At 37.3% G+C, this 1,114,493-nt stretch overlaps 2 protein-coding genes, 4 long non-coding RNA genes and 2 pseudogenes across 20 annotated transcripts; 5 read left to right on the forward strand and 3 right to left on the reverse strand.

Moving 5' to 3' along the window:
- Nucleotides 1–77,495: 77,495 nt before the first annotated feature.
- On the reverse strand, nt 77,496–755,601 carry NBEA (neurobeachin). Of its 11 annotated transcripts, none has more exons than XM_078434413.2 (58): nt 754,772–755,597; nt 677,125–677,356; nt 673,374–673,474; nt 673,039–673,134; nt 667,157–667,278; nt 665,203–665,329; nt 656,075–656,194; nt 652,767–652,913; nt 624,278–624,475; nt 623,511–623,644; nt 600,314–600,422; nt 588,896–589,048; nt 587,566–587,734; nt 581,021–581,100; nt 580,235–580,297; nt 580,045–580,142; nt 576,007–576,099; nt 561,502–561,610; nt 552,187–552,268; nt 551,205–551,328; nt 550,180–550,372; nt 547,379–548,395; nt 545,407–545,624; nt 542,697–542,850; nt 534,161–534,341; nt 531,812–531,942; nt 527,867–527,974; nt 522,628–522,796; nt 521,065–521,160; nt 503,983–504,421; nt 492,695–492,831; nt 490,324–490,450; nt 469,888–470,015; nt 431,508–431,569; nt 411,748–411,812; nt 390,253–390,361; nt 386,600–386,766; nt 321,273–321,397; nt 301,350–301,493; nt 281,414–281,550; nt 202,196–202,313; nt 201,780–201,882; nt 194,393–194,508; nt 184,537–184,649; nt 163,496–163,636; nt 153,301–153,420; nt 140,752–140,904; nt 121,936–122,103; nt 103,751–103,813; nt 103,337–103,426; nt 100,488–100,680; nt 98,797–98,868; nt 96,456–96,611; nt 95,778–95,948; nt 84,421–84,522; nt 82,316–82,512; nt 81,384–81,535; nt 77,496–79,346 (listed from the first exon to the last, which is right to left on the reverse strand). In XM_078434413.2, the coding sequence occupies exons 1-58, from the start codon at nt 755,069–755,071 to the stop codon at nt 79,256–79,258; spliced, it is 8,883 nt and encodes a 2,960-aa protein (XP_078290539.1). In that variant the 5' UTR covers nt 755,072–755,597; the 3' UTR covers nt 77,496–79,255. The 11 variants fall into 11 exon arrangements, with proteins under 11 accessions (XP_078290539.1, XP_078290536.1, XP_078290528.1 ...); XM_078434410.2 differs by having other exon boundaries at nt 100,488–100,665; nt 492,677–492,831; XM_078434402.2 differs by having other exon boundaries at nt 492,677–492,831.
- On the forward strand, nt 88,587–103,392 carry LOC132682175 (uncharacterized). Its single transcript, XR_009611513.3, has 3 exons — nt 88,587–89,443; nt 97,404–97,573; nt 103,293–103,392. It is a non-coding gene; the product is annotated as an uncharacterized LOC132682175 (long non-coding RNA).
- On the forward strand, nt 277,243–278,867 carry MAB21L1 (mab-21 like 1). Its single transcript, XM_060637370.3, has one exon. It carries the CDS (start codon nt 277,744–277,746, stop codon nt 278,821–278,823), a length of 1,080 nt encoding a protein of 359 aa, XP_060493353.1. The 5' UTR covers nt 277,243–277,743; the 3' UTR covers nt 278,824–278,867.
- Nucleotides 644,482–647,382, reverse strand: LOC132682424 (Y-box-binding protein 1 pseudogene; annotated as a pseudogene).
- LOC132682176 (small ubiquitin-related modifier 1 pseudogene) lies at nt 722,887–723,863 on the forward strand (annotated as a pseudogene).
- Nucleotides 755,602–755,698: 97 nt separating the features above from the next.
- LOC132682177 (uncharacterized) lies at nt 755,699–848,043 on the forward strand. 2 transcript variants are annotated; one of them, XR_013550480.2, is made up of 4 exons: nt 755,699–755,746; nt 761,239–761,420; nt 844,781–844,955; nt 846,305–848,043. It is a non-coding gene; the product is annotated as an uncharacterized LOC132682177 (long non-coding RNA). The 2 variants fall into 2 exon arrangements; XR_013550479.2 differs by lacking the exon at nt 755,699–755,746 and adding an exon at nt 755,809–756,399.
- A 213,925-nt stretch (nt 848,044–1,061,968) lies between these two features.
- LOC132682178 (uncharacterized) lies at nt 1,061,969–1,082,381 on the reverse strand. Of its 4 annotated transcripts, XR_009611516.2 has the most exons (4): nt 1,082,093–1,082,143; nt 1,076,288–1,076,370; nt 1,065,719–1,065,965; nt 1,061,969–1,062,767 (listed from the first exon to the last, which is right to left on the reverse strand). It is a non-coding gene; the product is annotated as an uncharacterized LOC132682178 (long non-coding RNA). The 4 variants fall into 4 exon arrangements; XR_009611515.3 differs by lacking the exons at nt 1,076,288–1,076,370; nt 1,082,093–1,082,143 and adding an exon at nt 1,082,276–1,082,381; XR_009611517.2 differs by lacking the exon at nt 1,076,288–1,076,370 and having other exon boundaries at nt 1,082,093–1,082,170.
- Nucleotides 1,082,382–1,082,486: 105 nt separating this feature from the next.
- Nucleotides 1,082,487–1,094,055, forward strand: LOC132680304 (uncharacterized). The gene is made up of 3 exons (XR_009610624.3): nt 1,082,487–1,082,561; nt 1,087,270–1,087,371; nt 1,093,937–1,094,055. It is a non-coding gene; the product is annotated as an uncharacterized LOC132680304 (long non-coding RNA).
- The last annotated feature ends 20,438 nt before the right edge of the window (nt 1,094,056–1,114,493 follow it).

Here is a 1,114,493-nt window from a genome sequence, read left to right on the forward strand (position 1 = left end):
CCTTAGTGAAAATTGCAAAACTGTACAATGGAATAAAGTTCTTTCCCGTGTTAGTTTTTCAATGCTAGGAGCTTGAGAAGTCGGCCAGCAAAAGTGACTGCAGGTTCCCTGGTGTCCTGTGAAGGCGCCAGAATGATCTCCAAGCACTTGTAAAATTAACAGTCACCTTCCCTGCCATCTACAGGCTGCTAAGGTGGCTACTGTTTTCCCTTTTGCTCCTCTGCAGTGAAATCACTGGGTCCTTTCTGGGCTTTTTGTGCAACTGCTGTAAACCAATAGCTAAAGCGATTGCTTCCTAAGGACCATTATCTTGTTTTATGAGCCTGGAACCCCCTCAAAAAAACCTGCTATCAGAAAAATGGGCCCTGATGCAGAAACCTCAAACACCAGCCACTCTGGCGTTGAAGATGATAAAACTGCCACAGGAGGAAATTGGGAAAGAAAGGTCTCCCACGACTCCTCCGGAAGGATTGGTAGTTGGGAAGGTGGGGCTTCTGTACAGATAAGGAAGTTATGCAAATGGAGGTAAATGAGTAACAAGAAACGGGGAAAGAAGCATCCTGGGACAGTTCTTGTAACACCTCCTTCAACGGAAGAAAGGCTTTGCTGTATCTTAGAAGGTGGCTCATTCCCCCAGCTCCAGGAGGAGTACTGAGGGAAGATGAGGAACCCCGCCCAGCCAGCTGGACCAGCCAAATCCACGCTGGCCATCAGCACTGTGACAGATGTCCCTGCCAGCTTGCCTGCACGTCCAAATCATTCATTCAAATGTTTCTTGAGTAAGTGCCAACGACACGGCACTTGGTTGGGGCTTAGGAAAGAAAAGGGAATCTCTGTTGTCCATTTTGATTTTTACTACGATCAGAAGACTTTAAAGGTGAGAAAATATGCCTCTAGCTGGAAGGTTTGGCATTTATTCTGGGGCTCCTGTTCAGACAACATAGACACACCCACATCCAGTGAGACCTTGTGTTTATGGCAGCTTGGATTTTCTCACTTGAAGATGTATGTTTACCATCTGCCTGTTCTACGGTGCACACGCCCTGTGGTACTCTTGGCTTTGCTCCTGACCTCTGAAGTAGAAGACCTCCCAGAGTCCTCTCACCATCTGTAATTACCATGCAATTTTAAACCCTGTCGTAGACTGATACAAAACTGTGTCCATTTATTCAACAAGAATTGTCAAGTACCTACTGTGAGTGACACGTTTGTGGGGGCTAAGACGAGCAAGTCAGAATTCCTGTTCATAAGACTCTCAGATCTAGGAGAAACCTTCTACTTTGGATGTCCATGGATGGGGGAGACTGATTTATCACTCACAGATGGTGGAACACCAGTGTGTCAGGGGCACAGCATCCCTACCGGCCCGCGACTGGCCCTCTCAGCATGTGTAGACTGTGGCTGTCTGCAAGCCAACCATCAGTCTCATGCAAATAAATTTGTGGCCCGTTCTATTACAACAATTCATATGTCACCCTTAGAAAAACCCTAGAAGGAGGGGGAGAAAGGAAGGGAAGGAAAGATAAGAGAGGGAACGAGGGTGGGAGGGAAGGAGGAAATGAAGGCCGCTGAGAACACAGGTGCCTCAGTCTTATGACCCAGTGTACCATTTGGAGAATTTCAAGGGAAAGAAAAATATTAACGTCTCACAGTGTGCTTCTCAAAACCAGTCTCAGGAGATGCTCTGTGGGAATCATAGAACATACCTTGGTATAGATACAACATGGCTTTTGTCTCTTCCACATTCTTCAATCGAGTGAATGGTCCCCCATGATAGGGTGAATAAAAGTAAGATCTCATCAATGGCACCATCCCTGCGTTTCTTCAGGAAGCAGGAGGCGGGGTGTTTCCCCAAAATGTTCTTATTCCCGCCCTTTGCTGTCCATTCTCTCTTTGACTTTCAAGATCCCCTTGGAGGACCCATTTCCCACCACCTGGAAGAAGAACATTCCCTAAACCTCCACTACTAATGGAAATTTCAGCCTGAGGGACCTGCTCCCCCCTCTGCCATCCAAGCCAGATCATCTCCTCCCATCTCCAGCAAGTTTCTCTCAGGTGCCAGTCCCTCTGCGTGATCCTGGGTCACAGGTAACACACCCAACCGCCCTCTCTGCCATGCCCAAGTCCTGTGTAGGAAACAAGTAAATGGAGAGGAATCATCCAGAACGATCAGGGCTGTGGCAGAGAAAAGCATGAGACGCTCTGAGAGCGCTTTGCAGTTCACCTGTGATGGGGGGATTCAGAGGACACTACCTGGAAAAGGTGCCCTTGAGTGAGGGCCTGAAGAACAAGCAGGAGTCAGCCAAGAGGAGGAAGATCTTCCAAGCCATGAGAACATGCATAGAGAACGTGAAGGAGCTCAGAATCGGCAAGATGGAGTCCTAGAGTCTGTCCAGTGAGACCAGGGTACAGCCCAGGGATCTGGGTCTCACGGGCCTGCGGCTGTCAAGCCAGAGGACAGGCATGGGGACGGGCACATCTCATTGTGTGTGTGGCAGGTACACTTAAAAATGAAATAGCTCCAGACGCGGGTCCCCAGGAATTGGCTAAGGAAGAAGTGGAGCAGGGCAGACGGCTCTTGAGGGAGCATTAAAGACACTTTCACAAATAATATGGATCCTAATCACCCCTGCACAGCAGTAACAGAGGGCAACCTCCCTTTGCCAACAGAAGAGCAGGCCATGTGTTAATCCTTTCCTGTGAGGAGAACCTCCATCTCACAAAGCTTATCAGCCCACTGCTCACAGGGAAAAAAAAATCATTCTCTTGTATGTTGCTCATTTCTGGAAAAAAAAAAAAAAAGAAAGAAAGAAAGAAAGAAAAGAAAAGAGAAATTCACTGACCCTGAAAATAGCACTCTTGCTCCTTCTTCCTGGACAAATCCACATTGTCACCTTTCCCTACAGCAGGGTGATAATTAATATTCCACCCGAGAGAGGTTTCGTTATTCCATCAGAATTACCTATTAATTTCCTGGATTTTTCTAAGTAGTGAACTTGTCATTGCCGGCACATTGTTCAGAATGTGAAATACCCTTTCATTTTCAACAGGTGAATCAAGGCCCCAAACAACCCAGACATTTTTCAATTTCCTCTCTTGACATGGTCCCCATTGTAGATGCTCCACGTTTTAACAGCATTTTCCAAATCATCTGGCCTCCTGCCGAGTAAACCATTTTGCTTCATCAATAGCTTCTATTGCTTCTACTTCCCTTCCTGTAGAGGAAGGTAACAGTTCACACTGGTCTGTTAAGTTGGAAAACTGAAAATTTCCTGCTCAGGTTGGGAAGGGAGTCTCATTCACATACTTGCAGCCTCTGATTTGCTCAAGGTCCTGCCATGAAGCAGGTTTTGTGGGTTCTCCTGAATCACCCATACATGGGCGTGCTTTTCTGCAAAAATGTGGACAGGTTATGTCTGCCTTAATATTGCTGCTTCTCAGGGCCCTCTCGCAAGAGAGCCTTCCTTTCTCAACATAGTCGCGCTGAAATGTCTGATGAAAATACACCAAGGTGGAGAAAAGGAAGGAGGCAGATATCGCCTAGGCAACCCGAGTCTGTAGAATGCCCAGAGTTGCATTCAGAAAAGTGGGGAAAGCAAAGACCCATGGCCTGGGTGACCAAGCTGCCAGAAGGATGTTTGCTGCTGAGCCTTGGATCTCTTTACTATCAGCTGAGCGGAGCCTCTGGAACCCTCTCTTAACCAAAGCCCAGTGCACAGGGATGGTGCTGACAGGAGCAGAGGATGCCCTTGGGCCTCAGGGGTCACTCGTGTTAGTCCTGTTAGGATATCCTGTTAGGATAACACTCAGCATTATCCTACTCACTTCTGGCCCCAACCTGTCATCAGGGCTTGCTCTCATGGATAAGAGGAAGGCCAGAGTTTCATGGGGCCACGTCAGGCCTCCTACCACAGGCTTCTGCCCCCTCTCCATGCCCAGCTCCACTAGCCCATGTTGTAGCACAAACAGCCACATAAACCCTGATATTACCATGGCTTCCACCTGCTCAGTCCCGGGCTTCAACCTGCTCTCCTCCCCAGGGCCCCATCTGCTGCGGAAATCCATGTGGCTTCCCCACCATAAATGCAAAAGGTTTCACCTCGCCTTAATGTGGTCCTAAATCCAGACTGGCCTCTGGGCAACTCTAGCCCTGGCCTCTACCATGCCTCTTACAGTCTGGAGACTTGGGGATCATTTCCAAGAAGGTTAGCTTTCACAAGAGAGGCTGTGTGCCCCTATTAGAGAAACAGATACCGTTTCAAGGTAGTCAAAAGCACAGTTGGTGGGTAAGCTGTTTGCTGTTTCCTGCCCTGCGGGGCATGAATATGTCCTGAGAAATGTCCCAACTGTAGCGACTCATCACGATCCCTATGTGAGCCAGGGACCCTGTGACATAGAGGTGGAGCTTTTCCATTCTACAGTCTATTGCATCAATGTTTGGCTTTGGAGCTCAGACCCGCACCACCACTGCTTCTGCGCTGCTGTGTTAGCAAGTTCATTTCCCCAGTCCACCACCCCACAGGCATGGGTGCCATTGCTAGAGTGCCTGGTGCTGTTATTAACTAGTTATCCTGCAAGTATACGCATGGGTATGGGTGTGTGTGTGTGTGTGTGTAGTCTGTGTATATATGTGTGCGGTATATATGTACTATGTGTATGCATGTGGTATATGGGGGGGAGTATGTGTATGTGTGCATATGTGTGTGCTGTCTGTGTATGCTTGTATGCATGTATGTGTGTATGTGTTTGTTGTATGTGGTATGTGTGTATGTGTGTGTTGTATATATGGGTGCATATGTGTGTGGTATATATGTATATGCATGTGTGTATGTGTATGTGTTGCATGTGATATATATGTGTTCATGTGCATGTGTATACGTGTATGTTGTGTATATATGTGCACATGCGACAGTGTATGTGGTATGGTTGTATCTAAATGTGCATGTATGTGCGGCATGTATATATATGCATGTAGTATGTATGTGCATGTAGGGGGCCATGGTAATTTAAAAAACATGAATCTACATCATACAGCGCAGCAAGCTTCCTGCTGGAGGCAGCTGAACTATCTAAAACGTTTGCCATCTTATTATCCCCCATAAAGATTATCCTCACTCTCCCACAGTGTCAGTCGTAATATCTGCTGTAACATGGGACTTCGTTCCTGGCCAGAGCCGGCCTCCTAGAGCTCTATTTACTCTCCTACACTGTCTTCCGCTTCATCATTTGCCACAAGCAGGGGAGGCAGCTGCAGTAACTTTAGATTTGAGTAGTTAGCCTCAAAAGTCCTGCCGTAAGTCAGAAAGGCACAAGCTGGCACTTGGAAAATGAGCTGCTCCTTTCTTTAATACAAGTTACTATATTTTCGGTCCCGGGCAAGAGTTTCCTGTCTCCCTGCCTTCCCCCAGTGCCGATGCTCTTCACAGATATCTGATGTGAAAGGCTGCCTGGCGGCTATTGGCATCTTAAAACTGTTTACATGTGAAATCACCAGACCATTATCTTTCTTCCACGTGAGGCCCAGCTTTAACAATCTGCCAGTTGCCCTCGATATTGACTTTCTTTCTTCCTGTTGGTTTGGCTGACACTAGCATGCCTGCTGGGAGTGCTCGCAGTGTCTCCGGAGAGCAGAGGGAGCCCGCCCTGCCCCTTGTCTGGTGATGGGGTCGTAGAAGGGAAAGGGCCACATTTGTAAGTATAAAGAGGGATGCAGCAGATGAAAAACTTCTGGGGACAAGAGCTTGAAATTCCCCTTCTCCTGAGAAAACCTGTATGCCTGGATTTGGTTTCAGCACACCTAAAAGCCAAGTCTAAACTACGGCTTCCAAGAAAGAGAATTCTAAGTTCATAAATCATGGAGAATTTAGTCCAACATCGTCTTCCAGCCAGAAGTTACCTGGGCAGAGATCTCTTCACAGGCATCAAACAGCTTTCCATAAACGTTCTGTCAGGATTCTAAGCTAAGACAGTAGGTCATCAACAAGGACGCAAGCGAGAGAATCATGAGGGTTTTGACACCATCTGGGAACACATGTCTCTGCACAGGCTCGGGGGTCTAACGGTGTGATGTGTCTGCTTAGAACATCAAGTTCAGAGTCTGGCATGGCAGGAAAATGGCTGGTGAGGATATCACAGGGACCTTGTACGACTTATTCAATAATGAAGAGGCATTAAAGGGTTTTAGTTTGGGCATGACATGTTGCGATGCATGTTTTTAAAAGATGCCTCTGTCAACATTGCGGGGGATTGTATGAAAGGGAGCATGACTGGCAACTGGAAAACCAAGTTGGGGACTCATAATATTTTAGGAAGATATTGTGAAGTCCTAAAGTGGGCACTGGCAATACGAATGGAGAGGAGGAAAAGTGCTAAAGAAATATTTAGAAGGCCAAAGGAATCGGCATTTCACTCGGGTGACGCGGTGACTGTGGAATGACTAATATAGGAGAGAAGAGGACAAGGGGCGAGTTTGGTTTTGAGTATGTTAGGTTTAGGTGACTGTGGAGCATCTGAGAGAAGATAACCAAGAGACACAGGTCTGGGCTGGACACGGTGATCTGGAGGTGGAGCAGAATAGCGGTTGTTGAAACCTTAAAGGGTAGATGCCATCACACAAGGAGACTTATGAAAGTATGTAGGAAAGAGGGCTGAGGAAGGAACCCTGGAGACACCAAGCAGGAGAGATCCGGAAGGAAGCCAAGACATCAGATACCTGGGGGACTGTGGATCAGAAGTTAAGGGTTCAGGAGCCAAGGGAAGAGGCGAGGGAGGGAATGATGAGTGGTGTCAAATGTAGTCAAGCAGTTTCCTAAGATAAAAAGCGAAGGGTTGTGGAACTAAACATAGACCAACCACATGAAACAAGCTATTTATGCTGAGTTTGCTGTAGCAAAGGAATCATCCACCATTGCTTGCCTTTGGCAGAGACTCACAGGCAGCCAGAGTGGGAGGGGTTTAGAGTAGAAAAGAGAAGGCTGCAGGTGCCTGATTGGAGGCTGTTGCCTTGAAGCAGTAGGTGGGTTAACTGGAAGGGGAATATCCTAGGGGTGGCTGAGTTGGCTAAGAGTCCCACTTAGGGACATGGTCATCATCTTACAGTTTGTGAGTTCAAGCCCCGCATCGGGCTCTGTGCTGACAGTGCAGAGCCTGCTTGGGATTCTCTCTCTCCCTTTTTCTCTGCCCTCCCCCCTCTCTCTCAAAGAAGCTTAAAAACATATCCTATGGGATTGGTTAGGATGCATATTTAGTTTTCTCTGGTTGGTCCTGAGTTGGAGGTGGGGACAAAAATAGGGAGGCTGTCAGCTATTGGTCAAATTCTGACCATTTGGGGCTGTTATAAATTGTCGTTAGGCATGGCAATCTGGCTACCTGCAAGCTTGACATATAGCAGACTGGCTGTCTGGGCTGGTTATTATAGATATGGGGGTTGGTCTCCTGGGCTGGTTGCTGCAGGGTGTGAGTCAAAGTTCCATTTTTTTAAAGTTTATATATTTATTTTGAGACAAAGAGAGAGAGAAAGCCGGTGGGGGGTGGGTGGGGAGGGGTGGAACGCATGAGCAGGGGAAGGGCAGAAAGAGAGGGAGAGAGAATCCCAAGTAGGCTGGCTCCTGCTATAACAGAAGCCTGAAGTGAGGCTCAATCCCCTGAACCATGAGATCATGACCTGAGCTGAAACCAAGAGTCAGATGCTTAACTGACTGGGCCACCCAGTCGCCCCAGAGTTCCATTTTTATATCTGGGCCAGCATTGTCCATTTGTACATTCAGTCTCTCAGGGCACTAGTTTTGGCTTCTGGGAGGTTTACTGAAAGCAGTTTCAGATATGACAAGAGAATGGAGCCTACAGACAGATAGGAAATAAGCACATGTGGATGGAGAATGCGTCCCCTGCCCTTTCAAAGACATTAAAAAAATTTTTTTTCATGTTTATTTATTTTTGAGAGACAGAGACAGAGCATGAGTGGGGGAGGGTCAGAGAGAGAGGGAGACACAGAATCAAAGCAAACTCCAGGCTCTGAGCTCTCAGCACAGAGCCCGATGCGCTCCAACCCACAGACTGTGAGATCGTGACCTGAGCTAAAGTTGGACGCTTAACGAACCGAGCCACCCAGGTGCCCCCAAAGACATTTTGTTAAGAGCAGAAGTAAAGGGTGACAAGCTTCCAAGATGCATTTTGTTTTTAAAAGAATGAGTGCACCTTGTTAATAGCCCAAGAAGAAACTTGTGTAAAAGCAAGTAAAAATATAAGACCTGTTGCACTTCTCCCTCTGCATGTCTCATCTGGACCTCGAATGCATCAAGTTCAAAACTGATCCCCCTCAGTCTTTCTACAAACAAGTTCTATCTCCTATGTGCTCGGGGTTAGTTGGTGTGCTCCCTGCCCCAATGACGCAGCCCCTCAATGAGTCACTAAGTTCTATCAGTTTTACTTCTATACGTCATCACAGCCACCCTCGGCTCTTCAGTCCCTCTGGTACTGCCTTGGTTTAGGTTCCCATCATATCTCAACTGCACTGGTGTGACAGGTCTCATACTGGTCCTTTCAACCCCTGCCTATCCCAACTCAGAACTACTGACTCAGCTTTCTTTTTAAACTTCAAATAATTTTATTTTTCTGCTTATATTCTTTAAGTGAAGCCCACAGAATGAATCGCAAACTTCTTAGGCATTTATTCATTCATTCCATAAATAGTTATTAAGCCCCTAAGATGCACCAGGCATCATGCTGGGTACTGAGTATACAGTAAGGAGCCAAATGAATCCACTCTCTGGTTCTTGAAGTTTGTAGTCTAGCGGTGGATAGACATTAATTAAATATTTGCACAAATATTTCAACTCTGGGGAGCACATCATAGTTGACCCTTGAACAATGTTAAGGTTGGGGTGCCAACCCCCACACATGCAGAGATTTTCAAATAACTTTTGACTCCCCCCAAATTTAACTACTAATAGTCTATTGTTGACTGAACATAAAAAGTCGATTAACACATATTTTGTATATGTATTAATACCGTGTTTTTAAATCACCTAAGCTAGAAAAAAGAAAATGTTATTAAGAATATCATAAGGAAGGGGCATCTGGGCGGTTCAGTCGATTAAGCGACTGACACTTGATTTCAGCTCAGGTCATGATCTCACACTTGGTGGTATCGAGCCCTGTGTCAGGCTCTGTGCCCACGGTATGGAGCTTGCTTAGGATTCTGTCTCTCCCTCTCCCTCTGCCCCTCCCCTGCTCACATGCATGTTCTCTTTCTCAAAATAAATAAACATTAAAAAAATAATATCATAAGGAAGAGAAAATACATTCACAGTACTGTACAGTCTTTCCTGAAAAATATCTGTGTGTAAGTGGACCCATGCTGTCCAAACATGTGTTGTTTGAGGGTCAACTGTATTATAAAGGATAGATGCAGAATACTATGAGAGAAACTGATAGGGGAATTTGATGGAGATGGGGAGGTTAAAGAAGTCTTCCTGAGCTGAGATTAGAAGGATGAGTAGGCGTTAACCAGGTAAAAGGGAGAAAAGAGCATTTGTTGGAACAATGTCAACAAAGCTTCGGTGGTGGAAGGGAGCATGGCCAGCCCAAGAAGGTGAGATCTGGCCAGTGTGGAGGGAGCAAGGTATGAGATGCATAAGAGACGGGCAGTTACGTGGGTCTTCCAGGCAGAACAATGGTTTATCTTTAGCGCCAGAGTAAGTGAGGGGTTTTAAGCAGGAGGCAGGGGTAGAGATCTGATCTGATTTTCATTTCAAAAGGATCACTCTGGCGGGGGTATGGAGAGTGAAGGCGGCAGGCTGAGAAGATAGAAACAGAAGGCTATACAGAGATGAGAGTGGAGAGACTCAGTAATGGTAGTGGAGAGGTGGACACTGACATTTGGGAGCTATACTTAATGGGGCTTAAACAAGAGTAGTTTGAGCAAGAGTCCACAGGGATGATTCTAGGTTTCCCCCTTACAGATATGGATAATGTTCCCTCCTAGTCTCTGAGTTAGGGAACTCTGGTGGAGAGCTGATTGAAAGAGCAGAGGTGGATGCTAAATGTAGTTTCAGACATGTTCTTTTTGAGGTGAGTTTGACACACCAAAAGACCTCAAGCATGCAGTAGGTTATATTAGTCTGGAGCCTAGAGGACACAGAATGTGTAAGTGGTCTACCTATAGGAACTAACTGATGGATGGGAATGCTTGAGTATAGAGTAAGAGGAGAGGAGTTAGGAACCTTAAAGAACTTCAGCCTATAGTGATTGGGTAGAGGAGGACATGCACAAGAGACAAAGAAGCAGCTGGAGAAGAAGGAAGAACCCAGGAGAGGGCTGTATTGTGAAAGCCAAGGGTAGAGGGTACATCAGAGACAAAAGATAGATACAAATCAGCTGGATTTAGCAATATGGAAGTTATTAGTTACCTTGGCAGTACTTCTCAACCCTTTCTCCCAGCAGAGTACAAAGTGATATTTGTGTGATGCCCAGGGGTAACCAGACAAGGCTGCCCACGGCTGGATGCAACCAGCCCAGAAGCTCCAGCTTTCTGGGACCCACCTGACTGCCCTGAAGGGTAAATGATCGTTAGCTTGGCCCACCTCTAGCCTATTCTCAGCATGCCAGTGAGAGGGTGAGAAGCTGTGCCTTATAGGAAAGTACAGTTTCCAAAAACTGATGGATCCTAGAAGCCAGTTTTCAGAGGGAATCGGGAGTGTCCAGCAGGACAACTACCATTGTACCACTCCACCAACACCAAATTCATTATATTCTGGAGTTGTGCAACATGGTGGCCTGTGGAGGGATGAGTGTAGGGTAAGGAAATAAAACCAGAGAAATATAGCTAACTCTTTATTTTTGGCTGAGCTTTGGCTGAGAATAAAAAGCTAGCGATAAGACTGTGGCTGGAAGGAGATGAGTTAATTGTGTTATCTTTTTTTAAAACCCAAGGAAGAATTTTTGTATTAAACAGCTAAACAGACAGATGCATTGAGAGAAATGAATGACTATAAAAGCCCAGGCAGCCTCAACATCATTCCTCATTAGGGCAGAGCAAATAAAAATATCAATGAGATGCTGCTTCACACCAAGTGGGATGGCAAAAAAAAAAAAAAAAAAAAAAAAAAAAAAGCAGACACTAACGACTGTTGGAAAGGATACAGAGAAATTAAAACCCTCATACATTGCTTGTGGGAATTGAAAATGGTGCATCCACTTTGAAAAATAGTTTGGCAGTTCCTCAAAACATTAAAGGTAGAGTTACCACACGACTAGCAATTCCACTCCTAGGCATGTGCCCAAGAGAATCGAAAACATAACGTTCGCAAAAAAACCTGTACACAAATTTTCACACCAGCATTAATTGTAATAGCCCCAAAGTGGAAACAATTCAAATGTGATTAACTGATGAGCAGATAAATAAAATATGATCATACAATCAAGAGTATTCTGCCATAATGGGAGATGAAGAACTGATTTGCACCACAACACGGATGAATCTTGAAAACATCACACTATAAAAGAAGTTACTTACCAAAGGCTCCATATTGTATAATTCCATTTATATGAAATATCCAGAAGGAGCAAGTCCAGGGATTAGGGGTAGCTGGTAATAGGCAGTGACTGCTAGCAGGTATGGGGTTTCTTTTGGAAATGAAGAGTACCTTCTAAAATGATATAGTCGTAAAAGCTGCACAGCTCTATGAATATGTTAACAACTCCTGAATTGCACACTTTAAAAGGGTGACTTCTATGATATGTGAAGTGGGACAGATCTTCCCAGAGCAGCTGCCGATTTGAGTGAGGGAACTTCTGCACAACTGGTGAATGCTCCTCCAGGTTAGTGACACTGGGGCCCCACTGGTCAGCCCTAGGAGGGACCAGAGACAATGGACACTGAAATGCCACTGCCCTCAGCTAAAACCATTATATCCTAGTTAAGCTGTTATTTTTCAAAAGGAAGACTTTTTATGTCCCTGTTCTCTCTCTCCTGCCTCATCTGCTGCCTCTGGCCCCCCCCTTTCCCCCAACACCCCATCCCTCCACCCAGTCTAGTTCTAGTCATCCTATAAGATCCACTGGTGCATCTCCATTCGGTGAAGTCCTTGCCGACCACTCCCACCCCCACCTGCAGTAAGTAAACTGGGTCATTTCTGCTTTGTGCACCGCTGTACTATTCCATACTATTCACCAGTAAAACTCATTTCGCCGTAGGGCAAGCATGTGTTTGCATGCCTGTGTCACTTTATTGGAAGGTCAGTGTTCTCACCGTCTCTCCCCCGTGTTTTTCTCTGTAGCACTTAGCACTGCACCTAAAAAGAAGAGGGCTTAGCAAATATTCTGGGGCGAAAGGATGGCAGGATGCAGGGAGGAAGAATGCCTTAATAAGCAGTTGGATTGTCAGTGAAGGAGAGAGAGCTTTCAAATCAAATATTATAAAGTACTGTAGCCCTTAGGTGAAATAAGTCAGAGAAAGACAACTGCCTTATGATTTCACTTACATGTAGAATCTAAAAATACCCCAAACAAACTTGTGAACAAACAACCAAACAAAAAGCAGAAACAGACCCGTAAATACAGAAAACAAACTGATGGCTGCTGGGGGAGGTGGGGAGGTTGGACAAATCGGCGAAGGGGAGTGGCAGGTACAGGCTCCCAGTTATGGAATGAGTAAGTTACAAGGATGAAAGGTACAGGGTAAAAAAATATAGTCCCTGGTATCGTGACGGTGTTATATGGTGACAGATGGTGGCTATGCTTGTGGTGAGCAGAGAACAAGAGCATAGCCTTGTCATATCACTATGCCATACACCTGAAACTAACCTAACGTTGTGTGTCAACTGTACCTCAATTTAAAAAAAGCACTCTAGCCTTTCCATTAAAATACATAAAGAAATAACGTTTCTTGTGCCCACACACTGGCTAAGGTTCGTCAGTAATGAACATTCATCAATAGTGAACAAATAGCGTGTGGCATGTTAGCCCTGCTACCCTCTTCAACCTGGTTAGTATAAATCTGGACATTAATAAAGTTCTGTAGAAAGGATGTTCAACAAATAAATGCTAACTCTCAGTACAAAAAAAGTAAATACAGGCGGGTGTCTGGATTCTCGAACCAAGAGACATCATTTCGATGTGCTAATAGCTGCAAATAAGAACCAGAGTGATCAGTTAACATTAAGGAGAGGTGCTAACTAAATTTTAGCATATGTGGAACTGAAATAGCAGATCAGGAAGAGTTTTGGGTAACAACAATTTCAATAGACCCATAAAGCAGGAAGTTGTTCAGAGTTGGTATTTTCCTCTTGGCGGTGAAAATGCTTGTATCATTAACCCTAGAACTCCCAGATGCCACAAACATAAAAGCACTGAAACCCACACCATGGCAGTGAGGAGGTATATCTCCCTAAGGGTAGTGATTAGATGAGTTACAATTTTATTGTTGAAAGTTTTAAGTACATCCCAAATGGTTTCTTTCTTTCTTTCTTCTTACTTTTTTTACAAAAGAAATGCATGTTCATTGTTGAAAATTAGACATTATGGGTAAACCAAAAGAAGAGGTAAAAACATCAGTAATTCCACCACCAGGAGATAACTACCGTGAAGACATAAGCATATTGCTTCTGGTCTTTAACAAAAATAGGATTATCCCATATTTACACACATTTGAGGCAGTTAACTAACATTTATTGAGATTTCTAGATGGAAGAGATGCACACATCAGTAGAACAAGAGGCAAAACTCCCTCCCTTGTGAAGCTTATATTTTACTTGGAGGGAAATACACTATAAGCATAATAAGAAAATTATTTACTGTATTTCACTGAATTTCAGACACCACTGGTATCAGTTATTGTTGCCTAATAAAAGGCATCAAAGACATGGCATAAGTCACTGTTCTGCGGGCCACTTTCACCTGGGCTCGGCTGGGCGGTTCTTGTGATCTCTCCTGAGATTACTCCTCTGATCCACCAGCAGCTCCCTAGGAGCTGGGCACCTCTGCTTTCAGCGTTTCTGGCTGTCAACTGGGGCAATAGAGGCACCTGGGCCATTTGTCTGTCATCATCCAGCACGCTAGCTTGCGGCTGTCGTATGGCAGAAGCAGAATTCCAAAAGAGAGCAAACATACACAAGGCTTCTTGAGGACCAGGCTCAGAGCTGGCCTCTCATTCCGGCTGTAGTACCTTTTTTTTTTTTTTTAATTTTTCAAAAAAATTTTTTTAATGTTTATTTATTTTTGAGAGGGAGAGAGAGACAGAGCATGAGTGGGGGAGGGGCAGAGAGAGAGAGGAAGACACAGAATCCGACGCAGGCTCCAGGCTCTGAGCTGTCAGCACAGAGCCCAACGCGGGGCTCGAACTCACGAACCGTGAGAGCATGACCTGAGCTGAAGTCGGACACTTAACCGACTGAGCCACCCAGGCGCCCCCCAGCTGTAGTATCTTTCTCGAAGCAAGCCACCACAGCAGGCAGGTAAGGAAATAGAGGAGCCACAAAAGAGGGGTGGATACAAAGGAGGGAACAATCACAGCCATTTCTGCAAACAATCCATCACCCCTCAACTGTAACATGCACCATCATCCTATGTGCTACTCTAAAAGAGAAAAGTGGGGCGCTTCTCTGCCTCACGTGGTGGAGCCTGCGACCCTTGATCTCGAGGTCATGAGGTCTGAGATCTATGCTCCACACTGAGCATAGAGATTACTATAAAATTTTTTAAATAAAAAAATAAAAACAAAAGAGAAAACCTGCCAAGCTGTTGGAAGACGTCGTGATCGTCAGTTGTATCTCAGTATCAGAAATGTTTAACTGTAGAAATCATAGTACATCATAGATCAATGAAAGATGGCAAATAGAAAGTCCAGAGTCTACGGGAAAACGAGAGAACCAGGAAAGGTGATTGGGAGTGCTAGCAGTGGAGGGGCAAGGTGCAGTTTTAAGTAAGGCAGTCAAGGTCACTCAGAAGGTCTGAGCAAAGACGGAAGCAGCTGAGGGAGGGGTTATGCAGATATCTGTGCACAGTAAGAGTCTGCCTGGTATGTTCAAGATATGAGAAGTGTGTTGTGGTGGAGAGAGCAAAAGGGAAAGGAGAAAAGAGAAAGGAGAAAAGAATCTGAGAGGTAAGGAGGAGGAGTGAAGTGTGGATGACTCTGTAGGTCATTTTTCGTGTTTGACTCTGAGTGAGCCGGGGAGCTTCATGAGCAGGGGAGCTCCACGATGTATTTTAATGCCTTACCAGGGTCACTCTTGCTGCTGTGTTGAGAAGGCATAATGGCAAGAAGACCAAAGGAAAGACTCTTGTGCTGATCCTGCTGAGAGATGGTGGTTTGCACTAGGACGGTAGTAATGACTCTGGTGAGGCTCAGATTCTGGGTACACCTTGAAGGTATGGGTCAAAGGGTATCCAGAGAGGTTGGATGTGGGCTCTGACAACCAAAGATGACTCCAAAGTTTTGTCCTCAGCAATTGGAAGGACGGAGTTGCCCTTCGTTGTGGTCGTGGCTACAGGTAAAGGAGGTTTGGCAAATGGATGGACATCAGGACTTTGTATTTTTTAAATAGCTAAGATTAATTTTTGTCTATTAAATATCCAAGTACATTTTAACCTTCTTCTCTCAATTAAAATGTCATGCATATCATGCTTGTCATTCAGTATTCTTTTACAACACCTTTTAAAATAGTTGTATATTATTCCTTTTATGGATGGATCATGATTTTTTAAACTATCACCTACTGATAAACACTTAGGTGTTTCCGATATTTTGTGAATACAAGCAAGTGTTCGTGAATATCCTCACAGCAAAATCCTTGTGCAGATCCACCATTTTCCTAGTATAAATTTTTCAAACTGGAACTGCTGTTGTAGTGAGTTTACATATTTTTAATATGTTTGATACATTGTGGTAAACTTTTTCTCCAAAAAAGTACCAATTTATGTTCCCACCATAATAAATGACTTTTCTTATTGGTTTTAAGTGCATGTTTAAGTGCATTTTTTAAGTTTATTCATTTATTATGAAAGAGACAGAGACAGCTCAAGTGGGGGGATGGGAAAAGAGAGAGGGAGAGAGAGAATCCCAAGCAGGTTCTGCACTGTCAGCACGGAGCCCGATGTGGGGCTCGAACTCACAAAGCTGTGAGGTCATGACCTGAGCCGAAACCAAGAGTCAGACGCTTAACGAACTGAGCCACCCAGATGCCCCTGTGTGCATTTTTTAAATTCAGAGATTCAGCTCAGAGAACATATTTCATGAGATGAAAATAATTTTACTCTAAATCCAACAAACGTTTATCAAAAACCTACTATCTCCCAGAGGTATGTTCTATGACTTCACAGGCATAACCTTACTGAAGTCTCACAACTGTGGTAAAAAGCTATTAAGAAATGGGCCTAGAGGAGTGCCTGGGTGGCTCAGTCGGTTAAGCATCCGACTTCAGCTCAGGTCACGATCTCATGGTTTGTGGGTTTAAGCCCTGCGTCGGGCTCTGTGCTGACAGCTCAGAGCCTGGAGCCTGTTTCAGATTCTGTGTCTCCCTCTCTCTGACCCTCCCCTGCTCATGCTCTGTCTCTCTCTCTCTCTCTGTCAAAAATAAATAAAGGTTAAAAAAAATTAAAAAAAAAGAAATGAGCCCAGATTCAAAAGGCCAGCAAGTGACATCAGGTTATGAATCGTAGATCCAGTGGTTTATGTCCTGAAAGGGCAGCCACAAACCTAAATGCACGTGGATCCACTGAGAGTCACAGAACACCCTTAGGGCACGGTGGCTGTCAAGAGCAAAGATTAAAGAAACAAACACACGAAACTCCAACAAGAGCCCCTTCACTTGGGGGAGGGGGCGGGGGAGGGGAGACACATCAACATGCAAAACATCAGAGTGTGAATAATAAGGAGAAGATCAAGACAGGAGAAAAGGCTCGTTTTGTGAGCTCGGACAAGTAAATGTTGTTGAACCAGAAAGAAATGAGCAGTTCAGGGAGCTAAAAAGAAAGCCCAAACATTCCCTCAAAGAAAAGAAACAACAGCTTAAAGCCATCTTAGTTCCATTGCCTTCCCACAATTGTATAGAAGAGAAGAAACGAAACAAGTTGGCCAGAAAATACACGTGATGCCATGAAAGGAAATTATGTTACCCAGGCCATAAACACTAGGTCAAGGAGGCTGGGTGATTAAATTGCCAGGGCCTAATCCCCCAGGTGGGAGGCATCCAAGAGGAAGAAGGAGGTGGGTGATAGGTGTGAAAATAAAGCATTATGCTTTAAAGTAAAGGCATTTTCAGAAGGCCTTCAAAGGGCAAGTGGTAACAACAATATGATAAGAGCGACCTTACGTTGATATCGCCAGCCATTTCAGACCTAGGAAATGCTATAGGCTGGGCAAAAAGAGTGATGAAACTAGAGAAATGTGCTACTGCGTGGTAAACATTAAGGAGTAACTCTGAGAGAGGCAGATAGCGATAATCAAGACAGTTACAAATTTCCCTGTGCCACATAGGACACCCAGTGAACTGTGTGGTCAGGTGCAGGCCAGACCGGATAAGGACGGGCTCTGTCTGATGGTCCTCTGGGACCTAGGGTTCTAGGTCCTCTCTACTGTGCTTTCTCGATGTTTGCAGACTGGTGTGGATGCAGCCCACCCCTGCTTCCGTTCTTACTGGACATGAGGCCCGGCACTGATAACATGGCTACCTTCAGGCCTTGACCTTGTGATTTCCTTCTTCCTTTCTGGTAGTAATGCTCAGCCTTGAATCTCAGGTATTTAAGTCTTCTTAGCCCAGCAGAGGACTCAAGTGGCAATTAGGCATTGTTGCTTTTTTTAAATTGAAGTGACACTCACATAACACAAACTTAACCACTTTACAGTGTTCAATTCGGTGGCATTTAGTACATTCACAGTGTTATCCGACCACCACCCCTATCTAGTTCCAAAATGGCAAGTAGCTTTTGGGGTTAGTAGCTATAATAACGTTGGGCTTCATGAGCCCTAGCTATGTGCATTAGATAAGTTTGTATACTAACGTGTGTTGACTTAATACAGGTATATAATGCCTGCACTCAGAATGTGAGCCAGATACTTGCTCAGGTCTGTTAAAACACACTGGGTGTTTGTTCATTTGTTGCTATTATTTTCAGAGGCTTACCATTGAGGCAGACCTTATAAATGAGGTAGGGAAAGGTAGAACAAAACATTACTGTACTTCATTCTTTTTTTTAAAGCTTAAAATAAAAAAAGGAATGCTAATTATTTGAATGTTTTCTAGTGTATACTAAACCCCTGAAAGTAGGGACCATCTTATTTGTCTTTGTATTCTTAATACCCAGCACAGCAATGTACACGTTTTCAGGTCAATTCACGCCCACACACCTCTGTATACTGGACTTCCTCAGTATTTCAGGAAAACTCTGCTCTCATGTGGTTGGCTTTTTTTTTTTTTTTTTTTTTTTTTTTTGGTGTGGGGACTTTTTTTCCCCCCTTAAAAAAATGATGCCTCTTACAAAGATGACTAAGAAGAAATACTAGCAGAAAGTGGTTTTCGATCTGGAAAGGACCTGAGAGAATATTTTATGCCTCTAATTTACATGGGAGTCTAGAGGGAAATAAAATCATGCAGCCTGGAGAGCATAGTCCCTCTGCCCATGTTAGCAGAACTCACCTGGAAAATCAAAGTCCACATCTCTCTCCCCAGGGAGCAGAAGTAAGAGGAATTTAGGTTGCTGAGTGCAACCCCTGGGCCAGAAAGCCTCGTCCAGAACATTCCCACTTGCAAGTGTCTCAGTTGGTCGGGGATTATAATCAGCAACCCTGCAAGTGCTCTCACCCATAAGGAAGCTGAGGCTGAGTCAGATCAGGGATACAGGACTAGGCAACAGTCTCCAGCCGCTCAGCGCCCAGCCTCCTGCCTGTCGGCATTTCTCAGATTGGAGTCATCTGCTCAGGATGCTATAGCCATAGCACAGACTGGGTTGTTTAACAACAGAAACTTATTTCTCTCAAAATAAAAATAAGTAGATTTATTTTTTAGAGAATTTTATACTTGGACTTTCTAGAATGTCCAAGATCAAGTTGCTAGCAAGTTGATGTCTGGTGAGAGCTCTTCTGTGGGGTGGCCTTTCCTCAGTATGTGCTCATGGAGCGGGGATGGGGGAGAGGGCACTCGCTGCCCGTGTCTCTTCTCACAAGGACACGAATCCTATTTGATCAGGGCCCCATCCTATGACCTGATGTCATCTAATCACTCCCTTAGAGGCCCTTCTCCAAATGCAGCCATATTGGGGGTTAGGGTTCCAACATACGAATCAGGGGGTGGGGGACACAGAGCATGTAGCACTCATGTGGCTCAGAATAGATGCTCAGAATAGGAGCAAATAAGGGGCTCCTGGGTGGCTCAGTTAGTTAAGCTTCTGACTCCTGACTTCGGCTTAGGTCATGATCTCACAGTTTGTGGGTTCAACCACAATGTCAGGCTCTGTGCTGACAGCAGACCTGCTTCAGATTCTTGCTCTCTCTCTGCCCCTCCCCTGCTCGAACTCTCTCTGTCTCTGCCAAAATAAATAACTAAACTAACTAACTTACTTAATAAATAAAATAAAATAAAATTAAATTAAATTAAATTAAAAAACAAACAAGAATCCACATTTTAAACCACAAAATGAATATTTTCCAGTGTAGCCACAGTCATGTAGTTACAGTTTACTCAGGGAGTAGCACAACACATTGGGTTTTGTTTGCATTTGGGTTTTAGGTTGATTTTCTTTGCTTTCGCTTTAGTGTTGTTTTTTGTTTTGTTTTGTTTTGTTTTACCACAGCACACATGCGTTAGATGGGTCCATGGCCTTCTGTCCTGATATGGCAGAGGCACAGAATCCATAGACTTTCAAGGCCCCATCCACCAAGTTTGAAGACAAATGTCAAAGTGTAGACACCAAGCCTGGGCCTGGAAATGTCATAGTGAGACAGATCCTCCTCATCCTGCCGAGTGTGGCTGCTGATACGAGTAAGGAGACTTCTGTTCCTCCAGGTCAGTGACACCCGGGGCCCCACTCCTCTGGGAGTGCCCCAGGTCAGCACTCCTCTGGGTTGGGGGAGAGAAGGGACAATGGACAGTGATACACCACTGCACTCGGCCATTAGGCTGATAGCTGGCAGCAGGCTTCTGGCTCACCAAAAGACAATTCTGACCTGGCCTTAGCCCTGCCCCTCTAGCCCTTGCCATTGTGGTGGCCATGCCCAGTGCCATCGCGCGGGTTGTTCTGCTTATTCGGGAAGTCAAATTCTGGGAATAAATAACAGGAAATGATGAAGAGAGCTATGTTTATTCTCACATGTATGTGAAAAAAGACCCAGAGTAGCCCCATCTCCCAGGTGAATGCTTTTTGCCAGGTCATCCTCCCACAAGTAGAATTATCTGGACTCGCCTTCCCAGTTGTCCTGTGAGTCTCTGTCTATTACACACCACGCACACATTTGGAGGGAAGGATCAACAAATGCTCCCTCCAGTGGGGTAATCTTGAGCTCCTGCCTCAGAACACTGGATCCGTGCCGCAAGCATTTCCTCACAACCCTGTCCCAGGAGCTGTTTCCTCGTCTGGACTCAAACTCTGAATATTACTCCCAGATCTGAGGATGATTTTCAGACAGTGGAATGCCAAAGGCATGACTGAATTCAGTCTCTCCTTTCCCCATAATCTCCTCAATGTTAGAAACATAACAAGTCCTTTTCTTAGCCCGTTACAACAACGGTAACATCTTTACACAATGGTAAAAATGCTTCTTATACAGAATGAATCGACCTGACAAAATATGAAATGTGCACGATGAGGTGCAGCCACTGACCGGAAGACTAGAAATTTAGGAGATATTTTTACAAAGGACTTTTAAGTGGGCCAGTTAATAAGAATCCACATACCCAGAAGACATGAGATAAATCGAATACAAGTCATAGGAGTATGGATGTTCTAGTCATACAGTCCTGAGTTCAAGTCCAAGTGCTGCTACTTGCCAGCTGCAAGAACTTGGGCAAATTACTTTAATCCCCAATTCAGATCCCTCTTTGGTAAAAGTGAGGTAGTAATTCCACCTTGTAAGGCTCTTGAGAATTCAATAAGGTGATGTGATGCTTTCCTTAGCCTACTGCATAGAGCAATCAGCCAGGAGCTATTAAAAATATAGGGGTGCCTGGATGGCTCTTTCAGTTAAGCCACTGACTTCAGCTCAGGTCATGATCTCACGGTTGGTGAGTTCGAGCCCTATGTCAGGCTCCGCGCTTACAGCTCAGAGCCTGGAGCCCGTTTCAGATTCTGTGTCTCCCTCTCTCTGCCCCTCCCCCGCTCACACTCTGTGTCTCTCTTCTTCAAAAATAAATAAACATTAAAAAGTTTTTTTAATACTTTTAATTTAAATTAATTTTTTAATGTAAAAATGTTAATTTTAAATAAATTTAAAATTTTAAAAATTTTAAATAAATTTAAAAATAATTTTAAATAAATTTAAAAAAATGTTAAAGTTTTAAATAAATGCCTAGGTTCCTATAGTGAATTGAATAATTCCCCCCACCCCACCCCTCAGAATTTATGTCTCTGTGGAAACTCAGAATGTGACCTTATTCAGAAAAAATGGTCCTTGCAGGTATAATTAAGGCAAGGATCAAGATGAGATCATCCTGGATTAGGGTAGACCCCAAATCTAATAAGAATGTTCTTATAAGAGACAAAGAAGAAGACACAGAAAAACATAGGAAATAAGTCCATGTGAAGACAGAAGCAGAGATTGGAGTGATGTGTCTACAAGCCAGAAAATGTCCAGAATTGCCACCAGAAGCTGGGAGGAAGGCAGAGAAGGGATTATTCCTGTAAGCCTCCCAGGGGAGCCAACCCCACTGATACCTTAATCTTGGACTTCTAGCCTCCAGAACGCTGATAGAATACATCTCTGCTGTTGTAAGCCTCCAAGTTCCCACAGCCCTAGGAAACCTAGAGACCCTGATTTAATTGTAGTCCTGTTTTTAAATATTTTTTAAAGTTTATTTATTTATTTTGAAAGAGAGAGAGAGACAGAGCATGTGTGTGCACGTGAGCGGGAGAGGGACAGAGAGAGAGAGACTCCCAAGCAGGCTCCACACCATCAGCACAGTGCCCGAAGTGGGACTCGATCTCATGAACCTCGAGATGATGGCCTGAGACTAGATCGAGAGTCAGACACTTAACCGACTGAGCCACCCAGGTGCCCCTAATTGTAGTCTTTAACTATGTGCAGGGTGCTTGCCACGGGCCAACAATTGTTCTAGGTCTGTGATGACTACAATACCATAGCCACTAGCCCCATGTGCCTATTGAGCACTTGAAATGTGACTGGTGTGAACCGAGATATACTCTAAGTGTAAAATAGTGGATTTCAAAGACTCTGCACAAAAAGGGAAGTAAAGAGGTGGCTGGGTGGCTCCCCTCTTGATTTCGGCTCAGGTCATGATCTCACGGGTCGAGATTCGAGCCCCGTGTCAGGCTCTGTGCTGATGGCTTGGAGCCTGCTTGGGATTCCCCGTCTCCCTCTCTCTCTGCCCCTTCCCGTGCATGCTCTGTCTCTCTCTTTTTTTCTCTCTCAAAATAAATAAACATCAAAAAAAAAAGTAAAGTAAAATGTCTCATTAATAATTTTATATTGATTACATGTTGAAATAGTATTTTAGATACATTGAGTTAAATGATAAAAGTATGGATGTATTTGTCTATATAAATTAAAATTAATTTCACTTGTTTCTCCTCACTTTTTTAATGTAGCTACTGAAGGGGCGCCTGGGTGGTTTAGTCAGTAAAGCGTCTGACTCCTGATTTTGGCTCAGGTCATGATCTCACAGTTGTGAGATCGAGCCCCACTTTGGGCTCTGTGCTGAGAGCACGGAGCCTGCTTGGGATTTTCTCACTCCCTCTCTCTCTGCCCTTCCCTGCTCGCACTCACTCTCTCATATAAATCAATAAACTTTAAATAAATGAATATAGCTACTAGAATAAATTTTAAATCCCACATGTGACCCAAATTATATTTCTTTTGGACAGTGCCATTCTCGGCCCTGGGGATACACTGATGAACAAAGTCCCTACCCTCAGGGGCCTTACGTTCTAGCACTTTCCCCTGGGTCAGGAGAGTGGGGAGCGGTCAGGGACGACGTCCCTGTGGGGTATGTGGTGCACCTGACTGGGCCTATGGGACATTTTCTCAGCACCAGCTGCCTTGAGCTTCCAAACCCCACTTCAGGAAGCCTCAGGCGACACCCCCTCAGTAGGGGTCTTCACCTCGTTACAGGGTCCATTCCCCATTAACAGTCCTAGCACCAAACCCAAGCAAGATGGCAGTCACTAATCCAGATGTCCTTCCTGTCTCCTGCTGGCAGGATGGGTGCCTGGGAGCAGACTAAGGTATGGCATTGGCTTCATAACCTCTGCAGGGCCTGCTTTTATCTCAGCCAGTAAAAATTGAGGACAGAGTGATTGCCCACTTGATTTGCTTACTAGTTACACGAAAATTTTAAGGAAAGAGAAGGACAGGTATTTCTTGTGTTTTAGCACTGTTTTCGCAATTTCCCTCTAGAATTTATCGGAAAGAAGTACTACCTCAAATGTGAGGTTAGCTGGGATAAATCAGGGGAATAGGGTAAGGTAGTTATGTCATCTGCAAATATAGATCATTTTACTCCTTCCTTTCCATTCTGGGGTGTCTTTATTTCATTTACTTCCCTAGTTTTCCTGGCTAGAACCTCCAGTACTTGCTGAATACATACTTAGGCCAGGCACTGTGTTAGTGTTTTTACATGCTTCATTTCATTAAATTCTCCAAACAACCCTATGAAGTAAGTGGCAGGCACTATCAACCACATTTTAGGGACAGTTACCTTGGCCTTCAAAGGGTTAAATGACCTACTCAGGTTACCCAGCTAGTCAGTAACTCAACCTGGGATCTGAACCTACATCTGTTTGATTCCACAGCCCAGGGTCTTAAATTACACTCTCCAGGTTGCCAAACTTAAGCTTCCTCTCAGCCAGGAAGGGTTCCTCCGGCCTTTCAAGGGGAGACAGGGCCGGCAGCGCCCCTGATGCCTTTCCAGCTGGACGGGAGGCCCAAACTGTTAGATTGCCAAGATGGCACCTCAAGTTTGACCATACCGGGCCTCAGTATACCCGACATGCTCCACCCTTCACAGCATGAGTAGTGTTTATAAGAACAAGAAGGAAGAGGGAGGAGAAGGTGAACCCCAGAGACAAGGAGCTGAGGGCAGAGCTGGCTCCCTGTCAAATGAAGTAAAGATAGAAGGATGTGGACACACAAAGTGACTATTCTCTTTCCGAGTCATACTGACTCATTCCTAGTAGCAGAGGACTGGTGGGCAGTGCTTTGTCCCTAAGCGTTATGGAGAAAATAATACATGTTCATGTAGCTAAATTCCAAAAATCAATATTTCTATAGTAGGAAAGGTAACTCATATCCACTCTTATACATATGAGTCACTTAATCCTTTCGGTAGCCTTGTCGGTGAAGCAGCTTTAGCAACCCACGTTAAAGAAGAGGCAGCTGAGGGTCACGGACCTAGGTTTATTATTTGCAGAAGTCACACAGCAAGCAGTTAAGTGAGCTTGGCTAATGTTTCCACTTTCACCCTGAGCTGTAAGATTCGGGCTTCTGACTCCCCAGAGAAGGAGGACACGTGGGTCCTCTCAGTGGAGTTTGGCACAGTCATCTTCAAACTGAGGAATGCGACGCATCTCCCTGCAACCCCTGTAACCAAGTCTTTCCATCTGGTCCCTGCATGTGGATACTTTCAAGGAAATCAATCTCTGACTCCTCAACTTCCATGAATTCTCTCTGCTAAAAACTGATTGAGAACAAGCCCATGTTTTCCCCCTTTGCCATTTCACCTGCCACAATACTCCTTCTTCTATTTAAAAAAAAATTTTTTTTTAACGTTTCTTTATTTTTGAGACAGAAAGAGACAAGGCATGAATGGGGAAGGGTCAGAGAGAGGGAGACACAGAATCTGAAACAGGCTCCAGGCTCTGAGCTGTCAGCACAGAGCCCGACGCGGGGCTCGAACTCACAGACTGCGAGATCTTGACCTGAGCCGAAGTCAGCCACTTAACCGACTGAGCCACCCAGGCGCCCCACTCCTTCTTCTATTTTTATAAGAAACACAAAACCAAAAACAAACCACCACAACAGAAACGTCCTTGGTTGTGTATTGTCCCAGGTTTAGAAACCTGCAGGGCACCAAAGACAGGAACAAGTCAAACTGCCTTTCATCTCATTAAGACATATGTCCAGTAAAAAATTCTAGTTTTATGCTTATGCTTATTTTTTAAAATTTGTGAAATATTTATATGGCTGTAGTCAATTGTTTATTAAATAATTATAATAATATCTCAATCCAGAAAAAAATTTTAAGCCTATAAATTTAAAAACATACAAACACACACACACGCACATTTATCACAGAATCCCAATGAAGAGTAATGGTAAAAGGCAGGCACAAAGATATAATGCAATCTGATGGGTCTTAAAAGGAACTAGAAGGGAAATACAAGCGTTTGTACTTCTGTTTTTAAATACATGTTGGGAGGGTATTAAACTATCCAACGGGACACATTTAAAAGAGTTAATGGATTATATCTTGAATTGTCAACCGTTACAATATGCCAGAAGTTACATCCTTTACAATCACATAAGCTTATGATCAAAATGTCTATAGATCATTGCGTTAGCATAGTCTCATTCTCTGAAAACTGGTCGTCTATGAAAAATATCCGACTGACTGGTAACCATACACAGCCGACCCTAACCTATTCTGCACAGAGAGAGTGTGGAGAGAGAAGAGGGAGAGTGGCCTCATGTTTCCCGGACCACACCGAAAATTCCCCACCCCCCAGCAGAGAGAGCACCCAGGCTGTGGGTCCCCCCCCCCCCCCCCACTGCTGCGTTGTGCTCTTACCAGGTGGCTTTGGAGCCTAATCCCATCAAGGCTGGGAATGCAGTCATTGTGTCCTTACTTTCTTACATTGTCAGCTCTACCAGGGTCACTACAGAGCGCCCTGCAAATAACAATGCCTCACAGGTGTATGGCAATGGATTCCCTCCTGACTGTTTGCAAAGATCTTTGAAGGACCCACTACTCTATGAATGCGAAGCGTTCTCTTTATTATTCTACTCCATTAGGCGTGTTTTCTTTTGTTCTCTACAAGCACTGGGCTTTCACTTCTGGAATATTGAATTTCATTTGCTTCTTCTCTCCTTCCCCAGGCTACTGAAATTGGTTGCTATCTTCGTCCGCTCACCCCACCCCCTGTTCTTCTCCTGGTCATGGTGAATTTGGATCCGTAAAAGCCTTGTATCACCGTCAATTATTTTTTTTAATAAAAGATAATATTGGTCTTGGCACCAAGGCTTGTCAGAAAATGCTCCCTTTTGCTTTCCCTGAATGAACAACTTGCTCCTAATTATAGACTTCTCTGTTGCTTTCTCAGTCTGGGTTCAGTCTGGTGTGAACATCTTTCTGGTTCATGCTCTGGGCCTTACGTAGAATGACCGCATGCCTCGTCATTTCTTCTTATCTGATTCTGATGACACGTTAGAAATACTTGTTGGGGTGCCTGGGTGGCGCAGTCGGTTAAGCGTCCGACTTCAGCCAGGTCACGATCTCGCGGTCTGTGAGTTCGAGCCCCGCGTCAGGCTCTGGGCTGATGGCTCGGAGCCTGGAGCCTGTTTCCGATTCTGTGTCTCCCTCTCTCTCTGCCCCTCCCCCGTTCATGCTCTGTCTCTCTCTGTCCCAAAAAAAAAAAAAAAAAAAAAAAGAAATACTTGTTGTGGTAAACCTACTGAGCCCGGCTCTTTATTAGTCTACCATTAGCATGGGGCTCCTAGGTGGCCGGTCACCTTAGATTTTTGAGGAGGACCCAGGATTTCCCCTGAGACTGGGTCAGGCATGGGGGTCAACATTAGCCTCTCGTTTCGGTGGGGGAGAGACGCGTTCTAGGAAGCAGGGCAGCGTATTGGCAGGACACGGGCCTGGGCTTTGGACGCTGGCTACTTCACATGCCAATGGCATGCCCTTGGGGGCCAGACCTCCCTGAACCCCAACGTCCCTATTTGGAAAATGGGGAGCATAACTCCGACCTCATGAGACTTAACCAAGACAATGCTTGTAAAACACCCAATTTAGTGCCTGGTACCTAGAAAGTGCCTAACAAATGGAAGCTAGCTTTCGGACAGTGCATCCGACTGAAGAGTCATGCCTTAGAAGGGTTCCCGTTCCAGTTAGTGAAAACTATTCACTTAAGTCTTTCTTCAACCAGATGCCATGACCTCATATTTTACTAATGCCACTTTTTGTTATGTTTAAAATTCTCAACTGGAAGTCTTTTATATCCCTTTCTCTAACTTGCATAATGAGTTTCTGTGGACCTCAAAAATTAAAGTAGCATTTGCTTTCTTTTAACTGCTCTAAGCAAAATCATTTGTTTTATTTCTGCAGTGTGAGTCTCTCTTTCAAAGGCTAGATTTCGCCGATTCCCTCTGGGGTTTCCTTTCATCAGCGCATTCCCGGAGTCCCCAGCCTTTAGAAATCACAGGATGCACTAGCCATCCTGCGCGTATTCAATTTTCCGAAAGCGGCCGAAAGAGCTCAGCCTCAGAGCTTGGTGCTTCTCAGCTTTCAGCTTTGGTTTCTCTCAGCCTGAGGACCGTTTGGACGCGGGCCTAAGAACATAGTCACACAATGTCAGAGTATTAGTATTAAGTGGGCGATGTCCCTCTTCCTGCCTCGCGGCCTCGTTTAGAAAAACACGAGAAAATAAATCTAATCTCCTCACGGTTCCCTTGCGCTGCACCACAGCCGGCATGTTATATGATTTCAAATTACTTATTAGAAATATTCCTGTGGGTATCATGTTGAGGATTACTTTTCCAAGGTTATTATAGTGCCCGTATCGTTAGGAAAATGAGGTGTAATTCTACCTGCTGTCTCATTCCAAAGGCTTCTTCTACCTTTGGACGAAAACCAACTTCCAAGTCAAGGAGCCGGGACATTTATCTTCTGTTTCACCCTCGCTTTCCGTCACCTTTCGGATGACAGGCTGAGGGTGGGAAAAAGGCCTTTCTCAAACCATTTGCTTCTAATAATAGCGTGCAGGCTTATCTCTTGTTTCAAAAGAGCTGATGTGACACCCGGAGGGAGCTTAGCGTTAGAAAAGGCCAAAAGTTTTGCGCTTGTGCTCATTGGGGAGCACAAAACAAGGACAACGCTTGTGGGACGAATTCGAGGCCGTGCAGCGGGGATACTGGTGCCAGGGACTCTTTATGGGATGCCACCTGGAGAACCGAATTCCTGAGTGACCTTGGGCAAGTCACTTCACCTCTCTGAATCAAGATAGCCTTCCTGGGATCTATGGGTGTGTGACTGCCACATGCATGTATCAGTTACCTGCATCTTGGCTTCACCTGAGGCAGATCTTTCAACTCCATTGACAGCCACTCACCGTTTAATTATTTTCCGAGATGACAGCTCCCTCTTCCGCAGGAAACGCTAACGTTTTAATTCCTCACTTCACTGACGTGGAGGTCTCTTGTACTCTGTGCCGGCTCTGTCTGCAGCATTCATCGCTGCCGGGAAGGCCCTCGCAACATAAATTAGGCTGCCATTTTTGCTCCAGGGACATTTGAGAGGGCAGTGCAGCTTTTCCTGAAACCTTTCAGAGCCTGCAAGAGAGCCCCGCTTCCCGCCCGGGTTTTACTGAGGTATAAACAAGAGAAGAGATGGGAAAGGCCATCTCTTTCTAGCACCTTCCTTAGAAGGTTCCTCGCTTTGCTTTGCCGGAAGGGAATGTCCACAAAACTTAAAAGCGTTGGATTTGATGGGGAGCACAGACCCATTTCCAAACCCAACACCAGTGAGCTTTGAACAGACTTTTCTTCTCCCTGTGCAGAAAACCGAGGGTGGACTTCATTTGCAGTCACACGTTTTTGTCTTTTGAAATACACATTTTTGTCCTTTGAACTTGAAAGACGTACTGGCTCCCTTGGGTACGCAAACATGGCTGATTTTGACCTGTCCAAAACGAATAAATCACCTCCTGAAAAGCTTTTGGAGAACCCGGAGAGATCAACCACATTTGTTTCACTTTTGTGACTACGTCTCCTCAGCTAAAACAAAGTACGGACATTATGCAATTATTTAGGGGAAATTCGGGACCTTTGGGACAGTCAATCATATAATTCGGGCAAAAGTGGATTTGGGGCCCTGACATTTGCAGATAATTGTGCAACCCTCAGCTGTGTGAGCTGGTCCTGGGAGACCTCACACCTTCGATTTGCCCCTTTTCTCCCATTCTGCTTCACTTTGTGCCTCTTGATTAGCAATAAAATGAATAAATCACACAGACCCGGCTTGGCTCTTGTGAGATACGCTAAGAGAAACGAATACAAAAACTGCAAAATACCGAACTAAAGGTGTCCTCCCCGACATCATTTCTCATTTAAAGAGAGAGAGAGAGGGAGAGAGAGAGAGAGATTCGTTCAGCAAACATGAGCCTAGAAACTAAGGCTCAGCCCAGATGTTATTAAGTATAAATATTTATAAGACCCATAAAGATCCTGGCTAAGCTCAATTTTGCCTTAATGTGGCAAATGTTTCAAATTCGGCTCTTTCACTGTTTGAAGCCTTTAGAAGGCAGGATACAGTAGAAAACGCATTACTGCTGCTGAGAGCTGGGGAGTTTCTCTTTTATGTTTTATGACCAGTTTTTCATTGGGGGGTATTGCTTTTCTCAGGAATCACTTCTCGAAGCCTGTCTTTTCCAAGAAGCCAGAAGAAAGTATGTTTGCTGTAGCCGTGTATTTGAGGGGCACTGAGAAAGGCCCCCACATGGTGAAACGTGCATCCTCGATGTGAACGGGTGAAAGGAAGCCAGGTTGCCTTTGTTCTTTCCCCATTTCAGTTATCGTGAAACATCTAGCCAGATCCTAAAAGCCTCACTGTAGCTGTCCATTCAATGGGTATGTGACTGTTAGAAGAGGCAAAGTACTATCCGCTCATGTTTTTAAACCTTTAATTTGGTTAACTACTGTGTGCTTTTTTGAAGAGAAATTTTGAGCCACACTCTGAAAACAGCTGCTTTGGTAACTTTTAGAGGCACAGAAGCTGTGATTTTGTAATGAAACAGTTTAAGACTACATGATCGTTTGGGCTCCAGATTCTTGAACAGGGCTCAGTGTATGAAATCATTCTTATTTTTAACCCATTTGTTTTATGGTAAGAAAAAAATCATCTTCCCACATGTCTTGTCCACCTATGAACCATGCAATGCCTTGCCATCTAAAACCCCTTTGGTTAAACACGACTCATTAAGATAACACATAACCACCTGCTGCAAAAATGGGGTGATTCATTTGCGTATGGAGATGAAAGGAACCTTGAGCTCCCCCTCACTCCCCTAGAATAAGTCCTAATCTGTGAAATAATTCCTGCTTCATTGGGAAAGTCTCGATGCTCTTTCAGCCAACCGGCAGCAGCCTGGGTCCGGACCCCACCTCCCCCAGGTTGTGATAGGAGGCCATCCTGTTGCCGAGAGCTCAGGAATGGAGGTCTGTGCTCTTCTCCAGCACCTGGCTTCCGTGGTTTCTCAGCAAGTTCTCCAGGCACGTCCATGCCAGCCCCACCCGGTTCCCCAGTTCCATCATTACCGCTCAGCCCTTTTTGGCTACTGAACTTGACAATTAATGTTGGCCCTGGGTGCACTGATCTCCTCAGTGGAGGCTTTCGTCTGCTGGATGCATCTGGTAAATGCTCCATGGTGCTTACCTGGATTCCCTGATTAACGTAGATGTAAAGATTTTATCAAGGCTCCTGGCGGCTGGACTTCAAGATGTAATCACAAAATCAATCCACATAGACTAACTGGGCACAGACTCACTAAGAAGACATCCCACAGTGTCAGGCACTTAATTAAGGCACTGTGGCTCCTCTGCCCCCGATTGATTCTTTTCTTTGCCTAACGGGTGGTGCTGCTTCGCCAGGTGGCCATGCCATTCTCTGCTGGAGACCACCGGGCTTTCAGAGCCTTGAAGTTCTCAGGAAGACCACCAGGGGGCACCTGTGCATCATCCCATTCCCCAGGGAATGGACCAGCTAGGTCCCACAAGACCCCTCTTGCAACCCCGCAGCTCGCTGGGCCTGTAACATCTACTCTGCTGCATTTTGTGTGCTGAGCTCCATGATTCCTCTCTTAGCTTCAGACATCTAGTGAGGACAAGCACAGGCTCCTCTCTTCCCCTCTCTCTCCCATGACACTCTGCACCTTGGTGGGCAGTAGAGCAGAGGTATTGTCCAACCCCCTGGGCGTTCAGCCTGCTGCTCTGACCCAGGTCGGCTTGCTTGACATCGACGTTTCCTGTCGGAAATTCAGACACTTCAGAAATAGAGGTTATTAACAATGCAAGCACCTTGTGAAAAGTAAGTAGCACAGATCAGAGATGATCAGTTTATGGCCTCTTGATGACGCTGAGCTCCGTCTGTGCAGCCATTGCCTGGCCTCGGTTCGTCAGGCTCATCTGGCGTGATTTTAGCACATTATCATTTAATTCCGCAAACATTTGCCAGGCATTGTGCTAGGGATATACTTGTCATGCTCCAGTAATTTACAGACTAGGGAGGGAAAAAGTCAAGTCAACAGGCCATTATAAAACAGGGTGTTTTGGCAACAGCTGGGGGTAAAGGGCTTCCAAACTATCGGACTCAGTCCTGGAGAATGAGTCACCTAGTCGGTCCTCTGTGGCATCTGAGTAGCCCTGGGCCAGAACTGTCAATACCAGCTCTGGTGTCCAAGGGCTGTAGAGGAACAATTCGACTCCCCTCTAGCAACAAGAGAAAGGAAAGCTCCAGAGAAGCTCAGACTTTCATTTATTCATTCCTACTATGTGTCAGGCAGCAAAACAGGTCCAAAATAAGACAGGCTGAGCAGGATTCTTTTTAAAAAAAATTTTTTTAACGTTTATTTCTTTTTTTAAACAATTTTTTTAAATGTTTATTTATTTTTGAGATAGAGACAGAGCATGAACGGGGGAGGGTCAGAGAGAGAGGGAGACACAGAATCTGAAGCAGGCTCCAGGCTCTGAGCTGTCAGCACAGAGCCCGACACGGGGCTCGAACTCACAGACCGTGAGATCATGACCTGAGCCGAAGTCGAACGCTCAACTGACTGAGCCACCCAGGCACCCCAATGTTTATTTCTTATTGAAAGACAGAGAGAGAGAGCGTGAGCAGGGGAGGGGCAGAGAGAGAGGGAGACACAGAAGCAGAAGCAGGCTCCAGGCTCCGAGCTGTCAGCACAGAGCCCAATGCGGGGCCCAAACCCACAAACCGCGAGATCATGACCTGAGCTGAAGTCGGATGCTTAACTGACTGAGCCACCCAGGCGCCCCAGCATTCTTTATCACATAGGGAGGCTTCTCACCTGGTGGTGCCCACATCAGGCACCAAAATCTTGAGTCCAATAGTCATATAGACTCCACCCAGTCCTGGCTGTGAGAGACAAAGCTTCCTCTTCTTTCTCTCTGGGTACAGGCCACTGGCCATCCTGGGGGACTGTCTCTGCTGAGGCTGGCATCTTTGACATGGGTCCCTGCTACTGTAGCCAGAATGAGTCTCATCCACAAATTCAGTGGTGTAAGAACTATATGCTTTTAAATTTTTCAATTTTTCCATAACTTTATTCCTATTTCAAGTTCCTGTTGGTCAGAATTAGGTCTTCTAATTCCCCTGAGAATTAGGTTTTCTCTCCCCATTTTTCCCAGAGTGGTGTTGATATTCCGTGAACTTGATTATATGGAGTAAGGGTTGGGGTGGTGTGCGGATTTAGTCCCTGAGTCATCTGCTCTGTCTGAGTGAGGTGTCTGAGTGAGGTGTCTGCTGAGACTGTCCACATATCCCCTCACGTCAAGGCTCTTTTCACAGAGGAGAGACATAGAAATAAGTTCTTTCTGCGGTTCCCCTGGGTTCCAGCTCCACCTGCAATCTCTCTTCGGGGTCTTGACTTTTTTTTTAAGTTTAGTTACTTATTTTGAGAGCGAGAGAGTGAGAGAGCGAGCATGCACGAGTAGGGGAAGGACAGAGAGAGAGAAAGGGAGAGAGATTCCAAGCAGGCTCTGAGCTGTCAGCACAGAGCCTGACATGGCGCTCAATCTCAGGAACTACAAGAGTATGGCCCGCGCCAAGATCAAGTGTCCATTGCTCAACCGACTGAGCCACCCAGGAGCCCCTGGGGTCTTGACTTTTAAGACTCTGTTCCAGAAAACTGTCAGGGCATCTTCTCATGCAGCCATCCTGGGACTCCACTCCCATTCCTGGGGACTGTTTTTTTTTTTTTTTTTTTTTAAAGAAGCTGGAGGGGGAAATCCTTTTTCATTCTTGAGGGTTTTTTCCCTCAGGGAAATTTCCTGTACATTCAAGTATGCTTGGAGGCACGAAACAATACCTGTAATGTGTTCAGGCTTTGGAAAACCAAGGGAAGAGGCAGTTCTCTCTTCTCCTTTTTGTTTTTTTAAGTGTTTATTTTCCTTCAACTTTATTTCCGTTTTCTGTTTAAGAGTCTGTGGAAGAACAGACTGGATGGTTCCTACCTTCCAGTGGCCTGAGCAGCGGGAGTTGCAGACCAGTCTTCAGTGGCAGGCGGAACGTGCCAGGCGGCAGGAGGGAACCACCGGACAGGCGCAGAGGGCACCTGCACCGTCTGACTAGTCTGTGACCTTGGCTTGAGTAGCGGTAAACCAGGGAGCAGGAACAGTCCATTTGCCCTGAGAGTCCTCGTTGGTCCTGGCCTTTTCAGGAGCAGCCTGCTCTTCCTTCTCTATCTCTTCAGGATGTCTCTAGAAGTAGACCTCAGGCTCTACCACCCACTAGGTCTGTTGTTGCACGGGATGGCAATGTCCGCCTAGCACAGAGGAGGGTCTGTGTTACACAGGGCAATGGTAGGCAGGGCAACATGAGGCGCCTGTGTGAGAGGCTGGGATTGGTAGCTACCACAAATCTTGGCTCCTTCGAGGCTGGATTTGGCTAATAAGGGTTCCAGCAGTGAAGCAGCCAGGAATAGGAGCAGATCCCATGGTGGCGGCCAACTTCAGCGCAGCCTGGTGGCCAGTATTCCTGGCGGATGTGACACTGACATCAACAGTGGCTCAGGCTGCAAGCAGAAACTTCCCCCAGGTTCTTTGCATATTTGTGACATAGATGCCATCACCTTTCCTTTTGTAGATGTACTGCTCCATTTGCAGGTGAAGATCGGTGCCACCAAAGTGGGACATCCTCCCCTTTCAGTTGCAGGACATAAAGCTCTGGACATCGAGAAAGAGTCTCCTTAGGTCACCACAGGAACCCAAAACAACACTGCATGGACTCCTCTGTGGGTATTGCAAGAGGTGCCTGGTGCACCTTGTGGCCGTGCCATCTACCCAGCCTCCAGGCTGCACAGAATGAGGGAAAGCAAGGGAAGAAGAAGGATTACTAGGAGAGAGATTTTAAAAGTCTGTTCATATGTCCCCTAAAATATCAAAGATGTTATTCTACCACATCGAGACATTCTTGTTTTTTAATCCCTGCATTGACAAAGTTTCAGGTTCACTTTAAGAACAGTCTTTCACCTACTGGCTCTGTGTGGTTCCAATGTGCTCTGAAAAAAGGTTGCCTCCAGATTTATTGCTGCTTCCTCAAGCTTGTACCTGTCTCTCTATGGTAAGTCTCCCAGCACCGAGGCAACAAAGGGGTGTATATGATAGAGCGTGATGGAAAACCCTCAATGCCATAGAAATTTGTGCTAACCAGATCCCCCATGAACCCCAGCTCCCCCACACTTCTATGGGAAAATCAAGCACTACACATCTCTAGGCTATAGTCACTTAGCTAACATCACTGTGCAACTATCTCACACCTCCTATAAAGACAATTGACTAGGCTCTAGAAAAAACAAAGAGCAAAGGCACAGACAGGCCTGACAGGCCTTCAGTGAGCTTAGAGTACAGGAGAAAAGAACACAGAACATGTGTTTTGGTGTAAGAAAAGGAGTTAAGTTTTGAACATGCACTGTTTGAGTTGATAGGCAGAAATTTCTGGAGCTAAGGATGGAGCCAGTAAGATACAGATAATTCAGTACTGATACAGGACAAGACCATTGTTACTAAGAAGAGCTACTATACTGAATCATCTATGTACCAGGCCGTGTCATGTCCTAATATCTTTACATGTATTATCTCTTTTATGAGGTTGCTATTATTATTATTATTAATTATTATTATTATCCCAAGTCAAAAGTGATAAAACTCTACAAAGTTTAAAAAACTTGTCCAAAGCCTTGGAACCGATAGGTGGGGATGGTGGGGTCAAGGTCAGGCTGAAGGGCTCTGAATCCTGCTCCTAACCAGGGTGCCTCACGGCTTGACCAGATGACAGTTGTTTTCTTTATGTGTCTCCACCATTCCGTCGTCAGAAAGCGAGAGAGAAACAGCACCATCGTTTGTCTCTTAGATTATCTCCGTAGCACCATGCATATGGCTTCTACTGACTGAAGGACTTGTTAAGTTTCCATCTTTGTGATGTGGCTGTGAAATGCCACCTGAGACATTTAATTTAATTCCACTAACTTGTATTGAATAAGTAAAGAAGGCAGGTAAGAGGGTGGGATTCAAAGATAAGTAAGACATGATCCCTAGCCTCAGGAAAGTCCAGATTTGTGTGTGTGGAAGGAGAGAGAGGAATAGAAAAACAACTCAAACCAGCTCCTCACCGCAGTGCAGGCACTGGGAATCTTCTGGGCTCCAGGCCAGGTTGCAAAGACACTACAACCCATAAGCTGCCTCAGGCAGCCTCAGTACAAGATTGACTTCTCCACTGGGTGCAGCAGGAAGAGTGCCTGGGACCCATGATATTTTTAGGGATCCTGAAATTGTTTTCACTTTTAAGTCAGAAAAATAATGAATCTAATACTTGTAATGAACTCAGCCTGGATTACACTTGTCTTACACCAACACAGACATTTGGAATTTTAATTCTCTCTCTCTCTCTTTCTCTTTTTTTTTTTTTCTTACTTATTTACTTACTTGTTTGTTTATTTTCTTCCTTGCTTATTTACTTATATGGAGAGAGGAGCCCACAAAAGGAAAGGTGCTCAGGGCCCATTAAAGTCATACTGTAGTTCTGCTGTGATGGCCAAATTAGACATTGAATGCATACTGGATTTTATAAGGTACAAAAAACTGTCCTTGGTTCTGAAATAAATACTCTGAAATGTGGGGTGATGTTTTATCAGTGATCACAAAAGGGGGTCCAACATCTCAAAGTCTGAAGTTGAAAGGAAACATAACCATGAAACTTTGTCCTTATAAGACCAGGGGGAAAAAAGAAAGATCCAAATACCTACATCCCCTTCGTGGACCCCAAATAGCATCACTTTGTGACCCAAGCCCTAGAATTATTCAGAAATTGACTGCTAGGAAAGGGGCCCAATTTTTCTTCCTGCCCTAAATGAGTGTGTAAAGTGCCAAGAGTAAAAACCACACTCTGGAAATATGTATGTAATCCATGTGCGATGTTGGGGACGCAAAAATGGAAGTCATGCCATCCCACCTGCTTTAATTCTGCTGCTTCTCAGTGGGTACAGGAGGCCTGCTGGCTGCTGGCTGGGGAGTCAGACTCCTGCTGCCAGTCAGGGCCTCCCTGAGCTGACTGGGTGGCCACAGAGGAGGCCCCAAAGCTGGAGCCCAGAACACCGGGTGGTCTCAGAAGGAGGTGACTGTGGAGAGTGGGACCTAATCCCCTGCCAGGCCACTGGTACAAGAGGTGGTGGGAAAGACAGGGCGGTCAGTGGAACCCAGAGATCAGGGGCTAGCCCAGACGGTGCCGGCTCCCCAAGCCCCTCAAGGGATGGCCCTGGGTGTTAAGCCTCTTTCAAAGCACCGCAAGGACTTGTTGGCATCAGGGTGAGGGCAGTTTAGACGACATCTGTGAAGGGTAAGATTAGACAATGACTCATGCTTGCAAATGCTGACCGATTCTACTTCATACCTGAAGTACAAAGTGACATTTCTCGCCCTTTCCCCAAATAAATCTTCCCTGCACTGCATTCTCTGAGGACCTCACGGCCTGTCAAGGACTTGGCCCCGAGCTCATTGGAACCACAGTAGATTGCCAAGTTTTGCAGATGTTTTCACTGACTGCTTTATGTTTTGCAATATTCTAGAGCTGTTCCCAAGTGACGTTCATCCATTCACCAAGTTAATGCTTAATAAGAATGATCTACAAAGGGTGACAGCCCCAAAAGATGAGGAGAGGGAAAACCACCTCCAATGAGAGTGGATGTGCAAAATAAATAAATAAATAAATACCGCGCGGTTCCCGATAGCTCGAGGTGCAGAAAAGGGAACTTGAGCAGCATTTCCTAGGGAAAAAAAAAAAAGGACAACACTGTTTATTTACGGACGTGGGCGGGTTTCTTTTTCTCAGAAGTACTGGGAGACCCCAGCGGGGCTGGGAAATGCTCCTGCTGAACCGAATTGGAGTGGAAATGAACGTACATGTGAGCGATCCATAGATGCGCTGTGCCTGAACCACACAAGATGGGCTCTTATGGAAACACCTATCAATTCGATAGCCAAGGAGGGGTAATCTCCCAGGGCAAGAAAAGTTTGGTTAACTCTGAGGGAAGCACGATGGTCCCAAAGCTCTAAAAAGTGAGTAACAATTTCTACTTTTTAACCTGCTTTTATCTGTAACATCTCATACAATGTTTGAAAAAATCCGGGGCGCCTGGGTGGCGCAGTCGGTTAAGCGTCCGACTTCAGCCAGGTCACGATCTCGCGGTCTGTGAGTTCGAGCCCCGTGTCAGGCTCTGGGCTGATGGCTCGGAGCCTGGAGCCTGTTTCCGATTCTGTGTCTCCCTCTCTCTCTGCCCCTCCCCCGTTCATGCTCTGTCTCTCTCTGTCCCAAAAATAAAAAAAAAATAAAAATAAAAAAAACGCTGAAAAAAAAAAAAAAAGAAAAAATCCTGCAGGTGCCCGTGCTAACATCTCCACAAAAAGGAAGAGAGTTAAAAGGTTTTCTAGAGGTTAGCCAACAACTTAGTGGCAGATCGAGGATGAAAGGATGGGTTTCTATTCCTCCCCAGCATTTGTGTGATGTACAAAATGCTGAATATGCTTTATAGCCGTGATGCACCACATGCTTAACGCATAGTTTCTCTAATCCTCACCTCGATGCTATAGGAGTGGTATGATTATCTTCATTAAAAGATGGCAAAATTAATGCTCAGGGAGAGATTATGCAACAGACCTGAGGTTACAATCCATTCAACAAAACTATGAGGCCTCCTTTTGGTGCTAAGCCTGGGGTTTCTCAGATACCAAGCAAAGCAAAAGCACAATTTAGAAAAAGAAATTACCGAAAGGCCTCCATCAAAGTAAGTTGTATCTTAAAGGATTTTTTGTTTCAAGGCAAGATAATCATTTGGTGCACTGTGGGTTTGTGTGTGTGTGTGTGTGTGTGTGTGTGTGTGTGTGCATGCACGCTAACAGGCTGAATTGCATGTAGGAATGGGAGAAAGGCCGTAATTGCTTGGAAGGATTGCAGATGTACCCAGACTCATTTTATTAATTAAGCAGGCCTGGATGCTGATTCAGTTGCTATGCACCAGAGCTCCCGGGAAATGCATGCAGAGACGGAACCTTTAAGGAGATTTATATATAATGCAGGTGGGAATTTTGGAAGCCGAGAGGAGGAATGTGGTTGCACAGCCATGTTATACAGCACAGAAATCCAGTTTCTTAGTGTCGCTGGCCTGTGCTACCCCCAGCCCCACCCTAGCTGGAGGATATGAGGAGGGATGTGGACAATTATAAGTTAATATAATAGTAAGAAAGCGTTTAAATAAAACAACTCTGGACCTACCCTCTTTGTAGGAACCCCAGCCTGCCTCAGCTTCCCCCCTGCTCGTGATCAGGGCCGGGACCTCCTGCAGATTTGCTATCTATCTTACTGTGGGCATCAGTTTCCTGCTGCCCTGTTCTCCAGAGGCGGCTTCAGTCTCTGAGCCGCCAAGCTGCTGATGCTGCAGAGGCCTGACATCGCCCTCCAGCTGGAGGCTGCCCCGGCTGACCCTGGGCCGCCCTGTCCCTGTCCCGCTCTGGAGACTGGCCTCAGGGGCAATCTTGTCTTTAACACGTGGCCTCCTCTGTTTCAGGGGTCACAGAAGACTGCATCCAGGGCTCCACCGTGTCGTACGGAGATTTTAATGAAACAGCTCTTCTATTTATTTGTGTTGCTGCCTCCACTGCCTGGGGCCATGGCACCAGTCCCGGAGAAGGGAGGCTGAGGTTTGGGGGAGGGGTTCAGCGGGGACAGCACACTTTCTGTCCCGAGGCGTAGCTCCTGGCGCTGACCCGCCGTCCTGCGTCAATTCCTTCTCCTTCCCTCTGTTTTTCTCAGGCACATCGAGTACTGGGGTGACTACAGTTTTGCGTGTACCCTGGGACGCTGGCTAAAACTAAACAGACTCCCCCCCAACGTGGGAGATTCCGCCAGAAGGAGAACAAAGGTCAATGCGGTCATGTGGAATCTGATTAACACAAAGCTGCAGAAACACACTCCTGGATTAAATGCTTTCCCGAGCCACTCAAGCCTCTTGGACGCCAGGAGCTGCTCTTGCTGTGGTAGAATATGGGTCCGTTTGCTTCATTTGCCCAGTAGGATGGGTTCAGCACCCACATTTCAAGTCCGGGTTTCCCTACTGTTCTTTAAAAACTATGTATGTTTTAAGGATGACGCTATTGCTTGGATCTAAAAGGAAAGGGATTTAAAAAAAAACCTAGTTTCATTACATCGGGCTAAAGAAGAAAATGTTGCTTTTTTAAACATCGGGTTTACTGAGGTATAATTTACATGCCTCCTCTTAGTTGTGTGGTTGGGTCACAAATGCACACAGTTGGGTGTTAGCCACAATCAAATTTCCACTCCTTCCCCCCACCCCGAAGTTCCCTGTGTCCCCCGTCACACCCACGATCTATACCCCAGCCCCCCACAGGTGTCTTTCTGTTTTCTGTTCTTATACCTTTTCTAGAATGTCATTTAAATGGAATCGTACACTGTCTGTGGTGTTTTGCGTCTGGTCTGTTTCATCTGGCACAATGCTTCTGAGATCCATCCCCGTTGCTATACAACCCAGCACTTCATTCCTTTCTCCTGTTGAGCAGTATCCCTTCTATGGATGCATCGCAATTTGCATGTACCTTCACCAGTAAATGAATACTTGGGTTATTTCCAGTTTTTAGGTGCTATGAAGATTTCTTTACAAGTGTTTGTCAAAACGTATGTTTTCATTTTATTTGGGGGAGATACCTAAGAGTAGGATCGCTGGGCCATTTGGCAAGTATACATAGAGAATTTTTCGAAGACGAGGGGTAGGAGCGCCTGGGTGACTCAGTCAGTTGGATGTCCAACTCTTGACACGGGCTCAGGCGGTGATCTTGCGGTCGTGAGATTGAGCCCCTCATCGGGCTCTGCGCTGATAGCACAGAGCCTGCTTGGGATTCTCTCTCATCCTCTTTCTCTGCCGCTCCCATACTTGTGCACACACTCTCACAATAAATAAATAAACGTTAAAGGAAAAAAGAGCGTTGCTGGGTGGCTTACACAGGAAGTAACATGTAAAGGTGATGAATTTTTTTTTAATTTTTAAAAATGTTACTTATTTTCGAGAGAGAGACAGAAACAGAGGGTGGGTGGGGGAAGGGCAGAGACAGAGGGGGAGACACAGAATCCGAAGCAGCCTTCAGGCTCTGAGCTGTCAGCACAGAGCCTGACGTGGGGCTTGAACCCACGAACCATGGGATCATGACCTGAGCTGAAGTTGGATGCTTAACAAACTGAGCCACCCAGGCGCCCCCAAAAGGTGATGGATTTTAAGAAGAATTAGCTCATCCCTGGGCTCTACCCTGCCTTCCAAGGCCTGCTTTGTTTGTCTGGACACTAGGGATGGGGCAGGTATCTTTCATCATCAGGAGGCACAACTACTTATGAATGGCATCACCTTGGGCACGTACTTAAGCTCACTGTGCTTTTGTTCCCTGTGTTGCAAAATGAGCAATAGCACAGTGCCTACTTCGTAGTGACGGTGTGAGGATTTCTTAGAGGATACAAGTAGCGGGCTTAGAGCAAAGCGTGCCGCATAGCAAGTGCTCAATAAACACTACCTATTTAACGACTAGCGGGGGAATCAGAACTAGAATTTAAACTGAAAGCGACTCTAGCAGAGACCATTTGCCTTCCTCGAAAGCTCTGGTATTTTGAATCAAATATGCTCACCAGATGACATTCATTCATTCATTCAACACATACTGAGCGCCTGTTGAATGCCACGGCTGGGAAACGGGCCCAGTTTCCCTCACTCTTACGGAGCTTACAGTCTAGTAGGAGAGGCAGGCAGAATGAAAGGTATGTGTTGCCCATAATTACAAATTTAACGAGTGTAACAAAAGAAAAGGACAGAGAGTGTCACAACAGTGCGGGTCACATTACTAGCATTGCCAGCCCCACTGTGCATAAGGACACCCACTTCTAATTTCAGCTCAGTTATTGCCTATGCTTAAGAGGAAGGGAAGACCAGGAACCCCTGAGTGGCTCAGTTAAGCGTCTGATTTCGGCTTAGGTCATGATCTCATGGTTCGTGGGTTCGAGCCCCATGTCGGACTCTGTGCTGACAGCTCAGAGCCTGGAGCCTGCTTCAGCCTGCCTCCCTCTCTCTCTGCCTGTACCACACTCGTGCTCGCGCACTTTCTCTCTCTCTCTCAAAAATGAATAAACATTTAAAAATTAAAACAAAAAAAAAAAGGAAGGGAAGGCCAGCCCCTCCCGATCTCCTTCACTCATTTACCCCTTCATTCATTATTCATCAGCAAACATTTGCCTGATGCCCTTTAGAATGAGGTTGCTGTCCTAGGCTCCACAGACACACGCACACAGGAGTATGACATGCTTCTCTGGCTGGGAGGTTTACAGCAAAGTAGGGGATGAGACCAGGATGTATATACAGCGACAGCTCCTCTTTCTGCTGGTACTGCTCCATAAAAAGGATCATGAAACTTTGATGAGTCCATGAGAGAGGCAGCTAAGCACCATTTCCGCTGGCCCAGATTTAGCAACAGGATAATGCTGCAGGGACTAAAGGTGCAAACTTGCTGCTTTGGCTGAATGGGACCAACAGTCGTGGGGGGCCTTCTCCTTGGGGGCCTGAGGGAGAAGTTAAAGCCCCCTGAGGAGGAGGCAGTGGAGGAACACAAGACCCATGATCGGTCCCCTCCCTGAAGCCAGATGGTGCTCGCCAGAGACTTCCCGAGGAAACTGAGTGTGAACAAGCAGCCGTGCTGCTGTGGAGATATGTAACATGTCTTGGAAAATAACAACTGTTTCAGAAAATTGGAAAGGCATTAACACACTGAGAAGCCAATCCTGATGTGCAGGAACCAGGACCTACGTGGCAGTCACAGGGACTAACAGATTTGCCCTTCTCTTGGATCTCAGCCAGGCCCAGCCAACGGCAGTGACTGGCCATGCGGTAGAATTAATACAACTTGTGTTCCACTTTTGTCCTTATTTAGGTTTTCAGTTGCACCGTATTGAATGCCTTCTGAATGCTAGGCATAGTGCTTGATCCCATGGGTAGATATGGGCTGCATTGGCTTTTCAACACCCCCAATTCCTTTGGGTACCTGTTCCTTCCCCGTCCAAATCATGTGAGTTGGATGAATCATCACAGGTTCATATCCTCCTAGCCAAGAGATGATCATGACATTCAGGCTTGATCATTGTTTTTTTTTTTTTTTTTTTAATGTTTATTCATTTTAGAGAGACAAAGCATGAGCAGGGGAGGGGCAGATAGAAAGGCAGACACAGAATCTGAAGCAGCCTCCAGGCTCTGAGCTGTCAGCACAGAGTCCGACTCAGGGCTCAAACTCAGAAGCTGTGAGATCTTGACCTGAGCGGAAGTCCAATGCTTAATCTACTGAGCCACCCAGGTGCCCCAGGCTTGATCATTCTACCCCTCTCCCTGGTGGCCAAGATTGGTCTCAGAGTGGTCATGTGACCTGAGCTGGACCAGTTAGAGACTTTTTCCAACCCAGGAGTGATAGCTTTGTGGTGAACTACTGTACTGAACTGTATTTCCCAGCATTCTCTTTCCAGTATGTTTTCAGACAGGGTGGGCTATAAGAAACATTCTCTTGGGAGATGTGAAGGAAAGAAGGGAAGCTGCAGCCATTTTGTAGCATATACATACCCTCTCCCAGCTATTCACTCAAACACTAATTTGGGTGCTGCTGTAAATGGATTTTGCAGAGATCATTAAAGTCCTGAACAGTTGACTTTAGGTTAGGGACATAATTCTGGGTTGGCCTAACTTAATCAGTTGGGAGTCCTTCAAAGAAGGTTCAGGACTTCCCTGGACAACAGCTTGCACCCATGCCTGTGGGTCCAGCCTGCTTCTGAATTTCCCTTCTAAAGGCCTCTCTCTGGATTTCTTATGTGCTTAGCCAGCCAATTCCTCATGATAAATCTCTTGTGTGTGTGTGTGTATCTGTATGTGTCCTATTGATTCTGCTTCCCTGGTTGAACCCTGACTGGTACAACAAAAGACAGGGTTTTATGTTTGGGTTATTAGTACGGTCTGCTAGTCATCCCAGGCATCTATTTTCTTCTCCAATTATACTAGAATTGTTGGTATTTCATGGCCACCCTGAGGTTCAAAAGTCAGAAAGTAAGTATTGGCCCACCCAAGAGAAGTAAGAAGAAATAGCCACAGAAAGATTTGTACACTAATATTTATAGCAGCTTTTTTTCATTGTAGCTAAGAACTAGAAAAAAACCTAATTGTTCATCAAATAGTATGTGGACAAATGGACCATGGCCATCCATATATTGGGATCATTACTCAGCAATAAAAAGGAACAACTACCATTCACAAAACAACGTGGATGAATCTCAAAAGCATTCAAAAACTAAGCAAAAGAAACCAGTCACAAAAGGCCACGTATTTGCAAATCATATATCTGGTAGGAAAAATGCAGCCAGAATACATGACTTTTACAACACAAAAATAAAGACATGTGACTTAATGGAAAAATAGGCCCCCCAAAAATCTGAATAGAGATGTCTCCAAAGAAGAGACACAAATGCTAATAAGCACATGAAAAGATGATCAACATCAACAGTCATCAGGAAATGCAAATTAAAACCACAATGAGATACTATCTTATCCCTACTAGGATGGCTAACATTAAAAAAGACACACAATAACAAATGTCAGCAAGGATGCTGAGACACGGAGAATGGAACTTCTGCAAAATGAGTACCTTCCCCCAGGCAGAAAAAGGAAGTGGGTTTATCAACAGAGATAGGAAGTGGAGGTAGGAGAGATCCTTTATATTTCAGAAGAGGAATGACTCTAGAGAAGTCCACAGGCAGCTTCTTCAGCAGCTGCTAAGTGGTAAGGGCAGATCCAGACCAGTAAACAGGGGCATGAACCAACCACGTCATCAATGTCCCCTAAGATAGCGCCACTGGCCGCACCACACCACTGTGACTTGCAGATTTGGGTTGTGGGATGGGAAGAAGAGCCTGAAGAAGCAGTAGAAGTAAGGCAAGCTCTTTAGCAAGACCTGGATGTATTGCCGGGTACAAAACACCTTCCCAGAGCAAGTGCATTGCAGTGGGAAGAGGCTGAGAGCCCAGGAGGATGGGGTGGGCTGGATGAGGAGTAGGGCCTGTGGTCCTTTCCCCAAGCTGCAACCCTTTCTCTTCTTTCTCCAGTAAGAGTGAATAACAGACATCTTTGCTCAGGGTATTAGAACACTTCGTTTCTCAGGCTAAAGGCCCGTAGTGTGATAACAATGATTGTAACTGATTTATTGTGAGTGTTAGATAGAAGCATGAAATGGTTTCATTCTTTTCAATAACTGGCCCTTGATAAAGTCCCTGTCGAACCCCCCATTTCTCACTAGGGGCCAGGTTCCCTCGTCACACCATTTTGACCACATGCTATTGGTTTCCATCATTGCTTGGTTACTAAAATAAGTCAAAGATGGCATTTAAAATTCAACCTTTATAATTAAAATGTCTTTATTCTTGAACTGGGGCTCTCACTGCCTCGAGCACAGGAGGGAGTGTGATCTGGCTCCGAGATTTGTCCCTTCCAGTAAGAGCTGGCTTCCTCACTGCCATGGCAGGAAGCAGGCAGAGGCAGAGTCTCCCCTGGTGACTGTCATGGTGGGACGTGTCCCTGGCCTTGCATGGCTCAGCCTGGGTTGATCTGCTCTGCAGGCAGCCTCATCTGAGGCGGTCACCTCCATAGGGACAGTGTGGGGCTTCTTCTTGGAAAACTGTTCAGTTTCACCTCCACCCTTGAAAATTGGTCAGGTCCACTAGCAATACCTGTCCTCCGTCCATTCTCTAGATGTGGTGTCTTATTGACCTTGAAATGTCCCTGGCTCTCATGCCTTTAATAAACTTTGTATTTCTTCATAGACATGGAAACCACCGGCCTCCTCTTCCATAACCCGCGACAGCCATGAATGCTCATTTCATAACCCAGGTTCGGCTCCCTAGGAGGCAGTGTTGCCAGATAAAATATGCCGAATATGCTTACTGGAAAATTTTTCATTGTTCTTCTGAAATTCAAATTTACCTGGGCATCCTGTAGCTTTACTTGCTAAATCTGACAACTATTATAGAAGCAAGCTCTGAGCCGCCTCAGAGTTTGCAGACGTGTATGCAGAAGGTTTCTTGGGGAGTGCTCTGAGGGTTGATGCCTGTGGGAGAGTGGAGCCAGAGGAAGAAGTTGAACTGAGATGCAATCACAGCAAGGATCTCAACCCACCCTCCAGGGAGCTCTGGAGCCAGGAAGACCTTTCAGAATTGCCCCGCATTGAAGGGAAGGTGGCCGGGGCCTCATACTCCCAAAATGACCAGTCACTGGATGTGGGCTGACCCTGGAGGGTGTGACCTTGAGCGGGGCAGTGCCCTTCAGCAAGGTCAAATCTGGCATGAGAGGCTCAGCTGAGAGCTGTAAGCTGCCAGTAAGTCCAGCAGATAGAAGTTACACCTCTATCAAGTGAAAACCAGGTGCCGTTGGAACTCATCGTACCGAGGTTTCAAGTTGATCAGACAACAACTAGTAGCAGAAGAATTTGAATTGTCCTATGGGCGAAGGGCAAGAAGCCAAAGTAAAAACAAAAACAAAAACAAAGAAACCTGCACTGTAGCAGATGGGACTAAGTTTGTGAGGGAAACAATGATTTTGTTTGAACACAACACCCTCACCAGCCATATCGTGGGTATAAAATGTGCACAGTTTAGTTTAAAAGCTATTAGCCTAAAGTGCCTGTACAGTTTTATGACCCCTGCACATTTAACGCTGGGGCTCTGGGAGATTCCTTTCCCTTTAACAGAGGTGTGTGCAGAGCTCACATTTTGGAAGCGAGGCTCTCAAGCTCGGTGGGTGTGGCAGTTCCGTTTCTCTTGGGCACTGTCACCCAGCCCTGTCCTGCGCTCCGTCCCGCCCACGCAACGTCCCTCTCTCCAGCTCCTTCCCACGCCCCCCGAGCGCAGGGCTGACTTCTGCCACACCGGACACTACTTTGGCTGGCCTTAGCTAAGGTCTCTGCGGTGGGGCCTCCCCCTCTGGTGTCCTGGAATGCCCCACTCCGCCTCCTACACCCCTGCTGGCTCAGCAAATTCAGCCACTCACACCCACAGCCGCACCCAGGCCTTGTCATCACCGGGCTGCCCTTGCAGACACCCCACACTCCATCATCCCACTCGCTGGCCACACACCCTGTTTTTCCAGTTCTTTCCCTCCCTCCTTCCCCCAGGCTGTTCGCCCTGCAAGGCCGCCTGCCCTGGGTCCTTCCCTCCACCACAGCTCAGCACCTCAGGTGCTCTGCCCTCAGCTTCCTCACCCTTTTCCTCCATCCCACCCACCTGGGGTTTCGCCCCCGGGGGCTGCTGGAGCGATGCCCACAAGATGGCGCTGCAGAGTCAGACCCCACCCCTCACCTGAGGTTGGCTGTTCTCCCAAAGCCACTGGGTGGCCCTCTTCCTCCGGACAGCATCCCCTCGCTCTCGTCCCATTTCCTCGAGCCCCACTCCGCCACTCCCCCACCTTCTAGCAGGTGGCTTCACCTGCTGCCTCACGGAAGACGAGGAGGCCCTCAAAGGAGAACACCTCAGCTTTCTGCTGCGTCCTCAAGCTCACGCACATTTCTCATTCTCTCCTCTTCCCCCTGGTCTCAGAAGAAGACCCGGCCCTCCCTTTCAGAGAGTCCTCCTTCCATCTGGATTCCAAATCCCCTCTCCTCCCACGTTAGGCTCCTGCTAGCAATGGTTTGTTCTCTTACCAAATCACTTCCTTTCTGCTGGCTCTGCCTATTCTGATGTAAAAACATACTCAAGCTCCTACATGACTTGAAAAGAAATTACCATCTGACACTAAACTTCCAAGAAGTATCACCAGGTCTCTGTCCTGTTGGTATTTAGGTTAACTGACAATAAGCTACAGGTACAGTTTCCACTCCCATATGCTCCACCTACATTCCAAGTCTCTCCTGCCCCAACCACTTGGCTGCAATGCCTACGTGGTGACCCTCTTCAGTCTTACTGGACCTCACTCCAGTTCCTGGTTCTGTTGACTCTTCTCTCCTTCAAACTCTTCTCAGACTGCTCTTCCTCAGGTTCCTCCATGGGCGTCTGACACCTTGGTGTTGTCAAGGGTTCTCTTCTCTGTCTTCTTTTCTCCTCTCTCTGCTCATGCTCCTCTTCCTGCAGTTTAATCCCTTCTGAGCAGGCCCATGGCTCCCAAAGCATCATCATCCCCAGCCAGCCCTCTCCTGGGAGCTCCAGCCCAGATCCACAGCCACCTCCCAGACTCTTCCCCTGAATTTCCTGGGTGGAGGGGAGTTCCTCAACCCATCACAACTAACCCCACAGATCTTCTCTAGATAAGTCTGCAGGTTAAGTGTGTGTACCACCTTCTACCAATGGGCTTATAACCAGAAACCTCAGAAGTGCATTTGATTCTTCCCTCTTTGTCTTTCTCTATCCAGTCTGGACAGAAAATGAGTATACAGGACACCTGGCAACCACCTGAGGGCAAACAAGATTAAACTTTGAGTTTCTTAAACAATATTCTTACATTATGAGTTTCATCTGAACACTCACTAGCGGTGAGTGTTTGTTTGTTCCTTTATTCTTTCCTGCATTTGTTTATCCAGCCACAGACCAGAGCTGAGTGTCCTTCAGGACCAGACCTGTGCTCAGCATGGCCTGGAGTGGCGTGGGGGATGGGGAGTGACTGCTACTGGGTACAGGGTTTGTTTTCGGGGTAATGAAAAAATATTGTAAAATTAGATTGTAGTGATATTTGAACAAACCTATACACTTCCTAAAAAACATTGAATTGTATAATGTGTGAATTATACCTCAATTTTTTAATTGGCTTACCTGTCTTTTAATTTTTGAGTTGTAAGAGTTATTTATGTATTCTGAATACAAATTCCTTACCAGATATGTGATTTGATGATACTTTCTCCCATTTTGTAGGCTGTCTTTTTACTTTCTTGATGGTATCATTTACAGCATCAAATTTTTGAGTTTTGATTTAATTCCAAGGTATGTATGTATTGTCCCCTGTGCTTTTGATGCCATGTCTAAAAAGCTGTTGCCTAATCCAAGGTCATGAAAACTTGCTCCTAAGCTTTCTTTTAAGTATTTTATAGTTGTAGTTGTTTTTTCGTTAAAGTCTATGATTTTGTTTATCATGTGAGATAGGGATCCAACTTTACCCTTTTCCCCATTGAATTGTTTTGGCACCCTTGGTGAAAATCTGTTGACTCTACCTGTATGGATTTATTTCTCGACTATCAGTTATAATCCATTACCTTATATATCTGTCCTTATGCCAGCACTCGATTACTCTTCACCTTGATTACTTTTTGTTTAGGTCTTAAAGTTGAGAAGCATGAGTCCTACAATGTTTTTCTTTATTTTCAAGGTCATTTTGGCTATTCTGGGTAGCTTAACTTTTCATATGAATTTTAAGATCAGCTTGTCACTTTCTGAAAAGAAGCCAGAGGCCCTATAAGATCACACAGAAGAAAACCTACATGACCTTGGGTATGGTAATGACTTTCTAGATACAACACCAAAGGCATGAAATAAATAATTGGTAAACTGGACTTCATTAAAATTAAAAACTTCTGTGTAAGTGTTAAGAGAATGAGAAGATGAGAACAAACTCAGAAAATAGTTGTAAAAGACACGTCTGATGAAGGACTATCACCCAAAATATATAAAGAACTCTTAAAAGTCAACAATAAACAAAAATAACCCAATTAAAAAATAAGCCAAAAACCTTAACAGACACCTTACCAAAGAAGACACACAGATGGCAAGTAGGCATAGGAAAAAGATGTTCCACTTCCTTTCTATCTCATCAAGGAACAAATAGTGAAATATCAATGTACATCTATTAAGAGTGGCCATAATATGGAACACTGACAAAACCAAGTACTGACAAATATGTGGGGCAACAGGAACTCTCAGTCACAGCTGGTGTGTGCAAAATGGTACAGGCATTTTGGAAGACAGTTGGGCAGTTTCTTACAAACTAAACATACTCCTATCATACAATCCAGCAATTGTGCTCTTGGTATGTACCCAAAGGAGTTGAAAACTTCTGTCTATACAAAAACTTACACATGGATGTTTATAGCTGCTTATTTATTTATTTATTTATTTAATATAATTTATTGTCAAATTGGCTAACCTATAGTGTGTAAAGTATGCTCTTGGTTTTCGGGGTAGATTCCCATTGTTCATCGCTTACATACAGCACCCAGTATAGCAGCTTTTTAATAATTGCCAAAACCTAGAAGCAACCAGAAATATCCTTCAGTAGGCAAATGGATAAATAAACTGTGGTACATTTGGATAATGCAATATTTTTCAGTGCTAAAAAGAAATGACCTGTCAAGCCCTGAAAAGACTTGGAGGAAACTTAAACACATATTACTAAGTGAAGGAAGCCAACCTGAAAAGGTTACATGATTCCATCTATATGACATTTTGGAAAGGCAAAATAGTGGAGACAATGAAGAGATCGGTGGTCGTCAGGTGGTGGGGGTAGAGGTGGGAAGGCACAAATAGATAGAGAATGGAGGATTTTTAGGGCAAAGGAAACACTCATTATGATACTATAATAGTACATCCATATTATTATAAATTTGTCCAAATCATAGAATGTACAATATCAAGACTGCACTATGGACTTTGAGTGATTATGATGCATCATTGTAGGTTCATCAGTTGTGACCAATGGACCACTCTGGTGAGGGATGTTGATAATGGTGGAGGCTATGAGTGTGGGGGGAAGGAAATGTATGGGAAATCTATGTATCTTCCCCTCAATTTCACTATGAACCCAGAACTGCTCTAAAATTTTTTGTGGGGGAAAAAAAAAAAGAAGCCATGAGGAATTTGGTAGGTATTGCAATACAGGTGTAAATCAGTTTAGGGAGTATTATCATCTTAGTAATATCAAGCCTTCCAATCCATGAATGTCTTTCCATTTATTTAGATCTTTAATTTTTTTCAAAAATGTTTTGCAGTTTTCAGTATACATGTATTGTACTGTTTTGTTAAGTTTATACTTCAGGAATGTTACATTTTTGTCTAAGTATGCAATTGTAAATGAAGTTGTTTTCTTAATTTTATTTTCAAATTGTTCATTGCTAGTGTATCGAAATGTAACTGATTTTTGTACATTGAGTATTTTTATAATGAGTGTTGAATTTTGTCAAATGTTTTGTCTGTGTCTATTCAAATAATCATGTGGTTTCTGTCCTTTATTCTATTAAAATGATTTACTGCATAGGTTGATTTTTTAAAATATATTGAGTCAACCTTGCATTCTGAGAACAAATTCCACTTGGTCATGGTATATAATTCTACATCGTGTTGCTGGATTTGGTTTACTAGTGCTTTGTTAAAATTTTTACATCTGTATTGAAAAGGGATATTGGTCTGAGTTGGCTTTCTTTTTAACTTGTGATGTCTTTGGCTGATTTTGGTATCAAGGCAATTCTGAGGCATTCTTGCCAAAAACGCGTAACTTGAACTCAATCATGAGGAAACATCAGACATACACAGACTGGGAATGACACCACAAAACAACTGGCCAATGCTCTTCAAAAGTGTGAAGGCCATGCAAGATGAGGGAAACCAAGAAAGAGGCCACAACAAAGGCGACTCAGTTGACGTAGCAACTAAATGCAAGAGGTACTTCTAGATTAGAAACTGGAACACAAAAATGACACCAGTGGGACAATTACTAAAACTTGGTTTAGTTTTAGTAGGTTTAGTAAGTTATGTAGATTAGATAATAGTGTTGGATCAATGTTATTTTCCTGACACTGATAATTGTACTATTCCCTGTAAAATGTTAACATTTGGGGAATTATTTTACTAGTTTCCCAAGTTTTTCATGTTTGAAATTATTATGAAATTACCAAAAGGAATTTTTAAGTGTATGTGTATGAGGTACTGTTGGTTTAATGAGGGAAAGAATGTTTGAGAGCCAGGGAGACATGGAAACCAGGGCCTGCTGTCTAGTATTCTGGCACCTGTAAGTGGCTGAATGTTTCTGGAAGCAGAGTGTGGGCAAGGGAATGGGACGAATGGAAGTGAGGATATCCAGAAGGTTGTGGGGAGTCATGGGGGACTGGACAGAGACATAATCAGATGAGGTTTTGGGATGGATGATTTGGGATAGGTGATGTGGGAGACAAGAGGGAGACCAAGGGGAGGAAGTGATAGAAAAGGAAAGAAATAGAAAGATTCTTTGTGAATTTGCAGAGAGAAATTATTTTGCCTAAGGGTGTTATAGTCTCCGTGGTTTTATTATAGATTTTTAAAAAATCTAATATTGGAAAGAAAGACCATAGTGATGTCTGCATCTACAGAAACAACAATCTTCAACCCCCAATTCAATCTCAGAGAATTGAAGAATGTGCTTAGGCAGGAATTAAAATGAAACGTGGGCTTTAAATGTAGGGAGGGCAAAGCAGGCGAGTTTCTTCATCATGCTAAAGAGATCTCGCTAAAGGGTCTGAGGGTCCAATCTTTAGGAGCTACGGTTTTGTTTTGTTTTGTTTAGAACTAAAGTTTATAACACTGACCTCCAAGAAAGACTTCAGAAAATTTCTGTCGATGGAGAGCTGAGGCAAACGGAGTCTGGGTTGTGGTGACCTTGAGGAGAACAATTTTGACCAGAGAACTAAGGAGCTAACAGGGCATCACAGCCTATATCATGGGAAGTGCAGGACAGGGAGGAAGACAAGAAGCAGGGTGGCCATCCCCCTTCCAGCCAGTTCCTTGGAGTTCTAGAGACAGAAGCCATTTTATTTGGGTTTCTTGGTATACTCTTAAAAAGGAGGGGGAGAGTTGAATCAAGCTTACAGAATACATTCTGCCGTATTTAAAAATGTTTACATCCAAGAATTATTTTTTTCACCAGCATAATTACAACTGTATCTATTGGGTTATACAACTGTATCATATGACATTGACAAGTTGGCAGCAATAAGTTGTGGGGTTAAGTGGATGTTGACATGGGACTAGAAGTAGTCTAGGCAGGACACAGAGGGGTGCAGGCAAAAGACAGTGAGAGCTTCCAAGGCTTGGTTAGTGAAATACCTGGCTCTTGATTGGCTGCTGAGCAGTGGGTGAGAGTCAAAGGAGGAGGAGGTTCCAAAGGGAATGATCAAAGGTACCAAATACTTCTGCCAGGAGACATGGAGATTGAAAGATATCCAATGGATGTCTTAATGAGCCACTCTTGAAGACTGTATTAGTTTTCTGTGGCGGCTATAACTGCCACAAATTTGGTGCCTTGAAACAATACACATTTATTTTCTCATGGTTCTAGAGGCCAGAGGTCTAAAATCAGTCTCTTTGGGGTAAAGACAAGGTGTCAGCAGGGCTGGGTCCTCTGGAGGCTCTAGGGGGGGAAATCTGTCCCTTGCCTCTTCCAGTTTCTAGAGGCTGCTAGTGTTATTTGGCTGGTGGTGGAATTGGCCACTCTGGTATTGGCTTTCAACGTCACATTGCCTTTTCCTCTTCTCTGTCAAACTTCCTTTTGCCTCACTCATATAAGGATACTCATGATAATGTTTAGGGTCCATCCAGATAATCCAGAATCAGCTCCCATTCTCAAGATCCTTAACTTTTGCCATGTGAAGTCACATCCTCCAGTTACAAGGATTAGGATATGGTTGTCTTTCGGGGCCAGGACTCAGCTTCCCACACAGACCTTGGTAAGAACAGTTTCCTCACAGCTGGGGGTGTAGGAGCAAAATACAGAGGGCCGTGTTGCCTGGGACTTGGGCTGGGTGGCTCATTTGAGACTGTGAGAAAGAAACCAACACCTAGGAATGGACTAAAGAACAGGAGCCTGCAGGGGAGGGGAAGAATTAGAAGTCACAACAGGCAGAGGAGAATAGGAGAGAGTGTGATGGGAAGCTCAGAGAGGAGAGAGATTCTAGAAGGGAGAGGTTAACTTCAGCAGACATGGAGATGACAAGAGATGGACTGAAAGGCTCCCTCTACCTTTGGTGGTCAGAGGTTGCCAATAAGCTTCCAGGGCAGGGTCTGGGCAGGGAAATCAGCCTACAGAGTTCTGGTACAGGAGCAGAGCTGAGGATGTAGAGACAAGACATTGATTATTTAATGTCTGAGGATAAGGATGAAGGGCCCCAGACGATTAGGAGTGGAGGCAGCACCAAAGCATGTGAGAAAGTAGCCCAGCCTTCAGCCTTCTGAGCTAACAAAGACATCGATGGACAATTTATTGTTCTGAATTATTCTACCCTAACTGCTAAGATATTCTACTGTCTTACATGCCTAGTTTCTTTTTTTTCTTAAAGTTTATTTATTTTGAGAGAAAGAGAGAGAGGGAGGGAGGGAGAGAACCAGTAGGAGAGGGGAAGAGAGAGAGGGAGAGAGAGAATCCCAAGCAAGCTCCACACTCAGCGCTGAGCCTGATGGGGGCTCCATCTCACGAAGTGAGGTCATGACCTGAACCAAAATCAAGAGTTGGATGCTTAACTGACTGAGCCACCCAGGTGCCCCTCCATGCTTCGTTTCTTAAAGCTATGCATATCCAGAGCATAAAATGACCAAGAAAATTATGAGGATTTTCAGGTCTTTGTGTGGTTCCTCTGCTCAGCCCCAGATAATTAGGAAATGGCACATTTGCAAGGCTGGCCCCCAAAGAGGGGATGAGATGACTCCCTTTTCTCTGGGCAAAGAAGCTAGTAAGTCAAGGACAGAGCTATTTTGAGAATAAAAGCTCATAGCGTGCCCCTACATGGGCAAAACACCTTTCTTTCTCCTTCCGAATTTCCTCTTCTTCTTTTAATTGGCAAGGTCACGGCAGATGTTTGAAAGGTAACAGGAGGTTCAACTGCTATCATTAATCAGGAGAAATCACAATAATTTGATCTTGCTATCCTGGGTTCAGTTTTCATTGTGCCTTTAAAAGACTGAAACAACGGTCATGTTTTTGGTTTTACATTCCTTTCTCTTTCTTCCTCCCCAGGCTTCTCTCTCTTGTTCTTGGAAAGCTTTTCTGTGGCTTGTGGGGGTTTGTTTCCTACCTCCTTCTGCTTCTTTGTTCTCTGCTCACTTCATTCCAGCCTCTCTCACCCACACTCCCACCACCTTGCTGTCCTCTATTGTCCCCCATTTTGATGGGGAGACATTGCTCCCCGGTCTCTGAGACAGTCTTCTGAGCAAGAGCCCAAAACACCCCGGGGAGGCCTCCAGAGTCCCTGCCTGCATGGGGAGGGAAGCCCCAGGCCAGCCTCAGCTCATACCCAACATGGACAGGGAGACAATCCTCATCTGCCTGGAGGCTACAGAATCCCAGAAACACATTTGGGTCTGTCTCTGTGAAAGAAAATGATACTCCTCCAGGCAGGTGGTACTATTTTGGGGAACATTTTTATGTGCAATTTAGAGTGCACATTTCACACACAGCTCAGACAGAAATAATCAGGTTAATGTGTGTCTGCACCGTCATGTGGTCAGGCTTTAGGTGAGAGCAGATTTACACAGCAAAATCAAAAGGAAATAGCGGGAGCCGTCTTCTGCTACATTCCATGACAATAAATGGCCACGCGATGGAGGCTTGCCAACACAACTCTCTGCTCCTTTTATTCCTTCCCAGGAAGTTCTTGAGTTTGAAAGAAAATTAGTTTCCAAGGTGCTTGAGTGCATCTGATAAATACCGATTTTTTATTAACAGGGGGCACATGTAAACAAAGGCTATGTAAACAGAAAGACGCCTGGCAGCAAGGGAGAAGTATGCTCAGTGTCAGGGAGATTTTCTTGAAATGAAGTGTAAGGAAGTTTATAGGAATTCTTGGGCAGATGTTTTGGTTCAAGAAGACATCCTGTTTCTCTGATGTCTGCTACAGAAGATGGTCAAACCAAAGAGCTTAATTTCTGTGGCATTGGGCATTTGTCATCGTGTGTGTTTTTGTTAAAGGAAAAGGGGCTTGTTTTCTAAGGGGCTAGGACGCTAGAGGAACAACGTGGACGAACATACTAGGTTCACAGCACATTTTCCGGAAAGTTCAACCTTCAAGTGAAAGAATTGTATCGAGGGTTATTTTTTAAGTACAGACTCCATCGAAAGTGTCCGCATGTGAACATGTCAAGAAGTAGAAACTCCCCAAGTCAAGCCACGCTGCAGATCTGCCCACAGGATAATATTCAAAATATGTGTGTGTCACCCTTTGGCTCCCTGAGGTAATGAATCAGTGCAGATTTTGCAAAAGCAGCTGTATTAGTCTGTAAGTCACCTCGGCCACAGCCTTCAGAGTTGGAGAGAAGAAACTTGGGAGATTAAAGGGCAGCATTTTCCCTGTGAAATGGAATAATTGTGATATGGGATTTGCTTTTTCCCCCAAGTTTTGAAGAAAAACAATGTTCTTCCTGCTGTGATGAATTTATTCAGGGGATTTGAAAGGAAAGCCGAGTCCCGAGAGGAGGAGGAGCCTGAGTCAAGAGGGTGAAGGCCGGGTTTTCAGCACATGTGTTCTCATTTATCAAGGGGCGGTGCTCGGTGTGAAGGGGGAAAATACCCAGGGTGAAAAGATTCAAGGGGATCAAATTATTTTTCCATTTGTCTCAGAAGGAAAGAAGGAGAGGAAATAAAAGAGGGAAGGAAAATCATTTCATTATGTGGTAATCAAATGCAACGTGGGCTGGTAGGCGAGTGGCAACTCTATTTTTCAGAGAAGCTCACTCTAGGGTGTCCTGAGCCTCCCGGGGTGAGGCTGTGACTGCGGAATCTGAAAACAGCAGGAACACGAGAACAGAAGTTACAGCGATGTCTACACTTGCCATTTCTCACATGACCTCCTGGCTACGGTCCTTCCTCACCCCACCTGGATGAATGAATCAGTTCGAGGGGAAAGAGGGAAAGGAAAGCTGTTAAGTTGAACAGGTACCACAGGCGAGGCATTTCACGTGCATTTTCTCCCCCATAGTAAACCTGCCAAGTGGATACTACTGTCCCTATTTGAGAGGCAAGCGAGAAGTTTCAATATCTTGTGGGCCTTGTCCAAAGCGCCACCGTTGGAATGGAGTGGGACCTATCCACTATCAGAACAAAGCTCTTTTTAGCGATTCCACACAGCCTTCCTGGCAGGTGTCTCTGGCTGGTGAGTTTCAGGTTTGAAGGTCCGTGTAGCGTCCCAAGATTAAGGCCCCGGCGGTCTCCCTCCACAGCTTAAACCCTATTAAACAAGGGAAATCAATAGATTGGGTAAGGGTACTCAAAAGGCAGGAATACAAGAAGCACTGTAGGACTTGTTGGGGGAACAGGAACGGCGCCTTCCGGTAACTGTGGGGTAAGGGAGAACGGGGCCCAGGGCTAGGGGCTCTCTGATTCACCCTGTATTACACAGATAGGGAGGGCTGTCATTCGTCACCCACCGGTGCTGGGCTCCGTGAGGCCCTGCCACCTGGCTGGCTTGGCTGTGCTGTAACACAACACGCTTGCTGAGCGTCAGTTGCTTTGCCTGCTTAAGAACACGGCTGTGGTGTGAAAAGACTGGGTCCCGAAGCTAGTCAGCCTTCCTGATCCCACACCCTCCTCACGGGTGCAGTACCCTAACATAGGGAACTCAGTCCCACATCCTCCGAAGGCCTTTCTTGCAGATCCTCCCGCAGAGCCAGGGTCACTCATGAAATTCCTGCTAGCTGCCATAACGGTCCAGAATTCCTCAGGAGGCTTCACCTTGACTTTGCAGACTGGGGTGGGGGGAGAGACGTGCTCTGCCCTCAGGCTCCCCAGAACTGTGGGGAGAGGGTGATAGAGCTGTCTAGAAGCTGAGCCTGCTGCAGATTTTCGAAACACAAGTCTCCTACTTTTGAGCTTAAATGTGGACCTGTTGTTTGCTCCTGGTAATAACAAACAGGGTTGGGAAAGAGGAAGATAGATGGGGAAAGAGGAGGGGAGGGCAGGTGGCGGGTCAGTCGTGTCAAGTAATTGATCCCAACTGAGTTCCAAGGTGCGTAGAGACGGTTCTGTGGGGTTGCCATAGCGTGGACGTTTCTGTCAGGGAGAGTGACGGGGAGCAGGCCAGACACGAGGGGCCTCGACATGGGGAGCCAACATAGGACTGCAGGCCAGTTCCAGCCTCCACCAGGCGGCCAGCTCTGGTGATCAGAGGAACGGACGGGGTGGATTTTGCATAGGAATCAAGAGAGTCCTGAAATGTGATCACCAAGGGACTGGGGAAATGAGATCCTCAGTCTGAAGGCTTGGGGACTGTGGTCCTTTCTGAAGTGCAGGAGCCCAGGCTGAGGGCTCTTGTCACAAACGTGATAGCCCTGTCTCTCCTACCCAGCCAATGCAGAGGAGGGTGACTTCTGTTCACAGGCCCGCTATCCTCAATAGGTGTCCCTGGCCTACAGCAAATGGCTCCCAACCACAGGCCTGTTTGGTCTAGAATTTCTCCTCAAAGTGGCAGAAATAAATATTTGGAAAGAAAGATGAAGTGAGGGTATCAGCTTGTGACCTGACTAAGGTGCATGTCACAGCCAGTTACCCTAAGTGACACCTGGGGACTGTGCAATTGGGTGAGGGGTGATCCCTGCGGTGTTACAGAGACAGACAAACCAGCCCACCTCTGTTCAAAGACAGAATGTCTCCCAAGGACAGTGTGCTAATCGCCTGAAGATACAATGGGCCTCAGGGAAGTGGAGCTGCTCCAGGCCACAGGAAGATCAGAGTGCAGTAGAAAGCAGGCCAACATCCTGGGAATCAGGAGCCCAACATCTCAGCTTTATACATGGAAAACATGGTAGCTCAGGAAAGAGATAGACCTGAGTTCAAGTCCACAGCCTCAGTCACTGTTACTGTTTGGGTGACCTCCTGAATTTTAGCCAGTGGTTCCCCATCCGTGAAGATGGAAGTAATAACCCAGGCCTCTGGGGATTGATGTACCCATTAAATGAGTCAACATACGCTTAATAGCTTAAATAGCTGATCACCTTGCAATTATTAACATCATTATGCAGATAAGAATCAAGTAAAGAAGATTCATAAAGGCAACTGCTGTGCCCAGAGTCAGTCAGAGGAAGGTCTGGGATTTGAACCCTATGTCTACTGTGGTAGAGAGCTTCCAAGATGGCACCAATGATTCCTACCTCCTGGTGGTCACATCCTGTGTGATTTCCTTACACGTTATAACCACGGGTATAGCAGAAGTTACAGTATGCCATTTCCAAGATTAGGTTGTAAGAGTCTGTGGCTCAGAGTGGAATGGTGGTTGCCAGGAGCCACGGGTGGTGGAAATGGGAAGGTGCTCATCAAGAGGTACAAAGCCTCAGTTACACAAGGCGAATCAGTTCTGGAGATCTAATGAACAGCATGGTGACCGTAGTTAATACTATATTGTATATTTGAAATTTGCTAACAGACTACATCTTAGGTGTTAACTATGTAGATATTGTTAATTATCTTGATTGCAGTGATTATTTCACAATATTTACATATATCAAAATATCATGTTGTACACCTTAAATACAATTTCAATTTGTCAATCGTACCTCAATAAAGCTGAAAAAAAAAGAGTCTGTGGCTCTGTCTCAGTCACTCACTCTGGGGGGCAGCCAGCACCATGCCCTAAGGATGCTCAGGCAGTCCATGGAGGCCCACGTGGTGGTGAGGAACCGAGGAGATGTTCATGTCCAGCAAGAAACCGAAGCCTGCCAGCAGCCACTTAAGTGATCTTTGTATTTTATCTTAGCCAGTCTCGGCCAATAGCTTGCCTGAAACCCAGTGGAGCTCCCAATTCCTATCTCACAGAAACTGTGAGAGAATAAACTGTAAAGTTTGGAGTAATTAATAACATAGTAATAGATGAATACATCTGTCTTAACATTATACCATTCAATACTATTTTTCGATGAACATTAACCCAGTACCTAATATATACCAGGGTCCAAGTTAGGGGATCCAAAAAAGACAGAATTCCTAGAGGGCTTTCAGGCAGCTTGGGTAGGGTGAGAAAGGGTAAAGGAAGACTTTTTAAAAGGCAACTGAGAGAAATCCGGAGATCAGGAGTGGGGAATGGGTGTGGGCATGGAAGGCAATTCTGGAGAGAGGAAGCCGGCTGGGGGCTCAGGGACAGAGTGAGTCACAGCCGTTAGGTGTGAGCGTGGGGGTGAGGGTGGAAGACAGGAATCTGAGACATCTACTCTCGTAGACCAAATATGTCAAAATATCAAGCCCCATACCTGCCTGGAACTACAGATGCCAACTAGAACCACAGGAGGTAATTCTTGTCACGTTTCCGGGAGATGAGAAGACAAACACTGCACAGAGAGGCTGTAATAGTGTCCTGGGTCTCCAGTAACAAATTAAGACCAGGGGGCTTAAACGATGGGGATTTACTGTCTCGATGTTCTGGAAGCCACAAGTCTGAGATCAAACACGATTCATAGGGTTGGTTCCTTCAGAGGGCCATGAGGGAGAATCTATTTCACCCCTGTTGCTTAGCTTCCAGTGGTTTGCTGGCAATCATTGGTGTTCCTTGGCTTGTAGACACATCACTCTGATCTCTGCCTTCATCCTCACATGGTATTCTACCTGTGTTTGTTTGTGTCCAAATTTCTTCTTTTTATAAGAATACCAGTCATATTGGATTAGGGCCCATGCAAATGACCTCATCTTAACTTGATTACCTCTGTAAAGACTCTTTCCAAATAAGGTCGCTTGCTGAGGTACTGGGGGTTAGGACTCTAACCTATCCTTTTTGGGGGGCTGGGGAGCACAATTCAACCCATAACAGGGACACCGTAGATTACAAGAGTTGGTTGATGGAAATATTTTAGAATGACCCAGAAGTCCCTGAGTAATGACACAGTTTCCAGATGGTTTTTACAACTCACCCTGGGCAGTTAAGGAAGCAGAACAAAGCAGTTGCATTGCTGTTAGGTTGAGAAGCCAACCTATACTTTTCATGATGGGACAGGCAAGAAAACTACCCACCATCGGTGCTGTGGGAGTGGTTTTCTTCAGTAGTAAATTAGTTTGCTAAAGGAGCACTAACAAAATACCACAGACTGTGTGACTTAAACAACAGAAATCTATTTTCTCACCATTCTGGAGACTGGAAGTTCAAGATCAAGGTGCTGGCAGGGCTTCTCCTGAGGCCTCTCTCCTTGGCTTGTAAAAAGCTGTCTTCTCACTGTGTCCTCACATGGCCTTTCGTCCTCACGAACATACGACTGGTTCTGTTCTTCTTATAAGGACACCAGTCCTACTGGATTAGGGCTAACACTAACAGCCTCATTTTAACTCATTTACCTCTTAAAAGACCATATCTCCAGATATGGATACGTTTTCAGATGCTGGAAGTTGGGATTTCAACCTATGAATTTTGGACGTACCCAATTCAACCCACAAGTAGCTGTAGAGGAAGTCGCTGTTCTGGCTTAGAGGAACAGGCCGTTAATTTTAGGTTGGTCTTGAAGATGAGCAGATGAATAGCTCTTCCATGGGGAGGCTATGGGGTGATTCCTGGAGGAAGAGGTCTTAAACCCAGGCCATCCCAGAATGTCTCCTAATCCTTTAAGGTCCTGTCCCAGCGCCTCACCTTTTGGTGGGCGGATCCTTTCCCCTCTCACAGGTTGTACATCCATCCTCAGGTCTGTGGGGACACGGCTCTGGAAAGGCTGCTCTCCACGCCCTCCACCCCCACCCCCTTCAGGGTACAGTGGCTGCCGGCCCCTGGGGCCAAGCAGAGAGGACTTCTGTTTTGACTCTTCGTTTTCTCACATTTTCCCTTTAAATGTAGTCTGTCTTATATCTCTCTTTCTTATTTTTGTTTCTAACCCCCTCTGTTCCTCTTCAATGTAATTTTAAAGTGAAAACACATGGCTGCAAAACCAGGTCTCTCCATTTACTCAGCTGCACCTACTTATTCAATTTAAACTGGAAGGCTAGTTTACAAACTTTCAAAAATAAGTCCTGGGCCAATGTGGAGAACTGTATAAACATAGGTCTAATTTCATTTCTACTTGTTTCGTTTTTTTTTTTTTTCCCTCTCTTGCAAATGACCTTCCTAGTATAAAAGCCAGAACATATACATGCACACACACATATACACTTTTTCTTTCTGGAAGTTCCTCCTTGATTTCTAATTCTGTAACAAAATAAACAGGTCTTGAACAGAAAATGAGAGTTTTTAAGAGATGGTTTCCAGCAAACTGTCAGTTAACATTAGTGACATCATTCAACACAATATCAGTTTAAAGGGCTTCAGGATAGAGTGTTTGATTGTTCGAATAATGACTAACTGGGTAAGTGAATTCTGCTGTCTCTCCATGAAAGACACATATGCGCTAGTTTATCTAACTGTTAATCCTAATCCTTTTTCATTTTTGGAAGGAAAAGAAAGGCAACTTCGGAAAATAGGGCAAAGAAGAACATTTCTGGTAGTCCAGCTGTTCATATTTTGGTATAAGGGAGGCAAAATGAGAAAATTAACTAACCCTGAAATACTGTGGAAATAGATTCAAGTTGCTTTATCCTAAAACGATCAATCTTCTAGCCATTTAAGTTCCTTATTGGACCCCACCCACCCATAACATTTTGGTCATACCCTTCTGAAACATATAGAATGATCACAAAGAGTCATATTCAATTATATTATTTATCTCATATGTGTAGGGCTCAGGACCACACATTTTCACATTGTGTCTTATGTGACCCTCACAAAGACCCTGTTAAGAAACTTGCCTGAGATGACCTTAGCAGATAAGGGGTAGAAGATTCAAAACCATGTCTTGTGAAGGCAATGCTTCTGCTCTCAGCTGAGAGGGATATACAAGTCTGGGATTCTGTCATAGTCTCAAGTGTCACAAATGACCCTCCATAAAGCAATTGTTATGGACTGAATAGTGTCCTCCCAGAATGCATACATCGAATCCCTAACCCTCAGCACCTCAGGATGTGAGCTTATTTGGAGATAAAGCCTATAAGGAGGTAACTGAGGTTAATGAGGTCATAAGAGTGGGGCCCTAATCCAATAGAACTGGTGTCCTTATAGGAATAGGAAGAGACAACAGAGATGTCTGAGAACAAAGAGAAAAAAGGCCATATGAAGACACAGCAGGAAGATAGCCATCTATAAGCCAGGAAGAGAGACCTCACCAGAAAAGCATCCCTGAGGCACGTTGATATTAGAAGTCTAATTTTCTGTTGTTTAAACCTGTGGTATTTTGTTATGGTAGCCTGAGCAGACTGATACAAATTCATTGGCGAGTCTTGGTTGGAGGCTACTTGCCTCGTTTTATCCCATTTAGGGAACAAAACTCTTGTCCTTAATGGTGCCATAAGTTTCTCTCTGTGCAGAGACCTCTATGACAAAACCTGGAGAATTTCTTGAATTTAGGACTTTATGGAAGAAATCAAAGATTAGACCCACGCTTGGAAATGAAAACCATAACCACACAATGTGAAAAGTACTACCCATGAAACACCGCAAATTAGAAAATGAACTTCTATTTCTTGCCTGATATAGAAGTTGGTGAAGCTCTTCACCGGGTAAGACTTAAGGAGTTACTCTGATGAAATTTAAATCCTATCCCTCTTCATGCTCTGTTAGGGTCGCCTCACTCTTGTCCCAGCCCAGCTCATATCTCAATGGCAGATTTATACACCAGGATGTTCTTTCCTTACAGAAAAAATTGATTGATAGATGTGTTATTATTAGGGTTCATTTTCAGAATATCATGTTATCGACATTATTTCTTTTTTTTAAGTTTATTTATCCTGAGAGAGAGAGAGGGTCAGAAAGACAATCCCAAGTAGGCTCCCTACTGTTGGCACAGAGCCTGATGGGGGGCTTGATCTCATGAACCACAGGACCCGAGCTGAAATCAAGAGTCAGCCGCTCAACCAACTGAGCCACCCAGGCGCCCCTTATCAACATTATTCCTAAGGAAACGTCCTCCTTGTTATATTTTCTGCTAAACACTTGAAACTGAGTATTCATTATTTCCTTCTCAGTCAGCTGGGTGATTCCTGTCCTTGCCACTTGATATTCTGCTTTACTTTGCCAGCTCTTCAGCACAAGAGCAACTCCTGCTTGGGGTCCCCCGGAAAGCAGAACTCCTATCTGAGCCAAAGCCCCCCCTGTGTGATATAATTTCACATCCCTCCAGCTGCGGACATTCCAGGGTGTTTTTTTTTTTCAAAAGCCATTGTGTGCCCATTCTTCTATGGGCCACCCCCTGATGAAGTCCAGAAAGATAGCTATTCATTATTAATCCTGACTGCTTTCCAAACAGCTGTGGAAAACGTAGGCCAAGTCTACTGATGCTTAGTCATTGAGCATTTTTTGTTGCCTGGTCCTGTAAGACCTTCTCTTTTGTGTACACGATCTCACTCCTCTAGCTCTGGGTTTGGTAACAATCAGAAATGAAAACAAGCATGAGACAGTTGGAGGTAACACAACAAGTACGGCACTCAAGAAGCTTCTTGTGAGTTCATTACATTTAAGTTTCTTTGCCTGAGAAAAACTTACAATGTATAGTAGATGGCAAATGGAAGCCCGAACTTTGTTTTTTTTTTCTACTAATGAAGTGGAGTTGGGGATATGGTGGGATGTGGTATAGTTTCAGGAACAGAGGTTGTGAGCAAGGGAGATGATCCTCCCTGACAATTCTGCAGGCTCCCCGGTCCCAGGACAGCTGTCCATCTGGGACCAATCACCTTTCCTCATCGGATTGGCCATCTTAAACTGAACAAAGCCCTAAGAAAATAAATTTTGTATTTAAGCAGTTTATTGGCTTTCTTTTTATTTATTTTTTTTAAAGAGAGAAACAAAAACAAACTGTAATGCTGCGCACTGGAGAGGAGAGGGTTGCTCTGTAGCCCAAGGTGGGGGAGTAGGGATCTTCATACCTCCAGGCAGGGAACGGTTTCTGCAGATAAGGAAGAGAGAGGTGCCTGGTCTGGCTCCTTAAGGAACTGAGAGTCCCTTATCAGTCTCTCAGAAGACAACACAAGGACCTAGATTGCTTTATCACTGGTATGGGTTGAACTGTGCACAAAGACACAGCCCTAAAATTCGTATGTTGAAGTCCTAACCCCCCACTACTCAGAATGTGACTATTTGGAATTAGGGTCTTTAAAGTGATAATTACAGTTAAATGAGGCCATTCGGATGGGTCCTAATCTGGTGACGTGACAAGTGTCCTTATAAGAGAAGGAGATTAGGCCACAGACTTGCACAGGAGGATGACAGCCATCTACAACAGGCCTCAGAGGAAACCAATCCTATAGACCACCTTGACTGCAGACTCTAGCCTCCAGAACTGTGAGAAAATTAATTTCTGTTGTTTAAGCCTCCTAGTTATGTTATGGCTGCCCTGGCAAATCAATACAACCACCAATCATTGCCCTACCCACTTCAGAGGAGACCTCTGTCCAGGACTTGATTTCTATCTTTATGTTAACCCCACATATCAGATATTATTATTGTTGTTGTATTATTCAATCAGTGCCTGTTTACATTTATTCATGTATTTACCATGTTCTTGCATAGGATTCCTTCTTGCATCTCAGACCTTTCTCTCTGTGATCCTTTTTGTTCTGTTTGAAGAATTAAGTTCCTTTGTGAAGTTCTGTTATAATTATGCTCTCAGTATTTTACCTGAAAATGTCTTCATTTTATTCTAATTCTTGAATGATAGTTATGCCATGTAAACATATTCATTAGTTGTTTCCCTCCTACTATTTTGAAAATGTTGTTCCATTGTTTCTCTTGTCAAGAAGTCTACTTTCTCTCTGATTTTTATTGTCTTGAAGGATGATACGTCTTTTCTCTCTTGGGATCTTTGTTTTAGGTGATTCATTGTGTTTTCTGCTGCAGCAGATTCATGTTTTTAATCAATTTTGGAAAAGTCTCAACTGTTACCTCTTTGAATATTGCTTTCCTCCCATTCTTTGGAACTTTGACTGGACATGTAGAACTTTTCATTCTATCTTACATGTTTCCATATATTTTATCTCTTTGCTTTCTATCTTGCTATTCTAGTCGATTTCCTCAGATCTAAATTTCAATACACCAATTTTTCTTCTGCTAAGTCTAATTTGCTGTGTAACCTGTCCATTAAGCATTATAGTTTACTAATTGCATTTTTTATCCCCTTAAAGTTTGATTTAAGGAAACCAGCTTGGTCTTTTGGAGAGTGCATTTTTCATATTCATTTTCCTTTTCCCTTTTGGATTCCTGAAAGAATAACTAAAAGAACTTTATGATATAAAAATACACATTAAAAAACATAGAACAGGGATGCCTGGGTGACTCAGTCAGTTGAGCACCCAACTTCGACTCAGATCATGATCTCACAGTTTGTGAGTTCAAGACCCACATTGGGCTCTCTGTTGTCAGTGCAAAGCCTGCTTTGGATCCTCTGTCCTCCTCTCTCTCTGTACCTCCCTTGCTCATGCTCTCCCTGTCTCTCAAAAATAAAGTTAGTTAGAAAATAAAAAACATAGAACCTATTAAATTATTTAAACCATTTTGATTTTGACAATTCCAATATCTGTAGTATTTAGGAGTCTAATTCTGCTGGTGATTGATTCTTGTTTCTTGTGGTATGTTTCCTTTGTGTGTGTGTGTGTGTGTGTGTGCACGCGCATGTGCTTGTATTCCATGCAAATTTAACCATACGGAATTGCTGCAGACTGAGGGTCCATTTGTCCATGTCTCCAGGGACAATTTAGATTTATTTTTTTGTGCCCAAGGAAGTACGAAACTAAGACCTCTTTGAATGGAAGTGTTGGCTTGGGACTTTCAGCATCACACAGGTAGTGGGCTGGGCTATGATTATGACTTGTCCATGGACACTCTTTCCTCTTCGCTACACAGAGCCAAAGCAAGTCAGAAAAATTCCTTGGCTTTGTTTTTTTCAGGTCATTTTAAGAATAGCCTTTCAGGGCACCTGGGTGGCTCAGTTGGTTAAGCGTCTGACTCTTGACTTAGACTCAGGTCATGATCTCACAGTTCGGGAGACAGAGACCCTCAGGGGGCCCCATGCTAACAGTTTGTGGAGCCTGCTTTGGGATTCTCCCTCTCTCTTTCTTTCTGCCTTTCCCCCACACTCTCTCTCTCTCTCTCTTTCTCTCTCTCTCTCTCAAAATAGGCAAATAAACTTAAAAAAAGAAGAAGAAGAGGCTTTCACTTTAAGAATAGGAATTCTGGCTTTATGTGAGTGTAGTTTTGTTCTAGCTCTTTACTTTGACAGATCTAAGCTTTATCTTTTGGTTCCCACAGGGCCTTAAAAACTGGGGATTTGCAAATGACTTTAAGGTAGTAGTATTTGTAGAATTTGCCTCTCTGGATTCATGACTCAGCTTTGTTTTTGGCCTCCGGTGACCTCCCTTAGGTTTTTGTCAACTCCAGTATTTTTAGATGTTTTGTAGTGGAATGGTTGTTAAATAGCTAAGCTTCCATATTGCCAAAATAGAATCTAAATGGTTTGCTCTGATTTTTGCCACAATTTTTACATCTATTTGCTCCTTTGATTATGTACCTTTCTTTATAAAATAAAAGTGTAGTTTACCCAATTTTCTCAAAGGGTTACCCCAACATCTCTGTGCCAATCGCTCACATGCCTTTTCATTTACTTAAATAGTTTTCCCTCTAAACTTGTGCCAGTTTTCTCCTTAGAACTTCGGATCTGGATTTCTCATTATACTATATGAGGAACAACTGGATCTCATTTCCAAACATTGGCCACTTCCGTACTTCCTTTTACATTATGAAGAAATCTGGCAAGGATAATGCAACAAATCTTTGCATTTTTCTTGGCCTATCTATGGACCAAACATCAGCGCCATTATAAACGCTGGCTTCTACTTACAAAAGTCACTATAGACACTCATGATCTCCTGACTTTGAAGACAGATACTGGAAGTTCTTTGAAATGGAATTTGTTTGTTTTTTTGTTTTTATCCTCCTCATTTTTTAGTTTATAAATAAGTGGTCTGGTCTCACTTTTAGGTGAACTGACTGTAGGCTCCCTGTTCAGATTAAGTAGGAAGATGGCATTCTACGAATTAATGGTGAGTCATTTGTTGTGGAGGTCTGTCTCATAAACACAGACGCTCTCCAAGGAAATTTGGGCTCCTGGTACCAGGCGAACTGTTCAGTTTTTCAGCACTAGTTTGTTCTGCTTTAAGGGGCAGAGAGCTTGGGGTATGGTTGGAAGTTTCAGGGAGGGAGGTACATTTTCTTTTGTAACAAGAAGAGTAAAACATTCCAGATCTGTCCCACCAAGGAGCCAGAGCTCTGTGCTCGCCATCCCTTCCAGGACCAGTAGGAGGCTCCTGTTGGGAAGCCCGCAGTCCATGCTATTGATAAGGATGAAAACAGACTCTTACCGCCAGAAAGAGCTTGCGTCCATCTGTATTATAACATATTAGTGAAATTTAAGCATCAGGAAACCACTTCCCACCCCAACACAGGCAGACACGTTCTGTGACATTCATTTCTGATTCCCCAAGGCAAACCCACGCATCCAGAGTTGGGGGACATGAGAGAGACTCTGCTGCCTGAGTCCGATGTGTCACAGGATGCTCCCAAAGTTCTGAGGGGCTGACGTGGGCACTACGTAATAGCTACTTTCAGGATCGTCCAGGTTGGAGCCACCTCTTCTAGGCTGTGTGTGTGGCAGGTGCAGCCCCCAGGAATACTCTGGTTTTGCCTGTAGCGCTTGCCATGTGAAACCACCACACAGAAGGAAGAGAACTTCCCCAAGGGTGGGAGGTCACCGCTCTCCTCCCTTTCATCCTCTTGTCAGCTAAAATCCCCACCTGTCAGGCCTCAGCTTCCTGCCACCACATCTTCCAGGAAGCCTGCCCCAGCCCCAGCCCCAGCCCCAGCCCCAGCCCCAGCCCCAGCCCTCGCCAGGATCCCTGCTCTGTGTTCCCTGCACTCTGCTCACAGCTGTACTGAAGCAGTGATCACAGTATCTACCGGCTTCTAGGATTCTAGCTTACCTTGTGATATTCGAATAAGGTTACCAGAACTGTTCGTGTGATACTGACTTTTTGGAATTTTATTCTGAAGTCATATTCATTTATACCTTGCTGTGCAATTACATAGAAATAAAGACACGCAGTCTTTCCATTTCAAGTTAAACAAAGGTTCATGTGTGTAGAAAATGCTCTGATCACATCCCTCCTTGGTGTGAAACCCTTCCCAAAAGATCTCTCTTTAATTCCCATCTTTTCTTCTGATTATTTGTTCATCTCCTCTCAAAGCAGGTTTGGATTCCAATTTACCTCACGAGGCTGGAGAATCACTTAGAATGAGGGTAGGTGGAAAGGCACAGTGAAGCAAACACGTGGGGGATGCAGGGAGGGGATTAGGAGAGAGAGGGGAGGGGAAGGGAGAGAGGGGGAGGAGGGGAGAGGGAGAGGGATGGGTGAGGAGAGGTGGGAAGAGGAGGGAGGAGTTTTCAGGCTCACTCCCAGCTCTTCACCTGGAGCCAGGCATAGCCAGCCCTCTCCCAGAGGTGAGTTCCTTCCCTCCCCTGCCTCTCATCCCCCCACCGCTGTTTTCCTTTTCAGCTGAAGCCAGTCCCCTAGGACCTGATCTCTCCTGCCTAGGAAAATTGATTTTAGCCTGGACCTTCTTCCTTGATCATCCTACATGAAGAAAGTGGTTGCAAAGGACCTCAGGCTTGGGCCCTAGACCTCTCTTGGCAAGAACAGAGATGGAGGCTAATATGGAACATAGCTATTGAACTATAGGTGCAATAGTTCGAATATAGCTTATTTAAAAATAGAATAGCATTACCAGAGCTCTTTGGGGAGTCCATGATATACCGCCACAGAAGAAGAGAGCTGTGTTGTCATTTTCCTGTTTTGCCATCACCTCTCACAGCAGTTACACTTGATATTGACGTGATAAGTGGCTCCTTGGTCTCCCCACTGAACTGTTACCCCTGAGGGTTTTGCTTACGCTTGAAACCCAGGGCCTTGGACAAACCTTGGCAAATGGTAGAGTCTTAAAACTATCTGTCACACGAATAAATAAGTTAATGAACCAGGCAGACTTCAAGCCCAGCGAAGATACCAGCCAAGCTTCTGGACCTTCATGAAAGATCATGGTCCCCATTTCTTACATTCATGATTTTCAGAACATCCAGATTTTCCCCCAACCCCCCACCCCCCCGCCGACTTGGGGGAGCACCTCTTCAGGCCCTGGTCTGGGAGGTCCTCTGCCCACGAGGACCATACAGTGTGATGACAGAGATGAGATTTCTGGAAGGCTGCAAACCTGGGTCTTGCTAATTTAGTGCTTCCAAGGGTTACACTCATTGAGCTGCTTTCACACTATATCCTTGGGTTTTACCCAATACTATTAAGGAAAAAGTCAAATAAAAACTGTCTATGCTGAAAAAGCAGTGCTCCTTTGATTTCTCAGTGTCTCTCATTTAAAAACGAATTAATTTCAGGGGTGCCTGGGTGGTTCAGTCGGTTAAGCGTCTGACTTCGGCTCAAGTCATGATCTCGCTGTTTGTGAGTTCGAGCCCCATGTCCGGCTCTGTGCTGACAGCCCAGAGCCTGGAGCCTACTTTGAATTCTGTGTCCCCCTCTCTCTCAAAAATAAATAAACATTAAAAACATTAGAAAAAAGTAAGATGAATTAATTTCAGAGTTTACCGTGAGGAAACCTCTGTGCGTACCTATCTCTCTCTGGGCCTTAGGTCTGTTATGTGAAATTAGGAATGATGTTTCCTTACGTGGCTACTGTTGGGAAGGTAAGAAATAATGTTTTGAGATCACATAACAGTCTGAGGCACCCAGTAGGTACTCCATACGGCTGTTAATAACAACTCAGTGTATTTCTGATTATGCTTCTCCCTTTCCGTTTTTGGCTGGCCCTGCCAGAAAGCTCCAAACAAATCTGATGTCACAGCATCCACACCCCTCCTGGTTCGTAAAGCTGCTTTTCTTCGGGTTCTTATTGTCTATTTGTAAATCCCTGTGGCGTGGGCCTGCATTTTGGGCCTGTTACCATCCTCCACCCTAGGGCCTTGTTCTTTTAACTATTCCAGCTCTATGAGGAAGCCTCTGGTCTCCTCACACAACACAAAACAGCACGAAGCAAAAATAAACCAACGCACATAGAAAACCACACCATGACCAGGTCCTCGGTGAGAACTAACCCTCGCTGGGGCTCCGGAACCCGCCGGGCCACCCACTGGGCTGAGGGCGCTGCCTCACAAATTCCTGTCCTCCCCAAAATAGCTCCTTCACTGTAGGCAACCGGGGTTTCCCACTTTCGCTTTGTGCTTAGCCTCTGGGACGTCTTCCTTTTGTGCCAGCTCCACAACAAATTTAAAATAGAGCTTCTGTATTTGACCCGACTTTCTACTTGTTCCATTTGGGAAGGGTGCTCAGGGCATCTGGCTTGCCACACAGCTTGAGACGGAGGAGGCTTTCCAATCCTTGTATAAATCACTTTTCTGCTTCAATTAACTGGATGGAGCTGGTTTTCTTTGCTTGTAAGAAGCCTGGCTGATGGAGAAAAGACTCCTTTTCCAAGGCTTTTGAGGGCGCCCTCTCCTGTGGGTGATCCTGGGAGGGAAGTGAGAGCAGAAATTGCCCATGGAGCCAGGATGCAGGGTGCTCGGCCCTTCTGGCTCTAGAAGCCCATTCTCCACCTCTCAGGACTGGACTAGGGGGATGTGCAGACAGGAAGACCCTCACAGGAGCAGCAAGGGATTTTTGATGGAACCTATGTTCTCTGTGGGCCAGGTTGAGCCAGAGGCTTTCTGCTGCCTCCAATAGACATAAATTTGTAATTTGTATCTAAGTGCTGTTCAACCTCCTAGACACACAGAGAGAGTTAATTTGCTTTGATTTACTTTAGCTTAGTTTGCTTTGGTCTTATCCTGGGTAGTGGATGGCACCTCACACCCACTGTGCCTTGGAAATGCCTCTTCCTGGATTTCTGGGTCTGCTCTGTTCCTGAGGGCAAATGTCAGCTCTAAATCAGGTATTTTGGGATTTCAGGAAATGGCTTTTCGAAAATATTCTGAGCACTGACTTTACTTGATCAAGAAAGACATGAAAAGTAATTGTTTGCCATTTCCTTAATTTCATTAGAACGGAAGTGTTTAGCACACACAAAGGCATAGTCTCAGGATAAGAGTACCCAGTTGCTAGTTTTTATTTGTCCGATTTCACTGTAGTCCAATGGCATCTTCCTCCTGGGCCTTCGGATCGGGCTTGGGGAACGCTGGTTGATTTCATGAGGTGGTTCGAGGCCCATTACCTTTTTTGTCCTCTGAGGGGGCACTGACCATGTTTGCTTGCCCTCAAGCAAGGCAAGCATCCTGAGGGCCTCCCTCATCCTGAACTTGCCACCTCTCTACCCCCAGTGAGGATGCCCAGCTTCTCTCCAGCCTGATCCATCTCTGGCTATCTTGGGTGTTGGATGGAGGGCAGAGGAGCAGAGTGGGAACACTGCCAGTTTTTCTGCATGTGTGGTGACCTCTCTGGCCATTAGCTTCCTGCTAAGGCAAAGGAGAAGGGCTGAGGGGGTATCTTGGGACCATGGTCTGTCACCCACAGCCCTCCCCAGGCATGGAGAACTTGACCCTTCCTGAGGCTACTTTCTGTCTGAGAAGAGCTGCTCCGACCTGTCCAGCCCGGGGTCCCTGGGTCTGCAGGAGCCAAAGCCCCTCTGTCTTCAGAGCAGTTCCCTTGGGTATCTCTTTCCTCCAGAGGAGAGAAAAGTCTGTACAGAGGCGTCCAAGCTTCTAACCGCAGCTTTCCCTACCAGGGTTTTGGCTCTAGAAGCAAGCAAGGAAAACATGTCATTATCCAAGAGAATCATCCCTCAGAGAAGGCCCTGCTAAGAAGTTGGATCTCCCAGTGGCGTTGAGTGGCTTCTTGTTTTTGTGTACTGACTGGGAAGGGGCATTATAAAAACAAACCAACAACCAGAATTAAACCAAACAAAATCTTTCTTTTCTTACTAGGTGCTAAGCAGAGTTGAAATCCGCATTTATGTCTACACGTGGTGGCGGGAAGCTGTTGCCTCAGCCTCTTCTGTGGAGGGCTCAGATTCCATCAAAAAAGATCCACAGTGCCCCCACGCCCCACACTTTGAGTTTTGCCCTTGTCATAAGAGCACATGCCTGGGTGGCTGGGTGGCTTCCTCGTCTGGTAGTAATACCTCACAGTTCTGTAGCGCCTCATGATTTGCAAAGCATGCATCTTGTACAAGGGCTCTGTCTATTGTACACCTGAAAGGCCCGGCCTCAGACAGATTCAATCACCTGCCCAAGTTCACAGAGCTGGTAAGCAGAGGAACTTGGACTCAGACCAAGTCCTCAAATCCCAACTTTATTATTTTTTTTTTCCCGCATGACTCATACGTTCACTTATTCATTGGCTTATTCATTCATTCAATCAACATGTTCAACGGCTTAGCATGTAGGTTCACAGTGCAGTGGGAAAGACGGACACAAATGACAGTGATGATACAGTTTTGTGCTAAGTGCCTGGGACACCAAAAGGGAAAATCCCGACAGTTGAGCTGCCTTGTAGTGAGGGAAGATATGTGTCAACGAGCAGTGGGAATACAGGAAGATGGGTGCCAAAGGAGAGCTGCGCAGTCTTGTGCCCAGAGAGATGGGCACCAAAGGTGCCTTCCCCTGTGAGGATAGCGGGCTTCCTGGAGGAGAAGGCATTGGAACCAAGGCTGTCATTAGAAGAAAAGAGTGCTCATCGAGACAGGGCAGCCAAGACCATAAGTTCTACAGACCATAGGAGAAAGAGGCTACTGCTGGTGGTGGACCTTGGCTCTGCCTATGGGACAAGCTTAGGTCTCACAAATTCAGTGGTCACAAGAGTCCGTGTGAGACATGGCACATTTAACAATTTTAAAGTACTGTTTTCACTGAAGTATAGCATACACACAGAAAAGGACACAAATAACTACTGAACAGCTCAACGAATGTCACTGGGTAGTGTACCCAGCTCATGAGAGAGAACCCAAGGCCCTAAGGTACAACTCTGGCCCTCCGGGATCCCCTACGTGGCCCTTACCTGTTACAATCTCTGACTGAAAGTCAGAGAAAATCACCGTCCCGTTTTTTTTTTAACAGCACGTGTCAGTGAACAGCGGCACCTTATGTCAACTCGAGCATGTACTCTTGTGTCTGGATTGTTCTAGTCAGCGTCTATGTTTACTTATTTTTCCCCATGTCTACTTGATGGAGAAACGCAGGCATTTCATTTGGATCTTTACCTAAACATGAGATCGCCGGGTCCTACGTAAGCTGGGAATATGCTTAGTTTTACCAAAAGTATATTGTGCCACATTTTTTTCAGCAGAGGTAGGGAGTTGGGGGCAGGGAACTGTGTTAGTCAAGGACGCTTTCATTTTATCTCAAGCACCAAAAACAAAGCTTTGATCAATTAAGTCAGGCAGGTCATTGGTCATTGAGTAAATCAGGGGTCCAGAATTGGGTCACCTGTAAGAATGAGGTCAATTTAGGTCCTCATGGGCTTGTGGCTGACAGACAAGTGTACATGATCTTTTATTTCCCATGGCTTTATCCTCAGCTGTTGTAAACGGGCTTTGTCTATGTAATGGGGAACATGGTTGTTAGGAGTCTCTGGTTTCTTATTGACAGATTAGTGACACCAGAGGAGAATTGTTCTCCCCATCACTTCAGAATATCAACATTTCAAGGAAGGCTTTGGAAGACCTACCACTGCTCAGTCACTGAGGTCACCAGAATGGAGGTGATATAGTTGGACAGGCATGAGTCTAACAGGTCCCAAGGTTTGGGTTCCAGTAAATTACAGTACAAGAAAGGGAGGAAAACTACCCCTTTCCCCCAAATTCATAGAAGACAAATAGAGGATGCCAAGCAGATGAAATGGAGCATGTTCACTAGACTGTAGAAGGCAACGACTGTCTGAACTCTACTGAGAGCCAGGTTTTCCACTAGGTGCTTGACATACATTAAGAAAGCTGATTGTCAAAAACAACATGTAATGTAGATGTTACTATGCCCATTTGAACTCACAGTTAAAATGTGAGTTGATGAAGGAACTCACAGTTTACTTCCAGAGTGAGGAGCCCAGTTACTGGCTCATGCCTTCCGTGCTTGAATTGACCAGAATACCAGGAGAAGTTCTTAGCCCAAATCATCTGCCAGCTAGCTCCCCCTTTTTTCCCAACTGGATGAATATGATAAAAAGCAGTAATTCAAAAATGTATTTTCTTTCTTTTCTTTCTTTCTTTCTTTCTTTCTTTCTTTCTTTCTTTCTTTCTTCTTTCCTTTCTTTCTTGCTCTTTCTTTCTTTCTTTCTTTCTTTCCTTTGTAGCTATGGTAATTGCTATAACCAATGATCCCTTCAACTGTACTAGAAAAAGCCCATGACTGTGGTGGTAACTGGAGCATGGTGCTCTCTGGAAAGACCACAGAGCAGGGCAGGAGAGGACAGCCTGAGGCAGTGGAGAGAGGTAGGTTGGCAGGCTTTCGAGCATCACGGGCAACTGTGTCACTTGACCCAGGGATCTGGTATTTGTTATCCATACATTCAGCCAGTCTACATTTGTTGGCAATTTATCTGAATCCAATACTCTCCTAAGGATCTAAGATAAAAGGATGCCATTGACTAAGGAGCTCGCAGTCCTGGGGGTGGGGGGGGGGGGGTGGCGGAGGCAAGTAAGCTCGGACAATATTACTACTCAGCACTGGGACAGGGACATACCAGGTGTGAGCAAGCTAACTCAGCAGGTGGGGAGGGCCTCAGAGAGGAGGGAGCACTTGGGCTGGACCTGTAACAATAAGTACAAGTGTTATGATGCTGTAAGTTACTTCAAAATATGCACTAGAGACATCGGGATAGTATGTGCTTATTCGTACTGCATTCTGAGGGGCGGTCAGTTACTCTGATCAGAGCTTTACAGTCCAGATCAGAGATTTACATTCCAGACTCAATGTAAGTCAGGGCCCAGGGCTCCAGCTTCCTTATTCCAAAAGGAACCAGAAGCTTTTTTTTATTAAGTTAGGATAGTGAATGTTAAGAATGACTTTTCAGTGGGGGATATTATTGCCTTCTGAATTAGCATAAGGGATATTACAAAGGGTCTCTCATTGATGACAGTGGTGGTATTGAATACATGTGAATCCAGTTATGCACTGGCTGCAGTATTTTAGAGACCTTTCCTGCCTCTCCATAACCAGGGTGTAAGAATCCACTGAGGTCTTTATACTCATGCGGGTGCCTGAGGCTGATACCTAAATGGATTGGCAGATTCTGAAGCCATCACAAGGCTGATAGGATCCTGCTCCTATACAGAATGCCGGTGTCTGCTTTCAGTATACTTTCTATGTCAAATGGTTGTCAGATCATCTAGAAAGGCACTGGAATTCACCAAGCTCACAGAATAATTCTGATGGGTCTTCTACTTGCCTGCCTGCTAAAATGTGCTTGCTGAAAAGGTATCTCTACGCGTGGAAGATATTGGTCCTGAAAGTTGTTTTCCTGATAATATATTGTGCACGTGGGGTTTGGATACTACCTTCACATGCCAGAAAGATGGCACGGGACCAGATTGGTTTAGGTCAATCTGCAACAAGGAGTTCAAGCAGATAGTGCAGGCAGAGGGGTGCTCTCTGGGCAGGGAGGACACTAGGGACCAAGGCACAGGGAAGTTCTCAGGGGCTTGTAAATAGGTGGGTTCCCCTGAGGGAGGGATAATGAGAATGTTTCCCTCCTGAAGGACTCTCATGCTCTGCTGGGTTTGGATTTCAGCCCTCACATCGGTGTTGTTGAAAATGTGCCCCAGATGACCTGTGCCGGAATCACTTGGCAGGGATGGGGCCTAGAGTAAGCTCTCTTTTTTAAGAGCACAAGTTCCCCAGGCGAGTATTCGCCCATCAGAGTTTAAAGAAAACCACTGCAAGGTGCTCGGCCGCGGGATGACTGGGTGGTGGTGCACCAGACCCTCTAGGAGCAAGGCCAAGTGTGGCGGGAGGGTCTGGCTGGAGACCCGGATACAGGCCGGGAGGTTCTGGTGACAGTTCGGATAGATGGTTCTGGAAGTGGGGAGTTGGTTTAAAGAGCGCGGGTAGCCAGCCTGACTGAACGACTGATGGGCTGCCAGGAGGCTGGTTGAGCGAGCCGGCTGGGCTTACGGTGGCTGACAGATGTCTGGCTTGGGGACAGAGTGGAGAGTGACAGGAGCAAGTCTCTCTCGGGTGGCTGTTGGTTGTCTTTTTGGTCTCGAGCATGTAGACGGAGGCTTACGTGCAGTCCCGTCACGCCCTGGGCCTGTTGTCTGTGCCGAAACGGCGTGGAGTGACCGGGTCCCCGGAGCATTACCCCTGCCACCTGCCCGCTGCACCCCTCCTCCAGGTTGCTCGTCCCCTGCCTGTGGCATGCAGGCATGACATGATAAATTCTAGAACACACGGTTCAAACAAAAACAGCCTTATTCGATAACATTCATGTGATGAGCAGTTATATTCTTCACCATCACCTGCGTTTAGTTCCTTTTAAATAAAACACAGACTAACCCAAAAAGTGGATTATGTGGGAGAAAACAACAGGGCCGTTTCCCTCTGGTCACCGTTGCCCCAAATCCCTGCCAGATGGTCAAGCAGAGCAGCTCGTGTATCAGCAAATTACGGAACCTCATTAGGACCCTATTTCATGTTTTTAGATGCCACGGGCCTTTATATGAGGTGATGTTGATTTCTTAAACTTGTATGACAACATAATGAATGCGTGTTGGTGAAGTGTCCAATGAAATGTGAAACAATCGGTGAATTCTTTGCATATTTTATTTTTCTTTTTTTTGATTTCCAACTCACACACATCTGGCATATTTTACATCTTTGCAATAAAACATGGTTACAATAGCTTAAGGAATTTATATATCCAAAATATTTCACCATGATCTCAAGATGAAATGAACTTGTCTCCCAGATGTTCAGTATCCTCCCAATTCTAAGCTACAAACTCAAGATATTGCTTACAGCCTGGTGATGAATAACTTAATCATTACGCTGATTCCCCAGAATTTCAGAATCTCATAAATACAAACAACAATGAAGAAGGAATTCAGTGCTAAAACTTACTAATACAAGGTGGATGACAAATAAGTAATCACATCAATAAATAATGATATGTTTCTGGTGCAAAGTGCCAATACAAAGAACCCATTATCTTGTTTTATCTTTTTAAATAAATGACTGCAAGTGAGTGTAAATTCTGAGAAAATCACATTCCTGTAACATGCCTCATAGCCCTACCGACACAATATGTACATCTATGACGATACAGTCACCAAATATACAAAGAAGAAACATGAATAAAGTGTATATACCCCTGGGTGTATAACTTGATCAGTACAATGTATGGAAAATCATTTGACACCCATCATCTTATATCATAAAAGATGAAGTGCCTTAGGCTAAGAATGTGGCTTTAGGTGAGAATTTCACAAGAACCTAAAAGAATAGCCTCAGTTATTGTTATAATAAAGTCTGGCTTGTTATTAAAGAAACTAAGCTATTCGAGAACCAAAGAGAAAAAAAAATCCAAAAATAGTTAGCATCAGATTCTCCTCCCCTAATGTACACACACTAAGCCAGCAGGATGAGTCTGGAAGAGATGTCCAGGAGTTGGGAAGTCATTACTATGGAACTAATGGGCGTGACTTCTATTTATACAAGAAAAACCGAGACCTCATCCCTAAGCCCCCTTTCTGCTGTGTCTTCAAATTATGAAGGGTAGGGCTGAATTTTCTGTGTCTAAAGTAGCAAAAATGGCAAATAATGGCTTAGTATCCAAATGCTTTATGAGCAAATTTCACTTAGAAGGGATGAATTTAGATTAAAAAGTGCAAACCATATTTTGGTGAAAATGTCAAAAATTACTGTTTGAGCCCAAATTCAACCCTTTCGTACAAGCTGTGTCCTTGGACGGATCTTTCTGTTTCATAGTCTGAATGCACCTGTTCCATCGAGACATCAGGATTAAAGAACATGCAAGTTGTAACTCCACAATAAAATTAAGAAACGTTTTGTTCTTTATACAAGGTTTTACTTTTACAAAAGTATCCCTTTAAATAAGATGCATCTGATGTACAAAGTATCAAACGTGTTTTTTTTTTTTTTTTTTTCTCAGCTTGAAAAGAGGCTGGAAATGGGATGCAGGTTAGGTTCAAAGCTTAAACTTTGTAACAACTGGACACAAGGTTCCTCAGAATTGTCAAAAGTCTCTTGTGAAGCGTCCTACTACCTTTTCTCAATAAACAACAATATATGAAATAATTACCAAAACATCTCCTAATTCATATAATTTACATGATATAAGCTTGCTTGGTAGCAGCTGGTGTTCAGTCGTGAAAAAACACACAAAGTAAAATGGCTGCTGACTACAATGTACAGCTATTGCTGGGTGTGATGGAATGTACAAACGGAGGTCGATGTAGACGAGTTTTTTCCCACCAGAGATATTGCCTTTCCATGCAGCACTTGTGCTCTCAGCTTTAACTTGGCTTTTGGTTCTTCACTTGTCTTCAGTATCTGTTCTGATGCTCATAATGCCACCGGTTAAAATCTATATTAAAAGCTACGATGCTACCAGAAGCCATGCCAGTGATCAGAGTCCTGGAAAAGCAGAGATGGTGGTTAAGAGCGATATGAAATCACTGATGTGGTTGCTGCTTTACAGTAGATGGTATCATGGTCTCTAAGTTCACCAAGTCTTGGTTTTGTGTTCACTGAGAGAGGGTTACAACCTATTCTTGGTTCTCCTGAGAGAAGCTGAATCTCTCCTGCTCACACCTGAACTGCCAGACCTGAACTGCTTAGCTTTTGATCGGACAGTTCATCAGATAAACGCTCTGGGTGTGCATCTTCAATGTGTGTACATGGCTTACATGCACGTGTTGCTGTTCTCACTTTCCAGGGACATTATAAAAGGCAAACAGAATTGAAATTAGGGATGAAATTAAAATAGAAATAGAAACTTTGTTAGTATCTTTCTTCGCTCCTCTTTGGAGCCCCCTGGCACTACTGTGACCTTGCAGTGCTCCCATCTACCCCCTCTCCCGGTGCCCCCTGAATAAAGCCTTTCCTGCCCCCTCACCCTCAGGAAAAGTTGATCCCTTCCCTCTTCTGTTGGGTTGTCCCCGCTTCCCTCATATACAATTATGATTATCTGGTAGTGCTCAGTCGATGACGGTAGTAGCAGATGTTTGCTACACGAATACATGAGCGACTAAGGACGCCGGGGAGAACACTTAAACTACTTAACACAATTTCAAGTACCTTATTTCAAAAACTTTAGAAACACTCATGTATGTACACATAAGTACACAATAAAGCATTCCCATTTACTCATGAGTATGGACGACAGTATTTTGGAATACTCTAATGATCGCCTGCTTAATTTTGCTTTCTGCACATCAAATATCCCTCCCCCAAACTGAATCAAATTGCGTTGTTTTTCCTGATGACGTCAGTACCATTTTACTAGATTGTGTGATGCTTTGTTAAACTTGTTATATATGCTTTAATATTTATAACATTTTGAAAACAATATTTTATAAAGAATACACAGATGGTTGAAAGTTTTGGCTAGTAAGCTTTTCTTATTTCTGTTAAATATACAGCAAAAATAAGAGAGAAATTACATACCACATTAAGATTATCGAGTTTAAAAATTTTTAAATGTACGATATTCTAAATATTCTTTTCACTTTAAAATAAACCCCAAAGTGAATTTTAGGAAACAGTAAAATCCTGTTGCCAACTGAGGAACCATGGAAAATCAAATTAATTAATTCCCATACCAATTCTTTTTTTTTTTTTTAATGTTTATTTATTCTTGAGAGAGACAGAGACAGAGTGCGAGCGGGGGAGGGGCAGAGAGAGAGGGAGACACAGAACCCGAAGCAGGTTCCAGGCTCTGAGCTGTCAGCACAGAGCCCGATGCAGGGCTCCAACTCATGAGCTGTGAGATCATGACCTGAGCCGGAGTCAGATACTTAACTGATTGAGCCACCCAGGTGCCCCTGTTATTCTTTTTTAAATGTTTATTTATTTTGAGAGAGAGAGCACCCAAGTTCATGAACAGGGGAGGGCAGAGAGAGGGGGAGAGAGATTCCCGAGCAGACTCTGTGCTCAGTGTGAATTCATGAGCCGAAATGAAGAGTCGGATGCCTAACTGACAGGTGCCCTGTTTTGTATCTTTTTAAAACAGGCCAGCTCTGGTCTACACTGAGCATTCTGCTGGGAACTGCTAGCTACAAGTATGACTCGAGCTGAAACGCACCTCTGCTGAAACACACGTGTCTCTGCTTTCCAGAAGGGAAGCCTGTGGACCCTGAGACTAAGTGAGGATCTTCGAGCAGGGACGTTAGTGGGAACAGTCCTGTTTTGGGCAGTGTCTGGTGTGCCTGTTCTCCCTCTGACCCATTCCTTCCTTTCTTCCCCCTGCCTTATTCTCTTCCTCTGTTTTCATCTTACAGGAATCCTTTCCTAGAGCATTTACTACCCTCCTCAATTCACCCTTTTCTGTGCTAGCCTTTCTTCCATCTGGATGCTGGAGACTTATTCACAGCACATTTCACCCTTGGTAGAAGGTACAGGACTTTCAAGGACAGTTGTCAAGTGATTACATTTCCCCTTCATGTGGCTCACCTCTGGTCATGGGATAAGTCCATTGCTCTAATGCCAGCATCACATCCAGGGTAAATGTACAGCTGCTTGAAGTCACAGGCCTGCCAGACCTCCACCACACCATTGTCCCCTCCGGTCACCAGGTTCTGGCCATCGCTACTCAGGAGAATGGCCTTCAGAAAAGGCAGAAAAGCAGCCATTTCTCTCAGATTTTCCCAGATGGTCAATGGTCATTACTGAAAAGCACTCAATTCAGTTCCCTCATAATTATTTTCTACTTTTAGCCATTTGTCCAAGTTTTCTCAAGTGCAGTCTACAAAATTTCCAATGTGGAATTCATCAGAGTTCTTACATAAACAAAGGATCTTATTAAAACCAATTAAGGTTACAAAATAACAGACGTCCCAAAGAGAATATTATCAATCTAATCCGGGAAGAACTTGAGAATTAAGTAACATGATGTTCTGTTAAGTCTGAATATCAACAATGTCAAGACTTTCAGAACAAATGGCAGAGGCATCATTTCAAAACAGCTTTTAATAATGATAAACCAACAATTACAATTCACTTATGAGCGAAGGGCAATCTGGTACATGTACTTTTGGTCTAGGGTTCTGAAGATAAGATTCTTTGACAATAAACTCACTTTTAATGTCAGGGGGTGTAGCACTGCTTACAAAAGAGCTGAAGAAAAATCTCCTTAAGGGTCTGACCCTCATCAAACAAAAGCTGTCATCTCTAAAATCAAATTCACAGAGTTACCTACTTGGGACTAAATGAACTTTGGGTTTGTTCAAAGCATCAATCTACATGAATTTACCTGCTTTTAAAACCACCACACATTTCTTTATCTGGATACCAGAGAAACTGTATTATGGATCACTTAATGTGAGATAGTCGATCTTCAATCTGATGGCTTCAGTCCCTGTTTAGCACCGAACATGCAGACCTACCCGTGTTGAATCATTGATCTCCATCTGAGCCAAAAGTTTCCCATTAATGCTGAAATTGCTGAATCGTCCTCGTTCATAGTATATGATACAGTGGCCTTCACTAGAGACGGAAATCAAGCGCGGGAACAAGCAATTCTCTGGTCCTTCAAGGGCTCGCAACAAATCTCCAGTGATGGTGTGGACAAGGCAAGGACCCTCTGCAGAAGGAGGATATCAACGGCCAGAGTCACTCATAATGACTAGTCACCTATGGGTTCTTACAAACACACTGACCCTACCTGGGTACATACACTCAGATTTGTGGAAGGAGGCAGAAAAGAAAAGAGGTACGCTGGCGGGAGCCAGGCACTGATGTTATATTTAAACAGAACAAACACAGGGAGCTGTGTCTTCTGAGCTGACCTTCTCAACTTTTCATCTAGGGAAATACTTGGTCTTCTTCTACATGAGATAATATTCTTAAAAAAGGATACAGTCCATAGATAATGTGAGATTAAAACACTGTATGTCCCAAAGTTTTCTCTTAATGCGATTTTAGAAATGTTTCTTCAAAGTTTAGAATTATCCACACAACTGCTAATTTTCTTTAGTTTCATCAAAACTTTAACATTATACCACATAAATACATTCCTATCGTAATGAGTTTCACCTTTTCTACAATTCATACATTAAATGTAAAAGGCAAAGTTAAGATAATTAATCAAGTGATTCAGACTGTAAAACAAGTGATTCAGAGTGTAAAAACACTTTTTGTCTTTAAATGTGAATAGTGAAGTGAGAGAATAAAAATAGTAGGGGGCTGACTTATTTTGCTCCAATTTTTTTTTCCTTCCTCCTGGTAGAAATTGTGTTGATAAGATAAAAATTTCACTAGTCAAGTTCATAAAAATAACTGGTTAATATAGCTTGGTATTACCTGTCTCCCAATCAAAAAAAAAAAAAACTCATAAAGACAGCTAATGAATTATATTTTTCAACTGACTCCAGTAGGTGGGAATTTTATTAAACAAGTGGCATTGTAAAGCTATACCTAAATTTTTACTAAATAGATGTGCATGATAGAAAAGACAGAAAATTAGAAAGAAAAAGAAAACAGCAATCATCTCTAATATCACCCATCACCTATACAAAATTAATGTTTTCTTCTATACCTACCATGTGTCTGTATTTTCCTTTTCCTTTTTTTTTCCTTTCACTTTACAGGATAGGATAATATTACACTTATCGTTACTTATTTTTTAGTTAAAAAGACATTTATTGAAAATATCCTATGTGTCCATAGGGTTATTTACTCTTACATACAAAAGTGAAAAACACTGTCGCTACCTTCAGACATTACATCTATTCTCCACAAAGCAGCCAGGATAAGCTCCTGAAAACCAAATACGATCAACCTTGCTTAAAAATCTCCAGTGAGTTCCCACTACACTCAAAATAAGAGGAACATCGTAAGTTCTTGTGCCACTGGTCCCCGGCCTGCCAGCCTTCTCTCTAACTCCGCTGAGACAGCATCTACTCGGCCCCTCTGGTTTTCTTGAAGTTTTTCCTGAGCGTTAGGCTCCTTCCTGCCCCAGAGCCTCTCACAGTGAATTGGTGTCTGATCCAGAATTAGAATCCAGGTTTCCTAACTTTTCTTGAAACAACGCTTCTTTCACCAAAAGTCAAAAACTCCAAGTAATCATGTTTCCTTTCCCATCGACCTCAACACAGTCCCGGGCCTGATGAAGGAAGGGGCTTCTGGAGGGAGGGGGGTCCAGGGCCATGTCTGATAAGCAACCTGACTTCCCTCAGGGCCCCCACGGCATCATGAATATCTTCCCCCATCTTTTATAGGTTATTTTTAATGGCTGCATCATAGGGATGTGTTGCAGTTGAATTTACCAGGGTTCTGGCTAGAGTGCTGGTGACCACAAAATACTACATAAAATTTCATATATATTTGATATTAGTACTAGTAAGTAATAATAAAACAAAAAGGTTGCAATGAACCTAGGGAGTCTATACAGGGCAATGTCTATTTCCTAAAGGAAATAAATCATAAATCATGGTTAACTTGAGAAAATAGTAGTTTTTAAAGACTTAAAACAAAAGAAATGCCTTCTGACCTTTAGCACCACTGATAACAAGTCCAAGTTCTGCACAGACAGAAACACAGACAACTTCATGGTCATGGCCTGTGAGGACAGCTCTTGGGGCAGGATAGTCACCTGCAAGGAAACAGCAGCAGTGGGTTACTACAGACCAATGGCAGAAACGAAGGGCTACAACACTACGTCAAACATTTACAATAATAACCATGAACATCTATTATGGGCATTTACTAGCTGTGTAACCATGAGCTGGTTGCTTAACCTCTCTACTGTTTCCTCATCTGTAACCTACTACTTCTGTAAAACTACTACATGGGTTGTTCAGATGCCTAAATAAGTTAACAAATGTGATGGGCTTACAACATTATGACAGTGGTGACAGCTATTCTTTTCTTCCTATTGTTAGGAAACACACCAAGGCTGCCAAGGTATTTATATGCATTATCTCATTTGGTGATGGCAATATTCATAGGAGGTAGGTACACTTATTATACTTATTTTATGGCTAGAAACCTAAGGCTCTGCAAGGTTATTCAATCTGCACAAGTTCATACAGCTAGCAAGAGTTGAAGCTGTCTAATTTTGAAACCCATGCCTTTACCCATTTAAAAATTTTCCCTAAAATCTCCAACAAAACAGGATGACATGCTTTGATTCTGAGGTGAGAGGTAAGTAGTAAAGAAAAAAAAAAGAGATGATCATCTTAAGTTTCCACTTGACTTAATAAAGTCAAACCTAGCTAAAAGTCCAACTGCATTACGTGCCATAAGCATTTTCACTGCTAAGTGCTTTCACAAACATTAAATGGATGACTTTTAAGTGAAAGGCATTCTCTAAGGAGACTAGGAGCTGGGAGTATAAAGAGGAGGCATAAGGCATACCCTGAAACTCTTGACAACTCATCAAACAACCCTGGCCTTTCCCAGGCTTTCCAGTGGAGGCACTCGACAATGCCAAGCGTGGAGAAGAACAGATTGTGTTCGCAGAGTACAAAAGGGATCAAAAGATCTCCTTGGGAAGAGAATATCAGACTATCTGGTGAGTAACCTGCCCAAAGACTGTGTGAGAAGGGTCAGCAAAGTTGAGAGGGCATTATGCCCAACATTGTCGTATGGGGGCAAACCGATTGGAGAAGCCAGTTTGGGACAGAAATGAGGGGTCTCTACAGGCTTGGGTGCAGACATGTGAAGGAAAAGGAAACAACAGAAAGTCACAGAGGCACTGTGGAAGGTGAATGGGTAGGGCTCTGAGTGGTTCTGTTTGGTGGATGGGAAAAGAAAGCCAGTGCTGGTCGCCTTGGGCATATGTGAAGGCCTAAAAGATTCACCGAAGTGAAATTCTGCTGAAGGTGGGGCGATCAGAAAGCAGGATGCGAAATACTTAGTAACAATACAATTTGGACTTGAACCACTGAATCAGATTCAACAAATATTTATCAATGCCTTGTAACACCCCGGTATTTCCATTTTTCATTAACATCACACTTATTAATGCGTTACGTTGCCCATTTCTTTCTGTCTTAATTTTTAAACAGTTCTAGCTGACTCCTATTGTCTGACATTGGTTTATCTGGCTGTGTTGTTTAGTTTATTCTACAGTATCATCTTAGCAAAGAGTTTATTATATTATTATTATTTTTTTATACTCTTTATGTATATTTCATCTTACGCTATCAGTATTATTGACCATTACTTTTTCTCCTTGAAAAGGCATGTTGGAACTCGGTCGTGTAACTGCAACTCTTCCAGAATTCTTGGTATTTCTCAAACTAGGGTCCCTGTACCCTGAGGTTTGTGGATATTTTCTTGGGAGTATAAAGTTCTATGAAAAATTTTAAATTTCAGGTTTATAATTTGATGATACACACACACACACACACACACACACGTTTATTTATTTAACATTTATTTATTTATTCTGAGAGAGAGAGGGAGAGAGAGAATCCTGAGCAGGCTCTGCACTGTCAGTGTGGAGCCCAACACGAGGCTTGAACCCAGGGAATGTGAGATCATGACCTGAGCCAAAATCTAGAGTCAGATGCTTAACCGACTGAGTCACCCAGGCACACTGATACTCTAAAAATATTTTTTCATCAGTTATAAAGATGAAATCTCTTTTTTGCTGTCTAACATCTATGCTGTGGCAATTTAAAATTTACATATGTCTTAAAACTTAAGATGAACTGATTAAGTCAATGTTTCTCAGACTCGTTTGTGGGGTCCTAGAACACATTTCTCAAAGCCAGAGGTTATTTTCGTTTCATTTTGTTTTTGTTTTTTGGCGTTAATAACAATTTTGTTCTCTTTAAAAGGGATCAGTGTAACAGTCAAGTTTGATGAACACTTCTGTAGATTAATTAATTTTTTTTTCCAGGGTCACAAATTCTTTTCAAGTTGGTAGCTCCCACAAAGTGTCCTGATCTTCCTTTGTTTTTAGAAATAAATAATTCAAAGAAATCAATTACATATAAATATTTATAGCACATGCATGAAATTAAAAGAATGAAATACATTCATTTGTAGTCACCTCCTAGCTTAAGAAATATAGAACATTACTAGTAAGTTTGGTCCTCTCTTTTAGACTGTTTATTTTAAAAGTTGTATCTTAAAAGTTCTGTTTATTTTTCTCTTCTGTTCATTCTGCCTCACCCGGTTATTGAGTTTGTGATTTTTTATTTTATTTTTTACTAAAACATTTTTTAAACGTTTATTCACTTTTAAGAGGCAGAGAGAGACATAGCATGAGTGAGGGAGGGGCAGAGAGAGAGGGAGACACAGAATCTGAAGCAGGCTCCAGGCTCTGAGCACAGAGCCCGACGTGGGGCTCGAACCCACAAACCGTGAGATCATGACCTGGGCCGAAGTCGGATGCTCAACCCACTGAACCACCCAGGTGCCCCTGTGATCTTCTTTTAAATGGTGCTTGAGTTCCTTGCATACTGGCCTGTTTTTCTCTGTAAATCCTATTCTGGATGGCGTGCCCCGCGCCCCTGGCACCCAATTCTTGTCTCTTAGAGAGCCACCCTGTGCTTTGGGGTTGACACTGCTCTGAGGGTTGTCTCCTGGGCTGCCATGCCTGGCCCTCATTGTGGAGGGGGCAGGATGGGGGAAGTGAATGTTCAAGGCCTGGGAATCGTGCCTGCCTCCTGAAAGCCCCTTGTTTGGCACTGATGTGGCCCGTGGCACTGAGCAGCCACACTGGTTGTCCAATTCTATGCCCCACTGCGGCCAGAGGGAAGGCAACAATGGGTCTGGGAAGATTCTGGGAGGAAAGAGCGTAACTAAGACACCTTACCCTGCAAGACACACAACGCTCTTCCCTCTGGTTTGCCAAGACCTCCTCCTTCAGACCTACCCATCTTCTGTGTCTCCAGGAACTGCTCAGTTTCATGTGAGCTTTCTCAGATCCATCAGTTTCCATTTTGCTTTGGAGGCATCTCTTTGATGGAGTATGGGAGGAGGGGGATGGTAGCCCCAGAGAGCGTGTCATCTTATTCTAAGTTTATGTACATTGCTATAATGTGTTTCAATATTGGCAAAGCGTCGATTTATATTTGCCAGCAGTCCCAGATTTGTCTGAAACATATTTATAAAATTATGCTTCAAAGAGGCCCTGAGTTCCTTGGTAAAATGAGAAGTAACACTTTCTGTGTAATATCACCCTTAATTTTTCTTTTCTTTTTAAAGGTTTATTTATTTGGAGAGAGTGCACATGCATGTGTGCGAGTGGGGAAGAAGGGGCAGAGAGAGGGAGAGAGAGAGAGTCCTAAGCAGACTCCATACTTAGTGTGGAGTCTGAAGTGGAGTTCGACCCCATGACCCTGGGATCATGACCTGAGCTGAAATCAAGAACGAGAAGTTCGACCGACTGAGCCACCCAGGTGACCCTACCCTTAATTTTTCTAAGTGATTATTTTGTCTTGCGAGAGACTGGTCAAATGAAAACTCCTGAAATTATATGCTTAATAAAATTTGCATAAAGTAAAGAATTTTCTAAACTTTTCCCTTATATGCTACAGAAAAAAGTAAAAAGCAATCTACTTCTCTTGCAGGGAATTGAAAAACATGTATAAAACTATTCTTTATGTATATAATATATTTTCTATTAGGAAATAAGGTTTTCAAAAGTTTGCATCTGATTTAGAAAGTTAAAAAAAATTTTTTTTCGTGACAATCTCCCCAGATCATTTGAATAAAGTGTGGAACAGAACTATTAGGGGATATTGTTTAGGGCCTCTGAAAGCATTATTTCCCGATTTAAAACAGAGAAAAGAAAAGAAAATATTATGCAGGGGGTTTTGAATTGAGAAACCTGCATCAGGGGGAAAAAGCATATTTTCCTGCCAGGGACATTTCACTGCCAGGGACAGATGTCACACACCCCAACAATCATTCAAAATCTTGGGAATATTCTGTCACTGTCACATCACAATTGATGGATGTAGCTGGGGGTGAAAGGGCCCGTGCACAGGGAGGGGGAAGGCGCAGGTGAGCCCCCCCCATCCCAGGACCACAACACCATCGCCCTCATCCCCCAGCATTTCCTCAAACAGAAGAGCTCTTGTGTGACGGAATTGCTGTGGATCATAAAGAACAAACATGCCGACTTTGACATTGCTTATAGACAAGTATTTGGAAAGTCCAAATACAAAAGGCTTATTATAAACAGATTCCATCTCATTATTAAGCAAAAGCCATTTCAATATTTTCCAAAATGGATGATGAAAACAGTACAAAGTTATTAGATGCTGTTATTCACGTGGAACTGACGAGGAGAACTTTTTCAGTGAGATGGTCTCTGCTTTTAGAGAAATGATCAAAGTAAAGATACTCATGGTTCTTATTATTTTAAGCCTTATTTGTGGGGCGACTAGTATGCAGGGGGAAGCTTTGGTCCTTCTGAATCAAGAGCTAAACAAAAACAGCAGAGTTTCTACAATCTATGATCCTCAGCACGGTTCTACTGGAGTCAGAAGGCGAGCGTCTTGATGATGTATGACCTGATTTTATCTACAACCTTCGTTAGGTCATGGGAAAAGGTATTTTCGTTCATGTTTATGCCTACATGAAATAGACGTGAAACCCCAGAAGAGGCATTTTAATCACTACCTGATTTCAAGGTTTATTCAAAAAAATTGTTAGGCAATTGTCAGGATCGCTCAGAAGAACTGTGCCCATGAGGAGTCCCTTATGGAGAGTGTCCTCACAGCCACTTGCAGAGGTCTGGCCCAAGTACCAAAAATGGCTGGGCCCACATTTTCCACAGGCCAAAGGGTGACCCACATAAAAAACATCACCTGGGTTGGAAAACATCCCACGATATGGTTTCATTTTATTACATATTCACTGAAAAATAGAAGATAGATATGCGCCTGTTTATTCATTCATTCTAAGTACTTCTTGTCCTGCAGAGATGACACAGACCACTTCTGAGCCCTGCTGTGGCAGGGCAAATCTCTTCCCTTTAAGTCCTGACCCTGTATCCAGGTCAAGGCACATTAGTATCCTGCCATTACCTTCCCCAAATAGTCAACAGTATAATCCAAGGGAGTAGAGCTTTGCATAATGCCCAGAGACACCCCCACTGCCTCCTGGTGCAGATCTGAAGCTCTCTGACCAAGAGATCGTATTAGTTACTCGTGTGTGTGTGTGTGTGTGTGTGTGTGTGTGTGTGTGTTTTAATATATATTGCTTTTGACCCAAGCCAAAGAGCCTCACAGCCTCAGTTCCAGGGAAGGAAAGGAAAGGAAAGGAAAGGAGAGGAGAGGAGAGGAGAGGAGAGGAAGGGGAGGGGAGGGGAGGGGAGGGGAGGGGAGACAAGGCAAGGCAAGGCAAGGCAGAGACCAAGTGGCAAGTCAGTCCCCTTCTTAGTCACAAACCCCACAAAGTGTCCCAATGGTAGGCTAAGGGGATAGGAGGCTGAGAAAAGGAAGTTACACTATGGACATCAGTTTTGAAAGTCCTAGGAGTTAGAGATTGTTCACATATAACTCTTCCCTCTAATACATTTAATAAGCCCTAGATAAGGTCCCTTGCTCTGAGAAGTGCGGCAAAGATGCACAGATGTTAAAAATCTCTGGACCGTTCTTTGTGCACGCTTTCGCCTGGTACAATACCACTGGCTAGTGGTGGTCATGGAGCTGGGCACCAGGGTAGCCATATTCAAAGAAGGCTGGATGCAAACAAAGAGAGGGATACGATTTGGCAGATGTTTAGTGACAGGTTGTGGCTGGCAGGAGGGTCAGTGTCCAGAGCTGAAGCTCACACAATGGGAGCCCAGGGAAGGGATGTGTGCACAGCTGGAGTCTCCTTTTCAATGGGCTTCTCGTTTCAGTCTGCATAATGCTTATATATGAGCTAAAAGACTTGTTTTTAAAAAGTGAAATTGAAAAGGCATACTAACGTCTTATGTATATTACTCAATGAATATTTGTAGATGGGATTTGAAAAGATGAGCAGTAAATTCTCTTGCAAAGTTTCCTATTGCTGTGATTTTTAAAAATGTCATATGTATGTATCGGCAAACTCTCTACAGAGCACCTCATATGTGGTATAAACACTAAAGCCACACAATTTGAAAGCAAATTGGATTTAGAGCTGAGGTCCCAGTGTATTTTAAGTGTCTGTTGAAGAGACAACAATGTTGACTTGCCCCTCTTGTGACTATCTTGTTGGAAGCTACGGCACGTAATGAGAAATGTCAAGTCCCAAGATCAATGAAATTTTGGGCTCCAGGGATTCAACAGGAATAGCATTGATCCTTTTAAAGAACACCAGTCAGAGATGGGTTGTAATATATTGCAAAGAGGGGCTCGGGAGGATAAGCGGCCAAGTCCAAGATACCTACCTGACAAAAAATTCAATCAGCTTTTAGCACAAATTGCCTGCTCTGCTCTCCTTTCTTTCATGCAGTAGGCTGCTTCCAATTAAAGTGCGCAAATTAATTTTTATCACTTCCAAATTAGTTTCAGAATTTGTGCAAAAGAGTGTTTCAGATGAAAGCATCTGTCCCTCACATCTCTGCAATTCGTTATCTAGTCAGGGACCTATTCAAATCTCCAAGAAAATTTTCTATGTTCAAAGTCACAAGTTTGCAAGAATAACACTAGATATTAGTATTATAAAATATATAATAAAACAACCATAATTCAACTGTAACCTATGTTACGCAGCATCTGCCTATTTCTTTTATGGTCTGAAACTCTTTGTAATAATCTGTGTACAAATTTTCATGGTCTTTGTGGAAAATTCATTAAAACTATGAAAATAATTAGGAAAAGACTATTTCTGAGACGTCTGAATTAGTCACGATAATATATTTGACACAATGAAACCATAAAACTCTTTCTGCACCTACCTAAGAAATCCACAAACATTAGAAATATTTTCTCTGTGGTAGCAACAGAGCCACCCATTAAAAAAGAATACAGACAATGCGAAAGAGACATAAATATATTAGAGAGCCACTTGAATTAATCTTGAGAAAGTGAGTAAATGGATCCTATCATTTTCTGTGGTGCTGAATATACATCTGATTTGGCCTCTGACATACAAAGCAATTCAATGTCCTTACTACGACCAATCCCGGGATTCTAACAGCTACTGGGATATTATGTTTCACACTAGGACTTCCCCCTTCAAGTCTAGGTTAATATATATAACCCTCAAAAACGAAGGGCATTGTGTCACACACTTTAATATGAATTTAGACATAACGAGCTTTTTTGTCTTGAGTAGCAATGCATTATAAGATAGAAAACACATACGGCCTGGTTCTCTGACCTGTGAATTGGTGGCTAGAATAGATTAAACTGGGACAGAAACAAAAAATCCTTTCCTTTCGTGCTGTGAGTTTTCTGATGGCAAGGACTATGTTTATGTCAACACCCACGGCTGATCCCTGATGTGACCATCAGTTTTGTGTGTGCAGAGGCTGCCTTTACAAACAGTGGCTGGACCAATATATGTGGTGTCTCTAGTCATGCATATATGTGCTGCTAAGTTGGCTGTTTTAACAGATTAGGTAAAGTCATAAATCGGTCAAGTCAATCAAGTACAAAATATGACCAATTATTAATCTTTTTTTACTATTACAATTATTCATAGGGTAAGAAGCTGATACTAGTTTTTACATAATTATCAATTTGTCCCCCAGGTGGAAGACTAAACATTTCATAGTATAAGACCAAACATTATTATCTGATGGCAATTTATGATCCGTGTAAGAAATACTCTATGTGTTTAGTACGTTCAAGCAGAAAAAGCAGTTTGGAGATTAGTACAATATAGGTTTTTGTAAACCACAGGTCAGAGACTTTGACTACCCGGCATTCTCAGCTGCTAAGGCAGGACTAGCACCCAGGAGGCACTCCGTACATGCTTGTTGCTTGACGAACACTTCAGGCGATCATGCTGTTTATTCTAGAAGAGCAATTTTTCACCTTACATTAAGGATGATGGATGAAATAAAGCCTTATGATATATGTCCATATTAAATGTCCAAGCAAGTTTTGACAGGGTGGGTTTTAGGAAGTGGTTTATGTTCATAATGATGACAATAGTTTTGATCAAAAATAAATTCTTATAAATGGAGGCAATAATAAATAATATACTTTGATAATATCCTTAATTCCTTAAGGATAATCTTGTCTTTATTGAAAGCTTAAATAAAATGCTGCATTTTAACAAATACAATGTTCACAGTTTTGTTCTTAAGGATTAATATAAATATTTTCATTTAGAAAGCTCCCATTGTAAGGAACTTTAAACAGTCTAAATATTACTATATTTAATTTTTCTTGATAACTGAGGGACCAAAGCTACAGCAATTGTTAATTATCTTTTGGCTTAAAAGATCATCAGAAGATAACATAAAGTAAAGTAGCTAACACAGATAATTACTATAATTTAACATTAAAACTCTTTACCTCATAGCAGTGCAATATATAAAATATCTTATCTTGGCTACCAGATGGGAGCTTTTAAGAAATAAATCCTCTTTTTGGAAATATCATTTTCATCATTTCTGAGCTTCATTTTGAAGATTTATTGAAAGAAATTTAAAACACTACTCTGGGGGCACCTGGGTGGCTCATCTGGTTAAGGATCTGACTGTTGACTTCAGCTCAGGTCATGATCTCGCAGTTCGTGGATGGAGTCCCGTATCAGTCTCTGCACCGACAGCACGGAGCGTGCTTAGGATTCTTTCTCCATTTCCCTCCTCTCTCTGCTTCTACCCCACTTGCGCGTGCCTGAGCTCTCTCTCTCTCAAAGTAAACTTAAAATAAAAAGCACTATTTCGTTTCTTAAAAATATTTTTTAATTTAAAAACTTATAATTTTTATCAATACAGATGGAAGGTACCACACGGGCCTGCTACTTAATTCAACTTTTCTAATGAATGCTACACTACTATGAAAATAAAGGAGATGTATAAATATGAAAAAATGAATTCGGATAGAATACGTGTGATAACGTACAATGCTTGAGAATAAGAAAGCCACCAATGGTAGATCAAATGTCTTATACGCACATACACACACAGGCACACACACTAGAATTCGGCTAAAAATGAAGTTTCTGTTTTTTTAAGGGATATTATAGAAAAGAATAAATAAGGAGGTTAATTTTTTAGTATTTAGAGTATATTTGTTATAACGTAGACATGGTAGCTAATTATTTGAGCTGGTTGGAAAGCACGCAACGCTGAGTGTTTTTTCTCTCAAACCAGCATCACATCTCAGTTCACAACTTAAAGCAGAGGCTGATACGTAAGACGCACACACTCTCTCTTATTTGGTATCTATGCTAAGAAACATCATTCCATGGTACCCTTGAGTTTCTTCATCTACTGTTCTTCAGCTCCAGCTGTGGGCAGCACGAATAAAACCCCATGTAACATTTGGTCCTCTAGTTCATCTCCCACTATCTTCATTCATATGTATATATTTCTATATATTTCTCTATTTTCTTCTCTACTATGATAGGCCTTGGCTCCTAGCAATGAAAAGCCGTTTCCTATTTTTGCAATATTCCTGTCAAAATGTGTAAGAGTCGGGGGGTGGGTGGGACTGGCAAGGTGGACAGATTGTACAACTGGGCTTTCATCCTCAGCTAGGCTCCAGCCACGTGGCTGGAACACAGCATCTCGTGCACTTCTCATCTGCTCTTAGAATATTTCAGTGGCAGGTACACAGCATCCCCAGAAAATTCTTATCTCTGTCTTGTTGTACATATGACCCAAGCTCATGTTTCAGTTGGTTTCGGAGTATTCTTTAAGCTGTGACCAATGTATGAATTACAATTAGAATCGCCCTGGTTTAAGCACCAGACATCATCAACGCTTTCCAGAAACCATTCTCTGTTTTATAGGAAATATTTGCATTGAAACTATTGAAACCTTGGTAATTAAAAACAGTGACTATTTCTAGGCAATCTCTTATCTAGTTCTCCATTTAGGCAGATGTGGGTGGAATCTAAGTGATCAGCCGGACGAGGTGGGCCCAGCGTCCTCCTGAGTCGCCATCTTCCTTCAATATCTAGTTCTCCGTTTAACAATACTTATTGAAAAAAACATTATGTGTGTCACTTTGCCAGGAACCAGAGACTGAGAATGGAAAGAGAGAGACTCATAGTCCATTTCAGTGTTTCCTCAAAACAGCAGTTCCAAAGAATAATAACTATTCTGCCAGGAGCAGAGTGGGTTAAACAAATTTCAACATTTATTTGTGTAAGACTTTCAGAACTTACCTAGAGAATAAGAGTATATGCAGAGTTTTCTAAAATTATTTTACTCTGGAGTCCCCCCCCCCCCATTCTTTTCCTATAGGATATTTTAGGGAGCGCTGGTGAATAAAGAATACTCAGGAATCATCACAAAGAAATTGTCTCCTTCAGTTTTTGCCTTCCCAATGCCTAATCTGAAGGGAGTACTCAATCATTGTTAAATGAAGAAACAGAGATATTTACTCAACTGTGTGGTAGAAAGTAAGAAGTGTCCTCACTGAGGCACTCTGAGGAAATTCAGAGAAGGGAGAGAATATATTCAGTTGAGGGCAGTTATAAGAAGTTTAATGGACCAGGTGACACTGAAAGAGATTTCTGAAGGATAAAGACATTGGGAGATTGGGGATGGGCTGCCAAAGAGAGGGCCAATGTGAGGGGACCTGGGACTTTTCCCAGGTTGAAGGTTACAGTGGTTGCCCTTGTTTGTACTTTGAACATAGTGACATTCTAAGAAACATTTTTGCTACGTAAAGCTCTCCTTTTTTAAAAGTCTCACAACCCCAGGAAAAGCTGTTAGAAAAATAAAAAAGGCAAAGTATGTTTAAATAAATGTATTGTCTGAGGGGACGCTTCTAGACAAATACTCACTGCTGTTCGGGTTGTCCCCTATGATATGGTGTCGCCCACTCCAGTACCAGAGAAGTAGGGTAGCATCTCGAGACCCAGAAACAATGTAGCAGTCCCCGCCTATGTATGACTCCGACCTGGCCAAGCACGTGACCACGTCCCAGTGGCCAAACACAATCTGAGTTAATTTCCCTAAAACACAGAAAGGGTGGGTTTAATTCATTTGCTATTTTCCTTTAAATGGTAATAAGCTTAACTTTATTTTACTAGATTTGTGAAAAGGGAATCTGTAAACGTGAACATTTATAAGCTAATTCAAATTTAGCTACAGATGCTTTCTTGAATTTCTTCTGAAAAACAATACAAGAATGTTACTTGGGATTTTTAAGGAAATGACTTCTAAAACAACACAACTGTGATTTTTAGTCCCCAGGGTTTGGGTCAGACTAAGGGGAGGGAGGTTTAAGGTCTTTTACTGGATTTGATTTGGGAAAGGGACAATAGTCCTATTTGTCCTATGAAATCAGGACTCATGCTGAGGTTTGGAATGGATGGCATTATAACTAGTTACTTATAATGTGAACATTTAATTTGGATCTTGGCACTCGAGACGAAAATGCCTACATTATTAAGTATGATTTTATTTTACAGAACAATAGGCATTTGGAAGGGACTAAGGTCTTTTATAGTTAAGCTTACCTGTTTCTGTAGAGTAAACTCTGAAGCTCTTATCCCAGAATCCACAGATAAGAATATAGCGATTATCTGCTGTGACCACAAAACAGTGTGCATTGATTTGTATACTCTGGTCAACAAGGTCTGTGATCTGCCGTTTGTTCACACCAGAGTTATTGGCTAAACATAAATGGAAAAGAGAATTTAAAGAAGGACTCCACAAGAGTTTCATCAAACACTTACAGGAGGAATATTTTTATGCTTCATTTACCTAGAAATGGGTTTCTGAGGCTATAAGATTATTAAGATTTTTAACATTTCCCCATGAGGAACATAAGCTTTTTTTTTTTTTTTTTTTTTTAGCAGCAGTGGCTATTTATGAACCATATTACATATTTAAAAGTTGTCAGAAATTTAAGTTCTTTCTCCACCAATAAATAACAACAATATGAAGAATTCAGATAATGAATTTAAAATAAAGTAAAAAAATATTTGAAAGCATTTAATTGTATCCATGTTCACTATGCACAAGTTCATTAGTGTCCAACAAGTTCCACAATAAAGGAGGAATAAACATTATGTGAAGTATGGTATGTAAGGAAAAAAAAGGTCTTAATATTTGCCCCAATCTGTCATTTTCTGATGTCATTTACAACTCATGTGGAAAAGGAAAAGGGGGAAGGGTTTGAGCATGGGATGTTGTTATGTGGGCAGCCCCACAGGGAGCTTTAGGTCAGCAGCCTTAAAGACCTGGATTGTCAACAAACAGAAGGCCTTTCCAGAATGGGCTGGCAGGGGAGGAGAGGAATAAAAAACATGGGAGAAGGATTGGGGAGGAAAGAGACAGGCAGAGAATCAGGGGATAGCGCTGGGACTGAATCTGAATAAAGTCAGGAACTCGGAGACGCCGTCTGATTTCCCCAGTGCCTGTCTGCATGCCAGCCTGTCCCGTGCTCTGCTCTGTCCTTTCAGACGAAATCCCTGGGCTGAATTCTTAAACAGAAGATGCAGACGTAGGAGATCACCCGCACTCTCTAACGCCAATTAGACTGAAGCGCCACTCTTTGTGGATTCCCTCTAACGGTACAATAATAACGACTAGGGAGGTAAGCCCCCCCAAATGGAACAACAACAACAAAAAGGTAGGAAAGGAAAAGAAAATCAAAGGTTCTGAGTCACTTGAAAACTGCATAATTGGTCTTGATTAATGAGAATAGAGTTGCTAATTTTTCCATGATTACCTTCTAGCTGTATGTGACATTGTTGAAGTCTCTCGGACAAAGGAATAGTTGGACTAGACCCTAAAAATATTCCTAGTCCTAAACCTTATAATTTCCCATAGACATGTAAATGCTATTTTGTGTAGGGGTATAAGTAACTAACTGAACTGGCCACCTTTTAATTTATTTCTGGGTTCAGAGATGAAGGGTGAATTAATCTAAGAAAAGAATACCAAAACTTGTATATGGATTTATAATATTTCATACCGTTTTCAACTTTTTTCTAATTTAGTTCTCTATATGATCCCATGAGAAAGGCAGAACAAACATCATGATCAGCCATCTTGCAGATAGGAAACTGAGGCCTAGAAAAATTAAGGGGCTTGCTCAGGATCCCGTGCTAATAAATGTGTATGTGATTTTAAAATATTTCCATTATCTGTTGCAAAGAGTTACAGCTCACAGTTTGCAATTCATATGAAATCTTTAATTTAAAAAAGTTGGTCCTGTTGAATGGAGATTTTTAGAAAAGATGTCCTTCATATTAGTTTCCTTTGATAATTTTTTTATTTTTAAAAATTTTTAAATGTTTTATTTATTCTTGAGAGAGAGAGAGAGAGAGAGAGAGAGAGACAGAGCATGAGCGAGGGGCATGGCGAGAGAGGGACACAGAATCCGAGGCAGACTCCAGGCTCTGAGCTGTCAGCACAGAGCCTGACGCGGGGCTCGATCCCACAAACCGTGAGATCATGACCTGAGCCAAAGTCGCACGTTTAACCGACTGAGCCACCCAGGCGCCCCCTGCTTTAATAATTTTTTTTGAGGCCTTACCTATTTCAAATAATATAAAGTTGTCAAAGAATAGTTTAGGCAGAAAGAAAGGACAAATTGGAATGATTTGCCTTGTTTAGAACCAACTTAAACAATCTCCTAAAATATCAAGAAAATGCCACAAATAATTGTCGTAAATACCAAAAAGTTGTTAGATGGCATATAATTTACACAGCCCCTTGATGGTAATTTCATGTTATTTGCACATTAATTTTATGGCAGAAAAATTGCCATTCGACTGTCTTTTGTAGTAAGTGCACAGGAATCTGTGCACAGCCAGCATTCATGAAAATGTATTTTTGTGGTTAGCGTACCGATTAAGGGGTCCATTTCAATAGGAAGATGATGTGCTTGGTCCAAGGAGTATCCTGGAGCTCCTCTGAGGCCTAAAGTTTAAACAGAAGGAGAAAACTACCATAAAATTCTCAGAAAGGGGGAATTTCCTAAGATGCAGTGTTTCATGATGATTGTGGAAAAGTATGGCTTAGAAGTTATTTGGCAAATTGTTGTAAGAATGACTGTCATACTACACATCTTTGTAGATACTCTCAAAAGAAATCATCACAACGGGGACTCCTGGTTTCCACTGAGAAGTGGAAAGCTGAAAAGAGTGTTGTTCTCATTCTAACAACATGAAAAAACAGCACAAAATAGAAGATCATAACATTTCTTGAACCCGTCAGAGAGCTAAGATTTCTGGGCAACCAAGGAGCCTGAAATCTAAGAAAGGCTGTGCCTGCACCTAGTGGTGGGTGTGAGCGTGGCCGGGCTCACCTAGGCCAGGGCAGAGGGGGAGATGGGGCTCCCAGCTTCACTCAATATATGACAAGTCAGTTGAAGGTAAGTAGAAATGACACACACCTAAGACCTTAAGCTCAGGAAAAGCTACTTTTAGAGGATTAATATTTAGGGCTTGATTGAGTTCATTAGTCATAATTTTTTACATGTGATTATATAACATATATAATACTTTTGAACAATGCTAGCGAAAAAATGAATCCTTCATAGTTTTTTTCTCAGTGCAAAACATTTCTAAAGGCTAAGACTACCGTGGATAATAGTTATATTTTTTTCTTAAGATGTTTGTTGCATATTTCTGATCAAATGGAAGTAGTTATACTTCATGTTGAGAGTATCACCAATAAATATAAAAAAAGTGCATTTAGAGCCTCTTAGAAGATTAAGTTGTGATATAAATGATACCGTTTTTCAGAGCAATACAGAAGTCGGTAGAAGAGGAGACTTCAGGTTAATTCACCATGGACTCATCCATTTAGCCCTGGAGATAGGCTTCCAGGGAGACCTTAAGGGGTGAATTTGGCCAAATAAATCATTTGGTCACATCCATTTCTGTCCTGGTTAGGTAAGTATTAATATGTCTAATTTGACAACAGAATTATATCATTTCAAGATGTACTAGCCAGAACTTTCAGGAATGCGCTTAAAGAAAACATGCGGGAAATCACTGAACAATTTAGATGTTGTCTTTTCTCAAAGACTCTCAGTTCCACCCAAGGAGGAAAGTGGGGTCTGTCTTGTTCACTGCTGTTCTCCCAGTGCTCATGGCTATGTGACACACAGTGGCCAAATATTTGCTAAATAAATTAGGTGGAAGAAAAAGATTTCGAAACCAGCATCTAGGAAATCCAGATTCAAACTCACTTTCATTTAATATGGGATAAAAGTGTTTTTGTTTGTTTGTTTGTTTGCAGGGCTGAGGTACAGGAGGATGGGAGGACCTGAATTATTTGTAGAACTGCTTTAATTCATCAAATATTTATTGACTACTTAACCAGTAGCCAAGCATTCTGTGAGGCGAGGCCCTAACATATAGCAGTAGTGAGTAAGACACACGAGACTCACTTCGTCAGGTTTGGCAATTATTTGCTCTACTGCTTTTTTGTAGACGATCTGGAATATTAGGTAGCCCTCAGCACACTTACCTTAACTTAACTGCAGCTCGTAAGACACCTTCCGTAAGTCACCTGCTTAGACGCCTGCTTACCTACTGTGTTATGCCATCGATTCACTGCAAACAGTCGGCTGCAGGTCACGGTCACCACCGCAGGGATGGTCAGGTGGGGCAAGGTGTTGGCTGCCACGTGGGTCACCGGAGAGTTGGACGGGAACTTCAGCACCATGATCACATCCTGTTGCATCTGATCTTTAAACATGAGTGGACTCTGTGGAAGGAAACACTGTTGAATAGAAAGGGAAGAGGGCAGAAGGAGACAAAAGGGATGACATGGTTAGTGAGAGCTCTGGGGAGGTGGAGGTAAGCACAGACAAGGCCAGCACGAGCAGGGAGCAAAGCGAGGCGAACTTGCATCCTCTGGGGACGGCGCAGGGAGAAGGGCAAGGACTCGGTGTGGTCGCTGGCGGGGGACACCGAAGCATTAACGGCCAGTCTCAATTTAAGTATCGCCCGACCGCGGTGTGAGAAGTTCGCTTACAGATCTGTCGTGTGATGTAGAATAAATTGGTCGGCGTCGCGAAAACATCAGTTTGGTGGAAAAATTGGTTACTGACAACGTTTACATGAACGAGAAAGTGAACTGGTCGGTACTTGCATTTTTTACCTGGTTGATCTGGGCTCCTGGCTCCAACCTAAATCATTAAAAGGGAAGAGCCTTCCCTGTCAGAGGTCTGTACACGTCTCTGCTGGGGCAGTACTGACTGGGTACAGTCAACACCCCCTTTCCCCTTCTAGACTGGGTGCTTCCTTGAGGGCTGCCCCCTTTCTTCTCTTAATCTGCGTTTTCAAACGTCTAGCACGTGACTTGAGAGAAAGTAGACGTTATAACGTCCTACTGTTTCAGCACTATAAAACACTGCAACACATTACTGCACCAAAAACACAAAATAGGGACCTGGAAATAACCACGATTTAGCTTTCATAAATGTTTTGTAATTGTTTTCTACACATATGAATCGTCTGCTCCACGAACTTACGAGGCCTACGTTTCCTTTATGAACAGTTCCATGCCAATTTAGTCTCTAACAATGTTCCCCAGGAAAGCAATGAATCCTGACTGGGCATTTCTCCAGGATAAGTATTTTTATTATTATTATTAAACAGAGACAACTAACACGGGAATAAAGCTCTCCTGCCAAAGCATTTCATACAATAAAGTGTTAGAGATATTCTCTTGGACAGTTTATTAAAAATGCTTCGTTTCAAGGCTTGAGGCTCCAAGGCCGCATCCCCACGTCTACACTGGGACTGCGTGTTTGTATGGAACAGTGTGCTTGGTGACAACCTTTCTGCTTTCTCACACACACGAGGACCAATCTCAATCCGAAGAGTTCATTAGTGACTACTCAAGGGTGCTGAAACGGAGCCATTGGAGAGAGAAAAAACATGGTTTCACACAAACACACTTATTTACGTGTTTCACTAGGAGTTTGACTATCGATTCCTTGAAGGTCTAGAGTACGCGGTCACCTCTGTATTGCCAACGCTTAGCGTCATGCCTGACACACAGAAGGAACTCAATACAAACGTGTTAAGTAACTGATAAAATAAATTAAAGGTCTGAACAGCTTATAAATTTGTTTGCACATATTTATGAACCATATTTCAGAGCTCTTTACCCCAAAATTAGGATCCTTGCTGCCTTGATAATTACCTAGAGAAACAGATGAACTTTAATTCATTCTGCAAACACCTTTTTTTCCTTCAAGCATTTTTCACTTCAGCTTAAAAAATAATAGTAAAAAGCCACAGTTTAAAAAATAAGTTCCTTCTGAAGAAGTTTCTCAGGGGGCACCTGGGTGGCTCAGCTGGTTAAGCGTTCAACTTCAGCTCTGGTCATGATCTTGTGGTTTGTGAGTTTGAGACCTGCATTGGGCTCTGTGCTCACAGCTAAGAGCCTGGAGCCTGTTTTGGATTCTGTGTCTCCCTCTCTCCTTGTCCCTTCCCTTCTTGTACTTTGTCTCTCTGTCTCTCTCAAAAATAAAAAATAAACATTAAAAAAATTAAAAAAAGAAGTTTCTCAGAAAAAAAAATTACCATTTTCAAATTAAAGAGGGAAATGTAATACACTTTGCTAGTAAACTGAAAAAGGGCTGTCTTGCTATGAAAAGGGAGGGAGCCTTGAAAATTCAGATTAGAATGAAAAGAATGTTACCTTTTCCCTTGTAAAACTAGAATAAAAGTTTTAATATGAGTAGCTAATGACGATGATGACACCAGCTAACATTTACTGAGAATGTATTGTACACCAGGTGCTGGTCTAAGTGCTTTCCAGTGTGAAGTCATGACATTCTGAGGGCAAATGGTATTTTTACTTTCACGTAACGGATGCTGAAACATCAACAGGGAGGTTGAATACCTTGCCCAAGTCATTCCCCAGCCAGAGGCAGAACCGGCGTTTGACCCAAGTGGCCCTGGAGCCCTTGTTCTTAACTCCACTGTCTCTCTGCAGTGACTACAAATTACCTTTATGTGTCTTTCCTTTTCTTAAAATGAACTACCTCCCCCCTACTCCACCTTGTCCCAGAAGATTAAATTGGGCAATATCATATTGTGTTTATATTACATTTTCATCCTACTTTGTAAATCAAATCTAATTTTGGTGCCTGTATGCATATGAATGAGTTTATGCAGAGGCACATAGAGTCAGAGAAGAGGGCTGTTTTTGTGAATCCCAAATTAGGCTAGCGTTGCAGAACTTAAAGGTAAGAATTGCACTCCCTTCTGTTTCTCCATAGGGCATCAGCACATACTGAAGCCTGCAGAGTTGACCAATATTTTGAGAAGCCTTTAAAAATGCTGCTAAAATCACTGTTTTATTTGACCTGTACCCAGGTACAAAGAAAGCGGAAAACTTTCAGCAAGCTGCTACGTCTTACCAGGTGCATGGCAGAGCTCCGAGGTGGATGTGGCTCAATAAGCAACTGAGATGGCGTCTGTCCAAAGTTCTGTATCTGTGCCTCCATGGCCTGCAGGGGAAGGAGAGTGACTGTCACAATCAATATGCATCAACCAGAGAGGTCAACACACTCTCTGACAATGCAAGTGTATCCCGAGTCAGCCATGAAAGAAGTCCAGAAAATTCACCAGGCGCTCTTCTCTCGGGGTGCAGAATCATCCAAGTGTTAGTATTTTGTAGACAAGCTTTGCTTCTCCTTCCAAACATGCTTCCGTTACCCAAGTCACTATTCTTATTTAGAAGCTGGGGTTAAATGTGGAAATGTTAAACCTGTGAGTGCATGCATGCAGCGAAGACCAAAGAACACTTTTAACACTGAATACAGCATGTATACCTTAATAAAGTCCTTGGTAAGAAGGAACGTATGGGGATCTCTAATGAAATAAGCTTCTGGAATCTTGGGAAAAAAGAATGATACATAAAGTCCACCAATGATACAAAATAAAATTCAGAAAATCATATTTTCCAGTCAATACAGAGGGCAATCACTATGACTTCTGTATGGACAAATTTTCACTACGGAAAATATATCTTGGCATGCTATGCTATTTTAAGATGAACGCTGAAATATTATGTAGTGTCTTATAAGGTATGGATATATTTCTCTCAAAAATTTTTTGAAATTTTGGAGATAACTAACCCAAAGAGGAAATAATTCTTTGGGCATCTTGAGCTACACAATATTTTATTAAAGCCTATGCAGATAGAAATATTAATGAGATTTTATGGCTTCCAATAAATAAAAATAATTTTGGATCTCAAACTGTGTGGACTGTATAACATGCCTTTTTTCTTTTTGGTGTGTATTTCAAAGACATAATCTTATAGGACATTTATGTATTTCTTCTATATATAAATTCCACTGGCAAAAAAATTCAATATACTAAGCTAGACTAACAGAAATATTTTTCCAAAATACTGTTAGCATGTAATTTAAGTCAACAAGGAGAAGCACGATATTTACAATGATCATTACTCTGTTACCATGCTAATTTTTCCCCTAAAATTGTGTGCAATTTGGTTGCACATAAAAGTGAAATACGAAACTCATTGCTGAGTGCTTAGGAGTGCAGGTAAGGTTGTAGATAGCTCTCGACACAGCACTGCCACTAATCGCATCACTATCTACAAATCTCATTTATAAAGTACTTAAATTTAACAATCTGTCTGCCTAGACTGCATTTCAAGAAAATGTTTATCAATAAAAATGTGAATTTTCAAATTTATTAGTAATATTAAACATGAATGCATCATTATCTGCCATATTTTAGCAATTGCATAAACGGGGCTTTGGTTCTTTTATTTGCAGAGGCAATAGGATGAATTATTAAATCTCTTTAAGTGCTGTCCAATTTTAATGTATCCATTTGTTTGCACGGTGTCCACTCATACACAAAGTGTGACTATTTAAGTAAATCGCACTCACAAAGATACCATCACACTTTATCTCCCCAGTGCAAGATTTATGATTATAAAAGAGGGAAGAGACTATTTCTGGCTAGGTTCACATCATGAACAATAAACTCTTGAGAATTACTTGAAAGAAAAAAAAAAGCAGTAATTTTATTGTTAAAGCTGCCCTGGTTAGAAAATTTCCAATACCCTAGCTTTATGTATCAAGAACAGCCAAAGTTGCTCTAACAATAGATAACTATGGCTTGGGTTTTTACTCCTCCAGAAAGAGGACTGGGATGGGGGTGGGGAGACAGGGGTAAAATTAAACACAGTTTAGTCTCTTGGTCAGTGCCTATACTTAGTACATAGCCTTTAAATAGTCGCGGAAGGACTAAATCCACAAACATGCTTTGCTTGACTTTAATTTTGTTTCTGAAAGGGAAGTATTAAACAACAATAGAAAATCTTGTGAAACTCACTTACTTTCCAGAAATCTGTACAGTTCTCTTCAGGGGGCCCACCTCTGATCCCTTTTGGACTCAGTCAGAGTACATACACATATGTATTCTAAATGACTCTCAAATGGCATCAGGGTAAATATTAGGCTGTGATCAACCTAATATTGTGCTCTCACCCTCTCATTAAGACAGTGTATTTCCTAAATTTAACATTTATTTTATTAAAAAAATTTTGTTTAATGTTTATTTTATTTTCGAGAGCGAGAGAGACAGAGCACGAGCAGGGGAGGGGCAGAGAGAAAGGGTGACACAGAATCTGAAACAGGCTCCAGGCTCTGAGCGGTCAGCACACCCTGACATGGGGCTTGAACTCACGAACTTCGAGACCATGACCTGAGCCGAAGTTGGTCACCTAATGAACTGAGCCACTCAGGTGCCCCAACACTTATTTTATGTTTTAATGTTTATTTACTTTTGAGAGAGAGAGAGAGAGAGAGAGAGAGAGAGAGAGAGAGAATGTGAGCGGGGGAGGGGCAGAGAGAGAGGGAGACACAGAATCTGAAGCAGGCTCCAGGCTCTGAGCTGTCAGCACACAGCCTGACATGGGGCTTGAACCCACGAACCATGAGATCATGACCTGAGCTGAAGTCAGATGCTTAACCAACTAAACCACCCAGGTGCCCAACATTTATTTATTTATGTTTTTATACTAAATGCAATCCCCCACCCTTGTGATCCACATCACATGCCTTCATGACCTAAAAGTTCTTATTCCAGCATTTACCTTTTAGCTATCTTGTAATCCTGTCTACCCTCATAATTCCTTACTCTCTGATTTGAAAACATACAGGTCTTTCTGATCTTGAAAAAGCACACTGCCTCCTCTGAGTTCTATTTCTTGTCATTACCAACATGTTTGAATGGGAAGTGAGCACCTACTGATTTTCTTCACCTGTTCCCCCGTCATATGTTTTCTGTCCTTCCCCCACTTTTAGAAAGTCATCAATGTCTTCTTTCTGTCAAGAGGGAGTGTGCCCTCTTGGGAGGGTGCCCGGACATGTACACATACCATTCTGTAATCTGGGAAGCACAGCAACTGAGTGGTTGTTCTGAGAACTACTCCCTGATGTATGAGAAAATGCCTCCCCTCCATGTAAACCTTGGGCAGGGTTCTAAATCCTTTCCAGAATCCCTAAATCATAATGAATGCCCTCCATATTCTCATAGCACTGTTTTTTTCCTTTATCATGAAATTCAACGCACAATGCTTTACATAGTTCTCTTTGCTCAGACTGTTAACCTTTGCAGGTCAGGGCTGTGACTTGGTCCTAACAGAGTCCAAAAACATCTGCTGAATCTAGCAGTGGGGCAGCAGTGGGACATTTGTGCAGAACTGAAAGCTCGGAAAAGGAAAAGCATAGTAATAGAGGAAACATCAGAGTTCTTTCCCTTTACAATGCAATACCACTAAAACAATGAAGTTAACAAACGTTGTTAAATGGCTACTCTATGCTGAGGGATAAAAAATCAGAGACCAGCCTGCCCTCAAGAAGCTTTCAGCCCATGGGGACATAAGATGAGTAGTAATCAGGGCACACAGGAGGTGGAAGGAGCACGGTGGAGGCCAGCACCAAGTGCGAGGGAGCCCAGGAGTGATGACTACATCAGACCCAGGGTGGAGGAAGGGGCAGGGAGAGGAGGGCTGTTAGGAAAGGGGCTTTCAAAAAAGGACATGAGCTGAGGTCTGAGTGTTAGGTAGGAATTGGTGAGTCAACAGCAAAAAAGGAAAATCAGAAACTGCATTTGAAAAAATTCAGCACATTTTCATTTTTCTATGCATTGTTCTGCGTGGGTTGAAGAGACATAATGCTACCTAGTTTCATTTATTCATAAAACATACACTTCTTGAGCACCTACTATGTGCTGGGTATCATTTTAGACATTTGTGACACTCATCAAACAAAACAGAGATTCCTGCTCTTGTAGAGGTTACATTCTAGCCAGGATGACACAGGAGCTTACATTCAGCCAGATGTCATGTGCCTGTATCCCTTGGGCTAGAATCAGCCTACAGGCATGGTTTCCATCTGAGCCAACATTTACAAGTCAGGAAATTTCGTACAACAAATTGGATTTTTTGGCTTCTCTCAAAAAAACCAGAAGAGCTGGTTCATCAGCATTCTCGCACAGCCATACTTGTCTGGTGCTAAGCCACCGGGGCCCTTTTGTAATGCCCACCGCTCGCAGCACCCCAGCATGTATCATTACCTCCTGGCCTGCTTCACTAGATTAGTCCCTGTCTGACTTCTACAGACCTCGGCATTTGTTAATCCTTTTAAAATCTACTACCAAAACGTTAATTTGTATTAGAAGGAATCTATTGCTTTATACATCTACTGTAGTCCTGCCCTCATCCTTGGGATATGTGGTCCAAGACCCCAAAGAATGCCTGAAACTGTGGATAGTACTGAACCCTACATATGCTCTGTTTTATCCTATACCTACATACCTATGTTTAATTAATAAATTACGCACAGTGAGAGATTAACACCAATAACCCCTGATAAAATAGAACAGTGATAATATACTGTAATAAAAGTTACGTGAATGTGGTCTCTCTTTCGAAATACCTCATTGCACTGGACTCACTTTCTTCTTAAGATGACAATGAGAGATGGTACAATGCCTGTCTGATGAGATGAAGTGAGGTAATCAAGTAGGCACTGTGATCTAAGGTCACAGCTGCTGACCTTCTGACGCTAAGTCAGAATCACTGCTTTAAGACCATGGCTGACTGAGGGTAACTGAAGCAGTGGAAGGTGAAACAGTGGATAAGGGGAGACCGTTGCATTGCAATTTCCACTGAAGAAAGAATGAACTAATGTTGTATTTGTGAGCTCATGATTTTTACAATGTGTATGGCAAGAGTAAAACTTGGGAAATAGGCCTGCCAACCTAACTTAATCGAAGCTAAGATGTTCTCCATTATTAGAAGCATCGTTAATTTATATACCATTAAGAAGTAAAAAGATGTTGCCAATTAAACTGTGATACACTATTGATTGTAAGAGACACTGCAGTTTGGAGTGTTGAGATATGACAATGACACGCATCTCAGAATCAATAAGTTATCATAACTTTTTACATGTAATACAGTGAGATAAGTCTTATGTATTTCATATAAACTTATCACAAGCAACAGGCTTAGAACAATGAATTTTTCAAAACAAATGTGACTGACAAAATCTTTGGTATTTTACGAATATGGAAGACCATGTATTTATCTGAGGGCAACTCTTCGGTGGGATAACATGAAAATATTGATCTGCTTATACTTTCATGGGCCTCTGTACTTGCTGAATGTGGTATCTTAACTAAAGCTGCTTATGTGCATCCACTTTAATTAACTGTGTTGTGTGTTTTCTCTCTTACAACGCCACCCAAATCAAGACACAGGGCTTTGGCACCGAACTGGAAATTTCCACATCTTGATCTGGGTAGTATCTACATGGGAATATACATATGTGATGATACTGCCCTGTTCCCCCTCCACAGTAAATTTTTCCCACTCCTCATCCTTTGCCAGGCTAATCACTATTTTGATGATAATTAAATTACACCATCAAAATTATCATCGATTATTTTTTCTTTTGTTGAACTTCTTATAAATAGAATCATATGGCACCTATTTTTGTGTCTGCCTTTACAAAAAAGTTTATTTATTTTTGAGAGAGAGACAGAGAGAGAGAGAGAGAGAGAGACAGAGAGAGAGAGAATGGGGGAGGGGCAAAGAGAGGAGGACAGAATCCCAAGCAGGCTCCGTACTGTCCGCACAGAGCAGGATGAAGGGCATGATCCCAGGAACTGGGAAATCATGATATGAGCCAAAATCAAGAGCCTGATGCTGAACCAATTGAGCCATCCAGGCACCCTCCCCACTGCCTTTAAAAAAAAATTTTTTTTTTAATATTTATTTATTTGAGAGAGAGAGAGAGAGAGACAGAGCATTCCACTTCCAGGGGCGTGGCAGAGAGAGAGGGAGACACAGAATCCGAAGCAGGCTCCAGGCTCTGAGCTGTCAGCACCGAGTCCAACATGGGGCTCGAACCCATGAACCGTGAGATCATAATCTGAGCTGAAGTCAGATGCTTAACCAACTGAACCACGCAGGCACTCCATGTGTCTGACTCTTGACACGTATCTCACAGCACATGAGTTCAAGTCCCGCATTGGATTCTGCGATGACAGTGTGGAGCCTGCTTGGGACTCTCTCTCTTTCCCTGTCTCTCTGCCCCTCCCTTGCTGCCGTGAGAGCAAGTGAGCTCTCTCTCTCTCTCAAAATAAATAACCTTAACAAAAAATAAATCCTTAGAAGAGGAAGTGAAATGCTGTGGTTTATGTGTATTATATGTATGCCTGTTAATAGGAAAGATTTCACAGCCAAGGTAAAAGTAAATACGGTGACAGGTAAGTTATAGTTCAGATTGATATTCAAATGACTGATAAATTCAACATATTCTAAAAGAAAGAAATTGCTATTTAGGTGAATAAGCATCTTTCTCTCCCTCCTTGGGTTTACTAGTGTCTAGCATTCACCTCTTCTGGTACCCAGTAGATAAAAACTTTGATTAATCTTGTCTTTTCCACAATGCAGGTACATTTAATCCAATACGTTTTTCCCCTGTAGAATCTTTACAACTTCTAGTCTTTTTTGTAAATGTAATTTAATACTGTCTTTCTGATGAAGTGTCATAAGGTCTAAGTGCCATGAGAGAGTGTGAGGAAGCTAATAAGGGAGGCTGTCAAATGACCTGTTTCATTCATTTTGCTCGGTCTGTGCAATCTTTTAAACTTTTCCAGAAAAGTAAGCACTTTATGAAGTGCTACAGGTTGTGCTACCCACAATGCAAATATCAGACTATGTTCAAATTACCAGTCAATTATTGACAATTTTCAGAAAATTCAAGGAAAAAATAGCAGAAGTGCTTCCTTGGGAACACAGAAGAGGATTTTCCAAAAATTTCCTTAGGATTGTGTTCATCTCGCTTTATAGCTTGTACTTAGCATGATTTTAGTTGAATGCCTGAAAGTAGATATTCTTTTTTTTAACCAGAAAATACAACTTTGACATACAATTAAAAATATATATGTGATTTATATCATCTTTCTGTTCTATCTCCAATTCTACCAATTAGATACCAAATAGGGAAAAAAAAACCCCAGGATTTTGAGAAATCTGAAATGATAAAAGAAAAGATTACTTAATGGCAGACTGTATTTTAACTGATATGCTTTTGCTTCTGGTTTATTGTTATAATAAAACAAGATCATATAAAGCATTACTTTTTAATGCTAGAAAAACAGAAGCAAAATAAATCAAGAAAATAATATCTGCACTTTATTATTTCTTGCTTTACAAACATTAAACTATATAAAAAATTAAAATGCTATTTTATATTCAACTGCTTCTAGTTTTTCAGAGACTACACAAGAAAAGAACAAACATGTTTCTTTTTGTTTCAACAATAAACTGCATTAAGTCTATGCAAGCAAAATTATTAGAATATTTAAGCAAATATCTAGTAACTCAAGTAAAAAAGAACTACATTTGCTTTAACTATCAGACTATGTTAGACAATATTGAGGGAGTGGATTCTGATTTGTTCATTTACCTGCCTCAGTGCTTGGTTTTCTTCTTTGAGTATAAACGTAAAAACAATGAAGAGGAGAATCATCCTCTTGCTGATTCCTATCTCCTCCTTGGATTGATGAATTATGAGGATGATATTACATATCTGACTTAACAAATGAACGAGAACAGTGAACGTGAAAAGCAAGCACAATGTCTTTGGGATAGAAAATGTTCTTTCCAAAACAGTTTGTCTTCAAATTAGGTCCGTGCCATTGGTGGCAAAGCTCACTCAATTTTTATATTTAGAAATAAGTATAGGTCAACTCAGGTGGGAGAAGTACATGCATTTCAATGTGGCAGGTAGTGGCCGTTCTACCCTGGGTGCCTTAAAGAAACTTGCCTAGAGCAGTGACTAACTCAGGGGGAACACGAAAGTGAGCTGGACCGTCTTCCTTGCCCCCAGAGACGGGCCTCCAGAGACTGCATCCGGGGTACTCTCTTGCTCTCTACTTTCCACTCTTTTTGGCCAATGAGAAATCAGGACAGGAGATAGGGAGGTGTGGTAAAACTCACTGTGTGGGTCTCCCTTGCCAGGTCCCAGTTTGCCAGTGGTTGGGTCACATTCTTCTTCCAAAGGCCATAGCTCCTGTGGGGCCACCGCTTTCCCAGGGTTACCTCTCTTGGCACGTTGTGCTAACGGCTCCCTCCCTGTGTACACTCAGGCCCCAGGGTGGCCCCTAGATGTTACCCCTGCATGCTTCACTTCCCCCTTGTTCATCTGCTTTATCCTGCCCATAGTTTTGTAAATAGGACTACTATCGACCTCTCTCCATTATCCCTTTAAATTTCTTTTCAATTGTGGTAAAATATATATAACAGAAACCTTGCCATCTTAACAATTTTCAAAGTACACACCTCAGTAGTGTTGTGTACATTCGTATTGCTGTACAACCAGTCCCTACAACTCTTTGGATCTTTCAGAACTGAGACTCTGTACCCATTGACAACTCCCCATTTGCTCCTCCCCACCAGCCCCCAGAAACCACTCTTTCACTTTCTGTCTCTTTGATTTTGACTCTTCTAGGTACTTCATGTAAGTGGAATCATATAGTATTTGTCATGTGACTGGCGTATTTCACTTAGGATAACATCCTCAAGGTTCATCTTTGTTGAAGCCTGTGTAAGAAGTTCCTTCCTTTTTAAGGCTGAGTGATACTCCACTGTGTGTCCACACCACAGTTTTATGGGTTCGTGAATCTGCTGATGGACACTTGGGCTGCTTCTACCCTTTGACTACTGTGAATAATGCTGCTATGAACATGGGTGTGCAAATATTTCTTCAAAATCTTGCTCTTAAGTCTTTTGGGTGTATACCCAGAAATGAAATTGCTAGATCATACAGTAGCTCTATTTTTAAATTTTGAGGATCTTCCATACTGTTTTCCAGAGAGGCTGCACCATTTTACAATCCCACAATAGTGCATAAGGGTTTTTATTTATTTATTTATTTTAAAAAATGTAATGTTTATTTATTTTTGAGAGAGAGAGAGAGAGAGAGCATAAGAAGGGCAGAGAGAGAGGGAGACACAGAAGCAGAAGCAGGCTCCAGGCTCTGAGCTGTCAGCACAGAGCCGGACACGGGGTTGGAACTCATAAATGGTGAGATCGTGACTTGAGCCGAAGTCGGATGCTTAACCTACTGAGCCACCCAGGTGCCCCTCAATTTATTTTTTTTAAGCGTTTATTTATTTTGAGAGAGAAAGCGCATGAGTGGGGAGGGGCAGAGAGAGAGGGAGACAGAGAATCCTTCTGCAGTGTCAGCACACAGCCCGACATGGGCCTTGATCCCAGGAACCATGAGATCATGACCTGAGCTGAAGTCAAGAGTTGGACACTGAACTGACTGAGCCACCCAGGTGCCCCGGGGTTCCAATTTCTCCATGTCCGCTCCAACACTTGCTATTTTATGTTTCTTGCATTGTTTGATAGTAGCCAACCTAAGGTGTATGAGGTAGTATGTCACTGAGGTTTTGATCTGCATTTCCCTAATGATGAGTGATGGTAAGGGTCTTTCCAGGGTGAGTTCAAGCTCCGGGTCGGGCTCTGTGCTGGCAGCTCAGACCTCGGAGCCTGCTTTGGATTCTGTGTCTCCCTCTCTCTCTGCCCCTGCCCCGCTTGCATTCTGTCTCTCTTCTTTCTCAAAAATAAATGAACATTGAAAAGACAAAAAGGATTTTTCCATGTGCTTTTTGGCCATTTGTGTATCTTTTTTGGAGCCTTCATTATTCCTTGAGAGGGTGACGCACTGTGATTGATACAAATAGAATTGATATTCAGGTATATTATATAAGGGAAATCCTGGCTAGTGTTTGCTTCATTCCTGGGTGAGACTAACCAAAATATGATTACATCCAAGCAAGAGGCATTTTCATTGAGGATTTAAAATATTTTGGATAGGGGTGCCTGGGTGGCTCAGTCAGTTAAGCGCCCAGCTTTGGCTCAGGTCATGATCTCACTGTTCATGAGTTCGAGCCCAGCACCGGGCTCTGTGCTAACAGCCCAGAGCCTGGAGCCTGCTTCAGGTCTGTCTCTCTCTCTCTCTCTCTCTCTCTCTGCCCCTCCTCTGCTCGCATTCTATCTCTGTCTCTCAAAAATAAATAAACATAAAATATTTAAAAAATATTTTGGGGATAAATACTATCATAAGCTTTTGGGGGAACGCCATTGAGTCTCTTGGCAATCTATACTCATTAATCCTCAGGAAGAGAATGAAAACACTCTTTTCTGGACAAGTTACTGATTGATCTACCTAGAAGCAAGAGTTTTACCAGATGATGTCTTAAGGATTCTTCCAGGTTTTTGGTTCTGTGCTCACTTTTGGGTTGATCATTAAATAGTAATTAAGTAAAGGACTCAACGCAGAAATGCTCAGTGACATATGAGAGGAATCAGTACAATGTACTTGCCAAATTTTCCCTGGTTGAATAAATTTATATAAAGCAACTCTATGCTGGGCGATTCAGGAAGCAGAAGTTAGGGGAGGGGGAGGAGGAGGAACGAGACAGAAGTAGAAGTACAGGTGATGACCTTCCCCCACCAGACAAAATAAGTTCACTTGGAGCGTCTGATCATGGAAAGAAAATAATAATAAAAGTAATAAAAGCTGAAAAGATTTGCTTGGAAGTAGAATGACATCAAGACGAAGGTTCACCAGGTGGTGGTATAAACATTACAAAATGAAATCATACACTTTTATTAGGTTAAATTCAAATTAAAAATAGTATTGCGTGTATTTGGCAGAACAAAGTGCTCTTCTTTGATACTGACATAAATGGGAAACAGTAATTTAGATATACTATACTGAGATTTCAAATGGCTATAAGTAGGCTCATTATCAATATGTTTAAAACCTTTAAAAATGAGTTCTAAACATCTAACTGAAATGCTTAGGTATTTAGATTGAGTAATATCTACTTCCACAAATTGAAGCATGCAATATGTTTTGAATAACTGTTAATTTATGCTAAGGTACCAACTGTGTAATATAACTGAAATCTATGTTAATAGAAGATAAGGAAATCCCTTCCAGCTATTTCTAGTGCAAACAGCAGGCTGCAATTTTCACCCTTCTTCCTGGTGTAAAACATGACTTTAGATGCTTGTGAAAGCATTTGCTGTTAATTTCTGAAAATCAATAATTAGCACTTCTCAACACTACGCAATAAAAATAACACAAAGACGAGAAAAAGCACACCTCACATAAATGACACATATCCCACTTTGACTAGCTGCATTATTTATGCTTCTCTAGTGGACGATTGATGACCATAGACTAGCTAAGGACTGCAGTAATTACAAGGAGAAAAGATAAACCTAAATTAAAGATTTATTCACTAATCAAAATTAAATGTGTGTCATTAATTTTCTTGATACTAATTTCTACATAGAAACTTTATTCATTGAATCTTTGCAATGCAAGCCTTATTACTGTGGATGAGGACACATAAGCAGGCACATGTGAATGTATACTCTTACTAGTTTTAAGATCATAATATTCTTCTTGCTCCCCAAATGAATACGTAATGTGCATCTCCACTCCCATAATTTAAAATGTAGGGGTTTTCTTTCTATTTATTTTATTTTGTTTTATTTTATTTTATTTTATTTTATTTTATTTTATTTTATTTCTATTTTAATTTGGCTTTTGAATTTGCTAACATTTTTATAAGTCAGTAAAACCTCCAGTAATTATAGGGGGAAAATTAAGATGGTTTTAAGAAATCTTTATCAGCCATTTTGTTGATCATTTCTTGCAATCATGTCTCAGAATAAATTCCTAGGAGAAAAACCCTGATCATCCCCCATATGAAGACAATTAGGCATCGTGGCCCTTGTAAATGGACAACATCGGGCTACAACCCACTCAAGCGATCCACTAGGGGCGTGTTGCTATCCCTTGTCAGATAGAAGAAAGGAATCAGAAATGGGAGAAGGAAAAGACAAGGGATAACAAATTCACAGAAGAATAAGCAATGCCCACAAGGCCATCAGTGTTGTCACTACAAATACCTTCATTTACATTATCAGGGTGGAAAGTGGGTTAATTTTTTTTCCTTATAAATTTTATGAGTTCATTTTCTTTTTTTTTTTTTAATTTTTTTTAACATTTATTTATTTTTGAGACAGAGAGAGACAGAGCATGAACAGGGGAGGGGCAGAGAGAGAGGGAGACACAGAATGTGAAACAGGCTCCAGGCTCTGAGCTGTCAGCACAGAGCCCGACGCGGGGCTCAAATTCACGGACCGTGGGATCATGACCTGAGCCGAAGTCGGACGCTTAACCGACCGAGCCACCCAGGCGCCCCTATGAGTTCATTTTCTAGGAAAGCCAACACTGTAGCTGTTTTGGTTAAAGACATGTCTGTCTCGTTGGTTCTTGACAGCCTTATCATGTCAGTTTTCTGTAGTAGTAGGAATGTTTCAGCAAGAAGATAAAGTAAAAACTGAAGGGATCTATTCTACTTCCTTTGGGCATATTCTCATAGTAGGTCCAAAGGAATGCTTTGTTATCCCTACCAGATCAAAGAAAGAGATAAACGAAGAAAACATAATAGAAGACCAAGAAATATTAGTAACAAAAAATTAGACTAAAAATATCACACTTTTATGATGACTGGTAATATTAAAATTTAATATTTAATATTTCCAGCATAGATAGATAGATGTGTGTATATATGGATAAATAAATAAATAAATAAATAAATAAATAAATAAATAAATAAATATAGATTGACCTGTATGTTATAATAGTTGGCCAGCAAAACAGCCTTTTATGAGAGGCTTGTGTGTATACCTCTCACTGTCGAAGAGAAATCATTTAAGTTACTTTTCAGTTTGGCAGTGTCGACGGTACATACAATGATACAGAGAAGTGAATTACTAAACCAAAAGTTCTTCCAAGATACTTCATTTAATTACGCTTTTAGGTAACACTAACCAATGTTTGTGTAGTCCTTTATGGTTTACAAAGTATTTCCCTACATCTTTTCTCATATGATCCTCAAATCCAGACCTATGAGTTAGGTACCATTTCTGTTTTCATTTTATAGGTGGGAAAACCAAGGCATACAAAAGTGACTCACTTAATGTCACTCAAATTGTAATGATGGACTGTGATAAAATCTATTATCTGGTTTACACCTTTCTATCATTTTTTATTGCCTACTACGTACTATATAATCATACTCTGAGGCAGACAGGCTTGAGTAATTATATCCATGATTGTAAGGGTGATCAGTTTTAGAAACAATTTCAGAATGAAATGATCTTCACTCATGAGTACGGTAAAAAAAAGATCGAGGCATTTAATTTGTATTCTCTACTAACCAGCTATTGACTATGGCACGATCCTCTTGTGCCTTTGGAACTCTTAAATACAGATAAAACTTATGTTTTTCTGAGAAGTGGTTAGAATAAACAATGAACAAAATGGCTGAGAATGATTTCTTAAAGCCATCGCAAAATATCCTCTGTAATTCTAGGAACTTTCACTGAGTTGAGACTTTTAAGAAATTCGAAAGCATAAACAAAATAGAAAGAAAAACCTTAGAGGTTAAATTAGTGAAATGGGAATACACATTAGGGGTCCCTTATTTTGAAGAATCATTTTGAAAGTAAGAAGAGTATCACCCCTAAAACTAGTAAGTATTAGTAAATATTGTTATTTTAAAATTCCTACAAAGTAGTGGGTATAAAGCAACTCTGACCTGAGAATCAGGAGACCTCACCTGGTTCTAAATCTGGCTCTGATACTACATGGATGGATGTCCTTGGAAAAATTATTTAGTGAGAATGTTAGGCTAGATTAATGGTTTGAACTGGGAATGCATATGAAATGCCTGCAAAGATTTTTTTTTCTTCAAAATAAATTTGCTTGAACCTTCTCCCTGGATATCCTAAGATGCCCATGGGATGGGGAATGGGACAGTGGATAAGTAGTTAGATGGGGTTAGATGGATATGGCAGGTGTACTTGAAGTTTATTTATTTTTGAGAAGGGGGGAGCGAGCATGAGTGGGGGAGGGGCAGAGAGAGAGGGAGACAGAGCATCCCAAGCAGGCTCCATGCTGTCAGCACAGAGCCTGCCGTGGAAGCTTGAACTCAAGAACCATGAGATCATGACCTGAGCCGAAATCATGAACTAACTGAGCCACCCAGGTGCCCAGATATGGCAGGTATACTTAAAAATAGCTGAAGGGCTAGGGATATAGAAGAAATTAGAGTTAAAAATCTGAAACTGAGTGATAGGTACATGAGGGTTCATCATATCATTCTCTTTACTTTTGTAGGGGTTGAGGAGCTTTCCAGATCTTCTTACACCTTTAGTAGACAGTGCTTCTTAAACTTTAATGTCTCAGACAAATCACTGGGGGCCTCCTAAAATACATGTTCTGACTTAGTAGTTTGGGAAGGCCTGAGTCTGAAGTTCTCACAAGTGCCCAGGTGATGGTGATACTGTTGGTCTATGAACTACATTTGAGTAGAAAGGAGTTAGAACACCACCGGACCAGATATTATTAACTAGAATATTCTATTTCCTAAGCAGGTCATAGGATAAAGGCTCTCAGCCTTCATTTGGCAAGTAAAAATATGAAGCAAACCACATAATTTTTATTCACATGTAAAGGTAGTAAGAAAGAATATCATTATCATGCTTAAAATTACTGCTCAAATAGTCACTTGAGCTCATCTATGAAATAATGTGTCTAGAAGATTATGATGTAAGCCAAGACTTAAGACAATTTAAATAATATCTAATATCCAACAGATCTGGTGTTTACATATTAAGAAGAGCTTTGTACCAGAACTGTTCTGTCATGTTTCTGCCCAGAGGCTGTCATGATAAAGTTTATTATCAGTTACTGCTTTACAAGTATAAAATAAGTTAAGCTGTCATATTTTTCTCAGGCAAAGATCCTAAGCTGTCAAAGAATGTCAATTTTAAATCTGACATAGAGAAGAAAATTATCTGTTATTCTGACCTCTAATTTCTTGACATTTTAATGCCATAATTGCTGTGGTTAGTGCTGCTTCATGATTTCACCTGTCAAGGAAGAATGAATCAATAACCTTAAGCCATTTCTCAAATTTTAGCACTGACCTCAAAGCTCAAAGTTATAGGCAGACTGTGGGATATGGCAGATTGTGGGATATGTATGTGTGTATATATATATATATATATATGTGTGTGTGTGTGTGTGTGTATGTATGTATGTATATATATGTATATGACATATACAGATATTCATACAGTAAATATTTATTTTTTTAAATAAGTGTTTAAACATCAAAAAATTCATCTTCTTTAGGCTAGTTGCAGTTTAATATAACTATAGTCTTCCTTTGGTTTTATCTACGTGAAATGTAATGATCTTAGTATTTTAAAAATACAAAGACAAACATTATCAAGTAAAAGACATTCATTAAGGTCAATAAGAGGGTTAATATTTTGAACACGTCTTTTTTTCAAGAGTTTGTGTCCTACCGTTTAGGTAGGTATCAACTTTCTTAAGTCATGGTGCCATAGCCCAGACCTCTGGGATCTCAACATTGATGTTTTCATAAAAGATGCCTCCCAGAGGGCCCCTTCCCAGGGGAAATGTATATGTAAGGGGGTATAGATGGCTACCAAGTAACAAATATACTGCACTTCATTCCACTTATCTGCAGAGTTGTATCGTGCGACAGTAGATCTTAAGTGCTTTTTGGGCTGGCAAACATACGTCGTGTTTACAGAGACAGCAATTGAGGCGGAGGGAGCTAGATGACTTGGTTGACATTAGATAGCTCACAGATTTTAGGTGGGTTCCCATCTGTTGCAGGTTCTTAAATACTAGTGCAGAACTTTTGGGGGGAATATGTTAGTTCTGTAGGGTAGATGAGATAAGGATGGGGTGTAGGGAGAAGGACAGTTAGCTACTATCCCTTGATTTCATTCAATCTGCTACGGCTACAACATTATAAGCAGCCTCTAGTGATCTTAAGGAAATAAAGTATCTTCCCAAGCAGTCTTGAGTTGACACAGGTCCTCAGGGTCAGAGCAAATGTTACTCTCTGCTGGTGAGTGCTTGGGCCTTCGCTGGCTGGGGGAGGGAAGGTCGTTGTGTTCCAAGTGTGTGCTCCCTTACCAAGTATCCTGAAAACTGACATCAGTGTGTTTGGGTCAGGGAGGCAGGTGAGGAGCCAGGGTGGGAGAACAGCTCGATCACAGAATGAGTCTGGGAGTTTCTCTAGTGGAACCTGGGTGTTCAGCAATTAGGCGCTCAGACTGAGACTGCTAGAAGGAGAGAGTCCTGAATTCTGGTACCCTAGTGCTCCGCAGTCTGCCTCACTAGGAGAGGATCAGGAGCAGAAGCATACTGTTCAGACAGTCTATCTAATAAGCAAACATCATGGCTGAGCCATTCCCAACCAGCCAAAAATTTTTAAAAATTACACATTTTCATGTAATGTTTCATTAGGAAGTCTTATAACTTGATAATTAAGGCCTAGGCATAGTGTTTCCCCCCCCACTGTCCAAAGCAATGGTGTGATATCTCATAGAAACAAGTATTTTTATAGAATTCAAGTAATAAACACTATATCCATGTAAAGAAAGTCTCCATTCGAATTCCATTTTCTCTTTATTCCCATTTATCTCTTCATTTACTCTCATTTGAATATAAAAAAGTCTGCTATTATTCTGTCAGTGGTAATGCGGTCTTGTAGTTTCATTATGTACAATATGGTTAAAATATTATATTTTGCCCAAGAGGATTAACTTGCAACTTTCTTTACAAGGATAGAACTTTATAATAGATAAAAATGTGTAATAAAAATGTGCAATTTGCTCCTGTAATATTCATGAGCAAAATGGTTTATGATACTTAAAATTTTTGTTATGTTTATTTATTTTTGACAGAGAGAGAGAGAGAGAGAGAGAGACAGAGCATGAGCGGGGGAGGGGCAGAAAGCGAGGGAGACACAGAATCTGAAACAGGCTCCAGGCTCTGAGCTGTCAGCGCAGAGCCCGACGTGGGGCTCAAACTCACAGACCACGAGATCCTGACCTGAGCCGAAGTCGGACGCTCAATCGACTGAGCCACCCAGGCATCCCATAGTGAAAAGTAAGTTGGGGGTGGTCTTGGAATAAAACAATAAGGTATTCCAAGTATTTTCTTTTTTTTCTGATCCTATAGATATTGGGTCTAAAAGGGGAATACAATCTGTAAGGCGTTTACAGAACTGGACACATGTTAAACAAAGGCATATTGTGAAAAGAATAATTGAGAATACCTTCTACAAAATAATCTGATTACAGTTTGTACAAGGGATACTAAATCAGGAGAGTGTAATGGTTTGCAGAGAAAATCCCTTCTTTCACTGATGAATTTCATACTATCTGACTTCTCTCTCATTCATTCATTCTCTGTCTCTATTCCCTTCCTCCAGCTTCAGGCAATGATCCATTTCCTTGCACATACAACACGATGTAACACTGCACCTAATAACGTGCTTACAATGTGTTCTCTGAATATTCAGCCCTAAGGGTCCAATGAGCACTCATTGTGAGCCTCTTCCCTTTCCTTTTCTCTGCTTGAAGCCATACAAATGGAATCATTTTGCTTTTGTAGAGGTATATAAGAAGTAACTTTACGGATGCAAATTTTTCTTGTAGGGCTTTATTTCCCAAATCTACAAGTTTTCCACCTCTAAGACTAAAAGTAAAAAATACAACAAGCATTCCATGATTGCTTGTTTTGCACACAGCAGATGGCAGCTACCGGGCGGAATGGAGGCTGGGGCATGGCTTCCTTGGCAGTGATGCTCACCCAGCAGCTGTTGCTTCTTTACTCCTTCACCTATCTGAAGTCATTTGGTGCAGTGCAGAAGTGATTTAAATAATATTTTCCAGGAATATTTTCACTAAAAATACTTACGCACACACAATTCCCAACTGTTAGCTATAAACTTTCAGGGTAAGAACCTACATGGATAGAATACTATACCCTCATCTATTTCATTGATGCATTTTGGTGAATATTCTGGAATAAAATACTATATATGCCCTCATCTATTTTATCAATGCATTTTTTGAGCATTCTGTGTAGAAGTCTGCAAGTTTGCTTTTACTAAGAAAATACATACTGGCAGATTATTTTAATGTGAACTATTCATACTCAAATGTCCCACTAGGTTTTATTAATAACACACACTGGGCATTAAGCATTTTAATGCAGATGCTAAAATAAAACAAGCAAAATAGGGATATTGAAGTGCATTATATATGTCTACAATTCAAAAAAGAAGAACATGATGGTCTCATTACTTGGTTTTGACATATAATATTCATTTTCCTACATTTGTAAAAACTCTGGAATTTATGTTTTGTAAAAATTGATGTTGCAAAGAAATGTATACAGAAAGAGATGGAAAGCCAAATGTCTTTCTGAGAGATGAAAGAAATATTTGGAATAATATGGGACTTAACACCTACCTCCCTGAGCACAGGGTCAGTGATACTATCCAGATTCACAGAGCCTTCGTAGGTTAAGTAGTGAAAAACATTCAGAGCACGGACTGCTTCTGGTCCTCGCTGTTTGTAGCCAAAGATAAGGTCAATCCACTGATGGAGTTGGCAAGAAACAAATTCACTTTCCAGGGCCTGTAATGAGTCAAGAAAGAAATAAGAGACAGTACAAACTGAGCTAATCTCTCTTATTCTTAGTTTGAAATATTCTATATAAAGGAGTACAATATGTTCTTTGCTTTACCCTATTTTATCTATATGTATTACACATCCTATTCCTAGAAATGGTAACATACAACCTCCAGTAAAACACAGACCTGAGTGAAAATTTTCCCTTTCTAAAATGCTTAACTTTCGTGTGGCTCCAGCTATGTATATGATACAATTTTTAATATTAAGTAGATTTCTTAAAAAAGCCACATTCATGTTTAAAACAAAAATAATTTGAAGTACCTGTTCTAATTTTACAATAATTTCATTTCTAATTTTTAAGCATTAGTTTAAAACTGAACAATTTTATTAGAAGTGCATTGATACACACTTACTTTCCTGCCTGAAGTCCTCAAATTTGCCTCTCACCCTACGAAAAGGGGACATCCTCCTGCTGCTACAAATGAATCCTTGCTTTTATACAGGGTAGAAATCCTTGGGCGATTTTAGATGTTTGCTAGCTAGTAGGAAATGAATGCAAATTAATGACAACCAATGACCATACTAAGCTTCTGTAAAGGGTCAGAAAAAAAAGAAGGCCTTGTCATTCCCCAAGAAACCATCATAAACTTTCTGGAGGTATCGGGCCATGTAGACACGGAGTTCTGTTCACACGTGTGATATGAGCAGTGACAATCACTGTATGGCTCACTATGCCTCTCACCTACTGCAGTCACCTGTCATCAATTTCTTATTGATTTTAAGAGCACACTGATTTCAGCAACGTGAACAAAAGCTGTAGAACTAGCTTCTTAAATTTCAACTAAGTGCAGCCATATTACACAATTTTCTAAATTACAGCTGTAACTAAATATGTGAATGAAGTCATTCTCTGGCTTCACGACCCTGATTTCCAACGTGTTGACACCAATTTGGATTCACTTAATTAATAAATGATTTCTTAAATTAGCCTTCTGATAATTACACTTCATTTTTTTAATCTATAAAATATCTGAATGATACTTTTCAACTTTTCCTGTGATCACATTTTACTACTAATTTTATTCCCCTCAACTTCTTCTTGACTTATTTCTCTCAAAAGTTTTGATATTTTACTTAAACCAATTATTGTGCATGTTTCTCATTCAGAAATATAAACAATTAGACTTTATTAAAGGGTAATTTCTGTACTGAAATTGAACAGGATTTTTGTATTCTCTATCGTAGTGGTCTTGATATAATAGTTCAGACTAGGGCACAGGGAAGGACACTAAAATAGAAGAACGAGGTTGGTTAAAATTCTATATTGGTTATGTCATAAATGTTGGTTTGGTCAATGTACACAAATGATTTTGTAAGTGCAGTATAACTAGTTAGTTAAGAAAAAAGTCAGTCTAATTAGTGCCTGGTGCAATAAATGAAAAGGATGAAAAACAAAAAGTTATGGAGTAGCCATTGTCCAAATGTATTCACAGGAGTTCAAAATAATACTGAAATCAGATAGATTATTTAAAGGAAGATTCTACCAACATCATCACATAATCAGTTCATCAGCGACAATTTCAAATAAATCTTAACATATTTGGAAAGGATTGATGAAATTCACTATTATTCTGTAGAGTAAAGCAATTATTGAACAAAAATGCCTAATGCAGATACGAGAGGTGGAAGGAATGATTATTTTTCACTAATTTGAATTTTAAAAATCTATTTGTTCTCTTTTATCTCTATCCACTACTTTCATTTCTCTCCTCCACCAGAGGCAACATCTGTAATGTGTTTGAAGTCTCTCCTTTTGTTTGCATGTGTTTTTATAAAACATTACTCATTATTTGTGTATGTATCTTTGATTCATAAAAATGACATAGGGTTATAGATTTCATGTAGTTTCTTACTTTTTTCCAGTTAGCATTGATTTTTAAGATTATGTCACTGTATGTATAGGTAGTCCATTGCTTCTTTTTTTTTTAAAGATTTTTTAAAAGTTTATTTTGAGAGAGAGAGAGAGAGAGAGATAAAGGAGGGGAGGGGCAGAGAGAGTGGGAGAGAGAGAGAGAATCCCACGCAGGTTCTATACTGTCAGCCTGAAGTGGAGCTTGAACTCATGAACATTGAGATTGTGACCTGAACTAAAATCAAGAGTTGGGCACTTCACCAACTGAGCCACACAAGTGCCCTGGTAGTCTACTGATTCTAATGGCTGCATAGAACTCCCCCCAGCAATGAGCATTAGACTGCCTCTAAGTCCCCATGATACGATGCTGTGATAAATGTCCACTTTTGCATCTCCTTTTGGATCTTTGTAAGAATTTCTTTGGGACTCATAATCTGGAGTAGGACTGCTGTGTCACCACAGTGGATGTGTATAAACCCCATGACTCAGCAGCCATTAGTCTGCAGGTGCTCTTCAGAATGGCTGCCCAGCTCCACTTCCTCCAGTGGTGCATAAAGGGTTCTATATGTCCACATCCCCATTGGCTCTTGATATTATACAGGTTTCTAATTTAGCCAGTATAATAGATACGAAACAATCAATATCTCATTGTTTTAATTTGTATTCCTCTGATTACTAGGGAACTTGACATCTTTTTAATACGCTTGTTGGCCTTTTGGGTTTCCTCTTCCGTAAATTTCTTGTTCACACCCTTTGCTCATCTTTTTATGGAGGTTCCTATCTTTATGTTGTTACTTTGCAAAAGGTCTTGATATATTTAAGATAATAGTTCCTTGTTGGTTTTAAACACTGCAGATGAATTCCCTCAAATGTCATGTGTCTATGAACTTTATCCATATTGTTCTTTGTTGAACAGAAATTCCTAATTTTGAGATAATCAGATACTTTTTTCTCTTTATTTTTATGCTCTTGGGATTTTGATTTGAAGTTACAAAGATAACTTTGTATAATTTTGATGTATTATCTTTATATTTATGGATTTGCTTTTCACATATTGATCTTTAATCCACCTCGAGTCTACTTTCATTCATATGTGGTATTAAATAGGGATCCAGTACTATTTTTGTTTTTATAGTACGTCAGTTTTTCCAATACCATCCATTAAACAAACACACCTTTCCTCAGTGGTCTGTAGTGTCATCTTTAGTGTGTGTATATTTGAAACAAAGATGTAAAACCGCTAGTGTTTACATATATGATAATCTACCTAGAAAAAGCAATACAATCAGCAGCCAAGTGAGTACAACCAATAAAAGGGTTGCAAGGTCTTTCTTTCTTTCTTTCTTTCTTTCTTTCTTTCTTTCTTTCTCTGCTTTCTGTCCTCCCTTTTTCCTTCTTCCCTCTTCTTTTTATCCTTCCTTCCTTCTTTCCTTCCTTCCTTCCTTCCTCTTCTCTCCCTCCCTCTCTCTCTCTCTCTCTCTCTCTGGATATGTGTGAGTCTCCAGCTAGTCCCATTCTTTTTATTTCTATTGCTACCTTTATTTATTTTAATTATCTTTATTTCTCAGATATCTTTGTATTTGGTGGATTTCTTTTTCTTTCTCAGAGTCAATGCAGCTATTTCTGGACCTTTATTCTTCCCTGTAACTTTTAGAATAAGTGCACATGGATACATCAAAATAATTGTGATTGGGAGTCCAATAAATTCGTGCAGTAATTTGGAAAATTGATACTAGGTTTTCCCATCCAAGGTCCCAGAATGTCTCTTTACCTATACAGATTATTTTCTATGTATTTTATTAGAGTTAAAAATTAATATTTTCTCCATAAAGGATGTGGGAATTCTCAGTCTATAAGTTTTGATGCAATGATAACATTTCTAAAATTATATTTCATAGTTGGTTACTGATGATGTAAAGAAAATGCCATTGATTTCTATAAGTTGATTTTGCTTGTGGTAATTGGTTATACCTATAACTTTTTTTTTTTTGAGAAAGAGAGAGAAGATGCAAGTGAGCAAGGGGCACAGAGGGAGGGAGAGGGAGAGAAGTGGGGCTCACCTGATGCAGGGCTCGAGCTCACCAGATGTGGGGCTCGAACTCAAGAACCATGAGATCATGACCTAAGCCAAAGTCAGATGCTTAACTGACTGAGCAACCTAGGTGCCCCATATACCTAAAACTTCTTTATTTCTTCTTATAGAATTGTTCCCACCCTTGAGGACTACATTCAATAATAGTGGTGATATGGAGCATCTCTGTCTTTTTCCTAATCTTGAAGGATTAGTTTTGATCTGACACACATATATATACTCACACATTTTATATACATAATTGTTGGGTTGTTAGATAATACTTGACTTAGAATTTTTGTATTTATATCCATACATGAAATGGCCCTATTTATTTATTCTTTTTTCTCCCTTTAGCTACTTTTGGAGTCAAGATCACACTAGCCTCATGGATGGCCATGTTTTCTGCAACAACTTACTAAGAAATGACTTTATTATCTCTTGAAAATCTGGTAGAATTTACCCGTAAAATAATATGGCCTTGGATAATTTGGAGATGGGAAGATTTTACCATTTAAATTTTTTAAAGACTTTTAAGTCTTAGTTCTTTTGGTGCTAATTTTAATATTTTATATATTTTTCTCAATATTTGTTCCATCTCAATTAAAAAAATCATTATGTCATTATTTGCTTCTAACAACCTTTTTTTTTTAAATTTTTAAATGTTTATTCATTTTTGAGAGAGAGAGCAGAAGAGGGGCAGAGAGAGAGGGAGACACAGAATATGAAGCAGGCCCCAGGTTCTGAGCTGTTAGCACAGAGCCCGACGCGAGAGAGAGGGAGACACAGAATATGAAGCAGGCCCCAGGTTCTGAGCTGTTAGCACAGAGCCCGACGCGGGGCTCAAACCTATGAACTGTGAGATTATGACCTGAGCTGAAGTCGGATGCTTAACCGACTGAGCAACCCAGGTGCCCCTGTTTCTAACAATCTTTATATATTTTTTTTAATTTAAAAATTTTCTAACACTCTTTAATTCAATTAAAGTCTATAGTTATTTATCCTATCCTATTTTATATGCTGGAGAGGCAGCAGAGTGAATCAATGGAAAGTTAATTGTTTAAATAATTTTGTCTCAGGTTTTTTGGGGGGAGGGGCATTACAAGATTAAATAACAAAGAAACAATAAGGTAGCAGATTCAACAGATAGTGTTATACATTATACACTGTATACACCGTCTGTCTTAAACATCTGTCTTATATATTGTCTTATACCTTGTCTTGCTGGTCACTGTGCAAAGAGAAGAGAAAATCCAGTTAGAACATCTAAAAGCCAACTCTAAATCAAATACATACCTAAGAATCAAATTTTAGATAGCCCATAATGAAAGCATAAAGACCTATCTAAAGCTGAAGTCTGACACTGAGACTTAACTGTACTCTAAAGAGTATCGGTCTGTTATTAAATACGTGCTCTCTGCTTATTTGTTCTTTACAGAACTATGTTTTCTTGCACAAGCCCATTTTGGACTCTGAAACAAGATTTTGTTGCAAATACTTACAATGGAAAAATATACAGAAACACTTGATTACCAAGCTATTAGGGTTATAATGGTCTTAATAGCTTGCTTTACCCTCTACTTGCATATCTAAAAGCAGAAGCAATTGCTTTAAGCCTAGATAAACCAATTCCCAATCCATAATTCTGCCCTGGGGATCTGGGAGGAAGGAAATAAGGAGTGAGATTTACACCGTAGAGGGATATCTCTTAGATGGATAATAGTTACCTAATTCCCATTTCCATGTTGTCCCATGGGTATTAGATGCTAGAGGATTCTTTCTCCAGCAGGTTTAGGATAAAGTGTCTCTGAAACTTATGAAAAAGGAAACTAGGCTGCTGGAATGAACTCTCAGGAAAGAATATTTATTTCTCCTGAATTCTTTTATTTAAGAATATTGAATTCCATCTCCTCTTCTAGATAAGAGCAAGAATACTTCCAAGCCCCTTCTCTATTGCCTCAAAAATCTGCTTCTGATTTTGAAAAAATTCTTAAAGAGAGTTGCATATAGTTAAGCAATCAGGAATTATAGCGCTACATCTTCTGCAGGGAACTTAAATTATCCTATTACGTGATTGCTCACTGCATGTATAAATACAGAGAATTCTTTTCCCTTCCCACTCGCCCCACCCTGGTCTTAGCTCTCATTGCTCTCCACATGGGCGACTGCCAATAGTCCTCAACCTGTTTCTCTCTTCTAACCTGTCTTGCACCCTGCTGAGGACATAGACTTCTGAAACCATCATGTTCCTATGGTCATCCTCTATCTCAAATTTTCCATGGTTCCTCCCAGCAAAACATGGTAGGGTAAATTTTACCTGGCCGCTAAGGCCTCTCAAATCATGATCCCACCGTCCACCATGACTTCTTGGGACTTGCTGATAGGATTCCTGGCTCCAAGAAGCACAGACAATTCACACCCCCGGGGCACACAGCAGCTGGTACAACCTTTGAGCCTCTGTGGCTCCTTTCTCCTCGAGATGAAAGCATTTCAACCTCCTGCTTCTTTTTGAGGTCTTAGCCATCCTTCTTACTCAAGTGCAATGTTTGTTTCCTGAGTTCTCCAGCTCACACTCTATGAATTCTTCTATGAATTTCTATGACACTTGAAACCTGTACCCTCCTGTTTAATGCAGTAAGATTATGTATACACATTTACTTGTGAAAATCAATTTGCATATAAATTGGAAAGTGCTATACAAACAAATGGGGTCATTACCAATTAGCACTTGTTTCAAACTTGCAATACTGTATATATTAGAATATAAGCATTTCGAAGATAGGGATCATATCTAATGCTTCTTTTCCATTTTCCATAGCACCCCACCTAACATTAAAAGTATTTGATAAATATTATTGGATAATTAATTAAGCAATGAGAAAGAAGTGTTGGTAACAAGAAGGAAAAAATGTCAGGGGTGGGAAAGAAGCTCATTCATTCATTCATTCAGTAACTATTGACTGACCATCTGCTATGCGCTGACAATAGTCTAGATTTTAGGATTATAGCAGTAGATAAAAGAAAATACTGTTCTGCAGTGTTCACACTGTAGCGGGAGGAGATTGACACACCCCCCAATTATTAGTAAGACACACAGTACGTCAGAAGGTAGTAAGTGCTAAAGAAAAGAGAAAGGTTGGAAAGAAAGTTAAGGAGTATGCATGGATGAGGAGGGGATTGCTATTTTGGAGGAGGTGATCAGAGAAGGTTTCTTTGAGTTTGTGATAATTAAGGACTACAGTGAGGAAGTGAACTATAAAAACATCTGGGGGAAGAGGTTTTCAAACAGAGGTAACAGCCATTCATTCATTCATTCATTCATCCATCATCCATTCAATATCGAGCATCTATTATGTGCCAGGCAGTTATTCTAGGCCCCAGAGATACTATGGTAAACAAGACAAAAGCCCTGATCTCTAGGAGTATATCTCATTGAAATGCAAATAAACAATGGGAAAATAATCTCTCTCCAGCCCCAAATTACTGACCCTCTATCCTATGTTAGAAAGCCAAGCCTAGCCTTGGAGGATATACAGATGAACAAGCATTCCATGCCCTCAAAAATATCAAAATGTAGTGGGAGATAAACATGTCAACTTGGGCTTTTCCTGCTGCTCAAATTTCTGCTCAAACTCTAAGATGACAAAAGGCACTAAATGTTCTACCCCATCCCATTTCTGCTGCTCTATCCATCACCATTCTACATTTACAGGACCTGTCCCCCCTACCATTTACTTGTCTCTGTAAGCCTAGAGAAATCTTAGGGAAAATGGTCACAGCCAGAAGTTGCAGAAAGAGACTACTGGCTCCAACTTAAAAATACACCCAGAATTGGGGTGCCTGGGTGGCTTGGTCGGTTGATTTCAGCTCAGGTCATGATCCCAAGGTTGTGGGATTGGAGCCCAAGCTCAGTGTGGAGCCTGCTTAACATTCTTTGTCTCTATCCCTCTTCCCCTCTCCCCCACTCACGTTCTCTCTCTCTAAAATGAAAATTAAAAATTAAAAACAAAACCACTAAAAAAAACCCACCCAGAATTGATCAATTTCTTACTACCTTCACTGCTACCACCCTGGTCCAAGCCACCATCATCTCTCACAATACTTGCTAACAGATACGCCTGATTCTACCCTGTGCCTCAACAGTTCACTCCCAACACTGCAGCCAGAACAATCCTTTCAAAATGTAAGTAAGATCATGGCACTCTTCTGCTCCAAAGCACTGTGATGGCTTTCCATTTCACTCAGAGTGAAAACTCAAAGTGCTTACAGTGGCCTTCAAAGCCTTCTGTGATCTGACCTCAGTCCTGCTCAGTCTTGTACTAGGTGCCCCCTTCCTGCTCACTCCCCCCTGGCTCCTTGGTTTCCAAGGGAAGCACATCCCTGCTACAGGGCCTTTGCTCCAGATGGTCCTTCTGCCTGCAATGGTCTTTCCCCAAGACAGTCACTTGATCCACTCCCTCACCTCCTTCCAGTCTTAATGCAAATCTCACTGAGGGGATCCTGACCACCAATCTGTGTATTCCTGATCCCTTTACCTTCCAATGCCTCTTTTTTCCATACCATTGATTACTTTCTCACATACTACATATTTTACTTATTTATTTACTATTTTGTTGTCTGTCTGCCTCCGATCAATAGTAAGCTGTATGAGGGCAGGGATCTTTGTCTGTTTCACTGGTATACTCCAACCACATAAAACAGCATCTGGAACACTCATATCTGTTGAATGAATGGATGATAGCCTCTATCAGCGTTTGCTGTGACTGCACGTTTACTTGTCTGTGCTCCTAACTAGAGTGGGAGCTCCTGAAGGCCACTCGCTGTGTTGCTCATGATAGTGTTTCCAGAGCCTAGAGCAGTATGAACTGTGTAACAGGCCCTCAATGACTGGGATAAAGAAAGAATTTCTCTAATTTAGCTTTCTTTTGAGTAGGGTCCCTGTTCAATGCTTCTTTGTGTTTTCCATAATGCCTTACTCAGAGCTGGCTTTCCGTGAAGGTTTATGGAATAGGCAGATCCCCAGTTATAGATAGAAAGACACTGAAACTCCAAGAGATTAAGGGTGACTTATTTGTCCAAGGTGTCACAGCTAACAGGGGCCAGAGCGTGCACGCAAACACATGACATCTAGCTCAGTATTCTGAGTTGCTGCAAAACACCTCCAAAAATTCTCATTTACTACAAATTCTTCTTTGAACAGGGCGTTTTTTCTTAGCATAAAAATATACCCAAATGCAAACTGTTACCTATCAAAAAGAGACTTTTTTCTTTAAAACATGAAGATCTTATAAAGGAGGTAATACAGCAAAAGTGAAACGACATTCAGTTCTCTTTCTCTGCCTCAGTGCACGTCGCACTGCTGCTCAGACTGAGAACGTTCTACATGTGGTCCGGGAGCACCAGGGACCTGTGGGTTGAGGGCTGGATGAGATTATCAGTGCACATCCGTGAAAGGCCTTTTTCTAAAACAAATTTTAAAAAAGGGCAGATTATGATTGATGAACCCAGCATTAGGGTAATGTTATCAGAGATACTTTCTATTTCTGTCCTTTGTGGAGAGGTCAGATTATAATCATGTTAGAACTGAACACAGTGCTTTATTAATGTTTCATGAGTGAGTTGTAATCAGCCTAGCTGGGTGTGGGTAAATTAAACCAATTCTTGACATATGAACTCAATGCATTCAGAATTTATTGAAATATCTACTCAAAGTGTCTATATTGCTTTTCCAGCTTTTCCAATGAGGCCAAAATTTGAATTTCACAGTTTGGTAAAACACAATCCTTGTCACTATATTTACAAGGTATAAACAACTCTAATTAATTATATACGTTATCTCCCATAACTAGAACACCGATTAACTAAAAAAAAAATACATCCTTAAAACTTAAAGTACCATTTAACTTTTAAAAAATTAAAATTTAGATGCCTATCTAAAAATTTCTACACATAAAAACTTCTACAAATACATCAAATACCTTTCCAATTGCTGCTGTGAGAGAATAAAAACTGATTTATGGTCAATGACGTCATCCCTTTTTATAATATTACTTTTGCCTTCTTTGCCTTGAATTCCTGAATGACATCTTGAAAGAAGGAGGAGGATGTGCTCATGGGTACAGAATACTAATCCTCACGAAGAAATGAACGTTTTTTACCACCCTGAATGTCATTTCTTTGGGATATATGACATTTTCATTTTATACTGTAGGCTTAGGACAAAGAACTCCTTCAAATAACTGAAGATAATCCCAGCCCAAATTATAAATATACTGGAGCACATTTTCTCTAAACCTATTTCATAAGAACTAAATCCTACATGAGCTACCCAGCTGGTACAAAGTCAGAAACTTTTAACGTTACAAAACAATATAAAAGAATGAGGGCTGTGTTCATGGAATTTGTGGGAAATTTAAACCCTTCTATATTTTCTGTTATAACTCAGGCTTTGTATATTAGGGAAATATTCATCCAATAACTATTCCTTCAGTAAAAGAGAGAGAGAGAGAGAGAGAGAGAGAGAGGCACATGATTGATTAAATTTCCTACTGTTAACACAGATGCCTGACATTGTTTCTGAATGACATCAGTGCGATCATTTCCCAGCAGTACGATGGGGAAATGGACCAGAAGCTGGAGCAAAGTCAACTAAGAACAGGATACTGTGAAGAAAAACTGCAAGCTGAAGGAAAGCAGCGCAGGAGACAGTGAGGGAGGAGAGCAGACACACACTACTTTTCAAAAGACGTCCTTTGCTCGCTCTGATGTCTAGGACTGTTCTTCTAAGAGGCAGCTCTCTCCGGCTGCCCATTAGCTCTAATTCTGAAGCAACCAAGAGTGGCGGCTATGGATGCAGAGCCTAGGTGACGCCATGGTAGCTTTCCCTTCCTAGTCTTCAGGGTCCCTTCTAGGGAAACCCAGGGAAAGACAACAGGAAGAATAAACACTTCCCAAGCCACCTGTTCTGTGCTAGCAGGCACTTCCTACACACGGTTGATTGAACCTGACCCTGCATTCTGGTGCTGCACGGAACCAAGACAGGGGCAGTTGGATTTCCCCAAATATGCGGGATTTTAGGTAAAGCCTTTCACTCCATGGAGTAAAGATTTAGTTCAAAAGTCTTACCTGACTCATTAATGGCTACAAGATAACAGGGATTTGGCTTAGAATAAAGAAAAACCCCAGTGCCTTGCTTCTTTCACTTCTTCACAAAAACAAGTTGGAACTTGTTGTTCTAATAAAAATGTACTATATAATACATATAAACAATAATATGTTATATGTCAACTATACCTCAATGAAAAAAAGAACTGCAAAAATTACTATGCGTTTCTGAAAATGTTTTACGACATTTTCAGAAATGCACAAGTATTTATCCCTCATCTTTTAGTCAGTTATAAAACTTAATTGTTTTGAATACGTGAGTACATCTTTGAGGGACAGTTAATTCACCACATTATATGCAATCTTTATAGTTCCTAGTATGTTGTATGAACTTGGCTTGATGACATTCTTGTGGCTTGATAAATACACGTATTTATCAATGTAAATATCAACGTATTTACATTGATAGTAAATAGTGAGATTTATTTTAAAGAAGCACTATATTTTGTCTGGAAGTTTGTTCAGCAGCACTTGAGCTGATAGAAAGACAAGATATAAGAGGTATGTAAACAGAAGTCAGGTAATTCATTATAGCAACTGGTAAGTTTAGTATCAGGATTAAAATGTTTCTTGTAGTTTTATTTATAGGCAACAGAAGTACTCTGAACAATTATAAATATAAAATAATTTATTACTCAAAATTTATACTTATAAATTTTGCTCTTTCTTGAAGTAAGAGGGAAAATCTATTTTAGACTCTAACTTGTCTTTATAATGTTACAATCATTTCTCAAGCTGTATCTTTCTTTTTTAAAAAAAATTTTTTTTAACGTTTAGTTATTTTTGAGACAGAGAGAGACAGAGCATGAATGGGGGAGGGTCAGAAAGAGAGAGAGAGAGAGAGAGAGAGAGAGAGAGAATCTGAAATAGGCTCCAGGCTCTGAGCTGTCAGCACAGAGCCCAACGCAGGGCTCGAACTCACGAACCGCAAGATCATGACCTGAGCCGGTTGGCCGCTTAACCGACTGAGCCACCCAGGCGCCCCAAGCTGTATCTTTCTTTTTTTTAAGTTTTTAAAAAATGTATATTTATTCTTGAGAGAGAGAGATAGAGCATGTGTGTGTGTGAGCGGTGGAGGGGTAGAGAGAGAGACAGAGAGAAAGAGAGAGAAAGAGAGAGAAAGAGAGAGAGAGAGAGAGAGAGAGAGAGAGAGAGAGAGAGAGAATCCTAAGCAGGCTCTGAACTGCAGAGCCGGACTCAGAGCTCAAACTCACAAACCATGAGATCATGACCTGAGCCAAAATGAAGAGTTGGACGCTTAACCCACTGAGGCACCCAGGTGCCCCTCAGGCTGTATCTTTCAATGAAAAATCCTAATTCTCTTTAATGAATAATCCTAATTCTCTTAAGATCCAAATGATACGAAACCATTTGGTGAGAATCAGGTATTTCTCAGGAAAAGAGACTTTTTAAAAAATCTTATGTGGTGATCACATGAACAATTCAATTAAATAATTAAATTAAAACTCAATTTTAAGTCTCAGTCAAAATTAGGTGTTTGGCAGTCTTCCATGCATAGATATAATTAGTTTGCAAATAACAAATAAGCTCTATTCCAAAGTTCCTTTATAAGGTGGTGTTTGGAATAGATATTGCAGGGGAAACAGTATTAGTCTAATCTGCTTTGGTTGTCAAGTCGATCTATAAAGCCGTATTTAATTAAATATACAGCTGACATTTCAGAGACTATCAGTGGGTCCAGGAGACACGACATTCAGAGTTCCAATCTGCAATGCTAGGTATGGTAAGTATAAAAAGCACTTGGGTGAGTCATGTAGCCTTCCCGGGTCTTCGTCTCCTTATTGAAATACAGATCTGTTCCAGCTCTAAAATCCTGTGTGTGCCTCTAAAGTTTACATTTCCTCCATCTGCAGATCTAAAGAGTCTTCTTCCGCTCACAACTGCTGCACTCTAAGCAGAGGTCTCGCCCGCTGGAAAGGGAGCCTCACAGGGTAAGGGCTCGGGGAGAAAGAGGTAGAAATGAGATCTCAGAAAGTCAGATCTACATGGCTGTTGGGGCCAGAACATCCTGCTGGTTTTGGTTCAATGCTCACTCATTTCTTTCTTTTCTTCCACTGACCCCAAGCTACTGATTCTTGTTAGAAGACACGTTTCTTTCCCTTCTCCCTTTCCACAGCTCCTTAAATCATCATTTTATCCTGAGCACTGTGGATAGTAACACGGCCACTTTGATAAGTAGGTGATATCTGGGCAAGGTCATTTACCTCTCTGGGTTTCAAGATAATTCCTAAAAGACTTTTTGAGGATTAAAAGAATAATGTATTTGAAGCTCTAGCAAGTATCCGACAAAGAATAAACACTCCAAAATGGCACAGGGTATAAGGACTATCACTGCCATTATTGAATCTTGGTCAACCTTCCTATTGGGATGACTCAGGACCATCACTGGGCTACAGAGTAAGGTGACTAAGATTAGTGTATGTATATCCCGATTTGCAGCAGTTGTGAGCAGTGAGTCTTAGAATGAGGACAGTAGAGGAAAACATGTAAGCAGCTACACCAGAGAAGTCAGGAGAATGTCGTAGGCTACTAGCCACAGAGCTAGCTGTAGGCAGGGGTGTAAACTGGGCACCGTGTATAATAACATTCCACTTTACTAAAGGCAGAATTTTGTCATTTCATGTTTTGGTACATTTCTACACTGGAAGTGATCAAACAATGACCAATAAAAGCTGAGGCAGAAGATACAGTCACTCTACCAAAGCTACAAAGTATACATTTCCTCCAGGGCCTCAATTAGCATTTGACTGACTCATTGATCATGAGGCTTTGATACATTTGATTAACCGGTTTTGCAGACGGGAGATTTTAAACAACACACTTGAATTGGTATGGCTATAAAGGGAAGTGTGCTGATAGCTCACAATTTACAGAAGAAAATATAAAAAGAATATAGAAGTATATCCTTCATACAACAACAATGGGTACTCATAATAAAGAGAAGAAGTTTCTTCTTTTGCTTTATAAGAGGATAGGGAGCGAAGGAGTGATTAAGTTTAGAAAAAACAAGTCTGCAAAAAAGTTTTCACTATAAAAATCTAGAAACTTATTTTATCTGGAATGTTTATTCAGTTGGATTATATTACTACCCATCATATTAGATGAATGAAGCCTCGTGATTTTTTAAAATGTTTTTCTTTATTTTTGAAGGAACGAGAGAAACAGAGCATGAGTGGGGGAGGAGCAGAGAGAGAGGGAGACACAGAATTGGAAGCAGGCTCCAGGCTCTAAGCTGTCAGCACAGAGCCCGATGTGGGGCTTGAACTCACGAACTGTGAGACCATGACCTGAGCCGAAGTCGGACACTTAACTGACTGAGCCACCCAGGTGCCCCAGAAGCCTCATGATTTTTATGCAAAGTTAGTCAAGAGTGTATGGTCTTATCCAGTTTATAACAATACTAATTACCTGATGGTTTCGTATCCATAATAATTCTCTTTCCCTGTATTCAAGACATTCTGTGTATGATGCTACCTTGAGGATTTGCTTTTAGAAGCACAGATGCCTTCTCTCTTTTCAGTTAGGCATATCATTAATAAAATTATTAATTCTGTAGGCATTTCACTAATGAGGAGCACAAAGGTTGTATCTGTAATGAGTCACTACTTAATGTTTTATTAAAATACATGTAAGATGTTTCAGCATCTAAAAAGCATGTGAAAAGACAGTCAACATCGTTAGTCACTAGAAAAATGGAAATTAAACCATAATGAGATTTTATTTCCCATCCACTAGAATGGTTATAATAAAAAACAGGCGATAACAAGTGTTGGTGAAGATGTGGAAGGACTGAAACAGGCACCCGTTGTTAGTGGGAACCTAAGATGGCACAGACCCTTTGCAAAATAGGTAAGTTCTTGGAAGTCAGACATAAATTTCCATCACTCAACAATCCTACTCTAGGTATACATCCCAAAGCAATGAAAACATGTGTCCACATAGAGACTGATACAGGAGTGTTCAGAGCAGCATTGCTTACAACAGCCCCAAAGTGGAAACAGCCCAAATGTTCAACTGATGAATGCATCAACGAAACCTGGAGTGCCGTTATGAAAAAGAGCCAAGTACTGACACGGGCTGCAACATGGATTAATCTCAAAAACTATGCCGAGTGAAAGAAATCAAACACAAAAGAACACGTATTAATCAGTTCCATTTATATAAAATGTCCAGAAAAGGCAAACTTGTGGAGATAGAAAACAGATTAATGGTTGCCTAGGGCTGGAGGTGGGTATAGAGAGTGACTGAAAATAGGCACAGGATCTTTCTGGGATGATGGAGATGTTCTAAAATTAGATTGTGGGGATGGTCACACCACTCTGTAAATCTACTAAAAATCATTCAATTGTACACTGAAAGCAAATGCATTTTATGATAATGATTTAAAAAAAAACACTTATAAAGTATGTCTCCACATTTCACAGGTGAGAAATGGGAAGGCCATAGATGCTCATTTACCCAGGGCAATGAGGCTAGGAAACAGCAGAGCCCAGGTTCAAGAGCAGGAAATTATTAAACTCTAAGTCACACTCTTTCCAATATGGTATTCATTATTAGCACCCACATGAAAGGTTCTGTTTAATCAGTTGGGTGCGATCGTGTGAACAAGAGAAAAATCTGGTCCAACAATTTTTGGCTACTTTATTCGCCTGAATGGAGGATTCGTTCAATTTAACTAGTCTGGACATAACAGACCACATATTGAAATCATTGACATTATTACTCCTATGTGATTCAATCATTCACCCAGCAAATATTTACTGAGCAACTACTTTGCGTCAGGCACAGCTCTGGGCTCCACAAGTGTATTGTGGAATGCTGTGGCTGAGAGCTACTGATATGTAGCAGTTTCTAGGGTTGAATTTGTGGATCCCGTATCCTTACACTGACATTACTGGCAGCATTCAAGTATGTAAGGGTAGTATGGAAATGGATGGCCAATTCTAAAAATAAGTATAGATTTTAGAAATATAATGCATCATAGAAGTATAAATCCTTCACATTCAACATACAAACTGAAGAAATAATCTGTTATTCAAGGAGGTGCATGAAATAACCCCATGTATCTGGAAGTACCAATTTATAGGTTGAAAAGTGTCAGAAATCATATCTACAAATTACAAAATACATGATATTCCCTCAAAGGGGGAGACCAGATTGCAGATAATATATACAAAGAGTACTTTTAAACACAGGACTACCACATGAGCAACAGTTTTCTAAAATAAAATATATTAAAAGTAAAATATTTCTTTACATTTTTTTTAAGTTTCTTTAGGAGAGAGAGAACACAGGGAAGGGACAGAAAGAAAGGGAGAGACAGAGAGAACCCCAAGCAGGCTCTGCACCAGCAGCACTGAGCCCAACGTAGGGTTCGAAGTCACGAACCGTGAGATCATGACCCGAGCTGAAATCAAGAGTTGGACACTTAACCGACAGAGCCACCCAGGCAGCCCAAAAGTAAAATATTTCTTAAAAAAAATTTTTTTTAACGTTTTATTTTATTTTTGTGTGAGAGAGAGAGACAGAGTGCGAGTGGGGAAGGGGCAGAGAGACAGAGGAAGGCAGAATCTGAAGCAGGCTTCAGGCAGAGCCCCACATGGGGCTCAAACCCATGAACTGCGAGATCATGACCTAAGCTGAGGTTGGATACTTAACCGATTGAGCCACTCAGGTGCCCTGGTAAAATATTTCTTAAAGAAAGAAAATATATGCAGTGCCTGGGTGCCTTAGTCAGTTAAGTGTCTGACTTCGGCCTAGCTCATGATCTCACACAGTTCACGGGTTCGATCCCCACATCAGGCTCTGTGCTGACAGCTCAGAGCCTGGAACCTGCTTCAGATTCTGTGTCTCCCTCTCTCTCTGCCCCTCCCCTGCTCACACACCCTCTCTCTCTCAAAAATAAATAAACATTAAAAAAAGAAAAAAAGAAAAAAAGAAAATATAGCTCCAAATTGAGGGGATCATGTGACTGACAGTGAAGTCCACAAAAAAGAGAGAGAAAGAGAGACATACACATACAAAATCAGGGGGTAGAGGCAGGAACCACATATAATCTGATCCTGTTTATGTGAAATGTCCAGAATAAGTAAATGTGTAGAGACAGTAAGTAGGTTACTAGTGCATAGGGTTGGCTGGGGAAAATGGTGGAAGATACTGAAGGTTCTGGGTTTATTTATGGGGTGATAAAAATGTTCATAATTGATTGTGGTGATGTTTGCACAACTCTGTAAAAAAATTAAAATCCATTTATTTTTTTATGTTACGTGGGTGAACTGTACAGGAAGTGAATTCTATCTGCCTGACATACGTGAATTGTGTAAGTCTTACTAAAAGAATGGACTAAGGAATATGTGAACTCCATTGCAAATGTGGACTTTATTTGGATTCTGATTCATATAAATAAGGTGTAAAAGCAAAATAAAATACATTTATAAGACAGTTGGAAAAAATTGGGAGTGAGTGAAACAGGGTTAAAAAAATATTTTGGGGGGGTGCCACCTGGGTGGCTCAGTCAGTTAAGCATCTGACTCTGGTTTCTGCTCAGGTCATGATCTCATGGTTTGTGAGTTCAAGCCCCGCATTGGGCTCTGCACTGACAGCACAGAGCCTGCTTGGGATTCTCTCTCTCCCTCTCTTGCTGCCCCTCCCCCGCTCATGCTGCCCCTGTCTCCCCCCAAAAATAAATAACAAATAAACTTAAAAATATTAAAAAGTATATACATATTTTGGGTCACTGGCTTTTTTAGTAGAATTCTTCACTTTACCAAGAATAAGAGTACACTAGGGAGGTTGTTTGGTAAAGTAGTTCATTTCCATATATCATAGCCACATTGAGATTAAAATCTCCTTAAATAATGGATAAAAATATACCAAAAGCTATAAAGTTCCCATATGCAAACATTCTATTTATACATTTTTTTCCTATTTACACATTTTCTATCTGAACAACCAGGTATCTGTCCTATAGATTTAAAAAAGAAATGATATTTTCAATCTATGAATGTTCACTAGATGTTCTCTTAAAGACAAGTATATTATATTTTAAGGTATGTTTCATAACTTATAATTTCCTGCATGCAAATATATTCTCAATGTAAATTATTTGCTTTTTAATATTTTAGGAGTCAAAAAGGAGTACAGATTTAGCCGGTAGACAAAAATAAGAAATGGCCATTTATTTCAAGCATTTTAGAATATCTTATATTAGTCAACAGATGCTCATCTGATTATCTTCTCCTAAGGGAGCAAATATAACTGAATTACCATTCCTTTATTAGTCTTCATGAAAGGAAAATCCACTCCACAATAAAGAACGATGTCAAAAGACAATAGTAAAATGCTTGCCTTTTCTTCCTTAAAATTTTAACCTTGTGTTTACAGATGTTAAAATACAATTTGCTAAATAGTTAGAAACAAAATAAAACAACAGAGTATTTTCACTTCTTGAGCACTGCTCAAGCAAAAACAAAATCTCTCTTACCATCCTGTTGATCCGTACAAAGTCTTCAGGTTTTTTTGCCCAAGGGGGAAGACCAACGTCATTTACCACAACTTCATCTTCTCTGACTCCAAGATTGTATCCATTACTGTTGACAAACATCTCTGGTAGGTAATAGAACTCTGGAATTAGTTCCTGCCAGGAAGAAAAATGTGACATATTAAATCACTTTAAAAGTGAGTTGAATAAAACTATTATAACTTGTTAACTATAAACCGAATTAAATTCTTTCTGTAAATCCAATAGTTTATTATTTAATTCAATTCTGTATTTGATTTTCTTTAGCTGAGAGGAAGAGAAGGAAGAGAGGTGAAGAAAGGAGAAGAGCAATATTTTTCTTGAACATTTTGTTTGATAATTTATGTTTATAAGACTTTCAATCTTATCTTGCTACAATTAGTTAAAAGGGTTACAGAATCAACAATAGTTCCTAGTAGTATTATTAAACAAATATGTAAAGCTATATCTACAAGTCTATGACGCTCAACCTTTTCTGAATATTATTAATACTCAAATTAAAAAAAATTTGTTGCCAATAATGGTTAAAAATCATGTAATATCTTCTACTTTTCTTTTTGATCACACTGTCAATTATACTACATATTTTTTAATAAAATGATTCATAGTTTTATTTTATAATTTGGCACAATGAATTACTTTTGTACCTATCGCTAAGCACAATGAAGAGATGATATACAACATGACAATAAGTTTTAAATGTTTAACACATGGCACCTGAATGGTAACTTCTTAATAAACTGGATGCAAAGACGTCTTGTGTTATTTGTGTATAAAGATGGCGTGAACAACACGATTCAAGCAAACTCGTGTTTGCTGCACAATGTCTAATATGAGGTTTATGTTCCTTTAGAGTAAATCAGATATGGACATGAACTGTTTTTATGACCCTAGAAATGTTTTTTTGTTGCCAGTTTTTTAAGTAACTGGGAGAAAATGCAAACAAAACCAAAAAAACATAAACCACTGTAGTTTTTATGTACACCATCTGTATCATAAACAACAACAACAATCTTTTCAAATATCAAGATGAAGGTTAAATTAACCTTATATCGTGAAAAGCATAAGGACATTTATTTATGTAATATGATCTACACTGATAATGTAGTACCTGAAATTCAACTCTTCCTGTGGTCTTCTCTAGAGATTCATAGAAAAATTAAAAAAACAAAGAAACAAAAATCCCAAAACACCAGACGCTGATATCTTCAAATAAATCAAATTATTAACTTTCTAAGAACAGCATACACAAAAGCTTTCTCTTTATGGGTTCTCCTGCGGAAATCAACATTTGTCTATTATGGCCTAAGTAGGTGTTTATCTTAGTAATGCTCTGTGAGAATTTGATTATTATCCATTCTGATGATGATAAATGTGAGCTGTAAAAAACATAAAACATAATAAAGTTTGGGTACAGGGCACTGCGACAGGTACAAGGGAAGAAAAAAGTGAACAAGACATGGTTTTATTTCAGGTAATTTATAATCTGCTCTGTGGGGTAAATACACAAACAGATGGTTGTAATACACAATAATAACTGCTCGAGAGGAGTAGAAACCAAGTACAAGGAAGCACAGAGGAGAAGGCAGACAACGCAGGGCAAGTCAGGAGAGACTTCACTCGAGACCAGACAGTTGAATTTGGCTGTGGCTAAGATAAAGGCAGGGGGAGGGGGTAGGGGACCATCAGGAAGTATAATCAAGAAGGAGTAAGGACTGAGTGTGGGTGGAGAATAGGACATATTGGGGGGGGTAGGTGAAGATGGGGGAGGTGGGATGGTAAGAGTTATATGAAGCCAGATGATGAAGTTTTATGCCAAGCTAAGCTGTTTGGATCTTGTGTTATTGGGCAGATTTGTTTTGTAACAAGACATTGGTGGCAACATAAAGGATGGACTGCAGAGGACAGAGACTGGGCATCTGTGCATATGTGGGGAGAAGGGGAACCAGAAGCAGCAAGCAGAACAGGAGGGAAGGGGGAAGGGCAAGTGTGACTTGTGGTGACTGTGGGACTTCAGCAGGGAGGGTAACCTGTGACAGAGGTGAGGATGGGCCTGCAAAGAACAGAGGGAATTAGGTGGTTCACAGTGCAAGACAGTCATTCATTAACAACAAACTACACAACTTCAAGGCCACAAGAAAGTGTGGGGAAGGAGAATTATGGTGAAATTAACATAAATTAATGTACATTTTCAGTGAACTGTATGTAAAAGGGGAAACTGAGAAGGGGCTGAAAAAAAAAAACTAACAGGTAAACAAACATCCTATTTGCAAATCGTGATACAGTTTAGTTAGTGGGTAACATAAGAGCTAAACACTGATTCAGAAATATTCTATCAGCAATGACTGTAATCAGCTGATTTCTGGACTGGGTACACACTGATGGTGTATATTATATTGCTTTGAAGGAGCAATCTGGTAAAGGTGTGTGATTACTGATTAGAAGGTAGAAGCAAAGCATCATTACCATTCTCATTGATCTGTATGCAACCAGAAGTGCATAATCATTATGATCTGATGTTTCTAAAATGCAAAGGTTGAAACTCTGTCCTCTATGCTGGTATTAGGAGGCGGAGTCTTTGGAAGGTAATTAGAATTAGATGTGGAGCCCTCAGGAATGGGAGTAGTGTCCTGAAAGGGGTCTTGAGGGAGCCTGTCTCTTGGCCACGTGAAGACACAGCAAGACAATGGCTGTCTGGGAACCAGGAAGCAGGTGCTCACCAGACACTGAACCTGACCATGTGGGCACCTTAGCTTTGGACCTCCAGCCTCTACAACTGTGAGAAATACACTTCTGTTCTTTATAAGTTCCCTAGCTTATGGTAAAAATATAGCTGTCGGAGCTGACCAAAACAATTATTAACTTCTCATTTCAACGCATTAAGATAAAACTTAACGATATTCTTTTGATCTTACTCTCGCAGTTTGGCAAAACACGGACAATTAGTAAAGGATGTAGAAAAAGTTAAGAATATGGCTGTTTGGGCATTACCCATTCTCTATCTGACATGGAACAGCAATAGCGTTCCAAAAGGGGGAAAGGAATGTAAGATCACGCAGTCGCTCTCTCTGCAGGGTGATTTATATGTACTAGACTCACATAAGTCAGGGATTTCCCTTACTGCCTTTCATCAGTTATTTGTGTTCATGTCTTATCTCCAGAACTAGACTATATAAGCTTCTTTGAGGACAGAGAGATATAGCCACATGGATAAAGCAACATAAATTTATTTTTTATTTAAACAGCCCAAAGAGTCTTAATTTATCTTCACCTGTCTTGGTGCTTCGTAATGTTTTCCAAATATATTATTTCCATTTTTCCCCCCTGTGGTTTAGGGTCACATAAACTGTCTGGTTATTATTAACCTATTTACCACTATAATACTATTTTCCTGAATGTCATTAAACTAGATTCACAAAGGCAACAAAGCCCAAGGATTTTATATTAATAACAGTATGGGCAAAGCGGCTTTTCAAGCCTGATATTACAAGGTTTATATTTTGTTGATCCCTCGTAGCTCTTGGTGTTATACTTTATATGTAGCAGGTGCTCATTAAATATTAAGCTATTGATGAAGATATTAGGTAAAGTTATTTTAATATCACTAGAAATCTTCTGGGGAATATGCAGATGGTTGAAGGAATGCCTCAAGATTGGAAAGGAGCCAGTGAAGGACTTTATTAAATAAAAGAAGGATGAACCCCCAAAATAACATTTGTACCCTTTGAGGGGCAATGTTTGCAGCTTAGAAAACATGATCTTGCTTAGCTTAGTTATGTATAAGAGGTTTAGCAGCATAAAAGTGTTCACTTTAAAATACAGAAAAATTTCATTGTAAAGTTGCTGACAAAATTGTACCCCAAATACAGAAGTGGAAGAAACAAGACCTACTTCATTTTAATTTAAACTCTCTGGCATAAGAAGGGGCTTAAAAGCTGGCTGCCACCAAGGAGAAGCAGTGAAGCAGGGCCAAGAAAGTTCTGCCCTGATGGTTACACAGGAAGTCAGGAGGACGAGTTAAGTATTCCATCAGGAACATTTAGGGAAGGCAAGGCCAGTTATATGAAAAGGTAGCATTACTAGGGCCTTCCAGATGATCCTTCCAGACCATCCCTTCAAGAAGGCCGTGTCCTCCACTCCAGTCCCCATCTGAACCACCAGACTGTGATCACTAATTAGGGTGTTCACCGAGATGCTGGACTAAGCTGTTAGAAGCCTGATTTGAGGGTTTGAAGAGTGGAAGAAATGCTTTCAGATTTCTAATAGAGGGAACAGTCACAAACAGACACATTTTTAAGGCACATATAAAGAAATCCCTGGAGCTCAGCTTAATTGCGAGGCCCCTAAAAGCTTCAAAAGACCAGAGCTATATGTGACTGAGCCTGAAGTCCTGAGCTGGGGAGGTTTGGGGATTTTTGTTTGTTTGTTTGTTTTTTTCCCGAAGGGGAAGGTAGAGAGTGAACTCACGAAGTCTAGGGAGAAGTTGCTAAAGCAGCAGAGTGAGTGTAAATGTTTATGTCTCCATTTAATTTTTAATTTTTAAAATTAAAAGACTAAAAAAAACCTTGTTTCAAATAGCATTTTTAAATGTAATGTTAGCATATAAATGCAGGACAATAGTATATAATTTATATTCACGTGTATATAATTTAGAAGGTTTGATTATTAAAAAAGAAAACCCTAAAGAATAAGAAGGGTTTCATCTCTGAGACTCAGCTGTTATATCCAAGAAGATGGCCATGATTGTATCTTGGCTTCAAGACAAGAAATCAGCTGAAATGTTACCTCTGGTCGTTCAATCTTAAAACAGCAGGCAGAATTTATTTGTACCATACTATATCTTGGTACTGCTGTAAGTGCTTTACATATATTTTCTTAATCTTGGCAAAATTTCATGAGATAGGTATTCCCATTCTTCCCACTTTTTAGACATGAAAACTGAGGCAAAGAGAAGGTAAGTAATTTGCTACTGATTACAGTGGAAATAGGTGGTGAAGTCAGAAATCAAAATCAAACACTTTAAATCCAGGGTCTCTGCTCATATATTCTCTATTTTGCCTTCTGAAGCAGCAACCCAGTCACTCTGTAGGGACTTCATTCTGTTTTGATTTTCTGCATAGCGATGCTGATTTTCTTTATATATATATATATATATATATATATATATATATATATATATATATATATATGGCTCCTGTGTCCCACTATACTGGGACTCCCATGATGGTAGGAATCATTGTCCAGTTTTCTCTCTGGTTCACACCACTTAGTTGGTAGGAATGGTGCCTAGTACATAATAGATACTCAATACAAATGTGTGAGATAAGAAAATGAATCAATTATTGCTACATGTTTATCATCTCCTGAATTTCAGGCATGAAAGAGTGATAAAAACAGTATTGAAGGCCTGGTTTTCAGGCTGTGTTGGTTAATGCAGGGGTACTTAGGATGACCAGTTAGTTGAAGATAAGGGGGAAAAGGGGTGGGCAGGCAGTTTGGGGATTATCTTTTCTTCTAGCAAGGAAGTGTTACTTTATGTGCATGAGGATCAAGTAGATCTGAGTCTAAATCTGGACTTCCTGCTGGTTGGGTAAGTTTCTTAACCTTTTGGAAAAAAAAAATCAGTTTCTTCAATATGCAAAATTGTGATGATAATAGCAATTAACTCACAGGGTAGATGTGAGGATTAAATGGGGACAGTGTGTAAAACAATGCATTTAATAGCTTTATGCAAAATATATTATAGAGACTATTTATTCTATCAACTTTTTTTCCATGCAGATCAAAAATATTGCTGCTGAGTTTGCCCCAGTACCAAAGCACATACTGTAACCAGTAACAAAGCTGTCACTTTGGGTGTTTGTTTGAATGCATACCTATGTAGACAATTCAGATGACTAAAATGTTTTTATCAAACATACAATCTTGTATCTTACCTACTAGCCTAATCAGACATATTTTTATAAGTTATTTGCACTTCAGATTTTCGTTTTGTCTAAATGCACCATCAGATTGAACTGAACGGTATAAACCAAACTAGAACTTCTAATTTCTTAAAATTAGTTGCTTGTAGAACTTTTTCAAAGACCTCTCCATGTCCTCTGTGTCCTCTTTGGCATTTCCACTTTCCCATTCATCCCATAAAATGGTGGAGTCTACTTTTTCTCCCTTGGAATATGGGCAGGCACATTTCGACACACAGAATGTGAAAAAATGACACTGTAGGGCTTCTAGAGAACCCTAAGACCTCAGAGGCCCTGTAACTTCTGTTTTTATCCACTTAGAAGCTGACCATCACAGAAAGTAGTGTGGCCCCCTTGCTGGAGTGATCGTAGAAAGGGACAGACATGTGTGGACAGTCCGAGCTATTCCAGCAAGCTCAGATGGGCGACGGAATATGTGCGTGAAGCCACGATGGGTTCTGTGGCCCGGCCCTTTCCCTCCAGCTGTTGCCGTGGAGCACAGCGGTGAGCAATCCTTGCTGGGCCTTAACTCCAAATGCATAACTGTCAACAAATAAATACTTGCTGTGGTTTTAAAACGAAGTTTTGGGGTGCTTTGTTCCACAGTAATAGATAACGGAAACTGAAATTGATGCCTGGGAGTGGAGCGCGAAGTAATAAAAACTCAAACATGGCACTGGCATCAGGACCAGGAAGGAGACAGAGGCTGTGAAGGCCATGAGGACACTGGGTAGAGTCTGGAAGATCAATCAGCAAGCAGGAGAAAAGCAACCGGTGTTACGTGGTGGTGGAAAATTAACAAGACTGTTTCTTGCAATAATTTCAAAAATAAGAGAAAAAGTATCTAATGAACTTGTGCTCTGGTTTAGGAGATTTGCAGGCAGGATGCTGAAAGTGGCCACTGGCTTCTTTGACTGGTCTATGGATAAGGTATTCTGAGCTAAGGAAGAAACAGCTCAGTTTTAAAGCAATATTTAGGGGAGATATAAGGGCCTAGGACAATGTATTCTGCTGCCAAAAGATTCTCAAAATAAGAAACAGGTTCAGAACAAAGGTCCATTACAAAGTGCTGCAAATCAAATATGGCCAGAGGGGAAAGGGCGTGGCTGTATCCCACCTTATACCCGAGCTCAGCAAAATTCAAGGTGGTGGAGTGTAGACCAATTAATTCGGCTACACAGAGGGATTCTAAGAATCTTAAGGGCATTATTAAATAGCATCTTAACTCATGTGCAGAAGTAGAAAGGATCCTATCTCAAAATGAGTTTTGAGTGAAAGCTTTTTCCTAATAATGAACTATAATTTGATATATACCAAGTGCACAGAATTTTAAAGGAGGCTGAAGGTGACCTGGTCCCAACTTTCTATAATCATTTAGAGAAAGCCACTGAGCTGCAAACAAGGGCTATCTCTTATGGAAAAGAAAACTGATTCAGAGGGCGAAGCCAAGGCCCCAGAGGACCCATCCCCACAGTCTAGGAAACTGACCACACGTGCCTGGCTGCAATCCCTACGAACCAGCCACTGCTATGTAACTCCCACATCCCCTCCTTTGGAACAGAGTCTGTTGAGGTTCACCTGTTTCTGACTCACCATCATATGCTGAGTGTACATGGGACAGAAAAGCTGTATTTCTAGTTTCCAGGTATCCTAATTAGGAATTTCTCCACCTTAGCTGTATCTGGACCTAATATAGACCATGAGATACGAGATTTTGAGCCTGATGTAGCTAACAAGCTGAGTATATTTTGCAGTTAGGAGGAATGTGAACTGTGATCGGAGAGAGGACCTTAGTAGACTGTTTGCAGAGATGGTCACAAAAATCCTTCTAACCACCATGTCTTCTTGTAATGTGACTTCACTACTTATCTCACCAGGAAGCAAAGTTCATTTGGGCTCGTCCTGTGACTTGTTTTGACCAACAGAATGCTATAGGGGTAACACTAAGTGACTTTTTTTTATTTTTAAGTTTATTTATTTATTTTGAAAGAGAGAAAGAGAAAAAGAGAGAGAGAGAGAGAAAGAGAGAGAGAGACAGTGCAAGTGGGGGAGGGGCAGAGAGAGGGGAGTGTAGAGAGAATCCCAAGCAGGCTCCATGCTGTCAGCACAGAACCCAATATGAGGCTTGAACTCAGGAACCATGAGATCATGACCTGACCTGAAATCAAGAGTTGGACGCTTAACTGACTGAGTCACCCAGGTGCCCAACACTATTGGAGTTTTAAGCCTAGGCATGAAGTAGCCTTGCAGTTCCCATTTTTTTCAACCTTTTGGTAGCAACCCCCATGGAAAAAAGTGTGATTTTCTTAGAAAGACTATGTAAAGAAAGAGGACCAGCCGGGCCCTAGCTGTTCCAACCATTCTTGCTAAAGCAACAGATAAGTGAGTAAAGTCAGCTTGAATCCTCCAGACCCAGACAAGCCACCCCAGTTGACCCCAGGTGAACCAGAGACAAGCTGTACATGACGAACCCTATTCTGACTGCAGAACTCTGGGGAAATAAAGGGTTGTAAGTTTTTTTTTTTAAAGGCACCAAGGTTTGGGGTGTTTTGTTACACAGCAATAAATGATTAAAGTAAACCTTGATGGACCAATTATCCCAAACTAGTTAAAGCGGTTGGATGTGGTTATATGATCATATGCAGGAAAATCACGGCAGCCTGCTATCCAATGAATACACACTGCAAAGAACTGAATAGACCTCAGTGCTACTTCTGGCTTCCTCCTTCCCCACTGTGTGAACTTAGGCAGGCCACTTAATATCTCTGAACCTTCTCTACAAAACAAGAATTGTGATAGCTATTTCACAGGGATGTTTTGAAGACTGTGTCAAATAACTAACAAAGAAGCATGTTTAAAAACTATGGAGAACCATTCAAAAAGAATGAACTCTACTATTGTAACTTCTAAGTGTGCTCCTTCAGAGGTACTTTAGGCACTATCTTGCCTACTTCACGTAAAGGCTCTTCTGTTTACTCTCGTCCCCTTGATAGGTTTCTGTTAATCAGCTTCTCTTTAAGGAAAGAGTCCAAGTAGCTTAAGATTTCCTAAATGAAAAACAGTACAGAAAGACACCAAATATTACTCAAGAAATGGCAAGATGAATATTATAACAGGCATTATGTGTCTGTAAATGTGATTTCTGGTTTATTTTAACAGCTATACTAAAGCCCCGTGGTACAGTTAATAGTGTTATATGCATTCTGTCAATAATAAGAAAATATCCTCAAACACAATTTCTAATTTACAAGCTTATGACAAGTTCAAGCTGCTGAGAAATTGGACTTGAAAGTATGTCTTAGAGTGATAGAAGACCACTATTAACACTATCATAATTGTATACCTATTGCATCAAATCTGACATTTCAGTTTAATATATTTTGCTGAGAGAGCATACCATTATATGGCTTCCTAGAGAAATCAAATCCAACCCAGACGTTTTCACTTTTCTAATATAATTCACTGCAAGGTTTTAAAGCTGCCATCTCTTTTTTCCCTTTTTTTCAAAAGATTGATGCCCTGGCATCCGTTAATTCCACAAGAGCTCATAATGGGTCAATGAGTCAGTGGTGAGCACCTCCATTAACTGTATTAATTTACACTATGTCACCTTAATGACATTTTGTCACAGCTACCTTTTCTGACATCTACATAGCTATTCAAAAGTAATATAACAACTTTTGAAGGCATTAAGGAATCTTAGTGTAAGAACTCCAGTAAGTTGAATGTCATTGTTACCAAGACTACTATAGAAAAGGGAAATAAAATAAATAAATAAAAAACTAACTAGTCTGACTTAACTCAGGGGAACTGGCTCCTGAAAGGTCACTTCACCAACACTCCATCTCTGCCCAGCTTGTATTCATTATCACAGGAAGAGAATGATCTTAATAAAGAGGGACAGACTAAAGCCATCTACTCTATTCTAGTTCTTTCTTAAACGATTATCTAAGTAAATACAGCAGACATACTTTTCTTCACAAATGGAACTGCAGTTCCTTAAATTTATACCCAATGCTTTATTTAACAGCTTGGGGATAAGAAATCAAAAGCTTAGGTTTTTAACACCCAGTTAGAAAAGCTATTATTGCTCTTGGTAACATATTCTTCCCTGCTAAATGAAGTATTATTTTAGAGGGAAAAAAATACTGTGCGCTTTGATCAGTGTATCTAAACATGAATGTAGAAAACCTCAAGTTACTACCAGTATTACCAAAAAACTTCTCTAACTTATCCTTGATGAGGACCCTCAAACTCTGACAGCTATAAATGGAAAGACTGATACATTTGGACACACACACACACACACACACACACACACTTGAAATACAGCACAACAAAAAGACTGAGAAAACATACTTGTAATGCAACTTGGTGCAATTTCAAAGATCTTTTTCAAATCAATAAGAAAAAGACATATGACCCAACTGAAAAATGGGAAAAGACTGGAGTAAGTTTACAGGTCAATAAATATATGCAAAATCCTCAGTTTCACTCATAATTAATGACATGCAAGCCCAAACAAAGACAACTCCATTTTCACTCACCGGATTAGCAAAAATCACACCATTTATTAAAATAGTGATGAGGGGGGCTGTGGGGAAGGAGGCATCCTCACACACTGCTCTAGGGAGTGAATTACCATCTTTGTGAATAATGCTTTGGCAATATCTTTCAAAATTAAAAATGTGTATAGCCATTTAGCCATTAATAGAAATTATCCTTTACATATATACCCAAAGTTCATCCAGATGACTTTGCAAGGGTGTTTACTACAGCCTTGTGTTTAACAGTAACAATCAGAGAGAAAGACAAGCTATCTATAAACAGGAGATTGTCAAAATAAGTTATTGTGTATGTGCACAATGTGCAGCCTTTAAAAAGAAAGGATCTATATGGAAAGATATTCAGGGTACACTTATCATAAAATATGAAAGGGAATGGAAGGTGGGAAAATCCATGCAATGTCAACCTGGGGAAATGAGCTTGTTCTGAACTAATTAAGTCCAGGGTTGGGGGAATAGGTCCTGTTTGTATTCAGCACAGCTGCTTGAGGATAAAAAAAGAGAAAAACCTCCCCAGATAGTGATGGCCACTATCATTGGTGATGTGAGCCCCAGGAACCAAAGGAACACAATGGTAACAAAATGTATGCATTTCTTAAAAGTTCTACAACAGGAATATGCCGGGAGAAATCCTAGCAGTTTTAAGCGGGAAAAGCCTGGTATGCACACTGGTCATCAGAGACTGACCTGTAACTTGGTGAGATATTTTTGGTGATAAGAAGCATCAATAAAGTTCTCAGAATAGAAAATAAGTCTAAAACTATGTAAATTAGAGTGATTAACTGATCTGTGAGTAGGTTTGTAAGGGTAGATCTTTGAATTAGGCTGAAAAGCCAATTTTCTTTTTTGTGATGATGTCTAATAAGAGTGAGCAGGCATTTTCACGTGAAAAAATCTGATACAATGTGGATACAGCTCCGAATTATCTTTGATAGCAATAAACAAAATGTATGGATTAGCTACACACTTGTTAGATCCATTTTGTTTGTTTTCCACTTTTGAAAAGAACTGAGCAAAGTTGTACTCATCCAGTTTTCTTACAGCTCCACAAGGTTGTAATTGCCTTGTTAAAAATGTTTGCAATAGATAAGCAAAAATGTGAAAATTTTGACTTTAGTTCACTGCCTTTTGTTGGATTAAGACCTTAAGTGTAATAATACCATAATATTTTTTTAATCTAACAATATGAGTGGCAGTGATGGGGAAAAATCTGCCTTGAAGAAAGAGGGCTTAGGATAAGAAACACATATACCTATGCAATAACCTGATCATATCTCATTATCAGAGAAAAAAATGAGAGAACAAATGTATTTTATTGTTTTGAATATAACCTTTTTCTTTTCTTAAACAAAGCCTATGTAAATGAATAACAAATCTTTGTGTTTAACAATAGTTAAGTAGTACCAACTGTAAAATTACTCTGCTCCTTGGCTGTTCCTCAGTATCGTGTGTGTGTTGGTTTAATCTAATGTGTATTGTTGCATAGTATCCCCAGGCACAGTCAAGTAAAAGCTAAGGCTGTACAGAAAAGCCTACATTTTAAATGGGTCTTGTCATTAATGCTTTATTAATTGCCCCAGGCTACATGAACCCAAAGCTGGGCAAGCTATAACAATATGACACATTAAGGTCAAATCCAATTCCTGCTGTGTTTTATGGAATGGGCCAAATATTGAGTTAACAGCAGGAAAAGCAATTTATGGCCTTTTCTTTCCATCTCCAGATTATTCGATCTAAATTAGATAGGAATTTTTTGAAATAACGAAAATACCTTAACTGAATAACATAAATGAATTCTGAATCATTTTCTGTGATGCTCATGATTATTTCCTCTCGTTTCCTTTTAGGTTAGATGTGCCACATGATTTTAAAGTACGATGGAAGAAAACTGTAGTATAAAATGTCTTATATAGCCAATTAAATTAAAAAATCAAGATTTCAGCACTTTTGAAATTAAATTAGTATCAACAAATAAAAGAGCCTACCTTTACATCAGAAGTATCTCTCTGACTGGTTCTCCATGACCTTGCAACCGATGAGAAGGTTCGATCTGGATGGTCAAATTTTCCATCATTTGCATTGAGGAAGAAGGTTGTGAAAGGTTCCTGAGCAAAAAGAAGAATCAGGAATTTGACCCTTCTGAACACAACTGGCCTTGTTCCAGCCGAAATAAAATATGACTGTCTTTGAAACCCTCACGAGGTCGGAACAGTGCAGGGACCTGGAAAGATGCCTACATCCAGGAGTCAGGAGGTACCTGTCTGGGCCTGACTGGGCTGCTGAGGCACTTGTCACAAAATGTCGGTCCATTTTGCTTCTTGGGCTTCAGTCTTCTGACCCATAAGATGATGGAATACTAGTGCTCTATGATTTAATGATGAATGACTTTGCATTATTATTAGTTTATAACTCTGAATTTCTTTCTAATAACTAAGGAAGGCCATACATAATAAGAAAACCACTCTGGCACTGTTCACTGCACTGTGGAATTGGGTAGGGAATGGCCACCTTAGATTACCTATGAAAGTCCACTAAAGTACTTGTACAGTATTACGGTCTGACGATCTTTTTTAAAATGCAAAGTTCTGCTTAAAACCCTTCAATGGCTTAGGAGAAAGTCTAAAACTATTCAGTTTGTCTTAAAAGGTCCTGAATGATCTGGAAACTTATCTGTCCTCTTCCCTTCTTCACATTCTAAGGTTATGCCACATTGCTCTCACTTCCTGTCCCTTGTAGGTGATGTTTGCTCTGCCTGGTACCAATTTATTCCTTTCCCTCACCATCCTTACTTGACTAAGTTCTTTCTATCCTTTATGTCTCAGCCAAGATGTCATTTTCTCCTGACTTTCCTTGATTTGCCAAGCTCTCCAGTATGAAAATACAGGTTGTATGAATATAGGTTGTATGCAAATATACAACCTATATTTTCTAAATACATCACTGGAACACTTGGCACACTATTGTGTAAGTGATTTGTAACTTGTCTATCACCCCCTTCCCCACATGAACAGATTCCGTATCTGTCATGTTCACTGTTTTATCTCCAACACTTAGAACAATTCCTGGTACATAGAAGTTGCTCAATGTATAACCTGGCAAAGAAATGAATGAAATAAAGTTAAGTGCAAATAAGACTAGATAAACTCGAGTCCTTTTGGTATTGTGTCATTATTACCTCACAAAAACACAGTGTCTGCCACCCAGTACATGTTCCCATGGCAGAAAACCTAGGGATAACTATCACACAGTCCTAATCATTTAATTGTAATGTTTTTTTGTGTGTAGTTTTTGTGTTGGGAGAAAGACATTATTTCTGATGTCATTAAATTTGTTTCTGAAATTTATTTTTTTTATTTTATCTTAATGTTTATTTGTTTTTGAGAGACAGAGGGAGACAGAGCATGAGCATGGGAGGGGCAGAGAGAGAGGGAGACACAGAATCCGAAGCAGGCTCCAGGCTCTGAGCTGTCAGCACAGAGCCTGATGTGGGGCCTGAACCCACGAACCATGAGATCATGACCTGAGCCGAAGTTAGACGCTTAACAGACTGAGCCACCCAGGCACCCATTTCTGAATTTTAAAAGATTAAATCACATTCATTCTTACCAAGGTTTTCTTAGTTTTAACTACAGGTATAACACAGATAAATATACATTTCTTTTTCTGTGGTTTGATTCTTTCTTAAGTCTAGGAGGAATGACATATCACCCCTAGGTTTAATAATGCTAAGAAACCTCCACAACATTTTCCTAAACGGTTATTTTTCTTTAACATATAATCCCTCTTAATTCTTGTATGTCTACAAAGCATGACTTTGCCCCTTTGAACGTCTCTTGTTGCCGTTAGCTGTAAGGCAACAGCTACAAACACTCATTGTCCTCAGTCTCCTCCTGAAATTTAGTGTGGCTAGATGTCATCAGTGTTATAAGCTTGTAACATATCAGCAATATTTTATGTTCAGTATTGGATGATAGAAAAGTATGATCAAAGATATTGGAAGAAGAATGATATAACACTAAACAGAGGAAGGTATTACTGATTCACCTGTAAATCAGATAGGCAGGAAGTCCATATTGCTGTTTAAGATTTTAAGTGACATGAAAGGCAAATTGATGTCACTGAAATTAAGTTAGGAAGAAAAATTTTTTGAGATGGCCTTCACTAATTAATTTGCTTTGTAGATTTTTAACTCACTATTAAACATTAGGTAATTAATGTGGTGTAGCTTATCACTAAATTACATTAATTAAAGTAGGGATCAAAACAAGTCTAGAAGCGGCAACGGTAAACGGGATGAAAAATGACAGGTCTAATCTGAATCTTGGTGGAACACACCATTTCCTTCTTTTAGGCAAGTTATTTAACCTTACGTAGCGATGTTAAATAACTATGCTTCGGTTCCTTCATCTGTGTTAATTGGGAAGGACAACACCTTGGGGATAATTATGGGAATTAAGTACAATGAGATAATATTGGGAAAGCTTGGAGTGGCTCACCTGACACAGAGTTATAAAAATGACAACAGCTTTATGCACCGTGTCGAGTATTCGCTGCTGGGCCTCATACCAGACCGCCAGTTCACCAGACAACCTGACCAGACTCTTAGTGCCTTAGGTCTCATTCATCTCTGCATCCTTAGCACCAAGTATTGTGCTTGGCTCACGGTTTGTGTTTCATAAATGTTTCTTCAGGGGCACCTGGATGGTTCAAGCGTCAGGCTGTTGATCACGGCTCGGGTCATGATCTCTCGGTTCGTGGGATGGAGCCCCACTTTGGGCTCCTGCTGACAGTGTGGAGCCTGCTTGGGATTCTCGGTCTCCCTCTCTCTCTGCCCTTCCCCTGCTCCCTTTCTCTCTATCTCTCAAAATATAAATAGGGGCACCTGAGTGACTTAGTCGGTTGAGCGTCCAACTTTGGCTTAGGTCATGGTCTCACCGTTTGTGAGTTCGAGTCCCTCATCAGGCTCTCTGCTGTCAGTGCAGAGCCTGCTTGGGATCCTCTGTCCCCCTCTCTCTCTGCCCTTCCTCTGCTTGCTTGCTCTCTCTCAGAAATAAATATAAAACAAAAGATTATAAAAAAAGTAACTTCAGAATCCACTTCTTCATTATTCTAGGATGCCAACGTAAGGTGCTTTTATTTTTTTGTTTTTCTCTGTGGGTCATAGGCAGGGATTAATTTACAGGGATGGGACTCGTCTCTACAATTTTTAACCTATTACACTGAAGTGAGCGAAGACCCATTCATACGTGCAAAACCTTACTTTTTATCATCAGCCACTAAAAGCTGATCTCTATCCTGACATAAATGATAAAGTCCTTCCTGGTTTTCAAACCAAGAATAGCCCAGATGGGCATAGCAAAAAGAAACGTGAAATTAGAGAATTACTTTTGTTTCTGGTCATGAAGTCTATGAAGCTGGTGGCACCCAAAAGCAGAGAATACTGAATGCCACATTCCACCGTTTTAAGTAGCTTTTAAAAAGATGTGATTAACAACTGTTTTAGGGTCACATAGTACTTTACTGACAAATATTGTCATTATTCCTGAAGGCCTCCAGCTGCAACAGTGGTCGAGTACGAATAGAAATTGATAACCTATTTGTTTCTAAGTGAGTATTGATCTTTCAAGCTCTGATTACCGTGGAGATTACCTTTTCCCATGTGTCTCCTTATTATGTTCAAGGCACAGTGGAAGGCTTTTCTTTTTCCATTTAGGCTAACATAGAGGATTAAGTGGTATATGAAGCTTAAGAAACTTTTATATTTTTTCACCTAATATGCTGATTTGACCATTTTCTACATATACATTACCACAGTAGATGATTTATCATTATACTAGAAAAGCTTTCTGTTTGCAAGATGTACAAATGAATAAATACTAAGTAGAAATTTCAGAAATTACAATGCTGGCATTTCTTGGGCTTTACGAACTTCCTGTTAGGTCCTGCAATACGAATGGTTGATAGCACTCCTCCTTCTCCTAACTACATCTACCCTAAGATCACTTCCTATCTTCCAACAGTGCTTTAGTACTAGAAAACCAAACTAACTAGGCCTGCGCTGGGTAATACCTGTCCCACTGAATTTTACCATCACTTTTATCCCCTGCAAAGATACCACTAACAACCTTTCTTGCCTTTCAATGATTACAGATTGATCAATTCCCTACTGGGCAATCTAACTCTGTTCCCCTGTTTCTCTTCTCTTCACTCAACCCCTTTATTTTCTGTCTTCTATAATATTTGCTCCATAATCTCATAAGTCTTTTCTTAAGTCCCTCTCCCCTGTACCTGCCTTCTTTTCCTTCCTTTCATTTCATTTGAAGCAAATCCCATTCATGGGTAATGGGTAGGGTTTGGTACATAACTATACCAAAGAAGAGGTGTATATCTTGAAGTGACACGAAGCATAATAAAGATCAAAGGGAAGGGAAATAAGAGCTACTGAGCACCCTTCTGTCCTCAGCACTGTATTATCTCAGTTAATTCAGTCCTCATGATTATCCTTCAGGGTAGGTATAATGGTTCCCATTTTACATTTGAGAAATTCAGCATTACATTCTAGGAAATGGAGGAACCGTTATTTGTATTGTGCATTGTTTAACTCTACAAGTTTATTTTCTCACATTGTTTCCAAATGAATCTAGATGTATCTTTTAGAATCTTCAAAAAGACTCTTGTAACTAACCTACATACTTATTATAAATCAGGCGTTTGGTTAAAAATTCCAAATCTTTATGGAGCTTCCTCAAAAAGTTATTAATAGAACTATAATATGACCCAACTATTCTATTTCTGGGTATTTGTCTAAAGAATACAAAGAGACCAATTTGCAAAGATACATGTACTCGTATGTTCATCGTAGTATTATAATTTACAATAATGAAGACATGGAAACTACTTAAGTGTCCATTGACAGATGAGTGCATAAGGAAGTTGAGGTACATTTACACAGTAGACTACTACTCAGCTATAAAAATGAATGAAATCTTGCCCTTTGTAATAATATGGATAGACCTTGAGTGTATTACATGCTAAGCAAAGTAAATCAGATAAGGAAGGACAAAGATTTCACTCATATGGAACCTACAAGCAAAACAAATGAACACACGAAATAAAACAAAAACAAATTCTTAGATACAAAGAACAGACTAGTGGTTCCCAGTGGGGAAAGGGTTTGGGTGGTGGGTGAAATGGGTGAAGAGGGTCAACTGTGTGGTGGTGGATGGTAACTAGACTTGGGGTGATCACTATGTAGGGAATACAGATGTCAAATCATAAAGGTGTATACCTGAAACTTACATAACAATATATTCAGTAGCATTATCTTTTGGTTTTAATTACAATACCTGCAAAAGTGTTTCCACTATTTCTTCACTAGAAAGATACACTTTTAAAGATATAGTATGGTGTGAACAGGCTCTTGGGTAGGCTTTCCAAAAAAAACCGTAATTTATTTTTAAAAGTCCCAAATTCCAAACAACTAATTTATAAGTGAACTTTTTTTGCACAACCTCTTTAACTTCCTTAAAGATTATGATTAAATATTAGACAAATGAGATTTGAATATGTAGGTGGAATATAGTGAATTTGGAAGGTGAATAGGTTACTGAGGGATGTAAAGGTCAGAGAGTAAGATTTAATTACTTTTGTGTATATGTTATACACTATATGTTCAGGGTAAGATTTAAAGTAAAAACATTCCAAGTTAAGTGTGCCTTTTATGCTGGTTAGTATCTGGGGAAACTCCAAACTCCACCATAATAGTTAATTCGTCATTTGCCCAATGGCTGCTATCAAGGAATAAGCTTTACAGAGTCTGGTAATTCAGACAAGTGACTTCACTGTTAGTTTGTCTAACAGTGGGTTAGACTTTTTGGGTCCAAAAGACTTGAAAGGTAAAGGGCAAATACTTTCACCTGTGTTTTGTCTTTTTGAACAAAGTCTTAGCGACATGAATCTTAATGCATTTTCTACTTCTTAAACTCCATGGGATAGGAGTGAGGAAACCACAATTCTCTGGGCCATTAGGTTAAACGCTTACTAAGCTGTTAGACCAGGATACTTCTATTTATAACAGCGTGACATAAGACGTGTCAGCTAAATGAGTCCCCATAAAAGCAGTCCTATAGATCTGTTCCGTCCAGTACAGTAGGCACTTGCAACATGTGACTCCTGAGTACCTGAACTATGGCTAGTTCAAACTGAACGTGCCCTAAATATAAAAGACATTCTGGATTTCAAAGACTCAGTAGCCCCCAAAAGTAAAATATATCATTAAAAATTTTTATGTTGGTTAAGTGTTGAAATTATAACACGTTGAATATACTGGGTTCACAAATATGTTTGTTAAAATTAATGTCACCTATTTCTTTTTACTCTTACATGTGGCTACTAAAAATTTCAAATTACATAAGTGACTTGCATTCTATTTCCATGGTGCAGCACTATTCTAGGTAACACTAGAAGAGGATGTGTAGAATGAATGTGCATAGAATTTCTGCCAGACTCTTGTACAGATTCCAATTTGTACTCCATTTCACTGGAATAATACATCAATTCAAGGATGAATTATCATTTATGTCTTGAGGAAGTATTTAGCTTTATTAGAGATACAAGATTGTTAACTTAAACAAGCTGTTGATAGCAAGTATTTTTACAGATTCACACAAGTAAGTCTTCTAAATCTGGCTTCAGTCTAATTTGATCACACAGAAACCACCAAATACCAATTTATATATTTCAAAATAATATCACATATATAATCTCAATTAAATCTCAAACAACCCAGTTGAAATGTTCTTTCTGAAATGATTCCTGATTTTTTTTTTTATCACCAAAATACCTGAGAAAGGTGTCTTACTCTCCTTATAGCAGTGGCTCACTACAGCAATGACTGTCCCTGACGGGACCCAAGGTGATATGAAAAGACCTCCCAGGATGAATATCTCTGGTTTCACTGCTTTCTAAAAACTTCCTTTTCTAACAGTTTTGGAAGTCCCTTTGAGAATGAACTCTATGAAGCCAAATACACAGGAGGTATATCTCAAGGGTTGCTTAAGCCCCAGTATCCCTTTTCTTGCTCTGTAGAGTGAATTCTAAGCAGCAAATATAACTTTAACTTTACTGACACACTTTTTCTCTAGGTTTTTTTTTTTTAACCCCTTTGCTGATATTTTTATTATAACATTCGTAACATGCACTGCTAATCAGTAATTTCCCACTGGTGGTGGTAATGACTGAGAATTTGGTTTCATGGTCTCACCATTTGGTGATCGGAGAATTTATTAGCCTTTTTGTTTTCCGGTCTGCCTATTTGTGAGCCCAAATCAAATAAGAACATATTTTATGTCCCTTGTAAAGGACACCAGCTCCTTGAAATCTTGACTGGTAATTTTTTGTGTTTCTGTGTTTTGTTTTGACCTGTGGCTGACATTACAGGATAGAAGCTATAAGTCCTTAATATATTTGTGTGTCTGTAATTCAGAAAAGCCTTTAACTCTTGTGTGAGTGTGAAGTATTTCTCTACATCTGGAGTGTATTAAAAAATTATTACAACCCATAAACCAAGGTACTCTGTTCTGATTGGTTTATAGGGGTAAATGGGCACCTATTTAAATCTCATATTCCTCAAAAATTAACAGAAAATAAAGAAATAGAAATTGTTATTCTTTAAAAGTGCTAGAGTTAAAAAATATTTCTTAAGAACCCGTTAGCTCAGGAAATAAAAAAGAAACAGCTCAGAAACATCTTTATAAAAGAATCTGAGTTCACGTAATTAAGGTAAATCTTTAGAAAATTAGACAATACCTTTGGTCTAAAAAAAGTTTTATGTATTTTTCTTTAGTTTATAATTACAGAGTTTATTTTTAAAATAAGATTTGGGTTTATTTTCTCATAGGTTAGTTAAACTTAACTTTAAAAAAAATTTTTTTTTTAACATTTATTTATTTTTGAGACAGAGAGAGACAGAGCATGAACGGGGGAGGGTCAGAGAGAGGGAGACACAGAATCCGAAACAGGCTCCAGGCTCTGAGCTGTCAGCACAGAGCCCGACGCGGGGCTCGAACTCACCGACCGCGAGATCGTGACCTGAGCCGAAGTCGGCCGCCTAACCGACTGAGCCACCCAGGCACCCCTAAACTTAACTTTTTAAAACTACTCATACTGCTTTAAGATTATAAAAAATATAAAATTTGTGCTAAGTTAAACTGAGTCATAATTCTGTCAAATCTTTTTTTGTAATAAGAGTAATTACAGCATATTACCTATCAGTGATTTACAAGCTACTTAAAAGATACTCATACTATATTTGTGGTGAGTTCAATTTGTCCCCATAACAGAGAGAATGTTTGAGAAAGACCTCCAAACTAAAGCTGTCATTTAGGCAGAGAAAAAAAAAATCTTTGAAAATAGAAGATGTGGTTCCAGGTACACACATTTTCATGTGGGCTACTTTACTGATGTGCTTCTGAGGCAAATCTGTCTCATGAAAAAGAGTGGTCTGAGCTATATTTTGGTAAGGAGAGAAGACATTGTTGACTATATTGATTTACAGATTTGGGTTAGCATTCCATAATACTCCTTGGTTGCTTACAGTAAAAAAAGAAAAGGGGGGGGGCGCCTGGATGTCTCAGTCAGTTAAGCGTCTGACTGCGGCCCAGGTCATGATCTCACAGTCCATGAGTTCAAGCGTCGCGTCAGGCTCTGTGCTGACAGCTCAGAGCCTGGAGCCATTCTGTGTCTCCCTCTCTCTCTGCCCCTCCCCAGCTCATGCTTGCACTCTATCTTTGTCAAAAATAAATAAACTTAAAAAATTAAAAAAAAAAAACAGACCATCTGACTCCAGTAACTGCTCTTAACTAGACGGGGTTGAAGAAGGCAAGACGAAAGGCAAGAAGATTTGTTAAGGGCTTCTGCAGTAATCTAGATGAGAAATAATGGGAACTTAAACTAAGGAAATGCCAGGGTTAATAGAGAATGGAGACTGCGGAGATATTTAGCTGAGAACCTATCTGATGTGATATCTGATTGGATGTAGCAGGCTGCCAAAACAGAGAAAATATCTAGATCATGTTAACTCTGTGAGCGATCACATCATTTATTTAGGTTGGAAATACAGGAAGAACCACAACAGGTTTGTGAGGAGATGAGAAATTCACTTTTGGAAATGGTGTTTATGGTATTATGAGATGTTCAGGTAGAAATATCCAGTAGGCACTTGAAAATAAAGGTTGGGAGCCCAAGAGAAATGCTTGCAATGAAGACAGAAGCTGGAAGTCGTTAGCTTATAATTGAATGGCATAGCCTGGATAAAGTATACAGAAAAATCCTGGGGACCAGAAACACTGAGAAAAAAAATACCTGAGCATGAGACTGGGCAGGGCAGTTAGGATGGTAGGAGATAAAGCAGGAGTGGATATTCTCTAAGGAACCATGGAAGGGAAGACTTTCAAGAAGAAGAAAGTGAACAATGATGCCAAATGCTTCATTCAGATAGATCACGGTATGAGATGGGAACCATAACTTGTGACTTCTGCAAAAACAATTCAGTGAAGTGATGGGTGTGGAAGCTGAATAGCCAGGTTAAAGACTGAATGAGAAGTGATGAGCAGAGATGAGCCTAGCACAATGCAGTTTAGTGGCGGCTGTGTTTACATGTGACTATGCAGGGAGAGAACGTAACTGCAAGGTTGGTGGGGATGGCAAGGAAGCTTGCATGGATGTGCATACGCGTGCATGCGTGTTACGTATGTATGTGTATGTGTGCGTGTCTATGTGTGTATGTATTTGAAAGATCAGAGAGACCTTCGTGAGTTAGGAGAAATAAAAAAATAACAGAAAGAAGACTTTCAAACATTTAGAAATTGTTCTTGAGGTATACTGTCCAAGAAGCAAGACTGAGAGGGCCAGGAGAGAGTGCCAGCTTGCGACCTTCAGTGGACAAAGGAAACAGTGGATATTAAGGATGCACTCCGGGAGTCTGGTTCCTTTTATAACTGGTTTAGGCTTAAGAAGCTCACAATAATCTATCTTCCTAACCCGATTTTGTAAATGAGAAAACTTATTTTCAAAAAGGATTCAGGTCTTGCTAGAGTTTGAAATCTCTCGTTTCTACTTCACTGGTCTCTAACCTTTGTTTAAAACAAATAACAAGTATAGTAATTTAATGAAGATACTCACAATTCGAACAAGCCAGGATAAGGTAGATGTTGCTGTTGAGTAATGTGTATTATAATGGTAGGGGGGGCTTTGATCATCTTCCCATGTCTCATAACGTTCTGCATAAAACACAGCTCTCTTTGGGTTCAAAGCACCAATTGGCTATACAAAGAGAAAAGAAGACTTTCACTTAATACAGTCATATTAAACATTCTATATGATAACTATTTATCCTGAAAGTATTTACCATCCATTCATTTAACCATAGAGCATAAAGAAATTATTTTGTATTATGTTTCATCAAATTTGATTTTTATATTGATTACTTGCTAAAAATCTCTCAGGAGGATGACTTATATGTGCACAGTTTCTGGATTTACAAAAAGTTTCAGCAAACTGGATTACTAGGAACGATCCAGTTTAAACTATCAAGGCAAAACCAATACTTTTAATGTCATTTGCCTGCCTCCGTAACAATAATCATAATAAAAGTTTAGCTTGATCATAGGAAATCCAATGAGGAGAAAGTGAGGAAGTTGACTATGTGATAACCATATTAGAGAAAACCTTATCTTACTAGAGGGCCACCCAGATTGTGAAAGATAATAATGACCCATAAGGAAACCCTGTTGGAATGCTAGTTCCATTCCGTCACTATACAAATGAATCATGTATACTTTTTATTAAGTGAAAGTACAAACCTAAGGCTGATGAAAATAATCCAGACAATTCAGATTCCCTAGAAAGCATTTTGTAAGGTCACTAAGACCTTTCCTATCAGTACCACCACACTCCCAATTATGATGTTAATCCCTATAGTGAAGCTCAGTATCCTGAGCATTATACACACACACACACACACACACACACACACACACACACACATATACACACACACACACACACACACATATATATATTTTTTCAACAAAGCTTGTGTTAATTGGATCATTGTCTCCAACTTCTTGGCACACATAATCATCAAGAATTTCTAGCATATAGTCTTCATGATTTCAAGGAACAAATTGTTTTAGCTTCAGCTTTTGTCTGATTTTGGTTTATGGGACATGGAGTTCATTCTCATGATAGATAATAGCTAAATTATTTTGTTTTAGGATGCATACTATATATATATATATATATATATATATATATATATATATATATATATGTAGAGAGAGAGAGAGAGAGAGAGGAGAGAGAGAGAAGAAAAGATGAATACTAAGTATAATATAGAACTCCTTTATTCAAAATTTAATATTACTAGTTAACTATGAAGTTCCCCCCAGGGCTTAATTTTAACAAGATAAGTAGTAGAAAATTAGTGTTTCAATGGGACAAATGGTGTTACACAAGAGAGAAAGATTCATTTATGAATTGCTTGTAAGCTTTTTCTTTGGGTCCCAGGGGACTAATTCAAATAACACAATGATGTCAGCAGTTAAAAGTCTGTTAGAATTTCTATAATAAACTCTTACTTGCAATGGCTCTTATCTTTAACATTAAAATTATTTGTAAACTATGTTCATTTTTCTTTAACCTAATTATAACTTAAAGACTAAAAAACTTATTAAAATTTTTTTAAAACTTTGGTTTAACTTAATTATTCAAAAAATATTAAGAACTTTTGTTTTAATATGTTTCTAAATGTTCGAAGGCTTAAATTTTCTTTGCTAAATTTCACTGTTCATCTCTCAAATCTTTTTACATAGAAACAAAAAGGCTATGTCATTTCATTAAATGTCATATAAAATATTAATAATATTTAAAACAAATGTGTCATTAATGTTTTGGTAAAAGGGTAATGACTACAGTAGAATGAATGTGAGCTGTAATGGAATTGACATCCTTTTTCATTTAAGATGGCCAACATATTTTATACTTTCCTAGATGTACAGACGTCTGTTTTTCTAACTCAGTATTAAAAGTCTATTTTTTCAAAGCATTTGAAATGTTTAATACCTTGTTCTGTCTTGAATATGTTAATGGATCTTTCACACGCATAAAATGTCTGCATGATCTGTAAAGATTGCCATTATTTGAGATTGTTGGTTCTGTAAGACCTCACAAAACCTTCTTGAAAAAGGTAAAAGTCCTTCCTCTAATACTTTCCAGCCTTCTCCTCAACTACTGAAAAAGGGAGAAAATAAATATTTACACTTTTAAGTTTACTCAAGTTTCATCCAATGTCATTTTACTGGAATGTTTTAAAGAATAATATTTTGTAGGAAACAGTTGCACAGTATTAAAGTATGTATATGCCTCCCTTAGTAACTTCTTAAAATACGTTTCCAAGTTTGAATTTTTATCTAACACATTTAGGAATGAATTTTATAAAACAAAATGTATATGATCTAATTTGTTCTTGTTATTTATCTATAATTTTGTTCTAATAATCAATTAGCAATAAATCATGTAAAGGAAAAATGCTTCAAAATGTCTGAGAAATGAAAATTTCATCACAGATGACATATTTTCTTATGGGATCCAAACATATAGTGTGTGTGTGTATCTGTCTATCTATCTATCTATCTATCTATCTGTCTGTCTATCTATCATCTACCTGCCTATAATTACCTACTGACCCATGTATAAGTTGATATGGTGGTAAGTATGTTATTGTTTTAAAATTTGAGCAAATAATGCAATGTCAAAACCATTGAATTTAGCAAACGAATAAGGCAGGAATTCTGGTGAAAAAGTAAAACTTTACTCAATAAAATGTAAATTTTACATTTACAAGTAAATCTATTTTGTAATCTTTTCCCATTTTTACCATAATAACCATAGCAATTGTTGCCAATTTCCATTTCTCACAAACAGTAGGCTTTTAGAAACAGCCACCTCTATGCCTTTTAGGTGTTTCCATATGAACGGGTTTAACTGAAAGTTTACAACCTGCTATTAGATTTATTATGATTTTGTTCTGGTCAGTTTGTATGCCACAATTTGACCCTGTAACAGATAAAGTGTAGCAGATCGCAGTGCAAAAATGAAAAATAAAAATCCCACTTCTGCAGCACTTTATTCTTATGATCCAGTTCCTCAAACTGCTACAAAGTGTACATAGCTTGCAAAAAGAACTATTTTCCGTATAAAATTGGTGGAAAATTATACATGTAACATTACATAAAACACAATTGAATTTAAAATGTTCTTTTTTTTAAGTTTATTTACTTATTTTGGGAGAGAGAGAGAGAGAGAGAGAGAGAGAGAGAGAGAGAACGCGCACGCGCGCACGAGCACACAGGGGAGGGGCAGAGACAGAGGGAGAGAGAGAATCCCAAGCATGCTCCCACTGTCAGTGTGGAGCCAGGCGCGGGGGCTCGAACCCACCAACCATGGAGATCATGACCTGAGCCAAAATCAAGAGTCAGATGCTTAATTGATTAAGCCACCCAGGCACCCCAAAATACAACTGAATTTATCAAAGAAATGGTGTTGAGGATTTTCTCTACTCTATCACTCTATTTCCCCTGTTTGAATATTAAACAGAGACATTTGTCTCCGTCTTAAATACCACAAAAAGCTTTGTTTTCCTGAAAACAAAAAACAAAAAACAAACCTGTGACTTTATTATATGGAGCAAAGATCCTGACAGATGCTCATGGAGATTTACGTTATTAAAGGCTCTGAGAAATACTATTATAAAAAGGATTGGTTAATTTTGTTCACACCAATGTTTCTTTCTTTCTTTCTTTCTTTCTTTCTTTCTTTCTTTCTTTCTTTCTACTAAAACTTCATCCTTCTTCTTGTTTTCATAATAACTATTAACAGGCAATAGAAGTGGTGCTCCCTGAAAAGTTCTGGCTAGAATCCTTACGGTATGTATTTCTGAGTGCAAACTTTTGCTTTGATTACATTTTCCTATTTTCTTTTCTTTTCTTTTAGCTTTGACCTATCAATACTTTTCTATCTTTATAAAACCTTACAAGTTTTATGGGACAGGTATATAAATTAAAGAGGTAAAAATGAATAACAAAGATAATTTAAATAAAAAAACACTAACTGGGTAAATGGTACTCTATGAGGAATTAAAAGAACTTTAGAGAATGTGCAAGTCTGGGCATACAGCTGTATTGATATGAATAAATGCATCAAAAATAAATGTGGTGCAAATGTAAATGGGATTGATTCCTTGATTTCTTTTATGGTTGCTTCGTTGTTGGTGTATAGGAATAGATTTCCACACACTGATTTTATATCCTGCGACTCTGAATTCATGATGTTCTGGCAATTTTTTGGGTTTTCTACATAAAGTATCATGTCATCTGCAAATAGTTAAATTTGACTTCTTCTTTGCTGATTTGCATGCCTTTATTTCTTTTTGTTGTCTGAGGCTGAGGCTGAGGCTGAGGCTAAGACTTCTAGTACTAAATTAAGTAGTAATGGTGAGATGGGCATCCTTGTCTTGTTCCTGCCCACAAGGGAAAGGTTCTCAGTTTTTCCCCATTGAGGATGATACTAGCTGTGAGTCTTTTGTATATGGCCTTTATGATGTTGAGGTATGTTCCCTCTATCCCTACTTTGTTAAGGGTTTTTATCAAATATCACATGACATCACTCATGTGGAATTTAAGGAACAAAACAGATAAACATACGGGGGTGGGGAGAAAGAGAAGAGAGGAAAACAAACCACAAGACACTCTTAATGATAGAGAACAAACTTAGGGTTCATGCAGGGAGGTGGGAGGGAGATGGGCTGGATGGGTGATGGGTATTAAGAAGGTATGAGTAAAGGGGTCCCTTGGTGGCTTAGTCAGTTGAGCAATTGACTTCAGCTCAGGCCATGATCTCATGGTTCATGGTTTGAGCCCTGCATTGGGGCTTGCTGCTGATACCCTCTTTGGATTCTCTGTCACCTCCAACCTCTCTGCCCCTCCCCCTCTCATTCTTTCTCAAAAAAATAAACAACAAAAAAATATTTTGGGGTTCCTGGGTAGCTCAGTTGGTTGAGCGACCCACTTCGGCTCAGGTCATGATCTCGCAGTTTGTGAGTTTGAGCCCCGCGTCGGGCTCTGTGCTGACAGTTCGGAGCCTGGAGCCTGCTTTGGATTCTGTGTCTCTCCCTCTCTCTGCTCCTCCCCTGGTCATGCTCTGTGTGCGTCTCTCTCTCAATAGTAAGTAAACGTTAAAAAAATTAAAAAAAACAAAAGAAGGTATGAGCACTGGGTGTTGTACGTAAGTGACGAATCACTGAATTCTACTTCTGGAAGCAACATCGCACTATATATCAACTAGCTAAAACATAAATAAAAAAATCAAATCAAATAAAAAAAGAAACAAATCACCACAAAATAAAATATAAATGTAAATTAAATTTATTGAATGTAAAAAGATAAAATCAATGTAGATTGGCTTGAGGCATAGTCAATGCCATTAAAATAGATCACAAGTTTTAGGAATAAAAAAGGGTTTTAAGGAGGAATCAGAGGTCCAATTAAAGTAATATTAATAATACTGAAGTCTGGTATTTCAAAAAGAACTTGAAAATCCTCGCCATGTTCACAGCATTAGGATTCTACTTGTGTATGTAAAATATTTACGAGCTTGCGATTGCGAGTGCTCTCGGCTTGCAAATGCTAATGGTACTATATATTTATATAAGATATTTTCACATCCATTTTCTAGGTTGATTTTCATAAGTTTCTGAGGTGGGCAAGGCATTCATTATGGACCCAATTTCATGAGGAGGAAACAGGTACCAGAGCCTCTATTCTTTCCACAGCACTACACTGCCATTTCATTGCTAAATATGAAATTCTGATCTTGATGTCATTTTTTTTCTTCTATAACTGCCTACTTAATTCCTCAACCATCACAGATCCTCAGAAATGGAATACACCCTACAGGCCTACCAGTCCAACTCTCTCACATTATAAATGAGAACAATGAAGAAAAGTCAAATCAAGATCACATTGCTAGTCAGAGGCTATCCATTTCAGAGAACCAGCGGAAGCTTTGTGCTACACATAGCTGGAAGCGGGGTGGAGCCCATTGATCCGTTTGGCTCACTAAGTAAGTATCGCTTTTGTTATCTCAATACTCTCAACATATCTGAGCTTCTAACAATCGAACTTACTTTGTTATCTTTCACTATAGTAACCAAGGGCTTGGGAATCCTGAGAAGAAACTTCAAGAATTCTTGTCTTTTCATTTTGTTCAGTCATGAGCTGTCTATCATCATTCTTAAAATTCTCAGTTATGACTGACCGTATAGAAATCATACCTACAGATGCTTCTGTGCTCAAGGAAACTCCCTGCCTCTTTTCTTATCTGACTAGGGAATTTCAATGCATTCTTCCGGAAGCAGCTCAAATTTCATCTGTGAAGGCCTACAGGACACTATCTGGTAATAGGCAGGTTTATGACTTTTTTTTACCCAGTAGACTAGCCCTTCAAGGCAATCGTTTTTATTCATCTCTATGTTCTGAGAACCTAATACACTACTTGGTTCTTTTTAGGTACATAATAAATTCTGAGTGAGGGAAGACTGACTGATCTGATTATATAACATTTAAATTTCCACATGGAAACTTTAGAGAAAAATTTTAGGCAAAATCAAAAGACAAACAACAAAGTAAAAAATATTTATATCACATATGATAAAAGGCTAGTTTCCTTAAAAAGTGAGCCCTTACAAATCAATAAGAAACCGGTGAATAATCTAATTGAGTAAATGAGCAAATGAGATGAACAGGCAATTTATAGATGCAAATTTCCAATATATATAGGAAAAACAGCACCAGCTGATCCAGTATACTGGATATATACTCTCTTTCTGTTCACCATGCATTACTCTTTCTTCCTTTATGAACCACTCCTTCCCTACTCTCGGTATACCTGGTTCAGGTGGGCTGACTCCAGTACCAGATGCCCTGGGTGAGCGTGTGATCCAGACCTGTCAATCAGCATCTTCTATCCATATGGCTACTAAGACTGGTACAGAAATGAGCCGATGATTCAACTTACTCCAATGAAATTTTGCTGAAACTATCTGGGAAAGAAGGTTTCTCTTTTTCTAGTGGGGTTACAAAGGCATCACTGCAGTAACATAAGGAAGCCTGTCTCAAAATGAAGCCAAAGCGAAAAAATACCAGAGATGTAGTGTCCCATGACACTGGTGAGCCCTTGGATTCAGTTTTCCTGAACTGACCAATCCCCGACTTCTCAGTTATTTTTTTTAAAGTTTATTTATTTATTTTGAGAGAGCAGAGACAGTGCGAGTTGGGAGAGGGTGCAGAGAGAGAAGGAGAGAGAGAATCTGATGCAGGTCTTGAACTCAAAAACCATGTGATGGCCACCTGAGCCGAAACCAAAAGTTGGATGCCCAACCGGCTATGCCACCCAGGCGCCCTGCTGATTTCTCAGTTATATGGGCCAATAAAAGCTTTACATTTGAAGTTATAGCCAGTTTAAGTTGATTTTCTGTTCCTTACAGTTAAAAGTCAGAAGTACACTGGTAAGTTTTAAAATGTCAAATAAACTCTATTTTTATTCATTAGATTGTCAAAAATTAAGTTTCACAATATCAATGTTAGCCAGTGTATAGCAAAACATGATATGTCATAATAATGTTGGTAGGAATATAAATTGGTATAGATTTCTCATGGGGCAAACTGGTAATATTTTTAAAAATATGCACTTGCTTTTGATCCAATCATTCCACTTGGAGGAATTTATAACATGGACAGAATCAGATACAAGGATATTTGTATTTCTCACAGCATTGCTTGAAATGGCAAAAAAACAAAACAAAACAAAACTAGGTGTAGTCTAACTATCCAATAAGGGACTATTTATTTATTATTATTTTATTTACATATGTTACCTTTTTTTTAAATATGAAATTTATTGTCAAATTGGTTTCTATACAACACCCAGTGCTCATCCCAACAGGTGCCCTCCTCAATGCCCATCACCCACTTTCCCCTTCCTCCCACCCCCCCATCAACCCTCAGTTTATTCTCAGTTTTTAAGAATCTCTTATGGTTTGGATCCCTCCCTCTCTTTTTTTTTCCTTCCCCTCCCCATGGTCTTCTGTTAAGTTTCTCAGGATCCACATAAGAGTGAAAACATATGGTATCTGTCTTTCTCTGTATGACCTATTTCACTTAGCATAACCCTCTCCAGTTCCATCCACATTGATACAAAAGGCCATATTTCATTCTTTCTCATTGCCAAGTAGTATTCCATTGTGTACATAAACCACAATTTCTTTATCCATTCACCAGTTGATGGACATTTAGGCTCTTTCCGCAATTTGGCTATTGTTGAGAGTGTTGCTATAAACATTGGGGTACATGTGCCCCTATGCATCAGTACTCCTGTATCCCTTGGGTAAATTCCTAGCAGTGCTACTGCTGGGTCATAGGGTAGATCTATTTTTAACTTTTTGAGGAACCTCCACACTGTTTTTCAGAGTGGCTGCACCAGTTTGCATTCCCACCAACAGTGCAAGAGGATTCCCGTTTCTCCAGCATCTATAGTCTCCTGATTTGTTCATTTTAGCCACTCTGGTGCGAGGTGTTACCTCAGTGTGGTTTTGATTTGGACTATTTAAATAAATGGTGATGGGGTGCCTGGATGGTTCAGTTGGTTAAGTGGCTGACTTCAGCTCAGGTCATGATCTCACCAATTCGTGAGTTTGAGCCCTCGTCCGGTTCTTTGCTACTAGCCTGGAGCCTGCTTAAGATTCTGTCTCCCTTGCTCTCTGCCCCTCCCCCACTCATACTCTGTCTCTCTCAAAAATAATTAAATGTTACATAAATGATGATATACCCATACTGCTGCATATTATGCATCTAACTGAAAAGGTTGATTTGAAAAAACTCTAAGATAAATTCGTTCAGTGAATACTGAGTGCCTACTATGTGTCAGAAATTACTCTAGGCCCTACAATAAGATAAATGAGGTTGCTGTTTTCATGAAGCTTGTATTCGTGTGTGTGTGTACGTGTGTGTGTTTTTAGAGCAGAAACAGATGGATTCTAAATAAACAATCAGGTAAATGAGAAAATACCAGAGATAAGTGCTCTACTGACAATTAAAACAGAGTTAATAGGATAGGAGCACCCGGGTGATAAGCAAGGCATCTCTCAAGGAGAACCTCTAAGCAGAGATGTAAATACCCAGAAGGAGCTGGTCAAATGCAATTCAAGAATGAGAATTCACGACAGAGGAAGAGCTGGTACAAAGGCCTAAGGTGTCCTGACTGACATGTTCAGGGAACAGAAAGACTGTGCCTAAAGTATAGCGGACGAGAGGAAGAGTTTAGGAGATGAGGTGATAAAATAGGTAGAGGCATATCATATGGCTTTGTAGATGAGGGAAATGAAACATATTTTATGGTAAGTGAAGGGGAGAGTCAATGAATGCTTTTAAGCAGGACAAAAACAAGACCTGAAGTAGGCTTTATAAAGATAACTCCAATGGTTGTGTGGAGAATGGATTATAGGTAATAGTAAATTATTATTACGAGTACCAGGGTTGAAAAAGGCCATTTGCATCATAAGCAATTTCAGCATCACAGCATTATCAATAGTTTTCTTTCTTTTTTTTTAAAAGAGCTTATTTATTTATTCTGAGAGAGAGAGAGAGAGAGAGAGAGGCAGATCAAGAGAGAGAGAGAGAGAGGGACAGATAGAGAGAGAGAGAGAGAGAGAGAGAGAGAGAGAGAATCCCAAGCAGACTCCATGCTCGGCACAGAGCCTGATGTGGGTCTCAAACTCTCAACCATAAGATCATGCCCTAAGCCAATATCAAGTGTCTGATGCTCAACTGACTGGGACACCCAGGCACCCCCAATGGCTTCCTAAAAATCTTATAGTACATATGCAATTTATTTTTGCTTAAGTATTCAGAGAAAAAATTTTTGAAGAATATACATAAAATGACAAGTGAGAATAATGGAGATTTTAGTCTTCCCTAATCCCTTTGCACTGTTTGATTAACAATTTGATTTACAGGGGCACCTGTGTGGCTCAGTCAGTTAAGTGTCTAACTTCAGCTCAGGTCATGATCTCGTGGTTTGTGAGTTTGAGCCCCACATTGGACTCCATGCTGACAAAGCGGAGTCTGCTTGGGATTCTCTCTCTCTCTCTCTCTCTCTCTCTCTCTCTGCACCCCTCCCCCCACTCATGCTCGCTCACTCTCAAATAAATAAATAAACTATATTAAAAAAAAGAATTTGGTTTATCCCATGTATAGAATGTTAGGGGCTTTTTTTCAATTATATGACCCAGAAAACATTTAAACTTCTATCAATTTTAATCTAACTACAATAACTTTATATTTCAGCTAGCAAACAATAAAGAGCATAAATTTCCAAATATAAATTCCTGTTTTTAATTTTCACTGATATTTGAATCACCATATATCAAAACTTCACTAGTTAAAACGAAGTTAATGACAACATGAAGAAAATAAGACAAATCCAGAAGCTGAGATTTCTATAAAAACACTGGAACAGTCTCTTCGATGACACAATATCATGAAAAAAGTGGGGGGTGGTGCTGGTTAGGAGCTATTTTATTCTAAAAGACACTTGAAAGACATAAAAATCAAGTGCAACGTGAGGTCCTTGACTGAATCTTGGCTTGAAAAAAAACAAATTTTAAAGGTATATGGGAGATAAGTGGGAAAATCTGATTTAAAGCACAGTGTTAGATAATGCTAGGGAGTTTTAACTGTCAGTCTTGTATGGGGTGATGATGGTGTTCTGGTTATGAAGAAAAATGCTTTTTTCATACTAAAGTATTTATGGGTAAGGTATGATATATCTTTAATTTACTTTAAAATACTTCAGCAGAACAAAAACAAAGCTAAAAATGTAAGTAATTATAATATATAAGTACTAAGTGTATTAGTAATAACTAAGTGTATTAGTTATTTTTGGTACTTTTATTTATGTTTGAAAATTGCTATACCAACAAGTCAAAATAAAATAAAGCTTGCTTGCCACAACGAAGCAAAATCTTTCAAACTCACACTATGACCTTTCCATTGTGGTTATGCTCTGGGGTGTTCTTATAGCTAAGAAAGTTTTTAATACAAACATTTTCGGGGCACCTGGTTGGCTTCGTGGTGGAGTGAGTGACTCTTGATCTCAGGGTTATGAGTTTGAGCCCCATGTTGAGTGTAGTAATTACTTCAAAATAAAATCTTTAAAAAAGAAAAGAAAGGTTGTACTTCTAATGTGTGAAAATGTTCTCTTAAACAGATAAAGTCTCCCCTTCACAATTTTCTGCACAACATGGCCTCTCATCATCGGGTAAACTTCAGCTGTTCTCCACACAACTCCCACATCCATTCCTAATAAACAGAAGCCGAAGTACTGAAGCATTGGTAAGTATGTGTTAAGACGTATATTTTGCTGGCTATACTTGAGTGCAATTCTCTTTATATTTTTTTCATAGGATGAATAAACATGACTAATTACATTAGGAAGAGAGAGAGACTTTGAGCCAAAGTTGAATTTTGATTAGCAAAATTGATTAGCATATTCACAGGTCTGTCAGTTCCACACAGTCTTTGGAGGTGGAGAATGGCTCCCTCAATGCATTTCTTTGCCTCCTCTGCTCCTATCACATGGCTGTCCATAGTGTAGAGCTTTTAGGAAAGGTGGGGGCATCTAAAAGATTTATTACACACTAGAATTTTTTTATTATTAAAAAACTTTTTTAACGTTTTATTTTTGAGAGAGAGAGAGAGAAAGAGAGAGAGAGAGAGAGAGAGAGAGAGAGAGTGTGTGTGTGTGTGTGTGTGTGCAGGGGAGGGGCAGAGAGAAAGGGAGACATAGAATCCAAAGCAGCCTCCAGACTCCGAGCTGTCAGCACAGAGCCTGACATGGGGCTCAAACTCATACCACGAGATCATGACCTGAGTCGAAGTCAGACAATCAACTGAACCACCCAGGTGCCCTGTTTTTAGTTTTTTTTTTTGTTTGCTTGTTTTTTTCAGTATATTCTATTTACCTATTGTAGGGAAATAATAGGTAACAAATGAAAGGAAATGCAACTTATAAAACCGATGCAATCCATAATAACGTTGTGAGGATAAAATGAGAAAATCTATGTAAAGTGCTTAGCACAATGACTACACAAGAAGTGCATGTCAAATGTTGGCTGTTACTATCATTACCCCGGGATAATTCCTAAGAAATTATTTTAAATATCTTAGTGAAAAGTAACCAATTTTGACATAAAAAAACAATGGAGGCATAATTAAATATCCTAAATCTTCATGTGTCAGTTCTAAAGGCTTTCTAAGTATTAAGTACTAGGATAATGATGAGCCTACAAATTAGTTTCAGGACCATCTCTACTGAAAATTCTGTTTTAGCTGGAGAGAAACGTTAAAGGAGATGGAGTCTGGCCTAGTTTTGTCTTAATAATGCTGTGCTTCAGATGCGACCCCAAAGGGCATCAGCAGGCTCTTTTCCTCTCTACAGGTAGTATTTTAAGAACATACACTGCAAAAGTGCTCCTATGGTTCCCAGTTCCTTCTCTAACAGCTTAAAGTTTTCTTTTCTTTTCTTTCATTTTTTCTTCCTTCCTTCCTTCCTTCCTTTCTTTTTCTTTCTTTCACTATTTATCTATTTATTTGACAAGTAATTTTACATCCAACATGGGGCTCGACTTCATGACCTCGGATCAAGAGTTGCATGGGGCACCCAGGTGGCTCAGTCAGTTAAGCAACCAACTTTGGCTCAGGTCATGATCTCATGGTTTGTGGGTTTGAGCCCCACATCGGGCTCTGTGCTGACAGCTCAGAGCCTGGAGCCTGTTTTGGATTCTGTCTCCCTCTCTCTGCCCCTCCCCCACTCTGCTCTGTCTCTGTCTCTGTCTCTCTGTCTCAAAAATAAACACTTTTTAAAATAAATGAACACCTTTTAAAAATTAAAAAAAGAGAGAAAAAAATGTTGCAGACTGTACCAACTGAGCCAGCCAGGTGCCCCTGACAGCTTAAAGTTTTCAAAGCAGGACAGGCTCTAGCACTTTCTTCTTTTTCTCTCCCTCTCTCCCTCTCTCTCTCTCTCTCTTTCTCTCCGAAGGGGTAGGACAATTGGCTAAATGGGAAGGAACTAGAAAAGAGACTAGGGGACATTTAGCATAAGCTGGCAGAGGATGGGACCGGTTTGGGACTTCTGTGTACATGCTCAAAGTTCCCTGTCACCCTATTACATATCTCCAACAAATAGTGGAGATAAAAGTGAACAAAAAAACACCTCACTATTTCTGGTTATCACAGTGCCTATGAACCAACTTTTTTCTTTGTCTGAACTTAGTTGGTTCTTTCTTTCAGTTAGAAGGAAAAGAACATAATATGCCAGCGGGTAAACTAAAAATGAATATAGATTCTTAAGGGTATGAACCAGTTCTTATTGTCTTTTAAAAAAAAAAAATGTTTTATTTAGTTTTGAGAGAGAGAGAGCACAGGCAGGAGTGGGGGAGGGACAGAGAGAAGGGAACAGAAGACCTGAAATGGGCTCTGCGCTGACATCAGTGAGCCTGATGCTGGGCTCAAACTCACAAATCAAAACCATAAGATCATAACTTGAGCCAAAGTCAGACGCTCAACCATCCTATCGTCTTCTTATCTCCAGTACTTGGCACAACATAGGTGTGCAATAAATGCTTGTATACTGGAAGAGCAAGTACGTGAATAGAAATATAAATTTAAATAAACCCAATTTTGAAATTGGTGACTTTTTTGCATTTCCCCCCTTTGCAAGTTATACCCTCAGGTTGGATTATTCCATGAGTTTAAAACAGTCTCCAAATACTGCCAATCAATACTCCGTCTCAAAATAGTACCTCTCCTTCAACAATGCAGTATGAGCAAGTCTAACAAAAACAGTTTTCAAGTTGGGGTATACTAACGTTAAGGTGACATTCAACATGTATTTAGAAAAGTATTTCAAATTTGGCAGTAGGTTTTTGGCGGGTTTTGGTATAGAATTAAATTCACGCATTCACATTTTTATCTTCTGCCAAGTTTTATAGCATCAGAGTCAGCTATTAATACACTCAGTAGTTTTGCCCATTCTTCAGGTTTTGTTGTTAAAACCTAAGCATTAGTGAGATTATATATTAAAATAAACAGAACGAATTTCATTTTAGATATTGTTAAGATGAAAAAGAAAAGATAAAATAACGATAGAAACTTGTGCCACATTGCTGAATGGAGCACCCCCCACACCTAACAAGGTAAACTCTCTTCTATATGGTATATAGACGTTTGGCTGTACTATCATGGATGGACGGCTGAAGAGTATTCACACTTCAGTGCGTTCATTTGCATTATCACATTTCAAAGCCTCGAGGCATTATCACTTCCTTTTTTTAAGTGGCATAATAATTTGGGAAAATGGTTATGCTTATCATCATCTGTCAGTCAAACAATTCCTGTGTTAACAAAATATATTTTTTCCACTCAGTGAATGGGTGTGTGTGTGTGTGTGTGTATGTGTGTGTGTGTGTGTGTGTGATGTCTTAACGCTCATGTCAATATTAGCAGGACTTGGCTTTGTGATGAAACTATTTCATTTATCAGAGGGCATGACTGGGAAATAGGAAAATTCCATTTACACTTTAATGAGCAGAGGCTGTGCTTCATGTCAAAGCCATGTAACCACTGTAATTTAAGAGCAAGGTTCGTGTGAGTATATGTGAATAACTGAATCATTAGCATATATCATGTTTTAAGATAGATTTCGCCACAACGTTGCATCTCCATAAGGAAAATCTGTATACATGGAGGGAAAAATTGTCGACACCCACTACTGGTTGAGTACTGAAAAGATAAGTCAATGACACATTGTTTCATTTGCTGTCCATCATGCCAAACAATAAACATAACCTCTACCTTGTACAGGTAATACATAACACTACAACCTGTGAAGGCTAATCAAAACGAGGGGTCTAATAAATTTTACTGATAAAGAACTTTCACTGTTCCTGTGCTCTTTGTTCAATTAACTGGGTTAAAGAAAGAATATGAATATTATAAATGTCAGAAAATATTTCAGTCTAAATAAATGTGCATCTCAAGTTTCAATAAACATTTAACTTCAGTATCTGGATGTTTAAGGTTTTGATAATTTGACAATTTAAAGAGATGAAAAGCAATTACTTTCTGCATGAGAATATCACTTTGCATCTTTTTTTTTAATGTTTATTTATTTTTGAAATAGAGACAGGGTGCAAGCAGGGGAGAGGCAGAGAGAGAGAGGGAGACACAGAATCTGAAGCAGGCTCCGGGCTCCGAGCTGTCAGCACAGAGCCCGACGCGGGGCTCAAACCCACAAACTGCGAGATCATGACCTGAGCCAAAGTTGGACGCTTAACCGACTGAGCCACCCAGGGTGCCCCATGACTCTGTATCTTATTAAAAGGTATTGCTTTTTATTTTATTAGAACAAAATTAAATCAAACCATCTTTCTCTCTATTTTTTTCGATCGTACCGAAGACAGTGAGCCCTCAGCTGACAGTTATAGAAATGTGTTTTGTAGCTACCAGTCACTGAATCCTACCCGTGTGCTAGATATTACGCTATGTGCTTTTCCTACCTTAGTGCGTTTAATTCTTCCAACGACCCTATTATGTAAATAGTACTGTGTTCACTTTAAAGAAGAGGAAAAAGAAGTCCAGAGGGCTTAGGAATTTGTTGGAGGGGGGCTCTCTATGAAAATAAACCTATGCTTATGAGCGTAAAATGAGGGGCAAGGCATAGGAAGCCCCTGAAACATGAGGGGCCTTGAAGTTTAAGCTTCATTAGCTTTATGGCAAATTTATCTCTGATTCCACCTGATGTTCATCTACTAAAATTGTATGCATGTAATAAAAACCCATTGCCTATTGGCTTTTTTCCCCTCATAACAAGTGAATATTCCTCCAGGGTGAGGACTATACATTAAGGTCCTCTTAGCACCTTGCAAAAGCTCCTTTTATATAGTAGCGTGTGCAAACAAACCTGTAATTTATTTGCTACTCTCTAGATTATAGAAGAGAAGAAACTCAGATACAATGTACTCGACACTTTATAACAGAGAGCTGACCACAACTAAGTTCTCTTTCTTTAGGGAATGGAAATCCAAATTCCCTTTGGTCAACGTTCACCTCATCATTCCCTGACAGATGTCTTGTGTGATCCTGACTCTACCTTTGGCTCCAACCATGGGAAACGACTGGCTTATTTCATGTCCAGTGAACATATTCCCCTCCCTGTTAAGCAGCACCAGTGAGAAATAAGGAGACATTTTCTGGGATTTCTGGGAAAGAAAAGTTTCTTCTGTCTTCCATGAGTGCTACTCGGTGAGATGCTTTCTTTTCCTTTGGGTTGTATGATGTGAGGTCTAGAACAACTGACACAGCCATTTTAATACTTGAAGGGGAGTCCTTGGAGCTATTGGAGGCCACTCAGTGGAGACGAACTTTGAGGCCCAAGTGGGGAAGGCAGAGCCGAAGAAGGAAAGAACCAAAGAACCTTTATTATATGTATCACTGTTGAAGATCTCGCTGAAAACCAAACGTGCCTCTGAATTTTCAGTCAGAACACTGATTTATTGTTCAAGCCAATATGAACTGGGTTTTCTCAAGCTTTCATTCAGAAGTTCTAACAACATAGAATTTCATGAAGCCAGTGTAATGTGGGATTATAAAGAAAGAAAAAAAATTCAATTTTCTAGGGATTGTATATTTCATAGCTTATTTTTTTAACGTTTATTTATTTTTGAGAGAGAGACAGAGTGCGAGTGGGGAGGGGCAGAGAGAGAGGGAGACACAGAATCTGAAGCAGGCTCCAGGCTCCGAGCTGTCAGCAGAGCCCGACGCAGGGCTCAAACCCACAAACTGCAAGATTGGAGAAGTTGTGAGGGGTTTCTGGGTGGCTCAGTCAGTTAAGCGTCCGACTTCGGCTCAGGTCATGATCTCACGGGTACGAAGTCGGATGCTTAACTGACTGAGCCACCCAGGAACCCCTCACAGCTTCTTATGTTTTTTATACAATAAAGAACATGAAAATTATTTGGGGCTTCAAAGGTGCTTACTGACGGGGCGCCTGGGTGGCTCAGTTGGTTAAGCTGCTGACTTCAGCTCAGGTCATGATCTTGCACTCTCTGAGTTCAAGCCCCACATCGGGCTCTATGCTGACAGCTCAGAGCCTGGAGCCTGCTTCAGATTCTGTGTCTCCTCCTCTCTCTGCCCCTCTGTCTCTCATGCTGTCTCTCTCTCTCTCTCAAAAATAAATAAATATTAAAAAAAAAATTTTTAAAAAGGTGCTTACTGAAACCAATCGTAGAATTATCCACTGCTAGAAATTATTCCACGGGTCCCAATCTTTGTTTACGAACACTTCTTTTGCTTTTTAGAGACCTTTTAGAAGGTTCCTGGTTAATAACATCATTCAGATATTCCAATTCTTCCTTGAGCTTTTGAAGATTAACAAATTCTGTATTAAATATTTCATTTGTAGTATTGATTATACCAATAAGACTTTCATGTCCTTCTTAATGGTCATCTCATTACTATTATATTTCACTATAGTAGTTTGTCCTTCCAATTATAATATTATACTTCAAATGTCACTTTCCTATTAGGTATATAAAATATTTTCATACATTAAAATCTTGTTTATTAATGATTTTTATACAGGATAGTTTTGGGTTTCTAGTCCATTTGTACGAAGTTCCTATTAAGAAATTCAATGAAGCATGGGAACAATGCAAGAGTAATTTATTAACACATCAGGAGTCTTTAATTTGCTAACATTTTCCTATCATGTTTGTCTGACAGAATATAAAGAACAAATTAGTAAAGCATGGAACATAGCAGAAAAAAAAAAGCTATCTATCTTTTAAGAGCTCATGGGTTCAAATGTTCGCAACACGAAGGACTCCGTGCTTGCGAACGTATAGTTAGTATTCACCTCACCTTGTTTGTTTACCTCTTCTACTTATTTAACATTATATACAATCAGGTGAGCATGTGTGAGTTACAGAGGGAAATGCTCTGCCAAAAGGAACACTAAATGAATCAGCACTAAAAACCTGAAGAATGTTTACATATTCTAGTTACTTTAGAAACAGTGATCTCCTCATTTATCTCTTTTTTATAGGAGCAAATTAAAAATCTACAATGACTTGCAAATATTTTACCATATGCCATCTCTAATCCATATTAATCATAATGAAGGCTGCATTTTCTTTGGTTGCGATAGTGTTTCAAGAACATTTGAGTCCAATGTCTTCAAGTAGTTAAGCATGAACTCTCCAATTTGGTCCAGTCCCCACTCAACCTATTGTCAGAAATGCTGGCCTCAGATTTCTGGCAACTACCTGAGTTTTCATCTCAGCTCTGGACTGGACTCTTTCCAAAAAGCGCTGAGACTAATAAGTCTGTTTTATTAACTCCTGTACACTCTTTCATGCAGTACAGTGCTTGACATATAGCAGGGGTACGATAAACATTTGTTGACTGAAAAATGAATACATAAATGGAGGAAGTAAAGGGAACTTAACTGGAAGCTTCCTACTGCCATAATAGTCCAGTTAATTTCAAAGCAAAAGACCCTCTTGCCCTGTTTTTAAAATAATCTTAAAAAAAAATCTAAAGTAGCCAGAGTGGTAGTCAGCTTTTGAGGTTTTAATACTGCATATCATACTACTTGAGAATCTACTATAAATTTTATTGTATGTGTATTTTATAGTGACTAGCATATAACAGCCACTTGAGTGATGCTAAATAAAACATATGCAGACAAGATGGTGTAAAAGAAGCATTTTGACAGTTTTCATCCTCACACTGATGAGTTAGTTTGGTTTTGTTTCACACCCAAAGATTCCACCACAACCTTGGCAAGTCATGTCAAAAAATGCATATCTTCACACATTCTAATGCTAATATGAATGTAATAGCATCTCTATTTATCATCAATATCTGAAAGATAATTCAAAGTATATGACCTCTATCAATGATTTACTACATTATCTTTAGACATACGGTGTTAGCTAATGTTGAAATGCCAAGAACTCTCCTAAGTTCTTTACACTTACTAACTCATCAAATCCTCACAACACATCTATTATTATTGCCCCTATTTTACAGGTGAAGAAACTGAGGCAAAACGAAAATTAACCTTGTCTAAGACCCTGAAGCCAGTAAGTTGGCAGAATTAGGATGTGAACCCAGGCAGTCTAGCTCCGGGGTTCCCTTTCCTAACTACTGCCTATTGCCTCTCATGTAGTTCTCTGTAAAATATCATACCTTATCATTCAATTTTGCAGAGAATGGTTTCATGATTCAGATACTTTATAACTATATTTGCTCCGGGAGGGCAGGCCCCATGAAGTACACTGTTTCTATCTACCTGGGCCTGAATAATTACTCGTCCGTGGTAAATGATGCAAGACTTTTGTTCAGTTCATTTGGACTGGAAAAATTACTATATTTGAGACCATATTAGAATTAAATTGCTAGCATTTTGTTTTCTCCCAGATGTGTGATTCTCAGTAAGATGTTGGCTAACTCGTCTCTTCAGGTCCCTTTCAAACCTGTAACATCATAACTAAAATTAGCAATGAGGTAGCAACAGAGATCCGATAAGGAGGTCACACAAAACATAAAAGAACTAGAGAGTGAACGACAGATAAGAATGTGCAGATATTTGTACACTGGCTTCAAAAACAGGCTAAGAAATATTGCATGTATGATAATAATAGCTAATAGTCACGAAGTGCTTCAATGTGCCAAGTACCAGTGTCACATTCTTTAAATGCATGTGTCATTTGATCTTAGCAACCGTGTGGCTTAGGATGGTACTATTCTCACATTACAAATGTGGAAACCAAGGCTAAGAGAAAGTGACATCAGGTCACACAGCTAGTAAGCCGTGTAATACAGAACTTCAACCTCCTCGGTCTAGTTTCCAAAAGTAAGAAAGGAGGCAAGAGAAGGTGTGCTGAGTTAAAAACTATCTGTGGGATCACTTTCAAATTGGCCACAGTGCATGTTTCCCTGACTTGCAGGGCTTATGCATCTCTTGCTGAGCCCCTCAGCCCTCCCTGCACCCAAACCAAACGCACACACGTGTGCCCCCTAACCTGCTGTGGGATGCTAAAGCGGACAACCAAGAATGGTAGAGGGGCGCCTGGGTAGCTCAGTTGGTTCAGCATCCAACACTTGATTTCGGTTCAGGTTGTGACCTCACAGTCCTGAGATCAGGCCCCACGTCAGCTCTGTGCTGGTCCTGGAGGCTGCTTAAGATTCTCTCTCTCCCTCTCTCTTTGCCCCTCCCCTGCTGGCATGCTCGTTCATGCTCTGCTCTCTTTCTCTCTCTCTCCCTCTCTCAAAAAAAAAAAAAAAAAAAAGTATGATAGAAAAGAGAGCGAAATTCAGAGTGAATGAGCTGGGGCTTAAAATGGCTGAAGTGTATGTGTAAACTTTAGGGTCTGGCTCTGACATCAGCTTAGGCTCCAGAGAAGCATTTTGGGGCTTAGTTCCTAATTTTTCACTGCACTTCAAATAATTTAGTAACCCACTGAAGTTTTCTCTGGATAAATGAGGTAGACTAACCGAAAACTTGCTTTTTTATTCTTATCCACCATTATGTATTTTTTCTTGCCATTTTTTGGGGCCAAATCTTCTCTCTTGTATCTTATCAGATCCTTGATAAATTACTGTGCCCTACTTTTTTTCACTATTATGTTTCCCTACATAGTGTGTGTGTGCAGATGGTCAAGATGATATGTCTTATCGCCTAAGAAATATATCATAGAAATAATTTACCATAATATTTTGTTCTAATTTCAGGTTTTTTTTTACCTTGACCTTTGAAACCAAGGATATGTGAGCAACCTCTCCTTACATCTGCTTTTTCTCAAGTATGCATTTCATTTTGTCGACGCTAGTACAAAGTTATCCTCTTACAGCTTAGTTCCTATGCTAAGAATTGATGTGCTTTAGTCACAGACCACAAAAGAAGATGCAGGTTTACTTCTTACAAATATACCTGGTAGGAACGCTTTTAGAATAAAGTCTTATGAAGAAAATTAACAAAGTTACCTTTGATAGATCCCTGAAGTTTCCTGGGAGAGTCAAGTCCAATTCTTCTGATTCGTAGTTTGTTAATACCCATGGAAACACAGGATATTGGTTCAGGTCATTATATGTCCGTCCTAGCAAAGAAAAAGAGAAATGAAAATCTGTACGCATGAATTGCTTATGAAATCGCTTCCGTTCTTATATAAGGAAACTACTGGATTTCAGAAAAGAGTAACTTGTTTATTGAACTGCGTCTTTGTTTAATAAAAAGCACTCTAGCGACAATGTGTTTCAAGTGAATTCACTCAATAATAATTAAGAAACGAGTAACTAGAATGACTTTTCATAATAGAAGCTTGTGGGAGAGACTGTTAGCTGTTCATCGTCATTGATTTATCTTCTTGGGCTAGACCACATTTCTCAACCTTCCTCACAGGCAGCTGTGGGCATGGCACTCAGAGGTTCGAATCTATAGAACATGAGCAGAAGTGATTTGCCCCACTCCTAGTCTTGACCCACTACAACCCGCCGCCACGCGGGCGCCTCCCTTCTCCATTGCTTCGCTGCCGGCTGTGATGACGATATGATGGGCCTGAAGAGCAGAGCCCTCCCTGCTGGTGAAGATTCCTAAAAGTGATCATGGATGAGGTCCTCCTGCCGACCTGTACATTTGCAGGTTATGTGACGGTATTCTACTCCAATGACTATATACCTAGAAATTATATTGCCAGTGTACAGAATGCTACATTGAGCTTATACCAAGGGTTCTAAGGATCACTTGAGAAGGGCTCACGGGAGTACTCTGAAGCCAGAATGAAAAAGTTCAGAGGCAGATGTCCCACACATTATGGATTATGTTATTTCACTTTAGGGGACAACTGCTGGACCTTTGGTTGGGTTTGCCGTTTATTTTTTCCTAGAATGACTTACGAGTTTCACTGAAGCACAGCGGGAAGGTGGAAAGTTTAGGGAAAGCACAGCATTGGCTTGCCCTCATAAACTGGTACTGAAATAACATGTGAGCAGAGGGAATTAAGAGAATCGCTATTAAAGAAACAGGGGCCAAAGAAAACTTTTGTTGGACAAGTTTTTTGTTTTGTTTTGTTTTGTTTTTTTGTTTTGTTTTTTTTTTTAAGGTAAAAATATGTCATAATCTGGTCATGGGCAACTTTCTAAACTTCCATTCAAATTCATAGAAAAGAGTGATTTCACCAGTACTTCGTGATGGTTTACATGGATTTAATATAATTTATATCCATTTGTATGGATTTCATCCAGAATGCTTTAGTGCACACACCACATATAGCACGACAGTAACATAGATATGCATACATTATCGTTTGTCATCAAGAATTGTCATTAAATGATACCTACTTCCTGCAGCAATTGGTAATTGTGATTGTGAAATAGAAAAAAAAACGAACTATAATCCAAGGGAGAACTAAATGTGCTATTGCAAGCATCAGATCAAACTAATTCATTCATTTCATACAGATTTTACTGGGTGACTATTTTACCTGTGAATCTATATTTTACAACAAAAGTGACATATTGTTTTAGGTGTGTGCATTGATGTCGGTACGTATTATAGACGTAGGTGACCTGTAGACAGCACTTCCCCGGAATGAGGTGAGGGGCAGGTTCGGGCTCCCCTACCTTCCCCCACCACAGCACTCACACAGATGTAAGTTGCCCCTAATGCACGTTTACTTGTCTGCTTCCCCATTATTCTGCACACTCACGAATGTAGAGTCTAGGGTTTTGTTTCATTTTTAATCTCAAACACACTGTTTGCCAATAAATGTCTGTGGAAGGAATGAATACACATATGATAAAAATGGCATAAAATGAACCAAATTTTAAAAGGTGAACAAACAGCCAAGTGAAAAAGGAAAGTTGCAGGATGGTCTCTTGGCAGATGAGGACCGTGCAAAGGCAATGCACTACATATGAGACAGAGTGACATGGTGAACCATGAGGCAAATGTCTGCATCTAGACAGCTCGGCCAATGAATGCACCTGTTTTATGTGTGTAAGTCTACTGGGAAGAATAATACTGATGAGAATAAATAAGAATTTGGAACCTTTATTAAAGTCTTGTGCATGAACATTTTCTGCCAAACCAGTATCACTGCAAAGTACAAAGTATAAAAGTATAAAATTTTAAATATATTATTGACAGCTCATGTATATGTTAACCTAGGACACCTGATTACTATCCATATTTTTTCCTACACGTGGAATATAGACAGAGAGTCTAGATTGGTTAAGCAGAGCTATTTCTGGGATTCTAACTGGGCCCATGGCATATTTAAGGCTTTGTCGTTTTCTGGGTTACCATTCTACTTAAAAATCTGTCGGTTTCAATGAAAAATAGGTCTTCCACTAAATGAGTGTATTTTCATAGAATAATGTTGCTATTATTTATGTAACATACATTTATATTATTCATAAAAATGAATTAGTTGAAAATTAGATATCATAATTGTTTTTAAATTTTCTGATAAAGTTTTATACCATATACACTAAGGGGAAAAAAACACCTCTCAAGATAAAATAAATAAAAAGCCAATTTCTCTTGACTCAGTACTTAAATGTATCATATAAATGCAAAAAGCATAAAAATAGAGACCATATTTGAAGATACCAGCTTTTTAATAGAAGTGACTTTATAATATAGGAAATGATAGAATAGTATTTCTGGAAAAAGAACAAAGAAAGCAAGCATTGTCTTTAAAATACACACACAACATTGATGGATGCCAACACTCACAGTTTATGAAATTGTTCTCTGCAACATGTTTTGTAATTCACTTTTAATGATCTTTGGAAGGTTATTTCAAAATAAATTCTTAGGAAAATTTAGCAATATTTAAATTACGAAGGCTGATAGCACCATTTAAATTCTAATAAATACAAAAAAATTTTATAAATAAATGTACTTATACAGTTATAGTCAAACCTTTTTAAATAAAAATTTTCACTTAAAAGCCTTGCAATATGGATATTTTTTATTTAAATGAAAAATGTACAATGTATTTAAAAATCACATGGATGAAAAAGAATAATTAAATGGTACTTTGGGATTCTGCATTCATAAATTAGCATGTTACTTAATTATTTTACTAAACACCTTAGTGAAACAAACAAACAAACAAAAAGACTTTACTAAATTAAAAAAAAAAAAAATGAAATGTTTCCAAAGTAATACCTATTAGGTTCTGGCACTTAGAGGAACCTACTTATCAACTGTTCTGTTTTTTTGTTTTTTATATTTTGGGTTTTTTTTTTTTTTTAAGGATAATTGAAATTTAGTAAATAACCATATGCTGTAATTGGTAGGGTTCTTTTTTTTCCAGCAGTGGTAAGTGCTGATTTTTTTTTTTTTTACTAACTATGCTCATAAGGTTTTATCTTAGAAGATGAATATTAAATATTGCAAGCCTATGACACTAATCTACTCAAACAATAAAAGTGAAGCACAGTAAATGAGATCTCAGAAACACTGGATATGTTTCTTCATTTAAAGAAAAAAACTTTTTAATTAAACCATCCAATTTAATGTTTTTATATGGCACTTTAGTTTTGAAGGTAAAGTGATCTAGAGACAGCTGACAAAGAAATTATAACTGCAATTCCTTGGTGAAAATGTTAATGACAGCAAAATATTGTTTAATTAGATGATTGCAGCATCTGGATTAACACTCTTTAAGAGCGATGTTCCTGTGCTTGTCTGCTTCTTCACACTTTACAGACATTTTGTCATCTCTAGGTCATTAGGAAAGAATTTTTAATGATTTTTCTAGAAGCAAGCAGTTCAAGTTACATCTAATTAGATGACAATAATAAGCCCAACACATGCAGTAGCTAAATATATACATAATTAACCAGGGAGGGCTTGTACATCACAGAGTAAAAAAGTGGAAAATGCTAAACAGGAGAAAAAGGTTGGGGTTGGGGAAGTTGTGCTGAATTCATTAGCTGATCATATGAAACACAACTCGAAAACCTTTAGAAAAATCCTCAGACCTAACAGAATCATTTAGACAAAGCTATGTTAGCAATCACTCTGCTATTTTCTTAAATGCAAGAATGCCAGGTTTTAACATCTTGTTCATGGTAGCATCTAATAAGGTATAAAATGAGGCATAGGTTGTATCTTTCAGAACACAATGAACAGAAATCGGGTCAACTCCAGGAATTAAAGGTTGAAACCATACTTTATTTGAACTCTAAGTATTATTAAAATTCTTCTACATGTAAAAAAAATAAAAAAGAAAAGAAAAAATTCTTCTACGTAAATCTTCCAAAACTTAATGTTCCTTGAAAACAAAACAAAACAAAACAAAACAAAACAAAACAAAACAAAACCATGTGTTTCAGAAATCGTTACATAAATTATACCAGAGTCCTGAGCTGGACTTTCATGCAGTTTTAAAAATCATGTCTTCCCAAGAACATTTAATGAAATCAAAAAAATAGAATCTGAACCTGCATTTGTAGCAGGTTCCCAATGAGACAGGCACACATGGAAAAAGAAAAAAGAAAAAAGCCACCAAAATTGTTAATGTGATATATACGGCTAGGCTTATGAGTGAGTTCATTTATATTTCCAATTTTCTATAATGAATATTTATTAGATTTATAAGGAGAACAAAATAAAGGCCATGAAAACATCTGTGAGTTTTTAGGTGTCTTTTAAAAATAGTATGTTTTCAGAATTTTTGATAAACTTTTCATGTAAAGTATCTTTACAAAACTCACCTATATATAATAAAATGTGTGCTTATTTATATGCAATTATGTATATATACATGTATCACATGAGGGTCTAAAAAAATCTAATAATGCATTAATACTAAGACACTGTTGCTGTATGCTTTATACAGAATCTTATTTTTAAAAGCATCTTGAAAGGAGAAAAGCAAAATTGGCCAAGTATGACAGACCTCAAAATATGAAGAACAAGAAATGGGGCATAAATGTATTATATATGTCATGCTAAAACAATATTTTGGAGAAAAAAGGTTGAGTCTGAGAGTGTAAGACAGGAACCAAAATGCTTTTTTACAGAAAATGTAAATTTACTAAGTCACATTAGCCTGTATTTTTAAAAATGTGAAGCCAATCTTCTTTCCAGATTCCCATCCTGTAACTTTTCTACTTTATTTTTCATTCTTTTAAGTTTATGTATTTATTTTGAGAGAGAGAGGCAGAGAGAGAGGGAGAGAGAGAATCCCAAGCAGGCTCTACACTGTCCGCATAAAACCTGATGCAGGGTTCGAACTCACAAACCTGTGAGATCACAACCTGAGCCGAGATCAAGAATCAGATCAAGTGTTACCCACTGAGCCACCCAGGCACTTTGTAAATCTTCTCTTTAATCCAGGAAATTTAAAGAATCTCTCATCCAGCAATTCTCGTAAATTCATATAACAGATCACACAATCGAGCAAAACACTTGCAAAGCCTAAGTATAAATCAGTTCAATTTAATGGGTATTTACTTAGCAAAACTTGCTTTTTTTCTGTAGCAATCTCATAATCTCACTAGAGAGATGAAATATACACATAAAATGCTATGGACAAATTAGCATAAATGCCAAAATATATGATATAGACAGTGCTATAGAAGATATGAGTGCTATGGAGGATTAATACAATTATCTTTAGGTATATCTTTTATTTATTTTTTTTAAGTTTATTTACTTTGAGAGAGACAGAGTGGAGGAGAGCAGAGAAAGAGAATCCCAAGCACGCTCCACGTTGTCAGCATGGAGCCTGATGAGGGCCTCGAAGTCACGAACCGGGAGATCATGACCCGAGCAGAGGTCAAAAGTCAGATGCCTAACTGACTGAGTTACCCAGTAGCCCCCCTCTAAGGGATATATCTTTTAAGGAATATAGAGGTGGTGCAATGGTTCTCAAAGTGTGGGCCCTAGACCAGTGGTATCAGCATCACCTGGAAACTTGTTAGGAATGCAAATTCTTGAGCCCCACCCTCAAGCTACTGAGTCAGAAGCTCTGGGGATGGGGTTCAACGATCCTTGTTTTAGTAAGCCCTCCACGTGATTCTGAGAACCACTGGTATCCTGGAGGATGCTGGCTTGGTGGCCATGTTGCTGGTGTTGACCGTGTGGCTGGTGGTGCTCGGCCAAGTCCCTCTCCAGGAGTCGCCAGCATCAGAAGAAAGCCCTCTCACGCAAGATCCTGTCTCCTTCCCAGGAGTCTGCATCCAGCGATAGCAGTGTGGAGGAGGTAATGAAGGCCTGGCCACCTTGCTTCAAGGCAAGACAACTCTGAACTTCTAGCTCCTGTCTCCCTTGCCTTTTCTGCACTGCCTTGGGCTTCAATTTCTCTTTCTGCTGAGTTCCACTTTCTTCACTCCCCTACAGACGTGATTCCAGTGACTTCTTATATTATACTTTTCAATTTAAGTGTTACCTATGAAAAGCTTTCCCTGATCTCTTAGTTACAAGTAATGCCTTCTAGTTCTGTGACCCCAAATGGCTTTGTATGTTCTCCTGTTCTAATAATTATCACTTTTTCGTGGAATTGCTGGTGTGCGTATGTGTTTTGCCAACTACGCCATCATCTTTTCAAAGGCAGAAACCACACTCTAGTTTCCTCTGCAGTGTCAGAACCAGAGTGTGTGTTCAGCGACTATTTACTAAAAAACTGAACACATTGGCTTCGTATCTAGAGACCTGTAATACACTCCTATCAACAGCTCTCCCTAACTGTAGGCTATCTTATTTCCGATTCAGGCCATACATAGTCATCAGTTTCATTTTCCTAAAACTCTATATTGTGTCCCCTTCTACTCCAAAACCATACTGACCTCTTAAGAGTCTAAGATCAGGCTCTTTACAATCTGGCTCTTACCGATAGCTCCAATATTCTCTGCTCTGAGCCAAGATACGATACCCATGTCCACTGAACACATCACATGTCCAACCGGCAGAAATATTTGTAAAGCTCTGCTCTTTTTTTCCTCCCCAGACAAACACATATTTAAAATTCCTCCACTCTGCTTAGCTCTCAGAGCATTCATTATTTACAGCACTTATTCAGCACTTAACATCAGCTGTCTTAAAATGCTCTCTTATTTATGTATAGTTCATTTACCCATCCAGTTGTAAGTGCTCTGAGCTCCTAGTCCCAATTTTATACTTCATTTTATCCCGCCGTCTACAACAGACGGGCTTCAATGTTTAGATATGATCATTATAAAGGAAAGGCCCAATGAATTCTTTTTTTAAAAAGCCAGTGGCCTATACATTCTTTATGTCATCAAATGAAACAGATCCCAGTGATTCAAAAGAGAGTAGAATGACACTGAGACATCCCTTAGGATCTGCATGCTCTGGCTCAGAAACCCAAAGACTGTCCCAACCAGGAAAAAAACAGTGTCTGTATTGCTCAGGTATAGCTTACAGATGGGAACACAATGTTATCTTATCCAGACTGCAATCTTTCCAGAGCTTGACAGAGAAAGAAACTCCCAGACAGCAACAGGCATGGGGTAGGCGGTGGTTATAGGCGGTACTGTACCATATTGTGGGAAGTGTATCTGACATCAGTGAAATGTAGTAGGAAGGGATGGAGACTAGAAGAGTCCTTTAGAACAATGAACTAGACCACATTCCATCCAGAAAGACAGCAAGAAACCCACCTTAGAATGGCAGAACAGTTTAATATAAATGCCAGCTCGACTGGAAACTGAACTGTGAGTGAGGTATATCACCCTGTCTTCCAGTTTTATATACAACAGCTCCAAATAGTTAACACAGCCAAGGAAAAAAATCTTATGCCCATCCATGACATATGGTAGACAATTAGCCTTGATAGATCTCTCAAGCATAGATAACAGAGAAGCCTAACACAGGGAATATGGAAAAACACTGCAGAAAAATGTAAAGAGACCAAACATTATCCTAAAAATCAGGTAAAGATCCATGTAGCTGAAAATGATGTACTGCATTAACAAGGAGAAAATTTTAGTAGAGTTTGAAATCCTTCATAATATGCAAAATATAGGGACTCCAAAAAATATGAGTTCTATAAGAACATAGATTCTGGGTAGTAAATCATATTGACAAAAATAAGCAGTGAACAAGAAGTAAATTGACTTTAAGTTCTTATATAGGAGTAATTAAAACTGCTGATTCATATTTGACTTCAAAAATAAGGAAAATATACTTTAGAGGGTTTTTAAAAATGTAAACATATCTCTAGGAGAATTAATAGCAGGATTCCTACAGTCACTAACAAATGGGAGAAATTTTATAAGGCCAAAGAAAAACAAAAGAATACAAAAATTTTTTAAATAGTATAAAATGAGACAATATATGACCAAACGTATCACTTGATACAACAGATGTAAACAGATTAAATATGGTTACTGAAAGAGCGAAGTCCAGGACAGGGTTACACCCTGAAATTCCATCTATGCTCTAGGACAGAGTTGGCACACCTCAGATTCTATCCTTCTTCTCTTTGGCACTGAAGCTTCTTTCTGCTACATCATGTGGTTACCTGCTATGCTAGTGAAGGTTTTTATATTTCAGATCTTTAAGTTCACTCTATCTGTACATGGACACAATATGTGCCAATTAAACAGTATAACCTGTTTCTTGTATCTTTAAGGGAGCAAATAGGTTTCTTTAAGATATAAACATCATGTTTACTGACATATATATGTGTATATACATATATATACACATATATATTATATATACGAAAGACATGAATATATCATGAAGATACACGTAGAGGATGGAGATGTGTGTATACAATATACAATAAAATTTAATTTACGTAATAGACCTTTGGTTGTACCTCTAGTGTCCTATTCACAAAGGCATTACATTACAATATGTATTAAATGATTAAAATGTAAAGACATTTTCAACAACTTTTTTATCCCTTTTGTTCACAAATTGTGTTCTCTTGCCTATCTAATATATATCTGCATCACCCATATTTACTATGTGTACCCCTATAGCATCCATATTCACACATATGTGATTGATTTAAGAAGAGTAATATTACACAGTTATCCTTTTTAAGCAATTATTCAGAGAACATGTCTCTAAATTCATGGTTCTGAGCCTTCATTCGTAATAGAACAAGAACCAAAGGGGAGCATATGTGTTTATATAGTTACTTCAATTCATGTTATTCCAAGAAGTTTTTGCAGAGCCTGATTTATAGAGGTAAACTTTTTGTAATTCAACATGAATAAGGGCTTTTGGAACTTAATTTAGGAAAAAAGAAAGAGGCACTTAAATCTCATAAATATGTTTAACCCACAGACAGCCAATGATTTAACAGGAAAACAAAGCCACTACCTTCTTTTAATTTGCAGGCACAGTACTGCTGAGGTTGATGGCAGTTACTCATCATTTAGAAATGCAATCTGATTTTATATTTTTATTCGAAGATTTTAAGAAGAAAAGATCCTGTAACCCAATCATGCCATAATCCAGGTGACATCTGTACTAGGCAGAATCCTGTTGTTATTCTCCTGTCTAGCTGCTATTGCCGAGAATGACAAAGTAGGGAAATTACATTTTCCCATTATTATTTCCAGACACTTTCTGGCAATGGTTTGTTGACTCTAATAAACCTTCAGACAAAGCTGTCAGCAAAGGAAATGGCAAAGGGGAGCAAGGAAAAGGCTCTTCAACAACAAATGCATCTAAAACCTCAGTGCCAGCTTGTACCATTTCTGATAACATCTAACGTGAGTGCTCCCACATTTATTCTAATCTGTATTTGAATTCCAAGAAAAAAAATGCATTCCATCAAGTCATATTACCAATGCTTTTGATGAACACAAATGTATTATGAAATTAAAGAATGAGATGTCTTACCTGCTATAGTATTAAGAAACATCAAGTATTCGAAGTTGGAAATTTCCCTTCTTTGCCAACGCTGAGTCATGTTGGAAGATTTGTAAAGCTGGCGAGGGGTGGCCAGTGATATCCTCCTAGAAATGAAGCAAACCATAACAAACATAGTCTCTTTTAACTCATGCCTTTTAAAAATCAGTATTAACTAATACATTGGTTTGGTATCAATCCACTTAAAATAATTAATGGTTTATCCTTAGGTAGATTAAAAAATACATTTTAATTGCAGATATTAGCAATCTTTCAAAATTCTACCATAGAAAAGATACATTTAGTTATTCAGAATAAACCAATATGAAAACACCTTTTTAAAATTTTTTATTTTTTAATTTACATCCAAGTTAGTTAGCATATACTGCAACAATGATTTCAGGAGTAGATTCCTTAATGCCCCTTACCCATTTAGCCCATCCCCCCCCACACCCATTCCAGGAACCCTCTGTTTGTTCTCCATATTTAAGAGGCTCTTATGTTTTTGTTCCCCTCCCTGTTTTTATATTATTTTTGCTTCCCTTCCCCTATGTTCATCTGTTTTGTCTCTTAAAGTCCTCATATGAGTGAAATCATATGATATTTATCTTTCTCTGACTAATTTCACTTAGCATAATACCCTCCAGTTCCATCCACATAGTTGCAAATGGCAAGATTTCATTCTTTTTGACTGCTGGGTAATACTCCATTGTATATATACCACATCTTCTTTATCCAATGAAAACACCTTTTTGTATAATATGGCTGCAAATGGGTATTTTACAAGTCAACAAGACCAAAAAAAGTGAAACTACACTCAAGATAAGTAAAAGTAGCTTGTGAACAATATAGCAAATCTACTCCATGCTAATAAGCTACGTAGGCAGGTCGTCAGGTGCCAGCTTGTAAGCATTTGATTTAAACCTCATATAATAATGGCTGCCACTGAACTTTATATATGGATACAGTTGTGTTATTGTGGCAGGCCTCCGCAAAGAGTGTGCATGGGAGTACAGCCTCTACCTACGCTGTACATATCCCTCTAACGATGTAAAAAAACGAGCCGGGAACTTTGAAAACATATGAATTCAGAAGAAGGGACACAGGAATAGCTCAAGGGAGTAAAATCAGGACAATCTGTGTAAATTATGAACTTCCTGAGGTTCATTGTGTTTATGTAAAAAGGAATGAAAGTGACCTGTATTTGTAAAAGTCTGCTAAAGCCACTGAGTTTCTGAAATGATCACTAACCTAAGACAAAGGTTCCTAAATGTTTTCAATTCATGCTACTCTTGGTATGTCAAGGACTTTTTCATGTTGTCCCTGGGCCAAGAGAAATACCTAACAGTCATGTTTATTAGGTGGTTAGATCCAAATAATAAATACATAAGTCTTAACAACTAAGTAGCTGTTGGAAAATATAATACTCATAAATTGAAATAAAAATAGTATTTTTACTTCATTCTTAAATAACTACAATTACTTAGTAAAGGGATGTGTGCACCGTGGGCTTTGCACAGCTTCTTAAGTCTTGTTGTTATATCTGACACCACTCCTTATGCCTCCTGTTCCATACTGAGTTTCATGCAGCTCCTTTTTTTAAATTTTTATCATAGCAACTCCCAAAAACTGGTTCTACAAAGCTAAGATGTCATGAAAAAGAACACAGTGCTATCTAATGCTGAAATGTAGAACTAACTTGAGCTAAGAGTTTGTGTGGTATCTGACAGATGGTGCTGTTTTTCCTTAAAAAGCATGAAATGCCCTGCAGAAGCCTGTGAGTTCACCGTGACATCCCAGGTTCCCTGATGCTCAGTTTGGGAACTGTGGACTTAAGACTATTTTTGTTTCATGGATTATTGTCAAATATTTCTATGTGCACGGAATCTTAATAGGCACTGTCTTGTACATAGTAGGAGCTAAAATACATATTAGTTGAGGAAAAGGAGGGGGGGAAGGATGGAAAGGAACTTGTTATCTCAAACTCAAATCCGAATTATGAATTCTAAGAATAATTAGGTGTAACTCAATGTTTAAAATATTAACTTTTTAAAAAACTTTGCTAGTAATGTATATTTGACTCACTCCAAATGAACCATATGAGTCTAATGATTCACTTCATTGCAATGGTAAATGGTATATATATTTCATACATCAATTCTGTAATTCGGTACATTTTTCAATTAACTTATAATATGATTTTTACAGTGCTTCCAGATTTTGATCCATACTGATATCAATATTTAAAATTTCTCCAGCTTTACTTCTACTCACACAACTATTTTATGTAGTAAACTTTATCCCTGATCCTGACTTTGTCATGGCAACAGGCTAACATAGGCTCTGAATCATCAAAGAATTAATAAACTTTGCTTAGTCCGATTTGCATTGTGCTATTATAATCACATGTTTGGTCCAATTTGCACAGTATTACTATTGTAATCACATTCTTGCTATTCTAAAATTCTTACCTGCAGCACGCTCAGAGAAGTATGCTAAAATTTTACAATATATATCATAAAATGTTGAATGCCTTTGTTGACATTTTGAACCCAAACAATTTAGGAAGAAAATTGCTGATCTGGAAATAATTCTGACCATCAAAAATATCCCCAAACCAAAAATCACACAAATCCTGCTAAGTACCAATAATGGGAATCATGGGAGAAAGTTATCATGTCATTCTTAGAGAAAGTAATAGAAAAATGTGGGCATGGGAAAGGAATTGAGAAAAGCTACTTATCAGCAGGTCTAAGAAAATGACCAGCTTTTCCTGTTTACTGCTTCACCTTTTCCACCATAAACTCATTGAGAGCAGGAACCTTGTTTTACTTACTGTTATATGATTTGCTTTTAGCAATACTTAGTATATAGTGGGGTCTCAATAAGTACATACTAAATGACTTGAATTATTGGCCACCCTCTAAGAAAAAATGGCTAAAAAGATACGTGATGCCAAAAAATTAAATAATTCAATCATATGAAGAAGAAGAATGGGAAACGGTAAATCAATAGGTCTGTTCAAAACATCTACAGCAAATTTAGATATTAAATGAGGATGGCTGGTATGTATTTGGGCTATAGTACAATGCTTTTAAAATACATGTTTTTTAATGTTTTATTTATTTTTGAGACAGAGAGAGACAGAGCATGAGTAGGGGAGGGACAGGGGGAGGGACAGAGAGAGGGACGCACAGAATCCAAAGCAGGCTCCAGGCTCTGAGCTGCCAGCACAGAGCCTGACGTGGGGCTCAAATTCACGGACTGTGAGATCATGACCTGAGTCAAAGTCGGACGCTTAACCGACTGAGCCACCCAGGCGCCCCATACATTACGATGCTTTTAGAATCAGGGGATAAGATGAAGACAAACTGCCCTCTGAGATAAAAGCTACTAAGTACCACAATAAATGGCAACCATTTAAAATCACAAACCTTATGGATACAACCAGATGTATCTTTGGTAAGTAAATAATCTAATTAAATCCAAAGTTAATTGATTGTGCTATCTGAATAGAAAAATGCATTGACCAAACAATGGTACTCAGTATGGAATCCAGAATATGGGCAAGTTTTTGCTGGTATTTTTCAATCATTATGCAGGGGTGATGGTATTGTTCTTATGAGCAATGTGGGAAACCTTGACAGATATCACAGGATAGAAATAAAGGGTGTGAGCTATGAACTTGGGCAAGATAAGTAACTTACCTAAATCAAAATTTTCCTAGCTGTACAATGGGATGATAATCCCAATGTGTTAGGAATGTGGTTGTTTTAAGAATTAAGGGCAAAGAGGGTGCCTGGTAGGCTTACTTGGTTAAGCCTCTGAATTTCAGTTTTGACTCAGGTCATGATCCCACAGTTCATGGAATCAAGCCCTGCATCAGGCTCTGCACTGTGGCACAGAGCCTGCTTCCGATTCTCTCCCTCTCTCTGCCCCTCTACCACTCGTACCTTCTCTTTCTCTCAAAATAAATAAATAAACGTTAAAAAAATAGAATTAAGGACAGAGAGCTCCCTTTTGGCACGTGAAGACATAGCGAGATGGCCATCTATGAACCAGGAAATGGGTTGTAGTCAGATACCGAATTTGCTAGCATCTTGATCTTAAGACTTCTAGCCTCACAGAATTTCAAGAATTTGTTGTTTATAAGCCAGAAGAAGAAGAAGAAGAAGAAGAAGAAGAAGAAGAAGAAGAAGAAGAAGAAGAAGACATATAATGTTTATAAACTAAAACACAAAGTATAGTCCCTGCCACATGGGATGTTCTCAGTAAATGAAAACTCAGTAAATGGATATTAATTAATTAAAGAGGCATTCATTGAGCTATGCTAGCTTAATGGATATATTCCTTTCATTCTAAAAGGACAAAGCAACAATCTGATTTGTAATGTTATCTCTTTGGTGGGCTTGTCCAACAACTGGCTTACATGATACGTGAAGGCCATTATTCTAGCAGTATACCTGCCTTTGAATTTGATAAAAATTGTTTTCAATGTTTTTATTATTTTTATTTTTGAGAGAGAGAGAGAGAGAGAGAGAGAGAGAGAGGCAGAGAGAGAGGGAGACACAGAATCTAAAGCAGGCTCCAGGCTCTGAGCTGTCAGCACAGTGCCTGACTCAGGGCTTGAACCCATGCACCGTGAGATCATGATCTAAGCCGAAGTTGGACGCTTAACTGACTGAGCCACCGAGGCACCCCGATAAAATTTTGTTTATAAATCTTGTAGGTTTAGTTTAGAGTAAATTTCCTAGAGTTTGATAAACTCTGCTTAAACCGGTAAGACCCAATGTCAAGAAAACAAAGCCGAGAATGAAGCCCTTCGTGGTTCTATCAAAACACTGTCATCTGGAAGGCTTCCACTTGTAGGAGCCACACATCATCCCTTCTCTTTGACAATTCTGTAAATATAACAGGGCCTTACATATCACACACACGTGTTTATGGGTGTAGGTGCACCTATCTGTTTACCTACCCTCCTACCCACCTCCCTACTTATCTATGTGCGTACATGTTCCATATACGTGTATAGTGTGTATGTGTGTTTACAGTTTACAAAATGCCTTCACTTTATGATCTCAAGACTTTCATAAAACATCTCTTTTCAAAGATAATGTCTCCATTTTATAGCAGATGAGAATGTCACTCCTCTCGCCTAGTGTTATTCATTCTTTCAACTAAGTTCCCACTCAGCGTATCAGGCTCTGTGACTGTTACCTCACCAGGAAGGGGCAGGTGCAAGCCCAGATTCAGTGTTCCTCTCACCCCTATCTGCTGCTCCCAAGGCTATATCTCACAGGAAATACATAAAACTGGACTTCTGGGATATTATTAGGAAACTAAGAATGCATTGAGCCATTGGCAGGGGCAAGCCAAAGGACCAGAAAAAAGGGTTTTAAGGTAGAATGGCTGTCTGAAGCAACAGCAAAACCAAAACTATTAAGCATCTATTTTGTTTCCAGTTTTGCCATCAAGAAGGATGATCTTCCAAAAGTCAAAGGGAGACCAACTGTGGTTAAAGGGGAAATAATACTCATACTAGGTAAGGGAGAGAGTAAAGAACTTCCGGTTGTTTTAAATGAATCCAGGTCGAGGCAAGTCCAAGAGTACTGAAGGAAATTACACACATCATTGAGAAACCTGTATGGGTAATCTCTGAAGAATCATGATCATTGAGAAAGATGTCAGGAGGCAGAAGATCATTTTCAAAAAGGAGAAAGACCTATTTGTCAGTTCTTAATGTCAATTCCTGGAAAAATCCTTGAATTGACGATTAAACGAACAGTTTGTAAGCACTTGGGAAAGGAAGCAGTGATTACATGAGTCAGCTTCGATTCAGTAAGAACAAGTCTTGCAAAACTAACCTCATTTTCTTTTTTTCGATAGATTAAATGCATTTTTCCTCTGACCTGTATTCTACATAAGTATTTCTTCATTATCCACTAATGTCTTAATTTAATCTTGTCATTCTCCTAGCAAATATCCTGAGCTTGTACATACATGTCAGTGAATTGGTCTTACACTGTGAGCTTAATACAAGAACAGATGCTTTGTAAATCAAGGTAATTCTAGTTGAGTAGCACCTAAAAAGCATCTCAGCAATTAGGCTCTGTGCTAGGTTCTATAGATTAAAAGATACAGAAGACACAGTCCCTGTCTTTTAAATGTCTGTAGCCTATTTAAGGGAAGATACACAAAGATTAGTTTTCCTGTCCATCCACGCTGGGCTCTGCAATAATTCTCATGGACAGAGTGACTGATGTGGAAGACATTGTTGTTTGTCTGTCCCAAGTCAGTATCTTTCTTTCTGGCCAACAGGGACCTGTTTTGTTCAAGCAGGAGGTGGCGAGGACTTCAGAGGTACAGTTTACCCTGAGTTTTACCCAGAGGGTGATTGGCCTAAGCCAGTTAACTCACTTCGCTTTGGCAATGATTGTTCAAAGGACAGGAAGGTGAGCCCATTCAGGCCAAAGGGACCTAAGATAAAGATTGCAGGAGGCTTCTCACAAATATATTCTTTCCTAAAACCTAGAGGCTCGAGGAGAAACCCTTTGTGTCTTTTCCCCATTTTAATGCAACTGTGTGAAGCTGTGCTATCTGGAACACTAGTGGGTATTTTGTGACCAGGAGGCCGACTGAGGGTCTTGACATCACTGAACGTCGGAGACAGTACTGGAAACTCCTTAGCTCCAGACTTTTGATAAAGTAAGGCTCAAACCGCGAAACACTCTAGTGTTTAAGCCACTTTTAGACAGGTATTCAGTTACATGGAGCTAAAAACTGACTGATATTAGTGATACACATAATTACTATGTTTTCTCTTAGACTAGTATCTTTTGATAAAATAAGATTTCAAAATTATATTTTAAAATACCAAGATGAAACATTTAGGAAATGGTTAAAACCACACCATCATTCATAACTATTAACCTCAACAAATTCTAAGAGTTTTATTACTTTCATGAAGAAGCATCTATGTGCAGCATTTATACAAACAGTTTATATGCGATCATGCAACAATTAGTCACAAATATCATGAGGCTCTGGTATGTTTTTTGTAAGATCTTCAGCAAAAATGTCCTAATGATGTGCGAGCTATGATATACAATCAACTTTTTTACTTCCTCATTTATATAGGTGTTAAATAAAACTTATACATCAACTCTTCTGTCATTCTTAAAATAGATGTTTCACAGCCTCTTTGCCTACAAATGACTTGCAGAGAAAGAAAATGCCTTGGTTCTCAAAATAATTATAATGGTATAACCTTATTTATATTTCTGTCATACTAGGATTAAAATATGTTAACGAACCATACATAATGCGTGATATGATATAATTAACGAACCATACATAATGCGTGATATGATATAATTACCTGGCTTGTGGCAAACCATAGCTGGTCCCTACGCCAACCCGAGGTAAGCTATAGACAACTTTTTTTACTGTTGCTTGATCGGGGAAATTGAACATAACCGAGGCTGTGGGAAAAAGAAAAAACACGAGTTAGAAAGCCACAGGAGAACTAACCATCAATTTTAGAAATCATTTTCAAGTGCCTCTCATGATTTATTTGTCAAGGTAATGTATCTTCATGGAAAATCAGCTTTCTGTACAGCATTATCCAGGAAAAATCTAGGATTAACATTTTCAAACAAACTAATTTTTCTTCTTATTTTAGTGAGGGCGTATCAAAGAGAGAAATACAGCAGGGAAAAATGAAAACCGTATCATTCTATGTAAATAAATAACATCCAAATATGAGCACATTTCATAATATTTAAGGGGCCTTACTTCGGTTTGCCATAAATACTTCCAAAGCAGTGTTTTGTAGAAGATAACGTCTTGAAAAGACAGCTCGTATCTCGCTGAACATCCATTTTCCGTGAAGTCCTTCAGTGTATGCAAGAACCTAAAATAAATAGTTGAAAGGGAAGTGTCAGCCAGTGAAATGTGTGTCTAAGACTTAGTCTGACAATATCTTAGACAGTGCTGTATAAAAGTCAGTAAATTAGGGATTATCTTCCTGGATTCATGATATATCACAACACTGCCAATCATCCAATTCTGTATACAGCATTTGCAAAATTTCTACCTGTCTGCATTTTCTTGGTTGGCTCATGAAGAAATGAACAGCAGAAAAATTATATATTTAAAGTGACCCTGTGACTTAAAACAGATATACATTATAGTTTTTGGTCTTGTATATAATTAGTTGGGCAAGGTAACTTGACATATTCTGTTGGTTCTTTTCCAATATTCCTTTTCTTCCTTCTTCCTTGCTTAGTGGAAGCCCAGTTAGCAGCAGTGTCTATGTGGTCAACACCAGGCAATGGGTCATGACTGGTTAAGGTAGGGGTAGCAAGCATTTTTGGTACAAGGACAAACGGCAAATATTTTTAGACCTTAAAGGCCATATGGCCCCTATCACAACTACTCAGCTTTGCCATCGTAGAGTGAAACCGGTCATAGACAATGTATAAATGAATGCGTGTGGCTGTGTTCCAATAAAACTTTATTAATAACAACAGAGGTGGCCTGAATTTGGTCCTGGGGCCAATCTGGCTGACCCACGGTCTAAGCCAATCATGGCAAAGTTATTCCTTGCTTTCGCAAATTCCACTGAAACTAGGGGTGAGGACATTTGACCCTGAGCTGGCTAACGAGAACAAAACCAAAGTTGGTTGGGGATGTTTCAGAAAAGATGACAGAATGAGTGATATGTAGCTGGAACACTTTTTTTTCTTCTCTCTTGAATAGAGATGTAATGGCAGGAACTGTAGCAGCAATTGTATAACCAGGAGAGCAAGGCCAAGGAAATTGAAGCAAGGTTGGCCCTAATATTGAGTTAGTGAAACAGTGTCAGCAACCACCCCACCGGCACTTCTTGTTACATGACACAGATCAGTCCATATTTGATAAAGCCACTGTAGGCAAATCTGAAACAAATGCATTCCCTCCTGATACACCATTGCAAGTTAACAACACAAAATACATTTCTCTTTGCACTAGTACACTCTGTACAACCTACCACATTGAAATTTGCTCTGGTGAAATCAAAACTAGTTGAATTCTACATGCATGATACTCCTTAAGCTTTAAAAGCAAGTTATGAATTCCCTTTTTACATTTCCTTTCTCTGGGAAAAGATATATAATATGTGATACTTTGGTCTTTTAGTTTGTGAAAATTCCATTTTCTTTCTAACTCCTTAATTCAGTTTTGTCTTTCCCTCGATGCTAGAAAGTTCTTGGAAGCAGTCAGACATCTATTTAAATCCTGAAACATTTTGGAACCAGTCAGACTCCTATTCAAATCTTGGCTCTGTTATATAGCAGTTAGAGGACCTTGGAAAAATTATTTAACTCCATCTGATTTTCATCATCTGAAAAACAGTGATAATAATACTATTACTGGTTAGTTTAAGCAGCGACAATGAACCTTAAGTGCATGGCCTGAGCTATTATCTAAGTTCTGTTTATAAGCTTCTATGTCCTTACTGTTGAGCATAAAGTGACATCTGTGTTTGGGTTTCTAAATGTAAAACTATACATTTCACAAAAGGGTTATAGTGACTTGCCACAATTCATACTAATACATTCTCAGCTGGGTGCAATGTTCCCCAGATTCAAATTTCATAGACCAGTGTAATTTTTTTTTTAATGGGGAGAGTACTGATACAAGATTGATAACTTTTTTGTCGGATAGGAAAAATTTCAGGACAAGTAAAACAACCAAACCAACAAAAACTATCTTCCACATGACCATCAGTTCACTAAAAACTGAAACTATTAAGGCTGTTTGAAAACCCAAAGCAGTACAATGTGTATAATCTCATAAAAAAGGAGAGACCTTGTCAGGAAGGCTGTGTTGCGCCCCTATATGAAAACCGTTACGCCATGAGGATGGAGACAGACACACTCACACACATACACACTCTTATTTTTACTTATTTCTCTCTTTGGGCATGATGCAATGAATATTTGGCCAAGTGTTCCTTTCCATTATTTCGCTTATAGCAGGCAGGCCATTCACAAACACACAGGAGTTAGTCGAACTTCTGGAGTGCTCCCTGTGAGACTGTCTCCCCAGCTTTGCTGGCCGTCACTGGATGGTTCTCCAGCTCCAAATTCAGCCTTAATTGCTTGTTCTGCGAAGATGAACCTGTACCCTTTATTTTTGCTCTGTTAGCTGCCACGATGTGACGCGTTGTCAGGAAAGCACACTGAAGAGAACCCGCAGGCGGGAGGAAGGGGTTTTCCTTGCTGGGGCTGGTGCGCTCGCTCACTCAGCAGCTTCCTGAAGAACTGGGGTTTCTCCGCTGCCAGGCTTCTGCAGGGTGTGATGGCCACCAGGACCCAGTGACAGGCAGTTTTTCTTCCAGTACCTCCCCCTGCCCCAGGCAGTTTTGCAGCAGACTTGCCTCTCCCCTGAACCTCTCCCCTGAACAGTTTCACCAGCTCCCTAGAGGGTGGATTTCTGAAAAGTTCTAGAGGACAGAGCTCCAGCACGTACCCCCACCAGAGCACCAGAGTGACTTCTCCACCCCCCAAGGAGCTACAGCCATGCCTTCCCCAGTGAGCCCAGGGGGGCCTCTAAGAGTAGGGGCTGCTCATTTCCAATGCTATTCTTACATTCTTTAGAGCTCTTTTTATTTCTTACTAATCATTCCCTGTTACTCTGATCTCCTGTGATAGTTTTAGATTATAATTATTCACATTACACTTTCCCTGTTTAAGTTGCTATGTGGTTTTTCTCTCCTGCTGGATCCAGACTGATAGACAAACTCAATCAGTTCTCCCACCACCACTACTACTGTCTTTGCTCCAGGCTGGGACTGTAACAGTCCTCAGGGACCCTCAGGAGAAAGAAAAAAGGACAGAGACAATCAGAGGAACTCAGTAAAGCCTGGAGGCGAGGAGTAAAAGGAGAGAGACTAAAACTAAAAGTTATTTTGCTAGTAGCTAGTAAACAGCTCAAGAAGCAAATTCCAAAAGACAGATCCAAAGGTCCAAAGCTATTCTGAGCAAGGACAATATCATCTGGATAACTGTATGGCCCTTACCAAAGGGGCTGTGTGTATGTGTGTGTGTGTGTGTGTGTGTATGTATATATATGTGTCTATATGTATATATGTACATATAGACACATATATATTATAAATTATATATATATTTATGTAAATATAACTATTTACAACTTTATTAAAAAAACCTTCCTAATTACTTTACAGTAACCTATGTTATATTTAAGCTTTGGAAATCCTTAAAGATGGGCTGATGAAAGATAATGCTCTGAACTGGTCATAATTCCCTGCCAACAAAATCCAATAGAGCCTAGAGGAGTCTCCTTCTCCTTCTCCTTCTTCTTCATTTTTAAATAGCAAACCAATTCCTGCTTTCCCTTCTCATTTCCTTGAAGACTGTATATGGAATGAAAGTCTCTTAAAATATTTTATTTAAAAAATTTCTATATCCCCTCTTGTGAGGTGCCTTTCCTGGCATCCAATGTTGAATCACCACATACTAACCTCCACTGTCTCTTCTATTAGAGCACTTTATTTTAATTCTGTGCATGGCACTTACTTATTTTCTTCTTTATTTGTTTCTTCCTCTGTCCTCCCCCTATAACATGAAAGTTCCATGAGAACAGGACCCTGTCTTATTTACTGCTCAGTACACAGTGCCTCAAACAGTGCCTGGTGCACACACATTCGTCCACTCAATAAATCACTAAGAGAAATGGACAGAGATAACACACACGGGGAAAGCTACAGAGAAATCTTACAAATGTGTGCATTTCCGACTCCTTGGCTGAACTGCATAAAGCTTTCTAGTTTGGCCTCCAGACTTCTCATGTTTACTATTTTAACGGTTGAGCCTACCAGACATCTCTCCTGACTTTAGTTTGAGTCAAGATCAGAAAAAAACTAGATAGTTTTTTTTCTGGCTTCTCTTCTGTGGCAGTCTAATTTTCACCCTGGGGAACCTCTGGACTCAGCTACACCTCATCCTGAAAGGCCATGCCCCCCACAGAAAGGAGTCCTTCACTCTAGAGGGGCTAGGCAAGGTCTTCAGGCTACAGTATTTTGACTTTTAAACCTAACTCCTCTCACTTCAACAAAATGCGTACTGAGGTGTGTCACAGAATATCACCTGGCACCCTTCTTGAGCATCAGTTTTATTTCTGGTAAGTAACTGACAATGTTTTGTAATGAAGTTAATACAGACAGGATGGAAAACAAAATGTAAAACATGGTGATCCGTTGCTGTAACGCTAGCACTCAGATAAGTTTTGTGGTTGCCACAGGCGTCCTTAGACTGTAGCACAACCTTCCTTACTCTCCTCTGCTCATGGGCAACGAGAAAGCCCCCAAAATTGGCAGAGGGGACCCTAGTGACATTTTCCGACACTTGCCTGGCAGTACGTGGAGGCTGTGGTGGAAGGTTGTGAGACCAGTTAGGATATAACTTTGGGCAAGTGATGAGGAGTGTAACGAATCTGTATGTATTTCAGAAATGTAAAATATTATCATGTATAGTTGATTAAATATTGAGTTCATGTCATTTTTCTATTAAAAACCTGGGCCTCAAGCCCAGATCTGACATATGACTTGATACTATAAGACTGACTATATTTTATTTATATACCTTTACTAGTTACATAATGTTCTATGGGTTGCAGGACATTCCGTAATAACTCTTTACGCTCATTTTTCATTACAATCCAAGGTATTTTTCTATACCACTATGTACTTTTATCTATGTTTGAGGTTTGTGGCTTTTGTTTTCTTTCTTAAGTCAACCTTCCTACATTATCTGGTTTGTCCCTGCCTGCTTCTCCAAATTATTTAATATACTAGGAAATCTAATCAATCACCCCAATTCAGTTTTGTTTTCTGAAAATTGAATACACATAATTTTCATGACATCATGTAGGTCATAAACAAGAATATTAAAGCATCTCGGATCCCAAATCTTAGGGAACTTTGTGATTTTAAGTGACCACTGAACTAGTTTGAGCCAACTGCTTAGTACCCAAAAGAAGTGAAGGGAGAAAGACTCCACACTGGCCTCATTCCCTGAGGTCTGCCCCCCTCACTTATGAACTGGATCACTCAGGAAGCAATATAACACAAATGTAATAGAGACCCCTTGTAAACCACCTCGCCCAGATGTGTGCTTAACACAGATTATTTGATGATCCTGTTGAAGAAAACTAGGGTTCGTGTGCACTCATGTGAATCAGACACGTATATGTTGTCAGAAACATGTCTAGGGCTGTCAAATCAGTTTTATCATCTTTTTTCCTTCTTAAGGCAGCGAATATTGTGCAACCTAAAAAGTACTTGTTTAGTGATACCTTTGCTGATCTCGACATCACCTAACACCTATGTTAGAACAAGTATTACAAACACTTTTTTCTTTGAATGTGAAAAATCTGAATTTTGCTGCAGGTTACAGTTTCTGTTAAGAATTGATGAAAATGTTGCAGAAGGCTGGATGGACATGCCCTTTTCAGTGTTCGTGAGGTTGTCATATCTAACCGACTTGTCCTTGTAGCCTGAACAGTTTAATTAAAGGGGTCTAACACAACGTAAAGTTGCAAGTCCTCATTATTTTAATAATTCTGCATAAACGTTCAATGATATGGGATATAACCAGTGTATTCAAGATGGAATAGTTCAAAAGTAGTTTCAGGTTTATACTTCTACATGATGGTGCGTGTTCTTTTCCATTTCCAGATGAATGGAGAGAATTCTAAGGCCTAGAAGGAAAGCCAAACCACAAGACAGAGGAAGCTTGGGTTTTAAAATGACCCTGTGCAAGTGCGTCTCTGACTGATAATTGCTATTGTGGTACACTGGGGTGAGGATGCAGGGAGTGGCAAAGACAGCTGGACGTTTGCCACTCTCTCCTCCCTGTTCCCACCACAATGTCTTCTTGGTGACGCTATTTCCTCACTGAAGGCATGGAGAAGTATAAGATACAGTAAACAATTAGATGTGCATGGAAGGACTGAAATAGAAACACAATGGAACAGCATCTTCTAAATGGGCAATGCAATAACTTTCTGAGAGATAAGTTAGGTACACAGAATGTAACAGAATAAGCGTCCAGATCCTCAACTTCTTTTTTTTTTTTAACATTTATTTATTTTTGAGACAGAGAGAGACAGAGCATGAACGGGGGAGGGGCAGAGAGAGAGGGAGACACAGAATCTGAAACAGGCTCCAGGCTCTGAGCTGTCAGCACAGAGCCCGACTCGGGGCTTGAACTCACAGACCGTGAGATCATGACCTGAGCCGAAGTCAGACGCTCAATGGACTGAGCCACCCAGGCGCCCCGATCCTCAACTTCTTAAAGTCTATCTGGCCAAGACCAAACCTGTGAGGGAAGTACAGCTTCCCTTTCTCGTGTCTTTCTTATTGCCCTTTCTATTAAAAAAAAAAAAAAAAGTTGGGGATGGGGACTCTTTATGGTGTATTGCCTGGGGTAATAAGATCTATTGAGGGGGTAGGAGCCTCAAATAAGGGATAATTCAAAACATTAATGGGGATGTTGAAAAGTGCATGCCTACAATGACTAGATTTAAAAAAATCCTTTTGCAACTCAGATGGTTTTTCAATTTTTTACATGCAAAGATTGAAGTTGGATCTAATTGAGTTGATAATGGAGAGATCATTTAAAATAATTTTTGATTATAGATCATTGAGTGGTTTTTAGCGTACAACTTAGAAATGGCACAAAATCTTATAACATTGCTGATTTATGTGAACAAGGTTTTTCAACACATCTACAAAAAAGAAAGCTAGGAGTAGCTGTAATATTGATCCTTGTACTGTTCTAGCAATATTCATATGTGGATATATTAACCATTCATCTCATTAAGAGATGAATTTCCAATAGCATTTTAATTTTTTTGCTATTTTCCAAAGTTTACATTATATTTCTATTCTTGTATGATTGTAAGCTATGTTATTTTTAATAATAATTTATTCCAGAATAAAAGTTTTAAATACTTAAAATTTCATAGTTTTAGGAATTAAAAAAATTAAAACTTTAATTTATAAGTGTATATGTTTTTTACAGATTAGTATAATATAGTGATCAATAAAAGACTTTCAAGAATAAGATATTTTATGGGGTGCCTGGGTGACTCATTTGTTGAGCATCCTACTTCCGCTCAGGTCATGATCCCACAGTTCATAGGTTTGTGTCCCACGTCGGGCTCTGTGCTGACAGCTCAGAGCCTGGAGCCTGCTTCGGATGCTGTGTCTCCCTCTCTCTCTGCCCCTCCCCCACTCACGCTCTGTCTCTCTCTGTCTCTCAAAAAATGAATAAACATTAAAAAAAAAAGGATAAGATATTTTAGATTAGGTAAATTTTGGGGAGGGAAGCAAATGGAAATATGAGTTCAGAGAAAGAGGAATTACATGAAATATCCATTTGAAAAAAGATTTAAAATGGGTGATGACAGAAATCAAATCACTATTCTATTGGATATATTTGATCCTACTGAATATATCTGAAAAGGGATTTTGTGAACCAGACCAACCATCTTGGAGAAATTCCCCAAGATGACCATTCTGTGATGGGAAACTTCATGAGCACAGCACCCCCCGCCCCCCCCCCCCCCACATTCCTTCCTTTTGTTTAACCACACCCTTAAGTCTACTCTCAGGGGCATAACATTCTTGATCTGCCCCAGATATAGGGGTAGGTATGACACACACACATATTCCTGAACGTTCCCCTGGGTGGCCCCTCACCATGTACTTCCAGCCTCCACAGCTATAAAAGCAGGTTTTACAGGGATGTGGGGCTGCAGGAGAGGTACTTCTCTTGCAGTTGCCCAAGACAGTCTCGGTTAAGTCTCCTAAACAAACCATTTCTCATCAAGCTGGACTTGTTGGTCTTTTTCCTCAGTCTTATGGCTTCTTTGGCCTTTGGAAGTCATTTAGTATAGATCTCCCTTTCATGGAACAATGACATAACAATTTTACTTTAAACTATCAATATTTAGAACATGCTGGATATTACAGCTTTTAAAAATATTTGAACTTAAGAAAAATTTTAGACGTGAACTTAAACCTGTGCAGGGTGGTGAATAGTTTTGTTTTTATATTGAAGTATGGTTGACATACAATATTAGGTTGTATATAGTTTTATTAAATTATTTTTTGCAGCATAGGTTAAAAAAAAAGTTAGGGGACAATTGCGATAGACCAGCTTTGCACAATAAAGAAATCCTCAAAGAGCTGATGCAAAAGTCTCACTTTGGCCTTTTGTTCAATTAATAATGAATTAAAAATAAAACTGTCAAGGGCAAGCACCATAATCAGTAAAATCTAATATAGACTGAAAAATTGATCACTGAATCAAACCCTAGAAAATTTTTATGGAAAATACTTAATCTTGATGAAATAAATAATTGAGTAATATGAAATTGAAAATAGGGAACACTGCAAGAGGCATAACTGTGAACCCAACAAAAGTGCTCAAGAAATCAAGCTGGCAAGATGAGGATTTACAGAAAATACATTCTCAATGAAAATGAAACAATCTACGTTATTACTGCTATACTTGTGAGGTTATAGATTTTCATACACACAGCCATTATCAGCATATGGATTAAAACTGCAGGGTCAAGAAACATCCTCCAGCGGGGAAAATTTAGGCAGCCCATTCACAGAGAGTTTTTTATTTAATAACCTTGCTTTTTTTTTTTTTTTTGCTGTAATTCATCAATTTATGTGCCTGCCTATCCTCGATTTATTTATTTATTTATTTAATATACTTTATTGTCAAATTGGCTTACATATAACACCCAGTGCTCATCCCAACAAGTGCCCTCCTCAATGCTCATCATCCACTTTCCCCTCTCCCCCACCTCCCAAAAACCCTCAATTTGTTCTCTGCATTTAAGAGTCTCTTGTGGTTTGCCTCCCTCTCTCTGTTTGTAACTATTTTTTTTTAAAAGGAAACTGCCTATCCTCAATTTAAAGTCACCCTAGGGTCTGCCTATATTACTCACAAGCTGTGAGACATGAGGCAAGTTAGCTACTTTTCAATTCTTTACTTATCTTAAGATTTGGGGGAAATAATAATACCTTACTGCATAGGGTGGTTATGAGGACTGAATGGAATAACTCTTTGTAAAAATGCTTAGGACAGGGCATGGCACATAGGAAGTGCTAAACATACGTTAACCTAGAACTATAATTCTTGCCTATCAGACACAGACATACACAGACACACAGACACACATATACAACACTGCCAGCAAGGGAGGAGAAAAGCTGGACCACAGCAAATAAACTTCTACTAAACTAACAGTCACAGCTACTGTTTCCTTAGTGACAGTTTGTATTCTAGAAATTATCTGAACTCATACTACTAAGCTGTAATGAGAAAGCCCAACCCTTTGGGACATCAGCTGCCACTCTCATTGTCAGTAGTGATAATTCTGAGAAGGCTTCTTCTATTCTATCTTTCTATCTATCTAAACATGGGCCAGCTCTTTTCTACCAACCCTGTCCTCATCATTTATCAATTGTATTTATTTTCAGTGACTTTCATTCAGCGAATATCTACCGATTGACCTCCATGAGCTGATGGCAAACAAGAGGGGTAGAATCCTTCACCTCAAGGAGTTCGTAGTCTTCTGGAGAATCACAAATAGTGAGCAAAAGGGGAAAGAAGAGGTTCTTAAGCAGAAGGAACAAGATGTATGTAAAAATGGTGCCTTGGGGGATGGGTCCAGGCTGTCTGGAACACATATCGTAAAGAGGAGGAAAGTGAAACATAAATGAATGAATGAATGAATGAATGAGAATAATAAAAGGCGGGTGGGGAACCTAGACATGGGGAAATATTATGTAATTCATGTTGGAGTCCAAACTTTTGGTCTGAGAAAAACAGAGAGTCCCTATGTTAAACAAAGAGGTGAGATGATTAAATTTGCACTTGAAAATCACTGCTGTGACTTCAGTGTAGATGTGGTTCCAATAGTCTATGCAAATGCTGTTTTATTGTCATTAGTAGAAAACCATGAACCCTTTCAAAAGAGTATTATTTGTATTCTCTCCAATAGTATCTCACATCATGGCAAAGGCTTTTAAATTCACTTATTTTATTATATACATTCTGTAACAGTTGGACACTTCTTGAGGGTAGAGACTAGGTTGTAGTCTATTTTACATTCCTTACAGAAGCAGCACATGGAGGAAACTCAATCAATTTTTGTTGAAGAAAATATTTAAAATTTAATTTCCAAACAAACTTGGGCTTGCAGCTGGAGTCCTCTGTGCCTACTTCATCTTCAAACGCACACTCAAAATTATGGTAAAATTCTCAAAATTAAAAATGGTATTGGCAAGGTTGCTTCATTTTTGTCCTATTCATGAATGTCCCCATGTGTAACTATTATATATTTGGCTGTGTTTTCTCATTTTCTCAAATTTGGCAAACTCTAAAATTTTGTATTTGTCCCTCTGCTATTATTTAACAAAGGGGAGGAATGCGGTAGGGGGAGGGAGAACTCTACACTACTGGAAAAAAGCTTATTTCTGGTTTCTAGAATTTACTTCATTTACAAACTGAATATGTTACCTTCCTTTGTACTGTTTTGTATGATGTCAAGTTTTAAACTAGTTATATGTATGCATCTCCAGTTTTGGCTTTTTTTCCTTCTATATGAGATCATTTGGATTTCTGGGTTACAGGTTTTTCTTTGAACCTTTTTTGTAATAGGGTCTGATCTGTGGATACTATTAATTGTCAGCACAAATTGTTTTCCCTTTTTGCAAATATTTCAGAGTCGAGTTTTAGGTGCAGTCAGAAATGACACAAGATTAGACGGGGCATTTGCGGTCATTGTTGCAATAGGGAAATGAATCATTCCTAACCTACAGAGTAGATATAAAGGGGAATTGCTTTTGACTGGAGATCTAATGATGTTATGAGAGAAATCTTTTAACACATTAAAAGATTTTTATCTTAAAATTTTTTAATTTTTTTAATTTTAATTTTTAAATTTTTGTTTTCAAATTTTTTATAATAGTTTATATAAGGTGTATATACTTATGGTACACAGTAGATATTTAATAAGTGTGAACTACTATTATTAATGGTAGTATCAAACCCCATATTGAGCCACAATGTGCATTATGCCTAGTTCTTAAGATCCTGACCATCCTGAACACTTTTCAGCCCCCAAATGTGTCATGTTCTGTTATACTTCTATGTCCTTGCACATGGTGTTTCTTCCGTCTGGTAGATGTCTCCCTATTTTGTTCTTCTGATTAGCTCCTATTAATGACTGGACTAGAAGAGGCTGCTGCTCCCTCTGGGAACCCTGGACCTACCTATGACACTTACCAAACCATTATTGCAATTATCAGTTTACTTGTTGGTGTCTCTTGCTAACCTGTGGGCTCACTGAGGGCAAAAATTCTCAGTTCATCTCTGCATTTTTCATACTTAGCACAGAGCCCAGCCCACAGCAATAATTTAATAGTAGTAATTAATTATAAATGTCTTTGTTGATCAATATTTATTAACACACATGTGCAGAAAAAGTTATAATTTATACGGTTTATATTAATTAAAAAGCAGTCATATATGGTTTCACTCTTATGTGGATCCTGAGAAACTTAACTTAAACCCATGAGGGAGGGGAAGGAAAAAAAAAAAAAAGAGGTTAGAGTGGAAGACAGCCAAAGCATAAGAGACTGTTAAAAACTGAGAACAAACTGAGGGTTGATGGGGGGTGGGAGGGAGGGGAGGGTGGGTGATGGGTATCGAGGAGGGCGCCTTTTGGGATGAGCGCTGGGTGTTGTATGGACACCGATTTGACAATAAACTTCATATATTGAAAACAAAACAAAAAATAAAATGTGTAAAAACAAAAAAAAAAATAAAAAGCAGTCATATCAAGACAGTTCAGAGTCGATTCCCAATTCATGATGTATTGGGACAGGACGAAAGGTACCCCCTCCTGAAGAGTTCCTTTTTTAGCATGTTGGTTACCTGTGACCCCACAACTCTGGGCCACAGTGCACTGGACCAGGATGGACAACCACTATAAAAGTAGTTTATCTAAGTAGCATGGCCACAGCTAGTGGCTGTAAAAATCCCATCTGTCCATCAGAACCATGCTATCACGAATGCTGACTGGCTGACACCATTCAATAATCTGTCTTAATGATCTGAATGTGAGATATTCAGAGACAACTCTAACAGGAAGGCGGGAGGAAGCCAAAAGGCAGAGAAAGCAGTCACCAGAAATCATAAGCAGCAGGAATTTTGAGGAAGCAGAAGCCAAGACCAAAAAAGATGGGTCTAGCGGTAGATGTAACAATCTCCTGCACCAGACACATCTGGTACCACTTTGCTCTCCTGGCTCCAGCCCCACGGGTCTTCTTTCAATATCTTATCCATACCATGTTGTCTCCTGTCACAGAGCCAATGCACATATTCTTTCTTCTCTGGAAATATCTTCCATCCCCTATTTGCCTACTTCACTTCTCCTCATCCTTGAGCTCTCTTTACTTTTTATTTTCGCAGCTGCCCTCTCTTGCTAGGTAACCTCCCCCACCATCACAGAGTCTCATGACACCGTATATGAGAGAAGTTCTCTTTCCAGCACTTAACACAAATATAATTTTGCAAATTTGTTTATTTATTTTATTAACGTAATCTCCCCCACTCTTTGACCATTTGTTTCTACTTATTACTGTACCTCTACCGCTTGGTGCAGTGCCTGTCCCATTGCAAAGCTCAGTAAATAATTTGTTGAGTGACTGGATTAAAGGTATATTTAGAGTCAGTTTGTCTGTGGTAGCAAAAAGATAAAGATACAGAGTAACTGGAGCTATAATGTTAATGGATGTAATGTAATGGTTGGAGGTTCATTAAAAAAAAAAAAAAACAACAGGTCAGGGAACTTGGATGAAATTCCAGTTTTTCAGAAGGCCTGATAAGAATTTGCCATTTGTACATTACCATGCTCTCCTACGATAAAAACTCTGGAATAGACACTATGGCTGCCCCATTCGGAATCCACTCCTGCCTCCCCCGCCCCCCACTTTCCTGACTGTGTTCGGTTATTGACTTCTCTTCTGTGCACTTCCGAGTCAGGGCACACTGACCCCATGGTCAGTCCCAGGGGTAGATTAAGTTCGTAAAAATGTCCTCAGATTTAAGAGGAAACCAATGGAAGAGGTACTTTCTCCTTCCTGTGAATATTCCTGGGCTCACATGGATTTGGGGAAATGTTAAAGCCCACGCTGCTCTGAATGTGAGAATGAGGACAAGCCAACGGTCACAGAATGGAGATGGGGAATGAGCCTGGGTTCTGGAAAACATATAGAGATAGCTAAAGCAATCAACCCTGGAGACCGGTACAATTCAGGACTTGATATTTTATAATGCATACACAATACATACAAATCTATAAAACTATTGGAATTAGGGTTTGTATTACTTGCAGCCCAAAGTTTTCTGAAACAAACTCGTATTGTCTGATGTAACCTTAATGTCTGTTCTTTGAAGAAGGAAAAAGCCTGACTAATACCACACACACACACACACACACACACACACACACACACACCCCAAACTCTGTACTGTCTGTTGAAGCATCTATAAACCCAAACAGTTCTAAAAAATATATTAAAATTTTTAAAAAATATGCAAACATTAAACATTTCCATACTTTGTATGTGTTCTAGAATAGCTTTCCTTCCTTGTCTTCCTGATCAAGTCCTATTAAGCTTACTGCTCAGAAAAGCGTTTCCTCAAAAGACATTTACCATTTATCATGTATCTATCTGTCACGTAGGTACCAGGCTCATCAGGGACAAGAAACACAATATGAATGTGACTTATTTTCAAGTTTTAAAGACTTCTTTTGCAGCGATAATTAGCCACCTACAGCTATTTTCATAAAATGTAAGTGCAGAGTTTATAAGTATGTTTTCCCTTGAAAACCTGAGTACTCTTGGGGACTCACAGGTGCATCGCTGGGGTTCATGAGAATTTTTCTTTTTCAAAACTGGAACTCTTGGAGAATCATTGCCTCCCAAAGAGCAGCTATAGAATGAAACCTGCTTTACGTAGGGAATTTGTATTCGGGAAGTCCTTTAGATTGGAGGTTATATTCATGTGTATCTGCCACCACAGTATTGGTGTTACCCCGACACATTTTCTCACACTACCAGTATGTACCAAAAAGTATGTAGTTTATTAGCACTTAGTCTGGAGGACTATAATTTTTTTATAAATCTGTATGTCAGACCGGAGCAGAAAGAACTTGGATTTTAGAGGATGACAGACAGACTGAAGTCTGATGCAACCACTTCAGAACTGTGTAACGTGAGAATGTTCCTTCACATAACGGAGACAGTTTCCACTTGCATAAGAGAAGAATGATCGTATCCACTTTACTGAGTTGTTGTATTAAGTGAAATAACACATACAGTGTCTAGTGGAGAGGTTGGTACAAAGGTAGGCTACATCAGTGTGTTGAACAAATGAACTCATGATCCTTCCCCACCAGGACCTTCGTGAAACAGTCAGGGGTGATGAGAACAAGTCCCTGCTGTGGCCTTGGCTCAGGTCCCTCTCCACTGTACGTCATTCTCTGATCCAAACTCTGCTTCTGCATCTCCCAGTGGTTCAACTAAATCTGGTCGTTTCCAAGAGTTTGTACTAGATGTCTTGGAGTGTTCTGTCTGCTGTGTTTGAAGTTTAATCTTAAAAAAATTTTTTTCTTACTGCTTCAGTTAGAGACATTTCAGCTACCGAACTTCCTGTGGTATTTTTACTTCTACTCTCTGTTTTCTGTATTACGGGATAATTAATAGCTCTTCAAGAAATACAACTCAATTTAAATGTAAACAGCTCAGTAAACACCCCTTGTTTGTACATGAATGTCACACAAATATATATGATTGGGGGGGCAATAAGAGGGTTTAGAGGTCTCCCAACTTGTAAAGGCAATGAAAACAGTAATTCTAGGGTTAGGTATCACCCTCCCCGCAAAGTTTCTTCTTTATTACTATAATGTTCTAAGACTTGCTTCTACTGTTTACTTTATACTCTTTGGTTGTAAAGCTATTTGCAGCAGAATACTATTTTGCTGAGAATTTTCCTTTTCTATGTTTCATTTGAACATCATGAGCAAGTACTCTGTCCCCAGGCAAGGCTGTTAGCATCACATATCATTTATTCATCAGAGAACAATTTAGTCAGCACCGACTAGGTTCCAGATGTTGTGCTAGGTGATGGAAATACACCAGTGAACAAGAGAAAGATGGCCCCTTCTTTTACACAGCACATACTTTCTCTTTATAGAAAGCCTTGATGATTGAGTGATATAAGAATTTGATTTTACTGGGTTGCTAAAAAACAAAACAAAACAAAAAAACATTAAATAGGTCACTGTGTTTAATAGGTGTCTCCAGTATAATAAGTACCAGAGGTCATCTTTCTATATGGTCATCTATCTATTTTCTATGGAGGCAAGAGGCTCTCCAGAGCATTTACTGCAGAAAGGATTAATGGAGACATTGATTTTAAACTTAGCTCTCAATAAATAGTAGCTCTAATGATAAGTGTGATGCCACTGAGACCACTTGAAAGGAGTGTAGTTGTAGCATTAAATCTGCATTTTAGAAAGACTGTTCTAGAAGTGGTGAGAAGGATTTGGAAGGATGCTAAATTGGGAGTTTGAACCTTGCCAGTGGGAAGTAAAGGAAGTCTAATCTAAGACAATTGCTGAAGAGAGGAAGAGGAGGGGAAAGAGAGTAAACATAGTTATGAGGCAGAATTAATAAGACCTGTGTGTTTTCATTTCGTTTTATGCCAACATAAAGAAATGAAAGGAATCACATCTTTGCAAGGGTTTCTGGCTCCAGTGACTGAGAGAATGGTGCTCAGTCACTGGATTCTAGGTTTAGGGTTACTGGCAGATGAGTATTGGGGAAAAAAGTCAGAGGTTCAGCTCAGACTAAACAGAACGCAATCACTATGCTCATTATCACCCATATAAACATGAACTTGTGCAAATAAAATGTGTTAACAACAACATCAACAACCAACCTACCTACACTGGATGACTTTAAAGAAATGATAGCCAGTGAATAACATATAAATCCATTAAATACCTAATTTCTTAAAGTTCTGCTCTCCACTAATAATATAAGTAAACCTAATAATATTTTCTCCAGAGATAGAGGATTTATAAGTCTCAGTCTTAACCCCGTATTGGCACTGAATGATTTCCCTGGCACTGGGCATCATGTCTGTCGCTCAACTTGTGTGTGTAGCTCTATGGAACTCCACTATGTTTCTCCAGTATTCAAGTCTGAGTAAAGAAATAAAACTGTAAACCAGAGACATCCACATAGCAGACTAATTTACAAAGCAGAGGCCCTTGTAGTATGTAATTCCATATAGTAAATATACCATGATGTATTAATACAGCTGGACAATTCTTATTGGGTAGGTAGATAAATTTAAAAGATTCGTACTCTTACAACTGGTGCCAGTAAAATTTGGGAGGACATTCCATAGAGGAAAAACAGTTTAATCTAGATGGTAAATAGAGAAAAGAGGAGATACATACATGTATATAATTTTCATAATATATAAGTTTATATGATGTCTAATACACAAAAACACATACCTGAGACAAACTGTACCTGAGACAAACACATACCTGAGACAATGGATAATAATTGCCTCCTATAGACATTAGGACAACAGTACAATTTTGCTTAAAAAAAGTGAAGCAGGGGCACCCGGGTGGCTCAGTTAGTTGAGCGTCTGACTCTTGATTTTGGCTCAGGTCACGATCTCACGGTTCATGAGATCGAGCCCCATGTTGGGCTCTGCACTGGCAGTTTGGAGCCTGCTTGGGATTCTCTCCCTCCCCCTCTGTCTCTCTGCTCCTCCCCACTTGCTTGTGCTCTCTCTCTCTCTCTCTCTCTCCCTCTCTCAAAAATAAATAGATAAACATTAAAAAAAGTCAGATAAATCCCAGAAAACACTGTACAAATAGCTCTTTGTTGATTACAAACATGATTAACTTTACCTATAGAAGAATTAAAACTATATGGAGACACAGACATACTATTTTTATCTAGGAGATTGGCAAAATTCTAAAAGTTTAATAATACTGAGCTTGCTGTGGGGAAAATAGTCACTCACTACATTGCTGGTGGGAGCATAAAATAGTATAACTTATAACGAGAAAAATTTGGCATTATCTATCAAAATTTCAAATACATATATCCTTGACCCGGTAATTTCATTTCTTAGAATTCACCCCGTGCAAGATGAAGCAAGATTAAGTAGTACTAGATTCTTCACTGCAGTATTGCTTATAATAATAAAAAAAAAAAAAATGGGAAGGAAATGCCAACCAATGGGGGAGAGGGAGGGAAGCGGATGGGGGGAGGGGCGTAATTCAATAAAGTAAATACAGTATGGAATAAGCTTACATTCTTGGGGATGCCTTTTTTAAAGAAAAAGAACACAAAGTTACAAATAAAAATTTGGTATGTTATGTAAGTGAAAACTTAGAATGAGAAAAGAAAAATCACAACAAATACTAGAGCTTTGGACATTAAGCTTGTTTACTTCTGAGATCTCTTACAACAGTTGAGTGAACTGACCCTACTACACAGTTTCTCAGAAACTTCCATCTGTCACAGGCTCTGTGGACCAAAGGACCCTGGTGCCTAAGCTTCATTAGCTTTACAGTAAATGCACAAGTAAATCTAGATGTATCTATGATGGTGGATACGCTAATTTCTAATTACGGTCACACTTTTACTTAATTTCTCAACATGCATTTTTAATTTATTTTTGTAAATGTGCCAATATATATAAGATTAGAAATCTCAGGTCTATCATGAACAGGTAATAACTTCCTTAAGTTCACCATACCTGTAACAAAGCTTTTTAACATCACAAGCATTGTATTTACTGTTCGCTTAATTTTTTAAATTTACATTGTGGTTTTATGTCATTTTATTATAAATAAAATACCTAATGTATATTCAACGTTAATATTTCAAAATACTTAAAAAGATCTTTCAATATAGATGGGAAATATCCATTTTCCTCCTCATTAAAAAAAAAAAAAAAGATTCATGCTTTCTTCATGAAGGACTGATGTGCCTGTGTTCAGCTGCTTTAAAGTAGCTTTGCCTGAAAGGCATTTTTCATGTGATGAAGAAAAGATATTTCAATGCATTTTGAAATAAAAATCCAAGCTTCTCATAAATGCACAAGCATCTAGGCATTAAAATGAAATTCAATGGTAAATCAAAGCTAAATAAAAATTACACTACCTTCAACTTTTTAGCTCCAATATAGGGTTTTACACAGCAATATTAAAAGGAAAGTTTAATATATGGTAGCTGACAATTTCAAACTAATCCCTACTCTACCTTCTTTTTCTTTTATGAACCACGGAAGCAAAGTCCAATAGACAGCGTAAGATGAATCTCAGGTCCAGTACAAGCTTTTGAAGCCTAATCAAATGGGTGTAAAAACATATATAAGGAGATAAAAGTGGTTTGCTTTTACATATGGCAAAATGAATCAGTGAAAAGCTGAAGAAGGAAGTGAGATGTTCCATAGGGGCAGGTTAAGTCTGATGCTAATGCTTACTTAAAATGGTGACAGTCTGGAGTAGAGAAGCCTTGCTGGGCTGCTTTAATTTCTCCCTGGAATAGCTCCCTCCCAACCTTCTGCAGCACATCAAAGTCTCTGGAGCTCAATTAAAATTGGATTATATTGAAATGCTCTATCTATGGGAACTGTGTGCTCACTAACACTTTTCTCTCGGTAATGCTGCAGATGACAGTTGCCCATCCCAATTTAAACAGTTGTCATAGAGACGGGGAACTAAAGCAGCAGAAACTAACAATACAAAGGAAAGGTAAGGGCTAAGATTTCTGTGAATGAGGAGCTCGCTTTTCTCAGCAACACTGTTTATTACACCAGTGACAACGTACAAGAGACACAAACAGTATTGCATTTTGTATCTTGCATGTGAATGGAAAGATAGATAACAGTAGCAATAAGGTTACATCAACATATACGGTCAAATGTTTTCTATTTGGGTATGTTCTACTGGCTAAAAATTAAAGATCAAATGTTTCTCCCAACGGAAAACAGCAATCCGAAACTACCATAGTAAAGAGGCTATGGCTAATAAGTTTATAAAGTAAAGATGTCAATATCTACTTTTTAATCGCAGGTACAACCCGGAAAGAATAATTTCTTGGCTACAGATTTGTTTTTTCCCTTTCTAGCCCTACAGTTTTAAAAGTTTAAATGTGGGAATGAACATGATAAATTACGACTCGGTTATGCATGTACATTTCAAATGCACACCGATTTTTGTCAAGTCCAGTTAACCTTAAAAGTGTCCCCAGCGTTGACAAGGAAAAACATTTCTAAATTTGAATTTGGAATTTATTTCTGATTTTAATTAGCAGGTATTCTGTAATCTGCTATAATTTCCCTTCCTGACATCAAAGCCTATCAGCACGGGCAGAAAACTCTGTCAGCTTCCTAAAAGCCCAAGGATGAAGATTGCTTAAATTTCTGGCAGTTCTAAAGAGCAATGCATTTGAGAGTGTAGACTGCTAGTAACGATACTATGTTCTCACATAGATGGCATGTTTCTGGCAGTGGAAAAACTCTTAACCTTTCTTGTAATTGGCTTATCCCAAGTCCCAAGATTGTTTTTCCTACCATTGTGCAGATCACCATGGAAATAAATTATTGCTATTTTATAGAGCATCGCACTATTTTTTCCTTTTAAGATCTCAATACCTGTGGTTCTTTTCTCTCTTGGGAAGACTATGTTAGGATTTTGAAGCAGCAACAAGGCAGGGTGCACAAAGTGCAGGCCAAAGGGGAAGGAAACAAAAATGTGTCAGAAAATCTAAAAACCGCACAGATCAAAATTTGTCAAAACAAGGCCCTGGCTTAAACCAACAAGAAGGGCCCCTACAGCTTGGGCCTTGACAAAGCACAGACTTTTTATTTATTTATTTATTTTTAGCCCAGCTGTAGAAAACACCATCTAATGAACCTGTCTGGGGCGGCTGTCCCCATCCTGTCAGGCATGTCAGGAAATGACAAGCACTGGGGACAGGCCGCCGCCAGTCACAGACAGGCCTGCCAGCTGGAGAGTCCAGCCCCAATCTAATCACACCACCAGAAAATAACTTTCATGCTTTCAGCTTGACAGGACGGACTTGAAGAAAAAAAAAATTAGGGTTGGAAACAATGCTTTTTGTTTCAATTACGTATCATTTTTACACAGCAATTAAAAGTAATCTGCTCACACTTGCAATCCATGTTACTTCATATCAACGCAACAAAGTATAAATGTCATCGTTAGAGAGAAACGCGTAGAAAGGTTACTTTGATAATGTGGGTGCAGAAAAAAGGAACATTAAGACCACCTCGGTCCCTGCCCAAGGAGAGGCTGTATCATATCATAAATTTAATACTTTTCAATTTAGTTTATTGATATCACAATCCCTTATGTTCAAAGAATTTTCTTGTAAAGGTCACCAGGTAGCTTTAGTGCTGATTTTATTTCTTGTGCTCTGAGAACCAATATGTGTGAAGAGAGTAATAGGATAGAACTAGTATTTTCAGATGCTGGAACGTATTTCTTCCTTTTGTGATGGAGGGAAAAAGAGCCGTTACGAATAAATACAACCCACTGAGAACATTACAACTTGGGTCATGTTTGTATTATATAACTTGACACAAAGGACTAAAGAATGAAGACTTGTAATAAAAATCACAGTGATTAACTAATTTCTGTGAATCATATAAGGTTGTTTCGGTAAGATCACCATGTCAATGTGGTGACATATAGCTATTTACATATAACTCTTCAAAGAGAAGTTACATGTAATATATGTATAGGTTAATACTTTGTTCGGCATATGCCTACATGTAAATAAATAATTACATATTAAAATACACCTTATACTCATTAGTATCTTTCACTCACATTTTCCATAGTGTAACTGCCAGCATTCACACTGAACCAAAAGAGCCAAATACAGCTCTCTATGCATGTCTCAGTTTATATAAATGCACGGAACAGGCTTAAAGAGCTATTCATTCTGTCAACTGAAAGCAGGCTCCCATGCCCACTTATTTTTAAGGTCACGAATCATAAGATTCAGCATATATATGGTAGCAATATCACATCAAGTATTAATATATTTGAAATATATCACTGAAAATGTCACTACTGAAAATATGGAGCTGGCATATAATAACTGCCACTTGCTGGCCTGGCCAATTTGGTCAAGTTCTACAACCCTTCTGAGCCTGTTTCCTCACCTGTAAAATAGTGAAAATGAGGTCTGCTTCAAGGGGTTGTTATGGACTAGACAGTGGATATAGGGCATCTACCACGATGCCTAGAACACAGCACATGATTAGCAAAGTCACTACCATTATTTCACTTAAGAGAATCCAGAAGAGTAAACAAAACAAAATTAGGTTCACCTTCTACAAAATAATGCTCCCTCTGGATAGCATATGAGGGTGGATAGTGCTTCTACGGTATAGAACAAGTCTTTCAGAAGAACCCAATCACACTGAAATCACACAGAATGCAGCCACCCAAACTGGAATATGTCCAAATGGTGGTTATCACCCTTGCTCCCCAGAAAAGGACCATGAGATTTTAATGAACACAAGAGAAAAGAACTTCATTTTTCTATCCTAAGACAGTCAAAGTGAAGTGGACACACATTTAAAATTTCATATTTTCTTACACAAAATACATGTTGCTAACATATAATGATTTTACTCAAGCTTTCAGTATAATTTTGTCATTAGTTTGCTCGGTACTGCTTTCCTGCTGCATTATTTAATTCATTTCAGTCATGTAGGAGCAAGGAGAGCTATGGCCTACTGACCTCAATTTTCACTTAAAGAAACAAATTTCCTTTTTGCAAACTAAGACAATTTTTCTCCTGTCAACCTTGTTTTAAAATATTAACCTTATTCCCATTACAGTAAATATTCATATTTGTCATCCAGATTTGCTTACAATTGCAATTTTAATCAAGTTATGAAATTGCTTCTGTTCTTAGGTTATCTATCCCTCAAAACAGATGAAAAATAACTATTTTCAATGAGCTATCTTTATTACTGTATATATGCACTTAAAAGAACGTCTTCTTTATTTTTGCTTAGCATCAACTAACATCTAGAATGGGAACAAACCAAGAAAAATAGAGTCTGATTATAGGTTTTCTTGATAATGACTAGATAGAGTGCTTCTGGAAATCTATGTAATTGGCTTGCCCTTCTGTTAAAAGCCATCATAATGGATATACTCATTCTTGGAGTAAAACTGTTGGATATATGAACTGTGAAAACTGAGTAGAAAGCCTAATTGAAGAGGATCAAATTACTACAACTCATCTATAAAACAATGTGGAATTCCTAAGAAAGAGGAAATGAAACGAAACCATGACAGGGTACAACTTGTACCTGTAATGTTTTATTCCATAAAATCATCAGAAGCAAATATGGCATCATTTTATGATATGTTAAAGTTGGGTGTAGGGTACATGGCATTGCTTATACTACTCTTAGATTTTTTTTTCTTTTTAAAAAAGTTTTTTTTACATTTATTTATTTTTGAGAGACAGAGCACAAGCAGGGGAGGGGCAGAGAGAGAAGGAGACACAGAATCTGAAGCGTTTCCAGGCTCTGAGATGTCAGCACAGAGCCTGACGTGGGGCTTCAATTCACAAACCGTGAGATCATGACCTGAGCCCAAGTGGGACGCTTAACAGACTGAGCCACCCAGGTGCCCCATACTCTTTGATTTTTTCTAGTTTCATAATAATTTCACTGTTTCATAATAATATAATGTAAATTTGACTGTTTCATAATAATGTAATGTAAAATATTAACAAAACAAAATTAAAGGTACTGAATATATACTTTTATATCTACGTTTACCAAACATTTTCAAACATTCAACTTTATTTCATCATCACAACCTCACCGTGTAATGGGTGGGGATGGAAGTTTCATTCCCATTTTACCCTTGAGGAAGAAAAGCCTTGGTGATGCTAACTGGCTCCCATCAGGGTCACAAGAAATCGGATCCCCGGCAGAGCAGACACTAGAACCCAAGTATCCCCCCTCAGCTTCCATATAGAGTAACACTTTTCCATAAATATGGGCAAGTTTTCCCACCTTTGTTTCATTAATACAGTAATATTTGCCAAAATCTTGTTAATCATTTAATGTATATCTTGGTAAACATTTGAGGATCTGATATACAAAGCACTAAAGCAAAGAGACTAAGTGTTTTAAGCAATAACATTTAATAGGCTTTGATGGTAGCTCATTTCTGATATGCATCAATTTGCTTTAAATATTTTCTAAAATATGGTAGGACGTTCAAAAAATTAAGAATTAATAAATTTTATGATTTGGCATAATTTTAAACAAATGACATCAGTTTTACTTCCCTATGTAAAAAAAAAAATGGGTCCACATCAACAATCAGAATACTTTATATCCTAACTTTGTAATGCTGTCTAGATAAAAGCTTCCTACTCATTCATGTAGGTAGTCTTTCCCAAGATGCTTTGCATGCCGATGAGGAACATACAGATAAGTGCCCATAGTTCTGTTTACCATGGTGTAAATAAAACTTTATTTGGAAGAGAGGTGTTTTATACTTTTCTATGATATATAAATCAGTAAGTTTAATTATAAAATGTACATTTACATACCCTAACTAATGCTATTTTTAATAATATAAAATAAAATCTAGGTGATGTATTATGCCATTTGTGTTATCCTTAGAAAATATTTATCTTTACTCGGTTTGCTGATTAAGTATGACAAACTCAGTGTAATATACCAGGTTAAAATAAAGGAATTAAAAAATGACAATACTGTTCAATGACACAGAACTTGATAGAGAAGTTTCTCTTAATCAGAATAAATAATCTATGGAGCTAATATGTTAAGCACAGTCCAACTAAAAGGAGTTTACAGGAACCACTGGTAGGTACTTGGGGGTGGGGGGAGTAGGGGTGGGGGTGGGAGAGAGCAGGAACAGGAGGTTGGGAGGGTAGTGGAGGGACCTCCCGGGCATTCCTGGACTCCTTTCCTCACTCAGACTATGTTCATTGCTGACTAGTTGTTTGGAACATGTCCAGAAGATCTGATTTGCTCCTTTGGAACATATTCTGAAAGAGAGGCATCTTTCTCTCTTTTTTAACCTACGGCACAGATCCTCGGTATGGATTCTGAGTTGGCTGAGCAACACGTGGTGTACCTACAGGGAACAAGTGAAGCCCTGAATCTTCCTCTGTTCAGTGTCCTGAAAAGAACTTAGTACTAAAGACACCCTACCAAGGTTCATTTGAATTACTGTCACTGTTAGGAATGAACACAGCAACAGAGCACTTAGGATACAATAAATATTACAATATTATCATGGAATATGATGAAAATGTCAATACAAGTTCTTAGTTTCAAATGTTTCTTATTTATTTATTTATTTATTTGTTTGTTTGTTTATTTATTGAGAGATCATGCGCGCGTGACTGGTGGAGGGGCAGAGAGAGAGGGAGAGAGAATCCCAAGCAGGGTCCATGCTGTCAGCAGAATACCTGACATGGGGCTCAAACTCACCAACCATGAATGAGATCATGACCTGAGCAGAAACCAGAGTTAGACACTTCACCGACCTAGCCTCCCCTAGTGGCCACCTAGCCGCCCCTAGTTTTAAATATTTCAACTGTCAAAAAGGAAAAGAAGATACGTGAATTTAGTGTTAAACTTAAATCTTTAAAAAACGACAGAAAAACATACCAAAGGAAAAAAGTAGAAGGAGGGAAACTAGTTAAAAATAAAATCATTAGAAAATTAAAAAGTGAAAAGCTTGTAAGTCTAAAAACCGATTCTTTGAAAAGACAAGTAAATTTGACAAAACCTTGGTAAATATCTTTAAAAAAGAAAAAAATCTGTACACAAGTAAAAAGTAGGGCTGTAACAACTGATGCAGAAAGATGCTTAAAAGTAAAAATGAATACTCTGAAGACTTGTATGTATTAACATTTTTTAATGCTTATTTTTGAGAGAGAGACAGAGCACAAACAGGGGAGGGGCAGAGAGAGAGACAGAATCCGAAGCAGGCTCCAGGCTCTGAGTTGTCAGCGCAGAGCCTGACGTGGGGCTCGAACCCACGAACCATGAGATCATGACCTGAGCTGAAGTCAGATGCTCAACCAACTGAGCCACCCAGACGCCCAAGACTTGTATATATTACATTGTGAAGCCACCAGACGCCCAAGACTTGTATATATTACATTGTGAAGCCACCAGACGCCCAAGACTTGTATATATTACATTGTGAAGCAACTCCCATCGGAGGCAGGCCTCTGCTTTACCTAGTGACTATGTGGGTCTCCCCTCCTGGAGCGAGGCCTTCTGCCCTCCTTAAAGAGTTCCCATTTTAAGCCACCGACTCAAATCTGAGTGTTCAGCCCAGACCACTTATCAGTTACAGTTCCATAGTCCAATGTCCATCAGACCTCTTAAGCTGAATGTCTCACAGGAAACTCAATGAAATGTGTCCAAAATAAAAGTTACATTTTCCTTAAAAGGTGCTCTGTTTTCTTATGAAAAGTAAACCTCAGTAACTAATCATTCCAAAGTCAGACAGAAATAGATGTGAAAATTAACTTCGCACTTTATGAGTTATGTGAGTACATGCAAAGTACCTAAATTCTTGAGAGCTTGTATTTCTTATCTCTAAAATAGTGACAATAATACAAAACTCATAGAGCCTTTATGCTGACTGAATAAAATAATGAATGGAAACGTCTTTGGCCCAGGGCTTCTGTGTACCAGTAGGACTCAGAACAAGTGGAAACTACAAGAGTGGTTAAGTTCCTGTCGTCCTCTCAGTGAATGGCACTACTATTCCTGAAGTAATCAAAGTTAAAATTTGGGACGTATCTGTAAACATTCCTGTTACTTCACTCCCTATATCCAGCTGACGGCTGTATCTTGTTGATTCTGGCTCCAAAAAACGACTTCTCGAATCTGCCCTTTCCTCTTCATTTCCACTGCTAAAGCCTTTACCTGGATCTCTGATCTCCTCTAACGTAGCCTCTGCAATGCCCTGCACACTCTCCCGACCCCCACCCCTGGCATCCGGTAGCTACAGGGCCGCTGCCTGTCAGCTCCCATCTCCAGGTTCCGCTCCTGCCCCTGTGTCACACACTCCACTGGAGCTCTGCTGTTCCCAGAACCCCTGCGTGCTTTGGCCCTCCTTGCAGCCTTGTGCCTTCTATCTGTATGGAATGCCCTGCTCCCCTCTGTCTGACCTACTGTTGACTGCTTCATATTTGAGAATCCTCCTGCCATCCTCTAAAATGGGGTGCTTGTTCCTTCTTTCTTCTGGCACAGTAACCTGAGGGAAGGAAGCACTGGAATAGTTAGAGAGAGGACTTTTCTGGAGCGTGTGTCCCAACCATCCCCCTTTTCTCTGAGAAGTTCTCCCGTACCCCCAGGGGCCTACCCTTCAAATTCTGTTGATGTGTGCCCCCGCTTCTACTTAGCCATAGCAGATGTAGACCAGGGTGAACTCCTGCTGCAGACACTAGCCAATGGGATTCCCTCTCCTTAGGAGGTGAAATTGGAATTTTAGTCGGTATTGGAGCAGCAGTGAATTGCAGAAAGCTGTGGTGGCTACCTTTGGGTTTTGAACAGGAAATTTAGGGAAATCGGATATGTGGAGAGCGATGACAAGTAAGCAGAAGCAAAGACAAGAGACCCTATGGCCAAGAAAGGGAGAAGTCTACACTTTCCGGTTCTAGAAATTTAAGTCTTCCAATTCTCAGTTCCAGTCTCTTGTCAGGCTCAGCTGCACTTGTCATTGGATTCTATGAACTACTCTTAACTGCTTAAAATAAGTGATCTTTTAGATTAAGCAGTCTGAGTTCTACCTCTTGAAACCAAATGCTTCCTGAAAGTTCGTACCTGTGTGTTAACAATGGAATCGGGATTAGAACTCATGGGTGGCATTTTGCTGCTTAAATCCTATCATGTTCTGCTTTCTCTGGGAGGGTTCTTGACTGAGAAAATACACAAGAGGGAATAATAACCAGATGCCATTTTTTAAAAACCGTTAACAGCGGATATATCCCCTTTTGTTGCAAGGCTATTTTGGCAAGAGTTAGATCAAAGAATTTGGTGTGGAGCTGAAGCAAGGCTTCCATGACGTCCGGCATGAAAAGAGATCTTGGGGTATATGTACCTGAATAACCCTATGGGGACAATTTTGGCTAGACTTCAAAAGGAACCTATTCAACTTAATGATTCTATGGAACAAAATAAAACAGTCTGGCTAGTCTACCTTGAGGGATCAGCTCTGTCCAGATGTGTTTACCTCATGGGAGCACTGACAAGTGAACGTTATATTGACCCGACCAATAGTGAATTTTTATGGACCAATGAATACTTCTGGCTCTGGAAAATCAGAGTAGAAATTCCTTTCTCATGGGACGAGCAACAAAAGCTTGTGCAGAAGTTTCTTCTGTATGAACAAAGCAGAGATGTGAGAAAATAAAAAGATCTCTCCTTGACAGAAGTCTCATCAGTAAAAATTTGTCAAAAAAAAAAAAAAAGTTGGGTTTATGGTATGTCATAAATAAACCATGAGTTGCAAGGACAACCTCTCAAACTGAATCAATAAAGACACTTCAAAACTCCCAGAGAACTTTACTCTGGTTTAAGGAGGACAGTTGTGAGAAGCTAGAAGACTGTGTCCTTTTCCCCTCCGGGGTCAAGAAGAAAAGAAAATCAGGCTGAAAATAATGTTTAACGGTACTGGAAAAGGGAGAGGAGGAATCAGTCCTTGGAGCTGTCAGAAAGAAAGAGGCAACTGGTCATTTGGTTGGTGTCCCTGACAGCCTTGGTGACAAAATGTCCTAGATTTATTGGCACTATGCTCTTCTAACCCTAGCTACTCTTACCTACTTGTCACTAGTCACACTGTTGGCACATCTTCCCTTACTACCTGTCTCCAGGCCCTTATTCTAGTCAAAATCCCCTGTCCTCAGTGCCACTGAAGCTAAGGGGAAGAAATACCCACTCTTGCTAGTATAGGGAGAGAAGTGGTTTTCTGATGCATTTTTACCATGGAAGCATTATTATACATGGTGACTATACCAATGTTAGACACCTTAGGCTTGACTTCTATTTAACCAAGTCATCAGATTAAGTTATGCTCTTTAGTTTCTCTGTGAAGCATACTGACTCACGTCTATATTGAGTGGTAATTGAAAGGCTAATATTATTTTAAAAACTAAATGAAACTAATATTTCACTCATGGATGTTTAGGAAGTCTGAATACTAAAGGAGATTATCTTATTATCAAAACCATTTCTATATAAGTATTTGGGAATGTCAATGTGATGGGCACTATATAAAGCCAATTAGAGAGGCATGAATGATCCCACCTTTGAATTTGTAAGTTGAAATATAAAATTAGAATAATATATTAGATGCAAGTAATTAAATAAAAGTCAAATCCTAACTTATACTAAGGAGTGTCATTTTGTGCCCAGGTAAGTGGACTACAATTTTGAAATTGAAAAATGTGAAACCATGAGAAAATGTCTACATTTCCTCCCCAAAAAGATTGGATTAGAAAACAAACAAACAAACAAACAAACAAACAAACAAACACCCAAACAGCTTATGGGAAGAGAAGACAAAAGAAGAGAAGGGGAGAAAAACAAAAACAAAAATAAAACCAAAACAAACAAAAACAAAAACAAACAGCTTACAGGAAGAGAAGACAAAAGAAGCCATAAGGGAAGTTTGAATTTAAAAGGCAAGCAAGAGAAAGAAATTTAGGCATAACAAGCTAACAAGCAGTTTGAAAGACTGTTCAGAAGGCTAAGTAGAATTTTACTGGGGGGGGGGGGGCACCTGGGTGGCTCAGTCTGTTAAGCTTCTGACTTCAGCTCAGGTCATGATCTCCGGATTCATGAGTTGGGGCCCCAAGTCAGGCTCTGTGCTGACAGCTCGGAGCCTGGAGCCTGCTTCGGATCCTGTGTCTCCCTCTCTATAGAGCCCCTTCCCTGCTCGTGCTCTGTCTCTCTCTCTCAAAAGTAAATAACTAAATAAACATTAGAAAAGAATCCAGTGATGCTTATTTCTCATCTCCACAATGGAGTCCAAAATTGGCTCAATGCAGGGATGAGAAAGGAGTGAATTCTGACTCCTTTTACATCTTCTGTGCTTGGTTGGGGCTTATGGTCACTTAAGAATTGTTCTCCTTCAGTCACTGGAGCGGCAGCAAGTTGCAGTAGAAAGTGTCAGTTGAGGTTTCCACAACACGCCTCCCCAAATGCTTGGTAGGATGTACAGCACGTCCTCCCTGACCCAAATTATACCCGTAACTGGAATCCTCTGACTAGTGCTTAGCAAGCAGGGCAACCACGTGTCCCCACCCCGACTGGGCATTTGTGCACAAAAGGAGAAAGTTGTTTTAGTTCCACTCCTAAAACTGTGGGGCTGTGTTTTCCAGAAGTGTAATTAGTAATATCATTCTACCCACCATGTGGCATAATTATGACTACTGCTTCCCGCCTTCTCTACAAGTCAAGGCAACTGGATAAACGCGTGAGTCAAAGTTAAGAACCCTGTCATGCAACATCCCTTTTCTTGGGACAAAGTCATGTAGAGCTGTGTGCCACAGCAGAAAAGCACGGACTCTGGCATTAAACAAACTTCAGTCTCACTTTTGGCCCTGTCACTTTACCGCTTTTGTGATTTGGGGCGAACGATTTGGACTCTCACAGTCTGTTTCCTCATTTGTAAGACGGGGATAAATAATATCTACATTTTAGGGGTGTTATAAGGGATAAAGATTTAGATATTTCTAAATTTAACATAATCAAGTGCTCTACAGTTCTGTCTTATCTATATTTATCATAAATATACCTGTAAGAGAATGTGGGCATGTTTAACACATTTGATTCAAATATCATAGGAAAAGAGTACTATCTTCCCAACTAAGCAGGAAACTTCATGAAGGCAGGGACTAGTTCACTTCAGCATCCCTGGGACTGAACAGAGTGCCTGGTCCGTGGAAAGCATGCAGGAAGTGCATGTTCAACAAATGGCAAGTATTTGATAATCAGGATGTACAGATGCAACAAAGAAAACCCTCCAAAATGTAAAATAAATAATCAAAAGATTAATATTAAATTTTGACATGGGAAAGCCAGGCTCATTCAAGTATAAAGAAAAATGATACAGGAGCGCCAGGGTGGCTCAGTTGGTTAAGTGTGTGACTCAGGCTCAGGGCATGATTTGCGGTTCGTGAGTTCGAGTCCTGCATTGGGCTCTGTGCTGACAGCTCAGAGACTGGAGCCTGCTTCAGATTCTGTGTCTCCCTTTCTCTCTGACCCTCCCTCACACACTCTCTCTCTCTCTCTCTCAAAAATAAGCATTATATTAAAAAAAATGATATAAATTAAAAATATTTGACTGAGGTTGTTAGAGAGTTTGATTTAACTCAATTAACAAATATTTATTGAGTTTTCTGTTAGGTTTCATGAACTTTGGAGCCAGGAAAGCTTGGATACAAATTAAGTGTTTGGAGATTTAAAGAAGAGAGAAATATATACATCGGATGGGTTTGGGGAAAACCTCCTATTAAAGAAGGGAGGGGTGCCTGGATGGCTCAGTCAGTTAACCTTCCGACTTCGGTTCAGGTCACGATTTCATGGTTTTTGAGTTCGAGTCCTGCACTGGACTCTGTGCTGACCACTCAGAGCCTGGAGCCTGCTTCGGATTCTGCATCTCCCTCTCTCTGCCCCTCCCTGCTCATGCACTTCCTCTCTCTCTCTCTCCACCCATTCCCCCTCTCCCCCCAGAAATAAACAGTACAAAAAATTTGAAAACACACAAAAAAAGATGAAATTGGATGAGAGCCTTGAAGGATGGCTGGTCTGTAAAAGATGGAGAAGGGACGTGGAGTGGACTCCAGCAGTCTAAAGAGGAAGGAGAGATTTTAATGTGAGGTTAAAAAGCTTCTAACTAATTCAAATTGGCAAGAAGGCCTGGATGATGAGAAGAACATGGTCTCTTTTAAAATAAGGAAGAGGAAATTTGAGAAGAAAAGGAAAATGCTGAGTTTGGTTTGAGACCACAAAGCATCCTCAGAGGGTTGTTCAGCAGAGCAGGTAGCTAAGAAAATGGAGCCGTGCAGAGAAGGCGTGATTGCAAGATGTTTGGCATCATGTATACAGAGAGAAAGCTGAAGGCATGGAAAGAGATTCGATCTCTGTGGCAGAGAATCCAGGAGGTGGAAAAAGCACACCTTTGAGAATGGGAGAATCTATATCAAGAGGGCACAGCAGAAGGAAGAACAGCCGGTGAAAAAGACTTCAGGGCCAGTGAATTAGTGGCATAGCTATTGGGGATTTGGGAAACTCAGTGTCGAATGCTATGCAGAAATCAGGGAATGCCAGGATGGAAAAAAAGCCACGGAATGTAGACACTTGGAGACCTAAAATATGGGATCAATGCAAAAAGACAGTAAACTTTTGATTGCACATATACCATATAGTACAGACAAGAGAAAACGGCTGGATGGTGTTTGAAAGACCACGAGCTTTGGAGCCAGGAAAACGTAGATGTGAATCCCTGACATTGCCTGGTTGTGAGCTTTGACAAGTGGCTTCACATGCCTGAATTTTAGTTTCCTCTTTAGTTAAGTGATACGATATCTAACTTCCTTGGCTGTTTGTGAATATTAACTTAGATAATGTATAATGCGTAGTGTCTAATACCACGTCTGGTACACATCACGAACATGAGAAATGTTAGTTTCTGTTCCTCAGTCCATGGAAAACACAAGGCACAGGACGCTCTCTTAGTGAAGAAACATTTAAGGCAGAAAGACATACGTGAAGAGTAGTAAAATATCAAAGATCAGAGTGTGGCATGAATAATAAATTTAAAAATCAAATAGCGAATGGAAAGAACACTGGATCAGGTGTCTGAAGATGTCGGTATTATTCGTAGCAGATGGAATTACTTGGACAAACTCACTTAATTTTCTGCCCCTCAGTTTTCCCATTTGAAGAGCTGAAATAGGAATTCCATTCTGCTCATCCAAAATGACCCTTCAAGGATCAAATATGAAGAGGTGTATAGAAGACAGTTTGAAAATTACTATACAGTAAAAACTTAGTATTACTGGATAGTATATACGTCTAGCATTTGATAACAGCACTGCTTTGCGTGTCTTTATATGTATGTATACATTAAACTGCTGGTTGGTAGCTGCATATTAACGCTGAATAATTCTCAATTCTCACTGACACCCGAATCCCGACCCTTTGTTACCTTTCCTGAATATATGAACCCATTATGTAGACAAGTAGTCTTCAACTCTGAGTACCTCCACTGGATACATATTTAAGCATGTACCTTGATCATCTGACCTTCCTATAGGCTTAGTACACACACAAAAAAATATTTTTTAAGTTTCTGCAACATCTAAGGTTAACTCAGTAGGAGGTGTAAATTACAATCAGGAGGGGAATTCATGTCCCAAAAGGTTTCTTAGATTCCAGCAAAACACCTGTGCTACTGTTTTGCAACCAGAAGGACAGAGGTTGCTATATTATAATTGCACCTTAACTGCGTGGGATATAATGTAGCTTTGGAATAATTGGCCAGATGAGAAGTTACAAAAAACAGATGATAGAGGAAAACATAAATGAAGACTTTAGTATTTAAAATTTTTAATCACACCTTCATTTAATGAAGGTAAGCACATTTACTACTACCTAAGAAAAACATATTATATGCAAGGGAAATGTGCTTAGAATACGAAAGGAACAGTCAAAATTGATCATAAAATGCTTTGTTTCCTTAACCTAATGATTTTAGGATAACCAAAATAATAATCTAATGGATTGTGAAATGCTTCATCACTGAATGCGAAATCTCTAAATTTCAAAGAGCAAGTTTTGGGGGCAATACGTGGAAAAATGCATTTAAAAATTTTGTAAGTTTTCTTTTTTAAGGTGTGACTAATAATGAAAACCACCGCCAAAAGAACAAAAACAGTTCTGCTGGATTTTTGTCGTGGCTTCAGAACATTCAAAAGGTGATAGTGATTATGTGTTTTTTGATAAGAGGGGATGGGACTAAAAAGTGCCTTGTCAGTTTCCTCCTCCTTGCCAGCTGCATTAAAATGCAGCTCTGAGCACCTTTCTCCCCCACCCCCCGCCCCCACCCAGTCTGGAATTTCAGGAGCAAAGCGTACAAAAGAGCTGATGAGCAATGAATGCTTCACCCTTCCTCAATTAATCTTGTCTCTCTACCTTTGCTTTTGCTTTCCCTCTACATGAAGGTAATAATGACACCCTCATCCATTATCCTTTTATCCCTGTTATTCTCGTGAAATTGCTTAATAATATGTTACAGATTCGTCTTCACTCACATAATTCTTCCTGTCATTTGCAGTATATCATCCTACAAACATACAGCCCACTTTCACTGGCCGTTCTTTGAAGATTATTGTCAGTGACATCTTCAGGATGCGTTTAGAATCTGGAGCATCATTTCCGTTGCAATGGGGAATTACACTGACTTATCTGTCATTGCCAAAAGCACAACAAGCAATTCAGTGTTAATGCAAAGGTAACACAGGTTTTTATCCTGCCGCCAGAACAAGAGCTCTTGTAAATTTATGCTAATATAGCCCTTTTGGAGTTTAATAACCTCTTACCCTACTGGAAAAAGACCCGCACACACACAAACACATATGAACTCACACTCTCATATACTGGAACTAGGGCTGACCAACTGATAATTACTTTATTTCGAATCTTTTTTTTTTTTTTTTTTCCGCTACTAATGTTAATTTCACTTGAGTATTACATAGACATGCCACAGAAAACAGGAGAAATGAAAAGATGCCATTTCAATCACCAAAACACTAAATTATTTTTGATGAAAAAACATTTTAACTCAAAGAATTAATAAAAGTTCCTCCACGACTGCTGTTTTAGTTAGCTTTTCTATCAAGAGTTCAAGACCACTACAAATGAGCAGTTTTCCCTGATTGAGGGTGGCATTCCAGAGGGACCCAGGCAATCCAGCGTGCATGCCAAGTCTGACAACACATGACAAGCTGGTCGGCGTGCAGTAATTTGACTAATTATACCGGATTAGAGCATATTAATGCAAGCTGTTTTCTCCAGAGTTAATGACCTGCTGACTGGGTTCTGTTAGGCCCCACCAGGTCTACAGGCAGCTAAAAAACAAAACCCTGTTTTGTAAGCCCTCGTCATTTCACATCAGCAAATGAGTATATCAAACTACTGAACAGCAAAATGTAAGCGACATTTTGTCTGCTATAAACTCATGCAGCCTTCCCTCACTTTCCACCTCAAGGGCTTCTTTTATATAAAATTGATGTCAGTTTCTTTTTCTTTTCTTTTCTTTTTTTAAAGGAGTAGTTGAGAAGTAAAGTCTGGGAGAAAAAGGAAATAATTTTAGGAATATGTTATTGTTGGAGGGTAGAGGCTGCTGTTTTGAAACAGGGTTCACGGGAAAACATTTTAAACGTATATTAATTTTATTACGCACCTACCTTCTCAAAAACGATGTTACCAAGAGTTAATGAGTGCCAAAAGCAGATTAATGTGTAATAGGATCTTTTCTATCTCAAACTTTATTTGAAAGATACTTCTAAGCCCAAAGGGATTTTTATATTTTAGAAAAAAAAAGCATCTGGATGGTTTTAAAATTACATAAATATAGAAAAATGTGATATATTAATATTCTCAAATTATTTCTTCCTTTCTTTAAAATTAGGTCACATTTAACTAAAAACTAGCCAGGAACTTTAACATGTCCCTGAGTGTGTTAAAGTTTATATAATTTACATATATATCTTGCTTCTGTAAAGATGTAAAATAACTTACAGAGGTATGTAAAATGTGATTTGAATTAGAAATATATGAATAAACCAAGTCAAAAGCAGAAAATGAATCTCGATGTAAGATTGATAATAAAAATAAAAAGTATACCATAGAGTCATTTAAACTTCCCTTGTTTGGGCTACAGATTTGTGAACTCCCAACAGCCAATTTAGGAAAAGAAGTAATAACTTCACCAGAGTTAATAAGATAAAAACAAACCGGTTCAGGAATAATTGCACAATTATTTCCAATACCAAAGCTAGAAATGAATTTATGCCAAGGGTTTTCACAAAAAGGGCACTGTATAGTGCAATAAATAATGTCTCAACAATATCCTTACACTGAATTTCAAGGTGAATGGTATTTCCCAAAGCACAAGTTAGAAAAAAAAAAGAATCCTATTGAGAAGTAGTAAGAGGGACCCCACACCTGCCTTCTGAGAGCAATGGGCTCATCCAGAGTGTCTGTGCAAGGGGCACACCGACATGGAGCATGAGGTGCCTCCACTAGGCAGAATCAAGGGCAGCTAATCCTTAGGGTTGCCAACACTCTGTGGTTTGGCCTGGCTCATGAATCTGAGCTCAGGGAATCAGATTCCTGTAGAGAGCAGGAAATAAGCCCAGAAAGAACGGTGTAACTGGCAGTTAGGAACTGACGTAGTGAGAGGCCAGGGGAGCCAAGGTGGAACCTGGGCAAAGCTGAAAATTCAAGGAAACCAAGGCTATGAATAAGCATAGAAGGCTTATCTGTTTACAGAGAAGAAGAGAATGCTCATAGATTAGCAGACCAAGTGGTAATGAAAGATGGGTAGAGAAAGAAGTCTCTAGACCCAACTTAGTTTTTTAGTTTTACAACTCTATACCATATATATATATACATATATATATATATATGTATATATATATATATATACACAACATATATATATACAACATATATATATATATATATATATATATACACAACATATATATATATATATCCTTACATATATATCCTTACATATCTATATATGGTGTATATGTGTGTGTGTGTGTGTATATGTATATGTGTGTGTATATATATATACATATATATATATATATCCTTACAATATATATTCTTACAATGAAGCCCCTCTTTCATGAGGTAATTTGAATGAAGTCTATTCCATACAAGCAAGGAATTTAACCAGAAAAGAGGCCAACATGGTGATCGAGGTTCACATGTTCTGCTAATCAGGTGTAATCCAGGAGTACAGAATATTTAGGAATGAATGAACTCCTTTACATTCAGGTAATCCTCTATAAATAATATTTCATGCAGCCAAAACTGTAATTGGTATTGGGTGGTGTGTGAAGATTTTTGCTTCCTGTCATGTACCTATAGTGCAACTAATGTGTGTTAGAAATTAAAAGCAAAACCATATGTTTTCGCTGATACTTCAAGACGGGTGAGTTTGGTAAGCTCTTTTAGAAACTTGGTTTTTTTTTTTTTTTTAAATGCCTGCCTGAAGAGAAGACTGCTCCATTTCTACTCTTGGTAACCAGGAGCAGGGCTAAGATTCATTCAGGAAGATCAGTCTGAGTCCCCTCTGAAGTACAGATGACAGAAAATCTCATCTTTAGATTTTCACTCCATAGCTAATAGTCATAAATACAATTCTTTGCCTAAAACAAACAACTAGAGAAGAGAAAAGTATCAAAATGTCTATGTTGGGCATCGAGATAACTTTCAGTAAAGGTATTCACACATGGTCCGATTTCGAACAATTCTGCTTTGTAGTCACCCTACTAGAGCCAACTATTTGCAAACACTACCCCTTAGGTGACTCCTTTTCACTGCCGTTACCCTAGGTTAGGCCATCAAAAAATTCTTTAGCACTGTTGTCTTCCAATTCTTCCTTCATACCAAAGTCAGACTCATTATTATTTGGAAAAGTAAATATGGCTAAAATACCCTAACAGCTTCTCCTTTCCTAACACCTGATAGGAAAGTGTAAACTCCTCGATATAGTTTATAATCTCCCTCAGAATTTGGTACTATCCTCTCTAGTCTAATTCTCACCAGCATCCTACCCCTTACACCCTCCCAATATACAGAACCTTTCAAACCCTTAAATGCATCATCTTCTTTCTCATCCCTAGGCCTTCATATTTGGTCATCTAATGATAGGCGGAGACAATGGGACAGATCTGAATTCTGTTGCTCAGTTCTACTAATTTTTAGCTCCGTGACCTTGAGCAAATTACTTAACTGTGCTGGGCCTCTATTTCTTCATCTCCCAATGGGATTAATACTATTTATATATAAAGGACTGTGGTGATAAAGTTGTGTATGTAGATGCTCAGCAAATGATAGGCACTATAATCACTTTAGATGGGGACACCATCTATCAACAATTACTATTTAAAAACATCAGTCAGTTTTTGTTGATTCTAGCCAACACTGTAACAGAACTAAATTAGTCCTTGTAATCCCAGGACAAATTATTGTGATAGGAAAAGGATATAACTGTAACCTGTTCAGTCAGGGCATTTCTGAGCATTATACAATAAGAGGTACATTTAAAATTAAAGAACACCCAGAAGAGGCTGGCCCATGTGGTAGCTGTGGAGGTGGTGAGAAGTGGTAGAATCCTGCATATATTTTGAGGTAGAGACAACATGATTTGCTAAGAGACTATATATATGAGGTAGGAGGGAGAGAGAGGAGTCAAGGATAACTCTAAGGTTTTGGCTTGAACAACTGGATTGATGGAGTTCCAAGAACTTTGAGACGAGAGACTGTGGGTAGAGCAGGGTTTTTTTTGGATGGGGGCAAGAGGAAAGGAAAATAGGAGTTAAGGATTGGACAAGGTAAGTTTGATTTATCAGATACCCAAGTAGGGGCACGTGGCTGGGTCAGTCGGTTGAGTGTCCAACTCTTGATTTTGGCTCAGGTCATGATCCCAGGGTTGTGGGATTGTGCCCCGTGTCGGGCTGTGCACTGAGTGTGGAACCTGCTTGAGATTCTCTCTCTCTCTTTCTCTCTCTCTCTCTCTCTCTGTGCCCCTCTCCCCACCCCTCACTATCTCTAAAAAATAAAAAATAAATCCAAGTAGAAATGCCAAGTAGGTACTGAATTTAAGATTTCAACAAAGAGATTCAGGCTAGAAATATACATTGTGGAATTTCAGTATATAGAAGATATTTAAAGTCATATGACTGAGTGAGATTATCAAGGGAGAAACTGGAGAGAAAGAGAAGAGGTCCAAGAACTAAGCCTTGAGGGACTCCAGTGTTGGGTGGTTGAGGAGAAGGGAGGATTCTGCAAAGGAGACTAAAAAGGAGAAATGAGGGAGGAAAGTGTATTGTACTTAGAAGGGGAAAAATTAACAACAGGTCCTCATTGTTTTACTCATCCAAAATGGATGGGTGGATATTAAAAAGAAGTCCTGCAGTGTGAAATTAGATGACTTACAGAGTCTTTTCTAACCCTATGGCAGGTGGTTTTATAATTCGAAAGATGGTTTGCAGTTAAGAACACTGAGCTGGCAATGAAGAATGGGCCGCACTAGTTCCAGCTAGCTGTGTGACCTGAAACAATGTGGGGAAGTGATTTGTTTCAAATTCTAACTCTCAATATTTAGGGGGTAATTGGCTTAGGATTCATCTTCTGACTATGTTGTAGGGAATGAGTGAGGGAGTAACAGAACGCTAATGCTTTTTCGGGTACTAGGCATTTGCTCGTCCTTGCTATTTAAAAATTCCAAAGATCCTATGAGGTAGGTCTTAGTGGTCCCAGTGTCTGGATGAGGAAACTAGAGATCTGAACTTTTAAATGGCTTTATATCCAACTCTGGCTAACTGTGCAGACTGGGCTGTTTTAACTATGATATCTCTATGTCACAGTTCTGTGCAATAATTTCAAATTACTATTGCTAAATTGATAGATATAGATAGATATAGATATAGATATAGATATAGATATAGATATAGATATAAAGATTCATCCAACACCGCAAAAACCTAATAAGCAGACATAAATCTAACACAAATCTTTCTAATAACAACTGCCATAACTAATAATAAATCACACATACATTCAATAGATAAAACTGGAAAAATTTAAGAGAATTTGATGAATTAATATTCATCTGGTGTCAAATGATTACAGCATTTGATTTCTCAGCTTATCTGTTATTTAAATTGGAATTAAAGATCAACTGAAAGTAAATGTTACTTTATAGATAAATTAAAACATTTGCAAGCAAAATAAAGTCTATAAGGTGAACTTAAAGACAAAAGTGGAAAGTTTTCTACCTTTAAAACTAATTAATTTAAAATCATTTCATTAACTGAATATTGATTAAAACCCAATTTTTAAAATGTCCTCCCATGCACAAAAGACATCCCAAACACTAAAATTCACTAGCACCTCAGAGATTATTTATTTCACTACATTTACCTTTTCGATGAAGAAAATGTAGTTACTAAGGAAATTTTCCCAAGAGACAAAGGAAATTGACAACCATGAGTTTTTAACTTATTTCTTCAAGACTGTACTCTGGCTATTTCTTGTAAGATGCAGTCACATATTCAAAACATAGCTTTAACTCCATTTTAGGCCTAGAAGGATTCCTGATATAAGAAAACAATTGAGAGGTTTGCTTTTATGCACATTACATGGAAAAATAAGCTGTAAGGTTATTAAGCAAAAATGGAGTACTTACAAAATAATAGCCAAGTGGTTATACTTCTATTTCTGAAGCCTTACTTCCACTTTTCACTTTCAACTCTCAGACTTTCACATTATTTTGGTGTCAATAACGTTGTAGATTAACTACAGAGCCATAGTGAGTTGGTCATAAAGCAACAAAGATGAAAGGCTAAATATGTACCATTGAAATAATAGTGACTTCTTTTTTTAAAATTTTTTTTAAGTTTATTTATTTTGAGAGAGACAGAGAGCACGGGTATGAGTGGGGGAGAGAGGGGCAGAGGGAGAGAGAGAGAGAGAGAGAGAGAGAGTCCCAGGCCGACTCCGTGCTGTCAGCATGGAGCCTGATGCGAGGCTCAAACTCACGAACTGTGAGATCATGACCTGAGCCAAAATCAAGAGTCAGACACTTAACCGACTGAACCACCCAGGTGCCCCACCCAATATTAGCAATGCTAAGTCTACATGTGCACTTATGTATCTAACATAAACTAAATTTCAAAAAAGTCAGTTTTCAACTAAATGTTTGGATTCATATAGATACAGCATAATTCCAAATAAGAAAATATATTTTTTTTATTTAGATGCATTTCTCAGTATTTATGGTAATGCCATTTAGTCTCATTATGAAAGTAACTTTAAGAAATGGTATTTTGAATTCTGATTTTTGTCCATGTCCATTCCGTACAATAATACATGTTTTTTAATATATTTACTTTTAAAAGTCAGTTAATGCAAACCAGCAATTTACTGTGACAAACGATGTTCTGAATAGTAACATTTATATTTATTAGTGAAAAATAAGCAACATCCCACTTAAAAATGAAAAATTTATATCAGTAAAAGAATTTTTAGGCTTTACTTTTACATGCTCAAAAATAGAAATTGCAAGTAAAGTCACTGAGTGAGGATGGGACAGGTATGAGCCAATACGAGGGTTCTGAACTATGGCAACCCTCAAGCTGGACATGCTCAGTCCACAGGAGGTAGGTGCTATGCATCTCCATCATCATTTATTTTTTTAATGTTTATTTATTTATTTTTCAGAGACAGAGCATGAGCAGGGAAGGAGCAGAGAGAGAGACACAGAATCCGAAACAGGCTCCAGCCTCTGAGCTGTCAGCACAGAGCCCGACGTGGGGCTCGAACTCACAAACCATGAGATCATGACCTGGGCCGAAGCCGGACGTTCAGCCGACTGAGCCACCCAGGTGCCCCATCTCCATCATCATTTAGAGCAATTCTTTATATAGTAGTTACACTTAGGGGGAAAATTTCGTGTGTGTCTGTGTGTGTGTGTGTGTGTGTGTGTATCTGAAGCTCTATAAAGTTTCAGGTAAAGGAATGGGAAAACAGTTCTAGTTAAGAATTGGTAAGAAACTACTTTGCATGGAAGAAAGCCACAAAACCCTTGGCAGAGTTTGTCAGTTGGCAACCTCTCTGCCCGAGTTTGCTATAGATATGTTTTACTTGGCCTATGCAGTGTTTTTGGTTGTTTTGTTGTTTTTAACTTCACTTAGCTGGCAATATTCTATAGTTCAGATGTTCCACATTCTTATTTGCAATCCAAAATATTTCCTGTAAAATGAATATTCATGCAGGGTTATAAATAAAGAATGTGAAATATCCCGATAATCCAATTATAAATGAATATTCATATTTGTTGCCTTCATCCTAGAGAATATAATTATAATATACAACCTCCAGCTCTTTAACCTGAAACTGCAGTCCCATTCCTTTACTTAAAATTTGCACCTTTCCGGGCACCTGGGTGGCTCAATCGGTTAAGCGTCTGACTTCAGCTCAGGTCACGATCTCACAGTTTGTGGGTTCGAGCCCCATATAAGGCTCTGTGCTGACAGCTCAGAGCCTGGAGCCTGCTTTGGATTCTGTGTCTCCCTCTCTCTCTGCCCTTTCCCCACTCATACTGTCTCTGAAAAAAAATAAATAGTAAGCATTAAAGAATATTTTGCACCATTTCAAATTGGTTCTTGTTCCTTTCTCTGAAAGAATAATTATAATTGGACAAAGCATTAACATTTTACTGGACGATTTCAAGCTCACAATCTATAGATGAAGAAGAAATAAAGATTTTTAAGTTTATCAGAACCATTTTGACAACCAGGTTAACAAAAATTAATAACAATGATAATACCCCATGTCGACAAGGGAGCAATGGTATGTAATAGTTGTAAATGCTACTTTATGCACTGGTATAAACTTTCTACAACACAGTTTTAAAAGCAATATGTATGAAAGCCTTTTATAAAACAAAATGTAAATTCTCCATTCCAGCAACTCTACCTCTAGGAACTTGTTCTGAGGAATAAGTGAACATAGTATAAAGGGGTTAGTTACAAAATTATTCATTGTTTAAAATAGAGAAGCATTTAAATGTTTATCTAGAGGTGATTGGTTATTATATTGTATTTATACAATGAACTGTTAGGTGGTTGCTAAAAATAATGATGTAGATATGTACTTATTGATATAGAAATATGTCTATATTATACTGTTGTTTAAAAGAAGCAAGTTACAAAATAACCTCTATACTATCATCTATAAAAATACATCTAGCTATATATGTGGATACACACATTGAAAAGGTATCATGTTATAAATGTTAACAATTTTAATCTCTGGGCTGTTGGATAGTAAGTGGTTTTAATTTTTAAAACTGTTTGAAATTGCCAAAAGAAACCCACACCTATTTTAAATTGCCTACATGTTAGCATTTAGCAATTGTTACATTTATATGCAGTAAAAACAATAAATGTATTGAAATAAATACATTGAAATATATATTATATATAATACATTTATTAAAATATAAATATATATATATTATATAAATATAAACAATATATTATAAAAATTATATAATATATAAGATATAACATATATAAAAAGAATATATATAATACATAAAAATATATATAAATATATATTTATATTTTAGAATATACATTATATATAATATATATTTTATAATATATATTATTATTATATTATATTATGTTATATTATATTATTATATTATTTTAAAAAGAGAATCATCATTTATTTAGTCCATGGAGAAGAGGTGTTATTGCCTGTTAACCTCAAAAGGTAAACAGTATCATTAGCTAAATTTTTATATGGTGAGAAACTGTATTTTTGTTAACTGTGTTTTTAATGTTTATTTATTTTTGAGAGAAAGAGAGAGAGTCGAAAGAGGAGGAAAGAGGGGGAAGGGGCAGAGAGAGAATCCCAAGCAGGCTCCATACTGACAGTGCAGAGCCTGAGGCGGGGCTCAGTCTCACAAACGAGATCATGACCTGAGCCGAGATCAAGAGCTGGGCGCTCAACCGACTAAGCTACCCAGGCACCTCGTTAACTGTTAAGTCTTACATGTTCCTAAAACTCCAAATACTTTAAAAAACAACCAAAAACTGGACTTGGTGTTTTCTAACTTCCATTCCCAGCTCCTATAAAGGAATGATGGGAAGCTGTGCGAATTTATGGACTTCCTTCCAAATCTCTCTGCAGGCCCAGATCCCATGCACTCTAGCACATATAACCACGTGCTGAGAGACCAGCTGGGGCGGCGAGGCTCATCTGCAGGGTGAGCCAATCCTCGCTGGGTAAACTTGCGCCACGCCAAATTTCAAGCTGCTAAGGTGAGGTCACTGAAGGTGGAGCTGGGAAGGATGAGCACGGGCGGCTCTTACAAGCCTGCAGAGGAGGCTCCAGGGCACCGCTGGTTATACACTGGAGGATTCCAATCTGTCTCCACAGAGTAAACAGACGAATCATGTACTAAGCCTTATAGAAGGAGTTAAAAAAATGACACCAGAGAAAATGTAACCAAGAAAGAAACATTGTTAGAGAAGGTCACTTGCTTCTTTCCTACCCGCGAACATAGTCTAAAACTTTCCTCTGAAATGATAATTACTTACAAATTTTTCAGATGCCTTTTTCTACACGTTCCCTTTAATAGGTTATCAGTGCAAAGATTCATTATGTATATCAATGTTGAGTCATAAGTGTATGTGCAAGTGTCTTCAGATCTTTGGAATGAAAATAAACAGATATGAATATTTATATGGCAAGGTGTCTTCAACAGGTCAACTCAAAGTCACTTTCTCAGGACAATCTTCCCTGAACTCACTGACCAGATCACATTCCCCACAAAGAGTATACTCATGATCGTAAATTTACATATATTTGTGTGCTCATTTGATTTCTTCCTGTCTCCCAAGCTCCAAAGGGCAGGGTGGTATTATCTTAGCTTTCTCTACTGTTTCATCAGAAAAAGTAGTCTCTGCACGAGTAGGTGATTCAAATATATATATATTTTTAAATAAATGAATGTCTTGTTTGCTGCAGAAAGATGTTATTTGTATCTATTCATAGGTAGGAGCACACGCACACACAATCCTTTGGAAAATGTGAACGTTAAAACTCAGTGAAGGAGTTTGGAAGTTAAAGGAATTAATAGTTTTTTCCCCTCATACTGGAAGCCTTTTAGACGTAAGAGAAGTTGAGGAAATGGAACTTGGCATGGAACGCATGGGGCCACTATGAAATGATTTGTAGCCAGCAAGAATTACATATAGCATATACCACTTTTTGAGAAAGACCGATGTGTGTTCAAAAGCAAGAAAACACACAAAAAGGGTGAAGCTGGTTATTAGCACCAGAAGCTCTTGTGTTTGAGGCCACTGTGGTCCAAACATAAACAAAGATGTAACCGAATGCATATCATCTAGCCTGATTGCTACTTACCAGGCTGACTTTATTACTGGATCTCAGTTCTTAGCAAATCAGAGACTAAAAATACAGCTTTGCAGAATGTCAACATGAAGAAGGCATGTACAATTAAAAAATCAAGGGGAAACCCAAAATAATATTCTTGAGGATTAAGAATGACATCATCACGACAATTTTTTAAATTGGGAAAGTGTATTATTAGAAAGTAACAAAAATGGTTCACATTAGACACCCCGCTAAACATTGAGCTGGCGTTTTCCACGCACTGCTCCAATGAAAAGGGGTAAGCGGTAAAAATGCGCTTCTGAGAGTTTTAAACCATATTGTACAGAAGTCACATCAAATTAATACTGAGGACCATTTAGAGCTTTTATTCTGAAAAGCTTTTGAAAGGGGATTAAACTATGAAAACTCTCATGATACTAAAGTACCTATTAATGGGTTGAGGAGGTAAGAAAGGAACAATGAAAGTGTTATTTTTAGATAAATCTTTACTTTGTGTATAGCCGCACAAAGCTTTGCTGAAGGGCACAGCAACAGTTCTCCAGCAATAGCCCATGCATGGAAGCGCTGATTAGCGGAATTTTGTTGTCTTCTCTTTTCAGAAATAGGTCGTTTTCTTCACACTGACGTCCTATGGTTAGAGGTCATCAACAAATATAAATATATCTTGGTAGCATGCACAGACTAAAACCAAAAGTTATTCTAAATGTTGCAGATCCAAAGAGACCATCGTGAGGTCCTTCTTTTCTTCAATAGTAACGCGTCTTTGCAAAGCCTCTAACAAACTACTCTCTCTAAAAAAAAAAATGAGTTTCCACTCGCTATGATAATATCTTACAGAATGAACAATTATGTTTTCAAAAAAAAAAAAAAAAAGGAGCAGGAAACAGCACGAGGAGTGAGAACAGGAACCTAGATAGTTGTCATCTCATCAAAAATAATGAATGCTCGAGAGGGTTCAACTTCATGTCTTTCCAGTCATTGGTCCAATCGCAGTAGGCTACCCGAACAGAAAAGAGTAGGCGAAAAACACTTCTTCATCAGCCCCGGCTAGCACCCGTAACCTCCCAACAACTATATACCAGCTGATTTGACAAGACAACAACCCCAAAGACAACTGGAAATGTTGTTGCTAGCCTGCTGAGCCTCCATCAGTGAAGGGACACACCACATGGCGGATGACAGCTTTGTGTCTGTCCCATCTTGCAGCCTTTCCCCCCTCGTCCCTGACACACAGTCATGTGCTCACATAACAGTCTTACGGCTAATGATGCAAACATGAAGTGTAAAGTCTCCTTAATTTGACCCTTGTTAAACTCCTAATTGGATTGAAGCAGGCTCTGAGTGGAAAGCAACCCGGGATTATTCAGGAAAGCCCTTACAAAATGAAGCCCCCGTCACAAAAGGCCGCTCTGGCTGCAGGACATCACAAAGAATAGGCAATGAATTGCAGCTGTCACTTAAGTTAAAAATCTAATCAATTGCCTTTTTTTTTAAACAGGTAACTTTGAGAACAGTTTCTTCATTGTGATACTCTTCAGAGTGCGCTTGACCCAAATTTAATAAGCTGCTATTGAAGCGGAGGAGCGGCTGTGGAGCAAACACTGTACAATGATACTGTGCATTCAGAGTCTTAACGATTTTAAAATGACTACAACCATTGCTTCATTCACGAGGAACAAAGCTCAGGCTCTCTGCTCGACAACGTCTTCACACAAACTGTCTGAGCAGACAGCGTTCATTTGTCCTTCCTGAACTCCAGAGGTCAGCTGCATTCGGAGGACATCTCAACAGTCTAATTGTGTTTCTTCTGTAGGAAGTCTGAGGAGAGAAACTCAGGATTCCTTGTGTATGAAAACTAGCTTTTCTGCAAGGAAATATACAGCTTAAGTACAGAGACAAGGGGGGGGGGGGGTGCATGATATGCAGACAGGTGTAAAACATGGAGTAATTATAGAAGCTCAAATTAGTTCTTAGGCCTGAGGCAAAAAAGAGAACAGTGCCTTGACAAAAGGGAATAGCAAATAAGGGTAGCTAACAAAAAATGGCTTGAATGTGTAAATTAGCAAGAAAAATGAGACAGAAAAGCAGCTTTACTCTACTATTATTCCCCACATGAGAACAGAGCAGCTGAACATGATCAAGAGAGCTTTGGAGAAGAGAGGCAGGCATCAACACGGACTGGAAGCCAAAGAGTGGCAGCCTCCGCACTTTCTAGTCAGTCACTCATTATGTGCTGAAGTGCTCTCGAGAAGTGCCTCTTATACTTGACCTATCATATTACTTCTTCTGTAAACACATAATCCCCGCTTGTTAGGTGGTGGCAACACTACCATTCATTCACTGTGCTAGTCTTTTTGTGAATAGACACTTGAGAAACGCTGCCAAAACCAAAGAACTGACACCGCAGGAAAACAATGTGAATTGCAACCAGGTAAACAGATCTCATGCTTTTCTGGAAAAAGCGACGGTAAACAACATTACATCAAGTTTCTCTCATTTGGGGGGGGGGGGGGGAAGCAAAACAAAACAAAACTGCTTGCTTATGGCAAGACATCTTTTTTTTTTTTTTCCTACAAGTGATTCTGATTCACGTAGGTTAAGGATCCAAGCCAGGAATAATTAATACCTACTTTTAAACTGCCTGGTGTGGTCACATGCATGTCGCTAAGTACGCTTTCTTTAAATGCGGAAACGACGCACGAATCTTGACCGCAAGACTGTGAACAACTCATTAATAAGATCAGAAAAGTGTACATGTGTATGTCTCTTGTACCGGGCATGGTGTTAGATGGCTGACCACAAGGTATCAGGGAAAAAAAAATTAATGGAGCATTTGGCATGCTACATTTCCATTAGCAAAGACAGATATCATTTAAACTACAACAGGAACTAACATTTAATGTAGCTAACTGACACATATATTTTCAGTATTTTTAAATATACATTTTCTTTTTTTTTTTTAATGTTTATTTATTTTTGAGACAGAGAGAGACAGAGCATGAATGGGGGAGGGTCAGAGAGAGAGGGGACACAGAATCCGAAACAGGCTCCAGGCTCTGAGCGGTCAGCACAGAGACCGACCTGGGGCTCGAACTCACAGACCGTGAGATCATGACCCGAGCCGAAGTCAGAAGCTCAACCGACTGAGCCACCCAGGTGCCCCTTAAATATACATTTTCTTATGAGGATTCAGATTTGAGGTAAAATATCTTTCAGGTGCACATGAATAAGTTAAATAGTCAAGGAGAAAGTACAATTTATTCAAAAGATTGGAGCATTTTTTTCCAACTTCTCTTCCAATTATCCGAATGTTTTCAAAAGATGCTAAGTTAATCCCTGGGCTCCTAGTGATTTAAGAAAAGTGTTTCATCATTTAATATTGCTGCAACCATCTCTACAATAAATAAATTGTGATGTCTTCATGTGGTACAGTAGTGATGTGTCATAGTGGATTATCCCACCAGGCATCGACACCAGAGGACTCCTCCTTTGGCCCCCTTGCTCTGGGAACTAGATAGGAACCAACTTGCCTGGGGGAGGGAGAAGCTGAATGGTAATTAGCAATTATTTGCTGCACCTCATGGAAGATATTCTGGTTATTCTTATTGGACACATAAAAGTCACGATTAGCAATGAAAAGTTTTCAATCCAGGGAGGACTGGGTGTTACAAGTAAAATACCTAATTCACACATAAACAAATAACTCCTAGTGCCCAGGAAAATGTCTACTAAGCATCTCCATTGCATTCCCTCCATGAAATTTGATTTACGTGACCCTTAAAAAATGGAGTTTTTGAACGAATAAAAATATGCTAAGATCCACAATGTCATAAATCTATCATTAAAAAGTTTTGCTCTAAAATAATCATATTCAGGAAAAAGAGTACGAATAAGTAAAACAACATATTCAAGGTAAAAAATAAGAGCCAATCTTACAAAGAAAGTTGAGTAAGCCATAAACATAAATATTCATTTCAAGTGGATTAAAAAAAATTTTAATGTTTATTTTTGAGAGAGAGAGAGTGCGAGTAGGGGAGGGGCAGAGAGAGGGGGAGACACAGAATCCAAAGCAGGCTCCAGGCTTCTGAGCTGTCAGCACAGAGCCCAACATGGGGTTCGAACTCACAGACTGAGATCATGACCTGAGCCGAAGTCGGACGCTTTACTGACTGAGCCACCCAGGCGCCCCTCAAGCGGATTTTAAATAGACCTCTCTAAACTTTTGGCAGAAAACTAATGGAAAAGCATACATATATTTAGTTATGTAATATGTATAAATTATAAATAAGTAGTCTAAAGTCTCTGAGATATATCAAAGCCTTTAGGTTTCTCTAAAGTGAACTCTGCCCCCATTAAAAGAGATAATATACCAATATCTTCCTCATTTCTGGGGTTCTGGGTGCTGTCTAAATTGACTGGCCAATATAGACAAAACAGACAAATGACTGAAAGATGCAGATTTATACAGACTGAAAGATTTATACAGACCTTCCTGATATGTAGAGTAGTGTCTTATAGTTACACCAGACAATTTGGGTGCTCCCTTCCTCTGCATCTAAGGGCATCAGTTAGTTCACTGGATGAATAATATTCTAAAGGAACCCCAGGTAGAAAAGAATTTGCCTAACCTCCTCCACCAGTGTAATTTATTTTCTGGGAGAATATCGTGAATCAGACTTTTCTTATTAAAATCCTTTTGAAAATTCTGCTCTTAGTAATGAAAACATTGTCTTCATGAAGAGAAATACATAAGTTAACAATGTCTGACAAAATAGGTTGACATTTTCCAGTCCATTTGTGTGCGCCTGTGTGTGTGTGTGCATGTGAGCATGGGTACAAAATCACGCATAGGGGTCCTTCCTCAGTTTCCCCACAGAAGGTTCTTCAGAATTCTGACTGAATAACTTTGTTCCATGTTCTCTACTTGCGAGATAATGTAGTGGAGGTGATCTTGGTCTTTCGTGTCATTAATTTTCATATAAATCTGCATTTTTGAAGATTATATATATTACACAATAAACTCTGAATTGCTGTTTAAATAATTCACAGTTTGTATGATTGGAACATAGATTTAGGAGAAAGAGTTGCTCATATTGTTCTCTAGAAATTCAGCCAATTAAGAATTGCCTTGATAAGAAGTTCTAAAGCATAAGGAAATTGAACAAGATTTTATTGAAAAATTTGTTAAATTTGGTGGGGGGGGCATTATTTTGAGAAAGAAGTGAAATGGGCTGACTCGGGTTCAAAGTTCTAGATCCAACCCTGGAGGGGTGGAACCTCTCTGCCTAGCAAGCTGGTGCTGCCACGAAGGCCTTTCCTTGACTTTTTGAGAAAACATATTTTACAGGAACCATATTTATAATTTGTTCAGCTTCCTGGGAATGGGACCCTTGTTATGATGTTTTTATTATTTAAAAATTTTTTAATGTTTATTTTTCAGAGAAAGAGAGAGAGACAGAGAGACAGAGAGAGAGAGCATGAGCAGGGGAGGGGCAGAGAGAAGGAGACACAGAATCTGAAGCAGGCTCCAGGCTCTGAGCCGTTAGCACAGAGCCTGACGCGGGGCTTGAACCCACAGACCGCGAGATCATGACCTGAGCTGAAGTTGGACACTTAACTGACTGTGCCACGCAGGTGACCCTAGACCCTTTTTTAAATACTGTTTTAAGTTATTGCTTGACTTTCCAATGTAACACTTTTAAAACACATTTTAAGGGGCACAATATATGGAAACACAAGACTGCCTATATTTTGGTGTAAAGTACTATTAGAATATTCTTCCTTATTTTGTGATGTAACTTCCATCCATTGGTCTTACTAGCGACCTTCAGAAGATCTCTTCTAAATATACTCCTTATTATAAATAACAGGCTTTTTAGAGGAGACTGTTATGTCCTACCTGATTCCTACTGTTAGAATCCAAATTAGTCTCTTCAATGGGTTAACATAACCTCAGTTTCTTCAAGTCACACAATATGGTTTTCCATATCATTTGTGAATCTTGATGTCAAAGTATTCACTAACTCAGTTTTGTGCCATCTGTGTATTGATTTTTAATTTAATTCCATCGTGTCAGAGAAGATTCTTTGTATTATTTAAGTGCTTTTAAAGATGGAAGTGTTTGTTTGTTTGTTTGTTTGTTTTCTTAGGCCTAACATACGGTTCAGCCTGGAGAATGTTGTGCGTGCGCTAGAGAAAAGTTCCTATTGTTTGGTGCAGTGTTCTATAGATGTCCAGTAGTACTGGTCAGTTTATAGTGCTGTTCAAGCTTTCCATGTACTTGTTAATCTACTATTTAGTCTGCCCATTATTGAAAAGTAGGGTATTGAAGTCTCTAACTATTACTGAAGGAATGTCTATTTCTCCCTTCATTTCCGTCAGTTCTTGCTTCATTTATAACTGTTATATCTTCTCAATGTATTAACCCTTTTATCATTATAAAATGTCTTTCTTTCTTGCTAGTGAAACCATGCCCCACAAGGGTAATGAGGTAGAAACCAGCAAAACGTTTAAAGCTTGTTTCTCAGAGAACTCTTTCCCCCTAATCGCCTATTGTGTCTTTTCAGACACTATCAAAGCCACTAGTTGTCTCTGCAGAAGCCTGGACTCCAGGTCAACTGATTCGGTTCCAGTCTATGAACAAGTGAGGGCCTGCCTTCCTTACCCAAGATAGGAAGCCCAACACTCCATCCAGTTTATATCAGCTCTTGGAGCTTGTCCATAGCTCCTTTTCCTTGTCCTAAGATGTAACGTCCTCATGTCAGGGGCTGGATTTTGCCTCATTCTGGGGTTAAGTCTTCCCGTAAAGCGAACATGGGATATACATCACATATATGTTTACTCAATGTGCATGCACCGTCATTCCTCATGAATAATCAAAAGTTTCCCTGCCCAACTTGTCAATATGTATGCAGTCTCAACTCCGATAATTATAAAAAAAAAAAAAAACTTGTTCTCTCCTCTTTTGGCGAGGCGGATTTGAGGCTTGCCCTCCAGTCTCCTCGTTTGGCTGCCTCTCAAACTCTTTCCTTGCTACAGAGCTGATGTCTCAATGATTGGATTTGAGCAGATGGACCCGGGTTCAGTTACACTAGTGATTTTTTTTATTTCAAAAGCCTATTTTTTTCTGATATTAGTATAGCCACTCCAACTCTTTTATGGTGGCTGTTTGCATGGTATACCTTTTTTCCATCTGTGTATATTCAACCTATCTGTATCTTTGAATCTAAACTGGATCAGAGTGTAACTGAAAGCATATAGTTGTAGATAGGGTACACATAGATCTTTTCGCTTTTTTAATAATTAAAAAAATTAAATTAAAAAAGCAGTCTGACAGTCTTCTTTCTGATTAGACTGTCTAATCCATTCGTATTTGATGTTATTATTGGCATGGTTGGATTTATGTCTGCCATTTTACTTTTTATTTTCTATGTCTAGGGTCTTTTTTCTTCATATGTTCTTCTGTTACTTCCTTGTTTTGCATTAAGTAAATATTTTCTAGGGCAACATTATAATTCCTTTAATGATTTTTTAAACTATTTTTTTGAGGTTATTTTCTTAGAGGTTGCTCTCAGGTTTACAATATATATCTTGTCAGGATACAAATTTGCTTCAAAAAAATTTAGATCTTATTTGTTTATCAAAAGGATTTAAGCCACTTTTGAGTTTTGCCCCTAAATCTCCATTTTATCTGTATTAACAATGATGAACAAGGTGCCAAGTACAAATCTCCTAGTATTTTGTCCATATCTGGTCTTTTCACACATCCCTGTAATTCCTCAATGAGGACTGGTTCTCCAATCAAACCTACAAGTTTCTTTAGTACCCGGAAATAATGAATCCCTTTAAAGTGATCAGTTACTCTCTTACTATTTATTTTTACTTATCATCAGTTTTTACTCTTAATCATATCCATTGTGTCCTCCCTAAAGCTATATAAAAATATGTAGAGTTGTCTTTTTAAAAATATTTAGTAACTAAGTATTTAATTTAAAAATGATACATTATGAAGAGATCATTAAAAGTATAAAACAATAATTTGTTTATAAAAGATTTATTATAAGCATCCTTGGGAAAAAACCTCAAATATATTTCATAATTCAACTAATAAAAATATGATTTGCTACTAACTTTTCAGGAATATATATGCTACATATGATGAAGGAAGTACATTTTCAAAAGTAAAACTGCTGATATTTTGTGCTGACCTCAAAGTTAAATAAAATACAGAGAGCTGAATAATTTAGAAGCAAATGCATAGAAGAGGCTTTAGAGATCATGTATCCCAATGGCTCTCATCATATAGGGCAAGAAACTGGACAGAAGTTACCTGAACCCACTAATAAAGGTCATATGTTTTGTTTGAAAAAGAGGAAGTCCTAGAATTCATGTGTTCTGATTCTGAGTCAAGGGCTATTCTTGCTCTACTGCAAAACCAAAGGAAGTTAGTTGATAACTGTCAACTTAAAGGAAAAGTATTTTTGGCCCTTTTACACACCTGAAATGAAACAGACATGATCGACTTCTATCAAATCCTAAAACACTTTGGTAGTACTGGAAACAGTTATGCCAAGTGTATGAAGACTTGGGCTGACCCCTAAATAGAGTTTCATATGTATCAGGGTCTTTTATTATTATTATGGTTATTATTATTATTAATGTTTATTTATTTTTGAGAGACAGAGAGAAACAGAGCATGAGCAGGGGAGGGGCACAGAGAGAGAGGGAGACACAGAATCTGAAGCAGTCTCTCTCCCAGTTCTGAGCTGTCGGCATGGAACCCCACACAGGGCTTGAACTCACAAACTGCGAGATCATGACCTGAGCCTAAGGCGGACACTTAACTGACTGAGCCACCCTGGCACCCCTGTAGCAGGGTCTTTTAAAGGAGCCTATGATTGTCCTGGGTACAGGAATTACCTTTAAATAAACTCTACTCAAATCAGCAATGGATGAAAAAATTGTTTTACTAAACATCTCAAAAATACTCAAAGCATTAAACTGGAAATGATTTTGTGAAGTAGTCTTTTGGCTCCCAATATTCCAGCAACCCCTCACAGGCTCATTTGTTTCCTCCTGCCCAGGTTCTGATGACTCAGCCTGTTTTCCTTTCCATTCACTCGTTCTATTGTTTGTGGTTTTTCTTTTTCAAAGGTTCTTCTTCCCCTCTCCACCCAAAATCTTATCATCACTTTTAGAGAATTCAATATTCATATATTCAATATTCAATCTATTCCAGTTTAATGTCAGAGTTCCTAGACTTCTTTGAATTCCAACAATTTATGCCTACGGATGGCCACGTTCTGCTTCATGATCCACTTGGCCTCTTACCTCTAAATGATCCCACTAACTCATCTAACCTAGGATTTCACTCTATCTACATCTTACTCTCATCTAGGGTTGCCAGATAAAGTAAAGGATGTTTGTTCAGGCAAACAATGAAATGTTAATCTGAAACTCAAATTTAATTGGAAATCCTACATTTTTACATGATTTTAGGTGAAGATGGAAATAACCTTTTCATATACTAATGAGAAATCCTGAATCTCCATATGTTAACCCCCACAAGACTTCCTTTCTTTAAAAAAAAAAATTAAAATTTATTTATTTTCAGAGAAAGAGCACAAGCAGGGTAGGGGCAGAGAGAGAGCGGAGAGAGAGAATCCCAAGCAGGCTCCACATTGTCAGCACAGAGCCTGAAGAAGGGCTTGGACTCACCAACTGTGAGATCATGACCTGAGCCGAAACCAAAAGCCAGAGGCTTAACTGACTGAACCACCCAGGCACCCCAAGACTTCCAGTTTCTTCTTCATCATTCCATTTTTCCCCCAGTAAACTGACTGCATTTTCTTCCCTCCCGCTCAGAACCAGTAGTCTATAGGTGTAATCATGTAAGTACTTCAGTTCTTTTGCATCCATATCCTTCAGTCATAAACTCCCGATAAATCCTCATTCTGTAATTTAGCCTCTCCCCTCTTCCGCATTTGGATGGCTACATGACATGGATAATTTCGACTTTAGGTATATTGACACCACTGCCAATTCATGATTTCCAGCATGGTAGGTGTCTGCTGTTCCTCTTCAATCCTTTTACTTGTTTTGATCAGTGTATTACCGCCTATCCCTTTTAGTGACGATTTAAACATCCACGTTCCTCAATGCTTACCTAAGTCCCAGTGTTCTCTACTGCCACGAGAAAACCGATGTCAAGTTAGATGCTCCATCAACTGTTTGAACAACCACCTTTAAACTTATTTCTATCCACAATTACCCTGCACCATGCAACAGCTTCTTCCTGGTGGATTTCTAGACCTTCACCTGTCTATCCCGAACCAAACACCTCACCCTCCATTGTTATTATTACATATGGAATATAGTCAATAAAATGTAATATTAGTAACTATGCAGAACTTACCTTCAAGGAAAACTGAGCCATCTTCCAATTGCAGCCTCAAGAAAATGATACCTTTTTTTTCTGTTGGTCTTGGAGATAAGCCTTCATGCATTAGCCCTCTTTTTCAATTTTAACCTCGCTTCTATTGTTCCTCTATACCTTAAACAGGTGAAAATCTCTCTTAAAATGTATCCTGCATCACTCCATAGTTGACACGATATCTCTTACAATTCCTTTATATCTCATTTTCTTGAAAGTGTATTTTACACTTCACTTACTTCCATTTACTCTTCACCCCCACTGTAATCTGCATTCTGTCTCTATGATTCTGTTGAAACTGATGTGGAGAGATTAAAAAAAAAATTCTTCTTCTTTAAACTCTGTGTGGTAGCTGAACTGTTGTCCACTACCTTTTTATTAAAACTCTCTTGTTTTTGGCTTTTAGGAGAGTCCTGTCTCTTGTTTTTCCTCTTTACTTTTCATTTCTCATTCATTTGTTCTGGATCATCTTCTTCTGTTGGTGGTCCTTAGGATAATGTCCTTGAACCCTTTTCATTCTAAAATGTCTCCAAGTGTCTTTCAAACACTCTCATGCTGCTAGGTACACAAAATATTATGATGAAAACTAGATCTTTCTCCCAGGCTTTAGAGTCATATATTTAGTTGCCTTCTTAATTTTTCCACTTGGGTGACCCACAGGTTCTGGTGGTTAAAACTGAATTCTTCATCTTCCCAGAAAACATATTTTTACTCCAATATTTCTGTATCTCCACTGGCAGAGTTTCTGTACCTTTGTCACTCAAGGCAGAAACCTGAGAATCATCTTAAGTGTACCCAAATACTTTTTATGATTTCTCTTTCTCATGTAGTTGCCTTTCACTGTGGAGGCTATGAGTTACATATCCACTGTACTAATTACCATAATGCTTGAGAACAGAAGGATAGAAAGAGAAAAAAAACCCATATGCTTGACAGGTCTGCTGAAAGCACCAACATATTCAGCCTTCCAGAAAGCCCTCCTGGATTGTGTTTACATATCCCTCCCTTATGGTCCCTAATAATTTCTCCTTTTCTAATCACTTAGTACTTGGCCCACTGAATTGTAATTGTGCTCTCAGTTGTTTTTAAGTTTCCCACTTGCCTGAGAAGTCTGTGAAGGCAGTGGTGGTATCATCAGGACATAGTGAAAGGCACAAGAGATAGACAATGAATATCTGCTAATTGAACGACTTAAAAAGTTCTTCACCTGAGTCCTCCAGGAGGAATTATAAAGGAATGTTTTGGCACTTTCCTGAGAAAGCATTACAACTGCATTTTTTTTTCCCACTGCATTCTCTACAGACACAACTAGAAATCGTGCAGACCTGTGCAGTTGTATGTTCATGCCAAGGTAAGATATCTATTTGCCATCAGCGGCCAGATGATTATAATTTTATAATTTTCAAATACTGCTTATATACATATTTAATACTGGAGATTCATAATTCATGTACATTGGAGTACTAAAAATATTTATTTAAAATCTCTCTAAGTTCTCCTGAATGAAGACATTTATTTGAAGTGTGCTGAGCGATCCGTGTCTTTAGGGAAGACTATCTAACGGTAAAAGAAGGCTCAGAACTGCCACATGTGCAACATAAGGCAGGGAAGAGACCCAGGAATTGCTCCCTTACACAACTCTTATGGCACCAAGAGAACAGTGGCAACTGGAGATGCCTGTGCAGAATCTCAACCTATTTACCAAAGTTTGGTTTTTAATAATGATCAGTAAAGAAAATAGAAGCCAGCCAGTCTGTCCAATGGACTCAACACGTTACAGTATTATAGTGATCTTGGATGAAATATAATGAATGAAAATCAGTCTGTGCATTCTATGTGTGATCAGTCTACAGATGAAATGGGTACTATGATCACTTTCATCAGTTTTTCTCATAATCACCAAACCTGCCCTAATCTTCCTCCTACATTTCTGATACCTCAAGGTAAGTTATCCATTCAACATCTCCATGTTGGTTATCTACTATGCATACAGTCCTATGCTAGGCATTTTGGGGCAAGGGTGAAAAAGGTAAAATTTTGCTTCCACCCAGGAATTTGAAATCCATTTTGGGGATGAAAAACATTTATAAATTTAAATATATACTTTTAAATAGCACTTATCTACACTATACCAACACTACCTTATATCTTTAAGTGATATAAGATTATCGAGAAGGAAAGAGCACTTTTATTTGAGAAAATCAGGGAAAGGATATATTTGATCTTAAGGAAGGAATGCAATTCTGATAGGTGAAGAGTGAGAGGTAAAAAGGCAGAGAAAGAAATGTAAGAATTATGTTTGGAAAATAATCAATAAGCAGTGCATTCAAGTATGGACATCAAGAAGCTAATAGTGAAATACTGCTAAGGAATACTGAGAGAGTGAAGTGCTTTGAGTATCAGAGGAGGCTTTCTTCCCTCCCTCCCTCATTTCCTCCATCCTTCCTTCCAAGAGAATTGGGAGTCAATCTAAGGTTTTTAGCAGGGGGGTAGCATGATAGAAGTGTCTATGAGAAAGTCAGTCCAGCAGTATTCTTTAGGATAGTCTAGAAATGGGAAAGACAGCACAGGGAGCCACAGTCCAGTAACAAAGTGATAAAAACCTGAACTAGGGTGATGGTGGTGGGTATGACAGCAACACATGTGAAAGATACCAGGAAAGAATGAGAATCCACAAGACTTGCTGACGAACAGAGCATGGGGATAGTAGAGAAGGAGCAAAGGGCAAAGAAAGGACTCAATAATGGCTAGGATGTCAAGTCTCTGAAATTATAACAATGACTCAAGTAAATGATAGAAACAAGGGGAGAAACGAGAGACGCACTTCTCAAGCAAAGCTCTTGACTTCTCCTTAAGAAGAAGGAGGTATAACAGTATAACAACAAGAAGAGAACAAGGGCGTCAGTTTGGAAAATGTCCACCAAGAAATAGAAAATGATGATGAAGAACCAACAGAGGTCAGGATTGGAGGTATAGATTTGTGACACATCAACACAGAGATGATCATTCAAGTTACATTACATCAGACAAGAAGTAGCTAAACAGTAATACCTGTATATAAAGGGTTTGAGGAGAAAGAGAAAGGAGAGTCAAAAGTTCATGGTCAAAACTCAGTGAGGAAAGAGGTGTAACAGAATAATGAACGGAGGTAGTGAGTAGAGCATCAATTAGGTGCGTGGATGCCGAAGTCAACAAAAAGTGGTTTCAAGCCCGAGCCCCAACAGTGGGCCTTAATTAAGTTTTCTAAGGTTCACTTTCTTATCTCCAAAAATGAGATAGTAATACCTACCTCTCGGAGCATTTATGACCTACTGATGTGTTACACAGTTGTTTACTCGCTTGTATATTTGTTCACTTAATGTCTCCCCACTGGAATTTAAGCTCCATTGTCTAGCCTCAACTGTTTTCAGCTCTTTAGAAAATGAGCTATTAATTAGATGCTTCTTTGCTATCTATCAGCTGTGAGCCCCAGATGCCAGTTCTGGGACCACAGGAAAAATCCCACTCAGACTCTTGCTGCACAAAGTTTTTAGCACAGGGCCTTGCACAGAATAATTAATAGTAACGTAATAGCTAATATCACCCCTTTTGTGAAGAGAATAAAATTTCAAAAAGGAGGGAGAGGTCAATGATGTCAAGACGTCGTTAAGATTTGTGAATTATGTTACGACTTTTAAGTACAGTATCCATAGCCTTATGACAAACGGAACATTCAGCAGAATTAACTGGTTATCTCCTTTCATTCCTTCTTTCTCTCCTATTATTTCTCTTTACCCATCTACCCCTACTCCCCTCCCTCCCTTCCTTCCCACCAACAGGTATTTATTGAACACTCATTTATAAGTCAGACACTGCTTTAGATTCTGGGTATGCAGCAGTGAAGAGACAAAACCCTTGCCCTTATTAGGAGCGTAGATTTAAACTGGGGGAGTGAGACATTAACCATGAAAGTAAAAACATATGTTAGACAGTGATCAGTGATAGGGGGAAAAGAAGGCAGAGGGGGGATGGAGAGAGTCTGTGTGGGGATATATTTCATTTTTAGGTAGGGTAAACACCTAAAGGGCGTGAGAGAAAATGTCATGCAGATACTGGAAACAGAGGGAACTCCACACAGAGGAACCAGCAAGTGCACAGGCCCTAATGTTAGTAGGTGCCAGGGTGGCAAGTGAAGACAGAGTAATGGTGACAGTAGTGGGCAATGATGTCAGAGGGTTAAGCTGGGAGAAACAGAATGGCAAGGTGCTGATAGTAGGGCTAACATGGGTTTAGATTTTTACCCTGAGATGGGAAGCCGTTAGGGAATTCTGAATTTAAGGGTGGCATGATCTGACCTTCATTTTAGACAGATCTCTCTGGTTGCTATGTCGAGAAAAGAATGTAAAGGGGTATAGCAAGAATGAGAGAAGGAAGGAAATCAGGACACTTTCTTGAATAACTAACAACACACATAAGAGATGATGGTGACTTGACCAGGACTGAAGCTGTAAAGTTGGTGAGAAGTTATCAGACTCTAGAGGATTTGCCGATGCACTGAATGTGGGGTATGAAAGCAAGGGAGGAGTCAGGGATGGCAGCCAACATTTTTGCCTTTTTTTCCCAACTGGAAAGAAGGACTGCCATTTGCGGAGCCATGGATGACTGCAGGAGAATCGTGTTGGAGAGCAGGTGCTAGGTTTGGATATGTTATGTTTGACACACGTGTTACATATGTGAGAAAATGGGGGGGGGGCACCTGGATAAATGAGTTTGGAGTTGAGAGGAGAGGTCTTGGCTGAAGCTATACACTTGAGAGTGATCAATGTATTTATTTTATTAGAGGTAAGGATGAATAATCATTCACTCATTCAACCACCATGGAGTATCTGCTCTATGCTACTGAAACAACCAGGCAAATTCACAAATTCTTCCATTGGGAAGTACAAAACAGATGATACTCATTTCATTATTCACTCAGTAAATATTCACCTAAGCACTATGCTAGTTAAGCTCAGGGGTCTAGAGACAGAAAAAGCTGGGTGTGAATCCTAGTTCTGCAGTTACTGTATGGCGTCGGGCAATACAAGTTAAAAAAGTCTAAGATTTTTATGTGTATTCATTTATTTAATCCGTGTACCGATGATGGAGATATTATGACCCCTATATTACAGAAGAGAAAATAAATTTAGGGTAAGTTTAGTGTAATGAGTAAAAGAGGGGGCTCTAGAGTCTGGACTCAGAGGGGCTGGCTGAACAGTTTCAACTCTGCAAATTCCTAGCTCTGAAAGCTTAGGAATTCCTTGACTTCTCTGTGCCTCAGTTTCCCAACAATGAAATGGCAGCAGCAGGATCTGCGCCATAGTGCTGTTCAGAGGATAAAGGTGCAGTGATACACAGATCAAGTACCTAGGACAGTACCTAGCACATAATAGGAACTCAGTACTGATTTTATCAGCCCATTCTTTATCTCACTTAGAGATGTAAAAATTAAAAAAAAAAAAAAAAAAAAGATGTTCTTGAAGTGCAAGCAATAACAACGACCTGCGACTTTTTCCTTCAGTGTTCTGAGACATGTTATTTGAGCGTTTAGGTGACGTTCAGGCAGTGGGTTAAAGATGAGGAAGAGGACTGCCTTAAGGTGAGGCGTACAGGTAAGAATAGAATTTCTCAGAGGCACCATTAAATATCTTGTAATGAAAATCAGGGAATCACCAAATGGTTCCTAGGTCAGTACTTAGGCAGTGGAGCTGGTGATTTAACTAGTTTAGGTATCTCAGTGTATCTTGCCCTGAACGTATTTATTATCTGGGCTCTCAAGTAAGGTGAATTGCAAGTACTGGGATCACTAGATAAAAGTAATAACTCAGCAATGAATTATGCTATAGTTTCTAGGCAACAGGAGAATGAATAGGACATAAGCTACAAAACCCACATACCTGAAGAGACTTCGGTGTCTTATTTACTGAGCGTAAGGCTTTAATTAAGTTATAGCCTTCTTGTGCTGGCAGTTGTGTCTGTCCTCATTCTAGTATGCCCTCCGTAAGCTACCAGATCTTACCCTGCACAACAAAAGTGCCACTCACTGAAACAGTTATAACGGGAAAGGAAAGCAAGTTGATGGGATTTAAAGTGTTACAGGCCACTGAATCAGTGACTACTTGGTGAGGACATGTAGAGAAATGTCATTCTCAACACCGCTAGTGCTGGGAAGCCACTGGTAATGAAACAGTTTTGAAACATGAAGGTTATTCATAAGGATTTTTAAAAAGCTTCTGATTTCCTTAGGAAACCTAATTCAGAAAATAGGGATCTTCCATTAGTGATCTTCAATTATTTTCCTTGCAGGTTTACTTCCCAGTGGTACATTTTTTTTAAAGAGGTTCTTCCCACTTGCTATCTGCTCTCCCCTTATCTACTCACCGGTGCCATACAATTTTTGAGATACAAACAGAAACAGAAGATGGCGAGGAACTGGCAGTCCCCTACACTCTGGGGACTAACAAATACTACCAACTTTTACTCTGAAACATTTTTCTCAGCATTTCAAAAACCTGATTTGTTTTTGATATTTAGATGCTAATTCAGACAAACATAAAACTAGGTGTTTGAATTAGAGAGAGGCTAGTTCAAACAAATATAAAAATCGAGTGGCTGTACCAACAAGGTGCTGGCAAAAATTAGTGGCGGGGATTATGATTTGGAGAATTCTTCGGAATCAGACAAGGACAGAAGAATGAATCATTTAGAGAATTAGCTGGGTACCAGGCTTCATTAGGTCTAATTATCCCCCAAATATGCTCAGCAAAATGCACTTGGGTCAGCTGGGACCGACACACAATAAGGGTGGGCAAGTTATAAACTCCTCAAAGCACAGAAAGAGTTCATAAAACAACTGCCTGCACATTTAGATTCATGTGATAACACCTCTTATTGCATAAGCCACCGGATGAAGCAGATGGGATGTTTCTTTTGTAAAAAACACTGGACTTTCTTATTCTCCATTCAAGACACAAACCACGGGAAAGCCAAATCTGAGGCAGGCTCTCTGTGTGTCTTACCGCCTAGATGACACAGCAATAGTAAAGAACATATTAATGAAATACTCTCATATAGGGAAAAAAAACCCCGTGGCAAATAAAAACATGATCTTACACTTAGAGAAGTTTAAGGCTTTAAAATAACACATCACACAAAAGGTTTTTTCTTTGTTTACAACTCACAGTACACTTTATCGAAATAATTAATATTGGTTACCTTTTACTACCTAATCTTCTGAGTATGTTTTTCCAGTAATATATTCATTACTTAAGGAAGGTTTCTTTAACTGTACCAATTCACTCTGGGTTACTGTATCTATTTAGATTTAGGCATTGCTTTTGAAGAAAATAATGGGAGTGGGCCCTGATTGGTGAAACTACTTTAGCTTAATAAAATTATTTTTACACTGACATTAACTTATTAAATATATCACTCTTAAAAAGCATTTGCCTCTCTTTATATTCAGTTATTTAGTAACTATTAGTATCAAAAATGACTCCCAAAATATTGGTGGATCAATATGAAAATTATTCCGGTAACATTGTAACACTCTATGAACACATTTACATTAAAAATTTATTAGCTTTTCTCTGCATTGTTCAGGCATATGGGAAACTTATAGATTCCATTTGCAGACAAAAAGTGGTTGGCAAGGAAAAATTGATAAATACTTCAAAATATATAACGTACACTTTATACCAAATGGGGCTTATTTGTTACATATTTTGATAAAGCCATGAAAAACCAGGATTAGGATTTCAAATGTTTAGCAAAAGATTCCACAAAGGTTCTGGAATATTTAGTGAGTTTAATCTATCCATATATCTTAAGTGGATTACCCTCTTTATATACCTAGCTGAACAAAAATAGATTCATTATAGTAAAATTCGATTTTGCTATGAACGTTCTATATGCAGCCTATAATAACTTTTAAGAAGGAACTGTTATCCCTGTTAATTCTTATTCTAAATAATAATATACAACTTGACCATGATAAGTCAAGTCATGGAAAAACAGCTAAAAATGGTAAGATAAAATGAGTTGGATAAATAAAAAAGTCATGTGCTCAGGACTCCATAATATGTTTAAACAAATGTGATATTTGGTGACATCCAGCTGAACATTTGTCAACAGGGTTATGGAGGTACTCCATAAAGTGAATATGACCATGTTTCACTTAACAGAGGCCTCTCCACTCTACATTCACCAATCTACTCTGGGGGTAATAAATTTAGGCAACACACTTGAAGAAAATGATGTATGAGAATGGGTCTTAAATGGTGAGGTGACTTAAAGTATGCTATTGGTGTAATGGCTGAAAGCGAGAGCATATTCAATTTGATATCTTAAATGCTGAATTTAAAGGACTTCTTTTTTGTATACATTTCTTTTAATTTTTTTTTTCTTGAGAGAAAGAGAGAGAGAGAGAGAGAGAGCAAGCTGGGGAGGGCAGAGAGAGAGGGAGAAAGAAGTGCCAAGCAGGCTCCGAGCTGTCAGCAGAGAGCCCAACACATGGCTCTAACTCATGAATTGTGAGATCATGTCCTGAGCTGAAACCAAGAGTGGGACGCTTAACTGACTGAGCCACACAGGCACCCCCCTAAATGACTTATTTCCGTTAAAGGAATAAGGCTATAGAGAAGACACCAAAAGGTGATAGATTTAAGGAGAAAAGATTTTGGTTCAATATTAAGAACAGCTTTTTGGGGCACTTGGCTGGCTCAGTCCGAAGAGCATGTGACTCTTGATCTTGGGGTCGTGAATTCAAGCCTCACACTGGGTGTAGAGATTACTTAAATAAAACTTTAAAAAAAGAAGAAGAAGAAGAAGAAGAAAGAACCTTCTAACAATTAGAACTGCCTGTAAGTGTATATCTGAGTAGGTAATGAATTTCTCATTAGTGGAGGTAAAGGTAGAGGCGGGATGACTATTCCTTAGTAATGTTGTAGAGAAAACTCAGGCAGTTAGTGAGGAGGGTTACATTATGTTCTCCTCTAAAGTTCTGGTATAAAATATATGGCTCTTGGAGTAGAATTAGTTTCTTCCTCCCAGCACTAATTGCATGATATAGCTTATAAAATGGTCACTGTAAATTCTACCTAATTTTTATATGTAGCGAAATACAACTTACTAAGCATTAGTACCGGTTAGTAATTATAAATAGAATTCTATAATTAAAACATATAAAGATGGAGCATTTACAACATGAACAGACATATCATTGATAAAAATCCCTATATTGTAGTATCTGTACCAAATAAAAATTTGGTAAGGAATAAAAACAATCGGCATTCAAACAGCTTTCATTGAAACAACTGTATGTAAGTTCATGATAAAAGGGAGTTTTCAACGTGTCTTAAACTAAAAGATGTACAACATTGTGGCGTGTATAACCCACTGATGTCACAGAGTAAAATTATAGGTGTAAAAAAAGTATATGGATATTTTATTCAAGTTAATTGCTGAATTGTTTCTCTTCATCATTTTTATAAAGGTATATCCCATTAATTTAACTTTTATAATGAAACTAGTTCTTTAGGTGAACTAGTACAATTTGATGTTCATTAAACAGTACATGTGATACTAAATAGTTTCTCCCTATGTAATAGATGAACACATCATTGTCATAAAATAAAAACTTATAAAAAGTGCCTCACTATTTACTCAATTAAAGCCCTCCTAAAAAGAACTTACTCTTTAAAACTCATCAAACTATCACATTCGTAATGTAAATGCAAGCCTCGTAGTTTCTTTTCAGAATAACATCTATCCTAGTAGCAGTTGCCGAAAATTATCTCTGGGTACAGACAGGACATACACGCACGCCCCATGCCTCCATGCAAACGTATATGCCTCTGCGATACACAAGTCTAGACGCTGCAGTGCTAAAAGCAGCTGCAGGCAGACAAACCTCGTTGTGTAATTACTTATGCGACCCTAGGTAACACACTTAACCTTTCTAAACCTCAGTCTCTCCCTGTAAATGGGAACTAATATTTGTTGTGAAGATTAAATGTGATCAAATACTCATGAAGTCTTGGTCCCCATTCCATATCACCCGTTTCTCTCAAGTCATAGAAGTATTTTAAGTTTCAAGTGAATTAATGCATATAAAAGTCTTTTGTAAATCTAAAAGAACGTTCCGATTGTATTATCTCATTTAACAGGCAATTTAACCCCCCGCATTACATCATGGTTAACAGCGTTCATTACTGTTTTGAAAAATCCATGTAGGTGTATGTATAAAATATGACAACAAGTTTCTATACAACAAATTAGAAACCTAAAACAGAAGCTCAAGTTTGGAAATAGGGAAAACAATCGTTAACAATAATTATTCTCTAAATCATTTTGGAATAATCCACAGAGTTTTAGGGAAATTATATAAAAATTTATCCAGAACAGGCTGGGTCTATACACCCGGCAGGAGTACAGACGTTTTACCACTCAGGTGAAGATAAGGAGAGAATACATTTTTTTCTCTCAAAATTCCACCAGCCTATTTTGTAGCCTAAACAATACTGATAATTCTCTCAATAATTCACACTACCTGAGTTATATGCGGAGTTCAAATATACACTCTCGTGCTGCTGTAAAGTATATTTTACCTAGAGTTTCTCATTTAAGAATATTACGGCCTTCACGGATAAAGCCATGTAAATTATACAAAAATTGGAAGAATTTTTAAAAAGTAAGTCTGTGATTTGATCTTGTCCTGATTTTTGTTTTTTAAAGATACAGATATTGAAAATCACAGCTGATAATTTCATTCTGACATGAGTTTAAAAGGTTAAGTTACTATCTGAAGAAAGGTAATCTGGTCGCCTTTCACAGCAGCCTGCAAGCTTTGCAATCTGCATAGAGAGGGGCATTTGTCATCATTAGCTGAGCTGTGACAGCTGGCACCCAGGGTGTCCCAGAATCAAGAAGTGGCAGCGAGACTCTTGGTTTAGGTTGCCATTAAGTGTAGGAGGTTTCTTGAGGATCAAGTACATTTTATAAAAAGCTTTGTGATGTAACTAACAGCAGCGAACATATTTGAATTTTCCGTAACATGGATAATACGATGATAGCACATAGTTAGCAGGTTGCCTCTAGACAACAAGATACCGGAGTGCCGTATGAATAAACATCCACTGCCTGCCACTTAGAGAGCAAGAATTGTCTGCAGTACCCAAATAGCTCTGGCACACTGTATCTCTCAAGGTTGGATCAGGGTGATCAACGATTAAGTATACTCAAGGCAACAGAATGAAGATGGAGAGAATAATTCTCAGTGATATTTTAAATTTGGTTGTAAACAGTTCATAACGTCTCAGGAGTGAGCTCGACTACACACCCATTAGAGTACCCATCCTTTCGAGAACATGAATATGAAAATTAAAATCATTCACACAGATGCAATCCTCCAACCGTCCGAGGTGTATACAATCGGTAATAAGTATTTAAAAATAATCCTCGGCCAAAGTTTAAAATCAGAATCTTCTTACCAATTGAAGGTTACTAATTGTGGGCCTGAAACAGTTGTGGTTCATATGGCCAGAAAAGAATTTCTAAAACTAACATTTTATGAATGTTTGTCTTGTTCGTGCAAAACTGCATAAAGCAAAAGAAAGTTTAAGTTAAAAATAGGTTGATCAGGTCTTTGAAAAATAAATATGCTACAACCCCTTTAAAAAATCATCAATGTTTGCAAACATAATCAATAACACTAGGTTTTATATTATTATGTAAACTAGGTTTCCACAAATAAAACTAATTTTTGTGTTAATGTAAAATCTATGCAAATACATGCAGTCATTTATCAGGAAAGCTGACAAGCATTCCATATTGGAGGGGAAATGAAACTGCCTCAAGAATAGAGGCAATTAATTATTTCTGTATTTTTTCTTCTTCTGTCTTGAGGCACAAAAGTTATCCATCCAGTTAAAATAGCAAATGAAATAAAGAGATTTTTTTTTTATTTAAACACATATGGCTTTTGCCTGCAATACTGATCACCACAAGGTCTACAGATGCCCGTGGCTAAATTGTACACTGGCAGATGTACACAGGGGAAAACTGTGCTAATGCAGCGTGGAGAGCAAAACAAATGAAGAACTGAATTTGCTAGTAAAAGAAAAAAAAACACAACAAAAAGTAAAACCCCAAAACCAAAAAAAAAAAAAAAAAACCCTAAAATTTCCCCCCCTAGTGAGTTATGCAATTTGCTTATCAAATACAGGTTCAGGTTGCACAAAAATTTAACCATTGTCTTTGCAAGAAAGCAGAAAACAATTTTAAATATATGAAAGTGTTTTTATGGACACACACACATATTAGGTATGTGAGTGACGGAGCTAAGTATATTTGTATTTACATGGACAGAATGGCTAGCAATGTTTAAACTTCTCATTCACAATTAAAATCTTATGATATTCAAAACTGCCACAGTGTATGTGTCTGGATAAATACTGTTAGAACTTCCAGTTATTATTATTTTAAAAGTCTATTTAGCCTCAGTCTCTTAAGGTATTATTGAAAACTGTATAGGTTATCATGGAATAAACTTGCAGTGTGATATTACATCCTGGTGGCAAGAATCCTATATTTAGTAGCTGTTTCCTTTTAACAGGTTAAAACAAATGTATACAGGCCAATTCAATCTTTTATTATCTGAAATACTGGGGATGTCTGTGTGTGTGTGTGTGTGTGTGTGTGTGTGTGTGTGTGTGTGTGTATACACACAGCCTGCATGCACAGGCTATTTTGCAAACCATAAAAAGAGTATACTTTCTAAAAATGGCTTAAGATTATTAAGAAAGCAATAACTTCTTTCTTAATAGGGCTGTAAGCATGCATAACATTAAAATTTGTATTGTAATTGCCAAATAAAAATATAAAACAGAAAGCATTTAAATAATTTTATATCTTGGGGAAAGAAACAGAAGACTAGTTGTACTATTCCAAGTTGTAAAAAGGCAAAATACTTGAAAGAGCATCGTTGTCAATGAACATGTCTGCTCTCCTATAATTTAAGAATTCTTTGCTTGGAGTCTTTATAACCATCTAAATTTCAGTGACAATGTATATTTATATAAAATTAGGATTAGAGGTATATGTTTCAAGAATGTATATATATTAATTAATATTAGCTCTAATAAACTCCTTGGCCTTGTCCCCCACCACTCAAAGGGAGGATTAATTTACCGAAATATAATGTACAATGTAATTTAAATACCGAGAGATTTATTTCCCCAGTGACATAAAGCTAGTGACATTACCAATATGCCTCAAATGTTGCTAACTTATATAAGGAATCCCTGTTTCTCAATACATATTTTGACGTGCAAACTATAAGCTATATTCTTAAGTCTAATACGTACATTCATACCAACGTAACAAATCTTAGCAGTTCCTTTGAAAAATGAATCTTTTACCAAGCGTAAAGGTGGTATATATTAAATTCAAACAACCTTCAGGTAAAACAAAAATTGTAAGCCTATTCCTTATCTCTCTGAAGTATCATTTCATACTCTGCCTCTATGTCAGTGTGATCTGATTAAAACTGGCCTTAAATTAGAAACACGATAAAAATAAATAAATTCTAGAGGAATAAAAATAGATTTACAATCTAAAGATTTTTTGAGAGAAAAGTAAAACACCCAGATACTTATAAATGAATCATAGAATTTATGAATGAAAAAATAAAATAGGGGCATGAGGAAACTTGTGGCAACGGAAATATTCTGTTGGTGCCAGCATGATATGACTGTATATATTTGTTAAAATTCACAGAATGGCACATTCATGGGGAAAAACCATAGAAAAGGATAGTTCTGTACACAAAATACACATCAGTAAACCTGGCTTCAATAATAAAAAAATAGAGTTCACATAAAAATCAAATAAAACCATACTTTCTACTTCATTGGTTTCAAATTTTCTTATTAGAAAGACTATGTCTTACAAACTCTGTGCTCTTCGTGCTTTTGATTTGATCTAGATGTGTAGACAATAGGAATAAACATGTAGACCAGAAAGTATTAACTACTTATGAATACTTCTGACTTGATATTTTTGACAAACATGGAAAATCGGGCTTTTTAGAAATAATACGTACTTGTATACTAAAATGTGTATTGTTAGAAGAGTGAAAATAATCACACATAGGTGGAAATGAAATCATTCTTTAGGTGGTGTATTCTCGGATGTTTGTAATCTCTACGTGTAAAAAAAAAACGATAAAGAAAATTCCTATTCATAAACTCATTTCCTTCATTTTCTATAAAGCACTTATTTATTATATAAAAATATATATATGATAAGAAATAATAGTTTTTTTATTCAATGTAATTATTCTCTTAAATTATTACTCCTGTTGCTAATCATTAAAAAAATAATAAATCCTGGTTTAGAGGAATTGCTTCGTTCATGAAAAAGTAAGCTCCCCAACGGTAAATTAGATCTAGAAAAGGTTATTTTAGACATGCAATCACTGAATGTTGATTATCTATATACCATACTCTAGCCTCAAGGTCATGTTGAATATTTCCAGTGGCTTAATCACATACAGTATGGGACAGTAATGAGAGCTATGCAGTCCTGGATGACCCACTACAGATGTACAGATTAAGACACTAATCACATTTGATTCCATTGTTTTCTCTAAGTGCAATAAAACGCAAATGTGCTAAGAGTACCAAGGTTGTGGTCATATACACAAATGTCAGTAAATCCACGTGAATTATGGGTTAAGGAATACCTAGTTTTCATATATTCGTAAAGAAAAGAATCATGTGAGTCCATTTATCTTGCCAGAATATTCCTATAATATCCAAAGGAAAAATAGAGGCTGAAATCTAACAAAATGAATTCGAATTTTCTAGATTATAAAGATTAACAGTGACTTTCTGAAGGGTCTATGAGGAACTGGAACATTGTAATCAACACTTCCTACATAACACTCAATAAATAAATGATTGACCCCAATATCCTTACATTTCTGGAAAGAGTAAAGAGATCACATTCTATTTTGAGCAATAAGAATATCTTCTGGTTATAACCCTCCACCCCCCCAATTTTTCAGTTCATAGATGCAACTTAAAACATCCTACACCAATATGTACACATTCAAATGAAGTGAGGAAATACACAACTGTCTGAATAACCCAGTCCTTCCATTTTCTTTTTTCTGCCCAGAGAAAGGCTTTGGTTGGAATTACCCAGAATGAATGCAAATCCGCAAATCTAGTAGGTACACTTCTAACTTCATCTTTAATCTCAAAGTTACTTTCTTTTCAACATTTATTAGCACCAATAACAAGTTTACTAAGCAACACTGTACGGAAGAAAAGTACGCCCCACAACAAATGTTGACTATCTGATGTGTACTAGGGGGATGAGGAAAAGTGAGGCCATAGCCTTGATCATTCAAGTGAAGAATTAAGGAAATAATTTTTTTAAAAAACTTCAATTATCAGGATGCTCTGGTTGAAGAAATAAAATAGGGTCTAGATTGTGCCAACAGTGACCTCAATTCTCGGCTTCACCGTTTCATAAACCTGATATTAAAATATGAAATAACTGTTTTAAGAAATCATGGAAACTTTTGAAGCTCTCAAGCTATTTTGTTTCAAGTGTTCTTATACGAGGAGTCACAACAAGAAGAAAGGTATAGATGCCATCAAATTAGATTACCAGAAAAACTGCCTCTATTTTACTTTATTTAATGTGACACATAGAGAAAACCCTGCACAAATATCTGTCTTTAATTTCTCTAGTGTAAAAAAAGAAATATATTGTGTCTGGCAGAATGAAACAGATGAAATAGCCTGGGTGCATTTAAAAAACGAAGTGGGGGGAGGTAGAAATCAGATGCGTACAATGAGCCTTCAAAGCCACTCCAGCAGTAGGGATAAATAATTTAATAAACTCAACTTCATATTCTTTTTATCTCCCCAGTGTAATAAGCACATATTAAAAAAATAAAACTTTAAGTTCATGAATACTTGCGAATAGAATAGCAGCCAGCAGATATAAAAAACACAAAACAATATCTATGTGAGCATTTAACGTGTATATGTATATTCTCTAACAGACACATTTTTCCAGATGAAAGGTCACAATTGCTTAAATTCATGAACATGTAATTCAAATTTAAATTAGTTTTTTTAAACACAGAAGCCTTGCATTCCTGCATTTCTGCATTTCTCAAGGTAATAGTTTTTCTTTAAACCTAATAAGGTGACTATTTACACATTACATTGTGTATCCCATACAAATTAAGTAGGATTACAGAAGGGGGAATAAGTTACTTAGGAAACAGGACCTCAGGAAAAATTATTTTGCCATCGTTATTTTGAATGTTTTGAAATGTTAAGGACCATAATATTTAATTGTTTTGTATTCATTAATACCACTAAAATTTATGATAATGGTGTGTTGGTGACTTTTTTGGATTCTTTTCCTAAATGATACACTTTAAGTCAAGGCTGCCTAGTAACCTAAGTAAATGAAATGAAAAAGTCAAGCCGGTTAGACCTTAAAATCCCAAATATCATTCAAATGTAAGCATCTCAAACTATCATTAAATCATGAGAAATCATGAGATTCTTGGCTTTTTTTCCTTTTTTCCTTCAATTAGGTCAGTTTTCTTCAATTATCATTCTATTATTAGCTCACGTCAAAGATGACTGCATAGCATAGCACTGAAAACAATTCAGCGTTTATACCCTAAAGCATTGGACACGCACAAGCTTTTACTCTAGGACTAACTACTAAGATTATATTTATAGTAAAAAAATAATAATAATACAAGACTGAAATCATTAGAGTTGTTTTATAACTTCTCATATAAGTAAATAAATTGATTTTAAGCCATCCCCAGGTAGTAAATAATCATTTGAAATAACTAGTTCAATAGGTCAAATGATATTTCACAAAAAAATCTTATAAAATAACTAAGTTGCTCCCACAAAACTACCTCCAAAAATGCGGCTGAATTACATAAATGTATACTATATATTGTAAATTCTTCTCCATAGGTCATTTCCTTAAAACAAAAAAAAAAAAAAAAAAAAAAAAAATTAAGGGATAGAAAACACACTCCTCGGATAGTTTAATTTTCCCTTCAACAATGAGAGGTGTCTAAGATCACTGAAAGGATTCAGCTACAGAAGTCAATTCATTTCACGTGTTCAGTGTGATAGAAAATCACTGTGTTGCAGCAACAAGCAGTACTTGGGCTGGAGTATTATTCTAGGGCGCCCAGTTCACCTACAGTGATAACAGCGGGTGGGTGAATCCTGTGTTATGTAAATCACTGTCAGCTCCCAGCGTGAAGGGTGCTGGGGGGAAAGCAGCTCGGAAAACACAGTCCCGGCGTCCTTGGAACTGAATGACTTCACTTGCCTGGAACATTCTAGGACTAACGACTTTCTTAGTCCTTTTCTCACCATCCATTTTTCTTCTTCAAAGTGCAAATCGTTAGTGAAAAGGCCCCGGTTACACCAATTAGTTTGCACAAAGTGCTTCGGTGTTTAGCTTCGCTTTAACCCAATTAAGCCGCACAGCGAGCCCCGAAGATGCGCCACCTGCGCGCTTGGCTCCAGCGAGGCCGGCCGGGCGCCCCTCGCGTCCCTCGCGTTAGACCCACCCGGACCGCCGCGCCACGGTCCCCCCACACGGCCCCGGGGCCTCCGCGTCCCAGGCCGCACGTCCTCGGCGGCCGGGGTATTTGCAGGTGGCCCAGCAAATCGAGGGACGAGGTCCTGGCCGAGCAACTCTGGTCTGCACCCAAGGGACAGAGCGCTGGGCGCAGGGGCCCGCGGCCGCCGACGAGAAAGAGCGGGGCTAGGCTGCGGGCGCACGTGGGCCCGGGCGGCGGCGGGGCTGAGGGATGCGCGGGCAGAGGCCGTGGCCTGGAGCGGACGGGGAGAACCCGAGGACACCGAGTAAGGCTTAGAATAACGCGCACGCAGGAAAAAAACCCCACGGAACAGAGAGAGGAAGGGAGGCTGGCTTGGAAGCGCGGAGCAGCGGGAGAGAGGGGACAGACGCCGGGTGAGGGCCAGAGGCGGCTTTTCCCCTGAGACCAAGGCGCATCTTCGCCTTCTTGGCCTCGGGTTCTGCGGTTCGGATTGGCCTCCTCTTCTTCCTCTTCCAACTGCCAAAAGGTAGCAGTGCGTTCACCCGCAGAGCCTGCAAAGTGGGGAGGGGCTGTTCGCGTGTTCCCAGTCCCTGCTCCCCAGGGAATGGAAGGTTCCTGGGGAATAGAGTAGATGGATGCCATGAGCCCCAAATCTAATGTATTGTTTTAAGCTAAATCTGGAACCTATCACTCTTGGATAAGGAGAAAGGAAATAATAGGTGCCTTTGTGATGCTTGTACCTGTGCAAAAAAAAAAAAAAAAAAAAGCTCAGGTAAAAAGTGGGAGCCCTGAACAAGATCTGGTTGAAAGTGGCTCTGAAAGAAAGTGCCTACAAACCTGTTACCAGGAGTTACAAGATTTGGCTGGAAATACTGTTAATTTTAAAGACACGACATCTAAATTAAAGGTAGGCATTAAAAATCTGCCTGGGTTTTAAAACCACTACATAGTTCCTAAGTAGTATTTATTTCCTTTCCTGTACATGAAGGACACAATTGGTATCACCAGAAAACAAAACCAAAACCATGTTCTACATAAATCCATTCCCCCCTCCTGTATCAAGGTTCCAAAATTTGGAAATGTTGATTTTTCTTTCAAAGTTTTCCAAAATGGCATTTAAATTTTAACACCCTGGATGACTGCAAATTAGTTTTCTTTTACAATCGTAACTGATTTTTCCCTCAATCAAATCACATGAAATCGTATAAAATTAGAAGTCTGTCAGGTCACCACTAAGGACACTTAGGAGAGGAGGTATATCCTGAATTATACATCAATAGGCAAGCCAGAAACCCGGAGCCTGAAAATTTTTGGAACAGTTATCTGCCAGTAGGTCTCATCTCTATGATCTCGCCTTCATTTCACATATTAAAACCCAGCCCACTAGGAACTCACGTTACAACAGTCTCTCGATCACAGAGAGAAGTTATTTTTTAAAGCTTTCTACCAGTGCGTACAAAACTCAGTGTCCTGATTATGTTGGCAAGTCAACCGAAGTACAAAGAGGGCTGCAGTTGGGGACAGAGGGGGAGTGATCCTAAACATTTTTTAAACATCCTAACTTAAAGAGCAGTAGACAACGTCTAACAAAACAGTAATTTTCAGATTCCTTTCAACCACTGCAAATGAGGAAAAACCAGAGTTAAAACGCTGCATAACATTAAAACAACAACAACAACAACAACAACAACAACAACAACATTCTGACATTATAGGAACATCCAAAAAATTACACAGGCATCAGTCCATCTAAAGCCAACTCGCACAGACGTGCAACAGCAAGCTCTCAACCTGCATTTTAAAAGACCTCCAGGATTAAGAGACGTTAATTATCTTATTCTAAATGCAAGTTAGTGACTTTGGTTTTAGAAGACCCCATCTAGTTCGCTAATTGATGGATGACCATTAATACACCTGTATTTGCATTTCCGCGGTAAAAAGACAAGCAGGGCTTTTTTTTTTTCAACACAGAAGAGAAGCACTTTGCCAAGTCTTTTCAAAACGTCAATATGCTTCAATTAATACCAAAGCCGAGAGATTCCTCTTGATTTCCAAAACTGTCTAGGTGGCCTGGGTGGTTTTCTGCCGGCAGCAGCCTCCTACCTTTAGTTTGTGTGCCTATATCCACGAGGGGGGATTAATTAGCCGGGCTGGAGCTGAAGGAGGCTGTCGTGACGAGCCCAGTGGCGATTGGCCGCCAGCCTGCCTGGCCCTGCCTTTATAATTTCCACACGAGTGCATCTGGGCTCTTAGACAAACCAACAGCAGCTTCTTCTGACACAGACACACGCACACTCACCCCCGACACACACTCAGCACACTTTTCCTCCGTCTGATTAACAGTCCGGCAGACACGATGATTGCGGGAAGGCGTAAATAAATACGGAGAGGGCCGATTATTTTGACTACGGGAGGAGCTTTGCTGGGTCTCAGCGCAACTTTTGTTTTCACTACTGAGAAGGTGATCTCTCCTTGCGTTTCTCCCGCACAAGGATCCTTTAAAGGAGGAAGAAAGGCCGAGAGAGGGGGGCAGAGCAGGCTTTCACTTTCAGGCCGACCGGGCTCAAAGATAAAAGGAAGGGGGGAGAGCAGCGGGCTGGGAGTCCAGCGCGGCAGCACGTCGGAGAGCGTTTGGGTGCGTTTCTGAGCGCGGCGGCCCGTTTCTCCACCGAAGTTGGCTCCAGCTCTAGCAGCCGCATTGGATCCCACAGCTTACTGCGAGACTCCGGTGTACAATCCGGATCTCTGCCCCAACATGATCGCGGCCCAGGCCAAGCTGGTGTACCATCTGAATAAATACTACAACGAGAAGTGCCAGGCCAGGAAAGCTGCCATCGCGAAGACTATCCGGGAAGTCTGCAAAGTCGTTTCCGACGTCCTGAAAGAAGTGGAGGTCCAGGAGCCCCGCTTCATCAGCTCTCTCAACGAGATGGACAATCGCTACGAGGGCCTCGAGGTCATCTCCCCCACCGAGTTTGAAGTGGTGCTTTACCTGAACCAGATGGGGGTGTTCAACTTTGTGGACGACGGCTCGCTGCCCGGCTGCGCGGTGCTGAAGTTGAGCGACGGGCGCAAGAGGAGCATGTCCCTCTGGGTGGAATTCATCACCGCCTCCGGCTACCTCTCGGCGCGCAAGATCCGGTCCAGGTTCCAGACGCTGGTGGCCCAGGCGGTGGACAAATGCAGCTACCGGGACGTGGTAAAAATGGTGGCGGACACCAGCGAAGTGAAACTGCGAATCCGAGATAGGTACGTGGTGCAGATCACCCCGGCCTTTAAGTGCACCGGCATCTGGCCCAGGAGCGCTGCCCACTGGCCGCTTCCCCACATCCCCTGGCCGGGACCCAACCGGGTGGCGGAGGTCAAAGCGGAAGGGTTCAATCTCCTGTCCAAGGAGTGCCACTCCCTGGCCGGCAAACAGAGCTCGGCCGAGAGCGACGCCTGGGTGCTGCAGTTCGCGGAAGCGGAGAACAGACTGCAGATGGGGGGCTGCAGGAAGAAATGCCTCTCCATCCTCAAAACCTTGCGGGATCGGCACCTCGAACTGCCGGGCCAGCCCCTCAACAATTACCACATGAAGACTCTGGTTTCCTACGAGTGTGAAAAGCATCCCCGGGAGTCGGACTGGGACGAGTCCTGCCTGGGTGACCGGCTTAACGGGATTTTGCTGCAACTTATCTCCTGCCTGCAGTGCCGGCGGTGTCCTCACTACTTCCTACCGAACTTAGATCTGTTCCAAGGCAAACCTCATTCGGCTCTGGAGAACGCTGCCAAACAAACGTGGCGACTGGCGAGAGAGATCCTGACCAACCCGAAAAGTTTGGAGAAACTTTAGAGGACCGTTTCGTCAAGAGCCGAAATGTGATTGCTCTTCTCAAAGACCTAGTTCGGTGTAAACTTCCTGGTCGATTCCTATCTAATATTCCACTTGTCAGTGCAAACAATCTCTTCCTTAAAAAGGAATAACAGTACAATGTTTAGGCATCATCTCACCCACCCCTCCAAGGGGAGAAGACGAAGTAGGGAAAGAGGATAGAGAAAAACCCAAACCCACAAGTATTAGAAGACTTCTTTTACGAAGGATTTCTTATCTCCCTCGAAAAGTACACAGTAACACCCGGAAAGCAACCCGGCTGTAATGCAAGACCACAGAGAACACTCTGCCCAGCTATCAAAGGATTATAGCAATCCTGGTGATTTAGGTGCATCTGTCTGTGAGTAAACACCATTTGGATATGCCATCTGAAGGAAAGTGTAATGTATATTTTGGTTTGTAACAAATATTGTGATCTCACATTGTCTTTGAACGTGTGGATGTTGGTGTTTTGTGATTTGGTGAACAGAAGTTAAATTGCCGTTTTGGATACTTCCAGACATTTTCCACTAACAAAGATACCATTTAAAGGTAGATTTCCTCCCGGTACTTTTATCTGTCTTTGAAAGTGTCTGAACTTTAAAAAAGTTTACATTTTGTTTCAAATATAATGCTTGTTCTATTTCTAACATTCCATAAATATACTTGAAATGTTATTTAAATATATTCAAAGAAATTTGAATTCAGCTTATATAATAACGCTTGAATATCTGAATTATATATTTGAAAATGCACTTGAAATACACTGGATAACTACTTTTGTGACTTAGATTTTAATTTCTGTTGCTGGTTTTTATTTAATTAGAAGCTAATAAATGAAGTAAAATAAAAGTTGTTGTGTCTCACTTTAAATTGTTTTTCTATCAAAAGATGTAACGCTTCATTTTGGAAACTGAACCCACCTGAGTATCTTAAACATTTTGAGGAGTGTGCTAATGGAATTATTCAAAATAAAACCTTAAAATACCGGAGAAAACTCTTTGTACAGCTACAGAAGCTAATGATCTACTTATAAGACTATTTCTTTCTATGACAGACAGATTTAAATCTACCCTTGAAAGTCTGCTCTTCTGGACTAGGTTCTGTAGCATTTCTGATAATATAAGGAAAAAATATGTCATGACAGCAAAGACTGTGGAGTTAAAAATCTGACTCAGAGAAAGTGAACTCAAAGTCACAATGAAAGTTTCAAAATTTGTATATGAAAACTAACTACGCTAATAAAATAAAGATTATTTCTGACCACTTTATGTCAAATCTTATTTTATGCAGTTAGTGTTCCATTAGCTGAATAAGTTAATCAGAAACCCAAAATTTATTTTTCCTTTGTAAGGGCAAGCTAATGATAAAAGCATAAAGACAAACTTTAAATTATTTAAAAATCAAATACACTACATTTCAGCTCATTTTAAACATTCCATCCTTTGGGAGCCAGAAGTGTAAGAAGTCCTTTGACTGTCCTTCCAAGTATTTTAATAGTCAACAAGTGCCAAGAGCTAACCACCTACAGGCCCTAAGGTAGGCAGTTAATTCAGGTGAGGGTAGATTTTGGAATTTCGGTTCCTCTTCTACAAATCGTGTTTTATAATACTTTATTTCTATACAAAAATTAAATACAAATAATAAAGTTCTGAATCTGTGGGAGCATTTGTCTTTGACTATTTTGGAATAATTGCTTCTGATAAAGCTTGCAAAGGAAGATCTTTTGTACACTGATGCTTGGATATCTAGCAGGACACTTGAATTCTTAACCTCAGAAAAGTTTACAAACTGCAGGGTAACATAAAAGTTAAAACAACAATCACATTGATTTGAAAAGAAAGTGCAGAGGTGTAGGGCTGTCCCAACATCAGGTTTTAAAATCTACACAATAAGATATACTAAATAAATATTTATGCATTTCAAATTGTCCAAATATGTATCTTCTGGCATTACACCCACAGAAGAACACAGACTTTAAACATCTGATTGCTAGTATATATGACCTATACACTTGAAATCGATGCTTCTTAGAGAATTAGTTTCTCCTGCTCTTAAATTCACATGTAAAGCGCATTCTTATTTCAGGAGATGAAAAATGGATGTAATAACGGAGATGAATTTATATTTAAATGCCACCTCGCCCCCCCCCCCCAGTTTCCTTATAACCTTTTAATGAATAATAATTCACATCTCAATGTACACGTCTGGAAATTAAAAGTGATCTTAAGGTATTTCAGAAAAACCTTCCCAGTCTTCCCAAAGAGCTTGGGATGCTGTACCCCAGAGACTTTGAACAATTGGCTTAACTATCAAATCTACCCAAGTGCAGACAAAGGCTCTCATGTAGAAAGTATTAAAATGAGCATGCTCTGGTAACGCGGGATTTAAAATCATTAATATATTCTTCAGTCCCATAAAATAGAGCATGTGTTATTTCATTCATTTTATTTCCTATGACAAAGATGGAAACATGCTCCCCTCCCCCACTGTCATTTAAAACCAAGCAAAATTGAAAACCACTTCCTGCCACAAAGCCACCAGGACTGTTTACAGAATCACTCTAACTCACTTTCGTGTCGATCTTCTTGAAGGCAGGATCATCCTCATCTACCTCGAAGTAGATTTCTGTCGTGGTGATGGAGAGAGTCCCCTTGGCCACCACCACAGGAGCGATGAGCTGGGCTGGGGTACTGAGAACCACTGGGCCTGAAAGACAAGGGCACCGGAGTCAGGCTGAATCCCTGTGGCCCTCTCCCGCTCCCTCCCGAAGGGTGCCGCAGGTCTTTATTTTTAAAGATGTACTAAGAAAATGGTGCCTGTGGTCATGCGGCCAGCTCCTCTCGTGTGAGATAAGGTCTGCTTAGCTTTTGCACATTATCTTATAACGAGAGTAGAGATACAGAATCCTATAAAGCCCCAAGAGGTCAGAATACCGAATAAGTGACCCTTAGCAAGAGAGTTGGTAACCTCCGCCTAGAAATCCCACAAATGCCCCGATTCTCCGTGGGGCACCACCGGCTTTGGGAGACCCTAGGCAGTCAGCACTGCCCCCAAAGGCCAGCCATCCGGGAAAGCCCGGTCCACTGGGCAGCGGAGTTCCCCAAGGATGGGCGGGAGGGTGTGAAGGGGTACAGGATCTGGATGTATGAATTCCACTGTACTAAGGGGTTTGCAACTTGCATGAAGATTCACATCGGCGTCCTAAGGCGCGCCACATACGCACGTACACACACACACACAAGGATATTAAGTACATTTCTTATGTAGAAAAGAACAAAAATCGTAGCAGTGATTTTCACAGAGAATCAGTCAAAAGTGATGAAATTGTAAGACGCTCGAACAAGGCGATTCTCAGAAAAGCGTGCCAAAAGTGCTATTTCTCAACTTTTGAAACTAGAGAAACTAATCTTCAGGAAAAGATGTTTCAGAAAGTGTGCCTACTAAGGTGCCTACTTCGAATTCCCTCAATCTGAGTTAATGTTGAAAATTACGTTTTAGAATATTAATTCAAAGGGGATCACTTAACTGCCCCTTTAAGATTCCCCGAAAGGGGAGGCACTCTTTGCTATCCTGTACACAGACATGGAACACAGAAATTATTCTTTTTTTTATTGTTCTTCTCTCTCTCCCTTTTTTTTTTTTTTGTAGCAAGGGCGCCTTAAGTTCCCCTCCATTCCTCACCCCCCCCATCTCCCCCCACGCCCTGAAATGCACATAGTCAAACGAGTCACAGTAACAGTAGGATAAAGGCAATAAAAAGGCAGGTCCCCTGCGGCCGCTCGGGCTCGGGCCCCTCGGCGGCGGCTCCTCGCGGTGAGACCGGCTCGCGCCGCCACCGCCGAGGCCACCGCTGGCAGGCCCGACCCGGCGGGGCCCGGGGACTGCGGGGAAGTTCACGTTCCCAGGGAGGCGTGCGCCCCGAGGCCGCTACCGTCCTGCACAAAGCCGGGCCGTTTCTGCCGCGGGAGGCACGGAGAGGGCTCTCGGCCGGCTTCGGTCGCGCCTAACCGGGTGGACAGGAAGCCAACTGCGTCAGTGTCAGCCTTCACCCCCGAGCTGACCGCCTGGGTCACACTAACGCGAAGCCCTTTCGGTTAGTTTATTGCCCTCGGTACCCCCCGAGCCCGCACCGGGGGGCCCGGCCCCGGGGCGCGCGCACTCCCGGCCTGGGTCCCGGGCCGCCAGTTCCCGCCGCGTAGCCAAGCGGAGTCGGGGTCCATCTCGGCTGCACAAGGTTTTTCTTTCCAAAGGGCGAGGCGGTCGATCTGAAGCGCCACTTTAAAGGCTCATCAATCTTAATCTAGGTTGCTCAAGTAATTATGCCCGAATCTCTTGTACGATTACAAGTGGATTTGGGTTTCTATTCCCCAGGCCCTCCTTTGTGTTTATTGGAGGGTCTGTGCGCGCGCTCCGCGGCGCCTCCTGCCTCCCGCGTCCTCCCCGGAATCCCCCAACGCTCGGGCCGGTTCGAACCGCTCCCTTAACCCTTGAGCCACCAGGACGCTCCAGTGGATGCCACTTTTCCTATTTCCTTTCTGGAGAGATCTTGACCGGAGGCTTACTCTCGACTGGGGCGAGGTGAGAAAGAAGGTGATGTGACTGACATTGAAAACAGTGCCTTCTTATACATCGTTGGGCCTTGCTAAAACCTTACAAAAGTCGTCATGCTATATATACAGCGAAGGCTAGTGACTTCTGGTTTAATAGAGGTTTCTGGCATTTGGAGGCGAAGAATGGTCAAAAACATTTAAAATGGCGAACTATTCCTTTTTCTTAAAGAGCAATTTAACATATTCAAGCAATTAAATTGGGAGAAATTGAAAAAAAATCACGAAACACATTATCAAAACCATATACAGTGATTTACTGAAATATATTACGGATTCTAAGTACACGTCTCCGTGAACTTTTCACAGGGAACACATTCTCTCTACTGGATTCTCTGCGTTTCTGAAAGGACACTGCGCTTGCCTCTGCTTTTACTCCAATCTGATTCTATTGAATTGAGATTTTCTGGGGGCTTATAAAAGGACTTCGAACTGGTTCTTCTTTCAGAAAGAGGCGTCATGAAATATTCAGCCTTAATAGTGTGTCATTTTTACCCCTGTCCTTTGGAAATCTCCAATTACAACTTCCAATTCCATAGCATGTTTAAGGAGCACCAAGTCTTTTTGTTGTAGCCTTCAGGGAGCAAACCAGCCACAGGGAGAATACAGAGTTAATCCACTACAGCAATAGAGAGAGCAGATTATGTTTTAATCCCTTTTGGGGGAGCCTCTGGATTTTAGGGATCTGATATTAAAATGTTTACATAAGACACCATCACAAACCAGATCTTCCATGTGGGAGATTTTCCATGTGAAAACCTGGGATCCCTTTTCAAATAAAAACAGTTTAAAGAGGACAGCATCTGTGGATCCCAGAAAAATGGCGATCTTGCAGACTCTGTCCTGGAAGATAACTGGGTACAAATTCCACCTCCCAATTTTGCTTGGTGTCGTGAGTTCCGGACTGAATGTAGGTATATCCATTCCAACCACTATTATGGCAATAAAGGATATGTTACAATAATGTTCTTAGCACCTACTGAAGTCTAGTGATGGCCATTAAACAGATGGGGGCGGGTCAGAACCTCCTCCCCCATACTGATGCGTAGAACACAGCAGTTTAAAACGCCACCATCTAAAGTGGTGACAAAAGCAACAATAAGCGTTATTTGCTTTTAGAGTTGGCAGGTAATGTTTAAGAAATATTGATCCATCACTATTTCTGAAAGGATAGGGATACTACTTGACATTCATTTCAATGCTAATTTAAAATCTGAACTAGAACAAAGATCACCCAAGCATAATGAAAAGAATCTTTAAATGAATGAACTTCTCTTGAGAGTTACACCATCTTTAATCAGTTGAGATGGTAAACCTAGAGTAGAAAATACACATGTTTTATATTTGGAAAGGGAACTATTCATCAAATATATTTAAAAAGTAGAATGTTAAAAAATACTTGTGGGTTTGGATGATTCCACTGAAAACAAAATTCCAAGTCTGGAAATCTTAATAATACATCAACTTTCTAATAAAGCTTTACAGTGTACAAGGTTCTTTTACATCATTTTTACTTAACTACTAGTTCAATATTGACAGTTTTGGGGGCTATGGATGTGTCAATACCCTCTTGTCAAAGACCGCCAGGAACACATGTGTAGCTGAAGAAGTCGGGTTTACTGCTCAGTGCAATGAGGGAGAAACGGGCAACTTCATAAGGGACTTTGTAGGATCTGGGCTTTGGTTAAGTGATTCTGAGAAGACTTCAAGGAGCTTGGCTTTGCTCTGAGTTGGGCTCTGTCGGGAAGCAGGGATAATTCTGTGATTATGGGTCTTAATAAATCTTATCTAGAGGGATGGCGGGCAAGATCTAGGCTAAAGCTATAATTAGCAAAGAAGCAGCAGTCCCCCATATAAACCAGGAGTTGGGCGGGGGAATGTTTGGTATTTAGGTGGTATGCAGAGTGACCTTGCTTTTGTCAATGCTTGCACAAAATTATAAAGTTATTTTTTGCCTCACATCATCATCATGAGTTCTTGTCTGATGCTGGTGTTCTGTGAGATTGTTTATGACCAATAAGAAAACACCAGGGCCTAGCTATGAGCTCCATACTAGCTCCTGACAATACTGGGCTTCCTCATAAGGGTCAGGCAAGTTTCCAGAGGTCAAGGGCTGCTTTTCTTTTTCTCACATACAGGAATTAGTCATTTTTAGGGGTGCCAGTAACATACTAACAGGCATGAACAGGCAACTATGGCAATTTTTCAAACAAGGCTAAGATTCTTTACAAGTTTCAATATAAAGTAGAACTAAGACTATATAGGGACAAAGAGCTGAAGTTGAAACAAAATTGGCATCATTATAATTATTTGATGAATTTCAACTGGCCAAACCTATATTTAGTGTATATGCAGTTACAATGAATTTTAGTATCACTTGAATACTTTCTAAACTTAGTTTAATATTAATAAAAGTTTTATTAACTAGATAGATTTTCTTTAACCTCAATTACTTTAAAACTACATATTCAATTTGCTCTAGGAACATGCAGAGGATAATTATTTGGGGGATAATAAACATTGACTAATCTTTATAAAATTATTAAACTTAAAATCCTGACATTACTTAGAAGAAAAAGAACTAATCTGAAATCCTTTGTTTAGTGGAAGAAGGTATCATTCCAAAAACAATTAAGATAAAATTTTAATATGGAAGTAATCTTTATAATTTCTTCTATAATATGATACAATTTGTAGGAAAAACTCCTAGAGTGAGTAGCTGAACACATGTAAAGTATCTACCTGCAATGGACTTCTATTACTTTTAAGTATGGCCATATCAATTTAAAGAAAACATTCCCCCCATAGAATTCAAAGAATAACATGCTTTAATCTCAAAACAACTTAAAGGGAACTAATGAAGAATATAAGAGAGCTGGGACTTTGTTTTGAAATCTTAGGAAAGCTTTAGGCATAAAGAAAATGGAGGTGTTTGTGTATGTGCCTGGGGGAGAGGGAGTTAAGAGGAAATGTTAAGATCTGAGATTTCTATTAGCCAGGATAGTTCCCTGATTTCAAGCATTTGAAATTCCCCAAGAAAAAAGATAGGATAGTAACAAAATCTCTAGACAGTGACTCTTTTCTTTATGTACAGAAAATATTGATAGTGGTCCAAATATAATTTCAGAATAATAATCCTCTGAAGCTTTCAAAAACTTCTTGCAGGAAAATAGTTACAGAATGTTTATGCTTGAATCAAAAAAATATAATGTGAACAACTAATGGAATACACACCGTAAGAGTTATGAATTTAACTTCCAGCATTATTTTCTCCCTCCCTCCCTCCCTCCCAAACACACACACACACACACACACACACACACACACACACTATTGATTACAAACACTCTATAAACCTGATTTTTTTTACAAAGCTCACTGTGTCCAAGAAGTAGCTTCTTAAGCTCTTTGGTGACTTCTTGAACATAATCTGCCTTTATTTATACATATTTTTAAGTTTATTTATTTGAGAAAGAGAGAGAGAGAGAGAGAGAGAGAGAGAGAGAGAGACAGCACACATAGACACATGAGTAGAGGAGGGTCGGAGAGAGGGGGCAGAGAAAATCCCAAGCAGACTCCATGCTGATAGCACAGAGCCTTAAGAAGGGATCTACTGAACCAATAGTGAGATCATGACCTGAGCCAAAATCTGGAGTTGGGTGCTCAACCAACTGAGCCACCCTGGTGCCCCAAATGTAATCTATTTTTATTTAAAAAAAATTTTTTTTAACGTTTATTTATTTTTGAGAGACAGAGAGAGACAAAGCGTGAGTGGGGAGGGGCAGAGAGAGAGAGAGGCAGACACAGAATCCGATGCAGGCTCCAGGCTCTGAACTGACAGCACAGAGCCCGACATGGGGCTCGAACTCACGGACTATGGGATCATGACCTAAGCCGAAGTTGGATACTTAACGAACTGAGCCACCCAGGTGCCCCAAACGTAATCTATTTTTAGATTGAGATGGACAATAACCAACCATCCCCATAATACACTGGTTTCCTTAGATTATTGTACAAAATTATACACGTGTTTAAGAACCACATCAAGGTCTTCAGATCTGAGTAAAGCTACCTGTGGTAAAACTCAACACAGTCTGAAATGGAAACAGAAAGAATGGAGCCCTCTATATAAGAGCAACAGAAAACTGCATTTTAACAAAATATTTGTTCATCATGGTAGAACACCTATTTCTGCACTAATATTGTCTAGCATCTCATCTTATTTAGCATGTTTATAATAAATACTTTTTAAATGTACCAAGAGATAATCTGATAGGCTCTAATTTTAACCTACCATTTAGGTTTTCCAATATATTTGTAGAACAGATAATTTTTTCTATAAAAAATAAGTCAACAAAAACCCGTGCATTTTCCACAAAGGCAATGAGTAATTTTATAGGGAAAAAAACTTATAAAGCATATATACGCTAAGTAAATTTTAACTGAGTTATTTTTAGCACAAAAATTTACTAAGAAACAGCGATCGTTTTAATGTTCATTGTGCTCATTTGTTCTGTCTTTTGATTCACTAGGTGATCCAGATGAGATTTGTGTTTCTAGTTATATCACATTTAATTCAACATATGGAATACATTTTTTACTTTCTGGAAGGGTAGTGACTCTTTTATGGCACGAGGATATCATTTAATGATTGAGAAGAGTAAATTCCTACTGGACTAGATGAGTGAATAAACCAGAGGAGATGATTTAAATCTATTGGACCAGGAGGACCAAGTCTTTGTACCCTTGGGTGGAATAAGGGCCTAGCCTTCATGGGTGCATGTTTACTGCAGCCTTATAATATATTTCATATATGTGTTTAAAAGTCTATCCTCCCATTTGGCATAAGCTACTTAAAGAAAAGGGTGTTACCTTCTTCCTCTAACACAGTGGCTGTTGCATGGTATGCAATATATCTTTATGGAATTGAAAATAGAAAAAGAAATACACCATTATTGCATGTGTATGTACTAGTAAAAAGACACTTACATTAACAGATCACACCCTTTACATTTTTCTGGAATTCATTTCAAGTTGTGCTTTAAAAATATGAAAGACACTGCATTTTAGAGAAAACATAAGTAAAAGATATGCTGAAAACCAACAAGGGTTATAATGTAATTGGTCATTGTAGCTATGTCACATGTATACTATTATTTTTTTTAAATGGCATAATGTTATAACTGCCATAGTTTTCCTACTAAGTTGTTCCCTCCTTATAATTTAAATGCTTAGAGAAACATACTTAACTCAGCATCCATTCATTCATTCATGTGGTCAACAAAAATTATTCACTGTTTTGGGTACTAAGAGAGCACAGACTAAAGCATGAGACATGAATTTTACTCAAGAGCTTATAGTACATCGTAGAGGTAAGGAATATATACACGCGGTAATGACATAAAGGAGAAAAGCTATCTAAGCATTGTTAAAGCACTTTACATGAATTGATCTCATTTGTTCCTCATAACAACAAACCTATGATATACAGGAACTGCTATTGTGTCCATTTCACAGATAGAAAATGAGACGAAGTGGTGAAGTAATTTAGGGAAGGTCATACAACTAGTAAATGGTAGAGACAAGATTCTGCCCTGGTTATCTGACTTCAAAGTCAGGGCTGTTATGTATACATGCCTCCCAACAAGGAAGGGACAGAAACAAAAATTCCATAGACATTCACTGAACCGTGATGGTTTCCACGCAGCCTTTTTTGGGGGATAGCTGTAATTGGGACAGGATGATGGCAATGGTATTTGAAGTGAGCTGTAATGGATGGGTAGGATGTGGACAGATGGATATGAGGGGGAAGAGCATTCATTGTAAGCAGAGCAGAAGAGTTTGAACAAACACACAGCTGCAGTATGTGTACAGGAGAAGTAAGACTGGCCAGTGATTAGGACGTGTGAAGGGGGAGGGACAGTATGATGTGAAACTGAAAACACATACCAAGTTGTGAATGTGAGATGTTTCAGGTTAAGGAATCAATGATGAAAGCTCAGATATTACAGTGTGGCACGGTGGTGTTTATCCTTTTTTTGTGGTCACACATCTTGTTGAGAAGATGATTAGCTATATGGTTCCTTCCTAGAAAATTCGCTATGAACATCTGTCCACCTGCTTCGGTAACAAATGAAGTATTCATATTTTGGCGAAAAATGAAAATTTGTCATTTATCTTGATGCCTTCCTCCATCTGAGACTTTTCTGCCTCTGCATTTGTCATTATCTCTCTCTCTTTTTTCCCCCAGTTTCAGAAAATGTATCTTTCATCCTGTTCAAACCAGTTACTCACTCTACCTGGGGTTTGGTCCTACCCTCCCTGCCCCCGCCCCCCCCCCCCCCCAGCTACTGTCTTATCTTTGTCCCTGCCCTCCTTTGTTAAGTTTCTACACATCAGCTTCTCCCTCTTAGTTCTCCACCCCTGTTCACTCCTTTTGCCTTCACTTTTATCCTCTACTTAGGCCACAGTGGCAGAGGAGCACATGTGAATTCATGTGTTAAAAGCTCAGAAAATCTATCCATCAGTCCAAAAAAAAACCCTGCATAACACTGTATATTTAAACCCAGAGTTTTCCAAACACATTTAGCGATACTCCTCCCTCATTAGCATATTTCAAAATACCTGTGTCCTAAGGAATATCAGTGTGAAAAATGTTGAACAAGAGGAGAATTCTTTGACTTCTAGAGCATACTGTTCTTTATTGTTCTCCTAGTGCCCGACTTCCTTGTTGGTATCCTTGGTGGGCTATGACTTTGGCCCGCTGCTCTTCTCCATATGTATTCTCACTTTTCTTGGGTGATTTCAGTGTTTTAATTATAAACTCTATGTCCAACATTGGCTCTCAAATTCCAAACCTTGACGACCGTTTGAAAATGTCAGATAGCCATCTGACCAAGCTAAACCAATCATCGTCATTCTCCTCTCCCCTAAAACCTCGCATCTTCGCATTCCCAAAAACATTTAATAATTCCTAGATCATTCCCTCTCCTAGGCCAGGTGCCCCTCGTTCTTACTGCTCACAACCAGCCCATTATCACAGTCCCTGACATATTACCTTCTAAGTGTTTTTTTTAAGTGTCCCCTTCCCTTTTCTGCCACTACCAGTTTAAACTCGGTTCAGGCTCTCATTGCCTCTACTTCGAACAACAGCCTTTTACCTCAAGTTTCGGCATCCTAAAACCATAAGCTACACAGTGGCCTGAGTGATTTCTTTCAAATTTTTTAAATTGGATCTTATCATTTCCATGCTTAAAATCCTTCATTGTTTCATTGTGGCCTTCAGGATAAAAATCCAGGGTCCTCATGGAACATAACATTCCCCCAGGAGCTTGTTAGTCTCAACTTCACAAACTCCCTGCCTCATACATTTACCTGAATAATTTAGAACTACTGTAGTTTCACAGGGAGGGTGATATTTTAGTATATAATTGTTTCCACTGTCTGCAATAACAACCCTTTAAATCTTTTGAAATCCTTTACTTACGTTTCTGGACTCAATACAGGAAACACCTATTCTAGGAAGGCCTTCCAGAATCTGCATGGTAGTCAAGGGTCCTGTTTTGTGTTATTGTTGTTCCCTTTGCATATCTAGGTTGCTGCTGTTTTTCATTGTGTATGTTTCCTCTAGACTATAACCTCCTTGGAAGCAGAAACTTTAATCGTATGTGTCTTTTTACTCCAAGAACCCACCATAATATCATGCATATAGTAGATATTCAATATTGATAATTGTTTTGCTTGGATGACCACATCCAACCTCAATCAAGTTGGGATCTGGCATCAGAGAATAAGGACCCAGCAAGTCCTTCCAGTTCTTATCTTTACTATGTGTGATGAATTTTGAAGTTTTGTATTTGAATTTATTATTTTCTCTTTTATTTTATTTACAAATAATGTGGGTAATAATCCACATAGTTGATTTGCTTACCCACAATGGGTTACAACTTAGAATTAAAAACCAAGCAAACACTGGTTTATATATAATGGAATAGTGAAATGAACAAGGGCTTTAACAGAGGCAGAAAAATGGGTTTAAATCTCAGCTTATCTCTTTGCTTGTAATGTGATCATGAGTAAATACCCCAATGTCTGAACCTCTAATTTCCACACGCTAAAATGAACTATGCTACCTAATTCAGAATTGAAAGTTACTGCCTATGGTATTTTTTTCTTTCAATAAATTTTAATTATGTCTCCCAGCTTCATGTGCCCATCCACACATATCTCTTTACTACCTATCAAACTCATTTTTCTCCCCAGAAAACTGGTTGGTGAATTGAGACTCCTTCTAGCTCAACCTTAGATAGAAGATTTTTTAAGAAAGTTTTTGTGATACCCGGTTCTTAACAATCCTGTTTTGTATACAATTGAACTGTAATGAGGCTACAACTAAGCAGTTTTGTTTGTTAGTGACCTAAATGAAGGAAAAATTCAACAGAACTTTTGAATTAAAAAAGCATAAAACATTGCAATCAGTCATCTTCTGATCAAGTAAATGCCTAAACATTTTAACTGGAAAAAGATACAATACAAAAAACAATATTTAGACAGGCAACTCAGTCTGACTTTCCCTTCCTTTTTGGTGATGAAAAGTTCTACACTTATATTTATTGGGCTGATGATTTGAACTGATGGAGCAGCTTCTACTGTGATAACAACTTACAAATTGACCACCATGTATATACTTGTCCTTAAGTACCTTCTGCAGGATGTTACTCTGGCGCTATAACACCAAGCCATGGAAATAAAATAATCAAATAAATAAAATATTTTCACTCTGCAGAAAAACTTACTTGTCCTTTTGTATATTACGGCTTTATTTTTTTTTAATTTTTTTTTTAACATTTATTTATTTTTGAGACAGAGAGAGACAGAGCATGAATGGGGGAGGGGCAGAGAGAGAGGGAGACACATAATCAGAAGCAGGCTCCAGGCTCCGGGCCATCAGCCCAGAGCCTGACGCGGGGCTTGAACTCATGGACCTCACGGACTGCAAGATCGTGACCTGAGCTGAAGTCGGACGCTCAACCGACTGAGCCACCCAGGCGCCCCTGTATGTTACGGCTTTAAATGCAGTGGCAAGATCAGTTTTTATATAATGTTTGTATTAGTGCTAAATTCTTTTGGAGAGACCACCGGAGACCTCACAGGTGTGGCAATGTGCGATGATGAATACTCATCTCTTCTTCTCCAAGTTGCTGACATCCACAGTTTGGCAGTAGGAACTTTTTTTGTTTGTTTATTCCTCCAAGTGTGACAGACAAGATGGCCCATATATTTCCAGTAGGTGATTAACGTACTCATTCACGTACTTTTTAAAAAACACAGCATAGGAGAGTTTAGTCCCCTACGTGTAGGAGAGATCTGGTCTACTGATAAGTTAGTTCAGTTCTTTGTCACCTCTGCTTTTCAGGTTGGGAATAAATATAATTATAAGTCTGTAGAGGAATTACTTTATGGGAAAGTCTCTGTACAGAGAAACAAGTAAAAAAAGTAGGTTTCAACTAGAACTGTATTAGGAAGAATAGGCATTGTTGTGGTTTGTGGAACACTTGCAGCATAACAAAGGATGGTTTCTTAAGAAAAGATGGGAAAATGCTATATATTATTTGAATCATGGCTGGTGAACTACTAAATAATAGTTGAATTTGTCTTTTTATTATATTTTAAATTTACGTAGTTGGGCTAGCAGGATGTGTTATAATTAAGAGTACCTTAAAAGCATTTTTATAGACTACATGGTGGAAGGAGACATACATTTTTGGAAACAACAAAATATGGATTATAGCAAAATGTTGTAGACTCTAAAATGACCTTGTAGACATTGCAAAAATAATAAGGAGAGAGTAGAAGGCTAGGTAGTCAAGGTAAAGCTTTTATTTATTTTTACAACTCTTTAACTGAATCAAAAAATTGAGTTAGGAGTTTAAATATTTTAGCTTTTGTAGGCAATGGGCATGTGTTAATGTTGTGTCCAAGAGCTCTGTGAATTCTGTGTTTGAAGCTGAATGTGAACCCTTTGGGTATACTATTTATGACTAGCAAAGCAACTTCCTAATTCAAAGAGAGAGAAAAAAGACTTATAAAGACTCATAAGGCTTTTCAACATCAAATGCTTTTACTAAACAATATTTTGATGAGTTAAGTGTGAGTGAGTCAGGGACATATGGATTAAATTTCCCTTGAAATACACATGGGCTTAAAAATTAAGGGGAAAATACTGAGCAAAATGCATCTTAGAGAATCCAGAATGTTTAAAAGGCATTTTCCCCCTAAATACAAATATCAGATCGATTCTAGTTAGACTCTGTAACTAAAACTACATAAAATAAATATGGAGAAATCTTGCAAAAAATACTAGTTTTGTTAGGGAAATACTGTTCATATTTGAACTGTATTGCATGGAGTAGTTAGGCTTAAGCAGATATGGTATGAGTTTATCTGTTTAACACTGAACTTGTTCCTTCTGTAGTATGTTCTCTTATTCCATTAAACAATTATAATAAAACTTTTCTGTGTGTAGGTTCAAACTTTTTTCTTTTTAAATAACATTTCTCTGAAAAACTCTTAGCTTTTTGAGTTCCTGTTGTTCCTGTATTTTTATTATATTTTTCTATAATCTTGAGTTTGTCCTCCTTGTATGTTGTATATTTTGCTTTATCCACCTTTCTTAGCTCAGTTTTTAGGTAATGTTCAATGTATATAAACAACTTTTGCCTCTGGTATCTGGACATCCCAGGTTAGAACGTTGGAAGGCCTACAGTATATATCTGATCATCTTTAAAAAAAATGTTTATTTTGAGAGAGAGAGGGAGAGAGAGAATCTCCAGCAGGCTCCAAGCTGTCAACCCAGAGGCTGATGTGGAGCTCAAACTCATGAACCGTGAGATCATGACCTGAGCCTAAATCAAGAGTCAGATGTTTAACCAACTGAGCCACTCAGGCGCCCCACTTATCTGATCATCTGAATTGTCTACTTTCACTTATTAGGGTAGACATATTTTATGGGGTAACTTTCTGGTTACTGAAGTTACTGAGAGGTAGTGGTAGTAGTGCTAATCCTGATGATTTGTTTTCTATCAGTCTCTGAGTCCCAGAGTTCTATCTCCTAAATATTTAATAGATGTTAATGAGTAAGCAAATCAGTTGGTGTATGAATGTAAGAAAATAGAGACTTAAGGAGGTAGGAATGGTCAACCTTAAAACAAAGTCTAAGCAAGCTCCCCTCCAATTATTTGATATCTGCATTCACCATGAATTAATAGAATAAAGATAACAGAAAACAGACCAAAAATTTGACCCATTAACAACCAGAAAAATAGTCTGAAAAGGTACTGCCCTCTAAACATCAGTGAAATTGGGAACTGTCTAGGGCATTAAAGGGGGGTGTCCTGCAGGGAAGCTGACTGTCATTTAGGAGAACCTCTTACTGATTACATCCTGTTTCTCTTAGTAGATGTTCTCTTCATTTCTATATCTTTTTCATTCTTAAATTTACATAATGCATTTTTTTTCTGAGTTATGGATTCTGGACTTTGGTGTGTGGTATGTGGGGTGATTGTGTGTGTGTGTGTGTAAAGGATAATAAAATCTTTCACTTTGAAAAAGCCACATAAAAATATCCAACTTTCATATTCTAACACTTTTTCCCATGTTGCCAGTTTTCTATACTAGTTAACTCTTTTTAAGTATTCAAAATAAGAATATAATCCTTTGGTTATAGAATATCTTTTCTGTGCGATAGAGAAAAAAAATTTTTTTTGATTAAGAGTCACAGTGGTATCTTGACTTTAAAAATGGGAGTCTTAAGAGACATTTAGTTAAAATGATACAATTAGCAAAAACTGAACGGAAGAAAGATTAGTTTAGTCCTTACCCTGAAAAAGTCAACTGATGAGTTGAGTAATTTGAATGATTCAATTAGTATGAACAGATGATCTGAATAATTTAAGTCCCAAACACTTAATTCGAATAGCTCAATTGTTTTTTTGGTTTTGGTATAAATTAACTAGATAATAATCTATAGTTATTAAACTAGCTCTCTAGTTTATTTCAACCTACATAAACTTTTTCTTTTCTTTAATTTTTTAATGTTTATATATTTTTGAGATAGAGACAGAGCATGAGTGGGAGAGGGGCAGAGAGTGAGGGAGACATAGAATCTGAAGCAGGCTCCAGGCTCCAAGCTATCAGCACAGAGCCCTACGCGGGGCTCAAACTCACAGGCCATGAGATCATGACCTGAGCCGAAGTCAGACGCTCAATGGACTGAGCCACCCAGGTGCCCCCTACATAAACTTTTTTCAATGGGAACATTTTTAGTGCAAGTAATTGTGTTAGATTTCTTCCCGGTTCAAAGATATATGGGATATGGTCACTATATTTAAGGAATTTGCAATCTAAAAGGAAAAAGAAAACATACACAAAAACATCTTGTATTGTATCAGTATCTTAAGAGTGATATAATCAAAATTTCAAGGAGTGGCTATAATAAAAAAGACAGATAATAATGAGCAGTAAAGATGTGGAGAAATCTGATCCCCACACACTGGTGATAGGAATGTAAAATGATGCAGCCACTTTGGAAAAGAGTCTAACAGTTCCTCAAAAAGTTAGAGTTATTATTTGACCTAGAAATTTCATGCCTAGGTATATACTCAAGAGAAATGAAAACACATGTTGGCATAAAATGTTGTATGTGAATGTTCATACTGTTAATCACAGTAGTCAAAAAGTGGAAACACACCAAATGTCCAACAATTAATGAATGGATAAACAAAATGTGAAATACCCATTCAATGGAATATTATTCACCATAAAAAGGACATGTATGCTATTACATGGATGAGTCTTGAAAACATAATGGTAAGTAAAATAAGCTAATCACAAAAGACTATATATTATACAATTATATTTATACGAGATGTCCAGAATAGTCAAATCTATGGAGACAGAAAGTAGATTACTGGTCCTCTAGGCCTGTAGAGGGGGCATGGGAAATTGGGTGGAATAGCCAAAGAGTGTGGAGGTTTCTTTTTGTGTGATGGAGTGTTCTAAGATTGTGATGATGGCTGCATGACTCTGTGAATATACTAAAAATCATTAAATTGTGCCGTTTGAATGGGTCAGTTGTATGGCACGTGAATTATGTCTCAATAAAATTGCTACTACACAAAGGTTATCGGGTGACAAAACTGGCCAGTGAATACTTCATGAAGTGTTTAAAATACGTATAAAAAATGGGTAGAGATTTTGATAAGTGATACAAGGGAAGGTGTAGAATGGAAAAATGTGAAGGATATTTCTGGTTAAGAAGTTTGGATATTGGTGTAGGAATGGATGGGTGGATTATTGGTAAAAAGAGCTTACACAGATAAAACATTTTTTTGATAATTTGCAGAACTGACGAACCATAAGTGACCATCATCAACATGAACCCAGAATTCCCTAACTTTGCAAAATGACTAATATTTGTAAGTAACAATAAAGAAATCTGTACAAATTCCAAATCTGTTATGGAAAATATTTGTACTTTCACTCAGTGTATGTGACAGAACTACCATCCTAAAAAAAAGGAGGTACGTTTTATCAGTGGTACACAATTCTATCGTTGAAGTAAATCATTCACTTGTCAATTCATATAAATTTGAGTTAATCTTAAATTTCAGTTAACTTAATAATTATTTGAAGAAATAACTTGGCAAAGTAAGTTTCAAATTAAAATGTATATCGGGGTTTTAGATTAAAATCAGTTAAATTATATTAATTAATTACAATGTTTTAAGTAACAATATAATTAGTAAATTGAAATTTTTAGTTACGTATGGAATCTTAGGTGCTAATTCACTTTGGTGAATCACTACAAACTAAAAAAAGCAATTAAAATAAAGTTAGGTGTTATTAATATAATAATTACTTAACTGATTTGCATACTTCTGTATTATAATTATATTAGCCACTTGCTACAATGCATAATAAATTGAGTAATTAATAATCACACACATTTAACTTGCCTCTTGAGATGAACAGCTTGGGAAGAAAGGGAACTAAAAAGTGAAACAGAAAATTGTATGACATTTAAAGCTGTAAAATTTGTGGACCATTTTATCTTTATTAAAACTAGAAAACTCCAAAGAAAATGGGGAAAAAAAGGAGTCAAAATTTAAATAAAATTGTGCTAAAAAATACTCTACCAAATTTTCTTAACTTACCGGAATGATTTTAGAGAACTGATATATAAAACCAAAATTAATTATTGGGCATATTCATAGACTTCTAAATATAGTATAATGGACCAATGTAAAAATTGAGGTATAAGCTGAGGATCTTGTTTTGACATTATTTTAGGAGAGTCTTTAAGTATATACACATGCATATTTAAATATAGTATTTGGTATATTTCAATTCAAACCGTAAACTATGTATTTAAGAGGAAATACAGTATTTGATTTACTTTTTAATCTTACACAAGCAAATTAATCTGCCTTGGCCTCTAAAGCCTCATTTGTAAAATTAGGGTAATAATAGTATCTAGGTCATAGGGTTATTGTGAACATGAAATAGGTTACTGCATATAAAGCTCTTTGAACACCGCCTGGTTCTTAGGAAGCCATGCTAGCTGTTCTTTTCTTTTTTTTTTCTTTTTATAAACAAAAACTGAACCTGTCTTTTAAGTCACCAAATAGAATTAATCTTAACCAAATTAGTACTTTCCTTAGTTTTCTATTCTAATTAGTGTATTTTTTTTCTTGGAATTTAACTTGACTCATAAGAAATATTGCATATTGACAAATTATAATGCATGGTCTCCTCATTTGTGTGTCTATCAGCAAAACAGGGCTTTGTAAGAACAAGAAAATGAATTAGGCTAATCGGCAGGCTTAGGTTTACCATTATTATTATAAAAATGGTGCCTTCATTCAACGAAACTCTAAAATGTAAGAACTCTTAAGTACTTGTATATTTTTGAAGGTACATTTCTTACATTACTGATATGCAAGTCCTATCACTAAATCATGAAAAGATCAACCTGTAGTTTTTAATCCCAGAAATGGAAAATGGGCATTTGTTATCTTACATAGTATTTCCAGACAACAGTATCAGATTATACTAATTTTAGGATGTCCCGGATTTTAATGAGTGTACATCTCCTGTGACACAGAAGCACTCTTTATAAAGGCAGCTTAGCACTATTTGGATATATAGAACTTTAAGTTATATACAAGAAAGCCACTATTATTTAATAAATTTTAGTTTTTGAGACAAAGACAACCAAAAAGTTACGTATTTATGTGGTCCACAGTTTTATTAACCTCTTAAATCTAAGAATAGCGGTTTGTAATTAACTTCTAAAAATGATTTCTCTGTGACACTGTAACTATCCCACCAGTCTAGATAATAAACAGGCTTCAGCATTTACAAGATGAACCTATATATACCTATTAATATTATGCAGACTATTTCTGTTACCTTTACTTCTCCCTTCACAAAACATCCATCCCCTCCTTCTTTTCTACTGCATTCAAAGCTCAGTGTCACATTCATGGATTGCTGTTTTAAAGATGAACATTACTGACCAGATCAGGGATCAATATTTTAGGACAGTTTGTAAGATTTATCGGACACAAGCATTCTGCAAAAATAGTATGAATTAGAACCAGGTGGAAATAGATAGGAGTGGATCTTCTCAAAGAAAAATCTGTTTAAAAGACTGAAGTTAGAAGAGTCTTGACAGTGAGTTGGTCAAGAGCCACACAATTAGGTGTTTAACTAATTTACTGCAAGCATACTTTCATTGTCCTGTAGGTATTTTAACTTAATGTGATTTTGGGAATTTTGTTTAAAGTATTCATTAATAGGGGCTCCTGGGTGGCTCAGGTCGTGATCTCATGGTTCATGGGCTTGAGTCCCACGTCAGGCTCTGTGCTGACAGCTCGCAGCCTGGAGCCTGCTTCAGATGCTGTGTCTCCCTCTCTCTCTGTCCCTTCCCTGCTTGTTCTCTGTCTCTCTCTGTCTCTCAAAAATAAATACAAGTAAAAAAACTGTTAATTAATATTAATAATTACTCTAGCTACCATTAAAGGAGAGAAACATAAAGAAGTTATGAGTCTTTATTGGATTTTGCCTCTGGTAGTACAGGGAAAATCTTTTTATAATAAACTTCAGGGTACCAGCCAAATTTGTATCAACTAATTAATTACTTTTATAACGGAGAGTGTAAACTAAATTGTATAATTATTGAACATATTTATTACCATATGTGAATGAGGAAAGACAACACATTATCTAAGAAGGTAACAAAACATGTTTATAAATTTTCTCTACTTCTTTAGGATCAAGAATAAGACCGGGAAAAGAGAAAACAAATCTTTGGGAAAAAGAAATCACAGACTTCATTTGCTTAAACTTCCAAATGGCCTCAGAGTAAATCTTTGAACTAGTAAAACAAACCACAAAAACAACAAAACCAAAACTTCAACACTTACCTAGGAATTCAAGGCAAACATTTGTTCATAGACTTAGGATGAGTTCCAAATGGAACACGTAATTTTTATGATACAGAAACGTCAGTGACTAGACTAGGTATATGCAGGAGCTGGCATTAGAATAACCTTATTAAACATTTTGTAGAAGAGGGAGAATAATGTGCCACCTCTAGTTTACAATTAATAAGAACTCCTCTGGGAAAAACAGAAATCTCTAACTGGTAGAAAACATCACCAGGGGCTTTCTTTTTTCTTTTTAATTAAAGCTTATTTATTTATTTTGAGAGAGAGAGAGAGAGAGAGAGAGAGAGAGGCAGAGAGACAGTGAGAGAGAATCCCCAGCAGGTTCTGTGCTGGTGGTGCAGAGCCCGATGTGGGGCTCCATCCCATGAACCCTGAGATCATGACCTGAGCCAAAATCAAGAGTCAGATGCTTAACTGACCGAACCACCCAGGTGGCCCTCACTGGAGGTTTTCATAAAGCATGCCAGATCATTTTCAGCACATTTCTGGAAACAGAAGTGCTATTTTGTAAACAGAATGATGACTACAAGTCCACTTCTCCACTGGCACCTGCCTCCCCACCGTGGTATGGACTGAAAATACAGAATTGAGGGAAGACTCAGCCACTTTTTCACTCTAAAGCAGGAGTTTTTCACTTGAGATCCAGGATATGATTCTATGGACTGGTTTCCAGGGGTCAGTGAACCCTCTGAAATTGTGTACAAAATTATATGTGCACCTTCGTGAAGCAATCTGTTTTCATCAGAGTCTCAAAGATGGTTTAAAACCCAAACAAGGGTATAGGCCAACACTCTGAGATATCTCTATCCCACATGGTCATGGCAGGTACTGCTCTGCACTCACCTTAGACCAGCATAGGACAAGATGAAAACTGAGGGCAGGCAGGTGAAAGAATGTGGGGGTTAGCAGTGTGGGGATAGAGAAAAAAAAACAGGAATGGGGAGGGACATTCCCAAAAGTGACAGCAGGGAAAAAAATGGCAAATTCGATGGTCTCACGGCTGAGGTGGCTGTTCTTCACAGCCGTTAGCATGTTGGAATCACATGTATGTTGATGAGTCTAGCATTCTGTCCCCCCTTCCAATTATTCAGGCAGTTAGAGAGGACAATTTATGCTATACACTATCTCACATTAAATGTTGCTCCTCATTACAAAGAGAGTAGGTACGGTATTCAATTATTAGTAGTAAAATACATATTTGTTTGGTATGTACTTTCTTCTCTCCAATACAAGAAACGAGATAAAGTAAATGATTAATGTTCACGAGATTCAGCCTCGCTCCAACCACTGGTACAAACTCATTCACCAGGAGACAGATCTCCAGTTCAGGAACTTTGTGTGTATTTATCACTCATAACAAATAGAAGAAAAAAATTTATACATTTACCTGCAAGATTGTCGATTTCTTTCTCCTGCAGCAAGCTGACTGCATCATCATCCCCTTCCAGCATAAGTTCTGTCTCTGCGTTCTGATTCACTATTGCTTGACTTCTGAAGGTTTTCTTGGACTTTACCACATCTTCTTCAGTGCCTAATCACAACCAAAATAATATGGGTGATCATGATTGCTTGGCTTTTTGTATAAAAAACAACCTATTACTTTCTTATAATTTTATGCTGCACTTACATATGACTTCACAATTACAGAATTAGAGAACATTTTCCCCTTCATCTGGTTTGCTTTCAGAATAGCTTTGAGAAAGGTGGGGGGTGTAATCACCTACCCTCATCTCACAGATGAGGAAGCAGGCCGAGAAAGTTCATGTCTCGTGGAGACCTAGGAGTTGGCTTAGGAGAAAGGACTCTACAGACGCATGTCTCGGGGCTCTAAGATCACCATTTTCTATAAAAAATCTGCACCTCCCCACAAACTTGGCTTTCTGATACATAAAAGTACAGAATTCTACACAATTGTACTTTTGTGTGAATTGGATAATCATTAGACGAGATCATTTTTTTTAATTTTAAAGTTTCTCTATTTTGAGAGAGAGGGAGAGAGTGTGCAAGTGAGGAAGGGGCAGAGAGAGAAGTCCAAGCAGGCTCTGTAGCCCAAGGCGGGGCTTGAACTCCTGAACCGTGAGATCATGACCCGAGCTAAAAGTCACTTGCTTAACTGACTGAGCCACCCAGGCACCCCAATCAGATCATTTTTGAAAGTACAGAAGTATGAAGAAAACAAGAACGCATCCACATCTGAAGAGAGAAGTGGTTGCCACTGGGAAGCTACAAACAGGTGAAGTTAGGACTAGTACAGACATAAACTGTGCTGCACAATTGCTATTAACAGTTAGTGAAATCAATAGTTTTTCTAAACTGATAGCCTTATTTTGTTATATAAAATAGTATAGAAGGCCAAATATATAAAAACAAAGTAAGTCAGAAAAATTGAAATACAGCCAGAGCTGACCTAGCATTAACATGGCAATCAGTTAAGGTTACAAATTACAACGCATTTGAATCTCTCATGGATCTGACTGCATAATGGATATAATTCAGTATTTAAATTTCTACATTATATTAAAATATCTTAAGAACAGCCACTTCAGCCACCCGCTTTGGCAGGTGATGATGACTCAAATGATCTGAATAGCAAGTAAACTTATATATATACATACATACACACACATACACACACATATATATGTGTGTGTATGTATATATATGTAAACATACATATATTTTAGCTATCTATCTATATAGATAGCTAAAAAATACCTCTATTTCATATCACTTGAAGGAGGAATTTCTTCTGGAAGAAAATGTAATTTAATGTGTTCTAGCTGTAATATTAGCATATAGGCTTCAAGGAAGCAGCATTTCCTGGGAAAATCCCTACACGTCATTAGGCATGGTGGAAATATTCCTGAAAATGGGAGCCTAATACATCACTCCTGCATGGTGGTGTCACATCAGAGTTCTAGGGGCTGTTATGATGTTTGTGTACATGTGCAATAACTCTCCAAACCTTATCACACCTTTGGCCAAAATTCTCTACAGTGAACAATTAACAAGACTTTTGGTCCATTCTCCCAGCCTCAATATAGGACTTTGGATATTAATAGTCCATTAATGTCCGTGATATCTGCTCGACCATTTCCTCAGAAGTACATCTAGCCGCTGTAAAACTTGCATGGGAAAAGAGCTAGCCTTTCATTGCGACTTACACACTTGTTTCTGTCAGCGACTCAGAGCAAATTCTGTTTGCTTAAAACGTTAATAAGTTGGCTCAAAAGGAGAGCCAACTTTGGAGGAATAAAAAACATACGGGGAACACGGTCATGTCATAATAGCACTGTAGAATCTCACTGTCAGAGAGGTACAGTCTGTTATCCTAGCTCTTACTGGATAATGGCAGTTAGAACAGCGTAAAGTAATAGATTTGTTAAAACATATTTTGATAAATACTTCAGAAACAAACAATATTATTACAAATTGATGCTACGTGGGAGGTGAGAGGAATTAAACAGGTTATATGTATATTCTTTCACAGGCCCACAGATGATTCTTACTTCTGGAATAAAAGCCTGAGGACTGATTACTGAATGCTCCAGAATCTTATCTTAATTTTATTTGGTTTCTTGGTGATATAAAGCCAGTAAAACAGAACTCTTCTGGGGGTAGCTATCTTTATAACTTGTTTGCTTCTTGGGTAGTAACTTAATTTGAGCAACTCAGAGCTTGCATCATCTGAGAACAAAAGACGCAAATCCAATGATTAATAACCGAGAAGCCATATTTCTATTAGACATCTGCAGTTGGATATTCCTAATTCCACATTTCCCTAACTGAATGAATCATCTCTGGCTTCTCCACCTCTCCCTGTTTTGATACACCCACTTACTTAAGCCACAAACCTTGGGGGTCATCCTGGAAGGTGACTGCCATGGCCCCAGCTCAGGCTCCTGTTCTTTTAGACTGGAGGTCTTCAATAGCTCCCTTATTCACTCTATCCCCATGTTTTTGTCAGAGTGATTATTACAAAGCAAAAATAAATTGATATTTTCCTGCTGAATATTGTTTACTAACTCCTCCCAATCAACAACATTCAATGCAAGTCTTACATGATAGGAGTCAAAATCTAAATTCCTTGGGGCGCCTGGGTGGCTCAGTCGGTTAAGCGTCCGACTTCACCTCGGGTCACGATCTCGCGGTCCATGAGTTAGAGCCCCGTGTCGGGCTCTGGGCTGATGGCTCTGAGCCTGGAGCCTGCTTCCGATTCTGTGTCTCCCTCTCTCTCTGCCCCTCCCCCGTTCATGCTCTGTCTCTGTCTCAAAAATAAATAAACGTTAAAAAAATAAAAAATAAACTCCTTAGCACAGCTGGTCTAGGCCTTTTATCCTCATTACCAGTTTTGCATTATATTTTCTTACTCCCCCATCACCATTACTGAACCAGTTATAGCTTCCAAAATACGTGCTCGGACCTTTTCACCCAGGGCTAATATTATTCCCTCTGTATGGTGTGTTCCTTCATTCCTCCTTTGTTGGGCTAATTCCTATTTGATCTTTCAAATTACCTCCTTTAGGTGCCTTTCTTAGCCAACCACTCTGTGCTTTCACAGCTTACATAGAACTCAACTACACTGTACAGGTGTTAATCTGTTACGTGTTTGCCCTTTCCATTAGATTATGGCCTTGTTTCTGCAGCCTCTGCGCCTGGTATCCAGGGGACATGTAACAAACATTCGCTGAATGAGTTCAAGTCTACCCACTCTGTGTTCCCTTCTCTGATTTCTCTTATTAAAGAAAAAAAAATTATTTATTCATTTTTGAGAGAGACAGAGACAGTGCAAGTAGGGGAGAGGCAGAAAGAGAGGGAGAGAGAGAGAGAGAGAGAGAGAGAGAGAGAGAGAGAATCCCAAGCAGGCTCTGAACTGTCAGTGCAGAGCCTGATGCTTGGGCTCAAACTCATGAAATGATGAGATCATGACCTGAGCTGAAACCAAGAGTCTGATGTTTAACCAACTGAGCCACCCAAGCACCCCTCTGATTTCTGATTTATTTATTCATTTGTTTGCTTTTTTAGAGAGAGAGCAAGTGCGAGCAGGGGAGGGCAGAGAGAGAGGGAGAGAGAATCCCAAGCAGGCTCTGCACTGTCAGCACAGAGCTCGACGCTGGGCTCAAACTCACAAGACCATGAAATCATGACCTGAGCTGAAATCAAGAGTTGGACACTTAACCAACTGAGCCATCCAGGCACCCCTCTGATTTCTCTTATTTCTTTCTTTATTATTTATGGGGGGGGGCAGGAGAGGGGCACAGAGAGAGGGAGAGAGCAGGCTCCAGGCCCAGGGCAAAGCCCAAGGCTAGGACTCGATCTCACTCCCATGAGATCACAACCTGAGGGAAACCAAGAGTCAGACGCTTAACTGACCGAGCTACCCAGGCACCCCTCTTCGCAGATTTCTTAAGCTAAGTTTGTGTGCTTTTTCCCTTATGCTTCCCCCACCCTTGCAAATCCTACTATTGGAGTTACAGGTATCGGAATTGGCTGTTGGCTTGTTGTCTCCACACAGCCCGAAAGCTCCTTGATCACTGGCAACATGTTTCTGTCTTTGTCTTCTCAGTTCTTAGCACACTGCCTGACACAGAGTGAGCCCTCCTAAACGCTAAACAAATGGATGAACGGAGACGTAAACGTCACCTCTGGATATTTCTTAATCTGAAGATCCTAAGATTTCTCAGAGATTCTGCTTGATCTGCCTCCAATTTGGGGGCAAACTGGAGAATCTGTGTATTTACACAAAGGGAACTTGGTTCTTTACATGAAATAATCAATTAAACCCCTTAAGTATGAGTCAGCCTGATAAAACATGTTTTACCTTGTACACAATCATGTTTAATCTGCTTTGTCATTAAGAAAAATGCTTTACATTACTCTTGTGTTATGAAAATCTACAAATAAAATAAATGTAGTCAAAGGAAGGTAAACTCTGAAATGCATATTAAGCTTTCAATTTTATCATCTCTGGTTTTAAAGTAGTAAAACAATCATGCCTTTAAAAGATATAGAGTAAACTAATCTGTACCAACACACGGAACTTGCCACCCCTGTTGGAAGTGTTATCAGTCTGTAGCTCAGTAAACTTCCTGATTTTGTGGTATCGCACCAAACATTTATCTAAATTAAAGTGTACAAGATCCAAAGGTGCTTTTCAATCACAATATCTTTTATGAATTAGAGATTCATTCATCAAAATTACAGGCAAAAAGAGGTAAGGTCTCAAAGGGCTGTCTCATTACAAGGCTTATAAACACTGTCCTTGGAAAGCATTGGTTGAACACCCAACAAATCAAAATCTGATTGGGAAGAGAATTTATTTGAGATCATCTGTCTTCAGAAGACATGTTGGACTGAGTGCACTTCTTGGCCTCTTTAACCATTCATCAAGAAATTAACAAGCAAATACTACAAACCACGAGAACTCCCTACTTAGATTTGAAAATGTTAATTGTGTGTAAAATTGGATAGTATATGCATATATACTTATTTTCTAAGAAAACATCAAAATGCCATAAGTTGGGAAGGTTCAGAAACAAAAAAATGCCACCAAATTATAGATTAATCCAAATCCAAAGTTACTCTTACATTATTTTCCACATTGTGTTACAAACAACAACTACAGGAAGACATTCTATACCCATTAGATTTCTTAGTAAATATATATGTTTGAAGCGCTGTATGTGAAAATGTTATCTAATGTAGAGTAATCTGTTATATGAACCTAAATAAAGCATCTCTTTCATTAAATTTATTAAAATTTTTTTTAACATTTATTCATTTTTTGAGAGACAGAGACACAGCATGAGCGGGGGAGGGGCAGAGACAGAGGGAGACACAGAATCCGAAGCAGGCTCCAGACTCTGAGCTGTTGGCACAGAGCCCAACGCGGGGCTCGAACTCACGAACCGTGAGATCACAACCTGAGCGGAAGTTGGATGCTTAACTGACTAAGCCACTGAGGGACCCCTCATTAAATTTATTAATAAACAAGATCCATGTGAAACACAGGATATTCTAAAACCGAAGTAACAAGAGAACTAAAATGTTTCTAGAATTGTTTCTATACTTTCATATTACTACTATAATGTATTATCATTAAATATGTTAAATATAGAAATGACAAATTGAAGACATTCACTTATCTTAATAATACTCAGAGAATATGTCCATCTGGAGGGTCAGGACAATCTAGGCAAAAGAAGTTATTTCATTTACCCATCACGTCCTTTTTTAAATTATTATTGATAAATATTAACAGTTAATATAAAGAAAAAGAGCACATTGTAGTTTATTTGTTTCAGAAATTATTTGATGAATATTCTGTACAGCTCTGAAACATCTATACTAACAAAGATAAAAAGTAATTTACAATTGTGGTTTATATACACAATGGAGTACTACGTGGCAATGAGAAAGAATGAAATATGGCCCTTTGTAGCAATGTGGATGGAACTGGAGAGTGTGATGCTAGGTGAAATAAGCCATACAGAGAAAGACAGATACCATATGTTTTCACTCTTATGTGGATCCTGAGAAACTTAACAGAAACCCATGGGGGAGGGGAAGGAAAAAAAAAAAAAAGAGAGGTTAGAGTGGGAGAGAGCCAAAGCATAAGAGACTGTTAAAAACTGAGAACAAACTGAGGGTTGATGGGGGGTGGGAGGGAGGGTAGGGTAGGCGATGGGCATTGAAGAGGGCATCTTTTGGGATGAGCACTGGGTGTTGTATGGAAGCCAATTTGACAATAAATTTCATATATTGAAAAAAAAAGTAATTTACAGCCATAAGTAAGCTATAAATTATATATATGTGACTAACACACAGAGAAAAGATATAAACCCATAATAAGCCAATTTTAGCACAGCATCAGCTTCTTACCAGTTTTACGCTATTATTTATTTTTCACTGAGTACAGAAATATGGCTTTAATTTGTTATTTATTAAAAATGATATATGCATGTGTTTATGCATCTATTTACCTATCTAATGTAAATCTACTATTTAAGAATACAATTTCAGTATTAATTGACCTGCACAATTAAATACATGATCTATGACTCATGGTCTGCCCCCTACTTATTTAACCTCACTATTTCATTGGTTTGGTATCTTCACATCTCATATCCCCCAAGAATTGGATGTGTCTGGTCCCAAACATGCAATACTTTTTCAAGCTTTTAAATCTGACATATGTAATTTCTTTCACATGGAATTCTCTTATCTGCCTTGTCCTTCAAGATTCAGTTTAGTTGATTACTCCCTTTTCTGTATAAGCTTTGTATCTAACAAATTAGTCAAAATATATTATGATTTTTTGGTATTTTCTGGATTCTTTCATTTAGGTGTTATCCTAATAAGACTTTAATTAGATATGTGCCAAATACCAAACAAAATGGAAATCAACAAACATTTGTTGAATGAGCACATGAAAATATAAGCATAATTCAAATAGTAATCATTTTTTTATATGCACAATACAGAAGTCACTTGACTCTTCATGTCCTTATAGCTTCCTCAAAAATGAAGAACCTGGGCTATGAGGTTTGCGATTCTTACTTTATTTTTCCCCTCTAACATCTATTAAAAGCATATTTTAAAAACATATTTAGACCAATCTCTTAACTTCAGTTTCTCAACCTGTGAAGGAGGAATAGGTATCGATCAACCAAACTCCTATAGTATTATTGCAATGTTAAAATGAGACAGTGGATATTAAAATACTTTAAAATGTGTGAAGCTTATTTATATAATAAGGTTTCAAAAATGTTTGTTAAAATTATGGTAAAATAAAAAATTAACAAGAGAGTATTAAAAGAGTTTACTAAGCATATAACTTAAAATTGAAAAAGAATACAGCCAGTATTTTATTGTGTATAATAATGCTTTTAAGATTTATGTAAAGGAGGGGGGAAAAAAAAACTAGGCTGATGTGAGGATTAAAATTAAACAAAAAAAAAAAAAACACCTCAAGATAATTCATGCATGTAAGGTCTTAGCAGAATGCCTAACAAACAACAGGTATTCAACAAATAAATGTTTTCTTTCCTTCAGTTGGGATTAATCTTCCCTCTGCCATGCTGTCATTACTCTGTTTATATTCACTAAAACACAGTATGAGCCTTCAACTCCTCCATTGATTAGATGCTCCCTGAAGACAGGAAGGAGGGCCTGGAGACAGGTGCCATGAAGTGTTTGTGAAACTCAATGGAATGTAAACAGCTTACATTAAAAACTGTTTTTCCCCAATAACCATAATATTCATTTAAAGACATTATTAAATAAAACTACATAAGCATCAATGTATTTGGCATGCATTTGTGATTTTGTATATTGGTATCTTTAGAATGTAAGTATTATTAATATCTTAGACATTCGAATGAAAAGAACAGCTTTCTCAACAAAGTTAGCATCAGAATTTGCTTTAGAGTATTATGTATAGATAATGCACGTAATATATACTTCTCCATCACTGGAAGAGAATGGGCAGAATGGAAATTTAGTATCATTTCAATTTCAGCTAAATGTAACATCAGGAAAAATTCTAATGTTTCTAAACATCTGGAAGTCAATTTTGCAAGATAACATTCTTTTGTGAAAGAGAAATTCTTTCCAATATACACCACTTTACAATATTTCTGGCTTGTAAAATGTGTTTTGAGAAAATCTACTCTTATGTAAATAAGATAAAATGCTTCAATTTGGGAGTGCCTGGGCTCAGTGAGTTAAACATCTGACTCTTGATTTCGGCTCAGGTCATGATCTGAGATTGAGCCCCGCATCGGGCTCAGCACTAGGCATGGAGCCTGCTTACTATTCTCTCTTTCTCTCCCTCTCTGTCTGTCTTTCCCCTCTCCTCCAAAAAAAAAAAAAAAAAAAAAAGAAAAGCTTCAATTCGATGTCAGTTATACCTCAGTAATAAAAATGTGCTGCAATTCATTTTCAAACCTAAATGCTTTTAGAAATATTAATGAGGTATTAATTTCTTGGAATCTTGTAAAACAAAGATTACATTTCCTCATTAAAGCTAAAATCAGAGCACAAATACTATTATAGAACAGTGCTTTTAGTAACTTTAAGTTTAATTTTCACTAAAAGGAAAAGATTTTAAGGTAAATATACCTCTCACTTAATATTATTAGATAGCGACATGTTACCATGCAATAATATATATGAATCAATCTATTACTGAGAACATTATAATTTTGAACATTTCAAATAAGATGAAATTTTTTCTATATTGAGAAACATAGGACTCAAAAACATTTTAGGCTGACCTTGATATAATATAAATGCAGTAGACACATATATACAATACACTTTACTGTAATATAATTTAAAAATTGTTTAAAGTAAATATTTTTCTTTGTAAATACTTTAAATTCAAAATTAAATTTTGCGTTTGACTCTACATCACAGACACAGTATTTCTTTCCTTAAGAAAGAAGGAAATATTTTCATAAGAAATACTGCTGACATAAGGACGAAAAAAATCATGGTTTATGTAGAACAAATTTTAAAAAATCTAAGACTACAGTAGAAATATCCTAATGATAAAAACTGTTACTGATACTGAATAAAAACACTACTAAAAAGAATGACTAAAAATTTCAAGTACCTTTTCTCTCTTCTATACCTGGTGCTGAGTCAGGAGACTCCCTTCATTAACACAAAATCATCTTATGAAAACAACACACTTTAAGTACAAATCTAAGTGGTCACTGACTTAATAAACATAGATAAAAAAAATCCATGCCATTCAGACATCAAATTCTTCCTTTCTTCATTGTGGCTTTTTAGTCTGAATGCATTAGATTTAATTGTGGCTTCCACTTCATTTTTGTTGTCTGAGAATACATTGAATAATCCAAAATAGATATTATCTAAACTACCATAAAACTAAAAACCCAAGATCCCGGCTTCAAACTTACACTGAACCTGATTCAGAAATGGTAATCCTTGCTTGAATCAATAATTATGTTACTTATGGTCCACCTTTAGCACATCATTGCATCACATAAAATTAGAGTGCCACATCCCTTGTGTTGTTTTTTTTTTTACCAATGAAAAACTTGCACAGACTTTGTTTCAAACCGGACAAATGTTGTGTCTGCAGGTAGGCTGTTCTCTGGAAAGCTGCAGGAAAATATTCAGTGGTAGAGTGAAATACAGAATTAGCAATATGGGCATTAATTAAGATAGAGTGTTCACAGAAATTATTCTAAAGCAGCAAATTCTTATTTAGATTAGTTATGCTTGTAAATGATTTACTGGACTGTATGAAATAAAATAAGAAAATGGCTACCTAACATCAACAGTTATTGCTTAGTGGAAAAGGACATCAAGGACACTTGCAAGTAAAAGGATTGGATCAATATTAACGTGATTTTCATTTCATGCTTCCCCAACTCCAGTAAGCTGACAATATACTCTGATTATGTGAACTGCCTCAGAGTAACACAGAAAAGGTTATTAGAGCAAGAGGTGGAAATGGAAGGCACTTTTTATATTGACAGGCCTGCTAATAGAGTATACTGATTTTCCAAGACATGCAATGCATTTTTACAATTTGGTTCTGACAGCAAAAATGGAATTTCATTTATTCCTAATTCAAAATATTCATATGTAAGCAATATTTCTTAGAGCAGACCAACAAAGGGGATATTCTCAAACAGCATTTTTAAACTGAAAAAAAAAAATGCAATTAAAAAGGTGCAAGAAAATCTTATTGAATTTAAGTGCAGCACTATAGAAGTATAAAATGCTAACTCAATAAGCTTCTTAATGGAGTGAATGTAGAAAAATGCATTCTGTGCTTTTTAAAGGAAATCTGATAAACCATATTTTAAGAATATACATGATAGTAAATGTAGAATCCCTGTGCATTTTAGACTGGATATTACTTGGTTGGGTTTTGATTAGCCATGAAGTTAGGGTAATTGTGAAATATTCAGACTAGGACTTTATTACATTAAAAGTCACATGGCACACTTTACTTATGGAAAAAAAAATGCTAAAACATATAGAAAACTTGGGGCAGTTTGGAACCCTGTCAATATCATAAAGAGCAGAGACGATGCATTATTCATCTTTGCGATTATTTGATACAGAGCACAGTGTTTGGGTCCTATGCTGAAGTTTGCTTAGAAAAAGACTAGCAAGAAATAAAGCCATCAAAACCGGCAGATAGCTGCTTTACATGGGTGTCAATGAGAGATTTTTTTCCCCATTTTGTACTTTTCTGGCCTTTTCTAGATTTTCTACAATGAGCATATTTCTTTTCAGGAAGGAAGGAAGGAAGGAAGGAAGGAAGGGAGGGAGGGAGGGAGGACTAAAACCTTACATGGTGAGTCAAGAGGAGTAAATGGCAGATGAGGAGCAGAATGGAAGGAAGAAAGTTTTGACAACTCTAGGAATGAAAGATGCATCGGGCAACTGAACCAAGGGCTGAGAGATGGGCATACTTCCTATGGCAGTGGGGGGGCATCAACCTAAGGAATGATGCTTGGTTTTACTTCTGAAAGCCTGTCACAGAAGTCAGTGGGGAAAATTTACTTTAAGATCCTGGGAACGGGGAGTAGGAGATATTTTGGCTACATAAGCAAGTGGCTCAAATATGGGAGAAAAAAACTGATAAAAATTTCTCCTTGATCATTAAAAAACATGGAATAGCTAAGAGATGGTGTTGATATAGATTATTTAAAGCACTTTTAAAACACTCAGAACATTTTATTTTTTTAAGTTTATTTATTTTTGAGAGAGCGAGAGAGCGAGTGCACACATGAACAGGGGAGGGGCAGAAAGACAGGGAGAAAGAGAATTCCAAACAGGCTGTGCACTGTCAGCGTGGAGCCAGATGCGGGGCTCGAACTCACAATCCGTGAGATCATGACCTGAGCTGCAATCAAGAGTCGGTTGCTTAGCTGACTGACCACCCAGGAGCCCCACGGAACATTAAAAATCTTTTTAGAATTTTTATTTATTTTTGAGAGTCAGACGGGGGGGGGGGGGGGAGAGGGAGACAGAGAAAGAGAGAGAGAGAGAGAGAGAGAGAGAGAGAGAACAAAGAAGAGATCACAGAACTGTCAGCACTCATGGGCCTGGAGATCATGACCTGAGCTGAAGTCAGATGCTTAACCCACTGTGACACCCAGGTGCCCTGCCCCTCAGAACATTTCAAAATACGTCTTGTACATGACACCTGAAGCGCATGCTGTGAACGACACTGAGTTCATCTGTAGGCTACAGGAGTGACCAAAATTTAACAGGTAAACTTCAAAGCAGGAAAGTGTTCAATAATGCTCTTTGCAGTCAGAATTCCAAGTGTACCTAAGGCAACATACTATATAGTAAGAGAATGGTATTTTGGTTGCATTTTTGTTCTCTCTACCACTTATTAGCATGCCATCTAACTTCTTTGGTCTGTCATTCTCTCAAATAAGAATCCTTTAATGGCTCTGTCTATTGACAAATCCTTTCACAATGTGGCTTCAAACAGGCTTTTCAGCCTCATTTTGTACAGTGTCCCCACTATCCTGTGTTCCATCACATAGCACCATTTTGCATCCCCTGGACACATTATGTTGTACCGTGTGGCCCCTTTCTCACACCGCCACCGTTTCACTTACTGGCTTGTGAAGATCTCCATTCATCCTTTCAAGTCTAGCTAAAATGTGTTTCTTCAGTTAGGCAACTCCCTTCACTGAGCTCAGATAGCATTTTAACACACACTGACAAAAATATTTATCATGGTGCATTGTAATTACTTATAAATGCAATTGTGTATATACTTTATGAAAAATTAGTCTGAAAGAACATAAATAACATTATGGATAGTTCTATGCCACTCAGCAGTAATATAATTTTGTCAGCTCCCTATCTTAAACAGCCTTCGATGTTCTAAGTGGAAAGGAAATGTAGGCATAAAAAAGTACATTTCAGAATTTGAAAATACCATACTTGTAGACCTATTCCATAAAAACCCTATTTTTCAATACTACTACTTTAAATGATGAAAATACTGTATGTATACCTTGAAATTAATCGATTATCAATTCAATAAAAAAACAGCAACTAACTACATAGAATTGAATTAATTCTACGCTCTAAATGGAACAGAAGATATCATTTCCTGTTTTCAAATCGTTTTTATCTCAGAATATGATACACCTAAAGTCAAACGTTTTCTGAAATTTTTACATAGGGGCCTATCACAAAATGCAAAACATTGAGGCCATTCAAAGGAATAAGTTATGCCTTCATATCTTGGTAATTTCTGATACTACCTCTGCCATTCCTGGCTCACCTGGTAAATTCCTAATCTTCTCTCAAGACGGTTCCTAAGTAATTACTTCTATGAAGCCTACTCCAAGCCATCAGACTCACAGTTAGTCACTCTGTCCCCTGCGCTCCTTTATGAACTACTACCTCTCTTTATGATAACTGTTTCTCACCAGTAGACCAGGGTTTTTCCACCTTGTGGCATTCCACTAGTGGCATTTAGGGCTGGAGTTTTGTCGTTGTCATCATTCTAGGGAAGCTGCCTGTGCATGACAGGATATTCTAGCAGCAGTCTCTATTCAGTAGATGCTGGGAACACACCCCCACCTCCACCCTGTTATAAGGCACTAAACTATATGCTCTTAGAGGGTAGAAACCGTCTCAAACTTCGAAGCCAGCATGTAGCAAATGCTGGGAATATAGAAGATATTCAATAAATGCTTCTAAATTAATACAGTTATTTGATTCTTCTGAATCTGTTTAAAGCTACAATCTGCATCTTCAACACAAAGATAGGGGAGTTGTAATTAGAACATTTGTTGGTACAAACATGCTATATAAAGTCTGTAAAATGCATCTGAGAAGCATATTTTGTAACAGCATTTATGTAATCTGTTTCAATTATTTTAAGAGAATATAAAAATGAGAAGTGAAGACAATGCTCTGATATTAAAATGTGACACTGGCATAAAAAAGAGCTGAAAGATGATTCCTTGTATGTCTCTTTCTTCTTCTTTTAAAAGAGTTTTCATCATTAACTTTCAGTGAATTAACCATAATCAGATCACCTCATTTATTCAAGATATGGAGATTCGATTAATAACACACCAATTAAAATGGAGTTATCGATGAACAGTAATAAGATGTTTGCGAGTGCTTCTACATAATACAAACGATAGATTATTACGTAAAAAAATCAAATCGTATTTCTCAAATATGATACTAACTGTAAACTCTTAAAAAGAAGTCAATTAGCTTCTTTCTCAATTTTTATAGTTGCATGAGTATTTTTTAGTCTCAAGTGCTTTTCGTATTTCTGCAAGTAGCACATTACAGTAGCCATGCATATACCATCAAAACTAATTTAATTCCAGATTCATTACAGAGCTGCTTTTTATTCATCAAGGTCACATCTTGATGGCTTCACAAGCTTAGATAAATCAGGTGTTAAGCAGACACCTCTCTGAGGAACCTAAGGATGTTCTCATTTGCAGTTCTCAGCATATCTTATTATTTATTGCCAAAGAAATGACTGATTAACTTTGTCATCTTTGCTCTATGTTTTTTTTCTTCCAGCTGAAGCAGCCTGCCCTCTTTTGCGATGCCTGATCAGACCTATTTAAGATGATGTCTTTGATCACAGACATGGGGAGCTTGCGATCCTAGGCTTTGATGAAACATTGTTCCACTATAATTTTATGGAAGGGAAACAGGGTCTTAAATGATAATTGACAGTCAACAAAGACAACCAAACTTATTAAGATTTTGTACTCTTCTGTGACAGCATAATCTTTAAGCACCAGAAATGCACCAGAAGTGGACTAGTCTAGGTTTTATTTAAACACATAAACAATACACAAAACCCTTCCTTTTCAATCATTTCCCCATTAGCTAATTTGCCCTGAAGAAGAAAATCCTGCAGGTCAGAAGATGAATTTTGAGTTTAAAATATTTTCCTTATATTCTTCCTTATGGTCTGTAAAATTCCTACTAATCAATTAAATTTGCACTTTTAAGAAATTTTACTATTAGAAAATACCTAAATAACATATTTGATACATACAAAATTAGAACATTAAACATCAGGAAAAAATTACATGCCTCTAGGTTTTATTAATCACATTCCAACACCAAGGCTGAAAGTATATCAAATCACACCAAATCTTTTGCGCATGACAACCTCATAAATTATTCAACTCATTAGTATTACTAAGAAGCATGAAAAACTCCATCAGTATTAAGAATGTTTTCCAACAGAAAAAGGTCAACCAAAAGTTTTAATAATGAAATGGAAAGGAAAGCTTTTCAAAGTCAGTAGGAAACAAAATTATTGTCCTTTCTATCTTCTTGAAAATGTACCCAGTTTTGATTATTTGCTCATATAAAAGAAATATATTTGATTTGTTAATATATTTGATTTATGGCTCCACACAGATTATCTGAAAAGAATGTTCAAATTATGGCTAAGTGTTCCCACCCATCACATGAAAGTTTAACTCCAGTTTAATCTAAATCAATGAATTTAGGGAAAAGTCAAGTGATTCAAAACATTTTAAATAAAATATTAAGTCTGCTAATTCAGTTTCAGTTCTGTTACATTAGTATAGGCTCACCTTCTTGAAACTTACTGTACTATAGGAACGAACAGATAGACCTTACCAGTGTTCAAATCCCAGGGACTGCTTTGATGGCCATGTAAGTGTTCTCTATTTATGTACAACTTGTTTAATAGTCTGGAAACATTGATCACTGATTCAAACACTTATATCCATACTGAAAGTTCCATTCACAAGATATTCTTCTGCTCTTAAAAGAATTTTGCTGCCACAACGTAGATGAATAGAATTTTTTTGGACCAAAGATTATAGCAGAGTTTCTGTGCATTTAATGCTTAATTTTCAAGACACAATGTACAGGGAAATTGAAATACTCTAATTATTTAACGTCGAGGAAGAAACAAATTGAATTTCAATTTGTCCTAGAAGCCCTCTCAAAATGTGAAGCCTTTTACAAAAATGTACAATAAATGTACCTTTTCTAGGTCTACACAAACCAAAATATTTAATAATTTAGATGTTAAGTCTATATGCTGCTAGACTTGAAGCTACTTAAAACACATTTAAATGTTTAATGGCAGGCAGAGTGGCCAGATGATGGGCTGAATTTTTTACTGTTATATGAATGTTCTAGCAATATGTGAATAAAAAGCTTTATTTAAAATATTTTTAATTAAGGTTTTCAACATTTATTTTTATTGGATAAAGTGCTTTGTAATAACAACTTACATTTACTCTCTATTTCTTCTGAAGAAATAACTTTACATATAGGTTAGGAGGCACGTTGAGAGTTTGGAAGAAGATACAATGCTACCTTTTTCTCTTGGCAGTTTTTAATACTTCCTTCTATTTCTGTGTGCAGCTCACACCAGGGGGCACTTTCCCACTCATCTCTTTCCATCCTCCATATTTTACTCCCTACTCTCTACACAATTGCAGAGGCCCACCGATAGAAACTGTGCTGAAGGTTGAAGACGTATGCTCTAGAGCTGGTTTGGGAGGTAGAATTGTTTCAGTTCTCTTTTGTTTTCCATTACACGATCTTAATCTTGAGAATGATGTGACAATAACTCTGGCATGGGTACCATATAGCTTTCCTGAATATTTTATGGCATACACGTGGTCTTTGTTCTAGTTATGTATAAAAAAACATACCCCTCTTGCCTTCTACCAATGAACTCAACTCAAGAGAGATAATTAGTTCTGAATACCGCTCATTCCAAATTTCAAATTCATAAGTTGCTCCATACTTTAAAATACTCTTACACTAATGGCTCAAATTAAAATATAAGAAAAACAGGTGTTGCTGAGGATATAGAGAAAAAGGAACCCTTGTGCACTGTCGGTGGAAATGCAGACTGGGGCAGCCACTCTGGAAAACAGTATGGAGGTTCCTCAAAAAGTTAAAAATAGAACCACCCTGTGATCCAGCAATTGCACTACTGGATATTTACCCCTAAGGTACAAAAACATGAATTCAGAGGGATACATGTACCCCGGTGTCTATAGCAACATTATTTACAATAGCCAAATTGTGGAAGCAGCCCAAGTGTCCATTGATAGACGAATGGATAAAGAAGTGGTATATATACACAATGGAATATTATTCAGCCATAAAAAATTAAATCTTGCCATTTGCACCAACACGGATGGAGCTACAGAGTATAACGCTAAGAAAAATAAGTCAGTCAGTGAAAAGCAAATACTATATGATTTCACTCATACGTGGAATTTAAGAACAAAACAAAGCAAAAAAGGAGAGAGTGACAGACCAAGAAACAGACTCTTAATCATAGAGGACAACCTGATGGTTACCAGAGAGGAGCTGGGTGGGGGGGATGGGTGAAATAGGTGATGGGGAGTAAGGAGTGCACTTGGGATGGGCACTGGCTGATGTACGGAATCATTGAATTACTATATTGTACACCTGAAACTAAAAGGAACACTGTATGTTAACTATACTGGAATCAAAAAACTTAATAACAAAAGGGTTTATTTATGTGTAGACAAAAAATAAAATAAAATACTCTTACACTACACTCGGAAGATGTTTAGTATTACCTACATCTTTCATCTATTTCAAAATTAAACTGCTATTTTCAGTTTAGGTTCAGTAACAGTAGTTACTATGGCAGCAAAAGCTGACTATCAAATGTCTTAAAAGATTTTAAAGTAAAAGATTTTAAAATTTGTTGCTGATAGGCTTTAACAATGGTTTCATAATACAGATATTTTACAAATTAAACATACAAAGTATCTGCTTTTACAGAGAATGCCATTTTTTTCTAACAGGCTCCTTTTTTTGTTTTGTTTTTTGTTTTTGTTTTTTAAACTAACAGACTCTTTAAAAGCAACCTATAGAATGCTGAATACAGTATAATGTGGATCTTGTATAAATAAACCTTTGTCAACTCAGTATCACTACGAATATCAATTTAGCCTGACTCTGTTACAAACTGTATCTATATGTTTCTATTTTCAAATGGGATGAATTCAAATAGGATGGGTTGGTGAAAAAGTCTAAAGTGTATGAAGTGAAGTTTTAATAATTTCAAGTTCAAATTATAAAGCATGACATTTTAGGTATTTCTAAAAATCTCTTCTATTAGAGTGTAAAGACAATATGTCATTTAAAAAAATTTAATGTTTGCTTATTTTTGAGAGAGTGAGACATAGCACAAGTGGGGGAGGGGCAGAGAGAGAGGGAGACCCAGACTCCAAAGCAGGCTCCAGGCTCCAAGCTGTCAGCATAGAGCCCAACCAGGGGCTCGAACCCACGGACTGCGAGATCATGACCTTGCGAAGTCAGCGCTTAACTGACAGCCACCCAGGTGCCCAAGACAATATCTTATTTTAAGCATAAAGATAACACAACAAGTTAAGTTTAAATCCTCAGGCACTAAAATCCTTAGGTGATCTCTCTTGTTCATTAAAGAAATCCCCTATAGTACCAGTCAACTATAATTTTTTTCTAGCATGTTCTTTCCTATAGTTACTTTTATTGTATAAAGTTATGTTGAAACTTTTATCTTAGGCATAATAGTTTAATATGAAATCCTCATCTATTTATTTAATATGTTTGAGTCTTACCACGTTATATCAATTCCTGGACTACCTGTACAACAAGTTTTAAAAGCTTTGCACATTTTATTTTTATCAGGATTAAGTATTTTCTCTGTCTAATCCATCAAGAACATGAATGGTATTAAATGTTATAAACTATGGTAAATTTTAAAACAGATGGCTCACTTATTATACTCAAGTAAATGAAAATTATCATAATAAAAACACAAGTAATTGTAAGAACAAAAGTGGTTAATAACAAAAATATATAGATAGGGGTTCATTAATGGTATTTTCTGAGTGTATATAGTTTATTCAATTCTGAGTTGATCAATTACACTTCAATTTGTTGGAGCACTTAAAAATGGTACAAAATAGTCCTATTTATATTTCTTGGTAGACAGCAAACTAAAATAGTAGTATTTTTATTAAATTATAAAAATATTTTCATATTTTCTATTTAATATAGATTTTTTAAAGGAAAAATTAAGGTACAGTTCTACTGTAGTGTAATAGTTGATGATATATTTAATGTGAGATTTTTTTTTTAAACTTTATTTGCAACCCATTGGAGGACTGGTAATTTAAATTTACATATTGTAGCAGTATTTATTTTTTTGTTTTGTTTTAGACTGAAGAGAATAAAATAGTAAAAAAATTGAGAATGTCATATGATGAGATTATTAATAAGACATTTGTTTCTGTTAAATACACAAATATGTGCATGTATATATATACAAACACTATACATACGTGTATATATATTTCATGCATGTATGTATATTTATATAGCATATATGAGTGTATGTACACATACACAAATTGTACATAAAAATATATAAGTCTCAGTACACAGTTACAATCGTGTGTTTTGCCACCTTGTATCTTGGTCACCAAAATTTTGAAAGAATTTGAAACTGATAAAGAAACTGATTTTACTCTTGTTTCAGGCTGTGTAAGGTTGATGTTGAGTAATAATCCTTCGTATAGAGTCTTTTTTTTTTTTTAATGTTTATTCATTTTTGAGAGCGAGGGTGCCAGCGGGGTAGGGGTAGAGAAGAGGAGCAGAGGATCTGAAGCAGGCTCTGCGCTGGCAGCAGCTAGCCCGACATGGGGCTCGAACTCAAAAACTGTGAGATCATGAGCTGAGCTGAAGTCAGACGCTCAACCGACTGAACCACCCAGATGCCCCTAGAGTCTTTTAATCTATTAAAAAGAAGCTTAAGGGTCTAAAATATATCAAGTGGGTGAAATATTGGGTTGAGTAAGTGTCACCTACATGACACTGAAGGATAAAGCAGAACATAGTATTTTTGACTTACGACATGCTGAATTTTATTTATTTATTTACTTACTTACTTATTTATTTATTTTTAAGTTTATTTATTTTGAGAGAGAGAGAATGACCAGGGGAGGGGCAGAGAGAGAGGGAGAGAGAGAATCCCAAGCAGGCTCCGCACCATCAGTGCAGAGCCTGATGTGGGGCTCAAACCCATGAGCCTTGAGATCATGACCTGAGCCTTGAGATCATGTCCTGAGCCTTAAACAAGAGTCGGCCACTCAACTGACTGAGGCACCCAGGCACCCCGACATGCTGAATTTTAAATGCTAGTGGAAAAAAAATGAATTTTCAACCACAAAGAGTCCCATCGTATCCAGGGAAGTTTTGTGTAAGAGGTATTGGTACTGACCATATTCTACTGCAGCTTTGAGCAGTGCTTCAGCATGAGTGGAGCCAAACGCATTACGAACAAATCGTCTCCTTCGACGAAGATCATCTTCCCAGTAATCCAAACGCCAGAAATCATGCAATTGGCTAGGAATGAGGAAATAAACAGTAGGCACTATTAATAACAATGCATAACTGGAAATATTTTTTTTACATAACATTAAGGCTTTATTTCTTTGGTCTCAATGGAGAATTAAGATGATTTTTGAGATATTTATGTTTTACGATTGTGTTTACATACATATTTCCTGTCCAAATGACCAAAACTTAAAAGAGTAACATTCTCATATTTTAAGCATTGTAATAGTCAGCTCTGTTTTCTCTACAATGTTCTTCTTTCTACTGAAAACATTAATCATGGGGAGTTCAGTAACAAATGCAGCATCAAATTACAAGTATTAATGGCACAGTTTTCCTTCTTTTACACTGTCTTTAACAAGGCTTGTAAATCACAGGATAGACCTCACTACAAATAGTTTGCAATTTAATGACCATGGTTTCTTAGTAGACTGAATTAAGAACCATAAAATACTGCCTGCTTGGATTTGGTGGAACAATGATTAAAATAATGTGCTGAAATATTCATTGAAATAATTCCCTGCTGCCCACAGCAACCTGAGAAAAGTGCAATTTTATCCATTATTAATAATACTGAATTAGAGCTGCAAAAAATTCCAGTATGTGGTAATTGTCTTGGTAAATTATTATTCTAACACTAACAGAGTCCTTGGATGATTTTACTGCTTTCAGCTAATATAAACCATTAACAATTACGGCCTTCACTGGGTAACATGGTCTAAACCATGTTATGCTCTAAACTAATATTAAAAATCCATGAGATATTTCAGAAACTACTGAAATCTGTTCATTGTATATCAATGGAATGTTTCACAATATAATTTTTGTTTTCAATTCAATTTCAATAACCATTGGTGATAAAAGCCACTGTCTGAGAAGTCTGTTTTTGTCTCTCTCTAGTATTTGGAGTAATATACTCAAGAGATAATATTCTAATGTTCTTGAACAGCACTATTCATAAAAACACATAAAATGCTTTCATAGAAGATTTGATTTCACTTTTATTTTGCTATTTTATTGTAAAAGAATACTATATTTTATTAAAGCAGGAACTGTATATGTTTTGCTCATCATTATATCTCTAGTACAATATCTAGGACATACTATGTTTTTGAATAGTCAATGAATTTATTATGCCAATTCTTCACCTTGAAAACCTATAGACATGTAGTCATTGAGAATAGTAATACACTTTTGAAAAACATTTTGGATTTTGTGGCTATCCAATTTTGTTTTCCACAACTTAATTGTTAAAGAATATAACAAGGTAAGGGATATATAAAGAGAATATTAAAATTATAAGCATTTGAAGTATATTTGAATACACTTGTTTTTCTACACATCTTAATTATTAAAACTTTATTTTTCTTTCAAAATAAGATTGCCAAAGAATAATGGTTACAAGTACCTCTGTGAATTTAAAATAGGACAGTATCTATCCTTACAAATACAGACTAATCGTAGTGGTTTAAGGAAGACCCTGCTAAAAACTTGCTATACAGATTTTCCTTAAGAGTGTGTCAAAATTGGGGTGTGGTTGGCTTAGTCAGTTAAGGGTCCCACTCCTGATTTTGGCTTGGGTCATGATCTCATGGTTCCTGAGATGCAGCCTCACATCATATTGGACTCTGTGCTGACAGCATGGAGCCTTCTTGGGATTCTCTCCCTCTTTCTCTGTCTCTTACCCCCACATGCTCTCTCTCTCCCAAAATAAATAAATAAAAATTAAAAAATAGAGTATGTTAAAATCAAATTTTGAATTCCCCAGGAGAGACAGATCTAATATTATCTCAAATTACCAACTATAGACATATTTTTCTCTATTCCTCCTATTAGGTATGACTGAAAAAATTTGGACACTATATGTAAAACAAATATAACAAGACTCTGAAAGTTGGAAAGCAGAAGGCAGACTGACTAATGACCCCAGGGCCAAAGAATAAATTTAGTAGAGTTGCCAGGGTTGTCTTTTTGCCTCACATATCCTAGACCTCAAGGCAAAGAGGCTAGCAACCTAGATTAGACCCGTGGGCACAGACCAAAAAAAAAAGTCCCCAACAAAAGCCTGGTTTCTTCAGCCAAAGAACCAAGAAAGGTGCAACCCAGCAAAAGAGAAAACTTTTAGACAACTATTGCACTCTAGCTCAACACCACAGAAAAACAGTAGCCCCACTCTACCCACACCAGAAAGTAAGTGGGAAGTCTACTAATCAAGATGTAATCTCAATCAAGAGATTGAGTCTCTAACATTCTCAGTCAGGGGTGTTTCAGAGAAGGACAATAGGGAACCAGGACTTGCATCTCTGAACACCACCCTCAAGAAGTCAGCGGACACCATGTGGAGGGCCTGGATTTCCCCCCCTGCCAAACAGTAATGAGATGTTCTTCTCCCTCCTCACTCGGGTGGTATCAGAGAACGCCTAGTAGAGAGTCAGGACTTTCACCTCTGATCAACACCAATAAGGCTACCCACACTAGCCTCACTAGCTAGAACTCCCGCCCCTACCAAGTAGTAATGAGGCACTGCCTCCTCCCTCACTCTCTAGACGTCAGTAGAATCCAGATGGGGAATCTGGAGTTCTACCTCCACCTGGCAGGAAAGATGCAGTGCTTCCCTATTTCTCCTAATGGATGAATGTCAGAGAGGGTCAACTAAAACAAGAGGTTTAAATAGGATACAATATATCTCAAAGAATAATAAGAAAATATCGCCTTTCAATCTAAAGTTACATGTCACATCAAGAACTTGGAAGATTTCAAACAGAATGTAAAATGTCACCAATAGATGCTAATACTGAGATGACAGGGATGTTAGAATTTTCTGACAAGGATTTTAAACCACGTATGATTTTTAAAAAATGCTTCACCGAGCAATTATGAACATGCTTGAAACAAATAAAAAAAAATAGAAAGCCTCAGGAAAGAAACAAAAAGTCTCACTCAGCAAAAAATTAGAAGATATAAAAAGTACCAAAGAAATTTTAGAACTGACAAATAAATGACCAAAATAAAAAGCTCAGTGAATGGGCTTAACAGCAGAATGGAAAGGACAGAAGAAAGATTTAGTTAAATGGCAGATAGAATAATAGATATTACCCAATCTGAATAACAGAGAAAATGGACTGAAAAAAAAAAAGGAACAAAGCCTCAGGGATCTATGAATTATAACATCCAAAATATTTGGGTCATGGAAAGGAGAGAGGAAAGAGAGCAGGGCTGAAATAGTCCCTGAAAAAATAATGGCTGAATATTTCTCAAATTTGGCAAAAAAAAGCATAATGTACAGATTTAAGAAGCTGACTGAACTCCATACATCTGAAGAAATTTATGCCAAGGCAAATCATGATTAAACTTCTGAAACAAAGGACAAAGCAAAACCTACAAAGCAGCCAGAGAAAAATGACATCTCACCTACAGGTATAAAACAATTGACAGCATATTTTATATCAAAAGCTACGGTGGCCAGAAGAAATGGCCAAATATATTTTATGTACTGAAAAAAAAAAAAGAACTGTCAACTCAGATTCCTATAACCAGTGAAAATACTACCCAGGAATGAAAAATTAAGATTTTTCAGATGAATGAAAACAAAGTATTTGTTGCCATCAAAGCCAGTCTAAAAAGTGGCTATAACCAGTCTTATAAACACAAGGGAAGCAATAAAAGGAACATTGGAACACCAGGAAGGAAGAAGGACCATAATAAGCAAAACATGAGTAAATATGTGTTTTAAATTATGATTTATCATAGAAGTAAAAATTTTAACACTGTCCAATGTGGTTCTAAGTATGTGTAGAGGTAATATTTAAGACAAAGAGATTATAAGTGGGGGAGGGTAAAGGGATGTAAAGGAAATAAAGATTCTGTACTTCATTTGGACTGGTAAAACACAGCAGACTCTGATAAAATACATATACATAATGTCATACTTAAGACAACCACTAAAAAATCTATACAAAGAGATATACTCAAAAACATGATGGATGAATCAATATGGAATTCCAAGAAATGTTCAAGTAACCCACAAGAAGACATGAAAAACAAAACACAGCAATGGAAAACAAGGAGAATAAACAAACAATAAATAATAATGCTTTAAAAAGAATGCTGTCTGCAAGAAATCAACTTCAAATATAATAATACAGGCAAGTGGAAAATAAAGAATAAAAAAGATATATCATTCAAACACTAATCAAAGGAAAGCAGGAGTGGCTATATTAATATAACAAATACTCCAGAAAAAATAAAATTACTAGAGATAAAGAAGGACCTTATCTAATGACACAAAGGCCAATCTACCAATTATATACCAATCCCAAATGTGTATGCACCAAACAATAGAGGAGGAAAATATGTCAAGCAAAAACTGATAAACTAAAAGGAGATGACAAATACAGAGCTATATTGTGTGTATATACACCCTTCTTTTCAGCAATTGATAGAACACCTAGTTAGAAGATCAGCAAAGATACAGAAGAACACAGTACCACCATCAGCCAACATTTTTAGAACATGCAACAACAACAGAGGAATACACATTGTTCAAGACAGACCATATGCTGGGCCACAGCACACATCCAACAAATTTAGAAAACTGAAATCCTATAGTGTACTCTCCTACAAAAAAGGAATAAAGACAGAAATCAGTAACAGAAAGGCAACAGAAAAAAAAAAAAAGTCCTCAGACACTTGGAAACTAAAACAACACACTTCTAAATAACCTATGGGTCAAAAAAAAAAATTCTCAAGGGAAAACAAAAAATACAATGAATTGAATAAAAATTACAATAAAACTATCAAACTTTGTGGGACCCCACTAAAACAGTAATGATAGGAAAATTTATAGTGCAAATACATACATTAGAAAAGATGAAATATCTCAAATCAATACCCTAAATTCCAACATTAAGAATAGAAAAATAAGAGCAAAGCAAGCAGAAGGAAATAGTAAAGATGAAAGTAAGAATCAATGAAATTCAAAACAGAAAAACAACAAAGAAAATCAATACAACAAACAGCTGAGTCTTAATACCAGTAAAACTGACAAAGAAAAAAGAAAGAAGAGAAAGATTACCAATACCCGCAATGAAACAGCATATATTGTTACAGACCCTGAGGCCATCAAGAGCATAATCAGTAAATGCTGTAAAATACTCTACACACATAAATTTGACAGCTTTAACAAAATGGGCAAATTTCTTAAACAGTACAAACTACCATAACTCACTCAATATGAAATAGATAATATGAATAGATCATTAACTATTAAGGAGATTTAAGACATTACTTAAAAACTCTCCCAAAAGAATCTCCAGGCCTACATGGTTTTACTGGAAAATTCTATCAAACATTTAAAGAAAACTGATCCTGGTTATACATGATTTCACCTAGAAAATAGGGAAGGAAACTTTTCTCAACTAATATTATAGCTAGTATAATACCAAAATAAAAACCAAAGACAGTACAAAGAAGAATACTACAGACCAACATCGCTTATGTATACAGACAAAAAATCCTAAATAAAATACAAGCAAATAGAATTACACAATATATAATAAAAATTATACATGATGACAATTGAAGTTTATTCCAGGAATGCTGGTTTGGCTCAACGTTTGAAAATTAATTAATATAATCCACCAAATTAATGGCTGAAGAAAAATCACATGATCAGTCAATATAGAAAAGAATTTGATAAAATTCAACATTCATCCATGATGAAAGAAATTTTCAGAAAAACAGGAATAAAGGACAACTTCTTCAGCTTGATAAAAACATCTACAAAAATCCAATAGCTAAATTATACTAAAAGAAGAAGGAATGAATGATTTTCCCCTAAAACTGGGAAAAATACAAAATATCTGCTCCCACTCCTCTTATTCAACAAAGTACTAGAATTTGTAGCCAATGCAATCAAACAAAAAAGGCAAAAAAGAATACAGAATAGGAAAGAGAGAAATAAACTGTCTTTGTTTGCAGAAAACATTATTTTCTATGTAGAAAATCAAACAACATCTATCAAAACCCCCTGAAAGTAATGCCTGGGTCTAACAAAGTCACAGATTAACATAAACATATCAATTGTAATCTCTATATGCTAGCAATGAACACATGAACACTGAAATAAAAACACAATTTAAATTAACAAAAAAAGAGAGTTACAAATGTAACAAAACATGTACAGGACTTGTGTAATGAAAACTACACAGTAACGATGAAAGAAATATAATACCTAAATAAAATGGAAAGCCATACCATGTTCATGGATTGGAAAACTCAATATAGTAAATGTATCAATTCTCCCCAAATTGATACACAGGCTTAATATAATTCCTTTAAGAATTCCAGCAAGAGTTTTAGTATATTTAAAAAAGATTGTTCTAAAACTTATATAACAGAAGGTTAAAGGGGGAGGAACCAGTCTACTTGACTTCAAGACATTAAATAGTTAAAGACTATGTGATACTGGCAAGGAATAGACCTATAGATTAGACAAACAGAATAGAGAACCAATAAATAAACCTACGCAAAGATGCCCAGCTGATTTTGACAAAGGTAGAAAATTAATTCAATGGAGGAAAGATATCTTTCCACTGAATTGCTGGAGCAATTGAACATACAGAGGCAAAAAGAAAAAACAAAAAACAAAAAACAAAAACAAAAAAACAAACCTCCCTCCCAAAAATAAACCGCAAAAAAACAAGAGACAAAAACCCCTGACCTAAATCTCATGTCTTTAAGAAATTTGACTCAAAATGGCTCAGAAACATAAATAATTGTAAAACTATAAAATAAATTAGGGAAAAAAGGAGAGAATCTTTGTAATTGGCTAGGTAAGGAGTTTGTAGATTTGACACCAGAAGCATAAGCCTGGGAAGGAAAAATTGATAAACTGGATTATACAGAAATTAAAAAAAAAACATTTGCTCTACAAAAGAACCTGTCAAAAGGATGAAAAGAGTGGGTGAAGATACTTGCCAACCACATATCTGATAAAGAAGTAAAATCTAGAATATATGAAAAATTACCAAAACCTAACAGTAAAATAAAGCAAACTATACAATTAGATCATGGTCAAAAGGCATGAAGAGACATTTCACTGAAGAGGACAACCAGATGGCAAATACACACATGAAAAGATATTCAATATCACTATCCATTAGGGACAGACCAATTAAAACCACGTGAGATATTATTATATACCTATAAGAATTGCTAGAATAAAACAAAGTGACGACAGAAACTGCTGGTAAAAATATGGAGAAACTGGACCACTCATTCATTTGCTGGCAAGAATGTAAAACAGAACAGTCACTAGAGAAAACAGTTTTCTTAAAAATTAAACATGCAATTATCATTTGATCCAGCATTGTATTCGTGGGCATTTATCCTACAGAAATGAAGACTTATGTTCACAGGAAAACATGTACACAAATGTTTATAAAAGCTTTATTTGTAATACCCCCAAAATGAAAACAACCCAGTTGTCCTTCAATAGGTAAAAATGGTTCAACAACTGTGTCACATCCATACCATGGAATACTACTCAGCAGTAAAGTAAGACAAACTATTGATACATAAAACAACCTGGATGAATCCTCATGGAATTATGCTGATTGAAAAAAACTATCTACAAAGGTTACATACAGTGTCATTCCATTTACATAACATTCTTGAAATGACAAAATTATAGAACTGGAGAACAGACCAGTGTGGAGAGTCAGGAGGAGGGAGGGTGTTGCCATAAAAGAGCAACATGAGGGACCCTGGTGAAAATGGAAATGTTCTGTATCTTGACCATATCAGTACCCTAGTTGTAATATACTGTAGTTCTGCAAGATGTTACCGTTGGCAGAAACTGGATAAAAAGGACATGTGATCTGTCTTAGTTCTTAACCTGAATGTGAATCTACAATTATCTCAAAATAAAGTTCAATTTTAAAAATGTCTGCACTATACTGAGACTTCATTACGTATGTAAAATTTCCTAATACTCACAAATATATCTCCTAATATAATGTAGTTATACAAATTAATTCAATACCCTATACCTCCTTTATATTTACTCTTCATGATGAAAAACAAACTTTTCCTTCACTATCTGTGTTCCCTAAACAGCTCTACATAAAGAAGAATCTTGGATCCTTATTCCTAGGGTTAATATCTATTTCAGTTGGGGAAATATAGCACGTACCAATACTCCAGCAACCCGCTATTTTTATGGGCACCTGGGGTAGAGAATACTGCATATAGAACAAGCGAGGTCCAGGATGGTACTGGGAGCAAATTATAAGGAATGCACCACTTTTCTCTGTGGAGGGAAAGGACACACAGGAAACTAATGTCCAGTTTTGACTGACAGTTATTTCCTTCTCTACTGGAGAAACACATAAGCGCCTAACACCTGTTAACCAAGTTCAAAGAATAAATGACAGAGTAAAAGCTACATCTCAATGGAAAGTCATTCTTCCTTCTAATATCACAAACGAGTTTAAATTGTGAAAGACTGTATTCTGTCATATCTATTTAAAAAAATCACCATTGTTAATCTCGAAATCTAATTTCCTGTTCATTTCAAATGCATTTTCTGTTTTGTTCCATTTTAAATTACGTTTCTCCTTTACCATTTTAGACTAAAAAATATCCTTATGTTAATTAAACAAGTCAATAATATACTTCTTGATTCATATAAAAATTTAAGTATAAGTAACCATGAAAAATATTTAACTGTAGTTTCAAAAATCTAAAATCCATCTTCTTATTTTTTTTGACAGGGGAAACTGTGAAAATTTGAATATTTGTTTTCTGATTTGTTCTTATGGTATTTTTCCCATTATCTATATAGAAATTATTTTACAGTACTGAGAGTCAGTCTTGAATCATATTTGGGGTTTTCAATATTTGAACAGACATAAACTCTTCTAAACAACTGTCTGTTCCTTTTAGACCCTACTTATTTTACTCTTTTTAGTTTAAAGATAGTGCTGGCACTGAGTATAGATGAAATAACAATAGGAATTGGAGAGTTGTGCTTTCCTTGGATCATCTTCTAAAGTTACTGTTGGTCTCCAACAACAGGCCAGTCCAGTGGGTATCATTTACCTAGACTGTGCCTTTGAACTTGAAAGGGTGCCAGTAGTATCTTCCACTTCTTGTTCCAAATCCACTGTAGTGGAGGAAGGAGTTTTCTACCTTATTCACCACTCTGTGCTTTTTTCCCTTCCCTTCTCCAACCCTAGTAGAAAAGGGGACTTTTTCCTCATTTTATTTATTTTTTCCGTAAAATGTAATTACTTACTGAGAGATGGTTAACACTAGCAAGAAATACACCGGTTTATTTTATAGATGTTCCCGTCTGATGAGTCTGAAAACCCTGAACCCTAGGTCCCCGAAAATGTGCAAATTACACTGGTCCAAGACTCATACAGCAAGAGGCTAGAAAAAGCACCCATATGGCCCTGGCCTTATATAATCTGGAAGAAACCATGTTCCCGGAAGGTGGAGGTGAGGCAGGGGGTAGAGAAGAGGACAAAGACCAGGCACAGGGGGAACTAGATGCTCAGAAGAGGCTGAGCAAATGGGCAAACTGTTCTCTGTAGGAAAGATAAAGCAGTATTTTGTACCAACAGTGGATTGTTAGGTCAAAGCAGGGGAAGAAGCCGGTTCCGTCACTATGGAAACTGATGGAGGACTTAACGTTAGTTTTGTCAACTACACCTCCGCTCTGGGTTTTGGTCTGTCTCACGTTTATCTCATAGTTTTGTGTTGTTCCTCTGCACTTGTGTTCCTCTTCTTTTTCTTCTTCCTTTTTGTTTTTTTGGTATGTGTTTTTCACTCACAATGGTTTCTTTTTTTGCTGGCATTTTTGCTACTGTATTTTCATAGTTATGTTTTTAAAACTTCTTACAAATACTGAAAGGTTTTTATTGCTGAATTTCTCTTCATGGGACTTGTACTTTTTTTCTTGAAAATTTTGAAATCTGCTTTCCTACATGACTTATATCTGGTGTTCCCATTAAAAATTTTTTTTTAATGTTTATTTATTGATAGAGAGAGAGAGAGCACGAGCAGGGGAGGGGCAAAGAGAGAGGGAGATACAGAATCTGAAGCAGACTCCAGGCTCCGAGCTGTCAGCACAGAGCCTGACGTGGGGCTCGAACCCACGAACTGTGAGATCGTGACCTGAGCCGAAGTCGGACACTCAACCGACTGAGCCACCCAGGCGCCCCTAGTGTTCTCATTTTTATAAAGAAATATGTGGTAATTTACTCATCACTAAGCCATGGATGACTTTTCTGCATCCACAAAGCTCCTGAAATGGCATGCAAAATTTTGAGGGATATGTACATGTGTATTTTGGGAAAAGAGGTCCACAATTTTAACAGAATTTTTCTCAAAACTGTTTCTGATCCAAATGCTTAGAAATATTGCTAAAGAGTATATAAATTATTCTCTCCTTGTGTCCCCATTTTTTCTGATACTATTTACCAGCAAGTCAAGAATCATTAGAGGTCCTTTTGTTGGCGGAATGTTATGCCTCCAAAAGTCCTATATTCTAGCACCATTATATCTGGCGTCTGTGACAGGTTACCAACTTAGGTCATCACTCTGTTTTTTTTATGAACTACTATTTCTTTCTTTCTTTCTTTCTTTCTTTCTTTCTTTCTTTCTTTCTTTCCTTCTTCAATGTTTTCATTCAAAAGGATATTTACTGAGCACTTATCCCTTGTTAGTAATATTCTTGGTGCTGAAGATATATTCTGGTAGCAAAACATATATAATAAATGGATAAATATACTCCTTTCCTTTTATTCTCACTTAGCATGTTCTTCGCTGTTTTACCACTGAAATTCATCAATATACAAGACCACAGAGTCTTTAAATCGTTCCTCTATCGCTCCTTCCATTTCAAATTCCAGTATAATGAATCTGGACCACTCTCCTATACCATAAACAACAATAAACTCAAACTGGATTAAAGGTCTAAATGTGAGACCTCAAACCATAAAAACTATAGAAAACTCAAGCAGTAAGTTCTCTGACAGCTGCCTAGCAACATTTTTTTTCTCATTATGTCTCCTCTGGCAAGGGAAAGAAAAACAAAAATAATTAGGATTACACCAAAATAAAAGGTTTTTACATAGCAAAGGAAACCACTAACAAAACGAATAGGCAACCTACTGAATGGAAGAAGATATTTGCAAATGATACATCCAAGAAAGGGTATATTGACCAAAATATATAAAGAACTTCTACAACACAACACCAATAAAACAAATAACCTGATTAAAAAATAAGCAGAGGAACTGGACATTTTTCCAAAAAAGACATACAGATTGCCAACACAAATGTAAAGATGCCCAACATTGCTAACCATCAGGAAGTGCATGTCAAGACCACAACGAGATCGCCTTACACCTGTCAGAATGGCCGTAATCAAAAAGAAAGGAAATAGCAGGTGTTGGTGACAATGTGAGGAATGAGGAAAAGGAACCCTCATGCGCTGTCAGTGGGAATGTTAACTGGTGCAGCCACTATGGAAAACAGTATGGAATTTCCTCAAAACATTAAAAATTAGAAATACCATATGACCCAGTAATTCCACTACTGGGTATTCACCCAAAGAAAATGAAAACAGTGTTTCAAAAAATATGTGCACCCCTCTGTTTATTGCAGCGTTTACAATAGCCAAGATAAGGAAGCAACCCAAGTGTCCAGTGATAGATGAATGGACAAAGAGGATATAATATATATCATACAGAATGTATTCTTTATATATTATATATGTATAACAGAATATTACTCAGCTAGAAAAAGGAGAGCTTGCCATTTGTGACAACATGGACCGAAACGGCATTATGTTAAGTTAAATAAGTCAAACAGAGAAAGACAAATGCCATGTGATTTTATTTATACGTGGAATCTAAAAAACAAATAAGCAAGCAAACAAAAAAGCAAAAAGAGACCCATAAATACAGAGAATAAACTGGTGGTTGTCAGAGGGGAGGGGGATGGGGGCAAAATGAGTGAAGGGGAGTGGGAAATACAGGCTTCCAGTTATGAAATGAATAAGTTATGGGGATAAAAGGTACAGCCTGGGGAATATAGTTAATGGTATTGTAGTAGTGTTTTACGACAGATGGTAGTGACACTTGTGGTGAGCACAGCATAGTGTACAGACTTTTTGCATCTCTATGTTGTACACCCAAAACTAACGTAACACGTATACCAACTATGCTTCTATAAAAATTGAAACTAAAAAAAAAATAAAATTTCAGTGTATGTACTATACTTTGCTATATTCTTCTACAACCTGTGAGCAACTCCAGAAAAACAAGAGACCACTGCACTAAGTTTTTAAGAAGAACTCCAGAAATGACTGTTATTAATAATTTGCAAGCAGGATGAAAAATTGTACTGTGTGATACACCTCGTTAGATAAGTATATTTTCCATGTCCTAAGTTAGGTTTCCTTTTATTCTCACTTAGCATGTTCTTCGCTGTTTTACCACTGAAATTCATCAATATACAAGACCGCAGAGTCTTTAAATTGTTCCTCTATCACTCCTTCCGTTTCAAATTCCAGTATAATGAATCTGGACCACTCTCCTATACCATAAACAAAAATATTCATTTAATGCCCTGAGTTAGGTTTACAAACACGTCTTTCATGAAGGAGGTCTGATTTAGACTCCCTGCAGTTGGAGAGCAGGTGTCCAGGTGAACATGTGCATGTGATGCTGTACAAGCATCACCAAAGTTATACAGGGGGGTCACGCTGCGCTGAAGTTCTGTTTGGACTTGTGAGTTTTTAGCATTGATAATGTCATGCCTGATACCTCTAATTTGTCAGCTAGGAGGGTGAATGTGATATCGTATGTATTATTTCCATTTGTTTATTTATTTTAGTCCTGTAATTTTGTTTTTACCTCTTAGGACTGAGTATAGAAACATAGAGTACCATATGTATGTTTTGTTCATGAGTGTGGTTTTATAAGCCGCGTAAGTGCTGGAAAGGAGTAGGTAAACAGCCAGTAATTAATCAAGAGAAGATCACCAGTTAGGCTGTATTATGATATTAATGTTACTATGAATGTAATGGTGTTCATTAAATGAAATTTGGTATTATTTTAGCATAAATAGAGTTCAGGAAATCATAGTTGTTCTCCACAAAATTTTTAATAATTATATTTTAGGCTCATGAGAATATACTACAGTTCCTTACTGCCCTCCCAGGAATGGATCACCTTCATAAGCTAGGGAGAAAACTGAATTTACCTGGCAAAGCATGACTGTACTGTTCATTGGTTACTTAGTATTTGGTAACAAAAATTACCCGATGGAACAGAGATAAGAGCAAAAAGAACAAAGGAATATTTTGCTAACTGTACACATCAAATACAGTGAGAATCTGAATTTCTACTTTATTAAAGAATTGGTGGTAATTACTAGGGTCAGGACTTCTGTGCATGACTTTTAATCTAACCAAGATCAAAGACAAACACTAAAATTAACTGGCAGACTGGAGATTATACTTCTCCAACCATTTTGAAATAAAGCACATCTATGTGACTTAAAACGTGAGCAAAGGTGAGTCATTTCCAGACAAAAGTTTTAAGAGCCAATGAACAATCTGCCACTTTTCCTTCCCTCCACTGTAGTAATCAAGAAAATATGCACTGATATGGAATTTCCACCGTTTTGCATCCCTGAGTGACCTCAAGGAAATGAGCTTCCCTGCAGACCCATGTTGGGCATGCAGTGTAAGTGAGAAATAAACTTCTCTTGGGTTGAACTGAAGGTCATACGTCACTGTTGTATAATCTAACCCAATTGAGTAAATTCCTAGAATAATAATACTTTTTCAAGGTCCAATCTTTACTGTGAGCCTACTGTGTTCCAGACACTTTTCTAAGCAATGTATATGTAAAACTCTTCACTGTTTGATATATTCCATTTGAGATAAGTACTGTTATTAACCCATTTTACAAATGAGGAAATGGAGGCACAGTTAAATATGTGCCCACCATGAAGCAACCAGGAGGTGACAGGAAAAGAACCCACCCCCAGGATGGCTGACTCCCTAACTCATGCTCCCCTGCCTCAAACTGTAAACAAAGCAACTGAGGAAGGGGAGCCTGGGTGGCTCAGCTGGTTAAGCATCCAGCTTCGGCTCAGGTCACGATCTCAGTAGGTGAGTTTGAGCCCCATGTTGGGCTCTGTGCAGCCTGGAGCCTGCTTCAGATTCTTTGCCTCCCTCTCTCTCTCTCTCTCTCTCAAAAAAAATACACACACACACACACACACACACACACACACACACACACATATATATATATATGGGGCATCTGGGTGGTTCAGTCAGTTAAGCATCTGACTTCAGCTCAGGTCATGATCTTGCAGTTTGTGAGTCTGAGCCCCGAGTTGGGCTCTGTGCTGACAGCTTAGAACCTGGAGCCTGCTTTGGATTCTGTGTCTCCTTCTCTGTCTCGCTGCCCCTCCCCTGCTCGTGCTCTCTCTCCCTCCCTCCCTCCCTCTCTCTCTCAAAAATAAACATAAATAAATAAATAAATAAATAAATAAATAAATAAATAAATGAAAGCAACTGAGGAAACGGACTATCTTGAGGCTATTACACTGAAAGCACCAGCACAGCTGTTTCCTGCTTCTCTATAAGCAGAACTAATTGTTGTGAATGAACAATAATAACCATGAAATACACAGAATGCTGTGTGCTTATTGTGTATGCTCATCATATAGTCAGCAAATATTTAGTGGACACCTACTATGACCCAGGCCACAGGCTGAAGTACTAGGTGTGCACAGATGAATAGACTAACATGATTCCTGCCTTTACGCACCTTTCAATCTATCTCATAATGCAAATAAGCAAATAAACCTATAGTTAATTTTTTTAAGTGTTAGGAAGGAAAGAGATGAGATATAATAATAAAAACAGGGAAACCAACTGGCTGCTTAAGTGAATGTACAAGTACACAGGTGGGAGTATGCTAATGAAACATAATTATAAAACATGTTGGCAAAAAGAAGTCTACATTTATTGGCATCCTTTGTTCTCCTCCCTAAGAAAAATCATTGGCCTTTTATTTAACATCCTTGTGGGCTGTTTAGTCAATTCCTAGTGATATATATCACCTCAATGCTGTAAGTGCATGTCTGTATGTGTGCAAGCCCTCTTCTCCAAATTATATATCTGCACGTACATTCGACATATATCTTAAGCCATTTTTACTGTTCTGACTCTTTTTCCTATGTATTACTGAGCACTTCTTCCAAAGTCTTCTCTCTCTAACGTGCTTCCATCTTCTCTAACTCAGGTTGTATATTATATATGGTCATTTAAATTACAAATTAATCGGTGATGCTCCTGAAAAATGCACCCTTCCTGTCTCTGAAAAGTGCACTTCTCACATTCTGACACTGCAAAGTCAAAGTTCAGAAAGCCAAATCCCTGTTTTGAGCCCATTCTTTTTCAGCCAGACTAGTTTGCTCCCTCTCCACATGATTACTGAACCTGGAAGGAGAGACAGGATCCCATAACAAGGATGCCAAATACACCATTGGGGATGCATTCCAACCTCTGGCTATATCGTTTGTTCCCATGCATATCAGTGGGGAGTAGTTACAATGAAAGATGAGTCTTGAGAATCTCTGAAACATTTTGGATTCACAGAAGAGGGAGACAGTGATTGATGAATGTATGTGAATTAAGCAAGGTTCCCAATTAACTATAATGAAAGTTCTGGTGAAAAAATAATGAGAATTACTAAAGTGTACGTTAGACTGTACAAGCTATACTTAACAATGAGAATATTTTTATTAGCAATCTAATCAAACAGCTAAGACATGAAAAAGAAAGTGGGTAGAAAAGAAACATTTTTGCCTAAAATCTGTTTCCTGTGTGGGTTTCTTATTTTTTACCCGAGTTCCCATCTAACTTTTTGCTTATGCTGTGGCTCTCTCTAGATTTGTAGCTTCTTCGTCTTCTTTTTTCCCTGTACTGTTTACTGAAGTGACAACCCTTTGTACTTCTCATTACTTTTGATCCTAATTTACTTTATCAGAAAGAGGAAAAAGTAGTATCATTGGGTTTACATATGATAATATCATCATAACATGAAAAGTAAAACCTTTCAGCATAAACTACATTATATAAAAAAGTGAACTCACAGTGAACTTTGAAAAGCCATGTTAATGTTATCTGGTAATTTTATTTTTTTATTAAAAAACATTTTTTAATGTTTGTTTATTTTTGAGAGAGAGACAGAGCACGAGAAGGAGAGGGATAGAGAGAGAGGGAGACACAGAATCCAAAGCAAGCTCCAGACTCTGAGTGGTCAGTACAGAGCCCAATGTGGGGTTTGAATTTACGAACTGCAAGATCATGACCTGAGCTGAAGTCAGATGCTTAACTGACTGAGCCATCCAGGCGCCCCCCGATCTGGTAATTTTAAAGGAGGATATGTTATATTGCAAGTTTGAAGGTAGATGCATGCCTATTTGATAAAGGGGTGAACAAACCATTCAAGAAAAAAATCTTTATTCTGTTCCCAAATAACCCCATCAAAGGGTTTATATTACTTATTTAAATTTTTTAAAAACATTTATTCATTTTTGAGAGACAGAGAGAGACAGAGAGTGAGTGGGGGAGGGGCAGAGGGAGAGAGGGAGACCCAGAATCTGAAGCAGGCTCCAGGCTCTGAGCTGTCAGCACAGAGCCCGATGTGGGGCTCGAACTCACAGACCATGAGATTATGATCTGAGTGAAGTTGGACACTCAACCAACTGAGCCACCCAGGCGCCCCAATATATTACTTATTCTTAATACTGCAGAAAGAAAAGTCCTGATAGAGTATTGGATAGTTTATTTGATCCTTTAATTTGCTTTTTCTTTTCTTTTCTTCAGGGAAAGCAGTTTTCTGAGGACAAAAAAAAAATTTAGGTGATTACTTTTGCTTTGTGGGTGTACCATCACTCCCCAAGAGCCTGGTTTCCTGGTATCATAAGGAATAAAGTGGTTTTACAGCCTTTAAGGGATAGTTTTTAATGTGAAAATGATAGATGAGAATAAGCCTGTAAGCATCTCGTCAGGTCCTATATGTTATCATAACGCAAGAACAGCTATTTTAAGTGTGTTGCCCAGGAAATTGTGCTCGATTCCCACAAAATATTTGTTTACAATGGTTGTATATTGTCTCAACTAGAAGAAGAGAAACGCAATGAGGAGTTGAATATCCAGACAGGGCTGTAGAGTTGATGCCTGAGCTTCCCTTAATCTGCAGCTAAAGAGGAAGAGCTGCCCCACTGGAGCACTGTCGTCTCAGTTTCCATAAAGGTGGTTTCTTAAGGAGGTCACTAGGTGTGACCCTCCATAAAATATTTGGTAGGGATGGGTTTTAATGGTGAAACGGTTTAAGGGACAATTTGATATAGTTTATTAATGTGGGGGGGGGAGTGGCTCCAATATTATGAACAATTAAACAAGGAGGCAGAGCTGGAGAGTAGAGCAGAGAAGTCGTTTCCAAAAAGAAGAAGAAAAGACCTTCATTCAATGAGCACATGATTAGCACATGTTTAATTGCATTTTCATTCTTTGTTTTTTCATCTTGAACCAACCATTCTTCTGACTCAGCCTTTTTGCAGGGAGAGGGGGAGCAATGGCATTCAAAGCTTTTTAGAGTTTATAGACTCCTTTTCTTTCCCTCTTCTAGTAGAGCTAGACTCTCCACTTAAAGCAATCTTAGGACAGAAATAACTACCTTAATCTTCATTGAGAAAATTGTAAAATTACTTGTGAACATCTAATTCTGGACAGCAATTGCCGTGCTTGAAGAAAGGAGATTTTCTGCCATCCTAATAATTACTGCTGTGGTGAATAGGCTTAAGTATTTTAGAAATTATAATTAAAAATTCTTCCCATAAGACTTCAGAAATTGATCACCATAAGAAACCACATAGAAAAGGATTTACTTAACTTTGAGGAATATCCTCATACTAAGTTGTATAATTTTCAATTATCTTTAAAATTGCATTTGTTATTGCCAAATAAATATTTTCTAAATCCTATAAAATATAAAAGGGGTCCCATTGGTTACATAACAGTTACAAGTCTGGTATTATGTAAGATTATTTATTTACGTTTATGATGCTATTACATTCTCCAAACCTCAGTTCCTTCATTTATAAAATGAGGATAAATAAAACTTACTTGATAGAATTGTCACAAGGAAGGCATGTGAAGCATTGAACTCAGTGCATGGTACATATAAGTAAGAGGTGGCAATAGGGGGAAGAATAGATAGAAACAGGTTCAAATCCTAGCCCTGCCACTTGTTAGGTGAATGACAACTTGTCTGAGTATTAGTTTTCTTCTCTATATGAGTTACTAACTTATCTATATAGTTATTAATAGTTCTTCACCCAGTGCTTGCTAAAAGTCTACCGATAAATAACAATTATATCAGCTGGTAAACAAACTAAGTGTGCTTAGGTTTCCATTTCTATTAAACTACAACAATAAGTTTCCAGAAATTCAGATATATATTTTTAAAGTCTAATAGTTTTAAATGCAACATTTAATTGAGGTGACATACATACAGAAGTAAATTCTTTTATCCTTCTTGGCAGGGTCACAGAGTGAAACTCTTTCCAATTTCATCACCCCTACCACATTTAGAATCTCTATTCTCTTCACACTGTCCTTCAAACTTGTGCTATTCCTCTCATTAAAATATCGATGCTTATCCAATTAGCAATGAGTTGTGTATTATTCTTTGCTATGCTTCTATGTTTATTTTGGTCACCTGCCATTCTTCTCTCTAAATATCCTTGCTTGTAAATTTGGTAATTAAACAAATTATTGTATTTTGGTGGATCTCAACTTTTCATTTAATACCTCATGCACGTACACCTTGACTCTCTTAGTAGACTATAAACAAGAGATCGAGATGTTTGTTTTATGCAGCTTTGTAACCCCACAGATTTCGAGCAGTGTTTGCAAATAATAGGTATGTAATAATATTTGTTAATTTGATTTTTCTCTCATGGCATTGTCTTGTGATAAAAATTAGATTTAACTTTTAAAACCAAATTATGACAGAGACAAATCTTAAAAGGTAGAGCAAAGCTAGTAATTACTAACCATGCTTAAGAATTTTAACAGAACCATCCATATATGGTCTATTAGGCTTTTCCACCGGTGCGCATTAAGTGGAATGGGATTAGTTATTAAACTTCTGATAATGGCACTAAAAATACCACTTTCTTAGTAGCTTATCATCACTTTGTAGGAGGGAATGATTTGCCAGTAACATATCTAACCCAAATAGGAAAACATAACATAGTAAATTAAGAACATGGTGACAATTTAGTCTGCCTCCGTGAAGTTTGCTTCAGGCTACACAATTATTTCAGTAATCAGATGCAAGCTGGTGCATTTATATTTGATTCTTTCTGGTATTTATGAGCCCACCAAAGAAAAATGTTAGCATTCAAAAAAAACTATCTGACAATATACTTTCAAAACTAATTGAAAAAGTATGCTTATTAGTTTTACAATTAACTTTCTATTTACAAAGTCTCTCAACTTTGTTGACACTTAATTTTGTCCATTCAGAAAACAACCGAATCCTATACCCCCCTCACTTTGATTTTTTTCCTACAAATATTGATCCTTAAAAATATAAAACCATTTTTATTTTATATTTAAAATTAAAAAAATATTTATTTTGGAGAGACAGAGCATTTATTTATTTATTTTTATTTATTTATTTATTTATTTTTGAGAGACAGAGTATGAGTGGGGTAGGAGCAGAGAGAGAGAAGTCATAGAATCTGAAACAGGCTCCAGGCTCTGAGCTGTCAGCATGGAGCTTGATGTGGGGGCTTGAACCCCCGAACTATGAGATCATGACCTGAGCCGAAGTTGGACACCCAACTGACTGAGCCACTCAGGCGCCCCTAAAACCATTTTTAAAAGCAATTTTATCTGATATATGTATATATACATATATATGTGTGTATGTATATATATGTATATATATATGTATATATATATGTATGTATATACATATGTGTATATATATGTATATATATACATATATATATATATTTTTTTTTTTTTTTAAGAGAGAGAGAGAGAGAGCATGTGTTGGGGAGGGGCAGAGAGAGAGGGGGAGAGGGAGAGAGAATCCCAAGCCCTGATAATGTGGAGCCTGACACAGGGCTTGAACCCATTAACCTTGAGATCTGACCTGGGCCCAAACCAAGAGTTGGATGCCTAGCTGAATGAGCCACCCAGGCGCTCCTCCCTGATATTTATTTGTCACACTGAGAGTCTTATAATAATAGACAAAAAAAAAAAAAAAAAACCACTCCACTAGGTAAGTACTCATAAGGCAAACTTTTCATTACATTTAATCTAATTCTCATTAATGTAGATAATATTTTGAAAAACTGTATTCACAATAGAGGAATAATTTTTAAATTATTTTCAAACTGGTATTTAAATATAACACTTAATTTTGAATTCATTTTTAGTGTTCAGGTATACAATGTTTTTCTAAGGGGTAGCATAATTCATGTGCTTATATAAGTTAAGGGTATTTAAATATTCACCTCAATATTCATGCTTCATTTATTACAATTATATTTAAATTTATTAATGGGACACTTGGGTGGTTTGAGCCCCACATTGGGCTCTCTGCTGTCAGCACAGAGTCAAATTCCTCTGTGTCCCTCTCCCTCTGTTCCTTCCCTGCCCACGTGCATGTGCACTCTTTAAAAAATAAATAAATGTAAAAAAAAAAACCTTTAAAAATAAATAAATACATTTATTATTAAAGTGGAATAATTGAAATGCTTTCTTATTCACTTTTGGAATAGCTTTAAACTCCTTGTTTTAGATAAATTTCCTTTCTTTTTCTAAGATTTTATTTTTAAAAAATCTCTATACCCAACATGGGGCTCAAATTCACAATCCCAAGATCAAGAATCACAAGCTCCACTGACTGAGTAGACAGGTATCCAAATTTGGATAACTTTCTTGCATAACATTTTACTTTTATTTATTTTGACTCAATTTTCAAAATTTAAATAGTTCATGTGAATTTAATAATTTGGACATGTTATGAAATAAGGTTTGCTATATACATATCCACATCCCCACATCCTATAATTACAGATGGATCAATGCTACTCAGTATTACTCAATTTTATATTTCTTCATTTACATAAGAGCAGCTTATATGTTGAAAACACAACATAAAAATATGACTAGAAAACTCAGCACACAGTTTACAATTCACCAATCCATATCAGTTGTTTGATCTTTAACAGTAGTTTTTTTGAATATAAATATAAATAATGAGGATAAAATGTTGTACCATTTAGCTGATAATAAATGACCTCTGTCTTCCCGAAAAGCATATTCTCTCTAAAGCAATTATTTAAAGAAGACAGTAACTCTTTGCAAAATACCAAGAAACTTTTCTTTTATAACTGTCTCAAGTTTGAGACAGAGACCGTTAACAAATATTTTACAATATTGTCCTATATAGAAAGATCTAATTAACCGAGATGTTTGGGGGGGCTCTAGTGATGAGTTTTCTGCATAAATGGAAGTCTGCATTAAACAAAACTGTGTAATTTTCTTTAATTCAAGATCCCAAATCAACATCCCAAACTCATATGACCATGTGACAGTTGACTCAAGTAACCCTCACCGACATCTCTTGGATCATACTTTGGAATGTTGTCAGTGATATGGTGTTTCCTCCTTTAAAAATATGTACTATGAGCCAGTGGCTATGTTAGCTCATTCATGCAACTTCCCCCTTGCTCAAGAGGGCAAAGACCTTTTCTGTTTTGATCACTGCTGCATAGCTGGTGCTTAGAAATAGTGCTTGTTACAGTGCCTGTTTTGAGTGACTACTATGCTCTAGTAACTGTGTTTGGGAACAAAGGAACAAAGGTTAGTAAGGAGTATTTTCTACTTAAGAAGCTTAGAGTTTTGTATGAGGAGGACAAAGATATACACAATTACAATGTAATGTGGAATTGATGCTTGAATAAAGGCAGCAGAGACTTACGAACTCTGCTGGAGAGATCAAGGAGAGATGATGGTAGAAATAAGCCTTCAAAGGATAAAGAGGGATATACCAGGTGAACAAGGAGAGGAGAGGTGCTGACCCAAAGATACAGCCACACTGAAAAAGAGTAATCCCAAAAGTGTCCAACTCTAATAATGGTTTCTTAGCTGTTTTTTTCCCTTTTTTCCTATATTGGAATGTTCCATAAATGAGTGAATAAATAGATAAAGTAATTTTGGGTCAGCAAGAATTGTGATTGCCTCATCATCCCATAGTTTGATTTCCATTTGAATATTCCCAGGGAAACTTCTAGACTAGAAATTCAGACCAGAAATGGTAAAATACAGAAAAAGAAAGGTTACTATGGGTTGAATGGTAAGAGAAGGAAGGAAGGATTGTGCCAGATTACACACAGCCTCTAGGCCTGCATAAAGTTTTTTGATTATCTTTAATATTCTGAACTCTAAAGTTCTTTCCCCTCAAAGTCTTTCTGAAGGTTGTGTTATAATCCTTTAAAAATACATCATTTTTCTTGCTCTGAAAAAAATAAAGCAAAATAGATGTCTCTTTTTTTGTGTGTGTGACTCCCAGGGACCACATTATATTCTCTAAACATATCATTTATGCCTTACAATGGTTCTATGAAATATGTAATAACCTCAGATTTCATAGATGGAAAGGAGGCTCCAGACGTCATACACCAACCAGTCCAACCTGCAGGTTCAATATTCAGTGAATAAATACTTAGTGCCTATTCTAAAATAGGCACTACTTCTAGAACTAGGGATTCAACAATGATCAAGAGTGAAAAGGTCTCTGCCCTCATGGAGTTTACATTCTCATGTAGTGAAACAGTCAATAAGTATCTAAATAAAGTAACAAAACTTCACTTTGGATAATGATTGGAATTACATAGAAAACACAGGTTAGCTATGGGACAGAAAATGACTGGATGTATTATATGCAATGTGTTTAGGGAAAGCCTCTATGAGAAAAGAAAAGTAACATGTGAGTTGGTATCTCAGTGATGAAAAGAGTCCAGCAGCCACCCGATGGTAAAAGGTTCTAGACAATTGAGAGAGCCAGCTGAGAAGGCACTGGAAATGAACTTGATATGTCTGAATAACAAAGTGCATGGTAGTGAGGTTTAAGCTTAGAAAGCAGGATCAAATGTTATGAAAACAGGCAGGGACAAGATGATTTGGGATCGTGAAGGTTTTATGAAAGGAATAGTAACAAGATCTGATTTCTACTTGATCTCACTCTGGCTGCTGTGTGAGAGAAAAATGGCTTAAGGTTATGTGGAAGCTAAGAAGCATATTAGGAGGATATTGGAGAAGTCAAGATGGAGACAATGGTGGTAGACAGCACTGGAAAGAGGAGGTCAGAGTACAGATATATTTTACAGACAGGGCTAACTGAATGAGCTGATATAATACAGAGGCAGAGGAAGAGGTACTGGAGTACCTGGAGGAGTGGTGAGAAAAATAAAGAAATGAAAAATCACTCCTAACTGGAGTTCTGCTTCTAGTTTAGGGAGTAAGCTCTTAACAAACTGAATATTCCAAAGATAACCACCATAAAATCTAAGCAAAGCAGAAATAACAACCTGAGAGCTACGGAGGGTAAACAAAAGCAGTATGATTTTGGAGGGGAATTAAAACTCGAGGAAGTGATCAACACAGGGATAGTTATTCATTTTTGAGAGTTTGTCTTGAGGACGGCTACAGTAAGGACAATGGTGCAAAGTGACTAAAACTCTGATAGAAAGCCTACTTCTGGACAGAGAAACAAGGGGAAGGAGGTTGAGGTAAACAGGGATGCTGAAGAGTAAAGTGGGAACCACAGAAAAGAGTGCCTGAGAAGGGGAATGGCAAATTCTATGTTTAAATTCTATTCAAGTCTCTTGCTGGATCTTGAGCCATACTTGAGTAGGACAGACAAAAACAATCTGAAGAAAAATCTGAGCCACAACTCACTATACGTGTGATGGAGCTTACAATTTGTGTCTAACCTAGTTAACTGCCTGCTAAAACAAGAATCGACACTCCTTGGAGGAATGTATCAGAATCCAGTCTCCGTCACATAACATTTGCAGTTTCTGGAATACAGTAAGTAAAAGCTAAAAAGAGTCAGAAAAATATGAACCATTGGAGGAAAAAGGCAATCAATGATGTCAACCACAAGATAATTCAGGAGTGGGAATTATTAGACAAGGACTTTAAAAGTATTTAGTATTATGAAGTAAAGGAAAATATAATCATAATTAATGAAAGATATGAAATCTCAGCAATAGAAATGTAAGAGAGAATCAAATGGAAATTTCAGATTGCAAAAGTAAAATTCTGAAATAAAAATTCACTGGATAAGTTTAATAGCTGAATGGAAATACAGAGAAAGTTAGTGAACTTGAAGGCAGAAAATGATTGAAAAAAATTAAGAGCCTTAGTTACCCCGTAGCACAGTATCAGAAGGTCTATTATACATGCAACCAGAGTCCCCAAAATAGACATTTGAGGAAATAATGGCCTCCAACTTCCCACATTTAGAATGAAATAAGTACACAGATTTAAGAAGGTGAATGATCTCTGAGAGGATAAAGATAAAGAAAACCACACTCAGGAACATCATAGTCAAACTGCTGAAAACTAAAGATAAAGACAAAATGATGAAAGTGGATGGAGGAAAAGAACAAATTACATATGGGGGAAAATACAGAGGGCAGAAAACAGTGCAAAAACACCTTTAAAATATCGAAAGGAAAATAATATACTATCAACCCAGAATTCCACATCCAGTAAAAATATACTTTAAGAATAAAGACAAAATAATAGCCTTTTCAGCAAAAGGAAAAGTATGAGAATTCACTGACATTGAATGTGCACTATCAGACATTATGATAGGGAAAATTCTTCAGTCTGAAAGAAAATACTAGATAGAAACTCAAATATTCTGTAATGCCTGAAAGGCACTAGAAATGGTAAATGTTTGGATTATATAAATAACTATTTTCTCGGGGCGCCTGGGTGGCTCAGTCGGTTGAATGTCCGACTTCGGCTCAGGTCATGATTTCGGGGTTCGTGGGTTCAAGCTCTGTGTCGGTCTCTGTGCTGACAGCTCGGAACCTGGAGCCTGCTTCAGATTCTGTGTCTCCCTCTCTCTCTGCCCCTCCCTGGCTTACACTCTTTCTATCCCTCTCAAAAAATAAATAAACATTGAAGAAATAATAATAATAACTATTTTCTCCCTTAATTTCTATAACATATATATAATGTTAAAGTAAAAATTATAATATGCTTTTGTGGGATTCCTAATGTATGCAGGTGTAATATACCTTACACAAGAAATACAGTACAAAGTATTTTGGATGGGATGTGGGGAGGCTAAATGGATATATATGGCTGCAAAGTTTTTATATTTTACGCAAAGTGGTAGACAATTAATTCTGTGTAGACTGAAAATTCAGATGTATAAAATAATCCCCAGACCAACCACTAAAACAAATATAATGCGAAGAGGTATAGCTAGAAAGAAGATATATAAATTAAAATGAAATTATGTAAAATATTCAAATAGTCCAAAAGAAGAGAAGGGGAATAAATCAAAACAGAGGAGACATACGAAAAACAACCATTAAAACTATAGAGCTAAACCCAACCATATCAACAATTACATTAAATATGAATAGACTATTCCAACTGGAGGGCAGAGAAAAAAATGGATTTAAAAAGCAGTACCCAACTAGTGTACTAGTGTACAAGACATGCATCAAAAATATAAAGACATGGCTGGGTTGAAAGTAAATGAATAGAAAGAAGCTATATCATCTATATCAATATCTGTATGTATATCTGTATCTCTCTCTCTCTCTCTCTATCTCTATAGCTATATCTATCAACAATAAGTATAAGAAACTGGAGTGGCTACATTATCATTGGGCAAAGTATATTTTAAAACAAGGGGTGGCACCTGGGTGGCTCAGTCGGTTAAGCATCTGACTCTTGGTTTTGGCTCAGGTCATGACCTCATGGTTTGTGAGTTCAAGCCCCATATTGGGCTCTGTGCTGACAGTGTAGAGCCTACTTGAGACTCTCATTCTCTTTCTGCCCTTCCCCTGCTCACACTCTCTGTCTCTCTCTCAAAAATAAACTTAAAAAAATTTACAACAAGGAATATTACCTGCAGTAGAGAGGGATATTTAATCTTGGTAAAGGGGTCAATTCGTCAAGAATACATAATATTCACACATAGTTAGCTAGTATCAGAACCTCAAAATATAGGCATACCTCAGAATCACTGTGGGTTTAGTTGCATATTACTTCAGTAAAGTGAGTATTGCAATAAAGTGAGTCAAATGAATTTTTTTGTTTCCCAGTGAATATAAATTGTTTACATTATACTGTAGTTTATGTAGTTTGCAATAGCATTATGCTTAAGAATATGTACATACCTTAATTAAAAGGTATATTATTGCTCAAAAATGCTGACCATCATTTGAGCTTTGAGTGAGTCATAATCATTGGTCACAGAAAACTATAAAAAATATAATGAAAAATCTTGAAATATTGTGAGAATTACCAAAATGTGACACAGAGGCACAAAGTGAGCAAATGTTGGAAAAATGGTGCCAACGGACTTGCCGGGTTCAGGGTTTCCATAAACCCGCAATTTGTAAACAATGCAGTATCTATGAAACACAATCAAGCAGAGCACAATACAATGAGGTATGCCTGTATGTGAAGCAAAATTGACAGAATTAAAGGGAGAAATAGATAATCCCATAATAATGTCAGGAAATTTTAATACCTCTCTTTCAGTAGATAGAATGAGTAGACAAAAAAAATCACTAAAGACATATAGACCATCTGAACCATATTATCAACCACTTTGACCTAGTTTAAGTTTATAGAACATTATGCTCAATGACTAAAGAATGCATACTATTTCCAAATGCACATGTTATATCTACCAAAATATGCCATATGTAAATGGTCATAAAGCAACCTTTACATTTAAAATAACAAATTATATAGACTATGTCCTTTGACTACAATGGAATGACAGTAAGATCTATGAACACCCTAAATATTTGTAAATTAATCCGCACACTTAATAACATAAATTATTAAAGAAATAAAGAAGAGATTTCAAACTTGATGATGATGAAAGTAAAAGGAATGTGAGATCCTGCTAATGCAATCATTGAAAGAAATTTATAGCTTTAAATTAGCTACAGAATTAGAAGAGAAAGAAAAGATACATTAGAACATCAATAACCTACGTTTGCATCTCAAAAAAAAAAAAAACTAGAAAACTAAGAGCAAAGTAAACCTATACAAGTAGAAAAAAGAAAATAATAAAGGTGAGAGCAGAAATCACAGATTATTATCTGGCAGAGAATTTGTTAAACTAGCTAGCCTGGAGTCTAGCACAGATTTGCAAATCTCCCAAGAACTGAGTTTTTGTTCTGTGTTTGTGTATGCATATGTCATGTGGAGGAGATATCAGTATCTAGAATAATTAGCACAAAAAAATGTCCAATTTCACAATGAGCTTTGGTAATTGGAGCTCTTTCTTGCTTCTATAGCAAGAAAAATAAGTTTATATTAATTCTCTGAATTTTTTGGTAAACTGGTATTGAATCACTTCATTTGATTTGGAAAATCTTTATAACTAAATAAAATCTCAAGATTTTATATTACACCTTTATTGTGACATAAATTTTCATCAATGATCATAAATATACTTTAAGCTCTACTGTAAGAGTATAAAAAAGGAAAGAGAGAGAGGAAAGGAGGGAAAGAAGAGGAGAATTACATCTGCCTTTTATCTTGAAGAGACAATCGTTTTCTTCAAAGATAAAGAAACATAGAAGTTTCTGTTCCTAAAAGCGGTGATTTCAGATCCGTTTAGTGTTCCACTGAAGTTATGGTGGAGATAGACCAATCCATCAGTGAGAGGGAGCAAGATAGCAAATAATTAGAACTTTTTTTGGATTCAATTTTCCACTCCTTGGCTTTATACAGACTTATACACAAATTCAATGAATAATCTTTTCCTTTTTAGAAGGGCAAGATGTGCTATTTCCCTACATTTAGAAGATCTGCTTAAAAAGTCCTCTAAATTTAAATTACCTAAATAGAATAACCAGAAATTTTTCGAAAACAAATGAATGTTTCAATGATGCTTTGACTTTTACCAAACAAACTTCAAAGAAAAGTCCATACCAAAGGATTTTAATTAAAAGTTTGATAATGAAGGGGTGCCTGGGTGGCTCAGTAAGTTAACTCTTGGACACTTGATTTCAGATCTTCCGGGTGTGGGATGGAGCCCAGTGTCAGGCACTGTCCTGACAGTTCTCTTCTCTCTGTCCTCTCCCCCGAGCATGCATGTTTTCTGTCTCTCAAAATTAATTTTTTTTAACAATGGCATTTAAAATAATAAATTTAGATGCTAATTATTTTGGTGAGCTCATCTTACATTGAGCTTTATTTTAAAGTTGTTCTTTATTTTTGTTTTTTGGTTTTTTAAATTTTTTCAATATATGAAGTTTATTGTCAAATTGGTTTCCATACAACACCCAGTGCTCATCCCAAAAGGTGCCCTCCTCAATACCCATCATCCACCTAAAATTAAATATTTTTTTAAAAACTTTGATGGATGCCTGGGTAGTTCTGTCGCTTAAGTGTCTGAATCTTGATTTCAGCTCAGATCAAGATCTCCTGGTTCCTGAGTTCAAGCCCCCCCCCCCCCCCCCCCATGCTGACAGTGCAGGGGGCATGCTCGGGATTCTTTCTGTCTCCTTCTCTCTCTGCTCCTCCCCCACTCTCTTTCTCTCTCTCTCTCTCTCTCTCTCAAAGATAATAAACTTAAATATAAAAAATTCTTTGAAAAATTTGATAATGAACTTGCTATCATTTATTACTTATTCTATGATATATAATATATAATTACTAATTTTAGAGCACTGCATTTATAGTCATTTTAGGTAAGATGAAAGTGAAATCCAGGGGAAGTCTTCAATTTCAAGTTTAGGAGGCTATCAGTAGAATTTTCAAAATCTTTTTTTTTAATGTGCTAAAGAATATGTTTTAAGAGGAAGCTTCTACTACTGCTTCAGTTTAACTCTCTAAGGGACTGCATTGGGTTGTCATCTGTTGCAGTCGCTAGCCTTCAACTTTAGGATAACTGGACAACTTACACTGATTAAGTACAATTTGAAACCAGTCACAGTGGTAGGGCTAGTTTAGGGAGGTTGTAAAGAAATAGCTTCTCAGAAAGAATGTGGATTACAATTACTGAATTTGGACTTAGCCAAAGTCCCAGCTAGCTAGAAGTACTAGCTCTGGAGAGTCAACCAGTATATCAGGAAACAATTAATGGAATGTTCATCTGTGACCTAAAAGGTCATTAACAATCACAATGTACCCTATTTGGATCTCTTTTGAATATTGCTGACTCTACTGAGTTTTTAATTGTGTGTCTCAAAATACATTTGGTTCTAGGCAAGATTACCATTCTTACTATGAAATTATGTAGGGTAAAGAAAATTCCATGTATCTAAATACCTGACTTTCTTACTTACCTTCAGATCTCTTCAGGTCTCATGGCAACTTTGATCTGCTATTTTTATTGTTAGTATGCTTCTTATCTAAAACCCTTGGGATTGAATATGTTTTACAAACCATAATTTTTCAGATGTTAGAAAAATAGTATGGTGCAGCTCTTTATATTATGGATCACTCCTAGTAGTGTTAGAGTTACTACTCTCCAATCAAATAAATTAATATTTCTGCAAAGAAATGCACAAATATTTATACTAAATGAGATAACAACAAATAGCCACATATTGGTTTAAATTTAGTTCTGTCACCCAATATGACAAAGACATATGAAAAATTTATGGTTTTCAGAGCTTTAAGACGATTTGATCGGTAACAAATCCTAGAAGTGAAACTCGTATTCACATTTGGCACAAATGCTAAGTGAACACAAAATTTCATTATTTTATTTTCCAATAATATTACTCAGTTGCCATACTACAATCCTAGCAGGTAAGCTTAAACTTTTTTTGCTTTCATTTTCAAAAATGATGAGATCATAATCTTATTAGCCTCTTCAGGTTCCTCTAGATAACACTGATAAAACATATTGCATATAAAATATGAATAATGGCATTTGTGGAAAAGTTTATTTTTTTGATTTGTCCTATAACATTGCAGAGAAACAGTGTGCTTGTGATGCCTACTACCTGCTATCATTCTTAAATCTCTCCTGTATACAGACTCTAGTACTAACTATGACTACAGTCATACTAATGAAAGCAGCATTATATGCTTGAGATCTGAGGAAAAACTAAATTCACGTATAAAAATTAATTTACAAAACTAACATACATAATCATGTTTGAAGATATAGTAAGAATTAAGAAACAACTTCCCGATGACCTAGTCTGACAAGCTATGACAGAGATAGTCTTCAACCCACATGTGCAAAGTTTCTGATTTCACTTTTTTGAACGTTTTAGGTGTAGTTCTTACAGGAATTATGATGAGAACAGAAATTTCCCCTTTGAAATCTCTTCATGTTCCACATTTCCACAATTCAAATATATACACATATTATATTATTTCAAGCAAAGCTCAGTATTAAATTAATATGGAATTAAATAACATAGCAGTGTAAATCTGTAGAATGTATAGTGATTTTGTGCATGTTTTAACTCTCCTCATTATTCAGAGCCTTTCTAAATTATGTTTCTCCTTTTTATATCACTCTCTTCACATCTATGTTAACTGGCATAACTGCAATTTCACATTCCCTGATATGTACAACATATATGAAACTCATTTATGAAGAAAAGAAGGCTAGGTACACCCTTACACTTACAAAGCACATTGTGAAAGGGTGTTCTATTATCTCTAGAAACATTTGAATTACACGTAAAGCTTTCTTATGGTATATGAAAAGTGAGTTAAGACTTCAGGTAAAAAAAAAAACTTCAGGTAAGTTCTAGGAATAAAATCACTGCTCCTACTCAATTAGGCACTTTTATCAACAACATCAACAAAATAACAGTATGAACACTGATACCACAAAATATGTAGGAGTAGAGATAATATGATTTGACACTCTTCATATATTATATGAATATATAATCATATATATGAATCATATAATCATATATATGAATATATATATTATGTATATATTATGAATCATAATCATATAATCATATATATATATATATATATATATATATATATATATAATCTATGATTTAAAATGGTGCTTCCTTTGCTACTCTGATTCAAAAAACAACTTTCTAAAAAAATCCTTAAGGACCTACTATGCCCAAGATACCTATCAGCACAAGGTACTTACTAGGTGATCTTGGTTTTCAGGAAGTTTATAATCTCTAAAATAGCATTACCATCCCCCACCCCAGACCCTTGCTTCACAAGAACCATTCTTCCTGAACTTCAGCCTGTGACCCACCCCCTCCAACACCCCCCCCCCCCCCCCCCCCGCCTGCCCCTCTGACAGGAGGACAGGTAATATTTAATGCCTTAATTCCTTTTTTCTGTGGGCATGGATTCCCTAATTATTTGTTTACTCTAGTAGTTTAGCAAACATTGCAGATTCACTAGTTGCTAGACTGGGGGAAAAAAGGAAAATTCACTTCACTGAATTTAGTAGTTCTTAAAATACTGTATCTTGCATTTTCTTGTGTGTGGCCTCAAATAAGTAAGTCTCAAAAGAAAGAGTATTGTTAACGTCCATATCTTTGTTTTTGAGGAATTACAAAAGACCCAGCACATATCCAACCTGAGTGCTAAACGTAATGATTTTGATAGAAAAGATATTAGCACTGAATAGATCTGACGTTGGTCAACTTCCTGGGAATTTATTTCATTGGGCCCGTTTCACTTAAGCTAGAAGAATAAGTACACATGAATTAGACGTGACAAATGAATGGACTCATCCTATACCCCAGTAAGTTTTAAAAATAAAAATATAATAACAAAAAGTCATATCAGGAAAGATAATGGTACAAATGTAAATTCTAGAACAAAGACGATGAATCAGAGTACTGAGTGCTCCTTGTTTGTGGACCTTCTGCCTTCAGAAAACACACACAAACGAATATATACAGAAGCCCTACAAAAAAATAAGTCATAGAAAAGACTAAAGGGCAGGTTATTTGTTAGAAAAAACTATATCCTTAGTCACATAAACTACTGAAGCAAATGAACTGAGATAGAATAATAAAATTAGTATACTTAGCTAGCAGTTGAACCATTTACAAAAAAGGACCACTTTATCTGTGCTCTTTTCTTTTGCAGAATCCAATAAACTGCCATTATATTCCTTCTAAATGGTTCCATTACAAGGATTCTATAACAACAGCCTAATCTCTTGATAATTATAATAAATGCTTGTAATCAAAGTAGGAACCATTTAAAATAGGAAGGAGAAAGGCTGTTTTCCATCAAACTCATTGTAGTTCTGTGACCTTTGAAGCATTCAGCTACAATACAGCTTTCCATCCAATCTTGTTCAAATAAATATTCAAGAAAATACTAGATCAATTCTAATTTGGATTGAGGTATTTTAGTATTTTCTGTTTCAGAATTTTAGATTGCGTTAACATTAAGAACAAAGAGACATCTTTGCTCAGAGTTTAAATTTCCAGAATTCAAGTGATAAATGATTTGATTAGATTTGTAATATTTCCTGCAGGAGAACAAAAGGAATAGCTGTTTTAGAAAACTATAATGATGAGCTATTCACAATGCTTATGGCTTTAAGGAAGTATTATTTTCCTAGAAGACAGCACATCTCAACACAGAAGTTGGGGCTGTGTTTACTTGAATAAACAATGATTTCCAGAGATCACATAAGTAACTGAAGGCTGATAAAGTTACGGGAAATGACTATATATGATCAGAATGGCTTTCATCTGCATTTTGTTAGACCAAGCATTGATTTCACTTTTCAGCTGTGAACAGCAAGAGGCCAGCTGTGGCCAGAGTGGGAGCAAACTGTGAACCAGGGTTACATTAGAGGGGGATTGTTTTAAAAAAAAAAAGTAATACTTTTTAAGACTTTTTAGCAAAAAAACTACTCTTTCTAAACGTTTGGAGAAATACATACAAGGGTTTCCACAAACTGTCAAAAGTGGTGAATACAATTTATGATAAAATGAAACCTTTGTGCTCAGTTGTGGGAATAAACAGAATTATGGGGAGAAAATAAACAAAGAGAAGGAAAATACAAAATACACTGCCTTCAAGGCAGAAACAACTACATTTTACTTGGTATTCCCAGATGTGCTAAGAGGAAATTTATGACAGCACACTGAAAAGCAAGATCCCCTTTGTGAAACCTTTCACATTTATTTAACTAAGCACAATCATTGAAAATGACCTTTATCCAAACCCTGCACAGCAGTCTTAAAATGATCTAAAATGACTGCCAGATATTCTTTAAATAACATTACTTAACTAAAAGTCATTACCCAGGGGCAATATTAAAGCACTGGCAAGTATTCACAGATCTATTTTCAGCAAAATATAACATGGGCTTAATGAAAAATTGATAACACATTAAACAAAAAGCTAACAACTAATACAAATTATCTCAGTTTGCCAGAATTGGTAAGAAATGTATGGTTTTCACATTCAAGGCATCTTATTTGCCTTTTAATGGAGATCAGCATCACAGGAAAAAAATCTAAAAGACAGAAATGGTTAATACTTAAAGTTGTAAAAAAAAAAAAATTGTTATACCCAGAGAAAAGTTTTCTAAAATGCGTTTTAACTAAATAAAGTAAACTTTTATATTTGCCAAATGTAGTAAATTTCAAAAAAAAAACCCTGAACTTTAATTTATGGATTCCACCTATTGTCAAGATAAAGGGCAGAAGATTCCACCATTTCTATCGTTTCTTTTTTACATTCAAATTACATTTTTTACATTCAAATTTGCATTCAATGGAAGATCAAATCCTACTTAATAGGCTGGGAATGGAGAGATGGATAAAAGGTTGGTCAGGAATAATTGACAGTTGATCAAAAAGATGCATACTTGTGGATTCTGAAATTAAAAAAAAATTCCGTTGTTTCATAATGCATTTGTTTCAGTTAGCAAAAACTGGACATACTCTGGGGGAAAGACTTTCCTCTATTAAGAGGATGATTAGTTCAGTAAATCATGGCTTCGAGATAAAGATGATTACTATATCTCCTTGATGGGAAAAGGAGAAGGGTATAGGAGGTTCATTTCACCACAAAGCAATTATGCTGAGCCAGAATGTTACAATTTATCATGGCTGAAAGATGACACTCACTGTTAGCCAAGGGAAACTGCTACTCAAATGCTCCCATCTAGATCAATACACCATGTTTTTTTTTCCCCCCTTAGCAAAAAGTAATTATACAACAGAAACTTCACAATCAATACCTTCTCAGGCCAACTTAAACTCGGCTATATAGGCATGAAGGTATGGCATTGTAGACTGTCACCGAAATCTACCCCATTAACTCCAAATTAAGCCTGTTCTTCGGTGCTGTTAATCAAATCTTTCTCAGTGTTATTTCAAGTCCTCAATACTGGTTCCTTGGAAATAAAGTGTTGTCAGGTTTTGTGTTTGATTTTTGTTACTAAAACATACCAAGTTACTACTGACCATATAATAACACTGGAGAACTGCTTTTAATTAACCCATTGGTATTTTTGAAGGAGAAAAAAAGAAAAAAAAATCATTTCATAAGGTAAAAACAATCAGTGTCCCTACTCAGCGAAAACCTAAGTACTTCTGGAAGCATGTTTCCTAATTTTCTAGTTGAGGCTCTGACCTTTGAACTTCTAAATCCATAACCAGAACAATCCACAATTTTATAACATGCAGTTGAATTTTTCTCAAGATAAACAACACTTGCAGTTACAGAGGTGAATCATAGATAATTGTACATACATTTATTTTATATACATGGATAAAAATAGGTGTAATAGTCATTCGAAAATCTATCCAAGTGTCAATTTGACAACTGCTTTTTGTGAGATAGAGCTTAGTCTTATAAACCAATCTAATATATCAGAAAAGGTTAAAGGGCATGGAAAAATCACTCCTTCAGTGAAAAAAATTTTGACATCCAATTTTCAAGTTGATTTATCAGTAGAAAGCTAAAATTGATAGGTTGCCATTACTGGGGAGTAGCCTGTCTAAGAAAGCCGTTACAAAACCTCTCGTTTTGATTTAGCCACATTAATCAATACAAACCTATACTGTTTCAATTTTTAAAACATTGATCTTCTGCTATAAGCTTAGTACAGGCACATTTATCAACAATCATAAAGAAAGCTCAATCTATTTTTAAACAAAGGTTTAGAAAATAAAATGATCAAATGAAATACGGGTTTACTTGTCTTATTGGTTAGTCATTGTTATCAAGAACGGTTTAGTCTAGTTAATCAAGAAATTGAGTTAAACTTTTTTATACTGTAGGAAATATCTATTACTTTTCACTTTGTTCTCAATTTTAACTAGTCCAGCATTACCTCCTGGTTTCTCAGGTATTTGGATCTACTTTCACAGATTGTCCTGGAGTTATTCTATTTTAAGTTACTCTAAATATTTGCATTTGAGCAGAGATAGAAATTTATAGAGTGAATTGTTATTTAATATGCAAAATGCTTTTATTTGCTAATCAATAGCTAAAAATGACAGCAGAGAATGACAGAAGACATTTCAAAAGAATTTCAGACTGGGTGATAGCAATATTTAGGGGGCACAGAGGACTTAAATATTTCTGAACTCAAACTATATAGATGAAAATCCTGCTAATTTTAAAAACAGGAATTTTGCCCAAAGTCATCCTTCATGCTCTGGAAGATTCAAAGTAGAAAAAGTAAAAATCAATACACGTTGCAAACAAAGTGTACGTATTTATTGTCACATTATTAGTATTTTATTTCAAAGTGTATTAAGAATCTAGAGGACATGAGCAGAGGGGAGTTACTACTATGGGATAATTTTGCCTTTAAATAATTTTCCAAAATGAAAGCATTCAAGTTATATATTTTGTAAGTATATTTATGTTTTACATTTAGAAACATTATGTATTTTCTATACATATTTAGCAAATATATTTATATTAAAATTTTTTCACATTAAAGTAATCATTTTATACATGAAATACTATCACATTTACTACTGATCTCTAAAGAAAATTATGAGAAAATGGAAAGGATGGGGAAGTGATATAAATCATACATGTTAACTGTTATTTATTAAGATTCCCTTTCCGTATGTGCATGGCATTATGGTTAAGTTGTACAAAGCCAGATAAATGGATTCAGTCCCTACCCATTCAAAATGAAACAGATAATATCAAAAGGTATTTTATCGTATTAAGCACATATCACAGATAAAACATTTCCAACTAACATGTTAAGTAAAAGAAAATACTAATTTCCTCAAGGTGTAAACCCAGAACACATGGTTTGTATTCTTTAACTAGGCAGACGTAAAATGGTTAAAATAAAAGAAAAGCAAAACAAAAAAATCAGTTATTATGAAATTATAAAGTTAAAACAAAAAATATTTAAAATTTACATTGTAAATAATCAAAACGAAGTACTTTGTGGACAATATATGGAATACACTCAAGCCAATCTCAATTTACCCAAGTCCAATAAAACTGTAGAACTTGCTAAAATTTTTCAAACAGCTAAGACTCAAAAAGGTTTATGTGAAGAACAAAAATAATGCTAGAAGAAGAAAATGTGTATCATCAATGCAGAGTTTCAAACATAAGATATTTGAGCGAACAGTGGAGGGAGTACATTTTTGAAAGAGAAGGGTACAAGAAAAAGTAGATAAAATCTTCATCCAAATTCCGTTTGGTGATCTTCAAGTGGGTTCAAAATTAACTTTGGGAATGGCACAAGAGTACACTCTTATCTCTCTAGAAAAGGTAGTCCATTTGCATAATGGGCACAACTGAAAATGAGTATGTACTCTCTTAAAAATCATTTTACAATTCTAGGTTGTAGGTGCTAACATACTCTGGTTTGTAAAGAAGCATAAGTTAAGAGAACCTCGAGAAAAAATAGGCTTTAAGCTACTGTGTGATTAAATTATTTCGCTTGATTATATATCAGGCACTTTTGGACATGTACTACCTTTACACATGTCAAGGATTCTACTAATGCTTAAGAGATGTAATTTGCCCCTTAGTAATTTCTACTAAAGGTAGAAAAAAAATCTATTTAGTTAATAAAAGTTTAGGATAATTAAATAATCTTTAGAACATGACAAATGATTCATTAACAAGGTACTAGCCTAACATCAACATTTAAAATTGATACTCATAATGCTCATTGGTCTTCTTTTTATTTGCTGACCCTGTCTTTGGTGTCTTATAGTCAGTTAGTCACTCAAGCCTTCCCAATCAGTGTATTTGCAGGGCCTGGATATTAGAATCTCTTTTCTCTTCAATCTTTATCTTAGTTCTAAACACCACCTGGGCCTTTTGCTCGATTTATCTTTCCAGATGGGTCTCTCATATGACCAGCCCATTACAGCATAGCCCAATACTTATCTGACTGGCTCCTTCATCACTATCCCAAACATGGAGGAAAATATCCATTTATCTACAACATATGAAAGTGTTTAAACATATACACACACAAATATGCACCATTTCCTGAAATTCTTTTCTCTTTTCTTCTTTTAAAATACTGATAGAAATTTTATCAACATTATTCTTGTCAACAAGGTCAATTTTATGAATAATTTTATTTTCTGTTTTCCAACTTAAAAAAAAAAATTTTTTTTTACATTTATTTATTTTTGAGAAACAGAGTGAGACAAAGTGTGAGCGGGGGAGGGGCAGAGAAAGAAGGAGACACAGAATCTGAACCAGGCTCCAGGCTCTGATCAAGAGGTCAGCACAGAGCCTGATGTGGGGCTCGAACTCACGGACCGTGAGATCATGACCTGAGTCAAAGTCAGATGCCTAACTGACTGAGCCACCCAGGTGCCCCTCCCAACTTCTATATCTTTACTATCTTGTCCCATGTCTTTTTGAGCAACAGAGCTATGTAGAATACAACCCGTTTACTGACTGTTGTCCCTCGGCCAGGAGAATGTCTGCACTAGGACTAGTCACTTCTCCTGGCCAAGTCCTGACCTGCTCCTCACAGTGGCTCTCAGTGGTCTCTTCCTGTCCTTCTTCCAGTCAGACTACAAGCTCACTTAAAGGCATTCTTTCCAGGACACTTGAGTGGCTCAGTTGTTTGAGCATCTGACTCTTGATTTCGGCTGAGGTCATGATCTCACGGTTCGTGAATTCGAGTCTTGTGTTGGGCTCTGTGCTGACAGTGTGGAGCCTGTTTGGGATTCTCTCTTTCTCTTTCTGCTAGTCCCATGCTTTCTGTCTCTCTCTCTCTCTCTCTCTCCCTCTCAAAATAAACAAAAAAAAATTAAGGCATCTTTCTAACCACACACTTTGACAATTTCCCGGACCATGTGGACCATGTGTTCTGAAGCAGACTCACCTTTTTTACTTGAGCTTTAAGAAGAATTTTTATTCTATTTCTTAATTCCCCCTAACTAATGCTATCTGTAGTTTATTAATTTTTTTTTGAGAAAGAGAGTATAAGAATGAGAGTGGGGGAGGGTCAGAGAGGGGGAGAGAGAGAGAGAGGGGGAGAGAGAGAGAGAGAGAGAGGGAGAGAGGGAGAGAGGGAGAGAGGGAGAGAGGGAGAGAGAGAGAGAGAGAGAGAGAGAGAGAGAGAGAGAGAGAAAATCCCAAGCAGGGCTCAGTGCAGAGCCCGACGGGGGCTCGATCTCATGACCATGAGATCACAACTTGAGCCCAAATCAAGAGTCTGACACCAGCCAGGGGTCCAGCTATTTATAGTTTATATACACTGATTAAGCATAATTTGCTCCTGACTGACATTATTTTAATTTCTGACTTTAGACAATAAATTGTTTTTTCTATTTTCAACTGTGATTGCTCTTAAACGTTCTGCCAGTCATCAAACCTCCCTCCTTTTAAGGACCCCTGATTCAGGAAGCCTTCCTAGGTGGGCAATTCTGATGAATGCTGTACTTATCTCTTCTAGAGCCTGTATTTAATTTCTCTTCCACTGAATTCTTTTAAACTCAAATTTACCCAAATCTCTAAGGTACTATTGGTATTGATACGCATGATCACTATCTCTCTCTCTCTCTCTCTCTCTCTCTCTCTCTCTCTCCATCCCGCCAGGATGAATTTAAGGGCAGAGGGCAAAGTAACTCTATTATGAATCTGTATCTGCCGGTCCACACGTTATATAAAAGCAGATGGCATGAGGGAATCCTGTGATAAAGGTGGCACTGCTAATACCAGACTGATCACTCATTTGTTTCTAGTAAAACTTCAAACTTGAAATATAGCCCATAAAAGTCTAAACCAGGGGCTAAACCCAACTGATGTGTTCTTTGTTGCCATAAGCATTTTCATTTTTGTTCAACTTAGCTCAAGAATTTTTGGTTCATGTTACAAAAATTAGATATTTTTATTATTATTCATGTGAATAATATTATAAATAACTGTAACACTTTTTGGAAATGTAAACCTATTACAAAGTTATGATAAAAGGAGAGTGAATGAGAAAGGACTCATGCCTTCCTTACTTCCAGGCTTATGTGGGAATAGTAGTAACAATTCAATTATTTTCATCATTAATTCATTTATTTCATAATTATCTATTGACCATTTTCATGTGCATTAGTGTTTCCTGAAATATATAATTTACTACCCAAAAGGCATTATACTACACAGAAATAACAATAGAGTATTAACTCCAGATCCACTTAGCACTTGTTTCTTCTTTTATGTTTCCTGTACTTTTGACTGTAAAGTAAAGGCCAACCCTGTGGTACTTAAATATATGCTAAATAGAGTAGAATTAAATGATCCGTTCTGAATATGAAGACAGTGAAGGTAATAATACCAAAGAAGGAGTAGGTAGTGGGTTTTCATCCTTCCTAGGGAATCCTGTGGCCATTTGCTTATTTAAGAAAGTACTGAGCTAATGGGATAAAGAAGCCATCATGAAGAAATTCTATGGGATTCTGGTACCGTGACTACTATAGGAAAACCTTGTTATCATGTCATCAGAGTTTCAGCAGTGAATGATAAATATCCTGGCTAGTGCCGTATATAAGATGTTTCCCCTCACATTCATCACCCTGAGGTACTATATTGCTTGTTTCCTTTTCTCTGGTGCCCTGTGACCTCATTTTAACATTCAGTATCATATGACATGAATGCCTATTATATCTGTCACGGCTAAAGAATAACTGTTTTTTTTTCCCCCGCTCCTCATCCATTTACTTATATAACTGGGTATTAAATATAATTAGACATAGAAGAATACAAAAAGAATTACAGAAAAACAAGAAACAAACTATCTTTATGAATATAAAGTAATACCATTTTAATAATTAGTCAAATAAACTTGTTTGCACTGGGTGAAAAATGTCACTAAGAATCAAGAAGACTGCATTCTTTTCCTTATGCACTCCCAGGTCTGATTTAGTATCACCAAAGGCAGGTCATGACCTCTTAAGACTTATTTCCTTATCTGTAAAATTGAGTTGCCTACACAACCAGGTCTAATCTTTAGCTGGGCATTCAAGATCTTCCCTGATTGAATTTGAACTCTATTTTGCAGTCTTATCTTTAACTACTACCATTCTCATACTTTATTCTGGATAATCTAATGTAATGAGACGAGCCTGGCTGTTTCAGCCTTGTGCTATTCCTTGGGACTGAGAAGTCTGAATATTCATTTATAAAGCATACGGTCTTTATTATTTATTATTTATTCTTTATAAAGCATACAGTCTAGTCAATGCTTCACTTAAATATAACTAAATATTGCTTTATATTAATATTATAATTAAGACTCGGTATGATCTCACAAACTAGACTATAGCTACTTGATGCTGAGATTAACTTCTACATTAATTTTTACATTTATTTGTATTCTACACAGTGCATAGCACAATGGCTGGCTGTGTGTCCTATCATAGAATGGTTGTTTAATACACATTAATTTGCATGGGAGAAGGCATATCCCCCCAAACATATTAATTAAACTACCCGTTAGTTAACAAATACAGTAATCTATGTGCCAAACACATTGCTAGAGGTTAGGCACTTGAACTCTTGAGAAGTTTTCAGTCTGAAAAGTTGTTATCTACTCCAATTAATCACCCTTTGGTAACTTAATATTATAATACTAGTCAACTGAATCACTATTTCAGTAGAAGAAGAGGAAAATCATATGACTATTATGATGAATAAAAAACATATGACAAAATTACAGATTTATTCAGGATAAAATCTTTTAACAAACCAAAATGGAAAGGGAAGGGAAATGAACTTTGTTTTTACCTGATAAAGAATATCTACCAACCAAACAACCAACCAACCAACCATGTTCTGGCAAATATCACAATTATGGCAAATTATTTAAAACTCTCCCCTTTCCATTAGTAACAAGACAAGTGCTATTACATTTCAATTCAACATTGTATCCGGGGGCTTGGTCATTAGAGTTAAGTAAGAAAAACAATGTCCCCAACAGTATACAGATTAAAAAAAGAAGTAAAACTATTAGTATTTGCAGGTGATAGAAAGTCTAAAAAATATACAAATTATTATAATTAATAAGTGAATTTGGCAAGGCTACTAGATAAAGGTCTATGCAAGGAAACAGTATATTTCAGTCTCAAGCTCACAGTTAACTTTTTAAAACAATATTTGCAGAAGCTACACAAAAACATCAAATACGTAAGAATAAATCCTATGAAAGATTTACAGCACCTACACACTAAAATGAGGAATTATAACTAAGAGAAGTTAAAGACCTATGTAAATAGAGTCATATATCATACACATGATATGGTTTATATTTCAGTATTTAAAGATGTCAATTCTCTCCAACTTGCTCTATAGATTCAATGCAATCCTAATCAAAATTACAACATATTTTTTGTTGCAGAAATTGGCAAAGCTGATTGAAAAAATTACAATGGAAATGTCAAGGCCAAGGGTAACCGAGAATCTGTGAGAACCACAGAGGTGAAGGATTTGCATTTCTGGGTATCAAGACCTATTTAGAGAGCAATGGTAATAAGGGCAGTGTGGGATGGTGCAGGAATAGACAAAGTGATCACAAGTACTGAAGAAAAAGCCTAGAAGGTCCAAGACAGACCCAGAAAAAGACATCTTAGTACAGTGAGGGGAAAAGCATGGTCTTTTCAACAAATAGAGCTGAGTCAAATGAATGTCCATATGGTTAAACATTAATCTTGACTTCTACCCCTTGCCATACACAATTCCAGATGGTTTCCAAATCTGAAGATGAAAGGCAAAGCAATAAAACTTTTAGAAGAAAACCTAAGAGGATATCTCTGTGATGTTGGAGTAGGCAAAGATATCTTTTTATTTTATTTTAATTTTTTTTATTTTAGACAGAGAGAGAGAGAGAGAGAGAGAGAGGGAGAGAGAGTGAAAGTGTGGAAGCAGAGGGGAGGGGCTAAGGAAGAGAGAGAGAGAATCTCAAGCAGGCTCCATGCTTAGCACGGAGCCTGATGAGGGACTCGATCCTACAATCCCGGGATCATAACCTGAGCTGAAATCAAGAGTCAGACACTCAACTGACTGTGCCACCTAGGCACTCCAAGGCAAAGATATCTTAAACAAGAAACAGAAATCATTAACCATAAAAGAAAAAATGGATAATTTGACCAAGATATAGGAAAGCAAAAGGCAACACACAAGAGTGGGAGACAGTATCTACAATACATATATCCAGCCTCAGATCCAGATTATTTAATGAAGTCTTACAAATTAGTAAGAATAAAAAGACACCCAATAGAATAATAGACAAAAGACTTATACAGACATTTGACATAAATGGATAGGCAAACTTTTACTGGTCATTATAAAAGGTACTCCATTAGTCATCAGGAAAATGCAGATTAAGACAGCAATGTAATATATTTAACTTTGAACTGAATGGCTAAAATGAAAAAGATTGAAAATGCCAAGTGTTAGAGAAGATGTAGAACAAGTAACTGAGCACTTTGGACAACTGTTACACCATAAAGCTAAACATAAGCTGTACTATGCCTTAATAACCAATCCTAGATATATGCCTAACAGAAATGTATTTACTTGTTCATCAAAGAAATAACAAAAACAGAAACAAAAACAAATACATATTAAAATGTTCACCGCAATACTATTCATACTAGTCAAAAGTATATTCACAAAATGAACTACTATATAGCAATGAGAATAAACAACCTAAAACTATAAGCAACAATATAGATGAATCTCACAAATGTTATATTGAGTAAAAAGTACCAGACAAAAGAGCTCATACTATGTGATTTGTTCATATAAATACAGAAGTAGGCAAAAGAAATATATCATCTTAGAATTTAGGACACTGGTTATTGGTAGATAGGTGGGTGGGAAGTATAAGTGGGGCTTAGAAGCCTTAGAGGAGACTTTAGAAGGTTTGGTAATGTTCTGGTTTTTTTTTTTTTTTTTTTTAATCTAGGGTAAGTGCATAGATGTTTTCGGTTTTTGAAAATTCACTGATCTGTCTCATTATGATATACGCACTTTTCTGTATGTATCACACTTTAAAGTAAAAAACAATCACTGTTTCTGTTTGCCTTCTTCTTTCACTCTGTGAAAATCTATGGTCTATTTTGCTGCTTATCTGAAATTCACATCTATCAATTTGATTTACTTACAAAGTAAAATCTACCCAAGACCCTCCAAACGCTGACTTTATTTGCATTGTTTACCAATACATGAAGGGAAATGACAAAGCTAACTTAAAAAGCAGAGGATGTTAAAATGGCCAGCCAATGTCATGATATAGTTTAAATATACCAGGAAACCTCCAAAATATGCTTACAGCGACCAGCTGTATTTTCTTGAGTTTGACCACAGACTTTCATTCCTATGAGTTATGAGCCTGTTTCTTTCTTTTAGTTTCCACTAGAAAGATAGATTTAGGCCTATCTATGAGGGAGAGACACTTTATTAGGGGTTTGTTTTTCAGAGGCCATGCCAGCCAATGGGGCCAGAGAAACTTTTGGAAGCAGAGACCTCTGAAATACAAGGTAGAATGAAAGAAAAATAGATTTAATTTAGTTTGTGTAGGCCTACTCTTAGATTCACACATACATATATATACACATAAGCACATTCCTCACTTTGTATATCTAAATTTCTTTTTTCCCCAAAACAGTAGGATTCAATGGTATATCAATTAAATTCTGATGTATCATTATCAAAGTTATTATTTTGTTCTTCTAATTTTGTTCTTCTAATCTTAAAGCTACCCTGAAATCAGAATAATTATGGTGGTTTTTGGAAAGACACTACAATAGGATGACACTCTCTCCTCTCAGGTGCTCTCTTAAAGTGGTTAGTAAAAAGCTTACAAAGACCAGAATAAGAATAAGGGATTTCAATGAAAAGATCCAAATCAGTGTTCTTGTTTTTGGCGGGGCGTGAGTCTGTGTACCTGTATGTATGTTTATGGTTATTTATTTGTTTTGGTTGGATAAATGGAAGACAAACATGACAGAGACCACTAAAGACAGGGCCTTACTGGTGGAAGTCTCAGAATTTATTGGGAAGTTACTGTAAAGGCAGGAGTCAGATGGCTTCCAAGATGATATGGTATGGTAAAGCACCAAGCCAAGAAAAGAATTTAAAGACAGCTCGATGGCTGAATGTCTGGAATGGATAGGTAAAGACAACTGGGATCTGAGCTAGAGGCTTATTTATTAAAAGAAGTAAATTTTAACAAGGCAATAGAATGAGAGGCAGCACTATGTGGATGATTATGTGTTTCAGATGTAAAAGTTTGGAAACATTTCGAATTGGGTGAAATTAACCATCAAAACCATAGAGAATAGATCAGTTCTAGCAGTTTTTTGGTGGACCCTTTGGGTTTTCCACATTGAGTATCATGTTGCCTGTGAGAGTGAAGTTTGACTTCCTCCTTGCCGATTTAGGTGCCTTTTATTATTGTGTGTGGTCTGATTGCTGAGGCTAGGACTTCCAACACTATATTGAATAATAGTGGTAAGAGTGGACATTCCTGTCATGTTCCTGACCTTAGGGGGAAAGCTCTCAGTTTTTCTCCATTGAGGATGATATTAGTGGTGGGCCTTTCATATGTGGCCTTTATGATCTTGAGGTATGATCCTTCTATCCCTACTTTCTTGAGGGTTGTTATCAAGAAAGGATGCTGTATTTTGTCAAATGCTTTCTCAGCATCTATTGAGAGGATCATATGGTTCTTATCCTTTCATTAACATGATGTATCACATTGATTGCTTTGCAGATATTGAACCCATCCTGCATCCCAGGAATAAATCCCATTTGATTGTGGTGAATAATTCTTTTAATGTATTGTTGGATCCAGTTTGCTTGTATCTTGTTGAGAATTGTTGCATGCATGTTCATCAGGGAAACTGGTCTGTATTTGAACTGATACATGAATTCAGCAAAGTCACAGGATATAAAATCAACGTAATGGGTTGTATTTCTATACACCAAAAATAAAGCAGCAGAAAGAGAAATCAAGGAATCAATCCATTTACAATTGCACCAAAATCCATAAAATACATAGGAATAAACCTAACCAAAGAGGTGAAAAATCTATACACTGGAAACTATAGAAAGTTTATGAAAGAAATTGAGGAAGACACAAAAAAAAATGGAAAAACATTCCATGCTCATGGATTGGAAGAACAAATACTGTTAAAATGTCAATCCTACCCAAATAAATCTACATATTAAATGCAATACCTATCAAAATAACACCAGCATTCTTCACAAAGTTGGAAAAAACAATCCTAAAATTTGTGTGGAACCAGAAAAGACCCTGAATGGCCAAAGCAATCCTGAAAAAGAAAACCGAAGCTGGAGGCATCACAATTCCCAACTTTGAGCTGTATTACAAAGTTGTAATCATCAAGACAGTATGGTACTAGCACAAAAACAGACACACAGATCAGTGGAACAGAAGAAAAAACCCAGAAATGAACCTACAAATGTACGGCCAACTAATCTTTGACAAAGCAGGAAAGAGTATTCAATGGAAAAAAGACAGTCTCTTCAGCAAACGGTGCTGGGAAAACTGGACAGCGACTGCAGAAGAATGAACCTGGACCACTTTCTTACACCATACACAAAAATAACTCAAAATAGATAAAGGACTTAAATGTAAGACAGGAAACCATCAAAATCATAGAGGAGAAAAGAGGCAGCCACCTCTTAGACCTCAGCTGTAGCAACTTCTTACTAGACATGTCTCTGGAGGAAAGGGAAACAAAACCAAAAATGAACTATTGGGACTTTATCAAGGTAAAAGCCTTCTGCACAGCAAAGGAAACAATCAGCAAAACTAAAAGACAACTGATGGAATGAGAGAAGATATTTGCAAATGACATATCAGATAAAGGGTTAGTATCCAAAATCTATAAAGAACTTATCAAACTCAATCTTCAAAAAACAAATAATCCAGTGAAGAAATGGGCAAAAGACATGAAAAGACACTTCTTGAATGAAGACTTCCAGATGGCTAACAGATACATGAAAAGATGCTCAACATCACTCATCATCAGGGAAATACAAATCAAAATCACAATGAGATACCACCTCACATCAGTCAGAATGGCTAAAATTAACACCTCAGGCAACAACAGATGTTGGCGAGGATGCAGGGAAAGAGGAACCCTTCTGCACTGGAATGCAAACTGGTGCAGTCACTCTGGAAAACAGTATGGAGGATCCTCAAAAAATTAAACATAGAACTACCCTACGACCCATCAATTGCACTACTAGGTATTTATCCAAGGAATAGAGTGTTTCAAAGGGACACATGCACCCCCATGTTTATAGCAGCACTATCGATAATAGCCAAAGTATGGAAAGAGTCCAAATGTCCATCACTGGATGAATGGATAAAGAAGATGTGGTACATACATACAATGGCATATTACTCAGCGATCAAAAAGAATGAAATCTTGCCATTTGCAACAAGTGGATGGAACTAGAGGGTATTATGCTAAGTGAAATAAGTCAGAGAAAGACAAACATCTGATAAGTTAACATAAGATAAGATATTACAAAACAGCCCATCAACAAACAAAATATCTCAAAACATAATCTTGGTTCTTATCAGCTTTTCCCTTTTCTTAGCTCTTAAAATAAACATGAAAACACAGGGTATCTGATTGCCATAGCCTTGTCATCATCATAGAATTTATCCTCTTATCAGGATGAAGGAGGTTTGAAAATCTGCTAGAAAGAAATGCTGGACATACTGCTCCATATTTGAGCTCCCCAGCCTTCTTAGTGGGGTACCATACTGTCCACCCTAAGCAGGCTTGTAATAACTTTTCAGCAGTCTCTATTAGCGCCTGTGTCCACAACTATACCCCCACTTTTCCTAAATGCTCTACAAGTCCAAATCCCACTCTCCCCTTCAACAGCCTAACCATCTCCGGGGAGGACATCCTATTTCTTCCATCCTCAGTGTCAGCCAAAGACTGCTTCATCCTAGAGACTATTCCGCGGATCTTGCACAATTCTAGACAACTGGGATAATTTATAGAGTGAATGAGAAAGAGGAAAAGAAGATGAACTAAAGACTATGTGTGACACCAAAGTATTTGCCTTTTTCCTAAAGTAGGATGTGTCACATACAAATCTGGATTTTGTGAATAACACAAACATCATAATCATATTATAGCTTACGTGACAGAAATTCTAAATGAGGAAAAAGAATTAGATTTATAAAAATGTTTAGACATTTAATCCATAGCAGTGAAGTTAAATTTAACTAAATTGAAGATGAAAGAAACGACATTCTTAAAAAGTAATGAAGACTTTCATTCTGGAATGATTCCAACATTCAAATATAGCAGCCATATCAATGAACAAATACCAGACAGCAACTTCATAACGCTTAAGGGCTCCATACTTTACAACAGTGCCCTTAATGGAAAAGTTAATGTAGCATTGAATAAAACTGAGCTGTTCAGCTGCTGCAGTAAAACCTTTAGATCATGGAAATAATGAGTCATTTTTCTTTCCCTATTCTTGACCAAAAACAAAAGTTAAAAAAAAAAAAGAATAAAAAAGGAATAACAACAGCAAAAGGTTTATGATCATACTACCCAAATAGTTCCTGACAAATTGCATTGTCATTAGACATTTTCTCTTATAAATACTTGTGAGGTAAAAAATATTTAACACAGAAATATTACCTTTCAAATATTCAAGATACAACAATTTGTCTACTAAGTAACTGGAAACAACAGCCATGCTAATTCAGTTAACTATGAAAAAAAAAAGTGATTTAGGAAAACATGCCTAACGTTTTCCCTAAACTCCTTAATTTTTCTGACAATATATTCTTGATAACTTGTTATTATAAAGCCAAAGTTTTATCATTTATTATAAATTTCAACCTCCCAAATGCTATGGTTTCGAGTATAGTTTCTGGGAACATAAGTTAACTTGCTACCTTGCTAGATATTTGTGAAACGATATAATAAGGTGTATCCCTTGTTTGTATTCTATGAAAACACTGGTGTACATTTCTATTATGTTATAGTGGAAGTAAAGACTGAAATATGTAAAGGTGTTAAGTCAAGAGGATGAGACTTGTCATAATCTTATTCTTTGAGTAAACAGAGGAAGATTTTCTAAGGTTTTCTTTTTTTAAACCACTCCACAAAAAAATAGTGTAACTGTCTTAAACTTCATTTGGCAAATTTAACAAGAACCTACTGAACACATAAAACAGAACATGACTTTGGAATAGGAGGTGGCCCAGAAATGGCATAATTAAAAGCTCTTGAATCAAAATAGATGTTTTAGGTTTTAATAAAAAATCAAAAGAAATGTATGTACGCCATGAGTTGTAAATCAGATTTCACTATGCAAACAAACACGTAATCTAGTATAAGTGATCAAAAGTTGTGTGTGTACTTTTTTGAAAGGCCAGGAAAGTAATGCCAAGGTGCTTAACAATAGTTAATTACTCAAAAATAAAGAAAAACAAATCTATACACATTTTAACCTCAAGATTTTAACCTCAAGATTTTAACCTCAGATTTTTAAAAATCTGTCCAAAACTTTTAAAACCAAAGGCAGAATTTCTGACTTTATAGGATCATAGGTGATATTGTTTCTCTTGGGAAAACAGTACTAATGGAAAATACTGTCACAGTTTTATTCAGGAAAGTTATTTCTACTTAATATTCTATCCATATATTCCCATGTATTTATAAAAGTATAATGCCAATGAATAAATGTTTTCATTTAGATAATAGTGAGAAGTATAAACGAAAACTGTAAGATAAATTATTAGAAATCAAAATAGTAAAGATATCAAGCCTCTGTAAGTGTTTTGGGCCTGAAATATGCTGGTAACTATTCCAATGATCAAATATATTACTATACATATTTAAATTAAAAACGTAAAACAGGGAGTGCTTGGGTGGCTCAGTTCTTTAAGCATTTGACTCCTGATTTCAGCTCAGGTCATAATCTCACAGTTTGTGAATTTGAGTCCTGCGTCAGGCTCCATGCTAACAGTGCAGAGCCTGCTTGGGATTCTCTCTCCCTCTCAAGAATAAAAACAAAAAACAAAAAACAAAAAACAAAAAAAAATTCAAATATATAAAAGAGTGAAAATGCCATAAGTTAAAATTCAGGTTTGCTTTAAAATTATTACCAATTTAAAATATTCATTAATAAGCATTTGATGAAATTATAAAATTTTGTGTTCTAATTTATGGTCCACAATTCTATGATATAGTTAATATGCCACATTTTTCATATGAAAAATATTGAAGCCTGAAGAGGTTATAAAATTGCCAAAGTGGGCTCCTGGGTAGCTCAGTCTGCTAAGTGTTGGACTTTGGCTCAGGTCATGATTTCACGGTTTGTGGGTTCAAGCCCCGCGTCAGGCTCTGTGCCGACAGCTCAGAGCCTGGAGCCTGCTTCAGGTTCTGTGTCTCCCTCTCTGTCCCTCCCCAGCTCACGCTCTGTCTCCTCTCTCAAAAATAAATAAACAAACAAGAAAAGAAGTTTGCCAAAGCTATACAGATCTGAAGCTCTGGAGATGGAACCTGAATTCAAGTCTCTCTGAGTCTACAGCTGCAACATAAAGTTATCCATATAATTAATAACCACTTAAAAATTAATTTTTGCAACTTAAATTTTAAACTAAATTTAACAATTTAGTTTACTTTTATTATATACAAAGCTTACTAAATGATACACTGAAAGTAAGAATTTTGCCAAAATATATAAAATACTATAGTTAAAATATTTTCAATTTCCTGAATAATATGATTAATTCTTTCCATATTTCAAGGTAAAGCAGAAAGTTAGAGTTGGAGACAGAGGCCAAATGTACTCTTACTTAATTATTTATCTGACCTGAATAATTTCTGAAAAGTTAGCAAATATGCCCAAATAATAATTACTATTATCTTATTTCCCAATAATAATTAATATTTGGGCATACTTCATAATGTTTCAGAATTCTCTGAGACCAGTCATATTCATCCATCTTTTCATTCATTCATTTATTCTTTTATTCATTCACTTCTTTACTGACTCAATAATATTTGTTTACAGACCACCCCTTATATGCCAGGCACTCTGTCACATACCAAGACTTCTGAAGAATACAGAGTTTTGGCTATAAAGGAAAAAAATAAATATACAATAGAGCAGGGATATACATAAGAAAGTGTTACAGAAGCACAAAGAAGGAAGAAACTAAACCTAAAGTGGTAATACTCCAGCTGGTTTATTCACTGTAAGGCCCCACAGGAGACCTAGCTAAAGATATCAAGTGGACAGCTGGAAATTCTGATCTGACCACATAGCATTTTAACAAAGGCCAGTTAAATGTTTGTGTTTTAAAAATTTTGTTTTATTTTTTTATTGGTTTTCTTGTGTTGGTTTATTTTCCTGGGATAATCATTAAGGTATTCTGTTAGTCAATCAAATTGGCAGGCTACCGTAATTTTGTGGTTGAAGGAAGGTGGGTGAGACATTTCAAAATAAAAATCATTTTAATGGCATGGTTTCAAGTGGGACAGAACAGGGGTGGATACTGAAGAAATTCAAGAAAATTGAAGAGACAAATCCAAGGTATTTTATTTGTCTAGGTCCTGAATTATACCCAAATTAGAAGAGCAGAGAACAGTCACAAAGTCTGAGTTAGGAGCACACATAAGGTTGTGAGATGACTATCATTTTATAGATCAAAAAAGTTGAATTTTAATTGAAAATAATCTGGAAGATGGTAAATAAAAAGTAGTTGGGATTAACTAGAGAAGAAAGCCTTAATTGATTTATCAAATTTATTTTAAACTAAGTATCACACATATGTTTTCACTCTTATGTGGATCCTGAGAAACTTAACAGAAACCCATGGGGAAGGGGAAGGAAAAAAAAAAAAGAGGTTAGAGTGGGAGAGAGCCAAAGCATAAGAGACTTAAAAACTGAGAACAAACTGAGGGTTGATGGGGGGTGGGAGGGAGGGGAGGGTGGGTGATGGGTATTGAGGAGGGCACCTTTTGGGATGAGCACTGGGTGTTGTATGGAAACCAATTTGACAATAAATTTCATATAGTGAAAAAAAAAACTGTATAAAAATTACAAAAAAAATAAATAAATAAACTATCACAGACATGATGCTCCTCAAGGGAATGACTGATTACAATGACATCCACTCATCACTTAAGTGCCCTTGAACTATTAATACTTAGAACCAATATTCGTCTAACTCTGATCATGGCACCATCAAATTTACTGAATGGTGAAAAATTTAATTATCACTTAATTATCATATACTTAATAAGTGCTTTTAAAGAAGTTAAGGTATTTTGTAGCTATTTGATATGTTTGTTAATCTACTGGTTAAAAATGTAACTTAAAATATTCTAAAAAAACCATTCCGTTTACTCAGTTGGATAAATCTAGTTTATAAGCTTTAAAAATGCCTATATGATAGTTTATATTTACTATTTTTTTTTTTTTTGCCTAGCCCTTGAAAGTCTTTTTTAATCCAGAACATAGCCATACTTAATTTTTAAGGTTTATGTTAAGACTGAAAACACATAAAAATCCTTCTTATGTAATATCCCGTTACCTAGCTCTGAACAGTATTTTTATCTATTGAGTGCTTGATTGCAATTTGGTAGCTATTTACTGAATATTAATAGCTAACAGAAAAGAATCCCACTTAACAGAAAACAGTTTCTGTCTTAACACTGTCCACAATCAAATTTTTAAGGCTCTTAGCATTTTGAAAGGCTATTAAAAATACAAGAAAGTATTATTAGGGCTTGGTTACCTAAGGTAAAGTAGCTGATCATTTATTTGTTAAGTATTACACATCAACCTTCTCTTCATGGAAGACTGTTTTTCAACTTGATGCTAATGCTCAAAGATTTAATTAGTAAGGTCAATCTTATTTTTCCTGGGGTCTTGTATCATATTAGTAATCGGCCTTCTTTTCTGACAGGGTTCAGAGCCCTTCATTTTCTTAGTTTTCTGCCTGGGTTGCTACTAAAAATGCTTATGATGGTCTTTTTATAGATCTGTTATATATATTTTTATAATAACTTGTATAAAAATATAATTTCTATGCTTTCCCCCACAGGTTTTACATTATACAGCACACTTTGGTGTTTAGAATTTATCATTATCATGCAAATTGGATTATTAGTAGCCAAAGTACAAAATCCTATTTGAAAAGAGGCTTAGAGGTTTTATCATACCAAACTAAACTGACAAAAGTTTTTTACATATGGAAATTGGGAGGCAAAAGTAACTTGTTTTCAGATCATCTCATCCTATAGATCTATTATCTAAGCAGCAAGAGTATTAATAGCATTTATGAGTTGGATTTTCTTCTAGTTTGTGGACGTGACCTCTGGAATGTGGTATAGTGAGAACTGGGTGTTACGTCCTTTTAGTTTCTTCCACTGATTTATCTTAGTGTTTCTTGTTAATTATTATTATTATTTTTTGGAATGCCTCACTGTCCCCAATTATTTTTCCTGAATGCCTCAATAGATGCTTACAAAATGAGTGGTGTAAAAAAACTACTGAAGTAAAAAATTTATGTTTGAGAAATTATATAATGGCAAGTATTTTTTAAAAATGAATATAGAAAAAATAACAAAGATGTAATACAATGAAAACACAATAAAAAGCTATATTAAAATATCCTTGCAGAAACCAATTTTACTATTTTTGGAGCCTTAAATATACCAAAAAATTTAAACTGCTTTAAAAAATGTCATAATACAAATATTTTTTAAATCTATTTCCTTTTTCTTTTAATGATAGGACTACAAGGTACTGCAAATATCTGAAAATAGAACACAAACTGTAATACATAATTATTTTCTAGTGTTACTTGTTTGAAAAAGGGAGTAGTAAAATGCTTCTGTAACATTACTACTATCTGGGCCATATTTATTCCATCACGTAGTTAATTCCTAAAGCTGAAACAATCATTACGTTTTGATGTTCATCTGTTTTATTGAACTACCCACAGGGAGATTTATGGGAATGCTACCATGTCAGGGTCACAAGATTAAGTGAACAGTGATGACAGTAAACACGCCATTTCTCTATATTCCAAAGGGTTTAACTGAGTTACTTAAAATGCCATAAACATAAATAGTCTTCTCTCTACAATGTATCCATGACAGATGACTTCAAAATACAGCACTCTAGGGCAATGGCACTTTCCAACCAAACAAGCAACCCTTATTATTGACAAAAGACAGCAAACTCCTTGTGAACACAAATAGCAAAAAACACTTGACAGTCTAATGTACAAAACTTTAGTGTGCAAATACAGAGCAACGCCACTGTAAGCTAATTTACTCATTTCGTTTATAAAAACAAAAATATATATGATATGCAGTTATAAAAAGAGGATCTTTATAGAGAAAAATACTGGTTGAATTCAAATTACTAAACATTCTTATATGTCTCTCTACAATTTTCAAAAAGTCAATGGGTTGAGCATATTATTTTAGGGAATACAGTGATATTTAACTGAAAATGTCTAATCTAAAATATAAGCTTATAAAAACAATTACATCAAAGGAGTCCAGAGATTCTTCTCGACAGCCTAATAAGGTGCCATCTTTAATGATTCCAGCAAAAATACCATCTGCCAAGATAGCAGATGTTACTGCTTGAGAAATATTTCCTATGGTTTCATAAATGCATATTTTAATTATAGCCCAATAAACGACTGAGGGACTGTGATCATCTCCCTTTAATTCCAGGCACTTGTCGCAAATGGTCAAAAATTTTTAAACTTTATGCCATTTGTTTAGTAAACCAAGGAGAAGTTTCATTAATGTGAAGATCCAAAGCTTTAATTTTTGTTTTAAACCTAATGACTTCCACAGCTGAGAAAGTAGTCTAATATTTGTGAGATGTTTATTTTATATTCTGCTTATTGATTTTTTTCTTTCTTGTGTATTTTATACAATTCTATGTATTAAGCATTTTACAAAGTATCTTATTATGAGGCCTATTAAAATAGTCATCCTAATTTTTAAAAACTATATATTTTAGGAAAAAGGGCAGCAGAAATAAGGCTGGCAATCAAGTGGGTCATAAAGGTTTCAGCCTGATCATCTTCATATTCAAATTATAGACATTTTTGGTCTGACCCATAGAATCACTATTGATTTATATCACCTCGTCCTTTCAAAACATTGCTCTTGCCTATGTGATCTGCATTAGATTTCTATCAGGGAAAATGACCTCATAGGCTTTTTAAATTTCTGCCATCCTGTAGTATAGTTTTTACCTCTATTCATTTGGAGATATATATATACACTCACATACACACATACATACACACACATATATACTTAGGGAAGATAATAAATACATATACATACATATATATGTATGTAAATATATATGTATATATATACATGTATATATATACATATATATATTCATATATATACATATATATATTCATATATATACACACATATATATATACATATATATATTCATATATATACACACACATATATATGTATATATATATACATATATATATTCATATATATACACACATATATATATATGTATATATATATACATATATATATTCATATATATACACACATATATATATATATGTGTATATATATATATATATATATATATACACATATATATATATATAGGGAAGATGAGCTTTGAGATTCCTTTGAGGCTCTTGCTAAATCTGGCAATCCCACCTATTCTTCTCCCCATATAGAGGCTTGTATCAGCATCCCAGGCCATTCCTTCTATTTACTGGAGACTTAGAGGATGCTGACAACCTTTCTTTCCATCCCAAATACTGGAATTGTCTTGGGTAATCCAATGTGTGCCACATGCAAGGCTCCATCTTTTTCAGTTTCTCGAGCTCATCATTACCATGACCTTCAGTTTGACCCCACAACCACTTTCAGGACCACATTCTGAATTTGTCAATCTTGTAGTGACGTCGTTCTGAAATTTTGAATTAAAACATCCTAAAACTTCCCATTCTTTCAGCTCACTGACTCTTGTTTTCTTGACTCCATTATTATCTGCCTATCAATCTCCTTTCTTTATTTACAGTCCTTCCTGAACTATCTTAGATTAAGTACACAATCTATCACTTCAAACAATTTCTTACTTGTATCTTAATATCTCTGCTCGTTTGCCTTGATGAACCTCCCCAGTAAAACACAACCTTGGAAGAATCTACTATATTCTTCTACTTCTTCCAAGAAGAAAGTGTATATACTAAATGTATTCCTGACAGCATCTTCTGAGGGGCAATTTGTGTATGTGTGTTTTATGGGGAGAGGGAGGGCTGAAAGCAAGAAGTAAATCAAGGATGTCTCCTAGATGCCCTTTACTGGGTGAATAGGAGGAATGCAATTTGGATTAGAAAATATGTTTTGGCCATGTCTGAGAAAGTTATCACATGCATAACTAGGGAACTAATGACATATGGCTCTACTTTCAATTTTGTGGTGGGTAATTACACTAGAATATGCCATGGGCAAGGCAAACTCAATAATCATCTTCCCATCTACACCAGTTCCTTGAGTATTTTTCAATTCTAAGAATGGCCCCACCATTCACCCAGTGAATGATGAGAATAACTTAGACAACATCGTATCTAGTTAATTATTAAGTCATAATGGCTCTACTTAATTTTAGATTTGTGTTTTTGATTAGAGCAGTTAGAATTAGCAACCACAATTAGAATACAGTGAGGTGAATGCCAAAGGTTCAAATTCCGAATGAAAAATAAAATATGTTCCATGATCACAGAACCTGTACATCAAACAGATGCCCCAGGATAGCTGTAGAAAGGTTTGGGCTATGGAATCTAAACGGATGAGAAAAATAAGCAAAATCTCTACTTCACTCTATGCCAACCCCTCCCAAACAAGCGGGGTTTTGAATCTAGCAAATCTGACGCTACTCTTATCTTTTCAGCAGTGATAAGATATATTCCTTTTAAAAAGTAGCTCAGCTATCCTAAAAGAAATGATGGACATGGAGGCTTGAGGTGTAAAGAGACTGAAGTATCCAGGGCCTGAGTTTATTCCAGAACTGAGAAGATGATGTATGAAGAGGGTCCTGAAAGTGGTGGGGTATATTTACTCTCAATGAAATAGCAGAAACATATATGGTTGTACCCTGGGGGGGCCACAGCTCTTTGCATTAATGTAGAACCTAATATCTCATTTTGTCCAGAAATAGACCTACCTTCAAGCATAAATGAAGCATATCTCTGGGGCCCAGAGTGAAATGAGGATTCCATGGCTTTATATTAATAAGATTACTAAAAATCTCTGCATAATCCAGGAATGTATATGTAGGGTCCTATTAATGATTATCATTGGATTTTCCAAAAGCCCCATGAAGGGACTCAGAGCAAATTAATTTGGGATTAAATAAATATCCAAGTGCAGTGGTTGTAGTTCACACCCATATGTAAATATGAATATTTATTTTAATTTTTAAAACATTTATTCATTTTAGAGAGAACTTGAGCAGGGGGAGGGGCAGAAAGAGAGGGAGACACATAATCTGAAACAGGCTCCAGGCTCTGAGCTGTCAGCACAGAGCCCGATGGGGGGCTCGAACTCATGACCTGACCCGAAGCCAGACACAACCAACTGAGCCACCCAGGCACTCCTAAATATGAATATTAAAAATAAGGGAAACAGAAGAAAAAGTCAGAAAGCGAAAGTTAATGTGATTCTTTCAGAATATTCCAAATACAGAATTTATTTCCAAAGCATACAATTATCACTCCACAGCACTACCTACTCATTCTTTATGTAACTTTAAGTTATTATTTTGACTTTAAAATCATGATATGGTGAGTCTGAGAACTCTTGTTTTGGAGGTGTAGGATCTCAGGTTGAAATCCAATAAGTACGCCATCTTCCCATTTGACCCTGTTATGTGCATTTACCTAGCTCTTATGAAGCTGTGGCCTAAGTTTTTATGAAACTTCACTGCCATAAAACAAATATGGGTTGTGAGACATACATACATATCTATATAGATATATATAGATATATAGATATATATATATACATATCTATATCTATATCTATGTATCTGATTTCTAAGCAGGTTTTCCCTCCTCTTATATCACACATTATTATAGAGATCAAAATTAGTAGATTGTTTAGTCTCAGTTACTACCAATATACTTGCTACAGCTTGTTACAACTGCATTCACTGAGTGTAGAGCACCTGCCTAATTTAAATCTTGACACTTTACCTGCAAATTGCTGGAAAGAAAGTTCTTTTTTCTTCTCCCTCTGAACATTTCAAAATCTTTATTAGATAATAGTATATTTACTACATTTACTTTAGGATTTAAAAACTATATAATTAAAAAAATACACATAGTAAAAATTAATTCATTTAGAGGTATTAGTTATGGGAAAATTGAACTTATGTGCTTTAGATTACAGACCAATACACCTTGTTGGCATGAAAGTAATTGAGATAATCTCAGTTGCAATTTATTTAACTTTAAAACAGTGAATAAATAATATGTGATTGTAATTCTCTATATTAAAAGTATAATATAGTTAGGTAAACATTAGTATTCACAGCTCAAAAGCCATCTATAAAGACTTCTCTGGGCCTTTGTTTTTTTTTTTATTTTAGTTTTTGAAAACTTAATTAATTTATATACACTTGATTTTAGCCCAAAGGCTTAAAAACAATTAATTAATTTATATACAGTAAAATTCACTCTTTTTGCTGTACAGGCAGAATCTTGACAAAGGCAGAATCATGAAACCACTACCACAATCAAGATATAGAACAATTCCATCATCCTGAAAGCTCCCTCATGTCCCTTTCTGGTCAAATTCTCTTTCTACTGTTAGCCCTTGGAATCCACCGCTGTGTTTTATTTGCCTAAGATTTTGTTTTTTCCAGCTGTTGCATAAAAGGAATTACACAATTTGTGTTCTTTTGAGTCTGGCTTCTTTCACTTTGCAGAATACATTTGAGATTCATTCAGGCTGTTGCATATAACAATAGTCTATTCCTTTATACTGCTGAGTACTATTCCATTATATGGATGTACTGTTTATTTATCCATATACTAGTTGAAGAGCATTTATGCTATTTAGGGGCGTGCTTTGAGCATTAATGTGCAAGTTTTTGTGCACGAATGTACAAGTTTTTGTGTGAATGTACGTTTTCATTTCTCCTGGAGTAAATACTTAGGAGTAGGATTGTTATGTCATGTAGTAACTGTATGTCTCATTGTATTAAAAAAAAAAAACAAATAAACTGCTTTTCAAACTTTCTTCCAAAGAAGATGCACCATGTTGTACCTCTATCAGCAATGTATGTGGGTTCCAGCTACATCTTACCTCTTTGCCAGGTCTTACATTTTAAGGTTTTTGTTTTGTTTTAATTTTAGTCATACTAGGCCAACTAATCTCTGACAAAGCAGGAAAGAATATCCAATGGAAAAAAGACAGTCTCTTTAACAAATGGTGCTGGGAGAACTGGACAGCAACATGCAGAAGAATGAAACTAGATCACTTTCTCACACCATTCACAAAAACAAACTCAAAATGGATAAAGGACCTCAATGTGAGACAGGAAACCATCAAAACCCTGGAGGAGAAGGCAGGAAAAAACCTCTCTGACCTCAGCCGCAGCAATTTCTTACTTGACATATCTCCAAAGGCAAGGGAATTAAAAGCAAAAATGGACTATTGTGACCTCATGAAGATAAAAGGCTTCTGCACTGCAAAGGAAACAATCAACAAAACTAAAAGGCAACCGACGGAATGGGAAAAGATATTTGCAAATGATATATAGGACAAATGGCTAGTATCCAAAATCTATAAAGATCTCACCAAACTCCAGACCCAAAAAACAAATAATCCAGTGAAGAAATGGGCAGAAGACATGGATAGACACTTTTCCAAAGAAGACATCCAGATGGTCAACAGACACATGAAATGACGCTCAATGTCACTCCTCATCAGGGAAATACAAATCAAAACCACACTGAGATACCACCTCATGCCAGTCAGAGTGGCTAAAATGAACAAATTAGGAGACTATAGATGCTGGAGAGGATGTGGAGAAAACGGGAACCCTCTTGCACTGTTGGTGGGAATGCAAACTGGTGCAGCCGCTCTGGAAAACAGTGTGGAGGTTCCTCAAAAAATTAAAAATAGATCTACCCTATGACCCAGCAATAGCACTGCTAGGAATTTACCCAAGGGATACAGGAGTACTGATGCATAGGGGCACTTGTACCCCAATGTTCATAGCAGAACTTTCAACAATAGCCAGATTATGGAAAGAGTCTAAATGTCCATCAACTGATGAATGGATAAAGAAATTGTGCTTTATGTACACAATGGAATGCTACGTGGCAATGAGAAAGAATGAAATATGGCCTTTTGTAGCAACGTGGATGGAACTGGAGAGTGTTATGCTGAGTGAAATAAGTCATACAGAAAAAGACAGACTGGTCTTTTAAAACATATATCAGATCATGTGACTCTTTTGCTCAAAGCCTCTCACTGCTTTTCATGCCACTTAGGATAAAGTCACGAATCTTTAACAGGATCTACAAGACTTTAAATCATCTAGCTCATATGTTACTATCTGGCCTTATCTCAAACACCTATCTCCAGTGCTCAGTAAGTTCTAGACACACTACCCTCCTTTCTGTTCATTTTATTATTTCTAAATTCTGAGTCTTTGTAATATTTTTCTCTAGAATATTCTATACCCCAGCCTTTACTGATGATTCCCTGCTCATTCCTTGAGTACCTAATTCAAACAGAACTTCTTTAAATTTTTTTTTTGACGTTTTATTTATTTTTGAGACAGAGAGAGACAGAGCATGAATGGGGGAGGGGCAGAGAGAGAGGGAGACACAGAATCGGAAGCAGGCTCCAGGCTCTGAGCCATCAGCCCAGAGCCTGACGTGGGGCTCAAACTCACAGACCGCGAGATCGTGACCTGAGCTGAAGTTGGCCGCTTAACCGACTGAGCCACCCAGGCGCCCCCAAACAGAACTTCTTTAAAGAAGACTTCCCTGACTTCTGAATCTAAAATGAAGATCCTTTGCTATACTCTCTCCTTCAGAGCACCCTGTACTTTTCTTTCCTAGTAATTGCCAAAGTTTGCCTTTACATCTTTTATTTCTATAATCATTTGTTTCGTGTAATATGTCTCTTCTATTGTACTTCTATGAACTAAGCGAGGAAGGGAGTTATTCTACTTTGTTTCCCACTATGCTAATAAGAGCCATCTGTTCATTATATGAATAAAATCAATAGATTAGAGCTATATATTGCAAGTTAGAGGGTGATTAAGTGGCATGGGAAATTACTTTAAGAAGTAATTTTTAAGTTGGAAGGAGAAGAACAAGTTAGTTTATAGAACTACGAAAAGCTACATTAGCCAAGACAATAAGGCATTGGTGAAAGAACAAATAGGTCAGTGGAACAAAGTGCCCACAAATAGACTACAAACTTAACACACTTCAAAAAAAATTAGCTAAAAATGGATCACAGACCTAACTGTAAAATGTAAAACCATAAAACTCCTAGAAGATGACATCGAAACCTAGATGATATTTGGTACTGTTGGTGCCTTGTTAAAATTTATTATTATTATTATTATTATTATTATTATTATTATTATTACTTTTTGGTGGTGCCTTTTTAGGTACAACATCAAAGATACTATCCATGGAAGACATAACAGAAACTGGACTTCGTTAAAATTAAAAACTTCTGCGCTACAAAAGACACTATCAAGACAATGAAAAAATAAGCCACAGACTGGGAGAAAATATTTGCAAAAAACACATCTGATAGAAGACTGTTATGCAAAATATACAAAGAATTCTTAGAACTCAATAATAAGAAAACAAACAACCTTATTAAAAAATGGGCCAAAGTCCTTAACAGACACCTCACCAAAGGTGTACAAATGGAAAATAAGCACATGACATGATGTTCCACATCATGTGTCATCAGGAATATGCATATCAAAACGAGATACCACTATATACCTATTTGAATGGCCAAAATCTGGAATTCTGACAATACCTAATGCTGGCAAGGAGGGAGAACAGTAGCAATTCTTATATATTGGTGCTGAGAATGCAAAATGTTGTAGCCACTTTGAAGATACTCCGGTGGTTTCCTGTAAAACTAAACACACTCTTACCATACCATGCAGCATCATGCTTTTTGGTGTTTACCCAAAGGAGCTGAAAACCAATGCCTACACAAAAACCTGCACATGGATGTTTACAGCAGCTTTATTTACAGCTGCCAAAACTTGGAAACAAACAAGATCCTCTTTAGTAGGTGAATGGATAAATACACTGGGTGAATGGATAAATACATCCAGACAATGGAATACTATGCAGTGCTAAAAGAAAATGAGCCATCAAGCCATGAAAGGACATGGAGGAACCTTAATTGCATGTAACTAAGTAAAAGAATTCAGTCTGAAAAGGTTACATACCGTATGATTTCAACTATATGACATTCTGGAGAAGACAAAACTATGGATAAAATTTAAAAAAAAATTAGTGTTTGCCAGGGGTGGGGAAAAGAGAGATGAATAGGCAGAACACAGAATTTTTAGGGCAGTTGAAATACTATGTATGGGGGTGCCTGGGTGGCTTAGTAGGTTGAGTGTCTGACTTCGGCTCAGGTCTTGATCTCACAGTTTGTGGGTTTGAGCCCCGCGTCGAGCTCTGTGCTGACAGATTGGAGCCTGGAGCCTGCTTCTGATTCTGTGTCTCCCTCTCTTTCTGCCCCTCCCCTGCTCATGCTCTGTCTCTCAAAAATAAATAAATGTAAAAAACAAACAAATAAATAAATAAATAAAATTTAATACTATGTATGATATTAAAATGATGGATATATGTCATCACGTATTTGTCCTGACCCACAGAATACACAACGCCAAGAGTGAACCCTTAGGTAGACTATGGACTGGGTGATTATGATGTGTCAATGTAGGTTCATTCTTGGTAACAAATGTACAATTTGGATGAATGACCTTGATAATGGGGGAGGGTACACATGTGTGTTGGGAGAGGATATAAGGGAGATCTCTGTTGTAAACCTAAAACTGCTCTAAAAAAATAAGGTCTTTTTAAAGTCTTTTTCAAAGAGCTACCAAAAAAGAAAAGAGACTAACAAATATGAGAAGTCTACTCTGTGTTAGACATCGTGTTAAGTATTTTGCATGTTTCATTTTACCATTAAAATAACCCAATGATACAGGAATTGTTCATCCTAATTCCCAGATGAATTGAACTTTGGTTTTATGCAAGGATAAGTACATTTTGTCATTTAATAAAATAATTTCATTTAAAATATAAAATTGTCCCAGACAATAGACTAATTTATTTTTCTACTCATCCCCAGTATCACTGTAAAAAAGGGTATACATTAAGTATTCATTTATTAACTTAGTCAATGGATATTTATTTAACATCTACATGTATCAGGCATTATTCTAGGTGCTAGGTATATTACTGTGGACAAAAGAGAGAAAATCCCTTCCATTATGGAATTGGATGCTGGTGGGACGCAAAACAATACAAGTGACAAATAAGTAAAGGATATAATACGTAAGATAGAAATAAATGTTGGAAAGGAAAAATAAAGCAGAGAAATACAAAATAAAATAGTTGGGGGAAGAAGTAGAATTTTAGACAGAGTGGCTACAGAAGGCTCTTTTGAGAAAGTACCATTTGAATTAAAACTGGAAGAAAGTAGGAGAGCTAGCTGCATAGAATGTTTGGGAAAAAGCATTCTAAGTAGAGTAAGCATGTCCCAAAAGCCTAAAAAAATAGGAGAAAGCCACAGTGACTGGAATACGTTATTTCAGATTTACCAGACTTGACAATCATGTGAGCCAATTCTTTAAAATAAATCTGTATATCTATACCTATACCTATACCTATACCTATACCTATACCTATATGTATATCTCTGTGTCTCACATATATCCCATTGGTTCTGTTTCTGTTTCTCTGGACAACCCTGACTGGAACAATGTCTCTTTTTGTATAAGCTGTGTGATACTATGTAAGTTTTATGTAACCTCTGAAAGCTTCAGTTTTCTCAATGTAATATGGAAAACGTTTGAGTACCAATCTAAATAGAGATGTTATGAAGGTTTAATGAAATAATTCATGTAAGGTTCTTAGTATTACCTTAAATGCAAAAATAATAAAGATTTACTAGGGTGGGGCGCCTGGGTGGCTCAGCCAGTTGGGTGTCTGACTTCGGCTCAGGTCACGATCCCGCGGTTCGCAGGTTCGAGCCCCGCATCAGGCTCGGTGCTGACAGCTCAGAGCCTGGAGCCTGCTTCAGATTCTGTGTCCACCTCTCTCTGCCCCTCCCCCACTCACACTATGTCTCTCTCTCTCTCTCTCTCTCTCTCTCTCTCTCTCTCAAAAATAAAATAAACTTTAAAAAATAAAAAATAAAAAAAAGATTTACTAGATCTATCTTACACTTGAAATACCAGGTCAGATGATCAAACACTATCCTCGTCATATTCTAGATGTTCTTCCCTAACTAATAGAATTGCTTCTATCAGAATTCTTCTTAGTAGTGTCCTGTCCACAAGTAACCAACCCCTAAACTCTGCTAAACACTTAAAAGCAGTTAATGGGAACAAATAAAATGAAGATATAAAAGTGAAGAACATTAGCAATCTAAATGTAGTGATCTGCTTCATTATTATTTTTCTAGAAAACTTCATTGTATAGAGAAAATAAAGAAAATAATTTTACACCACAACACTTTAGCAAGGAGAACATTTGTAATCCATAAACAACCAATTTTGGTTTTACGTACACTATAATATCACAAATGTCCTAATATGCAATGAAAATCCATTGCAAGAAAGACTGAATAGAAAAATACGGAAAAAAAATTTCTAAAAAGGACGTATTAACTCTCCACAGTAAATGTTTATATTATTACCTGTTTATAAGAAAAATTCAGAATGATATAAATTTAATAAGTAGGAAGAGTTGACTCTTGAAACATGAAAAAAAGAGCCACTTCTTATAATTAACACACATCATCATGTAAGAGACAGTAGTCTAAAATACTTGCCTAATTTTTTTATGATGTTGCGTATTATTATTAAATTAGAAATAACTTCCACTGGAGCTTCTGTTAAAAGTTTAGCTTTTCTTCCAAAGGATTCTAAAGAGGAATTACTGAAGATATCAGGGGAAAATTCCAGCAATTTTTTATGCTTTAAATCATATTTTCTAGATAATTTTAAAGTTTATAGATGTTTTTAAAACTTCTATTATAAATAAGTTGTGAATTATTATTTACTTGCAATCTGTGGTTACTCACCTATGAGAAACTGCTCCCCAAGCGCCATGCTTGTTTGTGAGAATATTGAGGATCTTCTGTTTCAGTTGGTTTGCCGTAACGTGGTCTCGATGTTTAGCGGCACTTATAAGATGGTCACACATCTTTTCTTCCTCTCTTCTATCAGCAGCATACTGGGCACACTGAGACTGTAAAAACATACAAACAGTGCATAATGTTTAACAATGCATAACTTCTGCCATGGCTAAGTAAGGAATATTATCTAACCTTCAGTTAAAGGGTAATAATTCAATTTTAAAAACTCAGATAATCCAATCTTGGGAAAATTTATTCTAAAGAATATAGTCATTATAATTACTTTTTAAATTGGTAAAAATGTGTCCTATGTGTTTATACATAAAGTATATGGAAGATAATTTGGATGATGTTATATAAAGCAGTTAATGACATTTAAGGCTCCCAAAATTCTGAGTCTGTTGCTAATACATTAAAAAAAACATTTTAGAATAATGGTTTATTAAAAATGTAAATCTAATTATTATTTTAACCAATATAGTATATACTGCACTTAAAATAAAGAGTTACATTCCTGATAGTTATATAGAGATCCAAAACTTGACATTTAATTAATATTTCCATCTCATAAATGGCAATGCGATGTACAAGGAAAAGCAATGATTTAGGAATTTAGGCTTGCATTTTATTTCACACTTTATGAAAATTGTTTTATTTCATCATCATACTCAGTTTCATATTTGTAAAATAATAAGGTAAGCTTTTCTCTACAATCTTTCCCAATCCTAGTATTTAACGTGTTCAAAGGTTCTCAGGATAACAACTATCTTATTCTTATCTTTCCTAATAATCAGTTGTTCTGTCGGCTACTGTATTCATGCTCACTGGCATTAGCAACAAAGCTAATCAATCCCACTGTGTATCAAAAAGGTTCAATATGATGATGAAGATGAACATGTCTTTAATTATGAGTGTGATTTTTTTTGTATAGTGATTTTTATATCGGGTGGATTCACTGTAAATTTTAACATTACCAAGTATGTAATATGAGTCTTATAACTAGAAGAAAAAAAGTCTCACATCTAAAAAAATACATATAATTGGCTCACATTCATCTTTACTATGTAAAAATCTGTTTCATGGAAGGTGTTTGAACATATCCTTTCAGTCTGTCTATTCTATCCACTACTACCACAAGTTATCTCTTTCAGAGAAATAACCCTACAGTAATCTAAGGAGGATTAATTCATTTTCCAATTTATCTTTTTGTACAGGGAATCACCAATTAGTACAATGATCTGCCTCCATAATGAGGTTAATATTTCATTAGCTCATTGGAGAGCAAAATTAAATTTTCATTTTTCTTCCTTAACAATTACAATGGTTAACTAAAAAAAAACTTAACTGTGAGGTACCCATCTCAAATTAAATATACTTTATCTGTTAAATACAAGCTTATATGGGAGAGAGAGAAATTCCCCCAAAAAGGCCTAGTAAAATGCCATGGCTTTTGTGAAATTTTTTATAACTTAAAAGTGGTAAATGGTGAACACACACACACACACACACACACACACACACACACACACACACACACATCAATGCATTTACTAAGACAGCTCTAACCTAAAAAGAACAAACATTTTAGTTAAAAAAATAGTATAATCCATTAAATAACAAGGATAATAGTCTCCAATTTGATTTACAGTAGTATTTTATTTTATGTTTACATAATTCTAAAAAACACTGAGTCTTCACATCCACTTCATGGCCTCTTATCACTCTTAGCCATGCATTCTCAATAGGAATGATCTCATCCCCAGGGGGTGAAAAGTGGTATTGCGAGGGGGGTGTGTGTGTGAAAAAACTGTATTCTTTTTATGTGTAAAGCACAGATGTGTATATAGTACATAAACAGATATACAGCATATTAGTAGATACAAAATTTTATGGAGAGGGGGTGATTAGAGTGAAAATTGTCTAAAAGGCTTGCTTAGGGGGCAGTAATGAAAAAAAGGCTGAGAAACACTGCCTTCAGCTTAATGTTCACCTTTGTTAAATATGTGTTAAAGCTTGTTACTGATACCTAGCTGCTTGAGAATCTATTTTAAATGTTTTCACATGACAAATACTGATCTTCTTATATCCCCACAAAGCATCTTAATTTTCTTACTAGAAATATGAATGACTCAAAATTCATCTTGCAGGGAATTCAGTTGATTTTCCAAATCTTATTTACTAACGGAAGTCAATACTTAATTGAATATTCTTATTTTGTTTAAAGTCCTGACATATCTTATATCTAAACATATTCGTCAAAGAACAGATAACTCAGAATTTTCTTGACATCCAGATTACAACAGGACCCCCTGATAAATACCCAATGGTATTTATTGTTGAAGAGATATGAAGCTTCACTTTGATATACACTCAATTGTCCATGTACTTTTATCAAAGTTTAAAATATTTGGTATTTTTTTTTTCAAAATAAGGTTGTTGCGATCTCACATGACAAGTGTGTGCTGTCTCATCTGACAAATGAAGCAGAGGTTAAGAGTATGGAAGTGACAACAGCTATTTCTCTGTCTCATGCTTTTCAGCCAGCAAGGTCAGAGATTACTAGAATTGGGGCATCAACGCGCATGACTAAGAGAGCTGGTTTACCGAGATAAAAACCTCATCAAAACTGAAATCTTGGGCTCTGATTTCTAGCCACGCCACACTTGTTCGCATGTGGCATCAGGAAAATAAATGGATGGTTATTTATTATTTTCAAGGCCAATGGCAGTTCAACCTAAGCCAAATACCAAGTCACCTCATTATTTCTGAAACCAAGTTTGTTTTGCAAATTGAATGAAGTCATTGCTGTAATTTAAAACATTGAAATCAGGATACTGAATGGAGGAAATTCAAATAATGGTAAATAATTATTGACACGTTAGAAATATAAAAATAATATTTGTATATAAAACCTGTTAGTATGGAATATACAGTATTTCAATATACTTTAGTTTTTTCATATAAAATAGAAATGATACTTAATTTTTTCTTTAGTCACGGGACTTGTGAGGATTTTTAAATTATATATTTAAATTTATATATTTATATATTATAAAATTACATATTTAAATTTAAATTATACATTCCCAGATATATGTATAGATCTGCAAGCATATCATATAATAGCAATCCTTCAATTGTCAATAAAATATCAATTATAACAATAAAACATGAACTGCAATGATCTTTGGCCACTCTAAAGATGGATACATTGATAAATAATAAATTACTGAATACATGGAAAAACCGAGTATTTTTATATAACCACTTGTTAAACCCACATTTAGTAGTGTATAAACTCTGCTAGTTTAAAAATTACTACGGTAATTGCATTCTAAAATTTTATTTGCCTTTAAGAGTACTTTAGAAAAACTTCAGTCTACTAAAGAGTTAGGCACAAGGTAAGAGGGATCTCTCCATGTTGTAAATGAGATGAAAATTAGTGCTCTGTGTTTGGTATTTACTAAAGCTTAAAAAAAAAAAAAAAAGAACCAAAATTATTTGAATGAAATTTTCCTGTAAAAAAAAACTTATGTAAGGTTACCATCAGAGACAGCTGACTTAGAGAAGCAGAATTTAATCTGCCACCAAAACCTTACCTCAAACTCTGCATGTTTATGTACATCTTCAGCTCTCTGTCTGTTCAAAATAAACTCAGCTTCATTTGCGACACGAACTATATGGTCCTTCATAGCGTGGCATAGTAATCTAAAAAGGAAGATACCTTTGCAATTATTATTCCTAGTATCTTTGGTTAATCTAATTTTTAATCAAATTTCAGTATTTGAAAGATTAATTATGCATAAAATTTAGTTACATTATGAAATTAACATAGTCAAAATTATAATTCAAAGACATTTGAAATATAGAAATGTACCATAAAACTGTTACAACAATGCCTCTGTTCAATAGTGTATCTTGTGAATGAATGATTCAATTAATTCAATAAAATTAGTTAATGCAAAAAAAAAAAATCAAGGTTTTTTATTAGTATTTTAAATGGTTAAAACAACAGAATGCCCTATCTTTGAAGGAAATGGTTAAAACAGTAGACTTCACTATCTTGGAAGTAAACTTTCACACAAAAGCTAGATAATCATATATTAGGAAACCTATGCACTGAACTTTTTAACAAAGTTATTTGAATATCCAAATTGTTTTCAAAAAGTTTAAGACATATAGTGAAAAGCCTCTCACGATATTACCTCTTGACCTGATTTCCAGCCTCATCAGGCACTTGCTGTTGACAGTTTCTTGCATATGTTTTCAGAGGCTTTTAAAAATACATAAGAAAATACAAATGTTCTTTTCCACATCCTTACACCAATATTAGTATTTTACAGTCTTTTCTCTACCTGGCTTTTCTCACTTAGCAATATATCTGAAGATCCTTCCTTAAGTGGGAGCACACAGGGAGCCTCTTCATACTTATTTGATAGCATGGAGCAAAGCTTATTTCCAAAGATGGTTGCAACAATATCTCCCATCCCACATACTCTTTTGCAGTGTGATACTGTTATTGCTCCGTGGAAAAGAGCAATGTTGGGGCATCTGGGTGGCTCAGTTGGTTAAGCACTCAACTCTTGATTTCAGCTCAAGTCATGACCTCATGGTTTCAGTTCATGAGATCAAGCCTGGCATCAGGCTCTGCGCTAACAGCACGGAGCCTGCTTGGGATTTTCTCCCTCCCTCTCTGTCTCAAAGTAAATAAACATTTAAAAATAATTCTTTAAAAATGAAGAGTTTCTGCTCCCCTAGATGTGCCTGGTGACTTCCTGTGACCAACAGAATATAGCAGAAGTGAAGTGTTGTAACTTCTGAGCCTAGGGTATAAGATGCCTTGAAGCTTTTGCCTTTCTTTCTTGGAAACCTGTCTTGTAAAATCTGCTGCAATGCTGAGTGAAGCTCATATTACGTGGAGAGCCTCAAGGAGGAGAAGAGAAGACATTAGGCTCCCAGGCCTAGTTGAACTCCCAGCCCAGAGCCAGCCTCCCAAGTGATTACAGTACCAGACAGCTCCACAGAGTGGTGCAAAGGAACAGCTTAGCTGAGCCCAGTCAATGAGAACAATGAGAGATTAAAAAATGGTTGTTTGTTTAAGCCACATGACGATCATGATGATGATGATGATGACGAAGGAAGAGAAGAAGGAGGAGAAGGAGGAGAAGAGGAGGAGGAAGAAGATATTGATCATAACAGCTGTCACCAAACCACTTATTGAGAGCTAGGTAATAAAATAGGTAATTTACACATAATACTCAATTCTCACAAGAATCCTTGGAGATACATATTATTTTCATTTTTAAACATAAGAAACCAAGGCTCAGAAAAATTAAGTTCTTTGCTTCAGATCATAATTAAAAAAAAATCTCCTAATTTTATATTTGCATTGCATCTTCATTAACCAACAATATTTTTTGAAGGAAAACCTCTGTGTTTACTGGTGCTCTCCTCCATTGTGGGCATTCTAACATTAATTCTTTTCATTTTTTCCAATTATGAACAGTGATTAGGTCTTTTTACATTCTTTTCTTTTGCAGTAAGCAATTACTGTGTTAAAAATAATCATAGGATATTTGAAGTTAACTCAAGTCTTTCTGGTTTTTCTTAAAGGGCAAACTCACAGATTAATGTCTGTTCTTTTATCAATGTCCTTTTAAAATTCAGTTCTAATGGGGTGCCTGGGTGGCTCATTTGGTTGAACGTCTGACTTTCGCTCAGGTCACGATCTTGCAGTTTGTGGGTTCAAGCCTTGCATCGTGATCTGTGCTGATGGCTTGGAGCCTGCTTCAGATTCTGTGTCTCCCTCTCTCTTTGCCCCTCCCCTGCTCGTGCTGCAACTCTCTCTCTCTCAAAAATAAATAAACATTAAAAATTGTTTCTAAATTCAGTTCTAACACTCACATTCATTCATTGGTCCAGTTTTTCTCTACCTAGTTTTTTAAAAAATGTTTATTTAGAGTAAATCCTTGGATTGCGAGCAGCTTGTTCTACAAGTGTTCCGCAAGATGAGCAAACGTTTCTAATAAACTTTAACTTGATAAGTGAGTGATGTCTTGCAATACAAGTAGTATGTAATGCCAAATGTCACATGATCATAACTGAACCAATGGTTCTTCTCTACCTCTCTCTCTCCCTCTCTCGCTGAGGGATTGTGGGTAATCATGTCCCGTGCTCAGATGCTCGGTCTCAGGCCATGGTGTTTGGCAGAAATCAGTGATTATTCAGAATGTTGGAAGGTGCCCACAATCGGCACTAGTGTAGTTTTGTCACTTCAAAACATCTAGGGACAGTCCTTGCTGCTCCATATAAGAGTAAGCTTAGAATGCTTTGCTTCATTCCAGGTCAGGCTGCCTGCAGATATAGACACTTTCCTCTGTTGCCTTATTGCCAGTTACATTAAATACAGTATATTACAAGAGTTTATTAAAACTGTACTGTGGTAAACATCTGTGTGAGTGTATACAATGGCCCTATGCAGAAAAAGATTCCATTGTGCCAATAGACAGCAGTGATTCCATCAGTGATAGTGAAAGTCGTCCTACACAATAACCCTCCTCTCTCTTTCTCACACCAGTCACAAAGATTTTCAAAGGTAAGGGCAAGTTAATGTTTTATTTTTTCTTTATATTTTGTATTTTCTTTATTATTTTATATTATATTACAGTATTGTAATCATTTCTATATGAATATTTTTGGGTTGTGGAATGAATCATCTGAGTTCCCATTATTTCTTATGGGGAAATTTACTTTGATATATGAGTGCTTTGGATTACACACATGTTTCCAGAATGAATTATGCTTGCAAACCAAGATTTTACTGTATTTATTTTTGAGAGCAAGAGCTTGTGCTGTGGGGGAGGGTCAGAGAGAGGTAGGGACAGAGAATCCCACGCAGCTCTGCACTGTCCGTGCAGAGCCCTATGTGGAGCTTGAACTCATGAACCTCGAGATCTTGACCCAAACAAGATGTTTAACTTACTGAGATGCTCAGGTGCCCCTTTTACTTAGATTTTTAACAACAGTGCTATTCTCAAGATTGCCATTCTTTACTTGCACTGCTCATTAATGAAATGAATTATCATTTTTTTCTTGCTTAATTGTCAAGTTCAATCAGAACGGGGCAGATTGAACCTCACTTAATTTTGTATAAACTAAATAGCAAGTTTGTTGTTTTTTCCTTGTTAATTCTCATATACAGTAGTTTTCATTCTCATATACTTAGTGACCTTTTTTTTAATCTCACTTCTAGTCTTAATGAGTGGGAATTCAACAGATCTATCTTCGGTAAGTTCTTCCTTTAATTCCTGGTGATATCAAGGAGGAGTCACTAGAACGGTATTAGCCTCTCATGGGTCTTGGCTTATCCAGAATGTTCCAGGCTAGATTCTCTACTTAATTTCTTGTCATAGGCTTAAAATACCAACTGCTTTAGGCATGTGCTCCCAGAGCATTCCTGCTCTTTGAGACAACAATTTATAGGGAGGAGGAGCAGAACTGGAGAACTCCTAAAACACTTATAAGACCCATGTTGCTTCAAAGCGTGCACCCTATGTAGGATGTGAGTATTCTTTGCAGAACATAACCTCAGATCACTGAGTAACCCATAGTTCCTTTTCTTGTATAAAATTATTATTTCACAATATTGTTCCTGAATATGAACTGCCTATGTGGTTTCTCCACACATGTCCCCCTCAAAAATAAAATTTCAAGGTAAGAAATGAACTCTATTGAACACCTTACACATGCTTGGTTCTTTTCATATACTATTTTGGGTAATCCCCAAACAACCATGAGTTGGATATATTATTAATCCCATTTTATAGTTGAAAGCACCAAAATAAATAAATAATTAAATAAGTTAAGCAATTTGTTTAAGTCCGGGGAACTTCCAGCAACAGAACCAATGTACAACCCAAATCTGTCTGGGTTTGTTATGTGAGGCTGACTCCTGAAATGAAAGATTTTAAGAAAATTAAGTAACTCTTTCTTCACATCTGATACACATATTCCCTTAGGATATCATGGTATAATCGTGGGTATTAATCAACTTATTATTTATATATTTCTTAGACAACATTAATGTAGACTTTTGGGGAGTTTTAATTCCTATGCTCCTTTTTATAGATTAAGAACAATTACACCACAAGTTTTACATAGTGTGGAAAAAGTTAAGCATTCTGAACAAGGGAACAAAGTTTTAAGTTGCTTAACATTGAAATTTGACTATATTTAGCAGGTAGGCCAAAAATATCAACATTGTGTCAAACACAAAATATTGGATCTTAGGAGCTAGATCAACATCACAACAGGAAATAATCTTAAACGCCCCTATTCACATTCCAATCCATTGAAATGTGGCTTTAAGATCATCCCACAGTAAACTAGTCACCAAGTCTTGTCGATTTTACCTCAATATATTTTAAACTGTTTTACTCATACACTAACATTGCTTTCATTTAAGCCATTACTTAAGTTCACATAAATCATTATCATTTGGATTACAATGGCTCCCTCATTTTTCTGCCCCTCCATCTTCCATCTATCTAATACGTTTTCCATTTGTCCATCAGTGTTATCTATTCTTAAATTTTTTCAATGCCTACTTATAATAGACAAGATAATAGTCAAGCTTACTATATATAGATGACTGTATACTTTTCTAATCTTATCTACTGCCTCTTTAACATACTTATTCTATGGTCTAGAAAAAAATCTTTATAGTATCTTTTAATGATAGTTCAGGACCTTTATAAGTGCCATCTCTTCCTGTAAACCCTACCAACCCCTGCGCCCAATAAAGCTAAGAGGCCTCCCAATTTCTCGATGCTGTCATTATAATATTAATCACATTGTTTCTTTTTCTTTCTTTTCTTTTTAACAAGACTGGGATGTTCATAAAATGAGGTACAGTGCTTATTCATCTCTAGCCAACATGCATTGGCAAGGTACCTGTTATGAAATACAGACTCACCAGCAATATATGGCTAAATGAATAAATGACTGAATGAATACATGAATATGTTATATGAGAAGGAGGGGCAAAGAAGAAATAGAATTTTAATGTAGAGTTTTAATTTAATTTAAGGTAGTTTCTTAATACCATGAAATTCTATGGTACATTTAGCACAATGTAAATAAAATGAGGTAAATAAAAAATATTGGATAATTTAGGAGTATCTGTTACAGGATATTTTCTTTCTCAAGTATCTATACAAAATAGGAAATGAATGAATTGGTCTTCATCTTCTAATGTGAGTCTACTTTCCAAAAGAAACAGAACAAAACGTAATTTGTTCAATCCTATTTATTCCTATTCTAAAGCAGATAGAGTTGTCATGGATACAGGAAAGAAGTCAGGAGACAAAAGAAAGTATTCTATTCCAAATGGAATAGATATCAGAAGGGCAAGTTCTGATATTCTAGGAAGAATCCAATTTTAGGCCGTTTGTTATAATTCAATTATTTGTCTTTGACTTGAGATGAACAGATCCTGAATTTTAAATATAATCTCTATAATTAAAAAAAATTAATGTTTATTTTTGAGAGACAGAGTCTGAGTGGGGGAGGGGCAGATAGAGAGGAAGACACAGAATCCGAAGGAGGCTCCAGGCTCTGAACTGTCAGTACAGAGCCCGACGCGGGGCTCGAATTCACAAACCAAACTGCAAGACCATGACGTGAAGTTGGATGCTTAACCAATTGAGCCACCCAGGTGCCCCAATATAATCTCTGTAATTTGATGAAACAAAACAAGTCAACAGAAAAGGCAAAATGAGAGGTCAGAAAAAATTAGTCTTCCATCATCTATAGGTGAAGAGGGGACAAAAGCAGTTAATATTAAGGTTCCGCCTTTTGTCAGCATTATGAATTTGTGCAAAGAATTTTCCTTGTGTCTGTATTTCAGTTTCCTGATTAGAAAATGAGGGTGTACTCTTTCAGATATTCTATAAACTGTGGGAAAGAACGCAGGCTCAAACTGTAAGATCAGATTTTTATTTAGCCAAGAAGACAGACTGATTGAAAGTGGAGTGGACACACAGCATAGGAGCAGAATTCCCTTTGGTGCCAAAATCTTAAGAGAAAGGCATGGAGATTCTGGTGACACTGCAAGGTGGAGTCTGACTGGGTCAGAGAAGTTCAACTGCTTCCTGTGCTATAGTCTTTGAATAGACTATTTAAAAAAAATTATAATCTGATTTTTAAATCTAAAATTAATGTTGTTTTTTTCTTTTTTTTGGAAAATGTTTACAAGCTTCGGCCTCTACTGATTCTTAATTTAGTGCCAACAGTCTTCACTTAATGAAAATAGTAGAATGTTGTTCCTCAGAAGTATATCTCTGACTCCAACTCTCCTGCATTAGCCAAAAGTACATTTCCTTTAAGGAGGGAAAATTTGTTAGGAGCATAAGTAAAAGAATATTTGTAAAATGTTTGACATATATTATCCCCTACCTCTATCCCTGCCAAAGAGTACTGCACTTTTCTAAAAGGTACACGTTGATATACTGGTTATTTTATATTCATTAGAAGGAAAAACAATGGCACATCTTGACATTTGTCTATGAACCCCCACACCAGGCTGTGGTGGGACTTTCAAAGAGATTCTGCATATTTGAATCTAGATTTGGAATTTGGAATATTAGTAGGAGTTGCACTACTCAATCAAACTTTTTTTTTAATTCTTTTTAAGCAAGACCCAATTTGCTCAATTATATACTGATATAATACAAAGATTAGAAAGCTGGGGTACAGTGGGGGGGGGGGGTCTCTGGAGTGGGCTATCCTGAGCCTTTCTATTGCAACGAAAGAAGGAAAGGTGGAAAACAGACACTTAGAGACTTAAAAATCTCTGTCTTTATGTTGCTGTTAGGAAAAAAAAAAATTACATACAATATCAAGTTATTCTCTTAAAACACTAAATCTTTCCCAGAGGATAAAATCTACTAATTATTCATGACTTTGGATCAAATTAATATATGAAAACCTATTATATAAAAATATATTCAGACCTACACTTGTCTCAGATTCACTGGAGGACTGGGGTTTGCTTGGGGAGAACTATAGAGAAGGAAGATAAAGCCTAATGGATAATTTTGGAGTCTGAGATTGATATCGAAGGACTTGATATGAAGAGAGAGAGGCATTAAAGATACAAAGTGGGGTGAGGAGAGGGAATTCACCTTGGTTGAAAACCTACCTCTGCCCCCACCTCCATCTAATTAACTGTTACGAAAAAGCTTTGGGAATTAAGTAATTGTGTTGGATGAAAACAAGGATCCACAGATAAGCATTTATTTTCTTATCACCTATTTGCAACTTCATATAAGTCTATAACTTCAAATACATAAAAGTGGATTTTTTTTGTAGAAAAATATATTATAATCTACCATGAACCTAAACAGTTATTATACTTCTTAGTACAGGATAGAAAAAAAAATGACTTAGCTCATGACCATATTTATGTTTCCAGTTACGGGTAAAGATGGTGATAATTTTACATGGCTCGTGAGATGAATGAATGAAGTGTCACAGTTCTCAAATTTTGGTGTATACTGAAGATCTGATCACTTGCAGAACATATTAAAAAGGGTGGGATAACTCCCATGGAGAGATTCTGATTGCACGGGTCTGACTGAGGTGAGACCCTAGCATCTGTATGTTTAATAAACATCCCTGTGATACTAATGCACATTGACATAGGAGGACCACTGAGTTCATGCAGTGTCCTGAGTTCGTGCAGATGGCAAAGTCTGGATTTGATTTCTCAGCAAGCTTCATTTCTTTTTTTATGTGGGGAGCATGGCACTGCTTAGTTAGTTTCACTTAGTTGTACAGTCCCAAAGTCTATCCCTGAATTAACCAGCTCAGAAACAATATTATTAGAAAGATTACAAAGAGTATACACTAATTCAACATTGTTGGTCACTTCTTAAGAGGAGTCTCCAGGTATTCTAATGCTAGTTTCGTCCCTAGATTAAGGAAGTCAACTTTTATGGTACACATACAAAGACAGTAACTTTCCATTTGTTCACAGGCCACAAAGGTCAATTTATATCAAATCTCCTACTTTTCTTCTTTCCAGTCTCTTCAGTGACTAATTGCTTAGCTATTTACTCTTCTATGCAAAACCAGCTAATACCACTATGAAGGATTTGTATACTTTACTCACCCTATAGTTTAATATGGATTTAGAAAACATTGCTATCAGGGCAGAACATGTTGAAGTTGTTTTAAGACATAAACTAGGAAATCAGCTTAGAATCATGGCTTTTAAACTCAAAGTAAAACTTTGAGTCTCAGAGTAAACTATGAGAAATACACTTCATATCATAACCCTATACACCTATACAGCAAACACTTCAGCAAGCAATATTTACCTATACCCAATTATTTTTTCTATTATTTACTATTTCCTATTTTTTAAAATGCCAACAGCAACCCATTACTTTCATATACTGTTAAAGGCCAAGAAAATAGTTTCAAAAATACTGATCAGAAGACTCCCTCCTTTTAGGGTTAACCCTGGGCCAAATAATCAAGCTCCTAGCTTAAATTTGTGATTGCAAGTAAACGGCTCAAAGTTATAATGTCCAGGAGAAGGACAGCCAATGCTAACGGGAATACAAAGCTGAAAAGCAATGGAACAGGACTTGGTGAAGTGAGAAAAACCAGCTCAAGATCAGAGATGTAGTAGTGACTAAAAGAAAAGAAGGCTTGCTTCAAGCCATTTTATTCTACTTAACTTCTAGTAACAGGAGTAGAGAAACATGGATTGATGGTGTATAAAGACAACTTGGGGGAAAAATCTGGAAGCAAATGAGGCCTAACAGCACCAGCGGCCACAGTGATGCCAGGAAAAACTGTGTACTCCAGGAGAGTCTCTGGTTAATTTACCAAGTTCTGTGCGCCCTCAGTGGTATGGTTCCTTTACCAAGGGAAAACGGTTGCAAAAGTGTCCCAAATACTATGATTACAAGTCCCAATAAAAGCTTTACCCTTGGCTAAAAATACAACTTCTTATTGTTGAGTCTACCAGTATGAATTCTAAGAACTAGAGAATGATGCAATCTAAAATATATTCCTTTTGGAAAAGAAGGGAGAGAACAAGTAACATTTGGCTTTTATCTTTGCTGTTTCCACTGGTTAGTGATACAATATACTAGGAAGCCTCTGACTAGGTCATGATTACCACCCTATCCTTCCACTTGTGTGCGTATTGGTGTTCTGAGTAAAATGTGATTTAGTCAATGAGGGAGTAGTGACACTATCATATTGAGAACACACAGAAACCCACCAGTGCTCTGGATGGGATGTGTAAGGTACTCTAGTGTTCTCAACCTCCTATGTCCATAGTCTTCAAAATCCAGCTCAAATGTCACTTAAACAAATAATAATAATAAATAGATGCTCATTTCTTGAGTCCCTATTATGTGTCAGGAACACTGAGTACTGATTACGTACCAGGCTAAGTGCATTATAGGTATCATTCATTTGATTCTTACCTCATTTGATATCTTATTAGACAAGCATAATTAGCCCCATTACACTGATGAAGAAACTAAGGCTTAGAGAGATTAAGTATCTTGCTCAAAGCCACACAAACAGGCAAATTGTGTTTGACTTGTTTGGGAAACAATCAGCTTGGTACGGCTTCTCCCAGGGCATTCCAGAGAGTGGGATGCAGAGTTAGGCATTCATTCACTTAACAATAATTTACTGGGAGCCTTCTTTGTGGTAGTAAAGGAAAATGAAATATGAGGTGACATAGGGGTGCTTTAGGAGTGAATGGAGTGTGCTTGAGTCAGTGTGGGAAGGCAAGGGAGGCCAGATAAGTAAAAGCATCTCAGGTCATGTTACAGAACTTTATAAGCAATGAAGCACTACTGTAGTTTTTTTTTTTTTTAAGTGAGGTTTATTGAGGTATAATTTGCACATAATAAAGTTAATTCTTGTTAAATGCAATTTCATGGGTTTTGACAAATGCATATTTTGGGTAGCCACTGCTACAACCACAACATTTCCATCACCCAAAATGTTCCCTTGTGCTTTTCTCCTGCCATCCATAGCAAGGATTGAACTATTTTCTGTCCCTCTAATTCTGTTTTTTCCATAATGCCCATAAATGCAACCACATAGCATATTTTTTCTGTCTGGCTTCTTTAGCTTCACAAAATACTTTAAAAAATGTTTATTTATTAATTGAGAGAGAGAGAGAGAGAGAGAGAGAGAGAGAGACAGAAAGGGAATCCCGAGCAGGCTCCACACTGTCAGCGCAGAGCCCCATGTGGTGCTCGATCCCAGGAACCTGTGAGATCATGACCTGACCCCAAATCAAGAACCGGACGTTTAAACAACTGAGTCACACAATTGCCCCTGGGTTCACAAAATACTTTTAAGTTCCACGTATGTGGCGCATATCTGTGGCTTATACCTTTTATCGTTGAGTAGTATTCCCTATAACATTACATAGTAGCTTATCCATTTATCTAGTGATAGACGTTTGGGTTATTTTCACCTTGGGCTATTATAAATAGAGCTGCTATCAACATTCACATACAGGTCTTAATTTGGACCAATATTTTCATTTCTCTCAAGAAAATATCTAAGTTTGGAATTATTGGGTCAAATGGTTAAGTGGATGTTTAACCTTGTAAGATACTGACAAACTGTTTTTCAAGTGGATGTGCCATTTTGCACTCCCACCAGCAAGGTACAAGGTTCCAGTGGCTCCACATTCTCACCAAGGCTTAGTATTGACAACCTACTGAATTATGCAGTAATTCAGCACATATGTGCATAATGCTATCTCACTGTATTTAAAATTGAATTTCCCAAATGAATAATGATGTGGAGCATCTTTTCACGTGCTGATTGGCCATCTGTATATCTTCTCTGTTACTGTGTCTGTTCAAATCATTTGTCTGACTGGTATTGGGTAGTTTGTCTTTTTATTATTGAGCTGTAAGATCTTCTTTCCTCCATTCCATTGCTCTCTCTCTCTATCTTTACACCAATCCTCCAACTCCGTTCATTTTTGATTTGTGTTGGCTACTGTTAGTCCTTTGTATTTTCACCAAAATTTAAAAACTATCTTGTTGATAGCCTGCTGGAATTCTGATTAGGTTTGAGTCTATAGACCAGTTTGGGGAGAACTAAGATCTTAACCATGTTAGGCCCTCTGATTCATGAATACATATTTCTGCATTTATTTATTTTTAATTTTTTTACAGAAATATTTTGTAGTTTTTATCACACAGGTCTTTCACAAATTTTATTAAGTACAACCATAAGTAGTTCATGTTTTTGATAATATAATGGTTTTGCTTTATTTAAGCTTCCAATATTTCACATATATTATAAATAAATGGTATTGTAATAGATTTTTGTTTTTTTACGCATGATGCATATATTTATAATCCTTTTTTATAATTGATTTTTGAATATTGACCTCATATCATGTGACTTTGCTAACTTCACTTATGACACTATCTTTTTTCAAACATCTTAGAATATTCTACTCGCCTAATTGAACTCGCTAAGACCTCCAGCCCAATATTGAATACAAATAGTGAGTGAGAACATCCTTGCAGTGTTTTTGATCTAGAGGGAAAGCATTTACTCTTTCACCATTACGTAGTATGTTAGCTGTATATTTTCTATAGATAGCACTTATTACATTGAGGGAGTTTGATTTCTAGTTTACTGAGAATTTTATTATGAACATATGTTGAATTTTTCAAATGTTTTTCTTATGAATTTTAAAATATCCATACATATATTTTCTTTTTTAATCTGCTGACATTGTATAATTCATTCATAGATATTTTTGAATATTAAATCAACTCTGCATGTTTGGAATATATACCTCTTGCTTATGATACATCTTTTTCATGTATTCCTGGATTTGATTTGCCAACTTTTATTAAAGGTAATATTAATATTGTACCTATGCTTATGGTGGATATTGATCTATAATTTTATTACTTGTAATTGTTATTGTTATCAGGGTGATGAAATCTCATAAGACGAAGTGTAAAGCATTACCTACTCTTCTATTTTGGGAAGACTTTGAAATTAATTTTATTATTTTTTTTCCTTAAATGTTTGGTAGAGATATTAAACAATTTTAACATCAATCTATTCTTAAGTAAGTTAAGTCTTATTTTTCTTACATTGTGCTAGGAATGAAAAAAATCTAGACTTTGAATAATGGACTGTTTTGAAGTCTGATTCATAAATAGGAGTAGTGCTTTTTCAAAAAAAATATGTAAACATTCATATATGCAAATATAAACAAATGACTTTTTCTTATTACTCTTCTATCTCAGACTGTGACTCTTTAAGATAGTCATATTATAAAGGAAGTATCCTGGTTTTTCAAACGTTGGTCTCTACAACAGTAACTAACATGAAAAATAATCAGCCTATATACTTAATGCTTCTATTTCCCTAGCACCTTAGGAAGAGCTTCTAGACTAAAATCTATAGCCCAGGCCATGGCTCTACTCTGGTCTCACCTGGATTGCTCATTCTATTCCTTCACCTCACTTCTCACCTTTAGCTTATGCTTGGACTGGCCATACACATTGTACCTTTATGTTAGCACAGGCCCTCCGGCAACCCGTTAGCTCACTTTTACCCATATCTTTTATTTAAACAACATACGAGCTATAAATGCCAATTCTCAGCTCCTCTATTGCCAAGTTATGTCAAAAATAGAAACCAGTTATATCAGAATGGTATAGAAACTGAATCCAAGTTTTCTAATAAAGATATGGATCATCTGAATCTTGACTGGCTGCAATAAGTAAGCTAAGAAGAGCAACAAAAAAAGTAATGTCTCTAGAAGAAATAAGAAACAACAGGAAATAAGACATATAAATGACTATACCAAAAAATTGTCACTCTTGCCTTTTTTTGGTCTTAATAAAAATAATATAAATTAGAAGTATTTTATGAATTATTACTTAACTCTCACCAAAATTAAAATAATCCTCTCTAGGAGGAAAGTATATTTAAAATCATCCTCATGAAAGAAAAAGAATCTCAATACACACACACACACACACACACACACACGTGCAGATATATTTTAAACATAGTTAAAAATGCAATTCAAAGAAAATTTATGATAACCAAATTCTGAAATATATTTTCTTATTCCTTGAAATCTAGCCATTATTAGATAGGACTTGCTAATCTTAGTTTTAGGTAAATAACATTTTATTTATAATCAATGTCTAAAGCTAAGTCTATGAATTAGCAATACTGTTTAAGATCTATACAATTAATTTTGTAAAAGTACAAGATTTTGTTTACCTCATTCATTTACAAAACTCACACATTTAATAACTTACCACATGTGTAAAATGAGTAACAGAGTAGTAAAGAAAAAAGGTTTAGATTAGGTGGGGAGCTTCTGTTTTCCAGAAGTTTTCAGGGATTCTTGGTTCAAAATTAAACCGGAATCTCAACTCTAAGAAAAAGAGTTTCTTACCTTAGAGTTTTGGAAGTTACTCTTTATTTAATACACTTTTTGCCAAATCAAAGACACAAAACGAATAGATAAACCAAAGCTTATTGGCTTAATTATTAAATAACAGTTGTTAAAATAAAGAAGATATTCAAGTTGGGGCTATATAATCACTAAGGAATTACGCTTAGATGCAAAATGCTTTTCCTCTTTAAAACCAAAGAAATGTAAGCTATATATTTTTCACTGTTCTAAAGAACAAAATAAAATTGGAATCTTATGAATCTTATGTTAAATTCGGTACTAACTACAAATACACACTGCTTTTTATGCAAACTAATTAATTATATCCAAAATGCTTTCAAAAGAGTGATAAACGTTTATTTTAGGCAAATGATTAATTTATTTCAAAGGATACGCAAATTCCATAATTTAAAAAAGTCTTTATTTGCTTTATAGTTCAATTCATATTTTAATAATTTAAAATCCAATTATTATTGCCAAGATATTATAGGCAATTTTACATCCCATTAACCTTGCTTTGTTTTAATTATAAAGATCCTTTGTTAGATTCCTTTAAATGATCCAGTTTATAATTTCAGTCTGTCCTAGGGAGTACTTTAATTCAGCTGCACATTCATCAACTGTTTTTGTCCTGTTAATTGTAGACAACTGCACAATTGCTTTCTCCGGCTATGATTGATGAATTATATTCACGGGTATAGCTGTTAAGTAGGATCAACATTTATAACAATTTCAACTTAAAGATTTTTAACTTCATTCCCACAAGGACAAATTAAAGACTGATATTCTAACGACCAAGAGAAAGTGTTTTTTATATGCTTTATTTTAAACTAGTAGAGAAAGTTAATAAAAATGCTGTACGTCTGCGCAAATGAGATAGAAGAGTGTATAAAGAGTCTAATTTGTGCTTGGCACATAGTAGGGCCTCAACAAATAGAAGCCTATCTGTTTATCTAACAGAGTAATGTGTCTTCACTGTAACTACATCCTAACTATCCAAATATGATATATAAACACATATTTTTATTTTATTTTATTATATTTTTTAGTTTTTTAATTTTTTATCGTATTTTGTTTTATTTTATTTTATTATTATTTTTTTAAATATGAAACAGGAACCCTCTTGCACTGTTGGTGGGAATGCAAACTGGTGCAGCCACTCCGGAAAACAGTGTGGAGGTTCCTCAAAAAATATATACATATTTTTAAATGTTTATTTTATTTTTGAGAGAGAGAGCCCAAGCAGGAGAGATGCAGAGAGAGAGGGAGACGGAGGATTGGAAGCGGGCTCCATGCTGACAGCAGCAAGTCTGATGCGGGGCCTGAACTCATGAATGGTGAAATCATGACCTGAGCTGAAGTCGGATGCTCAACCGACAGAGCCACCCATATGCCCCTATATATGCTATTTTCTTAAAATCTGGAACTCCCAAGTTCAAATTTATGAAAGAGAAAGGTCTAAAGTGAAAAGAAATGAGGTAAACTGAAGGTCAGAGTCAGTAAAATTCTAAATATATAAGCAATGACAACAACAAAACTTCCATTTTTAAAAGCCTATATTGCAGCAGTTATAATAAATGTCATATGTTATTTCCAACATTCAGAGAAAAGGGGCAAGAAAGATGTTCCAAAAAATACCCTCACTACCCAAAAAACCCATCTGCAGCAACCACTGTATCTTTCCCCTTCTTGGCCAAACTCCTCGGAGTTGTACTTGCTGACTATGCTCACATCCCACTCACTCCTCAGCTCAAAACAACCTAGGTCCTGATCCCAGTACTCTAGTTAAGTCACTGCTTTCTCAGAAGTCATTCCCTTAATTATCTGCTCCCGCAGTACCCTCTACTCTGGCATATTTATAATACCAGTAATTAGAAGACTGCTGTCCCCACTGGACTGTAAGCTCTCTTACAGCAGGGCCTGGGTCTCTACGCAGCACCCTTAGCACACAGGTACTCACCGGTGTATGTGTGGGTGAAACCAACATGACCATCTTGTCACCGAATCCAGTGGTCCCTCTCATCCTAACTTAAAAACCCTCTTGCTGGGGTGCCTGGGTGGCTCAGCAGTTAAAGGGCAGACTCTTGGTTTCAGCTCAGATCATGATTTCATGGTTCGTGGGTTCAAGCCCCATGTCAAGCCCTGTGCTGATGGTGTGGAGCCTACTTGGGATTCTCTCTCTCTCTCTCTCTCTCTCTCTCTCAAAATAAATTAAAAATTAAAAAAAAAAACCTCTTTTGTTCACTCCTCATTGCTTCTCACACATTCTACTCATCATTCTTTTCTTAATTCCTTCAATAAATATTTGTGATTGTGAACTATGTGCTAGGTATTATTCCAGAAACCAGGAATATATCAGTGAAGAAGACACAAATTCTTAAGACCAAGTACATTTTGGTAAAGAAGATGGACGTAAAGAATGAAAATAATTTGAGATGGTGTTACTAAATGTTAAAACAAAATCATATGACGGAAGTGTGGTAACTCAATAAGATGGTTAAGGGAGCCTCTCTGAGGGGGTGACATTTAAGCTGATTCCTAAATGACAAAAAACAGCCAATCATGTACAGCTGTGGGTAAAGAGGATTCCCAGCAGAAACAGCAGCAAAAAGCATGGCATCATGTTCTCTGCTCCTTCCACACAGGTTCCCCGAGCATCACATCTGTATCCTTATCTACCATTTACCATATAAGCTCAGGACTCCTAAATCCAAATCCCCATTCTACCTGTCTCTTTGGAGATGCAAATTCAAGATGTCTATTCAACATTTCCACTCAGAAATTTCACAGACGCTACAAAATCAGTGTAACCAAAAGTGAAACTATGTCCCACCCAACCCATATTCTTCCTTCTCTATTGTTCCAACTACACTATACTTACAGTATAAACCATCCAGCTATTAAAGCCAGCAATCAAGTTATGTTTGATCCCTTCTTTTCCCTCTTACAATCTAATCTATCAGCACTTCTCTAGACTTAATTTCCAAAGGATACTTTAAATGTGTCCACTTCTTCCTTCCTCATAGCCACTATTAGTCAGTCTATGATACCAGCATCTTAAGCAAGATTTCTGAATCTCAGATTAGTTTCAATCCGGAGTCCACTTGCTACACTGTAGATTATGCCTAGCTCTCTTTAATTATATCATAGCACCCTTAGCATAGCTTATAAACCCTTCATGGCATGACCCTTGCCGGCCACCCTTGCCAAGATGCGATGACCTTGCCTATGTGGCTGGTACACAACAGGCACTTACATAGCTTTTGGCTGATTAAAAAGAGCTGTCCAGCAACACGTCTTGCTATCTCTTGCCTCCAGGCTTTGGTATCAAATTATTCCCTTGGTCCAGAATTTTATTCCTCTTTTTTTTCTTCTTTTACCTAGCCAAGTTCTAACCATCTCTCAGTTCTCAATGCTATCTTTCGCATTTTATTTGTATACACTTTTTATTTTGAACCTCCTGTTGTTGGTTTTTTTTTTAATAGACTATTTTTAGAGTAATTTTAGGTTCACAGCAACCTTGAGTAGAAGATACAGAGAATGCCCAAATATCCCCTCCCCACACACATATCTCCTCCATTACCACCATTCCCTACCAGAGTGGTACATTTGTCACAAATGATGAACTTACATTAAGACAGCTTTATCACCTAAGGTCCATAGTTTACATCTTGGTGTTGTAGCTTCTATGAGTTTTGACAAATGTATAATGACATGTATCCACTGTTAGAGTATCAAGCAGACTAGATTCACTGGCCTAAAAATCTTCTGTGCTCTGCCCATTTATTTATGCCTTCCTCTTCCCTAACTCCTGGCAACTACTAATCTTTTTACTGTCTCCTTAGAGACATATATGGTCATATAGTTGAAATCATACAGTATGAAGCCTTTTCAGATTGCTTCTTCCACTTCGTATTATGCAATTAAAGTTTCTCCACATCTTTTCATGGCTCACCAGCTCATTTCTTGTCTCATTTATTTTTTTCACTAAAAAATAAATATCCCATTGTCTGGATGTACCACATAAATATACGGGTATCTGTTTATCCCTTCATCTACTAAAGACATCTTGGTTGCTTCCCAATTTTGGCAATTATGCATAAAGAGGCTATAAATATCTGTGTGAATGTTTTTATGTAAACATGTTTTCAACTCTTTTGAGTAGATACAAGGGAGAATGACTGCTGGATCTACAGTAAGAATATGTTTACTTTTATTAAAAAAAAAACAAAAACAAAAAACACTACCCACCTGTTTTGCAATGTGGCTATACTGTTCTGTATTCTCACCACCAATGAATGAGAGTTCCTGCTGCTCCACATCCTTGTCAGCATTTGGTGGTGTCAGTGTTTCAGATTTTGGCCATTCTAAAAGGTATGTAGTACTATTCACTGTTGTTTTGATTTGCATTTCCCTGACGATGACAGGCATCTTTTTCTAAGCTTATTTGCCATATGTAGATATTCTTTGGTAAGGTGTCTGTTAATGTCTTTGAATCATTTTTTTAACCGGATTGTTTATTTTCTTATTGTAGAGTTTTAAGAATTCTTTGCTATTTTAGATAACAATCCTTTATCAGAAGTATCTTTTGTAAATATTTTCTCCCAGTCCATGGCTTGTCTTTTCATTCTCTTGACATTGACTTTAACAGAAGTTTTTAATTGTTTTTAAATGTTTATTTATGGGGTGCCTGGGTGGCTCGGTCGGTTAAGCGCCCGACTTCGGCTAAGGTCATGATCTCATGGTCTGTGAGTTCGAGCCCCGCGTCGGGCTCTGTGCTGACAGCTCAGAGCCTGGAGCCTGTTTCAGATTCTGTGTCTCCCTCTCTCTCTGACCCTCCCCTGTTCGTGCTCTGTCTCTCTCTGTCTCAAAAATAAATAAACGTTAAAAAAAAATTTAAAAAAATGTTTATTTATTTTTGAGAGAGAGTGAGTGAGCATACAAGAAAGTGGGGGAGGGGCACAGAGAGGGGGACAAAGGATTCAAAGTAGGCTCTGTGTTGATGGCAGACAGCCTGATGTAGTGTTTGAACTCACGAACCATGAGATCATGACCTGAGCCAAAGTCGGACACTTAACCGACTGAGCCACCCAGGCACCCCCAGAAGTTTTCAATTTTAATGAAGTCCAGATTGTCAACTCTTTCTTTCATGGATCATGTCTTTGGTATTGTATTTAAGAAGTCATCACCAAACGCAAGGTCATCTAGATTTTCTCCTATGTTATCTTCTACGGGTTTTATACTTCTGCATTTTACATTCAGATCTCTGATCTACTTTGAGTGATTTTTATGAAGGGTATAAAGTCTGTGTCTAGATTTATTATTATTATTTTTTGCATGTGGATGTCCAGCACCATTCGTTGAAAAGGCTATCTTTGTTCTATTGTATTTGTTTTTCTTTGATACATTGTTTGAAAACCCTGATAGTCCTACCACCTGGGGAATACACCCCTTCAGTCTAGATTAGATGCCTTGTCTTTTACTTGTATTCATACCTATATCACCTCTATCACAGCACCCTTGTAATACTGTGTGTATTCCTCTAATATTTGTCTCTCCCCCAAAATTCAGAACCATGTTTGTATCATTTACTTCTCTATTCCCATCTCCAGAATAGTATTTGTATGTAGTATAGGCACTGAATAGACTTTTGCTGTATCAATGTACACATGATCTGTTCTTTCATATTTATAGCTAGTCATGTTTCAATTTTTGTTTCAAAATCCTCTTTATTGGAGGAATAATTGGTATGAAAAATGAAAACAAATTCTAGAATGACACAAAGAACATTATGATGGGCATTTGGAAGGTTTTCAGGGACTAAAATTTAAAAAAATTGTAACTGCTTTCTATCAATCTAACTCTTTTCCTAAAACAAAACAAAACGAATTCCAAACTCTACCCCTGAGCAATAAAACAGTATCAGAAGCTAAAACCTCTGGTATGAGCAAATTTTCTACTCTTTCCTTTCCTAAGACAATAACTATAATCTTAAGTGAGGAAGATCCAATTATATTAAGTCTTCAGAGTTACTGATGACAAGATAATTTTTGTTTTTTACTTCACAGTTGAAACAAATTGGCAAAATTAGCATGTATGTGATTTGAGAGATTTCTATAACTAAAATGAAAATGAATAGTCTGGGCAAATTTTTGTTTTTATATGTTTTTCATTGCCTTAGGATGGATAATAATTATTATCAATTCTCATCACAACCAAGTTTTATAAGAACTAAGTATGTTATTATTATGTAAAATTAGTATTTATGTTATAAAAGAAAACTGGTATTTTCCTGTATCTTTTGCTTTGCAATAAATGTAAAATTTATTTTAACTTCTAGAGTTGTATTACTATGACTAAAAATAATTTAGTCATGGAAAATGTAAATGAGAAATATAAAATAAGATAAATTACTACAAAAAGAGGTTATGTCTCTAATTATAATAAACTGATGAGAAAAAACTAATACTAAAAAAGTAATACTAATGTGCATTGAAGTTAATCCCTTTTTTTTTTTTTTGAAAGAGAGACAGAGCATGAGCTGGGGAGAAGGGGAGAGGGAGAAAGAGAGAGAATCTAAAGCAGGCTCCATGCTGAATGTGCAGCCTGACACAGGGCTTCATTCTACGACCCTGGGATCATGACCTGAGCCAAAATCAAGAGTCAGATGCTCAACCGACTAAGCCACCCAGGTGTCCCTAGTTAATTTTTTAAATGGGTTTCTACAGCATATATAAATTAATTTTCAAGGACTATCTTGTCAAATATCCTTTGATGACACCTCCTTTGATAAAGAGAAGTTTTATATACAGTAAGTGTTATCCCCTTATCATCAATTTAATTAAATCCAGTTTCAAGTAAGAAATAAATAGATTATGCCAAATATTCAGTCACTATTTTCCAATGAATATATTATATCATAGAAAAGAATTGTAAAGGATGCAGGTCTTTGGCTGACAGAAGCTATACATGTCAAACTGGTGACAGTTACATCTATCTTCATGTATCCACTGCCAATAAAGTATTGGAAAAATCACAGTGAACAACTGTTTATCATAAAGTGATGAGTACAATGATGGGCTCAAACATGAATTTACTTACAGCTTCATTTTAACAATGGTACATATAAATTCCTGACCTGACTGTTCTTCTTCCCATAATTAATATCCTTCCCATTTTCAGTTGGATATCGGACAACATGATATGTTCAGATAAAACTCCTTCACATGAACGGAGATGGGCTGCGGGAGTGAACGCCGAGCACGGCTTTGAAAACAGATGGAGTGGCAGATGGGCTTGCCGAGCGGCTCACTCGATCTGTGTTACACAACTTTTCTACCCAGTTAAGATGAGGCTCCATCTCACAAAAGCCTTAGAAAGTCTGTTCCTTTATTTCATACATGCTTTCCCCTACCCCAAAATAAATGATTAGTATCTTAAACTTTGTTCCTTTGAAGATTAATTACCTGTATGATAAATTATTTAACTAAAATATATTTTCTTACCCATTTTTGGAACAGATGGTAGGAGAGCAGTCGCCTAGTGGAATAAAATGTACACAGACGAATTATCTAAAAAGTGTAAAATTAATTACCTTCCTTCATTGATGAGTTCAATAAATGCAAGTCCTGCATTCTTCTGAATAGAATTTTGCCATTCCTAAAAGGAGAAACCAAACCAAGTATAAGAAAAATGAGCACGTAAAGAAAATCAGAACTATACACAACATATTTAAATTGATCAGGAGATTAAATGTTCTATTTACACGTGCATTCCAAGTGACTGAAAAGTACAGAGGGAAAAAAAGTTTACAAATGAATTCTTTTGAATTTGTAAAAAAACAACACAAAAAGGAGAAAACATTAATACCATATCCAAATGTAATCTCTCCTTGCTGATCTAGATGAGAACATATTTGTGCATTTGGTGGTTCCACAGTGTAATCATTATAAATTTCTGATTGTTATACAGTGTTTCTGGATTAGGAAAGTATATTGCTTACTTTATACTCTTCCTATGACATATTTAGAATATGCTTTAACCAATTTTTTTTCAATGGATCCTGGTTTAGTCGACTGATTTTTTTTTTTTTTTTTTTTTGCTTTTTATATAGCTGGAAAATTACAACTTTTTTGGATTAAAAGTAATATCCTTTTCAATAGTACTGTAAATAAACACTTCCTTAATACATTTTATAAAAAAAAAAAAAAAACCCTACTGACCACTCACATCACTCATCTAGCCAGATTTGTTAGCCAGATTTTTCTGCATGATTTTCCTACTACTAAAGTGCTACACACCGAGGTAGTCACCTGTCTCCCCACAAATTCAGCTTCACATAAAGCAGTCTTTATGTCGGCCCTTCTCTCTACTCTTGATCACACTGCCTTTTTAGAGCTTTGCACCCATGCTGGGGAAAAAATGCGGTCCCCCAACATAGATACTTGGTGTATAAGTATTTTCTGCTGTAAGTCAATCTGTGAAGAATTAAAGAAGAACATATCATGAACCTACATTTCCCCAGGAGAGAGAATCAACAACTTGGGATATGGAAGCCTGGGGACTATAATGATCTTATAAAGACCTAAATGGCTCTATGGTTGGCTACGTGGTTTTAGCAAAGCCACTGTATTTTAGCTATCATACATAACCTTTAGCAAAAATTCATCTAAATGATAAGACCACTATTGCACTTTACAGAGCTTATTAAAACTTTCCAATCATTTCTATTGTGAACAATTACAGGGAACTCTTTTTGCTATGTTTTAATAAGATGTCTTCTACCATCATCCTTTTATGTATTTTGCATATTCCCATTACATATACTATATTTATTGCAAGCCAATATCCCACAAAATGTGGAAATTTCTCAGGAATACTTGACATTTATTGTGGCATTAGCTTCAGTTAGGGAAAACTGATTCTTATATAGCGAGAACCATGACACTCCGAAGAGTAAATTCTTACAGACAACTTCTTAAACATGATTTTCTTTATGACACTGTTTGTACACCAAGGCTCTTTTATCAGCATAAACTTTAATATGCATGGGATTTTTCAAGAAGATATTTCAAAGTACATATTCAGATATTACATATGCATCCCAAATTATACTGTGTCTAAAAGATCACAGAGTAAAATGTTTTAAAAACTCTGTTCAGATCAAAGATCAAACAAAAAATATCTGCGAGACGCCTCAGCCCATGAGACACTAATCTGCAATCTTTGATAGAGGAGCAGCACAAATAAGTCTTAGCCAAGTTAAGGATACTAGAATTTAAAGGATGAAGAAAGACACTGAAAATATATCACTGCAAGACTTCAGGCAAGAAATATGCTTTAGAAGAGTAATTTGACATTTTTGAGGAAGAGAAAGTGGTACAAGACTGTTTTATGTGCCTTTCCGGAAGAGAAGCAATAGAAGCCTACACCGGTACTTCGAATAGGAGAATGGAAAACAAGAGACATTACAAAGAAGAGATGCCAGGGCTGGATGAGAAACTGGATTTAACGGCTAAAGTAACAATGTGGAAGAATATAAGGTTTAAGTGTTTAACATGAATGGCAGGAAGAATGGTGGCATTCTCATGAAAATATTTAAGAATGGAACACATTTGAGGAAAACCATAGGATTGCTTAAGTATATATTTGTTGGATTGAGAATCATGATGGCATATCAAATAGAATGTGGAATTTGAGATTATTTACATGAAAATATTGATTAAGGCAAACCAGAGGCACGTCTCTAAAGAAGAATCAACAGAAAGAGGATCAAAAGACCTAGGCTGAGTTTTGGGAATCATTCACATTTCTAAAATTAAAAAGGGGAGAGAGAAGCAAACCATGAGACTCTTTAAAAAAAATGTTTATTTATTTATTTTGAAAGAGAGAGAACAAGTGTGAGTGAGGGAGGGAGGGACAGAGAGAGGGGGAAAGAGAGAATCCCAAGCAGGCTCAGCACGTAGCCTGATGCAGGGCTGAATCCCACATCTATGAGATCCTGACCTGAGCCAAAATCTAGAGTTGGATGCCCAACCGACTGAGCCATGCAGGCGCCCCAACAAACCCTAAGAGACTCTTAACTAGAGAGAACAAACTGAGGGTTGATGGAGGGAGGTGGGTGTGGGGGTGAGTTACACAGGTGTTGGGTATTAAGGAGGGCACTTGTGATGAGCACTGACTGTTGTATGTAAGTGATGAATCACTAAATTCTACTTCTGAAACCAATTTTACCATATGTTAAGTAGCTAGAATATAAATAAAAAACTTCAAATAAAAAACAGAAGAAGAAGCAATTAACAGAGATAAGAAAAGATCTAACAAAATTTAAGAATAGTAGCAAAGTTATGATAGCACTATTTAAAAGAAAATAATTCACTGGTTGCACTGGCTCAACGAAACAAAAAGATACAAACAAGACCCTTTAATCACTAACATCATTCTCCTTTTGATGATCAAGAACTTAAGTTTTATTGCATGTGACTTGTAAAACGCAAAATACAGCACGCCCCAAAGTATACGCAATATAAATTGAAAAGCAGAAAAGACAAAAAGATGCCATCCCCAGGGAGGGGATGGAAAGCGAGAGCTGGCGCTGGCTGTAGCCGGGGGCTGGCACGGGAGCCGGAGCCTACGCGGGCTCTCCCTCTGGAGCTGACTCTATCTGTGATGCCAGTGGTGGTATGGTACCAGGGTCGGCACTCGGTGTGGAGCTAGATCCAGCTCTCGAGCTGATGCTCAGACTGCAGTGAGAGAGCTGGTTGTTGGACTGGCTCTAGTTCTGGGCTGACTCTAAGTCTCGCCCTGTTGCCAGACCTGGTGTGAAAACTGGTGATGCAGAGGACTCCGGAGCTGGACTTGCTCGTGACTCGAGCTAGAGCCGGAACTGGCGTGAGGTGCGGAGTGGGAGCAAGAGCTCCTGTTGGAGCTGGCTGTAGCTCGGCGGCCAGCCCTAGCTCTACCTCTGCAGCTGGTGCAGACGCTGGCTGTGGCTCCAGAGCCGCCGCTGGGACCTGTTCTGAACGTGGCCCCGGCTCTGGAACTGCTGCTGGAGCCAGTGCTGCAGTTCACGATGGCACTGCCTTTATCCCCGGGGCCGGCTCGAGCTCTGTCCTGGAGCGGGTCTGGAGCTGCTTCTAGTTCTAGAGCGGGCACTGCCTTCAGCTCTGGGGCTGGAAGGGGTCCCAGAGCTGTGTGAGGCCCGACAGCTTGTTCAGTTGCTCTCCCGAACCCCACAGGTGCCGGAGCTGGTGCTGGAGCTCGCGGAAGAGCCGCTGCCGACACTTCTCCTATCACCGTTGAAGCCATGATCTCGAGTTGGCAACTCGACAAGAAAGACCCAGACCAAGACAAGAGAACAAAAGAGATACCAGGAACAATAACAACAACAACAACACAACAACAACAACAACAACAAAAACCTTGGAAAATGAAAGGCAGGGAAGAAACAGAAAAATGAGTCTGTAATTACACGGTTAAGGGATGGGAAGACATTGCAAGCATCAAAAAAAGAAGGCTTAAAAGACAAAGTTGCAAACATCTCCCCCCCCAGGAAACAGAAAAAAAGATAAGGTGCCAACAAAAGGATAAAGGGATGCAAAAACCTTAACAGCACCAACAAAACTAAAGAAATAAGGAGACTGGAGGCTCTCCAGCTGAAAGGCCCACTGAGTAGGAACTCTAGAAAGAGTGGATGGGGACCATGGAAGAGAGGATTTAGTTTAAATCAGATAATTTAAAATTGCTCCCAGGAATGAAGTACATGACATAAAACCCCTAGCAAGGCACATCATCATAACATTTTCCCTAACAGGAGGGTTAAGAAAAAGGCTAACAGGAAAAAAAATACAAAGAATCAAGAATAAGAATCAAACTAAACTTCTCAGTAGCAAATCCACAAAAGAGAAGAAAAGGAAACGCTTGCACAGTTATGGAGAACATTCAGGGCACAATATCTACCCAAAGTATCAATAACATATGAGGATAGATGAGTCACATTTTCAGACAGGCACAAATAAATATTTGCTTTTCATCCACTCTCTTTAAAGAACCTAGTAATGGTTTACTCTGCCAAAAATGAGGGCATCTCTCCCACAGGAGAGACAAGATTACATTGTGACAGCCCCCGAATCTCAGGGGCTTAAAAACCAAAGATGAATTTCTTGCTCAAGCTTCACGTCCATTGCCTGTGTTCCTCTCTACATCTCATAAGGCATCTCATAAACACAGGTTTCTTTCTTTCAAATGAGAAGAAAAAAAACTAAATGAGAGAAAAAGGGACAACAAAATATTCCTCAGAAGATAAAGTATATTTTATCTCAGAAATCATCAGGCTTGAATATGGTTTTTAAAGCTTGTTTAATAATTTCTGAATGACAGTTATAAAAATAGCACAAATAATTATTTGGGCATCTTTGAAAATTCCAAACTTTTTACAACCTCAGTAAAATATCATACTCAGTACTGAATAGTAAACAAAAATGTGTAAATGCAAAGAAAAAACTGGAATGTGAAGGGAAAAGTATTCTCCAAGAAAAGTATAACTTGTAACAACAGTTTATGTTGGTAATGTAATAAATCCCTAAAGTGTGTACAAGAAATGATAATCTTAAAACTTTGGAAATGGGATCAAGCCTAGATCATTATTTTCTCACTGCTTAATACTTTCATTAATCAGAAAATATTCCCTCTGAAATATATTTATATTTTGTAGTAATATACTCACACATATATCTCCCTATTACATCATAAATTTGTTAATGAAAGGGAGGATCTTTTTTTTAATGTTTATTTTTGAGAGAAAGAGAGTGTAAGTGGGCAAGGGGCAGAGAGAAGGGGACAGAGGATCTGATGCAGGCTCGACACGGACAGGAGCGAGCCCAATGTGGGGCTCGAACTCACGAACTATGAGATCACGACCTGAGCCTAAGTCGGATGCTCAAGTGACTGAACCACCCAGGTGCCCTGGGATATTAAGTACAAATGCCTGGCATACTGTACATACTCAATGTACTTTTGTTGTCGAACTGAATTTAATCCTCCCAAATCAAGGGTATCGCTTCAATGTATGGTTCTCAATCTGGCTGTACAAAAGAATCAACAGGGGAGTTGTTAAAAAGTACCAATCATAAGACAATAATCTCCAATGACAGGGCCCAGGCATTGGTATCATTTTAAAGCTTCCCAAATTATTTTGATGTAAACTCAGTGTTGAAAACCACTGCCTTAGGTCATCTCTCTCTCCCAAAAAGACTGCACAATACAAACCTCAAAGTACCTAACTTGCCAGCGTGGAGTAATTTAGTTATGAGGTAATATATATTTTTTCCTTCAGACTGTTCACTTATTTAAATTTCCTTCTCATAAATAGTATATTGTTGTATCATAATTACATCATAACTTATACCATAATTACTGAAGTATTCACATCCCTAAAATAACACCGTAACTAAGGTCCTTTCCAGTTCTGACATGGCATTTCATTCTCCCACATGGTATTTTTGTAGGACTCAAACGTTAACTTCTAGTGACTGTGTAAAAAAATGTGAGTAATGATAGAGGCTAGGCAATGATCCTATTCTTCAACACTGATGCACATTTTGTTCTGCATTTTAAAAAGTGTTTCTTAAATGTGCATAACCATGTACCTGATTCTAGGAGTTTCAAAAGAATAATTAGGTAAAATATTGAGAGGCTCACAAGTAGAGTACCTAGCATAGAGAGGAACTCTGTGTTTGTTGTGATGGCTGAGGCATAAACTACATTGAGAGTTGATAAATGGGCGAGAGCCGGACAGGGAAGACACTTTAATCGCTGTCCTAGCTTTCTAACAATTCTCTCTGACATGTAGACTTAGAGAAATTACTTAAAACAAGGGAAACGGACACATGAGAATGTATACAAAGGGGTAATAATCTATTGTCATTTCAACAAAGACAATCTTTTGGCAATGACAGGAAAAAAGTATATTTTCAAATTGTGTCTACGAATCATTCCAGAAAGTTTTCTGCCATTTGAGAAAACACGCACACATGCATTCATTCAAGTTGGAAAAAAATGAACATCTATAAGAAAAGGTGTAAATTAAACATCGGCATCAAATTTTTGTCTTCATGGGAAACATACTAAACTGGGTTTGAATGCCTGCAGAGAGATGCCAAGTCTGTAGACAGTTTTGTCATAATTTTTTAACTCTTCTATATGGATGCATAAAATTTCCTCAAGATGAAGGACTTTTTCAGAGAATTGGATATCAAGTTAAGGATCCTTTGAAACTAAACACTTTGAAGACAAATAGGTTCCAGAAGGATGACAATGAAATCCCTATGTTCTCTTCAACAATCACTTCATGGTAGTTAGATGACCTAGTAGAAATCTCAGACCCAGGACATATTTTTTCCCCCCAACGGTTTTTCCTCCTCTATGTCAGCTCAATTCACATTTCTCATTTCCTTTTGCTTTGTATACAATTAGGTGAACCAACTTAATGTCCTTAGAGACTCAATCCATCTCAAAATCTTTGAAAATATTTCACGGTAAAAAAAAGGAGGGTTAAGTTGAAATCTTGTCTTCAGGAACTCCAGAATTGATTTTTTTACTTTTATATCCTTAATGTCTACTTATCATTAATTGCCAGGAAAAGAAGTAGGTTATGTACCTCAAATATTTTCCTTGTGAACGTTCATTATAACAAGTGTGCTTATAAATTCTGTGCAGTAAGTTGGAGAAATTAGTAAGTAAAAGGATTGAAGTAAAAACATACTGTATATAAATAAAACCAGATATAACTAATGTTTTCAATGAATACAAAAATGAACTAATGAAAATAAATATGCAAGTATTCAATGTATCATTTGTTTTCATTTTCATTGCTTATTTTTATGAACATCCTACTAAAGCATATAGGAAAAATAGGATATAAGAAATGAATAATCAATCTCAAAGAGATTATTGATATGAAATTCAGCCATAGAAAAACCATTAGGCAATGTGGAAATAGATCCAATTGGTTACTAAAAGTTGGTGTTTCATATAAATATAAATATAAATATAAATATAAATATAAATATAAATATAAACATAAATATAAATATAAATGTAAATGTAAATAAGTATAAGTTTCCCAGGATCCTAGTAGATCATTAAATTATGTAAATAAATTTAACACCGCTTTTTATTACAAATATTCTTATGCATATATATATAGACAGATATACACACACACACACACACACACACATACTTGTGTTTGTATTTATAATGAAAAATAATCTAGGTTGTTTTATAAGATATTTTTTAAACAGTATTTTTTCTATAACTCTAAATATATACAATAAACAAACACATTTATATCCTATGTTAAGTTGCTGGATATTTCTTCCTTGGTGAGAAAACATATGCTACTAGAAACGATCAGAAAGATATCAAGAAATGATAACTTTATTAAATAAAAAAATAGGGGGATTTGGGTGGCTCAGTCAGTTAAGTGTTCGACTCTTGGTTTGGGCTCAGGTCATGATCTCACGGTTCATGAGTTGAAACCTTGCATTGGGTTCTGCACTGACAGTGTGGAGATTCTCTCTCTCTCTGCCCCTCTCCACGTCTCTCTCTCTCTCCCTCTCTCAAAACACATAAACTTAAAAAAAATATGAAAATAGAGGAAATGTTTCATATTTTCTATTTAGATAGGAAAAGGGTAAAAGCTAGACTAGGATTCTTTAAATAAACTTTCAGAGTTGTGCTTTTAATTAAAAAAAATTAAATTTAAATTTAAAACATATGCAACATTAAAAAAGTTAGGGTTTATCCTATTCAAATATGCACTTTAAGATTTAATACTAATGTGGTTTTGAAGAACTTTAGTTTGATAGAATAATAACTTTTAAAACTTGACAATAGGGGCGCCTGGGTGGCTCAGTGGGTTAAGCATCCGATTTTGACTCAGGTCATGTTCTCCCGGTTCATAAGTTCAAGTCCCACGATTGCCTTGTCAGCACAGAGCCTGGAGCCTGCTTCAGATTCTCTCTCCAGTCTGCTTCTGTCCCCCTCTCTCTCTGCCCCTCCCCACTTCTACTTTGTTTCTCTCTCTCTCAAAAATGAACATTTGGGGCGCCTGGGTGGCTCAGTCAGTTGAGTGGCCGACTTCGGTGCAGGTCATGATCTCGCGGTCCGTGAGTTCAAGCCCTGCGTCGGGCTCTGTGCTGACAGCTCAGAGCCTGGAGCCTGTTTCAGATTCTGTCTCTCCCTCTCTCTGACCCTCCCCCATTCATGCTATGTCTCTCTCTGTCTCAAAAATAAATAAACGTTAAAAATTTTCTTAAATGAACATTAAAGAAATAAAACAAAATAAAAATAATATTTGACAATAAAACAAAATCCTGTACTGGTCTATAATCAATGAAATAACAGTGACTATCCTTCTATAATTTCCATGATTTACAAAGGTAAATATTTGTTCAGAAAAATTCATTTCCTGAGAGCTTACCATGTGTCTGAGACATGGCTAGAGCACTACTATTTTTAAGTTATACTATACTGTTGAGATCACTTTTTTGAGGATCATCTTTGAATGTCATATTTTTCTAGGGCTAAGAATCAGTGTATCAGTAGACTGACTCTCAAAACATCATAACTTAGGAAGAGTATACAGTAAAATATAAATATGGAGAAAATTATACCATTAGCATAAGAGCTCTAGACTGTACTCAACTGCAGCACAAAAGTGCTGGGTATTATTAAGCTACTATACATACGTAGCTTCTCAAAAAATGCTCATAAATAACCTAATAATACAATAGACATTTGATATTTCTCAAGATGTACATTTCAAGACCTTTGTATTTAGTTATGTTTTGTGACTACCACCTAGGCTCATACTATATCCCACAACAAAAGTTCATTATAAAATTGCCTTATTTTCCAGAGTAAATAGAAAACAACCACACTGTATTGAGCTGTTGATGCTGTGTTACTGCTTGGCGAATTCATTCCCACATACCAAATCAGTAGCACACATGGTCTCAACTCATGCCGTGGCAAAACAATAAATGACACTATGCCAGTTACCCATGTTACTACTGAAGAATAGAAGGAACTTTCAACGTTAAATCTTGAATGCTAAGACCCTGGTGTGCTTCACTGGCATAAAGTGCAATCATGTACAGTTACATTAGTTTATATTTTTCATAAATAATCATGTATCAATAGGTGTATAAGCCAGTACAAGAATGTTAGTGTTGTAGAGACTTAGATATCATAATTTTTAACCCACTCTAAGAATTTTTTACACACAATTCGCTGATATTTGCTTGAAGACTTATAATATTTCTGGGATTCTGGAACAACTTGTTCTATTTTTGGACTATATTAACATTAAAAAAGAAGCATAGATATTCATATATGGGAGGAAGAGCTGTGGAGACCAATATAGCATCTATACTCATATGTAGCTATTAGAAGTACTTGAAACGTAGCTGGATGAACTAATATGTGTTCTAAGTATAAATTATATACCTGATTAATTTTTTAAAAAATACTTATTTATTTTTGAGAAAGAGAGAGACAGAGTGCTCATGTGAGCCAGGGAGGGGCAGAGGAAGAGGGAGAGAGAGAGAGTACCAAGCAGACTCCTGTCAGTGCAGAACCTGATATGGGTGAGATCATGACCTGAGCTGAAATCAGGAGTCAGATGCTTAACCGACTGACTCACCCAGGTGTCCCATACCTGATTAATTTTAAATAATTGATAAACTTGTGTGGTGTTTGGACTTCTGAACAAGAACAAAGACTTGTAAAGCTGGCTCCCTCAGTAACTGTTACTTGTGAATAAAGTTTTCTCGTCATTATAATTAACACAGGGTAGTAACAAGGTCATCAAAATAATTTAAAAACAATAAAAAAAAAGAGTCTACAAGTAAATACACATATGACAGACAGACAGACACATACACACATATATATATCAGACACATGCACATACACACACACACACACCTATCTGATTTGAAAGACAGTATAAAAACAGGAATGTAAAATAGCTCATTAATTATTTTTATATGGATCACATGTTGAAATGATATTTAGGTTAAATAAAATATATTATTAAAATTAATCTCACCTATCTTGTTTACCTTTTTAAATGTGGTAATTAGAAAAATTTTAATTGTATGTGATTCACATTACATTTTTATCACACAGTGCTGCTCTCTAGAGTACCAACTGGGAAAGCAATTTATAAGCCATCATTGTTATAAGACCAATTTCTGCTTACACTAATAACAAGAGAAGTAACTTTGCATTTATGTATAGAAATCTAGTTTGAATGAATATTCATTCAATGATTAACTGTTATCACTCCTGGGTAGTGAAAATATGAGGTGAGGGGAAGTTTCATTTAACCTTCTAATATTCTAAAATTGTTTTTCTTTTAATGTACAGGAACTACTTATGAATTATAATCTTAATTTTTTTAATGTTTATTTATTTTTGAGAGAGACAGAGAGATAGACAGACAGGCAGAGAGCAAGTGGGAGAGAGGCAGAGTCTCAGAGGGAGACACAGAATCCAAAGCAGGCTTCTGGCTCCAAGCTGTCACCACAGAGCCTGATGCGGGTCTTGAACTCACAAGCCATGAGATTGTGACCTGAGCCGAAGCTGGACGTACAATGACTGAGCCACCCCTGTGCCCCAGGAACTACTTTTGAATTAGATATCATCTTGGCGTCTACAGTTAATTGATTTTCAACAAGGGTACCAAGACCATTCAATGGAAAGAGAATGGTCTCTCAATAAATTGTACTTGGAAAACTGGATATCCATATCCAAAAGAATGAAGTTAAATCCCTACTTCACATTATATATAAAAATTAACTCAAAATGGATCAAAGACCTAAATTGAGGAACTAAAACTATTAGAGGAAAATATAGGGGAAAATCTGCATGACCTTGGATTTGGCCTTGGGTCTAAAATATGATAGCAAAAGTTTAAGAAACAATTGGACAAAAATAGACAAAGTGGACATGATTAAAAACTTTTGTGTACCAAAATCAGTATCAAGAGAATGAAAATAACCCAGAGAATAGGAAAAAAATATTTCCAAGTCATATACTTGACAAGGATTTTATATCCAGAATAAAAAACACCTAAAACTTAACCAAAAACAACAAAAAACAAAAAAACGTCAATTAGGGGGCACGGGGGTGGCTCAGTTGGTTAAGCATCCGATGTCGGCTCAGGTCATGATTTCATGGTTCGTGGGTTTGAGTCTTGCGTTGGGTTCTGTGCTGACTTCTCAGAGCCTGGACCCTGCTTCAGATTCCGTGTCTTTCTCTGCCCTTCTCCTGCTCATGCTCTTTTTCTCTTTGTCTCTCAAAAATGAATAAATGTTAAAAAAAGAAAACACCAACCCCCCCCCAAAAAAAAACTCAATTAAGAAATGAAAAAGGATGTGAATAGCCATTTCTCCAGAGAAGATACAAATTGCCAACAGATGCATGAAAAGATGCTCAACATCATTAGTCATTAGGAAAATGCACATCAAAACAAGAATGAAATACCACTTCTTACTCACTAGGGTGACCATAATTAAAACAACAGCAACACATTAAAACAACAACAACAAAAATAGAAAATAACAAGTGTCAGAGAGGATATGGAGATACTGGAACACTTGTTGATTCCTCATGGAAATGGAAAAAGTGAGTCATCCTGGAAAACTGGAAATTTCTCAAAAAACTAAACAGAATTACCACACAACTCAACAATTCTACTCAAGAATTGTATCTGCTTAAAAGAATTGAAAATAGAAACTCAAATAGATACTTGTAGACCAATGTTAACACGGCAGCATTATTCATAATAGTAAGTAGGTATAAACAACCCACGTGTCCATCAACAGATTAATGGATAAACAAAACATGGGTCTGTAAATAGAATGGAGTATTTATCATTCAACCATAAAAAAATGGAGTTCTGAGATACGTTACAACATGAATGAACCTTGAAAACATTATGCTGAGTGAAATAAACCAGACATAAAGGAATTCTACTTATATAAAATACTGAGAATAGGCAAATCATAAAGATAAAAAGTGAATTAGAGGTACCAGAGTCTGGGGGGAGAGAGATATGGACACAGAGTTTTTGTTTGGGATGCTGAAAATTCTTGGAAATAAATAATGGTAATGGCTATCCAACACGGTGAATGTAATTAATGCAACTGAACTGCACACTTAAAAATAGTTAAAAAGCACATTTTATGTTCTTTCTGTTTTACCACAATAAAAGTGCATCAATCAAATCATCTTGGGGACTGTGTTTTCTTTCTAGTCATGCATTAATTCAGTAAGTAACAATAAATATATATACTATGTGTTAGACAGTTTGCTAAGCATGGATGACATAATGGTGAATAGAAATATAAAATGAACTTTGTTATGGGGTAAATTTGTAGTGTAATTGAAGTGGATTAACATCCATAGAGTAACCTTGGAAGACTTTAAGGCTTTGCATCATCCTTAAGAAGTCTCTCCTTTTGAATAATTTCAAACATTCTATAATTTAAAATACTCTCCATAGATTTTACATAAATATACTGATGACACTATACATAACTAATTTTTTCCACTGGCTGTATGGAATGCTTCGAAAAGAGAGGAAATACTGAACATAATGCTTATCCAAAAGGAAATTCCAATGAACTGGATAAAGAAAAGCATGCCTATATCAAATGTAAGAGCATTTAATTAAAACATGTAAACAGGCACCTGTATTTACTATCTAGATGTATGTATTTCAAATGCTAAAGGGAATGATGGAGTGATTAGAATCACATAATCATGAACAAGAAAAGCTTCATGAAAGAGAAGTTTGAATTAACTGGGAAGATATGAAGTAACACTAATAATCCTGTATTTTGATAATGTCAGTAGTTACACCATTACAAGAAATGAAATTGCTTTGATCTATATACACATGCACAAATGAATGCATGTAAAAAACAGTGAAGGGTGAATAATGCTGTGGGAAGGGCACGTGGAACTCTAGGTACTATTTTTGCAACTTACTGTGAGTCTGAAATTATTTAAACAATGAAAGTAAAAGAGGACACAATTACTTATCACATAATAGCTATTAAAAATAAGGTATGTTGAAGTATACATTGGACAAAAGTAAAACAACAACAACAAACAAACCACCTAAAATCAAGAGAATGTGTAATAGTGGTAGGACTGTGGAATGCATACACATTATTGTTGCTATTTTTCAAAGTTGTGGTAATGTGTCTGAAGAATTTATAAAACATAAACATAGAAAAATAGACACGGGGGAAAACAAACATGCCAAAATAGCTAGAAAGAAAGGAAAGGGGTGGATATTGTGGCAAAGTATGGGAAGGGGTTCTAGGTCAGGGAGGTGGTCTATCAGTGACCCAGGGAAATCTGTCTACCTCAGAATATGCTATATTCTTTCTCCTCTCCTACAGAAATTATAGCTCCGAAGGATTATTGTATGGGTGGCCAAGGCTTACAGATTTCTTTTTGTCCTGTTTTTGTAAAATTATAAGAATTCAGACATGAGAAAAAGGGCTGTTGTTTCTCTTATATTTTACCATTTACATACAGCGGAGCTCAGAACTTCCGTTTACTCAGCATTTTCTTCAGTTTACAATTTGAGTTGGATATGAGTTAATTAATATTCAAGGATGAAAGTATTTATATCATGCACAAGAATTACATATATTATAGGTAGCTTGGAAAATAAATATTTTATGACATAAAACTGATAGACTCAATGTTCATTATACCTCCTAACTTTTCTAGGAGTTGAGTAAAAGAAATCAATAATAAAAGACCACATGGAAATAATCAAAAGTAATTTGAATTGTATGTTCTTTAAATCTTGGATTAAATTTTCATAGAGGGATGCCATAATAGTTGGGTAAATAACAGACTGAGTCTGTTGCATTTGTGCAGTAGGCATTCTCCCCAAGATACATTAAATGGAAATACTTTTTTCCAAATGTCTATATTCTTACTATAAATCTTCTCCATATTTTCTAATAACTTTATTATGACTCAAGTTGACAGTAATCTTCATGCATCATCACATGTGCAATTTCCTGCTAAACTTTTATTTCTACTTAAGACATATTACAAACTTTATGGCGAGAAAGAGGGTATGCTCTGGGCAATTTCAAAAAACTTTAATGCCTAATTTGCCCCTTTAACTTTGAGAGGATGTTATGCCACAGATAGAAGTTGGGGCCAAGCACTGTCCAGAGAAAAAGGCAGGGATTTTGAGATATTCAGGAATGAAACAGAGGCTTTATTTCTCCTAAACACTGAGGCAGAACTTATAAAAGCAAACACCAGGAACTACTCAATACTAATCACAAGTTAGAAAGTTCTTATCGACTTCAATTCTATGCTATTAACATACAATTACATTTTATATTAAAAACTACTCTTGAGGAAACATTGTTTCATATACTGCCTGGAAATGGGTAACTCCCTACGTGACAAATTAAACCCAAATAAAACTATTGTGTGGTTACTTAATTCCTGATGTACTTAAAATGAGGCTGGAGTGTGCTCTAAGCACGTCACAGCTCTAAGCTGGAGTGTGGTCTAAAGCATAAAAGGCTTAGAGTGTGCTCTAAGCCTGGGCGGCTCACTTGGTTAAGCTTCTGACTTTGGCTCAGGTCATGATCTCATGCGTGATGAGTTTGGGTCCCATATTGGGCTCTGTGCTGACAGCTCAGAGCCCAGAGCTTCAGATTCTGTGTCTCCCCTCTCTCTGGCCCTCCCCTGCTTGCACTCTTTCTCTCTCAAAAATACAAATAAATAAATAAAATTTAAAAAACATATATCATACTACAATTTTTTTTACTCATCATTGAGTTCAAACTCAGCTACATAACAGGCAAGTTTCACAGATAACACCAGACCACATTAAGAAATGGAAGGATGTTACCAATAAATCTTCAGTAACCAGCACAAGGCTAATATAAAAAAGCAGTCACTAAATAAATAATTGTGACACAATTTCATCAGAAAACTAGGATTTCCTATTTCTGAAGATGCTTTTAAAAAATCTAATCCAGGGGTGACTGGGTGGCTCAGTCTGTTAACCATCTGATTCTTGATTTCGGCTCAGGTCATGATGTCAATGGTTCGTGAGAGCCAACCCCACGCTGGGCTCTGTGCTGACCGCACGCAGAGCCGGCCTGGGATTCTGTCTCCCTCTCTCTGCTGTTCCCCGCCCCCCCCCCCCCCCCCGCCAAAAAAAAAAAAAACAAAAAACACTGGAAAAAATCTAGTCCATCCCAAGTTTTCTTACATTTATCATCTTACTATACACATCCCAAATGTTTTCAATAGTGGGCACTCATGAAAGCTAGTGGGCACTAGCTTTCCATATTCATCTCATCTGTGTTTTTACCTCTATCTTTGGTTTATTATAGTTGGAAGAAAAGTATGTCTTTTTTCTTTGTACCATCTGAATACTGTATCAAATTGGAGAAAAAATGAAAAATTTAAAAGTTCAAATACCAAATCATCTGAAAAAGGAAGACTGTTCCTCAGTTGTGGTTCTTTTGTTAAGTGCTGTGTTTAGAAGTCCTGGGTCTGAGCCTTGATCACATCAGTGAAGTCACTAACTTCCTTTTTATTTAACTATATGAAATATTTAGGAAAAAAAAGGCAAACAAAACCACAAAATAATTCATGTTAGTAACTTCATACACAGATTCTAAAGAAACTTGCAAGGCTGACTTCTATTTTATGTTACGTGTACGTTTTGGGATTTCTAATGAGAATAAAAATGATTTACTAAGCATGCATTTTGCTTAATCAGTACTTCAAGTCAGAAAGTACTTGAATACTGAGAGACATTACTTTTTACATAAAAGTTTCTCAATTTATAAAACGTTTTCTATTGAAAGATAAGGCACAGAAAAATGCAATGACATCTGCTAAGCTTTACTTAGAAAAACTTAAAGAAATCCTACGGGATAACATCACTCAATTTTTCCTGGAGTACCTCTGATGGAGACTTCCTAAAAAAAAAATCTGGAAATAATTAGAAACTATTATAGTACCTAAAAAAGTTTACTTGAAAACTAAATCTGTTATTCATCAAAGAACACAATACACTCAGAATAATGTAATAGAAAATTAAGGTACATATATAGAATGACATAGAGCACCTCAAACAAATGTAATTGTAAAGCATTAAAAAAAAAAGTTGACAGAAGACAGTGTCAGACCTGTGATATCCTGAAGAACACTAGGAAACACTACATTTAACTGATGAAGCAGTGATTTTGTTAAAACAAAATATATTAATTATTTGGCTTATTTTATTTCAGTTCATTTTCTTTCTAAACGACAAGAAACCAATTCTTTTTAAAAAGATACTACTAAGGCGCAACTTTAATACACATTGAAAGGGAAGAAGAACAAAGAGCTAATTCTTCAAATGTACTCTTGTGTCGTCAGGTATGCATGGGAAGGAAAGCTATGCAAAATATTGTAAAAAACATTTGGGTATTTGTGGAACAATAAATGCAATACAATGATAATGCTAATAGCTTCTTAAAAGTAAAAATATGTTCTTGACAGAGACCTAAAATTCCACTGGGGAGCAGACTGGATGGCATGTCCCTTGGAATTTAAAAGGCTGTCCATATGAACTGAATTATCCTTGACAAGTACCTTCAGACACTTGTAATATGATCTCATGTAAATTTAGACCATATTTTGCACACAAACCAGTGGCAATAGTAAGTTTATTCAGGAGCTCAGATAAGAAGAAAAGAAAAACTGATATCTTTAGTAATAGTTGTTAACATGAAATTTCCGAAATGAAAAGCATAAAAATTAAAGTAACTAATGTGTTGTCACAAATGAAAGAAAAACAAATATTGAGAGAAAGATTGCCTTTTCTTTTCCTTTTTCAATCCTTGGCTACCTAGTCTCTCCAAACAAAATTTTATCCTTCAATAGTTTATCTAAATTTGGAAAAAGAAAAACACATTTTAAGCAAATAAATAAACAGAAAAATTCCATTTGCGTTGGAATTTTAATAACATAACTACCATCAAACTTATAATAAATCATAACAACATAGAGCCATAAATATTTATAAAAAGCTGACTGTAAGATAAAACAAAAGACAACTCAGAACTCTGTAGCTTTAAAGATTCCTCAGGACTGCCCTGGCACAAAGACAGCCCTACAAACTTTGCTAATTCTACAGGGATCAGCTCCATTGTCCAAGAGACGCATTAAGGCCTGTAGAAGAGAACCCAGCTTTGGAGAGTGCTAGGCCCAGCAAGCTCCAGAGCATCATTAACTGTAATTATTTTCCTTTATCAGAAGTCTGCTACTGCTATGGTTGTCCTGCTAATGGATGAAAACAGGACATAGATCATCTTGAATTTGAGTAGTAGAGAAAAATCACAGATTAAAAGAAATTTTAAAGGCATGTCTATTTTTGTGAGTGTCCTTAAAACCAAGATTTTACACATCCATGGAAAAATTAACGATCTATAAAGATGGTTTCATAAGCTAATTTCACAGTATTATAATAAACTCATCCCACCTCAACTGTATTAAAGTAAGATTATCACTCATTATTTCTTTAAAAATATTTTATGGAAAGCAGCATTTCAGTTTAACAAATAACAGAATGATGGGAACTATTTTTTACAAACATACATTTTGTAGTCACTTAAATGAAGTATATTTAATCAATTAACCACTTGAAATATTTAAATACACTCTGAATTATTTAAAAAATTCAACTTAAAAATCAAACTGAGAGACATGTTTATAATATTGCTTTGCTGAAACACTGAAAGAAAGTGCACTGCACAGAGTGCTTAAATTTCTCACTCTTCCTTTCAATCAATATCTGAGGCAAAGTTTCATCTCTAGGGCCCTTAATGGCAGGAATTCCTGGAGCCAGCAAATGAGTAATGTTAAACCTATGATTAGATGATGAGGCCATCAAAGACACTAGACCCTAATGCTACATTCTTCTTTATTTCTCTGAACTGCAGTAAAACCCAGAGCTAAAGAAGAAGGAATTTTAAGGTACTTTTTTTTCCCACAAAAGCTTTTTTTTTTCTTCTTCTTCTTTTTTTTAATACATGTGCATCATCAAGAACCTAAAAGGTCCGGATCTCTCCAAATGTCTCTTGAACTCAGGACTCTGGCAATAGGTAACAATTTTCAAATGCCCTGCAAATGAACTCCTGCCAGAGATGCTGTTTTCTTTATTCTTCATATTCTTCCTGGCTGAAAAGGGAGAAATGGACCTAATGGTTTCCCTATGAATATATTCTTCAAGAAAATAAACCTAAAGACTGGAAATCAATAGGTAAGTCTTGGTTGTTTTGTTTTTGCTAATATTTTAAAGGTGATCCTTTAAATATTGAAGCCATATTGTTGTTTATTTGGGAGTTAGCTGCAGCTTCAGACGGACCTCAAGGTCAGTAACTAGAAAGAGTTTAGATGTATTTTTCTTTCTATTGAGGAAACTAGGGATAAATGTAATAACTACTTATTACAAACACACATAAGCTGTTTTTCTTGTTCTCATAATACAAAGTATTTAATACTTATATGAAAATCAGGATCACTCGGAGACTTGAATGAGCTGATAAGACAGACCACTGGGTCCCTAATTTTAGTTATTAGAAAAATGTAATACATGTATTTTAATTTCTTATAAATGCTAAGAAGAAAGAAAACCCTAAAACTATAAATTGTATTTTTGAATCTGATTATTAAAGAAAAATAGCACAAGTAGATTTTTGGAATGTATCCTGAAATATACAAATTACCTTAAAAAAAGGAAAGCCACAAGGTATTGTATCAAAGGCCATTCACTAATAAGCTATATTTTATACTCCGCTATTGTATGAAAAGGCTTTGCTTTCATTATCTCTAATCTAATAGAAGAAATCATTTAACAATAAATGTCAAAACTATAAATTCCACTATACCATTTTTAAATGGAGACATGTAAGGAAGCGTATCAAAAGATCTATAACAAATTACACACACACACACACACACATATATTTCCAGATAGGAGACAATAGAAGGATAGGGATGGTGGGAAAGAATAAGATAGCTAAAGTGTGTGGAAGAAGGGAGAGGGAGACTATATCAATATTCACACAGTACGATCATCTACATAAAAATATCTTAATATAAATTATTTTCATCATCTATAAGAGATGGAAGTTTTAAATGTATACACACAAATACAAATATATGCATATGCATTCTATGACTAAAAATCCTCATGGAGTTTAATGCAATCCAGTGAATTAGATTTCCTACCTGAGAACAAAGCAGCATAACAAGTTCAACCACAGATGTGCTGGACTTCATACAAACGAGGCCTGCAACGAAGAAAGGTTGAAACAATGAAATCTCCATGGTAGAAATCATCATTCCGAGTTAATTAATTACGTGATTTTAACTTATCAAAACTTTCTTTAAAATAGAACTTCTAAAATAAAACAAATGGAAACATTCCCATAGTTTTTATGACAATTTTAAAACATTCAGATATTCAAGAAGTTATAAAAAAAATACTAAAAAAATTGACTTCTTCATGCTTGGGTTATTTATTTGGTCAAGGCATTTCTCATATTTAAACAAGGTACAGGGTAGTTATTGAAACTGGTGAGCTTGTTAGAGCTACTTTTATTCCAAAGACATTTGCTATGTGACTGTCTCTAGAACAAGAACAATAATCGGTGAATATCTGCCTAAATTTTCTTCTAAAAACACAAAATTAAAATAATTTACAAATAGTAACACTCCCTCGGTTGTCAGTTGTTAAATGTTTTTAAAATATTTTAAAAAATGAACTTCACACACAAGTATCACATTAAGCTATGTTTATAAAATCTTCCACTGTTGTGTTTCCAAAGTCTCTGAACAGTCATCAGTAGAGAAAAGAATGAAATGTTATGTAATTTGTACATAGTAATGGCTACTATTCATTGATCACTTACTATGTGCTGGGCACTGTGTTAAGTGCCTTATATACATAGTCTCATTTAATTCTCATTTCTTTTTTTAATTTTTTTTTTTTTTTAGTTTTTTAAGTTTACTTATTGAGAGAAAGAGAGCGAGCACATGTGAGCATGAGTCAGGGGAGTGGCAGAGAGAGAATCCCAAACAGGCTCTTTGCCTTTAGCATGGAGCCTGCTGTGGGGCTTGATCCTAGGAACCTAAGATAGGACATGAGCCAAAATCAAGAGTTGGACGCTTAACTGACCAAGCCACCCAGGAGCCCTTTAATTCTCATTTTTTACTCTGTTACATACTATTACTATACTCATTCTACAGGCAGGAAAATATTCTTCCCACAAACAATTTAAACACTAATTATTCATCAAGACTTTTCCCAATCAAAAGGATGACTGCTGAATAACATATAATTAGATAGCAGATCATGATTGGTAGTTTTTTAAAAGTGCCAGCAATAGAGGAAGATATAACTAAGAATTAATAACCATCTTGGGTTGAGAGTATGTAATCATGATGCTTCTTAATTTAAAAAAAAAGGGTTTTAAAATATTTTTGCTTTTTAAAAAAAATTAATAGGTTTGTTTTTTCTTTTCATATGAGCACAAAAGTAATCTGTAAAAGCATTGTATGTAGTAGGAAATGCCATGGTCTTACATTAGTTGTTGCTAAATGGAAAGTTGAGGTGGACCCAGCTTTTTCTCCTTAAGGTGATTTCAATAAACAGTCTCAAATGCCTTCTAGGCTGTAGCATGTATATTTATTGTAGGTAGTGGATAAATACCCTTTTGTGCCCACTCTGCTAACAAGACTATCCTTATTGTACACATGACAGAAAAAGCTGTAAAAAGGCACTAGTATTCCATCTTATCAGATCTTTGGGCAGACAGTTAACTAATGAAATAAGAGGCAGATGTGAAAAGCTCATTTAAGAGACAATTGCTGTAATTGATCAGCAATTCTCATGCTCAGGAGCTAGAGAGTCCAAAAGATTAATGGGACATTTATCACCTGTTGGCTACTCAACTATTTGAAACTCTGACAAAACTAAGTAAAAGGCCAAAGGACTATGCATAGCAAAACAATCATAATTATGATATGTACTCCATATCAGTTTAGATTTTAGACTGCAGGCTATATAAAAGATAACTATAAAAAGAATTATTCACCATATATTTATTTTGCATATAATTTTTTTAAATACATAACAACTTAAAGTAAAAATTAGGAAAAATATGCAATTGCATTAATTTCTCAGACTCATTCTTTAAAGGAACTTCTAAAAGACTTCTATGGTACAAGAATGTTCACAATTTTTACAAATTCTGACATAAGGAAAAATAAAAAAAGGTCCCATCAATGCCTTGTTCAAAGGACATAACAACAAATCAACAGCATAGCCACACTGCAATTTGCAATCAGGACGGCCATTGGGATTTCAACTCCATAAAGCCTCACAACTTTATTAATGTGTTTTGTCTAATTGGTTTTGAACAGAAGGAACTAATGGATTCTCTTTTAAAGGAAGAAAACATCCAACTTTGACAATGAGAACACAAGCAGAGTCAATTCTGGAAAACTTATCAGCCTTCCAATTCTATACAATCACTTTGGTTGGAACTATTTCTAGTATTACTATAACAAATAGGCTAACCCCAATGTTTGCATTACAGATACTAAAAATACAAGCAATGTCTGATGACACTCTATCCTTGCACACTTTCTAAATTAAGAAGTATCCATACCTGAAAGTTTAAGATGTAGGAATAAACATGGTTTTTTATAACTTTAATCATAAGCTCAAGAAAGCCATATTTTATCTAGTGATGCTATAAAGAACTCAGGCTGTATAAGCATAAGGCAGATATTTTATAAGTGTATATTTCAAACAGGTTGATTTCATCCTTTCTGTACCTGGCAAGAAATTCATAATCAAATCGACTCATTTGGTATCTACTCATAGGAGCACAGTACAGTGTTAGCATTGAGGAATTAAGACATTATCTATACCTTCACATATGCTCCACGTTTTTAATTCACATCTAAGATTATCTAACATTTACCAGGAGCTTTGTCATTTACAAATCATTTTTTATATATTTGCTATCTCATCTGATTCTCTTAACAACTCTTTGATTTAGTTATTATTACCTCATATGATAGATAAAATATGAAGATTCAGTGACTGGCCCAAGGAGTTTCCCTTAGTAAGTAGTGGAGCTGAAACCTGAATTCAAGTCACCTAACTTGAAAGCCCATTTAATGTCTTCTGCAGAGTTATGTGAATAATTAAACATGACTAGGATGGCAATATGTGGCTATGAGAAAGGTTATAATGGTTGATTCCAACTGGGATGATTTTGACAGCTTTCTTGGAGAAGGCAGCATATGTTAGTCAGACGTGGGGGAAAAAGCATTATATTTAGCAAAAGCACAGAGGGGAAAGGGAACAAAAATAAATCTGAAAGACCTTTATTGCTTAGGGGAAGGATGAGTAGAGTATAGGAGGCATTTGAAAGTGGGACTGAGGCCTAGGGTAAAATTCAAACATAAATAAAGATTTATTTATTTTTTTTTAATGTTTTATTTATTTTTGAGACAGAGAGAGACAAAGCGTGAGCAGGGGAGGGGCAGAGAGAGAGTGAGACACAGAATCCAAAGCAGGCTCCAGGCTCCGAGCCGTCAGCACAGAGCCCGACGTGGGGCTCGAACTCACAGTGAGATCATGACCTGAGCCGAAGTCAGATGCTTAACTGACTGAGCCACCCAAGTGCCCCCAAACATAAGTAAAGATTTAAAGCAGTAAAATTACAAATGTTTTTGAAAGAGAAAGAATGTAGAGCAAGATACAAAATTGGGGAAATGTTACTAAGGCTAAGGTATGTATTCTGATTCTCTGATCACTTTTCCCACCCTCTCAGGGAGGTAGTCCCCAAAGAGCTGTACACATGCACCTCTCCAACAAAAATCTAGTTAGAAGTATTGGCCAGTTACTAGACTATTTTCACCAGCAAATATACATTCACCAGAATATTCTGACTAGAATTACTAATCCAATACTGTATACCATACAAGTTACCAGTATAAAATTAACACCTGGAGTGAAGAAAATAAATATGTATGTAAAGAGATACTCAACAGTGAAGAAAACTGTCTAGTAATAGCTTTTGAATATATTGTGAACTATACTGTTGAAAGATAAAGTCAGCTGAGTGGCTAACATAGAAGCACTTGAGAAGATTAATTGGATGGACAAATTTGAGGTGGCCCAGATGCAGGAAGTAAAGAATGAAAAGATCTGAGTAGACCACCATCCAAAACACTGGCAGTTCTTTTGGGTTCCCACTTATTAGGGGTTAGAAGTCAGCTTTATTTTCAGAACTCCACTTCCCTACCATAAACAACAAAACATAACAAAACAAAACAAAACAAAGCAAAAAACCCCACCAAACCCCATTAAAATGTAAGATGAATGGAAAGTTAAAAGTTTGACCTTTGGGAGAAAGCTATCTTTCTTTAACTCAAAGAATACTGAAAGGTACAGTGATGCTGTTTTAATACAGAGCTGTCAGACTCTTCTGCGTCAATCTGTGAGTCTGATTTCATGTATCTGTAGAATTAGATCAAATTAAAAGAACCCTTAGCTTCAGAATAGTATGGAGAAATTCTCTGGCAGGATGTTCCTCACAGTGGGAGGTAAGGGGTGTGAAGCCTTACAGTGATAAGCAAGGAACCACGCTCCCAGCAAGGAATCACACTCATAGGTGGGACTCATCTTTTAAGCGGTATCAGTGTTCCTTCAGCAAGGGTCCTCTACCAAGAGAGGAGACCTACAGGCATCTATGACTAAGGCAGTGCTCTGAGTATGCTCCCAATAAATACCAATTAATGAATAAATCTGGAAACCATCATTCACTGAGTAACTGCTATAGATGACAGAGGAAAAAAACAAGATTTGGAGAAAAAAATAAGAGTATTTTGGAAGGGACAAGAGCCCAATTCATTCAAAAAGCATTTATTGAGCTTAATGTCTAATGTGTCAAATGCCATGTCAAGTACTAAGTATAAAAAGAGGTAAGGAAAGTGGCACAGATTTTATATACAAATAATCATGTATAGAATCCTAGGAGGTAGACAGAAAGTACAAAGTGTTAGCACAGAAAGGTAGTGAGCAACTGTGCTGAGAATTTACAGGGTATGCACTATGTCATTTGGAAGATGTCATGCTTATCTAGGCAAAAAAAGGAAGGAAGGGAAAGTCATCTGAGGCGACAGAAATATTAGAGGTAGAAAGAAACAAGAAATAGATAGTAAAATGGGGTTGGAGTATTATGTTGCCTTGTGCAAAGGATGGAAGGCAGCAAGTGGAAATGAAGACAGATTGAGAGAGAGAGAGAGAGAGAGAGAGAGAGAGAGAGAGGATTGAGGAAGCAGGACCATATATGGTATGTATTCCTAGTGTCAACAGGGAGCCCCTGAAGGATTCTAAGCAGAGGGAAGACAGAATACCATCTATTTTGGGAAGATCCCTTTCTGTAAGTGGTAGAGGCAGAAATCCACAACTGTAGAGTCCAGTCAAGACAATGTGAGCCTGAGCTGAAGGCAGTGACAAAGCAAATAGAGGCAGATGTGAAAGTCATTTTGGAATGAGACGAGACAGTATTTCAGACAATAGGATAGGAGGTTAAACAGCAAGGTACAGGAGCAATGAAAGTGTGAGTGGTGAAGACTTTACCTGAGCTACAGATAACAAATGAAGCAGCAGATATGTGGAAAGAAAGTGCCGAGTTTCATCCTGGACAAAATTAGAAATATAGGCAAAAAATTAATGTTGAGTTTTAGGAGTGTATGTTTTTTAAGTATAGATGTTCTAACTCTGACAAACCAGATATAAAGAAGTCAGGCAGAGAGCGTGGTGTTAAAGAAAACATAATTATGTAATTTTTAGAAGAGTTCCTACTAGCAGTTTTAAAATCTAGTTTTCTATTTCTCCTCATAATAAAATATCCAAATTAATTTTCCATCTAACAGACATGACTATTCTGATAATTTGTATTTTAAAAATCAAGTCTTCCCAGGACTATTTAGTTTTTAAATAACTTTCTAATGATTTTAACTTTCTTAAATTCCGAAATTAGTAGAGATTGAGTGACACTGAAATGGTTGAAAGAGTTTCATTTTAGTAACAAATGTTGAATAAAAACTACAGACCTTGAAAGGAATTGAATAGGCTCGCTATGCTTCACTCGTTTTAGTTTCAATGGTCCACAGCTGCTAATTTCTTTGAAAGTCTCTGTTCCATGCAGTTTTCACAGTGTATTATAAAGCATTCTAAAATACAGTATACACTGTATATACCATATGTATATCTGTGTCTATCGTTTATGTCCTCTGCAATGCTTACACATCTCTATCAGCATAATAGCAATTTCCTTTTTTGGCTTCCAAACCAAATGCTTTCTAAAGCATTCTAAAATACACTGTACACTATATACACCATATGTATATCTGTGTCTATCATTTATGACCTCTGCAATGTTTACATATCTCTATCAGTATAATAACAATTTCCTTTTTTGGTTTACCAATCTTTTACTTTCTTATCTGCAATATGAAATTTGTTTTTCTATTTCATCACTGTGATATGCCCCTGTATGTAAAAACTTACTTCCAGTTTTACCATGTAAGTCATCTGAACTTATTAAGGCCAAAACTTAAAAAAATTAGCAAAGTAGGTAATTTGTGTGACTTTCTCATTTAAAACCAAAACACCAAAACTAAATAAAAAACTTAATATTAAACATCCTTTGCAATAATGATGATGGCTTGAATATTAACTACAACTAATATTAATGTGTATATGTAATATTACTGCTTTCATGTTTTAAGATTTCATGTTATTTCAAAGATTTTAATTTAAAACTCATTACAAATGGAAACAATTATAATATTACCTTCCAGAAACTAAAATAACATTAGGTTCATTTTCTAAGTAAAAGCTTTTTAAGTGTAATTAAACTATTACAGTTTATTTTTATATTATACATTTCAACTGAAAAAAAAAATACCTCGAAATACTGTAGAGACAGTGAGAGTTCATTCATTCACTAACTTACTTCAGTTCACTAAAAACTAAGATGCCAGCAACTTATGGCAGTCTTAATGTCTTTAGAATAGGAACAAAACTGAATTCTCTATATATCAGGGGTCAGCAAACTTTTTCTATAAAGGCACAGGTAACATATTTTAGGCTTTGGTGGCAGCCATAAATTTTTGTTACAACTACTCAACTCTGCCAATGCAGGGCAAAAACAGCCACATAACACGTAAAACAAGTGGGCTTGGCTGTCTTCCAAAAAATCTATTTACTCATCACAAGGTGTGTGTGTACATGTGCATGTGTGTATGTCTGTGTGTAAAGAAGAGAGAGAACACATACAGATGCGCATGCATACATCTATAGATTTTTAAACTGCGGGGAAAATTATTTTCGATTATATATCTATGATGCTTTATAATTTAAAATCCAAGCAGCTTTGAAAAGCAGCTTTCTTGTAAGATTGTTGCAAACTTAATTATCAGCATAATTTCACCTAAATAGTGTTGATGCTATTCACAATCTTTATTCCACTTAGTGTGAACATCCTTATGTATTACTGCAGACACATTAATGTGTTTGATTAACGAGCTACCCCATACTCTCCTGAAGATGCTATGAAATAATACATATAGGTACCTATTACCTTTCTTTTAAAAAAAAAATATTAAGTTTATTTATTTATTTTGAGAGAAAGAGAGAGAGATCAGGGGAGGGGCCGAGAGACAGAGAGAGGAAGAGAGAGTCTCAAGCAAGCTTCACACTGTCAGCAAGGAGCCAGAAGTGGGGTTCGAACCCACAGACCGTGATGTCATGACCTGAGCTAAAAATCAAGAGTTGGACACTTAACCAACTGAGCCACCCAGGTGCCCCTTACCTTTCTTATATCCCAAGGTATCTGCAGTACAAGACACATCTGGTCTAAGGTTTTGAATAAAGCATTTTAGGCATTTAGTAAAATTTTAAAAATGGGACAGCTTTGTATTTAGTAATTTATTTTTTATTAATTTTTTAATTTTTTATCTTTATTTTTTATTTTGGAGAGACAGAGTGCAAGCGGTGGAGGGGCAGAGAGGGAAAGGGAGACACAGAATATGAAGGAAGCTCCAGGCTCTGAGCTGTCAGCACAGAGCCCGACTCGGGACTCGAACTCACGAACCGCAAGTTCATGATCTGGGCTGAAGTCGGATGCTCAACTGATTGAGCCACCCAGGTGCCCCATAATGTTTCATTTTTTTAATAGATTTTTTAAATGTTTATTTATTGTTGACAGAGAGAGAGACAGACAGAGTATGAGTTGGGGAGGGTACAGAGAGAGAGATACAGAATCTGAAGCAGGCTCCAGGTTCTGAGCTGTCAGCCCACAACCTGATGTGGGGCTCAAACTCATGAGCAGTGAGATCATGACCTGAACCTAGGTCAGACACTTAACCAACTAAGCCATCCAGGTGCCCATTTAGTTATTTATTTTTAAATGTTTATTTAATTTGAAAGAGAGAGAGAGAACAGGGAAGGGTCAGAGAGAGAGAGAGAGAGAGAGAGAGAGAGAGAGAGAAATCCCAAGCAGCCTCCATGCTGTCAGCACAGAGCCTATATGGGGCTCAAATCCAGGGACCATGAGATCATGACCTAAGCAAAAAGCAAGAGTCAGATGCTTAACCAACTGAGCCACTCAGGTGCCCCCAAATGTGACAGCTTTCTAAAAGTGAGAAATTGGGGGCTCCCAGGTGGCTCAATCAGTTAAACATCAGACTCTTGCTTTCAGCTCAGGTCATGATCTCATGGTTCATGAGTTCGAGTCCCACATTGGCTGCATCAGTCAGATGAACCAAACTTATTTTCAAAAGTGCATAAACTTTATCCAATAATTATAGGCTTAAATTGCTTAAGTACTTTGAGGAAATAAATAAGACCTTCAAAAAATTCCTGATCTGTGCTCAAAGCAACAAATTTTCCATTTTGACCCAAGCTCATTTTCTTTACTGAATTCTGCATTTAGGGGATAATATTAAATAGAGATAAATAATTAATCCAGTTCTATTCATTCTTAGTAATAAAAGAAGTTCTTGGGACCTGGAAGAACTTGGAAGTTCCTTATTTTTTTTCAAGTTTATTTATTCTGAGAGAGAGAGAGAGAGAGAGAGAGAGAGAGAGAGAGAGAATGAGAATGGGGGAGGGGCAGAAGGAGAGGAAGAGAGAAAATTCCAAGAAGGCTCTTCCCTGTCAGAGCAGAGCCTGATGTGGGGCTCGAACTCACAAACCGTGAGATCATGACCCTAGCCAAAGTCAGACTGAGCCACCCAGGCACCCTGAAAGTTCCTTAAATTTTTTACAACATTGAAGATACTCTCAAAAGTTACAGACATTATTTATAAGCATGTGATTCCATGCAAGCAATAATTTATTGGGAATATATACCATGCACTATATAAACAAAAAAAAAGTATAGCTCATTGAATTAACAAGATTATTTTGTCTACATCAATCAAACTCACATATCCATAACTCAGAGTGATGTCTTAGAGTCAAATTATATAGTCATATACCAGAATACAATCCAATAATGATGCAGTAAGAAATCAGCATGAGGATTGCTTAGCAATTAAAAAATAACACTTCAAGTATAAATATTTGACCTACTTATAAACTAAATGCAAATGTTGCTTTTATTTCTTCCAATCTTTCTTACAATAGAACTATTACAAATATCAATTATCTTTTGAAACAGTATAAACAAGGAAATCAACAAAATGGAATCAAATAAATAACCACAAAAATGTCTGTGAAAAAGTAAAGAGCTAGTAATTTCCAAGAGTTAAAGACTTTCAATGATTCAGTATTCCACACTTACTATATGCCAAGCAGAAATACGAAACAGATATGTTTTATGTATTTCAGAAGCCTACATTCTAACAGAAGTTGCATGCTGATAAATCTATTTAATGTGAAGAGACTAAGAGTTATCTCAGAACCGTTATAGGATGTTGACTTGGTAAGCAAGATACATAATGTTAAGATATTCCTATTGTGATTACAAAAATATGGTGGAAATAACAACAGGAAATATTTAATTTGAAGTAACGTGCGGTTATTAATTTCTTAGAAAAAATAACTAGAGATCACTCCAAGATCAGCAGTCACAAACAGTATTATTCAATTTGTGAAACAGAATCTGATATGAGTAACTTCCTCGACTCTCATCAGTGTATCCACCCCTGAGATGTCTCTCTATACCAAAACAAGTATGTAAATAGAAAACACATTTAATACAAGAATATTTTCTGGCTTAAACGTCCCAAAGTAAAGCTTTTTAAAATTACCTGCCTAAGCTTTTTAAGGAATTAGTTTCAAACTGAAAATAATATCCTCACAGAAAACTGTCTTTGGCTGGATTTAGTGTAATTAGAACAACCCTATTGAGTATGGAAAGAAGAACATTTTAGGCACGGGTGAAAGCACGTAGATAATGCATTATAGGTCATAGTTCCATATGATGGAGAAAAAGGAGAAAATCATCCCCTAGCAGTTAAAACTGATCACAAGTCTAAATTGTAGCTTTCGTGGATTCTATTACACACATTAGACTTTATTTTATATACAAGCCAGTAAATTTTGTTAGCTGGATACCAAGCAAAAATAGATTAAAAGCACTGATACTACATGGAGGGGCAGTGTATATACAAAAGAAAGCAGTGAAGACAAAGAAGTTACACAGGAAAATAGCTTCGAAGGAGACACAAAGGGGTAAGCTTAATCTTCTAGGAAATGTTCACATGGCTTATGAATAGCTGAAACAAACAAATAACATGAAGTTGATCAAAATCTCACCATGCATGGCATAACTTACACCATCTTGGTTTCTATTACTGTATAGTAGAAACATTAAAGATAAAATCACTATCTTACTGTCCTTGGCGATAATGGGACCAGAAACAGTAAATTTATAAATTTATAAACAGTAAATTTATAAATTCGGGCATAGTGAAATGCAGTCCATTTAGTTGGAAGAATACTAGGGTGGTATGAGGTGAAGTCTGGGAAAAAGTTACAGGAAACCCAAGATGCTCACTTGGTAAAATGAAGAGGTTCCCGGGGAAAGAGTTACTGTGGAAAGGGCTTGTTTTTCTTGTGATCCAGAGCCTACCTAAATTGCAGTAACTTCAGTTAATTAAGGGGCGTCTGTAATGTGGAAAACTGTGTTTTGATATCTGAGAAGTACAGACTGGAGGATGAGGGTCAAGGCTGATGTGCCCTGAGCCTGACCTCAGTACAAGAAACTAGAGACCTGGCACAACAAATCTGGACTGTGGAGGTTATGGACTAGGAAAAAGTGTGCTTTTTGTGTTCCCTTTGATTGTACTGGTGTTTCAAACACCATGTACGTGGATGCTACTAATTATCCGAATGCTAGTAACAAACCAGTTAGTTCTTATACTTCTAAATATTTTAACATTGGGATTAAACCCATTTTATCAGCATTACAGAATCCTTTAATCCGAATCAAGCTTTTAATTAAGTCAAAGCAGCCCTGGACTAAAAATGTGAAGATCTGGTTTTAGTGGACAATCTAAATAGCTAGGTAAACTTCAGCTAAGACACTTGCCTTTCTTGATACTAAAATTCTTTGCTGGTAAACCATATTTGAATTATTTTGAAACTTTTAAAACTTACAATCTAAAGTAGTACATTTTACTTCATGATCCAGTATATATAACTGAAACAAATGTTTCACAAAACCACACTTCCACTCCCTGTGTTCTATGCTCTCATCAATGTTATGCTATGTCATGACATGCCATTACAAAAATACCATCAAGATGTGCTTTACTGATTACACCATACTATTAATGGGTCACAGTCTGCAGTCTGAATGTCACTAGAGTTGGGACTCTCTCCTGTTTTTATATGGCCGCAAGCTAAGAATGGCTCTTACATTATGAAATGGTTGGGGAAAAAAGAGAAATAAAAATATTTTGTGACACTTAAGTTTGTATAATCACAATTCACTGTTCACAAATAAAGTTTTATTGGAACATAGCCAAGTTCATTCCTTGACATATTATCTGTGGCAACATTCCTCAATACAATGACAAAACTGAGAAATTATGACAGGGGCTGAATGGCTGAAAATCCTAAAGTACTTATTTTTGGCCTCTTATCAAAAAAAGTTGCTTGACTCCTGCAATAAAGGGCATTAATCTTTCTGGCTTGACTATCCGTGGTTCTAAGTCCTTCATGCCCTGCTGGGCTAACCTGAGAACAAGGGGAAGTAGATGTATGACAGTGGAAAAGGAAATGATATGAAAAAGTGTGGATTCTTGGTCAGTTATTTAGGCATTAGATTTTCTATTTCATTCCATACTTGAAAACAAGAATGAAAAGTGGGAAAACTGACAGGCAGTGTTTGGTGACAGTATAAAGATTAAAATCATTTACAGAACCTGTTCCTGTGAGTTCACCGGGCTTTAACTTGTAGCCCTTAAGTGTTTCAGTTTTATCATGGGCCCAGTAAAGGTTGGGAATTGTTTTTGAAGGGATTAGTTTTGGCCACAAAATGGCCAGTTATATTGCACTGTATTCGTTAAGTACATGCCAAATTCATAAGGATAAAATAGGCATGTCGAGAAAGGGAAACCAGGGTTTCTTTCTACTTTAATATTCTTTATCTGAGTTGAAACGTCTTTCAATTGTGCTGTTTTAAAAATTTCCTTGTTCACATTGGACCTTAATTTAAGCATTGCTTTTTTTTCAATAAAATCTTTTTGTTCTTTCGGCCTTCGGGAATTCAATAGATTGTTTCTTAGTCATATTTTAATTTAGTCCCTCCCTGTTCGGAATTCTTCCAAGGATAACTAGGACCTAGCTGTTTGTTTGTTTGTTTGTTTGTTACTGTAGAATAGGTGTATTTGGCAAAGTCAATGCCATTGCCTTTCCACAAATTTCAACAGTAGTCATGAACAAATATGTGCTTTTCTGGCCCTGGTTTCTCCATCAGGTTTAAACCTGACCAAATGTCATCCATGGTGTATTTTTTGTGTGTATTGTACTATTATTTTACTAACTTTTGTTTTAGGAATATAGTTGGGAATAGAGCAATATCAAGATAAATATCAGCTTTTTACAATACAAGTAAAACTTCAAGTGTGATACTGAAATATATTATTTCATGTGCAATATTAAAAATTGGTTACTATCACCATCACTCATAAAATCCTCAGACAATGTTGTAATAAGGTAGTCCAGAAATTTTTGCTTTTTGCTTGTATTAAGTGAAATTATACCCTTCTCTCCTATTATTAAGACCAATTACTGAAATCTATTTGATGATAGAACACAATCTCATTTTTTCTATCATCCACTTATCTATCCACAAGTATTTTTGGGGGTACTCTGGCAGGTCCTGGAGACCTTGTGGAGTCTGGTCTGGTAGGTGATACAAACATTACCAAGTTTTACACACAGGTAGGTGACTTACTATAATTTTGATACATGCTCTGAAGAAAAAGTATACTGTGTTACCCAAGGTTATAACAAAGGAACCTAACTTATTCTAGAGTATCAGGTAGTCTTCTTAGATGAAGTCTATGGCACAGGATCTAAAGGAGTTGGCCAGGCAAGTACAGGTAAATGGAAGTGTTTCATGATCATTAAACAAGAATTCAATTCCGGAAAGACTTCAGAATCCCTCATATTCTTCAATGACTAGAAATACATTGATTTCATTAAATTCTGGAGCTGTAGTATGCAAACATATAAACACCAAGGGACAGTTCTAATTTATCTGCTAAATATATATACAAAGAATCACTGAAGTGCATGTAAAGCTTAATACGTGTTGCTTCTATAATTAACTGAAATTAAAGGATTACATTAAAAAATCCATAAATTGGCTTCTGTTTTGGATCAATCACTCTACCAACTGGCACACGAGGATATTTATATGTGGCAAATACATTGTCCCTGCCCTTTTACCACTATTATCAGATGCTGCTGAACCATTATTTACAATAATAGTCAGTTGTTCTTATGTAGGAATTTAACATAACTGAAATTTCGCATATAGTTATCTCCCAACATCCTTGTCCACTCCTGCCACCTGGGGCCACCTGGGGCCACCTGGGGCCAGACATGCTGTGCTTTCACTTTGATGAGAGTGCATGCTTCGCATGAATCTATTAAAACAGAAGGGAAAAGTATACAATATTCTCAACTTTCAAAATATGTAAATTAGTACTATAAAATTAAAATTTGTAACTTTTTTTTTAAGTTTATGTACTTATTTTGAGAGATACAGTGATAGTACGAATGGGGAAGGGACAGAGAGAGAGGGAGACACAGAATCCCAAGCAGGCTCTGTGCTGCGAGCACAGAGGCCAGTGCGGGATTTAAACTCAGAAAACCATGAGATCATGACCTGAGCCAAAACCAATAGTCAGACGCTTAGCCAACTGAGCCACCCAGCTGCCCAAGTTTGTAACATTTTATACTCTAAAATAATCAGAATTCAATTAAAAAATCTGGATTTTTCCTACAGCAATGTGGACAGAGGCAGCCATCGGGTACTAAATAAACTAAGGATTAATACTATAAACTATTCTTATTTTAGAATGACATTATGTCCATAATAAAACTATAAAAATATTTTTGAAATAGTAGAAAATATAACCACTATGATAGAACTGCTCAGCAATGTCTCCTCTTTTAAATTTTCCAATTTAGTTTTTCTTCCCCAATTGTTTACATATTTATCTAAAGTGCATAATATCTCAGAGGGTAAAATAATAAAAGCCTATACTGATTTCAAGACTACTTTCTGGAAGATCTCAGGTAGTTTATTATACATGTAAATATTATATCTAAATCAATATGCAGGCAATTTTTTCACATTGTAAAAACACTTTGTCTCAATATAAATTCCATTGGTACCCTCCAAAAAAGGACTTGTTATTCAATGTCTTTTGTTTCACTGAGTATATAGACCTTGTCTTCATAGCATTAACTGTATTTTGACCATCCATATATCCTGGTTTTTAAAGCTCATAACAGTTGCCTGGGTGTAATTTTAAAAAATGGACCCTTTCTCTTTTGCAATTGCCCTAATTTGCATGAAAAATTATCTGAATACTTTACTAGAACAGAAGAGAAACTCTCTCCCTTTCTAAATTAAGTTAATCATGTAATATATGATACAGGTACTATATTCTATTATTTTGTAAAGCAAAAATATTTTCCGATCACTTTATCAAAGTAGATAATCCATTTCTTTTTTTAAAGTTTATTTATTTTTGAGAGAGAGAGAGAGGAGAGAGAATCCCAAACAGGCTCCGCACCATCAGCTCAGAGCCTGATGTGGGGCTCAAACCCATGAACTGTGAGATCATGACCTGAGCCAAAACCCAAGAGTCAGACACTTAACCGACTGAGCCACCCAGGTGCTCCAATGATCCATTTCTTAAGGGATAAATCTGTCTGCCACTGATGGCAAATTCTTTGTATTCAGTTATTCCTTTAACAGTTCAGCTATGCCATCTATGACTTTTAGATCACTGCTCTTGGTCTACTAGGGATTTGTATGTTGTTAGTCATATTTCCTGTCTCTGTGAAGAAGATGCATTCCTGTATACCTTACGCTGAATTTCTCTCCTGGGAGAGTAGGAGATGATGCGTTACCTCTGACTATATTTCTTAGGCAACCTCTTTAGTAAATACAGCTTATCTGACTTCTCATCAATACTTACTTTTATACTAGAGTGTTGGAATATAGTTCTAGCTCAGCTAGTCAATGAGTATATAAGGAGTGAAACAATTTTAGTGAATGAAAAACTAATATTTGTTTGAAGGCTTTACAAAAATCATTCTTGACAAATCGTGTCTTTTTTTGTGTTAATATCTTTTTTGGCTAAAAAAAGATTTCCACATTGAAACACTACATTGTGCAGTTTGAGATGTTTTATTTATAAGACTATGATTCCTACTTTTAGAGGGTATTATTTTCATGTGAGAAGTTATCTATGATGAAAAACCTTTGTTAACATCTACATTTAGTAAATATTAGTGTTATTTTTTGGACAATTTAATTTCTACCTATTTGTAAGGACAAAAGAAATTAAAACAAGACGCTCCTCATATTAGGTCCAATTCAAAAGGAACTATTCCTTTGAACCCAGCATCAACTAAAACTATATTAGCACAACTTTAAAGGTAAATTAACTAAACAATCAGATGTAAAAAATTCCAGGTACGTTTCCCTCAACCTATGTCTATTCCTATCCTATAAGTTACCCTTTAAGTTTCGAGGTGACCCTTCCCTCCCAGAGCACACTTCTCTATTTGGTCTGAGCTCTTCTTGATGTTCTTTTTTGCATTAATGTCTCTTATCCCTATCAAGCATCTTCATTTTTACATCTCCAAAAGGATTTTTTTTTCCTTTCTATCTCCTTACAGGCACAGGTTTCTCCACCATGAATAAAATCCTCAGGAGTCACATGAACCTCTATTAAACTTTACTCTTTTTTCTCATCGTCAGACTTTTCCGATGCCTGGTCTACATTTAGTTTCTTTACCAAACACTCTGGCATTCTACAATGCTTGTATCTGTTACCACAACTCTTCTGAAATGTCTCCGAGGTAACCAAAGGTGATTTATGAAATCAATGACTCTGATATCAGACTTTCTCTTCACGTCTATAGAGTACCACATCCATGTATTAAGAATAAATACGCATCCCCCATAGTCAATAACTAAGTTTAATTCAACTTTACTGAAGGATTGTTTACATAAAATACAATATAACCATTCTGAATGTATACTTCTTTGAGTTAGGATAAATGTATATGTCCATGTGGTTACCAGTATAATCTACTCCCCTTCAAATTCTTTTGTGCCTATTCTCAGTCCTCTCTACACCCTTAACCTCAGGCAACCACTTTCCTGCCTTCTACAGTATAAAAAAGAAGTGTTCTTTTCCAGTATGTCATAAAAATGAAATCATTCAATATGAACTCATTTGAGCCAGGCTGCTCTTGCACAATATTTCTGAAATTCACAGTTTTTTCTATAAGTATCAGTAGTTAATGTTTTCTTTTTTTTTTTTTTTTTAATTTTTTTAACGCTTATTTATTATTGAGAGACAGAGACAGAGCATGAGCATGGGAGGGGCAGAAAGAGGAGGAGACACAGAATCTGAAGCAGGCTCCAGGCTCTGAGCTGCCAGCAAGAAGCCTGACACAGGGTTCGAACCCACAAACCAGGAGATCATGACCTGAATTGAAGTCGGATGCTTAACTGACTGGGCCACCCAGGAGCCCCAATATATACTTTTTTATTATTCTTGAGTAGTAATCTATCATATGGACAAACAAGCATTTGTTTAATTACTTTTTGATGAATATAGTTGTTTCCAGTTTGTGGTTGTTATGAATGCTGCTATGAAATTTTATGTATGTTGACATATGTTTGCATCTCTCTTGAATAATAACTGTAAGTGGAATTGCTGGGTCAAATTTTAATTGCATGTTTAACTATAAAACACTGCCAAACTGTTTTCCAAACTTGAACCATTTTATGTTCTCAATCAGCAATGTATGAGGTCTGTACGATTTTTTATATACACAATCATTTCACCTGCAATTAAAAATACTTTTACTTCCTCCAATCTCTATGTGTTTTAATTTCTTGCCTTACTGTAGTATTTACATATTTCAGTAAAATGTTAAATTAAAGTGGTTAAAATGAATGAGAAAGGCAAAATCTTTCACTGCTTCTCAATCTCATTTGGTTTCTGAGTATTACGTATAACATCAGTTGTTCTTTTATAGATACCAATTTTAGGTTAAGTTTGTTCCCTTTGGGATCTAATTTTCTTAGAGATTTTTAGCATAAATGGGTGTTGAATTTTAACAAATGCCTTTTCTGCACCAATTAAAAATGAGAAGAAATTTTTTTATCTATCCACATATTTCCTGCATTCTCCTTTGTGTGTGTCTAAGTTTCCATCTGGTATCTTTAACTCTGCTTGAAAAATTTCTTTTGACAATTCTCACAGCACAGATGTGCTGGCAATGAATCTTATCTTGGGTTGTCTGAAAAAGTCTTTCTTTCCTCTTCAGTTTTGAAGAATATTTTCATTGGATAGGGAATTCCAGATTGGAAGTCTTTTCTATCAGCACTTTAATGATGTTCCACTATCTCTTCTGGTTTGCATAATTTCTGACTAAGTGTCGCTAATAATTTTTATTTTTGTAAGAAATGTGTTTTTCCTCTGGGAACTCTTTAAATTTTTAAGTTAAATTGTAAATCGCCACACAGTAAAATTGGCTTTTTTCACTCTGTGTGTAAATTTCTATAAGATTTAACACATGTATTAGTTTATGTATGGCCACCACAATAGGAACAAAGAATGGTTTCATCACCCCAAGAATTCCCTTGCACTATTCCTTTGCTGCTACGTTCTCCTCCTACCCACCATCCCTGGCCACTGCCGGTCTGTTTTCCATCACTCCAGTTTTGTCTTTTTGAGGCTGTCCAAAAAACAATGGGAACATAAAATACACAACCCTTTGAGATGAAGTTGTCTTACACAATAATGTCTCTGGGACTCATCCAAGTAGTAAGGTTTATCAATAGTTTGCTCCTTTTTTTCTGCTCGGTCGTATTCCATTGCTTTATGCACCGTGGTTGATTTTTACCCACGGAAGGACATCTGAGTTTTTCAGCTTTTGTCTAAATAAAGCTGCTATATCTGTGTACAGGTTTTTGTGTGAAAATAGGTTTTCATTTACCTAAGGGAAATATCAAGAAATGGGATTAATGGCTCATATGGTAAGTAAATGTTTAATTTAGTAAGAGACCTTCCAAACCATTTTCCTCAGTGGCCACCATTTTGTATTCTCAAAGCCATGAGAGCAACAGTTGCTACAAATTCTCCTCAGCACTTGGTATTACCATTGTTTTTTTATTTTAAGCACTCTTCGTATGTATGTAGTGCTGACTCACTGTGGTTTTAATTTGCATTTACCTACTAATGATATTGACCATCTTTTTATGTGCTTATTTGACATCCTGATATTGCTACTGGTGAAGTGTCTGTTCAAGTGACTTTTCAATCAGCTGTTGGTTTACTTAGTGTTGATGACTGTTTTTTAAAATTTTCTTCTGAATGATAGTTTTGAATACTTTAATTATGATGTTGCATCATATATTTTTCTTTGTGTTGCTTCTGCTTGGAATTAGCTAAATTCCTTGAATTTTAGGATTTACAGTTTTCAAATTATTTGACTCTTATTTCTTCAAAAATATATACAGTTTAAACACTCTTCTTCTTAGACCCCCAATTCCAACTATATTTAACTAATTGATTTATCTCATAGGCTCCTGTGGCTCTGCTCCCTTTTTATTTATTTAGTCTCTTTTGTTTGTTTACTTGTTTTTTGTTTTTGCTTCAGTTTGGGAAGATACTATTCTATATCTTGCAATTCACTGTTATAGTCTTAGTGTACAATAAGCTGTATATCCATTAAATGAATTTTTCAGTTGGCTTTTTAATTTCTCAGGGCTCCATTGTTTTATATTGTTCATTTCTCTCCACTCTGTATTCTTGTTTTCCTTTAAATACCTATACATCTTTATGAAAGCTGGTAATTCTTGTATTTTAAACTCATCATCTCTGTCATTTTTATCAAATGATATTCCTTCTGGTTTTGTGCTATACTTCACTGCTTCATTTTATGTCTAGTGATTTTATTCAGATGCTGGGAATTGCAATTATTGCATTGTTCAGTGGTTATAGTTTGCTCTGTTCCTTTAAAGTGGGTTAGGCTTTGTTTCGACAGTCAAATTACTGGCGGATCAATTTGATTCTATAGAGGCTCCCTTTTAAGTTTGGGTTTTTTAGGGGTGGATCTACACTAGAGTATCTTGTGCTGTAAAAATAATTTAACTCTACTACTAACACTTCTGAGGTCTCTCCTCACTGCCCCCAATAACCTGTGAGGACTCACCACTCTGGCTGGGCGGAGCTAGATCAGTGCTCTCTCTTCTGTGAGTTAAGGAAATTATGCACTTCGAATCCCCTTGGTCATATTTTGCCAGGTTTCGTGGAATTGCTTTCTATATATGTGCCGTTTGGTATTCAGCAAAGATTCAAGGGGCCCATACACAAGTTTCTGGAACTATTTTACTACAGAGCTAACCTCCTCTAGGAAACTCTGCTGCACAACTTCCTGTCCTTCAATCATCATCTCTTCAGATCAGCAAGATTGCTTTTACTTCAGATTCCCCTTCTTTTACAATACTCTAGAATGTGCCTCCAGGCAAAATGTCAGGGAGATCATTGAATCCAATGAAATTATTTCCATTTTTCTCAGGGATTACAGTTCGCATTGACCTCCTGTCCAAGATCTAAAAAACGGTTGGTTTATAGATTTTGTCCAATTTTCTAGTGGTTACATTTGGAGGGCAATCCACTCAATAACTGTTATTCTATTATGACAAAAAAGAGGAAATCACACTAAATATCTTAGACCTTTTTCTTTCAAATATTATGCCACTGCCCTTTTCTCCCTATTTGGCAACAGGGAGACAAACTTTATGCATGACTTTATATTTAACCAACATTTCTAAAAAAGCTTCAATCTTAACTAAAGACACCTTGTTATTTCACAGGTTTTAATTTGACTTTTCCTTTTTTGAAAGCACAGAGAAGTTAAGGAAGGATCTTCTGCATTTAAAGTAAAATCCTTAAACATATACTGTATACTATGGAACAGATACTAAAAGATATTCTGATCCTCACAATAGATTATAATTTTTATATGAAGGCATTCTGGCTGTCACAATTGTAAAGGCACTGATTGTCAATGTTAAGTCAAGTGATACAGCTGATCAATCATGCAAATCTCTTTTCCATCTTGTTGATTCATGTGAAAACACTTTGGAAGATGTCATTTCTGAAGGATAATTTCTTAACGTTATGTTATACTGTGATCTCTTGACATTCTGACAACCCAAATAACTCAGGTATTTAAAATTTTTCAGTAGCTATTTGAAATAATAAGATCCCTTGATAAAATGCCACTTAACTATCATATTTGTAAAAATTAAAGTGATCCACTCCTCATATACCAACAAATACCTCCAAAGAATAATTTAGGAAGACAAAAAATTTTAAATTGCACATAAAATACTTTGCTTGAATCAAACTCGTTGATTATAAATTCCTAAATTTTGGGATAGCTAGCACAAAAAGTGAAGTATTTCCCCCTCATATGAAAATGGATCATTTGCAAAAACATGGAATGTTACAGAAAACATTACTGGTATACATTTGTGAAATTTTCCTAAAGTGCTAGTGACTATTTTCTTATTATAACATCAATAACAACTCTAGGGAGGCACCTGGGTGGCTCAGTCAGTTGAGCACCCTACTTCGGCTCAGGTCATGATCTCACAGTTTGCGGGTTGGTTGGAGTCTGCTTCACACTCTGTGTCTCCCTCTCTCTGCTCCTCCCCAACTCATGCTCTGTCTCTGTGTCTCAAAAATAAACAAACATTTAAAAAATTATAAAAAAAAAACCTCTAGGAACTAAAGATATACACTGTTGCTTAAATAGAATTATGCAAAGAATGGACAATGATACCTAAGTATCAGCTAACCAAACTTATCAAAAGTAATAATCAAAAACAGGAAGAGAAATGCAATCTGCAGTCAATATAATCTTAAGTAACACTCCACTGAACTGTGGTTGTCAATGCTACAATCTTGGCTTTCAGCTAAAAGAAACTTATCTTTATTTTAAACGAATTTTTCAAAAAAAAATCCTGGTATCCAAGATACTATGTGATGAATAAAATAAATAAAAAGTGGTTTATAACTATTTATTAAGGAAAATCTTGTGAGTGCTTAGTACATAAAGGAACCTCTGAAACCATGAGACTTTCAAGCTCCAGAATCATATAGTATAATAAACACAGCCAATTAAATGAAAATAAAAACTATTGTTACCAATAGTATCTAAATTTAATTTTTCTTTTGATGATGCCATCATCTCTTACTCTAGCATGGGGTTGGCAAAGTACAGTCAAATCCAGCCTGCAGCTTGTTTTTGTATGGCCAATAGGCTAAGAACAGATTTTACATTTCTGTTAAAGGGTTGTGAAAACAGGTAACACAAAACACAAAGAATATATGAGAGAGATTGTTGGTCCATAATCCAGACCTCTACAGAAAAAGTTTGCAAACTCTTGTTCCAGAGTACTTTCAGATTTAAGATACATCTAGAAAACAAAGAGAAATGCTGAATTCATTAAAATGAAAATTTGCGTCATAGGCAAATTCATTAGAAAAAATCTTAAATATGAAAATCTGTAAAAGTTGCTTATAATTCCATTTTGTGAGAGACAAAACTTATGAATACGAGCTTATGTATACGATGACTTCCTGCATAAGATAACTGGTGTTAGATTGGTACCTCACAATCTGATGTTGGAAAATTTAAATTATTCATTCAAATACAAAAACAATTGGAGACTTTTCCTTTATTCAATTTCTTTTATGAATCAGATCTCTGTGAAAAACTGACAAAACGTAATTATCCATCTTACCATTCACAAGGTTAATGCTACAATTTTTTATCCCTTAAGAATGAGTTTCAAATACAGTTAATCCTCTATATGTAACTTCTCCCGAAATGTTTTTTTTTTAATTGTTGTTGCTAGATTCATCTTTGTCTAGAGTAGGAATTACTTAAATTTGCTTTCCATTTCCTTCAGGCTATGCCATCATCTTGTGCATTAAAAACTCAGTCAAATTTGTGTAAAAATTGAAACAAACCACAAAATGTTCTTAAAAATATCTCAGTCACTAGACATAACCACTGTTGTCCTGTCCATTGCTACTCTTAAAATGTAAATTTTAATAGAAGTTTTGAGAAAAATTAGATGACTACTGCACCATCTCATCTCTCAGTGGTACAGAAATTAATTATATAGACAATATTTAAATAGATAAAAAGATACTGGCAAGGATTACCAAGAGTAAAACTGAATATTCAGGACTGTTAGTGTCAAAAATATGTTAAAATCAGGGGAACCTGGGTGGCTCATTCGGATAAGCTTCTGACTTCAGCTCAGGTCATGGTCTCATGGTTTGTGAGTTCGAGCCCTGCATCAGGCTCTGTGTTGACAGCTCGGAGACTGGAACCTGCTTCAGATACTGTGTCTCCCTCTCTCTCTGCCCCTACCCCACTCATGCGCGCGCGCTCTCTCTCTCTCTCAAAATAAATAAATAAACATTAAAAAAATATGTTAACATCTATAATTTTTAATGAGCCTTTGACTTACAGAATCCAGTTTGGATTTCTCTATTTCACACCTTGGATAGAACACTTGTGACAGCATCCCCCCCCTCCCCCCCCCCAGGAATGAAATATATTTGCTGTATCAATTTTGAATATTTTTTAAATTTAAATAAGAGAATTCAAACTCAAAGTAGTATGTCAACAACTAGAATAAGCAAAAGATATAATATTAAGATGGTTAATTGAACTGTGAGTTTTTTTAACTTAGGAAAAAATTTGTCAGGTCTTATTTCAAGAATAAAAAAACCCTAGGGGCACCCGGTTGGCTCAGTCAGTTGAGAGCCCAACTCTGGATTTCGGCTCAGGTCATAATACCTCATGGTTCATGAGATTGAGCCCCATGTTGTGCTCTATGCTGACAGTGTGGAGCCTCCTTGGGATTCTCTCTCTCTCTCTCTCTCTCTCTCTCTCTCTCTGCCCCTCCTTCACTTGTGCACAGTAATGCTCTCTCCCTCTCTCTCAAAACAAAACAAAAATCAAAACAAAACAAAAAACCCTTAAGGTATTATTTATATTGACACTGCTATCAAAAGGAATAAAAACTATAGAAACTTATATTTTTGAAGGCTTTACAATATAATTTTAATTGCTTAAGAGTTTTATAATAAAAATATTACCCCCGAAGATCCTAATTAGAATTGAACAAAGAACTAAATGCTTTTAATTAGGCATAAAGTTCTTATGTACACTATTATCATTTACTCAAAAAGAAAAAAGTAAGGTCATTTCTTAAAAAAAATTTAAAGATTATTTATTTGGAAGAGAGAGAAACAGAGCATGGGAGGGGAGGGGCAGAGAGAGAGGGAGACACAGAATCTGAAGCAGGCTCCAGGCTCTGAGCTGTAAGCACAGAGCCCAGCATGGGTCCCGAACTCACGAACTGCGAGATCATGACCTGAGCTGAAGTTGGATGCTTAACCAACCAAGCCGCCTAGGCACCCCAATAAGGTCATGCTTAATTCATTATTTTTAGCCAACTAAAGATTTAGATAAGGACTTGGTTATAGGGGAGACATAGTAAATTATAAGGCATAATTGGTAATATTATGGTTTGAATTTTGAGAAACAAATAATGTATGTGACCTGACAAATTTCCAAAACCATGTCCAAAACTAATTAACTGGGAATCAATCAACTGTATTCATGACTTTTTGCCCTTCTTCATCCACAAAGAGCCTCTATAACTTCATTAGAAGTGTCAAGATAACAATCTTAACAATCATAACACACTATTTCGTTAGTATTTTTGTTGTTGTTGTTAGGAATACTGAAAGGCATATTGGTATAGATATTGGTCCAGTTCAGGGGTCATTTTTTTTCTACAAGAGTCAGACAGTAAATGTTTTGTGGGATATCAGTCTCTGGCTAAATCAATCAACTCTGCCACCGTCAACATAAAAGTAGTTTATATATGCATAAAACAATGGCATATCTGGGTTCCAATAAAACTTTATTTACAAAAACAGATGGCTGGTATACTTGGCTGTCAAGCCACAGTGTGTTGACCTCTGGTAATGTAATGATAATCAACACCCATTTTAAGGAATAAAAATTATAGACCCGAAGCACTTGTGTAAATTTCCCTGATCCCAATTCCCTAGAAACAACAACAATTATAAATGAACCATTTTGAGTCACATTTAAAAAACTTTGCCACATACTAATGAATTTCTCTATAAGATATAGTACTATCCTTATACAAGCTCTTTTGGTCAAAAAGGTTTTTATAAAATTGCATTTCACCATTGCATAGTACTGTAATACACAACCATACCATTCATTTGTCCACTCTTTTGTTAGTGAATAGTTTGCTTCTAGTTTGTCCTCAGCAAGAACAGTGTTGCTATAAATATTTTATATTTACATCTGCTTGTGTACATATGCAAAAATTACTTCACGGTACACACACAGGCATGAAATTGCTGAGTCAATACAACTTACAAATTCAAATTTGTAAGTAGAGTAAATTATATTTCAAAGTGTTTGCATTAATTTACATTCCCACTAGATGATTCTACACCCTTAGTACATGGATTTAAAAAAAATATATTTTGTGCCAATGGGATGGGTTTTAAATATAAATTTTTAACTAACTGGATACAAAGACATATTTTGTACCATTCACCTGATTAAAAATGAGGTTGAACTTTTTCTTTTACATGTTTATTGGCCATCTGCATTTTCCTCATCTGCAAATTAAATGATTTTGCCTTTTACCCACTGTTCTGTGGAATTACGAGTCTCTTATCGATTGGTAGCTGTTTTGTGTAACCTGGATTTCAATCTTTTTCAAATATTGGTGTTAGAAGTACATCTTTCCACGGGAACCCTCTTGCACTGTTGGTGGGAATGCAAACTAGTACAGCCACTCTGGAAAACAGTGTGGAGGTCCCTCAAAAAATTAAAAATAGACCTACCCTATGACCCAGCAATAGCACTGCTAGGAATTTACCCAAGGGATATAGGAGTGCTGATACATAGGGGCACTTGTGCCCCAATGTTTATAGCAGCACTCTCAACAATATCCAAATTGTGGAAAGAGCCTAAATGTCCATCAACAGATGAATGGATAAAGAAATTGTGGTTTGTATACACAATGGAGTACTACGTGGCAATGAGAAAGAATGAAATATGGTCCTTTGTAGCAACATGGATGGAACTGAAGAGTGTGATGCTAAGTGAAATAAGCCATACAGAGAAAGACAGATACCCTACGTGTTCACTCTTATGTGGGTCCTGAGAAACTTAACAGAAACCCATGGGGGAGGGGAAGGAAAAAAAAAAGAGGTCAGAGTGGGAGAGAGCCAAAGCATAAGAGACTCTTAAAAACTGAGAACAAACAGGGTTGATGGGGGGTGGGAGGGAGGGGAGGGTAGGTGATGGGCATTGAAGAGGGCATCTTTTGAGATGAGCACTGGGTGGTGTATGGAAACCAATTTGACAATAAATTTCATATATTTAAAAAAAAAAGAAGTACATCTTTCCAGTCTGTGGCTAAACTTTTCAGTTTTCTTAAAAATAGCAGCAAAATACACATAACATAAAAATTTCTATCTTAACCATTTTTAACTCGTAAGTATATTCATAGTGTTGTGCAACCTCCAGAACTTTTCCATCTTGCAAAACTGAAACTCTAATACCATTAAACAACTCCCTGTTTCTCCCGTATCCCTTGGCAACTATCCTACTTTCTGTATACATAAATTTGACAATTCTAGATATCTCATATAAAGGGAATCATACAGTCTTTATGTTATTTGCTTATTTCACTTAGCACAATGTCCTCAAGGGTACATCCCTGTTGTAGCAAGTCAGAATTCTCTCCCTTTTTTAAGACTGAATAATATTCCACTGCATTTATAGACCACATCTTGTTTATCCATTCTTCTACATATGGTCACTAAGGGTGTTTCCACCCCTTGGGTATTTTGAATAATGTCACTATGAATGAGTGTAAAAATACACTTTTGGCATTTGCTTTCAATTCTCCTAAAAATTTTTAATGTTTATTTTTATTTTTGAGTGGGGGTGGAGTGTAGAGAGAGAGGGAGACACAGAATCCAAAGCAGACTCCAGGCTTTGAGCTGTCAGCAGCACAGAGTCTGGCACAGGGCCGGCCCGAAATCATGAACCGTGAGATCATGACCTGAGCTGAAGTCAGACGCTCAACCAATTGAGCCACCCAGACACCCCTCAATTCTTATAGATACACACCCAGAAGGAGAATTGCTGATTCATGTGATAATTCTATTTCCAATATTTTGAGGAACTGCCATGCTGTTTTCCATACTGGCTACACAATTTTACATTTCCACCAAGAGTGTGCAAGGTTTTCAGTTTCTCCACATCCTTGACAACATTTTATTTTCTGGGTTTTTCATAGTAGCCATCCTAAGGGGTGTGAGGTGATACCTTGTGGCTTTAATATGCTCCTTTTTAAATTGCTTATGTTTTTCTTGCTGAATTGTAGTAGTTCTTTATATATTCTCAATATTAAACCTTCAATAGATTTGGTTTGTAAATATTTTCTCCCTGTTTGTATGCTGCCTTTTTACACTATTGATTGTGTCCTTTGGTACACAAAAGATTCTAAATTTGATGAAGTCTAATTTATCTATTTTTACTTTGGTTCCCTGTGCTTTTGGTGTCATATCTAAGAAACCATCGCCAAATCCAGTAACATGGAGTTTTATCTTTATGTTTTCTTCTAAAAGTTTTATAGTTTTAGGTCTTAAATTTAGGTCTTTGATCTGTTTAAATTTTTGTACATGGTGTAAGGTTAAGGGCTCAACTTCATTCATTCATATATGGACATCAGGTTTTCACAACATGATTTGTTGACAAGACTGTCCTTTCTCCAACTGAATGGTCTTGGAATCCACGTTGAAAATTATTTGATCATGTATGCAAGGGTTCATTTCTGGGCCAGAGATTCTATCCCATTGGTCTATGAGTCTGTGTTTAGGCCAGTACCATACTCTTTGATTACTGTAGCTTTGTAATAAGCTTTGAAATCAGGAAGAAGGAAACCTCCAACTTTGTTTGTTCTCAAGACTGTTTTGGCTAATTGGGGCTCCCTGAGATTCCATCTTCATATTAGTATAGATTTTGCTATTTTTCAATAAGCACCACTGGAATTTTGAGAGAGACTACATTAAATCTGTAGATTGTGGGTAATATTGACATCTTAGCAATATTAGTCTTCCCATAAACATGGGCTATGGGCTGTCTCTCCAATTATTTGTTTCTTCTTTTATTTCTCTCATCAGTGTTTTATAGTTTTCAGTATATAAGGCTTTCTTTTTAGGTCGTTGGTTAAGTTTATTCCTAAATATTTTACTCTTTTTTATGTGATTGTAAATTGAATTGTTTTCTTAATTTCCTTCTTGTATTTTTCAATGTTCATTTATAGGACTACAACTGATTTTTGAAGTGTTGATTTTGTATTGTGTTGAATTCATTAACAAATATTTTGTAGAATATCTAGGATTTTCTACATATAAGGTCATGTAATATACAAACAGATAATTTTACTTTTTCCTTTCCAATTTTGATGCTTTTTTTAAAAACAAATTTAATGTTTATCTTTGAGAGAGAGAGAGAGAGAGAGACAGAGCATGAGCAGGGGAGGGGCAGAGAGAGGGAGACACAGAATCCGAAGCAGGCTCCAGGCTCTGAGCTGTCAGTACAGAGCCCAATGGGAGGCTCAAACCCATGAACTGCGAGATCATGACCTGAATCAAAGTTGGATGTTTAACCGACCCAGCCACCCAGGTGCCCCTGATGCCTTTTCTTTCTTTAACATAATTACTCTTACTAAAACTTCCAGTGCTATGTTGCATAGAAGTGGTTAAAGTGGGCATCCCTATCTTGCTCTTGATCTTGAAGGAAAAGCTTTCATTTTTTTTTGCCATTAAGCATGTTAGCTTTTAATTTTTTTATATATGGCCTATATTATGCTGAGTTAGTTTTCCCCTCTTCCTAGTTTAAGTGTTTTTATCATAAAAGGCTGTTGAATTGGTTAAATCATTTTTCTGCATCAATTGGGATGATTGTAGGTTTTTTCTTTTCCTTCCTTCTATTAATGTGGTGTCTTTCATTTATATCGGTTTTCCTATGTGAACCATCCTTGTGTTCTAGGAATACATCACTCTTGGTCATATGTATAATCCTTTTTAATATGCTGCTGACTTTGATTTGCTAATATTTTGATGAGGATTTCTGCATCAGTTTTTATAAAGGATTTGGGCCTGAATTTTCTTTTAATGTTTTTGTCTGGTCTCAGTGTCAGGGAAATGCTGGCCTCATATAGTAAGTTTGAAGGTATTCACTTCTCTTCAATTTCAGTGTTTTAGAAAATTTTGAGAAGATCTGGTGGATCTGGTGGTATATATTTTTTTGAGTTTGTTTCTTTTTAATTATTATTTTTATGAGAATGTTAAAGAATGGTACATATTGATAGCATTTTATTCTCTCAGCAATGAACATACATTTTCTATAAAAGAATTTCATGTATTTGCCTCACCATAAAAATCACCTGGCAACCTGATGAAAAAATATATATCCATTCTTTCCTCATGGAGATTTTGATTCAGTAAGTCTAGGGTAAGCCCTATGCTTTTATATCACACCAGGAGATTCCAATGATCAGACAACATTCTATATATGATGCTTTTTATTGGCTGCTTAAGATTTAATTATGTAGGTATTTCACAATTTAACTTATAGTTATCTGCTTATAGATTGGGAGTTTTAATGATATTTTATTTTTTTAATTTTTGTTTTTTAAATTAAATACCAGTTCATTAACATATAGTGTAACAATGATTTCAGGAGTAGAAATTGGTGATTCATCACTTACATATAACACCAGTGAACTGGTGGTATTCTTAAACATTTGAGGTAAAAGTCTCTTTTGTCTTATATTACTATATCTACCTCTGTTCTGTTTTGGTTACTATTTGCATGGAATATCTTTTTTCCACTCTTTCATCTTCTATCTGTGTATGTGTGCTGAGATTTAAAATGAATCTCTTGTAGACAGCATTTAATTGAATCATTTTTCTTTGTAAATCATTCAATCTATGTCTTTTGATTGGAGCATTTAATAAACTTAACTTTTTAAGTAATTACTGATAGGGAAGAACTTACTATTGTCATTTTGCAAATTGTGCTCTGTCTGTTTTAAAGCATTTTGGTACCTCATTTGCTCCCTTACTGCCTTTCTTTGTGTTTAACTTTTTTTAATGATGTGCTTTAATCCCCTTTTCAATTATTTTGCACAAATTCTATACATATTTTCTTTTTATTTATTTTGAGACAGAGAATGAATGTGCCTGATCTGTTTAGCTCAGGCCACTACCACACCTTTACAATTATAACAGCTTGTTCATCTTTAAAATTATGTTGGTTTTTTTCAACCTCCATTCAACTACAGAAATTTAAGAGAAAAACTCATCAAATTCCATGAAAATAACTTGAGATTTTTTGAAAATAATTTTTTATTGAAAGTGATGGATTATCATGGACAGAAATTACTTCTTTGTGATATCATCTTCCTACCATGAACGTGATATAGTCAGGGTTACTTATGTCTTTAATGTCAATAAAAGCTTCTTATAACTTTCTCCTTCGAGAACATTAAAATGCTTCTGTAAAATACAACACAGATAAATAAAATGCATAAAACACAGATTAAGAATTATTTTAAAATGAACATCATTAAAACCACTACATAGCTGAAGAAACAGACTTTTGCCAAGTATCCCAGAAGCCCTCCATGCATCTTGTGTTATTCTCCTTCCTTTTAACAAATCATTATCTAATTTTTATGATAATCACTTTGATTTTTCTTTTTAAAGCTTATGACCCAAAAATGATAGTTATAGCTATAAACAATTCAGTTTTATTAATTTTTTGAGATATCTTTTAATGCTCTTTTAAGCTACAGATCCCCTCTATCACTTTTTTCTCTATATAAATTATTTTGAAGGAACCAAGATATTTATTGTATAGAATTTCCACCAGTGTTAATTTTGACAGCAGAATTCTTATGGTGTAGTTTAACATATTGGGTATATAATCTCAATCAGATTTAGCTTTACTTCATTCATTCATTCATCCATTCATTCGGTCACTCAGTCAGTCTTGATGGATGATAGAGCTTTCTCCCATCCAGTTATCTATTTGTCTCTCCTTCTGTGATGTTAGCAGCAATTGATGCTAAGGTCTATTAATTTCCTAGGGGATGCTAAATGTTAATGACCTAACCCAAAAATCTATCACTTATCAGATATATTTATATTTCTGTAAAAGAAGACTTCCCTCATTAATGATTGGATAACGTAAATGATATAACTTACAAAGGAATAACAAGACAAATTTTTCCCTTTATTGATCAGTTTTCAAAATAACGAATTGGCTCCCTATCTTCTAAATTCAACCAAGTCATTTTAAAAATCAGTCTTACAACTTACATATTTAACATATCCATGCATTTGGATGCACTGCAGTTATTATACCTACTGATGTTGAAAATGCCCCATGTTTGGCCAATAAGAGTGTCTTCAAGTTAGGTCCTGAGTACTTTTGACAGTGTTTGATATTTTCCTTGGTTTTGGTATCACCAAATGTTGCAGGCAAATCATGAACATTTACTGATCTAGCCTTGGCATCACTCATTTCTCCAAAAACTGGTTTCTTTCAGTGGTAAATGATATTTCAAGACTACAATCTAGAATCCAGATGTACTCTCTGCTACTAACTTGTCATTGTTCCTAGGCAAAACAGTAGACAGAACTAGAGTACATATATGAATGTGTGTCTGTTTGTGTGTGTGTGTGTGTGTGTGCATGCAGATAATAATTTAGCTTTTATAATATCCCATTCAAATTCAAAACTAATGAGAGATTTAATGAGAATCTTAATTTTCAGGCACACAAGATAAAATAATTACAATATCAACAATTATTAATTGGTTTTATATAACATTATGTAACAGTTTTATTAAAAAATATCAGTAATGCCACCACAAATATTATTGTCCTCCTCCTTTTTTCAGTTTTCAGGGCATAAAGCCATTATATACTACTATAACTCTCTCCCATATAACTAAATTAGTTCAGTTAGTTGTCTAAACACATGTATACTTGATGGTTATCATGGGTTATCATGTTTACACTCTCCAGTCACTTAGGTTGCCTGATACTTATTCTACAGTAGATTCTTCAGGAGAGCCTAATAGGAATAATGTTCCCTGAATTCTTTCATTGTAACAGTTTATCTGTTTATCTTTCATACATGAAAGCCAGTTTGGCTGCCATTTTCATTCCTAGAGTATCTTAAATATCCTACCCCATTTTCTTCTGGTAGAAAATATGTCTATCAAAAATTATGATGACAATTTGATTCTCTTTCCCCAAGTTAATTTGTATTTTTATCTAGATGCCTGAGATTATTTTTCTTTTTCTTTAAAATTCATTAATTTTATTACACTGTGTCTCAGTGTTGGTCATTTGAGTAATTTTCTCAGATATTCAGTGTGCTTTTTAAATATATCTCTCTTTTTTATCTCTCTTTTTTTCAAATTCCAGGAGTTTCCTTGAATTATGGTCTTATTATGTTGCTATTCTTTTATTTGGTTTCTTCTTTGGAAACTCATTTATATTTATATTTATATTTATATTTATATTTATATTTATATATATTAAGTAATCTAAATCTGTCCTTTTCACTCTCATCTTTTCCATTCCATTTAGTAATTTTTTTTAATATTTATTATTTCTCCTTTTTTACCTTATATTACTCTTACAGACTTAACTGTTGAATCTATACACTTCTTTATTTCTTCTAATTTAACCTTTATTTCTAAAATAATTTTTCTTTATTTCAAATTATTTCCTAAGTTCTATAACCACATTTGTAAGATTCTCTAATTCTTTAAATTCTGATATAAATTGTTCTTTCATATCCTGTATCATTTTCTGATGTCTTTTTAGCTCATTTAAAAACTTTTCATCTGTTTTCTGTCCTGCTTTCATGGGCTGAGAGGGTATTATTCTACTTATTCTCATTTTTCTTGTTGTAATTTGTGGGATTAGGATACTTTTTGTTGGTTATTTTATGTGAAATTAACTTACCCAAACTCTTAGAATAGCTTTTTTTTTTTTTTTTTTTCCTCTTCAGGTTCTAGAGATCCCTCTTCTGTTTGTTTTCATGTCATTTAAAAAAAATATGACAGTGTACTTTCTGACATCTATTAGCTCTGCTTATCTTCCCCATTTTTTAAAATTTATATTGAGAGTGAGAGAGAGAGAGAGAGAGAGAGAGAGAGAGAGAGAAAGGTGGGGGAGGGGGGGGAGGGGCAAAGAGAGAGGGAGAGAAAATCCCAGGCAGGCTCTGCACTCAGTGCAGAGACTGATGCAGGGTTCCATCTCACAAGCTGAGCTGAAGTCAAGAGTCAGACATTCAACTGACTCTGCCACCTAGGTGCCCTGGTGTTCCCCAGTTTTATGAAGACTTTCTCTTTGTCTCTCTTGCCCTTCTGTTGCTCCATTTGGGTTCTATTCATAGTAGTTTCTTCTCCTTGTGGGACTTTGTCTTGGAAGATAACTCAGGTTGGTTAATTTCTCATGGGGCCTACACGGCTCAGCCCCTTACGTTGTTAACATGGAACCCCTCAACTCATCTGCTATTACAGTGTGTAAAAACCCTCTCTATTCTAGCTGCTGGGTTTTAGCCCTCTGGGTTTTCCAGTGAGTGTTCGTAGACCAGTTTCCTCAGATGCTGTCTTGTTTCCCACCACTTTCTACCATGCCTCTGCTGATCCATGTGTTATCCTGTAGGTGTTGTGTCTCAACCCGGTCATATTTTAGAGTTCAGTGGGATACGTTGTCACCTAGTTTTGTTGTAAATGTTCACCTGTCGTTGTAATTATTTTTTCAAAGCCTAGGGTTCTGTCTGTTTTTCATGGAGGAATTCAGGGTTATTTAAAAAGCATGCCCCCCATTGCCACCTACACTGAATTTGTCATGTTCATTTTTTTTTTATTATTGCCATTTTAAAATAACTTCTGAACAGATATTTTAATCTATAATTTTTGAATTAAACATATGCAAGTTTTTCTAATTATTTGGCCATACTCTTACTATGAATGATTCAAGGGTGATATGGGCTTCTTGATCAGGATCATTCTTTTTATAATAACATTTCAGTGATGTTCTCCTTTGGTAGAGTGAAAATTACAGGCTATTTTTTTTAAAGTGTTAGTCTTGGAAATTTAAATATTCTGCAGTATTATATGACTTAACAGAATATTCACTTATGTCACTAAAAGAGTAACAGACGCTTTAGTGTAACATTTTCTGCACTGCTACCATCTCTTTCTGAGATGTTTCAACCTCTACATAGAGCTTCTAAAAGAGGCAGCCTATAGATTACATCCAACCTCACCCTTCTCATCCACCCCAATCTTAACTGATATTAATAGAGTATAAATAGAGCATAATAGAGATATTATGAGATAGAGAGCATATAGGCATAGAGAGCAAGGTCTAATCTGCTTCCTGACAGTCAGCCCCCAATGTACAACTGGACCTACACCTTTAAATCCAAACTCTAAGAGAAGCCACACTGTTCCTGTGAAGTGTATCCTCCATCAGTGCAGCAAGTCAAATAAATATAACAATTTTGGACTAACAGTTGTTTTGCCTCCTTGAGCTGGTGGATTTTGATACTTGCCTATATATCTACTCTAATTTTTATGCATTAGTTCACAGATTTAAAAGCTGTAATTATTCTTATATAAAGTTCACTAAGTTCTAAATAACTGCTATCTTCAAAAATCCTTAATTATTTCCAAGAGAAACACAGGAAAGGTATATAAAAATAGCTACTGTCAATGAGTGACCTTAAAAGGTAAGAACTACACTGAGTACTCTAGAATCATTCAATAGTAATTTAACACAGGTTGACTAAAAAAAGTGATAGATAAGATCATTGAAAGACACTATTTTAGCTTGTATTTTAAAGGACACAGACAATGTAAAATACCAATGACTAATTATTCTATAAAAAACCAAATGAATACAAGTATAAATTAACAATGAATATAAAACAACAAAGATGCAATTCAAATAAATTCTTATTTGAAATTAAGAATAATTGCCTTCCCTTTTCATAGCATTCAAGTATCTTCAGTTACCTAAACCCAACTTTGTTCCTACCACTCAGATATATATGACAAAGTCAAAGCAACGAGATTTAGTCATCATAAGCACTCTTTTTGAAGTCAATGGCTAGCATAAAGGTATTTTTATCATGTAAATCTCCTGAGTCCTTTACAATAGTTTGATAGTTTTTCTTCTCAGAGGAGAGGAAGTGTTTCAAATTAGGGAAAGAAGGGAAATGGAGGAGAGTGGGAAAAAAAAAGAATGATCTAGAGTACATGTTCAAGAATGAGAACATGAAAGGGCATGTATTTCAGAGACCGGGGTGGAAAGCAAGAATACACCTTGGATGAGCATAGCAGCTCATTCGTGACTGTGGATGACTGATCAATACGGAGAATTCTTATTATAGAACACAACATTTTATCTGTCTTACCACCTTATTTTCAAAACTCACCTCTTCCAGAAATTATTAGTAACAAAAATAATTTTCTAGTCAAGTGTAGAGAAAATACTGAATATTATTAGCTAGGCAATGTAACATAAGCAATAAGATACTTCCTATTTATAAGTGAGGAATGATTTTATTAAAATTATATAAATAAAACAACACAGGATTACAGAATAGAGGACATTAATAAGAAGCTGGATGCAAAGGATGATAACAATTTGGAGGAAAGAAAAAAGGAAAGAGATCCAATGCAGAAGACATAGTTGTACAAACACAAGGAAATGTGATATTGTGTAACTTGTTTTCAATAATTAATGTTTTCTATAGCAAGAGAATGGAGACTAGTTGAGTCTGAAAAGGAAAGTTGTAACTAAATTGTGAGAGATATAGAATGTTGTTCTGTTATACAGCAGATATTTCTAGGTTTTTGGAATGTATAGTTTGGCAGAAATTTGGAGGACATATCCTAAGTGTGTCAACTTTCTATTTAAAAAAATAAAAATTAAACCTAAAATTCTAACATTTGCTATATTGTACTAAGTTAAGTAATGTTAACACAAAAAAGAATATGAACATAACATCTACATACTTTTAAAAAATATGATAAACTCTGGATGCCAAAAAGTTAGAACATAAAATTGTATTCTGCCAGATGAAAACAAGGTGAACTTTCAATATATACCTTGTTCCAATGTTTCATTTTTAGCATAGTTATTTTTTAAAAATCCAAGAGGCATGTTCTTAATACTCTTTCAGAGTACTCAATTCAGAGTATTTTTGGTAAACTTAGGGAAGCCCAAGAAAAACAGCTCTCAGTTACCTACCCAGCCCTTTCTTCTACCTTCTTTCTGCAGCACTGGAAGAAATAAAAAAACAGACCAGGTGTCTGATCATGGCAAATTCTGGGAAGGGGCTACGTATGTGGGGTCTTGTCTGATCAACATAAAGCAGTTAATAGTTATCTGGCTGTAATTCCTTAGAGCTTAAAATTGTCACAAACCGTCACTGAGGAACCAGGAATGTGAGTCTTAACAACTTAAAATAATTCCTTCTTTGCTTTGGCTGCTGGAAAACTTAGTGCTGATTTGTGTTCCAGTTTTAATAACACGACAGGACCCATGCTAACATTTCTAAATTTATTCTCCATTTATTTTAGCATTTTGACCACTATTTATATATTCTTGTATAAGTTTGCCAAATCATTTTTGGAAAAGACATATACAAATACAGAAGAAAGACTTCAAGTGAATGAGGAAACATTTAAGATTTATTTTTTCAATAATGTTTATTGATTTTTTTTTCTTATTGTAAAGTAACACATGTTATGGGGTCATTACACTAAATATTCTCTCAGTCTAGAATGTTTTTCTAGTAAGGTGTATGACTCACCTCCTGTAAGTCTTTGCTTAAATGTAATTTTTACCACTGGTCTATTTAAAATTATATAGCATGTTAGATACGATAAATGCTACGTTAAAGGATATGTCCAACACAGGGTTTGGGATGATAAAAATGGCAGGGTCAAGTTGCGGTTTATTTAATAAATCACCCTCTTTAAAACTGCAACCTGACCCTGCTGTTTTTATCATCCCAAACCCGTGTTGGACTTATCCTTTAACGTAGCATCTACCACCTTCTAACATGCTATATAAATTTATTTATTGTGTTTATTGTTTATCTAAGTGTCCTCTCCTTGATGGAATATAAACTCAAGGCAGGGAATATTTTTTTAATTAAGGTGTGTTTTGTTGTTGTTTTATTAAAGTATCGTTGGCACGCAGCGTTAGATTAGTTTCAGGTGTGCAACATAGTGATTCAACAACTTCGTATGTTATGCTATGCTCACCGTCTGTCACCATCCAACACTATTATAATACTTCTCACTGTATTCCCTATGCTGTAACTTTTCATCCCTGTGACTTATTCATTCCATAACTGGAAGCCTGTGTCTGCCACTCCCATTTTGCCCATCTCCCCACCCCTCTCCTCTTTGGTCACCAAGAGTCTGTTCTCTGTATTTATGGGTCTGTTTCTGCTTTTGTTTGTTTGTTCACTTGCTTTCTTTTGTAGATTCCACATCTTCATCTGTGATATGCGAATATATTGTAAGTACCTAAGAAAATGCTTGGCCTAGAACAAGAACTCAGTGTTTTGTTTTTTTTTTTAAATGAATAGCTCACCCATGTGTCACTGTTCTAAGACATTCTATAGGCATTATATAATTTAATTCTCACAAGAACCCTGTGAGGGAGGTGCTATCACTGACTACATTTTACAGAAAGGATGTAACTTTCTAAGTTACTTTCTAAGCTAACCGAGTCAAGTTATTAACTATTACTGCCTCTCTTGTGTAAAAGCAGTTGAGACAATGATAGAACAGTCACAGGAAAATGACAGTAAATAGAAAGTGAAAAGCAAAAGGATATATACGCAAGGCTGCTAAATCCAAGGAATAGTACCTACGGCCATTATGTCCTCACAGGATCATCTAGATATTGAGATTACCCCTTTCTGAAGCTCATGAATATTTATAAAACAAACTTGTTAAAGAAGTAAGGCTTCAGGAAACCATATTTTCAAAGCTGCTCTCCTAATACAGGTGCATTAATTAAATCTTCACAACAATTAATTTATCTGCTTTCCCTCCTCACTCCACTGAAGCTGCTGTTGAGTAAAAGACAACGACTTCATCAACTCCAGGTTAAGTGTTTCTTTACATTTTCTCCGTGAAGAATTGTCACATTACAAACGTTAGGGGAGTAAGAAGTCACTTACAGAAGCACGGCTCTTACAGAGAGTGCTGCATAGTACACACACCGTCTAACGAAGGCTACACCGCACCCCAGGTAGACTAGGATTGTAAGAGCCAGAGTCTCCTAGTCCAACACTTTTTCACAGTTCTCCATTCTGTTATTAGCACTGACTGTGAAAACATGTTATTCTTAAAAAATGAATGAGAAGAAAGCATACAGGAGTATCGTATTCGAATTTGTGGAAGCAATGTCTTTACGTTCTTTTGGCAATAAATATTCCTCCAGAAGTACAAATTACGTCATGATTAAGAGATACATTATAGGAAACTAAAATAATTAGAATAGAGAGAAATCATACCTTCTATCAATAGCTCTTGTCCATGACTGCCAAGAAGTGTACGAGATAGGAATGGGGCAAAGTCTACAAAAATTTCACGAAGAAGAGGAGCAACTTTTTCTAAAGCTCTTTCAAGTTTTGCAGTGATGCTGTTGAAATTAAGACATAAAGACTAGTAAATATAATTCAATATAAAAAGTCAAATAAAGTTTACTTCTAAATTAAAATCTTGAAAAATCACGAAAATACAATTCTAACCCATGGAATCGTACCAGTTTCAGTAGAAGGGACACCCTGTACGGTTTCACATCAGACATAAGGCTACTCTGAAGACTTCAGCTAACGTGGAATGACTATTCTGTGAAAAGCTGTTGGGATTGTGTCACCTGCAAGAGCCATAGACTCTGCTCGTAGCTCTAAGGAGCTTCAAGAAAAGTTGTTCTTCTATGTCTTCTGTGACTTATCCTTCTATCTATGAAAGAGAGCTGTTTTGAACACCCCCTACAGGGATCGTTATGTCGGTTACAAAGAATTAACCTTTGTTCGCAAGAGTTACCTAAAAATTCCCTGGAAGGCTAGACTAATCACGCAGGAACTAGAATCCTCTGTAATACAACTAAATTGCTGTGCTAAAGTAGGCATTTTCCACCTCATAAGCCCATTTACTTTTAGTTATTGATCCCTGTAATATGATTTATATTATTTCATTAAATTATACGGCCTTATATAAACACTATTTGGCATTCTTAAAAATACTTTAAGTAGTGTATGTAAAAAAAGAACAGAGGTAAAGAAAATAATTCTGCTCAAGCAAATAAATAATCTGGTAACATCTAACTATCTGTCTTAGAAGTAAGTGCTCTGAAGTAAGACTGCTTGGACTAGAATGCTGGTTCTGCGGCGACCTAGGGGAGCGTGGGACATTAAGACTTCCTTTGCCTACAAAATGAAGATGACTGTAGCACGACTGGTGAGGATTAAATGAGCTAAGGCATGTAAAGTGCACAGAAAAGTACCCGGCACACTGCGAGAGGTCAGTCACGGTAGCTCTTATAACAACTACTTTGAATACAACAAAACTATATTTACTCTTACAAAATGTGGCTCTGACTTAAAAAAACAAAGTCACTATAATAATACAATGGTAGATGAACACACACTGTTCTACATCGAAGACATCTACGGCCAAAAATTGAACAATGCTTCAAAATAAAAGTTCAGCCACAAAGCTAAGTAACGTTTTGGCTACGTATGAGGAAAAACATAAATGCCAAAAGGGTTATTAATCACAGAATAATTTTCCATATATCACTAATACTTAAAACTAAAGAACTGCGTTGTGAAATGATTAAATAGGGATAAGGGAATAGACAGGATTCCTTCTTTCTTAACCTGGAAATAGCATGATCTGATTCATTTGTGTACTCAAAGCCTCACCATTAGCACTTCTATTTGACTTTTTCTTCTCTTATTTGGATGAACAGCTTTAGACAAAAAAACTCAGAAAACTGGTGTGAGCACTTCCACAAAGACTATTCTGGAGGAACAACTCGCGGCAAGAAAGGGACTCGGGTGCAGCTGCGAAGACTTGCCGGAGATAAACAGAATTTTCAATATTCTCCCTTACTCCGTTATTCCTGAACCTAGAACCTTCTTTTAACCCAATGGTTCTCAAACGTTCGTGTAGATTAGAATCATCTGCAATGCTGGTTAAACAGACTCCTAGAACCCCCTCCCCCTAACTTCTGATTCAGCAGGTTTGGGTGTACTGTGAGAATTTGCACCTCTGACACATTCTCAGGTCGCTTGCTACTGCTGATCCAGGAAACGCACTCGGAGGATAAGTGTTTCAGTGAGAAGATTGACTACTAGTAAATTAGAATAAAATAGCTAGCAAAGAGAAGGCTACCTGAAGTCCTAAAATAATCACAGTAAGTTATGTCTGGCTTTAGTGAATATAGATGGACAGAGCTCCTTTTTCAGGTCTATTTAATTCATTCCTTCTTATCTCCAGGATCACGTCCTATGACTTCCCAGCTAAAGTAATCCCATCCTTTAAGGAAAGATGAGTAAGAATGAGAAGAGCAAACCTATGAAAAGGAGAAAAATCCAGATGCTGTTGTTTGCTTCTGTACTTGAATTCTGAGTGAAGCATGAATATTTTTATTTAAGATTAATTAATGAGAGTGAAATTACTTTAGAAAAATTTTAGATGTATAAAGGTCCACATCAGTTATATTATCATAATATACTATTGTGTAATTAAATCCAGGTGTATTTTTTCCCTAGTTTATGACTTTTTCCCATAATTTATGGGTTTATGTATGATTTAGAAGCATCAGAATTGCAACAATAGTCTTCTAAGCGATTAAGTTACAGATCAAATAGAAACTTCAATTAATCTAAGCAAATATTTACATGAGTGTGTATACATATGTACTAATTATCTTAAGGGTAATGGATAAAAACAGACATTTCTCAGTGAGTGAATCCCTACAATAGGATTTTTTAAAAAGTGTTTTTAAGCATTTATTCATTTCTGAGAGGCAGAGACAGAGCACAAGGGTGAAGGGGCAGAGAGAGAGGGAGACACAGAATCCGAAGCAGGCTCCAGGCTCTGAGATGTCAGCATAGAGCATGAAGCAGGGCTCGAACCGATTGAGCCATGAGGTCATGACTTGAGCTGAAGTTGGAAGCTTAACTGACTGAGCCACCCAGGCACCTCCCCTCCGCAACCCCCGCAAAATAGGATTTTAATAAGCAACTAATTTCTTATAAAACTCAATAGAATATTAAATGATGCTCTTACATATCATCCTGTAACCATAATTTTAATTTTCTAATGAGGGACAAAGTAACATTTTACCCAGCAAGAGACCAAATGTTTTAAGTACATAAAATCGTCATTAAATAATACTGCCAGATAGCTCTATCAAACAACAAACTATGCTAAGTGGAAATGTTTCATCCTCACTTTTTTACAGTGAAGAAAATGGACAGGGTTTTGTTATTGTTGTCATTAAGAGTTACAGCTTCCTCACAATGTCTTTTAAAGGAAAGTAAACTTCAGATAAAGTTTAGAATTCTAGAAAATAATAATAATTCTTTCACTTAGGACACTGCTTATGTTGTGAGTTTGTTTGTTTGTTTATTTTGAGAATGAGAGAGATGCAGGGATGGGGGCTGCAGAGAGAAAGAATCCCAAGCAGGCTCTGCACTGTTACTGCAGAGCCTGATGCGGGGCTCGAGTTCATGAACCATGAGATCATTACCTGAGCTGAAACGAAGAGGTGGATGCTTAACTTACTGAGTCACCCAGGTGCCCTGTGAGTTTTATTTTAATAAACTCCTTTATGTTCGTGTCACTTCATAAAGTTATAATTCTTACTTTTAGTTTTAACTTCTGTATCTTCCTAGGTCCTTTTAGCATGTCATAAATATAATAAATACTTGATAATTTAATTTGGTACATTAAAATTCTTAAATTTCCTCACTTCTTACATCATAAAAAAGTTATGTATATAATAATAAAATCTAGAATGAAAGTAATTATGTAACTTTAAGTAATGTACAATAAAAGATACAACTCATATATAAAAGAAATTATTACACTAGTGAAATTTCACAACAGATTTCAGTATTCAAATGCTCCTATATAAATTAGGAAATATAGGCATAGGTAAGTGAAGTGATTTGCTTAAGTAAATTTACATAAAAAGGAAAGATTAGGAGAGTATTAATGAAGTAAAACCATAAGTTGTAAAGTTAAATTCTTAATCAGCTACATACTATGACTGGGAATCGACAAACATTGACTTTAAATATTTTGTTTAGTTTTCACTAAGTTTCTAATGTGAAATATAATTTAACATACTAGACAAGTGAAGAGTAAATGTGTCCTGAATCTTAGGTTCTGTAACCTTGTGACCTACTGGTAAACAGTTTTTTCCTCTATAACTTGCTAGGTTTATAGCAACTAATGAACACGTGAAGCTGAAAAAATTCTTGCCTACTTTATCTCCACATGGACTTCTAAATTAAAAAACTGACATTTTCTCCTTATTCTTTTTAAACAGAATCATACACATTTTCAAGTGCATGAGTACAGATTAAGAAAGAAGATGAAATTACAGAAGATTAAGAAATCGAATCTCAATAGAATTCTACCGCAAGGAAGGATTTCACTCTTTTATAAGGTAAATTGAATTCCAAACATGCATTTTTTTCAAGTTTTAAGAAATGTAATGCTGGGATGTCTTTAGATAGGTATAAAAGCTTTTTTACAGTGCATGTTTGTAAATTGTTAATTGCATGTGTCTTAGACAAAAAGAAAAAAAACAAACTGAATTGGAAATACTCCTCCTTTCTAGTGAACTAGTCCAATAAAATATAAAATTTAACTATGAAGTTCAGAAAATATGTCATTTATCTGAGACCACACAACAGACCTAGTGCTATAAAGAGTAAGGCTAATTGTCTTTTAAATAGGTGATATAAAAATGAAATAATAAAACTTTTCCTAGTAAATAATATTTTTAACACAAGAGTCGTATATGCTTCTGACTGGGGCAGCCAGTCACTCCTGGTTTTAGTGCTTTCCCACAGAATGACCTAGGTCCTCCCTTCCAATCGTCTCACTTTTCCTCAGACCAGTTCTCCCTTCCCACTTATAGGTGATGTGAAGAACATTCTTCAGTAAACCGCCTGTATACAGTGCTCTGAGAATATCTTTCCTGTGACTGTAGTCTGTTAATGGGTGCTGTTAGTATAGTACTTGGCTCACATAATATTTTTTGAAAATACAATTTGAAATATCATGAGTTAGAAATTCAAATTAAAAAAAGTAGAAAACTTCCACTTAAGATGCAGAGAGCTGGAAATGGTCACTCCCACACTGATCACAAGAAAAAGCCAGAAAATATATAGAATTATAGCACTTTTAGGATCTAGCAGATTGCTGAGATCGCAGGACAACCAATTAGCCTTGAAATCTGAAGAAAGACCAGACCCTTAAGAAGACAAGGGAGGGATGAAGAACTTGCTTCCTCGGGGCAGAGCCCAGGAAGAAGAAACGCTGGGTACTCCATAGACTGGTAAGAGGAAATCAGCTAACACTTTTAATAAGTTGATCGAGTCCAAGTGTGAGCTAATGTGAGAGAATGAATCTTCAGAGCTGCAAGCACAAGGGGAGCCTGCGGTAATTTGCAGGCTCTTGTCCACAAACCTCACCATTACTCATGAGAGAGACCGGGGGCAGCATGGAAGACTGAGAAAGTCCTTTCACCGCTGCAGGCTAAGCAAGGGAAGCGGTGACTGTTGTAGAAAAGACATAAAGCCCAGCCTGGACCTTCTTCTCTATAACCTCTGCGGAACAAAAGCCTTATCTGTCTTAGAACAGGGCGGCAAGACCGGTCACGTTCAGGGTACCAGAGAGAGCCTTTTGCAGCTAGAGAAAGGGAACAGAAAAAAAAAACTTTTCTGAGGGAGAGCAGGAAGTCCTGATATTTAGAGATTCTCCAACCACTTGCAAATGGGCAGGATCAGTAGCAAGTCCCATACACAAGACCCGGGGCAGCACTTGCCTAAAACCCAGTCTGGAGCAGAACAACAGGAAACAACCCATGCCCACCACAAACCAGGCTTGCAAGTACCCAGTACAGATACAGCAGACGACTGTTGTGGAGGGAACCTCTTTGAAATATAGGAAATATAGGATCGAAAGAAAGCCTTCAATAGGAACACTGAGTAAAACATTCTGACAAGTCAGCCTCTACATAAAGACAAGGTAAATGTAGTGAAATTTAAGGCATGAGTTGCAGTGAGAGTATTTAAAACAAGAAAACACAAACCTAGCTCAACTCCTGGGTAGAATAATTTAAGCTACAATAGGAGAGGCCTAGCATAAGAGGCAAGCCCTTTTCCAGGATAAATACCATGTCAGTTATGACTAATCTATAGATAATGTCCAGTTTTCAGCCAAGAAGTATAAGACATACAAAGAAGAAAAACTGACAAAGTCAGAATCACAAAAGGATAGGATCAGAATCACAGAGAAACCAGGTGTTGGAACTATCGGAGGATTTAAAATAACTGTTTAACATGTTGGGAGTTAACTAATACTTGAAAAGATAAGTCGATGTGCATAAACAGGGAATTTTAGCAAAGTAAGAAGCTGTAAAAAAGACACGATGATGGAAATACAAAAATAGAGAAAAAAGATAATGCGTTCAATGGGCTTATCAACAGATTCAATAAAGTTAAGGAAAGAATTAGCAAATTTGATGAAAGGCCAATTAAAAAAGGCATATTGAAATAAAAGGAGGAGATATATATATATAATGAAAGAAGAATACATATATTCTTTGAATGCAAGTGCATTCAAGAGCTGTGGAAGAGTATCAAATAGTCTATATAAATGTCATTAAAATTCCAGAAGAAAAATGTGGTATGCCAAATAATGGCTGCCCAAAGGTGCCTAAACCATAATCCCTGGAATTTGTGAGTCAGTTATGTTACATGGCAATAGGGACTCTAAAATGAAATTCACGCTTTACACACTGAGATAGGGACATTATCCTGGATTATGTAGGTGGGCCTAATGTAACCACAGGAGCCCTAAAAAAGCAGAAAACCCTCTTGGTGGCATCAGGGAGTTGTAGTAGAAGAGAAAGACGTAAAAGACATGTCAGAAGGTGAAGCCAGAGAGGTCCCAAGTGTGAGAAGAATGTGATACACTGTCACTGGTTCTGAATGAAGGGGTGATATGCAAGGACTAGAAAAAGGACTCTCTAGGAGCTAAGGACAGCCCTGAATGACAACTGGCAAATAAACAGGGCTGTTGTCCTACAGTGGCCCGGCGCTGAATTCTGCCAACAACCTGAATGAACCTGGTTTACTTCCAAAGCCTCCACAAGCAAGCAGCCCTGCAAATAGCAGGGTTTTCAATGTGACCTGTGCTGGACTTTTAATCTCCAGAACTGTGTCGTAATAAATGAGTATTGTTTTAAGCTGCTAAATTTGTGGCAATTGATTATGGTAGCAATAAAAAACTAATACAGGGAGAGAGAGAAAATCGGGCAGAAGAAATATGTTAAGAGATAATGAATAATAATTTTCCCAAAATGATTAAGTTCCTCAAACCATGGATGCAAGAAGCCCGGGAAAGGGGCGCCTGGGTGGCTCAGTCAGTTGGGCGTCCGACTTCAGCTCAGGTCATGATCTCACTGTCCGTGGGTTCGAGCCCCGCATCAGGCTCTGTGCTGACAGCTCAGAGCCTGGAGCCTGCTTCCGATTCTGTCTCCCTCTCTCTCTGCCCCTCCCCCGCTCAAGCTCTGTCTCTGTCTCTCTCAAAAATAAATAAACCTTAAAAAAAAAAAAAAAAGAATCCCAGGAAGCAAGCACAATAAAAATTAATTAATAACTTATATTTGTCATAATAAAATACTGAAACCCAAAAGTAGACAAAAATTTAAAGAAGGCTTTCAGAGAATAAAGACTCATCATGCAAAGAGGAAAAAGGAAAAAAATGACCTCACCAGGAAGAGGCAGGCCAGAAAACAGTGGCATGAAATCTATTTCAAATCCACTTTAAAAAAATGTTGGCCACAATTCTATTTCTGGCCAAAACAAACAAACAAACAAAAATATCTTTCAAAAATGAAGGCAGAGAAGAATTGTTCCAAAGAAACAAAAACTGAGACATCCATGTATATGCCTTGGAGTGCAAGAACTTTTTTTTTTTCATGTTTATTTATTTTTGTGAGAGAGGCAGAGACAGAATGCAAGCAGGGGAGGGCAGATAGAGAGAGACAGAATCGGAAGCAGGCTCCAGGCTCTGAGCTGTCTGCACAGAACCCGACGCAGGGCTCAAACTCAGACAGGGAGATCATGACCTGAGCCAAAGTCGGATGTTTAACCAACTGAGCCACCCAGACACCCCTGCAGTACAAGAACTTTTAAAGGAGGTTCTTCAAGAATAAGAAATATAATACCTGATGTAAACTTATGTTTCTACAAACATACTAAGAAGGCTAGAAATGATAAATAAGAGTAAATATTAAACTCATTTATTTTTAATTGTGCTAAAGATAATGCACTTTACACAGCAAAAAGAGTAGTGATGCATTGTTTCTTAAAAAGACATAGAAAGGTAAAATATGACAACATTAACATAAAGGATGACAGAGTAATTAAAAGTAAAGTAAAAGTAAACCATTATAAGAATCTTACACAACACATGAAAGAGTATAAAACTATTAAAGACTATAAAAATTTAGGGGTGCCTGGTGGCTCAGTCAGTTAAGCACCTGGTTCTAGATATCAGCTCACGTCATGATCTCATGGTCATGAAATCGAGCCCTGTGTCGAGCTTTGAGCTGACAGTGCAGAGCCTACTTGGGATTCTCTCTCTCTCTCTCTCTCTCTCTCTCTCTCTCTCTCTCTCTCTCTGCTCTTTCCCCGCTTGCTCTGTCTCTCAAATAAACATGAGAATAAAAAAATAAATAAAGACTGCAATAATTTAAGGATTTTTTTATTGTAAGCCTTGGCAGCTCCGAAAATATTTTAAAGCTGAATAAACAATAAGCCAATACTGGAGAGAAAAAAGAATGATACAAAAAATGCCCTATTAATCCAAGAGAAAGCAGAAATAGAAGGATAAAAAAAGTAAAAAAAGATGGGAAATAATAGTTTTTAGAAAACAAGTAGCAAGTTGATAGATATAAATGCAACTATATCAGTAATAACATTAAATGTAAAATATATTGTCATTGTCAAATTGACAATAAAAAAAAAAAAAAAGCTGGGTCCAATGACACATTATGAAAACCCTACTTTAAGAGTAAAAATATAGATAAGTTTAAAGAAAAGACAGGAAAGAGAAATGCCATTAAGACCCTAATATAAAAAGAGCCAGCGAAAGAGCTGAAGAGATTTTTATTAGATGAGATATTAGAATTTACATTATATTTGACTAATCTTTTGTATAGCTTGAAGATTATAAGAAAATCAAATTTGCCCATGATGTAATTAAGGGACAAAATAAATGGATACGGCATAATCTAGTTTAAAGTAGTGATTAAAAAATAAAACTAAGCTATTTCAATGCTTATACTCAATTTAATATATGGTAATAAACAAACTAGCTATATAAAAATAATTTGGATTTTCACTGTTACTAATTGGCTGATCTTCCTGCTGAGAACAGCTAAACAACTAGACAGAAACCAAACCAAAAGAAAAAATACCTCTTTAAGGGTAATGGAACATTAAGGCAGGGACCAAATATTTGATGATGATTCTTAAAAAGAAGAAATCCTAAAAGAGGTGATTTTGGCATTTGGGCCCCTTTTTCATATGGACATGGTTTAGAAGAAGCAGTTTAATGACTCAGCAGTTGAACAAACTTTTAACAAATTTATGGAGAAAAACTGAAGTTTAGGACCCACCAAAGACAGGGAGAACTTAGAAAAATCCTTATGATTCAAGTTGGAACCCTACAGAATTACACCCTAGAGTAGTGGTAAACCAGAAAAAAAGACTAAGCCCTATAACCTTGACTATATTATGTTATCTAGGATTGATAGTGCCTACCAGAAACAAATGTAATTTTTTTCTGGAAAAATCCACCATTTTGTACCTTTATAATCTCTCATATACCAGGTTCTTCACACTAGAATTAAAACAAATGACATTAGAAAAAAATGTATTATCCAATACTAACAGAAACACAAACTCATACATATAGTCCAAAAGCCCAATAATGAAACCAAGACTTGAAATACCTATGTCTCATATATTCATGCAAATTATAGACAAGATAGACAACTGGAAGAGAAAAACTACGAAAAAAATTAAATGGAAATTCTAGTACTTACTAATTTCAGAATCTAGATGATTAGAAACAACTACAGAGAGAATTAGTAAAGTGGACTAACTTTAAAAAATATACTCAGAATTAGAGAATGAGAAAGAATATATATAAATAGATAACAAATAAAGAAAATATCTGATATATGTATAATTCAAGTCCTAAGAAAAGAATGAGTGAGAAGCAAAATTTTAGGTGGTAATGGCTAAGAATTTTCCAGCTGCTGATGAAAGTCAACAAATTTGAGACTTGAGAAGCTCTTGCAAGCCCAAGCTAGATAAATACCAAGAAAAACCACAGAGCCTGAGTATACCACAGTTCAAATGGTAAACACCAAAGATAGAGACAATCTTAAAAGCAGGTAGCAATGGTGGGGAAGACAGGATAAGAGCATAGAAATAGCAGGAAGACTAAAAGTTTTCTGGGGTTTTTTTAAGGCAAAAAAGTAAAGAAAGCATAGAAAGAACAAAACCCAAAAACAGTTGAAGAATATTTTCAACGCAGTAAAAGAAAACAACTCCAACCTAAAATTTATACTGGCTCAAATTTGTTATTAAAAAAATTTAGGTAAATTTGAAAGGGTTTTAGTCAAATAAGAACTGAGAGAATTCATAAGTGGCAGGACTACATGAAATGAAATACTAAAAGGTGTTCTTCAAGATGAAGGAAAATGATACCAGATGGAAATCAGACTTTCAGAAAGTAATGATGAGCAACAAAAAATGATAACCATGTGGGTAAATCTAAATAGAGGTTGACTAACAAAATAGTAATTATGCTCTGTTATGGGGTTTAAAATTTTACATCCACACAAACATGTGTACAGGTGTACAAGTGTATTTGCAAAATTGGGGGTAAATGAAGTTAAACTATACTAAGATCTATGCATTGTCCTGGAAGACGACTTAGATAAACTAAGAATTAATGTTGCAATCTGGAGGATGACTACTTAAAACACTGTTTCTCAGAGTGTGTTCTCAGGACCAGCAGGATCAAGATCATCTAGTGTAATGGTTAATTTCATGTATCAACTTAACTGGATCATAGGGTATGCAGATATTTGGTCAAATATTTTTCTGGTGTGTCTGTAAGGGTGTTTCTGGATGAGATTAATATTTTGAATGGGAAGACTGACTAAAGCTGTAGACCTTCCTAATGTGGATAGGCCTCATCCATTCAGCTGAAGGCATGAATAGAACAAAAAGCTGAGTAAGAGACAGCTCCTCCTGCCTGACAGTTGGAGCAGGAACGCTGGTCTTTTCCAGCCTTTGGACTCAGACAAAAACATTGGCTCCTCTTGGGTTTTGAGCCTGCCAGCTTTCAGACTGGAACTTATAACATCAGTTTTTCTGGTTCTCAAGCCTTTAGACTTGGACTGGAAATATATAAATTGGCTTTTCTGAATCTCCAGCTTGCCAGGGCACTTCTCACACTCCAGAAATCCACTGAATCAGAACTCTGGGGTGGGACTCAGCAGTACATGTTTTAACAAGCCTTCCACGTAACTCTGTTGCAAGTTGGTGTTTATGAACCTCTGCACTAAGGAAAACTAGTAATAATAATGTATAACCCTCAACCTCACAGTTTCTTGTTACTTCTCTTTAGTGAATGTTTCTTCAACAATATGAATAAAGTTGATTAATCACTACCAAGACTAGAAAGGAAGGAAGGAAAGCAGCCAAAAAGAAAGCAGACTCAAATAATGAATATCAGGAATTGTTAGAAGGACTTTCTTACAGATGACAGGAATGTTAAAAAAAAAAAAAAACTATAGAATAGTATGAACTACTTTATGCCAACAGAACCTTCCAAAACTGACACAAGACAAAATAGAAAATCTGGGAAGAGCTGTAGCTATTGAATTGAAATTTTAATTTAAAAACATTCCCTAAAAAGGAGATAGACCAGGGGCACCTGGGTGGCTCAGTCGGTTGAGCGTCTGACTTCCACTCGGGTCATGATCTCACAACTCTGTGGGTTCAAGCCCTGCATCGGGCTCTGTGTTGACGGCTCGGAGCCTGGAGCCTGCTTCGGATTCTGTGTCTCCTTCTCTCTCTACCCCTAACCCACTTGCATTCTGTCTCTGTCTCAAAAATAAATAAACATTAAAAAAATTTTTTTAAGAAAAGGAGATAGACCAGAATCAGATGTCTTTGCTTGTGAAGTATGCAAATATTTTAGAAAAAAATAATAATCTTGCACAAACTCTTCAAAAGAGAAAAATTGCTTTTTCAAAGAAAAAGTTGATTTTTTTCTGGGAATTCAAGGTTTGTTTAACATTTAAAAAATAAATCAATCTAATAGACCACATTAGCAGAAAAAGGAGTATGAAAAAATTTGTTTAATTACAATAAAATTCAATACAGGTAAGTCACAGCAATTCTTGGCTAATTATAAACATAAGAGATGTCTTACATGTGACAAAAGTATCTATAGTAAATAGACAGGAGCATCATAATTAATGATGTTCAAAGCTTTCCATCTGAGATGAAGAAAACAATGCTTTTTCTAACTACTTTTACAGAAAATTGCAATGGAGGTAGTAGGTGGTACTAGAAGACAAGGAAAAGAAACAAAAAGATTTAAGGATTGTAACAGGGGATACAATCGCCAATATTCTAAGATGAAAAGACTACATACATATATATTCATTTAGAAAGAACTATAGATAGGGGCACCTGGGTGGCTCAGTCGGGTGAGCGTCCGACTTCAGCTCAGGTCATGATCTCATAGCTTGTGAGTTTGAACCCGGCATCAGGCTCTGTGCTGACAGCTCAGAGCCTGAGCCTGCTTCAGATTCTGTGTCTCCCTCTCTCTCTGTCCCTCTCCAGCTCATGCTTTGTCTCTATCTACCTCTCTCAAATATAAATAAACATTAAAAAGATTTTATTAAAACGAAAGAAGTAGAGATAAATAATTAGGAATAATAAGTAGCTAAATGTTTCAGGTTATTAGTTCAATATACCACAATGGATTATATATGCCAGCAAACAATTTAAAAATGCACTTTATAAAAGAAATAATTTATAGTTTAAAAATATCAAATTCCATTTTTCACCTCGGAGCAATAAGATGGTATAGAGTTACCTCCCACACTATTAACTAGAAAATTGTACAAAATACAGAGAACAATATCTTCAGAGAACACAGGTAGCACAAGACCATAAATCTTGAGGAAAGAAAAAAAAACAAAATGATTCCTACCATCATTCAGGTTTCCTGCAGGGAGGTATTTCCCCTATTAGGGCAATTATAGAATCCAGCAAGCATTCTGGGTTGACAAGACTAAAACTGTAGTTCAGGAAGGTCAAGGTGGATAGAATTTGGAGGACTTCCATCCAAGAGGAAAGAATTATAAAGAGAAACAGTTTCAATAATCTGAGTCTTCGGCTGAATAACAATCTATATGTGTGACACTTGAAAGCTCCGAAGGTTAGAATAGATCAAATCCAGAGGAAAGAACAATTATGAAGGAGCTATAACGCAAACATTTCCTAACAGCTCATACAGGGCTGAGAAGTGTCTGTGTTCCTTCCGGCCAGAATGGAGAGTCCTCATTAAATACACTGAGCATTCAGGAGAAATCCCAGCACACTTTCTAAGTGTGACAAAATTAGCCCAAGAATAAAGGCCCCTCTAGACTCTCTTTAAAATACCCTAAAAGCATGCCTCATGAGAAAGAATAAAGATTGGGAATAAAGAAAGATTTTGAATAAATCGTGCTGAACAACCATGGACAAAAATACAAACCTCAACATAAACCTCATACCTTATACAAAAATTAGCCGAAGATGAGTCACAGACTTAAAAGTAAAACTGTTTATGAAGTCATAGAATTTAATGGAAAACATGTAAGAAAAAAATTTTTAGGACTCAGAGGGGTGAAGAGTTCTTAGACATGACAACATGGTAAGTTAGACTACAATAAAAATGCAGTTTTTCTCTGCCAAAGACGCTATTAAAAGGATAAAATAAGAAGCCACAGTCCAGGAGTGGCTGGTGGCTCAGCTGCTTGAGCATCTGACTCTTGATTTTGGCTGAGGTCCCAGGGTTGTGGGATCGAGCCCTGCATTGGGCTCTATGTGGAGTGTGGGGCCTACTTAAGTTTCTCTCCCTCTGCCCCTTTCTCCCACTTGTGCTCTCTGTCTGAAATAAAAAACAAAAAAAACAATGTTTTTAAGTGTTTTAAAAGAAGCCACTCTGCGGAAGAAAATAACCGTCAACTACATTTCTGAAAAAGGACTGGTACTTAGAAAATATAATGAACTCTCAAGGCTTAAAATCAAGAAAGCAATCCAATTATGAAATGGGCAAAAAATATGAACATACATTTTAATACTGATGGCAAATAAGCACACAAAAAGACGTTCAGAATCATCCATTAGGAAAGTGACAAATTAAGACCACAATGAGATATCACTACATACCTATCAAGCAGAATGACTTTAAAAAAAAAAAGACAACACCAAAATCTGGTGAAAATGAAGAGAAAGTGGACTATGTGTACGTTGCTGGTAGAAGTTTCTTTTAACAAAATTAATCAGGTATTTACCATAAAGCTCAGTAACTTCACTCTTGGTCACTTATCCCAGAGAAATGAAAACATATGCTTACGTAAAAACAAATGTTCACTACATCTTTTTTCATAAAAGCCAAAAGCTAGAAAAAAACTAAATGCCCTTTAGTGGGTGAATAGTTGAATGAACTGTCATAGATGCATACCATGGAATACTACTAAGAAATACAAATGAAAAAAAAAAGAAAAAAAAGAAATACAAATGGAAGAAAACTATTAAAATGTGCAACACTGCTGGTAGGAATGCAAATTGGTGCAGCCACTGTGGAAAACACTATGGGACTCCCCAAAAAGTTAAAAATAGAACTACACTATGACCTGGCAATTGCACTACTAGATATCTACCCAAAGAATACAAAAACACTGATTCAAAGGACACATGCACCCTGATGTTCACAGCAGCATTATCAACAATAGCCAAATTATGGAAAGAGCCCAAATGTCCATTGAGTGATGACTGGATAAAGATGAGGTGGTATACAGATACAATGGAATATTACTGCTATCAAAAAGAATGCAATTTTGCCATTAACAACAACATGGATGGAGCTAGACCATATTATGCTAAGTGAAATAAGTCAGTCAGAAAAAGACAAATACCATGCGTGCTCACTCATATGTGAAATTTAAGAAACAAAACAAATGAACACAGGGGAAGGGAAAAAAGAGAAGGAGGTAAACAATAAGACTCTTAAATACAGAGAACAAAGTGAGGGTTGCTGGAGGGGACGTGGATGGCGAATGGGCTAAATTGGTGAAGGATATTAAGGAGAGCACTTGTTTTGAGCACAGGGTATTATATGTAAGTGATGAATCACTAAATTCTACTCCTGAAACCAATATTACACTATATGTTAACTAACTAGAATTTAAATAAAAATTTGAAACAAACAAAAAAACCCGTGCAACACTTGGATGGATCTCAGAGCGTTATGTTTAAGCAAGAAAAGATCAATGTCAAAATGCACCTCTGGACACCTATGAGTCAATGACTAAATTGTAGGTAAACATAGAAAAAATATTGAATGAAAATTAAAACCTTATAATGAAAATTTATATAATAAAGCTAAAACAGTCCTTAGAGGAAAAGTTGTGACTTTAAAAGCTCATATTAGAAAAGAAGAGATATCTAAAATCAATGATCTAAGCAAGGGTCAGCAAATGTTTTCTCTAAAAGGTGAAAGAGTAAATATTTTTGGCATTTAGGCAATACTTTCTCTATTACAGCAACTTAACACTGCCACTATAATGTGAAAGCAATCACGGCAATATACAGACAAATGATAGGACTATATACCAATAAAAGTTTATTTTTAATAGAAACTGGTGGCAGGCAAATTTAGTTCATGGGTCATAGCTTGTAAACTACTAATATATGAAAAGGAATTAATAAGACCAGAATTCAGTGTAATGGAAAACAGAAAAAAAACTAATGAAGCTAATAGCTAATCTCTGAGAAAAATCGTAACACTGAACAATCAATAGCTATTCTAGTAATGATACAGTGAGAAAAGCCATAAATTAACAAAATCTGGAATGAAAGCACCATTAGAGATCCTATATTTTAAAATAACAAAAAAATAAAACTGTATGGCACTAAATCAAACAACTTAGATAAAATGGCTAAATTCCTAGAAGTCACAAATGACCAAAACTGATGCCAAAAAATACCCCCCCCCCCGCAAAAACCAAAAAATCTAAATAATCACTTGCCCATTAGAGAAACTTAATTTGTAATTTAAAACTTTTCCATAAAGAAAATTCCATTTAGAGATGGCTCCACAGGTGAATTCTTACACATTTAAGGATAAATATCACTAAAGCTACAAATAACACTATCTTACACACAGAAAATAAGGAAACTACAGATAGAATTATTGAGCTGACAAAAGTTCTAAACCATCTACCAAAGTCTATTAAAATTAAGTGAATCAAGCAGAGCTGCAGGATACAAGGTCAAATATGCAAAAATAAATTGTCTTTTTACACACTATCAACACACAATTAAAATATTTCTCTTTTTTCAGCTCTACTAAGGTATAACTGACACAGGCAATCATCAATTTACTGTGTTAAGATAAATTTATTTGCATATGGTATAAATGAAAACATACAGTGTTTACTTTTTTACTTGGCTTCTAACTCAAAATTGGAAATCTAAAGTAAAAAGTAAACATAAGATCTTTAGATTGAAAACTACAGTTAGGTGCTGAGAGAAATTAAAGATCTCAATGAATGGATACAGACAATGTTCATAGACTGGAAGACTCAATAATATTAAGTCATCATTTCTCCTTAAATTTAATTAAAGACTCAACACAATCCTACTTAACACTACAGCAGGTTTTGTTTTGTTTTGTTTTGTTAGAAACTGGCAAACAAATTCTAACATTTATGTGAAAATGCAAATAACCTAGAACAGTCAAAGCAAATGTAGAGAGGAACAGAGCTAGAAAACTTGTACCACCTGCTTTCAAGATTTACTATAAAGCTCCAGTAAATGAAGACAGGAGGTATTGGCAGAAGAACAGCCATACAGATTATGGAACAGTACAGAGGCCAGAAATAGATTCAGGCATAGGTGGGCAAATGATTTTAAACCAGTGTACCAAAGTAATTCAATGGTGCTGAAACAGTGATTTGTAAAAATGGATAAAAACAAACCTCAACTTTTATCTCGACATAACACACAAAAATTAAGTGAAAATGGATCATCACAGACCTAATCACAAAAGCTAAAAACTACAAAACTTTTAGAAGAAATTGTAAGAACGTCTTCATGACTTTCAGGAAGGTAAAGATTTCTTAGGACACAAAAGTACAAACCAGAATAGAAAAGACTTTTTGAAACAATGGACTTTATTAAAATTAGAAAGTTCCTGTTCTTACTAGTTTTAACAAAATAAAAATATAAAATGGAACATAAAAATTTTGCAATGCATATATCTGACTGAGGACATATATTCAGAATATATAAAGAACTCTTATATCCCAAAAAGGAAATTTTTTTTTTAAAAAAGCAAAAGACTTCAATGGCCCATGAGCACAGGAAAAAACAAAAACAAACAAGACACCTTCCTATCATTAATCATTAAGAAAATCAAAAATAAAACCTAGTGAGATATGCTTACCCAGTCATTATAAAGTATAACTTTTAAAAGATTAACCATACCAGTGTCAACAACAATACAGAACAAAGGGTACTTTTATACATTGTTGACAGGAATATAACATGATACAACCACTTTGCAAATAGCAGTTTCTTAGAAGGGTAAGCATATACTTACTACACAACCCGCAATTTTAGTTGTCTACCTGAGAACGTTATGTCTAATACAAGACTTGTACTCAAAGTTCCACAGACTATTAAACGCCCACAGAAATAAACAAAAAGACATGGATGAGTCTCAGAATCTCAAAAGTTGAGTGAAGGAAGACAGACACAAAAAGGCATATTCTGCATGATTCCATCTATGTGAAACCCTAGAAAAGACAAATCTAAGTTACAATATTAAAAAGCACATAAACGGTTGCCTGAGGCAAAGATGGAGTGAATTACATATGGAGCACAAGGGAACTTTCTGGGGTGATGGATATATTTTATCTCTTGATTGCAATGGTTATATGGGTACCTAAACCAATCAAAACTCAGTAAAAGGTACACTTGAATGAGGTTTTTTTAAAGTTGAAACAACATACACAAATGGTCTCAATAACATTGATTTGGAAATTAGAGAAAAAAATACAAATACAAAATATTAACATGCTAAGAATAAATCAAATAGGAAATATGTAAGCCTTCTACATAGAAAAGTAAATACTGTTACTAGAAAAATTAAAAAGAAATGGAATATATGATGCTCATAGTCTGAAAATTTCAATATTGAAGGAGATCTGTAGATGCAATAGAGATCGATATAGTTGCAATAGATCTATGAATTCTATTCCTAGCCAAAACTCCAGCAAGTTTTTTAAAATACGGATACTGACAAACCGATTCTAAAATTTAAATAGAAACTCTAAGTATCAAGAATACCTCAGACTTCCTTGAAAAAGAAAAGGACAAGATGGGAAGACCTTACTCAACCAGATAAAGATCTTTATTAAACCTAAAGCTAACTATGACAGAATGGCACAAGAATACACAGACAAAGAACTGAGTGGCAAACTGGAACCCAGCATAAAGGGGCACTTGTTTTCTGATGAAACAGAAGAGCATGGGAAGAAAGAGGAGGTTTTCCAATAAATGATGCTGGGTCATCCTGACATCCATATCACTCCCACCTTATTAAATACACAGAACTCAATTCTGGATGGACTACACATCTAAATATGAAAAATAACAAAGCAGCCAAAAGATAAGGTGGGGGAAATGTAGGCAAAGGTTTCATCTACAACAGAAAAAGCACTTGTTGACAGATTTTTAGTAAAATTACAGCTTCTGTGGAGCAAAACAGCTCGTATAAATGAATAGAAAAGTCACAGAAAGAAGATATATATACAAATGACATATAATCTTCAAAGGGACAGGGCCTTACAAATTAATAACAAGAAGAAAAACAACTCAATTTTTAAAAATGGGTAAGAGATTTCAATAGACCACAAACCAGTAAACCAGCAAACCACAAACCAGTAAAACCAAAGACCAATAAATACGTAAGAAGTTGCTTAACCCCATGAATCACAGGAAAATGCAAACTATAAATACAGGGAGATACTTCCACCAAAATGGTTAAAATGTAAGAGTGACAGTACTAAGTATTGTTAAAGATAGGAAGAAACAGGAACGCTCATACGTTGCTGAGGTAGTCAACTTTCATATCCACTTTGGAAAACTATCTGGCATTATCTGATAAAACCGATACTACTCCACTCTACCCCACATTATTTACCCAGCAGATGTGCATGCAAATGTGTGGTACACCGAAGAGTACTGTACAAGCAGCATTATTGTGTATAAAGCAGCATTATTTGTCATAGCCTAAACCTAGAAAATCCCAATGCCCATCATCAGTAAAATTGATTAATAAATTATAGTATCCACCCACAAGGGAATAAAGATGGAATAAAAATAAACAAACTATTGCCACATGTAACATGGATGAATCTCACAAATATGATGCAGAACAAAAGACTCTACAGACAAGAGAATATATGCATTACAATTCCATTTTCATAAAACTCATGAAAGACAAAGCTAACCTGGTATTAAAAGTCAGGGTTATGAATCTGAAGAGGAGCAAGATTCGTGACTGGAAATGAGCACAAGGTGGGGCTTCTGGGGTACCCGGAACATTACACTTCTTCACTTGGGTGATGGTAACATGAGTGTCTTCATTGTTTCACTGAGCTTGTACACTCTGTATTTGTGTCATACTTGAATTTGAAATGTCAATACACACACATATCTGTGTGTGTGCAATTTAACTCTAAGAGTGTAGACTAGCCTCTTGCAGGAGTTTTCGTGACATGCTACTATAAATAATTTTTATCTATTAATCATGATAAAAAAGGTAATGTTTGTTCATTTGTTTATGAAATGAACAATATATATGCAATATATAATACTGTACATGTAATGAAAAATGTTTATTCAAGTTCCAATTACATACATTTTATATTACATGTAACTTTGCAGAGTTATTTTGAAAGTCTGTATTTTAAACTTCTCATTGCCACGGCAAAGATGCACAACTTTATCATGTCACCATTTGTGCATGTTTTTACTGAAAATAGTAGCATGTTATATGACAATGGATTATAAATTCAGCAAAGTCAATGTCTGAAAGTCACTCAGGATCCCTATTTAGGCTCTGAAATGTAGTAAGTAGTTTTGATACAATGTGTAACTAGCCAAAAATAACAAAACAATACAATTATGAAACGCAGTCACAAAAGTCATAACTAACCATTTTCAAGAATTCTTAACTCTACCTTTGTATTTAGTGTGTATTGTTTCACTATGTTTAGGGGTGGAGTTGTAAAATGAGTATAAACAAGTAGTTATGTATACCTCATGTTTTCGGCCGAATCTTCTGGCATTGGAGCGACAGTTTGTACAGCTGGAAGGTTTTTGCTGGTAGCACCATTTACAAAACTAGAAGAGGAGGAAGAGGAGGAGGACCCTGAATCCACGGCACCTGTTCCCAAAATAATAATTTTTAGCCTTAAACATAAATTTATTTAACAAAACTATTTCCATTGTATCATTACTATCTGATTTTGAAGACTTACTCATCTGAATGTCAAAACAGAATTCAATAAATAAAAAGTCATTTGGCCATTAGTACACTAATAACTTTTGATAAGTATAAACAATAGCTGTAGCATTAAAACCCAGTTTATTTACTTACACTAATCTAACAGAACTACATATTACAAACGGGGTATAAATAAAAGACACCAACAAATGAAAATAATTTTAGATAAAATGAGGCTGATAAAACAATTCAAATTCAGATGCGAAAAATTTATGTTTTTATTTCTATATTATAAATTTTTAGTGTTTACTAAGATACAGTTTACAATAAATTGAGCATAAATTTGTGGCACTGCAGCATCAAATGTTTACTTTGATACAATGATTGCTTTCAGAAGGGCTATAATGAACATAATTGTACCTGATTTTAAAATAATGAGTTCTCCTCAACGATATGAAGATGCCACTTTGGAACAGACTTTTCTATAATACACCATGTAAGTACATTAAAGAGCTGTGGAGTTGAGGGACATCTAGTGTTCCTGAATATTATCTTATCTCACACTAATCCCATAAAGCTGAATTGCTTACTAGGATTTCTGCTACAACCTTTGTATAGCATCTATTTGCCAAAATCTAAACTGTACAGTGGGCCCAGTTCAGGTGCTGGCATACAAAATGTGGATGTGTGTGCGTTGTCTGTCTATATATATTTCCGAGGAGAATGTTTAATTACTTACATTTTATTTTCCATTGTAATATTATACACTTCATGCTATCACTAAACTTTTTCTACCATCATTTCCAACATCTATTAATTCACAAAATAGACATTATAATAAAATATCATAACTTGTTTCACACAAAAAAGTAAGTAATTTAATTTTCCTTTAACCTATCTCTTAAAAATAAGGACCTATTCAATAGACACCAAATGTAGATTTCTTTCTACTACACTGGCATATTTAAAAAATTTCAACCCTTTTTTTGATGTATATTTTGGTAAAAGAAAAATATGTTTCTTCATATTTCTAGAAAGCAGAATTAGTATAAAGAATAAGATTATAAAATGTATAGAAAAACTTTATATATATATATTTACTTATAGATAAATCAAAGATGTTAAGTTCTTCAATACAATGCCACTAATAATGTTTATTTGCTAATATAAATATGCTATAGAGTACATTCTACTTACTACAACCCCATAAATGTGTTGTTCATGATATGTCAGACTCAGGTGGTATGATAAACAAGAAAAATACAGAAAGCACATAGAAGAGCTATGAAATTAATAAAATGGGAAGAATCTAAGTAATGATAATAGATGGAAAAGTTCAAAGCTATACAGTTTGGAGAAGAGAAGGCTACTATAGTCAGGGAAGAAAAGTCAGGGATCATCTTGCGTTGTATAAATACCTAAAATGGAATCACAAAGATTTGGGTAAGGATTTATTTAGCTAATAGTCAACAGGAACATTTATGGAAATTTACAAAAAAAAAAAAAGGTTATTTTAGGCAGGCTTTTAAAATTTGTAGTGATTTGGAATTTTCTGTTCCTAGAATCATTAGGAAAATGTTGGACAATGAATTGGATACAACTGTATTCTAAGAATATAAATTAACTCAATGTCAAATAATGTTTCTTATTCACATGCATTTTTTCCCCATCAAGTTGAGGCTCTTGCATATCGTCAAGGTTCTTCGGGGAGCTCTGCCTTTCCTTAGAGAATTTAGCAAAAAATATACATTAGGATTCAACCAGTAAACGTCACTAAATTTATTTTCTGTTACCAACATATTTAGTGATCTTCTTGATACATTTACTAATTTTTACATATCAAACTTAAGCATTCAAATCATCTTTTGGTTTTGCTCCCCAAATACCTTTGACCAATCTGATTTAACTTTGAAAGTAAATAGCACTGTGTTTTGAGAAGACTCAAAACAAAAACCAACAGTGCCCTCTAAAATGACCACTAAAAAATATGTCTTAGAAGTACAAATTCTGAAAGGTAGTAACAAAAAGTAGAACCTTCTTAAAGACTAGGATTATCATAAATGATCAGGGTATTTTAATTTTTTAAGATCAAATAAGCAGAAAAATGAAGATCTAGAAAACAGAAAGAAAAAGATGAGGTATCACAAAAGTATATAAGGACAATACCTGTTGTATTAATCATACTTTTTGGTGTAGCTCCTGTAGCAGCAAATATATTGGAGGTACTGCCTGTCGTCAGCCCACTTCCAGCAGCAGTGGCTCCCACAGTGGTTACAGCCAAACTACCGGGAGGTGGTTTCTTAACAGGCACCACGACACTCCTGCAAAGAAAGAAGTGATGGAAAATAACAAACACAACGCTTAGGATGAAATCCAAACTTGCTGTGGCAGATTATATATATAGTCACCATTCAATTGTCTTTTCTTTCTTTTTCTTTAACTTCTGAGCCCAATTTCAATGGCGAAAAGGTTATGAACATTAGGACATACTGTGAAGTGTGTTGACTTTTATTCATTTGGCAAATATTTATGTAGAACCTGGAGTTTGCAAACCTTTCTTAAGATGGCATTGGCTATAATCATAAATCTGGAAAAACTAGAAAAATGTGTGCTCAAGTTAGAATATCTTGCATACGCAGGGTTTTTTTTGGAAAATATGCATAAAATATCCTTCTTATCTGTACTATATTCTCCATGTGTAAAGTTGTCATAAAAACATAAAAAACATTCTGAAAGCCAAATTCTGAAGCTTCTTCCTAGTAAACCTAAAAATGAACCAAAGAATACTGAGTAACATCTAACGGCACAGTAAAATTATACTTTATTTTTCTGAAAAAAACTTAGTTGTTTTTCACAGTTGTTATAATGAAAAGGAACTAAGATGATACATAAGACACTCAGTTAAAGATCTTTTAGGCCTTGACATTTTGAACACAGGAGTTTCCCATGTTTATTTAGCATATTTAGATGAATTTCACAAAAAAAATTCTGAACTTGACATTGTGTTAATCTTAAATAATAAATAACAGTCATTTAAAAAGATAAACTATCTAGCAAAATAAATATCTTTAATTCCAAGTAGTGAAACTTCATTCTTCTCAAAGTTTATAGCACTGAGGTTTCATAGAAAAAATACTTACCAGGGTTACTCAACCATCATTGAACTTTTCATCTAGAAAGTGGATGTATAAGATGTTGTCAGCTCAAATGTAATGCTTTGATAGCTAATGATTGACAGTACAAAATTCTTCAATCTAAACCAGTTCTTTTTAATGTACCTATATACATTTATTTTTTTTTAATTTTCCCATTAAAAATCTCTACTTAAAAGAAATTATATCAATGGCTCATTCTCTAGTAAGTCTATGGCTTAAATTTCCTTAATAACTTTTTTTTCATAGAAACACTTATGTTGATGTCTTTAAGGATTTCTTCAATGTCAAAAATCTAAATTTGTAAGAATTATTACTATCAATTTTAGGAGTACTTAAAACATTTTTGTGACGAAAAGTATTATAATCTTAAATAATATTACTGTGTCAAAAATTTCTTCATTATCTCTTTCTGGATTTTTTCTTCTTTTCTTTTTATGGGTGGAGTCTAATTCATTAGACTCAACCTTGAACTCTCAATTATATCGTATTTAATTACCAAAGGCACACTTTATGTTTTCAACTCCTTCACTGGCCATTCCTCATCTAATGCCTTTATTTATAACACTGAGAAGCAGTTTAACATTATGGAAAGAATACAGGATGTGGAGCGAGAAGACTAAGTCTTGAGATCTAAATCACTCTCAAGTTGTGTGATTTTAAATTTCAGTTTCTTATTGCAAAAATGGCAAGATGAATGCCATTTACCTATAACTGGGGAAATTAAATTAGAATATATTTAAAAGGGTTTTTCAAGTATAAGATGTCTTATAGATGTTAGTAATTATTACCATTGGGTAAAGTGAAATAATTCTCTGCCTACATCATATAAGGTATCAAGTTATACTCATCTATGAATAGAAAAAAAAAAAAACTAGTATTTTGGGTTTATCATCAAAACTCTTCTCTAAACTCCTAAACTAATGTTGAGATGCACTATTTCACTGGCTATCCAAATCAATTCTTGATTTGAAAAAAGTCATTAGTGACTATAATACATTTTTTCTACAACTCATTAAAATCCCTGGGGATAAAATAAGAAACACAGGCCGGTTTATAGTGTTGTGAGACAGATCTGTAGATCATAGGAAAGCTATTACCAAAAATTCTCACTTAATAGGTCATTACCAACTTTGGGCAAAAACTCTACAACAGACTACTATAGGCATCTTGTCAAGTGCTGAGACTATTCAAAATATATTGAGAAAAACTAGTTATATGAATAAAGGAAAAAAATTTAATCTCAACAACCTGTAGTGATGGCTTGTAAAAAAAATGCAAACAACATTAATGCCAAACTACAAAAAAACTGAAAACTATAAAAGCCTCCATTCATTCACAGTGAGGTCTGCTAGTGCAACATATAAATATAGTAGCACAGTGAGTGACTAAAAACCCATTTTTTAATGACCTACAGACCTGAGTTAGAATTCTACCTCCAACAATTACTAGCCGTGTGGTATTAGGCAAGTAAATCTCTCTATGCTCCATTCTCCTCACCTTTAAAATGAGACTCATGATTGTTTGTACTTCATAATATTGTTAAAAAAGATAAAAGAACATAATACATATAAAATATTTAGCACTTTGCCTGAAATATCATAAGTGATCGATACATTTTAGCTATCGTTAGTATTGCTATGGCTCCCCAAAGTGCTGATGCCGTCTGGGTCTGCATCAGCAACAGCAGGCAATATGAAAGAAGCATATGCTTTGTGATTGTCAGACCTCATAAACAAAACCCTAGGTGCTGTTTTAGGTATCATATTTCAAGAATAATGATAAACAGCATCATGTCCATAAGAGAATAGTTAGGATGACAGCAGATCTAGAAAATAAGTCATGTGAGGGAAGGCTGAGAAACTAGAAAATAATAGTGAAAAGGTATAAAAAAATTACACCAATTTTTAAAAATCTGAAGGAATGTTTTATACACACACACACACACATACATATTTCATATATATCCTATGTGTATATGCAAAGGATAAAAGAGGAAACACCTATGTATCTCCATATCAAATTAAGGCCAACAGGAGGAAGAATCTCTAGGAAATTTTATGAGCTTCCATTTCCAACTACTGATGTGTTCATGACTAGGATGATGATGTCACCAGGGCTGTGTTGAGAGAGGTGGGACGCTGGATTTGACTAATTCCTCTTTCTCAGCCTACAACTTTAAGCAGTCCACTATTTCTCCATTGATTATAATGGCCGGATTGTTTACTAGAATCAGAGTACTGTACATTCTTATCCTTAATATAATTTCTTCATCGACACCACCCATTCCTTAATACCTCAAACCATTCTCTGTCCTAACAATCTATTTTGACAAATAATTTGAAACTGTACACTTATCAATGTGTTCATAACACTTTCATTTTTTGGAATATTATATATTTGCAATTACTTATATGTGAAAATTGACATTTTCAGCTCTTACAAAATTTTCTATCACATTATTACTCAACATGTTAACCAGTTCTACCTACATTAAAAGGCTTCCCTAGTAGTCTATGTAACCACTGGGGTTACCCATTTTGAATCTAACGGGTACCCGAATACATACCCTAAATAGACACAAAATTTGAAGTGCATACCCTTTTTATAGGGTGAACATATAATTCTTACCTGTATTTCAAAAATATAGCCACCAAGAGTCAAGAGCTATTAATCTAAACTATTAACATATTCCACTTTCCTTCTAGATCTGCTATTCACACAGATGCATACTTACAATCCTCTGTACTACACACACTTTACCAACTGCATTTTTCTATCTTAAGAAAATTCTTTCCATGTTTTCCCACACAATTTCACATTTCTGTTCCATACCTTAAGACTGCAAACTATAAAGTAGATGATTTTTTGTACTACATAAAACTCACACATATTCCAAGACTGTAAAGGTTATCACCAAAATAGCACAAGCCAAGAAATTATTCAATCTAACTCACTTCAACAAAATATTCCATTGAGGGGTTAACTATGTTTTGTAATACATTGAGTGATATATAACACATATAAGTGTACATTTTTCTGTCTTTGAATTCATCCTATCCCAAATGCAAAGATTTGGGGGTGTGACCTACGATTCATTCATTCTTTCATTAAACAAATATTTATTGTATTGAGCACTATGATGCATGAGAGGTGGTTCTAAATTCTTAGACATAGTGATATATAGAAGAGACAAAATCTCTGCCTTCATGGAACTTACATTCCAACAGGGAGAGAGAGAAGAGACAATAACATGAATGAGTAAATATAGTATATGGGAGTAAATATAGTATATGGGAAATATAGTATACAGTATATGCTGTGCAAACAATAAAACGTAGACAGAAATAAGGAGAATTACTAGAAGGGTGGCTAAGAAAGGACTCACTAAATAAAGTAGCATTTCAGGAAACACTGAAGGGGGAAGGAGCAAACTATGAAGACATTCAGGGAAGAGAAAAAAGTGTCACAGGCAAAGAGAGCAGGAAGAAGGCTAGTATGAATCTAGAAGATGTGGAGACTTATTAAGAGATGAGACTAGAGAAGTAAAAGGGGCTCAGATCATGGGTCCCTGTAGTCCATTGTAAAGACATCGGGGTTTTCTCAGAGTGGGATCAGAAGCCTTTGAAAGCTTATGAACAAGGAAAAAATATGATCTTAGATTAAGCAGGACCATCCTGGCTGTTGTCTTGAGAATAAACTGAAAGGGAGTGGCAAGTGGAGGAAGACTTACTTAGGGGTTTACTATAATAATCAAGCAAGAAATGATGGTAGTTAGGATCAGAATGGCAAAACTAAAGTGGTGAAAAAGCAAATTTTGACTATATTAAGAAAGCAGAGCAAACAGGATTTGCAGAAGACTGGATTGGGTGTGAGAGAAAAGTCAAAGATGATGTAAAGAGTTTTTTTCCTTAAGCAACATGAAGGGAAGAGCTGCCATTAGCTAAGATAGGGACAAATACAGTTGGAGCAGTTATTAATCACCCAAATAGTGATGCTGAATAAGCAACTGGAGAGCTAAGTCTCTAGTTTAGGAGAGAGGACTAGGGTGAGACATAAATTTCAGAATCATCAGCGCATATTCTATTTAATGCCAGGAAAGTGAATGAAGTCACCAAAGAAATGAGTGCAAATGGATAGGAGAAATAGTTCAAGGACAGAATCTTGGGTACGCATTAATGAGTTCTGTGAATTTTGTAAAAAGGTTACTACCTTATCAGTATACTTCAAAATGTATCCTATGTATAAAGTGACATAGTGAAGATAAGGGATTTTCAACAGTGACTCATCAAGGCAAATTGGTTTTATAATCATCTGTGGCACTCTACAAGGATCCCTTTCTTTCTTCTGCTCCCTTTCCCTTCTCTTTTACACTTACTGAGCACTGACAGGTTAAAGGAATACTTCACTGACAAGTTTGAAGGATAAAAAGAAAGTAAGACATAACCCATGCCTTAGAGATACTTGGAGGAAATACAAGAAACCAACAAATCAACTGTGCAATATATTTCATTAGTTGCCCTGATCAGTTATGCACAGGATCTTTCAGGAACTAAAGTATGTGCATTATCATGGAACAGTGAGCTGAAGCTAAAAGTATCAATGGGAATTAGCCAAGAGGAGAAAAATTCAATAGTAAAACTTTAGTGAGGCAAAGAGATAGGAAAAACATAGTAGACTAAGCAGACTAAAAAACAGATCTTATGACTAGGAAAATGTGAGGACATTCCAAACTAAGAAGTTCACCTTTTATTTTGTGATAAGTAAAAATTATTTCAGAATTTTTAGTCAGTTTTTCATTTAAGGGAACTGAGTCTGGCATAATTGTGGAAAATACACTGGAAAGGCGGAAGGGCACCTGGAAATCGTGAGGCCGGTTAGGCGGTAAGAGAAAGAATCCACTTGAGAGATACTGAGGGCCTAAAGTGAGGTGATAGCTTTGGGAATGGACATGTCCTATCTTTTCTAGGATTCAAGTCTTTAACCAAAGTCAACAATAAGTACCTGCTACTTTTTGTGAGACTATTACAAGGTCATCATTTATTATAGGATTTTGGAAACTTATGGGATTTTTCAAAGAAATAAAGCATCATTTTACATGCTGAGAAACTGAGTCCCAGAGAACCAAAGAGAATAAAAGTCACATCACACAACTAATTACAAACAGATTGATTATTAATACCCAGTTTCCCTAATTTTAAGATTAACACTCTTCCCTAACAAGGCTTATATAAATGTTAAACATTTATCTTGAAAGAGAAAGCTGAAGCTTAGGAAAAAAACAATTTACTACTGATTTTAGGGCAATATTACAATTTACTGTAGCTCATCAGAAATCACAAGGTTACTGCTATGATATTTTCATGCTTTATATGCCTCTATTGTGTAAAATATTTACAATTCCAATGAAAAAAATGTGTATAAGAAATAATTGAGTATTCCATTAACCTACCCTTTAAAGAGAGATACTTTTTTCAGTTCACTGAACTGTCTGTGTAAATGCCAGGGGAGACAAAAGCAACAACATTGGGGATATTAGGATATAATCATGCTCGGTCAAAACTGCATCTTCTATCACTTGGCCTTAAAATAACATACCCAGGACACTTGGAGAATAATAAAAGCTGGAATTTCAGTAGCTAGATAACACAGAAACTTCAAAATGCAAAGGCTGGCAGACTTTTAATCAATTTGGCTTAAAATTACTTGTTCATCTTTTAAGTGATACAAGCAAAACACTTCACAAAAATTAGGAGACTATAGGAACAGAAATTGAAGTCCTCAGCAGTGATTACAATTTCTTATAAATTTAAACCAATTTAGGAAGATCCCATCATGTCTAGCAAACATATTTTTTATTATCTTTCCTAAACTGTCAGCTTTAGCACTAATGTTAAAAATGTTAATTTTAAAAAGCTAGCGAGAAAATAGCTGGCCTCACCTTGTACTTTAGGTTTAATAATATGAAGGCTACTGATCTTGCTTTTTTTAATTTGTATTTGAGATTTTCTTTTTCAGAGAATAAAACGCTTGAAAGCAAGGAAACTGAAAGTTTTAGGGAGAGAATATACAGACTCGTTTCCCCAAACTTATCCAACCTAGTAATTCAAACATAAGTGGGATTATACAATCAAAAGGGATGAAATATAAACATGTAAGATCAATGTTTGTTAGGGAAGTAATACAATTGTAAGTTTTATGTGATATCCTAGGCATAAAACAATTTTCTAAAACATAGTTAACAGTTAAAATGTATGGAGAAGCATATTGTCCTCTGCCTTTCTGTGTGTGTGTGTGTGTGTGTGTGTGTGTGTGTGTGTGTGTGTGTGTGTGTGTCTTTTGTCCAACTTAGAGGGGGAAAAAATAATCTTAGAAATCCCTGGGGAATTAAGACTGATCTAAATCACAGATATACACTAAGTTCTCAAAAGATTAAAATCATGTGGATATACAAAATTACATTTTAACATAAAAGATAGGATAAAGCTTAATTGGTGGTTTTAGAGAAAAGCATTACCCCAACCTAAAAGTTACACAGGTACTAATGCGGAAGAAATATAGCTCAGCTAGAATGTTTTATGACTACAGATCTATATTTAGATCTATCAAAAGAGACACTATTGTTGGAGAACTTTGTAACTTGACTTGTGTGTTCTATGATTATTAAAACGCTTCTGTTAGAAATAAAACCATGATAATGTTGTCATTTCATAACCGTATTTCCTCCATATACATAGTATTTCTTCACTATAAAACAGTACTAGAGAATCTCTAGCAGTTTTAGTGCTTTACAATTCATAGATACACATTTGCTAGGGCCACTCAAGTGTATAATCCGACATATACGTAAATCTGCACAGATGATGACTGGAAGAAATGAGAGAAAAAGAATCAGCACTTTCCAGATACATAGATAAGAATATTTATATAATATTTCATAATACAATCTGGTAAAATAATACTGACAGAAAATGTTTTATGTTAGGTAAATCTAAATGTTTCTAAAATTTGATGTTGTAAATCTACCTAAAGAAAACAATAGTATAAAATTCACAACTGAAATTCATAAATGCTACATCCCAAGTGGGGAGAAACACCCCATGTGGAACATAAGTTAATATAACTCAAATTACATCAGTTTTAGGAAGCTATTCTCAAATTTACAGTATAGAATGAGTATAAAGAATACATTGTTAGCATGTTTGCAATAAAACCAAAAAACTATTGGCTAACAAAAGTAAAATCCTAGGTGATCTCCACTGGGATTACACAGTGTTATTAGGAAGAATGATCTAGTTACAAAGAAACGAGCAACTGAGTCTATAGCTATTTTCCAACTAAAGATAAAAATGAAAAACACATTATTGGTAGGGTAAGACCCATGATAATTCTGTGTTTGAAACTGGTAGTATTCAGGACTTTGCTTCTAAGGCCTGTCATCTTGGATCCTATTTTCAAGGAATTCAATCTGATGTTAAAAGACATGTTATAACTTGGATTTCAGACTTTAGTGCTTCAGAAATATGTTTATATACTTCATAATATAATTATAGGTACCTTAAGACAGATAAGGCAAATGGTAGCAATATATTGGAAATATAATTGAAAAATGCAGTTGTCCAGAAGCACTTGTGGGGATGATGTCTCTGAAAAGCTGCTCAAAGCTCTAGAGTTTGAAGTAAAATTTTTGATGTTGTCACTCTCAATCTATTGAATGGCTGACAGACAATCAAACCCGTCTGGCTGGCTGGCAGCTCATTTTGCTGGCAGGTGGCAAACAATTAGACACACCAATTTGTGCCTCCTGATGACATTAAAGCATGAAACTAAGTTGTATGCAGGGCCTAGTGATTTGTGTGAAAGCATTTCAAAAATAATACTCTTTGCCGTGGCAACTCATTTCAGACTGCCACCTCCCATTATGGCTTTGAGCAGTGAAGACGACAGACTTGAGTTACGTGCAGTGCAAGGCCGCTTCTGTTCAATCCGTCATCAGCGCCCCCTGAGACCTCAATCCCCTCCTTTCATCAATATCACCTCATCATTTACATTTGATAGTACTTGAGCTACTGCATATATTAACTACACTAGAGAGACCCTTTTCCTAAAAAGAATTGAAATATGCTTTGTGTGCCTCGATTTCATTTCTACTTATGCAATTTAGAATAATGATTCCACTCCCATTGCACTCTGCACAAATGCTACCAAGAACAAATGGAAAGTTCTATTTTTTTAAAGCCATACTCACAAAAGTGTAATAAATTCTGAGTAGCTGAGAATACTGGCACTCAAGTGATAGCTCTGTTAAGTTTTAATGAAAAAACTGTTGTAACAACAATCCAAATTAAAACAAATATATTTAAATTAATTTTTATTTCATTGGATTCTCTTATGCAAATCACAATAATTCTCTGTACTTACTGTTTTGTATTTTAAGAAAATTTAAATATATAATTTAAAAGCGGAACACAAAATTTTTATAACCCTAAATTAAGTTATAACAATTTTATAGATGTATACAAGTACAGATACTTACATGCATACGTTTACATATACTCATAAACACACATACACTATATAACCTGGGAACATAAACTAAATAGGCAAAATGGAGGATATCAATATGAAATGGCATAAGGAACATCCAAGGAACTATATGAATGAACATCCAAATACAATATTAACACAAACCATTAAAAAATATTTCCTACATTTTATAGCCCCCCTTTTTTAGTTTACAAAAAATTCTGACACTCAACACACTTTATCTTGTATGACAATTTTTCTTGCAAACATTTCATCTCCATTTACTATTCTGTAATTTCAATGTAGACAACACTGTCTTTACCCATCTTTATATGTGTCATGATGACTAATGCTATTTACATTTTCATAGTAAATTTCCAAGAAATATCTATATAACAGTGGTTAAAATGTTTAAAGGTAAAGTTTACGTTATATTTATATATGAGAAAGATAATTTGTCTTAACTGCAAATGGCTTTACTGCCACACCTCTGCCTCCTAAACACCAAAAAATTACTATCTCAAATTTGGACAAAGCACTTTGGCTATTTTGGAAAAAGTGATACATAAGAGGTATTATATTTTGACTATATATTTATTTCTGACATTCCGGTTTAAGAAACATTTGATTTCCTAACTTGATCTTTTCTAAAACAAAAAACAATTGTTTATCAATCATCTCACATACATATATAGATTTGGGGGGGGAGGAGTGTTTTTAACATCAAAAACAATTTAATTCAGATGGTAAACATATTCTTTAGTTTATATGCTGATATGTAAATATGCATCAGTCCCAGTATCAAATTTAAGTACTATTCTTAGTAATTATGACCACTCTAAAATATTTTTCTAATACTGCATGAGTTATTAAATAGTAGGATAAATTACATCAACAAATTCTTTGGTTCTAAAATGTTTTATCCTGCTTGTGAACTATCATTTTAATGGCATATATAGTGGAACAGAAAAAAAATTCATTGTTCCCAACTAAAAATCCCTTGTATGATTGAATGTAGGTATATGGGCCATGTTACATTTATCCTGAAAATTACATAACGAAGGTGATAATGAATATTTTAAATTTTTTCCATATACTTGCATTTAAAACTCAAATTTGAATTTTATTACTTGAAGCTATTTAATCTCCAATAATTATTACAGTTTTCAATACTATGATAAAGGAATTTCAGAGCCAGATTAGACCTTGGAGAGATATGGCGTATCCCTTCCACCTTTTATCTATGAAACAATTAAGTCCAAAAAGATAAAATCACTTCCTCAATACAGTGTAGTCACTTGATGATGAAATCAGAATCTGGATTTCCCTATTTGCAATTAAAAAAAATTTTTTTTAATATTTATTTATTTTTGAGAGAGACAGAGTGTGAGCAGGGGAGGGGCAGAGAGAGACAGGGAGACACAGAATCAATCAGAAGCAGGCTCCAGGCCCCTAGCTGTCAGCATAGAGCTGGACATGGGGCGTGAACCCATGACCTGAGCCAAAGTCGGATGTTTAACCCAGTGAGCCACCCAGCCACCCCTCCCTATTTGTAATTTAATGCGCTGTCTTGCATATCATATTAAAACTCCTTTTTAGAGATGTATTATTAAATGCCTTACTATGTATGAGGTCAATCTGGTTGGCCTATCGCTTTGATATTCTTTACAGTCAGAATTTACATTACTAAATATAAGGTTTTCAAGATCGTCCTAATAGTTTTCAATTAATAAAGTCCTTATTTAGAATTCCTTCCTTATTTAGAATCCTGTGAATAATCAGTTAAGTACCTACCTGTCAAAGGAATGAAACTGCATGGGAAGAATAGCTTGCGCTTCTCTCTTCAATGCTGGATCTGGATATGGGATAGGTTCAGGGCCACATTCTGCAATTTCGACTGGGGCAGCCACAAGACTTTTCAGTATTTCCTTGACATTGATGCCTTTGGTTTGACTAATGCTAGATATGGATGGTGCAGGTTTCAACAGTTCACCGGGGTTCTCCGTTAAGCTTTCCTGTGATTTTTTCACTTCTGATGACAAAGTGGATAACAGCTCACTCATGGCATCAGGGCCTGTGCCGGGCTCTAATTCTGCCCCATTCAGGATGCTAGCCACTTGCTCCTCTCCGATTCCCGAATCTGTATGTGGAATAGAACTTTCTAGCTGAATATCTTCACCAGGGGTTGGTGTTTCTTTTTCCTTTATAGTGTCTGGAAATGTAGCAGGTGTTTCTGTAATAAAAGAAACTGGCTTAAACAAAAAGCTTCACAAGCGAAAATCCAGCATATTTAATAAAATATTCTCACATATTAGAAAAAAGAATATAAAGCCTGTGAGAGACAAAAAATCTGCTAAATGGAGGTGCATAACAACTACTGGATTAAAACATATCATCCATGTACACCTGTCATTTTGTTCAAGAAGCATAGCAGAACCCTGTTTCTTTTATAAGCCACTTGGCATTTCAAAATTGATTTCTTTAAAAGCACAGAGAAATAGTACCCACAACAATTTCTTATAGCAGCTTATAAATAATATGAAATTCCCCTCCAGCCTTTCAGTGTTAGCTACCAATGAGACAAGACATTCTTATACTTCCCTAATGTTATCTTTAAAAATATGAAGTCATTGTATACCTTTTTGCACTTCAATAACCAATAATATAATATCTAACTGGAATATTTAAACCAATTGAAGATATTATTTTTAAATTATATTTAAAATCACACACATATTATACCAAAATTCTGAAGTCAATAGCAAAAAGTATGCCAAATAATAATTTCAAAAGGATAAATACTTTAGTAAGAAAATAATGCTCCTCAAGAATTTAGCCTATATGTGCCTTTAAGAACAATTATTTTGGAATACTCATATTCATTTTTTGTGAATAAATATAAATTTCAATTTATGAAAACTACAGCAGATAAAATATATACAGGTGTGAAATACATATATGATATTACCAATTAAAATAGAAACCCATCTCTAAAATATTAAATGCCTATCAAATGTCATTATGCAAATGTTAATATAATGGAGTTCCACATATAATAAAATGTTATTAAATTCTACATGGTGACCTTGAAAAATTGATATAATCTAGGTATAATAGGAATAATAGGTCTTAATAAAGTCATGTTGAAGAAGAAAATAAGATACATAGGTAAATTATTTGCAGTTCCCATATAAAGTAGATACTTAGTAAATTGTTGGCTACTTGTATTACTCAGACTTATATTTATAAGTTTATTCATTGTAAAATAAGAAGGGCAGACTAACTATTTCTAAGATCTCTTCAAAATGAACATCTGTAAATTCTATAAAACTGCCCTTAGAGTTTTGTTGTTTTGGTTGTTTGTTTCTGTGTTTTGAAAGATTATTTAAGAACAGAAAATCAGGAGAATGCCCGACAGGGAACAGGCTATTTTGATTTCAATAAGACATCTCACAAAATCTTTGGTGAAGTCTCTTGTAAAAACACATAGAAATGTTTTGATGATACTACTTTTTGGGAGGGATCCTAATTTGTTCAATGAGAAAACATGCTAAAGGATAAAACACAATGTGAAGGGATTTCTCTGGCAACAGGGCTTAATTCTTAGACTCTACTTTTGCTAATTTCTTAAATGTAGATTAATATCATGACATCCACATTTACTGAGATGAATTTATTGATTTTTCCAGATTTCAGAATAATTTTGTCAAGTTTTCAAAAGAAAGAAAATGCCTTTTTTATTCAAATTGTATTAGATATGTGCATTACTTTATAAATATAACATCTTCATGTTATTCAACTTAATATATAATATTCATTTAAATTGCCTAAAAATGTACATCTCTCACATTTCAGTGTTTTATTGTAGTTTCCCTCATATTTATTAAATAGGTTTATTTGTTTGGTCAAAGGAGTCCGAATTTAAAGAAGAAAAGATTAATCAGTCGAACATGACAATAATATTCAAAAACTGGATGACCAACATGAAAAACAGTGTAGACCTACTCTTTTTTGTTACAAGACTAAAAATTTAAGATAACTACATGAAAATTTTGAGAAGAAATATAATTCTAATAATACTATTGGCAAAGCACTGGAGAAGGAAAAGGTAAGAAGTAAGGTTAGAGTTTGGCATCTTTTTTTAAAAAAACTCTGTGACAGAAAATTAAGACTTAAATCAGAATAATAGCATTGAGAATAAGAAAGAAGGGAGAGAACAAAGATGCTTCTGGAATACCTAGTTTAAGAAAAAGAAGAATGGAGAATGTCACTAAGTGAGGAAGGAAGCAAAGGATTAGCAAATTCGTTCAGAAATTTAATAAATATTGAAATCAATTGAATACAGAATCTCTGAAATATTTATACCCGTTAGGTAAAAAGAAATATAGCCATATATTTTGGGATTACTCAAACTAAAATGATAATTGAAACTTTAAAACTTCATGAAAAAAACCTAGGAATAAAAAATGAGAAAACAACTGCTAAGGAAGTTACTATTAGATGTACTACTGAATTTATTTAATTCACATTTGCATCTATAGATTATATATTTGGCAGTGAAAACAATTGTGGCAGAAAAATCAGAAAATTAAATAGTAGTAGTGAAGTCTCTATGGCAACAGGACAGAAAATGTAAATGCAGAAACAAAATAAGAACTCTAACATTAACAATAAATCACAGTGGCATGGTTACCAGCATGAGCTTCTTCCAGAATTTAATTCTCAAAAGGCAGATAGTCAAGTCTAGTTCTTAGTTTGAATTTACCTACTTTATAGGTTTAGCTTAGAGTCTGAGTTTATCATAATGTGATGTCTCAGTACCTTTATTTATGGTGTGTTTTATATTAAGAGCTACACAAAAATGTAAACTTCTCAAGTTATATGAACTTGAAATACAAGCATTTTGCTACAAACAAATTATGTAAGTAGATAAAGTCTTAGACTTAGTGTCTACAAGATATCATTTAAAAGATTTTTCCACCAACTATGCAATTTTTGCCTTTCTGTTGAACTGACTCTCAAGGAACAATGAAAATCTATAACTCACTAAATAGATATTTGGTACTCAAATATAAATGTTGACCTCTCCATTACAAAACACAGTTAAGTTTACTAAAACTGAATATTGAGAGGTGCCTGGGTGGCTCAGTCAGTTGAGCATCCAACTTCAGCTCAGGTCATGATCTCAGGGTTTGTGGGTTCAAGTCCTGCATCCAGCTTGCTGATGTCAGCATGGAGCCCACTTCAGATCCTCTGTCACCCTCTCTTTCTGCCCCTCCCCCACTTGAGATCTCTCCCTTAAAGATAAGTAAACATTTAAAAAATTGAATATTTAAATATTTTCAAATGACTCACCAAAATATTTACACAGTAATAATTTTTTTACTGTGTCTGATAAACTAATGGTTTAAAAATGAAGCAGTAATTTTGATATTTCAATAAGAATTCCATTAAAATAAATAAACTGTATAAAGCATACTTTGTCATCAAATTATGTAGCATAAACACTAATGGAAAATTTTATAATAGTAAGTACAAATAAAAAACAGATTAGTAGTGAAAAAGCCTATTTTAATTTCCAATTATGCATTAACATCTTTTACAGAGCATGCTCTTAGTTGATAACATCAACTTCTACTTAGATAGCTTATGCATTTCTAGAATGCTTCTCTGGGAAACCAAAGTACTTTGAGGATTTAACCCAAGTGACTTCAATAGGATGTTAAGCATGAACAACAGAGAAAGTACAAAAGATTGCATCTCCGCCGGTTAGATCAATGACAGTAGACTTGTAATTTTTCAATTATTCTTTATCAGTCTCTGCAGCAAGAGGCCACGTTAGTACACCAAACAAGAAGTATGATTGGCCTGAGTGTTCTTAACCTTATCTGAAATGGGTGGTTGGATGCCAGATGCCTCTTTTACTTACTGTTTTCCATTGAACCTAATGAATTTTAGGAAACATATAGGGTTAACTTCAGCAAATGACATGATTTCTAATATGGGGACCTCAATTATCACATTCTTTTCTCCAAAAATTTCATTTTAGAGCAATTTATAAAGTGTTTCAATATGTCTTCCCTATTAAGTTATTCAAATGGCTATTTTCCAAACTACTTAAATAAAGAAACAACATGAGAGGCACCTGGGTAACTTAGTTAAGTGTCCAACTCTTGGTTTCAACTCAGGTCATCATCTGTTTTGTGAGTTTGAGCCCCATGTCCCAGCCCTGGGCTGACAGTACAGAGCCTGCTTGGGATTCTCATTCTCTCTCTCTCTCTCTCTTTCCTTTCTCTCTCTCCCTTCCCTCCTCCCCTGCTAACACTCTCTGTTGACAGTACAGAGCCTGCTTGGGATTCTCATTCTCTCTCTCTTTCCTTTCTCTCTCTCCCTTCCCTCCTCTCTGCTAACACTCTCTGTCCAAAATAAATCAACTTAAAAAAAAGAGAAAATAACATGAAAGGAAGACACAGCTCCTTGTTAGTGTAGCACTAAAAATTATATTAACATTGTTTGCTCAAAGCAAACTAAATCACATTAGAGTAATTTAACATAAAACATAAAAAAACTGCATATAACTACGTTGTACATTTTGTTCATATTAAATCCCGAAATGCCAAGTTATGCAAAAATTAACCTAAACTCCAAGGAAGAAAAAGGCCAGCTATATACAAAAAGATTTAAAAATCATTATTATTCATTTTACACAAAAAAAGACTGCAAGGCATTAAGTAATTTTTTGCAATTCTTTATATGTGATTCAATTTTTGGTTTGTTACACTAATCATATAAGAATACAACTTTAAGAATCCATATTACCAATGAATATACCCATAACAGGCAAAATTATAGTTCCAAAGAAACAGGAGCCAGGAAGATACTTCTAACTGATGTTTTGACAGTGATGTATCGATCTGTTTGAGTTTATCTTACTTGGAGTGCATTAAGCTCTTTGTGCATACTACTGATTTTCATCAAATTTGGAAAATTTTCAGGCCATTATTTCTTTAAATTTTTTTCTTCCTATTTCTGTCTCCTCCCCTCTCCTCTAAGACTCCCATTAATTGTATGTTGCTTCACTTGATGGTGTCTCACAGGTATCTGAGGCCCTCCAACCTTTCTTCATTCTGCTCCTCATTCTGTTCCTCAATGTGAGAGAACAGAAATTGTCCTGTCTTCAAGTATGCTGATTCTTTCCTCTGCCAACCTAAATCTTCTGCTGAACCCCTCTAATGAATTTTTATTTTAGTTATTACAATTTACAACTTAAGATTTGCTATTTATTTCTTTCCTATAATATTTATTGATGTCTTCCTTTGGTGAGACATCACCTTCATACTTCTAATTCTTTAGAAAAGTGTTCCTTTAATTGCATATGTATAATAGCTGGTTTAAAAGATTTGTCTAATCAGTCCAACATCAAGTCTTCCTCAAAGGCAATTCTATGGACTGCTTTTTTCCCCTGTGTATTTGCCATGCTTTCCTTTTTCTTTACAAGTTTCAAAAATTTTTTGTTGAAAACTGAATATGTTCAATAATTTAATGTGGAAATCTTGAAAATAAGACCCTTCCTATAGGGATCACTGTTCTGTTTGTTGACTTGCCTGAACAGATTTCATAAAATCTATATTCTATATTTCTGTTCAGTTAGCTTAATGATTAGACAGAGAGTGCCTTAAATATCTTGCACCAGTATGTCTTCTGCTCTTTGCCAGAAGCTTTGGGTGTGTGGTAGGGCATGCTTCCAACAATTCTATTTTAAACTCTCCCTTGGTCTTCATTTCTTGCTTGCACAGAGCCTTCAAGGTTAGCCAGAGGTGAGTGACTGGGGCCTTCTCAGGTCTTTCCTGGACCTGAATACAGGCCCCAGAGTAAGAATATCTCATTTTCAGGACTTCCTTTTAAGCTTTTTGGTAAGGTTCTTATTTTCCCAACTAGTACTGCCACCTTGAGCACTTGCTATATTACAAAAAAAAAAATGCTGCTGATTATTTCAAAAAATATCTAGGGCTTTTCTCATTGAGCAAGCTGTAATCAGGTTAAATAGTGACAAGCTCATCGGAGCTTTACCAGGGAGCTGCCAGATAGTATAGTGCTCCAGGATGGGACTTCCTGAAAACTCCCAACATAACTAGCCTCCTTCCAGTGCTACTAGGCTGCTGGTTTTCAGAGCTACGACAGTTGTCTGGATGCTGATTTTCAAGGCTATCACAGAGCTGACAAAAACTGGAGGGCAACAGGGCAAGATAAATCACCAAAAAGCTCAATATTCTCGTAAAAATTTTGGAGTTTTTCTTCAATTAGCACTCTCTGAATTGGTGCAAGCCTTCGATTACTTTCCAGAGAAGTGGAACGGATGATTTTGACAATTGTTCCCAGTGTTCTCTTTGCTTTTTGGAGGAGCAGTTCTTTGGACGTCCTTACTCCACTCTTTCAGAAGTCCTACTTCTAAGTGATGTTCACAATTCCAATTTGCACATTGTAAATAAATTATCAATTATACTCATATACATATATTTTCCTTTTCCTTTCCCTACTTTGTGTCTGTACTTTTAACTCTTCTTTTCAAAGGAAAAAAAAACACCACTTTCCTATTAAAATACATCATGCATTTCCATAGTGTTACGGAGGCAACCATTGGCACTAATAATAAATGCCAACATATATGCCAAGAACGTCTTCAGCTGCAGAAAAACAGAAACAACCAAATATAGTGTAATTCTGTTAATATCTATCAGATAAGCCACATTTGCAACTTATACATGATTAAGAGTTCAGGCTTTGAAATTAAGTCTGTTTGCCTTTCAGTGAAGACTTATTTACCCCTTACTAGCTTTGTGATATCTGAGGAACCATTTAAGCTTTCTCAGCTTCATTCTTTTATCTGTAAAATTGGCATAATGATAGTACATACATTATAAAGTACACATTATATATTATATTGTTGTGATGACTAAAGAACATAATTTATGAATAGCACCTGGCATGGAGTAACCTTACCATAAATTTTTGTACCTTGCTGCTGCCATTATTGATTTTACTGTTAATGATCATTACCATCATCATCACTATATCCCAAAAGAAAATATAGAGCCAAGCCATCTATCAGTTATTCTCTTTATGCATCTTCAACTTCTTTATTTATTTTGAGAGAGACAAAGTTGGGGGGGGGAGGGTAGAGGCAGAGAGAGGAGAGAGAGAATCCCAAGCAGGCTCTCTGTTGACCCCTGTTGGGCTCCATGCAGGGCTCAATCCCACGAACTGTTGAGTTCAATACATAAGGTGAAATCAAGAGTTGGATGCTTAACCGACTGAGCCATCCAGGTACCCTTCATCTTCAACTTCTGTCCACCTTTCCTAGCTCTGGTCTCTCTATTTACAGAGCAATATCTCTTAACCTAAGAGAACAACTTCTCAACCCATATCCCCTTATATTTCTAGCCCTTAAGCTGCTTTGGTTATTTCTCCCTCCTTTCTGAAGGGAGTATGTCATAATTGAAAGATCATGGTAATGCAATCAAACCGATCAAAGTTCCAATTCTGGTCTACAACCTACTAGCTTTCCATGTTGTCTTGGAAAAAAATAATTCTGCTTTCAGAATTGCAGGGGTTTCACTTGAAAAACATAGATCTTAAGTAGGCCGTAAGGATTAAGAAACTTGTCAGTCTGTCATCTTTACTCTCCTTCCTTGATTCAGCTTTCCAAAGACTTAGAAGATTTCCACAGACATCTCAAAATTAATACATCTAGATATATTTTCCCTTCCCCAGGTTAGGGAAGTTTTCAGCCATTACTTCTTCAAATAAGATTTCGTTCTCTCTTCTCCTTCTGGAATACCTATAATGTAAATGTTAGTGTGTTTTGATGTCCACTAAGAACCTCAAACTATCTTCACTTTTTTTTTTTTTAACTATCTTCACTTTTAATTTTTTTTTAAGTTTTACTTATTTATGAGAGATAGAGACAGCACAAGTGGGGAAGTGGCAGAGAGAGAGAGAGAGAGACAGAATCCAAAGCAGGCTCCAGGCTCTGAGCTGTCAGGACAGAGTGCAACACAGGGCTTGAACTCAAAAACCATGAGATTATGACCTGAGCCAAAGTCGCACGCTTAACTGACTGAGCCACCCAGGTGCCCTGTTCACTGTTTTTGTTTTGTTTTGTTTGTTTTTGTTTTTTAATGTTTTGCTGTTCAGATTCTATTAGTTCTATTACTTTCTCTTTGAGTTGACTTTTCTTTTGCTTCATCTAATCTGTTGAACCAATCTAATTTTTCACTTATTTTTTTTTTCAGCTCTATAACTTCTAATTGGTTTTTCTTCATTTTTCCCATCTCTTTGTTGAAGTTCTTACTGTCTTCACATATTCTTCTTCCCAGTTCAATGAGCATCTTTATAACCATTATTTTTAACTCTTTATCAGGTAAATTAACTTATCTATATTTCATTGTTTCTGAGGTTTAACTTTTTCTTTGATTTGGAACATATTCCTCTGTTTTTTTTCATTTTGCTTGCCTCTCTGTCTTGGTTTCTATGCATTAGATGAAACAACCACCTCTCCCAGGCTTGAAAGAGTGGGCTCCTATAGGAGATATCTTGCCATTCCACTCAAAGAGCCCTGGCTCTCTGTAGTCTCTCAAACCTCAGCACTTGTCCAAGCAGCCTATTATATCTTAATAGCTCCCAGTGGTTGACATGGGCTTAGATCTGCCAGTATCCCTAACAGGAGGACCCAGATTCAGGTTAATTAGATGACAGACCCTCAGGCAGCAGCTCTTTAAAGTATGAAAATCTATATGGTCCTTTGGAACCAACAGTGTAAGCCCCACTGGCCATGAGAGACAGATTATCTGGCAGCATCTGCTGGGTGGCAATTATAAAAACCAGGGACTGGGACGAGTGCACACGCTTTTTTTTCTGAGAGATACTAGCATGCTGAAGCAAGGGAGAAGGAAAGCATCAAGGTGGCATCCATAGCCTACATTCCTTGGGATAAACTCCATAGGCCACTAGATACATGCCGAAGGCCAAGCTCCAGGATAAGTAAGCCAAAAGGTCTCAAGAGGTCTCCTTCACAGAAAGACTGGAGGGTGTGCCTCAGTTTGCTGTCTGTGTAGTACCCGGGGTAGCAGCCCGCCAAGAACTGTCTCTCAGACTGGTAGAGTCCTGTGGGACCCAGGAATGAAAGTTCCCTATCCACAAGAGCTGGGTGATCAAGGGGCTTCCCTGGGTGGCACTGCAAAAAACTAGGGCACCAGAGACTGGAAATGATTATAGTCAGCCCCCAGATGCATGTTTAATTAGAAGCCTGCTCCTCAGGGCATAGTCATGATGATTAGCTAATAAGCCTTCTTAGAAAGACAGAGTCCCTGGGTCTGCTGCCTCTAGATGTACCCTGTGGGTGGTAGCTGTTTTAGAACTTTGTCCCCATTGGTTACAACCCTGTTAGACTCACAAGGGTAAGTTGCCAGAGTCAGGCAATATACAGTTGCCCCCTGGCAGCAAATTGTAAAAATTGGGATGCCAGACTGAGGCATAGGCTCCTTCCTGGGTGACACAGATTATTACAGTTCCATAACACCAAGAACACAATCTCCTCTGGCCTTCAGAATCAGGTGGTCAAGAGGTTGCCCTTGGGAGGCAGCCATAAAAATCAGGGCACCAGACATGTGTAAACTAAACTCTCCAATCAAAAGATGTAGAGGGACTGAATAACAAACAAACAAAATCCAAAAAACAGGACCAATCATATCTGCTGCCTGCTAGAGACTACCTTTAGATGTCAGGACATGCAGAGAATAAAAGTGAAGGGATGGAAAAAGATATTCCATACCAAAAGAAAGGTGAAGTAGCTATACTTTATACACACACACACACACACACACACACACACACACACACACACATATACGTATATCTACATGTATATATACAAAAAATAATAAAGACTGTAATAAGAAACAAAGATGGCAGTTACATGAGGTCAATTCAACAAAAGGATAGACATTTGTAAACATGCATCCAACATAGTAACATCTAAATATAAAAAGCAAATATTAACATACCTAAAGAAGAAATAGCAAGATAATCACAGAAGGAGATTTTAATACTCACTTACATCAATGGGTAGATTATCCAGACAGAAACTTGATAAGGAAACATCAGCCTTAAACGCTACATTAGACCAGATGCCTACCTCAAGAAAGAAGAAAAGTCTCAAATAAACAACCTAACTTTATACCTCAAGCTGTATAAAAGGTATAGAAAAAGAAGAATAAACAAAGCCCAGGTTAGCAGAAAAAAAGAAATAATGAAGATTGGAGCAGAAATAAATAAAATAGTGAAAAGACTATACAGAAAATCAATGAAACTAAAAGCTGGTTCTTTGAAAAGTAAAGAAAATTGACAAACCTTTAGCTAGTCTTATTAAGGAAAAAAGAGAGAGTACTCAAATAAATAAAATCACAAATGCTAAAGAGGAGATGTTACAACTGATATCACAGAAAGACAAAGGATCATAGACTACTACAAATAATATTATGCCAACAAATTAGGCAGCCTGGAGGAAAAGGACAAATTCTTATAATGTACAATCTACCAAGACTAAATTATGAAGAGCTCTATAATCTGAATAGACTACCAACAAACAACAGTCCAGTATCAGATGGCTTCACCAAGCATTAACGGAAGAATTAGCAACAATCCTTCTCAAACTCTTCCAAAAAACAGAAGAGGAGGGAGCTCTTCCAAACTCATTTTACTGAGGCCAGCATTACCCTGATACTAAAACCAAACAAGAGAAGAAAATTATAGGTTGATATTCCTACCAAACATAAATACAAAAACCCTCAACAAAACATTAGCAAATAAAATTCAACAATACATTAAAAGGATCATATACCATGATCAAGTGGAATTTATTTCAGGGATACAAGGATGGTTCCACATCTGCAAATCAGTCAATGTGATAAACCACTTTAACAAAAAGAAAGGTGAAAATCACACGATCATCTCAATAGATGCAGGGAAAGCATCTGACAAAATTTAACATCCATTTGTTATAAAAGCTCTCAACAGAGTGGGTATAGAGGCTTCCACATTATAGAGACCATATATGACAATCCTGTAGCTACCATCATCAATGGTGAAAAGCTAAAAGCTTTCCTCCTAAGATCAGGAATAGGATAAAGATGCCCATTCTCATCACTATTCATCAGAGTATTGGAAGTCCTAGCCTGAATAATTAGGCAAGAAAAAGACATAAAAGGCATCCAAATTGGAAAGGAAGAAGTAAATCTGTCAATATCCACAGAAGACATACTGTATATAGAAAATCCTAAAGACTCCATCAAAAAATTCATAGAATAGGGGCGCCTGGGTGGCTCAGTTGGTTACGCGCCCGACTTCGGCTCAGGTTATGGTCTCAAAGGTTCGTGGGTTCGGGCGCCACACCGGGCTCTGTGCTGACAGCACAGATCCTGGAGCTTGCTTCAGATTCTGTGTCTCCCTCTTTCTCTGCCTCTCCCCCACTCATGCTCTGTCTCTGTCGCAAAAATAAATATAAACATTAAAAAAAAGTAAAAAAAAAAGTAAACTGAAAGAAAGGTTAAATTAGAGGATGAAAGAAAAGAAAGAGGAGAGGAAGGCTTTTGTTGGTACCTTTACTAATGCTGAAAACAGACATTTATTTCAGAGTTGATGTTTTTAAGAAATATTTGCTAGGAATACAGGGCATGATTTTTACCTGTAAATAAATGAAAGATATATTATGCAACATCAGTATACAATAAATATTCTATGAATATTATAATGAAAGTGCATTAGATTACTTATAAAATAAATTATAATGCATCCACATAATGGATTACAATGGATACATTAACAATGACTCCAAAAGCAAGAGAAAATAACAAATTTATAACACTGAAACCCTTTGTTGTTTGATATGAATGTAACAACTTATTTAATAAAGATTAACTTTATTTCCAAACATACAATAAATAAAAACTAAGTCATAAAATATTTGTATATAAATTGTTGTATTATAAACATTTTTGTGCTGTTTTGTGCACATATTTGCATCTTAACTCTTCAGAATTTTGCCAAATTTGCAAATTATGCCAAATTTGAAAATTTTTGTTAATATTTTTGTTAATATATTTTTATTTGATTATTAGATTTAAATTGTTCTTATCTGTAGTATAATTTAATTTTCTTTTGTTAACTGTTTGATGTTTTCTATATGTTTCCTTTAGTGTGATACATTCTTTTAGTTGATCTATAAAAGCTTTTTAATCATTAAAGTTACTAACTTTTATCATATAAAATTCTGTTTGTATTTGATTTAAATTTTGTCAACATTTTCGACATGCAGATATACAAAACTTTTATTTAGTCGTATCTTTCACTTTGAACTTCAGTTTCTGATGTTATAATTTAAGACACGTTTTTTACACAAATATTAACTTTAATTTTCTTTAATTATTTTCAGTTTCATTTTTACTTTTAAATTTAGTGCATGTGAAGTTTATCTGGCATAATAAATGAGATAAGGATATAAATTAATTTTTTTCAAATAGTTGCCAATTTGGTAACCTCAATACCATTTGCCAAATGATATTTCTTTTTCTATTTGATTAGGAAAGTTGTATTTATAATATATGATACTATATGCAATATATTTATACCATAAGAAACATTCATACAAATTCCAGCGTATTTATAGATCATTCATGCCATATGCCTGTTCTTTCACCAGTACTACATTATCTTAACTATTTTGTTTCTGGTATTAATTCTTGCCCTAATAATGAACTGTTAGAGGAAAACTAATATATTTATTTATAACTTCACCTAAATATTAAATTTATTCTTATTAATCCTATAGTGAAACGAGTAATATAAAGCTTCTTAATCTTCTAGGCCAAGTTATCAATAAAAGTTTTTTGCCTATGTTTTTAGCATGCTTAATAATGAAATACATTTTATGGCTATCATCAATATCAAAATTTTAAAAAACTGTTTAGCTTTCTCACTGGCTTACTCATCTACTAAACAAAAACTTCCTTTATATTTACTTCCAAGTGCCATGCTATGTGTCAGGGACTACTCTCTTGAAGTACACATTCCAATAAACAACTAAACAAAGAAATAAATTGTGTAAGTGCAAAAAGGGAAATAAAGAGGATGTAGTGGTAGAGAACAGGTTGGTCATGGGGAGGAAACTATTCAGGTACAGCAGTCAGGTACGGCATCAATGAGGGGGGCATGTTTAGGGAGACACCTGACGGATGAACACGCACCAAGGATGCAAGAAATAGGGAAACGACAGAGCCAAACACCAGAACCAAAATACAAAGATACAAAAATACAAAGAGTCAGGAAAATGGTTATAATTATTAAGGAATGAAAAGATAGTTTGATTATAGTAGCATAGTGAGAAAATGGAAGAATAACATGAGATAAACTTGGAAAGATAATCAGCAGTCATATCACTATCCAAAGCCCGTATTTTTTACCCTAAATGCCACCAGAAAATTTTAAGTGAAAAAAAAAAAAAAGAAAAAGAAAGCAAGGAACAGTATCATTTACATTTTAAAACAAATTGCAGCAAAATTGTAAAAATAGAATAAAGATCAGTAAGAGATGAAGAAACTACTTTAGAGACAATTGTAGAATCCAGGTAAATTAGAACTAAAGCAGTGTTCCACTACAAGTTAAAACATTTTAACTTTGTCTCTTAAATTATAGGGTGCCTTTAAAATTTTTAGAAAGAAAAACTGCTTTATTATACTTCCTATACATTAGAAAATATTTATTATAGGAATGTATAGTAAATATAAATTACATTTCATTACTTTATTATATACATTAGTGTTATTTTTTTATTGTCATCAGTAATAGACTAAATGACTACAGAAGTCCAATGAAGAAACCATGGCAATGCTCCAATAAGGGGTAAGACTTTGAACTAAGGGAATATCAAAGATTGAAAAAAAGAGAGGGGGGGCCAGAAAGAGCTAGTTCAGAATATTTTAAAAGGCTCAATAATGAGCTGAAAGAAGAAAGTGAAGTGTGTTGGAGTTGAAGAGTAGTCCAGATCAGTACTTATCAAACTATCTGTGAAAATTTACCTTTTTTTAAAACCATCATTGACATTAGAAAATGAATTAAAAATAATTTTAAAAATTAAGTACACAAAATAAAAGCTCAAATCTTTTTATTTGACTCCATAGACAAAATATGAACTTCAATTTAATCAGAACAAAGATAACATTGGGAAAAAGAAAATAATAAACTGTCCATGTTGTTCACTGAAAGTGTATGTATAGGTGATCGATACAAATAAATGTTATTATACTTGTGACTTTTTTCCATCACACATCATAAACAAATGAAAAAGTTTTAAGTAAAAGAGTGATTCCCCAAAAGAGATGCCTATATAAATATGTTTAATATAAATACTGGGAATATAAATATTTAAAGTTGATAATGTGACACTGAGCTTTTGCTTGTTAATTTATATAATCCAAGCTGAACTGGTAATAATGGGAATTATTCATGGGAATAACACACAGCTACCCTGTTTTTGTTTTATTTTAATATCACACAGAGTACAGAAAGTAGTGTCACAAAGGTATATTCATGGAATGAAAAGTCAGAGAGCTCAGGATACTCATCTTAAACTTTCATCCAAAATGAAACTAGAAATGCTATTTTTTCAAAATATACTCTCAATTCTCATCAATGCCCACCCAATTCCAGTGTTAGGAGATAGATTTTCAAGGATGAGCAAAATCAAGATCATCCTTGAAGACTAAGATACTTTCATTGATAAGCATATTAAATAATAATTATTAAATAATTAAAAATGTCATAAAACTGTATACTTCCAAGATTCTAACTTTTTGCCCTTTGATCTTTTCTCTACTTAAAAAACATATTGCAATCATCCCCCATTTTGTAAGTACTGAACTCCTTAAAAATGTTTTACAGGTCTGACAATGCAGCCAGTCCCACTAGTCTTTTAAGAGTGGACTCAGGCTGCTTTCTTATCCTGTAAAAACACCAAGAGTTGAATTTGTAGTTCCAACATCATCAATAGAACTTTTCCTTTTAAGATGCATTGTACCACAGCATTCAATAACAGTTACTTATGATCAGCTTCCATATTATCACATAGTGAAGAAAATAGCAAATTTATCACATCAGTCTTAAAATTATTCAAAATTTTATTATGCCGCTAAGAACACTGTGCCATTCAACTAATATTGTTTTCACAAGAAAGTATCCTTGATAAAGAAAACTGTGCATTGATATTCTGATGTAGGCTCTTAATGTGGATAACTATTCCAGAATAGCCTCCAGTCACTACATCTAAACCTTTGTAAATACATTTCTATACAAAACAAACTCCAGACTTTTAATCTAATCTAATTTAATCTAATTCTTCTTAGTTCATAGCTAGATGTTTGTAAGCAATAAAGATGAAAAGAAAGAATTTTTCCTTTATTTCATCATGATGTTCACAGGTTGCACATTTATAAAAATAATTCTGTGCATTCATCATGTTGTAACAAAAAATTCTTCACTGCTTTATTTGTTCTACAAGTTGGTCTTCCATATTATTAGACAATGTATAGTATATATTGAACTAGGGTATCATCTGGAGCTCAAGGTCCTCTTTAAACTCACTCAAGTTATTGGCAGAATTCAGTTCTTTGTTGCTGTAGGCTCAAGTCCCCCACTTACTTGCTGACTGTCAGCCAGGTAGTGCTCCTAAGGTCCTACAAAGTCATCTCAGGTCTTTGAACTGTAGTCACCCTCATCTCAGCAATAAAGGACTTCCCTCAAGTCAAATCACTCTTAAACTGAGTCGTTCTGACTTCCTTTTCTGTCTTTATGGGGCTCATGTCATTAGGTCAGGACTATATGGATAATCACTGTCTGTTAAAAACAATTGTGCTATGTAATACAACATGGTCACAGGAACAAAATGCGTCATATTCACCGTCCCAGGAATTATGCGTGGAATTACGCATGGGAAAATCTTGGGTGGGGCAGGGAGCCGAATTTGGTTTACCACAGTTCTTGGTTCTACAGAGAGTAATCCCATGTTAATGTTACCCAGAGACATCACATCAGCTATTTTATTTTTTACCTTTAAAACTTCCAACTTCTCCTTTAAAAAAAAATCTTCTATTTTTTCTCATGACATTCACTATTCCTTTTAGACTGACAAACATGTTGAACATACTTATAATACCTGTTTGAATGTTTTTATCTGCTTATTCTGCCATCTCTGCCCTTTCTGAATCTGTTTCTATGGAATGATTTTTTTTTCTCTTGCTTATGTATTATATTTTCCTGCTTCTTTACATGTTTAGAATTTTTTATGGAATGCTTAACATTGAATTTTATGTTGTTTGTTGAAGAATTATTTTGTATTTCTTCAAAGAAAAGTGGAACTTTGTTCTGATAGAAAGCTAAGTAACTCTAGATCAATTTGATGCTTTCAAGTCTTGTTTTTCAGCGTTTTTTTTCTTTTGAGACTAGAGTAGCCTTCATTTTAGGGCTAATTAGTCCCTCTACTAAGGTATGACTTTCTGCATACTCCAGACAATGGCACCACCGTGAATATTATTATATATATAGTTAAGTATCCTTAATTTGCAGATGATATTTTAAAGAAATGTGATGAAATACAAATACACAAATTATATTTTGCTCCCAATAGCCAAATATAAACACAACATATCATATCTCCATGAAACCTGAGGTGTATACTTATTTGTAAACAATTACATTATGGATATTTATTGTATAACAATTAATGAAACACGAATACCCAAACAGGTCAGGAGATGAGGTCAGTATTACCTTTGTAAAATGAGTGGGCAAAGCTCTGCTCAGGAATTAACTTGGCAAGGAATCCATGGTTCAAACTTGGATGAGGGATAGATGGTATGACCACAACTGTAGAGAAAATCATGGAATCAAATTTGAGCCAGCATGTGACAACCTGCAACATGGTCCACTGGAGATCCATGACAACTCTGAATTACTGCAACATGCAAACAGTACTAGAAATAAAGACTGCATCTCTGGGGGAAGGAAAGAGGTTACATATTAAGAGAAAGGAGAAATCATACACTTGTTAAGTAGAGTAATTTTGGCAACATACAGAAAGACACACACACACAAAATCAGAACTGGAAGACTGACTAAAATATTGCTTGTTTTATACATATAAAGCTGACATGGATGCATTAAAAATGAAGAAAAAATTGGTTAACATAATGTCTTAGTGTTTTAAATGGTCAAAAGACATAAAATGGAATGGTAGGATAATGTTTAATTTGAAGAATAAAGTTAAAAGTATACTGCAATGAAATAGTGCCATGTTTATGTATTCAAAGTAAATTTAGCATGCAAAAATAAAGTATAATAGCTAAAACATAATCCATATTTCCACAATGTCAAGGTAAAAGGAGATATGATATGCTCATGGAAAACAAGATGCAGAGATTTGACCACTAATTTCTACTCACTTTGTAAAATATCCATTTTCTTTATATATCATACGCATTTATTTAGGAAAGACAATCTCAACTACAAATTAATCCAGTGGTACATGAAATAAACACTAGGTTACTAGGATACACTGCAAACAACCAAGAAACAACCTTGATATAAATACAGGGCAGGGAATGCAGCTGACAGAAGGCACCCCATGATATTAAAATGTTAGTTTATCATTTTTAAGCAGAGTAGGCAAAGCTGATAAAGCAAGAACTCCCACACCATAAGCATCTTTGCCAAATAATAAAGACAATATGACCCAAGATGGTTCCTTGTTGTCTGTAAGTCTTTGATTTTAGTTGAAACAACTTTGGTATAAAGTTTAGAATATATGTTTGCTTACTATGAATTTCTGATAAAAATGTATATCCTTAAGTAACTATACACAGCAAAAGAAAGAGAGAATGAGAGAGTGAGAGAGAGAGAGAGAGAAAGAGAGAAAGAGAGAGAGAGAGAGAGAGAGGGAAGCTATCTTTAAATTTGGCTCTAAAGATTTAAATTTTGGCTTATTCAAGGTCTTTAACTACTCTATAAGGATCTCCTACTTTCATGTTCATAATAGTTAAAAAGTAATACATTAAAAATATATCAGTTATATGCATATTAAGTAGTAAATGGTTTGTATTAATAGGTGGAAAACACTAAAACCAAACTGCACTGGCAAAATGAGAATCAGTTAATATCATGGAAATCCACACATTTTTGCAGAATTAAGGAAAATGAAATTGGCATTTATACACCACCTACTTATAAATGTGTGATGGGATTTTATAAGTAGGACTAGTTTATATCTGGAAGTAAAAATGAAACAAAAAGAGATAAATGATGACAAAAATTCAAATAATTAAAAAAAAATAGTACCTGTACTTGTTGGCGAATTTATTTCTTGTCTGATGTTTCTACCTGGTTGGCTTCCAGTTCTTGTAGTCTCTCGCTGGGGTTCTAATATGTCACGGTACTTGGAAACCATCAGAACCGAAATGAAGTAAACAACAGCTAGAGCTAAGAACTGTGCCTGCTTGCTATCATCCTGTGTGAAAGGAAAAGGCAGTTCTGACATTCAATTTTTTAAAAATTATTAGAGTGTAAGAAACTACTCCTATTTCATTTTCTTTATGGAGGCAAAATATGACATTTAATTTTTATTAAAACTTCTAAACATATATTATTATGTAATTAGTATCATTTAAGTATAAATACAAAACTCCAGGAATATATCATCTGAATTATAGGTTGAAATTTAATTTAAAAAATAAGAATTTTAAAATTTTGCTGAATATGCCACAAAACTTTACTATCCATTACTTCTATAACAGAGTATGTACATTTATAAAATATACAGAAAGTATAAGGTTAGAAAGAATAATATCTGGATAAAAATCAACAGTTCCAAATGTTATAACTTAAAAAAAAATGAATAGAATAAATTATAATTGAGATGCATGTACAATCCTACCTTAGGAGAGTATATGCGTACAAAACAGGGGAAATATAAACAGTGGAGGAACAGAAAATGTGGACTTATACCAGCTCCATATGAGTTAGAAGTATGATATGGCAGCTTAAGAAAAGCTAATGCAACCTTTGACTGCATAAATAAACTTTAAAAAAGTGACAATCCCACTATTTTGCACTAGAAAAAAATGACTTCTAAAAAGCTGCCAATATTTGAGGCTCTGAACTTCAAAAACTCAATGACAAAATGGGAGTTTTTAAAGAGGACTGCAACAAATTGGTAAAAGGTCAGAAAACAATGGGTCAAGTTAAGATACATAGACAATAGATTTAAAAAAGCAGACTGCAGTCTAGTAGAGAAGATAACTCTACAAGTTGCTTTGTGAAATATAAAGAGCTACCCAGAACCTTGAAGGCCTAGGTAAATATCTCATAGGGCAAAAATTATAACCTCTAATACCACTTTCAAATTAGACTATATCTAAGGAATCAAATGTAAATGGTTATAAAGCCTTTTTTCTAAGCTAGTAAAACTAACACTTCAAACCAAAACTGCCAGTGATTACTGTGGCCCACAGATAGCAGGTAAGAAATAGTATGATACAAATAAGGAAAGCAAACATGCATTAAAGTCTAGCAACTCCATTAAAGGCACTTAATATTTATTAATCCATTTAAGCACCAATGCCAACAAGATTCAGAATTTATGGGCATTTGTCAGAAAAGAAAGCAAACAAGACATATTTACTAATAATACTTTGAAATGGAATTGGCACCGCTAACAGAGAAAACAACGCAAACAGATTAAATTTGTTCTGAAATATTATGAATTTAGTATTTCATATTCTGTGAGTGACAACTTTTCTAGAGATATAATTTCTTATAAAGTGTGTGAAATACATACCCTATGATTATAATGCTGATGGAATAAATACATAGGGAACGGGCAAAATCAAATACTTAAGCAGTATTGTAAAGGACACTGAAGTGCAATCAGATCAGTGAGGATACTGACCAGGAATGAATTCAAACACAGCTCAAGCTGTGATGAACTATAATATTCTAGAATACATTTCCACCACTTGGAAACTCAGTACCAGGCAATTAAAAGGCATGTGTGGAATGAATGCATGTCAACTACAAAGTTGGGGAGTTGCAAACAACAGATACTGTGAAGTGTTGTCTTAGCCAAGTGAAAATCTCCCATATGTACGGCATGAAAACAGTTGCCTTTTCTTTTCAAATCCAGATCTGCAAACCAATTGTGCTGCTTATTCCCAGTTCTGTCTTTAAAAACCAAGCACAACAGACATAGAGGCTAAACATCTGGAGAGTAACTCAATTTTTATACAAATCAATTGCCTTTCCTACATATGTTATTATTATGAAGACATAAACTCTTATGTTTCTCCCATCTGCTTAAGAAATTGGTCTCTCCACTATTCAATCCTGAATTAGTAACATAATTAACTCTGAAATCCTTTAAAAATTTTAATGCTTCAACCAGGATGCTAAAACTATCTAATTCAACTTTAAAGGATTAAAATTACTTCAGTTTATATAATTTGTATATAAGTGGCCTAGTATAATCTAGGCTTGAGAGAGAGAGAGAGAGAGAGAGAGAGAGAGAAGCGTAACGAATTTCCTTTCAAATTTTAGCTTATTGGCAAACACTGAAAACAAAATTGATTTTTAAAGTCTAATTATTTTCTTACCACATAGCAAATTTTGCCACATGGCACTTTTACCTAGATTTGAACAGTTTATGTGAGTTTAAGTCAGCAATGTCTTCATCATGGAAAACAGACAAGAGCAAGATAAATTCACATCTATTACATATTACATGCATATATATAATCTACATACTTTTCCTTAAAAACCTAATTTTTGGCCTCATTTGTTTTTGAAATTAAGGCAACTAAAAATGACTACTGATTCACAAAAATGTCAAAAGTCAAGTAGAATTCTTGGCATTATATCTACAATTGAGCCTAAGATATATCAATTGTCAAACACTTCCAATAAGTGACAGGGATTAAGGAGGGCACTTGTGATGAGCACCAGGTGATGTATTAAAGTGTTGAATTACTATACTGTCCACCAGAAACTAATATTACACTGTACATTAACTAACTGGAATTTAAATAAAAACTTAATAAATAGATAAATAAATAGATAAGTAAATAAACAGACAAATAAATAAAAATATGGTGATGAAACAGAGAATGTTTTGGAGAGCTCTACCTTAGGGTTCTGACTACCTCATACTACCTGTGTGGTCTTAATGCTTCTGAGTCTTAACTTTCTTTTAGTCCTTAAATGAAAGTTTAGGATTTATATTAAGTGTCTGAAACACATTATAAACTTAACAAACACAAGTTATATTACCTTGATGATGTTTGGAAGGTACATCTGGAAACGCTTAATTCCCGTCCTTCAGGAAGAAAAAGCTAGGCACCACTGCTGGGTTATCTGACATATTTAACATCTAGCAGTTTTAGAGAAAATTATCACAATCTACCACAATAACCTAATGCAGAACTTACTAACAATTTAAACACAATGTTGCCCTTAACATAAACCCCTTGTATGTTAGGTCTGAGCGTGCCTCTGAGAGATGAGAATTTGCTCCATTTTAATCGTTCTCCATGAGAAAAACATTCTTTCCACAGCATATTTTTTCAGGATAATTCTCATGTCTAAGTGACTAACCTGTTAGTGATTTTTTTCCAAGTCTGGATTAGAGTCCAGATTATTGGGAGACTCGCACATCATGGTTTTTATGCTATCATTCATTTTAACTCCATTAAAAAATATTTTATTATTTATTAATTACAAAGAAATATAGTTTTATTCTAGAACTTTTGAAAACACAGAAAAAGTATAAAAGAATAAAGTATAAAATAAGAACTGGAGATAATCATTAGCAGCACTTGGTATGTTTTTTCTAGTCTTTTATTTTTTAAAGGTGCACAAGTACATGTACATACACTCAACATAAAAATGCAGTATTTATGTAATATAAGTACTTTTGTATACTGCTGCTTTCCCTTAAAATATATCATGGCCATTTTTCTATGTATTAAATTTTCCTCAAAAATATGATTTCAATGGTTGCATAGCCTCCCAATGAATGAAAATACTATGACCTATTAAGCTGAAACTCTATTTGTTAGATATTTGTGTTGTTGCCAATTTTCCTATAGGCATCTTTGATGAGCACATGAAGTCAGATAACTTCTCGGTAGAACCAATGGGTCACAGGGCATCAATATTTGTAAGAGTTTTAACTCCTGGTGATGGAAGAGAACTATTCAGAACGTTTATCCAATCTAAATGTCTACCAGTGATACATGACACAGCATGTTTCAATGTACCCTTGCAATGCTAGATATTATTACTTAAATTTTTTTTATTTGCCTGGGTGACTCAATCAGTTAAGTGTCTGACCCTTGATTTTGGCTCAGGTTATGATCTCACAGTTCATGTGTTCGAGTCGCACACTGGGCTCTGAGCTTGGGATTCTCTGTCTCCCTCTCTCTCCACCCCTCCCCTGTTCTCTCTCTCTCTCTCTCTCTCTCTCAAAATAAATAACAAAAATTTAAAATTATTTAAAATTTGTCTAATAGTAAAAATATCTCACTGTTATTTTAATTTGCATTCTTTTGACTATTGGTGATACTGACTTCATCATATATTTGTTACCTTTGTTACCTTATCTTTCTTATTTTATGTCCACTCTCTAATTTTCTGTTGGTATGCTTATAATTTCTCTAGTGATTTATAAGAACTGATATACATTAAAGAGAGTGACAGTTTTTCTGTTGTGTATTCCTACCATGTAGTATTATGCTGTGTGACTTAAATATGTTTTAACTAGTACTCATCCAATTTATTAAGTATAAGTTTAAGATATAAACTTTTTTATGTGTCTCATAAATCATCAATTAAAATAAAAATAGAATCCAAAGTGCTGGAAAATAATAACTATAATAAGAAGTACTGTCAATATGAGTCTGCTGCGAAATACTATATATGTTTCTATGTGATTTGTGAAAAGGCCAATCTTATTTTTACTTGAGTAAGAGATCATATAATTGGGATGTTCCAAGAAACTATCTCCATGAGCTATCCTTTCCTTAAGCTTTATAAAGCTACTTTTGTAACTCAAATACTCAAAAAATTCTACATTTTTAAAATGCAGATCTTCTTTTAAAAATTACTGCCCCTCAAAAAAGTAATTGCCATGAACACCTTAATAAATTAATCTTTTTTTTATCCATAGGACAAGGAACATTGAGAACAACAAAATAGCCACTACCTAGAGATGGAGCAAGGAATACTAAAAGAGAAAGCTGGTGATTCAACATAAAATGAATCATAATTTTTCAAGGTTATCCCTAGGGTCTTGGTATATACACAATCTAAATCAAAATTTCACATCATCTAAAAAAATGATGTATCCATAAGCTTTCAGAGAAAGCAAAGGCTCCATCACTTTACAGTCAGAAGTATGTTCTAAACCTACAATTCCTGACATTAGGACGTCTGGTTGTAATTGCAGCTTTCTTATAAAACTGAAATGATTTTTACACAAATAACATTAGAAGATTTTTTCCTGGGAAATCAAGCAGGTATAACTTACCACATCCCGAAAGACGACGGCGCGAAGGCGATTAATATCAACATCCTGAAGAAGTCTATCAGGATCCTTAATAGGAGAAAGGTTACCTGGAACACTTTCTAATGGAGTCTTAAAAAAGAAAGAGAATTGTTAAAAAGAAAATAGCATAATACAGAAACTCATATAGGAGTGCAATTTCTAGTATTGCACTAGCCACATTCTTTATCACGTTCTTTACACATCACTGAGTAACATTTATCGACAACAGCACTCTATTACAAGACACTTTTTCTCTTCTCCTCTCTGCCCTTGTCACAGTTTCACTTACTAGTAATGTTCTTGTTCTTCATCACCATTGCTACCACTATACACTTAGAAGAACAGTAAGACTGAAACTCTGCTGTGTGACCTTGGGCTTGTTACTAACATTTTCTGAGCCTCACTTTCTCCATCTCTAGTTAATATATCTTTTTGAGTCACTGGGTTCATTTATCCATCATTCTTTTATAATATATGAGATTACTCTATTACATTGCATGAGCTTTTATATGTATAAACATTTTACAATCTACGAAAACCCACAGTCTTGATATTAAAGCTGAAAGACATTAAAGATCATAAGCACCTTGGAGCTGCAGTGTATTACGCTAAGTGAAATCAGTCAGTCAGGAAAAGACAAATACCCTGTGACATCACTCATATGTGGAATTTCAGAAACAAAACAGATGAACATAGGGGAAGGGGGAAAAAAAGAGAGGGGGACAAACCATAAGAGTCTCTTAATGATAGAGAACAAACTGAGGGTTCCTGAGGGCAGGTGAGCCGGGATGAGCTAAAATGGGTGATGGGGATTAAGAAGGGCACTTAATGTGATCAGCACGGGGTGTCATATGTAAGTGATGAATCGTTACATTCTACTCTTGAAACCAATATTACACTATATTTAACTCAACAGAATTTAAATAAAAACTTTAAAAAAATTATAACCACCAAGAATCCTTTTTACAGCTTAAGATACGAAAACCGACAATTTTTATGTAATGTATCACATAGCAAACTAGTGAGAGGGCCAGATTTCCTGAAATTCAATCTAGTACTTTTACACTCATTTGTATGTTAAGAAAAGTATGGATTAACTTAGATCATATACATAGAGTACTAAATACGATTCCTGCAAATAGAATAATTTGTTGTTGCTTTAACTAATTAAAAGTGAATACGCTTCCTTCTAATCCTCTATATACCTCAATATGATATTTTATTCCTAAATTAAGATGTTTGATTCCTCTGCAGCACAGGATAGTGAAAAGAACATGGCATAGTTATTTGGTTTCCATTATAATTCCAAAACTTATCAGCCATATGACCTTAGGTAAGATACTTAACCTCTCAGAGCCTCAGCTATACCATCTAAATAATAAGCTAGTAACACTTATCACAAAAATGGTTAAAACAATAACACATTGTTCACAGCAGAGATGAAAAGTACATAATTTATAGCATAAGTGAAAAAATTATAAATATGTCAACTTAAATATATCATTTTCCATTTTATAAAGTATTTCTACATCCATAATCAAATGTGGTCGTTATAAAGACTCCTTTATGGACAAAACTTGTATTATTGCTCCTTTTTGCAAAGTATAGAAAATGAGGCCCAAGGAAGATGTTGGACTCACCCAAGTCTATACAGATTAGTATTTCATCAAAATTGTCTATGGTTTACTTACTAAAGTGTCACATAAAAATAAATAAATAAATAAAAACCCTCATTAACCAGGTCCATTGATTCTCACAAGAAAATGTGTTTTCTTACCAAGTCCATTTCCCCTAGTATTTCTTTATCCATCACTTATGAACCAGTTTTCATTGCTAAGGGTCTTTACATTAGTTGAGACTAGCTCAACTAAATTACTACGAAATTCCTTTGCATTGGACTTTTCTTTCCATATTCTACAATCAGAGTAATATTTGACTTGACAGTCTTGAAAAGCTCCATATTATCTAGCGAATTAAGATCCTTTAAGATCAAAGCTCTCAAAAATACTAATTTATTTATTCATTTCACGAGTGTATAGAGTGGTTAACTGCTAGAGAGAGGAAGGGGATTAGTATTAATTTAAAGTTCACTGTGTCAGGAATTACTAAACACTTTAATACATTATTGCTTTTCATTTAGCTCATATAAACACTTTGTAAATTAAGATTTGTACCAATTTTTTGGAACTAGAGGGTATTATGCTAAGTGAAAATTAGTCAGAGAAGGACAAATATCATACGACTTCACTCATATGTGGAATTAACATACAAAACAGATGAACATAGGGGAAGGGAAGCAAAAATAATACAAAAAGCAGGAAGGGGACAAAACATAAGCGACTCTTAAATACAGAGAACAAACTGAGGGTTGCTGGAGGGGTTGCGGGTGGGGGGTGGCTAAGTGGGCAAGGGACATTAACGAAGATGCTTGTTGGGATGAGCACTGGGTGTTATACATAGGGAATGAATCACTGGATTCTACTGAAATCATTATTGTACTACATGCTAGCTAACTTGGATGTAAATTAAAAATTAAAATTAAAATTAAAAAGTTAAAAAAAGATTTGTATCCATTTTAAAGACTGGAAAACTCAGGCCCAGGAGACTAGGAAGTTCATCTTAGGTCACAACGCTTGTTATGGGGTAGAGCCAGAATACAAACTCAGACCTGTCTGATTCTAGAATTAGTACTCTTTTGACAAAGTATTGCCAATGTTATACATACCTGCTCTGGAATTACAAAGATGTACGAGACTGCCCTCAACTAACAGTCTACTATGCCTACACAAATAACATGAGACATTCTCGCTGATGTGTTAATATTTAATTTTCTAAGTAACGGCAACTGCTTTGGAGACTTGATATACAATATGGTCTAATCATTTTAGGAATGTTTTCTGACAGAAGTGAAAAAGAGGCTGCAATACAGATATGCTAAATATGTGGTTGTTCTGCTTAAAAAATACAGAAATTTGAAGCCACAGAACTATTTAAATGAATTAAACTCCTATTTCATGTCTTCACTTACTGCACAGAAAAATTAGCTTGTCAATGTTAAGTATCTCATTACAAGCGTAGGATGCAATAATTGACATACCGGGCTTTATGAAAATATCAAACTACTCTAGGCAGGGGTGGCAGTAAGTGTATCTGAAAACATTTTCCTCAAAGGGTAGCACTTAAGCTGAAGCTAGAGTTGAATGGACTTTTGCTAGATGTGAAAAATCTGACCCTTCAAGTAAAGAGAACCTATGAAAAAGTCGAAGGGGAAAAAAAATCCTCTGATGAACTAAATGAAGTCTATCACATGACTAAAACGGTAAAAGCAAGGGGGTAAGGGGGTACAAGCTGCAGCTGGAGACGTAAGCATGAGTCAGACATGCAGGACCTTAAAGGTCACGATAAAACTCTGGATGTGATACAAAGGGTCAGTGAAACATATTGATAAAGAGCTAATTCAGAATGGGGATTACTGCTATACTCCAAAATACACTATTCGTTCATTTCCTGGGCATTCAACATATATATTTCATATTATGAGAATATCTATCACCAAAAACATATCCATTTTAAAGACACGTTATTCAAATATTCAGCTCTGTGAAAATACCTTTAACTATGAAAAACAGTGATAACTAAGAACTTTCAGAGCTATGTGTACTGATATCCTAATAAATATCCTATGAAGTAGAAATGATTAGTATCTTCATTTAAACAAGAAGTGTTAAGTCTCAGAGAGGTTAAATAATCTTGGTAACACAATTGTGAAGAAGAAAAGCCAGCACCAAAGCCTACTGATTACCAAATCCTTGCTCTTTGATTAAGCAATACCATGCCACTTTTCTCTCGTATTAAAAAACAAAACAAAACAAAACAAAAAAACAACTTTAAGGTACATTATATTTAACATAGAAGACGTTTAATTACCTTTGAAGCTGCTGTGGCAGTCACACTTTGGGGAGCTTCCTGAGGTTTACTGCTACCATGGGAAGATTTGCTCCCCCTGTCTCTCTGTCTCTGCCGACATTCTAAACAGTTCCTCACAGCAACACAACAAACTATTTACAAACCGAAAGCATATTATTAATACAAAGTGTTGACTCTGACATGCTGAAAAGAGTTGCTAGGTCTTTTTCTTTATTTCTTTCCCTTATCTCCATTCATTGTTCCTAAAGTCAACAAGACTAAACAGACATGTTTTGAAATTATCAAATACAGTAATGAAAAATACATATAAAACACATGTGTAGTTAAAAAATAAGTACAACATACCCACATACTACCAACCGGCTGCAGAAACAAGATTACTGACGCTCCCAATTTATCCCTTCCTTAGTCTATCCCCCCCATCCTTTAAAATTCTGAATTTCACAAATCAGTACAGATTTTTTGAAACTTCATGTTCACATTGGATAAACTGTTTTTACTGACAGGACTTCTTCCTGTACCATGACTACTTGGAGACTCCACTGAGCACAGCTCCCGCTTCAGGCAGTGATAGGCTACCTCAGTAGAGGCAGAACCGAGGCCCAATATCCACCTTTCTGCGCGGTGGGAACATGTGCGGCCTTCTCAGTAAGTATTTGTTGAGTACGAGCTTTTTACTTATTTACGTATTTTAAGCAGTCGTATTCATGGACTCCAACCATTTGAATTTGACTCCTGGCTCTGCCACCTGTGAGCTGTGTGATCTTGGGCCAGCTGCTTAGACTATGTCTGCCTCAGCTTCCTCATATGTAAAATGACTTCAAATATGCTAACTTCCTTAGCTGTGAGGATTAAATGAATTAATATATGTATAAAGTGCTTAGAACTAGACAGCACATATTGATTTATAACTGTTTGCTTCATTATTAATCACTTAAACTTTCCTATGGGTGACCAAAAAACAACTCCGCTTGCAAATACTGGAATAAAAATGAAATTAGTAGTAAAGGTTTGAAATATATTCAGATATAAAAGTTCAGAATAACCAAATAAATGCTGGTTTTAAGATACTTAGGTATTTAAAAAAATTTCTCTTTCTCACAAGGTTAATTCTGTCAGCTATTGTTAAATATCAATGGATATGTCCATGGTGGCCACAGTAAATTATCCCACACCTGTTACGGGTCAGAAAGAGCTCAGTGTGGTCAATCTCTCCATTATAATGATTATGAAATGATTCCACTTAGACTGCCCATCTTTAAAAAATGCAAAACAAACAAAAAAGTAGGTTTCATTCCATCATTCTTAAAGCAAGTTATTATTCCTACCCTGGATCAGAAAAAATGTATCCCCTGAAACTACACACATATAGATTTATTGTATTGTGTTTATATTTTATTTTATTATTTATTTTTTATTTTTTATTTTAGAGAGACAGAGATTACAAGCTGGGGAGAAGGGCAGAGGGAGAGAAAGAGAATCTCTAGCAGGTTCCATGCTCAGTGCAGAGCTGGACATGGGGCTCAATCCCATGACCCTGGGATCATGACCTGAGCCAAAACCAAGAGTTGGATGCTCAACCGACTGAGCCACCCAGCTGCCCCAATTTTTATACAATTTCTAAAATTATGGTTAATAAAAGCATCCATCAGAAATTTCCTTCCTATCTAATGCCTTACTTTCTTGTGTCCTATTCATGCTTTAAGGCAAATATAAAAACAATAGCTTTCTGGTCCCTTGTAAAGACTAAGTAGTATAAATAAATTTCCTCCCTGAGAAAGGTAAGACATGTAAGAATGGATGTAAGGAGTTGAACCACATTTACTAAGAGTTCTCAGTGCTAAATTTTCTTTGCTACACAGGATAGTAAATGAACAGCATAGCTATAGTAATGTTTATTAGTGTTAACTGCTCACTCTGAGAAATAGTGATATTGGCATAGTCAGTGTTATCAACTGGCATTCTGTGTGTACGAATTATGTCACTGGTCTTCTGACATATTTGTGGATCAGGACAACTACCTTTGTATTAGTTTACCAAAGCAAGTCCTAAATGGATTCACGTTACAATCATTTCAATGAAAAATGTTATAGTCCTATTGATTTTGAAACAACTCATAATATATTTGACTTCATTTCAAATTATAATCTATTAAAGATGATCAATTTCATGAAATCTCCAATGTGAAGATACCATAATTTTAATTTAGCAATTTTTAGGAATTACAAGGTGATATCTCTACTCCATAATCATTAACTTGTATCATCAATACTTTATGTACCACAGAACATCAGAAAAGTAATGTGTAGGTAATTATTTAACACGCACCGTTATTCTTAACAGACTTACCTAGCCTTAGGCACTGTCTCATTAAGCCTCCAGAAGACATGTTTTTTTCCGCTTCAATCTCACTAAAATTTAGAGAGCTGGCAAAAACAAGTACGTCAACCATAGCCATCAATCGGCTGAGGAAAGTTACTGCTGTCTCAGCTGACATGCCTTGTGTCACTTCAATATTTTCCAATTCCGTCTTTAAAAAAGTAGAAGATTTAAGTCTTGTTTAAAATTTGGAAATACAATACATATTCACACATAGTATATATAAGCAGTTCAGCACATTTAGTACATTTTGTAAACAAAATAAATTATAAATTATAAACTAATTCTATATATCAGAAGAGCTGGTTATCAAATTTAATTAGTTTGCCTGTGAATTATCCTTAAATAAAGGAAAAGTTCATTTTTTAAATCAAGGTTAAACTTAAATGTCATTACTTGAGAAAACTATATTCCAAACTTAAGATCATTCCATAAAGATACTTAAAAATGATTACACATCTATATTTCTACTACTTTTGTCTTATTTTATTAACAAAGATATAAAATTGATACTTTCCTAAAATCTTCACTCCTGTTTATAAAAAGATATGCTTTAATTTCTTTTTGCTATAAATGTAAGATAAGTAATAGGAAAGATGTATGGCAGCTCCAGTGGGCCTCAAAATGAGACAAGTGTCAGATGAGAACATATGACAGTTTCCTACCCATTTCAGAATAAACTAAGCCACTGGGTATCTCATACATACAATGAAATTCTAGGGTAAAAATAATCAATAAAGTTATTAATTCCTCTACAGATATTAATTTGTAGCCCATAAGACATTAACAACGAGAAGAATCAGTAGAATCCTAGTTAGGTACAACTATACTTTCACTAACATACTATGATAAAATATAATTTCCTGCTTTCAAAGGGAATGTTACGAAGTACTACTTCGAGATGTGTTAACTGTGTATTTTGTAAGCAACAGCAACATACTGTATTTTACGTTTCATTCTGTATTATATAACATTTTGATTATTAAGGTTCATTATAACTAGGCCTCATTTTCTCAGTGCCACAAGGGGACAGAGAAAAGAAGGGCTTTACAAGTAAAAAATACTACTGCTTAATTTTTCTGAAAATGGGCACACTAACCACATTGATTAACCTTATTTCTTCACCAGATGATAAATTCAACTACAAGGTAAGCATATATTATAGGTATCTACTCCTATTTAATGTTCCATTTGGACATTGTTTATGCCCATCATTCTACCTAAACATATTCCTGCTCACATTAAAATGGAAATGTCAGCAGGAAACACTGATTGGAAAAAAAAAAAAACAAAACCTCTTAAAACACTTCTTGTGCACAAGATGGGTAATAAAAATGATAGGTGACTACTGCAAGCACTACATAACTGAAGTTGATTCTAAATGGAATATAACATGTAACAACCTTTCTTCCTTCCATTTAACAGCAAAATAGTTCTAAAACCATTCTCTCTAAAATGAGCTAGAAAATAGACAAAAATTTGTTTTCAACTTGATTTACATTGTGCCAACTCAGTATCCACGGTGTAAAGAAATAATTGATTACTTGGATTTCCTAAATACAGATCCCATATTTCCTAGCACTTCATTGATATACAGTATTATTTCACAGCAGGAATTAAAAATCTGAGATCACAATACAATAGTTTATAATAAAAGCAAAACAAAAAAAGTAATAATTTCACATAAGACCCATTTTAAATCTCAGTTAATGTGTTTCATTATGGAATGGAAGATCTGGCCATTGCTCAGGTCTATCAAATATTCTAAATAAATTTTCAAAAATATTAGGATTCTAGGACATCTATAGATGGATTCTCAAAGAAATTCATCATTTTGAATTACTGAAATTATAAGAAATCTAACTCATTATTATTAGTTAATGGTCTTATTTTCATGCTTTCCTGGTCTACTAAGCCTAGCTTTCAAAACATGCTTTCATTTTTAAGACTGAATTACATACAGAAATTATAAACAAAATTTTATCATCCATGTAATTTGCAAAATTATATTTTTGACCTAACCAAGTAAAATTTTAAAATAAAAAGCATTCTTAACACAAATAACCAGAAAGGGAGTTCTTATTAAATCTATATAATTAGTGACTTTGATGAAATGTTATAAAAACATTATAACATATATTTAATAATAAAGATCACTCACATGATTATTATTGAATCTTAAAATAACATATATTCCATCTAATCTCCTTTCAATGGAACCAATTAGCATCTGATTGTACATATGACTGAAATTTGTTTTCATTATAATAGTTTAGTCTAAAGGTTATTGTGGGTCATAAGATAGTAGTTAATCAATGCATAGAAAAAAATCCTTTTAATGAATCTTTTAAATATACCAAAGATATGTCTAATATTAAAGATGGTATGGAAACTCAAAATACAACCAAGTCAAAAATTTCATAAATAAGCAAAAATAAAACTTAAAACTGAAAACCTGAAAATTACTGAAGTAATACTAACCTTAGAACCCTGGACATGCATTAGACAAAACAGACAACAGATCAAAAAAGTACAAGAAAAGGAAATTATTAAAATTAAATGAAAATACAATGTAAAATTGAAACACAAAATAATATATTTAAAAATTATATTTGATTATTTTATTAAAAGCAAAGTTCTCAGAAGAGATATTCTTTTATAAATTACATATGATTAAGATTAAATATCAAATATTTAGACTAATATTTATTTTTTTCATTAGAGTAACTCTGCCCAAGTAATATATATATATATATATATATATATATATATATATATATATATTCATATATATGAGTATATATGAATATATATATGTACAGTTCATATACTAGAAATTATGCATACTCTATTTTATAAAATAAATATATTTTCCCAGGTGATGCCTAAGAAGGTATTTTAATAAATAAACTAATATGGTATTTCTGTAAAAGCCCTAACCTCAGTACTGGTTTAGGCAGCAATGATTTAAGTAAATAAACTATTTATAACAACTTTCCAGAATTTTCATTAAGGAATCATGTTATAATTTGTTTTTTTTTAAATATTTGGAGTTTTTCCTATAGATCTAAATCTCCAGGAGTTAAAGAATAAAACACTGTAGTGATTATAACTTAAAAACCACTTCCCCTTGCTAGAAAAGAACTGATAGATACACTAATGAGGCCTGCATGTGAACTAAGCTAATTACATAGTACACTAAGTTTCAGAATATTAACTAAGAATTATATTCAATATATTCAAAAGTTTGGCTAGAATTAAGTTTCGGAATAAAAGTCATCAACCGTTCCTATTCTCTGATTTTTGACAGCAAATATATGTGAGCATAAATTTCAAATACACAATTTTCATGTTACACTGTATAGGAAAATGCATATAAGCCTTCTGAAAATACTAACGTATGAGATAAACAAAAGAAAAATTACTAATTTTTCCACACATTTTCATAATGGTAATTAAATATAAACTAAATTCAAGACCTTATCATCATTTTTTGACAGAAAATACTCTTCTTTTTTCATGATTATGAAACTGGAAAGCCAGAAATATCAGTCTCTGTTATTTTCCTTAACAGAGAAAATGAAACCATACAAGCCACTGAATTAAATTCTAAACATTCAGTGTTCTGGAGGGCTGACCAAAACAATCAACTGAAAATCACGAAGTGATTATGCAATTTGTAATTGATCCATGTTCTTTGCTTCTCTTTTTTCTACAACTCCTTTTTTTCATTCGTGACCAACTTGAACAATGTATAGAGAATGAAAGAGAAGATTCAATTGACTAGTCATAGAAACATTAACTCTAAAAAATCAACAACAACAAAAATAATGCCCTTTTCCAAAACCAAAGATTGATCAAACTACATACTAAAAGAGGTTTACATTTTTACTGTGACTATTGAAGTTAAAACTACCGATCTAATTTAGAGATTTGAAACTATTTTCGTGATTTATTTTTATGCCACATAGTTAACCTAGGCAAAACTGAAATTCCAAAAGTCCTGCTTCTTCAATGAATATTAAGCTCAAGGTGTTCACTGTAGTATAAATATGATTTAAGTATACTTTTTCCTTAAAGTTTCTACTAAAATATTTTCTTACAAGTAAGATTTATCTAAACAGCTCAACTTTTCTTACGTGATGATACTGCAACAGCAATACACAACTGTTATCCTAAGTGTGAAATAGTATATTCCTATAAGATCGCAGGGCAGAAAACAGACCACCACTATGCTAATCCTAGTGGGATAGCAGACAAAAAGACTATATCATGTTAATCTTTGGCCATCAAAATAAATCACACATCATGAATAAATTTGTCTCAAATATCCTATTTTAGGATTCTGAATATGACAGGATTATTTTATAAATGAGAAAATTATTCTATCATGATACAATTCTGAATAGTTCCAAAAACAACTAAATGAAGGAAACATTAGGAGCATTCCCCAACTATTGAGCTTTACACATATTACTTACCCTAATTTCCACAAACCCCCTGTTAGATAAGTATAATTAACACATTTTCATAAATAAGAGATTGAGAATGTGTTCCTATCTAGGAAGTGGTAGAACCCAGGTTAAAATACAGATTTATTTTATGCCAAAATCCATATATCTTATATTAAATCTTAATTTCAGATTGTGTCTGAATCTCACTAATGGTGGGAAACAAGTCTGTTCGATGAAAATGAGAAGTTTCCATTGTTATCCTGACACCCATCTTTATGTGAGAAATGGGAAACACATATTCCTGAGTTGAACTTTGTACCATGATTTATTTCAATGGAGAATGACAAAGAAAACTTAGCATTAACCTGTTTTTGAAAAAGCTATCCTTCCTTGACTGAGGAAAAAAAATTGTGCATGTTGGATGTTTATCTCTGTGTTTTTGTTCTGTTCCACTGAACTATGTCTAAGATACTACACAGTCTTGGCTACTGTATTTAATATATAATGAGTCTTTCAAAATTGTTTTAACTATTCCATGTGAATTTTTTTAAAAAACAGTATTTGTAAAAAAATAAATAAGTAAAAAATAGTCTTTGTATCTACAAAAAAATTGGTGGGATCTTGATAGTAACTGCGATACGTCTAAATACCAATTTGGGGACAAGTGTTACCCCTGTTACGCTGAGTCTCCAACCCATAAACATGGTATAGTCTCCATTTATTTAGACCATCTTTGATTGCTTTTACCAGTCTTTTATAGTTTTTAACGTAAAGGTAACATATATTTATTGTTATATCTCATATTTGAGAGTACCTCATATTTGTGTATTTAAGTATCTCATATTTGTATATTTAATTTCTGTGTCCACATGTTCATTGTTAGTAGAAATAATTACAACTAGTGTTACTGTTGACCTTGGTAAAATAAAAAAAGAAGAATACTTAGCATTCTACTTACCCTCTCAAAATTAAATACAATTTCAACATTAGATACGTCAAATGCTAGAAAAAGTTAGTATGGCTGAGTGTGAAAATTATATATCTTCTAATAGAACATAAGGACCACAACATACAGTGAAACTGTTCTAAAAATTAAACTTTAAAAAATATTGAGTAAGTCAGATTTAAGTTCTTATTTAATAGAAAAGGGTGAGTTTATCTTAAGCTCTAATTACTGAATTTTCAATGGTCAGTAATAAAGTTTTCATACAGAAACATTATACTGTGTTAAACTTATGAATTTTATGTAAGGATTATGCTCTAAGTCAGCAGTCAGTAAACTATGACACACAAGTAAATCTGTCCCACTGCCTTTTTTTATAAATAAATTTTTCTTGAGACAAACCCGTACCTATTCCTTTATATAACTTTATATAACTGTCTTTTGCACAACACTAGCAGAGTTGAGAAGTTGAGACAGATACCATATAGCTCACAAAACTGAAAATATTTATCATCTGACCCATAGAGAAAAAGTTTGCTAGCCACAGCCATCCACCATTACTCATATTTATTCATTCATTTATGCACATATGCATTTTAAAATCACACCAACCTAAACAAAATCATGAGATCACTTAAACACCAGTTTCAAACGTTTCTCTCTTTATATATCTAGGATTGAAATTAATTATAATTATAATGGCATCTACATAACAATGTCTCCCTTTGCTAATCTGTATACTGCCAATGTTTCTTCTTTCACTTATTCTTTCCAAAATTCTCTTTTGGAGTTTTACATTTAAATCTAAGCCAAAAACCTCCCTATCCAGTTCTAATTTTATTCTTCATTCAATCTCTTCTTTCCGAACTCTCCCCCTCTACTACATTACAATTTTTACCAGGAATATTACACAATCAAGTAAGAGAAAACAATACCCAGCAGTTAGCACCAGAGTCCTACTAGCATCAAGTGAGAGAAAAGGTTCTGGATGGATCTTTTAAGGAAGCAATTTATTTAAAGAACATAAAATCAGCTATGGTGTATAACCAGGCATAGGTACAATCAGTTAATGGACCAAACTGACGGAAAGATAGAGAAATAGACAATGAAGAAAAATTTCTACAATTGAATGACTTCCTAAATCTGTTATGAACAGTCTAAGCAATAAGTAGTTTCAAAGTGCAAAATATAGTGATCCAAACTACAAAGGTAATAATTTTGAAATTATTAATTTGAATTAATTTGAAATTATCAAAATGTCAATATCTTTATTATATATTCATTATAAAATAAAAACAGGCAAACTTCAAACCTATACAAATTTTAATACCTACTATTAATTTTATATAGAGATCATTTCCAGTTCTGCACAAAATTTTAAAATATTATAAAATGAATTTCAATACAACCTTTTAAAATTTCTTGACAAAAAATGACTGCTTAGAAAACATTAAAACATTTTATATGATTAAAAAAATGCCAGGAGAAAATACTGATATATTCAGCTTTGAATGTGTAGAAGGGGGAAAAAAAAACTCTTCCTGCCTCAATATTAGAATACATTTAGAAAATCATATATGACTCCCAATTTACCAGAATTTTGTATAAATCACCAGAGGAAATCAGAGATTAAAGAGAAGAGATGGTACATTAATCTCACAGGATATCCACATCCCTCACATGCCATCAATTATTTTTCTTCCTGGCTCCATTTCCTTGCTTACTTGCTAATTCAATTAAGGCTCTAATAATGATGAACTGTTCTGCACTCCCTCTTGAACTAGCGTGTTTGCCTTTGTAGACTTCTTGAATAAATTCATGAATGAAATCAAAGTGTATGTGCCGGTGAGGGGGGAGAGATGTTGAGGATACAAGCTTTTGCTGCCAATATTTAACTTTCAATGTTCCTTTGTGCGGGGGGGGGGGGGGGGGGGGGGGGGGGGGGGAGGTGATGCTATTGACAAAACTACAGAGAGAAAAGGAATCATGTAAGAAAAGCTGGTTAATGATGAAATAAAGCCAGAGATTAATTTGGAAACACTGCCGCACCAAGTAAAAGACATCTTAACAACAACAAAAAACACGTTTCTCTGTGGAAAGAGCATACTTTTCCAGCTATGGATTAGTTTCCAATATGGTGGCAGGAACACAGGCAATATGAGAGGCAGAGTTCTACATTCTTTCCTATGTGAGCAAGTAGCTATGGAATGTGGTTTTTTAATAGAAATTAGAGATTTTTAACATTACAATTAAAATATGAAGTTAACATTGACGTATATTTTAAATATATATAATTAAATGCCTTTCAAACTTATTAATACATTTCAATGTTTTATATGTTTCATATATATATATATATGTGTTTCATATATATATATATATATGAAAAACAGCTATATATATTTTTAAATAAAATGCTGAACTAGTAGATAAAGTGAGATGCAAATGCTATTAGAGTCCATATGTCTATAAAATTTTTTTTGAGGTTTTTAAGGGTTATGAAATTGTTCAGATAGCTTAAAAATGGTATGTTATTTATATTTTTTCTATCTGAGGTACCTGAGTTTTAAATAAGAATTCATTAATTTGGTTCCCTTTTGAAAGCAAATTTCTGGCTTCAAGATTACATCTCAGAGAACAGGAATATAAAACTCCCATATACAGTTTAAAATAATATTGTTTATAAATAATATTCCAAGTAATTCATGTAAGATTCTGCATTACTAATAATGTTTTTTTCTAAATTTAGATTTATGACTCTACTTACTTACACAATAACCATGTATTTGTATTTAGAACTTCAAGAGTTATAGAATAAAAATTTTAAGTTTACTATATATTTGAAAAGATAGGCAGTATATAGAAAATAACGTTAAGTCACTTATAGTTACGGCTCTTCTTCAAATTACTCATCAAAATTGCCAGATTAGTATTTTCATAAACACACATAACTGAAACACAACACTGATGAAACAGAAAGAAAAGGGAAAAAGTTTCCTTAGGTGAACATGTCTTGTTAAAATCCTTATGTTTAGAGCAGAGAATACTGTGGACATGCTCTTGTCAGGTAATTATAAAATACACCACTAGATGGAAGCAAAGTACTTACAGTTGGTGATGTAGCAGCAGAGAGCAAAGGTAAAATTCCTCCACAAGCAATGATGATGTTGTCTACCATTTGGGAAATGAGGTGAATTGTGTTATGTACAAAAATAATATTTTCATTGCTATTGACAAAATCCATTACAGACTTTGTGGAATGGCTAAAATAGCACAAAAACAAAACACAAGTGAACATTTTCTTAGCTTAATGCTACTTGTAACATTTATAAAGTAAAAATTATTGAAGAGCTAGGCAAATTTAAAATGGAATTATTAGAAAAGAAAACAATTTATAATTGAGATACCATATTACAAAAACAACATTCATCTCGGCAGGGTTTCTTTGTATCCTAGTGTATTAATTGGTTACTGGGTTTCTGCTTTAAAAATACAGTACATTAGCTAGATTCAAGACAAATTATATTAGGTCAATGAATTTAGCCTAAAAAGTATTTTCACAAAAGCTTGTTATTTTGTGTTGTAATAAGTTTTCCTTATTTACTATCCTTAGGTAATTTAGAACAATTGGATAGTTAACTCCAAGTTTACCTTTCAGGTAATTTCTGTTTGTTTTATCACCAGACTGGAGCCCCACCTGTGACCAGCCATACTGAAAATGTGTACTGCTAGTCACAGAAGTGACATGATGGGGAAATATAAATGAATAAGTAAAAATTCAAGGACTTACTGAATTAAAAAAGGTAAAAGACCTTAAAGGTCATCAGTGCAGTTTCCCATACAAAACATGCAATGTAGATACCCAAAAACATACACTGCTTTAGTTTGATGTCTGTCAGGAATATGAACTGTTTTCTAATGGGAAAAAAGAGGTTATTCCATAATCGATTTTAAGTCAATGATTCTCACTCATCAGAATTGTAAACTATCATCTACGATCTTTTAGATGTCAAGCTGTATGACCTGATCCTAAAAATAAGTGCTTTTAAAAAATTAAGTAAAATTCTGTTTGGGGAATTTTACGAGAGCGCGTGAAAACAGAGACATGTGGTATCTGTGTGTATGTTATGTAACCATCTTATGTTAAAGGAAGGGAAGTTGAGTACCACTCATTTGAGGACTACTAATATTATAATTAGGAAGTTACGCTATATATCTCCGTTGATGTCATGCTAACAGTAATGTGTTTCACTGTGTTCCAGTTTCCTTATTTATCATACCCAGGTAATTTAGCATAGAACAACACTAACAATGGAAAGACCATTGTTTCTATCACATGAGTAGACTAAGGACAAACTGGTCAAATAAAATTAGAAGTAAAAGCTTTCTATAGCAGACATCGACTGTTCTCCATAATAGTTATTCCTTCTTCCCTGCTAACACAATCTAGATTTTGTTCTATTGCTGAGCTAGATCAAGTACAGGAAAGGTTGGCTTTACCTCAGCTATGAGGTTATTAACCAGTATTGCTCTATATAGGCCAGTCATTACAATCCCATTCCCTTTTGCTGGTGATTGCCTTCTGGCATGTGAGAGGTGAGAGGAAGATTTCCTGAGGGCTTCTTTTAGAAAAGAAGAAAGGAGGGTAAGGAGCGTGACAGGGAAAAAGTAGCAGAGAAGGAGGAGGAGGAGGAGGAGGAGGAGGAGGAGAAAGAGGAAGAGATAGAGAAGGAGAAGAAAATGGGGAAAAGAAAAAAGAGGAAAAGGAAGAGGGGAAAAAAGGGAGAGGAGGAACAAGGGGATGAAGGACGAAGAAGAAGAGACCCTGCCTTCCAGTCTGGGCAAGTTTCCAATGTTTTAGTGGTGCTAGGAGCTGAATCAGCCACCTTGAATCTTAGAAGGAAAAATAGGAGAAGCAGAGAAGTCTCCTGGAGTCCAGAGAACATCACGCCATTGATTGTTTAAGTCAACGACAGTAGGGTACGCTGTTCCAGCCACCAACTTCCTAAATTATGCGCACGCACTCTTGTAACTGCTTAATTTGTCAAATATTTGCTATTAGAAAATCAACTGAAAGTGAAGCAGGGTGATGATTTAATTTATGCAGACTGTTTTCTTTAGGTGATTATATATGAACTGATACTAACGACTTCAAGGGCAAAGGCTCTAAAAACAGATGTCATAGGTGATTTTAAATTTTAACACTATGTTATAATTTTATTACCCAGAATAAAGTTAGTATATGGTATTAATTTTAACAGAAAAAGAACAAAAAATGTGGAAGCAGCTTTGAACCAAAATTTAACCTTTTTGTTGTTGTTAAATCCCTTTTATACATAGACTAGGCAATGCCAGGTTTCAAAATTTTACTTTTTAATTGTCCTAAGTTCTTGGATACCTGTTGATTTGAGCCCTAGGCTTTATAACCTTACCTTTATGAAAATACTCATGTTTCCATACAAAGTTTTAGTGTTAGATTATTTTTTAAGTTTATTAATTTTGAGCGAGAAAGCGAGCGCAAGCGGGGAAGGGGCAAAGAGAGGGAGAGAGACAGACAGAGAGAGAATCCCAAGCAGGCCCTACGTTGTCAGCAAGGAGCCTGATGTCGTGGGGCTGAATCCTACTGGGAGATCATGACCTGAGCTGACATCAAGAGTTGGACACTTAGCCAACTGAGCCACCCCCAGGTGCCCCATGTTGGATTATTTTTAATAAGTTCAATTTGTGAGATTTTCAATGATATAATTCACTATGGATCAGTAATTTAAAATAGTCATTTTCTTAAGTGAAAGTTGTCTTAAGAAAAGAAATATTTCTACCTCCTCCAAACATGTACATCTGTTTCTAATGCAAACAGTAAATCGGTGAGAAGTCGCTGGTGCATTGGAGACCATTTAAACTCAGGAATACGAAACATTGTGGTGCGTGGACCTGGGCTGAACTGGCGCCTCTGTTCCTCAGTCATCGGCATGCCTCGAAATCCTAGGTCAACTCGGAGGTCTCTGTCTTGTTGTGTAATTGACCGACCCTGAACAGCCTAGAGAGAGAAAAGGTGAACTTCTGTAGACTGCCAAAGAAATGCATGATTTCAAAAAGAAAACAGTAAGTATAGTCAAGTGAGTGAGGAGAGCTCCTGCATGTAACTTTGATAGGTTAATCTATTTTACACATATTATTCATCTGGTGATTCCATAGACAGAAACCTTTTTGAGCTAAAGAGGCTACTATTATTACTTTTATTTTTCTGTTTCAAAAACCAGGCAAGGACATCAAATACCTCAAGTCTAACACCAGGGTTCACATTGAAAACCAAGTCCTCTTTACCCTTGTTTATGGAGTCTTCATACAGACACATGTGTCCCTTACAAAAGTGAGCATGTAATTAAAATTGAAGTATACGGGATATATGTCATCAACTAACTATACTTAGAAACACAAGATTAAAAAATATTACTTGAACAGATTGAAATTAACTCAAAAGTCTATTTTACTCACAATACTTCAATTTCGAAAAATAGTACATTCATTTGACAAGTTAGAAAACCAGAAAAATACCTACAACCTCTGAAAACCAGGCAAGCCTAGCGATTATTATGCTCAATAAACAACGCACTACGCTTTCCTTTCATTTAAATCTTCACCTAATTCAATATCCCCACTCCCTTCCAATTACCATGGTAGTACAACCGCCACAAAAATAGAAACTGGCAGTTAACAGAGAAAAAATAAAAATAGCTTTCCCACACACAGAATACATGTTTTGTTTGTTTGTTGTGGTTTCTTCCCCACACGGAATATGTAAGGATTGTTATTAGAGTACAAAGACACCAGAAACGTATGGTTTACTCTTTATAATACAATTCTAATGGAAACACGTTAACCTTATCTTTGATGATATGAAACAGTGAGTGGAAAACCCAGAGAACAACCAAAAACCCAAATCACTAATGGTAAAAGTATTCTTCAATTCTTAATCATAAGGTAATTTAGCCTGGAAAATAAGGAAGTGGTCTTAAAACTCAAAGCTCCACAATTAAAATTCCTATCAGAAAACATCATCTATTTTTAGCTTTACTCTGGTGAGGCCAGAAATGCAGCACTAACATTTCCTCACCACTAGGCCTAAGAATCTTTAATTTTCTCATAACCACGACTCCTAGCCACATCGTTGTAAAGAAAATTTTCACTGCTAATAAGTCCAAATTTTCTCAGCCATACTACCTACCTCACAGGGTGGTTGTGAGGATTAAATCTGAAAACATATAGCACAGTGCCTGGAACATAGTAGGCACTTGATAAATAACAGTTCCCTTTTCCCTTCCCTTTCATTTCATTTATCAGTTCAATCTGGGCTCCAAGTCCTCTTTGCTATAATCCACAGAACGGGGTTGGGCCTGAAGCTTAAAAGGTTAAAATTAATCGAGTATTCAGAATGAAGATCTTGAGTACAAAATGTGTAAATTTAGTCACAGAGTCACAAAATACTGGAACGGGTAGAGCCCTTCCAGGTCATATTTTAATCTGGTACAAACACTTGTACTGTATAAGGAAATTCAGGCCCAGAGAGGCCCAACAAAGGTACACAGACACAGTGTGGTGGAGTTGGAAATATAATTCAGATATTTTAAATTTCTTTTGTATATATACTACCATAACAAGTGATTCCCGAAGTTACTATAATGCCATAATTAAGTATAAACATGATGTAACTGTTCGGAAATTACTCTACCGTAGCGCTAACAACTCAGGATCTGTCCAATGCATTTTTAGAACTCACGTAGGATAACTCACTTGCGTTGTAGCAGTGGTCTGGATTTTTCGAATTTCCTTTCCTGATTCTTTGCCATCGTCAGATCTCTCAGTATCTGAAATTATACTTCCTGCATCAATATTTGGTACAATTTTGCTACCAGATGACTCGGTTTCCAGAGTGGTAGCAGTCATTTCAGCATACTCTAACCCTTTAGAGGATGACGCTAAGTCTCTTTCAGAAATACTGCTCATTCCATCGGATGTTGTATGGATTTTGAACTCTTTTTCTTCTATGATACTTGATGTACAGCTTAAGTCTACACTACCAGTCATATGAGCAAGCAATCCAAGGTCATCACTAACACCAAGATGTACTTGTGTGTCCTGAATATTTGGAATAATGTGATTGCTAGAAAGTTCAGGAAGAAGTTTCTCCTCCTGTTTAGGTATTTTATCGAAGAGAAATGACGTACTACTATTCGGAAGTTCATCCTTCTCATCTGCTAGTGTTATCAATGGACCATTATCCTTTTCTTCATTTTTTTTAATGATACCAACACTTCCATGTACATTGTTCTGGAGTTTCTCAACAGCAGCACTATATACGTTATCCAATAAAGATTCAACCTCCACAAGGGCACCATTCTCTCCACCTACTAACGTCTCCGGTGATAAATCCATATCATCAAGCTTTACTTCGGTGGCTTCCACTTTCTCTGCTTTTATATCAACCAAAAGATCATGCACTTCCACATGTACACCACCTCCCGGTCTATCTGAATTTCCAAGAATACCATCTGACACTTTTGTCGACATGAGCAAGTCTCTAGTGTCTGTGCTGACAGGGTAATCTGTCTCACTTTCCGGGCTCTGGCTTTGTGAGAGATCTTCCATCTCTCGGATTTCCATTCCACCTTTCGCTCCTGTTGCCTGTGACGAAAGACCAGAGATGGTGCTCACATTCCCCTTTTTTCCCTTTTTAATGTTTTCCTCCTCTTGTCTCTGATATTCTTCATACATTTTGGCTAGGTATTCTTTATGTGCTTCGTAAGTGACCTTAGGAATAAGCAAAGAAAACATTAAGGCATTTCATATACACACCAAGGAGAAAAAAATACAAGTAAAGTTATGTTAATAGCGAAAATGGTATCAAAATTAAGATTTCAAATGTAGCACATATTAATCTTAAGATAAGTTTCATTAAGTAATTGGAAGTAATCATCAAAAATAGTTACATATGACTTATTTTATATACATGTGTGTGTATGTGTGTGTGTGTTATATATATACAATGTCCAAAAACAGTTAAGTAAACTAGCAACATTAAAGTTTTAAGTGAAGTAATCTTTTCTTTTAGGTTGAGTATTTCAATGTTACTCTAACCTAATATGCCAGTTGAATTCCTACATATTTGAGTTCAGCTAACACAGAAAATTGGCTAATAATATATATAATATCCAAAGTATTACCATATCAGTTTTCACCATCTATTATTCATGTGTGCCTACTTCCAATTGAGATTTTTAAAAATCACACATATTTATAAATATGTACATTTTTAAACTGTTAAAACATCACAAATTTATGTTTATATAGACTAATCAGTTACTTTGCATGGCTTGTTTAAGAATAATTATGAAATATATTTTTTCATAAAACATGAAATGTTTTTTCTTATCAAGTAGTATTTTAAAATTTGTTAATGATAAAAGGTGCCAATACATTATAAAATTTAAGTTTTAACAGAAGTAAAAACTCTTCTAAAATTGAAAATAATAAAGTTCAAAATCTTTCCTCATAGGCACATATGATATTGACCTAAATGACAACAGGATTTTAGGTTGAGAGGGATCTTCCTTTGGAGATTATGTTGATACAAAAATTCCTTTATTTTACAGAAGAGGAAATCAAGTCCTAAAAGTGGAAGCTGGCAAAGTATAGCCCATGAATCAAATGTGCTTATCACCTGTTTTAGTAAGTAAAGTTTTACAAGAACACAGCCATGTTCATTTTTTACACTTTTCCTATGGCTATTTTCACACCACATGGCAGAGTTAAATAGCTGCTTCAGAGGCTGGCTGTACAGCCCCCAAGACCTAAAATATTTACTACCTGTACAGGTTAAAAAACATTAAAAAGACCATTTTTCTAACCCCTGCACAAAAGGACTATACAAATTTCCTGAAGTCACAAAACTGAATTGTGGCACAGACTGGATTAAAAGCCAAACTTCTGACACCCACGCTTTTTCTAGGACACCACATAATGAGAAATCTTGACTCTGATTTTTCCAGAATCTAATGTGTACATAAATGTGCACTTTAACTCACTACTTTCTCTCACCAAAGATCAGGTAACATTTAAAATACAGATATATAGATTCTTAGAATTAAAAAGGAAAGATAATGCAATTAAAAATGCCACTAAACTTAAACCCTTATTCATGATTCACTGGGAAATAAAGGCAATTTCTCATTACTTTTAAGAAAGTATTTTTCAGCATGTATTTCATGAAATATTCTTTTAAGAACCAGTAGACATGTTTAAGGTAAAAGAACTATTGGCTCAGACTCGAGCTATAAAACGTATGTGGGGTTACATCTGGGGTCTAAAATCGCTAGTTCATAAACATGGGGTTTCAATGAAATGATCTATAAAATATTTCAAGCTCTAACAGTGTTACAGAATAGAGAGAAAATAAAACCAAAAACAGTAAAGAAAGTGGAGATAAAGGAATCGGCCATAATGTAAAATGCCCACAAGATGGCACCAGATGCGTGTTTATAGCCATTGAATCCACAGCTGAAACCCTGATGATATAAAATGCTACATCTCCTTACCTTGGAATGAGCTATTGACAGTGTATCAACCCAGACTCTCCATCCTCCCCATTCATATTTTATTGCATGATACAACAGAATCCGGAAGATATTGTAGACCATCTCGGTAATCTTCTGTTCCTCAGAATTTTTAGGATTGATATAGCCAAGAGAAAACATCCAATCCTGCCACACTGAACACTGCAATAAGCATCTAGTGGGTTAAAAAAACAAAACAAAACAAAAAACCCACCTCATTAAAAATACCTGAATTATATTAGAATTTACTATTTTTAAATTTAGATAAAGAGTGAAAATATGATCTGACCTAGGTAAAGCAAGATGCACAGTCATTCTGCACATTCTATATTCTATACCTGGAATGATTTTCTCCCATTTTTCTACCTGGAAAAATCCAAATTATCATTTCAAATTGGTTTCCTAACTCTCCCAGTCAGATTTAGTTATCGTTTCTCTACTTCCTCATCACCTGTAGCACTCACAATGCACTTAATACATTACGTATTAATCACTCTTTTCTTGTTATCTTCCCCATTAAATTGTGCCAAGACTGAACACTAAGACAATCTGTGTGCAGCACAGTGTTTGATACATACCAGACATTCAATACATATTTGTTAAAGACTCAGGAAGCACCCACAGCCTTAGACTGTACCCCATGTCTTAACTAACTTAAAAATGCATCACAATAATCAGTTATCGGACAGAAACTGAGAAAAGCAGAGATGAATATGAGCAACTCCAACACAATTACAACACACAGGTATCACCAGAAGGAATGGTGCATCTTCAATATGTGTACTCATATCCACAATTAAAATATAATACCCACATGATCAAATAAAAATATAAAAGTAAGTATAATGAATGTACATTAGACCAAAGAAACATAAAATGCCTTTTCGGAGAATTACAAGTATTTAGCAATATGGGAAAGTTTTGAAAAACTTTTTGAAAGAGACTAAAAATAAAGGAGAGAAAATAATTATGGAATAAAGCTTTGTTATAGTGTTGAAATTGCTTACCTTCTATTTTCACGACTGTTACTGAAAAGTTTTATCATGTCAGATAAAAATAAACGACGGACTTCCATCAGTTCGGCACTTGGTGTAGAGTTTTTTAACAAAGTTGCCACCACCTTAAGAATCACTGTGAATACGCACACAAAAAAGTCAAGATTTACAACTGCATATCTTCCACTCAAAAACCTTTACTCATTTTCAGCTTAGCCCTATGGTAGGTGAGTTAAAAGTATTATGAACTATGGTAAACACCATAATGATTAGGAGAAAAGGGAAAAGGAGAAAGGGAACTCTCCTGCACTGTTGGTAAGAATGTAATTTGGTGCAGCCACTGTGAAAAACAGTTCAACAATTAAACAACAATTAAAAATAGAATTACCATTATGATTCAGTAATTCCACTACTGGGTATTGACCCAAAGCAAACAAAAAAACTAAATCTAAAAGATATATGCATCTCTATGTTCAGTGCAACATAATTTATAATAGCCAAGATATGGACGCAACCTAAGTGTCCATCGGCAGGTAAACAGCTAAAGAAGATGTGGTATTTACACACACTAGGATATTAGTTGTAAAATGAGATCTTGCCTTTTGCAACAATATGCATGGACATAGAGAGTACTATGCTAAGAGAAATAAGTTAGAGGGAGAAAGTCAAATACCATATGATTTGACTTACATGTGGAATCTAAACAAACAAACAAACAAACAAACCAAAAAACCCCACAAATACACTCAGAACTAGAGAACTGCTGGTTGTCAAATGAGAGGGAGGTAGGGAGATGGGCAAACAAAATATGTGAAAGGAATTAAGAATTACATATTTCCAGTTACACAGTAGATAAGTCACAGGGATGGATATATATATATATATATATATATATATATATATATATATATATATATATATCCTATGCTGTAGGTATAGCATGTATATATATATATATATATATTTTTTTTTTTTTAAATTGCTATTTGCTCACTTGGATTCTGAATTTTCACTGTAGAATCTGGCTCTGGATGTGGTTTGTGTACAACTTGAGTACATACTTGCTCTGTCAAGATCTGAAAGATGAAGAATTTGAATTTCATTTAATAAATAATTTAAATCATAATTTAAAAATATAGATATACAAAGAATGCAAAAAATGTCAATTCTGTCAAAATCAAATGAAACTCTCTTCTAAGGGTCCTCTAGTCATTCTGAAACTTCTAAACTCTTTAATTCTTCAGTTTTCAAATTTTGTTTATTATGGATAAAGACAAAAACAAACCAGTATTGACAGAAGGAAAGATTAATTAGGAAATCCAAGAATTACTCTGTTTGAAATACCCTTACACTGTACATCCTTAGCAAACTTATGGTGTATAAACATTTGACTCTTATGTCATTAATTTTAAAAAACTTAGAAAGTAAGGCAATAAAAAAAATAATGTCTGAGCCTGGGTCTCAACTTCAAAATGAAGTGTGATAAAGGAAAAGTCTTCATTAGAAATGTGGCTCTTTGTCATTTACTAATGAATTTTTCTTTAAACTTATTTTTTCAAATAACAAAAAAAAAATGACAAGAAGTTAACCAAATAAAGAAAAAAACAGAATTCTAAAACATTTTCTAATTTTTTCCACTAAAATTTAGCAGTCTCTGTGAGTGTTGGATTCTTACACATCTTTTTCACTGTTATATTCCTAGCAATCAGCACAATGCCTGACACACTGCCAATATTCAAACATTTGTTAAATTTAAGAATGGATAACTGAATTATATATAAATAATGGACATATGGCTGTTCACTGTAGTTTAGGCTTTAGCCTGTGTATACCTATTCTTGCATGAGTATAGTCCAATGAGACTATACTTAATAAGAATATAATTTTATATTACTGATTTAATTTCCTGTTTAAATTAATATGCTAAGTTCTGAATGAAACGTTCAGTTCAGCCTACAGTAAGGTACAATATCTATGGAGAAACCATAAAAGTTAGTTGAGAGCCTAGTTGTACTTAGCCATTATTATGAAAGTTGAGGATGGGGAAAGGGAATTAATTACAAGCCAGAGATGATCCCTTCTGATTAGAAAAAGACCATGATATCCAGTATAGGCGCTTTTCTGACCTTCTGCTCAGAAATGAGAAAGAAGAAAAAGGAGATAAAGATAGAAAACTGACTTATGTATATTAGGAATGTTTATCAAAAAGGTATTGCCTTGAAATTAAAACTAACCTACCGTTACTAAAATGATAAATACAGGGTTTAAGAACCCCTCTCCTTCACGCCTATAATTGTGTTTAAACCAGACACTTTGTTGTTGAAACTGAACAGTGCCTCAGGATTTTCTGAACACTGCACTACAGACATGCACTACTAATCAGATGGAGCAGACACATGGGACAAAAATTTCTTTGCAAATCCTAGGAATTTGAAAATACCAAAGAACATTCAGTGGTTTTGTATGCATACGAGAAGTTTTCACACCAGTCTGCCCAAAAAAGCCCTGGTGTGGCCCTACAGCCCAGTGGACCACATCTCTAAAATTCTGGTTACAAACAGATTAAAAATAACTGTAGACAGGCTTGGGAAAGATCAGGCCACACTCTTCCATGATGAAGATTAGTTAAAACCGTCTCACCCCAAAAATAAGAAACCTCATTGCAAAGAAAATAATATTTATCCCCAAAAATCTACAATTTTATATTGTCCTTTTTAAGTCTGTATTTAATCTTCTAACGATGAGGATAATAATGGCCTTGCCTACCTAATAAACTTGCTAGGAAGATCAAAGAAGGCTCTATATGTGAAAGTGTTTTGAAAACTATAACATATTCAAGTATGAGTTTTTTAATTAAAAAAACATATTTAGAAACTCAACCCAGCATGTACTTATTAAGAACCATTTATGTGCCCACACTCTGCTACATAGTTGGAATGAGAAACATAGATGCTAGGTGGAACTATTATTTCAAGAATCAATTGTCGAGACAGGCATAAATACATGTTCTTTTTTTTAATGTTTATTTATTTTTGATAGACAGAACACAAGGGGCAGGGGGTGGGGGAGAAGAAAGAGTGGGAAACACAAAAATCTGAAGCAGACTCCAGGCTCTGAGCTGTCAGCACAGAGCCCAACGCAGAGCTCGAACCCACGAACCATGCAATATGACCTGAGTTGAAGTCAGAAGCTTAACCAACTGAGCCACCCAGGCACCCCAAGAACCTATATGAGTTTTTAAAAGAGGGAGGGAAATAATGAGATATAAATAAGGAGAGATGAATATAAACATTGTAATGAAAGGACATGACTCAAGATGGGCCATGAAAGTTTGACTTGTATTGATTACAGATACGCATAGGAAGCTAACCCCAGCCCCTACAAAACCAAAATTGTAGGAAGGGTTCAGAGCCAGATACGGACACGAAATCCAATATGTATTAAGCCTTAGAGCACATCTCAATTCATAGCCACATTATAAGAATTCCATAGCCACCTGTGACTAGTGGCTAATCATTTTGGACAGGGCTGAGGAACAATAATGAATTATAAGCATGGAAGTAACTTGTTAAATATGTATTTAGATACAGAGATCTGAGCCTAGCATTATACATTTAAATTCCATTTTATAAATGGAATTATCTCACAACTCATGGGCCACAGAAAGAGTTTAGGTTTAAGCAGGAGCTGTTAAAGCTTCCTCTCTGACCTACTCACTCCCCAGCTTCATCATGTATAAATCATTTTAGATAGTAGGCTCAATTTCTAAGACAAAAGTAGTACTAGGCTATTTCTTAAAATGGCAAACTATTGACCCCACCGTTACACCCAATTGCCACTGTAAGTATCTGGGGTCAGAGAATCTTCGTATCTTTATAATTTGAACAAGCTGTATTACTTTTTTCACTTAGTTTCTTTATCTATGAAAAGAATATTTGAACAAGATATTTAACATACTGTCCACCTATGAAAGTCTATAATTTTGAGAAAAGGGTTTCATTACTAGATATTTATAAGTTTTAAGCATGCTACCACCTTGTAAAAATTTTGTGTTCAGAAACTGTTATACCCTAACAGAAAAAAGATAAAGTAACCAAAATACATATATACACATTTTTATTTAAACAAAACAAAACAAAACAAAACTTGTGATGAGCACTGGGTGCATGAATCACTAAATTCTACTCTTGAAACTAGTATTACACTGTATGTTAACTAAATGGAATTTAAATAAAAACTTGAAACTAAAAACAAAAATCAGTTCATTATTTCTGTAAGACATTGAGCTCTTCAGATGAGAAGTTCCCACACTTGGCTGCCTCTGTCTACATTCATATTTAACTGAATTATAGGAACAATATTTAAAGAGAAATAGTAAACCCAAACCTATGAGGTAAAATTAATATCCCAATACTTAATACAATAAATAATCAGATAGTGTTATTAAGATCTATGTCAAACAGAACAATCTAGTTTTGTGCTTACAAGACATATTTTAAAATCTAACAAATTATATTTTAAGTATGTTTGAGAGTCCTAATAAGCATTAAGAAAATATAATTATCGGGGCGCCTGGGTGGCGCAGCCGGTTAAGCGTCCGACTTCAGCCAGGTCACGATCTCGCGGTCCGGTACGTGAGTTCGAGTCCCGCGTCAGGCTCTGGGCTGATGGCTCGGAGCCTGGAGCCTGTTTCCGATTCTGTGTCTCCCTCTCTCTCTGCCCCTCCCCCGTTCATGCTCTGTCTCTCTCTGTCCCAAAAATAAATAAAAAACGTTGAGAAAAAAAAAAAATTAAAAAAAAAATTAAAAAAAAAAAGAAAATATAATTATCCATAATTTAGAGATGGAATAAAAAAGCAAAAATAAAGCAAATCAACTTAAGATACAAATTTTGCAAATAATGTAATTCTCAAAAAGTATTCATATAAAAATAATTTTGAGTTATTTCAAAGAGGAGTTCACTAAAGCCAACTTACTTCTTAGCATAGGACCTATAAGAATAAATTCACCTCAGAAAACTAAGAGACAGGGATATTTCTTTAATAATTTTTAAAAATTTTCAGAATAACCGAGATAGATCTTTACATCTTTTATACAATGGTATCTGCTATATCCTGCAAAAGGTCTTAGTTACTTTGTCCTTTAAAATTTGTTATTTTGGGGCACCTGGGTGGCTCAGTGGGTTAAGCGTGCGACTTCAACTCAGGTCACTATCTCGCGGTCCGTGAGTTTGAGCCCCGCGTCCGGCTCTGGGCTGATGGCTCAGAGCCTGGAGCCTGCTTCCGATTCTGTGTCTCCCTCTCTCTCTGCCCCTCCCCCGTTCATGCTCTGTCTCTGTCTCAAAAATAAATAAACGTTAAAAAAAAAAATTAAAAAAAAAAAAAATAAAATAAAATTTGTTATTTATTCTATTATAGGCATTACCAGACTTAGAATTTTTTTAAAAGAGAGATTTCTTTGTTTTTTTAAGTTTATTTATTTATTTTTTTGAGAGAGAGAGAAAGTGAGCACAAGCAGGGGGGGAGCAGAGAGAGGGGGGGACAGAGGATTTGAAGTGGGCTCTGTGCTGACAGCAGAGAGCCCGATGTGAGTGAGGCTCGAACTCGTGAACTGTATCATGACCTGAGCCAAAGTCTGACAGTTAACCAACTGAGCCACCCAGGTGCCCCAGATTTAGAATTATAAAGATGACACTGACATAGTCCTTATCTTAACTGGCCTTCCAAAAACTTTAAAAAAACCTCATATGCTAAAATATCATTACCAAGATCATAGGCTTCACATAGTTCTTGATTATTTTTGTGCGTCATTTTATACCTTCCTACAGTTGTAGTGATATTGATTTTGATACATTGTTTGGGGTTAAGTTAATTTCCCCAAACCAAAATGGAAATGAAGGTAAAAGAGCTTTCAAACTGAAGATTATCAACCAAGTCATTCTTGCCAGGGATGTAGGCCCTGTTCGATGCTTACTCACAAGGATAATCAAACTCAAGCTGCAGGTTTTGAGGCTGAGTTTTCCGGTTACAGTTACATTTCACTTACTGTGTTAATGAGAATTAAGTTCAAAATGAGTTTTAATTTTCTGTGACCTGATGCTACCTTCCAAAATGGTGCAGTCTTTTAACTTTGGTAATCTAGAATTAGTCATCACCATCCTGCAGTCTAAAAACATAATATGGCTTGTTAGTGGTACTAAAGCTTATGCTAAGACCCCTTCTACTTTTTTATGGGATCAGCAGTGCAACCCAATCATATCATAACCATCTTTCTTTTTTGACTTTTTGTATACTTATGTTAAGTTTTCCTTTTTTAGAGTATAATTAACTTAGTCCATCTTTCCAATTAACCATGATTATTATTCTACTTTAAAAGCATATATTACAGCCAAATTGGTCAGAGACCTTGTAAGTTAGTTCCTTTATCTGCAACATCCAATATCCAATATCAGAAGATCTAAACTTATCCATACTTTCTCCACTTAAGACACGGAATCAGCAACAACTTGGCTTTTTTAGTGCAGAATATCATTAGAGACTAAAATCTGGATACTAAGAGAGTGCATATGAGTATAGATGGTAGGCAAAAATACTGCTGCATTTGCTATTGAGCCACTTTTCAAGAAAACTAATAGAAATACATATGTTCTTACTTTAAGGTTAAGTACCTAATGATTTTTCAAATTCAACATATTATTATGCTACATTCTTATTTTAATATGAGGTTTCACTAACTACAAAGACATTCTACTCTTTTGACACTAATTGGTTAAAACAAGCAGAGGGTTAGAAATTCATGTAGGCAAAAAATGATTTAAAAAACATGTGTAGACATCATCAACCAGAGAAGGATTAGTCCAAAAAAACCAAGATAGAAACACAAATAGAAAGAGCTCGAATATGATATTGTAGCACAGTTTTGATTCAGAGGACTTTCATGTTGTCCACCAAAGGTAGATTCTGACATTTTTTACCTTACGCACATACATTATGGAATCTGCCTATCTTATGACCATTTATTATTAATGGTGAGACACAGAAAAAAAATTGTTTAACCTGTGATTCTGTTTGTTTAAAAAGGCAACAACAACAAAAAAATCTAGTTTCATAGGGTTGTTGTAAGACTCTGAGATAATGTACGAAAAGTACTTACACCAAAGTGACTGTCACAGGAAATACACCCTCCAAAACAGCTACTATTATTAGGGAAATAATATCAGAATCAAGATGATTTGTATACGGTAGGCTTTTCTATTATTAATGCTTATTCAGTTTTGTAGGTCAAATATTGGAGCAATACTAAAAAAAAAACACTACGGTAATACCCAGTGTTCTGGACGATAAGCATTTACAAATCATGTAATTAGATGAATGAATAACACAAAGTTGTAATATTAGGCTTAAAAATGAAAGAAACAGAGTAGTCAAAAGAGTTTTTTAATTTACTCTTAAATTTAATGATGATAAGATAAAACGGAAAAAAAAGATGAAATAAAACAGCTGAAAGTAATGTTACAGACCTGAGGCCAAAATACTATCCAGGATACCATCTGCTTTTGTAAACAGATATAAAATAAAACAGATACAATACAGTTTTATTGGCCAGCACACCCATTTGTCTCACAGTGTCTACAACTGCTTCTGAGCCACAACTGCAGAGCTGAGTAGTCCCACAGACACCATAAAGCCTGCTGCTAGAGACTGAATGTTTGTGACCCCACTAATTCTCATCTTGCAAACCAATCCCCGGTGTCATGGTATTAAGAGGTGTGGAGCCTTTTAGAAGGTGTTTAGGGCTTGGGAACCCTCATGAAGGTCACACTATGACCCTTTATAAAAGAAATCTAAGAACTCCCTTGACACTACTGCCATGGGAGGACACAGTGAAAAGATGGTTTATAAACCATGAAGTGAGTCCTCACCAAACACCAAATCCGCCAGTGCCTGGATATTGGGACTTGCCAGCCTCCCAAACCGTGAGATACAAATTTCCGTTGTTTATAAGCCACCTGGTCTGTGGTATTCTGTTACAGTAGTCTAGACAAACTAAGACTACCACAAAGCCTATAAATATCTATCATCTGGCCCTTTACCAGAAAACTTTGCCCTCCCAACTATGATGAACATTTTGTAATAAAAATATTTGCAGTATGGTGTTACGTGCAAAAAGGAGAACCCAAAGCTATGGGAAGGATGATATTTCATGAGTTTTTTGTATGTGTGTCTGTACGTGTATGTGAGCTGACAAAAAACTTTATATATAATTTAGTACTGATGGAGACACCAGAAGTAAATTTTTTTTGGTGTTTTCTGTATTTTCCAAAATTCTATAATGAATGCATATTAATTCTGGTATCAGATTAAAATGTACTTTTTAATAAAAACGACAAAAGAGTGGAGAGATATTTCTCTGTTACAGCAGAGAGAGAATTTTATCTTTGTAGCAAAATTTTTACAGAAAGGTAGATAGAAAACTATTTTAGGATTTGTGGGTCATATGGTCTCTCACAACTCAACCTTGTCATTATGGTTTGAAATCACTCATAGACTAAGTGAATAAACGTGACTACCTTCCAATAAAACTTTATTTACAAATATGAAATTTGAATTTCATAAAATTATACATCACAAAATATTCTTCTTTTATTCTGGTCATTTAAAAATGTAAAAACTATCCTCTACTTGTGGGCCACCCAAAACTAGAATTGAGATATACTGTGGCTTAGATGAAACAAATGTAGTTATTAGAGGAGTCTGAATTTGTTCCATATGAATTTAAAATTGTAGTACAAATCCATTAAGAATTTTAGCATTTGCCTTCAATGTCTCTCACTTCATTTTTTTACTCTTGTGGAGAAATCTGCAATGATGGTATTTTTTTTTTTTATTCATTTATTTTTGGGACAGAGAGAGACAGAGCATGAACGGGGGAGGGTCAGAGAGAGAGGGAGACACAGAATCGGAAACAGGCTCCAGGCTCCGAGCCATCAGCCCAGAGCCTGACGCGGAGCTCGAACTCACGGACCGCGAGATCGTGACCTGGCTGAAGTCGGACGCTTAACCGACTGCGCCACCCAGGCGCCCCTATGATGGTATTTTTTATTTTCTGCCTACTATTTTTCTGAGTGAAGGATGTTATTACAAGTGTTTAATCTATTAGCGTCAATGTATAATAGTGTCCTTGTGTAACAGATAAAATGCTTTGCCACCTAAATCTGTAACAAAATAATTCACACTCCACTGTATTTTAGAGGTGTGAGACCTGAAGTCCACTTTTCTTATTCTGACATGACGGTTATGCACTGGTATTAAACAAAAAGCTAGACTTAAAATACCTGTGATACGTGAAACACTATCAAGTCACCACATGCCGCGATCTGCAGTGCAACAGAGCAGCATGCAAAGTGTGATGAGAACATGACAAACATTCTCTGTTGCACCTACTCAACTCTGCTGCTGTGACGCAAAAGCAACCACCAGTAGTATGTACAGGAATGAGCACAGGGGTTGTTCCAACAAAAGTATTTATGGACACTGACATTTAATTTCGTATCATTTTTATATGTCATATTTTATTTTTCTCTTGCTTACTTTCAACCATTTGAAGACAGAAAAACTAGCCTTGGCGCCTAGCCACACAGACAGGTGTTAGTAAGTTTGCTAATCCTTGTACTAGAGAAAAGAACTAGGGCCACCAAAGACCAGTTGTAGGAGAGGAGAATTAAGGTTTTAAGGTTAACACAGGGATTATTACTCATATTTTACTGGTCCTTAAAAATAAAAACAGCTGCTTTGGGAGGTAGTGTGTGCATTTCATAGAAAACACGGAGCTCAAGCTATATGGCTATATGGTAGAAATGATGAAAAAAGGATTTGTCAATTGAGATGAATAAATGTACTGCTCCTTCCAGATACTGCTTTCACAAATAATTTTTACCTATAATTTACCTCACTATCAACTCTAGGTTAATGTTGGTAGTTTCAAAGGAGACAGAGATAGAAAGAATTAGCAGAGGCGGAGGGAGGGAAAGACCTAATATATAATACATAATAGGTGTGGTTTGTATGAGAAACACTGCACAAAGTCAATCAGCCAACCCATACTAAAAGAAAACACCTTGGACTGACATAAAAAGATGGGCAAATAAATGTACATGGGTATGTTTTAAAATAAAATTTTAAAATGTAAGTATGTGTTCATTTTTGAAAATAATGATTTCTGGCTTTTTGATTAACTGACCAACTACTGATCCCAATTACATAGAAGGTTTCCACTAAATACATTTTAAATCGTCATCACATTTTTTTTACCTCATAAAGTGTGTTGTATGTGGTGACAGTCACAGTGTTTGTATGCAACATCAGCCTTTCTCCAAGAAGAGTGAAAAGACTATGAGTATGCATAATTTCCACTTTTCTCCTGGAGAAAAAGGGGGAAAGAAAACAAAACACTATGAAATACATTTATCTAATCACATGACTTTGGGTTTAGAAAGTACAATCTATTAAGCAGATACAAAATCATACAATTATTACTAACTTCCATCTGCAGTAAAATAACATTTATAACACAGCTATCTTCTAAAGTTCCAAAAACACTATTTAAACACTCCTCATATAAAATGTGAAATATACAAATTATAAATATTATATAAATGTTGACAGTTATTATTTTCAAATTTTTAATGAACTATTTAGGAGTTATTTTCATTAAGTTTAAAACTATTAGTTTCCACTAATACAGAGACCACAAAATTTTTAAATCCTTTCTGTCTAAATTTAAAGTCTATAAATGTTTGTTTATTTATTTATTTATTTTGAGAGAGAGAGGGAGGGACAGAGACAGGGAGAAAGAGAATCCAGAGCAGGCTCTTCACTGTTAGCACAGAGCTCGATGCAGGGCTCAAACTCATGAACCATGAGCAGACCTGAGTAGAAATCAAGAGCCGGATGCTTACTTAGCTCATTATTGCTTTTATTTGTGGTCTGCCATTGGATTTAAAATCAAGAGAGAGAGAGAGAGAGAGAGAGAGAGAGAGAGAAAGAAACACACACAAAAAAACTTTCTTAATTACTTACTATTGGCTCAGTTAACTGTCCTCCCCACACCAAATCCATAAATAGAATAGAAGGCTGTACTCGGGGTTTCCTACAACATTTAGTTCTATCTCAGGGAATTGCTATGAGCCTCTCACTTGTGTCACTGTCTTAGAATTCAAGATCTGGATCCTCTTGGCTCTCAACCCAAGGCATTTCATTTCTTACCTTGATTTGCTATTGTTCCCTATTCAGATCTGGCAACACTGATATAAATTGGGTATTCACCAATTCTTATTCCTTTCTTCCCGAGAGCACAGCTATACTATCAATTCCAGCCTCTTTTACACTCAGGTGTGACCATTTAACTGAGTTTTAGCCAGTGGAATGTGAGCAGGAAAGTCATGAACCATTTTCAGGCCTGGCCCACAGAAAAGCACTCATGCACGTCTTCCATGCTCTGTCTCCAAGGCAGAAACACAGGAGCCACATGACGAAGACAGGGAGGACAAGATGGAAGCAGCAGCCCAGGTCTCTAAATCACAGCTTGCAAGAAAGCCACCTACTGTGGAACACCCATTTGGATTTTCAATGAATAAGAAACTACTAGTTTGATAAGCAGCTAAAATTGTGTCTGTCTGCTGCAGCAGCCATTGTTACTTTAATTATTACAGAAATCAAATAATGAACCATTTATCTGGGTACCACTCACCTGGAAATCCTCTCTTCTAACATCAGCCTCCAAGCTCCACACTGTACAACAAAAGACACAGGGCAGCTGTTTCCCCCCACCTAATTCTCCTCAGTCCAGGGAGGGAAACAGCAAAATAACTGAAACCCAAGAGCTTAGGCACATGTTTGTCTTGTGGCTGTGTTTGCGAAACACTTAAACACGACTGAAAAAAGGTCAACTGGTCATTAAAAATTTTTTAAAAATCAGGACTAATGGATATTATGGGATTACAGAGGGGAAGGCTTTAAGTATTTTCCAATTCAGGCGACACCCAAGGCAAGGACGACTTAAACTTTCATTTGCTCCCTAATCAAGAAAGAACAAATGCCAAAGTGTATTCCTTTATATATCTCTCTCATACATGAAGCTGGTAAAAAGTTATCCAAATTAGGCTACCTGGAATAGCCTAATTAGGAATTTACAATAATCTCTTACCTGCACCAGTATAATTTCAGCTACTAAAGAAATTCATGCCCTTCTGATTATCTTCTATAATGTAAATTTCTATAGAGCAGCTATATTCTAGCCTTTTGTGGGGGAATTGAAGAATCTTCCGTATATACCAGAGAAGAGATGGGTCAGCTTCCTCCTGCAGTTTGCTTTAAAACAATGTTTATCAATAATTTTTGCTGCACAGCACTGAAGAGATAGCCAAAAATGCCATCCATGATCTCAGGCAGAGTGTGGGTGAGCTATACTCCCCATGATCCCCACGTGACTTTGTTTCCCACAGAATCCCTAATGAAAGACCCAACTCAATGCAGTCTGCTCAAAAAGACTTCAATAGGGCATAGACTAGAGAAACTAAACTTTTGAACCTACTTAACTTTAAGACCTAAACAGACTTCAGGCTTTAGTGCCTATTTGCTTTACCCTTTGAATTTTATAGAATTTCTGTCCATTTGGATTAAGAATGTAATCTTTTTTAAAAAAAGAGTAACCTTTTAATGTCATACAAATTATACATTTATTAGCTTACTAACATCCCAATGAAAATATAATCCAATTTTCTTCTTCACAAAATAAACAAGCCTTTTTTTTTTTTTTTGGATAGTCAAAGAATACTTCTTGTAACAAACTCAGACAGTATGTTGAAACAAGACAAAGGTAAAAGAAACCCATAATTTCCATAACTCAGAGAAAATCATTATACAGTATATTTATGTTCTTCTAGATTAATGACTATGCATATAAATATGGTGATAAATAAATATAGATGATATCAATATGATGAAACTAATTCTGTATAAGGTAATTTATACTTTTTTTCCTGTTATCCTGTCTTGAATTTTCAGTCATTAAATATAATAAGTATGCAGCACATTACACCCATTGATGACTGTTGACATTGATGCTATTTCCACTTTTTTTTCTACCATGAACAAAACTTTGCCCTTTTAGGTAAATCTTTGGGTACATATCCATGACTATTTACTTAGAATAAATTCTTGTAACTGAAATGATGGGTGTTAAAAGCATTTATATTTAATTTTATGAGACTCTCTGCAATTTATTGCCTCCAAAAATATGTACATTCATACTTGTACCATCAAAGTGTAAATGCATTTTACCAGCAGCTTCTCTCACCAACATGAACATAAAATTCATGTAAGTATATAATTTAGTAATTATTTGAAAACCTTATAGAGTCACGCAATTATCATCAATTTCCAGTTCCAACATTTTCATCACCCTAAAAAATTCTCTTGTGCCTTGTAGTCAATCCCCACTCCCATCACTAGCCCAATATAATAATCACTAACTGCATTCTGGAGATTTCATATGAATGAAAACATGTAACACGTGCTCTTCTCCACCAGGCCTCTTCCATTTAGCATAATGATTTTTAGGACTCATTAATGTCATAGTGTGCATCAGTAGTTTGTTTCAATTGTGCATTGGTATTCCATTGTATGGACATATGATACTTTGTTTATCCATTCACTAATTAATGGAATTTTGGATTATTTCCAGTTTTGAACTATTCTGGATAATGGTATTAAAAACATCCATGCACAAGTCCAGTTGTGGACATATGCCGTCATTTCTCCCAAGTAGGTACGCAAGCATGGAAATGCCAGGGTATGTGGTAAGTGTTACATTTTTTAAGAAATTAGAAAACTCTTCTGGAACATGGCTAGAGCATTTTACATTCCCATCAGCAATGCATGAGAATTCAGTTAGTTGTTATATGCTCTGGTTATATGTTGTATGTTGTGGATTTATACAAATCAAACTATTTTCTATTTTGCTTTGAGATTTCTTTGACCTAGGGGTTCTTACTATCAAGCAATTTACCAAAGCTCTTTCTGCTGTTGATTTCTTACTTAATTTTGTTGTGGTCAAAGAAAACATGTTGTTTGATCTCAATTCTTTTAAATTTATTGAAACTTGTTTTATGTTTTATAGCCCAGCCCATTATATATTCTACACTTAAAACAATTTGCTGACTGTTCTATGAATGTCAGTATACTGTTTAATATGATCTTGAATAGGGCTGGTGAAAACAGGCTTACATTAACTTGTAGCTATTGAAGGGGAATGCTTCTAATATTTTACTACTAAACAGGACGATGGTTACTTCCAAGTAGACAGGCCTTATCAGGTTAAAGAAATCATTTTCTATTCCTGCTTTCCTAGGAATTTGGATGATGAATGGATACTGAATTTTACCAAAATTGTTTGTATCCATTTGCGTAATTACATAGCTATTCTTCAATGTGTTAATACGGAGATTATATTAAAGGATATTCTGATGTTAAACTATCCTTACATTCAGCATAAAATTAAAAACCTAGGGGGGAAAAGGCAAAACACTTTATTTTTAATTTTTAAAAAATGTTTTATATCCTTGAGAGAGAGACAGAGCATGAGCGAGGGAGGGGCAGAGCGAGAGAGGGACACAGAATCCGAAGCAGGCTCCAGGCTCCGAGCTGTCAGCACAAAACCTGACGCGGGGCTCAAACTCACAAGCCGCGAGATCATGACCTGAGCCGAAGTCAGACGCTCAACCGACTGAGCCACCCAGGTGCCCCATCACCTTTCTTTTTTTAATATAAATATTTATGACTATCAGTTGCCTCCAATACTACTTAGGCCAACTCTCAGAAGTGTAAATACACAAAATTCTCAGTTTTGATTCTAAACACTTTATAATGTGTACAGTAATTTCTTGTTATGAGTTATTTACAATATGTACATTTCCATTGTATTAGTTTGACTTTTATCAGTGATTTCTTAATTGAATTGTGGGTGACAAGTCATCTTTATGACAATTTATTTACATTTTGGACAATTTTATGACTTCCACTGACAAGTTTTATATTTTTGTGTGTGTTTGAGAATAATGAATATGCTAATCAAGCATATTTTTAGTTTTCAGTTTTAGTTTTACTTTTAGTTTAGTTTAGTTTTAGTTTCGTTTGTAGATCTTTTGTATCCTTGGTTAAATTCATTCCTGGGTATTTTATTCTATGAAAACTTTCATTCTTTTTCCATCTCTTAACCTCCTTATTTGTCATCTTTGTCTCTTGATGCTACCTTCTGGGTAATTTCTTCATTGCTATCTTTCAGCTCACCAATTCTTTCTTAAGTTTTATCTCATCTGTTTAACATGTCCATGGAGTTAATTTTAATTACTACCTTTTAATTTCCAGAAGTTACTGTGATTTTTTTAAAGCTTCATGGTTTGTTTTAATATTACCTTGTTTCTTAAGAATTATTTCTCCCATTATGTTTGATTTTCATTTTTGGCATATGAGAATTTAACTACTTTTGTGTGCTCAGCTATACATCTGAAAGGATTTCTGTTGTATTTTATTCAAAATTTCTAAGTTTCTAGTAGTACAAAGTATTTCAGGGTATCGTTTTACCCACTATTTTTCTCCTATAAGAATTCTTATTCACATGTTTAGTCTCCTATATTCTTTATCTTCTCTCTTTCTATTTTTGGACCCATGCTTTGGGAATTACAGTCCACTAATTTGGATGGACTGGAAAACAAATCATGAGCTAACGAGGCAGAATATCATTTTTGGTTCCCTACTTGAATCTTAAATGCTCTTCTTAAAAATAAAATTCAAAGATTCCACCATAGCCCCCTCCACTAGTTCTATTGCATTGAGTACGTAGTTTGATGACTCTCTTTTATCTCCTGTCTCTGGCTACTAGCCTTTAATGAGTTGCTATTTTTCTTTTTTACACAATTGAGGTCAGATCTCACTGCTGTGGGTTTCACATGATGGGATCCCTGCAGGTGCTGTAAGGTAGAGGACCGCCTAAGTATACTGATCTGTAGTATAAAACCTAGCTTGTTGTTAAGTCCTGGAGCCAGCATTGTGGCATCCCAATATTCCTGCACTCCCACAAATTCAAGGACAGGGAAGATTCAACCCATCATTTCAGATACTTCTTGGCCTTGCGGTGGTCACTTACATAGAAGCCAATGTTAACACCTCTCAGGAGGGAGGGGGGTGCAAAGGAGAGAAAGTAAGAGGCAGATATCTTTGACAGAAAAATGATCTCTCAAAATTTGCTGCTTTTTAGTCTTTTCTTTAGGCTTCTAACATAATTCTTCAGCTGCCCGTCATTCCCATGGGAGAGAAAACCCCTCACCAGTTGTCTTGTTTTCTCTGCTGCTACCCCAGGTACACAAAGGAACCAACATTTGCCTGAAGAAAGCCAATAGGTTAGATGTTGAAAATATATGGGAAGGAAACTTCTTTCCACCTCTCATACTCCCAGAACCTACATCACTACTTTTTGTTAACAGACAATTGGTTCTGCCAGAAAAACTGGATAATTTCAACTAGTTGAAAAAGAAACCATTAGGTTAAAACAACTGTCAGTATATAACTCTCAGGCCTGTAGTCAACACTACACACAGCAAGCTGATTCATTTAGAGTGTGATTAACTTGGAGAATTCACCCAGAAATTACAGGGTTTGAAGTTAAGACATCAGACAAATATACTTGGTTGAGAATTTTTATTTCCACAATGAACATTCAATAACATAGGCTTTGCAATTTTTATAAGCTAAAATTATCATAGTTGTATTACAGTACAGCCGTTTAGGCATTTTGATCATCCATTTGACTGATTTGTTAGATTCTGTTCTGAGGATAACTATAATCAGACCACTTCCATGAAAGAACAGTTTGGCTTTCTATTGAGCCATACACCCAAGTTAAGTTTTTCAGTTTTATATAGCTTTTTATTTTGAAAATTTTTAAGATTTACAGAAATGTTGAAAAGATAGTACAGACAGTACCCATATATTATTTACCCAACTTCCCCAGATGTTAATATCTTATCTAATCATGATACATATGTCAAAACTAAGAAATCAACATAAGTATAACGTTTTAACTAAACTACAGACTTTTATTAATATTTTACCCGTTTTCCCTAATGTCCTTTTTCTGTTCAGGACCCAATCCAGAGTACCACCTTTCATTTAGTCATCATATCTCCTTAAACTCCTCTGCTCTGCAGCAGTTTTCCTGTTCCTTGTTTCTCATGCCCTTTGACAGTTTTGCAGAGTATTGGTCAAGTATTTTGTAGAATATCCCTCGATTTGGGGATATAGGATACTTTCTCTGGACTAGACTGGGATTATTATTATTACTTTTAGAAGAATACCACAGAGATGAAGTGCCTTTCTCATTACATCATATCAGGGAATACATGATATCAACATGATACAGAACTGTTGATGTCAGCCTTAACCAACAGGGGAAATCACTGCCAGGTTTCACTATCCTTTGGAAAAAACCCAGCAAGTCCATCTCACACTCAAGTAGAGAGGATTTATTTGAGTTCCATCTTCAGGAGGAAGGAGTAGCTGTGTATATATTATTTGCAACAGACTTCTCAGTTTTAATGATGGATATCAAACCTATCTCTACTTCAGCTGACAAAGTATATGGATTATCTCACAACCCATATCCCAGGCACTTGACAGAAATTATAAACTAGGCATTGCAAAGGACCAATGCACCAGTCTTCAGTTTCGCTTCATTCATGGACCCAACTCAGATTCGCTGCCAGACACAAATAAAACACTGAGTTTGGGTGACATTTCATTTCTTAACAGTTTTAGAGACGATTTTCTTAGGTTTTGAGGTATATAATCAAAGCCTTTACAAACATTATTTCCTCCTCCCTAATAATTATGTGTTTTATTTGTTTCAAATCTTGAACAATAATAGTAATAATATAGTAGAAATACTTATCTACTGATCTAAATGATACTAGTATTTCATGTTTAAATTTTATATTTAAGATAAATATCTTATTATACTTAAGATATGACCTGTTTTTACCAGAATTACAGGTTAAATTGCACCTATTACCTTTTTGCCAAATATTTAAAGCATCATATTGCAATGTACTGTGATTAACTCTTTTAAATCTACTGTATCATTTATCCTTAAAACTCAGTGAGAAAGGAGTATAGTTTTACTCATGTAGGATAAAAACTGAGGCTCAAGGATATTTCCAAAACCATTCAAAAAATGTGTGGCTAAGCCAGGATCCAAACCAATGCAGTCCAACTTGACAGCCAATGAATTTTATGTATGTATGTATGTGTGTATGTGTGTATATATATATACACATATATATATGTGTGTATGTGTATATATATATGCACATATATATGCACATATATATATGCACATACACATATATATGTGTGTGTGTATATATACATATATGTGTGTGTGTGTATATATATATATACACATACATATATATATGTATGTGTGTGTGTGTGTGTGTGTGTGTATATATATATATATATATATATATATATATATATATATATATATATATATGTACATGTACCAATTCCCCATAAGGAGCCACTGTTTGTAATTTCTTGTTTCTTACATATTCTACTAGATTTTCTTAATGTAATATAGGAACTATTATATACTTATATCCTCTTTTTTATACAAAATTAAATCAAATAAACACTTACCTATACTATTTGTTTTTAATCATGTAACAATTTAGTTGTGATATTAATATACTGAGACTTAACAGTTTTGTTTTACAACTGCATGGTATTCCATTTAGTGAATAAACCATCATTTTTTTAGCAAATCCCCTAGTAATAGAAATTTAAGATTTCTCTTAACCCTTACAAATATAAACAACACAACGAGTACCTCTGAAGAATCATTATTTCACATGTGTACAAGAGATAAACTGCTGTGTTAAAAACTATATGTATTTGTAATTTCAACAGACATTCATCAAAATTAACACTTCACTCTAAATGGGACTATACTAATTTAAGTTCTGATGTGCGAGAATGCTTGCTCCCCACAACAATCTTGCTAACAAAGACAGGATGTGGAATTTTGAGAATTCTGTCAATCTAATATGTGAAAAATTATGTCTAATATGTGAAAAATTTAGTTTTAGGATATATTTCCCTTACACCAGTAGGACTCCCTTCTTTTTAAATATTTATATGCCATGCATATTCTCCTCTATAAGCTGACCATTCATGCATATCCTTTCCCCCTTTTTCTACTAGGTTGTCTTACGAGTTTCTAGGGAAGTTGTACAAAATGATCATGTAAAATTATTTTAATTTCTTCAGTTTTTATATTAATTATGGAAATTATAATTTATTTTATACATTCATATTTTTGTCCTTTATTAAGTTGCTTAATGAGGACATCCATTTATGTCATGAGTTTAAAAAAAACTAGCTTTTTAAATGACTTTTTGTATCCCAAATCATGATATTCCTACTTGTCTATTTATTAATTACTTTCTTCCATTTATTTGGTTATTCTTTTCCTAACTTAGACATTTTAATTATTTGTCTCTGTATTTTCTTTTTATTGCTGTATAACTACGGATATCCTTCTAAACACTTCCTGGGCTGTATCTCATAGGTTTGTGAAAGTTTTTTTTTTTTAATTCTGCTATTTGTCCATATAATTGTGGGTTTATTTCTGAGTTTTTTGTTTTATTCCACTGATCTGTGTGTCTACTTTTTATGCCAGTACCATACTGTTTTAATTACTACCACTTTATTTTTTTTTTACTAAATGTCTATTTATTTTAATTTTATTTTAAATGTTTTATTTTTGAGAGAGAGAGTGCAAGCAGGGAAGGAGCAGATAGAGAAGGGGACAGAGGATCCAAAACAGGCTCCGTGCTGACAGCAGCAAGCCCGATGTGGGGCTCAAACTTATGAACCGCAAGATCATGACCCAAGCCGAAGTCGGATGCTCGACTAAGCCACCCCTTTTATTTATTTATTGAAAGAGAGAGAGAGAGAGAGAGAGAGAGAGAGAGAGAGAGAGAGAGAGAGAGCATGCACATGCATGCACAAGTGGAGAGGGGGCTAAGAGAGAGGGAGGGAGAGAATCTCAAGCAGGTTCTGCGTTATCAGCACAAAGCCCAATGCGGGGCTTGATCCCATGAGATCATGACCTGAGCCAAAATCAAGAGTTGGATGTTTAACTGACTGAGCCACCCAGGCACCACTAATTACTACCACTTTGTAATATAACTTGAAATCTGGAATTACAATACCTCCAGTTTTATTTTTCTTTTTCAAGACTGTTTTCCATACAAATTTTAGGATTGTCTGTCCTAGTTCTGTGCAAAATGCTATTGGTATTTTGATAGGGATTGCATTAAATTTGTAAGTTGCATTGGATCATACAGACATTTTAACATTATATGTTCTCCCAATTCATAAGCATGGAATGTCTTATTTCTTTGTGTATTCTTAAATTTCTTTCATCGGTGTTTTATAATTTTCAATTTTTTTTAACATTTACATATTTTTGAGAGACAGAGAGAGACAGACCATGAGTGGAAGACAGGCGGAGAGGGAGAGGGAGACACAGAATCTGAAGCAGGCTCCAGGTTCTAAGCTGACAGCACAGAGCCTGACATGGGGCACGAACCCACAAACTGCGAGATCATGACCTGAGCTGAAGTCGGACGCTTAACCAACTGAGCCACCCACGCACCCCTGACAGTTTTCAGAATATGGATCTTTCACCTCTTAAGTTAGGTTTATTCCTAAACATTTTATTGTTTTTAGTTCAGTTGTAAAAGGAACTGTTTTCTCAATTTCACTTTCTGCTACTTCATTATGAGTGTATAGGGATACAACAGATTTCTGCACAATGATTTTGTAATCTTCAACAAAGGACTGCATATTCAATGGGAAACTGACAGTCTTTTCAACAAATGGTGTGTGGAAAACTGGACAGCCACCTGCAAAAGAATGAAACCAGACCAATATCTCTCCCCATACACAAAAACAAATGAAAACTGATTAAAGATCTAAATGTGAAACCATAAAATTCCTACAAGAGAGCACAGGCAGTAATCTTTCACCATCAGCCATAGCAACATTTTTCTAGATATGTTTCTTGAGGCAAGCCAACATAAACTACTGGGATCACGTCAAACTAAAATGTTTCTGCAGAGCAAGGGAAACAGCCAATAAAACTAAAAGGTAGCCTACAGACTGGGAGAAGATATTTGCAAATGACATATCTGAAAAAGGATTAGTATCCAAAATATATAAATACTGACATACGTCAATACCAAGAAACAAATAATCCAATTAAAAATGGGCAGACAACATGAACAGACATTTCTCCAAAGAAGACATATAGATGTCCAACAAACACATGAAAAGATACTCAATACCACCCATTATCAGGGAAATGTAAATCAAAACTACAATGAAATATCACCTCATTAGGGTTGGTGAGAATATGGAGAAAAAGGAACCCTCTTGCACTGCTGATGGGAATGCAAATTGGTGTAGCCACTATGGAAAACAGCATAGAGGTTCCTCAAAAAATTAAAAATAGAACTACCCAATGATCTAGGAATTGCGCTACTGGGTATTTACCCCCAAAATACAAAAACATAATTCAAACGGATATATGCACCCCTATGGTTATTGCAACATTATTTATAATAGCCAATCTATAGAAACAGCCCAGTCCATTGACAGATGAATGGATAAAGAAGATGTGGTATAGAAACACAATGGAATATTATTGTGATAATATTGTGAATAATATTGTCGATATTATCATAAAAAAGAATGAAATCTTGCCATTTGCAACAATATAAATAGGGCTAGAGAGTATAATGCTAAGCAAAATAATGCTAAGCAAAATGCTAAGAGAAAGACAAATACTATCTGACCTCACTCATATGTGGAATTTAAGAAACAAAACAAACAAGCAAAGGAAAAAAAAGAGAGAGAGACAAACCAAGAAACAGACTCTTAACTATAGAGAATAAGCAGATGGTTACCAGAGGGTATGTGGGGAGATGGGAGAAATAGGGGATGGGGATTAAAGAGTACACTCATGATAAAAAAATAAAATAAAATAAAATAAAATAAAATAAAATAAAATAAATAAAATAATTTTAATAAAATATTGAAAAAATTCTGCTGTTTGTATTTTCTCATTGACACAAAAATTGTTTAATAAACTTTAAATTTCTAGGTAGAAGAAACTTTGGTTTCTGACTTTGTTCCTATTTTCTAATTTTACTGTGTTTTATTAAAAGAATATTGTCTGCTTTGTCTTTATGTTTTAGAATTCTTCTTTGATGTATACTACTTTGATGTCAAATTTTTATAAATGTTCCATGTTAACATGGTACAGATTTCAAACTATATTAATCAGATTTACCTTACTATTTAGATTACTTTCCCCCTGGATTTTTTTATGAACCAAGATAGGTGAATTAAACTTTGTTTTAGTAATTGTATTATTTATCCCATAATTTCTTTTTTATGAAAGTTTCACCCTGTAACATTATGTATCCTTCTTTATGTTATTTATTGCTTTTAGGCTTGACTTCTAATTTGTCCAATATTAAGATGATTCCTGTTTTCCTCACTTGTATGCAGGTGGTATCACCTTTAGTTATCCTTTAATTTTCCGCCTTTCTAAATCACTTTATTTTTGTATGTTTCTTGCACATAGATCTGGGTTTTTATTATTGTGATCAATTGAATTTTTCTTAAAATAGGTGATTTAAGACTAATATTTAAGACCAATGGTATACTTTTGTGCTGACCATTCTAGGAAAATTCTCCCTGGTACTCAGAATGATCTTTTAAAATGGATGCTAAAATCTTATATTAGGACTTCACTGAATTATAGCTTTAAATATTTGTTTAGTTCCACTGTTCTGCTTTTCTTAGTTGGAAATTCAATTTAGGCCACTACTGGAACTTCCATACTTTCTATAGCAATCATTTTCTCTCTAATTTTTCTAAACTCTTATTATATTTCTTAAATTTCTCATATTATTTGCCTTGTTTTCATTTTTATCTTCTGTGTATCTTACTATGCCAACCACATAGTTCATCTTCCTTTGAGTTTCTTCTGATTTCGTTTTTATTTGTATGGAAGTTTTTTTCTTCAATAAAAATAAAATAGAAACTTTCCTCCAAAGTTCTGTTAGTCTATGATCCAACACTTCTGTGTTATCCTACCATGTCTTCTAACTTTATGAAATTCTGCTTAGTAGTACTCCTTCCTCAGCAGCAATTCATATCTTACTTTTTAAACTTATGGTAAATTTCTAATTTGCTAATTTAATAATTGCAATTATTTACCAATTTAATAATTGCAATTATTATGTATTCTATAGCAATATTTTTCCAGTGAGTGTTCTTATCTGCTGGTTAGTTTTTGTATTTTTTTTTTAAGATTTGTTAATGTTTTTCATTTATTCTGAGAGAGAGAGATTCAGAGAGAGAGAGAGAGAGAGAGCATGAGCTGGCAAGGGGCAGAGAGAGAGGGAAAGGAGAGAGAAGAGAATTCAAAGGAGGCTCCATGCTGTCAGCACAAAGCCCGATGTGGGGCTCGATCCCACAAACTGTGGGATCATGACCTGAGCCAAAACCAAGAGTCAAGGCTTAACCAACTAACCCACCCAGGTGCCCCTCTGTTGGTTAGTTTTGCTTAAGTTTTCCACATTTCTATATTTTTCAATGTGTCTTCTTAACAATTTTTAAGAGGTTGCATCTAGGGCTAGAATCCTTTAATGTCTCCTAGTCAATTTCTCTTACTTAACCAAAGTTAAATGAGCAGTCCTTTTCTCTTAATATTAAAAGTACACATGCTTCTCAGTCTCAGTATTCAATCAACTAATACACATTTACAGTTCCTCAAATATGTATAACTCCTTCCTACAATCCTGGTTTTGGTGAACTATTCCCTATATTTATAATATGTCTATTTTCACTTACTTGACTATCAATTTGGTACCAAAATAAAAATAATATCTACTCTTCCAGACTATTTAGCATGTTTGAGACGTTTTACCTAGATCGTGTGTAGTTTTCATCAGTGTTATCAATAAACTCTCTGAAAATTTAAATACCAAAATGAAATGACAACAGTGAGGTTCTGAGAGGAGCTGCATATCTAGCAATAGTTAAATGATACCCTGTTGGGCTCATTTGTATAGAAAATGGATTTTATAAAGAATAATTTTGCACTGGACAACATAATATGAAAAATACTCATTATATCAGCAAGTGACAGTATCTAAATTCTAGACTTTGGGGAAAAAAGAAATACTCTAGGATCTTCAAATAACAAAAATAATCCATAGGCCTCAATGTTAGAAAAAAATACAAATAATAATGACTTAACATGTCAGCAAAAGAGCAGCTCTCATATACACTGTATTCCCTGTGTCACGAAAGTTTTCACTGAAATCATATCCATGTGATTTATTTGATTTGATGAAATACGTTATTACATCTTTAAGATGAACAGTATTTTCTTCAGCAAATAGAAATAAACTATATTACTTAAATTGTGAATTTGTTCTATAATCTACTATTAATAAACATGCTTTCATAAAACACTTTCACAATTTTTATCATAGGAAGCTATTCTTTTCCACTGTAAGATTATTCAAGTCAAATTTCATGTTATATTAGATACGAAACTACTAAAAATACAATTTAAATAGATATTTTCACAATTCATTATGAAAAACATCAACTTACTTGTGACCTAAATGCTTCAGAAAGTATCCCAGAACCTTCAGAGCTTGAACCCAAATACTTTCACTTTTAGAGGCCAATAATTTGTAGATTACTCTAAAAAATACAGAAATAAACGACCTTTTAAGCACCTACAAATATTAAAAATAGAAGCACTATATACTTTACAAACAAACCATAAATATAAAAAATATAAAGTACCTCTCAGGATTTAAAATTCTTTGGAAAAATTAAAAATTATCATATTTTACAAATTTTTCTATAAACTTGGTCTTCCAATAAATACTCAAACATTCAATGTGATCCGTTGCTTATAAGCACTGCCTTCCAGGCATGTTGAAAAGACATTTTTTCTATTTTAAGATACATGATTAGTTAAGCCACATTTCCCCTTCTATTAGAACTGCCTCTGACATTTCTACATAATGACCTTTTTTTCTTGTTTATTGGATCATGGATAGATAGTTGCCCAATTATTTCTCTTTTCTGAGCATTTGGAATGAGATCTGAGAAACAATATCTAGCACTTTGGGGGCTCCTGAATAAAAAAAGTATTTAAAATAGAAAGGATAATGCAGTCTTGTTTTGTTCACATAGATGAGTCTATACACAAAAGGAAGAACAAAGCAACCATACAGGAAGTAGCAGAGAAAGCAAAGTTGTTTCCTTCTAGCTTTCCAATTCCTTGTTCTTATCCTAATGAGATTTCTATAACAAACGCATTATTCTGTTTTTACTTTAATCGGTTTGAGAATTTTTCTGTTACTTGGAGCAAAAAAGTCTCTGCTAGCAACACAAAACCTCACCTAACCTAACCTAACCTATAGAGGCACTTCATATACTATATAAGAATAGGGCTATATTCATTATTACATTTATAAATATCTAAAAATGTTTGTCTTTTGTTTTCTTCAAAACATAGAAGTATTTTTTCTATAAGGTAGTAGTGGGTAATAATTCTTTTAAAACTCATTCTACAATTTAAGAAAGTTCTTTGAAGGTGGTGGTGGGGCCTATAAAATTGGGATATGCTTTACTGTATTAAATTCTTTTTGAAAAATAAAATGTCATTTTATATTTTTAAAATGAAGTAATCTAGGCCAAACAAAAAAGTTGGTATTAGAAGATACAGTACAATTTTTATATTATTTCAGTAACATTAACAAAGGGAAACAAATAACTTAAAGCTAGTGACATCTGTTTTATGTTTAATAATGGCTTATACTATTAAAAAAGAAAATAATATATTGTTGATATTGCCTCTTGCTTGTGTGTTACTCAATTGAAGAACAGACTAGGTAAACTCTAGAGGTAACTATTTCCTTTAGAAGATGAAGTTTTTCAAAAGCCTCAAGTTCCTAAATAAATACGTATTTACACTGAAATTGACTTTTAGAATGTTTAAAGACAAAGATCAGTAATGAAAAAAAAAAGAACAAGTATGAGACTAGGAAAGTTATACATGTCAGGAAAAGAACTATTCAGGAAATCGTGAGAAAGAACTTTCAACAGAAAAAATAATCTTGAGAACAGAAGTAGAAGCTCACAGCCTAAAAATGTGACTAGCTTCAGACATGGAACAAGAAACTCCCACAGAATTCCCATTTTCTAGAAATAACTTCAAATTTAGGTATAACAAAGGCATAAGATCCACCCAGGACTAACAGAAATTATGATTGACAAGTGAAACATGGAAACATCGAGGGCCATCATTCATCTACATTACATAGGATTTTCTTCACAACTAGATAAGTAAGTGTTCCTTACAAAACAAGAAACAAACAGTGGATTTGCAATACAATATGAATAGGAAATTTACTGACAAATCAGTTAATGAATCTACTTGCAATATAATACGATAATTAGGTGAATCCTAATTCATCTGTTTGAGCTTACTATATTAAGTCAGAATATTGTCTATATTGAGATAAGTACTTATTTGTTCTTTTCTTTAAAGAATTTCAGATATAAAAATACCACATTTTTAGCTACTCAGTTCAATGTCGTATTTCATATTTCACACGGTCTTCCTTAAAGTCAGTTAAAATATCACCAAACTTAAATTCATTCTTTGTATTCATTTCTTAGTGTGTATAAATTATAATTAATCAGAAGTTTCCCCAGAAAATATTTTATATGTAACTGTTATCCTTACGTACCTACTTTCTAGGATACAGACCATTAAATGTCCTATAGAATAAGCCTACTTTTTCCATATTTTTAACAAAGCCTACAGTCACCACATTTTTTTCAAGTGGAAAAAGTGAAGTAGAAATTCTTCCATCTCTGTCATTGTTTTGAACACATTGGTGACAATATGACACGTTTAGCAGGTGTCAATCATGAGCAACCAGGTCTTGGTATTCATTGTGCCTAATCATTCCATTCACACTATACATTTAAATTACTATTTCACTCCCCTAAAGACCTAACCACTCTCCTTTGTATGATCATATTTTTACCATGTCAAAGTAATGAAAAATCCTATGTCTGCATTTCATATTAACCAATCTAAGGTTGGTATCATCCACAGGGATGAGGAGGATATTTTCAATTAATTCATTAATCAATTAATATAATAAATAAAGCAGATACTAGGATCTAAGGTCAAGGATACTAATTGTTCAATCTAAATATAATTTAAGAAGAGAAGTATAACTGTATTATATTATTAAGTTGGAACATATGAAACTGCCATTATTTATTTAGTAAACAGTTAAGTATCAGCAATTTTATATAATTCAACCTCATAGTAAGAAAATATTTGTAGTTGTTAATAATTAAACGTGTAATCTTCTTCAAACAGATTAGCAACTCCATTGTAAACTCAAAAGTATTATTGATATCACAAATAGGACAGCCACATAGAAACGACGTGACTGTTTTCTCTGATCTAGAAAACGGTCACTTGCTGATATAAATGGCCAAATAAAAGATGTGCTAATAAAATACCTTGGCAGGTATATTATTTCAAAATTCTTTTTATAACCTGTGGAAGCGCACTGAGTTGCATATGGCATAACTTACATTTCCTCTTCATTCTAATAATTAAGACTTTACAAAAATAAAAAAGGAGAATCCCTAAGGGCCTGGGGTATAGGTTAAGTTCATAAGAATACTAATCAAGGAACTATTTTTCACTTATCTACATAATTACTTACAGTCATTCTGACTAAAGTTAGTCTTCATCTTTTTTTTTTTTTTTTTAACGTTTATTTATTTTTTGAGACAGAGAGAGACAGAGCATGAACGGGGGAGGGCCAGAGAGAGGGAGACACAGAATCTGAAACAGGCTCCGGGCTCTGAGCTGTCAGCACAGGGGCCCGATGCGGGGCTCGAACTCACGGACCGCGAGATCGTGACCTGAGCCGAAGTCGGCGCTCAACCGACTGAGCCACCCAGGCGCCCCAGTCTTCATCTCTTTTAATTTTGTCCTTTTGTTCCAATTGTATTGCCACTGCCCTAACCCATCATCCCCAATACTGATGAATAAAATAATCTCTCTACTCTTTTTGCTACATCAGTTTTATCCCTCTCCAGTTCATTTTCCACACTGCTGACTGTAAATCAAAACAAAATGGAACTCTAAGCAAATCAGTTCCCCTTTCAAAATATTTTATTTCGTCACCAACAAAATATAAAATCTGAACTTTCTATTATGTGGACCTTCCAAATCTGTTCACTATATATTTCTTGAGACTAAACTCATATAATTTTCTAGTGCTCTCTTTTGCTGAAATATACTATGCTCTTTTGTCTTCCTGAAAAATATATACATATGTATTTGTTCTTCCCACTACTTGAAAAGTCTTTACTACAGCAACAATTTAATTACTCTTTTTGAGACCCAACACCCATTCTTGATATATTTCACCAGTTTTCTTGAGTATTAGAAGATCAATACTAGTTTCTCCACTTATCCCCTTCTTGTATATGAGATTTTGCTGTATTTATTCAAAAGTTCCTAGAGTAGGGGTTATTCTAGGAAGCAAAACTGTACTCAATTCAAGTCTATTAATAATACTAATATTATAATCATACCTTATTCCATTTCTTTGATCAAACGCTGGGATCATTGAGGCTGGATGTTCTGACATTAAAGCCACTAGCAACTGTAACACATCATGAATATTTTCATCCTGCATAGGGATCACCAATATTTCTATAGTTAATATTTTATTCTACTGCTTTGAATAAAATAATTAAGACAAAGACCCAGACCATGTCCTACCTCATGCATGGTAAGTAGGTAATTTAATATACTCTGAAGTTCATCTTCCTTGACCCCTCGGTCCTAATTTTTAAAAAAATGTGTATTACTTAATTTTAAGTCTAAAATTAAAACTTTAAATTAGACAGGCATCAAAACGATCATTTAAAAAATGTGAACAATTTAAAAGTAGTGATGTTTTCATTAAAATGTTTAAATACTTCATAATTCATAGACTATATTATTTCGAGTTAAATAAGTAAATATTTGGAACGCTGTATCTAGTCTTTTGAAGTTGCTGATTTGATTGACCACCACTATCAAGAGTTGGTATATTGTGATCATCTAAACTGTATTCATATTACTATTTTCTAAGAATTTATTCTTTTCTTAAAATGATGCAAATTACTGCAAAACTTTATAATATCAATTGTGCATATATTACCTTTGTTTTTCATTTCTCTTTATCTTAATCTTTTAAAAATCCTACTGTGATAAAAGATATAATGTAAGACTTCTCAAACAGGTATACAGACTGTTTTCTGGAATAAAAACTTTATGCTCATTTCTAATGCATATGTTCCTTCTCCATTTCAGATATATCTCTTAGAATGGAGGATCTCAAAAAAGGATTAACAAAAGGTGAAGTTTCACAAAAGTTAACAGTAAGATTTACTTTAGAGTGTTAAAAGCTATTCATAAGTTAAAGATAGCTACTGCTAATTTTACAATATTGATTTTAAACTATGCCAAAAATTCTTTTACACTTAATATATTGAAATTCTAAATTATGTAAAATTATTTTACCTTTAGTATGAGCTGTTTCAGAAAAAGTAGCATAAATGCCCGTAGAGATATAATTTCTTTTTGTGATGGCCGGGGACCATCTAGAATAAAACAGAAAACAAAAACAAAAACAAAAGGAAAAAAAAAAACCTCACGATATTTAACAAACATAATGCAATTATGTTGGAACACTATGGAATTCTTTAATAGTTGTATTTATTATAATACTCGTTAATATTAATGCTATATAATTTCAATTATATCAGAGGATCCAAGCATTTATTTTCAGATTTTGGCAATTTCAAATTATTCGCCAAACTTGAGATTTGGAGGAAAGAATTACTTTTTAAATAATTATAATATCATCCATTCATAAGTGCATAATCATCAAGTGTTTACATTAAATATTTTTTTCCTACTTTTATTAATAGGTTCCGTCTTCCCCCAAATCCAAGTTTTCCTAACATTTCTTTCATCTTCAATTAAACCAGTCTTCATTTAAAGACCATCTCCATTTCACCCCACACATTATATGATAAAGCACAGAAAAGTGACATGCTAATGTTTGTTTTGCAGCTTTTTTTCCTATGTGACTTAAATATACTAAATACATATTATGGTGGACACTCAATAAATGCTTATGAGTGAATAAATGAATGTGAACAGTTACAGTATACGTTAATTTCATCATAACATCTAAATTTCAAAGTAATTAATTGCAAATATCTAATTACCAATAAATGAGAACATTCAATGATATGTCATACATATAATGTAATAATTAAATTATACCTTTAAGTATGTAGCTAGAACCATAAAGCTTTCTTGAAGCAATGAGGATTTACATAGCTTCTTCATAAGTTTTAAAATAAAAATCACTTTATGTATAATTTATAACATTCACTCAATAAATATTTACATGCAAATTATTATCAAATAATCCATTCCATCTACTCTTGAGAAGGAAATCTCTTTCTCATTTCCCAGACTGCACTCTACATTTTTTGCCCCACTGCTGGCAACAGGATACAAGCTACCCTTTCCTTCCTTACCAATATTTAGTATTAATTTTTCAACTCTTTTTCATGGTGAAATATAGCACATATATAGAAGATGTAAACATACACCTTAATTAAGAGCTCAGAATTAATACCTGTATAATCACTTTGTAGATCCAGATACTGAACACTGACAGCAAACTGGCAAAGAAAGCCAGTAACAACCGGTGTGCAGGTAAAGGAACTACATAAGAGTGGAGAGGTGAGGTCCTGACTTAAATCAGATTAAATAATTGCAGATTTCTGATTTTTGCTGTGTAAGTGCTCCCATCATGACTGAATTCAAGATCAATCTACTAATAGTTTAAAAACGAGGTTGTAAAATCCCTGAATATTTAACAACCGGCTGCACAGCAGCTCGCTCCAGTGCACTGAAGTCCTCACCCCACGCCAGTCCTCAGCTCTAAGCTACATCTTGATCACATCCTCCATCCCAACCCAGTAGAGACAGCCATTATCTTAGTAATAATACCCTTACTTCCATTTAATGAAATTAGAAAAGTTTTATACTGTCTGAAAGTGTCAGTTGTTTCTTTTTCTACTGTAAGGATAAGAATAAAAATCGTGGTTATGTCATAGGATATTTTGTAATGGTTAAATAGATCAACATATGTAAAGGGATCAGAATAGTCCCTGGTCCATTTTAATCATAAGCACTCAGTAAATGTTAGCTATAATTACTATTGTCAGATATTGTACAATGTAAAGGGCATGTTGGAAAAAATACATACATATGTGTGGGTTTTAAGCATATACATGATACGGATCCATATTTTACAAAAAAAGATGTATCTTACAAATATAAAATTGAGTGATGTAACAAATCACAAATGTACCATTTATATAAAATACAGAAGCTAAACAATCAATAGGTTAGGAATCCATACATAAATAGCAAAATGGTAAAGCACAAGTAAAAAAATAATAAGCCCTCAAGCAAGGAAAAGGCATAAAAAACCTAAAACAAAAAACATAAAACATAAAATTGAGGATGGGGTTATCTCTATGGCTAGGAATGGGAAGAAGATATGACCAAAGGACAGGGACATACAGGTTTATGGTAATGTTCTTTTTCTTAAGCTCGGTGAGACCTATGAAAGGTTTATCACGTATTAACATATTTGCATTTATGACATATTCAAAAATACAAAAATTATGAAACATGCCTCATCTGAAGGACCTACACGTAGACACGTGTAAAACTGTGTCTGTATGAGCAGAGAAAAAGAGGGTAGAAGAACATACAAGACTGGTAATACTGGCTCCTTGAGAGAACAGTAAGTTGTTTTTTTTTAATAGGCCTTTGTATGATTCCATTTGCTAATGATATCTGTTGCCATGATATCTGTTAATATGAATTTTTATAGTGAACCTGATATAATAATAATTTAAAGGACAAAAGTTTTAAATAAGAGTCAAAGCAAAAAGATCCTAGCTCTCAAGTCAGAGCCTACATATGAATTAGTAAGTACTACGAAAAGCTAGCATAGTACAAATTGACTATTGTTAAAAGAAATCATTTTAGTTCAAAATGGTATTAAAAAAAAGTTATTTAGAAAGCTACGTTTCAAGTCAGAACCTCACATTTTACTAAATATCAAAATTAATTTCAGATGGATTAAAAATAACAAATAAAAAGATGCATTAAAAAGAATAAATCAAACTATAAAGAAAAACAAATTCTCTCCACTTTCTTGTCAGTTTTCTTCACAATATATTTATTTGGTTTCTTCCCTCCTGTCTCCTTGAGGCAGTCAGAGCCAGCCAGGTTAAGGGCCCTGGGATAGGAGAAACCAACAGAGCTCAAGGAGACACCAGAGTTTGGCAGGGCCAAGGAGGCAAGTAAGTCTGGCAGGACCTTCACGGTCATGGGGAGGAGACAACAAGAGCCAGGAGTGGGGTCAGCGGCAAAGAAACAATTAGGGCTAAGGAGGTGACAAGGACCATCCAGAGTTAGAGGTGAAGAGATGGTCAGAGCTGACTGGCAACGTCAAAGCTGAGAAGGTGATGGTGCATGTGTCGGAACACTGTTTCATAAAGTAGAATGAGCAAATGTATAAATATATTAAAGATAATGTAAGCCAAATTTTTCAATATTGAAGGAAGAAAGCTATAAATATAATAAGTTTGAGACTACACTGAACCAAGTGGTTTTAAATCAGAATTGAAGGTATCTATGTATAAACTTGTGTTTCCTACATCCATGAAGAATGCCTAGAAGCGGTAACACTCAAAGAGCAATAAGCAAAATAAGCACACTAACTAACACCCAAATCTTGGCTTCTGAAACCATATCCACCAACCAAACCAGGGCTCCTTGGAGAAATGTCTGATTCCAGGACTGAGATAAGTATAACATGAACCAAAAACTCTGGCTCTCTTGTGGGAAAGAGCCAGGACTGAAAAATTATGGACATCTGTCATAAAGACCCCAAAACTAAGGTGAAAGTCTCCTACTAGCCAAATCTGAGACAACTTTAACATCGAATAAATAATGATACAACCCAGGGTATACTCTCTGGGCTAAATCCGTTAAAACTTAAAAATTTCAATTTGTTTGAAACAAACTGTATCTATTCATTTACACACTGTCTATGGTTGTTTTTGTTATACGCTGGCAGAGCTGACTACTTGCAACAGACACCATAAGGCTCCCTAAGCCTAAACTATTTCTGTGTGGCCCCTTGCAGAGAAAGTATGCCAACTATTCATGTAATACACTGAATAAAATAGAAATCCATGAAATATTTGCTGATATAAAATGAACAAATAATTGGAAGAGAAAAAAACAAGTTCCTCCTTACAAACTAATAAATGGCTTAGGAAATAATGTCATTTAGCAGCAATCACAATAAAGATCAATTATGACAAGAGTCACTGATGAACTAAAACCAGTAAGTGAAGGTTTGTTGAAGAACAGGATATTTACATAGTCTCAATGTATTTCTCCACCAAATACTTATTATCCCAAAAGAGAAAGTAGTAATTTTATAATGAAGAATTCTGGCAGACACCACATTAATCAAATGATCAAAATTAACATCTCCAGTAATACGACAACTGAACTTCTTGACGTGATACAATGTGACAGAATTGGTATGACTTGTGCGTGACTGCATCCAAAAATGAAAAACCTGAATCATCATGGGCAAATATCAAACAAATCCAAATTAAGGGACATTCTACAAAGTAATTTGCTTCTATTCTTCAAAAATGTGAAGGTCATGGAGGACAAAATGCTAAAAATAACTATTCTATATTGAAGAATATTCAAGTGACAAGGTAACTTAAATGCAATATATGATTCTCGAATTGGATTAAGAGGAAAAAAAAGAGATTTTTTTCTAAAAAGGGTATTATTGGAATAATTGGTGAAATTTAAATGCTATCTTTGGATTAGATGATACCATTGTATTAATGTTAAATTCCTAGGATTTAAATGGTTGCCTTTGGTTATCTAAGAGAGTGTCTTTTTGGAAATTAACAGGAAAATATTTAAGGTAATAAGGTATCACATCTACAATTTATTCTCGATTTAGAAAAAAATACACATATATGTATGTCTGATTATATTTACATAAAATGGAGAATGATAAAGTCTATGTGGTAAAATATTAAAATACTGGGAAACATGGTGGAGTTTTAGTAATTCTTTATAAGATTCTTACAACTTTTCTGTAAATTATAAATTAGTTTTCTGAAGCAGAAATTAGTATGTGTGAATATATGATGTGCCTGGAGTAGAGAAAACTCTACCATGCTATAGTGTTAGAGAACAAGGGCTCTCAGTCACATACACATGATTCAAATTTTAGTTCTATCACTTTGTACCAACTTTCACCTTCCTGACGTACAAAATAATAGTGATACCGACTACAAGCTATATGTATACTCCTATGTGTATGTGTAAACATGTCTATGTATATATAATTACATTACATATAAACAATTGAACAAAATTAACAGATGGAATGCTTAGCAGAGATTCAAACTCATGGTGAACATCTAGTAAATTTTAGGCATTATCAAGATTAAAAGCAATAAAAAAGTCATAAATGACAGAATAATATATCAGACTGTATAATATAACTTTTAAAGACCTATCATTAAAAGACACAAAATAAGCTAATAAATGAATATTAGAATACTTCTACGTTATTTTCCCTTACTGAAAATTAAAAAAAAATTTTTTTTAATGTTTATTTATTTTTGAGAGAGAGAGAGAGACAGAGTGTGAGCCGGGGAGGGTCAGAAAGAGAGGGAGTCACAGAATCTGAAGCTGGTTCCAGGTTCTGAGCTGTCAGCACAGAGCCCCATGTGGGGCTCAAAATCACAAACTGTGAGATCATGAGCTGAGCCGAAGTCAGACGCTCAACAGACTGAGCCACCGAGGCGCCCAAAAAGATTTTTATAAAACAAAAATTTTCAATGTCTTTGTGAGTATGCTGAGAAAAGCACTCTAACATATTACACAGTAACTACTCTCAATAATCCTACATAAATCAAAGACAGAAGTTAATTATTATATACACAGGTGTAAACACTGCATTATTTATAAAATCAAAATTTTAGGGGCGCCTGGGTGGCTCGGTCAGTTGAGCATCCGACTTCGGCTCAGGTCATGATCTCACGGATCCTGAGTTCAAGCCCCATGTCAGGCTCTATGCTGACAGCTCAGGGCCTGGAGCCTGCTTCGGATTCCGTGTCTCCTTTTCTCACTGCCCCTTCCCCATTCATTCTCCGTCTCTCTCTGTCTCTCAAAAATGAATAAACGTTAAAAAAATAAAATAAAATAAAATAAAATAAAATAAAAATTTTAGAAACATGTAAATGGCACATTCTTTTGGATTGCTATGTAGAGCCAAAAAAAAAAAAAAAACCATAAGAAAAAAAAATCAAGAAAATCTCAATTTTGTTAAGAGAGTTTAAGTATTTCATACATTTAATTCAATGAAATTTAGTGGAAGCACACACACCAAACATGTAACAGTTACTATTCCTGGGATTTGGGTATAAATAATATATTTCTTGTATATCATTTTATTTTCTATGCTGAGTATGTATTTTTATATAATTAGGAAAATTAGCAATAACACAATGAAGAATATAATTAATTTCTACCATACTTAGAATAAAGGGTAAAGTCTGGGGTAAAATATAAAAAAAAAGGCAACAATCTCAAAGCACCAAAACAACTATATTCGAACACAGTGGCCATGATCAGTTTCATCTGTTTTTAATACTGTGCCTATATCTTCCCAAGTATCAACAAGTACACTGGCTAAAAGGCAGAATATTATTTTTTACCTGCCTTTATTCTAAAAATAATTTAATATTAAAAATCCATAAACTTCTCTATCACAAAAAGCTCTCAACACATAGGGCTACTATCTAAGAAAGACAATAGTTCAGGATATTTTCATAACCATGCACATCTGTTCCCTATAACAGTACTCAGCATACAGAACAGTAATAGTACCATGAATACAGTGGTAGTGTTGTACTTACCTAATCCTTTAGGTGTAATGCCACTACTGTCAGCAGGATTAATGACCCAGTAGTAATATTTTAATGTGTGCATTAGCTGTAATACTGTTCCTACTCTGCGTATGGTGGTATAAATGGTAGCAGTTCCAATAAATTCAGCAGACAAGTAAGTGTATAGGGAGAGCTGAACCTAATACAGAATATTAGCAAAGCATTAAAATAAATTTAAAATGCCTCAAGTGTTTATTATAAATATACATTTTAATTTAAATGCAAATTAGTAAAGGCCAAGAAAGAACCATTTATTATGAGGTTAAAAATAACTTTTAATTAAATATTATTTATATTGAAAAAATCTGCAGCCAACACATTCTAATAAAACTTATTTTAATAAAAGTAATCTAGTGGGTATTACCAATGAAATAATTTTAAATGACTTAATAATCTATCAAAAGTATCTGATAGGAAGACCAAATTATTTAAGAAGTTAACTAGACTAAAGCCTTTAATCAAAGTATATTTCAGCAGCTGAAAGAAACAGAACTAATATCTATCAGCTATATCATACTTGGAAAAAATATACATAGTCCTATATCCTAAAAGTTCAGGTAGTTTCAAATTTTCTTAAGCCACTCCCACAGTATCAGAATCTAAGCATGTAAGCAGAGAGAGGACAAGCCAAACATCTTGTTTAAAAAGTGAACAAACATCAAGTTTGAATTTAGCACCACAATTAACATGCTAAACAACAAAGGTCAGAACTTATATTATGTAACCAAAGTTGTATGGGAAACTTGAAAACTGTAAAAGGAAGCTCACATTCATGAAAAATGTCCGTTATTATTGACTTCCAGTAGACTATAACAGGGCTAAATCTGGCTAAATTTAGGTTAAAAAAATAAAAATTTTATCTTGATATCTAAAAAACAATGTATATCTTTATTTTTAAATAATGTTTACAATCATGATATAAACTCTGTATTTACAATAAAAGCAATTTTCCAGTCACTGTGATTGTACTTATCATGGCATAATTAGTTACCTGTTACTTTCTGTTTTCTTAGTCTTAATAATCAGTGTAGCAAATTCTTTCTTGGAAAGATATGAATCACAACCACTAACTTCAGAATGCAGTTATTAGATCCAGTTTAATTTAAACTACAGTTTCATTTAGTTTAATATTTACATATTTCATATTTTGATTGCTGATTCTGTGGAATTCAACTGCTTCAGGTTGACTATAAAACAGGTTGAAAAATCCAAACAAATGTTTTCCACTGGATAGTTTAGGTCCATAACTATAATTTATGATATTACACTAAAATGAAATGAATGAGAACAAAACGTATACCTTTGCAGGTGTATGTATCCAGATGGCTGGGTTGAATAAAATGTGATCACAAAGCTGCTTTAGCAAAGGTGCTCCGTGAGATAAGCCATCAAGGTACTTTGCAAAGGACAAAAATTGCTCCAGGACAGCTCTAGTTATATGGACTCTTGATGACTGAAGAAAAGGAAAAGATTTTCAAGCTAAAAATACCCAGAACATCACATTTTAAAACTGCTGACTTGCAATAAGTACATATGCATTTTCCATATCCACCCCTAATACGTTAAGTATAATATAAAACTGTATATTTCCTTCAGCATTCAAAATCTAATTATATTCAGAAACATAACATTTTAAGATAATTCTCTTAAATGACAGTTTGTTATCTGAATCCCTTTCCAGAACACCTGCAGATAAATAACTCAGGTTAAATGCCACTCTCAACCCAAGCTAAAGAAATAAAGTAAGTTATGAATAAAAATGGTCTCAACCCATTTTTGTGTGAGTTGACTAAAGAAGAGATCTCAAAGAAAATTAAAATCGAATACAATTAATACCATGATCACACACACGCATGCACGCACGCGCGCACACACACACACACACACACACACACACACACACACACACAAATATTGGGAAAGAGAACTATCATGAGATCCAAACCAACTGGAAAACAAATTGACCCCACCATTCCACTAAAGCCTTTCTTCATAAAATCACAAATGAGTTGCACATGGACAAATACAAAACATTTAAAAAGGCAAATCTCACTTTCCTGGAAATACCGCCCCCTTTGGCTTTCATGACCCTCAGATTACTCCCCAGTGCCTTCTGCTTAAAAGATGGGAACTGATGGGGCACCTGAATGGCTTAGTAGGTTGTGTTGGACTCTTTGTTTAGGCTCAGGTCATGATCTCACGGTTTGTGAGTTCCAGGCCCACACAGGGTTCCACACTGTCAGCACTGAGGTTGCTTGGGATTCTCTCCTCTCCCTGTCTCTCTGCCCCTCCCCAACTCATGCTGTCTGTCTCTCTCAAATAGATAAATAAATTTTTAAAATTAGCTTACAAAATGTTTATTTAAAAAAAAGATGGGATAAGGGGTGGGTGGGAGAGGAAACTGTGTGATGGGCATTGAGGAGGGCACCTGTTGGGATGAGCACTGGGTGTTATACGGAAACCAATTTGACAATAAATTTCATATTAAAAAATAATAAATACAAATTTTAAAAAAGATGGGGACTGCTGAAACTTATCTTCTCGCTCCTATAAAACCACTCTCCCTAGACGATATTTTATACTTCCACAGCTTCATGTAACAATACCTCTATTCTAAACACTCCATCAAGATTTTCAACTGCCATCACCAATACATAACCTACTATCAATGCCATTTAGAGAAATGACAGACCTTCCATAATTTAAACCAAACCTTAAAGCTGCATTGGTCAATATAGCAGTCACTAGCTATTTGTGGCTACTGAGCCCTTGAAATGTGGCTAGTCCCAGGTGATAGTGTTGTAAGGAAGTATACACTGGATTTTGAAGGTTTAGAATAAAATACAATACAAAGTATCTATTATCCTTTTTTAATTGAGTATATGCTGAAGTGATAATATTTTTGGATACATAAGGTTAAATAAAATACATTATTGTATTAATTTCACATATTATGTTATGAGACATTTTTATTTTTTTATTTTACTTAAAAAAAATTTTTTTAATGTTTATTCATTTATTTTGAGAGAAAGAGAGACACACACAGAGCGTGATTTGGGGAGGGGCAAAGAAAGAGACAGGATGTGAAGCAGGCTCCAGGCTTTGAGCTGTCCGTACAGAGCCTGACATGGGGCTAAAACCATGAACCACGAGATCACAAACTGAGCTGAGGTCCAATACTTAAATGACTGAGCCACTCAGGCACCCCTATGAGAAATTTTTACATAACATACAAGGCTTGCATTATATTTTGACTGGACAATGCTGCTTTGGAGTATAATTTCAGATGAAAATATTATAGAGTAAATGCTGTTCTTTAAAAGCTGATAATTCAAATTCAAATGTGAAAAATATGTATTACTACACAAATGTTTCCTTCCTCATCTGGTGATCTTTTTTGATCCTCCCTAGGATAAAGAATCACCTACCACTAAACCCTGAAGCACAGGTCACATCACATCTTTATCTCCATTACCAGGGATTAAAGTCCAAATAATAGTATAGGATAATTAAGGTCTAAAAAGGACTAAACTGTCTTACCAATTTTACTTCCCATATGGTATACCTACACTCATCATGCTCATAACAAAGGCAACTCAATAAATTTGACACAAGCATGCCATGCATTTCATAAGGGGTCACAAACTCATATGAGTATAATATTCAAATAGTTAACAACAATGTATGAATTAGGGTAGGAGACAATAAACAGTGAGAACTGATGAAGGTACCTAAAGGAATAAAAGTAAAATAAATAAAATAAAATTCAAAACTAGAAAACTTTTCATTGGGCCAAATAAATTATTTCTACACCAGTTTCCTTCATGTGCCTTCTCTACCATGCTCCCTCAACTTGTAAACCCCTTGCATCCGTTTCCTTTACTTAAAGGTAGATTCAATACTCTTCACTTAGTCATACAGAAAATGTGCATGTTGAGGACTTACTACTTGCCAGGGACTCTCTGTGGCACTGTGGAAAGAACAGTTAACAAAAAGCCCTGAAAAAGCCTTGCCTTCACAGAACTCAAAGTCTAAGAAAGGAGAAGCCTGGGACGTACAACAACATAAAAAGGTAAAATATGTAACAAGTCAGATGTTAGTAAGTACATGAAAAAACAGAGTGGACAGGAAATTTGTGGAAGGGTGATTATGAAAAGGTGTTACTGAGTAGGTACCAATTAGTTTGAAGTATAATATGGATAGCAATTATTTTTTATTACTAGGCTTTTATTACTAGGTGTTTGACAAAACACCAGTGGTGAGTAGATAAGCAATGGTCCTAACAAAGGCTGGGAGAAAAACTTTACATGAATTTTTTTTAAAAAGATGGAAAAATGATCCTAACAAGTAGCTGAATTGTTAAAGAGTGGGAAGTGGAAGACACAAACAAATAAGTCTTTAAGGAAAAAGAAAAATCAAAGTTTGGGCAGTCATTTTAAAGGAACTTTAATGAGAAGAATGCAATGTTTTTAAAATTTTTAACCACTTTATTCATGGGTAGGGAAAAAAATTAAAACAAGAGATCAATGGTTATATAAAGCTTTAGCCAGCCCCTTCACTAGCTATAATTTCAGATAGCTTATCTTATAGACTATAATTTTATTCAGTGATGATGATTTCAAGAACATTATCTGATAAATCCTATTTTTACACTTAAAATTCTGAAATAGAACAGTCAGATCCTGTTCCTAGATAAACATTTTCAGAGATCAGATTTTATTCTATAAAACTGTCATGTGTTTGCAAAGAACAATAAGGCAATATAAAATCAGACTGGCCATTATGCACGTATTCATTTGAGGAAGTAATTCATAATTTGGAAACAAGTTTTCAACTTGCTCTGTGTTACAAAAAGATACCCTAGAAGCATCACATGAGGCATTCCTTCCACATTACTAAAAAAAAAAAAAATAGTATCAGTTTTTTCATAGCAATTAAGCTCTTGGGTAGTAATTTTTATTCTAACATTTATCTTTAGGAAATATCTTCCTAAAACTGTGTTTTGTTTTGTTTTGTTTTTTATTGGCCTACTCAAAATCCCACCAGGCAGAAAATGAAAGTTCCTTCAGTAGCATGTTACCTTTACCATAAGTAGTACTTATTCCTCCTGCCTTGCATTACTATTAATTATTCACATGTCTTTCTTTCCTGTTATAAAAGAGAATACTATGTTATTCATCTTTTTTTTGTGTCTGGTGCCTGCCATAATTCCTCAGCAGAAGAGAATAAGAAAAGACAAAACACAGATTAGGAGAAAAGAAGATATCCAACTCTGCTTTAATGAGTTTCGTTTGAATGATTGCTTTGAAATATTCTTTATTTTGATATTTGCTGTCATTTTCTCAAGTAAAGCTGTTTAAAAAGAGAGTTATACTTGGATAATTTATAGTTATAAATCTGTAAACTGTATGCTCTGAAATTTAAACTATGTAACAGTACTTTTGTGTGGTGATTGAACACATAACTTATAAAATGAACTATATGAACTGTGATAGAAGATATTGGAAATAGAACTTGAGAAGCTAGGGGAAAAAGTTAGATGATAACATTTCACTCCATAAGTAACTAAATCAAATAGAGGCAATAGATGTTAAAGCGAGAAGTTGCTATTCAGTAAGAAGAGGTCTTTCCCACATTTAGAGCGGCCCACCATGGAATGGATTACCAGAAATGTTCATTTAAAATTTTTTTTAATGTTTATTCATTTTTGAGAGAGACAGAGAGACTTAGCACGAGTGGGGGGAGGGGCAGAGAGAGAGGGAAACACAGAATCCAAAGCAGGCTCCAGGCTCTGAGCTGTCAGCACAGAGCCCGACATGGGATCTGTGAGATCATGACCTGAGCCAAAGTCGAACGCTTAACTGACTGAGTCACCTGTACGCCCCAGAAATGCTCATTTTTATTGCAGAAACCACTCTACACATACAGAATATATACTATATTATTAAGGAAATTGTGGAAAATTATTTTAATTACTACAGGTACATCATAAAGTAGTTGATCCTCAACATCCATCTCACTCCTTTTAGGACACCAAGATTGAGCTCCAAATAGCTTAATCCAATATGAGTCATTTATGTGTTGTTGTTGTTGCTGTTGTTTGGGGGAGACAGGTAGAAAGCAATTAGTTCAGAGAACCAGCATCAAAATTTTCATGGCAACAAATGATTCAAAGTAGGTCAAGACCCAAGCTGACTATCAAATTAGAGAGAAGGATGTCCTTCAGTATCTGGCAGAAGGAGCTCTTCTGCCTACCCCCAATCTGGATGTGAAGGCCTATAGCACTAAGTCTACCCAGAAACCTTCTTTTTACCACAAAGGACAGCAGCTATATCATCAAATAAAATCATCAGTGACTTGGCAGAGCAGACATACAGAAAAAACCTAGGTCCTTAATGACATAATGGAGCCTCAGACAACCAAACCCTAAAGCCCAACCTAATGGATATATTGGATATAGGTTTTACTGGCTGTGCTGATCTATTCCCCAACCTTCCCCATCCTATTTTATGCTCCAGAGGCTCCCATGCCTGTTGGCTTCCTGTTGGGTTTGACTAGTTAGAGACACCAGCAGGAAACTAGAGGCCAGGAGGAAAATGAAGTTGGGGTATTTATTCTACTAGCTTCACCCCTTCAGGCCAATACACCACATTCTTTTACTTAAGACCACACTCCAGTTGGGTATGATTTCTTCCAGAACTACAAAACTTTCTCTTTGAGTTATAGTAAACAATCCTCTCATCTCTTCAAACCTTGCTGATTTCCCTTAACAAGGGAACTTAAGGCCGATGCAGGGCTTGAACTTACGAACCATGAGATCATGACAGGAGCCGAAGTCGGACGTTTACCTGACTGAGCCACCCAGGCGCCCCACTAAGTTACACCTTCTAAGACAAGGACATAAAGCTAAGTGATAGTTAACTATTAGCTTGTTATTAGTTGATGATAAAATAAAAATGGAACTTTAAAAAAGTAACTAAATAAAAATAAAAATGTAAACTTTATTATCTATACTATTCACCCAGGAACTGATGTTTAAAATAAAGCAGTATGAATATTCATCTGTAAAGGTGAAAAACATTCTTTTAGGTACTCAAACAAGTATGAAAGTGCTTTTCATTTATTCAATTTAATCCAACAACTATTTATTGAGGCAGGCACTCTTTTAGGTCCTGAAGACACAACAATAAGGTGAGAACAAAAAAGATACAGTCCCTGCTTTCATCCAGCTGATGCTTATATTCTAGTGAAAAGAGGCAGAAAATAAACAAGTAAAAAACGTCCGAATTGTGCTCTCAAAAATCAGTAGAGAGATAGTGATGACTATGGAAGGGCTACTATTCTATTTAGAGGGATGAGTGAAGACTTCTCTGATAAGATGTCATAAGTAAAATCATAAAAGAAGTGTAGAATCAAGCCATGTGGACATCTACAAAATGAGTGATGAAAGCAACGTGAAAAGAAAATGCAGAAGTCTTGACATGGATTCATGCTTGCCATTTTAGCTTTTAAGGGAAAGGCAAAAAGGCTTTTTCATGGCCAGTGCGTCTATAACAGAGAAAGCATGAAGGGGTATAATGAGATGATGTCAAAGGTAAGAGAATTGTGAATTTACTTTGAGAAGGACGAAGTAGTAAAGTATGGCATATTTTAGGAAGATTAGTCTGACTGCAAGAAAAATAGACTGTGGATAACCAATGGTGATCGACGGTGATTGAAACAGGATGGTATCAATGTGATACAGAAAGGACTAGGATCGTAAGTAGGAAGAAGTCATTCATTCTGGATATGTTTTAATACCAAGACAAGATAATTTGGATAGAATATGGATTTATTGTGTGAATAGAGTCAAAAAGTATTAACATTTTTGGTCTGAACTACTGGGTGAATGGCAATGCTATTAACTAAAATAGAGAAAACTGAAGGATGAAAGATGTGAAAGGAAAATCAGTCCTTAAAATTGAGAAAGAAGAGGCGTGAGTAGGAGAGAATAAAATAGGGGACCAAGGAGGTAGGAAGAAAACAAAGAAAGGATGCTGTTACAAAATACAATTGAAGAAAGCATTTCAAGGAAAGAATGTTAAACTGAAATGTTAACAGACCAAATAAGATCAAAACTGAAAACCTTAAGAAGTAACAATATGAAGACTACTGGTGACACTGACATGAGCCATTTGAAGGATAAAAGCCTGGGGGCGCCTGGGTGGCTCAGTTGGTTAAGTGGCCGACTTAGGCTCAGGTCATGATCTCGTGGTCTGTGAGTTCGAGCCCCGCGTCAGGCTCTGTGCTGACAGCTCAGAGCCTGGAGCCTGTTTCAGATTCTGTGTCTCCCTCTCTCTGACCCTCCCCCGTTCATGCTCTGTCTCCCTCTGTCTCAAAAATAAATAAACGTATAAATAAATAAATAGATAAATAAATAAATAAATAAATAAATAAATAAAAAAGCCTGATTGGGATAGGAATGGATCTAAGACTAAATAGGATTCCAGGAATATAAAGATGGTTTAACATTTGAAAAGTAATTAATATAATTCACTAAGAAAAAATTGAAGAAACATCTTAATTTTCTCAAATAATGCAGAAAAACATTTGGTAAAATTCACCTGTTTATGATAAGGAAAACTTCTCAACAAACTTGTAGTGGACAGTTTCTTAATTTGATTTAAAAATCGACTAGAGGTACCCACGTGGCTTAGCCAGTTAAGCATCCAACTCTTAATTTCAGCTCAGGTCATGATCTCACGGTTCAGGAGATCAAACTGTCAGTGTGGAACCTACTTGGGATTCTCTCTCCCTCTCACTCTGCTCCTCTCTCACTTGCATGTGTTCTTTCCCTTTCTCTCAAAATAAATAAACATTCTTTAAAAAATAAATAAAAATCTACTGAAAGTAATCTACAGCATATACCACACTTAGTGGCTAATTATTGAAAGCTTTGCAAATGAGCTCTGGAATAAGATAGGGATGCTCACTATTAGAACTTCTGTTTGGCACTATACTGTAAGTCTTAGTACAATATCAAGGGGAAAAACACAAAAAGAGTAAGTATTAGGAAGATATAAAATTTTCTACAAGTAAATGTTTCTGAAAAATTGACAAACTACGAGAATTAGAAGAGTAGCAAGACGTATATAAAAGGTCAACATGGGGGCGCCTGGGTGGCTCAGTCGGTTGAGCGGCCGACTTCGGCTCAGGTCATGATCTCACGGTCCGTGAGTTCAAGCCCCACGTTGGGCTCTGTGCTGACAGCTCGGAGCCTGGAGCCTGTTTCGGATTCTGTGTCTCCCTCTCTCTGACCCTCCCCCGTTCATGCTCTGTCTCTCTCTGTCTCAAAAATAAATAAACGTTAAAAAAAATTTTTTTTAAAAATAAAAGGTCAACATGAACACCAATTATATTTCTATATATCAGTGATAAAAAAAAAACTTACATTTGAAAAACCTCAAGAATCTAGGAATAAATTTAGCAAAAAGACAATGTTTTCTACCACAATTCTACCAGAGTCCTAAGTAAACAGAAGCATGCACCAAATGTATGAATTGGAAGGTTTAATATAACACAATGAAACACAATGAAAATCCTAGCATTTTTCTGGTGGAAATTAACAAACTGATATAGATGTTAATGCAAATACCCTTGAATAGCCAAAACAATCTTGAAGATTCTTTCCAAAATGGGATAATCATAAAAGAAAATGAAACAGTGACCTATATTAAAATTAAGGACATTTATTCATCAAAAAATATCAAGAGAGGGGGCTCCTGGGTGGCTGAGTCGGTTAAGCGTCCGACTTTGGCTCAGGTCATGATCTTGCGGTTTTTGAGTTCAAGCCCCGCTTCGGGCTCTGTGCTGACAGCTCAGAGCCTGGAGCCTGCTTCCGATTCTGTGTCTCCCTCTTTCTCTGCCCCTCCCCTGTTCATACTCTGTCTCTTAATAATAAATAAACGTTAAAAAAAATTAAAACAAAAATATCAAGAGAGTGAAAAAGCAGGCTACAGAGGAAGTGATATTTCAGAATGCATCTCCAACAAAGGTCTCAAATACAGGATATAAACAGAATTTCCACAAATCAGTAAAAAAATGATAGACAATTCATATGAAAAAGGATAAACACTTTGAACAGGTATTTAATAAGAGTGGATAACTAAAAGACAGTAAGTGTACAAAAATGCTCAATTTAATTTGTCATCAGGGGAATGCAAATTAAAACATAATGTGATCTACAGAATGTAAGACTATCTTTGCAAGTCACATATCTAATGAAGATTAGTGTACAGAATAATAAAAAAAATTGCTACAATTCAATAATGAAAATACCATATTTTTTTTAATGGGCAAAGTTCTAAATAGACATTTCCCTAAGGAAAACATACGAATAGCCAATAAGCACATGAAAAGATACTCAACATGATTAGACAACACAGAAATGCAAATAAAAAATGACATGCCATTTCACACTCACTAGGATAGCTAGAATAAAAAAGACAATTAACAAATGTTGGCAAGGATGTGAAAAACTGGAAACCGCACATACTGTGGATGAAATGAAATTTTCCACTTTGGAAAACAGGCTGGCAGTTTCTCAAGTGGTTACACACAGAATTATGATAGTATCCATCAAATCAATTCATAGGTAAGTATCTACGTAAGAGAAATAAAAACATATGTCCACACAAAAACTTGTACATGAAAGTTCATAGCAGCATTAGTCATAACATCCAAAAGATGGAAAAAACACAAAAGTCTATTGACATCTGAATAGATAGATAAATGTGTTGTATGCATACAATGGAATATTATTCAGCCAAAAAAGAAATGAAGTACTGATATATGCTACAACATGGATGAAATCTTGTACACATGACAATAAGTGAAATAAACAGGATACAAAAAGACCAACACTGTACGATTCCACTTACATGGAACATCTAGAATACACAAAATCATAGAAATAAGAAGTAAATTACAGGTTGCCTAGGAGTGGGGATCTTGGAGGGAAATTGGGGAAATTGGCAAAGGACATGAATAAGTACTCCATCAGTGAGAAAAAGTGGATGTGCAATAAATATATATGAAAATATGTCATATCTTCTTCAAAATTTCAAAAAATGCAAATTAAAACCATAATGAGATAATATTTTCTACCTAAGCTGACAATATAATTTTAAGGTTATTAATTCTGAAAAGGAGGAAGAACTGAATATGTCTTTTATTTTGATTTAAAGTTTTCTCACTGAATTTCTAATTTTTAAATTTTTTTTAAGATCTACTTTTAAGGAATCTCTATACCCAGCATGAAGTTTGAACCCAGAACCCCCAGATCAAGAATTATGCTTCACCAACTGAGCCAGCCAGGTGCTCCAATGAATTTCTAATTTTAAGCTAAGTGTTATGTGTAAGAAAAAAAATGCTCACTTTAGAATTATTTTGATAACCTCACAGCAGATGGATGAAAAATATATTCAAGGGACAGATCCTGGTAGTGATCTTGTCTGTACATAGCAATGGCACATTACATTCATAATATCTAATTTGCATAAGATATAATTTAATATAAGTCTTCTAAAAAATTCTTAATAATCTAGATGTAAAAAATAGTTTTCCATGAAACCAAACACCTCAATGAAAATCTTAATGTTTCTGAAAAAATTATTTCATTAAAGAAATGCTACAAATGATCAATCTACTTAATAACCTACTACTTCGCCAATCATCAATCCTTCAAGAAAGAATATTTGTTTTAAAACAAAGACAAGTTACAAGAATTTCAAAGGTAGAACAATCTGAGTTGAAAAAACTATTTCCAAAAGTCTTCTCAATTTTATTTCCAAATGGAAAAATAAGTTTATCCCTCTTATTCAAGGCCTCACCTCTTTATTTCTCAAATAGTTCCATTTTCAGAGCAACTGAATGCTAAAGAGTTAAATGATAAAAATAGGTTTGAGAGAGCTAATGAGGGTGGCAGGTATTTCCTTAGGCAAAAAAAAAAAAAAGAAAAAGTCAATACGCCATCACTTTTATTCATGACTTCCCATGTTAATTTTTAAAAGAAACTGCATGATACAACTGAACTCTTATGAGCCCATAATAGAAATCCAGCATTCATTACCAGAATAGTACAACTGTGACTAAAGCAAAGGTCATAAGAAAACCAAGACATAAATGACACAAAATGGGAAATATTAAACCCATCTAACTTGTATTGTTTATATTATGTAGTGATTACAGAAAAGCCACCTTAAATATTCAGATATATTAAAAGCAGAGACAAATCACAAACTATTTTTGCTTATTACAAAACAAAGATTTTTTTTACCTTATATAATTGGAAAATAAAGCAAAACCAAGAAATCCATTTAAAATTAAATTGATAAAGCTTCTAAGAAACTTAGTTTGAATGTAAGGATAGTAAAGAAACAACTAGAAAAAAGAGTTAAGGGGAAAAACTTGTAACTTTGACTAAAGGTAGAGGAAAAAAATTTTCTTTAGTTTCTATCTTCACTCAAAATCCCTTAATTATATAGATTTCTAGCATCCAATTTAGTTCAATGTCTATACTTAAGTCCAAATGCAAAATATAAAAGTAAACATTTGTGAATTAGCTAACAACACTGAACAGTTAATGAAAAGAGAAACTATAGAAAAAAATATAATTCAGGATTGTCAGTTGTTCAGCTGTATATACTACACAATAAAACCATCAACACACACCACTTACCTTTTCAAGTAAGTAGCCAATGACTAAAAAGCCTTTTCCACCCAGCATCTGTTCTTGCATGGCTACTGAACTTTTAAGTAGTTCAACCAGGAATGCCAAAAGAGTAGCACTGCATGTAAAGTACAGATAATTACATTATGTAATCATCAAATGTTGATTATAAACATATGACAAAAGGTAACAAGCATATTCAATTCTAATCTCTACTTTGCTGACAATGATTATTACACCTTATGCTGTACAAGAATATATTTTTCTCACAAGCGTGAGGAAACTTGTTTCATCTCTTTAAAATTAAATATAAATCAAAACATAGCTGCATAGTTTTTTCATATTCCAAAGCCAAACACCGAAGTTCATCCATACATATGTATATTATCTGCTTCAAGTAAATCTACCATAAGAAACATACCCACAAATACATCAGTTCTCCATAATAAAGACTTTATCATAATATTGTTTTAAAGAACATGTTATCACAGAGAATTTTAAATGTGTATGCAATATTACTTTTGAGAACACACCTAATTTTTAAAGTAAACTTTTCATTTAGACCTATTTTTTAAAAATAACTTCTAATTTTTTAGAAAATATCCAGAGAAATATGCAAGATGTTTTTTATGTTCATATATGCCTTCAGGAAAGCTCATGAGAGCAGAAAACAAATGATCTGTATAGTATTGAAATGAAAGTGGCAGTTAATTATACAATGTATACACAAACACATAAAAGCACACAAAGAGAAGTGCCAGACAAAGATAAAGCACTTGTTATGTCTGTTGAATGAAGGAAGAAACAAAACAAATAAATAAATAAATGATTGCACTGAATTAAGCTTTGATAATATATTATTTCACCAACTTACACACTGAACAATTTTCAACTAGCAGCATTAATACATGATGGCAATCCTAATTAAGAAAATATATATTCCTTCATTGTATATGCTTCCTGCAGTTTATAACAATAAATGACAACAAGCCAAACTTCATCAGCAATTAAAATTCCTATTTACAATGCTATATAAGGTACCCTAATTTGCCTATTTATATTCATAAGAAAGAGTAAGACCACAAATTAATAAATATATTTTAAATTCACAAGCACTCATTCCTACAAGGAATTAAGAAAATCTGTTAATGAGCAAAACTTGAAAATAACTAAGGTCCAAAAGGAATCTAAAGTGATTCCATTCTCTCAACTTATGCTAACTCTTCTGGTTTCAATAGTATTGACAACACATTTCTCTGAAAATGTGGATATTCTTGTTCAATTCAGAAATATTCTCATTAAAAGAATCAATTGCATATTATCATTATTATTATAAAGACTGTAGTTTAATGGATTATATGACATCAGCTAGAAAAAATATAGTGTAACTGGAAATAAGGTACTCATTACAGGAAATTAAAATTCAAACACATTAATTGGCCCTAATTCTTTTAACCACACAAAAAAAGTAAACTAGTATTACAAGTCAACATAATTCTTTCACTTTGACCTAAAGTTAGACATTTGCAAGAAAAACACAACCACCAAAGAATCTCTTGGAATTTTTTTTAATGTTTCTGTAAAGAAAAACAGCTATTAAGCAATCTAGTCCATTTTGAATGAATTGTATGAATAATAAAAGCCACTTCACAAATAACTGCATAGTACCACTGCACAAAAATACTTCTGCCTAAATGGTTGAGAAGAATAAAGAAATCAGTGCATAGAGATCACACAATTTCCTAATCTTTTCATGGAATTCTTGTCTACGCCTGAGTTAGGGACTTAAGGAGAAAGATGACTAACATTCCTAATCATCAGCACTGCCAAAAAGAGAGACTGGAAATGTCTATGGTCCCTATGGTCCATGAAAAAAATGCAAAATAAATCACTCTCCTATGTAAAACTATATAAAATTACAACAATGCCATGGATTTTCTTACTCTTTTTATGTCAGAAGGACTACTCTTTCTCAAACATCTGATGAATAAATGCAGACTTCTAATCACAGTGGAATTCCATTACAAAATCAGAAATATTAATTTTATTCCAAAAATCTTAACACGTATCTATGCTACCCATATAAAGTTAATTTCACTTCAGTTTTAAGTACGACAACAATTGAAAAGTCAAATGCATTCACTAACAAAAGTATTGTAAATTTTTACCTAAAACTGAATGCAATAGCAATACTACATCTTTTCAAAAAAAAAAAAAATCTTTAAAATAGGTATATTTGACATGGTGGATGTAATAGTAAATAGATGGCCATCTTCGAAGAGGTACATTTTCAAACATAATTTAACAAACTTACCAGTAACTAAAATGCATCGGATTGCTGCAGGGCTCACAATAAACTTGCAAAATTCTGTGTACTGCCATACAAAATTTCTCTCCATTCTTGCCTATTTCCAACTCCCCTAGATACAAAGGCAAATATAAAGGATACTTCAGCCCATTCCTATATCTCCTACATACCACTTCCTGTCTAGACATATCAGTTCATCTGTAGAGGATCTAAGTATATAGGATAACCAAAAAGCAAGTATCTGTGTCAGCCAAAACTAGTATACACAACATAGAAGTTTCTCTTGAAAAGTATAGCAATAGCCAAAAATGGATTTCCATAGGAATATTTTACTTAATAGACAGAAAGTGTTCGTTTATATCTTAAAGTAAAATTGCTAAACTTTTCAACAGATAGTAGTACTATAACATATCATGTTCTTTTAAGTAGCAATTCTACTTTAGGAAGAGTTAAGGGTGTTTAATAATCCTGCCTCCTTTTAAGGAAAATGACACTAATAATCTATAGGGTTATTCTTAAAAATAATTAACACCTTCCAGTTCTTAATAAGTTTCCAATAAATTAGAAAATAATATTTATTTCAAGTAACATGCTTATAAAGGGCTAGACCTTATGAAAATGAAGAAAATAGTATAATAATACCACTATGACAGCATATTTATTATCTCTCTAGAGCTTTCTGGTCCATATTATTAAGGAATACCACAGTCTTGGCCCACAAATACCTGAGAATATTTAATAACTGTGTATGAACATGACTAATTTCTGTTACTAATGATAAATATGTACTATATTTAGGTTCCATTAAAATTTATATAAATATAGATTTTGACTTGATTTTAATATAACTTTATCCATTTCAATTTGTCCATTATTTATCTTTTAAAGTAATTAATGTAGGCAATTTATAATCCTAAAAGTTTTATTATCTTTGAGGTTTTTGATTATTTCAAGATATACTGTATCGTTAAGACAGACCTAATGTATAACTGAAATGACTGAGATTGAATATGAAACCTCAGTTCAAAGGCAGTTCTTAGGACACAGAAACTGTCTTTTCAATCTGTTTTGTACTGAAACAAGCAAAGTACCTCAGCTACATGAACTGTTTAAATATATTAAGAAGAATGGAATTCATAATGTAAAAAATTAAAGATTCCCTGGGATCCAACACATCCTCCCCTTTTAAAAGGATGTTTTTAATATCTTAAGAAACACTACAGACAAAGTAATTGCCAGAATAAATTTAGAAGGAGATTACATTCCATTAAGATTAAGGTACCAGTAAGGGGAGAAAACCTTTTGACTTTTTCATAAGGTTTCGTCTTTTTTGTAGCCAAATTTGGTATTGAGATACACTGAAATCTTGCAAACAATGATTAAAATTATATAAACTATCTAATACCACTGTTTCTATGCTATATCTCTGACTAGAAAACTCTTCTGAGGTAAGAGTGATCAGAGCTGGAACAAAACTGTAAAAGAAATAAACTCAAGTCCATACCCAAGATAATTTCTCACTCAACACAATTAATTTCAGTGACACCCATACACAAAAAAATCTCACAAAAGTTGGAAGAGTTAAATTTCTTCACAGTTCACAACTGGAAAGGTCTAAACCAAACTTTCTAATTCCATATCCATTTGACAGTCACGTTTAAGACAATGTGTTCCTAAAGATGTGGTCTTAAAAGAACACTGCCTACCTGCCTATATAGGCAATAAACCTGATACAGAAAACTGTCACATTCATCAATTCAGACATCAAGTGGAGATACATGCTGAAATAAGTGAAATACATTTATCTGCAGAGTCAAATAAGGAAAACAGTGAAATGCAGCACAGGAAAATGTAAGGACAGATGGAATATACTGGTAGCACAGGAAATCACTAAGCCTGCCTACAGCCATGAAATCTCTCAGTAATTTCCACCTTTTCTTTCAGCCTGATAAGGAGACAGGCAGCCTCATAAACTGAATTGGCTACCCCTGTCATGGCTATTTGAGAGTATTCTTTAAAGGTCCTATTTTATCTTTTTATTTTATTTTTATTATTTTTAATTTTATTTTAAGTTTATTTATTTATTTATTTATTTATTTATTTTGAGAGAGAGAGAGAGAGAAAGAGAGAACACACATGCACACAAGCGGAGGAGAGGCAGAGAGAGAGAGAGAGAGAGAGAGAGAGAGAGAGAGAATGAATCCCAAGCAAGCCCCGCACAGTCAGCGTGGAGCTCGACATGGAGCCTGAACTCAGCAACGATGAGATCACGACCTGAGCTGAAACCTAGAGTCAGACACTTAACTGACTGAGCCACCCAGGGGCCCCTAAAGGTCCTATTTTAAAGTTCATTAGGGAATCACACATTTTTGCCTTCCTTTGGTAACAGATTTTGATTTTATGTTTCATCAACCTATTTTATTTCTGAAAAATGTTATAGCCAAAAAGTCAAAGTTCATAAAATTGTGATTGACATGTCTCAAAATCTGTCTTCTATAGGAAACAAAATTTTAACATGTTTAATTCTAAAGGAACTAATTCTAAGCCTCTTATGACATAGTTATATGTTCATATATAGTACCTACCAGTATTTACATAGTTTGAGAACAAAACAGCCTTTGACCAGCTCCACTCATAACTCCATAAACAGCCAATAGATATTTACTACAAAGGGTCTCAAAGCCTACTAATTTAATCCCAATTGAAAAATGACCACTTACAATACTTTAAACATCCTTGTCCCTTTATGAAAATTTAGTAGACAAGTTACAAGTGGCAGTTACTAGTAACCATGTACAATCCATGGATACATGAATACTTTAGAAATTTAATGTTGTATCTTCCTAACCTAAGAAGTTGAAAATTTCAAAAATAGGGGCGCCTGGGTGGCTCAGTCAGTTAAGCAGCCGACTTCGGCTCAGGTCATGATCTTGCGGTCCATGAGTTCGAGCCCCGCGTCGGGCTCTGTGCTGACAGCTCAGAGCCTGGAGCCTGTTTCAGATTCTGTGTCTCCCTCTCTCTGACCCTCCCCCGTTCATGCTCTGTCTCTCTCTGTCTCAAAAATAAATAAACATTAAAAAAATTTTTTTTTAAATAAATAAATAAAATAGAGACATAATGACACATGTGTGATGCCCTTCAAGATCAAAATATGTCATAGCAGGGGAACCAAATAGCCAATCCTTTATCCTGGTGCCAAGGCCCAGTCTGTTTAACAGAAGCAGGATTAAAAATATACCCTGGAAGTGCTAAAATTGTCAAATAAAGAAAATAAGTAATAAAACAGCTAACGTGGGGGTGCCTGGCTGCCTCAGTTGGTTGAGCGTCACACTCTTGATTTTGGCTCAGGTCATGATCCCAGGGTCATGGGATCAAGTCCCACATCAGGCTCCACACTGGGCACAGAGCTTGCTTCAGATTCTCCCTCTCTCCATCTGTCCCTCTCCCCTGCTCGTGCTCTCTCTCCGTCTCTCTCTCTCTCTCTCTTATAAAAACAAAAACAAAAAAACAGCTGACTACACAGAAAGCTGAAATAATTATTTGATACTTAGGCTTTACAAATGCCCAGGAATTTTCTGGTGTTTTAAAATTATTATTTAAATGATCAGGCAATAAACTGACTTCTTATTTCTTTTTTTCTTCAGTGTGTGTACAATTCTGAAAATTTATACATGTAGATTTTGATAATCCTACCAGAATCAAGATACAGACCGGTTCCATCACACCAAAAGCCCTCATATATTCTATCTCTTTAGAGCTTTACAAATCACATTCTTCCAACTCCCATAATCTTGAGTAACTACTCATCGCTTATCCATCACTACAGTTTTGACATTTCAAGAATGTCATATAAATTGAATCATATAGCATGGAATCTTCTGAATTTGTCCTTTTTGACCTCAACATATTGTCTTGGATACTCATCCAAGTAGTTGCATATATCAAGAGTTTATTGCTTTTCCTTGGTAAAAGAGTATTCCATTGTATGAATGGATTACCACAATTTGTGTACATTTGAGTTATATCTAGTTAACAATAATTACAAACAGGACTACTATAAGCATTCACACAAAGGCTTCTGTGAAACACAGCTTTCATTCATTTCTCATAAATATAAACCTATAGGAGTAGAGGAGCTGAATTACAAGGTAAATGTGTATGTTTACCTTTGTAATAAACTGCCAAGTTGCCAGAGTGGCTGTACCACTTGGAAATTCACCAGTAATATATTCCAGTTGTTTTTCATCCTTGCCAGCACTTGGCACCATGAGTATTTTTTACTTCGGCCATCTTACTAAGTGTGTAGTTGTACCTTCTACTATTTGTATTATACATTAATTACCCTGTTGATTAATGATGCTGAACATCTTTTCATGTGCTATTTTGACATCCTTATATCTTCTTTGGTTAAGTGTCTGTTCAACTTTTTGCCCATTTTTTTTATTGAATTTTATGTTTTCTTACTATTAAACTTTTAGGGACTTCTTTATATATTCTTGATGATTATAATCCTTTGTCAAATAAAGTATTTTCTACTCTTTTCCTCCAGGCTGTAATGTGTCTTTTCATTGCATCTTTTGCTAACTAAAGGATTTTAACTTTGATAAAGTCAAAGTCAAATTTATCAATTTTTGTCTTTTATGTATCATGCTTTTGTGGTCATGTCTAAAATGACTTTGCCTAGCCTAGATCACAAAAATTATCTCCTATATTTTCTTCTAAAAGTTCTATAGTTTTATATTTTACAGTTAGAGTTAATGTTGAGTTTATGTTTTTTAAGTGTGAGGATTAGTTCAATGGCCATTTTTGACATACAACTATCTTTCCTCCCCTAGATTCACTTTGCACCTTTGCCACAAATCAATTGTCCTTATTTGGGAGACTATTTCTGGACTCTATTCTGTTCTGGTGATAGTGTCTATTGCCTTGCTAATATCATACTACATTCATTATTATAGCTTTATAGTAAGTCTTGAAGGCAGGCAAGTATGATTCCTTCAACTACATTCTTTTTCAAAATCATTTTAGCTAGTCTAGTTATTTTATCTTTTGATATAAATTTTGGCATCATCTTGCATATATCAACAAACAAATCTAGCTAGGACATTAACTGGTATTGTGTTAAATCTATTGATCAATTCAATGACATCCTTACTATGTTGAGTTCCCTATACATGAACACAATAAATCTCATCATTTATTTAATATTTTCATTTCCTTCATCAGCAATTTGGAGATTTCAGCACACAGATCCTTACATGTTTGGACATTTATATTTTAAGTATTTAAATTTCTGAAGCTATTGTTAAAAGTATTTTGCATTTGGTTTCCTAATACACATTGTTAATGCAAAGAAATAAAATTTATTTTGCGTAAGAAATCATGTCATCTGTAAAGGGATAGTTCTAATTTTTCCTTTCCAATGTAAATAACTTTTAATTCTTTATCTTGCCTTCCTCCAATGGCTAGAACTTTGGATTTGGATCAGAATCACAAAGCTACAACTCAGAGCTGAATTCATATATAATGTTACTGAGTTACTTCCCAAGTTCTCCCCTTTCCATGATTTCCCTGATAATTTCTGGTTGTGGGGCTCTTCTTTTCATTTCTGCTTTCAAACTGCTAGTGTTTCAGTTTCCTCACTCTGCTGCACACTTCTGTAATGCTGCTCAAATCCAGAGCAAACCAGCAGTAACAGAGGGATAAAACAAAGCAATATAAAGGTTTCTCGTTCTGAAAGTAAAAATCCTGGAATCCGCCAGTCCATCCATTCTATCAAGTAAAAAGCTAAACAGACTAAAAAACCACAGCTCTTCTAGGATCCAATAAGAGAGAGGAAGAGGGCAAACCAATGCCCCCAAGACTGGGGAGACAAACAGGAAACTATAGGGAGTCGTGGGTTACCAGAGCAGACACACTCAAGTGGAAACCACTGTGGCAACCAGTACCCAGGTAGGGAAAGCGGAACTGTAATTGACAAATTACTAGATCTGAGTGCTTTCAACCCCTCCAATTATATAAAGGTCCCTACATTTACTGGGTGATTTATTTCCAGGAAATAAACCAGGTTTTCACAATAAATAGCAGAGAAAAATCCTTCCAGGCTTCCAGCAAGGCAAAGGAAAATGAACTTGAAATACACGACAGCAATCTTTTCTTAACAAGGCCTGCACTTGGAGAAACCAGTTAACCAATCCTAACCTGCTGAGTTAAGAGCCTAAGTGACCTAGAGAAGGGAAACATCCAACTACAGTCAACTCTAGTCATCTCTTCCCACCTAAAGGCATTGAAACAGAAAAAAAAAAAAAAAAAAAAAAAAAAAAAAAACCCTGAGAAACACGTGAAATTCACAGTCCAGAGGCAAAGGCTGACTAAAAGACTAACACCTAATCATAAGACTAAGGACACTTTCTCTGCTCCACGCCTCACCTCCACATTACTAAAGGCCTATTTACAGAAGTTCCTTTTACCAAATACACAGTGTCTGACCATCAAGAAAAAATTATGCTAAGCCCTTATGATAAGGGCTCTAATGGATGAAAGAAACATCACAGAAGAACAAATGGGCAACATAAGCAAAGAGATGGAATTCCTAAGAAAGAACCAAAAAGAAATACTAGCAATAAAAACTACTGTAAAAGAAATGAAGACCATGTTTGATGGGAATATTAGTAGACTGAATACAGCTGAGGAAAGAATCTGTAAACTAGAGTATATATCAATTGAGTCTTCAAAAACCCCAAACCAAAGGGAACAAAAACTGAAAAAAAGAAGAAGAATACCAAGGACTGTGGACAAGTAGAAAATGTGTAACATATCCACTATGGGAATACCAGGAGAAGAAAGCTACAAAGGAACAGAAGAAATATTTAAAAAAACAATGACTGAGAATTTTCCCCAAATTTGTGTCGGACATAGATCCAGAAAGCTCAGAGAACACCAAGTAAGATAAATGCTAAAATAACCTATATCTAGGCATATCATTTTCAATTTACAGAAAATCAAACATCACAAAAAAATCCTAAAAGAAGCCAGTGGAAAAAACACAATACCAATAGTCAAAATTAGGTAAGAATTACATCTGACTTCTCTTCAGAAACCATGCCAGCAAGAAGAGAATACAGTAAACATTTAAAGTGGTAAGAGGAAAACAAAAAACAAAAAAACAAAACAGCAACCTCACGTTCTCTAACCTGAAAAATTATCCTTCAAAAGTGAAGGAGAAATAAAGACTATCTCATACAGACAAAAACTGAGGAAATCTGTTGCTAGTCTACTGTCTTGCAAAAAATGTTAACAAAAATTCTTTAGAAAGAAGGAAAATGATATAGGTCAGAAACTTGAATCTATGTAAAGAAAGCAAGAGCACTAAAGAGGAATAAGGGTAAAAAAAAAAAGTTTGAATTTTGTATTCTAAACTGATCTAATACATAACAGTTTGTTCAAAATAATAATACCAACATTGTATTTCATTATGTATGCTTATGTATATTCATTATGTATGAATATGTATATATGCTTATATATGTTTCTATATGAAATCAATGATATATGAAGTTAATGACAGCAATGATACTAGGGATAAGAAGGAATGATGATTATTTTGTTGTTATGAAGTACACACATCACCCTTGAAGTGGTAAAGTGTTATATGATAGTAGGCTTAAATTAGTTGCAAACTCTATGGCAACCATTAAAAAAAGGTTAAAAATATAACAAAAACTGATATCTAAGAAAGGAGAGAAAATGGAATTATACAAAATGCTTAATTAAAATCTCAAAAGGCAGAAAAAGACTAGAAGACAAAAACTGTAACAAAGAACAAAACAACAAATCTAAAACAGGAACAAATATCAATGGATATTAATCCAATCATATCAATAATCAATTTGAATGTCAATGTCTAAATGCACCAATTAAAAGACAGAAGATGTCAGAATGAAATGAAAAACACAACCCACCTATAATGCTGTCTACAAGAAACCCAGTTTAATATAAAGACACAGATTAAAAGTAAATGGATAGAAAAAAATATACCAAGCTAACAACAATCAAAACAAAGTAGAAGTACCTACATTAATTTCAGACAGGGCAGTCTTCAAAGCAAGGAAAATTATCAGAGATTAATTAACAAGGTATTATATAATGATAAAGGGGTCAGTTTTTCAGGAAGACATAACATTTCTTAAAGTGTATACACCTAACAACAGAACATCAAACTACGTGAGGCAAATACCACTGTAACTGCAAGGAGAAACAGATGAATCCACTATTACACCTGGAGACTTCAACATCCTTCCCTCTCTCACAAACAGACAAATGCAGCATGCAGAAAATCAGTTAGGACACAGTTGAACTCAACAACACCAACAAGTAACTGGAGAAGACTGGTATCTATATACAACTTCATCCAACAACAACCGAATACACATTTCTTTCAAGCTTACATGGAACATTCAAAAAGACAGACCACAACTGGAGCCATAAATCACATCTTACGAATTTTAAGTGAATAAAAATCACACATGTCTTCTCTCAGATCACAATAGAATTAATAATTAGAAATCAATAAAAGAACATAACACGTGGAGATTAAAAGCACACTTTCAAATAACACGGATTGAAGAATCTCAAGAGATACTAAAAATATTTTGAATGAAATTAAAATGAAAACACAACATAGCAAAATTTGTGGAATGAAATGAAAGCAATGCTTACAATGAAATTTACAGCACCGAATGCTGTGATATTGTGATCTATAATAACAACATATTTATTTGGTTTTCATCCTTGTTTCTGGCACAGAGCTCCTAAAATCCCTGAAATTTCCTAAGTGAGGAGAGTGAGAAAAATGTCTTTTGTCATGGTAATGAGATTACTTCGGGTACTCACCTAAAGATGGGAACTAGTTGCCAGGGAAGCCAATCACGTGATGAGAAGGTTGGAAATTTTAGTCCCACCTCCCTAACCCTGTCTTCCAGGGACAACAGAGATACTGGAGACTGAGTTCAACCACCAATGGCCATTGATTCAATCAACCAAAATCCCAAAAGGGCAGGATTTGAAGAGCTGGTCTGTGACCATCTGGGGATGCTGAGACAGTGGAATGCCTGAAGAGGGCATGGTAGCTCTGTGCCCCTTTCCCTATATGTTGCCCTTATGCATTTCTTTCATCTAAATGTTCATCTAAATGTTCATCTGTATCTTTTATCGTATCTTCTTATAATAAACCAGCAATCCAGTAAGCAAAATGTTTCCCTGAGCTCTGTGAGACACTCTAGCAAATTAATTAAACCAAAGGAGGTTATAGTAGGAACCTCTGATTGATAATCTATCAGAAATCCAGGTAACAACCCAGACTTCTGATTGGCACCATAAGTCCAAGGAGGGGGTTGGTTGAACCCTCAATGTATAGTCAGTTGGTCAGAAGCACAGGAGATAATCTGGGCTTGTGACTGGTATCTGAATTCAGAGCAGCAGTCTTCTACGACAGGGCCATTAATGTGTGCCATCGGACACTACCTCCAAGTAGACAGTGTTAGAATTGAATTAAATTGTAGGACTATCAGCTAGTGTTACAGAGAATTGTTCGGAGTGGCAGTGGTAGAGGGAACCACCTCTCTACACACTGGAATTATGTGCTGAATCCTCTATTATGCACCTATAGAAAAGAAGAAAGATCTAAAATAATAATCTACATTTCCACCTTAAGAAACTAGAAAAATGAGAGTAAACTAAATCCAAAGTAAGCACAGAAGAAGAAGAAGAAGAAGAAGAAGAAGAAGAAGAAGAAGAAGAAAGATAAAGAGGAGGGGGGAGAGGGGAAGGAGAAGAGGAGGAGGAGGAGGAAGAAGAGGAGGAGTAGGAGGAGGAAGAGGAAGAGGAAGAGGAAGAGGAAGAATTATTAGAGTACAAATGAAAGCAACTGAAAAGAGGAAATCAAAAGAGAAAATCAATGGAACAAAAAGCTAGTTCTTTGAAAACATCGATGAAATTGAAAAACCTCTAGCCAGTCTAATAAAAAAAGTGACAGGACAGAAAATAATACTAATGTCAGAAATGAAAGAAGGGATGTAACTACAGATCCTATGGAAATTAAAAGAATAAAAAGGAACACTAGGAACAATTCTATGCCCATAGATTTGATAACCTAATGAAAAAGACCAGCTACTTGAAAGGCACAAGCTGTCAAATCTCACACAGAAAGGAATAAACATTCTGAACACACTTGTATCTATTAAAGAAACTGACTCAACAATTAATTTTCTAAAACAGAAAGCACCAGGCTCAAATGGGATCACTAGAGTAAATTCTACCAAACACTCTAAATGGGAAGAAATTATACCAATTGTCTAGAATGTCTTTCAGAGAGTTGAAACAGAGGAACTACTTCCTAAGCATCACTCTAATACCAAAACCAGACAAAGATATTTTTTTTAATTTTTTTTTTTAACGTTTATTTATTTTTTTGAGACAGAGAGAGACAGAGCATGAACAGGGGAGGAGCAGAGAGAGAGAGAGACACAGAATCTGAAACAGGCTCCAGGCTCCGAGCTGTCAGCACAGAGCCCGACGCAGGGCTCGAACTCACGGACCGTGAGATCATGACCTGAGCCGAAGTCGGACGCTTAACCGACCAAGACACCCAGGCGCCCCCAGACAAAGATATTTTAAGAAAACTACAGACCAATGTCTCCCATGAACATATATGCAAAAATCCTCAATCAGATATTAGCAAATTATATCCAAAAAAGTACAAAAAGAATTACACAACACCACAACCAAGTGGGATTTATCCAAAGTACGCAAGGCTAGTTCAAGATTCAAAAATCAAATATAATCCGTCACATCAATAGGCTAAAAAAGAAAAATGACATGCTCATATCAAAAGATGCAGAAGAAGCATCTGTCATAATTCAACAACAATTCATGATAAAAACTCTCAGTAAACTAGGAACTTTCTCAACTGGATAAAGATTATCTATAAAAAACCTACAACTAAGGGGCGCCTAGGTGGGAGTTGGTTAAGTGTCCAACTTCAGGTCATGATCTGCGTTTTGTGAGTTCGATCCCTGCATCGGGCTGGGTGCTGACAGCTCAGGGCCTGGTGCCTGCTTTGGATTCTGTGTCTCCCTCTCTCTCTGCCCCTCCCCTGCTCACATTCTGTCTCTTCTCAAAAATAAACAAACATTAAAAAAAATTTAAAAAAACCCTACAGCTAACATCATACTTAATGATGAAAAACTAAAGCTTTCCCACTAAGATGAGACACAAGGCAAAATGTCCCATCTCACCACTTCTTTTCCACATCATACATACAAATTGGGGAGGGAGACATTAAAGTGTCTTTGTTTGCAGGTGGCATGACTGTGTAGAAAATATGAAAAAAATCCACAAAAAAACTCTTGGAACTAATAAGCAATTAAAGCAAGCTTGCAGGATACAAGGTTAATATAAAAAAGTCAAACTGTTTTCCTACAAACCAACAATGAACAAGTGGAATCTGAAATTAAAATTTTAGTACCATTTACATTAGCACCCCCCAGAAATCAAATACTTATGTATCTAAATCTAACAGTATATAAATAAGATCTATATAATAAAAATTAAACTCTCAAAATTGAAATAAAAAATGAACTAAATAAATGGAGAGATATTCCGTGTACATGAATAGGAGGAAGAAATACTGTCAACATGTCTGTTCTTCCCAAATGGATCTATAGGTTCAGTGGAATACTAGTCAAAAATCCAGTAAATTATTTTATGGATAGACAATGTATTCTAAAGTTTATACAGAGAGGCAAAAAATAGTCAAGAAAGTATTAAAGAACAATGTTAGAGTGCTGACACTACTAACTTCAAGACTTACTATAAAACTATAGTAATCAAGACAGTGTGGTATTGGGGACAAAATAAAAAATAGATCAATGAAACAGAATAGAGATCCCATAAATGGACACATATAAATATAGTCAACTGATCTTTGGCAAATGAACAAAGGTAATACAATGGAGCAAAGACAGTATCTTCAACAAATTATGCTGGAAAAACTGACCAACTACCCATCAAGAAATACACCTTACACCTTTCACAAAAATTTACTCAAAATGGGTCACAGACCTAAATGTAAAATGCAAAACAAAAAACTCCTAGAAGATAACATAAGAAAAAACATGGATGACCTTGAGTATGGTGATGATGACTTTTTAGATATAATACCAAAGACAAATCCATTAAGAAATAATTGATAACTTTGACTTCATTAAAATTAAAATCTTCTCCTAGAAAGGTAATAGCAAGGGAATTAAAAGACAAGCCACAGCCCGGGAGAAAATATTTGCAAAAGATACACCTGATAAAAACAAACAAACAAACAAACAAACAAACAAACAAAAAAAACAACACAAAAAAACCCCCCAAAAACCTGTTACCCAAAGAATAAAAAGGACTCTTAAAACTGAACTGTAAGAGGGTGCCTGGGGGCTCAGTCAGTTGAGCATCTGGCTTCAGCTCAGGTCGGTCATGCTTTCACAGTTTGTGGGTTTGAGCCTTGCATTGGGTTCTGCACTGATGGTGCAGAGCCTGCTTGGTATTCTCTCTCTCTCACCCTTTCCTCTCTCTCTGTACCTCCTCTACTTTCACTTTCTCCCTCTCTCTCTCTCACTCTCCCTCTAAAAAATAAATCTTTAAAAAAACTGAATAAGAAAACAAACAACCTGATTAAAATATGAACCAAAGACCTTAACAGACACCTCAATGAAGCAGATATAGATGAAAAATGAAGCTATGAAAAGATGCCCCATATCGTGTCATCAGGTAAATGCAAAAGGAAACAGCAATGAAGTACCACTACATACCTACTAAAATAGCCAAGTTCCAGACCACCGACACCAAGTGCCAGTGAGGCTATGGAGCAGCAGGAATTCTCATGCATTTCTGGTGGAATGCAAAAAATGGCATGCCCACTTTGGAAGACAATTTAGAGGTTTCTTACAGAAATAAACATACTTTCATCATATGAACCAGCAACCATGCTCCTTGGTATCTACCCAAAGAAGGTGAAAAGTTATATCCATACAAAAACCTGCACAAGGTTTACAGCAGCTTCAGTCGTAATGGTCAAAATTTGGAAACAACCAGGATGTCCTTCAGTAGGTGAATGGATTCATAAGCTGTGGTATATACAGACAAAGGAATATATACATTCAGAGCTAAAAAGAAATGAACTATCAAGCCATGAAAAGACATGAAGGGATCCTCATTGTATATTACCAAGTGAGAAAAGACAATCTGAAAAGGTTGCATACTGTATGATTTCAACTACGACATTGTGGAAAACACAAAAAATATGAAGATGATGAAAAGACCAGTGGTTTCCAAGCGGTGGGTATGAGAAGGAAGAGGATGACTAAGTGGAGCACAAAGAATTTTCAGGGAAGTGAAAGTACTTGGTATGGTATTCTAATTATGGATACACTGTTATCACATTTTTCCTAAGCCCATAGAACGTATAACACCAAGAGTGAATTCTAAGATAAACTGCAGACTTCGGGTCATTACATTGAAACAATTTAGTGTCATCCTTGGTAAAACATGTGTCATTCTGATGAGTGATGTTGATTAAGGGGGAGGGTATATTATGTGGGGGAAAGGGAGTATACGGGAAATCTCTGTATCTTCTTGATTTTATTGTAAACCTAAAACTTCTCCTAAAAAATGGAAGTCTTTAAAAAAATTAAAAATAATTTTAAAATTTCTAAATAAAAAGAATTTCAAAAGTAATAAAAATTGTGCAAAGAAGAAGATTTGTAGTTTTTATTTAGGGCATGTTAAGTTTGAGATACCTTCTACAGAGTTTGGGTATATGAGCCTAAACAGAAGATAGCTAGAAAAAAAGCTTAGGGAGTTATCAGCCTAGGTAATAAGATCAGGGACCCAGAAACAAAATAACATAAAAGTAAATAAAATTACAATACTACGTTGACTAGAACCTCCTGATGATGACTTACTAATTCTTAAAGATTCAATTCAGATGAAAAGATTCTTTTCTTACAGATTAATTCTTTTCTTAAATATGACATAATGGTCATCACATCCAGGGAAGAGCAAGGGAAAAGAGCCTCAACATTGGGAAGAACCTTAGTATTATACCCACTTTTCATTAGAAAATAGGGGCTTCTGGGGCACCTGGGTGGCTCAGTGAGTTAACGGTCCACCTCTTGATTTCGGCTTAAGTCATGATCTCATGGTTCATGAGACTGAGCCTGTATCGGGTTCTGCACTGACAGTGCAGAGATCCTCCCTCTCCCTTTCTCACCGCCCCTCCCCAGCTCATGCGAGAGCTCCCTCTTTCAAAATAAATAAACATTTGAAAGAAAGAAAGAAAGAAAGAAAGAAAGAAAGAAAGAAAGAAAAGAAAGAAAGAAAAAGAAAAAGAAAGAAGAGAAAGAAAGAGAAAGAAAAAAAGAAATGTGGGCTTCTGAAGGTGAACAGCCTAGCATATGGCAATAGTTTTTATAAAAGCAAATAATATCTATTTTAGTTTTAGATTCTATGATTACCATACAATCAAAATGAATGAAGCAATTTTTCTTACTTTCAAAAAGAATGTAAAAGGAAAGTTAAAGGAAATAAATTCTATTTCATGTGAAAAATAACAAAATTGTTACAAGACTGAAATATCAAAGGAGAAAGGATGTGGATATACAAACTAAAGGAAAATTAACGCAATAATTCACTGAAGATGTGCTCATGTTGTCAAAATTTCTGCAACAAATAATTTGTAGTTATCCCTTTGACAAAACAACTATCCTTTTTTTGGGGGGTCAAAGATACAGCAAAAGCCTTGCCTTTCCCAGAGCAAATTATGTGCTACACACTGAAATAGCACAAAGTAACATAGCATTAAAAATGGATTTCACTAGATTTAAAAGAAACTTTTCATGAAAGAATTATTATGAAAAAGTAATCACTCATTGTAAAAAAACACTTTAAAATGGACTATTAAGACACCAGCTTATGTGAAAAGTCAATGAATCATGAATCATAAATCATAAATCAAGAGTAAAACAAAATATCCTTTGTTGTTGACAGCTGACAAATTTATTAAATTGCTACATGTACTAGAAGTTTTATTATTAGGTATCTCCTGTAAAGACTCCACAGAGTAAAAAGGACTTGTCTGACAAAAGGAGGCTATTTGAACATTAAATTATAATTTCCCTATGTTTTAGGCAGAATACTTAATGTATTTTATTTTTAATCCTTAAAAATTCATTTTCACAGTAAATGCAATATAAATTCCATTTTACTTTAGCTAAATCTCACTAAATAATTATCTGCTTTTTTCTCCTCTAATAGTAGTAATACTGACCCAAATACACGTTGTGTCTATTTTACTTCAAAGAGTTTTTCATTAATAATTTAGTAAACTAAAATAAGGCAAACTAGCAATATATATATATATATATATATATATATATATATATATATATATATACTAACTGTGACAGACATACATTCTTTCCAAAAAATATAAAAGGAATATAATTGGTAGGTATGTATTTTAAAATATCTAAGTACTCGTGGAAACCAAAATACTATATTCTATACATATGTACAATAACCTTCATAAAAGAGATAATCATTATAAACAGATGTCTCACTTATTTTGCCTACCTAAACCAATCCCTTTTCATTTATTTGTCAGCTGGGTTAAAAGTATTTAAAAGAATTTTGACATTGTATAGTAGGTAACTTTCCCTCAACTTACACCAGAAAATGTGATTGGAAAAAGGTCTTTTATGTCACTTCAAAGTCTAAGGAAAAAATCTGTTGAGCTAAGTAAGTGACTGAAATACTGCAATTTCCAGGCAACTTTGTTGGTTTACATATGACAATAGCGCTAGTCAGGAATTTACAATGAAATTTTTAATTAAGGGAAATTCTTAATTATTAAGGGGACTATAAAATTCAAGATAATCATTGGAAGAACTGATGAGCAAGAAACATTTTAAGAAAAAAAAACTTCATTTAAATTCACTAAACAAATTGATGAGTTCTTAACATTCACATTACAAGAAGATTCTTACTGATAGGTCACAGACATAAATGCCTTATGGGATTCTCTAAATCTTTTTTATATCTTATATTCCATCAAGCAGTCTACCAAACAGCTTATATCATAACTAAAATCAAAAAGAACACTTTCTCAGAAAAAATATTTATATACTTAAAAGAATTCACTGAAACTATCACTTGAAATTGAATTTTAGCTTATAAAATTTTTCAGAATTAAAATCGCATTAAAAATAAAATTTAGTCATACAAAATTATATCACATCAATAGTGATCTAGTATTTACTAGAGGAAAGAGAGAAAACACATTCAATGCCTATTATGTGCCAGATAATATGGTAGATACTTCAAGACGAACTATCTTAGTTTAGTTCATGTTATACTCAGATAAAGTGGGCATTATGAAAATCATACCACAGCTGGCAAAAGTGATTCTCAGAGTTGCCCACATTGGTTTAGAGGGAGGGCTCTGGAATCAGGCTTTCAGGATTCGGATCCGGGTCCTAATCTGCCACTTCAATCTCGTGCCTTGAGGAAGTTACTCGGTTTTTCTCTCCCTCAGCAGCAGAAAAGTAGTAAGTGAGATAACACAGTTACAGACGCTGGCACATAGTTAAGTACTCAGTACATGCCATGTACAACTAGTACTACACATCCTTGAACAACCCGTCACCTAAAATCAGAAAGTACATAACACAACACTGGTGTGAGTCTTAATCTGTCTGACACCAAAGGAAGTCCTGCTTATTGCATCACACTGTCTCTTATGAGAATTTCTTCCTTAGTGTATTTTTAATTGCTTGATATACGAAAGTCTATTTATACCTTGCACTAGAAAACATTTTTCCAAAGCAAATTCTTCCCACAACACACAATAAGGAAGATGTTTTATATCACCTACAGAATTTAATAACATATGTTCTTGAAAAAAGGAGGCTGGGCCAAATGAGAAAGAATGTCATGTACAGTCAATGTATCTGATCATCCAAATCAAAGGAAAATGAAATTTCTAATGTATTGAGTCATTCTTAGATATAAAATAAAAAAATATGATTACTTCAAGATTGGAGTTATACTTTCTTGAAATAATTTGTTAATCATTTATTTATTCTTTAAGTTATTGACTATTAAATGTCTAATGGAAGGCAATTTGTTTAGTCATTGCTTTCAATATTCACTGGACTAAGATTGACGCATCCAATGCAAAATAGTATTAGTTCCTGAGAAATGACAAAACATCCAAATAGTTTTGATCACTTGACAGAATTAATCAAGGTGATCACAGTGCTTGAGAATCATTATGAATAGAATGAAATCACAATGGTAATTACATATTGGCCTAATTTACTTATTCAAAAACAGGTAACATCAAATATACTGTTTGTGTTGCCACAAGCTATTTAACTCAATTCAGCGATATTATTGAATTATTATCTATTGAATATTATCTATTCATTTTGTTGGTTAATTTTTTTGTGCCATAATAAAAGCTAAAATTACATGTTAAAAGAGAAGGCGATAGGAAGTGTTATTCCTGGAGATTTAAATACTAAAGGGGCAGCTATACAAAATCCAAAAACTAGTTAAAGAAAACTCATCTTAAACCCTTCCAGGCTTTCTTTGACTTGGTGTTTGGCTTCAAAACTTGAGTTAACACATCCTCTATTTAAGCCACTATATCTAGAAAACGGATAGTTCAAAACCAGTTTTCATCACTACAACTAAAGTTCAAAATATAAGTCCTACTTCATTACTTCAGTAATTCTCTATTGTAAATACTATATCACTGGTAGAAAGAAGTTCAAATACAAAGTAATACAGCCTGTATTATAACAACCAACTTCCAAGATTAATAATATATCATTTTTTAAATATGAAACTGTAGTATTAGAGATAATCTTACAGATCGCCTAGCCCAATGTCATCAGGATAACAAAACCCAGCATGTACTGTTTACTACATCGATCTATATATTTTATCACATTGAATCTAACGAATCCAATGAGCTATTATTACTACATTTTATAATGGTGGAAGCTGAAGCACAAAATTGTTAACAAAGGTGTACTAATAATACAGTAAACTCAGCATTTGAACCCAAGTCTGTCTGACTTTAAAGTCCACACATATAACAACTATAATACATAGCTTTCATGATAAAACAAAGCCACAAAAATTCTCACAAAGCCTACCTTTAAAGGCTCCAAAAAATAAGATAATTATGTCAATAAATCATTTTCATACAAAGCCTCTTATATAGAGTAAAACTCATCAAGATTTGTAAGGACAGTGTAACAGTGCCAACAGAGAGGTAAAGCTTGCAGAAACAATACAAAGTTTCATAAAAATGGACTGCTAAGTAGACGAAAGTACATGAAAACTAAATACTTCAGCTTGAAACACAGAAGACAGAGAAGTAACTAACTTTATAGCTTAGCTCAATTGTTCCATAAAGTAATTAAGAATTAGATAATATTACAATTGTTGGCATATGCTTATTATGCAAACAGATTTTCAGAAAAGAGGGTATCTAATTTTATCTGGAAATTTAAAAACTTTAAATAGATTCTCATTGATTTAGAATAATTCAATAATAACTAAAAATAAGATGGTATAACCTATTTCAAGGTCCCATTCATCTATATGAATTTAGGATATAGCCAGGACACAAGAAATTCTACCAACCCTTGTCCTACAGCTAAGAATCTATGTTCTTCAAGTAGAGGGAGAAGTCCCATTTAACAACTTTAACATTTTAAATGTTAGAAAGACTGTATCACTGAAAGGCTATATCACTGATGTGCACACTTATCTATAATGCCTCCCCTTTCAAAATTTTAAATAACAAAAGACTATACTGCTGATAGATACAGTTGTCCACAAAAGAGCCAACCTCAAACATCAAGGGCTTGGACACAATTAATGTAAAAGTATTAGATAAGAATTCAAAATAGCACATAACTGAATTAACTGCAGGGTAGCTGGGAACTGGGTATGTATGATTACTAAAGAGGATAGTGATACTTTTCTTATTATATGTTTTCTGTTGGATTTAAACTAAGAAGAACATATATATCATTGCAAAAGTTGAAGTTATTTATTACAGAGAAAAGTTAAGATGAGTGACATAAAAGAACTAAAAACAAATAAAAATGAAAATCAGAATGCTGACTGTTTACATTGTCTTCTATCTCCATGATGAAATAAATACAGTTTAAGATACCAAAATATAGTGTAAATATCAAAATGAGTTTTGAAGACAGGCAATGAAAAATAACCATGTGCCTTGGATGAATGGACCAGATAACCTGTTAACATATGATCTTAGCACTAAGATTTTATAATAGCTATTCATGTAAACATAAATTACTGTGATAGTTTGTTTCAGTTATAACATTTCAAACTCCATAATCTTTCTAATTTTATTCACAAAGCAACAAATTCCATTTCAGGTTAGAATAACTATGGACAATATTAATTCATAAGGAATATTTAAATTACACATGGGAATTTTCTACTGGCTACTTCCTCTGCCAATTTCTTCTCATAGCACTAAGTTTTTAATTACTGATTACAATGTATACTGGTTCACTTGGATGATAAAGAGCAAAACATTTTGAATTTAGATCCAGGATGGAAATTTAAAGTTTTATTTTTCCACTAGGCTGATATGCTGCCCAATGAAATTACTTAAGATCTTGTAGCAAAGTAGTATCACAGCAGGGTATGATCTCGAGATTCCTTTTAACTTCAAGACTTCAACCTTTACACTGATATAAAAGAAAGCATGACCCATGGAGCTCAGTGTTGTAAATGTACAGGTCACATTTATATTCATATTTATACTTTACATAAAGATGGTCTCAATACAGGGATAATATTATTAGCAATATTAAAATAGAATTTTGTTAATAACTTATTTAGATAATAAATATGAGAAAATCATGTTACACTTCAACGGACTTGAAATTTTTCCCACCTTTGTTTGCTTCATTCACTAGGTTTTCCAACAATTCAAAATTGGAAGACTTTCATACATATGTGTACATACTAGTGAAGCATTCCTATATTGCTTTTGGAGTAAAAATGAATGTTTACCTATACAATTTTCTCTTTAAATTCTCCAAACATAGCAATGTACACAGTAAAAATCATTCTTAAAACTCACATTTAACTACTTACATAAATGATTCTAAGATATAAAATTAAATATAAAAAATATAAAATTTTATGCATGAGGTATGTTTAATAAAAAGGAAGGAAACTACAAAAATTACACATAAAATCAACCTAATCAGAAAATAACTGAATTATATAAACACAGATATACCTTGGGTATATCTGGGTTCTCATGCAGGAACTGTATTTAAAGGAAAGCTAATATCTTTTAATATTATGCTGGTCTTATGATAATATCATTATAAAATAATACTAACATGTACGTTATATAACTGTTATCAAATAGTATTCTTCAGAATAAACTTTACCCTAGTAATTTTTTTAAAGCCGACAGGATTTCATGGATGATCCAAACCATAAGCATTTCCAAAGGATAAGGTTGGGACTACCATTTTTCCTCAACTTGTATTATAATCACTATGCTACATCTAGTAAGATGTTTTCATTTATTATCAAGGAAGTCCTTCCTTTATGATTGTGCCAAGTCTTAATAATGTGTAAATTTGTATCTGCCTTAGTCCTAAAGGAGCTTTTATTAGCATGTCAGGGATAAAAACCCAATTTTACAACACATTTACACAGCACCAAGGATGTCAGGCATTATCTAAGTGTGTACAAATTACACATTCAAAGAAAACTTACCAGACAGTTGTTTCCACTTGACTGTCATTGAGCTGACGATTGTCCAGTTGGGCAAAAAGTGGAAAAAGCACTTGAATCCCTCCAATTGAATGAATTGCACTATGAATTGAATGTGTTACTATAGCTTTCACATCCTATGTTCAAAAACAAAAATGTGTATTAAATTTCTGAGGCATAAGTTATCATTATTTCCTTGTTCCAAATAACTTCGTAAAAAGAATTTCAAAAATATTGACATTTTTAAAGCCCTCAGTTATATAATTTTTGACACATATATAAAATAAAAACTTGAAATATCTTTGCCAACCACTTTAAATCTGGAACTTACGTTGAGATTTTTATACTGAAATATGAAGCTATAAATGGAAAAATAATTTAGAATAAGAAATACCATCAGAAGATTTAAAGACATTCAAGTAATTTTTATGTGGGGGAGTTATATTAGTACATCCTTAAAGCAATGTATATTTTTGTGTCTAACAGCTATCTGTTCAGCTAATCAAACGATTTTTTTTCCAAAGGATATATAACAGATAAGATAACAGAAATGATAGATTCCCTACTAAGAAGACTGACTAGTCCAAGGTAAAGTATATTGCCAAAAAATTAAAATAAAAAAATAAGGTAGAAGGCAAAAATGTCATGCAAAGAACTAGAAGATGAAAAAAAAAAATACCAACTGTAGACCTATAGGTTGGTAATATTTAATACGGAAAATACTGTTAATACTCAATGAAAATATGGAAACTAAGCTACTATTCACCTACCTGGAGCATTAGGGCATGTGGGGAATGCACAAAAATTGATGCATTTTCCTTTGGTGATGATTCCAGGCATAGCTGCGCATCAGTGGCCTTAGCATTATATGTAAATGCAATGCTACTTGCAAGTTTCCCATCATACAGAACCTGTTTATGATGTTCTGCCAAATGAATGTCACTCTCAGATTTAAATTTGAAGGTACTCTGAAAAAATAAAACTAAATTAAATTCTCTTTTTAAATGTAACATAATAAAACTCTAAAGTCTTAAAGCACAGAAGTATTTAAGATAATAAACAATTTGTTTTGACCCTTCCATGTGTCAGGTATTAGTCAATGGTATTATATTATTTTGTTAGCTCACTTCAGTTCTAGGAGTTAAATTGTACTCAGCATGCTAATAAACACACTCAGATCTTCATATTCTCATTTTTATTGTTGTTTTGATAATCTACAAAATAATTTTATTAGAAAAAAATGTACATTCAGATGTTATTAAATATAAAGTGAGTTTGATTTAATACTTCATGACATAAATTTAATGTTTCTTGTTAACACATTCACAAGTATGTACATGAGTATACAGTACCTGGGACATCAATTACTCATATAGAAAAATGAATATCATTTAAGACTATGAAGAATATTTATGTGTAGAAATATTTAGGTCTTAAGTATAGCAACATATTGAATAACAATACCACTCTACAAAAGCATCAGAAAGTCATGTTAAACCCAGAAGTTCATATATCTATATGAATTTTAATTTATATTTTATTTGCAAATTTGTAATTTAATGCAAATATTTTAAAACACTGTGCATATATAAAGTGTCACCACTTTATATACAGAATACAGAAATAATAAAGATGTACTAGCTGTAATAAAAGTATTGGTAGAAATGGTTAAAATTTCGCTACAGATATAAACCTGACAATGACAAGTAATATTTCACCTTTGCAACAATTACATGATATCAGTATTTTTATTATTTTCAACCTAACAACTATGAAAACTGAATGTTAGAAAAATTAAGATCTGGAATAGATGGTACCAGTATCAATGGATTAAAAGTGAAGTGACCTATATTATAATCTAGGCTCTACCACTAATTATCTCTAGACCTTTATTTGGTGTCAAAGATATCATTTAACCAATGTGGCTCGATTGGTTACTGTTACAGTAAGATTAAACCAAACGTTCCAAACTCACATTCTTGTAGGAGGTGAACAGACACATGCATAAATGAAGCAGGTCAAGGGGGGGTTTCTTCAGACTACAGCAGTACACGTTCTGTCTAAAAGTGTTCCTCAATGTTCAGCTCAGGTCAATTATTGTACCATGTTGCCAGTTCCTCAATATTTTTCAAAAGGAACATGAACTCTGGACTTTTACATAAATATAAAATCACCTAATTTGTAATTTAATGCAAATATTTAAAAACACTGGGCAGACCAAACATGTCAGGTCAAATTCAGCCCATTTTGTACTTCTAAACTCGTATCCAGAGAGCCTTCCTTACTGGAACCTGGATGCAAACCATTGAATTAGGCACATGCAAAGGGAAGAGCAGCATGAATAAATGAAAATTTGTACGTAAGTAGCTATGGAAGGATGATACTTTTTGTCCTTTAAATGTAAGCACATTTACATATTTTGATATTAGAAATAAGCTAACCCAATTGCAGTATTTGGGATCAGACCTTGTTTTCTCTTCTCAATTAAATGGAATGCAGAACTTTATCTGCCACCCCAGAGATTTAAAATGTAATCTGTTTATATAACTCACAGATTCACACCTCCCAATCTAGAGGCAACAGTTGGGCTTAAAATATGTTCTGGTTTAAAATAAAGATTATATTTCAGTCCCTCTTGTACTAAAGAATAGGTGACAATTACAATAAAAAAAGATTTTTTTTTAAAGTCTTCTTTAAGAGGAGTCAACATGGTGGAGAAGTAGGGGGACCCAAAGTTCCCTTATCCCTCAAACACAGCAGTACTGAGGTCAGGAGACTTAGAATTTCAGGAATCTTGGCTACAGAGTGACAGAAACATCTCAAGGGGCCCTTGGTGACAAATTGGTAGGCCATAGGTGCGTGATTATGAATTGGGAGAGATAAAACACATGGTGCAGGCAGAGAGGAGAGGGATCCCCTTCTGTGGATAGACAAAAGGAAGAGAAAGAGAGGGTGTGGAAGTGTAGGATTGTATTTGAACAAGAGAAAACCCACAGACTGGGTAACGGGAAAAAAGGAGAAAGAACCAATTTCTAACACAATCCAGAGTTGCAGGACTTTCTCTGGACTGGGAGCAGACACACTGTACACTCTCCTGATGGGGAGGAGGAGCCAGCCCCAGGCTGGGTAGCTAGTTCAGAGGGCAGTCAGAGAGAGCAGTCATCTCCCTTGAGCGCTGTGGTAAGAAGGTATATAGCAGCTCCACGGACAAAAGATCCTGCAGACACCCACCAGCCAGAGGCCCTCTGTCTGCTGGCTGGGCAAAATGGCACTACACTGGAACTGGGGCATTGGAGCAGGATCCTTTAAATTCAGGGCCAGTGTGAATCCCAGCCAAGTGCCTGGGAGGAACAGGAAGCTGTGGAACGGGACAAACGGGACACACAGGCCGCTCGTGCAGGTGCCGCACTGTGGGAATAGCCTGAACACAGTGGTTTGGGTCATCTGGTCTGGGGAGGAGAGACTGGGGTGTCAATATTTTTCTCCCCATCACCAAAAAGTTGGGGCTTCAGAGAACAGAAAACAGGCCCACTGTGGAGGCTGGACCCGCCTATACCAAACCATGCCCCTCTTTGCTTGGTAGCTGAGTATCTACCAGAGCAAGATTGACAATGACAGAACCAGATGGCCCCTCCTGCAGACCAGTAGAGTCACCAGTTCCAAGGCACCTTCAGATATTGGTCTAGCAGTTTTGCATTTTCTGATTTGATTCTTGGTCAACTCTTATTTTATATATAACATATATGTAATATTTTTTTCCTTCCCTTTCTTCCTCTTCTTTCTTCCCTTCTCTATTCTGGTTGTTGGTTTGGTTAACCAAACATTTTTAATCTATTCTTTTTATACTTCCTCTATATCTCCTTCTTATTTATTTTCCCCCCTCTCTCTCTCTCTCTGAAGAGAGAGACTCCAAAACACATCCTGAAGGGCCAGACCCTGGACAGTGTATGACACCTTTTTAATATAGTAGTGCTCGCTGGTGCAGGACATGCAGTAAGCTATTAAAACACATAAGGGACAGAAAACTAGCCAAAATGATGAAAACGAAGAATTCTCCTCAAAAGAAATTCCAGGAAGAAATGACAGCTAGAGAATTGCTCAAAACAGATATAAACAATATATCTGATCAAGAAAGAATAATTGTCATAAGATTAATAGCTGGGCTTGAAAAAAAGCTTAGAAGACAGCAGAGAATCTATTGCTACAGAGATCAAGGAACTAAGAAATAGTCACGATGAATTAAGAAAATGTTGTGCAAAATAAACTAGAGGTGGTGACAGCAAGGATGGAGGAAGCACAGAAGAGAATAAGTGAAATAGAAGACAAAATTACGGAAAATGACGAAGCCGAGAAAAAGAGAGATAAGAAAATACTAGACAATAAGGGGAGAATTAGAGAACTAAGTGATTCAATGAAATTTAATAATATCCATATCATAGGAGTTCCACAAGAAGAGAGAGAGAGAGGGGCAGAAGGTTTACATGAACAAGTTATAGCTGACAATTTTCCTAATCTGGGTAAGGAAGCAGACATCCAAATCCAGAAGGCACAGAGAACTCCCTTCAGACTCAACAAGAATAGGTCTTTGCCATGGCATTATCATAGTGAAACCGGCAAAATACAAAGATAGAGAATTCTGAAAGCAAATAGGGACAAATAGGCTTTAATCTACAAGAGTAGACACATAAAGGTAGTAGCAAACCTGTCTAGTGAAACTTGGCAGGCCAGAAGGCAGTGGCAGGAAATATTCAAAGTGCTGAATAGAAAAAATATGCAGCCAAGAATCCTTTATCCAGCAAGGCTGTCATTCAGAATAGAAGGAGAGATAAAGTCTTTCCAAGACAAACAAAAACTGAAGGAGTTCATGACTACTAAGTCCACTCTATGAATGGAACGTCGCAAAGACTGCAAAGGACCAGAGACATTACCACAAGCATGAAACCTACAGGTAACAATGACACTAAATCCATATCTTTTGATAATAACTCTTAAGTGTAAATGGACTAAATGCCCCAATCAAAAGACACAGGGTATCAGAATAGATAAACAAATAAGATCCATCTATATGCTGTCTACAAGAGACTCATTTTAGACTTGAAGAGAGGGGATAGAGAACCATCTATCACACTACTAGAAGTCAAAAGAAAGCTGGAGTAGCCATACTTATATCAGACAAACTAAATTTTAAACTAAAGACTGTAACAAGAGATGAAGAAGGGCATCATATCATAATTATGGGGTCTATCTATCAAGAAGAGCTAACAATTATAAATGTTTACGCCCCCAACATGAAGGCACCCAAATATATAAATCAGTTAATCACAAACATAAGCAATCTTATTGATAAGAATACAGTAATTGCAGGGGACTTTAATATACACTAACAACAATGAACAGATCATCTAGGCAGAAAATTAATAAAGAAATAATGGCTTTGAATTATACACTGAACCAGATGGACTTGGCAGATATATTCAGAACACATCCAAAAGCAGCAGAATACACATTCTCCTCGAGTGCACATGGAACATTCTCCAAGATAGATCACATACTGGGTCACAAAACAGCCTCAATAAACATAAAAGAACTGAGATCATACCATGCATATTTTCAGACCACAATGCTACGAAACTTGAAATCAACCATAAGAAAAAATTTGTAAAGTCTCCAAATGCAGGGAGGTAAAGAACATTCTACTAAAGAATGAATGGGTCAGGCAGGCAATTAAGGAAGAAATTTAAAAATACATGGAAGCAAATGTAAATGAAAACACAACAGTCCAAAGCCTTTGGGATGCAGCAAAGGCAGTCATAAGAGGAAAATACACTGCAATCCAGGTGTATCTCAAGAAAAAAGAAAAATCCTAAATACAAAACCTAAACATACAACTAAAGGAACTAGAAGCAGAAGAGCAAAGAAACCCCAAAGCCAGCAGAAAAAGAGAAGTAGTAAAGATCAGAGCAGAAATAAACAAGATAGAGTCCAAAAAAATGGTAAAACATATCGATGAATCTAAGAGCTAGTTTTTTGAGAAAATAAACAAAATTGATAAACCCCTGGCCAAACTTCTCAAAAAGAAAACAGAGAGAACCCAAATAGATAAAATCACGAATGAAAGATCACAACCAACACCACAGAAATACAATTATTAGAGAACACTATGAAAAATTATATGCCAACAAACTGGACAACCTGGAAGAAATGGACAAATTCCTAGACACCCAAACACTACCAAACTCAAACGGAAAGAAATAGAAAATTTGAACAGACCCATAATCAGCAAAGGTAATGAATCAGTTATCAAAAATCTCCCAATAAATAAGTCCTGGGCCAGATGGCTTCCCAGGGAAATTCTACCAGACATTTAAAGCAGAGTTAATACCTATCCTTCTCAAGCTGTTCCAAAATACAGAGGTGGAAGGAAAGCTTCTGGACTCATTCTATGAAGCCAGCATTACCTTGATTCCCAACAGACAGAGACCCCACTAAACGGAGAGTTACAGGCCATATCCCTGATGAACACGGACGCAAAAATTCTCAATAAGATACTAGCAAATCGAATTCAACAGTACATTAAAAGAATATTCACCATGATCAAGTGGGATTCATTCCTGGGCTGCAGGGCTGGTTCAATATTCACTAATCAATCAATATGACACATCACATTAATAAAAGAAAAGAACTATATGATAGTGTCAACAGATGCAGAAAAAGCATTTGACAAAATACAGCATCCTTTCCTAGTAAAAACCCTCAAGAAAGTTGGGATAGAAGGAACATACCTTAACATCATAAAAGCCATGTACGAAAAGCCCACAGCTAACATCATCCTTAATGGGGAAAAACTAAGAGCTTTCCCTCTGAGATGAGGAACACGACAGGGATGTCCACTCTCACCACTGTTGTTTAACACACTATTGTAAGTCCTACCTTCAACAGACAACAAAATGAAATCAAAGGCATCCAAATTGGCAAAGAAGTAGTCAAACTTCTTTGACACACTCCACATGGAAACATCACACTCTACATGGAAAGCCCGAAAGATTCCACCAAAAAGGCAGTTAGAAATGATATATGAATTCAGCAAAGTTGCAGAATACAAAATCAATGCACAGAAACCGGTTGCATTTCTATACATCAATAATAAAGCAATGGAAAGAAAGATTAAGAAATTGATCCCATTTACAATTGCACCAAGAACCATAAAATACCTAGGAATAAACTTACCCAAAGATGTAAAAGATCTGGATGCTGAAAACTATAGAAAACTTATGAAGGAAATTGAAGAAGACACAAAGAAATGGAAAACCATTCCATGCTCATGGATTGGAAGAACAAATGTTGTTAACATGTCAATACTACCCAAAGCAATGTACACCTTCAGTGAAATCCCAATCAAACAATTCTAGCATTCTTCTCAAAGCTAGAACAAACAATCCTAAAGTTTGTATGGAACCACAAAAGACCCTGAATAGCCAAAATAATGTTGAAAAAGAAAACCAAAGCAGGAGGCATCACAATCCTAGACCTTACCCTCTACTACAAAAGCTGTAATCATCAAGACAGTATGGTATTGGCACAAAAACAGACACATAGACCAATGGAATAGAATAGAGAACCTACAATTGGACTCACACATGGACAGTGAACTAATCTTTGACAAAACAATAAAGAGTATCCAATGGAAAAGAGACAGTCTCTTTAGCAAATGGTACTGGGAGAACTAGACAGCAACATGCAGAACAATGAACCTTGACCACTTTCTTACACCATACACAAAAAAACCTCAAAATGGATGAAAGACCTAAATATGAAACAGGAAGCCATTAAAACCCTAGAGAAGAAAGCGGGCAACAACCTCTTTGACTTCAGCCGCAACAACTTCTTACTTGACACCTCTCCGAAGGCAATGGAAATAAAAGCAAAAATGAACTACTGGGACTTCAACAAGATAAAAACCTTCTGTACCACAAAGGAAACAATCAACAAAACTAAAAGGCAACTGATGGAATGGGAAAAGATATTTGCAAATGGCATATAAGATAAAGGTTAGTATCCAAAATCTATAAAGAACTTATCAAACATCCTAAAAACAAATAATCCAGTGAAGAAATGGGCAGAAGACATGAATAGATACTTTTCCAATGAAGACATTGAGATGGCCAACAGACACATGAAAAGATGCTCAATGTCACTCATCATCGAGAAAATACAAATCAAAACAACACTGAGATACCACCTCACACCTGCCAGAGTGGCTAAAATTAACAACTCAGGAAACAGATGCTGGCAAGAATGTGAAGAAACGGGAACCCTCTTGCACTATTGGTGGGAATGCAAACTGGTGCAGCTGTTCTGGAACACAGTGTGGAGGTTCCTCAAAAACTTAAAAATAGAATTACTCTATGACCTAGCAATAGCACTACTAGGAATTTATCCAAAGGATACAGGAGTGTTGATTCACAGGGGAATATGTACCCAATGTTTATAGCAGTGCTTTCAACAACAGCCAAATTATGGAAAGAGCCCAAATGTCCATCAGCTGATGAATGGATAAAGAAGATGTGGCTTATATACAATGGAATACTATTTGGCAATGACAAAGCAGGAAATCATGCCATTTGCAACAACGTGGGTAGAACTGGAGGATATTATGCTAAGTGAAAAAAGTCAGAGAAAGACAGATATCACATATTTTCACTCATATGTGGAATCTGAGAAACTTAACAGAAGACCATGGGGGAAGAGAAGGGGGAAAATAGTGTCAAACAGAGAGGGAGGCAAACCATAAGAGACTCTTACATACAGAGAACAAACTGAGGGTTGACGACGGGGGGGTGGAGAGGGGAAGAGGGGAAAATGGGTGATGGGTATCTGAGGAGGGCACTTGTTGGGGTGAGCACTGGGTGTTGTATGTAAGCGATGTCATGGGAATCTACTCCCAAAGCCAAGAGCACACTGTATACATTGTATGTTAGCTAACTTGACAATAAATTATATTTTATAAATAAATAAATAAATAAATAAATAAATAAATAAATGAATGAATGAATAAAGATTATCTGAATGAAATTATGAGTTAACTATATAAGGTAGTAATACTGGCAACATAAAACCATTTTAATTTGCCTTCTTCACTGGTTGCCTTGGTATTATAATATCAACATTTTAATATGTATTTCAATAAGATTATAAATGCTCAAAAGGTTTAATATTTATGCTTCTAACATAATCATTTTCAAAAAAATTTTCACAAATATGTTAGAATTTTTACTTACATTGCAAAGAACTGATCAGAAGCAGATTTAATTATTTTGGAGGAATAAAACATATGAGTTTGTTTATTGAAATAAAACTGTTTAGTTGAGGAATTTGAGGAAAGAGTATCTATGACATTGAGACATTGGGGAAGCAGACTAAATAAGGAAGAGGGGAGTCAAGGAGTTGGATGACCCAAAAGCAAGTTGGAGTTTAATCAGGTAGAGTAGTGCTACCTCCTTATGTTGATGATGTTATACCAAGAAAAGTAATGTGTGGGGCACCTGGGTGGCTCAGTTGGTTGAGGTACCGACTTTGGCTCAGGTCATGATCTCATGGTTTGTGAGTTTGAGCCCCGCATCGGGCTCTATGCTGACAGCTCTGAGCCTGGAGCCTGCTTGGGATTCTGTGTCTCCCTCTGTCTCTGCCCCTCCCCCACTCATGCTCTGTCTCTGTCTCAGAAATAAATATTTAAAAAAAATTTTTTTTTTAAAGAAAAGCAATGTGTAGACAGGAACTGGAGGAAGAGCAACGTAAGTTCCAGCTAGTGGAGCTACATTGTATTAAGGGTTTGGGGGGATTTGACACAAACAAAGGCAACAAAAGCAAAAATAAACCAGTGGGACTATATCAAACTAAAAACTTCCGCACAGTGAAGGCAACCACCAACAAAATGAAAAGGCAAGCTACCAAACAGGAGAAAATATTTGCAAATTAATTTCCTGATAAGGGGCTAATATAAAATACATATATAGAACTCATACAGCTCTAATTTAAAAACCACGAAGAAACCAGTCTAATTTAAAAATGGGCAGAGGACTTGAATAGACATTTTTCCAAAAAAGACATAAGGGTGGTAACAGACACATTTCACTAATTAGTGAAATGCAAATCAAAACCACAATAAGCTGTCACTTCACACCTGTTGGAATGGCTATTACTGAAAAAACAAGACATAACAAGTGTTGCCAAGGAGGTGGAGTAAAGAAAATCCTTTTGCACTGCTGGTGGGAATGTAAACTGGTGCAGCAACTGTAGAAAAGAGTATGATGTGTTCTCAAAAACTTAAAACTAGAATTACTATATGATCTAGCAATTCTACTTCTAGATATTCATCCAAAAAAAAAAATGGAAACACTAACTCGTAAAGATATCTGCACTCCCATGTTCACTGCATTGTTTACGATAGCCAAGACATGGAAGCAACTTCAGTGTCCATAGATGAGTAACTGCATAAGGAAAATGTTGTACATGTACGTATACAAGGGGATGTTATTCAGCCGTAAAAACGAATGAAATCTTGCCATTTGCAATGACATGAATGGACCTTGAGGACATTATGCTAAGTGAAATAAATCAGAGAAAAACAACTATACAACCTTACTTATATGTGGAATCTAAAGCAAGCAAGCCAACAAACAGAAAGAATTCACAAAGAATGGCCAGAGGTGGAGAGAAGAGATAAATAAAATGGGCAAAGAAGGTCAAAGAGTATAAACTTCTACTTACAAGATGAATAAATTCTGAAGAACAATATAAAGAATGTTGATCACAGCTAACAATACTGTATTGTATATTTGGAAGTTGCTAAGAGAGCAGATTTAAAAGTCCTCAGTACACACAAAAAATTATAACCATGTGAGGTGATGGATGGGTCAGCTAACCTTACGATGGTAGTCATTTCACCATATACACATGTATCAGATCATTATATTGTATGCTTTAAACGAATGTAATGTTATATGTCAATTATATCTCAATAAAACTTGGGGAAAAGCTTTGAAATTAAAAAAGTAAGATACTGTCTTCTCAGTTTTGTACAGTGCAATAAATAAATAGCTAAAAACATTGGGCTCAAAATTAGTTCCACTTAAGTCTGAATCCCAACCCTATCACACACTAGGTGTGTATACATCCCCAAGTTATTTACCTCTCATCTCTTATTACACACCTTACAGACAAAATAGTAAATAGAGAACTTTGAACAATACCTGGATCTTTAAAAGCAACACAAAATGGCAGCTGCTATCTTTACCGCATCTTTTCCTACTTAGTATTATACAAGTATTTTTCTGTAAGATATTTTTCCATAAATGTCACTCACAAAATATATACCATAAATTTTATGTAATGACATATAGTAGTGAACATCCAGATATCTGTAACATAGTTGCTAATGAGGCAAAACCTCATTGAATAGAACCTAATCACCCAAACTGGAATTACTTAACATAAACATGGGAAAATGTTCCAGAACACTGCTAAACTCAACCAAATTAAGTTTATCTAATAGCTACAAGAGCAGGGACTTGCTATTTTCTAATAACATCTGAAAACTTCACCAAGTTAAGAATATAGCCATTTCCATTGAATTATGTAAGAATAACATATATATGGCAATACCTACTGCTCTCTCCAGTATCGCTATGTGACTAGTATTACTGATATTAATAGGTAATGACACAACATTCCATGAATTATGTTTCCTACTGTGTAACTTAAGAGAATGTTGCCACCTATATATTGGAGAAGTTTCCCTTCAAAATGAATAATCTAGGGCGCCTGGGTGGCTCAGTCAGTTGAGCGTCCAACTTCAGCTCAGGTCATCATCTCACAGTTCATGGGTTTGAGCCCCCCAACAGGTACTGTGCTGACAGCTCAGAGCCTGGAAACTGCTTCGGATTCTGTGTGTGTCTCTGCCCTCCCCTGGTCACACTCTATCTCTCTTTCTCTCTCTCAAAAATAAATAAAACATTTTTAAAAGTTTTCAAAAACAAAAATTAAAAATAATATGAATAATGCATATTAATAATAATATGAAGTAAAATTACTTCAAACTCTAATAATCTACATTTCCAAACTTCTCTAGGAAAATATATATATAGAATCAATCCATTCTCTTACCACAATTTTTTTTTATAATTCCAAATGACTGGAAAAACAAAATTCATTATTTTGATATTCCAAGTCTTCAATAACTTGGTTTCAACCAATCATAATCATCCTCACATCCCACCATAAACCACTCAGCCTACTCTGTATTCTACCATGAAGCCATGTCTGTTTATGGATTAATCCATAAACACACCCTATACTCCCTTGATTCTTTCCCTTTAATCATGCCCTCTTTCTCACATTCTATCATCATGTCCTGCTCACCATCTGAAACTTATGTATTTTTCAAGAACCCTAAAAAACTTTTTCCTATGAAGAATTCCTAAAGTCTTTGTAGCTGAAATTAATCATCCTTTCACAAAACTTTAACAGCATTTACATTATATTTCCTTTCTGGTACACATATCAACTTTTAATTATAAACATTTAGGAATATAATTATTCTCATAAAGAGAGTATAAGTTTGATCATTTTTAATACTCTAAAGCTTAGAACAATTCCTTGAATAAATACGTAGTACACTGATGAAATTTACTCAATGGCATGCCCTGAAATCATTATTACCAACCCTTAACAAGCAAGATTATAAAGACTATAGTCTTTATAGACTATAGTCACAAGACTATAGTCTATATAGACTAGTCTCTAGTCTATATAGACTATATAGACTATATAGACTAGTCTCTAGTCTTTATAGACTATAGTCACAAACATGCCAACAAGTAGATCAGCACAGAAAATTTCACTGCATGAAGTGCAGTCAGTTGTTTCACACAGTGCATAATTATTTGTCCAATCAAATCTTTAAAAATTATGATAACGGCATATATAAAATTAGCAGAAATGCCAAGTATCAGCACTATAATAACCACCATATTTCAAATATTAAATTAGAGAAACACTGGTACCCACCACTATCCAGGAGAAATTTTTAACACAATGATACTAAGAAACTACTTATATGAAATTAATCAATCATTTCCCAATATTAAGCAATTTCATGTAACTCATTTTTCTAATATGAGTAAAAAGTTTTCAACATGCATGCAGTTGCACGGAAGAATAGATCTTGATAGGCTGGTAATTTTAAAAGTTAAACTGCAAAAGCAATCAATATTACATAATCATAAAAGATACACTTTGCAGACATGATTTGATTGGACATCTGTGTGAGTAATTATAATCTAGTAGAATAAAACTCCAAAATTTCTATACCACTACTGTCATTCGTTTGTACGACAATTACTGAGCAGCTGAGGATCTGGAGATAAACCTCTAACTGGGCTGACACTCCGTAGACTCAGACAACTGTGTGACCTCTACTCCGCCTCTTCTGCTATTAGTTAACACCTACTTTCTGCTAGGGCTTGTGGAGCTTCACCCCATAAATGTACAACTCTACCCTGAGCAAAGATGAACAGGGAACCCTCACAGACTTCTGCCTCTACCCCAACAGCTTTGTCCTTTTCTGCACCCTGTTCCACATATTCTAGCTGTTTGAGCTGCCCTTAATTCTGATCTCAGCCTCCTCAGCTCGGCTTACCTCCACCTCCTAGTGCCTCAATAAAAATGTTGGCCCCAGCCAGATACAAAGGATGAATATCCAGCTCATCTTAATTATATTTCTACCTGCAAGGATGTCAGGACTGTGCTATGTGCATTGACAAGTGTCAAAGAAACAGATAGTTTGCATAGTTTGCCCATTTTTATAGTTATTTACAACAGTAGGGCACATTCACTACCAGTTACTCCAAAAATGGATAAAATCAGGTTGGATGTTTTCTGAAATTAATTAATTAAGCCAGCACTTATTTCTTTTTTATTTTAGCCATTCTGACTAAAAGTGTACAAAGGTATCACATTGTGGTTTTGATTTGCATTTCCCTGATGATTAGTGATGTTAAGCATCTTTTCATGTGTCTGTTGGCTATGTGTATAGTCTTCTTTGAGAAAATGTCTATTCAGGTCCTCTTTCCATTTTTTAATTCGATTGTTTGTTTTTTGGGAGTTGCATTGAGTGAATTCTTTATATATTTTGGATATTAACCTCTTATCAGATATATCATTTGTCAATATCTTCACTCATTCATTAGGCTGCCTTTTCATTTTGTTGGTGGTTTCCTTCACGTGCAAAAGCTTTCTATTTTGATATAGTCCTAATAGTTTATTTTTGCTTTTGTTTCCCTTGCCTTAGGAAACATATCTAGAAAAATGCTGCTAAGGCCAATGTGAGAGAAACTATTGCCTATGTTCTCTTTAAGGATTTTTATGGTTTTCAGGTCTCATGTTTAGGTCTTTACACCATTTTGAGTTGATTTTCAGCCACTGTGGAAAACAGTATGGAGGGTCCTCAAATACTAAAAATAGAAATACTGTAATCCAATAATTCCACTACTAGGTATTTACCCAAAGACAGTGAAATTACTGGGATGCCTGGGTGGCTCAGATGGTTGAGCATCTGACTTCAGTTCAGGTCATGATAGCACGGTGCATCAGTTCAAGCCGCACATCAGGCTCTCTGCTGTCAGCACAGAGCCCGCTTGGCATCCTTTGCCCCTCCCCTGCGCATTCTCTCTCCCTCTCTCTCTCTCTCTTTCTCTCTCTCAAAAATAAACATTTAAAAAAAGAAAATGAAAACACTAATTCAGAATGATAGATGCACCACTATGTTTATTGCAGCATTATTTACAATAGCCAAGATATGGAAGCTGATGATTGCTAGAGGGGAACAGGGTGGAGGGTGGAGGAATGGGCAAAATAACTAGAGGGACTGGAAGATACAAGTTTCCAGTTATAGAATAAATAAGTCACAGGAAAAAAAGGCACGGCATTAATAACATAGTCAATGATACTGTAATAGTGATGTGTCATGATGAATGGTAGTTACACTTGCATTGAATGTAGCATAATGTATAAACTTGTCAACTCACTATGTTGTACATCTAAAACGTATGTAACATTGTGCCACCTATAGTCAAATAAAAATTTAATTAATTAAGAAACTGTGTAATTGGATAGGTTTTAGAAGATCGTTTTGCCAATTCTCCTCCTCATCTCCATGGGGAAAAAAAATCAGTTAAAGAGTACCAATGGATCCAAAAAGGAACAACAACAACAACAACAACAACAACAAAACCAGCATTTTCAGTTGGATGAATTTATGAGAGGTAATCGAGAGAAGCAGATTATTCCCTACTAAAATAAATAAAACTCACTTATTCCTAATGAATTTCAAAAAATCTTAAAAGTTTCGTGAGCCTGACTGAATCAGTTTTCAAGCTATGTTCTCTATGAAGCATTTCTCAGTTCCTACAATCAGAATCCTTTTCCATGATCCCACTGGACTTACTGTTTTCAGATTGTATCAGGATTATAAATTCAATCAACTTCACTTTTTAGCTTTTTTGTAGGTCTTTCTCCCTTACTTGGTTATAAGTTACTTAAAGGTAATTGAGAGCTTTTCATGTTCCATAATGCCTATAATAGTGGTCCATGTATAGAAATGGCTTAACAAATGTTCTCTGAATTTTAAAGTTGTATGAGGAAATTCATCCAAATAGAATTGTTTTCCCTCTAGTCATTTCAAAGCTACTTCTATTTTTTAATGTTTATTTATTTATTTTGAGGGGTAGGGGAAGGAGGGGCAGAGAGACAGAGAATGAATCCCAAGCAGGCTCCAGGCTGTCAGCACAGAGACCACTGCAGGGCTCAATCCCACCAACCATGAGATCATGACCTGAGCGGAAATCAAGAATCAGACACTTAACCGACTGAGCCACCCAAGCACCACTAAAGTTACTTTTTAAATGACTTTTCTTTATCCAGGGAAAATTCAGAATTTAGAATAAAATTATCCATTCCTCTTTATTTAATATTTTGGCATTTTAATTTTTATTTTATTATTCTTTTTTTGAGAATATGCATACCCTTTATATTAAGATAATACTTTTAAGATTACAAATATACTATCCTATTTCTTCTTTGATTCTGCGTTTCTTTATGGATTCAATTCGGTCATTAAACTTTTGTTATCTACTATTGCTAAAACCTACCACTTTCCAGTTTTTGTCTATTTAAATATCTTTATTTGACTTTGTGCCCTTTTCCTTTACTTGCTACATGTATGAAAGAGTTGGTTGCTTTGAGAAACACAACAAGCATTAAGTATGAATATGAAATCACCAATGTTCTTCGCCACAAACTGCACTTATAACCAGTAAATTCTTTTTTGAGCTGAAAGTCTTGTACTAATAATTACTAATATAATTCATTCTTATAATCCTCAGTGATTTAAGTGAAAAGTCCTAGAAAACACTAAAGATATCACTCTGGCTCCTGGTTACTATCCTTTAAAAATAATGCTGAAATAGCTTATTAACTCTTATCTTTTTTTATAATCCTATCGCGCTTAAGAACTCAGAATACCTGCTTTCTAAAAATAATGATTGAAATAAAATACTGAAAAATGGGTTACTAAATAGTAATTAGCTTTGGCATGTTGGCATTTTAACAATTCTGAAATGTATGTGCATTCTTCTGTCTGGAAAAAATGCCTTAACTTTCATTTTGTTTATATTGCTTCCAATGAAATAAACAATGTTTAATATATTCTCTAGAAGTTATAAAATCTTTTTGGGAAATATCATATAAGAAGTCTAAAACAACCTATTCTTATTTGAAAAAAAAATATCCTTAATTTTTTTCAGTCCATGATGCAAATATCATAATTCCCTGCTTTGGCTTGTAGGAGCAAAACTACCTCACATTATAATTAACTAAATACAACATTTTTAGTGTTTTTTTTTAATTATGATACAACTTAAGTGACTTAATAATTTTATTATACTTACTCCATTTGGGTTATTTACATCACTTCCAACACTTCAAAATTATATATGAAAGTATAATAAGCATGCTTGTGCATATATATATCAGTATTTAGTAAATTATTCTTTGAAGGATTTCCAGAAGCAGAATTGTTACATAAAATGGTATGAGTAGCATGGGGATGAGAATGAGGAGTGACTGCCAGTAGGCATGCACGGTGATAGAAATGTTCTAAACTTGGACGGCAGGGATGTCAATACAACTCTGTAAGTTGCTTAAAATAATTTGCTTGTAAACTTAAAATGAGTGAATTGTACAGTATAGAAATTACATTTCAATAAAGATGTTATATTTTTTAAAATGAAAAAAGAGGGTTATGGACATTTTCCAACCAGACATTGAGAGATGGAATGAGACAGGAAAATACAACCCATACATATGGAAAATACGCAGGCAATAGAAACTGCCAGTGAGAGCAAACACATGTTAGCTTTAACAGGAAAAGTCTCCAATGTAGCCATTAAAAATATGTTCAAAGAACTAAAAGAAAATAATAATTAGAGAAGTAAATGCAGGTATTATGATAATGTCATATTAAATAGATAACATCAATTAAGACAGAAATACTATAAAAACAATCCAAATGGAAATTCTGGAGTTGAAAAGTGTAACTGACCTGAAAACTTTTCTAGAGGTCAACAAAAGATTTGAACAAAGCAGAGGACAGAATTAGCAAACATGAAAATAATAAAGATTATGTAATCCAAAAACCAGAGAGAAAAATGAGTGAAGAAAATGGAGCCTCAGAGAAATATGGGAAACATGTACCAACATATGCAGAATGGGATGGCTGAAGTAGAGAAGAAAAAGAGAAAAATATTTAAAAATTTGATGGCTGAGAACTTCCCAAATTTTTGGAAAACACCAATTTACATATTCAGCCCATGAACTCAAAGAAAAATGAAAGCAAAGAAATATACAGACAGAAAAATCATAGTACAAATGCTGAAAACCAAAGACACGGAGACAATCTTAAAGCAGCATGAGAAAAATGACTCTTCACCTAAAAAGAACACCAATAAGTTCAAGAGTTGACTTCTCATCTAAAAAAATGGGAGGCCATGGGGCACCTGGACAGCTCAGTCGGTTAAGCGTCTAACTTTGGCTCAGGTCATGATCTCGCACTTCGTGAGTTTGAACCCCACATGGAGTTGTCTGCTGTCAGCACAGAACCCACATAGGATCTTCTGTCCCCTTCTCTCTCTGTACCTCATCCACTCTCTCTCAAAAATAAACACTTAAAAATAATAATAATAATACATAAATAAATGGAGGCCAGAACATGGTTTAATACAATATTCAAAGTGTTCAAAGAAAATCTTTCAACCAAGAATTTATATCCAGGAAAGCCATCTGAAAACAAAATGAAATACATTCAAAAAACATAAAAACTGAGACAATTTGTTGCTATCTGACCCACCCTACAAGAAATAACAAAAGAAGTCCTTCAAACAAAAAGAAACCCAAAAACTAACTTGAATACACACACACACACACACACACACACACACACACACACACACAGTGACAAATATAAAGATACGCAAAGTAAATCAAACATGTATACTCAAGTCACCGAAAAAGAAAACCAAAGCAAGAAAACAGAACACTAAACAGTATATGAAAAATTTCTTGAAATACAAAAAGATGCAAAACTGCATACCGAGAGTGCACACCATTCATCTGAGAAATCAACTCCAAATGACCAAGACATTTCTACCAAAATTACTAGATACAAAAGAAATCCTTTGAACATATAGGCAAAAAAGAACAAGTGCTTGATAACAGAAAGGATATCAGACTGCCATCAGACTTTGAACAAAATATTTAAAGCCAGAAGAAAATTAGCAACATATTTAATATGTTCAAAGAAAGGATAGTCAAGGATTTTATAACCAGGCAAATGCCTATCAGGTGTAAAAACCCCTAACAAACTAACAATGAAACGCAGTCCTCAAGAAGTATTACTCCCACGATTCCCTTCTAGAGAAATACACTAAACAATGAGCTTCAGATACCCAAAATACATCAATACAAGGAATGGGATGAAACTAAAATATGTAAGTACTTACAAGATTACAACTAAGTAAGAATTTTAAAAATTGAGAATAGTATATAATAACTATGTATACTCACAATGTAGATCGTACCATGTATTAGTCAGCTAGGGCTGCCACAGCAAAGTACCAAAGTCTGGGTAGTTTAAACAATAGAAATTTATTTTCTCACAATTCTGGAGGTTAAAAGCCTAAAAATCAAAGTGTCAGCATAGTTGGTTCCTTCTGAAACTTCTCTCCTACTCTTGTAGATGACCACATCTCCTCCTTGTATCTTCATATGGTTTTCCCTCTGTGCATGTGTGTATCTGTCTTCTTACAAGGACACCATTCATATTAGATCAAGGCCCACCCTAACAGCCTCACTCAAGCTTAGTTACCTCTTTAAAGGCCCTATCTCCAAATATAGTCATATTCTGAGCTACTGGGAGTTAAGACTCCAACATATAAATTTGGGGGAAACACAGTTCAGCACATAACACATCTGAAACGATATACAAAATGGCAAAGAAAACGAAGAGAGCATATACAAAAAAAAAATAACGGTTTTCAGTAATAACGTCATTAGAGTAGTATCAGTAGTGTTGTTCAGAGACTACTGTATGTGTAATTATGGACTGTCCTCTGTGCACATGACAACTAGTATTGTCAATAAAGAAGAAGGAGATGTAGATTTAATTTAGGGAAGATCAAGTTAAAACACAACAAGCCATTAATTTCCCACTAGTAGAAATTAAGGATTCTTAGAATAATGGCTGATTCCAGGACTTAAGCAACAAAATGTTCGAGATGAGTCTGAAGCACTGTCATGGGAAATAGCAAGGAAGCTATCAAAGACTACAGAGTCAGGTCAAAAGACTAAAGGACCAACTAGAACTCATCACTCAAAGGTGGGACAATTTGAATTTCAAAAAGGAGAATAACTGCTATAGATTGAAACACTTCAAATACATTTAAATCCATGAGTTTACAATGAAATTTTAAAAACCTAATCAAAGATCTCCAAATAATGAGGAAATGGCATTAAGTTATCCATTTTCCCTCAATGACCCTTAGGAAGCATTATTTGACTGAGTCGGTGGAGGAAAAACTTGTTAGCATATACAAAATGTTCATTAACTGGGTAAAAACCTTGCAGGAATTTTTAAGACCAGAGAGTAAAAATTATCTGAACGTGGATAATAAAATGTCTTGCTGAAAGCATTATATTTGAGGGGTGGGGCAGAACTTTGGAAAAATAGAACACTTGTCTCACCACTCATTGAAATTCTATTATGATAAATATAGTATATCTTTAAATAATACACCTGATATTTTAAAGCAAATATAGCTAAACAAATATGATCACAAGCGGTGTATTTTCCAAAAGATTCACCTTAAAACTACTTACACATACATTCTATTACTCAAAACACTTCTTATATATATAAGATTTTTAAAAAACATTTTCAGGGGCACCTGGGTGGCTCAGTCGGTTAAGCGTCCAACTTCGGCTCAAGTCACGATCTCACACTCCAGGAGTTCAAGCCCCACCGTCGGGCTCTGTGCTGACAGCTCAGAGCCTGGAGCCTGCTTCCGATTCTGTGTCTCCCTCTCTCTCTGACCCTCCCCCATTCATGCTCTCTCTCTGTCTCAAAATAAATAAAAGTTAAAAAAATAATAAAAAAATAAAAAACATTTTCAAAATCTACAGCATTTTTAAAGACCTTTATTAAGTGGCGCTTGCAGTCTGTTGACTTTTTGGAAAAAAATCAAATAGTAAACATTTATTAGAAATTAAAAATGAGGTTGTTAAAAATCTCAACTTTTCCAGATATGAAACAATTAAAAAACCTTTTTAAGTGTACTGAGGAAAATCAGTCTTAAAAGAGAGAGAGAGAGAGAGAGAGAGAGAGAGATCTTTAGGTAAATGTATCAGAAACTCCAGTCTGCAGAGATAATGCAAAGAGCTTTAGCTATCTGGTAAATGGACAAAACGCAAGCATTTGAGATCTTCAGCTCCAACCTCCTGTTATCTCTTACTGTTGAAACTTCATATTCATTTCCCCTTGTTGGCTAACTAAACCAGATGATGGGATGACGGCAGAGATGGTAAGACTACATTTACTCTGCCCTACCCTGCACAGCCTTGGTAGAGGACTAATTCTCCACTGGTGGGTTGGCTGCTTTGTCTCTTTGCCATCTTGTGGTTTAGGGTTTTCTGGGCTTCTGTCTGTGTTGTGGTAATTGAGGTTGCAATAGTACAGATGCTACTGACCCTGGGTCTCACCTCCTTGATTTTCCTTATCTCCTTCACTGCCATCCTCTTTAGGTTGCCTTTGGCAAGGAAGGTTCCTGTGGAATGGTCATTTATAACCCCAATGCATATTCTGTCTCACTGGTCTACCTTGCTCTCCTGAACCCTTGTTGTCAGCACCTTCCATCACTTCTCCCCACACAGGGAAGTTGGAATACTGTGTTCAACACCCATGGCGTCTCCACATGTAGTAAATAAAGTGGACCTGGCCTTTCGGGGCCCTCCTGGATCCCACATTCTTTTCCCCCTTCTCGCTATTCTGGAAATCCTACTGGTAATTGTGTGGATAACCCCTGCAATGTGGATCGCGTCTATAATTTAGCAGGTTAGTCTGCTTCACTGGAACTTCACTGGAACTGGAACTGCCTTGCACTGGAACTCTACCAGGGCCTGTAACATATGCTACCTCTGCACCCATTTTTGTCCTTTCAACAATATCAAACTCAACAGCCTCTCCATCTTCCACACTGCAAAGGTGTTTCCTGGGGTTATTCTTCTTTATGGCAGTCTGGTATACAAATATATATTCCCTGCTGTCATCCCTGTTGATTAAACCATATCTGCTTCTTACATTAAACCATTTACTGTTCTCCAAATCTTCCTTGTGATGAACTTGACCCTTCAGGTACTGCCAATATGAGGCCACCCTGGCTGCCGCTTACTTCAAGGCTGGATCTCGGCCTCACTACTCAAGGTTGCAGTGACTGGGGCCAGGAGCAGCACCAGGCCCCTGGTGAGGGGGTGAGGGGGAAGGTGGACAGAACTGTTCAAGGCTTTCTGGGATCCACTCTCCAATTCCAGTACTGATCAAACTCTATAACATTTTAAATTACATTTTTGAAGGAAAACAGTCATCCTCGAGGGATGGATCTAATTTTTGGGAAAAAGAAAATCAACTTGAAGCCATGTTTGATGAATTAACAGGTGTCACAAAACCATCTTTTATTAAAAATATAGCATAGTTCTAAGTAATGAGAACTATTTTTTTGTGTGTCACTTAAAAACTGACCCTTTAAAAGTAATTCCAAAAGAATTGCAACTAATTTGAAAAATGTTATCATACTTTGAGTATGTTCATATCATCCAAAGATACTAAAATAAAAAATCATTTAAAGTATGACAATTTGAAAATAAAGCTTCACCATTTTGCAGAGAAAGTTTACATGCCCCTATTCATATGCACTTAAGTATATAGTACTCAGAGGTTTTTCTTTCCATAAAATTTTTACATACAAATATATTTAACATAAATAAATGTATAAAACAGTAAAAACAAATAATTAGGAAACCAGAAAAAAATCAACTACATATAAACAGCTCTTCAAAAGGAAAAAATGATGGAAACTGAGTGATGGAATATTACAAAGGAAGAGATAAAGTCTTGGTATGCAATGCACTAGAATGATACACACAGAACTAAACTATACTTTCAATCACAAATTAATGCTTCTCTTTCAATTCTGAAAAAACACTACTGTCTTCATTAAGTGAAAGATTCTTTCTCTCATTTTAACTAATTTTAAATTGTGATAATCAAGATCACCCCTGACCTCCATACTGCTAAATCCAATTGCCATTTCTCAGTCCTGAATTTACTCAACCTGTCAGCATCATCTGACAATTATTCACCTCCTCTTCCTTTAAACTGTCCAGGACACCATACCCTGCTGCTTTTTCCTTACTCTCTTGCTCTCCTCCTAATTTTCCCTTGCTGGGTCCTTCTCATCTCCATAACCTGCAAACATTGGCTTTTCCAAGGACTCATTCCTGATTCATCTTTTATCTCTGAACTCACTTCATTGATTTCTAAATCCAGTCTCATAGCTTTAAATCCTGTATATACCCTACCAATGCCAAATTTCTATCTCCAATCTAGACTTCTCCCCCACAATTCAGGCATACAACATTTCTCCATTAGATGTCTAACTGGCATCTCAAACTTCCCATGTCCAAAACCAAATTCTTGACCTTACTCCCCAAAATTTAGTCTTTTCAAATCTACCCTAGCTCAGTAAATAAAAAGCCCATCAATTCAGTTGTTCAGGCTAATATACATTGGATTGCCTTTGAATCTTCTCTTGTACCTTTAATCCACATTCACAGGGACAGAAAATCCTACTGGCTTTACCTCCAAAATATATGTAAAAGCTGACCTCTTAGAGTATTATTTTAGGTATGCTTTATCAAAAATCCAACCAAGTTCCATTACTTCTATGGATATCAGCCTTATCTAAACTCTCTCTGAGTCACAGGGAAACACAATCACAGTGTTCTGTAATCTCTCAAATAAGATCCTAAGTGGCCTTTACACCTGCTTTCCCATGTGGCCTGAAAGCTCTTCCCCAAATATCCACCTGGCTGGCATCAACTTCACCTCCTTGAAGTCTTTAGTGAAATCTCCTTCATCACTCTATTAAAACTGTAGTCCAGAATTTTCTCTGTTTTTTACATGCTTTATTTTTCCCATAGCACTTACCGCCATCAAGCATACTATGTATTTTTGTTTTGTTTTCTGTCTGTCTCCTCCCATGATAATGTATATCCTCTTTACCTCCAATAAAGGCAGGGGTTTTTTTGTCTGTTTTGTTCACTGTCTTATCCCTAGCACCTAGAACTCCTAGAATAACAGTGTCAATAAATAATATTTAATAACAAATAATTTTTAAAAAGAATGGATGACTCAGTGAATGCTTCTTATTCATATCTCATTCACCTTGTCTTCATTAGCTTGCATTAATTTATTTTTCCTTACTACTGAGTATATGTTGAATATACATTACCTTTCACTAAATACTAAATACTTACATGTCAAGAAAAGTGACTGAATTTGTTAATTTCATTTTGGCTACTGAATTTCAGACAATATTCTTAAATCCCACAGACACTTTGTAAAATATGAAAAGTTTACAATTATATCCCCTCCCAGAACCTTCCATTAGAGCTGTCATATATATTAAATGTATGCATATTATAAACCAAAAAAAGTCAGTGTAATATTTTTTGCTTTAATCAGTGGTATATGTTTTAAAGAAAATAAAAGATATTTTCTTTTATCCATACATTTATCATTCATTCGTATTCTTCATTATTTCATTCTTAATGATCCAAGTTTTTTTCTTCAGTACAGAGTGCATCTGGTACAAACAAATTGTCTTAATTTCCATCTATTTGACTTAAAGATTATTTTCACTAGATGAAGAATTCTGGGTTGACAGGTTCTGCTTCAGCTCTACGGTTTCCCTGATTGCTGAAGGAAAGTGTGCAGTTATGTCTAGCTTTTCTCTACTTGCTTTCAATAACTTTTTTTTCCTTTTGTTTTACTATATATAATATGCCTACTCTGGTTCTCTTCGAATTTATTTTCCTTGGAGTTTACATGTTCCTTTAATCTATAAATGTCCATTGTTTTGTTTTGCTTTGTTTTTAACCAAATTTACAAAGTTTTTTTTTTTATAAATATTCCTTCAAATATTTTTTTTTCTGGCACTTTCTCTGCATATTAGATTTCAAAACCACCCCATGCATCTTATGTTTTGTTCCTTCCCCCTTAATCTCTTCTTTCTTTTCTAATGGTTCTGTCAATCTACATGCAAGTTTATTTATTTCTCTCCCATATCCATTCTGCTAATAATAAATCCATACAGTGGATTTTTAATTCCAGATATATTTTTCAATTCTAAAATTTCCACTTTTTTGTGGATGATAATTCCCATTTTTCAGTTCATTACAAGCAATTTTGTTTAATTTCACTAGTTACAATAGCTCCTTAAAAGTCCTCATGTAATAATTCCATGATCCTGGGTTATTTCGGAGTTGGCATGTCCTGATTTTCCCTTCCCTGGACAATAAATCACATTTTCCTGGCTTTTCATAGAATGAGTAATTTTGGCTTATATGATGGACATGGTGAAAATTAGTCTACGGAGATTATGTTGTTTTGAAAAGTATTGATGTTTTTGTTTTGTGGGGTCATTTCTTCTATCAATACTATTACAGACTGTCACACCTCCTATGTGTGGTGCCTCAGGTCAGCTCTGTTCTTGAAGACTTATTTACAGTCTATTATCAGTTTATCATGATCATCATGGCTTCAGGAATGGGCTAGAGATTTAGGGTCAGTTTTTTTAAATATAGAATTCAGATCCTTTTCTGGCTCTCTCTTTTCTTGAGCTGGCCATTAACCTCCATGTGGTACTGACTGGCCAAGTGCTTTTCACCTTATTTTCTGGCCAAAAAAGTTTTTCTATCAGAGTAAAAAATTAGCAACTCAGCCCATGCTGGACCACTTGCTTCATGTTTTGACACCTCTCTAAATCTTGGCTCTTTAGGACCCTCACATAGTTGTTTTCTGTATTATGTGCAGAGTGTTAAGTGGTGATTGTGGGAATACCTTTGCTAGGAACTTGCCTATCCAAGCAGGTATCAGAAACCCTCCAAAGTGATCTTTAATTTTGGAGGCTGTTTTATACATTTTCTCTTATCAGTTATGCCTTTGTCATAATATAATAAACTGATAAAAACCATTATTTTCTTGGATGGAGGACAAAAGCAAAACAATATTGTAATATTTAGCAAGGGAGATGAATTGCTTGCCACAAGAGATTATATGATAGTGATAATTAGGAAATGTCCAATAACAATTGGAAAATATCAAAACTGTTGAAATGTTGTGTAAGTTTATGTCAAAAAGTCACTGTATGTATGACTTCACAATCTTGTACACACTGAATAACCCCATCAAATGGAGCTGTATGATAAACTTAACTCACGGTAAATGTTTCTAGACTAGACAAAATTACAGTGAGAAATTCTGTTTTACAAATCCAAAACCTAATGGTTTATTTAGTTAAAAAAATTTTTTTTAATGTTTGTTTTTGAAGGAGAGAGAGAGAGCATATGCAGGGCAGGGGCAGAGAGTGAGGGAGACACAGAATCTGAAATAGGCTCCAAGCTCTGAGCTGTAAGCACAGAGTCTGACATGGGGCTTGAATTTACCAATTGCAAGATCATGACCTGAGCCAAAGGCAGACGCTTAACCAACTGAGCCACTCAGGCTCCCCTATTTATTTATGTTTAAAGTTTCTTTATTTATTTTTGAGAGGGAGAAAGGAAGGGACAGAGAGAGAGGAGAGAGAGAATCCCAATCAGGCTCTGCACTGTCAGTGCAGAGCCCAGTGAAGGGATCTAACTCACTAACCATGAGACCACGGTATGGCCTGAGCAAGTCAAGAAGTCAGACACATAAATGACTGAGCCATCCAGGCACCCCTGAACCTAATGATTTATTTAATTGACTAGTAATACCCTCCTTTATTAATCATTTACCTAAAATAACTAAGGGTAAAATATTCATAGACAAGCTATATTGCTCAAAACCAGACATTTCATAGAAAGAAAATTACCGAATACTCTAATGATCAAGAAGTCAAAATCACATGGGATAGGCTACATAGTATATATAGTTTGAGGGCATTATTTTGGGGGGAATTTATTTTATTTCAGGGCCCAGATGCTGACATGCTATCTACATTAAGCTCAGAATCACAGACAATATTGTCTGACCATTATACTTACAGGAAGCTCTATATAACGCACATCGATGAATATAAATACATTATTATATAACAATAATTTAAGCTTCATTTGTGATTTACACCAAATGTCAACAAATTATTATATCCTAAACACCTTAAAAACTCCACTGCAACTCTTTACCCCTTCACTCATAGGAAGTGACTTTGCCTCCTACTTTACCCAAGAAAATTGAGACTGCTATGTGAACCACTTCAGCTTTTTTCCCCTGTGATAACACAATCTGATCTTCATTTGCATTCTTTCCCCTCTCCCTTCATTCTCTGAATTTCTAGGAAAAAAATTTCATTGTCAAAAATTTTTACAGATGTTTGTACTAATAGTGATTCTATTTTTAATATTTACAAATTGAGAAAATACATACATACCCATTGATTTACAGTCTATTTCCTTTAATATAAACAAGGGGCTCAGTGGGCTATACCCATAAACTGGGAACTTTCAAAACTTAATAAAATTATTTTTTTTTAACGTTTATTTATTTTTGAGACACAGAGAGACAGAGCATGAACGGGGGAGGGTCAGAGAGAGAGGGAGACACAGAATCTGAAACAGGCTCCAGGCTCCGAGCTGTTAGCACAGAGCCTGACACGGGACTCGAACTCACGGACCGCGAGATCATGACCTGAGCCGAAGTCGGCCGCTTAACCGACTGAGCCACCCAGGCGCCCCCAATTATTTTTCATGTAACACCCAAAATTTAGAGGTATTTTCTTTTAAAAGTTCTGACTTTGATATAGGTACTCTATTGTCTATATTAGGATGCTAGGACTACATTCTTATATAACATGAGTACTTGTGTATAGAACATGGCAACACAGGATTACTACTCATTTTCACTTTTGTTATAAAAGAATGTGATGAGCAAAAGCCATATAACAAACAACTAAGTTCGCAAAGTGATTCAAGACAATGTTTGCTCCTTTCCAAAGGGAGAATTACATAATTTGTTAATATTTAGTCCTTTTCCTTTTTCCTACCAAGAAGCTCCCATCAATTCTAAAATGTCATTATAGCAATCATATTGGGTTTAAAATTTGAATAACTGTGGTTTTTAAAATTTTCTACCTTTATTTATATATCATTGGTTTGATTCACCTAATATCATACTCTGGCAGTGCCTGAAGAAAGCCACATCAAATATTTTACAGACCAAGGAAAAGAAACAAAAGGAGGCAGGGTGTATGTTAATCAAAAAATCTGAATTACAGAAACATTACCATGCAACGCCAACGACATGGCAGAACTAGGACCCAAAACCCAACAAAAGAACCAATGAAAGAAACAGTGCTGTTACAAGCACAAATTCACTTCAGAGACAGGAACACAAATAAACTCATATGGACAAACGATGGTAGCAAGAATTATCACCCTGACATTAAAAATGACAGCATCATTCTCAAAATTTATGATTATTTTAAAATCACTGGGAACAGAAATAGTTTAGTACCCCCTTTTCATAATACAATCTTCACACTGATTACTTAAACACTATGTGTAAAACAAACAGCTCTTCCATGCAAGACATGTACTTCTTCAGAATTATTAAAAATATTTTGACTTATAATGCATACTTTTCTCTCAGCTCCAAACAGTTTGGGATGTCACAGTTACTAATGTGATTTACATAAAACTCATATATTTCCCTAGCCAGGTGTACTGCATATTAAAAACTAATTAATGTATGTGAATGTGATATCTTGCCTAAATAAGTCTTCATTTTGGGAGTTAAAAAACAGGAAGAATGTGATAAACCATATTTAATAATGACTTTGCAAAATTCAGATACTTGCTACTGTACTGACCCTCCTCACCTACTGTAAAGGACCAGCAAAAATAAAAACTAAAACTGAATAATTTCAGCCACGTGTAATAATTGACACCATTTTCCTTCTAAATCTTTGTTCTTTCCAAGTTATCTCTATTTTGAATACACCAGTCATTTGTTCATTTCATATTTCAAAATTTGAGATTTCAAATACCACATAAGCATCACGGTTTTATAAAATTTATTATTTCAGAGTTTTGTCAACAAAAGCCATGGCTTCAACATAACAAAAAACATTCTTTAGAATTTTAAAAGTTCATGAGGAAAAAAATCCAAAAGAGAAAAAGCACCTTTGAAACAAAATGAAACTTGTACTAACAACTAAATTCCAAAGATGACTTTTAAAGCACACTGAAGAAGATAACCACTGTATATTATACTGTATCACATTTCACATAGAATTCACATAAAACTTTCCATAGAATGCGTAAGATCGTTATTACTACCTTATATCCAGGTCCTAACTGATGAATTGCAAATATCTGCGCAGGGTTGAGTGCTTCACTGAATACATACACGGCACCAAGTTGACCACAAAACACCCTATTTGCATCAGCAGTTTCTGAAGATCCGAGAAAGCACTTGTCATAGCTCTATTTTTAAAAAGTCATAAAAAAAATCAATGTATTATTTTGTAATGATAAAATATTTAAGGATGCCTGCCTTCACTTTCATGTATACCTTCAAGTATAACAATAATAACAGAAAAAAGCATCGCTTAAGACTTCGGGAATATTTACATAATAAAAGCCAGCTAAAGATTTTCCAAAAAAGTAAATCAGTTAAGTATTTCGTATCTATGGAAAAGTAAAACAAACAGTAACCATCTACTCAATAATCACTGAACCACTTTGCAAATGTTATACTTAAATGTAAAAGGGCTTAAAATTCTACTTTGAAAAGTAAAACTAATTTTAAAACTCACATGCTCTAACAACAGTCCATTTATAGAGAGAGATTCACCTGAATCAGAGAATGACTACTCCAAATTTTAACCATAAACACATAAGGCTTAATTTTAGAAACTACCTAATTTCTCCACCAGGGATATATATTCCTCTATTTCTCCACACAAAGCAAGGACACAATGAAAATCCCTTCCCTCTCTTCCATAAGTAGGCATTATGCAGAACCAAATAAATAATTATCACCAAAGTCTGCTGGCTAAAGCAGATGGTACAGTGCCCTCCATCTGCAGAATTCAAGACCTAAGAAGCCATATTTAAGACCCTTCCCATCTCTATTTCTCTAAATGTCACCTAATGCTAGTCCCCAGTTTCTTTTGCCCAGTCTCAAAGTTATTCCACACCTTAGTGCTGATAAGCACAGCACTGCATATGTATGGAATCCCTTTGGTGCCTCAATAGAATAACAAAATATTTCTGAATGAATTATAAAGACAGAAACTCTTCATCAAATACCCAATCTGTAATTAAAACTATAGGAACTTAAGAGTTTACTGCACAATGTATGTGTATGTGTTACAGCCCAGGCCTCTCCATTTCTTGGTGTACTAGTGCAAATAATTCAAAAATCAAAATCCTTCCTTCCTTCCTTCCTTCCATCTCTACTTCCTTCCTTCCATCTTTTTTTCTTTTTTCTTTTCATTTCTTTCATTCTAAATTTTTTTTTTAAACGTTTATTTATTTTTGAGACAGAGAGAGACAGAGTATGAACGGGGGAGGGTCAGAGAGAGAGGGAGACACAGAATCTGAAACAGGCTCCAGGCTCTGAGCAGTCAGCACAGAGCCCGACGCGGGGCTCGAACTCACATACCGTGAGATCGTGACCTGAGCCGAAGTCGGACGCTTAACCGACTGAGCCACCCAGGCGCCCCTTCATTTCTTTCATTCTAAATATAACTAGATGTAGTGACAGCCAACAAGGTCATTGGGGTTACCTTCACTCTATAATAAAAAGTCTCCCCTCTGGAGGGCAGAGATAAAGTAGAATTTCATCTGTGCATTCTAATTCTGACAAAGTCATTCTCAAAAATTTGCTGACTATGGCCCACCTTGAGTTTCTAGGGCAAAAAAACAAACTTGTTCTATAAATGAACAGATAGTAAAGATTTTAAACTTTGCCAGCCACATGTGGTTTCTGTCACATAATCTTTCTTGATTTTTTTGTTTGTATCTTAAAAAAAATAAAAACCTTTAAAAATAAAAAACAAGATTCTCAGCTCTTAGGTCATGTGAAAACAGGTCAAGGTTCAGATGTCTGTAAGGAGTACTCTTCCAACCCTTGACCCTGGGAAAATATGGACTACAGACACAGTACTATTTAAAATAATATAAGTGAGAACAAGAAGAGACCCCTGCCCTTAAGGAAATTAAAGTCTGCAGAGATGTAGACAACACTGAGAAGTGAATTTTGTTAGAGAAAGGCCAAGTTTTTATAAAACCAGGTATGCTGGAATGATTGTGTATTATTGGGTTTGAAGGTAAAACATCAGGCATTTGAAAACATCTTTTATTTTGGTTCTAACAGGCCGGGATAATGACAAAGGAAAGCCCAGAACAGAGCTTTTGAGGATTTAACTCAAGATATGCTCCCTCCAGAATACAATTGTATTACCTCTTTCACTGCTAACATGCTAGCTAAAACTCGTATTACCTGCTTGTTATTATCACAGTAAGTCATTTAATTGATCTCCTTGCTTCTGCCATTTTTTCCCTTTAGAATATTCTCAATACTGCAGACTGATGGACATTTTTAAAATATGAGCCTGGGGGCGCCTGGGTGGCTTGGTCAGTTAAGCGTCTGACTTCGGCTCAGGTCATGATCTCGCGGTCCGTGAGTTTGAGCCCCGCGTCGGGCTCTGTGCTGACAGCTCAGAGCCTGGAGCCTGTTTCAGATTCTGTGTCTCCCTCTCTCTGACCCTCTCCCATTCATGTTCTGTCTCTCTCTGTCTCAAAAATAAATAAACGTTAAAAAAATTAAAAAAAAAAATATGAGCCTGCATCATGCCACTTGTCTGCTGAAACCCTTCCTAAGATTTTTATGCTGGCTAAGATGGGAAAGCCCAGGTATTATGTTTGTGTATGATGCCTGTGTGATTTCACCCTCTATGGTCTGTCTAAACCTTACCTCTCAACATTGTTCTGTCCACTCCTCCCTCTGTTCTAGGCAAACTGGCTGCTTATTTGTTCAATTAACTTTCCGTTCTGCCTCAAAGGCTCTGCACTCACTGCTTTCAGTGAATGCAGTGATATTTCTCCGGATATTTCTCCAAAATATCCACATGACTTGCTCCCTAAACTCTTCTCACTAAGATCATCTCTGTACCATCTGGCTTCCCCCTTCCCTACACCTATACTCTCTATACCTATTCCCATTAATATTTCTCCACAGCATTTATCACTATTTATGTAGTAAATAATAATGACTACATGTTATACTGATTCATTGTATGTAAGGTCTTCCTTTCACATCCAAATAAGGTGTAAGACCTTTTTGTTTTTAATGCTTGAAATTCTAGAAAGAATAGAATATTGCATGGATGTTTTGACCTAATACTTAATAATTTATTTGAGCAATTTCCCTTTTTTCATCACTAATCATCTATTTTAGCAACTTAATTATACTAAATTTAAGAACTAAAAATTCATTTAACTGAATAAAACTTTCAGAAGTACAACTATTAAGTTTCTACCAAACTATTATAAAATTCATGAATGTCATGAATACCAATAGATCACACACTCAAATACATTAAAGCACAGATTAAAAAAACAAAAAACAAAAAACTTACATCATTTGTGTTAACATGCCAAGCCATATCACCATAGGATACCAGCTGTCCATTAACATAACACCGAATTTCACTGTTCCTCCATCGATTATAAATGTGGACAATGCTGATCATGTACCACTTAAATTAAAAAAAAAAAGATCTTGATATGTAATGTTTAGTTATTACCTAAAAAGCAATCATAACATTCACAACACACTTTAAGAATGCTTGAAAGAATACTAACAATTACGCATTACCAAGTTCCCCCTCATACTTCTCACTTTGCAGATGAAAGAAGTGACTCATAAAGAATAAATCTGTGATGGAGACAGACCTAGAATACCTTGAACTGTGGAATTACACTCCTTCTACTATACCAAGATGCAAATATTATGGAAATACAATTATATTTGGTTTATTCATTTAATAACATTTGTATTGTACCATTTGTATTTGTATTGTTTCATGTCTGACCAGAAAGACCATAGGTCCAACTCTCCTGAAATTCATGGTGTAGTGAAAGAGACACAGATTAGACAAGTAAATAAATATAAAATGACAAATAATGATTACTGTGAAGGAAAAGAAAACAGCATAAACTGAGAAAGATTAACCTTGATTCTATTTCGGATTGCATGGTCAGGAAAGATAGTCAAAGGAACAACACTTTAACATTTACTTTTTTAAAATTTTTTTAAAAGTTTTATTTATTTATTTATTTATTTGTTTATTTTGAGAGAGAGAGAGAAAGTGAGCGTGCACGCAGGAGCAGGAAAGGAGCAGAGAGAGAAAGAATTCCAAGTGGGCTCTGTGCTAGCAGCACAGAGTGATGCAGGGCTTGAATTCATGAACTGTGAGATCATGACCTGAGCCAAAAGTCAAGAGTCAGACGCTTAACCAACTGAGCCACCCGGGCACCCCCAACATTTTAACATTTATAATAAGATTAGGTGGTTTCAATTCCACAACTCAGATTTATTAGGTCCAAGAAAAATTATGTATCTTTTAACTTAATAATGTGTGAATATTCATTAAGAATCGAGGAATAAGTTTGTATTAAGTTCTAAGTTTATAATTCCTAGGGCCAACCAAAAGCATTTCAAGTATATATTTTGATATGGAATGATTTAAATTCTGCAATGATTTGTGGATCCAACCCTTACTCTCTTTGAAACTTAATCTAAGGCCAAGAATACAGAAATATAATTCTAAAATATAAAAAAATGCAAATGATTTATAGACACTTGAACAAGTATGCCTTCAGTGTTTAAGAAGAAAAAAATTAGACTTCGTTTCCCCCACAAAAACATAAAAATATATAATACAAACTTTGTTTCCCAGATTACTTAAAAGCACTACTCAATTATTTCATAATACTATATTTTGAAAAACATAAAGCTATAATAATTCTCAGCCACGAAAACATCAGCTATTTCAAGGTGTCTGAAGTACTTTGAACAAAATTCAATTTCATTCATTTCAAGTTAGAAAATAAAAATAGTGCACTAAACAACTCATGGAAAACAATAACACAAAGAACACTGTTCCTCAATTATAAAAATAAAATGTTAGGTCAAACTATTTAATCCCTAAACACATGTCTTTTTTAAAGTTGTTTCAGTCTAGGTAATCTTTAACTATTGCAAAAGGAATCTTCTACTGGATCAGAAAGCAACATTTATGTTAGTCTTGATTAAAAGCAGAAGAAAATATTTAAAGTCAGTCATTTAACCATTCTTATTTCTAAATATTACAAAATTATCAAGAAGAAGCCATAAAAATTGAGCTTCATATAAATTTAAGAAAAATCTTATAGAAGTTTACATGCATAAAAATTCAAATTTACTTGTATTATTTTATGTGTATTTCAAAATCATTGAGTTTGTATTGTATTATTTGTATTTCAAACTCATTGAGTTTGAAAATTTTCCACCAGAATGCCATCTAGGTAACACAGGAAATATAACCTTTATTATTTTGGAGTAAAATTATTAAAATTTTAAATTTCTAACTATCAAAACAATAATCAAATTATGGAAAGAGCCCAAATGTGTGCCATATATATATATATATATATATATATATATATATATATATATATATATATATATATAATGGAATACTACTCAGCCATCAAAAAGAATGAAATCTTGCCATCTGCACAATGTGCATGGAACCAGAATATATTATGCTAAGTAAAATGAGTCAGTCAGAGAAAGACAAATACCATATGACTTTACCCACATCTGGAATTTAAGAAACAAAACATATGAACATAGGGGAAGAGAAATAAAAATAAAATAAGATAAAAACAGAGAGGGAGGCAAACCATAAGACACTCTTAACTATAGAGAACAAACTAAGGGTTGCTGGAGGGGAGGTGGGTAGAGGATGGGCTAAATGGGTGATAGGCATTAAGAAGGGTACTTGTGATGAGCTCTGGGTGTTATATAAGTGATAAATAACTTAATTTTATTCCTGAAACCAATTGACACTACATGTTAGCTAACTTGAATTTAAATCAAAATTTGAAATTTAAAAAAAAGAAATTTTAACTTTCTAAATAGAATGCATATAAACAAATGCCTATAAATAGAAAAGGATTTCCTGCTCTCCAAAGACAAGTTTAAGATAAATAATATTAGATATATCATTATAGTTACTTACATACTTGATATAGTAAAGAACTTATTTAACAAATATTTATTGAGTTCTTTCTCCTATGTACCAAATAACTTAGGGTGCTTGGCTGTGCAGTATGAATTTTACATTCATACAGATAGAAAAACTGAGTTCCCAAGTTACAAGCTCTATGACTTCTGGCAAATCATTTAGCTATTTCCATCTCTAAAAAAGGGGGAATAATAATGCCTTTTTGTGGAATGAACATTACAGATAAGAGACAATATATGAGAATTATGAAGAACAGTTCCTAATACATATTTGGCAGCCATAAAGAAGACAGCACTAACTAATACCTATTTTTTATCCACAATTTCCATCTGATGAGATTTTTTTCTGCTAAAATTGACATTTACTCCTCAGAGTCACTCACTCATTCAAAAAATTTACTGATAGTCGGGGTGTCTGGTGGCTCAGACGGTTAAGCGTCCAACTTCAGCTCAGGTCATGATCTCATGGTTCGTGAGTTCGAGCCCCACATCGGGCTCTGTGCTGATGGCTCGGAGCCTGGAGCCTGCTTTGGAGTCAGTGTCTCCCTCTCTTTCTGTTCCTCCCCCCATTCAGGTGCTCGCTCGCTCTCTCTCTCTCTCTCTCAAAAATAAATAAACATTTTTTTAAAAATTTACTGATAGTCTATTTCATGCCCAGTATCCCCCAGACTGTGAGCAATGATAACATATACACCCTTAAGGAGAGTTCACCAGGAAAACAAACATGAAAGCAATTATAAAACCATGGAAACTGTCTAAAACACAGATATGGGAGCAAAAGAAGTAATGACTAACTGAGCGCAGAAGGAAAAGAAAAGACAAAAGGAGAAGGAAGGCTAACCGAGAAGAAGTCACTAAAAGAGTAAAATGAAACTTATGACTAAGCTTGAAGGATGAATACAAATTGCTGAGTAAACAGGGGGAAAAGAGGAATCTTAATACTTTACATACAGCACAGAGGCCTGACAAAACTCTTCTCGGTGTTTAGATTTAGACACAATAACAAAGATCAGTTTATAAGAGACTTTAGGACACCTTTGGTAATCTTTGTTTTTTGGTAATGTCTTATCACTAAGGAATTTTGAGCAGGAAAATGCAATGATCATCTTCATAGTTTAGGAAAATAACTGGCAGTACTGAGTAAGTGGGACAGTTAGGCAAATGTGGTTCAAGATAAACCTGAAAACTACTGCAAAGGTTGAGGTAAGAAAACTATAAAGGTCTAAATTAAGACAAAGACATTAGTAATTTAAAAGAAGGGAGACAGGGACTAATTAACAAAACTCATTGAAAGTGCTGATACAGAAAAGAGAAGTCTAAAGATGGCTTCCAATTTTTCACTTAAATTGGTAGTGGTACCATTAACTTAAGATAATTAATACAGTTAGACAGTTAATTAGCCAGATAATAAGATGTGGAGTTATAATCAAAGAGTTTGCTTTTGGTCATAACACTGATATTTGACAAAGCTGATGGATGAATAAATGAATGCACAGTTGAATGAACGAACTAATCTCAGTGAAGGTCAGAGCAGTTATAGGAAAATTAACTTTAATGTTCTCTTTCCATGGTACATCAATATGTACATATAACACACAAGTGTCTTTTCCATTCAAAAGAGACCAATGTTTGACTTGATATTTTTTATATTTCTGATTTATATTTTAAAAGAAATGGGAGGAAAATTGGAAACTGTGCATGCATACTGATATTCTGTACATCCACTGAGGTCTGCAATTAGTTAAGACTCAAAACTAGATCTAGAAAAAAATACCAAACAGAAACGAAAAAAAAACCTGTAATAAGAATTCATAGGAAAATATAACATGATATTTATACAAATATCAGTAGTAGCTAACACATATTGAGCACTTACTACATCTTAGGTAATAGGCTAATAATTTACTGTGGGCTAAAACGTTACGGAATTTTCACAAGGTCAAACATTTGGTGAGTGGTACAGCTAAGAAAGCAAAAGTTTTAATATAAAGATTTCTTTTGGAAAGGCCAGTTAAACACCTTACCAAAGGATTACAATTTAGCTAGGTCATCTCCTGGAAAAATAAGAAAGAAAAAAAGAGAGAGAGAATGCATTTATCTTGAATAATGAAACAGTAAAACAAAGTATTTATGGTTTTCAAGGTTTATGAGCATCTATGGTTTTTTAAAACATCTATCACTCCCTGGCCCTGTTCCTACCAAGACTCCTTAGAATCAACATATATAGAGCTCTTACAAATGGGAATGTATTTCTCATAAGGAAATAGTGTGAAGAGAGAGAGAGAGAGAGAGAGAGAGAGAGAGAACAAATGGGTTAAATTGCTTTTTATTGGTTAATGACAATTTTATTTAGTTCTTAGCTTCACCCTAATTTTCCTTGTTTATACTCTTCAAATCATTGTTATCTAAACTTGTCAGATGAAAAACATCACCTAGAGCATTTGTTAAAAATATATTCCTAACATGGAAATTATAATTCCAAGAATCTGTATTTATAACAAGTTCCCACTGAAATTCAAAACAGTTTGGCACATTTGGCAAACTCCCCTGGGTGTCATCCCAAATCTAATAAATCAGAATTTCTGGAGGAGAGACAATTAAATTTGTATGAAAATAACTGGGATTTGTATCAAGAAATCAAGAACCTCCATTCTAATGTATGAATTTATTTAGAATCCCTGCTTTTTAAGCTATTTTCCAGGTATATATTAATGAATGATTGATACACTGATATTCTTTCTTTTACATAAATTCTTTTTTAAGTTTATTTATTTTGAGATAGAGAGAAAGCATGGGGGGGGCGGGGAACAGAGGGAGAGAGAGAGTAAATCCCAAGCAGGCTCCTCATTGTCAGTGCAAAGCCCTAGGTGGGGATTGAACTCACATACTGTGAAATCATGATCTGAGCTGAAATCAAGAGTCAGACACTTGACCGAATGAGCCACCCAAGTGCCCCACGCTGATATTCTTTAAGAGAAACAGTTTTACTATTGCTTCAACATAAAGCAAATATTTTTATTGGACTCAGGTAAAATTTTAAATATATATTTGAAAACCCCATCCTAAATAATATTTTCTTCAATATGTGGCAAAACATACACGGGATCATAAGCAAACAAGAAAACAAACAGAAAGAAGAGGAAATGACATTCCCTCTGCCATATGTGGGCTCATCAATCTCTGTTACGGTTGCTCCTGTGGATAAATATTCCTTTGGATATAAAGTAAAGTGTGCTCTTAAAGAAGGTGGACAATCTCACTGCCAGGTATCCAAAAAAGGCCCTTGAACCTATAAGGGATAACTGGCCTTAAACACGTGGAAATAGGAACTCCTATCCTTCTGTAACTTGTTATTTTAAATTCTGAACTTTCAAATGACTGGATACTCTAACACAAAGATAGAGTCCAATAAATAGCCAAGAACATCCCTCTAGAAAAAAACCCAGGTGATAGTGAATTATATCTTATAAATCTAATTATATAACATAATTGCACATTTTTTATTTTTTATCTTTAGATCTTTAGAGAAGACTTTTTAAATTAATGTATTTATTTTGAGAGACAGAGAGAGAGAGAGAGAGAGAGAGAGAGAGAGCACGAGCTGGGGAGAAGCAGAGAGACAGGGAGAGAGAGGATCCCAAGCATACTCCACACACTGTGAGCACAGAGCCCAATGTAGGGCTCAAACCCACGAACCACGAGATCATGACCTGAGCCAAAGTTGGATGCTCAACCGACTGAGCCACCCAGGTGCCCCTACAGCAGACTTTTAAAACACGTATCAGGGCACCCAGGTGGCTCTCTGTCTCTTTCTCTCTCTCTTGCTTTTTCTCTCAAAAATAAATAAACATTAAAAATTTTTTTAAAAATTCCAAACACATATCAACCTGGCCTCTGAATATATATATTCAGAGGTATATTTCAAGGGCCAAAACATTAACCACAGAGTAATATCTCCCTTCTTGAAGCCAGCATTTTTGAAGAGCAGAAATTAGTGTAACCTTGAATCTCAGGAAACAAGATTCAGGACTACTAGGATCAGCTTAAACTCCCTCAAGAAAAGTCTCTCTGTATTACCAAATCTGGAGGTTTAACACTTGACCTTTTAAAAGAGCTAATTATGTATAAATCCATAGTGCATGACATGCACATGTATACAAACTACTGTGAAGTCTGAATGTCCAGTCTAAAAACTTGTTCTGTATCTAAAGCAAATACGGTTAGAGGGAAGAAGAACAAGAAAAGGAGGAGGAGGAAAAAAGGGAAGAAGGGGAAAGACAGGGGAAGATGAAAGGATGAGCAAAAGAGGAGGAGGAGGTAAAGGACGACCGAGAGAATTTGGGGGAGAGGAAAAGGGAAGAGGAAGAATAAGACAGAACTGTTATTAAAGAACAATTTCTGCAAATGTTCTTCAAACATAATTCCTCAGAACTATAATTAAAGTAACATAAAGCTCATATAAGTTTGCCTTTGAATAAATGTGAATTAATAATATAACTTAAATTGTTTAATATTGTCTTCATAAAAGTGCTAAAAATTGAAAAGACACTCCATTATTCCTATATAACATGTAGCAAATTTATACATTACATAGATTATTATACAAAATGACATAGCATACAAAATTATATATGCTATACACCAAAATTTTTGGATCAGTATAAACATATAAGAATGCGTCTGTGGTTGGAATTCTAAGTAACTGTATCTTCCATTAAACCTGCGCAAAACCCTTTCTCAAAAGGTGCAAAATCTCGCTTAATGCTCATGGATAAAGCTCTAGTTCTCTACAATTCCAAAAATTAACTTAGTTTTGCAGGGTGTAATACTGTGCTGAAAGAACAACAAGAAAAGCTGGTAAGCTTTTGATTTAAAACACATATCACATAGTAAGTAACAACCTAAATGACTTGATCTTTGTTGCCGTGACTGACTGTCTTTCCTCTTCCAGCCACATGGAAAAGGTCTTTGGGATACTGCCCTACAAAGAAGCACTGACCACAAGGCCTAGGCCTTCTCTCTCTCATTTTATCAACAGTAATACCTCCTTTATTTTTACACCACTAGAAAATCAACTGCTCAACAGAAATTAGCTGTCCAGATAAATATAACCTACTCCTTCAGGAAACTCTTTTTTGGTTATTAAAGCATTATTTTATTTGTTTATCCAACATATATTATTGTCAGTTCAAAACTCTGTGGCAGGTAAATAAGGGAATACACAGATGAATCAAATACACAGCTTCATCTCAACAGTTACTAAATTATGCACTTATAAATGAGTAATGAAGGTTTAAAACAAATAATTGTTATAAAAAATACTGAAATAATATGCTATGAGAGAGATTATATCTGAGAGCAAGGCAAATCAAGGAAAGAGTCCATGGAAATCATGTTACGTAGAATGGAACCTAACGATAATGTGAGATTTGAAGACCTAAAGCCACAAGTGAGGAGACATGTAAATGTTTTCATGCCAGAGATTGAACAATTGAAAAGGAAAAAAGTGAAACACACATGCTAGCTCAGTTTCGACACAATAAAGGGTATAAGCAAAGAGCTGAAAATAAAACCCAAATCATGAGGGACTAGACAAAAAATGTTAATTGAATAAATTAGTTGTTAGTAAGAAGCAAATGATCGGTTTGAGCAATGCAATAATATGACCAAGAATATAAATCAGATATTAGCGTGTGAAATCATCTGCGAGAGGAGAAGACAAAGGATCCAAAATAAAGAGAGAAAAAGAAAAGTATGAAGAATTCAAGCAGCAGGTAAGGATTTTTTTTTTTTTTAAGAAAGCTATATTACAGAGATACAAAGTAAAGGACTGGAAAATTGAACTGGTAAAGATCAAAAAGGGGATGAAAAACAAAAGTGACTCAAGTCCCCACTATCATGAAGATGGCAGTTTCTTAATCTAAACAAGGGATTTAGAACATAATGGATATAGGACTGGAGATGCAAATTCGGTGTTAACATATTCTGAAGTTGAGAAGCCAAACAGACATTCCCGTGGCAATATCTTTTGGTAGAGGAGAATATAAGAAAAGAGCTTGGAGATAAGAATAAGAGTGGAAAGCTCTCATAAAACTGAATAAAAATTCCCGGAAAATATAAGCTCCACAAAAGCAGGAATGTGGTCTGTTTTGTTCACTGTCACATCTCTAGTGCCTACAACAGTGTCTGGAACTCAGGAAATATTCAGTAAGTATTTACTTTAAGAATGGCATAGAATAAATCACAATGAGCTAGCAAGTGAGACACACACTGCAAGAGGTCAAGAGCCTCTTTTTATGTGAAAAGTTAGAAAAGTAAAAAGAAAATGCAGACAAGGGGAAGAGAAAAAAAAAAGCATTATGAGTCATTAGAAAATCAGTAAGAGAATATTACAGAAGTCATAACAAGTGAATTTTAAGACAGTGGGAATTGTAAATTGTGTGTTCCTCAATAGAAATATTTATTTATACCTACCTTACGTGGTTGAAAATCGTATTTCACACAGTGCTGAAAACCTTTTCCTTTAGACTTCAGTGATGTAACTATTAGACAGTTGCCAACGAAGTGAGCAGAGTAACCAACTCCTTTGCTAGTACGAAAACTGTCAAGAAAATAGAATTGTTTAATATTCTCTGATACAAAGAACCATATATCTAAAAAGCATTATAAAAATAATATAAAACATTACTTTAAAATAAAACTCATTTCAGGGCACCTGGCCCCAAATATAGAATAAACACTCATTTCGTGGCTCAGTCACGCATCCAACTCTTGGTTTCAGCTCTGAGTCATGGTCTCACAGTTTCGTGAGTTAGAGCACCACCTCAGGCTCTGGGCTGACATCACCTAGTCTGCTTGGGATTCTGTCTCTTCTTCTCTCTCTGACCCTCTCCTGCTCATGCTGTCTGTCTCTCAAAAATAAAGAAACTTTTTAAAAATCTGCATATAAAATAAAAACTCATTTTCCTATAGAGTCAGAAGGGGTATTACATGTACCAAATAAAGACTAAAACCTTTTAGATTTAGAACTAAAAGAAGTAATTTAAATTGAGAAAATAGAAAACTACAAAACCTATTGATATTTCAATGTAAAATATCACAAATACACAAAAACAAACTAATAGCCAATAAAATCTTACCAAGTAGATTTCATTTACCTTCAAGGACCACCAAAATTAGCAAATACAGAAACCATTTACAAAGCTACTGTTTCAAAAACAACTTGCTCTCTAATTCTATTATATCTTTCAAAATAGCTTACAAGTTAAAATTAAAAAAAAAAAAAAAAGAGCCAAGTCTGATAAATGATGTAGGTAACTAAACACAGGAATACATTTTTAGTCAAAAGAAGAAAAAAGATGTATCTATGAAATAGTTACCTTCTTCTAAGGGGGCACACCTCCTAGCTGTAAATTGTACTCCTAGCACAAACTGTAAATGCTCTCCAAAATGATGATCTTATTGAAATAAATATATGATCTGCCAAATGGCCATTCTGAAGTTCAACCCATTTATGTTTGGAGGTTAGATTTTTAAAACTCTCTCATTACTACCCATATATAATCTTTTGTAACAGAGCTGATAAGCTATTAATAGCTCACATTTTTCTATACTCATATTTCTGAACCAATGTACAAAAGCACTTAATTATTCTCATTAACCTGATAGGTACTGTTATCATCCTCAATTTATTAAAGTTGAAAACACCGAAGCACAGGATCAATAAGTAAGTAGTGAAGATTAAGGCCTCAGACAGTCTTATTTCAGAGCACTGCAAATGTTAAATGAGGTAACACTTACATGTAAACACTTACAATGCCTAGTATATGCTAAGGCAATCAATGAAAGCTTGATGTTCTCACTACTGTGCATTATTGGCAAACTAAAATTTCCAAGCTATCAGTCCTTACAGGTCAACCTACTGTTGGGTTCATCAACCCACTCTGTTAGTTATCTATCAAATAATTAATTTTATTATTTGATTGTATTTTCTTACATCATAGTTATTATTAACATTTTAAAGCATACCTTAATTACGCTCATAGAACAAGGACAGTAAAAAGGCAAAGTAAATAAAATCTGGAAGTACTTTTTTTTCCTCCCCCTTATCAGGGATTAGCACGTACACTAACAACCTCCCACAACTAATCAATATTGACTGATGTGTAGTGGACAGAGAAGGTTTGTAACCCTTAACTTTTAAACTGTAATTGGAAAAAAAGTAGTGAAGCAGGTTGCCTAGAATCAACAGCAAGAAATACATAAATAAAATAAATTTATGTAATTGTATCTTTATAGTTTTAACATATACAAATATAAACACACACACACACACATCTTCTACTTAATATGTTGCCTTGATACTCTTACATATTTATAAAACTGAAATACTTAAGACAAAAGTACTAAAATTAAATATATTACTTACCAATAAAGATAAGGTTTATCCTTATCAACATTAATGTTATTTAATGGATCCATACGAAACCAAGTATTTAGGGTGAAGCCATTCTGATAAGGCCACTTTGCAATAGGAGGCAATGCGATTGCCTACAAGGCAATGGAAAAAGATACAAAAGTATCAGTTAAATAAAATGTGACAGTAACTAATTTCAAATATAACCTTTACAGATCAAAAAACAATGAAGGTATAAACATCAGAAAATCATGGACGTATCCCCTGCCAATGGCCTTAGCAACTTCTGTATCACCAGTTTCATCATTCAGTCTACCAGACCCTAAATTAGAACTTAAAGACTGCATTAAACTAAGAGATACAGGGAAGAATTTGAGCCAAGCTGCCCTTCAAGTTTCTAGACCCATTCTTTCCACCAGAAAAAAGACAGGTGGTCCAAGAGATCATTTGTTATTATCTCCATGGTAGCATGAAAGAGACCTAAATCACATATAGTTGCAAACACTAGTGAACCAAAATACAATGGAAAAAAAAAAAAATCTCACAAGAGAAAACTCTAACCTTGAGTGATAATGAAATAATAATAGTCTTTAGTCTTGCTACCACTCATACCAAACACACGTGAGAGACTCTAGAATAGCATTTTCCTCAATTTCATTGTGGACTTCCAATAATTCCATGGATAAATAAGGATCTCTATTATGGGCAATCTCTTCAACAAGACAGTTAGCTATACTGAAAGACATTCTCTTAATTAAATTTAGTATATAACATCTAGAATAAATGCTTTAGGGACCTGAAATCTCTCATTTCTAGCCCCTACTACTATACTAACCAAAGCCTTCTATAAGTGCACATTGCATCACTAGCCTTTTTCTACTCTTTTGAACTAACTAATGCATACACCCTCCCTTAATCAATGCACAAAAGCTAACTTTGTGTAGTACTGCCTTTGTGCAACCAGGCACATTTACTTCCAAAGCATTTGTGCCTGATCGTAACACTTATTTCCTTCTAGTCCCATTGTGTTAATGGCATGTCTTTGGGGATACCTTTGTGATTATGGAGTCAAGCAGTCTTTACTCTTCCTCCCTATTTCCTTCTACAACATTCTGGTACCCACAATTGGATGTCCCTCACTGTGCCAAAATCTATATCCCTCACTGTCCCCTAATCTAACAGACTCCAAAATCTGCATTCCTATTTTTTGTGATTTGCAAAAGAAATAATTCTGATGTGTAGATGGAATGCTTTCAGTAAACTCACGAATAGAAAAATTCACTATTCCTAAATTAAGAAGATTCATGAAACATCATAATCATGAAAGACAAATCTAAATAAGTATATCCATAAAGGTCACAGAGCATATAAAATGTCATCTTACATTTGTCATTCACCTTTATGTGAATCACTGTGTACAATTCCATTCCAAATTGCTCATATGAAGGCAGCATAGCTCATAGAAAGGCACCTCCACAGTATAAAATGTACTTTAGAAGGCCTAGTACATATGGTTATTTTAGAGGGAAAGTAAGCAGTGTCATTATTTTAGCGATCCAAAGACTGGTCCAGACAGTCAACAGTGGTCCAGACAGCCTGTACTCTCTAGTTACTATCACACTCATCCAGAGGTAAATGATCAAAAACACTATAATGGTAATAAGGATTTTAAAATCAGCTCCTATCTGAATTTTTCAGCAGTTCAATAGCAGAGGTAACATACCTGGAAATAAGCCAATCTGTTGTTAAAAAACAAAAAAACAAAAAACACTGCACTTAAAAGTCAGGAAAATTTTAGTTCAAGCTATGACTCTGCTTTTGCCCCTGAACAATGTTACACTGTTGAGGCTGTTTCCTCAACAAATGTAACAACAATAATGTCATTTATCTTATATATAGCTTGTATGACTCAAATAAAAAACAGTTCCTTCTTTGCTTCCTCTTCTACAAAGAATACAGTCTTAACTGAAACTACTCTTTATGAAAATGAGTGATGCAAGGAAAACCAAGAAAAGAGTAATTGATAAGTGTTAAATCCATCAACATCTCCTGAATGTGAATAAGTCAAACATATACTACTAACAGCATATAAGCAAAATCCTTTGTGTGTGTGTGCATGTATGTGTGTTTACATACAGATAGAAAATATTCATAGATTTCAGGTAAATGGTCAAGTGGCTAAAAACAGAATGAGGTGCAACCTTACTGAGGCAATTCAGATAATTTATTAAAACAAAGTTTTAACACTCTGTTTAGCTGTAAATAAGACAGCAACTTGCTCATATTTCTGTCAAAACACCTTGCCCTTCTCTTACCCCTTGAAGTGAGATCTACTAGATGTCAGATCACTAACAATTTTATAAAATGTATTAAAATAGATCTACATATGTAAACAGAATTATTACATCTAAGAAAACTGGTACTTTCTTATGGACAGTGACAGTTTTTCTCTGTCACATACCACAATGTACGTTTGATATGTGTTCTACCCTAACAATCTGATATGTAAAATTATTAGCTTTCATCTGGAAAAAGATTTTTAACTTTCCTATTTTTGTTTCTCAATTTTTATTTTTCCTATTTTTGTTTCACAATTGTGTTAAGATTGGAAATTGTAACTCTAAAAAAAGGTAACGAAATATTAAGAGAAAATATGAAATTACAGGAACGGCTGATGAAATGGAAGACTACAAAGATGCTTATAATAAAAACCAAGGAGCAAAAAATATTTACATGATGTTTTTTAACTTATATAGTCCTTAAATGACATATTATTTCATTACAGTCTCATAGTAACACTATTCCATGATAAAGTACTAGTGTTTCACATGAAAGTAAGCCAAGAAACATTAAGGGACCAGTCCTCGACAGTAATGAAGTAGAGGATCCGGAAATCAAAACCAGTTCTTCTAGTCAAAACTTATACGTATTCTCTACAATCCTACAATGTAGATAAGGACAACGAAATCAAGCAGATTGAGACAGTTCTTTGCAAAGAACAACAAAATGGATAAACCTCCAGCTAGGACTGATCAGGAAAAAACCCCTCCAGTATCAAGAATGAAAGAGGAGATTAAACAGATAAGAAGGGGATATGATGATAAGCTTAGGCCAATCTATTCAACAACTTAGATTAACTGTACAAATTACTTGGAAGACACAAACTATAAAGCTCACTCAAAAGGAAATAGAAAAGCTCCCTGTATCCATTATAAAAATTAAATTCATAGTTTAAAACCTTCCCCAAACAGAACTTCAGACCTAGATGGCTACCATAGTGAATTCTAGCATACAGTTAATAAGTAATATCAATTCTACATAAACTTCTTTAAAAAAAAGAAATTAACAGTTCCCATCTCATTTTATAAGAAATTACCCTATCACCAAAAGCAGAGAAAAATATTATAGGAAAAGAAAACTATACCCCCAAGTCACTCATAAAAATAACTGCAAAGTTTCTTAGCAATACCTTAGCAAATCAAATCCAGTTATTGTATTAAAAGGTTAAAACATAGTGACCAGGTAGCTTTTATCCCAGGAACACAAAGTTTGGCTTAACAATGAAATGTCAGTCATTATATTTTACCACACTAGTAAGGATCAAGATGAAAAACCATACGATTACTTCAATAAAATCAGAAAAAGCATTCAGCAAAATTCAACACTAATATCAACATATTGGTAATTAAAAAACTTCCGTTACATAGGAACAGAAAGGAATTTCCTCTACCTGAAAAAGGACATGTCTTAAAGCCTAATTACTAATACCATACTTAATGGTGAAATACTTAAAGCTTTCCCTACAGCTAGAATGAGTCAAGGATATTACTGTATTAAATACTGCACTAGAGTCCTACCTAGTACAGTAATGCAACAAAATGAAATAAAAAGGTATACTGATTGTAAGCTAAAAAAATATTAATAATACCGGTTTTATTTACAAAAATATCTGTAAATAATCTTAAGGCATCTACTAAAAACCTGCTAGGACTAGAAAGTGAATTTAAGCAAGGTCTCAAGATATAAGGTCATTATACAAAAAATAAAATACCAATTGTATTTCTGTATGCTAGCAAAAATCAATATGGATATTTATGGATAAATTTAACAAAAGCTTTTTAAGACATGTGTGCTAAAAACTATAAAACATTGAAAAATCAAAGAAAACTAAAGTAAGAGTTATAATGTGTTTATGAATTGAAAGACTCAATATCTTCTCTCCAATTATTCTACAGATTTAACACAACACAATCTAAATCACAGTAAGCACTTTATAAAATTTGACAAGTTTATTCACACGCATGTAAATGCTATCTAGAGTAGTCAAAATTATTTTAAAATGAAGAACAAAGTTGGAGTACTTATATACAACCTGATTTCAAGAACTACTTACTATAAAGCTATGAAAATAAAAGACAAAAAATCTGATTTGGGCATAAACGCTGAAACAGAGGACAAAGGAACCAAACACAGAGTTCAGAAACAGATTTACACAAACATGGCCAGATAGTTTTCAAGAAAGGTGCCAAGAAAATTCGAAGTTAAAGGACTATTTAACAAATGGTTATGAAGAAATTCAATAATCATATGCAAAACAAACAAAACTTTAACTTCCAACCTTCCTCATACCATATTTTTAAGTGTTTATTTATTTATTTTGAAAGAGAAGGCACAAGTTGGGGGGGGGGGAGCAGAGAAAGAGGAGAAACCTCATATCATATTTTAAAAATTCACACAAAAAAGGATCCTAGACCTAAATATAAGAGCTAAAACAAAAGAACTCTCAGTAGAAAGCATAAAAAAAAAAAAAAAATGTTGTGACTTTGGTGTATACTGATTTCTTAGATTACAAAAGCATATGCCATAAAAGAAAGACAAGTTTAATTGAACTTCATCAAAATTAAAATCTGTTTAAGAAGTACTGGCAAGAAAATAAAAAGAAAAGCCACAGATTGGAAACAATATTTGACAAATACACATCTGAGAAATTAACTTATACCTGAAATACATAATGAACTCTTAAGATAATAAAACAACCAATTTTTTTTAACCAGAGATTTGAACACAAATATGACACAAGAAGATGTAAAAACAGCCAATAAACACATGAAAAAGTGCTCAATATCATCAAACATTAGAGCATACAAAATTAAGCCTCCAATGAGGTACCATTACATAATCATTTAAATGCCTCAAATTAAAAAGATGGACAATGTCCAGGCTGCAGATCAACTCAGATTCTCATACACTGTTGAGAATGCAAAATTTTCCACTATGGAAAACAATCTGCCTGAAAGCAATCTCATGAAATGAAACACGCACTTAGCATAAAACCCAGCAATTTCACTCATACGTTTACTTAAGAGATGAGAAAACATGCCTACAGATCTATGTTCAAATGTTCATAGCAGTTTTATTTACAAGAGTCAAAAACTAAAAACTCAAATGCCCATAAACTAGTGAATGGATAAACTGTAGTATATCCATAAAATGTAACACAAACCAGAATAAAAACAACAGAATAAACTTCTGGGAAGCTACAACATGGGCAACCTCAAAACCATTATGATAAGTGAAAGAAGCATGACAGAAAAGACTACATACTGAATGATTTTATTTATATGAAATTCCAGAAAAGGCAAAATCATAAAAACACAAAATAAATCAGAAGTTGCAAGGGACAGGGCTGGGGAGAGGGGACTGGTTTCACACAGATACAAGGAATTGTGGGAAGTGATGGAATTGTTCAAAATCATGACTGTGGTGGTGATTATGCAACTTTACAACTCATCAAACCGTACTGTGAAATAAGTGAATTTTATTGGATGTAAATTATACTTTAACAGAGATGAATTAAAAATAAATAAAAATAAACATACGTATTTAAAACTTACCGCAGCACTACAACCAGGGAAATTGAAAAAAGTATCAGGACCATGTCTTTGTGGCATCTGATTAAGAACTGATAACAATTTTACTGCATGTCTTGGCTGAGGAAACAAGAAAAGAAATGTCACTGCGCAAATTTAGCAAAATTACCTAATATATCATGTTAGACACTGGATTGTTTTCTAACTAGAGAGAAATTAATTTTAAATCATTTACTAAACTCTTTAAAGGGAACAGTTTCCATTACAAGTTCCAGTTTATAGCTCTCTAGAGACAAATTGTTGAACATTAAGTATTAATGCACTGATATTGAATACTTTTCCCTCTGACCACAGCTTACCCAGATTCCACTTTCTCCTCGAAGCATGCTGAACAAAAGCTTCAACTCCTTGACAGTGATGCTGTAGCTGGCAAGAACCCCCAACATATCAACTAGAAGATCTTTAAAGGAAAATAAAGTTATTCTGAACTCTAGTCGTGAGCTGCCATCTGTCAAGGTAATATACTTTTTGAAAGAGCAAAAGTTAGCAACTGTCATTTCTACATGTATATTCATCTAATTGTCCTCCAGAACTGCCATTCTAATTAAGAATTTTTAAGTTACCAGATAACTACAAACATGGTATTTGAATTTTAGGATTTTTTCCATCAGCGTCACCATTAAATTAAGTTTCCTTAGCAAATATATAAAATAGATTTTATAAATTCCCAGAATATACACACACATATACATTGACACACACATACACATCGGCTGTATGCAGGGAAAGGGAGACAAAAATATACAAAGGTGCAATGATTTAACATTGTAAATTGATTATTTTCAAATAAAAAAGTGATAGTTGACCATATTTTCTTTTAGAATTATCTATGCTTAATAAAATACATTCTGGAAATATTCCTTGTCCCATTAACAATTTTGAGCACTTACTCCTTGCCTGGCATTATTCCAAGTGGTTTACAATTATTAAGTGCACAAATCCTCACAACAAGCCTATGAGGTAAGTACTAGTATTAGCCCCTTCCTAAAATGAAGAATGTGAGGCATAAATACCCTAATCACATTGCCCAAGAACACACTCTACTAAGTGGTAGGGTCAGGATTAAAACCTAGGCAATATGGCTCCAGGGCCCTCTCGGTTTCCTACCAGTCTCTAAAAGTATAACTTAAACGCATTACTAGGGATATCCACTCTGTTCATGTGTTTACGTGCATATGAGAGATACACCAGCTCACCAGATAACAGAAAAATGATACATTTAATTTCCTGGCCTTGATTTCTTTCTCATCTCTAGACATTGTGAGTAGTTCCACTATCAATCGCTCTTTATAAGAAATTACACATCTAAATAACTATACTTCATTTTCTCAATTTCTAAAGCACGTCCTAAGGATCAAAGATACTATACAAGTTATTACAATCAATACACATACACATTCTAAATAATTCATCATCAATTAATTTAAAAAGTGAGTTAGGATAAACTTAAATAGTTACTGATATATAATATATATTATCCAATATCACAATACCTGGAATTTGAGACTTTAAAAAAATTTATTATGTATGTATTTCAAAATAGGAATTTAAGGTGGTTATTTTCATCAATAAATAATTGGCTAATCTTACTCAATGCCACAATAAGTAAGCATCTTTATGATAAAATTGTGACTACTGATATGCCAACTTTTGAGAAATCTTTTAATACAATGTTTCATTACTCAATAAAAAAGTTTACGGTTACTGCATATTAGCCAGATGATCTCTTTCTAAGCAAAAATTCTAGATAGAAATCAAGCATTTATTAAAACCCCAGTTAATATGAAGCAGTTTTAAGCAATTAGCTGCAATGGCAAATTCATAGATTTCTTAAACATTTACCTATAAATACTTTTCTAAAAAATTAAAATCTTTCTCCCAAACTTTATCTCACCTCATATGTATGTCACAAAAAGTGATCTATTAAATTTATACTTAATGACATAATTATTAATATTATTTATTATACATATAATCAAGCAGGTCAGTTTAATTTTGTTATTGCAGGTCTTCTTTTCTGGACAGATTTTTTAAAGATAAGTGCTAAGACTATGAAATTCTCTTATCAATTCAGTATAGATGTTTAACTACCTTCTGTCATACCTGTACATTAGTAAATGAAAAATGCCTCTTTGAACTTAACATGCTATAAATATTCAGAGTGAGAACTCAGTAATATTTTGTTGGTTATTAGCGCTTCTTTACTATGTTGTCTAAATTTTAATTTCTCTACTGAAAAGTAAGGTACAGGTAATTTTCTGATGTTTACTCAATGATTAAAATAAGAAAAAGTGAAAGTTTTGTGTTACCAGAATTGCTACCATTGAGAAGCAAAGACAAAAGAATTAAGGAGCTTTTATAATAGAAAAATGACCATATGAACTTCTGCATATGATAGTACTAGTCAAGATTACTATCATCTTGTATCTCAAAGCTCATGAATTGTGCAGGAGCAAACTACTATGTATATAATTGTGGCTCATTTTCTAAAGTGCACTTTATAAAGTGGTAGCCACTTTATTTCAAAAAACGAACAAACAAAACTTCAGGGATTTAAACCCAGATATGAAGACCCAAAAATTGTATCATGTTCTACACATGTGTGTGTATATATAAGCTTATGCAAATAAATTCCTATTAAAGAATGCCAGAATTTACAGAACGGTTTAAAGATGGTATGTATCATCATTAAAAAGATGTTCTAAATTTGAATTTCATTTTTCATCAAGTTAACCATCAGTAACCAATACAGAGAATGTTAAATCACTCTAAATAGAGATAGATGCCACCTTGAAAGCAATTAGAAATGATTGTAATATACTCTAAGAAAAAAAAAATTAATATTGTTTAAATTTAAAAAGCATTCATGGGGGCGCCTGGGTGGCGCAGTCGGTTAAGCGTCCGACTTCAGCCAGGTCACGATCTCGCGGTCCGTGAGTTCGAGCCCCGCGTCAGGCTCTGGGCTGATGGCTCGGAGCCTGGAGCCTGTTTCCGATTCTGTGTCTCCCTCTCTCTCTGCCCCTCCCCTGTTCATGCTCTGTCTCTCTCTGTCCCAAAAATAAATAAAAAACGTTGAAAAAAATTTAAAAAAAAAAAAAAAAAAAAAAAAAAGCATTCATGTTTAACTTACCCTTCACTCCATTATTTCTTATTTACTGTTTTGTTCTACTAGTATTAAAATTAATTGTGCATAAATCAAAATATTATACAGGATTTTCTGGTGTCTGAGCTACTTTTAAGGATCAGATATGATATTGTGAGGAGTCATACCAGCACTTTTAAAATTATGAAAACCCTTTTACATCAGAAGAAACTTATGCTAAAGATTCATGGCTTAAAAAAAACCAGTATTTCAAGCTCTGAACTTATTTTTGGAGAATAATGTGGCTCTGTGACCATATTTCAAAACACTTCTACTGAAGTGCATCTAACAACAAAGGAGAATGAACTTGGAGGGAGGTAAAGGATTGGCAATGAAAATTCATAGATTTCAAAGTTATTTGAAATAACGCATAACAATTCCATGCAATTTTTATGTCTAGTCTATATCTTTTTAATACAAAATTTCTCTTAAAAAAATTGGACACTTCCTAAAAATTCAACATGCTTATCCCAAGGCTATTAGTACCTCCTATTATAGTTCCACATAGGTCAAACTGAAGAGCACAGAGCTCGAAAAAGTTGAAGTGCTCATTACGCAGAATTGTAGTACATGTTGTAAATTTTCAGTTATGTAAAGGTTTAACTAAGTACTATGTAAAAAGGTACTGTTTATTTTTCTGATAGATTTCATAGTATTTATTCCACACTACTGAGATTCTAAAACCTAGAAAAGCAAAATTAGTAATTATGTTTGTCTAATACAAAAGAAAGTATCTTCCATTCTTCAAGTTTTCCCTTAATATACAAGGCAAACTTTCCATACATTTCTATTTATCTATTTTAAATCAAGTTAGCTTCAACAAATCTAATTACCAGTAGAATATAAAGAGAAGTACGTGAATCTTTATAAACATTTAAAGTATATTTTCCTGTCAGATAACCCCATACCTGCTATCATGTCATCTACAGCACTCATTTTCAGCAATACTTGTTCAATTAGCCCAACTTCTGTGCTAGTCTGTAAATTCCGAACACTTTTTCGTAAAATGGCTGTAAACATGCTCCATATTTCTGCTTGACATGTTACATCACAGTGCTCCAAAAGCTCTGTCATGCATGTTATACTCTCAGCATCCTGGATAATAAAGTTCATCTCCAAGTCAAATTCTCCACCAACCAGCTGAAAATGAACAAAAAGAAACAATAACTAATGATAACATGAGAGATCATTTATAACAATAAATTAAAAACAATAAAAGAATTCAACTAGCAGGAGAGCATAGCTACTCTAAAAAATTTCAAGTCTTCTAGTCTAAAACTAATTTTGATAAAAATTTGAAAGCCATAGATAAAGGTGCTGTAAGAATTAAAACTAGCAAAATCTGATTTTTTTTTTAAATGGAAAAAGGCAATTTCAAATCCAGCAGAGCAAAACAGTAGATGACTACTGGGTAGGATTCATGACAAATTCCTATGAAAAAGAGAAAGAGTTTGGCCCCTGGGCTCCTGGGGGGCTCAGCCAGTTAAGCATTTGACTCTTGATTTCGGCTCAGGTCACAATCTCAAGGTCATGAGATCCAGCAGCCCCCCTCCCTGCACCTGCCCCCCCAAATCCCCGCACCCAGTACAGGGCTATGCGCTGGGCATGGAGCCTGCCTAAGATTCTCTCTCCTCCTCTTCCTCTGCCCCTCCTTGCTAGTGCTTGGAAGTTCTCGTTTTCTCTCTCTCTCTCTCTCAAAAATAAAATAAAATGAAATAAAATAAAAAATAAAAGCCTGGCACTTAAAAGTGATAATCATTAGAAAATGAAGAATTCACTAGGGATAAATTTTAATACCTGAAATTTCTTTTGTGACAGTACTAGACTGACAAATAGATGTAACAGAAGAGAAACAAAAGAAGGGCCTAATCTTCATGTATAGAAGCTAAAGAAACATGAAACTGATACCAGCAAACTTATAGTTAATGTGAAAATGATAGAATCTATGTTAAAAAATACTTAAAAGAGGGGTGCCTGGGTGGCTCAGTCAGTTAAGTGTCCAACTTCCACTCAGGCCATGATCTCATGGTTTTTGAGTCCGAGCCCACGTAGGGCTCTGTGTTGACAACTCAGTGCCTGGAGCCTGCTTAAGATTCTGTGTCTCCCTCTCTCTCTGCCCCTCCCCCACTCTCTCTTGCACATGCACACTCTCCCTCTCTGTCAAAAATAAACATTAAAAAAAAATTTTTAATGCTTGAAAGATATATACCTAGTATTGTATAATACTGTATTTGCAAAAATGTGAATTGATACACAAAGATGATTTAATAGCAATGTATTTGACTTGTGACATTATGTCAAAAATGAGTCAAAAGTACTACTGTCCCCCCCTCAAATGCTACTTTAAGTACAGTGATGGATAAATACACATAAAATAAAGTATATGATGATACTCTTATTCTCCCTTAATCAATTCACATATGATGTATTAATTACATTGTTGTAAGTACCATTTTTAAAGAAAAACATTGATAAAATGGATATCTTTCTGGTCTAAAGAATGGAAAATTTAGAAACAGCCATATACAAAATGCCTGACAAATCTGAAGTCATTCATTCATTAATAAATATCTTATTTACTAAAGACTAGAAATTACCATTCTAGGAACTAGGGATATATCTGTAGACAAGAAAAAGCCCATGCATTAACAGCGTTAAGTTCCAGAAATAAAGATGTATATATGTACATATGTATGCATATTACATCTTATCTCCCCAAAAGTTGAAATTGGTTTATAAGTTACACAGAGCATAAGAAGACATAAAATGTAAGTAGTTAAGTAAAAGAAGCAAAGGAAAAATAAGTTCAGGGGCAGATAAGTACCAGAAATTAGAATCAAGAAGTAGAATGTTTTATCAAAGAAAAATATTCATTATAAGGGTGGATGATCACAGGCTATGAAATAAGATTAATAATAATAATAATAATAATAATAATAATAATAATACCACTGCCAGGTAACCTTACATACATCATTTAGTACTATTCATTCTAAGGGCTTTACATATGTTAAATAATTTAATTCTCCCAACAACGTACGAGAAAAAAGCTATTATTATCTTCATTTTACAGATAAGGAAAAATAGGCAAAGAAAATTTAATTTGGAAAAGGTCACAAAACTAGTAAATACAGGATCCAGAATCAAAACCCTGGGATTTGAGGGGCTCCTGGGTGGCTCAGTTGGTTGAGCAACTGACTTCAGCTCAGGTCATGATCTCGCAGTTTACGAGTTCGAGCCCCACGTCGGGTTCTGTGCTGACAGCTCAGAGCCTGGAGCCTGCTTCGAGTTCTGTGTCTCCCCCTGTCTCTACCCCTCCCCTGCTCACGCTCTATGTCTCTCTATCTCTCAATAATAAATAAACATTTAAAAAAAAATTAAAAAAAAAACAAACCCTGGGATTTGATCCCAGGATCAGAATAAGTCTGTCTTCATACAAGTCCATATAAGCAATAAAATCTCATTTAAGAATATTTTTAAAGTCTTTTGAAATTTAAGAATTTAAAAACAAAATTCTCAAATTTTAAAATAATACATTATGTGTGTATTTTTCTCTGTAACAGCTCTAAAACTCAACTTTATGAGAAACTAGCCCTTATCCTAATTTCTGATTTTTTTTTTTTATTTAACAAACCTAGATATTCTCTCAGGTTAAAGGTTGGTTTTATTTCTGTGTATGAAACAACTTCAACTCCTCCTATTTGCCTTATTAACAAAAATAGCTACAAGAATAGTTAAGAGATTGTCTCCGAATTCAGACTTCCTGGATTCAGATTTTAGCTGTATTACTCACTTGCTGTGTGACCTTAATGACTCTACTTCTCTAGGTCTCCGTTACTTCATCTAAATATGGGAATGAAAGTTCCTTATCTAATAGTGTCGTTGTTATGAGGATTAAATAACATAACTGGGTTTAAACCCTTAGGAACAAAGTCAGGCATATAGCCAGCATTCAGCTAAGGTGAGCTATGACCAGTTCTCTTATAACCCCAGCTTTGAGCTTAAAAAAAAAAAAAAAAAAAAAAAGTAGTCATCTGATCACATATGTCTGAAGTACCATGAAACAGCTAGCTTAACGCCTTGTTTCCAGCAAATGTCAAACTGCTGTGGATTATATACTCTCTTAGATATTAATTGTAGATCTGTGAAAAACAACTCAAACATCTTTCCACCATACCATGGTCTTATCAAAGAACTGTTTGCTTTTTCACTATTATATACCCAATTGACCTGGGTCACTACTATGAACCTTGTAGACCGGTGGCTAGTAACACAGAAGAGGTCATCTAAAAGAGAACCATATAGAGAAAAATAAACCACAGGTTTGAAAATCAATGATGTGAACACTTACTGACTACACTAACAGAAGTAGATACCAAGGCATAAGTCTACTGAGCCTCTAAATAACCTGTGTGAGAATTAGGATACATTAAAATGGGAGAACACTGAAGAATTTTTTAGACTAATCTCCTAAATGAATTGTAAGGGCTTCAGTTGAGTCTGGCATAACGAACAACCATTATGTAATGTGTAAAAAACAGAGATGGGCTCAGTGGGAAGAAAAAAAATAGTCTGCTTTTAAAGGAATTAACAATTAATATGTGTAATTCTAACAATCAGGCTCTGTTATGTGAAGCTTACGGTTCCATCTTTCAGTTAAAAAACAATGCTCCTTTCTATATATCATTTAATTACAAAAGAGTACAGTCTGGCTCTCTGATTTCTTTGCCAGCAGCTGTAAAAAAATTTATTGTAGATTTTGTAAAGTGTTCGTATATTTTCAGCTGGTCTTTGTAACCTTTATTATAATTTTTAATACTTTAATGTGAATAAGGCTAAGTGCTTACAAAACTATCATTCTAAAATTAGAGAAATATTTATCCCCCACTTAAAAATGAGTGGTTCAATATTTACCAAACTAAAACATGTAAGAGAAAGTAGAAACAATTGGCCTTTATTACTTAAACCATTCTTTAACAATCCTATGAGGAAAGGCATAATTGTCCTCATAGAAATGAAAATAAATGAGATTAAGCAGCATGAACAAGGTCACATATAAGCAATCCAGGATTCTACTCTATTGAATAATGAACCTAAATACCTTCCTATGAAGTCAGAAGTACAAACCTGAAAAATAGAAATGGGATGTATTATGGTAGTTTTACAAAGAAATCAGTGTTTTATGAACTCTGTGTGGGAGAAAAGGAAAGAGAAAATAATTTCAATGGGTAAGCAATAAAACATCCAGAGGTAGTAAATTTTTAATTTGTTTTTTTTTTTTTTTTCATTTTAAAAAGCAACCAATTTACTTAAGGTTATTTTGGCAAGAAAGTAGAAGACTCAATTTTAAGGCTCAATTACAGGAAAATTAGCAATAAACACTAAAAAAAAAAAATCATAGGAAAACCATTTAAAAATCAAACAAAATGACATAAGAAGGCTAAAAAAGCTAAACCAAAAGAACCAAAATCACTGTTACCATAGTATAAACAAGATATATAAATCAATTAAGTTTCCTGTAAATCTGAACATGTCAATGTAATACTCTATTTGAAGGTAACAGTCTTCTTTTCTTCCAGGCCTTCTCCTTAAAATTCTACAAGGTATTACCACTGCAAGAAAAGTGGCCCACGATGGTTCTTCCTACTCAAGAATTGGTCATAAGTGAATTTATATAAAATAAGTATCATAGCTGAGCTATTTAAATGAAGTAACTTATTTACATAAAGTAAATAAAATTTATTATATAAAAATTTGGAATATAAAATGCTGACTTGGAAAATATTATCTTCTGAAAGTACTAAAGTTACTAGCAATTTAATATCTTTTATCTTTTTAATATAAAGCTTTTAAATATCTTCATTTTGAAATCTTAGATTATTTGAATCGTATGTGATAATTATTTTTCATTAAGTAGATCAGACTGGACAATCATAAACCATTTAAATTTCTTTGCAACTTATTCTCCTGGATAAATTCTAAACTAGATAACACTACCTATAAAGCCACAATTTAACACCCCAGCTTCAGCTTCCTCTACTTTCCATTTCCTAGCTAATGTCACAGGAACAATTTCTGCATTGCAGATCTCTCATTGCATCTAAAACTTTTCATAGATGTTACTCCCTATACATGACAGAGTTCTCTCCCAACTTTTATATTTGTTAACGTCCATTAAACCTGCAACCACTAACTCCAGATAGAGTTAGATACCACTAACTCCAGAAAGCCTTCCCGTTACCTACAAAAATGGCCTTTCTCTGAATTCCCAATATACCCATGCACACCATAGCAATCATTGCATGATACAGCTGTTTACAAATTTTTTTCTATTCCCCACATTACAATAAGCTTTGTAAGAGTAAGGACCATTTTTATCTAAGTATCCACTATACCTATACCTTTAGCCCATGAAAATTATTCAGTGTTTCACATGGAATGGGGAAGATGGCAAGATGGGAGGGCAGGAGGAAGGGAAAGAGGGTCTAGTTGTAAGCCAGGCCTTCTACTGTGTTTCCCTTTTCTCCTTCAGTAATGAACTGCTCTTATTGCCATATAACTTTTTTAATGCTGGGGGGCGGGGGGAGATTACAAAGCCAGAGATGTTTTCTCATCCCTGTTTATACCCTAAGGTCGCCTAACTTTTTCTTCTATTACTACTTGGAAAATATGTAATCTTTAACCAATAAAATTCAGAAGATTTGTACTCTTGACTTAGTAAGGTACTAGGTACAGTACACACAATTTTAAGTTGTTAAAATCTGGCTTAATTCTATATCCACTTCCAGTTTCTAACTATTTTCAAGTGAAATCAGTATACAATATCTTCCCTTGAAAAAGATCACATCACCAAAAACTGGCAGAATGGGCAACTCCGGGGCAATGTTCTCCCTAAAAAACTAATGAGCTGGCAGAAACTATCAAAATCAACTTCTGAAAAATTCTGGAATCAAGACACAAATGTACAGCAACCAGAGGAAGACTTTGTGAAGAAGCAGCCACTGTTTTGTGATAAAAGGAATGTCCCATCTACAATCCCCCACATCCCAGAGGGCAATAGTCATCAGGACAGCATCCATCCTGCACAAGTGTGAGGGTTTCTAGTTCCAGAGGAAGTGGCAGGAATCTTATACTCAAGGTTGTAGGTGTCAACCTATCTGGCAGCTTCCCAAAGGACAGGTGCAAAGAACTGCCTTTGTTTCACCAAACTTGGAATATCCCCAGGGCTAGGACACTTTCACTAAAAGCATTTAAAGCCACAGGTATTAGCTGCAGCAGTCTGAGCTAGAGACAGTACTTGGGACAGCAATAGACAGACCAGAAGCCTGGGAAGGAAGACGTGGGGAAAGAAGGTACGTGTGGGTATACGGTCTTCGAAAGGCTCTCCTGGACACTACTGCTTGCATGCCCAGGGCAGGTTGCACGTCATAAAAAGCCTACAAAGATCCTAACCTTTCACTTGTAGCTGGCCTTTAGGCTCTACACTGGTAGGAAGCAAAAGCTGGCGGAGAGCTGTAAACAGCCCGACTAAGCACTACAGGAGTGTCTCAAAAGAGCAAATCTGCAAAGATGGGAAGAGTATTTTTTTGTTTCTTCTTTTTTTCTTTCCTTGGCTCCAGGCATTCAAAGTAATTCTGTCAAAACATCAGCTGACCACCAAACAAACAGAACTTCAATGGCTACACACGACAGAGAGGACAGACTTAGAAACGTACTTTAGAAAATCACTAAGCAAACAACCCACAACAGCAACAACCAACACAGGGGAAAGAAGAATCTGATGTCCAGAGTTACCACATGACAATATTCAAAATGTCCAGTCTCCTACAAAAAGTTATGAGACATGCAAAGAAACAAGAAATATGGCCCATCTAAGGAGAAAAAAAATAATGTTCAAATTTTGATACATTTGTCTTGATGATCTCCTTCCTCTATTTTGTCCTCCTGCTTACATATTGTTTTCTTTCTCTTTCTACACAGATGTCCTTTCCTATAAGTCAATCAAATTACTTTTAGAAGCAGATACAATCTAAATTTTAAAGCTCTTGAATTATTAACCTCTAAAGAAGGCATCTTTGAGATAAACTTGTACCTATAACTTTACAAAGAAATAAAAAAAAGGAAATATAAAATAAAAATTAAGAACCACCATTTCATGAACACTTATGTACTGAGTAATTCATGTATATACTGTCCCATTTAATTCTCATAATTTTGTGAGGCAGTATCTCAAACAAGAAAATTAAGATTAATCTACATAACCAGCCCAAGGTCCCAAAGCTAGTGTCAACATCAGAATTTTTCTTACTTTGTCAATATTATATAGAAGTAAGTATATCAACACTAAAGAGACCACCCCCAAGACATACATATGTAACTCCCTCAGTCATGTCATCTTCAAGATCTGCTGTGTGCATAGTAAACGACTTACAGGTAAATTTTTAGTACATAACAGGAAAATACTTTATAATTTGGACATGAACGTAATAAAAGTAAATGATCCTAAACCCAGATGACACACTAAGGCAAGAAAAATACAAAACTGCTTGCTTCCTATTTCTTTCACAATAGTCATCTCTACAATTAATTTGTATTGGTAATCTTTCTATGGCATAGAAATAACTATACCCAAGAGTATAACAAATGGTGCTACAAATACAGTCCATAAAAACTCTAGGGAATGGAGGAGAAAGCAAAGTGAGTGCTTCCTTTAAAATATATTTAAAACAACATGCAGTTTATCAAAAGCAGTATAATCACTTTTATAATTACTTTGTAAGACTATAACAAACAGATAATATACACCTGGCTGCTAGCAGCCAGCTAATGAGTAAAATACAGTAAAAATTAAAAGTCTTAATTGCCAAACCACCATATACTTCTAAATTGTAACTCCAAGCCTAACACTGAAAACCCTAATCCATCTCATAAATAAAGGCAAAACAAAAATTTTTGCAAATACTAGTTGAGAGAATTCATTGCCGGCAGACTTACACTACATGAATTGTTAAAATCAGTTCTTCCAGCAGAAGGAAAATGATACCAGATGGAAATTCGAAATGACATAAAAAATTCAGGAATGCTAGAATTGTTAAGTCTGTTGTTAAATACAAAAGACTTTTTTTCTCATTTTGAAAACTCTTTAAAAGATACTCATAAAAATACCAACAACATATTAAGGGATTTACAAATATAAGGAAAAAAAACAATGACTAGAAGAGCACAAGGGACAGCAGAGGAAGAAATAGTATACTTTAGAAGGTTCTTACTATATACCTGAAGTGGTATATTATTTGAAGGTAGAAAATGATAATAATGTATACTGTAAACTCTAGGAAAACACTAAATATAAAAAAGAAACAATTTCAAAGACCTTAACAGACACCTCACTGAAGAAGATATACAGACGACAACAAAGCATTAGGATGTTCCACAAATCATATGTCATCAGGGAAATGCAAATTAAACAACAAGATGTCACTACACACCTACTAGAATGGCCAATATCTAGTACACACTAACAATACCAAATGCTGCAAGGATGTCGAGCAACAGGAACACTCATTCATTGCTCATGGAAATGCAAAATGGTACAGCCACTTTGGAAGAAAGTTTGGTGGTTTCTAACAAAAGTAAACAACATACTTTTACCACATGGCCCAGCAACTGCTCTCCTTGGTATTCACTCAAAGGAGTTGACAACTTAGGTTCACATAAAAGTCTGGACATGGATGTTTATAGTACCTTCATTAATAATTGCCAAAACCAGGAAGCAACCAAGATGTCCTTCAGTTGGTGAACAGATAAACTGGTACAACCAGACAAGGGAATATTATTCAGCACTAAAAAGAAATGAGCTATCATGCTATGATAAGACATAGAGGAACCTAAATTGCATTAGATAAACCAATCTGAAAAGACCACATATTGTATGATTCTAACCATATGACATTCTGGAAAAGGTAAAACTATGAAGATAATAAAAAGATCAGTGATTGCCAGGAGTTGGTGAAAGGACAGATAAATGGGTGGAGCACAGAGGATTTTTAAGGCAGTGAAAATACTTTGTATGATATAGAATAATGGATACATATCATTATACATTTGTCAAATCCACAGAATGTATATCACCAAGAGTGAGCCACAATGTAAACCATTAGACTGAAATGATTATATGTATCCAGATAGGTTCATCAATTGTAACAAATGTATATACTCTGATAGAAGATGTTAAGTGGGGAGACTGTGCATGTGTAGGAGCAAGGGATATATGGGAAATCTCTGTACCTTTCCCTCAATTTTGCTGTGAATCTAAAACTGCTCTAAAAGCTAAAGGCTTAATTTAAAAAGTATTATTTTAAAGAAAAAATAATAGGTATAATTCATAAATCAACAGTAAATGTAAAATGGAATAATAATATTTAATCAATCCAAAACCAAACATGAAATATAAATATAAATATATTTATAAATTTATAAATATATAAATAGCAAATATAAATATAAATATAAATAGATAAATATAAATATAATAAAAATAAATATAAATATAAATATAATAAATAATAAATATAAATATAATAAAAATAAATATAAATATAAACAGATAAATATAAATATAAATATAATAAAAATAAATATAAATAAAAAATATAAATAGAAATATAAAATAGCAAAAACAGCAGACTGAAATGTTGCCATATTAATAATTACATTAAACGTAAATAACATACAACCATTACTTAAAACACAGAGATTATAAGAATGTATAAAATAAGCAAAATCCAATTAAATTCTATATACAAAAAACATTGTAGAGGCCAGCAAACTTTATTGTAAAGAGCCATACAATAAAGATTTTAGACATCCAGGACCTTATGGTCTCTATCATAAGGTCTCTATCTATCTACTCAACTCTGCATTTGTAATTTGAAAGCAGTCACATATAATACATAAATGACATGGTGTGGCCGTGTTCCAATAAAACTGTATTTATACAATGAAATGACTAGCAGGTAACTGACCTCAGAACTAAAATATAAGACATATGTTAAAAGGAAAATGACAAAAAAAGATACACCGTGCAAACACAATTAAAAAGAAAATGGTGTAACAATATTAGTATCACATAAAACGGACTTTGTAAAAGAAAAATTGGAACTTTCCATCAGGAGAATGGAGTTGATTCATCAAAATGGCATAGCAGCCCAAATAAGAATGAATCTAATAAAAAAGCAAAAGAAAAACAAACAAGTCTGCAATTTTAGTTGTAAATTTTGATACTCCTCTCTCAGGCACTGGGAGAATAAATGAACAACAACAACAACAAAAAAAAAACCTAAAAATATAGAAGTCTTAAATAACATTGTCAACCAGCTTGACCTAGCTGTTAGGGAGGCATATAAAACATTCCACCCAACACTCCACCATGCCGTAATGCATACTATTTTCAAGTGCTTTATCAAATATTCACCAAGATGAGATTATCCTGGGCTGTAAAAGAAATCCCAATAAAGCTTAAAATTCTTATCACAATAAAGTTAAAATAAAAATCAGTAAAATTATGGGGCACCTGGGTGGCTCTGTTAGTTAAACGTCCAACTCTAGATTTTGGCTCAGGTCATGACCTCATGGTTCATGAGTTTAAGTCCCGTATTGGGCTCCCTGCAGAGCTCGCTTTGGATCCTCTGTCCATCTCTTTCTCTGCCCCTTCTCCCCTCAAAAAATCAGTAAAAATATACATCAGAAAAAAAATATGAAAGTCTCTGGCAAACTTATACTTAATAACCTGTTTACCAAAGCAGGTGTGATCAGGGAAATTAGGAAAATAATTTAACTAAATAAAGTGAAAACACAACATGTCAAAATTTATGGCATGTAGCTAAAATAGTGCTCCAGGGAAATTTATGCTATTAAATACCTATATTACTAAAGAAGAAAGATTTCAAATCAGTTACCTCTAGATTCCATATTTAGAAACTAGAAAGAGTAAATCATACATAAAGTAAGACAAATTTTAAAATGTAACTAAAACAAAAAAAAAAATCAAAGATACAAAAAACAGTCAAAACAATAGAGAAGAATGATGAAACCAAATGCTGGTTCTTCAACTAGCCAGATAAATCAAAAATGGGGGTGGCAGAGAGCCTTGGGAAAGAAAGTCTAGAGTGGAATACAAATTAGCATCAACACAAATAAGACTTATCACTATAAATCTCACATTCACTAAAAGGGTAATAAGTGATTCTTCTAAATAATTTTATGTCTATCAATTTGACAACTTAAATGAAAAACACAAATTATTTGAATGATATAAATTACCAAAGGTTACTTTAAGAAACAATCTAAATAGTCCTATGTCTGTAAGAGAAATTGAATTTGTAGTTACAAATCTTCTCAGAAACAACACCTGAGATCTAGATGATTTCACAGATGAATTCTTACTTAAAAATGAATTACTATGAACTCTACATAATCCTTCCCAGAAATTTTAAAAGAGGGAACATTTCCAACATTATTTTATGAGCCAACAATACCACGATAATAAAACCAGAAAAACTATCAGAAAAAGAAAACTATACCCAAATAATCCTCATGAACATAGACACAAAAAAACTTTAACAAAATATATAGCAAATCTAAATAAGCAACATGTTAACAACAGAAGAATCATACATCATCAATAAGAACATTTTAGGCGCGCCTGGGTGGCTCAGTTGGTTAAGTGTCTGACTTTGGCTCAGGTCATGATCTCATGGTCCGTGAGTTCAGGCCCTGTGTCAGGCTCTGGGCTGACAGCTCGGAGCCTGGAGCTTGCTTCAGATTCTGTCTCCCTCTCTCTCTGCCCTCCCCCTCCCACGCTCTGTTTCTCTCTTTCTCTCTCTCTCAAAAAATGAGTAGATTTAAAAAAAAAATTAAGTACATTTTATCCCAGGGATGCAGGAAGCTTACCAATCAAAAAATCTAACAATGTTATTCACCGTTATCAACAGACTGAAAAGACAAAAGCCATCTGATCATCTCAAAAGGTATAGAAAAATCATGACAAAATTCAAAACTAGTCATTATTAAAAAAAACTTTCACCAAACTAGGAATATAAAGAAATATCCTCCAACTGATATAAGCTATCTGTGCAAAACCTACAGCTAACATCATACCTAATGCTGAATGACTGCATGCTTTTCAGGAATAAGGCAAGGCTATCCTCGTCTGCAACCAGTTCTATTCCGTATTATCCTAGGTGCCCAAGCCAATGCAAAATGCCAAGACATATAGATTATAAAGGAAAAGATAAAACTCTCTTTATTCACAAACATCATAATCATTTACATAGAAAATCATAAGAAATCTACTCAAAACTTCTCCAATTAGGGGCACCTGGTGGCTCAATTGGTTAAGCCTCCAATTTGATTTCAGCTCAGGTCATGATCTCACTGTTCATGGGATCAAGCCCTACATGGGGCTGTATGCTGACAGTGGGAAGCCTGCTTGGGATTCTCCCTCTCTCTCTGCCCCTTCCCCATTTGTGCTGGCTGTCTCTCTCAAAATAAGTAAGTAAACATTTTTCAAAAGTGGAAAAAAAGTCTCTAAAGTCTCTTAAAAATAAAAAAGCTTCTCAAGTTAATAAAGAATTTTACTAGTCTCAGGATTTAAGATCTATACAGAAAAATCATTTATATTTCTCTTTATATTAGCAAGAACAATTAGAATATATTAAAACCAAAAATAGTAAGATAGCATAAAACATGAAATACTCAAAAATTCACCTAAACATGTGTAAGGTCTGTACCCTTAAAACCATAAAACATTGCTATGACTTTTGGGTTTGCTTTTGTTTTTTTTTAAATAGAGAAAAAAAAAAAAAAGACCCAAAATCTAAACAGTTGTAGGAATGTACCATATTCAAGGACTGGAAGATGTCAATTCCACCCATATTTTTACACAATCTAAGCCACAATCATGCTGCCTTTTTGTTAGGAATTCAGATTCTAAAATGTACACGGAAATTAAAGAAGCATGTAATAGCCAAAACAAATCCAAAACAGAAGAATAAACTTGAGAGGCCCTAAACTACCAGACTTTATAACTTACTACAAAGCCACATAAATCAAGACAATGTGGTACTGCCATTAGAATAAACATACACATCAACAGAACAGATCAGAAAGTCCAATCACAGACCCACACAAATCAAAATAAAATCAGTACATCATCAACTGATTAGAGACAAATGTGTCAACATAAATAATGGGGAAAGACAGTGTTTACAAAGAGTGAAATACAACTGGACGTCCATATGCCAATAACTGAACCTTGCCTCTTTACACCATTTGTAAATGAAAGAGCTAAACCTATAAAACATCTAGGAAAGAATATTTTGAGTTTGGATTTGGCAAATATTTCTTACACAGGCCACAAAAGGACATTACAAAACTGATGATCTGGACTTCTGCAAATTAATATACTGTTAAGAAAGTGAAAAGATAAACCACAGCCCAAGAAGAAATATTTGCAAATCACATCTGATTAAGGACTATTCAGAATATATATAATATTAATAATATATAAAGAGCTCTCACATTTTAATAATAAAAAAGATAACCCACTTTTTTAAAACAGGCAAAAGATCTAAACTGATGTTGCCAAAAAAAATATGAAAATGCCATATAAGCCCATGAAAAGATGCTTAACATCACTTGACATTAAGAGAATGCAAAATCAAACAGCCACTAGATTCAAATAAAAAAGACTGATAATACAAAACGTTGAAAAGGATATGTATGAAACAACTGGAACTCTCACTTGTCTCTTACGTGAATACAAATGATATAGCCACTTTGGAAAACAATTTGGTACGTTTTTCATAATGTTAAACATACATTTACCTATACATCCTGACATTTCTACTCTTAGATATTTACCCAAGGAAAATGAAAACCTAGGTTCACCTATTTTTACTAATACCCTACAAATGGAAACAAGCTTCTTGGAAACAACTCCCCTGCTTAATTCTAGTTTCATCACTTCCATAATAAAAACTCCCTGTGCAGCTACAGTGAATGAAGCAGTAGACCACATCTCCACTTCCTTTGCCCCTGTATCTGTCCACTGCAGCCAGATAATCTTTTTACAACGTAAATGTCACTCCTTTAGCTTAAAGCCTTTCGATAGCTTCCCTGCTCTTGTAACAGAATCCAAGATATTCCTAAAAGTCTGTAAAACCTGAATAAATCTTCACATCTGCCTTACAAGTTTCAGCTCACATTGCTCTCTCCTTTGCTCATTACAGACTTCCATCACTCAGATTGGAGCAGTTCTTAAACAGGCCTTGTTTCCACCCCAACTGCTGGGCCTTTTGCTCACTGTTCCCTCTGGCTGCAGTGCTCGTTCATTGGCTACCCTAACTAAAGTATGTCTCCATTACTCTGTATCAAAAAACATTATTTCCAATTCACAACTCTAATTACAGTCTATATTTGATTTATGTGTATACTATCTGTCTCCCATAAAAGAAATATAACTTTCTGCAACAGAGTCCTACTGCTGCTCTCTCCATTATATCTCCTAGTGCCTTCCTCAGTGCCTGGTACACAGGTTGTAACTTTCTTGCAAGAGGGCCAAGTTCAAGTAGCTAACGAAACAATTACCTAAAAAGTACATTTCCCAATCAGATACATTAATACTTAGATTCTAATGCAAAGTAATAAATTTTATTTTTTCAACATAAAACTTAAAAATCCCTTCAAAATAATCTTCATTATATATTTTACTTTTATGCACACATACATACAAACACAAATATACACATGTGGCCCTAACTATTTATAAGAAAACTGTATAGAAAATCACTTCAAAGTCTAATGCACATAAGTTATATGAAAGCATAACACATTTCATTTCTAAACTCTAAATTCTAATTATAAATAATACTTGAAATCTGAGTTTTAAGAGTTGTTTACTTTGATAAAAAATAATTACTTTAGTTATTTGCTTCAATTTAAATGTAACTGTGCAATGAATGATGACTTTTACATGGATGAATACAAGATAACCAAAGATTATATAAAAAGAAAAACACCTATGGGACAGACACCTGGGTGGCTCAGTTGGTTGAGTGTCTGACTCTTGATTTTGGTTTGGGTCATGATCTCAAGGTTGATGGGATCAAGTCCCAAGTCGGGTTCTGTGCTGACAGCACAGAGCTGAAACTGCTTGGGATCATCTCTCACCCTCTCTCTCTGCCCCTCCCCCTCTCATGCTCGCTCACTCACTCCCTCTCAAAATAAATAAATAAACTTAAAAAAAAAGAAAAACATCTACATTCCATTCTCTTATCTCAATATCAAAATCTAGTCATAAGTATACCTGCACAATGTGGAAAGACACAATTTACACACATAAATCTGTTATACCTAGTCAAATAAGAATTATGTAAGTTCTCTAACATAGCACAGAGGATTTTTACGAGTCTTACTCTTATATATGAAAAAGTTTTAAAATGCAGAATTTAAATTCTAAAATAGTTTACAATCAGAACTATCCTTGATCTTCATAATGTTCTTAAGGCTTATTTTTTCATGATTTTTGTTTTTTCAGGCCACATGACTTGAATTAAATAGCATTCATTATATACCATTCGATGACATTAGTTGTGTAGAGAAACAGAATTCTTTAACTCACATAAAATTTTTAAAAATACTAATATTGAAAAAGGGTGAAAAGTAGTTCTATGCACTCCTGGCTTTTGGTATTTGTTTTTAAAGGGTCTTGGGATCAAATACAGAAACCAACATATCTCACGAACAGCTGGAATCATTTACAAAAACAAACATCTACATTTTTAGAGTAAATTTTGCACGTGTATGAGATGAGTACAATAATGCATTAGTTTGTGAAAGGAAAATAAAAACATCTAAATAAAAAGGAAGTTCTACTACTACTCCTTTTTATTTTATGTTTCATTATCACTTTATTCTGTTTTACATGATTAAATTCTCTTGGAAGTCTAAAAAAAATTTCACTACTTGCATGTGCTACTGGGTTCATTTTACAAAAATAAAGGTTCTTAATGTGGATCAATCCAAATTGTGGGTTACTGGTAGTCAGCTTCTACCTAAAATACCCTTAATGTAACAGTCTTTTTAAACTGTTCAAGGTTTCACAGGCCTCACCAATCCCGATCCTTTCTTTACAATGTTTTCCCATGGAAATAATATAGAATGTATATTGTCAATGAAAAATTAAAATGAAAAGTGCAAGAACAAAAAAAATTTTTAACCAAAGATATATATTTTATATATCTATATATTTTAACTAAAGATATATATATTTATATATACATGTATATATAAATATATGTATGTTTATATATATATATATATATATATACATATATATATATATATATATATACATGTGTATATATATATATATATATATATATATATATATAAACAGCAAAACCTTGATTTGTGAGCATAATTAGTTCTGGAAACCTGCTTGTAATCCAAAGCACTTGTATATCAAAGCAAATTTCAAGAACCATTGGCTCAGTTGTTATCATGTGACAGCTGGCATCATGTATGACTCATATTGCAAGACACTGCTCATTTATCAAGTTAAAATGTATTAAAGGAGCAGCTGGGTGGCTCAGTGGGTTAAGCATCTGACTTCGGCTCAGGTCATGATCTCGCAGTTCGTGGGTTCAAACCCAACATCCGGCTCTGTGCTGACAGCTCGGAGCCTGGAGCCTGCTTCAGATTCTGTGTCTCCCTCTCTCTCTGCCCCTCTCCCCTCTCTCACTCTCTTTCTCTCTCCAAAATAAACATTAAAAAAAATTTTAATGTATTAGAAATATTTGCTCATCTTGTGGAACACTGACAGAACAAGCTACTCACAATCGAAGCTTTTACTGCATATGCACATGTGTGCATGTTATATCTATATATATCTCTCACATATATGTGAGAGATATATATATGAGAGAGAGATGTAGCTCTCATATATATGAAATATATATGAAATATATATATACATATATATACATATATAAATATATATGAAATATATATATATATATATGAAATATGGAACACACTCCTCAAAATTTCAACTTCTTGGAAAAGAACTGTCATCCATTCTGTAATACATATTAAATTAAAAGAGGAGAGAAAAAAACTATCTCCCTACAATAAAACCCTTTCCCTAAAGAGCAAATCTAGTTTTCCCCTTTCATACAAGCTTGATACTTTCATGTTACCTTGGACTCTTCTGCTCTTTTCTCCTTTTCCACTGCCAAGCCCTAATGTTTCTTCCCTACTCGTGTACCTCAGATTTGACCCTTGGTTTTGCTAGCCTCTGCACCAAGCAGTTTCAAAATCCCTTCCTTGGAGCCTCACAGTATCATCCTACTTCAACTCACTACTGAATACCACTGCCAAACTCATCTTCCTAAAATACCACTCAGGTCATAATACTGTTTCTCGATAACCTTTTCACTAAATGAATTGTTACTTATTTATTATCTGAATATCTAAATTATCTGAATCTACTGTATGAAATCCTAAAATAGCTTCTCACAGAAGTACTGATCAGGCCCGAAGGGATGAAATGGAAAGAGGTCCCAGCTTTTATTTATTCATTTATTTTTATTTATTTAAGAGGTCCCTGCTTTATTTATGTATTTTTTTAATGTTTATTTATTTTTGAGAGAGAGAGTGAGACAGAGCGTGAGCAGGGGAGGGCCAGAGGGAGGGAGACACAGGATGGGGAGCAGGCTCCAGGCTCTGAGCTGTCAGCACAGAGTCTGACACGGGGCTTGAACCACTACTGAGAACATGACCTGAGCCTAAGTCGGATGCCCAACCAACTGAGCCACCCAGGCGCCCCAAGAGGTCCTTGCTTTTTAATCAAAGCTCTACTAAAACCTCTGGGCAGAAGTACATTAGTTTAGTACGCTAGGTACACCAGCTTATTTTTCCTCTGAGCCCAAGTTACTACATAATTATATATGAAGGGATCTTATATATAAAATCTCTAAGATCTCTAAGATCTTCTCATTCTGGGATACAAAGTCTCTACTGAGAAGACAACTGTGATGTAAGCTGAAGTATCATGCAGGCAGGACAGAATTTAGAACCTGAAGACCCAAAGTGGGTAAAATAACATTTGAAAGACTACAAGTGAGGCACCAAATAAATTGCCAAGATTACCTGGCCAGCTAAATGCAAATGAGAAGATTCATCAATCCAACTGGTTTGAGAGAAATAAAAAATAGTGACTAGAAAAATAAAGCATTACCCTCTGATTCCCAGAGTTCACAAAGCTGCTTGAGATGAAAAGTTTTATTGGTAGTAACAAATGGAACAAGACTGTGACTTCCCAAAAGACTGTTTACATCCCAATGAGAAGGCATTCCTACTTTAAAAGGCTTTAATTAGGAAGCAACAAAGAAAAATAAATGAAGCACTTAACTAAGAAGTTGGGAAAATGTTCTAGAAATACAAGTCTGAAATAATTATGTGCAAAGAAATTATAAATGTTAAAGCAGAATCTCATGGGTTAGAAAATTTACAAGGGGCACCTGGATGGCTCAGTCAATTAAGTGTCTGGCTCTGGATTTTGGCTCATGATCTCCTGGTTCCTGAGATCAAGCCCTGCATCAGGTTCTGCAGTGACAGCATACAGTCTGCTTGGGACTCTCTCTCCCTCCCTCTCTGCCCCTCGCCCACTCACACTCACTCTTTCTCTTTCTCTCTCTCTCTCTCCCTCAAAATAAATAAACTTAAAAAAAAGGAAAGAAAATTTAAAAATTGTAAATTTGGTTACAAAATCCATAAAGTGATTCACAGATGAAAAATGAATAATATATACAACCTTCATTCAAAGAGAGAAAAGACTGAAAATTAAAAGCGAGGTATAGCAAGTAAGTGTACTTTTCATTTCATAAAACAGATACTCAACATGTAATAATAAATTTACATAGAGAAAAGGAACTGAATCAAAATGTTTCTCAAAGTGAATCTCTAGGTTATAGGCTTATAAATCTTTTTATCTTTACATATTTTCCTATGCTATAAATTTTATTCAAAGAATTCTTTACTTTTATAATCATAGAAAATATAAGTTTGGGATGGTATAATAACTCTCAGTATCAAGAGTTATACATAAACACTGGACTACAAATCGCCTAAAGGTACGACCTCCATTTGTCCTAGTGACCAATCTATGAACAGCACCTATATAGTGCTGAAATATCTGAAACTATTCTATATTTATTAAACAAGTATTTAATATAGTTATGATGATAGCAGTATATATAAAAGCAGGTTTAAAATAATATGTACCTTTTTAAAGTTTTCAAATGTAATAGCCCTATGACTTTTTTGATAATAGAATTCCTGCCAATTCTTCTACAAACACAACCTATCTTGGGGTGCACAGATGGCTCAGTCAGTTGAGTATCCAATTCTCGATTTTGGCTCAAGTCATGATCCCAGGGCCCTGGGTTCCCCCTGTGTCAGGCTCCACATTGAGCATGGAGGCTGCTTAAGATTCATTCTCTCTCTCTCTCTCTCTCTCTCTCTCTCTTTCTTTCTCTCTCTCTCTCTCTCTCTCCCCCTCCCCAAAGCTTCCCCCCCCAATCCCCCCCGCTCATGCTCTCCTTCTCTCTAATAAAAATAAAAATAAATAACCTATCTCTTAGTCACAGAAACAAGAGCCATTCAGCTTTCCATCTCCAGTTCCATTCCATAATATCCTAAGCCGTCCCTTCCTTATATAACTTCTTTCCATAACATGGAAATTTATCAAGTTCTCAATCAGAAAATAAAAATGAAAAATAATTAAACGAAGGTGACAGAGCCCAGGAAGAACTGATGAAAAAGGCACTTAACAAGAAGAAAAGAAACAAGTCACTAACATAAGGTTAAATAACCATTATTTATTATTCAATAGTATGTAAAAAAAAATTTACTGACCCACAATTAATCACTACACAAATCTTCGGAGACTGGCTAACTTGGGATCAAATCCCAACTCTGCCACTTACTATAAATTCATGACTTGGCAGATAACTTCTCAGCATAACACCACCTATCTCACAGGGACACTGGATGATTAAAGAAGCTACTTTATATTAAGTACCCAAGAGTGACCAGCTTAGACTCAATAAATAATAAATGTTAAATTCCCTCAATTTTCCAGTATAAGATGGGCAGCCAAAAATAAATAAATAAAGAGGAATATTAACTAGTTCAGATGGGAATAATATCCATGACTTTAAATTCATTAGCACTATGTGCTGATCAACAGATCTGAATACGTGGTTAATATTACTAAATATCAGAAAAATATTAATTTAAAAAGCAAAATTACCAAAAAGTCCTAGAAATAGAAAAAAAAAATCACAAGGTGTTGGTTTTGCTTTTTAGAAAACAGAAATGCACATTAAATACACAGGCATATAAATTAGTAATTTTCTTTATAACATACATACATATACACAAAAACTTAATCATGAGGAATTAAACTCAGGTAAAACATCATCTAGCCTAAAATGAATCATTCCTAAAATGAAGATACACACCTAAACTCAACTTCTATAAATATTTCTTCAAAATTCCCAGGAATATTAAGATCAGTCTGTAGTTCATAAAGGAATTCCCAGTGGGTAAATTAACTTGTTTTCCTTAATATACAACTTAAACTATGTACAGAAATCAGTATCAAAATAAGTTTTGATAGAAAGAAATTTAGTATTTTCACGTCACATTTACATCAACTTATATTTACATATAATTCAGTTTAATATTGTATCACTATTATACCAATATCAAAGAATTGATTTTACTGTTTGAAAAGTAAGTCACAGTAAATAACAGCAATAATCTATATAGCATTCAGGGTGTGGCAGTCAACCACTTATTGATATTGAAGGGGATCAGGATACGCCACCCCAAAATATGCCACTTTGGCATAAGAATTATTTTAAGCTAAAGGCAATTAAGAAGCAAAAGATACAGGAAAAATATTCTGCCCTCCCATAATCTTCCTAAAAGCAGAGCATAAATTTATCTACGTGAAAGGCATAAAAACCCACCTCTGTTGTGCTAGGATGAGAAGAGCAACCCCTATCCCTGGAGATGGAGAGTCCACCCCAAAAATGAGTCTGCAAAAACAAACTTTACCAAAATAACCCTTATCTTCCATTAGCTGTTCTCCCAAGTACTTCCTAGTCACTTGCCCACAATGCATTGTCCCTTGGATCTCAAACCCTCCTTCCTTTGTCAAGAAGGGTAATAATCTCTCTTTGAGTTTCACTTCATTTCTGTGAACCGTGATGTAAAAATACCAATAAACTGTATATTTGTTTCCTCCTGTTAATCTCTTTTGTCTGTTCACTTCACAAGCCCCACGTTGCTGAACCTTATAAAGTAATAAAAACTCTGGAGATGGATCTAAACTCTTTCAATTTACATGAGAAAGTGAAGTTATCTCAGTGTTCCTCTACCTTCCTACACTTCCCTGTTTACCTTCCTACAGGACTATTTTATAGCTTTTCTTCTCTGCTTAAACTTCTAAGACCTCCTGCCCTATCCTTACTCTAGTGATGGCTATCTTCCCTTTGCACTAACAAAATAAAAGCAGGTAGAAAATAACTTTGTCATCTTTTATCACATTAACTCTGCAGGTATACACATATAATCTCCCTTCTCATTATTTTCTTAATTAATTATGAGAAGAAGAATTCTCATAATTGCTTCTTCTGGATGACATATCCAGACTTCTATACAAAGCCGATTGGAAGTACTGTTGAATGGCAAGTATATACCAGGTACTGACTCCATCTCTGGCCCTTCATCTTGCTCAGGCTGGCTCAATGACTTCTCTTAGGGCTACATGTTCTGGGCTCCTTGGAGATTAATACACATACGTTAGAAATGGCCTCCAAGGCCAAGATGGGGAGTGGCATGTTTTAGCCTCCCACGAATCTGTTAGAGAGAACAGTCTTTCCCCTTCCCGACTCACAGGTGGTGCCACAAGATCTAATTAAAAGTTAGCTGCCAATTAGGCTCATGCAAACCCTTTAGTGCATGTGAACCCTTTGATACACCGTAATGCCCTCTAGGTGTCCCCTCACTCTATAAAATCTGTGGACTAAGGTCCAGACTTTGTGGAAAATAACGATGCAGCTGCTGTAAATTGCCATCCACCTGATCCCCCCTAAATAAAACTCTGTGTAAACTGTATGGAGTTGCCTACTTCATTTTTCCGGTTCAAAGCGCCGTCTCAGTTTGGGGGATACTTTGCTGTTCCTCCTCCACCTTCTTAATAGCCAATGCTTCCATCTATGCCTTCTAAGCAGGTAATGTCTCTCTTCTACTCATAGTATTCCACTGGCTTCCCAACTCAGTTCCAATAAAATTCAAACTCATACAGCCCTTTACATAATCTTCTCCATCCTTCATCTATCAGATCTAATCTACAAACTTCACCTCTGCTCCAGCCACAATCTTATTTTGACATTCTCCATTCATTCATGCCTATTTGCTTTTCCCTTTGTCTGCCATGGTCTCTCCCCAGTTTCCACTTGATTCTCTCCCTTCAAGTCTCTCTTCAGATGTCACCTTATCAAAGACACCTTCTTTAAACTACTTAACTTAAAACAGCAAACATTCCAGAATTCTCTATATCCTTATCCACACTTTGCTCCATAGAAAGTTTCACCATCTGACATACTATGTATTTTAGGTGTGTGTTTATTTCCTACTGCTTCTCCCTAGACTGTCACCTCCATGGGAGCAGAGACTTTTGCCTGCTTTGTATATTTGCTATATACCTCTAGCATCTGGTATATACTTGCCATTCAACAAACACTAGTTGAATAAATGAATTTCGTCCTTTAGCAAAATTTGGAGCCCAATCACACTATGCTCCCAAGGAGATTTTAAAAAATACAAAAACAATATTTGAAGACATCAGAGAGCTGCCAAGACAATGATCTGGCTTTGCAGCCAGATCCAGAGAGGAAGAAAGCTCACAGAAATTAAGTCCAGCCCAGGACTCTTTCCCTTCAAGGCAAATGCCCACCACAAAAGCAACAGTGGAAAGGCTGAGAATCTGAACGTAAATTTTAACATACCCATGGAAAACCTATGGTTTAGAGACTTATAAGGGAAGACCTCTCTCAAACACCCCAAGCTTTTTGCTTGCGAGATACTCCCCAGAAATAAGGATGGGGGAGGAAAAGCCCAAACATGCTAAGTGAAAGAAGCCAGTCACAAAAAACTACATATTCTATGATTACATTTAGAATAGACAACTCAATAGGGACAAATAGCAAATTAGTAGTTGCCAGAGGATTGGAGGGATGGGGAACTAGGAGGCACAGAGCTTCCTTTTGGGATGACAGAAATATTCTGGAAGTAGACAGTGGTGATGGCTACATAACATTACAAATATACTATAAACCACCGAATTGTACCCTTAAAATGGTCAACTTAATGAAATGGTGAATTTTACATCAATTAAGAAGGAAAGAAACAGACACGCCCTTACAGAGACCAAGCATCAACTCAAATCATCTCAATTTTTTATTGAATTCTGACATTCTGAGATTGCTGGGGTCTTAAGCCTAGGTACCAGCATGAACCAAAAGCAATTACCCCTGGAGGCAGCAGAGGTACCAAAGCTTCCAAAGCTTCAAATTAGCTCTATAACTTTTGATGTACTTTATTCAAGCCTCAATCAAAAACAACCAGTCAGATTAAAAGACAAGAAGGGAATTAAAGCCAAGGAAAATAAGACATGTAGGTAACTAGATAATGAAGCAAATACATAGATGAATAGATAATGCAGTTATCAGACACAAAATTTTAACTAATCATAAATAATACGTTCCAGGAATTAAAAACCAAGATTGAGGATTTCAGCAACTAACAGGAAACCATAAGAGTATAAAATGTACTTTCTAGAACTGAAAAGTAAAATAACTGAATTTAAAAATTTAATAATGAGTTTGATAGCAGAGTACATACAGCTAGAAAAAGAATTAGTGAAGCAGAACACATAGCAAAAAAAAAAAGATTCAGGAATATGCACAAAGGGTGAAAGCAGAAGGGAAAAAATGATGTAGAATACAATCATATGCATATATATCATATATATCATATGTTTAATAAGACCTCCAGAAGGATAGGAGGAAGAAATGAAGCAGGAGCACTATGTGAACATATAATGGTAAAGAAATTTTCAAAGCTATTTAAAGAAAAATTAAACTTCAAGATTGTAATCAGGAAATGTTCAACAAAGAAAATCCTACAATTAATTTTTTAGGGAGAAAGGAAATAATCCCAGATGGACGCTTAGAGAAGCAAGAAGAATTAAAAGTTAGGAAGAATAAATATATGGGTGAATCTAAATATTTACTATGTATGTCAATAATGACAATGAGAAGAAGGGCTTAAAAGATATAAAATATTAAGATAAATGAAAACAATAGCACTAAGTCTGGAGAAGGATAACAAGAATGGATTTATTTTACTCTTTAATTAATCAAAGATGTACATTATAATATCTACCCAGGGTAACAACTAAAAGAATAGCAACAGAATATATATCTAAAAGTTAACAGAGACAGGTACTGAATAATTATGAAAAATATATAAATCCAAAAGAAGTCAAGAAAAGTGAGAAAAACACACTGAACAGACAAAACAAATATGGTATCTTTAAAGCCAAACATGTCAATAGTTACATTACACATAAAGATATTAAACACTCCAATTTAAAAACAAGGATTGTCAAACTAGGTATATTTTTTAAGAGGAAAAAAAAACTCAACTATATGCAGCTTACAAGAAATGAAGAAATATGCTTTGCACATGAGGATCGAGTACAGAATAAAACCTGTGGAGGATGTGAAATAGTCCCATCTTTCAGGAGTTTAACATGTGCTAGCAAGGTAATTCATAAACAGAAAAGCCTAAGGCAATTATACACACACACACACACACACACACACACACAATCTTAAGAAATACTAACTTTTTCCCATCCCTGTATTTTGCCTGGCTAGCTTACTCTTATCCTCCTGTTCTCATCATGTCACTTCCTCCAGAAAGCTTTCCAGACTTTCCCTAACTAGGTTAACTGGGTAAATAAAGTGCCCCTGCTAGGAGATTCCATACAAACTGTGCTTCTTCATCAGAACAATTATTACAGCATAGAGTAATTAGATGTTTTACCGTCTCCTCCACTAGAAAACAAATCCTATAAGATCAAAATCCCAGTCTCTACTGGGTCCAAAACAAGGAAAGGTCTGAGGTTTTCCCCTACTTGCAGGCTAAAAAATGAGCCTGCTTGTTTCATAAATGCTGGCAAAAGACAGGTGGCTCCCAGGTCAGAGACAAAGGATTTTATTACTCAAGCACAGCAGGCTGTATAAGCTTCCTGCTAGCATTGGTTCCCTCTGTCCTCCAAAATCCTCAGGGCTGATGTAGGGTAAGTCCAAGTGGATGCTACACATATAGAAACTCCAATCTTTTAAAGGGGCTGCTAGCAAGCCTGGCCAATTTTTTGCCTTAGAGATACCTTTATTATCATGGTTAAAAATAAATCTGCCCTGTGCCCTAAATATCTCTTTCAAGGTTATTTACAAAAATCCTTGAAAAGATAATCTAGAACAAACCCTGATAAAATATGCGAGAGAGAGAGAGAGAGAGAGAGAGAGAGAGAGAGAGAGAATTGTCCCAAACTACAGTTCATCGTATTACCTGTAACACTTAGCACAGTGCTTGTCACACAGATGGTAATCAACATTAGCAGATGCATGGTATATAATAAATGAAGTAATGAAAAACTGGGACAGTGTTATGATAAAACAATCATTTTTAACTCTTAAGCTTTTTAAAAATAAAGATAATGACTCTTTTGATTCTATCATGTGCATATTCACATTATATCAACTTTGCAAATTCATATACTTTGTCCTATTACTCTCTTTTCAAATGAGTAGTTTCTAATGTCTAGGCAAATGCTATGTATTCTAACTTTTCTTTGTTTGGATCTTCAATCAGTTAGGACCTTTATCATGTCATGCACCCATTGGAAAAACCATGACTATTTTGTTCAATGGTAAACTTGCTGAAATAAATAAGCTACAGATCAAATAAGTGCACTGGTATTTTCTATAGAGGCAAAATATTGATATATCCCTAACCTACAAGAACTGCTTTCTAAATGGCATAAGAAGGCCTTATAGGGGATTAATGAAACAAGAACCGTTTGAAGAGGAAATAACAAAGCTTATTGGTGGTAGTGACAAACACTAATCCAACTGCCCATTGTTTTTTTTTCTCTTTCCTTTCTCATCACAGCAAACTATTTCAAATATTGCAATTCACAGAAGACTTGAACACAGCCTTATGATCTAGATCAGAAGATAAAGCAACCTATTAACTCTATATCAGAACAAAATTGAAGTTAAGGAATAAAATATGCATGGATGAAAGTTTCAAGGTGTAACCATAAGGGAATATACAAACAATCATATACTTGGTGGGATTAAAATAACTTACATTCCTTCCACATGAGTAAACAAAAATATAATCAGTTAGTAACCATCTTTATTCTTTTTATCTTAAAGCCGTATGTGTGTATTTTTATAAAGTTAGCTAGTATTTTGGGGCAGTGGAAAGAGGAGTGAGGAGGATTGCTAACTACCTGGATCATTTGTTATCCTTTTTACCACTTATAATCTCTTGTGAAAAAATATATACTGAATTTTATTTTTCCCCACATTACAATCTCAGTCATGTTGTTATATATATATACACACATACAGACACACACACACACACACACACACAATCCAATGTCACTTATTTTGATCACTAATATATCAATTTTTTCTATCATCTGTGTTTTCTATTGTTGAAATAAACTTCTAGGCATTTCTACCCAGAACGTGACTTCAGCAAACTGAACTTTTGTGTTCCTGTAAATGCTATTCTTGACCAGAAATGCAATATATCCAGTCAGCCCATTCCCAAATGCCAAGTCAACACTGGGCTCTATACCTATTTCCTTGTTCCTTAATTGTTTGAAATAAGGTCAGATATGCCACCCCAGTTAGTCATGCCCTGTTTCTAAAATGCAGCTACTAATGCTCTATAAAAATCCCTCTTGCCCAAAATTCCTCAGGAGGAGCGCTCTGCTGCTTGTGAGGTATCTTACTCCCCCAGTCCATGGATTTTCTTTGAATAAAGGACATCAAGCTCCTTACTAAATTGTTTTAGCTCTGTCATTTGATGGTACTTAGCCAAGGTTTTCTGTGAATCATTTTTCTCCTTGCTGTTTTTGGAATGAGTTTGTTCATTCTTAGTACTTTGCACTGTGATCAGAGAATGTTGTTTTTATTATTTCTCTTCTTTGGAATTCACTGAGTTTTTTTGTTGGCTTCTAACATGTTCAATGCTCATTAATACTCCATGTGCACTTAAAAAGAAGTTATGGTTCACTAATGTCAGGGTTTAGAGTTTGATATAAATAAGATCCACTCTTGATCATATTTAAGGTATTCAATACACTTGATACATGAATATGATCTGCCTTAGAGAGGAATGTATTAAAATCTCCAATTATTAACGTGTCTGTCTCTGTCCTTGAATGAACTATAGTTTCTGCTTTTTTAAATTTATTTTTCAAGAGAGAGAGAGAGAGAGAGAGAGAGAGAGAAGGAGGATGTGGGGGGGAGGGGCAGGGAGAGAGGGAGAGAGATTATGCCAAGCAGGCTCTGCATTGTCAGCACAGAGTCTGCCGCAGGGCTTGAGCCCACAAACCATGAGATCATGACCTGAGCTGAAATCAAGAATCAGACGCTTAATCTACTGAGCCACCCAGGTGCCCCAGTTTCTGCTTTTTGAGAGATGGCCTGATGTGATATTGTGACTTATAATAAGAAATATACGTATATTTGGGCTTTGTTCCCATTCATGGCATAGAGCTCCTCAAACCCTTGGAATTTCCTAACAGAGGGGAGAAACAAAGATATCTTTTTTCATGTTAATGAGGTGACTTTAAAGTAATCTCATTTTGGGGACTGGTTGCCAGGGGAATCAAATTTGGGATTAAAGGGTTAGAATTTTCAATCTAGACCTCCCACCCCACCACACACCTCTGGGGAGAGAAAAAGGGCTAGAGACGGAGTTCAATCACCAACGGGCAAAGATTTCATCGATCATGTCCATGTAATGAAGCCTCCATAAAATCCCAAAAGGATGGGGTTCATAGAACTTCCAAACTGGTGAACACCCAGAGATGCAGGGACAGTGGCATACTCAGGGACCACAGAAGCTCCATGCCCCTTTCCCATACCTTGCCCTATGCATCTCTTCCATTTGGTCATTCCTGAGCTATATCCTTTTGTAATCTAGTAAGTAAATGTTTTCTGAGTTCCGTGAGCCAATCTAGCAAATTAACTGAACCCAGGGAAGGGGTGATAGAAACTCCATCTATAGCACAAGTAACAACGTGGACTTGTGATTGCATTTGGGGTGGGAAGCAGGCAGTCTTACAGGACTCAGCCTTTAACCTGTGGGATCTGACAGGTTAGACAGTGTCTAAACGGAGTCAAATGCTTAGTGATATAGGGGAAAACACACACGAGAATTGGCATCAGAATTATAACCGGTGGCAGTCATAGGAGATGTGCTAGAGATCTGAGAAGTGATATTCGCCCGAATGGGCCTGGCTCATAGAAACATGTGGCTTGGGAAGAGAAAGGATGAAGCGTGGGGGATGAAGAACTTTTGATTCCTGGGGGTCACATGGTCACCCACAGTGGAGCAGCAACTGTGCTGTGCTCGGCTGCTAAAGGGAAAAGGTACCAAAGGAACTTGCAGATGAATCCAACGCCCTGGGAGTTGGTTTGCTGAATGCATAAAGAAATGCAAATTAATAAGAAACAGGCAAAATATACAATCTCTTGGTTATTATTACCAAGAGATGATAATATTATTTTAGCTGTGAGAGCTAAAATAAAATAAAAAGTGCCGAGTCACACCCTGATGATAGACAAACTTCAAATTTCAGTCAGTCTGGGCTGAGGCCACTACCCTCAAATCCACTCCCCAAAGGAAAAATTATGCAGAAACAGCAGAGAATACTTCTAAGACCTCTGGTCACCAAGAAGGTAGTCCGCATGGAGGGAGGACAAAACCAGGGAGCGCTGAAACTAGGGGATACAGTGTGAAGTTGTGTCACTTTGTAGACTGGTATCATCAGCTTCCTTGAAGAACCTTTACTAAAATGGATTAGGAGAGTGACTAATTTAGGAGGAGTATCTGGTCTTGAGTGATGCAGAGTTGGAAGAGCCTATCTGGGCTGACACAGGACCCACCACTCACTACGGAAAAAATCACAAATGGCTATCTGTAATCCAGACACACAGGAGACTTTTCTCGAGGGAACGGCCAGCATGGTAGACTGGATACAAGTCACCACCAGGTCTGTTTACCCTGAGCAAATGGACAGTCCACCACTGCCTATAAATGTGAAGTGGAACATCTCAGACGAAGCAGCTGATATGCTTCACATACAAACCATACTAGACCAGCTTTTTCATGACCAGGATATTCACCGCTGAATATACCCATTATCCAAGTCATGGTAAATGCGGTTAAGGGAGTCTCTCTCACATGGCTACCTCACATAACCTTGTTGCTACAAAAGTGAAAAACAGTTCTAGAAGCTTTATTAAATTTGGTGACTCAGCTTTCCCTTATGGGTCTTACAGATGCTAATAAAAACATTAGGTTAATTAGCGAATGGGAGAAGGCTGAAGGGAGAGTCAAGGGACTCTTCCCAACAAGGTGGAAAATTTTAAACAGGTAGTAAGAAATAAGGTGAATAAAGCAAATATTGAGAGACAAAACAAAAAAATCATCATAAAGGGGAGAGTCACAGGATTCATCCCAGCAGGGTAGAAGTCTTTAGATGGTTATTAAGATATAGGATGAATAAAATGAAGTTTGGGGTTAACACACAGGTTTTAATAGAGCACTACAAAAGCTGGGTGGGCCAGATAGATCTTCTGCTGGTCTTGCAACATTACAGAGACCCAAACAAATCTACCCTATTTACCACATTTTGAAAAAAAATTAAAAAGTTAGCAGGCAGAGATTACAATGAGAAACCTGACCTGTTATACCTTGGGACAGTTGTAAGGCAGATGAATCAAAAGGCAGGGTCCCTTTGCTCAATGCCTTCCTGAGGACCCAAAGACTTGCACAAGAGTGGGTAAAATGCTAAGAGGGTAAAAAAGAGAAGTTTCCAGGACTCCTTTATACAGGAGTCCTACAAAAGTGGTACTAAAACCCATTGGCAAGGCCCTGACTTGGGCTGCAATTAGATTGAGAGAATATAAAAAGCTAATGTATGGCATGACATGAAAGCAGGAGTGTTTAACCAGGTATCATGTAAAAAAGTTGTATCAATTTTACCTGCATGTTTCATGGGAATGGCTATTATGTCTGGCTGGGGAACACTTCCCCCCACCTAGTATTGCAAAACCAAAACCTATGAGGTCCTAACGGAAGCTACATTACAAACTAAAGAGTTGATGGAATTAAGGTAAAGGTTTGTAGCAGAATTGGTATAGTTGAACAGGCTTTATGCAAAGTGGTTGCATCTTTTTTTTTATCTAATTGTATTATGGAGATTGACACTGTACCTGACTGGGAAACATTTCCCCGACCTAGTACTGTAAACCACAAGGCATCTTGCCCTTCAGGTAATATTAATTGGGCATACTAAATGGGAAGCAGTAAGACTGCCTGAGTCCACACATTGTAGAATAGAAGGCGGAGGACCGGGAGCAACAAATTCTCTGTGCAATAGCCCCATGTGGAGCACAGACAGGGGCTTGTTCCAAGAGCCTGTGAGTGCCTCCCAGCAATGACTGCCACAACACTGGACTAGAAAATTTCCATTTGAGGGGCATTTACTACCTTGCCGTTGTACATTATTTACTGAAGCTATCCCTATGATTGAAGGACATAAAATGATCTTGTAACTTGAAATAGCCATAATGTCTAGGATGATGTCAGAGACAGACTCTAATGGGAATGGCAGTGTACAAAACATAATAAAATGAATATGGTTTATACAAGATCATGCTGCCTGGAGAATGCAAGGAGGAGAGTCTCAGGAGCAGGGGGTTTCTTTTCCCTGAGGACTGACTCTGAAACTGTGTGAGAAGCTGCTGGATTCTACCGTCAGTTGGACAGTGCCATATGAACAGTTCTTGACTGATCAACAAAGAGATGCTTTGTTTGTGGACAGAAGTTCCAAGGTGAATGGACAACATCCTGTTTGGAAAATCACCACTCTGAGTGAAGAAAAGGTAAAAATAGATCAGTTTGGTATGCTGAATTTCATGGTGCTTTCCTAGCAGTGATGGAAGAATTGAACACTGGTAAAAGCCTCTATGTTTAGGTAGTTACTGACTCATAGGCAGGGGCCAATTGCCTCTATGTTCAGGCAGGAGGGCCACGGAAACCGGACCTATAAGAGAGATGTTCACATTGGGCATGGCCCTATGGAAATCACTATCAGAACGTCAGGGGTGCATCAGAGTGCAATGTTAACGGCCACCAGAAGAACTCTCTCGCAGATTCAGAAGGTGACTGGAATCAATAAGCAGCTATCGCGGTGTGCCCACTTAGGTTGGCCATCTGAGCCCATGAAATGAGAAGACCTGAGGGCACTACAGTAGTACAGGGATGGGCTAAATCTAGACATGTCCGTCCCTCTTGTATCCTCTGAGGCATAAAATGACAACAAAAACTGTTGTGCTGGTCAATGAGAGAGACAAAGACTACAGATGGCTATGTGAGAGATTCCTTAGTGGGAAGGCCCTAAGTAATAGCAAGCAAATCAGACTGAGGCTAGTAATTCTGGAGGCTACAAATGGGGGTCTTGACAGGAACAGACACTGCCTCGGAATTGGACTTTGCTTACCCAGTGACAGATGCAAATGCTCAGAGTGCTATAAAAGAACCAGAACAGATGATATGGCACCAATTTGGACACTGGGACACTTTGAAGAAGTGATGGTCACTTTACAGCCCCTAATGTCCAACAATGGGCAAGGAGCTACCCTCCTCAGAGTAACAGTTTGATAGAGAATTGGAATCTACAATTAAAACACTGGTTGCCTAAAACAGAGGGAAACAAAGGCAGGAAGGGCTGGTTTATACACCTTCACAAGTATGTATTCATATTCAAGATACATGTATATCTTATAATCCATGTAAATTTTTTTCAAACTATCTAATATACACTAAAAGCTAAGTAAAGTGTAGGCTATTGTTATTTTTTCCTAGCCAAATCTGATGTTAGCAAATATAACTACCCTACCCCCAAAAAGGACCACAAACATAGCTTACTATTTTGTTCTCATTTATACTTCTTCCCCTCCCAACTTCTATATGCCTTTTTTTTTTAACATTTATTTTTGAGAGACAGAGAGACAGAGCGTGAGTGGGGGAGGGACAAAGAGAGAGGGAGACACAGAATCCGAAGCAGATTCTAGGCTCTGAGCTGTCAGCACAGAGCCTGATGCAGGACTGGAACTCCCGAACTGTGAGATCATGACCTGAACTAAAGTCAGACGCTTAACTGACTTAACCGCTCTGCCCTTTTTTTTTTTTTTTTTAATTTTTTTTCTAATGTTTATTTAGAGACAGAGAGAGACAGGGCATGAGCGGGAGAGGGGCAGAGAGAGAAGGAGACACACAATCCAAAGCAGGCTCCAGGCTCTGAGCTGTCAGCACAGAGCCTGACGTGAGGCTCGAACTCGACAACTGCAAGATCATGACCTGAGCCAAAGTCAGATGCTCAACTGACTGAGCCACTCAGGCGCCCCAACTCCTATGTAACCTTTTAAATTATATTTAGATTTACCAACATGTTTTACAGCTCTGTGCATCATTACATCCTGTATACTACTATTTTCTCTCAGTTCCCTGCTCTTCTTGTTAGAGTACATCATTAGTAATTCTTTCATCAATGATCAACAGGACAGTTTCTGAGTTCCTGTATGCCTGAAATTATCTTTATTTCTCTCTTATTCTAAAATGTCAATCTGTCTGGATAAGACAATGGTACATTCAAAGTTATTTTCCCTTAGTTGTTTTATCAGCATACTATCTTATGGAATCAGATGTTACTAATAAAGAAATGTACTGTCCATCTGATTCTTAGTTCCCTGAAGACATCTGCTGGTATTTTAAATATATGTAGATACATGCAGAGAGACAAAAAGATAAATACAGACATATCTATGGATGGTGAGCATCACAGTTTAATTTGCAGTGCCCTGATTAGCAGTCAATGTAAGCACTATACATATAATGGTTAAGTGTCTGGACTTTGAGATCGACTCCTTGGGTTGAAATCTAGACACTGAAACTTACTGAATGTATAACCTTAGCAAGTCACTTAAATATACATCTGTGCTCAGCTTCCACATCGGTAAAGTGTGGATAATAATAGTATCTATCTCATAGTGTTTTGCTGAATTTTAAGAAAGATAGTGAAATAAATTAATTCAAACCCGTGATGTTCAGTCCAAAAAAAATTTTTTTCAGAAAATCATGTATAGGCATTTTATAAAGGTTATTTTTAAAAAATCATAATGAAACAACATACAGCTAATGTACACATATGTTTTTAAAACCATATGAAAGGGAAAAGAATGACAAATATAATACCCACAGAATTAGTCACTTTAAAGAAGAGGAGAAAAATAGGATTGGTAAGCAACATACAGGGAGCATCAGCAATACTGGTATTCTAAATTATTATTATTATCATTAGTAGTAGTAGTAGTAGTAGTAGTAGTAGTATAGAGAGAGATAGAGCTCCAGCAGGGGCAGAGGGAGAAGGAGACACAGAATCTGAAGCAGGCTCCAGGCTCCAAGCTGTCAGCACAGAACCCGATGCGAGGCTCAAACTTGTGAAATGCAAGATCATGAAATAAGCCAAGCTGGCCGCTTTACCGACTGAGCCACCCAGGCGTCCCTTCAATACTGGTATTCTAGACCACAACTTGGAGAGTGACTCATGACTATTATTTTATTACTGAGAATGGGGATGGGATGAGGAACAGAAGATAATTACCAAATACATGATATCTTTCTTCATCTTATTGAGGCATACCTGATCACCAGTCTTCATATGCACTGAAAAGTCTGAGAGCAAATACACCAAAATTAAAACCATTAAAAAATTTTTGGGAGAAACCAAGAAGCCAGATAATGTTAAAAAACAAAACAGGGGCGCCGGGGTAGGTCAGTCAGCTAAGCGTCCGACTTCAGCTCAGGTCACAATCTCGCAGTTTGTGGGCTCGAGCCCCGCGTCAGGCGCTGTGCTGACAGCTCAGAGCCTGGAGCCTGTTTCAGATTCTATGTCTCCCTCTCTCTCTGACCCACCCCGTTCATGCTCTATCTCTGTCTCAAAAATAAATAAACGTTAAAAACAAAACAAAAAAAAAAACAAAAAAAAAACAAAAAAAACCCATGTGTTTCTAATAAACCAATCAAGACAATTACGGGGTTCTCCCCTAGCCCTGACAGACTGACAACTAAGATATAGAATATACATATATGTGTTTTTATGAGATCAAAAAGAAGAAAAGAGTGCCAAGGTAAAATAAACCAAAGACTCTCACATATGTGCATAACTGTTAACAATATTCAATTGGATCTGAATTTGGTAGAAATAAGAATGAAGTAAAGAGATTAAAGAACCAGATGTCCCAATGAGGGCAAAAGTCAGATTAATGGAAATGGAAAAATAAAAGATATCTTGATATCAGAATAAGTAACCGTAACCTTCAAGATTTTTAAAACAACAGCTCTGGTGATTCCAAAGTTTGATGTCTGGCCATATATGCCAGTTGCTAAAGTGGCATAAATATGTAAGTTGTTGGAACAGGAATGAACAGAGAGGCTTGCCCTGCAGGGAACTTTTACCTGTGATGTGAAAATTATCCATGATGCTTAGAAGGTAGCCTACAAAGGAAAATGGTGAGCCAGGTGACAAAAATCCGTGAGGAATATTCTACAGGATGATACAGCAGGTACAGCATAGATTTCAAAGCAGGAAGGGACTGTTGGGAAAGGCTGATTTTAAAAGTGATCTAGAAGCAAAATATCTGGAGAATGCCAGATTCTTTGCTCATCTTCAGGCATGCTGAACTTGGAAGAAAGAAAAAGCACTTCGATTTCAGGTAAGGAGGTAAAAGTACTAGAGGGAAAGAGTGAGAATATAAAGAAAGTTTTTTTATGGAAAAAGACCCCACAAGGAGAAACAGGATGAAGAAAGAAAAGGCTGTTTTCTCACATCTCTTGAGGTTTTTGCACATGCTTGAAATGCCCTTTCTAATCCCCTCGATCTGGGTAACAGGATTTGGCTCAGGAGTTATTTCTTAAAGGAAAGCATTTTAAAATCTAACCCATCCCCCAATTCAATGCTATTTCCTAAGCATGTATACCTTGTGACTCTCTTTATGAAAGCATTTATCAATATGTAATTGTTATTTTTCATTTCCTGTCTCTAACTAGATTAGTGTGACCTGAGTATATGCCATGTATTTAATTGCTATAACCCATCATCGTGCCTGGCAGAGAAGTATCCAATACCTGGTGGCCACATGCTGAATCACTGCACTATACCAGGTTGACAGGAAGGAAAACTTGTTCACAGCAGTTTGTGTCTTGGGCAACACCCATGGAAAAATGATGTACAGAACTACAAGAAGTAAAAACACGGCTTACCATTATCCTCAGTGTCTAGTGTTACCAGTAAAATAGCATTTCTGTCAAACTGGATACAACTCATTTTAATTACTAAATGTTTTAATTCTCAAATCTGTACTCACATCTTTAAAAGTTGAGTTTAACAAAAGTAATAAAAAACTATAATAATAAAAGTATTGAGTGTTAATTAAATATTTTACTATTAAATTATTAATTATTAAAATATCAGTTGAAATTGCCAAAACAATAAGCTGGATTTCTATGCCCACTTTTTATATAGCTTTGTCATCCCTGAGTCAGTGAAGGAAAACAAACAATGGATTAAATACCTTTCACTGATTAAAAAGCATTTTAAAATGTTATTCTTACAAAGAAATTATTAAAGAATAAATGCAGGACTAAATTTTAGCTCAGTTTTATTTGTTTTTTCTCAAAATGAGCATTTACAATGTTTCTCTAATACTACAGTAAGGTAAGAGACATGTGGTTTTTAGTTAGATGACTTTATCAAGTCTACACTGAAAAATATCCAATAAGCATGAAACTGGAGGTGTGTCTACATAAAAGTAAAAGTAAGCCAAATGGCACTCTGAAAAAGGTACCATGATATATCTCACTGATTGCATTATAATAATAAGGTCAGCTGGAATTGGCACTAAGGAGAATGTAAAACCTGAAGGATACCAGAAAACCCTCGTCAGTACTTACACTGTCAGTACGACATACAAGCATCAGATAGATTTTGATGGATATACTGCCAGAAATTACAACAAAGAATGCAATTCTGAATAACAGCGTCATAGTACTCAGCCTCAAAAATGAGAACCTTAAAAGCTAAAAACTTTTCTTGATATCAGCTTCAGTAATAGTTGGTTGGGAGAAAGTTGATAAAAAATACAAAGAATAACTTTACTTTCAGTTTCTCATAAAATGGATACTAGGCAAAAAAATGTTTATCTTTGAGTGACACCATGTCCGTAACTCATAAATTATTCACATTAAAATAACGATATTCATGTGCAACAATTTGAGATACAGTAGCTTCCTAGTCTGGAAAGCAAAATAATTACTATTTGGGGAATAATAATGAGGAAGAAAGTTCATACCAATGTGCAATGGAATCAGAGTACCAGCACTGTAAACCTGAAAAGAATTTTATTACAGACCATCTATTCCAATTGCTCCCTTCACAGAGACCCTACACCTTTATACAGTCAAATAGTCAACGCTCAATTTATTTTTAATACTTCAAAAAGTCTAACCTACTATATGCCCTGGAATTAAAAGTGTATTACCTAACCTAAACATCATCTTCCTTTGTCCTTCATTGAGTGTAGATAAATGCAGTACTGTTAAACCATTTACCTCACTAAAAAACAAAGTGATATTTACTTATTAAAAATAATTTAGTAGAAATTGGGAGAGAAGGGAGGGAATGAAAAGGGATCCTTCATGATTAAAAAACAAAAAAAGTTGGTAATAAAGATACTCTTACAACCAAAGTCAACAACTAACGTAATGGACAGGCAGAGTATATAGGCTTCCTTCTTTTTAGTCCAGTGCTCTTACTTCCCCACCACTTGGAATGGTGTCCACAAATACTGTAGTATTTACAATGATTATTGTAGAGTGATGAGATTACTGTTAATTTTTAATTTCTTCTTTCACATAAATTTTCAAAATGATCTCCAATGAGCATATATACTATTATATCAGAAAACACACACATACATTCTTACACACATAAAGGTAACTTTTCTTGAACCAAATCTATTACAAATATAAATCATACAAATTCAAAAGCATGATTTTCCCATGTGCCACTATCATTCCATATTCCTAACCTCTGGGTATGTTTCCTCATTTACAAAATAAGAACAATGGTAGGTTCTCATTTTTATGTTTCATTAATTATTGCTGTGACAACTTAAAAGAAACAACTGTAAAAGTCTGCCACAGATCACTTCTAAAACCAAGCTGTTCTCAGGATGCCTGGGTGGCTCAATTGGTTAAGCTCAGGTCATGATCTTCGGCTCACAGTTCGTGGGTTCGAGCCCTGAGTCAGGCTCTGTGCTGATAGCTCGGAGCCTGGAGCCTGCTTCGGATTCTGTGTCTCCCTCTCTCTTGCCCCTCCCCCACTCATGCTCCGTCTGTCTCAAAAAAATAAACATTAAAAAAATTTTAAACCAAGCTGATCTTCATTATAATATAAATTCCATCATCATTGAGATTACATAGATATTTAACTTTTGAAAGGCCCATTTCAAAACTTTTGAAAGACTACCATTTCAGATATCAGCATTAATTCAACATTTAATCCTAATATTGCTAAAAGTTCAATAAAATGTGGCAAGCTAATTACCATGGGATAAAAATGAAAGTAAAATAATAAAACCATACACATTTTTTACTTTATGCAACTTTATATTTATATATCAAGATTCATCTAGTTTATTCAAAAATGCTTCTCAAGTAGCAAGTTATTTTTTAGATGTTACAGCAATTATACTTTGTGAAGTAACTATGACGTTATACTTAATGTTAACATTCAAGACAGTGTTATACAGCTGAAGGTACCACATTAGAAGTGAGCATAAGACCTAGATCACAATTCTGACACCATCTCAAATGGATAATATGATCTTGGGCAAGTCACTTAACTTATCTAAGGTTGAATCTCTGCTTTTCCAAACCCCAACAGCCTCAACTAAGAAAACCTCAGGCTCAAGCCTAGCAGAGTATTAAGGATTCAGTCCCATGCAGGTAAGACTGAGGATTAGTCCTTCTGCTTTGTGCTCTAATTCAGATATTCTGGGGAGTAAACTTTTAACCCCTAATGCTCACAGGGTTTACCTAGTTCTGGAAAATGGGATTCTGCATTGGTTTCCTGAGCTAATTCTAGTCTCCCTGCCAGAAGGTCAGGGGTAGAGACAACCTAGAGCTGGGGTCCCAAACACCCAACAAGCTCTCAAAAGTGCTTATCTCTGGATGTGTGTGCATTCATCTCTAGCCACTGACTTAACCTCTGTTTCAGTGTATATATAATAATTCTTCTTGTAACCATTACACTATCAACTATTCAAATATAAACATTATCATTTGCCCATACTACCCATCACGTCAGACACTTTGGGTAGCACAGCTAGTCTAAAACCAACTCAAATGCACCAGAATCCCAGATACAGTGATTTGAACTTCTAGCTATCTGCCTAGAGTCAAAATTACCACCTTATACATTTCAGTTGAATTCACTGTTACACAAGTTCCCTTCCTATATCAACTCATCAATAAAGTATGTGATGGTCAAGACCTGTAAATAATGCTAATCACATACGTGTGTGTGTGTGTGTGTGTGTGTGTCTTATAGACATACATATATGCATTTTTCATATATAATGGTAAAGGGAGGATTTTCTCTAAATTCATGGAATTAAAAAATTATTAACAAGAATATGGTAAGCTGTAGCTGAAAAAACAACCATTAAAACTATCATCAATAAGTACTGCAAACTGGGTTTCAAATTGGAATATGTAAGAAATAATTCCATTGAAAACTATATAATCCTTCTGTAAAACACATTTTAATATGTATGAAAAGCCTTAAAAGACATTTCTTTACTCTAAAACTCCCACTTTTTAAAACTGAACTTCAGGGGTGCCTGGGTGGCTCAGTCGGTTGAGCGTCCAACTTCAGCTTAGGTCATGATCTCACGGTCTGTGGGTTCAAGTCCCACGTCAGGCTCTGTGCTGACAGCTCAGAGCCTGGAGCCTGCTTCAGATTCTGTGTCTCCCTCTCTCTCTGCCCCTCCCCCACTCATGCTCTGTCTCTCTCTCTCTCTGTCAAAAATAAATAAACATTAAAAAAAAATTCAAAACAAAACAAAACTGAACTTCAAAAAATATTCCTAATAATGGAAACATATTTATGCACAAAAATGTTCTCTTCAGCATGTTTGTCATGGTCAACAACTGGAAACATCCTAAGTATCCAAAAATAGAAAAGTTATAGTGCATTTATGAATGCACTATATACACAAATAGCATATTATATACCCATTCTAAATTAGTTGACAAAGCTGTATCATAAGACATAATTTTTTGTAATATGTTAGCTAAAATAAATTTATATACACAAACACATAGGCAATTATAATTATATAAATAAACCAGTTCTCTATATAGGTGAAACCCTATAAGAAAAACAACAAAAATATTAATAGCTGATGTTTCAGTGGTGAAACAATGAGTCATCTTGTTTTCTTTTTACCATAATTGCCTTATAATATGGTTATATTAATTTAAAAAAATTCTAATCACATAATCCAAACACACAAATCTTATATAGATGATATATATGTATATATCATATATATCCGAATATATATATCATATAATATATATATATATATATATATATATATGTATCAGAATCCAAGAATATGAATTAACTAAGTTTATTCAGCTAAAAAAAAAGTCTAAAATTTAAAACTTCCTACTCAATTTTGTATTGGACATAGTGTTGCTTATACATAACATAAATGTTTTCGTCAAAAGCATGCCTATTTGCATCACACAAATTATCTTTTATACATCTATAAAATACTGTAGGAAATGAAATAAGGAAAAATATATAATCTCAAAAAAATATACAATTTAGTTGGGTTATACCCAAGTAAACAAAATATACTCAAAGAAATATAAGAAAACTTTAGAAAAATAAGACATAAAGTAATTGTAATTATAAAATTGCTATAAGGCAATTTGATACATATGTATTTAGTTTGCTAAGGCCGTGTTAACAAGGTACTACAAACTAGATGGCTTAACCAACAAATATGTGGTCTCACACAGTCTGAAGTCTGAAAGTCTGAGATCAAGGTATCAGCAGGGCCATTTCCTCTGGAGGGCTGTGGCAGAAGGATCTGTTTCAGGCCTTCCTCCTTGGCATACAGATGACCATCTTCATATTCTCTTATCTCTTTACATCAGCTTCCTTCTATGCATGTCTGTATCCAAATTTCCTCTTTTTAAAGGGATAACAGTCATACAGGATTAAAACCCACCCAAATGACTGTATTTGAACTGATTATCTCTGTAAAAATCCTATCTCCAAGGTCACTCTACCTTACTATAGGTTAAGACTCCAACATAACGTTGTTGTTGTTGTTGTTGTTGTTGTTGTTGTTAGGGGGAGGGCAGTAAATTCAAGCCATAACACCATGGTTGCAACATCCCAAAAACATGGGTAAAGGCTGCCTTTTATTCTAATGCCTACCCAAGACAAAAAAAAAAAAAAGAACCCAGAAGGAACTATACCAAGTTATAAGTACTGACTTCCAATGACAATGTTAGGAGTGACTATTACTTTCTAATACCCTGAATTTTTCACCAAGGAAACTTTTTTTTTTTTTTTTTTTTTTTTTTGAGAGAGAGACAGACAGACAGCCAGATAGCACCAGTGGGGGAGAGGGGCAGAGGAAGAGAGAGACAGGGATAGAGAAACAGACAATCTTAAGCAGGTTCCATGCTCAGTTGGAAGCCTGAACTCAGGGCTCGATCCCACAACCCTGCGACCATGACCTGAGCTGAAATCAAGGGTAGGATACTTAACTGACTGGGCCACCTAGGAGCCCCAAGAGAGCATTTTTTTTTAATCAGAGAAATTAAAAAAATATTGTGAGTTCACTGGTCTCCAACCCCAATCTATTCTTAATTACTCTTACCTAGTGGCAGAGGCTTTTCTTTGGGACAGAAGTCGCAAAGGCATAAGCACCCCTCAATTGCTATGACTCTCTAGGGAGAATAAAAATCATGTGAAAGTTTTAAAGATTTCAGTTAAATCTCATCTCATCTAATTTGAGATGTTTTATCTCAAATTCTAAATAAGAGCAAATCTTACTTTTAAAAAGTAAACCTCATTCTTAAAATGCAAATCCCTTATGCCAGGCACTATAAGGAAACAAAAGAGAGAGAGACAAAGTACAACATTCACACACAAGCAATCACACTCTCAGGCACACACATAAAAAGGAAAAAAATGATTGAGCAAATAATTCTATGTGACCTATTGAAAGGAGTAAGTATGTTAAATAAAACTAGGCAATCATATAATCACAACTGGAAATAATTGAGAGATCCTGTCCAAGCTAGTTGTCTTTATTCAGTGAGATAAATACTTTTACAACTAATATTTTCCTATTGTCTTTATAAAAGATCCTCAAGGATGGACTGTCAACATCCTCACTTTCTAAAATATTTCAACTCTTACAGTTTTTTCATCAGAAATAATTTTCTCCTATTAAAAGCTTTACTTTTCTCATTTTTTTCATTAAAGTAAGTAATAAGTCATTTAAATTTAATACAGGTACCCTTTGTAAGTATTTCATATATGCTATCAAACTTCATTTATTTTAATAGCTTTAAATATGTAATCTTTTACTGATTTCTTCATATCTTTTTAGAAGAAGCGTAATCAAAATGGTGCTCAAACATCTAAAGAAAAACCTAGTAGTGTGTAGAAAAAATTACAATACTTCTTGCACGACTGTCTTTGTAACAGACTAAGCAAAATTCAAACATAATGTTATTCACTGTAGTTCAATTCAGTGTATGTACTGGGCAGCATCTATATAATGAGTACTACAGCTTGATAGGCACTCCTCACTATGCTGTAACCAGGGATCATTCTCAAACAGTGAGACAATAAATCTCTGAAAGCAATTGATTATTTATTTCTAGATATCTACCTCCTTATTCTAATAGGAAGTGGTAGGAATAAATTCCTCACACTAATTTTTGGCATATTTATTTCTCACCAAAAATTAGTTAAATGGAATTTTGAATTCATCTCTGGATTTATTCTTTCAGTTATTCATTCAAATATTTCCTGAACACATACCATATGCAAAGGACTGTATTAGGTGCTCACAATGCAGTAGTTAACAGGAAAACTCGGTGCCATAAAGGTTATATGGTTATATTCTAAGAGCGCCTGTGTGGCTTAGTAGGTTAAGTGTCCAACTCTTGGTTCTGGCTCAGATAATTACTTCACAATTAGTGGAAGCAAGCCCCGCGTTGGGCTCTGCACTGACAGCACAGAGCCTGCTTGGGATTCTCTCTCTCTCTCTTTCTTTCTTTCTCTCTCTCTCTCTCTCTCTCTCTCTCTCTCTCCCCCCCCCTCTCTGGCTCACACACACACACTCTCTCTCTCTCTCTCTCTCTCTCAAAATAAACATTAAAAAAAAAAGCTTATATTCTAGTTGCTAGATTATTAGTGCATATAACCTTATTTGGAGAAGCCACGAAATATCTGAAAAATTAATTTGGGAGAGGAGAAAGTAACTAGAGGAAGATAAAAGGGAAATGAAGGAAATAATTTCAGGCAGAATAATAGGGTTTACCAAAGCTCTAGGATAAGAAGAACCTCTAATAAAAGATAAAAGAACATCTTGGTGGTTGCAATACAGACAGCAAGGGAGAAGAAGAAGAATAAATGAATAGAAGAGTGGCAACAGATGAGATAAGTGAGCTACTGTGCTATCAGATCATGTAGGGACTTGCAGATCATATTAACAATTTACAGCTTTGGGGCACCTGGGTGGCAGTTAAGCGTCCGACTCTTGGTTTCAGCTCACGTCATGATTTTAAGGTTTGTGAGTTTGAGGCCCTCATCAGGCTCTGTACTTGTGGCTTGGGGCCTGCTTGGGATTCTCTCAATTTCCTACTCTCTCTCTGCCCTCCCCGGCTCATGCTTCTCTCTCATAAAATAAATAAATAAACTTAAAAAAAAAAAAATTTCAGCTTTACCTTAAGAACAATGGGTAACCACTGAAGGGCGCTATGCTCTCTCCGATACCTCTTAACCAAGTCAAAGATTTAACACTTGCTGGTTTATTCATTTCCTCCTAGCTCTCTTTTTCCCCATCAAGAGACTCCATATTTCAAAATTATTTGAGTCTATCCCCTTCCCCAAATGGAAGGTTAAAATTTTCTTTGTTCTCACTGCCAGTGTTCTGAGGGACCCAGCAACTACTAAGGTGAACAGTTACTCCAGACATTAAGATGGGCCTGGAACTACGTGTATTAGCAAAAGTTAAATAAGCTAATGAGCCTCTAATGCACATCTACTAAAACTCCTACACAAATAGAGCAAAGATCCCTGACACAAACAGATGTATTAAAATACACTGATAGTAGGACTTAACACTATTGACTGATCAATTCTAAAAAATTAAGTCTTACCATGAGCTTAACACTGTGATCAAGGTCCATTTGTTGCCTCAGCTGTCTGAAATGCTGACAAATTTCAGGAGCAGTGTAAAACCTAAGGCTTTTCTTCTGTTCTAGCTCTCACTCCTCCCAGAGAAAACTGACCAGGTCACACGTGAATTTAATAAATCAGTAGATTTAAGAGGGAGAAATCTTAAAGTCAGACACAATAGAAGGAAAAGGAAGAGAGGTTAAGGATGATTTTAAAGTTTCCAGCTGAACTTGGCTCTAGGTTTTACATCATCTCTCTTGTCCCTATATTGAAACTTGAAAGCATAGTACATCTATCCCTCCCAGTTTGCCTGAAAATACCAATTAATCCTTCAAACTCCAAGCAGGATATAGTATTCCTTCAGAATGTGTTCCTTAAACTCTCCCTGTCAGTGTGCCCATATTGCCCAGCCCAGTGAGAAACAATCACATTTTCTCTGCCACTTTCTTTCCAAGTAGATATTTCTATTAATGTACTTCTCACACCTGTTTATATTTATTTCCTCTACAGACATGTGAAAACCCTGAAAGGAGGGATCTGTGTCTTTAATAGTTGCATTGCCAATGTTTGTCAGGCACACATAAGAGGCTCTACATTTGTTGAGTGTACTAATGGCACATTAAGCTTTTTGTGTTGTTTTTTAAATTTAGGATAGAGGATGAATCTGGTAATAGTGAAGTGGTTCTTAACACGGTACAGATAAGAACTATAAACTCTGGACAAAATATTCAAAAACAGCTTTCTGAAGGTGCTGAAGAGCAACCAAAACCGGACACGTAAAAGAATAGAAATGGGAGTTGACAGGTATAAGAAAGTAACAGTATTTTGTAAAATTCTTTGTTTCTTATGATTTTCTATTTAGGGACAAGCCCCGATCTACATCATGAACCAGAAGTTATGGACAATCACAGCAGTTTGAACATGAGAGAAGCAATTCTTGAAACAAAAACACAAGAGAGAAGAAGCCCCAAATAACCTTGGACAAATGTCTGGCTCAGCCATGAACTACTCACATTCATAAGATTTCAACTGATGCCAACTATTGAGTTCTGCAGTTTGAGTTTATCCAAGTAAATGGACACCTTAAAATTTGTCAACAAAATTCAGAAGAGCGTAACAAAATGTAGAATCTCTACACAGCATTATTCACAGCATTCACGATAACAATCCAAAATTACTTCACATACAAATAACAAAGAAAATATAGTCCATTCATGAAATAAAACATGATCAATAGAAACCAAAATCCAGAGGACCCAGATGCCTGAATAAACACATAAAGATTTTAAATCAAGTAGTATAACTGTGTTCATTGAACTTTAAAACACATCTCATAATGAATAAAAAGACTGGGAATCATAGCAAAGAATTACAAACTACAGAGTCAAATGCAAAATGTACAATAGAAAGCTATGACATTTAAATTAAAATGTTCACAGAATAGGCTAAGTAGCAGATCAGATAAAAAAAAAAAAAAGAGCCAATGGAATTAAAGGTAAATCAATTTAAGTATTTAATCTGAAGAAAAATGAGAGGAAAAAGATTGGGAAAAAACAAATAGAACCTCAGGAGCCTAGCCAGCCGCGGTGTTGTGCTGTGGGGAAGAGAGACAGATCTGTAAACCCCGGAGCCAGGGAGCCAGGTTCTGCCGATCCAACGCCCCTGCTGTGCAGAGACCCTGGGTGAAGCCACCGTCACCATGTCTGACCAGGAGGCAAAACCTTCAACTGAGGACTTGGGGGATGAGAAGGAAGGAGAATACATTAAACTCAAAGTCATTGGACAGGATGGCAGTGCGATTCACTTCAAAGTGAAAATGACAACACATCTCAAGAAACTCCAAGAATCATACTGTCCAAGACAGGGAGTTCCAATGAATTCACTCAGGTTTCTCTTTGCAGGTCCGAGAATTGCTGATAATCATGCTCCAAAAGAAGTGGGAATGGAGGAGGAAGATGTGATTGGAGTTTATCAGGAACAAACAGGGGGTCATCCAACGATTTAGATATTCTTTTTATTTTTTTCTTTACCCTCAACCCTTTTTTATTTTTAAAAATAGTTCTTTTGTAATGTGGTGTTCAAAACGGAAATGGAAACTGGCACCCCATCTCTTTAAAACATCTGGTAATTTGAAGTCTAGTGCCCATTATTCACCATCACTTGTTTTCATTGTGCTGATTTTTGGTGATCAAACCTCAGCCCCCTTCATATCGCACTCTCCTGTTTAAAAAAATTACATGTGTGCACAGAGAGGCCACCACCTTTTCCAGGACTGTGCATTTTCAGGCTTGTGATAAATAAGGTTGACCAATGCGAGTGTTCGTAATGACTTTCCAACCGGCCCTCAAGTTCTAGTATGTGATTGCTTTACTCCTGGACTATGACTTTCAGTGGGAGATGGAAGTTTTTCAGAGAAGTGAACTGTGGAAAAATGACTTTTCCTTAACTTGAAGTTTCTTTTAAAATTTGAGGGTCTGGACCAAAAGAAGAGAAATAGCAAGCTGGAGTCGAGATGACAGAGATCGCGAGAGTAATGACTAACTCCAAAGACGGCTTCACTGAAGAGGAAGCATTTTAAGATAAAAGTCTTGTCAGAAGATCCCAGAAAAGTTCTAATTTTCATTAGCAGTTATAAAGTTATTCATGCAGAAGTGTGTTCAACAGAACACTGTTCTTTTTTATTTTATTTTCATTTTTTGGCCTGGGATATGGGTTTTAAATGGACATTGTCTGGACCAGCTTCATTAAAATAAACAAAATATTTGTAAAAACAGTTAAAAAAAAAAAAAGAACCTCAGGGACATATAGTACAAAATTAAAGATCTAATATAAATGTAATCCCAGTAAAAAAGAGGAATAGAAAATAAAAATATTTACAGAAATCAACAGCAATAAAAACTTTTAAAGTGCCTCCAAAAACAACACACTTAATTCCTCTCATCAAAATCCTATCAAATTTGGTGAGATGAGCTAAAGCAGTGCTGAGAGAGAATTCTACAGTGCTAGAAAAGAAAGAGCTCTCATTGGCCTAAGATTTCATTTATGAATTTAAAGAAAAACAAAACAAGTAGAAGAGTGGAAATACAACACAGAAATCAATGAAATAAAAAATTAGCAGAGCCAAATTTGTTTCTTTGAAATGATTGATAAAATTGATAAATCATTAGCTCAAGAGAATAAGAGAGAGAAAAAGAAAATAATGCAAATTGTCAGTACCTGGGATGGATTATCACTACAAATCCTACATTACAAACATAAAGACGTTAAAAGCATATTACAGAAATGTTTATGAACAACAGTATGCCAACAAATTCAATTACTTACATAGAATGGATAAATCCCTTGTAAAATACAACTTTCCAAACTGACACAAGATAAATGAAAATCCAAATAGCCCATATTTATCAAAAAGGTAAGTTCATTATCAAAAAACCTTCCAATAAAAAAAAGAACAGGCCTAGATATTTTCTATTGGTGAATTCTACAAAACTCATTAATAAAACAGGAAGAAGGAACACTTCCCAACCATTTTATGATAACCCCAGTAGCAAAACCTGACAAGGACATTACAAGAAAATAAAATTACAGACCACAGTCTCTCATGAACACAACCACAGAAATCCTTAATATTGTAAGCAAGCCAAGCCCAGCAATATAGAAAATGGAAAATGCAGCAGAGGTACCTCAGGATGAAAGCTGTTTTAACATTCAAAAATCAATGTAGCATTGCCACTGATAATGTAACATGGTAATCACTCTGGAAAACAATTTAGTAGTTTCTTAAAAAGTTAAACACACATTTACCATATGACCCAGCAATTTTAATACTATGTATCTATGGAAATGTATATCCACACAGACGTTTATACAAATATTCAAAACAGCATTATTAATAAAAGCTAAAAATTGGCAACAATTCAAATGTCCATAAACTAGTAAATGGACAGTCAGAATGCAGTATACCCCACAATGGAATCAGTGTTTGGCAATAAAAAGGAACATAAGTGAACCTCACATGCTAAATAAGGGAAGTCAAACATAAAGATGACATGTAGTGTGACTGAACAGGCAAATATAAAAAGAGTAAGTTAGTGATTGCAAGAGGCTTGAGGTGTGAATGAGGAGTGACATAAGTGTGCCTGAGCTTTCTTTGGGGGGGTGATGAAAATGTTAAAAAAGTACATTATGGTTATAGTTGAATGATTATGGAGAATACCAAGTCATTGACTTGTATGCAAAACAAAAACAAAAACAAAAACAAAAACAAAAACATTAATTTTATAGTAAGTAAACTGTATCTTATGAAAGCTGCTTTAAAAAACATAATTATGCAGGGCACCCGGGAGCTTCAGTCGGTTAAGCATCTGCAAACATCTCAGTCATGATCTCACCATTCCTGCAATCGAGCCTCACATCGGGCTCTGTGCTGATGGCTCAGAGCCTGGAGCCTGCTTCGGATTCTGTGTCTCCCTCTCTCTCTCTGCCCCTCCCCTGCTCGCTCGGTCTCTCTCTCTCAAAAATAAATAAACATAGAAATTTTTTTTTAAATAAAATTCTATTTATAATAACATGTAACATCAATAAAGCACTTAGAAATAAATGTAACAAAAAATTTGTAATGCCTCTAAATTACAAACTACAAAACAAAACACTGCTGGGAGAAATTTTTAAAAGGCCTAAATAAATAAGAGATACACCATGTTCATGAAATGGAAAACTCAGGATTTTTAAGAAGTCAACCTCTCCCCCCCAACACCCTGCTTCTGCCAAGTTAAACTATACATTCTTGCAAATCTATTTATAATCTCCCAGGCCTCTTTGTAGACTGACCATGAATTCTAAAAGGTTTATGTAAATGTAACAACAACAACAAAGCATGACAACTAGAATATTCAAAGCTATCTTAGGAAAAGAAACATGGAGGATGCACAAACCACCCAATTTAAAAATTTATCATAAAGCTCCGGTAATCAAGATACCATAGCACTGGCATAAAGACTGACAAACAGGTCACTAGAACAGGATAGACTCACTGACGCTCCAATCAGTTTTCTACACAGGTGCTACAGTAATCCAATAGAGAAAGGAAAGTCTTTTCCGCAAATAACAATGAAACAGATGGGTATCAATATGGGGAAGAAAAATAAAACCTGGATCCATAACTCATACACAGACAAGAATTAATTTTATATAGATCACAGACTAAACAACTATAAAACTCCTAGAAGAAAACACAGAAGAATATCTGCATCATCTGTAGTGAAGATTCTTACAGGGCATATTCTTAAGGACACAGAAAGCAAAAACCATAAAGGAAAAAACTGATGAATTAGACTTAATCAAAATTAAAAAGCCTTTGTTCATGAAAAGATAGCTATGGATAAATAAAAAATTTAAAGACAAAAAATTTTCCAAAAACATATATGACAATGGAATGGTATGTAAGATATATAAAGAACTTCTAAATATTTTTTTTAATTTAAAAATGGCAGAACATTTGAACAGGTGCTTTGCAAAATATTAACAAACCACCAATTAAGGATATGAAAATATATTAATCATCATTAGCCATCACAGAAGTGCAAACTAAAACTACAGTGAACTAAACTATTATACATCCATAAGAATCACTAAGAGCACTAACCATGTAAAATGCTGGTAAGAATGGGCTCTCTCACACAGTGTTGGAAGTACAAAATGTTTCATCCATTTGGAAATAGGTCTAACAGATTCTTGTTAAACCAAATATACACCATCTCTCTGACCCAGCAATTACATTCTTAAGTATTTACCCAAAGGAAATAAAATACAAATCCCCAAATGACTTTTGTATAAGAATGTTAAAAGAAGCTTTATTCTTTTATAATGGCCCCAAACTGGAAACAGCCCAGAGTTCCATCAACACAAGAATAGATAAACTATGGTAAATTCACATGATAGTCTGCTACTCAGCAATAAAAAGTAACAAACTGCTGATAAACACAACAATATGAACAAATGGCAAAAGCACTATGTTAAATGAAAAGAAGCTTTACTGAGAAGAGTTTATTCATTTTGTCAGATCCCATTTATACAAATTCTATGACAATAGTCTATGGTGGGAAAAAACTTGAGTGGATGTCTCTGGGGATACGGGGTAGAGATTAACTGGTAGAGGGTATGAGGGAACTTTCTGAAGTGACTATAGGATTTTTTATCTTGATGGGGGTTTGGGTTACTCAGGTACAAGCATGTGTGAATACTGAATGTTATATTTAAGATTGATGTTTTCATCATATGTAGTTTGGAGGGGAGTGTTTAGGGAGACCATAACCAAATACTGAATTTGAAATAAAAGATATGTAGAGCTACAACCTGATTTGAAATATATGCCAAAAAAAAAAAAAAAAAAAAAAAAAAAAGACCAAAAACAAGATGGATTGATGGATGGATAAGTGATAAAGTGAGTTCTGTAAAATGTAAATGGTAAAATCCAAGTGGTAAGATGACAAGCACAGGAAATATGAAAAAATCCTAAAGCTCATGAACCTTAGTCTGCAAAGTAAATGACTCCCAGTTATCAAGATGGAGAGAAAGAGAGACAGCACTAGCAGGGGAGGGGCAGAGAAGAGGGGGAGAGAGAGAATCTTAAACAGGCGCCACACTCAGTGCAGAGCCAGATGTGAGGTTCGATTTCACGGCAGTGAGATCATAACCTGAGCTGAAATCAAGAGTTGGACACTCATCCAAATGAGCCACCCAGGCGTCCCAAGATGGATTAATTTCTTTAAAGTACTGATTAATATTAGCACCTATTTCATAATTATGTACAATCTACATCCATTTACAGTTACACCTAAATACATAAGCGTAGGTATGTAAACAAGTAGAGAAGTCTCCTAGAAGTGAAATACAACTACAAAGCCTCAAAGTCTTAACATTTTTTTTCTGGAGAAAAAAAGCAGCATGGGGTAGTTTGCAAAAGGCCACAATGAAAGAAATGGTTCAGCTTTATGACCCCTATAACTCTTCATTCAGTACACTCCATACCAAAGATTCATCTTATATTTTCACTTAATCTTGCATGTCTCTCCTTTATAAAAGTTTCCCTGAGGTTCCACTCCCTAAAGATGTTAACCACCCCTCCTCAGAAAGTCCATCATTCCTTGTATTTCTCTTATAAAAACTTATGAAATTTATGTCCACCAGGAAAAATAAAACTGTTAAAAGGCTTGGGCATCAGGCCAACTCTACCTGCATGACCCAAGATAAATTGCTTAATCTTGTTTCTTTGTATGTAAACTGTGGATAACAGAACTTTATCTCACAGGGTTATTATCAGATTATGGTGCTTAGCCTTCTTCATAAAGTACCAGATAAAAATTACTATTATTATTATTATTATTATATTACTATCTCCATATGAGCCTCAGTACCAACAACATTTAACAGGCATTCATTTTTTTAAAAAAATATTCAATTAAAAGAACTGAATAAACTATTCACGTGTTACTGACTGACAGACTATTGCTGTGGCCCATACCTATAAACACACTTAAGTAACTGCCCTTCCAGTTTTAAGATGATACTAGTAACTCATCTGTGGCTACTGACTTAAAACAAATGAGCTTTACTTTGGTTCTTTTTGTTTTATTTTATCCCTAAAATACAAGATTATTTTTCCATTACCCTCATTTTCATCACTATTTCTGCATGTACTCATAAGGGCAATTCTCTTCACTCCAATTCTCTTCACTCCCTAACCTAAGAGCTCACGACCACATCATCCAAGCAACTGAATAACAGCAAACCCAAGCCCTCCCCTTGCCATCACTTTAAAATGTTCGGTTCTGGCCCACTCCCCAAATTCCTTGTTTAGAGGCCTTCCAAATGTTCATCTTTACGCACATTTGAAACTTCAGTCATACTAAGTAATTAAATTAACAAGATAAATTGATTAATTGCTACCAGCATGATTATTCTTTCATTGTGAAATCTCCAGGCAAGAATAGGATACAATTTATACTCTGGCAAAAAGGAGAAATGAAAGGCAAAAACCAAGTTTTTAAACGTCCATGCCTTGATCTCTACTTCACAGCACTAAGTGCCACATTTCTATTCTCTCACTGCACAGCTCTCATAATGTGGAACCTACACAGTCTTCCTTAGTCATGGACATAAAACTCAAACCCAAGCCTCTAATTCCTTTAATAAAAAAAAAAAAAAAAAAAAAGAAGTGAGACTCAAAACAAAATAGAAAGATGAAAAACAGCATTCCAACAACAACACATTAGACAAAATATCACTAATTAAGGAATATGATAAAAATCATGGTCATTCAGAAAAATAACACCTACTAGTTGTTATCTGGTAGATAATACTCAAGCCTTCTTAATTATAGGACTAAAAATGAATTAGTATCTGAGAAGAACTGAAGTCTTTCTCAATGGATATTAAAATACACATTAGTAATCAGGTACCCATGTGGAAAAACTTCCTTGATCACTCACCAAGCATCCTAAAACAAAAATCTCTCTATGGTAGTACCACTGTACTACAGACATTTTCACTAAAATTACATCACTAATATTGTAACATGTGATTTTTAAAATTCTATAAAATAGTGTAACATCAGAAAAAAAATTTGAAGAAACAGAAGATACAATTCAAGTGTCATCTTCTTGGAGAAGCCATTCCCATTTAGAGCAAAGGGTCTACAAACTACTGCCTAGAGATCAATTCTAGCTTGCTGCTTCATTGTAAATAAGATTTTATTGAAATACCACCATGCCCGTTCATGGACATAGTGTTTAAGGTTGACCACAGTATAACTGAAATATATATGTTTGGTCTTTGCCCCAGTTCCTTGCACATAGCTTCAAAACCCTTGACATTGCATAGGTGTCCTTTGTTATCCATAATTAGTCCCTTTTGATTATACCTAATGTTATGCTAACAAGGTGACTCATGGTCAGTCCCTAGATAGTTTAAAAGAGAGGAGCCAGCCAATGAAAGACCAAGCATGTGAGCACAGGGCTGGAGACTGAGTTCAATTATGTGGTCAACAATTAAATCAATCACACCTACACAATGAGTCCACAAAAACTATTGAACAATGAGATTCAGGAAGCTTCCAGGTTGCTGAACATATCGATGTGCTGAAAGGGTGCCCAGAAAGGGCATCGAAGCTCTGTGTACCCACTCCCCACCTCTAACATACTGACCTATATGTCTCTTCCATTTGGATCTTCCTGAGTTGCAGCTTTCATAATAAAACTAATCCTAAGTATGGTGCTCTCCTGAGCTCTGTGAGTCATTCTAGCAAATTACTGAACTTGGGGGGCGGGGCTATAGTCAGCCAGGCAGAAATGTAGGAAGCCCCACTTGTAGCTGGCATCTGAAATGGAGACAGTCTTGTGGGACCAAGCCCTTAGCTTATAGGTTTGCACTAACTCTAGTGTCAGAATTCAATATAATTATAGGACACCTAATTGAGGTCAGAGATTAGTGTTGCTACCTTCCCACTACAGCTGCAAAGTAGAGCAGCTGCAATAAACAAAGTATGGCCCATAAAGCCTAAAATGCCCGGATCTTTACAGAAAATATTTGCCTACTACTGTTCCAGGGAATTAGTCTCTCAAAGTCTCCTGTTTCAACACTTTTGGTACATATCACTAACACATTAACAATTATATTTATATATTTACTTGTCTATCTCCTCCAGGATATTACTACTTATGAATAAAAAATAGTTTCATTATCATATTTTTAGGACCAACTTCTTGGCATACAGTTGACAAAAGCTTAATAAAAATACCTATTTAAAAAAAAACAAAAAAAAAACTTCTTACAGCATGTTTCTGTCCCAGTGTATCTCTTTTGTTTTTTATTTGAGAGAGAGAGAGAGAGAGAGCATGAATAGGGGAGAGGGGCAGAGAGGGGCAGAGAGGGACAGAGAGAGAGAATCCCAAGCAGGCTCCATGCCCAGCACAGAGCCCAACATGGGGCTTGATCCCATGACCGTGGAGTCATGACCTGAGCCAAAATCAAGAGTTAGACATTGAACCAGCCAGGCGCCCCCAGTGTATCTTATTTTCTATTTTAATATCAGGCCTATGTTCTGATTCTAAAAGAAAAAAACAAAACATTATTGAGAGATCATGGATTATTAGCATATTAAGGCCTGAGAGTACCACAAAATACTCTAATTCAATCTTTATTTTCAGTCACGCAAAATAAGGTCTACAACGCTTAAATGACTTGACCAACTAATTAGTAACAAAGACAAGATCAGAATCCAAGTCCAAAATCAATAATCTTTTCACTAACAATACCAAATCTTTCTAATGAGTGAATAAAAGCATCACAACATAAGTAAAACTAAACTTTGTTCAAAATGTACCCCCTAAAAGTACTCTCCATTCATGCTACTCAGAGTACCAGTCAATGAATGAGAAGGCTGAATCAGAACATGAATCAACACACTTCTTTCACAAAGAAAGTTTTGTTATGGAAAAAAAATATTTGAAATAAACAGTGTGCTTACTAACAAATTTGATTTACATTCTGGCACAAGCTCCTTATCTCCTCTCAGACCAAGAAACATTTTACAAATAGGCAAACCTCTTCTGGGGGCCACATTTTCAATAGCAATGTACTAAACAAACATTCAGTATTAAAGCAGAAACTGTTAAAAGTATAATGATCTTCAAATATACAATTTATATACACAGCTCCCACCTGAAAGGAATACGAGGGAAGGAAAATAACATCTATTTCATTCCATATATAAGGATTTTCTTATATATCCATATATATATGCAGTGTAGATACAGACATAAAGAGGAAGACAAACAGAAGCTCAGAGAGATGTAATACTTGGCTCAAGGTCACAAAGCAAAGAAGAGGCAGAGCCAGGATTTGAATTCAGATTAGTCATTCCACAAAGGCCAAGCTCTTTACAGAAAACCAGGATACAAAAACAGATTTGACTCAAATAGCATTTGCACATTAATTCATAAATCTAAATATAGTCCAGCACATCAATTCATAGCTGTAAAAGGCCTAAAAGGAGCAGGTACAGGATGGATCTAGAAGAAGCACCCACTATTTATACAGACTTCACCACTGAACAGGCTGTCCTCTCTGACCAATCCTGTTGTTTCAAGGAGAGAAACACAAGAAATACTGAAAGAGTAAGACAATACTAGTCTATCTAATCAGATCACCTTACACGGAATGTACATACATATTGCTTTGCTCTTGTCACTCTTGCCAAAACTTCTCCTCCACACTGCCCAAAGTCCTGAGCTTCCAATTTACCCAGCTTCATTTGTCTCATGTGTAAAAGGGGACAGAAATGCCTATTTCATGGAGTTACTACCTTAATTGAAAATATTTTCTCTATTGTAAGAAATATTTTTCATATATTAACATTTCTGAAATCAACATGTAACTCATAATTGATGTGTACATTTAATGTAGTAGTGTTTCCTTTCTTACCCCTAAGTGCTATTATTAAATCAGTAACGGTCAACTGCATAGCAGAATACCTAACAAAAACTTGTAACTACTATCATTATTTTATTATGTTTGGTGGAAATAAGCAACAGATTCTGGTTTTGAAAGCAGCTCATTCCAGAACTTTTCTTTATGTACTCATAAAAGCATACATGTTTAAAGCATTATTTTTATTTTTCCTGCTCTCCCTCCACCTTGACATCTAGAGACCTTGATTTTGCCAACTGCAGTTTGCCAACCACATCACATTTTAAGTGACTCCTGAGTTTGTTGACAGATTAATGTATTTAAAAGATAACTAATGTAATGCAAAAACTGGAAATACTTAACTTCCTGAAAATTGTCTCTGACTCTGAATTAGAGAAGAATCCAGTAGAGACAGAAGCTTAAGCTAAGTCCTAAAGGATAGGCAGTAATTTGATGGGACAGAAAAACATTGCTACAAAGAAGGTACTACTTTAAACATACTATGCTGACCCAAATTTCCAGATGTGGATAGAATACTCTCACTCTACCCGATCTACTCAGCAAACTCCTGCTCACCCTTCAAATCCAATCTCAAGAGAATCCTCTACCTTAAAGTCTTTCCTGACTTCTGCAAACAGTTTTGTCACTTTGTCTTCTGTGTTGTATTCTAATACACACTTTTTCTTGAGATCACAGGAGAAATAAAAGGCAGAACAAACACTTGAATTCAGATTAGTCAAGCGACAAAGGCCTGATCACATTATTCAGTATTTTTTAAATTTACACATCAGTGTCTCTTTTTAGAATCTGAAGTCTTTAAAGAAAAGATTCATCTTTCCAATCCCTTTCTACCCCAGGTTTGACCATACTATTCCTAGGAATAAGCAATTTAGCTCCCAGTCACCACTGAGAAATAAAAATATGTTTAATCTCCTTCTCCTCTCCACTGGGTATTTATAAATCTTTCAAGGTTTAGAACATCCAAGAATGTTGCTGAAGTATATATACTCTTAAATTTTAATGGAAGAAGACAACACATATCGCCAACTCTCAAAAACTAGACAATTATCCAAATGCATCGTGCTAGCTTTGAGGCAAGACATCCCAAGAACACTGCTGTGACGCGTCCTCTACTCTGGACACTGCTGTGAATCACCCAGAAGCTTCTTACAACAGTTCTTTCTCCAGTCCAATATTTCTAGCACCCGCTGGTCCCAATGTTGTTCCAGTATTAATTTGATCCAAGGGGTATCAAGTGTTTGCCTACTAATCACCTAGTCACCTAGATAATGCTCTTCCCCTGGCTCTTCCTGCACATGGAAGTGAGAAAATAAATTTCTGCTGTTCAAGCTATCTGTTCTGTGACAGCAGCCTTAGCAAATTAGCACACCAGCCAAGCCCAGGTAACTCAAGTTGAATATAATAAAAGGAATAATTGCTAGATTAGAAATTCAGAGACCTGAAATCCAGTCCTAAAGCATGGCAATTTAAAAACTGTGTAACCCAGATTAAACCAGTAACTTTCCTGTGCCTAGGTTTCCATATCTGAAAACCAGATAATCTTTGAAACTTTATCATGTACTAGCATTCCAGAATTCTAGTATTCAAAATCAGGGTCCTATTTAAAATATGGTGCTCCCGGGGCGCCTGGGTGGCTCAGTCGGTTAAGCGTCCGACGTCAGCTCAGGTCATGATCTCACAGTCAGTGAGTTCGAGCCCTGCATCGGGCTCTGTGCTGACAGCTCAGAGCCTGGAGCCTGCTTCAGATTCTGTGTCTTCCTCTCTCTCTGCCCCTGCCCTGTTCATGCTCTCTGTATCAAAAAAAATAAATTTTAAATATGGTACTCCTGACAATACTAAAATTAGCACTCTAAATACAATAGGGGACTCTGATTCTGATAAATCAAATAAATAACAAACTGTTATGTCCTGCTTTCCAGGTAAAGTTATGGCTACTTCTCAACTTCTGTTTTAGTAAACAGGATAAACACGAATTTCCAGAAAGTATATTTTCACATATATTTTCTAACAGTAATTCATAACAAGTAGTCATTTCTTTCATTAAGAAACAGTCTAGCAAATAATTCAAGCAAATATCTAGTAAAACACGTTAGAAATAATTTTCATCCAACCAATTCTTACATTTTATTGTAACTGCTTCTTCAACTCTGAAGCAATGTTTACAATTTGCCTTCCAAAGTATTTGCTGACAATAAGATGCATTTTAATTTGTTGCCATATTGATTTCTATGAATTATTTAGGCAATTTTTACCAGAGCAGGGAGAACAAGTTTTTCCCCAATGAGATGTGGTTTTTAAATTATTGCTATTAAGTCAATGCATCAGTTAGGATGAGGTTTACTGATACATAACAAGAAAACCGAAAACATGAGTGGTTCAAACAATATAAAGATTATATATGTGTGTGTCAGCATGTATAAATATATATTTGTATATGTATATATACACACACAGATGCATACATATAAAGAAAGAAAACATGCTAGAACATTAGTTTATTTCTATCCCTCCAATGGTTCATTTATTTTTAAGATATTCCCTTCTAAACCAGTGCTGCCCAGTGAAAATATTATGTAAGCCATATATAATTTAAAATTTTATTAACCACAATAGAAGAAAATGTAAAGAGAAACAGGAGAAATTCAGTTATATTTCATTTAACCCAGTATATGTAAAACACCATTTTAACATGTAATAAATATTTTCAAATTATTATGATTTTTATACCAAGTTTTCAAAGTCAAGTGTGCGTTTTATGCTTTCAGTACATTTCATGTGCTCACCAGCCACACGTGGCTCGTGTCTACCCTATGACTGTACAGCTCTAGACAGACCTAGCCAGCTTTCAAACCTCAGCTCAAGCATAACTGCTTGTGTGAAGCCTTCCCTTGATGCCTTCCTTTGACTTCATTAGTACATTTCTCCTTTCAGTGTGGCCCACCATAACCTGATTCGTTTCTATCATAGAATTTACAGATATAATTGCCTGTAATTATCACCCTCCATAGCATTAAACACTCTAGGGCAGGGATTTGTCTTGATCATTGTATCCTCAATGCCTAGCATTACATATGGTGAGTACTCAATAAATATTTGCTTGAATAAAAGGGATAGGCAGTCAGATATGAAGGGCAGGTTGAAAATGAGTACATACAGTCAGACCCAGTAGACCAGTATTTAAATGGGGGTGGAAAGAAGGGCACAGAAGAAGTAACTATGAACAAAAGAACTAGATAACCTGCAAATTAAATATAGTACTCTACCCTGAATACTTAAATCAATTAGAAAATAAGTCAAGCCAACTATAAAATAATATAATTCAATAACAGTATATATTAAACATTAATCTCTATCACAGTATAAAGCAAAACTTTTCTAAGATCTCTGCTTTTTCCTTAGGAATAAACTACATTAACACAGTCCCTTTTTAACAACTAGTAACATATCACAAACGATACATGTAATTATTAAATTCTATCCTCATATACTACCTCCCCATTAATATATCTTTATGCCTTTTACATATGAAGATAATAAATTAAGGCTCTAAGGTACAAAATACATTATCATATTGACCCAGCCCCAACCACTCTCTCCCTGGAACTGAAATCTATGTTGCAAATGTCTATGTCCCATACATTCTAGGCAGGTCATTTTCAATTTATTTCAGTTTGGCAGCCTAATTTTTCAATGTAATTGGGTTCAGCTGTCATTCTGAATGACAGTTTGTCATGCAGTAACTAAAATACATTAGTTTACCTTTCAGAGTGCAATTACTAATCAGGTTAAATATTATTTCTGGAATTTTAAAAAAGCCCAATATAATTAATTTTTAAAATCAGCAAATCTGACTAAAATATATTTGCTCAACATAATTCCTATAAAAGTATCTAAATGAGTATTTTCACTGAGAAAATAGCTTCTTCACAGCTACTCAACCCATCCCTGAAATAAGTCAGTCATCCTAAAAATGAATGCTTTTTGATCCTAAGGCCCAAATGAGGAAATGGTAATAGTTCAAAACAACTCCAAGACCATTCAGGCAATATTACTGAACTGTGACCAATTAGTTTAGTCAGTCCCTGTGTGGTACTAATGAGACCAAGGAAATGGGTTACATTTCCATTTGAATCTAAACTTAGTAAAGTGAATGGTTAAAAGACTGAATCTACAATCCCACCCAATTAGGGTCTGCTGTCTGCCAGGTTGATGACTTCAACAATAATAGCAATGAAACAAGCATGTGAATAGATTAACAGCTAGGGGGAAAAATTCACACCTTAGCATGGAACAGATACTCCAAAGAAACTTGCAATGTGAAAAAGTCACACTTTGATAAAGATGAATCATTAAAGCTCAACTCTTAAAAACCAAGACAAGTAAATATGCTACCTTATAAATAGTTTCTACATTATTACATATAATATTTGACCTAACATATTTTTCTGGAACATTCTTTCAATTCTGGAATGCTACATAATGAAAAACTGTAATTTGGTTGGCAGAAAGGAAAAACCAGAGTCCTTTCAGCAGTAGGAAGGAACAGGATTTCCTTACAGAGGAAGAAAAAGTTCACCAAAACAGTTAACACCAGACCAGTTAAGAAAAAGACTTATTTGTGGTGATCCTGAAACTGAACTATATCAAGCTAGCTTGAATCTTCTTCTAGATTTCGGAAAACCATTAACTCAACTTTGATAAAATGTTAATTTTTAGAGTTCTGATTTTATGAGACTGATGAAATTGAAAATAATTTAACACACTCAGTGCCCATCATCTCTTCCTCCACCTTCTCTCTTAATCATGAACTACAAATGCCCAACAGAAATCTAGCTCCTTCTCCTCACATGCAGTAAAAGGGTAAGCAATGAAAACTAAACTCACCTCCTCTCTCCACAGGGCTGAAATTTACACAAGTTTACTCAATTGTATTTAAATTACAACTTCACTCAGTAAATTATACATGTCATATACCCTATCATCACCACCTTTTCAAATCTCAACCTACACGTTTAAAAAAAATAATAATCATTGAGTGCTTACTTTGTATCAGACCCATCACCAGGCATCAGGAATCTCTTCCCATTGTCCCTTCCCTCAATCATAACTTAAAAATTTGAAATCTATCCCCTTCTTACTGATGAACATACTCTAATAGCAGTGTTAAGAGTGAATCTTTTTTTTTTTCTCCTAAGATAATGGGCAAGGGAGCACCTGGGTGGCTCAGCTGGTTAAGCATTCAACTTCAGCTCAAGTCATGATCTCATGGTTCATGGGTTCCAGCCCCACGTAGGGCTCTGTGCTGACAGCTCAGAGCCTGGAGGCTGCTTCTGATTCTGTCTCCTCCTCTCTCTGCCCCTTCCTCGCTCTCTCTCTCTTTTTCTCTCTCTCTCAAAAATAAATAAACATTAAAAAGATTTTAATAAAAGAAGATAAAGGGTATGATAGCTTAGAAAATCATGCAAAGTGTAATTTATTTCCCAAAGTTTTCAACACAAGACCTAATTCCTGAGTCACCTGTATACCTAACAATTAAGTTAGCTATAGACAAAAACTAAAAGAAATATAATGTGAACCACATATATGATTTAAAAGTTACCTAATAGCCACATTAAAAGAACTAAAATGGAACAGGTGAAGTTAACTCACTTTATAAATTAATAAATAACCCAAGTGGCAATATAACCAAGATAATTTCATTTCAACATGAAACCAACATAAAAATTAATAATGAGATATTTTACATTATTTTCCTCATCTAAGTCTTTGAAATGCTGTATTTAAACTTAAAGCATATCTAAATTCTTATTAGCTGTGTTGTAAGAAGTGCTTGACAGCCACAAAACACAGGGGCTTCTACCCTGGACAGTACAGCTACAGATAAGCCAAAAGAAGAAGCACTTTAAAACAAGTAGTAAATATATGAAGAGACAAACTTACAATGAGACCAAGTTTTCAATAGACTTTAAAATGGCATAAACATAGCCATGACTGATAAATCTTTACTAAGTTATTTAAGATAAAGTAGGCCTATACTGCAGGGGTATAAAAGAGGATGGATAAATTATGTTATTTCTTAAAAATAAAGAAAAAAGCAGTTAAAACTAAAGATTCACCTTCAGAAGCTGTATACTACAAAAATGAGTTCAAATAAATAGGGGCATGCTCTCTAGAAGCTTCTAACTAGGTACATAAGATGAAAGACACGTTTTAGAAGGGCACCTGGGTGGCTCAGTCTGTTAAGCATGAGACTTCAGCTGAGGTCATGATCTCACACTTGGTGAGTTTGAGCCCCGCCCTGGGCTCTGTGCTGACAACTCAGAGCCTGGAGCCTTCTTCAGATTCTGTGTCTCCCTCTGCCCCTCCCCCATCTGTGCTCTGTCTCTCTCTCAAAAATAAATGAACATTTAAAAAAAAAAAGATAAATTTTAGAGAAAAGCGTTTTTTTTTTTTTTATTTTAAAACAGACTGTTTAATGCAGGCAGATTAACAAAAAACCTCTTAAGAAAAAAATAAATTACAGGTTGTTGTATTTTTTTTAATGAAGGAGAAGTTGAGGTAAAATCACTACTGAATATTCTATAAGAAATTGGAATCACTGCAACAAATTGCTGCTGTCTTCCATAATTAATTAATTTTTTAGATGACAAGAATTATTCATGTTTGAGTATTATTCCTGGTCTTTCTTTCCCTGTGCCTACTCAAGAGAATTCTGGCTTGGCCTGCTGAGTCTCTTACTCCTGCCACCCTGAGACTGTCTTACCAGTCTAAATGGAAATTATTTTAGGCTTTGTAATATAGAGAGAAGAAAGGAATACTAAGAATTTACAAGGTTAGAACTGTGTGCTGATTTTTTTTGACAAGTTCTAGGATAAGAGGATCAAAAGCAGCTATACTATGGAAACAAAGCAAAGAGAGAAAACGTAATTTTTAAGAAATATTACTATGGTCTCTGTATCTCTATTCCACATAATATTCAAAAATAGGAGTAACGAGCCTGAGTCATATAGAAATTACTTTTTCTTATTGGAGGCTGTTTTTCATTTCCATCAACAAAGAGACTGATACATACAGATCCTGAATTTACAAATGTAACCTACAAATACAGTCTCCAGAGTATCTTATCTGTGTTGCCAATGGAGACTGGTTTGAATAAAAAACTCTTACTCTTTGAAGACATATGCTAAGTGAAATAAGCCAGACAAAAGGAAAAATACTGTAGGATGACACTTATATGAAGTAACCAGAATAGTCAAACTCACAGGGACAGAAAGTACAATAGTGGTCACCAGGAACCGAGGGAAAAGGACTGGGGAGTTACTATTTAGTGGGTACAGAGTTCCAATTTGGGAATATAAAAACAGTTATACCGGTGAATTTTCTCACAATCAAAAAGACATAAAGACTTTGAACAAACTGAGTTAGCTTTGAAATAAACCTAGTAATAATGACATTTGAAAAAATAAAAATTAAGAAATAATTCTTACTGACTTCTAAAGCCACATTTACCACCATTAAAAATATGTATTCTTTATTAAGATACTCATGCCTATTTGTTGAAAATAAGTGTGCTGGAGGCATAACATTATTTTAAGAAATTGACATGGTAAAGCAGTAGCTAAATTAATATAGCATAGTGAAAATAGTTTTTAAATGTTAGTAATCAAAGTATTCATTTAGAAATATTCATTTCCCAAATACAGTACTTACATTTCTTCTTGGTTGGATAAAGTAAATAACAAACATTTTAAAATGTAGGAGCTTCATGCATTAAACCCCATGGTATCTCTCTGAAAATTATCTGTGGAGTTTCAGACATGAGGACAGTTGGGGACACAGCAATTTGGAAATAACATGAACAACAGGTTTTATAGAATACCTGGGAACACCGCAGCTTATGTCTACTCTATTATCCTAGCCTCATGCATATGGCTACAAGGTATCCAAGGGAAAAGTCTGTTTCTTCTAGCAAGAGCTCAACTAAATGGAGATTTAGCAAACTATTTTTTTGTGTGTAGCTCTCCTCGGCTACTTATGAAGCCCAGTTATCTTACCACTCATAGAAATACCTGCCAAGCCAAGCATTAAGGACAACGAACATTATTCAGATGAACATATATGAAATTCATATCCAAATAATTAATTTTTAGTACAAGCAAAATATCAGTATCTTTAATAGGACAATAGTTAATTACACATTTCAAAAAGAAGTCAATGCAATTAGTTTTTCTCTATTCACCTTTAGTTTCTCTTCTGAATTATGATACTCTCAAAATAAGTCTCCTTTATCCTCTGCCAGTATGAAACATTCCTTTAATTTTTTTTAAGATTTTATTTTCTGGGGGGCTCCTGGGTGGCTCAGTTGGTCGGGCGTCTGACTCTGGCTCACGTCACGGTCTCGCAGTTCGTGACTTCAAGTCCCACATTGGGCTCTGTGCTGACAGCTCAGAGCCTGGAGCCTGCTTCAGATTCTGTGTCTCCCCCTCTCTCTGCCCCTCCCCCACTCATGCTCTGTTTCTCTCTCTCTCTCTGTCAAAAATAAATAAACATTAAACAAAATTTTTTAAAGGTTTTATTTTTTTTATGTTTATTTTTGAGAGACAGAGTGTGAATGGGGGAGGGGCAGAGAGAGAGAGGGAGGCACAGAATCTGAAACAGGCTCCAGCCTTGAGCTGTCAGCACACAGCCCGAAGCGGGGCTTGAACCTATGAACCATGAGATCATGACCTGAGCTGAAGTTGGACGCTTAACTGACTGAGCCACCCAGGCGCCCCAAGATTTTATTCTTTTTAAGTCATCTCTACCTCCCTTGTGAGGCTTGAACTCATGAACAAGAGATCAAGAGTCACATGCTCTACGGACTAGGCCAGCCAAGCACCCCATTCCTGTATTTTTATATGTTATTCATTATTTATTGAACGCCTACTATGTATACATAATTATTACACAATAGTATAACAAATACTGTTTCTGTCAACAGTCAAAAGAAAGGATAAGTACATAGGAAAAAGATATACCCCCCTATGTCAAAGAGCCAATAGATCAGAAGTCTGGGAGCATGCAAATATGATCCCAACATACATAGAGCTCCTGAAATAATACACTGAATTGGACTCATATAAATTTTACACCTCCCCTGAGCAAGCCTGAGAGGGGAGAAAAATGTGAACACTCATGGAATAAAAACGGGGATTTCTATAAGAAGAATTAACTATAGTTAACATCAGAGGACAAAACTGTGAGGTCCCTCATGACCTGTCTCCTTGTGCAAGCTATCCTCTCTTTGTAGAAACTTTTCCACCCCTACCCCTTTAATCTTGAGAAACAGCTCTTGTCCTTTAAGATCAAGTTCAAAATTACTTAACAATGTGACCTTCCTAGACTCCCCCAGGAAAAAAGTTAGTAGATCCATGGTCACCATGGCATTTTGTTTAGATCTTTGTAATATCACTTTTTACTATTATAATTTATCTGCTTATTTTTCTATTTCCTATGCTGAACCTCTAGTTATTTAAGGTAGGAACTATGTAATTCTTTTTTATATGCCCAATGAGTATCTTTACTCTGGCAACAGAACACTTAAGTTAGGAGGGGAGCCTGGGTGGCTCAGTGGGTTAAGTGTCCAACTCTCGATCTCAGCTCAGGTCATGATCCCACTGAGCCCCGCATGGCACACATGCACTGAGAGCAAAGCCTGCTTGGGGTTCTGTCTTTCCCTCTCTCTGCCCCGTCCCCGCTTGTTCATTCATTCCCTCCCTCTCTCTCTATCTCTCTCTCTCTCTCTCATATAAATAAACTTAAAAAAAAAAAAGAAAAGAACACTAGGTTAGGATTACTCAGTAATTTATTTAACCATCACTTTAAGTATCCAAGCCTGTCTGAGTGAAAAACAAAAACAAAAACAAAAACATCCTTCTGTTTGAAAGTTATAAACTGAAACTACAAATTAGCTGAGCAAAGTGGAACTGCAGGCACCAAGATAAAAAGAAAAAAAAAAAAAACAAAAAACAAAAAAACCCCAAAACACTGGACTAAGAGGGAATTTAGATGTTAATTCCTAGTCTGTCAACGACCACAGGATCTTAACCTACCTGGTTCTCTTTCCTCGCCTAGTCAAGTGATAGGGTCAGGCTATTCACCAGATGCAAAGACTATAAAATTCCTTACCCATCCCAAATTTAAACTTTCTTTTAATCATAAATGATGCATATATATACCTAAATACCTTTATCTCCCCCACCCTTGAGAAAAATAAAAACTGAATGTTAAAAAAGAAGCACACATAGAAATTAAAATAACCATAAAAGCCAGTGAAGACAGGATTTATACCCAGGCCAAAAGCGACCAAAACAAGCAAACTATTTCAAAGGTGCAAAAATCCCCATTCAAAAAAAAAGTTCAATAAGCAGCACAAAATTCCAGACTCCATGATAAGTACTCAGGATACCAAGGTGAATAACACAATGTTCTGATCTCAAGGGATTCAGAGTCTCTAGGGCAGTCTGAAAGGTAAACAAATATTTAAAACACAATGTGCAAGTGCTGAATTTGAGGGATGTACAAAATGTTATGGGAGAGAAAAGGATGAGAGGCAGAGCTTTTAGGGGGAGATCAGGGAAGGTAGTATGGTCTAAGGAGACAATGAGAACTAAATCTTGGAACATAAGTAGGTGTTCTTTAGACAAAAGATGGAAGAACACGATGTCTTGAGAAATGCAATAATTATTTAACAAGTAACAGTCAATATGGTATAATAAAAGAAACATTTTTCTATTGATGACTTATCCCATAAGATTTTTAAAACAATTTAAATAGTTTAAATTCAAGGACTCTGAAAAGGTAAAGTTATACAGAATTAGTACAAAAATCATGTAAAATAATCTTATGGTATTTTATGATAGAATATTGCTTATATAATTGAAGCTGAAAATACTTCTAAGATACCAGACCTAGCTTAACTTGGAAAGATGCCTTTTAATTTCATTGAAGATTTTATTATTAATGTCAAGATGATAAAATGAGATAATGCATGTCATATGCTTTACATAGTGCTTGGCACATAAGGAGTCAATAAGTAAATGTAAGCTGCTATCACTGTTATCATCATTAAAGGTTTCTTATATTTTTTTACCGTTTATCCATTATGGAGAGACAGAGACAGAGTGTGAATGGGAGAGGGGGAGAGAGAGAGAGAGAGAGAGAGAATGAATGAATCAGAAGCAGGCTCCAGGTTCTGATTCTGATTCTGTTCTGAGCTGCCAGAACAGAGCCTGATGCAGGACTTGAACTCATGGACCATGAGATCATGACCTGAGCCGAAGTCAGACACTTAACTGACTGAGCCACACAGGCACCCCAAAGGTTTCTTATATTTTAAAGAACAACATACTTGGAAATGGAACATCTAGCTTTGAGTCTCATTTCTGCAACTAAACTGCTTTGCAAACTTGGACAAGCCACTTAACTTCAGCCACAGTTTACTTGATATATTAAAGTAAACTCAGATTTCCTTCAGAGGGGTTAGGAGAGAATATTAAAAACATAAGGTATGAAACCAAACCCAATCTATAAATGCCAATTACCTCCCCACAAGTGAAAATTTTTAAGATTACGGTAGAAACACATATATGCCATCTTTAAATCAGCTGCAAGTTGTTTCTCTCAGAAAATGAACGTATTTGCTGAAGACAAATATATCCATTTACACTTCCATAAAATTTGCTATTAATCAATGTCTGCTCTACTTTAGTAAACTGAGAGAGGAATCCTAATTACTGAAAATTGTATTACCTAGACGTAGAATAATTCCTATTATAACTTATTTGTTTTATCCAAGCAAATGATATATGTGGTGGTTCATTTAATTAATACTAATATATAACAAATCTACTCTTTCTACACAAAATAAATATACTTATGCATACTTTTATTCTGGTTCAAAGTAATAAAGTACCAACATTCAGCCTGATGAAAACCAGTTACCATTTATAAAACTATATAACCAATTATTCCCCAAAACTGAAAATAAATAGTTCACAATACAGTTTTTGCTAGAATCACTTTTGTGTACAAACCCACCAAACTGTCCTGCATTCATTGTGATTTCCTATAAACAGTTAGTCCTTAGTCCTCGACGAGAAGCATTCCCTACTACAGAACCAACTCTCTGAGGCTGGCTGGACCTTCCCTTCCTCTGCTACTTAATTCCTAGATTTTTCTAACTACTTCACACTTCCTGCAGCCTTAGTTTCCACATCTATAGAGAAGGAATCATATCTGAATAAGAACTTATTCTGAGGACCAGCTAACACAGTACAATTTCACAAGTGTATTTTAAACAGTAAAGAGATATTAACATATAGGCTAATATTATTTTCCAAAACAACTCATCACAAAATAGTTTTTAATCCCCTAACTTGCCCCTTAGGCTTGTTACTCAAGTAGTCTTCTAAATATTTAAGCTAATACTCCCAGGGGGAGGAATTATTTACCTAGGATCACTATTATGTCCTACTACATCTCCATGTGAAATTTAGCCACGTGAGGGAAGGAAGAAATCAAAGTGATTCCAGGCAAAGGAACTCGTGTTACTTCAGGTCTATTCCTTCCCCAGTTTTCCATCTTCCATACTCAAAATAGGTAACTGAGAAAAAGTACCCCATGAACTGTTAAAGACTATGCCAGGATGCAGAACAGACTCCCCATGTTTCACTAGGAGAACATGATCTGTGAGTACTTGAGATCCCTTCTTTGAGAGGTTCACCAGGTTCAGAAACTCAAAACTAAAAGAATAGAGCTCAGCTTTATTTAAATCATTATCTTTTTTCTATGATCAGATAATCCACAGACTCAAGATAAGAATTAAAATAACAGTAGTAAGCACTAAATAAACTGTGTACCAAACACTTTACATACATTTATTTCATTTAATCTGTCCAACAACCTTGAGGTAAATACCCTTTTTTACACATAAGGAAACTGAGGCACGTAAATTTTTAATAGCTGTATCGTATTCCACAAATGGATGTAAAGTGATTTATGTAACCTTTTCTTATTCTTGAACATTTAGGTGGTTGCCATTTTTTTTTAATATCATAAAACTACATGTATCCCTCATACTTGTCCACAGGTAATTCTTCCTTAGCCTAAAGAACTAAGGATGACTGAAAGAACCTTTTTTAATTTTTTTTAATGTTTATTCATTTTTGAGAGAGAGAGAGAGCAAGCAGGGAAAGGGCAGAGAGGGAAACACAGAATCCGAAGCAAGCTCCAGGCTCCAAGCTGTCAGCACAGAGCCCGACATGGGGCTTGAACCCACAAACCGTAAGATCATGACCTGAGCCAAAGTTGGACGCTCAACCAATTGAGCCCCAATGACAAGAACCTCTTTAGATCTCTTGATACATATGGTTAAAATGTCATTCAGAACAACTCTAACATTTTACATGCCCTACAACATCATTTAAGATTATTTTAGCATGCCTAGGACACAAGGGTAATTTTCTTTTTAGTCACCTGTTTTTCATTGTATATCACTATTATGTTGTTATTTAGTAAAAATAAATTTCTATATTAATTAGCAATGTATATTGCTTTCTTGAATTACAACAAGTCCATTGCCAAGTTAATATTTTTTGTTTTGTCCTATGATACTTAATATCTAAGGTTTTTTTTAATTTAATTTAGAATACTGCTCAGGAATCATTGGGGTGTAATGGATAGAAACCTAACTTAAACTGGCTTGAGTAAGACAGGAAATGTATTAGCTTAATGCATTGAAAAGTCTGTGATATAACTGACTTGAAAAGTTCCAAAGATGTCATGGTAATCTATCTCCAGGTTCTAGGTGCTTCTGTGATAGGTCCGTTCTCAAGCATACTCTGCCTTCAAGGCAGATTCCCAAATATAGACTTACATTCTAACATCTTATCAACCGCAATCGTCAGTATCTTTTTTGTTGTTGTTGTTGTTGTTGTTGTTGTTGTTGTTATTTTGGTTTTTTTCTCTGACAGAATTAAGTTACCAAGCTGCTCACATGTGCAACTATATTTTTAACCAAAAGCTGTTACTGATGATCCAGGTCCAGGTTCTGTTTCTGATCCAGGAAAAGAGAAAGGAATCCAGGGAAACCTCAAACCATAGAAGGCAAGAATCAAGAAGGGATGACTCCCCAAAGGAGTGTGAAAAAACTAGAACGGTTAGCAACGGAAAGAATGGATGTTACACAGCCAAAACCAACAGAAAATTGTAACATTCTAGCCCATGGCTGCCCATACACCTTACAAGCTCCCTTCTTTCCATATATGTATAATTTTTAACACCCGTGTTTAACAATGTTACTACCTTAGCCACAGTAGAAACATACTTATCACTTCAAAGGGTTACAAGGTGAGAGGGGTTGGGGAAGAGACAAAGACAATGTCAAGTTGCTGCATCAAGCTACAAGTCTAAAATCTTTGCACTATGAACAAAGATTATTCTTTGGTCAGATCCAAACGTGCATTCTTTTTGGTGGTACCTTATTTTCTGAAAACATATAGCTACATAAATTTAACTATCTCCCTGATACTTAACATACTATGGTAAAAGAACATAAATAATAACTGCCTCTTAGGAGAGTGGTGAAGATAAACCATGGTCACTGATTCAAAGCATAAACCAGACACTACTGGTGAGAGTAGCAAGAATTCCTTACCCTGGCAATGGAGTTCCTTGTTCAGCCAATTTGGATGTACTCAACCCTACTATTCTCAGAAGACCCTGCTTGTCCATTTACCCTCATGGCCTTAGATTTTCCATCTGGCAGCTCTACTGCTTCAGCACTTATTAGACCACTTTCACTTATTAAAACCCAGAACTGCCGTAGAAGGAAAAGAACACAAGTCTTTGTTTACCAGGCTTGAAGTAACCCTAGAAAATAGTTTTCCTAAAAACTTAGTAAGCTCTTGGTCTATTAACTTCAGTCACCTGAATGAATTAGCATCAAAGCCAGAGATCTTGTCAAGACACAAACAGCTTACCAATCTAGATTTCCATCTTTTCAGTTTCCTAACAATATTCAGTCTCACAGCAACAGACCTCCACAGTAATCATGCCCTTCACCCCCGGCTTAATGATTTTCCTTGAAGCAATGTGAAATGATAACCTGAGTGAGGAGGCATGGCTGTTCTCTCACCTGTTCCCTGGCTGCATCCTCTTTTAAAGCTCTTTAGTAACTGGATTGTTCCTTTGGTCAGGAAGCTGAGAGTATAATGCACTGAGGTGTTTGAGAGAAGCTTATAAAATAGAACTTTAAGTGGTTCTAACTTAAACTCCTGCCAACTTTAGCATGAGGTTAAAAATTTTTTTTTAATTTAAAAAAAGTAGGTTTTTTAAACTTCAAGGTTCTTGATATTCTGATGCTCTGCTATGCATAGCTGCAAGCAGAAAGGGCCTCTCTTACTTGGAAAGACAGTATCTTCTTCCCTCTCTGCTCTCAAGCATGCCAGCGTGCACCAAAGCTAGTTGCTGTCTTATAAAACATTATCAAAGGCCACAAGAAGTGACCAAAACACTCAAGTATCACTAAAGTTACAGCCTCAGTCTTCCATGGGCAAAGGTAACACCAGTGACCATTTAAAAGAGCTGTTCTGTAATTCCTTAAAAGGAATTGCTATGGAAAAGCAAAGTCTTCACTGCCTTCATTTCAACATGAAATGTCCCGTTTCCGTTTACTAAAGTCTATGCTAGGGAGGATTCTTTCCATTTACAAGTGACAAAACCCCAATTTAAAATGACTTTAAGCTAATAAGAATAAGAATGAGAAACTTTAAAGGAGAGAATGTAATGGTTAGAAGATAATCCCCACAGGCACAGGGAACTGCAGGGGCTCAAGCATAACCAAGAATATACTTCTCACTCTCTCTTCCTATTTAGTCAAATTCTAATACAGTCACCCACAGGTATAGGCTACATCCACCAGTTCAGCATCACCAACAGAAAATTTCAGTGCCAGGTCTTGTGACTGACCCTGTGGCTCCGCTAGAGTTAAGTGTTTATGCCTGAACCAGTCACAGTGATTCTGGCCATGCCTGGGTTATATCCCCAGCCCAGGGAAACCAGCTGAACTAAGAATGGGGGATAGGTGGTTCCTCAAGGGCAACTGCATCCCCCTTACCAAAAAAGGGCAATGTATGGTAGACATCAAAAACAAGAGATGTCCACTATTCCTGGAAATATGACAAATTATAACAATGCTTTTTAATTTATATCCAATGCATTATTCTTTGCTAATAACATCTTTGTCGTGTGCTTATATATTTGACATACACGTAAATCATTGAAAAGTTTGTATCAGATTCTTCTTCCAATACGCCAGATTAAATAAAATACCATTTACATATGTAGTAAGGCCTACATAATGCATACATATTCAACATGCATTTCTAGTGATAGAACTAGGCAATACACTGACAATGAGTCTAATTGATTTCAGGATGTTGGGACTGCACCCTACTGTTGATCATAATTTCAGAAACTGGTCTTCTACTGCCTATAATGGTGTCTTGCCTATTCAAAATGCACTTAACTTACCCAAGAGCCAAAAATACAAAAAAATAAATTCATATCTCCAACTTACAAGGATGTTATATCCAGATAAACCCAACGTTAAGTTTGAAAATTTCAAAAGTCAATAATGCATTTACTACACCTAACATCCAAACATCATTGCTTGGCCTAATCTACCTTAAACATGCTCGGAACACTTCTATTAGCCTACAGGTGGGTAGATCATTTAACACAAAGCCTATTTCTATAATAAAGTGTTGAAAATCTCCTGAAATTTACTGAACACTGTACTCAAAGTACAGGAAAACAAAATAGTTGTATGGGTACATAATGGTGGTCAGCGTATCAGTTGTTCACCCTCATGACCCAGTGGCTAACTGGGGGATGTGACTTGCTGCCCAACATCATGAGAGAGGATCATATTGCATATCACCATCCCAGGAAAAGATCAAAAGTCTAAGTATGGTTTCTAGTGAGTATCACATTTACACCATTGTAAAGTCAAAAATCATAACCGTCATTTGAGTCGGGGACCTGCCCTCTTGGGGTTCACAGAAGAGGGGAAACACATATAAATAACAACACTAGAGATGATAGGTATATCTCTGTGAAAGGAGACACAGGTTTGCCACTATCCAAAAGTAGAGTGTTCCCATGAAACTTTTCATAAGTTGAAATGGCATAAGGTAAAGAGTATCCCCCACTCTCCAAAAGTTGGCAATAGGCTACTTCACTTTCACAAAAGACCTATTACTAATACAGCAACAGCTTTTTTTTTTGTAAAAGCAAAAATCCTCTTCGGATTTCTTTTGGTTAACAAAAACGGTACTAATACAGGTCTTTCATAAAAGTGAAGGGGCAAAACACCAACTTTTGGAAAGCCGGGGATACTTACATGCTGACGATGCATAAAATATGCACAGTAGAGTCAAAAAATAAGAAACCTATGAAACTGATGCAAACTAGTATTTAAAGTAAATATTCAAAAATGTGAATGACTGAAATTTATGATATAGCACATCTGTAATCCAAAATGGGGGTTGAGTCTGCTAGGACCAAAGCATCTCTCTACACTGTGTTTGGAGAAATCATAGTAGAAAGAAAACTTTGAGATACATTTATTTATTTAACAGCACAGTACTTGCCAAAAACTGACTAGCAATATACAAAATACTTATTTAAAATTAATATACCTTGATCATAACCTGGCTATAAAGTATTTGCTGTTTAAGGTCTTGTTTTTTATTCAAGAATAATTAACATACAGTGTTACATTAGTTTTAAGTGTTCAATATAATGATTCAACAATTCTATACATTTCTCAGTGCTCATCAAGACTGCTTTAGTGTCATTACATGGCTAAATTAATCTTTCTGTGGAAAATCTCAGAACTCTAGAAATGGCAAATTCCAATGTCACCAATGCATTCTTAATTTAACTTCCAATACCCAATAGCAAAAATAAAATATAATTCAAGTTAATATGAAAAAGCTTACATGTCAACATAAATTAAAATGCAAAAAATTCCTTTTTAATACAAGTAAATGTGGTTTTGTTAATATTAAGGACTTCCATGATTCTAAGACGCAACTACATATTTTTTAAATAAATTTGGTTCAAATGCAGAACATACCTTTCATTTGTGAAATTCTAAGTATCTTTAAAGTGAAAATGATTCTGATTATCAAGCTACAAATGAAAAACATCTAAGAAAGTTACTGTCACATGCAAGTACAAGAGAATAACGTAAAAATTCCCTTTTAACTAAAATACTATGATCCATATGCAAAATCCCCTCCAAGTATCCAGTACTGCTTTCAATACAATATGCTACTTACATGTAAAAAAATAAAATTATTTGAGGAATTATTTTCTACAAGTAAAGATACACTGATATTGCACTGTAATTTGTGAAAAAAATTTTTACAAATTAAATGCTATAGAATTATACTACCTAAGACAGCTATTCAAAAAACCCTGGTGTGAATTCTTCCATTAAGTAAATGTCAGTCCTCTATTTTATCTTTTCTAAAACTATGTTTACATTAAAATCTTTGATTAAAAGAAACTTTCATATTATAAACAAAGAACACATAATATTTACATAGCATTTACTTCAAGGAAAGAAAAACCTTATATAAACACATGTTAAGGATGTTTACAAAGGAAGCATTGGACTAAGCAGTATGCCTGTTTTGTAACTGCAACAGACAACCAAATTCCTTCCTTATCTATAGTTAGACTCTTATACTGCCACATTAAATAATTCTTCCTAAATCCAAAGTTTGTTGATGGTCATCTTCTTTCACAGATAAAGCTACATTACAAAATCCTTGGCAATATATTCTCATTGTAACATTATTTATGAATTAATTTACTCATCTTCCTAATGCTATAAATACAAACATGGAGTGCTATATATTAATGTTTCGAGTTAACAGTATCATTATACAAAATACATTCCTCTACAATAGAAATTACTCATTTTATGTCTCATTACATTGGTGATTCTTCAACAAACTCACAGTCCACTTCAGTAGTGGAAGCAGCTCTACCTTTGGCAAACAAAAGCAGAAAAAAGTACAACCATGGCTGTGTAGAAGTCCTATATATCACTGCATGCTTAAACTTTACTCAGCAAAACTTTTAATTCTTTGGGGAAGGCGAGAGAGAAATAGTACCTGAAAACCAAGTATTAGTATTCTCATACTATCTACAGATAAGAAATGTATGTACAGGAAAAATAGAAAGAAAAATATTTTGGCAAAGGTGACTGAGACTGTTTAAGGTAGAAACTGTTTTGTTTTGAAGTTTCACTAGTTCCCCTCCCTTCTTTTCTGTCATAAAGGGCACTGTGATAGAGGTTTCACTATTTCCACCTAGTTTTTTTTATTTAATGTTTTAAATTAAGATTGGAAATTTTAAAAACTCATTTTAGAGATAATATTACAAGCGTCCACCTTCTAACTAGTCATTGAATGCTCCACATGGACTTTACTGATTTATTTATTAATAGAATTAAGTTTTGACAATTATTTTTTAACTGCCTATGATTCCAAATTATTTTCAGAACCAGCTTAAATTTTCACATGACATTTTCATTATGAGTATATTAGAAAGATAAAGCCCTAAACTTAGAGTTCAGGAAATATTACCCTTCAAGTAACCAATCTGAATTCCACAATCAATATAATTAACAACTTAATAGTAAATAACTCCTTTTGTCTTTCATCCTTTCCCCAGAAGTTTCCATTTAAGGACTTCTTGCATTCTTTAAATATGTACAAGGAAATTTTAAACCTAACCTTTTTTATGCCAAGATCAATGCAGTTACAAGGTCTTATGTGGATTTGGGGACATAACATTTCAGTATTAACCTTATTTCCGATTACTCTAATCAAGCTTAACAGTAAAGTTAATTTCTAACATAATGTTTGCATACTGAAACTTCACGCCAGATTTTCACTGCACTGTACAAGAGTTAAATTTCTTTTTTATCTCAAAAGAAGTGCTTCACTTCCTTTCTTAACCTACTGTATATCTATAGAACCCCATCTGTTAAGAACTGATCTGGCATACATCATTACTGCTGCAGAGTCTGAACTGGTTACACATTCCAATCAGTTTCCAGCTTGTGAGAGCTCTATTGCCTCTTTCCATGTCAAAATGTATTAAGCATAGAAATACTTATTAAAATAACCCAATACCACATAATCTAAATAAAAATGATACTGATTAGGTGAAAACGGGGGGGGGGGGGGGATTTAAATGTGTCCTTTCAAATTTTTAAAAATACAATACCTGCTAACATTCTAACATGTTTTGAGATTTCATCTTATTTTAAGAAAAGGCAAGTTACTGACCTCCTATTCGCAGCTAGTTAAAATTAAAACTCCCAAGAAACAATATTTCTATTACTGTTTTGAAAAGAATTTGGTTATATCAACGTGGTGACATTTCCCCAAACTTACATTGACTTTTGTGGTGATTTATTTGAAGGTACACAGAAATAGAAAGCGGTGTATTCTATTTAAACAGTAATAAATATAACAAAGACATATTCTCCTATCTTTGATTTGATGTACTAGCAAAAAAAAAAAAAAAAAAAAGAAAAGAAAAGAAAGGAAAAAAAAAAACACTTCAACTTTTCTGTGAATTTAAGAGGTTCATAAACCACAGACATTAATCCATGTCTCAGGGCACCAGTGCTGCAGCTTTCTTTCAGTTTTCCAATAGATCAAATAAAAATAATTGCTTGGCTAAAAAATCAGACTGCATGGGTGTTATAAAATACCCCTGCAAGCATATTTTTATATTCCTGTGACTCCACACCAAATACAATAGTCAACTGATCGCTCGATTTAAGCCTTGTCTTCCAAAATCCTACCTTACGTGTGTCAAAGACTAGATATTGCAGAGGAAACTGTTGTTAAAAGCTTTGCTGCAGCAAAAACTGCATTTGCAAAACATTAAAAATGAACTACTCTTTAATTATCTGCAATTTATGATTCTCCTCTCTTTATTTCTTCCCATTTCTTCCCCTGACATCTTGAACGCTTCGTAGGCTCTCCGTAGATAGCGCAAAACATTAAGTCATACACAGTTCTGCAGTAACTCTTTCTTATCATGAAACAAACCAACACCTTTCCTTTGGTCTTTATCCACATGCCACGCTCTCGGAAGGCAACCATAGAAACCAACCTGTATGATTTGGTGCCCTCACATCTTAACACCTTGTGTGCACACACACACACACACACAAATGACTAACAGGTCAGCATATTCAGGGCAATATTACAAAGAAAGAAGGCTGCCTAAAAAGAGATGGGGCGCGGGGGGGGGGGGGGTAGATACTGCTACAACACTCTCCATCATAACCATAACCTCTGAATATATTTAAAGGCAGATGCAAAACTGCATCATTTCCCTCATTCGAAAACATCACAGCCCAGCTGCTCAAGTTAGAGCTAATGCGCTTCTCACATTTCAGTAGCACGGGGGAAATTAGGCTCTAGGGGCAAGGCTTTCATCCTCGGAGAGCGACACCACGGACAATTAAGAGTGTAGAAAAAAGAACCCCGGAGAGCAGGGAGGTCTCCTCTCCCCCCAACTAAACTCTCAAGTCGACCCAAACCCTGCACAAGGAATGATTTCTACTCATAGGAGAAGTGATGGTAAGCGGTGTTAACTTGGGCACCGCACTCAGGTGGCAGGAGAGGACCAGAGGAGAGCGGGGAGGTGGCGTGGCTACGGCTGCGCGCAAGCAGGTCACCCGCTGGGCAATACCCGCCCGACGATCGGTGCTCCCAGGGACGCGCTGCGTGTGCGACCCCATGGGTGGAGGTGTGGGAGCGCGAGGCTGGGGGGGTGGAGGTGTGGGGGGGGGGAGGCTATGGGGGCTGGGAGGCAGATGGAGAGCACGCCTTTTCCCTTACCAGGTTGAGCACCGTCTCCACGATGTCCCTGTTGCTGACCTCTCCGACCTGTATGAGTCCAATCAACACTGCGAATTTCATCCGGATGTTGCGGATCGGCACGGAAGGGTTAATCATCCCCGCGGGCAGCACCACCGAGCCGGAGCCGGACGCCCCCCTCAGCTCCCCCATCCCGCTGCCCCCGCCGCCGCCGCCGCCCCCGCCGCCGCCCCCGCCGCCTCCGCCTCCGGCCCCGACGGCGATGAGCCCCACGGGCTGAGGCTCGAGCCCCGGGCCCGGGCCCGGCTTCTCGCTCGCCATTTGCCCCCCTCCTGGGGAGAAGGGAAGAGCAGAGGCGCTGCCTCCGCCGGTACCGTTATACCTGCCTCGGCCCCCGCCCCCCGGCCGTCGCCTCGGAGCCCCAGCATCCACCAGCGCCGCGGCGCCGGGCCCGCTCCCGCCTGCGCGTCCGCCCGGCCCGCTCCGGCGCCCTCCCCGGCGGAGGCGGCGGGTTATTCCCAGGCTTATTCCCGGCGGTGGCTGCGCCGCTAACCGCTGCCCGGCGAGCGGCAGTGCCCGCCCAGCAGCTGGAGCGCGGCTGCCGCCGCCGCTGCCGCTGCCTCCTCTCTCTCCCCCTCCCGGTCCGTCCGGCCCGGCCCGCCCCCCGCGGAGATGCGGCCGCCGCTCCGAGAAGCTCCGGGGCGCGAGCGGCTGGCCAGCACGCTGGCCGGTGCGGAAGCTCAGGCTGTGGCCGACGCTACTGACGCTGCCGCTGCCGCCGCTACGGGCGCCACTGTTGTTGTGAAGCCCCGACGCCGCCGCTCACTCCGCCATGTTGCCGCCCCCTGCCTGCGGTAGCGGCCACTGCGCCTGCGCAGAGCCTCCGGGGGCGGAGCCCTCGGAGCACCCCCTCTTCTGCCCTGCCCTCCTTCTCTTTCCACCCACCCACCCCGCCACCCCTCGTTCCTCCCCCAACCACCCTGAACGGATAGACAGGTGAGCAGGTGCATGGGGACCGCTGCCAGACCCCGGGGCGAGCTGGTAGAGGCGGGGCGGAGAGTGGCTTCCGCGTACTTTTTCCCTTGAGGGTGGATTCTCCGGGTGAGGAAGGACACAGGGAGTGTGTGTCTTGCCTCCGCTGCCTCCTCCTCCTTCCCTCAATATCCTCTTGCTAAGAGGAGGTTCATCATCTTCGCCTTCATCATTGCATCCAGCAGCTGTCACTGCCAGTGCCACGTGCCTTGTAAGGTAGGGGAGTGGCAGACGACCTCTTTCTGCCCCTCTTCGCCCTTCCTCGCAGTGTTTCCCGCCTCCCCCCACCACCCCCCGCCCCCGAATTTCCTTAATAAAAAGTGGCTGGCAAAGCAGAAACAAACGCACGGTGGGGAAAGATCTTGCATTGTCGGGGAAGGATACGGATGGAGTGTAATGGTTCTTTCTCTACAGCCATGAAAGAGGCTGACACCTGCACACACAGGAACGACTTAAAATAGAACTTGTCAAACAGTGATCCGCTCTGGATGGAGCTCCGAACAACAAACAGCTCTTGAACTCGCCTACCAGCCTAAAAAGGCTGCACTGTGTGACACTAAGGGTAGTTTGCTGCGAACTACAAACCCCACATTTTAAAAATCCCTTGCAGTCTTCAGGTACGATGCCAGCTAATGATACTTCCCTTTTTCTTAGTCGTGTACAGTTCACAGGTTTTTGAAAGGATCTAAAAACGTAGGGAATCCTCACGGCCAGCCTTAATCTGTGAAAAAAAGTAGATTACTGTATCTGCACAAATATAAAAACAAAAATATTACTGTCAGTTTAAGAAAATTAAAATGTATATGGTAATCTTGCTGCTACTATTGAATTAAAACTAAGTAGGCATGACTGCTGTTTTCTTCTTTGAAACGAAGGATGTAATTTCCCTTAATATTTCATCAAGTATGCCCTTTTCAATAAAGCCACCAGAAATATTTGGTATCTTGAGGTATATTCAAGTCATTCCAATTGTTATCTCAAATAAGAAGAGTCAATATACAAATCTATCATAATCCGATTTTTTATTACATTTAATCGGAACAGCTAGTCAAGTTAGCTCTCAGGATATTGGAACATGGTAAAATTCTAAAGTACTATAGGTTGTGTATAACACAGCTCCTCAAAACCGGCCCTTAGGATTAGTTTTTAGTTGTGTGTGAATTTGTTTAAACTTGCACTGAATTGATTAAATCATCAAGCAAAAAAATCCCTTTTGAAAGAAGTGGTAATTGGTATGTCCATTTATATTGAATGACAATTGAATTATAAAATGCTAAAATGATTGAAACTTTATGAAAAACTTACAAAACCGATAACTTTTAATAGTATGAGTTAGATATGCTATAATTTAAAAATCCTGTGACATATATAACCACCTATAACATTTTATTTATAGTGCTGTCTACTTTTGCAAGTGCTATTTTCATTTGTAAATCTAAAATGATGTATCTTAAATATGTAAATCCAGACTGAAAGATCATCTCACTGGCTTTTTTTCACCCCGCCGTGTGTGAAAATATGGCAGCAGGTTCTACCTCTTCCTATTTTTAGACTTCTTGCATGAGTGCTTTGAGAGACAGTGACAACCTGAACTTTCTATTTCCTTTCCAAATGAATAGCTTAACGTCATGTTGATATTTTCACTTTAATTTTCTCTGTATTGCTTCTTAAGCAGTATGGGTGTGTGCTTTGGTTTTGTTTTTCTTATTCGTTCAATTTGTATGTGTTCATTTTCCTTTAGTGGAGATAGGGAGTGGGTAAAAAGGATGTCACTTTTTCAAAGTAGGAAAACTCTGATACTGTCATACACGTACCAATATCAGAAATATTTTAAAGAGCTTACCTATTAAAAAATGTTCTCCAGTACACTGTCAGCTTCTTGAAAGCAGTATGGTACTGTGGAAAGTGCAGCTTTCTCACAACTTACTACCTGTTCAGCCTACTCAATTTATTGAGCTAAGTCTCCTCATTCACTAACAGGGATAAGAATATCTATCCCATAGGGAAGTAAGAATTCAATGAAATTACTTGAACTCAACAACCAGCATATAGTAAATATGTCCTTGTACCCTTAGTATACAGACACAATATGTGTTGAATGACCTATAAACACATGTAAAACCAATTATAACCACATACAGGTCTTTATAATTGCACAGTTATATGTTTTCAATAGTATCCCCAAAAGCATAAAGTTTCGAAAAGACAGCAGGTTTGTTTCCTTTTAGCCTACAAAGCCTATGTCCCTGCAAATGTACAAATAGCTTAGTGTTTACATTAACTAACAATATTTTGAAATAGAAGCTACCTAAAATACTCATTTTTTAAATCCCCAGATTAAACAATATTTTGTGGTGAATATTAATTTTGTACACTTTTTACTTTAATAGATGCATACCCCTGCTTCCAAAGGATGATTTTTCAAAGAAAAGAAGCCCATGAATCTGAGTTTTAAGAAGGAATTTTTAAAATTTTAATTCCAGTATAATTAACATGCAGTGTTAGATTAATTTCAGGTGTACAATATAGGGATATAGTGTTACAGATGACATATCAAGAAGTGATAATGCATAGTGGTTGAGAACACATGCTCCGGGGGCAATAGAACCTGGGTTTGGATTCCAGTTCCCTCAGCCACTATCTGCATAATCTTTGGTAAATGACTTCTCTTCAAAGCCATAGTTTATCAAATCCAAATTAGAGATTCATAGGATTAAAAGATGAAAGAAGTTAATACATTTGAAGTACTAATGTAGTAGCAAGTGTCAATAAATAATGTTTTCGTTCATTGGCTGTGGGAAAACACATTGTTGTAGTTATTTTTGTGTTTTCAGCACCTAACATGGCTGGCTTGTAATTTACATTTAATAAAAGTGTTCAAAAATAAATGAGTGAAAACAGCAATTCTCCTGGCTAAATAGCCCCATTTCCCTTGACCTGTTCTTTAAAGAACAGTTTTCTAGCTTTCCTCTAAATTTTATCTGAAAAGTGTAGTGTTCAGGTAGGCAGGTTTAGACCAAGTTTAGACAGGGAATAACTCTTTTTTTTGAAGTTTATTTATTTTTTTTGAAAGACAGGGAGAGAGAGAGAGAGAAAGTGTGTGTGTGTGTGTGTGTGTGTGTATGTGTATGTGTGTGTGTGCACGCACGTGCACAAGCAAGGGAGAGAGAGGGAATCCCAAGCAGGCTCAGTGCTGTCACTGCAGAACCCCAGGAGGAGCTAGATCTCACTGTGAGATCGGGACCTGAGCCAAAATCAAGAGGCAGACACTAAACCCACTAAGCCACCCAAGAGCCCCCAGAGAATAACTCTCACCTGAACCTCAACCTTTAGAAATACAACTCATGTTAATGTAGCCCCATATCGGTTTAGTTTGGTTTCATTCTGGGTTTGACAGCAACATGACACTAATGATTGATGTTTTGCATATAATAATTTTGGTTCCATTCCCCTCTCATGTTAAAATTCTTATCAACTGAAACACCAAGGCTTTTTGTTTTGCTGTTATTGTTTTGTTTTGTTTCTAGACATGCTGCTAAGCAGTAACACAACCCCTCCCCCATTTTGAAATTTAGAGTACAGGATTTTACATATATATTTAAATTTAATTTAATTCCTTTTTTATTTTATTCAATTTTTTATTTAATTTTCCATTTAAAGTTAATTTTCTGGGAATTTCTTAATCCCATTTATATCATACAAAAAATGGTCTTCTTCCTATTATATTGTTTGCAAACTTGAGCACGACACTTCTATATCTTCATCCAAATATTTGATTAAACAGGATAAAAACAGCTCTGTAGTCACTAGAAACATTCTGATTGAAATCAATTCACATTTTTCAAACTGTAAGCCTCAACCCATTAGTGAGCCTTGAAATAGATTCAGTAGGTTGCAACCAGCAGTTTAATGAAATAGAATAGAAAACAGAGTGGAAAATATCAAGTGCATATATTATTTTAATTATATATATATGTATATATATATATATATACATACATTATACATATGTATATACATGTATGCTTACATGTAAAATATCTTTTACTGTAAGTCATAACCAAGACGTTTGGAAATCACTGATTTAAGTTGTTTATAAGCGCTTCAACTATTAAACAGCTACCATCCTGTGCTAACAACTAGCCTATATTTCTCTAACTTGTGCAGAAGAATATCATAAGGGAACTTGACAAGTGGCTATTTGAAGTCCGGAGGCACTGTCTCTGTGCCTGGGTGAAATTAAAGTAAAAACTATAGAGAGGTGTGAATTATTATCAGTGTTTCCGACATAACAAACTAACCACAACGTAAACAAGAAAATGCGTTTAATGTGATGACAAGACTTACTGCTTCTTTTTCCAATGAACGAACCATTCTGTAATCTCACCTGCAGGTAATATTAAGCTACCTGCTATGGTTTTTCAAGAATTTATCTCCTCCTTCTCTCCTTTGACACTTTAATTCTCCAGCACTTCTCTACGACTCCTCAAAGACCACTGAGAGTTGTTAAACATGATCTAGTTTTCAGATTCTTTCAGGATCAATGTATATAATTTGTCCTGCCTTGGGAACTTGAAATCATTTAGACTAGCTAGTTGCCTTTTTATAATTTCTTCACCAAATTTTAATTTCACTTTCCTTCAACTAGTTAGTTCTACATTTCTCACCCCAACTTTTTTCCTGAGCAGAAAACACAGATGCAAAATAGAAATGCAATACTTGTTAACGAATTTGACACAGATTTGGAATGGCTAAAATGTTGATGCTTACCAGCCAACAAATATTTGAGGGCCTACTGCGTGTAAGAAAGTAGACTAGTAGAAATGAATGATTTCAAATTTTCCATTTAATCAGCATGTCAATACATTAAATGTATCAAATAAGTGGTATAGAAATAATAGGCACTCTTGATTTTTGGAAGAACTAGACATCATGCAACCATAATGCACACATATATACCCTAAAATATCCCCCTGAACATACATACAAATGCACCACACACACATGCATGTTCACCATCAGATTGGTCACACCTCTGCCCCTTCTTCCTGGGCAAGATACCCAGCATGTATCTCATTCTTTTCATCCTCAGTGAGAACCTACTCACTCCATACCTGCTCTCCTTGTCTCCACACTCACTCTTCTCCAATCCATCCTGTACATGGTAATTGTCCTAAAGTTCCAACTTTGTGGATGGATTGGTGTGGTCAGAATTTTTAACTTATTATTGATTATTAATTTAATGTATTAATTATAATAACATCTACATGCATCCATGTATTCTGTTCAAAAAGTCTAAAAAATGAAGCCCAGAGTCCTTATCTTAGCACCAAAGGCCCTCCATACTTAAGCTTACTTTCTAGTTTACCTCATTCTGTTCTGGGCAGGAAAGCTACAACAATGGCTCTCAACATTTTTAAAAATTTTTTTAATGTTTTTATTTATTTTTGAGACAGAGAGAGACAGAGCATGAGCAGGAGAGGGGCAGAGAGAGAGGGAGACACAGAAAACGAACGAGGCTCCAGGCTCTAAGCTGTCAGCACAGATGACGCGGGGCTCGAACTCCTGGAATGTGAGATCATGACCTGAGCCGAAGTCGGGCGCTCAACTGACCGAGCCACCCCAGCTCTCAACATTTGTAAGTACTATGACTCTTTTCATCATGAAAAAAAATTGTAGACTCCTAGATTCCTACCCAAGAAATTTGTTATTTTAATATCCATTGCAAAAAATACAGTAATGGAAAGCCATTTTCAGTTCAGTAATGCTACTTACATAATTTTAACTTTTTAAAAGCCACAACATGTGTATATATTTGAATGCAAACACACACACACACACACACACACACTCACACACACACACTGTGTTGTGGGTTGATTTGTGTTCCCCCAAAAATATGTTCAAGTGCTGTCTCTGGTACCTGGGAATGTGATCTTGTTTGGAAGTAAGACCTATGTAGATACTCCCAAATTTAGATGAGGTTATGCTTGAATTACATAGGCCCTTAACCAAATATGACTGGTATAAGAAAAGGGAAAGACGGGCACCTGGGTGGCTCAGCCGGTTAAGCGTCTGACTCTTGATTTCGGCTCAAGTCATGATCTCATGATTCATGAGATCAAGCCCCCCATGGAGATCTGCACTGAGAGCATGGAGCGCCCTTGAGATTCTCTCTCTCTGCGCCTACACCGGGCGCTTGTACGTGCAATCTCTCTCAAAATAAATAAATAAACATAAAAAAAAAGGAAGGAAGGAAGGAAGAAAGAAAAAGAAAGAAAAGGGAAAGTGATACACAGCTGAACAGGCACCCAGAAAGATGATGGTTTGAAGACAGACACAGGGAAGAAGTCCATGTGAAGACAGAGGCAGAGACTGAAGTTATGCTGCTCTAAGCCTAGGAAAGGTAAGGGTTCCCAGCAACCACCAGAAGCTAGGAAGAGGCAAGAAAAGACTTTTTTAAAAATTGATGTATAGTTGATATACTATGTTATATTTGTTCAGATGTACAACATAGTGATTTGACCATTCTTTACATTACTCTGCTACCATGATAAGTGTAGTCACCATACAACATTATTACAATAGTATTGACTATATTCCTTATGCTGTACTTTTCATCTCCGTGACTTATTTATGTTATAACTGGAAATTTGAATCTCGTAATCCCCTTCACCTATTTCACCCATTCCCACATCTACCTGCCCTCTGGCAACCACCAGTTTGTTCTCTGAATTTAAGTCTGTTGCTTTTGTTTGTTCCTTTGTCTTGTTTTATAGATTGCACATATAAGTAATATCAAATGATATTTGCCTTTCTCTGATATGGAAGATATCAGTATGGAGATTCTTCAAAAAATTGAAAATAGAAATACCATATGACCTAGTAATTCCACTACTGGGTACTTACCTAAAGAAAATGAACACTAATTCAGAAAGATATATGCATCTCTGTGTTTATTGCAACATTATTTACAAAGCCAAGGAATGGAAGCAATCCAAGTTTCCATTAATAGATGAATGGATAAAGAAAATGTGGTATCTATCTATCTAATGGAATATTACTCAACCATAAAAAATGAAATCTTGCCATTTGTGACAACCTGGATGGACCTAGATGATATTATGCTAAGTGAAGTAAGTCAGACAGAGAAAGGAAAAATTCTTTTCTAGAACCTTCAGAAAAAGCATGGCCCTGTTGGTACCTTGATTTTGGACCTCTAGACTCCACAACTATGAAAGAATAAATTTCTGTTGTTTTAAGCCTCTAGTTTATGGCATTTTGTTACGGTAACTCTAGAAAACTAATATACATGCATGCAACGTACATGTGTCTGGTAGTATTTGTTCTGTCCATAAACAATATTTGACATGTATATAAGTAGGCATGGATCGCTTTCAATAAGTCTGAGGTCCCTTGGCTGGGAGACAATGCTTCAGCCAAACTGAAATACTCTGTTCCCAGTTAATATATTGTGCTTTCCTATTTTGGTGCCTTACGAGTGTTCTTCCTTCTGTCTATAGCACTGTCCTCCTCACCCCTCCTATTAATTTCAATAGGAAATTTCAATAGGTGGCTTAAATGTCACCTTCAAGAATACATTCAAAATCCCACCTAGTTGAAAGTGATCTGAAATTTATACCTATTTCCAGCATTTAAAAAATAAAAGATTCTGGCTTTTTTGTTGTTGTTTGCAAGTAGCATTGGTTGACAAATTTTCACTTAAATTAATAGTTTCCATTTCTCTCATTTTCCAAAAGTAAGCAATTCACATGACAATATATATGGTCACCTAAACTCCCTTCACTGAAAAAGTTTTTGGTAGAATATATGCAATTATTTTTATGCTAATTAACATTGAAAGTATGTTAAAGAATGGAGTTTATGGTTGATTATTGTTAATCACTATAGTTGTTATATACTATTCATCTCCTATCTGCCATGCACTTTTACATGTATTATGTCCATTTTTTTAAATTTTTTTAATGCTTATTCATTTTTGAGAGAGAGAGACAGAGCACAAGCAGGGGAGGGTCAGAGAGAGAGGGAAATACATAATCTGAAGTGGGCTCCAGGCTATCAGCACAGAGCCCAATGGGGGCCTTGAACCAATGAACCATGAGATCATGACCTGAGCTGAAGTCAGAGTCTTAACTGACTGAGCCACCCAGGCTCCCCTAACATGTATTATTTCTAATCCTTACTATAGTCCTTCAAATAAAATATTGTTTTTCTTGTTTTTCAATTTTTTTTTTTTTTCAACCTTTTTTATTTATTTTTGGGACAGAGAGAGACAGAACATGAACGGGGGAGGGGCAGAGAGAGAGGGAGACACAGAATCGGAAACAGGCTCCAGGCTCCGAGCCATCAGCCCAGAGCCTGACGCGGGGCTCGAACTCACGGACCGCGAGATCGTGACCTGGCTGAAGTCGGACGCTTAACCGACTGCGCCACCCAGGCGCCCCTGTTTTTCTTGTTTTTCAAATGAGGAAACTAATAAGAGAGATTGTCAGTTGTGCAAGATCATACTTTAAGTGACAAAATTGTGATTTGATCCCCCAAATATACTGGCCAAGGCCTCAGGTGTATTCACAATCCCACATGCCCTACATTGGGACCTGGACTGAGGCCATTAGTTAATTTCTACCAAATTTACCAGATGAAAGATAATGAGACTGGGGAAGGTTATTTTAAAAGAACAAAATCATCACGTTTTTGCGTGTTTTGGTGAAAGCTACCCATCAAAAGATGAAGAGTCAATCTGTTTTTATATCTCAATGCCTATGAAGGTTAAAAAAACTCCATTAGCCTTTCTGTTTCCTGGGAATCACTTTAATTCTAGACAAAAAATTACTTGGGATAAATAGTTTTTAATTATATTCATTAAGATTAACCAAACTTAATTTCATAGTCCCATTAAATATATCACTCCTTATTATGCTTTTCTGGCGAAGGTTTTGTTATGTGTCTATTAATCTCTTAGTCCCTATTGAAAGTATTACTCTATGTCTATATGATTATAATAAGAAGCATATACTCTGGGTAGAAGCAGGAAAAGAATGCTGTGAGGAAATGTCCAAGGACCCTTTGGAATGGTAATCTCATTAATACAATCTCTTCAAAGTAAGCGAGAGCATTTTTAGCAAACTTTAGCCCAACCAGGAGATGGTGTATAGAATCAATTTCAGCCTGGTACTGGTGCATAAAGCTTTGGGTTAGAGGCTTTCTGTATTAGTGCCAGCAGCTATGGATTATCCAGTGGAAGAATGGCTTGAAACAACTACCTCATTGATCAATTAAGAGGTAGTACATGGAGACAATTTGAGATTTATGCTTTGATTTCCTGGGGCTGTGGTTTATTTATCTCTTTTCACTTCTTCCTGAGAGTTTAATTTTAAACATTTTGAGACATACATTATATACGGCCTCTTTGTTGTTAATGTGAAAACAGTTCCTAAATCACATAATCATAAGGTTAGAGGATATCTTAAGTGATCAAGATGCTTAATCACATCTAGTATTTGAGTGTGTGTTAAATATCCATGAATGTGTATATTAAACTTATTTCTGTTTGGCTAATCTAAGTTTCTGAGAAGTAGATGGAATGTCATACGTTGGCCACAGCTTTATCCCTAGTTTCTTTGTTTATGTTAAAAAAAATTCAACCTGATTTATTTTGCAATCGCAAGAAGATATTTCAGGGTTAGTCACATTCAGTAAGCACATTAAGATCATGGCCACATGATTTGCCCTCGTAATTCATATCATAGTGTTTTCTTTCATAAACACAACCGAGCTCACATGGTTACCTTATAAAATATGGCATTTCTCCCAAACACTGTTTATTGTTTTACTGTTCCCATTCTAATCCCAAGTAATCCCTTGAAGTATGGTATAATGGCTAAAGGAATGGTTTTGAAATCAGACAGATTGGGTTCAAATCCAGACAAATTGCCTTTGAACCTGTTTCTGCGCCTGTAAGATCTAACTGTCCCAAGTGTATTGCTTGGAAGATTTAAAGAGATGAATCATATAAAGCACTTAAACCAAGTCTGCAATAAGTACTCAATTGATAATAGAAGTTGTGCTTATATGTTAACACAAAAAGAGTAGAATTTTGTGAGTTTTCAAGTTATATAATTAAGTACACTAATAGCCACTTGTATCTCTTTATTCATTGACCTGACTTTCCTTTCTTAAAAGAGCAAATAGGAGGGTATTTTCTTCTTTCATTTTTTTAATATAAATAACTATATATAGTATATATACTATGTTTGTTTTAAGGCCCTTAACTATTTACTTTTCTATCTCAAACTTAAGTCTCTTACCTCTGTTAAGTACATAAAACCAAATTAGCTATATACATTTTCTTTGTTTTTCACTAGTCATAACAAGAGAAGACATATTATGAAATAGGAATTTTTTTCTGAGGCTTTCTGAAAATAAAAAAAGCCAAAAGAATAAGCAAATAATAATTACAAAATAATCTTTTATAATTTATTAATCCACAGAAGTAAACAGCCTACCAAAATGTACCTGAGGTTTTAAACCAGACTTTTCTGTTGTTTCAAGATCTGACTTTCTCTGCCTTTCATTTTTATCAAATTTTTGCGTAATTGCTTTTTTTTTTTGTAAATAAAGTTTAGTACTTTAAATTCTTGCCAAGACAAGGAGAGTTTTTCCTTTTATTTTTAAAAAGAAACAGTAGGACTTCATGGGGTTAACTTTTCCAAATAATTTCTTAGGTGCATCAGCCCTTCGCATCAAGTTGTTTTCTGTAAGTGTTGTGTACCTGCTTTCCCAAAAACTTTGTGCCTCTCAGTTCATGGGAGATTTTATAGGCTGTTGGGTTAATTGACTATTGATTTAATATACCTGTATGTTTACTGAATTCTGGCCATTCCATCACGTGTTCCTGGTAATTGGGGTTTTGAGTACTAGTTTCCCAGGTGCAGTATCATTTAGATGCTTGTTATCTATAAACTGAAATAATAACCACGACATGTCAACATAGATGTGGATCTACCCATTAAAAATAGGTTGGGTATTGGTAGCTGCAAAAATTTTTTGTATTGGTTGTTGGCATATAAGCAAATAAATGGACATGTGCAAAAATGTGCAGAACCCAGATTACCTGGTTTCTAATGATGAATAGGTATTAATCCAAATGTATCTATTTATATATTAATAGCTTTTTTCCATGGCCAACTTTTTCAGAACAATTGTACCTTAAAAATTGCATGAATTTGCAGTCATTCTTGGAGTTGGCATTAAGCTTCTTATAATTTCTGTAGATTACTAATATATTTTGACTTTATAGAGCTTTTGGTGTTTTTTTACCCTCATTTAGAAATACACATAACAGTAAATAATATATCACAGTTGGTCAACAGTTCACTAATTGCTTTATTCTTCAAAGCATGCAGGGAAAGTATACCAGCAAAAACTCATGAAGATTTATAATATACAGAAATTTTATGGCTATGTTTGGAAAGATAATATTTCTTTAAAATTTTGTATTTTGTTTTCCTTTTTTTTCCTTTTGCAATGAACTTTCATTTGGAGAATTTTCACTTATGATTTTTATGTTTTTCTTTCTTGTATTTTGCTAATACCAAGAAATGGTGATCCATTGTGTCATATTTTAAATTAATATGTACAAAACAAGAAATATTTCATTAAGGTCATTAATTTTCCATATTTTATTCATATCTATAACTAAGAAGAAAGAGAACTCTTTTTGTTACATCAACTTCACAAATAATAAAAATAATCACAAAAACAACAAAACATTTTTATTGAGTCTTTCCCTGTGCCTGTGCTTTTAACTATCATGCCATACGCACTCATATAAACCTTGTAAGTAATTTTAATTTAGACACATAGCATTTACTCATCTGTATTATGGCATTCCCTGTTATCCAGGAAGATTACTATCCCTGGTGCTGAAACTGCTCTGTGTAGTCCTTGTGGTTGAACAAAGAAACAGTTTCTCCTAGTCATACCTTTTAACTGAAATTATGAGGGATGAATGTTAATACCTTAACAAAATATTAGATTTCACACATTAGCATCTTGATTAATGATTAAGAGACTAATATTTAATATTCTACTTATTCTTGCTATCTTTATTATTGGAAAATTTTGCCTAGAAGATAATTAACAGTACACAGTACATTGAGAAGTCTATAAATGTTCCTGATATCAAAACATATTACTACCCACCAAAAAGTTGACCTTGTTCATGTTAACTAGCATTTGACTTAATGTGTCAGGATTAAAGGATTTGTTTTAAAAATAAATATGTGCAATCAAATTCCCTGTAATAGCCCACTTGATTACAGGTAGTTAGCACTTATTCAGTGCTTATAATAAATAGAATTGTGGTGAAATGGGCTTCCTCTGAGAGAATTGTTTTGCTGATTCTGAGTAGGGGTCAGGAGTTGGCATTGCCTTTATATATTTCCATAAATAGAAGTATATCAAGTTTTAGTGTAATTCCTCCTCAGATAGGTAAACCCAGAGTAAACACTAGTCATTGACACAGCAAGAATAGAACATTATAGATCTAGTGAGACCCTATCTTGGTCAGGCAGTTCCATCTGTATTTATACACCCATATGGGGACTTTGGGAGCCAAGGGACCTTTTACTGGGATGTACAGCAGCTAAAATTTGGACACCAAATTTTTCATTCTTGACTAATAAAATCATAAATGTAATCTAATTTCTGTGTGTATTCTCTTTTTGTGAATACTTACCTAAGAAGTATTGTGTGTAGGGGGAGGTGTAATATGTAAGTTGAATGTGAATGATATTAAACCAGTTATTAGTTTTATCTGATAAAATGTTAATTTAGGTGTTTTTTTCTATCACTAAATTACTTGATAACAGGAATTTTCTTTTTTAACTTCAAACCTCAAGCACAATTTTCTTTTTTTTTTTTTTTTTTTTTTATTTTATTTTTTAATATATGAAATTTACTGTCAAATTGGTTTCCATACAACACCCAGTGCTCATCCCAAAAGGTGCCCTCCTCAATACCCATCACCCACCCTGCCCTCCCTCCCACCCCCCATCAACCCTCAGTTTGTTCTCAGTTTTTAACAGTCTCTAATGCTTTGGCTCTCTCCCACTCTAACCTCTTTTTTTTTTTTTTTTCCTTCCCCTCCCCCATGGGTTTCTGTTATGTTTCTCAGGATCCACATAAGAGTGAAACCATATGGTATCTGTCTTTCTCTGTATGGCTTATTTCACTTAGCATCACACTCTCCAGTTCCATCCATGTTGCTACAAAAGGCCATATTTCATTTTTTCTCATTGCCACGTAGTATTCCATTGTGTATATAAACCACAATTTCTTTATCCATTCATCAGTTGATGGACATTTAGGCTCTTTCCATAATTTGGCTATTGTTGAGAGTGCCGTCAAGCACAATTTTCTAGGTCACTCTTTAAAATAGAATAGTGGGGCACCTGGGTGGCTCAGTCAGTTAAGCGTCCGACTTCGGCTCAGGTCATGATCTCGCGGTCCCTGAGTTCGAGCCCCGCGTCGGGCTCTGTGCTGACAGCTCAGAGCCTGGAGCCTGTTTTGGATTCTGTGTCTCCCTCTCTCTCTGACCCTCCCCTGTTCATGCTCTGTCTCTCTCTGTCTCAAAAATAAATAAACATTAAAAAAAATTTTTTTGAATAGAATAGAATAGAATAGTATTGGGGCTCCTAGGTGGCTTAGTCAGTTAAGCATCCGACTTTGGCTCAGGTCATGATTTCACAGTTTGTGTGTTTGAGCCCCGCATCGGTCTGTGCTGACAGCTCAGAGCCTGGAGCCTGCTTTGGATTCTGTGTCTTGCTTTCTCTGCCCCTCCCCTGCTCACACTCTGTCTCTCTGTGTCTCAAAAATAAAACATTAAAAAAAATTTTTTAAATAGAATAGTATCTGTATTTTATAACTGAGTAGATTGATTTCTTTAACTGTTTTAAGACATGAGGTACTTTGCTATATAAGCACCTTTTTTAAAAAATATAACTTATTGTCAAGTTGGCTAACATATGGTGTATAAGCACCTTTCTTTAAAGTTCCTTCTCCTGTATTCCCTGTCTCTGTGATTGGCACCACCAACCCTCTAGACTGCTTCTATTCTCTGTTAATCAGGTCCTACGGAGACTACTTCCTAAGTATTTTTTAGGCCTGTCCTTCCTCTGCATCACCACTAAGTTCAAGTTCAGATCCTTATAGTATCTACCCTGTATTATTGCATTAATTAGAGAGTCAGCCTCCTTGACTCAGGTCTCATTTCTTCTGATCTGTTTTCCACACTGACATCACAAAATATATTTTTAAATAAACTAGAGCCAGTTTTGTATAAGACAAATACACAAACACATGCTTTAAATCCTGAATGATGATCCCAATTATATATAATAGGAGGCACTTCATGATCTGGTCTTGACCTTTCAACTCAAACTTGTCTCCTGTCACTATTTCCCTTGCACATTATATTCCAGCTATTTCAGAATATGTAATATTCATGGAGCTCTCCCTAGGGTTCAACCACTGTGTGAAGTACTTTATATATATTTTGTCATTTAATCCTCAACAACTTTAGTCGGAAGGTCCTATCATTATCCATATTTTATAGGTAAGAAAAGAGAAGTTAGAAACTTGCCCAAGTTATACACCTAAGTAGTGTAGCAGCTGAGATTTGATTCTACACAGCCTGCCTCTAGAACGTACAGTGACTTTTCTATACTAAAGTACTTGCAGTTTCCTAAACCTGATATTTATCATAGGCCTCTATATCTATCACATGCTCCTCCCATTATCTGGAAAGCCTTTCACAACTGTGTCTACCCGTAGGGCTCATGATTATCCCACAAGACTTGACTCCAGTCCCATCTCCATAGAAGTTTCTCTGTCTCCTTCAGCAGAGTTAAAGCCTTGGCACCTGTGGCACCTTCAGAACTCGAGGAGGTCACTGGATGCAGTGGATAGAATGCACCTGTGACGCGAGACAAGCCTGATTTGGATTTATGGCTCTGGTGCATATTGGCTTTGTGCCTTTGAGAGTGTCACGTCATCGCTCTGAATTTTAGTTTCTTTTGGAATTAGTAATACTTTTTTCAGGGAGCTAAAGGATTCAATGAGTTAATTTAATGAATCACATCAACCACAATACCTAGGACATAACAAACATTCATTAGGTTTCTCACCTCGCTCCTTCCACTACAGCCCTTGAACGTGGATGGAAATTGTTCATCTCCTTACTTGCCTGAAAACCACTTCTTCATTTGTGGCTCTACAGTGCCCTGTAGGCACTTGTGAAAAGTATGATATGAATGAATGAGCAACTGAATGTTTGATACCTAATGGCATGATTTGTATTTTGTGGCCTGCAAATTAGTAAAATAGCAACAACTGGCAAAGAAAATAAACTCCAGCTATATACCTTTTGCTTTCTTCACACAGTATGTAAAACCTTTGGCTCCTAATGAAAACAAATTATAACCAAATGATCTCTTTGAATGTGACTCAGATTTTATGTAAATAAAACAAGTGATGACAGACAAATGTAACATTAAAATACTAGGCGACTACAAAAAATCAGTTCATAATCTCATAGTCTTGGGATGAAGAGAATGTGTATTTATCAATACGTAGATATATATTGTGCATATATATATATATATCTTCAAATAAGTAGAAGCTGCTGCTTTTCTGGGGCTATTGTTTCATTTTTTAAAATATCTGGTACTGTCTGATATATTGGATGTGGGTATTTATGATCATCAGAAACAACATTCCAGGGACGGCTCCCCAGAATTTTGAATTATGAGATATGAAAGTAGAAGTAAAAGAAGGCAACCGAGGTGGAGTGTTTGAGAATGCTGTGTGTTACTACTTCTTGGGTCAACTTCCACCCTCCCTTTTATAGAATTGTTTATTACGCATTTCAAGTCTATGCAGTTGTGGGCTCTCGAAACCAAAGCATCTAATATTAGAAGATGCCACAGTTGAAAAAACATGGAAGGTCAGTCTAAACGTGTGAACAAGTTAGAGGTCCACAAAATTACAGATCATTATCATGCGACAGGTTTTAAATGATCACAATTTCTAGAAATAATTTCATGTAAATTACCTATGTAAATACATTTAAATGTGAATGATTTGGAAAATGAATAGCAGGTCCTCTGAATAACCCAACATATAAGTACTTACTAAGAGCATGGGTTCAAGGAGCAAAATTCTTATGAAGCTTCTGCTCGTGGTTTATTCAATAATATTCTTCTATTCTGTTTTCTGAAACTATCCATTACATTCTCATTATAAAGCTTGTACTAAATTAAAAAAAAAAATAAAGGCCTTTTCTTTTCAGTTTTCTTGCAGTCCCTGTTCTCCAGGGTGGGGAGGTTAAAAATACTCAGAAAATCCCACTTTTATGTCTATACCATTTAGGTGCAGGGCCAAAACAGGCTGTGAGGCATTGAACCTAAGCTCCCTTCTGCTGGTAAATCCCATTGTACTTCCTCAGTTACACACAATGGCAAAAAATAGAACATGAGATAGTATGTACCCGAGTAACTCTTTAAGTATGTAAAATATCATTAAGTTAACATTAGAATTGCACAGTATCTACTAACACAGAAATGTGCAACCTCAGTTCTCAAGGAATTTGTTATATTAGGTCAGCCCCATATATAATTTGTTTATCATGAGGGCTGAACCTTATGTAAGGGATATGTACAGCTTGAGGGGTTCATTTTGGCTAGATAACTGAGAGACACTAAATTCAATAGAAGGAATTTGTGAAATAGCTTTTCTTAAAGATGTTTAAATGAAAGTTATCCATATCTTAAATGCACATCTGCTTAGAGACGGAAGAACTAAATAACATTTAAGGATGGTGCACTTTTTCTATTCAGTTATTAGGAAAGCATTTTGAAAATCAAGTCAAGTCCAGGTCTTCCTATCCTGCTGATCAAAGATCAGGGTCACATGAATGGAATGGAAAACATTCTCTAGTTTTGTTTGTTCTCTAGTGTTTTTTTCTTTAATTTTCCAACTCACGTTATTGTAAGTTTAAATGAAAATTAAATGTAATTTTCAATATCCGAGTAGCTGAGTGTGATTAACTAGTAGTTACTCTCCCTACCTCATCTTCCTCCCTAAATTCTGGCTACCCAGCCTCCTTGAAGCTTCCTAATAGCCATGTGACCAAGGTTGATGACTGGTGTGTGTCAGTGAAGTGGGTCCTTTCCCTCTTTCCTCTGGTTAGCACATAGACATGGTGGTGAGCTCTTTCGTATCACTGGCGTCACACTAATGGGAAAAACAGAACAAAAGGAGTCTGAGTATTAACAACCATGTGAAGCTGCACTGCCTTACCAGCTTGTTTTATTATATAACAAGGAAATAGTCTCTTTTTCTTATTTAAATAACTTCTTTTGAACCTCTTTCTTAGCTGCCAGACCTATATCATAACTAATACAGAACTAGGTACTTGGAAGAGGGAATGAACAGAACAGAATCTGAAATGTATGGCATTAACTTAGAGTGCCCCAGAAGGCAACAGTGACACAACTGGTGAGTCTAGCTAGGTCATGGGAAAATAGTTGCTAAAACTATTGCCTGTGACCTCATAGAAGACAGACCACACGCCACCTGAGCCTATAACTCCAAAGAAAGTGGGTACACAGTGCCTGGGTGGCTCACCAGGTTAAGCGTCTGACTCTTGGTTTCAGCTCAGGTCATGATCTCAGGTCTTGTGGGTTCGAGCCGCACATCGGAGTCTGCCCTGGCAGCGTGGAGCCTGCTTGGGATTCTCTCTCTTCCCCTCTCTCTCTGCCTCTCCCTGCTTGTGTGCTATCTCTGTCTCCCTCAAAATAAATGAATAGGCTTCTAATTTTTTTAAAAGAAAGTGGATAAAGCCATTCCAGATCTTTGATGTAAGCTGGCTGCTTCTTGCTGCTTTCAGCAAAACCTTTAAAAGAGAGAGGAACTCTGGCAACAGCTGGTCAACCTGAAGCAGAGCAGGAAAGGATCACAAGTGCCAAGAAGACCCTCTGCCCATGGTTTGCCATCCAAGTTGACTGAAAAGTCTGGAAGGAGCCTAGCACCCTGTCAACACTTCTGTACACTGAAGGAGCTATTAAAGGTGGCTCAAACTTAGCAGAAGATAAAATTGTGGCCCCAAGCCATGGTGGCCCAACAGTGAGACCCAACTCAGGACTTAAAAATTAGATTAAGGGTTTGGTCTTCATACCCAAGACAATTTTTTCATCTGGCCTCAAGCTGCTGCTTTTAAATCGGGAGGTAAAGCAAGAGGGGGAGAGAAACCAAAACCCAGTAAATGAGAGTCAGGGAGTTCTCAGGCTTAAAAATCTTACCTAAGATCTTTGGTTTGGTCAACTTGCTTACAAAACTGAAAAAAAGCAAATATATTGGGAGTCTGATATAGTTTTGAGAGAATTATATTGCCCAAGAAATGCCTTTAAAACCTGTACTGATAGTTAGATCCCTAAAGGAAACCCTGGACTCAACCTGCACTCTCAGGAAGCAGCTACAAAAGCTTTGCACTCCCACCCCCCTTTCGCATCTACTCCCTGTGCCTATTCGGCTGTAGCCATGACGGATAGCGAACTCTGAAAGTCCATTACAATGGTTTTACTCTGAAAGTAAAACCAGGAACCACAGAGGGTAGGAGATGAGCAGGCTCCTCCAGAGAACAGAACCTGAGATGGAACAAGGAACTCTACTACATTTCCAGAGTAAGAAGTTAAAGGAGTTGATAATTTCAAGAATTTTATGATTAATAAAAACCAGAGGTGTTTGTACATCTCCAGGTCTTTCCTTTCCAAAAGGGAGTTATTACAAATACCCTATTCATACTATGTGATTATTTTATATGGTTGAATATGGAGGAAAGCTGATCATTTGTTGTTCATGAAGAGCCACCTCTGGACTTTATAAAGAGACTGCATATCACTGTGGAAAGTATATATGTATCTTATGTTTAGGTAGAAGGGTTGGTTTGGATTTTTGAGTGCCGAAAGAGGTGTTGTGACAGTTAAGTGTCAATATGTGTTTTCCCCCTTTTTTAGAGTAATGGAACCCTGCTTTTTAGGTGGGTTCCTGGACATACAGAGCAATTATACTTCTTAGACTCTTCTCAATCACTATGCCAAGAACCTACTAGCCAATTAAATGCGAGCAGAAGTGAAGCATTCCACTTCTAAGATTTGACATAAAAGCATGCATGCCCCTCCCACTGGTTAATGGGTATACCAGTGACCCATCATAAGCCATGCAATGAGGGTTAACACCCTAGTCACAGAGAAACAATAAGAAACTTGGTTCTCCGATGGTTTTGTTATGGAACAAAACCACAAAACCAGCTTGAATTCTTAAATGAAAAAAAAAAAACCTTCCATTTTGAGAACTTACTGTTAATTTAAACATTTAACATATTAGCCAAAGCTAATCTTAGCTAATATGACTGGCTTAATTAGGCATCCTATTAAAAGTGAAAAAAAGTCACTGGGAAGAATCTCTCACAAAGTAGAGATCTCTCATACCAAGCTTCCCATTACTTTTCTGGAGGAAGTACTATTCTGGACTAAGGGTAAAACTAAGAAATTGAGAACATATAATCATTTACTTCCAGCTTACAAGTTCATCTGGCAAAAAATGACTTTTTTTTTCAAAGGAATATCTATTCTTGGATATCCACCCTAAGCGGTGTTAAAAATGAGAATAGGGCAGGAGAGAAGAAGCAGAGTAGTGTCACATAAAAAGACTATTCCTGAGAATACTGCTGATATTAGAGATTGTATATTTGTAGTAGCATCAGTTTCGTGGCTGCTGGATGTTCTCCAGCAGTATTCAGCAGCATGGGTATAGGAAGAGAAACATTGACAATAGTACTGATGCAAGATGAGGACGCTTCCAGGCATTCACGTCAGAAGACAAAGTTAAAGATATTAGCTTCAGCATGGTTGTATCAGGTGTTGTATCATAATATCATATGGTTTAGTCAAATGATAAAGTTAAGACAGGAACAGTTGATACATTTGGAAAATAGGAAAAAGGTCTAGATCACTCTCAGCTCAGAGAGCCAGTTAAATAGAAGGAATAGGATATTTTGAGGAGTCAAAATAAGAATCAGAGAATAAGGATATTAAAGCTTATGAATTTTGATATGCAGCAGTTGGGGTGATAAAAATGTCTAGGACACAGGAGGTTGGAGGCAGAATTCAAAAAGTACAGATTGTCAAAGCTTAGGGAATCAAGGACATATAAGGTTAGATGTTAAATGAGTTAACCACATGAGCAAAGAAGGAAAGGCAAGTAAGACGATGATGGGACTTAGGAAGAGAGGACGTTCTGGAAATTAGTGTGGTGGTGGTTGTTAGAAGATGACATAGCTAGATGGAAAGATCCCCAAAGCAGAAGTTTTTGTACAAGGGTGAGGAGCAATGATTTGAAATGATCTGGAATAGGCAATGTTGAAGTAAAGCATGCAAGCCCATTTTTAAATTCTGTGATAACCTAGCTTTTGGAGAAATGACCAGCCTTCACTTGGGGCCATTTCAAGGGAAGCAATGTGTCCATAGAGGAAATTGAATTTTAATTAAAACAAAGAAATGGAATGGATGTCCTGTAAAGAGGTTTTCAGAAGTCACAGTGGAAAGGTTTGGGAAGGAAGGAAGCTTGATTCAGTAGTGAGGCACAGAGAGGTGTGCGGATGAGAAAATGTAGAGGATTAGTAGCTAGCGGTTTCCAAAAAAACTGAACAAAATGATTTTGTAGTTGCCTATTGTCTTCCCTGATGCTTCTGAGGGAGATGTAACTAAAGAACCTCCAAAGAAATAATTATCGAGCCTCCAAAGTAACACTGGTCTCTATCTGTAGGGTACAGAGTAAGTTCTTTTCTAAGACCCCCTCCTGCAAGAATTAATTATTTGACTTAAAGATAGAAGACTGAATGTAAATAACAGCAAAATTGTCTCTGATGTTATTGTAAAAACTAAAATCGTGTCACTTTGTAAATAAAGTAGCATCTTTCCAACAGAGAATACTGACCCAATGTCAATTTTATGGCTAGTTTTAAAATTCAGATACAACTTTCCATATCACTTAATTGTGCCTCTTTCAGTGAAAATATAGTGCTGCCTTCAGGGAGCACACCTCCCAAGAGATGACGAAAATCAATGAGAAATCCAATGTCTATTTGTTAGTAAAGACGTGAAGTTTGATGGGTCTTTTGGGACTATACCACTAGTCAAAGATTCTAAAGCAAAATTAAGTGGAGCATAGATGCCAAAAATCTCAGGAGATCCTTGAAGGATGAAATGTGGAAGATGGAGACCAATTTTGAGAACTGCTACTGGTGTAGACCTGACCCTCCAGAAGAAGATGGCAATGGAATAGCATTCACACACACACACACACACACACGACAGAAAATAATATTAGTCCCTACTGGCCAAAAGAATATGAGGGGCACCTGGGTGTCTCAGCTGAGCGTCTGTCTCTTGGTTTTGTCTCAGGTCATGATCTCACAATTCATGAGACAGAGCCCCATGTCAGGCTCTGTGCTGACAGTGTGGACCCTGCTTGGGATTCTCTCTCTCCCCCTTTCTCTCTGTCTCTCCCCCACTTACGTGCTCTGTCTCTCTCTTGAGATGAATAAATTAACTTTAAAAAAAGAACATGGAAAGATGTTGAAGAAAGGACCTTTAAACATGTGCAAATGAATAAAATGAATGAATGCCATGTGAAAAGAGATATCCTTTCAGTACTTTTAAAAATCAATCTCTAACAGCTGATACCATGATTGGGAAACCCTTTGATGAGGACTAATTTCAAAATTATTATTTACAAAGGTAAATCTTTCTTTAATAATGCAAATTAGGAGAAATATTTATCATTTTTAAGTCTCCTATTAAATATTTGGATCTACTTATGAATATGTATTCGTGATCTGAGATGCTGTGTTTTAGGCCCCCCGTCATCCTAATGATCTCAGCCTCCCAACCTGCTGTGGCCACACAATGCACATGTACTCATAGTGTCTCATCTTAGAATCCAGGACTCCTTGGAGTCCTCTTTTTCTCATTCACAGGTAATAAACTATAGCCCTCTTTTGTGAGAATCATTAAAGAAGAAATATTACTTACTTAAAGTAAAAGACCAACTTAAAGGTAATCCTTTTGTCACAGTAAATGGGCTCACCCTAGCAACTCTAAAGTATTAAGAAATTTAACACAGTTTAAAAGTGGGTAACACAGTTTGAGTCCAGACTTAACTAGGCAATTTACAAACTGTGCAGTCAGGGTGTTACAGAGTCTTGGTCACATCTTTCTGCAGGCAGCAGCATGGTACTGCATATGGTTCTTTCAGATGTTCTGTGTCTTTTCCTGTTATTGTAGAGGTGGTACGTGAACTGCACGAATGGCATACCTGGTCTTTTGTTCAGATTCATGGGCGGCACTAAATAAGATAAAATCTTTAACCAAGAGATCCTAGAAAGAATCCAGCCCGTCATCACTGAAGTTGTAATCAAAGCAACTCAGCTGTGAAAATTAAGGACAGTGGGATTTTTGAGTTGTTGCCTCGGGATTTGCTCACGTGAGAAAACTGCAGGTAGAGGGAAAAATGAAACCACCAAGACATGGTAACTTACCACATTAGTCTGTATTTCTGAATGTGCAAATCCAAATTAGAGTAAATGCAGTGTTTTTGCAAACGCTTATTGCAACCTCTTCTCTGTCCCTTGGCAGTGACCTGTTCCATGCGTTCAGTCAACAAATATGTATTGGGGGCCTACTTGTTCTAGGCACTGACAAGAGTCTAGTGGTGCCTAAGACAGAGTTCTCCACTCTCATGGACCTAACCGTCTACGGGAGCAGAGAATTAGCAAATAAATATATCAGACAGTGATATGTACGGTGAAGAAAGTGAAGCACGATGACAAGCTAGGGGGGTTTCTGGCTGAGTTGACATTCCTGTGTTGGAGTGTCTCTCTAAGGAGATCACATGAAAATCAAGAATACCAATGGGAAGAACTGTCGCAACAATACACGAGGCAGAGGGAACGGTTAGTGCCATGATCTAAAACAGGAGTCAGTTTTGCTTGTTCAAGAAACTAAAAAAAGACCAGTGACTAGAGAGGACTGACTAGTTACTAACATACCTGTTGCCTGAGGTCTCACATATATTACCAAATTTCCCAGAACCATCTCAACCATGTAACAAAATATTTATTAATTTTATTTCAGTAAGTATTATTTAGATAGTGCAAAGTATTGTGGATATAAAGACGCATACATCATGACCCAGGACTTTATGTAACATGAAAAAAATTAAGAAGAAAAAATCTGATAAATGCTTTGTCAGAAATGGTATAAAGCGTGTTGGGAACAATTACATGGAATCCTGCTTATATGAGTGAGTAAAGGCAAACCTTTGAGTTGGGCCTTGAAGAATAAATAGGTTCCTGTTAGACAAGGAAATACATGGTGTAGACTTCTTTACTGAGTACCTGACCCATATACCAATGGCCTCCTGGACATCTTCATCTGGATATACCACCTCACCCAGATTTAACATGCTACCGGAAACAATTTTTCTTACCCCAAACATGCTCCTCATCCTATCTGTTGCATTTTAGTGAAGAGTTCCCTCCTCATATCTGGTAATCAGCTTTGCTACCTTCTCTTCCCAGTTTCCATATCTGCTTTGTAACCAATATTGCCAATTCGACCCCTAGATGATCAAACTTTCGCTTCTTCGCTATACCTATACCTCATAGTTTTTCATATGGATTCTTCTTTTTTCCAGCCTCCAAGCCAAATTTGTTGATATAATTGTTGATAAATTTGTTGATATAGGTACCCTATAACACTATTTATGACCACCTTTTACCAAAAAAGCACATGAAGGCTTAAGGTATAGAGTGTGAATGTTCTTCCCTTTCAAGGCCTGTTTCTACCAACCCTCTTTTTGGTTCTCTATCTCTGCGAAGGAAAAAAGAAAATGAAGTCTCAAGAGACAAAAGTCATTCTTTAGATGATAGATTTCTACTGAGCAGAATTGCAACAGCATTAGGAAGCTTTACCCTCAGAATTAGGAATTTCAGCCTTGTTCACCATCTTGTACATTCTGTTTCTTGCATCTCTCTCTAGGACATAGACTGGATGGGACCTGTGTCTAGGCACGAAAAGACTCAGATGTCTTTCTTTTGTCATTTCTGATTCTTTCTACGTTTATCTCTGGCTGACGAATGAGACCAAGGTAATAAATTAAACTAAAACTTATCCTAGCTACATAGCCAATACCCTTTCTTCTTTCACTTTCTTCCTCTATTCAGCCACTAGGAAAGTTACATCTCTGTATGGGAGCGGAATAGGAGTAGAAGTCTCAGCACAGGCCAGCTCATATAAACCTTAGTCTTTCATCTGAGCTTGTAATAAAAACTCTCCTTGATATATCAGGCATTTATTTGTTCAGCCATTTATGATGTGATATTTTGGTCCCCATTTTGCTATGGTTCTTTCTGTGTAGCACACTTCCTGTGACTTTATTGGGTGGTGGGGGGCGGGGGGGAGCAGGGAGGGAACCGGTTGACGATGGATAAAGACAATTTGCAAAATGCCTGTGAAGCCCTTGTGGAAAACAGCATTATTGCCGGACAGGGAGTGATTAATTGGGGATCTAAGTCTGGATTTCTGCCTTCCTGGACCAAGCAATAAATCTATTATTATAGCAACAAGCTCCTCTCAATTCCTCCTTAAAAAAAAAAAGAAAAAAAATACACAAGGCAGGATGCTAGACTGCTAAGGGGAATGATTTTGGTCCACTCTGCTGAAGTGCTTGGGCCTTTTTAATACGCTTACAAATAAAAACATCAAAAGAAGCAGTATTTCTCCATGAAGTGGACTATTAGCATTTTATATGAGAAAACAACTCTGTCAGAATATCCCCCAAATTGTAGCACTTTTAGCATTCCTGCCCCTGCCCCTCAAGTGCTGGTGGCACCCTGCAATCCTGTGACAATACAAATCACTACTCATTTCCATTTCCAGATACCTTCTGTGGGGTTAGTACCACCCCAGCATTGAGAACTACCAAAAGGAGGGAAGTAATCATGAACCTACTTCAGATTTAGGTTATATTGGAAACCTCATGTTAGATGAGAAATAGATAATCAGGGTATGAAGTCAAATAAATTATTGAATAAAAAATTAAGTCTAGAAACACAAAGGAAAGCAGAGTCAACCAGACCAATTTTAGGAAGATCAGAAGTCAATGAAGAGAGGTAAGAAAGATTTATAGGCCCAAAAAGAGTGAGGTAAGATGAACTAATTACTAACACTAAAGAGAAATGAAGCATCTTAAATGTCCCAGTGCTTTTCCTCTTCAATCTGACCCAGATTCATAGGTGAACCCTGCTTGCTTTAGCACACTAGTTTCCCCTGAGGGGGTTCCCAAGTATTTTGCAAATAGTCTGTTTCCCGTAAGACCTGTATTTTTTTATCCTCCACCTCCTGAATCTGAAAGAGGTAGATGAGAATAAAGCAATGCATCTAGATTTGTGGCTTATCACTAAGATAGTGATGGTCAATCTGATGTAGAAACACATAAAGGTAGGAATAAAAAAAGTCATTCAGGTTGATTAGAATTTCAAGACTTTATGTTAACTACTCACAGCTTCTTTTCTTTTTATTGAAGTATAATGGGCATCCAACACCCTATTTGTTTCAGTGTAAATCATAGTGACCTGGTATTTTTACACATAACGAAGTGATCCCAAGTCTAGTCACTATCTTCACCATATGAAGTTATTACAATATTATTGACTATTTTCCCTATGCCACATACATTACATCCCCATGACTTATTTATTTTATAACTGAAAGTTTGTACCTCCTAATGTCCTTCATCTATGTCGCTTGTGCCTGTCTGGTAATCAACAGTTTGTTTCCTTTATCTATTAGTATATTTCTGTTTTGTTTGTTTTGTTTTTTAGATCCCTCATATAAGTGAAACAGTATAGCATGTCTTTCTCTGTCTGACTTCTTTCACTTAGTCTAATACCCTCTGGGTCCATCCATATGGCCCAAAGTGGCAAGATTTCATATTTGATGGCTAATTCACATTCCATTACACACACACACACACACACACACACACACACACACACTCATATACACACACATATATGCCATATCTTTATCCATTCATCTATCAGTGGACACATAGACTTCTTTCATATCTTGGCTATTGCAATTAATGCTGCAATGAGCATAAGGGTGCATTTATCTTTTTGAATTGGTGTTTTCATTTTCTTCAGGTAAATAACCAGAAGTGAAATTGTTGGACCATATGGTAGTTTTATTTTTAATCTTTTAAGGAACTTCCATACTATTTTCCATAGTGGCTATGCTGATTTGCATTTCCACCAAATCATAAAATTCCCGGAAGAAAACATAGGCAGTTAGCTCTTTGACATTGGTCTTAGCAATGGTTTTTGAACCAGTCTTCTCAGGCAAGGACAAAACAAAAACTAAAATAAACAAAAGAGATTACATGAAAACAAAAAATTTTTGCACAGTAAAGGAAACCATCAGCAAAATGAAAAGGCAAACTATTTAATGAGAGAAGATATTTACTAATCACACAGTTTCCTGGAGGTGGTTGTACTCTTGTGCATCCATGTCCTATGGCATCCTTCCACCTACACTTTCTTTTCCCGCTCTCTCATTGTCGAAACTCATCCTCCAACGTTTAGCTGTGAGGCCACTTCCTACAAAAGCCATTTTCGAACTCCCATGGTTCTTTGCTTCCCATCTCCCCACCCCCAATAGACCTTGAAGTATTTTGCTTTATTTTGTAGTTTTTATATGTAGGTCTTATTTTCCTGACATGGATTGGAGACTCCTTGAAAGTAAGAGCTAATGTCATATTCATTGTATTTGCTACCACACTTGCGATCATCTGCTCCTTCAGAGGATCTCGGTCAGTGAAGATCTCAGCATACTTCACAGGTATGCGGACAACTTTTCAACAATGTGAAGAAATTATTTTGTTGTACAACTAAGTAAGTGTATTGTTACAGCAGTGTCTGCAGATGAAACAGAGTTGAGTGCATGGTACCTGACAGTGAAGGGCAAGGTATCATTTGCTGCAAATAAAAAGAGGCTTGATATTCTCAAAACTGCATCGAAAAAGGATACAAATAACTGAAAGAAGAAATGATCATTTAAAACAAAAATTTACTACAACTGCTTTCTCCATCTAGAGCAGTGGCAAATGCATTTCTTGGGCAGACAGATATTTTATTTGTAAAGTACTTTGATAGGGACGCCTGGATGGCTCAGTGGGTTGAGCGTCCAACTTCTGCTCAGGTCATGATCTCATGGTTCATGAGTTTGAGCCCCATGTCAGGCTCTGTGCTGACAGCTCAGAGCCTGGAGCCGGCTTCAGATTCTGTCTCTCTCTCTCTCTCTCTCTCTCTCTCTCTGCCCCTCCCTCACTCACGCTCTGTCTCAAAAATAAATAAACATTAAAAAATTATAAAATAAGTAAATACATAAAAATAAAAGTACTTTGATAGAGGTAAGAGTGAGAAAAGAAAGAAAGCTGGACTTCTCTGTCAAGAGAAGACTGGTTTGCAATCTTCCAGGAGGAACAAGTGAATTGTGAGGCAGGGGTGGGGAGTATAGGATGTAACCTGGAGAAGAGGAGATGTGGGGCTGCAAGGAACAGAGAGAGGAGGATGGACCTTGAGCATGGGAAACAAACAAGGCTGGAACCTAGAGGGTGGCCAGGAGAGAACCCCTACAAAAGTGTTTACGTTTATTTTCCCCCTTGGCTTGTGGGAACAATCACAATTAGTACTTAATTTTGAGATTTTCCTCCCCTATGTCATTATATCTTCAATTATATAAAACCTTCAAAAAAGTTTGCTGCACATAACAGCTTGCATTTAGTAGGGTTTGGGGAATAAAAAAGCAGAGCTGATTCCCCATGTGGGACAAATTACATGCAAAAAAAGAGTAATCATATGGGCTGTTCTGGTTATGTGGCTGTTGGCTCTCTGCCCCATTTCTATCTCCTTTGAATCACAAGGGATTGAAAGGTGGCAAACGATACTTCCCAGATTCTCTTGCCTGAGAGCTTACATAGAAGTCCTACCCGTGCCCATGGGAGGCATTGGGTGGGAGATTAGATGAAGGGTGGAAGGGGGAACAAGCCATTTTTTTCCTGCTTGTGGCAGCACTTCTGGACAGAAGCAGCAGCGAGCAGGCAAATTTAGGCTCCTGGGCTCCTGCCCAGGCAGTGATTTCAGCAATAGAGTTAGCAGCACAGTGCGTGTGGGCTCTGGCTTCAGTAGTAGCAGCAGCAGTAATGAACGTCTCCCAGTCTGAGCTCTTGCGGTTTCAGTGGAGATGCAGGTGCTCGGCCTCCTGCAGGGTGGAAGCAGCGAGTGTAGCAGCAGCACTGGCCAAAGCAGCTCCCAGAAGCCTCAGCACCACAGGGGCATGGTATCTATGTAACTCTATTTCCTCTTTTGTTCTTCCATTCCTGTATAAACACATCTTTCGATTTTTGCTCCTTTAGCTCTGCTAGCATTTTTGTGACCCAATCCTTGTATTAAATTCCCTCTATTTGAGAAACTCTGGTGGTTAATTTTATATGTCAACTTGACTGAGTTCTAGGATGCCCAGATAGTTTGTCAAACATTACTCTGGGTATGTCTGCGAGGATGTTTTTGAATGAAATTAACATTGCATAGGTAGACTGAGTAAAGCAGATTGCTCTTCCTTGTGGGTGGGCCTTAATCAATCAGTTAAAGGACTGAATGGAACAAAAAAAAAGCTAACCCCCTTCAAAGTAGGTGGGACTCTTCCTGCGTGACTGCCTTGAGTTAGGACACTGGGCTTTTCCTGCTAAGGGACTCAAACTTAAATGTTGGTTCTTCTTGGGTCTTGAGTCTGCTGGCTTCAGATTGGAACTTACCATCTGCTCTCCTTGTTCCCCAACTTGCTGAGTACAGGTCTTAGGAATTCTTGGCTTCCATAATCATGTGTGTCAATTTTTAATAATAAACCTATAACAAATTTGATATATACATTTTTAATTTTTTAATGTTTATTTATTTTTGAGAGAGAGAGAGAGAGAGACAGAGAGAGAGAGAAACAGATCATGAGCAGGGGAGGGGCAGAGAGAAGGAGACAGAGAATCTGAAGCAGGCTCCAGGCTCTGAGCTGTCAGTACAGAGCCCGATGCAGGACTCAAACCCATGAACTGTGAGATCATGACCTGAGCCAAAGTCGGATGCTTAACCAACTGAGCCACTCAGGTGCCCCAATATATATGTATTTACATACACACACACACACACACACACATGCACGCACACACACACACACACATGCACACGCGCATACACACACACACATACACATATATATATATATATATATATATATATATATATATATATATTATATGTACACACTCTCATTGGTTCTTGTTATTTCTCTGAAGAACCCTAATACAGATTTTGGTACTGGGAGATGTGGTACAGCTGTAATAAATAGCTGAAAATGTGCAAGTGTAGCCTTGGAAGTGGGTAGTGGGTAGAGGCTGGAAGAGTTTTGAGGTGCATGCTAAAAAACGCTGACATTCCCATGAACAGTTGGTAGAAACATGCACATTGTCATTCTGAACACCATGATGACTGTATACTTTTTATCAGTTTTATTGAGATATAAAGATCTCGATAGTGTTAGGTGTACTAGAGCTATTGTTTAGTGCACCTATTAGTTTAGTACCAGTTTTAAGTGTACAACATAATGATTCGATATTGTACAACAGAATGATTCACATATTGTGAAATGGTTGCCACAACAAGCTCCGTCAACATTCATGTCACAGAGTTGCAAAATTTTTTTCTTAAGAAAGCTTTAAGGTCTCCTCTCTTAAATAACTTTCAAATAGACAGTACAGTATTGTTAAGTATAATCACCATGCTGTACATTACATTCTTAGGACTAATTTACCTTAGGGAAGATAAATTAATGGGAGGTTTGTATCCCCCTTCACCCATTTTGTTCCCCTTCACCCATTTTGCCCACCTCTGCAAGCCCCAAATCTGACAACCACCAATCTGTTCTCTATATCTATGAGTTCAATTTTTTCAGATTCCCACATTCTGTCTGACTTATTTTACTTAGCATTATGTATTCATGCTCCATCCATGTTGTCACAAATGGCAAGATTTCCTTCAGATCTATGGTGGAATAATTTTCCATTGTACACATATACCACATTGTCTTAATTCATCTGTCCGCTGATGGACATTTAGGTTATTTCCATGTCTTGGCTATTGTAAATAATGCTGTAATGAACATTGGAGTGCAAATATCTTCTTGGGATAGTGATTTCATTTCCTTCAGGTATATTCCCAGAAGTGGCATTGCTGGGCCATCTGATAATTCTGTTTTTTGGGGTTTTTTGTTTGTTTTTGTTTTTTGTTTTTGAGGAGCCTCTATACTCTTTTCCATAGCAGCTGCCCCAGTTTACATTCCCACCAAGAGGGAGCAAGGCTTCCTTTTCTCCACATCCTTGCCCATATTGGTTATCTTTTAACTTTTTGATGACTACCATCCTAACAGGTTTGAGGTGATAATGACTACATACTTACATAGATACTATGAGACATTATATTTTGAGATTGCAGTATAATTACTGCTAACTTATATGGTACGTTTAATCTTTTCGAGTGTGTTGCTTAAGATAGCTGGTTTTCAAAATGTCCCCTCAAGCACAAAAAGGTTGAAAGCCATAGCTTTACATAGTGGACATTCGATAAGCATTTATTTAATGATCTCTCAACTTTGCATTATCTAAGTAGTTGGAGATTACCAGTAAAGCGTCAGTATATTTTTTCTGTTATCTAAAGAATGTTTCCATTTATGCCTTGGTACAATTGACATTTATAGTGAACAGTAGTAATAAGTTATGTCACTGTGAAAAATAAAAAGAAATCGAAAATGTTATTAATTACAGCAGATCATGGCATCAGAGTGAATAGTTAAAATGTCTGTCTTGAAAGTGGAACTAATGATCAAAAGGGAGATTTGAATTTAACTTAAAATAGTGCAGGTTTTTATTTTTATTGAATGAGCTAAATTGGGCATTATAAACTAATAGAAATTATTTAAAGAAAATTGAAGTTTAAAGCCGAAATAAAAACACCAACTAACTGACAATTATAGTTTTTAGAGTCTATGAATGAATGGTTACAATACAGCAGAAGGTTTCTGGGAAACTGGAGGAAAAGAAATGTAAAAATGCTTTATATAAGCTATTAAAATAGCTGGCTACATAATCCTTCATATTTAGAAAATGTGATTTTATTTGTGGACCCTCTAATAGCAACAATAAATAACTCACAGTTTTTTTTTTCCGTTGGTAATAATTTTTGGTGCATCACTTTTTTTCTTATACATTCTTATTGCAGTATAATTCACATGCCATAAAACTGACCCATCCAAAGTGGTACAATTCAGTGGCTTTTAGTATATTCACAAGGTTGTGCCCCCATCACCACTACATTTTTATCAGCCCCAAAAGAAACTTGTACTCATTAGAAGTCACTTCCTATTCTTCTAGCTCCTGGCAACCATTAATCTACTTTCTGTATTTGTGGATTCGCCTATTCTGGACATTTCATATAAATAGAATTATATATGACCTTTTGTATCTGGCCTCTTTCACTTAGCATGTTACAGCATATATCAAGATGTTATTTCTTTATACGGTCGTGTTGCTTTTTTATTACTGATATTGCTCAAATATGTCAGCTACTAGCTTAATTATAAAGTTTATTGATGCTTTCCTAGTTTAATTCTTCATAGTGTAGCCCTCAGTCTTCCTTACTTATAGATGCTGGACACCCACTTAATGTCACTTGAAGAGTGCTAAGAAAGTCCCATGTAAATTTGTCTTCCCCACCTTATCATGCTCCATCCCCTCTTACTGCTATACTTCTTTCAGTGTCATCAGTAAAAATTCATTCCATTGTCTTAATATGTGCTTTGTTTGAAAATACAAATATCCTTTACATATGTATATTGAACTGTAAATATCAGTTGACTAGCTCAGTTGCAGCATTGGCAGTAAGCTAATAGCACTGCTTAGAAGTTGGGATTTTTAATAGAGGAAGGAATGAGATAAGAATCATTTCAAAGGTGCTTTGGGGAAGCAAAGTTGGCTTGGCATCTCTGATGAAAAGAAAGTATTAGTAAATTAGTAAATTTCATTTACTGAACCCCTAGTTCAATGGTGTGAAATCTTATTCTTGGAACTGCAGACAGAGAGTTGTATCATTAAGTATCACATGGTCTTGCATAGGAGGCAGACATATGATCAAGTCTAATGCAAGGTAATAAGTGCTGAGGTAAACATATCTATAAAGGGCTATGAAAGCCCAAGGCAAGCTGGAGGAGACTGAAGTGGAAACGTCAAGGAAGGCTTCCCGGAAGAAGTGACATGAGAAGGGTTTTTAAACTCAGTGTGTGTTAGCTAGATAAAGAATGGGGGAAAGGCATTACAAGCAGAGGAAGCAACCGTGATAAGAAAGCCAAAAGAATCAAATCACAAGCTGCTTTCACAAATGTCAAGTAGAGCAGTATGTCTAAAGAGAAGGGATGAAAAAGATTAGAAAGAATATAATAATAACACCTACTATAAAAAATGGGCTATTTATTATGTGCTCGGCACTGCCATAGGTATTTCACATGCCTCATCTCACTTAGTCCTCACAACAATCTGATTACATCGGTGCTATTTCTATCTCTATTCTCAGATAGAAGAAACTGAGGTATAGGAAGGTTAAGTAACTTGTCTACATTCTCACCTCTAGTGAGCAAAGCATGATGCCGAAGTATTAACCTCTCTGCCGTTGGATCACGATGGCCCTTGTTTGTTAGACTGAGGCATTTGACCTTCATCCTAAAAGTCATTGGAACCTGAAAGGTTTTAAGCAAGAAAGTGACCTGACATGAACAGATTGACAATTTTAGAAAATCGCTGTGGAGCTCGGGTAGGATAAAGGGTTTGTGCAATCTAGAGGTTGAGAGAGCAATAATCAGGCAAAAAAAAAAAAAAAGATGAGGGTCTCAGATCAGCAGAGCAAAAAAGAGAGCCCAACATATATGTAGGAAGTAAAAGCAGACTCTTAGGAGATGGGGACTGAAGGGGGAAAGTCTAGAATGACTGAAACACTAAGTCATTGGGTAAATGCTTATGCCTTCAAATAGAAGCATACAGAGGGAAGAAAGGATCTTAATTCATATTAATTAATTCATGAGTATGAAGTGATTAGGCAACTTTCAGGTAGAAATGTCAAATACAGAGCAGACTTTGTGGGTCCAGAGCCCAGCAGTGATGTCTGAGCTGAAAATAAGAAGTTAGAGGAACTGGGTCATAAATGGTTATTGAAGGAAAACAGACTTAAACATGGCCACCCAGTGAGGACGTATATGGCTGGAAGAGCACAGAACAAAGAATCAGGCTCTGAGCAGTGATGGCAGCATCACTGAGGCATCACTGGGAGATCCTGCATGCAAGAGATGGAAAAATGGTCAGAGAAGGAGGTGGACAGGTCAGCAAGGGTGGTGTCACTAACGCTAAGGTGAGTTTTAAGGAGGGAGTGTTACAGCAGTGACAAATGCCACAGGGAGGCCAAATAAGAGTAGGACATAAACTGTCATTGAATTTGACAGTTTGAAGATAAATGTGACTTTATGGAGAGGAGTTTCAGGGCCTGGAATCAGATTGCAACAAGGGGTGAATGTAAGGAAAGGAAGTAAAGAAGGTGAGCACACAACCACAGTTGGCACCATAGTCACTATGAAGCTTTGAGGGGAAGGAAAGCTAAAAGAGGGAATGAAAAGGAGAGAGAAAGAAGGCATTTGACTTATTCTGACCACATGTCTACACATGGGGAACATATTCTAAATCATCACTTCCGGTTTTGTAGATAAAGGCAAATAAGTCAGACACTGACATAAGGTTTCTAGAGTTTTCTGAGCAACAGAATCTGCAGAACCCTCTGTTGCCTTTGGAGCAAGAAGGGTCCCAATAAGACAACAACGTGAATCAAGAGAAAGCAGAGATCACTTTCAGCTTTCTCTGGAGCCAAGCTCAGCTTAGGGAGATTCAGAGGTTCCCTGTAGGCTTGGAGTCAACTAGGGAAGGTAGCTGAGGTCTTGGCTGGCTGGCCAGCTACCCTGCAACAAGACGCTTCCCGGGAGAGGGGAGGATAAGGCCCCATGGATTAAGCCTGCCTATGGGTAACACACTGGGTATTGCCCAAGCAGGAAGCTGCCCCAAGGCCTTTCTTTCTAAGCTTCTGTAGACCATCTAAAGGACCATTCCAAAGAATTGGGAGTGATAAAACACCAGTGTCAGTGAGCAAAGTCAGGACTCCAGCAGCCAGATCTAACTGAAGAGACCTCCCCATACTCAATGCAGTCAGTCACGTAACTGAATCTCCATTCCTTCCCTGCTGCTGCTGGGTGTTTTAATCACCTCATATGGACCTGTTGGTGACAGGATTTCTGCTTTAAAGTTATCAGGATGGCCAAACATAGGACACCCAACACTGGACACATGAAATGCTGGTAGTTAATTAGTTACATGTCCTCACCACCCAGGGGAGGAGGATACAGTCTGCTATGTAAGGCCACACGGGCTGTATGAGGACTTGAGCAAACAGTCAAGGGTGCTGGGAGGCAGCCTTTATAGCATCAAGAGGTTGAGGTGACTGGTTCCTGTGGGAGGATGTGATTGGCTTATTTGAATTCTTCTGGGGGTGGGCAAGGAACAGAAATCCACTGCTCGGGGATAAGCGTAGCTGTGCCTGGTCCCCTCGATGAGGAGGGTTTTTCAACCAGGGGACCTTCTACATGGGGTAGAGTAGGGAGAATTTGGGCATTAGGTTATTTGAGGCCCTACAGATTTTATCAGATGTCAAAGCAGCACATAATATTGGATCTTAATTTTAGGTCTTACACCACATGGGTGATGGGCCAGGAGCCCTCACAGGCTTCCTGAGAGTTAGGTGGATAAAGACTGCCTCCGACCATTTGGCTATTATAACACATACCACAGACTGGGTGGCTTACAAACAACACACATTAATTTTTGGCAGTATGGAAGCTGGAGGCCTAAAGTCAGGGTGCCTGCATGGTCAGGTCTGTGTCTGGGGAGGGCCCGCTTCCTGGGTCATAAATGGCCATCTTTTCACTGTGTCCTTATAGGGTGAAAGGGGCTAGGGAGCTTTGGCGAGGAGAGGGGTGGGGAGGGGTCTCTTTTATAAGCGCACTAATCCCATTCATGAGATTGCCACCTAATCACTTCCAAAGACCCCACCTTCTAATACCATCACATCGGGGGTTAGAATTTTAACATATGAATTTGGGGGACACACCGATATGCAGTCCATAGCAGAGGAGGATTATTATAGGCAGAGAGAAAACACTGAACTGGACAGTGATAGTTGATAATAATAGTTGCATCTGACTGGATCCTCGCTTAAGAGATCTCATTTTAAATCAAAAGCAACTGGAAAATTTACTGGTTTGGGTTAAGCTTTCTGATTGGATCAAATTTAGTTTTTCTGCTATTGGGCAATAACAGGGCTGGTCAAAGAAAAGTATGTGTAGTCATAAAAATAAAATGGGTTTATGTTTCCACAGAGCTGATTGGTGACATCCAATTCATACTTGCCATGCCCATTGTTAAAAGCTGCAAAGGGGCTAAAGAGTAGGTTAGGGTCCTTCCACGAGAATGCTAAAAGACTGTCAAGAAGCCATTACCTTTCGTGAATCTAGCAAGGCCCTTAGTCTGGCCCTCAGCCCTGTCAGTTTCTCTGAGCTGAAAAGCCTAGGAAAGATGATTCATGGGGCAATCTACTCACAAGAGACCTAAGTAATCTGGTGTTGAGATATTCAATTCTAGTTGCTGGAATGCATACATTCTCCATCTGGGGTGTTCCTTTGCCAGAATTCGGGTACTCAGAAAGATAAACTGATAAGCAGAATATTGGTTAGTGAACACAAGAAAAGATTTCATTAGTCTATGACAAGGCCTGATCAATCATCTCTACTCCACTTACAGAGATGCCTTTCCAGTGACTGGAAAGTTCATTTCAGCCACGTTTGGTACTTCTCTCTGTATGGTGCTGAATAAACACTGCTCAGGTCTCCTTTAATGCTTTCCTTCTTTATGCTCTGCACTGACCCAGGCCAGGATACATATATCTCTTATGGGCTCCCTTAGCATATATTGATCATGTGCAGATAAGGAGCGTATTTTAATTATCTGTTTATTGGTGTGTCTCCTTCATGACTGAAATACCTTTAGGACAGGAGTACTGTCATCTTGCCAATCTTGCTTCCATTGCTAATTCCAGACTATTCCACTCTCATGCGCTAGCCCCTTTTTCATTTCCTGCATCAACCTTCAAGTTATTCTCCCACATTCATGAGAGCATTCTGGCTTTTGGCTCTAGGGTCATCCTCTCCATCTCTAATCCTCCTTTATTCTGGGGAATTTTGATTGCTCTGTGGCTTATCCATGGATGGTCATCACCTCCAGTTTCACTCCTACATTATTTCAACCTGCTTCCTTCACCACGCCATGGAATTCCCCATCATGTGGAATTGCTCTTTCCACTAGAAGGCACGATTGAACCTAGTGAGAGGCTGTTCTGGTAACAGGGCTGATGTTGAAGGGATCAAAGATTAAGCTGAACTGGAAGGTAGGTTTACCAAAGGAAGCATTAGGCATGACAACTTGGGATGCTGGCCTGGTCACCCTGTAACATGGGAGAAACTCTTTGAGGACTTGGAGCATGAGCTTTGACCGGATAACTTTGCCTGGGGTGGTGGATACCATAGAGGTGAATTTGTTCTTGGATGGCCTTGAAGAGAGATCTTCAATAGTGAGACACATACTAGACCCCTTGGTCCAATAGATGAATGTGTTAGTGCTCTAGGGCTGCCGTAACAATATACCACAGGCTGGATGACTTAAACAATAGTATTTTCCACAGTACTGGTTGGAGATGATCAAGGTGCTGTCATGGTTGGTTTCCGGTAAGGGCCATAAGTAAAGGATCAGTTGGCTTTTAAATAACCACTGTCATCTAAATGTTGTGTCTCTGTGTATGCAAAGTACCCCTAATGTTTCTTCTTATGGTGATGATGCCAGTCATATTGGATTAGGGCCCCACCCTAATTCATTTAACTGAATCATTTCTTTTTATTTTTTATTTATTTATTTTTTAAATTTTTTTAAATGTTTATTTATTTTTGAGACAGAGGGAGACAGAACATGAGTTGGGGAGGGGCATAGAGAGAAGGAGACACAGAATCTGAAACAGGCTCCGGGCTCTGAGCTGTCAGCACAGAGCCAGACGCGGGGCTCGAACCCATGAACCATGAGATCATGGCCCGAACCGAAGTCAGACGCTCAACCGACTGAGCCACCCAGGCGCCCCAAATCATTTCTTTTTTTTAAAGACCTCAACTCCAGGGGCGCCTGGGTGGCTCAGTCAGTTAAGCAGCCAACTTCAGCTCAGGTCATGATCTCGCGGTCCGTGAGTTCGAGCCCCGCGTCGGGCTCTGTGCTGACCGCTCAGAGCCTGGAGCCTGTTTCGGATTCTGTGTCTCCCTCTCTCTGACCCTCCCCTGTTCACGCTCTGTCTCTCTCTGTCTCAAAAATAAACGTCAAAAAAAAATTAAAAAAAAAAATAAATAAAGACCTCAACTCCGAATATGATTACATTCTGAAGTATCAGGGATCGGAATTTAAACATTAATTGTGGGGGAGGGTAAACAACTAGCCTATAACAATGAATAAGACTGGAACAGAGCAACTCTCAATAATCATTTGAGTGATTTCCCCCCCACAAATTGTTTATAATCTTTGTCACTTTGTCTAAACCATGAAGTGAAATAAGATTTTAAATATAAAAAAGAGTGGAAATCTGCTCAGATAAACTCTTTGGAAACAAATTTATTGATGGAAGTTTTTTTTTCCCCCAATGGAAGTATTGGTAGGATAATTAAATCACACACACTCACATGCACACACCACACACACACACACACACACACACACACACAAATACACACAAAATTAATCAGGCTTGAAAGCTTATTTTTGGGGGGGGGGTAATTTTCAAAAATAGGGAAAATCATGACTTTTTTACAAATATAAAACAAACATGGGTTGAAGATCTTACTTAACTCATTGATCAGTGAAAAACCAGATGTTACAAGCAATTCAAAGAAGAATCCAAAAGAACAGATACATTTCTAGATGAGGACTATTGAAATGAATATACCAATGGAAAAGACTGTCTTTTTCCATAGGTGGGAGGGTGGGTCCCTCCATCAGTCAGCATTACTTGCGTGTCTACAGACAAGAATTATTTTTGCAGTGCTGTCAGCTGCCGACAGCTTACAAAATTGGAAATAAATCTCCCCTAGAGTCAGAACCAAAAAAGTGGAAGAGTATGCTATAGACAAAGCACAATTTTCCATGGAAACCCAAATTTTTCCTTATAGTCTCAAAAACAATGAAATTTTGAAATTTTGATATTCCAGATTAAATAATATTGTAATTCTCACGTCTACAAAATAATAATAATAATAATGATAATAATAATAATAATAAATATTGTAATAAGGAATTGTTAAAATATATTCAGAAAGATTCTGATCAATGAATTTCAGGCCTTGACAGCATGTTGATGGGAAAGAGATTTGGGGGTTGCGAAGGGGATTTGTTACACCCAACTCCTTCATCATATAGGCCATTACCACCTACTCAGTTTACTCAAGGAGTTTATTTTGGTACTGAGTACACAATTATTAGAAATGGAATTTGTGGACGTTCTCTTATTTTGAATAGAATTTTGGTAGAGGATGTATTGGAAGGAAAGCTGAGCGAATTAACAGATAAGAACCTATCTGAGAGATTTGCTACTGTTTTCTATAAAGAAATTCCTTCTGGAGTTGAAAATAAATGGATGTATGTTTAAAAATATATTTCTAGACACTCAAATGCCCTTACCTCCTGGAGGATAACGTTTTTCAATTACTTTGTTGGTTTCAGTCTCCCAGTCAAGGATTAAAGCACTAAAAATAATTGTCTTTATGTTGCTTTCCAGTGTTGGGTTTTATTGTTTCTCTTTAAAATAAAAGTATCTGGACTTTGTATTAAAGACCATTCTAATTCTAAAGAGTAACTCATTTTGGTAAATTAAAATTAGCTAGAAGATCAGCAGGGATTAAAACATTCAATAATTTGACACCTGATTGGTCTAGAGTAGTGAAACTCTGTTCTGATAGTTTTCCATCACAAGGACTCTGAATAAATGATATCTTAGGTGTTCTACTGATAGATCAAATTGATTGCCCTCCTTCTTTAGTGCTGTGTTAGCTTGATTTGTGCATCGTGAATTATGAGCAAAGGCACCTGATCCTTGGCAGGACTCTCATGTTTGTGTTGGCACTCCGTTTTCCCGGGCTCTGGAGAACTTGAGAGAAACATGCCTAAATTGAAGAGTTAAGGAAGTAGGGCAGATGAAAACATTTATTCTATCACCATTAACACTGACCGTCATGGGGATAGTCTTCCTCAAGAATGGCAGATACATGTGTTATGCACCATCGTTCAACACTGATAATGTAACACAGTACTTTTCCTGCTGACCCAGAAATGGCCACAACTAATAAATCAGAATTGGCATGCAATTTGGAAATTATTTACTCTCCTTGTTCCACCTCTTGTTTTTGAATTTCAGTCTACCATGAACACCATGAAACAGACAAAAATCGCTGATGGGATCCAAGATTGTCCCGCATTTTATTTTATTTATTTATTTATTTATTTATTTATTTATTTATTTATATTACCAGTTGCCAACATTAAAGCATGAGAACATTTCATACAAGTCCTGGGATTTCTGTCTTTTCTTTAAAAATTCGATTTGGCAGCTCTGCGGTTTTTTGCCACAGAGCACCAACCGGCTAGATCTGAGAACTGGCTTTTTCCTAAAGTATGCAAGCTCACAAGTTTGCTGTGGACCCCACTCATCCAATTTGGCCCATGTACGCGCTGGACTTTGAGTGTTCACCTCCACCTCGTTCTCCTGTGACTCTAAGTCCCCTGGCCTTTCATGCTGATTTGATTTCACAGAATTTCCAGGCTCAGAAGTATGGGGGCAGGGTCTGTAGGCCCCTTCGTGGTGCTAAGCCAACCTCAGAGGTGAGGAAGGAGAGAAAGAGAAACTCCTCTAGGTTAGCTTCTTCCCCTGTGGTTCAGACCATCAAAGTAGGGCACGCATTTCTCAGCCAGAACTGAAGAGTCCAGACGGCCACAGTCCCCTCAGGTGCTGAATGATTTCATTTTGGTGAGATTGGCATGGGGTCTGCAGGCTTGCAGCTGTCAATGAGATGTCACCTCTAAGCAATTAAGATCACAGCAGGGGAGCAGGGAGAGGGGGGATAAGAAAACCCAAATATATCCAAAAAGTGTTTTATTATAGTCTACACATTTAGAAGAAACAGATCCAAAGTGGATGCTTTTAGAAAAACTGGCCTAAGCTGCAGAAAAAGTTGAAGAAATCTTTTAAGGCCCTCTGTGTGCTAAGGAGTTAAGACAGCTCAGTGATCTCAGATACAATCAAGAGTCAGGAAAACTTTTTTTTAAATTAATTAATTAAGTTTGAGAGAGAGAGAAACCATGAGTGGGAGAGGGGCAGAGAGAGAGAGAGGCCAGAGTGAGGGTCCCCAGCAGCGAGGGCAGAGCCCAATGTGGGGCTCAAACCCAGGAACACGTGAGATCATGACCTGAGCTGAAGTTGGATGCTTAGCCGTCTGAGCCACCCAGGTGCTCCAAGAGTCAGGAAAAACATAAGAACATGTGAAATCTTTTACTGTACTTTAGTCTTACATTTTTCTTGATTTGAAGAAAATATTAGTCATGGGAGATCTAAAGTACTGTAAATGCTGGGTTCTTTTCTCTGGCCCCCTTGCCAGGCATGCTCTGCCTCAAGGCCTGACCTTGCTGTTCCTTTCACCTGCTGTTCCCTTCTTTCTTCTTTTAAGGCTTTGTGGGATGTCTCAGAACCATCGCCACCTGACCTCCCCATCTCCCTGTCCTTTTTAATATTTCCCCTTAGAGCTTGTACCTATCTATAATATGTATTTAACTTAATCATTTTATTTGGGGTGGGTATTCCTTCCATCACTGGATGAGGGGAGGAGTTTTTGTCTTGGTTGTTCATTGATGGATCCCAGAGAGAGCCACATACAGAGAAATCACTCAGCAGACATTTGTTGAATGGGGATGAAAAATACATGGGTGCAGTAGTGCATAGTACCACGTTCCAGGGACTATGAGAAGTTGCATCAGTTTTCCCAGTTCCCATGAATTTTGAAAAAAGCTAGGGGCAAGACAGCAGAGTATAATATCCCTAATCTCTCAAACTTCATTATTTAAAAACTGCAAGAAGATTTTACTAGGTGGAAGATGGAAACTCCAGTACAACTTCCAAGCAAACTTTTTTATGGAGATAGAGACTTTTCAGTTATGGAAATATAAAGACCTCTTGAACTAGAGATGTGGGAGTTTACATTACTTTGGGAAGCAGGTGTGGAAGGGCACAATGGTCTGGGGTCTTGGGCAGACTTGTCACTGTATCTGCTTGGAGGAGAAAGAGGCAGAAGTCTTTTTGTGAAAGACAAAATAAACCATTTAAAAACAAATCAAACCATGGGAGTGGCCCATTTTATCCTCTGGAACAGGGTCTATATTTTATAGTTACCCCAATTGTTTGCTATAGTTTGAATGAAGAGGAAACCCAGTCAGTGAGAAAAGACATTTCAGCCACCCTGCTTACATGGCCAGGTGGCTGGGGGTTGAAGATGCACCACTGGCAAAGTTAAAGGTTGAGCTCTGACTGGTTCAGGAATATCACTCGCCCTCTGTAACTACAAAACTCCCAGCATCAAGGCAAGGGAAGGTAGATGTACTGAGCTCCAGCTAAGAAAAATTGCTAGGTTGAAAAAGAATTGCCTCTAATTTACTTGGAAATCCTACCTGAAGAGATCGATAAACATGAATTATCTTATGTTATAGGCCATTATCATTTCATGTCCAAACCTTAAGCACCAGGAAAATCCTGTTGGAGGACAAAAAAATACTTTAAAAATAATGTGTCCATCTATTTTAATATACTGTTCAATGATCATCCTAAGAGGTTAACAAGAAAAAAATCCAGCATGACTATAAAAAGACATTACTGTGTTTGGTAATACAAGCCTATGACATTCTAGAAAGATGGTGCTGTGGAGGAAATAACATCATAGCACCAGAAGAAAAAAAAAGTGTCAGATAAAAAGAGAAAATGGCAGAATTCAAGAATCAAAGTTCCAAAAACAATGAGGCATGTTCAAAACTCCATGCCCTGTGAACAAGTAAGCATTACACCATCAAAAGGGAAAAGAGAGTCAACCTAGAGATGGAACCCATGGTACCTGAAATAATTACTGAAGACTGTACCTGTGCATGTAAATGAGCTAATACTCACTATTCTTGAGAAATAATGAAAATGAAAACAAGGATTGCAGAAAAGTAATTAGCTATAACAATGTTAGACAAGCTCTAAATTAGTTAATACTACAGGTGAACTAAACATACTTCTGGAGGCTGTGAAGAGCAGTAATCAAACAACTAAGAAAAGTGATCCAGACAGAGCAGTGTGTCCCATCATGGATAATACGTTTAATTACAAGAGCATGGGAGAATATGACAGGCCTAGAAAATAGTGTAAGAAAATTTAGTCTACAAATATTATAGGTAGCCAACGAAATTTATAAAATTCTTTCAGGTAGGAAGTCTCATTTGAGGAAAAATTGAAATTTTTCTTGAACTGGGAGGAGGCCTGGAGTACATGAAAATATCACCAAAGACAATGATGATGTATTTGGATATATTACTGAAATAGAGTAAAATAAATATTAAAAGAAGACTAATAGAAGCTTAAGATGTGGTTCATATAACTGATACAAGATTTTACTCAAAAAAAATTTTTTGTCATTTTTGTATGTGAGATTATGAATATTCAGAATCCATGTGAGAAATTGTCAAGAGGAGAAAGATATTTTAGAATCTTAATTTCCCAAAGAGTAATGGTATGCTCCCTTTCTGTGTGTGGGAAGACACAGAAACCCAGAGTGGAAGGAGAGGAAAAATTTAGGGCAGAAGATTTTTCAAAATATTCCTGGTGTGCAGGGAGAGAGCATTTTAAAGGAAATGAGTGGTGTTTGTGCATGGTGTGAGCCAGAAAAAAAAAAAAAAAAAGAAAGAAAAGAAAAGAAAGAAAAAAAGAAAAAGAATATCTGGTTTTCTAGTTTTCAGTCAAGAATAAAACAGGCATTAAAAGTACACCCTTTGAGGGTTGCAGCCTCAGGTCACTTTCTTGCTGTGGCAACCCTGGACAGGTGACTTACTTTATCTCATCTGTAAATTTCATCGTAGCACATAGCAAACATTCCAAAGATGTAAGCCAGTGATGTTATCATGCTGGTCAACATCTCTCCCAGCCTGGGGAGGAATAAATAATCGTAATAGTGACTGGCGGTTGAGTGTGTGCAAAGTGCTAGGCTGTGCTGCCACACAGTATGTGAGATATGATCTTGTATTTGTAAAATTACATATATTCTGGATGTGGAGAAAAGGAAGCCTATTGTTAGCTATTAATATGCAAGTTAACACTTTTAATGTATAAATTGGCAAAATAAATTGAAGTTCATTGTTTCAAAACAATGAACATATATATATATATACATAGACCAATGATATTCAGAAGATACAGTAACATGAAAGTGTAGTTTAGAGGCACCTGGGCAGCTCAGTCGGTTAAGCATCCAACTTTGGCTCAGGTCATGATCTCACGGTTTGTGAGTTCGAGCCCTGCATTGGGCTCTGTGCTGACAGCTTGCAGCCTGGAGCTTGCTTCTGATTCTCTGCCTCCGTCTCTCTGCCCCTGCCCTGCTCGTGTTCTGTCTCTCTCAAAAATAAAATAAAAACATTAAAAAATAAATAAAATAAAATAAAATAAAATAAGAAAGTGTAGTTTAATTACATATAGGTTTTTAGTTCATATGTGTGTATATGTATTCATATGTGTGTCTGTATGTACATATATAGAGAGAAAAAGATGTTTTCTGAGTAGAAAAATAAGTAAGCAACAAGCTTTTGACCACCTTTTTGGTCCTACTCTTTTAATATTTATTTTTCCTTGTCACTTTCCTATTTCATTCTTTATGTATGAAGTATAATCCTGAAAGTGATACTACAGGAAAGGAGGACAAAGCATAGGGATGAAAATATCACAGAGCACTAAAATAACTCCAGGACTATTTGGGTTGTGGCTACTCTGGCTGGACGTCAGAACATGTTTCCCTGAGGCAAGTGTCCCTGAAATGCTCCAGGAAGAAATTCTGAAGATGCCTTAAAATCATGCCCTTGATATTTACCCTAATGATGAGTTTGATCTTTTCTAAGGCTTGTGAAGGGATTTAATAGGTGGTAGCAGATGTAGAAACCTTTTGATGATAAAGGAATATTCCAAATTTTAGTTTTAGTGAATTCCAAATGGTGACTAATCTAGAGAGTGAGGGATTGAAATGAAAAATTGAATCTAATAGTTTCATATGTTATAATAAAAGTTCATAGAGTGGTGTCTGCGTGGCTCAGTTGGTTAAGGGTCCCACTCTTGGTTGCATCTCAGGTCATGATCTGACAGTTCATGGGTTCGAGTCCCACATCAGGCTCCATGCTGATGGTGTGGAGCCTGCCTGGGATTCTCTCTCTCCCTGTCTTTCTCTGCCCCTCCCCTTCTCTCTCTCTGTCTCTCTCAAAAATAAATAAACTTAAAAAAATTGTTAGTGTAGTTCATAGAGAGAACCTACTAAGTGGAAGAGATAAGAGCCATTCTGAGGAATTCCTACTCACTGCTCTGTTTTCTCAGAGTTTGCAGATTTGAGTTCATCTAAGTCTATGTGAATTTAATTATTGCACAATGTCTCCCATAGTTTTAGAGTTTGTCTGACAAAATTAACTGCTTGCTTTGACTAACACGTCATTGCAAAAAATATTTATCATTCTTCGTGAACTTGCTTCTGTGTCAGTTATATGGGATACAGCAAAAAGTCCCATTTGTAAAACATAAAGAAAAATAATAGGTCATAGGACCATAGGAAAAATAGAAAATATGATAATGATGACTTTGTGTTATTAAAAAACATAAGAGTGCACAGAATTTCTTTTTTTTTAATTTTTATTTTTTTAATGTTTATTTATTTTTGAGAGACAGAGAGAGACAGAGTGTGAGTGGGGGAGGGGCAGAGAGAGAGAGAAGACACAGGATCTGAAGAGGCTCCAGGTTCTGAGCTGTCAGCACAGAGCCCGACACGGGGCTCGAACTCACAAGCCATGAGATCATGACCTGAGCTGAAGTCAGACGCTTAACCAACTGAGCCACCCAGGTGCCCCTAGAGTGCGCAGAATTTCTAAGCAAACCAAGGATCCATAATGATCCTGAAAATGTACCTGCTGTACTTTAATACAACTTTGGTTCTGTTTTGTTTCTTTCCTTGAACTTGAAGATGCTCCATAGGAAGCAGAGATACTTATGGAATGAAAATAAGGACAAATAAGACTTTCTCCAAATATCCTGGGATGAAGGACACTGAGGGAAAATTGCAAGTTACCAAGAAACTACAAAGTATGACTATCCTGCTGAAGAAAAGACTTATACTTACAGATTGTATTTTTGAATTTGAAAGAGCTAACCAACCTTAGTGAAAATAGAGGCATATTGGTCCAGGGAGATTTAGAAAGGAAGTCTTGAGTCATAAAAGACAGAGGAGATTCATAAAGAAAGACATGTAGTAACAAGTAATAAGATGAAATTTGTCTACATTGTCAACGCATATGCTCAGTAAAGTCACTTGGGAATTTTATGGAATATGCAAATTGTACTAGAATCTGAAAGCTAGAAGAGTTAAAATAGGAATAATTTATAAGACAATAAGGCAAATGTGACCTGTTGTACCCTATGAGGAAGAGTAGAGCTGTAAGTCTTTGTTTCTGAGCCAGAAATAGCTTCAAATTTATCTGTAGAGCTTCATTGGTAACATTTTGGGCAGAATATAGACTGATGTTGTTCTCACAGAACAGGGGATTTGTGCTGGAATCCAAAGGCCTCAGCTTTTTGCCATTAGCTGAACTGCCTGATTCTGGCCTTTGTGAATTTTAGTTTTAAACCTGTAGAATGAGGGAGTAGGGCTAGGTGATTTGTAAGGTTCGTCTTGGGTGTGATTCTATGTGTCTGACACAAACATGCTGAACTTTGTTCATGAAACCACCAAAAAGACCTTCAAAGAAAAGTCCCGTTGTGTTGCCTCCTGGAGTCTATAAGGTTCAAGAAGATTCTTTTTTAAAATCAAGTTCTAGGGTTGATATTATAATCACAGAGATAAATTATGGGTACTCTGCATGGCACAGTACTTAACATAACTGCCTAGATTGTTCAGTTGCAAACTTTTTCACCCCCAGCTGGTTAAACCTCTCTAAATCCTTAAGCACACTTAGTCTTTTCCAGGGGGACTCCAAGGTTCAATCCACTGGTATTTAAAAATCAAAACTGTGCACTTTGCAGCCACCTGATTATGAACTGAATTCTTTGCATAGATCCTAAAACCATAACACTGTGCTTGTTTTTATTGCTTGGATCTTTTAAGCTGGGTCAAGTTTCATAAGAAGCTTCTTTCATTTAGCTTGACTCTTAAAGCTCCATCAAACTCCCCTATTCTTGTTGGCTTATTGGAGCTCCTAAATGCATGTTGATTTACTTTTGCCTGTCTTAAGGCTATTTCCACTGATGTCCTCTCCCACACACACATAAAGGAAGTCTGTTAACTTCCATGTCTTCTCCTAACAACCTCAAACTCTTCCTGTTCTTGTGGTATTATCCTTCTCTGTTCCCAACAGCATGATTTGGTCATTCATGCAAGGATGATGAAAGCAGTTCAAATGCAAATAAATATTAGAGGTTAGGACATTGTAAAAATTGGACTAGAAATTTGACTCTGATCGTAAGGATAGCCATAATGATGTGCTTATCAGTGTCAGAAAGGAGAAACAGATTAGATCTTTAGAGAAACAAATCTTTCTGGTACTAGGTTCTGAGGGAAGTTTCTGGAGTATGACATCACGTTTGAAAAATGTCCCCAGGTACAATACAGTTTTGAGTCTATTATCCCCATGATATGAGTTAAGGACATACAGCTCAAGTGGAACTCAGTGAAAGAATTTCTGAGGAATGAGACAAGTACCAGATTATGAAGTTTTATATGTTCTGACAGAAAGGTTGGACATCTATTCTTCAAGCAGTCTTCTGTATCATTTCTACAGTTTTTATTTGACTTGGGCAGCAAACTGAGCTTTCTCAGGTTTATACCTGTGATCTGCAAGTATTTTGAAGAAGATTCAACACTCCTTTAAAAAAACCCTCTATCACCCATCCACTTTCTTCCCTTCTGCAGCACCTGTCAGACCTATCTTTCCAAAAGTCTTCCTGAAAAACTTACTCCCCAGCCTTAGTCTTACCTCTTCTCTTTCTATCTTTTCCCTCTTTTCTGATTCTGCACATCAAATTCCAAATAATGAACCTGGCAAAGGCAGAATCCTCCTTGGAAGACAAGGAAGGGAAAGAAAATGTGATAGAAAGACAAGACCCTCTTTAGCAAGGTTAGTGGCAAAGAGCCATCCTCTGTTATTTTTATTCAGTCACATGTACCTTATCTTTGTTAAGCTTGACAATAATTCAGTGTGATTATTTACTGTTTTTCTGCTTACAAACAGGAGACTAAGGATCAGAGGTTATGGGATTTTCTTCCAGTCTTATTGCTAGTAAATGCTTCAGCCATCATTCTGGTTTTGCAAGAGCTTGGAGGACAAGTTCTCTGTGTGACTGGTTAAGGACAGATCACACCCTGTAAAGATAGGATGAGCCAGTAGTAATGTTGATATCCTTTTATAAGAATGCGGGGCCTGGCCTGAGCTCTCACCAGTTTCAGTGACCACTTACGTGCGGCTTGGGAACTTTTCACATACATGTTACACACAAACAAATGTAATGTACAGCACAGCACTGTCAAATTATCACACATATATATTCTGCAGAGAAGTTACTAATTACAGCCTTACATTTTCCAATGAGATATATTTGCTTAAAGAGTTATGTCTTCAGGGGTCCCCAAGACCACTCTCATGTTCAGTGATTTGTAGAAGGACTCACAAAGCCTGGAAAACCTGTATACTCATAGTTATGGTTCACTATAGGCAAAGGATACAGATTAAAGTGAACAAAGGCAAACGGCTCATAGAGTGGAGTCGAGGAGAGTCCTGGAATAAACTTCCAGCTGACCTTTGCCAGTAGAGTCATGTAAATAGCGCTCAATTCTCCTTGTTATCATGTATGGCTGTACACACAGGGTATTGGCAAGCAGGGGAGTTCACTAAATCTTCGTGTCCAGGGTTGATCACATAGACATGGAGCCCCCATGTGACTGGCCCTGTTCAGTCTCCAGCCCCTCCAGAGGTCATACTGATTCAACATGGTGCAAGACCCCCACCATAAATCACACCATTAACGTCAATTGTGTAGCAAATGCCAAGGCTGTAGCCATACAGACACTTTTGTCGGGCGGGATATTTCAAGGACTTAGACATCATCTCTCAGGAACTGGTCAGGGACCAGTTATTTCTTTGGGAGGTGCGGTGTTTAAATATCCCAAGCCTGCTAGGTTAACTCTTTCTGCACAGTTAAATCAAACAGCTATATGTAGAAACTAGATGAAAAAAAATTAACTGAAGATAATGTGGTTTCTTACAAAAAAATTAATCACTTATAGAGTAACTGTTTTTAGGGGCATGAAATTTGATTTTCTGATAGGAAAAGTTTACTGAACACAATTATTGAGAGAAAATTTACTCTTCTAGAATATTTTATATTTCTGAGAAAACTCGTACAAAGCCAGAGTTTACATAGGCCAGTGATTTTACAGACTATGATTCAGGCTTTCTGAGGTGCCACTGGAGATGTGAGTTTCGAAAGGGGAACTGGTGGTGAATGGACAGGTTTAGGGGCTGCCTACTGTTTCTTCAACAAGACAGTTCTGTTTTGTTGTTGTTGTTGTTAAATGTTTATTTATTTTTGAGAGAGACAGAGACAGAATGCGAGTGGGTTAGGGGCAGAGAGAGAGGGAGACACAGAATCCGAAGCAGGCTCCAGGCTCTGAGCTGTCAGCACAGAGCCTGACACGGGGCTCGAACTTGAGAGCTGTGAGGTCATGACCTGAGCCAAAGTCGGACGCTCAACCGACTGAGCCACCCAGGTGCCCCAGCCATTCTGTTTTAAACTATTTTCTGGTTGATTCTTCTGTATAAAAGGTCAGATGAGGTTCTGCTGCAGTAGTGGACCCTTCATCCTACATGACTGGTGTCCTTCCAAGAAGGGGAGAGAGATCCATGGGAGAAGGCATGAAGATGCCATGAAGATAGAGGCAGAGATTGAAGCAGCTGCAAGCCAAAAGACCCCAAGAGTGAATCTCTAAGAGTTTCAGAAGGAGCACGGCTCTGCCGACACCTTGATTTTGCACTTCCAAACTTCTGAACTGTGAGACAATCCGTTTGTGTTGTGTTAGGCCACCCAAGTTGTGGTACCACGCTACCCTAGAAAACTAACACACCGATTAGTCTAATTTCATCCTATTCAGCAAAAACTAAGACCAAAAGGGTTAGGCAACGTTCTGAAGACTGAAAGTACGAGTGGGGCTCAAACTCAAGGACCAAGAGATCATGACCGGAGCCAAAGTCAGATGCTTAATCAACTGAGCCACCCAGGCGCCCCAGGAGGTGTAAACTTTGTAGCTGCCAATATTAAGACTGGGTCTACAGGGCAATTTTGCTTCCTTGAGTTCAAAGAAATCAGGCAAGTAGATTCTTAACCCATTCAAGTGCTCTTTCATTGCTATTTTCCCCAGAGGAGAAAAGGAATGGGTGTGGGTGTGAAGGGGGTGAGAAATGTTTTGAGTTGTTGACTTAAATTTTCCATGGAATCAGCAAAACACAGGTAGGAAAGAAAAGTCATAGTCTTGTATTGGGTATTAACAGTCTTATTTGGGAGAATTTGTCTAATGTTTAATTTAAACTTTGAATCAATTAACTATGACTCAGTGGCTTAACAGATAACTTATCGTTGCCTGTATCTGCAGGTCAGCTGGAGGTTGGGCTTGGCTGGAGTGGCTCTGCTTCAAGTGTCTTTCATGCTCCTTATACCAGCAGGACAGCTTCGGAGCATATTTTTCACATATCAGTGGAAGAGCCATGAGAAGGCAAGTGGAAAGGTGTGAAGTTTTTTAAAGTCTAAACTGGGGACTGGCTCACACCTACTTGCAGCCATGCGTCACTGGTCAGAGCAAGTAACATGGGATATTAGTTTCTAGGGCTTCTGTAACAAAGTATCAGAGACTAGGCATCTTAAAACAATGGCAGTTTATTTTCTCGCAGTTCTGGAGGCCAAAAGTGCCAAATCAAGGTGTTGGCTTGGGTTGATTCCTTCTGAAGGCCGTGAGGGAAAAGTTTGTTCCAGGCCTCTGTCCTTGGCTTGCAGAAAGCCATCTTTCTACTCACAAAGTGTTCTCCTTGTTCACATGTCTGTCTTCAAATTTCCCCTTTTTATAAGGATACTAATCATATTAGATTAGGGCTCACCCAATCATTTTAACTTGATTACCTCTTTAAAGACCCTATCTCCAAATAAAGTCACATTCTGATATATTGGGAGTTAGAACTTCAACACATGAATTTTTTTGTTGGGGCAGGAGAGAGGCCACAGTTTAACCCACAATATACATTCAAGCTCAAAGTAAAGGGCTTATAAACCCTCCTACAATGAAGACATGACAAGAGTATGAATGTAGGAAGGGGTGAAGAATGGGAGTGAGTCTTAATAGTCTAAACTTCATTTTTTTTAAGTTTATTTATTTATTTTGGAGAGAGAGAGAGAGCATAAGCAGGGAAGGGGCAGAGAGAGAGAGAGAGAGAGAGAGAGGGAGAGAGAGAGAGATTTCCAAGCAGGCTGTGTGCTGTTGGTGCAGAGCAAGACATGGGGCTTGGACTCACAAACTGTGAGAACATGACCTGAGCTGAAATCAAGAGTGGGATGCTTAACTGACTTAGCCACCCAGGCATCCCAGTAGTTTAAACTTTAAATCAGGCACAGGGGTTGACAAACTATGGCCCATGGGCCAAACCTGGCCTGCTGCCTGTTTTTTTTTTTTTATAAAGTTTTATTAGGTAACAGGAATTTCATCTTTTAATGTATTAATTGTGTCATAATTGGCTAGTTATGACAAAAGGCTTTATGGCCTGAAAAGCCTAAAATAATTATTACCTGGTCTTTACAGAAAAAAAAAAAAAGTGCTGATCCCTGATCTTGCCAGGGCAGCAAGGCTTAAAAATTAACACTAGTATACTTTTCCTGAATCCAAGTAACTGGGAAAATGTTTTGAAAGTGGCAAGCTTTGTCTTATGGCATCAGTTCAGCCATTAGCTGACTCTGTGACCTTGTGTGAAACCCTTAGCTTCCCTGTTTCTATTTTCTCATATAGAAAATCAGGGAATTGGTCATGTGGCCTGGCTCACTTTGCTTCTTCTTAATTATAACCAGATAGTAAACCTTCAGTGAGCAAAAAATACTGCAGTGTATTGTTCCCCCCAAAAGCCCCAAAAAACAAATAGCATAGTTGTAGAAAAATATAATTTTCCCCCATGGGCCTCTTATTTTATTTATTTATTTATTTATTTTTAACGTTTATTTTTGAGACAGAGAGAGACAGAGCATGAATGGGGGAGGGTCAGAGAGAGGGAGACACAGAATCTGAAACAGGCTCCAGGCTCTGAGCTGTCAGCACAGAGCCCGACACGGGGCTCGAACTCACGGACCGTGAGATTATGACCTGAGCCCAAGTCGGCTGCTTAACCGACTGAGCCACCCGGGCACCCCTCTATCTCTTATTTTAATAGAATAAAAGTTACATTTTTTTTTTCTGAATTGAAATCTTGCTTACTCTGGAATTAAATGAGATCTAAAATCCTTTCTTTTCTTTTAAATTTAGGGTTCTACAAAATCAAGTATGAAGTGGGGGTAATTATATGAGATGCACTCTTAGACAGAAGTCAGCTTCTGTGACAGAATTTTAGTAAGCCAACTTCTTATCCATTTTGGCCACTGTGGGAGTCAGAATCTTTAGATGGTGTCAGAGAGGCCATCTGGGTCTCCTATCCATAATAATTCGAAGAGCTTAACTCAGGGTTTGATGAAGGAACAGACGAATGTATTAAATAAAGCTACAACTCCACCGGGAGCGGCAGATGGAAAAGATGTCCTCAATGTTTTGTAGAGCTGCTTCTCAAGAAGTAGAGTCTCTTTTCCTAATCCTTGAATCTTGCTTTGATCAGTAGAATGTGGGTAAAGTGGTTTGCAAAGTCTGGATCTTAGGCCTCAAAAGCCTTGCAGCTTTGGGTTTTGCTGTCTTAGAATATTTCCAAAGACCACCATGCAAGGAAACTGGTCCAGTATACTGGAGGATGAGAGGCCACATGGAGGAGAACCAAGGTTTCCCAGGGTCCTAGCGCCATGAGAGTGTGGCTGAGGAAAAAGTTGTGGTCCAATGTGGATCACTTTTTGTGTGTTCCATATTTCTCTAGTCCCCTATCAGTTGCCCAAAAATCTCTGCTTCAGGCTTTATTTCATATAAATGATAGAAAGATTTTTACTATTTCCTTTTGCATGAGCCCAAATTATGGTCTTTAATTACAGAATTTTTATCAATTGATTTCTATGGGAATCTTTGCTCTCATCCCATGGCTGTGTGAAATGCCAGCTATATGCTTTGGTTCAGATGTGGCTTGCTGCAGTTCTCTGCATCTCTAACATGACCACGTGGTCCTCTGTCCCCTTTGCAAGATCAGCACAGCCTTCACTGTTGTGTTGGGAAAGGTGTTCATACCCTTGGAGGGGAGAATAATTTCCTGCTTATTGTCTACGCTGGAAAAAACATCTCCTATTGGGCTAAGAATGTCACATAGATTTCATTTTGTCTACTAACAGTATCAGGAAACATTGCCAGCCCACATCTAGGCTTACCTATAACTGATAGGCAATGTCCTTCCTGGAAAGGAAAAGGACCCTCTATGTACCAAGTATTTCCTACCATTAACCATGATGCTACTTTCTATAGAAACAATTACACAGCAGTTCTCTGCATCTCTAACATGACCACGTGGTCCTCTGTCCCCTTTGCAAGATCAGCACAGCCTTCACTGTTGTGTTGGGAAAGGTGTTCATACCCTTGGAGGGGAGAATAATTTCCTGCTTATTGTCTACGCTGGAAAAAACATCTCCTATTGGGCTAAGAATGTCACATAGATTTCATTTTGTCTACTAACAGTATCAGGAAACATTGCCAGCCCACATCTAGGCTTACCTATAACTGATAGGCAATGTCCTTCCTGGAAAGGAAAAGGACCCTCTATGTACCAAGTATTTCCTACCATTAACCATGATGCTACTTTCTATAGAAACAATTACACAGTTCTTTTCTTCTAGTAGTAGCACTAGGGAATTCCTATTGAATCACTTTGTACCTAGTAGGCATCGTTTACAAAGTTATATTAGCCAGCCTAGATAAAATGTAATGAAGTTCACTAATAACCGACATCATAGAGATGGTAATGTGATAAAAAGTGCAGAGGTTATTATTTTGGTCATTCTTATTTATGCAATTTCTTTAATAATCGTGTATGATAGTTGCTTAGGTATCTAGTCCATGGCAATATTTTTATAATCACAAATAATTTAAATCTATGAAATAAAGCTACAACAGTAAAATTGCAAAAGGCTGCAAGAGTTGAATCGTGAAGTGATATACTGCAGGGTTTGGCAAACTATGGCCAGTAGCCAGCGAGCCAAATCCATCCTGCCACCTGTTTCTGTAAATAAAGTTTTACTGGGATGCAGCCAGGTCCATATGTCTCCTCTGGTCTATGGCTGGTTATGCACTAGAGTGCCAGGATCCAGTCGTGGAGGTGGAGACCAGCAGAGTTAAGTAGTTGTGGTAGAGACCTTACAGCCTGCAAAACCTGAGACATTTACTATCTGACCTATTACATAAAAAGTTTTCCAACCCCTGGTGAGTTGAAACAGTTGAGAATCTAACAGTTATTGACCACTTTCATATGCAGGGAACAGTGGTGGACAAAGCCCTTGGAAGGGCTCTTTTCTATCCTAAAAAAAAAAAAAAAAAAAGACTGTAGCAGAAGCAGTGTTTTTTAATTCTGTCTGAGCATTAAACTCAGCTGGGTAGAGTTGTTAAAATTACTAATACGAGGACATAACCTGTGTGGGACATGGGTATTGTATGTTTTTGAAAGCTACTTAGCTGAATCTATTGTGCAGCAATGTTACAAAGCATTGATCAAGGTTCTTATTTTACCTTTCAGCTCCTGTTCCTCTAGGGGTTAGATAGTGTAGCTATCCAGTTTGGTTTTTAGTGACTCAAACGTGGTAGAAAGTAAATCTGAAATAGCTTAACAAAATAAAAAACAAAAATTTCAAGGAATGTTGGGTGTTAATTCAGACTGGGTGAACCTCTAAAAGTTCTAAGCCAAAAGAATTTTTACTGGCCTAAGATCCTGGTTTGTAAGGTATCATCCTGCCACAAATATCCAGATTTAAAATATATTGGCAGGCTTCCAAAAAAGTCACTGAAGTCTTTTTGTGTGTGTGTGTGTGTGCCTTACTTTCTTACCACTCTCGAACCATCTACTTCAGAAAATAGAACTTCAGATAGCTATATTCTGTTATGCTATAAGAATTTTTTTATAAAGATTTTAGTTAAGTTGATTTATTTATTTTGAGAGAGAGTGGGGGAGGGGCAGAGGGAGAGGGAGAGAGAGAATCCCAAGCAGGTTTCTCACTGTCAGCACAGAGTCCGACACAGGGCTTGACTTTACAAAGTGAGTGAGATCTCACTTTACAAAGTGAGACTTTACATGATCGTGAGATCATGACCTGAGTGAAAATCAAGAGTCAGATGCTTAATCGACTGAGCCACCCAGGTGCCCTTTGTTCTAAGAATGTTTTTTTAACATTGGAGTACTTAGAAAGTTTGGGGGAAATTGGGTAAAATACAAGTAGAGTAATTCTGGCTAGCTTAGAAGACTTTTGCTAGTTCAACTCGTGGCACATTAGAGTGGCTATCCCAGAAATAGTGACTCAGGAAGCTCTGTCACAGCTCTGGTTTTAAGTATGATGAGGGTGTATAGTCTTATTGTCCTGTCTAGTGCATCACTGATTTTTTATGGGTTTAAATAATGTGAGTAAGTCACATACCAAGAGTTTCCACAGATATCTGAAAGTAAGACTTGTGTGAATATTTGGAATATATAGGCAGTAGCTATTTGTAGATGAAGAAACTCACACGTTAGGATGTTTATCCAAAATATATATCTTGAGAACTTCCTAGACAGGTTAGTGCACCAGTAGTAAAAATTATACATTTATAATTTAGTATCTTACCAACCCAACAGCTCGTTTGAGCATATGCAAAGATGACAATTTCCATCCATTTTGCCAAAAATCACACTTTCATCAGTCTGCAAAATACATCTTGGCCCCACCCACCCTTTTTGGTGCCAATTCTTCTTTGTTACTATCTTCTCAAAGCCTGAAATTTCCTCTCCCAGAAAACTAGGACAAACATGGAAATCTCTCCAGGAGAGATACTCTTACAGATCCTTAAAAAATTGCAATTCAGAGAGAATGTAAGGATGAGAAGACTCCGCTATATTTTTTAAAAATTATTCTTTTATTCTCTTTATACTCTTCTGCTCTCCTTTCCTATAGAATTGGCATTGCCACCACCATAAAAGCCATTCTGACCCTCACGGCCCACGAATTTCTGTTTTTACTGAGACTAGGTTTTCTTTAAATGACACATAATACTTTTTCCCTTTGCTGAATACTTCAAAGCCCTGGGTCTGCTTCCCTGAATTGTCCCTATCTTGGGGCAGGACCCCAGACTACCAGAAGCAATATTCCCCACAGTGAGATAGATATGTATTTTCTGACACACTCTAATTCCCACGTTTAAAGAGAAAGTACTAAGAAGCACAATGTAAATAAGCATGGTATTATACACAGGAAAGAAACGAATATTTATTTAGTATCTAATCTACACAAGTCACTGGTAAGCACTTCACATGGGTTATTTCATAAGAAACCATCATGTAGGTATTATTCCCATTTTTACTGATGAGTAGATGAATTTCTAAAGGTTACGCAGCTAGCAAACAATCTGCTTTTTATAGTCGTATATGCCTAACAAGTGATCAATTAACATGAAGTATAAATCAGTGGATTCTTAATTAATGAGCTTTTGCTCATTAAATTTGGAAGTCACTTTTTGTTTTCACATATGTGCCTCAGAACGTATCATTGGGTTTTACGGATGGGCAATTTCCACCTCAATATGAGGAATATAGGTGACTTTCCAAAAATACCTATGCACACCGAGCAGCTTCCCACTACTTCCGAAGAGTAAGTTAGGTCTCTTTATGCTGTCAATCCTCTGAACCTCAGCCCTTTTTCTTTAGTCGAAGGGTGCAACTTTGAAAATTACTGCAGTTTGATGTCTTACAACTTATTGCAGTTCTCTGCAAGTTCAGACATTTTCTGAGGTGAACCGAGAGTACAAATGTAGCTAAGTGTTAATTAAAAAGAACATCTTGAGTGTAAACATTAAAAATTGATCACCTTCTGTGAGCAATTTAATTTATGAGCATTAACATATTCTAAGCTGATGTCTTGAATTTTACTGGAACGTCCCTTGCCGCATAATGAAGGGGAAGAAGGAAGAACCCTTAACATGAATACATTGAAGTGTCTCTTTTCTCAGTCACCAGGGGTGTGCCAATTCTAAGGCCAGAGAGGCAGCTCCTCCAGCATGACTCCAACAGCAGCAGCTGCCAACAGCAGCCACAGCCCCGGGAGCCCTGGCCCCCCACAGGCGGGTTCATGCTGTCAGTCCTGCACCACAGTAATCATTTCTGGCAAAGCGGGAGATCTGCGGAGTGACTCTGGCAGCTTTCCTCTCCTTTTGGGTTATACTAAATCATTAATGAATGTATTTATTTCTTGAATTTTTAGCTTGTTCAGTAAGGTGCAGCAGAGTGTGCATATGAGAGAATGGAGAAAAGAATAAATTACATTTCATTGCCGTAGTCAGCCAGCTATCTCCATGAGCTTAATTAAGGGAATAATCACACCCCCCACCCCCCTTAGTTCCAGGGTCTGTTTTCAATGTCTTCTTGAGCCTGATATACATTTTGAAAATGCCACTAAATAGAATTATATGGTCTAAAATGTGAAGCCGGTGAAATTTCTTGTGGGTTTCTCTTTAGGTCCTTCTAATACTCACTCCTTGGAGCACATTCCTCCTCACAGAGGTCTAGTGTCACAGAACTTTCCTGAGGCTCCCTGGCTGCCCCAAAGCTCCTGAACTTTCTTCCTGTCTCTTCTACTTTTCTATTGAAACTCATTGATTCTCTGTTCCATTCCTTTAGTGTTCCATGCTAATAGGATATCTGATTTGTTAATCCGTGATCAGATTAGCAGTTGTTATCAGTTGACAGTGATAACGCAAGGAGGTACAAAAGTGCCTGCTCTCAGCAAGATTAAGTGATTTCAATTTTGAGAGGTGGGGAATCTTCAATATCATATTGCATAGACAGTTACTTTGCACACAGAATTGAGTCTACTGTCTCGGTATATTATTTCACGCTTAATCTTTGTGTGAGATAGAAGTTCAGAAAAATTCTTAAATAGATTTATCTTATAAGAACCAAAAAAATAGGGTTTCTGAATGGCCTTGGAAAAAAAATTCTAGAATTGTTTCTTTCGCTTCCTATACTAATATTTTAATGAAGAAATTCTGGTTCATGAACACAAATGTTAAGACTTGATAAATGATACCAGTCCACCTTCCAGGCAACAAATGGTAATACTTCTACTTTAATTTTTTTTTAATGTTTATTTATTTATTTTTTTTTTAATTTTTTTTTCAACGTTTTTAATTTATTTTTGGGACAGAGAGAGACAGAGCATGAACGGGGGAGGGGCAGAGAGAGAGGGAGACACAGAATCGGAAACAGGCTCCAGGCTCCGAGCCATCAGCCCAGAGCCCGACGCGGGGCTCGAACTCACGGACCTCGAGATCGTGACCTGGCTGAAGTCGGACGCTTAACCGACTGCGCCACCCAGGCGCCCCTAATGTTTATTTATTTTTGAGAGAGACAGAGACAGAACGTGAGTGGGTTGCGGCAGAGAGAGAGGAAGGCACAGAATCCGAAGCAGGCTCCAGGCTCCGATCTGTCAGCACAGAGCCTGAAGTGGGGGTCGAACTTACAAGCTGTGAGATCATGACCTGAGCCAAAGTCGGACGTTCGACCGACTGAGCCACCCAGGCGCCCTGGCAATACTTCTACTTTAAAATAAAGCTTTAGTTAATAGCTCATTGAAGTAAAAATGTATTGAGTGGTAAAAAAAAAAAAAAATGTATTGAGTGGTGATGGCCTCTGGCTTATTTTAGCAGGTGACTTAGTGGAGGGCTGGCAGGTACAAAACTGTTGGTATCATTCCTCAAAGATGGACACAAAAAAACAAGACTGTATCCCAAATGGAATTCTGAGTGACCAAAAATATAATGGAGTTTAAAAGAGATAGGTTAGTTTTATTAGGTTGTCAAGAAAATAAAGTGTGGTGAATGTTAACATAAATTTAATCATCAGTGAAATATTAAAATAAATAGTATTTTAAATGTTTCAATCCAAATTTATTATTTCTTTGGTATATTTTAGGGTATGGAGCACAAAATTATTTCTGTCCCCTGTATCCTATAGCTTTAAGGACCAATCTCATAGAAGTACAGGATATTTTTAATTTAAAAAGTACATAGCTGCAGTTTTCTGTTTTATTTTTTGCTGAGGACTCTGGTATATTTAAGAGAAGAAAGAATCTGGATAGAAATGGTATTTCTATCATTTGATGGATACCTTTGTGTGTTTTTGCTGTAACTATTTCCAGATATTTTTGCCAAATTTCAAAAAATATGCATTTATCCACTGCATCAAAAAAAAAAGAAAAATTTGGCATGATTTAAGGTTCTTGAAAAATCTGATTATGGTATTAACTTATCAAAAATTTGCATGTTAAAATTAAACTCTAGCTGAGCAATAAAATTTATGCTGTGATTCTGATTCTTCAAGAAAGATAATTAAATTCTTAATTTTCCTGGGAGCATTTTCCATTTGGTAACTTGAGGGACTAGGGCTGGAGCTAGAGGCTGATGACGGTGGCACTGGCATGGGGGACAGGATTCAGAGGGAGCAGGAATCAGAGTAGAGGAATGTGGAGTGGTGCCAGAATGACATTGCAGATACCAAACCAGTCACTTTGTAGCTAATCAGCCTTGGAACACCACTACAAAATGGGGATAATAATACCCGCTTCACAGAAATAGCAGGAGGGCCAGAGGAAACCATGTGAGGAACTGTCACATAAAGTATTATACAAATGAGTTATTACAACCTGGGGAACAGCAGGGGAAGATAGGACAAGGACAAGTCAATTTTGTCCTCCCCATCCCCAAACCCACTAAACTATGTTGGTCACGGATGATGGGTGCATGGAACAGAAATTTATTCAGAATATCTGTATTAATGAGGATGCTTTTAGTTATGACGGAGAGCAACTCATTTAATTTTAGAAACAAACGAATTTATTGGCCCGTGTAGCTAGAAAGACTTAGAGACTCTTAAAAAGATGTCATCAGGAATCTTTGTCTCTTTCAGAGCCTCTTGGCTCTGCTATCCTCTGTGGTGTCTTCATGCTCAGGCAAGCCCTTTCCAAGTGTGGCAAGAATGGTCCCAGCAGCTCCCACCTTATCAGGATTTTTGTGCCTGAGATCCCAAGACAGAGACCCTCTCAATTCTATCAGTCCCCACAAAATGATCCTGTATCACCTGGAGAAGAAAGGACAGTTCCTAAAATGACAGCATTTGAAAGATTATGGGGGGAACAAAATGTATCAGATATTTAGTATGCTGGTTCAAATGAAAATAGATCTTATTCTTGAAGAGATAAAGAGGAATCTCACAGGTATCAAAAGGCACGAAATAAGATACAACTGGGCCACAAAAGGACTGGATCTGGAAAGTCTGACCTAGGGCTAGATCAGGTTGGGTTCCCCAGTTTTATGTTCCCATAGCATCCTGAACTTTGCCTATCATAACATTTGTGAAACTTCATCATAATCACTTTCTATCAGTCCTTTCTGTAGGACTTCAAGCCCCATGAAAGCATAGACTTTTATTGTCTCATTTGCTGTTGAATCCTCCACATCTATGGTAACAGAGATCCTAGTAGGTTCAGCAAATATTTGAATGGATAGATAGATAAATGAGGCTGCTCTCTCCATCTCTATGGTACTAAATAATCTGTCATCCCTGCACGCTTGCTCCATTTATCTGCTTCTTTGTGTTATGCATGGGCACTTCTGTTCTCTCAAGGTATGTTTGTCATTGGCTTCGTCCTGCTATAGCAATGGCTTGGCCATGATTTTGTATGTTCTTTGGCCCCAGAGTCTCTCAGATTCCCAAGTTCAAATTTAAGAAAGAGAATAAAATTAGACAGATTTGGGTCCATTGTCCATGACTTATCTAAGCAACTTCAGATGGCGGTGGGGATGGGTTGTCACAGGCTATATAGGGTTGTGTAAACCTGTGTCTTCAGTAATAGCTCTAGTTCTAAGTATATTCATCCCTCAACACTCAAGTGATTTACAGAGGAAAAATGATATAATAAATTTGTCTCAAGTCAGACTTAAGTAAGTATGATGCATCCCAGTCCTTACAAGTCCTCCTATTGTCTTATACACCATAAGTGCCTACAACTTGAATATTATCTAAGTCTACTGTAGGTAGTATCTAGATCTTTCTTGTATCGTAACTATGATACCTCCTGTCATCTATTCATATACTCACTCAATAAATAGTCCCTGCAATAGACTCTAGACTCCAATCTCGAGAAGTAGAGGAAGATACATATGAAGTAAATGATGTTGACTATATCCTTGAGATCATTCAGTCAGTATTGGTTGAGCTTCGAGCCCCTAGTACATGTTAGAAGCTATGCCAGAAGCTGGGAGTGAAAAAGGTAGACAGTCCCTGTTTGTACAAGCATACATTAGTGGGAAAGATAAATAATTTAAATAATTATTATAACATGTCAGGAGATCTGTGATTTAGGGAGAGGACGTAAGGAGGCAAATAAGAGGGGGATATAACCTCAACTTGGGGACTAGGGAAGCCTTCCTGGGAAAGTAGCCTGACTGTGGGCATGGGAACGAGAGAATTGGAGGGAAGTGTATTCCAAGCAGGGAATATCATGTGCAGAGGCTAGAGGAACTGTAAGAAATACATAAACGTTCTCTCTCTCCCTCCCCCCCCCCCTCTCTCTCTATATATATATATATACATATACATATACATATACACCAGGGTTTTCGGAGAGTCATTTTCATTTTAAGATATGATATCATTTCTTAATGATACATTTCTATTCTATGTAGTTTCACCATGCTTTCCTCATTTGACTATATATATTGGGCATCCCTCCAATCAATTAGTGAAGATCTAAGTCATTCTTTCAATGGTTTGCACAGTATTCTGTATTGTAGATGCACTGCAAGTTGTTCAGCTATTCCTGAATGGTAGAACTTTCTTTGTTCCCATCTTTGCCACTAAAACAGTGTTACATAAACATCAATTCTTATATATGCTGGAAATTTTTGTTTTCTAGGATTGCTGCTGCTGGACCTAACACATGTGTATTTTAAATTTTAATAGACATACCAGTTGTTTTCCCCAAATAGTATAACAATTTGTATTTTTACCAATTTGTTTGAAGGTAGCTTTTTGTGGGATCCCTAACAACAGCAGATATCATCATCATTTTAAATTATTGTTAATTACGTGATTGTTAGTTAAGTTATATTTCCCTGACTTCTATGGAGGTTAAACCTTCTTTCATGTGCATACTAATGATTTAATTTGCCTTTCTGAGAATTGTCTATTCTCATTGCTTCCCTTTTATGTTTTTACAAATTTCTGTGAGATCTTTGTTAAATGAAGATATTAATCTGTTATATATGTGCAGGATTTCCCCAAGACACAGCACCAATAGGATGAAGAGATAGATAGAAAGATAGATAGATAGATAGATAGATAGATAGATAGATAGAGACAAGATCAGATTTCTTACAGGAATCGACTCACATGTTATGGAGGCTGAGAAGTCCCATTATCTACTGTCTGCAGGAAAGCCAGTGGTGTAATGGAGTTTGAGCCGAAAAGCTAGGAGGTCCAATGTCTAAAGGCAGTAAAAGATGAACATGCCAGGTCAAGAACAGAGTTCACCCTTCCTCTGACTTTTTGTTTTATTCCCACCCTCAAGTATTGGCTCATGTCCACCCACATTGGTGAGGGCAGATCTTCGGTTAGTCTACTGGATTCAAATGCTAATCTCTTCTGGAAACATCCTCACAGACACATCCAGAAATAATGGTTTACTAGCTATCTGGGCATTGGTCAAGTTGACACAAAGAAGTCACCATCACACTTAGTTAAATATATCTGTCTTTACTTTTAGAGTTTTGGAGCTTTGGGCTTTCTACTTGGTTTAAAGTCTTCCCAACCCTGAATTTTCCTTTTTATAAAAGAGTTATTATTTTTACATGTAAGTTTTTTATCCAATTTAGAATTCTGCTTCAGGATTGTATGAGATAGGGGTCTTACTTTATTTCTTTCAGATGGATAATAAATGTGACATTATTCATTGTTTAAGCTATACCTTTTTCACAGAATTGAAACACTATCTTTATAATAGATTAAAATCTCGAACATATTAGTATGTATTTTAGAATTTTTTCTTCTATTCCACTGATATATTTATCCATTTCTGTGTCAATACTATACTATTTAATTACAGTGGCTTTATTATATATTTTTATATCCAGTTAGGCAAATCCTCGTCTTCATTTTCCTTATAAATGACTTTCCTCATTATTCTTGGACATTAATTCATCTTTGCTGTCTTTATTTATTTATTTATGTTATTATTATTTTTTTTTTAATTCAAGTTAGTCAACACACAATGTACTATTGGTTTCAGGAGTAGAATTCAGTAATTCATCACTTCCGTACAACACCTAGTGCTCATCCCAACAAGAGTCCTCCTCAATGCCCGTCACCCATATAACCCATCCCCCCACCCACCTCCCCTCCAGTAACCAGCTTGTTCTCTATATTTGAGTCTCATATGGTTTGCCTCCCTCTCTGTTTTTATTTTATTTTATTTTTTCTTCCCTTCTGTTTACATCTGTTTTGTTTCTTAAATTCTACAAATGTGTGAAATCATATATTTGTCTTTCTCTGACTTATTTTGCTTAGCATAATACACTCTGGTTCCATCCACGTTGTTGCACATGACAAGATTTTATTTTTGATCACCGAGTAATATTCCATTGTGTGTATATATGTCACATCTACTTTATCCATTCATCAATCCATGGACATTTGGGCTCTTTCCCTAGTTTGGCTATTGTTGATAGCACTGCTATAAACATTGGGGTGCAGGTACCCCTTCGAATCAGCATTTTTCTATCCTTTGGATAAATATCTACTAGTGTAATTGCTGGGTTTTAGGGTAGTTCTTTTTTTAATTTTTTGAGGAACCTCCATATTGTTTTCCAGAGTGGCTGTACCAGTTTGCATTCCTACCGGCAGCGCAAAAGTGTTCACCCTTCTCTGCATCGTCTCCAATATTTGTCGTATACTGAGTTAATTTTAGCCATTGTGACAGGCATGGGGTTGTATCTCATCGTGGTTTTGACTTGTATTTCCCTGATGATGAGTGATGTTGGGCATCTTTTCATGTGTTTGTTAGCCATCTGGAAGTCTTCTCTGGAAAATTGTCTATTCTTTTCCCCATTTCACTGGATTACTTGTTTTTTGGGTGTTGAGTTTGATAAGTTCTTTATAGATTCTAGATACTAACCCTTTATCTGATAGGTCATTTGCAAATATCTTCTCCCATTCCATCTGTTGCCTTTTAGTTTTGCTGATTGTTCCCTTCACTGTGCAGAAGGTTTTTATCTTGATGAGGTACCAATTGTTTAATTTTGCTTTTGTTTCCCTTGCCTCTGGAGACATGTCAAGTAAGAAGTTGCTGCAGCTGAGGTCAAAGTGGTTGTTGCCTGTTTTCTCCTCTAGGGTTTTGATGGTTTCCTGTCTCACATTTAGCTTTTTCATCCATTTTGAGTTTATTTTTGTGTATGGTGTAAGAAAGTGGTCCGGATTAATTCTTCTGCATATTGCTGTGCAGTTTGCTCAACACCATTTGCTGAAGAGATTTTTTTTTCCGTTGGATATTCTTTCCTGCTTTGTTGAAGATTAGTTGGCCATACATCGGTGGGTCCATTTGTGGGTTCTCTATCCTGTTCCATTGATCTCTGTGTCTGTTTTTGTGCCAGTACCATACTGTCTTGATGATTACAGTTTTGTAATACAACTTGAAGTCCAGAATTGTGATGCCTCCAGCTTTGCTTTTCTTTTTCAACATTACTTTGGCTGTTCGGAGTCTTTTCTGTATTCCTTGATTTCTCTTTCTGCTGCTTCATTATTGATGTATAAGAAATAACAGATTTCTGTACATTGATTTTATATCCTGTGACTTTGCTGAATTCGTGTATCAGTTCTAGCAATTTTTTGGTGGAGTCTTTTGGGTTTTTCATGTGGACTATCACATAGTCTGCGAAGAGTGAAAGTTTGACTTCTTCCTTGCAATTTGTATGCCTTTTATTTTGTTGTTGTTGTTGTTGTTGTTGTTGTTGTTGTTGTTGTCTGATTGCTGAAGCTAGGACTTCCAGTACTATGTCGAACAACAGTATTTGAGAGTGGACATCCCTGTCATGTTTCTAACCTTAGGGAGAAAGCTCTCAGTTTTTCCCCATTGAAGATGAAATTAGCTTTAGGTCTTTCATATATGGCCTTTATGGTGTTGAGGTATGTTCCTTCTATCCCTGCTTTCTTGAGGGTTTTTATCAAGAAAGAATGTTGCATTTTGTCAAATGCTTTTTCTGCATGTACTGAGAGGATCATGTGATGCTTATCCTTTCTTTTATTAATGCGGTGTATCACATGGATTGAGTCGTGGATGTTGAACCACCCCTACAGCCCAGGAATAAATCCCACTTGATAATGGTGAATAATGTATTCTTTTAATGTATTGTTGAATTCAATTTGGTAGTATCTCGTTGACAATTTTTGCATCCATGTATTTCTTGGATGCCTGCATTTCTCCTTTTTTAGTGGGGTCTTTGTCTTTGGAATCAAGGTAACGCTGGCTTTATAGAATGAGTTTGGACACATTCCTTCCATTTCTATTTTTTGGAACAGTTTGACTGTTCTTTAAATTAACTCTTCTATTATGTCTGGTAGGATTCCCCTGGGAAGCCCAGGACTCTTGTTTGTTGGCAGATTTTTGATTATTGATTCAATTTCTTTGCTGGTTATGGGTCTGTTCAAATTTCCCATTTCTTCCTGTTTCAGTTTTGGTAGTTTATATGTTTCTAGGAATTTATCCATTTCTTCCACATTGCACTATTTTTTGGCATATACTTGATGATAATATTCTCTTATAATTGTATTTCTGCAGTGTTGGTTGTGATCTGTCCTCTTTCATTCATGATTTTATTTATTTGGGTCATTTTCTTTTTCTTTTTGATAGGTCTGGCTAGGGGTTTATCAATTCTGTTAATTCTTTCAAAGAACCAGCTCCTAATTTTGTTGATCTGTTCTATTTTTTTTTTTAATTTCAATATCATTCATTTCTGCTCTAATCTATTATTTACTTCTTCTGCTGGTTTTGGGGTTATTTGCTGTTCTTTTTCCAGATCCTTTAGATGTAAGGATGGGTTGTGTATTTGAGACATTTCTTCCTTCCTCAGGAAGGCCTGGATTGCTATATATTTCCCTCCTTTGACCGCCTTTGTTGCATCCCAAAAGTTTTGGACTATTATGTTTTCATTTTCATTGGTCTCCATGTAATTTTTTATTTCTTCTTTAATCTCTTGGTTAACCAATTCGTTCTTTTTTTACTGTCTATTTTTGAGAGAGGGGGGAGGGAAGGGGCAGAGAGAGGTAGATAAAGTATCTGAAGCAGGCTCTGTGCTGTCAGCACAGAGTCTGACACAAGGCTCAAACATGATTTTGAACAATTCTTGATATCATAGAGTAAATACTACTTTATCATAGGGAATTGTTTTCTTTTGGTACAATGCTGAAGTCTATTTGTTAATATTTTAATAAGAATTTTTGCCTCTCAACTCATGTTTTATATTTTTCTACAGATTTTTATATCATATCATTATCATACTTTATTCTTTTATCTTACTGTGGTAACTGTTAATTTATTCTAAGATTTCTTTATTCCTTTTCCTTATTTTTTGGTGACTTGGTGATGTTACTATTAATTGCCTTCTCACCCCTGCCCCTTGCATTAATTTAGAAGTTCTTCTGAAGTTTTCCATTCAGCTAGTAGTTATACATCTCTCAACACTCACAAATGCCTATTTGTATATTATTGTATGAGAATAAGAAATTATTTCCCCCAATTACCCCAAGACTTTTGCCCCAATCCAACAGGCATTTTAGAATGTTTTTACTTTTCTCATGCCAGTCTCCCCCATATAAATGGAACAGGCAGAAAACTTTTACCTTACCCCTTTCATCACTACCACCCCGCCTCCTCGGTTTTGTTGAGATAAATTTTACTTTCCAAACTGTTAGGTTTTCACTTGCAGCATAACTGTTTTTTTTTTTTTAAGAATCCTTATTTAGGGTATATTAAACACTCCCCATTATTATCCATTTAAATTTAAGTATGCATGTTGCGAGGTTAAAATCACTGCTGTTCCCTTTTATCTTCATCTTTCCTTTTCTTGAGGTCTTTCCTCTTATTAATTTGTGGTTTGGTTGTAGGTATATTTCCAGTATTCTTTTCAGTGGGAGTTATCTGAATTCCTGCTTTTTGGAAAATATCTTTCCTATAATCTCCTGCTAAGTTGTATCTTGAGGGACTTTAGGATTCTTGGGTTATTTTCCCTTTCTCTCTAGATTAGGTGATAGTAATCTATTATTTTCTGAGTTCCTCTGTTATGTGGAGATGAGAATTCAAGGCTCTCTTATACTTTGTTTTTAGCTTCTCTTAAGTTCAGAAATTTTACTTGAGTATGTTAAATGTGCATCCTGCTTGGAACTCAGCAAGCCCTTCCGATCTGTTATCTTCCATCAACTCAGGGCCATCAGTTTTCTTTTCTGTGCATAATTACCATCTCTCATCAGTCTGTAACTTTTTTCCTGGAATCTCTGTCATTTTTGCATCATGTCTCCTAGGTCTGTCCAGCCAGTCTCATGCTTTCTCTCATAATTTCTAGCCCTTTGAATGGAAGTTTTTCAGTAATGGCTTCCACTTGATCTTCCAGGTTATTCATTTGGGTCTCATTTTTTAAAACACACAAAAAACCACAAACCATGGATTTGTGTTCCTTTGTGTCTTTTTCGGGGGATGGAGAGTACGGTGAAATTAACTTGCCCCGTGTTCTGCCATTAACTGTTGTTGGTAGTCTTATTACTGCTGCCTCTGCCTAGATATAAATTTCCGTACCTAGGTATCTATATGTATCTAGTAGACACATATCTACCATATCTAGGTATCTATACGTATCTAGTAGACACATACCTAGTCATAGCAGTAGTAGTAATCTAGGAGTACTTCAGCTTGGGTTGATAGCTGTCTCCATCTGCAGTTTCGTTTCGCTAGAAATCCTTTCTTCTGGATGTTTTAAACCAAGCGTCCTCTCTCTGGTTGCTGTGTCATCCTTGGATAAATATATTGTTTTCTGCACACCATCACTGGGGCTCAGATCCTGCTGCTAGGATACTAAATTTCTCTACTTCCAGGTCTCCTCAGCTTTAAAGGAAAGCACTTGGTTAGTCTCACAGGCAAGGAGGATTCGATACCAGAGAATTAGTTGTTGTAGGGGGGTATGAAATGCAAGTGAATGAAACTTAAACTAAAGTATTCATTTCTAAAAATTGAAGAGTAAGTACCAAATAATTTCCACTTAACATTGTTCTAGATGTGCTACTGAGACTGCATAGCTTTTATCTGCATATTACGGGCTCCTAAACAAAGCACTGAACTCCAGCAACCAGTTCAAACCCAGCCTCCACTGCTAACAACTGAGGATGGGCTGTTCCCTAACCTCAGCATGCCCCAGTTTCTGCATCTTTAACAAGGGATAAGAATACTTGTCCTACTTCCCTCATAGACTTATTTGGTGACTAAAATGAGATGACAGAACAAATTTTAACGTGGTGTGAAATATAAGGTATTGACATTATCGTAGGACATCAGCCTTAGTTTATTTTAAATATGAAAATACATTGTTTCATATGTGAGGTTTTGATATTTTACATACCTATATCCTACTGTTAAAGTCTTCTTGCTCCTTTATGTTAGTCTGCAAATAAGAAAAAAATGACAAAACTAACGTCTGCTAAATTTTTACTCTGTGGCAAGTACACTTTTGTGTGAATCATTTCAAAGAGGTAAAGATTATCCCCATTTTTCACATAAGGAAACATTAGCAAGTGCCGGCTCAAGAATTTGAACCCAACTCTCCATAGGGTGCGTGGGCGGCTGGATCGCTTAAGCATCTGACTCTTGATTTCAGCTCAGGTCATGATCTCAGGGTTCCTGAGTTCCAGCCCTGTGTCAGGCTCTGTGCTGACAGTGTGGAGCCTGCCTGGGATTCTGTCTTCTTCTCTGTCTGCCCCTCCCTGCTTGCTCTCTGTATCTTTCTCAAAAATAAACTTAAAAAAATAAGAATTTGAGCACAACTCTCTTGATTTCCATGTCTTGTTGGTACTTGCTCTGCAGTCACCCGAGCTCATTAGTAGCTCCCTTCCTCTGATGTCCCGTGTGCCTCGTTATTAGGGTCTGTTCCTCATTTTTTCATGTTTGTTTGCATGGCTTCCTTAGAATTGCTGTCCAATTACCATTATTATTATTATTATTATTATTATTATTATTATTATATTATTATTATTATTATTATGCCTCATCGCCTCAGTTATACCCTGTCTTCATTACATGTCCCTCTCCACCTGTGCTTTCTGTCTCCTCCCCTTGACAGGCAAACTTAGTGAATCCATTTCTATACTTGGTCTCTCCTCTTCTTCCCACTCTTTCTCCTCTCTAATCTGTATTCTATTCTTACTGCTTCGTTGAAACTGCTCTCTCCAAGGTCACCAGTAGCCTCCATGTCCCTAAAATGAGTGAACACTTTTCACTTACTATGTTATTTTATTTTTCAGCAGTATTTTACAATGTTAACTGCTCCTTATATTTTTCTATACGTTTTACCCTCCTGATTGGTCTTGTCCCTTCCAGTAGAATGTCTTTTTCTTCTCCAAAGACTCTTTTGTTCTCTAATGTTTTAAATATGGGTTTTCCTCTGAGTTCTGGTTATTTGTACTCAATTCATTCTCCCAGGGGAATGGTAGCATTGTGATCTATATGCTGGTGATACCAGAATCATTTACCCCAGATTTTTCTGCTGACCTCCAAACGTGAACGTCCAGACCAGCAGCCTCTGGTCTCTCCATTTAGAGGCCTCAAGCGTGCCTCAACTTCACAAGGTCTACAATTGAATATTCTATGCCCTGTTTCTCTAGTTCAGTAAATGAAACCACCACCTACCCAACTGTTCAGATCAAAAGCCTGGAAGTTTTCCTTGACGAATCATCCTTCTCCTTCATCACCCACCTTCAATTGGCCCCTAAAATTTTGATAAGCATCTCTCAAATCTATCTTCTTTGCTTCATTGCCATAGCCACCATCTAGTCCAGGCAACCCTTGCCTGCTTGGTGCTCTTGTTTCCCTTGAATTCGTCATTCGGTATCCAGGATGAGCTTCCTGAAGTACAGATCCTGAGGGGACCAGCAAGCATCTGGGGGCCTAGTTGGGTCTTTCAGGTCCAGATGGAGAGAGTTAACACAGTAGTTCTTTCCATCTGGACTTACAGGGTTGGAGCCAAGAGAGGGAAGTTCAGAACACAATGACTTGGGATTCCTGAGGTCAAGAGATTGGTAGATTGTGATTTTCTAAAAGGATCTGATGCTCATTCTGGTCCCTGGAGGAATTATAGGAAAGCTGAACAGGTGGTTTATATCCTTCTTGCCTCTGAGACTGGCCAAGCATGAGCCTTTGCAGCTAAAGAGATACAGGAACAGAGAGATTTAGTCCTGCTACTAAACAGCAGGACCTGAGCCCCAGTGATAGAAGATTAACCTATGTAAAATGAGTTTTTCTTTTTTCTTTCTGTTTCTTTTTCTGCAACATCAGAATTTATTGCTACATTTATTTCCAGTCAAGTCATGGTAATAGGTTTTAGTGCCAGGTAAAGGGCATCATCGCCAATTAGATGCCATGCGATGCACGCCTTAGCATATAGATGCCACCCTCACCCCTTCTCCTGTCTCCTTATGAAGAAGCCTCTCTATTTCTCTTTTTCTCTGAGCCTTATGTAGTCCTCAGCATTAGTCCGACAGATTTTGAAATTTAAAGGTCTAATGCTTTTCTTTTTGAAACTACCCTTTTGTAGTCTAAAATCATGTCAGGCCTCCAACATCTCCCATAGGAGCTTTAACAATTGCTTGTTTAACTAGCCTCCCAGTGTACATCCCATTCAATCTACCCTCCCCCTTTGCCTCCAGAATCCTCATTTTGATCCGCAGATTGGATCCTTGCTTAATACTTCAACAGCTATCCTTTGCTTGCAGATTGGATCCTTGCTTAATACTTCAACAGCTATCCTTTGCTTATAGAAAGAAGTGCAGAGGCTTAGATTGGCAAACAAAGTCCTTCACCACTTCTTCTACCTGCATTGCACTCTAGCGTCTATGTTGAACTACTTGGTGTCCCAGCGTACATTATCATTGCTCCATTCATCTACGCTTTTGAATACCTTTTTGTCTTCTTAGAGTTCTCTTCCACCCTCACCTTCAGGGAAAACTCTGTTTAACTTAAAGACTCAGGTCCAAGATCACACTGAGGAGCCTTCATACACCTCCAGGTTAGATCTAATTCCTCCTACCTTGGAGTGTTTGTTTGTAACTTGGTATTATACATGTTGCTCTCATCACTGGCTGTGGAAATACCTTTTTATTAACATGTCTGTGTCTTCTACTAAATCAAATACCCTTTGAACCTTAGATGGAGCCTGGTACCTCATAGATGCTCAATAAATGCTTGTTTTGAAAGCTATAGATACATATAGATGCAGACATAGGTATACAGATGTAAAAATGAGAGAGCAATGTGTGACTTGTCTCTGTACTGTCTTAAAAGTTAAGGATATTAAGCCTATTTCCTAAAACATTGACTATACTCTCCAAATTTGTCAAACTAAAATTTAGCCTGGTTTATAATGATGTTTAAGTTTGCCTTTATATTCATCCAGAAAGGTCGGGCCTGATCAGAGTAGGGAATGGGACCCAGAGAGTAAAATAAGGAGGGGAGAATTCCTGCAATCTGCCTTTCTGGAGCCGAACTCTGCTACAAAAGAGGCCTGTTAATATAGTGTGGCCATTTGGCCAGGTAGGCAAAGAAAGCCTATCTGTATAGCTTTACGCAGTATCCCAAGGGTTGCACACTATCCCTGACAGCCGAGAAGCTGCCAGTCCAAAGTGGGACAAAAGTTTCCACCAGATAAAGCCATTAACATATAGAACCCATGCACCAAAGCCCAGGTTCAGCCTCACACCTGTTTGTACCTTCTTACCCAACTTCTGTTTGTTTCATTGATGTCTGTGATGCTGGTTTGTACCCTTGGACCTTCTGGAGACTCAGAAGCCTGCTGCCAACTATCCTCATCTTCCTATGGTTCCGTTGAGCTTAACTGTTGTCTGTTTGGCAGTGGTTTCAGGACAACAGGGACCTAGGTGTTTAACCCCTTGCTTGGTTGGCCATATGCAAGATCACCTACCTCACTGCAAGTGTAGACTCATATCACAGCGATGATAACAGTGTGACCAAGGTAATTCAAACAATTTTTGAATCACTTGTGACTTGATCTGAGGAAGGTGATTTAAGATTTTTTTCCCCAGTAAATCATAGTAATGCCTAGAAGTTAACAGAAAAAATTAAAGAAGGAGGGAATTTTAGGTTCACTCTTCCTTTTATGGAGAACGATGTCCACTGGTGAGAAGACTGTAACTGAAAACACATCACTTCTGTCAAGCAAACTAGAAATATTACTAAATCGATCGTAGTGGAAATAAGTATTTGTTTTTAAAGACACATACACAGGTGGTATTTAAACATTTTTAAAACATTCTTTATTTTGGATAAGTGTGTCTTTCTAATGCTCTTCAATGACATTTTTAACTTTGGTCATGAAAAAATGGCTACCCTTGGGACAGAGAATCAAGTTTCAACAATATCTTTAATTTTACACAAAATTCCATATCATACTTACGTACAGATATATACTTTGGGTGGATATTGTGTTAAAAAATTTTAATCTCTCCAAAGAAAATTTTTGGGGGGAGGTGGAGAAAACCTTTTTTTTTTTTTTATTATTTGAAAGATATTATATGACCATTATTTAAGTTTTTAGAAAAATGTGAAAAAGTTTTAAAAACACAAAATTCACCCATAAGCACCAACCCCAGAAATAATCTTATTAATATTTTTGTGTATTTTCTTCCAGTCTTCTGTTTTTAAGTGTTTATTGACTATTAGCCAGTTTGGGATTATTCTGTGTATATAGTTTTATAACCTTATAGTATTTAATATGATTTTGTCTGCATGTTCACTTATTTAAAGTCTATATAATTATCATTTGAATTGCTACATTATATTGTGTAATATGCATAATAATACAGAAGGTACCATCATATGCAGTTTCCTCTATTTTATGGACATTTAGTTGCTACCTTTGTTATTATAAATAATACATATGAATATTTTTATAGATAAGAGTAGTTGTCTACATTCATGATCATTTAATTTGTATAAACTCCTGAAAGTATACTGGGTCAAATGGCATGGGAACATTTAAAGCTCCAATGTATTTGGCTAAATTGCTTTCTAGAATGGAAAAGCAATTTATACCCCCACCGGCCATGTTAAGTATTATTTTTATATAGCTTAAACCTTTTCTTCTCACCGAAATATAATTGACAAACAATATCCTATTAGTTTCAGATGTGCATCAGAGTGATTAAATATCTTTATACATTATGAAATGATCCCTGTGAGTCTAGTTTCCATCTATCATCATACAAAGTTATTATAACATTATTGACAATATTCCCTATGCTGTTCATTGCATCCCCATGACTTATTTTATTTTGTAACTGGAAGTGTGCAACCCTTAGTCCCCTTCACCTAGTCTGCCCTCTGGTAATCAACAATTGGTTACCTGTATTTGTGAGTCTATTTCTGTTTTGGTTTGTTTGCTTGTTTCTTTTTTAGAATCCACATATAAGTGAAATTGTATTGATGAAGTGTAGAATCAGAAAAATGTTCACCTTTAGCCCAGCAACCTGACCTATGGCCTGTATAGTTTTGATAAGGATCAAATAAATGCTGGTTGCTATATTCTTAAAGGGTCTCGTGATGGCCTGTAAATCTCATTGATAGTTAATAACAAACTCAATGATAAATACCAGAGAAATCTTGCAAAAGCAGTTTTATGAGTAGAATTTTTGAAGAAGACATTTATGATCTAGTACTCCTTGTATGTCCCCTCCCCCTTGAGCACTAAGCACATAACCACCAGCTTCATAGAGCATAAGTGCAGCTCTTTCTGCCCACAGGTCCTATCCCTGTGCTACTTGAATAAACCTACTATGTTGCACAATAAAATGTCTCAAGGATTCTTTCCTTTTTTTTTTTTTTTTAAAGTTTATTTATTTATTTTGAGAGAGAGAAAGAGAGAGAGAGAGAGCACACAAGCCGGGGAGGAACATGGAGAGAGGGAGAGAGAGAATCCCAAGTAGGCTCCTCACTGTCAGCACAGAGTCCCACAAGGGGCTCAATCCCATGAACCATGAGACCATGACCTGACCCCAAATCAAGAGTCCAACGCTTAACCAACTGAGCCACCCAGGTGGCCCTCGAGGATTCTTTCTTGACAACAGTGTTCAATGATCCCAAAGCAATATGGCTTTTGTCTTTCTCTGTCTGATATATTTCACTTAGCACAATACCCCCTAGGTTCATTCATGTTGCTATAAATGGAAAGACTTCATTCTTTTTTATGAATGAATAGGATTCTATCATACACATATATACCACATCTTCTTTATGCATTCATCTATTGGTGGACATTTGGGTTGCTTCCCTACCTTGGCTATTGTAAATACAGGCTTACTTTGGAGAAATTGTGGGTTCAGTTCCAAACCACTGCAATAAAGCGCGTGCTACAATAAAGCGAGTCAAATAAAGTTTTTGGTGTCCCAATGCATACAAAAGTTATGTTTATATTGCAGTGTACCCTGGTAAGTGTGCTATAGCATTATGTCTTAAAAAAACAATGTGTATATCTTCATTTAAAAATGTCATGGGGTGCTCAGTGGCTCAGTCAGTTAACCGTTGGACTTCAGTTCAGGTCCTGATCTCATGATCCGTGAGTTTGAGCCCTGCATCGGGTTCTGTGCTGACAGCTCAGAGCTTGGAGCCTGCTTCGGATTTTGTGTCTTCCCTCTCTCTCTCTCTCTCTGACTCTCCTCCACTTGTGCTCTCTTTCTCTCTCAAAAATAAATACGTAAATAAATAAATAAATAAATATTTATAAAAATATATCATATCACTAATAAATGCTTTCAGCAATTTGTAATCTTTTTACTGGTGGAGGGATTTGCCTCAATGTTGATGGCTGCTGACTGATCAGGGTGGTGGTCGGGGTGGCTGTGGCAATTTCTTAAAATAAGACAGCAGTGATGTTTGCCAAATTGAACTGCTCTGATGATGCAGAAAGATGGATGCTGTAGGGTTATAGTAAGTGGATTTCTTTCACTTATGGTCTAGTTGTTATTTAAACTACTAGGTTTTTTTTGTTTGTTTGTTTTTTGGGGGGTTTTTTGCTGTGCTCCAGGGCAGATGAGGCTACCCTTAGTGATATCCTTCACTAAGTGCAAATCAAGACTTTCATGCTTCAGTATTTGAGCTTAGATAATTTTTTTGAAAGTCCACAATTTGGAAATATAACTACTTCTAAAAATGATGTAATACAGTCCATAAAAACTCTTTCCATGCTGTACTTAACATCCATCCATGGATAAGCAGGTGTAGCACAGTACCTCCACAGAGGCAGCATTTGTTAAACCTGCAACAGATATAGACATGGTAAGGAAGGAAAGATAAAGGGGTCTATGCAATGATACAATGAGAGTCCTCACTTTGATTGGGGAGTATTCTTGGTGTATTTAGGTTTTCCCCAGTTAGGTACCAGTTCTGGTTCTCACCGTCTGCTTCTACTCTCAGTACTGGTGGTTAGCAGCACCTTAACACTTACCTCGATGTTTCTAGGAGCATCAAAAAATAATGAAGGAGCAGAGGAATGCAAACATTAGCTGCGAGCAAGGTGACAAATTCACTCAGCTATAGTCGAATGTGGCTTAATAAAAGGCAATATATGATTGTCTTAATGGATTTTAGGTTGAAGAGTATTTGGTGACGATTTGGGAAAACTATAGCCAGACATCCTCCCGCAAAGCTCCCTGGGATCAGCACTGGCCACCTTGCTGGCACTGTCCACTTTGGAAATTCGGGACAGTCCCACTTAATTTTCTTAAAAAACAAAACAAAAAAAAACCCTCAAATATCACTGACTCCTTGGCTGCTAGTTAACATTCTAATTATCCGTTAACACCTTAGGAGGGATTTGTACACTGTCATGTGGGAGAGAGACCCAGTAGGAAGGATGGCCTCCCATCGGCTTATACATCTTGCATCTTTTACCCAATTTATCCTCACATATCCTGCCCTGGAGGACACTAACAGTATATTTTCATATTACCAATGTGGAAATTCTGAAAGGGAATAGAGAAAATGACTTGTCTCATGTCACAGAGCTAATTAAAGGGAGAGCTGCATCTGGGCCCTTTGTCTCTGACTCCCTGAAGCTTATGGCTTCCAATTTTGAGACAGCCTCATAAGGTGGAAGAAATTCAGCCAAGAAACCATACCAGCTTGCTTCTTCACCTGGTAATTATTGTCTGCAAAGAAATCAGAGCTTTGAAAACATCAAAATCAGCTTCAAGAGTGGGGATGACTGAGCAGTATACAAATTAGTAAAGTTTAAAAAAAAAGGTGATTAATTGTTTAAAAAATTTACAACTTCATTATAAGACTGGCCTTTTCAAAGGTGGTCTTATTAGTTTCAGGACCTTTGGCTATTTATACTGACAAAAATTGGTTCTTTTTTCAGCTCATTCACAAAAATCTTCCTTCAAGTGCTTGGATTTCCATAGGAGACAAAAGGTCACATTCTTATTCATAACCAAATTCGAAGAGATTTTGAGCTAACCTGCACTGGGAAAGATATTTCTAACTCTAATAACACATTTACCTTCCAGAAAAAGAAACTAACGTGCCTAAGAAAATCTCTCTAGAATTTGTTTGCCTGTATTTTTATCCCTTTTACTCCTGCCACCTTCCCCAGAGTGAATGTAACAACTCGTTAAAAAAAAAAAATCACCTGGACAATTCGAAAATCTAAAAAATAACAACAATAGAAAACTAATATGTGCTCAATGTAAAAAATTTGAAAAATACCAAAATATTTTTAATAAAACCAAATCACCCTAATATCACAAGCTAGAGATAATCACAGTTACAGTGGAGTGATTTTATACGTATCTACGTGCACGTGCGTGTGCACACAAAGGGTACACGTGTATGCTGATAAATGATTGGGACCATATTGCATATACCCCTAGGGATGGCAGATACAGAGCATGTGTACCACTACTTCCTGCCTTTTTTGCCCATGGCAGATATTACTGATCACAGCCTTCTTTCCTGCTGAGCCCAGATGCTATGTCAGAATATGCTTCAATGCAGCACTCCAGAAAGCCAATACCAAAATACTTCAAAAGCTGTCTCTGATGACTCCTGTTCTGTATCTTGATTTTTTCCATTAATATTCTGGTGTGAATTTTCTGAGATCACTAACATTATTTGAAATTTTTATATGACTGCATAATATTCATAAGACGTATACAGCTATTTACTCCATAATGTTGAGTATATGTTATTCCATAAATTTTGCTGTTATAAAGAAAGCCATGGTAAATATCTTTGTACTTCAAATTTTGACTGAAACTCTTGACTGTTAAACAGGGACATTTTCCAAGTTTCCTTAGAAGTGGGTTCATAGGATCAAGGATTGAAATATTTTTTATTACTTCTCATTTATTTAGCCAAATTGCTTTCCAGAAAAATTGGACCACTTTCATGAGAAGGTTATTAGAATCTTGGTCTTAACATTCTTCAGTGGCATAAAATATTAACATATTTCAAAATCTTTGCTAATTTGTTAAGGGGAAAAATGTATATAGTTTAAGTTTGCAATTCTTTTTCCATTAATAATGTAAAGTATCTGTGTCTAGTTTTAGATCCTATTTCTATTGAGATGCTAGAGTTTTGTTATTGATTTGTATATTATAGACGTAAATGCTTTGTGGGTGATGTTATTTCTCAGTTTTTTATTTAGCTTATGGTATTTCCTAACATCTGGAAGGTTTCAATTCCTTTTGTAGACAAATCTGTTTATCTTTTCCTCTGTGACCTCTTTTATTTCTTTATGCTTATAAAATTCTTCCCTGCCCAAAGAGAAGGAAAATATTTACCTAACTCTCTTTTCAGCATTCTTCTGGTTACACAAAGAACAGAATACATCATGACTGAAAAACAATATATTTCTTTAAATTTTCTAATGTTTATTTATCTTTGAGAGACAGAAAGACAGAATGCAAGTAAGGGAGGGAGACACAGAATCTGAAGCCGGCTCCAGGCTCTGAGCTGTCAGCACAGAGCACAACACAGGGATCGAACCCACAGATTGAGAGATCATGACCTGAGCTGAAGTCGGACGCTTAACCAACTGAGCCACCCAGGCACCCAGAGAAACAATCTTTAAAGAAAGCCATGTCTGTGTCTTGTAAAACCTGTAATCATCAGGCCAGCCTTAGAAGAAAGCAGCCTGCTGTGTGCTGTAGTCTAACTGACCTGAGAAAATCTTGCATCAAAATGGCAACCTCCTCATCCATTGTTACGTTACGATAGATTTATTCTGTGGGGCCTCGAAGGTTCTTTGTTTCTTAAAGTTCTTCGTCCCTGAAGAGCATCATCTCAGAGTTATTAGCTAACATATTCATTACTCATTAATATTCCTTTGGATTTTCTGCCTGCCTAATAATCCATTAGTACAAGGTTTAGCAAAAATGATACCTCAAACTAATACTTTGGGTACCAAGGGAAGAAAGAGGCATAGAGTCTAGAGGTTGAGAAATTTCTTGATTCACATCTCCTGGGATCTGACATTAATAGGCCGGTAGCCAGAATATATGATGATTTAGTGCAGTCCTTACTCTAGCTTTAGAGTGTATATGAACAGACTTTCAGGAATCCCTTTGATTCTATCATGGAGCTTTTAAGAGGGGGAGGGGGAGGGTCAGAGAGAGAGAGACACAGAATCCGAAGCAGGTCCAGGCTCTGAACTGTCAGCACAGAGTCCAACGCGGGGCTTGAAAGACGGACTGTGAGAACATGACCTGAGCCAAAGTCGGACGCCCAACTGACTGAGCCACCCAGGCGCCCCTGTCATGGAGCTTTTGATAACACATACTCCTGTACTGTTGGATCAGTGCCAGACTAAGACACTGTGCGCTGCTGTCACCCCACATGCAAGCTCTATTTTATTGGAATAGAACTTGCTCATTTGTACTTTCTGTCCCTGGAAGTATCCGGTTTCATAACAGTATAATCATCATCATCATCTGCCATTTATTGGGTACGTATTATTTATTAGTTAATCCTAACGATCACCTTATGCAGTTGATATTGACTGTTATCATGGCTTTGTAAAGGAAGCTCTAATTCTCAGAGTGGTGAAAAGCCTATTTAAGCACGCATACCGTTTCATAACATATTTACAGGGTGACTTCTCAGTCCCAGGCACTGTTTCAAGAGCATTATCTTATTTAATGACCACAACAATCTTCTCAGGCCATTCTAGGAATGAAGACACAGAGGCTTACACAGATTAAATACAGTAACTTAAGTACAGTAACTTGCTCTGTGAGTGTTCCTCAACATGAGCAAACATTTCTAATACATTTTAACTTGATAAACGAGCGATCTCTTGCAATACAAGTAGTATGCGATGCCGAATGTCACGTGATCACAACAGAGCCAATGGTTCTTGAAATTCACTTTGATATACAAGTGCTTTGGATTACAAGCATGTTTTTGGAGCAAATTATGCTCAGAAACCAATGTATTTTTGTTACTGTATTTTGATTCAGATCACATGTACCTGGAAGGTGATAGAACTAGGATTTAAAGCCAGAAAGACAAATCCCTTCAGTTTCTCCCCTTCCCCATCCATTGCTGTGTTAGCATTTAAGTAGCAGAGGTGAGGTTCAAAACAAGCACTACTGATTGCAGAGCTCCTGCTCTTAAACAGGGGAGTCTTCTAGATGTGGTGAGTAAGCAGGAATGTTTTGCAATCACTTGTGAACTGTGTTGTATCACATTAATAATTAACGCTAATCATTAAAGCATGAAAGTTTGTGAATGTTGTACTTTGAAATCAATTAGAATGAATTAAAAGTTTCCTATAATGTCATTTTACTAATTTTCGTTCTTAAATACCTTCTTGAATGGGAAAAGGTGGGCCCAGGAATCCAGACAGGGCAGAGCAGGTATGGCTTATCTCTGCTCCGTGCTGTTGGGGTTTCACCAGTGGTTGGTGACTTGAATCATCTACAGCCGTGCTTCTCAAATCACTGGGAAACTTAGATGCAAATTGTAGAGTCCCACCCCAGATGTACTGAACTAGAAACTTTAACAGCGGGACTCAATAATCTATGTTTTTAACAAGCCCTCACGTGACTCTAGTGCATGCTATTATTTGAGAACACTGATCTAGAGGATTCTTCTCTCACATGTATGCATTTCAGAGAGGATGACTCAAAAAGAGAAGTCAACTGGGGGGATGTCCGTAAGAGCACTTACGCACTGCTGTTCCATGGATTTGGGCTTCTCCTCTGTGGCTCTTGGGCTCTTAGATTTCCTGAAAGGACACATTCAAAGAGCAAGAATTCAAAAGAGAACCAGGTGGAAATTGTGTGGCCTCTTCTGATCTAGATCAAAAGTCAGGGTCACCTTCACTCTATTCATCTCAGTTGTAGCAATCACAAGCCTACTCAGATTCGTGGGTTGGGGGTAAAGACCACACTTCTTGCCATGAAACATGTCGAAAGCTTTGGAGCCAATATTTTAAAACTTCTACAGGCTGCCCTCTGCCTTCTAGTCTGATGGCCATATGCAAGATCTACTCATCCACTTGCAGGCTCCCCAAACATCTCACCGCATTTGGCATCAGGCTCAGACTTGAGGTCTATAGGAACATGATGTGACTAGTTGATGGTGAATATTTAGTGGTTAAAAATGCATTGAGAAACACTTATCTTCGCCATTCAGTTCTACTTTCCTTAGGAGGATACGACTTTTTGAGTGCAGAGCTCTTATAAATGTGACTTTTAAAAAATCAATACATAACACAGCATAAAATATATAACAGGACCTAGAGTGTGTGCTCAGTCAGTTATTATTGAGTTGAGTTTTTATTGAACTGAGTTTTAAAATTTAATATTTGAACTTCTCCTGTATTCTATCACACATATACATGTAGGTTAGTGTAATGTTCACTTTTCCTTTTTCTATATTTAACACACTGCAACAAAGCACAAATCTCTAAGAATCGTGGGAGACATGACATAGAGAAGCTATTATCCTGGGTATCTCCTAGCACTGTATTTCTTACAAATAATTTTCACTTAGAGCTGAAGGAAGCAGCGGTTACCATAGTCTGAGACAATAGAGGCTGGTGACCTCTTGACTGGATCGCTTAAGTTTAGGTGAAAATAACTACTCAAGTGCCTTATACTCACATTTTCTAAATTCTAAGTGACAATTTAAATTTGTCTTCTCTAAGGCTCATACATGAATTTTCAGGTGTTCAGTTTTTGGGCCAATTCTCAGTTTGATTTTACAACACAATCTAAATGAGGACTTTCAAGAATGTTTAGCAAGAGCTCATTCCACATACAGGAGTTAACTTGGAGCCTGGTTTGATAATGAAATAAAACTCTAGTATTAATTTGTTTTTATTATCTGGTCGATGGTTTTATTAACCTATTTTTGATTTCTGGTGGCTGTGCCTTTGAGTTAAAACAAAGCATTAGTGTATCATTCCTCCGGCTTTCTTGCTATGCTCTGAAAACGATGCATTTCTATTTCTTAAGTTAACTGGCTATATCCTTTTAATTCTTAACATACATATATACTTTAGTTTGCATTGTTAGGTTTTCTAGAAAGCGTATAACGCAGATTTAGTTGTGTATGGTAAAGAATCTTATGGGGCGCCTGGGTGGCGCAGTCGGTTAAGCGTCCAACTTCAGCCAGGTCACGATCTCGCGGTCCGTGAGTTCGAGCCCCGTGTCAGGCTCTGGGCTGATGGCTCGGAGCCTGGAGCCTGTTTCCGATTCTGTGTCTCCCTCTCTCTCTGCCCCTCCCCCGTTCATGCTCTGTCTCTCTCTGTCCCAAAAATAAATAAAAAACGTTGAAAAAAAAAATTAAAAAAAAAAAAATAATTAAAAAAAAAAAAAAAAAAAAAAAAAGAATCTTATATCTTGTATCCCAGGTTATATGTTAACGTGAATTTGGAAGGGAACGAGGAGAAGACACTGGGGAAGACAGTGGGAAGTAAAACAGTTTAAGCAGTCGGTTGAAGGAACAGGAAATTATATAGGGATTAGATTTTATGTTTTTTTAAAGGTTTTATTTATTTCTTTAAGTTTGTTTATTTTAATGGTTTTATTTATTTAAGTTATTTTGAGAGAGAGAGAGAGAGAGCCTGTGCACATGCAGAGGAAGGGCAGAGAGAAAGAGAGACAGAATGCCAAGCAGGCTTTGCTCCATCACCACAGAGCCTGATGCAGGGGCTCAAGCTCACAAACGATGAGATCCCGACCTGAGCCGAGATAGACAGTTGGACGCTTAACTGGCCGCACCATCCAGCCACTCCTATGGATTAGATTTTAATGCCAAGTATTCTACATTGTCACCGTCGGGGCAAAGGACTCTTGAGAGGCTGAAACACAAATTACTCTTGTCTAGCCGACCAGCAATTTCTACAGTAACTGCGAATGCATAGTGATTATTGTTTAAAGCATAGTTCAAGCAATTTAGTGCGGTTGCAAAGAAAGTGTGAAAACTTGTGGCCACCTATAATGTTACGTTGTGTGTTCATGCATGTGTACACACATTTGTGGACAAGTTACCAATGCAAGAAAGGAAGGCTCAGTCAGGAGACTATGTGTGGTATCGAGTCTCAACTCGATCGTTCCTGGTTTTCAGTAGTTTCCACGGAATTTTCAATGTTGTTTCTTTTGTTCTTGTCCTTCAGCATCCTGTAAATGAAGCTGTTTCTTTAAAATCGATCCATTTACTGGAGAGTGTTATGCTCAGTGAAATAAGCCATACTGAGAAAGACAAATACCATATGTTTTCACTCTTATGTGGATCCTGAGAAACGTAACAGAAACCCATGGGGGAGGGGAAGGAAAAAAAAATAAAAAGAGGTTAGAGTGGGAGAGAGCCAAAGCATAAGAGACTCTTAAAAGCTGAGAACAAACTGAGGGTTGATTCGGGGTGGGAGGGAGGGGAGGGGGGGTTATGGGTATTGAGGAGGACACCTTTTGGGATGAGCACTGGGTGTTGTATGGAAACCAATTTGACAGTAAATTTCATATATTGAAAAAACATAAAAAAATAAAATAAAATCAATCCATTTGTTCATTCATTCGCTTACTTACTCACGTAGGCATTTATTGCACCAATAGCATCAAGTGGGAGGCTGAAGGTACAAAGATGACTACAGCATGGTTTCTGTTTTCCAGGAGCTCACATGTATAGAGATAAGTAAATATATATATATATATTAAGGTGCAGTGAAGGCTTTGATAGTGGTAGAGGCAAGGGCCAGGACTGGGATTCTATATGTGTGTTACATTGTGCCTAGGAGTGAGGGATAAGGAAAAGCTTCACAGATAAGATAGCTCACATGGATAAAAACTGAAAAGAATCTTGAGGTAGGAGAGAAGTAGTGGGCATTCATATCATTCTTTGACTTAAAAACGTGTTCAGTTCTCATTCTGTCATCTAGCACGTTATTGCTCTCTGTGAAATCATCTATATGTTTTATGTCTTCTGTGTAGTTATCCACTGTTGATTGCAAACAAAGTTCAGCAGAAGAAGCTAAAGGCAAAAAGAACTGTGAAACATATTACCAAACGCTTCCCTCCATTGTTTAACCATCTATTAACCTGCCCAATTAAATTATTTTTCAACCCACATTTCTCTATCGAATGTACAGGGATATTACAAGAGACTTTTCAAATGCTTTGCTGTGATAAACGTACATTCTGTAGTATTTGGAATACTTCTGGCTACAAAAAACCTCAACCCCATTGGCTTAAACACTAATAATAATACGTATTAGCTTACACAATAAGAAGTCCAGAGGCAAAAGAGTTCCAGGATTGGTTAATTCAGCCACTCAATGATGTAAAGGATCTGGATTTTATCTGTTGGTACGCTTTGCCATGCGGAGTATCCTGGATCATCTCTAGTGGTCACAAAATAGCTGCAGTAGTGCCAGGCATTGCACCTAGACAAAACACTGTCTAGTAGAAGAGGGTCTCTTTCTCTGTGTTTCTTTAAAAACAAAACAAAACAAAACAAAACAAAACAAAACATAAAGAAGACTCCACAGTGGACTTCTATCTTGTTTCATTGATCAAAATTGCACCACATGCTAGTCACGCAAGGGGTTCCCATGATTGGCATGGACTCAGCCTTTACTCATCAGCTAGAAATTAGAATATCCTTCCTAAGCACTTGACCACAGGAAGTAGGCCAAGAGCAGTGAAACAAAAGAAAACAAAACTGGGATCTTTCAGGAAGGAGGATTGAGGGGGGGAATGGATTTTTGGTAGATAACCAAGATAGATCGCTATGCCTATGGCATAGGATGTTCCAAAACATGAACATATGGTGCGCCTCCTATATAACATGATGTGTCTTAAAAAACAACATACGTTATGTCATTACTTTCCAAGAACAGTAATTTTTCTAGAATAAAATACAGTATTTCTGTCTGTCTCTACATGTCAAAAGCAATACATATAACATTTATAGGAGATCATATTTCTGAATTTTTTCACTATTTTTTTTTTACTGACCATTTTGTTGTTTGCTAGTGATTGGTTCTAAATGACTGGCTATGGTTACTAGAGGCTTTTTTTTTTTTACAGTATAGTATAAAAATTCTATGTATATGTTTAATGTTTTAATGATTTTTGCATTACATTCCTTTCATATTATCAAGTAATACAGGCCCATTGCATTTCAGTAATCGTACCTACCAAGTTGAGTTATTTACACAAATCATCTCTTATGTACCAGTTTCTACTTCTTTTTCCTAGTATAATTCTTATACATGTCCAGCATTTAATTGGGTTGAAGGGTTTATACTTGAGACACGAGTGTGCATATTGGAACATTTGCATTTTTGAAATTTGGGGGACCAGAAAGTCTTACACGAAAGGCAAGAACAAAAAACAAAACAAAACAACCAAAGAAGCCCAGACAAACAAAAACACTTTAAGTATGGTATTACACACATCAGTGAGTAGAGATGAGGTTGGTCTCGGCTCTTCAAAATTTATGTCATGCAGGAAGCCTTCTCTTTCAATTACTGGGTAAGGAGAACCTTGTTGAGGATAATTGTACATCAGCCAAGAAGGGCCCAGATTGTCCAGAGGACATTGGGGTACCACTTCAATGTCTTCTCCAAATTTTGAAAAAATAATTCTACACTTAGAAAGTCAATTTCTTTTTTTTCCATTTTTATGATATTGGAAATGAAAAAGTAATCATCCAAATGATTTCCACCTCTCATTTGGAAGCTGAATTGTTGCTGATTGCTGTAAGCTGAATTCTGTTTTATTTACCTAGTATTACTGCTGTTACTAGGAAACCATGCTTCATAGTTTAGTGTTTTACTGTGAAATATAAAATGTCCAATTATTGCAAAGGTATCTTGATGTGTGATTTAGCCTGTTATGTTTAAAGCTTCTGCATATTTTTCTGAAAGTTATTTTATGATGAATTAAGGGACACATAGTTAATTTCTTTTCAAATTTATTTATATCAACCTCCCCAAAGCCGATTTATTGTTATTTCAAAAATATTTGTAAAACTGTTCCAGAATTGAGGAACCTCTCTAGTGAGTCCCTGGATGGTTTTATTAGGGTGGTTGATATATTCCTCTGTACTTAACACTATGGAACTGTTTGGTTAAGCCCTAAGTGAACTTCTTGAGGAAAACTGCATGAAGTCTGAAGCATTCACTGTGTGAAGGGAAAAATTTATCTGTTGTATCTGATTTGTAGTGATTTATTATTTTTATAACATACTATACCCTTGGAAAACTACTTTGCAAAAATGTATTAATTTCCATTTCTCTTTTGAAATTTCCTATAATATTGCAGATGAATTTATATGTCATTTTCTAAACCTACTCTTCAGAGTGTCCAGAGAGTGAAAATATATACTAGTACAATAACAGCAATTATGGTAATATCCTAGATTTATATTGTTCTTTCTGATGATTTATCTTACTTAATTTTGTGCTTGTGATAACTCACACAATATGATGAGATAATTATTCCCATTCTTACAAGTAAGAAAATGGATATTTCGATGAATGAAATGAAGTTTCCAACCTCAGACAACTGATAAATGCTAAATCTGGAGCTTGAATTTAGTTTTTTCAGACTTGAAATCCAGTGTTGCATTCTGTCTACTTGTATAATAGTGTTACCATGTATTTAATGTATATGCTTGCTTATCTGGATTCTCTGAATTATGGTGAAAAATGTTTCTTATTGCAGAGATTTTATCTGAAATATTTATTTTTTAATCACTGACAATGGAAATAGATTTAATTCAAATACTTATAGGGTGCTTACAAAATGCCAGGTTCTGTATTAGGCTCTTGTATATTCATTTCACCTTTCTTGTTTCATTTAGTACTCTTTAGGGATCTTCCAATTCCCTTCTAATCCTAGGATTATTTAATTGTTAAGTGTCTGCCATATAGAAGACACATGTTTGTAGAAGCTCTAACTTCTCCAGATGATGAAGTTAGTTGGGTTTTAATGTTTATTCTTCATAGAAGTTCGGTCAGTGGTTCTAAATTTTATAATTTAAATGTCCTCTTTGAAGAATTCTACCAAGATTTATAGATAGGGATACCTGGGTGACTTAGCCAGTTAAGCATCTGACTTCAGTTCAGGTCATGATCTTACAGTTTATGAGTTCGAGGCTTGCATCAGGCTCTCTGCTGTCATCTCAGAGCCCACTTCAGATCCTCTGTCCCCCCCTCTCTTGACCCCTCCCCTACTCATGCTCACGCTCTCTCTTTCAAAAACAAACATTAAAAAAAAAAGATTTACAGGTAGAGTTTTTTCTTTAAACTTGTATTATCAATCCCTTAATTTCTAGTTCTTAGTTTCTATGTTTAAAGTTTTATTGTTTTAAAATAATCCGCAATGGAAGTTACAGTGATACTGGACACTTATGTGTTAGTCTATGAATAAAGATCTGAAATCAGGGCTTGAATTTGGTTATCTGGCTTACTATTGCTTATTTATATTGAAAGATGCATTGATTTTCAAAAATACCAACAGTGGTAGTGTCTTTCCCAAAAGGTTAAGATGATTGTTTGTGATTAATACTACTTTTTAAGTCTATCAGCATACCTTCAGCCATAGAAGCACACTAAAACCTGGGCCATATATTTAAAATTGGAATTTGGTTCCTTGCTGCTAGGCTACTGAGACATGAAGAACAGAGTCAGAGATTCAGAACCTTTAGTATTAAGGAAGGTAGCCAGCAGGAATGAAAACATTGATGAATATTTTTTAGCAGTAATAATTAAGAGTTACCTGCCACCACTATAAGTGATCCTCTTAGCTATCTCAAAAAGGGTGCTATTATAATCTTCTGCCAGTTCATGGGTGTGTGTATGTGTGTGCATGTGTGTGTGTGTGTGTGTGGTCATACACTCTGACTCCCTATAAATAGATTTCATAGGAAATAGCTATCTGCCCATTTGCAGCATTGTGGTTGCAGATATATTAACCTTGACCAAGAATGCACACAGCAGAGAAAAAGAAGTGATAAGTCAAGACTATGCTAATCACGGTTGCAGTGTTTTTCTAGAAATGCCATTGAGAAGGCATCTGTAAATAGTTATGAGCTCCTATAATTTCTTTAAATCGTTTAACAAATATTTCTAAGGACCTATTGGCTACCAGTCACTTTATTTGACCTGGGGAAAACAATAATGAATAACAAAACATCTTCTGACTTCAAAGACCTTTTAGTTTGGTGTGGCAAAGACAGACACATAAAATAAAAATAAATACAATAAAGTATTAAAAATAAGTCATCATTATCAAAGCAGGTTATTGCAGGAATGCAAGGAGGATTCAGTAATTGAAAATATCCTAAGTCAGGGGATTTATACATCAGAAGGGGAAAATATATGATCATTTTCTTTGATGCTGAAAAGGCATTTGATAAAAATTCAACAGTTATTTTTGGTAAAATGTGTTTTTTATATGTTTATTGATTTACCCTGAGAGATACATACAGAGAGAGAGAGAGAGACAGAGAGAGCACATGCATGCACACACACAGTAGAAGGGCAGAGAGAGAGAGGGAGAGAGAGAATCCCAAGCAGGTTCCGTGCTGTCAGTGTGGAGCCCAATGTGGGGCTCCATCCCACAAACCATGAGATCATGACCTGAGCCAAAATTGACTTGGGTGCTCAACTGACTGAGCTGCCTAGGCCCCTCTTTTTGTGAAATGTTTTAGTAAAATAGAAATAGATGGATACTTTTAACATCATAAAACATAGGTATGTCAAGGCTACCTCCATCATTATACTTACTTGAAAAACATTAGAAGCATTCCCTTTCAACTCAGGAGTAAACTAAGAAATCTTTACACAATCATTATTATTACATATCATTGTTCTGGGTGGTTCTATCGATGCAATAATTCAAGAGAAAGCTAGAAAATGGTAGAAAGGATGCTATGACAGTTTCTAGGCACAAGCCTTAAGACACTTACAACTTTCTCTTTCTGTCTCTTGGAAGCTCGCTTTTGGTACCTAGCCGCCATACCATGAGGAAGCCTAAGTCGACTGCACGACGACCCACACTGATAGGTCCATAGCCCTGATGAGCCCTTGGGTGGTGGCAATCACCAATTTGCCATCTTGAAATCAGGTCCTGCGGATCCTAGTCAAGCAGCCCTAAATGATGCTGTGAGGTAAAAATGAGCTACCTCTTCTAAGCTCTGCCCCAAATGAACATCTGTGAGCAAAAATAATATTTGCTATTGTTTTAAGCCACTAAGTTTTGGAGTTGTTTACTGATGCCGTGATGGATAATCTGAATGGGTTTTAGTACCTAGAAGGGGGTGCTGTCATAACAAAACCCTGAGACATGTGGCACCGGCTTTGGGACTGTGGTACAGTCAGAAGCTGAAAAGGCCTTGAGGAAAATGTCAGTGAAATCCTCATACTTGTCGAGGAAAATGTCAGCAGAATTCTGAAGGCCTGGTGGGATGGTGGTGAGAGGGAATACATCAGAGTAAGAACATTCTTTCCTAAATTGTTTATAACCAAGAAAAGAAAATTACATAGTTGGAGGCTTCTTTTCAGTGGCTAAGAGCAGAAACAATGTTTGGGTTCTCAGCAAAAATATCGTACCTTCACTTCATTCCTGATTTTGTAGAACAACTTTTAGTTTCAAAGTAGTTTCACATATATGATCTTATTTTATGTTTTATTTTGTTATTTTATTTATTTATTTATTTATTTATTTATTTATTTATTTTACTGGAGAGCAAGACAGAGAGAGAGAGACAGAGGGAGAGAGAGACAGAGAGAGAGAGAATCCAAAGCAGACTCCACGCTCAGGGTGGAGTCTGACACGGGGCTCAATCCCATGACCCTGGGATCATGACCTGAACCAAAATCAAGAGTCAGATGCTCAACCGACTGAGCCACACAGGCTCCCCAATCATATTTTCTATTTTAAACAACCAATTGAAGTAAGCAAATCAGGTATTAATGTATGATCCCACTTTAAGATTGGCAGATCAAGAAGCTAAGCCACACGATTATCTAGAGACAGGAGCAGTACTAGATCTGGCTTCTGTTGGTCCTGATTCCAGACTGTGGCTTCCCACGGTGGGTGGTAATGGAACCCTCGCTGCAATTTGCACAGGGGGCAGGGGTAGTCATAGGAACTGGAGAACAGCAGACATGGCTTTCAGTGTTTGCGGCTCAGTATTTGTCTTTCAGAACACACATTCTGGGAGAAACGAACACTGTGCTTGTATTGACTTGTTTTTTCTTTCCTGTCCCAGCTCTTTATATTCTGAGTGTAGTTCTAAATAAATGTTTCAGCTTCTGGAGGGTTGGTTTTGGCTCCAGGAAGTTCAATATTTGATGAGTTTGGAAACTGAGAAGCTGATAAGAAACACATCTAACACAGGTTGCTATTAGATTGCTTTTATACTGTCTCCTAAAACTTATAGTTAAAGGTGAATCCTGGATACAATTCATTGGTCCAATTACATATAATGTTTTGTTTTGTTTTGTTTTTTAATAGGAAGAACCCACAGAGAAGTATAGCAATAATTTGTGGATGGGGCTTTAAAGCAGTCGCCTTTTGCAGGACACCTGCTTCTTTAAGATAGTTGTAAGAAGACTACAGGCTACATTTTCACCTCTGAAGTCATGAAAATATGGTAGTAATTATCCAAGATTTTTAACCATAGTGCAAGATATCAAGAAGTTTGAAATAAAGAAGAGAACGAGGTAACTTTTTGATCTTTGGGTAATCAGGAAACTACAAGAGTTTCTGAACCAAACTATATTAATCTCTTAAGTTTTCTGCTTTATTTGAAAATTAGGCCACTGCTTCTTTGGCTCCCTGACTTCCCAGAGCACCCTCATCCTGAGTGTTTTCCTCCAGTAAACACTGGGCTCACCTATTGGTTTATTTTTATCATTTTAAAAATCAAACTGCAATCATGAGTCACGTATTTGGCAGCCTTCTGTCTTAAAGAAACAGCATCAGCATACCTGAAGCCCAGGTGAGCAGAGCTCTGGCCTCAAGACGACAGGGTTGCAGCAGAAGTAGGAACATAATGGGCCTTGGAAGGGAAGCCTATGCAGTGTATGTGGCCAGCACACATCGCCACACGAAATGATGGTATCTGGAGGCAGGGGCAGCACTAGATGTGGTTCCCGTTAGTCCTGCGGAGCACTTTCTGAACTAGAAGATGATCTACAAATATGAGTTGTTGAATAAACTGGTCTCAGTGAGATGTTGCAGTAGTTCAGGCAGTGCTTACGTACCCTGGAGCCAACTCTCATGTATGCTATGATTGCAATGAAGATCAAACAGGAAGACAGTCACCATCAGTGATGTCAGCTATATTAAAGTGAATAAAATGGTGGCATTTGCCAAAAAGCACAGAAGGGCAATATGTCATCCTAAGTCGATCTAAGTAAGAAGTCAACAAAATACCTCAATCCCTCCCCCTACACATATGTGAAGCGGATTGCTGGTCCAGGTCTTGCAGATGAGGAAATGAGATGAAGAAAGTTTACTAGAGACTGTCTCTTCCTGCTGCCTCCTTGCTGCCTGGTCCCTTGGATAGACCCACTTCCTGTGTGACCACACTCTTCCTGGCCACAAGTATTGGGCCAAGGTAAATAAATGCTTGCTAGGGACCCCAGGACTCCAGGAGATTGGTCTGGTAGGAAAGCATGAGCTATTGCAATCTGATCTTTCCTCTCTGGACATGGAATCAAAAAAAAAAAAAAAAATCCAGCTGTGGGGCACCTGGGTGGCTCAGTCAGTCAAGCCTCTGACTTCGGCTCAGGTCATGATCTCACCGCTCCTGAGTTGGAGCCCTGCGTGGGGCTCCAGGTGGAGCCTGGAGCCTGCTTCAGGAGACTGTGTCTCCCTCTCTCTCTGCCCCTCCCCCCATTCGCTCTCTCTCTCTCAAAAATAAATGAACATTAGAATTTTTTTAAAAAGTCCAGCAGTAGGTTGCTAACTTAAGGATCTGTAGGCCTAATGAGGAGGCTGCCATTTATGGTCATGCTTAAGATGGGTAAGCAGAGGAATCTCAACAACACTAAGGAAAATGACAGAAGCATTCCAAGAAGCACAGATACGGTGAGAGAAATGGAAGTTTGAAAGGGATTGGTCCCAAAGTTACTTTGAATTCTATCCATCCTTTGGCTGGCATGTTTTTTGTTTGTTTGTTTTTGTTTTTGTTTTGTGGTTCCTGTGATACTTCACTGAATTAAAAATAAATTCTCTTTCTTACTTAAGAGGGTTTGAGTGATTTTTGATTTATAAAAGCCTGAAATGAAAGAGTTTATTGGTGGAGATTGTATAGCTAATAATTGGAGGTAAAAACCCATGATCATTAGATTCTCTCCCAGTTGTAAGCTCCATCTTTTTGCCCAATAACCTTTTCAGCACGTTTTAAGATCCTCCTAAAAGGCTCAAAGAATGGGTCAGACTTTGTGGGTTCTAAGAACCATGGCATTCCATTAAAGAAGAGAGCTTGGGGCAACCTTCAAATTAAGCCATGTATGCAGTCACCTATTTTGTTAATGAACGTTGCCGTTTCATTGGTTTTAAGGTAAGTATAATTTAGATCAATGCCTTGAAGAAACATCATAAATTGTTACTTGGAGAGTTTTACATTCTCTTCAAAGAGCAGCCCTTGTCTTCATTGTAACAGCCTTTGCTTTTTGTAGAGACTATGCCTGCAGTAACTATTTATGTATAACATGGTAGGGTCCTGTACCACTTTTTTTTTTTTTTTTTAAATTTTTTTTTTTTTTCAACGTTTTTTATTTATTTTTGGGACAGAGAGAGACAGAGCATGAACGGGGGAGGGGCAGAGAGAGAGGGAGACACAGAATCGGAAACAGGCTCCAGGCTCCGAGCCATCAGCCCAGAGCCTGACGCGGGGCTCGAACTCACGGACCGCGAGATCGTGACCTGGCTGAAGTCGGACGCTTAACCGACTGCGCCACCCAGGCGCCCCTATACCACTTTTGCTGTAATGTAATCCGGTTCATGTTTATTCTATTTTACAATTAACTTGAGGAAACAAGAAACAGTTTAACCATTAGAATGCATTAAATCCATAAGAAAATTTTCATCTTCGAGGAATTTATTCTGAAGTGTACTTCTTTAAATCCATGACATATTTGAATCAAAGATTTGAGGAGACCAAAGTCATTGTCAGTTGTCACCAGGGAATGCATTTAGAAATATTTTTCAATTTGGTGATAACAAAAGAAATTTGACATACATTTAAAAACTGTCAATTTATCACTTTGTGGTTATTACCAAGGATAAAATACATTGTATTTTTAAATGGCAGAGTGTGTTATAAAATCAATTTTGCCCTCGTCTTTTGGGCATTGCAAATACAAAGACCATGTTAGAGTAAGGGATTTATATAATCTCTCTAAAGAATTCTGGGATAAAGCAGATACGTGAATTTGTGTGACATATACATCAGGTGTCTGTCTGTGGGTTTGTGGATGAATGGTAGAAACATTCTGCTGTCTTTAATCACCTCTCATGCCTTTCCATCCATCACTTTGAAGATGGTATGGATGATGACTGTGACCTGGTGTGTGAGAATGGCTACATTCTCCAGTGTTCACACAGCAAGCTTCCTCTTGGATGCTTAAAAACATTGAATTAAAATTCAACATATGAAGTGTAATTTTACTTGAATTTAAAAAAAGAAAACGAAACTGAAGTGAAAGTTAAGAGTTTTCTCTACTTCAGATGAATGGCTTTCTCCTTTTGCTAACAAGTGCTATTGTGTCATCAGAGATTCTTCTGGCTCTGGTTCAAGATAGAGGACTAAACATTTCTTTATGCATGTTTCTCACTACATTCCGCAAAGATACTAGTTAAAACAAAAGGAAATAGAGTCATCATAGGCAGAGAAGAAAGTGATGTAGGTTGGGGAAACAGGCCAGTCAATTCCGTAGAGAATTTCTAGAAGATTGAAAATAGTTGGGTTATGCTGAGGAATACGTTAGAATGGGGGACACTTCATGTCAAATATGTGACGGAGTCTGAGGTAGAGAATTCTCCCTTGTGAGAAAGAATGGTTCCTCACTCAGACAGTTGGAGACAGCACATAGACAAAAAAAAAGGGGGGGGGGGGTAAAGGAGGGACCCACTGAAATGGCTCCTTGGAGGGATATCTTCTGAACAGATGTGTTGGTCTGGCCTCCTCTACGTTTCCTTCCTGTTTGTTCTCTCCCATCATCAACATACACACAGAGTTCCTAGCCTCATCTATTTACCCTGAGGCTAAACTCAGAGAATGGCACTTTAGAGAAGGTAATTGCTCTGTTGAGGTGTGGGATTGGTGTAAGCAAACAGGATATAGCCCTTATCAGTTCAGCCTGGGGTGGGGGTGGGGGGGGGGGACTGTGCAGGTAGGTGGAGGGCTTGGTGAAAGCTTGTTTGCAGCTAGCCTTCCCATTGAAGGAAATAGACTTGAAAAGAAAAGAAAAAAGAAAGGAAAGGAAAGGGAAGAAAGAGAAGAGAAAAAAGAAAAGGAAAACAAAAAAGAAAAAAGAGGCCTTTGTACATACAGAGATGTGGTATCCTAGCTTTCTTCATTCATAAATATAAATAGACATTTCAGGACTGCCAGATATTTGAACACAAACAGCACAAAGGAGAAGCAGTAAAAACAAAGTGGCCAAAAGAGAAACAGACAAATCTTAGATAAAGGATAATTTTAAAAATCATTTATTCTATCCATTCAACACGTTAGTTAAATATCCAATGGCTTCTAGGTGCTATTGTAGGCCCCGAGACACAGCAATGAAAAAAACAAAAATCTCTGCCTCATGGAGCTTATATTCGGGCAGGAGAGACAGACAATACATAAATAATAAACATAAGAAATATGTAATTTAGGTAAGATGATAAAGATAAAAATAGAACACAAAAGGCGATATAAAAAAGACAAAAGTACTGGGTGGGGCAACATAAATTATAGTTTTAAATAGAGTATTTAATGGGTGCCTGGATGGCTCTGACCCCCGGTTTTGGCTCAGGTCATGATCTCATTGTTCGTGAGTTTGAGCCCAGTGTTGGGCTCTGTACAGGTGGCAGCACAGAGCCTGCTTAGGGTCCTCTCTCTCTCTCTCTCTCTCTCTCCCTCTCTCACTCCATCTCTCTGCCCCCTCCCTGGCTTGCACACCTGTGCACTCTCTGTCTCACAAAAATAAATCAATAAACGTTAAAAAAAAAATTAAATAGTGTAGTAAGAGCAGGTTTATTGAGAAGATGACAACTGAGCAAAGAATTGAAGTCAGGGAGTCAGCCAAGATGAAAGAACTTTCTGGGAAGATGAAACAGCCAGAGCACAGACCTTAACACAGGAGCACGTCTAGTATCTTTCGGATAAACAAGACGTATCACTTCTGCTGGCATAGGGCTGAGGCAGAGAAAGACTAGAGCAGGAGTAACCCAGGTCACATCTTGTACGGCTTTGCAGGCCGTTGTAAGAGCTTCGGCTTTTATGCTGAGTGAGCTGGGAAGAAGCCCTTGAAGGTGAAGGAACAGAGGAGTAACATGACATGACTTTGAATTTAAAAGGATCCTTCTGGCTGCTGTGGGGAGGGGCGGGATAAATGCAGAAGCTGGAGACCAGACCATGCAGAGGCTATTGGTGAAATCCAGGCAAGACATGACGAGGAATTGGACTAGGGTGTTAGCAGTGGGGATGGTGAGAAGTGATCGTAACTTAGAGTATATTTTGGAAGTGGAGAAGGCAGAGGAAAATTATACCCTTCTTAACAGGCAACAATGGCCCGATGGAGGAAGTCCAAGCTCAGTAACCAGGTGATAGATAGAGCTAATAGAACAGTGAAAACACATTACCAGGGCACCTGGGTGGTTCAGTCGGCTAAGTGTCCGACTTTAGCTCAGGTCGTGTTCTTGGTGAGTTCAAGCCTCGCCTGGGCTTCTGTGCTGACACCTCAGAGTCTGGAGCTCCCCTCAGATTCTGTGACTCCCCTCCCCCCCTCACTCTATCTCTCTCTCAAAAATAAATAAACATTAAAAAAATTTTTTTAAATGTTAAAAAAACTTTACCAAAATAATAATAATAATAATAATAATAATAATAATAATAATGAGAACCCTCAAAGAGATACAGTAAGATCATAGAAGACTTTCTGGGTATAACCCCAATCTCATCATTTCCAAAATTATGAACTTCCTAGATCAACTGAAAAAGAGACCACCCATTACCCAGAGTTCTGGAATACAAATGAAAGAAATATCTCACTATGTAGACAAAAAAAAACAAAAAACAAAAAACAAAAAAAAAAACAAAAAAAAACCACAAAGAGGTAGAATCTTTAGATTTGGAAGGTAGGCTCATTTAGTTTCAGGCTTAGAATGAGGAAAGGCATAAAATGAGGTACAACTTCCTTCTGTTCTCCACGATTTCCCTCACACTGGGGTCCTGTACTTTTAATCACAATGCCTAGAGAACTCACTCTGGCTTATGAGTCCTTCAATATCAAAAATGCTGTAGGGGCGCCTGGGTGGCTCAGTCGGTTAAGCGTCCGACTTCGGCTCAGGTCATGGTCTCATGGTCCGTGAGTTCGAGCCCCGCGTCGGGCTCTGTGCTGACTGCTCAGAGCCTGGAGCCTGTTTCGGATTCTGTGTCTCCCTCTCTCTCTGACCCTCCCCCGTTCATGCTCTGTCTCTCTCTGTCTCAAAAATAAATAAACGTTAAAATTAAAAAAAAAAAAATGCTGTAGCTTTCTGAAACAGTGGGTCTCCAAACTTTTGTTTGCGTCGTACTTTTGATCACCGGACTTTTTTCTTTTCTTCTGTCTTTTCTTTCTTCTTCTTTTTTTTCTTTTTTTTAAACACAGTTAGGAGAGTTACATGCTTGAGATGGGTATTACCCTGGTTATTTATTGTTCACATGGGAATCGATCTTAGCATCAAAACTAGTGGGATGCCGGGCATTATGTGCCTCCTGATGTGATGCAATGTGAAATTCACAGCCTTGCCTACAAAATAATCTTGTCAAAAGTGCTAAACTGAAATTTATCAAGCTTTTAGCTCTAATTTACAGCTTTTAGAAAATACAGGGTAAAGGAAAAAGAGTTAAAAAATACCTGTATGCTCACTTCCCATAGTCTATCACTGTAATACTGTCTTTCCCTGTACCCCCAAGTCCCTCCACCTTATACTGTCTTCACTGTACTTGCCTGGCAAAAGCCTGCTTTGGTTAAGTCCTTCCATGCTCTGGGCCAACTACAAGCCTACGTCTAAGCACCTGCTTATGGCTGGTAGAAAGCACACAACCAGACCAACTGCTTTTGTTTTGAATCTCTGACCACAAACCTCAAGTGAGCCCTTGGGACTCCTTGGCAGTTCCACTCTCCTCAAACCTCCAAAACCACTTTCCTCTGCCTTACTGTCAGCTGATTTTTACTGAGAAGATAAAAGCAGTCATTAGAGAACTTCCTCATCTTCCCACCACAAAATCTATTCTCCCTACATCTTTGCCACAAGTTCAGCTTGCCTTTTTTCAAGGGTGAATAAACTTACCTTGTTCCTATCGAGGGACAGGTCCTTTCTTCTGTGTATGGGACCCAGCCTCTCTCAGCATTTAAGTATTTTGCTCCTGTACTTTTCCCTCCTTCTCACGTGTCAAATGTCCCCATAAATTGGATGAGCATCAAGAAGGCTATAATCTCTCTCATCCCTCAATCCTGCTGTGTTCCACATTACAGCAAAATATCAGGAAAGCTTTGTTTAAATCCTATGTATCAACTTATTAACCTCTCATTTTTCCCACCGCTACCCCAAAACAAAGAGAATAACAAAGTGAATATCTATGTCCCCACTTCTCAGCTTCAGAAGTAAAATATTATAAATACATTTAGAGTTCTTTTATATCTCTCCTGGATCCCATTCTCTTCCCTTGTCCCCTAGCTCAGAGATAGTTAATATGGCACCCTTGAAAACTAGACCACCTAGGTCCCCTGCTGCAAAAGCACTGTGATGACAGTCCAAGATGATCCTGTCTGAATTTTTCACTGTATTTGCTTCTCCCGGCTGCTCCCAGCAATGACTAAGCACAGTGAAATACAGGTTCAGGCTCATTTGTGTGTGATGCAGGACTTCTCTGGTAGATGACTCTGACTTAAGGGCTCCCCATTGGCCTGGCCACAACTTTCTTTTTTTTTTATTATCTTTTTTTTTCTTTTTGTTCTTTTTTAACTTGTTTTATTTTTTATTTTTATTTTTTTAATTTACATCCAAATTAGTTAGCATATAGTGCAACAATGATTTCAGGAGTAGGTTCCTTAGTGTCCCTTACCCATTTAGCCCATCCCCCCCTCCCACAACCCCTCCCATAACCCTCAATTTGTTATCCATATTTATGAGTCTCTTCTGTTTTGTCCCCCTCCCTATTTTTATATTATTTTTGTTTCCCTTCCCTTATGTTCATCTGTTTTGTCTCTTAAAGTCCTCATATGAGTGAAGTCATATGATTTTTGTCTTTCTCTGACTGACTACTTTCACTTAGCTTAATACACTCCAGTTCCATCCACATAGTTGCAAATGGCAAGATTTCATTCTTTTTTATTGCCAAGTAATACTCCATTCTATATGTATACCACATCTTCTTTATCCATTCATCCATCGATGGACATTTGGGCTCTTTCCATACTTTGGCTATTGTTGATAGTGTTGCTATAAACATGGTGGTGCATGTGTCCCTTCTTAACAGCACACCTGTATCCCTTGGATAAATACCTAGTAGTGCAATTGCTGGGTCGTAGGGTAGTTCTATTTTAGTTTTTTGAGGAACCTCCATACTGTTTTCCAGAGTGGCTGCACCAGCTTGCATTCCCACCAGCAATGCAAAAGAGATCCTCTTTCTCTGCATCTTCATCAACATCTGTTGTTGTCTGAGTTGTTAATGTTAGCCATTCTGACAGGTGTAAGGTGGTGTCTCATTGTGGTTTTGATTTGTATATCCCTGATGCTGAGTGATGTTGAGCATTTTTTCATGTGTTGGTTGGCCATCTGGATGTCTTCTCTGGAGAAGTGTCTATTCATGTCTTTTGCCTATTTCTTTACTGGATTATTTGTTTTTTGGGTGTTGAGTTTGATAAGTTCTTTGTAGATTTTGGATACTAACCCTTTATCTGATATGTCATTTGCAAATATCTTCCCCCATTCTGTTGGTTGCCTTTTAGTTTTGCTGATTGTTTCCTTCACTGTGCAGAATCTTTTTATTTAGTGATGTCCCAGTAGTTCATTTTTGCTTTTGTTTCCCTTGCCTCCAGAGACATGGTGAGTAAGAATTTGCTGAGGTGAAGATCAAAGAGGTTTTTGCCTGCTTTCTCCTCGAGGATTTTGGTGGCTTCCTGTCTTATATTTAGGTCTTTCATCCATTTTGAGTTTATTTTTGTGTATGGTGTAAGAAAGTGGTCCAGGTTTATTCTTCTGCATGTCATTGTCCAGTTTTCCCAGCACCACTTGCTGAAGAGACTGTCTTTATTCCATTGGATATTCTTTCCTGCTTTGTTGAAGATTAGTTGGCCATACGTTTGTGGGTCCATTTCTGAGTTCTCTATTCTGTTCCATTGATCTGAGTGTCAGTACCATACTGTCTTGATGATTACAACTTTGTAGTATAGCTTGAAGTCCAGGATTGTGATGCCTCCTGCTTTGGTTTTCTTTTTCAAGATTGCTTTGGCTATTTGGGGTCTTTTTCTGGTTCCATATAGATTATTTGTTCTAGCTCTGTGAAGGATGCTGGTGTTATTTTGATAGGGATTGCATTGAATATGTAGATTGCTTTGGGTAATATTGACATTTTAATAATATTTGTTCTTCCTATCCAGGAGCATGGAATCTTTTTCCATTTTTTTGTGTCTTCTTCAATTTTTTTCACAAGCTTTCTACAGTTTTCAGGGTGTACATTTTTCACCTCTTTGGTTAGATTTATTCCTGGTATTTTATGGGTTTTGGTGCAATGTTAATGAGATTGATTCCTTGATTTCTCTTTCTGTTGCTTCACTGTTGGTGTATAGGAATGCAACCGATTTCTGTGTGTTGATTTTATATCCTGCAACTTTGCTGAATTCATGAATCAATTCTAGCAGTTTTTTTCGTGGAATCTTTTGGGTTTTCCATTTAGAGTATCATGTCATCTGCAAAGAGTGAAAGTTTGACCTCCTCCTGGCCAATTTGGATGCCTTTTATTTGTTTGTGTTGTCTGATTGCTGAGGTTAAGACTTCCAATACTATGTTGAATAACAGTGGCGAGAGTGGACATCCCTGTCTTGTTCCTGACCTTAGGGGGAAAGCTCTGTTTTTCCCCATTGAGGATGATATCAGCATTGGGGCATTCATAAATGGCTTTTATGATCTTGAGGTATGCTCCTTCTATTCCTACTTTCTTGAGGCTTTTTATCAAGAAAGGATGCTGTATTTTGTCAAGTGCTTTCTCTGCATCTATTGAGAGGATCATACGATTCTTGTCCTTTCTTGTATTGATGTGATGAATCACGTTAATTGTTTTGCAGATATTGAACCAGCCCTGCATCCCAGGTATAAATCCCGCTTGGTCGTGGTGAATAATTTTTTTTAATGTATTATTGGATCCAGTTGGCTAATATCTTGTTGAGGATTTTTGCATCCATGTTCATCAGGGAAATTAGACTATAGTTCTCCTTTTTAGTGGGGTCTCTATCTGGTTTTGGAATCAAGGTAATGCTGGCTTCATTGAAAGAGTTTGGAAGTTTTCCCTCTATCTATTTTTTGGAACAGCTTCAAGAGTATAGGTGTTAACTCTTCCTTAAATGTTTGGTAGAATTCCTCTGGAAAGCCATCTGGCCCTGCACTCTTGTTTTTTGGCAGATTTTTGATTACTAATTCGATTTCCTTACTGGTTATGGGTCTGTTCAAATTTTCTATTTCTTCCTGTTTCAGTTTTGGTAGTGTATATGTTTCTAGGAATTTGTCCATTTCTTCCAGATTGCCCATTTTATTGGCATATAATTGCTCATAATATTCTCTTATTATTGTTTTTATTTCTGCTGTGTTGGTTGTGATCTCTCCTCTTTCATTCTTGATTTTGTGTATTTGGGTCCTTTCCTTTTTCTTTTTGATCAAACTGGCTAGTGGTTTATCAATTTTGTTAATTCTTTCAAAGAACCAGCTTCTGGTTTCATTGATCTGTTCTACTGTTTTGTTTGTTTGTTTGTTTGTTTGTTTGTTTCAATAGCATTAATTTCTGCTCTAATCTTTACTATTTCCTGTCTTCTGCTGGTTTTGGGTTTTATTTGCTATTCTTTTTCCAGCTCCTTAAGGCGTAAGGTTAGTTTGTGTATCTGAGATCTTTCTTCCTTCTTTCAGAAGGCCTGGATTGCTATATACTTTCCTCTTATGACTGCCTTTGCTATGTCCCAGAGGTTTTGGGTTGTGGTGTTATCATTTTCATTGACTTCCATATACTTTTTAATTTCCTCTTTAACTTCTTGGTTAGCCCATTTATTCTTTAGTAGGATGCACTTCAGTCTCCAAGTATTTGTTACCTTTCCAAATTTTTTCTTGTGGTTGATTTCGAGTTTCATAGCGTTGTGGTCTGAAAATATGCACAGTATGATCTCGATCTTTTTGTACTTACTTAGGGCTGATTTGTGTCCCAGTATATGGTTTATTCTGGGGAACATTCCATGTGCACTGGAGAAGAATGTATATTCTGCTGCTTTAGGATGAAATGTTCTGAATATATCTGTTAAGTCCAACTGGTCCAGTGTGTCATTCAAAGCCATTGTTTTCTTGTTGATTTTTTGATTAGATGATCTGTGCATTGCTGTGAGTGGGGTTTTGAAGTCTCCTACTATTATGGTATTACTATTGATGAGTTTCTTATGTTTCTGATTAATTGATTTATATATTTGGGTGCTCCACATTTGGTGCATAAATGTTTACAACTGTTAGGTATTTTTGGTGGATAGACCCCTTGATTATGATATAATGCCAATCTGCATCTCTTGATACAGTCTTTATTTTAAAGTCTAGATCATCTGATATAAGTATGGCTACTCCAGCTTTCTTTTGTTGACCATTAGCATGATAGATGGTTCTCCATGCGTTTATTTTCAATCTGAAGGTGGTCAGGTCTAAAGTGGGTCTCTTGTAAACACCATATAGATGGATCTTGTTTTCTTATCCATTCTGTTACCCTATGTCTTTTGATTGGACCATTGAGTCCATTAATGTTTAGAGTGAGTACTGAAAGATATGAATTTATTGCCATTATGATGCTTGTAGAGTTGGAGTTTCTGGTGGTGTTCTCTGGTCCTTTCTAATCTTTGTTGTTTTTGTTTTATATATATATGTGTGTGTGTGTGTGTGTGTGTGTGTGTGTGTGTGTATGTGTATGTGTGTGTGTGTATATATATATATATAATTTTTTTTTTCATTTTTTCTCCCCTCAGAGATTCCCCCTTAAAATTTCTTGCAGGGCAGGTTTAGTGGTCACAAACTCCTTTAATTTTTGTTTGTCTGGGAAACTTTTAATCTTCCCTGCTATTTTGAATTACAGCCTTGCTGGATAAAGAACTCTTGGCTGCATATTTTTCTGATTCAGCACATTAAATATATCCTGCCACTCCTTTCTGGCCTTCCAGGTTTCTGTGGATATGTCTACTGCAAACCTGATCTGTCTTACCTTGTAGTTTAGGGACTTTTTTCCCTTGCTGCTTTCATGATTCTTTCCTTGCTTGAGTATTTTGTGAATTTGACTATGATATGCCTTGTTGATGGTTGGTTTTTGTTGAATCTAATGGGGGTTCTCTGTGGGGGTCCAAAATTCCTGGATTTCGGATGTCTGTGTCTTTCCCCAGGTTAGGAAAGTTTTCTGCTATGATTTGCTCACATAACCCTTCTACCCCTATTTCTCTCTCTTCCTCTTCTGAGACCCCTATGATTCTGATGTTGTTCCTTTTTAATGAGTCAGTGATTCCTCTAATTCTTAAATTGTGGTCTCTTGCCTTCATCTCCCTCTTTTTTTCTACTTCATTATTCTCTGTAAGTTTGTCCTTTATATCACTGATTCTCTGTTCTGCCTCACCCATCCTTGCTGCTGCTGCATCCATCCGTGATTGCAGCTCCGTTGTAGCATTTTTAATTTCATTCTGACTATTTTTTACCTCTTTTATCTCTGCAGAAAGGAATTCTAATCTATTTTCAACTCCAGCTAGTATTCTTATTATCATGATTCTAAATTCTGGTTCAGACATTTTGCTTGTGTCTGTGTTGGTTAAACCCCTGGCTGTCGTTTCTTTGTGCTATTTCTTTTGGGGTGAATTCCTTTGTTTTGTCATTTTGAAGGGAGAAAAGGAATTAATGAGGTAGAAAAATTGAAATTAAAACAATATTAAAATTAAGAAATTAAACACAAACACACACACACACAATCTCATAGATGATGCTAGATCCTAGGTGTGTTTTGGTCTGGGTGTTGAAAGTGGTTTGACAGATTAGAGAAAAAAGGGGGGGGGAGGAAATCTTTGAAAATTTGAAAAAATGAATACACTGAAGTAGACTAAAATGAGATGATGGGAGTAAAATAGAGTTTGAAAAAATTTACACAAAAGTAAAGAATATAGTAGGAAAAAAATAAAGACATTTTTAATAAAAATTAAAAATAAAAATGAATTTTTTTCTCTTTCTCTATTCAAGAAAAAGAAAAACAAAAAAGAGAAAAAAGAAAAAAATTAGTCGTTGGAAAATTTGAAAAAGTGAATACACTCTAGTAGACTAAAATAAAATGATGGAAGTAAAATAGAATTTGAAAAAATTTACATAAAATCAAGAAATATAGTAAAAAAATTAATGAAAAATATTTTTAATAGAAATTGAAACTAAAAATGAAGTTTTTCACTTTCTGGGTTCAAGAAAAAGAAAAGAAACAAAAAAGAAAAAAAAGAAAAAAGAAAACAAGGAAATTATTTGAAAATTTGAAACGGTGAATACACTGAAGTAGACTAAAATACAATGATGGAAGTGAGAATTTGAAAAAATTTAAACAAAAATAAAAAGTATAGTAAACAAATTAAAGAAAAAATATTTTTAATAAAAATTGAAAATAAAGATGAATTTTTCTCTTTCTGTATTCAAGAAAAAAAATAGTGTAAAAGAAAAAAAAAAAAGAAAGAAAGAAAATTGAATAGCTGGACCTGCTAACAAATTGAAATGTGACTGAAATTACTTCGTTTTCCCCTAGAAGTCAGAGTGTGTAAGGCTTTATAGTCCATAAATTATGCAGGCGGTGAGACTTGTGTTCTTGAAGAGGGAGGTTGGCCCAGTTGGGCGGGGCTCAGTGTAACGGCTCCTTTCTCCACTAGACGGCGCTGCTAGCCTACTGGCATGGATTGTTGCGGAGCACGTATGCGCATGCGTGGGAGTGGTAAAAATGGTTTCACCCATCTACACAGTCTGTTCTCCCGGATCAGCAATCGCGCATCCGTCCTCTGTCTTCAGCTTTCGTCCACTCCCTGTTTCCTCACTGTCCGTGACCAAGCCCCAGGCAGTACCTCTCTCCCGAGTTTTGTCTCAGATGTGGCTGTTTTCCCCTGCCCCTTACTTCTGAAGGACTGCGGCTTTGACCTGTTCCCGCCCCTCTGCAGGAGGGCTCACCGAGCAGTGGCCGAATGTACGCAGGAACGCCCGCTGGAACCTGCTGCTGCTGGTGCCCTGAGACTGCAGCCAGGTGCCAGCCCGCCCCAGCAAAAGTTCGCGAGACAGTGTAGCAGCAGCGTTTCAGGGATTATGGGCACCAGGCTTCACCCTCAACGACCTTGTTTCAGCACCAGCGAATGTGGCCGCCTTCCGGGGTCTGCTGCGACCAGGGGGCCTCAACAGTCTCTGCCTTCCAGCAATGGAACCGCTTTTCCCGGTGTGGCCTGAGAACCTCCCGGACCCCGCTATGTTCCTGGGGATTCGCCCTTCCCACCAGAGCACCGCCAGGTATGAGCTGCGGAGTTGCAGCCTTTGCGCTCCCCTGGTTTACAGTCTTAATGGAATTTAAACCCTCTCCTTTCTCCTTTCTCCCTTTTCAGTTTAGTCCCCGCGGCTGTTTCCAATTTTCCACCTTCTCTCCAGCTGCTTTTGGGGAGGGGTGCTTTTCCCGTATTCTTCCCTGTCCCAGTTCCGTCCTCTCTCTGCCTGCAAAGGCGGCTTCCTGCCTGCCGCGGCTTCTCTCTCCCCAAGTTCACCTCTCCGCACCACGTACCTGCTGAATTCTGTGGTTCAGGTTGTGCAGATTGATGTGTTAATCCTCCAATCAGTTTTCTAGGTGTGTAGGATGGTTTAGTGTTGGTCTGGCTGTATTTCATGGACGCGAGACGCACAAAAAACTACCATGCTGTTCTGCCATCTTGGCTCCTGGCCACAACTTTCTTAAATGCTACTGCAGTCTGAGCTCTTCCCACCCAGTCCTTCCCTGTCTCCTTTTACGGGGGTCAACCCTGCCTCCTGGTGTGAAGTTTTCCTGCCTACTCCTGTTCCTTCCCCTTTATCCTTCACAGCCATTTCCCCTAAAGCATTTCTTGCCATATAATCCCTATTTGATGTCTACCTCTTGGGTGGGTGGGGAGACGGTGGGTGGGTGAGAACCAAAGTAAATACAGACACTGCCCTGATTTTAGTATTCATTATTGTTTATGTCTGTCTGTCTTTTATATTTTATATTATATATTCGTATACTTTTTATATTTTTTCAAAATTTTTAATGTTTATTTGTTTTTGAGAGAGAGAGGGAGAGAGAGAGAGAGAAAGTGTGAGTGGGGGAGAGGGAGAGGGAGACCCGGAATCCGAAGCAGGCTCCAGGCTCTGAGTTGTCAGCACAAAGTCCGACGCGGTGCTCAAACTCATGAACTGGAGATCTGACCGAAGTCAGACGCTTAACCAACTGAGCCACCCCGGTGCTCCTTTATGTTTTTAAACTTTGTGCATTGTTTTTTGTAACTTGCCCTTTTGGCACAGTGATATTTGTTTAGAATTTATCTATGTTGACATATGTCACTCACAATTAATTTTTACTGCTATATTAATACCCTATATAAGTATACTATAATTCATTCATCCGTTCTCCACAACTATGTTTTTCCAACTTTTTCTTGTTGTAAGTTGCAGTGAACACTATCTTCTGTGTCTCCATTGTACATTCCTGTAAGAGTTTCTTTGGGATATACAGGAGTTAAATGCTGAGTCATAGTGTATGCACATCTTTAACTTGACAACATATTGTCAAATTCTCTCTAAAGTGGTGGTTCCAAATTTTCACTACATTCTTCTCATCTCTTGATGTCAGATTTTTGGTTTTTGCTAATATGATGGGTGAAAAATTATCTTAGTATGGTTTTAATATGCATTTCCCTGATTACTAATGAGGGAGAGTATTTCATTATATGTTTACTGGCTTTTTAGGTGTCTTCTTTGAAATACCTATTTAAAGCTTTTCTCCATTTTTTTTTTTTACTATGTTGGTTTTCTTATTACATTGATATTCTTAATATATTCAGTATATTATTAGTTATATTCATTGCAAATGAATTGTTCCAGGCTGTGACATGTCTTTTCACTTTGTTTATGGAATCTCTTGGATAATAGAAGTTTAAAACTTTAAAGTAGACAAGCATTTTAATCTTTTCCTTTATGGTTCTCTCTCTCTCTCACTCCCCCCGCCCAGACATTCCCACCCCCTCCACACACACCTCTTTCCTTCTGTCTGTCTTCCTCTGTCCTGTTTCTTTCTTTTGATGTGCTTAGTTTCAGAAATTTTACTGTATCTTAAGATCATAATTATATTCTCATAATTTATTCTAAAAGAGTTAAAGTTCCTCTTTCACATTTAGGATTTCAGTGCATCTGTAATTGATTTTTGTGTATAGTTAGGTAATAATCCAATTCATTTAGTCTCTTTTCTACACAGCATTTGGAGTGATTTGCTTTTTTAAACAGAGCCACAAATAGTGATTCTCCTGCTCAGAACTTTCTGACGACTTCCTATCGCACTTTGAATACACCCCAGTGTCTTACTTTGTCCTATAAGGTCTCACATGGACTGACCCTTGCCGACTTTCTGACCTCTTCTTCTGTCACCCTTTATTCTAGTCAAACCTTACTGGTCTATTAGCTATTCTTCATACATACTAAAGTCATGTCTACCTCAGAGCTTTTGTAGTACTATTTCGTCTGCATGGAATGGTCTTTTTCCTCTGGATATTTGCATGAATCTCTTCTTCAGTTAATTTAGATCCTTACTCAGATATTAATTCATCAGAGAGGACTTCCCTGACCACTCTATATAAATTCCTATCCCCTCCCTACTTCCTCTTACCTTGTTTCATTTTGATTTTTCTTCATAGTACTTCCAACTCTCTGACCTATATCTTGTCTAGTTATTTATTGTTTTCTCAATCAAAATATTAACTCCTTGAGGGAGGACTTAATATTTTGGGAAGGTGCTTTCTATATCTATACTGATGCATTGCTAGTACCGAGGGAAGTACCTGGAACATAGTAGGGGCTCAGCAAATGTTTGCTGAATGAATGAATGAATGAATGAGTGAATGATGTCTCTTAGGACTTACAAAAATATCTACAATTTATTTCTTCGGATTTGTTTGCTTTTTGGCTCTCTGTTACAATTTGAGTAGAGTAATTTCGTTTCCTGTATATATTCATAGCAAAATTCCCACCTGTTTTAATAAACACACATTTTTCCTTTAGTCATGATTAGATGATAACTATTATCTCTCTATTCGCAGTGAGTTTTATCTTGAAGTTCAATCTGTGGCATTGCATCACAATCCCTTTAATTGAACATTTTATTTTATATTAAAGCACTTGGGCTAGAAAAAAATAAAAGTTACTCAATGGTCAAATTTGGTGGTACACATGAGTTGGCTATCTAGAATGTGAGCTAAAGGAAAATATTCTCAGTGGTGAAGTCCCATTTCTGAGAGTGTTAAGACCATACAACTGAAAAATGAATGCTTTATAAGCCAAAACCACACTGCAGGTAAGCAGTGAGAGCATATTCAGTTTTGGCTTTAATTTAGTTGTCTGAGGCCAATGATCTTGGTTGATAGAAGGGAAATCTCCAGGTGGTCCCTTTGATTTATAGAATTCATACCCTCAGCATTGGCTGTCTTTGTAATCATTTTGTAGTTGGCCTGCAGATTTACTCTCACTATGACTGAAATGTGCAAAGAAAATGTAATTTGGTTCCTAAACGCTTTACTTCCTAAAACAGATCGAATCATCATCATGAGCCCTACAGTGTTGCAGAGAAAGTCTTCAACTTGCCATAAATGATTTCTCAGTGTTTCATTGGATGTTGTGTGTAGAGTAGTGGCCCTGTGTCTGGAGCATGAATTATTTTAATTATGGATTTAAAAAAATATTTGCTATTAATTCATTTCTATAAATGATTGAAAAGGCTATTGCTTGTAGATAAATGTTCAGATTTCTTCCCTCTGAGTGGATGTCTCTACCGTGGTTTTGCCTGTTAAATTTTTGTGTTGCTCCCCGGGTCCCTGCTCACCTGTGCTGTAACGGTGTCCCTTGTTTATCTGGCCACTGTGTCCACCTGGAGCATCTGCTGTTGGTCTCTTCCCTCACTCAGCGGCCCCTCCCTGTTGAACAGTCCCATCAACCTCTCTGGTGGCGATGTCATTTGTTCTTGGTATAACAACTCTAGGAAATTTCCTGGTCTCATTCTCAAATGCTTTGCTCAGTAACCTAGACATATGCAGGGACATCTGAGTCTTTTCCACACTATGTGGAAGCCAAGCACAGCTCAAGGGCATTAACTCACACTTCAAGGTTAACTATGCTGTACAACCACTGCAGTCTATTGGGGCTGCCTCCTGAAGGGTGGGGAGGGCATCTGAAGATGCAGTTTCTTTTCTAAAGTGACAAATGTAGATGGGAAAAATAATCTCCATGCTTTTGGTTTTCCCTTTCGGGATCGTTCTGGGTTGCTGACTCAGGCTGGAGGAAAGTTGAGGAACTTCTGACATGTATATGACTGTTTTTCTCCTTCTCCATCTCTTTCTTCCCCTTTCCACACTCCACTTGGGCTTCTTTTCCTCTTCCTCTCTGACTTTCTTATATCATAGCCTCTGCTTCCTTCAGGTGGGATTGCCCTCCATTTGCCTTTGGGCCACAGTGTTAGATAGAAATCCGAAAGAAAAGTCAGATTTCTGATTATAGGAGATCCAAAAATCTTATTATGTTACATTTGAAAGCAATAGTATTACAAATATTTCATTATATTTTATTAAAATACCATGCTAAGTGTCTTGAGGATTTAGAGTCCACTCTATATGAAGTGGGGCTAATAAGATTGCATCAAAGGGCTGTGGTGAGAATGCAAATAAAAAGAACAGTGGACAGAGCCTAGGAGAAGACCTGGCTCATAGACATTGGTTCAGAACTGGCTCCCTGCTTCCCTTTCCCTAGGAGAGTAATAGAAAGTCTCCCCCTGCCCCCCCCCACCCAGCCCCCTCCCAAAGCATGACTTAGTTTAATTATAGATGTTTTAAAAATGTTTGTTATTAATTCCTTTCTATAAATGATTAAAAAGTCTGCCTCTCTTCTCTGTGCACTTAGTTAAAAGCTTTCATCCTTAATGTAGACTCCTACAGAAGAAAATGTTTGAAAGAGCAATCGTGTGCAGAAGTTGCCAGGAAGCTATTACTGGTTAAGTAAAGTGATACACAGTGTTATTAAGATCCACAGGTTTATGACCATCATCTCATCAAATCGCCACAATTCTTTATCAGCTAGGAAGAAAACGCCTTCTTTTCAATATAGAAAAGGCTGAGAATGAAGTTACATGCCTTTCTCCAAATCAAGGCAATTGAATATTAGAACAGAATGTGTCTTCATTGATTTATAATCTGGTGTTCTTTGCTTCCACAATCTCTTGTACTTTGTTTCTACAGGAAAAACATTGAATTTGGCCTATGTTTGAACTACATAGGAAAGTAGATCATTATAATTATTTTACAGTTTTGGGCTGGGTAATACTTATTTTGATTTTGATATTTAACAAAAGTGAAGGAAATCTGTAACTATCACAAGGAAGTGGTACTTGACATAATTTCCAGGACTTGTACTCACCCACTTCCCCAGGCACTCCATTAAAAGCATTTCTAACTTAATGTAAGCTACAGAAGAAAGTGTTAGAGGAGTCATGTACAGGAGATGCCATTAAGTTATTACTAAGGAACAGCTCCAGGAAAATTGAAAGTAGCTGCCTCCTAGAGATTGTAGTTTGGGAGAAGCAGTGAATATATTTTACCCTCTCTTAGCAGAGAACAATAAATGCTAGACACTGAGATTCCCTAAGTGATTTGATTTTTTTTTTTTTTTTTTCTGCTGAGTGGGAGTAAATTGGGCTACAAGGGCAATTGTGGTGTGTGGTTAATTCTTGGGGGGAAAGACTGCTTAACTCTATGTTTGAAAGTTGGGTCAGACATTGAGATAAAGAGACAGATTCAGTATTGCTGACTTTCCTACAGCATGGAGCAGAGATTGAATTTCAATGACTAGAGTGGGTCATTCTGTTAGAATAATTCAATATTTATTTATTAGTCAATCATGTGTTCATTCCTTCAACAGATACCATGCTAAGTGCTGAGGAAATCAAATAAGACATAAGCTCTTCCTCTGAGGATAAGTTTCTGTGTGTGCCAAACATTATCTGGAAAAGGGGATTAAGGCATTGCAAGAAGACATCATTTATCTGAAGTAGCAACAGTTATGGCCTCTGATTGTATAAGATTTTTGATAAATTGAAAGGCAAATCTAGACCCGTTTGGCCAATCCAGGTATTATAGTAGGCACCCTTATGGCCCAAAAGAGAACACCTCCTGGTTGACGATCCTGAATCAGGTAAACAGAGAACAACATTAGTCATGTGACCCGAATTCACATCTCATCTGAAGTAACTTTTTGGAGCAAAGAGAGTAGAGCATGTTCTGGAGTGATCACTCCAGCAGACTTCAGGCTCATGGAGGAACTTAATATTAAAGTATTTCTCATACCAAGCCAGTAAATGATAAGAATGCTTGTTATGGCATATATTAGATGGTTACAAGTGTCCACAGAGAATACATAATATTTGTTTCATTTTTAGTCATAGTGTAAACATCCTTTTGAAGAGTTTGGGAGATTTCCTTTGGTTTTTGAGTGGGAGCTTGGTCAAAAGCCAAGTACGACACTATCACACATGAATGACACAGAATTTTACAAGGAAAATCAGAAATGCACATCATATATAAAATTTCATATTTTTAAATTTATATTCCATCTATTCATCAATTCATTCCTAAAATACTAATCAAGTGTCTCCTCAGTTCCAGACATCGTACCTACTGAAGATACAGCAGTGAACAACATAGATGGACTTTATCTTAAGAAGTGTGTAGTGTTGCTTCCTCAGCTACTGAAGGAGGCTCAGGATTGAAAAAAAAGTATGGAGCCCCTTTCTCTCAAGGTCTATCTACCGGGGCATAGTTTAGAAGTAGGGTCATAATATTCACAAAACGCTGTTTCTCTTTGTCCTGCCCCAGTCTGCTTTGTGAGAACTCATAGTCATCCTCTAAGAGTTCTGGACAACCTCAAGGGTATCTTTCGTCTATTCTATATGCAATTTATAGTTTTCTCCTCTTCTCTAGCTTCCACTGACAAAAGCTTCTCTATCTGCTAAAATTAATAGTGGTGACTCTTGCCTGTCATTTTCCTCATGTCTCCAACAACTACCTACAATTCTCTCTTTTCGTCTGATCTCTCTGAGAATCTAGAAGCCATCATTAGAGAACTCCTCCATCCTTCTAAAACCAAACCACCAGACTCTTAGCAATGTTATTATGGATGGACACACCCTGTTCCTACTTAAGGCCAACTTCTCCACTTGAACTCTGGATCCTCCCATCTCCTTCTATCTACTCAGGGACTTGTCCCTAGTAATTATTTCTTTTCTCTCCTGTAATTATGTCTCTGTCCTAGATCATTCCCAATAGCATACAAAGCGCTTAGGGCACAACATATGCTCAGTGAGGGCTCAATGAAAATGGGTATTAGTATTAATATTATCATCATTATCACTCTCTTCTTCAGGATCATCCATACTGAGCTTTGTCATAATGATAGGTATCAGGTCTTCCCTATTCAAGCCTTAAAAATTTCACTCCAGAGAGTTACTAGGACAAACATTTAGGCACTCGAGGTTAAGGAGAACAAAAAAAAAAATAGACTTAGTATTTTCTGCCTTTATGTGAATATTCTTTATTTTTTAAATGTTATTTATTTTTGAGAGAGAGAGAGAGAGAGAGAGAGTGCGTGCACAAACAGGGGAGGGACAGAGAGAGAGGGGGGGAGACACAGAATCCGAAGCAGGCTCCAGGTTCTGAGCTGTCAGTGTGGAGCCTGACTTGGGGCCCAAACTCACAAACCCTGAGATCATGACCTGAGCAGAAGTCGGACATTTAACGGACTGAGCCACCCAGGTGCTCCTATGTGAATATTCTTTAAAGAAATACATAGGAAGACAGAATGAGCTGACACTTCAAGATATCTGTGCTTGCATGGTGGTTAATGGGGAGAGCCCAACAGAAAAAATGTAATTTTAAGTGTTGCCCTCATGACAATTTATTTGGAGGAATCCTAAAAACACAGAAGTAAAATAACTAAAAAAATTCAGCTTAATATACAACATGGCAATTATAGTTAATAACACTATTGCATATTTAAGGGTTGCTAAGATCTTGAAAGTTTCATCACAAGAAAAAGCATTCTGTAACTATATATGGTGATAGATGTTAATTAGAGTTATTGTGGTGATTGTTTTGCAATATACACAAATACCAAATACTTAAGTTGTGCACCTAAAACTAATATGTTGTGTGTCAATTATACCACAATGAAAATAATTCGTAGCTGGCCATAGCAACATCTTTCTAGATATGATGCCTGAAGCAAGGCAAACAAAAGCAAAAATAAACTCTTGGGACTACATCAAAATAAAAAGCTTCCGCATAACAAAGGAACAATCAACAAAACTAAAAAACAACCTACTGAATGGGAGAAGATATTTGCAAACAACATACCTCATAAAGTGTTTATATCTAAAATATATGAAGAACTTATGTAACTCCACACACATAAAAATAAATCCAATTAAAAATGGGCAGAAGGCATGAAAAGATATTTCTTCAAAGAACACATACAGATGGCCAACAGACATATGAAAAGATGCTCAACATCACTCATCATCAGGGAAATGCAATTCAAAATTCCAATGGGATATAACCTTACATCTATTGGAATGGCTAAAATTGAACACAAAAAACAAGTGTTGAAGAACGTGTGGAGAAGAAGGAACCCTTGTGTGCTGTTGTTGGGAATGCAAACTGTTGCAATCACTCTAGAAAACAGTATGGAGGCCTCAAAAAGTTAAAAATAGAACTATCCTATCATCTGGTAATTGCACTACTGGGTGTTTACCCAAAAAGCACAAAAACACTAATTCAGGAGTACCTGGGTGGCTCAGTTGGTTGAGCATCCAATTTTGGCTCAGGTTATGATCTCATGGTTCATGAGATCAAGCTCTGTATCAGTCTCTCTGCTGTTAGGTCGGAGTCTGCTTCTGATCCTCTGTTCCCCTCTCTCTCTGCCCCACCTTCACTCATTCTCTCTCTTGCTCTTTCTCAAAAATAAATAAACATTAAAAAAAATAATAAAACACCGGGGCACCTGAGTGGCTCAGTCAGTTGAGCATACGACTTCTGCTTTGGGCTCAGGTCATGATCCCAGAGTTATGGGATCGAGCCCCACGTCAGGCTCCATGCTTAGTATGGAGCCTACTTAAGATGTTCTCTTTCTCTCCTTCTGCCCCTCTCCCCTGCTGTCATTCTCTCCATCTCTAAAAAAAACCCAAACAACAACAACAACAACAAAACACTAATTCAGAGTGATACATGCGTCCCTATGTTTAATGCAACATTATTTACAGTAGCCGAACTATGGAAGCAGCCCGTGTCCATCAATAGATGAATGTATAAAGAAGAGGTGGTATATGTTTACAATGGAATATTGCTCATTCGTAAAAAAGAATGAAATCTTGTGATTTTCAAAAACATGGATAGAGCTACAAAGTATAATACTAAGTAAAACAGAGAAAGAAAAATACCATATGATCTCACTCATATGTGGAATTTAAGAAATGAGCAAAAGAACAAAAGAGAGAGAGAGAGACAAACCAAGAAAAAGACTGTTTTTTAAAAATTTATTTTATTTTTAAGTAATCTCTATATCCAGTGTGGGGCTTGAACTCACAACCCTGAGATCAAGAGTCGCATGCTTTACTGAGAGAACAAACTTGATAGTTACTAGATTTGGGAGTGGGTGAAGGGGTGGATGACATAAATGATAGGGATTAGGAGTACACTTATCATGGGGCACCTGGGTGGCTCAGTCGGTTAAGCTTTTAACTCTTGATATCAGCTCAGGTCATGAGATCATGGTTCATGAGTTCAAACCCCACGTTGAGCTCTGCACTGACAGCATGGAGCCTGCTTGGAATTCCTCTCTCCTCCTCCCTCTCTGCCCCTCTCCTCCTCTCTCTCTCAAAATAAATAAACATTAAAAAAAAAAAGAGAGTATCATGATGAGCACTGAGTCATGTATAGAATTGTTGAAGCACTATATTGTATACCTCAAACTAATATAACACTGTATGTTAACTACACTGGAGTAAAATTATAAACTTAAAAAAAGTTGCAGTTTTGACAAAATATTCAATCAATTGAAGTATATACTATATTGCTGCAAAAGTAAAATGCAAGAACAATGGATGATAACTGTGAGGGTTGTTAATTTTCTGTATAAATTTAAGAGTTTTAATAGTTTAACAGAAAAGAAATCAATATTTAATTTAAATATTAAGAGATAATGTATTGGTTATTAGTTTTAAAAAATGTAATATCTTGTAAAGCCAATAAATATTTATAAAATTTAAATATACAAAGCAAAATAATGGAAATCAGATATCAGAATTCTAATCTTTGTAAAATTGTCTGGTGTTCTGTATTTATACGTGTAAATAACTGTTAAGCACTGTAAAAAATAAAATAAAAAAATTCTTAACTCAATAGGCAGAGGGATTATTAGTTAATATTTTGACTAACTATTGAGTGCTGGGAAAGGCATCAGGCAGGACTTTTCTCTTTAAAGAGTTGCTAAATGATATGAATATACAGGTTGGCTTTTTAAAAATATATATATAAGGTAGGGATTTTTTGGTGTGTTCTCATTGTTATTTACATGGATAATATTTAAAAATTTTTAAGTTTATCCTTCTGGAGAAAAATAGTTTCTCTTTCATGATGTATGCTTAATTCTTATTGGAGAATTATATTTCAAAGATACCCGGTATTCACATGCTGAGATCTTTGAAACCCATGTGGAACCAGTTAGAAGGCATGTTGCAACTTTATTCAGTCAAGTGCAGAGAAGGGTATAGACTAGGAACCCACAAGGCTTGGACTCTGAGAACCCCAGCATTAAGACTGACTCTTATACTGGACAATTTTATTTTCGCAGCTTAGTGTCTATTCTCCCTTTTTGTGATAAGAGCATCCCAATTGTTCTTTGGAGAATCATTCTTCTACAGGATATAGTCAATAATGGTACCTGTTTTCCCTTGGCCAAGGTTGGACATGTGGCCTAAGCTTAGCTAACCTGATGATGTCTCCCTAGAACTGAAGTATTGGGGAATGTGTTCAAAGTAGATTTGTCCCAGTAGTGGCCTCCTGAAGAGATTGTCCATTCATTCCTACTACCTGCCCAGAACAACTCTGGTTTGTGGTCTTTCTGAACTTCAGTTTTTTTAGGTTTTCATTTAGTTTGTGGGCTACACAACTTCTTTCCAATTATTTGTCTTCCATTAAAGAAGTTCTGAACAGTTGTATTGCTTTCCTTACTGATACACATCCCCACCCCTAGTGAGGGACAACTAGCAGCATCTACTCTATTACAGTGTTCATGGGGCTGTGGCTGCTTTTCTCATGAAATGGTATTTGTTTCCTTGAGGTTCAGTTGGATGGGTTTTCTGGGCCCATCCCACAATGGAAGTTATAGGCCACTGGAAACTTTGATCCCTGGGAAAGGTAGGAATGAGAGTGGGAGAATTTGGCAAACACTATGAAGAAGTTCAGGGACCTGGACAAACCAGTTGGGATTCAGGAGAGTGCTCCAGTCTCCCTGGAAATTGAAATGCACTCCTAAAAACAAGACAACAGAAACATGAGAGTAATGGAGATAACATTACGCATTGGGAAGCACAATCCCTGGGGCCTCTTCAGGCTCACCAAGTAAGGGATTTAAGAAAGGAAGACAAACTCAAAAATGAGCCAACTGAAGATAAAGGGGTGCCTAATAGTGTGCTATAGAGGAGTCACACAGAGCTGAGTTCAAAACCTAAGTTCAACATGTGGGTTCTTCCTGTGGTAATGGTGAAACTATGGAGACGTTCTCAAGGGATGACATAAATATGTCTTCCTCTGGAATGTGTTCCCTGTCACTTCCTCTTTTCCTTCTCTCCACCCTATGCTGCTTTTGATGCTCGGCTCTCTGTCCCAGTGGTAACATCCACTTTCCGTATCACAGTGTTTATAAACTTTATGTTACTTGTGTGTCACCTCAACAAGAATGCCAGCTTCACAAGAGAGCAACCTTGTCTTTCATGTTCACCTTTGTATCCTCAATGTCAAGCACAGTGCCTGACACTTAATGAAAATGTGTCAAGTATTGAATAAGCAAAAAGGCTGCAGAGCTGTAAGAGAGGTAGAAGGAGATTTTGTGATAAGCAAAGCAATGGAAAGCCCTTTTTATGTGTTGTAGTGTTATATTAAGTAATGTATTTACAAAGTACTATATCCGAGGTCGATTCTAAATGACAAAAATAAGTCCCTTGGCAGTAATTATGGGATTTTTGATAATAATGTAAAACTTCTCTGAAGCATGTTAAATCTTTTCACAAGGTAGTTTTCTTTATTATACTAGACCAATCACCTAAATATATGTAGGAAAATGCTTTTGCTTCACAATGACATATAACAATTTTAATAGCACCTATTAAAGTGCTTTACCCATAGTAGTTGTTCAGCAACTAATTGTTGATGGAACAAATATATTCAGCAAAATTGGCCTCTTTTTGCAAAGCACTTTTAAGGCTAAGAATAACTACTTACTATATAATTCTATAATAGCTCACATTACAGCAAAAGATTAAAAGAGAATAAAAGAGAAACATATCTTGTATATTTTTCTGATATAAACTTGTGTTATAACTTATTCTTGTTCATCCAATCAATGAGGATTTGGATTTTGAAATGGTTACAATGCATCTTGTCACCTGACACATTCTTTCATAAAGAACCGTTGATAAATCTTAACTGCACACACTAACTGTGTTAAGGTCTTAATCCTACATAAAATACATATATATATATCTATCTATATCTATATAGATATAGATAGATATATATAGATAGATAGATATACATATATATCTATATATAGATATATATATCCGTTTACCTAATGAGAAAGGATCACTTTCTTCCTCTTGGTAGAAATTAAAAGCTCATAATATTTGAAAAGGTAGACTTTGCCATTGTACTTCTGTCTCTATAAATCATCATAGACACTGATTTCTTGCAAAACAGGTTTCATGTAATATTTATGTAAGTTGCACATGACCTTGAATGAAAGCAAGGGTTAGAAGAAACAGTGTTCTTATTGTTTGACAGAATGCGTCTCTATTTTGTCAGATATTACTTACTCGGGCCATATGTGATTTTTTTTTTTTTTTTAACAGAATAGAAGTTGTTCATTTTAAAGTTGGGCTATGGGGAAGTATGACATTTCTTTTTAGAATCAATATTATTTTATGTTGCACTTGTAGAAAATTTCTGTAAATAAGCCAAGAGGCATACCAGCAGCAACGCTGGGTATAGAATATATGTGGATGAGTCAAAAGTTAAAATGTCCTCTTCCCAGTCACAGAGTTGATTGTGGAGGAATCATGAGAGCAGATGGAAAGATCAGATGTCTGAGAGGTGGGGTGTAGGTTGCTGTGTTTGATAAACATGTGCCCTTATCCAACCTCGCAGCTCTGAAGAAAATCTGTGTAGTAAGGAGAAGCAGTGCTACTGGGTTCTAGTCTGGTCAGTAGAATTTATTAGCTGTGTGACCTTGGGCAATTCATTTAACTTCTCTGAACTTTTCCCGTAAACTAATATGTAGGGTCCGTACCTGGGTTACCTAATTTATAAGGCTTCTCCTATCTACCCTACTTACTGCTCCCTTGTTAGCACTCTAAGTTCCAGTCATATTCAACTCCCCTTCTCCTCTTTTTATTTTCTTTATAGGACACTCTGAAATGATCTTACTCATGTGGTTGTTTTCCTTCACCAGAATGGAAATGCCAGGACTGGAAGGATCTTGGGTGCTGTTCTTCCGGTAGACTAAACACTACAACAATGCCAAGAAATTAGTTGGTACATAAAAATAATTGGTGAATGACTTCTAGGTATATACCCAAAAGAAGTGAATGCAGGGACTGTAACAGGTATTAGACACTCATGTCCATGGCAGCCTTATTCGCCATAGCCAAAAGCTGAAAGCAATTTAATTGTCAATCGATGAATAAATGGATAAACAAAAATATGTTATATGCATACAATGGAACATTATTCAGCCCTTCTGACACAGGATACAACATGGATGAACCCTGAGGACATTATGCTATGTGAAATAAGCCAGACGTAAAGGAACAAAAATGGTGTGATTCCACTTACATGAGATACCTGGAGGAGTCACATTCATAGAGGCAGAAAGTAGAGTTGTGATTGCCAGGGGCTCAAGGGAGGAGGAATAGGGAGTTGTTATTTGATGGGTACAGAGTTATAGTTTGGGAAGATGAAAAAGTTCCAGAGGTGGATGGTATAATGGCCGCACAACAATGTGAAAGTACTTAACTCCACTGAACAGTGTACTTAAAAGCGGTTAAAATGGTAAATTTTATCTGTGTTTCACAACAGTAAAACAGAAATTGGTGGATCAGTGAGTGTGGAGTTCCTTCATACAAGTGTTTCTCACTCCCTGGAACACTGTCCTCTGTCATCCCTCCATCCCTGCTCTATTCTCCCCTTAACCTTCACCTCGCCAACTCCTGGTCATGTACCGGCTCTCAGCTTATCCAGGTTTCTCAACAGCAGCACCATTGGCATTTGGACTGAATAATTCTAGATTGTGGGAGGCTCTCCTGTGGGTGAGTCTTTAATGCTTCCTATAGTTTATTTGCTATACTTAAAGCACTATCTCTTACATAGCTCACCTGTATCACTCAATAAGTCAGTGGCTGAATTGGGATAGAGTAAGTCCTATCACTAAGTATACTTTTACCTTTAGAAATTCATTCTGGGTACATAAAAGCCCTAAGTACCAAAAAGCCATGATTGCTAATTTGGAGCTTGATTTTAAGAGACAGAAACTAAAACACAGGTAAAAAATGAATTTATTTTATTTTATGAATTTTTACAAAAGAATTCTATACTTATTACACTGAAAACAGATAACTTAATTGTTGTCTCCAGTGTGCTATAAAGGTACCAAGTACAGGAGGAGAATTTGAAATTATGTTCAATTTATCTGTTCTGATAGAAATAACTTAAAATTATGATTTCACATTTGAGAGAATCTTTTGTTGTTGTTGTTAGTCAGCGTCATTATGTGTTAAAATCAGAGGGTTCATGTTCTTATACAAATGAAAAGGAATGGGAATGCAATATATTTCAAATCACAAGCTAAACTGGAAAAGGTGTATAAGTAGTATGAGCCTTAGAAAAATTTAGAGAGAGGTGATGTGCTAAAGACAGAGCTAAGGAAATAACTGTCTGAAAATAAGAATATAAATAATATTTTTGAAGGAATAATGGTGTATTTTGTTAATTAAAAGCTAAATTTGAATTACTTAAGCAGCAGAATATGGAGAAGATAAGATGACCTTCACATTTCAACCTTCCATTTCCTCCTTACCATTTCTTAGGCACATATGTGAGAAGAACTGCAAAGTGGCTCACCCCTTTCCCACTCCTGCCCCTTTTGCCATGGCTTCCTGAACTATTGAGGCAAGAAGTTTAAACTGCATTTCGCAGATCCCTTTGCAGTTCAGATTCGACGTGTGAGCTACGCGTCCTCAGCATATATAACCTATGTTAACTGTGCCTCAGCATACGGTTTACAGACTTTGCATGATGTGATGGCACCTTCTAAGACTATGCAGGGTCTCTTTTGTAGGTGAGACTTGGAAGGAAGAAGTGAGTAATGAGTGGTTGGTGTAAATACTCAAAGAGATAGCATCTGCTGGCAAGTATGGTGGTGAAATCTTTGGTTCTTCTGGGGAAACTTTGCTAAAGAAACTACTGATCCTGTCATTGGCCTGGGGCAGTGAGGTTTCAGCTAGAAAAGGATGTTAGAGGAGCTGAGTATTCTATTCATTTCAACTGAGTATTGTTGGTTGAGTTATCCATGCTACACAACCTGCCTCTCCTAGAAATTTCATTAGCTGCCTAATACCTTGTAGTAATTTCCTTTGGGCATAGACTAGCTAAATGAGATTAGGTTTCCAGAAACTCTGGATTCTGACAGATACAATTTATTATGGTCAATGTCTGTGATAGGTACTATAGATAGAGATAAGTTTATATTCAACTTTATATTCATTCTTGCTCATGAATGTTCATTTTGAAGGGCTTTGAAGTCTCATAGGGGGAGCCAGAAATAGGCATGCAAATAAATAATAACAGTACAATTTAATATATACAGTTATAGATATGTAATACAAAGTGAAACCAGAGCACAGAAAATGAACAACGATCTAGTAGGGTAATCATTCAAGAAGGGTAATTGGACCAGGAAAGTTTCATGGAAAGGGCATCATTTGCAGTGTATCCTTAAGAATGAATGGAAATATCTCAGGTAAAGAAAGTGGGAAGGATATTCCCAGAAGAAGGAAGAGAATGTTTAAAGTCATGGAGTGATGAGACAGCACAGGACATTCAGCAAGTGTAAGAGTTTTGTTATCTGTTATATGGAATATAGAATTTATGTCAGGGAGGTCAACCTACGAGAAAAAGAGAGCCTTGTATGTCACATTTAGGAGTTGGGCTCTGAGGATTTGGGGCAGGATTATATCTCCTGTTTCAGGAAGATTACTTGGGCAGCCATATGTAGAGTAGATGGAGGGCACTTCCGGAAGTAGGATGCAGGGAAAATGTAAGAGGCTATTGTCATGATCTAAGGAAGAAATGGTGAGGCAGTGGCACAAGGAACTGAGTGGAATGGATGGATTAGAGAGAGACTGTCGTTGCTGGTCTGCAGCAGGAGCTCAATAAACATTAACTGAATGAAATACAATGGGGGAAAATTGAACATGATGGAAAAGTTCTTGGCTTGGGTGAATAGGAGGAAAAAGAACATGCTTTCCAGTACACATACAGTAAGTATGCGAGTGGCGGTGTGAGTCTCTACCTCTATTTGAAGGCAGAAAAAAACCTGGAAATTAACCTGCTAACATTTGCTTTCATCCTTCCAGTCCCTCCTTCACTCAGTAAGTATTTATTGAGTACTATTGATGTAGTAGCACTGGGCTAGCCACTGTGGATTCCATAGTGAATTAGCCGGGCTAAATGGGATAGCAGACATAAAAGGAATAATGATCAAATAACTAGTTACAGTCACAAGGAGCATTCTCAAGAATAAACACAGGGTGTTATGACAGGGAAGGTTTAGGATTATATGAGCCAGAGGGGAAGTGCTGTGGAATAGTGAGCATTATTGATATAGTGAGAGTAAAACTTGTTTTTCCAAAGAAGAGTGTGCTTTTACAAATCTATCATGCTATTCAGATTTCATAAAAGCCATTGTCTTATATCTTTAAGGTATTATGCTCTGGTGTCATTGTTGGAAATCTCTCTCTACGCAGGGCAAGTCTACCCATTCATTCTCCCTTCTGCCACTATTAGTAAAGACTCTTCTGATTAATTATTAACTATCAAATGTATCTCTAGAACACCACACTAAGTGGTAACGTATTAATGAAGATGGATTTGAGGTCCTGTTCACACTTCTTGAGGGAAGGAAGCTGGACTATGCTGACAACCAATCCCATTAATCACTTTCTATTAGATTTACTGTGTGATTTAGTTTGGTTTTCAGTGGGGATTCTTTTCTCCATTCAAAAATAGATACTTTCTGCAGATAAAGGAAATGCCTGTAAGATTTACAATGACACCAACCATACTAATTTATAGAGAAAGCCTGCATGGGTTACTAGTAAGAACATTTATAGGTTGGTAGACCAATATAAGTCATATATTGGTCTTGGCAATCACTTCATAAATGAAACAGTCTGTCTGTAAGTGTATCAGATTAAATGAAGAAACCTGAAGTAAAGTACAATGTTTAATTGGCTGAGAGCAGTGTTTCTCGAACTATAGATTGCAATTCATTAATGGCTTGTGAAATCAATTTAGCAGGTTGTGATCAGCATATTTTAAAAGAGGAAATAGAATAGGAAATGTAGTAAAAATACTAGAGAATATTATGTATACAAAGAATACTGTTTCTTAAAACTTTTGTTTTATATGTATGCACACATAATATATGTAGTATTGTATATATGCGTATAATGTGAATATATACATAAAATATGTGTAAATTTATTTATGTACATACCAGGTAAATATGTAAAATGTCAAGGAAATCTCAAAGCCATAGATCTGGAAAAAAAGTTCCAGAAAAAGTTCCCTTCAAATCTGGTTTTCCATTAAAATACAAATCCCAAGTTAATTATTATTGCTTAAGGCACATTGGAAACTATTGAAATTATTGGGTTGGAGAATATTTAACAAATTTTTCCTCTGAATGAATACTGGGTAAAACAAGAAGGTAAAGATACTTTTGATTTGGTAAATATATATTTAACATGCTAAATAAAGGCGACCAAAGTCTCGGGGTTTGCTAATTTTGTTGTTTATACAGAATTCTATGGCTGTCACCCCTTAGCTGTGGGGGACACATTCCCAGACTTCAGATACCTGAAACCATAGATAGTATCAAACCCTATATATACTATGTATTTTATTATACATATATACCTATGATAAAGTTTAATTTGTAAATTAGACATAGTAAGAGATTAACAATAACTAATAATAAAATGCAACAATTATAAAATATACTGTAACAAAAGCTATATGAATGTGGTCTTTCTCTCCTTTTCAAGACTTTTTATTGTCCTGCCCTCACCCTTCCTCTTCCTGTGATGATGTGAGGCGATAAAATACCTACTCAATGAGAGGAAGTGAGGTGAGTGATGTAGGCATTGTGACAATGTGTTAGGCTACTACTGACCTTCTAAGGATAGTCAGAAGGAGGTTCACTTACTTCCAGACTGAAGGTAACTGAAACCGTAGAAATCAAAACCATGGGTAAGTGGAGGACTACTGTATTTCGTCTTACATTTAAGGAGTTTTATATCAAATATATAAGAAGGATTGATTCATTTTCATAAGTATATTAACTATTATAACCTGGAAGAGATTAGAGAATCAGACTTGTGTTTTTATATCTGACAATAGCTTGGTTTGCACTCTGTGAATATTCATTAAGATTGTTCCCTAGACCCTGTGACACCTTTCTGTATTTAATAATTACATTTCTAGGTATGTTCTGATTAAGACATTTCCCTTTGTTTTGTTCACTTTTGTTTCTCTCCCAACTGCATCTCTTCATGTCATTCAACTCTGATCCTTTCTCTGGGATTCACAACCATCTTATTTCTTCTGCTGTTCTGTAATTTGTCTCTGAAGTCTTGTTTCTTGTCAGACCTAGAAATATTGGCAATGATAGGGAGCCAAAATAAAATGAGAGAAAAATGATTATGTTATTTTGGTCAATGTTGAAGTGAAATGTATTTAAATTTTTGAATTAGGAAAAAAGACAGCCAAAGTCCACCATTATTTAATATATGAGTGTAAACCCCATCTTTTTGCCTCATTTTGGTTCTAGTATCTGTCCTAGGTCTTGTGTAAACACCTTGTTTTCCAATCAACCTATAAACTTAAGATGTATTCCCTACAAAATAAGATTGTACAGAAGAGGGCAGTTTTCAATTGGGATTGATTTCTCTCTAGAGTTCAAAATCACAGTGGCTTTAGACTGGATTTCGCCTTAAGAAAGAAGCTGATTTCGTACTAAAATTAAATGATCATTATCTCAGGATAAGATTTTCTTTTGGAAAACAACTGGTCTCCAAGAATTATGATTTGAAATAACTCAGTATGTTGACGGTTACTAAGTAATTACAAATATAATGAATATTTCAGTAGTTTTTTGTGGCCTGCTAAACACAAAGAGATAACTTTAAAAGAAAAGTCTAAATCTTCTGTCTTAGCATTTAAGAATGATTAATAATGCTCAAAAAACTCCACATATAACCAGATTTATAGTAATGCTACTCATAAAAAGGATAGAATTTTTAATCCATTCATCAGATTCTCTTCAACTGTTTCAAAGATCTTAAGTAATTATGCCATTAATTATTCTATTCAGGCCATTTGGTGAAGAATATAGAAACAAATGACTTCTCGGAAAAGATACTGAAAAGACATTTATAAGACACACACTTCCACTGAGTAGGCAGTACTCATTCTATGACTCTAATTCGCCAAGACTTCTATGTGCTACACCTATGTTTATGAGAAGGTATCTTAGAAATTCTGAATTCAGATATCAGCTATGTCATAGACCTTATGCATAGTCTAAGTTATTTTTTCTTTGTCTCTATGTTTTCATTTATATAGTGAGTAAATCTAAAATGTATTTCTCTCATATGATAGAAGGTGCTTTGATGATAAGAAATATGAGATAAATGTTAAATATTTGCACACTGGCTTCTAGGAGTGGGAGAAGATGTGCAGGCTTAAAAAAATGTTTGCATTGCTCTTGTGTGGAGAGGAACTAATATACCGAAATGAGTTAGGTGGGGTTAAAGGCAACGGATACATATCTAGACATTCCTTAAGGAGGTGGCTATTTGCAGTTTGTCATACATAAACTATCATTGTGTGATCTATGTATTTTCTTTCCATAGTCCTTGGTTGTGAAGTCGAGAAATGTTTTGAGTGTCACTGGTGAAAGTGGCTAGAATTTACCTCCAGAGGATCCTCTGAGTATTGCTTGTAATAGATGCACATTGAAATGAACTTTGTCAATAAGACTGATGAAGTCCGTTATACCAGTGTATCTAAAATAATTATCTCACTCTTAAGAACACATTTCTGAAGAACTAGCCTGGTACATGCTGAAGAGACACCAACAGTTGAAGGCCCTTCTAGCTCATTTGTATTCATTGCCAAAATCTGGCTATTATTATAAAGCATTCCCTTGGTACAAAGAAAAGAGATGTTATCATTGCCCCTGTTTTATTTTATTTATAAGCACATCATCCTGGATTACATCTTTATTCACCTATTGTTCTTCTGGTGCTCTGTCCTTAAGGAGAATGCTGTATCCAACTTATGAGGTTTAGGAAGTGTTTAATGCACATTATTGTATGGACCCGCCTTGTATTTTTTTTCTGCTAAGTGTTGGAGGCCAGAGTCTAGAAGTGAGTACTCTGAACCCCAACTAGAGCAGCTCACCCCTAGTGGGCACTTAAAGAACAATGATCATGGACATTGATTGAATTGGGCTGATTACAAAGACGCTGCGGGAAAGAAATTTCTCAGGTGGATTCCAGACTTTAAGATGATCCTTTCTTGCTTATTTTTTGTTTGTTTTAAAATAATTGAAATGGCTACACTTGAGAGACAGAGTCCTGTTAACAACAGCCTTTTCATATGAAGGAGAGCAAATGCATTTGTTTTGCCCCTTTAAATCGAGAGCTTCGAGCTTGCCAAAGGGTAAGACTGGAATTCCTCCGAAGCAATAAATACTGCTGTGGACTAAAGAAAGAAACATTTCTTTTCTCAAAGTGCACCCTTTATAAATAGGAAGCAGATGCAGTAATTAATGGAAGAGTGAGATATTACTCTTTCTGAGAAGAGACGCTCAGCTGGGCCCTCCAGGACATCAGAATTCAGAGATCAAGGCAGAAAAGAGGTCAATCTTTGTGGTCTCTCTCAGATCTCTGTGGTCAGAGATCTTTCCTTCAACAGGAGATATTCACACTAATGGGTAGCCTCTGCTCCGTTTGCATGATAAACATCTAAGGAGAATATTTATGTTCCCAATGGAAGACATTGTCTTCCTCTGAGTTACAGAAGGGAACTCATTGCCTGGTCACTTTTGTTCAGACACTTGAGTTTGTTCCCAGGCTCTGACAAGGAGAGCTTTAAAATGACTGTGAACTGAAAATACTTTCTGGTAACCAACATGTAAATGAACACCCCAAACATTCCTCCCCGGTGCAGAATTCAGTGTGGGTTGCCTGGAGTGCTTATTTGCATGTCAATCCCTCTGGTCTTCCTGCTCACTGTTACTTCACTTGATAGTTAGGTTTTAGTTCAAGAATAAACCGGTGATTTGACGAAGCAATATCATAGCATTGTTGTCTTCTCTTTACTTTTGGTAACTTGCGCTGTTACTCTTTTAATCTATTGTAGGGGTACTACCTGATAAGCATCCAAACCTTAGTTGTCTTGGGAAAACTGTTCTAGTGTTTTCCTCCCTTTATCTTAGTGCCCATCAACTTTTCAGAGTGCATGCATAGCTCTGGGATGTTTCAAATGGGTGTGAAGCATGCTTCTCCTCCTATCTCCAATGATTTACTAGTCCCCAATAAGATCATTAAAAGATTTTTCTTCTAGAAAAGATTTGAAGGGTTTGTTTCATTCATGCATGAGTAATTAAGTAGTCAAGTGTCCTTAGTTGAAGTAGTCTCTGACATGTTTTCATTGTGCCTTTTACAGTTGTTTCAACTAAATGTTTGTTTCACATCCCATGATACTGTGATATAATGAGATACATATTTGGTCTTGTCCTTGATTCTTGGCACAGAGCTCCCCCAACCCTTCTAATTTTCTAAGAGATAAGGATAAGAGGAGAATTTTTTGTTATTCATAGTACAAGCCTTGCAATTATACCTGAGTTTAGGTTAATGGGGTGATTTTTGGAGGATGAGGACTGGTTTCAGGAACCAACCATGTAATTAGAGGGTTGGAATTTTGAACCCCACTCACCAACCTCCAGGAGAGGGAGAGGGGACAGAGACCGACATAATCACCACTGGCCAATTACTTTATCAATCATGCATATGTAATGAAGACGCCATAAAAACATTAAACAGTAGGGTTTGTAGAGCTTCCAAGTTGGTGAAAGTATCCATATGTGCCAGGAAGGTGATGCACCCAAAAGTGCATGGGACAGAAACTCTTACACTCAGAATCTTTCTGGTCCTCTCCCTAGGTGTCTCTATCTAGCTGTTCATCTGTATGCTTTATTTTTTTTTTTTTAATGGTTATTTATTTTTGACAGAAATAGACAGTGGGGGAAAGATATAGAGACAGGGAGACAGAGAACCCCCGGTAGGCTCTACAGCTATCAGTGCAGAGCGCGGTGTGGGGCTCGAACTCATGAACCATGAGATCATGACCTGAACTGAAACCAAGAGTCAGTCACTTAACCGACTGAGCCACCCTGGCACCCCTGTATGCTTTATAATAAAGAGGTAACATAAGTAAATGTTTCCCTGAGGTCTGTGAGCAGTTATATCATATTATTGAACCCAAGAGGGGGCTGTAGAAATCTTCCATTTATAGCCCATTGATCAGCAGTGCAGGTGGCAATCTGGACTTGTGACTGGCATCTAAAGTAGAAGGTAAGGGGTGCCTGGGTGGCTCAGTCGGTTAAGCGTCCGACTTCAGCCCAGGTCACGATCTCACGGTCTGTGAGTTTGAGCCCCGCGTCGGGCTCTGGGCTGATGGCTCAGAGCCTGGAGCCTGCTTCCGATTCTGTCTCCCTCTCTCTCTGACCCTCCCCCGTTCATGCTCTGTCTCTGTCTCAAAAGTAAAATAAACGTTTAAAAAAATTAAAAATAAAATAAAATAAAATAAAATAAAATAATAAAGTAGAAGGTAATATTTTGGGACCAAGCCCTTAACTTGTGGGGTCTGTTTTAACTCCAGGAAGTTAGTGTCAGAATTGGGTTGTAGGATACCCACTGTGTGACCAGCTGGGAAATTGCTTGATGTGAGAGAAAAACACACATTTGATGTCAGAAATATTGTGAGTAGAGAAAGTTTTTGTTTACATTCTAGAAAGAAAGTTTTTGTTTACATTCTTTCAGCTATTTGGGGGGGGGGTGTTATTATCTAACAAAAATTTAATCATATACTCTATGTATTCATTTAGTGCCCCTTTCTGAAAAAAATCGGGGGACAGAATTATTTCTGGCAACTGGGAACTGCCCATTCTACTCATAACAGCTTTCAAGTATTTTAGGGCTGGCATTTAATTCTCTTTGAATTGAAAGTGATTTTGAGGCTGTAAAGTCTCTTCAGTTGGCAACTTTAGATGTTAAAGAAAAACATTAATGCATTCATCACAAGAAAAATTAGAAGCTTATTGTAAGTTTTATACTTAGCAATAGGTTGGCATTTTCTTTGGAATGAGAGTACAGGTTAGAACGAGGTGTGAACCTCACAATTTCCTCAGTCTACAGGTTCTGGAAAGTGTTCCATTTTGGGGGGTGGTGTTATTTGTATTGCAAGTGATTTTTAAGTATAAAAGTGTAGTGTCTAGCAACTTAAGACTGTAGTACATTGCAAGTTCAAAACAAAACAAAACACAAATAACCATTCTGAAATAACTCACCGGAAACCAAGCACTAGTTAAGTTAAAAACAAACCAATCAACTTTTAAGTGAACTAGAAATCACTCTAGGTAAATACTTACCTGACTTTGATGTGGAAAGGGCTTTTTAAAGTATTACTGTGAAGAAGATTCGTGGGTCTTGCTACATTAAAACAAGCTCTCTGTACCTCAGAAAACATTATATTCAATATTAGTAAATATCAGATCGAGAGTAAATTTGCAAAATGTGGGACAGAAAAAAGATTGAGGCGGTAAAATGTAGAGTACTGGGGCACCTGGTGGCTGAGTGGATTAAGCGTCTGACTACTGATTTCTGCTCAGGTCATGATCTCAAGGCTTCATGAGTTCAAGCCTCCATGGGGCTTTGCCCTGACAGCAGTGGAAGTTGCTTGGATTCTTTCCTCCCTCTGCCTCTCCCCACCACTGGCGAATCACACATGCACTTTCTCTCTCTCTCTCAAAATAAAGTTAAAAACATTAAAAAAATAGAGAGAGTACTGACCAATCAACAAGCTATTTAAACATGGTGAATTGAATGCAAACATTTATTTATATCTGTTTCTTCTCAAAGCCCCACTGAATGACAATAAAGGAATGGACCACGGGAATGAACCATAGGGACAAAAAGAACATGAAAGTGGACTGCTGGTTGGAGGTGTGAATCAAATTTTGAAAGTCAGAAAGAGATGGACAGGTGATAACCAACTTTGCAGAGCAGAGAAAGGTGATGCCTAACTGACTGCAAAAGACAAAAAAAACCTAGAAGGAACAATTAGCCCCAGGGCAACACTGGGAACTAGAAGATACTGGGGCAGGAAGGATGAGGGCGGAGTCTGAGGCCTGGCTGAGAATAGGGCTCAGGGGAACTTGATCAAAGTTTGGTTACAGAGAGACCCTTTATGACCTGTTTCTTTTATTTTTAATTTTTTTTAACGTTTATTTTTTTTTTGAGACAGAGACAGAGCATGAATGGGGGAGAGTCAAAGACAGGGAGACACAGACTCTGAAACACGCTCCAGGCTCTGAGCTGTCAGCACAGAGCCCAACTCGGGGCCTGAACTCACAGACAGCGAGATCATGACCTCAGCTGAAGTCAGTCGCTTAACCGACTGAGCCACCCAGGTGCCCCTGACCTGTTTGTTTTATAATGAGTAAAATAAATTTTTTAATGTATTAATTTTCATATCTATATGAGAGATACTATTTCATCTGTTTCTAAAAATTATTCTTCAACACAGACAAAGCATTTCTTATAGTGTTTACCAAACACATCTAGGACATATACTCACTGAATTACCTTTTTCAAAGTTCTGGATTCTCAACACTTTGAGAAAAGAAGTTGGCCACTTTTTATATCAAAATATTCAAATATTAAAGGATTATATCTTATAAACAGATACAGTACATTATTTTTCCTATACATAGTCACGAAATTTAACAAAATTACTTTTTTTTTTTAAAAGTTAATTTATTTTGCAAGAGAAAGAGAGAGCATGAGTGGGGAAAGGTCACAGAGAGATGGAGAGAGGCTGAGAGGCTCCATGCCATCAGTATGGAGGCCAACATGGGGCTCGATCTCATGAACCTTGAGATCATGACCTGAGCCAAAATCAAGTCAGATGCTTAACAGAGCCACCTGGTAACGTGAGCCACCCAGGTGCCCTAACAGAAGAAAATAAACAGAATTAACAGAAGAAAATAAAAAATGAAGACACTGGATGTAACTTACACATAAAACACATTCACACAACAGGAACATTTCAGAAAATAGAAGGTTTTAAATGTTGATTATGCTATTTCCATTTAGTAAGAAAATAGTTACCATGGAAATAGTGAGTGTATACAGTATTTTACTTCCACATTAAGACAACTTCTAAAAGAAATGCACTTAGTGAACACTTGTTCTTGACATAGTTTGAAAGGAGAAGTGGCTCATAAAGAATACAGCATCTCAATTTAGATTGATTGTATTAGCATGGCTCTTTCATTTTCTCATTTCATGATAAAATAATAATTTGAATAAATCTGAACTGTTTTAGGGATTTTGATAACCTATATACATTGTGTTGTTTTAACCCTAAACTAGGGCCATTTTGCCCTTTTGATTATGGATTTTCCTTTGGAACATCGGATTCTTCAGTGGATGTCTACTTCCAACTTGGGACATACACATAAGGTTAATCAATTAAAAATTGTTTGATGAGGGGCACCTGGGTGGCTCAGTTGGTTGTGTCCAGCTGAAGCTCATGCCATGATCTCACTGTTCATGTGTTCGAGCCCTGCATCAGGCTCTGTGCTGACAGCTAAGAGCCTGAAGCCTGCTTTGGATTCTGTGTGTATGTTTGTGTCTCTCTCTCTGCCCTTCCCCTGCTCGTGTTCTCTCTCTCTCAAAAATAAACATTAAAAAAATTTTTTGTTTAATTGTTTGATGAAGATGTTGATCCAAAATCAGAGGACACCTAGAATGTGGGGACTCAGATTAGGAAATCAGGTTTCCTGAAAATTTCCAAACTCAAGGTTCTTAATTACAAGGGCTCAGTTATTCATTCCATGTCTCCACTCTTCCCTGGAGCAAACCGTGTTGCAAGTTTAAGGACTGGCCTGGTTGAAGCAGGCCTCTTTCACCTGTTCTACTGTGGGTCTCACCCTCCCCAGCCTCACTTTCTAATCTGTCAGCATCACTCAGCAGCACTCACTCCAGATCTCTTTTATGTCATCTCCAAAATCAATCACTCATCTTAGCCAGGGAATATATTGATCCTGGGTAAGCAAATAACTATTAATTTCATGATTTGAGCTCTAATGTACCCTTGGGGATAAGGATGGATTGCTCAAAGTGTGGTTTCTTGATGTTCTGTAGATTTCTAGAAGGCTGTTTTAAATACAAGTAAACATGAAGTTGAGAGGTCAGTGGTAGCAGAAGGTAGTGAAAAGGTGCAGTATTAGAAGGACTTCTAATTCTAGTTTGGAGGCCAATTAGCTACGCAATTTGGGTCAAATACTCAATTGTGCCTATAAAATGAGAAGGTTTTGCTCTGTTTCTTGCATGAACTCTAAAAAGGTTCTAAATATCAGAATGCAAAAAGATATTAGCAGAGGCCAAAGTCTTCACCATCCAAAATTTTCAGACTTGTGATTACCCATTTCATAAAAGCAACTAACATAGTCTTGGGTTAGTGAATAATGTTTGAATGGTTGGAGAATGAAGGGGAAAAAGCAATTTACTTCCTGAATACATCTAGAACATGTTACTTCTAAATCCTTCAGCCCTACTTTGGCCATCATTATTTTTTTTCCTGTGCTGGTGACTAAACTCTTGTGGTGTGTTTGTGCCTATCACTAAACGCATACTCCACATGACCACCCATGTGCCAGACCTAAATGTCCATCTGCTTTCTGGGCATCAAGTCCTTATTTCTCAATACATTTACTATACTGTCAATATCTTCCCCTCCTCTACCCATACCTCAGTACAGAACACCAGTATCTACAGAGTTGCCAAGCACAAAAACTGGGAATTAACTGTTTTTTCTTTCTCATCATATCACTGTTTATATTCTAATTAATTCTTAGTCCAGTTCATTCTCTCCATCTTTAAAATGTGCCCCCCTCTCTTGACCACAACTGCCTTAATTAAAGCCACCATAGTCTCTCACAGGTATTTCTGTAACAGCCTTTATTTCTGCCTTGAGTCTTTGCTCTTTCTCCTGTGAAGATGCAGACAGGTGGTCTCAACCCTAGAAGAGAAGTTTATCCTGTCACCCAATGAAAGCTCTTCAATGGCTCCCTTTTCCCCTTTGGGTAGAGTTAAGTGCAAACTCTTTAGCATGGTGTTAAGTTGAACAAGGGGGCCCTTATACTTACGCGGCTCTAAAGCCAATGTGGCCTATGTAAGCACACAAAAGTTTAAGCCTGTAAATGCCTCAAGGTTATGCAGTCAAAACCTAAGACAACCAGTCACAAACAGCCAGCTAGGCTTTATGCAATAACTGATCAGTAATTTCCTTACTTTTCTTCTGCCTTTTCTCTATAAAAGTCTCTCCTGAACCCCACTGGTGAAACACTCCTTACCACTTCTGGTTTATTGCTGCCCAATTGGAATTGATTTGTGCTCAGATAAACTCTTAAAATTTTAACATGCCTCAGTTTATCTTGTAACAATGGCCAACCCAGTCCTTCACTTCCCTGTAACTCCCTGTAGGTCTTCCAAATACAGATTATAAAATCTTATATTTTAGGTGTCCTTTCTAGCAGCACTTGCTTCCTATACTTCCTTTAGTCCTTAGCTCAAGTGAAATCTTTTAGACTCTTCTCTGACAACCCCGTCTGCCTCCTATAGGTGCTCCCATTCCGTGTTCCCACCTTACTCGGTTCACATTTCCATCACTGCACTCAGCATGTGGGACTATATAATTACCTGCTGTTTGCCTCTTTCCCTGCCTGGGTGGAGTGCTCCTGAAGGCAGGCATTTTGTTTAGAAGGAATGGCCTGTAAGCCCTCGGGGTGACTGGGAGCTTTGGGAAGGAGGCTGGGACTGCTGGAAGCTCAGTTTGGAAGGGGCTAAGCGGTGGTGGTGGTGGGGTAGGGAGTTGGAGGAGGAAATGAGGCTGAAGGGGTGAGCAGTAGTCAGGCTTGAAAGCCTTCCTAGCTTGGTCCCATTTCTGAATTATTTTTTCCTCTTGTTAACAGACGTTGTTTGGCTGTATTTCTCCAGACAACAATGATGCAGATAATAAATGCAGTGTTTTTTGCCTTTCTATCAGAGTAGAAAAGAAAATGATTTGCCTCTTCATTTGGGGAAAAAAAAAAAAGCAGCTAACAAAGGGAGTGGTTGTAAACAATAGATTTAATTGCCTCTCCTAGGACTATTATTTGGTGTCTATTTAAGGCTACTAGATTTTACTTTAATTAATCCATTGTGTGCCTCATTTGCATATATTTGCATATGTCTCTGTGACGCCTTTAAGGAATCTAAGATGACTTCAGCGGACTTCAAACCCTGCCTTTGGAGCCTAACAACACTTAAATAGGAGGTAGCTTTTAAAATGGTTTACAGAGGTTTAAAATGGTTTACAAAAGGAAGTGCCATAGGGCAGAGACATGATGGAGGTGGGGGTGTTAGGGTGCTCCTTATAGGGAAAAATTAGAGAAAAGGCAAGGCCCCTGAGCATCAGGGTCTCCCTCTCTCCCCAACCTGCACACCAGACACTTTTGAGGGGCCCAACCCTTAGGGTGCTTGTCTAATTGGACAGCCTCTCAGATGGGGCTGAATTTTTAAAGTAACACTGAGTTTCATTCTTCTTCACCAGTGGAGACATGAGCTGCCTTTAAGGGGTTTATTACTTCATGTCAATATTTTCTTTTGAGGCTCAGGGTCCCTGAGGAGCCAGGAAACTGGAGCCTCCTAGGAAGAGTATGTGAGACCGCAGAGGCCATCCCTGGGGAAACCAAGCTCAGCCGTGAAGAAATTAGTGGGAAGGAAGTACTCTATTGGGATTTCTTACTACTAATGTGGTTAAGGAAGTCTTTTCAGGGGAAAGGGAGGAGGAATCCACACTTCATAAGCGAGCTTAGGAGCTTTCTACAAAAAGAGGGAAAATGGGATGTCATAGTGTTAGGAAAAAAAATCTGGAAGACATAGAAATGGGCTAAATATATAAATAAATGATGATTAAGTATCCTTTGTAGTGTACCTTTCAGGATTATCTCTTTCATTGACTTTGAACTATGTACAACTTGGTTTGTTGTGATAACTAGCAATGCAAATGACTCTATCTAAAAACATGCAAATGAATTCTGTCTAGTAAAGAGACAATTGATTTCCCCTCACCAACCCCTTCACCAAAAGAAGCCCATTTGCATTTATTTTTAACTTTACTTTGGCATCCTTCTTGTCTACATACATGTTGTTCTTTGAATTTTTCTTTGACACTATTGGAATTTGTTGCTGGTCTCTCATTAATAAATATATTAAATTAAATCTTTGATATGTGTCCATTTCATATTTGTATGAGACTTATGATTTTACCTTAAAAAAACAGAACAAACTATCCTTTAATACAGGGCAGATAAGTTTTCAAGTTATCATACATAGTCTCTTAAGGATTGTTTTTGATCACAAAAAGGAGGCTATCACTTTGTGTTTTGGCCTGATTAATTTACATAGGTTTAGTAAGAAATCTTAAAGATAGGAGCCTCTGAATATCATTAGCAAATCTAGACTTGCAGATGTTGAACAATGAGAAGACCAGAGACTTAATTTCAATCCAGAAGTTTCATAAGGAGTCTCAGGTGGTATTTTCAATAGTTTCAATTATTCCTAAGATTTAGTAAAAAGTCTCACTGGTTCTTGTGCTCTGATTCTAAAAAACCATACCTAAGAAATTAAATTCTACAGTTTTTACCTGCAGTATCTATAAATTAGGCTAAATTCTTGTCTTCTTAAAGTCCCCACAATCTGCTAAGGTTCCTGACCTTCTCCACTGCTGTTAAGTCTAGGAACCTGAAAACCACAGGGCAGGTACCAGACCATTTCCTAAGAAAGACTGTGGGCACTGGTTCCTCACATGAAATACAACCCTTGTTCCTTAATAATGGCCTTGTCGAAGCTTATTAAATGTGTTTTATTCTCAAATATGGCACTGTAGGTATGGCCTGATTATGAAAATTTGTTAAATGATTTCTTTGTGCAAAGAAGGATAAATTTGTATTGACTTTATGCAAGTAACTACATTGTTTCTGAAAAGGAGACTCAGTTAAATTATCTGTTCCTGAATTCTGAAGACCAGAATTATAAAATCTAGAATTGTGAGAACCTGATACTACTTAAAGAATCTTAAATTTTGGTTTCAGTTAAATTTCAGTTTACAAAATCATAATTTGAGAATTATTGCTTTTTTTTTTAAAGGAAAGGGGCTTCCTTATGTATGTATCAGAAAATAGAGCATTAAGCATAATTCCAGGGATGCCGGGTGGCTCATTCAGTGAAGTGTCAGACTCTTGATTTTGGCTCAGGTTATGATATCATGGTTCCTGGGATCGAACCCACGTCAAGCTCCGCACTGACAGCATGAAGCCTGGTTGGGATTCTCTCTCTCCCTCTTTCTCTGCCCCTCCTAAGTAATCTCTATACCCAAAACAGGGCTCGAATTCACAACCCTGAGATCAAGAGTCACATGCTCCACCAACTGAGTCAGCAAGGCACCCCTTCTCATACTCCTTTTTAAATAAGGTGTGCAAGGCTGAATAACGGGTCCACCTAAGATCTTCATGTCCTAATACTTAGAACTTCATAGATATAATTAAATTAAGGATCTTGAGAATGGAGATCATTCCACATTTTCTAAGTCTGCCCAATATGATCATTAGGGTTGTAAGATAAAAGAGAACGTAATGGGATGATGGAAGCAGAGATTGGAGTGATACACTTTGCAGATGGAAGAAGGGGCCACATGTCAAGGAATATAGGAATATAGAAATATAGGAATTTAGAAGCTGAAAAAGACAAGAAAATGGATTCTCCTTTCAAAGCCTCCAGAAGGAAACATCCCAAGCAACATCTTGATTTTAACCCACTGAAACTCATTTTGGACTTCTGATCTCAAGAACTATATGGGAATGCATTTGTGTTGTTTTAAGCCACTAAGTTGTAATTTGGTACAGTGGCAACAGGACATTAAAACATAAGTTAAAAAAAAAAACAACAACCCAAATCTTTGTGATTTCTCAGGAGTCTTTTGGAAAATCCTAAAAGTAGTTTACGTATAAAAGACACATTGAGAGGTGGTGTTCAAGATGGTGGTTTAAGAAGATCCTGAACCCACCTCCTCCCATGTACACACCAAATCTATAGCTATCTATGGTAATTCCAGAGGGTAATTTCCCTCTGAAAAAGATTGAAAACTAGATGCACTGTTCTCTACAACACAGGATAAAAGGACCACATTGAGAAGGGTAGAGAGGTGACACATGGTCTCACAAAACAAAAGAAAAAAACAAAAAACAAACCAAAACAAAATATCCCTAACACATCAACACAATAGGTAGGAATCTCACCAGACAGGTTCTCTTCCTGAAGGACCAAGGGGTTGGTGCCCAGATAAATCCCCACAATGTCTGGCTTGGAAAACCAACAGAGCCAATGTTCAAGGGTGAAATCCCAAAGTGCTATAGGAAACTGAGGTTCCCCTTTTGGAGGGATCATGTGCAGTCCCACTCACCCTGAAACCCAGCAAAGAATCCAGCAATTCGAAAAGCACCTAAATTATATGTGAAAGTGACTCATTTGCTGATTTGGAGCATTGGCTGGAGGGGCAGAGGACAGTTGAGACGTTCCCCAGAGACAGAGGCACTGACTGATGCTATCGCTGCACTCTCTACATAGCCTGCTAGCTTGGAGGGGATGTGCTCAGAGGCAGCATCTTCCCACCACCTTACTGGGGTGGGCAGGGGCCAGGGGCCGCAGCATTTACTGAGACTGGAAAGCGCGGGCGGTTACAGCGCTCCTCTGCTGCCCAGGGAAGCAAATGGAACTAAATCAAACTAAAAAGCTTTTACACAGTGAAGAAAACCATGAACAAAAAGAAACCTACCGAACAGAAGATATTTGCAAATCATATATCTTACAAGTGATTAATATTCAAAATATATAAATAACTAATACAGCTCAGTAATGAAAAATAAAACCCTAAACAATCTGATTAAAAACTGAGCAAAGGATTTGAAGAGACATTTTTTTCCAAAGAAGACAGATGGCCAACAGACACATGAAACAATGCTCAACATCACTCATCACGAGGGAAATGCAAATCGAAACCACAGTGAGATGTCACCTTGTATCTGTCAGAATGGCTATTATCAAAAAGACAAGAAATAACAAGTGTTGGTGAGGATGTGGAGAAAAGAAATCCTCATGCACTGGTGGACTGTAAACTGTTGTAGCCACAACAGAAAACAGGACGGAGGTTACTCAAAAACTAAAAACGGAGCTACCATATGATCCAGCAATTCCATTACTTGGTATCTACTTGAAGAAAATGAAAAAAAAAACCAAAAAAACCAATTTGAACAGATATATGCATTGTTATGTTCCTTGCAGCTTTATATATAATAGCCAAGATTTGGAAATAACCTAAGAGTTCATTGATGGAAGAATGAATAAAGATGTGCGTGTGTGTGTATACATGTGTATATATATATATACATATATATATAACATATTACACATGATATATATTACACATGATATATATATGATATATATGATATGATATATATATGATATATATATGATATATATGATATGATATATATATGATATATATATGATATATATGATATGATATATATATGGAACTTGAAGGTATTATGCTAAATGAAATATATGATCTCACTTACATGTCAAATCTAAAAAACAAAACAACAAACAAAACAAAACCAAGGCTCATAAATACAAATGGACTGCTGGTTGCCAAAGAAGGTGATTAGTTAGGGAGGAGTGCAGGGGTGAAGGGGATTAAGTAGAACGAACTTCCAATTATATGGAGTCTACCACAACTCCCAGTTATAAAATAAATAAGTCATGAGGGTGTAATGTACAGTATGGAGAATATAGTCAATAACATTGTATTAAATTTATAAGGTGACAGATGGTAACTTAGACTTATTGTGACCATTTTGCAATGTATACAAATATCAAATCATCATGTTTTACACCTGAACCTAATACAATATTGTGTGCCAATTATACTTCAATTTTAAAAAAGACACCTTGAGGTGCTTGGGTGGCTCAGTCGGTTGGCTCTCTGACTTCAGCTCAGGTCATGATCTCACGGTCTGTGGTTTCGAGCCCTGCGTCCAGCTCTGTGCTGAGAGCTCAGAGCCTGGAGTCTCCTTCAGATTCTGTGTCTCACTCTCTCTCTGCCTCTCCCCAGCTTGTGCTCTCTCTCTCAATAATAAATAAACTTCAAAAAATTTATTAAAAAAATTTAAAAAGACACCTTGAATTTTTTTTAATTTAGTTTTAGAATCTAATATTGAAAAAACAAAAATGAAAAGAGGGGAAGCCTGGTCATTTATTAAGAGAGAATCAGATGCCTGAGTACATGGATAGTTTTAGCTAGAGTACTTATTAATCAAAGTGACAATGGAGTATATTGAGTTAAGTGCAAAGGAAGTTATCATGACTTTAGCTCTTTCAGTGGGGATTAAAAAAAATAATCAAGGACATGACTAAATCAGCCAAAGCACAAAAATCATTCTGATGAGATATGGAATCTCTGGTATCTGAACAGATTAAATAGACGATAAACAAGAGCCTTTCCTGCTCCATGTTAAGAACAGACCAAATGCTCCAATTTTAATGGAAAGACCAATTTTAACGGCAAGAAGACCAAATTCTAATTTTGTGTCATGTCCTTGAATATTTTTGGCATGAAGGATTAACAGAATTCTTTCTTTTTTCTAAATATGAATTATTTTATCAAAACTGTGCCAACTTTGCCAAATTTTGAACATGTCATTGCTTTTAGGTTCACTATTTGTATTCACTATAAACCAAGGCAAGAAAATCATTTTCTGCATTCCTTCTACCATGTTATATATCCATTCAAGTTTGAACCTTCACTATCGTCATTCATATTCTGGAACAGCAGACTTAATTTTAAGACAAAATCCTTTTTCCCTCATACTCTCCATTACCTTTTAAACACAGTGTTATTTCTCTGCCACTCTTGTTCCTATCATTCTTAATAACCCATATTAATTTTAACTCCTAACTGAATGACTAACTTCTGTACAGAGAGAAAAGGGTGGGAGGATGGGGGAGCAGATCTGTCAAATCTGAGCATTTTAGAAAGTAAGTAGAGTAAATTTAACCTGACTCTCAGTAGTCACAGGGATCATTTTACCACATTGTTAAAATGGCAAAAAGGAATACCTTCATTAATGAAGTAGTTCTCAGTTTTTCCTCTAGAAACATTTGTCAATGTTTGGAGACATTTTTGATTATTATGATTTGGAGGACAGTGGGCAGTGCTAATGGCATCTAGTGGGTAGAGGTTAGGGGTGTAGATACTCTTCAATGCATAGACAGCTTTCTACAGCAAAAAATTATGGGGTCCAAAGTGCCAATAGGACCTCTGTTGAGAAACCCTGCTTAATATGAGCTCAAGGTATAGCCACACTGCAATGTATTATAAGAAGCAAAGCTGTGTATGTGTGTAGGTATTATATTTGTATTATATATATATTTGTAATATATATATATATATGTAGCTACATATGCACATGCATATAACTATGTTCACTGGCCAATCTTACAGTATTCCGTCCTGTTAGAAATTATCCAGATATCCAAAGATTATTCTTTAACTATCTGAAGTTAAAGTTCTTAATGTTAACTAAAGGTCTTGAAAGTTATGTGTAAGCTGATGCCCTATAAAACACAATCACTGTTGATGTAAATGTATCAGAATTTATCAGAATTATAGCCGTTTAATTGAATGTATTATGTTATAGTTTTCACAACCCCAAACTTTATGTGAAAATATGTTGGCTGTCTGATCAGTAAACCAGTATAAGATTTTTGGGGAATTCATATTAAATAGTCTACTCATGAGAACGAATACAAATCTATTGTGACATGTTTTCTTGTAGTATATTCTACATAGAGAAAATTAAAGAGAAGATATATAGCTGTTTTACTTGATTTTATTTGACAGAGAACATCCAAGAAGGGGAGGGCAAAGAGAGAGGGAGACAGGGAATCTTAAGCAGGCTCCACACCCAGCACAGATCCCAAAGCGGGGCTCGATCTCATGACTGTGACATCATGACCTGAGCTGAAATCAAGGGTTGGAGTCTTAACTAACTAAGCCCCCCAGGCACCCTGACATAAGCTGCTTTTAAACCCAGGATTCATTTTGGTTACAGGAACTTGGGTTTTTATATAAAAATGTTCTGAGCTAGCAGTTTCTGAGTTTGCTAGTGGTTGGTTCATGAACTTGGGGAATGCGTGATAGCACAGTTGAACTATTGGAAGTTTAGTTCATTTTCTAGGGATTCTGGAGATAGTAAGGGCTTATTATTATCTATAACAACCAGAACAGAGCTCCTTTACAAGGCTTTATAATTTATTTTATTAATACATGCGGGTATAGTAAAATATTTCAAACTCACAACAAGAGGAATAGGGTCTTCTCAACTACAAACACTTGACAAATAGTTCGACACTTCAGTTCCAGTTGACATCAGCCAAGTAAATTCAGAATCACAAAAAGTGAGTGGTCCAGATCTCAGAGCTGCTCCCCTTTACAGTGGGCATATTTTAAAAATTGATTTGAGCTCACAAATAATCTGACACACAAACAAAAATACTAACAAGCCAGATTTTCTCTTTCTTACTTGGTCTCCATCATTTATTGGGGCATCTTGGTGGTATGGCTCCCATAGCTGCTAAACTAATATCTTTAAAATGTTAAAATGTGACTATTCTACAAATACAGAATAAGCACATGATAAAGAGTTATTTAACTCATTGATGAGAGAGTCAGCAGAGTGGCAGAGCTGGTTCAGAGAACATTTGAAGGACAGAGCATTTAAAGGCAAGAAAGAAAAGAAGATTGCTAGGTTAGATACAAAACTGGTTTACGTCTGATAGTGCAGTAAAATTATATCATTTGGGGTTATTTTTGCTTCTGCAGAGAAATTATTTAATCTCTATCAGACAAAAATCTGATAGTTACCATGTAACTTCCTAGAGTCTGGACTCTAATCAATAGTAAATGATATGATAAATAAAGATACATTCCCCTGGAGAATTAAAACGATCTCTTCATGGATCGATCAGACAAGGATTCAATATGAGATTGAATCAGGACAAGGAGCCATCCTTTTCCCTTATTTTTGAGTTTTTGTTAATTTTCTTAATACAAAATTCTTTTGTAGGTGGCCCCAGGGAACTGGCAAGGAAATGTGGACTTCCAAATTCAGGAGGGCAGAAGGTCCCTTTCATTCATTCAACAAAAAGATATGTAGTATTTATTAGGGACCAGGCACTGCACTAGACCCTGGGACTATAGTAATGAACAAAGCATACAAATTCACATGTGGTCCTTACATTCTAGTAGAGGGAGGGAGATTCATAAGAAAGGTATGTTTACATATTTGGTGGATAAAAGGGCTGTTGGTGATATGTTATAATACGTTAAATGATGGCAAGTGCTAAGGGGAAAAATCACATAGGAAGGGAAAGTGGGGAGTGTTAGGACTTTTAGGAAAGGCAACCAAGAAAACGTTCATGGAAGTGACAGCCCTGTTCTTGCACATTCCATTATATAATCCATTATATAATTCCATTATATAATTCTCCCTTTCTGGGTTCAACAGCACTAAAAGATTTATACCTGGGCTTGTAGCTTCATATACCAATGAAGAGCTGGAGGAGGTGAGGAGGGAGGGTGCCGTGGTGTGGGGGTGAGGTGGGGAAGGAGTCGTTGTATTCCAGACCGCTGCCAAGTTCTGGAAATTGGGAGAGGTGAATGTGGAGAGGGAAACTCCTACCAGCCCAGTATGGACTTGGATGCCATTTGAGAGCTTTGGATTTACTACCATTTTTATAACCACTGTGTGGTTGCATATAATGCCATAACCATAAATAAAAGCCACTGCGTGGTTCTACAGAGGTTTTGTAAGATTGGAGCTTGATCATGGCTGGTAGGTTTGGAACTCACGTTAAAAATGTGATTTTTGAATCATAAATTATGTTGGGTTAATTTTATATAATAAAAACATTTGAGTGATAAAATCATCATCCTATTCTTTTAGTTTTTTTTAAAAATGATATAATGGCATGGATATTATTCTACCTCCTGCCTTAAGCTCTTTGGGGAGGAAAAAAGGCGGTGATTTAAAAAAATATACCTTAAGCCACATTATGCCTTAGTCTCTTCCTCTCCTTTATAAGCCTGTCTGGAAGTAAGGTGCACCTGTCATGATTTTGGTCTCCACAAAACCCCATCTTTTCCCAGAATTTAATTTCATTTCTATACTTAAAGTACCACTTATGATATTGTATATGCCATGCAGAGAAAAGTGGAAATATTAATTGCTGGTGCTTCAGTCCAATTTGTGTGTCTCTGAGAAATGTCAGTGATAGGCAGCATGTACTTCTGATGATGGCGAGTCAGCAGAACAGAGAGGGCTTCAACAGAAGCAACCCAAGCACATGACAGAGGATCCTTGGGAGTAATTGGCAAAGTTGGTAGGGTAGTGCACCAATTAGCTTGATAATGTGAAGAAGGTATCTCAGAAGAGTATGTTATCTTAGAAATACTAATGGAACAAAGTAGTGTTAAGACAGACCCTTTACATCTTTCAGCGTGATTTTTCTGAAGCACCGGGTCACAGCCTCTGCAGTGTTACGGTAGTAATGGATCTGAATCAGCAATCCGAGGGGAATTTCAATTTCAATTAAAATTCCTGCTGGACCTTAACCTCTTCTCTCTCTTTTCAAATCAAATGGACTCAAGTTATTTTCATACTTACACATTAGAAACTCCTTGCAGGCACCTGGGTAGCACCTAGGGCCTCATAGGTGTGCAACCGAAGTTGGCTGCATGGATTAACAGGGCTGCCCCTGAATGAAAGGCGACTCATGGACACTAATCATAAGTAACTGCTGCTGGATGCCAGACGCTTCGAAAGGTGGTCTGTACGTGTGCTCTCCCCTAATCCTCTCAGCAATTTTAGGACTCAAACTTAAAGATAAGTCCATGGCTCCAAAACTTAAGTCGTTTTCCAAAGCTGTGCCACTTTTGAAAGTCTTAAACTTACGGTTTCAATTCTCTTTCTTTCACACTAGTTACTCTGCCCTCGGATCATCTTGGCAGTTTTTCATAAAAACCAAACAAGCAGAAGGAAAAAAAAAATTTTAAAGTCCTTTGCATATTATAATCTTAGGTTGAAGCCCCAAATAAGGTCGTGCTTCGAAAGGACCTTCAGCATAGATTGAAAAATGAGGACTTTTTACTTTTATAGCTGTGTCCCACTTAGTGTCACTTTTCGTCTATAAAAAAAAAAGCAATTTCATGAAGTGCTAATTTTAATCAGCTTACATCTGCATAAGGACCTCTAGCCTTGCTCTTGCATATTCCATTATATAATTCTCTCTTTCTGGGCTCGACAGCATAAAAAAGATTTATACCTGGGTTTGTAGTTTCATACACCAGTAAAAACATTAGGCTGGTTTTTTTCCCCATTTCAAATACCATCTCTTTTTATGAATGTTAGTTATACAGAAGGGCCTCAGTAAGTATCACAATGCATATTAAATTAAACATCAGAGTTAATCATAGATTCTTTTAAAAGACTTTTTGTTAAAAATTTTTTAAATATTATTTTAAGTTTGCTTATTTTGAGAGAGAGAGAGAGAGAGAGAGAGGGAGAGAGCAAGCAGGAGAGGGGCAGAGAGAAAGGGAGAGAGAGAATCCCAAGCAGGCTTTGCACTGTCAGCACAGAGCCTGATGTGGGGCTCAAACTCATGAACTCAAACACCAAGGAACTGTTGAGATCATGACCTGAGCTGAAACCAAGAGTAGACGCTTAACAACTGGGCCACCCAGGTGCCCCTAAAAGAGTTTTTTTTTTAAATTTTATTTATTTTGAGGGAGAGACAGAGACACAGCCAGTGGGGGAAGGGCAAAGAGAGAGGGAGAGAGAGAATTTCAAGCAGGCCCTGCACTGTCCTGGCAAGCCCAATGGGGACTGAGCCACCAGGCACCCCATCATAGATTCTTTTGGTCTATGAGAAAACTTTGTTTATTCTGTTGGTTTTCTCCTAATATGGTTACAAATTTCTGAATTTCAGCAATTTCTGAATTCAGGTAAGCAGATCAAACATTTTTTTTTCTCAGTTTTTCTCTGCACAATTCTGATATGCTGTTGAAACTACTGGAATGTTTTCACCAGTCAGTACAAATGTTATAGTTTGATGTGGTTGTGTTTGCCAAAGTATAATGGCTTTTTACTGCCTAAAACCACTTTACTAAAGGCTCAGAAGTGAAGTTTTTATTTTATTTATTTTTTTCCAGAAGGAACTTTAAACTGCACCCTTGAGTTTCAGTGGTTAGGAACCAGATTAGTTCCCAACAGATATAAATGAAAATAGCCTTTTCAGAGGCATGCATGTGCCTCTGGTTCAGGGGTAGAACCAGAGTTGCTACCTGTGCGTCATGAGAGCAGATCAGTCTGAAGCACATGTGTTAATCCATCTTTCTATGTGGCATCTACCCCTAGTAGGTGCCTTGTGAAACAGATGGCACACCCACGTAGAATAATTGAGGAGCATTTAATGAAGGAGCTAATTACCAGGGTATAAGCAGCATTAGGGAAACCAACAAAGGATGGTGAAGGTTATCAACAGGAGGAACACTTACCATGTCAAGACCTATAGGGGCAAGGGGATGAGAACAATGACTAGAACCTGGGGAGAGCTATAGCTGTCAGAGAAGCTCTGGGGAGGAGTGGGGGCTTTAGGAGAGGAACCCAAGACAGACAAGCCTGTGTGACCTGTGGCCTGGCAGGCAGGGAGCAGGGGAACTAAGTAGCTGGTCTCTGTTCTCCTGCTACACTCTGATCCCTTGCTGGTACTTCCCACTGGCTGACTCTGATCAGAGATGGGAGCCAGGGAGCTGTGTGTCACATTCTAGGTAAGCCTCCTGACACCTAGAGCAGAATGGAGAGGATGTCAGGGAAGGGCGGGATTTCTCAACCCTGTTGACAGTTTGGCTGGCTAATTCCTTGTTATGAGGGTTGCCCTGTGCACTGTAGGAGGTCTGGACGCTTCCCTGGCCTCTACCCACCAGAGGTCAGCAGTGCCCCCCTCCCCTAGTCACGACAATAAAACATGTTTCCAGACATTGCCACATGTCCTGTGGGAAGCAAAACTGTCCCTCACTGAAACCACTAGGTCGGTGGATTAAAAGTGGATTTGTGTCATCAAGGATGACCATTCATTCATTCATTCATTCAAGGAAGAATATGTTTTTTATTTTGTGGCTCAGCTATTGGCCAACTTGAATTATAAAGACCAAAAGACATGATCTTGCTTTCGTGAAGCTCACCACTTTACAGAGGAAGGAAGATAATTGGGTAATCACCAATAACAAAGTTATAGCATAGTGCTGTACCAGAAGTTTAAGCAAAGTGCCATTCAATCTCAATTAAGGCAAAGACGTGTCAACTGTCAAATCTCTGAAACAATGTGTTGATTAAGCAAACACATTGTTTATAAGCAGTCTAACTAGCAGGGTGCAGGGTTTATGACATAATAGTTTTGGATTGGTAGGCATAGTGAGGCAAGGGGATTGAAATGAGTCTTGATGAGTAAACTCTGTCTTGATATGTAAACTAGTTTGGTTGGCTCACAGTCATATCTTCCAGGAACAAATATTTCCTAGAGCAAATAGCTAAGTTATTTTTGCTTGTCTCAGTATTTTTTAACATAGTCACAGGAAAATACACCTGGTCCCAGGATTATTTAACAAAGAGACAGGAAATTAATTTAGTTTCTGTCTCAGAGTGCAGAAGGGAAAGGAACATTTATGACACATCGGTTATCAACCAGGTATGATTGCATGCTTTAATCCTTAGACTAGCCCTGAAGGCTTAAGTACTATTCTTCCTGCTTTAGAGATGAAAAAGGGAGACTCAGTTGCCCAAGTTTACGAAGCAGCTGGTAGTGCCTGGAATTAATTTTCCCATGGGGATAGGGAGTTGGGGAAAGATTCTAAAGGGAGAGGATATTCTGCATCACCTCCAAGATGAATAGGATTACAACAACTGGGGAAGACAAGATGGGTGGGAATGGGGCAAATGAATTCTGGGAAAGAGAACAGCATGAATGAAGACCCCAAAGTGTGACAGTGTTCCCGAAAGTGTTTTAGGGAACACGCTATAGGTTGATGGGAGATTGATGTGGGCGGTGAGGAACTCATATTGATTAGAATTCAGGCTCACCAGAGGAAGCACTTTTCTCCCACTCTTCATGTTCCTTTTGTAAAATAGGGACTTCGAACAACATTTCTACCTTCTCAGGATTGTACTGGGGAAGCAGCACCTCTGGCCTCTACCTGCCAGATAGATGCCAGTAGCCTCTAAACTTGAACTCTCACTCTCTCCTTACAGGAAGGAGGAGTGAGTAGGCTGGTTTGTGAGATGGAGTGAAGTTCTCTGCTCTTGGTAGGCCGGGGGGTCTTGATTCTTGCTCTCTCGCCTTCCCCCCCAGTTTTTGCAGCCTGTGGTGAGCATCTTCATGCTGAAAGGAAGGCCCAGAGTTCCCTACGGGCTTGTTTCTTCCTCTATCCCAGCGTAGAACAAGGCTTTTATCACATTAAATGTACACCTTCTATGGAAAACATTACATGAGTGATTAAGTGAATATATAGAATAAAACAACCATTTATAGGAAGTGTTACATGACATAAGAATGGTTGTGAATAACTTTCCTCATTCTAAACATATGTGTTCTCTGATTCCTTTTCAGGCTCCCGAGGACTCAGTGAGATTTCTAGATTTGTTGTGATCATTCTTCCCTTCCCTTCCCTTCCCTTCCCTTCCCTTCCCTTCCCTTCCCTTCCCTTCCCTTCCCTTCCCTCCCCTTCCCTTCCCTCTTCTCTTCTCTTCTCTCCTCTCCTCTCCTCTCCTCTCCTCTCCTCTCTTTTCTTTTCTTTCAAGTATATGTTTTGATACAATTTCATTGTTAACCTGAACTGATTTCACTGTTTGTTTGCTCCAGCTGTGGTATTCAGTGGACTGAAAAATCAAGCTAGGTCTCAGAAATAATTGAATTTGGAAATCATCCTGATTCTTTCCCTATCTGAATCGAGGAATAAAGATCTGCCAAATGTGGTCCTTCATCAAGGCTTCTCCAGGTGTGCTTTTGATCCTCCCCACCCCCTCTCCTTTCCCTTTCCCTTTCCCTTTTATGGAACAGATGAGAGACCCACACAGGCATTCTGCGTCTGCCCTGTCACACCCACCCACGCTCACACCCACCCACACTCACAGCCACACCACACACTTTCCTTCCAGGCAGGGAGCAGCCTCTAGAGGCAGCAGCTAGTTCCCTCTCTTCTTGGTGGCTAGCTGACTTAAGAACAAGCATCAGGGGTGCCTGCGTGGCTCAGTGGTTAAGCGTCTGACTTCTGCTTGGGTCATGATCTTCCTGGTTTGTGGGGGTTGTTCGTGGGTTCAGATTCTGTGTCTCCCTCTCTCTCTGCCCTTCCTCCCTTCACATTTTCTCTCTCTCTCTCTCAAAAACAAATAAACATTAAAAAAAAAAAGAAAGAAAGAAAAGAAAAGAAAAGAAAAGAAAAGAAAAGAAAAGAAAAGAAAAGAAAAGAAAAGAAAAAGAAACACCAGAGGAAGGCTGGAAGAGGTTTGGGTTTGCAGGTAGCTGTTCTCCAATGGCAGATTCTACTGTGTTTAAGGCTATCCTCTACCTTCTTGTCCAATTGTGCATCTTCAAACTTTTCTTAGGTCCATTTGTTTTTCCCTGCTTGGTAGGATAATAGAACTGAATGTTCATAAAACAACCGTGGCCATTAATTTTCAAAGGAATTAGTTTGTGTTACAGGCATAACTAAAAAATCGATTAGATAATTGCCGGTTGACAGCATGTAAACCTGAGGGTGATTTAGTCTGGTTTATCTTTATTCTCAAGGACTAGTCATTTAAGTATCAACTTCTTTGGAATGTTGAAGACACCAACATGATTCTTCACGAAAGCTCCAAATAAATGATGTCCTGTCTGTGTTTACAAAGGCAGCAAAAAATAGATTGCAGGTGATTACCTGGTCAATTTAACCAAACCAGGATGAATTATTTTCAAATTAGTCTTTAGATCCGTCCTGAGAAAGATGGATTTAATACTACCCCCTTCCAAATGTGCATTCTTGTTATCTTTATGATCTTAATTCAAGTTCTTCATCACTCAAGGTAAATCATTCAAAGCATGCCTCTTTTTCCTTTTTTTTAACCACCATTTAAAAAGCTGTTTTAGATGAATTGGATTTTACAACTGTGTAAGAAATATGAACAACAATATGGTTATTTTGTTTACCCAAGCCATTGGAAACAGTTAATTGTGAATACACTGGGAGATACACCGCTTCTCATTTAAACGAGTAATCGGAGATATTTGGGAGAGATGTGTGCCAAGCTGTGATAGGAAGATAATAACCATCACCAAGCATCATTAGGCATTTACAGTTTTACTTAAATAAGACAACAAACTTATGTTTTCTAGATATAAATGTATTTTTTTAATTTTTTAAAATTTATTTGAGAGAGAGAGAGAGAGAGAGAGAGAGAGAGAGCAGGGGTGGGGCAGTGAGTGGGAGAGGTCAAATCCCAAGCAGGCTCTGCACTGTCAGCACGGAGCCCAACGTGGGGCTTGAACTCACAAACTGAAATCATGACCTGAGTCAAAACTAACAGTCGACGTTTAATCGACTGAGCCACCCAGGTGCCCCATAGACATAAATATTTACGCAGAACCAGCATATCTTCTTTTGACCTTTAAGCTGTGTTAGTTACAACTATCATTTATTGCAGGTTTTATATGTATTATCAGGCTAGTTATGCCTATTAGTCCCATTTTATAGAGGAGAAAACCAAGGTGCATAGCTTTCATTTTCTTCTCAGTCTTGTTTAGGAAGAGTCAAATTCACAATTTCGGACTTCATGGGGGCCATCTCCTGAGTATTACCTCCTATTGTGAAGAAAGGTTTTTTTTTAATCTGTGAAATTTGTGTAATCAAGTAACCTGCAGTTTAACTACATTCTAGAATTGAACAGGCCTCAGCGGCTAATGGCTTCATGCGATATATTAACTTGAAAGAAAAATGCTCTAAATATATAACTGAATGTACAACATAATTAGAAACTATAGTCTTTTATTCTGTTTTGGGAGTTATAGTAAATCTGAAATGAAAAATCATGCACTTTACAGTGGAGGACTGCACACTGTAGATATGAATATGAATAGAAATATATTTGTTTACTCTATTGAATTTTACGTATTTAAATTTTTTAAAAAATCTGCATTTATTTCCAGAGAGAGAGAACCCAAGCAGAGCAGGGGCAGAGAGAGAGAGAGGGAGAAAGAATCTCAAGCAGACTCTGTGTGGTCAGTGCAGAGCTCGATATGGGCTCGAACTCACAAACTGTGAGATCATGACCTGAGCCGAAATCAAAAGTCAGACGCTCAACCCATTTGGCCACCCCAGCGCCCAGAGTTTTACATTTTTTTGATGAAAGAGCGTTTTTAAAAAAATCTGACATTAAAGTAAAAAAATTATCTCTAATTTACTTTACCTTTATTTTCAGAAAATATAAAGAATACAAAGTTACAAAAGTTTAAAAATACATAAAAACAAAGAACAAGTCCACTTTCTACTACATGTTGCAATTGCCTGTTCCCCTTCCCAGAGTCAATTGCTATAATCAATGTGCCATGTATCCTTCCACAAATTTTATGTATATACAAGTATCTGTCCACATTCTTTTAAACACAAGATATTAACATGCTATCCAAACTACTCCTCACATTATTATTTTTTTTTTTTTTTGCTTAACAGTATATCTGGTAGATTGTTCCATAGCAGTTTAGAAATTGTTTTTCCTCTCTTTTTAAAAAGCTGCAAAAATCGGGGCGCCTGGGTGGCTCAGTCGGTTGAGCGTCCGACTTCAGCTTAGGTCACGATCTCGAGGTCCTGAGTTCGAGCCCCGCGTCGGGCTCTGAGCTGATGGCTCAGAGCCTGGAGCCTGCTTCCGATTCTGTGTCTCCCTCTCTCTCTGCCCCTCCCCCGTTCATGCTGTGTCTCTCTCTGGCTCAAAAATAAGTAAACGTTAAAAAAAAAAAAATTAAAAAAAAAAAAATAAAAAGCTGCAAAATATTCTGTGGTATGAATGAACTATAATTTATCTAACATGGCTTCAACTTAATAATCATCCCCGATTAAATAAACAAAAAGACTTCCAATTTCTTTCTCTCTTTTTTTATGTATTGGGGTCTGGCTTGTTGTGATAGGTGTATCGCTTCTTTGCTGTACTGTGCCTCAGCAAACAATCTACATGACACGTGTTTACTTTTCCACATCCCTACATTCTCAAATTGTTTGCTAACTTCCTTTGACAATGAATAGAGAATTTGGGATCTTAGGCATAATCTTTTGAAAACTAAGTTGAGGTTCACTGATCTAGGAGTCTTGAACCACCGTGTCATAGAAGTCATTTCCATTCTGTCAGTCCTGCCTGGGAGGGATTCAGTATTTTCCCACGACAGTCTCTGTCTGGATAAATGATCTAGTCCACACAGTTTTTAATAAAATTGCTTATTGATTCCACTGATGAGCTTTGTCAGAGTCAACATATAAATATCAGCATATGAATGCCTGAATTATGAAAATGTACTGCAACTTACTCTTCAATTTAGCAAAAACACATTCAATATCTGCACTGTTACTGGTAATAGGCTAGGTGTGGAGATACAAAGATAAATAGGGCATTGCTTTTGCCTGCAAAAGGTTTTCATTAAGGTTTCAGAAATAGATACAAAACTGTGGTAACTTGTACTTTTTCAAAGAAGGATGCTTGATTATGTCTTACGGGGTTTCAACAATTGTTGAAAGCTTGTATACACCAGAAAAATAACCATGTTAAACCATGGTAATTGGGATCCAGTTGGATTATCTCAAATACCGCAATGATTATAGTCCTATAGTTGAGACCTATCATATGGGAAATTACCTTGCATATTCCAAGTATGCTATGAGGTATGCTATGTTGGAAGTCACAGACCAGAAAGGCTCATAGACCACATTACAGTGCTTGAATCACATGGCTTATTAAATCAATTTAAAATATAGAACAACAAGCAAGGGTAAAGAGATGGGGTAAATTAACATTCCTGGATAAGGGAGTGAACATATGGAAGGACTATGATACCAGTGACCTGGGGTTCAGAAGGCTACAGATCTTCTCTGTCTCTCTCTGCCGTCTTAGACCTTCTTGCTAAAATAGTGCTTATGAGGACCAGAGGTGAGATTTGAGGTAGCAGTTCACAGAAAGAAGGCATCCTGAGCCAATGATATGTACTTGTTCTACAGGAGCCACTCAGGGCCAAGAACATCTGTAAATAGTTATCACTCACCAGTTAGCCCGTAAACAGCCATAGGTCTTATGTGCGTATTTTGGGTAGAGTACACATGGGACCCGCATGAGGCCATCTTAGATGTCACCAATGGATGATTGAATTTGAGGGTGACATAGTGGTCATCTCAGAGGTGGTTTGATTTGGCCTTACTCTTGCTTTTTATGTATTCCGTTGTTTGATTGTTGACATGTCTTACAGGTTACTAACTTACTGTCTAAATTTAATATATCCCATGAATTCCACCTATATCTTGCAAACTACTTACTCAAATATTATGTGCACATAACAAACAACGTATCTTATGAATTTTGCCTGTTAAAATTTATACTATGCTCAACATTTATTATGAGTTCAGTCCATCATATTTGTTTTTTTTTTTGTCTCCTATAGCAGAATTGAATATTCTCAAACAACCTAGAAAGTGCACATTATAAGACCTTGTTCTTGAATTCCAGTGCCATGTCAGACTTGGGTACTGAGACTCAATTTCAATAGTTCCAAATTGAACTCATTGTCTTTCACTATAAAACCTTCTTTGATTATTCTATAATGATTAATGGAATGAATTTCTACTCCAATCTTAAAATGCTCTTTATCTCTTCTCTCTTTATCAGAATCATGGAAGACTTTTGCTATACCTCAAAAATACCTCTTCAATTTTTTTGTCTTCTATTTCCACTGTTTCAATACTCTTCCGCTTGTTGCCAGCTTTATTTTTTGTAGTACAAGCTGATTCCTGACTTCCTGTCCAGCATCCTCCCACCCTAATCCCTCACCCAAGATAACTTTCCATTTTTCCTAAATAGCATGTATATTAATACATATGACAATTATCATATTAACATATTTTAAATTTTGAAATATAGATTCACAGGTATTTGCCTAAATGACATAGATCGTATGTATCCTATATCCAGTTTCTATCAGGTACATTTTTTTTTTTTTTTGCCTTTTCACTTTTTTTTCTTATAATCTAATTTTTTAATTTTAATTCCAGCACAGTTAACATACAGTGTTGTTTTAGTTTCAGGTGCACAATAGTGTGATTCAACAATTCTATACATTACTCAGAGCTCATCGTTGTAAGTGTGCTCTTTAATCCCCATCACCTATTTAGCCCATCCCCCCAACCCCTCCCTTCTGGTAATCATCAGTTTGTTCTCTATAGTTAAGAGTCTGTTTCTTGGTTTGTCTATCTCTTTTTTCCCCTTTGTTCATTGTTTTCCCTTAAATTCCACATATGAGTGAGATCATATGGTATTTGTCTTTCTTTGGCTGAATTATTTCACTTAGCATAATACGCTCTAGCTCTATCCATGTTGTTGCAAATGGCAAGATTTCATTCTTTTTTTTTATGGCGGAATAATATTCCATTGTATGTATACAGCACATCTTCTTTATCCATTCATCTATTGATGGGCACTTTGGTGGCTTCCACATTTTAGCTATTGTAACTAATGCTGTAACCAGGTACATATTCTTTTTATGTTTGGAATATCCATTTTTTTCTTAATTATCTGGCATATTCTTAATCATCCTTTAATATTCAGCTTCAAAGTCATAAAGCTTTCCCAACTTTCTTCCCACCGTCCCGAATTAATTGCTTCTTTTTTAATGCCTTTTTCTCATGTGTTATCATAACTATCTTCTCTGACAATCCATGACCTCTTTAAGGACAAGGACTATGTTTTATTCATCTCTGAGCCCCTAGGACCTAGCTCAAAGCATGGCACATATTAAATGTCTGATAAAATATGATGAATTTAGTGTAAATTATATTTCATTTCAAGAAAATTGGAGGTAAAAATCCAATTATACAAAACAGATGCATTTAGTGGGTGATGTTTTAATGAGGGGTGTTATTACAGATTCCTTTCAATATGATTTTTCCTAGAGAATTTAAAATATAATTCAATTTTCAAAAAAAATTACTATTACCTTCATGAATAAATACATCTACTGAGTAATATTAGACTAATATTTAAATATATATTCAAATGAAAAATTCCAATCTAAAATATGGGAGCAGCTTTATTCTCTCTCCTCGTTCCCAATATGTAGTAACAGCATCACTTCTGGATTGGGGATTCTGACTTCATACTCTGGCTCCTGCTTCATTCTCCTGTAGCAAAGCTGCATGAGATCTGAATGCATGTAGGCCTCTCCAGGCTTTGTGCATGAACGAGGAGGCCTCGTGAGTATGTTGGCTGACCTCAGCCCCTCTTCAGAGTTTCCTAAACTTTGTCTCACTTGTGCCCTTGATCAAGACTTCTGATCTTTTGCCTCTCTGCCCACCCCAGACATCTGCCCGCTGGAGGCGCCTGGCTGTAATAGCTGTAGGGGCAGCTGTGAGAACTTCGCTGTGCTGGAGTGGGGAGCACAACACTCTTTTTGCTGGTGTGCCCATTGTCATCCTACAGCTCACCACTGCAGCACAGAAGTTGTGACAGAAACAGTGATTCCCATCTGTCACATTCTCCAAAACTATTTTGATGAACAGCTTTAAAAAAAAAAGGTATTGTGTTGATCTTATGGTGGCGAAGACTGTGGTGGCAGGAAAATGAAGAAGAAATTGATGGCACAAGAATGACACAAACAGAGAAAATTGGTAAATGTGGTGCTTCTCACACCTATGCTCACTCCCTCAGCCACCATTGGTGAAGGACCCACCACTGACTGCCACACCAGGTTACCCCTGGCTTGTATCTTAGCCTGGTAATGCCTCTGGACACTGGTGGAGCCACTTTCTATCATTCACACTCTCAATCTTATATCCAGAGCCTTGGAAGTTTCCTCATCCAAATGACATCCCCTTCCTTTTTTTTACATTTTTTTTTTTTAATGTTTATTTATTTTTGAGACAGAGAGAGACAGCACGAGCAGGCGAGAGGCAGAGAGAGAGGGAGACACAGAATCTGAAGCAGGATCCAGGCTCTGAGCTGCGAGCATGGAACCCAACATGGGGCTCAAACTCACAAACCATGAGATCATGACCTGAGCTGAAGTTGGATGCTTAACCAACTGAGCCACCCTAGGCAACCCAATATAGATGTCTTTTTTTTTTAATTTTTTTTTTTTTAATGTTTCATCCCCTCCCCTTTCTTAGGAAGGTTAGACCTAGTCTCAGAGGCTGGCTGGGGTTAGATACCGTCTTGTCTTCTCTCTCTCTTCTCTTTTTGTCTTTTCCAAGGCCCCTGCACAAACTCCTCTCACTTTCTTCAGCTCAGGTACTAAAAGCTAGCATGCACATCACTCACTGCTCACCTCTGTCCGTCCCAATATCAAAAGCCCCAAGCAATTGTATGGTAGGCATAGCTGAGAGACCCTGCTACAGGTTGGTTAAGTTGGAGGTAGGAGGTAGCGTTGTTATTCCCATGATCATGACCTCTATTAATGAATAAAACCATGCTCTGCACATTTGACACACCCTTTGGTCTCTTCTTAAATTAAAAAATAATAATGTGGATTTTTTTGACAAATGAAGTATTTCTTTACCTGTGAGTTAGAAACAGCAGAATCAGCCTTCACATTCTCCTGTTGACCTCAAAAGCAACTGGTATTGTTTGGAAACGATCACACAGGCATTTCTACTTCTGGGCACTGAAATTACTTTTCTCTCTTTTCATTCTCTGACATCTTAGAAGTGAAAACAAGGACTTTTCATCTGTTTAGGGACAAAGAACCAGTGGAGTGAGTGACACAGCACTTTTATTCTTGGCAAGGCTTGACATCGAAAGAGCAGTGGGAGATAACTTTCAAGTGGGCCTTAGGAGGAAATCCAAAGGACTGCCTTTCTGCAGGGTCAAATATCTCTATCCTGAGTGAATCATTCAAAGCAACAGGGCTAGAGGCAGCCCGGGGCTGTCAGCGGCACATGCCGTCAGCTGTCACCCTCTGTTCTGTTGAGCAGAAGAATTTACAAGAACAGTGATTCATTGAATAAAATAGCTCATTAAGGTAAAATTAGATGGCCAGGAAATCAAGTCAGCATTTTAGAACTGTTACGGTAAAATAAGCATTTTGTAATACGATGTTTTAGAATTCATATTCTAAGCAATATTGTCTTATTTGTGGAAAGCATATCAATGAAGGACCCTAGAAAACTGTGGGTGTTTTTCTCCTGAAGTCTTTTTTTCATCTGTTTCTATACCAAGCTAATACCTTAGGCTGATTGTGAAGGTAAAACCCTAGAAAAAGTTTTCATCCAAGGAAATAATGTAATGGGGCTAAGTTTTTGGCTAAGGGATTATTTTCGGTCAAATTTTATCCCAAGGATGGTTATTGGATCCCATATGGGCACCATCCTTTTGTTAATTGTGCTATTTGGGGCCATCTCTTTCCCTCCCAACTTATAACTAACACTATATCTTGCTCTGCACACTTACAAAATCTCATTGGAATCAATGAAATTCAGATGGAAAAGACAAGGATTTGGACATTTGATTTCTGTATTTCTTATTAGATTCTCTAAAAGTTTCTAGATGCATTGGATGTAGACAGAATGACTTTTTAATCTCATTGAAATATCCAGCACACAATTTGCATTTATTGATTCCCAGGGTTGTGGTGATAGGTTTCTCAGAACCCTAAAGCTGATAACTGTCTTTGAACAAGAAAGTACTCTGAGATACCCAAGATTTGAGCTGTCTAACAGAGATACAATGCAAGCCGCACACATCAGTTAAAATCTTCTAGTAGTTACATTTAAAAAGCTAAAAAAAGGATACGTTAATTTTAATTGTGTGTTTTATTTAATCCAATGTTTCTAAACTATTATCATTTCAATGTGTAATTGGAATGTAAAAAATGGAGATATTTTACATTCTTTTTCATTGTACTAAGTCTTCAATATTCAGTGTGTATTTCATGGTATCTAAATTTGGGCCATCCCCATGTCATGTGCTCAGTAGCACTTGAAACCACATGTGATTAGTAGCTACCATATTAGATAGCACAGCTCTAGAGAATAATAAGTGTAATAAAATTAGTACATGTTCTAAATATATGCATAACTATATGGAATTTCAAAACATTTCCTGTTTCCGACAATGTTGGATTTTCTGAACATGAATATTTTGTTTTTAATTAGATTCTGAAGTCTCATAGGTAAAGCATGCTATAGACGATGGTTATATAAAATAAATTTAATTTTTAAATACATTAAAAAATATAGGCACAACTTTTTTTAGTGTGTAGATGTATTCACATATATCAACTGAGTTTCCCTGCGTTTTCTTAATGTTGATCATTAGCTATTTTTGCAGACACTTCATCACCTTAAGATTCTTAATTGTTCTTTTCAAACGGATATTGAAAGAATGAATTCAAGAGTCCAGTAATTTAGAGTCAAAATTATGAACTTTTCACTATTAGTTGGATGCCCACTTCTGATAGGTGTGTTTTTTCATTTGCATTTAGAAACACAACCATTTGCTTTTCCCTTTGATTATTTGACTGCTATTGCAATAAATGTAAGCTATTCTTAATTAGTCTCACTTTTGCCTTCCATTTAAAATTCCTTTCAAGTCAAATTCACTTTTGAAGACTCAGACTGGCTTATCTCCTAAAACTTCTGCTAGAATAGACCCACAACATTCTTGGAGTTAACGTGAAGTCTTGTTTTCTTTAAACATTTTAGGTATACTTTCTTTGACAGTGGTAGAAATGCACTTGTTTCTAAGTGACCTTTGAAATCAGGAGTGAATTTGGACTTCATTAGATGTGAGACCATGTGTGGAAATCAGTCACTGAGCAGCACCAACAGCCAGAAGTTGTGCCTCACTGCCCTGGTTGTCCCAGCTCATCTCTGTAATGCACTAATTCTTGGGAAGAGATAGTACCTTTTTGTGAAAAATGGTTAAATGGCAGTCAAGTAAAGTTACTACTAGGGAGAGAAGTGAGGAGAAATTAAAAAGTTTTAAATAGTTCTTTGATAGAAAAAAGAGAATTTAGCTGAATTGAAAGTAGAATGAGGGATATTAATACTCAGATGTGACACACTGCCATGTGGAAATAAGAAAAGTGATATCTGAAATCAGTTTAGATAGCGTTCCTGTGGGTGAAAAGCTTCTTTTTTTAATGTTTTTATTTATTTTTGAGAGAGAGCAAGAGCATGTGCACGAAGGTTGGGGTGGCAGAGGGAGATGGAGACAGAGAATCTAAAGCAGGCTCTGTGCTGTCAGCACAAAGCCTGTCATGGAGCCCACGAACCAGGAGATCATGACCCGAACCGAAGTTGGACGCTTAACTGACTGAGCCACCCAGGCGCCCCAAGGCTTCTATCTTTTAAGTCAGGCACCAATATGCTTTCTCTGTAAAGGTCCAGATAGTAAATATTTTAGACTTTGTGGCCCAAACAATCTCCGTCAGTCCTACTCAACTTTGCATTATAGCTCAGAAGGCAGCCTAGACAACATGCAAATAAACATGGCTATGTTCCAATAAAACTTTATTTATAAACAGATGGTTTGCTGGCTTTGACCTGTGTAACCCCGACGTAAGAAATAAAGTTTTACGAAAGGTCTGCCCGGCAGCTGCACCGCTTCCTTTTGCCTCCTAAAAAGAGTCTGCTTCCTTTGCCTCCTAAAGCTGCATCATTAGTTTCACCTCCTGTGACTTCTTGGGAATATCCACACGATGGAAATGCCTTTCTTCTAAGTCACATTTTCCACAAAAAGGCACGTGTTTCTTGTGCACATTCCCATACCCCAAAGTAAGTATTTTATTAGGTGAGGTACGGGTTTGGTTGCTGTAACAGAGACCTGAAATTATAGTCGATTAAGCAAGACAGCAACTTTCCATGTGTAAGCAGTATATGGCGGATATAGTGACTCCAGGTGTTAACCTCATCATCATTCCCTGGTGGCTTGCCCTCACCCAGTGGGCTTTGGAACCCGCAGGAAGGGGAAAGAGCACAGCCTGCAAGTTGCTCATGTCATTTCTTCTGATATCTCATCGGTCAGCACTTAGTCAAGTAGCCCCATCTATCTGTAAGAGAGGCTGAAAACGGACTACTTATTCTGGGCAGTTGTGTGCTCAATAAATTTCTAGAGCTTCTACCACTACTGCATAAAAGATGAACGTAGCTGCAACCAGCTTTTCTGCTTTAATCTTGTACTTATACAATAATTAAGAACCTGAAAGAATTTACTTCCATTTTAAAGTTACATTTTACTGGGGCTCCTGTGTGGCTCCTTTGGTTGAGTGTCTGACTTTAGCTCAGGTCATGATCTCATGGTTCATGAATTGAGCCCCGTATTGGGCTCGCTGCTGTCAGTGTGGAGCCTGCTTTGGATCCTCTGCCCCCTGTCTCTCTGTTCCTACCCCACTTGTGCTCTCTCTCTCTCAAAAATAAACGACCATTTAAAAAAGTTGTATTTTATTGTATATCCTGTGACAAATGATATACTGTTGTGTTGAGAATAGAGGCTGTTCTAAGTCTTCGACACAAATAATAGGAATCTACTACACATGGTTAGAATATTGTTTTATGTGGCAAATATCTTGCATACACTACTACTCTTCTCTTCTGAACCCAAGGTAGATAGTGCTAATAAATCACAACATTCTTTCCCACTGAACTCAGACTTGGCCTTAAAACCTTCTACATCCTGCTCTAGACAGCCTCTACCATCAGCAATTTATTTGCCTTTCTTGGCTTAAAGTTTTTCCATTTTTTCTTTTCGTGTCTTTGACACCAATCTTATCTATAGATGGTGACTCGGCGAACTATCAATTGAATGTGTTTTCTTTGTCTTTTAAGTCAAATATCCTCTCTTAACTTTTGTTGAATTTTTATCTTATTTCCAGATCATGATTAAATCTCTTTTTTTCTATAGCTAAGTTTAGTCACAAAACCAAGGTTGGAATAATTTTATTCAACCTCTTAATTTTATAGAGAAACTGAAATCCAAAAAGATAGAAGGATTTACCCATGGGCACATAGAAGCATTGAAACCCATGACTCCTATTCTAGTACCCTCACTTTGCAAAGGTCAAATCAGAAGTGATAAGAGTAATTAAAGATCAGTAATAATTGTGATAATAATTGGGTGAGATTCATTAATATCACAACTTTAATTTTCAAGTTTCTGTTTCTTGCGTTTGTAGACAAGAACCAACATATTTCACTTCTTCCTATGTAAAAGAAATGGTATCCTGAGCAATCCTTGCTCCAATGTCAGGCTGCTTCTAGAACTTTCCAAATTTTATAAAATGGATTTGATATTGTAAAAGATAGAATTTGAAGACTGCTTTCTAGGACCTTCATATTTATGTTATAAAGAATAGAGTAGCCATTGTTGTAATACCCTAGCATTTCCTGTTTCAGTAGGATGCCTTTATGTGAGATTCAAAGTACTGACTTTTATAGAACATTTTCCAGATGAATTTATAATAGCAGTTTGAATTCTTTTTAGCATATTTTGACCCATGGATCTCTCAGGTTATGTTCATTTTATTTGGGTCTCTGTCTATCCAAAATTGCTTGTGCTGTCTCAGGCAAGTCTTACATTTTGGTTCTCCTTGTGTGCAAACAGTTTCTCAGTAGGAGTGTTACTTAAAAGACGACTGTACATGAAAACCCTCATCAATAGGTAGGTGGAGTTAGATTACCTTATTCTTTCAAGATCAGAAAAAAAAAAAACCTCAGCAAAAATAAGTTCAAAAGAGAGAGACCAATTATAGACCAAGCAAATCTAACCATAGTGTCTATAGCTAAGGAAGTATATATTAACAAAAGCCAGATTTTAAAAGATTAACTAAATCTTCCCATTAAAACTTTGAGTCCATTAAGTACCAAAAATTATGACACTTTCATATGACAGAGAAAATTAGCCTAGCACAATAGACCGAAGGAAATTTTGATAAGGGACATTTCTTGATTTAGCTATTAATTAGAACATTTGAGACAATGAATAATTTTCCTCTCTTCATCTTTAGTGATGAGCAGTAAAACTTCGTGATGATAACCAAAAGACAGAAAATAATTTCAGTGCAATGGACCTAAAGCTTGAGCTTAGCTGCATTTACTAGACCTGGAAAGTTCTGTTCTCTGACACACAGGGAGTACAAAATCTTCCTCCGTAATGAAACCAAGCTCAGGTATATTTGGAAATGCTTGTTCATCATTTGCATACCCTCCCTCGATGCATAGTTTCCATTCTTATTTTGCTACTTTCAATTTGGCCCAACAAAACCCTTCTGAATAGATAAACAACAACTTACATACCCATGTGGCTCCTTCAGCAGGTTATTTAAAAAAAACACAAATATTAATGAGCACTTATTATGAGTTAGGTAACATGGTAGCTAAAGTTGGGAAAGTAAAAATCTTAGTCCTCAGAAGCCCACCAATATGTGCAAGAAAACACATGAACAAACAATTTTAGTACAACATAGTCCATTTGCTGTGGAAGGAGCAAGTTCTGCCTGAGTGTTGACAGAGGGGACAGGGCTGGAGCTACCTGGGAGGTCTGGTGGTTCATGAAATAGAGAAGGTGGGCCAAAGAATCAGAGGCTAAAACAACACAGATAAAGGCATGGAAGTGTGAAAAAGCACATAGCTTTTGGTTGGATAGTGTGGCGGGGGTGTGAGGTGGGGAAGAGGGTGTGGCAGGGAATTGCATCCAATAATTTAGCAAATATTAATTGAGTGACTATTTAGTCTGGAAACTGTGCAGGAACTCCTGAGGTGCAGAGATAATGCATCTTAGTCCTGGTACTTGAGGCATTAACAAAGGAGACACAGGTCACAAATATTACATTTGAGTGTGGATATGGTAAGTGTAACAGAAGAGACACCAGGTTCATTTTCTTCACAAAGAAGTAAGAGCCTGTTCCGATGCTGGGCATCATGCTGTTGGCAGGGATACCTGCAAAGGTGAGCAATATCACACACCGCCTGTTTGCAAGGACCTCACAGTGTAGTGGGGGTGACAGACATAGATCAAGCAGTTACAGCAACATTTATACACCAGCATCTGTGACAAGTGTCATCCAGAAGGTACAGAGTCCTAGAGAACCTATAGTGCAGGATTATGTTCTAATTAAGGAGAGCAGGGAAAACTGTGTTTATCACCATCTTCTTACACAATAATTTCTCCATGCTTGAATTCTTAATTTGCTTTATCCAACTTAGAGTTCAAGTAGATTTAAGAAAAAACATTTTTAAGTTTATTTACTTTTGAGAGAGGGGGAAGGGACAGAGAGAGAGAGGGAGAGAGAGACTCCCAAGCAGGCTCCATGCTATCAGCTCAGAGACCAACTTGAGGCTCGATCTCACAAACTGTGAAATCATGACCTGAGCCAAAATCAAGAGGTGGGCACTTAAATGACTGAGCCACCCAGGTGCCCCCATTTCAAGTAGGTTTTGCAAGAAGGTTATCTGGGTAACAGATTTTCAGAGCCCTTGCATTTCTGAGAATATTTGTCTTCTAGTTTCATAAATGACCAACAACAGTCCTATAGAAAAGTCTAAAGTTACAACTTCCTTCTCTTAAAACTTTCTACAGTTTGAGACCTTGTCATCTGACAATCTGATTTAAAATTGATGTTCCCTCTTTAGGTAACCTTATTTTTCTGTCTGAATCTTATAGTCTTTGTAATTAAAACAATTGTCGCAGTTTCTTCGAAAATTAAGCACACTCTTAGTGTACAATCTGACAATCACTCTCTTTGGTAATTACTCAGATGAACTGAAAACTTAATGTCCACACAAAAACTTGCACAGAAATGTTTATACCAACTTTATTCATAGCTGCCAGAACTTGGAAGCAAGGTGAATGGATAACCAAAGTGTGGTACACCTAGATAATGGAATATTATTCAGTGCTAAAGAGAAATGTACTATCAAGCTCCGAAAAGACATGGAGGAAGCTTAAAGGGATATTAATAAGTGAAAGAAGCCAATGTGAAAAGGCTATGTGTTACGATTCCAATTATATGACATTCTGAGAAAGGCAAAACTGTGAAGATAGTAAAGGGAGCAGTGGTTGCTTGGGTTTGTGGTGAGGGAGGGAGGAGTATGCAGAGCACAGGGGATTTTTAGGGCAATGAAACTATCCTGTATGATACTACAGTAATGGATACATGCCATTTACATTTCTCCAAACCCATAGAATATTCAGCAGAGTGCGAACTCAAATTTTAACTATGGTCTTTGGGTAGAAGTGATGTGTTCATCGAATGCAGCAAGTATACCATTGTGGTGTGGGATGTTAATAGTGGGGGAGGCTGTGCATATGGGGGGGTAAGGGGTGTATGGAAATCTCTACACCTTCTGCTTAATTTTGCTGTGAACCTGAAAGTGCCTAAAAAATAAAGTCGAATTTTATTGTATTTGTTTAATTTTTAAAGTTTAGGTTTAAAGTTATTTAGAGAGAGAGAGAGTGGGGGAGGGGCAGAGAGAGAGGGAGAGAGCCTGATGTGGTCTTGAACTCATGAACTGTGAGATCATGACCTGAGCCAAAATCCAGAGTCAGACGCTTGACCTACTGAACCATCCAGGTGTCCCAAAGAAAGTCTATTTAAAACAAAACAAAACAAAACCCAGGTGCCCCTGTTGTTCAAAAGTTTGAAACGTGATCATGAAATAAAAGAGAGCCAATGCTGGGATTCTGTTAGGTCCATCTGCATCCCTTCAGTGTAACTTGCCTTTGGAGCTTTTTCCTCTGACATCTAGCCTACTACTGTCCTGGCTGTCCCAGGACCTCCTCTTGCCCTGGACCTTCTCAAGACCTTTCTCCACACCCACCTACCACCCTTATTCTCTCATCAGTGGAGCCAGATTTCAGGCTGTGCTCCTCATTGACTGCATGATCTACTATGTAATATGGGAGTTATAACAATTCATTTTCAGGACTAAAAATTACAATGCATTGGACGTGGCATGTATTCAGTAAATGTCAAACTGTTTCTCTCTCCCTTAATCTCAATCTCCATATCTCTTTAACTATATTATTTGTTCTGGTCATATTTCCTGAAGGATCTTCAACCAGCTAACCATTTGTTTTTGTTTTTTACTACTATAATTTAATTAATTATTGGTATAGAATTTTAAGTTGAATAGGGTTCTTTTGGAAATAATGTCAGAATCTACAATTGACTCTAATAGGACTTCATGTGGACAAAGGAGTTATATTTGGGGCATGCAGATCTTTTCACTTGACTCAAATCATACAGGAGGACGGAATGTGATTATCATGAATTAAACTAAACTATAACACTGACCACAAAAAATTAGATTATTTTCATGTCTTGGTTGTTAGAGTACTTCCTAAGTACATGAATTATTAAGCCTTTTGAAATATCACAGGTTTGTGCTATATCCAAGGATATCTTCACAGTGTCACAGAACAACATCGCAATGTCATAAAAAGTTGTGTCACTGACATAAACTCAAAGGCATCTCTTTAAAAAGCATCACCTTGAGAATGTGGTTGAGACCATTGTTCTCATTTCGTTTTTGGCTAACCTGACATTGGCTGTCACACATGCACTTCAAGCCCCAAGTGGTAAGTCACTCTTGGTCTCTGAGGACAGAGGGTTTTAGATAAATACACCTCATTTACTACCTTATTTTTCCTGCATTGATTATTATTCACTGTTTTATTTTGAAAACAATCCTGAGCGGTGATGGAACAAAATGAAAATATTCCTGTTTTTTAAAAGTTTTTAAACACATTTGCTGTTGTGTCATGTGGCATGTAATGAATTGTTCAGAGGCAAAGCTGAGACCTGATGTTTTGATCTTTTACAGTTCCCTTTTATCCCTTGGTTCTTAGAAATGGTAACAAATTATGTGTTATTGAAGACTTTATATTGGCATGTGCAAATAATATGAGTATTTATTAGCAGTGGTATCTCATATTCTATGTAGAATATAACCGCCCCATTGCAGACATTATAGTCATGTGGTATTATGCACACAAAGCCATATTCCTATGGTTTTGATGTTGTGGGAAGTAGCAGACTGTTTCTTTATTCTCGTAAGTTAAATTTCCCCCTAAGACTCATTAGGAAAAGGCATGTTGAAACGTGTGGTGTCATTACACGATTGTTCTCGCTTGGCAACAAGCAACAAAAGGAGAAAGACACTTCTGACAATTTCTGAAATGTGATCATCAGATATCACTCTCTGAAATTAATGAGATGCAAGAGAAGACCAAGAATTTAATAGATCCTATCATGTGTGCAACTTGATGAGGGCTTTAAGTGGAAATACAATCATGTGCCAAGTAAATGCAATAGTTTTCCTGATCATCTACTTCCTCACTAATGTGGCTTCGTGAAAATCAAACAGATCTACCGTGTTAAACATTGAAATGATTACAGAATATGCAGAATACTCTGAAGAAATTATATGTAATGAAGTGAACAGCTAAAGCTTTAGTTTTACTCACCTAAGGACAGTCTTGTTTGTTTTCTTGTTTTGAGATGAGGAAATATTGTAAAAATCAGCTAGAAGGTAAATTCTCCCACTCAAACAATTGGGTTTCTCATTTAGTGTTTCTTGGGTTTTTTTTCCCCATCTGTTGACTCTTGGCATCTCCCCTGCTGCTCCTGGTCCCCACCTGGCCCCGTCTTGATTCTTCTGTTGCATGTCTGTCTCCATGGAGACAGACTGCTCAGAGGAAGGAACCGTGCACAGTATCCAGAGGCGCACCTCACTGGACCCTCCGTGGGTGCAGCTTCCTTTTGATCACAGTGCAGAAAGGGAAGTTATCCCATCTTAGAGGAGCAAAATGTGTTTGGCACCCACATTTCTCCCCCAGTGTAGTTCTGCGGATGCAATTCGACAAAGCCCTGAGAAGAGAGATGGGACGCCATCTGTTTTCCGTGCTTCAGTGTCAGGAGAGCTGCGACCATTGTCAGGAGGGAAAGAGAGGGATAGAAGTTAAGCAAGATAAGAAAATGAAGGGTTCCCCAACAAACTTACACCAGCAGTCCAACTGTGCAAGGCAAAGGTTGTTAACTAGAAACCTGAGAAATATATGGCAGCTGTGTATACGTTCCCCCATAAAATACACAATTTTTCTGAATAGAACAGTACTAAAATCCATAAAAAATTTGTTTCTTAATGACTAGAGGAACTGGGCCATTAAAAATGCCACAAAAAATGCTTATTTTACAAGGAGGTGCCTAGGTTTATAGGAAAGCGTAAATTCACTGAAAGCTTGTTGTTGTGGAGGGTCTCACACCTTGGACATGCCAGCCTTTTTTTTTGTTTCCACCAACAGTAGTATTTTTCATGCAAGCACATCTGCAAAGTTTTACATTAGACTTGTAGACCTGTGTAAAAAGCTGAACTTGCCTATGTAAGACATAATAGTGTTGAAACTTAAGGGAAAAAAGTATGTGTGATAGCCAGTGCACAAGTGTCCATTGTTATCATTTCTGGGTGTGAGAAATCACTTGGACATCAGAGACACCAGAACTGAGAGCTGAATCCTTTAGTTTTCTAAACAGACTTGTGCAAAAAGACATTTTTACCTTCCTGGTGCGCGCTGTTATCTCTGGACACCTGGCTAAATCGAGGATTTGATTTTCACTCACTCTATTGCAGTGGCATTCACTCCAGTTTGCAGTATTATCTTTCAGATTTACTGCCTTTAAACTGGGCATTTTCCTGCTGTTTAGATCTCTACCTTCTAGATTAACAGAAAGAAGCATCTAGAAAACAGTAATGAATAGCATTATAATTTGTGTTATAGTTTACAGAGCTCTTAGAATGTACCTAGTTTCATCTGGGTCCTATATGTAGGCTGAGAGATGGGAATAGTTATAACAACTGAGGCCCAGAGAGGTGAAGTGATTTGCCTAATGTCACACAGCTAGTAAGTGACAGATCTCAAACTCAGTTCTTTTCACTTCACAGCCTGTGCAACCCTACCTGCTATTAACAGTTTCTTAATGTGAAGCATGGGTGTTTTTTCTTTAAAGAGTCACCCAAGTGTTTGGTTGTAAATCACCAAAGGACGGAAGTAGGATTCTATGGTTCTCTAGGAAGAGTGTTTCATTCAGTATCTTTGCTGTGTGCTCTCCAGGATAGAGAGAATTCCAGCTGTACTCATCCACAAGACATAATAGTTCCTATGAATTTTCTAGGAATGGAAATGAAAAACCACTTCAGTTTCAGCACTGTTTCTTTGGTATTTATGCAATGCCTGCCAAAAAACAAGTAATCAGGGGCGCCTGGGTGGCTCTGTTGGTTGAGCGACCGACTTCGGCTCAGGTCATGATCTCGCGGTCTGTGAGTTCGAGCCCCGCGTGGGGCTCTGTGCTGACAGCTCAGAGCCTGGAGCCTGCTTCGGATTCTGTGTCTCCCTCTCTCTCTGCCCCTCCCCCGCTCATGCTCTGTCTCTCTCTGTCTCAGAAATAAACATAAAAAAAAAAAATTAAAAGAAAAAAACAAGTAATCAGAAATAAGTAGGCCTTAGAATGGTGAGAATCTAAGAAAGCTGTTTTTCCCTTTGTGTTGGTAGGAGGAGAGTGTGTGTTAGTGAGATCGTCCTGTACGGGCAGGCTAATGGTCTCCATGGGCTAGAATGCCGCGCCCGGCTTTCCCATGTGAGTCTGTAAGTGACTCTGGGTTACTCTTTCACCTCTCTCCACTACACAGTGCTAGTGGGCAACAAGAAAGTCTGTCCAATCAGCTAGTGGCTAATAAGGCTTGTTTAGTTTTCTCACCGTTAATATTTTAGCAAACATTAATTGAATACTAAGCGTTGTGCTCACTAGATATGAAGCCAAATAAAGCATTGTCCCTAGTATGAAAGAGTTTATAGTACAGTACAATTGCCTCCGTATGAACTTATAAACCCTACCACTGATGGCTGTATCTGAGATTTTGAAAGAGAAAAGCTGAAACACTGCAAATCATTCAAACCTGGCTGTTTGAAATAACTGAGCCAGCCACCGAGCTAGGAAACAGACCTAATATGTCCACCCGGCCGATCTCCACCACTTGACTACCTTGTAAAAATGATTGCATCATTTCAGGATGAAGAGTAATACCGATTATTGGCTAATGTTGGCTCTCAGTGCTTTATTACCGAATACGCTTCCTGAGAGCCCTGTATTTCCTGGTTTAAGTGTGGTGAATGACGTACTTGTAACCAAGAGACTCCGCTCAGCCCAAGCGCTTCTCCCGGACGAACAAGGAGCCTGCCAAGTAAACAAGCTCTTTGCTGTGCTACGTGTAAGAAAAGGAATATCTTTAACCCAATAATTCACAAACAAACCATGCCATTTGGATTTCAGTAGCTGTAATGGTAGAACAGTTGTTGACTTTTATTAGTGTGTAATTAACTCTGTAGTGTGTCAAGATGAAAGTTGAAATTTTCTATTCAGAGATGCTCACAGGCCTCACTATTCTAACCAGTTACGTGATATCCTTTTAACACTTCGACGGTCAAGGCCAACATCTGCGATCATGTTGACAGCAAGCAGGGATCGGCGTGTTGATTGCATCGCACGACGTCTGTATGTATGTTTCTATGTATGTATTTCTCTTCAACTGGCTTCAAATTCTGAGGCAAAGCTGGAGTGTGGGATTTGGAGACGACAATGGGGGGACATGGGGAGCAGAGATGGGGAGTCCATCAGGCGGGTACTTGCAGATTCAGCAGTCTTTTAGCTGGCTGACATTCCAGAGATGATTTGAATCGGTGTCACATGCTCCTTAGCTGAAGCCTGTCCCAGATGACCCAGTCACCTCTCTCCATGACAGCGTCTTGCCATTCCAAGGCTGTCAATCCCTGTGCTCGCCAGAGCATTGCTGCTGCTGCTACTTTTGTCACTGTCACGGAACTGCCGTGTCCGTACTGAGACCGGCTGCAGGCCCCTCCCAGGACACGGAATGCTGTCTTTACAGGGCTCATGGCTGTGTGTGCCTCCAGCACACAGGGATCTCTCTGCCAAGTCTTCCTCCTCTTCTGGCCTCTGAGCTCCTACAGGTTGGGGGCCCCACGACATACCCCGGTGTCACGTTCCCTGTCGTAGTCCTTCAGTGCAGGGCACAGACCAAGCCTGCCATACACTATACCCACGGCACATTTTAGTGCCACCCCTAAGTCCAAGGCCATTGAAATATAGCACGGGCCATAGGTCCTAGCGAGACTGCAAGGACACATGTTTTTCTCTTTTAAAAGTCCCTCTTTTCTGTTGCAGTGGCTACTTAGGCTTCTCTTATTATCCCTGTAAGGGGAGTCGCCTCTTCTTTGGGCCTCACGCAAATAGGTAGTTAATTCCCAGTCTCTATTTGAACCCTGGACCACACATACTGTTCACAGGAGGCTAGAGAGTGGCTTTAATAAATGGTGGTCCCAGTGTTCACCAGCGTGTAATGTGCAGTTAGCAGTCCTCGAAAGGAGTAAGAGTTATTAGCCTTGAGGGCCTTAATTGAACTTGAGACTTTAACTGCATTAGCTTTGTGCTCAGAGCAAGAGGCAACCGCCTCATACATCAAACCTAAAGTTTGTCAAATTCTTGAAAACTTTGGGAACATTTGGTAAAAATGAGCAAAGATGGAACCTTAAATTGTTTTCTGGGTAATAGATCTTGTTCAAAGCTTTCTTTCCCCCTAGTGCAGCTTGAGAACCACCTGACAGTAATTAAATTATTCTAACATCTCACTCCCACCTCCCACACGCATTTTCCCCTTTTGTTTTGTTATTTGGTGGTGTGTGCAATTATCTTCTTTTAAGAAACAAGCACAGCCACCCACAACTACACGTGTTAACTGTAAATCTGAACTCGTGGCAACGGGAAGGAGGCATCCTTTTCCCTTTTTCTCACAGGTTGTAAACTGGTTATTCACATTTTCTTTGATGAGAATTTTAAGCACCGAGTACCGTCTTCACAAGCACATGCAGCAGATGGTTAGGAATACTGTGTGATAAGGAACGCTGGCCAATTTCTTTAGCTATTTTCACCTCCTGAACACATTCCAAAGAAATGCAATGGCATATTTTAGGGTGTGTCTTTTACAAGACCTCTTTCCTTAAACATGAATATAATTTGCTGATGTGTTCACTTCAAGATAGATTCATTTGGGGGATGTCTCTGCTGTAAGTGATCTTGTAGCATTTTCATATAAAATTAGACTTCTGCCGAAAGCTCTCTTGGGTGTTGCTGCCTAGGAATTAACCCAGCTGTTCCTTCTCTTCACTGAGTCAGACCATGAGACAGGAGGAAATGAAGCAAGATATTTAGATGACCCCTAGTGACCTTCATGCACATTATCTGTGTGATGAGATAATCTGCATAGGGGAGGAAAGAAATTTTTCAGGTCACTCCACATGCTCTGTGAACTCACTCCACCATTTACTAGGCTAGGGGCCCTAGGCATATTTCTTAGACTCCAAATCTTTCTGTAAAATGGGGATAACCAATACTACTTTGTTGGGTTGTTGTGAGGATAAAAAGACATTAGGTCGGTAGAGCTCTTTTTTCATAGAAATGATCAATTAAAAAGTAGTGAAGCTGGGGCTCTTGGGTGGATCAGTCCGTTGAGCGTCTGATACAGGCTCAGTCATGATCTCGCAGTCTGTTAGCTTGAGCCTCGAGTCAGGCTCTGTGCTGACGGCTCAGAGCCTGGAGCCTGCTTCAGATTCTGTGTCTCCCTCCCTCTCTGCCCCTTCCCTGCTCACAGCCTCTCTCTTTTTTTGTCTCAAAAAGTAAATAAACATTAATTTTTTAAAAAAAAAAAAGTAGCGATGGTGATGGATAAATGATAAAGAAATATTAACACACATCTGGCACTTCCTTCCTGCAGATATATCCCAAAGTTTCCTCCTTTAGGGAGAGTCCTCTGATAGCCAGCAGCCCAGCAACTGAAAATGCTCCTTGGCCTTCCCTTCCTAATACGCTTCCTTATTTCCAACTATTGCTTCCAGGGAGTGTGCAGATTAATAAATTGACTCCAAAGTTGTAGTTTCAGGGGACATTAGAGTAACAGAGATTTGGGGTCAAAAGAGCTCCCAGTCAAAGTGGTGGTGTAGCTACAGCAGAAGTTAATTTGCAGGGAAGCAGCAAGATAAAGAAGTGACTAGATAACACCATTTTGGGTTGTTTGAACTACTGACAAATTCAACAATCAATGGGTAACGATGGTGTGCTATTTTACTACATTATCACTATTTCCATGAACACAGCCGGCTTCAGTCTGTGTGTGTATGTGTGTGTGTAAGATATCCAGGCCTCCTCACGTCTTGCTTTTTATTTTTATATCACTCAGCATAAAGGACTTTCAGAATTCTTTGTTTCGATTTATCCATTTACTTATATACGTACATACAAATCTTAAGGGGACAGAGTATAACCTTTTGGACTGCGACTTAAATTCTTTGTAAAAATTTGTCCTTGGATTGGGCGCCTAGGTGGCTCAGTCGGTTGAGCGTCCGAACTTCGGCTCAGGTCATGATCTCAAAGTTAATGAGTTCAAGCCCAGTGTTGGGCTCTGCTGACAGCTCAGAGCCTGGAGCCTGCTTTGGATTCTGTGTCTCCCTCTCTCTCTCTGCCCCTCCCTGCTCATGCTCTGTCTCTCTCTCTCTCTGTCAAAAATAAATAAACATTAAAAAAAAAATTTGTCCTTGGATTTGCTCTGACTGTCCAAATAAGGCTTCCGATGACCTCTAGTACATTCATTTTTAATTGTTTCATTTGTACAGACATTTAATCTCTCCAGTCCAATGGTTGTACATATAGATTTTTACATTTAAAATGTTTGGATCAATTTTCTTTAACTTTGGAAAAGTGGTAATAATTCATCCATTAAAACATCAATACTAGAAAAAGAGGGTCAGTTGTTTAGAAAAAAAAGGCAAGAGTGATTTAGAACAGTAATAAACCAAATACTTTTTCTAGTGTGGATAGAGATCAGCAAGCTGATGCAGATACAATTTCAGAGAGAAAGGAAGTCATGGAGGAAGTTCAATTTTTTATTTCCTAATAAAAACATGTATTTGGAACTACTTCACTTCTTGGTTTATTTCCTTTATCCCTGAATCGATTAAGGTGCTTAAGAGGCCATTGTTAAAAGGCAGATAGCCTTTGCATTGTAAAGCCTAAATTAATGCCTTAGGTGACTTAAGGCAGGTAGAGAAAGAGCTCTGTGGTCCCAGACTAGAAATTCTAAAGAATCTGAAGAGTGAAGTTGGTCTATAATTCTAGGGCTACAGTATCCAATACATGAACCACTGGCTAGATGTGACTCTTCAAATTTAAATTAATTAAAATTAAATTAAATTTAAAATTCAGTTGCACTGGCCACATTTTCAGTGCTCAATAGACATGTTTGCCTAGCAGATATTATGTTGGACCAGGCAGAGGTGACCATGTCTATCACTTCAGAAAGTTCTGTTGGACAGCACCGCTCTAGGGACGGACATAAGGAGTCATAGAGCTGAGTAGTGTGAATCAAGAGACTCTTTACGAGGAAAAGACAGGTGAGATACAAGTATTATCAGCTAATCTAACAAAGGCCAAAATTTTGGATATTTATACAAGTGGAAGCACAGTAAGAAGTCTTCCAGTGGTCCAAGTGGGCAGATAGCTATCCCAACAAACAATCTCCAAGTGCTGCAACCTGTTCACCAGGGTTCTGAGGCATACTAGGTCCAGCTATCAGAATACCTGGTGCCCCCACTGTCATCTCCAACCTTGTGATTCTGAAGCTACATTTGGTATCTAGCCTGGGGTAGGACTGTGCACCCAGAGGCCAAGGCTGGAGTGGACATGTGGCAGATAGTTGCCAGTTTCTAGAGGATGGGCTAGTCATCAGCCTGGAATGTGACTCAGAGAGGCTCCTGACTTTGCTCACTCCCTAATTTTATCTTGTTTGGGGTCAGGGTAAGACTAAAAAAGGTTAGATTACTCCTTGAGACCATCAAAGAATCTTTTTGATCCGACTACAATTCTTCAGAACTTTTGGAGACATTTTGCTCTCCCCATGTGCTCTCATTCATTTGCTTACTCATTCACTTATTTAGCTAATACACATGGAGTGCCTCTTATGTGCTAGGGAAAACGGATGCAGAAACCAGGCAAAATACCTGCCTTCAAAGAGGTTATTTCTTAGTGGAGGGAAACAGACAACAAAATGGAAAAAAAAAAAAAAAAAAAAAAGACTACACAGTGTATCAAATGGTAATACCTGCTGTGGAGAAAAATAAAGCAGGGCACGGGTCCCTGGAGAGTTGCAATCGTAAGCAGTCATAGAAGGCACACTGGTCCTGAAAGACAATGAAGTGAAACGTGTGCAAAGATCAACAGCAGGCAAGAGACAGTCTATGTAGATACATGAAGGAAATGAGCTCTAACCTGAGGAGAGAGCTGGGTGGGATCATACTTAGCTTGTTCGGGGACCAGCAAACAGGTGGGAAGCCGCAGCAAGTGTGAGGAGGGGGTGATGGCAGAGAATCAGAAATGATCACGTCTACCATTAGTAGGCCAATGAGTACTTCACCTTTTTCCTTAAATGATTTTGGAAGGAAGCCTTTGGAGGATTTTGATCAGAGGAGGGACATGACCTGCTTTACATTTAAAAAGAGTCTGGATGTGGTTTGGGAATATTATGCAAAGAAACAAGTTGGGAGCAGGGAGATCTGTGAGACGTTAGTGCAGAAATTCAGAGAGTGATGATAATGGTTTGGAACAGAGTGGCAACAACGAGGCAGTGTTTTAACATTTTGGTCTCAGAGCCTGTTTATACTCACTGCTAAGGATTATTGAAGACCTCACAAAGTTTTTGTGGATCTGGATTATATCTATCAATATTTACCACATTGGAAACTAAAACTGAGGCCTTTAAAAATACATTTATTGATTCATGCGAAACTGGCGGTAATAAATCCATAACATATTAACATTATTATGAAAAATAAATTCATTCTCCAAAAGAAAAAATTTAGCTAGATTATTGAAATTGCTTTAGAGTTTTTTTTTTTTTTTTTTTTAAACATTTATTTTATTTTTGAGACAGAGAGAGACAGAGCATGAATGGGGGAGGGTCAGAGAGAGGGAGACACAGAATCTGAAACAGGCTCCAGGCTCCGAGCTGTCAGCACAGAGCCCGACGCGGGGCTCGAACTCACGGACCGCGAGATCATGACCTGAGCCGAAGTCGGCCGCTTAAACGACTGAGCCACCCAGGCGCCCCTGAAATTGCTTTAGAGTTTTGCAAATCCCTTTAATGTTTGGTTTCATGGAAGACTGCTGGAGTCTTATATTTGCCACTGCATTCAATGTATTATGATATGTTGTTCTGGTTGCAGTCTATGAAGAAAATCTATTTTTACAGAGATATCTACTTGGAAAATAGAAGAGTTTTCAGTTAATAGTGGATATTCTTCTGTGATATTGCACCAAGATCGATTGATCTATCTATCTATCTATCTATCTTGAGAGAGAGAGAGAGAGAGTCAGGGGAAGAGGAGGAGGAGGAGGAGGAGGAGGAGGAGGAGGAGGAGGAGGAGGAGAAGAGAGAGAGAGAGAGAGAGAGAGAGAATCCCAAGCAGGCTCCACACTGTCAGCATGGAGCCTGATGTGGGGCTTCAACTCATGAACCATGAGATCATGACCTGAGCCGAAATCAAGAGTCAGACCCTTAACTGACTGAGCCACCCATCAAAATTTCTAAGTAATAGTTCTTCAAGGTTAGCTTCAATATGTAATTTAGTTTCATTGAAACTGTATCAATGAGGTTTTTATACCCTGTTTCCTTAAAACCCATTGGTCTGTTTCACACTGTGAATAAATCTTTACTCATACCTAATTGGATAACATCATTTGGAAAATATTGAATATTGAGTTACGCAGATTTTCCAAATGTTGATGCATTTTACTATATAATCTAAAAATCACATTCACTAATATCATCACCAGTCTCATCGAAAAATGTTTTTAAGTATTGGGAAGATTTTAAGCCCACAGTGGTTAAAAATTCTAATTCCCCTATGAAATCTTCAATTTTACCACTGGCACCAATTTCTGGGGTTTCTTTTCCTTGAAACGACAGACCCACTTTGTCCATTTTTCAAGAAAATATCTGCAAACAACCAATGTGAGTGATAACAATTTATCTATCAGTTGATCTCTTAAGTCAAAGTGGTGCTCCATGGAAAAAAGCAGTTAGCTGAGTTTGCAAGAGATAATTGCACAAGTGTACTTCGCTATGTAAAAAAGTGCTTGATATATATTGTCCATGTTTTCATCTAGCATGTATTCAAAGGTTGATACTTAAATTAAAATACAAAAATGGTACTGTTTCATTAAGGGCATTCTTAAATGGATCTGGCCCCCTCTTCCTTTCTTTCCTTCTCCCTGTGAGTGTGTGGTAGTGAGGAATACAAAAGCACAAGTACCATTTGGTGCCAGTGGTTTGATTTGTGCCGAGACACCAACAGTTTTGTCCACCATTGTTTTGGCACAATCTCTCTGCAAGCGTCAGTGCAGTGAAAAAGCCAGAGAATATTTGGCTATTTTTCCCCTGAAGTTACAGGCTCACTTTGTTGGACTGTCCCTTTAGTGGACACGTTGTAGACACCCTGTAAGCATCCTGAGGACTCCCAGGAATTCATGGACCACGATTTGAGAAACACTGTAGTAGAAGGTGAGATCTTGTTTGCTGTTGACTGCATCTTGAAGGATTTGAAGATGTCGGGATTTTAGGAGGACTGTAAGCAGCTGAAGTATTCCTGATAATTTGATAGCCATCTTTTGTAAATTTTGGAAGCCACCTGACTGTTCTTCATAGGTAATGAGGCTTCTTAGTTCTGTCTTTAAGAAACTTTCTTTCTCGGGCACTTGGATGGCTCAGTGGGTTAAGCCTCTGACTTTGGCTCAGGTCATGATCTCGCGGTTCGTGAGTCGAGCCCTGCGTCGGTCTCTGTAATGACAGCTCAGAGCCTGGAGCCTGCTTCCGATTCTGTGTGTCCCTCTCTCTCTCTGCCCCTCCCATGATCACACTCTGTCTCTCTTTCTCTCAACAATAAATAAACATTTAAAAAAATGAAAAAAAAGAACGTTTCTTTCATTTGGAAAAACTCTTTGTTCAGGTCTCTGTAGAGCACTGGTGTGTAACGTTAGTATTTGGGTCAAAGAGCCCTTTGAAAATCAGACAACAGATGTGTATCCTTAGGGTGTTATTATACAATTCTGATATTAACCACCCAGAGTTAGTGTCAGACTCCACAGGCTTAAGGGCATCATCCCAGAAAGCTTCCTTACTCAGATGCCCAATGGAAGCTCAGGATTTCCCAGCCACCTGTATTTCTGACCAATTGGCTACAAATTTAGGGATTTTAATGATTCAGTAGACTAGAACAACTCCTAGAACTCAGGAAAGTTGTTGTAATTACAACCACAGTTTTATTATAAAGGATGCAAATGAGGACCAGCCCAATGAAGAGCCTCAGGGCAAGGTCTGAGAGGATTTCAGACACAGAGTTCCCATTGTCGTCTCCCCACAGATCAGATGTATCACTGTGTTCAACAACCAGGAAACTCACCTAAGTCTTGGTGCCCTGAGATTTGTTTGTTTGTTTTTTTTAATTGGTGTTTCATTACACGGGCATGAATGACTGAATCATTGGCCATAGGGTTGACCTTAGTCTCTAGCCCACCTCCTAGCCCCAGAGGTTGGTCTGTGTCAAAACCCTGTGCCTCCAATCACATGGCTGTTTTTTTCTGGTAACAGCCACCATCCTGAGTCATCTCAGTATTAAGCTCAGGTGTGATCTAAAGCGCTCATGAATAATAAAGACACTTATCACTCAGGACATTCTGAGTTTTGAAAGCTCCATGTTAGGAACCCAAGACAAACAAGAGACAAATCCTTTATTATGCAATAACCTTCTTTACAGAAAATACCCCAAATTTTGTTTCAAATGTTGAGGGTTAATAGATACCTAGAAAACCTTAGGGCAAATGCCCCTGGTTAGAGTCACAGATAAGCTTTTCAAATGCAGAATTGAGGCCAGTATTCAATTCACTCTTAAACATATAAGTATGTGGAAAATTTTCCAGGCTTGTGGTCCAAAGACAGCATTCAGAGAGTCAATATGAATGCTTTCATTAATGCAACAAGGGTAATTTTGTAACGTTACTAGTTTTTATGCTGCAATATGTAGGTTAATAAGAAGCAGTAATTTGTAGGACAAAGTTGTTGGAGAGAGCAGAGGCTTTTAGGAATTCCGATTGATCCAAATATTAAGGGTTACAGAGTTTCTGCACACATAGATTCAAGTCAGGGTTTTTAAGCCAGATGCAATGCTGAGTTTAACAACCCCATGCGAGCAGAGCCTCCAGCAGTAGATCAGGCATCCTTCACACAAGACACTTAGCACATTTTTGCTGATTTATTGCAGGAGAAATATTTGGTAAATGAGGTGGAGACTATTCTGTCCACTGGCCTGTAGCTGGTGACTGGTCATGTGCATTAGACAAGGGGCTGCACCTGACTTGAGAGGACCTTTCCTTGAGGCGATTTGTACTTGAGGTCACAAGTAGGTATTGTACTTCTTAATCTTATGGGTCTCGTGGCACATTTTTGAAAAAGCTATGGTGTTAATTTAGCTGGACTAGCCAAATTCCAGGCAAGCTAATTACATTCCTTCTAACTTAAATTCCATTGATTTTCATAAACTCCTAAGAGGTAGGCATTTTTAATACTTTATTATTTTTTCAAATTTTACATCTTGGAAAACAGACATACTACACGTGTAAAGTGAAGCAGAGAATGAAGATTATTACCCTGGTCAGATAATTGATGTAAAGTTGTTTTAATTTTGCTTCAATTACACAGATAATGCGCTTACTTCTTTATTTTACTCTCACTCAAGAAATGGATTCTTTCTGTCTGGAAGTGTAAGATAAATTCTTTAAAAATGTAAGGAGAAAATCTCACAGATACTGCTCTATTGAGGTAAGAACTGTAGGGTTCAATTAAAGAGAAGGTACTTGTATTAGTTTTTCACGGAGTAAGTGCTTCGTTGGGGTCACGTCAGTCTCAGAAAGTCATCTGGAAGTGTGTATAGCTCTCAATATCTGCTCTATCAATCAGGATTTTAATGATTCTACACAACTTAAATAAATGCAGTAGTCCTTCGGAGGGAATTTATCACCTTAAGAGAAAAAGTCATTCATGTCCACAGAGTATGTGATTATTTTTCTCTCCTTTTCCTCATTTTCAGAAAGCAGTGTGTGTGTGTGTGTGTGTATTTTTCTCTCCTTTTCCTGATTTTCAGAAAGCAGTGTGTGTGTGTGTGTGTGTGTGTGTGTGTGTGTGTGTGTGTGTAAGACAAGGTGCTTTTCCTAATGGTAACTAACATCTCTCTTGCCTCCTTACTTCCTTCTCATCTGGTCACATTCCTGCCCTTTCAGCCCAAGACTCTATATCCTACTGACATGGAACTCATAGTTGGGGATCATAAATTTTGATTTCTGCAGGATCTTTCCTTGTAGCAAGTATATACCAGGTGTATTGTTTAGAGGGCATTGACACATATCTGCATGATGTTTCCATCGTGACTAGCTTATTTGAGTAGAACGGTAAGTCTACGTGCCAATGCATGAGTAGATTCATATTTATCCAGTAAGAAATGAAATGTGCATCTTTGTTTTTTTCACAGACAGCATTGACTTAGACATTTTTTCTATTTTCACTTGTTTATCCTAGTGATGTTGCTGACTCTCTTGGCATTCTTTGTAACTAAAGATTGTAAATAATAGAACAATCATAAGTTAGCTGATGTGAGCTCATGAATCTGGTGGTGATTGAGAGCCTGCTGCTCCTTCCAGAAGAGTCAATGAAATGGGAATGTTATTTTAGGGGAATATCTTTTCTCTTTTCTTTAAAAAAATTTTTTTAATGTTTATTCATTTTTGAGAGAGAGCTAGTGAGAGAGAGAGAGACAGAGAGAGAGAGAGAGAGAGAGAGAGAGAGAGAGTGGCAGAGGGGCAGAAAGAGAGGGAGAAACAGAATCCAAAGCAGGCTCCAGGCTGTGAGCTGTCAGCATAGAGCCTGATGCAGGACTCGAACCCATGAACCATGAGATCATGACATGAGCTAAAGCCAGACGCTTAACCTACTGAGCCAACCAGGCACCCCTCTTTTCATGATCCAAGTAAGAGCAGAGATATGGAAGAGTTATTTTAAAATCATTTAAGTTATATATCTAGTAACTATTTTAGCCATTTATTTTCTTAGGCACAAAAGAATTGCTTTGCTGAAGATCATTTAGGGGCTCCCCCTCCATCTGGGTACTTACATTTTATTACAACTAAATTCTAAGTATTTGAGGACAGGGATGATAAGATATTTTTAATTCTTGTGATGCTTTTAGCTTCACTACGATTTGATACTTAAGGATTATTAGCTGATGAAATTGATGACTCTTGAAAACAGAGCTTCTGGACTAAATGAGATGAATCCCTAATAGTGAAAGTTTAGTGATCATAAGAGAAAAAAAATTGTCAAGAGATTCTACTTTATACTTTTAAATCAAATCGTCCTCTCTGATCATCCTTGAATTAAACACTTGCTCTAAAATCTTGGGCATGCAAGGAAATCTAATGTTCAGATTTCCCAGTCCCTTGAGAAGTCGCATTATCAAATGCAATAATGGCATCTGATGCAAATTTGATTTTTAAAAATATCAAGCAGAGAAGTTATGATTTAAATCTTATCCTTTTAAAAATGGAACTTGAGGACCTGTATGCTCATGTGGAAGACAGCCTTTAAGAAAGGCTCTAATGATTCTTACTTCCCAGTATCCAATGACTTTGGGTGGTCATTTCCCCTTGAATATGGGCTTGATTGATTGATTCATTCCTAAGGAAGAGAATACAGTATGATAGGATAACACTTCTGAGATTAGTTTATAAAAACAACTGTGCTTTATGTCTTGGATGCTGTCTCCAGCCATCTCTTGTATCTATCACGCACTCTGGAGGAAGCCACCTGGCTACCCATGAGGCAGCCCTGTGAAAAGTCCCATGTGATTGAGTTTGGGCATGGGTCTTCACCTGTTGAAACTTGAGCATCTTTGGTTAACACTTTGACTGCAGTCTCATGAGAGATAACTACCCATTTAAGCCATTCTCAGATCCAGACTCACAGAAACCATGAGATAATAAGTGTTTGTTGCTTTTAGCTGCTAAATTTTGAAGTAACACATTATGCAGCAATAGATAATTCATATAGGGTTATTAAGCCCAGTGGTTGAAAGAGAACAGATAAGCAAAACTCATGAATCCATCCTTCTCTTTTTTTGGTTTCATCTGAGCACCTGTAGTGGCTTTGACTATTGAGTTATATTGAAGTCATGAATTCATTCAATGAATACTTATTAAGCAGTGTTCTGACCCAGGCACTCTTCTAAACCCTGAGGACATAAAAGGGAATGAAAGAGAGAAGAATTCCTGCCCCCATGGGGTTTATTTTCTAGCTGACAGATAAAGACAACAGAAAAACACATTCTGCTGTTGCTACAATAATGCTGTATAACAAATCACCCCAAAGCCTAATAGCTTAAAACCACCACTATTTATTATTATTTCCCATGTGTCTAAGAGTGGTCAGGGTTGAGCCTGGCTGCTTTCACCTGGGCTTGCTCATGCGTCCAGATCTGATCTGGGCCAACATTTTGTTCTTGGTGAAGACAGAAGAGAGAAGCAAGAAAAAGAGAAGGCATCATGCCTCTTGAAGAATTGAAACTTACTGTCATTTCCTTTGCATTTTATGGGCCAAAACAAATGACAAGTCCAGCCCAGATTTGAGGGGTGTGGAGATAGATTCTTCTTTCTCTGATGGGAGGACCCACTAAATGTGTAAAATACTGAAAGGCCAATAATTAGGGTCATCAGTACAATGAATGCAATATCCTAAATAAGTAAAACACATGATATATCAGATGACATTGAATGTTATGTAGAAAAACAAGGCAGAGAATGAGGTTGGGAGTGAAGGTGGGTGATGTTTAGGAAATCTCTGAAGAAGAAAAGAAGGCAATGGGTAAGGTGTTCAGGCAGAGCAAGTCAAGGGACCTGGAGTAGGAATGTGGCTGGCGTGTTTGAATAGGAGAATGAAGGCCAGTGTGATTGGAATATGACTAATGAGGCCTTGAAGACCATCATAAGAACTTTCACTTCTATGAGGAAGCCATTGGCTAGTCTTGAGCAAAGGAATGCCATAAGGTGCTCAGGGCTGCATTAAGAATAGGCCGTTGGGAGGACAAAGAAAGGAGGGAGAATAGGTGGAAAACTATTGTAAGAATCCAGAGGACAGATGATGGTGTTTAACTAGAGTGGGAACAATGGAGGTGGTGAGAAACAGTGAGATTCTGAATATATTTTGATGATGGAACTCATGACTTAGTCACTCAGTCACTCTTACATTTATGTTTAGAAATAGAACATAGTATGTATAAAAATAAGCCAGTTGATTATTTTTTTCCAAATATTAAGATCCCAAATCTCCTAGAAAAACATTTTCTGATATATTTTGAGCTGTAAGCATCTTTCAATCTACATTTTAAGATTTCATTTGTCTCCCAAACATGACATATTGTTTTAAATTTGTTAATAAATCATGTTCATCTCACATAACAAATTCAAAGTAACTTAGTGTGTCACCTGTTTGAAAAACAAAGTGAAATATTGCCTTTATGTATATTACAAATAGTGAAGATTTAAAAATAACCATTAAAATACCATCCTTAAAAACTTGTTGATTTCTTGACATTAGCTCTAATTTTTACAGCTTTTGTGAAGTATGGTTAACAATAAACTGCACATATTTTAAAACTGTGATTTTACACAGCATATTTATTTTGAGATTCATTTATGCTGCCTCAGTATAGGCAGTTCATTCCTTTTTGTTCCTGGGTAGTAAGTATATCAGTGTATCAAAATTTGTTTACTCATTCACCTGTTGATAGACAGTTGGGTTGTTTCCAGGTTTGAACTGTTACAAACAAAGCTTCTGTGAATATTTGTACACAAATGTTTATGTGGATTTATGCTTCCATTTTTCTTTTGTAAATTCCTATGTATGATAGGTTAGGTATATGTTTAACTACTTAAGAAACTACCAAACTGATTTTAGCATTTTACATCCCAAAAGCAGGGTGTGAAAGGTCTAGTTCCTCAACTTCTTAGCTGATACTTGTATCATCTATTTTTCAGTTTTAGGGTAGTTTCATTATTGTGGTTTTAATTTGCATATCCCAAAAGTCTAATGGCGTTGAATATCTTGTTTTAAAAGGTTTTTGGATTTTATTATTAAAGATTTAAAAAAAAAAACATATTTCATGTACTTATTTCCCATTCATACATCTCCTTTGGAGGAGTGTATACATTTTTAGCCCATTTTAAATTGGGTTTTGTCTACTTATTGAGTTTTGAAAGTTTTAAATATACATTCTAGATACATGTCCTTTTTCAGTTATTTGATTTTTCAAATACTTTTTCCAAGACAATGGTTTGTCTTTATTCTCTTAGCAGTATCTTTTGAAGAGTATGCATTGTAAATTTTTATAAAATTCAATATATCATTTGTTTCTTTCATAAATCATGGTTATGGTGTCAAATCTAAGAAATCCTTGCTAAATATAAGGTAAAAAAAGATTTTCTACTGTTGTTTTCTAAAAGTTTAATAGTTTTATGTTTTACTTTTAGACCTATGATCTATTTTGAGTAATTTTTGTATATGGTATGAGTTTGGATTAAAGTTTGTTTTTTCGCACGTGGATTTTCAATTGTGCCAGCACCATTTCTTGAAGCTATCTTTCTCCACTGAATTGTCTTTGCTCCTTTGTCAAAAATCAGTTGTCCATTTCTGTGTATATGTCTGTTTGTGAACTCTCTATTTTCATTGGCCTATTCTACTCTCTTTTTTAAAAAGCTTATTTATTTTGAGAGAGAGAGAGAATGAGAGAGAGAGAGAAAATGCATGGGGGAGGGACAGAGAGAGAGGGAAAGAGAATTACAAGCAGATTCCACACTGTCAGCACAGAGCCCAATGTGGGACTCAATCTCATGGACTATAAAATCACGACCTGAGCCAAAATCAAGAGCTGGACACTTAACTGACTGAGACACCCAGGCACCTTTATACAACCTAATTGTATATCTTTAGCCTGAACCACATTGTTTTAATTATTGTAGCTTTGTAATACATTTTAAAATTAGGTAGTCTTTCAACTTGTTTCTTCTTTTCCAAAGTTGTTTTGGTTGTGTTAGGTTCTATGCATTTCTATATGAATTTTAGATGAACTCCTCAATTTCAATATAAAATTCTGCTTTGATTAGGATTATAGTAAATATTCAGATCATTGTGGGGAGAATTAACCTTTTAACAATATTGGGACTGCTGACTTATATACAAGGTGTTATCTCCCCATGTATTTAAATCTTCTTTAAATTCCCTTAGCAACATTTTATAGTTTTCAGTGTACAGGTATTGCATGTGTTTTATCAAATTTATCCCTAAGTATATTGTAACTTTTGATAATATAAGTGACATTGCTATTTTTAACTTTTAATTTCTGATTGTTGGTAGAATTAAGAAATACCATTGCTTTTGTATATTGATTTTGTATCCTGCAATGTTGCTAAGTTCACTGGTTTTAATAGGATTTTTGGAAATTCCATATTATTTTCTACACAGATGATGATGATTTTTATAAATAAAGATAATTTTACTTCTCCTTTTCCAGTCTAGATAACTTATATTTTTCTCTTGTCTTATTGCACTGGTTTGAACTGCTATACATTGTTGAAGTGGTGACAATGGATACTCTTGTCTTATTCCTGATGTTAGGGGGAAAGCATTCAGTTATTTACAATTAAATGTAATGTTAACTAAGTTTGGTATATTCATATTTTATCAAATTGAAGGAATTCTATTACTAGTTTGCTGAGGGTCTTTTTGTTATGATAGATGTTGGGTTGGACACAAAAATCTATAAATTATATGATTTTATTTTTTAAAAACTTTGTTAATATGGTGAATTACATGATTGATATTCAAAAGTTAATTACTTGGCTGTGATTGTTAATATATTGTTGGATTCAGTTTCTAAGTTTTTTTTCAATTCTTAAAAGTTCATGAGAAATATTGGTCTATAGTTTATTTTTCTTTGAACAGTTTTGTCCAATTTTGGTGTTAGAATAATATTAGTCTCCTAGATTGAATTGGGAATTATTGTCTCCTCTCTAGTTTTCTGGAAGAGATCATGTATACTTTGTATTATTTCTTCTTTTAATGTTTAGTAGAATTCACCACTTAAGCTATCTTGGCCTGGAGTCTTCTTTGTGAGGTTTTACCTACAAATTCAAATTGTTTAAAAGACATAGGCAACTTTTACAACTTAAGGGACTGAAAAAAGAAAAACAATGAAAACCAAATTTAGCGGAATAAAGGAAATAATAAGGAGTAAACAGTGAATAACAAAATAGAGACTAGAAAAACAAAAGAGAAACTCACTGAAAACTTAAGTTGGTTTTTTGAAAAGATCAACAAAATTTACAAACCTTAGCTAGATGGACTGAGAAAATAAGAGAGAAGCCTCAAATTGTTAAGATCAGAAATGAAAGTGGAGGCATTACTACTGATTCTACAGAAACAAAAAGTAAGAAAGTATTATGAAATAAATTGGATAACCTTGATGAAATAGACAAATTCCTAGAAACACAAAACCTACCAATAGTAAATCATGTAGAAATAGAAACTCTGAATAGACCAATAAGTAGTAAAAAGATTGGATCAATAATAAAAAACTCCCGACAAAGAAGAGGCTTTGAACTAATGGCTCAGTAATGAATTCTACCAAATATTTAGAGAATTAATAGCAACCTTTCTTAAACTTTTCAAAAAAAGAAAAGAAAAGAAAAGAACACTTAACTCATTCCATGAAGCCAGCATTACCCTGATACCAAAGTCATACAAAGACACTAGAAGAAAACTACAGGTCAATATACCTTATAAACAATGATGCAAAACCTTTCAATGAAATGCTAGCAAATTGAATTCAATAGCACATTAAAAGGCTCATACACCATAACCAAATGGGATTTATTCTGAATATGCAATGGTTTAAAACATAAAGATCAATCAATGTAAAACAACACATGATCATCTCAATTGATGTAGAAAAAGCATTTGACAAAATTCAACTCTATTTAATAATAAAAGCCCTTAAGAAACTAGGAATAGAAGAAAACTACCTTGGGGTGCCTGGGTGGCTCAGTTGGTTAAGTGTCCAGCTTCGGCTCAGGTCATAATCTTATGGTTCATGAGTTCAAGCCCTGCATCGGGCTCTCTGCTGTCAGTGCAGAGCCTGCTTCAGATACTCTGTCCCCCTCTCTGCCCCTCCCTTGCTTGCACTCTCTCTCTCTCTCTCAAAAATAAATAAACATCTTTTTAAAAAAAGAAGAAAACTACCTCAACATAATAAAGACCATATATATAGGACTAATCCACAGCAAACATCATATGCAATGGTTAAAGACTGAAAAGTTTACCCCTAATATCAGGAATAAAGTAAGGATACTCATTTTCACCAATTCTGTCTAACATAGCACTAGAAGTTCTAGCCAGGACAGTTAGGCACAGAAAAGAAATAAAAGGCATCCAAATTCGAAAAGAAGTAAAATGATCTCTAGTCACAGATAATATAATCTTATACATAGAAAACCTTAGAAATACTACAAAAGACTGCTAGGACAATAAATGAATTCAGCAAAATAGCATGATAGAAAGTCAAAACACAAAAATCAGTTGCATTTCTATGTACTGACAACAAACAATTTGAAAGGAAATTACAAAAATGATTTAATTTACAATAGCGTCAAAAAGAATAGGAATTCTTAGGAATTAATTTAACTTAGGAATTAATTTAACTAAGGAGAAGAAATACAATGAAAACTAAAAGAGGTTTTCTGAAAGAAATTAAAGACGACATAAATGGAAACATATTCCCTGCTTATGTTTAGGAAGAGTTTTCATTTTTTCTTTTAGTGGCAACGCAGAAATTCTGATATGCTGTGTTTTTCTTTCCATTCAGTTCAAAAACACTTTCAATTTTTTCTCTTGATTTCTTCTTTGACCAGTAGATTATTTAGAAATATATTATTTTGGTTTCAAATATTGAGAATATTCTAGAGATATTTCTGGTATTGATTTCTAATTTTACTCCATTTTAGCCAAAGAACATACTTTGTGTGACTTGTGTACTTATGAATCTCCTGAGAATTATTTGTTTTAGTACCCAGAATATAGCCTATTTTGGAAAAATTTCCATGTGCACTTGAATGTGTATCCTATTGTTTTTGAGTGTTGTATTCTAAAAAAAGTTTTTTAAATATCTATTTACTTTTGAGAGGGAGAGAGAGACACACAGAGTGTGAGTGGAGGAGGGGCAGAGAGAGAAGGAGATGCAGAATCTGAAGCAGGCTCCAGGCTCTGAGCTCTCGGCACAGAGCCCCACGTGGGGCTCGAACCCACCGACCGTGAGATCATGACCTGAGCAGAAGTAGGACGCCCACCGAACCACCCAGGCCCCCCACTGCGTGGTGTATTCTAAATAAGTCAATTAGGTCAGGGCAACTGGGTGGCTCAGTCAGTTAAACGTAGGACTTTGGCTCAGGTAATGATCTCTGGTTTGTGGGTTCAGGCCCCGTGTAGGGCTCTGTGCTGACAGCTCAGAATCTGGACCCTGCTTTGGACTCTGTGTCTCCCTCTCTCTCTCCACTACTCCCCTGCTTGTGCTCTGTTTCTCTCTCAAAAATAAATAAACACTAAAAATTTTTTTAATATGTCAATTAGTTCATTTGGTTAGTGATATAATTTTCCATCTCCTTGTTCTCAGTTATTGACAAGGGTATTGAAGTCTTTGACTATAATTGTGAATTTGTCCATTTCTCCTTGCACTTCTATTATTACTTTATCTACCAGGCTATCATTCAGAATAGAAGGGGAGATGAAGAAACTTCCCAGACAAGTAAAAGCTAAAGGAACTTGTCACTACTAAACCAAGTTTATGAGAAACGATAAAAGGAATTATTTGTGTGGAAAGAAAAGGCCATAAAAGAAAAATTTTCATAAGTATAAACAAACATAATAAAATAGTAGATTAATCACTAATAAAATGAATATGGAGGTTAAAGCACAAAAGTTATGAAATCAGTTATATCTATAGAAATCAGTCAAAAATTTAAAAAAATAAAAGGATGTAAGCTATAACATCATATACATAAAATGTGGAAGGCAGTAGTAAAAATTTAGTATTTTTAGAATGGGCTCAAACTTAAGCAACCATCATCTGAATTATAGACTGCTATATGCATAGGATGTTATATATAAACCTAATGGTAGCTTAAAAAAAATACCTGTAGTAGGTGTGCAAAAAATAAAGTGAAAGAAATCCAAGCATATCACTAAACCAAGCCATCAAACCATGAAGGAAGAGAGCAAGAGAAGAAGAAAATAGAGAATAACTACAAAATCAACTGTAAAGCAAGTAACAAAATGGCAATAAGTACATAGCTTTCAATAATTACTTTTCATGTAAATGGGCTAAATACACAAATCAAAAGACATAAGTTACCTGAATGGTATGCTGCCTATATGAGACTCATTTCAGACCTAAGGACACATGCAGATTGAAAGTGAAAGGATAGGAAAACATTTTTCATGCAAATGGAAGCAAAAAAAAATTGGGGTAGCAATACTTATATCAGACAAAAATAGTTCTTCATACAAAGACTGTAACAAGAGAAAAAGAATAACACTACATAGTTGTTCATAAAGGGAACCGTCAAACAAAAAGATACAGCAATTTAAAATATTTATGCATCCAACATGGAACACCCAAATACATAAAGCAACTATTAACAGACATAAAGGAAGAAATTGATAGTAATACAATAATAGTAGGAAACTTTAATATCCCTATTGCAATGGATAGATCATCCAGACAGAAAATCAACAAAGGAACAGTGGGTTTGAATGACACACTGCAGCAAACGGATCTAACAGATATATTCAGGATATTCCATCCTAAAGCAGCAGAATACACATTCTTTTCAAGTGCACATGGAAAATTCTCCAGAATAAACCAACTTATGTCACAAAACAAGTCTGAACAAATTCAAAATTATATGCATTTTTTCTGTCCACATTGGTATGAAACTAGAAATCACACACACACACACACACACACACACACACACACACACACACAAGCTGCAAAGAACACAAATACATGGAGGTTAAATATCACGCTATTAAACAATGAATGCTTCAGCCAAGAGACCAAAGAGGAAGTAAAAAAAAATACATGGAGACAAATGAAAATTAAAACATGACAGTCCAAAATCTCTGGGATGCAGCCAAAGCTGTTCTAAGAGGGAAAATTGTAGTAACACAGGCCTATTTCAAGAAGCAGGAAAAGCCTCAAATGAACAACCTTAACCTTACACCTAAAGGAGCTAGAAAAAGAACAACAAACAAAGCCCAAAGATAATAGACGGAAGTAAAAAAGATTAGAACAGAATAAATGAAATAGAGACTAAAAAACCACTGGAATAGATCGATAACCCAGGAGCTGGTTCTTTGAAAAGATTAACTAGATTGATAAACCTTTAGCCAGACTCATTAAGAAAAAAAGGACTCAAATAAAATCAGAAATGGAAGAGGAGAAATAGCAACCAACTCCACAGAAATGCATAGGATTATAAGAGAATATTATGAAGAATTATATGCCAACAAATTACACAACCTAGTAGAAATGGATCCATTCCTAGAAACATATAACCTCCAAAAATTAATCTGGAAGAAACACAAAATTTGAACTGACCAATTACTAGCAATAAAATTGAATCAGTAATCAAAACAGTATTGTACTGGCACAGAAATAGACACATAGATCAATGGAACAGTATAGACAGCCCAGAAATAAATACATGCTTATATGGTCAATTAATCTATGACCAAAGAGGCAAGAATATACAATGGGAAAAAGATAGTCTCTTAAACAAATGGTGTTGGTGCTGGGAAAACTGGACAGCCACATACAAAAGAATGAAACTGGACCACTTTCTTACACTATACAAAACAATAAACTCGAAGTGGATTAAAGATCTAAATGCGAGACTTGAAACTGTAGGAAACATAGTCAGTGATTTCTTTGAAATTAGACCTAGAAATATTTCTAGATATGTCTCCTTTGGCAAGGGAAGCAAAAGGAAAATAAAATTATTGGGACTACACAAAAATTAAAAAAGCTTTTACATAGTGAAGAAAATCATTGACAAAGCAAAAAGACAACCTACTGAATAGGAGATGATATTTGCAAAAGATATATCCAATAAAGGGTTAGTATTCAAAATATGTAAAGAACTTACAGAGTCAACAACAAAATACCCCTAAAGTTTCCAATTAAAAATGGGCAGAGGACTTGAATAGTCATTTTTCCAAAGAAAACATTCAGATGGCCAACAGACACATGAAAAGATGCTCAACATCACTAATCATCAGGGTAATACAAATCAAAACCACAATGAGATATCACCTCTGAGATAACACCTGTCAGAATGACTAACATAAAAAACACAAGAAGTAACAAGTGTTGATGAGATGTAGAGATGGAACCGTTGTTGAAAGTGTAAAATGGTACAGCCATTGTGGAAAACAGCATAGAAGTTCCTCAAAAAATTAAAAATAGAATTACCATATGATCCAGCAATTCCACTAATAGATATTTAACCAAAGAAAATGAAAACACTAGTTTGAAAAGATATATGGACCCCTATGTTTATTGCAGCATTACTTACAATAGGCAAGATATAGAAGCAGCCCAAGTGTCCATCTGTAAATTAATGAATAAAGAGAATGTGGTACACACACACACACACACACACACACACACACACACTCACACACACACACACACACACACACACACACACACACACACACACTCACGCACACACACTGGAACATGACTCAGCCAGAAAAAGGAATGAAATCTCGTCAGTTGCAGCACGGATGGATCTAGATGGTATAATGCTAAGTGAAGTAAGTCAGTCAGAGAAAGACAAATACCATATGATTTCACTCATATGTGGAATTAAACAAAACACATGAACAAAGAAAAAAAGAGAAAAAAAATAAAACAACTCTTAAATATAGAGAACAGACTGGTAGTTAACAGAGAGGAGGTGGGTGGGAGGATGGGAGAGATAGGTGAAAGGGCTTAAGAGTACACTTACTGAGGGTGTCTGGGTGACTCAGTCAGTTAAGCGTCTGACTTCAGCTCAGGTCATGATCTCATGGTTTGTGAGTTGGTGCCCGACATTGGGCTCTCTGCTGTCACCATGGAACCCACTTTGGATCCTCTGTTCCCACTCTCTCTCTCTGCCCCTTCCCCACTAGCTCGCTCTCTTTTGTCTCTCTCTCTCTCTCAAAAATAAATAAACCTTAAAAATTTTTTAAAAAAGAGTACACTTACTGTGATGAGCACTGAGTAATGTATACAATTGTTGAATCATTATATTATAAACCTGAAATTTGGAACTACTACAATACTGTAAGTTAATCATACTTGAAGAAAAAAAAATGGCTATGCAGAGCCCTACTCTTGACACCGATATATAGCAGATAATTGGGAGATAGTGGGGGGAAAGTGGGTAGCCCTGAAATAAACCAAATGTCAAAGGAATCAGATGTTAATATAAAATCTGGTAAATATAATGTGCATAGTAGATAGATACAGACTGAGCACGCAGGAGACAAAACACATACAAAAACCCAACAAAACATATACTGTGTATAAAAAGATAAATAGAAGGGTGCTTGGGTGGCTCAGTTGGTTGAGCATCCGACTTTGGGTCGGGTCATGATCTCACGGTTTGTGGGTTCCAGCCCCGCGTTGGGCTCTATGCTGACAGCTCAGAGCCTGGAGCCTGCTTCAGATTCTGTGTCTCCCTCTCTCTCTGCACCCCCCAACCCCCAACTCACACTCTATCTCTCTCTCCTTCCAAAATAAATAAACATTAAAAAAAATAAAAAGATAAATAGAATTTCAGTGTTTACTCATATTCAAAATTTTTTTTTAATGTTTATTTATTTTTGGGACAATGCGAGAGACAGAGTGCGACCAGGGGAGGGCCAGAGAGAGAGGGAGATACAGAATCTGAAGCAGGCTCCAGGCTCTGAGCTGTCAGCCCAGAGCCTGACATGGGGCTCAAACTCACAAACCATGAGATGATGACCTGAGCCGAAGTCGGACGCTTAACCCAATGAGCCAATCAGGCACCCCGGTGTTTACTCCTATTCAATAGGTGATTCACAATTGTCCCGAGATCTCTTTTCAGTGGAGTTAGATCAATTGGTTATTCCTGTCATATTTTGTTTTCTTTCCACATCGTTCCCACCTCAGTATAAAAAGATACCCTCTACTATGCTTTATTGGATGTTTGGTAACTTCTAATTGTAAAGTTATACTTAATCAGAAATGCTGGATTCACTCGAAGTAATTGACTGGCTAATTACTCTTCTGGGAGTGTGGCCTTAGATTAATCATTATAAATAATGGGAAACCAGATAAGCTCCCTCTTGCTTCAGAGCTTGCATCCAAAACAAGGAAGAGGAAATAGTATTATTTTTATGGCTTTAGCTTGCCTCACTTTCTAGATGTTGCAGCTGTGTCCTCATTGTATTTTATAGCCAGAAAAAAAATCACCCCTCAGCAGTTCCTATAATTTCAAATTTATAAGTATGTCCAGGGTAATTCACCCATAAGCCAACTAGAAATAAAAATAGAGGAGATAGGCCCATCTGTTGGAGTGATTTCTTAACTGCAGAAAACATTTTCCTTTCTTTAAAAGCAAAGCTGTAAAATCTGTATAAATTCCAATTCGTAAACCATGAAACTCTAATTTTTCCACTTCTCTAGTCACTTTGAGTAAATGATTTTGCATATGTGGGATGTCAAAAATCAACAAAATGGTCCAAGGGAGTGTGAGAAATTGATTTTGACTACATGAAAGTCTTTTAAGTGATGGCAAAAGATTCTTCAGGTAAATTAGGGCCCAAAAGAATTCTGTTTCTTGGTGCTGAAAGATCCATATCTTCAGTTAGCATTTTTTTCCCTGCTATATAAGTGTATTTCAACACCTTATTTCGTTGTTTTTAGTTCACGATATTTCTTCAGCAATTTAAAAATTAACCCTCTTTTCCTTTAAATCTTTTATATTTTTTAAAATAAGCTCTCACTTAGAAGAACTGATAGGGCTATTTAAACAGGCCTGGTAAAACCATTATTTAAGGGGAGAAACTTCTTATCCTGAATAATTCAGACAAGTAATTATTTTGCTTGAATATTCTGGCTATGATTCTATCAAGTTTCCTCTTATTCTTCCTGTGTAGAATAAACTCTAGCCGGGAAAAACGGTGCTGTGTTTTATGGACTGTGACCTTTATTTCTTATGCGATAAATCAGAGGTTAAGTCATATGGAGTAGTTCCCCCTTGTGCAGCTTGAAACTCCTCTGATTGAAACCCACACATGTATATCTTGTGAAATGAGAGGTTTTACCACAGAGCACCACGTAAGAGCGATCTTTTTACTTTCCATGAGCCAACACAATGAAGCACAAGGGCTTTTCAAATACTGTCTTACGCCACCACCTAATCATTCTCCATCAGTCTCAGACCTACTCAGTGCGATGAGCAAGAAGACAGAAACCCCAAGGAGCTGTGCTATGCGTGTGCTCGCTCCATTAGAAGAGATGGGTTGAAAAGTGCTGCTTTTTAATGCAACTTTCATCACTCCTCCTAGGCATTCCAGACTTCATGGTGTATCTTACCAGGGGAAGGGTCTGACACAAAGGACCTTTAGTTATATTTAAAGCCTGTGGCTATTGAACCGTCACTTACGGAAGAGGATTTTCCTATAATCAGATTGTTTGCTTACCAGGTTTTGCTTCCACTCTTTATGTTCTTTTGTTTCTTTGTTCTTTTGCTTATTCATGTGTTCATTCAATACATATTCCAGTCCCTCCATAGGTTGGAGAACCCAGACAGTGTTAGTGGAATTCAAGACCACCTGAGGAGGCTCAGTTTCTTTTTTTCCCAGCTTATCAAAAAGGTAATTGGGTTGAGTTTACATCATGGATTGAACTTTATAAATTTCACTGAACACTTCATTTAAACACACGTATATATGCAGAAAACTACAGTTTTTATGAAGAGTTGATTATACATGCAGTTTGGATATCAGTTGCAATCTTCTTTCACTGGGACTCAAACAACTGACAGAGCATAGGATTTAAGTTTGAAAATTTTGGGGAATGGAGCATCTGGGTGGCTCAGTTGGTTCAGTGACCGACTTCAGCTCAGATCACGATCTCACGGTCCGTGAGTTGGAGCCTCTTGTCAGGCTCTGTGCTAACAACTCAGAGCCTGGAGCCTGCTTCAGATTCTGTGTCTCCTGCTCTCTGTCCCTCCCCTGCTTGTTCTCTCTCTCTCTTTCTCTCTCTCTCTCTCAAAAATAAATAAACATTAAAATTTTTTTTAAAAAATGAAAACTTTGGGGAGTAATTCTGCCAACCTCCCAGTCAGCGGGCATGCTAAGCAAGATTGCAAATAAGGAGAAATTTGTCCTCAGCACATCCCAGATTGCTTGTGTCATTTCCTCCTTTCATGATGGATTCCTCCAAGTTCTTAGAGTCAGCTGTATAATGAGCAAATTTTCTTAGTGAAGAGTTGATATCAGGTGATATTAGATATTTTTTCCTTTTGTGTGATTTTAGATCTGTGTATTACCTCTTCCAGAACTATTTGCATTTTAACAGAAGTTTAGAAATAAATGTCATATTTTATTGAAGATAATTCGAGCATAAATAACTGTATGAAGGAGACATTATGGGGATGTAGATCCATTTCCAACCACAGCAATTGACTTCTTTATGTAGGCTTAAGATTAGCCCTTCCCACAGCAATCATTGATGTGTTATTGGTATATGGGATTAATTTCACTTCTATTTGAAGTGAAGCCAACCCTTGGGATCGCACAACTATTTGTGTCTTCTTTAAAATAGTGTGGAAACCAATTTGACAATAAATTTCATATATTAAAAAAAATAGAATCTTAAAAAAAAATAAAATAGTGTATGATGACAGCCATTCAATGAAAGACATTTCTGAATTGGTACAGAATATATGATTTGTCATATATCTAAAAATAGTGGTAGAGATATGTTACAAGAATGACTTCAAGGAGAAAATGATTGATTGTAATTAGCAAACAAACCACATATCAAGCACTCAGTTATCAGAAATCTTATAGAAAAGGAAACCGCTATTAGGACATAATTATAGACCACACTTACATACCTGTTATTCCATTTATAGAATCCTTTGTCTTCTAAAGAATGACTGGAGACATACAGAAAAAAAATACATGTATGTTCACACAGGAGACAATGGGAAATAGTAACACTTTGGCTTGTCATGAATTCCCATCAAATTCATCTGTGCAAGTCTATTTCTTATAATAGCAGGTCTAACTTCATTCAACTGCACAAAAGCTCTCTCACATGCTACTTCATATATAAAGAAACACTGGGGTGCCTCTGTGGCTCAGTTGGTTGAGTATCCAACTTCAGCTCAGGTCACGGTCTCGCGGTTCGTGGGTTCAAGCCCTGCGTCAGGCTCTGTGCTGACAGCTCAGAGCCTGGGGCTTGCTTCAGATTCTGTGTCTCCCTCTCTCTCTGCCCCTCTCCCACTTGTTCTCTCTCTCTCTCTCTCTTTCTCTCTCTCTCTCTTTCTCTCTCTCACTTGCTTGCTCTCAAAAATAAATAAACATCGAAAGAAAAAGAAACTCTGTGTCTTACTAGAACCCTCAGTGCCCAGAACTTAGGTCCTCATCTAGTGTCTCTCAAAGTCAGAATAAAAGTATGAGTGTTGAAAAGAATCAACCAAAATTTGTGTGAATAGTTACAGAAAAAAATTAATATGAAGGAAAAGGAGAGGCAGGGGATTAATGAAATAAAATAAATTCTACCTATCTTGAAATCCAATGTATCTCCTTCATTATCTGAAGTCTCTGAGGTGGAAAATATCAAAGTTATCAAATAAATTGATCTCTTAGGGTAAATTTTTAGTAGAGAATGTTAATAAGTAATTAGATTTTCAACAGATTAGTCTCTGCCTTTTCTTATACACACAATTTATTAATTTCTCTCAAGCAAACAATCGACCACAGAGTATGCATTTTACACTACCAATTTTCTCAGCAAGAATGCACACACACCCTAGGAAGACTATGGGGCTCCACATCTTTTCTAACTCAACAAAATCAGGGCCACTGAGACATAGCCTATCAAGACATTGTGACAAATATTGCTATAGTTAATTTGTAAGTTACCTTCCATCTCACAGATAGAATTTCCTGAACCACTTTTAGCTTGGATTCTTTATCTTCTCTCTCTTTATTTTGTTCATATTAGTTCATATCAAATCTTTGCTTTGAAAATTTGTTTTCCAAATGTAAATTATTTTGTAGCCAGTCAAATCTAATAATTTTCTTTCAAGTAACATTTTACATCTCATTATATGAATGTGACTTTTTATTCATCTCATAGAAATACCAAAATGTTAAGGGAATAATAATAACTGAAACACTGTGCCAAATACCTGCATTAGCATGAAATGGAGAACTGAATATTTTAACAAAGACCTAGTGGTCTCTAAAAAATAGATCCCTTCCTTCAATTCCACAGTCTTCCTTAGCCTTGGAAAGCTTTTGCTATCAGATTGATTATTTGAGCCCTGGAACTTTAGGTTGCTATGACATGAAGCTTGGAGAGGTCCTTGGCAGTTTAAAGAAAGGTAAATTTCTAGGCAATGATTTATTATACGGTTACAGTCAACATTCTATATATACCAGCTGCTACATTCAGCTTCCTCTGTTTTAAGAGAATCTGAAAGTGTTATCTTTTGATGTTTTGCTGGAGATTATTTCTCTATTAATCAGACACTCACAGGTATTTATTAACCATCTCCTCTTCTTCTTCTCACCCGTATCTTCATTTGGTGTGGTGGGAAAGCCACGTAAGAGCATGCCAGGCTTTCCATTGCTCGCTATCTTACCATCTTGTTGAGCTACAACCTACACAGTGACATAATCAGGGAAAAATTAATGTAAAACTTTGTGGTACTTACTGTGCTCTTGGAATTCAGGGGAGAAAACAATACTTGGTGGAGTAAACACATGCGTCGTGGAGATCCATCGATCTAAGTTAAGAACTGGTAGAGTTTTGATAGGCAGACGGAAAGAAAATGGTCATTGCCTGGGGGGAGATCATCAGTGGGAATGTGGTTGGCGATGAACAGAAGGCATAGGGAACCAGGGTGAAGAACGCACCAACTGGGGAAAAGTTGCCTGTTGGAGGCTATGGAAAATACTTCAATTGGCAAAAGTTGCGTCTGGTCATGGAGCCTTGGAATTCAAACTGAGGAACTCATCATTGATGGGGGAGCAAAAAAGGAGACACCACAGATTATTAGTAGAGAGGGAATGTGATGGAAGTTGTGTAAAAGCGAGACCAGAGTGGCAGATGCAATGGTGGCTAGGAATCAAGTATAACGCACTATTAACAACCGAGGTACTGTGGTAATAAATAACCAAATATGCCTTGCTGTGTGCCAACTATGTCCTTTGATTTCACATTGATTTATTTATTATACTGCCATCCTCATTATCTAAAGCAGAACACTACAATTTTATATACCATCTGTGAGCTCCAAATGGTCATAATTAACAATCACAAATGTTCTAAAAAGGTGATATGCTAAAAATAGTCTTATCATGCTTGTCAGCAGGCTGCTTCTGTGAGCACTCTGACATTCGATGAAAGAATGAGTACATTTTGTTATGCCTTCACCTGATTATTATATTTCTTACAGATTATGAAACTATGAAACTATGCCTGTCTAATTAAACACGTTTAGGTTTAATACTTTGACCGATAGTGAGTTTGGGGTGAAAATAGTAAGACCATACCAACAGCAAGCTCCAGTTATTGTCATATCTAGAACATAGTATAAAATTCTTATTGAACGTAGGAAAAATGTCAATTATTTGGATGTATTTGTGGTAAATGTAATGGGCTATTTCATTATTTTGTCACCAAATATTCCCATTCATTAAGGAGAACCCCATAAGGAGAACCCCATGGTTTGGACAGCCACCCTTCAGAGTGTGTGTGTCCAATTCCTGGAGAAGCCAGATGGTCTCAGCAAAGCTAGGACTGAGAGTTTGGAGTTTACTTTTCACCACTGGAAATGGGCCTACTTGTTATACATATTTGAGGTTGTCTAAACTGTTACAAATAACCAGAAAAGCAACGAGCCAAAAAGTGTACGAAATTTCATCAAATTGAAGGTGCCACTAATTCCAGGATGCACCGTTATCTTATTACTACTAAGAAAGATAAAACATCTTAAGTTAAACCATGGCACAATGCTCCTGTCTGATTTTTGAAAATTTATTTTATACTTAAAGATATTGAAGAGACTTTTAGACTTACCTAACATGGTTTGTTTTTTTTTTTTTTTTAAATCATGTGTCACTCTTTCCTTTTAGAAGGAAAATAAAATGAAATGGATTGGTTAAAGTATTCAGGGTCTGACTCTTTCAAAAGATTTGACTCAGAACTATCAGTGCCTGTGCTTTTATCTGCAATATCATTCTCCTTGCCCTCAAGAGCCTTGATGATGCATTGTTTCTTAAAGAATCCTTGACTATTTTCTATGGGATTTTTCTTCCAAACCACCATCAAGTTTGATGTTATCATTTTGTCCTTGCTATAACAGTTTACACACATGTCACAAAAACATCAAGAACTAACACACTTGATAGGTTACTTAGTGCTTCTGGTCCTTCCTGATAGAGCCTCCTATCCTGTATCTGCTCAGCCGTCATGCATCCTTTTTGAGGGGAATTAATGCTGGAGGGTAAATTTCTTATTCTTAGATTTTTGTGGTTTATAATTAAATACAAAGCCAAACTTTTGACCATTGGTAAAGTGATAGGCCACTTTTTTGTAACCCAAATGCACAATTTTGACTCCTTGATTTCATGGCACTGAAAATGTAATTTTCAAAGCATGCTGAGTTTCATTAGGGTTTCTGATTTGATTAAATTCCATTTCATGTTTTTCTCAATTAAATCACTTGCATTGGAAGCTATAAGTATTTCCTGTTCAAAGTCAGAAAGAAGTGTCTGACCAAATTGTATTTGATGCCTTAATACTAGTCCCACTGGATGCATGAATCACCCACATCTTCCTCTAAAATGTTCTTCATCCATTCTGATGGTTTTGGCTATTTCTCTTGTCTTCACATGCGTTGCTTGGGTGTATTGTCAATTGTTTCCCACATATCTCAGTAATAAAATGTAACATAGATTCATTTATTTGTGGCTATCTTCCTTTCTTAGTTCCTACAAAGCACGTGGTTGTTGTTTTTGCAAGAAAGTATGAAATTTCATACACATTTCACAAATGTCAAAGTTTTGCTTTACTAAGATCAAATTTATATCCTGTTGCTTTTTACATTCTTTTCTTTGTGCACAACAGCATTTCATATCAAAGCTGAATCATAGTACAATCTTCCTAAGACATTTTAAAAGGCAATTCAACTCAACATGCTTATATAGCAGTGTACATCCCTTAACTGAAGTGACAAAATATGAAAAACTCTGACCAAGATAGTAAGGCACAGCTATATCATGAATGACCAACAGCTGCTATAAGACACAATCAATATAAAACTTATGTAGGGGCTAAGAAGCCTCCTGGAGAAAATAAAAAACTTGAACCACATCCACTTTGGACACATCGGGTGGGCCCAAGGAAGGGAGCTAGGGGATGAGGATGGGAGTTGACCAGTAGAAGTCATGTTGTAATCAAGGATGAAGAAATCCCTGTGGGAGAGCTCTGCCATAAGATCTGGCCAGTGTAACCAGACTCAGGCTCAGTAACAAGGCATATGGGTGAGTGGAGAGAACCCAACAAGCCTGCTGTGTGGGCCCCTCCACCTTGCCCAAGTCTAGCTCAGAGAAGAGGAGGCTTCTCCTCATTTTGTATTGGCTCTTGTGGTAATAAAGATGGTCCACAGCTATGGCCATGGGCGAGTAGATGCTGGCAGAGAAAAGTGAGAGCATCTTGACTCAGAGCAAAAGAGGTTACTGGCTGACTAGACTAATTCAAGGATGTAAGGCTCCTTATGGAGACTCTTAAAATAAATATTTATTGGGTGATTCTTGTATGCAAGGTAGTGTGCTTTTTAAAGTACTGAAATTCCTGCAAGAGCAAAATTCCTTCATGGATCTAACAAGTGTATGAATGTAATATGGCTTCCTTTGTAACCATGGAATGGTGATGCTTGAGAAGAGTTGGATTACCCTGTTCAGTATTAAATCTCTGGGAATATACAAAGAGACAACACAGAAATGGATTTTTCTCTTCCTTTATTTTCCCCTTCATAAGTAGTTTTGCAATTAAACCCTGAGTTTGAATGCTGTCCTTATATGTAGAGGAGTCATCCATGAACGTATGGAGAAATGACTAGAAAGGTTTACACTCCCACATATCTCTCTACTGATATTTTTGATAATGCTTAAAATTTCTCCATCAGAGATTCCTTCCCACCCCTTTTGCTGGAGTACCTATTATTAAAAAAAGATTCTGAGAGAGGTTAACATAGGATATGCTAGCCACTGGAATTCAGGCATTAACACCATAATGTGAACTGTATTCATGGATGACTATCTTCTAGAATGGAGGGATGGGCAGATATAAGGGCACAGGTTGCTTTAATTATTGTAAAAGGAACAGAAGGGCATATGAAAACAGGGTCAATGACAACTGAGATAAGGTGGGCCCCTCCACCTTGCCTAAGTCTAACTCAGAGAAGAGGAACTTACTGTAACAAAGAGACCCCAAAATACAGTGGCTCAAGAAAAAAGATTTACTTTCCAAGGTGAATGTGTTAGAAAGTTTATGGAGCATTTTGTTCCATGAAGACTTACTCAGGAACCAAATGTCTTTCATTATGTAACTGCTTTTGTCACCATATATAATGACCTATCCTTTTCAAAACCCAGTCCAAGTCATATGTATCAGACGTCTAGAGCAATGCTGCCCAATCGAACTTCCTGCAACAATGGCAATGTTCTCCATCTGCATTGCCCAAGAAGGTAGCCACCAGCCACATTTGGCTATTTAGCACTTCACCTCATTGTTTTGATATTTTGTTAAAATTCTGAAGTTTCAGGCTTCAGTTAAACTTTTTTTAAAGCATTTTTTAAAGTTCATTTATTTATTTTGAAAGAGAGAGACCGAGCACGAGCGAGTGGGGGAGGGGCAGAGAGAGAGAGGGAGAGTTCCAAGCAGGCTCTGCATTGTCAGTGCAGGGCCCGACTCGGGGCTCAAACTCACAAAACTGTGAGATCATAACATGAGCCGAAACCAAGAGCAGACACTCAACCAACTAAGCCACCAAGGTGCCCCTTCAGTTATACTTTTTAAGTCAATGCTATACAATAACTGGGAGAAACACCAAGCTTTTGCTGCAGATGAAGTGTACTTGTGATAGAGGCCTACTCAGTGAGATTTACATGGAAATCATCTGGAAGAAATTTGGGCACAGTTCTTTTTTTTTTTTTTATGTTTATTTTTTTTTGGGGGGGGGAGGGGTGGAGAGAGAGGAAGACAGAAGATCTGAAGCTGGCTCTGCACTGACAATAGCAAGCCTGATGTGGGGCTCAAACTCACAAACCTTGAGATCATGACCTGAGCTGAAGTCAGATGTTCAAGTGACTGAGCCACCCAGGCACTCCTTGGGCACAGTTCTTAAAGAGAGGGCAGGGGCACCTGGGTGGCTCAGTTGGTTAAGCGGCTGACTTCGGCTCAGGTCATGATCTCGTGGTCCGTGAGTTCGAGCCCCGCGTCAGGCTCTGTGCTGACTGCTCAGAGCCTGGAGCCTGTTTCAGATTCTGTGTCTCCCTCTCTCTCTGACCCTCCCCCGTTCATGCTCTGTCTCTCTTTGTCTCAAAAATAAATAAATGTTAAAAAAAAAAAAAAAAAAAAAGAGAGGGCAAATCCAGCTGGCATCTGCCCTTTGCCCCTTCTCTCGTTTCCCTCCTCCTCCTCCTCCTCCTCCTCCTCCTCCTTCTTCTTCTTCTTTCTTCTTCTTCTTCTTCTTCTTCTTCTTCTTCTTCTTCTTCTTCTTCATTCTGAGTTACATTTATTTTATTTTAACGTTTCCCTTCTTCTTCTTGTCTAATATGTTGCATGAAGACCTTAGCACTCTCATGAGGGAAGGCTAGGCGTTTCTAGAGTCCTCATCCTAGAGTCCCTTGAGCTGTTGCAATGGCCTTTGGAGTTGCCAGCCTCAGGATTTTTTATTTCAGGAGAAAAAAATAATCCCTATATTATTCAAGCCACTGTTATTTAAGTTTTCTGTGAAGAAAGATCAAAGCAAAAATGTCAGTTTTACCTCATGAGTCAAACTGATTATGTATAATCTGCTTTAGAGGAGGAATTGGAGGTCCCTTTGTGAAGGAGATGCCAAAGCCAGAGGGCCACTCTCCCCGCTCCACCCAGGAGTGGCCTCCCTGCACTGAGTTACCTGAAACACCCTGGATGTACCAAGGCCAGTGGACTTCTAGGTATGCTGTATGGCTGGTATGCAGGATTTTGATTTCTTTTTACTGAGCTCCTGGGTTAGTACGATTACATTGTGAAGCCAGTGTCTTTCTTGGACTTTTAATTTTTTTGGTGGAACACATATTGGAATATTTTTTTTTGTACAGCAGGTAAACATTTTTACTGCACATATATGTGTGTATATGTACATATATACATAAATGTGCATTTCATTTCATCTTCTCATTTGAGTGATAAAGAATTTTAATTTCAAAATTTTTTCCTTGAATAATGGTGAAGATTTTGTTTGCTTGCTAGACAGTGGTATTTCCTGGTACTTTTGGTACTCAAATTCAGATTTCTCATGAGAATGATGATGTCAATCTGGTTATTATTCCTTTGAAGAAATTTTTTTCCACCTTTCTAGAAGCTTTTCAATTATTGTTTTATCCTTGGTATTCTTAAACTTCCTGAGGAAAGTTCTCTTTCTTTCTCTCTCTCTCTCTCTCCATTTACATATACATCCAAATATATTTTTTTCTCTTTAATCTTGCCCTCGCTTTCCTTCTGAAGATTCCTGTGTTTTCCTCTAGCTCCCAGCATTGATTTTGCTTATTGGCTTCAGGATGAGCCAGTACTTTAAGTCTGAGAAAAAGTGGACTGACATATATTGCCAAAGGCAGAAGTTACTAGAGATTTGCATTTGCCTTGTGTTCAAGAGAGAGTTTTTCGGTTGTATGCATGAGAGATACCAGAGGGAAGCTGGGGACTCTTTTTAGAGTTTCACAGCACCAAGATTTGGGGGATGTTTTCTTGAGAGCCATGCAAATCGAGTTCTGAGTCTAGTTCTACTTAATAAAGTCTGCAGTGGATTTCACTTTCTTTGTCTACCAGAGGGGGATGGGAAACCACGATGGCCCTGAAAGTTCCCAGGGATCTAAAATTTTACTCAGTGGATCTCCACTGGGGGATACCACTGTCCTTAGGGAGACTTTGAAAATGTGGGAGGTGTTTTTGGGTTGTCATAACGACTGGATGACACTTTTGGCATTTAGTATGCAGGTGCTAGCAATGACCAATATTTTAGAGTAAATGGTAAAGTCTTACAAAAGAAAGAATCGGGCAGAAAAGAAAAAGCCAGTAGTGTCCTACTGAGAAACACCATGAGACAGAGGGCTTGTGAGGTGATGTCTCCTGCTTTCCTGAAGTCTCCTAGCCTGGCCTTTCCTGGGGCAAAAGGGGGCATGACAGGACCCCCCTAGCCAGTTGATTGAGAGTCTAACCTTGCTGCTTCCTTGTCTCACAGAAGACTTGAATGGAGCCACTCCATCTCTCTGACTTCAAGGTCGGTCAGCTGTCTTTGTCTAATGATCAAAAACGATGCTGTTTGCACAAGTTTGCACGTTTTTGTGTCATTTTTCCTCTATCTAGATAAGTTTATTACATTAAATTCACTTTCCTCAAACCAAAGACTAATGAGCCAAAATGTCATTCCCCACAACTGAAATGGAGGAGATGTGTGTGTGGTTGGTGCATGAGGCTGGCTTTTTCTACATGGATCCTGGGGGAATATCAACAGCAGTTTAGATTAAGGAGGCTTCTAAGCAGGACAAGGTCTTTGGTATAAGGATTTCACATGTGCTCAGCATACCTGCGGGAAAGAACTTCAGATCCGTGAGGTAAAGTTTAGACGATTAAGAGCTCCTAATTGGGTCTTGCCTTGGCTGTGCTTTCATTAGCTTTGTAGGTTGTATTGACTTAAAAGTAATTTGAAAATTCACCATTTCATCTTAAGATATGTGTTTTGTATGTTGAAGCCTGCTCCTGGCTTGGTTCAAATCCTCCTTAGAGACACATTTTAACTGAAACAGGCCATTCCAACGGAAATCTAATTATTCAGGAATAAACTTGCACGATTCTGTAGATAGCACAAACCGAGGATCTGAGGAGCAGGGGCAGCAGCCCATGTGCATGGCCACCTGCTCCTCTGCTTCCGGTCCCCTGAGGGTGCCCTGGCCTCTGTGTTCTCCAGCTCTGGACCGTAGGCCACAAGGCCTCTAGGGGTCTGGGCCTGTCTACCTCCAGAGTTACTTCCTCTCAACCCTTTCCCTTCTACTCCCTCTTAGTTCAGTTACACTGAACTGCCACATATTCACGAATGAATTTCATCCCCCAAAAGCTTGGTCAATTTTGTTTTTCTGTCAGAATGATTCTTTCTCCATTCCCATTCTTTCTCCTTAGGTAACTCTAGTGGGTCCTTTAATCCCCGGTGTAAGAATCACCTTCCAAGGAACTCCTCCTTTCTGTTCTTGGACTTACTTCCATTATAACCTTTCTCCAGGTGTGGTCTGAATTACCCAGAAAGACTTACTAAAAGTGCAGATTTGGGGCCTATAACCCAGACTTACTGAATCTGAGCTCTGGGGTGGGACCCAGGAACCCACGTTTTTCATAAGCTACTTATAACACAGTAGAGGGGTTTTGAGTGTCGTTCTCTGTCTCTTATACTAAATCATAAACATTTTGATGGAGTCATGTTATAATAGTTACATTCGTATCCATAGTACTTAAACAGCGCCTAACACACAGTAGGTATCGAACATATCTTTTTGTTAAAGTAATGGTCAAATCATACCAAAAGTATGATTTGAGACCAGGATTTGAGTCTTGGCTCTGCTCCTTGCTAGATATGTGATTGGGACAAGTTACCAGAACTTTTTCTCAGTTTAATTTGTAAGTTTAATTTATAAGTTGCAGGTAATAATACTTACCTGCCAGTGCTTTGTGATAAAAATGAGACATATCATTATTAGCCTGATAGATTTTTAGATGGTTTTAAAGCTCCAATCCTGAAAGGGTAAGAGAAAACTCCTATGAATGGAGGGATTTTTATGGAATGACTTTCCAAAACATTGTGTGAATTCAAAATTTTAGCAAATTAGACCCAGAACTGGAAAGCTGAACTGCTGGATTATTCCAGTTCTCTGGCAGTGGTCGGCTGGGCTTGTGTTATTCTGTGTATCTTCTGGTTCAACATTTCTGGTATTCGGACTCTTTGAGACAGATAAATGATGATGAACAGGTTGAATAGAAGGCTTGTCTCTATGTCAACTGAGCTATTTGCCTGTAGGCACCGACCGTTCTTTTATTTTGATAATGCATTCACCTGCCCATCCAATCAGCAACTATTGAGTACTTACGTGTGTAAAGTGCTATTAGCGGTAGTAACTACCATTTTTTTGAGCACTGGTTATGCGCCAGCTCCTGTGCCAAGAACTTTATGTGCTCTTTTTCAACTTCCACAACAAACTCACGAGATGGTGTTACTTATCCCCATTCTACAGAAGAGGATCTTGAATGCACACTTTTCCAAAACTTTATGGAAAGAAATGGTAGAACTAGGTATTTGAACCTAAACCATCTTAACCTAGAGACCACTCTGTTAAATACTGTAATGCCCTGCTTCCATTGGCATAGACCTTATCATACACATTCAGGAAGAAATGCACAGTGCAGAAAGAAACGTGACAGGAAGAAGCACAACGGTGACCAAGAGGAAAAGCAAAATAATTCTTCCTTGAAATGAAAAATACTGTTTCTCACTAATTTTCCAGGGAGTCACAAAGTCAGCTTCTTATTCAGTTTGTGCTGCTGATCTTCACACCCTTGCACAATTTTCTGCCCGTATGGCACACTCTTGTCTTTGGTGATTGGTTGAAAATGGTGATTCTTCACAAAAAACATGTCCTACGTAGAAAAGATGTGAATATATTGGAATGCACAGATGAACTGGAAGTTTATAAGATAGGTCAACAGAAGCTACAGGAAGCCCTGAGGAGGTCCAGTATTAGTATGTGACAGAGAGGGCCTGATTGGAATGATCCCCAACAAATGGTCCCACTATTCTGAAGGTGGAAATAGGCTTATATTTATTTTGAACTTACGAGTGTTTCAGACTTTGTTTGGGTACAACCTCAGAGAATGGTAGAGATAATTATGTTCGCTTTTCAATTTTAAATTCTATATAGCTTTTTAATGCTCTGGCTATGTTCCTCAAAGTACTACTGAATGGGATGGCTCTGAAACATTGTGCCAATTCCAATTTGCTCACCATGCTCAATTATTGTCCCCACTGTTGTGGGTAAAAACAGTTCCCAAAAGTTTCACCAGAAACCAGTGGTTGGTCTATTCATGGTCAGATTAGCTCTTCATAGTCCAGCCAGGGTTTCTGGTGGTTTTTGTTTCATAAGCACCTTGTTCGGTTTACCAAGTAGAAAATGTTGTAAGTTATTGGGGATTTCTGAAATGTCATAGGGATGATTAACATCTTGTTTCCTGAATTCTGTATGTCAAAAATGTGTTTAAAATGTGGAACATTACTCAGGTTTCTAGTGCTGTCTTTCCCTAATAGATTATTTTAAGCTTTTATCAGTCATGACAGAATGGGAAGGGTGAGATTATCTTATAAATCTTTAGTACAGATTGAGGTAATAAATTAAAACATCAGAATTAGAAGCTTCCATACTGGTTTAAAAAATAATTAAATGATTGTAGGTAGAATGAGCCATTTCACAGGTCAACGCAGGCTTAGGAAAAACCAGTATATTACAGTCTAAAGCTTACTTAAAAAAAAGAAAAAAAAGAAAGCCCTAGGTTTTGCATTAAAGTGCTTTTTATGTATTTGAAGATGTGAGGAGTAAAATAAACTCATTTAAAATCTCTTTTTCAAGTTAATAATAAAGGATATATGAAAGCCATTAGGTGCTAATATATACTGAGAAGGAAATAAACTATTATCAATGAGTATTTATTGAATGATAAAGAATTATTAGCATAGTAACTTAATAGACATTAATTATTTATCATCACTCAAAACTTATAGGTTGGAAGGGAAAATGCCTAATCTTCAAAGTTCCAAATAAAAACTAGTCACATCAGAAATTGTTCAATATAAGGCTATAATAAAATTTGATTTTTACTTTTGTGCTGTTTTCATGGTTGAGAACATGCCAGTAAAATGATTTTGATATTAATGAAGGTGCAATCACTACCATAGGATGATCTATTAATATTAATGATAGTAAATGAGATTTTAGGATTTATCTTATTCTTATAAAAAATAGTCCAGTGACATTGGCTATGAATATTCTTGATTTTTACTGTAGATTTCTTAGCATGTAAGCAAATATTTTTCCAGAACAGATAAGACGACTATGGTTTCCATCCTTATAAGAAAATTTCAGAAAGAATGAATTCTGACATGGCCAACTTGAAGGCTTTCCATCAAAGTCAGTGCCATGAAAATGATGGTTGTACTACCCAGCAGGACAGATACTTCCGTGCATGATGCCCTAAAGAGATCTTTATGGTTTCGAAAGATACCAACTCCAGTTTACAAATCAGAAAACCTGCTATGACATGGAGGGTGTAGAAACGTGTAAACGAGATTTATTAAGCATTAGTTGTGATGAATATGCAATTTTCAGAGGTCAAGTGATTTTTCACATAAATTAGTGTGTTAAACATGATAGTCTAATAAGATACTCTGTATGGTATTTCCACACCATACATTAAAATTTTGTGTGTGTGTGGGGGGGGGGGGATTTTCATATTTGAATAAAGATCTGCTTTCCTAAGGATTTAAAGTGAATATATGTTATGCAATTAGCTTTGTTGCTAGGCAGCCCCAATAGCAGTTTTGATGTGTAATTTGCTTGAAACTATTAAAAGGGGTTTGCTGAAGGTTTGAAACCATCTGAATTAGCCTCAGAGTGCATTAGGTGTTGCTATTTTAATGAACTGAAACTTTACATTTGGGATTAAGTTTAGTGAAACCAAAATAATATGGAACTTTGGGAAATGAAATCCGTTGAACAAAGTTGAAGGAAATTTAATATTCACTTTATGTCTTTGGGCTTCCTGGACTTCACCCACTCGTGCCTACCCCATATCTTAATTTGAGGACATTTTCTCCGGAAGTGCATTCTGGGAAGCTTCTGCCTTGAAGGGCTTCCTCTGTTTAAATCTGCTCTGTCCTTACTTCCTTTCCCCCACGCAGTGAAGTTATGAGCACTATGAAGAGTCAAGTCAGGGAGTTTCTGTTTTTCCTTCAACACATCTTCCCTGCTCCTGTCTTTGTACTTGGAAGGCCATCCTAACGTTTCGTACAGAGTTTTTTCCTCTATGGTCAAGACTTTGGTCAGATGCTTGATTTAGACTTAAAATTCTGACTTTCCTAGGAAGTTGTTTTTGATCTCCTTTATGTTCCTGTTTTGAGGACTCTGGCTCACCCACCTCACCCTTAGCCTCAGCTCCCAGAATCCCAGCACAGGTATGACTCAGCTTTGGATATTCCAGGGGTAAAATTAGACAGCTTCTCTCACTTTATTCCAGAGGGGATTTCTGAATAACCCTTGGCCTTGGGTGAGCTACAAAACCTCTGCTAGTATAATTTCTGATCTGAGAGGTACTTGGAGGACTCTGCTTTATAAACCAAAAGATGTTTTTTACTTCATTAGTTTCGTCTCGAGTGTATTTCTTAGCAGCAGCTGCTTGAATTACAGACTATCTGCTTACTGCTTGTCTGGGGTTTTGCTTTTTAAAGGTTGGAATCTTACCACATGCAAAGGTTATACTTAGTTGAGGAATATAAATATATACTTAGTTAAGGATGTGAATATATTAAGGTATATCTTTAAAAGTTGCCTTATCAGAGCCCTGAGTTTTCTTGTGAAAATGAAAACCAGAAATCATAAATATGGTTCAGGACATTAAGGAATATAATTAATGTCCCCGTGATTACCATAATTTCTGATGGTAATAGCTCCACATGAAGTGATCATTTTGATTTTGTTATTGTGAATTCTATGTCACGAATGTTTAGATTAAAAACTGGAGTCTGGTAAATGATTTTCTTCTGAACGCATCTGTCTTGGACCACTGTGTCATCTGGATCGAGTTGATGAATGCCTGAGTATTTTGATGTGAACAGACCAGGGCAGAATATTCAACTTCAGAAATAAAACTAATATAATGCTTGATAACCTAAAATTAATAATTCATAATAGTGAGTTAAGGCTTTTACTTCTGGGAGACGTATTAGTGTGGAAATCCTTTAGGATGATGATGTCTTACACTACCAGCCATTAGCATCTTCGTAAGGTTTCACTTATCAGATTGTTTTCCAATATTAAGCATTTGCTGAGATGGAACAGTACATGCAACGGGGAAGTTTTCAAAAGAGCATAAGAGAAGAAGTTGACCAGTAGCTTCACATTTTATACTTGTCCTTACCTTTTTGTTTACATACTGAAAAATAGATCTTTCATTCATACTTAGAGTTTCCTACACATCCTTTTTCTTCTGTTAAAGATGGACGCCCCCTTTAATGTTAACAGTTAGAAATAGACATGACTCATGCTTTTGGTTTCATGTAGCTAGATTTTGAACTTCTCAGTTTGGTCAGGGTTCAACTTTGTTTTTAGCAATTTAACACTCTGTTATAATGATTTATTTACTTTTCTGTTTCCCAAGTATACCGTGAGCTGCTGTGAGCCCTTGGTTGGTAGAGAACCGGTTACATCTAACATAGTCCAAAGCCCACAGTAGATGTTTAGCAAAAAGGGGTATATGAGGACACATCCTCCGTCACCGGATGCCTGAGCAGAGGAACATTTGCTGTGGTACCTGTTTCTGCTTGTGTGAATACAGAGCATCAGATACAGGTGCTGTTGTGTGGGGCAGGAAGTTGAAGCTATGATGTCCATTAGTGAAAATAATCATTTTGGACTAGCAAATCCTCTTCTTGACATCACTGCTGTAGTAAGGATTTCCTTGACAAGTTTTCGCTTAAAGGTTTTTTTTTAACATTTATTTATTTTTGAGAGAGAGAGAGAGAGAGAGAGAGAGAGAGAGAGAGAGTGAGCGGGGGAGGGGCAGAGTGAGAGGGAGACACAGAATCTGAAGCAGGCTCCAGGTTCTGAGCCGTCAGCACAGAGCTCAATGTGGGGCTTGAGCTCACGAGCCGTTGAGACCATGACCCGAGCCAAAGTCGGATGGACGCTTAACCGACTGAGCCACCCAGGCACCCTGACGACTTTTCACTTAAACCAGATAATCAAATCTTGACTGAATGAAACCACTAGGAACTGTTTTGATAATCAAAAATTCAGTCGAATATCATACTGGTGGCTCTACCCAGAATTCTATTTAAATGGCTCAGATTATTGAAAAAGCAAATATTGGGCAGCGAATACCAGTCCAGTAGAGATATTCAAAGGGAATGAATGCTGGATGCTGCAAACTGTAGATCTAAAATAGGAAATCGGATCTATGACAACAATTCGGTCATCATTCAAATATTCTTGGTCCACTTAATTCTATAGATTTTTCATTGCTATGTACCTTGTGATATGTATTCCGTCTCTCTGTTTTATTTAATATGTATTTGAAAATAGTCAATTCTTCTGAAAAGAAGAGCAAACATGATAGAATTTGTAGATAGATAAACCGGTAGCTTACAAGATAGAGGCAAAAATCATAGGATATTTTAAATATAGGTAGTAAATAAGAACATAGGTTGGGAAACAGGCAAACTTGATAAGATGCATGAAATATAAATATTAAGTTTGTAACCTGTTAGATGCAAAAGACAGAAAAAACAAGAAACGTGTGTGTGTATGTGTGAGCAAACAGGACCTTTATTTCTCTCATAAACATCTTGGTATGGCTGGACCTTTCTGACCAGGAGCTGAACAGGTAGCAGGGCCTGGCATCTGCTCCTCTTACCATGAGCTCTGTACCCAGGGCAAGATGGGGGCTGGCATTGCAAAGAAAGGAGGTAATGGGGGAACAACTCAAGGCCAGCAGGGACTCTTCTTGATTAGGCCCCAGTGCTTTGTACGGGGGTGGGGGGGGCCTCACCTGGACCTTAAACTTAAGTACAAGAGTTAGAGGGACCATTCCTTCTTCCTGTTCTCCTGGGAATAGCCATACCACCTGCCACCTTCTATTCTGGAGATCCAGCTTAGGAAACCCAGCCATGAGGCAGGGAGGCTCTGAGGAAGAGGACCTCAGACTTTGCTAGCAGAAACAATGGTGAGATGACTTCCGGCCTTTTGCTTTGATTCAAGGGGTGTTTGGAACCATGTCTTTTGGAAGAAGGACCCTGAGAAAAGATGATGAGCTGGTGGCAGTTGGCCTGTCCACCTTCCCCATTCTTGAGTTAAATTTAAACCAGCCTGTCCACCCTCCCATTAAAACACTGGGGCACCTGGGTGGCTCAGTTGGTTAAGTGTCTGACTCTTGATTTCAGCTCAGGTCGTGATCTCACAGTTTGTGGGTTCGAGCCTCTCATTGAGCTCTATGCTGATGGCATGGAGCCTGCTTGGAATTCTCTTTCTCCCTGTCTCTGCCCCTCCCCTACTCGCATTCACTCTCTCTGTCTCTCAAAAATAAATAAAATATAAACTTAAAAAAGAAAGTTAAGAGACATTGAGTCAAAATAATTATAATATTGAGTTTCTTTTCTCCTGAAAATGTCCTCAGTGGCAAACAAATACACTCACTAACTTCTAAAAATTCTTATTCGAAATCTTTGCCTGGAAAAGGGCAGCCTCATCTTTAAGCTGGTAGCTCAGTGGTTCTTCAAGGAACAGTTTTATGATATCATATAAATACAGGTAGAACTTGATTGTCCAGCCTTTCAAAATGTGATAGATTGCCTCTTTCCTTGAGAGGTGAATAAATCATCGCAACCTCATAAATCTTAGTGATCAGTTTTCCTCCTAATTTTCAGAATTTCCATGAATAGCTCACAGGGGGTCCATTAAGCAAACATGGTAGAAGAGAAATAGGGAAAAATAAAAAGAGAAAGCCAGAGTTAAAGTGAAAAATGAGCAAAGTGTGAGTGAGCCTTGGTGTGCACCCAGCTGACAGGTATGCAGTGTGGGCTCTGAGCTGACTTTATCAAGTGGGGTTTGGTAAGAGGCTCTCAGAGATTAGGAACTTAACCGGCATTAGATAGAATACTGGTTGCCAGAAAAGTGCGCTGTCTGGCTCTCTCTGTTGCAGAGCTCTGGCTGGGGGACTTTGGGCTAGTTTCCACCTTCATCCTCAGAGGAGAAACCATAGAAAGATTGGGGCCTCTTGATAGATGAATCCACCTGATAGATGAATCGCCCAAATCCCAAAACATGTTAACACTCGCTTTTGGTGTCATGTACACGTGCGTATAGAAAAGTGTTGCCACGTGGTGTCACGTAATTGATGTTCAAAGACATTTTTATTTTTATTATTTTTAATGTTTATTTAATTTTGATGGGGGAGAGAGAGAGAGAGAGAGAGAGAGAGAGAGAGAGAGAGAGAATGAGAGAGCATGAGCAGAGGAGGGACAGAGAGAGAGGGGGACACGGAATCTGAAGCAGGCTCCAGGCTGCCAGCACAGAGCCTGATGCGGGGCACAAACCACAAACTTTGAGATCATGACCTGAGCCGAAGTCAGGCCCTTAATCTACTGAGCCATCCAGGTGCCACCAAAGACATTTAAAAACATTTATATCCTTTCTATCAGTGTGCTGGCTGCTGCTAGGATTGTTTCTCAGAAGGGGGCAAGAATGGGAGATATAAAGTGCCTTTTCTCTAACTATATTCCTCATAGTTTTGTTTTTTTGTTTTTGTTTGTTTTTTTTGCTTTGACGTAGAGCCCAAGTCCATATGACATTAAAGGTGTTTGAATTTTTGTTATAAAGGAACACTTAGGTGTTTTCGGTGATCACTGGCTTATTTCGCAATAGTAAAATTTAAAGAAAAGCACTTTTAACTGGGGATGAGAGATTTTGTTACATGCTGTTATATGCTAAAGTGGGATGCTTTTGTCACTCAACAATATTCATTGAACAAAACTTATGAAGAGCTTGTGATATGTCAAACCCAGTGCTAGGTGTTGGAGATTGAGGTGCAAATAGGGGAGACTGGATTTCGGCCATTCCGGAACTTCAAGTCCTATGGAAAATCGCTAAAAACTTAGCAATTTGGTATGCGTTACTTAGGCTTTATTCCCATACTTTCAACAGAGACTGATGTCTCGTGCTCAGGAGATGTTTGTTAAAGGAAGACTATGAAGTAAGTGTTATGCGAGGGGGGGGCCAGAAAGTAAAAGGTGCCGTGAGAAATTGGGAAAGTCTTCCCCCCGCCCAGCTTTACTGAGATATAATTGACAAATAAAATTGTGGTATATTTAAAGTATACAACGTGATATTTTGTTTTTTAAGTTTTCATGTTACTAATTAGCATCCTTTCTTTTCAGCTTGAAGAGCCCCTTTCAGCATTTCTTGTAGGAAAGATCTAGTGGTGATTAACTCCCTCAGCTTGCATTCGTTTGAGAAAGTCTTTAATCTTTCCTTCTTTTCTGAAGGACAGTTTTTCTGGATGAAGTATATATATATGTATATATATATGTATATATATATATGTATATATATATTCATATATATGTGTATAGATATGTATATATATATGTATATATGTATATTTATATATATTTTTTTTGATGAAGTACTCGTGATGGCAGTTTTTTTCTTTCAAAACATTGAATATTTCATCCCACTCTCTCCTGACCTTGGCCAATCTCTCCCGTTTCTGCCGAGAAACCCATTAATAGCTTTAGTAGGGTTCCTTTTTATGTGAGGATTCTTTTCCCTCTTGCTGCTTTGAAAATTCCCACTTTTTCTTTGATATTAGACAGTTTTATTATAGTTGTCTTGGAGAAGATGGTTTGAGATTGAAATTTTGGACGGACCAATGAGCTCCATGAACTTGACTGTCTAAATCTCTCTTCATATTTGGGAAATTCACAGCCATTATTTCTTTAACTAAGCTTTCTATTCCTTTCACCACCCTCTTTTTCTCTGGGACTCCAGTGATGGATAGCTTTTTTTTTTTTTACTGGTATCCTGTAGTTCTTGTAGTCTTTCCTTGCTCATTTTCTGTCTTTTTTCTTTGTTCTCCTCTGACTGAATAATTTTAATTGACCAGTCTTCTGCTTCACAGATTATTTCCTTTGCTTGATCTGATCTGCTGCTGCAGCTGTTTGGTGCATTTTTTCATTTTATTCATTGTATTCCTCAGCTCCAGAATTTATGTTTGATTCTTTTCTATGACTTCTCTCTCTCTTCAAACTTCTCATTTTGTTCGTGTATTGTTTTCCTGATTTTGTCAAATTATCTTTCTGTGTTTTCTTGTGGTTCATTGAGTTTCCTTAGAATAACTATTTTGAATTATCCATTTCTTTGGGGTTGGTTACTGGAAAATTACCGTGTTTCTTTGGTGGTATCATGTTTTCCTGATTTGTCATGTTCCTTGAAGCCTTGCATTGCTCACTTGACATTCATAGAAGTAGTACCCTCCCTCAGTCTTGACTGACTGGCTTCAGGAATTCTTCCTGTTAGGGATTCTGAAGCTCTCTCAGATCATTTCAATGGATACCTGCTCCACACGTCAAGGGTATTCTTAAGATTATTTGCCTCCTCTCAATCCTGCAAAGCCAGGCTGGGAACTGACCACCTCTTATTTGATTTCCCTAGGGTGATGTTGATGCTCAAGTTTGTGCTTTCTCCCAGCATTGTGGATTTGGGCCAACTTTCTGCACATGCTCACTCATTGTCTGTGAAGACTCTCTCCCACCACTCTTGCCCTCAGGAACATGCACAGAGAGCTGGCCATAGCATGGGGAAGAGCATGAGAGCAAGGTGCTCAGGGCATTAGGGTGTCCATGACCAGCTGGGGAAATCAGCAGGTGAGGCATTGCGAGTGGCTCCTAGGTGGGCTTCCTGATGGAGTCCGTAAAGCAGTAAATAGGATATGTGTCTGTTTGCTATGTTCCATGCTGGGCCCTGGCTGCTATTCTCCCAGATGCTAACTGTCCCTCTCATACAGTTCACCACTCAGTATTCTGGCTGGGGTGGGAAAGAAGTGGGCCTCTTTGGCAGTGTCTTGCACAGTTGGGGAAGCCAGATGCTTCCCCATGCACTCACCCTCATCTTCCCCTGTGGTAGAAAGCATGGACAGAGGAGGTCTCTCTTGCACTGAGCTTTGTTGCCTTGCAGAAGGGATGACACAGGTAAAGAGAAAGCGTTACTCTTACACTCTTCAATGTGCCCAATCTTGGACTTTGTGTAGCTCCAGTAATGTGCTGGAACTTCTCCAATGGACTCCCAGACTTCCACAAAGGCATTCTTATCGTGGGTGATTGTCAAAATCAGGGAGATGGTGGAAAACTACTATACTGCCATTTTCATGATGTTACTCTGGGAAGAGATTTTCTTCACCTGATTTCAAATATGATGTGGGAGCTATGTGGTATAGTAGTCAAGGGTTTCTGGAAGAAGTTTGCCTGGATTTTATCCCTAACTGCCCTTTTTTAGCTGGGTGACCTTATCTAAACTTACTGAGACTTTGTTTCCATGTCTGCTAAATAAAGATGACAATACCAAAGGGTTTCTGAGAAACTTAAATGAGCTAATAAATGCAAAGCACTTACAACAATGCTTCTTACAAAGGAAATAATAAATGTTGGCTAATAGATTTACGTGACAGATGACTAAAAGCTTAGGGACAAATTGAATATATCTAAACTGCTACTCCAATTTAGTTCCTATTCTTACTCCTAATTTATGTATGTTTTATTCAAGCTCACAACTCCTTAAATAAAACCTTAGGGCAAGATAGTCTTATACATAGCCTCACTTTAGTTTAGATCACTTTTTTTTTTTTTCCCATTGAAGTAGTTATTGTTAAAAGCTTTGGTTTCCAGAGTATTTGGGAAGTTGGAATTGCAGGTAAAAACTGGAGGAGACACGTATTTTATATTTTTCATGGGTTTCCTGTTATCCTGTGTGTATTCAAACACAAGATATGTATAGACCATAAGTACTGAAAAGAAAGTACAATCCTTCTCCCCTTATATAACCCCAAGGATTATATCTCGGTTATGGCAGATATTTGGTGATCAATGAATATCCATGTGTTTCCTTGCATTTCCTAGCCTCCTTTGCACTTAGTTTGGCTCAGTGGACTGTGAGCAGAAATGATAAAAATCACTTCCTGACAAGACATTTAAGAAATGCGTGCCTCTCCATTACTCTTCTCCTTGGTTGTAATAATAGAGACTCATTGAGAAATATAAAGAAGGTGTGAGTCAGATGGACCAGGGAAAATACTCATAATGCCTCTTACCTCCAGCTTCTGCTTGCTACTTCTGGAATCCATTAGTAGGTTCTTGCCCACATCCTTGGAGGCAATGTCAACTGACCAGCTCTCTTTCTCTGTTTCTATTTCAAGGACAAAATTATACAGACCTTATTCCTATAATATTCTTACATGCTACATATTGACAGGAAATGAAACTACATATATTCTCACATAAAGATATAAACAAATTCCACAAGCTTCAGAAAGAACATGGCTTTCTCCATGGACAAAGTATATTTGAGGTAATGAAGGGCAATGGGTGAAACTTGAAAACTTTAAGCAGTGTGAATAAGCCAGATACAAAAAGACAACTATTATATGACTCCATTTATGCAAAGCACCTAGAATAGTCAAATTCATACAGACAGAAAGTAGAATAGTGATTACAAGGGTTTTGGAGAGGGAGAAGGGGGAGTTATTGCTTAATAGGTATAGAGTTTCACTTTGAGATGATGAAAAAGTTCTGGAATTGGACTGTGGTGATGGTTGGACAACACTGTAAATGTATTTAATGCCAGTAAACTTTATATTTAAAAATGGTTAAAATGGTAAATTTTATATTATGTATATTTCACCCCCACACAAATGACCGTGAAGAGCAAAACAAACCAAATTTGAAATACGGTGAATCCTCTGGGAGATGGAACATGTCACTTCCCCTAGGTCACCAAGGCCTATGCTAGGAGACTGCAGGTGGGTGTCATTTCACATCCTCTGTTGCATCCAGGTGCTCATTCTAGAAGGGCCCCACGTACCCTCAAAGGGAGGGATCAGTGGAGAGGCTTCTGAGCCCTCACCTCAAACATCAATTTCAAAGAGGAAAACATTTCGGCCTAGATATATCGTTTTCCTTCATTTTGAATTTAAATAAATCAAGGGACTAAATGAGATGAGAAATGGGGCACCTGGGTGCCCGGGTTAACCTGGGTTAAGCATCCGACTCTTAGTTTCGGCTCAGGTCATGATCTCGCAGTTCATGAGTTTGAGCCCTGCATCGGGCTCTGTGCTCACAGTGCGGATCCTGCTGGGGATTCTCTCTCTCTCTCCCTCTCTCTCCCATGCTCTCTCTCTCTCATTCTCTTTCAAAACAAATAAATAAACAAATAAATAAATGAGATGAGAAATATTTCATTGATAAAGTATTAATCAGTAGCTAATAGATACTAATGAAGCAGTTCATTGAAATTCGTTAATGTTTGATTAATCCCATTTTTGGCAAGATTTTTTTTTTTTATTTGAAAAATAATGGTCTCTTTTAGCATCTGGTAACATCTCATCATCCCGCACAAAAAGCACAGGTGGCATTGAATATAGTAAGTACAATCTTCCCTGTTTGGTGTTACAGGTATCTTCTACACTTCTGTCTGTCATATGATTTTTCATATGATTTTCCTGAGATTCAGTGGATCACAGCTTCTGGTGTCAAAGAGTTACAAATCAGACATCTAGGAAGGAAAACTCAGTATTATCCTCTCTTGAAAAATTTATTTGGTCCCAAAAGGGCAAGGCTGTCAGAGCAAAACTTAGCTGGCCTCTGTAGCTTCTCCAGCAGGTCTTGTAGATAATTGTCTCCCCTCCTTCGTCCTGCTATTGCCCTTGAGGGTGATGTTTTCCCAGCTTCTGTTTTCCTGTTTAAATTCTAACCACACCTCAAGGCTCGTTGGAGGCTTATCAGCATTAAGATCCCTTCCTGATTAGCCCAGTCCTCCTTCGATGTTCTTGCACAGCATGTATTTCTGAATCACTCGTTCCCTCACTCATTTGTTCACTTAATCACTCATTAAAAGCTTAAACTTTTTCACAGGCACAACTATTCTAAACAATGTTCTCTGAGAAAACTGACATGACTAAATTTTATTTCAGTGTGAATGAAACCAATAAGAAAATAATTCGACGATGGACCTAATCTTTAGCAGAAGCTGAGGCAAGACCTTGATGTAGAATAGAATTTACTAAGTCACTGTTTCCAAAATCTTTTCCTTCCATGAGTTCCCTGGAAGTCCCATGATGGCCTCTTCTCTGCTGAGTCCTCTGGCTCTTTTGCAGGCGCTGCTGTCCCTAACCTGTCCGGTAGAATTCTAGTGCTCCAGGCTCTGCAACTGGGTCAACCCCCACAGTGTCACACAACAGATTGAAAAATACTGAACTCTCACCCATTACATCCATCATTTCATTTTTTGGTGTTGGCACTATGGTTTCAAATAAAGATAACATCCAACCTGTTATAAAAGGAGGAAGGAAAGAAAACGTACCATCATATAGAAATGTTACAAACTAAAAATTGAAGAGTACTCTCTGCCTATTTATCTTCAGTCACTGTGCACCAAGGTGCTTTGGCAAGAGATATTCTGGGACAAACAGTAACTGATATGAGGAACACGTGTTGATTTGCTGCATCTATGAGATATAATAACAGATGGATGTTATTTATAAACTCTTACATGTTTATCCTAGTTCTTTTGAACTCTTTCTATTTTGGTTCTATCAGCTGCTGCCATTTAGATAATTAATTACACAACCAAACTCAGTTTAAAATTTTGAAATGTATATTGCCTTTATGATCTGCGTACTGAATTCTGTTGTTCATGCTGCCCAATGTTTTATATTTCACTTATTGCCTTTCTCTCTCTCTCTCTCTCTCTCTCTCTCTCTCTCTCTCTCACTCACACACACACACACACACACACATAAGGTGTTGATAGTTTTTAAAACTTAATGTCAGCTTTTCTTTCTTTTTAGCTTTTTTTTTTTTTAACCTTCTCCCATCCCCTAGTCACATCTGTATCATCCTGAAACAGAACCAGTAAAAACGTGGCCCAGATTATCATACGCTGCATTTAAATGTGTTTGTTGCTTAAAATCATTATTAAATAATTTTTGATAATATGGCTTCTAATAAGAAAGCTGTTAAATTATTTGGCTCATTTGTATCCATGATAGCATTCTCCTTCTAGCTTCTCTCTCTAAATAAAAATAGGATATATTTATAACCAGTAAGTAAATTGATTATTAGAATAGAATATCTGAACTTCCCAGGAGATCAAGGGAGGGGAGAGAAGGAGGAAGGGACCAAAAAAAAGGATGGATGGAGGGAGGGAGGGAGGGAGAGAGAGAGACAGCTTTTGTTTTCACAACTGCATGTGAAGAGTACTACAATCAATACAGTGGAACATGAACTCTCCTTCTCAACTCTGAAGTGAAGTCTCTGTCTGGTTAGGACTAAGTGAGTTAGGTTGGAAGAAGAGTATTTAAATGTCATAGAAGGTCAGGCAGTGTCTAACCATTTCTAACTGGCACTTTTTTTTTTAGTCGAAAAGCACTTAGATTCCAAATTTCTTCCTTTATGAAATTATCAAAGAATATCAAAGGAATTACTTCTAAGTTCGTCTTTCTATCCAAATGTCTGTAAAAGAACTTAAGTGAAAACATTTCCAATGGAAATGAAGTTTTATTCAGCAAGAGTTCAGAGCACTAAATTATCAAGGTTGGCAAATGAATAAATAAATAGCCATATCTATGAAAACAAAGTGTAATATATTAATTATATCTTGAAGAATAATTTTAGTCATACTCTTAAAAAATTCTGTATTTGTAAAATTCATTGCTGAGGAAACAGTTCTTAATTCTGTCTTAATAGTGGTGTCCTTTTTTTTTTTTTAACTGAAAAGTTAAGGAGCTTCATAACTGGTCGGAATTAGAGTACAAAATTAGGTACCGAATTACGAAACAGAAGGGATGTTGAAAAGTTGGCCAAAAGCCTCACCTATACTTGGGGCACAGGTAGTGCAGTTGCCCTGAAAGCATTCCTATTGAGCCCAAATCCTTGCTTAGTAATGTTGAGGTAGCCTGAAGCCCAACATAGGTTCAAACATTCTCCCTATTCATAGTCTACCTGTCCTCTTCACTTAAATTGTAATTACGTCCCTTTATAATTCTAAGATTCTGGGATTCTCTCATTCTATAATTACTTAAAAATTTTTTTTAATGTTTATTTATTTTTGAGAAAGAGAGAGAGAGAGAGAGAGAGAGAGAGAGAGAGAGAGAGTGCAAGCAAGGGAGGGGTAGAGAGGGAGAGAGAGATGGAGACATTGAATCTGAAGCAGGCTCCAAGCTCTGAGCTGTCAGCACAGAGCCCAACACAGGGCTTGAACTCATGAGCCATGAGATTATGACCTGAGCTGAAGTCAGACTTAACCGACTGAACCATCCAGATACCCCCTCATTTTATAATTACTTTTTATTCCTTAATACTTTTGTAAAAGGAATCAATGGTTGTTCTATTAGGTTTTTTCCTTATATAGATATTTAAGTATTTACTCTTAATTATTTACTGCTGCATTTTAAATTCCTACTGTGATAAATTCCTGCAGGTATAGCTCATATAAAGAAAATCTCTCTGAGGTCCTCAGTAATTTTTCAAGGTGTAAAGGGGTCTTGCAACCAAAATGTATGAGGAGAAATGTATGTAATCCAGGAGAAAGAGTCCATTTTATTTCTGGAGTGAGATCATTCTGAAGCTTCTGTCTGAAGGTCTTTTGTGCTAGAAACTGCCTAGAATACTCACCTGATTCCCTGAATATTTGCTTCCCTTTTCCCAGACTCTTAGGAAGAGCTCCCAGCTTGTTGACACATTTTCCTCCTACAAATCACAGTACAATTGATTAGATGCAGTTGCCTTTGACCACAATCATCTTCAGGCCTTAATCCACCTACTCTAATCAGTTTGATTGGATTGCAGCCACAGTCTGGTACTTCTGATTGGATTTTGGATACATCCTACTTCACGAATCATCACATTTATTCTCCACCTCGCAGGGTGGGCCATTTAGTTTGTAGTTCCCAAATTTAGTCCCAGAGAGCATCCCAGTTTTTCAAATTCTAGGCCTTTTTAATGGAATTTCCATCACTGCATTTATTGTACCAAATACATAAATAGTGAAATCTTAAGAGGAAAAGCAAATATGGAATTTGTTAAAACTGTTTCAAGTGAAATTTTGTGTTTGTCGTTCGCTATTCTGAACTGATATAATCATAAAAGTCTGGTAGAATTATTCAGACACATGAAATGACATCTGGAAAACAAAGCCATGTTATTATTCATTTGAAGTGCTTATGAAAAGCTGTTAAAGTGAATAATTTTGAGGAGTTTGGAAATATATTAGTACTATATGAGGCAATCATGCAAATTAACAGGAGCCCATTGGACCTGGGTCAAACTGGATAAGGCCCAAAAGAAATTTGATTTTGAACAAGTGAGAATTTTAATAAATTTAAAAAACATTGTCTGTATTTATTAACCATAGAAGCTTAGTTTGTTACACATTTCTTTGCCTCTCATTGTATATTAGAAAAACTAGTGAAATATACAAAGCCTATTGAATTCTGAGTTTTTATTTTTCTACACTACAAAATTTAACAATTATACATGATCGTATACTCATATTAACTTTTGCTTTTAGTCTTTTTTTGAATAGTGGACTAAGGTTCAAAGAATTTTTAGTTTCAGTTCTGGTTAATAGTGGTACAAAAATCAATTTTGTAATTACAAAGTAGAAATAACAATTCCTTTTCCCTCATCAGATTTGTGGGAAACAAATTATTCGTAAATAGTGAGTGTTCTAAAAATTAAAGATCTTGTTACAATCTCCCAGGGAGAGTATAGGCTTTGATTTGCGTTCAAACCCTAGGGTTTGAGTTTTACCTCTTACTGGCTTATTGTCTGTGTGATTTTACTTATGCTATTTAACCTCGCTGATCCTCAGTTACTTCATTGGTAAAATGAAAATAAAAAACACCCCTGGAACAACTTTGATTCCTTCTTGAATTTCTTCTAAATAGTTGTAGAGGTGTTTGCAGAGGGTAGCCCATTTAGTTTTGTTCTTACTTACCTTGGGCTCCCCGCTTTCCTCCTGCATTCCCCTGCCTCAATGTGGCAATGTCTCCCTCCTATGACTGGAGCATCTGCTGATGTATTATTTTCTGATTGCTGAGCCACAACTTACCTCAATATTTTCTGGATTAAACAATAAACATTTGTTATCTGACAGAGGTGGTGTAACTGGGTGCTTCTGGTTCAGGGTCTTTTATGAAGCTGATGTCAAGATGTTAGCTGGGGTTTTAGTAATCTGAAGACTTGACTGGGGCTGGAGGGTCTGCTTCCAAGATGGCTCACTTACAGAGCTGTTGACATGAGGTTTCAATTCAACGGTGTACTGAAGCTGCTTCATACCTGCTTTTCAAAAAATTTGTTTAAATGGTTTATTTATTTGTTTTTAGAGAGAGAGAGAGTCCAAGCATGAGAGGAGCAGACAGAAAGAGAGAGAGAGAGAGAGAGAGAGAGAGAGAGAATCCTAAGCAGGATCTATGCTGTCAGCACAGAGCCCAATGCAGGGCTTAAACTCACAAACTTTGAGATCACGACCTGAGCCAAAACCGAGAGCTGAAACCAAGAGCTGCATGCTCAAATGCCTGAGCCACCCAGGTGCCCCTTCGTACCTGCTTTTAAGAGATAATTGTTAAATTTAGGAATTTTGCAAGCCCATGGTAAATAAACACAACCATTATTAGGAATTAAATTATGTAAACTTAAATAAACTACATTAAATCTAAGGTAGTAAATACTCAAAACTCATCACTTCCTAATAGTTTTGCTACATTTTTCATTTATTTAATGCTCTTGTGGCTGTTTATGTCTACTGTATCTGTATTCTAGAAATACTGTGTGGTTGTATCCTACTGCACATCTTAATTTCATCCTATCTCTGCATTCAGTGATATGTCTTGGTTACTTGAAGTCAGTCATGGTGGGAATATTTATACTTGTATTTCAGTAAGCACTACAAATCAGAACTTGATTTATTGCTTTATTAGATTTTAGAAAGTATAAATTGTGTTCTACACATCTCTTATAATGGTAAAATTGCATACACACACACACATGATTTTTTTGTAAAGCCAGATGTTAAGTGTTAATCAGCACATCAGCACTGCCTCAATTCCTCTCCCATATGTCCTCCTTGTAAGGCTACTTGAATGTCCTCATAATATGGAAGTTCACTTCCTCTAAAACAGTGATCCAAGGGAGAGGATGAGAGTAGAACCTTCAGGGTACCTGGGTAGTTCAGTCGGTTAAGTGTCTGACTCTTGGTTTCAGCTCGGATCATGATCTCCCGGCTTTGTGGGTTCGAGTCCCACATCAGGCTCTGCACTGGCAATGAGGAGACTGCTTGGGATTCTCTCTCTCTCCTCTCTCTCTGTGCAACCGCCCCCCCCCCCCCCCCCAACTTGCACTGTCTCTGTCTCTCTCAAAAAAATAAACTTAGAAAAAAAAAACAGAGTAGAAGCTTCAAGGTCTTTATGATCCAGCCTTGGAAGTCACAGTCATTTCTGCAATGTTTTAGTGGTTACATAGGTAAGCCCTATTCAGTATGGGAGGAGATTACACAGGATGTAAATTCCAGGAGTCAAGGAACATTGGGGACCATTTTGGAGGGAGAGTACTACAGTCTACCTCCTGGTCCCCAGTGATTCGTGTCTCTCTCTTCTGCAAAAAATACTCACACTGTACCCTAAATCCCCCAAATCTCATTCTATTACAACTTCAGCTTGAAGTCCAGATTCCCGTCACCTAAATCAGGCCCAGACACAGAAGCAGCTTCTCAGGCTTAGTTTCTTAAGTGTAGTTCCTTGAGTACAGTTGCTCTTGATCTGAACAGCTGTGAACCTAAAGACACAAGATATTTCCCCATCACAACACCCCCAGCAGACAGTGGTGGGATAGGGGTAAGATAACAGCTGTAGCCATTTCTGTTTGAAAATGTGGAAAACAGGAAGTGAACAAGTGTCAGTCTCAAATCTAACTGCATACACTTTGGAAGGGGCTTGATTAGGATGCAGTCCTACTTCTCCAAGGTTCTTGGATCTGCCCTCTGGGCTCTTAGCTCTGCTCTCTGAATCACTCATCCTTTTCCAAGAAAGGTGAGCCAGGTTTGCAGCTGTGTAGGTTTCCAGCGTGCTTGCTAAAAGTTGAGTCTTGGGAGTCCAAAGTCTTTTCTTTTCATTTTGTGCCACTTCTGCTCCTTTCAGTCCAAGCTAGTGGTGTTTCTACCAATTTAATTGTCTTATAAAAACTTAATGGGTCCCTGCTTAGACAAAAGCCATGTCTGCAAATCTTTTTTGAGCTAAGCCCTCTAACATGGGCTTCTGCTTAAATTGTTATAGAAATTCATCGTGATGCTTCTTAGAAGCCCTACTTTTTGCCAGAACAGTTCTCTGAGGCACCACATTAATCTCTATGCGGTTTTAACAACAAGGTTTTCTAGCCACACCCTTGACTTATCATAAGACCATATATTCCTGGTAATGTCCTGGGCTTCATCTTTGCCTAGAAGCTATCCTGAATTTTAGCATTGTTAGTCATCTTCAGAGGCTGAGAATTTTCAAAACTAGAAAGTCCTCGGTCCTTTTTTGTTTAAAAGTCGTTACTCTCTCTACTTGCATTTTGCCATAAGCAGCAAGAAGCACCCCAGCAGCACCTTCAACACCCTGCCTTGAAATCTCCTTAGTTGGGTCATCCTCTTCGTGTGGTACATTCCCTACTTTCCATGTAACTGGCTAAAGTAGTGTCACCAAACTTCCTAACATTATAGAACAAGCATCCTTTTTCTTCTAGTTTCCAATCAGTTTTTTGTGTATCTCCTTTAATCCCCCACACCCGCCCCCTCCTCAAAGGCAAACTGGCTTCCACCAGACTGTGGAAAAAGTGTTCACCACACTCCAGGCTGTCACTAATACTCTCCCTAGAGTCTTTGCATCTTCTGTCCACTGCCTTTTCCAAAGCCACCTCCATATTTTTAGTTGCTTTTTTACTCTGGTACCTCATTTTCGAGTATGAAAGTACCAACATCAATATCGGTTATCTACTGCTGTGTAACAAGTTATTCCAAAACTTAGTAGCTTAAATTAATAAACATTTATTATTTCCTGTTTTTGTTGGTCAGGGATCCAGAGTAGCCAGGCTGGGTGGTTCTGGCTTGAGATCACTAATGAGGTTGAAGTTAAATTTTTGGCTTGGGATGAAGTCAACTGAAGCCTCGACTGGGGCTGGAAGATCTGCTTCCCAGATGGCTCTCACTTAAAAGGTTGTTGGCAGGAAGCCTCAATTTGTCACTGGCTTTTTGGCAAGAGCTCACAGTTCCTCACTACATATCCTATCTATAGGGCTGTCTGAGTGTTCATGACAGCTGACTTTTCACAGAGCAAGTGATTCAAGAGAGAAGAAAAATTGATAGCTGCAATGTCTTCTATGACCTATCCTGAGAAGTCAAACACTGACATTTCTGTAATATTATTCTGGTTCCACAGATCAATCTTATTCAACATGGGAGGGGATTACACAAGGACATAAGTATCAGGAAGCAGAGGGGCACCTAGGTGGCTCCATTGGTCAAGTGTCCAACTCTTGATTTCAGCTCAGGTCACGATGTCACAGTTTGTGAGATGAAGCGCCATGTTGGGCTTTGTGCTGACAGGACGGAGCCTGCTTGGGATTCTCTTTCTCCCTCTCTCTGCTCCTTCCCACTGTTCTCTCTCTCTCAAAATAAATAAGAAGCGTTAAAAAACATATCAGGAAGCAGAGATCACTGGGGGCTATATTGCCGGCTGGCTATCACAGATACCAAATTCAGCATCTATGCCATAGATGTTTACTGAAGATGTCTTGCTACTGGGGCTTCTCATATGTGACCAAAGCTACGTGTACATGCCGTGCTTGGTGCCTGGGCTAACACTGAGAATTCTTGAAGTGGAGATTGCTGATACCTCTTAGATAAACACAATGTACATACAGCACTTAGTGTACTGTCTAAAGCTGGATAAGCATAGCAACAGTAATATTTTTTCTTGTCATTCTTATTTTACAGATTTTTGATCAATATCTGGCCCAGAAATGCAAGTGGCAGCTTCTGCTGCAAATATGGGGGACAATCTTGCCCTCTTCGTGCCGATTTAAACTGTAGTAAAACCGAAAATCTAGACCATTGGTTTTCATTGGTCCTCTGTCATAGTCCTTTGTCTGAGCCCTTGGGAAGTTGGGCTTGTGGGCTATCAGAATGATGGATATTGTGCTTCCCTCCAGTCCAATGACTGACTTCTCTTTGAATCAAGTTTCTGCCCTGCCCACCTGCTCTCCCTTTCCTCTAAATATTCATTGTTGTTGCCCCTCATCTCCAGTCTGAGTCTCCTCAAGCCTTCATGCAACTAATCCCTGGTGGCACCTCTCTAACCCCAGGCTTGCTTGTACAAGCCTGAGTCATATTTATGCTTGAGCTGGGACCTTCCCTGCTACCAAAAAGAGAGGCAACTGCAAACATAAGGGTCAAATTGAAAGCCTAGGTTCAGATATAAAGCTTCTGATTGACTGAACGAGCGCCATATGTTCTCAACCTAGGAGGCTGGTTACTTCTTTTCTCATCAATGGTTCACCTCTGCAGAATCATCATCAACTCCAAAACAGAAATGAAACAGTTGTTGGGTATCATTTTTTGATCACATCTGTTTGAGACAACAGATATTGTCTTGAAGTAGACTCTTCTGTTTGATTTCTGGATGAAAATTAGAATGAGAATCGAGGACGCATGGAATTGTTTGAAAAATGTGATGCTTGACATTTTTAAAAAAGTGCGCTTCTTCTCAAAGGACCCTTGTTTAATCAAGGTAAAGATTACTGCTCAATGCATTACTTACAAGAGAGTTCAGGTGCAGAAATTGAAATTGTCTTGTCATATGTCTGTCTCTGCTGCTGAATACTCTGGACTTTCTTTGTTTTAAGTTTTTTTTTTTTTTTAAGTTTATTTATTTTTGAGAGAGAGACAGAGAGAGTGAGCAGGGGAGGGGCAGAGAGAGAAGGAGAGAGAGAATCCCAAGCAGGCTCTGCACTGTCAGCATGGAGCCTGACGTGGGGCTCAAACTCACAAACCATGAGACTGTGACCTAAACCAAAACCAAGAGTCAGAGGCTTAACCAACTGAGCCACCCAGGCACCCCATGGTGATTCTACTTCCTGACAACTCTGTGGAGCCCCACACACAGGTGCTATAGGGTCCCCTGAACTGAGGTCACACTATAGGAGAGATAGACGACAGCATTCTTAAAATAGAGATAAAATAGCAACCACATAGACTCTGGATTTTATAAAGATAAATGCTATCATTATTTTTATTTTTATTTTATTTTTTTTAATGTTTTTATTTTATTTTTGAGACAGAGAGAGACAGAGCATGAACGGGGGAGGGTCAGAGAGAGGGAGACACAGAATCTAAAACAGGCCCCAGGCTCTGAGCTGTCAGCACAGAGCCCCACGCGGGGCTCGAACTCACGGACCGCGAGATCATGACCTGAGCCGAAGTCGGCCGCTTAACCGACTGAGCCACCCAGGCGCCCCTGTCATTATTTTTAAAATACCCAAAAATACATTCTTCATAAAACCAACCCAAAATAGTTTAAAATGGGGTAATATGAGAGGACTGTTAGGAATAAGATTGACACTGATTAGGACCGTGGTTTACGATTTGACTTATTTTAGGTTTATTTGAATTAGATAAGCTAAGGGTTTATCAACTCTTCAGACAGTATCTTTGGAGACATGACGTGAGATGGACTGGTACAGGTTCAAGGAGCCACAGGCCTTGGAGAAGTAGGGGGAGAAGTGTGTGGAAGAATTTCAGGAAAAGTTGGGGAGAGACTGCAGGCTTGAAGAACCAGAGGTGTTGGGGTTCTACTATGAAGATATATAGAGGGAAAGAAAAGCTGGCCTGAAACAGGTGTATAGAATCTAATCCTCAGGCATGTAGAAATGGAAAGTGGTGGGTGATTGCCCCATTTATGTTGTTGGCCCAAGTTGATTCATTTGTTCATTCGTTCTTAATAAACTTTTTTGGAAAGTTACTCTGTGTGAGACACTGTGCAAGCTCTGCAGAACCAATCGCACTATTTTAGGCTCCAGGTTTTAGCTCCACCTTGGCTGACATCCGTCAGGTCAAGGCATTGCCCATGCATACAATCAATGCCTTCAATACCAAATATAACACCCTATAGCCATCCCCCAACAGTCAAGTGTGTATGCCTTTCAACTTCAAGACACAGTGGAGAGAGAGAGAGAACTTCACATCCATTCCTTTAAAAGCCCGGATTCAGGAAGTCCAGTGTATTTTATATCTCAAAGGCAAAAAGGATGTGTGAAGTCAAATAAAAAGAGGCTAGAACTCTGAAAACATTACCTTGGGGGTTACGTTAAACCAGCTGTAGCAGAAGAAGTGGTGGTGATCTTTGCTCTTGAGAGGTCAGAGCTGATTTTCAGCCTGTGCCTCTGAGATGATTTTCACTGCTGACACGGTTGCAAGTTCTCTGTCAAAGGCAGATGGCTCTCTGGAATATATTTCATTTTCTACATCTCTGGCTCACTAGCATTAGCAATCCTGTGGGTGTGCCTCCTACTCCTGTTTTTCTCACCCTAGAGGTGTGCAGTAACAGGTGCTCCACAAACACAGTCTGTTTGCCTTCCTTGGGTTGGAGTTTGCAATATACGACTTTATTAAAGATCATATAAAAAGGCAACAGGGAGGCAGAACCAAAGTCGTAATTTTGCGTAACCATTAAACTCAAGCAGTCATTATTCTTGCTTATATTTTCCAAACGTAAAAGGAAATAAGAGAACAGTGCAAGCCATCCGGCAGACTCTCTTCAGGAGGTGAGCTGCAGCCCTAGGACACAAGGAGCTGTAGGCAGAAACACCCTGAGGTTTCACACCTACACCTTGTGGGAATGTGAGTTGCAGTCCCTAGAAGTTATCATTGTTGTAAGATGCCAGCATGGAAATTAAAAAAAAAATTAAATGCGTTGCAGTTAATATTCTTTGTGTTTATGTTTTAGTATTACTACATTGTTGAAGTGTATGAAGTTTCCCTACCTTGAATGTAAGTTTGGCCACAAAGCTAATTTTCCATCATTGGCACCTTAATTCTATTCGACAAGCCCTAAAATGCTGTCCAGGTTTGGGAAAGGCACAGCTTGTTACTCTTCTGCAATTGTGATGATGCAACCGCCCACACGTCTTAACCACACTCGTATTTAATCATACTTTTCAATTTCAGAAAGGTGCTTAATTTGAAATCCAGCAGTTGAAACAGTTTCATTATTTTAGACAAAGCCTGCTTTATTTCCTTTTTGTTTTTAATTACCTTGTTGAACATTATGCAAGCCAGGGTGTCAAAACCGATATCAGTCTGTATGTATTTAAGAAAAAGTGATTACCTCTAAACTTGAAAGAATTGAGCAATTAATTGAGAGTCATCGCTGTGCATTTAATTATATTTCATATTAATGAGTAAAATAAACTGTGAAGGCTTCTATAAAAATCTCACATTAATTATTTGACAAGGTCAGGGGAAGGCTTGACCCATCTGAGAATTTGAGTCAAATGTCTGCCCAGAGTGATCATACTAAAAAGAAGGGGGGGAAAAATTCCAACATTTTGGTATGGAAGGTTTAGAGGTTTAGAGGACTTCCAGGTTGGTTCATTTTGCTCTTTTTCTCAGAGAGAAATGTACCTTAGGCAAAGACAATTTGTTTTTGGTAATTTTTCTGCATTGGTTTTCTACGATTATTATTCTCCAGCTATTTCAACTAATTATCATGGTCTCCCCAAAGGCTGCTGAAACAAGGATTTTGAACAGAATTAGGCTAATTTTGCTCCATGGTTTATTAGGCATCTACATGCATGTGTTACTGTGCTAAGTACTGTATCAAGCAAGTTAAATAGCTATTATCCCTGCCTTCCACACGGTCACTCCCAAAAACGTACTGCAACAACGGCATAAACATCCCTTGGTGGCTACCCCACCCCCTTCCGTGCAGGGCAGGGAGGAAAAGTGAAGACGGGAAGAGAAAGCTCACAAAGAATGAGGAGATATTGACATTATTCATCCCTCTGAATAAGCTCGTTTTTGAGTCATCTCGATTCTTTGGAAGCGTCAGTTGGCACATGGAATATTGGCAAGGGCAGACGGCGGGGGGGGGGGGGGGCGGGGGGTTGGGGAGAGGGAACAGGATGATTGTTGTTCCTTCCTGTCATTTCACTTGCAAGGGGACTATCCACACTTTAGCCTCTCTTATCCACCTCTCTGAGCTCTGATGTTTACTTTAGGTTGCATGCCTTCTCCATTTTCTTTACATATGCTCTTTCCTGTGTGTTGAGAAATGATGAAAAATCCTGGTTGGAGAAAATCACTAACTTTGCTCTCTTAACGGTACATGGCACCCTGTTGTTGTCCTGCTGGTGGTTAAGCCATCTAAAATGCACACGCCTCAGAGGAGACAAGTTTAGAATATGGAGAAATGAATAGAGAGCCTATATTTTGCTTAGTCACTTTTTAAAATGTCTACATCAGTAAATTTAATTTAGAGTAAATATGGACACCCAACTTCCTGAAAAGAGAGTACTCAACAAAGACCTAGGTAAAAATGGAAAAAGTCACCCATGGCTCTTATTGGGTCCTTCCCTCAGAGGTTTGGGTTTAACTGGTTTGGGGTGGGGTCCAGACATCATTAGGTTTTGGGGCTCCTGGGGTGACTCTAATGTGCACCCAGGTTACTCCACTACTAGAGTAACTAGATCAGACTTTCAGTATATAGAGAATTAGGACCAATGAATACCTTTTCTACTACACTTGTTAGTGGGAAAAGCCTGAGGAAGATTTGACAAACCAATTAGATTTTCAATGTTTGTTTATTTTGAGAGAGAGAGACAGAGCGTGAGCAGGGGAGAGGCAGAGGGAGAGGGAGACACAGGATCCGAAGCAGGCTCCAGGCTCTGAGCCGTCAGCACAGAGCCCCACGCAGGGATCAAAGCCACGAGCGAGATCATGACCCAAGCCAAATTCCGACACTCAACCGACAGAGCCACCCAGGCGCCCCACCAATTAGATTATTTAAATGACAATAAAATTACTAGATAACAAACCCAACTCACTACTAAAGTGATTGATATAAATGTGATTTAACTTTATTACACCAAAAATATTGTAGGAAAATGAAGAGTTCAAAATTAAAATTAAATAGTTTTGTAATTATATTACTCGAAGAAGTCAAAACTTGTCCTTTACTGCTGATCCCCTAACATAGCTGTCACAGAGTAACTTCATTTATGCATTCACTTTGCTGCTTAAATCAAAAGATAGGCATTTTATTTTTCCTATCAGTGCATTGACTGCATCATATTGTAATTGTTTCTTTATTTTCTTGGTTTTGTAATTGTTTCTTTAGTTATCTATTCTGATAGGCTCTTCAAAGCTCCATGAGACTAAAGATAACACTTTCTTGCACACTCTTGTATTCCCAGTGCCTAGCACAGTACTGGAGTGTAACAGATATTTGTTAAATTAACTACTGTTCCTACATATTATTCATATTAAATAAGTTGAGTCAACTTAAGTGCTTAGAAAAGGGTCTACCACATCAAAATTACACAATAAGTGTCAGCTATTATTTCTGTTGATGAATTACAACATCTGTATAATTTTCTATAAAGTATGATTTTTTAAATTTAATATTTTTATTATTTATTTTATTTTATTTTATTTTACTTATTAATTTACATCCAAGTTAGTTAGTATATAGTGCAACAATGATTTCAGGAGTAGATTCCTTAATGCCCCTTACCTATTTAACCCATCACCCCTCCCACAACCCCTCCAGGAACCCTCTGTTTGTTCTACATATTTAAGAATCTCTTATGTTTTGTCCCCCCTGTTTTTATATTATTTTTGCTTCCTTTCCCTTGTGTTCATCTGTTCTGTGTCTTAAAGTCCTCATATGAATGAAGTCATGTGATATTTGTATTTCTCTGACTGACTAATTTCACTTAGCCTAATACCCTCTAGTTCATGCAAATGGCAAGGTTTCACTCTTTTTTATTGCCAAGTAATACTCCATTGTATATATATATACCACATCTTCTTTATCCATTTATCCATCGATGGACATTGGGGCTGTTTCCATACTTTGGCTATTGTTGATAGTGCTGCTATGAACACTGGGGTTCATGTGCCCCTTTGAAACAGCAAACCTATATCCCTTGGATAAATACCTAGCAGTGCAATTGCTGGGTCACAGGGTAGTTCTATTTTTAATTTTTTAGGAACCTCCATACTGTTTTCCAGAGTGGCTGCACCAGTTTGCATTCCCACCAGCAGTGCCAAATAGATCCTCTTTCTCCGCATCCTCGCCAACATCTGTTGTTGTCTGAGTTGTTAATATGAGCCATTCTGACAGGTGTGAGGTAGTATCTCATTGTGGTTTTGATTTGTATTTCCCTGATGATGAGTGATGTTGAGCATTCTTTCATGTGCTGGTTGGCCATCTGGATGTCTTCTTTGGAGAAGTGCCTATTCATGATTTTTCCCCATTTCTTCACTGGATTATTTGTTTTTTGCGTGTTGAGTTTGATAAGTTCTTTATAGATTTTGGATACTAACCCTTTATCTGATAAAGTATGATTTCTTTAACATGTCTTTGTTTTTATATATTTGGGTTCTTTCCAACTTTTACAACATTGTAAATCCGATTGGATGAATATTTTCATGCAGATAGCTTATTTCTTCTTTTTGATTATTTTCTAGAAGTAATTTTTCAGAAGAGGAATTATGAGATCAATGAATAGATGATTTTTTATAATTTTTGAAAATGATTTTGAAAATACTTATTATGGAAATATTCAAACATATACAAAATAAACAGAATAGTATAATGAACCCCCGTATCTCTATGACCTGGCTTCAACAACAAACAACTCTTTGCCAGTGGTGTTTGATCTTTGTTTCATCCTATTCCCCCATTGTGTGAGTGCACACCAATGTGTTTATCCAGTTACCTATTGCTAGACATTTGAACTGCTTCTAGTTTGGCTGTTATGAGTAAAACTGCTGTACATTGTCATATAAAAGTGTTTTTTTTTTATTAAAAACAGGTTTTCATTTTTCTGGAGTAAATACCCAATTTCAGAGTTTTTGAGTTATATGCTGAGTGTATGTTTACTGTAAAATCTTGTCCCAAAATGGTTGAACTATTTAAAAAAATTTTTTTAGTATTTATTTATTTTTGAGAGAGAGAGAGAGAGATGGACCACAAGTTGGGGAGGGGCAGAGAGAGAGGGAGACACAGAATCCGAAGCAGGCTCCAGGCTCTGAGCTGTCAGCACAGAGCCCAACATGGGGCTCGAACCCACGAACCATGAGATCATGACCTGAGCCTAAGTTGGACGCTTAACTGACTGAACCACCCAGGCGACCCTGGACCATATTCTCACCAGCAATATATGAGAGTTCAAGTTGCTCATATCCTCATCAGCAGTTAGAAATGTTACACATTTTTAACATTAGCCATTACTAGTGTTTATATTGATATTTCATGGTTTAACTTGCATTTCTCTGATGACAGTGATGTTGAATATCTTCTTATGTTCTATTGGGCACTCAAATATCTTTTTTTTGTGTGTGAAGTAATTGTTCAAATCATTTGCCTCTGATTTTATTGGGTTTTTGGAATTCATATCATGAAGTTTGTTTTATATTTTGGATACATGTCCTCCATTAGAAATTTTTTCCGGTCCTTGGGCTTCCTTGCCATTTTGTTAACAGTGTCTTTTGAAGAGCAGAAGTTTTTTATTTTCATAAGATTCAATTTATCATTTTTTTTATATGGTCCATGGTTTTGTGTCCTATCTAAGAAATTCTGTGAGGCTAAAGTTGCATAAGTTTTCTCCTATATTTTCTTCTAGAAGTTTTATAGTGTTAAGATTTATGTCTAGGTCTGTGAAACATTTAGAGATAATTTTTGCATGATTTGAGTAAGGGCTGTTATTTATTTTTTTGTATGGATATCCACTTGTTCGATTACTACTTGTTGAAAAGTTTATTCACACCCTTTGGCATGTTTGTTGAAAGCCCATATATGGATATATACATATGCACGTACATGTGTAAGAAGAATGGACCTCCAACTACCCATCACCTAGCTCAATAACTATCAACATTTTGCCGGTCTTGTTTCATCTATGCTTCCTTCCTTTCTCCCCACTGATTATTATTTTAATAGGTTTTAAAGATAATTTTTTCTAAGTGTTTTATAGTTTTAATTTTTAATTTTTGGGCCTAATATCCATCTCAAATTAAGTTTCGTATATGGTGTGAGATAGGGTTAAGGTCCATTTTTTTCCCATATGGCTATTCATTAGTTCCAGCACATTTTTTGATAAGATTTTTCTTTTCCTACTGAATTGCTGTGATGCAGCTGTTAAAATTCAATTGGTCATAGGAATGTAGATCTATTTCTAGTCCCCTTATTCTGTTCCATTGATCTATTTGCATCATGTTACGTTTTAGTGCCAGTTTTTATTGTCATCAACAATGAAAGGTTAAGAATATGAGGTAGTTTCTTAGTAGGCTTCCTTAGAAGAGCGGTTTTGAGATGGGGATTTTTGTGTAAATGAATTATTGAAGGTGTGGTCTCAGGAGTAAACTGTAAGAAACTGAAGGAAACAGGACAGCAAAGCAGAAAAAGCAGCTAGGCAAAAATATGGCTGCAGGAAGAGTCTAGCTTCAGCCTACTTCCACAAGGGGCTCTGGAGCATGAATTATACCACAGACATGGTTTTGCTTCAGAAGCAAGTGGGCTGGACCGTTATAGCTCAAGTCAGTTGTGGTTGGGTAAGGGCCACCTCTGCAGGGAGGAAGTCACCACCCAGAAATCTCCAGGTCAGATGGTTTCCCCCAGTGAAGCGCAGTCTCTGGAGCAGAAGGAAGTGTGAGCCATGGGTAGCCAACATCCACACAGCTGGGAAGTGAGTGGACCTCACCAAAGAAGCATATCTGAGCAGGCACCAATAGCATCTGTAAAAGACGGAATTTTGAGGATAGCTTTAGCAGAGATAGACCCTGGGCTTTCCACAAAATTTCAGCCATACTCCTGTCAAATCAACCTTTGTAACCCTGGAGACTGGGCTGTCACTTCTCCCCACTTAATTCTTCAAACCGGCACTTTATGTTATGTCAAGCCTTTTTTATGATTATAGGGAGAATTGAAATAGTTCAGCATTTACAGGTTAATATTTGCCTTTTTTAGTGTAATACATAGACAAATAAATGGTGATCTCTCTTATCATAAATGCGTATATTAAGATGCACTTTTTCGTATATTTATTTTATTATTTTTAATTCAAGTATAATCAACATACAGTGTTATATTAATTCCAGGTGTACAATATAATGATTCAACAATTGTATACATTACTTAGTACTCATCATGATGAATGTACTTTTTAATCCCCTTTACCTATTTCACCCATCCCCCACTCATCTCCTCTTTGACAACTACCAGTTCATTCTCTACATTTAAGAGTCTAATTTTTGTTCATCTTTTTTTATTTCTCTTTGTTTCTTTTTAATTCCACACGAATGAAATCATATGATATATGTCTTTCTCTGACTGACTTATTTCACTAGATCCATCCATATTGTTCCAAATGGCAAGATTTCACTCTTTCCTATGGTTGAGTAATATTCTATTGTCTCTGTGGTGTGTGTGTGTGTATACACCATATATACACACAGTATGTAAATATATAATGTATATAATATGCATATATTTATTACATCTTTATTATCCATTCATCTATGGATGGGCACTTGAATTGCTTCCATATCTTGGCTATTATAGGTAACACTGCAGTAAACATAGTGGTTCATGTATCTTTTCGAATTAGTATTTTTGTTTTCTTTGGGTGAATATCTCGTAGTATAACTACTGGATATATGGGTTATTTTATTTTTAACTTTTCTAGAAGCCTCCATAGTGTTTTCCTTCAAACAGTGGCTGCACCAGTTTGCATTCCCACCAACGGTGTATGAGGGATCCTTTTTATCCACATAAGATTCCCTCTTGTCCATGAGTGGAAAAATAAGTGATTTTAAAATCATGATGATTCTCAATGGCTCTAGACATCCAAAGTTAACTCTAGAACTTCAAAATTTATAGGATCTCTTTTACTTGAAGCTGAGCTAGATATTTATGAAATCATTAGCTTCTACTTGGTGTAGAGACTTGACCTAGCAACTTTCATCATGAACTCAACTTTTCCAGTGGCAACAGGAAGTACTTCTGATTGCTCAAATCTCTATTTGCATTTCTGAGTTCACTTTGAATGAGACCAGAAATAGAATTCTGTGTTGCTTTGAATAAACAAGGCAATTGTAGCACTTCACTGTTCTGCAGCAAAAACTGTTTATTAAGGAGACTGTCATGTGCACAAGTGAGCATTCAGCTAGAGTGGCTCCATATTTTTATCTTTTTAGACTTATTCAGATTTCTAAAATGTGGAAACTTCAGTGTAAAACATTTCTTGATGTACTTACTTATCTTTTTAATTTTTTGAAATATGTGAAGTAACATCTAAAATATGTGAAGTGGCTTTGTAAATAGCGATGTCCCATACAAATTTTAATTGTTATTGATATTACTACCTAGAATTAGTCTGCAGGCAGTGATTACAGTTGAAGGTAAATATACCTGCTTCATTTCCTAAATGAAACAATTTGACTTCAAGTTACTAGGAGTGAAAGATTTGGTCAAAACATGATTCCAAATAAATCACTCCCAAATCGATACTTGATATTCATATATTTATTATATTAGTGAAAATAACTAAAGGCTTTTAAGTAGGTTTAACCAAAATATGGTATCTCTAGAGAAGGTATGAAAGGTTGTCCAGGAATAATATCTGTCTACTCATATAAGTTAGCTCAGTGAGCAAAGGGAGGAAGTAGCTTAAGAACCCAATTTAGAAGAATAATCTGTACATTTTTTTGAAGTGATACAGAAATTAGTACTAGAAGTGGTTCTAGAAGAATTGACCTTAGGAAGGGGGGGGGGGGGTCTTTGAAATGGTTCTGGGTTATCTGAAATTGATTAGATTTAAAGGCAATAATGACCTTGTTTCCACTGGAAAAAGGAGACATTAAAAGCCCATGGCATGCATGGCAAAATACTTACTTAATTTTTCACCTGTTTCCTCTTGTAATCAAGTGCCTGTAGAAAGACAGTAAATCTTTTTTTTTTTTTTTTTTTTTTTTATTATTTTTTTTAAATTTTTTTTTTCAACGTTTTTTATTTATTTTTGGGACAGAGAGAGACAGAGCATGAACGGGGGAGGGGCAGAGAGAGAGGGAGACACAGAATCGGAAACAGGCTCCAGGCTCCGAGCCATCAGCCCAGAGCCTGACGCGGGGCTCGAACTCACGGACCGCAAGATCGTGACCTGGCTGAAGTCGGACGCTTAACCGACTGCGCCACCCAGGCGCCCCAGACAGTAAATCTTTGAATGACCATGTATTTGTTGCCATAGAACATTTTAGTATGAATAAAGAGTACAATAGATTTGGCCGGTTGCTTCTAAGTTCACTCATTGGTGAACTTAACTCTTTTTCCTGAAAACAAAAACAAAAACAAAAACAAAAACAAAAAAATGATGAGCTCAGACATTTAAATTCAAGATGCAGACAAGCACCAGAAATCTATGATTTCCTTAAAAGAAATCCTTATCTTATGTGCCACAGATTTCTGAAAACCAGATCCAGCATCTCATGTGGTAGATGACTGAATTACAATATATCTTTAGGTGATGAGGGCCAATGGTGTGCCCGGTGACCAGGGTGGAACTTTTATTTATATCATACACTTCCCCTCCAACGAAAACATTGAATTCTCACTCCTGTAGCTAGTGGGACACCATTTGCAGGATTTGTATGTAATTTTTAACCATGATGTTTGACAATAAGATTTTGAGACCATTTTATCTGCAATAAACCTTGAAAATATTTGCATCTATAAATTACTGAAAAGATAAATTCTGAGATCAAGGGGAAAGGATGTGCCATCAATGGACCTTGGAAGTGTGACAAACAGCTCAGTTTGCTATGTTGAGGATATAACCAACACAGGACAGCCTTGGACACAAAATGTGAAAATGTAAGTGACAAACCAAGTGAGTTTAATAAATGGATTTTGATGATAGTGTTCAATCTACGGCCCATACTGAAGGCATTTAATGGTTCTAAGTAGTATAAAAAATGAGCACGAAAAGGGGTACTGTGCTATAATGGAAAAGAGATAGGAAGTGTTGGAGACTGGCTGACCTTGTTTTGGATCTTTGTTCCAACATTTATTAGCTATGTAATCTTTAACAAGGTACTTAGTTCTTCCCCTATAAAAATGGTAGTAAACTACCTTGCAGGGTTTTTAAGTGAGGATTAAATGAGGTAAAGTCTAAAGTTGCACATGGTAGGTGGCATAAACTTTTTTCTCCTAAAACTTGCTCAGTTTTTTTCCTAGGTATTATTTTGGGCAATTAGGGAAGAAATTTACACTTTTAGGTCAGTAAAGTGTATCAGTCCTTCTCAAAGCTTAATAAGTATTTGATTAACCTGGATCTTGATAAAATGTGGATCATGCTTCAGAGTAAGGTCTGAGATTCTGCATTTCTAGTATACCCCCAGGCAATGTCCACACTGCATTCTGCAGACCTCTGAGTAGCAAAGTTTCGTATCTTGGTAACTGCTTTTGTCACACAGTGGGAGGGTCGTTGGGTAGGAACCCAGGCTGCAGAAATACGCTGGTTTTCGTCAGTTCAGATCGTGGAGTAGTCTACCTGATCATTATGTAATATCCTGTGGTTTGTGTGAAATGAGTACTTGACTGAATAAACCAGGAATCCACTCAAAATATAAACAGGTATTGATGTGTAAACACAATCTCAACTCAACAGTAAAAAGCTGACACAAAGAGACTTACGTTTACAACATTCTCCATCACTAAAATCTATTTCACCTGACTTCAAGTTTGCTTGTTTTTATAAAATAATCATGTATGCAGGTGGAATTATTTTGTTTTTTGTTTTACTCTTTGACAGGGTTACTTATTCAGCCAAGGCCTTTAGAAAGTACAAGAGCCCAATTTCAGTTGAGATACTTTTCAGTAATTTTGAATTACATTCTTTTTATTTTATTTTATTTTATTTTTTCAGGGCCTGAGTTGCAGAACATTGGTTATATCAAGTAATTTCATGGTTCATGATTGAACACAAGGCTTTAATTCAATTGTGGACATTTAAAAGATACCTTAAACAGCAAGCACAGTGCAAATTCTTAATATTGAGTCCAAAATGAGGCACTTAAAAAAAATTTTTTTAACATTTGTTCATTTTTGAGAGACAGAGAGAGACAGAGTGTAAGCGAGGGAGGGGCAGGAGAGAGGGAGACAGAATCTGAAGTAGGCTCCAGGCTCTGAGCTGTCAGCACAGAGCCTGGCACCAGGCTTGAACCCACAAACCATGAGACATGACCTGAGCCTAAGTCTGACACCCAACTGCCTGAGACACCCTGGTGCCCTGAGGCATTATTTTCAATAGCAGAGAAAAGATTTGCAATCACCTAGTCATTAGGTTTTTAAAAAGTCCCTTACACTGGAGGAGAAGACTTAATCCATGCAATGCAGCAAGAGAAAGATTACTGTGAATTGAATTTTAGAGGGCAGAGGTTACTGAGAGAAAACCACTGCCCTTGCTGTGAAATAATCATTTTAAAAATGCTAGAGACACACAAATTCTATAAATACAAATCGATTGATTTCATGAATCTTTATGATTTTTATAATTTTTTGAGCCTTCACCTTGTAGCTAAATTCTAACTACAATTTTATTCTGGAAGAAAAAAAAATTAAGTAAAAATGACAGAAAGATGGCTGAGAATCAATTTTCAAATGTATTCAGCAAAAGAAAAATATTAAACATTAAACCTTCTAGCTCTGGGCCTCTGTCTAACAAAGTATGTACATCTCCTAAGCAGACTGTAAGAAACTATGGTCACATGGCTTTCCCTCAATTTACTTGACATCAAGCATCCAGGTGGAAGCAGAAACACTCCATCAGTCAACTTTTTCTAAATAATAGATTTGAAGTTTCTTTCAGGTTATAAATTTTAGAAGGCCAAAAAATTTTCAGTTCTCTTTTGGAGGTCATAATGCAATTTAACTTTCAATTGCCTTAAAAAGTCCCAACTTTCCTTCTTTCTTCTTTTCTTTTTTCTTTTCTTTTCTTCTTTTCCTTTCTTTTTCTCTTCTTTTCCTTTCTTCTTTCCTTTTCTTTCTTCCCTTCCTCTTTCTTACTCTTTCTTTTTCTTTCTTTCTTTCTTTCTCTTTCTTTCTTTCTTTCTTTCTTTCTTTCTTTCTTTCTTTCTTTCTTTCTTTCTTTTTTGAGAGAGAAAGAGATAAAAAGTGGGGGAGAAGGCCAGAGGTAGAGAGAGAGAGAATCCTAAGCAGATTCCATGCACAGCATGGAGGCTGACTTGGGACTCGATCCCATGACGCTGGGATTATGACCTGAGCTGAATCAAGGGTTGGAGGCTCAACTGACTGAGTCACCCACGTGCCTTAAAAAGTCCCAACTTTAAATGAGAAAGCAATGTGAAAACTGTGGGTCCTCGAAAGGAGGGCTTTGAATAGCCTACCATAAGAAAAGTGGTAGGTTATTTTGTTTTTGTGATTTAAAAAGTTAGAGCTAATAAAAATGGAGCTTTAATAAAGGTTAATTAATAAAGGTTATTAATAAACCATTAATAAAGGTTGTAGGTTACATGATTCTAGTTTTGAATTCCCAATGCAGTTTTTCATTCTATGTGCTGTACTCTATAAGAACCAAGGAGCATTTGGTTCATTTTAGTCTCTATCCTTGCTGTCATGGAAAGAGCAGTGGATGCACATTTGAACTGAATATCTGGTTCCAGTTCTAGCTTGACCAGTTATTGGTTATATGACCCTGGGTACGTCACTGTGTCTCCCAGGACCATAGCTTTCTTGTATGTGAAACAGTAATATTGATAATAACAAAAGCCACAGAGCTAGCAAGTACTTACTTTACTAAATAGTAAGTAAGAAGTAAGTATGAAAGTAGGATTAAACAGCTCTCTTCGACCTCAAGTCTGGACTCTTTACCACTGTGCTGTCCTCACTCAGATAGGTGGACTTGTTGATATTTGCAATTCTACAATTATGTGAGACCATGTGAGACCATCTCACACATCTACCCAAACTATTGAGCAAGATGATTTTTTGTCTTATTTTTTAACATTTCTAGGGATAACATTTGAAAAAAAACATATTAAAGAAGTCTTTGTATAGTTACCATTATGATAAAAATATTTCTTATTGTTTAAGGATAATTTTTTTACACAATTCTAGAGCATCTCTTTAAATATGCTTCCTTATAATTGTGATAATGTGCTACATGTGTGAAAATGGGCTATCTCATATCCTGTCTTTCCTAGGGTATATATTCTTAACATATCCTCTCTTGTCTTCACAAACCCATCTTTTCTCATACCTATGCTTCCTCATTTCCTCCCCACAATTTCCCCTCATTCCTCTTTTTTTTTTTTTTTTTTGAAAAATTTTAATGTTTAGTTTTGAGAGAGAGAAACAGAGTACAAACAGGGGAGGGGCAGAGAGAGAGGGTGACACAGAATCAGAAGCAGGCTCCAGGCTCTGAGCTGTCAGCATAGAGCCCGACACAGGGCTCAAATTCACGGACTGCAAGGTCATGACCTGAGCTGAAGTCAGGCACTCAACCCACTGAGCCACCCAGGTGCCCTTCCTCTCATTCCTCTTAATCTGTTCGGTCAAAACATATACATTCATTTAGTTAGCACACTTTTAAGAGCAACTCCATATTGGGCACTATCTTAGATGCTGGGAATATCACAATGAACAATTTCCTCGGAAATCTATAGTCTATTTATTAAGACAGACAAGTAACTGATAGTTATAACATTAAACATGATGATTTTATATGAGAGGTGCCATATAAATATCAAAATGAAGTGTTTCATTCACTGGAGAGTCAAGTTTGCTAGAGGAGGGGATACTTGAGATGAGTCATGAGAGGGAAAGGGGAGGAAGGGCACTCAGAATACCAGGGACATCGTTTGTAAGCAAGAGAGGTTGGGAAGAATGTGGTTGGGGAATATGTAGTTGGGAAGGAGTACCTTGAAGAGCATGGGTCAGGAATGGCAAAAAATGAAACTGGAGAGGTAGTAAAAGGTCTGTGTATTTAAGAAGGGAATTTAAACTTGACTCCTCAGACTTTGGAGAACAAGTGAAAGATTTAAAGCAGGGGAGTGACATCATTGGATAGCCAATTATTTTTCCAGTAATCTTCTTGAGAAAGTGCTAGGAAACCTCCAAGATGGTACACACATGAGATTTCCTTTTTTTATATTAATAACTATAACCAAAGCCAATTCCTGGCATCAGCAGGGAAATTTGATTCAGAGTATACTCTCTGAGTGGAAATAATTATTTCTCGCAGCTCATCACTTTCCCCCTAGCTTTCCTGTGATATAACTGACAGACAATATTGTGTAAGTTTAAGGTGAACAATGTGATGATTTGATATGCCCATATATTGCAAAATGATGACCATGATAAGGTTAGTTAACACCCATCACCTCACACAGTTATCATCCGTACGTGTGTATGGTGAAAAATGTAAAGATCTATTCTCACAGCAACTTTGAAACATACAATAGTACAACAGCTTTTGTGTGGAAATACAATTTGCCACCTGAACTAAACTTTTGAAAGTGAAATGGGGGCATTATTGATAATTATGCCAAGACATGGGTATAACTATTGACTCTCCCATGTAAACTGTGACATATGCTATGCTTATCATAGGCCTGTGCAAGAATGTGAAAAAAGCCCAAGGTTTTCTCTTTAGAGAAACACACACATGCACCATACATTTCACATGCCATTTGAGTGGTCTGTGAGCCCAGTTCAGCTACTCTATGGAAATTTGGAGATCTACTCTCCTAGATTAAGAAAAAAGTCCTGGGGGCACCTGGGTGGCTCAGTGGGTTAAGTGTCTTACTTCGTTCGGATCAGGTCATGAGTTCAAGTCCCACATCGGACTCTGTGCTGTCAGCACAGAGCCTGCTTTGGATCCTCTGCACCTCTCTCTCTCAGCCCTTCCCTCACCCCTGCTCATTCTCTCTCTCTTTCTCTCTCTCTCAAATAAACATTAGGAAAAAAAAAAAAAAAAGATGTTCTGGACAAAATTACCCCAAGTTCCTTCTTCAGTAAAATTTTATAAATCCATGGGTCTGATATGCTGATAATCGTATTAGCTCAGTTCTGGGAAATTCCCACTCTGAGTGTTCCACCGTGGGCTGCAAAACAGAACCTGCTGTTTCTTTACACTTAAGGGGCTTTATTCCTTTACGCTTAAGGTGCAGCCTCCTTCCATAGCCGCCCATGAAAACGACAGATTTGACCAGCCACCACAGGAGCCTTACTTCCAGTCACACAGCAGCTCTAAGCAGAGGTCAGCCGCTCCCAGCAGCTCTGCCTACTTACAGAACGAAGCTGACTAAGGGCTCCATGGAGTCTCCTGACCGGTGCTTCCCGACTCCACCATTCCAGATTACCCTGCACCCCACACCAGAGTCCTAGAATTCCCACACCAGAGTAGCTCACAGACATGGTAGCTGGGAATGGTTGTGTGCACAGGTGGAAACTGGTGCTCAGTCACAATACTGATAGAAATGCAAATGCAGATGTCTATTTTTCAATTGCATACAAAATCATGGACTTGATTTTCCATTTGAATAGAATAGGTAAGAAATACTGGCAGTTTGAGAGGTATTTAGGAAATGGAAATCAGGATGACAAAGGAAGGAGTAACTTTAAATTCACAAAGAGAAAAAAATAGAAAGGAGGCTATACCTGAATGAAATCCAATAAATAACGTGGAATAGAGATGGTTATGATTTGAAAAGGTTCGAGCCCACTCTTCTATTACCACGGCAACCATCACATTATGCAATTGCAAAACAACAACGAAAAAGCAACAATAATCGGAACACCAGAACTCCAAATGAGAAGGACATTTTGTAAACAGATGTGAATTTAATAAAGGAGAAAAACGGAAAGCTGCTTTGTTCAAGCTAACTTTTGCTGGTAAACAAAAGAAACTGTATTTAGAAAAATTAACATTCTCTCCTACATTTTCAGAAAATACAGAGAAAATGTACACATGCCATTCAAACTATATATTAAGTCCTGCTGAATTCTTAGGGGGTTTTGTTGGTCCTTTCTCTCAAAGATGTGGGTGTTTCAAATACAGTGGTATTTAACATTTACTTAAAACTCTCAGTGTGATGAGTATGTTATTAGGATACTTCTTTTCTCCAGAAGTTTGAATTTTAATTTACACAAGCAGACAGGTTGAACAACTTTTCCTTATTTTTTTTTCTTTTTTGTATTTGTAGGAGGCACTTCATCAAAGAGGTTGGTGTTCAGTGTTTAAGATAAATTATGCATGAGAACATTGGGAAATTTCATAAGGAATATGGTAAAAAGCTAATGGGATGTTAAAGGTAATGGTCATCACCTGGTTTTTACTGAAAGCTAAACAGGAACCAAATACGTGTATTTACATAAAATTTACATTGGGCTATGTAGAAAGCACAAAAGCACAGACTTTTTTTTTTTTCAAGTTATTTTCCAAAAAGCTCTTTTTTTTCTCTTTTTCTTCTATCCTTGATCCTCAATTTCAATATGCATGTGCACGTACACACAACACACATATGTATACACTAGTAAGGAAGAGGTGATAGAGGGTAAACTAGTAACTTGAAAGATTTTAGTGCCCTTGGGCCTATTTGAAGAATGATTCTGTAATTTTATATCATTAGATCAGTGTCGAGGACTGCATGATGTCTTTTATCCTTTTAATCATAGCTTTAGTGATGCATTAGTCCACACACGTTGGCTTTGTCCACTGGGACTGCTGTAACAGACGTAGCATAGACTGGGTGGCTCATAAACAACAGAAGTTTATTTCTCACCGTTCTAGAGGCTGGAAGTCTAAGGTCAGGGTGCAGCATGGTTGAGTGCTGATGATACTCCTCTTCCAGACTTGCAGACTGTTGACCTCTTCCTGTGTCCTCCCATGGCAGAGAACGGAGAGGAAGCAAGCTCTCGTGACTCTTTTAAGATGACCTCATCTAATCCTAATTACTTCCCAAAGCTCCACCTCCTAATACTATCCCACTGGGGATTAGAGTTTCAACATACGAATTTTTTGTGGTGGGGTGGGGGCGGGATGCAAACATGCAGTCAATAACAGAAACATCCTTACTTCCATATCTGAGTTCTTAGCATCTGACTGCAGAAAGGACACCATAATGACAAGGTGATCTGTAGCCCTGATGACCAAGAGCCCATAGTCCCACACAATGGGACTATTGCATCAGGAATATCTGGAAACCCAGGCAAGACACGGAGGATGAAGATATTCCCCTCAGGAGAGCTGCTGCCTCTATGGCTGGATGAATAAAATCTGGCTGAGGTGGCAGACAGTTGCTGCAAAACAATCCTCAGTGCCCCCCTGCACCTGCTTCCTCTAGTTTGTGTCTGTGCTGCATGACACCCTTGGTTCCTGACCGAGTTTCTCTCCTAAACTTTGAGAAACTCTTGTCTTAGGCGCTCAGTTTGTCATGAGGACCATTACTATGAAAGCACCCCCTCAACTCCCTGGACCCACTCTTGTTCCGCAAAAAAGTTAGCACAGAAAACGCTCTGCCATCGGACAATCCTTTCTTTTCTGAAAAGTCTCTTGTCCCCTTGCAGTCAACCAAAGACCATCACACGTACCTGAAGACCAATTAGAAAATCTCCCGCTTCTGAAAATCACACCTTAATAGAATGCTTCCCAATCAGACATGCGCTTGGTATTTGCTGTTTTTACTTGATAATGCTTACTCTCCTTCTGACACCCTTGAACCCTTGCTGCGACAAAACACAAGGGCAGGATGTCCCCATGCTGCCAGCTTATGAGTAAACGGCCTTTGTTAATTCTGTCTCGGACTCCATTGTGCTTTTGACAACATCACTTCTGCTCTTGTCATTATGTCTGTTTTCATTTTAGGCCTGTGGAATGGCCCTCCGATGCCTCACCTTTGGCTTATATGCTGTCACTGTCCTGCTCTTCTGGGACTGGTATTGGTATGAGAGCCACCCTGGCTTGGGGTCACAACAGTAAATGCAGCCAAGAGGAATCAGGGCCCACATTAGCATGCCATAAAGGGGGTGGGTGTGGTAAGCTGTTTCTGCAATCCCCTCATTGCTGTTTTCATGATGATTCATTTCTATGCAAGAAAGGGTCTATATTTTCTATTTGTATGCATCTTCCAGGCCTGGTTTTCTGGTCTCCCTAATCCTGTGGTGTGTTTTGATTAAATCTCCTTTCCCCTTACATTAGCCTGAGTTGGGTTGTTTCGCTTGCCAAAAACCTCCTGACAGATAGTCTCTTTGAAATGAGAAGGAACCCAACATGGTTTTACCAGGAACGCTGCTTCCTGAAAGTGCTGACCTCACTCCCAGGGGGGATAGATGAGCATGGGATTTCAAGGAGGGTTGAAGCAGAGCACTGTGCAGTGTAGAACAGAAGCACAGAAGGGGCATCCAAGGACTTCAGAGACTTCCCTTAAGGCCTGCCTGTCCTGCTTCCAAGAAATGCAGTCATGGGAGCAGAATAATGTGGAGGAGTCTGAAAGCTCAGAATTGCATTAAGTGACTTTCCCATATGCGAGTTATTTGTCTATTGGAAATAAATCTATCTGAATGTTGTATTGATCTTTTTGCCAGGCTGGCAAAAGTCCCAGGGAGACAATTTACCACTGAGGAAGGCTGGGGGTCATTGCCTTCATTATGATATCCGTTTTTAGAAGCTCCTTCGGAATCTTGAAAATGTTCAGATAAAACTAGTAATTTCTGGATCACCACAGCAGTGAGATACTCTAATCTGGCTTCGGGAATCAGAACTGTGGTTAATTAATGCCTTTCCTTCAGGCCGAGAACAAGAATGTTATAACACCTGAGGCCGTATTCAATTCCAGATTAGCATATATTATACTCAGTGATAACTGAAATTGCTCTGAAAATGTGTGGTGACAGCTTCAAACCGGATCCTGTTTATGAGTGCTTTGCAATTGGTGAGTTATTCAGAATGTAGGAAGAAAAGGCAACCGGAGATAAATGACCCCAGTTGTATTTTTCTGCATTTATTATCAGTATATCTTAATTACTTCTCTTGAAGTAGGTGTTTTTGATAACAATTGATTAAATATTCAATTTTTCTTTTTGTTTGCCTTTTGTAGAGGATCCTGATGTAAGGAGGGATGATGTTGCAGGAAATCATGCTGGAAAAGTTAGTATGAGTGAAATTACATGTCTGGTTTCCAAAGATTCATTTGGAGGCTTAGTCAGATGAGGGGTTTCCATTTGATTTTTAGCTTGTTTGGATTTTGTTAGGAGCCTATTGGAAGACATGCTCACTAAACTGGTACCTTTACTTTCTGATCATAAGACACCTGAATTGTGATTTTACCTTTTCAATCAAATCTTCTTGTAGAAGCCATGGAAGTGAGAGATCTGGACAATTGGAAGGGCCAGGCATTCTCGGGAAATCACAGTGGTATCCTTTAGCACTATTTATTTCCGGTAAAGAGTTTTGAATACTTTATCAGTGCAGTGTAATGCATTAAACAGCGCAGGAATTAAGCATCTTATATTGTCAATTTTACATGAACCATGGATGACAAAGATTTTAGAGTAATGTATTTTTGGAGGATGGGCTATATAGTATTTATCTCTGTATATCAGGCACCTGGCTAGCATACTCTCTGACCTATGTTGGCACCTAAGAAATAATTGAATAAATGAATAGGATAATGATCTTTGAGGATTTGTAGCATACATCAGGTATTTCACCCTTTTTTGTAGACTTTCTTTTCCTTCTGTTTTTTTTAAGTCATTTCATTCAGCTAAAGTGGTTTCAGGGAACACTTTGTATCAGGAACCTCATAGGTGGCTTTGAATCAAGCAAGAGTCCCTGCCTTCTGAGATTTCACACCACAATGACCATTGGGAGGGAACGTCTTTGACAATCTTATCAATTGTCTTTGAACAATCGGGTCTGTCATTGGTCAGTTTCCACTTGAGATGTTGGAAGGATGACAACCGCAGCTGGGGGAGGAGGGCAGTGGGAAGGGTCCTGATTGCTTGGATATCACCCAATCAGAGAGGTGATGCACTTGAATGTGAATGCCTTTTGAAACAAAAGTACCCACATGAGGAATACAATGAAACGAGAAAAGAAAATTTTTGTGAACTAAATTGCATTAATTAACCAGGAAAGGGAAATGCTAGTTGACCCCAAAGCCTTGGTGAGCAGTCAATCTCTCCTTTTGTGAAGCCAGAGTGTATTTCTTTGATTACAATCTCTTCAAAAGTGAGCATCCTCCTTTTATAAAGACTTTATTAATCAATAATGGGGCATGTTACTAAAGACCTCTGTTAAATTAATTTTAATTAACTAATAAAGCTCAAGCAGAGCAGAGAGCAAAATCAGGTCTTTTTTCTTAAAAAAAAATGACATCTGCATTACTGCTTATGTTGAACAGAACTCTTCTAATATAACTGTGACCATCTGAAAACTGCCTCTCAAGCATAACTTGTGGATATGAAGTAGAATGCATCATTGCTTACTAAATGAAATAATGTAGTTTAGGATTGGTATATCCCTTTATTAATCTTTTTTGGGCCCCTTTTCTTGTTTAAAGGCCTATTTCCTTTTGGTTTCTTCTGATTTGTTTTTCCTACTTTTTCTTTGTCTTCAGTCTGCTGAGGTTTACTAGTCTGAAACCCACACTCATTATTTACCCTCCCTCTGCTCTATCCTCCAACATTGCTACTTCCTTACTTCCCGAGTCCCTAAAAGATCTATAATCTTCCACCTTCTTTGGGCTCAAAAGTCCTTTGGAGGCCTTTTAAAAAAATTCCTTATATCCAATCAGATTTCAAGAACTTCATATTATACATTCAAATTATTTTTGCCCCTGTTCTTTTCCATCTATATTCCTGGCGTCCTGTAACCTCATTTCCTCTTCCCTGAACTATTACAAGATGCTGACCTGGTCTCTCTGTTTCCAGTAGCTTCCCTCTTAGTTTCAATTTGCATATTAAAAGTGGATTCATCCTTATAAAGCGGAGCTGTGATCATGCAGCTTCCTGCCCTCAAATTTTCCATGATACTTCATCCTTATTGAAGCAAATACAAATTCTTAGATTAGCACACTGGTTTCCACATTCTGATCTTATCTCTATTAGCTTTATTTCTCCTGAAACACACCCTATGTTCCACCAAACTGGATTTCTTGTGACTATAGAATGACACTGTCCAATGCTGCAGCCCCCGGTCATTAGCAATGAGGAGCAAATATACAGACAATGGATAGACCATATATGAAAGTAGAACTCTAACCTATAATGTGCAGTAAATAGCCTAGAAAACCAACCCATGATCTACAGCAACCAACCCAAGAAGCCAGCCTGCTATCTGTAAGTGAAACTCAGACCACTCACTATCTCTAGCAAGTCCATGGGTAGCCAGACAATAAGCTCTGTAACAGTCATCCCTAAATGGCCAGGACTTGACTCACACCTGACAGTTTCTCTGAGGTTTGTCCCCACTTCCAGCTTAGGACAAATCAGAGAAAGCCAAATATGCATCCTAACCAATCACACAAGCTGCCACACTTCTAATTAGCTTTCCTACAGCTTCTCTGTGCCAACAGCTTCCAGTCAGGGCATACCTACTTCCCTTTTTTCAGTTGCAAAACTTCCCTTGTGCTCTGCCTGCCTTTGAATCTCTGCCAAAACAATCAATAGTGGTTGACTCCCTTGCTAGAGCAAACTCTGAGTAAATAAATAACCTTAGACTATTTTCATTTGGTTGGTCTTCACTTATTTCCAAAATGGCTATTTAAGCTTGAATTAATTACACTTACAGAAACTTAAAAGTTCAGTCCTTCAGTTTCATTAGCCAGATTTTAAGTGCTCAGTGGCCTGATGTAGCTAGTGGCTACCATACTGGATAGTGTAGATATGGACCATTTCCATCACCTCAGAAACTTTTACTGGACAACTCTATATATGCCTTGGGTTTTCCCACTGCACGGTACTCCTGCTTGAATTGCCTCCCCTCACGTTTACACCTGTTAAAGTCCTACCCGACTTCATAACCTTGCTGGCTACTTCCCTCAGGAAGCCTTCACTGGTTCCTCTATTTAGATATAATCCCTAATTTCCTAGATTATACCTTTCTTATGGTACTTACCACAGTCTCTCTTCTCGTTCCATGATCTCCTCCTTCCTGCTGTATTGTAGAAACTTTGATCTTGTACTTCCCACAGAGTAGCCCCGTAAGAACTTTTTTCTCTTTTCCCCTTTTCCCCTTCCTTCCTTCCTTCCTTCCTTCCTTCCTTCCTTCCTTCCTTCCTTTTCTTTCTTTCTTTCTTTCTTTCTTTCTTTCTTTCTTTCTTTCTTCCTTTCTTTCTTTCTCTCTCTCTCTCTCTCTCTCGGTCTTTCTATTTAAATGTGGCTTGGAGAAAAAAAAAAAAGATCAGATTGAATTACTCTCTTTAAGAAGCCATGGAATGACATATGGAATTGGATTTCATGTTTTTCATTTGGGACATAGAATGTACAGTGTTGACATGGCTTTGTTCTTTTCCTCCTGACTCTGCGTCTGTAATCCTCTAGACAGCTTGAACACTAGGAGGCTGTTTATAAAGTTAGCTGGGGATCATCTCAGCATCTCCTAGTGCTATTTCTCAGAAGTTGTGTAGGCCTTCAAAAGTTTTTTCATAGACCGGTGACTGAGGGCTGGTGGGAGGGGGGAACAACAGGGCTAAGATTCCCAAAACACTTTTAGAATGGTTAACTTTTAATAGTGTCTTCAACACACCAGGCAGATTTATTTCTCTGTGCTCATATTTTCCCCTCGCCTGAAATATGACCCCAAGCTTTTCTACCCTTATGCCACCTCTGTTCCTGGTGAACTTCCTTCAAATATCAAGGTAAATATCACATTGTCTATGAAGTCTTCTTGATCTCATCAAATCGAGTCAGTCTTTTCTCAGGCTGTTTATCAATATCTGCTTGTACATCTCTATTCTCACAGTGCGGTGGATGAACATAAGTACTAAGTCTTAAAGTAATGTTAGTAGGAGATATACGCACTGCCAATGGGAAGAATTTAACCCACTATATTTCTTTTTCTGAAGGTTGTTGTTACTGTTATATATGGATACCTTAAGATAAGGAAACTTTAATGTTTCTCTCCCTTCACCACCTACCTAAATCCAAAGGTCATGAGCTCATCATTTCCTAGAGTGGAGCTAACAAACCCTTTCTTCACTTGTATACCAGCAGAAATTATGTCTAGGAGAAAATACTTACTATTTTGTGGGTGCCTAAGGTTGGGAAATCTGCCAGAAACAGAAACTGACCAGAGTCTTGGAACTTACTTACTTGTCAGAATGTATAGGATATCCTGGTCTAGTGAGCGAGACTATAATTCTAGGTCACTAGTTAGGGTTGCAACTTTAAAAGTGAAGACAACAGGAAGAAAGAGTGGGAGAAGAAAATGAACCATCCATGCAGGGCATCTTTGAATGGACTAGGCAGAGGAGCCATTTTGGGGGGGAGGGGAGGTCAAGAGAGTGAGGTGTCCAGTGACATAGTAATTGATCCCATCCATCACCATCACTCCCCTACTCTGTCAGGTTTGGAAAACATTTCCTGAACCTTTCAACAGAGAACTACCTAAACCTTTATTACTGTTTAGTTGTTTGGGGGGGGTGGGGTAGGAAAGCATTTAGAACGGGTAGGCGTGCCCTGCTCTGATATTCATCAAACATTGGTCCACACTCTCACTCTTGGCAATTGGGTGTCAAGATACAAACAGCCAGCCAGAGAAATGACAAGAATGTTTTCCTTTATGTTACCAATCTTAGAGGGTGCTGACAAGGGGAAAGGATCTTCCCGTCAGAATGATTAGTACGGAGTTACAATAATTATTCGCTCATTTATTTAACAATATTTGGAATGGAATTTTGGAAAAATTGTTGGTTTGAACTAAACTGTGTAGCTTGAGAGCAGATGCCGTATCTTAGCTCTCTTCATGTCGTGAATGTGCCCACAGTGTCTGATAACCTGGCCGGTGCTTTAAAAGAAGTTAGAGTGAATTACTGAACCTGTTGATTTATGAGGCTCAATTATTGGGCTAGAAGCAAATATACTAGCTATTCTATTGGGGGATAATTTGAGAATTATTTTTTCCAATTCATGGACTTTCTCTTTCAGGCAGGAGGAAGAAATGTGGATTTAACTTGAACAGCTAAGGCCAGAATCCCCTTGTGAAGACAAATTACAGAATTATGAGATCTCCGAGCTGGGAGAATCTTAAAACCCGCTTATTTCCATTCTTTTATTCTGTGGGTGAAGATACCAAGATTCAAATAGTTTCCACACAGCTGTATAATGTGAAAATATTCTTTTAGTCTTGCCAACTGCCAGGTTAATTTAGAGGTTTGGGCTTTATAGTTCAAGTTCCCATTTAATTTCTCAAAGTTCATGAACCCTTCCCACTTGGACACAGGTCTGGGTGTGGTGTTCATTGTTTCCCTCCTTTCATCCTGCTTCTTTCAACTCACTTCCAGGGAACTCAGTTCACTCCCACCTTTGCCTCCTCCTCTCCTGCAGACTCTGGAAGAAACCTGCATTCAGCCCGAGGACTCCTTTTAGTTTTTCCATCCACTCTTTACCACGACCCAGCTCTGAGCCTCCCCCAACACACCGAGGACTCAGGGGGAGAGAGTGCCATTTAATCACGGAAACACATAGTTTCCCTCCCACCGCCCCCCCATCTGAACATTTTCTTTCCTAATAGGAACAGATAAATAAAGGAGTTTTTAAAAACCACGGCAGTGTTTTAAAAATCCATTGTTCACTGATCCTCACATCAATCCAGGGTTGCTAGGGGTTATTCAAGGACCAAGTGTGAGAAGCTAACCTGCATTAGTTCGTGGAGTGAACTATGCAGGAGTGGAAACACATCAGAGCACATGCTGCTGTGCTTTCTCGTGCAATTCTTCTGGGGTCCGGGTCAGAACTATGACTTTTCCTGTTGCCTTGGCTGGAGAGAGGCCCAGTAATCTTGTGTCTTGGTTCAAAAGAATGAGCAAGATGAATTTATAGCTCTGTTTTCTGCTTTAAGTTCCTGAAAATCCAAGTAATGGTGACTTAAACAAGCTGGGGTTTATATTTCTCTTATAGTAGGAGTCTTGTAGGTGAGGGGTAACAGGGTCAGTTCTGTGGCTTGGTGATGTTGGAGAAGTGTCAGGAAAACAGGTCCTCTGCCGACCAAGGCCCCAGTGGTAGTGGCCAGGGCCTGCAAATTAATGGACAATCTGAAATTTTAATTCGGTTTCATTATAATGGACAGGAGAAAATTCTATTACACACACATGCAGGAGCATTCCAGAAAGACTAGCTCTCCAGGCAGCCAGGGGTAAAAAAAGTTTATATATCAGCACAATTGGCGGGGTGTTGGTGGTCAGAGCTTCAGTGGGAAAGTATGGGAGGTTCTGATAAAGCTTGTTATACATTTACACATTTTCTCATTCAGGTGCTGTGCTGATGGTCATTCTCCTTCCTGGCTGGGAGCTCCCTGGAGGGGGATTTATGGCGGCAGAATCCTCACATTTTCTAGGTGCTAAGGATTAGGCTTTGCCCTCAGTGGAGGCTGAATTTCAGAAAACTCTTTTGAAATGAGGGAAGTTTGGACAAGATTTCTTTCTCAGCTGCTGTTTGTTCAGGTGTTCTCATTCTGAAGTAGTCTTACTGCCCTTTTGGTGGGTTTTGTGAGTCCCTTTAGCATCTCTGTGTCTCGTGGTGGCAGGGGCCCACCATGCATTCCGAGTGGGAGGTGGGCAGTGTGGGGCAGAGCATTTCTCCCCCGGGCTGTCTTCTATGGTGGGGGGAATCTCCTCCCTCAACACAGTCATCAGAACCACCTCCCCCTCAGGGATCTTTATAATATTAAAGATTCTCAGGAGCTCGTGCCTATCTGATTCTGTGGGTCTGGGTGTGTGGTTGGGGATTTGGGGGAAAGGATCTGTGATCTGCACCTATAAAAACCTCCGGCAGGCCTGGAACCGCTTCAGGAGGGAAGCAGCACTGCTTCACTGAGTACTCTTTGCACACAGACGCCTGCTACTGCGATTGCCTGATACTGGGGGCTCCCTGAGGTTTTGGACATTATGGAGTTTGTTACCTCTGGCTCAAAACTGACTAAGTAGCCCTGATACTTCGCCATTTTTCTCAAAGCTAGAATGTAATGTATGCACTTGTGTCAGCATGTGAGCTCTTAGTTGGTTGGTCCCATGGTTAGAAGTAAGGTTGTAAAATCACTTCTGTCTCCAACCAAGGCCATTATAATATCAAGATAATCATCTAGGAAGCGAAGGATACTTTGCATTCAGTTTGAGGTGATATTTTAATGTGACTGAGAGGGGCTCTTTGGGCAAACACCCATTTTATGGATTTTGAGAGGAAAAAAGGAGTGATCTAAGTGCTGGCACACACAAATGGGGGGAAATATTGAATAGACAACGCATGGCTGTGTTTGTAAGGATGCTCAGCAGAAACAGATTCTCATCCGGGACCCCAGAAAGTGGACGCACAGTTCTGAGTTCTGGAGGCCCTTGCTATGTGGTTGCCATGGCCTCTGAGTCTCAACTTTCTCATCTGTAAAATGGCAATCATACTCTTCTTTAAATGAAATAATGTACACCAATGTGCTGAATAAACCATGAAAAGACATCCTTCATGATTTCCAAATATGGGGATGGGCCAAAAAGAGGTCAAGCAAGTTATTCAGAGGGGTTTGTTCAGCCCCTGAGTGGGGGTCTTCACTGTCATTCTCTCTGTCTTTCAACAGGAATCCTGCTAAACTGGCTTAGCCAGAATCTCCCATCCTGGATATCAGATCACCCTTAATATCTACTTGGGTTCCTCACCCTCACTATCCTCCACATATTATCTGAGCACCCTGGCCTACCTTTAGCACGTATCCCGTGAGGTCAGTTTAGCAAGAATTACCCCACCGTCTTAGTCATTTTTTGTTCACTGACTCCCCACTTGCCTAGCTCCTTGGCTATAGTATTTCTACTTTTCCTTGCTGTATTCTGACTTGACCCCAATCGCTCTTTCCTACTGCAAAATCCATTCCAGCGATCCCTGCACCTATTGCAATGGTCCTGAATAAAGTTTGCCTTAACAGTCTTTAACAAGTGTCATGAATAATTTTTACTTTAATATATCCTATGCTTTTCTCAGAGATGCAGTGTTGTATCTTATTTCATGGACCAATTTGTTACATGCATAATGTTTCCCTCCACCATTCCTTGAAAAACATATGTATGTGTAGTGAAATAAACTTTTATAACTATTTCCAGCCAGGAAAATAATTCAGACTGTTTGTTCCCATGTTTGATATAGCCGGTAAAAGAACTAGCTGATAGAAATGTAAAGTAAGTCTATTCTTTGGACACTAAAAGTCTATAAGAAGGAACACAGAGATGTCTGCTCAAGTCTGCCTAGGGGGAAACATAGATCAAGATGGAGTGGTCGAATGTGAATTGCTTCGTCTAAAAATGACACAACCATTTTAGTATAATAGGGGCTGGCATCTTTGTTTTTTAAGCCTGGGTTTGGGAATATTTACAACCCAGTGGTTCTGGAGTCTTGAGGGATTTTACCTCCCTTCTATTCCACAGTTGTTGGTTTCTCTAACATCGATTTCTGTAGCTATCTTCAGCTTTACTCAGAACAGAGGTTTGACTGTGGTTTCACAAATTGGAGATGGAGAATGTGTTTTTAGTTTTTATTTACTTTCTGTTATCACGAGGCACTTCCAACAAGTCTCAACCTTGTGAAACAGCTGATCTCCCTGAGATCTACTGAGTATATTAACATCGGGAGAAGCAAGAGGGGTTAAAAATCTTTTGTTTGTTCATTTGTTTTCTTTTTTCTAAACTTCACTTTGTACATACGTGCCAGGAGGATCTGGAAATCCACAGCTCAGTGGAGAAAGCACAGGGTGGGGCAGCATCACCACTCAGAAACACTTCCCTGTCACCAACCAGGTTATGTTCACAAATCCTCACGTTGAAAGAATCTCGAAGAGATAACTCTTGACATAAAATGGACTGAATTCTTCTAAGTGTAGGTGGAAATGAGTGAAGCCCACTAACTTTGGTTTTTAACTGTAATTTACCACGTTAAGTAAAATTACTTTCAAATTGCTATGTTTATTTATGGTTCCCAAATTAATCACATGGTTAAACCTATTCTACTTCTATAGTTGCTTTTGGCTCTAAAGACGAACGGATATTTGGAATTGAGAATTTCCCATTTTGTGCTTCCCTCCAAGTTGGAAATCCTAAGTACTTCAGGGAAGCTCTCCTAGTAAACATGAGATTCAGGGAAAAATCATGTTGGAAGCCCCTTCTCAATAAATTTTGGAACATGAAAGTTGAAGGATGTCTAGCTGTCAGGAGCAAGCCTCTTTCTTTATGTGGCTTGGTAGCTGCCTAAGAGATATTAAACCCAGAGAGCATGCCTTCAAAGCTATCACATCCTTCTGCTAAAATCACAGGGCTCTCAAGAATTTCTGTGTGTCTGTGGATTGCATAGGAGGCCAAATCAGCGTTACCCTTCCTGGTCTCCTAATTATAGGTTCAACAGGGAAAAGTGAATCTAATGAGGGATACCTTTCCTGGTACGGTTATTTTTAGAGGCATATTTAGGTGACAGAGATTCTATTCAAGTGTGTCCATTATATTTAAAGGTAACCTTAGGGAGGGCATATGTTTTAATTTTTTCTCTGTGGTAGAGCTGGCTTCTCACTGGTGCAGTCAAGCTTTCTCACCTGGCTCCCTTGTGATCAGCAAAATGCCAAGAGACAGAGTGACACTCGGCAGGCTCTGATAGCAGATCCAGTCCATGACCTTTGCCTCATTAGCAGCCTGACCCAACCAATCAGAAAAGCCTGCCTTTGATTCTGGTAGCACAGATGTGGCTGTGACAGGGACAGCAATGGCCTCTTTGGTGTGGCTGCAAGATGAAGCTGTGGTTCTGTTTGAAATGCTTCATCAATGCAGACATACCAACTTAGGATGTCTTTCACTGTCTGTCTTTCTGCCTCTCTGTATCTTGTTCTCTCTTTAATTAAAATGACAAAACGTTCAAGTTGCCCGCTGATCTAAGGTAAACGCAAGCAACTTTGCGACCTTTATTTCCCTTTTCTCAGAAATGCATTAAATGCTCACAAATGTGCATTGAAATCCAGTATCTAGATCTTTAGAATTTTTTATTAAAAATGTTTTAACTGTTTGTTTGAAATACTTACAGACTTACGAGAAAAGTAGCAAATTAGTATTAAAAAATCCAATATGCCCTTCACCCAGCTCCCCAAATATTAACATCCATCTTACATAATCTTAGTATAATGATCAAAACCAGGAAATTAACATAGGATACTATATAACTCATCTACAGGTCTTATTAAAAATTTTCCAATTTGCCCACAAATATCTTTTTTCTGATCTAGAATACAATCTAGAGTCATGTATTGTATTTAGTTGTCCTGACTTCTGAGTCTCCTCCAATCTGGGTCAATTTCTCAGTTTTTCTTTGTCTTTCATGACTTTAACACTTTTGACGAATACCAGTCAGTTATTTTGTAAAATCTCCCTCAATTTGAGATTGTCTGTGTTTTCTTCATATCCAAATCAGATTATGAATTTTTGGCAAGGATATCACAATCACGATACTGTGTCCCTTTCAGTGCATCATACTGGGGGAATGTTGCAGTGTGTCACTTTTGGTGATGTTGGTTTTGATCACTTGGGTAAGGTGTTGTCTGACACTGTAAGTAGACTGTTATCCCCTTTGAACTTGAAAAGTATGTTGTGGAGAGATACTTCCAGATTATACAAACATACTATTTCTCATCATATCTACTTATATCTGTGAATTTTTTCATAGTTGCTTAGTGGCAGTTCTCTTTTATTTTAATATAGTCAAAAATTCAATTTAAAAAATCTCCATTATGTCTTTATGAATAAAGAGTTAGTAAATTATAAAATGAAATGTCAAGTAATAGTAGTAACTTCAAGGGGATCACAAGGTACAGCTTCCATTTACAAAATAAATAAGTCATAGGCATGTAATGCACAGCACAGTGACTGCAGTAAATATGTACATTTGAAAGTTGCTGAAAGGGTAGTCTTAAAAATTCTCATCACAAGAAAAAAATGTAACTGTATGATGACAGATGTTAACCAGACCTTTGGTGGTGATCATTGTGATATATACACAAATATCAAATCATTGTACTGTACATCTGAAACCAATACAATATTAGATATCAATTATACTTCAATTAAGAATAAATAGTAGTAATGCTATTTGTTGAGGATGCTTTTATTTTAGAAAAGAAATATGACTATGTTTTTGGATTTTTGCAACTAAAACTATTAGCAGATGAATGAAATCAAAGAACTAAATAAATGAAGAGATATTCCATGTTCATGGATAGGAAGACTCAGTATTGTCAAGACATTAGTCCTTTCCAATTTGTTCTAAAGAATCAATGTTATCCCAGTCAAAATACCAGTGAGTTACTTTGTAAATAGGCATACATAGAATGGGAAGAGACCCACAATATCCAATACGACGTTGAAGGAGAAGAAAAAAGTTGGGGGACTGATGCTACTCAACTTCAAGACCTACTGTAAAGCTACGGTAATTAAGATAGTGTGATATTGGAGAAGAATTGACAAATAAATCAGTGGAACAAAATAGAGAGCCCGGACATAGAACCACATAAATGCAGATAAGTGACCTTTGACAAACAAGCAATGGCAATACAAGGAACAAAGATAGACTTTTCAACAAATGGTGCTGGAGCAACTGGCTATCGAATGCAAAAAAATGAATGTAGACATTGACATTACATCCTTCACAAAAATTTACTCAAAATGGATCACGGAACTAAATATAAAATAAGAAACTACAAAACTGTTAGACACTATAAAACTGTTAGAACACAGGAAAAAACTTAGATGACCTTGACTATGAAGATGACCTTTTAGATATAACACCAAAGGCACAATCCATCAAAGAAATACTTGATGAACTGAACTTTGTTAAAATTAAAAATTGCTCTGCAAAAGACAAGGCCAAGAGAATAACGACACAAGCCACAAACTGAGAGAAGATATTTTCAAAAGACACATCTGATATGTGTCCAAATATATAAGGAACTCTTAAAATTCACCAATAAGAAAACAAAGAACCCAATTAAAAAATGGGCCAAAGACCTAGGCAGACACCTCTGAAGTAATACAGATGACAAATAAGCATATAAAAAGATACTCTACATCATATATTATCAAGGAATTTTAAATTAAACAACAATGAGATACCACTATACACCTATTAGAATGGCCCAAATCCAGAAAACTAAAAACACCAAATCCTGCCCAGAATGTGGAGCAACAGGAACTCTCAGTCATTGCTAGGGGATTGCAAAATGGTACAGCCACTTTGAAAGAGAGTCTGGCAGTTTCTTAGAAAACTAAACATTTTTCCCATGTGATCCAGCAATCATGCTCCTTGGTATTGACCCAAAGACTCAAAAAGTTACGTCCACATAAAAAAAACACCAGCACACAAGTGTTTATAGCAGGTTTATTCATAATTACTAAAACTTGGAAGCAACCAAGATGTCCTTCAGTAGGTGAATGGATAAGTAAACTGTGGTATATCCAGACAATGCCAAAAAAGAAATGAGCTATCAAGCCATGAGAAGACAGGGAGGAAACACATGTATATAACTAAGTGAAAGAAGTCAATTTGAAAAGGCTACATACTGCATAACTCCAACTATATGCCATTCTGAAAAAGGCCAAACTATGGAGACAGTAAAATAATTAAGGGTTTCTAGGTGTTAGGAGATGAAGAGGGATGAATAGTCAGACCACAGTCTTCTAGGGAGTGAAAATACTCTGCATGATACAATAATGATGAATATATATCATTTACATTTGTCTAAACCCACAGAATATACAACACCAAGAATGAACCATAATGTAAACTATGGACTTTGGGTGATTATGGTGTGTCAGTTTATGTGCATCAATTATAACAAATGAACCACTATATAGGAGGACGTTGAAAATGGGGGAAGTTGTGCCTGTGTGGAGGCAGGAAGTATATGGGCCATCTCTGTACCTTCTTCCCTTCAATTTTGCTGTGAACTTACAACTGTTCTAAAATAAATAAAGTTTCGGTGAAAAAAAAAGTGTTAGTAGAACCATGTAATATTATTTAAAAGATATATAAAGAAATAAGAATACAAGGGTGAAAATAAAGGGCTTTGAGGTCTAACTCCCATTTTATCATTGTTAGTATTGGTATTTTTTTTTTTTTTTACCAACATCAATGGTTTGGCACTTTGTTAGACTCTTGGGTTAAAGAAGAATCCAACATACAATACATGAACCAGGATACTATTTCAAACATTCACTGAATAAAGTAAGTGTACTTATTCTAAATGTCTAGGTCCAACCTCTTTTCTGCCTTCTTTCATAACACTTGTTGAACCTTACTGTATGTCAGGCACAGATATTTAAAAAGTAAATTAAACATAATGCTCTTTTAATAGGATGGCATATATTTAGACTGGGTGCTGGGAGTGTTGGTTGGCTGGGTTTGGTCTAAGACCCATTTATCCTGAAACCACAAAATCAAAATCAAAGCACAGTGTCATAAGTGTTATCAAGGATTGAGGAGAAATCAGTATGAAGATTGAAATTTGACAGAATCAATGCTTGATGAAGGGGGTTCAAATTCATCTATCTTGCCGTTCTGGTTCTTGCTGCTGTGTGGTTCAGACTAAGAGCTAATAGTTACTGGTTTCTGCACAGAAAAAAAAATCAAATGCACTGAACATGAATGTGATTGAGTGGGAGTCCTTTGAGAGACACTGAAATATCTGGGAACTGGTGTCTAGGGAAGAAGCCAGAAGATGACCCTCTTTGAAGTCTGACCATGATTGGAGGCTTGCTCTTCTCTACTTAATCCTGAATCGTTTGGGAAAGAGCAACCTTGAACATGTTTTATGCCTTTAAAAAGGTCAATGAAAGGGTCTCCTAACCCTATAAACTTTGTGACATTATTAAAGCATTCCAACTTTTAACCAGTAAATGATGGGTCTTTTTACCATTTGTGATTTAAATAATTCCTCCAAATCCCCCATTTCCCAGAACTTCTAAAGACAATTTCAGGCATCTCTTCGTGCATTTTCAGAGCATCATTAAATTTTTTTTATTGTGGTAAAATATATAAGCGTATCACTTTTACAGTGACTGAAGAGGTCAATTCATCCCATAAAATGAAGAATAATGAAAACACTGAAATAATACTTTCATCAGAGAGATGTGCAGTAACATTTCTAACAGGGAACTCTTCATGGAGGAAAAGATTATAGAAACAGGAAAAAAATAAGTAAGGGTATGTGTGAAAAATGGAATGGAATAATAACTATTTGTTTTGAAAATAGAGATTCTATACTATTTCCTGGATTTTTTCTGACTACATAAGAAAATAGAAAAAGGAAATATACCATTCATTTTATTCTACCGAGGTACATATCTGTCAGGCCATTTATGGGGATAATAATGCATATTCTCAGCCATTTCAGCTCCCTCTGCTTTTTTATTCTGATTTGGTCATCCCCTTCATCTGTTTTTATTAGAAGGCTGAATAGACCTGGATTGGAGATCAATAAGAATAATGATGGCCGGTTCAATGACTCACATAGATGTCACTGCCAAGGCTTTAGAAAAAAGCTCTGACTTCCTGTGAATCCCATTATCCCTGGCTCCCAGCATCCCCTTTGAGAAGCAGGTGCTGCTTCATAAGGCTGCCCAGGGCACCCCACTTACTGCTGAGCAGGTTAGCAGTTGCTGGATGGGGAAAAGCAGCTCTTTTCCCCTAGCATTTCACCATGCTATGTGCTTAGTATCCCATATAAGAGACAGCAAACGCGCCAATCATCAGACATTGTGAGTTTAGTTCCTTCCAAGTCTGGGTAGATAATCATATTGTTAGTTATTGGAAATCTGATACTTCTTATAAGTGTTTATTAATAGCAGGGCAGTTTTGCTTGCTCAAAAACAATAAAAAGCTTTTTGTACCATGTTTCAGTTTGTTTAATACAAACCAACATTTATAGGAAAGTTAGATGTAATTCAACTCCATTAGTAAAATGACATGCTATTTACAAATAAAATACTCAAATCAGCTGAGGTCTAAAGCATTGTCCCCATTCCTTCTCATCCTTTCCTCCTTGTAATGTCTTTTTTGAATGCGATTCAAAAAATATGACTAATTGGTCTGATTCTAACAATGCTAGATCTTTCCATCTTGTTTCCTTAAGAAACATTTGGCTGTACTTTTCAAATTTAATCTGAGGCTGCAGTAAAAATGATTATCGGTTACGAAGTAGGATTCTACAAAGTAAATGTTAGCATTAGCTCATGGTCAGTGGCAACAGTAGAAAGAAAGAGCCCAGGTAGAAATGTTAATGTGCTCACCCGATCATGAACAACCAGAAGACCCCCACCTCTACCCTATATATTTTTGTCTGTGAGCCAAGGAAGTGGGTATGACTAAACAGAGTTGATGCCCCTGAGTGAAGAGAGGGGCAAAGTAGAGAGAAGGTACTTTTTTTGGTGGTAGGAATGAGCTTTCCACGGGCCAAGCGAGAATAGTTTCTGTGCCCCATGGGTGTTACCACTGCTTCCAGAGATGCTCACAGCAATGGGTGCAGAGGCTGGTCTTTCAAGGGCAGCAGCGCAACATCCCTAAGCAGCCACAGGAGGGGAGGTGTGGCGGGTGGCTCTTCTGGCTACCGCAGACTATGACCTTGACTTCCTGCTGGTGCCGGCATCAGTGGCATCCACATTGTTTTAACACATACCAGTCCTTCCCCTGTTCTAGAAGTGGATTTGAGTGCTTTTATTTTGGGAAGTTTATTTACCAGCCAGATATGGTGAAAGTTTCTAATTTAATCTAGAGATTGTAGTGGATAAGAAGCCCAGAAAGACAAGGTAAGCTTTTAAGGTATTCTATGCAGAAAATGTAGTGAGTGAGGGAAAGAGTGCATGATTGCAAAGTGTGGCCCCATTGAAGGCGTTTTTGGGGTGGAACTATTCTGAAATTTTAAAATAAAAGTGCAAAGTGAAAAAAGAATGCAGAAATTGCATACACTGTAATTGTGACTCCAGAAAATAAAGAAATTTGTGCATATTACTGTGACTAGGAAGAAACACAATAGAATGTTTAAAATGCCATTTCTACGTGAGGGAATATGGATGAATTTGTCTTCCTTTTGCTCTTTCTTATTTCCAACACTTTCTATAATAAGCATGAATATCTTTCCATAATGAAACATAATGAATAAACTAAGACACGTACACATACATGCACACATGCTGAAAATATATTTTAAAGAGGATTTTAAACTATACTAACTGCTGAATTTATGTGGAGCCTGAAATTCCCACTGTAATCCCATTTTTGATTGAAAGCATTGTCTTCAGGAGGTTCTCATTTTAAAATATGAATTACTATCTAGTAGAGGGCAACATTAATCCATTAACACCTCAGAATGAAAAATGTATTTGATTCTCTAGCCCGGGTGACTGCAGAGAGCATGAACGTAATGGGGAACACAGGCAAGGTTTGATGAAGAAAGGCCCAGGTCTTGGAAATTCTGGGCCTGTGGAGGGCACCAGCTCCTGAGGTAAATGTCTGAGAGGAAGTGGCACTGAAGGCTTTTTTTTTTTTAAATATATATAACTTATTGTCAAATTGGCTTCCATACAACACCCAGTGCTCATCCCAACAAGTGCCCTCCTCAATGCCCATCACCCCCTTTCTCCTCTCCCCCACTCTCCATCAACCACCAGAGACATCACTACAAGCATGAAACCTTGTAAAAAAAGGTTTTTTTTTTTACAAAATACCTGAAGGAATTTTCAAGGTAGGGCTAGCTGGCCTGGCCCATGGGGAGGGCTAAGGAGAACAAGGTAAGGGGAATGAGCAAAAACAAATTTGTCTTACTTTTTGCCCATGCCTCATGCTTCAGCCAACATGTTTGTTCATAAATCTTTGTGCAGGTATCTGTTTCTTCAGGAAAAATCTCCAGCAGTGAAAATACCATATCAAAGGACGTGGATAATCTAAGACTTTTGATCCCCTATTTCAAGCCCATTCTAGATGAAAAGCACTATTTACTATGTGCCAGATTGGGAGCACTTTGTCCTAAAGAATTTCCATGAGACCTCACACAAAAAGGAAAAGCCAGGCTTGCTGCCTAGGACCTCTTGGCTGACTTTTCTGAAAGGAGCCAGTTAAATTCTCTTTTGGTGAATGTTAGGACTTTCGGGGGCGGGGGGGTGGGGTTGGGTGGGGGGCTTCAACAGTTGTACTGGAAGCGATTTTGAAGTCGCTTATTCTGCCGAGCAGCTGAAGCCACCTCAATGTGAAAGCGAAACATGCCATCACCCGGGCTCAAGGGATCAGCTCTGGCTCTCTGCGTGTAAGCTCTAGCAGACCTCTTTGTTTACAGCAGTCAAATACGACTGTCTACCAGGGATCAAATTAACTGCAAATAAGCTCTGGAAGGCTGACAGCTTTAATTGTCATTTAATAGACCCATTTCCTAAACTCCCTAATATCTTGTGTTGGTTGTGATTGTCGAGGGTCCCGTGAGTAAATCTAATTTAAATTGATGCTTAATTTGGCCAGCATAGAAGAACGACTGGGTGGCAATTGTGGAACAAAACTAAGTAAAATTTCCTTTCATCTGTTGGTAGTTAAAGCATTTGAACTTTAATACTTAAAGTATAGCCCATCTGGAATCCTTAAATGAAAAGCTTTAATTCTCAGAGAAAGGATTTGAGGGTCTCTTTGTCTTCCACTGAAGGTTTTAAAAGGCAGTCAGCAATTAATAAATGAGATCATCGGCAAAATAAAATTCTTTTTAAACCAGATTTTAATAGGCTCATATCTCAACCTTGGCTTAGTAATGTTTAGGACGAAAGGCTGCTGGTTATTTGTATGACCTCTGGGAGACCTATGATGATTAGTGGGGGGGGGGGGGGGGGGGAAGAAATTATAATCCTTCAGCCATTCATGCTTGGAAGATTACTTTCAATAGGCACATAAATTATCCATGTCTTGCTTTCCTTTGGGGGAATATTTGGAGGCGTTTACAATAACCAGAAAGTATATAATGGATCAATAGTTGCCACAATAGTCTTTTGTGGTGGCTGTTCCTTTTTACCCCTCGTTCTCTATTAGGGTCATCCTTGTCAGTTAAAAAAATTATCCGATGTATGTTCTTCACATAAGGTATTTCTCTGCTTCTTTCCGAGCTATCTTCTGTAACAGATGCCAGGCACACTTTATACCGTGTGAGCTTCTCATTAAACCTTCACATGAGATTGGGTCCTGCCACATAAATTAGTGGAGCTTCTCTGACACCCACTTAAGGATTATGTCCTTTTTATTGCCAGCAATCCAAAAGCAGGTTCATTACAAATATGAGTCAGACAGGAGGCACTATAGGATACTCCCATCAATAGCCTTTAGGTTATTTCCCCAATCTTTGAGAAGAGGAAGAACTTGGGCTATACCCGAAGGTGAGAAATGGAGTCTCTGAACCCCTAACACAGTTTGCAACCCCAAATTCTTAGATACAATAGTTACATTGAAAAAGCCACTGTTAGGTGGAAAAGTCTCTTGAAGATTGATGCAGTGGAAGAGTCTCCAAAACCTGGGGTTAATAAGCCATCCTGGGTTATAAGACAAGGATGATATGGTAGGAAAAAGGAAAGTAGATAGGTGGTATCTAATATGAAAGATAAAATGAGCTTCTAGATGATAGCTCAGATTTGTGCTAAATGCTTGATTTTTTTTTTTCTAGTTCTGTATGGACTTTACTATAAGCTCTTTCACAAAGTGGCAATTGTGATTTAAATATAAAACCAACAGAATTTGCTCTGATGAAATTTCTTGCCCTCATATTTTCTGACTGAATAAGAGGCTAATGTATAAAAGAACACATTTCATTTTTTCTTATGTAAATAGAAGATGTAGGAAATAATAAAGTGAATCTGAAATAATTAAAACATTTTTTAGACTTCTGAACGACCCCCTTGATATATCCCTATGGTTAAGAAATATATCCTAGTTTCTTTTTCTGAGATTCAAAAACAAGGCCATGAGCTGGAGCTATTTGCTCATTTGAAGTAAATTGCCTTGACAGTGCATAAGAGAGAGAGGAACACTGAGATAATTGGGTTCAAAACAAGTGTTTGCAGCATGGAGACAGGAAGCTTTTTGCACAGATTAAAAGATGTGTAAATGAATGATTGGGTTAAAGGTTGTATCCCAGAAAAGATACAAGGAGGGATCATAATTCAGTAAAGCATAAAAGAGGAAAAAATATTTGAAGATGCATTTGGTGAACACAACTACCTACTGTGTGAAAGCTAAGCACTGGGGGTGATTCAGGCACATGCTGCAGCAGTCACCATTGTGGGTGCCCTGCCTAGGTCCCCTTAGCTTCTCAGAAGGTCACCTGCAGCTTTGGTGGGCAGTTCCCAACCACACTGAGGACTTTCTCCCTCAAACACCTGGGTCTTTTCTCCAGAGCATGATCTCTGGCTACAGTAGTATACTCTGTCTGTGCACCTGGCAGGCCAGAAGCTCTGGGGAGCTAAGAAAATCTCGGACATAAACCTCAAGCAATTGGGGGATGTGAGTTAATGGAGAGCTTCTTGGTAGGACAATTCTGGGGTGTGAAATGCACTATTTCAGAAGGTCCCCCACTGGAGTGAGGCTCAATCGCCCACAATGGTAACATGCTTACTTGAAGTCTCTTCATTTGCTTTTTTCTTTTCCTTGACTCGCTTCCCCAGTTCTATACTCTGCTTCTTTGGATCACTTCCCAAGGAAACTACCTGTATCTGAATTTTTTCTCAAGCTCTGCATTCGGGAGAATCCAGACTAAGATATGCCGAATACATGTTTGGTGAAGAAGAATAGGGGGACATTTTTATTTAAAAATATTGGTTTCTTTGGGCACCCGAGAGGCTCAGTCAGTAAGCTCAGGTCATGATCTCCCTATGTGTGAGTTCAAGCCCTGTGTTGGGCTCTGTGCTGACAGCTCAGAGCCTGGAGCCTGCTTTGGATTCTGTGTCTCCCGTCTCTCTCTGCCTCTCCCCCACTTGTGCGTGTGCTCACTCTCTCTCTCTCTCTCTCAAATAACTAAACATTAAAAAACATATTGGGTTTTTTTGAGATGCATAGAATTATTGAATCATATTGTACACCTGAAACTAATATGTTATTAGTTATTTGTACTGTGTTAATTGTCCTTGAATGAAAAATTGATTTTTTAAATTTGCATTTAGAACATTGTTTAGTGGGAATTGAGGATATTCGGATGGAAGGGAATGTGGGAAAGTTACAAAGAGGAATTTTTGAGGGAAGTAGCAAGATTGACTCCCAGGCTCGTGGTGATGCATAATTGATGTGTAATTCAGTAGGAGGTTGCAGTGGAATGTGGCTTTTTGCTTCGGGGCTGGCCACAAAGCTGCAACGATTGACAATGGAAATAGGAAGAAAAAATTTGGGGGTAAAACCCCACAGGAGTAAATGTGTTTAGCATGTGAAGCCCTTGGAATTTCAGGTCTTTCCCTTCAGTCTGTCGTATCACTGGATGCTTCCACATATGAGCATATTCACATGCACATCCACAGCTGCATGTTTCCTTCTCTTCAAAAAAAGACCAAGGTAGGGAAATGAAGGCAAAGAAATCCTAATGTTCTCAGGGCTAAATGACCCCAGAGTGTGTAATGTGTGCGAGTTTTCTGTTTGCTTCAAACATCTGAAAAAACAAACAAACAAAAAATGCCTTCCTACAGAGTAACACCTGCTATATAGTTCCAGTTGACAAGGCTACATTAGAACTGTTTATTCTTATAAGCATCTTAATTTAGTTGGATCTCTTGGCATTCAATGTTATCCATTAACCTAGGCCATTTTTGAAGCTGATGATACAGTCCTGCTTCCTATATCATATTTTAAAACCCTTTCCCCATTCAGGCTTTTTATAAATTTATACTTCTACTTCGGATTAATAAGGGGTTACCTCTCTGGAGTTTATAAGCCACAGGGTCTAGGTCTGCTCTCAAGGTTCTGAGTTGAGTTACGAGATGACAGAATGACAACAGTAAAATGGAAGTGATTTTCCCAACCACCCTCTCTCACCATCTGATGTGTGGAATTTTTTCCAGCTTTCACAGCTGAGGCATTGCTAATTGTTGAATTTGCATTAAGATTGTAAGCTCTGGCAAGCCTGAAATTCATTTTGGCTCATTTCCTCTGCCTCATTCCACAAATAGTATCTCCAGCCCCAAATGCTGAGGCCAAGGGAGAAAGATCCTGAGTAGCGTAAGGCAAAACTTTCGTCTTTTTCTCATTGTAGAAAGATGCTTTTGATAGCAGTAAAAAAGAATTCTAAAAATTAGAACATGTTCCCTTAGCAGTACCTTTTATGTGTCACTATAGACCGAAGTCCTTCATATCCTGTGGAGGAGGGACTGAGTTTTTCCATATCAGGGCATTTTGGGCAGAGAAAGGATTAGTTCTTTTTGGGAAGTTTTGATAATTTCTTTCCAGCTTGTTTCAGTTCTAGCAACACCTCAGAGATGGTGGCTATGTGGGAGGTCGATCTATGTTTAAATCAACACTGATTCAACAATATATTGCAGCCTTTCTTCAGAATTCATCATGTGGTGACAGCAAAAACAATTTCAAGGATAAATGAACATTTTTTGAGGATGGGGATTTTTTTGATGCTAAAAATACTACACTAAATGATGGTGCTTCTCTGAGTTATGAAGAGCTAATGTGGACAGGTTTGAATGGCATGAGGTGTTTCCTCCTATGATTTCAGTTGATTTTACTAAAAAGAGGGTCAGATGTCACAGGGAGGAGTCATACTGCAACCCCACACCCACTTCGTCTTACTAAACACGTGTAGTTGCTTTCCTAACAGCAAATAGTATAAGTAACAGGTTTCTATCTTAAAATTAGCTTTTAAGAGCATTCATCGATATTCAGTTTTGATAAGCACATCCCACCTCAACTACCTACATGGATCATGGTATAAAATTTGATCTTTTCTCCTTTGTATGTTTCCTAGCCGATGAAGCATTATTATTTTATTTTCTTAATGAATGAAGTGCCTTTAGATATCAAACTGGCAAATAATCCTATTTAATAGCCAAGATAAGAACAAAGGAAAAGATAAAAACAAGACATACCATGCCCTCCTCCAAATGAGAAACTCAATAAAATACGGTTGGTTAAATGGATTCTGGGAGGAGAGAAATTTGAGACAAACAAATCACTGATTTATTACATGTTTTGAATTTTGAATTGCTTTGGGATGATACGGATGTAAATGTTAACAACTGGGGCAGCTCAGTGCTTAAATTATTTGTATATAAACAGGAAGAGAAATGATCCTACTAGGATTATTTATTTCTTGATGAAGAGAGCAGAAAATGACACTAAGACCTTGTGATCAGCTTTTGCGGATGCTTCAGTTTATAGTATAATGTCTATATTGAAGGAAAAGGACTGAATTTATAGACTGAACTTTAAGAATTCAGATTGGAAGCAGAATTGGGGAGCGGAGGTGGGGAATATCCAAGGATGATGTCACAGGTTTTTCGTTGTTTTATAATGAATCACCCCGCAACTTAGTGACTTAAACAACAATCATTTTACCATCTCTCATAACTTTTGTGAGTTGGAAGTTCAGGAAGGACTCAGTTGGGTGTTGCTGGCTTGGGATGTCTCACATGACTGCAGCCAGACAGTGGCTGGAGCTGAAACAGTGATGGAAACGGGGCTGGGGCCGCTCAGCCATGACAACTCTCATGACAGTTTCAGTGCTCCTCCATAGGCTCTTTTCACATGGGCTGGTTTGGGCTCTGGTACACATACCAGTTTCAGAGCAGTTGGGCAGCTTACATGGTGGCTCAGGGGTGGAAGGCCGGTGTTCTAGTGATCAAGCCGGGAGTGTCAACGTTTATGACTTACACTCAGAAATCACTGTCATTTCTAGCACATTCTACCGGTGACTGGGCAGTCACAAACCTGCCCAGATTTAAAGGACAAAGAAACTGAATCTATTTCTTGAAGGAGTATAAAATTTCTAGAAAAACTTAAGAACAGGAGATACTCCTATAGCTACTTTTCGGAAGTAAAGTCTGGCACAGATGGTGGCCAGGTAAAAGCAAAAAAAAAAAAAAAAAAAAAAATAGCGGTATGCTCTTTGTGTGACACATCCTCTCTACACGGTCAGGACACCCTCCCTGCTTGACCTCTTCTGCCCCCATCCCTTTTGATCCCAACCTGCTTTGAGTTGCTTGCATTTTCCGAGCTATGAATTTGTGGATCCAAGCCTGGAAGTGGTGGCTCCTGGCTCTCCCTGGATTTGTGTCTGTCCTACACTGGGTATCAGCTCCCTGCGTGGGTTGTGCTTCAGCCATCTTTTCTCGGGGTGTTTTGTGTGAGCAGTTGCTGTCTTAGCCATTGTCGCCAAAGGATCTCATCCATTTTCCCACACTGCTGGGCCGGTTCCTATACTAGCTGCATCTTTGAGGAGCTGGTGATGACAAAGCTGAAAAAAAGATCAAAGTTGAATTTGTGCATAAAAAGTTAGGGCAGTAAGAATCTTAGAGATCGCGCATTCCAGCGTGCATTTGACAAGTGAAGGAATTGAAGTCCAGAGAGACCTACTGAGTTTTTCACTAACACTGGTCCCAGGAATTTGAATTAAGGTCTCCTGGCTTCTGTGAGGGCACACATAGAAGATTTTACATGTGCTGAACACAGTCATTAGCAACACACATTTCATTTTGTTTTGTTTGTTTTTAGCAGTAACTGTCAATAAGCATTCAGATACCTTTGTTTACATTTTTTTTAACCTTCCAAAGAAATAGCACTCTCGTATTTAAAATACAAGAACCACTTCGGGACTTTGGAATGCTGGGAGTAGATGTTTTCATCTTGGCCTGACTCTGCAAGGGACTCAGGAACACTTGCATACCTTGTAGTCCCTCATCCTTAGATTCTTCTGTCTGCCCTCAAATTTACCTGGTACCTGAGGTTTGACAGAGATCCGTTGGGATCAACAATGGTGTTGACTTCTCATCCTGCTTCCTCTGATAAACTTGCTTCTGAGCTGCAGCCAAAATTTAGAACAGAAAGTCAAGCTTGGGTCAAATGATTCTTTACTGTATGCCCAATGTCAAGGTCTCTAGTGGAGAAAGGTTGTGGGTAAAGAGTAAGCTGCTGGAGAATTCTAGAAGAAACTCCTTCTCTCCTCCTCCCAGGGTCTTCAAAGTAGAGATGTATAAAGGATGGCCAAATGGTTCCTTGGATAACATGTAATTTTCCATCCTCAGGAGATCCAATGAGATACTATATTATATTTAAATTTCAGACAGTTAAACACAAGTTACTTATCAGTAACTGCAGACTGTAATGAATAAAGTATGGCATTTTGGAATCAGAGCCCCAGGATCCAATTTTAGCTATACTACCTAAATGGTTGGGTGAGCTTGGTACCATGGTTTTCTTTTTAAATTTTTACGTTCTTAGCCTATAAAATGAAACCATGCCTGTTATGGGCTGAATTGTATCTCCTTCTCCCGTAATTCATATACTGAAGTCTTAATCCTGAGTACTTCAGAATGTGACTGTATGTGAAGACAAGGTCTTTAAAAAAGGTAATCAAAGTGAAATGAGGTCCTATAGGTGGCAGGAATCCAGTATGACTGTTGTCCTCATAGGGAGAGGAGATTAGGACAGAGACACACATAAAAGGAAGATCTTGTGAAGAACCTGAGGAAGATAACATCTACAAGCAAGAAGAGAAACTTAAGAAAGAACCAACTATGCTAACACCTCGTTCTTAGACGCCTGGTGTCCAGAACTGTGAGAAAATTAATTTAAGCCACCCAGCCTATGAAATGTCATTATGGTGGCCATAGCAAACTGATACAATGCCTTTGGAAAGATTTTAAATTTAAGTTACTATACAAATATAAAATTATTACTAAAATAATATTTATAGATGCTGTCCCTCAACATTTTGAGCCTGAGGGAATTTGAGATATGGGGAATTGGGCAGATCCAAAAAGTACCCAAAAAGCTATGGAGATTTCTCTAGGGCTCCAATAATCAGTGTGTCAAAAGGGCATTTCTTAACCTGCGCTCATTTAATAATAAGATGTGATGGAAACTGACGCATTTTCTAGGCCTGGCCATTTTCTAGGCTGTGGCAGGAAACCCAGAGAGAATGAAAAAGGAAGTTTTGTTGTTCCCTGCTCATACCAATGGCTATCTTCCAGCCCAGAAGGAAAATCTAGTTCCCTTCTTACCACTCAGAATCCCCAAATGTAGCTGAATTGGCAGTCAATTTCTAAGAAGGAATTTGAGTCATGGGATTAAAGTGGGGTTGTTATTTAGAAAAAAAGGAATCGCCTCAGGTTTCATAAGGGGCAAAATCACTGAATTCTACATGCTTATTAGTTAAAAAAAATTTTTTTTAAATGTTTACTCACTTTTGAGACACAGAGCATGAGTGGGGAGGGGGCAGAGAGAGAGGGAGACAGAGAAACAGAAGCAGGCTCCAGGCTCTGAGCTGTCAGTACAGAGCCAACACAGGGCTCGAACGCACAGACTGCAAGATCATGACCTGAGCCGAAGTCAGATGCTTAACTGACTGAGCCACCCAAGCACCCCTTACATGCTTATTTCTATTTGTGTTGGATAGGAGTAATTTTTCTCGTCTATACTTTTCAACTCAGTGTTTGTTTAACCAAGCTCCTGGAGAACTGGTCACTGCCCTGAAAGCATTATGGGGTAGACCGACTACACAGAAAGTCATGAGCCCCCTTTTTTTTTTTTTTTGCAGTCGATACAACATAATTTGTGTGAAACAGGCAGACAGAGGCCTGGCAACCATGCACCTAGTGAGTTTGCAAGGACAACAAGCGTGGAAGGTTAAGTTGGGAGGAGATTTTTGTACTTTTGTCTTTCAGTCTGCACAAGCATCATGTTAGGGTCTGTGTAGAGGAGTCAGTCATTTTGCATTAAAAAGACTCAAAATCCATATCCAAGGCTTCTACACAGAGTTTAATTTAATAACCTCCTCTTCCTCCTTTCTCCCCCAACTTCCTAAACCACGTTATAATTTCCTTGCACAAGTTTTCATGAGATCCGGCCCCATTAAGGGAATTGTAATTAGAACCCTGGCAGAAAGGATTATCATCTCGGAAGCTGAGTGTAAAAAGAATACATTCATAAGTAACTTTGGTGCGACACCTCGATTTGTAATTCAGTTTTTACAAAAAACAGGACTGTAAGGATTAAAGCTCTTAGTTTGATGGTAATGAGCAACACAAAAATTATAATGAATCAGAACAAGTTACCATCAGTGGAGTGCTTTGATCAACCTAAGATGAAAGGCAATTTGTAACTATAAATGGTTCCTTTTTAATCAGATTAATTGTGTTGCTCTGTTTTGGGGGTGAAAGCTGTAGCATCTGAAATTCAGGATAGGTAATGATGGTAAACATTACCAAAAGAGCAATTATCTTGTAGGGTTTGTCAGGGCATTTCCTTTCTATCACTTACAGAAGCAATCATTTCATTAGGAATTTTATCCCTAATTTCATTTTCTAAAAATGAATCCTTTAGAAAAAGATGAGTTAAAAGTGGCTGCATACAAGAAGGCACAGATCCAACAAACGAGTTCCTAAGTTAGAACTCAGTGAGATCAGGGTGATGAGAAATACGCAGATAAATCAGGCTGGGGAGACAGTAGCAGTGGCCATGGTGGAGGTGTGGGGAGACATTCAGACTGATTCCATGGGAACAGACATGGTGCTTCCCTTATCAGTGGCTGTGCTTGAGGCGATTACTCCTTCTGCTGAGGAAATGCTGTTATCTTCCCTTCCTTCCTCCCATATCTCTCCCCACATAGTCAGGAGGAACAATCTGGTAATTGATGTTTGTGGCTTTGGAAGACACTCTGTTCTCTTAGCCCATATACCAAATGCCTGGAAACAGATCTTCCTGGAATTCCTATGGGTTAAGGGTGCTGACACACTGATGGATTCACTTAGCCAGCTTTATGGCGCACCTGCCGTGAGATTATTAATCTATTTTTTGTATCGTTACTTTACTCTTACACAACAGATATATATGTCATTTGATTAAAACATTGAGAAAATAAAGATAAACAAAAAAAATAGTAAGAGTTGACTGAAATCTTTCCATCTAAGATAACCCCAATTAACATACAATTGTCCATTCTTCTGATCTCTTTTCTTTGCATGTACACACACACACACACACACACGCGCGCGAGCGCGCGCGCAATAAACACAGATTTACCAAACTGTGATAATTTTATTATGAATATTGCCATCTTTAATGGTTGCATAGTAGCCGTTTCTAAGATGGTGCCATAATTCATTTAAACAAGACCGTATTATTGGAAATTTCAATTGTTTCTGACTTTTCCTAGAATAAACCACATCGTCCTGAACACTTCTATAACAATTGTTTGCATACATGCACTATGATTTCCTCAGGATAAATCTCTAAGGACTTTAAGAACTTCTGACACACATAGCCAACTTGCCATCCTAAAATTTTGTGTTCCTTCATCATGCATTCAACACACATTTACTAACTGGACATTTAGTCTATGGCCAAGATGGTGCTGTGAAATGGATATGTAAGCAGTGAGTAAGATGACACAAATCATGTCCTCACAGAGACAGCCATTACATATGTAAACAGCAGTGTTGACAGTCATACAAGGGGAAGCCCGAGAGCTACTGGAACTTCTAAGAGAAGAATCACACTAGCATCCCTGAGCAGTGTATGGGTGCGCCTGTGTCCCTGAGTCCTTGCCAGTACATTCTATCAGTTCGCTTGCATTTTATATTAAAGCAAACAAAAATCAGGATCATGGGTAGAACTGTGCTATGCGCATCTGTGCGGTCCAAACACAAGGCATAATAAAATCATTTATGATTCCTGTCCTACTTAGGATTCAGGCTTATGAAGCAAATATTTAAATTTAATAAATTGTATCAGCAACCTGGGGAAGGAATAGCTTTATAGGCTACAGAGCTAAGCCAACTTATCCCAATACTGTGAAGGAGATGTCACTCCTTCTTCGTGGAATAACCTGACTGTCTATGGGTAGCCTTTTGAACGCCCTTCTCTTAAGGATAATAATGAATTCATTGTGTTTTCCTTTTCTTTTTTTTTTTTTTATATACAAGTACCTGATTCTTTTCCTAGAGCATGAGCAACTTAATGGTGGGAGATAAGTCATACTTGGAGTTCCTAGATTGTTGACTAATTGAGTGGCTGAGTGAATGTCACTAGGCTGTTTTACTACCACATGATAGCATTTGGTTAGGACTCTGGGTTTATGTTATAAAACTAATATTGCTTAAAGAAGGTATTTTTTAAAATAGTAAGCTTATTTTAGGGGCGCCTGGGTGGCTCAGTCGGTTAAGCATCTGACTTCAGCTCACGTCATGATCTCATGGTCCGTGAGTTCGAGCCCTGTGTTGGGCTCTGTGCTGACAGCTTGGAGCCTGGAGCCTGCTTTGGGTTCTGTGTCTCCCTCTCTCTCTGCCCCTCCCCTGCTCACATTCTGTCTCTCTCTCAAGAATAAACATTAAAAAACTTTAAAAAAATAGTAAGCTTATTTTAAATGTTCCTCTCAAGCCCTTATTCCCCTTAAAGCCTTCTTTCGTTGTCCTAGGATCAGAGGAAAATGACTTGTCACCATTTTAGTAACATAACAGGCTTGAAAGTCAGGCTTGAGGAGAAGATCTTAGAGTTTTATGTAAGGGAAGCTCAAGGGGAAGAGAGATGGAGAAACCACTCCTTTCTGCTTTGGGTCCATAACAGAAAGGAGACAGGAGACAGGCTGGGCATATGCTGGTGAGCTGAATGAGGGAAATGCTGAGGACATGGTTTTCTGTTTGATATCCTAGGAGACTGTAACAGCTATGGAAAGACCCTCAGTCCAGTCTCAGAGATAATGCAGCAGAGGGCTCAATATTGTCTGTAGCCAACAAGGGCTGGGGCAAGCCTCGTCGTCAGCTGGCAAAGTGGGGCTGTTACTGCAGTGCAAGCAGAGAGGCTAAGTCATGAGTTCCACCCTCCAGGGGCTGTAGCTGTGGATGCTGTCAGGGTAAGCTGTGATCAGATGGACTAGGGACACCTGAACAGTGGCCAGAGTCATTATAGAACGTCTATGTTCCAGATCCAGAAGGCCATGTGAGCTCTCTCTCCTTTATTCAGCCCAAAACCCATTAGAAGAGAGCCTTGCAGATGTAGGAGACAGTGAGCGATTGTCCAAGATCAAGGGAAGTAAAGTACGTTTTCTCCTAACTAAGGCCAGACACAATTTAGATTTTCTCTGCATCTGAGTTGTAGTGTGAACAATTTTGCAAGTCTGTTAGATTAGTGTATGCATCAGGGGAAATGTATTGGTTTGCAGAATCCAAAGGATGGTAAAGGAGACAAGCTAAGATACGAGGAGGGTACGGGCTCACCTGGAGTCAGAAGCCCAGCTTTCTGTCTTCTTCAGTAATCTCTGCTTGCTCACTATTGACCTTCTTTCTCACTAGTGACTAGTTCCTTGTGTAAAGAAGTTTTATATTTTATGCTTCAACCATGAGAAGAAGGGAGACCTCCCTTAAGTTTGTTTTGACCTCAGTTCAAATCCTAGGGAATGATTATATGGATCTAGCTCAAGTCAGATGCCCACTTCAATAGTAGCCCTGGGGGATGATATTTTCAAACCCCTCTACCTCTTGGGTCAGTTGTCTACTCCCAAACCAACAAATCATGATTGGGAGTCAGAGATGATCCAGGATGGTCTCCATGGTAACGAAGTATTGGAAGGACAGCTCCCAGGAAAAAGTAAGAATGAGGGTGATCTTGAAAGAAAGTATCAGTTGGACATGACATCAATCCCGTCAGCACATACACTCCCCAGGACATTCTGGGTTCTTGGGAGCACTGGAATACTCAGCAGTTCACACAGAGAAATCCACCGTAATCATACCAGCCTCCAAGATGCACCTACTGCTTCCTCCCACATGAGGTGTTACCGCATGTTGAATCTAGGCTGGTTTGTGTGATCAGTAGAACACAGTGGAGATGATGGTGTGGGGCTCTGGAGGTTGGGTCATAAATGGCATTTTGGCTTCCACCTGCCCTTGTGGCTTATTTGCTCGGCTTGTGGGGACACTCAAGCAGCCCTGGGAGAAGTTCACGTGGACAGAACCGGAAGCATCCTACCAACAGCCAGAACCAAGGGGCAGTCATGCCAGCAGGCCATCTTGGAAGCTGGCCAGCTTGTCTTCAGATAATTGCAGTTCTGGTGGATATCTGACTGCAATTTCATGAATGGCTCCTCCAAGTCAAACTGCCCAGCTAAGCTCTTCCCAAATTCCTGACCCAGAGAACTATCAAAGACGGCACGTGCTTATTGTTTTTTAAGCTACTATGTTCTGGAGTAGTTTATTATGTATGGTTAATTAGTTTGTGTATGTTCTCAAACCTTGTAAATGAGGGTAAACCTTCCAGGTCCAAAGTAGCCAAAAAGCCCATCTATTAGGACTCAGAGAGGAAATGGCAAAAGAACTCTACAGTATTTTTCTTGGGTTCTACAGATATTCTGTCAAAAAGAAAAAAGAAAAAGAACACAGAAAACAAAGAATCTCTGACATGTATTTTACTGAGTTTGCTAATGTCACCGGAATAATTGGATGCTCATCAAGAGAGAGAAAAATCAACACTGGAAAAGTATTGAGAATATTTGCATTTTTATCCCAGCTTTTGGGCAAGTCATTAGGCCATTTGTGCCCAACCTCTCCAGGTGGCTCAAGGATCGCATGAGCCAATGAAGGTGGAAGTGCCCTAAAAATTTTCAACACCTTACATGTCACTGTTACACTCATGAGGACAAAGAGTGTGGATATGGATTAGAATTAGACACTGGGAAAGAGAAGGAGAGGGAGAGATGGAGTACAGGAAAAACTGCTTATTTTTCCCCCCAACACAATGGCATCCTAATAATGGGAAAATATCATTTAGTCAATTTTGAGTATTATCTTAATGTTGTTTGGGGATATCTTTGATGTAGAGAAACTAGGAAATCAGATCTCCATAAGACCCATGAATTACAGAGCTGGTAATAAGCGGATTTCTAATAATTCTGTTTCCTGGCACGCTCCTGACATCCTGTCGCATAACGCAAATGCAGCTGGCTATAAGGGTCACAGCTCCTGCTAACCCATCATGCTCACTGATGTACGACTTCACCCCACTGAATGTGTTCTCCGTATCAGTCTTCCCACGGGGACCCCATACCTCAGCAGGTATATTTCATGAGTGGAGGTGTAACTGATGAATCTTCTAATTTTATAGTCTGAAATGGGATGATAAAATGCTAGATTTATAGATAGTGTTTCATTGTGCACAACACTCACGTTCCTTATTCCCATCTGGTGTGAAGAAAAGAAATTTGTTCTCCCTTTAACGTGTCATGCTGTTAAATGTATGTTGCTTAAGATCTTGAGGAGTTGAAGCATAGCTATCCACCAGCATAAAAGATATGGTGCTGTGGGCAATACTTTAATGCAAGCAGAGCTTAACCAAAGGCATTTTATTGACATTGTAGTTATTTTTTATTTTGCAAGCGGAAGATAAACCTTTATGTCCTGGTTTATTAACAAAGTCTGTCCTCAAATTAGGATGGGCTTTCTTAGATACACATGTGGCTGCCAATTCTTCCCCAAATTTCATGCAGACTGCTCCATTGTCATAGTGTATCAGAAATTCTGCCAAAGGAGTGCGTTTTCTATCGCAGCCTTATCAAGCGGCCTTGCTATGGCCATGCAAAATGGCTTCTGATAGATTTCCAGGAAATAAAAATGCAGGTTCCTCTCTCCTGAAACCAGAAGCAGAATTTCTCCCCTGGACCTAACAGGGATTGCCCTTCTGACTCCCCAAATTCCACAGAAAGAACACTTTACACGCATACATTTATATTTGGCACATTCTCATTAACATGTCATTTCTCTTATGGGAGAACAATTAGGTATTCATGTCATTACAATAGAAGAGATACACAAAAATACAAGAGTCACAAAGGAGAAGGGAAAGGAAAAATACAGGAAAAGGAATGTGCGTTATTCAAAACCACTACATTTGACTAATGCTGGTCTTTATATAACTAAGACCTCAAAAAAGGAATAAGAGGGCAGTGCAAAATGAATCCGTGAAGGAAATTTGTGAAAGAGTGAAAAGTATCACAGAGTAAGTTCTCTCTTTTTTTGCATAATGTCAACTAATAGCACTTCCCATTTTTTAACATCGGTGTGTGTGTGTGTGTGTGTGTGTGTGTGTGTGTGTGTGTGTGTTGGTATCAGTTGATCCTGCTTTATGATTGCTTACTTCTCATTATTTGCCTTAATAGCACTTTTTGTTTTCTGGACCAACATCTTTCAGGAACCTACTTAATTTTATCTTTTTATATTGAAAATTACAAGACCTTTTCTGTATGGAAAATACATGATTTGAAAAAAAAAATTTAAGTGGATATTGTTAAAAATACTGTGAAATGAGCAATTTGAGGGCATGTAAATAAAGTACAATTAACATAGAAGAGCTAATTTTCCCCCACATATAAGAGTAAGAGGTTTTTTATTAAGATTATCGTGTATTCTTGCTAGCGCAGGAGCCCCATGGTGCCGCACCCCTTCCCGGGTAAATGGTTAGTTGATGGGCTCACATATTGCTACACAGCTCTGACTCCCATTACTTCGTAACAATGTAATATTTCAAATGGAAGCTGAAGATAACTGGCTCTAAGGCTACTAGGAAGAAGGGAGAAGGGAGGCATGTGTGAAAAGATTCTACTTCCACTTCTAAAGATTCTACTTAGTTTGAAATTTTCAGATTCCCAAATGTTGCTTTCAAATGCTCTTTCATTTTCTTGTCCTCCAAGAAGCTAGCTGTCGCGATGATGCTGAGCCAGCCTGGTGATTCTTGGGCTACCTCACTGCGTGTTAAAAGGATGGGGTGAACCCTGTATATTTTGTCTAATTTTTTTTTTTATGGCATGAATTGTATGTGTGTAGGAGGGCATGTGTGTGTGTGTGTGTGTGTGTGTGTGTGTGAACATGTATTCCTCTTTAGTTTTTTTGAAATTAAAAAAATCATAATATATTTAGACTTCCATTAAGTAGCAGATTATGGGCTGTGTGTGGTTCCATGTTAATTTGCTTCAGAAACCATGTTACATTCACTAGTAAAGCACCCTGTGACCCATCAGAATGGTATCAACTTTGAAGATAGGCATGTATTTTTCAAACCTTCCAGAATGAGGTTTTTTTCTTTATCAACAGAAAATATTTAAATTCTTTAAATGTTCATTTATTTTTGAGAGACAGAGAGAGATAGAGCATGAGGGGGTAGGGACAAGGGTGGGGGTGGGAGCAGACACAGAATCCAAAGCAGGCTCCAGGCTATGAGCTGTCAGCCCAGAGCCTGACACAGGGCTTAAACCCACGGATCGTAAGATCATGACCTGAACTAAAGTCAGACGCTCAATGGACTGAGCCACCTAGGCGCCCTCAACAGAAAATATTTTATTTTATTTTTTTAACATTTTATTTATTTTTGAGACAGAGAGAGACAGAGCATGAACGGGGGAGGGGCAGAGAGAGAGGGAGACACAGAATCGGAAGCAGGCTCCAGGCTCCGAGCCATCAGCCCAGAGCCTGACGCGGGGCTCGAACTCACGGACCGCGTGATCGTGACCTGAGCTGAAGTCAGCCGCTTAACCGACTGAGCCACCCAGGCGCCCCACTACAGAAAATATTTTAAAGATTAATGTCAAAGCACAAGTTAGTATTATCCAAATCCTCTTTTAAGGATGGGCAAACTTACAGTATTTAAATAAGGGAAAACTCCATTACTCCTCTTATTTTTAATAAACTACTAATATGCTTATCACATATATATTTTATATATGATAAATAATATGTTCATAATAGAAAGGAATTTAATAGACCATTTCTTGGTTACCTTAACAAACAATCTGGTTTTCCCTAAATGTTGGTGTATATTTCATTATTTTCAACCACAAGTGTTACCTACTATTTACAAGGGACTTTGGAGATTTCTCAAAGTGATATTAGGAAGAGAAAAACAAATACTTAGCACGGAGTTATTAGGAAGAGAGAATAAGAATAATTACAGTTGGCAATTATTCAGTACTTATTTTGCATCAGGCATATCACATATTGAGGTACGATCTCATTTACTACAAATTACCTCATTTAAATGTCACCATGATTCCCACAAGGTTGCTATTTGATAGTAGGTATACAGATGCTCATGATGATTAAGAAGCCTGATGAATAATAAGGATATAAATGGAGTGAAATTACAGTGACGTGGGAGGTAGGCTCAGAGAACACTGGTCAGGGAGGCAGCATGTGAATGAGTGAGATAGCACTGATCTTCTTATGTGGATGAGAAGCCTGCCTTTTCCTCAAAATGGCGGGCGTCTCTCCATGTAAATAGACATGACCATATATCATTTTACTGGCTGTGTAGTATTCTACCTTGTAGTTGTGCCATGACTTGTGTCTTATTTTTGAATGCTTAATTCCAGCTTTTGCTGCTACAAACAATGCTACAGGGAGCTTCTTGTTCACATATCCTGAGCCCTCCTGATTCTTTGCCTTTGTGAAATTCCCAGAAGTAGGATTTTGTGGTTGACAAGTATAAGCATTTAACATTTTACCCACAATTCTACACAGCCTTGTGTGGCTTTTGTGTGGAAGTGGCCACACACCCAAGGCTGTCTAATCCAAGGCAAGGTTCCAACCACCAGGAGACTCTTCTATAGTCCTATTGGGAGCCCCCTCCGCATTGTTTTTTATCTTTAAGTATTTGCCAACCTGGTAATTAGGAATTGTACAAATTCTTATGATTTCTCTCTCCCTCCCAACATGCCCAAGACTGAAACGATTATCTTCCTCATTAACAAAAAGAAAAAAAATCTATTTCCTGTCCTGTGTTCTCATTTTGTTTATCCTCATCACCATTCGTTTCCTCCTTGAGACTGGGAATCTTGTTGGTTTCACCCCTGCTGTTCACCAGCCACATCCCATCAGCCACTAAACCTTGCCCATTTGACCTCCTCTCTCTAGATCTGTCTCATTTTTCCAGCTCCACTACCACTGACATGCAAGAGCTTTTCATCTTTCATGTAATCTATATTTCATATATTCTGTATTCGGTATATGTTGGTATCCAGTATTACAAATGTCCACAGTGCCTCTGATGGCCTATCTTAGAGGAAGTGTATGGGAGAGGGTCACGTAAAACCCCGCTCAAATCCTTCCAGTGTTCCCCATTGCCACAATCGCTATGATGTCAAGTCCAAGCACTGCCATTGGGTGTGCTGGTCTTTCACAGTTGGCCCCAGCTGCCCCTTTACCTCCGAGCCTGCCTTTCCCCTCTTCCTTACGTCCTCACCTCCAGCCCCTGCAGTATTTCCAGTCTTCACAGAAACTATGCTTCTCTGGCCTATTCTGATTTGGCTCTGCTTGCCCTTCACTCATGCTTTAAGACCTGGTTCCTGTCCTGTAGGACTCGTTCATTGACCTCTACAGTCACTGCCCGGCACCCCCTTCTTGGGGTCATCCATGTACCTCGTGCATACCACCAGCAGAGCAATATAAAAGGATTTTCACTCCTGGAGGCCAAACAACAAACCTTGGTCTGGGCGGTAAGATAGAAGAAATAAAGTGGAACTCTTTTAGTGAATTTATCATGGGGGGATAACACAAGTACCTGTATCATGAGGAGGTTGTGAGATAATGCTTGGAAAGCCCTTAGACGTATGTTTGGCTCACTTAGTACATGTTGATTATCATTACTGTTTTTCATTCAAAATGTGTTTCTGATCCGATGGACATTGTAAAAAGAGAAACAAAACAAATTCACAGTGTAAGTACGAAAAGCTATCAAATACAGGAGACCTATTTCTTTCCAGAAGGATATCAAACAATACTGCTGTGCGTTAGTATGGAAATTACCTTTAAGTGTCTGAGATCATAAAATAATATTAATCCTTACTGTGATCACAACAACAACAGAACCAATAAAGATAATATTCCTGATAGTCATTCAATGCTTACTCTGTATCAGGCCCTGCCAGGCTAAATATTTTCTGTGAGTTGTTGCATTTAATTTCCACAGAAATCTCTCAAGGCAAGATTTTTTGTCCCCTTTTGACAGATGTGAATCCCTGAAATTTAGGAATTTCCTTACCCAAGTTTCCATAATTGGAAAGAGTGGAATGAAGGTTTGAAGGAGGTATAATTCATTGTGATTTCACCAAGTCCCTGATGCACGTGAGTCAATGTTTTAGCCCTCTTTTGGAACATTACCCCCTATCTCCCTGCGCAAAGGTCCTTCCCCTTCGGACCGATGGAAGACAACTTAAGCCATCTCCTGGTTGAAGAGAATCAGGAATCACTTTCTGGGTCATCATCCGTGTGCATTTGGGAATATGCTTTTGAGAGTTGCAGGGGATATAGGAAAACTTTGTCTGAATTCTAAGTTCAGCCACTGTGGGTGATTTGGGACCCTTTCTATGCTTCTGAGTGGGCTCGTGTAGCTAAAGAGGGAGGGGGTATGCATGCCGCTCTCTTTGTAGACTATGAATCCAGTAGGTTCTGAGCAAAAGTAAAGTGGGGAGAGAAGCTTGTATTTGAGAAATGTTATTCAGTTGGATTTTAAAAATAAGACATTTGGAACATCATATCAATGCGTAATAATGTGTCTATGCATTAAACCTTTTTTCCAAATAACTATAGGGTGTGCTATGGTCTAGATAGAATAAAAAGAAAAAAAAATTGCTTCTTTACATATTGCAATTTGAATTTTCTTTTTTTCTTATATTCATTAACTTCCATTATTAATAAACAGAGTAATTGACAACGTATCTCCTATAATTTGTATGCTTATTGTAGAAATGCTTGGTAAATATATCTGCTATCTACTGTGTAATTATCACTGGAAAGCCACATTTCCCAGGTAAACTGTTCATAGATACACATCAGTTCTTTAGAGATGTAGAGCCCCTGTCTCTCAGTCTCATCCAAAGGTTCCCTCAGCTAGATTGCTAGATGGCTCAATAGCTGGTCAGGAGGATATGTGTGTTTAAAGAGGCTTTTAATTTTGGCCTTTCATTTAGACAACTTAGATCTCTTCTGATGAATCCATCCTACATCTCTTTGCTCAGCATAGCATCTCTGACTAGCTGGTAATCCTTGTTTCATGGGGATGGGGATGGAGCGGGATGCAAACAGATGCGGAAACAAGAGTCTGCTCCAGCAGAGCAAATGAAGTGCAGGACATTTGCACTTTCCTATTTTTTGGCTATTACAAATAATGTTGCTATAATCATTCCTTGTATGTCTGCTGGTGTGTACTTCTGTGGAGTTTATACCTAAAAGTAGAATTTCTGGGTAATGGAGATTGTATGTGTTGAGTTTCAGAAGAGCTTGCCAGTTTTCTAAATTCATTGGAACCATTTAAATGCACTGATGATTCCAGTTTTCCCTCATCCTTGTAACATTTTGTATTTATTGTCTTTTTCATTTTTTGCCATTCTAGTGGTTCTGTGTTATTATTGTTTTAATTCAATGTCTCTGATAACTAGTGACATTGAGCACCTTTTTAAATGCTTAATAACGTTTGGATATCATCTTTTCTGAAATACTTAAGCAAGACTTCTGACTGTTACTTAAATTTTGGGCTCTTGGATTTTTCTCACTGTGTAGGGATTCTTTAGGGGTTATAGATACGAATGTAGTGTCACACATACTGATTGCAAATACAGTAAAACCTTGCATTTGAGTAACTTGTTCTGTGAGTGTTCCAACATTTCTAATAAATTTTAATTTGATAAATGAGCAATGTCTTGCAATACAAGTAGTACATGATGCCGAATGTCATGTGATCACAACTGAACGAATGGTTCTTCTCTTTCTTGCTGCGGGATTGTGGGGGATCATCTCCCATGCTCAGATGCCCAGTCTCAGGAATGAGGTGGTTGGCAGAAATCAGTGACTTTTCGGAACATTGGAAGGTGCCCACAACTGGCACTAGAGTATTTTTCGTCACTTCAAAGCACGTGTGGACAGTCCTTTGCTTTTCCATACAAAAGTAAGCTTAGGAATGTTTTGCTTCATTCTAGGTCAGGCTGCCTGCATGTATAGGCCATTTCCTCTGCTGCCTTATTGCCAGTTACATTACATACAATACCTGGCAAGAGTTTATTAATACTGTACTGGAGTTAAAATCTGTGCGAGCATATACAATGGCCCCCATGCAGAAAAAAGGATTCCACTGAACCAATAGATAGCAGTGATTCTGTTAGTGATAGTGAAAGTCGTCCTACACAATAACTCTCCTCTCTCTTGTCTCCCACACACCAGTCATGAAGGTTTTCAAAGGTAAGTGCAGGTTAATTTGTTTATTTTTCTTTATATTTTGTATTTCCTTTATTACTTTGCATTATATTACAGTTTTGTAATTATTTTTATATGAATGTTTTTGGGTTGTGTAATGAATTATGTGAGTCTCCATTATTTCTTGTGAGGAAATTCACTTTGATATACAAGTGCTTTGGATTACAAGCATGTTTCTGGAACGAATTATGCTTGCAGACCAAGGTTTTGCTGTGTCTTCTTGTCTGGGGCTCATCTTTTCACTCTCTTACTGGTATTTTGATGAACACATTTCCCAGTTTTATGAAGTCTAATTTTACGAAACTAGTTTTTCAGTATTTTCCTTGATAGTAACTTTTGTGAACTGTGTAAGAAAATATGCCCACCCTCACTGTCTTGAAGATATTCTCCTAAATTCATTTTTAGAAGTTAATTTCCTTCCTGCTTGCCTGCATGCCTGCTATTCCTTCCTTCCTTCCTTCCTTCCTTCCTTCCTTCCTTTCTTTTTTTTTTTTTTAATTTCCATTTAGGTTTGCAATCCACTTGGAATTGATTTTTATGTTTGTTTGTTTGTTTGTTTTAATTTCATTTATGAAGTCTATTTCCTCTAGCTATAGGATTCCAGGTTGGGTTTTTTTTTTCTTTAAGCACTTAAAAAATGTCATTTCACTGTCTTCTGTGAAGTCGAAAAGTCAGCCATCAATCTTATTATTGCTCTTTGAAGGTAATGAGGCTTTGTCTCATAGACTTGAGTCTTCAGCAGTTTTCTAGGTGTGGTTCTCTTTGTATTTATACTTCTTGACATTGGTAGAGCCTCTAAAATCTTTGTCTCCATTGTTCTAGGTCATTTGTCAGTTTTGCAAAATTCACAGCCAGTCTCTCTTCACATATTGTTTCTGACCCATTATTTCTCCTCTCCTTCTGACACTATCACTTGTAAGATTTGGTTCACAGTGTCTCAGGTTTCTCTCAGCTTTTTCTCTTACTTGCCATTCCTTATTTCTCTGTGTGGTTTCAATGCATATATTTTCTATTGATCCTTTTCCAGTTCACTAAATCTTCCTTGTGCCCTGTTTAATGTATCATTTAACTCATCTATCAAAGTTTTCATTTAGGCTATTTTAATTTTTAATGTCTTTAATTCTCATTTTATTCTTCTTATAGATTATGTTATCTGGTGAAACTCACTGTGTTGCCACCTGTTAAATAAGAATTACCAATAAACTAAAACCCATGTCTGATAACTCCAATTTCAGTTCCCCTTAAGTGTTTCAGTTGTTTTTTTTTAACTTCTCTTGCTTTTTAGTCATTTGCTCTTCTTGCATATTTGAACCTTTTGTGCCCCCTCCCCCTTTGTTTTGGTTATTTCACTATCTTGCATACCTATTTTTTTCTTTAAAATAAAATTATTATCTACTGGAAACACTTGATCTATCATAAATGTGAATTTATTTTTTACTCTAAAAAGTTTTTTTAATGTTTTTATTTTATTTTTGAGAGAGAGAGACAGAGTGTGAGTGGAGGAGGGGCAGAGAGAGAGGGAGACACAGGATCCGAAGCAGGCTCCAGGCTCTGAGCTGTCAGTACAGAGCCCAGCATGGGGCTTGAACTCACGAGCCCTGAGATCATGACCTGAGCTGAAGTCAGATGCTTAACCAACTGAGCCACACAGGTGTCCCTCATAAATGGGAATTTAAATGTGTAATTACAATCTTCACTCTACTTCACTTAGACTTCTTTCCTTTATATTTTTCTGTTGTGAGTCGTATACAAGTTTAATTTATCCCCCAAACTCTAAGTTGCATATCAAGTTCCATGAGTTATCTCTTTTCTGATGATTTTTGAAGTGAGGTAGGTAGAATATCTCTCCATTTCCTTCTGTGCGTAAAGAAGGAAATGTCACAGCACTTCAATAATATTTTCCAATGAAATTTTCTTTTCGATCTCAGATCTCCTTCCTAGCCTTAATAAACACATTTGGAAATAGTTTAGCACATCATTTCAGAATAAAAGAATACTGATCGTTGTCTTGTGGCCTCAGGTAAAACAGACAAAAACAATTCTTTTTAATAACCTGTTACAGTGACACCTGGGTGGTTCAGTTGGTTGGGCGTCCAACTTCAGCTCAGGTTATGATCTTGGAGTTTACGAGTTCAAGCCTCACGTTGGGTTCTGTGCTGACAGCTCAGAGCCTGGAGCCTGCTTCAGATTCTGTATCTCCCTCTCTCCCCCTCACTCCTGCTCTCACTCTGTCTCTCTGTCTCTCTCAGAAATAAATAAACATTAACATTATGTTAAATAAACTATTACAAATTTGAGACAATATCATCCTTCTTCCTGAAATAAGAAATATTGTTAGTACCTATTTAAAATGTTTTAGTTTTAATTGTCTAAAATTTTGATGAATCCCTAAAAAATTTAAAATTATTAGTCTGTGTATGCCAATGAAGTAGTTAGCTCGTGTGTGCTAGAAGTTTGAGAAAACTGACCTGAATTTGTTGTCATTGGACATAATCACATAATCTAACTGCTAAGAACAAAACTAACAAACTTGGATTCTGTGCAGTCCTATGCTTTTGAATGTGTTGGATTTGAGGTGTCTGTAGAACACCACTATCCGATACCAGTAGGCAGTTCAAATTAGGAGTCTAGACCTCAGATATTAGGATATTGTCAATAGATAGAAGTCGTAGAAATGGCTGAGACACTAGGGTAAAGGATGCAAATGGAAAGACAACAGAAGCCAGAACATGTAAGCTCAGAGGAAAGTGAGCTGATGCTGTTAAGACTTTATATATGATGAAAAAGAGATTCCCTTTACTCTGATGTACATAAATTAGCCTTATCACTCTTGCTGTGATCCCTAATTCCATGGCCCAAACTCAATATATATATTTCTAGGGTAGTTGACCCTGGAACAAAGCATAGGTGAGTGGCACCAAACCTCCTGAGCAGTATATAATTTTTGAGCAAATATAATTTTTGATTCCCCTAAAACTTAACTACTAATAGCCTACTATTGACTGGAAGCCTTACTAATCAATAACATAAATAGACAATCAACACAAATTTTGTATGTTGTATGTATTATATATTGTATTCTTAGAATAAGTTAGAGAAAAAAGTTATTAAGAAAACCTTAAAGAAGACAAATACATTTACAGTACTGTACTGTATTTATTGGGGGAAAAAACTACATGTAAGTAGACCCATGCAGTCCAAACTGCTGTTGTTCAAAGGTTGATTGTACTTTTAACTCCACCTACTCAAAATCCAATAGGAGCTGAGCAGAGCAGAGTCTGAGATTATTTAAGTCAGTGTGTGTGTGTGTGTGTGTGTGTGTGTGTGTGTGTGTGTTTGAAGTACTCCTGACCTTGTGACTCCTGATAATGATTACTTGGGGACAGAATGATGATGATGATGATTATGGAATAAAATGCCATTTTAGCTAAACTAAGCCGTTCTGTCTTCCTACAGATGCAAAGTTCCACATTCCCTTTTGCCATCAAACTTGCTGATATCGCACGTATCCTAAACTATCATCATTTTGACATTCTATCACTGCTACATGCCATTAGCATCCTGTTCCATAGCACTCTTGGAGAATCTTGACTGCCCTGTGAATTGACCCAGCTATTATGGCCAAATGCTTTAGGAATGCTACTGTACATTATAAACACATCAATGGGCATGTTGATGTGATAATGATAATGATGAAATTACACTTTCTCACTTTCTGTAGCTTCCAGAAAGCCACTCACATGGGGATGCTTACTGGTCTAAAGTAAAACTCTTTGCTCACCAGTCCCCGCAATGTCTAGGGCCTTGGAAGCTGGGGGGATTGTCCCAATGAGAAATCATCTCGGCCTTTGTCTTTGTTTGTAGTTCAGTGAGAGACATAAACATAGTATTATTAGAGTCTTCCAATAGGGTGCCTGGGTGACTCAGTTGGTTAAGTGTCTGACTCTTGATTCTGGGTTCAGTCATGATCTTGCAGTTCATGAGATAGAGCCCTATATCAGGCTCCATGATGGCAGTATGTGTCTGCTTAGGATTCTCTCTCTCCTTTTCTCTCTGCCCCTTCCCTGCTCACTTTCTCTGTATCTCTCTCAAAATAAATAAATAAACTTTAAAATAAAAAGAATCCTCCAAGATTTTATACCCATTAAATTTATGTAAATTATTAATCTCAGAATATTCCTTTTTTCTCAGCCCACTTGCTAAAGATTGTGCTAAAGATTGATCACTTGCATGGACTTGAAGGATTATAACACAGAAATAGAGGAAAGTAGAGTCAAAATCTCTGTCTCCACCTTCCAGTCCCAGATGATGTTCCCACTCCTGTAAGTTGACCCCTTCGCTCCTCTTTGATGGTATCGTTACCATTACAGCCTGATCAGCACATGAATTTGGTAGTGTCTGTCAGTCGAGTGTGTGTTGGCACTTTGGGAGAAAGAAGAGGTCAGATCCAGAAGGAATACTCCTTTTTGCTAGGCATTGATATATTTTTCAAAGTATGTGGGGGCTTTCACTGAATATTTAGACAAAAGTTTCAGAATTTTAGTGGACAGTATTGGTTTCGTTATTTTTTATACCATCTGTGGTCCTTCCCAGTATATGCCTGATTCTTGTCGGGGGTAAAAAACACACTATCGTTTCCCTAACATTAGACATGCTAATGGATCCACTGAGGATCTTTTGATTTAATTCTCCATTTTTAGCTTTGATAATGTTATCTAGGGCAAGACTCTGAATCTCTCTGGACTGGAGTTTTCCCTTGTGTAAAACAAAAGAGTGAGAAAGAAAGAGAGCAAAGAGAAAAATTCTGGCTTTTTTCTTTCGTACATTTTTTTCATCAAACATTTAATGAGGGAACAACAGGAATATCAGAAGAGTGAGATACAGATAATTCCACCAAAAAATATCATAGTCTATAGAGTAGAAAAGAGAAGCCCATGAACAAAAGGCACTTACATAGTATGGCCAATGCTATAGAGTAGGGCTATTACAATATACTAGAGGATCATACTTTCAGGAATAAATTATGCTTAGAAAGACATTTGGGAGGGTTTCCCCGAAGAAGATGTCAATTGAGTCGGGGATTGAATAATAATTAGGGTTTTATCCAGTGTGGTTGCAGGAAAGCAAATTCCAGGCAGAGGGAAGGGAATAGACAAAAGTTTATGCAATGGCAGACCCTTAGATTTTACTAGATAACATGTATGGATAAGGGGAATGGAGGTAAATGGAATGGTGGAAGCATGTGGCACAAAATCATTAGGAGCACTGAATGTCATGCTAAGGAATTTAAGAAAATGGGCAAGCTAAGTGATTGTTTTTCTTCCGAATTTTGAAAACATAATATGACATGTCTAAATAACAGAAACCAAGATACTTCCTTAAAGGTGATAATTCTTAGCTGGATGATTTCTTAATAAAAAAATAAATAAGAAGAAGTATGTATCAAGTTGTCTATCTTTAGTGCACTGTGGACTCCTAGAGTAAGTCTCCTCCTTCAAATATTCACTTCATCTGTTAATGTTTACTTTGGTTACTGGTATTTGGATTGGCTCTTGAACTATCCTGGCATTGATTCATCTTTTCAGACAGCTGCTCCTTTTGAAGCATCATTGCAAGAGATGCTTCCCTACTTATCTAGACAGTGTGTGTACTTGTCCATCAACACATAAATAGCCCTGAAGCTACCTGCATGTCCAGGGGCTGGAGGAGAGACAGGGCTGCTTTCCCATTGAAGATCTGCCAACTTTAGAAAGATCAGATTCTTTGTGAGCCCTCTGAAATTGTAGAGAGGGACCCCAACATGAAAACTTTTGCTTCTGCTGTCAGTCTTGTAGAGACATCTTTTACTATTCCAATAAGAAGTTTCTAAAAGACTTCCTAAGACTACAAAATTACTACACTGCAGTGTTGTACCTCTTTTAGAGGCAACTGAATGTACTTTTCCATTGCCTTGCCTTCTTCCGTATTAGCAGTGGAATTTTTTGCTTTTCTCTTAGTGCCCTACACCCTCAAAGGCTCAGGCCTGAAGTTTCTTATTATTCAAATCACTGAATCTCTTTCTTTAGTGACATATAACAATGAAGGCCTCACGGGGCCTGAGAGATGACCTGTGAGGACAATCCATTCACAGTTTCTGAATCAGACCTGTCTCTCATGCCAAGAAGAGATTAATCCCAGGAGTCTCTGCAAAAGCCCCAGTAGGGCTTGTGATGGTCCAGTCACATTTCTTACAATGCCTAGAAGGTTGTGAGTATGACTATTTCTTGTCTCATACTGTGTCTCCCTTTTCAAAGAAGGACTGGCTAGCAAACAGAGAGACTTGGCAAAGCAGGAGAGACTGAGTGCCACTGAGACCAGAGTTTCTGGTGTGTATTTGTTTTCCTGTCAGGTGTTGCTGGGAGATTCATCGCCTTCAAACCGCTGCCAACTATGTGAACTCCAACAATTTGGTAGGGCAAAGCAATCATTGGCAAATACAGCACAACAAATTGTTGGCTAATAGCAAAAGCTGGAGATGCCTCTGTTAATGAATCCAGCCAAGCCTTTTGTCAACTAGGTGAAAAGTCTAATCTAAATCCTGAGAAGCTGGACCTGGAGGAGGCACAGTGAGTCCAGGGAAATTGCAGAAAACAGAGGATTTGTTTCCATCAGTCATCGTCTTTTAGAAAGGAAACCCAGGCTTAGGGTAAATTATGAAAAACAATGATAGTCTGGATGCTCAGAAACTCTAGGGATTTCAGAAATTGTAGAGAAAAAAAACATATGGTAGCATCTCCCTGTAGAATTTCAGTCTTTCCTCATCAGTTTCTTTGACAAAGAAGAAGAGATGTCACAATAATTTAAATGTGTTGTTCCTTGGCCCTGTCTCACAGAAATGAGATGAATTAGGAGTGAGATGATGATAATGTCAGTTCACAGAATTCATTGGTGCCACTTGATTAACTAACTCTACAGATTTTTTTCATGTGTCTTTAAATGTGTGATACCACTTTACTGTTTTCAACTTCTTCTACTGTGTTCAAATTTGTTGGTATATATTCACAAACATATAGATCAAAATTCTGTTGAACATTTATTCAGAAAATATTGTCAATTACTGTTTGTTAGGGAAATCCCTCACCTTTTATTCATTAATTTATTTCATCAGTAAATATGCTTGAGAACTCACTATGTGTTCGGCACCATATTGGGTGCTCAGGATATAGCAGTGAACAAAAAAAAATTCTTACAATCATGGAGTTTATATTCTAGTGAGAGGAGACAGATGACAAATAAATTTGTAAGCAAATATATATTATTTTGATGGTAATAGAGAGGAAACTAGAGCAGGAAAAGGGGATGAGGTGTCAGGGGTGCCTGGGTGACTCAGTCCATTGAGAGCCTGACTCTTGATTTTTGGCTCAGGTCATGATCCCAGGGTGGTGGGATGGAGCTCTCTTCCTCTGCTCCTCTTCCCCACTCACACTCTCTCTCTCTCTCTCTCTCTCTCTCTAAAATAAAAGAAAAAAAAAGAGTAGTCAAAGAAGACCTCTGTGATTAGGAGTCATTTGCACAAAGACTTGAGGGCAGGAAAGGATTGAGCCATGTTGGGTAAGAATATTCTAGGCAGAGGGAATCACAAGCAGAAAGATCTTAAGCCTGGAGGATGCTTGGTATGGTTTGAGCAAAAGCAAGAAGGTTGGCATGGCTGCAGTTATGGGCACAAGAAGGAGTTGTTGGTCTCGAGATGAGATTAGGTTTCCTGAGAAGGGCAAGCCAGTGCTGAAACATCAGGTAGGGTTTGGTAGCCATGCACAAGAACTTTGGTTTCTGTGTAAGGTAGAGGGAAGTAATGGAGGACATGACAAGACATGTTTTAAAGAAATCGTTCAGGCTATAGAGTTGAATGAGGGATATACATTACAAAATTATTGCAAGAATCTAGATGAGACATGATGAGGGCATGGCTTGTGCTAGAAGTGGTGAAGGTGGAGAGTTGGAATCTGGAGATATTTTGAAGCTGGATCAATAAGCTGTTGGAGTAGGCAGGCCCTGAGGAGGCAGATCTTGGGAAAGGCTAAGAACATTTCCCTGAAGGGACATCGGCAGTTAACAGTTCTGGGAGCTGGAGAAATGAGTTGTTGGTCCTCTCATGGGCATCTAGACCAGTATCCACTACATCTACATTTGTACCTTCCGGTGAGGTAACCAGAGTTATGACTGTTATTTCCATTGGGCAGATAAGAAAACTAAAGCTTAAAAACATTGAACAGTTTACTCAGATTCCCAAAGTTGGAGGTTATGCATCTGGATCTCAAACATATTCTGCCAACACCCTTTCCTCAATCCCATAATGCACCTGCCACCTGCCTGCCACAGGTGTTTACTTACTAAGTTGAAGACCAGATTCCATTTGCAGTGCTGAAGTACCTGCTCTTAGAGTGACTGTTGTGACTAAGTTGCATGACTTCATGTGTGGTCAACCTGAAGATCTTTGCCCATGAGCATGGGCATAGGCTGGCACATACCTGTATGTATGAAGGAGTGAAGTGTGCACCTTGCCTCTTCTTCAATTCCTCCCTCCCTCCTTTTGTTCTTTTTCTCTCTTTCTTTCTTTCTTTCTTTCTTTCTTTCTTTCTTTCTTTCTTTCTTTCTTTCCTTCCTTCCTTCCCTTAAGTAACTCATAATAAGGATAATTACATTTTGTGCCCAGCAAAATACTAAGTACTCTATCCATTTCCCATGTATTTATTACTAAAAGTTTGAATACGAAAGTTAGTGCAAGAACCTGAGTATGGAGCCCTGGAGGGAGATTGGTTTGAGGTGGGGGGGGGGGGGTATTCCCCTTTGAACACGCTCCTTCAGAGATGCCTGTGGGCCACTTAGGATGAAAGATATAAGGCTTAAGTTCAGAAAAGTCTGCATAGAGAAACCAGTTTGAGAACTTATGAACATTCTCTTCTAAAAATGTTTCCTAAATTTCTGACTGGCAAACCATGAGTTGGTTTCCTACTTTACCTTATCCTTCCTGTTGTTTGTCTGTGTGTGTGAGTGGAACAGGTAAGCTGAACAAACAACAATTGCATTTAAGACAAGCATAACTTTATTTTGCTTCTCACAATCCCTTCAAACTTTATTCAGTGAAGGTTTTCTTTCTCAGATGCTGGATGAATATGCTGGCAGATCCCCAAAGGAAAATGGGGTACCAGTTCCTACCCTTTGAAGCTTCAGGGGCTGGAGGTCACACTTATCAAGGCGAGGGAGAAGATGTGTCCTCCTTCCTTTCTTCCTACTGAGGGGGTGAATGATTCCCTGGTAAAGAAATGATGGCAAATAACCCTCCTTCCCTTACATGTTTCTTCTCTGTTCCTCAGATACATAGGTAAAAAATACCCTGAAGGGGGAAATAAAAGTAACTTAGGAGGTTGCTTAGGCAAAAAGTTTGAGAGAGGTCATGAAGATTCTGGAAGACTGATCCCTATGATTACCCCCAAAGGAAGGGATCTTGAGACAAGCTGGAAGAAGAGCAAAGGAGAGGGTTCTCTTCCTCTCTCTGGTAGCCATGTCTCTCTTTACCTCAAATATCTTGGGATGTAGATTTAGTGGCACTGGCTTCCTGCTTGTTATGTGCTGTGACATTTCATAGACCACGGTGTGCTTATGCACTAAAGGGGAAACCAGCAATTAGGAGAGGGGCATGGGACTGGAGATAGGCTGAAGTCCTGACTCTCAGAAGGTTCTCTTCATGCATGTACATTTTGTTCCTCCATAAATGTTAAGTAAAGGGAAATAGGTAATTTTGTGGATGGGAAAACCATTCTCAACTGCAAAAAAAAAAATGCTTATATGATTCCAAGAATTTCAGATTGCAAGTCAGAAATTTCACACTCAAGATGAAATTGGCGAAAAGCCCAGAACTCGCCATTTTCACTCTAGATACGCAAATTCTCACGTGGATTTACTTAGAGTAACCAGGGTGTTAAAAATGTCCTTTAGGCTTAAGATTTATTTGCATATGATCTATTGACATGATTATTTAGTTACCAAATGAATTTGGAGTTGGTTCTGTTATTTTGAAACTGTTCAGGAATCATATATTCATTTATTTTTAAGATATTTTGTGATCAGAAAACATTGAGGTTCTTACAAAGAAGATGGGTATAACTAATGATCTATTGGCATACATCCACATCTTCGATATTTGTAAGAATTCAATATAGTGTTTTTCCCTAACTGGATGCATTAGAACCTTTATTAAGTGGTTAAATCGGTTGAATAAGAGTCTTGGCTTAATCCTCTCTAATTGGATATAGCAATTTCATATTTGTTGTACTCCTATAGAGGGCTATAAACTGCATAGGATACACTGACACATTGTTGTCAGTTCTCCATGCTCCAGAACGTATGTGTGCTCACCCATATAACCGTGCTCCACATGGGCAAAAAGCCTTTTAACAAATACAGTGGTCCTCATTCTTTGCGGATCCTGTATTTGCTTGCAAATTTGCCTGCTCACTAAAATTTATTTGTCACCCCCAAATCAATATTTGCAGTGTGTTTGCACTCATTTGCAAACATTTGAGTCACTGAAAAGGTGCATTCCCTGCTGAGGTCAAACAAGGTGACACCCTGCCCTCTTGTTTTAGCTCCCGTACTGTAGACAAGTATCCATTTCACATCTAGTCAGTGCCCTGTTTTTCACCACTGCTGATTTTGATGTTTCATAGGCCCCAAACGTGAAGTACTGTCTAATGTTTTCAAGTACGGGAAGGCTGGGATGAGCCTTGTGGAGAAAAGAAGTGTGTTAAATAAGCTTTGTTCAGGCACGAGTTTCACTGTCGTTTTCTGTGAGTTCAACATTAAGGAATCAACTATATATATTAAAGTGTCTTAAATGCATGTAAAGCAAGGTTATTTATTGATTGGTTGATGAAAATGGCCGGAGGCTCCTGGGAACCTAATTTGTATTCCCCTTAGGAACAACAGTTCAGTATTCACTAATTCAGTGTTTAGGCTAACTTTATAGAATATGACTACTGCAAATAACAAAAATCAACTGAATCTGCTTTTGACTACATGTTGACTTGGGTATCTCATGCCCTTTGTCCACTGGATTTGATATATTTACATGGATAAGTCCAGTTTTTCATTCAACACATTTTTACTAGGTACTACCTACATGGCAAGCCCAGTTGGATATTGGTGAAAAATGGAGAGTAAAGATACCCACAGTCCCCGTCTCACAGGCTAGAGGGAAAGACAGGAGATAAGCACACAGGTCAATGGAAAATTACAAAGATATGATAATGCTGACAAGACAAAGAATAAGGCATTAGGGGAGCATAGCATGTATTGGAGGGACTGGTCATCATCTCATGGTGTTAGGGTGAGAAGTTCAAGCAGAGATCTGAGGTAGGAAAAACAGTTAGTTAGACGTGGTGTAGAGGTGTGGGTGAGATTTCCAGGCAGAGGAGGCAGTACCTGCACAGGCTCTGTGGCGGCAACAGGCCTGGCTCCTCCAGGGAACTGAGACAACCAGAGTTCCTGGAGATGAGGAGTAAGAAGGGCTTGGAGTAGGATATGGCACCAGAGATAGACACGAAGAGTCAAAAGGAAGCTTGCAACATCTTTGAAGACTCAGGTTTTTATCTAAACGTCCTAGGTAAGTCATTAAAAGGCCTTAAGCCCGGATATGGTCAGGTTTGTGGTTTTAAGCGATCATGCTTGCTTCAGAAGAAAGAATAGATTGGAGCAGTTGAGGAGCCCAGGAGGCTGGTTCTTGTAGAAGTTTGTGCACCAGGTGATGGCGGCAGTGAGTGGATTGGTAGGCGAAGACAGAGGAGAAGGTGCGCTGTGAGCCGTGGAGAAGGCAACATTGCTGGTGCGAAAAGCAGACTGACGGATATCGAACGACAGCAGGTGCAGGAGGCTAATGATGGCCCCGTAGATGCTAGCCATATGAGTGCTGGCATAAGAGCATGACAAAATGTGATGCTTCCCTGCCCTGAGTGTGGGGACGCTTGTGAGACTCCATCATAAAAGTGAGATGTGGGGCTTCAAAGTTCAGCTTCCACGTTTGCATGTAATTCTCTTCCAGATTTGCTTTCTTTGAGTAAAATGTTTTTTTCTGCTTTTGAGAACATGTTTTAAAAAGGCATACAGGGCTTTGTTAATATGACTCCCCCCTCGACCCATATTTTACAAAACAAGCAAATAAAGATAGCAAAACGCAGCTTTGCAGAAGTTTTACTGGCCATTAGGAATTATTATGGGATTGAAAATGATAATACTGATTTTATACGTTACTTGTCATGGCATCATTTTATATTATTCTCTGATGTATTTGTAAGGTATGAATTATGTCATTTTATTTCTTGGATATGTTTCATCATGCCAACGAAAATTTTTAAGGGCATATAATGTTCTAAATAGTGCCTTTTTAATTGATGAAAAGATGAAAACAATTCATTCTTTAAAATCTAAGGATTAATGGGTCTATGCTTAACGAGGTAATTTCTACTTCAGAAAAGTATAAACTAGTATTCTTTTGATACTATTTTTTTTACCATCTATTCTGTTCATTGAATGGGTATGCAAGAAGTGAATTTGATTCTGCCCAAATATGCCTTTGCTTTTTGTGTTGCAAAACATCTAGAGAGATTTTCTGTTTAGAAAGTGTTTGTGGCCAACAGGTTGGAAGATAAGTTTACAAGGTGAACATATTGCTCAAGGTCTGAGGTCTCCAGTTCCACCTCTATTTCTCTTGTCAACTTATTAATTCAGTTACAGGAGCCCCCAAGGCTCTGCAAATACAGACATGAAAGGAACCTAGTTTATGTCCTTTGGGGTCTACTAAAAGAAATGGTCATGTAAATGAACCAAACCTGATAAACTAATGGGGAATGTTTTATAAGCTGCTGTGAGAGCACAGAGGAAGAAGAAATATCAGGAAGGTTTTCTAGAGGAAGGGACATTGAAAGCTTGAAGGAAGAGTTAGGATTGACCAGACAGGTGGGACAACATATACTAAAGTAAGCAAGCATTAAAAACATGACATATTTGGAGAACTGCAAATATTTGGAAGATGGTTATTAATGAATGAAGAAAGATGAAAATTTCATAATGGAAGGACTTCTCATTCCCCAGAGTCTGCCTTTTGGTGTGGGGGATGATGTTGGCTATGTAAGGAGAGATGTTGTGAATGAAGTATTTGATATAATTTCATTGAATTTAAATTAATTAGATAATGGATAGTGTAGACAAGAAAATAATCCTTTTGGGTTTTTATAATTAATTTTGAAATCTTACACCTGCTGGGATGTTGATAAAATAATTAGAATGGTCTAAATTTATTTTTTTAAGCTTATTTATTTATTCTGAGAAGAGAGCATGAGTGGGGAAGGGGCAGAGTGAGAGGTAGAGAGAATCCCTAACAAGCTCTGCGCTGACAGCACAGAGCCCCACGCACCTGACGTGGGGCTCAAACTCACAAACCATGAAATCATGACCTGAGCCAAAATCAAGAGCTGGACACTTAACTGACTGAGCTACCCTGGCACCCTGGGTCTAAATGTCTTATAAATTGCTTTCAGGTTTTTTTTTTTATTAACCTGAAACATCCTCTGTGAGCAGGTCTCTTCTCCTTTCTTCCTTTATTCTTCTTTTCTTCTCCCAGTTCAAGCATAATAAAGATCAATATTTACCATCTTTTAGTTTTCAAGGTAAGACTGAGGTTTTGCAGGCAGGAGATCATGTTTAAACACCTTCCTTCTAAGTCTCTATTTAGATTAGTATCAATTCATTCTTGCAATCTAAGAATTAAAAGTTCCCCTTGATCATATTTTTTTGCTATTTAAAAAAAATTAAAAACCAATTCCAAATTCTTTCAGATATATTCTCTATTTCAGAACTATCTGCCAGTAGAAAATTATTCAGCCCCAAGATTTTTAAAATCATGCTTTTAATAAGGAGCATGCAAACAGCTTACTTTAAACAGAATATTTCAAGGGAAGTAATGCTGAATATTAGCTAAACCATTTAATATAACTATTTGATCACCTACCCTGATTATAAAATTTTAAAGATCTTAAAATAGATTTCATGCAAAGCCTATGTCTTCTTACATAAACGAAAACAGCATTCTATCATCTCCAGTTTATTATTATAAAAGGTTTTAGGTTTTTCTTTCCAAATTGGATTCAGATCAAAGTTCTAAATAAATGAAACATCTTTTTCTTCTTCTTTAAGCTGTTCTGACTCTGAAGGCCTTGGTTTCCTCAGGTTGGAGCTGATTCAACATCTTGAAATGAAACGACTAATTAAAGTGTTTTTGTATTGGCTTGGAGTCTTTCTTTTTCTCTGGCTGGAGTTCTGTCTCTAGCTGCAGCCAGTGTGGCATGTTCACATTCCTAAATTTGGGTGGAAAATACCGTTGGTTGGGCAACAACAACAACAAAAATATGAATGAAGCATTTGACAATCGATTATCTACCTTTCTCTGCCTGATGCCAAGTAGGATATGTGCCAAGAATCCATCACTACTTTCTTATAACTTCATACCAACCAGGTCCTGTGATAAAATATTTTCTTTATGTGACTATCGACTTTATGCAGTACCTTCTGTCCCATGTTTCTGAGTGCTTATTGATTCCGGAAAAAAATAACTTATTTTATCAGCATTTTTTGAGAGCTTATATTGCCAGGTTTCGAGGATATCATATACTTTGATATTATTTCTTGCCTATTACTTGCCCTGCCCTCTAGACCACAAGGTCTTTTACGAAGAGCCCATGGCTTTCTTGCTCCCTGCTTAATCCCTCCCATGGGACAGTGTCTGAACATGATAATGTACTAAAGAAATTGTTAACTGAATAAGTGAGTAGATGGGCTGAACAGAAATAGTCTCTGTGTTCAAAAAGAACATAGACAAATTGGGACAGAGAAGCGAACCAACAGAGGCATTCATAAAAAGAACTACAGAGTACCAATGATAGACCAGTTCCCAAGTGTTTAGGAGGGCTAGGGAATGTCAGGAAACAATTCACAAAGGAGATCCTGTCTCAACAGTATCCTGAAGAGTAAATAAGATCTCCCTAGTGGACCTGAACAAAGAGAGGGGAATATATGGCAGGCCAGGGAAACCACACTGACAAGACATGAAGACTTTATGACAATATTTAATTTCAGATATTTGGGGGCCATGAGGGGGAGATTCCCAGTGGGTTTGGAGCTGAAGATCAAGTCTCTTAACATAATCTTCTTGACTAATCATATGATATATGCATTTATTTATTTACCTTATTTTCCATAGATAGGTTAGGGACCCTGTGAAAATCAAATAAATAATAGACAAGTTGTAGATTGATCAGATTTAGCTTAAAAGGCTCCTATGAACAATTGTGTAGAATAATTGAAAACTATATAGTTGAGATAGTACAATGCAGTTTTTTAAAAAGGTCTTCAAAATACAGTTGTCTATTTGAGAAGGACCCTCTCATTCCTACACACAGGAGGCATCATTACTTCCAACAATTTATTTTGTGTGGGTCATGTGGAGAAGATTTTGGAGGTGTTATTATCCTCATTTTCTAAGAACTTACAATATAATATGTACTTTCCCATAAGAGGACACAAATAAACAAGAAAAACCATTGGGAATAGGTCTACTATAATGGGCTTTGCAATGTTAAAGACAATGAAGAGTGAAGAATAGAAGAAACTCAGAGTTTGAGTCCAAGCCTGACTAATTAGAGCAGAAAGTGCCTTGCTTTGTGCACGCGGACCAGTGGGAAAAAGCATCGTGTACTAGCCTCAGAAGCTTTCAGTTCAAGGAGGTGGTTTGGGGAGACACACTCAGGCAATGGCTGAGTTTGGAAAGGTGGGGAGGTGGGAAATGGGTGGCCAGCGGAGTGTTGAAGGAGGGCTAGAATGTATTTGTGCCCAAAAGAAGTTAAGTAATCTAGGGCACTGAGGGAGAAGTTCTTGAAACACAAGGAAAGAAATCTGGGCCTTATCTTTCATGCGAAAGGCATTATAAATAGTTAGTGAATGTCTCCTTTCTCCAAGAAAAGAATATTGTAAGGGTAAAAAAAGTTATACCTCTGCAGGTAAATTTTGGGGATTATAACTCCATCGACCAATTAAATTTTGACTTTGAAATGCCATTGTTTTAAAATATCTTTCTCAGTTAGGGTCTTCCTACATGATAGACTATGACAACATCTACTTGGAAGTTCCCTTCCATGTGTATTGTGCTGAGCAGATGTATTTCTGTTTCAACATGGGCATTCTGAGATCTCTTTATGTGGTAGTCTTGAAAGTTGGCCTCCTCTGGTTATGGTTACTGTGGGAACTAAGAGTCCTGTTCTAGTAACCTGTAGAATATGTGCTATGTTTGTCTTCTCTGCTGAGATAGTCATCAGTTACATGTGCTCTAAATGCATACTAATCTTTCTTTTAGAAGAAGGTTAAAGGATGCCAGGAATGTACCTCTGTGCTCCAGCATATTAAGGAGAATGAAATATCCCTAGAGAAGATGAAAAGAAAATAATTCAGGAAGCATGCTAAAAATAAAAATATATTCTAAAGAAGTACAAGGGAGTACCAGGAAAATCAATACCAGTGTTGAGAGGTATAGGAGTGAATGAATGTGACGTTGGGGGAAAAAGACAAGGAAAAAAATGATCACCTTTATAGCATGACTTAAAACTCTGCTTGAAGAGGAAACAATGTTCTCTTTTTCTGGGAATATTAAGAAGAATTTCTAAGTATTAGCCAGTGAGTAGAATCCTGCTAGAACCTCAGGAGGAAGTGACCCACATTCACTCCCTCTGCCACCCAAACACACACACACTCTCACACACACACACACACACACACACACACACACACACACAGAGTGATGATAATGTTTGATGACTCCTCACCAAGAAATATGTAGGTAATAAGATGAGAGTGAAAAGCTGTCTGACAAAACCCAATGTGTCCCCTATTTTCAACTACCCAATGCATTTGCTTTTTGTATACTTAGCTGGAAATGGATGTTTCTGCAAAAATGAACTTAAGATGTATTCCTAGTGATTTGGAAGATTTGAATAGGAAGTTAATGGGCTTATTGGCATAATATATTATTTCTTCTTCCAAAGTCATGACTTTGAAAAAGAGATAAAAAGATACAGGACATAATTGGACAGCAGGATATAAGTAAGAAAATAAAAGAATTTGATCCTCTGGTGTGTGGTTTATGATAAGAAAATGGTAAGTAGCAGATCACATTCCACGAGAACTAGGAAGAAAATATTGTTGAGGAAAGTAGCTGACTGATCTCCTGAGAGCAAGGACCATATCTCATTCATCCCTGCATCTTCAGCATCTAGTACAGTGCTTTGCATATATCAGGGACTTAAAATTAAGATGCTTTAATTTAAGAAGTAGAAAGAAGAAATTGTTAAGCAAATGAAACTATAAATCACAATTCTATAAATGAGAATAGGTAAGAGCAAAAACTAAAACATAACAAAAACAACAAATGGAAGTGCAAGAGGTGTCCAGTTATGCTCATGAGAAAACAGCAGGGAAACTGGGCAAGAGCAATAACTTGTGGCTGAACTTGTTACATGTAAGTGCAGAACAATAAGGAATTCAAGCAAAATGAGCTTGAAATGTTAACACAAGGAAGCAGAAATTATCTCATAGCTATCACTATGATTCAGTGAACCAAAATAATAGAAGACCACACACTGTTCCAAGGAAAAACAGTTGAGATGGACGGGAGTCTAGGGGGGTAAATTAAGAACACGATTAATTCAAATCAGTAATGAGCATGTGCTGGGGCTATCAAGATACGAGGATGACTAAGACATACTATTTGATATCAAAAACTTCACAATCACAAATGGATATGGATACATGAGTATTTAACTAAAGTGAGAAGTATAGATAAGAACTATAATTGGTAGTCCCAAAGAGCCGCCTAGTCCTTTCCTGGAGCTACCATAACAGTGTACCACACGCTACGTGACTTAAACAACAGACATTTATTATCTCACCATTGTCGCTGGAGGCTGGAAGTTCAAGATCAAGGGATGGATGGAGTTGATTCTTACTGAGGTCGGAGAGGGGGGATCTGTTCCTTGCCTCTCTCCTTGCTTCCGGCAGTTTGTAGACGATCTTTGGTGTCTCTTGGCTTATAGGAGCATCACTGATCTCTTCTTCACATGGCGGTCTTCCTGTGAGCACGTCTGTATCCAAATTTCTCCCTTTTGTAATATTATCAGTCTATTGGCTTAAGACCCACTCTAATAACTTCATCCTAACTTGATAATCTACAAAGACCTTGTTCCTAATAAGGCCACAATCACAGATCCTGGGGGTTAGGACTTCAATATTCTTTCTAAGAGGCACACTTCAACTCATAATAGCTCATAGAACATTGGAATCATTTTGGCATATGGCACAGCATGTCTATCCTGGTGGGAGATAGTAAGAATAGATTTAAAAATTGTTAAAGATACAAAATTTAGCACAAAGGTGAGAAATAAGACGGTTGGAAATGGGGAGGTCTGCCTATTCAGTTAAGAAACTGAATTTGTGAAATAGAACTTGATTTTCAAATTTGCTAACCATTAACTGACCATGTACTATGGGCCAGATGCCATGCATGCCACCACAGATACAAAATTGCTAAGATAGTCACCATTTCCAGAGCACATAATAAACACTTAATTTTATTTTGGCTGAAAAATGTCTCTCTCTCGGTCCATAGAAAACATAGTGTGCCCATGAGTGTGGATTAAACTCCCAATATCTGGAAATAAGAATTTACTTCTGATTCTGTGGGGAATTTGCGAGAACTTGGGAGAGAGTGACCACATCATCACAACATGATTACAATGAGAGAAAGAATGGCAGGTATAACCAGACACACCCCCACACTTTAAGAAAGCACATGCTATAAATCTCAGGGGAAAAAAGAGTTGCAGTTCTGTAACCAGAGAGAACCATAGGATGCTAGCAGTCTCATATAATGAGTTGGCCCAAACTGGGTGAGGTGCCCCACACAGGGTTGTCTGTCTCCCTCACAGCCCTAAGATTTGACTTTCATATCCAGCACCTAGGGCTTGTAGACCTTGAATCCATCCTTGCTGAATTGTGAAATCTGTTCCAAAAATAGTATAGAGAACACACACACACACACAAACACAGATACAAAATCACTTTTTGACGTAATATTATAAAAGTTTGAAATAAGTTTTTAACAAAAACTTTAAAAAGTGGACATTTAGTTAGTCTTCAGGTTTGCATTAGGAGAAGCAATGCTGTTATGAATGCATTCTTGCAGATGGGCTCTGGGTACTTGTCTGCCCGTTTCTGTAGGATTTGTATGACCCTTTACTGCATCCAATCTGCTTTAAATCTCTCTCCCACAGTGCAGCCAGAACGAGCCATGCGACACGAGCGTCTCTTGAGTGTCTCCCCATTGCCTGCAAACTAAGTGTTTACAATATTTTTGTGACTTGTCCCAGCCTCCACGCCCACACTTCATCTCTAGCCATACAGGACAACATGCTGAAGTCAATTTTACAACTCTGCTTGTGCTCTCGCTGTTCCCTTTCTATTTTCACCTGATTCAATCTTACCCTTCAAGATTTCAGAAGCTTCCCTGAATTTCCAGCCTGGGTGAAATGCCAACTCTGACTCCATAGAATCCTTGCATAACTCTAACTTAGCAAAGGCATGAAAATGATCTCTCGATGGTCCCTCTGTGCCACTACCAGAGTAAACTGTCTTTGTGGAGAGGCCATGAGTTTTCATCCTTGTAACCACACAGTGCCCAGTGTAATGTGTAATGTCAGGCTTAATATAGGTTGGATTTTAATATTCATAACCATGGAAATAAGGTGTCTGTGCTGATGCATCATCACACACACTGCCAACCAATAGTGTGATTGGTGAGAATTGACTGTTTGGGATAGGAGAGGGTGGGAGGCCAGAATGCCTTCAGAACATTCTATGAATGAGGTGACCTAGGTGGAATCAATTGGAACTTCGTGGCCTAATGGAAGGGCTCAATTAACATTTGCTGAAATTGAATGAAATCAATCATTTATTTATTCATTCACTCAAAAATATTTTATTCAAAAATTGCAATATCCCAGAATAGTGCTGGAGGAATGAAAAGAAAGAAGTTGAGGCAGATATGTAAACAAAGCGTGACTATGTGATAGCGTGAGTGTCCTAATAATTCTCTGCCTAATGCGCTGTAAGGGTGCATAGGAGGAAGACACTAACTCCATGAGAAGGCATCAGAGAAGGTGTAGGAGTTGTTCGCCTGTTTTCCCTCCGATGCATCCTCTGCCCTTCTCTGTCCTCTACTGTGTGTCAGGGAGCGATATTTCCAAAGCTGTCTTGTCTCCTGGCTCCCAAGGAGGCCACTGCAGAGGCACGGTGGAGAACTGAAGGGCAAGTTGAGGGAATAAATCACTGTCTCTCTTTCCGTTCCTTTGTTTGGACGGGCATTCACTCCAGTAGCTGCTGAGTTTCCTGCATGACTCCAGGTTCCACTGGGCAGGTCCCTGTCATTCCAACGTTCTCCAAGCAGCACAGCTCCTTGGCTCTGCAAACACCATCTTCTTCCTGAACACCTCTTGCCTTTTCTAGTCTCTTGACTGTCCCCAGATAGGCTTCTTGGCTTTTCTATTGCCTGTGAAATCCATATTCAATAGTAAAAGTCAATGAAACACCTCAACTGCTCTTTCCCAACTCAGCCTTGGCTGATTGAGAAGCTTCCCACAGAAAGGCAGATTTAAAAGCTAGTACAATGGGGCTGATTCTACAGATTTCATTCCTTTTCATACTTAGTATTCTGCTACTGTCTTGTTTGTGGCTATAGGCAAAGTTTTAATTTGTCCTGGACTCATATTTCTTACCTAAAAAAAATCAGAAAAAATATAATGTATTTGGTCATCTTGGAATTCACTCATTCATTCATTCATGCATGCATGCATTTGGCAAATTTTGCTGAAGCTCTACCCCCTGGAGATGCCATGCCAGACCTAGGAATGTATCACTATCAGGAAAGATGTGATCCAGGTTGCACCACAGACAAAGGGAATGAAAGATGCTTGAACCACATTCACTTTTGGAAGATGCTAGCTTTGATAACAGCACCTTAATATTCATATTTCCTTTAAAGCATTACCTTTTCCAGATCAGCATGCTTGATCCTTGAACAATGCAGGGGTTAATATGCTGACCTCCTGCATAGTTGAAAACCCACGTATAACTTTTGAGTTCCCCAAAACTTAACTACTAAGAGCCTACTGTTGACTGCCTTAACAATAACAGAAATGGTCAATTAACATATATTTTGTATGTTGCATGTGTTAAATACTGTATTCTTATAATAAAGGAAGCTAGAGAAAAGAAAATGTTTTTAAGAAAGTCATAAGGAAAAGAAAATACATTTATAGTGCTGTACCAGAATTTATCAATCAATCAATCAATCAATAAAAAGCCATGTGTAAGTGGACCCATGCAGTTCAAACCATGTTGTTCAAGGGTTACCTGTGTTAGTAAATGACCATGTTATTGTTTGAGGATCACAAAGTCTGTGGAAATCTCTCATTAAAATTAGATGGAGGCCACAGAATTTTTTAGCTCATGCAGCTTTATAAATACAACTAAAGGAATTGTGAAATTTATAGTTTTGAATAACCCCAAAGTGATTTGCTGTAACCTTCTTAATCAACAGACCTGCAATTAGGGAACACATGTGCCCTCTTTGTGGATCACTCTGAATGAAATATGTTTGGCAAGAATTTCTTCTCAGAAACTGCTTTTGTTCAGGAATGCTTGCCCTTCCTTTATGTGCTAGGATAGGGTCTTTCACAGTGAAGAATAAATGATTATCTCAAAAGGATGAGGGATGAACTTAATCAATCCCTTATTCTGTAGGTGGGAGCATATCAAATTCATTGAATTTTGATCAGGAGAAATCTTAGTTTTATATACTTTCAGAATATAAATTTTAATATCCTCCAGAAATACATTTCAGTATCAGGAAGTTTTTCATCTTATCTAAACCTCCCAGGCTGTTCTTAGCGACAATGAAGGACAATTGGCTACAATCCTCTGTATCACAGACTGAAACCATAACTATGTGTGCATTTACTCTTCCATTCAACAAATTTTTACTGAGCATCTACTACTAAGAGTCAGGCCCTGGGATAAAATAGTGAGCAAAACCACACATGGCCCCGGAGATTTCATGGCCAAAGGATCTTTGTTTCTTATATTTTTCTTTGACCTATTTTTCCAATCGTTAATTTCTATTCATACCATCTCATTTACATGCCGTGTGGTTTTGGGTAAGCCATTAATACTGTGAAATCAGTTTTCTGAATCTGTAAAATGGGGTCAGGTGTACTATTTAGTTCACAGAGTTGTTTTGAGGCTTGAATGAGCAAATTGATGCTCAACGGCTTCTCTGAGTCTCAGTTCATTTGTTTTTAAAGTGGAAATAACATTACATACTTTCCAAAATTGGGTTGAGTATTAAGTGAACTAACATATGTGAAAGCAAAGGTACGTTGCAGTTACTAAATAAATGTTATTTCCTTCCTACCTTTTTTTTTTTAGTAGTACCACTAAAAGTTACAAGAAATCCTTAATATCACAGTTGATTGCCCTCTAGGGTTACCCAACCTTGCATACAGTAAGTTAAGCATCCCACTTTGGCTCAGGTCACGATCTCACAGTTCATGGGTTCGCACCCTGCGTTGGGGTCTGTGCCGACAGCTCAGAGCCTGGAGCCTGCTTTGGATTCCGTGTCTCCCTCTCTCTCTGCCCCTCCCCTGCTTGTGCTCCATCTCTCTCTCAAAAATAAACAAACACTAAAAAATTTAACAACAACAACAACCCAGAGAGCCCTGTAAGATAAAACACAGATTTTGCAAAGCAGATAATCCATTCTCCTTCCTGACATTCTGATTACCATTTTGTGTGTTCTCAGGGCAACTCAGATTATAGTACATTTTCAATTACCTAACCGATAGAAGGGAGAAATGGTGAAAATAATCTACTATGACAGATAACCCAAACCCTGGATAGATGCAAAAATCATTAATATTCATTTATTTTAGAATGTTTGCTGATTCAATCCACATTTATCAAAAGTTTTCCAGGCAAAGCCTTATGTTGGGTGCTATTTGTTTCAAAATAATTGTGACAACAGATTTACCCTAGCAATTGATTGGCTTGTACTTATTTTTAAATTGGTTTACATTCCTTAAGCACAGGGTGGCTGATGTTAGAAGATGGGGCAGCTCAAGGTGGAGTGGTAAGAGAAGGGTCAGGCTGAGATTAGAAATTCACTCCAGCAATAGTCTGTGTGTAATTTCACCTGTAAAATGATGACTTCCCAGAAAGAAAGAAAGTTTAGCACTTCATGAGCAGGACTTTCAGCCTGAGAGAGCCTTAAGGACATTTCTACATGACTGAGCGCTACCCTCCCTCTCTATAGAGGCTGCAGTGATTACCTTCGATCATGTGCCTCCAATGAGCCATGGAGAGGGTACTGGGCACAGGATACAGATATTTCCAGTGTGAGCCTACAGGGAGCATCAGGTACTGAAAGGATGATTTAAAGGATCACCCACTTCTTCACACGATTCAACACTGGAGGATGGGATGACCAGCGAACTGTACAAAGGGAACACCAACTGATAAAACAGCAATGCATCTCTTCTACGATTTCTTTAAAATGGCCCTGGTAATTTAAGATGGAAATACCTGTTTACTGGATTTTAATTTAGTAAATTAAAATCATGCACCAAGATCATTTGGGAAATGAAGGGCAACAAAGCCAGAGTCAACTCACGAAATATGTTTTGGTCTCGACAGGGAAGCTTCTGAAGTCTGTGAAGTCTGTTTTGAGATGTCAGGGTGCTTTGGGTGTTGCTATGACCAAGTTCCAATTCTTCCTTTAGTAAACCTAGGCAGCATTTGGCAGTATCCATTCAAGAGTATACCATTCTCATTAAATGTTCTAGCAATTCAGAGTAGTGAGTTCTTGGTGTATCAGATTTGGAGTCGGAGGGAAGAACATTGAGTAGGCACTTCTGCACCTGTGGTGGGGGTAGAGATGTCATTTACATTTTGGCATAATTATTGACAAAGTTAGGGATGAATGGATGAATACGTTGATGTGGTATTTACATTCGCTGAGAATTCAATGTAGAAAGCCGATAATTAGGATATTTGGAAACATGTAGTTTTGAACATTTTTCTCTTTCACTGGGAAAGTACATGGGACACAACTAGAAGCCCTGTATAGTGGACAGGAGACTAAGAAGATATTCATAAATTTCTCTCATGCTCCCTAATCAAAATGTTCCTGTGTTTCCTTCTCAAAAATCATCACTGTATCAGGAAACACATATCTCCGTGATATCTCCTGAATCCAAATAGGATCAAATGAAATGAGTTTATTTCTCCTTCTTGAAAAATCCTTTTTTTTTTTTTTTTTTTTTTTTGTACCAGGAAGAGATAAATATCTCCAAAGGAAAATGAAGAGGAACTCAGAGGAGAATCTAATTGCCCACTTCAATCACTCCCACTCAAAATGCCTGGCTAAAAGATGGGCAGACAGAGCAGCAGCCTTTTGGCAAAAATTTTAATAAAAAGAAAGGGGAAAAATTGTTCCAGCAAGAGTTCTGTAGAAAAATGGAGACAGCTGCTGCTTTTTCTCCAGCCTGCTATCTCTTTTACCAGACCCGAAGACCATCCAGTTCTTAGTTTTAATTAATCACTTGCAGGTTTGATGGTAGAGAAAAATGGGGTTCACCTACTGCCTCTTGGCCAAGGAGCAAAGTTCCCAGAGAGGGGTGGACTACATGTCAGTCAAGGAAAAAAAAAAAAAAACAAAACACTTCCAAAGAGACAAGAATGTGAATTTTTCTTAATGTTTCCTCAGTGGCTTTCATTTTCCTCACTGAGGCGACTTTGCAAGCCCTATTATCAACCCATTTTAACTTTTTGCACCCCTGTAAAATCAAACTCAGATCAACACAACTACTTTAAAGTTGTGTCCAGATCCCTCCAACATTCCGAAGCCCTCATTCAAATTCTTTCCCCTCCAGGAGGCCTTCCTTGATTAATTAAAACATCCACACTGTCTAAACTTCCTCCATCTGAGGAAGAATCCTGGGGCCGCTTTTAGACTAAGCTGGAGCAGGGCAATTGCAAGCACTAGAATGAGAGCCAAAGAAGCAAGAAAGCCAAAGGTCGGTTTTTGAAAAGCAGCTGAGTCATACTTGAATCCAATTTAAAGGCTGTAGTTAGGACTCGAGGCTGGGACTAAGAATTTGGAACTGCAGAATTAAATCAGGAACCTAGATTTCATGCTGTTTAAGAGGAAAGCGTCAGAGTATTGACCATGAAAGAGACGAACTCCCCAGGGTCCACACTGGCTGGTAGCTGGCATCAGTGGTGGAGGGAGAGTGTCGGAGCCCTACAAGGTTCTTGAACTGCTTGGCTCGCACCAAGCACTAATTAATGCATTTTCTGTTTTCTTACGTAACCCTACAAAAAACCCAGGGGCTTCTGGTGTCTTAAGGAGGTCAAGTTGGAGAAGGTCAGTTAGTGTTAACATAGAAATAAAAAGGAAATCCATTTTTTTTTACCTGCCTCTATTAAAGAACTTTCAAGGGGATCCGATTCTACATTGACTGCTCCTTTTTAATTGTCCAAGACCCTGCAGCCTTTCTCATCACAAACTCCAAACTTCCTTCACTGCTCAGCCTGAGATTTTCTTCACTCTGTTCCCCTGGCAGGAGTCCTTCATTATGTACATAGTGAAACCTCTCGACTATTCTTACAGGTTTCTTCTCAGTCTTCTGTTTGGTCCTCTCAACCCATTGTCCAGATTCTACATCAGACAGATCAAGGACCTGGACTAGCCCAGCCTTGTTAGCAGGCAGGAAGTTGGGGAAGAAGGCAGCAGGCTGTGCTCATTAGTGAGTCTTGGCTCCCGCTCAGCTTTTTGTCTTTTATGTTCCCCTGCGTCGATCCTCTTGTTTTTGATGAGCCCTGCTTTTCTGACCCCAGTAAAATAGTCTGTCCCATCACTTTGACCTTTCCAGATTTGAATTCCTAGAGGATAAGGTCTAAAATATTAGGCACTTTCGAATCACTTACCGTGTGATGCAAATAAGCTACTTGTAATCAGAATGACAGTGGGGAAGATTAGATCTGAAATGACTTAGAGAAAAGTGGAAACGCAGGGCTGAATCTCGTTGGGTAGGTGTCCAGTTGAGTCAGGGGCAGTAGGAAGGATTGAAGACACTGGCATATCTACTCAACTTCTTAATGATCTTTTCACAGTAACCCATTTGCTTTGAGGACTGCATAAGGTAGTGTTGTTATAGAAACATAATCCCGAATATAGGGAACATTTAGGGAGGAATATTAATAATAGATACCATTTACTGAAAATTCACTACATGCTAGACTCTATTACATACTTTGATAGTTCTTATAATAGACCTAAAATGTAGCTATTTATCTATCCCCATTTTACAGTTATAGATGCTGAACCTCGTTCTGAAGAATTTATCTAAGGTCATGCAATGAATAAATGACAGAACAGTAAATTAAACTCATGCTTTCTTCACCATTAATCTGGATTCACAAATGCACCTACCCATACACAGAACACATGCCTCATGTGACTACATGTACCAGATACAGGACACATGCACAGCATGTATAGTACATATTTATATACCTACTTATTTATACCTAGAACTATATGTGTATCAGACCAAATAGAACTATTAAGAATAGAAAGAGGCAGTGGGTTAATATTGTTGTGACCAAAGGGATCAAATTTCATCTGAAACAAAATTCAGTTTTATAGGAGGTTTTCAAAAGGACAGAATTATCAATTATTTTGGTTTATCCTCACATGCTATCACTGCAGTTACTCATTTTTCTTGTAATGTGAATTTTATAACTAAACTTAAGGAAATAGTTTTCCATTTAACTTAAAGATATTCATGGGGTATGTGAACTTGATTTTTAAAGTGGGGGAAGGTAAAAGATAAAAGCAGAGCGTGGAATGTGGGCATGGGGGGAGACCAGAAAGGCTCATGTCTTCATTCAATTCTGTGTCAGTTACGACCACCCCTTCCATACCCAACACATAGCAAACGTGTTACTGAGAAGGTGGATGCGAAGTCTCCATGTTCCAGGAGCTCATCTTCTGATAAGTCAATAATGAATAAATGTGATTGGTGCTCAATGTTCTCAAGCCATGGGACTGCAAAGGAGAGAGCAACTCATTCTATAGATACACGGATGGATTGAAAAGGAAGTTTTCTGCTGTGTCATAGGATGGAAAGGCATTTTAAAAATGGAGAACAAGAGGCGCCTGGGCGGCTCAGTCAGTTAAGCATCTGCCTCTTGATTTCGGCTCAGGTCATGATCTCATCATCATGAGATTGAGCCCTGCATTGGGCTCCATGCTGAGTGTGGAGCCTGCTTAGCGTTCTCTTTCTCCCTCTCCCTCTGCTCCTCCCCAGTTTATGTACACACGTGCAAGCTCTCTCTCACTCTAAAAAGAGAGAAATAAGAAAGAAAGAAAGAAAGAAAGAAAGAAAGAAAGAAAGAAAGAAAGAAAGGGAAAGAAAGAAAGAAAGAAAGAAAGAAAGAAAGAAAAGGAAGGAAAGAAAGAAAGAAAGGAAAGAAAGAAAGAAAGAAAGAGAAAGAAAGAAGAAAGAAAAGTTTAAAAAAATGGAGAACAAAGGATAGGACAGTTCTATTGGGAGTTCCTGCATGAGCAAAGGTAGGGAGTTGCAGAACAGGCAGTGCTTGCAGAAAAACAAAGTAATTAGCTAGTTGACTACTTGGGGTTGGACAATAGGTATGGACCAAAAGAAAGCAAGTGGGATTAAAAATGTCTGGGGCCCTGCTGGAAATAGATACATTCATGTATTCTTCTGGTTCTCAAGGAAAACATGGAAGCTGTCTTCTTTGGATCAATATTGAAAAGTTGGCACAGCTAGAGGAATTTTTTTTGTTTAATAATTGGGCTTCACTGTCTCTCTCACCAGCTGAGAGAGGAGTTAGTTTCTTTTATAGTTAGTTTCTTTAAATATTAGTTTCCATGACTTCATTAACAAATTGCTAAAAGAACAGACATTTATTTTCTTACAGTGGTGGAGGACAGAGGTCCAAAATGATGTTAGAGGTCTAAAACCAAGGTGCCAGCAGGGCTGGTTCCTTCTGGAGGCTCCCGAAAAGAATCAGGTCCTTGTCTCTTCCAGCTTCTGATGGCTGCACACGTTCCCTGGCTTGTGACCACATCACTCCAATCTCTGCTCTGTCACATTGCCTTCTCGTCTCTACTCAAATCTTCCCTCTTTCTCTCTCATACAAGGACACTTGTGATTACATTTGTGGAAGATCCTGGCAAGCTCTCTATATCCAGATCCTTAATATAATCACCCTGCAAGGTTCTTTTTGCCATATAATAATTACAAACTCCAGGAATCCAGACGTGGTTGTCTTTGGATACCGTTATTCAGCCTACCGCAAGCATCTTGGCCTCTCAGTTCTTTGGTCCTTCCCAGATGGACTGTTTGTGTCTCCAGACACTGCTGAGATGTGTTTGGCTCCTTGGGCTGCACATTTCTCTTTCAGTGAACTCTGCAGCCATCTGAACCAATCGTGGCCTTGAGGTCTGCGTCTCTTCTGTGGAGGGTAGAATCTGGCTGAATGATCCTTGAATGACAGGATTTGATGTAAATAACATGGGGCAGGGAATGGCAGCTGCTGATAGCTAAGCAATGCCAGCAATGAAAGGATCAGAACACATGGAAGAAGGTGCTAGGACATGTTGAAAATTCGGGTGCTTGCTGTTGGTACAGGGCCAGATCGATAAGAACAAGGGACAGAGAAAGGGCAGCTTTGCAGACAAATTTCTGCAGACATCAAAGTCCCTCTTTCCAGTTTTGCCCTGGAGCCATCTTCTTTTGTTGTTTTTCCCTGCCCACGTCCAATCTGTCACACTAGCCTGCTGGTTCTGTCTCTTTACATCCCTGTGTCTATTCTTTTCCCATCTGATCATTTACATCTACGAGGCTCTGATTCCCTGACCTGGTCCATGAAAACCTGAACTGCTCATGTTCGCCACTCAAGCCTCTCTGGCGATCACACCAGCTGCATTTCTCTCTTCATTTGTCTTGCTGGTCTCTTTTCTGTTTCAGTGCAAATGATCAATCCCTATCGTTTTCTCCAGAGACCCTTCCCTCTTACCTTTATCTCAAGGCACGGTTGAGCTCCCTATTTGGGAGCTGGGAAAACTATCTTGCCTAGTTTTCCTTATGTCATCGTACATAGTACTTCTCTTTCTTTTCAGTGGTCGCATTTTCTGGCCTGCCTGCCTTCCACATCTCTGGAAATTTCGTGACACGGAAGCCCCTAATCCCATCAACATTGGCTAAAATACCACCTTCTCCATTAGCTCTGTAATTAAATGGAGAGTCAGTGTGGTGCAGTCTTCCAGCTGCAAGGGCACTGAGTACTTTCACTTTATACGTCATTGGGTGGTGGTAAGGCTGGAATTATACGGCACGGGAGCTTAGAATAATGTGGGGATGTAGGAAGCACTCAGTAAACATTAGCAGTTGTCATTATCATGATTACTGGTTAGTTCCCTTAGTTTTACACTAAAGATCAGTTCTTTCTCACATTATTGATCAGTTAATATATGTAGATCCGTTCTTTCTAGTTTGCCTATCTTGTCCATTTTTGTAGCAAGTCTATATCAGTACAGACTACTTTTGAAAATGTGTTCTGCAGGGGCGCCTGGGTGGCTCAGTCGGCTAAGCGTCCGACTTCGGCTCAGGTCAGGATCTCACAGTTTGTGAGTTTGAGCCCCGCATCGGGCTCTGCTGACAGCTCAGAGCTCAGAGCCTGGAGCCTGCTTCGGATTCTATGTCTCCCTCTCTCTCTCTGCTCCTCCCCTGCTCATGCTCGGTCTCTCTCTCCTTCAAAAATAAATAAAAAATTAAAAAGAAAAAAGAAAATGTGTTCTGCAGTTCAATGACTAATGTTTTGATTAGTGTCTAGCACAGGACAAAGCCTTTAAGGACATTTATGAAGAATCGCTCAAATATGATAATTCTTTAAAAAAGATTCTAAAGAAGAAAAGAAACTATCGATGCCTCACACCACCTTCATCACGTGCTCTACTCGTTACCATAATCCAGAGCCATCAGCACACAGAGACGGCGGAAGTGACAATTTATCATGAGAGTTGGGACTGAGCGTTCTGACTTGATTGGACTTATTCTCTTAACCAATGCCAACTGTCAGGGGTAAAAGGATGGCTCATATAAGCAACTTGAATTTCAAAAGTGGTTTCTGTCTTCCTGATCTGATATGTAAGTTTATCACCTGATCAAGTGAGAAAAAGACCTGTTTAAGGTTATGTCAGGTGACACTGTTCTTCAGATTGAACTGAGCATTCTCCTGATCCAAATCTATCAATGTGTAGACCTTCTGCTTCATTTGTATTCACTCCCTAAGAGTGTGCCATATGCACTTACAAAGAAATACACATCTGTATCTGTAGGAGAGGGCCAGGCATCTCTGAAAAGAAGCCAGCCAGAAGGAAAAGGATGGATTCTGTCTACCTTGCTCACCAATGCATGGCATGAGGCACAACATGATGAACACATTGAAAGTGTGTCATAGAGGGGTGCCTGGGTGGCTCAGTTGGTTAACTATCTAACTCTTGATTTTGGCTCAAGTCCTGATCTCACAGTTTGTGAGATTGAACCCCATGTCAGGCTCTACACTGGCAGTGCAAAGCCTGCTTGGGATTCTCTCCCTCCCTCTCTCTCTCTCTGTACCTCCCTTGTGCTCTCTCTCTCTCTCTCTCTCTCAAAATAAATAAATAAACTTAAAAAAAAAATAAAGTGTGTCATTGATAAATGAACAAGTGAATGAACTGACAAGTCCAGGGACCGTGGAGGAGACATGACTTCTCTTCCTTTGAATATGAGAACACGGTTCCTCCTTGTCTATCCTCTACTGTAGGTCAGGTTGAGCACAACTTCGGAGTGTCTTCTCTGTAGAAGTCTGCTTAGGCCTTGAGGCCCCTAAAGGGAGGGGTGGAACAGGGAGTATCACAGTTGCTCCATCCTCTTTCTTCAAGGTCCACAAGGGCTAACTTAGGATGCATTAGCTCATTAAAGCCTTTATTCTAATGTAGTTACTATGCCTTTATTTTCTCCTTAAAGTGCAAATTATGAAGATTGCTTGTGTGAAAACTGACCTTTTTTTTTTTTTTTTTTTTACAAAATGTTTCCATACAGTCAACATGCCTTTGCAGTGTCATTTAGAAATATATTTGAGGCATTAAAAAGCAAAGAGAACTAGCATTATTTCTCTCTCATTTTCTGGAACAAAATTCCTACCCTTTTTTAAAAGGTAAAAAAAATAATACGTTTCTATACCATCCCCCAAAACAGTTTTTAGAAATACTTACCAGGTGCCAAGTAGTACTTGGTAGTGGATATTTGTTGGGATTAGCTGCCCAGCAACCACCTAGCTTTTCTACTTGGAAAGAATCCCATAGAAGTTGAAGGGAGACAGATATTAGGTTTAGTAGCTCCTTGGCTGCTAGAAGGTAAACACATGAACATGCCTGGTCCATCCAGTGCCCTCACCAGGGCATAGAATCCAGAGCCTATAATGTAAATACCTGAGAACAGCTTGGAAGTCTGGCTGACTCGCAGCGATGGTGCTCTGGTAAGTTGCAGGCCTCTATGGTAGCAGCATCCTGTATTCAGTAGGTGCTCGTGGTATCCATGCCCATGGTGATGATGCACAGTAAACCACGACGGTGACCGCAGCCTCCTGGCCACGTTCCTTAGAAGGCACAATTGAAGTTGTGTTTCTGGCTGCCTGGACTTTTCATGGCTCCTGACTTCTTCAAATCTGGTTTTAAAGCCTTCTCACTGATACTGGAAGAAGATGGTCTTCCAAAAGTTTCAGTGCAAATCAAACGACATTTATCAAAATTCAATGAGAAAATATGGTACCTAGCTCCTAGGCATTTATAGTTACAGATAAGCCTGTCTTTCAACAACCTTAATAACATATGTAAAAACGAAGATTCACAAATCCAATAAATTAAATGTGAGTATTTCTTTCATCCTAAAGGTTTTCTATAAATTGTTAACTCCCCTGTGGATTCCGAATAATGTAAGGGATATATAGACAATGCATTAAAATAAATATAGCTATCAAAATAGCCCACAAGAGGACACATTTAGTTAAAAAATATGTAGGGTTGCAATGGCAAAATGGCAATCTTGCATTCAGATGTCAAAATCTGAATTTGTAGGGAGGATGAGCAGATCTGAATTGTGGAGACTTGAAGCTCTTCTCCAGGCCCTGGTCTTCTCAGAACAACTGCTCTTTAGGGCTTTCCTCTTACACTTGGATTCCTGGATCTGAACCTCTTCAATTCAGCTAACACAATCCATCCTTTGAACAAAGCATTGCGGTATTTACCTAAGGACAGGGTAGAAGTGGTGGTTGTGGAGTTTATAGTTCATTTTAGAAGCACCGCCTTTCTTGATTTGCCTTCATACTGCGAGCACTTTGTTCCTCTTCGAAAAACATGTACTTATCATATTTCACTGTAATCAAGGAACCAAAAATAGTTCTGAAATGGGCTTAGCATCTTTACTCCAGGTGTGGAGTTTCTGTTGTTCTTTTCCGTCTTCAGGCCATGGTGGAAGAATCCACCTGGTTGTTTAGATTTCTGCGGCAATGTCAGCTGGTATGAATTCATCTGCACCCACCTAGTCGATATCTTAATTTTTAAACTATCTTAGAGAGAGATCCTAAGAGGAAATCAATCAATGGTGAAAATGAAGAAACATGGCTCTAATAATGGATAGCACTTCACTTTACTACATGGAAATTTGAAAGTACTATTTACAAGAGTAGTAAATGAAAAGTATAGTCTCTGTTGTATTTGTGGTTTTCTTAAGCCTTAAATGATCCCAGATTTGGGGGAGGAGAAAGCGAAAGGGAAGTTCACTAAGCTCTGATATTTACATTTCTCCCAGTCTCTGTGCCTAAGAAAAATGTCCTGTTTAAAAATGTGTGCAAAAATCCGTATATATAAGTAAGCATATACTTATAGCTGAAGAACCTTGTCTTGATAACTGTGCTCCTATATTTTAAAACTAATATCAACTTTTAAAAATGCTGAGTTGATTGCAATTTCTGAAGCTTTAAAGGCAAATTTGGCATTGCTGGAATCTTCATTGTGCTTCTTCTGGGTGATGAACTGATTCTTCTCTGAAACTCAACCTTCTTCTGTCGAGCCCCTTCATGCCTTCCAAGCACTTTTACAAAACTTTGCTCTGGGTAAGTTGAAATCTTTGGATGACCACGTTCTTTCATTCCTTCCCTGCTACCTATAAGCTGCCCTCCTCCCAAATTCAAAGGAGCAGGGACTCTCCTACTCTCCAGCGTCGGCACTGTGAATTCATGCCCTCTGCTCCCCCAGAGACTCCTCCATCAACTCCTCTCTTTTTTCTTTAGCCTCCCTTTACTACTGACACCCCCTTCTTATGCCTCCCTCACTCTTAACATAGAAACATATAGTCAGTTATCCCTCATGTGAGAGCCAAAACGCCAACATTTTATTAAGCCCTAAACATTCTCTGTGTCAGCTCTTTGAGGGACAAACCCAGCCCTGCTCTGTCTCTTACTCACTCTGACCCTGTGGTCTGACTTCCAATCCCACCCGCTGCGACAAGGCTCTGACACAGGCCCCCGATTATCCACAATCATGGAAGCCAGCAGACTCATCCCAGTTCATATCTCACTAGATCTGCCTTATATTTGATCCTAATGGTCACAACCTCAAATTAAAAACTCTCCTTGGGGAGCCTGGGTGGCTCAGTTGGTTAAGCATCCCACTTAGGCTCAGGTCAAAATCTTGTGGTTTGTGGGTTTGTGCCCCACATTGGGCTCTGAGCTGACGGCTCAGAGCCTGGAGCCTGCTTCAGATTCTGTGTCTCCCTCTCTCTCTCTGCTCATCCCCTGCTCACTTGTGTTCTGTTTCTCTCTCTCTCAAAAATAGATAAACATTAAAAAATTTTAAAAAGCCTCTCCTTCATTGGCTCCTCTGGCATTTCTCTCTTAAGGTTTCCATGCTTCCCCTCTGACCTCTCTTTACCACGTATAGATTTATTATTTTGGGCCAAATTTTTGGTATTCCCCAGGATTATGTCCTTAACACTGCCCTCTCCCCTTTATGTTTCCCACCAAAGCCCATGGTTTCATTTATGACCGATACTCTGGTGATCCCCTAATCCATATTGTTCATAGATCTTTCTGTCAGCCTCCAGCTCACATTTTCTGTAATGTGTGAGACATGTCCAAGACTTAATTTGTTACACTGTTGCTCCAATCCTAACTTTGCATCCTCCAGTGACCCTAGGAGGAAACAAAGACACAGCTTAAAACATCTTAGATATTTTCTGCATTGACCCTGATTCCGCCATGCTTCCCATCTGTTACTAATTCCTATATTCTGCCTTAAGCCAGATTCTCTGTAAACCACCATCTCTTTCTTGACCATGGCCATTTCTCTAGTCTTAGTTTCAGGACCATATTCCTTCTCCTCTTGACCACTGTAACAGCTTCCTGAGAACTGGTTTCCGCCCTGCCTCTACTCCCTCTACTGCAATGCTCTTTACTGCTGCCATAGCAGTGTTTTCTGAATCACAAAACTGCTTATGTGACTCCTTTGTTTGAAAACTGTAAATGTCCACATCCTTCATAGAGTTTTCAGGATAAAGAGCCAATCCCTTAGTTTAATGTGCAAGGTCTTTATGTTTTAGACTCCTCTCTTCTCTGTACGATGTTTCCAAAGTTTGTTTCTAGGAATACAGGGGGAAAGAGGGAGAGGGGTTCTTTTTTCCCACTGAAGGCCTTTCATATGTTAATGTGCACTATTAGTCTACCAGAGGTGATACAGTTTATAACCATACGGTGTTTCCTCAAATTGTTTGGCGGAGGCATCTTTTTTTCCAAGGACACTTGCCCTTAGACACTATAGTGTAGCCAAATGGAGATTCTTGAGGTTCCCAGGAAATATACTTTTTTAAAATATGAAATTTATTGTCAAATTGGTTTCCATACAACACCCAGTGCTCATCCCAACAGGTGCCCTCCTCAACACCCATCACCCACCCTCCCCTCCCTCCCACCCTCCATCAACCCTCAGTTTATTCTCTTATCATTTGGCTCTCTCCTGTGAAAATATGCTTTTTTTTCACCTCTGCCTCACACAGGCGTACCCCTCTGCCTACCATATCTTTTCCTGATGGTTCCTATTTTTTTTGTAGGATTAGTATCACTGCCTCTGAGCATTCCTCCCTGCTTGTCTTCACCTCCTGGATCTGATTTTGAACTTTTTCCCCCATGTGCTCGTTAAACTCCAGTCAAAGTGTATACGATGTATTCACATCTGACTCTGTAACAGTCAGACTATGTCCTATTTCACTTTGTGTCATAGGCATCAATATATATTGCCTGGCACAGAATAGATGTTCAATAACTGTTTGCTGGATTTAAAATGAATAAATGGGTTGGGTTGGAGAAGAGGCAAATGTGACCCAAGATATGGCATTCTTGTGGAAAGGTTTGTGATCAGGACAATGGCTGCAACCAGCTGTGCGCTTCTTAGAAGGGGAGGGCTGGAATGTAAGGGGGGAGAGTAGAGAGAGCTTAGGGAGAGAGGGAACAAATGTCCTGCTGGAGGAACTGGATTGGGGCCTTGCTTCCCTGCTAATCTATAATAGATAATTTAACAAAATCAGATTTTTAAATGACTTTTGTCTGATCATTAAAAAACATTTACGTTTGTTATGGAAAATGTGGAAGTCGCAGGGAAGCACAGTGAAGAAAATATTACCATTACTAAAAAAAAAAAAATCGTTCTTAAGATCCAGGATGAAGTTGCCGCTCAGATCAGCAAAATTGAATTATACTAACATTATTTTGAGACATGCTTTTCTTTATTTAATGATGGGCTATAATCATTTTTCCAGGTCATTTTATATTCTTACACAATGTGATTTTTAATAACCGCAGTGCATTCCATTGTATGCTTCCTCCAACTTTGTTTGATCATTAATTATTATTGGATATTAGGCTGTTTAAAATTTTTTACTACTTTAACATCACGATGAAGGTACTTGTACTTAAGAAATTTCTGGGTCAAAGGGTTCGTACATTCTGGTGATTCTGATTGCAATTTGTCTTTTAGAAAGATGATATCAATTTGTACTTTAATCAACAGTATATGAGAGTGATAATTTTCACTCATTCTCATCAATTGGATTCCAAAAAGAACTCTCTCCTATTTGGGAGATAAAAAATGGTATCTCCCTTAATTTCAGGGGTTTTTTTTTTTTGTTATTAATGATATTACAACTTTATTCATTAAGTTTTTGACCATTTGTATTTTTCCTTTATAAAATGTCCTTTGTCCATCTCTATTGGGCTATATATTTTGATTTTATGGATGAATATGTAATGTGGATTAATTACTAAATTACCTTTTGAAACACAGATTAGTGTTATTAAAATAGTTAATGATAAATATTACAGATGTTCTAAAACTAAAAATTTAGATGTCAGTAAATCCTTAAAACTAGATGGCAGCCATTTAGTCTTGGTAGTTCTCAAGAATGAAATTGTAGAATTTTTGGCCAATTAATTGCTTCCCTCTCATCTGTGTTCCCAGAATATACTTTATTATATTATATTTTTATTTTATTTTTTTAATTAAACATGTTTTTTAATGTTGATTCATTTTTGAGAGACAGAGAGAGGACAGAGCATGATCAGAGGAGGGGCAGAGAGAGAGGGGGACACAGAATCCAAAGCAGGGTCCAGGCTCTAAACTGTTAGCACAGAGCCCAACGTGAGGCGGGAACTCACGGACGGGGAGATCATGACGTGAGACAAAGTCGGCCACTCAACTGACTGAGCCACCCAGGTGCTCCCCAGAATATATTTTAAATCATACCATATGCAAGTATTCTTAATTATGTTTTGACCAGCACGCTCTGTGTGGGCCTTTGAGTGAAGGACCACAGTCTTTGGATTTAGAAAAAGCTGGGTTAGAAGCTCCACTTTTATAGTTCGTGAATTTGAAATTCAGTCTCCCTAAAGTTAAGTTTGTTTTATTTTCTGTAACAAATCGGCTTAACAAACAATTGGGTTAATATCTTTGACACTGGGTTAGTGTTTAAGTGAGATATGATAAAAAGGAGTCTAGGTCAATACTTAGAACATAGTAGATGTGCTATAATGAACCTAATAATAGTATTTCGTGATTGTTTACTGTATATGATCTGGACAAAAAAATAATAATAGTGCACAAGCTTTGGCAAAACTCTGCCTCGTCCACACTAAGGAAGAGTCTGTCTTGCCAGCTTTGCTCCTGGCTCCATGTCTAAGCCTGGAGGTTTTGTGAGATCAGTTGGATGACAGACCAGACTACAGAGTTACAGTGAAAAAGGTGCTGAAGACGGATCTCCATGAGGCTGTGAGGCGACTGAGCCTCTGGCTGAAATAAACAGGCAAGATCTTCTGGCTCCAGAGCCTGTGTCCTTGCCAAATTTAATATATTTTAAACCAAATTTTTTATATATTTCCTAGACTGAGTTCCCTTCCCAATAATCTAGTTTCTGTGAGCAGCGTCCCTTTGGAGTCATCTCTATTTCCACTCTTTTCCTTAATTTGTCATCCTGTTGAGCTTTCTGAAATGTTTGCTAGAATCTCCCTTTCTGCTCCCATGTCTGCTGCCTAGTGTGGGTCCTCATCAATTTTGATTTGGGCAAATGCAGCTGCCTGCTTTCCTGTCTCCCAACTGGAGACCCTCCATGACATGATTGCTCGCCATCTACGTCAAATCCAAGTCCTCTTGTTCTCTTAAAGCCCTGTCATTTTGTTACCAGGTTTGGATCCTTAGACCCAGCAATTATACAAACAAGGTTGGACCCCAAATTTAAAAGCACTGGCAAGTCTTTACTGGGGCAACAGCTGCAGCGGAAGGGAGACACGATCACGACAAAGGTGCCAGGTGGACTCCCTGAACAACAGCGGGAAAATACAGGGAGTTGGGCACACAGGAACAGTTGACAAAACATGCTTATTCATACATCATATATTGCATTTGCATGTTAAGTCTTCACCTCTGGGGATGATTTTTAGCATTGTAATGAGGGGAAACGTCTGTGAAAAGTCACACTTGGCAGCCATCTTGTCTTGGACTAATTTGAAGGGTCTAGGCTTGCTTCTTGGCTGGTGCTTTGCTCTGCAAGAAAAAGCAATAGCTGCCAGCAGGTTGTTCTGCAAGAAAAGTGATAACAGTCACCAGGGAGTGTCCCTGGTGCATAGGAGCTTGTTTCCCGGATCCCTGACTCTCTCATCAGTTTGGCCCCTATATTCATTGTATTCAGTCACACTTTTTCCTACTATCCGGTGTGACCTTCCTGTCCTGCAGAACACAAATCATGCTTATTTTTGGTGCCCCTGGTGCTCTTCCTTCTGCTCAGAGCAACCTATCAAAATCCTGAGCACCTCTCAAGGCTTAGCTTGCGTTCTTTCCTCCATGAGGCTTTCTCAGATTTGTGTCTTACTTTTCTGAGTCCCTGTTCCCTGATAATTACATTTAAGGTCAATGGTTTTTGTGTATCGTTTTTTTCTCTGCAGCCCTGCTGTGGAGACTCTGGAGGGAATGCTCATCTATACACATCTATGGCTTTTCCAGTGACTGGTCCAGGTCTGGTACACATACTTTCTATCAATGCCTTATGAATAGGATGTGGCTGCAATGGGACAGCCCCAGACTGTCAGGGTCCTTTCTGCCCCCGAGCCTTCATTTGCTGCTGGGAATGCTCCCTCCCTCTAGCACATCCTGTACAGTCCTTGATGATCTGCCGATCTTTCTTGCCAACCACAGCTCTTTCTCTTTTTCTCTCCCGAAGATTTTTCTGGTGTATATTGATCTCCGCCCTTCCTACTCTGCGCAGCACAAATTGTCATCTCTATCCTTTTTGACACTTAACTGTATGCTGTTGGTTATAGCCACATCAGTACTTCATGTTTGGTGAGCTGTGAGCATTTTCTACTTTGAGAAGCCTGGGGCCTGTTTTCAGGCTGAGGAGCCTCCTTATGTTTCCCTTCTTCCACTCTCAGGCCCTAGGGATAACTCAGCCTTTCTTTCGTCTTTGCAATAACCTCTACCTACTTTATTTCTTGGGTTCTTTTACTATTAACACTGGCTGAAGAGTCAGCCCCTTGTATTATGCAAACAAGCATAGAGTTCTTTTAAATTTTTAGGGCTCAGCTAATAACTAAAGGGAATATGAATTTGAAGGAAAATACAGGGATGCTACACAGATACACAAAATAAGCTACACAAATATAAGGAATAATATTATGTTTATAATATTTTATTTATCATTTCTGATATTGTTTACCAGCTGCAACCCAGAAAGGCTGCTTATCTCTAGCATTTTTCTTGTAATTGAATAACTTAGTTACTTGCACAACAATTTACTATGCATAAGGCACTGGGATAGCACTGAGATTGGCAGATGGATAAGACAGAATTCCTGCCGTTAACCTACAAATATGCTCAAGCCCTTGTATTGGAAAAAGTACCAAATTCTCCTTACACCTCCTCATTTCTTCAGAACCTACAACATAGGTCTTAAAAGTCCCATTTTTCCATTGAGCTCTTTAGTCCTTAAAGTATAATTAGAGGGGGAATAATAGGCTCTAACTAGTGTCTTATAGTTGCAACTTCATCATAACTATAAAATGTTGGAACTGGCATTTTTAATATGAATGGTGGAAGCTATCCATGGACATGAGATTTATCATTCTAAGTAATTCTCTTGGGAGTCTACACATTTATTTCACTGATGTTGCTCTCGTTAAAAAACATTTTTTAGCATCTTTTTAGATATTGTTTTCAAACCAATCTGATCGCCATTTAGGCAAATTATACCCAACACATTTTAGCTGCACTTAATTTTGTATCCTAAATAGTAGACTCTAGCTTAATCACAAAACTTATTTTTTAGACTCAGCTTAGAATAACTTCTGGTTATTTCCAAAAAATATACATACGTACCCCCAGATGGTAAAAATTTGGCACTTTGGGGTAGATCTCGCACAAAATGTGCTTGTAGTTCTAAAAACAGATCATCAAATGGAATTCTCCGTAGGTTCTGAGCAAGGACAGAATGATTAAACTTTGTGTAAAGCTTCCCAAAGGGGTCATTTTGATTGACAATCCCATGCTAGGTTGGGTTACCTGGAGATAGACTTTGAGATGTAAAGTTGCCTGCAGAGCGCGTCCTGGGAAATGCTCTTGGGAGCACTTCCTTACCCTGTAAAGAAGTGAGAAAAGTAGGACTGGGTAGAAGGGAGAAGCGGACTCTCAACACAACTGTTGCATAGATACAAGGATTTAGGATTCTAGAAGACCATAAAACATTCCAATAAGTCATATGCCCTGAATATCACTCAAATTATACAAAAGACTAAGGCAATTTAGTAAGGAGTGTTGCTTCATGGATACGATATACACTGATCTGACAGTAAGCTTCTCATTTGATAAATGTAGGCCTACTAATACAGATCGAATTATGCCACTTAATAAAATGGTCAACAAAGGGCAGCCGGTTAGAGAATCCCAATGTAATTTAAATTTCTTAAGTAGATCGCAATTTTATTATAATTACAGGAATTATTTCTCAGTTTCTCTACTTAAGTTGGTCCAATTTTATTGTTTGAAGTATATTTTGATTAACATTGAATCTACACCAGCAGGTTTATGTGGAGAAAGGAGAAAGTAATCTATGCTAATCAGTTCAGTTGGGCTCGACCAATGCCTGGAGTAAGGGGCAGCTGAACTCCTGTCTTAGCATTAGCATTTCAGTAAAACCTTCAGCCTGGTTGATGCTTGTTACTTCGCTGAACAGATAATAGCTGAATGAATAAATGAATAAATAAATAAGTGTATATTATTTTACTGGTTCCAATTTACTCTCAAACAAGAAAGAGCACCATGAATGGTCAGCCTGCACCTTTAGGCTGTGTAGATAGGATGCTCTATTAGAACTTGTCTGGCTAAGTGAGCATAGGGGAACTTTAGTCCCTAAATCTGATAAATCAGGGTGCTGTCTTGATTGCAGGGCCTTCCACCATATCCACAAATTCTTTATCAAGTCCCCTTTCACCCAGGTCTCCTGTGCTTCCCTCTATGTGCATATACCTCCCTCGTAGCATTTAGGGATCCGTGTGTCCATTTATCCCCACACTGGTTTCTGAGCTACTCAGTGGAAGCAACAGCTAACTACTACCCGAATCAGATGATAGGGATTTTAATAGCTTCACTTTATAAATGAGAAAGAAACACTAGAACTTTCTCAAAGTCTGACAGCTACTCAGAGATGGAGCCATGACTCAAACTCATGACATTGTATCTCTCCTTACCAGTGTCTGTAGAGAGTTATGTCCTAATCATGTCTGTATCTCCAATATGAAGAGAGTGCCTGACACATAAAGGACCTATAACAGATAATTTTCAGCTGCCCAAGTAATTGAAAGTTCCCTTTAATAAACTCAGCCATCTTAAAGAATATAATAGCTATACTTTTTTTAAAGTTTATTTACATTTGAGAGAGAGAGAGTGTGTGTGTGTGTACATGGGAGAGGGGCATAGAGAGAGAGGGTCAGAGGATCTGAAGCGGCCTCTGTGTTGACAGCAGTGAGCCCGATGCAGGACTTGAACTCACGAACCATGAGATCAGGACCTGAGCTAAGGTTGGACACTTAATTGACTGAGCCAGCCAGGCGCCCCAAGGAATATAATTGACTATAATCTACATAGGTTTTCTTGTCCAACCGAAGTTGTATCCCACACAGACAATCCAGCATATTCTCTGTCCCTGTTGTTCTAACTTCTGAGACACAGGCACTATTACTGACTCTGAGGAAGTATCCTTCCAACCTGTAACAAGATCCAATCTTTTCCCCTAGAGTTAGAAATCCCAGTGGAGAGACAGACCTCTTTTGGGAGAGGGGTAAGGAAAAAATGTAACTATTCATCTGGTAGGTACCAGAATTCTACATGGCCTTTCAAATCATTCATTTACCCTTTCATTTGTCCCCTTTCCTCATGAGGTCTATTACCAATCACCATAATGGTAAGAATAATCCCTGGTGCATTTGTAGGAGAGCACATGAATAGGGAATATTAACATTAATTCTCAGTGCAGACTTTACTATTAGGGCCGCTGATTTGCTAATGAGTTGATAGGCTGATGGGGCTGGATCCAAGATGAAGAGAAACACAAAATGAAGAAAAGCACTTATTCTGAGGGACAAGTCATTACCCAAACTATTGGTACCTTCAAGGACTCCCAAATCTACGTGTTCTTATCAGGGTTACTGAAGACCTTAGAAGAAATCTTTCAAAGCTTGAGTGAACCCACCTGCCTAGGTAGCCAATTGGTCTACCAAGTTGTGGTAGTGTTCCAAGATAACGAGAGAACAGCTAATTTGATTTCCCATCGGAATAAGGCTTGCTGGGCTGCAGATCACATTGGTGCACTGGTTTTTCTGTTAGTCTCCTGAAGGTCATTGTGAACTTAAATTAATTTTCTATTTCATTATCATTGCATGTTCCCGATATTTAGGCAGCAGAACTTTGTGATGGCTTCATGACTGGTTCTGCAAGGCTGATGGAAATCTCTGGTGATCTACTAGTATTTCTGGCACAGTTTGCCACATAACCATAACCATAACCCCTGTCCTGTACAGAGTTTTGATGCCACCCTACTTACACTGCCCTGCATCGTTGTCTGTCATAGTATCTGAATTCTTTGCCTATTCTTTTGGTGTGTGGAGGAGAATGAGAGTTGAGCTGAGATAAAGCATGTATTACAAAGACATAGGAGTTAGCATATAGCATTTCCTGAATGAGATTTCAGGACTTTTAAACTATTTCTTACCTTTTAAGTTGAAGGAGATGCCCTGATGTATAAGAGCATATTCTGACACTAACTTTTCTACATTACGGTACAAAAGGTACTAACAAAGAGCACTCCATCTGGAAAGAAAATGCATATTTATCTTGAAGAGAATGATGGCAATCACAATAAAAAAATTAACAAAGACAGTATCCAAAGGCTGCTGTAACACATTACCACAAACTTAGTGACTTAAAGCAACAGAGATTTATTATCTGACTGTTCTGGAGGTCAGAATTTTGAGATAGGACTTACAGGGCTAAAATCAAGGTATCGGCAGAGCCTTGCTCCTTCTGGAGGCTCTGTGAGAGAATCCATTCCTCGCCTTCCCTAACTTTCAGAGGCAGCCCATGTTCCTTTGCTCATGGCCACATCCCTTCAACCTGTGCTGCCATCCTCACACCTTCTTCCCTATCTCTACCCCTCCTGCTTCCCTTGCGATTACATTGGGCTCACCCAGATAATCCAAGGTAATCTCCCCATCTCAAGGTCTTAACTACATCTGCAAAGCCCATTTTGCCACGTAAGGTAACATATACAGGTTCTGTGGATTAGGGCAGGGATATCTGCAGCGGCTCATTATTTCTCCCTATCACACATACTATTGCTTCTGGTGTTGAATAAAAGATTTATTTGAGTAGATAAGAAATATGACCCCGTGCATGCTGAAAGACAGAATGGAGGTTAGTAGTACACCACGCAGTCATTTCACCCTGCTTCCCTCTCTTTGGCCCTCTTGTGTTGTCCATCTGCTACTGAACGTACATTAACATTACATTCATGCACTTGCCTGCATATTTTTCCTTCTTCCCTTATCTATGGACAACACTTAGGCACTTACACCTGTGCTATGCATGTGTCTACACATGAACATACAAACTCGACAAAGACCTCATCACAGTGGCAAAAGTGAACTCCCTTCTGAGCCCTTTCCCGGTAGCATCTGTGGCAGTGGAGTGCTCATCCAGCTTGGGATTTCTCATCTCAGAAATTGTTGAGGTAGGAAATAGCTTTCCTGAATCCTCAGGATCTCTCTGAGAACATCATTAGATATAATTTTCTGACTACATTGTACTACAGAGAGCCTTCCATGTCTGGAATATCGACATCTTGTCTGCGTCCACCCTTTATGACATGGCTCCAGGCAGAATAGGAACTGGCTAAAATCTCAAATAATTCGTTTTTGATATAACAAAGTTTAAAACTCTGGTTACACTGATGCTACAAAAACCAAAAATCAACACACACACACATACATATATGTGAGAATGTTCTACTAACATAAGTAATAATTGTACATTTCAATAAGACTAAATGATTCAGAGGAATTATCAGGAAAGAGCTCAAATATGAATCTTGCTTGCTTATTTATTTATTTATAAATGTTTCTTTATTTTGAGAGAGAGAGAGCACAGGCACCTGAGCAGAGGAGGGGTAGAGAGAGAGAGAGAGAGAGAGAGAGATAGAGAGAGAGAGAGAGAGAGAATCCCAAATAGGCTCCACACTGTCAGCACAGAGCCTGATGTGGGGCTTGATGCCATGAACTGTGAGATCATGACCGGAGCCAAAATCAAGAGTCAGAGGCTTAACCGACTGAGCCACCCAGGCACCCTGAATCTTTAGTCTTTTAAAAAGTTCTTTATGTCTTTCCTTAAGGGAAAACTGGGTTTGCTTTTGCTAAGCAGCTTTTAATTTCCTTTTTATTTTAGGTTCTATGGGATGTATATAATTTACAGTTTTCAAGATGTTCATTGTTTATTCTACATGAAAGTGATACAGTGTTATCATACATTTTAATTGATGATATAGAGTTAATCACTTTTTTGGTTCAGCAACCAATGTATTAATTTCTAAAGTGGTTCCTCGTTCATAACCATTGTTTTAGGCTATTAAAATGAAATTATTCTCGAAATTACTTTGCAAAAGGCTAAATATTAATTTTGCATTTTCTCAATCATGAGACTTCTTTGAAACGTTCATGGTACAGAGTAGTATGAAATGGTACACCAGGCGGTACTGTGACTTCTCCATTATTCAAGAGTCTTTCCTCAAGCAGAGACTTCAGGCAATTTGTGACTTTGTGATCAATTGCTTGTGGCTATTTTTTGGTTTTCCCACTTACAAAGCTACGAACACTGTTTTTGTTTGTTTGTTTTTTAGAATAATAATTTAGGCTGGCTCTTGAGGAGAAAATTGCAATAATAATCAGTGATTGCAACACGTTTTAGAAAAATGAGAGATTGAAAAATAGATTTACTGTGTTCACCAACAGATTCACTGAAAACTAAGAGACAGTCCTGGAGTGTGGTCTAGCGAAGAAGATGATTCACTCGCAGATAATTTAGAATGTTCCGTGGTTTTTGCTCTGATGGAGGTAAGAACCGAGTGGTGAGATACAGAGGCATGGAACTGCCTCATTTTGTTGGGGAAAGCTAAGGCAAGCTTCACAGTAATGGTGTTTGAAATGTCTTTGTGTTCTTGTGCTTTTCCAGATAGGGATATGACCGGGGGAGTGTACTATGGGTTGGCCAGCCAGTCAGAGGGGAGAGATGGGAACTTTTTTCTCATATAGATCATAAAATTGCTATAGGCATGATGAAGAAGTGATACAGGACTTTAAATATATAGACATATCTTGACAGTCTTATTCTGCTAAAAGTGAAGCAGCTGATAAGCTCTTGCCTGGTTTTGCTGGCGGGTTCCTCCTTTATAGGTAGTAATGAAAGAAAAATGTTAGTGAAATCGCTTGTCCAATTTGAAAAGTTTTCTGATTTTGCAGAAGAAATTTATCAGATAACTGCAGTTTTGCACAGTGATAAGCCATAGACTCAAGTGTCAGCTATGCTCATTCAAACCCCAGGTATACTATTTACCAGCTGAATTAATTTGAACAAGTTACTTCTTTGAGTCACACGATTTTTATTTGTGTAATGAAGAAAATGCTCATTCATATCACATAAAATTGCTGTCGGGTTTACACAAGATAGTGCTTATAACGTGCTTGGCACACAGTAGGCACTCAAGTATTTGTTGTTTTTATTATGATTAAAAATAACTTTAGAAAAGGGGCGCCTGGGTGGCTCAGTTGGGTAAGCAGCCAACTTTGGCTCAGGTCATGATCTCACAGTTCATGGGTTTGCGCCCTACGTCGGGGTCTGTGCTGATAGCTCAGAGCCTGGAGCCTGTCTCAGATTCTGTGTCTCCCTCTCTCTCTGCCCCTCCCCTGCTTGCCCTCTGTCTCTCTCTCTCTGTCTCTTTGTCTCTCTCTCTCTCAAAAATGAATAAACATTAAAAAAATTTTTAAAAAGGACTTTAGATAGGTATCAATGAACAAAGCCTGCATAGACCTGTCTTGCTATGCTGTATTACTCACGAACATTACTTTACTTTACAACCTACATGTCTGGCGTAAAAAGGCAGAACTGTCTTTGAGGAGTTGGAATCAATTATGTGTTAACAAGACCAACATGTATTTGGAATTTTTAACCCTTCTGCCATTAATTAATCTGGGAACTATGGTAATGAAATTTAAGATTTTTCTTCTTTTAAAACTAGCTGTGAATTGCATCTAAATTTACATTAAGTAGGCTATCAAAATCTTCTGCTTTTATTACAAAAGACTTGTGTAGTGGAGAGAGACAGTTTAAATGCATAAGGAATGAGGTAGAATAATGATTTGGTGCATATATTCTGATAATTACTACTTCCTTTCCCCAGGCTCCCCTGCGATAAATGTGCTGTCTTTTTAAACTTCATTAACAAGAGATTACAAATTTTAATGGGGTACAATAATTTTACCTTAATTTTAGAGCAATGCATTCCAGGTATCTGATGTTCCTGAGTTATTTTCCCTGAAATAACCTCATGATTCAGAAAAGTTCTTTAAGAATTGAAATACTATATAGTGTTAGTACCAAATGCATTAATAATTTAATTCTCATGTTAGAAATCATTAAATCTTTAATAATGCAAGGGAAACAACAGACAATTGTGTTCTTCTACAAAAACCAAAATCTTTTGACCAACTTTAAAAATTTTAATAGGAATTTAGATTTTTGTAGCAGTATGTGTGGCTTAGTGGATAACACACTAAGAAAATCTGGGAGCCAGATCTAAGGGCCTAAACTGACTGGGCTATAATTCAAGAAAGCACTTGGACCATTTTAACATTTTATGAAAAATCACAGCAACAATGAATATGTTTCAATACTGAAAATGGCAGCTGTTCAATTCAGAGACCACCATGGACAAAATCCTGGCCTTTCATTCACTGGTCTGGCATCTAATCTTTGTAACATTGATTTTTTTTTTTTCTTTTCTGATTGTGTTTCATATCCAGTGATGTTTTTAAACCTCTGAATTTGAAGAATGATAATCTACTGAAGCAATTAAATACACAGATCCACAAGTTTACACAAAATCCATTTCCAAAGTTCAAGAAAGAGCTAAAAAAACTTTTCCAGAATGGTTTGCATTTAGAAGGAACTTCTAAGTGGGAAACAGAAATTTTCCCCCAAGAGAAATTGTCCTTTAAAACTGTCAAGAATAAACAAACAACAACAATTATTCTCTGGTTCTCGCTTCTCCAAACACTAATAGCTTTCCAGATTGGTCCTGTGGGATATGAGAAGCCTCTGTGTTTTCTCTAAGTAAGAATTTTTGGATTTGACTCCATACTTGTAATTTTTTTTCCTGCCTCATCGTGTTATCAATTACACCCTGAGGCATTTTTCAGCTTCTGTTTAATTGATTTCCATACTGTTCTGTAGAGACTGTCACTGGTCATCAATTCCTTCAGCGTTTAATTAATTAATTAATTAATTTTTGAAAGGGGGGGATGGGTAGGACAGGACAGCATCTTAATATGTTTCATTATGACTCCTTCATTCAGTATGACTTTCTATCCAGCTGATCCAATGGACTGGCTCAGAGAAAGGGCACAATTCAGATAATTAAAAAAAAATAAAAATAAAAGAATTAGTAGATGCAGTCATTCCCTTCTCAGCTAATTTGTTGGCCCTTAGGGATTTCACCTGTGGAGAAATTATGTGGCAAATTGCTTTCGGACAATCCTGCTGGAGTCAGAAGCTCTTCGTTCTTCAAGGACTTCTCTCCCACCCAGCCCGATTAGCCCCTTGTCTCCTGCGACTTCAAGGTCATCTGTCCTCTGAAACCATTTCCTGCCCATGCCAGGAGATAAAATAAGGAGGGAGCTCCAGTACAATTTATTGGAAAGGGCAAGAGATTTTCAGTTAGGTAAGTTGGAATTTCCTTGATTTACAGATGGTTAAAATGAGTTGAGGAGGAAAAATGTTTTTCTATCTTCTTAGTTTTGTACCTGAGGACTGAAAATTAAATAAGAAAAGACAGATCAATAGGGGAAAAGGAACACACTTTTTATAATTTTTTCATGCACAGGAGTTACAGGAAAGAAATGAAAGTCAAAGCAATGGTTAGACTTAGGTGCTTATATACCCCTTTAACAAAAAGAAGAAGGTTTGGGCTTCAAGGGACAATAAATTGTGGGGAAGATACCAGGAAATATATGGGAGAGCTAATGGCAGTTAAGAATTATTTTTGTGAGGTCCATTTATGCAAGCTCATCTTGGTGTCAACTCTCCATCTTCAATGACAAGAGTTGCTCCTCTCTACCTGGAATGGGGGTGAAGGGAATGAAGTGAGGGGGAGAGAAAGGCCCCTCCCTCAAAGGGAAATTTATGCCTTGATTTTAGACAGACAAAGGGAGGGCAGAGAACTCTTCCTATATCTATTGATTCTCAATTGCTTTATGCCAAAGTGACACATGTGGATTGGCACATTCTGATCCCTTTCATGAGGATAATTATAGGTGACTCGTCAATAACTGTCAAATTCCTTTGGATTTACCTTTCATCTTCCCTGTTCTATTCATACCCCCTCCCCATATCTTTTCACTCTTGGCCCAGAGAACTTTTTCACAAGGTCTTTGTATATGTCCCTCATTTCTATTACCTGATTTCCTAGATAGAATCTTTCCTTTCTTACCCTCCTTGTATCCATAAGTAAACTTAACTTTCTCTTTCTTATCTGGCTTTGGTGACCTTGATGTATGATCAGATCATTCCTGACCAACTGGACTCCTAGGCCTAACTCCAGCGCCAGCTCTTTTCTCCAATGGTCATTCAATGTATATTACAAAGTCAAGGTCTCAGGGATGCATCTTGTCAAGGCATCTTCATCTATGATGATATTATCACCTGCTGAGAACTTCCCGGTGAATACAAATTAACAAGAAAGAAATCTCTTCTGTATTTTATTCTTCATGCTGAGATACTTTTGAAAACTACGTGACATATAATGTCATCAGTTTTATCAACCGTATTGGCTTTCTCTTTCTATCAAATAACTTTCAACTCATGGAGTAATGTTAGCTCCCTCTTACTTCTTTCATAATTAGTTATGATTAAGTCATCTCAAACATTTCTTACTTTAGCCATTTCTTTACTGTCCCAGACCATCCCTACCTCACCTCATATCTGAATAGTGCTTTCAGTATCTATCCCTTTAGATTCTATACTCTTTCCCTTTTCCAGTCTGCCAAATTGATCTAAATATACTATTTTTGCATTATGCTATTCTCCTGAAATACTTCCAACGTCTCTTTATGGTCTAAGAGATAAAACCAAAGTTGTTATTTTGGAATTTCAAATATTTTGCAGAGCACCTGGGTGGCTCAGTCGATTAAGTGTCCAACTATTGATTTTGGCTAAGGTCATGATCTCACATTCATGGGATCAAGCCCTGTATTGGGCTTTGCTGAGCATGGAGGCTGCTTGAGATTCTCTCTCTCTTTCTCTCTCTCTCTCTCTCTCTCTGCCTGTCTCCTCCACTCATGTGTTCTCTCTCTCTTTCAAATAAATAAAAAATATATAAATAAAATATTTTTCAACCTAGATCCTTCTTCTGTCTACTTCTATCCTTATCATATCCTATACCTTTGAAAGAATTCTTTAACAAGGACTGATCTTTCTGAACTTTTTTAATCACAGTTCATAAAAAACCTACATGGCACCCAGCCCTTGCAACTCAGACATTCCTGCCACTTCATTTCCATTCTTTCCTCAAACCTTAAATCAAGCATTTGCTGACCATACCTCCTGGTTGGTCTGGAACATGCACAATTTTGCCTGTGACCTCATTATATTTAGAATAAGTTCCCTCTTTGTCCTTCAAAAGTGTCCTGTTTTGGAAGAGAAATGATATGGTCACTCTACTTATGAATCTTTCCTTTTATATCCCAAACTACAGTGATTATTTCCCTCTAGAATCCATTGAGACTTTTCTGTCTAAAGCACATAGTATTGCCCATAATAAAATGTGCCTACTGTATACAAGGTGCCTTAATATGTTATCTTTACTTTAATCTATAATCTATTAAATCTATCTTTTAGATAAGAAAAAAAACTACAAAGAGTGGTTTTAAATAACTTACCAGAGGCAGTTGTAGAGGCAGTTGTAGAAGACCTTTGATTTACACTTTGAGCCATTTGTCTTCAGGGCTTGTGCCTGGTTCCTGAAGTCCAGGCCAGAGGTTTCACGAAGGACAGGGCCTATCCTTTATTGTGTAGAATTTATGGAGAGTTTCTTGCTTGAAGGAGGATTTAATCTATGTTTGGTTTTGGGTAAACCTCCGTATTTATAATCCAAAAGAAATCCTTTGAGGGCACTCATTTCCTATACTAAGTTTGAAGGCTGCTTCAGAGTGAACCCTTTCTTCCTACAATTTTTTTTTTTGCTTATTTATTTATTCTGAAAGTGAGAGAGAGAGAGAGAGAGCACGTGGGAGGAGCAGAGAGAAAATCCCAAGCAGGCTCCGCATTATCAGCACAGAGCCCGATGTGGGGTTTGAACCCACGAACCGTGAGATCATGACCTGAGCCAAAACCAAGAGTCGGATGCTTAACCCACTGAGCCACCCAGGCACCCCAACCCTTTCTTTCTAAAATGATGTATATTGGGTAGCTCACTTACTTCTTCCCAAGTCAAATCTGGGGACAAGCACAGGCCTTGTCTTTCATGAAGCCTCAGGCCAGGGCTTCAGGGAACTTGGCTGGAACTGCAAATATGTTCCTCCAGTTTGAAGGCTGCATCTTTTGCTTCACCTGTGGCAACCCCCAGTTGAATCACATGGTGGTAGTGGCGGTGGAGTCAACACTTGAAGTGCCATTCAATTATCGGGATTTTTTTTTTAAGTTTATTTGTTTGTTTTGAGAGAGACAGAGAGAGGGAGAGAACCTCAAGCAGGCTCCACACTATCATCGTGGAGCTAGTACGGGGCTCCGTCTCACCAACCTTGAGCTCATGATCTGAACTGAAACCAAGAGTTGAACACTTAATTTACTGAGCCACCTAGGCACCCTAGGAATTTTTTTTTTAAATAAAACAAAGCCATCTATACACTCATCAGAAATTACTTATTTTAGAGTTTGCTGAGGAATACAACCATATTAATTAAAGTACTTACGCATTGTGTAAGCCCACCTTAAAAAACTTTGCTGAAAAATGCTTGCAGAAAGCAATTGTCTTATACAAACCACACAGAAGTTGAAGTAATCCTCTTGTTCTCTTCAAATGGAGGTGGACAAGGCTATTAACTTTCTGTTGTCCTTATGTCCCTTCACCTATCCTTTTAAAATTTTTATTAGGCGCTTTAATGTGTGGGTTGAAATCAATAGAGGACAAGCTATTAAAAATTATTGGCCGGCTGTGGCTCCTCACTAAATATTAAAGCAGCTTGGCAAATTAGCACATACCTCTAGGCATTAAGCCTGGGAGAAATAATGATCTAGGCAAATAGACAGTATAATCCAAATAGAAAATATGGCCAGCATGCTGCTTTGGGGTTTCCTTTGGCTGTTGTTGTTCACCGTTAACATTATTCTCTTTTTTGCTTTTATTAGTGTGAGGAGATGAGATGGGGAGCATTAACTATTGGAAGGATCCATTTTAAGGACATATTATATCAGGATCTAGATAGATATCAGAGCATCTTGGGAGAAATAGGAAACAGGTGCAGAAACAGGTGAGTGGAATACTGCTTATTACTGCTCTGGATTAAGTGCCTGTGAGAAATGGGCAATTTTTCTGGGTGCTGTGTGCCTTGTATTCTAGGAAGACAGATAGACAACCTGTTAATGCAAACAATACAAGGAAGATTGTCAACTGAGAAGCTTAGGGCAGAGGTAGGGCTGTGCAGGCAAAAAAGTTATTTTCCCAAGTGAATGAAGAGAAAAGCAAGAGTGAGGCTGATTCTGTAGGTATATACTAGAAGCTGGAAGATTCAGGAGGAATTAGTTCTGAGATAGGGATGGGGTCATCAAGAAGATTAGGATAAGATGGGAAATACTCAGAAGTCAGAAGAATTGGTTTTGAATCAAAATTCCTTCATATATCATTTTTGTTCTTTGTAAATTTCAATATGCAACAAGTTAGTGTCTCAAATCTTATTGCTAAATGAGCAAAAGAAATAAACAATCCCACAATGCACCCCTGTATTTTTCTCAGTATGAAAAGTCAAGAAGTAATGGTATCTTTTGGGTGCCCACATGTAAGATGAAGAATTTATGGTCAGTTATTCTGTCTCCACCCTAGCAATGACCCAGTCTTTGGTAACCTAATCTGGGCATTGAACCTAAGATTACATTTTGCACCCCGTATTTTACTCAGAAAAGATTTTTAATGTTTACATTTTGCCTTATAACTACTGACCATATTTACAAAAGTCATCGAGACTAAACTCTGTTTAACTCATTTATAGCCTATAGGATACTTCCCCATTTGGAGATTATTAATTTTTTTTGGTCAAATGAATTATATCAGAAAGTTTTTCTTAGGAAGTTATATGACAGGGACTATTTGTTTTTGCACATGAACAATTTGACTGAACATAAGATTCTTGGCTCATGACATTTTCCTCTCAATGGTTTCACACGTATTGCTCTGTTATCATCTAGCATTTCATATGGCCAATGAGAGCTTTGAGGCCCACCTAATTTTTTACCATCTGTGTACTTTTGTTGACATGTATCATGCTTCTGTTTCATCTCTTAAGCACAAACATTCCTATACAGGACAGATATTTTTCCTATAGTATAAATAATGAAGGATGGGTGTAAGGCACTGGGAATAAACCAGAGTTCCAGAAAAGTAGAGAAACCATACCATATGAAGGAAGAACTGATGGAGAATGTAGGTCACCCATAAGAATCAGGTACAAGAAGACCCAACATTATGCTGCACAATGATAAACTAGCCAAATGTCCCAAGAGGAAAGCTGAGCACCCAGAATAGTTCTCTGAGCATCCAGAGATAAGTCCTCTGGATCATTTTATTGATTAGAATGAAAAAATAATGATACCCAATGAGAAATAATGACACACAATAAAGCAATCACAAAACTGAGGCCAGATATCCTATGCCGAAAAGAGAAGGACATTTAGGTAGAAAGGGGGAAGTTCTAGGAATGGAGTTGAAGGTGGAAAGTGGTGGGAGCAAAAAAAAAAAAAAAAAAAAAAAAAAAAAAGCGTATTTCTGTCAGTACATCTGTCAGATGCTCTACCTTGTCATCAAGTCTCTGCCAGATCAGTCCAGAAGCAAGAGCTCTTGAGTGGAAGCTGTTCAGTTGTGTTGATTAGTTACTAGAGAAGAGGGAGAACCACATATGGGTTACCTTAAAAGTGCCCTCTCTGGTAGATTTGGAGGCCTTTTAAATAGTAAACTTTGTGGGTCCTCATTTCTAGCCAAAGCACCGTTTGGAGATAGGTCAATATCTTATGATATTTTTTATCCTTTTATTTAAAATATAGCATAATATATCTAAATACATCATTAATTGGCAAATTCTTTCAGTCTGCCAACTTACTTTTTTCAAATTTCAACTGAGAAACATTTTCTTCAGTTATGTCACTGGTTATTAGTTTTGTTGATTTATTCTTTCTTCCTTGATTTTCACATTTACCACATTCTCTTTTTGTTCATTTATTTGCCTCTTCCCCTGCTTTATGGGAGAGCATGTTGAATTTTAATTCTAGTATCTAATTTCAATTTTATTAGAATCTTTTCTTATCTCAACATGTTCCCAGTGTTTCTCACCCTTATCTTTTTATAGTATATTATTTTCCTTTATGGATTTCTGTTCCTTTTTCATGGAATATGCTATTTTTGCACTGAAGATACAAAATGGTTTCCCAAATTAGATGTTTTTCCTTAATACATTATTTTCAGAAACATATCATCCCGCTGAGTCTTCTAGTCTTTTACAGACTGTTAATCAGGATAGGATAAGTTAACTTATAATAGCAAACTAGCAAAAGATAGGATAAGTTAACTTGTAATAGCAAATTTTTTTTTTGCCTCGCAACAAAATTTACTTCTAATTTCAATGGTTTAATTTGTAAATCTAATGCAAAGCTTACTGCGGATAGGATGTTTCTCCAAGGTTCTCATCCTCCATGGGGATACTCAGCAATCCAGGCCTTTTTGATCTACTTTTGCTGCACTGTCTTGGTGTTCAGCATTCACAGCCTCTGATCTCTCCAAGGAGGGGGAAGTATAGTCAAAAGGGAACTCTGACCTCCTTTCCTGCCACTTCTGCTCACAGCCCCATTGGCCAGAACCAGTCACATGACCCTGTCTGACTGGAAAAGTGTGCTCAGGGAGAAGAGGGGGAAGAGCTGAGTGTCGGTGATCACAAATAATGCTTACCACAGCTATAACAAGAAGAAGACTGGTCAAATAAGTTTAGAAAACACCGTGTTGACCAAAATTCTATAGGTCTCCTCATGCTATGAATTCTCTGTGCTTTTGTTCCACTGACATTATTGTGAATGATCAAAATAGAGATATTGTGGGCCATCCTTCTTTCCTATACTTACATGTACTCATGCAGGGACCACAGCGCTGTAGAGCATACTTGGGAGATGCTCTTCTTTCTCTGTAAGAACCAGGTGTTCCCTGCACTGTATCCAGAATTCAGGGAACTTTGGGTGGGCAAAAATTTCCCCCCAAAGATATTCCTCTCTGTTTAGGCATATCTTAGGTTAAACGAGCACGGCATAATGCCCAAAGTTATGGTTTCTGCTTATACATGACAGGTGTGAAATAGGTGGGCACTGTACTTCAGAGTGAAGTACAGGAAATTTTCTTCAAAACCCTAGCCTATTCTTTTTATGTTTTTCATGACTTAGTTGTATCTATTTCAGTTCAGATATCCCAATTTCTGATTTATTCTTTTCTTCCCTACTAAAACCTGGAGGAATTGGACTTCAACTCATTCATACTGATTTATAACTTTGACCAGGTGCAATTTTCAAGAAGAGCCTCAGGCTTCCAGAATATGGATGGTGTGGAGAGGAGAATGGACAGTAGTGCAGGAAAGTAAAACAAAAGGGAGCATGTATTTTCCTTGAAATGTAAGCCACCCGAGGACTGAATTGTGTCTTCCCAAAAGTCATATGTTGAAGCCCTCGCCCTCAAAGTGACTATATTTGGAGATGGGACTTTAGGAGGTAATTAAGGTTAAATAAGGCCATTAGGGGAAGTAGGTCTAACCCAATCGAGTTGATGGCCTTATAAGTTGATGGCCTCTCTCTCTCCTCCTTCTTTTCCTCTTTCTCTTAGCTTGTGCTTAGAGGAAAGACCATGTGAGGGCTGCAATGAAAAGGCAGTTATCTGCAAGCCAGGTAGAGAACTCCCACCAGAATCCAAACCCTGCTGGACCTTCATGTTCGACCTCCAGCTTCCAGAACTATGAGAAATAAATTTCTATTGTCTAAGCCCCCAGTCTGTGGCATTTCGTGATGCTAGCCCAAGCAGACTAATACAGAGGTCAAACCTATTTTAGCCTCTCCCCAAGGCTTGGAAATTCGGTCCTGTGGCATTGTCAGAGGTGACATCCTTCAGCTACTCAGGACTGGATTATTTGTGCTTTGGTAACCCTGGCCTCATCCAAGTTCAGCCGTAGGATGGAGCCCACATTATTGAAGCTCAGGTCTACTCTGATCCATATTGCCTGCACAAGGAGGTGGCCACCATTCCCAGCATTTCAAGGGCAAGAGTTAGAGATAATGGTGCTGGATCTGGTGCTGGGGCTATAGGTGGAGAGAACTCACAAGCAAACTGTGCCCTAAGGTCATGGTGAATAAATTTAACTTGTAATAGAGCACGTGAGGTTTTCAGGGTGTCTGCATGGCCGAGCTTACCCTTTATCAGGGAGCTTGTTAATACTGATTATAGATGTTGAAGGTGTTCAAAAGTTAGAAGAGAAAACTGATAAAAGTTTTATTTGCTTATATTAAAAAATACCAAGAACAGTCATTTATACAGCTAGTTAGCATTTATGCCTTTTTGCCGTGTAGCAAAATATTATGCATCTCATCAAATTGGTGTCAAATTAACTGTGTAAGCTGCCATTGAATAAACTTCACACTTAAAGTCTCATGGTTCACAATTTAAAAACTTGGAGTGAACATTGACATGTATCATTCAATTTGTCAGTGACTTGCAGTGTTTTGTCTTCCAAGTTTTGCATTTACAGCATTTGCTTGTCTTCCCAGATACACCAGAAGCAAATGAAAGAAAAGTTACATCCTTCTTTTGTATTTCCACTGAATACCTAGTAGATTCTCGTAAATATACATTGAATAAATAAAATAATATGTATAACAAAAATCAACTTTATTATTTGTACTTAATTTATTTTACAAATAATATTTTAAAATCCATCTTTAAATGTTAAAATATAAAAAAAATAGAAATATTTGTGGAATCAGAGCATCAAAAGGAACTTTGGGTGCTATGCAATCTAGACCCTAGATTCTGGATTGAATGGTAAGCCAATCAGTTGGTTAAGATGAAAAGTAAATAATTTAGAAATATTGTGGTCAGCTCTCCTAATGTTTTACCATAACAATAGATTTCCAATTCTCAACAAGATCACTCTCCATGGGCTTTGAATAGTACCCCATTAAATATCTTTTTTATGCCTCTCAAATTCTTTTGGAATGAATCACTACATCCTGATGCTTTCAGGCAACTTTGTTTATGGCTCACTTATAGCCATTATGTCTTGTCTTTAATATCTCTTTATAAGATAGCAAACATCTTGTCAAAATTTGAATTCCTTAAGGACAAAGTTTGCAATTGCCTCTGTACAGATCTGCTGATTTCTGGGAATTTACTCTTGTAGTCAGTATCTTGGCATATGCAAGATCATCACGGGGTTTTAAATCTGGTGACTAGTATCTCTTCATTGTTATATCTTTAATCTGAAAACAGAAGTGAGCTATGAAATAGAATTAAATTTATTTTTTTACAAGTATACGTATAATTTTTGTTAAATGGGTTTTACTTGCAGATATACATGTTTATGAGATATACATGTGATATATATAACATATATGAAAATCATGGACTTCATATCTATAAAATTTTAGACTTGTAATATCTTATTTTTCATATATCTTACCTTCTTTGGCCATTTTTCTAAATGTCAAGCCTTTTCTTTTCTGTCCATTTTCGTCTATTTTTTCATATTTAAATTGTAAGTTTTAGTTCCATTTTAGATATTCTACTTCTTGTACCCTCCATTACAGTCTCCTGCCCACAGATATCTTTGGTGGCTGTTCCTATTATTGACATCAAAGTTCAAAGGTCATCTCAGCAGAAACAGTCTCCATCACTCATCCCTAAGGAAAAACCAGAGCAAATAAAAACAAAGTGGCAAACAAAAAGTCATCACTCTTATTGCAGTCATTGTATCACATAGCCCTATGTTATTTTCCTTATCCATGAAAAATATGAGATGACCTTATTAATATCTTTGTTTCTTTGTTTATTCTTGATGACCCCCCACTAAAATGCAAAATTCCATGTGACACAGGTCCTTGTCTTTCTGGTTTCAAGGAAGAAGCTCAGAGCCTAGAGTAGGTCCTGCCTGTGTTAACACTGTAAGCCTGGAATAAGTGTTGTTAAATGAAAGGAGTATAAAATCATGTTCCTGAATGTCAATGAATCTAAGGGAGATGTTTGAATTTATGGTGAGGAATGGGCTATCACACATGATAAACCAGCCGAAGAACAGCACCAGCCTCCACTGAAGTCCTGTGAAAGTGAATGAATGCCTGAGGGCTTCTGCGGGTGGTGACCGCTCTCATTTGAGGATAGGCCTATCCTCCTTCAGCTTAAAGCTCTAAACACAATCTCTCCCCCATAGCTCATTTCTTCTATAATCCTTTTTGACGGAATCCCTTGCCTCATCCCGGCTACATTTCTTTCATGGCTGGGCTGACTGCCAATGGCCCAGATAAAGGCAGAAACTTGAGTGGAATATTTTGTTCTGGGTTGACTTTGACCTTGTAGCTGCTCGAACTTCTGGGAGAACAACAGTCTGTGCTGGATGTGGAGGTGGAGAGGTGTTTCCACATCTTAATAGCATCTCTGAGAGGGAGCAGGGGAGACACTTAAACAGCCTGGGAAGGAATCGGTCTTCTTGGAATCCCGAGAATGATAGAGCTTCTCCAATTGTGCACTCTCTCTTCAGCTGTTCAGAGAGGCACAATTTTATTACTCATGCTTGTATTTCTTTTCCAGTCAGGACTGACTTTGAGGATGCTCTGAGTGATAATGACAGAAAGATCATTCTGCTCAACCTTTCACTTAGGCATCTCCCTGGCATAAAGCGGTGGTCAGAAGCAGCTAATTCCTCTGACTTTGGCAATGCTGAAATAAAGGCTATTTGAAGTCATCCAGTTGGAAAAATAACACTAAGGCTCTAGAAGAGAGTACAGAAGAAGTAGAAATGGTGGAACTCTAGGACTGTAATTACCGCAAGTGGCCAGGTCAGTTTAAGAAAGGGTCTGTCTGGGATCCCTGTCCTAGGCACCCCTGCACGGGCTTGGAGGAGGCAAGTAGGGGGGAGGGGAGGACAAGACAGCAGAAGGCATAAAAACTTGGTTGCTGATGCATGAATAAAATCTTCAATGTTGAAGATTTATCTGGTGATTCAGCCTCTATTCATCTTTATGATATGTTAGTACCAAAGGTTTTAAAGGAAAGGTACTATGCACTTTAAAGATTCTATTTAGCAGGGGCTACAGAAGACCCAACCATCTCTCTCTTAGCACGTCCCCCCCCCCCCCGCCCCACCGCCCCAGGAATAACCATTTCATGATTTCAGGCTTTCCTATGGTCTGTTTTGTACATTTACAGTTTGGCCAAGCCTTCTGACATTCTCAGGGTACTATTCTGTGGGGGATAAAAAGCTAATTTGAGTTTTCTGCTATTCAACGTTGTTTTTTTTTTTTTTTTCCTTATAAAATCATCTTGTATCTTCCCTCCTCACAAAATTCTGGCAATCCAGATATTGTTGAGATCCTTTATAGAGAACTGACCTTTCCAGGTTGTTAAACTCTTTCAGCTCCTGGAAAAATAGATTACTTTAGATGAGGTCTAAAGGGCTGATGGAAGTCTTAAACTTACTACAATTCCCACAAGTAATGATTGTTATAAAAGCCTTTCACTGGCATCGTTGTTCAAATGAATAACTGAGGGTGAGGGGAGAATAGACTCATGGGGTTGTTTGCCCTCATGCATATGAATTCATAAAACCAAAGACCTGAAGGGGCGAACATTATGAAATCAAAACCTCCATTCCCCCAGCCTCCAGGGAAGAGTTCATTCAAATATCTCAAGATAGAAAGTCGACTGTACTTCACAATCTCCATAAGAAACTCTGACACTTCCTGTAATAATACATCCCAGTGTCATACCAATCCTTACAGACAGGTGATTTGTCATGGAATCTAACTTGAATAATTCCAAAACTAGGCTAAAAATATTATTGTCTGTTTTTCTCGCTTGTGTATCCCCAGTTTCTTAAGAGAATGATTGGCATCTGGTAGGCACTGACTAAATATCTTTTGAATAAATAAATGGATAACTGAAAAAGTAAATAAAAATTAAGCTACACAGTAGAGAAGACACCGTGATTGTACAAGTTACCAAGTATGATCGAGAACATATTCTGTGTTTAGTGCTATTTAGACACCATATGGAATTTGAAGATGTAAAATGGAAGAGTCCGTTAACCCCAGGTGTTGACTATTTCTCACAGTCAAATAGGGGTACATCTACTTTCGCAAGTAAACACAATTCAAGGCAGATTACAAATGATGCTCTCACTGTAATCCAAAGTATAATGAGGTAGCATGAAGGAAGATATGTGTTTGTACTAGGATAAATAAAGATGGCCTTCAGGTAAAGATCATGAACACTTTGGCATTCCTGGTAGGATTGACGTTGAAGGCCCCGCCCACAATAGGGGCATATAGGCAGGAAAAATACATGATTGGATCCAGAACCATTGACTGTCTGGTGTGTCTTAGGGTCATGTGTGTGTCTGCTGGTGGTAGTGATAGAGGTAGCAAGAGCAGGTGAGAATGAACTGGAAAGTTTTGCTTGGGCCCCAGAGAGTTCAGAGTAGAAAAAGATCATTCATGTCACATACCACCACATGTAAGCACCATGAAATCTGGAATGTGTGTCCATCTTATCTACAATTCTACCTGGGGCCCCTGGAATAATGCCTGGAAATAGTGGGTGCTGGATAAATATTTGCTGAGTGAACATAAAATACTATTGCTCTATGGATGGCAATCATAAATCGTGCCTTTGTGAACTGTTCAACTCTTATTTTCTCTGTCAAAGAGACAAAATTCAACGTGAGAGAGGTAGAATAATTATGAATAAAGGACATTTAAGGTCAAGACAGTAAAATAACATCCAACCCCTTGAAACAATTTCAATATTTTTGACTTTAAAAATGATGTATTTGGGTACTGAAATTAATTTCAGATATAATTTCACAATTATTATCAATAATTTTTGAGAACTCATGGAGAACAATAAAGGTGACAGGAAAATGTATTGGCTTATATTGGCCTAATTCTTAAAAGCAAATTCTACCAAGGAACATACAAAATTTTGGTTCCTGGCTAAATTCTAGAACTCTAGATTATTATTATTATTAAGCAGTTTTGGTGTTTTTTTTTGTTTTTTGGGTTGTTTTTTTTTTTTTTGTATGTGTTTGGGGTTGTTTATTGCAGTAGTTAGCCTGTGCCATTCTTAGCTGGAAGGTGGTTGGAGAAGAAGCTATGGATGAAGGACGGGTCACAGATCTAAGTGAGTTTTAGCTGTGCACTTTCAGAGCAACGTAGCAGCAGTAAAATCAGCCTTGTGTATAGTCATTGGAAATGAGGTAGGTCTTCTAGTCCAGTGGCAATTAATCAATCAGTAAGACAGTAATCAAGTTGTAAATGGCCTAGATTCTGCAAACATGGACCGTGGCTGTGAAAACAAGGATAATCACTAGTTGGAAATTACCACTGAAATCGTAATCTGACAAATGCATACGTACTTAGTACCAACAAACAGAAGTTATAGTCAGACTAATTTAAATTAGTTCCCAACATAGTTTCAAATGTGCAACCAAGGCTTGGCCACTCACAAAAGTCCTACATTACAGGGTTATTTTCAGGTACAAATAAGTGAATTCTTGGAAAGTGCTGAGACGAATGCCTGCTACAGAGTGAGGACTCAAATACTAGTCGTAGTACAATAAAAATTAAACATCTTTTAAATAAAACCTTCATAAAAATTTCACTTGTCATGAGAAAATGATAAACATCTTACTTTTCATTAATTAAAAAATGGGAATAAGCAGCGGTGAGAAGATTTGTTGATTTCTATAATTCATTCATATATTTAGGCAATGAACACTTATTGTCACCTTCTATCTGCTAATATTTCCCTAGATACTGGGACAGGAAGACAATTAAGAATATATTTATTCTTAAGAAGCTCAATCTAGTGCAGGCTCTCATAGTAGCATGTGTAAGCCTTAAAAAACTTTATTGCACATATCAGATTCATTATTATCTCTGTTAGATTGTAAGCTCCTTGACAGCCAACCTATTTTCATCTTTTTATTTCCATCTTTACATCTTTGACAACTAGAACCTACCACCTAATACACAATATATGAATGGCGACTTCTGATCACATCAAAATAGACTCCAGTTATAAATACCTTGAAATGCAGAATACAATACAACAAACATTCTTTTACATGCAAAGCTGAGCTTACAAGGCAGAAATGAAATCCTCCAGCTGCCAAGATCAGAGATGGATTGGGAAACTAGAGCCATAAGCTCAGGCATTGATGCTGTAGCTACTGTGGGAGACAGTGCCGGTCTCAGCAATGAAGGACTTGGGCTTTAATGCCAAGAAGAGCAGGGGTGAACTACCAAAGAATGGACTTCGTAAAGAAGAAAATTGAGGGGCGCCTTGGTGGCTCAGTCGGTTAAGTGTCCGACTTCAGCTCAGGTCATGATTTCACAGTACGTGAGTTCAAGCCCCATGTCAGGCTCTGTGCTGACAGCTAAAAGCCTGAAGCCTGCTTCCAATCCTCTCTCTCTCTCTCTCTCTCTCTTTCTCTGCCCCTCCCCCACTCATGCTCTGTCTCTCTTTGTCTCTCAAATATGAATAAACATTTAAAAAAAAAGAAGAGAAAAATTGAATCCAGAGGAATGACTGCTAGTTAGGAACCAAAGATGAGCCAAGAAGTTGTTATAAATAAGTATTGGTTGTATAAATTATTATCTATAATGTTTAATCTGGGGGAGAAAAGAAGCAAGGTGACTTAAGATATCAATACAAATAGTATGGAAGATGGAGGAAAAGATGTGTGCTGGAGGAAGAGAGAGAGAATGGTCAAATTTAGACTTTTTTAGGCCAAGTATACAAACTAAAAATTTAAATGTAATCGTCAATAAATAGATTTTATAAATTCTAAGCCAGGAGGGAATAAAAAAGGAAGAAAATATATTTGATAAAAGTCAGAAAAGGAGGTAAGGGAACAAGAAACATGGTAAATTGAAAGCACTAAATAAGGTAGTAGAACTAATCCCAATTACAGCTTTTAAATAAAATAAATTTACAATGAGAAAATAGAGATTTTGAGATTGGATTTCAAAAATGTAGGATATCCTATTTAAAGAGACATAACAAAAGGTCTCAGAAATTCTGGAATAAATGTAGAAAAATGTAATACGAGGCAAATAGCAAATCAAAAGGAAGTTGATATATCTATATTAATATCAGAAAAAAACACATACATTAAGCATTATCTTAAATGTATGTAATATATTATGAGGGCAATTATAGGGCTTATCTAAGTTACATTTGGAATATAAGTTTTTATTCCAATGATGAGGAATTACCATTTTTCAGAGCAAAGATCTTAGATTCATGATTCCATCTGGGCATGAATTATGATCAAATATGCTAATATTAATAACAACAGCTAGCAGAAAATAACAATGATAGCATTATCTGCCAGCCACTTTATAAGTGTATTTTATAATTTCAAGTTTAAACAATCATCTGAAATATTTACTCTCACTAAACTCCCATTTTAAAGAAAAACTGAGGTTTAGGGAAATTAAGAGCTTTTTCTCAGTGACATGAGCCACCCTGAAGTCAAATCTAAGCCTGAGGCATCTTGCTTTTATCCTGGATGCTATGTGACCTTGGTTGGCACAGAAACGTCTTGATAGATAGGTGAAGAGCCTTGGAGACAGATGAGGACAGCACGAAGTGGAAGTGAAGATCCCACGCACCGGATGCTGTGACTAGATGTCCACCAGTGAGTCATCCCAACAATGTAAGAAGACCTGAGAGATAAGGACCTTGCACTTTTAGAGTTCCTCATTTTGGATGGGGGACTCAGAATGCTGGAGTCCCAGAGGCCATGGATGGCTCCTAGGATGGAAATCTTGAGCGCCGGCAGTAAAGTCATTTTGTTCTGAAACATCCTACCACCCCTAGGACCACCACCAAGAATTGTCCCCTGTGTGAAGGCAGTTGGACAAGGGATCTATTTCCTGGGCATAAGGCTTCATAATCCCCAGGAGGAAGGGATTCCTTTTTTGATCTCACACAGAGACTGAATGGGCCAGGGGCATTTCCAGCTGTCCCTTTTAACCCTGCGAGCCCAAGTACCAGAGACATATCTGAATCCTAGTTTTTCCCACACATACACTTCTTTAGGGGTCTATAAAGTCTGTTTTGAAGACTTGTCTCTGCAGCATGCCTAGAAAAGTCTGCTTCAGTTATAATATCTTAAAAAGGAATGTCTTCTGATTGGCATAAACCCATTCAGGCCATTCCAGTCTTCCCAGTGCAAGTGTCCAGTATGCTTGAAATGATGGCTGTCTCGGACAGCAGTGAGTGTCACTGAAAGCATCCTTACCACCCATCATTCCACGGGCGAGGGATGTTTAAATGCCTCATGCATCTGGCCTCTTCTCCTGACCCCATTTTCCAGGCCGGAATCCAGTATGAGCCACACCATTGACACTTGAAAGCCCTTTTAGCATTTCAACTTCTAACTTGAAGGTTACGTGGTTTCCCACTGAGCCCAAGTTCAGCACTTGTCTCTCTTGTTCCACCACATACAGTCCAATGCTTGTTTTACTTATATGTACAGCAGAACCCTGGTTTGTGAGCATAATTTGTTCCAGAAACATGCTTTTAATCCAAAGCACTTGTATCTCAAAGTGAATTTCCCCAAAGGAAATAATGGAAACTCAGATGATTCGTTCCACAACCCAAACATATTCATATAAAAATGACTACAATACTGTAATATAATACCAAATAATAAATAAAATACAAAATATAAAGAAAAATAAACAAATTAACATGCACTTACCTTTGAAAACCTTTGTGGCTGGTGTGAGGGAGATAAGAGAGAGGAGGCTTATTGTGTAGGACGACTTTCACTGTCACTAACAGAATCATTGCTATCTGTTGGCTCAATGGAATCTTTTTGTTCATGGGGACCATTGTATATGCTCGCATGGATGTTAACTACAGTACGGTCTTAACAAGCTCCTCAAATACTGTATTAATGTCACTGGCAATAAGGCAGCAGAGGAAAGGGTCTATATCTGCAGGCAGCCTGATCTAGAATGAAGTAAAACATTCCCAAGCTAACTCTTGTATGGAAAAGCAAAGGACTGTCCATCGGTGCTTTGAAGTGACAAAAACTACACTAGTGCCAGTTGTGGGCACCTTCCAACGTTCTGAATAATCACAGATTTCTGCCAAACACTGAAGCCTGAGACCAAAAATCCAAGTACAGGGGATGACATCTCACAATCCCCCAGTAAGAGAGAGAGAGAGAGACAAAGAAAGAAAGAGAGAGAAGAACCATTGGCTCAGTTGTGATCATGTGACATTTGGAATCATGTACTACTCATATTGCAAGACATCACTTGTATATCAAGTTAAAATTTATTAGAAATGTTTACTCATCTTGTGAACACTTGCAGAAGAAGTTACTGGCAATCCAATGTTTTACCATATTTGCCTTCATAATTTATCCGACTTGGGAGGTCAGAGAGGATAATGTCATTCACTAATTCAACAACCATATGCCTGGCCCTCTTCTAGATTCTGAGGATCCCATGGCAAACCTAGCAGTCAAGTTTGCACTGAGCTTGCCTGTAAGTTACATGCAAATGCATACTATGAGGTGCTGATAAATGCTAAGTAGGAAAATAAAGTAAGGCGAGGCAGATTAGGGAGAATTCGGGTGGGGGATGTCATTTTACATTGAGTATTCAGGGAAGGTCTTCCTAATATTTGGCAGAAAGAGAGAGCTAGGGAAAGAGTGAGCAGAGTTAGGTTATGTGGAACGTGTGGGATCTGGGGAAAGAGCATTCTAAGCAAAGATAAAAATCACCAAGGTCCTGAGGCAGGAGCCAGGCTGGCATTTTCGAGCAAAGGTAGGGAAGCCAGTGTGGCTGTAAGAGAAAGAGAGATGAGAGTGTGGAAGCAGAGAGCTAGTAGGGAGCCGAATATGGGAAGAACATCTGGGTATAAGGGGGCCGTTTCAGCATTGCATTTCTAGCTTGAATGTTGAGTCTGAAGTCAGTTTCTGCAAGGCTGTTTTTTCATCTTTGATTTCCCTCACTAATAAGGTGCAAAGCCATGGAATATTCGAAAGGAGGAGTGACAAAACCTGATTTAGCTCTAAAAGATCCCTCTGGCAATAGCTGTGTTTATATCCTCCACTGAATGAAGCATAATGTTTTCCATATAGTAGGCTTATTAAATAAATACATTAAATTAAAGAGAAATTCTGATTTTCCAGGATCATTTCTAGGCACTCTTATTCTAGATTTACAGCAACAAATACACGGATATTTAAAGTGGCTCCAAATAGTTACTGTTGACATGAAATAAATAGTAAACACCAAAATGAAAATAATGGAGTCTGATTCTTCTATTTTTTTTGTCCTTCATTTCTTATTTATAATGTAGTCAGATTGTTCCGGGAGATAATAAGATGCATTTGAGCTGAATAAAAGTATGACATCGGATTACAGGAGCTTGTGTTCAGTTATTTTAAAGTCTGAGGTACATTATAATTAAGTCAAAGAATAAAAGGTAGAACTTCAATGCATATCTGAAAAATAATGTAATCTTCACTATCAGTGACCATCAGTTTTGGAAATATTGCTTGTTTATTTTTTATTGTTTATTTTATTGATTGTTTCTCATTTATGTCAAAGACAGAATTTGAGTAGAAAATTATTTCTTTTCTGCTTTCATTGAATCAGGATGATATACCAGCATACCAAAATCTTTTCTCTCTTTTCTTTTTGACTTTTTGGTATTTTTTTATTCCTGGACACTTAGGAAATTTATTGGCACTGAAAGTAAAATATGTGTGTCCCAGGAAGGTTGTTAGAAATTGTGATAATGCTTTCTTTGGACTCCAGTCTAAATTGCCTTTTAGTGGCACTTTTTTCTCCACATGTTACAATACAGTTGACCTCTGAACAATGAGGGGGTAGGGATATAGACTCTTCGTGTACTCAAAAAGCCACATATAAATTTTGATTCCCCCAAAACTTAACTACTGATAGCCTGCTGTTGACTGAATCTCTAACCGATAACGCAAACAGTTGTTTCACACATATTTTGTATTTTGTATGTATTATACACTGTGATCGTATAATAAAGTAAGCTGGAGAAAATGTTGGTAAGGACATCAGAAGAGAAAATACATTTACCACTTACAGTCCTATAAAAACAATCCATGTATAAGTGGCAGTGCAACGATGTGTTGCTCAAGGGTCAACTGTATTCTCAAAATATTTTCTTTTAATTCAACCCATATTGATTTGCACATTTTGAAAGCTTAACTATCTTATACAGCAGGAGTGCAGATAGAAGGTTAATGAAAAGGCCAGTGTTAGAGATCCAGCCGTCCAGTGTTCTTCAGCAAAAGAAATGTTAAAACAAGAAACATTCAATTAGATTTCAAGATGGCTTTGTCAAAAAACATGCTGCCAATAAACTGTGGAAATGCAAACAACAGACTGTTGGAGCCAAGAGGAAAGAGATAAGGTCTGAAAATTGCTGACTGTGCTAAAAAAAGCTGAAAGGATTAAAAGGAATAAAAGCATTTTCAAATATATTGAAAAAGAGAGATAGAGCACCAGAAAGTAGGACTGCAAATGAATAGGGAGGGAGAAATCCATGTTAGCTAAAGTGGTTCAAGACTGAACTGCTTTTAAAAATCTGAGTCTGACAAGGCAAACATACTGTGGGCAATTGGGACATAATGAAGACCCAGTTTATTAGAAAACAATTTAGGCAGCTGGTGGTGTTTCTGCATTCTGATGGAAAGAACTTAGAATCCCCAAACATACCTGCCGCTACCTGTACTAAAATGTCTGTAAAGTAATTTGCAATCTAAGCTACTACCTTTATCCCAAAGTGAAGTCTGATTCTGCCTTCAGCCCCTGAACACCTCCATGAAATTAAAAAATCACATAGAATGTATAAAGTCTCAAAGGACTGATAAAAATGCCAGGATACCAAGGCTATGAATTTTAACCCTGCTCTGGCTATTGGCTCCCTCAATGTCACTGTAGATCTGTCTACATATGTTTTCTGATCGATAATAAGGATGATTATACTCACCTACCAACAGTATATGACTCAAGAAAGTTTAGCATGTGTCATAAACAATGTGTTTGTATAATAGATCATAAGAAAAGAGAATAGATTCAAGTCAGTAAGAATTCGGTTGTGAAGTTCAGTTACCCCATAGAGGCAATGTGCATAAGCGACTAAGTGCATAGTGTGTGGAGACAACTACCTAAGTGTGAACCCTCTTCTTAGTGCTTACTGGCTGCGTGACTTAAGGCAAATGACTTAACTGCTCTGGACCCTCTTTTCCTCATTTGTAAAAGATAAGACATTGTGCTCAATATTTTCAGTTATTATTATCAGAGCAAAACCTTCCTAGACTTATAAAGAGAATTCTGGATTTCCAAAGTTATATTTGTGCAAATGAGCTTACAAGAGTTGCACTTAGAACATGTTTAAAGAGTACAGTATCTATCAATAGAAGGTGAGCTAATGCAATATAAAAAATAAGTGTTGTGTAGCCTTGCATACGTAAAGATTAAGCACTGAACGTTGCCTTATCATTTGTTTGGAAGGAGAATTGGAAAATGCATGAAAAATCAGTCATGTTTAGCAACCACAAATGGACCATGAGCTCATAAAACTCAAAGAAATCTTGAAAAGTCAGTTAATTGGGTATTAATTTAATCCATATTGGAGGCATTGAATGCTGTGTATTTGTCTTTCCCATCCTTACATATTCAGGAAGATAGTACTGGACACATTCCATAATGATCAGTTCAGTTGTTCAAGGACACCCAGGGTTAGAGGTGGAGCAGGGTTCTTGACCCAGGTTCTGACATTTCTGTTGGTCACAGCTCATACACTCTGTGATTGGAAACCACTTTTAAAAAAATGCAGGAAAGAGGATTCCTTGCTAATGAGAACAGAAGCCACTGTTGACCACAGAATTTGAAGGGTCACTCTCAGAGCTCTGGGACCAGCAAAAGTTACCCAGAATGCAGTATTTACATGAATTAGACTAAACCATTATTGAGCTTTTCACCAATTGCCAGATGCTGAGAAAGAGCCTGGTCATATGAAGGGCAGTAAGGTAAAATTTCTGTCCTGGGGAAGCTCAAATTCTGAAATAGCATTATATCAGAAGTAGGATCAGAAACATTCATTTATTCAGCATATATTTATGGAAGTTCTATGTAGCAGGCACTGGTCTGGACATCAAAAGCAGGAACAAAACAGATATAGGTCCATGACTTTATTACATTTGCTTTCCATTGGTGAAGGAGGGAGCCAGGTGATAAATAGTAACATGATTGCCTCTATTGTAAATGTGGGATTTTAATGTATGGAGGTGAATGAGTGCTGATATGGAGAGGCTAATGCCATTGTAAGATATATATATACACACACACACACACACACACACACACACACACACATATATACACACACACATATATATATATACATGTACATATATTTAAATTTATTTATTTATTTATTTATTTATTTATTTATTTATTTATTTTGAGAGAGAGACAGAGAGAGAGAAGGAGAACTCACACAAGAGCACCCATGAGCAGGGGAGGGGCAGACAGAGAGGGAGAGAGAGAATCCCAAGCAGGGTCTGCACTACCAGTGCAGAGCCCAACTCAGGGTTCGATCTCACAAATTGTGAGATGGTGACCTGAACAGAATCAAGAGTTGAACTCTCACTTGACTGAGCCACCCAGGTGCCCGGAAAGAATATTTTTGTTACTTACATTTCCTGAGAGGGGGGGATACACTATGCCATTCAGGGCTCAGGGGGAAGCACCAGTGCCAGCCAGAGGCAGAAAAGGAGCATGGGAAAAGCCCAGGTGCGTCCTTTATTGTGTTTTCCGTAGGAAAGTCAAGGCAGAGCAGGGTTTGGCTAGTTGGAATAATTCCAGCAAGCTTTGGGGCTTACAGATTTTCCTAATGGCTCTCTGGTACCTTGTCCTGAGTTTATTTAGGGCCAAAGAATATTGTTTGGCCATGTAAGGATTCAAGGAGATGGCTGGGGTGTGGGCTTTGGATTGATTAGTTTGCATGTGAAAGACCCCTGGACAAGGACTCTGCTAGTCTAGGAATTGTCTAAACATGAGAAGAGTAAGTTTCTTTCCAGTCAGTGAGTCCACAAATGCCAGATCAAGAATACAGAAAATAGGAAAATATATGTACTATGATTCACCCTGTGAAGAATGGATGACGAGTAGACAAATACAGAGTCTAAGAAAACATAGAACAATGATAAACAAGTAGAATCATCCAATGTATTGTAAGGTGATAAATGCTACAGAAAAAAACAGAAAAAAATAGAGCTTGCCTTGGGACTTAGGGAGTCCTGGTGGGAGGCATATGAATAGATTGCAGTGTTAAATAATTTGGTTGGGTCTCATTGAGAAGGTGAGATTCAAAAAAAGACCTGAGCCAAAACTTGCTTCTAAATAGAGATGTTAATATTTTAGGATTATAGCAGTTACTGAAATTTAACACACCCATAACATAAGTCATTTACTTATTCATTCAGTTGGCTCTCAGATATTAAACAAATTAAGCATTACTAAACAGTTACAACGGCAAGCTAAAAAAGACATAGAATGCCATCTAAAAACTTAACATCTAGTTGAGGAAACAAATATTGATGTCATGAACTCACAAATAAATGTTTAATTACAAGTGGAAAATAGCTACACAATTTAAGGGAGCCTGTAATAAATGTGTTTGATCTAGTTAGGGAAGTTAGGGAAGCCTTTACTGAGATCTGAATTATAGTGAGGTATTGACTAGGCAAAGAAGAAAAAGAAGACTATCCAGGTATAGAAAATATCATATGCAAAATCCCTGAGATGGAAGATGTTTGAGAAGTGGTGAATGGAAAGAGCAAGGTAGACCACGGCACAGATGAGGCTGTAGGGGTGTGTAGGGGGAGGCTGGGAATCATGCAGGCCCTTCAGGCCACATTAACAGTAATACATTTTCAGGGTTCCTTGGTGGTTCATTTGGTTAAGCATCCAACTCTTGATTTTGGCTCAGGTCATCATCTCACAGTTTGTGGGACTGAGCCCCATGTTGGGCTCTGGACTGATGGCCATGGAGCCTGCTTGGGATTCTCTCTCTCCATCTCTCTCTCTCTCTCTCTGCCTCTCCCCTGCTTGTGCTCTCTCTCTCTCTCTCTCTCTCAAAATAAATAAATAAACTTTTTTTTTAAAAAAAGAAAGTTCTATAATTTCCAGAGAACAATGGCCAGTGAAGGAAGGACGTTAAGCTGGGATATCTAACATATGACCTAATTTGGCTTTGAAAATGGATGTAGGTAGGACAGCGAGAAGTTGGAAGTCCAGGTGAGAGATGATGATAGCCTGGAACAGAGAGTTGTGGGGCAGACAAGAGAGAAAGAATGGTTTGGTGATGGATTAGATAGAGAAGTGATGAAAAATGAGGCATCAAGGGTGCCTTCTGGTCTCTAGTGCTTGTGGTGGTGCCATTCATCAAGACAGGGGGCACTGGAAGAGGATCAGGTCTTATGATGAAGATCAAGGAAATGATGTCAGACACTATGTGATCGAGATTCCTCTGAGATATGTTTGAGGAACACTCAAGTAGGCAGTTGGTTTTAGGGCTCTGATCTGAGGAGGGATGCAGCCTAGTGATACACATTTGGGAGGAATTAGTTTATACATGTAATTAGTATATAGGAATTAGTTTATACATAGGGTTGGGTCACATTTCCAGGAGGGAGAACATAGAGTCAGAAGAAAGACCATCTGAAGCCTGGAGGACCGAACACTTCTTTACCTGAGTAGAGGAGAATGAAACTGCAAAACAAACAAAAAAAACCAAACAGACAAAAACAAAAGTAGGCATCCAGTGTTCTTCAGGCTGCAAACTTAGAGGTCAGCCCAGGAGAAAGCATGGATACATGAAGAATATCTGCCCTCTGATTAAACTGATTAGACCTGCTTAGAGCTCTTTTTCAGATTCAAACTCTGAGCCTCTACCCTCACCCAGGAAACCCCCACTGAGTCCTAAACTTTCTGCCTATTACCTGAAACATCCCATTGCTCATAAATGAGACCTTATTTAAAAGCCTTCTCTCTATGGAGGCAGGCAGAGACAAAGTCTATGGGCCCTGGAGCACACCCTCTTTTCTCTCCCCTGCAGGCCATTTCGAGATAAAAGAAAGGAGGAAAGGCTAACGATGTGCCCTTTGAACATTTCCAGCCTCTTGACCTATCAAGGAACTCTTTGTTTGTCTCTCTGCTTCCTATTGGGGGCTGTATAAGTTGGACATTAAAATACAGGCTTTATAGGTAGACAAGACCTGGTTTAAATCCCAGGTCTACAATTAATTTGACTATGTGAAGCTTGGATTTCTTCATGAGTAATATGAAAGTGATCATACCCACCTGTTAGGTTTATTATGAGGAT

The sequence above is a fragment of the Panthera onca genome, chromosome A1 (genome assembly GCF_046562875.1).
Source record: "Panthera onca isolate mPanOnc1 chromosome A1, mPanOnc1 haplotype 2, whole genome shotgun sequence".
NCBI lineage: Eukaryota > Metazoa > Chordata > Mammalia > Carnivora > Felidae > Panthera > Panthera onca.

Coding starts and splice junctions, on each gene's coding strand:
- NBEA (XM_078434402.2), bottom strand. CDS start 755,071: ATGGCGAGCGAGAAGCCGGGCCCGGGCCCGGGGCTCGAGCCTCAGCCC. Junction 623,645..624,277: donor CACATGCCCTAATGCTCCAG/GTAGGTGAATAG, acceptor TTTTGAACATAG/GATGTGAAAGCTATAGTAAC. Junction 122,104..140,751: donor TTGTACGGATCAACAGGATG/GTAAGAGAGATT, acceptor GACTCATTACAG/GCCCTGGAAAGTGAATTTGT.
- MAB21L1 (XM_060637370.3), top strand. CDS start 277,744: ATGATCGCGGCCCAGGCCAAGCTGGTGTACCATCTGAATAAATACTAC.